Source organism: Homo sapiens, chromosome 7 (assembly GCF_000001405.40).
Source record: "Homo sapiens chromosome 7, GRCh38.p14 Primary Assembly".
NCBI lineage: Eukaryota > Metazoa > Chordata > Mammalia > Primates > Hominidae > Homo > Homo sapiens.
This window is the reverse complement of record NC_000007.14, coordinates 113,962,414-115,066,675: the sequence shown is the minus strand read 5'-3', so window position 1 is coordinate 115,066,675 and position 1,104,262 is coordinate 113,962,414. Positions and strand designations below refer to the sequence as shown.

Sequence of the window (1,104,262 nt, the reverse complement as noted above, 5' to 3'; positions counted from 1 at the left end):
CACAACACTAAAAATGCTTCAAAAAACACTGGAAAATGATTCTCGAATGATATGGTCCATTCAACGGAGTTCGTCATAATTTTTGGCTGGAAGATTCCCCTAGGATCAATAAGGTGAACCACTGGCCCTCACATCAGGTTAGACCTGCAGCCTTGCATTTTGGCCTGTCAAACATGTTTTAATTTGTTTTTAATTGAGTTAAACAATTTTAAATTGTGAGAGTTCAACTTCAACCATTCAATTTCTAGCTTCTGTTGGCAAATCAGAAGTTCTGGCAGCATGGAGCCTGTGCTCCCACTGGGGCTGGACCATGCTGCCCCTTCACACACAGCTGGGCTCTCCTGGTTGCCATGGACCCCGCTTCTCAAACCCTGTGGTGAGGCACACATCCCTCTTTGTCAGTGCTGGCTTCCTGAGCATGTGACCTATGCCCTTGAATGGGGATCTGAAAATTAGTGGTTACATGTAACCGTAACCTTCTCCTGGAAGACTGGGGTTTGTACTCCTGCATCAACCACTGTCTTTTTAAACTAACTCCCCAACCACTTTCAAAATTCATCTCAACCATTTCCCACACCCCACACCAGGGAACTTTATCAGAATCACCAACCTAACTTAAGTGCCTATTTTCTGGGCTCCCATAGCCTAGATTTATTTCTGAAACAAAATGCTCACAACATTGTATAGAAAATGTTTTGTGGGAGCGTATGTCTCCCACTAATTCAAAGGCAGGGGAGTGTTGCATGTGTGAACTGTGAGTAGGCAGAGAAAAGGCTGGGAGAAATGGTATGTAAGTCTCATAAGAATAAGAGCAAGAAGAGTGTCTTCTGTCTTTCATTCATCCAAACATGCATGCACAAAGACGTATTGAGTTTTGTATGCCATACATACGGTATTTTGATGAATATCACAATGGTGATAGAGGCAAAGTCTCTGACCTCAAGGAACTTTAGAAATGATTGAATTAGGCCAGGTGCAGTGGCTTCATGCTTATAAGCCCAGCACTTTGGGAGGTGAAGGCTGGGGGATCTCTTGAGACTAAGAGTTTGGGACCAGTCTAGGCAGCATAATGAGACCCTATCTCTAAAAAAAAATTAGCCAGGTGTGATGGCGCATGCCTGTAGTCCCAACTACTTGGGAAGCTAAGCAAAGAGGATTGATTGAGCCAGGAATTCAAAGTTGTGTGAGCTGTGATCATACTCCAGCCTGGGTAACAGAATGAAACCCTGTCTGAAAAAAAAAAATGAATTAAACTCAAGAAAAGTACCATTTTTGAGATATTCTAATATTGAACTGTTTTGCTTTGTTTTCATCCCTGTTATGAAGATAAAGCTATCAATGTGCTGCAGGCTTAGGGTAGAGAAACCCCACCAGCTAATAGTTTATCAAATAAAGATTAAAGATCAAAGCCAAATGTTTGGCAGCAGGTGGGATAGGAAATTGCCATAACCAAGGTGCCTCACTTAGGAGTGGAGATAGGGACAAAATAGGGAAGGAAAATAATTGAATGAGTATACAGCTGCAATTGATGGGGGAAAATAGGCCAGGGAAGATTTGTGTAAAGAAATGAAGTACTTGATTGCACTTTATTCAAATAAATTCCCATAATATGCCTCAACAACAGCAGCAGCAACAAAAAAATAAACAAGAAAGAAGAGCTTAACTGTTAAAGACAGGATAAATGGTGAGTTAAAGAATGACAAAAAGTCTTCCAAGGCTCTCCAAGAAATAGATGTTGAGTTCTTCTTAGTTCAGATCATTGTGAAAGTTTATAGCTTTATTCCCTCAGAAAGAGAAGCCCTGTAACATGAAGCTTTTATATGAGCTTGCAAAGAAATAGGAGAAAAAAGAGAAATGAGGCAACAACAAAAAAAAATCCACAAAAAATGGCATAAGTAGAAATTCACCTGGATCAGAGATTCTCCGAACCAATTTTCATTTCTAGAACTACCCATCCATGTGATAGCCACTCAAATAGTTTTGAGGATAAAGTAATGCTTTGGGGTTTTAACACTCCACAGTTATGTTGGTTTTAGAGGTCTCCCTCCTTCGATTCTGAGAGTTTGGGTGCAAAAACTTGGTGTACTTCACTGTTAGATGAAATATTTTTATATATCTATCAGTTCATTTTACAAAGAGATGCTTCAGTTATAATGGTTATTTTTAAACTATGGAAAATAAGAGTAAGCTAGAAGCCTGAAATTTAAATTTTAACATATATTTTCTTTCTTTAAAAACAACCTATACTCAATAGAAAGAGTATAGCAAACAGAAGAAACATGGAAAATTAAATGTTTATTAATTCTATTCTCCCTTCATAAAACCTGTTTGCATTTTGGTGTATGTTTTTCCAGACTTTAATGACATAAGTTTTAAAAATATCTTATCTTGCCAATAGATATTCTTCTATATCAACAACATAAGATATGCAAAGTTGCATTTTTTTAATGTGAAATGATTTACTTAACCAATCTTTTACCCTTGAGCATCAGCTACTATACATTCATCATTAATGTACCTAACTTTGTGACATGCATCCTTCTCTCTGTAATGTTTATGTGAACCTTTGAATATTTTCTGGGGTAATATCATAGAACTTGACATGTTTTCTGAGCTTGATCCAATTTTCTCAACTTCCCTTTTAGAAAAATTATATGGATTTGAATAAGAGGGCTTATATTCACATTCCCAGACCAGCACTAAAGAGCGTTGTTCTTTTTATTCCACACCAAATAAATAATTCTGTGTAAAAGAATAAGTTTTATAGTTTAAACTTACACAATTTTAGTTATTACTGATTTTGCTTTATTAATAATTATATTCTTTTTAACATTTTTCTAATTTATGCTTGTATTTTCTGTTGTTTGGGTTTCGTATGTTTGGCAATAACATTTTAATGTTAATATTAGCCCTTTGTTATGTGCACTTTGCTCCAAGCTTATCACATTTCTACATGGCATTTTTTCGAATTTCAGAAGTTGGTGTGTGTGTGTGTGTGTGTGTGTGTGTGTGTGTGTGTGTGTTTAACATGGCTTTATATAATAATAGCATTTATTGAATGATTTCTATATGCTGTACTCTGGACTAAGGATTTTAAGTACAGATAATGGTTAAAATTCGCACTATAATCTCAGTTGGTTACTTTTATTTTCCCCATTTACAAGCCAGGAATCAAAAAGAAGAGGCAGCAGCAGGAAATGTTTTCAGAATTCAGAAGCCAGAGCCATCAGGTGGGAGTTAGAACCAAAAAGTGAGGGTTGCTCAGTGATAGATGGGACCACAGCCAGAAGAACCACTTGGGAGGACCTGGGTCATGAAGGAGACCAAGCTGCTGACCTGCCAGAAAAGTTGTCGAAGTAGGAAAAGAGGGGGCTCCTGGCTCTTCGTTTCCTTTCCAATCTTTTTCTACTAGTTGCTCCCCACTCGGAACCCCAGCAGACGCTAACTGACACAGGAGATTGGGAAGCAACAGTGGACAGTAGAAAGGCAAAGAAAGGATATGTGAGCAGCAAGGCAAATGACCAGCACACATTCATATTGTCATATACTAAGTATTGCTGTATTATTGGATCTTTCTTTTTTTTTTACAGTGTTTTTATTGCACTGATACAATAATCTTTAGTAGTTTGAATTTTATATTTTAATATCTACATGTTATATGTTAAAATTCTCTCTTGTTTTATTCTTTTGTATGTATTCTAGGCTATTTTTGCCTGTTTATTTTTTGAAATGAAATACAGAATCACTTTTTCCAAGGCCCTAGAAATACTACAGGGAAGTTTAGAGATTAATTTCTGAAGGATAGGGAGCAATTTAAGGGGGGACATGTGGATATCTTGCTGAGCCTTATTAATAACACCTTTTATGAAAAGATTATAAAGGTATTCTAGCTAAATTTATCAATTTAATGTAATTCCCACAAAAATATCAAAAATAATTTTCTATGCTACTTAAAAGCTTATTCTGAAATTTATGGGAAAAAGGAGAGTAGAAAAATATTTTGAAAGAAAAACTAAAAACTAAACTAAAATGAATATGTCCTTAAATTTCCACATATTAAAACATATTATAAAGCTACAATAAGAAAAATGGTGTCAAAGGACTCTAATTTATTATTTTTTCTAGCATTTTTATTGCTATAGTGATTATAATCTCTTGTTTCTATTTTAAAAATTTTTTTGCTCTTTCTTGAGTTTATTTAGGCAAGCTATTTTTCTAAGAAAACAGCAATTTTTTCAAGATTTTCAAACTTGTCTTCATTTTGTTCTTTTTTTAAAATTAAAAAAAAAAAATCCTTCTAAGCCTATGGTGTTGTCACCCCATCTGATTCCTAATTTAGTTTATATACCAAGTAAGATGCTTTTGTTTCAATTGACAGAAAATCCCACTCAAATTGGCTTGAGCAAAAGTGGCAATTCATTTATTTGCATTGCTGAAAATATGACTAGATCTCACTTGAGGCATTATTGAATATAGGGGCCCAAAATATGTTATAGAAAAATCGATTTTTTCTGCTTTCATATCTACTGCCTCTCTTTGGCCTACAGTCTCAAATATGTCTTAAGACAGCAGCCAGGATCTCCCAAGATTGGATATTTCTAGTTTCAAATAAAGTATAAAAAAGCAAGAGCTTTTGTACCAACAAATGTCCTGTCATTCTCTTGGGGCCAGCATGGGCTATGTAGCTATACATTATCCAGTTACTATGGGCGGTGCTGACTGGCTTAGGTCTAAGTTGCATGTTTCTTCTCCAGGTTTGGGTAGTAGCCCTTGGTAGGGTGGGGGTAGCTTATCAAATGAAAATCATGGCTGCTGCCAGGAAGAGATATTGAGGAGGTAAGTAAGAAATAGCCATTATAATGTTGCCTCTCTGTGTTTGTTTTCATTATTTCTTGATAAAACCAGCTTGATGATTTGTCTATATTATTGTTTTCTTCCAAAGAATCAGTGCTTGGATTTACTTGAAAAATGTAGCTTTCTAAAACATGAATCTCTACCTTTACCTTAATAATCATTTTTACTTACTTTCTTTAGTTTTAATTTATTGGTGTCTTATTAACTTTTTGACTTGAATGTTGTAAGTTTCTTATCTATTTATGTATCAATTTTTTAATTAAGGTAAAACCAACTGGATAATATGTTGATGATAGCTCTACAGATGGATCCAGCCCTAGATAAATCTCTGCATCTTATTTTTTCCAACTCTGCTTTCCCTTGATGAACAATTTCCAACTATCATGTGACCCAAGAATACAATGAGGAGAAATTTCATCAAAATCAAGGACGAGGATGTCAGTTTCTGATGAAAGATGCATGGCAAAGTAGCATCCTAAAGGAGTCATTTTTATATCTCTGTAAAGGAGGTATCATTCACAATCATGAATTGAGTACCCTTTTGGCATAACATGAGGTATGTTACAAAGTGAGACTAATGGGTATAATAAACATACATAACATTTCTTCTTTGAAATGAGGAACATAATAAGGTTAATTCAAATTGTTTATGTAGATGTACATTCAGTTATTTAATGTTCAATTTATAAACTAGAATTATATACCAATATACCTGTCCTTGTATTTGTGATGACACTTCTTTAACTTAATACATGCTAAACACTGCCTAGCTACCCCTTAGAAAATAACAAATTGCTTAATATTAAGAGTAACCACCCTTGGCTAGGATGAGACACAATGGAATGAAGCAGTTCATAATTATTTTACTCAGGCATTTAATTTAACTAAAAACAATGATGCCATTTGTGTCGAGAACATGTTTTTTTCATGGAAATAACAGCATGAAAGGCCTTATAGGCATACGCTTCTGAATAACCCTGACATATTTCTCACTGAATATTTTTGAGCATTTTCTTGAAATTATGCTGCCAAACATCACCAGATCCTGTTTTATTTTTGTACTCCAAGAGCCTGTATTGCCACATTTCAATTTTCTAAATAAAATGATGTAATCATATAGCAGCGTTTGTTAAATTATAGTTAAGAAATAAGCCACTTGGACACAGCTGGCGTTGTCTGTGAGTAAATGAGGAAGACCCAAAATGAAAAGCCTTTCACTTCCCAACGCAGTTTGACTAGAGCACAACCAAGTTAATTTACAAAACAGCATGGTAGTTGACCCTGGTGAAACTTCAACATATTAATAACATATTAATATTCTGTCTAAGTGGCAGACTACAGAACATCTAACCTAATCCACCTTATGAAAACACTCTACATAAACAAGAGTGAGGTGAAATTTATACATTATTTATATACATAAATTTAAATATAACTTTCTGTGTAGTGGTTAAGAACACAGCTGGTAGAACCAGATTTCCTGGGTTTGAGTCCTGCCCCTGCCACATGTGGTTCTGCGACCTTGTTTCATTTCTCTATGCTTCAGTTTCTACATATGTAAAATGGGAATAATGATAGAACCTACCTCATAATGTTATGAAGAAAACTGAATGAGTTAATGTATTTAAAGCCCTTGTAACCACATCTGCCCTTGAGTATGAGCTACTGTTTTACTTTTTTGTGTGTGTGTGTGAAGCTGCTCACATACATTCTCTACCTTTGTCTAATGTTTCAGGCCCCTATATGGTTGTAATATGTAATAACCAAATATTTATAGCAATGAAATCTGGGACTTAAAAGGACATTCACATGCTGAACCAAAAATCAAAAGGGTATTATGGCTTCTGTGAATTGGGCAGCTCCTTAGTCTTTGGATGAAAGTGTCAGAGATAACAGCAGCAAGGATCTGGTGTCTGATTCCTTGGGGGTTCAATTACTTTCAGTCTTCTCTAACTAAAGAAGGTGACTCCAAATACGAATAGGTAGAAGCACTAAGAATCCAATAACTCCAGGGGGAGAGTAGGTGAACATGACTTCCTGGTCCAAGCCAGAATACTACAAAAGCTTGGTGGGTCTCTCAGAACAATCACCATGAAATACTTTCCTTTCCTGATTTCTAGGACCCCAGATCCTAGAATTCTACTTCCTTATCCCCTCAGCAACAATTCCTGACCCTGCTATCTGGCTTCAGAGTAGCAGAACCAATCAACCTGGCTGGCCTTGCTGTTTTCTTATGCATAATATTCAAGAACTGAGCTGAGCTTGAGTAACCCTGATGAGGTATGCAACACAATCATGAACATGAAATTCTTCAGGCAAAACCTTGTGAGCAGGGAGGCTATTACTCTTCCAAAAACAAACAGAGAGAATGCATGGGAGTTTCTGTAACCCACTCTCTCTAGATATTAGTTTTCTCTGCCAAAAGCAACTGGCTATCAAGAACATTCTTAAAATCATAGTTCAGGCTTAACCTTCAAATTAAAGAGAGGCAGAATAGAGGCCAAAAAATTAAGATATTAGCACACTGCCAGACAGGTGACAAATCTTCTATAAATGCTAGTTGCTATTTTATCATCATTATTATTATGACTGAAGGGACAAAGGAGCCTTTTACAAGGACAAAAGAAATTAATTGCAGAGAATTTTTCAAGAGCATTGGAGAAATCAAATCTCCCTAAGAATAGCATCAAAAACAGTTGGTACTTAAAGTGAATGGAAGAACTGAAGCAAAATTGGACCACTGTGGATAAAAAGTAAAAATTTTTACTGCCTAGACATTTTCTTAGACTCTCAGATTCATCTCCACTTTCACCCTCAATAATCTGCTTTTTCCTTGATTTGTGGGATTCTTCCAGTTGGCAGCCACTCACGGTTCCAGACCCACTTGGCTTGGAATTTTGGCTCACACTTCTTGTCTTATTCCATTTGGACCTGTTAACAAGGATCCAGATTGTCTACTTCATGAATAGCTTATAAAGCACAAAGCACCCGAACCCTAGGAATTGTCCCCAGTATTCCCCCTCACAGGCTTAAGGGGGTCCTTAGAATTCCCGCCATAATAAACCACACAAAGATGATTCCAGGAAAAGAGCATTGCATTTTTGCACTGCCAGTTTGGAAGAAAAACTAAGGATTACCAATAGCTGGATAATTTATAAGTTTGAGAGATTTATATTGCCTCAAAAAGTGACTGTGCTCCAGAAGCGATGGACTCAGTTTTAACAATCCCCAGTAAGGAAAAATTCGATACTTCTATTTTCTATTTTAACTTCGGATGTTTTTGTTGATATTGTTTTAGAGACAGGGTCTCACTCTGTTGCCCAGGCTGGAGTGCAGTAGTGCAATCATAGCTCACTGCAACCACGAACTCCTGGGCTCAAGCAATCCTCCCACCTCAGCCTCCTCATTAGCTGGGACTACAGGCATATCCCACCACACCCAGCTAACTTTTTAAATTTTTTGTAGTGATGGGGTCTTGCTATGTTACCCAGGCTGGTCTCAAACTCCTAGCCTCATGTGATTCTCCCACCTTCACCTCCCAAAGGGCTGGGATTACAGATGTGAGCCACCAGACCTGGCCCCAAATTGGACATTTCTATTACAGCCCCATTATAGAGGACAATTGATTATTTTAAGTTCAGTCACCCTAAACCAACTTTTTTTGGCTGCAATTAAAGTATCCAAAAGAATGGATTAAATATATTTCCTAAAAACTTGACTGTATAAAGTGAAAGGGAAAATGAAGCAGAATCCCAAACAAGAATTATTAATCTATGAGATTCTATTAGTCAAATAATAAGCCCTTCAGGAAACTATTGTTACTTTCTATTGGTGTGGTCTACCTGGTTGATTTTTATAAGATTGAGATCAGGGTCATCTGAAAAGCAAAAATCTTGGTTGCTAACTATTGTCTTTACTGGCTATCTCCACCCCATATTTTTTATTATAATAATCATCAATTATTTTCTTCATAGCTTTTTCGATAATTTGTAATTATTTTCTTTATCATTTTCTCTGTGCTTTGTAAAGTTGATTAGAGCAAAGACTAGATTTTCAGCTTCAAATACAGAGCCAAGTAATAATAAGTGCTGTGTTAATGTTAGCTAAATAAATTAACCTAGCCCAATTTCTTAATGTTACATTTACAGGTGAGGAAATGAGCTTCAGTGGTAGTATTTGATGTACTGGAGATCATGCTTTTGTCCAATGGCAAATTCCAGAAATGAACAATCTCCTGACTCCTAGAAGTTATTTTCCCTTCTACAACAATTTGCCTCTTTTAATAAGTTTAAAAGATGGTTCTCAGCCCTGAGGGCACATTAGAATCATCTGGGGAGCTTTATAAAATTCCACTGACAAGGCCACACTCTTCATCGTTCTCTGGCAGATTCAAAAGTGCACTAAAGTTGGCACTCATTGTATATGTGTGTGCATGTGTGTTCACATGAAGGTGTGCAAAAGAAGTTTTATTTAGGAGCAAATGAAGAAGCAAAACTGTGTTTTGAAAATGCTCATCAGGCAGCTGTGTAGGATGGTTTTGGACAGAGGCTGAATAACAGCAAAATGACCAGCTACTTGTACAGTTCACTAAACAAGAGATAAGAAAGAAATGAACTCAGATGATAGCAGTAGCAGTATCATGGAGGGAGGAGGAAGGACAGATGAGATGCCTATAGAAATAGCTCTACAAGATTTGGAAACTGATTGGATGTGAATGCTACAGGGGAGAAAAACTCCAGGGCCTCAACAATTGTGCCTAGCCTGATTCCAGGAGTAATTTGTTACCCACATGTGGTAAATTAACACTTTGAGTGACAGTGTACCAATTTGCAAATTACTTCTTTCAGGGCATTAATGACTGAAGAGTATAATCACCATGGCATTATTTTTATTGGCATTAGCATTAATAAATATTTCATGAGCAACCAAAAAATTACAGTGCCTATACTTAGAAGAATGTTCCAAAATATGAAATCCAGAACTTAGGTTATCACCAATGACAAAAATTCTCTAAATATTTATAAATAAAATAACAATTCATTGAGTAGAAGATTAATTGAGATGAGTTGCAATTATGGTTAATGTTAAGTAGTTTTGTTTATGTAATTATAAATTGGAGGGCTTGGAGAATTGAGCAGCATGAATTCTAGCAATAATTTAACTATAACATTGGAGGAGTTAATAAACTCTCTAGATCTCAGTTGCCTTATCTGTAAATTGGAGAAAATAATGTTTTATCCACCTGACAGCAACAGTCTGAACTAGATTTTTTCTCCTAGCTGTAGATCTTCAAGTTTGAAAAATATGGAAGCTGATAATTAGTCTGGAAAGGACACTGGACAGGGATTCTAATGCCTTGTGATCCAGACTGTGTTCCAAATGATGTGTACTAAGTTCTGAAGGTTTATGTTCTCCCAAAATCCATATGCTAAAATATTAACTCCCATGTTGATAGTATTAGGAGGTAGAACCTTTGATTAAGTGTTGAAGGCAGAGCCCTTATGTATGAGATTAGTACTCTTATAAAACAGGAGCAAGTGAGCTCATTTGCCCCTCCCACCATGTGAGGACGTCGCAAGAAAGTGCTGTCTGCTGTCTGTGAACCAGGAAATAGCCCTCACTAGACACCCAATCTACCAGCACCTTGACTTTGGACTTCTGTCTCCAGAACTGTGAGAAATAAATTTCTGTTGTTTATAAGCTAATTTGTGGTATTTTATTATAGCAGCCCAAACAAAGACAATCTGAGAATTGTACTAATAATTTCTAATTTTCTTTCTAGCTCTAAATTTTAAAATTCAATATCATGGAATATGATCCTTTTGTGAAGATACCAAAGGAAACTAGCATACTGAATTTCTAGAAAATTGAGAAGACAGTGGCCTAGATCTAAAAAGAAAAGAGGAGGAGTCACAGAATTGTTCTTGAGCCTTTCTTCATCCACTGGTTGTATAAATGCTCTTGAAGTCTTGTGGTGGCATTGCGAGACTTCTCCACAATATTTAAAAATTTATTTTGATATGAGTGATTTTATTGCATTTTCAAATGTAGGAGGCCAGGCCTTTGTTTTATAGAAAAATTTAAGAGAATTTACAAGAGAATTTTTCTGTTGTATACAAATGTCAGGTTTGCAATAAAGAAGGCACTTTATTTTGTGGCATTTTTGCAGATCCCTCTTCATCATGCCTGTAGAAGCATGTGAGTAAAACAAATTAATGATTTAGTAGGATTGAGTTGATGAAATGCAGCAATAAAGACTGCCAGGTAAAGGAATAATTCAGTCTTTTATTTTTAGCCTCTCAAAAGCTATAACACCAGGGGGAACTAGTCACATCGCCAGCAAGTTCATAGAAAATGCCCCCAGACCATTGGAAATGCTCTGCCAAATTTATCAAGGAATTATGAATGAACTAGACAAATAAATCAAGCATCAAACATCAATAAGGCAGGTGTGAGATGCTGGTGAGCACCATTTCCCAGAAACTTGTCATTTACACAAGCAAAAGAGAGGTTTATATAAAATGCAAATACAAAATGATAAAAATCTTAACATGAGGACCACTGCTCCAATAAGTTTACTTTAAGAGAAAAATAAAAAATAGAATTCTTAATGGCCTGAAACTGAACTCCAGTAAATATGGCAAAGCTATTTAACATAAACAGTAGAAAGAACTGAAGTTAATCAGTTTGTAGGAAATAAATAATTCAACAAATATTTATTTGAGCACATACTATCTGCCTTGGTGGGGCTGGAAACAGAAAACTCAATGTAGCAAATCAGTCTGTTAAAAGGGAATATGCAATGCTCTTCCCTGTTAATTTCTTCTAAAAAGAAGGAAGCGAGTGAGGGTCTTAGGTTTTGTTTCACTCAGAGGAGGAAATAGAATAGTCAGGGTGAGCTTCATTGAAAAAGTGAAACGTGAGCACAGATTCAAGAAATCTGAGGTCATTAACCAAGTCATAAGGGGGAAGGCACATAACAGGCAAAAGGCCAAGGTACTGCAATGAAAGTGTGAATGGCTTGTTGAGGAAGAGCAGAGTCTACTATAGTTAGGAAAGCAGGAATAAGTGAGGAAGTGCAGTCAACCAATAAGGTCAGAGAGCAGAGTGGATGTGAGTAGAACAGATAATTCAGTCGGGACTGGAAGCCTTCTTGGAAAGAACTTGGGCTTCTACCTGAGGTTTTAGGCATAGGAACCATATTATTGTCACAAAGGAATTAGAACTATGTTGAGAAGGGACTGAAGGTGCAGCAAACAACCTATTAGCAGGCTGTGGAAATATAGGAGAGCAGCATAACTCTCATGAAGATGTGCTCTGAGCTCACTGCTAGTAATAGGAAGGGGTTTTGTGGTGTGATATCCACACTTGCTTCCCCATGCTAACTGATATCCAAGTGCATACAACACATGGTGGATTTTGGAAGGGGTGAAGAGAATTGCCCACATCTGAAGATTCTGTTCCTTTCTTTGTAAATATCTCTTTCCAATAATTTATCCTCTTTCTTAGTTCAGCTGCCTCCTTTCTTCTCCAAATCCAAAGCCATATTGCTGGACCCTTCCTCTAGACTGAGCTCTAATTCCCCACCTCCAAATACCTCCTAGTTTCCACTTGATCATGTGTCCATTTCCCCAAGTCAATGTTTCCAAAATCTATGATCCTACTTGATCCTACCTAAGACTCTTCTAAAAACTATTTTCATTGATAAACAAAATACTTCAAAGGTCCACAGTGTATATAACCTAGCACCTAAAGAGGAAGGATCATTTAGTGTGCAAATATTATTAGAAAAATAAAAGACAAAAGTCAATAATTTTGATTGTATGAAAATTAAATTATGTTTATCAAAAATGTAATGACTTCTAAGATAGACAAACCAGAAAGAGTAAATAAAAGTCTTTAAAAATGAGATTCCGTGTTTCCATAATCATTTTTGAAAAGTTCTTTTCAGCAATGCCATCCACTGTCAGTGGGCTATTTAGGTTGGATGTCAAATGGGTACAACCTTTTTGAAGAGCAATCTGGTAATACCTGCTAAGTGCCTTTTTAAGTCCAATTGGCAGTATAACTAAAGTTTTATTCATTTTCTTAAGAAAGGACAAATTCAGAATGTGTTTATGAAAGTGTTTTCAAATAATTCGTTACAAAAACAGAGAATGAGAAATTACCTAAGTGTTCGACAATAGATCCAGTAGTTGATTTTTACACAACCATTAAACATATGATTCTGTAAAAAAAAAAAAAAAAAAATTGTGTCCCAGCTACTCGGGAGGCTGAGGCGGGAGAATCACTTGAACCCAGAAAGCGAAGTTTGCAGTGAGCCAAGATCGCGCCACTCCACTCCAGCTTCGGCGACAGAGCGAGACTCCATTTCAAAAAAAAAAAAAGAATTTTGTGGGTACATAGTTGGTGTATATATTTATGGGTTATATAAGATATTTTGATATAGACATAAACATATAATTCTTGAACAATACTGGCCATAGGAAAATACATACAATTGAATGTAAAATTTTATAAAATGTAAAATTACAAATATAGCATATACTAGTTTCCTATTGTTGCTGTGACACAAAATACCACAAACTTAGTTGCTTAAAACAGCACTACATATTATCTTACAGTTCTGGGAGTCAGAAGTCTAGAATGGGTTTCCTTGGGCTGAAAAGGTGTTAGCAAATCAGCCTTCCTTTCTAGAAGCTATAAAGAAGTTCAGAAGCTCTCATGTTTTATTGCCTTTTCCAGCTTCTAGGGCTTTGATATGGATAGGCTTTGTGTCCCCACTTAAATCTCATCTTGAATCGTAATCCCTAGGTGTTGAGGGAGATACCTGGTGGGAGGTGTTTGGATCATAGGAGTGGTTTCCCCCATGCTGTTCCTGTGATAGTAAGAGAGTTCTCACAAGATCTGATGATTTTGTAAGCGTCTGCTATCTTCCCCGCTTGCATTTCTCTTTCCTGCCACTATGTGAAGAAGGTCCTTGCTTCCTCTTCACCTTCTACCATGATTGTAAGTTTCCTGAGGCTTCCCCAGCCATGTGGAACGGTGAGTCAATTAAATCTTTTTCCTTTATAAATTACCCAGTCTTGGGAATTTCTTCATAGCAGTGTGAGAACAGACTAATACAGGCTGCCTGCATTCTTTGGGTAATGGCCCCCTTCCATCTTCAAAGGCACTAATGGATAGTCTTTACCGCATTTTATTACTCTGATATGTATGGACTCTTCTCTCACTTCCAACATAAAGGGCTTTAGGATTACACTGGGCAGACCCAGATAATCCATGATAATCACTTTATTTCAAGATCAGTGTTTAGCAAATTTAGTGCCACCCGCATCCTTAATTCCCCCTTGACATGTAATATGTAAATTGGCAATATATAGTCTAATATATTCACAGGTTTGAGGGATTAGGACATGGATATCTTTGGGGCCCTTTATTCTGTATAGCACAGTATGTTTTAAAATTTTATAAGCTATAATACTTTTATACATATGAAATGATTTGAAGGAAATGTAATAAAATATCAATAACCAATCCCAGTGGCTGGATAACAAGTAGTTTTTGGTTTTTTTCCTCTATACTCTTTTTTTATTCTTTCTTTTATTTCTGTTTTTTTTTTTTTTGTTGTTGTTGTTTTTTGATACAGAGTCTTGCTCTGTCACCCAAGCTGGAGTGCAGTAGCACAATTATGGCTCACTGCAGCTTCAATCTCCCAGGCTTAAGCCATCCTCCCACCTCAACCTCCCAAGTAGGTGAGATTACATATGCACGCCACTATGCCCAGCTAATTTTTTTATTTTTATTTTTCATAGAGATGAGAAGGTCTCACCATGTTGCCAGGGCTGGTCACTAACTCGTTGGCTCAAGCAATCCTCCCACCTCGGCTTCTCAAAATGTTGGGATTGCAGGCATTAGTCACCATGCCCAGCCTACACTTCATATCCTCCAAATTCAATGCAATGAGTATTTTAATTTATAAAAAAGTGGAAAATAAACTTTCTTAATGACTTTATCTTTGCTATTACATTAATCCAAATTCCTTTTTATAATTGTCAAGGCAAATTTTTTCACTTCATAAATCAGAATTTCACTGATTCTTTCCCACCTTTTTCATCTTCCTCTCATCTTGTTCTTCTACTATTTTACTTTTACAAATGCCAGCCGTCCTTCAAAGTCTAGAGTCTTAACCAAAAAGCTTCCTTAGATTATCACAGTTCTTACTCATCTAAAGTTCTCCAACACAGTCTGTACCATGAAATTCAACCAATTGCTCACCACTTCACTTCGGAAACTCGTATCTGGTATCACTAATGAAAGGTTGCTTCTCAGAAGCCAGCAGCACCATGCTCCGTATTGCTGTCGTATTTATTCATTGTATCTTGAGGCATGTTAACAATATTATATGTACTCCTAAACATTTGTTGAAGTATGCTTCTAAGATTTTGAAGTAATATTTCTTTGATTTCAAATCATTTTATTCATTTCTGAGATGTTTTATTCTTTTTTTTTCTTATCTTCTCAATGAAAACTGTTTTAGATATGAAAAGAAAACCCATTGTCATCACCTCCTTGGCCACTAAATACTTAAAGTCACCCAATATGTGTGCTGTTAATCCTGTAATTTCATTTTTTCCTTCTGTACTCATCCCTTTCTCTAGTCTGTAAATTAATTAAGCCACCTACAATTAAAATAAAATTCCCACATCTCTGCATTTCCTTCCCTCTATGCACTGTCTTGTCCCATTGACAGCCAAGCCTCTTAAAAGTATATTTTCTCTATTGCAGCCTCCTTCACTTTCTCCCATTTCTGCCTTTGGTCTCCACCAGCAACACTGACGCTGATCTGACAGGTTACCAACCCTGCTGATAGCCAAATCAAGTGGAATAACTTTAATCTTCACTATCCTTAACTGCTGAGCAGTACTCAACAATAGTAATTGTTATCTTCTGGACACTCTTTCTTGACTTCAAAAAATGTTTTGTCAACTAGACTATAGGCTTATTCCCACCTAGTGTACCCTCCCTGCTTGCCACTAGAATGATCTTTCTAAAACATAGTTCACCATGGTACTTTCTACAATACTGAGAAGGTCCTGTATCTTTAAGGTCCAATATAGTAGCAACTAGAAACGTGTGACCACTGAGGACATACTACGTGGCTAGTGCAACAAAGAAACTGAAATGTTAACTGTATGTCAACTGTATTTAATTTCAATTAATGCTAATTTAGATGGCCACATGTAGCTAGTGGCTACAGTATTAGACAAGCTAGTTCTAAAATATATGATACTTTTTTATGGCTGCCCATTGCCAAAAAGTTCTCAAACTTTAACATGCCTAAGGATTATGTGAATAACTGGTTTAAAATGTCTATTTCAGGGTTTTAGCCTATCTATCTATCTATGCATCTATGTATCTATCTATATAATCTATCATCTTTCTATCATCTATGATCCATCTATTTACTTTAAAAGCCAACAGCCTATTGAACTAATAGTCATTTTTTTCCCCAGATACTGACGGTGAAAGGGATAGATGAGGTGATCATTTTTCTTCTTTAGAGATGGACAGAGTCAACATAAAATTGTAATAGCCTTGACCTAGGCTCAGATGACTGGTTGATACATGATATAACCAGCTCCAATCATCCTCAAATTTAAAAGTTTATTGACATTATGTTTTAAACACTGTTCTAAGCACTATCCTCTTCCCAAGTTTCAAGGTATTAAAACCCAGATCTAGAAATGAAACAACTTCCCTACTATTAATTTCAAGGGCAGAAGTCAACATGACACAAATTAGAAACATAATCAACTTTATTGCATTAGAAAAATTAATTTAAATCAGGTGGGTAGGTCAGATCTCTGTGGTTAGGGTCCAGGAGTATAAATTCTCAATCTCAGGTGAATCTAATGGAAACTGTGGCCGAAAATTTAAAATACAAATTCCCTACCATGTTCTAGGAAAACCTTTCATGACTTTCCAGCTTCATCTTATTTATTACCACCACATTTTTCCTACCATCCTTTATCTTATTTTGCCAAGTCATAGTAAACTACTTCATATATATATATATATACACACACACACACATATATATAGATATGCATAGAGCAGCATAGGTAGATCTAACTCTGTTTTTTTTTGTTTTGTTTTGTTTTGAGACAGAGCCTTTCTCTGTCACCCAGACTGGAGTGCAGAGGTGCGATCTCAGCTCACTGCAATCTCTGCCTCCCGGGTTCAAGCAATTCTCTTGCCTCAGTCTCCACAGTAACTGGGATTAAAAGCATGCATCATCACCCCTGGCTAATTTTTGTATTTTCATTAGAGACAGGGTTTCACCATGTTGGCCAGGCTGGTCTAGAACTCCTGACCTCCAGTGATCTGCCTGCCTAGGCCTCCCAAAGTGTTGGATTACAGGTGTGAGCCACTGCACTCAGCCAATTAGATCTAAATTATTGTTCTGAGTAGAAAATATAGGTGATTCAATAAGCAATATCATTTACAAAATTTAAAACTATATGCAAAAATTCAATAAGATATTTGATAGAATGTATCCAAAGATGATTGAGTGAGAAAGAATGGGAGTATGGTGTGTGGACAAAAGAAAATAAATGAATAGATAAAACAAGAGAGGGACTTTGTTTAAACCAATTATAATATACTATACCTGGAGAGAGAAAGAAAGAGAACTCTCACTAGTATTAGAATATGTTAATAAGAGTAACTGTGAATCGCCCTCTGAGGTTTTTAAATATAAACCTACAACACTTTGTGTGCATTACTGAATGAAGGCACTAGGTGTTGAAAGCTGAGACATTAGCAACATACCCTTTTTACTCACAAATATACTTGTGTTTCACTAACGGGGCTGAGAGAGCAGTTAATTTTGTCAGTTTATGGCTTGTTCAATGCCTATTTTCCAGTTGTCTTAGTCGTCCACTACATGCTTGTTTTTAAGCATTGTTTCTCTTAGAATCAAAATATCTTTTTGAAAAGAAAAGAAAAACTTGTTAAGTACTTCATTTGCTTGGTATATCCCTAATTTATTCATTCAACAAAAGCATATATTTATCTATCTTCTAGATATACTTGCCAGGAACTATGCTAAGTTCTGTAATGAATGTAAAATATTTCTGATGATTATGAAGTATGAAGTAGATGGCCTCCGAAAGTCTGATTATTTACCCTCAAAGCTTATCATGGTTACTATTAAATTTAATCCTTATGTCTAGACCAATCAAATTTATGTTAGCACATGCAGGTTGTTTTAATTATATAATTCCAGCCCTTCATTCCAGAAAAAAAAACAACACACAATCAAAGACAGATTAAACTGTAGCCTTGAATTGCAGAAAGTGATAGTGGAAAGATCTTATATGTAAGGTATTTGATCTATATTAAATTACTCTTCAATATATTTGTCAACAGTTTACTTTCCTTGGTGTTCATCTGTATATATATTTCTCACCAGAATGACCGGCATAGGGAGAATATTTAAAAAGTGTTATCTAGTCCAAAAAACAAAAAATTTAACATTCCGTGTTGTTGTTGACCGACTAAATCTGGTTCTAATACTGAGTGGAATTTCCAAACATGACCCTGGGGCAAGCAGAAAGCAAACGTCAACATATTTCCCAAGGTATTAAAACTATCAGAAGGAAGTACTAGTATTTCCTTAAACATACACAACACACAATGAATCAAGATATGATGTCATGCTTTATCGAAATATTTATTTTCATTACAATTCACACAGTTCTTCAAGGTCAAAGTGACACTAGTCTTACTAGAAAATATGGGATTTGAGTTACATAAATCATTCTCTACTGTTTAGAAAACAAATCATGAATTTTCATGAATTTGGGACACAACTCTAGGAACTGGATGGTATCAAAATTCAAAGATAAGTGGCAATATTTCTTATTTCTTTTTTAAAGCTTTCATTGGAAAAAAAAAAAGTTAACTTTTGTGGTTATGTTGAAAAAAAAATGCAAAGACCAGTACAGCCTATCCTTTTTTCTTTTAGAAGTTGTGGAGGCCTTTTTTTCAGCAGTGTGATTCCCTGACATCCCCCTACCCTGCCATTCTACTAAATTTCCTCTCACATCTTCTATACAGCCCCCTCCCACATACACAGGACAGAAGTGGAACAAGTGGAGAAGAAAATGATGAGAGTAATGCCGAGGGAAGACAGCAGTGTGTTTAACATCACAAGATCAGAGGGAGCCCAGAAGCAGAACCTAGAAAAATCCTTTCACAGCATGCAATATAGAACAAAAATCCCCAGAAAACTCAAATACTACTATTATCATGTTTCAAAACAAGAAAGCTAAGAAAGGTGACAAAAGGACCCAAGAAAAGATAGCACATACTTTCAGCCACCTGTGTGTCGGGTGGAAAGTTTTCATCAGAACCCTTTAATTCTTTCTTTTGATGTATAAGCCCAATCAAGACAATAATATGTCCTTGAACCAAAATGAATTCTCTATGATAGACTATCACTCTGGGTGATAAACAAAGCTTTTAAAGACATAAACTAGCTCTGTAGGTGGCCTTCACTCACTCCAAGAAAGCCTTTGATTAAAATAAAAATGTATGTAGGAACAAACTTGAATGAAGGCATACAAAAGGTTTCATTCCATTTGGGAGAAATAAACATGAAAATGAGACCTTTTCAATACCCCTACAAGGAAAGACAAATTGATCAAATCAGACAGTAAGAAAAAAGGAGAAAAAACAACTGCCCTTCAACTACCTCAAGATTTTTAGGAAAATAAAGATCAAGGGTTGAACTACCCTAAATAATTTTTTTCTATAGCATTCCTTAACATGCTCAACAACAAATATGAACATCTGTTCAATTGGCTTAGCTCAGAGTGCTGAAAAGCAAACAAAAGTTAAAGGAAGCTTGTGACTTCTGACCTAACGGCAATCTGAGGCAGCCCTCTCAGATGAAGAGATGAATACTGGTGCAAACCAAGTGAAAGAAATCAAAAAGCAAGTGAGAAATGGAAGAACAATGGGAAACAAAGGGACGAAATTGGAGCTGAGCTGGATTTTCGTATTAACAACAGAACTCCTAATGGATAAAAATTTCTTCTGGTTCATAGCTATAGATGACTATAATTAATAATGGAATCCCTTTCTGCCTAGTAAAAACATGTGGAAACATAAGTTATTAGGTAATTCACAAAGAAAAGCAATTATAATTATTGTACATTTACTCACCTAGAAGAGTATCCTGTTGGATTTTGAATATAATGTAAACAAAACTTTCTAAAGACAATTCTCGTAAAGTGAGTTCATAGCACAATCACTAGAAGCACAACCGTTTTCAGAATTTCGAGCGGGTAAGAGAAATTCAGAATTGAGGGTCCTGTTAGTAAACTCACCATTTGATGTCTCGAAGAGCACCAGAGTACTTAAAAATGGCAGAGATCAGCGGCAAACCATTCACTTTAAGTTCTCTAAAAGTACATTTTTAAAAATACCTATAAGCTTTTTGGGGAAGAGAGGTTGAATTTGGCTACATTTGGTTGATATGGCTAGGTATTGTTTTTCTAGGAAAACCAAAAGAAATAAAAAATGTACATGAACAGACATTTTTAAACTATCACAAGTTCTGCTGACAGATTTGATGGTTCATAGAGCAAAGATATTGCAATCTGACTTTACTGTAGAGAAAATAGAAAGTAGAATTTTAATTTTTTATTGTTTCATTTTAGCATATTTTAAAATTTTTAAATACAAGGAAATGCTGAAATGCTATCATGTAAATAAGATAGAATTTTAAATTAATTTAAGTGTTCCCTTCTCATTTATTATCTCACACTGAAATAAAAGTGAGGAAATAAAAACACAGTAAGTTAAATACTAATTCTTCCACAATTCAAATTTTTTTGGCCAATCCCTAAAATCACATGTGATCAGATATTAACAATTCTTGATTTGTCTTAATAATAGGGTACTGGTAAGGCAAGAATAATTTAAATCAATATTTATTACCCAAACCTATTTAAACTAATATTTTTTTCTTTTATCTCATCAAATATTTCTTATTTTAAAAATCAGAATTGCAAATAATCAAAGACACTTATGAATACACTAACAACTGGGGCTCTGCGTTAAGTTATATATAATGTACTTTATTTTTGAAACAGTACAAAATGCTTGGAGGAAGCATCAAAAATATCTATTAATTATTAATATCCATAAGGAAACCATACATAAATGCATTTAAGCACTCTTAACTGTTTTATTCAAATAATTACGAAGTTTCAGAATGACTGATTTTTGGTTTTGCGTAGTAAAGAATACTAATATAGATAAATTATCAATTTAATAATAATTTTTTAAATGCCTGAAATACTTGGTCTTAGCAATTTATTTTTTTCCTGGCATGCTGTTTAGAAATTTGGGAAACACAGATCACAAAAAGAAGAACAAAAATCACTAAAAGTATTCAAATCTCACCAATTAGAGGCAACCACTATTAAGTATTAGCGTATTTTTCTAAAAGAGTGAAAGTGCTAGAGAGAAAATTTTATGAAATTAGGAATTTACTTTTTTTTTTAAAAAAAGCGCTGTATTCTTACATAAAGGATATCAATACCTTGTCTCTTAATGTTTGTAGTAACAATGTTCCCAGTTAGCCATTTTGCCTAATAATTTTGTTTCTGTGTTTTGAAGTTGGTTATTTACTTTTTGGAAATTCATGAAGTGAATCCTCTTCCTGAAGTGTAATCTTTTGGAATCAGGGACTTTGTTTCAACATTATGTCTTTTCCCCATTGCTTTCAAACCTAAAAAGTCACTAAATATTTATGTAAAAGATACTGGTGGTTTGATCAGAGCAGTTTTTTGGGGCAGCAATTTTCAAACATTTAATTTCAGATTCCCATTATGCTGGGTTATATCTGTCCATAGTTTCCATATTCGAAATTAAAACAAAGATATTTTGTGAAACTATATTTTTAAATACATTCTATACAAATATCATGTTTTTGTGAAAAATAACAATATTTTCCAAAATGAAAATATTTAGGAAGAAAAGTTTCATTGTTTTTACACACTTGCAAAACTCTCTCATGTCTGCCTTAATAGACAAGAGCTGGAGTCTAATATCTGTTTTTGTACTCAGTCTATTGCAATATGGTGCTTTGCTTAAATTAGAGGAAGAAAACTCCAGCTTTACACAGATATGTTGATAGAAAAAGAAAGAATATTATGATAGTCTTTTAAAATAGTTGTCGATATTCTTCTTTGATGGTCCTCACACACAAAATATTGCATATATAATTGCACACACGCTAGTCTTTTACAGGTTAATTGCAACTAGAAATCTGGAACCATGTCAATAAACTTTTTGTACTGTTGCATTAAAATCTATTGACCTATCTTGCACTTTGAATGGTCTTTTACCCTTACACAATCCTATAACATCATTCATTTATCTTTGGGAAATTTGGTTCCCTTAGTTATGCAGAGCTGCCAAATACTAACATCTTTCATTATGTTTCATTATAAAATGTTTTCAAATTGCACTTATTGTTATTATCATTGATTTTATTTTAAAAACGATTCTGAGTAATGGATACACATTTTCAAAAATTCAAATTTTCACTTGAAAGTTCAAATTTTATTATTCACAATAAATGCTGACCATTGTTTCCCTTGAGGTGACAGATTTACTTCATCCATTTTAGAGATAAGTCTGCCAAATACCATAACAGCCTGAAAAACTGTAGGTTGTCTATTAGTAATTATTTCAAATAAAAATGATTCACCATGAAAGTGGCTTGTTTAGCTCATGATTGAAACACACAAGTGTTTTTCCTCAATACAGTCATTTTATTACAGCATGCAGAAGTGTTCTTCCAATTTTATCAAGCTGAATATTTAGAAAATCTTGTGCCTAAGGGTCAAGATTGCATGCAACTAGTAGGTATTATTGCTTCATCAAAGATATTCTTAAGGGAAAACCGCAGTTTCTTTTAATATCAGCTTGTGCTGACACAGGAGACAATGATTAATTTTGCAGCTTGGTACCAATGTCCTGCTTTGTGTTAAAGATCAGGTTTACTCACCACTGCTTTTGCACCATAAGTATACAAATATTGACATGATGAAAAACATAAAATAGTGTCTTTCTGTTACTATGAAAATAGTTTTAATCTTGAAGACCCACTGCAAGGTTCTCATGGGCTCCCGGGAGTATGTGGACTACATTTTGAGAACCTCTACTTTAGATAATTTTTCTGACAAGATTCCTGGGGAAGGCCTGTGATTTATCCAGTCCTATTGCTCATTGTTAGAATAATAGTTTGTTTTATTTAACATATAACATTAATCCAAAGAATCTTTAAAAATCAAATTGGCAAATATCCTCCTCCCATCCCCAGCCAGCCACCACTACTGAATAACCTGTCCACTACTACCCAAGATTGCCAAGGTCATAAAAAATAAGGAAAGACTGAGAAACTGTGACAGACCAGAGAAGACAGGGGAGCCAAGCCAACTTAAAGCAATGCAACACCCTGGACTGAACTGTACAACACATCAAGGATATTAATGGAGAAACTGATTAAATCTAAATGAAGTCTGAAATGTGGTTAATAGTAATGTAGCAATGTTGGTTATTAATTTTGAAAAATATGATGTAAGGTATTACTAATGGGGGAAACTGGATGATAACAATACAAAAACTCTCATTGCTGTCTTTGCAACTGTTCAATGAATCCAAAGATTCTTCTAAAATTTAAAAACAATAAGTTTTTGAGGGATAAAAATCTTAAGGCAGATCAAGGACCCACATACAGAGCTCAAAATTACTCCTCTGCTCAAAATTCATTTGCTAACTATTTTGTACAAAGTTAGAGCCAAAGTGCTTAAAATCCCTGTATAATTTGGCCACCCACCCACTTTCTAGTATTTTTTTTAGGTGGTCTTTCCCTAGCTCACCTTGCTCCAGCCATGCAGGACACTGGGCAGTTCCTCTAACATCTCAAGCACGTGTCTGCGTCAGGGACTTTGCTCTTGCTTTTCCCACTGCCAGGGACATTCTTCTCCCAGATAATGGAGGCCTCTGTACAAATTTCACCTTATTGGAGAGCTCTCCTTCATCTATTCTATATAATATAATAACCACCTTTGTCATTCCTTATTCCATTTACTCTGCTTTATTTTTCTCAATCTGATATAACATCACCAGCTAACATATATTGTTTATTGTCTCTTCTTCCTGAAGTGCAATCTTTTGAAGGCAGGGCGTTTACTTCAACATGATGTCTTATTCCAACATTATATCTCTGACTAATTTTATGTGTGTTTAAAAAGTATTTTGATGATATGAACTAAAATTAGCAGTTTTTTTAAAACATTGTATTTTCGTAGCAAAACAAAATAATTGAAAATCCTGTTTATTCTTAAAACTGTTTCTGGAATTGTTACTGGTCTAAGACATCTGAAAGTTTGATTTTAAATTTCTGCATACTATAAGGCTCTAGGGAGATTCAGGGGGAAATATAGACTGAATATCCGAATGAGGCAACATTTTAATGGCCACCATTATTAATTTAAATATTACTAGTACAAAATAGCAACATAAATATTATATCTTCTAAAATCTTATAAATCTGGTAACTTCTCTAAAAAATTTCAGGTAGAAAAACCTCTAATAAATCTTATCTTCTGAAGGGTATTATTTTTCACTCTGTGTGTAACACAAAAATGAACTGGGAAATGATTTAGGTCTTTTTTCTAAGATAAAGATTTAGTTGAAGGATGTGTTTTTGATATTTACCTAATTTTTCCCCACTGAATATGTAGGTATGCTGTTATATATATATATATACACACACACCTTATTTTAATTCATATTACTAGATAAGTGACAATCTAAGTAAAAAGTACACAATATTAGAAAAGAAAGTCCTTCAAGGTCTGATTGCATTGTCCTTCGCTAATTGTGCCTAGCAATTTATTCAAACTTTGAAACCTTTTTAAAAATTATGTTTCACACCATTTATAAATAACAGCAGAAAATTAAACGCTACACTGTTGTATTTTGAGTTACCGTATTTCTTAAAAGACAAATGGTTTTCTTTCTACATTTATAGAATTCTAAATGATAAAAAAGTTTCATTGAATTCTGAGCTATATTCAAATGTTATTTCTTACTTTTGCATTTCTTAGATTTGAGATACAAAGATGGTTATCATTGGCCCAAAAAGTAGTGTCCAATTTTTAATATTGACAAACCTTATATATTTTAAAACTGAGCATATTAATTCCTCATTACTCCTGTGCTGATATCCTCTTCTGTCGCTGCCTCCCAGTAGATCTGTGTCTGGATTCTGGGTAATTATAACTTGGTAGACCTGACAGTAATATTTAATATATGGCAAATACATAAGTGTTTTAAAGTCATCAAATTATTAGCGCAGAAAGAAAGTTCTGAGATTGGAAATAAAATCAATAGTTTCAACAAAACTGTGAAATTACTCTCCAAATATCTGTATAGATATATAATAGCTATATCTATATATATAGATGGATAGATTCTATATATAGGAAGAGAGAGAGAGATTTTATCTCAAAACAAGCTAGATGGTGGATCTGTAGAATAGACTGAAACAGGTACATGAAGTGATAAACGAAGCTGAGTCTGTGGCCCCACTGAGGTCTGGACCCACACACAGGTCAAGATAGCAGAAAGTTCTTTTACTGTGATGTAATGAAGACCCCACACAATCTGGGGAACCTACATCAAGCTTAGTTCTTGACACAAGTATCTGGGAAGTTGTTTCCTGTTCCCTGCCTTCCGCTCCCACTGTTCTTTGAAAAGAGTATGAAAATAGGTGCTTTAAATTACTTGGGATCATAGTTCATAGGATAACGTATGTTTTGAGAGGCAGGAAGAAGGGCATTCAGACTTGAAGCAAACCCAAAATCCAACTCAGATACTGGGTGTCTCACATTTCTGCATGAATAACAAGAATGTTTGTAAAATGAACATCCTTGGGAGATAGAGATAGCATCTCTTTCTGAAGCCCTTGTCATGTTTGCTTATTCTTCAGTGTAATAAATATAACATATTCCTCCAGGACAAAAGTAGAACACATTTGCTTGCTGCAGATTAGAAAATATGTGAGTTCTCTAAGCTTGGGTAACCCAGTCTCTTGCATGTACAGGCATTGCCTATCCCTCTTTGTTTTATCCTGTGGGAATTGGAGCTCATAGACCTGGTGCAAATGATGTTATTCTGGATATTGCTACTTCTGTTAGTAATTATGTTCTTTGTCTTTAGCCCAGGAACCTTGTGTCTTCTGACCGCATCTATGAAACTGTGGCAGGCTGACTTTTAACTTGCAGATATAGTAAGCTCTCAGACTCTTCACAGTTGTAGGCATTGTTAAAAGATTGAGATAAGTCTCTATGAAACGATGTGGAAAGATCTCCAAGACATATTGCTAGGGGAAAAAAATCTCAAAACTACATATGCATATATGAATACATACACATGTTTTATATATATATATATATAATCATATGTACATATATACGCACGAGCACATATGAATATACACACACTATAAACCCATTCTTGAACTCAACGCACACAAATAAGTATGTAAATATTAAAAGAAATTTCCGGAAGAATGTGCACCGAATAATTACAGATGATTACTTATCTACCAGAAGAGAAACGTGAATGGGCATTTGGGTTGGAGATGAGTGGGGCAATGAATCGGATATTGAGGAGAACAGAGTTCAAGCAGTTGGCTCAGGATACGTTCAGTCTCTTTGCCAATGGAGAGGACCTCTGGTTTCAAGAAAGTAAGGAGAAGTAGTTTGATCTAATCTCCTTGTCAGCTGGACTTCCATGCAAATAGACTAATAATATTAGCTAGGAATAAGAGACCTTATTCACAGAACTCTCTTAGCAGGCCCTGAGGAAGGGATTATTTATAATAAATGTATCCATATATAATAAATACATCCAAATAAATCTATGGATTTATGAGGCATGACTTCTAGGAGAATGTCCCATAAATTGTAGAACTTTCTTGGGTTAAAAAAAAATGGAAATGTCATATCATTTAAATGCTTCTGACTGTATCAAGTGACCCTGCACGACCTTACTTGGAAGCCTCATATGACTCTGGGTCAAAGACAATATGCGCAATCTAAAAAGAAGGACCCAAGGAGCCACACAGGAGTCTCAGAACTTTCTGCTTTATCTGTGCTTCTAGATTGAGGATAACTTTAAAATTATTTGTCAAGCTTAATACTGGGTGTGATGTCGGATTTGTGTGAGACTGCTTTGATAATTCAATACTACATCCACCAACACACTACTTCCCTGACCACCACTACACAACCCATACATTTTGATTATTCTTGACAAAGTCATCAAAAATACAATAAGCCCTTTTCAGTACATTCTATATATTTGCCTAATTAAAACTATATTTGCAATTTTTTCTTGGATTCTATGATACTGTTTCTTTATGGGTATTATTCCACCTTCTAACAACTCTACATTTAATGAGCACGAGCATTTACTTTTTTTTTTTTTTTTTTTTTTTTTTTTTTTTTGAGACGGAGTCTCGCTCTGTCGCCCAGGCGGGAGTGCAGTGGCGCGATCTTGGCTCACTGCAAGCTCAGCCTCCCGGGTTCATGCCATTCTCCTGCCTCAGCCTCCCGAGTAGCTGGGACTACAGGCGCCCACCACCAAGCCCGGCTAATGTTTTGTATTTTTAGTAGAGACAGAGTTTCACCGTGTTAGCCAGGATGGTCTCAAACTTCTGACCTCATGATCCACCCGCCTCGGCCTCCCAAAGAGCTGGGATTACAGATGTGAGCCACCGCGCCAGGCCTAATGAGCATTTACTTTATCCTTGGTATTTAGCACGTATTTCCTATTTTATGCTCACAACACCCCCATAATATGTGTTATTATTTCCATTTTATCCCTCTTTCAGAGGAGCATAATGAGGCTCAGAGAATGCAGTCATGTGCCCAAATTCACACAGACAGTGCATTATAGAGCCCAGATCAAACCCAATCCTTTATGATTCCAAAGCCTGGGCACTTACTTCTTTCCTCATTTTGTCTCTGACTCTTAAATGTTTTCCCAAAATTTCTTTTCTTACACTTCTATGCCTGCTCCAAATTTATATTCTTAAGCCATTCTGGATCAACAGCCACTTTGAAAGCTTGAAGAAAATGATGGACTTATTTCCCAGAAAAGTGCATATAGAAATAAATACAAACCCATTTCATACTTTCTATGACTTTACAGTGAAATCTGGCCATGAAAAGAGGTGCCGGTCTATGTGTTTACTCTAGTGATCTCATCAAGTCTAGTAGCTTCAACAAGCACCTGTTTGTGGTTGCCTTTTATAGCAAATGCATCTAATGCCCTGACACACCTCTTAGCGCTCTAAGAGTGCTACCTCTGTTTCAGCTGTGGATAGCATTGATAGTCCCCTGAGGGCTTGCCGATAAAATCTAGCATCAAGTAACCCCTTACTAATGTTCTGCATCAAGAGTTCTAGCTCAGACCACCGTGGAATCCAGTTTGGCCAGAGTAAGTGCAGCTTAGCAATGTGGGATCTTACCACTGGGAGCAATGTCAGGCAATGGAGTAGGAGTTTCCGGATTAATGTCCCTACTTCCTATCCTTTAGGTGCACATTTCTGGGAAATATTGTGTGTCTTCTCAGTGGTGGAGCCCCACTACCCACAGTGACAACCTCAATGACACTCAACCTGGCTTTTCCTCCTTATCTGTCTCCCTCTTCCTGCTCCCTCATTCCTGCTCTCGAGATCACTTCCCAAATAAACTAAATGTGAATTCTTGCTTCAGACTCCTCTTTCAGGCCAACCCCATCCAAGCTAAAACAATTCTCAAATTCACTTTTCTACTACTGACCTCTCTTTTAAGGTACCATCCAGCATGTCAAACTGCATGAATAATTTAACTTTCATGTTGTATGGGGCCTTCATTCTTAGCACATTCCATTCATCTAATGTCCCTTATCTTGGTTAGTGACATCATTATAAGGAAGTTCTTCAAGATTAAAAAAAAAAAAAAAAAAAAAAAACTTTGGTGTTGTCCTTGACTCTTTCTCATTCTCTTTGACCATCAGTTATCTCCCATATGTCTCATTTCACCCACCCTCCTCCTTTCCCCACTGCCCTAGCCTTAGCCTTGAGTTCGAGACAATCACTTACCTCTCTATACTAACAGCCTCATAATCTGGTCTCACTTTCTCCCTTGCCTCTCCCTCATTTCCAGTATCTTCCACTCTATTTGCCTAATGATCTCTCTAAAACACAAATCTGAAACTGCACTTCTGGCTTTAAATTATTCCAGAGAGAACAAAATATGAGTTACTTGGCATGGTATAAAAATTTTAAAAACCTTCTCAATGTAGCCACAGTTTATTTTCAGTTTCATCTTCCACTTTGTCCTTATTGTAGAAGTTGTTTTTCAGCCACATTGAACATCCCCTGGTCTTAAAACAAGTTTGTGCTCTTCACCACTTCATGTATTTGTAGTAGATGCTATTCCTTCTGCCTGAACAATCCTCTCTCGTGTCTGCCTGAAATCATTTTTCAAGAACTAACTCAAATAACATTTCCATCATAATTCTTGCTCCTCTCAAGCTTTGGTCTTCTGCAATCCCGTATGATTTTCACATTTCTCTGTCTTCTCACAATGTATTTTAACATTTGTTCACTTTGTTATTTCCCTGAGTCTACTGTGTGCTCCATAAATGCTGCAATGTTGACTTATCTTGTCTTCCCAGTGCCTAGAAAAAAGTGGCTGCTTAAAAACTATGTGCCAAACTCAATTGAAAGGTACAGAGAATGTCAAGAGGGAAGTAGATATTGAAGAAAGGCACAGGGAAAGAATGATCAACTGGGGAGAACTTATTTATAAACAGACAATTTGGGAGAAGTAAAGAGTGGTGAATGAAAACGGAGCTCAAATATAAAAGGAAAGTCAGAAGTCGTAAGAAAAATGTCCACACCCAGAATGCAAAGAGAAGAGTAATACACATGGCACAGACAGATGCTCAGGTCCAGAGATGTAGCCGTAATTTAAAAACAAAACTTGTCCTGCTGGTGATTAATGTTAAATTTCCAAAGTATTGCTGCTATTTATACAAACTGCTATATTCTTAGGGTTAATTTAGCTTAATATTTCAAATTATTCTTTAAAAATTATTGTGCACACAAAGGCATTATGTGTGCAATAATATTAAGTTATTGGAATGTTATTTCCTATTTTGAAAGGTTTTATAAATTGCAATTTCTCTCTTAGGAAACTTGGTGCTCCAGGCTTGTGTGTCAGAAAGAATGTTGAGCATCCGTTTCTGAGTTTCTCATATTTTGCCTTATTTAAAAGCCAGAGGTGGAACCCCAGGAATAGTGGTATTAGGCTGCAAAAAGTCTCTGAAACTTTCACAAATAAAAAACTCAACATGCTTTATCATATAAGTAACTTTAGAAGAAATCGTTTTGATGTATAGTGTTAATTCCCCTCCCCAGACTGTACTACACAAATAGATAAGATTTGAAATCTTTTTTTGATTTCAATATAGAAGATATGTTGGAAAGATGCCAAATTTATTATGATGTCCCTACATTCTGAATTCATATGAAAAAGGATTTTCCAGAGTTCTAATAAAAATAATATTTTCCCAACAGTGCACTGATCCTTTTCTGTTGTTCTGCAGTGATGTGATAGTCTATTGTGTCACAATTCGATGTTCTACAAATCCTTTGGCTTAAACACTGTCAATGGTTTCTGTTAATGTTTTCTTAGTATATTATAATTGTATTTATCTGTTCTCTACCTGTCCATGTTTTCTGTTAATCTGAGCTATTTTTCCATGGGTTTCCCCTCTTGGGAGGAGACAACTATATTCCTCATGACTATATTATATTCAGATTTTGCTACAGGAGTGTCAGCGAACTTCTTCAGAATGTTCTTCCAGGATATAGGTGGTTACATCAAACAAGGAGATGAGATAGATAGATAGATGATAGATAGATAGATAGATAGATAGATAGATAGATAGATAGATGATAGACAGATAGATAGGTAGATAGATAGATAGATAGATAGATAGATCTCCTATATCCTAATTACGTGTGTGTGTATGTCTTTGTATCAGTACACCATTAACAGTTTATTATTTTGTGGAATCTCTTTATACTTAGCTCACCAGCATATAATAAAATAATATACTTAGCTCACCAGCATATAATAAAAATCTGTACTTCTAGCTGAGTTGGAAGCAACCAGAAGATACAAAATGCAAACTGGAAAACGACATCAACATAATTTTTAAACTAAGGGAATGTTGTTGACATGTTGCATATATAAACATAAAAAGTGATTGTAGGATTTTTATTATTCTCCTTTGATGAGGTTCAATGTAGGATATTAGTTTTTCTTTTGCTGGAGTTTTTTACGTACATATATACACCAGTTTCTCCCATTACCTTGTAAGATTTCCTGGACCATAAACTATCCCTGAGAATTGATTCCACACTCCCTCAGATATGACTTTTCATAAGCCAAGTCCTTTAAAAATACATTTCATATATTTCTCAGACTACATGTCAAATCAGTATCATGCAAACATAATACTTTTACTACTTTCTTAGAGCATGGTGTTGAGAGGAAAAAATTTAATATATCTGTGAGACATCTACATTAATGCAATGGTGCAATATTGAAACTGCTTTTATCTGCCACATTTCTCAAATGAAAGCGGCAGCTAAATTTTATGGTAGTTAAACTGTGAAGCTTGCTCACAATCTTGCCTATGTGGATGTAGCCCTTTGGTATTATTAAGGCAGTAGTCTTTATTCTGCATCTTAGACTTTAAAAGTTGCTATGGATATAAGAAGCCTATCATGTGGTCATGTCTACACCGTAAAATCTTTCCAAAGTGTGCAGCAAATTCTTGATAGAATTCACAGGTGTTTCAAGAAATTAGAGTAAAATTTCATCTGGCATTGCCACAGTGCACTGTAGAGGAGACAGTGATCTAGCAAGGCTCCCAGAGACACTGGAATTCAATGTGTTACTAGTTCCTGCGTGAGTTTGGAACAATCTGCCTGTTGTTTGCCTCTCCTGCTGTCTCCCTTGTAATAACCTTGTACTTCACACACAAGCAAAGTGTACCTTCCACTATTTGAACAACAACAAAAAAGGCTATAATTCAGTATTTTGAGGTAAATATAGCCTTTATTAGTTATTAGGCTAATTATTTCAGAGGAGTATACCATTAGCAGAAAAATGGGCTACAGGTAAGCAACTTCCCATGCAAATATGTTTAAGTGGCTTGGAAAGGGATTATGTTTTAAATATCCTTATACTTTTATGTAAATTGAGTATGCTAGAATCCTTGCTGTGATGCTGATAAACTCCTTTCATCAACCACAGTGAACAATATCTTTTCTTTAGCTGTCCTGATTAAATGAGTGACATTCACTATTGGTAAATCCCCCACAGAGTAACTCAAGCTCACATGTGCCTAGCCACAATACCAGTAATGACATGATTCTGAGGGGATTTGAAACCCTACCTCAACAAATTTATTTCTGTTTTTCAACATATATTCAAAGCAATACTTTGGCATTGTAATGTGATTCTTGACAGGGCTAAGGTAAATTCATCATGCTAAACTGAAATGTTTCTGGCAGATGTCTACTCCATAACAATCAAATTTTGTGTACTGTAATATATGACAACCACAGTGTTACTTCTACTTGTAAAACTTACAAGTATAATACTTTATTAATGCAAACCTGGAATGTAATTATGCAATATGTTATCGTGCCATATTTTTTTCATTTAGAAAAAACTTCTTGAGGACAGTCTGACAACTTATAAATAATGGGAATTTTTAAATGAATATAGAAAGGATATAACTTTTTTATCACAAAGATATTCTGGCATTTTGATACTTTTCAAAATTGTATATTTGTTGAAATTTAAGAGAGCATAAAAGTGAAATGTTTTCTCTTATTAAATATTAACTTTGGTCCCCATGGAAATGGTTATTTGTCAGAGATGGATGCTCTTCTTTGAAGAAGAAATAATTAAAATGCCACCACTGAGTATTGAAATATTTTAAAAATAGATAGATTTTGTGATAACCTCTGCCTAAATATCTGCATTATCTATGTATTTAGTACAATTCATCATATTTTAGGACTAAGAGCCTAAAAATATTTGCTTGAGAGAAAATGTAATCCAAATGAATGGCGACCTTTTGACTTCACTACAAATGGAAAGCCTCAGCCATTATTCCTTTTAGTCTGTGGCATTCACTCAACACAAAAACACTCATGGAATCAGAATATAAAACCTTTCAAGATTCTGGTTAAATTTAAGATTTTATATTATGGTTTGGATTCCCATTGCCTTGTCTCCCATGCTTTCAACAATTATTTCAAAATAAATATTTGCAAGAACAGATGAAATCTCTTTATTCCTATTTGATGATCTAGTTGCCAGATGCAAATTGAACATCTGCCTGGGAAGCTGCCTTGTGATTTCCTTTAAGTATCATCCTCTACCACTAGAGACAGAAATAATCCATGTGGCTTGCTTTTGCCCTGGTGGCTCCTCTTCTCTCTTATTTTTCTTAGTAAGCACCGTATTTTAAAGACCTTGAAATTTCACTTGTATTCCCAATGCAAATTTAAATATTTACATTTTAGCATAATTATTTAAAAAAAAAACAAACTTTCATCCCATGACCCTTTTGTAATTTATTGTGAAAATAAAACTGTTAAAGCATGTTTGGATCATTTTATTCGGCCTAAGAAAACAAAATGTGTGATGCACATAATTTATGACAAATTAGGCAATCTCTTGGGGCCAGTAAACACCCTCCCAGACTAACACAAAATTTGGAACATGCCCAACTGAGAATTTGAATCAGGTTGTGTAAAAAGACAAAGGCTGGCAAAAATATAATTTTGGAAAATTTACTCACTAATTGCAGAGCTGCTGGAGGCCAACCGAAGAGATTTGGATCATACAGTACCTAAGACTTACGATGGAACTGAACTTCTTCATTAAGCAAGTTAAAAATCAATTAGCAATCAGTTGATTTAGTTAAAAATGGTCAAGTCAGTGTGTGCATATAGTTTGGTGGAAATTTTTTCTCTCTTTCAATTATTATGCTTGCAATTGTCATGCAATATGCATCTTAGGACTACATATCCAATTGTTCACATTATTTAGGTTATTCATACTGTAATATGCATATATATTTACCCATTCATTCACTTAAAAACCAACAAATATATAATTGAACATCTCTTACATACCAGGCACTCTGGATATGCCTTGTCCATCTCTCCTTGGCTCCTTGTGTTTCTCTCACTTCTGCTTACTGCACCGTTTGGCTAACATGCAACACTGGCATACTAGGATACTGGAAGATTTTACTCTGGTATTTATCTTACTAGTTCATCCACCTAAGCACCACATATACTACCACAGTCATCATGTATACCCTAATAGGAATTATGATGAAAGTTCCTAATGTTAGTGAAACTGCCTGTGAATCACTTTCAAATCCATTGCATTGCTTAAGGAAAATACAACATTTGTGACCTGAAACATGAATGTACTTCATAACTTCTACGAACTTGACTTTTATTTAACATTCAGACAGTCAGTTTGTATGCAAACACTGGGCACATTTAATATGTTCATTCACCTAGGATAGTCTTTCAATATCCTTCCAGAAAGGTATTACTTCAGTTCCCTCTCACCCGTCTGTTCCTACAGCCAATGTGTTAAATCAGGTCCTCACCATCTTTTGTGTTTGTAAATGAATGGAAAACCTTTCAACTGCCTATCCAAGTTCATTCTTCATCTCCTCGAGTTCATCATCCATACTGCTGCCCCCATAAAAATGTGATCAAAATATAAATTTGATCTCACCATTTCCTTGATTCAAATCTTCAGAAGGCTTCGTATCACCTACAAGACAAAATTGGGAACCTTCAGCAAGGTGTTTAAGGTGCTGCCTCACTGGACTCAGTTCTGCTTTTTCCCATCGCTCCCTACTCTCCATCCTGCTGCAACATAACTGTAAATACACAAGGCATGTATAAATAATGCATGGATGAAAACTTCTCCAAATCCAAGTTTGAATGCTTCCTCTTCTGAGAAAATTTCCTGATTCTCCTAGGGAGACTTAGTCACTCTCACTTCTCAACTCTCATTGCAATTATACTTGTTTCTATTCCAACCATTTAATGTTATTGAATTAATGTGCATTCTGTCCCTTTAGGCCAGGCGTAGTGGCTCACACCTGTAATCCCAGCACTTCGGGAGGTCGAGGTGGGTGGATCACTTGAGTTCAGGAGTTCAAAACCAGTCTGGCCAACATACTGAAACCCTGTCTCTACTAAAAATACAAAAAATAGCTGATGTGGGGGCACACACCTGTAATTCCAGCTACCCAGGAGGCTGAGGCAGGAGAATTGCTTGAACCCTGGAGGTGGAGGCTGCAGTGAGCTGAGATTGCACCACTGCACTCCAGCCTGGGTGACAGAGCAAGACTCCGTCTCAAAAAAAAAAAAAAAAAAAAAAAAGTAGTGAGTTTTCTAACTTAGGATTGAACTATGTGTTTAAGATCTGATAACGGGGAGGGAGGAGCCAAGATGGCCGAATAGGAACAGCTCCGGTCTACAGCTCCCAGCCTGAGCCACGCAGAAGACAGGTGATTTCTGCACTTCTATCTGAGATACCGGGTTCATCTCACTAGGGAGTGCCAGACAGTGGGCGCAGGTCAGTGGGTGCAGTGCACCGTGCGCGAGCCGAAGCAGGGCGAGGCATTGCCTCACTGGGGAAGCACAAGGGGTCAGGGAGTTCCCTTTCCCAGTCAAAGAAAGGGGTGACAGACGGCACCTGGAAAATCGGGTCACTGCCACCCGAATACTGTGCTTTTCCGACGGGCTTAAAAAACAGCACACCACGAGATTATATCGCGCACCTGGCTCGGAGGGTCCTACGCCCACGGAGTCCCGCTGATTGCTAGCACAGCAGTCTGAGATCAACCTGCAAGGCGGCAGCGAGGCTGGGGTAGGGGCACCCGCCATTGCCCAGGCTTGCTTAGGTAAATAAAGCAGCCGGGAAGCTCGAACTGGGTGGAGCCCACCAGAGCTCAAGGAGGCCTGCCTGCCTCTGTAGGCTCCACCTCTGGGGGCAGGGCACAGACAAACAAAAAGACAGCAGTAACCTCTGCAGACTTAAATGTCCCTGTCTGACAGCTTTGAAGAGAGCAGTGGTTCTCCCAGCACGCAGCTGGAGATCTGAGAATGGGCAGACGGCCTCCTCAAGTGGGTCCCTGACCCCTGACCCCCGAGCAGCCTAACTGGGAGGCACCCCCCAGCAGGGGCACACTGACACCTCACACGGCAGGGTATTCCAACAGACCTGCAGCTGAGGGTCCTGTCTGTTAGAAGGAAAACTAATAAACAGAAAGGACATCCACACCAAAAACCCATCTGTACATCACCATCATCAAAGACCAAAAGTAGATAAAACCACAAAGATGGGGAAAAAACAGAACAGAAAAACTGGAAACTCTAAAAAGCAGAGTGCCTCTCCTCCTCCAAAGGAACGCAGTTCCTCACCAGCAACGGAAAAAAGCTGGATGGAGAATGACTTTGACGAGCTGAGAGAAGAAGGCTTCAGACGATCCAATTACTCTGAGCTACGGGAGGACATTCAAACCAAAGGCAAAGAAGTTGAAAACTTTGAAAAAAATTTAGAAGAATGTATAACTAGAATAACCAATACAGAGAAGTGCTTAACGGAGCTGATGGAGCTGAAAACCAAGGCTCGAGAACTACGTGAAGAATACAGAAGCCTTAGGGGCTGATGTGATCAACTGGAAGAAAGGGTATCAGCAATGGAAGATGAAATGAATGAAATGAAGTGAGAAGGGAAGTTTAGAGAAAAAAGAATAAAAAGAAATGAGCAAAGCCTCCAAGAAATATGAGACTATGTGAAAAGACCAAATCTACGTCTGATTGGTGTACCTGAAAGTGATGGGGAGAATGGAACCAAGTTGGAAAACACTCTGCAGGATATTATCCAGGAGAACTTCCCCAATCTAGCAAGGCAGGCCAACGTTCAGATTAAGGAAATACAGAGAACGCCACAAAGATACTCCTCGAGAAGAGCAACTCCAAGACACATAATTGTCAGATTCACCAAAGTTGAAATGAAGGAAAAAATGTTAAGGGCAGCCAGAGAGAAAGGTCGGGTTACCCTCAAAGGGAAGCCCATCAGACTAACAGCGGATCTCTCGGCAGAAACCCTACAAGCCAGAAGAGAGTGGGGGTCAATATTCAACATTCTTAAAGAAAAAAATTTTCAACCCAGAATTTCATATCCAGCCAAACTAAACTTCATAAGCAAAGGAGAAATAAAATACTTTACAGAAAAGCAAATGCTGAGAGATTTTGTCACCACCAGACCTGCCCTAAAAGAGCTCCTGAAGGAAGCGCTAAACATGGAAAGGAACAACCAGTACCAGCTGCTGCAAAATCATGCCAAAATGTAAAGACCATCAAGACTAGGAAGAAACTGCATCAACTAACAAGCAAAATAACCAGCTAACATCATAATGACAGGATCAAATTCACACATAACAATATTAACTTTAAATGTAAATGGACTAAATGCTCCAATTAAAAGACACGGACTGGCAAATTGGATAAAGAGTCAAGACCCATCAGTGTGCTGTATTCAGGAAACCCATCTCACGTGCAGAGACACACATAGGCTCAAAATAAAAGGATGGAGGAAGATCTACCAAGCAAATGGAAAACAAAAAAAGGCAGGGGTTGCAATCCTAGTCTCTGATAAAACAGACTTTAAACCAACAAAGATCAAAAGAGACAAAGAAGGCCATTACATAATGGTAAAGGGATCAATTCAACAAGAAGAGCTAACTATCCCAAATATATATGCACCCAATACAGGAGCACCCAGATTCATAAAGCAAGTCCTGAGTGACCTACAAAGAGATTTAGACTCCCACACATTAATAATGGGAGACTTTAACACCCCACTGTCAACATTAGGCAGATCAACGAGACAGAAAGTCAACAAGGATACCCAGGAATTGAACTCAGCTCTGCACCAAGCAGACCTAATAGACATCTACAGAACTCTCCACCCCAAATCAACAGAATATACATTTTTTTCAGCACCACACCACACCTATTCCAAAATTGACCACATACTTGGAAGTAAAGCACTCCTCAGCAAATGTAAAAAACAGAAATTATAACAAACTATCTCTCAGACCACAGCGCAATCAAACTAGAACTCAGGATTAAGAATCTCACTCAAAACTGCTCAACTACATGGAAACTGAACAACCTGCTCCTGAATGACCACTGGGTACATAACGAAATGAAGGCAGAAATAAAGATGTTCTTTGAAACCAACGAGAACAAAGACACAACATACCAGAATCTCTGGGACACATTTAAAGCAGTGTGTAGAGAGAAATCTATAGCACTAAATGCCCACAAGAGAAGCAGGAAACATCTAAAATTGACACCCTAACATCACAATTAAAAGAACTAGAGAAGCAAGAGCAAACACATTCAAAAGCTAGTAGAAGGAAAGAAATAACTAAAATCAGAGCAGAACTGAAGGAAATAGAGACACAAAAAACCCTTCAAAAAATTAATGAATCCAGGAGCTGGTTTTTTGAAAGGATCAACAAAATTGATAGACTGCTAGCAAGACTAATAAAGAAAAAAAGAGAGAAGAATCAAATAGACGCAATAAAAAATGATAAAGGGGATATCACCACCGATCCCACAGAAATACAAACTACCATCAGAGAATACTATAAACACCTCTACGCAAATAAACTAGAAAATCTAGAAGAAATGGATACATTCCTCGACACATACACTCTCCCAAGACTAAACCAGGAAGAAGTTGAATCTCTGAATAGACCAATAACAGGATCTGAAATTGTGGCAATAATCAATAGCTTACCAACCAAAAAGAGTCCAGGACCAGATGGATTCACAGCTGAATTCTACCAGAGGTACAAGGAGGAACTGGTCCCATTCCTTCTGAAACTATTCCAATCAGTAGAAAAAGAGGGAATCCTCCCTAACTCATTTTATGAGGCCAGCATCATTCTGATACCAAAGCCAGGCAGAGACACAACAAAAAAAGAGAATTTTAGACCAATAACATTGATGCAAAAATCCCCAATAAAATACTGGCAAAATGAATCCAGCAGCACATCAAAAAGCTTATCCACCATGATCAAGTGGGCTTCATCCCTGGGATGCAAGGCTGGTTCAATATACGCAAATCAATAAGTGTAATCCAGCATATAAACAGAGCCAAAGACAAAAACCACATGATTATCTCAATAGATGCAGAAAAAGACTTTGACAAAATACAACAACCCTTCATGCTAAAAACTCTCAATAGATTAGGTATTGATGGGACGTATTTCAAAATAATAAGAGCTATCTATGACAAACCCACAGCCAATATCATACTGAATGGGCAAAATCTGGAAACATTCCCTTTGAAAACTGGCACAAGACAGGGATGCCCTCTCTCACCACTCCTATTCAACATAGTGTTGGAAGTTCTGGCCAGGGCAATTAGGCAGGAGAAGGAAATAAAGGGTACTCAATTAGGAAAAGAGGAAGTCAAATTGTCCCTGTTTGCAGACGACATGATTGTGTATCTAGAAAACCCCATTGTCTCAGCCCAAAATCTCCTTAAGCTGATAAGCAACTTCAGCAAAGTCTCAGGATACAAAATCAATGTATAAAAATCACAAGCATTCTTATACACCAACAACAGACAAACAGAGAGCCAAATCATGAGTGAACTCCCATTCACAATTGCTTCAAAGAGAATAAAATACCTAGGAATCCAGCTTACAAGGGATGTGAAGGAACTCTTCAAGGAGAACTACAAACCACTGCTCAAGGAAATAAAAGAGGATACTAACAAATGGAAGAACATTCCATACTCATGGGTAGGAAGAATCAATATCGTGAAAATGGCCATACTGCCCAAGGTAATTTACAGATTCAATGCCATCCTCATCAAGCTACCAATGCCTTTCTTCACAGAATTGGAAAAAACTACTTTAAAGTTCATATGGAACCAAAAAAGAGCCCGCATCACCAAGTCAATCCTAAGCCAAAAGAACAAAGCTGGAGGCATCACACTACCTGACTTCAAACTATACTACAAGGCTACATTAACCAAAACAGCATGGTACTGGTACCAAAACAGAGATATAGATCAATGGAACAGAACAGAGCCCTCAGAAATAACGCCGCATATCTACAACTATCTGATCTTTGACAAACCTGAGAAAAACAAGCAATGGGGAAAGGATTCCCTATTTAATAAATGGTGCTGGGAAAACTGGCTAGCCATATGTAGAAAGCTGAAACTGGATCCCTTCCTTACACCTTATACAAAAATCAATTCAAGATGGATTAAAGACTTAAACGTTAGACCTAAAACCATAAAAACCCTAAAAGAAAACCTAGGCATTACCATTCAGGACATAGACATGGGCAAGGACTTCATGTCTAAAACACCAAAAGCAATGGCAACAAAAGACAAAATTGACAAATGGGATCTAATTAAACTAAAGAGCTTCTGCACAGCAAAAGAAACTACCATCAGAGTGAACAGACAACCTACAAAATGGGAGAAAATTTTTGCAACCTACTCATCTGACAAAGGGCTAATATCCAGAATCTACAATGAACTCAAACAAATTTACAAGAAAAAACAAACAACCCCATCAAAAAGTGGGCGAAGGACATGAACAGACACTTCTCAAAAGAAGACATTTATGCAGCCAAAAAACACATGAAAAAATGCTCATCATCACTGGCCATCAGAGAAATGCAAATCAAAACCACAATGAGATACCATCCACACCAGTTAGAATGGCAATCATTAAAATGTCAGGAAACAACAGATGCTGGAGAGGATGTGGAGAAATAGGAACACTTTTACACTGTTGGTGGGACTGTAAACTAGTTCAACCATTGTGGAAGTCAGTGTGGCGATTCCTCAGGGATCTAGAACTGGAAATACCATTTGACCCAGCCATCCCATTACTGGGTATATACCCAAAGGACTATAAATCATGCTGCTATAAAGACACATGCACACGTATGTTTATTGCGGCATTATTCACAATAGCAAAGACTTGGAACCAACCCAAATGTCTAACAATGATAGACTGGATTAAAAAAATGTGGCACATATACACCATGGAATACTATGCAGCCATAAAAAATGATGAGTTCATGTCCTTTGTAGGGACATGGATGAAATTGGAAATCATCATTCTCAGTAAACTATCGCAAGAACAAAAAACCAAACCGCATATTCTCACTCATAGGTGGGGATTGAACAATGAGATCACATGGACACAGGAAGGGGAATATCACACTCTGGGGACTGTTGTGGTCGTGGGGGGAGGGGGGAGGGATAGCATTGGGAGATATACCTAATGCTAGATGACAAGTTAGTGGGTGCAGCACACCAGCACGGCACATGTATACATATGTAACTTACCTGCACAATGTGCACATGTACCCTAAAACTTAAAGTATAATAATAATAATAATAATAATAATAATAATAATAAAGATCTGATAACAGACCCACCTTACTTTAGAAATGTTTGGTGCCAAAGGCATATAGATGCCATGTTAACTTTTAACAATTGGGTACATTTATATAGAATCCCCAAATATGGCATTTCTGGGTGGATCTGTAAGCTGTAAGCTAAGATTTCTCTATGGGTATATTTATGTTGATAGTGATACTGAGTCATTTTAGGTTGTGGGAAATAAAGGAAAATGTCATCACCTTTGGGGATCCTAAAGCCTTGTAACTCGACCATAAGCTTTGTATCACCCATGGTAATGATACCCTCTTTCTTTCCCTGTCCCCTACCCCCAGATTGTTACATTGTCAAATGTTAACAAGGAGGATATGTAGGCATTGAACTAAAACTATTAAGTTTCTGGAGTGTCTAGTGTAGTTCTTGTATTATTGTATTATTATATTTGAGTAACTGTCAATGTTAAACAGACACAAATATACAAGATACCCCAGGATTTATATTTTCATAAATCTTAGAAATACATGATAACAAGATTGAACTCAGACATGTGCGTCTGCACACAAACAAGATCGCTTTTTCTCACTACCTCATTATTCAAAGTACTGACAGGAAACAGATGGCTCCCTCATAGGGTTTAATTGAAGGGAGATTAATAAAAGGGACTGTTAGCAGAGAAACAATCAGTTGTAAGAAGACCAGCAAAGGAGTTTAAAGTTCCAGGAACTAACAACATTGGAAAACCTCTGCTTCTCCAAGCCTGAAGAGGTACCAGGAGAGAGCTGTAGCTGTGGGAGAGGGGCCGTTGCACAGGAAACCCTAATGTGGAGGAACAGAGCTACTATCAAACACTGTCTGGAAGGAACAGGGGCAAGGGTGGGGTGGGAATTAATACCTTGACTTCTCTCCCATCTTTTGATTTCCCACCAGTGCCTACCATCAGCCAAAGCCAACTGGAAATCAGAAAGCAAGACACCCTGGCACAAAATCAGGCAGAAAGAGAAAACTGATCTGAGGGTGGTAAATGGAAAATGAATGACACCTAATCTTATGAAGAACATCTAACTCTTGATTCTTCATCCACCCAAAAACAATGGACATCATTGATAAGTAGGCACAGAACAGTAACACATTGTGAGTTCATTGACTTTTGGGTCAATGCATGCCATGAAAGATAAGTAGTACAGTAGCTATGAATTTTATTCGCCCTTAGAGCCCAAGTCATGATACCCACTCAAGGTAGGAAAGATGGGAGACAAGAAACAAGACAGGCAAGACTTCAGATCCGCGTGTTTCCATCCCAGCTTCAAGCCAAGCTGTTTTGATTGAATCTATTTATTATATTTGGTAATATGTAAAATTACATAAGAAATATACCCGTCTAATGGAAAGATCCAGAAATAGAAATTAGGTTTCCTAGGTCTATTGGTAACTAACAATGTTACTTTAAAAAGTAAACTTAAGCAATCTGTCCCAGTTTTTTCCTCTGTAAAATGGAAGTTAAAACGTCTATCCTAGAAGAATCACAGTTTTGTGAAGATCAAATGAGAAAACGGATACGGTTTTCTTCTGAAAAGTTAAACAAGCTCTACAAATGTCAGCCCTATCACTTTTGCTATCTCCTAAAGCTGTCCCTGAGTGTAAGCTGCCAATCACCACATCCTCTTTTTTGGGCTATCTTTCCTCTACACATGGAGCACTTCCCTCAACTCCAACTTAAACATCACACACAAAGGAAAGATAAGCAGCAAGAAAATCCAAATGCATTGGCAATACCACTGCATGTTAAAAAAAAGAACTAGATTCACGTTGAACTTCGTTTTTGTGGTGCATAACTCCCCTTTCCATAGGTCCTATTAACTTCAAAGGGAGCTCCGTGCATGTAAATGATTATATTTATTGGATGCGCCAACTCTTTCTTATCCTCTGGGCACAATTAGAAATATCATAGAAAAATGAATGTCAGAGACTTGGATCCATATTTGATATTCTATGGGAAATTCCCCACAGTTACAGATGTTAAAAATCCTGCCCAATGGTCCAGTTATAAATTTATAGTATTTCCTTTTCTATATCCTTGGAATTATTTCTCTCTGATTTCCTTTTTACATTAAAGGAAACATATTCCCTTCAGGTCCAGATAAACTAGTGATAAAACCTTGGCTTGTTGTACAGCTTGATGTAGTAATAAAAATTTAGACTGTGTAACCCGTCTCTTTCAAGAAACTGTTAGTGCTTCCCTGAGATTATCCCATTAATACTTACAGCAACTCTGTTCCTACTTTATGTTCACTCTGGGAACTGCTCTTAGAGTCAGTGTCCAGGAACTCAATTCTTGGATGTTCATTTTAATATCATATCCATTAAACCACACTGTAATTTCAGTGTTCCTTGTCAATTCAGGCCATTATCAAGATTTTTGATAGGTGGCTAATAAACAGCGTTCTCTAGTTGAAGTCGCCACAATAAATTAAAATTGTATGGAGCCCTGTGCTTTTCACACCAATTTGGTGTTTTTTTGCTTTAAATTTAGTAGTCTCATGGCTAACAGTGGAAGCATCTCTAGGACTGACTCTGACAACATAACGACCCCATCCAGTGCTATCAGTGAATATAAAGACCTTGGAAATGTTATAGACATGGCTCCTCAGCAATATTACATATTATATGTTTTATATATAATCTAAGGGTAGGTTAACTCTTTAGCTGCGTATTTTTTAAAGTGACAAAAAAGGAGAAAAATAGAAGAAACCTTTCAAATTAAATATTTAGAACTATTATAAAAGAGAAAATGTTACTATTAAATGATGAAAAACATTGCTGGAAATGTACCCACATCTGATGTATGGTTGGGAAGATACAAAGGCTTTTTAAAATAATGTTTTGATAAGCAATATGACTTACAAAAGATTCATTTTAACTAGTCTTACAGACAAATAAACCATATCAGATTAATTTGGACCCATTTTTAATTATTTGTAAAAAATAAGTAAGGGCAGTCTAATTGTTGTAAATATTTATAGAGCAAAACAATGCAAACTACATATAACAATCAAATTTCTAGCAAAAATGTGTGTAAGTAGGTTTATTTTGAAAGGAAAAGTCCTACTCCCAGTGTCATAACCAATTAAATTCTCCGGGTAATGACCCCATTTGCATAGCGAGCGGAACCCACAAGTGGGAATTTTAATGGGTACACCACCTGAGTACAGTAATTGAGAGTGACACAACTTGAACTAGTTTTGTGCTTACCCCACTGAAAATTCTACTCATATTATTTTTAATGTCAAGCTACAAGTCAAATTTCAAGATGATGGATTTGTTCTTTTTTAAGCACTGAGTTTGAATAAAAGAAATGCTTTAATTCTGTTATGCATTGCATATCTTTGCTTTAACTAATCTGTACTTCTGATTCTCACCATTGCTTCATTTTCTTCAGTGATTGGAATTTAATTTTATTCATTAATTTGTGAATAATTAGATAAAAAATAATGTCCTCAGCTGCTAAATTGCTTTTGGATTGCGATTTAATGTACTTTTACCAGAATATGTATTATAGTTAGGCTGGCATAACAGTTTACTAAAATGTAATTGTGTAAATATGCCCAATTATTCTTTTTGATGATCTAACAAAATCTAATATAATATGTATTCATGAGTATTTTACTCCTCCTTCACCTCAGCACCAATAAAACACAGTTTCTGCAGAGCTGATCAGAGACACCTTGTCATCTAAAGATGTTACTTTTAAAAGATATTCTCCTTATCTCTCAGGCACTATTCATGTCCTTGAAAGAATTGTGCATTCTGATTGAGGGAGCATATGACGTCCACATGAAATTATATAATAAAGGTGATTTCAAGACTCTAAAAGTCAAACACACACGATTAACTAGGTTTTGAGGTGACATTTTAAAACTTCTTTTGTTTCACTCTAAGATTGCTTGCGATCTAACTGTTTGTAGGTGTTTGACACCACTCTGCCACATCTGTAATTGGCATAGCATCCAGCAGACAGGCTCTGTACATCTTTACACTGCAACCTACCAAGTTAAGAAATGTATTGGTTCAATATAAAACAGCAGGCTGTTTTTAGACATAGTTACTAGTGCACAAGCTTTAATATGGCTTGGCTTCATCCTATAATGAGATCTTTTGGTTCCCTGCTCAACAGGCTTTTATTCCTTTGCAAAAGGCTATGAACTATGTCAAGTGGATCAGCTGCTTTTGTACACCCTCTTTCTTGGCTTTGGAGCATAATTCCTTTGCTTCTACCCCTTTATGCATCAGACAGAACTTAAGAACCTTTTCCATTTTTCAAGCTAAACTTAGAATTTGTTTGAATTTGCTTTTCACCATTTTCCTAATAATTACATTCTCAACTAAACCTCACACAAAGACCTGCCTGGAAGTGAACACCTAATTGCAGAGCTATACTTTGTCTTTAACACATATATCTATACCCCATGTTGGTAATGTGTCAAAGGATGGTTATCTGAAATGATTTCTTCATGGTCACCTCACAACTAAATTAATGCTTCCTTTTCAGTGAGCACTAAATGGAATGTGGTAAGGAATTGAGGGCATAAGCAGACAAACAAACAAACAATGGAAGCAGAACTACTAGCCACAGTTCAGTCAGAAGGCAGGAAGCTACTTAACTTGACATCTAGCTGCTTAAGTGTTATAGCTGAGGCTCTAGTGGAAAGTGTCATGCTATTATGACAGCTTGGTGAAGAATAGGTGGTGCAGATTCTGTTTGCATAGAGACATTGCTTTCCAGGTGGGGCTCCGCTGCGGCTTTATTTCATTTCCAGATTGTCTATTGTCTTCATAAAAATTTGGTCATAAATATGATATTTTGAGTTACAGTGTTTTAAAAGGGGCAGTCATTGTCCACTGAGAATTTTGCAATGTATGTAGAAGATTTAGTCACCAATGACAGTTTTTGCAACACCCACCCTCCATGTTAGGGCTGCATTACAATAGTATCCCCTCTCCACAACTTCTTCTATTTTAAACAAACTCTAAAAGCAATCTTAAATAAGGAAGTAAATACTGGCAGGTTCACCGTTGAAACTGTTTTCTCATGGGAGGTGCCAAACTTATTCCCTGGGTTGAAACTTCTTGAGGGTTATGTGACTTTCTTGAGGTGTCTAGTATCAATCCAAGCACAAAGAAAACACTCACTGCAATTTATTGTATAAGCATACGAAGATGAAGGGTTGAAAGGATTCTCTTTTAATACCCAATGCTTGATTATAAAAACTATAAATAGTAAGTGTGGAACAAACCCTATTAATATATTAACCATTGTTTAAAACAAAAATGATATGTTCTGTTGTATTAGTGCAAAAGAAAACAAAATGGATATTATAGTATTTGATGACATTTTCTGTTGCCAGTCAGATTAGATGCAACAATCCTACAGGCCTACAAATCACAAGTAATTGGAAGGGGCATAAAGGTCTTAAATAATTTGAAAAATAATCTTATTAACAAATAACCTGATTCATTAGGCAGTTAGGTAAATCTAAGCATTTAACTAGCATTCAAGAAGGCAAGATACTTATTTATGTTAATAAGTCTCGAGTCTTATTTATGTTGGGCAGTGATGTTTGACGTTTATAACATTAGAATCTAGGGCACTGAAAGAGTTTGTATGGATAAAGAATGGAAAGTTATTACATAAGGTTGCCTTGGTTACTCCTTGAACTGCTCAGATAACATTGACTATCCAGGTGAGGAAAATGGATACAGTTGATACACTGTAAAAATGAAAAAATAATTTTCTAAATAAAAAGCCTTCTCCTAAATAAAGTCATACTGTATTGTTTTAGTTAGATGCTAACTGCGAGCATTTACAAAAATTTCGCCACTCTATGCCTTAGATGAAAATTCTTCTGATCATTTATTTTCGAGTGAAATTCATTAAATCTAAGACTCAATTTCATATATGTTTGATCATTTTTACCTTGGTTTTTAATCTCAGCATATATTGTAAAATTACCTTAGTTTTTCTAAGTGGAAATATAGCTCCAAAGTAAATAAATGAAATTAACTTACTAAAACGATGTAAAAAAAAAAAACTTGTATTTTGACATATTATAGATTTTTAAAAGAACACTGTGTTTTGAAATCACATGTCAATGATCATAAACTGATCGATATCTTTCATAGTTCATTTACGGACATGAGTCATGTGATTTACATAAGAAGACTAGGAAATCTTCAGACAGGGATGAAACATGATAAAGATAACCTTCAGATTTTAACTTATGGTTGAATTCTTTCAAACATTAGTCAATATGTCAATTAGATATAAACATACGGTAAAGCAAAATAAAGAAGTCATTTTTAAAAATTTTCAAAATAGTGTATTCAGGATAATACAGGTCCAGTTTTAAAATATTTTAAAAGCCTTTCCACATTTAAAAGGACACCGCCTGTAACTATAAATTCTAGCACTTAGTCATGATAGCCATATACTTCAACAAAACATTTTACATTAAGAAATCATAAGATATATTGAAACTATTTTCACATTTGCCTACTTTTCCTTTTTCTGTTTTCCTTTTAATTATACAAATGCTTTATGGAATAACTGTCTGGAGTAGACAAGAGGAAAAGTACTATGAACATAAATACAAAAATAAAATTCTGGTATCCATTAACATTCTCTGTTATGGAGAAACATTATTGCAAATGTGCTAATATTTTCATCACAAATTGTGCCAGTACATGTTTAAATATTAGACAAACCACTTGGTTGAAAAACTTTGCATATAAAAAGTCAAATATTCTAACAATTCCAGGTCATTAGGAGGTTTCATGTGTCCATAAACAGATGATATTCTCACATCCTAATATATGAGCATAAGTTAATTTTGGGTATATGTAAATATTTAGATTGTGGTTACTGTAAAATAGTATAAAGATTTCCTTATATTTTATGTAACAAATGAATTAAGTTCTTTAGAGGAGAAAAATGAAGACAGCTGTTTACCAGAATTATATTCAGATCCCAAAATTTAAAGGTTTTGTATGTGTGTATGTATGTGTAAATAGCAATAAAAGAAAGATTCAAAAGTTTGCTAAGTTTTTTCTTTTTAAGCCCTTTAAGTAATGATATAACTAGAAACTACGTTTCATCTCAAAGGAAAAACCACAGGTGATATATTCTCATGCTTCAGGTTAAAAACCTCTCTTAAAAGGCTAGGTTTGCGAAAGCCTTCCTAAAATTATGCTTCTGTTGTTACTATCAATTTGATATTCAGCCAGAAAAATTAAAAATAATTATTAATCCCAAAGCATACTTTCAAAATTTCTACTAAGAATTATATTAAATCAAACCAAACTACAATTTTAGAGAGATCAAACTGAGTAGGAGAGAGCATGGTATGAAAATTTACTCTCCCTTTCATCTAAGCCACACACTATAGGTCTCAATAACTATACAATTACTCTTGTAATTGACTGATTTCTTTACACTTAAGGATCATTATAACCTGCCATATTAGTTTAATTTAACATAAAATCGTAATACAGAAATTTGGTCACAGTAGGGGATATCTAGATTTCTTCTGCATTGAAAAGAATGGTTTCCATTTATCTGTGTTTACAAAAAATAGCACTGCTTAAGAAACAAACTAAACAACTAAAATGTTCTCATCCCAAAAAGACCTAAAGCTCTCAAAATAAAAGAAAGCCTTTCAATAACTCAGAACACTGGGATTTTAATATTAAAAATTTCCTAATTTAAATGAAATGTGTCAGAGTACTCAATCTTCTTTATTAAATAGAGCTATTTTACTAAGGCATTATGTTTTCATCAAAAAAGTATGATAACATTTAAATTATGTGTAAGAAAATGCATATTTTTAGTTAATTTAAACTTTATAGCTTTTTCAAAAAGCTGTATTCCTACAACTAATAAAAAAGTATGCTGAAGGCACTGTTCTTTTAACTGGTTAAAGGCACACACAGTTTAGGGTGTCCACCTAAATCTTTGTCAAAAATCTAAATAATTCATTTAAATAGCAGGTGAATCACTCATTCTAAGAGAGTCCTCAAATGCCACATTCTCCCTGAAACCTTACTGAATATTCTGGTAGCAATTCTCTGCATATTCCAACAGCATTTTGAGTTTATTTCTCTTATAATCCTCACTTCAGTATGCCTTGTGGTATGGTTCATTCTTTACAGATCTCCTTAGTCTGCTAAATCTCATGTTCCTGTGGACAGGAGTGGAATTGTATCTGTCCCCACAGTCTGAGGAAGAGAGTCCACACAGTCGGCATTCAGAGTCTGTTGAACAAGTGGAGAAGGTAAGGGAGAGAGATCAACACTGGTTCCCAACTATTATGTGGGTTTGTTTCCTAAAGTTTCTTTTAAAATAAAGACTGGTTTGTTTATTTATTTATTTATTTATTTATTTATTTATTTATTTATTTAGAGATGGAGTCTCGCTCTGTTGCCCAGGCTGGAGTGCAGGTTGGAGTTCAGTGGCACAATCTCGGCTCACTGCAACTTCCGCCTCTCGGGTTCAAGCAATTCTCCTGCCTCAGCCTCCTGAGTAGCTGGGACTACAGGCGCACACCGCCAAGCCCAGCTAACTTTTTGTATTTTAGTAGAGATGGGGTTTCACCATGTTGCCCTGGCTGGTCTCGAACTCCTGAGCTCAGGCAATCTGCCCACCTTGGCCTCCCAAAATGCCAGGGTTACAGGTGTAAGCCACCGTGCCTGGCCAAGACTGCTTCCTTTCAATCATGAATAGATACATATCAAAATAAACTGCCTCGTTTAAATACACACTGAAAAATAATATATTTGGAGCAAAGTGCTCCTGAGAACGGTTAAAAGAAACAGAAATATCGGTAAAAAGGAGAAGGCATTTAACATTTGGGAAGGGGGGTGTCAAAATGTCCCTAAGTTATTGTAACATATTAAGAAATTTATAAAACTAGTTAAAGTAGTTAAAATTTCACATATTAAACCATGTAGATTTGGTTAAAGTAAAAAGGCTTTCAGAGATTACTTACAATAATGAGTTAACAGTGCAAATTCCATGTTGTTTCATGAGAATCTTACAATGTGCTTTTCTTCCCCCCAAAAGGAAATTTTTAAACACTCTCCAGTTTTAACACAAACAAAAGATAAATATTTATGAAGGAAAACAAATTCCACAGCATTCCATACAGATTTCCAAGCAGTCTGATGATTCACAACAGGCATCCATGATGCCACAGTCCATATCACAAGGGCAGTTACAATCATCCCCCATCTCGTCACCACAGCAACAGCAGCAGGCTTCTGAGGTGCAGATGCCACATGACGCTTGTCCCAGGACAATGTTGCAAAGGGTCAGGAATTCGCAGAACAAGCAAGCCAGGATACAGTGGACACAACAATCTTCATTTTCAGTGATGAGGAGACCATATAGTGAGAAAAAGGAGGAACACAAAATACGTGTTATCAATTGACTCAATAAGAATTGAGCAAAATAGTTAAGTAATCCACAACCCAAATGAAGTTTGCTTTGTGAGCTGGAAGCTCAAAAAGGAGCTTAAGTTAAACTCTAGATGAGTGATCTTTAGAAGTAGATACTTAGTTCGAAAAAAAAAAAGTATTGTGTGTACGCACATGTGTTCACATGTATTAGATTATTACTCTCACAAACTGTGCAATGACCCTTGGTCCTAGATACCACTTCTCTATCCTTCTTACTCATCTTTCTATATCCTATTGCTCTTTATAACACTGGGCTAAAACAACTGCATTATAGTTATTAAAGTCCTTCAGAAATAGAAATTTCCTTCAATTGCTCCACCCACCTGCTCTAAAATTGGAAAAGAACAAACTTAAATAAGAAATGTTTTATATATTATTGAAAAATTAATTCAATAGTTAAACCAGAATCCATTAAGACTTCACTTTCCAATACAAATGATTCAATTTCATGGTTTTAGTCTTTTTATTTCACAAATATTAAATAAAAACAGTGAGACTCTCTGGTTGGGTCCAACTATCATTTCTAGAACGGTTCTTCTGCCTACTTCTAACAAAGGAATTTGTACCTTAGCAAATGTGAATAATGACACAGTAACATTGCTTTCCCACTTCCTTTGGTGGCAAAGAACTTTAACATCTCTGTTATCTCCTGACACATCTCTAATAATGTAATGCCTCTCTAAACAACAATGTTCATTAAACTTCAAAAACTGATTTAAAAAATTGAGAAATCAAACAAATTATAATTTAATAAATTTAGATTCTAATGTTCTAATGTCCATTCCTTTATAATTCTGGGGCAAGTGAGAGGGGTAATGGAAGGAAATTTCTATTTCTAGATAACTTTAACACATGTAATAACATCATTTAAAACCAATGTTATAAAACATTTGCCTCATATCAGAAATAGTTGTGAATTTTTACCAGAATTAATTCTGGGTTGTTTTGTGTGGGTTCCTTGTTTTTTTGTTTTTGTACTTTGTATAATGTAAGTTTTAATAAGAAGATTCCACAACCTACAATAGCGATAAGACACAACAACCCCACCCTCTTACCATTGTCACATGTCCTTTGTGTTTCTGTATTTGGCATTAAAATTAAGTGCCTTCGATGGAGTGTCAGCAAACTGAAAACCAAAGATGTAGGAAAGAAAACCAGCTTGTTGCTTGGCAGCCATGCTATAATAAAAAATCATGCGCTTCTCTATAGAATGCCATATAACTGCAAGTAGATGTGAATTGACAGAATCCCTCTACTATAACTTCCTTGGCTACAAATGCTTCAGGTAAAGAAAAACAAACACCAGGGTACCTACGGCAGTCTCTTAACTCTGCAGGCCTATCCCTAAGCATCCCATCCTAAACTCCCTAACTCCTTGAACACCCCTCTGTTTCTCTGCAGTCTCTAACTTTGTAGAGAATTCAGAGGATGAAAGGAGAAAATGTGGAAACACAAAGTCATACACTCCACTTGGCAGATGGTGAAAAGGAGGAAGGGTCAGAGAGTACTCAAAAGGGAAATTCCAGAGTTGTGTTTGTAGAAGGACACACTGTTCTTTCCTTTCTTTTTAGTGCCAAGCCCACTTTTACATATGATGGTCCATGCAGCGACTGGAAAAACAAAAACAAAAACAGAGTTGTGAGAGTTTTCAGGTCTCTCCGTCTTCCCCTAATATTGATTTCTGGTAGTAACCAATCATTTCAGGGGATCTCTAAAATCCACCTACATGAATAAAGGCCCATGACCTTACAACGTTCTGGATTTCTAGACAGTGTCCGTGGTTTCCCTCTATCAACACTGTTTCCATACTTTCATCTCAGCATCTGTCTTATATGACTCTCTTCAGTTGAGTTTTTCCAGAATTACATTATCGTCATGATTTGTAAAATATTTGTAATGTTATAAACAGCCAGCTTCATTATTACTTAGAAGATAGTGTTTAACTGGCAGCAAGCCAGTTTTATTCAATGTACCTTCAAGTGAATATCCATATTATCTAATTCCAACAATACCTCACTGAAACCTTAACTTTCTATTCCACTATGCAATGCTTAAATATCAAGATTGAGAGAGGGACTCTACAAAAACCCACCTGACATTGAAGAACCTTTAACTGAATATTTTTAAAAGCCTAAGAGTAGTTATTGATTATGTAAATTATTTATATACTAGTCGTAAAATTTATCAGACATAGAACTATATATAATGGATCTATCCATTTTAAAGGGGAAAGAATGTCTCGTTCCAGCCTTAGAAATAGACGGTTACAATATTTTTGAAGCCTCCTTTAGTCCTTTCCTGAATCCATCTTCCTCTCCATAGAAGTAACCACTGTCTTAAGTATTAAATATTAAATGATCTTTCCCTTGTTTTTTATTGTATTTTTCACAGCAGTACATGTGTACACACCCCTAAAAAATATATCAGAATGGAAACTATACTCCGCAAATTGCTGTGAGTAGCATCTTCGGCTCAACATCCTGTATTTGAGATTTATCTATGTTGATTCGTGTAGCTGTAGTTCACTCATTTTCCAGGTGCTTAGTATTCCATTGAATTAACATACAATGATTGATGTATCCATTCTACTATTTTTTATTTTTCTTTTTTGAGACAGAGTCTTACTCTGTCACCCAGGCTGGAGTGCAGTGGCGCGATCTTGGCTCATTGCAACCTCCGCCTCCTGGGTTCAAGCGATTTTCCTGCCTCAGCCTCCCCAGTAGCTGGGACTACAGGTGCCGGCCACCATGCCTGGTTAATTTTTTGTATTTTTAGTAGAGATGAGGTTTTACCTTGTTGGACAAGCTGGTCTCGGACTCCTGACCTCAGGTGACCCACCTGCCTTGGCCTCCCGAAGTGCTGGGATTACAGGTCTGAGCCATTGTGCCCAGCCTCATTCTACTATTTATGGATATTTTGGTCATCATCAGTGTTTTTGGTGCTCCTAACATCGCTGTTCTTAACATTGCAGTTTGAAACAATCTTATCCAAGTCTCCTAACATACATGCTAAGTAACCAGCAGTAGGATGGTTGGGTCACAGGCTTGCTCATCTTTAATCTTATTAGATAATGCCAAATTTGTTCCCAAGATTGTTGCTCCAAAATTTACTCCCACAAACCAAGTATGAGAGTGCTCATTACTCCACATTCTCACCAATCTTTGAAACTGTCACAATTTAACATGTGCAAGTTGTGTGTGAAATGGCGTCTCATGGTGGTTTTATTTTGCCTTTCCTTGTTTCCTAATAGGTTTGGACATTTTTTCATGTTCATTGGCCATTCATGTTTTCTCTTCTTTGAAATGAGTGTTCAGCATGTTCATGTTTTTCCCTAACTTTTATATTGGGTTGCCTCCTTTTTCTTATTAATTTGTAAAGGTTTTTCAGATATTCGAGATACTGGTCCTTTGTTAAATGATTGTCTTCTCTCAGAATGTGACTTGTCTTAATTAAAATAAACTAACAAAAGGGAGATAAGTTAACTTTTGAACTCAGAGAGTTTAAGGTGAGGAAGGGAAAGCCAAATTAAATCTTGTTTGATAACACTGGATATGGGATTACATGGCTGAGGAAGTTAAGTGACAGATAGAAAAATCTGATAATTAGCAAAAAGAAGAAGAGGTGTTAATAAGATTTGATAGCAGAATGAAATAAAAAAGTTTTAGTGTCTGATTCAAACCAAGGAACTCAGCTATGCTGATGACAGAAAGGCGGAAGAAACCAATAAGCAATTAGGAGAGAGAGATTGGATGTGACTGGTGTGAGATCAATAGCCCTGAGGATGAAGAGAGATGGGAGTGACATTCCAAACTAAACCACTAGTTGCCTCCCATAGGATATATTCATTTGAGAATTAATATTTCTTCCAGATCTTAGACTACAATGACACATGTCATTAAGATTTTAAAAGCCTTAAGCCAAGAAATGAATCTCTCATAACTCCTACTTTAGTAAATAAGATTTACAAATTAATTTGCCTGTTAAAATATCATTTTATTTTTAGTAGACAAAGAATTTTTTTTAAGTTCTTAGGTCTAAATAGATCCAACACTCCTTTGCTAACTTATCTTCCTCAACAAAACCTGTTTTCTATAACTAATTGGTGTAAGTGGTTGCTTTACTAGAATGGGAGCTCTAGCTTCAATGCAGGGAAAGTATTTATTTGCTGTTTTCAAAATTGAGAAACATATTATCTTAAAAGTAGAGACGTTTTCATCAATTTTTCATTTTTGAAAAAAATTAGAAAATTACTTTGTACTAAACTCTCTTGTAAGGTCTTTATAAATATTGATTAATTTTATTCTAATAATACTCCTAAGAAGTCATACCGGTATTATGCCTATTTTACCAATGCAGAGACTCATTCACAGAAAATTTAGGAAATTTTCCCAAGGTCATAGAGGGAGTGAGTAGCAGAAACAGGATCAGGACCCAGGCAGTTAACCTCCTGAGACCATGCTCTCAGTCAGCAAGCTATGCTGCTGCTACAGGAGTGGGTCACTTCTAACACTGGGTTGATGTTCCTTGGAGGAAGGTCAGTTACAAATCCAAAACTTTCTGCTGATTTGTTTTGTTCATCTATCTGTTTTTAGCCTTGGTTTGTGTTCCTTTTCTTTTTAAAAAATTATTCTGAATTTTCATTTTAATAAAAAGTTGAAAGTAAATGTTACCCTTCAATATGTAAGAACAAGTCATCACTAAGTTGAAGAATTAATAAACTGCCAGTTGCATTGTTAAAATAGACATAAGAGAGAAGGCAGTGTGGAAGGAGATGATGTCTCAATCAAAAGAAACAAATCTATAAATTTAAAACATAAACGTTAAGGACTGCAGTTACATGATCAAGAGCTCCATATGCAGTAGCTATTTATGTAAATATTAAAACTTACAAAATGGAGACATTGTTTTAAAACAAAGTCCTTTATAATTTACTAGAAAAGCACTTTGGGTTACTCTGAAAAACCAAATCTATTAACAGGCATCTAGAGAAGCCACAAACCAAAATGCATTTACAAGATCATAGAGATATTAAACAACATGTATCTACAGAAGTATCTACCAGAAACACATTCATATTCTGTATTTTTTTAAATAGAGAAATATCTAGAAATTACAACAAAAAATTAGCCAAAAAAGGTTCCTTAAATTCTACCAGATCTTTAAATGATCTGATTGTTATTCCTTGTCAAAAATGAATTTTTTTTTTGGTGGGTCTTTTTATAAAACCCTTCTATTTGTAACCTTCTATTTCTAAGTCATAGTTTGACTGTGACTCAGGGTAATGAAAAGGTTAAAATAAACTAAGAAGAAACAGTAGTTATAGTTCCTATTCCTACCACTGCCAACAGGAATCAAGAGTCATAAAAGGCACAATAATGGTGGTTTTATTTGAGGCAAAGAGAAGATCATAAGAATGATCAAACTTAAGAAGGCTTGAATAGAGAAACAAACTTTTTTTAAAAAAATGGGTCCTCTGCATCCATGTGGCTTGCAGTCAGGAATCATCTTTTTCCCCTGTTCTTAAGATTTCAGTTTTTATGGTTTTATTCAGTCATTATTTACAGTTTTTGCCAAAACTGTTTAACCTCTGAGAAGACCACTTGGTTCTGGGAAAGATGCCTGTCCAAAACTGGGCCAAGCAAGAATTGCACAATTCAGTGTACTTGGAGGAGAACTCAGCACAAGACTGGCAGCTACTGTAAATTTAGGAAAACAGAGTAACACTCCAGAAGCCAAGTAGCTAAAAGGAGAGCATAAAAGGAAATCTTTACTATGTTTGATTTAAAAAGCAACAAAACCTGTTATGAATTACTGAAGACACAATCCCAAACAAAATCTTTGAGTCCTACGAAAGGTCATCAGTGTTACGCTTAGGCAGCTGGCCTATTATGTGGAGAGCTTCTAGCATCTCAACAGCATTAAAGTAACAATTGGAACTGAATTAAACAGCATCTTAGAAGTCTGGTGAAAATGTCTGTGACTGATCCCAGGAACTCTGTGCTGCTTAAAATGAGAGTGAAGATTAGCTTTGTAAAAACAAGTTTATAATGAAATTATCCCAATTGATACGGATACCTGATCAGTATGTGGCCAAATTACACTAGGGAATATGAGGAATGCAGTTTATTAAAGTGAAAGGAACCCTGATTGAGCCATCAGAAAACTATTTACAAAATAAACTCAGCTCGCCTCTAAACGAGCCTCTTTTATCTCTTTCATTTCCTCCTTTTAAGATGTGGTATGGCAGGTGCTCTGAATTTCTTGGAACAGAGATACCAAACAGCTAAAGTGGAGTACAGGAAAGGACAGACAGCAGAGAATTCTGAGAATAACTCACAACCCATTTTTAAGAGAATGCATATTTGAATGGGTCTTATCTTATCTCTAATAAAGTTTCCTATGAAATAAGATGCTTGAAAGTACTTTCTTAATCAAGTCCCCATCATGTAAACTACATGCTGAGAAACAAAGGTTTATTAGCATTTAACAGGCCAATAATATGCCAAAGACCATGGATTAAAGCATGAACAATAAGAGTTATGTGTATTTAGTAATTTAGGAAATTGCTTTGAGGTCAAACCTGACTCTGTAGCTTTAACATCAACGCCACAGAGCACCCCCAGTTGTTCCCCATTCTTTAGCTGCTACGACTATCACCTGCCCAGTGGCGGTATAACAGGACTCTGTGCAGAAGTCTGACTGGGTGAAGGCTTTCCTCTTCCTAGATACTGCTTTACTGTGACTGTTCTTTCCCAATAGGAAAATCAAAGAGCAAGCTAGAAGCAGGCTGTGGTTATCCTGAATCACAGCCGAGATTGCTAAGTGAGCATCTAGCCTCTGTGAAAACCCAGCTGTGAGGGACCAGACACAGACATCTCTGGGGAGTTCTGCTCCTCAAGTGTGTGTAGGGGCGGGAAATGTTTACTAATACCACACGGTAGCTCAGCTCCAAGTAGCTCCATGTCTCCAAGACAGAGGACGCACAGCACTTCTGGCCAACAGCCCTAGCCTGACCTGCTGCCTGAATAAATTGGCCTAAAGTGAGCCTCCTACACAGAACGCTCTGGCACAAGACTCTCCCAAGAGGCCACACATCTTAGCCAGAATCCAGTCAACATTTTCCTAGTGGGGAACAAAGTGAGATGGGTCAGGAGGTAAAAAGAAAGTTAGAGAAAAGCTACATTTTCCACTGCAGGACAAAGAACACCATACTTTGGGAAATTGAACAATAATCTTTACTATTATCTTTCCTCTCAACAAAGTCAAAAGAACCTAGGAAAAAAAAAAAAACAGCACTGCCCTCCCACACCCCACAAAGTGACTCCTCAATAAGTTTCCTACTACAGGTGCAAATCCTAGACTCCATCTCCATCCTATGGGAGTTGCTTTCATATTTTAAATGACAGCGAGAGGATAGCAGAGATTTTTTCCTTCTATTTGTTTACCCCATTGCCTGATCTGTGGTTGATTCATTAAATATTCCAAATTCTCAGAGACATCGAATCCAGTAATTGTTGGTCATGCCTTAACTCTAGCACTGGTCAAGTAGTCCCTTCTAAAGAGATGCATTTTACAAAGTCTAGGAAGTTAGGCTGGGGTGCGGTAGTTCATTCCTGGAATCCCGAGGCAGGCAGAATCCCAAGGTGGGCGGATCCCTTGAGCCCAGGAGTTTGACTACCCTGGGCAACATGACAAAACTCTGTTTCTACCAAAAAAAAAAAAAAAATTAGCTGAGTATGGTGGCGAGTATCTGTAGTCCCAGCTATTTTGGGGAGGGGGTCGGGGGGTGGGGGTGCTAAGCTGGGAAGATCACCTGAGCCCCAGAAGGTCGAGGCTATAGTGAGCCATAATCATGCCACTGCACTCCAGCCTGGGTGTCAGGGTGAGACTCTATACCAAAAGCAAAACAAAACAAATTCCAGGAAATATAAATATATATATATATATATATATATATACACACACACGCACACTAGATAGATAGATAGATCTCAGAAAATATTTTGATTCTTAGAAGCTTAACACAGAAATCTGAAGAGGGGTAAAAGTTTAGTTATTTGAAGTGCTTATTTAAAATTTTTTACCCAGAAAGTCAGTTTTTGGGCAGAAAGGAGGGAAAGAAAGGCTAGAAAATATCAATGGTGCAAATAATATTTACATTCACATACTGAATCTCTACATTTTAAGATCACAAGCTTTAATAGCTGGTAATAACATTACTGTCCTCATAGGGTTATGATGAAGATTAAAAGAGATAATGCACATTAAGTACTTAATAAAGGATTTAACATGCAAGTGCTTACTAAATATTATTACTGTGACAGCAGTGAAGATGATAGCAAAATATTTATTCTAGGAAAACCACACCTCTCCACCTACCTATGTTCCATTTACTCTGATTACCACACGGACATCGGACCATTCTATTTTAACCTAAGGAGGTTTGTAAAAGGCTCTGACCACAGCTCAAACACTTGAAAGAATGAACCAAGAAGGCAACTCTAAGAAACAGAATTTGCAGAGGAGTGAAGCATAAGTCTGCCCAGAGAGAATTAGTAACCTTGTGTTTGGCTACAGCAGAAGATTTAAAAATAATAACCTATTTTTTCCATATTTCAATTATTATCTATTTATTTTCTCCAGAAGCTAGAAACTATACTTTACTTGAACCTATTCAGTGCTGGCTATTTTCAGTTGGCCAGTTGAAATATTTCTAATATAAGAAGTTTAAATAATAACAAAGGTGAATATAATTTCTGGATAATAAAATCTACTTTAGATCTTAAACACATTTTCCCAGAAAGGATCAATGTGCAACAGTTCACTCAAGTTGGTAACAATACCATTTATGGCTAGGACAAAAATACATGCAAGTAAATCGTCTAGTTTTAATGAAAATTCATATTGGGGTAAAAATAACCCAAAAAATCTCTCCCAAATGCTTAATATATTTTCTAATTTTATTTTCCCAACTGTGTTTATTTCACAATTCACATTTCAGCTTCATCTCTTTTCATTTGTCCTTGGCTTATACATTGTGCAAGTAACAAATGAAAATAAATCAGTTTTGTCTTGCTAACAAAACTTAAACCATAATGTACCCACTGGGTGATTCTGTAAAAGATGATGATGATGATGATGATGATGAGTAAAATAACACCTTGGTCACATCCAGTGTTTTCAGTCACTGATATTAGCCTACTGCAGAGATGCACAGGGTTGGCCAGGTCACCTAGGACATAAGGTCTTTATGGCAGCATGGGAGGAAACAAACACACTAAAAGAAGGCTGACTGATACTGACAATATTCACAGGACTGGGATCATACACAACAATTCTCCAGGCACTTGACCAGCCAGGGCTCAGCAAGAGTCCAAAGGGCACTTTTGCAATCCAAAGGGCTGAGAGGTCCCCAACAGTGACTGTTCCTGTAGGACTCCTGGAGGCAAGGGCAGCATCCCTAGCAGGAGGTGCAGACCTCACACAGGCAGGAGGAGCCTCGCCTGAGAAGACCCAGGATGCACTCCCCAGCCCTGACAGAAGAGACAGGCCCCAACCAAAGAAGCACAGCGGTCTAACAGGCCAGGCAAGATGAAGCGAAGCAAGCAGAGTGAAATGTTACAGCGAAATGAGACACCAAAGCACGTTTCAAAGCAGTGCACAGGAGGTAAATCCTATTATTTATGGAATTAATTTGTGAATCAATGATGACATTGTTACTCTTTCCACATTCCTCCCTCTCCACCCAGGTTATCTATTAATACCATTTGATTATTTTAAGGCACTATTGCAAGCCACAGATGAACAGGACAGCATGACATTGAAATTATAAGGTATAAATACCTCCGCCTTAATTTAGTGTACAAACAATTCCAGAGCTAAAAACGATCTATGAACATGTTGTTTGCAAGTATACTCTAAAATTGCTGAAAACAGATAAACCTAGTTTTCTTATGCAATAAAAATTTTGTAGCCTAGTGTATTATTACTTTAAATTGGGGAAAATAAGGTAAAATTAAAACCGTCTTCCTGAGGTGCTTCCCAATTCCCTGTGTTTCGTCTGAGCCACTCCCCAACTGAGTTATTACTGTCACAGCTCATTACCTCCTATTACCATTTGGGCAAGCTAATGCCAGAACTACAAAAAGAAAGGGTTGTAAGTGTCTGTGGTTGTTACAGCTGTTTGTTTGGTTTAAATAAGGCTATTAGCAACAGGGACACAACATAGTGGGGGCACAAAAACAAAGGTATTTCAATTAATGATCACCCTTCCATCTTCATAAGTGGCAAAGACAGCCAAGTATTAGTGTATGTATAAGGATTGTGATGCTGGAAACTTAAAACCAGCTTTCTGGTCTTGGCTCTGTCACTAATTGCCTGAGTGAATATCTTGAACAGGTCATTTCATTTGGTGTCGATACACATACAAGGAAAGGGAAAATGCTAAGTTTGTTTCAAGCTCCAAAGTTCTAGGAAGATATAATCTATTTTCTATAACTAATAGATAGTTAAATCTAGCACAGGGTATTTTCTTGGCCTTGAACAGGACCATTACTGGGTTTAATGCAATATTCAAAACAGAATGGAAAGTTAATTAATGCGGAATATAAGTTGACTGTAAGTTGGCTAAGCCCCAGGAGCAAATAGCCATACTGTACAGAAACCCCACAAAGACAGGGCCTTGCCTGCCTTGTCGTAGATGCTGAATGTGGGCCTGGAAAGTAGGCTTCATATAAATAATGGCCAATGGTCAAAGTGTAAACTGTGTACTCTGGTCCATTAAAGACATTAGAGGCACATGGAATTAGCCACAAAAGACTCTCTGAGAGCAGTGAGTGCATAGGAAGTGGAAAAAAAAAATGGAATAAATACAGTCTTCATTCCTAACCAGCATAGGAGCCTGGAGACAATGCCTTCATGGTTAAATGTTCATTCAACAAGTCTTCATTGAGCATTTGACTACATGTCAGATTCTGTCCAAACTTCAGAGACAAAGATCAAGGAATGTAAAATGTAGGTAAATAAAAATATAGTTACAATACAGTGCCATAACTGTTGTGATTTGGACAAACACATCGTGCTGGTAGAGTAAGTAATGAGTTCAATTGTTTCGTTTTTTGTCCTTTTTTTCTTTTCTCTTTGTGGAGAACAGCTTCTCACTATATTGCCCAGGCAGGTCTTCAACTCCTTGGGTTCAGACTATCCTTTCGCCTCTGCCAGGCTAAGTGCTGGGATTACAGGCATGAGCTACTAGGAGTATAGGCATGAGTCACCACGCCCAACTGGAGTAAATAATGAGCAAGGAGTGTTACATAGTAAGTGCCTCGCAGGCATTACCTCTGCATGACAGACAATCTCATAAGGTGAACATTTGGCTCATTTTATAGATGAGGAACCTGAGGTTCAAAATCTTTATATAGTGGCTTGAGGTGCAAAGCTACTAAGGGGAGGTCTGGGATTCAAATTTAGATCTATGTGATTCCAAAGGCTGTTCTCATCACCAGTATATATAGTGTTTCCATATTTTATTGTATTTTTTAAATTTTTATTTAGCAACCTTTTATATAGTGCTTACTAAAGTCCAGGCACTGCTGTAAGTAGTTTATAAATATTTACTCACTAAACTCTTAGAATAATTTTATGAGATAAATGCTATTATTAACCTCATTTTACAGATGAAAAACGGAGGCACAAATGGATGGAATATCCAATATCCAATTCAGATTTGTAAGATGGAGCTCTGAAAGGGAAGAGGAGAGAACATAGGGTAGAAGGAGAAAGTAAGGGTGATTCCTGAGTTATGTCTTAAAGAAGAAGCATATGTTAGATGAAATAAAAGCAAAGATTGTTCCAGCCAGTGGGGAAGTTATGCAAAGACACAGAGGCAAGCAGACAGTTTTAGAGATGCCAGTGGCTCCATATTTTTGTTGGATCTAAAGAAACCAGGTAAAACATCTTCAATTTTCCGTGTCAGAAATGAGGAAGCAGGAACGACATGCAGTGATAATATAGTGCCAGTGGGGTCAGACAGGATGACTTTGAGGAAATATCAAGAAAGTAGGATTAGCATGAGTTGATAAGACCTGGGATGAAGCAGTGATGAGAAGAATCAAGCGTGACTCCCTGGTTTCTGAAGCCATTTACTAAGGAAGAAATCCAGGAGGAAAAACAGTTTGGTTTAAAATATGTTGAGTGTGAGCCTTGCTAAGTCTGGGGATACTCAAATGAAAATGTTCAAAAGGCAGCTGCAGACCATGATCTGGAGTTTGCGTGGTAGTTAGTCTGGGGCTGGGGGGTGAAAGGTGGCTGAAACTGTCATAGTGAATGGGCTTATTCAACCACCCAGGAAGAATGTACTCAGTGACAAGGGATTCAAGGTAACAAAAGCATTTAAGGAAGGGAGGAGCTGGCAGAGGAGACAGAGGAGTAAACATGGAAGTAGAAACTCTAGGAAAGGGAGATCCCATGGAAGTGAGAGAGAACAATATTTCAAGGAGGTTGTGTCAGATACTCTGTTTGGCCAGAGAAATTTTGGCGATGTGTTAGGGCTAGAAATGAATAGCAGTGACGTGAGGAGTGACTGAAAAGTGAGGGAACAGGGACCGCACATAGCTATCTTTCCAAGACATCTATTTGTAAACAGAAGGAGAAAACTGAGGATGCAAAGTCCATGAAGAGATACACTCCCACCTACACACACTCACTACACATATATTTTTAGACAGAAAAGACTGACATATGTTCACTGTTCTCCAGAAGAAACTTCAAACCGAATGCAGAAAGGGCTACTCAATGGAGTGAGTGTATGAAAAGATGGGCAGTGATGGGGTGTGTGCTGCAACAGGAAGAGCTGTATCTCCTCCTTTGAATGGAAGGTAAAAACAGGCTCAGAATCAGGTAAGTTTGTAGGTAGGGCCCAGGGTGGAGAGACCCTGAGGAAAAGCTGGATGGCCTCTTCTTCCCCTGAGGGGGAGGGAGAGTTGCCAAGTGCTTCTTTAAAAAGAACAGCACCAAAATGAGATGGCCACTGTGGAAAATGGAAGAGGGCAGGTCTGCTTGTCTTTGTAGTTCACTGCTGTGTCCCCAAACTGTACCTAGAAGAGTGTGGCACTTATCTGCCACAGAGTAAGTGCTCAAGAATGATTTGTTGCAGGAATTTGGGACATATTGAAGTTCTGTGGAGGGATTCTGAGGCTCTGGTTGAGACCTGAGACCACACATGCATAGTGACAGTGATTTTTATGGTCATCAAGGTTTCTTCAGGAGTGTTTAGCTCCCTAGTATAGACAGGGGAGTTGAAAAGACAGAGAATCCAGATTTTTGGTTCTGAAAGGATAGTATGCCAGAATGACAGAGTCACAAGTAAGTTCAATGTTTCATCAGGAAATCCAATTCTGGATAACGGGAAGCCAGTTTCTTTTTGTTTGTTTGTTTGTTTGTTTTTTGTTTTTTGAGACAGAGGCTTGCTCTGTCATCCAGACTGGAGTGCAGTGGCACAATCTCGGCACACGGCAACCTCTGCCTCCTGGGCTCAAGCAAGTCTCCTGCCTCAGTCTCCCAAGTAGCTAGGATTACAGGCATGTACCACCACACCTGGCTAATTTTTGTATTTTTAGTACAGACAGGGTTTAGCCATGTTGGCCAGGCTCGGCTCAAACTCCCGACCTCAGGTGATCTGTCCCCATTGGCCTCCCAAAGTGCTGGGATTACAGTTGTAAGTCAGTGTGCCGGGCCAGGAGGCCAGTTTTAAACATATTTATACACATACATATATATTTTTTTCATGGTTAATTAGAGTTCAAGAGCCAGTAGGTGCATACTTATTTCTAACTAAGGGTGTAATTTTTAAAAGCAACAGGAACAAAAAATCAAAGGCACTTGATTAAAAAATAAAACAGGACTTCTCTACAAACTCCAGCACACTGGCCTGGGCATACAGCAGACCCTTAATAAACACCTGTTGACTCCATGCAATTCAGTTTTATGTCCTAAGGTAATGATGGCTTTTGGTTTTAGCTTCTCCTGTCACTCCACAGAACACATTTTCTAGGAGATATCTACCATAGATGTTAAAATGTTCCTTCTAAAATAACTACTCTTCTGTCATTCCAAAATGCAATTTCTGCATCCTTCCCTGAGCATAATTATTAGGAAAAAAATAAACTTCAACTTCTAGTGTCAACTTCAAATTATGTTATGTTATGGTGATAGTATTCCCAAGAGGTCCAGTTCCTCCAGTTTGATTTCCCAAGAGAAGTTATAGTGGAAATTTAGGCAGGTTTAATATTTCTTTGGAAAACTAGTATATTAATCCATTTTGCTCTTTTCTTTCAATTATAGTCACATTTCCCCCAAACTCCTGGATTTCTCAGTCTTCTAAGAGACAACTACTATTTATTTGTAGGAATATTTTTTCTCCTTCAAAATGGGCAGAATGATTAATATCCTTGAGCAAACTACTTAATAATTATTCAATTTTATTATTCTAATTACCTCCTACATCCACTTGAGAGGATGTCTACCATCTTCCATTTTTCCCTTCAGTCAAGTATAGAGGAGGAAGGAAAGCTTGTACAAATTACCAGAGTCCTGTGCTTGGAAGGGGGCCTGAGGCCACACTATGTTGCATATCAATTAAAATCCCATGGGAAGATTTGCCTGAAAACCCTAAAAAATATGTGTCACCAGGTTGTTGACTTCGAAGCACTTCCTCTGTTTTCTCCTGCACTTATTTATGGAAATTTAAATTAAGACTATCTAAATTGTGGCATATAAAACCCAAGAAGTTCATTTTCTCCATTCTTCTGCATCCTGGCGTTGCTGACTATGCACTGGTAAAAGCATGACATTAAAATGCAAACATGAAAACAAGTTACTTAGGAATTTAATATTTAACATAGTTTTTTAAGGTGAGAAATTGAATATGTCCTTTTTTATCATTTCAATTTAATGTAAGCAAAAAGAAGCTGTTCAAAAAAAATCTGTGTTCTCTGCATTATGAAAATTACATACAGAAATGCAAATTTATAAAACATGTATGTTACAAAATAAATTACTTTTACTATAAAGAATGCCTTGGATTCCGAGGGACAAGAGCAGGCATTTTTAGTTTTCTGTGGTGTGCCATGGAGATAAAGTATTTTTAAATCCATAACATAGAATACCCAGGATTTTGAAGGAAACCAATTATGTTTAAATACAGGGACACATTCTGAGGAAGGGGTCATTAGGTGATTTCCTCGTATGAACATCAGAGAGTGCACTTACACAAATCTGGATGGTATAGTCAATGACATACTTAGGCTATATGGTATGGCCTATCACTCTTAGGCTACAAAGTGGTTCAGCATGTTACTGTACTGAGTACTGTAGGTACCTGCAACACAATGGTAAGTATTTGTATATGTAAACATAGAAAAGGTACAGTAAAAATACAGTGTTCTTATTTTATGGGACCACCGTTCTATATGTCGTTCATAGTTGAATTAAATGTTATGTGGCCCTATGACTATAGTTGATAATATTAAAGTTGAGGTAGAATAAATATGTGCTTCTTTTTAAAGACATTAATAACAAGTTCTAGTGGTGATCTGATAAATACTATTTTAAAAGTAGTGATTAGTATATATAATACTTTATGATTTCTGCAACAACTTTAATATATGAAAATGTCATCAACAAAGACACAGGTACTACTAATGCCACTGAAGTTTATTGCCTATATGTATAATTGAGAGAAATAACAAATTTAATTTAAAGTTTAGAAATTAGTGAAATTAATTTGGTTATCTTTTCTCAGACTTACATTGGACCCTCCCCCAATGCTAAGGACCCCTGAGCTGGAGGTTCATAAGTGAATCTTCCTAATACCTTCCTGGTATATTCAACTTAAACCACCTATATTTAAAAAAATTCCCCTTACAAGAGTTTTTAAGAAATATGTCAACTTTAAACTATGAGGTTCCTTCCATACTATTTTACAAAATACTAGTTGAGAATTATATATATTAATTATAAAATATTCTCAAAACCACAATAGTTTAACACTATATGTAAGTAATTTAAAAAATAAAAGCATTTCTAAGAGAAATTAGTATTTCTATGTTGCTTCAGTTAGTTTTGGGAGTCAGGGTGGGTCATCTTGGAATGTAATTTTAAAAAAAAACAGCAAATAGCTAAACAAGTATGTATTTTGGAGGAATAATAATCAATTCAAATACCATGAGAATCTAATTCAATCTAGAAAAAAAGAATCATTGTTGAAAAGTTCCGGGTGTTTGATGGAGATTTTTGGAGCTATTTCTTTTAAGCTATGTACCCATAACTCACAAACATATAAGCTAAGAATAAAAGTATCTGAAAAAGTATTACACTATTATTGTGGAAAGTGTCATTAATCACTGCCATTGGGTTTCTATAAATGGTAGTCAATAATTAAATGAAATCATGTAAAATTTGCAAATGAAACAGGTAAGGGGAGGGGAGGGAGAGAAAGTATGAAATAGAGAAATGAGAGAAGAGAGGAAGGAGAGATGAGAAAGAGACATGGGGAACAGAGACAGTCAGACAGAGATATGGAAGGTGTACTTTGGAGTAACAACCAAAATGAGATAACCAAAACTCTGGAGGTGGCAGGCTTGATCTGCAAAGATAGATGCTCCTCCTACTAGAGCATAAAACAGTCACACCCCTCGACATAAGTGGTACCCTTTTGTTCCTATTCCTTTGAAATCTTCTTTTTTAAAAACTTAATGTCCGAAATTAATTTTCCCCCAATATTAACATACTCTGTTCTTAAACATTTTGGTGTCAATTCAGCCAGGCAAACAACAGATCTTTTAAGTATATACAGAGATGGAAGCACACAAAAAGAAATGGAAAGAATATAGCAACAAAACATTGGGGGGAAAACAGGTAATTTATAAAGCCACCAAAGGCAATAATAAAAAATATAAAATATAGTATTATAAGAAGTACTTTCAGTTAATGACAAAGAATATAAATATAATCCATCTAAGCTTAAAATTTAGAATGCTCTCCATTCTCTAGATTTCCAAAAGGTAAATCATGTGGCATTTGGACATGAATTAAGGCATGTATTACACATCAGTATGTTTCTTTAGTCCAGCTGATTTAAATATACTCACTCTTCCACCCTCAACAATGCAACTCATTTTTCAAAAAGGTAAAATATTTTAGCTAAAGTAAAGTTTAGACTAATGCAAAATATAAAGAAAATATTTTTATTTAACATGAGCATCTGAGATAAGGTTTTACTATAGGTGGTTATCTCAAATAACTGAAGTTGAAAGCTATATTCAATGAATAACACTTTGATACTATTTTTCGCTATGTATACCCTTTATAAACTACAAGACACTCATGAGTCATCAGACAGTTTTTGTCATAAAATTCAAACATCCTGCACAATCTGTATTTTTCCCCAAAACTTCCTCCTCTGAATTGTAGTATTATGCAGTGTCTAGTGCTATTATTGTAACTAAGAAATAATTTTTTGAAATGCTTCTAAAATCAATGGAAACTTTTAGTGTATTTTTCATCGTCCCAAATGATAAAATATTTTCTTAGGTAGAAAGTCTCCAAAACTTGTAAATCTACTATGCCATATCCTACCGGTTATTTGAAAGAGCTCCATTTGAACAAACTGAAAGTGCCTCATATGTGTAAGACACAGAACTAAAGAAGTCACTGTAAAAAATAGTGCTCTGCAGGCATGGGCCCTTTCTTTTCTCTTTCTCTTTTCTTTTCTTTTCTTTCTTTCTTTCTCTTTCTTTCTTTTTCTTTCTTTTCTTTTCTTTTCTTTTTTTTTTTCTGTTTAGATGCAGGGTCATGCACTCTGTTGCCCAGCCTGGAGTGCAGTGGCACAACCATAGCTCACCACAGCCTCAGGCTCCTGGATTCAAGTGATGCTCCTGTCTCAGCCTCCTAAGTAAAGTAGCTAGGACCACAGGCACGCAGCACCACGCCTGGTTAATTTTTTTTTTTTTTTTTCCTGTAGAGATGAGGTCCAGACTGGTCTCAAATTCCTAACCTCAAGCCATTCTCCCGCCTTGGCCTCCCAAAGTGCCAGGATTACAGATGTGAGCCACTGCCCCAGGTGACCCTTTCTTTAAAATCTGAGAGAGATAAAACACACGCGCGCACACACACACACACACATGCACGCATGCACATACACTCCCCTACAACACCACAGGGTACTTTGTAATGAATCTCCTCCCCTCTCACCTTCTCAAAAACATCATGCTCCTGCATCATCAGTGTCTCCTCTACTAGTTCATTACCAATAGCACTCAACCATGTACCCCATTCTAAAAACATTCGCCTTTATATCCTAACATTTTTACTTATTCTCCTTTCGGAAAACTCCTTGGTAGAGTAATCCAGATTTGCAATTTGCAATTTTTCTTTTCTCATTTTCTCTGGAATCCATCTCAATCACACTCTAGCCCGATCACAACACTAAAAGGGTGAAGGTCACCAGTGACTTCTACGTGACAATTTCAATGGTCACTTCTCATTCATCTTACTGGATTTCTCAGTTGCTTTTGACACATGATCACTCCCTCTGTTTTAAAATACTTCCTTCATTTGGTTTCCAAGCTGCCCCTCTTTATCCCTTCTCCATTACTAGCTACTCTTCCTCACTTTTTTGATAGTTTCTCTTCATTTTCTACAGTGGCATAATGGCCCAGGGCTTAGTTTTTGGAGTACTTTTGCACTTTATCTATGTTCTGGGCAAGAGTTCTTAATCCTGCATTCAAATTAGAATCATATAGGGAGCTTCTAAAGGATGCTGATACCTTGGACCCACTCCATTCCAAATGAATCATAATCGCTGATTTGTATTTTATTTCCTAATCCCTTTGCCCTAAAGATCTTTCTCCAAATATCCAGAGGCCAGGGTTGAGAACCCCAGTTGCCAGTGACCTCATCCACTATACATTCTGCACCTTGAAAACTCACAAAACATATCTCAAGCTGCAGACCTTTCCTTTGAACTCCCAACTCCCTTATCCAAACACTTCCTCCACATCACCACTTGTACAGATAATGGGTATCTCAAATTCAATATATTCCAAACCAAACATGACCTTCCTCCATGAACCAAACCCCATTCTTCCTATAGTCTTCTCATCTCAGTTAATGGCCATTCCTTACTTTCAACTGCTCAGGCCCAGAAACTTGGAGTCATCCTTAATCCCTGTCTTTCACACCAAAATCTCATTCTTCAGCAAATCTTGTTCTGCCTTAAAAATAAACCCAAATGCAACAACATCTCATCACCTCCATCACTGTCACCCCGATCCAATCCTATTACCTCCCATGTGAATCACAGCAATGGTGTCATGGCAGGTCTCGCTTTTTGGGACCTTGTGTACCTGTAGTCCACTATCAGCACAAAAGGCAAAGTGATGTTTAAAAATAGTAAGTCAGATCATGTCAGCCATCTGCCATAGCCTGATGCAGTTTTCCTACCTCAAAATCAAAAACATTACAATGGCTCAGTAGGCACCTAATTATCTGGTCAGTTCTTAGAGATGTTTGATTTTAGAACTGAAGTTATCCAATCTCTTCAGTTACCTTCAAGAATAACACAATGCTGGGTGGTTCCAAGATGGCCAAATAGGAACAGCTGCAGTCTTCAGCTCCCAGCATGAGTGACGCAGAAGACAGGTGATTTCTGCATTTCCAACTGAGCTTTGAAGTAGTGGTTCTCCCAGCACAGAGTTTGAGATCTGAGAACGGACAGACTGCCTCCTCAAGTGGGTCCCTGATCCCCAAGTAGCCTAACTGGGAGGCACCCCCCAGTAGGGGCAGACTGACACCTCACACGGCTGAGTACCCCTCTGAGATGAAGCTTCCAGAGGAACGATCAGGCAGCAACATTTGCTGTTCAGCAATATTTGCTGTTCTGCAGCCTCCACTGCTGATACCCAGGCAAACAGGGTCTGGAGTGGACCTCCAGCAAACTCCAACAGACCTGCAGCTGAGGGTCCTGACTGTTAGAAGGAAAACTACCAAAAAGAAAGGACATCCACACCAAAACCCCATCTGCACATTACCATCATCAAAGACCAAAGGTAGATAAAACCACAAAGATGGGGGGAAAACAGAGCAGAAAAACAAAATTCTAAAAATCAGAGTGCCTATCCCCCTCCAAAGGAACACAGCTCCTCGCCAGCAATGGAACAAAGCTGGATGGAGAATGACTTTGACGAGTTGAGAGAAGAAGGCTTCAGACGACCAAACTTCTCCAAGCTAAAGGGGGAAGTTCGAACCCATCACAAAGAAGATAAAAACCTTGAAAAAAGATTAGACAAATGGCTAACTAGAATAACCAGCATAGAGAAGTCCTTAAATGACCTGATGGAGCTGAATACTGTGGCACAAGAACTACATGATGAATGCACAAGCTTCAGTAGCCGATTCGATCAACTGGAAGAAAGGGTATCAGTGACTGAAGATCAAATGAATGAAATGAAGTGAGAAGAGAAGTTTAGAGAAAATAGAGTAAAAGAAACGAACAAAGTCTCCAAGAAATATGGGGCTATGTGAAAAGACCAAATCTACGTCTGATTGGTGTACCTGAAAGTGACAGGGAGAATGGAACCAAGCTGGAAAACACTCTGCAGGATATTATCCAGGAGAACATCCCCAACCTAGCAAGGCAGGCCAACGTTCAAATTCAGGAAATACAGAGAATGCCACAAAGATACTCCTCAAGAAGAGCAACTCCAAGACATAATTGTCAGATTCACCACAGTGGAAATGAAGGAAAAAATGTTAAGGGCAGCCAGAGAGAAAGGTCTGGTTACCCACAAAGGGAAGCCCATCAGACTAACAGCTGATCTCTCCGCAGAAACTTTACAAGCCAGAAGAGAGTGGGGGGCAATGTTCAACATTCTTAAAGAAAAGAATTTTCAACCCAGAATTTCATATACAGCCAAATTAAGCTTCATAAGTGAAGGAGAAATAAAATACTTTACAGATAAGCAAATGCTGAGAGATTTTGTCACCACCAGGCCTGCCCTAAAAGAGCTCCTGAAGGAAGCACTAAACATGGAAAGGAACAACTGGTACCAGCCACTGCAAAAACATGCCAAATTGTAAAGACCATTGATGGTAGGAAGAAACTGCATCAACTAAGGAGCAAAATAACCAGCTAATGTCATAATGACAGGATCAAATTCACACATAACAATATTAACCTTAAATGTAAATGGGCTAAATGCTCCAATTAAAAGACACGGACTGGCAAATTGGATAAAGAGTCAAGACCCAACAGTGTGTTGTATTCAGGAGCCCCATCTCACATGCAGAGACACACATAGGCTCAAAATAAAGGGATGGAGGAAGATCTACCAAGCAAATAGAAAACAAAAAAAGGCAGGGGTTGCACACCTAATCTCTGATAAAACAGACTTTAAACCAACAAAGACCAAAAGAGACAAAGAAGGCCATTATATAATGGTAAAGGGATCAATTCAACAAGAAGAGCTAACTATCCTAAATATATATGCACCCAATACAGGAGCACCCAGATTCATAAAGCAACTCCTTAGAGACCTACAAAGAGACTTAGACTCCCACACAATAATAATGGGAGACCTTAACACCCCACTGTCAACATTAGACAGATCAACGAGACAGAAAGTTAACAAGGATACCCAGGAACTGAACTCAGCTCTGCACCAAACAGACCTAATAGACATCTACAGAACTCTCCACCCCAAATCAACAGAATATACATTCTTCTCAGCACCATATCGCACTTATTCCAAAACTGACCACATAGTTGGAAGTAAAGCACTCCTCAGCAAATATAAAAGAACAGAAATTATAACAAACTGTCTCTCAGACCACAGCGCAATCAAACTAGAACTCAGGATTAAGAAACTCACTCAAAACCACTCAACTACATGGAAACTGAACAACCTGCTCCTGAATGACTACTGGGTACATTTTGTTAAATGAAGGCAGAAAGATGTTCTTTGAAACCAATGAGAACAAAGACACAACATACCAGAATCTCTGGGACACGTTTAAAGCAGTGTGTAAAGGGAAATTTATAACACTAAATGCCCACAAGAGAAAGCAGGAAAGATTTAAATTGACACCCTAACATCACAATTAAAAGAACTAGAGAAGCAAGAGCAAACACATTTAAAAGCCAGCAGAAGGCAAGAAATAACTAAGATCAGATCAGAACTGAAGGAGATAGAGACACAAAAAACTCTTCAAAAAATCAATGAATCCAGGAGCTGGTTTTTTGAAAAGATCAACAAAATTGATAGACCGCTACCAAGACTAATAAAGAAGAAAAGAGAGAAGAATCAAATAGACACAATAAAAAATGATAAAGGGGATATCACCACTGATCCCACAGAAATACAAACTACCATCAGAGAATACTATAAACACCTCTACACAAATAAACTAGAAAATCTAGAAGAAATGGATAAATTCCTGGATACATACACACTCCCAACACTAAACCAGGAAGAAGTTGAATCCCTGAATAGACCAATAACAGGCTCTGAAATTGAGGCAATAATTAATAGCCTACCAGCCAAAAAAAGTCCAGGACCAGACGGATTCACAGCTCTACCCTCTACTAGAGGCACAAGGAGGAGCTGCTGCCATTCCTTCTGAAACTATTCCAATCAATAGAAAAAGAGGGAATCCTCCCTAACTCATTTTATGAGGCCAGCATTATCCTGATACCAAAGCCTGGCAGAGATACAACGAAAAAAGAGAATTTTAGACCAATATCCCTGATGAACATTTATGCAAAAATCCTCAGTAAAATACTGGCAAACCGAATCCAGAAGCACATCAAAAAGCTTATCCACCATGATCAAGTGGGCTTCATCCCTGGGATGCAAGGCTGGTTCAACATACACAAATCAATAAACATAATCCAGCATATAAACAGAACCAAAGACAAAAACCACATGATTATCTCAAAAGATGCAGAAAAGGCCTTTGAAAAATTAAACAGCCCTTCATACTAAAAACTCTCAATAAATTCGGTATTGCTGGGACATATCTCAAAATAATAAGAGCTATTTATGACAAACCCACAGCCAATATCATACTGAATGGGCAAAAACTGGAAGCATTCCCTTTGAAAACTGGCACAAGACAGGGATGCCCTCTCTCACCACTCCTATTCAACATAGTGTTGGAAGTTCTGGCCAGGGCAATCAGGCAGGAGAAAGAAATAAAGGGTATTCAACTAGGAAAAGAGGAAGTCAAATTGTCCCTGTTTGCAGATGACGTAATTGTATATTTAGAAAACCCCATCGTCTCAGCCCAAAATCTCCTTAAGCTGATAAGCAACTTCAGCAAAGTCTCAGGATAAAAATCAATGTGCAAAAATCACAAGCATTCTTATACACCAATAATAGACAAACAGAGAGCCAAATCATGAGTGAACTCCCATTCACAATTGCTTCAAAGAGAAGAAAATACCTAGGAATCCAACTTACAAGGGATGTGAAGGACTTCTTCAAGGAGAACTACAAACCACTGCTCAACGAAATAAAAGAGGACACAAACAAATGGAAGAACATTTCATGCTCATGCACAGGAAGAATCAATATTGTGAAAATGGCCATACTGCCTAAGGTAACTTATAGATTCAATGCCATCCCCATCAAGCTACCAATGACTTTCTTCACAGAATTGGAAAAAACTACTTTAAAGTTCATATGGAACCAAAAAAGAGCCCACATTGCCAATACAATCCTAAGCCAAAAGAACAAAGCTGGAGGCATCACGTTACCTGAGTTCAAACTATACTACAAGGCTACAGTAACCAAAACAGCATGGTACTGGTACCAAAACAGAGATATAGACCAATGGAACAGAACAGAGCCCTCAGAAATAATACCACACATCTACAACCATGTGATCTTTGACAAACCTGACAAAAACAAGAAATGGGGAAAGGATTCCCTATTTAATACATGGTGCTGGGAAAACTGGCTAGCCACATGTAGAAAGCTGAAACTAGATTCCTTCCTTACACCTTATACAAAAATTAACTCAAGATGGATCAAAGACTCAAATGTCAGACCTAAAACCATAAAAACCCTAGAAGAAAACCTAGGAAATACCATTCAGGACATAGGCATGGGCAAGGACTTCATGTCTAAAACACCAAAAGCAATGGCAACAAAAGACAAAATTGACAAATGGGATCTAATTAAACTAAAGAGCTTCTGCACAGCAAAAGAAACTACCATCAGAGTGAACAGGCAACCTACAGAATTGGAGAAAATTTTTGCAATCTACTCATCTGACAAAGGACTAATATCCAGAATCTACAAAGAACCCAAACAAATTTACAAGAAAAAAACAAACAACCCCATCACAAAGTGGGCGAAGGAGATGAACAGACACTTCTCAAAACAAGACATTTATGCAGCCAACAGACACATGAAAAAATGCTCATCATCACTGGCCATCAGAGAAATGCAAATCAAAACCACAATGAGATACCATCTCACACCAGTTAGAATGGTGATCATTAAAAAGTCAGGAAACAACAGGTGCTAGAGAGGATGTGGAGAAATAGGAACACTTTTACACTGTTGGTGGGACTGTAAACTAGTTCAACCATTGTGGAAAACAGTGTGGCGATTCCTCAAGGATCTAGTACTAGAAATACCATTTGACCCAGCCATCCCATTACTGGGTATATACCCAAAGGATTATAAATCATGCTGCTATAAAGACACATGCACATGTATGTTTATTGGGGCACTATTCACAATAGCAAAGACTTGGAACCAACCCAAATGCCCATCAGTGACAGACTAGATTAAGAAAATGTGGCACATATACACCATGGAATACTATGCAGCCATAAAAAAGGATGAGTTCATGTCCTTTGTAGGGACATGGATGAATCTGGAAACCATCATTTTCAGCAAACTATTTCAAGGACAAAAAACCAAACACTGCATGTTCTCACTCATAGGTGGGAATTGAACAATGAGAACACTTGGACACAGGAAGGGAAACATCACACACTGGGGCCTGTCGTGGGGCAGGCAGAGGGGAGGGATAGCATTAGGAGATATACCTAATGTAAATGATGAGTTAATGGGTGCAGCACACCAACATGGCACATGTAGACATATGTAACAAACCTGCACGTTGTGCACATGTATCCTAGAACTTAAAGTATAAAGAAAAAAAAAAAAGAATAACACAGTGCTAACAGGATCTTGTTGTCTGTTTTTAAAACTTTGCGGGTGGAAATAACTCTTGTCAGATTCTCAAAGAAGCCCATGTGATCAAAAATGATCAGAATCACTGTGTAAAAGATTATCACAATTAATCAAAACTCCTTTTTATTATAGATTAAGCTTTAACCTTTTCAAGCCTTTGTGATAGTAATTCAATGATGAGTAGAGCATACTAAAGCATAAATTTACTTTAAATATATTTTAAAATTAACCTACTGTTTCCCATTTGTCTGCATTATGCAGTGGTTTCTTTACTTATATTTTCTTCTCTTTAGCTGTTTGCTTAGCTATGTTTGTTTTTACTTCTTATACTATACTATGTGTAAAAGCTATGATTAAATTCAATTAAGGGCCTTATGAACATAAAATATAAGATGCTATCGATTTTAATCAATTTGTGATCCAAAACACAAGTCAGAGACTTGGAACTCAGAATCCTAAGGCCCTATCAATCCCCTCCATTCAAACTCAATAAATGCTCATGGAATGACGTAGGAGTAGGGATTTGAGAAAGGCTTTTTAGTCACCAAAGGTTACGTGTCCTTGTACCAAATCATTCAATAGAGGTTACTGAGAAGTCTTCTAAAATTAGTCAACCACATAACCCTTACAGAGCAGAGCCATCGAGGTTAACAATTCGGTAAATACTTCTCTGGTTGCTCAATTCTCTTGCTTTGACAATGTCAATGCATTCATTTAGTTCAGTGTATTAAACTATAGATCTAAAGTCTAAATACACTATATGCTGGTTTGTCAAGAAGGTATCATTATTGCCTTCTCATATCTTCAAATGTTCCTTCTCTCCTGGATCTTTTCCAGCTGAATGTAAACATACTGAAATTGTTCCTATCTTAAAACAAAATAATACACACCAAGAAAACAACCCTTCTGGACTTGCACTTCTGCCCTGAATTTTGGCCTTTCTAGAACTGTTTACACATTCTACAACCCACATCACTGTGGCTTCTCCATGAAAACAACTCTTAATAAGGTCACTAAATGATGTCCATGTTGTCACAACCAACAGAAATATTTCAGTGCTCATTTTACTGAACCTGTCATCAATATCTGGTGCACCTTGATATAGTTCTCTTCCTCTTTTTAAAACATTCTTTCCCTGCCTCATGATATCATTATCTCCAGTCTGTCTCCCCCTCACATTTCTTGTTTCCTCTCAGCCAGATAATCGTCCTCTTTTCTTTGCACTGTGACCTCTCCTCTAGGCTATTTTATCAGTATGGCCTTACTCTGACTTACTGTCTATCTGATATTACCTCTGGAGAAAAATCTGAACTTTCCTTGGGATTGTCTCCCAAGCACACAAGCTGAACCCACACTCCCATCCCACCAAACTGGCTGGCCTCCAGTGATCGCTGAGTCACTCAGTTCTCAGCCATCTGACCTTTTCTCTGAAATCTCTACTTTAAAATCTCATCCAGATTTATAGTGAAGTGTCTCCTCTATGAGAACAAATATGAATAAGTATATTTGCCTCTAACTCCTTCTCTCCAGCTCCATTTGTATATTTCCAAATGCATTTTGGAATTCTCCTCTTGAATTACGTATAATCATACAAAACTGAACAGATCTAAAACTCAACTCATGATCATCTCCAAACTACATTCAGCTATTCCTCCTAATTTCCTAATTTCTACTCAATTTCCAAATTAATTGAACTAAAATGTTAATGACAGTCCTGCTCAGAATAATACATATCTGACTGCTCTTCCAAATCTACCCAGATTTAGCTCTGGACCTCATTTAATCCTGAAACTCTAAAGTAAATCTTCAATTCCTCTATTACCTGCACTTGACAGAGCTCTTGAGGTTGAATCCCTCACGAACAAACTTTCATCTCCAGCCTGGCTGCTGTGCCTACATATTATGTTTGACCTAAAAAAATCACCTAACATTTCATCACTGTACTAAAAAACAAAACAAAACAAAACTTTGGTGCATTAGTAGAGTCATAGGATTTATTCAATTCTTTCCATTATTCTGAAGCCTGGTTTCTAAATAGCCTCTGCATCCAACTACCCCACACCCTAAAGCTTCCTGGCCAATCTATCTGTATCTCCATTGTTTTATTTCCTCCTCACCCATCTCCTGAGTGAATGCTGAGCTAATTTAATTTGCTAAAGCAGTGACCTAAGATAGCTTGTCTACAAACACAAAAAAACAACGGTGAAGTCCATACATAGCTGATAGCTTCTATTTCTTCTTTAAGATGGCCTATAAATTATTGGTTATTACAAAAGAAGAGCTCTGAGGCTTGAGGCATATTTTGAGTTATCTCTATGTTTCAATATTAAGTTACATATTTTTCAGAACCTTGTAAAATAGTTTCTTTGCTCCTCACCAAATACATAGGTATGATAACAAACTACCTAGTTAACTTATTTTCCTAAACTTTAAGATAAGGCACTTAAATGTTTACTTTTGGCCCTACAGAAACACTTACTATTTATAAATACTTCTGATGGATAATTGCTTTATTTTTTAAAAAAAGACAGCTAATTTAAATATTTCAAGTAAACAAAAATTAATGATTTATATGTGCAGAATGATTTATACTTTGATATAGTCAACTCTGATCATGCCTACTCTCCATACACACACTCCTCATTGTATTACTATTTTTCAATTTAATGTGTTGGCTGAGCAGTGACATTTCTTGAAGTCCTATTTTCCAAAGAACTAGCAAATATTGCATTGGAAAGCAGAATTCTAAACCTTTCGCCCACACCATTATTGTAACATGGGATGGAAGGCACTGCGCCTGAGAAAACAGAACATAACAAAACAAAACATCATCCAAGCAAATTAAGTATTTTGAGGAATGCAGTGACATATCTTTCCAAAGTCACAGAAAATTTGTTTCTGGAAGCTCTGATTATAACTTTATGGTCATATCATGAGCTCCTATTATTATCTTTCCACTAAAATACTACTGTAGTACTTCTACAATTATAGGCAAAACGGAAAAGCTTTTTATGGGAAAAAATTAATGTAAGATTTTACAATACTGTTGAAACAGTATTGTAACAGCAAACAACTCAATTTCAATTTTACCTTTCTAATTTCTTTTCCCACCTTCAGGATTCAAGAATATGTAGTTGTTTGAAACCCATACGGAATAGTGAGAAAACTTGATGGGGCTGGGAAGTAGGATCTCTGAGTAACTGTCCTCCCTCTGCTGGGTCTCTTTTTGCATTTCTTTTAGCTCAAATATTTGCCCTTCCTTTTATTCCTTCACATTCTCTCCCTTAAGAATTTCAGCCATTCCTGCCCTTTCAACCACAATGTCTATGGAGTAATAAAGAACAAGTCTAGTTCTCCAGTTGACACTCCTAACTCACTTTTTTCTGAACTTGTATAAGCCAGGCACTAGGCTGTAGGCTAAACATTAAAAGATGAGTAAGACAGACTCTGCTTTCAGTGAGATTACATTTTAATACAGAAAGGTAGATTAACAGATCAATAGATTAATAGATTAATAGATCAACCAAGCCTGCTGTGGGAGACCCAAAAAAGGGGCAATTCGCCCAAAATGGGGCATCAGGAGATGATGACTAAGATGAGTTCTGAAAAAATGTGTAGAGATTAAGAATGCAAAGAGAGTTATGAGAACATACCAGGCTGAGGGGAGAGGAGAAACAAAGGCATTCAGCAGTGTTTCACCTGACCATGTGTACAGACATGTCTATGCATTACAGTGGAGGCAAAATTCCAGGTGCAAGGAGTTAGACCTGGAGTTTGCAGATGGTGAAAGGAAGGGGAAATAGTAAGGTCAAGGAAAGATATTTTTACCATTTTACCAGTGATTCACAAGGAAGGAGGGGAAATCACTTTATGGGCTTTTCTAATTGCCCTGCCCAATTCTGCTTAATCCCTTTTTAAAGCTGTGTGCCCTACCCAGATTGTCTCCTGGAGAATCTTGGCTGTACTCCTACTGGTGGGGAGTATGCATTATCCCTCTGGTATATTCTGAAAAACTCCTCAGTTATAAATGCAAGAGAAAATCACCAAAAAGACAAAGAAGCGAAGCCTAAAAAGAAAACAAAGAAAGGTCATAGACCTCAGAAACCAAAAAATAGTTTTAAAAAAAGAAAGCAGAAAAAGCCTGTACAATATAAACTGGGTTTCAGTCCTCCCATAGGTCCAAATGTCTCCTGTAGAGCTCATTAGCATCCCAAGCTCAACATGGCTAAAACCAATTCATCATTTCCTTTTCGATAACCGTTCATTATTAATGTACAAAAAAAAAAAAAAACTGCAAAGGTAATCACGGTGCAGATGGTAGGGCAGGTTAATACATAGCAGTATTGGCTACAGGTGAGAAAGCACCCTGATTCTATATAATTCCAACCATGGAATTTTTGTATTACAGAGAGAAAAGAAAACACAATTTTTCAAAAAAAGTATATATGGGATATGATGTCCTTTAGATAAATCATATAGACCTGTGTGATATTAATAGCTTCAGAAGAACGGGCCATCCCAGGCTCCGTAGACTGGTTCATTCCTACTCATCTAGTATCTTCTCTAATAATTTAGCTTTTCAACAACAGCAAACTGTTTGTAGTTCTCTGAATAAAACATATGAATTCATGAATTTACATAGAGGGGAGCAACACACACTGGGAACTTTCAGAGAGGGAGGTGGTGAGAGATGGGAGAGGATCAGAAAAAAATAACCAGTAGGCACTAGGCTTAATACCTGGGGGATGAAATAATCTGTACAACAAACCCCCATGACACATGTTTACTTATCTAACAAACCTTACTTATCAAACAAACAAAAAGAAGAGCACACACACACAGAGAGAGAGAGAGAAAAGAAAAAAGAAAAACAAAATCCTTTGGCCTTGAATGCCTCCCTCTATTCTCAACTCCCTAAACTATCTTTGTCTTGTCTTTCAGGTCCCCATCCAGGCATTGACTTTTCCAAGAAGCTAACATTCCTGACCCCTCTATGAACCTTAATACTAATGATCATAACAGCAGCTAACACATATCGAACACTTCATCTGAGCCAGTCTGTATTCTAAGCACTAAGCAGTACCAATTCAAGTCTTCTTCATAACAATCCTATGAAGTAGGTACTAATAATATCACCATTTTAGAGATGAGACGCTGATGCAAAAAGAGGCTAAGTAACCTGCCCAAAGACACATCACTGGTGAGTAGCAAAGCCAATATTTGATCCCAACCAGGCTAGTTTCAGAGTCTGTGCTCTAATTACTATACCACACTGCTTCTATGTGATTAAAAATAAAAATGAGATGATTGTAGTTACTTCCATCTACATAACGCTCTTCACTGTCTTGTTCAGCATTTATGTTCAATGATATACTAGGACTGGATATGTATTTCTCTATGCATACTAAATGCAGAATATCAAGTATGGGGTGTAAATTAATGCAAAAATTCCTAAAAAGTATAAAATTTCTTTAAAAGCATTTTGTTAGAACTTAATTTTTACAAAAATATATAGATGTAACTGGCACATGTAAAACATACTAAGATTTACCATTCCTATAAGAAAAGTGTCTTTGAGTCTAATGAAAACCCTTGGCAATTTGAACATTATATGATACTAAATTATACTATAATTATTTCAAAGGTCAAGAATCTTAAACATTTAGTCTTAAAACTCTCCACCTGGGTGATGCAATCAGAAAATTAAAGTATGTATGAAAATATTTAATTATACAAAACAAGTAGAAATCTACAAATTTAATAACCTTTAAATAAAATGTGCAATTTTTTTGCCACATGGTTTTTTTTTCCTCCATTGCAAAAATGGAACTTTTTAAAAGAACATTTTTTTTGGTGAATATGAGCACACATTTTATTTTCCAGGGCTGGTTTCAAGGAAGGGTAGGATAAAATGATTTGGAATAGAGCATTGTATCACGTGTTAACTCATGAGAAACTTTTTTATGTTGGGCACCACTGTACAATAAAAAAAAAATTGACTTAGATTCAGTCCAGCCTTTTCAGGAATTCACAGTCTAGTAGGAAAAGGAAAACAGAGAGCACAGGTGTGAGAGTTGTTTTTAAAACTGTGGTAAGAAGGGCTTTAAGAGGCAAATGTATACTAAGAAGAAGATCCCTGCTTGGCCCACAGCTGTAACACCATTAACATCCTATATCATGTTGAAATGTCTGATAAATTACCTTTTTTTCAGAAAACTTTAGTCACACAAAATAGCACAGAGGTTAGGAACATGGATTGTGGAACCAGAATGTCTGAGTTTGAGTCTCAATTTTACCATGCACCTGTTGCCTTTGGTTGCTTCCTTTAACTTCTCTGTGTCTCGGTTTCCTCATTTATAATTAGATAATTTCATATAATTCATAGAATTGCAGCGTTGTTGGGAGGACTAAATGAGTTCATGTGAGAGAAGCAAGTAGCACATAGAAGGCACTCTAATTATATGAATCAACATCGCTTAAAAAGTACCTGATGGGGATGCCGAGGTGGGCGGATCACCTGAGGTCAGGAGTTCAAGACCAGCCTGGCCAACGTGGTGAAACCCCATCTCTACTAAAAATACAAAAAAAATTAGCCAGGCGTGGTGGTGGGCGCCTGTAATTCCAGCTACTCAGGAGGCTGAGGCAGGCGAATCGCTTGAATTCGGGTGGCAGAGGTTGCATTGAGCCGAGATCGCACCATCGCACTCCAGCCTGGGCAACAGAGTGAGACACGACCTCAAAAAAAAAAAAAAAAAAAAAAGTACCTGATGAAGTGCAGGCTTCTTTGTTCTCAGTTCTTCAGACACTCACAGTTAAAGACATGTTAAAACATCTTGCCAACCCACAGACTCAATTATGGCTGGTTCAAACCCTACCTCTGTATAAGCAATGGATCATGTCTTAGCAGTGTTTTTGCTATCCTGGTTAGAAAAGACGCCCTTAGAGTTCTTAATCAAACACTAGAAAATTTGTAAATATTTTATTCCATTATCTGAACCAAAAAAAATGTTATTCCAGTTGTTGATAAAATTTATATGTGGCACAAAAATCACAACCACAAGCACCATGTACCCAGACATACAACACATTGTCAAAGTGGGCATGATTAGCTGCTTTGAGAATTTTAGTTAAGATTATTTTGCTACTTGTTTGCTCATTTGCCTTTGGAAGAACAGGCATAGAAGATGATGATTTAACAAAAATGTGAAGCAGAACAGTCATAAAACTGAGAAAAGCCTTGTACTATGGTTTGAATGTCACCTCTACAAAACTCAGATGTTGAAATGTCATGGACAATGTGATGATATTAAGAGGTAAGTCCTTCAAGAGGTGATTTGGCCATGAGGGCTTCTCCCTAATTAATGAGATTAAGGCCATTACAAAAGAGGCTTCATGCAGTTTTTGATCTCTTGCGCTTCTGCTTTCCGCCATGTGAGAACACACGCTCCTCCCTTTCCAAGGATGCAGCAACAAGGCATCATCTTAGAAGCAGAAAATGGTCATCTCCAGACAACCTAACCTGCCAGCACCTTGATCTTGCTCTTCCCAGCCTCCAGAACTGAGAGAAAATAAACTTCTGATCTTTATCAAATACCCAGTCTCAGGTGTTTTATTTATTTATTTATTTTAGAGACAGGGTCTCACTCTGTCACCCAGGCTGGAATATAGTGGCACAATCATAGCTCACTGTAACCTCAAACTCCTGGGCTCAGATGGTCCTCCCACCTCAGCCTCCTGAGTAGTTAAGACTACAGGTGCATGCCACTGTGCCCAGGTAGATTTTTTTTTTTCTTTTTTGTAGAGATGAGATCTTGCTATGTAGCCCAGGCTGGTCTTGAACTCCTGGTCTCAAGCGATCCTCCCCAGTGGCCCTCTCAAACTGCTGGGATTATAGATATGAGCCAACCTGACCAAACTTTAGTCTCAGGTATTTTGTTATAGCAGCACAAATAGACTAAGACACCTAGCCACTAAATCTCCCCATTCTTATTGCTTTATAAAAAAATCATTTCCATCCATTTTTATTTGCACAATAAATCATGCTGCCTATTCAAGGCCTACTGTTCTGACATATGGGCCTCCTGAAATTCAGGTGCTATTTCTGTTCACCACAACTGTTTCTGCCCCTGCCCCATTCTGCACATCAGGTTTTAGGTGTTTCCTCAACAAGAGATCACATATTCTATAGAGCAAGAGATCTATCCTGAGAGTCAAGCAGGTGCTGTAAAAAGAGACTCACAGAATCTTGGAACCGAACTTAATTTTTAAAATTATCTAATCCAAACCCTTCATTCCACAGAAAAAGCAGGCCCATAGAAACTCAAGTACCCCAGCAAGCTGGTGGCAGAATTGAGAATGTTTTTCCTTTTAATTTGCCATCTACCAGTTCAACGGATTTTTTGTTTTGTTTTGGTTTTGGTTTTTATTACAGTACATTGCCAGAGAATAAACATAACTTCAAAACTGAAAGTCAGAAGAAACACAAAATTTTAGGGCACAACCTTAAATACTAACAAATCATGAAGATATCGAACTTTGAGAAAAATATGGACAATCAAATTTTAATCTAGATTCAAGCAATCACAATAAAACAAACCTACAATTGTCTAAATTCTATAGTCTTACAATGAAGATATGGATAAGACTTTGCAAAATGTGTTTATACATTTAAATTTGTATTTTATGCTCCTCATGTCTCCAACCCAATCTGGAACATATTTTGTGATAAAAGCAGATTACACAGATTACAAGGGACTTCCCTTATCCAGAGCTCTGTGGTAGGCCATAAGTGTGAATGTGAGCATGAGAGAAGAGAAAGAAAAAGTAAAAGAGGGAGGGAAGGGGGAGAATAAAGGAGAAGGGAGAGAAAGAGGAAGAGTAAAACTGTATCTCATTCATATACCGGTGATTTTCTTCCTCCTTCGTATGTTACTTATGAAGCTGCATTCCTACATTACAAATAAATTCAGACATGGTATTAAAGGCAAGCAATAATAAAAAAATTTATAAACATTCCATAAGCTATTTCAAGTTAGGACTGATATGCGAATGTTACCATTCTTTAATACAAAAATAAGTAAATATCAAATGGAAAATAAGAGGTTAGGGACGTAATAAGTGAATTCAAATGTATAAAACAAGTACATTTCAATTGCATTCAATTATTTCACCCGATCACCTAGAAGCGAAGATCCTCTAAAGAAAATTGCATTGCTTTCCCAACTCCTTGGAGAGCCAGTTTAGTTAACAGCCTACCTATGCTTCAGAGATGACCATGCAGCTTACATGTCAAACTCATTTTAAAGTGTCAATCAAGTCCCTTTCAATCTAATTAGTTTGGAAAGTAGTGTCACTGACCTGGAACTATGCAGACCATTTATTATCATATCATTTGATCAACCTAACACTTTATCTCAGTTGAGTTTGAGACACCTGTAGCCAAAATGCAATATCCTTTCTCCCACTCATTACTGGTAATTCTCAATACAATTTCCTATTTACAACTCAATTTGTCTCTATGAATAAGCATGACCAACTTCACAGAGGCATTCCACAAAATTTCTCTTACTTAAGATTTCATAGCAAAATAGAAAGGAAAGGGGAATAAGGAGAAATATATGTATATCAGATACATATAACAGATTCAAGACTTTAGACATCCAATAACTGCTAAAAGGGGAAAGGAGGAAAACCAGAGAACCATGGATACATGGAAAGAAATTTGGATCCTTAAATATGGGAGATTTTTATTTTTGAAATATAATACAATGAATCATGTAAAGGGAGTCTGTTTTAATTGTCACCATGTGCAATTTGATTAATAAAGAACTTTCTCAGGTTCATAGTATTTAACCTGCTTTTAACCCAGCCAAGGGCAGGATGAGATAGAACTGAAGAGGTAATAACTAGTTCTCCAGGGGACAGAGAACACAGCCAAGTGTCTCTAAAGGAGGAGGTGAAGACCAGACCACAGTGAGGCTGAAATGGGATGGGAGTGGAGATGGTTGCAGGTGCTGGCCAACGTGGCGGCTGGAAGATGCTGGTCAGTCAAGCAACAGAAATCACCTGGCCTATTCCCTGGCAAGAGCATGAAAATTACCTAATCTTTCTCTCATTTTAGCTTTGTCTATTTAAGAACCGATTTGCAAGACAAAAATACAAGCAGGTAATCTTATCTCTGAACTATAGAATAACATATTGCATCAGGGAGGGATAAAAATACACACACACACTCATGTATGCCATCAAAATGTTGTATTTATATTTTTAAATGTGGCATTAAAAAAAGAAGTATAGCAGTTATATTTAAAGTAATGACTATTCACTCTAGAAGACGATTATCTAAAAGCAGGATGTCAGCTGCCACTGCTTCCTTTTCTATCTTGTGCTTTCCTTTGGGAAAGTTAATCTGCATTTTACCAAAATTCCTGTTTGTCTGAAGGATAAGCAAGATTCTTCAATTATATATGCTTGATCAAATAATTACCAGGAAATATTATTTTACATCTGGTCAAATAAAATCTACATATATCTCAAACTTACCTTCAGGTGAAGAGCCTGTCTTTTGGGAAAAGACAGCATTTACTTTGCTCTTCTTACTGATATCGCTGTTTACAGACAAGCTGGACTGAATTTTTCTATGCATTTTTTGAGAAACAGGTGCTGAAAGTTTGCGATTATCTGCGGATCCGTGTTTGGCCCCGTGGTGAATTCCATTTCCATTGCTCAGACCTGTGTGGCCGTTCTTTATCTTGCCTATTTCCTCACCACTTGGCACCTGGGCTGAAGTCTGAAGCTGAGGCAAGCGCTGAGGTTGGGCTAAATTAAAAACAGGAAAAAGTCAGCCAGTTAAAGAAAAAGAAATTAATATTTTAAAATAATGAAAATACATTCAGTAACAGAGATTTGGGGTTTTACCCATAATACTAACACTGAAGAGGCAACAAAGAAAAGAAAGAAAAATACTAACATAGACATAGAGAAAGTATAATTTACTAAAATGGAAAATGGGAACGGGGTCATCAAAAGTGGGTTTGTACAAGGATATAAAAAGTAGACCATAGAAATACTGTTTTGGGCGGTTTTAAAGAAAATTTAAGTTAGAAATCTGAAAAGGTAATTTAAGACTCATTCAGAGAATGTTGATTATTTTCTATATGCTGAGCCCTCTTTGTGCATAGACACAACAGTGTTATCTCAATACTACTACTAATAACAAACTACTCAATTGTCTTTTCAAATAAAAGGAAAGAAATGATAAGTTCTGGTATTCAAAGCCAGACAATACAAAGAAAAATACAGTGTTTTTAAAAAAAATCCCATTGTGAATCCTGCAGAAGAAAATCTTTTCTATATTTATTCTTTAATTTGATTTTTAAATAAACAAGTTATGAAAAATTAGGAATACAAGATAATTTCTTTAATAAAACATATCTACCAAAATTAAATGTCAGGACTTTAGAAGTATGTCAAATGCCCACCCTTACGTGACTTATGCAATATTGTGCAGGAGATCATAGTACAAGCAATAAACAAGACAAAGAAATTTAATAGGTCTGACTTCTAGACAGGAATGAACAAAATTTTTGAGATGTGCACAGATTTGGATGTTCTGGGGAACATTCAAATATATAGTATATATATAATCTAAGTTTAAGACTATAAAAACTGAAAGTCTAAAAATGTAGCAAGATTGATACACAACCATATAAAATCAACAATGCTCCTGTAAGCAAAGAGTATAACCGATTAACAAATAAACAAGAAAAATAACTCTTCACAATAGCAAAAAAAGAAAGAACAAGCCAACAAACAAACAAAAGATGCTATACGTATTTTGGAATTAAACTAGAAAAAAATGGGCAGAGGTTTTATGGCAAAAATTACAAAACACTACTGAAAGTCATAGAAAAAACCCAAATAAGTGGAGAGAGTATAAATATGTTAATTATGTTAATTCTCTCCGATTTATTATTTAATGCCATTTCCATAACATTTCCAACAGGCTTGTTTATGGAACTTGACAAGCTGATCCAAAAATGTATATGGAAGAGTAATCAAGAAAGACCAAGGAAATTTTTAGAAGAAAAAGAGGGTTGTAGGATTTGATGTATGAGATATTTCTATCACAGCACCTAAAGCAGTACAGCATTGGACCAGGCATAGACATACAAGCCAATGAAGCTTATGAAATTATTGAGCCCCAAATATGGGACTCATATATTAATATAAGGTAGACATGCACACACCTACATATTTGGGTACAATATAAATAATATGCATAATTATTTTATTATACCAATTAATATAATAATATTAATATAAATATTAATGGTTATATCAATATAATCTAATATAATTATGTTGATTATGTAATTATTATATAATACATATATAATATTTATGTGATATATAAAATATATAAATAAAATATAATTAATTATATAAATGTTAATATTTATACAATTAATATTTGGGTATAGTATACTTAATATAATTAGTACATGTAAATTCCAAATGTATTAAATGCCTATATATAAAAAACAAAACTTTTTATTTAAAGTGTAAATAGAGGAGACTGTTTTAATAGCATAAGCACAAACAAATATGATTTTTTAGACAATGAATCATAAAACAAATGTGAATATTCACCTGTTGTGTTGTGTTGTCCAGCATTCTGGTCACACTCATGGAGTTAGGTAAATTCCTCTACGACATCCCTAGGCTACTCTGGAGCTAGAGGACAAGGATGTGACCTAAGTTCTGCCAGAAGAGAAGTATGGCTTGCATTTGGAAGTGATCAATGCAAGCTGTTAGCCACACCAGGGTGGTGGAGCCTCTCAACACAGGGAGTGAAGAGGTATTTGTTGATTTTAGCAGTGAGGGACAACTTATGGTGTCCCTCACCTCCTAGCAAAACAGTGGCCCAGTGCTACAGCAGTGGGGTTTTCAACAGAACAGCCCTACTGAATGGATGGACATGATCCTTGTCTGTATAACTCTGGGAGCATCTATGTGCTGCTAATAAATTTATTTTCTATTTAAATTAGCCAAGATATTTGCAGCTAAAAGCCTTGATGCCCCCCAAAAGTTATCTGTTTACATCGATTAAGTATTAAAATCATCATTATCTTCATTATATACATTTTAAGCAAAGCTATATATCACAGCTTTTCAGCAAAATCACCAGCAACAACAAAAAACATTCATTGTGAAAATTTTACTGTGCTATACTTTCCTGGAATTTCAAAATCTAAAACTTACTGTTTTAATTAGTCTTTTTTTCTGTTCGCGATTATAAGCAATTATGAAATGTAAATTACATAAGACTATGAAGAACTCTTCCACTTGGAAAAGTATTACATTTAAGGTTGTAACAGTTATACGTGGGGTTGATAAATGTGCTAAAGAGGACTTATTATCTTTGGTGACTACGTAAGACTTGAAGCATTTTTCAGAAAAAAAAAAGACAGTTTGCATCTGAGTAAGTCTTTAGTAAGCCATTGTTTACTTCAGTTCTTGTTCATACATCCTATGTATTGTGAAGAAAAACATCTTAACATATCAAAATATTCTACTCATTTATTAGCATATTTTAAGAAAAATGATGGATTTTTTACTTAAATGTACACTTTCACACCAAGTCTATTAGCATTAATATCTGATTTATAAAAACTAATATAGAACATCCTGTTACCGTTTTTCAGTTCTTTAGTGATAAAGAGGAATAATAGTCTAAAAGTAAACATCTGTTTAGCAGTTATATATGCCCTTTTCATAACTAAAATCTACAAAGCCTCTGTAAAAGGAGATCTATTTCTACGGGTGTGCAATGGTTTGATTTAGAGATGAATTTGCTGCTTCTGTAACTTCTTGTATCAACTAGAATGACATTCTAATGACCGCTATTGAACATAAAGCTAGTTATGCATACATATTTAAAAAGATGCCAAAAAAGACAGTTAAACCTAATTTGGTTTTTCCTCTGGAAAGCCACTTTTTCCTCTGGAAAGAATAATTCAAGCAATCTGAGAGCTTGATTGAGTTGAAATGTCATTGACCAAAGCTGGGGAGACTCCTTGTCAATCAAAAATGTCTTGTCATATTTCATAATTCAAAATAAATTTAGAATTACTATGTAATAAATATTTTTAGTAAATAAAAATAAGAGTGGTAAAAGACACTTGTATCCTGGCTACCAAATTCTAAAACTGACATATTTGACCTTTTTCTGCTATCAAAATTGACTATTTGCAAATTACTAGGTATGGCTGGAGTGATATTCTCACGCATCCTTAATGGTTTATCTACATTTCAATCTTTAAAATGATATCCATTTCTGTTGGCAGATAAATAATAGTACATTATTTTTGTTTCACTGTCACCTAATTATTTTCACTATAGTTTGGATTATGATCAGATAACCAAGTATTATCCCTTTACTCTAGTTTTTTTAACATTAAAATATTTATTAGTTGAATGATTTTGCCAGATGTGTGTATTACGTAAGTCAAATCAAAACTGGATAAGCCTTAAATACATTAGCTATCTCAACAGAAATTAAATTTAACTTTATTGTTAATTATTTATGGGTATGACTTGAATCTTATGGTAAAATTAGAGTTAAAACCAAGTAGGAAACATGATTTTATTTTCAAATGAAGAACAAAAACACCTGACGGATTAAACCACAACAACTTGGCTTTAAACAGATTTCCTTCCTTATTGTGTCAAAGTTGTGTATGGCTTTAAAAAAAAAAAAAGCATGCTAATATGGAAACGACACAATGCTTCTTAAAACACAAGTGATGCCTAGGGACCCTCACTCTCCCTTTAATGATCCACTGCTCTCATTCAGCTGTCTTTCTTTTTTCAAATCTTTACATATGTGACAGCTCTCAAAAGTAGACCATAGACCATCTGGCATTTTTCAGAGGTGTAACTTGTGCAAATTCAGCTCTATTGGGAGTGCACTGCTATCTTCTGCCTGCGTTATAAAGGGACAATAGAATGTAGAACTTATGAGTTGTTTTGAATTATTCATTTTTTTGCCTGTATGTTCACGAAATTTTACAAACTCTGCATTTTGTACTACATAATCACATGCGTTAAAGGTACAAAGAAACTTTTTGACACCTCTTTTCTAAAGAAAGCTGGCATTTTGTTTGATATGTGAACATTCAGCATCTGTTATATCATTCTAAACAGGATAGGTGCTTCTACAAAAGACCCCATTTTAAATTTACTCCATAATACTAGCAAAAAAAAAGTATTCTTGATATTCAGTAATGAATGCAATACACATCAAAATTTCAAATACCACTTATAAGAACATTCAGCATCTTCAAACCTGGATAGCATTGGTCACCGGCTTAGCATATGTGTAAAGATTAAAAAAAAAAAACATTGCTGACACAATACAGCATGATTGTAATTTTAATATCCATGATGAATAGTTACAAATGACTTAAGAAATACTGCACTTTCTAGGTTCAAATGTTTTCAATCAGGAAGGAAACCAATAGAATTAGGTCTAGCGATTTTCAATAAGAATAATAAATATGGGAGTAAATGAGTCAATAGCATGAACTTCTTTTGACAATTTTTTTAAAAAACTGGTGATATTGTAGCTAGTAATAACTATACTTGAAACCACAGCTGCTGGAGTAGCAATATAAAGCAACATTTTGCTATAGTGTATAATCTATTAGCATGTGCAAATCATCTTCAGCCACTGGTCACTTTACACAAGTCAGATTTAATAAAATTACAAAAGAATTCTCATGCTATTCAGTTTAAATGGTTGTTGTACACATAAAAAAATCAAAATTAAATGCTCAGGATGTAAAATTGTCAGTAACAAAATGATCAATGTAGAATATGGAGGGGGAAAATGACTTGGTGTAAATCTAAATGACTTTTCCCAGGGATGGCAACAAAGCTTTTACTGGTGCCCAGGACTTTGCTACTCCATGGTCACAATGGGACAAATATACACACAGATAGTAGAAGATATATATATATATAATATGCATATATATGCAATTATTTGCATATATACAACAGCTTTAAAAGGAAGATGAAAAGTTATTTCAATATGAACTAACATGATAAAAACTATCTTACATTTTTATTGCTATATAATGTGAATTTAGGCTAAAATCAACTAAAATAAACATCCTAATACCCAACTCTTTTCATCAACTTGATCCAAATCTTCCTCAATATGGAGACCCTACATGGACCCTATATCCCAATACTGACATAGTCTAGAAGCTTCTGGCACTTTCTGTATCTGTTTCTTTAGTTCCCTGGCAAGGGCCTTCTAATCTTTTTTTTATTTGCCTCTTGAGCTTCTGGACTCTTTTATGACATCATATTTTCCATCTTTATTTTATTTGATGTATATATTTAACATACTGAAATACATTTTGGAATTCTGACATTTTTTGGAACATTGATCAATTTAAGGATCCCAGTCAAATTCTGTAACTACCTGGCTGGGAACTCGCAAAGGAGGCAATTGTTTTATGATTATATCACATCTTACAGAATTTTTAACATTAGTTCGGTTTTAATGATTGCAAAATAAATCTCCAGATGACAACAGGAAGTACAACTACCCCCATCCCCAAAGAAAGGATAAAACTTTAGAAGTTGTGTTTAGAGAGGCAATAATTTTTCTGCATTTCATTAAGAACATTTAGAGAGTACTTAGATTTAAATAATGCCTGGAGTAAGAGATTCTTCTCCAAATTAATTTTCCCAATTGTCCTGAGTACGTGGCTAGTCCCATTTCTCAGCTTTCCCTTGCAGTTAGGTTCAGGTATGTATCTACGTTCTCTCTAAAGGAATGAGAGCAGGAATTATTTCTGCCACTTTTAGGATTGGGCCTTAAAACCCGGGTGTGCCCTCTCTATACTTTGTTTTTTGCAGTTGGCAGCAAACCAGTTTTGACCACAGCTGAGTGAAATATCTTAAGAGATGTTCCAGAGACCAAACAAAAGGAATCTGTATGGCAGCAGGGAGGGGAGCCTCTCACTGACCTGGAATGCTCATTTCCTACTGTTCCATAGGGAATTAACTTTTATCCTATTTAAACTATAGAATTAATGCTGAGACTCTATAAAACATTAATAGCTTCTATCAAGGCCTATTAACAACTATGTACTGTGAATATACACATATATACACATATATTCATATATATATATATATATATACACACACACACGATACATAAACTGCCTTTAGCCCAAATGACTTAAAATATGCCAAATTTCACAAGAAGGAAATGTTTAAATGATGATCGGCTAAAAATATAAACAATCTATTAATAACATATAAACAATCTCTTAATAGTAGTAGAAAGAATGCTACTAAATCCACAGCTACAGTGGACCTTAGAAAGTAGACAATCTGAGCCAGGTGCAGAGCCTAGCACTTTGAGAGGCTGAGGTCGGAGGATCACTTGAGCCCAGGAGTTTGAGACCAGCCAGAGCAACATAGTGAAACTCTGTTTCTACAAAAAATAAAAAATTAACCAGGTGTGATGGCACATGCCTGTACACGGGAGGCTACAGTGGGAGGATGGCTTGAGCCCAGGAGGGCAAGGTTATAGTGAACCATGATCAGGCCACTGCACTCCAGCCTGAGTGACAGACGGAGATCCTGTCTCAAGAAAGAAAGAAAAAAAAGAGAGAAAAAGAAAGTTGACAATCTTTACAATGCAGGGTCTAATTATTAATGAGGTATAATAATGATATCATGTAGTTTTGCAGAAAAAGTATCCATCCCACCTTACTTTGCCATTTGAAGACCATTATGTAAAATTTCCTCAAATTTCCATCCTAATCATGACTAGGAGGATATCAGATGGGTGACCCAACAATCCCAGTTTACTCAGGTCTAAGGGGGTGGTAGAGTGGGGTGGGGCTTCCTGGGATGAAGAATTTTTAGTTTTAAACCAGGTCGGTCCCCGGCAATCTGGGATGAGTTGATCACCTTTGTATCAGGAGTAATGTATGTGTAACTGCTAACAGCTTTCCTCAAACAAGATATTGGCAAAAATAAATAGTGGTAAGCCTGTAGATTTTGAACAAGACAAACCGGGGTTTGAATGCTAGAGTCAGTATTTCCCATTTCTGTGGTCTTACAAAAGTTACTTCACCCCTTACCCTAAACATTCCCTCCCTCCCCCACATTAGGACTTCATATGCAAATGAGAGAAATGACAGATCCTCCTATGTACGGGGAGGCCTAGCTTCCCAGCCTCTAACCCTTGTTTTTCCATTTCCTTATCCTCCTCTACATAATTTTTCCCCATTTATTCCTGAATTACTATTTGTCTTTTGTTTTTTTATTCTGTGTTATTAACTTTTTTTTTCTGTAAATCAGCCCAAAGCCTTTTTGCAAATAAACATTTTCAAGTTAATATACAAACATTTTCTTTCACTTTTCAGAAAAACTATGATGTGATAGAAAAGTAAATCCAAATATAAGAGTTTTAAAGAAAATAATCAGCATTTTCTTTTAAGATCTGCATGTATTACTAAAACATCCCCAGATAGTAAACCAATGAAGAAAAAAAAATCCACTATATTTTATCCAAGTATAGCTTTTCTCTAATGCTTATTATCCAGAGAAATTAACAAGAAATTATGATGTACAAAAGCTAGCCTGATGTAAAGCCAAATTTGTCATTCATTTGAGGATAAAAGCACAAAAGCAAGCAATACAGGTCACAAAGTATGCAAGAAGACCTCCCATTAAGAAGCATACAGCACTCTCAGGTTTCAATTCAATGAATATATTGACAAACTTAGATAGATGCAGAACGCTTTTCTGATAGAGGTCCCAGACCCAGCCCTGCTTTTGGATCCCTTTACTCCCCTCTGTGTGATTCAGGCTCTCTGATAAAACAAGGATATATATAAAAAAGTTTGAAACCAAGAATTCCGACCTAATATAAACACCTGTATCAGAAGTAGATTGTTGAAATGTGAAGTTAGGTAAGTAAAGGCAAGAATGGGAACAATGAGATCACTCCATCCTAACCTGAAAAATCAGCAGTTAATATTAAAGAGCAGCTCATCAGTTCTTGAAATGTGTATACTAAGACTGGATCTTCATGGTACTCTGCAGAAAACTGTCCATATATTTGTATGTTAGACTTTTTATGGCCTTCAGAAGTTCCTACAACAAAACAATACACTTCATTCTAACTAGTTGAAGTAAAAGCCAACTAGAAAAAGTAGACAGCTTTATTAAAAGCTGTTTTTTTACCTACAGGTGATACAGCCATAGCCAGCAATGTGCAAATAAATTTCTTATTGTGTAAACTCAAAAAGGTCCTCTCCTCTGTAGAGACACATTTCAAAAAGTCATGCTTGCTGTGGTTCAAGCGCTGGTGAGTAGAGGAAGAACTGAAGTTCAGCCCCCACTTGCCTTTATGCAATTCACACATGTACAAACTAAGGAACAGCCTTGGTAGCCAGGGATCTGAGACCACTAAAGTCATGATAATCATATACATGTTAGCTGAATTTCAGCAGCCAAGTTACTTGTTTGAGTTTAGTATGCTGACTAAAGTGCTGGAAATATTAGGGAGGAGATTGAACTATTGAAGACTGAAACTCCAGGCTCATCCAAGTGCCTTCCCCACTCACTGCCTTTAAGTCATTCAGATCATTCATTCACAAGGAGTAAATCCTGGGGAAGGCGCAGCAACCCAGGTCAAGCCTCACCACTTGCAGAAGTACAGCTAGTGACAGGAAGCTATTAAATTGATACAAAAGGCGATATGGATAGCCCAGAGCCCAAAAACGAAAGTGGTAAAGCAAGGGACCAGAGTCAAAGATCATTATTTGACACAAATTTGGAGCCAGTGACCAGAAAATGAAATCCTCTACTGCCACCTACAAAAAAATAAGATAGATAAGCAATCAACAAAAATAATAAAGAAACTGTATTGCTAGAAACATCCCCAGCCTAGCAAATAAATGCTTATGACTGTTCCACCCTAAGGGAATCTGAATCCAAGTCCTTGTTGCCAACAAAGAAAGAACTGCTAAGGCCCCTGCAAGGGAATCCTCCCTGAACCCCTTCTCAGAGATGGCTATGAAGGTCCCCAAACAAGGGGAATCTTCTTAACAGATAATCCTTCAGTAACAAATCCACTGGGACAGAACCCAGACCAAGGTCAGGGAAGAAACTCAACAACAAGATGCTTATGATAGTCCCTGGCCATATTATCTTCTGTACCAGCCCTAACCAGGGAAAAATGGTGCATTCCCTAGACCAGCACTGTACTTCAGAGTTTACACTGTGGCTATCCTACGTTCTGCCTATCCAGAGGTGTTTTAAGCCACATGTTGCAGGATCATGAAGGGCTACTTCCAAATTTGATTTAGGACAGATTTCTGAATTACTTCAGAAGAGGAACAAACATCACCTAGAGGTCTGTGGAATAACATGACACTAGCTCTAGATGCTTCATCTGGATGTTACTTTGATTTGTTTCTCATTAGGGAGAGAAGTACATATACGTTTGTGTGAGGGATCATTGGATCTCATTAAGTAGAAACATTGTGACATCATCTGCATGTTTATACACACATAAGTGTGTGCTGATCAGCCAAAAACAAGACCATAGTAGATAACTGCTCTTGGTCTATCCAATTCACCCCTTTCTTCTGGTAGCAGTATAGATACTGCGTCTGGGACCTCAATTTACTGACATGAACCCTTCACAAAAATAAAGTATTTTTAATAGAATACATTTTATACACAGAGTTTGACAATACTGGGCATTTGCTGACTTGCCTTGATTATTATATAGAGTTCCTTCAGTACAAGATCCTATATTCTTAGAATTCCGTCAACCGTATCAGACACATATATGCTGACAAAGAGCCTTGTATGATGTTCAGCACCCAGTGGACACCAAGTGAAAATTAACTGATGATGATGAATTATACTAGCTTTTAAGCTGTCACTTGATCCCAGCATATAACAACCTTCCTGAATAAATCAAGCAACAGTTTGGTATTCAATACCATTATAAACTTCATCCTTCACCTTCACGAGTCTAGGGAATTGCTGTAAAAGCATAATATGAGGATGGCGGAAGTGTAGCAAGGATTCAAGAAATTCACTCTGTTGTAACTAGGGAATTAAAGATTCAGTTACAGATATCATACTATGTGTAGAGAAATGCATCTAAAATACTAGTTAAGTAACCTTTTTGAAAACAGCGTCAGAAAAGTCAAAGTCAAATTTCGTAACTGAAAGTTTTTTCCTCCTTGTAATAAAAGCAAACCCAACTTAATATACAAGTGAAACTGGTATCTCCTTGAGATTAGGGCAGTGGGAATGCAAATGAAGTTCCAGTTATGAGATATGGAATTACGTAGACGAGCATACAAATTGCTAACTGAACATTTACAAAATTAAATTTATTTCTGGTAGTTTACACAAGGTAAATCAGAAGAAAATCAATTCTATTATTATACATTTCCAAAACTTTAATAGTAGTGCTCATAGCCCTCAAAGTTCTTTGGTGAGTAGTTGTTACTAGGAGGACTTCCATAAATTCCCTTAAAATACATTGAGAAAAGGAAATCTTTGTGCTTTAATTCTAATAACAGTTCTCATTATAGATGAACCTCTGTCTGACATAATTTGATAATTTAGGACTGCAAGCAAAGTTCTAAGAATTAACTTAGGAAAAAACTGGGATGGTGCTAATTATCTTGTCCAACCCATATAGAAAATCCTGGTGAGTTTCTTCCATAAGGAAGTAATGAACAAGCTGCTTATCCCACATAATCGAACAACAATATTCAGATAAATCGTGCAACAAAAGTTTCCAAACTTGCAGAAGTAGATTCACATATACTAATTTTTAATTCTTCTTTATATGTGATAGACAGCTTAAACACAATGGAAATTTCTAGCACATAAATGAATAAGTAAAAATGACATTATTTTCTCATTCTCATTTGCTTTCTCCTGAGATTAAAATCTTGCCCATGTTTTAATTTTTTGGAGCATGATTTGGGGGGTATTAATTTTAGATTTTGTCTTCATCAAAGTAGCAAGATAATTTTAAACTCCTTGGGAATAAAATGTTACTTAACATATAAGCATCTGCAAATGGCACAGAGAGACAAACTCATTAACCACATTTCAAGATTAACACGATTGAGGCTGGGCACAGTGGCTCATGCCTGTAATCCCAGCACATTGGGAGGCTGAGGCAGGAGGATCCCTTGAGCCCACAAGTTTTTCACCAGCCTGGGCAACATAGTGAGACCCTGTCTTTTAAAAAAACTGGGTGTGGTGGCATGTGCCTGTGGTATCAGCTACTTGAGAGGCTAAGCTGTTAGAATCACTTGAGACTGGGAGGTCTAGGCTACAGTAAGCTGAGATTATACCACTCCAGCCTGGCCAACAAAGAGAGACTCCATCAAAATTAAAAAAAAAAAAAAAAAGAAAAGAAAGAAAAAAAGAAATAAAAGATTAACATGATTGAGACCATTTACACAGATGTTTTTCCTCTAATTGTGCCATTAAAACCCACTAAATCTCTCAAGGTAACATTGGCTGCAAACCGACTTAAATACATTATTATAAATTTTTTTTTATATACTATGGTGCCAGGCACCATTCTTGGAATAAGGGATATTACAAAGAATAAATGTATAAAGACCTGGCCCTCATATAACTTAACTTACAAATATTTATCATCTCATATAACAGAAAATCCAAAAATAGCGCAGCTCTACTATTATTGATTTCACAGCTTTATATCATGAAAGACAAAGATTCCATATGTTTACAGTCATCTTCAGCATGTCAACTTTCTCATCTGACTATTGCCCTCATAATTATGAGTCTATGATGCAGCTTCAGGCATTTCATCAAAGAATGACATCAAGCCTTGAAAAGAGGGGGCATTCTCCCTTAATGTCTTTTTCTAAAAATATTTAAAAACACTTTTCCAGAAACCCTCCAGGAGATGTCCTCTCACATCTCATTGGCCAGAACTGAGTCACAGGCTGACCTCCAAACCAATCACTTGCAAGGGGAACAGGATGACCATGACTGGCTGAAACTAATCAGAATCTTTTCACCTGACTTTTGTGCATCTGAACAAAATCTGTAATCTCTTAAGAAAGATGCAAATGTTCAGAGAGCAACAAGCAATTTCAACTGCATCAACACTTTTTTAAAAATTTAAACAAAGAAAAGTATTGGGAATAATATATAACACCCAGAAATTTACCAGAATTTTTAAAATTTGAACTTTTTACATATTTGCTCTAAGTAGATATATTTTTTTAAAAAAAAATCCAATACGCCTTTTTGAATGACTGAATATTAGCACCTTCATCCCTTAACATCACTAAGAAGCTAAACTCTGTCCATTAACAATCTCCTAGAATAGTCTGTCCTCCATATTGTCCTATTGCTACTAACCATGCTTCCCAGATACAACTTCTACATATGCTCTACGGGCCTAACCCTGCCCTGTGGCATCAAAATCTTCCAGAGAGTGGAACCCAGAAACAATATTTGAAAAAAGCTTTCAGGTAATTCTGATATACAACCAGATTTTAAACTATTGCTCTAGTATAAACTGTTATTCTGTAAATATTATTTTGTTCTTTTATTATAGTGTTTAGTGACACAAACAACCTGTTCTTTTTGATATATTGTTGGTGGGAGCTGTAGTCATGTGACTGTGGGTTGTAAAATTCCAAGATGACGCCTTCCACTAGTACTCATCAGCCCGAAGTGCAGGTTGGTGCTTCAAAAATGTTATCTTGGTGATTTTGTCTTGAAGATAGAAAAAATAACCATATAAAATGACATCTCCCAGTTTGGTGGTGTTTTTTCCTTTTTTTTTTTTTTTTGGTTTCCTGACTAGGACATCAGAGTGAGCACAATGAACACAGACTTTCCCAGTCATAAATCAGAAGTAACAACAGGCTCACAATTTCAGCACAGCCAAGCCCAGTGGCACTCACAAATCATTCTTTACCTTTGGGAATTTACTTTGATAATGTAAAACACTGACTATTATCTTTGACATTATGAAGAAATAATTTTGCTACAAAAAATAAATAATATACCCTACCAAAACTAAATTTATTTTCTAAATTTGCTCAAAAGATTGCTTTCATTAATAAAATTCTGAAATTTAATCAATGCTTATCTTCAATGACAATGATATCTGGCAAACATGTGAAACACTAAAGTAACTTTAAAAAAATCTAGAGAAGTGAGTTTTAAACATTCTCTCTAGAAGCAGCATCCTTTTGGCATACTGTACATATATGGAAAATTATAACCTGAAGCAACACTACATGGCGGTGTGTTATTCTATTTTGCAAGTGATACATTTTAACCAAAGTACTCTTCTGGGGAAAACAGAAGCAAAACTAAGAAATAGTGTCAGAATACAAGGATAAAATGTAAGAAAAAATGAAATAACAAAGTAGGGAAAGATACAACCAAATGAGAGATAAAGAAAATATTGCTTATTCTCATACAATAAACTTTTATTGAGCACCTAATAATATCCTGAAGACTCTGTGCTAGTTAATAGATGTCAGAGAGGGAATACATCTTGAAAACTCTCCCAGATTACAAAACTGGCCCGTCCCTGCTCATCCCCCACCACCTGTCACTAACTGAATCAGTAACCTTTGCTGTGTGCCTTGCACACAAGTATCTCTCAAATGTCAACTGTGTTCCATAATCCATCCTTTCCCCTCCGTCTACCTGGTCAACATCAGTTTAAGTCCTCATCATCTCTTATCTAGGTTATCTTGGTCTCCTAACCTGAACTCTGGGAGTCCAGATTTTCTCTTCCGGCCCATCTTCCATTTCACTACCAAAAATACATTTCTAAAAAATAAAACCAAAAACAAAATGTGTTTACATTAATGTCCTAGATGAAAGCTCCAGTATTTACCCATCTCCAGGATAAAATCACAACTCAGTAGCCTCTTCCAAACCCTTCACAGTATTGCTCCAAACCCCTATGCCATTGTTTTCTCTTATTTTCCCACACTCTAGCTACACTGAATTTCTCCTGATTCCCAAACTTACCACAATCTTTTCATGCCTCTAGGCCTTGTACCTACTACTCCTCTCCTTGGAATGCCCTTCACTGCCTCTTACTCTTACATCAACACCTAGGTGAAATGTCATCTACTATCTGCCTTTGCTAAATTGTTCCGCTGGGAACCTTGTGGCTCCCTCCTCTGCCTCTAGAGCAAAATTTGTTTAAAGATCCGTCCTCTCCACCAAACTGTATGCTTTTCCATAACAAGAAACATTCCACTCCTTCATTCATATAGTCACTCAACATTTATTAAATGACACATGGAAGCCCACATACATACAGTGCTATTCTTCTGATCCAGCACTGAGAACAGTGACCACATAGAAAAATGACGTCAAGGGGCCCGGCATGGTGGCTAACGCCTGTAATCCCAGCACTTTGGGAGGCCGAGGCAGGCTGATCATGAGGTCACGAGTTCGAGACCAGCCTGGCCAATACAGGAAAACCCTGTTTCTACTAAAAATACAAAAACTAGCTGGGTGTGGTGGCGGGTGCCTGTAATCCCAACTACTCAGGAGGCTGAGGCACGAGAATCGCTTGAACTCAGGAGGCGGAGGTTGCAGTGAGCCAAGATCGTGCCATGGCACTCCAGCCTGGGCAACAGAGTGATGTTCTGTCGGAAGGGGAGGGAAGCGAAGGGAAGGGAAGGGAAGGGAAGGGAAGTGAAGGGAAGGAAAGGGAAGGGAAGGGAAGGGGAGGGGAGGGGAGGGCATCAAGGAAGAATAGAAAGAAACAATAATGTTCTTCTGCAGCTCCCCATTTCAATTGTTTAAATAAAATCTTAATAAGTACATATTGCTTACCTAGAAAAGCAAATTAAGAAAAATAATGCAATTGCCTTTCCCTGTACTTCCCAGATATAATGCTTCTTATACTTAACCCTGATGATTTTTAAAACCTGTAGCAAGTGTCTGCCTCTTTCAAACCCCTATAAACCATCCCATGCACATAATTCATAAGGTCAATTATTATTTCTAATTCAAATTAGTTGGAAAAATGACAATGTCAAATGTATTCATCACCATAGACCTCACATTAATTTCATCAATAGTTAGAAAAATATAATTCTGTATTCCAACAGTAGACAAAAACCATGAATAATACATGGAGCTAATAAAAAAATAGAACAATAAAAAGATTTCAGCACTTGAAGAAAAACAGGAAGTTGAAATACCCATTATATATAAAATTATGTTTTATTTATATTATGCATTCTTTTACCGGACATTTATCTAGAAAGTACCAGACACAGTGCTAAGATGAGTTAAATAAAGGTAAACAAAAATACACTAAACATCTAAGTAAACAAAGCCCAGCACAGTGGCTCACACCTGTAATCCCAGCACTTTGGAAGGCCAAGGCGGGAGGATCAGTTGAGGCCATGAATTCAAGACCAGCTTGGGCAACATAACAAGATCCCATCTCTACAAAAACAATAAAATTATCCAGGCATGGTGGCACGTGCCTGTACTCTTAGCTACTTAGGAGTACCAGCTGAGGCTGGTAGATGGCTGGAACCCAGGAGGTTGAGGCTGCAGTGAGCTATGATTGTGCCACTGCACTCCAGCCTGGGTGACAGGCTGACACATCTTGCCTCAAAAACAAACAAATAATAGATGCACAATTTTAAATTATGGCAACTAGTATAAAAGTACTACTGGCAGAGAGAATATCAAGGGAAATTTTTTAGTTTGGATAGCAAGGAATGGCATTTCAACAAAGATCTGAAGGGGAAGGGCCCTCACAAAGACAAGGAGCAACAGAGTCTCAGACCAGACTAACAACACCTGCAAAGCCCTGAAGCCGAACAAGGCTCAGCACATTTGCTGACCTGATGGAAAGCCAGTGTGGCTAGATAATACACACACTGTCCTCTGGATGTATATTTATTACCTAATTCAAATTATAAACATTAACAAATATATTAGAAAAATCACAGAATGTACTTCCATAAACCATTCCCAGCAATAGTCTTCCAAATATTGTGCTTATTTACCATATACGCCATTACCATTATAAATTATTCATTTATAAGACCACTCTCAGTATAACTGACCAGAAATTGGCTTAAATATTTACTGCAAACTGAGGCACTCCCAATAAAAGGTTCTTTGAAGTTACATAAAGGGGCCATCAACTGTATATAAATGTAAAATACAACCACAATTTGGAATATTAGAAAACACTTTCAGAAATTTTATACTTTAATTACTTTCCAAGAAAGAAACACATACATTCATTTCTCTGAAATATACAAACTTATTTATATTGAAATTGAGTGAAAATTGTTCTTAGGCTAGAAAGAATAGTATGAATGATTTGATGCTCTTTAATAATGAAATGAACAGTTGTGAGGGAATCATGTTGCCATTCTTATGAATCTGCTCAGATTTTAGAAATGACACTATCACTCTGATTTGTATCTAACTTCATATTTTTGTCTAATTTCGTAAATCTGGTTCCTTTACTCGGTTAAAACACATAATTCTCTAGCAGTAGTTCTCAACCTTTTTCCAACTCCACAGAGTTTATCTGAGCACTGCACATCCTCTAGTAATATCCTGTGTGGTTCAAAAAAAACAGACTCCTCCTCCAGAGATTCTTATGTCTCCTGCCTTATGCACTTCACTGGAGAATCATAATTCTAATACTGGAAACATGGACGGTTAGAATGATGACCAAGGGCAGTTTTTATCATAAAGGCAAACCCTTATGGGAGAACAAAATGGGCAACTTGACAGTGAATTAAATGTCTATATATCTGGGAACTTAAAAACTCCCATTAATTTCAAGTAATTATTTTCTATTAATATAGCCTTTCAAATCCCATATCATGGTTTACAAATTGCAAGTGGTTACTACATATTCTCATTGATTATCAAAGATCATTTTCAAAAGTTGCAGCTCCGGTTCTGCCACTATCTGAGTATTCTTGGGCAAACTACTTACTTCTCTGCTTCAATTTGTCCATTGAGAAACACAGAGGTTGAACACACTGATCTCTGATCACCTTCGCTATCTTTAAATTACAAGAGTATAGATCCCTGATTTATTGTCAACATGTAGAAAAACAATGTGTATATGACATGATATCTAGAAAAAAATCTGGAAAGAATCTATGTAAGAACCCACTTCATTATGCCTTGCAATTCAGAATCTAAGTCATCTAAATAATATTTATCAACATCATTATTAAAATTTTCTTCTTTTTCTAGAGAAACAAGTAAGAGAGGGTGGAAGGTATGATATCTTCAATAGAAACATTCAGTTAGAGTGAAATTAACCTGCAGGAGTGACATGGTTTGGATTTGTGTCCCTGCCCAAATCTCATGTTAAATTGTAATCTCCAGTGTTGTAGGAGCGGGTCTAATGGGAGGTGATAGGATCATGGGGGCAAATTTCCCCCTTGCTATTCTCATGATAGTGAGTTCTCATGAGATCTTCTTGTTTAAAAGTGTGTAGCACCTCCTCCTTTGCTCTCTTCCTCATGCTCTGGCCATGTAATTATGTGCCTGTTTCCCCTTCACCTTCCACCATGATTGTGAGTTTTCTGAGGCCTCCCCAGCAGTGCTTTCTGTACAGCATGCATATGCATGAGAAAACTATACCTCTTTTCTTTATAAATTACCCAGGTTCAGGTATTTTCTTATAGCAGTGTAAGAATGGACTCATATAAGGAGTATATGAGTAAAGTATATGAGAAAAGTGATTGAGCACTTTTCTGTCTACCTACTGCCAACAATTATTAACTATACTAGTGTCATAATCCCCTCTGCTTTCAGCCTGGTGTCAGGAGCTCAGGGCTGCTACTAGTGACAATGGCAACCAGGAGGAGGTAAGATTAAATCTCTTCCTTTCTTTGCTTTGAGTTAAAGAACTAGGGAATAAAAGAGAATATGAAAACTAACATGTTCTCTAATTCGTAATCTCTGGTTCATGGCCATCATTGATCAAGAGAGAAAGAGGTTAGGAGTGTTCATGTGTTGTGGGGGGAAAGGATTGTGTCTCATCCTTTAGGCAGTCAATTTCACTGAGCACCCGGTGTTTAGTATGACACTCCCATGCTTGCTCTGCTATGCCTAGTGCCCAGAGCAGGCAGGGGTGGTGCGGAGGAAACCTGATATTCTAAATCTTGCACACTCTTCTTCTCAGGTCTAAATTTCATCCCATCTTCCAAGAGCCTTGGGTCCTCCAAATCTTGAGCCTTTTGGGGTAGTACTGTGTTTTGTGTCATACTGACATTTAGGTTCCAGATTTTCAGAACCATAAAATTAGTTATTATTTCTCCATCTACTTGCCGTCTTGAAGAAATGTCTTCACATATTTGATCCACTATTGTTTCCTTGTCTGTGCCTCTCTTTAAATGTGTACCTTTTTAAAATGTATTATTAATTTACTATCATTTAAGTGGGATTTCAAAAATCATAGAATATACATATTGAATCTGCATGTTGAACAAAATATGTTTTATTTCCTAAGAGGCAAACAAAAACTCCAGAAAATTTGGAAAAATGTTAACACTTATTAAATCTGAGTGTCTGGGACATTGGTACTTATAATATTCTTGTGCATATTTTTCTGATTGAGATCTTTCATTATATTTAAAAGTGAAAATTAATTTTGAAATAAAAGGGGTCTATTCAGTGCAGTGGCTCATTTCCTCATATGTAGAAATCCCTTTTGATATGTGTTTGCGGGGTTTTTTAAGACTATATTAAAAAAAGGCCATGGTACACCTACTGGACTCTTTCCCACTTACTCTTGGATAATCAGTGAGAGGATCCAGGGGTCAAGCTCTACTTTTCTCCCTGGTTCTCTGCTTAGCATCTCTGGATCAGCCTGAAAACGCAGTAAGGAAGAGGTTCTATGCTTTCCATGGCATAACTCACAATGGCCCTGTACTTCTTCCTTTAACCAAGTGCTGGTTATTCTCATCACTCTGTGTGACTCATATCCATCTAGAGACTTTGAGACTTAACAAAATATTTCCATTTCGATTTTCATATTTGACCCTTCACCAACCCCGTGAGGTAGTGAGAAAAGGGATTTTCTCCAAGTACATTTCAAAGATGCAAAAGTTTAAGCTAAAAGACAAAGTGACTCACCCAGTGTCCCACAGTGAATGAGTTTTAGTGAGGATTAGTATCCGAATCACAGAGCTCCACACCTCACCTTCTCTAGGTGCATATAGTCTTTCACTATACACTGGTGTTATGTGCTGCCTGCACCTTTACAATGTCTAACTAAGCACCTCACTCCTATTAAATAGGAAGTGGCTGACGAGAAAGGTACACTTTTAGCCATTCTTTTATTTTCACTTTTCCTCCAGTCCCATTATTATTATTATTATTATTATTATTATTAGTCTATTTAGAATGTGGGAGTCAAGATAATTGGCTTACCACAGGTGTATCTTCCATTATTTTTTTTAAAGCACCATTCTATGTTTGTATCTATAGTCACTGACGCCTCCACTTATTCCAAAGTCTTCCTACATAATCATTATGTGTGTGAAATTTCAGCAGTTATTTCCCAAGGCACACTAGAGTGGACTGCAATAGGCCTGACTAACTGGAAACTCTCTAAGTTGAAATTAAGTTATCTGAATAATGAAACTTCTTTATGGCATTTTCCAAAAGACTAAGTTTTAATGTTGTATGCCAAAACAATATCATGCAGATATGTCCAAACTGGAGATGCACATGATAATGAGCCTGTCTTCCAAGAGGACTTTCACAAATATTTTCATATTTGTATTAATGAACAAAGATGTGAAAATGACACTACACCTTCAATTAAGAGGAAGAATAAAACCATCCCCAAATGATTTAATGTCTTATTTGCTCTCTGAGAAATACTATTCTAGGACTATAAACCACCCATTTTTCAATTTACTGTAATTTAGTGTTTCATACACTAAAATGGACACTAAAATCTGTCATTATTACTGACCAGGCTATGATCACACCTACTCAGTCATACCAGAGCTGTAGATTCTGACTCTGAGAGCTTAGTTATCTAATTTTGTTTTTTAGGCTCAAGAAGTAATAGTTGGTCTTATGTTTGTTCATTTTTAGTAAAAAGAAAAATTCAGAAAATGAACACTCCCACACATTTGTGCTTTTGGCACATTAAGTATGTACTCTGTGAACTGTATCATTTAAATATTTTTACTTTAACACTGTAGATGTCATAACACAAACAAACAAAATTGAAGACTTCTTCCCAGTGAGTGTTACAACAAACCCCTCATTTCCTCTAGGCTTAATGAGGACAAGGAACTGATTGTGAACCCAATGTTTATCAAAATAAGCAAACCGGAGGAAGATAATAAATGAGGAGTGGCGAATCCTTAGCTAAGTAATGGGCTGCATATTTTAGGGAAAATCATTTGTTTGTTTGTTTGTTTGTTATTTTGTTGTTGTTGTTGTTTTCTTGAGATGGAGTTTCACACTTGTCACCCAGGCTAGAGTGCAATGGTGCAATCTCAGCTCACTGCAACCTCTGCCTCCTGGGTTCAAGCAATTTTCCTGCTTCAGCCTCCCAAGTAGCTGGGATTACAGGCATGCACCACCACGCCCGGCTAATTTTTGTATTATTAGTAGAGATGGGGTTTCACAACATTGGCCAGGCTGGTCTCGAACTCCTGACCTCAGGTGATCCGCCTGCCTCTGCCTCCCAAAGTGCTGGGATTACAGGCGTGAGCCACCTTGCCCAGCCGGGAAAATAGTTTCAAACATATTTAAGGTAACGGTGATAACCTTCATCAATTTCAGAGTAAAGACTTCACAAAATTATGCAAAAAATAAGAAGAGAGCGTATTTTGTTTGTGTGTCTCCAAAAAATCCAGAGTATATGGTAAACTGTGCTTACATATGGTCTTATACTACATGGACTGTGTATGTGGTATCCTAATTAGTTTCCACAGAAACACTAAAGCCATTGAAGGAACTCCCTCAATGTGAGAGTGATTAGAATTAAGCTCTGCAAGAACAGTTTAGTTTATGATATTTATTCCTGGTAGCTAAATAGTTCCTTCCACAGAGGCAGTTTCTTCACTTTTACTTAATAAAATCAACTTATTACAAGCTATGCTCCTTCTACTCTTTCTCAGCACATATTTATTTCACAATGATAAGTTTTCCTACTTTGTGAGTGCTAGTTTTTCTGGAGTAAGTCCATGACTCATTTTTTAATAAAAGAGTAACTTTTAATAATTAAATGACCAAACCCTATTAAATGCTTAAATATTGTGATACAGATTATTCTTACACAAGCAAATAATTATTATTGGCTTATTGACCATAATGGTGCCAAAAGTTGTATAGATGCAATGTTTTCCTAGCAGGCCTATAAATATTTGCTATTATCTTTGTTTTGGTAACTACTCCTAAATGAGCAAACTATGAACTTTTATACAGTAAGAATGGCTTAAAGCTGCCCCTAATAAATCTTCTTAGTCTTATGCTATATTTCCATACCATTGAAAGAAAAAGCTGATATTGCACAGTTTTGAAATACACTGTTCTCCAAAGTATATGCTTCATCAGCAATTTATTTTAACATCCACATCTCCCTCTCAAAGGGAACTGAAACTAATTATGTATTGTCCCAAATGCCTAGATACCACTGATACCATATGAATTTATATATTATTCAAAAAGCTGATCTTTTTTTTACTTATTAATATGACTCTTAGGTAAACTGTATCGCTATTATAAGAGACTTTGCTTTATGCCAAGAACAAACTCTAGCTATAATAGTTAAGGAGACATTATTTCCAATACATCTACAAACACTTGATTGGAAGACTGCTTATTCCAGAAATTTTTAACTAAAAAACACAGCTTACTCCAATTCAGGAACAGAGTGTCAAAGGAAGATGAAAGAAGCAGGTGTTTGTAATTCTTCAGAAAAAAATAGGCAAAATCGTTTTCATCCTTGAAAACTTTACTCAAATATAACATAAACCTTGATTTCGATGTAATATATCAAGAATCCTAAGATAAATAATTTCTTATGATTACACCTGAAAGATTTTGAAGTGCTTTCACTGTACCATTTAGCCAGACTACCTGTGCAAATTATAATCATTCTTTTGTAATATTATAAAGCTTAGGTAAAAGTGTTACAGAGTAAAACTACAAGTAAGAAACACATTCTGAACAATGATGACATCTCTTGAAAAACCAACTTCCAAAAAGAGCTAAGGGTTAAGCCAAGGAGCCAAAACACACCCTATCCCAAACAGAGAGCCATACCTATCAGTTCCTGTGGGCCATCAGTCATAACTGTAAGAAACCACTTTCTGAAACAAGGTCTTTAAGTATTCAGATAAGTGACTAATATTCACCTTATTTTACTAACTTTGTTTCAGGGCAATATTTTCAATCAAAAACCTTAATACTCAATCTGTGCTGCACTTCAGGATTACATGGGGGCTCACAAATGCCCAAGCCCTACCCCTAATGATTCTAAATTCATTGGTCTGGGGTGGGTTCTGCACATCAGTACATATTTTAAGCCAAGATAAAGAGATGAGAACCATTATTTCACACAAAAGGATATGACTATAGAATCATAATGCCTTCCCCACCTCATATCATTGGTTTCAGTTATCAAGATTTTGTCTTGCTGCAGAAGGAAAATGCATATTTACCGCACATTAAAAATGGCATATGCTGATTCTCTACCTATCCATTGGAATGAGACCAAGTTCTCCAGGAGGCAATAAGTAAATGGTATTAAAGAATAAAAATGCCTTTTTTCTAAGATGTCAAATATATATATATATGTGTGTATATATATGTGTGTGTGTATATATATATATGTGTGTGTGTATATATATATAATATTTATGTATTAAGCCCAAGAACTGTTTTGAATTTAGCACAACAAAGATGAAGTTCTGAAGGAGTATAGTATACTGCAATTTTTCCAACTTTTCTCTTGCCAACACAAGGGCAGAATGCAGTCTTATTAATACTAGTGGTAAAAGAGCAGTAATTTTCAACTAGGAAAGTGGACTAGAATTGGGAGCTTGGAATAAGGTTATAACTTGGAACAACTGTCTCCTCTCCTATGATTCTAACACTCTCTAGAGGACCACATACATCACAAAGTCCCTTCCCTACCCTTATCTCTACCCCACTCTCCATTTGAGAATCACTCTAGGGTTAAGGGTGTATGCTGAAAAATCAAGATATTAGCTGCATGGCCCCAGGTCAGTTGCTTGACTTTTCTGAGCTCAGTCTTATAGATAAATAATAGTGATACTCATCCCATATGCTTGAGCTGCTGATAGCCCAGGTTAGAGCAATATATGAAAAACTTCATTAACTGTAAAAAGCTATGGTAATAACATTGTTAATATTACTAATAAAAACATCTTTTAATATGCATGAACTGCGGACTGAGAAAATTAGCTCCTTAAGAGAAGCAAAGATAGTCAATCCACATTTTAAACAAATTACCACAGCTTAACTAATTGAAAGCTGTCAGTCTCCTACAGAGACGCTAAATGTAGTCAAAAGGTAAAGACTTTCATTTATTCAACAATTAACATAAATGTATTTGGGGGAAACTATGTGCATGGCCCTGGGCTGAGGGATGTGGGGTCTACAGAGCTGAATGAGACACCAATCTTACCCTTAAGGAACCTTCAGTCCAGTAATGGAGAAGAGGGTCATAAACACCTGTATTACAATTTTGAAATTAATGAGTCCTTTAGGAGAGATACAGTTAAACACTCCCAGTCCCAGATGAGGCAGAAATCACACGAGCCTTGCTTGTTGGGCGGGAGACGTGGAGAGATGGGTAACATGAGTGAAGCCTGGGAAAAGGAAAATACTAGACAAGTGGACAGAGGTGCAAATAACATATTTTGGCTATGGCGAAAGTTCATGAAAGGAAGTAGTAGAGAAAAAAATCAATTTATTTCAATTTTTAAAATCAATCATCCAAATTTGCTTAATGAAAGTTTACTGTGGTCCTGGAATTATGCTGATTGCTTGGGGTACAACTTAGAGCCAGCAGACATTAGACATGTGAATTGCACAAATAAATTACAAATTGTGGCAACAGCTAAAAAGGAAAGGGTGTTGTGAGAAATAGGAAAAGCCATTGTAGATGGGGGTCTGGGAAGGCCTTTCTGAAGGGACAAGCCTGAAGGAAGATCTGGTATGCAAAAGACCGACGAGAGGCAGAAAGGAACCCAGTGGCATCTGAGAGACTGAAAGGGAGTCAACATGAACTATAGAGGCAGAAAGTGGTGAGGGGAGTGGTAGGATAGGGAGGGAGTTTCAAGCAGAAAACATGTCCTGTCAAATCCTACAGATAGAATAAGGACTGAGAAGAGCCCACTGCACTAAATGAGAAACACAACCTATCAGTCTCAAAACACTACTGTAGTAGTATTTACTAATTCTCCCAGGACATAGACCAAGATGGCTTAAGGTATCAGGCATGTAGACCAGAACTGGATTTGACTACCAGGAGCTGTGCTTAAATATAAACTACAATGACCCAGTAATGAGAGGACTAGAATATAATCTGAATCCTTACAGAACAGTAAGTGTTATAAAATCAAAAGGCAATAATGAACCCAAAATGGAAACCAACTAAAAACTGAGAAGCAGAGACATTTCAACTGAGATGAGAGAACACATATTTATTCTATAATTAATCCTTCCATTACATAACACTCTTCCTCTATGCCCCACAGGCTGGGAACCTGAAGTGAGAAGACCGACCGATGTGTGGTCTGTTACCATAGTTTCAGCATAAGCATGGCAGAAATGCCATAAGATTATGGAATTTAGGGAGATCATGAAAGATCATTTGCAGATTCCAGTTGACCATGAAAACAGTCAGGTGAAGACAAGAAGCGGATAAGATATTACAAGGGAAAAGAACGTAATTAGCAGATTAGGCACAATTATCATTAAGGAAAAGGACAGGGAGAAATGAGAATGTGAATTTCTGGTTTCAAAACCTTAGAATGGAGCAGATCTCCATAATAAAAAAGTCCAAGGTATATCAATATGTTGTGCAGGGTGGAATGAGTGAAACAGGTACGGCTGTTAGACTTAAAGAATCAATGTGATTTCAAAGAAATGAAAAGAAGCTCTACATCAGTCTGAGACTGGGAAATCCTGACCTAGAAGGGCAAATAAGACACTAAAATCAGCTCCCTCTGTCTATGCGTTCCAAATCAGTGGATTCAGTCAATCACAAATCAAAAATATCCAGCAGGGGGAGAAAGGTGGTTGTAACTTCTGGACCATGTGCAAACTTTTTTTCTTTAATTATTCCCTAGACAATATAGTATAACAACTATTTACATAGCATTTACATTGTATTAGGTATTATAAGTAATGTAGAGACAATTTAAAGTATATTAGAAGATATGCATAGGTTATATGCAAATACCATGCCATTTTATATAAGGCATCTGAGCATCTGAATATTAGGGTATGCTCAGGGGCCCTGGAACCAAACCTTCATGGATACCGAAGGGACAACTGTAGTAGAGATCACATAGCTAGAAAGTGGAGCAGAAGGCATAAAGAGTCACAGCCATATCACACTCAACACTGTTTCACACAATGACTGATTGACTAATTTCAGGTACTGCTATTTGATTTTCTGTGACACCTGGGAATTAATATAATATCAACATCCCTTCACATCAACTATCCAGGACCAGATTGGTAACTAGCTTCAAATTTAATGTTGAAATAATCAGAAGTTCTTGTAGCCTGAAATTGTTCCATCTACTTTGAATTAGTCCAAACACATGTAGCCTTTATGGCAAAAATCAATATTATTCCAATCCTCTTTTTAAAAAAGATTTTTATGATATATACCTATTTTTTTGTTTCATTGGGGTAAAATATTTGAATTTAATAAATTTAAAAGACAACCTTTTATTTAGAAATCAAAAAACAAGTTACATGTATTTGAATTAAAAATGCTGAATGACTTGTTCTTGTTATTTAAAAGATGTAAAGCTAGACTAAAAATCAACTATCACAAATTGGCTAAAATACTGAAAACTTAAATATGTAGGAATATGGGTTTAATCTTCCATGTTCTGTAGTAAATATTTTTACACAAAACCATTTGGTAAGATTAAAAATCTACTGAATATGGGAGAAACATAATAATAAGAACCCAACTCACAAAGAATAAGAAGAAAATGGTAATTATTAATAATCACACCATTCGTTGGGTGTGGTGTTGTTGCCACTGCTGCCTACATTATCAGTCTCCTTTGTAATTATGACAGCGCCTTTGCAATGCTGAAGGAATATCGTGAAGATAACCTGCAAAGACAGGCCTACACATAAATGATATATTAATATCTTTTTCATAAAGACAGGGAATGATGGGCAGCATCCGAAGTATGATCTTATTATGATCACACTGGCATGAATCAATTATTCATGACAATTTGAGATGGTGGGAATCTTTTTTTCCTTAAATTTTCTAATCGGAGTTCTCACAAGTTCTCATGAACCATGGAAAATATACTTAATTAAAGAATGTTCCAAAGCAGAACAAATTTCTCCACCTACTCTCTTCTATGGTTCACTTTAATGTAATTTTCACCCTCTAAGACAGCATCTGTGTGTTTTAGAAGAGATTTCCTTTGATTTTTGTGTATCTTGCTGCAGAACTCAGGGACCTGGAAAAAATCCAGCTTTTGGTGGAAAACTGTGGAGCATGGATTTGTCACTAACTCCTTAAAGGCTAGTTGAAAAAAAAAAAATGGAGCAAATCAGGTACTGATTCTCAGCTTGCTAGAGAGGGATTTCCACCAGCCCCTCTCATTCTGACGGACCCCTACACGCTGTACTGAGCCTTGGATAAAACTGGAAGCAGGTCTTCCTGCTTTCTGCTGGCTGTGGCCAGCTAAGAGCTGAGAACCACTGCCTTCCGGAGCTTGCCCATGGCGATTGTTTCACATAGCTATACAAGATTCTCATGTTTGTGAGTAGAATAGCAACTGATTTGCCCAAGCCCAGAAAAACTCCTTCTTTCCTGAATTCTTGGAATTTGCTGATAAAACAATTATAAAAATAGGTATAGAATATTACTTTATGTTTACCAGAAATGGAGTCCCACTCCTTCAATGCTTGCAGCCAGGCCCAGCATCATGGGTGCGAAACTACGCGGTTGTGGCAAGCCCAGCACTTAGAAGGACCCCCGTGCCTGGCTTAATGCTTTGCTGTTGTTCTCTTGAAATTCATAATAATATTTTAACAAGAGACCCTGCATTCTCATTCTGCACTGCCCTCCATTTTCTGAATCATGTAGCTGGTTCTATCTCCTACAGAACCTGAAGGAAGCCGAATGTCCTGGTCCACCTATAACCTGAAGTATCTTCTACAGGTGACTAAGCTCTAATGCTACTTTAAAGAGGTGGTACCCCACCCTGATATTTTGCCATATCACGTGATAATTTTCTTTTTAAAATATTTTTGTTTTAATTTAATAAAATAATTCACTTCATGGGAAAAAAAAACACAGAAAAGAGAATACAGAATATTAAGTGGGAGTCCTCTTCACCCATATGCTTTCACTCAACTTCATATAACTCCCTAAAGGTAACTATTGAGAGGAAATGGATCTATATCTTGCATTAAGAAAAAAATAAACACACATGTATAATTTGATATTAATCTTTCCTTCATATACATATGTATCTATATATACACAGACACTGACATATGTCTTTTTTTAAATTATCATTTTGTATATCTACTAGACTAAATGGAGAAGACTCTTTGGAATCTTACAGTAATGAAGACTGGTTCCAAAAAATCTGTATTTTTTTTTTCCATTCATTTCAGGGACCTCACCTTAGAGAATATCAAACTACTATTCCATTCATCCCCAACAGGTGACTGACCTTAGGCCAAAGCAGCAAAGAACCAGAGATGACCAGACCAACTGGCTATTCTTCCTAAACCATTTGTCTTTCTTTTCTTTTTCTTTTTTAGACAGGGTCTCCCTCTGTCACCCATGCTGGAATGCAGTGATGCAATCACAGTTCACTGCAGTCCCAACCTCCTAGGCTCAAGCTATCTTCCCACCTCAGCCTCCCAAGTAACTGGGACTACAGGCAGGCACCACCATGCCTGGCTAATGATTTTTTTGTGTTTGTTTTGTTTTATGGAGTCAGGGTTTCACTATATTGCCCTGGCTTTTCTCAAACTCCTGAAATCAAGCAATCCTCATGCCTTGGCTTCCTGAAGTGCTGGGATTACAGGTGTGAGCCACTGCACTTGGCCCCTCCTGACCCTTTAAGTTTCAATGAGGCATCTGAAATTCCAGAAACATTGATAAAAACCCAGCTTTACCTATTGTTGGATATATTTGATTAAAACAAACCTCTAGATCTCCTCTTCCCCAGCTGTTATATATGGCAATTTTTATGCAGCCTTTTCTGATTATAGCACTTTTAGTTTAGGAGAAACTATTTCAGTCACCCATCTTCCTTATGACTATACCTTGAGCCTTTACCTCCCCTGAGACTATTCCAACTCAGAAATCTTAAATTCATATTTCTCATTCTCATACTGCATCTTCTCTTCCCATATTTTCCCTTCATTTACTATATCTATACCTGTTTTATTTCTGAAACAACAGGAAACTTATGGACTATTAACCCCTCTGATGTTTTTACTTATTTATGATGCCCTTCTTGTCTTTATTTCCTTCCCTACCCATTTTATAGCCGTAGCTCATCACTTCACACCCTCTTTGGACAATATCCACAAATCATTTGCTCCACCGTCATTTCATCACAACTATCACTTGTCCAAACTAAAACCTTGGGCTTCATTCTCAGCACCTGTCATTCCTTTAATCCTATATGTCTTACTGGCTACATCCCATAGAAAGCTGAATCCATCTCCTCCTTGTAATCCTACCTGTCATTACCCCAGTCCAAGACACCTTCCTTTCTCAGAGGCATTACATAACAGTCTTCCAGTTGATCTCTTAATGCCTTCAGTCCTTCCCATTCCTATTTATTTTCTCACTATTTCCAGAGTCATCATCCTAAAATATAGCCCAACTAAAACACAATGTTGATTAAGTCACTACTCCCTTCAATACTTTCTATCTTCCCTTAGTCTTTAACAGATTCTTTCTCATTTCTCACCACGCCTCATCTAACATTTACATCCCAGATTACACAAAACTTCCCCAGCTCCCCTCAAAATGGCCATGTCCTCTCTTACCTCTAGAACTGTAGGTGTGCTGTGCTTTGGGCTTGGAACACCCCAGCTTCAGTCCCTCCCACGAACAGCTTCAGTTGGTGGACTCCCTTTAGGTATCACAGACAACACTTCCACTGGAAAGCTCCCTCTGGCCCCCTCCCCACATTTAGGGTTTGTGTTATCCCATGAGAACCTACTACAGCCTGCACTTCCCCACTGGAGCACTCATAATACACATTATCATATCACAATAAATTGTCTCTCCCACAAGACTGTAAACTTTGAATGCAGAACCCACACCCATCACTGTTATCTCCAACATAACTCAGTTGGTAAACTGTAAGCATTCAGTCTTCATGTAATCAATTTTTAATTTTGTTTTTAAAATTACTCTTTAATTCCTAATTCACAAATTTCAATATAACAACATGATCTGCAAAAACATAATTTACGTGTAAGTTCACAGAGTGTTCAGATCCAGGAAGTTTGAGGTTTGAGAACTAAAATTATCTAGACCACAGCATTTGTGGTCTTGATCATTAAATGTTATTTATTTCTTCAGTGGTTAGCATTTTTGGGATGATCTCTAAGCCAGTTCCCAAGCCTCAGCTCCTTCCTGAGGCTCAGAAACACTCTCCAATAGGAGAGGAATAAATCTACCTCCTCACTGAGCCCTTGTCCACTACTTACACTTTAATGCCATCTCATTTCCCCCAATAATGACCCAAATAATTTAGGAATAACAGGAAGAGATTAAAAACCTTTAACAAAAGAAGTAGGATATAGATTACAAATCAAATGTCATAGAATATAATAAAAGTGAAAGGTAAAGTAATAAATTAGAATAATGATATTAATGATAATAATAAGACAATAATAACAACACACATTGTGCTTTATGGTATACAAAGCACTTTAAAAATATTCTTATCCAATCTTCACGAAAACAAATCTGATCACTTAAGCACAATGGAAAGTATCTAGAAAAACACAAAAAGAAGCTTTGTTTGGAGGAAACACAGAGAAGTATACATAGAAACATCTACTTCCATAAATTGTAAAGCAGTCTCTTTTTTCTTACACTCTGCAAATTCGTTTGTATATAACTTGTCATTTCACAACTCATTAAAATCCATGAGCAAATTCCAATTTACAATTCCAGAGAACTAGAGGTAAATATGAGAAGGAATTTATTACCAATTACAATCTTTAAATAGTAATGGATTTCATTATATATACCTTTATACTGATGAACAATATCTATATATGCAGTAGGATTACACACATCTGTTAGAAAGGCAGAGAATAATATGAGAAAGAAGAAGAAAAGAGGAAAAAAAGAAAAGAGGAAGAAAAGGAGGACAAAAGAATGGGAGGGAGAGAAGGAAGGATGGAAGAAAAGTCCATCCAAGCTGGAGGGAGGGATGCAAAAGGCAGGGAGGGAAGTAAGGTCGTCTCGAATTTTTTTTCTTATGGGTAGGCAAGAAAAATAAGGAACATCGGATGCAAAAAAGGCCATAAATAAAGTGTCATTCCTATTCACCTCCTCAGAAAATGAATGTTATACAGAGCACTACCATAAGAACTTCACTGAAAACTCTTCAAAGTAGCCTTATCAGTAAACGATAGTCAAATTTAGAACTTGATTGCTTTAATATCATAAAAGTCATCTATACATACTTCAAACTTGACATGAATAAACCACGTGCAGCCTGGGAGTAAGAAGGGAGTTAGAAGAATAAATGGAATACTGTAGTGATTTAGAACCTTCATCTCAGGACCTTAACGTCTGAAATAATAGAGGCAAGGTAGGTAAAGCATCTCTTCCCTCCCCCTTATTAATTCAATACACTTAAGTCATCATGCATTTATTAAGCATAAACCATTCAGCAATCAATGTGCTGGTTATTGTTGTAGACAATATCAAAGGTCTCAGAAAGACATGACCTTTTGGATCCAGCCTGTCTGGACATGTAACTCAATGCAGCCATGATGAACTTAAAAAACAAAACAAAACAAACCTTAGAACTAATAGCTGGGCTCAAGGATAATAACAATGAAAACCAATAAATTCAGTGTGTGCTTACTCATTTTGCTTTGTGCTAAGGAAGCATACAATATGCATTTTCTTGTATAATCATCAAAATGACAATGAGGCATAAAATGTTAGCACCTCCCTTTTAAAAATGAGAAGTTAGAGCTCAGAGAGGTAGGTAACTGGCCCAGCATTAGCAGTAATGATGCAGCACGGTCTGACTCCTGGAAGTCAGTTTCCATTGACCTCTTAGCCCCAGAACATTAAATGCTCCAAACAAAAATCGGCTCAAAATGAAATGGTTCTCCCCAGCTTCTGGGCAGAAGCCAGATGAGGATGAAATAATGGAGCCTGAGAAGAAGTGTGTCAGGTAACTTGACCTCCATGCTAGAATACAGCCTAATGGCTGCCATTGACCAATGAGATAAATACAGGAGCCCATCAAAAATGACTTAGGATTATCCACCCAATCTTGAACCCAAACGATTGGTTTGATTTTGGAATAACTGACCATAAAGATCCTCCTCTAAAACAATAATCAAAGCATGTGTACTACAGTCACATAACGTCCAACATACTGAATAAAAAGAGAATTTTTCTGAGAGCCAAATGGAGGAGGAAAAGACATTGAGCAAGGCAAAAGTCAGAATTATTTGCTTCCAATATGTGCCCCCAAAAATGAATGAGCATGAAATATTAGGGAAAAAACTCCTAGATGACCCAAGAAACATAATATGATAGCTATATCTTCCAGTCTTAACTAGGTCATAGTTATCTAGGGGCTGGTTGATGACCTTTTCCATATAAAGTGAATTCTAAAGAAATCCAAATTAACACTTACTGAAATGTGCCATCAAATGAGAGCTGTGAAATAAACTTAATACAAACCTCTTAATGCTCTTTGCTTACCAACAAAGTAAAAATGTTCTAAGTATATAAATAGCACACCTGAGTATCTGCTTTTCTTTCAGTATTTTACATAAAGGAGGCATTCCCTAAAGTGATGAAATGGTATGCATTAAGGGGTGATCCGCATTAAGTTGGCAAAGGCTAGGAAAAGAAATAATAGAGCTCCGAATAACAGAGCCTGTTGATGTTGAGAGCAATTGCAGATGATGCCAAGAGAAAGGTTTCAAGCAGCAAGATGAGTGAAAAGGCATGATACGGCAGCTCCATAAGGGTGAGCAAGTGTGAGCCGGAGAAGAGCTTGCGTTCTACTGCCAATTAAGTGCTTACTATTATGAGAGCTAAAAACTCTTCAAAATGAATAAATGGGTTAAATAGAATGGGGATTACCATTTAAGTAGAGCATTTTAACTTTGCTTCAGATCATGGGAATTCTATAAAATCACAAAGGAGAGAATTAGCTGAACAAAATAGTTTAATTTAATGGGAAATTTATTTCAGAAGAGAAGCTAAGGAAAATTTCTGGAGTTAAGTAATGACATTTAGAATTAGCAGACGTTTATGTAAAAGCAATGTCCAAGGATAAAGTTAAGTAATAAGAATTTTCAGAAAGACCTAGAAAAACCTGAGATAGAGACCTGAGGCACTTTATAAAGAGGAACAAAGAAAAATGTAAGCTCTCTATAGGAAATAATTAGAATAGTAGAATTTGACCTAAATTAAAGGAAAATATTACACATGCCTGAGTGTAAGCACAGTAACACACACACACACACACACACACACACACACTCTTCTTCCTACCTTAGAAATCCCCGCAAAGACTGAGATCAAAATGTTGCTTCTGTTGCTTCTGTTCCTTTTCTTGTCTAATTAAAACATGAAATGTTGCCTATTGCCTGTTATCAGTTTATGCATATTACGGGTTAAATAGAAAAATTAATATTAATTGATGGTGTCGCTTCACTGTAACATTTATTTTACTAAGTCAGAGGAATAGTGACAATTAAAACAGGGCATAGCTTCAATTATACCATATACGCTAATCTGAGGGGAAAAGCCAAAGGCTTAGTTGGTGCTCTTATAAATTCCAAAATTTAAGCCACCTTTCAGAAATTAAATTATACACCAAATTATGTTCTAAGAGTATAAAAGCCTTTTGAAATGTAAAAAGGATAAAAAGTCATAAAATAAAAAAAGAGAATTTCCAATTATAAACTTTTTTCATAAAACCTCCATTGTTTTTAATTCTTTACTAATTTGATTTGGAAATTTTTAAACAAATTTAAGTGGTTGGAATTGTCTTTTTAAATTTAAATTTCATAGGAAAGAGAACCAAAATGTGCGTTCTCTGACCAGATTGTGTGTGGCCTATTTATTCGAAATGTTTGATTCCATATGAGTTTCTTCTTTTTATTTATTACTTCCATAATGTATTCTCTGTAATATGTTAGCAATTCAAGGGCAACCAATTTGAAATCCGCACCCTGAAAAACCATAATACCCCAGGTCTTCCACCTGCAATGTTTTCTACGTGGACCAGGGAAAGCAGACTAAGTACAAACTTCTGTGTAGAGCATGAACCAAGTATGAGTTCAAGCAGGTAGTCCGCTAAGGTCAGGGTTAAAGTTCATAGAATAATTTGGAAATTATTCTCAGCGTGAATATCCCTTATGAGGCCTGAGAATACACCCTTTAATTAGAATACAATTTCCAAAGCAGCCACTCCCTGACTTTCCAGAGCTCAGTTATTCTCAGCAAAGAAAAGTAAAAACAGCCTCATTACACTGACAGCTAACAGTCCCCTATAAATTATGCCTTGAGTGTCCGGCAAAGAAGGCAGCAGCCATCCGGCACAACGGAGACACGAGCTGCCAAGCCCTCACTAACCACTTTCAAGAATAAAGAAAAAGAAGTCACATTCGACCGCGTCTGTCTCCTTCACTTCTTGCGTATGCAGCTGAGCTGCCCCATGGAAGTTTGGAAAAAGAGTGGGTTGTGCATTTGAAAATGTTCCCACACCCCAGCCAGCCTCATTTTTCTGATGATCCCTCTATTCAGCCAAACTCGCGCTACAGTGGGAACACTAACATCAATTCCGTGAGAGCCAGCTGTCCGCTTCTTCCACGGTGCTCAGAGAGCCACACAGGACTCCTGGAATCGGAGCCAGCTCGGGCCTGACTCAACACAGATGTTCCCCTCCTCCCATGAAGCTCTGAGCCAGAGTCTCCTTTTCCAGGGCCTATTGTTATTACAAAAGAGTTTCTGGGCCCCCAAAATGTGCGAGATGCTTAAGCAAGAGGAAAATACACATCTTCCTAACTTCAGAGTTAAGACAGACAGACTAAATTACACAGAGATGGCCAATGACTCTGTGGGGAAGGCCAAAGAAGGAAAGTCAGGCAGCTCTGAGAGTTTAATATCAAAGGAGTTGGAATAGCAGAAGCTACCACAATACAAAACTTTCAAATGCTATCCAGAATTGAGTCAGTTTTAAAGATGATATAAAATGTTCCACTTCTGCAAAATCCAGATATCAAATTTTTTCTGTTGATCCAACAAAGTAGACTTTGTCTAGAAAAGTGTGACTGGGAAAATAACAAAAATGGAGTTTTTGAAATTTATAATCAAAATTCAGAGTCAGATTTCACCCACAAATATTTGGAAATATTTGCCAGCTTATGTTTCAGGCAGGAGTGGCATTGCTATCTTTGGCCAGTATCTTTTGTAAATCCATTCAAACTGTCAGTTTCCCCAGCAGCCCTTTCAGAGGGGGTGTAAATTTCTGTATCTCTTCATTCCTTCAGTGAATATTAGTAAGAAACTAGACAGTGGTTTCCTAATGTTCCAAAGTCCCATGGCACAGGGTACGTCATTATCTCAATAAAGAAACTCATGCAATTTACAATATATTAGATTGGTACCCACTTAACCAATGAAACCGTAGAGTAAATCATTTTAATTCATTCTTTTTAATGGTATGGATTCTATGACTAATATGAGCTTCACCAAATAATATAAACAAATTTAACACATTAGCATGACTCTCCATATTCTTATTTAATAGTGTTTGTCTTTTTTGTTGCTGTTGTTCTAAGAAATCTTATTCACATTTTCCTATTGTGGGCCCTAGGAAAAGAGATTAAGGAAATAAACCAATTAAATGAAGCACACACTTAAAATTGTTACCACCGAAAAAAAAGTGAGAAAACCATTTTGCTTCCCAACAGATAGAGGTAAAATTGTCTCTAGAACTTCTTCTAGTGCTCACTAACTCTGGTTGCTAGGAAGTCAGAGATAACATAGGCCAGTTATTCCACAAAATCATGTGTTTCACAATAGCAGAGTCAATATTAGATAAATGCTAATCAATATATGTTTTTCAGATAAATATTTACTTGAAATAATGTTTATATGATTCTTTGGATAAAGCTATATAAATCTTCCTCCTCACTAATTCCTGAGTCTCATTTCCTTCCTTCCTACTCCCTTCTCCAAGACCAAAGTGTATAAAAACCAAAATGGTCCTAAAATTAACCTAAAACACTCATTTTTAGAGCTTTTGTTTGAAACCTGGAAATTTCCTTCAATAGTGTTTTTATTGTTGTTGTTTATTTTCTCCTAAGTTGGACCCTCTTCCTTTTTTTTTCTAATTTATTTTGTTTAGTTTTCAGTTAGAGACAGGTAGTGGCATTCTAGAGAGGAAAGAAATGTTCTAAGTTTCAAAGTAAGTGTAATGTGGAAGACTGTAAAGGATCTATAGTATGAAGTTACTTAAACTAAAGAAATAAGTTTTTAAACATAAAATAAACATTTGATCCCAGAAGTAAATTCTCCTCCATCCACTCTGAAAAACTGAGAAGGAAACATGGTATTTTGGTTACTCCAAAGGGGAATATCAAAAGATTTACTCCCTATGCTCTTCCAGGTGTGGCTTAGCAGCAATCTTTACACCTAGGTGTTTGCTATGTCGAATAATTCATTGTATGGCAAATTCATCTTGAACACACCTAGGGGAACTTAGTGACCAGAACGTAAACTCCAGGAGCTCGAGAGCAGAACCCCACATGGACTCAGCATTCTGATCAGCACCCAAAAGACAAGGTATTGCAGGGCATTCAAAGAATAACATGAAAATAGACCGAAGCTTTTGTATGCAATTTTAGGAAGAAGAATATCACAAAAAATTTTTTTAACAAACAGTGATAAAATATTAATCATAAAAAAAATTTGGAGTCAGTTAGCTAGAAGAACAGAGACCATAGTAGCATTAATCTTTTAGCTCCATCTTCCTCTTTTTAGTTTCTCCATCCACATATACTTAGAGTTGTTTGACTTCCACTTAGTTGTTACTCAAAAAGGAACTGAATTTTGACTGAATCTCTCTGAGAAGAGTTCAATATTTACGCGTCAATTCTTCATTTCTGAAGAAAGGCAACACTGACAGCATTATGTATATCCTAGCTTTAGCTCTGTAATTTAAAATACAAATGAAACCACTTTTAGATAAACGCTGTTGATTTACGGATTTGTAGCAGAATTATCTGGGGCAATTAACGAAGAATATATTACCATAGTCATATCCCAAAATCACTCAAAGTTTTTTCTAAAAATACTTACTTCTAATGAGTTCACCATCCGAAGGATTTCCCCAAATGGACTGGTCTTGCATCTCTCCATGTGTGAAGTGGCTATTGGTAGCTTGAGTTATATCTTTCTCAGTATTGTCTTTATCACATTTTCCTGAATTAAAAAAGATACATTTAATATAATTGATTTTATATATTTTTCTCTCCTTTTTTAGTATATACATTTTTCTAAATGCTTCCAAGTCTGCCATAATTTAAGGAAATAGAACAGGTATACCTCTATTGCCTGCTGCCTATTTTATTGGCTCAGTAACAGGTATTTACTGAGCACCTACTATCAGCCTGGCATTAAAGAACCAGAGATGTTCATGGTAAAAATAATCTGTTAAGTTTACAGTAAACAAGTAATTTTAACACAGCAAGTGATGTGCCATGATAGAGAAATGTGAAAAGGTTACAGGAAGCATGAAAGTGAGTGAGTCCATGCATGTAGGGGGTTGAGCAGCAGGGAAAGGGGTGAAAGAGAAGAAGCTCTGATGAGTGGTAGAGACGAAAGTCGGCCTGCAGCTGAATGAGGAGTGACTGAGTAGTGAGGAGGTATAGAAAACAAGTACAGCATTCTCTCTCTAGAACGTGAAGAAAAAGTCAAGGACTGTGTAATGCATCCTCTGAGAAGGGGGTATTTAGGACGAGAGATTCGCAAGTGGGTTTATGGGTTCTCAGGGAGAAAGCCAACATGTAAGGAAATGTAAAGTCTTTGGGGCACATAAGTCAAGCCAAAAGCAAACTGGCAACAAGGTATAATGCATGCTATGAGAGGTCCAGAGCACTAAAAAGGTTCAAAGGAAGAAAAAATACTCATCAGGATTCAGAGATCAAGAAAAGCACTGAAGAAAATGATACATGTTGGATGGACTTCAAAAGATTAGTTGGATTTCCAAAAGTCCAGATGGGAGAAAGGTGGAAGAACAGCACGGGCAAACTCCAAAAGCAGACGTTTGGGCAAAGGTTCCAACTCTCTGGACTGTGAAGTACTATGAGTGGCAAATTAGGACAGAAGACTGCGAAGGTTTGATTAGAGACATTGTGTGGATATTAGAATGCTAAGGTGAGAAATCTGGATGAAATTCAAAAGCAAGAAAAATAAGTCAAACTAGCCACTGAAGCTTTATGAAATGCCTTATCAGAACCACGCCTTAGGAAGATTAATAAATTTGTGCACACTTGTGATTCTCAGTTCTGGCTTCACTTTAATTCACTTGGTGAGCTTTTTTTTTCTTGTAAGTATTTTTAGAACTAAAAAACAAACAAACAAACAAAAAACATATTTCTGGATACCAGAATCAAAGATTCTATTTCAACTGAGGGAGAAGAGGCTGAACTCAGATGATTCCAATGGAGTATGGATACATCTAAGAGGGAGAATACAGTAAGGGAAACTAAAAGAGAGACCTAGCAAAGCCCATATTGAAGTTGATAAGAGTTTAATTAACTGGATAACAAGATGGAATAGGGAGTAAATGTGAGAAACTAACTAGAGGTTTGTAAAGATTATCAAGGAAGATGGGGTTGGATATGACCAAGTTCTCAGTTTGGATTTGACTGGGAAAGCCTAAAAATCATGAGACCAATTTATTCTTTCAATAATATATATTTTTGCATAGTAGATGTTTAGGCATTGTGCTAGGTGATGAGGATACAATGACTTATGAAATGCTGCCCAGGCCTTCTTGGAGTTTACAGTCTAGTGGATGAATTAAGTATTGGACATTTGAATTTGCAAGTCAGAAAAAAGGTTATAGCTAGAAATAGTCATCTTTCTAAACTTGATTTCCAAAGCCATTCAAATTAATGAGCTCACTGAAAGAGTGAATATATTAAGAAATATCAAGAAGAGTACCAAGTACCAAGAAGAGTCCGTACAATTAGGAAGGAGTTAGAGAAGTAAGAAAAACTGCATGATGTCAAGCCATGGAAGCAAAGAAAGGAAAGAGATTCAAACAGAAGTTGTTAGTCAACCGTGTTAACATTTCCAGTGGAAGGAAAAAATTTCTGCACATGCAAAAATTTTTCATGTACCATGGGGATTTCACAACAATTAAAAAGTTCTGCCATGAAACAAATTTCAACACATAAAAATAGAGAGACACCCACTTGGGACCGAGTCCAGAGGCTAAGGTCTCTGAACCAAATGGGGTCTTAACTTCCAAGGATTTTTATAAACAAAACCATATTCAAATAGCAGTAAAATATAAATTGAAAATATGCTAAACCAATATGTTCTAGATTTATGTAACATTTACTCAGCATTATCATAGAGAAATGTAATCTTCATGAGATATGTTAGTTTCAATTAAAATCTTTACTTTTTTAAACAACTCCAGAAATCTTTTTACTGCTACAGTCAACTCAAGGTCATTCTGAGATTATCAATAAAAGAGATTTTTCATGGAAACTCACTAGTAGGCAAGAACTAGCTCATCAGCAGAGTCCTACATACTTGCTGCCATTGTTATGTAGCTGACTGCCGCCAGGTGTCATGCTAGTAGGCTTGATTCAATTAGTAACTTTAATTGAAGCTGAATGAAATTAATTATATAATTTTGAGCTGTTCAAATTTAATTCCATTAAAATTAATTCGTGAAACCAAGGCATTATGAAGCATTGCTGACTAAAAGAAAATAGGTATGAATAAAGCCTCTAGACACACTTGACTCATATTTGAATCATGTCCAATATTCGAGTGCTAAACACAGACCCTCTCAACTCTCCATTGAATAAATGAAAATGCCATGTGGACCATATACACATAGATGCACAACTATATAACCCACTCTAGGCAAAAAATAAAGTTCTTCCTGCTCTAAATTGTTATTAATGGACAATTTATCACATTTTTAAGAAAGTTTCCTTATCTGCAAAATTCTAGAATTAGGTGATTCCCAGTGTCCATCTCAGGTCAAAAAAGAAAAAGACTATCATTCTCTGTATGATTATATTCAATGAATAGTAAATAATATGCAATTACTATTAATTCACTATCCTCAGTCTATTCAACTTTGCTTCTCTTGAAAACTAAATGTCTTGGCTCAAAAGCTGGTCTCAGGGTTTTGCTGTGATCCGCAGCACCCAGCCCAAAGCAAGATTCAGAAAAGGTTCCCAATAAAAAAATTTAAATTGACTTTTGCCAATTCTCCACTTGTATAAACAAAACTTCTGTGACCACTTGACTGTTCTGTGACTTTCTAATATATGCATGTTATTTTATTAATATAGTCTTACTATTTACTCATTTCAATGAGCTACCCATATGGCAGTCTCATAAATGGTGGGCAGTTACATATAACACTGAAGAAATGCTCTGAAGAGGGAGCAGGATTTATTGATAGATAATTGTAAGATGGGGATCATGATATCCAAACATGAAACCAACCTTACTAAAGCTTTCAATTGGTTGAGTCAGCCACTACTCATTACAATAACAAAATGGAAGTTTCTAGTAACCAATTTCTATTATCAGAGTAGGTTTTTCATGTTATTTCTGAAATGAGAAACAAAGAACTCAGCCCTGGTTTAATAAATTTCACTCTGGATAATGGAGGTTTGTAGTTGCAACTCAACTAGTAGGGTAGACCTGAAAGACAACCCATAGACAATCAGTTGATTTCAGTCACATATGAAATCAGTCTGTACCTTTCTATAAGATTTCTATTTACATGTCCAACAGGCATACATTCCCCCCAACCCAAAGTAGCAATTTTCTCTTAAAAGGGGGCCTTCATTATCTCAACAATGCTGTCTTTCTAAGCCAATGGTCCTCTACTTTGGCTCAGGGTTAGAACCGCTGTGCAGCTCTTGAAACATAAAGATGCACAGGCCCAACCTAAGAGATTTCAACTCAAGTGTGTATGGGGCTGGGGCAGTGATGTCATCATGATATATGGCCAGACTTGAGGGGCACTATTCTAAGTGAACTCTTATCTTGTACTACACAACTATTTATATTTAAAAAAAACTTAGGTATATCAAATATTGAGATACAGACTTTGCTACTCATCCCCTTGTCACAGTATTCCAAGTACTAGAAAATAGATTTGTATCTAATCATCTAATTAATATAGAGGTATTTATTTCTGTCTCCATGTAAGGATAACTATTAAGAATACAAAATCTGGCTGGGCATGGTGGCTCACGCCTGTAATCCCAGCACTTGGGAAGGCCGAGGTGGGTGGATCACCTGAGGTCAGGAGTTCGAGACCAGCCTGACCAACATGGTAAAACCCCATCTCTAGTAAATACAAAAAATTATCTGGGCATGGTGGCACATTCCTGCAATCTCAGCCACTTGGGAGGCTGAGGCAGGAGAATTGCTTGAATCCGGGAAGACAGAGGTTGCAGTGAGCCAAGATCACGCCACTGCACTCCAGCCTGGGCAACAAGAGCGAAATCCCATTTAAAAATACATATATATGAAATCTGAATTATATATAATGCTAATCAATTCTACTAATAATGGGATAAAAGAAATATGTTTTAGATATCAAAATAAAAATTTAAGATGCATTAAAAATAGTACTAGATTAAAGGATAGTTGAACACCACTGGCATCTACTTCCAAAGACTAGCTCCTGAGCATCCTAGTATGTTTACTCTGGACAAAGAAGTGAGGAAGAACTACTTTGCTTTGGATGAGGAAAAAGGCGAGGTCCCTGGCAACAAATCCTCTCACTGGGAAGACCAAACACACACACATAAACAATCAAGCAACTGCAAAACAGAAGGTAGTGACAACTGCTCTGTCATAATTCTGGCTCAAAGGCTGACCATCTGTGTGACTGGGACTCATTGTCTTCATCCTCTTCATCAGGAAATGAGAGGGTTGAACTGGATGAATGAAGAAGCCTTTCTGGCTCAAAAATTCTGCAAATCTGATTCTTCACAAGAGCTAAACAATAGAGCCAAACTCTCATATACACAAGGAAGAGTGTTTAGAATGGAGTAGAGGAAATCATAGAAAAGCCATTGTAGGGCATTGGATTTGAATTAATTCTCAAAGAAAGTGACAAACATGAATTGAGCAAGAGAAAATGGAAAAACTAAAGGTTCCAAATGATCAATTTAAATACAATATGTCCTACTCAGAAATGACTATCCATCTTACAGAATCAATACCCTTTATTTTCCTGTTTCTAAAGAAGGGCATGAATGGTAAGAAACAATCTTCTCCAATCTCAATTCTTCCTGGTAAAGGAGAATGAAAAATATTCAGGTAAATAGAATTTCCATTTAATTTAAAATTCTATAATATTTTACCTAGTTGGCATTATCTAAATTTAAAACTTGGTAGTTTTACTTGTCTCCAACAGTTGGGGAATAAAATATTAAGATGGTGATTAGCAAGAGAGAAAAATCTAAGAGCATTAATAATAAATTAGATAATAACATATAAAATATGATATATGCCATATAATAGCCACTCAACTAATATGTTTGTTACATAAGTTTTTAAAAAATAAAAATTTTCTTTGTTGAAAGAATAAATTAATCAATGTTCACAATTACAATATTAATGGTTTTCAAAGGACTTAAATATATAATATTTATTTGATCTTCAGAACCATCAACAATGCAATAAAGAAAAAAACTTAGCTCAGTTTTACTGATGAGAAAACAGTCTCAGAGATAGATATTCAGTTGGAAACAGGATGATAAAATCCTCTGCAGCTCAGCTAGTTTCACATCCCACCCAGTGTAGAAACGTCTATCGCAATACTCAGCCTTTCTCCAAAATTTCAAGGATTGCTACTTCACAAGGGAACAACTTTTATTCTTGGTCAGGTTGGTGCATTAACAAGTTATTCTTTTTTTTTTAAACATAAATCTGCTATCAAGTCATTTATAACTACTCTTAGTTCTGCCCTTTGTAGGTAGAAATGTACACTTTACCTTTTCTATAAGACAACTGTTCAAACTATTGAAGAGGGATATTTTTCCAATAATTTACAATCAAGCAATAATATTATCTCCATAACTGAATGCTTTTAACAAATAATATTATAGTAACAGAAGAACCTGAGAATGTTGCTTCAAATTTCTGTACATGCCACAGTTTTCCAAAAATATTGGGGGCAATATTGCCACTTAAAAGTCCAAATACTTGAAGCCTTCCTGACGAATAAAATGATTCTCATTAGTGTCTCTGGGACAGAAGTACTCTCACCAAGTTTTACTCTGCACTAGAGAAGTGTTTAAAAGCAAAGGATCAAAAATCAGGGTGCCTGGGTCCACCACTAATGATGTGGATCCTGGGCAAGTTAATCTTTGTCAGATTCTTCAACTTTAAATGGGAATAACAACAGTCTCTACCTCGTAAGGTGGATGTGGAAATAAATGAAATCAAGACAGGAAAGCACAGTGTCTGATATAGAATAAGAGCTCATTCACACTGGCAATTATTATTACATTAAGTGTTATTGCAGTAAGCACTTTTTTAAAACACGCTATAAATAAATCATAAGGAGGCTGGTGAGGGCAGTATCCTTTCAGTGATCTCTATATGAAAAACCAGACAATAAGTATGTTTCTAGACTAAATACAAGGAAAAGTATTGTTTCCTCTGAGTAGCTGTATGTTATTTTTTTTCCTTATAGACAACGAAAAGTATATCCCCCAAAAGTTTTCTTTTGAACGCACATCTACATTCAAAATTGAATAACTGTGTTTGACCCCACAGCCTATACCTATATATTCTGATTTCCCCGGACTTGGGTTTCCTAGTCTACTTATATTTACCATTATTCTGTTTTAATCCTTTTTAAAAAGTATTCTTATAAGCCACCTCAAATATTCTACTGAACCAGGCAGAGGTGTGTGTAAACTCACAAACCAAAAAAAAACAAAAAGAAAAATACATTTTCTACTTGTTACCCATACTTTATTTGCTTACTTCAAGAAAGACTAATACAAATTATGTTGATTGGCAGGAATCTTTATAAAACCTCATAAAACTTAATCAGTGTAAAATATAGTCTTATAAAAAGGAGTATAACTAGTTCTCTTTGTGTTTAAATTTTGAGACTTTTGCATGTTAGCTCTCATACACTTCAATTAAATATTTGATAATAATCTATGACAGAGCATTTATAATCTGCATATTATGTATATTGTTATTGGTGATAAGCAATTTGTATTCATACCTCCCTTATGTATAACAAACTTGCTTTAAACAATTTCATATTTACTCTTCCATTAAAAAACCAGCATTATTACAGATGATCGATATGTATTCTAGTTTATGAAATTTCAAGTAATCTGAGACTAAAATCTCTGGGAAAAGTAACAAAAAAAACTAGGTCTGTATTTTCCCAGCAGTTCAGAATAATGTGGAAATTCTGCTAATGTTTCCCAACTGTAACCTTTAAAAAACCAAAGATAAGGCAGCTTTCAGGAAGACCTGAGGCTCTGGAATTTTACTTCTTCACTGATCCAAAAACAAAAAAAACAAAAAAACCCTCAAGCCTAATGACCTTTAAGGAACATTGCAAAACCAACCTACTTTGCCTAACATTCTAAAATGGATTAAAAATGCATTGTCCAAAAATACACATTAAGATAACCAAAGCATTTAAACAGATGAGTGAACATATGCATAAAACTTCAAGATTGTGCAAACACAAGGAAGTTATATAATCATACACTATAAATGTTTGTTGAGTAAATCAAATGCTAAAATCAACGTAATTTAATTCATTGTTATCAGTATTCTGAAAAATAATAAGACTTCTGAGCAAGATCTAAAATATATTCCTTTGAAGGGCTTCTTATGTATTTAGAAGCTTATGGTATATTTAGACCCAAAAGAATGGTGGGAAAATGATACTGACTCAATCACTTTATAGGTTTGGGATAGGTGAAAGGAATGGAGTATGTACACAGCAAATTAGAAAACAAATTACAAAATTATATGAAAATCCAATTGAGTATAAATATGCGAAGGAATAGGTATAAAGTGCAGCAATCATTTAAAATATATCTCAATAAATCAGGGCTCTAAATTCATGAAGGGAGAAGGAAGAATCCTGTACTTCCACTTAAGAAAATAAGTGCTTGGATAACAGCAATCTGATATGAGGAACCAGGACACATCTTAGTCATCTTAGTCTCTTGCACCTTTTTCATCTAAACTTACTGTACCTTACCCCAACAATAAATGTTTAGGATGATTGACCTTGAGGCACAGCAAACTCCTTCCTTCTCACATACAGTTTCAGCTATGTTTATTCAGCCAAACAATATGTTCATACTAAAGCCAAACATTCATAGGCTTATGAAATCTGGAGTTAGATGTGCTCTCACAGGTCCCTCTGAGAAGCTGATAAAATAAATTCAGATGAAAACATTCGACGTCCAACATTCCCAAGAACAGGCCAAGGACTGTAGGTATGAATACTTACAGGGATAGAGAAACAGCCTCAGAAAATAGCTTATTCCACTTTCAGAGTTTTAATTATTCGGACCATCCTCACATTTGGCTAAAATCTACTTCCCTAAAATTTTCACTGATTCATCACATTTTGCTTTTTGCAAAATCAAAGTAAAAAAATCAAAGTCTAATCTTCTCTCCATGTGACAGTGCCATATTAGAAAGTATCTCATGTTCTTCTGTCTTCTCTGTGCTAAATATGCTCAGTTGATTCAGTGGCTTTTCAGAGGCATCACATTCTAATCACTCTTATAGACGCAATAGCCTTCTTAATCTTGTCGAGAAAACTATCATGAAAGAGGTTGTCTGATTGCCAAAATCCAGAGACACCATATCTATAGCAGGTCCCTTAACTGGCAGTCTATTAACTCCATTATAAAAAGGAATGGAGGCTGGGCACAGTGGCTCACACCTGTAATCCCAGCACTTTGAGAGGCCGAGGCAGGTGGATCACAAGGTTCAGAATTCAAGACCAGCCTGACCAACATGGTGAAATCCCTTCTCTACTAAAAATACAAAAATTAGCTGGGCATGGTGGCCCATGCCTGTAATCCCAGCTACTCAGGAGGCTGAAGCAGGAGAATCGCTTGAACCTGGGAGGCGGAGGCTGCAGTGAGCCGAGATCACGCCATTGCACTCCAGCCTGCATGACAGAGTGAGACTCCGTCTCAAAAGGAAAAAAAAAAAAAAAAAGAATGGAACACTCTATCATCTTCCCCTTTTTAAATGATGATTCACACCCATCTTTAGTCTTTCAGCATGATAACTTGCATATGCACCACAGTTTTAAAAACCTTTTTGTTACCTCTCAGTTATACAGAGTTATTTTATGAAGAACATTTTTAGTCTCAAGCTCTCTAGTTAAGCAAAGAACCCTTACTTGGCACTATTACAAGAATGAAGGCTAGTGGAAATCAAAATTGAATCAAAGGGGGTTGTTTAATCTGTAAGAGCATTTCAGAGTTATGCTTTGAGTCTGATATTGAATTAAATAAATAGAGGACAGAGAAGAGCTTTCCAAATAGTGGCAAAGGCACAAATAAGATAATTGTAAGTGAATTTGAAGTATACTGAAATTGAATTCTGGGACTTCAGAATGGTAGATATGAAATTGAAATCAGAAGGTGTGTCATCTGTCAATTTTTGTAAAGGCCCAAATCAGGAACTTATAAACTTCACTAACTCAGCCTCTCAATTTCTGGGTCCTCCCCACCCTTGCTGTAGAGCAATGAGTTCTTCGGATTCTCCTCTAAGACCACAACCTATATTCTTTTGGCTCTACCATCTTTGCAGTCTCATCAACTTCCACAGTTTCAGTAAATTGCAGGGAGATAACTTGTAGATCCATTTTACTAGCCCTGACACCTATCTTGAGCTACAGATTTGAAGTTTTAACTCTACATAAATATATCTTTAGCAACTCAGACTCAACATTTCCCAAAATTCATCACCACTTTTCTTCTCTTCCTGTCTGTTTCTATAACTGTTGTCTGTGTCTTAGCTAATAGTAGTTACAGAATCACCTTCAACTCTTTATTTTCTTTTTATGTCGCCTATTCCAAAATAATCAATTACCAGATCCTGCTAGTAACAACTCCCCAATTTCTCGCAAATCTATAGTTTCTTTTCCACACCCACTACCAGTGCCTCAGTCTCTTTACCCTCCAATCAAAAATACTTTCCTAACACCAAGATCAAATATGTTACTCCTTAGCTGAAGTATGAATTATATCCATTTTGCATATTGGTGAAAAACTGATAGAGTTATTTGAACATAGATATTTTAGAATATTTTATATTGTAAACTCCTATACTTTCCCACGCTTAATAATTTTATCTTGTATCCCCATGAGAAATAAATAGTACAACCCCTCAGATCTTATGTATTGCCTGAGTAATGAAAGAAATAAGAACTATGTTTATAGAAACCCAAAAGCAGCGTCTGCGTTTACAAACACCCGAAAGATCAGGGCGGATTCACCTTGAAAAAGAGTAGGAGGACTATGCCTCGGAGTGGCAAAAGTAAAGAGAGGAAGCTGGTTCCTTCATACTCTGCCACCTAGTTTCAGAGAGCCTGTCACCTGCTCGACCACAAGATACCTTAGTTTCAAGGCTCAACACGGCATAATTCTCACCAAAAAACCCTACAAACGGTATATTCTTCAACTATGGACACTAGCAGTCCAACTTAGACAAAACTGATTCCTTCTCGCCATCCTGAAATCCTCTCTCAACCTCTAAATTTTCCTGCTCCAGGATGATACCAGTTAGTTGGCATCTGGCCATAAATTAATCTGTCACATGGCTATTATTTTAATCTTGAATTGATATTTCAGTAAGAGACTGAAATTTAATTTGGTAAACATTTGTGTCTTATCCTTTCTCATCCTGTTGAGAAATTCATTGTGGGCAAAACTATACATTCTTAATTTTCGCAGGACCTTGTAGGCACACCGAAAAATATTTGTGGGCAGGGTTTTCCCCTTCAAATCTCTCCATAGTAAAATATATGTGCTAGCATAAAAATTAATTTCAGACTTTATTCCTGAAACTACCAAAAATTGGGCATAAAAGCACATGTATATGAATCATCTCACTTGAGATCATGTGGGCGTGAATCTGAAAACAGAAGTAGACTGTAAGTAAAAACCACAAACGAAATTAAATTCATGTTAAAATAACTCTTCTCATAGTTTCTACTTAGCAAACCCTAAGTGATTAGAAGAAGAATCTATAAAATATAACTAGACTTCAAAAACTTAAGGTTAAAAAGCTTTCCTCCTTCAGGACATGTAGGCTAATGTAAAAAGTAGATATTAAAAGTTTAAGTAACTTCAATAAAGTGTTACTGGAAAGACAAAGAGAGAGAGAGAGGGAGGAGGAAAAGGGGACGGAGGGAGAGAGAGAGATCAAGTATCCAAAATACTGGTGCATATACATAGCACTGATTAAGACAGAAGGGCTGCAGCAACTTTCTTTGATCTACTCCAATGAATCACTGAAGTTAAATTGTCCAAAATCTAGAATCTAGTCAGTACAGAATGTATTCTCTTAATAAAAACTGAATGCTTTTAGAAGTAGAAACATAGAAATCACGATTTATCCTCTGCCTTTGTACAGAAAAATATTTACATTGTCTCAGAAAGATAATCTGGTTGAATTTTTTTTTATCTGTTCCATGTGTTGTTGTTCTAAATAACTTTGTATTTGCATATGGCCTAACTTTAGATGGTGTCAATTGATGTTTCCTCATTACTCCCAAACCTTTTATTATTATAGAAACATAATCCAATAAAATAATTGCACACTGTTATTAGGCCTTCTTTCCATGAAATCATCTCAACAAGATCCAGGAAACGAGGTTCAAAGAAACAGGAAAAGCCTTTACACACCCAAAAATTCCACAGCTTCCCTCATAGCCATGTAAAGGTCACTCAATCATATATATTAAATCCTCATATGTGAACTGACCAAACAAAGCAACAGCCACAATTTTTTTTCTCGCCAGAGGTCTTAGCCTGTCAATTGCATTTCTGGTCTCTGGATTCTCTTCCCAGCCTGGAATACAAGACCGGTTAACATAAACACTTCCCACACATGCGTGATATGCATCCCTTGTCACTTGTCATCCTCTCATCACTTCCACCCTGCCAACCTCCAACCCTATGCTAATTGCAAAATCCATTCTGTCTGCTTCCCTTCCCAAGCTCCTGCATGCTCCCTGGCTGAGAAAGACAATCAACCATGCTGATCACTTCCACTAAGAATTCATGCCATTCAGTCCTAGTTAATTTCTTTGTGTTACCCAGCAGGCATTTTATTTGCCCCAGATTGACTATCCCTTTAATTCTTCCCTCTTCCAAATCTTTTCCAGACATCTCAAACTTCTTGATTCATCCTAACCTCCTTTGCTCTCAGAAAATGTTACCATTTACTTTGCTGAGATCTAGGCCCTCAATATTCATTTTCACATCAAATGTTCTCTAGATTATCACCTATCCTTTTCTCCCACCTCCATCTCAAAGAGGAATATTCCCAACTTTCCAAAGACTGGTCCCTTCATCCCATTCCATCCCAGAATTTTTATCTTTCCCTTACAAACACCTACTGCACCACTTCCTCCCTCCTCCATCTCCTTTCATCTTCATTTTCTCTCTAACTTCCGGCTTTCTTCTCATTAGTGCACAGTGAGTGTATTCAATCCACCCATCCAAGCAAGAGAAGTCTTCCATGCACCCTGTTTCTCTTAAACAAACCAAAACTCTTTTCATCTTTTGTATCCACCAAATATCCAATGCTCCTGTGACTAAGAAGACTCAACAGCTCCTCCTAGGTTGCCACTCAGGCTACAAAGCAAACTTATGGATTACCTTAAATTTCTACTTTTCCACCATCTCCCTTATAAAATATTTTACCCAACCACCGGCTAGGCGAGAAAACTATCATTAAAGATGTTGTCTGATTGCCAAAATCCAGAGACACCATATCTATAGCAGGTCCCTTAACTGGCAGTCTATTAACTCCATTATAAAAAGGAATGGAAGCTGGGCACAGTGGCTCAAGCCTGTAATCCCAGAACTTTGGGAGGCTAAGGCAGGGGATCACAAGGTCAAGAGTTCGAGACCAACCTGGCCAATATGGTGAAACCCGTCTCTACTAAAAAATACAAAAAATTAGCCAGGTTTGGTGGCACACGCCTGTAGTCCCAGCTACCCAGGAGGCTGAGGCAGAAGAATCGCTTGAACCCGGGAGGTGGAAGTTGCAGTGAGCCGAGATCATGCCACTACACTCCAGCCTGGGCAACAGGGTAAGAATCCATCTCAAAATATATAGATAGATAGATGATAGATAGATAGATAGATCTATATTTATCTATAGATCTATATCTATATTTATCTATAGATCTATATCTATATTTTTTACCCAACCATATCATTTCATCAAAATGTGGACACTGTGCTTGGTCTCAGGAGTTTCAAAGATGAATAAGTAAAAATCTATTCCCTCAGGGGTTCTCACAGCTGAGTAAAGCTCTATCCTATTTTTGCTATTGTTTTTAAATCAATTTCCTCAATTTTACTCCTACTGGTGCTGCCCTAAGTCCTCTAATCTTTTGTCAGCCTATTATAATCACTGCCTCCACTCTTGCTTCTTCCTCCAAAACCATTCTATGAACTGTCACCAGAACAGTTTTCCTAAAAACACAAGTGGTTCCTGTCCTTTTCTTCTTAAGAGACTTCAGTGGTCACCAACTCCTACAGAAGAGATATGCAAGCTCCTCAGCAAGAGAATCAGGGCCCTCCTGAAACTGACTTTAGGCTATCTTGTTCTCCGACCCTTCATACAGCCCCAACAATGGTCTTGGTGAAGTACCCAATATTCTGTAATCATCTCCCCCAAGCCTTGTTTTCTACCACTTATCTCCACAGAACTGAGTCCTACAACCATGCTATGCTTCCTGGTCCAACTCAAATCAAAACTTTTCTTGAGGCTTTTCCAAATCCCCTACTAGAGATATTTTCTCTCGCCCATGTTCTGCCATCACACTTTCTTTGTGCCTCTACTATGGCACTGATTTCCTTAACATGCCAGCCACAGGCTCAGCATGTACCATGCTATTCCGTAGACCTTTTTTTTTTCACAGTTCTTAAACAGTTCAACCTCTCCAAATGCTTTCTTAAATTTACAGATATATCTTCTTTAACCACTTCCTTCCTCTGTTTTTAGTTTTTTCCCAGTTACATTCTTCTCTTACTCATTTGGTTCTTTTTCTTAACAAAGGGAAAATGAATATGCCCAGCTGATAAGCCCTCCACTTGTATAACTAAAATCATAAAATGTACATTAGTTCCTTTAGGCATAAAAAGTTAGAAGTATAAGTTCTAAGATTCATTTTCTAAATTCAAAATGTTCCCAAATCCTCTTTCAAATCTACATGCCCTTCTATATTTTTCTAATTAAGCTTGTCCTTCCTCAAGCATCTGTATTCAAAAAGTGTTTTAAACCAATTTCTATTCAGTTTAATTTTATTCTTGGTTATTTGTATTTGCTGCCAGTTTTATAATAGTATGTTTTCTGTGAGTTACCATTAAAAGCACACAAAATTTAATAAAACTTAATTCTAACAATCTTTTGACTTTTATTAGGGAACTAAATATAATTTATCCCTCTGTTTCTATGAGAAAGTAGAATCCAGGCTCTAAAAGTCCAATTTACAATGGAACACAACTCATGTGAAAACTGGAGATTTCTTTCCTTGTTTTGCCATATGTTGGAGTCTCCAAAGTGTAGGGTAGCAAGAATATCTACTGAAATAGTGAAATAAAGTATTAAAATTCTATTTATTTAGTCTCTCATCCTTATTAATTTTTACTTTTGCATTTCTTTTATATTGTTAAAAATATATTTGTATTATAGTGCATATAATTATGAAAATAAATAAGCTTTTTTGAGGATGACTATGCAGCAGTATTTTGAGGATGAATTGAAGCGTATGACAAAAAATCTTAGAGAGGATTATTAGAGAGTTTACATGGAGTGATAACAATTTAAATTTTGGAACTTGAAAAGGTGAACTTTTAAAAAGCTTTCTGAAGTCTTTCCCTCCAAAAAAAAAAAAAAGGACTGTTTTTAAAAGTCTATCACTATAACATATCCTTTTAGAGATTAAAGCCCATAAAACAATGATTCTCAACTAGAGTTAAGGAGCACCTGGAGCTTGATTAAAATGCAGATTCTTGGCTCTTACATCCAGAGATCCTAATTCTATAAGTCTGGGATGAAACCAAAAACGTCAGTTGCCTCAAGGATAGCAGTTTCTCAATCTCAACATTACTGGTGATTCTTTCTTGTAAAGGTTGTCCTATCCTATGCATTACAAAATGTTCAGGAGTGTCCCTGATCTCCACTCACTAGATGCTAGTAGCACCCCCATTACGACCACCAAACATGCCTGTAGATATTGCCAAATGTGTCCTGAAGAGCAAAATTGTCCCCAGTAGAGAACCAGGATTAGAAGCTGTTCAAAGATGACACATTTTGTGAAATGCCATCCTTAATCAAAAGGATAAAATAATATGATAAAAATAGAAGAATACAGATATGTACAAGTATACATTATATACATTGAAATAAACTGGCTTCCCAAAAAGAAAATCTGATTAGCCTCTATAAACTACTGACAACTCAGCTAAGCTTCTAAATCAAAGCTCTTCTTATGTAATTTCAACTTGATTTTCTCCCCAGCTTCTATTTTAGATTATTTTTAATTAACTTCACTGGCATTTTGCATCCTGCTAAGAAAAGTCCGCCTAATAGTCTCAAGAGGACTCTCCCAAGAGAGAAGAGTGCATTAAATCACACATTATCACATTAAAATATATTCTAGCACTCAGAGTCCAACGATCTACGTCTTGACAAATGCAATGTCTTGGGGGGTTGGGGGAAAGATACAGGGATGGGAACAAGCTCAAGTGATTCACAATATCCCAAGCCTATTGTCAATGCATCCAGCCCTATAAAAAAGTTGAACTGATTCTCTACTTCAACTGCATTTATCACAATGACATACAATTTATGTTATAATTTGTGCTTCTACCCTGATTTCTTGCTACTGACTGTGTATGAGACCTTGGGCAAGTCACTTAAATTCTTTGGACATCCTTTCCCTTATTTAAAAAATGAGCGGGTTGGATTAAATTATTTCTAAAGACCCCTCTAGTTACAAATCCCATACTTATGAAAGAAGCACTTAATTCAAAGGCTCTTTGGATTATAGGAGTTCTAGTAACTATTGCACCAAAGGGCAAATACTTACATTTTCAATGTGGTTCCATAACACGAATTTTAAAATGTTTAATCAAACCAGGACAAATGGCAATTACAGGGACCACACAAACAAGATCCATTATCTCTTAAAATAAAGTATAACTGAAATGGCTTTTCACCTATCAAGACATGTATACAAGTACTTTGCATGAGAAAGTAAATCAATATTTCACAAGGTAGTAACAAATAAGAATATAGCTTTAAATTACATGTTTACTTTCTATTTTCTGTATGAGAGATCACAAATTAGCTGCTCAGAGGCCATATCCAGCCTACAGTTGTGGTTGTTTTGTTTGGCCTGCACAAAATTGGTGTTTAATTAGTTGCAAACTCTTAAAAATGGAGAGATGATACATAAAAATCTGGATTTCCAGTATCACTTGAAATATCTGAAGATACTAACCCACATGGCAACAATTAGCTAAAACTGAGGAATGTTGTTTCCTGGCCCATGAGCTCTCCAGTTCCCCAAAATCCCCATTGCTCCATACTGTCTGACATCTATCCTGGTTCCCTCTTACAGCCTGGAGCATGTAAGCTTATGTCCCTGCTCTGTAACTATTTTCAAAACACATGGGAAAGATTTGTAATGCTTTTTAATGCTTTCAAAACAATAGAAAGCCTTGCAGAACCACAACAAAAAGGTAGAAACTTTAAGGAGGAAGAGTATGCTCTTAATATGGACAACCTTTCTAATTCTTAATGCTAATACTAGAATGGGCTTCACTACAGGTTTTTAACAAAACACCTAAAAGGATGTAGAATTGAATTTTAGACTTGATGTGGAGTTCAGATTAGAGAATCCCCAAAATTACTTTCAACTGTAATGTTTCATGCCTTTGGTTAACAGTATGGATAGCTCATCACAATATAGTATAGTAATAAATGTAGAGCTTGTAATGTCATTATTTACCTATATATATATATTTAACTTTGCAGGGGTAGACTTGATCATATCCTTCATGTTCCTGAAATAATATTTTTTTCTGTTAATTTGTATTTAAAATTCCACTTTTCTTACTGACTTTAATATAAAGAATTTAAAAATTAGGTTTCTGTTAACTAAGCAGCCATATCCTACCGTAGAATTATTAAGCTATTCTTCAGAAAGGATGATAAAGAATCCAAGGACAGAAGCAAGAGGATAAAAGAACTTGAGAAAAGGCTTAAGAGTAGAGTGGCCTTCGAGCAAAGCTTCTTCACAAATGTCTTTATCAATAAAACCAACCTAACCAAGCTTCCCTTGAAGCTTTCCTCTAACCATTTGCTCCAAGAATTTCTTTCTTTAAATACACCTTATGACATCTGCCTGTTTAAGACATCATATTTTAACAAGATTCTGCAGACTCTCTTTTTAAAAATCAACTTTATATTTAAATTAAACTGATCCCTATTTAAAGAAAGTTTTGGATCAAAGTTAAACTAATAATAATAAAAATGTATAACTATGTTGCTAAAGCTAAGGCAATTTTCAGGTAAAATATAACCCAAGAGTTTCTACACTGATAACGTGTGTTGTACCCAACAAATGTACTTCAGGCCACTCTAGATTTTCGGGTTCTTAAGTTCAGATCACATGACACCATCCAGCATCCTAATGCACAGGTACATTAAGTACCACTGCACATTCTCCCAGATGATTTTAGAAATGCAAACTATTAAAGTTGGATATTGTAGATATTAGCTATTTCCAGGTCAAATTATTTTCCTTGGGTGTTTGATGTTGATTTTTGACATAAGCCTGGTTTAACAATTGTGATTAGCAGCTCAAGTGTGAGCATAAACAGCCCATCAATGAGTCGATATGACTACTAAGGGCATGCCTAATGACAGGAAAATGATTGTGCTGACAATACAAGGTGGAGAACACGGGCTGCTTCTCAGAAAACATATGTTTATCATTCTAGTTCTCTGATTTTCTGCAGTTAATCATTTTTATTTTCTGTTTAGAAAGCTGAGTCACTCATTTAGAGGCAAAAAATAATGATAAATGTAATTCAGTTTAACAGCCCTGGGTGCCAGAACATTTTAATTTAACCAAGATGTTTTCTGCTTTTACCTATTGCAGCTTGAAAGTTAACTCCTTCTCCAATTTTTGCTGCCTTAAAAAAAATCCCTAAGATTCACTACATTAGTACAAGTGGGAAATAAAGCTATCAGTTTATGCCTAAAATCAGGGGTATATGCTAGGTTTTTGAGCACTGGAAAAATTACTTAGTTCTGATATATCAGTGACAGAATTCTTTAGCTCAAAACCATCCTTAGAGTAAAATGCATTAGAAGTTTAAGAACCTTCCTCTCTGTCACCAATGGAAACCTAAAGTATATTGCCTTCAAGAGAAGAAAGGTTCAACTCGTTTAGAAGCTTGTTATGGAAGTTTCCCAGACACAAGAGTATTTTATAGGCTGTGTGTGTTTACACTTTGGAAGAACACAAAGAAGCTAATTCATTCTTGGAAAGTGTTTCTTATAAACCTTGTTTATTTATTTCAAAACAAACCAGTTATTGAAAACAAGCATAAGCCATTCCAAAGCTACTGGTCACAGAAACCTGAATTATCAACCGGGTGGTAGAGGAGCCAACAAGAAACAGAAAGATGAAATGGAGTAAGTGCACGCTTGTTCAGAGAGCTGCGGCAGTCCTGGATCTGCTGAAGAGACCTAGAGGAGAAGCGCTTCAGAACCTACACATTGAGTCTTAGGCCCAAACATGCATATGCTTAAGAAAGAAGCAATCCTGTCATCCTGTTTCTTCGCAACCAAAGGAAGGGGGAGTGGAGGGACCAACGGTTCCCGCCCTCTTACCCGGTTGTTGATCTAGGGCAAGGATCCTGAAGAACTTGCCTGAGTAACGCGAACTGTGCAAAAGTTCTCAACTACGAGTGGGAGCCCCTCCTCACAGCACTCCCCCCACCCCTATCTGTGCACTTGTGAGCAAACTGAAAAATGCAACAATGACAAAGAAGCTTGCCACTTGCAAGCGCGCACTCACCCTGGGCTGTGGAGCCCAGCTGGCCGCCGCCCGCCTCGGCCACGCGCTGCGGCCCCACGGGCCCGGGAGCGAGGGCTTCGCCCGCGCCGGACATGGGCCGCTCCGCCGAGCCCGCGCCGCGCCGCTGCCGCCTAGCTCGCCGCCCGGCAGGGCGCACGGAGGAAGGGCTGTGAGGTGCTGGGTGCAGGGAACTGACTGCTTCTGGCGGAAAAATATACAAAATTAAAAAAAAAAATGTTTTTAGAGAAGAGCACACCACCCCTGCGGGACGTTCCCTCCCCCTCCACTTCCCTCCCTCAAACTCCACCCCGGGGAAGTTTTGATTTGAAACTTGCGAAGAAAACTGTTACAGCGCAAGTTGACAGCGGCGGGGTCCCAGGGGTCCGAGGTGGACCCAGCGGGGAGGGGCTGGAAAGAGAGATCGGGTTTGGGAGAACCCCGGGGATGGGGATCAAACCCCTCCTCTTCCCCGCCCGGAGACCACTACCTACCTCCGCATCCCCCCGTAGTCGCTCCAAGCCCCTTCCTCCTCCTCCTCCTCCTCTTCCGCCCCGGAAAGTTAGCGAGCCTCCGGCAGCGGCCGCATTTTCGCCCCGGTGGCCTGACGACGGCGGCGGCCGCCCCTGCGCGTCCTCCCGCCTCCCTCCGGCTCAGCCCAGACGCCGCAGTGGCGGCAACTGCGGCAGCGGTGGCGGCTCTGACTCCGCGCACTCCGCCCCCTCTTTCCAGCCAGCTCACTCCAGCCGGCTCCCCTGCGAGGGGGCCTTCCCCCTCTCTGCCTCTCTTTCCCCTCTTCCACTCCTACAATCCTGAAACACTTCTCCCTCTGTTGCTCTTTTTCATCACATCCGGATCGGGAAGGCCTCGAACTCTTGGCTAGCGGCCCCGATGCTGGGAGCGGCGCGACCCGGGCTCGGCCGCGCGATCCCTCGCGCCCTGCGCTGTCTGGGTCAGGAGGCCAGAGCCGGCCTGGGCTGGCTCGGGCTCCCCACCCGGGCGCTGCGCCCTCCCGGGGCTGGGAAAGGGGAGTGAATGGGCAGGTCCCTGGCTGCCCAGACGTTCCCCCCACCCCGCCCAAAAAGTCACCTCATCCCTTCTCCCTACTCCTGCCCCCAGACCGACGGAGGCTTTGGGAATATCCTGACGAAAACCTTTAGGGTGGACAAGGAAAAACGAAAACACTGTTACAGTATCGAACTTTCCTGGTGGGATAGAGAACGTGTGCGTTTGAAACCTTGACCCCTCGGTTGAACGTTTACTCACTTCATCTCTGGCTCCTAAATTACTCTTTGGTCAAACAGTATTCCTGATGTAAAACCAGTTGCAGTTTGCGCGAATCTGCTGGAGGCATCCAGGCAAACAAGGTTGGCACCCTTGCGGATGCCGTGGTACTGGCCCCAGCCTGGCCTATGGCAAGCTAAATGCCTCACTGGATCAGTGGTATCTGAGGGGAGATAAACTTGTGGTCGGAAGTAAAAAGCTGATCAACTTTCCGTTTATAAATGAGACATTCTGATTGTAGCTTAATCTGATGAGCCGAGGATAGCAAGTGTAAAGTAATTTACAGATATATAGTACTTTAGTGGTATACTCAGATAACTTTTGCTCTTTTATTTCATTGTGAATGAAATGCAGAATTCATTTGTAGAAAGCTAGAACGAACTCATTCTTCGATTCTTTTGGACAAGCGAGGAATCACAGTAACGTTATCAAAACTGAAGAAAATGTGCATTGGATTCACTGTCTTTCTATGTGCATCATTAATAATATCCCAGAAATTTCATTTTTTCAAAAAGCTCATTGGAATTTATTCCAATTGATTACAAAGATTTACTTGTTACCTATGAAGAGACAGTGCATTCTAACTTGATTTCAATGATGGTAAAAAAGCCAGCCTTCGGCCGGGAGCGGTGGCTCACGCCTGTAATCCCAGCACTTTGGGAGGCCGAGGCAGGTGGATCACCTGAGGTCAAGAGTTCGAGACCAGCCTGGCCAACATGGTGAAACCCAATCTCTACTAAAAATACAAATATTAGCTGAGCATTGTGGCGGGCGCCAGTAATTCTAGCTACTGGGAGGCTGAAGCAGGAGAATCGCTTGAACACAGGAGGCAAAGGTTGCAGTGAGAAGAAATTGTGCCATTGCACTCCAGCCTGGGCGACAAGAGCAAGACTCCATTTAAAAAAAAAAAAAAAAAAAAAAAAACAGCCTTCAAAGTTGCTGATGACAGTCATTCAGACCATTCTCCCCAAAAAGACAAATGACATTTTGCCCCATTACACATAACTAACATTTTTTTTTCACTTGGAGATTTCAGAAATGGTATGAAATCAAGTGCATTACCTCTCTTGAAAACTTATCTAGGAGCCTGGACTGTTTGGAATTTGTCTGATGGAAGCAGATCAGTTCTGAAGATGACTTCATCACCACTAGAGAACAAACATTTAGGACGTCTCAGAGTTCACTGCAGCATCATCTGCACTCAAAGGAGTTGTTTACCTGCTCTGGAAAATTCTGTTTTATCCCTGTATCATTCCTTGCCCTATTTTTAAAATTCTCTCACAAAGATGTTAAAGTCCAATAATATAAAGAAGTTACAGCTTTCTTCTAGAAAGTCATAATCAATGATAAGTATTTGTTCATTTAATTTCACACAGTCCTTAATATTGCACACGTGGTGGGTGATTCCATAGATATTCCTTAAATTAAATTTTAAAATCTTTAATGGAGAAGACATAAAATTAAAATAACATTAGGAGCAAATGAGAAGCTGTAGGGTAGCATCACCAAGGTTGTCAAATACTGTACCTCATTCAGCTGTGTGACTTTGGACAGTTAGTCACCCACTCTATACCTTGGTTGCCTCATAATATGAGAATGAAATTCTTCATAGAGTTTCTTTTTGAGCACTAAGTAAGGTAGTTTTCCTATAAAATTTGGAAGACTCTCAAGGGAAAAGGTGTTCAAAAGTATCAACTATTATTACTATTATACACGGAAGCATCTTGATGGGTAAAGCTGAGCATGGCATAATGACTGTATCAAAAGGGTCATATCAAAATACCAGTTTGTCATGCCATGCACCTGACGCAAATGATCTCAATGAATTCTTCCATCGGCCCTATAAGTAAATTGCCAGGATTGTACCTTCAGGATTAGAACTCAGGTCTGTCTCTCTTCCAGGCTATCCTGCATCCCTAGGTAACTCAGGTCTTCCTTCTGGAGGACCTAGAAGTGGTCTTAATGCCATTAACCTGGTGTCTGATATGCCAGAAGTTAAGTGTGGGCTCCTGAGTGTCCCTCACGCCTCCCATTTCCCACATCCCTGGCTGCACTTGCTTGTTCTGATTGCTTCATTTGTTTACTGACAAGCACTCCAGTACGTTCATCTCTCATTCTTTCACTCAGTGTCACGAACTGAAAGTTTGTGTTTCCCCAAAATTCATATGCTAAAATCTTAGCCCCTAATGTCATGGTGTTAGTAAGTGGGGCCTTTGGGAGGTAGTTAGGTCATAAGAGTGGAGCCCTCATGAATGGAATTAATGTCCTTACAAAAAGACACAAGAGGCCAGGTGTGGTGGCTCACACTGAGGCAGGGAGATCTTTTGAGGCCAGCACTCTAGGACCAGCCTGGGCAACATAGAAAGACCCCATCTCTACAAAATTGTTTTTAAAAAATTAGCAGGGCATAGTGGCATACTCCTGTAGCCAGCCACTCTAGAGGCTGAAGCGGGAGGATCACTTAATCCCAAGAGTTGGAGGTTACTGTGAGCTATGTGGGCCACTGCACTCCAGCTTCGGCAACAGAGCAAGACCCTGTCTCTTAAAAAAAAAAAAAAAAAAAAAAAGACATACAAGTGTTTCCCAAGGCTCCACCTTTTAATACCATCACCTTGGTGATTAAGATTCAACATATGAATGTTGGGGGACTACAAACATTCAGACTATAGCAGGGGGAGACATATTTTCTAAATTACTGTTTATAAAAGCCACTCTGGTATTATGCGTAAAATTGTTTGGAGGACTGAGAGTGGATCTAGGGAGTCCAATTTGGAGGCCAGGGCTGATGGCTGGCAGAAGGAATGGAGCCAAGTAGATAGGGATAAAGGATGAGGAAGCTAGAGGAATCGAGAGCAACTACCAGCTTTCTGCATCCAGGTTGATGGTGGTGGTATGACCTACAGAGATGAAAACATTCAGGAGAGGCCAGTTTTGGGGAAAGCTGCTGAGCTAATCATGCAAATGATGCAGCATGTGTGAGACAGCTAATTGGAACTGTCCTGCATAGGCTGCTGGACATGGGACTGGATTATAAGCATATACATGGTACTTTGCTGACTAGCAGGTTATAAGAATGTCCAAGGCAAGTGTGCAGAGTAAAAGCAGAAGCCCTGAGACGCAGCTGTGCCTTGGAACTCAATCCACGTGTATCCTTACTGGCCTCTCTCCTTTTCTCCACATCCTTCCCAGTGACATAATACCATTATCAGCTTGGCTTGGAGAACCACTACTGTTTAAGTACTACTACTGTCAGTGTCCCACTTGCTACCCCAGATCCCCCTGGGTTGTCTTTATTAAGCTAGATTTTGCCATGTCTTAAGCTATCTTAATCTGCGTAGGTGGAAATTCTTTAGGGGTATCAGCCTGCCGGTGGAACTCAATGTCCTAGCCCCGGATCAAAGCCCCTTGCCTTTGAAATTCTTGTGTGCCTTACAACCATTCCTGCCTAGTGATGTGTACACTAATGATGATATAATAATATGTGAACACATTGTGAAAGAGGTCTGACATGAGCTAAGCAAATAAAATAAAGAACTAATTAAAAGAGTTTATAAAGCATCCTTATGGACTACTTAATCTTCATCATTCATTCATTAAACATTCATCAAACATTTATTGTGCATCTACTATATGCTAGGCCACATATTAGGCTCTGGAGATAAAGAAATTTGATTTGATGTCTTGAAAAGCAGCTAAATTAGTTTTCACTTGGGCAGAGGCTTATTTGCCTAGTAAAGTCAAAATTAATCCCCATACACAGATATCTAAACCAGAGGTCTACAACTGGGGTGTGTAATTGTAAGGGCATTCCAAGGGATGCATAAGACAATCTACTGAAATGTGGGCAGAAAATATCAGAGTGAGCATTTATATATGTTTTTATGTTATAATTTTTAATTTCTACTTTTGAGTATGTTTTTATACAGTGTATTGCACATTCTTACAAAAGTACTTGGGTATGATTTATAAGTAAACATACATTAAAGGTTCACATTCAAATACTTTGTTTCTTTGTTTAGAAAAAAAACTTTTTAAATGCTTTGAATCCTTTAAGGAGTCATTCCCAGATTATATCAAGGATAGTTTTTCTGGAAAATATATTTACCTAATTTATGTTAGAAGCAGCACTTTGGCAATCCCCAAACCCAATGACCTAGAAACCAGGAAATAACAGCAACATACTAAATACCTAAAATAACCTTCATGATGTTCAGAAACTGCCAACACAAAAGACATAATCCTTCTCAAATCCTACTTGTTCTTTTGTGAATACACACCTCTAATCAAACTTTATTTTCTACTGTTTCAGCTCACATTGTTTTAGAAGAAGAAAACTTAGGGCGCAGGAAGATTGAGGAGAAGGGATTAGCTAAGGGAGCTATTAGGTCAGAAAAACTGACAGCAGGAGAGATGACAGCTGACAGACAAGGAAGATACAGGAAAATAAACATGTTGTAACAACGCCTTTGTGAATTCAGCTTCGTGAAATAGTCAATGTTCCTAATGAGCCTGAGTCATTAAGGAAAGAGTCAGTTAGTTATGTGAGTGCTATATTCTGTTTTTAGGGGGTCGGGTCAATCTTTTTACATTCCAGGAAAAACTCTTTCAAACATGTTCAAAAATTCCTTTAAAAAAAGGTTGCTACTTGAAAGAGTAAATTCCACAGAATGACAATTTTACAGCTGCAAGGGAAATTAGCAATCACAATTCCAGGCCAAGCTGTATGGATCGCATTCCTCCACCTCCTAGTACTGTGTCAGGTGCAATCAGGTGCAGGGAAGGTCAGGTGCGCAGGTTTCTGGAACCCTGCTCTTAGAGTAGAGCACTTTCTTCCTTTTCTCCATAATGTATTAGTCCTTCTCTTAAATTTTAACTGAAACAACTGGTTCTTCCGCTTTTTAAAAGTTTAAAAATCACCAGTCTTACCCAACTCCTTCATTTAACATATAGAAAAATACAAAGACATAAAGTTTACTTACTAGGTTCAACAAACATATGTTGAACATTTACTACATGTCAAACCACATGCCAGACACTAGAGTTTCAAGTATAGAAGAAATACTGTTTTAGTCTTCTGGGAGTTCATAGTCTATAAGGCCAGAGGCAGAAGAAGGCAGCAATGTAGCAGCAGAACAGTCACAAACACTTACCATACTGCAGGAGCAAAAAGGAAGTAGCACTTACCTAACTCAGCTCAGGCGTAGGTGGGGAGAGTCAGGGTACATTTCAGAAAGACGATAATACCAAACTGAGTATTGTCGATGAGTAAATTTGCCTGTCAAAGAAGTTAGGGAATTCCAGATGGAAATAACACTTACAAAGACAAAGAAATGTGAAAGCCCCAGAGAAGTTAAATGACTTGGCAAAGGTCAGTTCGTGGATTAATTACAGAGCCAGTCTTAGGAGCCTAAATTTCTTGTCATCCAGGCTTCTTGCTCCAGCTATCTGGATAATGCACGTAAATGAATCCATCATTTCTAAGTGATGGCGAAGTAAGGTCATGCCTGTTGTTATATTTTGAAGTTCCAAAGATTTTCTGTTGTGAATGGGTAACCAAAGAACCAGGCATAAAATCTCTTGTTGCTGAATTAGTCCTCTCCAAGGTCTCAGTTAGTGTCCCTTTCAGTTGGCTGACTTCTCTGGCCTGGGGCACTGGCCTTCAGGGTCTCTCCTTGCTGTCACTGTACTTTCCTTCTTGTGTTTTAAAGGAAGGGAGGGAGATGTTAAGGCATACAGTGGTACTTGTCAGATAAAAGCAACATGACTGAAGACAGAAATGAAAATGGCCATAACATATGCAGTAGACAATAAGTAGACATTTGCTTCATACTTAGAAACTGAACCTAGATATACCAGGAGAATGAAAATTGTGGAAAATTTTAAATACAAGGAGCTCCTGAAAATAATGACTGATCTGCTGAAACTGCAGTTGAAAATAATGTTAGCATGATGATCATGACAAAAATGTTTAAAATGGTGTAGAAGATGAGGATTCTTTTGTTACTATAACCCCTAAACTCATTTAAATTCTCAGATAAAGAAAGAAAATATCAACTGTGACATTTGAATCAGTGCCCGTATTTCTCCAAATTTTGTATTAAGAAATACATGCTAAATCTAAAAAGCAGGATTGCAACAAAACTACAGTCATGAGCAATATAACAATGTTTCAATCAACAATGGATGGCATATATGACAGTGGTCCCATAAGATTGTAACAGAGCTGCCTTATGCAGGCATACCGTTTTTTATCTTTTACGCCATATTTTTACTCTACCTTTTTTTTTTGTTTAGATATACAGATACTTACCATTGTGTTACAATAGCCCACAGTTCTCAGTAGAGTAGCATGTTGTACAGGTTTCTTTGTTTCTCTTTTTTTTTTTTTTTTTTTTTTTTTGATGGAGTCTTGCTCAGTCCCCCAGGTTGGAGTGCAGTGGCATGATCTCGGCTCACTGCAACCTCTGCCTCCCAGATTCAAGCAACTCCCTGCCTCAGCCTCCCAAGTAGCTAAGATTACAGATGTCTGCCACCACGCCCAGCTAATTTTTGTATTTTTAGTAGAGACGGGGTTTCACCACCTTGGCCAGGCTGGTCTTGAACCCTTGACCTCGTGATCCACCTGCCTCAGCCTCCCAAAGTGCTGGGATTACAGGCGTGAGCCACCATGCCTGGCCTGTTGTACAGGTTTATAGCCCAGGAACAGTAGACTATACCATACCACCTAAGGGTGTAGTAGGCTATATCATCTAGGTTTGTTGAAGTACACTCTATGATGCTCACACAACAATGAAATCAACCAGTGACACATGTCTCAGGACATACCCCCATCAATTAAGCTATGCATGACTGTATATTGTTCACCCAAGCATGGGACCTATAATGAACTCCGGGAAAAAGTGAAGGTTTCCTGAATATCCTTCCACCTCCCATCCTTCTTCTCTCTCCTACTTCGAACAGCCCATCTGTCACCCCGGCACTTGCAGCTCTATATTCTTTTCTTGTTACCATAGGTTCTCAACTTTAGACAGTGTGCAAATCTGGGCCAAGCATTATACGGAATAAATTTGATTTTACATGTTAAATACAAGTATATGAATAACTCATGATCTTCTTAATTCTACCCCCAACAGTTACGTCTCTATCTTCACAGACCCTCAAAAATGAACTTAGGACCACAAGGAGACATAGACAGGTTATTTCTTGCCACACTATTTGTATAGCAGGGAGCTGAAGTCAACCTAGGCAGCCATCCTTTGGAAATCAGAAAGTTGATTATGTAGACGAAGAGCATGGGGTATTGTGTAGCTATTAGAAGGAACAGATGATAAACACATGTAGAAACAAAATAGATCTAAAAATGATACTTAGTGAAACATGTAAGAAGCAAAATGTAATTTTTGTTCAGAACCAATTAATAACTAAAAATACGTGCAGGGAAAACAGAGCACATTTTATAAGAACACACACAAACAAGGACGTACATAAACATCTGAGAATGCTAACCTATGAGGAGACAAAGAAGAGAATTGAGACTGGGAATTAGGGAGAACAAATAAATACATGCAGACAAACATAGGCATAAAAAGGGAGGCCTTGCACAGACCAGTGAAGGTAATGTACCATATACCAAGGTGCTGATTAACTCAACTCTGCTCTAGGGCTTCAAAATAATGACTATGACCATCATTATGACAACTTTTACTACTACTGCTACCACCATCACTGCCAAAAATAATCATCATCATAATAAAAGTGTTACATGAATTTGTATTGATAGATTATCAGGCAATGTAATAAAATTATCAGAAGAAATGAAGATGTTGTAGGGATATATACTGGGGGAGGAGTACCTTACACATATCCCTAAAATACCTAAAATTAGGTAGAAGGGACTACTTAGTTTGGCTGTGTTTAAGATCAGCAGCACTGGAAAATTTTGGTTGAAACAGCAAATCTATACAAAGGTGAGGTTTTTGTTTGTTTGTTTGTTTGTTTTACCTAAGCTCTCCCAGGTTGAGCATCCCTAATCCAAAAATTTGAAATCCAAAATGCTCCAAAATCCAAAGAACCGACATGACACCACAGTGGAAAATTTCACACCTGAGCTCATGTGACAGGTCACATATATTATTAAAATTATTATATAAAATTCTCTTCAGGCTACATGTATGAGGTCTTTATAAAACATAAATGAATTTCATATTAAGACTCAGGTCCCAGCCCCAAGATATCCATGATGTATATGCAAATATTCCAATATCTGAAAAAATCCAAAATTCAAAATCTTTTTGGTCCCAAACATTTTGAATAAGGGATACTCAATCTGTATAGACTGTTGTAGTGAGCTGAATGGTGGCTCATTAAAAGATATGTCCATGTCCTAATACTCAGAACCCGTGAATGTTACCTGTTTGGGTAAAGAGTCTTTGCAGATGTAATTAAGGTAAATATTGTGAGATGAAGAGATACTCCTGGATTATCCAGGTAGGCCCTAATTTCAATGGCAACTATCCTTATAAGCAACACACAGAGGAGAAGACAGACATAGAGGAGAAGGTGACATAAAGATGGACACAGAGGTTAGAGTTAAATGGCCACAAGCAGAAGAAGCTGTCCCACCATCAGAAATCAGAAGAGTCATGGAGTGGATTCTCCCCTAGGGCCTCCAGATGGAGGATGGCCTTTCAACACCTCAATTTCAGACTTCTGGTCTCTATGATTGGGAGAATAATATTTTGTTCTTTTAAACTACAAATTTTGGGGGTAATTTGGTACAGTGGCCACAGGAAACCAATACAACTTGTCTTTAGGAACAGTGAAATTGAGACGATTTAGGCTCAGTGTGCTAACGTTAAGTATTCAAATTTTGCTGTTCTCTCCCTATCAAGAAGAAACGCAATCTTACTCTTGAATTCCTGAAGGAACTCAGTTCTTTCATCAAAAAAACCTTTTTTTGAGGATGACATATGTCTGTCCCAATACCTCTGCAGCTCCAGTCCATCTCTTAGCATTCATTATAATCACTCCCATATACAGAGTCCCTTAAAATGTACACTTTTTTTTAACCACACATCACTCAATTTTATCATTGGGATAACTCTGTGTAACTGGTATTAAATGTATTGTCATCTCCACTCTATAAGTTAAAAAGCTTGGACTTTAACTGAAATTCGCATCTAATTATTCATCAGATATATATTGAGTGCTTGCTGTACACCAGACTTCCTGTTAGGTCCTAGCAATACATTTGTTCAACAACAGAGATTCATTGCTTTGCAAACACTGGAATAAAATGGGAAAGAAAGCTGATGTGTTCTGGCTCTATAAAGTTTAGTCATGAGGCAGATAGACATTAATCAAGTAATCACACATGCAAATATATAAGCACAAATAGCGTTTAGTGATGAAAATGATGGAATGCTATGAGAGTGTGTAGGAGGCACATAGAATTAGAGACAAAGGACCGGGCGCTGTAGCTCATGCCTGTAATCCCAGCACTTTGGGAGGCCAAGGTGGATGGATCACTTGGGGTTGGGAGTTTGAGATGAGCCTGGCCAACATGGTGAAACCCCGTCTGTACTAAAAATACAAAAATTAGCCAGGTGTGGTGGCATGTGCCTGTAATCCCAGCTACTCGAGAGGCAGAGTCAGGAGAATCGCTTGAACCTGGGAGGCAGAGGTTGCAGTGAGCCAAGATAGCACCAATGCACTCCAACCTGGGCAAGAATGAGATTCTGTCTCAAAAATAAATAAATAAATAAATAAATAAATAAATAAGAGACAAAGTCCCTGCTCTAACAGAACTTAAAAGTAGAGTAGGGGAAAGGGCCAAGTAAAGAGAAGATTAAGATATAAAGAGAAGATTAAAATAAGATTTTCATCTTAAAAAAGATCTTCATGGAAGATTCACACTATGAGGTAGGAGTTAGGTTCTGCGGAAGGAAGGAAGAGGCAGAACGAAACCCAACCTGAAGAGAAAGGAATTTGAGAAGTAAAATGGGTTTGGAGAAGACACCCTGGTTGAGTAGGAGTTAATCATGGAAAGAAGGAAAGGACGGGAAAATAATGCAGCATGTGCAAAGATACAGAAGACAGAAGCAAGACATTCAGAGAACAAATCTCATGGCTGCTCTGTTGTATTTCTTAAAACGCGTATCAAAATAGGGCATTTATACATTCCAGAAGTTTTTAGTTCATCTCAGTATTCTATTATAGGGCTTTACTCCCTAACAATGAGACCGTTCATGCAATTTCCCTTTAAGTGATCAGACAAAAACCCATTTGAAGTATGTCCAAGATACCTTTGGCTGCATGTTGCTGGCAAAAATTCACATGATAGAAAAAAAAAAAAAACAGTATTCTTAGAAGGCTCACTTGCATTAACATTATAAACTGCACCACCAATATTAGAATAGTGTTGCTTCACTTCATAGGTTCCATAGTGTTGTTAAAGTGTGACCTCGGCTAGAGGCCCTTGGTCCATCTCTTTTTATCCTATATTCTTTTTTATCTTTTAGTTTCTGAAGAGCAGACAAATCTCTTCTGGGTCTCTCAGTAACCAAGAAGCTGGTATTTTGAAAGCCCACTAATGAGTAAGAGATAATTTTTTAAACAAAAGAAAGAGAATGGTGCTTATAAAGATATAATTATTAAACTATGTCAAAAGAAATATATAAGCCATGTAAAACATAAACATAAATGCCAAAGATTATAAAAAGGTAAGGTTGAAACTAACCATTACAAAATGAAACCATTCAATTTACAATTGTTGGAATGACTCTAGAATATCTCATTTGGTATGCACTCAGACCTACAGTACTCTTCTCTTAGATACTGACTGACGGACATTGTCTGTGATTGCTCAATGTTACAGACACTAAGTCTCTTTCATACAAAGGAGCTGATGCTTTCAACACCAGACAGAAGCAGCTTCTTACGGCCACCCAGATTTTTTCCTTCTGATAAATTAGTCCTTGAAGAGGGTCTGAAATTTTCTTAGTATCACTTTTGTAAAGGCATTTAAAAAATTAAGTGTAATTTTCAAAAGTAAGGCTTCAAAACAAGGCTATGGAGATTTTTTTTTTTTTTTTTTTTTTTTTTGAGACGGAGTCTCCCTCTGTCACCCAGGCTGGAGTGCAGTGGCGCGATCTCGGCTCACTGCAAGCTCCGCCTCCTGGGTTCACGCCATTCTCCTTCCTCAGCCTCCCGAGCAGCTGGGACTACAGGCGCACACCACCACGCCCGGCTAATTTTTTGTATTTTTAGTAGAGACGGGAAGGATTTTTAACTCAAATTGTGATTCTGATTTTTAGTTTAGCATAAGGAATATAAATCACTTTCTTTCTTCAGCTTTGCTAAAGTCACGCTTTCCGAGACTCAATGATTTTTATATCAAGGAGCCACATCCCTCTCCCAGTCCCTCTCCCCACTCAGTATAGACAATGGGGCAACAGAGAAAGAGAAGACTTTTGATTAATCAGAGAATCCTAAACCTTAATCCAAGAGTAAACGGAAATATTATAGCAAAACAATCAGCAGTTTCAGATATTTCCTTAGTGGCATTTGACCCAAAGCAACAGATATATGAAAAATAGCACATATTTAAATGAGACAAAATGAACAACATTCATCTTTTTGTCTCTGGTGAACATAACGTCATTCTTTGATTTCTTAAAATTCTTCCAAAAACTGATAACCTCTACTTAAAAGAATCTTGCTTTCAGGATTATGGATAACATGAAAGCTTAACTAATATAGTTAATATATTAATAAAAACGTTTACCTATCTATGAACATGTAGTTTTCTATTCCAATAGAAGACAAATGGAAATTTCCAAATATTGTATAAAAGATATACTTTTTTAATATTAGAAAGATTTTCAAATTATTTTGTTATCCTACATATTTTAAGTGCATAATAGTATTGCAATTAATAAATTCTTTAAAAATCAATACTTTTTAAAAATCTACTTTAAGTTAAATAATTCTTTTTGGTGATTTGAGATGAGCTCTTTCATTGACTTATCAAGCTAATAAGTAATTAATTTTTCATACAATCAAGTTATATCTACACAAACTATTAAAATACACAATACACAAATTTATATTTCTGAAAATGATACAGTCAACTCAAAAAATCTAGTTAATTTGCAATAGCCAAGATTTAAAAGCAATCTAAATGTCCATCAACAGACAAATGGATAAAAAAGAATATAGTACATATACAAAATGGACTACTATTGAGCCATAAGGAACATGAGATTCAGTCACTTGCAACAACATGGATGGAACTGGGGGCATTATGTTAAGTGAAATAAGTCAGGCACAGAAACGCAAGCTTCATATGTATTCACTTATTTGTGGGAGCTAAAAATTAAAACTATTGAACTCATGAAGATAGAGAGTAGAAGGATGGTTACCAGAGGCTGGGAAGGGTAGTGATGGTGTGAAGGGATAGAGCATGGTTAATGGATATGAAAACAAAGATAAAATGAATAAGATCTAATATTTGATTGCACAGTAAGGTGACTACAGTCAACAATAATTTATTGCACATTTATAAACAAGAGTATAATTGGATTTGTTTATAACTCAAAGAAAGGACAAATGCTTGAGGTAATGAATACCCCATTTATCCTGATGTGCTTATTACACATTGTATTCCTGTTTCAGAATATTTCATGTACTCCATGAATATATACCCCCACTATGTATCCACAAAAATTAAAAATTAAATAAATAAAATGCACTGCACGCCTTCTTAAGTAAAAACAAAATCAAGTTAAATTACTTTATGTAGATCATATTCCCTTTAGTACTTAATTTTACAAATTGTAGTGGAAGTTTAATAATTTATGACTCTGAAAGATTTTGTTCCCCTATCAGTCAATGTTTATATTATACAACTATCTGATATATATATATATATATATATATATCTTAACAACTATATAATATGAAGATATTTAAATATTGCTATATTTTCTCTATAGCATCATGCAAATTTCTCAACACTAAGGTAAAAGAACTCATGCATACTGAAGTCCAGAAAATATAATTTTCCTTAAAATAGTATATTATGCTTAGTATCTCCTTACCTAGACACATTATTAAGTATCTTGGCAGGTAGCATTCTAAAACAATCTTTAATGATCCTCACCTCCTGTGTAGCTGAACCCAGTGACTTGCTTCTAATGGGTACAATAAGGCAAAATCATGAAATATTTCTTCTAGGATTAGGTTACAAAAGCCTGAAAGTTTCATCTTGTATGCTTCTGCTCTCTTGCACTCTCTTGCTCTCTCTATCTATCTATTTCTCTCCCCCTCATGTTGGCACTTATTCTCTCTGTCTTCTTTACAGCAAGGAACTGAGGGTGGCTTTCAGCCAACAGCCCTTGAAGAAGTGAATCCTGTTGAAAACCATATGAGTAAGTTTAGAAGAAAATCCTTCCCTAGTTGAGCCTTCAAATGAGACCACAGACTGCTGACCACTTGATTTTGGCATGTGAGCAACCCTGAAGTAGAGAACCTGGCTAAACCTTGCCTAGATTCCAGACCCACTGAAATTATGGAATAACAAATGGGTGTCGTTTTAAGCCACTAAATTTTGGAGTAATTTGTAATGCAACAATAGATAACCAATATAATCATTTAGCCACTTGTCTCTATCTAAATCTGCAGTGTACAATAGAACACCATTTAGAACTATAAGGAGAGAGCTTTAGCCTTGGCAACTGTCTTATTGCACAGCACTTATGCTGACATTGCCAAAGCAGAGGATTATTGTTCCTTTACTTCTCAAACCAAATAAACACAGCAGTTCTCTTTCAGTCTATTTCATGATAAATGTGTACCCACTTTACTAGAGTCTGAATATTTTCCATCATACCTATGAATAAATAAGTGAATTTTTCTACCTCCATAAAACATATTCTGATATTTTAGCTGAGATGTGAGTAATATGTAAGCAAATGAACAGGGCATAAATGTTTAGTTTGATAAGTTTTGAACAATTATGTATACCTATTTAGCCACCACCCAAAAAGCCATAGAATGTTTCCATTACCCTAGAAAATTTATTCTTGAATTTTTTTTCTGTCACTATTTCTTCCCACTCAACTCTCCAGTTCTAAATTATCTGATTTTTTCAACATATATTAGCTTTTCCTTAAGTAGATTTTATATGAATGGATTTAAACACACTGTGTAGTGTTTTGTGTCTGGATCACTTAGCTGAACATTATAATTTTTATATTTATTCATGTTGCAGAATGTATTCGTAGTTTCATTTTTCATTGCTGAGATTATTTCATTTAAGTGGATATACTACTATTTGCTTATTCATTCATTTGCTGTTGGGCATTTGGGTTATTTAAAATTTTGCCTATTATGAATAAATCTACTATAAATATTTGAGTACAAGTCTTTGTGTAAATATATGTTTTTATTTGTGCTTGGTAAGTACCTAGGGGCTGGATTTCTTTGCAAGCATATAGATAACTTTTTGAAAAACTGTCAGAGTTATTCCATTTCATAACCCTATTAGAAATTCTGGAGAGTTCCAGTTGCTTGACATCCTTGGTAACATTTCATCTTTTCAGTCATATTTATCTTAGCCATCATAGTAGGTAAAAATGATGTCTTGCTGTGGTATTAATTTGAATTTCTTTGATAGATAATGAGATTATGCATTTTTTCATGTGATTATTGATGATTCATATGTATCTTTCTGATTTTTATGTTGAATTGCTTGGAGTTTTATTGCCATATGTGTATGTGTGTACTATATATGAAATATTAGATATAGTATTATAATTATATAGTATATAAGTCTTTTATTTAGATGTATATGCTGTGAATATTTTTCCCAGATAGTAGCTTGTTTATTAATTTCTCGACAGAGACTTTTGATGAGCCAAAATGTTAAGTTTTGATAATGTCTAGTTATCTCTTTTTAAATGTTATGGTTTATGCTTATCTTAGCCTGTCCAAGAAATCTTTGTCAGCTTTGAGGTTGTGAATTTTCTTTGAGAAGCTTTATGGTTCTGATTTTTAAATTTAGGTCTATGATCTATCTCAATTGTTCTTTCTGGGCATGTTAATTGAGATAGTGGTCTCGATTAACTTTTTTTTTATGTAGACATTCAGTGGTTCCAGCAAAATGTGTTAAATACGTTTCTTTCCCTCATCCAGTGAGTTTGCCAGTTTTGTCAAACCTCAGCTATAAATCCTTGGGTCTGTTTCTGGACTCTAGCCTCTTCCATCATTTATTTTTCTGACATTACATGAATACCGCACCCTATCTCTAGTTTTACTGTAAGCATTAAAGTCATATAGTTCAAGTCTCCCAATGTTTTTTCTCCAAAATCGATTTAACTGTTTCAAATGCTCTAACTTTTCATAAGAATTTTAGAATGATCTTGTGTATTATGTATTTCTTGAAAACAGCCTGGTGGAATTTTGAAAAGGATTGCATTGAATCTATAAATATAGTAAGAATGAACATCTTAATACTGAGTCTCTTGATCAATAATAATCTTATGTCTCTCTATGTATTTATGTTTTCTTTAATGTCAGTAATGTTTACAATTTTGAATGTCGAGGCACTTTTTTTTGCATTTATTACTAAGTATGTTTGTCAGGAACTATGTAGCATCTGAGATTTTACCTACTTGCAAGCTAACAAGATAACCTGTCATAGTTGCATGGACGTTAGCAGAAGACAAGAGACTGCCGTCAGAGACAAAGAAGAGTTTATTAATCACAGTGATAGCAGTAGCCAGAGTATCAGCATTTATATATATATTATATAATAAACTCCCATATATAGATATATCTATATATCTATATATGGGAGTTTATTAAGTATTAACTTACACAATCGCAAGGTGGTGACAAAGAAATTTGGAGAAGAGGTATAAGAATGGACCTCTCTGAGTGGTCAAAAACTGTGAAGATATTTATATCCCATGTGAGTGCTCACCAACGAGTGCCTCAGCAGAGGAGAATTTTAATAATCAAGTGGATAGAATGGCCTGATCTGTGGACACCAGTCGGCCTGTTTCCCTAGCCACCCCTGTCATTGCCCAGTGGGCCCATGAACAAAGTGGCCATGATGGCAGGGATGGAGGTTGCACATGGGCTCAGCAACATGGACTTCCACTCACCAAGGCTGACCTGGCTACAGCCACTGCTGAGTGCCCAATTTGTCAGCAGCAAAGACCAACACTGAGCCCTCGATATGGCACCATTCCTCAGGGTGATCAGCCAGCTACCTGGTGGCAGGTTGATTGTACTGGACCTCTTCCAACATGGAAAGGGCAGAAGTTTGTCCTCACTTGAATAGACACTTACTACTCTGGATGTGGGTTTGCCTATCCTGAACGCAATGCTTCTGCCAAGACTACCATCCATGGACTCATAGAATGTCTTATCCACAGTCATGGTATTCCACACAGCACTGGCTCTGACCAAGGCACTCATTTTATGGCTAAAGAAGTGCAGCAGTGGGCTCATGCTTATGGAATTCACTGGTCTTACCATGTTCCCCATCACCCTGAAGCAGCTGGATTGGTAGAACAGAGGAAAGACCTTTTGAAATCACAATTATAATGCCAACTAGGTGACAATACTTTGCAGGGCTGGGGCAAAGTTCTCCAGAAGGCCGTGTATGCTCTGAATCAGCATCCAATATATGGTACTGTTTCTCTCATAGCCAGGATTAATGGATCTAGGAATTAAGGAGTGGAAGTGGAAGTGGAACCACTCACCATCATCCCTAGTGATCCACTAGCAAAATTTTTGCTTTCTATTCCCACAACATTACGTTCTGCTGGCCTAGAGGTCTAAGCTCCAGAGGGAGGAACGCTGCCACCAAGAGACACAACAACGATTTCATTAAACTGGAAGTTAAGATGGCCACCCGGACACTTTGGGCTCCTCCTACGTTTAAGTCAACAGACTAAGAAGGGAGTTACAGTGTTGGCTGGGGTGATTGACCCGGACTATCAAGATGAAATCAGTCTACTACTCCATAACGAAGATAAGGAAGAGTATACATGGAATACAGGAGATCCATTAGGGCATCTCTTAGTATTACCATGTCCTATGATTAAGGTCAATGGGAAACTACAATAGCGCAATCGAGGAAGGACTACAAATGGTCCAGACCCCTGAGGATTGAAGGTTTGGGTCACTCCACCAGGAAAAAAAAAAACGTGATCTGCTGAGGTGCTTGCTAAAGGCAAAGGGAATACAGAATGGGTAGTAAAAGAAGGTAGTCATCAATACCAACGATGACCACGTGACCAGCGGCAGAACCAAGGACTGTAACTGTCATGAGTATTTCCACCTTCTTTTGTTAAAAATATGTTTGTCCATGTATACACTTGTACTAAGAAAATATCTTCATTTTATTTTCTTTTCCTTTATCATGTGACATAAGATTTATTGACTTCATATCAGCATTTAAATATTGTTAACTTTATGTAATAGCATTTGGGTTGGGGATTGGTCCATTTCTGGTTGTACAAAGGACAGTTGTATTATGTTAGGCATAATTATGACATTATTGTCTTTATTTGAAGATTATATGTGATCTCAGGAGTTGTGTATGGGTTCAAGTTGAAAAGGGGTGGACTTGCCCAGGCACAGTGGCTCATGCTTGTAATCCCAGCATTTTGGGAAGCCGAGGCGGAAGAATCACCTGAGGTCAAGAGTTCGAGACCAGCCTTGCCAACATGGGGAAACCCTGCCTCTGCTAAAAATACAAAAATTAGCTGGGTGTGGTGGCTGGCACCTGTAATCCTAGCTACTCAGGAGGCTGAGGCAGGAGAATTACTTGAACCAGGGAGGCGGAGGTTGCAGTGAGCCAAGATCGCACCATTTGCACTCCAACCTGGGTGACAAGAGCAAGACACCATCTCAAAAAAAAAAAAAAAAAAGAAAGAGAAAGGGGTGGACTTGTGATGGTTAATACTGAATGTCAACTTGATTGGATTAAAGTATGCAAAGTATTGACCTAGGGTGTGTCTCTGAGGTCGTTGCCAAAGGAGATTAACATTTGAGTCAGTGGGCTGGGGAAGGCAGACCCACCCTTCATCCTGTGGGCACAATCTGATCAGCTGCCAGCGAATTTAAAGCTGGCAGAAATATGAAAAGATTAGACTGGCCTAGCCTCCCAGCCTACATCTTTCTCTCATGCTGGATGCTTCATGCCCTGAAACATCAGACTCTAAGTATTTCCGTTTTAAGACTCAGACTGTCTCTCCTTGCTCTTCAAGCTTGCAGATAGCCTATTGTGGAAACTTGCGATTGTGTAAGTTAATACATATATACATATATATATATATGTATGGGAGTTTATGTATATATATAGGGGATATATATATAGATAGATATAGGATATATATATAAAAGCATAGGATATATATATAGATAGATACTAATAGGATATATATATCCTATTAGTTCTGTCCCTCCAGGGAATCCTGACTAATACACTCACCTATGAGATTGTTGACATAATGCTTTCTTATGCATAGTTGGACTAAGGTGCCAGTTTTTCATAAGTTATTGACTACAGGCCTCATGCAATTTCTTGCTATATGTACCTCTCTATAAAATATCACAACGTGACACGTAGCTTCATCAGAGCAAGTGAGAAAGTGGGCAAGAGAGTGCCAGAAAGAGTGTGAGCAAGGGAGAAGACACCTGAAGACACAAGTGATATCTCATCACTTTTGTCATATTTGTTGGTTTGAAGCAGGTGACTAGGTGTAGCCTACCCTAAAGAAGAGTAGATCGCATGAGGGGGTAAATAGTAAGTGGTGGGGATCATTGGGAACCATATCAGAAGCTTCCTTCCATAGTGTGTTTAATCATCATAACCTTTCTGTGATATTCTCTAGAGTTTTCTTAATGCATGTATTTAAAGCTCTATGGTTAGAAAACAAATATAGTACCAAGAATCTACTTCCCAAGTCTGCATTTTATTCAAAAACTCTATTGAAGTGTTATTGTATATTTGTATGTCTTTTCTAAGAAAATTTTGCCTGCACTGAGATCACAGATTTTCTGTTTTATCTGGTGTCAGTTTTGGTAAACTGTATTTCAAGAAGTTAAAATTTTTGGCACAATGTTATCGTTAACATTCTCCTGTTACTCTTTTAATATGCATAGGATATGCCATGATAATCCATCACTTGTTCTTGATATTACCCACACTCTCTATCTTTCTGTATTTTCTTGTTCTGTCTAGTAGGGGCTTATCAATTTTATTGTTCCTTTTAAAGAATCCACTTTTTAATTCTAAAATTTTCTTGGTTGCTGGTCTATTTCATTGATTTCTACTCTATATTTTTCTTTTTTTTTCTATGCATAATGGGTTTAATTTGCTCTACTGTTTCTAGGTTCTTAAGGTGCATCATTGATTTGGAACTTTCTTCTTCTCACATAGAAATATTTAAAGCCATTATTTTCCCCCTAAACACTGCTTTAGCTCTGTATCACCAAGTTTGACATATTGTATTTTCAATATCACTGTTAAAAATATTATCTAATTTTCATTGCAATGTCTTCTAAGACCCATGAATTATTTATCAGTGAGTTGTTATTTTACAAATGTTCAAGGTTTTCCTGGGTATCTGTGATGGCTAATATTGAGTGTCAACTTCATTGGATTGAAGAATGCAAAATATTGTTCCTAGGCGTGTCTGTGAGGGTGTTGCCAAAGGGGATTAACATTTGAGTCACTAGACTGAGAGAGGCAGACCCACCCTCAATCTGGGTGGGCACCATCTAATCAGCTGCCAGCACAGCTAAGATAAAAGCAGACAGAGGAATGTGGAAGAACTAGACTGGCTGAGTCTTCTGGCCTCAATCTTTCTCCCTCACTGGATGATTCATGCCTTGAACATCAGTCTCCAAGTTCTTCAGCTTTTTGAATCTTGGACTTACACCAGTGGTTTTCCAGGGGCTCTGGAGCCTTTGGCCACAGACTGAAGGCTGCACTGTTGGCTTTTCTACTTTTGAGGTTTTGGGACTCAGACTGTCTTCCTTGCTCCTCAGCTTGCAGATGGCCTATTGTGGGACTTCACTTTATGTCTGTGTGAGTCAATACTCCTTAATAAACTCCCCTTCATATCTACATCTATTCTATTAGTCCTGTCCCTCTAGAGAACCCTGACTAGTAAAATACCTTATTGTTGCAAATTTCTAACTTGATTTTACTCCGCTCAGAGAATATACCTTGCATAATTTAATTTCTTTTAAATATATTGTGATTTGCTTAACTGCCCTGCAAATGCTCTTAGTAAACATACCATGAGTGCTATACTTAATATTTTGTATTGTAAATATCAGTTCGTTCAAATTTTATAATATTTTTCAGATCTTCTGTGTGTTTACTGATATTTTGTGTAGTTTTTTCTATAAATTTCTGAGAAGGTGGTGCTAAAAATATCTTTTGTGAGATACAGTTCTCCTTGGACCTCTTGCATTCCTATGTATTTTGCTGGGTGTGCCAATACTGCAAAGCTCTGATCCTTCTTTTACCTGGGCCATTTTTGGGGGTTGTTAATGTCACTGATAGCATTGAGAGAAAAAGTGCCATCCCCCAGCCTCCAGAAAAGCTGCGTACTCACCTACTGCTTGTAATAAAAGCAGTGGCTTCCCCAGTCTGAATTTCTGAGATACATTATGCACCCATCTGAGCCCATCCTGTTTCCCTCATGAGACTTGGGGGCAAAGAGAACTGATAGAAGTATGCTAATGCTTATGCTGCTTGCCATGAAAAATAATTCCTTTTTTTCTGACCCAAGAGCCTTGTATTTTCAGTCAGCATCCATGAAACAGTAGTTGGCTAATTTCTCATAAGTAGGGTAAATTCAAATACCAGATCCAATATTCTACTGTGATGATAGATTGATTTATTTCTCTTTATAATTCTATAAATTATTGATGAAGTAAAAAGCTATACTGTATAAGCCCATGTGGCAAGGAGTGGCAGGTGGCCTCCAAGAACTGTTAGAAGCCTCTAGGAATTGAGAGTGGCCTCCTGTTGATAGTTAGTAAAAAGTTGGAGCCCTCTGATACAGTTTGGATATTTGTTCCCCCAAATCTCATGTTAAAATGTAATTGCCAATGTTGGAGGTGGGACCTGGTGGGAGGTGTGTGGGTCATGGGACAGATCCCTCATAGCTTGTTGCTGTTCTTGTGATAGTGAGTTCTTGTAAGATCTGGTTATTAAAAAGTGTGTGGCACCCCCCACCACTCTCACTCTTGCTCCTGCTACCTCCATGTGATATACCTGCTCCCTCTTCACCTTCCACCATAATTGGGAGCTTCCTGAGGCCCTCACCAGAAGCAGATGACAGCACCATGCTTCTTGCACAGCCTGCAGAACTGTAAGCCAGTTAAACCTCTTTTCTTTATAAATTACCCAGTCTTAGGTATAGCAACAAAAGGACAGCTTAACAGGCCCACAGTCATACAAATAAATTCTGCAAACAATTGGAATGAGCTAGAGAAACAGGTTCTTCCCCAGTAAAGCTTCTAGATGAGAACTCGGCACAGCTGAACACCTTGATTATATCCTTGTAACTCTGAACTGAGGATTTAGTTAAGCTGTGCCTAGTTTCCTGGGCATAGGAACTAAGAAATAATGAATATATATTGTTTCATGTGGTTAAATTTGTATAATTTGTTATGCAGCAACAGGAAACTAATACAGTCTCTGTTGATTGTCTTTCTCTTGAGAAAATCACAGTTTCCTGGTTCTTTTTATGTCAAATAATTTTAGATTATATTCTGGATATTGTGAATGTTATGTTGTGGAAACTCTAGATTCTATCATATTCCTTTGAATAGTGTTGATATTTCTGTTTTGGTAGGCAATTAACATGATTTGAATTGAAACTGCAAACACTGCCTCACCTGTGGAATCCCAAATCTTAGTTCAGTTTTTTTTTTGTTTGTTTGTTTGTTTTTTGTCCTGATGCATGGTTCAGAAACGTGGGCAGAATTAATACCCCTCCAAGGTGTATCACTTCTAAGAGGAATTGGTCTTTCACTTCTCTGGCTGTTTTCTTTTCAGGATTATCCTTCGTTTTCTCATGGCAGTGACCACTTGAGCTCTGCATTTTTATTTTTTAGTCCAGAAAGACCGTGAGCTTTTTCTTGGAGTTTCAACTTTCCACCTTCAGTCCAAAGTTTGTAAATCCCAGGAACTCATACCATGCCCTTTTCTTTTTCTTTTTTTTTTTTTTTGAGACAAAGTCTCTCTTGTCCCCAGGCTGGAGTGCGATGGCGCAATCTCGGCTCACTGCAGCCTCCACCTCTCGGGTTCAAGCGATTCTCCTGCCTCAGCCTCCCGGGTAGCTGGGATTACAGGCGCCTGCCACCACACCCAGCTAATTTTTGTATTTTTAGTAGAGGTGGGGTTTCACCTTCAGTCCAAAGTTTGTAAAACCCAGGAACTCATACCATGCCCTTTTCTTAATTCAAGTTTTGACTCACTTCCAAAATCTCTTAGCTTTTGTCCACAGCTTTTATTCATATTCTTCAGGTAGTTATTCTGTATTTTCTCTAAAATTTTTAGCTATAATCTGTGGAATGATCAGTCTCTTAGAGGTTTATTCCTCTATGACAGAAACAGACTTACCAAGCCTATGCATCAATCAATAGATTACAGGTGTACATATTTTCCAAGTGTTTCATTTTATTAAAATGTGAGTTATATTATTCAATCTATATAACATCTACATTTATGGACTAGCTAATGATCTGCAATAAAATACTACTCATTGCATTACTGTGCAGTATCGATGAAGTCATAAAGGCTTGCTAAGTTTGTGTTGTATATTCAATATGTATTTAAACTTATACCATAACTTATCTCTTTTTGTTGCTTCAGTATTTTTAGTGAATGAGGATTAACAACCATGTATTCTGCCTTTGGACCATTACTATATATTGAACCCATAACATGTGTCTATTATTCTTCATACATATTCAGAGCATATCTTATAACAGTTCCTTTGGAACCATTATCCACATATGCTGTGAATGCATATTAACAGCAGAATACATTTACATATTATGAGCTCATGATATTGAATGCATAGTAAAATCTTTACAAGAATATAGTTATAATATTCCAAAGTTATTTACTTAAACATGTTACTTACTATTCTACCATTCCTTAAATGTTATTTCTAAATTTTTAGTAGATATTTTCAGAAATCCCATGTTTCCAGAGGACTACATTATGAAATAAAAGTTTCTCTCTCTTTTTTCTAACAGGAAGCTTCTTGCTCATATTCTCAACAACAGAATACAGTCTACATAGGTAAAAGAATTAGCAACTTTAGTTGTGATGAACACATTTTCATCATGAGCTCATTGCAGAGCTCTTATTTTTAATGGCCCTGTAATAGAAGCAAAAGTTTTGATAAACTTCCGAAAGTCTCCAAATTCTATAAGATATAAATGAAATGAAATTTGGAGCCATTTGACAAATTAAGTTATTATATCTAGCTAGTTGTACATCAACCAAATAACCTAAACTCTTAATATGAACCCAACATGACTTTTTGTTTTCTGAGGAATCTTTGAGATTCAGCTGGTTGCTACAAGAGCTGTGAATTTTTGCGTGATTTTTAAGTGCCTTGGATAGCATTATAGGGTCATAGGCTGAAGTCTGAGTGACTTTAAGCAGCCAAGAAATGCTCTCTAGAAAAGCAGGGTATTTATGTCTCAGTACTACAATGAAATCAAATTTTGCAATAGCAGAAAACAAAAGAGACAGACCTCTGCACTTCGGTAGCATTAATAACATGATCATTAAATCTAAGATACCTAATCAGAAGACTCCAACTGAGTACCGTGTTCTAAAGTCACGTCATAATCTAGATCATGTTGCTCCAGCCAGTAGTCATTTATTCCACTCACGTGATTAATTCAAAATGCCAAATAGCAAAAGTTTAATTTTGTAAGTAAATATAATATTGTATCAACTGCAAAATAAAATTATCACATCACTTCAAGAATAAACATTTTTTAAATGCAAAACCTTTGCATTTATAGGGAAGTAGCTCTTTTTCAACATGATGATCAAGTTAGTATCAAACTTATTAAAGTTATTAAAAATATCTGTGGGGATAAACACTGAAAATGGGAACAGATAAAGAAATAAGAAATGCGTTTACAATACATTTATATTTTAGAGAAAACAATATTTATTATAGGAGATGCATGGCGATGTATTCCCCTTTTATTCCAAATATACTTTTTCTGTTTTCTGTTAGTCAGTTCCACTGGGCTAGATTTAGAACTCTTTCTTCAAGTGAAATTCTACCTAAGACCATGTGTGAAACAGATAAATGTCAATAAATGAATCACTTTAAAATTTTTTTATGGGTCTGTGGAAACTTCTTCAGTTTTAGGCATGATCCTTGATGCACTTCCATGGAGCTGGAGGGTGTAAAAACAGTGCACAAGCTACTCAGCTCTTAGAGGTCAGGGCCATGTCTGTCTTACATTTCAGGATACTTTCTGTAACTTTCATGGTGCCTGGCCCAGAGTAGGTGTTCTGAATGTCTCTGAATGAATGAAATAAATGAATATCTTAAAATGTTGTTCCTTTTTGTAACCTCAACTAGTGCAGGTAGACAAAGCTGTATTTATCCAATTGTGTTACAATTGCTGTGACAATAAAGATATATGGCATATACAATGAAATAGTAAAATATATTACATGGCATGTTTAGAAGCAGAGCACAATACAAAGATCCCCACACTAGACGAGAGTCATGAATTTGGGGTTCTGTTCAAAGTTCTTCTTTTACCTTGCAAATGATCTTTGTTATCACTGGGGCTTGTGCCAGTGTTACCTCATCTGTAATATAGTAGTATCTGACCAGAATCTGTTAGCTTTTAACATCTTTACAACAGTAAAATTTGTATAGTAATACAACCTCAAATATCATGAGATATTTCTTAATTGTTGACAGAGTAGATATTCCAAATTGTTTCTTCAAACTGTTAATAAATTTTAGGTACAAAAATAGTGCAGACCCATACAACAAACATTCTTGGACGTTCACAGTTTAGGTAGGTTTTAGGGATTGTCATATCGTCCATCACTTCTCCTGAATTTTTATCATTCTACTTTTCATGTTAGTATTTAAAGATATAATTTAATTGCATCTTTATTTTAAATAGAGAGAGATTAAATAAAGAATGAAAGTAGAAATGACAGATGGAGGCAAATGTTTCAATTCTGAGAAAAAATTGTTCAGATTTCTACTCTTTATAGAGAATGATACTACTGTGAAAAACTAGATATAGACAAATAGTCTTTCTAAGTAGAAACTCATCAGGCAAATAAAATTGAGATAGGGTTGACATTATGTGACATGAAAATTGTTTTTTTAAACCGGTACAGCTACTGCAAAAACACACTGAATTATAAAGACCAATGAAACTATGAAGAAACTGCATCAACTAACAGGCAAAATAACCAGCTAGCATCATGATGACAGGATCAAATTCACACATAACAATATTAACCTTAAATGTAAATGGGCTAAATGCCCCAATTAAAAGACACAGACTGGCAAATTGGATAAAGTGTCAAGAGTTGTCGGTGTGCTGTATTCAGGAGACCCCTCTCACATGCAAAGACACACACAGGCTCAAAATAAAACATACAAATAGAAAGCAGAAAAAAGCAGAGATTGAAATCCTCGTCTCTGACATAACATACTTTAAACCAACAAAGAGCAAAAAAGACAAAGGGCATTACATAATGGAAAAGGGATCAATTCAACAAGAAAAGCTAACTATCCTAAATATATACACAACCAATACGGAAGCACTGAGATTCATAAAACAAGTTCTTAGAGACCTACAAAGAGACTTAGATTCCCAAACAATAATAGTGGGAGACCATAACACCCCACTGTCAATATTAGACAGATCAATGAGACAGAAAATTAACAAGGATGTTCAGGACTTGAACTCAGCTCTGGGTCAAATGGACCTAATAGATATCTACAGAACTCTCCACCCCAAATCAACAGAATATACATTCTTCTCAGTCCCACATGGCACTTAAAATATTCTTAAAATCGACCACATAATTGGAAGTAAAGCACTCCTCAGGAAATGCAAAAGAACTGAAATAATAACAGTCTCTCTGATCACAGTGAAATCAAATTAGAACCCTAGTTTAAGAAACTCACTCAAAACCATACAACCACATGGAAATTGAACAGCCTGCTCCTGAATGACTCTGGGTTAAATAATGAAATTAAGACAGAAATCAAGAAGTTATTTGAAACCAATGAGAAAAAGGAGACAACATACCAGAATCTCTGGGACACAAAGCAGTGTTAAAAGGGAAATTTAGCTGGACACGGTGGCTCACAACTGTAATCCTAGCACTTTGGGAGGCTGAGGTGGAAGGATTGCCTGAGCTCACGAGTTTGAGACCAGCATGGGCAACACAGTGAAGCCCCATCTCTACTAAAATGCAAAAACTTAGCTGGGCATGGTGGCGTGAGCCTGTAATCCCAGCTACTCAGGAGGCCAAGGTAGTAGAATTGCTTGAACCTGGGAGGCGGAAGTTGCAGTGATCCAAAGTTGTGCCACTGCACTCCAGCCTGGGTGACAGAGTGAGACTGTGTCTCAAAAAAAAAAAAAAAGGGAAATTTATAGCACTAAATACCCACATCAAAAAGCTAAAAAGATCTCAAATCGACACTCCAACATCACAATTAAAAGAAGTAGGGAAGCAAGAGCAAACAAATACAAAAACTAGCAGAAGACAAGAAATAACTAAGATCAGAGCAGCGCTAAAGGAGGTAGAGACAGGAAAAACCCTTAAAAAATCAATGAATCCAGGAGCTATTGTTTTTGAAAAAATTAATAAAATAGACCACTAGCTAGACTAATAAAGAATAAAAGAGAAAATAATTAAATAGACACAATAAAAATGATAAAGGGGATATTACCACTGACCCCACAGAAATACAAACTGTCATCAGAGAATACTATAAACACCTCTACACAAATAAATTAGAAAATCTAGAAGAAATAGATAAATTCCTGGACACATATACCCTCCCAGGACTAAACCAAGAAGAAGTTGAATCCCTGAATAGACCAATAACAATTTCTAAAATTGAGGCAGTAATAAATAGCCTACCAACCAAAAAAAAGCCTAGGACCAGACAGATTCACAGCCGAATTCTACCAGAGGTACAAAGAGGAGCTGGTACCATTCCTTCTGAAATTATTCCAAATAATTGAAGGAGGGACTCCCCCTAACTCATTTTATGAAGCCAGCATCATCCTGATACCAAAACCTGGAAGAGACACAACAAAAGAGAAAACTTCAGGCCAATATCCCTGATGAACATCAATGCAAAAATCCTTAATAAAATACTGGCAAATCGAATCCAGCAGCATATCAAAAAGCTTAGCCACCACAATCAAGTTTGGCTTCATCCCTGGGATCTGAGGCTGATTTAACATACAAAAATTAATAAATATAATCCATCACATAAACAGAACCAATGACAAAAACCACATGATTATCTCAATAGACGCAGAAAAGGCCTTTGATAAAAGTCAATATCCCTTCATGTTAAAAACTCTCAATAAACTAGATATTGATGGAACATATCTCAAAATAATAAGAGCTACTTACGACAAACCCACAGCCAACATCATACTGAAGGGAATCTTGGAAAACCGGCACAAGACAAGGATGCCCTCTCTCACCACTCCTATTCAACATAGTATTGGAAGTTCTAGCCAGGGCAATCAGATAAGAGAAAGAAATAAAGGGTATTCAAATAGGAAAAGAGGAAGTCAAATTGTCTCTGTTTGTGGCTGATATGATCCTATATTTAGAAAACTCCATCATCTCAGCCCAAAAGCTCCTTAAGCTGATAAGCGACTTCAGCGAAGTCTCAGGATACAAAATCAATGTGCAAAAATCACAAGCATTCCTTTACACCAATAATAGACAGAGAATCAAATCATGAGTGAACTCCCATTCACAATTGCTGCAAAGAGAAGAAAATACCTAGAAATACAACTTTGTAAGTTGTAAGAGGGATGTGAAAGACCTCTTCAAGGAGAACTACAAACCACTGCTAAAGGAAATAAGAGAGGACACAAACAAATGGAAAAACATTCCATGCTCACGGAGAGGAAGAATCAATATCGTGAAAATGGCCATACTGCCCAAAGTAATTTATAGATTCAATACTATCTCCATCAAGCTACATTGACTTTCTTCAACAGAATTAGAAAAAAATCTACTTTAAAATTCATATGGAACCAAAAAAGAGCCTGTATAGCCAGGACAATCCTAAGCAAAAAAAAAAAAAAAAAAAAAACACACAGCTGGATGCATCACACTACCTGACTTCAAAGTATACTACAAGGCTGCAGTAACCAAAACAGCATGGTACTGGAACCAAAACAGATATATAGACTAACAGAACAGCATAGAGACCTCAGAAATAACACCACACATCTACAACCATCTGATTTTCAACAAACCTGACAAAAACAAGCAATGGGAAAAGGATTCCCTATTTAATAAATGGTGCTGGGAAAACTGGTTAGCCATATGCAGAAAATTAAACTGGACCCCTCCCTTACACCCTATACAAAAATTAACTCAAGATGGATCAAAGGCTTAAATGTAAAACCCAAAACCATAAAAACCCTTGTAGAAAATCTAGGTGATACCTTTCAGGACATAGGTATGGGCACAGATTTTAAGATGAAATCACCAACAGCAATTGCAGCAAAAGCAAAAATTGACAAATGGGATCTAACGAAACTAAAGAGCTTCTGCAGAGCAAAAGACACTATCATCAGAGTGAACAGCCTACCTACACAATGTAAGAAAATTTTTGCAATCTACCCATCTGACAAAGGTCTAATAGCCAGAATGTACAAGGAATTTAAACAAATTTACAAGAAAAAAGAAAAAAAACATCAAAAAGTGGGCAAAGAACATGAACAGACACTTCTCAAAAGAAGACATTTATGCAACCAACAAACATATGAAAAAAAGCTCAACATCACGAAAATGCCAATGAAAACCACAATGAGATACCCATCTCATGCAAGTCAGAATGCCGATCAGTAAAAAGTCAGGAAACAACAGATGCTGGCGAGGCTGTGGAAAAATAGAAATGCTTTTACACTGTTGGTGGGAGTGTAAATTAGGTCAACCATTGTGGAAGACAGTGTGGTGATTCCTCAAGGATCTAGAACAAGAAATACCATTTGACATGGCAATCACATTACTGGGTATATACCCAAAGGATTATAAATCATTCTACTGCAAAGATGCATGCACACATATTTATTGCAGCACTATTTACAATAGCAAAGACTTGGAACCAACCCAAATGCCCATCAATGATAGACTGGATAAAATAAATGCGACACATATACACCATGGATTACTATGCAGCCATAAAAAGGCATGAGATCATGTCCTTTGCAGGGACATGAATGAAGCTGGAAGACATCATCTTCAGCAAACTAACACAGGAAGAGAAAACCAAATAGCTCATGTTCTCACTCTCAAGTGGGAGTTGAACAATGAAAATAGATGGACACAGAGAGGGGAACAACACACACCAGTGGGCAGCAGTGAGGGGAGGGAGAGCATCAGGACAAATAGCTAAGGCATGCAGGGCTTAAAACCTAGATGATAGGTTGATAGGTGCAGCAGACCACACACATACCTATGTAAAAAACCTGCACATTCTGCACATGTATCCCACAATTTAAAGTATAATTTAAAAAAGAAAAGAAAAGAAAGTTATTTCTTTGAGAGTGGGTGCCATGTTTTGGTGAGTTTTTTAATATTTTTTCAGTCAATTTTCAAAATTTCTAACACTGATCTCAGTGTTGGAGAAATGTATCCAGTACCTGTTGATCAAAAACAATGAAAAGAAGAAAAGAAACAGAAAACATGCAAACTTTTGATAGGACACATATTGAATGTATATACTTCATATAAAATTTAATTTATACAGCATGGTTCATTTAACTCTGTTTACTTAATATATAAAAATAGCTGCTACAGTCTAGAGATTGAGCTAATCACTGCTCAGAACTTCAAAACGAATAAAACATGATTCTGCCTTAAATTATTTAACAGTAAGCAAGATAATACAAAATAGAGTCCATAAAAGAGACAAACTGTGCCACATCAAATGGTATCTATATACACAGAAAATATGGAGCTGTATCATGAATATAACTGTCCTTCCATACCTGCATTCTGCATTTGAGGATTCAAACAACTGCAGATCAAAGTATTAAATATACATATATAAGTTTTAGAACTAACATTTGCACAGCATTTGCATTGTGTTAGGTATTATAAGTAATCTAGAGGCAAGTTAAAGTATATAAGAGGATGTGTGTAGGTTATTTGCAAATACGACCCCATTTTATCCCATTTTATTTAAGGGACTTGAGCATTCAAGATTTGGGTATCCACAGGGATTCTAGAATGGATTCCCCTTAGATGCCAAGGACCAACTGTACTCACAAATAAATAGAACTGGGTAGCTGTAGTGCTTTAGGAATATGCTATAGTTCACTCACCCCAACAACTCAGCTCTACCTCATTGTCATTTTCTCTTGGCTGAAGCATCAGTTCCACAGAAAATGATTTATCACTTCACTATCAGCTTCATTTCTGATAAAACAACACTATGTTGCTCAAGGAGGAAACTTCTTATGTCCAGAACTAGCAAAAGGCAACAAAAAGACTGTCATTTCTCTAACATTGTCAATACCATAGATATATGCATACACTTTAAAAATAAAACATTCATAATAGATAATTTCTCAGTCTTTTACCAGACAGGCGCCCTGTGTGTGTGCGTGTGTGTGCGTGTGTGTGCACACACATTGTAGTGTGTTAACTATGTGTAATTCATAATAATTAGTCAAGTTTTCTTTTCTCTTTGACCACATGTATATGTGTGTGTATTTATGTATATGTATATATGTATGTATATATATATACACATACCTGCATCTCCTGATGCATATCTGCATCTCCTGATGCATCTCCTGATGCAGACCTCCTGATGTCTGCATCTGCACACATCTGTGTGTGTGTGCGTGCACACACATTGTAGTGTGTTAACTATGTGTAATTCATAATAATTAGTCAAGTTTTCTCTTTGACCACATGTATAAGTGTGTGTATTTATGTATATGTATATATATATACACATACCTGCATCTCCCTACATACAAGTTATTTTTCTCTTTCTCTTCCTTCCTTTTCTCCATCTCTTTCCAAAAAATTTTGAGAAGCCGCCCTAAAAGTCTGGCTTCCAGGTGTAAATAATCTCCCCGAGGACTCAAAACTTAATGATAGTAACTGCAATTATGCATCAAACTAAGAAAAAAATGTGTAATAAAGAAATAATCAAAGGAAATAATTAAAGAGAATTAATTACGTATGACTGGGGAAGAGTGGGAGGTGGCCTAAGTCTAAGTAAAGTCCTTACTTTCCCCAGTTAGGAATTGTGAACACAGAGCGTATACCTTATGTAACTAAACATCTGAAAATATATGAAATCCCTTATTGCATGAAACCCCATAATCTCCTTCTACTATTTTCTTCCCCCTCAGTGAATAGTCAGGGAAGAGTAGTAAGGGCTGGAAAAAAACAGAATCAAGTAATCCATGATTGCCTATAAGTCAACCCTCAAAAGTATGCTTGTATACCTGGACAACAAGGATGGTGACATCACAAAAATTAATAAAGTCACCATTCTCATTATAAAAGACAATCACATTTCAGAGTAAGAAGCAAAGTTAACAGGGCATCACGGTACAAAGCTCCTCACTTGTTGGTAACCCACTAAGAGAAAAACACTTTAAAGAAGCGCATAGAGTTGATCAACCTAAGTGGATGTGAGTCACTGTTTCCCAGTCATCTTGACTTTAACCTATGACTCATCAAGCTCCATACTGTCCTGTCTTCCTTCAAGTGCTTTGTGAATCAACACAGTTGTTTTTTCTTTTTTTCATTCTCCCCACTAACACCACATTCCAAGAACTCATTACTCCATACTTGGATTGCTATGATAGATTCTCCACTAGTTTTCCTGGCTCTGCTTTTCTCTTTTAATCAATTATAGATACTACCTAAATATGGTTTAATTCTTCCTGAAACTTTGAATTATTATTTGTGACTTTTCTAATATTTTATTTTTAACAGCTTTATTCACGATAAAAGTCAAGGCCAGGCACGGTGGCTCATGCCTGTAATCCCGGCACTTTGGGAGGTTGCGGTGGGAGGATCACTTGAAGCCAGGAGTTTGAGACCAGCCTAGACAACATAGTAAGGCCTGGTGCCTACAAAAAAAAAAAAGAAAAAAAAAAAAAGCCAGAAAAAAAATAGCCAGGCATGGTGGTGGCCTCTTGCATTTCTAGCTACTCAGGAGGCTGAAGCAGCGAACCCAGGGGTTTGAGGTCACAGTGAACTCTGTTAGCATCACTGCACTCCAGCCTGAGTGACAGAGCAAAACTGTTAAGGAAGGAAGGAAGGAAGGAAGGAAGGAAGGAAGGAAGGAAGGAAGGAAGGAAGGAAGGAAGGAAGGAAGGAATCAAAATCCACAATCTGTCAAAATCTAAGAAGGAAGGAAGGAAGGAAGAAAGGAAGGAAGGAAGGAAGGAAGGAAGGAAGGAAGGAAGGAATCAAAATCCACAATCTGTCAAAATCTAAGAAGGAAGGAAGGAAGGAAGGAAGGAAGGAAGGAAGGAAGGAAGGAAGGAAGGAAGGAAGGAAAGGAAGGGAGGGAGGGAGAAAGAAAGAAAGAAAGAAAGAAAGAAAGAAAGAGAGAGAGAGAGAGAGAGAAAGAAAGAAAGAAAGAAAGAAAGAAAGAAAGAAAGAAAGAAAGAAAGAAAGAAAGAAAGGAAAAGAAAAGAAAGAAAGGGACAAAGAAAAGAAAGATCAAAACCCACAACCTGTCAAAATCTCCAATCTCGCTGGGTTTCTCCAGCCTAAGGGGGTGGTCCCCACCATTCCTCTGGCACTCCATCTTCACTCCTGGGTTGTACCCAGACTTGTGACATACGTCTGCATAATAGGTTATATTTCTTCTCGTCGCCTTTCCAAACTCTGACTATCCTACTATTTTCAAAAATCCTTGTAGCTCACGTAGAAGTTTCCATTTTCAGAATCATATATCTCCGGGCAAGGTGTTGTATTTGAACGCTGAGGTTAAGACAAGATTATTAATGACCATAATGACCATAGTGTTCAGAAAGCTCTTTCCTAAACATTTGAGACTGTAAATAGGTTTCAGATGATGGGCAGAATTTGGACAAAGAGGGAATAGGCACAACTATTTCTCCTCTTATGAAAAGAGGAAGCTTAGATGGCTGGGCACGGTGTCTCACGCTTATAATCCCAGCACTTTGGGAGGCCGAGGCGGGCAGATCACAAGGTCAGGAATTCAAGACCAGCCTGGCCAATATGGTGAAACCCCGCCTCTACAGAGGGAAGAATGGTCAATATTTTTGTAAAAATACAAAAATTAGCCGGGCATGGTGGTGGGCGCCTGTAGTCTCAGCTACTGGGGAGACTGAGGCAGGAGAATCACTTGAACCCGGGAGGCGGAGGTTGCAGTGAGCCGAGATGGCGCCATTGCACTCCAGCCTGGGTGACAGAGCAAGACTCTGTCTCAAAGAAAAGAAAGAAAAAAAAAAAAGAAGAAGAGGCAGCTTAAGAAGGTGAGAAGGACTGGAGGACCCAATTTCAGACTGTCTTGATTCAAATTCTTTCTCCGTCACTTATTCTGTGTCACCATGGGCCAGTTACTTGCTATGAATTTGGTTCAATTTCCTCCTTACAGGTTGGTGGCAAGGATTATTTGGTCAGAACTTAGTAAATGTAAGCTATGCACAATATTATTAATAATAAACCAAAGCCATATCAATGATGTCAGATACTTCAGAAGTGCTAGCCAATAGGGAGGGATTAAAATACAAAAGCGAAGAAATGGATATCCTGGGGGATGAAGAAAGAGTCAGGACAGGGTGATAAATAGCCAGTGAATGTAATGATCAGGAGATTCTCCTACAGTGGTCCTTTCTATTAAAATCTCTTTCTTGACAACTTCATTTTCTCTCATCAGAGGATCAGCCCTTTGAGCCTGACATAGAGCCAAGTGCACTGTAATGGCAATTAGGATACTGATAACAATGGCTGGCTCATTGATAAGAACTGGGCAAAGAAGTTTTCCTATGTAGATTGATAATCCTCATCAAAACATCTTAATAATTAGATACTATCTTCCCCATTATGAAGTTAGGGAAATCAAGATGTGAGAAATTATTTGCTCAGTCACACAGCTAAACATTTGTAGAATTTCATGTAATCAGATGACTTCCACCTTTCAGTCTCTAGTAGAAAACTCTGCCCTGAATCCTATATTCCAATTTTCAACTTCTAGATGGATGTTTTTAAACTTACAATTGAAAACACCCAACATTTCACATATCTTTTTCCCCAATTTGTGTTTCTGTCTACTTTGTTCCTTCAAAAAATAATCTCTCCTTTCTCTGTACTCCCATAATCCTTGCTTCCTCTCTTTGGTACTTGCTACATTATGTCCTTGCTGCCCTATAATGGGTGACACAGATACAACAATGTACAGTTGACTACTTTAAGCAACATGAAGGCATTATTCCTTCCCCAGTGGTGGCCCATTGTCCAGCAGACATGGTGTGAGCAGCACCTGTAGTAGAACACAAATAAGCTAACTTCTCACAGTTATATTTTGCTGTGATGTCTTAAAAGGGATTTTCTAGTTGCTTCTAGAGTATGTTATATATTGTGTAGGAGGGAAAGAACTGAAAATGTGACTAACATATATAGTGGGATGGACTCAAGTCTGTGCATTTAGTAGAATTCTGGACATGAGGGAACTGTATAAACTATCATAACGTATAATACATTGCAAAGATTTATCTTTCAAAGGATGTGTTTTTCCAGATGTTTCTGCATAAGTATATGCATTTGATATTCCTGATGTGTGAAAATCAGTACTTTCTATTAATTACATTTCTTAGTTTACTTTATTGGTAAGAATGTCAATTCCATATTTAAGTCTCAGGGGTGCTGGGAAAGAGCAAAAAGTGGTACTTAACAATTTTCTATTAAGATTTAAGAAATCGGTGCAAAATTACCATATTATGGCTGTTGCATGTTTGTATATCTTCCATATTGTATAATCTTGAGAATGGGTAAATTTGTAACTCATACTTTGCTCTTGTGTGACAAGTAGATATTGATGAAACTGATATCTAAAGATAGAAACAATGCTTTTGCATAGACACACTAGTTGTGACTGTGTGTTAAGAAGAGCTATTTCTGGACGAGATGTAAATTTCTAAAAGAGTATAATGTTAGAGAATGCCTAAATGAGAGGTAGGGGATAAGAAGAGGATGAGCAGCCAATGCAGTGGTTGGGAAAAATAAAGCAGAGGTGTCAAAGGACAATCAGGAGAAATAAAATGCTTCCTTAAACCCTTTCCCCTTCTTCCCTCCCCTGCATCATCTGGGGATTAACACCCCCTGCCCCCAGCTTGACAAGGTTCTGTTGGTGTTTCCAATCATTGTGCATAGCCTTGTGGTCCCAGGGATGGGTATGGCCTTGGCCTGAGTAATCATGATGGAACAAAGTTGATCCCAACTAGAGTCCTTCCCAGAGATTTACAGTTACTGGAAAAGATAAATTCTCTTTTTCCATGATTCATAAACTGTTAAGAATGACTCAAGCTGCAAATAACCATTCATTCTGTGCCAAATGAAGTGTATCTATTTGTTGTAGGAGAAAAAGGTCCTAATACACAGAAAGAAACAGAAGGAGAGATGGAGATTACAAGAGTTCCATTAGTTCATGGCTTCAGTGACCAGGAATATCCATCTTCTTCCTATTTCTGTGAGCCAATACATTCTCTTTTTACTTAAGCAAGTTGGAGTTGGGCTTTTTATAACTTGTGACCCAAAGTTCTGATTGATATAGGAAACAGATGCCAAAGATGCCATATATGTTACTGTGAAATCAAGGAGATTGAAGACAGAAAAAGGATCATTTCCTTTGACTTTTAATCTTTAATAGTAATCTCTGAAAATGTAATCTCATTATACTACTATGGATAAAAGCTAGTTTTCAAGTGATTTATTAAATAACGTTTAGGACTATGGTAACATTTTAGACACATTCTCTTGATCCTCACCACCACCTCCCCCAAACACACACACTTAACAGAATCTCTAGATTTGTTCACAAATAATAAACTAAATTCCCAGTATTATATTCTATCTAATTCAAAGTTTAGAAAGGAAATTGTGAATATGAAGTACATAATAAATTTAACTTTTGTTCAGTGTAAGTATTCAGTTCAGTGACTAGGAAAGCAGTTCTGACTTATACACCCAAGAATATATTCCTTTGGAAGTAAGGTACTTAAAATAAAACTTTCATATGGGAAACATACATTCTCAGAACCCAAAACAACACTAGAAATTATCCTTTCTAATAGACCAAATAATAGTGAATTAAATACAGAGAGGGTTGAATGGCTCAGGTTGATGTTTGTTAAGATTTTTAAAGTACCCTACATATGAAAGATAATTCATGTAGCATAAATGGCTTAATAATAGGGAGACTAGAAAACTTATATATTGTGTGAAACAAAATATATTAAAGAACACGGAAAGAAACCATTTTTCTCAGTTGGGATTGTCATGTAAAAGGCAGATCTTTGCTCTGAGTTCTTTTGCTTCAGGTGGTGGAATTAATCGCTGCATTGCTCTCTGGGGTAAAGCAGGAATCCCTTTCTCACTCTCAGGACATTTTGTGCTAAAGAAACTTATTATGACTCAAAAGTAGGCTAATGTGCAAATTTAATAATTTCTTCACATAAAATACATTGTAGCCTGGATCTAAATCTAGATCAGTGGGCATGATACGCTTGCATTTTGTAAGTGAGAGTTAATCGTGCCCTTCCTTTTTTTTTTTTTTCTATGGCTGGTGACCTCCCTGAGCCAGCCTCTTGTAATGTTACAGTTTGGTACATTCTTATTCTCTGGCCATGAGCACTCAGGTTATTCACTATTGATAAAGAAAACTCCATTTCAGAGCCAGAGAGAAATTTTTTTTTATTCTTCACTAGACTTGTTACTTGTTTTAAGAAATTACAAATTTTGATTGAGTTCTCTGATATGAACACGTATCATAGCAATGTACTTGTTAAAGGGAAGGTTACACAGCACCAGGACATATATTTTAAGACATCCACTGTCTGACTTCTAAATGCTTAATTTTCTATTAAAACGATATCCAGTTAGATTGGTCATGGTTCATCAAAATGAAGTGATAGAAAATAATTTGAGACAAACACAACGAAAAAAATTCTCATTTGTAGCAGTTATTCCTGGAAATCCTTCTAGGTTTTTATAAATATATCAGTTATTATTTAAGAACTATTTGCTTTTATAACCCCTTTCCCAGAAACATTCCATTTGCAAATAGCACAAGATAGACACTGGTGTCATTGCACTAAAGGGAGAAAGAACAATGCTTCTGCATGAGAGGTTGAATATAATTAGAAAAACAGAATCTATAAACCACTTTGTAGCTTAAAAATTGACAAAAATTAAAAAGCATTACCTACTATTTTATTAAAGGCATGTAATACAGATAAAGTACATTTTATATCAACTGGTATCTTAAATGCTAAATAGTCCAACAATGAAGTCATCTCAGCACCTTGCCAAAAGTATGGACTATGACAAAATAATAAAAAATAAATTAACCTAGAAAATAAAACATTGTTTATATATGCCTATCGACAAAATATAAAACTAGGTTAAATTTAACAAATGTTTAAGGCCAAATAATTTAGTAGTATCTAAATGGGATAAATCTAATTTTTATTAACTTTGAAAAATGTCTAAGGCACATTGCTGGGTGAAAGATGCAAGATACAGAATAATACATATATGTGGAAAAATAAATTCATTAAAAATGTAATGTTTGAAACACATCTAATCTATTAACAGTGCTTCTGATGTTATCTCAGGAGAAGTAAATTGAAGAAAAAGGAGTTAGGAACAAAAGAAGAATTTTTCGTTTTACCCTGTGTTTCTTGTTTGTTTGTTGCAATATATTAAATCTTTTACATCAAGAATGTATTCTGTTATGATTTGGGTAATTATGACATTTTTTAACCAGTAATAAAATTTGGTCACATAACTATATCCTTACACATTTATCTGCAAATATGTACTTGTATGGAGATTTATTTTTATAAAGATTCTGATAGTTTATAAAGTTTACTTCCTCCAAGGAATATGGAGATGAACAAAGGGTTCCAAATCTCATTATAGGATATATATTCTATATATTTTGTAACTTCCCAAGTTTCCAGTATAATGTTCTACACATAGTGAAGATTGTTGACTAACAAAAAATAAAAATTAAAAAAAACTAAATAAAGGAATATGTCTTAGTAAAACTTGTTTTCAAAAAATAAATAGATTGATATGTTCCAAAGCTGTATACATCTGAGGAGGCTTTTTAAATTGCACCAAAAAAAGCTGTGCCATAAATTCTAAAAGCTAATTTTTAAGGTTAAGAGAAGCTCCTGAATTCATTCATTTATTTAATAAATAATTGTTGAGCATTTACTCTGGGCCAAATGTGATGGAAAATACTAGAGAGTCAATGGTGAGTGAGACCAAGTACCTGCTCTCATGGAACATGCACCTGAGATCAAACACAAAAGTAGTGCTGAAGATCCAAGAAGCCAAAGAAAATGGTGACATGATGCCATGCTGCGTTACCACCTGTGTTAGGTTTGATTAGGCCCATTTGGGGCCCAGTGTTAGGGTTAAGTATAGTTCAGAAACATGCAGTTGTAACATAGTGACAACTCCAAGAGAGCTTTAAATACCAAGGCCTTCCAACTCCACCTCCCATACAACAAATAAGAAACCCAGGGCAGAGCACTGTTCGCCTCCTTCCCCACCACCCACAACCTACCCCCACCCCCACCACTGCAACACCAAATTTTAACTGCTGTCTATACACAGAAAAGCACCATCACCAAAAGCATAAATCATGTACTAGCTAGGCCACAGTGAGGTAGAGCTATAAGCAGGATCTTGAGGTCCCTGAATCCAAGCCTGGGATCTCAGACAGTATTTCAGGGCCTGACCTGGGCCAGGGTGGAGCCCACTGCCCTGAAGAGTGAGGCCCAGGCCTGGCAGCATTCAACCCAAGCTGATGGAAGAGCCCTTGAGCTTTAAGCAAACATTGACAGTGGCTTGGCAGAACCCCTTGTGGAGTAATGGCGGTGGTGGTGGCCACAGGGAGAGACTCTTCTGACCATGGAAAGGGGAGGAAAGAGTGGCAAGGACTTTGCATTATGGTTTGAGTGCCAGCTTAGCTGCAGTAGAATAGAACATCAGGTAAATTGCTAAAGTTTTTGACTCCAATTCCTGGCTCTCAGACAGTATCTCTGGGCAGACTCAGGACTGGGGGAACTCGCCACTATGAAGGAAAGGGCCTTGGGCAGGGCCCAGTACTGTACTGCTTCAGGTCTGACCCAGAGCAATACCAGTGGTGATGGCCACAGGGGTGCTTGCATCACCACACCCTCAGTTCCAGGTGGCTCATCACAGAGAAAGAGACTCCATGTTTGGGAAAAAGTAGGAGAAAAGAATAAGAGTCTTTGCCTAGCAATCCAGACACTTCTTCCAGACCTTATCCAAGACCACCAAAGCAGTACCTCTTCGAGTCTGCAAAAACCACAGCATTATTAGGCCTGGGTTTGTCTATGTGGAAAGCCTTCCTGAAAAGGACAGGCACAGACAAGCCCAAACTGTGAAGACTACAATAAATACCTAACTCTTAAATGCCCAGATACTGAAAAACATCTATAAGCATCAGCAACATCCAGGAAAACGTAACCTCACCAAATGAACTAAATAAGGCACCAAGGACCAATCCTGGACAAACAGATATGCGACATTTCAGACAGAGAATTCAAAACAGCTGTTTTGAGGAAACTCAAAAAAATCCAAGATAATACAGAGAAGGAATTCAGAATTCTGTCAGATAAATTTAACAAAGAGATTGAATTAACTCAAGAGAATCAAGCAGAAATTACAGAGTTGAAAAATGCAACTGCTGTACTAAACAATGAGTTGGAGTCTCTTAATAGCAGAACCACTCAGAGAAGAAAGAATTAGTGAACTTGAAGAGAGGCTATTTGAAAATACACAGTCAGAGGAGACAAAATAAAAAGGAATTAAAAAAAGAAGCACACCTCAAGATCTCAAAAATAGACTAAAAGGGTAAATAGAAAAGTTATTGGATTTAAAAGAGAAGTAGAGAAAGAGATAAGAGTGGAAAGTATATTCAAACGGCTAATAAGAAATAACTTCCCAAACCTAGAGAAAGACATCAACATTCAAGTACAAGAAGGTTATAGAACAGCAAGTAGATTTAACCCAAAGAAGACTACATCAAGGCATTTATTAATCAAACTCCCAAAGATCAAGGATGAAGAAAGGATGCTAAAAGCAGCAAGAGAAAAGAAACAAGTAACATACAATGGAGCACCAGTATGTCTGGCAGCACACTTGTCAGTGGAAACTTTACAGGCCAGGAGAGAATGATAAGACATATTTAAAGTGCCAGGATAAAAAAACAAAACAAAACAAAACAAAAACAAAAAAAACAAAAAAAAAACCTTTTACCCTAGAATAGTTTATCTAGAGAAATCCATTAAGCATGAAGAAGAAATAAAGAACTTCCCAGATAAACAAAAGCTGAGGGATTTTATCAACACCAGAGCTGTCCTGCAAGAAATGCTAAAGGGAGTTCTTCAGTCTGAAAGAAAAGGATCTTAGTGAACAAGAAGAAATAATCTAAAGCTATAAAACTCACTGGTAATAGTAAGCACACAGAAAAACACAGAATAGTATAACAATGTAATTGTGGTGTGGAAACTTCTCTTGACTTAAGTTCAAAGGCTAAATGATGAACCAATCAAAAATAACAACTACAACAACTTTTCATGACATAGTACAATAAGACATCAAGAGAGATGAAAAAAGTTAAAAAGTGGGGTGGGGGCTGAGTTAAAGTGTAGAGTTTATATTAGTTTTCTTTTTGCATCTTTGTTTATGCAATCGGTGTTACCAGTTTAAAATAATGGATTATAAGATAGTATTTGCAAGCCTCATGGTGACCTCAAATTGAAAAATAAAGCAAGAAATTAAAGCCTACTACCAGAGAAAATCACCTTCACTAAAAGGAGGACAGGAAAGAAGGAAGAGAAGACTGCAAAACCACCAGAAAACAAATAACAAAATGACAGAAGTAAGTCACTACTTATCAAAAATAACATTGAATGTAAATGGACTAAACTCTCCAATTAAAAGACATGGAGTGGTTGAACGAATACAATAAAAAACAAGACCCAGTGATCTGTTGCCTACAAGAAACACACTTCACCTATAAAGATACATATAGACTGAAAATAATGAGTTGGAAGAAAATATTCCCTGTAAATGGAAACCAAAACAGAGCAGTAGTAGCTATACTTACATGAGACAAAATAGATTTTAAGACAAAAACTAAAAAAAGAGACAAAGAATGTCATTATATAATGATAACGGGGTCAATTCAGCAAGAAGATATAGCAATTTTAAATATATATGCACTCAACACTGGCACACCCAGATATATAAAGCAAATGTTATCTCTCCTAAACAGGGAGATAGACACCAATACAATAATAGCTGGATACTTCAACACCCCACTTTCAGCATTGGACAGATCTCTCAGACAGAAAATCAACAAAGAAACATTAGACTTAATCTGTACTAAAGAACAGATGGACTTAATAGATGTTTATAGAACATCTCGTCCAATGACTGCAGAATATGCATTTTTCTCCTCAGCACATGGTTCATTCTCAAGAATAAAGCATATGTTAGGTCACCAAATGAGTCTTAAAATATTCAAAATAGTTGAAATAATACCAAACATCTTTTCTGACCACAATAGACTAAAACTGCAAGTCCATAACAAGAAGAATTTTGGAAACCATAAAAACACATGGAAATTAAACAATATGTTCCTGAGTGACTAATGGGTCAAGGAAAAAATAAAGAAGGACATTGAAAAATTTCTTGAAAAAAATGATAATGAGAACACAATATATGAAAACCTGTTGGATACAGGGAAAACAGTACTAAGAGGGAAATGTATAGCTGTAAGTGCTTACATCAAAAAAGAAGAAAAGCTTCTAATAAATAATCTAATGATGCATCTTAAAGAAATAGGAAAGCAAGAGCAAACCAAACTGAAAATTAGTAGGAGAAAATAAACAATAAAGATCAAAGCAGAAATAAATGAATTTGAAATGAAGAAAACAATACAAAAGATCAACGAAACAAAAAGTTGGTTTTTTTAAAAGATAAACAAAATTGACACACCTTTATCTAGACTAAGAAAAAAGGAGAGAAGACCCAAATAATTAAAATCAGAGATAAAAAAGGAGACATTACAACTGATACTGCAGAAATTCAAAGGATCATTAGTGGCAACTATGAGCAACTATATGCCAATAAACTGGAAAATTTTTTTAAATGGATAAATTCCTAGACATATAAAACCTACCAAGACTAAACCTTGAAGAAATACAAAACCTCAACAGACCAGTAACAATTAATGAGATTGAAGCTGTAATAAAAAGTTGACTAGTAGAGAAAAGCCTGGGACCCAATGGATTCACTGCTGAATTCTACCAAACATTTAAAGAACTATTACTAATCATACTCAACTGTTCTGAAAAATAGAGGGTGAGGGAATACTTCCAAACTCATTCTACAAGGCCAGTGTTACCCTGATATCAAAACCATACAAAGGCACATCAAAAAATAAAACTACAGGCCAATATCTCTGATGAATATTGATGCAAAAATCCTCAATAAAATACTAGCAAACGAAATTCAACAATACATTAAAAAGATCTTTCATCGTAACCAACTTAGATTTATTCCAGGGATGCAAGGACGGTTCATCATATGCAAATCAATCAATGTGATACATCATATCAACAGAATTAAGTACAAAAACTATATGATTATTTCAATTGATGCTGGAAACACATTTGATAAAGGTCACCATCCCTTCATGATAAACATCCTAAAAAAAATGGGTATAGAAGGAACATACATCAACAAAATGAAAGCCATATATGACAGACCCACCTCTAGTATCATAGTGAATGGGGAAAAACTGAAAGCCTTTCCTCTAAGATTGGGAACATAGCAAGGATACCCACTGTCACCACTGTTATTCAACATAGTACTGGAAGTCTTAGCTAGAGCAATCAGACAAGAGAAGAAATAAAGGGCATCCAAATTGAAAAGGAAGAAGTTAAATTATCCTTGTTTGCAGATGATATGATCTTATATTTGGAGAAACCTAAAGACTCCACTAAAAAGTTATTAAAACTGATAAACAACATTAGTAAAGTTGCAGAATACAAAATCACCTAATGAAAATCAGTAGCATTTCCGTATGCCAACAGTGAACGCTGAAAAACAAATCAGAAAAGTAATCCCATTTACAATAGCCACAAATTAAATTAAATACCTAGGAATTAACTGAAGAAGTGAAAGATATTCACAATGAAAACTATAAAACACTGATGAAAGAATTTGAAGAGAACACAATAAAATGGAAGATATTTCTTGTTTATAGATTGGAAGAATCAATATTGTTAAAATGTCCATACTACTCAATCTACAGATTTGATGCAATCTCTATCAAAATACCAATGACATTCTTCACAGAAAGAGAAGAAAGCAATCCTAAAATTTATATGGATCACATAAGACCTAAAAGAGCCAAAGCTATTCTAAGCAAAAAGAACAAAACTGGAGGAATCACGTTACCTGACTGCAAATTGTACTACAAAGCTATTGTAACACAAACAGCATGGTACTGGCATAAAAACAGACACATAGACCAATGGAACAGAACACAACCCAAAAACAAATCCATACACCTACAGTGAATTTATTTTTGACAAAGATGACAAGAACATACACTACAGAAAAGACAGTCTTTTCAACAAATGGGGCTGGGAAAACTTAATAGGCATGTGCAGAAGAAGGAAACTTGACCTTTATCTCTCACCTTATACAAAAATCAAATCAAAATGAGTTAGATACTTAATCTATGATCTCAAACTATGAAACTACTTCAAGAAAACATTGAAGGAACTCTCCAGGACATTGGTCTGGGCAAAAATTTCTTGAGTAATACCCCATTAGCACATGCAACCAAAGGAAAATGGACAAATGAAATGATATCAATTTGAAAAGCTTCTGCACAGTGGAGGAAACAATCAACAAAGTGAAGAGACAACCCATAGAATGGAAGAAAATATTTGCGAACTACCCATGTGACAAAAGGTTAATAACCAGAAAATAACCAGCTCAAACAACTCTATAGAAAAAAATCTAATAATCTGATTTAAATATGGGAAAAAGATTTGAATAGACATTCCTCAAAGAAAGACATACAAATGGCAAATAGGCATATGGAAAGGTACTCACCATGAATGATCATCAGAGAAATGCAAATCAAAACTGCAATGAAATGTCATCTCACCCTAATCAAAATAACTTTATCCTAAAGACAGGCAATAACAAATGGTGGTGAGGATTTAGAGAAAAATGATTTCTTGTACACTGTTGGTGTGAATGTAAATTAGTACAACCACTATGGAAAACAGTTTGTAGGTTCCTCAGAAAACTAAAAATAAAGCTACCATATGATCCAGCAATCCCAGTGTTGGGTGTATACCCCCCAAAAAATCAGTATATCGAAGAGATATCTGCTCTCCCATGTTTGTTGCAGCACTGATCACAATAGCCAAGATTTGGAAGCAACCTAAGTGTCCATCAGCAGATGAATAGATAAATAAAATGTGGTACTTATACACAATGGAGTACTATCCAGAATCTCATTCTAAAAAAGAATGGATTCTGTCATTTGCAACAACATGGATGTAACTGGAGGTCGTTATGTTAAGTGAAATAATCCAGGCACTGAAAGACAAACTTGGCATGTTTTCACTTATATATGGGATCTGAAAATCAAAACAATTGAACTCATGGAAATAGAGAATAGAAGGATGGTTACCAAAGACTGGGAAAGGTAGTGGGGGAAGCAGGGTGAGGGAGTGGGAATGGTTAGTGAGTACAAAAAAATAGGTAGAATGAATAAGACCTAGTATTTGATAGGACAACAGGGAAACTATATTCAATAATAATTTAATTGTGCATTTTAAAATAACTGAAAGAGTATAATTGGATTGTTTGTAAAACAAAGGATAAATGCTTGAGGGAATGGATACCCAATTTTCCATGATGCAATTTTCCATTTTTGCATTGCATACCTGTACCAGAATATCTCATGTACCCCATAAATATATACACCTATGAACCCACAAAAAATTAAAAAAGTAAAAAATGAAACTCATTTAAGATCACTAATGAGTCTCTCAAGTACAAGTATTGATGAAGATCCAACTCATAATGTACAAACGCTTTTCTAATAATGACATAAATAGAATACGTTTTTTAAAAGCCAATAATTCCATAGAATTCAGTCATTTTAATAAAATTGGATGTTTGAATACCTACTACACCCAAAATTTGTGTTGAAATATTTTATAGTACTGTCTCCTCATGTCCAGATGCCTCCAGTTGCACTAGTGTACAGTGCAGTGTTAGTGAAAGATAACGCTGAGATGTTAACGCATGTATTTTTCATCCAGATGTTTTAATTGCACACAGACACCATTGCTGACTATTAGCACTGATGACTGAAGAAAGGCATTGCTTTTCAGTGTGAAGGTCAATTTTAGATTTTTAAAATATCTTTTCATTTTCGTCTCATTTCATTTTATTCTGTGTTATTTTATGACAAGAAAATGAAACAAAAGGAAAGGGAAGTTTACACACATTTTATTTTAAGTTACAGTTTATATGAGCATCAAACATGAGTGTTTTATTTAATTCTTTGGGTTGATACTTTTCTGGTTTCCTGAAATATAATACCCATTAATCCCTGTTTGCAGACACCTTGAAATATTTATTGAATAATACAATACAGATTCTAAAACATAATCTTCTTTTATGAATACTGGCACATTTTCACCCAGCTCTGTGGAAGATTTAAGAAAAATGGCAGGGCAAGATCAGACATTGTTTACATCTCACCTCCAGCAAGATATAACTTTACTCTTGGCTGACCTTTAAGTAAAAGCAATGGTTATGTAACCAAGTAAGCTAAAAACTAAACAGGAAAAGACAAGCAAGGGGTCACAGAGCTGGGAATGAACTACAAACTTACTCTATTTGTTAAACTTAGATTTTTATCATGTTGCTCAAAGAAACACTAAAGTTTTCCAAATGGGAAAATATGACCAATATTTTATTTTTGCTATCTGAATGTATACATAAATATTTCAGTATTTAAGTTACTTATAAGTCCACTATAAAATGTTTTGCAGTATTTTGTAATGTCAAGCAGTATTACCCATTGTCAAAATACAATTTTTGAACAAATTGCATTCTATCTTTATATAAAATTGGTTATAATTGAAGCCCATGCTACATTGTTCCTGAAGCATACATTCTCAGGTTGTTTTGAAATTAAACAGGTTTATCATTCAGAAGTTTTAAGTCCAGCCTTATCAAGGGGCATAAGAATTACTTCTTAAACCCTTTTTCCAACTTCATTATTTCCAGCATATAAATCAAGATAATAATAGCTATATCATATGTTCAATAGGAAAAAAAATATTGCCTATGAGAAAAAGATAAAATAAAAGGAGTGATACAACCTAGAAATATGCTAAGGTTTGAAACATCTTGTTTTCAGTAACATAAAAAATATTTTAGCAAATTAAGTCTTATTTTGATGTCCCCATAGTAAGTATCTTTAAGTGTTTGACAGAATTTAGTAGTCATTTAGTATATTTTTATTTTTATATGTAATTGAATCTTTAATATGAGTATTTTCTAGCATAATTTAAACAATGAGGCTGTAACATAAGTTGCTACTAAGGGGATATGAAAAGAAAGCTGGAGAACAAGAGAAAAAATGCACTGAAAATGTATGAACTGAGTAATGTTGGGTGTTGGTGGTGTATATTAGAAGATGAACAGGACACAGATTGCTTACAATCTGGTGGGGAGATACAGACATAACGTAAACAATTAAAATACAGTGGACAAGTAGTAAAAGTGGGGAAATCATATCCAAGTATCTAGCAGCAGGGATACCTAAGTGAGTTCTGGTAGAGGAAAGGGTCACTGGGCAAGATTTCTTATCTAAAAAGGAAGGACAATGAGTCAATAGAAATACAAAATCCATTGTAAAAATAAAGACAGCTTCCTACAACTAAAGCAATGGATTATTCAGAAGGGGAATGGTGAGGCTAAAGAAGGAAGCAAACCTGGAAGAAATCTTAGCCATGTTAAATAGTTTAAATTTCTTCTAAAAGAATAAAAAATAAAGTAGACCAACAACCACCCCAAAGGGTTTTAAATGGGCATTTAAAAAGGTTTGTATTACATTTTGGGATGGTCTTTCCGGTTACATTTGGAGAATGAGTGGAAATAGCATAAGACCACAAAATCCAGGAGAAGAATTGGGTTCGGAGCCTATGATGTTAATTCAGGGGAGTGGTTACAATAACACTGGGGGAGAAGGGGAGCAGATAGACTTAGGGGCTATTTAGGAGATAGCGTATTAAAATGCTCATTGAGGAAAAACAAGATGGTCATGGCATTCACTGAAATATGAATATGGAAAGAGGACTACGTATAAGGAGGGATAATGATATAGTTTTATACATACTGACCTCTTAAAAAGCCTGGATGTGGATGACAGATAAGCAATTGGATACATAAGGAAGCATTATGGAGTCTTGATATATACATGAGATTTTTTAAAATTGCTATCTTTCACATAAATACATATGCAACTCAATAAACACCACCATCTAAATACATTACATATCATGCTTTTCCTAAAGTAATAATATTCTAATTAGGAAGGCAGATAATGATGTGACCAGAATACCCTTTTGGGAGAGGGAATTGGAAGAGTATCAATGAAATTTAAACATTTTAAAAAAGGAATATAATAACATTAGACTGAGAATGAGAAATCTAATGGGGCTACATACAGAATGTATCCTTCATTAAAGACACAAAATGTGGCTGCTGTTTTGCTGTTGCTCTGTTGTGTGTGTGTGTGTGTGTGTGTGTGTGTGTGTGTGTGTGTGTGTGTGTAGTCAGTGGTCCTAATAAGATCTCTCAGCTTTTACAGTGTTATAAGGCAATTTTTATGAAAAACCAGATATAACTATCTATTTCCCATGGAGGAAAGATCCATAAATTACAGCTGAGGTTATTTGTCAGTTATGTAGTTTAAAAATTCTTTGGCAGATAGGATTAAAGTGTGAGAATTGATCCTGAACTCCAGCTGAGGGGCCTGAGAAATTATAGAGATAATATGTTCAGTACAACATCTCCTGCTGCCCAATTTAAAGGTGCTGGGTAGGAGGTCAGTGGAAAGGGAAGGCAGTTGGATGGCACTATTTGAAATATTTTAAATAAATGTTTTGTAAGAGACTAAAGTATTATGTAAAGGAATGAAAATTTTTTTCTAAGCAGAATCTTTATCCAATCATTTGATTTATGAATGAGAGATTTCACTTAGAGTCTTGGGGCTTCCAGTCAATCCAGTCTTCAGCTGAGCATTCTCTTCCATGGTATAGTTTTTAATGCCTTGTCTATTTAAAAAAATGACTAATAAGAAAGGTTGTATTTTTTTCCTACAATTTTCTCAGCAAAATCTTCTGTGATCTAATAATTCTCACATAGAGAAAACTGTTTACAACTTTCTGCAGGGATAGCTAATCTTTTTATGTCATAGTCACTGCTCAGAAGCAGTCCTAAACCTCTTACGGATCCTAACAATGTTATACCATAAATTGGCTAGCTGAAGAAAAGCAAGATAAAATGTATGGTATCTCTAGATTTTTTTTTTTTTTGGAACAGCCAGGTATCCAGGAATCAAATGATTAACTACATACAAAAGCTGGAGTTGCATGATTGATTTGTTCCAGAAAGAATTTAGGTATTTACAAATGTGCATATGGTGTAGCAAAATAAAAATAATTTCAAACTTACAGGAAAAATGAGAGAAAAAGAACATAAAGCAGGAAAGGAAGGAGATGCCAGAAATAAGGGCAAGACACAGATTCATGACGTGGAGTCCACTTGTTAGAGGTGAACTCAAAATGTTCTCTAAGCTTGTAACATCAAGGGAAATCATATTTAATGATGTGGTTGACAGTATCCACCAGGAAAAAATGAAGCACTAGTGCAGAAGTCCGTCAAATTTTGATTTGCAATCTGAGAGGAAGAGAGGGGAATCTTTATTTTAAAATGAACAGCAAGTTCCCATCATTACAGGAGACATAGCGAGGAGCTTCCACCATTGTATCTAATGATGTCCCTCTTCAAGGCAGATGGCATAATGTAAGAGGAATCTCAAGAGTGAGAGAGAATTGGGTTTCAAATTACCAATATAACTCTTAGCCAGTAAAGATTGATAGCCCCAAGATCACTATAGTTTGTTACTTATTGAAAAACAGAAGGTAATAAAATAAACAGTATGGTATGCAAAGCTTTAATGTTGTGCTTAACAAGCAGGAGTGGCCAAAGTTACAAAAGGTCTTGGATATTAAACTGTGACGGAGTGGAAAGAGCACTGGACTGGGAGTCAAAGCCTGAGTTTGAGTTCCAGCTCAGCTAACTTTTAACAGTACAATTTTGCTGGGCAGGTTACAGATGATCCTATGGAGGCTCAGATTCACATTTGTAAAAAGGGGTCGGTAATAGCAATTTGGAAGGTTTATGTAAAGATCAGGCAAATTATTTTGCATAAAAGTTGTTTCTCTGCATTATCTGAAATAAACTTTTCTTTATATTATCTGAAAAATCCTTTAAATATGTAGTTGGAAGATGTTTTCAAGTATACTGAAAATTGTTTCAAACCTACCCCAAATGATAACTTATCTTTATGTGACTTTATAAATAGCTATATGAAGAAAGCCCTTTTGAAATATATTTTAATTATTATTAATAATACCTGCAATTATTTGAGATCCCAGAATGTGAAAATTAATCTATTAATTACTTGACATGTTTCATCTTATGTAACTAATACAATATTTATGAATCAAGTCTTATTCATCTACCCATTTTACAAGTTGTGAAATTAAAGAGGTGAAGTTACTGAGCAGGGGTTAGATGTGAAGTTTGTCCAGAAAGAGGACAAAATTAAGAGAAATTCTATGCTGAAGGAAAAGAAGATAAGTACTTAAATATAGAAATTATCTGTTGCACAATAAGATTGGGCGCTTTTAAGGTATAAAGTTACATTAAATGGTTATTGGTACTTGTTGATACCAGGTGTGAAATTCCTTTACAAGAACATATTTAAAGGCCAATTTTAGAAACCATGTTTGGTATTTGGTAAAAGTTTTCAGATAATTCACAGAACATTCCAATCCTTAGTCTTCAAAACCCAGGAGCCCAGGGCATTCATCTGTAATGTCCACCACTGATAGAGCCAGGCACCACTGGGAGCTTGTACCAGGGCCCTCCAAAGGCTACCTCACAATTCAACAGTGATGATACCCATGCTCACCTCTTACATAGTCATTTATTTTTTGCTACATATATTTTGAGAATAATCTTTTTTTTCTTTCAAACCAGAAAGACTGTTTTTAAATCATCCCAAATGAAAACTCGTTTTTATGTAAAATCACAACTGGTTGTTAGAATGAGCACCATTTGCTTTCTTCATTTTTGGGGCAAATTTTGGTCCAAGCAAAGAGACCCATGGAAATAAAGATCTACTTTGCTTTCAGTCCAGAGATTCTGAAAATCCAAAGAAACAGCAAAATCGGGTGTTGAATAATAAAAAGCACTAAAGGAATGTAAGAATTATTATTTTACCTTGAATAGCAAGATTTTCTATGAAACTATAACAGGCCAAATTAAATGCATATTATGTTTTATATAAATATAAATGAAATAAAATAAATATATAAACAAATGTATAAAATATAAATACTTTATAATAAATATTAAGAATAGCATTGAAACATATATCAACAATAATTTAATGATTTTTATTGATTCATTATCTTTAAATGTCTGAGGAATATTAATTTGTTTATAAGTTACGACTTGTATAAAAGCCATTTGCACAGGAGGTTGGTTCTGTTCTGTTCCCATCATCACCCAGCTACCTTTATTTGCTAGAAGAAATCCGTCATTTATTGCTAGGAGCTGAGAATCAAAACAGAAAGAATGTTCAGACCCTAGAGACTTAATATCTAATTGCAGCAACAGTATGGATGTTTAAAAGAGAAGGAAGAATAAATAACAATACAATTTTGCATGTCCTAAATTCCAAATGGAAGATTATCTGTCTTTCTAATTCTGAGGTCATATCAGCCAGCTCTGTGTTGATTTCTAAAGGATTCCAAGAGAAAACTAACATTATTTAAATATGCAGATAATTAGTAGAATAGAATTTCAGAGGATGGAACAATAGTGATGTACCTTTTGAAGGCCTCAGATTTCAAATTGCTTGCTCTTCCCTTGCTTCTCAATGAGGGAGAAATAGAATGGTTTCCATAATAATTTATAAGTTCCATTATTTGGGGTTCATTCAAATAAGGTTTTGCTATAATAAGAAAATGATAATTAGATTAAAGAGGTTTGATTTTGAATTCAATGACATTTTTACCACCCAAGACAAAGAAGGGTGAGTTATCTGACTACCTGAATCAACATTCATGTCTTTTTACTGGCAGGAAGATTTGGCCTAAATCAATTCCCTATTTCACTTTGAAAAATGAGAGAGGGGGGTAGAGATAACTTTAGTTATGTTCTATGTGTAAAACTATTAACAGAAGTCTCTGATTGAGTAGATTAAAAAATACAAAAATATCTTAACGTTGGTCAAAGTATTAAAGCATTTTATTTTATGGGTAGAACTTAACACTAGAGTTAAATTTCTTACTAGCATTTTACAATAGTAAATGTAGATAATATGTCACTTTTAAGCATGTAGAACATCTGTCAAAATGAAGAGTTCAGGAAAACAGGGTAGTATAATGGTTAAATGCTCAAGTCCTGGCATTAATGTGCCTAGATATGAACCCCCTAACATAAAAGTATGTCCTTCAATGACGTATTTTTTCTCTCTAATGCCCTAGTTTTATCATCTATAAATGGGAATGCTGCAGTTTAAATGCATATGTCCCTCCAATATTTATGTTGAAATTGATCACCAATGTGATAGTGTTAAGAGGTGGGGCTTTAGGGGGTGACGAAGTCATGAGGGCAGAGCCCTCAAAAATGGGATTAGTACCCTCATAAAAGAGACTGAACGCAACACTAGTGTCTCTTTTGTCCTTACATTACTGCTTCCAGGTAAGGACACAGCAACAAGGCACCATCTATGAAAGAGATGCCAAATCTACTGGCAGTTTGATCTTGGACTTTCCAGCCTCCAGAACCATTAGAAATAAATATCTATTATTACACATTACCCAGTCTTAGGTATTTGGTTATAGCAACACAAACAGACTAAGGTAGGGAATAATAACAGTACCTTCTCCATAAAATAACCATAAGGATTTAGTTAGAGAATATATGAGGAAGATGCTTAGCATGAAAATAACAATAAATGTTAGCTATTATTGATAGCCAATAATTTAGAATACATTTAACATTTTCCTTGTAGTCTTGAAACAATGACTCTCAATCTCATCTGGGTTAGCTTTTTTGGAATCATCTGGGTTAGCTTTTTTTAAAATTATAATATCTGCTCTTACCCCTAGAGGTTTTGATTAAATTAGTGTCCAGTGAGTTACAAGAGTTCCCCAGCTAATTATAGCATGCAGCCAGAGTTGGAAAGATTTGGTCCAAATATTCCCATGCAGACATGTAGCACTACACCCCTCTGTCAGCATCTGAGCCAGTCATTTCTCCAAACTACATTCTATGTAACACTATTGCAACAAGTTGTTTCCTAAAAATAAATAAATAAGAAGTAACTTAACATGGACAGATGCACAGGCAACTAAACTTGATGTTGTGTATATGTCTTAGAGATTCATTTTTCACAATAGCAAAATAGCAATTAAAAGATCTAAGTCCTACCTTAAATAAATTTATTTATTTATTTTTTATTTTTTTTTTATTTTTTTTTTAGATGGAGTCTCGCTCTGTCACTCAGGCAGGCTGGAGTACAGTGACACAATCTCAGCTCACTGCAACCTCCACCTCCCAGGTTTAATTGATTCGCCTGCCTCAGCCTTCTGAGTAGCTGATATTACAGGTGCATGCCACAATGCCCAGCCAATTTTTGTATTTTTAATAGAGACAGGGTTTTACCATGTTGGTCAGGCTAGTCTCAAACTCCTGACCTCAGGTGAGGCTAAGGTCAGGAGGCTGACCACCCACCTCAGCCTACCAAAGTGCTGGGATCCCAGGCATGAGCCACCACACCCAGCCAAATTTGTTTATTTCTGATGAATTCAGATTTCCCCAAAATCTTTTGTAATAAGGAAATGCTTCCTTAAGGAATGTTTAGCTTTCTGCTCAACCACATAGGGATTTGTACAACCCTATGTCAGTCTAGCAGCTTTGTACAACCATATGGGGTAAGCATCTCCAATTATTAGTCTGTTGGCTACAATATCAATTAATTAATATAGATAATCAATATACATATTAACAGCTGCTAGTCCTAAATACTGAGGATTTAAGGCTAAAAGTCACAGGGTGTAGCTATCTGAATTATGTATGATGTCTTTTTTTTTTTCCAAAATCACAGGTATCTTGACTTCATACAAGACCTACTACTCTATGCGAGCAGACCTGCCAATATGTATTCTTTAACATTTCACTGGAAGTCTAATAATGACTTGGGTTTGGAAATCACTGATTTATAACCTAGCCTTTCATAGTAAACCTTCGAGCTCCCATCTATTTTGCAAAAAAATCAATGAAGAAAACAAAGCTAGAGAAACCACTGACTAACCCAAGGAAAAGGAAGGAAACAAAGGATAGATGACAAAAGAGAAGAAGGAGGGCACCATGAAAATGCAGCAGAGCTGCCCAGTGCGTGTGTGTAATGCATGTGTGTGTGCATGACTGTGAGTGTGCATGCGTGTGTGTGTGTGTGTGTGTAATGAGACCGATGACATTGTATGGAGGGGGAGCAGGAAAAGAGGCATGCTTTGAATCGATCATAGGCTGAGGAGAAACAGAGCTCTCTTTTATGCGAAAGTAATGACAAATTCCTGGCCTTTAGCTAAAGATACTGAGAGAAGTGGAAGTATAGGGAAACTGCAGGAAGAATAAAATAATGATCAACTTGGGAGTTGAATAGTTTAAGACAAGAAACTTCAAACTTAAATGGCCATAGGAGTTAGTTAGTTTGGAGTCCCCAGCGTCTGTGAGTTCCATCTTTATGTTCATGTGCACCCATTGTGTAGCTCCCACCTGTAAGTGAGAATATACAGTATTTTATTTTCTGTTTCTGAGTTAGGTCACTTAAAATAATGGCCTCTAGGCCCGGCGTGGTGGCTCACGCCTGTAATCCCAGCACTTTCGGAGGCCAAGATGGGCAGATCACCTGAGATCAGGAGTTTGAGACCAGCCTGGCCAACATGAAGAAACCCCATCTCTACTAAAAGCCACAAAAATTAGCCAGGCATGGTGGCAGGCACCTGTAATCCTGGCTACTAGGATTGCTTGAACCCAGGAGGCGGAGGTTGCAGTGAGCTGAGATCACGCCAATCACTCCAGCCTGGGCAACAGAGCCAGACTACATCTCAAAAAAAGAAAAATGGCCTCCAGCTCTATCCATGTTGCTGCAAAGGACATGATTTCATTCTTTTAATGGCTGCATAGTATTCCACAGTGGATATACACCAAATTTTCTTTATCTGGTTTAACTGCTGATGGACACTTAGGTTGGTTCCATGACTTTGCTATTGTGAGTAGGGCTGCGATGAACGTATACATGCAGGTGTCTTTTTTATATAATGATACCTTTTCCTTTGTATAGATACCCAGTAGTGGGATTGCTGGTTCTATGTTAGCCGTTTGAAAACTTTCCATACTGTTTTCCATAGAGGTTGAACTAATTTACCTTCCCACCAGCAGTGTGTAAGTGTTCCCCTTTCTCCACATTCACGCCAACATCTGTTGCTTTTTAACTTTCTAATAATAGCCATTCTGACTGGTGTAAGATGATCTCATCTTTAATTTGCATTTCCCTGATTATTAGTGATGTTGAGCATTTTTTCATTTGTTAGTTGGCCACTTGAATACAACACTTTTAAAGGCGATGTCTTGTTGGGTCCCAGCTTTTACATTTTGGGGGTTCTTTATAGATTTGTAACTCTTTGGTAATATGCTTAACCACACCTCAGATTAAAGGGTAACTTTCTAGATTTGATCCAGATAAATTCTCATGTCACTATTAGGATTTTGTGGGAAATAGGTGCCTATTGTCCAAACATGAAAGTTATGGTTCTGAGAATACAACTTCAACTTAGAGAGACACATAAATCTCAACACTGATGTTGGAATTTGGGGGAAGAAAACCAGATTTATGTAATGTTATGTATAATTTTCAAAATTCAGTTGTAAAGTTGTAAAATCAAAACTAATTTTAACCTCAACCTCTATGGACATCTAGTTTGGATAGAGAGATGTCAGTGTTGGAGCTACTCAAATTGGTTTAGGGATGCTGCCCCATACAGCCACAGAAATGGAAGCCCTGGGACATGGCTGCCCTCTTGTGGCTTGCAATTAAGCAAGCTTTGGAACCACTCACAGTGGCTTCGCTCTGCCAGAAACCAAAGAATTTTAGGCAATATTGTGCCTGGAATAGGAGCAGAGACTTAAATTTCTGGGTAGTTCATGGAATCCACATGTTGAAATCATGTTAGGCCCTGAATGTTGAGAAAGCATGGGCTTAAGTGAAAGTCTATTAGAAGGATTTCCAACCTAAAGTGATTGTGACTTGATTTCCTTGGAAGACTTCATTTAGAACCAAGTGTATAGCAAAGTGGATAGAAATGGGCATTTATAGCTGCAAATCAATAAAGAGGTAAAAGTACTCCATGTCTGTGTTCACTATAAGCCTTTCATTGGCAGGCTTAGAACACAGCTTAAAGAACAAGTCTTGTTCTATATAAAAGTTGAAGAAACAAATTGTAGTCAAGATTTATTAAGCAATGCTGGACATTTTTGTAACCTAAAGAAATCTCTCCAATTCTTTCTGTGCCTACCTTAGTCATACACCAAAACCAAGTTTGAATGATGGAGCTCAGGGCCAAGACACTGGGAAGCATTGGGCAGGTTGGAGGGGTGTTCCAGTCTAGCAGTTTTGTACAAGCTGATTCTCCAATCTTCAAATAGAATTCCCCTAACCTTAGAGCCATCCCAGCTTTAGATTGAAGACTGAATGCCCTAATTTACTTTTATTTTGCGTGAATGAATTATAATGAAATTCTCTGTATGTAACTATCTAGTTGCTTCTAGCATTCTGTAGACACCAACCATAAATAAAATTAATTCATTAATGATGTAAACTGGGTTTAGAAAAAAATGAGTTGTAATTGTTATTTAAGGGATAAATAAGTGAGAGGCTTATTTATCCTCTCACTAAGCGAGAGGCATCAGAGAAGCTGTGAAGGCATAAAAATGTTGGAGGAAAAAAGAAGGAATTTAGGAAACATTGCAGTTAGTTACGAATTAGAGTGCATTTTATTTTCTTGAACAGATACAATGAAGATCTGAATTCTCTCCTAGTGCTTCGGTCAAATGTAAGACACAATTTTAGAGTGTGTATCTAGGTTGTAGAAGATTTACTGAGTTCCAACTGCTTTGGGCAAGCACTGGATTGGGAAAGTACTTCACATATATTACTCCATATCACTTTCAAAACAACTTTACTAAGATGAGAGGGGTAACATCCTCAGTCTCTCTCCTCTATTAAGTGGCATAATCAAAATTTGAAGCTGGGTGTGATGGACTCTGTGGCATATGTTATTTCTACTACATGGGCAAATCATGAGTCATTCTCTGCTACGTATGTTTTTTATTATGTTTAACTAGGAGCAGACTTTCAGAAGCAGCTGACAGTAGCTATTAATTATTGTCAGAAGTAGCAGCTTAGTAAAAATTATTTCCATCTATATTTGGTAAACATTATTATTCAGGTAAACAATACTAAAAACCTAATTCAACAGGCCAATTCATTCAGCTACTTTGGCTGCATTTTGTATCTCACTCATCTTGATCAGCTACCATGATAAAGCATTTTTCAGAAAACTAAACATTTCATAGGACATATATAAACTTATTTCTGGCCAACTCACTTCCATTACTAATATACGCCATTAACATTTTTTCAAGACTAAATGCCTTTTTCATGTTATTTAATAAAGCAATGACACATGTTGTAACAAGTATTTTTTTTCAAGGGCTGGAGTAGATTTAAAGTTCCCTTTAAGGAAAAATTTGATCCTTCCGAAAGGTACCCTCTTTGCCCTCTTCCATCTAGAAGTGGGCTGGCCTTTTAAAGGAAAGTACATTTTAAGTTCTTCACCTTTTACAACAGAGTAATAATTCTGCATCACCCTTATCTGATTGGTAAAGCTTATGGATCTCTTTTAATTTAATAAGACAAAGAAATCACCCATGAATTGATTTCAATTGCCAAAGCTTATGTGAAATTAACTATCCATTCATCTCTCTAGATTGTCTAAGATTTATCTCTCTAATGAGATGCATCACCGGAAATCAACATGGCTGCACACTATTCTTGCATTTCCCTGAGGCAGTGTTGGTTGAGCATAGGGTATGTATAGACCTGAGGTCATATTCCAGCCTCTCCAAATGTTAAATGTGTAACCTTGAAAAAATTAATCTCCTCGAGCCCAGTTTCCTCACCAGTAAGGGAATTTTAGAAATTCAGGCTGGTTCAGCAAACAAATTTAGAGTACCTGTTAGGAATCATATTTTGTGCTGCAGTTAGCTGTACAAAGTTTTATTCATTTATTGGCCAATATGAATTTTGACCATACACTAACACTTAAGGGATAAGGTCTTAAGGGATAAGGTTAAATCTTTGAACAAGGCTGCCAAATTCCATGTCCTGATAGCTTGTATGTTAGTAAAATATTCAGAAAACAAAAAGGCAATAAAGAAGTCATTCACTATAAACTCAGATAAGTAATGGAAACTACGAAGACAATAAAACAGAATGAGCAGTGATTTTGTGGGAATATGGCTACTTTAGAAATGATAGGAAAGATCACATTCCATTTGACAGATACATAGATTTTAAGAAAGGATGAATAAGACATCTCTCTATTCAAGGAGTTTACAGTCTAGCAGGGGGAAGAGGGGCATCAGCACACTTTCAGTATTGCTACAGTAGAGGTATCCATTTAGAGATTTTGGGGGGAAGATGTGCTTAAGCAATGTAAAAATGCCTCATGTAATGTTATGCACAAATAGGTATTCACCAAATGTTAGTCTTCTTTTCTCTCTTTAAGATTTAACATGATGCCCTTCTCCTTTAATCAATATAAGAAAAAAGCCAATTGAATCATCGTGATTAGTTCTTCAAATCAGAACATCTTGGTCCCGTTAGATGTCTAAAGAATGGATGTTTTATTTTTTTGAGAATAAAAATGTTATAACTCCACAGACTTCCCTCTTATTTTAGCTTTTAGTACTAAATATGGTGCTTGATTTTTGCCTGTAGCTTCTATTTCTTATTGTGTCTTTATTTCTAATCATTTCTATTGTTGTCTCAATGTCATAAGCTGTCTCATGTTTTTCTATATCTGGATAGGAAATAAATGTTTTTTTTGAAAAATGTTCACCCACTGCTGTTATTTTTGTTTCTGGTATTTAGAGGAAGGGCTTCATGTTCGAAGTGGAAAAATCGTGCTAGTATTGTGCTTTTCCACACAGGCAACCAATATCTTGGATAAGACAGAGGCAAAAGGTTGTTAGATAAAATCACTTTAAACCACTCTGTTACTTTAGCATCAGACATTTGGGTGTTTTAAAGCACATAATCTACAATAAAACCTTATTGATGCAATCTTATTGAAGCAGAAGGCAATACAAACCATTAAGAAATTTGAAATATACACTGTCTTTAAACACATATTTAATGTAGTGATTAAGAATATGATTTTAGACTTAGACACACTGAGGGTCAAAAACTGTTTCCTGCACTTACTGGCTGTCACTTGGGTGTATGTTTCAATCTCTCTGGGTCTCATCTGTACAATGTGAGAAATAACACCTACTTCATAAAATTCTTTTGAGACTGAAGACATTGTAAACATCAAGCAATGTTTATAAGCCAATGAACAAAATATCTGATACATAGCAAGTACCCAAAATAGAAATTATTATTCAGATTTACTATCTGTGTAATAGAATGGTTTATGTGCTACCATACACTATCAGAGCAAAATGAATATTCCAAGATTAATAATTTTGCCAAGAATTATAATATATCAACCACCAGATTTCTTAGAATCCCTTCCACTCATAATTCAAGCTCAGGCAGCTCAACAGAGTTCAATCACAAAAAAAATCATATTTATATGGATTCATAAACATATAGAAGCTAGAAGGCTAATCATGAAAGAAAGGCCAAGGGTGGGGGGGTTTTAGTATGAGAAAATGGGAATCTGAAATTAAAGATCTGTCTTGAATTCTAAGAGACAGAATGATGTGAGTACTGTTGGCTAAAGAGATAAAACTGTGTACAAAAAAAAAACCAGATCATCTTCACCTTCAGGGGCACCTGACCTCTCAAGGAGAATGGCAGCATTTGCCAGAGAGTGAAGCAGATGGGTGGATTGGGATTGGCTTGACCTGCGAATGAGCATAGGAAGGCTCCAACAGAAAGAACCTAGTCTGGGGAAAGCAGTCCCAGTCATTGCAGGGATTCAGGAATCAAGGCAGGGATCCAGGCATCAAGGCAGGGATCCAGGATCCAAATCAGAGAATTAGGTAAGCCTAGATTCAGAGCTCATCTTGTAACCACTTATCTTTTATTCCATAGAACATGACCTGTTCCAGAATCTAGTATGAAGTTAAATGGCCTCAGCAGTAAAATTCTCATTGAAGGGGTGGGGGCCCAGTAGTTTACTATCTCAGTCCTTTTTCTCTTGCTTATAACAGAATACTTGAAACTGGGTAGTTTATAAAGGAAAAGAATTTATTTCATAAAGTTATAGAGGCTGAGAAGTCCAAGATCAAGAGGCTTCATCTGATGAGGGCCTTCTTGCTGGCGGGGACCCTCGCAGAGTCCCTGAGTAGTGCAGAGCAGCTCATGAGGAGGGGTTGAGCTTGCTAGCTCTGATCTCTCCTCCTCTTCTTGAAAAGCCACCAGTCCCACTCCCATGATAATTCATTAATCCATTGATGTGTGAATGGTTTAATTCCTTCATGAGGGCAAAGCCGTAATTTCCCAATCACCTTTTGAAGGCCCCACCTCTCAATACTGCCACATTGGGATTAAGTTTTAACATGAATTTTGGAAGGGACAAACATTCAATCCATAGCAAGTATCATGGTACACAAGAAATAGAAACATGAGATACAAGATATTAAAGCACCTCGAGTGGCTGTTGTATAATGAAATGGGGTACAGTGACTTTCAGTCATTCAGGATTTTATAAAGATGATACACACAGCAAGATCAGGTGTGTTAATTTTCTAAGTTTTCTGATGCCTACTATTTTTTTCTTGTAATTTACGGCTCGCAGGTTCAGTTCCTAATTCTCTAATTTTAAAAATTGATGTATAAAATCTAAGGAGCTGGATTAGCATCAAAAAACGAAGGTAACACCCCTGATAGCTGGAATGGCAAGAAGCCTGAATCTTCTTTGCATTTACATATGTGCAAAATAAATAAATAAAATTCTTAACCACCTGAAAGATTATCTTCTGCCTGAGGAATTTTGTGTTTATAATCTGACATTGATAAAAATCTCCATGAGAAGCACGTTTATTGTACCTAGTCCTTTGGTGAAGATATAGCTATAGACATGATGAATGGCCAGAGCAGGGAGAAATATCTATTAAACTAGTCATAGTTGACACCATGTTCCAGCACATAATGTTTGACACGTACTCACAGGTTACTAAAATGATTATGTACTCAAGAGTGAATCCATGCTGACAAACCAACCTTTCACTGATGGAAAGGGAGCCTGTTATTCAAAAGAGTGATTCAAACTTAGATTTAGGCTTTCAAGTAAGTACAGTGTATATTGATTAAAAAATAGGGAACTTTCAGCACTGAAACTCAATAAATGAATTGATAACAATTCTTTTTTGCTCTTATGTTGGAAGCAGTGAAATCAAATTAGATTTCATAGAAGCTTTCAGTATAATATGATACAGTCTATCTAACTGAACTGTAATTCACTAATTCAAAAAAAGTCTTAATCCTATTTTAGATGTGGTAAGCAGGGAGGCCAGAAACTAATGTGTCAATCAAGTAATAAGAAATATAACGATTGGTATATTTCCTGAAGAAAATAACAGCAACTAGTTCTTCTTAAATGTTCTCTTACACTGAATTTTGACTTTGGCTGTTGTCAACTTTTACCTGTTAACAGAAACACCTGGAAAGCAGCAAATGAGGTTGTGCTTCTCTTCCTACTCAGAAGGAGTTTCCCATAGTATAGAGTTAGGGAGTAGCCCCATTAGAATCTCCTGAATTTTTCTAGACAAAGGTAAATTATCAATTCAGGAGCTAAGAGTTCAAAGAGCTCTGACAACAGGTCTGAGGCCAGAGATGTGTCATGGAAGACGGTGTGTGTCATTTGCTTGGTTTCTGAATGTGCCACTCTGCAACACTGCCCTCCTGGGCTTTTATAATATATCTCATAGAACAAATGCCTGATGCCAACACAGTGTCAAAGAATTATAACAAGTATCATTTTAGAAGTTTTAACAAATATAAAAATTACTGTTATTCAGCTAAAGAGTCATGCATTCAAACATTTCAGTATTTTTCTCCTACTACTGCATTTTAAAATTTGATGTGCTCAAAGCATGAGGAAATGAAGAAGAGTTGAGGACAGGCTAGTGTCCTATAAAAATGCATAGCTCTCCTGTTCTTAACTACATTTTTTCAATCAACACAAATCAACACACTTTTATTACGCTTACAAGAAAACTATGCACCAAGCAATCTTAAAGGACCTTAAAAGTACAAAGAAGATCAAAATGTGATTTATGCTGTAGAAAAATTTTTGGTTAGTAGAAAAGAAACAAATGCAATTGCAAACAATACAGTGATATAACACACTATGACAAAGGTCTATATGTGGGATCAACACCCTTGGGTGAACTCTATGGCTGTTCTGTGGTATTGTCATCACTGAGAAGGCTTAGAGCAATTTGGAAAATTGTAAATTGTTCTCACATCTCTTTTGGCATCTCTCTACCCTTTCTAGTGGTTCTCAACCATGAAAATCTCTATTATTCCCAACTGCATTCCCCTTTTAAAATTATCTAATAGATTTCTTTGCACTTAGAAGAATATCTAAATTCTTTTTTTGGTTGATAAAGCTTACAAGATCTGGCCCCACCTTCCTCTCCAAGCTCATCCTACTTATTCATTAGACTTCAAACATACTGGTCTTCTAACTCAGTGCCTTTCAAACTTCAATATGCATCAGATCACCTTGGGGTCATGCTAAAATGCTAAAAATGCAGATTCTTATTCCAAAGGTCTGGGGTGGGAAACAAAATTCTTGCATTTGTAATAAGCTCTAAGGTGATGCTGATGGCACTAGTCCTGGGAGCACACTTTGAGTAGCAATGTGCCAGAGGACCTGTGTTCATTCCAGACACCATCAAGCTACCCTGTAATTGGTAGCAATGCAACTCACCAAACTCATTCCCTCCTTGAAATCATGGTGTGTGTTGCTCCTTCAGCCAGGAACTGGTTTTCCTTAGATCTTTGTATGTCTAACACCTTGTCCTATGTAAGTCTCAGCTCAAATGTCAGCTCCCCAGAAAAGCTTTTCTTAATGACCATATATAAAATGGTCCATCCAATCACTTATCTGTAATGCACCAACAATTTTCTTATTTTAATTACACTTATCACCCTCTGAAGTTTCTTTACTTATCTATTCATATACTTGTAAGCTCTGTGAAGCAATGGCACAGACATTACTCTTCAACTCTGTTTCTCAACACGTAAAGCATTGCCTAACACAAAGGGCTGGCTTCATGGGTGCATAACCTATGCAATTATACTGAGGTCTCTGCTTGGCTTAATTAATTAATTAATCTGCTGTTGCCATCTGGAGATTCATAATTTTATCTTTGAACTTGTGTTTTGTATGTGAAGTCCAATGGGACACTGAAATATGCATGTGAGCAGAGGAAATACACTCAAAATATATGTCCTCTCTTCTTTGCTGCATCATTTTCATGTTGCATTCACAGTGCCCCATCAGTGCAGAATTCCAATGGGTCCACAAGTGTGGGCATGCAACAAGACTCAAAGCAAGTACAAGGTAAGTGTATTACATTCATGTCTGCATAAGTGAGGTACTGACAGACCCAAGAGTCCAGGCTTTCTATTCAAACTGGAACTTGCTTCAAAAGCACAAGGTGTTGGTGTTCTAACCAACCAATTAGAAGGCAATGGTGTGCTAAGAAACAATAATGACCGAGTCACCCTTTTATATTCTTTCTTTCTACTACTTCACTAGCTCACCACAGACATAGAAAATGATGACATACAAAGGAATGGCAGATAGGGCAACCCACAGTTCCCTTTCCTTTCAGTTCTTCCTTACTCAAGACAAACATAATGAGTATTGGTAGAATGTGCACACATTAAGAAGTGAAAATGAACCAATTGAGTTAGTTTTATGCAGTGTTTTACTATTTTATAGGAATGAAATAGATGTTTATACAAACTGTAAAATACAAATTGCATCATTTGGGCGAATCTGGATATATGTTAAATGCACTTATATTTTCATTCAAAACTGGCATGCCACAATATAAAAATAATTGGTAAAAGTGATATTAATAATTTAAAATTATATTTTTTAAAAAATGAAAATGTTTTTAAAAACCCATGATACGTCAAAGAGATTGCTGAAGAAAGAAAAAGCTTTATATTTTAATACCTTTATAACAATTTTTCCTGCCTTTTGAACAAGAAAGCCCACATTTTTATTTTCCACTGGACCCCAAAAATTATGGAGTCCACTCCACTGATTCATAGAAGTACTTACTGAATGAGTAAAAGTTTTGTGCATTTACTATGTGCTGGCATTGTATTAAACTCTTTACATAGACAATCTCTTTTTATCCTCAAAATAACCTTTCAAAATAGATGTTACTGATTAACAGATAAGAAAATTAAGGCTTAGATTAAATAATTTAGGCAATATCTTAAAGATTATTAGTAATGAAACTAGAGTTCAAACTAGTATTCAGTTGTATAGGACCCCAAAGTGCAGTTTCTTGATGGCTTTGCTGTAATTCTTCCCAGAAGCCAGTCTCATTCCAGCCTTTCCTTCGACTGCTGTGAGTATTCCATAGTGGGTCCAAGGTTCTACTGCAAAACAAAATGAACCAAGAATCTGACCCATTTCTACCTTAATACAAAGAACTCTAAAAGGACTCCAGTCCTGTGTCCCCATCCAGATTATCACATGAATGCATGTAAATAGTTCATGATTAGCTAGGTGCTGAATGCCAGCTAATTCCGGAATTTCCTGGAGTATTTCAGGAATTTGTGTCTCAGAGACTGGAGAAACTTTCAGTCTAATTTTGACATCTTATTTAGCCCTCCAAGATGAAGACCATTTCCCTGGTCTACATTAAAATCGTGCAGGTATTTCTAGCTATATTCTAGAGCACTAAGAAACAATGTCTCTCAGCAGTTTTAATCTTCTTTTCCCAAATCTCACTGGCAAATATGAGTACATCTTTTATTCATGGTGTTGAATAAAAGCCTCTGCCTGGACATGCATGGTGTTTAAGATATTTTAAATAATGTTCACTATGGTAACAATATATTTGGAGCTTCTATTATCTGGACATTAAATTGTTCAATTAGAGGGTGAAATATAGTACCATAGCCTTGAACATTTAGTATTAATGAAACAAAAAAAAAATCAGCATGTAATGGGCATCTCTCATTTCTATTTAGTGTTTATTAGAAGAAAGAATCTATTATTTAACATATTTGTGATTAAATATGTTTTACCAGTATAGTTTTTAAATCAAATATTTACTTTTAGCATGCATTTTTTTGATAAAAGTATTTATTAGTGTAAATCCATTTTGAGATCAGATGTGTCGTAATAGGTTCATTACGTATAATGGGACCTAATCACAGGCACTTACTTTCACTCTGTTGCAAGGTGCAGAGCTCTAGATAATTACATGGTAACACATTCATACATCATGCTTTGCAAGAGATTTTCAAATACTTTTAATTTTGTTGATATCAACATCCTCAAATATCTATATTCACTTTTCCTTCTTCAGTATAAAATCCATCAGATACACAAAATTTAGTAAAAGAGCTATTTGGATATCCTTTAATTTGGACTCAATTTTTAAAACTCACTTACTTGTAAACACTTTTCTAACTTTTAAACTGTACTTTTGTCTGTGAGAGAAGTCAGTTGCTTTTGCTCTTTATATAACCAAAGAAATGACAAGAGAAAAACTGGTAGTTTTCTTAGCCTAAATTTTCTTATTTATAAATTGAAGGCAAATGGACATAATGATTTCCAAAAGACTTTTCTTCTCTACAATTCTGGAAAGTTCATTTTTTTTCTTTTAATACAAACCACACACTACTGCACCCTTCCTTTTGTTTTGGCTCCTAACATTATTTATGGTCATTTAACTTGCTCAAAAAATATATTAAATTACCAAATAATTCAGGCAAAAAAGTACCCATGGTCATTATAATCAGTAGCATTACTTTGTATATACATATTTGTTTTGTTTTGATATTTACTTCAATTCCTTACTCCACTCTAGAGAGGAATATTGATATTGTGTGTGGTACTGATTTTAAAAAGTGTGAATCTCCATCTACTTTGTCATGTGATAAGAATTTGTTTTTCAATCTCTTGATGAATCATTTGATGCTTTACGTATGTTTGTTTGGTGAAGGAAGGAAGAAAAAAAGGGAGGAGTAAAAAAAAATAAAATTTTAAGTTATCCCAAAAGAAGTATGAAGCACTGTCATGGATAATATATTTCCAGTAATAACCTTTTTTTAAAAAAAAAAAAAGTTTCAAAGATGACTTCAGAATTTTTTTGTATATTTTTGTTTTTACATGTGTGTGTCTTTTAGAAAAACCGGAAATAAAACAAATGCTAAAAGATAAAGAAAAAGAATATGGAAACAAATCATTTTCTCAAAACTTTTCAGACTAAGCTTCAAGGTCCTGCGATATGACATATCAATGATAAATGTCCTTCCTCCATCTCATAAACTAAAACATGAAGCATGCTTAGAAAAGTAATCAAGATAATTTCCATCCGTATTCTAAGCATTTAGAGCAGTTGTTCTCAATCCTGGCTGCACAATATAATCATCTGGAAAACTTTTAAAAAATTTCTGAGCCGCACCTCTGATCAATTAAAATCAGATACTGGGTGAGACTGGGCATTCCTACTGTTTTTAAAGCTCCCTTAGGGATTCTAACGTTCGCTGGGGTTGAGAGCATTGATTTAGAGTAAACCCTATTATACAGTGCAGTAAGAAATATATATTTAAATTTTAAGTGAGAAGGCCATTTTTTATAAGAGTTTGAAGTCACCTTACAAACCTCATGATATATTCTGTCCATTTTTCAATGATGACCCAAACCAGAAATCAAAAGCACCTGAGATCATGCTGAGCCTGTGGGATTATGAGTCAGTGATCATACAGCAGCCTTTAAAAGAGGCAGTTCCTTGATGTGTGCTGACCCTCTTTCCACGGTGGCCATCTCTCCAGGTAAGCTCTGGAGAACCAAACCACCCTGCCCGGCACTGGCTCTTCTTTAAGCTTTTTTTTTCCCCCTCCTGTTTGAAATGGTTAAATTGAGGTAAAAATGTAATATTCATGTGATACATTGAAGCTCCCTAGAATGGAAATTTTTATTTCTTTGCCAAAGGAAGCAAGAACAGTTTGCAGGCAAAAATATTAAAATAAAAATTGCCTACATTTTTAAATTTCTCTTTTATTTGGATTCTTACCAGACCAAAGTGAAATGTGACCTGCAGCTTTGAGATGTCTCCTAGAATGAATAATCTCCAGGTATATTCAAAACCATTAATTGCCTCTGAAGGGAGCAAAATGAGGCTTCCCCAGAATCCTGTTATTTGAAGGAGAGATACTGAGCTCAGTGTTTGCTGCTTCAGTGAGTTCCTATGGCCAAGGTATTCATGTTGCGCTTGAACTATGAAGTTTGAAAGGAATAACTTGGGCAGAGAACTTTGTTGTATTAGCGTGAATGCACTGAAGGCCTTGTAAAGAAGGTTGTTTGAATTACATGTATGTTAAACAGTTTCAGAAGAAGTGTTTCCACTTTAGGTTTTTGCGCAATAAAACCCAAATTGCAGTTTTGACTACTGAGCTGAGTCTTTTAACTTGCTTTTTTCAAAAATAATAAATCCCCCTAATGATGACTATGCAGCACTGTCACACCCTGACAGTCTATCTCTTCAACCCCTATGTCATTAAAAGATCTGATTTACTTATTTATGATGATTAATAATAATGAAATATGTATGAAGAGATAAATTATACAAATGCTGCACTGTACGTCAGAGGGAGAGATACAAATTGCCAAGTCCTGATTACCTGCACCCCACTACGAACAAGGGGCAGCAGAACATTTTCTCTTCAGCTGATTTTCCTCTGGGATTATAACTTGGGAAGTAGGATATGAGAAAGTTTGAAAGGTATTTTGACAGGCTCAAATTCTTTTTTAATTGTGGATTTGTAAAACTCTACTTCTCCCCACTAACCCACCCCCAGCTTCTACTGTTGCCTTCACATCACATTATTTAAGGCAGCCTAGAATACCTTAGTCAATGCCAGCTGACGGGAAGTGTCAAATGCTTTTGTCTCAGCTGACACAGAAATATCAGACACCCTCCTAGTGCTTTTCCTGGATATCCATAACTTGACATGTGGGGCTTGTGTGCTGAGCAAGTTAAGTGAAACAGTGCATCTCACGGAAAACGCTGTGGGTGGATGTGAAATGGGTTCAGGATGGTCGTGAGGTGATTTGTTTTGAGGTAGATCATCACCACAGCATGCTTATTAATTCTTAATCGCGCATGATGTATCTACTTCCTTTGGTTAGGAGGTTTGTCATTAAGGAAAGAAAGAAGACATAAACAAGCCCAAGCCCCCCAAGTTTCACATTCGATAAACAAATGGATAATATTTTAAAAAATAGAGACAATGTTTTGCTATGTTGCCCAGACTGGTCTCGAACTCCTGGGCTCAAGTGATCCTACCACCTTGGCCTCCTAAAGTGTGAGGATTACAGGCGTGAGCCACCTCACCCAGTGAAATTTTTAAAAATACAAATCATTGAGTGGACAAAATTTAAATGAGTTAATGTGTCTGCCTAAGCTGAAATTCCATAGATTTGTCACTGAAGTTTCTAGAAGGCTGTAAGCTTTCTCTTGTCTGCTTGTCTCAGTCCCTCAGACACAAACAATGGCCTTGTTACCCATAAAAGAATTTTATCACCTTGTTTTCAGAAGACCTGGTAAAATTGACTGGGGAAATTCCCTATTTGGAAAAGTTGATAGGATCTTGTCAATACCTGGAACAGAAAAAAACTACTGATATATACTCTCCAATATGATAACATCCCCAATCCATGAGATCCTTGAGGAATACATATAACCATTTCTAACCAAATCACTAGGTCATTATGCCCTACAGGCTCATTGCTGTTTTTAGCTATTTCCAAATCTTTGTCACATTAATCTTTCCATAGACATTATACACACACACAACAGATGTTCCTACAGATAAATTATGTGACAGAGAGAGAAACATGACACTTTTAGGAGATAAATATTAAACTAAGTCAAAACAAAATATGAAGCTGACAATCCTTATAGTCATTTGCTATTGTAATGGAAGGTCTTGATTGTTTTAGATTTGTTTTTGTCAGATGGAGTTCATAAAAAATTTAGAAAATTCACTATAGATGCAGTCAATTTATAACTGTATTTTTATTTGCGATTTTATTGATTGTCTGTCTCTCCATAAGAATGTAAACTCTTTCAGAGCACTGATAAACCTGGCTTTATTCATTGTGGTTTACCTCATATAGTAATTTATATGTACCTCCATATAGTAATTTATCAGTAAACTGAAACAAAAAATAAATACGAATCTCACTAAGGAAAAAACATGAATCTTCTGTTTTACATTACTGATAGTTGATTGAGAACTAGATTTATTGGTTGGAACTTCTAACACTCTCATCTGTCATCTCGAAGTGAAACTTGAACATGCCATGAAAATATTCTACAAGAGAAGTAATAAGTATCACGCATTCATCAGAAGGCAGTGCTATATAAATAATCTCTTTACTTTTATTACTTGTGGTTTCCCTTTCTAAAACATAGCATTTTAAAGCTCTAGTGAGAAATGGAATGGCCCGCTATTTTATAATCCTTTGCAAGTTAAACTTCTGCATTTTTTGTGTTAATCTTAACCATTTTATTTCTCAAACTTTGTAATCTAGACCACATAAAATCTGGTTCATCAAAAACAAATTTAAAAATAGACTCCTTGAAAGAAGAAGAGTTGCCATTTGATAGAGGTTATTAAACTTACACTTGCATAAGATTCACTTTGGCTGACTGCCAAAAACATAGATTCCTAGTTTCCATCCCTAGAGCCATTAGGTCTTGGGTGGGGACCAGGAATCTACATTTTTAGCTAGTACTGTACCTCAGTCCCTATGCATGAGGAAAGCACTCTCAAAAATGTTGCCCTAGTAGTTTAGGCTTGAATTTGCCTTTTATTTGGGGGGAAAGGAGTAAAAGTTCTTTATTGGGATTTTTGATTATGCAAGTTTTTCCCATTCTGCCATGAAGACCATCCCTTCTGTCAGTTGATGAATTTCTCCGCATAGAGGGTGATCAGTCTTATGGGCAGACTTTCTGCAGATTATTTCCTCATTTGAAAATGGTTGGTTTATTTTCCTTTTCATAGCTCTGAGAAGAATGGGGGATTGGATTATGGACAAGATAGACTCCTTGAAGTACATCCCCACTGGAGAAAAGTAAGCTGCAGAAAACCAGGCCTGAGGAGAGAGGCAAGCAGGAGAAACCCTTTGGAAAAGACCTCACCTAAGGCTCTGAAAAGATTTTTTCATCTTCTGCTTAGTAAAATTCATCTGTTGTGATGCTACATAAAGTATATTCCTTCCTCTCGACAGATCATTACACTAGACAGTTTGATTGTTTTTCAGAGCATTAATTACCATTTGAAATGTTCACATTTATATATTTGTTTACTTAATTTTTGTTTTCTCCTCCAAATAAAATGTAAATACCCCACGTGCAGGTTTACGTGATCTTTGCAGGCACACATGAATCAAGAACAGGTGGACATAAAGCAACAACATTTACATATCCTAAAAATAAAACTATAATCACTAAATTTTTTTTAATTTTCTAATAGGATAAAATTTAGACTTGAACCTGTTAAGGAGAGAATTAATGAATTAAAAACTAGTACTGGGGCATTTTTACTTCTAAGATATGTAATTGTTCTTGCTGTTGTTGTTACTGTATTTGTTTTGTGTCCATCAGTTCTTGAATCATATGCACCTGAGCAAGACAATTAGGATTCCTGGTTTCTTGGTATTCATATATTAATTGTGGATGTAAATAATAATAAAATAAACAAACATATAAATGTGAGGATTTTGAATGTAGGTTAGTGCTCTGGAGAAAATCAAACTGACTAGTATGATAATTTGCCTGGAAAAAGAGGTGCACTTTATAAAGGGTGGCACCAGAAGAGTTTTACAAATTACAAGAAGAAGAAAAAGATCTTCTCAGAGTCCTAAGGCCAGGTCTCTCCGCAGAGCTCTCTCCTGATGCCTCTCTTTTATCTAACTCAAATATCTGAATGTATTAGTCCATTTTCACACTGCTATAAATAACTACCTGAGACTGAGTAATTTATAAAGAAAAGAGGTTTAGTTGACTCACAGTTCCACATGGCTGGGAGGCCTCAGGAATCTTACGATCATGGTGGAAGGTGAAGGGGAGGCAAGGCACCGCTTAACACTATGGTGGCAGAAGAGAGAGTGAGCGGGGAGTGCTACCTTTTTAAACCATCAGATCTCATGAGAACTTACTCACTATCACAAGAACAACAAGGGAGAAATCCATCCCCATAATCCAATCACCTCTTACCAGGCCTCTGTTCCCACACATGGGGATTACAACTCAAGACTGATTTTGATGGGGACACAGAGCCGAACCATATCACTGGATCAACTGGAGTCTGCTTTCATTGTGTGCTTTTCCTCTTGGATTTATGAATATGTATGGTAATATTTTTACTTGAATAACAAACACTTTGTATTAAAAATGGCAGAGGCCTCTGATAATTTTGTCTTCCTTAGCAAGGAAAATATTAATAGAATAGAGGCTTAATCATCTTAATCCATTTAGAAGCTGAGCTGAGTTGAAGCTGTGTTCATGTTGTGGTAATGGTTCTCTACCTTTGATTTTCTCCAGCTCTTCCGGCATAGCCCTCTAGGAATTCCAGCTGAGAGCCTGCCAGTAGCCTACCAGGGCTCCTCCCCTTCCAGATGCTGACCTCTCATCTTTGTCACTTCCACATCACAGACTGTCAATAACTCCTATATGCTTTGGAGAAGATGTCTACTAACTACTTGGCCTCCAGCCTCCACATAACTCGAGAATTTGACAAGTGTCTTGAAAGAAAAACTGATGATGGGTCAGGATCAGTCTTCCCTGCTCAGTAGATCCTTACCCCTCAAGTCTTTCCACTACTACAAGACACCAAAAGCTTTCCTGGTTTCTCTATCTCCTCTACCTAGAGAATACCAGGTTCTCAGACATTAGCTCTAGGTCCAAAATCAAGCCGGTTTTTCTTTTGCAGGGAAAAACTGGCCGAATAGTGTTAACTCACTAGTCTTCCCCTTTCTGGAATCTTGGCATTTCTAGTTTTGGTTGCCCTAGCAGCTCTCCAATGCCTTTAAACAGATGTCTTCTGCTTCTATTAGGCTTGTTCTTGGCTGAGGCCTTGGTCTGCTGGAAAATACTGCCACATACGCAGAAGTAGAAGTCTCTTGAGACATCATCTTATTAGTTATTTATTGCCATGTAACAAATTACATGGAAACTTAGTGACTTAAAGAAACAATAAAAATTTATTATCTCACATTTTCTGTGCATCAGAATTCTGTGGGATAGGAGCAGCATAGCAGATGGTTCTGGCAAAGAATCTCTCATAAGGTTGTAGCCCAATGTTGCCTCGGGCTTGAGAATGAGCTTCCAAAAGAGTTCACCCTCATGACTGCCAAGCAGGTGCTGGCTATTGTAAGAAAGTCTGTCCGTTTTCACACAGGCCTGTTACGAGTATTTTCATGACATGGCAGGTGACTTCACCACAATAAGGGAAGCAAGAACAGGAAAAATGGAAGTGTGCATGTCTTCTATGACTGAGCCTTAGAAATTACACTCTTTCCTTTCTGCAATATCCTATTAGTTACGCAGATCAGTCTTATTAAATGTAGAAGAAGATACACAGAAAACAAACACCAGGGAACAGAAATCATTATCAGTAAGGCCTATCTAAAAGAAAATTATATTTAAAATAAAATTCTTCATATAGATGGAGAAATTTAAGAAGTTGTTTTGCTGCAGTAATGATCATTACAAAATAACTACAAAGTTGTGCTTCTAGTGTTGGTTGCAATTCTGCTCCTATCTCATGCACCTTCTTCATTCAAGGATCCAGGCTTGAATAGCAACCTGCATCTGGAATATGCTATTCTGGTGACAGAGGGAAATAAGAGCAAGAACCATAGCACACAAAGGCCCTCAATTGTTTACTTAGCTATGGTATACATCACTTCTGCCTACATTTCATTGACCAAAGCAAGTCATATGGCCAAACCAGATAACAATGGAGTATGAAAGTACATTTCTCTAATAGACAGGCACTGCTAGTACCATGGTAATCATAGGGATATATATCATATTTCAGGGAAGTAAAGAATGAATAATTAGGATCAATAATAAAATCTACCATGAATATCTAGTATGCACAAAGCAGTCATATAATAATAAATTCTATTTAAAAAGGGCAGCTCAGCTGGGTGCACATAGCCACATTTATAATTCTGGCTTCAGTCTTGAAAAGAAGAAAACTGTCAAACCATTTCTACTTTTCGAGGCTTTTAATTGTTTTCTCATTTTTAGTCATGTTTCAGTGAAATACTTTGGATAATATCATGATTACCAAATCAGTAACTTCATTTTTTATTCTACTTTAAAATTACATTTATTCTACTTTATAAATGAAGTATGAATCTGATCCAATTGTATTCAAATGACATTCTAAAAAAAGTATATAGAAAAACAAACTGAGAACAATCTAAGAATGTTTTATAAACTATCTGGAAAGATTGTTAGGTATCAATTGTGGAAAAAGATTAGAATCAAATCTTAAAATTTTTTACTTAGTATTTTTCTAATAATTCAACATTACTAAAAATTAAATTGATACTATAATAATTAATGACCTTTAGTCCTGACATGTAGAATGTGTCCATTCTCTGAGATAATACAATGACAAAATTATTATGCTTAATACTACACCCAGAAATATTATTTTTAGCATCCAAACTAGATTTTTCATATTTATAATTGTGCATGGAAACAATCTGATAATCATATTTTAAGACCATATATTCTGACATGGAGTTGCAGAACTGTGATGATCATAAGCCTATATGTCTGAAAAGAATACATTGTGACTAAGACTTACACTAAACACAAAACAACACTGATTTCTAGTATCTTTTGCCAGATATACAGCTCTACTGTCCTTGTTTAGGTTTGCTGATTCAAATTTCTGTAAGAGTTGGGGTGGTCTTATGAGGGTAGGAGGAATTCTATGCTAACATTGGAATGAAGCACAAGAAAAATTAAAAGTTTTACAACCATATGGAATGCAGTGACTTATCACTTGATAAAACAGAATTTAACTGTTCAAGCCCTCAGCTATGTAGTTTGGTTCAGCTCTAATTAATAATATTAATTCCATTCATGTTCTTGGGTTCTAGTTTTCACAGCTTTCATAAAACTAATTCTAACTTTTATACAATTGAATGTCCACATAAGCCAGGCTAGCTAATATATATTAGTTTGAAAAATTGCTTTTATGTGATACTTCACCCAAATACTTTTTTTCTATCTAATATCTCTATCAACCAGGTAAGAAATTGTTTTCACCATGCAATCTGTCAAAATTACCAATTTTACAAAAACATTGGCATCAATTTTTCTTTTTCTTTTTCTTTATTTCTTTTTTTCTGAGATGGAGTCTGGCTCTGTGCCCAGGCTGGAGTGCAGTGGCGCGATCTCGGCTCACTGCAAGCTCCGCCTCACGGGTTCACGTCATTCTCCCGCCTCGGCCTCCCGAGTAGCTGGGACTACAGGCGCCCACCACCATGCCCGGCTAATTTTTTGTGTTTTTAGTAGAGACGGGGTTTCACCATTCACAGGATGGTCTCGACCTCCTGACCTCGTGATCCACCCACCTCGGCCTCCCAAAGTGCTGGGATTACAGGCGTGAGCCACTGCGCCCGGCCGGCATCAATTTTTCAACATGCAAAACACACATACATGTTCTAAGTATATAAAAATACACACCACTGGACATTGAAATTTACAGAAATTTCTTACACTGTAATACTAATTGTGGCTGAAGGCATAAATGCCAACACATAACTTTTCCTCCATTAACTCTAAATTCTTCAATCATATCCTGACATTCTTCCTGTCCCTAACATTTTATTTTAAAGGCACATGCAGTGATTTTTTTCATTTTAATTCATGTATGTAATACACAAATTATGTTTTTATAAGTCAAAATTTCCCATTCACTTACATCACAATTTTAGACTTTACTTAGCAGTGGCATCTCACACTTTTAAGTTTTGGTTTCTTTAACAACTAAATTTTGTTAAGTAGATTGGTCTGCAACTAATGCTGACATATAATTAGAGAGCCACTATTTAAAGAAACCCTTTTGAAAGTAAAAAAATCACTTGAAACACAAGAAGTCACCCCCTGTTTCATCTCTTGCAAGTTTGATTGTTTTTTTTGTTTGTTTGTTTTTTTTGAGACTGAGTCTCACTCTGTCGCCCAGGCTGGAGTGCAGTGGCTGTGATCTCGGCTCACTGCAACCTCTGCCTCCCGGATTCAAGCGATTCTTCTGCGTCAGCCTCCGGAGTAGCTGGGATTACAAGCACCTGCCACCACGCCCAGCTAATTTTTGTGTTTTTAGTAGAGACGGGGTTTCACCATGTTGGCCAGGATGGTCTCGATCTCTTGACCTCATGATCCACCTGCCTCGGCCTCCCAAAGTGCTGGGATTATAGGCATGAGCCACTGCGTCCAGTCTGAATTTTTATATATCAGGTTTTCTTACAAAGAGGAATACCTCTGATTTGTTTCATATACAACACAAGTGCTTAACTTTCTGTAATAACTGCTCTCATCAAACCAAAATAGTTTTCTACTATGCAAATGTTTAGTGTTAGTTAAAAGTAATGAAGGGCTGTCCTACAAGAAAAGCATTATAATTGATCTTTAACAAAAGTTAAATTAATAACCATAATTAATACACATCACATTTTGGCTGCCTTATTATTAAAAAATGGACACCCATATTCTCTGATTGTTTTTGATGATATGAACTAAGAAATTCCTCCAGTGGATGAGTTTTCCCAATGTGCTTTTACATGATAAAATTTTTTTTCAAACATTTGAAAAACTTTATAGTAGGAAGCACTTTTAAAATATGTATTAGCAATATTCCAAAAGTCACTATGGGAGCATTTCCTTCAAGTTTCTGTGCATAAATCACTGTGCATGCTCTCCAAATATCAGAGGAAGAAATGTCAGCAAATAACTTCCCAAATATAAGATACTTTTGTAGTTAAATATTTCATTTCTGCATGAGTGGCCATGCACATCTATGAATTTACCAGGCATTTGTAGTCTATGTGGCACAATAATAGGTATATAAAATTGAATATTATATCTCATTCAGATAAAAGATGAGAGTAATATGAGAATTATCAACAAATTTAAAACATTTTATGCTCTTTTTATTACATTCAGAACTATAGATTAAGTGTCTCTAATACATTTTTTCTCTCTTTGCAAACTTCAAGAAAGCAGGAATTATGCTGTATTACAAGCATCAATAAATGTTGATAATGTTGTGATTTTAAAAAATATATATGATTTTATAAGTACGTTTCTTTAGCACTCTGGTTCATACTTAAAACTTCTCTTTTACCCATGGGCAGTTGTCATTTTTTTCAATTATTAGTATTCAACAAATGTTTATATTGTGCTCACTATATACTAAGTATTAATACTTCATATACTGACTTACTTCTCATGGAAACTATGTAAGGTGCATGCTCTTATTCTCCGTTTATATGAGTAAAACTGGAGCACAGAGTGGTTGGGTGACTAGTGTAAGGTCACATAGCTAGCAAATGGAGTATATGGGATGTGAATCTCAACCGTGTGACCGAACCATTCGTACTATGCTGCTCCTCCAATAATGACCTCAATTAAGTTGTGTACATGATAATTGATTACTTCATTTTATGTTTGTTGGTGATCCAATAACTGTATCACAATATTCATTGAACCCTGAAGACACATCACAAACAGGTTGTCTATGAAATTATCAGAACCAGAATCCTCGATTTCAAGAGCAAGTGTTCCAACTGCTGAGTGGCCAGTGAACCCACAGTTTCTGTAAATAAATTAGAATGCATCAAGCCTGCCTAGTACACAGGTATCATCAGTTATTATAGTACAAGCTAAAAGCAAAGCCCTGTTTTCTTCACATAAGAACTACAAGCTCCTCCTAGAAGGGAACTACAGCTAAAAAATTAAACATTTCTTTTTCCCAAAGCTTCTTTACCTTGATTATCCTATAAATAGGAACAGGTAGTAGTATTTTCATTTCATAGAAGGAAAAATTGAGACAAGGTGAGATCTTATTACAGGAAAGTTACTCAGTAAATTGGTAGGAGAGATTTTCAGTGACCTATAGAGCACTCAAAAGGAGAAGCAAAATAGCCTTAGTCCCTTTAGTACTTTGGAAGCATTTAAAGCCAGACTTTTTCCTATTTATATTTGAGAATATTTGTAACGATTTAGTAGGAAACTATTTTATTTCACCAGTATAATGCTTAAGAGTTAAAAGTAGAGGTTAAATTGTGTGATTTCTGAGCACCAGAGATATTCTTCCAGCCCCTAAAAGCTCCTCCACTAGTTTTGTAATATTTATAATTTATATATGTTATAAATATTGGCATCAATTGGCATTGAAAAATAGCATCAATATCTTCAACATGCAAAAACACACATCTTCTAACCATGTAAAAGAGAGTATGTGAAAAGAGAGGTAATATGGTAATACTAAACATTCTTAATGATTTCCATTTGTGTAAATTCTCCTGAAAGTTTATTTTTGAAGGGAGAAAACAACACAATCTGGAAGTCAATAGGATACCAAAGGTAAGTTTGCTCCAAAGAGGAACAGGTAAAACTGAGACAGAACCCAGAAGGTGGTATCTAAGAACCCAAAGAGAAACTACCTCACTTTTGTTCTATATGAAAGAGAATTAAAGTGTAAGCAAGTCAAACCCAATTAATCCTTATTAATTGAGAAACAATGTTCATAGTAGTTTTAACTACATAAACCAACTTCAAAGTATTAGAGTAATAAATGCAAAAAATTCAAGATCAGTCATTCAAAACTATAAATACGCTTAAGAAGTTGAACTTGGTACAAATCAAGCCCCAGGCCAGTGGCTTCTAAAAGAGATTGGGTAAACTATGCTGAGCACTGTTAATATGCAAAGCAAAGCAGTTGCTTCTGAAACAGAAAGTGGGCCCCAAAGTGCTTCCATTGCTAAAATATAAAAGACTTACCCAGGGCAAGCCTGGAGTCCTACACAAACTCTGCTTGGAAAGAGAGTTTAAATGTAGGGTGAAATTGTTGGCAAGGATTTTTCTTTCGCCTAATTTTTCAGTGCAATAGATGAAAGAACAGGTTTAGTGCGGACCTAATAAAAGAAGCCTTAGATTTGGAATTCAGTCTGCAAGAGTAGAGAGTGATTTTTCTGGAATAGCAGTCTCCTGGCCATGCGAGCCATCCAGGAAAACACAGCAAGTATAATCATTTCAAGGCCATCATGTAGCAAATCACAGGAACCAGTGTTCAGCCTAAGACACACATGTGTCCTGATAATTGGGGTTGTATGGGAAAGGAGATGCAGTCCAGGACCACGGATAGAAAGATCTGGTTAAACTAGCATAAACAACATGCATTCCAGGGTGAATCCTGCCACATTCCTCTACAGGCCATGCTTAACCAGTTAGCATGGTTACGTTACAAAAAAAAAAAAAAAAAAACCACACCTTTTGCTTCATCTCTGGCATAACAATGTGTTCAAGAATTTAAAAGATGTGTATGAGGAACTGAGGACTAGCAGTAGAGCTTCTTTGTCTAGACTTCAGACTCTGAAAAAACTCGTTAATAAGATAGAATGATAAGCCCAGGAGTTTCACAAACTGACCTTTTGCGTTTTGGGCTCCAGTCATCAGATTCTAAATTGAGCCACCAGCAGAAAAACACATGATATATCATTTTGAAGCCTTCTGGATCCAGTATTTTAGGATGATAGTTATTTACTTAATTTGCCATTTTAAAATAATATCTATAAAGTATAAAAAATGATACCTGGCATATAGTAACGGGTCAATAATATAAGCTATTTTTGGGTCTCAGAAAACAATACTCTGAAATGAAGGCCTCAGAAGCAAAAGTTTTTCTGACCATCCCCTGCTCTCTTATTCTCAGTCCCATTATTTCTTGGGAATAGCCATAAAAACTAGAATCCCTTTTCCCCAAAGCTAGCCATAAAATCTAAAAATATTACTCTAATTTTCTCTCTACTTTTCTGTATAAAAACTAGATGTAAAGAAATTATAAGATCAGGCTGGGTGCGGTGGCTCACGCCTATAATCCCAGCACTTTGGAGGCCGAGGTGGGTGTATCACGAGGTCAGGAGATCGAGACCACCCTGGGCAAAATGGTGAAGCCCCATCTCTACTATAAAAATACAAAAAAAAAAAAAAAAAAAAAAATTAGCTGGGCGTGGTGATGTGCCCCTGTAGTTCCAGCTACTTGGGATGCTGAGGCAGGAGAATCGCTTGAACCCAGGAGGCGGAGGTTGCAATGAGCAGAGATTGCACCACTGCACTCCAGCCTGGCGACAGAATGAGACTCCGTCTCAAAAAAAAAAAAAAAAAATTATGAGATCTACTTTGTTTAACTGTAGTTCACAAGACCCTCATTCCAGAGAAGACCCTACCCTACACCCAGAAGGAAGGAATACATGCTCAGAGAGCCCAGGAAGAATCCAGACAGACAGGCTCTGCCTCGTTTCCCTACTCAGTCTATTAGCATTAGATCATAACTGTTTTGTCCAATCATACTTTTACCTGGCTGCTCATACTTTGTTGAATCTAAGCATAAAAATGAACAAGTTTCCCTTTATCTTTGGGTCTTCATTCTAATGACTCCCATGTGTACATGTTACATGAATTTGTATGCCTTTTCTTTAGTGAATCTGCTTTTTATGAGTTCCTTTTTCAGTGAACTTTCAGAGACCAAAGGGGAACTTTCCCGTTGGCCCTTACACTATTTATTATTACTGGAACAGGAATATATTGTAACAGGAGATCTTTGAGTTAATCATACTTTTTGAATAGACTTTTGCTTCATCAATACACTTTAACTCAAATGGCACTATTTTTAGCTCCACATTCATCTTGAACTTTTATTACTTTATATACTCTTTGTAGGTTCTCTTCTTACATATGTGTGAAATTTTAAAAGGTATTTTAAAGTAGCAGTTAAGTTTGCAAATGTGCTGTTAAATAAATACTCAAAATATTATGTTGTGTATGGGTAATGTGGCAAGATGAGATTTTCTTTCTTCTCCCATTTTCTTTCTTTGACCTTACTACATGTGATTAAATCAGTAAAGAGACAGACTTATGTGTGAACTCAGAGGTTGTGCTCTGAGATTTGGTCAATTTTAGCAAGAAAACTCTCTAAATGTTTCAGAATTGTTTCCTTTTAATAATTGGTAAGACTTAAACCTTCTCCTGCAAAGAATAAGTACAATCTACTGCAACACTTCCAATACGGAGCTGAGAGAATGATGCAAGACCTTGCTATATGCCTTTCTGGATACTTAGGACGTAAAGCTAAGGGCAGACAACATGAAAAGACCAAGTAAAATGTCTCCTAGAAGGCTAGGAGAAGGTATATTGGAAAGAAAATGGGCTTCAGGAGGCCTATACAGAGTTTGTAGCTTCATAGGGCAAATAGCGAGCTATTTTGTAATATTCACTGGGCTGTGCGTTCATGTCAAGATTACTTCCTTTTTTGTTGAACTGTACCTACACATCTTTCTAGGTAATATGCACATAATTAAGGCTTGACAACCATAACAAGTCATCATTTCAAAAGCTAAAATTAATTTTTTATCAGTAATTGTTCCGAATTTAGAAAGGAGAAAGCAGTCATTTCCTAACCATAAGAGTTGTGTATTTTGCCTAATGACAGGGCTACATTTTATAAGTGTTGTCTGGTAAGTATAATTTATTAAATGTATCAAATAATTGTTTGAAAAATAACAATAATTGCCTCTTCTTGCAAATGATGCTCACAGTAATGTCAAGCTCTTCCAAAATTGAATGATTTACTTCTGCTTTTCATTGAATAAAACAACTAGCAGATTATCCTTAGACTGCTATTTCATGTACTGTATTTATTTTACAAAAGCAAAATTGTGAAGGGAACAATTTACCAGAATCAAATGCTGCTCTCTTCATCTTTACTTTCCTTGTTGGCTGTGGCATGCACAATGTAATGGTTATATTGTCAAGATTCCACTAGATTGCAATTCATTTTCCCCCTGTTACCCAAGAGCCTAAAAGCAAATTCCCAACAATATATTAAGAGGCATAGAACAATTCTTGAAAAAAGAATTAGATTAGATATGAAGCAATACAGGAAAAGTTGGAAATTGGGAATTATACTTATCAAGTTGCATGTGAAGAAATGTCATTTGTGAGCTCTCCAAGGAACCTGTTGTGGCTGTTTGATACACTGTGCCTAGGATTTGTCAGGTTGCACCATAGTTCTTGGATTAAAAGAAACAAGCATTCATTTATCTTGTAAAACTGCTCCTAAGATGGACCAATTTGTCTGCCAATGTTTATCCTTCTTTCAATCTACGAAGTGGATTTTTCCTGAATAAAAGCTAATGCTGAGCTATTTTTATTCTCTTTTTGTGTGTTCAACTGAGTTTTCTTGCCTCATGAATATGCCTCAATCTTTTTCCTGAGCTTTTCCATACTTATTGTTGAATATTTAGTGAGCCATAATTAAATTTGTATTATCTGGAAAAACAGCATCCAGATAATTCAGATATGAAAATCTACTCAAACCCATTGACCTCATTCTCTACCTTTCCCTTGATCCTGTTCCTAGAATATGCTGAATAGTAGGACAGTTGGTTTCATATTCTCATTGTTTTAAGTCTATCTGCTTTGTAATAAAGCTTCTAACAAGCAGTGAAATTACCTAAGAGGCAAAAAACAGAAGAGAGAAGGAAGAAATGCCAGAAATGTCTGAAAAAATGAACCTTTAAAAAACTCGAAAGTTTCCTCTAAAGTTTTTTCAATTTGGGTTTTGTTTTTACCAGGCAGAGGGGCTCATTCTCTGCTTGTTTCTTTTAAAAAAATCATCTAAGATTTTTTTGAAGGGAAACATTCAAGTATCTTTCTACTATAAAGATTTTGTCATTCTATGTAATTTAAACACGTTTCATTTATGATCATGTAACCTAAAAAAATACTAATACTGAAAGCAAAATATTCCCTTAAAAACTTCTTTTTATGTTTGACTTTCCTCTTGTTTTAACCTTTTTTTTTTTGTCATCATGCCCTACTCTTCAAAGAAAAGAGGTAGGACAATCAATTAGTAATCTGAAAATGATAATGATACTATGCCATTTACTTGGAAACTAAAACATTTCCAAATACTTTCCACTCTAATAATGGAATAAGACAATTACAGTTTTAGGAGTTCTATAACTCTCATTGCTCTAGTGGTTTTCCAAATATTTTCATTATGTGATAGAAAATGGCTTTCTGCTCAGTACACCAGATAAATCTGGCCATGAACTTACTTGCAGGGTAAGTGAAAGGTGTTGGTCTGTGCTTTTATTGCTCTATTTATAGAATAATGGCTAAACCTAACATTACCTTATAACCCATGAATAAATTATATAGTCTTATATTTTTTAAAATCGGATTTCTTGATAGTGTGAGAAATGAAACTATGCTATAGCCCTAACCATAGACAACTATCTCCTCTCTGTAAAATCTGAGTAACAACCTTACAACAGAAAGATCTGAGCTCGGGGTTCCCAGTTCTGAACTCTTAAAACTGGGTGCAACTTTGTCCACCCTTGTTCTGCTATTGTTCAAGGAGGTAAAAGGTGGATATGAGAAATCTTCTCTACTCAAAAAATTGTCCTCCTCATAGTCTACTAATTATAAATAGGTGTAAGTTGAGCTCTTTGTTATCCTTAGAGTTAAAAAAAATGCAAAGTAATAATATTGTAAAAGTTTGGAAAAGGAAGACAAATTCAGAGAAGAATTAATTGGATTGAATTGCATTGCTTCTTTTTTTTTTTTTTTTTTTTTTTTTTTTGAGACAGAGTCTCACTCTGTCGCCCAGGCTGGAGTGCAGTGGCGCGATCTTGGCTCACTGCAAGCTCCGCCTTCCAGAGTCACGCCATTCTCCTGCCTCAGCCTCCGGAGTAGCTGGGACTAGAAGAGCCCACCGCCACACCCGGCTCATTTTTTTTGTATTTTTAGTAGAGACGGGGTTTCACCGTGTTAGCCAGGATGGTCTGGATCTGCTGACCTCATGATCCGCCCGCCTCGGCCTCCCAAAGTGCTGGGATTATAGGCGTGAGCCACCGCGCCCGGACTGAGTTGCATTGCTTCTAATTGATACAAGCCCAATAAAGAAGGGAGGAAAAGAGAAGAAACAGAATAAATTCAAAATTTTGCTCAACCGCTTATAATTTCTGTGATCCAAACAAATTACTTTTTCTGTATAGTGAGCATAATCCTACCTTGCAGAGTTGTTCCAATAATTAAACAATATCACATACGCAAAATACTTAGCAGGCTGTAGGCATACTTTTAAGTGGCCATTTTTTTTTTATGGAGTACACTGGTGGGAAGGGGCTAGAGTCTTGGCCACTCACTTACTAGAATAGTACAAGGTAGTGATCTTCCAACTGGGGTATGCAAAACCCTGGGAATACAGAAGGCTCCTCCAAAGAGTCAGAGGTATGAATCCTCCTAAGAGAATCAATGTCCAGATCCATTATTTCTCGATGTAATCTATTCTAAACTTGACCTGTTTAAGAACATTTCTGTGTGTGGTGAAGGCTGCACACTAGCAACATTTCCTTTCCTACTAACTTTTAAAAAATTAACTCCTCCAAGTTATCAAAAAAAAAAAAAAAAGAAAGGCATTCCTTTTACCTATCACAAATTTGCTATGTTGCATTTCTCTATTGCAATAATGATCTAGGCTGTCAAGCAAGGGACAAGTTGAAAAATTGTTATGCATAGAGTCCCTTTAATCAAGGTAGCATAACACTCCATCCATTCTACTAAAAAGGTACATTTCCAATACAAATCTACTTGTTAGAGTTAGTGATAATTTATCAAACTCTGTAATTTTTTTATTTTATCAATTGACTATTACTAATAATATAATAACAACTCAATCAAAAGGAATGTTTAACCCTCAGAGCTTTATAGTTGAAATAAATTATTTAAAGTTCAATTTTAATTTATATTCACATTTTTGATACAGAAAGTATGAGAGGATGATCAATAAAAGACTTTCAAGCATGAAAAATGTTATATTATGATAATATTCTAGGGTAGTAGTATAATAAATGTACAATTTTGAGCAAAAAAAAGAAGGGATTGTTCATGAGTTTTTTTAAATTAATGGTTCTGGGTAACATATCACCATGGCATTTAGATTCCCTTGGAAACATTTAAAAGCATAATCTAACAGTTACATTTTTAAATTATAATATTTATAATATGTAGAAAATTACATCCTTCTCAGCCACTTAAACTTATTATTAAAAATGTATAAGATGGTATACAGTAAAAACACAATTTTCTGGTCCATGTATGCAATACAAGTTAGTCTACAGACCCCTTAGGCAGAGGTTAAGAGCATGGAACTTTTCAAATCAGAAAGAACAGGCTTTGAAATCAGTCTCCACCTCTTGATTTTTAATGACCCACGTTCAACTTAACCTCTCTGTGCCTCAGTTTCCTTATCTTTAAAATGGAGATAAACACGAAAGAATTAAACGAGATAATGCATCTAAAGTATTTAGCCTTGTGCCTGGCTTTTGGCAGCTATCATCATCACCATCTTTACTGCATGTGGGGAAGACAAGGCAAGAGAGGCCTCAGTGTGAAAAGAGGATCCAAGAGTTACACTGCAGACTTGAAGTAACATTTCTTCAAAGAAAATATATACAAATGGCCAACAAGTACATGAAAACATGTACATTATTAGCCATTAGGGAAATGTGAACCAAAGCACAATGAGATACTCTTTCAAACCCACTAGAAAAGCTGGAATCAGGAGGGAGAGAGGGAGGGAGAGAGAAAGGAAGGAAAGAGAGAGGGAGGGAGAAAGAGAAAATAAAAAAGAAGGGAAGACAAATGTTATGTTAGCAAAAATGTGGAGAAATTGGAACCCCTCATACACTGCTTGTATGAATGTAAAATGGAGCAGTGGCTATAGAAAACAGTTTAGTGATTCCTTAAGAAGTTAATTACAGAATTTCCATTTGACCCAGCAATTCCACTGTTAAGTATATATCCAAAAGAATTAAAAACAGGTATTCAAACAAATATTTGCACACAAATGTTCACAGCAGCACTATTCACAATAGCCAAAAGTTGGAAACAACCCAAATTTCCATCAACAGATGAATGGGTATGGTTAAACAAATTGTAGCTTAACCACACAATGAAAGAGTATTCAGCCATTAGAAGGAATGAAGTTCTGAAATATACTACGATGTGTATGAAACTTGAAAACATGCTAAGTGAAGAAGCCAGACACAGAAGTTCACATATTATATGATTCCATTCATATGAAATATTCAGAATAGGCAAACCCATTAGAATTGCCAGGGACTGGGAGGACAGGGAACAACTGCTTAATAAGCAGAGAGTCTCCTGTGGAGTTGATGAAAATGTTTTAGAACTAGATAGAGGTTAAGTTTGCACAACATTGTGAATATACTAAACACTATACAGATTTGAAACCTTGCATTTCACATGTTGTATGTTTTATGGCAACAATTCTTCAATAATGATAACAAAGATGGTCACTTACCCTCAGTGTTTCCTTCTTGTCTCCAGGTTTTATTAATGCCTTGAGAAGCACTGGCTATCAATAATATCTAAGAAAGTTTAACAGTCAAAGCATAGCTGCTGTTCACAGCTGTAAAGCCGCACTGTAGGGAGGTTGCTTTCTCTGAAAGATGATGTATTTCTGAAACCATAGTTACAGGCAACCCTCCAGATTGCAAAAAGATTACCTGCAGCAACACCATTTTGAGGACTTTAAAGGGGTCATCCTACTTTTTAAGGAGTAGATGGAATCCTCTGCTTCATAACAAGCTCTTACATCACAAGAAGAGCTGAGGAAAAGAGAAGGAAGAGAGACTGATGGGGACACAGCATTCTTGTCCAGGGGGCAGGGCTTGGGGTTTTAGGAAAGTTAGACTGGGAAAGGGGACTTGCATAATCATTGAACAGTGCAAATTGCCCAAACGTGGCCAAACTACTTACCTGGTTGCAGTCTGTGGTGAGAGTTGGAGTCTCTATGAGATTCTTGCATGTAGATTCCTGCTTCAACATTTTCTCTCTGGGTAACTTGAGGCAGATTGCCTAATCTATGCAAGGTTCCGTTTTCCTCACCTGTAAAATGAGGATAATAAAATCTACTTCCAAGAGCTTTTTTGTGAGGGTAAAAAGATACAAGGTAGTTTTCCCACAAACTTGTCTGAGAATGACAATCACCTAGCATGCTTTCTAAATAATAAGTTTTTGGGCCCCATACCAGACATGGATCTGGATCATAGGGTACAGGGAGAGGGCTGGGAATCATATTTTGAATGCCTTCCTGGAATGATACTTAGCGATCTAGCTAGAATGGGAAATAATAAAGCTCTTGGTACATAAGTAGTCAAAAGTGTTATTTATTATGAATATTTTAGATTATTATTTTGGTGGTTATGGTAAACATTTAAACGAGGTGTCCAAGAAATCAAAATAATTAATAAAAAAAACTAAAAACCCATTTGAGTGTTCTTTTCCTCATATTATACAAATAACTGACTTGACCAATTTTTCTCCATTCAACATACTAAAATTGAGAAGGAAAAAATAATAACAATTTAAGCTTCTGAAAAAGATTATAACACTGTCAGCAATTAGGACAGCCATTTGAGGACAGTTTCTTTTTGGCAATAGGAGAGGAGGTAGAAATTCTAACAGATAAAAAATCTCCGCCAGTTCCCTATTGAGATTTCTCATGAGTCAATGACAATTTTAGTATTTTCAAAGAATAACAACTCTTTGATCTGAGGGTATGCTCTTTATTTTATCAGTTTGAAAGAGAGTCTGATGTCCCAACTAGATCCAGTTAATCCCCCCACTACATTGACTTTTAAAATTTGATTGTGGGCCACAGTAAGGAATATATTTTACATTGTATTTCAGCTATATATGTATCTGGAATAATACCATTATGTATCCTTATAATGTGCTATGCATTTGGATATTCTCTATTTTTTTCTTTTCTTTTTTTTATTTTTAGAAATTCTGGTTGCAATCCACTAATTTCTTTCACAACTACTAATTTGTCCCAAACCACTAATGGGTTGCAGCCTAAAATTTGAGAAGCACTGACCTAACATATGCATCTGAAGTTATTATTTTCACCTTCTCACAAATTGTGAATCATAAAATGACTGGTTTGGATTAAAAATAAGCCAGAGAGCCCAGGCAATGTGGCTCACACCTATAATCCTAACATTTTGGGAGGTTGAGGCAGGAGGATGGCTTGAGCCCAAGAGTTCAAGACCAGCCTGAGCAACATAGTGAAACCTCATCTATACTAAAAATAAAAATTAGCTGGGTATGGTGGTGCATGCCTGTGGCCCCAGCTACTCAGGATACTGAGGCAGAAGGATTACTTGAGCCAGGAAAGTCAAAGCTGCAATGAGCTGTGCTCCTGCCACTGCAGTCCAGAGTGACATCCTGTCAAAAGAAAAAGAAAGAGAGAAAGAAAGAAAGAAGGAAAGAAAGAAAGAAAGAAAGAAAGAAAGAAAGAAAGAAAGAAAGAAAGAAAGAAAAGTTTCATAATCCCAGTTTGCAAATCACCAAAGAAAAGAGATGAATCAGTAAGTTGGACTATAACAGAACTTAGTGTTCTCATCTGGGTATTTCTGACTTACATAGGCAAAACCTGAAACTCCATGTAGGAAGCTATGTTATGACTAACTTACAACTTTGGAGTTTACTGTTAATTACAAATAAAACAACTGCAAAAACTCGTCTGTGTATGTAGGCCTTCTTGAAAGTGAATTTGAATATCTGAAACAGCTTATGAAATTATGATCTGAGCAACGTGTCCTTTGAGGGGAAACGGCAAATGTGTGGAAAGGCTGTGCCTTTATTATTACATTGATAAAGAGTTGGCTCCTTTGTTTTATTATTTTCTCTCATGCACTTTTTTCCTTTCCTTTCATAAACTCTTTGTCCTAGGATTTGGCACTATAAATTTCCAACATTATGTGATAAGTAGTTATGCTATCATTTGCCCTACGTGCTTTCTGCATTGAAACAGGTTTACCACATGTGCTTCTTCAGGTCTTACACTGGGTTTAGATATAAGTCAGATTCTTAATCTGGAAATGAAAGAGGGGAAAACCTACAAGCATTAAAGAAGAGTCATGAACATGGGCTAATAACTACATCTGAAAAAGTAGAAATAATCTCTTTTCTTTATTCAAATGTGAAATATATGGCACATAAGATAATAAACTCTCTTTATTCACACCTATGTTTACCAAAACTTGACATTTAGCCATATTTGCTTCAGATATTTTTAAAAAACATTACAGCTGCACGTGAATCCTTCTATGTGCCTCAATTCAATCCTATTTCCCTTTGTTTTTGCAATTATGTGAACATTGTAATTTTATTCAAGGATGAATCCATGAAGTCTACAATATTGCATGTTTTAAAGCTTTATTAATGGTACCTTACTACATGCATCATTCTACAATATATTTTCATGTTTGCTGAACATTTTTCAATATTTTATCAACAACTTCATATATGTAGCTCTAACTTACAAATTTAACCATTATATATTATTTCACATATGAATCGCCACAATATATTGTAAACCGAAAATAAAATTCTAAGCCCTCCCCTCTCCTTCAACCATCTGAATGGACCCCTCCTCTCTTCCAAGGGCATTCCAGAGTTAACCTGATAAAATAATTCAGGCTATGATGGAAGAGGGATCAGACGAGCCTCATTATAACCTCCAGCATTAATATCAACACAGACCTTAAATTTGATAAGGAACATGTACAATGTATTTTCTCTAAAGCCTTCTACTTGTAGGCTTCATCTGCATGATAAAACCTTGGTCTCCACAACTCTTTATTATAACCCAGACATTCCTATCTTGATGATAACTCTTTCAACAAATTACCAATCAAAACCATTTTAAATCTACCTATGACCTGGAAGCCCCTCCCAATTCTAGTTGTCCCACCCTTCCAGGTTGAACCAATGTACATTGTACATGTATTGATTAATATATTATATCTCCCTAAAATGTACAAAAGCAAGCTGTACCCTAACCACCTTGGGCAGATGTCATCAGGACCTCCTGAGGCTAGGTCTCGGGTGCATCCTTAACTTTGGCGAAATAAACTTTCTAAATCGATTAAGACCTGTCTCAGATACTTTGGGGTTCACATATTAATGCTGTTAAACATACTTAGGTTATTGCCACATTTTCACTATTAAAATAAATGTAATGACAACAATCTAGCACAAGATACAGAAATGTAGGATCAGAGGATATGTGTGTCTTCACATTTACTAGCTATTGCCAAATTACTCTCCAAAATGGTTTGAGAATTTTTATTTCTCCTTATCTTTGTTGATGAAAAGAGTTGAACTATGTAAAATATTTGAAGGGATTTATTCTGAGTCAAATGTGAGGACTATGACCTGTAACACAGCACCCAGGATATCCTGGGAACATGTGCCCAAGGTGATCAGGCTACAGGCAGGTTTTATACATTTAAGAGAGTCATAAGACATCAAATAAAATATGTGGGGCATGCATTGGTTCAGAAAGGTGGAACAACTCAAAAGGATAGGGAGTTTATAGGTCATAGGTTCATACATGGATTCAAAGATTTTCTAATTGGCAGTTATTTGAAAGTTATTATCTAAAGGCCTGGAATCAATAGAAATGAGTGTCTGGGTCAAGATAAGGGATTGTGCAGACCAGGGTTCTTATTATGTACATGAAGCCTTATCAGTGGCAGCCATTAGAGACAACAGATGGCAAATATTTCCTATTCTTCCTCTAAAAGGGGCTAGACTCCCAGTTAATCTCTTCAGAATTGGGAGGGCCTAGAAGCGGGAGAGATCTAGTTATGTTAGCAGAGATTCTTTACAGAACCAATTTTTCCCAACAAGAACAGTTTTGCAGGACATTTTAAAAGAAGACAAAAAACGTATTTGGGGGTGAAATATTTTGATTACCTTCTTTATCTGTCACGTGATATTACATCAGAGTCAGGTTGGAAAGTAAGCCATGTTATATAGGGTTAAATAAAACTTATCTGATGAAATTTTATGGTTTGTACAAAGTGACTCCCCAGCCCCTTCGACAGGAATTTGGACCAGAAGAAAAAGGTCAGAGTTCAGTCCTCATCTTGAACAACATTCAATATTGTCAGATTTTCTATTGTTTTCTACCTGTTGGGTATGAAATTATATTTCACAGTTGTTTTAAATTTGTGTTTCTGTAATAACCTTTAGAATGGTTAACTTCTGTTTGTTTTTCATTCAGTTGTCTTTTGTTTTATATTATGTAAATATTTTAAATATTGTGGATATTCATTTTTTCAGATACACACAACACAAACACACACACACACACACACACACACACACACATCTCCCAGTTTTATCTTCAAATATCTTTTTTCCAGTTTTGAATTTTAACTTTGCTTTTCATGTCTTTTGTTATATAGAAATTTTACTTATCAATGAATAGATTTTATCAATAATTTTCTATATGGTTTATGATTTTGTGTCCCTGTTACAAGAAATGTGTTTCTTACTCCAATTTCAATAATATAGTTTATTTTCTCTTGAGAATTTCACAGTAAATTTTTCAATAGAGGAAACTTACTTTGTGGTACAAGGTAGGAAATCTCTTTTTTTCCAACGTGAATCTGATCATATTTTATTGAATAACTCATTTACCAACAATTATATATAATGTCACTTCCTTCATACGTGATATATATTCTAGGTCTATTTCTGATCTGTCTATAGACACTGGTCTGTTTTAATATCGATGAGCCAATACTACCCTCTTTTAATTATTGTAGAGGTATAATATCATGATACCTCAAAAGGTAATTGCCCTTTTTGTTTTCTTCAAAATTACTTTGTACTTTTTTTCTTCCATGTGAATTTTAGGATCAGATTTTCAAGTTCCATTAAAAATGCTAATTGGATTTTATTACAAATGACAGATTAATTTGAGGAATATGGCAATACAGTGATATTCTTGTGAGCATGATTTTTATAATTTTATATTTTATTTTGATGTTTTTGATGATGTTTTCTCAACTACTCAAGTTAGTTACATTATAAATTATTGGGGAGTTTTTTTAAGCTCCCCAACATATGTGAATCTTTTTAAATTTTTAATATCTTTCACTCTGATTTTCTAATTTAAGAACATAAGTCTGTCTATTATCAATCCTTTGAAATATGTTGACATCTTCTTTATGAAAAACGTATTTATTTGTTTAGTACAGATTTCTAATTATATATATTAGTTAAAGTTTGTAATTTTGTTAGCTATATCTTCTACGTTCTGCATATAGAAAGGGAGTAGAGAGTTCCTGTGTACTTACTGCCCCCACACATGCAGCCTCCCCCATTATTAACTTTCCACAGAAAAGTGGTACATTTGTTACAGTCTATTAACCTACATTGACCCATCATTATCACCTAAAATTCACAGTTTACATTAGGATTTACTCTTAGTGTTATACATTCTATGGTTTTGACATATGCTTATTTTACATTTGACATAAGCTTTTATGATTATGTGTATGTTAATTTTAACTTTGTGATTTTAATAGTTTTTATTTACAACTTTTGTAACACTATGTAGTTAAAAGCATAGAGGTTTATGAGTATTATATTTTTGATGGATGGATTCTTTATTATGATGTAGTGTCCCTACAAATGCTTTTTGTCTTAAATTCCATTTTGTCAAATATTAACATTGTTATATTTGCTTCCTTTTAGTTTGTATTTGACTAATATATCTTTTTTCTTCCCTCTCCCTTTTCTCTCACTTTGTTCTAAACAAGTCTCTATAGTCTCTATATTTAATATGATATTCTCTGTATTATATTACATAAGTTCAATACATTTATGTATAGTATGATACCATATATTTGGCACTTTTTTAACAATTTATTTTGTGTTTTCTAGCAATCATTATTTTTCTTTGCTTTTGCTTTTCTTCTTTTCTGTTGTATTGATAGAGTTTTTCACTTTTTCCCTGTACAGATTTAGAAGAAATGTATCACATTCAGGCAGATATCTATAAAATTTAAACAAAAATGTTTAAGTACTAAAACATGCTTAACTCTGAATTTTCCTAAAACTTCTTAATGTTCTTCAGAATTTCAGTCCTCTTCCTGAACATAACAAGAAATTTAGCTTGCATTAACAGTGCAATAAACACTTTCTGTTTGTTTTTGCAGTGTACATTTGTATTTATTTTTATCATTTTTAATGCAAAAATTGGTGATTATTTTAATAGCCACAAGTTAATTAAATTTTGTTACCTATTTTTGCAATGTTTATACTTTTGTAATAGACTTTATTTTTTAGAGCAATTTTATGTGCATAGTAAAGTTGAGCAGAAAGTATAGAGTTCATGTGTACGTTCTGCCCCCACACATGCAGCCTCCCCCATTATCAACTTTCCACAGCAAAATGGTATATTTGTTACAATCTATGAACCTAAATTGACACATCATTATCACCCAAAATTCACAGTTTACATTAGGATTTACCCTTGGTGTTATACATGCTATAGTTTTGACAAATGTATGACATTATCGTATCATACAGAACAGTTTCACTGCTCCAAAAATTCTCAGTGCTCTATTTATCCTTTCCTTCCTCTAAACCCTGAAAACAACTAATCCTTTTTAGTGCCTCCATAGTTTTGCCTTTAGTGGAATGTCATATAACTGGAACTATACTGTATGTAACTGTTCCGATTGGCTTCAATCCCTTCGTAATATGCATTGAAGTTTCCTTCTTTTTTTTTCCATGGTTTGGTAACTCTTTTCTTTTTAGTGCTGAATAATACCCTATTTTCTGGATGTAACACTTTATTTATTCATTCACCTTTGGGAGGACATCTTGATTGCTTGTGAGTTTTGGCAATTATGATAAGGCTTCTTGAAACATCTGTGTCCAAGTTCCCATACAGACATAAGTTTTCAATTTATTTGGGTAAATTCCAAAGAAGTATGATTGCTGGATCCTAGGGTAAGAGTATGTTTAGTTTCATAACAAACTATCAAAATGTACTACAAATTGGCTGTACCATTTTGCATTCCCACCAGCAATGAAGGGGAGCTCCTGTTGCTCCATATTCTAGCATGAGTGTTCACAGCATTTCGGATTTTGGCCATTCTAATATGTGTGCTTAATTTGCATTTCCCTAGTGACATATGACATGGAGCATCTTTTCATATACTTATTTGTCATCTATATTTCTGTTTGGTGAGGTTTCTTTTCAGACCTTTTGCTCATCTTTTATTGGTTTGTTCATTTTCTTAATGTTGAACTTTAAGAATTCTTTTCACATTTTGCATAACAGTCCTTTATTAGATATGTCTTTTACTAAGATTTTCTCTTAGTTTGTGGCTTGCCTTCTCATTCCCTTGACAGAGTCTTTTTCCAAGGAGAAGTTTCTCATTGTAATGATGTCCAACTTGTCAATTATTTCTTTTATGGACCATGCCTTTAGTGTTGTATCTAGAAAGTTATCACAAAGCTCAAGGTCACCTGGATTTTCTCCTGTGTTATTTCTAGGACTGTTACAGTTTTGCATTTTACGTCAGATCTACGATCCACTTCATTGTTGTTTTTTGTATGTAATGTTTTTCCTATGAGTATATTTTTAGCAGCTGATTTGGAGAATGTGTGTGGACGTAAAGTATTTACAGACACAAAATAATTTTATTTATCCCTCAGTTTTAAATAATAGTTGAGTTGGGTATAAAATTCTAATTAACAACTATCTTGAAAATACTATTTTGCTATTTCTGGTCCTATTTTTGCCATTGTTGCTGTCAGTTTAACTGTTATATTTTGTAAATCATCTGTTTTTTTTTATCATCTTAAAGTTTTTCTCTTTATTTTTGGCATTATGTTGTTTAACCACAACATATCTAGGTATAGATGTGTTTTGTTTTTTCCTGTTTCTTCTTCTGATTAACATGTGAAGTGAAATTTTGATCTCAGGTTTCAGTTTTTTTCATATCTGAAATTTTTTTATCTATTTAGCTTCAAATATGATGTAACTGTTGGTCTTTTCATTCTTTTCCTCTGAATTGCCTATCAAACCTTTTTTTTCTATTCTCCATGGCTCTGAAGTGAGATTTCATGTTATTTTTCTCTCTGTCTTGTTTGGTCATGAATTTATTATTAATGCATTTCAATTTATCAATTCCCCCTTGATTGTATCCAGCCTACAGTTTACCTTATTCATTTACTTTTTATTTCAATAGTTGTATTTTTTATTTCCAAGATTTATTTTTCTCATAAGTATCTGTTTCTGTTTCATTTCTATTTGTTTCCCTTTCTTAACTTCTACTACTGTTTATATAGTATTAAACCTTCTTTTGTTTCTTTGGCCACTGCCTATATAATCAACTTAAAAAGACTTTGAGATTTTTCATTATATTCTCTTTATATGAAGTGAATTTGTGCTTCAATTTTTTTTTTTTTTTTTTTTTTTGATGGAGTTTCACTCTTGTTGCCCAGGCTGGAGTGCAATGACACGATCTCGGCTCACTGCAACCTCCACCTCCCAGGTTCAAGCAATTCTCCTGTTTCAGTCTCCCCAGTAGCTGGGATTACAGGCGCCTGCCACCACCCCCAGCTAGTTTTTTGTATTTTTAGTAGAGATAGGGTTTCACCATGTTGGCCAGGCTGGTCTTGAACTCCTGACCTCAGGTGATCCGCCCACCTCGGCCTCCCAAAGTGCTGGGATTACAGGTGTGAACCACTACACCCAGCTGTGTTTGTTTTATTCTTTTTTAGTGTAGCTTTCTTTGTCTGTTTTGTAATTTTATTTTGGTTGATTTGAATGGAAAAAAATTGGTTGGATTTAGTTTGATTTTCTCTCTCTCTCTCTCTCTCTTTCTCCTTCTCTTTCTCTTTCTCTCTCCATCTTTCTTCACCCTATCCAGAGTAGGAATTTTGTAATTTCTCCTAGTCTTTCTTCACCTCATCCTCAGTTCACAATTGGGTTTACAGTGGAAATTTGTGACTATTTCCTTGTTAAGAAGCAGTAACTATAACAGATCCAGCCACCAAGCTATGAAACAACTGAGTTCATTTTCTAGACATGAGCATATAGGAATGTTTCACCCCATGGCCCCTCCTCTTTCAACCCTGTATGTGTGACATTCCGTAAGGTGAAGCCCCAGGAAGATAATGGCAACAGTTTTCTTGAGCTCCTTTCAAATGCAGAAGAGCCTCACCTCAGCCAACAGAAAGCCTGGCTTAAGACCTCATCTCATATGGACTGCCAATCCATGTACTTCCAGGCTGCCACTGCCCACTTCTAACTCAGCAGGCCTGTGGTGTCAGCTTTATTCACTGCTTGTGCTTCTAATCTCTTTCCAAACCTTGAAGAACTTTATTTCATTTTTAGTCTAGTTATATATGTTAGGCTTTTGATGTGGTTTGGCTCTGTGTCTCCACCCAAATCTCATCTTGAATTGTAATCCCCACATGTCAAGGGAAGGACGTGGTGGGAGGTGATTGGATCATGGGGGTGGTTTTCACCATGCTGTTCTTGTGATAGTGAGGGAGTTCTCACGAGATCTGATGGTTTAAAAGTGACAGTTTCCCCTGCGCTCTCTCTCTCCTGCCACCTAGTGAAGGAGGTGCTTGCTTCTCCTTTGCCTTTCACCATGATTGTAAGTTTCCTGACACCTCCCTAGTCATGCGTAACAGTGAGTCGATTAAACCTCTTTCCTTTATAAATTACCCAGTCTCAGGTAGTATTTTTATAGCAGTGTGAGAATGGACTGATATAGCTTTATTATTATTTTTTATTTATTTGTGTTACAAGTAGAGCCAATGCTTCAGAATACTACAACAAAAACTAGTGGGACAAGCATTAGAACTGCAAAATCCAAGGTGCTCCAGAGCTCACAGGGTCAGAACAACCTGTTTAGATACAAGTTCATCCCTTCATGTTCATTTTCTCTGCCTACTCTGTAAACTGATCCCAGACTTCCTCAAGGTAGACCAAATGAAGATACGTATTCCTCCAGGTCTGCTTACTATTTATTTAATTTACCTGTGACTTTTTCATTTTCATTGCATAAGTAATCAACTCATTTAACCATGGGAAGAATTAAACCAACAAGGCTCAATTATGTTTTCTGCTCCATGTTGTCAAACTTTAATAGTATTTCAGTTTACCTTGCTCTTCTGATGAGGAAAATAATGTGATCATCTCCCTTAACTTCCCTATTTCATCACAATGACTTGGTAACTTGTACATGTTGCTGTGAAATCACTGGCTTAATGCTATCTAATTCTACTAACTAACCTTGATACATTTATTTCCCTTCTCTAATGTGGTACTTTCCTCTTTTGATCAATATAATCCTATAATCTATGCAAATTCTTGTAGGAATAAAACTTGCAATAATGTATTTTATTATTTTTGTAAGCACGCCTTCCTTGGAAAAATGTGTTAATCCTTTCATACAAGCAGTTTTTGAAAAACTGATATAAAGTATAAATGGGAACAAACATGACAGTTATAACAAATATACTATTGGATATATTTCATTTTTGTTCCACACAAGATATTAATACATTAACTTTATATCCTATTAGCTCTTTCAATAAGGTCAATAATTAATCATTTAATCTTTTTTTAAAAAAAGAGGTTTTGTTTCCTACTAAAATTAATAAATATTCTTTCATCTTACTGATTTTTTCTGAACAGGTCACTGTCATCATATACCTACTAACTTACTGCATATCAGAGTCTTCCTCATAAAATGGATAGGAATATCAGGAACATCACTGTGTGACTAAAGAAACCACATTATTTTTACAGTGTAGAAGAATTGCTAAGCTTTTGCCTCTTTTTTTGATTAATTTCATGCCTGACTCAGTCAGAGATTAGGCCTTGACACAGGTTATAATTAAATATTGAAATCATGAAGTGCAAGAATGTTTAATTTTTAAAATATGAGTTTTAATTTACCTCATACGGAGAATAGCTCTGGTCACCTGCAGAGATGCATTACACACTACATTGCCTAATGTAGGATGCCTGAATAAGGCTGAGCATACAGTTAAAGTAAACTAATGCAATTTACTGAACAGCAGTCAAATATTTATCCAGTTGATGAAGCAGACTTTATGTGAAACTCAGACAATAATTAAAGAGAAGCCTTGCTTAAAACATGCTTACTTCAGTTTTCACAAATACGTTATATCCTTTCTGCATCTTCCATTTTCCTAAATATCTCTGTATACCTGAAACACACCATAGTGAGTATTCTATTTTCACAAATATGTTACATCCTTTCTGCTTCTTTAATTTTCCTAAATATCCCTGTATTCCTGGAACGCTCCATACTGAGCATTCGGTAAAATTATATTGAACATATTTCCTGCTATTTCACAGTATTTTAAGTTAGAAGGGTTGATTGATTGCCAGAGCAGCCCAATTCTTCCTGTAGCTATACCTCTTGCAATGTGACTTTGCAGTGCCTCCCATCAAAGGTGGAGTCTTGTTTCCCCACCTTTTAAATTTGGCTTGTGACTTGTTTTGGCCAACGGAATGTGGCAGCCATATTGTTATGCCTGTTCTGCTTTCAGAGACTGCATGCTTCTACTTGTTCTCTTGGAACCCTACCATGAGCATGAGAAAAGCCCAGGCTATGCAGGATGGGAGACCACATGGAGCCTATCCAAGACTGGTCAGCTTCCAGCCACCCTGCTATCTTATTACAGTTAGTCCTGCTGACATTGCCCAAGCCTAACCCAAGGTGCAGAACCATCCACATTACTTGTAGAAGTAATAAATTGAGAAATAATAAATTATTACTGCTTTAAGCCATTATGTTTATAATTGTTTGTTATACTATAACAGCTAATTGAAGCAGGATTTGGAGATCTAATCCAACCTGTTCATTTTATAACTGAGACAACAGAGGCCCAGAGCAGCTAAGTACCTTGTTCACATTTACACACTGTCAACGGCAGAACCGGGTTTGGAGTTTATATTATCCATCTCTTTAGCTAAAACTTTATATTGTGCAATACAACTTGCCTTTGTCTTCCTTTTGGTAACAGAGATAAAAGGAAGTTTGCCAAGAAAATTGGAGTTTCAGCATAATAAAATGACATGTGTCAATAATGATTGTAAGGGCTTTGTATATATTTATTTTAGTCAGAATATAAATATTATCTGATAGTATTTCTCAGATACTTTTCTCTAAGTTATGTGAAGAGAATTGTGAATGACAGAATGAAGACTATTTTCAAGTGTTAAATAATCCCGTAATTTTCAATCATTGTGATATTACTACTAATCTTCACTTTTGGAATATTTCTCAAATGCTAAAGTTAACAGGGATCTTCTTAGAGCTTTACGGGCAGAACTAAATTTTTCTCTGGATTTCATTGCATCCAAAATTATCATCTGGAAGATTACTAATATATGGCATATCAGAGTCATCTCTATATTAAATATTTCAGATGACGAGCATTAAGAAATCTGTAACTACTTAGATTATGTTGAATGCATAAACAAAGGCTAAGTCCATTATGTTATAGGATGGCATGTTATAAAATTGTGTTCTAACAGATTTGAAGAATAAAAAAATTAAGATTTTTGGGCTTCTTTTTAGAGTAGCAAATATTTCTACTTTGGGTCCATTGTACCTGCAACTCTTACACTCTATAGCATTGGTGTTCAAAGTTTAGCTCATCCAAGTCACCCGGATAGCTTGTTAAACCACAAATTGCTGGGCACCACTCTCAGAGATTCTGATTAGGTAAACCTGTGATGGGGACTGAGAATTTGCATTGCTAACAAGTTCCCAGGTGAGGCTGCAGCTGCTAGCTGAGAATCTACACTTTCAGAACCTCTGCTTTATAGTTTTCAAAAATTGTTAAAATAATGTGTGGATAGTCCATGTTAAAATATATCTTACTACAATATTTTAGTGGGAGCTAAAGGAAGCATATATGAACTATATTCACAATTTACATTACTAAGTAAATTATGCAGTACAAAATCCTGTCAATCAAAATCAATGAGACAGTCACTACATTCAGAATTTGAACAGCCTTGACTTTTTATTGAGACATGCCCAGAATCTGCCCACAGACCAAGGGAGAAACTTGTTAAAAAAAAAAAAAAATGTGTACTGTCACAAGGCCCATAATATTTGGAATGCAGGCAAATTAGCTCAAATGATCATCCTCCAAAGGGAAATAATTTGCTAGAGTTTTTAAAAGGTAAAGAAATGACTACTTCCAGCCCAGAGCCAACTTTTTTTTTAATTTAATGAGAATATTCACATAACACTTTCCATGACAGCTTCTGCTTTCCATCACTCAACTCTTTGTGAAAATAGTCCATTTTTGGCTTACTGACTGTATGTTTGGGCTTAATCCAAGAATGAACTTCTTGAAAGGTTTTAAAAAATGGTTTCAGTTGTTTTTAATTCCTGACTGCTTCAAATAAAGAAAACAAACTATAAAAAGGGTAGTAGGACTTTAATTGCATTTTTTTGCATTTAAATATCAGATAACTTCCTAATGGACCTTTACATATCTATGTCCTCTACAGAAATCCCATACCTTCCTCAATTTGAAAAGACAAGTGAGATTAGAAAAAGATTGGCGGCTGAAAGTGTCCTGTGAGAAAACACACACAAAAGCATATGTGTGTCCCGAACTCTTGAGTATGCACATTTAAGAGGCGCCAGCCAACTCGATCTTTCTTCTTCTGGTAAACATGCCTCACTGGGTATTCAAAGAGCCCATTCCGTAAGAGACCATGCAGTATTGTTTATAATTTTTATCGGTGTGGTTTTTCTCACCACCTACTTAAAAGTTCATTTTTTCTCCTTTTCTCTACTTCTTTGCTTCTCCTTTCCTTATAAGAAAAAAAGGCAAACTCAGCAAACCTAAGGCATTAGACAGAGAAGACATTCTTATGAAGACTATTTTTAACATTCTCTTAGTTTACATCTTCCTCATCTTTGAAGCTGACAGTATGTATAGGGTAAAAGTTCCTGAGTACAGAACAACACACAGAGTGTATCCTGAAGTGGCAGTTTCTAGCCAAGGAAAGGCTTCTGAGACAAAGGTAGTCCAGTTCTAAACAAACATAACTTTCCTCTTCCCAAATAAAAGGGTTCTTCAATAGCTGATGATATTCATTTTTTTAATGTTTAGTGACATCTTAATACCCTTATAAACACAGTCTCTATATTTGTGTCATTATTAGATATGTTTAGTGTCTTTTAATACTGGTGGGGTTATTCTATCCTATGTAGACCTAGAATTTCTAGCTGCAAATAATTTCAAATTTTTCATGACTACTTCCCAATTAACTCCAACTCACAGTGATCCTTTCAACTCATGTGGCATCTATTTTTGCCACCACTTTTTTTTTTTTTTTTTTTTTTGAGACGGAGTCGCACTGTTGCCCAGGCATGAGCGGAGTGGCACAATCTTCTCGGCTTTTTGCAACCTCCACCTCCTGAGTTTAAGTGATTCTCCTCCCTCGGCCCCCGCAGTAGCTGGGATTACAGGCGCCCACCACCATGCCTGGCTAATTTTTGTTTAGTAGAGACAGGGTTTCACCACGTTGGCCAGGCTGGTCTCGAACTCCTGACCTCTAGTGATCCACCCGCCTCGGCCTCCCAAAGTGCTGGGATTACAGGAGTGAGCCACCGCGGCCAGCCGCCACCACTCTTTTCATATTTATTTGAAATGATCTTGTGGTGTTGCTAGCTAACTTTTTGTGAACATGTGTGCTATCTACCTAATTAAATTGTAAGTGCCCTGAGGACAGAGAGCTGAGGGAATTTGAGGTGTCACCATAACTTACACATGAAGAACACTCCGTGAGAGTGTGCTGACATATAGGTGGGGATGGCTGAGTCAGCCCTCTAACCTGGGAGTGGGGATGGCTGGAGTGAATGAAAAGGATATCAAAACATGCAGAGAATGATTCCCTATCCTATTTAGGGTTTCCTTGGCTAAAAGCAAACCCAGGACAGGAGGCTGGAAGAGGAGGGAAGAGCAACTATGTAATGATCTACAGGAATTACTCCCGGCTGAAGAAATGGCATATGGAAAGAATGGCAGTTAAGAGGTACAAAGGGAGAAATATCTACTGTGTAACAGGTATAGTTGCAGCCAACCAACTGTTTTGGTGCCTTTTAGTGAGCTATATTAGTCTGTAAGGTAGGAAAAGGGCGGTACCCTAGAAGGAAAGGCTGACTTTAACACCAGGAATGCACAAACACATGCTGAGGTTGTGCAAGGAAAAAGCTGGAAATAGGCCAAGGAACTTCATTTATGCCAAGTCATTAGAAGACTCATCCTCTCAAGACACCCTTTATACTATATGCCAGGAATAGTATCTGTCCTTGCCTGGCCAGATGTCCAACTGGCTCCTTTAGCTTTTCTATTTCTGTTAGCTATATAGTGAAAGAGTTTTCCCTTTTAAAATCAGACTGTTGTGATTATAGACAGAGGCCGTGGGCAGATTTGCTAGTCGTTTGTCTACCAAAGGGTCTAGCCCTTCTATGCTGAAACGTTCTTCAAAGAATAAGTGAATGCATTACTGTTAGGGGAAAATATGCATTCACAGTTATAATTAAGATAATCTTTTAAATCATTTTCTGATGTGCAAGCTTGTTCTTTCCCACCTTCTCACACACACATCTATTTATATATGGCTTAGTGCTTATGCCATCATATATGTGTGCTGAAGGGTGATGCAGGTATTATATCTTGGAATTGAATAGTTCAGGTCCAAGCCTCAGTTTTATCATTTAGTATTCAGAAATAAATATATGCACATATGTGAGCATACATATGTTTACTTAGTATTTTGTAACTGTCCCCTAGTTATTAATTTGCTTTTCTACATGTAGAGTACTTTTAGAAAATATGAACTCGTGCATTTCCTACAACAGTTGAGTATATTATTATATACTGTTATATATAATATTTATATTGGTTGAGTATATAATAATGTATAAACATTATTATGGACTCAACTGTTGTAGTTTCCTACAAGAGTTGTAGCAAATAAGAGTTCATATTTTCAAAACTGTCTACATGCTAAAATAGAAATCTACACTGAAGCATGCCAACTGTTTAACTATGCAAATAAATGTCATAAAATAATTTAGAAGCCTAAATTAAGAATGTTGTATCTAAGTGAAACAACTGCGGGAACAGAGATCAACAGAAATTAATTACACCCAGGAAATTTGGACAGGACATCAACAAGAGCATGGACCATGAAATCTTCAGTGACCCAAACAGTTAAGAAATTGCAACCAAGAGCTATAACTTTCATCCAGAGAGACAGATGCTTTCACCAAGTGTGATAATTTTTTAATCCTCATATTCTGTCATGACTCAACCCATGTGGCTAGGGTGAGCAATGCTTACTGACTCACATACTAGTGTGATGGGGGTAGTTGTGGAGTAGTTACTATTCTTTCTGTGTGGATGGGTATTTCGAGATTTATGCAGCAGGTATGTAGAAAAAAAAGATAAACATGGGTATTGGTCAAGGCCATCATGCTACACAACTACGGGAAACACCATTTCTACTATCGTGTGTGTGTGTGTGTGTGTGTGTGTGTATATCTCCTTCTTCCTTAAATTTGGCCATGAAGAGCAACAAGGCTATATAAGGAGGCCTGACTTGGATTCTGGTTCTACCACTGCCACTTACCAGTTATATGAACTTGAACAAATCATCTCACCTTCCTGAACTCTAAGAACTCTAAGGTTTCTTGGTTTATTCTGTGTGCTGTGGAGTCGTTTGCCAATCTGGTGAAAGTTATAGATGCTTCCTCAGAATAAGGTTTTTAATGGCATAAAATAATACAGAATGTTGAAGAATCCAATTATTATTTTTTCTAATGTAGTAATAAATGTGTTTATTATTATATTAAATATCATTATCAAGATATGGGTCCCATAAATACCATAATTTTGAACTATAATGAAGGTAAACAATATTTTGAGATATCTGCAACTGTAATGTGATATAAAAATATATCTGTTGACAAAATTATAGATACCTATACTATTATTGCTATTTATTGCTTACGTTCATTAAGTAAGTAAATGCTAAATTTCAGTTGGGGGTTAGCAAAAATGAAGGGTAATTTTTTCCTGATGTAAGTTCAAGGACTACTTTTATTTTATCTATGAACCACAAGTTAAAAACCATTCCTCGGCCAGGTGCGGTGGCTCATTTCTGTAATCCCAGCAATTTGGGAGGCCGAAGCAGGTGGATCCCCTGAGGTCAGAAGTTCGAGACCAGCCTGACAAACATGGAGAAACCCAACCTCTACTAAAAACAAAATAGAAAATTAACCACGTGTGGTGGCACATACCTGTGATCTCAGCTACTCGGGAGGCTGGGGCAGGAGAATCACTTGAACCCGGGAGGCAGAGGTTGCAGGGAGCCGAGATCCCACCATTGCACTACAGTCTGGGCAACAAGAGTGAAACTCAGTCTCAAAAAACAAACAAACAAACAAACAAAAAATTGCTTTTTTATTATACTTTAAGTTCTGGGGTACATGTGCACAATGTGCAGGTTTGTTACATAGGTGTACATGTGCCATGTTGGTTTGCTGCAACCATCAACTCATCATTTACATTAGGTATTTCTCCCAGTGCTATCCCTCCCCGAGCCCCCAACTCCCAACAGGCCCCGGTGTGTGATGTTCCCCCTCCCTGTGCCCATGTGTTCTCATCGTTCAACTCCACTTACGAGTGAGAACATGCGGTGTTTGGTTTTCTCTTCCTGTGTTACTTTGCTGAGAATGATGGTTTCCAGTTTTATCCATGTCCCTGCAAAGGACATGAACTCACCTTTTTTATGGCTGTATAGTACTCCATGGTGCAAATGTGCCACATTTTCTTTATCCAGTCTATCGTTGATGGGCATTTGGGATGGTTCCAAGACTTTGCTATTGTGAACAGTGCCGCAATAAACATACATGTACATGTGTCTTTATAGTAGAATGATTCATAATCCTTTGGGTATATACCCAGTAATAGGATTGCTGGATCAAGTGGTATTTCTAGTTCTAGATCCTTGAGGAATTGGCACACTGTCTTCCACAATGGTTGAACTAATTTACACTCCCACCAACAGTGTAAAAGTGTTTCTATTTCTCCACATCCTCTCCAGCATCTGTTGTTTCCTGACTTTTTAATGATTACCATTCTAAATGGTGTGAGGTGGTATTTCATTGTGGTTTTGATTTGCATTTCTCTAATGACCAGTGATGGTGAGCATTTTTTCAAAAGTGTGTTGGATGCATAAATGTCTTCTTTAGAGAAATGTCTTTTCATATCCTTCGCCCACTTTTTAATGGGGTTGTTTTTTTCTTGTAAATTTCTTTAAGTTCTTTGTAGATTCTGGATATTAGCCCCTTGTCAGATTAGTTTTTACCCATTTATGTAAAAACAGGGAAATGACATCTGCCTTCCAGAACTCACTGAGCTTTGCTAGGATCAAATTAGGTAAAGTTAATTCAACAAATATTTAGTGGATCATTTCTATGTGCCAGGCACTGTTTTAGGGCCTAGGGATACAGCAGTGAACGTAAGAGACACTGTCTAATGGAATAAATGTTTTAGATGTGGATGCCAGACATTAAATGTATATGTTGTGAGAGGGGATGGTACAGTGATAAGAAAAATAAACCAGGAATATGTACAGGAGAGATGGAGGAAAAGTCTCTGTGCTAAGATGCCGCTGGAGCAGAGACCTGAAGGAAGCAAGGGACAAGGAGCCATGGGGATGCCTGGGAGAAGAGTCTGTAAATAACAAGTGTTGTAGCATTACCTTTCATCTAACAACAATCAGTGAGCAGGTGGTAAATTGAAATGTAAGCCAACATTACTAAGTAGGAAAATTAAAATATGTGGACTTTTGGGTAGAATTATGAATTTATTCCATATTAGCATATAAATTATTTTATATCCGTATTTGAAAACTTTGTTTCTAGGCCGGTCATGGTGACTCATGCCTGTAATCCCAACATTTTGAGAGGCTGAGGCAGGAAGATCGCTTGAGCCTAGGAATTCGAGATCAGCCAGGGCAACATGGTGAAATCCCATCTCTAAAAAAATTAAAAATTTTTAGCCTGGCATGGTAGCGTGTGCCTGTATTCCCAGCTACTCAGGAGGCTGAGGTGAGAGAATGGCTTGAGCCCAGGAGGTCAAGGTTTCAGTGAGCCATGATCATACCACTGCACTCCAGCCTGGGTGACAGAGCAAGAGTCTGTGTCAAAAAAGAAAAAAAGAAAACTGTTTCTACTGTTTCATTATGTATGCAGTTTTTTAGTGCAACTTATTTTGTTACAAGCACTATACTTCACCAAATTAACTAATTTAATCCCAATAAGCACCCTACAAGATAGAACCTACCATTATGCTACCTTACAAATAAGAAAATGGAGGCTCAGAGGGAGAAAAGTAATTGCTCAAGTAAATACATACAAGTATCAGAATCAAGATTTAAATGCAGTCAACTTAATAAAATCTGTCTTTTTATCTATCATGTCATACCGTTCCTTGAAAATAGATACTATTCTCTGACAGGAGAACAATCCATCTTAGATATTATATTTTTAAGTTACTGAAGTACTTCAGAATTTTTTGTTAAATGAGAAAATTTTGCACTGTATTCACTGGGGAAAATGTGCAAAGAAAAAAAGCTGAGCCACAAAGGAGTCAGAAAAGAAATTCCTAATTAGGGGAAAGACAGTCATTAGAGAACACCATTAGAAAGATTATAGTCACCCATAATCTTTCTCTTTTAATATCTATTTGCGGTTACCAAAAATAAATAAATAATTAAATTTTACAAAAACCCAAAAGCTAATCAGAGATCCAGAAAAGACAATCTAAGACCTTTTTACAATGCAAGGAACAGTCCTAGGCCCTTAGATATAGGAGAAGTCTTCAGTGTGTTGAACCACAGGTTAAACTGAAAAGGCCCAGAAGTTTCATAAAGTAGGCAAGAGTACATGAATGGAAAGAACAAAGTAAATATTTTAAATCAAAACTTGCCAGTTTTAGAGACAGTGAGATTAACAATAAAAAGTTCAGATTCAACTTATAATTTATATTCTGCTTTAAATTATTTCTCTTCTCAAATTTGTTTTCTTGATTCTAGACTACTCCTCTTTTTCAGGAGTGTATTGCAACAGTTCCAGTGAGAAATAAAAATGGCTGAAGAAAATCAATAACAGTGGAAGCGGCTGGTGAAGAAAAAAAAGAATGCATGTTTAATATTGAGAGGTAGGGGAGGGTGGAGAGTGGGTGGCAAAGGGGAAAGTCCAGGTGGCCTTAGTTTCTGCCATGAGTGATGGGGTAGGTGATGTGTTAGTTACAAGCAAGATAATGAATATGAGAGAAATAGAAGATAGGTAGTGAGTAAAAATGTGGACATCTTGATTTTTAATTATTATTGGGAGATCCAGATGGCAATAACTTACAAGCAATTGAACGCAAGTCAGGAACTCAGGAGAGATATCTGAGCTGGAAATAGAGTTCCAGGAATCATCAGCATGCGGATAAAAACAGACAATTAAATCAAAGATTTAAAGCACACCCAGAGGATGAGATAGGTAAAGGAGACTGCAGTGGAGTAATTAACTACTTGAAGAGCCGGTTCCCAGTATCAAATGCCACAGAGAAGTCAAGTAATACTTCCAAGTGAGGAGTTAGGGGCTGGAGGGGACAGTGCCTTGAAGGCCTTTGACAAAGCAGTTGTGTTGATGTGGTGGCAAAAAGTCTGAAGGGCATACAGTGAGAGGTAAATATGAAGCTACAATTAGAATATAACTCATTCTATTTATGAACTTGATGGTTAAATGATAAGAAAAGGAGAGAGAGATGGTAGCTAGATGCCAAGGCAGAGTCAAAAAATGGACAGGTTGAAATTATCTGGAAAAAAAAAAAAAAGACTGATGGGGTAAGTGCCCCAAAGAAAGAAGAGAGGCGAGGGTTTTGCCTGTCAAAATGATCAGAAGCCCAACTGGAGATGAGTAAGTGGGGCCAAGGAAGCTAAAAACATCGCATTTCATGAGACTTCATGAAGAATTATACCATGTCCTGGGCAGCTATTGAATGTCCTAACGGACACTCCTATAAGTGAATAATCTGTTTTTGATGAAAATCTGTTGTACACATAAGCACAGAGCAGCTCTGTGTGGTTTTAACACACAGAGATTTTCTAGGAATACAAGTACTCTGTAATTCAAAGAAAAATTGATTTAGGTTTGTTCCAATTTTTACCAAGAATTAGTCATAATTTCAGAAATTCAGAACATCAAGAAGAAATATAATTCATGGGTTTTAAGTCACCAATAGCATGCATCTATCATTCTGTGTTCGTAGCTATTCCATTTACACAGATTCTACAAAGGTCAGCAGCCTTTGACTGGTGAGATCATACATGATAATATACATATTGAAATACATGTTTCATTATAGATTATTTCTATTTCTTTTTTCTGTTAGAATTAGGGCATTATTTTGTTTCTATTCTCTGACCCCAATTGTTCTAGTGACAACCACATTGTTGAATAACCTTGCTCCTTTGCCTTCTCTTGGTCAGCTTCAAAATATCCTCTAATAGAAACTGTAGTGTTCATCAGTGATCACCATTTGGTTATAGGTAGGGTGACCATAAAACATATTTTTCAAAGGGGATGCTTCTGAGAATGATAGTGAGTACAATTAATAATTACTTGAGGACAATAAGAATGAACTGAGACTGTCCTGGGCACACCAGAATGTATGTTCACCCTAACTATATACTACAGGTGTGGTGAAGGATTTGTAATTATTTATTCATCATGGAAGAGACCAGACGTTCTTGCTTATACCAAAGGGTGACTAAACACAAATCCTTGTGAGGGAACTACCTTTTGAGAACAGGGGCCATCATATTTTTGCCTCTCCAGCATCTGGCCAAGTGTTCAGTTCACATTTGGAAAACAGGGCTCAAACCTCAGGGTTTGAGATCAGCTTGTGGTTAAACAACCCACTTCATATCAAAGTCATCACTCAGTGATCAGAAAACCTTACATTGCTAATAAGTGGTCACTGCCTCCTGCAGTAGAAGACAACATTTAATAAAGTCACATAGGTAGTCATGTAGGAAATACCAAAGGTACTTTTACAAAAAGCAGAGGCTGTTAAAAAAATAAACATACAAGGATTAGCCTAGGCCTTTTCTTACAACCCAGCCCAAAGCTGGCTAACACTTCTCAAACTCAATATGCACATGAATAATCTGGAAATCGTATTAAAATGCATCTTCCAAGATGTTCTTCAGTAGGTGAATGGATAAATACATTATGGCACATGTGGACAATGGAATATTCAGTACTAAGAGAAATGAGCTCTTAAGCCATAAAAGGATATGTGAGGAAACTTAAAAGCACATTATTAAGTAAAATAAGCCAATCTGAAAAGGCTGCATACAGTATGATTCCAGCTACAGTAAATGACATTCTGGAAAAGGCAGAGCTCTAGAAACAGTAAAATAAGTGGCTGCCAGGAGTTGGGGGAAGGGAGGAATAAACAGGTGGAAAATAGAAGATTTTTAGGGCAGTAAAACCATGCTGTGTGATACAATAATTTTAGAAACATGTCCTTATACATTTGTCCAAACCCATAGAAGGTACAACACTCACCCTAATGTAATCTATGGACTTCGGGTGGTTATGATGTGTCTGCTTAGGTTCATAGATTGCAACAAACGGACCAATCTGGTGGTAAGGTTGATAATGTAAGAGGCTGTGCCTGTGTAGGGATGGGAGTAGATGGGAAATCTGCACATTCTGCTCAATCTTACTGTGAAATGTTCTAAAAAATAAAGTGCATTTAAGCAGATAAATAAATAAATAAAAGCAGGTTCTGGTTTGTATATCTGAGTGCAGCCTTATGTACTGTGGAGTTTGTTATTGATGTTGTGTTTTTTTTAATTGACAAAATTTGTATATATTCATGGTATAGGACATGATGTTCTAATATCTGTATGCATTAAGGAATGGCTAAATCAGGCAAATTAGCATATCTATTACCTCACATACTTATCACTTTTTTTGTTGTGAGAACATTGAAAATCTACTATTTTCACAATTTTCAGGTACAGTTGTCCTCCGGTACCCATGGGTTATTGGTTACAGGACCTCTCTTAGATGCCAAAATCCATGGATGTTCAAGTCTTTGATATAAAATGGTGTAGTGTTTGCATGTAGCCTATGTGCATTCTCCAGTATACTTTAAAACACCTCTAGATTGCTTATAATATTTAATTACTAATAAAATATCAATGCTATGTAAATAGTTGTTCTACTGTATTGTTTAAGGAATAGTGACAAGGAAAAAGTCCGTACATGCTCAGTACAAATGCAATTTTTTTCTGAATATTTTCAATCTATGATCGGTTGAACCCATGGATACAGAGGGCAGGCTACATATGATATATTGTTATTAACTATAGTTACTAGGTTGTACAATAGATCTCCTAACTGAAATTTTGTATCCTTTGACCAACATCTCCTTAATATCCAACTCCCTTTTTTCTCTGCTCTCCCCTAACCCTGTTAATCACCATTCTACTCTCTGCTTCTATGAATTCAATGTTTTTTTTCTTTTAGATTTTACATATATGTAAGATCATGCAGTATTTATCTTTCTATGCCTGGCTTATTTCTCTTAGCATAATATCCTTCCAGGGATGCCAATGCTGCTGTTCCCCAGACCACACTCTGAGTAGCAAAGGCCTTAGAGTACTTCAAATCTAGCATTGGTATTCACTTTTGCTTTTAATTGTGTACTTTCTCACATTAGGCCAAGCACTCCTCTGAGACTGTAAAGTATTTCATTCATCTTTCTGTCCCCAGGCCTTGGCTCCACACCTGGCATGGCTGTGTGCCTAGCATATGATAGTAGCTCAATATAACTTAATTGACTGAATGACAGAAATCACTGTGGCTTCTTACAGAACCATTAGCCAGTAATTTACTCCTCCCTCTTCCTTTAAGAGGACTTAGTTGATGACACTGCCTTGTTTTTGTATGCAGCACACCCATTCCTCAACACATACTTTTTCTTTTCAAAGACGATTTCTAAATGTATTTTACTTTTAGAAAACCTCCTAAACTGATTTAGGTGGCTTCTGTCTCCAGACTCTAGCTAGTAGGCCTTGCTCAATTTTACCTGTTGACTAGGGATGCTGCCGGGACCCAAACTAATAACAGCTCAAGAAACCACTCCCTGTGCCTTATCCTCATGCAAGAAGAACTTGGAAGAAAGTGAAGTAGAGAGGCCCATGCCTCCTGTAATTCAGACTTGCCCTATAACTCCATTGAAACTCTCCTGAATAAGGTCAGCAATGGCAACTGCATCAATCAAGGTCTAACCAGAGAAACAGAGCTGGTAAGAGGTAAATATTATAGGATTTACTGCAAGGAACTCGCTTATGAGATTGTAATTAAATGGTAAATTGATTCAGGGCAAGTATGAAATCTGTGGGACGAGCTATTGGGAAGGGCAGGCTGAAACTCTTGGGCAAAAGTTGATGCCACAATCCCAGGTAGCATTTCTTCTTCAGGGAAGCCTCAGCAATGTTCTTAAAGCCTTTCAGCTGATGGAATCAGGGCCACCAGGATTATCAAGGATAATCTCCCTTACTTAAAATCAACTGATTATACTTCAATCACATCTACAAAATACCTTCACAACAATGCCTATATTAGTGTTTAATTGAAAGACTGAGGAAGGTAGCCAAGCCAAATTGACCCGGGAAACTGACCATCACAGCATCCCATTGCCATGAATAAAGACCCCTTTCCAAATGCTTTGCTCATGTAGCAATGTCTGCAGCTCTCCCATTGCTGCTCCACTCTTTCAACCCCAGAAAGATGGAATGTTAGTTCTGAATCTGAATTAATGTACTTTTTTTTCAAAATAAAAAGGATCCTTACTTGTCAAAAACAAAGCAAAACAAACAAATGAAAATAAAATGATGGGACTTAAGAGGCGCCAATAAGCATGGTAGGAAGAGGCTTCTAGGACTGTTCTCTCCCATTTTTAGTGTTAGAGCAATACTCATCTCTATGACCCTTAATTTCCTTTCTCTAAATGGGAAGGCAGCCTTAGGATACTTGCCCTCCCTCCCTCCTTTTCCTCCCTCTCTCTCTTTCTCTCCCTTTCTCGTACTCACACATACACAGCCATGAATGCTCACATACTTCATTTTCTGTCTTGTCTGATAATGCCTTTTCAGCCTCTGTAACTGACTCTACTCTTTTGTCTATTAAGTTTTCGATGTTCTTCAAGTATCCTTCTAACTCTTCATTAATCAACACACTCTGTGCATTCACTCCACAAGCCCCATAGGTTCCAAAAACAGCAACTCAGGGTGTTCAGGCTGGGATTCTGGGCTAGAAATACAGTTTGAGAGTCATCTTCCACTCCCCATGCCCTTAACCTTCACACCCAAGAAACAAATTTTGTCTCTTATTCCTTAAAAATTTCTGTCTATAGGTCTCTACTTTTCCATTTCCATTGCTCCTGCTTTAATTCTGTCTTCATAGTCTTTCTCCTGATTTATTGAAATCATTCATTAGTGTCTTTAAATTAATCTTATTCCCTCCAACCCCTTTCTCTTCCCTCATCACACAACCTCCAGAGTTACTCTCCTAGAGCAAAGATCTAATTATTCCACTCCACTTCTTAAAAACCTTAAATGACACAATTTGGTCCCAAGCTCCATGTCCAATCTCCTCTCTTGTTGCAAACCTACTACAAAACATCCCCTGGATATTCCCATACTTTTTCTTCTCAGTGGCCTTGACTGTGCTGTTCTTTCTCTCTGTTCCTGTATTCTTTTTCTCATGAATTGAAGCCTTCCCTTGGACAGAGTTAACATTCCATCCCTCATGCCCACACGATGGTTTATATATATTTATGTTTTGACATCTATCACATTGTATTATGGTTCCCCTTTTTTTTTTTTTTAACCAGTCTGGCTCCTTCCAACTTCCCAGAGTCATTCTTCTTGATGTCAAGATTTAAAGTGAATTATGCATCTATATAAACTTAGAAACAAACCAGTGGTCAGGTACAGAGTTCAAGCTGATTGCCTGTTTGTTAAATGAATAAACTAATGAGTAAGTGAATGAATTAGAAAATACTATCTTTGCAGTACTGTATTGTTAAATAAATTAAGCCTACCCACAGGGGCTGTATATTCAGCATCTTTACCAGTCTTTGATTTGGCTGGTTTCAAAGTCCGAAGATCCTAACAAGTGAGGTCTAGGAAAAGTCAAAGAACTTGCCCTAGGTAGCCAGCTATTAAGTAAGAAAAAATATATAAAAATTTAAATCATAATTTCTTGCAGTGTGGTTGCCTCTGGTAAGTGAAGAGTGAGAATAAATATCTAAGAAATACTCTTTTTATAGAAGAGAAACTTCTCTATAAAATCCTTGTGAACTTCTTTTGTTAATGCTATACTGGAACATAAAAGATTCAGCACGCACTGGGGAGATGCTGCAGGATGCAAGAAGTTTAGAAAAGGAGAGAAAAAATAACATAAAGAGATTTATGCTGTAAGCCTTCCACTTCATTTTTGGTCTGGAGAGCAAAAAAAAAAAGAATAGCTCCAAGAGCCATCTTTAATAAGCAAGTATCATGTTAATAATCCAATTTATGGATCAATAAACACTGAGGAGTTCTTGCCTGGTAGCATTAATAATATCCTTTCATCCCTGAGGGGGGCACAGTCTTCTTAGATATATTTTATTTAGCTGAATTCAATGTAAGTAGAGATGACAAGCCTTGCGGCTAAATAGGTGGTCAACCACTAGCAGCTTTGCATAATGATGATAAATAGGAGGTGGAAATGTCAAATGCAAGAGGAGTATTCTTGAAGGGAGCCTCAGCAACTTCATGTTTTCAAACTTCACTAATCACTAGTTTGATGAACCTGTTTAATATGATGCATGCCTCTGTGTTAACCAGGCATACCTTTGTAGAAGTCCATATTCAACATAACAAGTCTATTTGACCACTTAGAAACACATTTGCATTTACATGTTCTCTCTGAGTTCCTCTCCCTCCTTTCAGCATGCTACACCATGTATTGTTTATGCACCCATGGTTCTGGCTGCTGAGTATGTGTGTGTGTGTGTGTGTGTGTGTGTGTGTGTGTGTTGGGCTGATTAAGCATTTAGTATGCAAAAAGCCATTCAAGTAGATTATCTTATTTAATTTCCTCAACAACCTTATACAGAGGATGAAAGGGAAACCCTAGAAATGAAGTATCTTACCAAGCTCACACAGACAATTGGTGAGGTGGAGATCTGACCCCAGATTCAAAGTAAAACAAGGACCATGTCTATATTTTTTCACCATCCCATCCCTATCACATAGTAGGGGCTCAACAAATATTTGTTGGATGAATGTATACGTCACAGTCGCACAGTTTTCTGTCCTGTCCCCCTAGGGAGTTCCGAAATCCTGGGCAATTCCAAGGCTGAACTGTTCTTCACTGACTGAAAGCAGCAGGTAAAGAGTGTAGGGAGAGGAGAGTGGCAAATTATAAGGCCGCTTGAAGGAAAGAAACCACCTAAAAAGGAACAAGTTTTCCCTCCTAACTGCTTTGAAGACTTGAAGGCACTACATCTTCTGGGCTTCTCACTGGGAGGGTCTTCCAGCTGCTGGGAGCATCACTGAGTAAATGCAGGCCAAGAAGATTAATATCAAAGTCCCACAACATCCCATTTTCCTACCTGAAACAACAACAACAAAAACACACCCTTGATTTGTTTCTACCCTTTTAGAAACATTTTATTAACATCTTTAAAATTATTGTTATGACTGTGAAACCCTGCATAAGAACTAAGTTTAAACTGTTTTTTTTTTAATTTTCATTGGTATAATGTAATGAGCTTGGAAGCCAACTAATCTGGATTTAGACTCCTGCTTCACAGAAAACAAGTTGTGTGGCCTTGGGCACAGCACTTAGCCTCTCTGAGCTACAATCCCTTTAGCTGATGTTGCTTGCCCCACAGGGTTGTTATGGAGGTGATCACATGATATAACTGAGAGACTTAGCAGCAGTTTGCAAGTGTTTAGAACCAGGCGAATTGCCAGCTCTGTGACTTTGAGCAAGCCTCTTTACTTTTCTTATCTGTAACAACTGGAATAATGTTATCTGGCTGATAGAATTACTATGATTTAACTACATGATGTATTTTAAAAGCATAGTAGAGTGCCTAATGTTTACTATGTGCTCAACACATGCTTGTCCACTCCTTTTCCCATCCCTTCCCCTCAACTCCTGAAATCTGAGTCTTCTGTCGTCACTGTCCTTCCCTTTGTATGTAACTCCCTGAACCATAATCATGTCTCCATGGTCCATTCCATAACTTACATTTGCCCATATCCTAATAACTCATAATTTGACTAATATGTCTTACTACTTTCCAGCTGCCCTGCCTCTACATCACACCTCAGTGCTATGATGTTCACCAAAGGCATTCCATTATGAATTTAGACCAACTCTTTACCATCTCCAAAGCTCTCCACCTCATCCTGAATGTCGAATATGTCTCTACCATCTTAATGTATGTCTGCCATTTTCTCAAAGCAAGCATTATCCCACTCTCTGTTTTCTTTTTTAATTTGCCTCTGGGTCTAGGATGTACCCCAACCCTTCCTAGAGTTCGTATACCAATTATTGGGAGGCTTGGAACAAGAAGAACAAAAGAAATGTTCTGATTTTCTCTGGAAGTCCTATGCTTCTCCAAAGATGTATAGATCTTCTCCCACACACCCTGTCCCTGTCTCACTGGCTCAGATTTGCAGGGTGACTCTGCTTCTCAAGTGTCTGATGAGGACATCAGGTGTCTACATTTAATAGCATTCTATAATGCTGCAAAACAGCCAGGTTAAGTTTGTAGAGCATGCAGAGAGAAACATCATGCTGCAGGAATTCTGTTTTTCAATCTTGTTGGGAGAAATTTTGCATAAAGTAAAAGAAGCAAAGCTGATGAAAGGTTGTAGAAGGCTTATGTGTTAAATGACAGCAGTCTGAATTAGACCCTTGTGGTTTTTTTAGGGGAAAAAAGCCTGGAAATTAGAGATGCTATGTAGGAAGCGGGGAGACTTAATGAACTCATGATTGTGAAGGGACAGATTGAAAGAGCAGGTTCTAAAATGGGCTCAGACTTGGGCCTGTGTGATTGGCACTGGAGTAATATTCCCCACAGGGACTACAGAGTTGAGAAGAGAAAGTGTGTTCTAGTAAAAAATTAAAACCTTGATCTTTGCCATGTTAAACACGGGGTGGTAATGAGACAGCAGGAAGCTACTTTGGTGAACCAGCAGGAAAATGAGACTTAAGTGGCTGGAGAAGTGGGACATGCAGTGGTAAAATTGACTGGTTCATCAGATAATCATACCTTTCAATTACAGAGTATTAAGCTTTACAGTTTACCAAATATTTTCATATACTTTACCTGAATCCTCACAACAATTCTGCAAAGCAGGTATTATTATTCACTTTTTACAGATAAGGAGGACTGACATTCTGAGAGACATTTGCTTTGGTCAATAAACCCATTGGTAAGTGCTGAAATTATGGTAGGAGCTTAGGTGCCCTTTTTGCCAAGCTCAACGTGGCTTCCATAATCCCAAGCTGGCCCAGTTACGAAAATTCCCTTGCTTTTTTCCCTTTGGAGGTGGAATGGCCCAAGCTTTGTGGAACGATGTTCCCTCAAAAACAGTTTATCAAGTATAACTTTTTCCTAGATGAAGGTCATGTGGCAAGTGACCAAGAGCCTTGGCTTGCACTTACAGAATTTCCCCACCCAACAGCTTCTAGCATACTGGGCGTGGAAGGAAAATCTACTCCCTTCTTCTTTTTGCCAGCAAAACCAAGCTTGACACAAGAAACCAGACTTAACCAGGTGACCCTAATTAAATTCTGACAGTTCTAAACCAATTCAGAGGGTCCCACTCCCTTTGCTTGTGATGATTGGATTGGGGTGGAGGTGCGGGTAAGGGGTGTGGCCACCTAGGAGGCACAGGTGAAGTCTGCAGAAAGGAGTTTCTTGTTTCCAAAAAGGTGATCAGGAAGAGGTGTCTCTTTTCTTCCTGTAGGAAGTACCATGTCTGAATGTGTCACCAGAACTGTATCTGTTATTAAATATTCATAAGGGGAAACCCATTGCAATAAAGATGCCAGAACCAAGGATAAATGGGAAAAAACTTGAAGACTTCATGACATATTGAAACTTATGCCTTGATAAATCTTGAAACCTTTTCTACCTCTTGACTTACCATTAGATGAAATAATGCATTTCCTTATTGTGTAAGATAATTTGAGATAATTTTATCTTGTAGAAGATAGCTTCCTAAAAGATACCATCAGCTTGAGTTTTTTCTTTTGCAAATTAATTCCCAGACTTTTGACAGATTAAATGACGTAAATATGAAGTATTTCCCAGAAATTTTTACTAGGAGACAAATTTTTAATTGCTCCTCCAATACAATCAAATATAGATATTTTTGTCAAGAAATGACCACACAAATGTGGATGTAACTAGGTTATTGTATTAAACAAAGTACAGTTCTGAAGGCAGGTTTCCATTTCGTGTAATTTTGCATGATTTTATTACCTCCATAAACATACATACCAAGATCATGATAGATATGTGATATCCATCTAGATAGATAGCAAGATAGATATAGAGACTCCTAGTCTCTGATCCTTTCTCATGGATCTGTAGGAACTCAGCGTAATTTTATAACCATCTTTGTGAATGTGCCAGAACTCTTTTTGTTCTCAGCCTATAATTTAAAATAATGTCCCAAGAGAACCTGATTTTTCTCTTTTCTTTCTTTATTCCTTACACTGCCTCTTTCTCTGTTTTATCAATACCTTCTTCACAAACATGAGTGAATCTAGAACTGTGAGCACAGATACATGCTGTCAAGAGGGAACCAATGGACTATGGATTGCTGAGAAGTATGCCTAAGATGAATAGTTGCACCTCTCTCAGGGGACTTAGGAAAAGAATGTCACCCCAGGAAAGTGCCTGCCCGTTGTAAGTGCCCTTACAGAGCACAGAGGTTCCATACACTTCGTTCTATTCAATAAACAGCAGATTGTCTCTATTCAGACTTGCTAAGATGTTAACATGCATAAAGGGAAAAAAATAGAAAGAAAACGTATTCCCTGCACCGTCCAAATGACTTTTGGTGACGCTTAAATAACAGCCGATGGCTATTTATACTAATTCCATTGTCAATTCTAATAATGTGCCAATTTTATATTGTATAGATTCACTTGTATTAAATGTAAACAGTGTCTGTGAGTGATGTGAATGCATTAGCATGATGTAAGTGATATTCATTATATATGAATTGCCAGCTCTGCTCTAGGACCTTATGGTAATGAGATGTTGCTTTTCTTGAAGCTTTCCCAGTGAGTAACCATTTTTAATAAATAAAATAAAATATGGATTTCCTAGAAGACTTCATAGTTCTTTCATTGATAGGACTATTTTTAAAAAGCAAAGCATATATCTCAAAAGTAGAGTCCTTCACATTGTTTAATCTGGAAGCTATTTCTGTCCTGTTCTTTGAAGGATTTTTCATTACAGCTGCCCACCATGGTCCTTTTAATGGACAAGGTTGGGGGTGAATGGCTAAACTATATTGTTAAGATTTCTCAGCTTTTGGATTTCCCTTGTTGGTTTGGAAGAAAAAAATATACTCTATTTCATTTGAAACGTATAAATAATACCAAATTCCTATTTGAAGTTGTTAGACTGTGATTACCAGTAGAACTATAACCTTACTTATGCAAATCACCAGAGTTCATGGTAAGTCTGACATTTACAGAATTAATGAACTAAATAATTAAGTGACCTAGTAAGCGAATTGGTAAACCAGAACTATTAATCTTTTAATGAATTCTTTACTATCACTTAAATAATAAATTTTTTTGCATAATTTTAAAGGATTACAGTAAAGAAATATTAGAATAAGAAACCCATTATATGAAGGAACGTTACTTTTATAAATCCGTCATTATGTCTCTTTTTATTGAATTCATTTCTATTCAGGTTTAGAAAAGTGGCAATTTCTATATTGGTGACTAACAGTCCCCAACTTCGAAGTTTCTTTTTTCCCCCTCACTGAGACAGAGGGTTTAGGATCATTTACTACTTAAAAAAAACCACAGCCTAAAATGAGTAATTAGCATACAACTATAATTTCAGAAATCCCCTATTTGATGGTGCGCATCTCATGTTTCAGAATTTCCAAGCTCTTGTAGGTTAACTAGCACATAAAATAAGGCCTTTGCACTGGCTCTCTTCAAAAAGCATTTCTCTATTCTCCACAAATAACTATCTTTCTCTTCAAATATCTTACCTTTCTCTTCAAATATCCTTTTTAAAAAATCATATCACAGCGGTTAAAATAACTATACTGGACTAAACACAACCAAAATTTAGAACACTGAAGTGTCCAGGGTTATACTGGTAAATAATGAGAGGGAAGTGACAAGATTAGGTTGGGTCTTTAGTGTCCATACTAATTGCTTGCAAAGGACTGTCCTGGGTAGAATGAAAGATAATTGAATAATAAGTGTTCAATACCTTCCACTAGAAGGAAAAAATTAAAATGCTTAAATAAAAAGAGAGAATAGCAAAAGAAACATCTACAATGGTTTTCCCAACCCATATGAAAAAAGAAGCTGATTATGGCTTAAATCAAACAATAAAGGTTTATCAAACAAGTATTATGTATTGTCACTGTGCTAGGGACAACAGGACATACAGAAGAAAAAACAGATGCAGTCCACGAACTGGAAGAAATTATAATTTAAGTGGAAAGAGTTCACTGAAACACACAAAACTAATATCAAACTACCTTGTGAGAATTAACAATAGTCCAAATGATTGCACACACAATTGTTTCACACAAATTCTACATTTTTCAGTTTATTAGGCTGGGGAGATCGACTCAAGTAGCTTTAGTCAGCAGATATTCTAAGCACCTGCGAACCTCTATTTCTGGCTACATATCCTGCAAATCTTCCTGATAGAGAACATCTAGAAATACTGCATACAATATAATAATATTCTTTTAAATGCAGAGCTGAGCTTGCAATAACTTAAAGAAAATTCTCAGGATCCAGTGATGACAGAGGATTTCAAACCAAAGTAGACAATGAAGCTGACTCAATGGGTGCCCTTAAGACACATGCCAGTTCTGATCACCAATAGCCTCCTAGGGATGGGAAAATGCCAGTCTTCACAGAAAGTAGACCAGACAGCTGGCATGAGATCCTCACATAGAATTGGGACCTACAGATGACTATTCAGTCAATGAAATTGTGGACTAAGAAAAAAAATCCTCCCATTGGCAAATGGAGATGAAAAATATTTTCATCTAGGCCTGGGTTTCCGATAAAGTCATCACTGAGAATTTGTAACTTTACTCAGATTTAAGGATCAAATTTATTCTTCCTGCCAAGCTTGGTAAATCCCAAACCAAGAAGTAACATAAATCATCCCCAAGTTGATAGCATTCTAGGACACTTAGCCGAAGCAATGTAAGTCCTCTTGTGAGAGACTTACCTTTAACCCATGTCCTGAAAGATCCCCCAGAAGTAAAGGAAATAAAGTTTTAAATATAGCGAAACTTGAGCCATAAAAGATATTAATTTAACAGAAAAGGCGATGGCGAGGTCCCAGGAGGTAGAAACCATGGGTGCATCCTCAAAGTGGGAAGGTCATGTGGTTCTGGTCCTGGAATGCTGAGGAGAATAAGCTTAGCAGAGAGTAAATGGTAGAAATGGCTGCTCTTTTGTTCAGTTGGTGAAAAACCTTTCATTTTAAAAGAACTTACATCATCAAATCAGTGAAAAAAATTATCAGACCAACTGGTATGTCTAACAATGGCCTTAGTTCACTTGATCAATCTAAATGCTCATATTAGAGAAATGACTGTTGATTGGGCAGGTGGGCTTCTAAAAAATGAAATATGTTTGAAAAAATTATTTTCCTCTGGCCACATGCTAAGTATTCCACATGTATTGAATATTTTTCTTACTTCTTGAGTTTGCTACTCACTAAGTTCATGATTAGTTGGACCACAAGCCAAACAAGTAACAGGAAAATTATTTGCAAAGATAATTGAGAGGCTGGTAAATGTACCACCTGAGGACACAGCTCTCGAGCTCAAGTATCTTTAGATTTTTGACCTAAATTGCTCAATCTCTACAGACCAGGGCTTGGGACCCCTAAGTGTGTTCTTGCCCTTTTCTATGGTCTGAATGTTGGTGTCCCCCAAAATGCATATGTTGGAACCTAATATCCAATATGAAAGTATTAAGAGGTAGGAATTTAGGGAAAGCGAGTAAGTCATGAGGGCTCCACTTTCATGAATGGGATTAGTGTCCTTATAAAAGTGGTTCAAGGGAGCAACCTTGCTCCTTCTGCCATGTGAGGACAAAGCAAGAAGGTGATATCACTGAAGCAGAGAGCAAGCCCTCACTAGACGCTGAATCTGCTGGTACATTGATCTTGGACTTCCAAGCCTGTAGAAAGTTCAGCAACAAATAACTGTTGTTTATAAATTACCCAGTCTAAGGTATAGTTATAGCAGGCTGAACTGATAACATCCTCCAAATTGCTCTTATTATTTTTGTGAAAGAGTAAGGAGAGGAAAAATGACAACACCTAGCTTAATGCTTTGCACATAGAAACACTTAACACTGTTACATTAATTAACTGTTAGTGTAAACTCCTATCTCTAAAGGAAAGTGAGGCCCATTAATATAAGGACCTATAGGGGAAGGTTCACAAAGCAAGATCAGGCAAGACAGCAGAGAACCTGCCAGGAGCAATATCCCCAGTTGGATTTTGTCCTGTTGTAGCCAGAATGAACTGGACACTCCATAAAGCTTTGTTAAATTCAAAATATATTTCCTAGAGTATGGTAAACTATTTATACCACAGAATAAAATGGACTGGGCATCATACTGAAAAGTCAATGCATGCCCTATTGTTAAACTTAGATTTGGTAGAAGTACCAATTAAAAAACAGTTTCAGGTTAGAATGGACCTCAGAGTGGGTATTCTCCAGGGGATTTTCACATGCTCATTTGGCGTTGAATGAAACTTAAACTTTGAAAAACAGGCTTTGACATCACATTTTTCCATCAAGTCCTTTCTTCACACAATATTTTAATCATATCAGAAGACTTGTCAAATAGACTCAGTTTCACTTACTTTAGTCATTTACTTCAAGTTCGTTGAGGAATGAGTATTTTTAAGCTATAGATGTTATCGTATTCACAGATGTTTTTATACTTGACAAGCTTCTGTCCCCAGCCTCAAACTTCGCAGGGAGTACAATCCAATTGTTTTTAATGATTATCGTGTCAGTGGGCACAAAGGTCACATGACAGAGTGTACATTGCCATACAAGGATTCAGGCAAGAACTATCAGCATGTGGGGGAAGACATTTGATAACTTCTCATAGATGAAAATATATATATATTTTAAATTTCACTGGGAGTAGTATTGAGCAGGCATTGCAGGAAGAGCTGTAAAAAAAATACACCAGCAAAACTAACATCAGAAAGTCTACAAAGTTGAAGGGAAATAAATCTTCAGAAAATAATCAATCCCATATTTTAAGTATATGCTTTATCAAAAATATGTGGAACTTAGAAATGATCAAACAGTGTGTACAAGGGTGTATACATACCCAGCAGGTGTTTATCATCTCAATTTGTTCAATAGAACCAGAAGTGGAAAAAAAGTCTGTCAAGTCATTTAAAAGATTTAATTTCTAAGCTATAATTTTCAGATTAGAAATCTAATCTAGTCTGGGCTGTCTTTTTTTAAAAAAATGCATTTCCTATCCTAATGGTCAAATCAGTTGTGTCATCTAAGGATGATATCATAAACACAGTGTTGTTTATGATGTTTTAAAACTTGAACTGACATTCTAGCTAAACGAACAAAAGGAAGACCAAAGAGGGAAACTTCAGAAACAGTCCTGTGAAAATAATCCTTGGCATAAGCCCACCTCTATTAGTGGGTACTACATTGGACCATAGTCTAGAAAACTGTCGTTATGATTAATTCCCATCCCTGCTGCTGAATCGATCATGCAGTGATCTGCATTGATTATTAAGGTGGCTGAAATAACTGGATCAGACATGGCTTACCAGTGCAAATTGGCTAATTCATCAACACATAAAGATTTCAGAAGACCTGTTAATGATTGTCACATATCACCAGGAAAGGAATTACCCAGTACTTATCAAATCTGCTGGGCCCATTTTTACTGACATACATTGTATTTTTAAAATAAACACATTTTAATTTAGAACTATAGACTTGACATTCTTCACAATAGTAAAAACCTGTATTTAATCCCAAATCACTTAGGTGTAAATCAAAATACTGGCTTCTTGGTGGTTGAATTGTCTCCCAGAAGAACCACTGGGGTGATCTACTCTTTTAATATGGCTTGCTAGTTAGTTAGTAGAAACTTGTGACTTTTGGTTACTGTAAAACAAACCAATCTTTAATTGCAATAGGCCTTCATGATCAATTTCCTGAGACTCTGAACTTAATGTAAAGCAAAATTAACTTGGAAAGATCCACTTGTACTTCTATTTATAATAAAACCTTCTAGTGCTTCACATTATTCTTCAACCATATACATTTTATTTGAGAAGTTAAAATAAAGTTGAGTCCCAACACAATTATGGAAAGCTAAGTTCTGAGCCTAAAGAAAAATTGCAAAAAAAAAAAAAGGCATGTGAAGATTTAGGTGTTTCATGCCATCCTGTGCTGCTCTAAGTTATTTATGTGTCTATAAAAGTGTACATCTCTTTTATTTTAATATGTAATTTAAAAAGAATAAAAAAATGCTTGGGAACTATGGTAACTTACCAAACTCAACAAGAAAACCACAAGGTCTTTCTAGTTGATTACTAGCAAGTAGAATGATTTGGGTTTTGAAGACACAGGTCCACTGGAAATTGGCATGATCTGGATTCATGAGAATTTTTCTCCAAAGCATTTGTCATCTAGTCCATGTGCTTCTCACATTGTGAAGTATCTCTCAGTCCCCAGTTATGTTGCATCACAGAGGTCTCAAAATTTACTATTAGGAAATATTTAAAGATAAATGAAAAATCTTGAGATAGTGATATATTGGGAGACCCAAATGAGCGTTGTTTAGAGAAGAGCTACTGACACTTGTTTCACTTGTTTTTGAAAAGCAAATATAGTATGATTCAAAATTACTTCCGACAGCAACCAACCGCCAACTGTTTAGATTGGTTCAATTCAGCATATCTAAGACTCCCCATGCTACTTCCGTCTTCAAAAAGAAGCTCTTCAGATTGGCAGTGAGGGAATATTTCCTTTGAACATTTAAGTAATATTTAAAGATAGAAAAAAGATACAAATGCTAATAATTAAAAAGTAAATGAATAATACCCAATACAGAATACTTGAAAGGCATGGTAGATTTTTACATTCCCGGAAAGTGGCAGCCAAATGTGCCACTTTTTCAAATATTGAAAATTCTCAGTTTCTGCTAATATGCACAGTGAGAAGTACACAATTGAGGGACAATTGCAAGAAACATCAAGTAAAAATACATTTGCACAATTAACAGTAAAAAAATTTGTTTAACTGTTCTAGAACATTTGTTCATTTCTCCATGTTAGTGTAGTTCTAGACAGAGATTAAAAGAAGGGGAGACATTAGCAGGGAGTGGTCAGGAGGGAAAACGAAAGGGAGCAAACCAACACTGTGTTTCCAAAAATGTATACTACAATTCAGAAACTGTTTGGAAATTATGGTTTAACACTTGAGTGGTGAATAGGGACAGCAGTATAACAGATTATTCTGATAATAGCAAGAAAACAATGTCTTTTATCACTCTCTTAAGATCAATAATTTTGAAATTCAATAGTTTCTTAATCAGTAACAGTAATTAAAAATAAACATCTTCTCTAAGCATTTTTATATACTAAATATTTTTATTTTTATCACATTATTGAAAATGTTATACTGATTTAGTCATATTCCTAATCCTCAAACCAAAGTCTACATGTAATCTAAGTTAAAATAATAAAACCAAATTAAGAACTGACATGTCTAACCTTCAGAACTTTGATGAGCATGGTGACTATGTGAGATAAGTTTGATTTATGAGCTTGCTGCTTAGTTATGTCAGAGATACTTGCTGGGGAGATTTTGGGACAGTTTCTTCTCTAACTAGTCAGCTTCTAGAATGTTTCTGAACAGCAACCATTCCAGTCAATGAAGAACCTTCACTGTTAGCTCACTTGCACCTTTAATTACCTTTAAAAGCCAGCAAGACAACGTATGAATGTTCACTTTTTATTAAATAACTCTCCAGACAAAAGGCTCTTAATCTTTTTAGAAGGAAGCTGACTTCATTGCCATCAAGAATTCTTATTCAGGTGAAGGCATGACCTGCATAAAAATTTCCCTTTGCCCTTTTGGCTACCCAATAAATAACCTAAGGTTGGAAGTAATGATAAATTAAGGAAATCAAATCCAGAATGACTGAAAAGACTTAATACTGTAAATAATTAGAAAGAGAGATTTCCGGGGAGCCCAAGTGAAGCTATGAAGGTCAGACCCAAGAAGCTCAGTTTCATAGAAAATGATCTCAAGCAGAAGGCTGATTGCTCAGTATTTGTTCTGGTTAGTCATGAGCCATCCATTTATTTGCCCTTTTATTCTAGAAAAATGTTTCCACCATTTACCAAGTAACAAAAACTATCTATATGGGAGTAACAAGACCTTCTAGGCACACACACACTCATATAAGTAATAAGGACATATGAATAGATAAAAAGACAACTGGGTAGGTTGGTGACATGAGAAAGGCACAGAGGCTTAAGTAAGCATAGGAGGGGCATCTAACTCAGCTATAGATGAGGAGGGGGTAAGTGGATTAGAAAAACATCTGGAGGAATGACTGAAAGATGAGTAGAATTCACTGGGTAGAGGGAGAGCAGAGGATAAAAAAGTTTATGTGTATGTTTAGGGAAGGTAGAAAGAAGAGAAGGAAGGTGCACACATATGGGTGTTGCTGGGATGTGACTTGTTAGTAGTGGTCAGTGTAAACTCTTTGGGGAAAGCATTAAAAAGCCACCGACCAGCATTTTAACAGGAAAATAAGACCTTCAGGCTCTTGTTTTTGAAAAATACCCTGGCAACTGTGTGGAAGGTGAATTGGAGCAGACAAACTAGAATCATGATATAAATGGAATCAAAAGCATGCATTCCAGAGTTGATGGAGTCCAGAACCAAGTAGCCAGGGAACTGAGATATTACAGACGTGGAACTGGCAGCCATAGGGTTGTGGGCTGATTCAATGAGGACTCAGAAAGACTATGATGATTCCAGTCTCTCTGAAAGGATGGTCTTTCTTGCTAAACTCCTTAAGCAATGCACTTCATCACTTATAGATGTCATGTTGTTTGAACTACATTTATTTTCTTTTTCATATCTTCCCCACAGTCATGGAACAGGATATTTCTCCTTCTCATTGAGGAAGTCAAGGTCTTCCCTGAACACACTTCCCTCTCTTACCAGCCAAAGCTCCCCATTTCTCCCCAGCATGAATCTAAATCTCACCCTCTGGGATAATTTCCTCATATGTCCCTTCTCCTCTCCCCTGGGCTTCCTCTTTATTAAAGATTTATTGCCCTGGATAATTCTGTTGAAACTCCCTGGTGTCATTGTAATTTCCCAATTAAGGATCTCTATCCCACAAGAGTTGTAGTTGGAGTTGCCTGGGTCTGCCTGGCTTGAGGGCATAAGTTCTCTTTTCTGCACTGCTCTTTTGAGGAAGGTCTATAATCACTTCTTGAAGCCATATTTGAAAAACAGCAAGCCTTACAAACCACAAGCCTTCCCATCATCACACTCCTCACTTTGGTCTTGGTCCAGAATTTCTTCAAGAATCCCCAGAGGAATAAAAAACAGTTAAACTAGTAGTGTCTGAGGTTAAGTGACAAGTTACAGCAAGGTGTTGGGTATTGTGCTAAATGCTTTAAATGTGTTATTTTATTTAATCTCCACAGTATTTCCATGAGGTATGTACTACCTGAGGCTCAAGAACGTTAAGTTACTTGCCCAAAGTCATGCAGGATGACTTTTATACTGCTCCTCCTTCATCTCTTGCAATTGTCCCCTCTATTCCTTACTGAAAAAACATCTAATCCAACACATTTATTTATTCTTCAATCCTGTACAAATTTTGGTTGTGTTTACATAGTCATTAGTAAAGTCAAATATAATTCAAAAGTTTAGTTATCTTTTCTTTCATTCGTTCATTCAAACTTTCAATGTGCACTTGCTACTTGTGCTACGCATCAGAATTCATAGACGAGTAAGAATCCCTGCTATAGGGGAGCTCCCAGTTTTCCACTGTGGCCCCACAAGCATAACGAACTAGTTTCCAAACGTCACCAACAAATGGAAAGGTTTCCATCCACAGGGCTGAATGAAAGCTGGATAATTCACATCTCTGATTTTTCTTCCTCTGCTTTCTTACTCATCACTTTCCCATAGATCTTATTTCTCCATTCACCATCTGGCTTTGGCAAAATATCTAGTCATCTTGGCCATATTGATGGCTTAATTTCAGTTAGGGACTGACCTGCAAAGGGTTTGACTAGCTATTTGACTTAATTGAACACACCTGGTCCTTAGGAAACTATCCAAGGGCCCACAGGAAAACTAAGGAAGAGCCCTAGTTGCACACATTTCAGTCAGCACTTGGGATTTTTACAAATAAATTATTATTCCCCCTTGAAATTTTGAAGTCTCTTCTGCCCATTTATTTTAGAGTAGACACCCATCACCAGGGTTCCAGCCATGTTTGTTACAGAACTATGACATATTGAAGGACTTCAACGAATGCTATTATTGTTGCTATTAATGGTATGGGCAATAATCACAAATGGTCACAAGTTTCCATGCTGCCTGAGATGAAAAATTCTATTCTGAATATGCAAGAAAGTAATTATAAGCATAATTTACTTTAAATGGATTTATTCATGTTTTCATGTATTTGCTTTACTTGTGTTTGCACATTGCAGCAGGCTATAGTCCCAAAGTCCAATATCAATAATAGGGAAAAAATACAATTCAGCCTTTGACTGATCTGCAGATAACATAAGGGAAATGTCTGGGGGAATCAAAAATGGACAATTAGCACAGAGAAAAAAACAATTGTTCTAAGGCAGTGAAACGTGCCTGATAGACAACCACGTTTGCACAGCCTCACTCTACTTCCTTTTGCAGAAACGCTGCCATTGGGCTCCAAGGACAGTCAGATCCCTGTGTTTCAGAGTTAGCTGTTAGACCTACTCCACTGTCATGGGCACCGGAAATAATTTCCTTTCAAATAACATCCACAAATCACTCACTCCTTTCTTTCCAGTAAGTCATTGGGTAGTAGGAAATTATGAGAAGAGGAAAATGAAAAAATAAGTAATTTCCAAAATATGTTTATATGCTTTACTGAAACTCATAAGAATTGACTGTCACTGTTAGATAATGAAACTACCTATTATCAATTTCCCCTTGTTCCTTTCTTCCTCACAGAACAGGTGGGTGGTAGGGGAAAGGAGGGCAGAAGTGTGCTTAGTTAAAATATTCTATTTATCAGATTCTCTAACTCCTAGGGAGGGCTACGTGACATAGTTATGGCCAATGACATGTAAGCAAAATCTGTTGAGGATTTCTGGGAGAGTTTTTGCTTTACCAATACAAATGCTCCCCCTTTCTTCTTCTTTTTACTTTTTCTTCCTGCCCAGAATGCAGAGTTAAGGCTGAAGATGTAGCAGCCTTCTTGTGACCATAAAGCAACAAACACATGAATGAAAGCCATGTGCTAAAGATACAGGAGCAAAAGATAGAGCATTGAGTATTAATGACATCTGACTATTACATGTAGCTGAATCTTAGATGATGCTTAGGATTTATTTTATTTATTTATTTTTTAAGACAGGGTCTTGCTCTGTTGCTCAGGCTGGAGTGCGGTGGCCCATTCATAGCTCACTGCAGCTTCAAACTCCCAGGCTCAAGCAATCCTCCCATCTCAGCTCCTGAGTAGCTAGAACCACAAGCATGCACCGCCATGCTCAGCCAATTTTTTTATTATTATTATTTTTGTAGAGACAAGGGTCTCACTATATTGTCCAGGCTGGTCCCAAACTCCTGGGATCAAGGGATCCTCCCAGCTCAGCCTCCCAAAGTGCTGAGTATTACAGATATGAGCCATGACATCCAGCCCATGCGTAGGATAAAGGACAAAAAACAAAACACATCTGTGTCCACAGCAAAACTGCCTCTGACATCTCTGTCATGTGTGGTTCAAATAACTGTTAGGAATATTTGACCTGTGCTCACTGAAGATTTTTTTTTTGTTATTGTTCCAATGTCTACCTTCTACTCAGGATATAGAAGCCACATAAATAGCACAATGTGCTTTAGTTTAGAAACTGAGCATACACAGAGATCTTGACCTGCCAGACCCCTGGAGTGGTGGGTCAACTTCTGGGCAGACAGGGAAAAAAGCTTGAAGAAGTGAGTATACATAAGGAGACTAAGACCCTTTTACTCTCCCTCAGGGAGTAATTACTCACTCTATAAGGTGAACACAGTTATGTCCCTCCCTGGCAGCTGAGCAGGACAGGAGAGAGGGCAACCTCTCCTCTGAGTATCCTGGGGGGTGTGCTGCAAATGCCTTCCTGGACATGCTCTGCTGAAGAAGTTCTTAACAAAAGCAGTTCCCTGACTCATGTCACCCAAAGCAGCCTTAACAAAAAGCTAGAACTGGCATGGGAAACCTGTAAAGTGGTGGACATAAAGGCTTCAATAATGGCATCTGAAATGGATGAAGCGCCTGTTGCTATCTGCTGCCAAGAACAGCACACAGAAAACCTCTATCTGTAATCTGAAGCCAGCATCTTTTGATAGGTCAGCTGCAATAGACCAAGGGAGAATGTGATGGAGAATGTGGATCACCCAGTGCAACTGTCACTGCAATTTAAACACAACCTCGAGCACATGTTTTCCTGATAGCAGCAAGGTGCAGCCCGATAAGCATTCTAGGGGAAGGCTACCCAGGCTATTAGACACTAAAGTGGCTGCCGCAGTATTTAAGAGCATATGATGACAAAGTAGGGACACATAGGCACATTACTGACAGAGGGCTCTAATGATGCTTCAGACTTCAGCGCTATCTAACTTAGGGAGAGCACATTCAAGTGCCCACAAGGTAAGTGGCCCACCCTACAGCCTGCTGTTCAATTCCTTAAATTATGTGGTCCCTCCAATCTGTCTTTCCTCTCCCATTTTTATTAGGATGAATGACAACAGTGAAAGCAAGAGGCTAAGTGGTAGCTAATATGTAACCTCCGTGATGATGAGGAACAAAGGACTGGTGAGACTCTAGTGAACTGAAGGGTCTGTACCACATCTAAAGGTTGCAGGCATTACATAGCTCTCCTCATTGTTATCATGCAGGCCCACTGTTTCAAGCTTCTTTCTTGTTCTTTCAAGAAAATCCAGCAATTCTTAAGGAAATCTGTAAATATTTAAACATATTTCTGGTCAAACAAAACATGCCTGTGTGTTGGGTCCAACATATGGACTGTCAAATGGAAATTTCTATTGTAAAAATTCAAATGCATTAATATTTGTGTTGAATGTCTATTATAGACACAGTTTGTCTTCACATCTTAACCTCTGTTTCCTCCTTTCCTGTTTCCTTGCCCATCTCTAAGTTCCCATCGTTTCTTTTATCCTTTCCCATGCTCTCAACTGGACTACAGTCATCAGTAGGAATGAAGTATTACCTGTCTCAGAATTATTTACATCTAAAGAGATCTCTGCAATTAGAAAAATTTCTGTAAGAACCCAACAAGGGACTCTAGGAAGGACTCTACAGGCAGAACGTTAGAGGAGAGATCAGGGCAGTCCAGCACCTCTCATATCACACAATATACCTCTAGCAACTCCTGCTGGTGCTCCATCATGTGAGGGCCACACATTCCTGTTCACAACCAAACACAGAGACACATATTTATACACACCTGCAATAACTTTGATTGTCCAAATAACAACATGACAGATAAATAGACCTTCCTCAGGAGTGGCAGATAAAATTTAGTGAATCTAAACTCGTTGGCACATTTTATGCTTGTTTCCTGGGTTGGGTTTCAGTTCACTTTGTATCCACAGGAAATGTTATGATGGAAAATTCCACAACTGGCTCCCAACTTGCATTCCAACTTGGATCCAAGAACCAATTTCATCAAATCAAACTGGAACTAAAATACAGAAATTTTTGGATATATAATCACACAGTAATAATAATCATAAAACCTTCCATTACAGCATTTCTTTAGAATTTACAAAGCACTTTCATATCCATAATTTCATTTGATCCACCAGGCTAGCAGAAGCACATAGGATAGTTCATGAATGTGAAAAAGTCCCTCAACACAAATCATAAACAGAGGCACAATTTTTTAAATTACCTTGTAAAAACTTGTTAGAAGCAATGCACATTAATTATAGAAATTAGCCCAATCCATATGGGAATTTAATATATGATAAAGGAGACATCACAACTAAGTAGGGCAAGATAGTTTTAAAATATGTTCACAAATTCTTTGGTATTTCTCCTTTCAAGAGCTAGAGGTTGATTCTCCTGCCCTTGGGTGAGGACTGGACTTAGTGACTCACTTCTAGTGAGTAAGATGTTGCGGAAGCAATAGTATGTCCCTTCTGAAATTATGCCATTAAAAACACCCCAGCTTTTGTCTTTGTGGGTTCTCTTTTTGGCTTAGATCACTTGCTTTGGCAGAAGCCAGATGCTATATCATGAAGACACTTAGGCACCTACTGAGAGGCCCACAAAGTAAGCAACAGAGGCCTCCAGCCAACAGCCAATAAGAAACTAAAGCCTGGTAAGAACCATGGGGATGATCTTGGTAGCCCATCACTGAGCCTCCAGATGGCTGCGTTCCTGGCCAATAGCATAATTGGAACTTTACGAGCAAGGCTGAGCCAGAACCACCCAGAAAAGCCACTCTCAGATTCTGACCTTCAGAAACTGTGTGACATCATAAATGTGTGTGTTTTAGGCTGCTAAGATTTGGAGGAATTTTATTACACAGCAATAGATAATTAGTACATGGGGTAATAATTGATGTTAGTACAACTAGGTACTCATCTGAAAAAATATAACACTGGATACATACTTTATACTGTTGAACAGGACAAATTTTAACTAGGTCAAAAATTTCAATGTAAAATATGAAATGTTCTAAATTGTTAGAAAAAACATGGGCTGGTTCCTTTACACCTGGGTTTCTCAACCTCAGCACTGCTGACATGTTTGGCTGGATAATTCCTTGTTGTAAGATGCTTTCCTGTGCATTGTAGCATATTTAGTGGCATTTCTGGCCTCTATCCACTAGATACTAATAAGTTGTACCCAGTTGTGATCATCAAAATTATCTTTAGACAACGGAGCAGAGGAGGAAATGAACTTTCAAGTTATGATAAAAAGAAAATACACACACACAATAATATGCAAAGTCAAAGGACAAGCGACATGCTGGGGGGAAAATATTTGCAACTCATATCACAGGCAGATGACTAACAATTGAATAGAAAAATGGGCAAAGGACCAAAAGAGGAAATTCCTAGAAAAAAGAAATGCAAGTGAACCTTAAACATATAAAATGATGCTCAATCTCATTCAAAGCAAGATAAATTGAAATAAAAACTAAACAGATACCTTCTTTATTTATCAAAACTGGCAAAAATCCCTGAGTTTGGAGGTACACTCTCTGGTCACACCTGGGAAAATAAGAGAAATAAATACTCTTATACATTGTTGATGGGAGTACAAAATGGTTCAACTCTAATGGAGTAGTATTTAGTACTATCTTCCAAAAATTACAAGTGCATTTATTTTTAGACCCAGCTATTCTATTTCTAGGAATTCATCTTAGTGACACGCCCTTCTTGCTTTCTGCGATGATGATGGAACTGTGACTGGCATGTGGTTGCCCCACTGGAGACTGCATTTCCCATCCTCTGTTGCAGATAATAGAAGCTATACTCCTGAGTCTCTGCATGGAACGTAACTGGAACATGAGATGTTTGCTGATTCCAGGTCTGGACCTCAACATGTCGGATATGCACTTCTGCTCTTCCTCTTGATCTCTGTTTCCCTTCCTGTGACCTGAAATGTGGTTGTGTCCATGATCCAGTTTCAACCATGCAGATTAAGACCTTGAGAAAAGTGGGAGGAATGAGTTTAAAGTCCCTGGATGAGCATGAGAAACAAGCCACCACCAAACTACATGCCCCCTTCCCTATTTAGACTGTTGCATGAGAAAAATAAACGTGAAGCCATTGTATGTCTGGATCTCTTTCATAGAACAGCTTAGCCTTTATCCTACTATATATATGCTCACTATGAAATGACATGTAGACAAGGTTATTCATTTCAAAATTGTTTTACATAGTAAAAGATTAGAGACTGCCCAAGTTTCCATTAATAAGGGGCTAGAGGCCAGGCACAGTGGCTCATGCCTGTAATCCCAGCACTTTGGGAGGCCAACATAGGAGGATCACTTGAGCTCAGGTGTTCAAGACCAGTCTGGGCAACAAAGTGAGACCCCATCTCTACAAATATGGAAACAAAAATAGCAGGGTGTGGTGGCACAGGCCTATAGTCCCAGGTACTCGGGAAGCTAAATTGGGAGGATCACTTGAGGTACAGGAGGTCGAGGTTGCAGTGAGCCATGATCATGCCACTGTACTCCAACCTGGGTGACAGAACAAGACCCTGTCTCAAAAAAATAAAACAAAATAATAATAATTAAATAAGAGTCTGGATATAAAAGCTACAGCATATCCACACAATGAAGTCCCAAGTAAGTATTTAAAAAGTGAAGAAGCCCTCTCTATATTCAAATAAATAGACCTCCCGGACATATTGTTAAAAGAAAAACACATGACACAAAGCATTGATTTCCAATAAGACCATACATCCCTAGTGTTGGGCTTGGGCATGTGACATGCTGTGGCCAATGGAGTAGGGGAATGTCGGTTGTGTCTGAGCTTCCTGTGACACCATTAATTTCCACCAGCTACCATGAAAGAAGCATGTCCCAGAAAGCAGATAGTCCTTTGGCCTGGGTCCCAGAAAAAGAAGGTCTAGGAAGCCTATTGCTGCCAAAAGCAGAGCTGCAGCCCACATGCAAAGTGAGTGAGAAAGAAAATTGTGTTTTGTCCATCACTGACATTCAGGGGTTATTTGCATTTATGAAGAATAGTAAAAGCCAAGGGGTTTTCTATTAATAAGCTACTTATTGTTTAAGAAAGGGAATTATAAGAATTTATATCACTTGGGGAGGCCAAGAAGGGAGGATCACTTGAGGCCAGGAGTTTGAGACCAGCCTGGGCAACATGAGACCCCATCTCTACAAAAAAATTTTTTTAGTTAGTCAGCCATGGTAGCCTGTGCCTCTGTTCCCAGCTACTCTAGAGGCTGAGGCAGGAAGATCACTGGATCACTTGAGCCCAGGATTCTGAGGCTTCAGTGACTTATGATCACACCACTCCACTCCAGGCTGGGTGACAGAGGAAAAGGCTAATCAAAAAAATAAAAAATAAATACATAAATAATTTTATATTTAAATTTACTTTTATAAAGAAACAGGGAAGATATATGAAAAACTGTTGACAATTTTTAAGTCATAATAGAAAGCAGAGATAATAGGATGGACAGAGAGGAAGCAAAGTTTGTTAATGTCTAAATGTATTTTTTAATTGTTTTCACTTTTTACCAATGTGAACATATTACCCAGTCAAAGAAATAAAAGGTACTCATAAAATTTAGAACATTACAAATAAGCAAAAAATAAAACAATAAAAATGTAATGATCAGTTGAAGCTGTTATCAACATTTTGCTATATCTACTTCTTGTTTTTTATTCTGTATTTTTAAAATAAAAATGGAATTGTGCTACACATACTGTTTTGTAAACTTTCATTCCCACCTACCAGTATACGAGGGCAACTTCTTGAATGTTCAGTAAGCATTTTAACCTGCGACACCCAGCTTACTTATTTAGGCTTCCTCCAACATATTATAGAAAGTTCTAGCAGAGGACTGTGCAGAAGTGCTCATGCACATAAGTCTTGGAGCCAGTCTTCCTGTGTCTTCAGGTCACCCTGTTTGACTAAGAAGTCCCCAGCCTTGCAAGGACAGACGTGAGTGTGAGGGAGGGCGTAAGCTTTTGCCTACAGAGCCAGGTCAATCCAGAGGCTCATGTATGACTCTAGCAGTGGCAACGGCAGAAGGGATTCTGGTTGTGTTTTACACTTGGGGAGTGTCTTTCTTCAAAGATTTGATAAAGCCACGAGTGAGTGCCTTCTTCCTAAGGACAGTTTTTCTGTTTCTATATGATCAAATATTTCCATCGCAAGCCGAAGTGAAAGTAGTAAAAAAAAAGTTGTATCAAAAAACACAGAAAAAATTCTGTTGTCTCAGGAATATCTTAAGAAAATATGCTAAGAATAGGAGGAATTTGATATTGAGATTAAGTTTTTCATCATCCAGCAAGGAATGAGGTCACACACCTGGGGGCAAGGTTTTGGGTATGTACGCCAGCGTGTTGCCACTACACAACAATGTCCCTATCCCTACAGCATTGTATTGAATGGTATTTGTATTTTATCCCTATAACACAGGTCACCTTTTAACTTACCGCATGTCACCTTTGCACTGACAGTGAAAGGAAGGACATTCTGATAGCATGGATGTGTATGTTTTAAATAATATAAACTAAAATCCACATGTAGCATTCAATTGCCAGAATGTAGCACTGGTGTACCCAATGGAGGGAATTACTGTCAGGGTGTGTTTCTTATTCCTCTAAAGATCCAGGGAATCGACTCAACTGGCCTGGAGGAGAGGGGTCCCTGCAGACTTACCAGTGCTTTAGAAGCCCCAAGGCAGAATTTTCAATGCCAGAAGGTGATTTTGAGGGCTGTATTAGCCCATAAGCATGCCCATGAGGACTAATGGGAACGCTGTAAGATAAAAAAATATATATTATAAAAGACAAGGTGAAGATGAAACAGATTCAGACTTCTCTGGCAGGTCTAAATAATTCAAAAGCTCAAAGCACAGGCTTCTAGGACGGGTTAAACACATCCAGCTGTGAATCAGAAGACCTATGTTTTACGAGTTTAACATTTTGGATAGTAACCAAGAAGGAGGGGGTTGAAAGTCATTCAGGAAGAGCAAACAAGATAATTTTGGATTCTTGCTTTTTACTGACAGAGCAGGCAAAAATTATGAGGATGGCTGATAAAGGTAGAAATAGCTACTCAACTAAACATAGAAGAGATAGTATGAAAAGGACTTTTCCAAAGAACCTTCAGCATTACACCCCATTGTAAGAGAGGAGGCAGTGAAGTAGCTTAACACCCACGCCTTTAATATCCTGTATCACAGAAATACACGATGTGTCACTATGGGCACATAGGCCAACTCTGAACATGACACTAGTGACAATTTTATCATTGGCTTTTGTGGGGTCAACATTTCCATATTCAACTTTGGTCTTTATCTCTCTAGGGTATTCTAGGAGACATGAAACTTAGGTGAGAAGACTATTATGGAGGTAGGAATAACAGAAGCAGGAAATGCCAGGTGGCCACCATTGTTGCAATCACTTAGTGTGACCACTGCCGTGCTTGTGGGGGAAAGAGAGGTAGGAAGATATACAGCAGGAGCAGACACTGCCTTATATGAGGATGATGGAGAGAAGGAATGGAAGGAGAAAGAAGAAGAGGGGAAGATGCTAATGACAAACACCCAGAAATGGTAAAAATAAGGCTTTCCCATCTCCATCCAGCTATTTCAGGGCCATGTGTCTGGGTAGCTGGCATCCTGAAGCACTTGGGCAAGTTGGCACTTGTAGCAAGGAATTTTTCTGCCAAGCAGTCCTGTCCTTGACAACCTTCTAAAGCTCATTTAGAGAGACACTGTTGTCTCTGCAAGTGTTTGGTAGTTATGAAGCCAGGGCAGCCTCTGGCTAAGAGTGATATTGAATCCATGATAAAGCCACAGAGGGAAAACTTCTCACTTTCCTCGAAGACATGTCTCCTAAAGCTGTTAGGAGTTATTGGCTGGTGTGTGGGCTGTCAGAATGAAAATTCTTTTTGAGAAAAAGTATCCTATTTCTCTGCCATATGTTTTAATCATTGCAGTCAATAATTTTGCCAGGTAATCTTAGTATTTCTCCTTATTTTGTATGTTCACATTGCATTATCAATATTTTTCACTGATTGAGGCATTTTGGGTGCATACATTAATAATTATACTTTGGGGATAGAAATTTAATAATTAGACGTTTGTAGAGAAGCCACTCGCTTCTGAATTGTTGTCAAATTACACTTAACTCATTTATGCCTTAACGTGTGACAGGAGCTAGAAGTGCTAACACTACATAGAGTGTGAGATCTGGGCCAAACACCAAAGAAAACTCACAGATTCATTGTTTCCAATACCTGACCTCATGCAAGTTGTGTCACGAAACTACTTTTGTTGCAGAGACAACCAGCACTGCTGTTAGCAAAAAGTTTCCATGTATTCTTTCAACAATAAGGGTCATACACTGGAGTGTTACAGGTACCACCTCTTGCCAAAGTGCATTTATTTTTCTCAGTCAATATTTAATCAATTGTAAATTATTTCCTTAAATACTTTTGGTAAGAAGGGTTTCCTCTGGTCATTTCAGCTTGGACTCTTACAGGGTTGCAAATGGGTGGCACTTGCTCCCTGTCAGTTCCTCTATATTGACTTGTAAGCATTTGCTGCATCATATCCTCCTGTAACATTTTTGCTTTGCGATTTCCATTCCATTCAGATGATCAGCTACGAAGTTTCTGACCGCATAAGCATTTGCCGTCTAAAGTCACAACAACATTTTTAACTTTTATTTTCCTAGAACTTATAATTTTTTACCATGGTAAAATGTACATATATAACATAAAACTTACCTTTTCAAGTGTACAGTTCAGTGGCATTAAGTACATTCACAATGTTGTGAAACCACCACCACAATCCATTTCCAGAACATTTTCACGATCTCAAACTGAAACTCCATGCTTATTAAATGATAACTCCCCATTCCTCACTTCCCACTGCCCCAGGAAACCTCTATTCTACTTTCTGTTCAAATCACTTTCTGTGTATTTACTTGATGTAAAGAAAGGGGAATCTGTCAGCATTCATAGGTGAATTGACAGCCAAAACCATAGGTGAAGTGACACCCGCCTCGGAAAGAACATGACTCAAGGCTACTTGTCCTCAGTTCCTATCGTCTTCATGCTCCTCTCTCCATGTCCCTCTGCTCAGAAAGCTGCAAATAAAACAAGCAACAGAGTCAGAAAGCAACTGATAACAATAGACTTTGTGTCCTCACCCAAATATCATCTTGAATTATAATCCGCATAATCCCCACATGTTATGGAGATACCAGGTATCTCCATAACATGGATGCAGTTTCATCCATGCTGTTCGTGTGATAGTCAGTGAGTTCTCACGAGATCTGATGGTTTCATAAGGGGCTTTTCCCCCTTCACTCAGAACTTCTCCTTCCTGCCACCTTGTGAAGAAGGTGTTTGCTTCGCCTTTGCCTTCCACCATGATTGTAAGTGTCCTGAGGCCTCTCCAGCCATGCTAAACTTTGAGTCAATTAAACATCTTTCCTTTATAAATTACCCAGTCTCAGGCAGTTCTTTATAGCAGTATGAAAATGGACTAATACAGCAACTATGAAATGGGATAAAATATTTGCAAACCAGATATCCAATAGGGGGCTAATATCTGAAGTACGTAAGGAATTCATACAATTCAATAGCAAAAAAACAAATGACCTGATTTTAAAAGGGAGAAAAAACCTGAATAAATTTTTCAAAAGAAGACATACAAGTGGCCAACAAGCCATTATCTTACTTGCTTGAAGTAGGATAAGATTTTGTTGCTTTAGATATAGCAAGACAACTCACATTACTGCAAAAGTCTTGGGGTGTTTTTCGTTTTTGTTTTTGTTTTTGTTTTTGTTTTTTGAGACAGTCACTCTGGCTTTCAGGCTGGAGTGCAGTGGCATGATCTCAGCTCACTGCAACTTCCACCTTCTGGGTTCAAGTGATTCTCCTGCCTCAGTCTCCTGATTAGCTGGGATTACAGGCACCAACCACCATGCCTGGCTAATTTTTGTATTTTCAGTAGAGACAAGGTTTCACCATGTTGGCCAAGCTGGTCTCGAACTCCTGACTTCAAGTGATCCACCTGCCTCGTCCTCCCAAAGTGCTGGGATTACAGGCAGGAGCCACCACGCCCAGCCTTCTGCAAAAGTTTGACTATTAGCAAACAATAAAACTGTATAGCCAGGATTTGTGGGAAGAAAAAGAATATTCTACACTCTTTTGGCATATTAAGGATCAAGCTTTAACACTTAAGTCATAGTATTATTTTACATAAATTTAGAGAAGATATTCTTTTGCCAGGAAAAGCCTTTGGCCACATAGCATGCTGCCCTGAGAGCAGGAGGAGGATAACTGAAGGAGGATGATACGGTTTGGATCTGTGTCTCCACACAACTCTCACGTTGAATTTTATTCCCAAGTGCCGGAACTGGGGCCTAGTGGAAGATGATTGGATCATGGGGGCAGTTTCTAATGGTTTAGCACCATCCATCTAGTGCTGTTCTCGTGATAGGGTTCTCACGAGATAGGTTGATTAAAAGTGTGCAGCACCTCCTCCCCACCTCCTCCTCCTCCTGCCATGTAAGACATGCCTGCTTCCCCTTCACCTTTCCACCAAGTCTGTAAGTTTCCTGATGCCTCCCCAAAAGCCAAGCAGATGCCAGCATCATGCTTCCTGTACAACCTGCAGAACTGTAAGCCAACTAAACCTCTTTTCTTCATAAATTACCCAGTCTCAGGTATTTCTTTATAAATTACCCAGTCTCAGGTAAGCAGTGCAAGAACAGCTTAATACAGAGGGAAAGCCCAAAGGTGACCCTGACCAGTCCTGAGGCATCACTGGAGAGATTATAAAGTCAGGGGCCAGGGTGCAGTTTCCTCCTTCCCAAAGATGGGTAGAGGGAGCCTTAGAACAGTGCCAGCCAATAGAAAAATGATGCAAGTCCCAAATTCGACCTATGAGTGTAATTTTATGTTTTCTAGTAGCCATCTGCAAAAGTGAAAAGAAGCAGGTGAAATTAACATCAATTATCCATTTTATTTAATCCAGTATAACCAAAATATTATTTCAACATATTATCAACATAAAATGACTGCTAAGCTGTTTTACATTTTAAAAATAGTTTTTGCCATCTGACATGTATTTTACACTTACAACACACTGCAATTCAGACTAGCCACATTTCAAGTGCTCAGTAGATGCATGTAGCCAATGACAATCATATTGAAATAGTACAGAAAAATAGCAATTATCTGTTTAATGCCATCACCTAAATGACATAGAATTGGGAGTTTGAAGGTGGCTTAGGGAGGAAGAGAATCAAATGAGCTTGAGGCAATGCTATGGCCCCTCCTGTCATCTCCACTAGGGCCTGCTGACAGCTTGTAGGGGACCTAGAAGTTTCCCTGCCCCAGTGACCAAAGATAGACAGACTGAGATTTAAAGAGCACTGGCAGAGCTGGGGCAGGAAAAGGAGGGCACCGGAAGTTGTAGTTTCAAGATGAGGACAAATGGCTAAGGTCATAGGCTGACAAGTGTAGCACCATTTCAACAGAAAATGACCATAAGATCCAGAAAACAGAGGGTCAAAGCCCCTCTTTTGTGTAAGATGAACCTCCACCACAGCACTTCATTCATTCATGTATTCAACAAGTATGAATTGAAGGTCTGCTCTGCAAAGGGCATTGATCTTGGTATTAGGGGACACAGCAATGAAAAAAAGAATTTTAAAAAATATCTTTTCCTATCTGAATTGCATTCTAGTTGAGTAAGAAAAAAGTTGAAAAAAATAATAAACAAAATGTAGAGGTTGTTAGATACTGATAAGAACTATGAGAAAAGAAAAAATAAAGTAGGATGAGGGAGTGGGTACATAAATAACTTTAAATAAGATAATCAGAGAAGGAGCAGGGCAGGGAATGGAAAATCTGAGACTGAACATTTTCATTCTTTTTTTCTTTTCTTGCTACCCAAGGTGGGAGCAAGGCAGCAAGGATGGCTCCAAACAGGGATCAGAGCAGTTAGGAGAAATAAATTGCCTTATATTTGGTACCTCTGTGTGTAATGTGATTGAATTGGCTACTTAAATTCATATATATTTATGTGGAAAAGAGTGCCAGTATGTAGTACAAACTATTAACTGTGCTTACCTCTGGGAATTTCATTGAATTTATTTTCATTGTACTTTTCTCCATTTTCCAGGTTTTCTATAATCAGCATAACCTACATTAAGCAAGGGGAGAAAGGCCCTCCAAAACGTCATTTCTGAAGAAAAGAAATAGAAATAAAGCCAGATTCCTCTGCCATCTGATAATATCTGTATAATTGAGGTATCTAACCATAATATGAACTTCTGAATTCGGTTCACCTTTCTGTGTTTTCTCAGCAACCATCATGCTAGCTTTCCTTCCTTTATGTTTTTATTCAGTTTTATTTTTTTAATCCATGTGTCCAAATTTTGTGAACTTGAATCTTCCCATTTGCATTTTTCTCATATTCAGCACCTAGCATCTGATTGTGCTGACAGCACCTTTTAAGAAATGCTGACAGGTTTGGGTTGTGATGCACACACACTGCCCGGTGCACCCATACATCAACGACTGTGACACTTCTCCCAGTCGGCCCCACCATCTCTTGGTGTGCTTTCTTCTGGAAACTTCCTGTGTGGAAAAATCCCCAAAGACATTCCGAGGAATTGCCATCTGGAATATTGAAAGTCGTCAACATGCTGCTTCATATAGATTTATTTGCAAGTACCATTATGGGCACCAAATTCAACAGAGCTGCTGAAAGCTTTTAACTCTTTGAGATAGAAGTGATACACAAACTCAAATAATTAGAACTGCCACTACTTTGAAGTGATACCGTTTGATGCTAACAGAACATCTTGATCTCCATTAAACCTCAGAGAACAATACAAATATTTTGGCAAATGTATGAGCTTGGACTGACATTCTATTAACCTGTTGATCTTTACGTTAACTTGTGTTAGTATACAGGATTTTCAAAGGCTCTTTTTGTTAACAATGTTGAAAATATGGAAGAACTATGTGTCTACAAAAATGTAGCTTTTATTTTAATTAAAATTTTCATATACAAAGTATTGATAATCTACCCTTTCAAAACCAATTATGAATACTTTGTAAAATGTCAGTTTTTTAAAGATTATTTTAATGTGAATTTGATTAAGAAATATACCGTAGAGAGTGACATGTTTTAGACAACTGAGAAATGTTTTTTATAAGGTTTGGGGCCTTGTAGGGGGTGGGAAGGAGGTTTGAACCCTCTTCCCTTTCAGGGTTTCATACCAAGGGAGCTTGTACACAGGAAACACTAGCCAAATGGGTAACAAATTACTACTTTAATATATAAGTACCTGATGCAAGGTCCTGACAATTTATGGCTTAGAATTCAATTAGAAGACCTAGTTGAAGCTTCCTAGTTACTTTCTGTACACCTAAACTACATTTTACCAGAAAATTTTCAGCAGAGTTTGAGTACACATCCCAGTTGATCAAACAAGTAGGCAAAAAAATTCAGTAAGTGTAGGGAAGAATTAAGTACACAATTAACAAATGAATTAGCATATTGATCTAAGTAGTATTTACCAAACACCGCCCATAACAATGACAACATTGATATCCTTTTCAATTGTAAATATTCCAAGTACCGAAACTGACAGTATGTTGAGTAATTTTTAAAAGTTCAATAAATTTCAGAAGATTGAAATAATGCATAGTATGTTCTCTGATCATGTTGGAATTATGCTAAAAATATACAACTTTCGAGCCCCAAATTATAGAAAATTAAGCTTTCAACAAAAATAAACACCTGTTTGTGATTAAAAACAAAGCTAAATTTTAAGAACTTTAAAAGCTAGTAACAGAAACTTCCTTTAACTGATAAAAGACATCTAAAAAAACTTTGTTGCAAGTATCATAAGTTGTTATTTAAAGCTTTCCTTTAGAAAAATCAATTCTATTTCTATATGCCAGCAACAAACTATAAAGTTTAGAAGTAATGCCATTTAAAACAGTAACAAAAAACACCAGATTTCTAGGAATAAATCTAGCAAAAAATGTCAAGACATCTATAGACAAAACCACAGAACATTATCAAGCAAAAATAAAGGAAATATATTTATGTAATGGAATCATATGAATTTTCATATTGGAAGACTTAGAATTATAAAAACTTCCATTTTTGGCCAGGCGCGATAGCTCATGCCTGTAATCCCAGCACTTTGGGAGGCTGAGGCAGGCGAATCACTTAAGGTCAGGAGTTTGAGACCAGCTTAGCTAACATGATGAAACCCTCTCTCTACTAAAACTACAAAAAATAGCTAGACATGGTGGCAGATGCCTGTAATCTCAGCTATTTGGGAGGCTGAGGCAGGAGAATCACTTGAAACTGAGAAGCGGAGGTTTCAGTGAGCAGAGATCATCCTGCCACATTCCAGCCTAGGCAACAGAGTGAGACTCTGTCTCAAAAAATAAAAATAAAAACAAGATTCAACTTGACACAATAAAAATCCCAGCAAATTTTTTGTGTATCATTAAGACAATTTTAAAATTTTTTATGGAAACTGAGAGGGCAAAGATTAGCCAACACAATTCTGAATAACACAAATATGATAAAGTTGGAGGCCTCATAATACCAAAAATGAAAGTTTATCTAGCTGCAATAATATAAGTAGTATGCTAAAATTACATACTTAGACAAATTGGTCATTGAACAGAATATAGCCTCCACCAAAAGAAAGAATAGTGTATTTGATAATGGTACTGGGTCATTTGGATATCCACCTGGAGAAAGAAATTAACCTTGATTCTTTCCTAGCTCATATCATACCTAAAAATAAATAACAATTGATTTTTTAAACTCTAAATATGAAAAGTAGAACAATGAAATTTCTGGAAGATAACAAAGAGTTTATCCTTCTGAACTTGAGGAGCAAAACCTTCTTAAACTGCACACACATTAAAAAATACTAATCATAAAACAGAAAAATGATAAACTAGACAGTATTAAAATTAAGAATTTTGACTTATCAAAAGAAACTATCAGAAGACAAACACAAGCCACAAAGCGGGAGAAGTTACATGTGATACCAATATTTAACAAAAGACTCATATCTAGAATATAAAAGACAAATGGAGCTTTCATATATTGCTGGTGGGAAAGTACATTGGTACAGTCACCTTGGAAAATTGTTCAGCAGCCCCTACTTAAACTGGAGCATTCAATCTCACTCCAAATACTCAACAGAAATATATATTCATGTGCAAAGATGTATAAAATCATATTCCAAGAAATATGATACAAAATAGCCAAAAATTGAAAGTAAGATAATTAGACAATATCAGAATGGATAAAAAATTCCATTATATTTATACAACTAATGTACAGCAATGAAAACAAATACAATAGCTAGTTTAAAAATAAAAATTCTGCCTTTAATAGTCAATGGCTTTCTAGATTTTATTAAATACTATATGATTTATGTCAGCTACAAAATAATCTTGGTAATATCTTGTGTGTTTAATAACACTTAGCATTCATATATTTTCATATAATACATTCAAGAGTTTATTCCCTTTCAAAAAGAATTGTAGATTGCACATGTCTTACAGGTACTTGGATCATTGAAGCCAGAGTTGCTACTGAATGAGCATACAAAAAACTTTCAAGTATAGTTAGCTTTGATTCCTCTTAGTGAGACTTGATTTCAATTTTAATTTTAATTATATTTTTTCTATGTGGTATGGCTGCTTTACAAAGCATATTTCATACTTTGAGATTCAAAAAAGTGAAATAATTTAAAATATTTCATTAATCCCAACCCTTTGGGAGGCTGAGGTGGGAAGATTGCTCAAACTCAGAAGTTTGGGACCAGCCTGGGCAACATAGTAAGACCTCATCTCTACAGAAAGAAATTCTTCAAATTAGCTGGGTATAGTGTCACATACCTGTGGTTCCAACTACCTGGGAGACTGAGGTGTGAGGACTGCTTGAGCCTAGACTGCAGTGAGCCATGATCGTGCCACTGCACTCCAGCCTAGGCAACAGAGTGAGATCCTGTCTCAAAAATAAATGAATAAATCTCATATACTTTGTTTCTTATATAGTGGGTTAGTTTCTCTCTTTTACATGGTGTACAGATCAACACATGCTCCAGCATGAGATAAAGAAGAGAAAATCCATCCATAATTTCACAAAAATCTTTTCGAAAAGACCATGTTGAGATGAAATTAATCAGGATGATGCTCTTGCACAATCCCGTTAAGTTTACAATGTGTAGAGGTATTAAGACTCCTTTTTAAATAACACCTCTTATTTGTGTAGAATTATACATTACAAACTGTTATTTTGCTTAATCCTTTTAACCACCGTGTGAGGCAGACAGGCTAGAGGATATTAGCTCCATTTTACAAAAGAGTTGGAAAACTATACCCACATTTAGTTTAAGACAGAGCTGGGATAGAAGACCTGGGCCTCCATACTCGCAACTGCTTTTTACCATGACTTGGTGCTACGTCATTTTAAAGTAATCTGATTTCACAGTGTTTTATAGTGTAAGAGTAACATCTATAGCATCTATTCCTGGCAGGTTAACTCTGGAGCCAACCAACCTAATTAATTACATCATAACTTGGCGCATTTTAAGGCATGGTTATACTCCTAACTCAATTTCCCAGCTATGTTTGAGAGTCCCCTGAGCCAAAATTGCAAGAAAACCAATGGGAACGAACCAGGGAATACAAGCACGTTTTCGAATTTAACCTAAGCCTGGCACATCCTCACCAATTGCTCAAATGGCAAGCTAAGGCAGCTAAGTGAAGAGAGCAGAGAGAAGGCCCACTTAGAAGTGAACACTAATGAAAAACACAAGCAGTATCAGATCCACTTTTTTCAGGAATAAAATTCCCAGAAGCCCTTTTGCCCGTCTACTACATCATTACCAGCAGGACAGAGGGCTATACTTCTGGGGACCAGAATATGAAAGGAAAAGGTCAATTAAGCTGCCTGCCTGGGGCCAGCACTCCTTTCAGCCTGGCTTTCACTATTTTTCATCTGAAGTAAGAAGCCAGAATATTCACCTGTGCCTTAAAGCCAGTAGGAAGCCCAAGCATCCTGCCTGGCACCACCCTGCTGGGCAGAGAAATGACTGGGTGAGGAACCAGTGAATTTTCCTCATCTATCAAAATGCTTTTTTTTCTATGACTTTTTTTTTTAAGTTCTAGCCTTAGTATCTCAGCATTGCTCAATTAACAAATCAGCCACCTTTTTTTTTTTTTTTTTTTTTTTTTTTGCATGGGGCGCAGCCATCTATGCTCTTAACCATCTCTTGAAATGCTCTTGCCTCTCCACTGTTTTTGCAAATCCATCCTTCCTCTGAGGTCCAGTTTAAGCTACCTTTCTGCTTCACCATCTTTAGCCTCTTGGCCTCTTAAAATGCAAACTGCCCAAGGCAGGGATTAATATCTCCAGGTCAATGACCAGGGGCAGTAAAGGCAGTAAATGGACTTTCTCTTTCTAGTGTTTCTTTAAGATTGAGGAAATCTGCTGCCAGAAACACCAGCTCTACCCTCACTCCCACCCACCACCTTCACGTCAACCTGGCCTTGTGCTTCTTTGATCCCAATTGCTTTGTGTGCCCAGTCCTCAATGAATCAAGGAAACAGAGAAGGCTCCAGGGACCAGACAACCTTCATGCCTCCCCTGAAAAGCATGACTGCAAGGAGGAGCGTGGATGCCGGAACCAAGGAGAGCTCTTTTATTTTATTTTATTTTTTTAAATGTTAGTGGGTACCTAGTAGGTGTATATATTTATGGAATACAAGAGATACTTTTATATAGGCATGCAACGCATAATAATCAGATCATGGAAGATGGCATATTCATCCCCTCAAGCACTTATCCTTTGTGTTACAAACAATCCAATTATATTATTTTAGGACTTTTAAGTGTACAACTAAATTACTATTGACTATAGTCACCTTGTTGTGCTGTCGAATACTAGACTTTATTCATTCATTCAATTTTTTGTGCCCATTAACCATCCCCACCTCCCTTCCCCAACCCCCACTACCCCTCCTAGCCTCTGGTAATCATCTTTCTATTCTCAATGAGAGTTCTTTCAGGAAGGAGGAGGGGGATGAGCGCAGAATCAACTAGGTCTCCTGTACTTCCCAAACAAGTGGTAGGCATGTCAGTGTTATGGAGCACATCTCTCTTTGTGCTACTTTGGCACCATGCTTTCCCCTGCCTGTCTCCATCCCCCAGCAGCTAGGGCTTTGCTACATCTACTGCACACCACTGTCATCAGCATTCATACCTAGTTGCTGAAATGAATGGCAAGTGACTGTTTTTCATTATACTTCTCAGGAGTGGCAACTGAGTCTTTCCAGAGTTAATTAACCTACACAAGCCCATAAAGGGCCAGCAATAGACTTAATATCAAGAATGCACCTCCTGACCCCTCTTCTTCTGATCTATGTTTCAATTATTAACCTGGGCTCCTGAAAAGGACACAGGCAGCTCTCATCACGCCAATTCTGTGTTAGTGAACAGGCGCTTAGTTTCATTTATGTAACCAAAACACGCCATGAAATTTTTTTCATTTTTCATAACACTCAGCTCAACTCAATTAATTGTTCTAGTTACAGTACTCCTAATTTTTATCCACCTGATTAACTGGAGAAAAATCCAAATACATTTCAAATTATAAATCTTTCATGATTTGGGAGATTTTATACAAATGTACATTTGACAGTGCTAATTTAAAGCAAATATCAAAGTTGATTAAACATTCTCAAGATAAGAGGGATAAACGATTGGATTATTTTATAGATTTAACTACCAATCATAAGCTGCTATGAGCAGAAATATTGTGATGTCCATTTTTAAAAATAATTATTTGGGAAATATACAAGAAGAACTATGGAAGTGGGTCAAGAATGTATGCACAAAACATTTGTACTCTTTACTGTGTAAACACTAATTTATTTATTGAAATCATACACTATTAAATATTTATTAAATAAATTAGCATTTTGCTGAGCTTCCCTCCAAAATCATTAACATGGTTTGTGGCTATTGATGTAGCCAGGGCTATGATTGTTTCCCCTGTCTCTTTTCCAATTGTTTCCTAACTATTTATTCACCAAGCATCATCCCCCAGAGTTTAATCTAACTGTGCAGTTATTCTCTAAAAAGCTAGTGAAGTAAAAGGTTTTTGAAAATCATGGAACTCTGATTGAACCACTGGGCTTATGTTAACCAATTCTCTTATTTTACCAATGCATCTGAAAAGAGCTTTCACGATTTACCCAACACCTTGAAACTAGCATCATCTTTTAAATAAAGAAAAGGAGTTATTTTTTAATGTGATGGACAGAGTTATTCATTAGAATTTCACTTCTTTGGGAAGAAATTTGGGGTCTAAGAGTAGGTTCATAAACCTAAAAAAGAAACCTATATGAGGGGTTGGGGGAGGGATAGCATTAGGAGAAAAGCCTAATGTAAATGACGAGCTGATGGGTGCAGCAAACCAACATGGCACAAGTATACCTATGTAACTAACAAACCTGCATGTTGTACACATGTACCCCAGAACTTAAAGTATAATAAAAAAAATTTAAAAAGAAAAAATTTTTAAAAAGACAATTTCAAGTTCAAGAAAAGAATGAATCCCCCAAAAACCCCAGAATAAAAACTGAAGAAAGAGAGATTTATTCTGTAAGTATTATCCATTCACCTTACAATTCTCAGAACCACTTGCAGGGCAAGCTAAATGCAAACAATAAATAAGCACGTAGACAGACAAACAGAAACAGCAAAAGTGAAAAAGTACACATTGCCAAGAAAACATTAAACTCATCCTCTCTGCTGGAAAATGAGCAGAACACATTCAACAGCTGAGAATATGCAGCCGCACAGTGCTCTCCCAGGTAATGTATAAATGACACACAGCATCCAGGCATGACAGCCTCTGAAAATCTCAATTGGTCTCTCTATTTCTTAGATTTAAAGTATAAAGTATACATTTTCTCTCTTATTTCTCTGCTTTGGTTAATACTAGATGAAAATTCTCTACTAATCTCAAACAATACATTAATAAGAACATTTTCCATATGTAATTTAATATTATTTTCATATTTGTCATATTCATGCCAAAAGAATCATTTTTATTCATACACACACACACATACACACAGACACACACACACACACACACACACACACACACACACATACACATGGCTTTCTCTGGTCCTACTGGCTAATGTATCCCAAACTTTTGGTATTTCATTACAGCAGGTCTTTGTGAGAAATGCTTTTATTCTGTAGAATTCAATGAACAAATTAAACTACTATGAAGAGAGGTATTCCACGTAGGAAATTTTTCATAAAATTCCTAAATTCCACATTTCTAAAAATGCGACCAAATATTTACACTGAAAGCATAGGTAACAGCTAAAATTGCCAATTTAAAATTTCTGTGATATATCGAGGCCTTAATCTAATTATAGAGGAATTATCTACACTTTTCTTTCTAAGATTTGTTGGCATATTTTTTTTCGAAATAAATATAACAACCAGGAGCTATTCTGCCCATTTTTATCTTCCACATTAAATGCTGAGTTGTCACCTAAGAGCATCATTATTTTGTTATGACTAGATTTTACAGTAGTCATTGTGTAATAAATGCTTTGAAATTGATCCCAACAACAGATAGAATATCTTTTCTTTTTTTTCTTTTTTAAAAACACTATAAAATAGATTTTTAACTATTAGAAAAAAATACTTTTCTCCAAACCTTCTCTTCTCATCTTGGGCATATACATGCATAACTTTTACATAGGTTTAATCAGGACCACATATATTCTTTTTTTTCCCACTTTTTTCACTTAGCATAAGTTCATAAATTTTGCTTCATATATTTATAATTTCCAGATGAATAAATTCTAGCAAAAAATTGGTATGAGCCAGATTGTCACCATGCCCTCATCATTATTGTCTTATTAGCTGCATAATATTCTAACACATTGATATACCACAATTGAATTAGACATTTGTGGTTAGTGGACATTTGCACTGATTTCCATTTTCTACCATAAATAACCCTGCAGTAAATATATATGTATATAGTCCTTCTCATCATCTTCGGATTATTTCTTTAGGATAAATTTCCAAGAATGGGAAATTACTGATTTTATTGCCAAAATGCTTTCCTTTTTAAATTGCTGTCAGGAATTTGTGAGTTTAGTTGTTTTCCTATACTCCATTAATGTTGAATATTGTTATTTTTAATTTTTGCTAACATATTTAAAATACCTCATTGTTCTTTCATGTTTTAATATTATTTTTTTCATTTAATAACTAAGGAGAGTGAACTTTTTAATGTCTTGGATAAATTATTATTCAGGATATTTTAATGGAGGAGCACTTACTATATGCCATGTGCTGAGGTGAGCACTACAGATATAATTATAAATAAAGTGGTCAGGCAAGGTGGCTCACACCTGTAATCCCAGCATTTTGGAAGGCCAAAGTGGGTGGATCACCTGAGGTCAGGAGTTCGAGACCAGCCTTGCCAGTATGGTGAAACCCTGTCTCTACTAAAAATACAAAAATTAGCTGGGTGTGGTGGTGCATGTTTGTAATCCCAGCTACACGGGAGGCCGAGGCAGAAGAATAGCTTGAACCCGGGAGGCGAAGGTTGCAGTGAGCCGATATCGCATCACTGCATTCAAGCCTGGGTGACAGAATGAGATCCATCTCAATAAATAAATATAAATAAATAAAGCATGATTTCGACCTAGAGGAGCTCGCAAAGTAGAGTATGTCAATGTCCTTTATTAATCTATAATTGAAATTTATTTCTTGCCCTTCTTAGCAATCAATTGACATTTGTAGAGTTCCTACTTTAGTAACATTAGTTTACATATACATGTTTTGAGAAATTTTTAAAATTCGAAAACATTCACATGTAAGTACAATGAATGCAGAGATGCTCACCACCAAAGGTCACATATTAACCTTACTTGTATAGATATATCAAGCCTTTTCATTTCAATAAAGAGACTAAATTTAGAGTCCTTTTTTTCTTCCCGTTTCCAATTCTCCCTTTTCCTAAACAACCACTATCATAAATTTTGTTTGTATATTTTCAATTAATTGTAAAATTAAACTTTAAATTTTAAAAATGATTTATGATTAATATATAGTAAAGTTTTCTGAGGATTTTAATTCACATATACAATATTATACTATTATATGTACACACACAAACACATAAATATAGTTTTGCAACTTCTCTTTGACACTTAGCATTGATTTTGAGACAGATCCTTGTTGCAATATAAACAATTACCTCATTTCTCTTAATTGCTGTATATATTCCATGATATAGATATATTTATTTATCTATGTCCCTATTAATGGACATATAAATTATTTCCTTTTTCCTTCAAAAAAAGGGCTGTAATAAATATCCTTATACATAATTTTTTGTGGATATGTATGAGTTTTCTCTAGTGGAAATATACCTTGAAATTGAATTGTTGGATTGTAAACTATGAGCATTTTCAGTTTCATTGGACACCATAAAGTGATTGCGCCAGTTTATTCTCCCATCAATAGTATATGAGAATTCCTGTTTTCTGGAATTTTCTGACCTCAGAGTTTTAAATTATCACCAACTGTATGCACGAGAAATGGCAATTGCTTATGTATTTATAACTTTGAGTATTAGTAATAAAGACTAACATCTCTCCACATTTTTCCTCTTAAGTTTCCCAGTCTGTAAATTGTCTAGTCACATAATTGGATCAGTTTTTCTATTACATTCTTTACATCGTGATGATGATGATGATGATGATGATGGTGATAGTGATGATAACTGATGATGGCAAGATAATGTACTTTTACTATGTAGAGCAAGTGTTCTTAGTGCTTCACACATATTAACCTAAATGAATCCTCAGAGCAGCCATATGAGACAGTTCCTAATTTTATAGATGAGGAAACTGAAAGCCAAAGAGACTAAATAACTGATTCAAAGTTAGGGAGCCAATAAATGAAGGAACCAGACTTTAATCCTAAACAGTCTGTGTCCAGACTGTTAAACTTGCTGTTAATAGTGCCAATCACACTGGGTGAAATAATTAGTCTCATAAAACAGGAGGATAGAACTAACCCCAACCTCATGTAATTTACATACACTGGTTCATCTTTCTCAGTATATTTCGTTTTACAAAATCAAAACTTATACAGGTGGAACAGATGTCAAAATAACTACAAATATAAAATATTTTAGACAATTTTTGATATTTTTGATCAATCCAATATCTTCTTTTTGTAGAAATCAAGATACACACAAGTGTATTGAAAATGTATTTTAAAAATCACTCTATATCCAAATGCCCAGATTGTTAAACTTTAGTGTATCTTTTAAAATAAATTAATAATTATTTAATTTTTAATGGTTGAGTATTTTTCTTCCTTTTCCACTATATCTAGAATTAAAAGCATTTGGAATAACAAATCATTTTTAGTATAAATTAAGGAAGGAATAATGAATGCACTTAAAATATATACAAATATAGAATTAGCATATGTAATTAAACCAAATTGGAATTTTTTAAAAACACACAGTTCAGCTCTTGCTGACACAAATAGAATAAATCATTGCACACCATTGTAGAGGGGAGAAGTTAGTAAAAAACAAAAAAGTAATAGGTTTTACCAAAATGGATATTACTCCAAACGTCCAATGATAGGCAGACTATAGTGTGATTTTTCATGGCTGGTAAAAATAAACAAAATTATTTGCAGATGAATTCTGTCAGCCAAGCAATCTGGACTAAAAGCTTAGCAAAAAAAAAAAAGAAAAGAAAAGAAAAAAAAGATTTTTACAGACTTGCTGTGTGGAAAGCAATTTTCCCTGCTGAGTATGCCCATCAAGATATAGATCTTAAAAATGTTGGTTTTTATAGTGAAGGTAGATGAAAAGGTAAATGTTGTGTGCTGCCTCTCAAGACGACATAACAGAACTGATATTTTTAGTGAGTCAAGTTAGTGTTTATCACCATTTTTCTCACTGAGCATATTTATTTGGATTTAGAAAGGCTCCCCAAGCCAGACTACTTTTAGGCAGCTCAGGCTCTTACCTAAACTCCCCAACCCACCACATCAGATACTTCTCTTCTACCAGCACAGTGCCTAAGCTTACAACATTAGTCAGAGTTTAGTCCTGATAACTCCTGTCAAGAGGCAAATCTTCTGTCTGGAAAGGGGTACAATACATGGGTCCATTGTCATCCATTAGTATCATTTATTGCTGGTATTTCCATCATCCATTAACAAAGCATTGAGAGAATAGTTGAAAGTTAAGCTTTCAAAAGGTAACAAAGAAAGCACAAGTCTAGAAAGGAGTTTCCCAAATTTTGTTTTTTCGAGAAATTTCTAAGCACTCTTAATGGGATACCATTAGGAAGTACAGAAGAGTCTAGCTAGCTCTTCATACAGTTACCAGACACATTGCCATTTTAAAAGCTCTGAGAAGTCTTCTAGGAAGAAACTTTTTTTCTTTTAATTTGTGGAATTTACCCTGAATGAAAACTGTAATAACAGAATGTGTATTGACAGTCAGGATGAAGCTCCAATGTGTCTCTCACAATAGGGTACAAGCTCTTTGATAGGGTGATTGACAAGGTATGAGATAGAAGAGTTTGATACCCACTGACAAGGGTAGATCAGAATGCATATGTAACTAATTATTTCTAATTAGAAAAATCCTCCAAAGTATAAGACACAGCTTTAAAAATATTAAAAATTAAATACACGTTGTTATAAGTAATCATGTTGAGTGTAGCTTTTCCTGATGAGGTGTAATCAGGATGTGATAGGGAAACACACAGAAGTTAGCCTCACAAGTCCCCCATTTGAGTTCCTGTTCTCCCACTCATTACCTATGTGATGTATGGAAAATTTGTCATTGTAAAGCTCTATATAAATGCAGACAATTATTGGAACCTAAGAATTGTGGGTACATTCATAAGATAGCTGAATCTTTCTATATTCCCCCAAATAAATGAAATGCTCAGAATATTTTAAGGATTTCTGGCGTTATTTTGTCTTTTTTTTTTCCAGATTAGGGCTAAAATTGAATAAACTGCTGTAAACACTTCTGTTTGTATCTTTCTGCGGACAAGTTTTTGTTAGGTACACCACCATATCTACTGAGTTTTCCATTTCACTAGATTTTCAAGTTTTTCCATCTGTAACAGGATGCTATCTATGTTCTGGTTCAGTCATCAAGTAGGATGTTCTTTCATTTCTTCAAAAACATCTAATGCTATTCTGATTTCTTTTTGGTTTGTTGAGAATTGACAGGTTACTCCTAAATATCATAAGAGTGTATGTTGATTGTGTGTATTTTGTTTCATTTTTGCCTTTTGATGATTGGGATAAAAGAGAGCTCTTTTTACAATCATGTGCCAACAGAAAAGACCTGCCCAAGAGTGTTCATTGTAGTATTTTTTTTATTACAGCTGAAAACTGGAAGAAGAGAACAAATATTCATCAATAAGAGAATGAATACATTATGCTATTATATATTCATAACTGGAGTGCCGTAAAACAATAAAAAGAAATAAACTACTGGTACATACAATATGGATCAAACTTATTGTGTTGAAGGAAAGAAACCAGACATGAGAGAGTACATCCTGAATAATTTCTATTTCTTTGAAATTTAAGACTGGCAAAAACTAATCAATGGTTATGGAATCGGAATAGTGGTTACTTATGGTAGTGAGAAAGTAGGGAAGGGGTATGACTGGGAATGCCATAGGGGAAAGTCACTAAAAGTGTTCTATATTTCATCAGGATGGTGCTTAACCAAATGTACGCATACAGAAAGGTGCATTGATTTTGTACACTTAAAATTAGTGCACTTGTTTACTTCACTGTATGTCATCCTTCAATTAAATGTTTTTCTTTACTATCAGAAATTTTACATCCTTCATATCTACTCTTTGCCAATATTACATCTAAATCCAAATTTATTTTTTCATGTTACATTTATTTCTTCAAACATAATTGATTACTTTCATGGGCTTTCCATGGTACTAGAAGCTGAGGGCTATAGTGAGGGGGGCATCCATGATTGCTGCCCTTAGACAGTCTTTAGCTCAGATGGAATGACAGCAATGGATGAAATAATTATAAAATCTCCAGTGTACAAAAGGGAGTGTGAAACCCAGGGCACTAGCCTAATCTGAGAGGTCAGAGAAGGAATTACCTTTTAACTGGGATATCAAGAATGAGCTGAATCTATCTAAAGGAGGAATGTTTGCTAGAGGGAATAGCATGTACAAAAATTCCTGAGGCAAAAAAGGTGTTCTCACCGTTCAGCAGAGGCTTCTGGGGCAGCGAGAGCCAGCGCGTGCGGCTGGAGAGGTAGCAGGGCCCACAGAGATATTAAGTCAGTCAGTTAGAATAATGCAGCTGTTCAGATACACATGACAATTTCAAATTAGAGATTATTTCAAATTTGCTTGGAGCTGCTGCAGTCTTATATCACTGTCAACACCCAATTGATTATTTTGTAGTGGTTGTCTGGTATTGAGAAAATCCAAATTAATATGGATAAACGGTTATGAATCATTTTTAATATCCTTCCTAGCAATCCCAGGAGACTTCATGATTCAATAGAGATGGCAGGAGACTCTTTTCTTCAAGTTGGAAAAGCAACAACAGCAAAAACCAAGCCAACTGACAGCACAGACTAACACAGTTTTATACTAGGGATTGCATTTTGTCAAATTCCAATTTATGAGAAAATTACATGAGTACCATATTTTTAACCACATTTTTAAACACATGTTTAAAATAATATTCTGATACAAATTTTGTAGAAACTCTGAGGCACTCAGTGGGAAAATCACCAGTGTTGTAGACCAAGGGATTTGGGGTTGGAGCCTCATCTTGTACCTCTCTATACAAATTTGAGCAAGTCTCAAACTTCCTTTTGATCATTTATGAAATGATGTCTGTTTTGCATTCCAACTGTGTTAGTCTCAGCTGCTTATGTAGAGCGACTCAGTTGGTCACCTGCCTTGCTCAAAGAACACCAAGTGTCTTTCAGGTGGCATCATGCCCAGCTCTATGCCCTGAATTTTGATTGGTAGAAATCTATCAAGGTAATCCCATCCTCTGACCAGGTGCTCACTTCCTCAGCCTCTCTTGCAGCTCAAGGTGTCCATGTGACACAGTTCTAGAAAATAAATTGCTCCTGGCTAAAACAGTGAAACCCAGTCTCTACTAAAAATACAAAAAATTAGCTGGTCGTGGTGGCAGGTGCCTGTAGTCCCAGCTACTCGGGAGGCTGAGGCAGGAGCATGGCCTGAGGAAACCAAGGCTCGGAGAATTTGCTGAGTTCACTTCGGGATCTAAGAAGTGACAGAGGCAGTAAGAAGCCTGGCCCCCTGGCCAGATAAACAATAAAGTGCAGGCCCTCTCCAATATGGCGGTGCACTGGAGAAAGAACACCCAGGCTTGATGGCAGGTGATGAATGAAGGGAAAGAACATTTCATAGAGAAGATAACACAATGGCCCAGGCCCTATAGGTGATCTATTGGCTTAAACTACTGCCACCACTTTACAAAGGTGAAAGGGCAGGGAGAAAGACAAGGGCAGAAAGCAAGAGGGAATGGTGCTTTCATTCCCTGATTACTTTACTTTTATTTTCATTTTGAGACAGGATCTCTCTCTCTGTCACCCAGCTGGAATGCAGTGGCACAATCATGGCTCACTGCTGCCTTGAACTCCCAGGCTCAAGCAACCCTCCCACCTCCACCTCCAGAGTAGCTGGAAAGCGCCACCCCTGTCAGCTAAACTTTTAGTGTTTTGTAGAGACAGGGTCTCCCTATGTTGCCCAAGCTGGTCTCAAACTCCTGGGCTCCAGTGGTCCTCCTGCCTCAGCTGCCCAAACTGACTGGACTACAGATATGAGTCACTGTGCCCAGCTCATTTCCTGATGAGTTTAAGTGGAGTCTTTCATTTTTTTTTTTCTATTTTACTTTAAGTTTGGGATACATGTGCAGAACAGGCAGGTTTGTTACATAAGTATACATGTGCCATGGTGGTTTGCTGCACCTATCAACCCATCATCTAGGTTTTAAGCCCCACATGCATTAGGTATTTGTCCTAATGCTCTCCCTCCCTTTGCCCCCCACCCCCCGACAGGTCCCAGTGCATGATGTTCCCCTCCCTATGTCCATGTGTTCTGATTGTTCAACTGCCACTCATGAGTGAGAACATGTGGTGTTTGGATTTCTGTTCCTGTGTTAGTTTGCTGAGAATAATGGCTTCCAGTGTCATCTATGTCCCTGCAAAGGACACGAACTCATTCTTTTTTTATGGCTGCATAGTAATCCATGGTGTATATGTGCCACATTTTCTTTATCCAGTCTATCACTAATGGGCATTTGAGTTGGTTCCACAGTCTTTGCTATCGTAAATAGTGCTGCAATAAACATAGGTGATCATGTGTCTTTATAGGAGAATGACTTATAATCCTTTGGGTATATACCCAGTAATGGGATTGCTGGGCCAAATGGTATTTCTGGTTCTAGATCCTTGAGGAATTGCCACACTGTCTTCCACGATGGTTGAACTAATTTACACTCCCAACAACAGTGTAAAAGCATTTCTATTTCTCCACAGTCTCACCAGCATCTGTTGTTTCCTGACTTTTTAATAATCACCATTCTAACTGGCATGAAATGATATCTCATTGTGGTTTTAATTTGCATTTCTCTAATGACCCGTAATGATGAGCTTTTTTGACATGTTTGTTGGCCACATAAATGTCTTCTTTTGAGAAGTGTCTGTTTATATACTTTGCCCACATTTTGATGGGGTTGTTTGTTTTTTTTTCTTGTAAATTTGTTTAAGTTCCTTGTAGATTCTGGATACTAGCCCTTTGTCAGGTAGGTATATTGCAAAATTTTTCTCCCATTCTGTAGGTTGCCTGTTCACTCTGAAGATAGTTTATTTTGCTGTGCAGAAGCTCTTTTGTTTAATTAGATTCCATTTGTCAATTTTGGCTTTTATTGCAGTTGCTTTTGGTGTTTTCATCATGAAGTCTTTGCCTACGTCCTGAATGGTATTGCCTAGGTTTTCTTCTAGGGTTTTTATGGTTTTGGGTTTTACATTTAAGTCTTTAAACCATCTCGAGTTAATTTTTGTAAAAGGTGTAAGGAAGGGGTCCAGTTTCTGTTTTCTGCATATGGCTAGCCAGTTTTCACAGCACCACTTATTAAATAGGGAATCCTTTTCCCGTTACTTATTTTTGTCAGGTGTGTTGAAGATCAGGTGGTTGTAGATGTGTGGTGTTATTTCTGAGGTCTCTGTTTGGTTACATTGGTCTACATATCTGTTTTGGTACCTGGTAGCATTCTGTTTGAAAACTGGCACAAGACAAGGATGCCCTATCTCATCACTCCTATTCAACATATTACTGGAAGTTCTGGCAAGAAAAAAAAATAAAGTGTATTCAAACAGGAAGAGAGGAAGTCAAATTGTCTCCGTTTGCAGATGACGTGATTGTATATTTAGACAACCCCATCATCTCAGCCCAAAAACTCCTTAAGCTGATAAGCAACTTCAACTAAGTTTCAGGATACAAAATCAATGTGCAAAAATCACAAGCATTCCTATACACCAATAATAGACAAGCAGAGAGCCAAATCATCAGTGAAATCCAATTCACAATTGCTGCAAAGAGAATCAAATACCTAGGAATACAACTTAAAAGGAACATGAAGGGCCTTTTCAAGGAGAGCTACAAACCACTGCTCAAGGAAATAAGGGAGGACACAAACAAATGGAAAAAAAATCCATGCTCGTGGATAGGACGAATCATTATTGTGAAAATGGCCATACCGCCCAAAGCAATTTACAGATTCAATGCTATTCCCATCAAGCTACCATTGACTTTCTTCACAGAATTAGAAAAAAAGTACTTTAAATTTCGTATGGAACCACAAAAGAGCCTGCATAGCCAATCACATCAACTTTCAGGTGGCCCAAGGAGGAGGAGATGGACCCACACACCCTAGCTAGCCAATTCTCTCCTCTTCAGTCTAGCTACAGCTTTTAAAATTCAATTGATCTAACCCAAAGGTCTTCCTGGTCTTGAAATGTGCATAACATACTGACAAGTCTCATTCACTTTCGTTCTGGTGTTCTCCACCCTTTTCGTGGTACCATTTTTTTAGCTGAATTCTTCTACTCATTCTTCTGTGAACCAAACTCAGAGAGACACAGGTGGATCCTGGAAACCTGTTTATCTAAGTTTTTACATATTTATATACTGTCTGGATCTCTAAAAAATACAATATGGGATGCTGAAATATACACATTACGACCAAACTGTCTCCTCTTCTTTTCCGTCTCTCTTCCTCTCCTTTGGTGATGACATCATTAAGAAGGGAAAATAAGAGTATAGACTAGACAAGATAAAACCAGGAATTAGGTTTTCATACAAAAGGGTAAAGTGCACATGATCAGATTCTGTATACTTGTGAAGTCATTAAGAACATGGATTCTGGAGTCAGACTGCCTGGATATTAACCTCACTTCTACAATTTATCTTGGCAAAGTTATTTAATTTCTTTGTGATTTGATATCTTTGTATGGTCATAATATTACTTACCCTATGTGGTTGGCTGTGGCTTAAAATAGTCAAAACGTGTAAAAACAATTACAAAAGTGCCTGGCATACAATTTCTCTAAAAGTGTTAGCTCTTACTAGAAGAAATCATAATGATTCTTGTTACTATACTGTATAGAGACTGAAGGATATGACACTTACTTTGGGTCTGCCTGATTTTTAGTAAGCCCAGTATCAGCTTTTCAGATCCATTATAAAAACAGAGAAGTTAAAATCATTCAATATATATTATCTAATAGCTAGGACTATTCTTTTATTACAAAATGCTCTTAAAAGTTTCCAAAATCATAGAAGAAATGTATAGAAAAATTCAAATTCTAACACATTAACTCATTTCCTATGAGATTTTGCTTTTTGAAAGTATTAGCAAGATCTTCAGAGGTATTTTCACTTTTTAAAAATTTGATTGTTTTTCAAAGTACTACCAAATAAATTTTTATCACTGTATTTCTTTACGCATGATTAAGAAGTGAGAGTGACTGGCCTTATATCTAGATTCATCTTAAAATAATGTTTTATGGAGTATCAGATAGCCAAATTACTACAACTACCTGCTACAACACACCAAAAAAAAAAAAAAAAAACAGTTTATGAATAAATTCCTACAGGTCTACTTTAACTGCAGTCCTGCCACTTTAACGTTATTAACGTTACAACTTGGGTAGTTAAATGGACATGGTGGAGAGTTTCTTTTCAACCAATAGTAAAAAATAGTAATAAATCCTTAGCACTACATTTTCTGAAAAGACTTGGCTTATGTGCATGAGGTCCATTGACTAGAGTCACAGTTGCAGTTGCTGAACTGGATAATTAGCTCAAAGCTTGGACTAAGGTATTTTTAAAAATAATCTTTTGCTATGTGAAATTATCTGATAAAATAATATTCAGATCCATTTTCCTCTTATTGCACCAGTAACCAAACATAGGCAAATGTCTTCATTCATTTATTTATTCAACAAGTTTTTTAAATGTATTATGAGACAGGCATTGTACTAAGCCTAAGGGACAGAAAGGTGAATTAAAGAGACAGGGTAATTTCTCTTAAAGAACTTACCTCCATCCCATGGGGAGGCAGAAAGGAAACAGACAGTTTCCATATAACCGAGTGTGATATGGCCCAGTGGGGCAGTACAGTGTGTACTGTGGAGCTCTGGGTAGTGACACTTAACCACATGTTGAGGAGGAAGGGACAATTGAAGCTGAGGTCTGAGGAGCTTATGGAAATTAGTCAGAGGAAGATGGGGAGGGAGTAGATGGGGAGGACAGTATTCCAGCCAAATGAAGTATAATGTACTGGCAGTGCAGTAAGAACCATATACAAAAGTTTACAGGCAACTTACAGCCTAGAGTTTCTTCCTGCGTTTACAAGAATGAGAAAATACCTGCTTAGACATCAGACCCAGTTTGATGCATAAAAGAACCACTCCCTTTTAAAACAATTTCCCTCAAAGAAGTGAATTCGATAATAAGCAGCACAGAGAAAAAGAGGTGTTTGATACCGACTGAACAGAGTAACAATAAGCATTTCATTAGCAACTCTTGGGAGCTCAGTTGTGTGCTAAGTGCAATTAAATATGACTAAGTATTTAAGTTCTAATAAGGGAAAAGATTGCATACCTCTGAAAAACTGCAGTCAAAGTTTATATAAATTAAGGAATGAGGAAGTGGCATATAGATAGGGTGACCATACATCCCAGTTTTTCCAGGACACTTTCTAGTTTATGCCTGTTGGCTCTGCACAAATAATAATAGTGCCTACTTTCACTCTCAAAAGTAACCTGGGTAATACAATAAAATTATATGTAATGATTCAGAAAAAGGGATGAGGGTGTACTGGGTTATTGGGAAAGGTTTCATGGAGCTGGAGGGACTTGTAGTGGGGCTTAATGGCAAGATGGGATTCATTTAGAAGAAGCGCCATTGTTACAACTGAAGATCAAGCCCCAGCCAAGAAGCACCTGCTCACCATTTCCATGAAGTGAAGCCTGTCTATTCATTCACTTTCTCATTCATTCATTCAACAAATATTTATTGAGCACACACCCTGTACCAGGCACTGTTTAGTCACTGGGTTGCATGAGCAAATAAGCTGGCCAAGATCCAGTCCTCATAAAGTTCCAGTGGGAGATGAGGGGAGCAGAATTTATTTCTAAATAAACTGGATATTTTCAGATAGTGATAAGTGCTCTGAAGGAAATCCAAAAGGGTGATATGTTAATGAGAACCTGCAAAGTGGCTACTTTAGAGAAGGCCCTCTGAAGAGCTGGACTGTGAGTTCTGACCTGAATGAAAAGAAGCAGCTACCCATGAAATGATGTGGGGAAGCATTCAGGGTGTAGAGGAACACCCTGGCACAGGCATAAGCATGGGTTGTGGCTGGCAGTAATTGTCTACAGCAGGGATGATATTTTTTCACAGTATTAGGCAAGGCAATTAAGGAAGGGCATGGCTGCTCAGAGAGACAGTTTGCATTTGATTTTAAGTGCAGGGGGAAGACATTTAAACAATAAGCGGGCAAGTGGCATAAACTGAATCATGCCTTTAAAAGACCTCTCTGGCTGTCTTGTGGCAAACAGAACATAGGGGAGCCAAGAGGAAGCAGGGAGGCCAGTAGAGACACAAGAAGGAAAGTCGCCTTGCCTGAGTCGTTGCAGGGGAATCAGATGGATTCAATAGATGGATTCAAAATATATTTTGGAGGTAAGTTGACAGGGTTTGTTAAACGTTTTCTGAGGATGAGAAGTTGGGAAGTAAGTGGCACAAAGAATGAGAAATACTCCCTGGATTTGGCCTAAAATTTGGTGTGTGGTGGTATAAATATAATTATTGAAATGTTAGCACAGTTCCACTTTCAAGCGTCCATTCATGCTTTGACCAAACAGCAATTAACCTTGAAAAAGGGAAATGCTGATTTATATTAAGAACTCTTAGAACAAAGTCCATGTCCAATTCATCTCATTTCCTGTGATGCTGAAATGTACCATATGCAGAACAAATGCTCAAGAAAATTAAAATGAATGAATGAAAGCTTTTCCTGTGAATTCATCTAGATATTTCAGGAAAACATCTGCAGCAATATAGACTAAATCTGAGCACTAGGTGACTAGTTCATCTTTTCTCTCATTTATCATTTCTTTAGTCCTTTAACACCTATTAATTTAGTGCTCAGTTTGTGCCAGGCATTGTGTTAAGCAGATACGTAAGTTACGTAGTGCCAGTGCTAGGGAAGAAAAAAATTTGATGACAGCAAATGACAAATAACTCTGATGACAAAAAACTCAAATGACAGAGAACTGAAAGTCAAAGAGGGCTTCTTTGAGGAAGAAATTCTTGAGAGAAATGCTAAAGGCAAAAACTTGACAGGAGGAAGTTCATATAATTAGAGGACCCAAAAGAAGCCCTTGTGGCTGGAGCTGAGGGGCCAGAGAGCCCATGATGAGATGCAGCTAAGAGGTAGGCAGGAAGCAAATTTTGCAGGGCCTTGTGGGCTGATGCCAATGAAAGGTTGAAAGCAGAGAAGCTGTGATCAGATTTGCACCTTGAAAAGATCACCTTAGCTGCTGGTGGCCAATGACTAGGCTGCAGAAGGAGGCTAATCAAAGAGTGGTAGCTGGTCACATTCTCTTTGCAACCAATGCACATTCCTTGTCCAATCTGGAAATATAACATGGTCTGAATAATTGTCTTTGGTGAGAAAAAAAGATAAAAGATGCAATACATGCAAGAAGTTCAAGTAGTGGGCGTATAATTTCAGCTATCTAGGTAATAGTCAAGGCTTCCCAAAAGTCCTAACCTGAGAATAAACTTTCTGCAATTTTACTATCCAAGAAGCAGCTAGGAAAATATCATTATTTCGGGGGCTGGGTGCGGTGGCTCACGTCTGTAATCCCAGCACTTTGGGAGGCTGGGGCGGGCGGATCACAAGGTCAAGAGATTGAGACCATCCTAGCCAACATGATGAAACCACGTCTCTACTAAAAATACAAAAATTAGCTGGGCGTAGTGGTGCGTGCCTGTAGTCCCAGCTACTCGGGAGGCTGAGGCAGGAGAATCGCTTGAACCCAGGAAGCGGAGGTTGCAGTGAGCCAAGATCGTGCCACTGCACTCCAGCCTGGTGACAGAACGAGACTCCATCTCAAAAAAAAAAAAAAGAAAAGGAAAAGAAAATGTCCCCTGCGGTGGCTCATGCCTGTAATCCCAGCACTTTGGGAGGCCAAGACGGGTGGATCACGAGGTCAAGAGATTGAGACCATCCTGGCCAACATGGTGAAACCCCGTCTCTACTAAAAATACAAAAATTAGCTGGGTGTGGTGGCGCATGCCTGTAGTCCCAGCTACTCAGGAGGCTGAGGCAGGAGAATTGCTTGAACCCGGGAGGCCCAGGTTTCAGTGAGCCAAGATCGCGCCACTGCACTCCAGCCTGGTGAAAGAGCAAGTCTTGGTCTCAAAAAAAAAAAAAAAAAAAAAAAAGGAAAGAAAATGTCATTATTTTTTTGTTAACTTTGATTTTAAACTAATAGCTGTTTTTTTGTTTTTTGTTTTTTGTTTTTTTCCATTTTAAGTGTAACGAATATTTATTTTCAAAAGTTTAGTACATGGGCCTGGGGAACATAGGAAGACCCTGTTTCTACAAAAAGTTAGCCAGGCATGGGGTACGTCTGTACCCCAGCTACTTGGCAGGCTGAGGTGGGAGGATTGCTTGAGCCTGCGGGGTCAAGGCTTCAGTGAGCCATGATAGTGACACTGCACTCCAGCCTGGGTGATAGAGCAAGATACTGTCTCAAAAAAAAAAACCAAATGTAGAAAGTAAGAAGAGAAAAATACCCTTAATATCTCCCCAAAATAGCCTCTGTTAATATTTTACTATATTTCTCCATATACTTTTCATGCAACTTTCTTTTTTCTCCCACAGATTTGTTATTATGCTGTTTACACAATTTTGTTTCCTTTTACTTAACCTTATAGCACAATAATAATAAAAACTGTTTCTTTCTGACTTTGTCCAAGGTCTTAAGTAACCCTCTCCCTCCTCTCTAACCAGATATTCTGTTTATGGGTCACCTATGACAAAGTGCTTGTCTCCTATGTGTCCTGACATAGGCAAACCTTTAAAATATTTGTTTATTTTCTTCTTTGTCAGAAATGTCTGATTTCCCCCTGTGTTGATAAAAGATTACCTTCTCACTGGAAAGGGGATGTGAAAAGCTGCTAAAAATTTCAGAAGTCAATTTCTTTCAAATAGCTTAACTGACCATTTATGTCACCCAAACATCTACACTGTGACATTCCAAAGATAGCATCTAAGCTGTGTTACCATTTCCAAATATTAGAACTTCAGTAAATCCATGAAGTTAATGTATACTTCATTTTATTTACTAAAATGGTTCCAGTTTAAGAAATTGTTGTAAGCCAAATGAAAGACATCCTAGAAGTACTTTTCCTTCTTCAGGTTTGAGGAGTGGGGTGGACTGAATAACAACATCATTTCCTTTGCCTGAGAAATAAATGAAATTGCAGTATGCTAAGTTGCACATATTTTTCATTAGCACTTAGCTACCGTGTCTACACTAAGATCCATTTATCTCATACTTTTTTTTTCTTTTCAGATAAAACTTTCAAATGCTTACATTTCACTGCCTGTTGGTTGATTGGATAATTTGAACATCAAAGGAAACTTTCATTTAATTTAAGCCGTAAAGTTGTCTTTTGCTTTATTAACTCTCGATCAATAAACAAGCAATTTGGAAATGTAATCAGGAAATGCTTCCGATTGGCTGACAATGTATCAAAGCCAGGCTTCAAGGCAACAGCAGGCTGTAACAAGCAGTTTATTACCAGTAGCTGTTACTGACATTAGTCAAAACCAAGAAAGATAAAATGGAATAAGAAATGTAATGCTGGAGGAGCCTTGGGCGCTGTGTTCTCTTCTTCCTTTTGAAAACTGCAAGCCTGTCTTTGATATGATAACAAATATAAACTGTTTAAAAACACCAAATGCAGAAAAACTGAGCCTAGCCTGTCATGGAGTTAATCCATTCCAGAGTGACATACAAATAGTGTAACATCCAGCAGATATATGTTATGGAAATATTTTGAATTGGATTTACATGTAGTGAGCAAATTGGAACTTTTGATTTTTACCAGATATTGTAATATGCATGTTCTCATATTAACGGAATGTAATCCTATTTGAAGATAATGAGTTTTCAACAGGCTCTGCAATTGGAAGCTACATGAAAAAAAAATTGTTTGGTTTTTAACTAGAGAGGGGCCAAGAGAATTGGACCCTAAATTTGCAGGGTAGCCTCACTTTCTATCAGCCAGCTGCATGTTATTTTGCCCTCGGTTACTGCTTACCAAGAGATTTCTGGGATTGATGGGTTTTAGGCTTTTTTCCCCCCCTTTATCTCTGGACTGTCCATTGCCATGGGCAAATAGCAAAGTACAGAGCACTTGACAGGGATTTTTCTTTGCACACATCACTCCTTACAGTCATTCTAAACAGTCTGTGCATATCTTTCATACAATTAAAAAAGGAGAGAAGGGAAAATATCCTTTACTCTTGTTGGTTTGAAAACTCCTTTAGATATTGAATACAGATTCACAGAATTATTTTTCATTGCACTCAGAAAATTATAAGCCACACTGATAGCAAAATCAAATAGACTTAACACAAAGGGGAGATGAAAAGAACCAAGAAGGGATTCTATTTTTTATTGCTTTCAGAGGCATCTCTGCCTTGGCACGTCGGCCATGCTGAGCCCGGCTACCTTTTCATCACCATGTCAGGAGTTCCTCTCCTAGATCAGTTAGAGATATCCATATTTCAAAATAAATAAAATATATATTGTTTGATGAAGTTTTCCTTTAGGGGCCTATATATCGAAATGAGTCTATGAGACCTGGCTGGTGTATTCTGCTAGGATTACTGACCATAATCTCCATCTACTATTTTCTCCAGTGGCCAGGCATATTAGATAGTAATTTTTCTCTGAATAACTAGCTAACCACTTGCCCTATTTGTCTTCAACACATAAGTAAACATACTGAAGCATTACAAAAGCTCCTCTTAGTAAATGGTGCATAATTTGGTGCATGGGTATTTCAGTCTTAGCTTGACTACCTCACTATTAAGCTGCATGATAGGTCTCTTGAAACATTCTTTTAGTTTGTTTTCTGCTTATAGGTTCAGAAACTATGGTATACTAAAAATCTATACATATGCAGAGTTATCCATTTTTCTCTTGTAACTAACTCCTGTAATGATGAAAATAAACCCTCTGAGCTGAATCGGCTACTTGGTTTTGACTGACATCTTTTGAATAGATTTAGACAAGCTAAAAATTTTGACTCATTTGGCATACTACAAATATTAGGAGAAAATAGCTTCATTAATAATTGCAATTCAAAGTTCTCATGACACTCAACCCAACAATTTCCAGGAAATCATAAGTTACAGTAGGCCTTCACAAATATATTGTGAAAAATAAACAAGATATAAAATATTTTTTGAAACTGATGTCATAAAAAGTCACACATTTCTTAAACATCACTATAGGATATTAGTCATATTCTCCAAGTCTAATGACAGTCGAATTTTTAACAATCAGCTTCTGATTCACAGAGATCAGAAAATTTTATATCAGTATTCTGGTGACCTCACCAAATTCAAAATGTGTATTCTTTCAGAAGGAGCAATAATAAAAGTCTCTTCAGCTTTATAATGGAAGGCTGAACAAGAAGTTCAGACTCAGAGACCAAAAGACATTGAGAGAAGGAAGTATTTACCACCAATGTATGATACAACAAGCCATCGAGATAGTGCCGCCATGTATTTAGATTTATTTAGCCCTCCCTGTGTTCTATGTTTACTGTGCATGCAACTTAACACCTATTGCTATCAATGAGAATATGTAGAAGTCAAAAAAAGTGTTTTAAAATAGATTTATCGTTCATCTGTTAGCACCTGAAAACCAAAGAAAAGAAGTCAGTAGTTTAACAGTTTTGGAAGTTTCTTTTTTTTTCCTTTCCTAAAATTGATCCAAAAAATCTATGTGAGGTTATTTATAACATCTGAAGCTTTGTGCCTCTAGGACAAAGTGTGAGACTATCAATGTTGAAACAAAACTTTAGAGGGGAAACATTAAATATTGTGAAAAGAATAGTGTCAATTGTTTAAAGACCAAGGACAGTGCAGCACTGGAGAGAAAGAAAAGGCACAAATGGTGTCATTTATTAGTTCTAGAAGATTACGTGGCATTTCACTGCTTTCACTATGCTCAATAGAGAGTGAAGCAATTTGTTATAAAAGTGATTTGTCTAGGATAAGTACAAGTGTTGAGACAGTGGCTATGAAGATTACTTTGTAATGTTCTCACTTGTGTATCTGACAGATTTTTAAAAATCACCAAAAATATTAGTCTTTTGAAGTATTCTGTTTTGTTTCTTATTTATGAAAGAAATATGATTAGTTCATGTTAGAAAGCAGAACTCTGGAAGGTGGTCCCTTTGTAAACTAAGCCTTACACTCATATCACCTGTTCCATGAATTATCACCTAATGATGCCAAGGGGTAACTGGGCTGCATCTTTTAACTCACAGATAAAGTGCCCAGGGACCAGTAGATAAATATACTGGGAACACGTACAGATAATTTACACTACCGAATACGTAGAGTATAAAACTGGGCATGTTTAACCTAGATACTAATTGAATATGCAAAATTTGAATATAGTGAAGGTATGGGCCTGAGAGAAAGGGAAGAACATTGGATGACGCCCAAGTGTCTGGTTGGAGCAAATGTGTAAAAGATGGTGCCATTTGCTGGGATGAAGAATATGAAGTGGGGAGGAGTTGGAGAAAATAAATAAAATGTACATTTTGGACATGTTATTTTGAGGTTTCTAAAAATTCAGGTCGACATGGCGACATCATGGAGGCTGCTAAAAACGTAAGAGTGGTGGTCAGAGGAACACTGTGATAGATAAATGTGGGGATCAGCAGCATGGAGTTGACAAAGGTCATCTGAGGAGAGAGCCAGAGAGAGGAAAGAGGTAAGAGCCAGGTCTTGAAGAGCCCCACATTAAAAAGAGCCAGGAAAGGAAACTGGGAAGAAACCATCAGTGAATGAGGAATAAGGCCACAGGAGGGGGAGGTTTCCACATCCACACGAAGGAACACTGAGAAAATATTGTGGACTCTATTAATAGAGTGATTCTTAGAGCTCATGAAGAATGAGGACAGAAAGGTAACCATTGCCTTTGACAACGTGGAAGTCTTTGGTGTCCTTGACAAGAGTGATTTCTGTAGCTTGCCAGGGTAGATACCATATTAGAGTAAATTGAATAGACTCTAGGATGATAAATTGTAATTGCACAGGAAGTGGTGAGAAGGCAGAGTTTCCTTTGGCTTTGTTTTAAAAGATAGGATATAGAAGAGAATGTTTACCTGCTGATGAGACTTATCCAATGTATACAGATGGACAATACAAGAACAAGACGATAACAGAAAAGGGGAAGCAACCGAGAATGTGGGAAATGATGGAATTCAGGCTTGATATTGATAGGTGGGCTACTTGCAGCACTGACAAAAGGAAAGATGATTGATGCAGGGAAAGCTGATAAATGCCCACAGTTATGAGTGTGTGAGTGTGTGCACACGCATACATGCATGCTATAGTGATAATTGCACTTTCAAGAAATCTTGACATCAAAAATTAAATTATATGGAAATGGTTTCCAAGAGGAAAAAAAAGAGGCTAAGTAACTAGATACTTTCCCTTGTAAAGAAAACTTTTATATGGCTCCGTGCTAAACACTATTAAGCAAACGCAGGTTTTGATTACTTCCAGCTTTTGCATTTGAGTAATGACCTTTATTTTCAGATTAACATTTTATTAAAACAGGACTTCTTATCACCTTCTCACTTTTAGTACCTATTATTATCATAAATTAATGTTTCTCAAAGTGTAGTCCATAGATCCCTTCTTGAGACCCTTTCAGACTTTTGAGACTTCAAAACAATTTCTATAATAGTACAGACACTTTTTTTGTCTTTTTCACTGTGTTGACATTTGCACCAATGATACAAAAGTACTGATGATGAGAGATACTGCTGAAACCTTATCCTAAATCATGTAGGGGCACCAAATTATACCAACAGTTATTGTATTTTTACCATTGTGAACTCTCAGATAACCAAACAAAAAAGTCAATTTTACCTAAGAATACCCTTGATGAAGCAGGAACCATTAATATTATTGAATTAAGTTATAAATTTAATAAATAATTTTAGTAAATTAAGTTACTAATTTAATAAAATTAATGCCTTGAGTACATGGCTTTTCAATAATCTGTGTGATGAAATGAGAAATACACATAAAGTGCTTTTGCTGCATATTGAAATACGATGGTGATCTCAAGGAAAAGCATTTGTGCTATTATTGCAAGCTTCGCTAGGTGCCTTTTTATAGAATATCATTTTGACTTAAAAGCCCAATTGTCAGCTGGGAGCGGTGGCTCGTGCCTGTAATACCAACACTTTGAGAGACTGAGGTGGGTGGATCACAAGGTCAGGAGTTCGAGACCAGCCTGGCCAGCGCTGTCGAAACCCTGTCTCTACCAAAGATACAAAAAAATTAGCCAGGCATGGTTGTGCACGCCTATAATCCCAGCTACTAGGGAGGCTGAGGCAGGAGAATTGCTTGAACCCGGGAGGTGGAGGTTGCAGTGAGCCGAGATCGCGCCACGGCACTCCAGCCTCGGCAATAGAGCAAGACTCTTTATCAAAAAAAAAAATAAAAAAGCACAATTGTCAGATTAAGGATGGTTAGTGTGTATTTGACAGGTATTTTCTCAAAAATAACCCAGCCATCATTTAAACCCTGCAACTTTTTGCAAGAGAGTGAATGCAGAAGCAGATATGAGAGTGTCTTCTATGAAGCTAGACATGGAAGATATTTGCAAAAAAAAAAAAAAGTGAAATGATGTCATTCTCACTATTTTCTTGTGGTTGTTTTGAAAATATATTGCATTTTTCATAAAAAGTTTCAATAATGTGTACAAAAAGTAGAATTGTTATTTTGACATAAGCTAATAACAAACATTTAAAAGATTTCTGTTTCTAATTTCTTATATGGCAAATACCATTAAATATGACACACACAAACAAAAACTCTTTGGCATACTCAAAATTTTTAAGAGTCTACAGTAGTGGTAAGACCAAAAGTTCAAGATCCACAGTTCAAGATCCAGATTTAAACAATGTATCTAATCCATGGAATATATATTTTTTCTTTTGTGTGTGTGTGTGTGTGTATGTGTGTGTTTTAAGACAGAGTCTTGCTCTGTCACTCAGGCTAGAGTGCAGTGGCACAATCTCGACTCACTGCAACCTCTGCCTCCCCGGTTCAAGAGATTCTCCTGCCCCAGCATCCAGAGTAGCTGGGATTACAGGTGCACACCACCACACCCAGCTAATTTTTGTATTTTTAGTAGAGACGAGGTTTCACCATGTTGGGCAGGCTTGTCGTGAACTCCTGACCTCATGATCTGCCTGCCTAGTGTTTTTATGTTTGGTTTCGTAAGTAAATCAAGTTCCCCGATTAAGTAATATGTCCAATTTTCAATATGATCACATTCTACACAAATGCCTGTTGCATTTATATTAATAAAAAGAAGGATGAATGCTTTAATTTTTACTCTCATTCTTTAGCAATAATTATACATGTAGGTTGAATTGAAAATCGCAGTCCTTCAGAAGATTCAAGATGTCTAAATCTCTGTGCTTTGGCTTATGTTACCACAGGGCTGGTGGGAAGATGATAGTGGGTGAGGCAGGACGAGAGGGTTTGGTTTCTACTTCCAGCTCTGCTCCTAACTTTGATCAAATCCCTTAAACCCTTTGGCCTGAAATGTCTCATATTTCCTTTGTAATAAGGAAAATTATATAATTGTTTCTCACTTCCTTTCAGTAATTTGAATTTCATGTAATTCTGATAAAGATGTCACCAAATTGTCCAGTCTAAAAGTTATCCCCCCAAAAGAGAGAGTAGAGCAACCAAAAGCAACTTCAAGATAACTCAAGTTCTTAACCTTCATTTCTTGAATGCCTCAAAGACTGCAGTAATAATTTTGACACTCACCTTTATTCCTCTCATCTTCGTATATCTATAGGATCCCCATTGCATACACCCCATTTTCCCTCACAATTCACATCAGAGATACCAAAGAGCAGGTATAGCAAAGTAAAATCCTCCTCCAGCCCCTGTAGCCCCACTTTACAGAAATACTATTCATGGTTTTGTGCATCCTATACATTTTCCATATTCTGGAATCACCTCCCCACTGCAAGAGATAAAGAATGGGTCCAGATTTTGTATCACTATAAAAAGTATTTAAACTAACACAAGAACAGAAAACCAAACACCACATGTTCTCACTCATAAGTGGGAGTTGAACAATGAGAATGCATGGACACAGGGAGGGGAAGATCACACACCAGGGCCTGTCAGGGTTGGGGGTGCTAAGGGAGGGATAGCATTAGGAGATATACCTAATATAGGTGATGGGTTGATGGGTGCAGCAAACCACCATGACATTTGTATACCTATGTAACAAACCTACATGTTCTGTACATGTATCCTAGAACTTACAGTATAATAAAAAAGTATTTAAATAACATCTTTATACATATAACTGAATAATTTTGCAATGATATCTTCATAACTTCATAATTAAGTGGGATTTTTTTAAAGTTATCCTACCAGAAGGCTGGACAAATTTTTATTCCTACCCAAGTATAGTTTAATGCCTGCTTCTCCAAACCTTCCTCAATACCAGCTTTGATGAAACTTTAAAAATTTTTTGCTGGACTGATAGAGTTTAAACTGGCATCTCATACCGTACTAATTTGTTTCCCCTTATTAATTTATGTTAATTAAAAATCATACTTTTATATGTTTATTGCCCATTTGAATTCTTTAATTCCTTATTGAAGGCTACTTTTTTCTTTCTTTCTTTTTAGAGACCTGATCTGACTCTGTTGCCCAGGCTGGAGTGCAGTGGCATGAGCATAGCTCACTGCAGCCTCAAACTCTTGTGCTCAAGGGATCCTCCCACCTCAGCCTCCCAAGTAACTGGAATAACAAGGCGTGAATCACTGAGCCCAGTTAATGACTACTTTCTAATATGTTGCTAGACCTTTACTAAATTATTTATAGAAATTGTTTTCTTTAGCCTCAACTTGCAAATATTTTCCCAATTTTTGTTTCTTTTTTAACTTAAAAATGTTTTTACATAGGAAGATATTTCAAATTTTCCTTTTATCTACCAATATATTTCTATAGCTTTTCAGTTTTATCATGGTTAGAGAGGTCTTAAGCTTACTTTGTTTAATCACCAAGATTATTCAAAACTTTTAATATTTCATTTTTATGCTCAAATTTTGGAGCCAAATAGAATTCATTTTGAGTAAGGAGTAAGATAAAGCTTCAGTTTTATTACTTTCCAAATGGCTAGCCAGTTGTCCAATACCCTTTATTGAATAATCCTTCTTTTCTACAATGTTTTGAAAGGCCACCTTTATCATATCCCAAATTTGTACATTTTCCTGTATGTCTGACCTCTCTGAATACAGAGTTAAAGGTGAAAGACAATAAATGAAGTAAGAATAAAAAAGATAAAATAGAAAATTAGTCAAAATAGATTAAGAAAAAAGAAAATAATTTTTAGAGGAATATTAAAAATGGAGCCATCATATTTTTTTTATTTTCCTTGGTTTCAAGAGCATATGCTACATTTGTTAACTAGCCTATAGAATATTGAAAGTATTTTCACCCTATTCATGAGATTTGAATTCTCACTGTAAATAGTATAGAATGAATGCGTGAGCACTAGCTGTCATCATTTTTCTTAATCTTGGATCATCACTAATGTTAAGGCACTGGGAATATAAAGTGTCTTTAAAAGATCTTGTAAGGCATAAGCACACAACACATAAAACAGTACTCCATAGCTAATGGAGAGAACATCTCACCACCAACAGGAATACTTCCATTCTGAGTGTTTTTGTCTCTGTTTTCAGAGAAAGGGGCTATTTTTAATTGCAGGAGGAAAGAAGTGTGTGTGTTTGTGGGGTGTGTGTGTGTGTGTGTGTGTGTGTGTGTGGCTTATGTGACGTCAATGGAAAATAGAGGAAGATGCAAGGGCATCAACCATCCCCAAGCATCTTTGGACTAATTTTAATTATCCTTGAAAAAAGGTTTTGGATTCAGAAGCAGATGGGACTCCTGAAAGGGCCTTTCTGAGAGTATGGGAAAAAGAATTGCTGCTTCTGGGGCCCGGATGACCACATGTGGCTCAGAGTTGGAAGGACACCATTTTCCTTGGCTCTGCACAGAACCCAGCACCTCACCAGAGTTGCAGTGACTGGAAACCCATGCAGCATCAGTGAGCGCATCCCTGGCGAGAACATTCCATTCTCTCGGTGCTAATGAGGATGCTCTAATAGTCTGGTTTTGGCAGCATTTGTAGAAAAAGAAGAAATGGAATGGAAGAAAGAGCAGAACAAAGGAAGCTCACTAACTGCTACTGAACTTTGCCTTGGGGTCACATGGAAGGTACCTCTTTGTAGGACAGTGAGGGAAAGACTAGAATCAGGAACCATGAGCCTGTTCCTCCTTTTGTGGAAGCTGTGAGGGAATAAGCATTTGGAGTCACAGATATTTGGAGGATGAATGAATGAACTAACCAATGAAAAATCTTTACTGTAAAAACAATCTTTTTAGCACTCTAAGTGGTTGATCTTACTTGGACTGAATATTAAAAATTGGCCAAATTAGCACCAAGAACAAGAAATACAGTCTTTGAAAATTAGAAATTGGAACTTACTAGAGCATAAGTGGCTGTTTTAAAATGTTTCTGGTGGCACTTGGTTATTGTTACCATGTTTTTAACCTACATCATTGGGGTTTGATCACTTTCTAACATCATCATCTCTGAAACACACATTTTCTAGTAATTATAAAACTGCAGCCTCAGGGGTAGCAATCCTCAGCTCAGAGGTCCTAGGTAAAGTTCGGGGCAGACAGGACATGCATGTATTAGAGAACCCAAGTCAGTGTTGTTTGATATAAGCAGGAAGGAACTAAGGGGGAAAGTGGGCTCACATTTCTTTCTCATTTTTGTCTTGAATTCCCTGGTGACTTAATATCTGAGTTAGTTTTCACGAGGGAGGGATGTAAATGGATGAGGAATCGGCCCCAGTTTGGATAGCTGAGCAAGTTCTCCTGAGAAACAGCTACATGACCCTGCTAATTCTGATAACACAGTTCAGGGAAATAAAATCCAGGGTGTCTTTTCCCACAAAAAGTACGATTTATACAACTCTTGAGCATTCAGCATTATCCTCTGGAAACTAGGAGGATTCGTGCAACTTGAAGAGTTACATAGGACTTACTAACCCTAGAGAGAATATTCTTTATATAGTTTTATGAGGATATTTATAAAATAATTAGGTCTTTAATAACATGGTCCTGAACTCTTAACTGTTTAACAAACACCTCGAGTTAAATAATTCATACATTAATAGATATATAGGACAAATTTTAATGCTTAAAGTATTTGAATCAAATGACCCTAAAAGAAGACAGGTATTTGATCAAGCCAGGTAAATACTGCAATGGATGGGGAGTCTAAGCACAGCTGTCTGGGTACCAGGCAATTTCCTTGGTTCTTTATATGAATTATGTGATGTGAATTATGTCCTGCATAAATGGTGACTAGAGGAACAAAGGTGTTATAACTCAGAAATTGCATCAGTACATTTTATCCAGCACATTGGAATCGTCACCACAGAATCAGCACAAAGCAATTGTGGGCAAACTTAGATACAACCAAGTAGAAAGTCTTAGCAATTAATAATGATTTTAAGAAAATTTAATGGGAGTAGCTGTTGATTTCATGGTTTAAAAAATTGTGGGGCCAGGTGTAGTGGCTCACGCCTGTAATCCCAACACTCTGGGAGGCCGAGGCAGGCAGATTGCCTGAGGTCAGGAATTCGAGACCACCCTGGTCCACATGGTGAAACCCCGTCTCTACTAAAAATACAAAAATTAGCCAGGCATGGTGGCGGACACCTGTAATCCCAGCTACTTGGGAGGCTGAGGGAGAGAATTGCTTGAACCCAGGAGGCAGAGGTTGCAGTGAGCTATCACACCACTGCACTCCAGCATGGGAGACAGAGCGAGACTCCATCTCAAAGAAAAAAAAATTGTGAGGCTGTCCACTATTTTAAGCTACTGGTAAAGCAACAGTGTAGGTGATGAAGCTGTAGAACTTGTTCCCCACCCTAAAGCAATGAATTTATGAAGAAGCCCACACCATGAGTCAGATTTTTATGAAAATAGTCTCTCTTAAAACAAATGTCCTCCAGGACCTGTGTCCTGGAGAAGAAAGCACTAGCTTAACATTTTAAGATTGCAAAGGAGTGACTATTTTACCTGGTGTAAATGCTAAGAGAATTGTAATTATGCCAGAATTTTCATTAGGATTGTTTCATTTTGTTTTTGCTATTAATGTTCTAGTTAAAAAGATCTATGGTTTGAGTAGTCTGCTCTATTCCTAGTTTTCTCATGAGCATCTTTATTTTTAGGGCAAAAATTCTATTGCCCCCAAGGTTTTTCAGAAGAACACACATGACCTTCTATCATCAATGCCCAAATTTTCACCTGAAATCCCTCCTCATAGTCTCCTAGAGTGAGTTAATTCCAGGGCTGACAACATTTGGGCTGTAGAACTTCTCTTGCCACTAGGAAAAGATGGTTGCCAACAGTACACAGTGCCTACAGGAGGTGGGGAGCACATTTTGTTATTCTGCGTGAAGTTGCAGTATAAAGTATGAGGCAGCCTTAGTTACGATCAATGTTCAAAGGTTTTAGGCGTCTCAGAATTTAATCTTCCCAGTTCTTTTTTATTGTTTTGGCAGTGCCAATAGGTGGATGAAGTTGGACCCTAAATGGATGCTACTGCGGTGACTGGGGCTTATCTCATACATGCTGAATCTTATGCCCATGCACTGTGAACTCTGGCGCCATACAGAAAGCTGACAAAAATGCTTCATTCCCTCAGTTCATGATATTCCACTCCTTTTTCTTTCTCATTTCTGCTCCAAGAATATAATCAAGGATGATAGCCAATTTTACCTATGAAATATACTGTCAAACACAGCATATTTTGTATGATAAATACAAAACTTAGTTTATGACAAGTATATTGTCAAGATAGAAGACACTGCCCAAAGAATTTTAATTTTTGAAATACAACAACAAAAGATTTTTGACAGGGGGCAAAAACAGGAGATGCCTTTCTTTCTAATTTCCATTACATTGTTAAATTAAGCCAAGATGATTACGGGAATGCTTGAATATTAACAATACATGTATTTTGTGGGTGAGGTGGCTGTCCACTTGTAAGATAAAGTTGATGATTTGCTTCCAAATATAAATGTATGAGATGAGCACACAAGGCACAGGTTCTTTCTTCTTTGGTGCTTATTCCCCCCCAGTTAAGTTTTTGCATTTTTTATAGAGTTGCTAGAATCACCATTAACATGCCTTCTTATACCGTAGATCATTTATAGATAATCAGCATAAAATAATTTATTCTTCATAAATAATACCAAAGTTGTTTCTGGATTTTCTTCTCTTATTGCTTTTCAGAGCCATGTATAATTCTCTAATGGAAATAATTTAAAATATACCAAGGATGTCTGTAAGTTAAAAGGATAATATAGAAATGGTTATTGAATCAGCACATTAGCTGTTAGCCTTTCTATTTGCTTATCATACAATGGGAACTGCTGTTTACTTTTTATTCTACAAAGGACAGGCCCACTTTCTGTCTCCAAACAGTTAAAGGAATTAGATGAGAAATTATCCCAAATGAACTGTACACAGTTTGATTAGCCTAGCTGCAGAGTATAGTTTCTGAAAAAAGAGTCATCAACACGCCGAGGTCAAATGCATTCTTACTGAATAATAAATTGAAGCCCCAAATGCTTTATGCAGTAGCATATTAGTATATATGATTCTTGTTAGCAATGCAGTAAGTATTTTAATTCGCTGAATATTTAGGATGGGTTATTTTAAAGCTGTCCCATTTAACATCACAACATTGAAAACAGGTTCTGTGTAAATAGGTCAAAAATGATATTCATATATAAAGGAGGACAGACTTTTTAAATACTGATAACAATATTGCTTGTTAAGATCTTTATGCCTTAAAAAGCTCCTTGGCATATATGATATAATGTCACTTTATCCTCACCACAGGCCTGTCAGGTATGCGGGAAAAACATATGTTTAGATATAATTTTTGTATCATAAATTGATCTAATGGAGACATGTACTTTGTAACCAAAAATAAGGAACATAAAAAAGTATACAATAAATACATATGTATATATACGTATGTATACACACACACATACGCACACACACATATGGTGTTTGCAGTTAAATAAAGCACTTGAAAATCATAAGCATAGATCAAATATGTCTTTTGTTACTATATAATAAAGTTAAAGTAGCCCAGTATTAGAAATAAAAAAAAAAATCACACACAAGGGCAACAATCCTTGATTTCAGTGTTTCCAACCCTGGAATAATCTGGTACCAAATGTTCAGCTTCCTTCCAAATCATTGGTCAATTGTTGGAATGTGTGTGATGCATGCATGTGTATGTGTGTGTGTGCATGTAAAAAGCAATCTTATTTGCAAAATATGCCAAGGCAAATATTTTGAAATGAAGTGGAAAATCAAGGTGTTGTCCACAGAATTTTGCATTTTTATCAAAAAGACCCTTAAGCATTCCCAGAAACTGGCGCTTCCACAGTGCCATGAGAAGTGAAAACATGTTTTGACCCAAACTGTAGCCATTTTATTTCACTTCCAAAGTATTATTCTACAATCTTTTTCACAAATATGAGAGTAACTATATTGTATACAGGTGTATTATTCATGTTTTACTGAATTTTCATAAGGAATAAAAATTTTAAAACAGAAAGGTAGATCGATCATGTGAGGAGATAAAACATTCCCATTCAACCGCAAAGATATTCCTAGGCATTGATCTATGAGTACCACTCGACCGCAGGAAATATTTCCCGGCCCTGTCTTTAGATAATATGTGGACAAAGAAGGCAAGATAAGCTAGAAGCATGTAGCATTTAATAGTTTAAATGATTGACACCGTGGGTTGCTAAGTTTCATAGATGCTTGCCTGAGTTCTTTACTTATTAAAAAATAAATAAATAAATAAGTAGAAGTTAGCAAAACAATAAAACAACAGATGTGCAAGCTCAAATTTAAAACCAAAGCCTTCCTTCTTCCCTTGTCTTTCCTCTTCCCTTTTCTCTGCCTGACTCCAAGCACACCTTTCCAGCTCATTACTGCAAATCATTTGAATTCCAGCACACAATGTCACCTGCTCTGTAATCTGATTACTTTATGGAGGAATTAGTATGTATATTTAATGTAGAAGGGTTTTAATCTTGATGAAAATAATCCTAAGGAACTGTGATAGGGCTGCTCATATATCTGGCAGATATGCCAGTAACATGCTAATAAATGACAGCTGATTTATGTATCTGGATTCTTTTATTTATAAAAATAGCAAGTGGACTGATTTTTGATATTAATAATACAAGTGAATCCACTTTGATTAGACTTCTGTGGAGAGCTGTGCATATCCGGCATTACAATTAAATCTTGTGATGTGGAATGGGAATGACATGCTAATGAAGCAAGCCAGTGAGCCTGAACCAAGAGTGTCCAACATCATTATGGGATATCTTAGATGAAGAGTAATTATAAGAGGAACACTGAAATGTCATTAAAAATCTTCACTAAGAGATTTAACCTACTATTTTGTACTAATGCTGGATTTTTTTTTAAGCAACATAACTGAACACAAAGTTCCTTTTCAGAATTTACAGGAAAAGGTTTTTAAATAGGTCTGGATTTAAGAAAAGAAACAATCTAGTGTCCTAATTTAATTTGGTACATCAAAATTCAATGGTGGTATGTAATTGAAATCTCTTTTTAATAATTTCAGATGAATTAGCAATTAGGGCTTGATCCGATTTCCATGAAATTTATTAAAATTGAGGGTTGAAGCCCTTGAAAATTTTTATTCTTTTCACTCCATTAGCACAATGCATCTAGTCTAAATGACTCTGTCAGTACAGTACATTCCTTGTTTATTTATGAGAATTTGTTTCAAGGAAGTTCAAAAGAGGTAATATCATGCATATTCATAGAATATAGCTTTAATATATAAATCAAGAGAACTCTCAAAGCTTAAATTCCCTCGATTTTGGGGGAAAGAATGTACTACCTTCACCTTCATAACCAGATTTTCTTCTGAGCAATGCTCACTCGGGCTCTGCCTGCGTGCAATTCACCCTGTCCCCTACCTCCATAGGAGGAAGACTTCTTCATGACAAGTCTCAATTGGGCACCATTTGAACAGGACTCAAAAAGATGAAACAGTGCCAGCTCTCAACAACATAAAATGTGCACTCCGAGCACTGACTCCAACTTCATAAATCCAGGAATCTAAAACTACAAGAAAACGTGACCAAAAACTTAGTACCTATCTCACTGCCTTGGCACCCAGCAGGAAAAACAGAGCGCTTCTCAGTGGCAAACAAATAAATTACGCACATGCTGAAAAACCAAAAGAAATATGCCAAGCATTTGTTCCCCTTCTCCGGGCTCTTTGTGAAGAACTGCAATTATGCTTAACAAAAACAGCATAGAACTAGTTGGCATCACTCTGAGACATAAATGTGTTTCTGTTCCAAATATGCAGCATTTTCAGAATGTTTGTATGTATTATGTGCAATTTGTTCAGTGTATCGTTCTAGGAAAACCAGGTCCTGACTGGGTAATTATGAGAAAGGTAAACAGTATTTTCCGACTGTGAGCTTCCATTTCTAAAGTTGGAGCAGAAAACTCGTATTATTTACCTTTTTAAAGAAACATTACCAACACAGGGCTTGCCAGTTTGCCTTCATCAAATTAGATTTTTTGCAAATGAGGTCTTTTCCTTGTTTAATGTAATGGGCCCCCTGAAGAAAACGATGTGGAAAATGGATCTCTTTCAAGTAGATAGTGAATGTGTTAAAGATACCTCATCTCACTAGGGTTCTGTAATGGAAATAAAACTGACTCTCTAAAATCCTTATCAGAAAATCCTGGGGTTTTCTATTTAGTTAAGTTTGGTTCAACAAGTCTTTATTCCTTATCTGTACAGTTTAGTGTGAAAGATGGCCACCCTATAGCAATATTTCACTATAATATTTTAAGGGCTAAGATAGAGATATGTTCTTGGTGCTATGGGAGCATCAGGAGTGGACTATGACTATTTGAGTAATGAGGCACCCTGGAGGATGAAATACTGAGTTAGGGATGGCTGAGATGGGTGGTGACAGCACAAGTTGAAAAGGGCACTGCAGACAGGAAAAATTATGACCAAAGATTTGGTGTCGTGAATCTAAATGGCATGTGTTGTGGGGTTGGCAAATGGCCAGGATCATAGTAGATGCAAGTACTCCATGACCTTCATATCACAAAGGACATGGTAGGAATGGCAGCAGATAAGACAGGAAGCAGCTGTAAGGTCCAGGGCCTAGAGGGCCTTCATATCATGATAAGCAAATGAAACTTTATCCTGTAAGTGACCTTCAGTCACTGAAGGGTTTTAAGCTAAGGAATAGCATGGTCTAGCATACATTTTAGGTAGATCGCTCATTTTCCTACCTTCACCTATGTTGGGACAGTTGTGCCTCTTAAACGTCCTTTCTCAGATTCAGCAGAGTTGGCTTCAACGAGTTTTATAACTAATGGAAATTCAGCAATGTTTCTACCAATAATACTGAAATAGTATTTTGAGGAGCATTGAGGTATTGCAGGTTCTCATGATGGCTGTTCTTGCTCTAGCTTCTTTAATATGCTTTCCATTCACAACCATTTTAAGCATTTTATATGTTCAAAACAGCAAGACGATCCTGAGCTCGGCCAAATTCCAAACCAGTGAATTGGAGCACAGATGAAGCCTTGCCACTGAAGCCAATTCAGCAAGTGAGCCTTTGCTTCATGCCTTTCAGGTGTAAAAAATTTTTGCCCAAAAACATTCTAGGAAGAAGGAATGCAAAAGACTCTTCAAAAAAGGACTATACATTTGCAGAGCACAATTGCTATACACATCATCTGATTTAGCAAGATTGCTTCTGAACATTGACCCGTTTGAGAAAGTTGGGCAGAAGGAGAGAAGACTGGATTGAATGCAAAACTAAGAAAAGAGGAGAATAAGGAAATCAACACTGGGAAAAATAGGAACCATACAACAACCAGTTGAAAAAAAAAGAGCAAAGTCCTGAATCATTAGCTGTCTTGCTAATGATCTTCAAAAAGTCATTTCTAAGACCATTAAATTCTCAAACATTTTAGTATAAAAAGTCCTACCTGTCTTCAATTTTCATTTGTTTATTGTTTAATGAACTAAGAAGTATAAGAAAATCAATTGCACTTAATTTAGAAAGGCACTGTCACCTAGAGTAGCCTTTTGGATACGATTTGAATCCTTTTCTGTCACTGGAGGGCTTTTCTCAATTCTTTGATTTTTCTATCTGGACTACTTCTCCAGAGGTTCCAAGACCCTCACAAATGAGACAAAAGCCATAGTTAGTTGAAGCATAGAATAGGTAGAAAGAGGACCTCACCAAGTAGCTCCAAATAAAGTAGCTGTCACTCCGCATTACCTAAATTCTTCCTTCCTCACCTCCCTTCCCTCACATCAATTAACTTTTGGCTCAGGCTGGGTCAATCATATTTCTTTTCTTGAGGATATGTACTAAAATATTGTAATCAGAGGACGTTTGATCCAGGAACTGTAAAATCCAAGAAAAAATTAAATTAAAAATATATTTGGAACTCTATAAAGAATTGACATTCAGATATACAAGGGAAAAATAAAGTGTAATACATATGGATTTATAAGATAAAGGTATATTTTCAAAAGTAATTATTGCTTTTTTTCATGGTAAAATGACATTTCCTACTCATTTAGTAAGTGTAAAATATGAATTTATAATTTCAGCAATAATAATTTTTGTCAGTAATGACAGCAATTAACATTTCACACTGAACTAATAGTATTAGTAAAAATAAAGGGGATATGATCCATTTAGATTCACTTAAATTTATGCACAGGGAAAAAGGCCAAGTAGGCATAGCATATACACAAGTATCCCACCCATTTTTGTTGCCTTTGATTTTTTTTTTAAGTCCACAGCTGACTTCCTCTTAGATTGATGGAAATTACATTTATATTCTAAGGAAATGACATCAAAATGAAGCAGCATTCACTCCTCAGATATCAACTAACAGGAAAAATCAATTAACCACATTTTTCCAATACCAATAAGACACTGCCAAATGGCACCACCACAGTAACACATTTTTTAGAATATTCCTTCCCTTGACCAAGCACAGTGGCTCACACCTGTAATCCCAGCACTTTGGGAGGCTGAGCTGGGCAGATCACTTGATGTCAGGAGTTTGAGACCAGGCTGACCAATATGGTGAAAACCCGTCTCTACTAAAAATACAAAAATTAGCCGGTTGTGGTGGCATGCGCCCATAGTCCCAGCTACTTGGGAGGCTGAGGCAGGAGAATCGCTTGAACCCAGGAGGCGGAGGTTGCAGTGAGCTGAGATCGCGCCACTGCACTCCAGCCTGGGTGACAGAGTGAGTGAGACTCCGTCCAAAAGAAAAAAAAAAAAGAATATTCATTCCCTCAAGGTATGTATTGAGTACTTGTTATGTGTCAAGTATGATTTCAGGAACTGGAAAGAAGGATGAAAACATAAAAGGGCCTTCGTCACAAAAAATGTTACATATTCACCATGCCATTTCCTCTTCTTGGGTTCACAGGAAGAAAATTTTTCTCAGGCTCCATTTTGTGTGGCCACATGAATGAGTTTTGGCCAGTAGAATGCAGAAGAATAATTAAAGCAGCTTCCAGTCCTGCCCCTTAGAAATATCCCTCATGACCTTCTAGCTCTCACTTCCACCTTGGAGGTGAATATTTCAGAGAGTATAGCTACAAGAAGGGGCAGGCTCTCTATACCTGCATCAAACTATGAGGCAAAAGAAGCTTTCGCTGTTAAGCCACTGAGATTTGGGGTTTTATTTGCTACCAATGAGTTGCCTGTCCTAATCTCATAATCTGGAGAACAAAATGACAACAGTGAAAAATTATAACATAATATGGGAAATGCAGAGATAAAGTAATATAGATGAACAGAAAAATACCAAGGGCCTATTACTCAGGGGCTCAGCCGGGGATGGCAACTCATGGGAGGTGACAGTTTACAGTGCCCTAGAATTATGGTAGGATTTTTCAGAATAGAGCAAAACTAAAAGCGGGATTGAAGGAAATGATCTACCATTGCTGTAACGTCCTGTGTCAAGAAATGACTTGGTATCTTCTCAGTCAAAGGCAACCAAGATAGGAAAGGAAAACAAAACACAATTTTAATTTTATTGTGCTGAAACAATACTGAATTACTACTTAGTTAACATAACTAAAAGTATTATTTGGCCAGATACATTTACTGAGTAGTCAGATGGCACTTTCATTATAAATGAATTCATGAGAAAAAGCACCTGGCAGCTTATGCAGACATGTCAAAATTCTCTCCAAAATAGAAGGTATTGATTAATAAGTACCTGATACCCAACAGGTGCTGTCTTCAGATGCAAGCTCTTTCCTGATATCTAGGTAGGTTTCAAAGTTAATGTAGTGATAATCACAATCTATAGCAGCCAGAGGAAGCTGAAGCCATTTCCACTGAATATCCTAATGTGGATGTACAAAATTTCCTCAGAGATGAAACAAAAACTAGGAGCACAGCCAAAAAAAAATTCAAACTCATTTATTATTCAGAGAACGTGGTGCGTTCTGCACTGGTCTCTTCTGAGAAGGTGTGAGGTGAAGACTTTGCTGTGAATTGTCAAATCTGCTTTTCCATGAAGGATGTTTGAATTATAACAGAAAGAAAAACCTGTAGATTTTGGAAAAATGAAGAAAACTGTATTAGAAACAAATGAACAAGGGGTCAAGGGTCTTATCACTGGAAGACAGATGATAACCAGTCCTCAAAGTGCAAAATATGAGGGTATTGAGTTATAGGAAGACAAAGATTGGAGAGAAAAGATCTAGAGCATTGGGAGATCTTTGAGGAGTTTGATCTGTGGCTACTACATTATATCTCTATAAATTCAAGGCAGAAATGAATAATGGTTCTGCAGGTTTGAGGCATATATCATTTCTAAGGTGGTCTTATAGGAACGCGATTATTTCAGAGCAATGGTGATGAAGGCAACCGCTTTATTCTGAATGAAGTGCACCAGGCAGAAGTGTTAAACCTATCAAAAAATTTAAAAGCATTAAGTAAATCTCAAAGTTAAATCTGTGGTTATAATTTTGAATTGAGGGTTTCAACATAATGACCAACCTGTGCACTTATGTATATTCCTACTTGAATAGAAACATGTCAGATATTTCTAAGAAGAAATGATGATAAGGACTAGCCTGGCGAGAGTTTTCTCCTGATAAATAGCAATGTGGCCCCAGCCACTCAGGGCATAAGAAATAGAAAGCTAGCAATATGATTAGAACAATGTGTTTGACTGCTTGACTTTTGTGAACCTCTATTTTATAATGATCTTTATTTTTTTCTCTTCCCATCACTATGTTCTTATTAACTATAATATTTCTGCTACTATTACTGCTGCTCTCCTTTAGTTTCTTGAATAACAGGCAGTTCACCTTTGGTTTGGAAATTAGGAAAGAAGGCAACATGAAAGCTGATGATATTTCACAGCTTTATAAATGAAGTGAAATTCAAATATTAAAATACATTCTTCCATTTTCCTTTTTAGCAATCTTGATTAGGAGCACATGAACCGGCTCTGGGATAAAAGAAATAGTCCCACCAAAAAGGACTGCTTCTTTTTACAGTCTTAATATTTGTCCTTTATTGCAGACATTGTAGCAGAATGCCTTAAAACCTGTGAATGTCCTTGGAAAAAGTGTCCTTGAAAACAGTTCTTGTAACTTTTGCTAAGTGTAATTAGTAATGTGTCTATGTTTGCATTAATTGGAGAATATAATTGGGAAGCCCATTTTTTTCCTGGATCATTCTATATCTCACTAAACTTAACATAAATGTTCAAAGACCCTTGTGAAAATATTTGATGTGTGCTTGCTGAAATTATTCTGTTGTTTCAGGATAAATTTACTCTGGATTTTGTTTTATAAAGGTAGGTTTCCTCACTGACTATCCCCTCCCCAGTTTCCACAGGACATCAGCACTGTCCCCATGAGGATAAAGAACCCCACCCTCTGTGTTTTGGGTGGGGCATCTAAGTGCCCTGGGCCATTAATGACCACTCTGTTTATGCCTAAGGGGGACATGTAGACACCTGTAAAGACAGACTCAGCTGGATGAGCCAGAGACAGTGATGGCCATGGTCCATTGATGGCTTTGCTCAATAGCATTGCAAAGACCAGTTAATGTAGTTTGACTCTAACAGCAAGGAAATCTACAGATTCTTTCTCAGCTTTTCCATGATATCTGACGTATTCCTCTTTTATGGTAGAAAGCTTAAGTGCCACACCCCTTGAGGTCTTCCCTTTGGTTTTGCAAAAGTATAGTTTGGGAATCAAAAGCACGCTAAATGCTTTGTATTCCCGCTCGAACAATCCTCATTCTCTCAAATGCTATGGGATTCTTCTAACAAGGGAAGGTTGTGGCAGAGGGAGAGATACTAGCAAATTTATATTTTCAAAGTTTATCTCATTGCATTTTTATGGAATGAGGCAAAGCATGGCTGGCCATTTCCCCTGGGGTAACAGCATGTATTTGGTGCCTTTGGAATGCCAGGTGTTCTGGATAGCCATCTCCTTTGGTTCAACATCATTTATTTGAATAGAACAATTCCTTACGACTATGAAGTATCCTCATCAAGACCAGAACTATTAGATTGTAAACTCATCATCTTTACACTGCAAGTCACTGTCCCTAGAGAACAAAGTAGCTTTCCCTTCCTCCTAGGTCAGTGGTTCACAAACTTTGCTATAAATTAGAATTACCTGGATGACTTTAAAACTTTTTCCTCACATAAATTGAAACAAAATGTCTATGGGCAGACAAACCAGGTATCAGCAAGTTTAATAGAACAATGGGAGATGCCAGTATATAGTCATGGCCTAGTAACTACTGGAGGGCTTAGGAGTGATCATCAGGCCACTTTATCAGAATAGCTTTCTGATAAAGAAATTAGTGGTGAACAATCTATGGTGACTGGGACTGAAGTGGGCAGTAGGAAGAAGAAGAGACAGGTTTCAGTGAGCTTTAGAAGCAGGTGGTCCTGGAGAGATGAGGATGATGGGGTGGGGGTAGGAGAGTCCTTGTTGGTGGTGTGAATTCATGCAAGAAAATGTTTATCTTTCCCCCCAAGTATGAATATCTGATTAGAAATCAATGTTAAGATAGTTTTATTGGCTGAATTGTGTCCACTCAAAATTCATATACTAAAGCTCTAATTCCTAGTATCACAGAATGTGATGGTGTTTGGAGATAGAGCCTTTAAAGAGCTTATTAAGTTAAAATAAGGCCATGAGGGTAGGCCTAATTCAATCTGACTGGTAATCTTATAAGAGAAAATTTGGGAGAGGGGCTTTAAGATAGCTGTCTAGATTCATCTGGTACTTGCCTTTTCCATGAAGAGGAACCAGAATAGTGAGTAGACAATCAAACTTTGATTAGATCATCTAAGACAAATGCTGGAATTCAACAGAGAAGTGACAGGAAGCACCAAAAGCAAGGAAGGAGAGGGAAGTGAAGCAGCCTGCTGAGCCAGCATTAACTAGGAGCCCAGAGAGGCTCCCTAATGCAGGGAAAGAGTGAGAGACTCCCAGTGGTTCACATTCCCACCCTGGACTCCCACAGTCCTAGCCATGGGACAGCCCCATTAACCCTCAAGGGCTCTAAGACTAACAAAGAGAGCTGCCTGGAGGTCGTACAATGGCATTGCTCCAGAGAGAGACATCTCGCTGAGTCCCACAAACCCCCAAGACCTAAGCAGCTACAGTAGAGCACCATTTTGAAAACCCAATCCGGACCAGACTATGTCCTGCCCCAGGGCGCAACAGCTCCCCACTGCATCTTCACATCCCTAGAGGCTCATTGACGTTCCCCTCTCACAGTTGCAGCTGCCAGTGCCAAGGCAGAAGCCACAGTGACCCTTCTCCTCCTCCCTCCCCATTGTAGAGGAGAAGCTGCACATTTTTATGCATCCTAAGGACAAATTCCACCTCCCACAGCCTCTACAGCTGTGATTTGCTGTGAGGCCTCAGCAAAGCATATGCCCCCAGCCACCTAGCTACAGCTACTGAAAGCAACCCCCACATTTTTCAGTCGGCGGGCCACACACACCTGCTACTGCCCCCACCTGAGCATTCCACCAGCAGCCTATGATCACCCTGCCCCTGCCTACTATCACCAGTGCCTGCATGCACTAACAGGGGGGCCTGAAGACAGGTACACTAAGCCCGGCTCTGCCTTCCTCGCCCAGCCCAGTCCACCATTGTTGGCACCTGACCACACCTTCCAGGGTCTGGAGTCAGGCTCACACAACCTGCCACCAACACCAGAGCTGGCACTCACCCACACCTACTACCTGCAGGCTTGAGGACTGGCCCATCCAGCCCATTGCAGCCACTGCCTATACCAGCATGGACTATGTGGATTCTAGAGGGTTGCCCCACCACTACTACTGACATTGCTCATGCCATGCCCACTACTTAGGGTCTAAAGAATCTGCTCTTCCACATAGCCCCACTGCTACCATTCCCAACACCTGAGCAAGCCACATGGAGACCCAAGAATTGGCCTGCCTGGTCCTACTAACACCGTTGCCAATGTATGCCATCCTGGGGCCCAAGAATGGGCATGATCAGCACACTGCTGCCACCACAGGGGCCCAAATACTGGTCCACCTGATATCATAGTCCCCAGTAAAACTTCACTACAGCCTCCACTAACAACCACACCCTAAACTACCAAGGAAATCACAGACACCACTGATGCTATTTGCAACCAAAGAAATCATACAGAGACTGTGCTACTACTACTAAACCTATGCAGAATCAAAGCCAAAGTGCTCTACCCAACCAACACCATAGATACATCCACAGGAAATATCCTCCCTCTATTAGTCTGCTTTCACACTGCTGATAAAGATATACCCAAGACTGGGCAATTTACAAAAAAAAAAAAAGGAAGTTTACTTGGATTCACAGTTTCACATGGCTGGGGAAGCCTCACAATCATGGCAGAAGGCAAGGAAGAGCAAGTCACATCTTACATGGATGGCACCAGGCAAGGAGAGAGAGCTTGTGCAGGGGAACTCCTCTTTTTAAAACCATCAGATCTCGTGAGATTTTTTCACTATCACAAGAACAGCATGGGAAAGATTTGCCCCCATGATTCAATTACCTCCCACCAGGTCCCTCCCACAACACATGGAAAATTAAGATGAAATTTGGGTGGGAACAAAGCCAAACTATATCATTCCAACCCTGGCCCTCCCAAATCTCACATCCTTACATTCCAAAACCAATCATGCCTTCCCAACAGTCCCCCAAAGTCTTAACTCATTTCAGCATTAACTCAAAAGTCCAGAGTCCAAAGTCTCATCTGAGACAAGGCAAGCCCCATCCACCTATGAGCCTGTTAGTTACTTCCTAGATGCAGTGGGGGTACAGGCATTGGGTAAATACAGCCATTCCAAATGGGAGAAATTGGCCAAACAACAGGAATACAGGCCCCATGCAAGTCTGAAATCTAGAGGGGAAGTCAAATCTTAAAGCTACAAAATGATCTCCTTTGACTCCATGTCTCACATCCAGGTCATAATGATGCAAGAGGTAGGTTTCCATGGACTTGGGCAGCTCCACTCCTGTGGCTTTGCAGGATAGAGCCTCCCTCTCAGCTGCTTCACAGGCTGGCATTGAGTGCCTGTGTCTTTTCCAGGTGCACGGTGAAATCTGTCAGTGGATCTACCATTCTGGGGTCTGGAAAATGATGACCCTCCTCTCACAGTTCCACTAGGCAGTGCCCCAGTAGGGACTCTGTGTGGGAGCTCTGACCCTACATTTCCCTTCTGCACTGCCCTAGCAGAATTTCTCCATGAGAGCTCTGCCCCTGCAGCAAACTTCTGCCTGAATATCTAGGCATTTTCACGCATCTTCTGAAATCTACACTGAGGTTTGCAAACCTCAATTCTTGACTCCTGTACACTCACAGACTCAACACCATGTGGAAGCTGCCAAGGCTTGATGCTTGCACCCTCTGAATCCATGGCCCAAGCTCTACTTTGGCCCCTTTCAGCCATGGCTGGAGTGGCTGGGATGCAAGGCACCAAGTCACAGGGACCCTGGACCCAGCCCATGAAATAACTTTTTCCTCCTAGGTCTCTGGGCCTGTGATGGGAGGAGCTGCCATGAAGACCTCTGACATGCCCTGGAGACATTTTCCCCATTGTCTTTGGGATTAACATTTGGCTCCTGTTTCTTACGTAAATTTCTGTAGCCAGCTTGAACTTCTCCTCAGAAAATGGGATTTTCTTTTCTACTGCATTGTCAGGCTGCAAATTTTCTGAACTTGTGTGCTCTGCTATCCTTATAAAACTGAATGCTTTTAACAGCACCCAAGTAGCCCCTTGAATGCTTTGCTGCTTAGAAATTTCTTCTAACAGATCCCCTAAATCGTCTCTCTCAAGTTCAAAGTTCCACAAGTCTCTAGGACAGGGGCACAATGCCACCAGCCTCTTTACTAAAACATAACAAGAGTCACCTTTGCTCCAGTTCCCAACAAGTTCCTCATTTCCATCTGAGACCACCTCAGCCTGCACCTTATTGTTCATGTCACTATCAGTGTTTTTGTCAAAGCCTTTTAACAAGTCTCTAGGAAGTTCCAAACTTTCCCACATTTTCCTGACTTCTTCTGAGCCCTCCAAACTGTTCGAAAGTCTGCTTGTTACCCAGTTCCAGAGTTGCTTCCATGTTTTCAGGTGTCCTTTCAGCAGCGAACCACTCTACTTGTACCAATTTACTAGTAGAGTTTATTAGTCCATTTTCACACTGCTGATGAAGACATATCCAAGACTGGGCAATTTACAAAAAAAAGAGCTATTGGACTTACAGTTCCATATGGCTGGGGAAGCCTCACAATCATGGCAGAAGGCAAGAAAGAACAAGTCACGTCTTACATGGATGACAGTGGGCAAAGGGAGAGAGCTTGTTCAGGGGAACTCCTCTTTTTAAAACCACCAGATCTCATAAGACTTATTCACTATCACAAGAACAGCACAGGGAAGACTTGCCCCCATGATTCAATTACCTCCCACCAGGTCCCTCCCAAAACACATGGAAATTCAAGATGAGATTTGGGTGTGACACAGCCAAACCATATCACTCCCCTATGAAGCATAAATTCAAAAAAGAAAAAAAACTTTTACACTAGATATGCAGATATTATTATAAGGACAAAGGAAGAACCAAGGAGATATGACACCTCCAAAGGAACACAATAATTCCCCATTAATAGATCGCAATCCAAAAAACATTTATGAAATACCAGAAGAGGAATTCAAAATATTGATATTAAAAAAGGTCAATGAGATACAAGAGAATACTAAAAAACAACACAAGGAAGTCAGGGGAAAATTGAGGATATGAATTAGAAATTTATGAAAGAGATAGATATCATAAAAATGAGCTAAAAAGAAATTCTGGAACTGAAGAGTTCATTGAATGAAATACAAAAATACATTCAAAACTTCAACAATAGACTAGATCAAGCAGAAAAATGAATCTAAGAACTTGAAAACAGGTCTTTTGCATTAACCCAGTCAGACAAAAATAAAAAGAATGAGCAAAGTCTACATAATGTATGGGACACCATAAAAGTATAAAATTTTTCGCGTCCCAGAGGCAAAGAGACAACAATAGTGTTGGAAAACCTATTTGACAAAATAACAGATGCACACTTCCCACGTCTAAGAAGAGATTTAGACATCCAGATATAGGAGGCTCAGATATCCCTAAATACATACAGTAAAAAAAAAAAAAAAAAGATCTTCTCCAGGGCACATTATAATCAAACTGTCAAAAGTCAAAACCAGAGAGAATTCTAAAAATAGCAAGAGAAAAGTATCTGCCCCAACATATTAATAGTGAGTTTCTCAGCAGGAACCTTAGAGGCCAGGAGAGAATGGGATAATATATTCAAAGTGCTAAAAGAAAATAAAAATAAAGCCTGTCAGCCAAGAATACTATACCTAGCCACACTAACCTTGATAAATGAAAATGACATAAATGCTTTCCCAGATAAATGAAAGCTGAGAGGATTTATCACCACTAGAGCAGCCCTACAAGAAATGCTTAAGGGAGTCCTACACCTGAAAATGAAAGAACTGAAAGAACATATTTAACATCATGAAAACACATAAATATTAAAAAAAAAAACCCCCTGGTTGAGCAAACACATAAACAAGGAAGAGAAAAGATGCAAATGTTACTACTGCATAAAATCACCAAACCACGATGATAAAAAGAAAGAAAGAAAGGAAGAGACCAGGCATGGTAGCTTAAGCCTGTAATCTCAGCAGTTCAAGAGGCTAAGGTGGGTGGATCACTTGAGCTCAGGAGTTTAAGATCAGCCTTGGCAATGTGACAAACCTCCATCTTTCCAAAAAAATACAAAAATTAGTTGGGCATGGTGGTGGTACATGCCTGTGGTCCCAGTTACTTAAGAGGCTGAGTTAGAAAGATTACTTGGGCCTGGGAGGTTGAGACTACAGTGAGATGAAATCACACCACTGCACTCCAGGCTGACCCTGCCTAACAAAAAAAAAAGAGGAAGGAAGAAGGAGGGAGGGAGAGAGAGAGAAAGGAAGAAGGAGTGGGGAAAGAGAGAGAGAGAGAAAGAAAGAAAGATTAAAACAGGTAGAAATCAATTAATAAAATGACAGGAATAAGCCTTCACATCTCAATAATAACTTGAATATAAACAAATTAAACTTTCCACTTAAAAGACATAGACTGGCTGAATGGTTAAAAAAAAAAAAAAAAAAAAACCTGACCCAACTATATACAGCCTACCAGAACTAATCTTACTTATAAGGACATATATAAACTAATAGTAAAGGGATGAAAAAAAAATATTCCATGCAAATGGAAATGAAAAGAGAGCAGGAGTAACTATACTTATGTCAAATAAAACAGACTTTAAGTCAAAAAAAATAACAAGAGATAAAGAAGCTCATTATATAGTGATAAAGGGATCAATTCAGCAAGAGTATATTCTAAACATATAGGCACCCAACTGGAGCACCCAGATACATGAAGCAAATATTATGAGATCTAAAGGGAGAAATGCACTCCAATACAATAATAGCAGAGGATTTCAACATCCCACTCTGCATTACACAGAGTATCTAGACAGAAAATTAACAAAGAAACATTAGATCTAAATTACACATTAGACCAAATGACATAACAGACATTTACAGAACATTTCATCCAATAGCTACAAAATATTCATTCTTCTCATTAGCACATGGAACATTCTCCAGGACAGACCATTTGTTGATACACCAAACAAATTTCAAAAAATTATTAAAGATAAAATTATATCAAATATCTTCTCAGAGCAAAATTGAATAAAACTAAAGAGCATACCAGTCAGAATGGCTATGATAAAAAAGTCAAAAAAAAAAAAAAACCAGTTGGTGGTGAGGTTGCAGAGAAAAAGGAATGTTTACACATTGTTGGTGGGAGTGTAAATTAGTTCAATGATTGTGGAAAGCAGTGTGTCAATGCCTCAAAGAGCTAAAATCCTAACTACCATTCAATCCAGCAATCCCATTACTGGGTATACCCAAAGGAATATAAATTGTCCTATTATAGAGATACATGCATGTGTATGATCATTGCAGCACTACTCACAATAGCAAAGACATGGGATCAAACTAAATGACCATCAGAGGAAGACTTTATAAAGAAAATGGGCTGCATGCGGTGGCTCACGCCTGTAATCCCAACATTTTGGGAGGCCAAGGTAGGTGGCTTACGGGGTCAGCAGTTCGAGATAAGCCTGCCAATATAGAGAAACCCTGTCTCTACTAAAAATACAAAAATTAGCCAGGCATGGTGGCGGACACCTGCAGTCCCAGCTACTTGGGAGGCTGAGGCAGTAGAATCGCTTGAACCTGGGAGGCAGAGGTTGCAGTGAGCTGAGACTGCACCACTGCATCCAGCCTGGGTGACAGAACAAGACTCCTTCTAAGAAAAGGAAAAAAAAAAAAAAGAAAAGAAAATGGGGTACATATATACCATGGAATACTATGCAACCATTAAAAAAGAACGAAATCATGTTCTTTGCAGGAACATGGATGGGAGCTAGAGGCCATTATCCTTAGCAAACTAATGCAGGAACAGAAAACCAAACACCACATGTTCTCACTTATGATGGGAGCTAAATGATGAGAACACAGGGACACAAAGAATGAACAGACACTGGGGCCTACCAGAGGGTGGTGTCTGGGAGAAGGAAGAGGAGCAGAAAAAAATAACTATTGGGTACTAGGCTTAGTACCTGGGTGATGAAATAATCTGTACACCACACCCTTGTAACACAAGTTTACCTATATAACAAACCTGAACTTAAAATAAAAGGTGTTTTTTTTTTTTAAATAAAAATAAATGGCTGAGTGTGGTGGCTCATGCTTGTAAACCCAGCACTTTGGGAGGCAAAGGTGGGCAGATTGCTTGAGCTCAGGAGTTCAAGACCAGCCTGGACAACATGGTGAAACACTGTCTCTACCAAAAATGCAAAAAAAAAAAAAAAAAATAGCCTGTCATGGTGGTGTGTGCCTCGAGTCCCAGCTACTCAAGAGGCTGAGATGGGAGCATCATTTGAGCCCAGGAGGCAGAGGTTTCAGTGAGCCAAGATTGTGCCATTGCACTCCAGCCTGACTGAGAGAGTGAGACCCTGTCTCAAAAAATATAATAAAATAAATTTTAAAAATATATAAATAAATAAATATAGTGGCAAAACCCCTTCCCTCCACCAAAAAAAAAAAAAAAACAAAACAAAAAAAGTCACATATGAAAAATCTACACCTAACATTACACTCAGTAGGGGAAAGCTGGAAGCCTTTCCTCTAAGAACTGGAACAGACAAAGAAGCCCACTTTTACCACTCCTATTCAACATAGTACTAGAAGTCTCAGCCAGAGCGATCAAGCAAGATAAGAAATAAAAGGCATCCAAATTGGAAAAGAGGAAATCAAATTGTTCCTCTTTGCTGATGATATCATCTTATATCTAGGAAAACCTAAAGACTCCACCACAACTCTCTTTGATTTGATTTTAAAAAATTCAGTTAAGTGTCAGGAAACAAATTAAACATATAAAAATCAGTAGCATTTCTATACAGCAAGAATGAACTATCTGAGAAAGAAATCAAGAAGGCAATCCCATTTGCAATAGCTACAAAAAAATTGCTTAATAATAAATTTAACAGAGGAGGTGAAAAATCTCTACAAGGAAAACTACAAAACGCTCATGAAAGAAATTGAAGAGGACACAAATAAATGGAAAGACATTTCATACTCATAGATCAGAAAAATTAATGTCATTAAAATAACCAAACTGCCCAAAGCAATCTACAGATTCAATGCAATTCTTATCAAAATACCAACATCATTTTCACAGAATCAGAAAAGAAATCCTAAAATTCATATGGAACCAAAAAGAGCCCAAATAGACAAAACAATTCTAATCAAAAGAACAAACCTGGAGGCATCACACTATCTGACTTCATATTAGACTATAGTAGCCAAAACAGCATAGTATTTGTATAAAGATAGACATATAGACCAATGGAACAGTATAGAGAACCCAGAAATAAAGCCACGCATATACAGTCAACTGATCTTAGACAAAGCCAACAAGAACATACACTGGGGGAAAGACACTGTCTTCGCTAAATGGTGCTGGGAAGATTGGATCACCATATGCAGAATAATAAAACCAGACACCCTATCTCTCACCATATACCAAAATCAACTCAAGATGGATTAAAGAATTAAACACAAGACAGGAAACTATAAAACTACTAGAAGGGCCGGGCGTGTTGGTTCACGCCTATAATCCCAGCACTTTGGGACACCGAGGCAGGCGGATCACATGGTCAGGAGATTGAAACCATCCCAGCTAACACGGTGAAACCCCATCTCTTCTAAAAATACAAAAAATTAGCCGGGCATGGTGGCACACGCCTGTAGTCCCAGCTACTCGGGAGGCTGAGGCAGGAGAATCGCTTGAACAGGGAGGCAGTGAGCCAAGATTGCGCTACTGCACTCCAGCCTGAGTGATAGAGCGAGACTCTGTCTCAAAAAAACAAAAAAACAACAACAAAAAAAAACTAGACGGAAACATTTCAGGATGGTGGCCTAGGCAAAGATGCTGTGGCTAAGAGAATGCAAAAGCACAGGCAACAAAAGCAAAAGTAGACAAATAGGACTATATTAAACTAAAAGGCTTTTATACAGCAAAGAAAGCAACAGAGTGAAGAGAGAAGCTGTTGAATGGGAGAAAATATTTGCAAACTATGCATTTGACAAAGGACTAATATCCAAAATATATAAGGAATTCAAACAACTCAATTAAAAATAATAAGAATCCCTTTAAAAACTGTCAAAAGATGGCGCACGGTGGCTCACGCCTGTCATCCCAGTACTTTGAGAGACTGAGGCAGGAGTATTAGCTTAAGTTCAAGGGTACAGTGAGCTACGATTGTACCACTGCACTCCAGCTCCAGTGACAGAGTGAGATCTTATCTCAAAAGAAAAAAAAAGGTGGGCAAAGGACATGAATAGACGGTTCTCAAAAGAAGACATATAAATGGACAACAGGTACATGAAAAAAATGCTCAACATCACTAATCATCAGGGAAATGCAAATCAAAACCCCCAATGAGCTATCATCTTACCCTAGTTAGAATGGCTATTATTAAAAAGGCAAAAAATAACATGCTGGCAAGAATGCATAGAAAAGGGAACACTTATACATCGCTGGTGGGAATGTAAATTAGTACAGTCACTATAGAAAACAGTATGGAAATTTCTCAAAATTAAAAATACAAGTGCTATACAATCCAGCAATCCTACTACTTGATATTTATCCTAAGGAATAAGCAATCAGTACGTCAAAGGGATATCTGCATTCACATGTTTATTGCAGCCCTCTTTCACAATAGCAAAGATATGGAATCAACCTAAGTGTCTATCAACAGACAAATGGATAAAGAAAATGTGGTATATACACACTACAAAATAATAATTAGCCAAAAATAAATAAATCCTGTCATTGGCATAAACATGATGGAACTAGAAGTAATTATATTAAATGAAATAAGGCAGACACAGAAAGACAAATTTTACATGTTCTCACTCATAAAGGGGAGCTAAAAAAATGTTGATCTCATGGAGGGGGAGAGTAGAATGACTGATACAATCGGCTGGGAAGGTATCAGGGGAGTAGGGGGTGAAGAGAGTGCAGTCAATGGGCACAAACATACAGTAGATAGAAGGTATAGATTCTGATATTTGATAGCTGACTAGGGTGATTATAATTAGCAATAACATACTGTGTATTTCAAAGTAGCTAGAAGAGAGAACTTGAAATATTCCCAACACATAGAAATGACAAATATTCAAGGTGATGGATACCCCAAATATCTTGACTTGATCATCACACTTTCTATGCATGCAATGAAATATCACATGTACCCCCATAAATACATAAATATTATGTATAATTTTTTAAAATAGAAGAGGAAACTTGGACACATGGAAGATACCAGGGGCACTCATGCACAGAGGCACAACCATGTGAAGAGGTAACAAGGGGAGATTCATTTGCAAGCAATGGAGAAGGGCTTCAGAGGAAATCTACCTTGCCAGCACTTTAAACTTGGAATTCCAGCCTACAGAACTGTCAGAAAATAAATGTTTATTGTTTAAGCCATCTAATCTGTGGTAATATTTTGTTTTGGAAACCCTAGCAAACCAATAAGGATAGTATTAAAAGACTGGAATAATAAACATTTGAAATTCTGTTAAGTATAGATTGTATTGAATTACCAATGCAACTGGTCTTAATCCAAATAAGTTTCTTAAAGCTTTTCAAGTTGTCATCAGTTTTTTTGTGAAGTAAGCATAATCGTTTCTCCACTACCTTGTATTTTGCCCACTCCTTACCTTCTTAAATCCCACCCAACCTTCAAGGTCCAGTGCTAGTTCTACCCTTCCAGGAAGTCTCAGGTCACCCAAATTCTCCATGCTTCCTCCCTTCTCTGAACCCTCAGGACTAGTGATCTGTGCTTTCAAGTTGCCTCCTAGTCATAAATTGACCTTTGACATATCAAATGTTCTTGCTTCATTGGCAATTTAATTCTCCTTATGTTCTGATCTAACTATTCATTTTCTATATCTTCTATAAAGTCTGATAAGGCTCTTGTAGAAATATTGATTGATAAGTAATTAAGAAGGCTTCTACAGACACTACCACACTTTGTACCTGAACTTAATTAAATCTCAAAAGATCAAAGAGGGGATAGAAAGATTTTCTTTCTGTAAAGGCTGTGTCACAATCAGTGATCAGCCTTTTAACATTGATGAGCAGTCACAAGTGACTTTGAGACCTGTAAATGGTTATTTTCTAATTCCAAGTGAAGTTAAAAGATGATGGAGAAGGAATATAGCCTAAAGGCCATGGCTAGTCATCTTTTATACTTGGACATGGTCCAGTGGGCAGAAGAAAAGGATCTCCTACAAACAAAATGGAGACTGGTGCTAATGACTAGATTTAAAACTTCAAAATCTTCCTAATTAGACCCTAGTCTAATACCACTTGATAAAATTATGTTGGAGAAACAATGTCCTTGTACATTGTCAGATGACATAATCTGTCACAGCTCAGTGAGTCATAACATTAGTTTAAAAATACTAGAATTAAGTCACCATGTTTTATTGAACAATAAGGTAGAATTGAATTATTCTTTTCCTGGTTTTTAATCATATATCCATGAGTCTCTCTGTTTTGTGGTATGATTAAACATAGGATGGTGGCCAAGCCAAAAAATAATTAAAAAGAGGAAGTAGAATATAATAAGTCACGTTTTGAATATCTCCCTACAGAATGTTTTCATCTATTTTTTTTTTAAAGAGAGGTGCATCATCTGTGAAGCATGAATGGCATCAAGAATTGGCTCTCAATTTAAAAAGGAGCCCCTGGACGTTGCCTTCCAGGCAACATACGAGCCGTTGCTTACCCTGTACTTCACTCTTTCAGTCTGCCTTGGTAGCAAATTTTGAGGGTACTGAGTGAGAATTTTTATCTTTTTCTTCCCTGTGTCTCTTAGCTATTGCTGTGTAATAATTTTTAAACAGTAAAAACACCAATCTCCCTCAGTGTCATACAGTCACAAATATTTATTCAGTGTGCACAGGGGTCAGCTGAAAGATGACTGATCCGGGCAAGCTCACCTGGACGGCATTGCAGTCTTGACTGGACTGCCTGTGCATCCCTCCTCCTCCTCCTCTTGGATTGCTCTTGTCTGCTCTCATGGTGATGGCAAAGGTGCCAGAGCTCATGCCCAGTCACACCTGTGCTTCTCATGCCTCTGCCTGGGTCACATCTACTAACACTTCTTGACAAAGCAAGTCACATGGGGCCTTAGTTTGTTTGTGCTACTGTAACAAAATACCACAGATCAGGTAATTTATAAACAACAAAAATTTATTTTTCACAGTTCTGGAGACTGGTAAGTCCAAGATCAAGGCACCAGAAGGTTTGGTGTCTGGTGAGGGCCCTGTCTCTACTTCCAAGATAGCACCTTGTTGCTGTATCCTCCAGAGAAAAGGAGAGCTGTGCCCTCACATGACAGAAGGGACAGAAGAGTAGGGGGGAATTTCCTTCAACCTCAGGAACTTTTATAAAAGTGCTAATCCCATTTGTGAGAGAGGATCCCTCATGACTTGATCATCTCCCAGAGGACACACCTCTGAATACTGTTGCATTGGGGATTAAGTTTCATATGAAAATTTTTGTGGGTGTGAGGGGGTACTCATCGTTCAAACGATAGCACACAGCTACATCCCAAATCTATGAGATGAACATATGATCTGCCTTGTAGTGAGAGAAGCTAGGAAGTTACACGGAAAGGAAAGTGGATACCAGGTGGGATAAATAAGTAGGGGCATTACTCTCTTTACCACACTCATTGTTTTTTATTTTTCTTTATTAATCCACTTATTAAAATTTACTGTGGTGAACATCAGTTATATGCAAGGTGACCCCCCTTTTAGCACATCATTTTTAAAGTAGCTTTCCTAGATGTTAGGGTAATTTCCATGATATGAGAAACTTCTGCCCCTTTTCAGTATGAGATTAATCTTCAAAATTCCCAGCTTCATTTGCTGTGAGAACACAAACAGGTAAAGTGGGTGCTGCCGGAGACCTGGAGCTTCTATTTTGCTATTCGTGGTGGGCAAGACTTGGAGAGCAGTAGCAGCAGAGGCTGTCTAGGAGTGGCCAGGTTGAAGCAATCAACCAGAAGTTGCACTGGGGCTGAGAGAGTAGAAACTGCAATGAAGATAAGTTTCTGATATTTACCATTTGACCACAGTGGTGGCAGCTTCCTTACGAGGCCAGCTCTGCATCACCTGATGCAAGAATTTTGGCATGTTTCTCCAACCCTCCCAAAGATTCTGTGAGTTCTCCACACTCCTTTATGTTCAAACTAATCAGAGCAGATTCGTTGAATACCGACCGCCATTGAGCAACTACTCTACACAGAGCAAATTTTTTGCTAGATTTTTTTGGAGATGTCAGCTATTATTTGGGTGCAAGAATGAATTTATGTGAAGTCTCTGAGGTAGCTTACACAATAATGAAATGTCAGTTAAAAAAGGAGATTTGGAAAGGGAAGAAATTAGGAAATCTCTGAACATTCAGACAGTAAAAACTCAGGGCACCAATATTTATATGAATTGCCTCTAACCTCTTTTTCCTGTACTTAAGTCATTCTGCTGAAGGTTCAGTTTTGAGATACAGAATCTGTAGAGGAAAAGAAAAATCTTTCCTTCCTGTCTTAGGTTCATGGCTGAGACTCATGAAAAAAAAGAAGAGAAAAGCATACACATTTATTTAATATAAGTTTTATGCGACACAGGAAACTTTGGCAATTAAGTCCCAAAGAAACAGGTGTTGGGAGGCTGAGGTGAGGGATTGCTTGAGGCCTGGAGTTCAAGACCAGCCTGGGCAATATAGTGACACAAAAATTTAAAAATCAGCCAGGCATGGTGGTGCATGCCTGTAGTTCTAGCTACTCAGGAAGCTGAGGCGGAGGATCGCTTGAGCCCAGTAGTTCAAGGCTGCAGTGAGCTATGATTACACCACTGCACTCTAGCCTGGGCAACAGAGTGAGACCCTATCTCTAAAAAGAGAGAAGTAAAGAAAGAAAGAAACAAGTAAACCTGTATATTTTTAACAATAGGCTTTTTTTTTTTTTTTTGAGACAGAGTCTCAAATGAAGTGGCACGATCTTTGCTCACTGCAACCTCTGCCTCCTGGGTTCAAGCAATTCTCCTGCCTCAGCCTCCCAAGTAGCTAGGATTACAGGCGCATGCCACCATGCCCAGTTAATTTTTGTATTTTTAGTAGAGATGGGGTTTCACCATGTCGATCAGGCTAGTCTCAAGCTCCTGACCTCAAGTGATCCACCTGCCTCAGCCTCCCAAAGTGCTGGGATTACAGGCATGAGCCACCGCACCCGGCCTTTAATGATAGGTTTGATGAAGAAGTGGATAGTCATGGAGAAGTATGAATTGACAAAGCAGGTATGATCTAATGGTAATAACTGGGAAAAACTTAGCAAGGCCCGTTTGTTCAGACTCTTCGCTGTGTCCTTGTATATTCAAAGGTAAATATGTTCCTTTCCTCCAGGTACATAAAGGAAAGACACCTTTTGAATTAGGGTTTTATGACCTGCTTCAAGGGAGAAGAGCTGGACTTTCCTAGGTTTTACGACCTGCTTCAGTGAAGAAAAGGGAAGGGAATGTGAGAGAACCTTCCTGTTTCAGTTGTTTTCTCAAATCCCAAGGTACCTTATTTTGGGGTACAGTGTCCCGAATCCTTTTAAATCCAACTAGCTTCACTTAGATCTCATGCCCACTCCTTGGAGAGTAGAGATAAGAAAACTTTAGTGATGTTCCCTCCAAGACTTTACCTTTTGGGATATTGGTAATTCCTCAAAAAGAAAGAGGAATGCTTAATTGGAAAAAGAGGAAATGGGTGTTATGTAGTGAAAAACAAAACAAAATAAAAAACAGAGATCAAGAAGAATAACCAACCCAAACCAAATATCCACAACAGATCAGAGATGACTCAGGCTTCTTATCTGTTATTGGGAAGCTTACATTTTAGTAGAAAAGATAAACACTCAATCTTCATTTATTTTTCAATATTAGGACTCCAGTCATTGGATTTAGGGCTCAACCAAACTAGCATGACTTCATGGTAACTTATCTAATTATATCGGCAAAGACTGTATTTCCTGGTAAGGTCACATTCTGAGGTTGTGGGTGGACACGTATTTTGGGGTAACACTATTTGACTCACGACAACACCCACAGGCTTCAGAATGAATCTAGACTTTCACCTCAGGTGAAAATTATCCCCAGAAATCATTTGTTCATGTAGATGCAATATAAATATATTTTTTAGATGATATAAAATTTTCTTGTGATAAAAATATGCACTTGATAATTATTAAGCAAGTTTAAATATGACATTGGCACATCTTAATTTAGATACAAGAAAAATATCCACTTTAGATATTTTTCTCCCATATAAATGTCATTCTTTGCAGTGACTAAGAATTAGAGGTTATGTATCAGAAAACGTCTTTCTAGAGAAAGAAAATTTCTTTCTTGGACACTGTGTAGTTAAATAAAGAATATATTCCCTGTATTAGTCTATTGGTGACATTACTTTTCAGACCACAGAGAATTAAATAAACCTAGAGTGATTCTTATTAGGCTTAGAAATTCTGTCATCGTTAGATAAATTAAGCTGTTTTCCACTGATTTATGTAAAGTGTAATTAACAAATTAATACATATGAAGGTAAGATAATAGAAACCACCAAGCAATAATGTAGTTTTGTTGTGTTTTTGAAAATTACTGAAAGTAATGGCAAAGCTAATCTGCTATAAATTTCTTTTAATTAAACAGTGTTTAGAATAACAATTTTTTTTTCTCAACTCAGCCTATCTCATACTATTCTGCATGTTTTTCATCTTTACATACTCAGGACGTGTTCTAACATTGCCATTATTTTCTGTATAGTATCATATTGATTAATAATCATGTAATTATACTACAGGGTTAGAATAATGTTTTAGGTTTGTTGGCTTAAAACCAAAAGCTATTTCAACTATGATTTTTTCATTTAAAATAATAAATATTATCATTGTAATACCCAGCCAGATACATTTATGGTGGTTAAAAACTCATAATAATTATTAATGTAAGGCAAAGCATAAAATACTAGTAATCTGAGGCAACATAATCTAGGACACCCTTATGTGGAAAAGTGATGCTACTTATTAATTTATTGTAATTTGTATTTATACACTAAAGCCTAGGGCGTCAATACAAATCATACAACAATTGATCCATAGGTGATAAGAGACTTTCTTAACAACTGTTTATTCAAATTTTATCAAAAGACAAATGTGAAGGAGTTGTGTTAATGAACATTATATACTTTGCTTCCTGGGGGATTGTGAGAACTGGAGAACTAAAGACCTCCTGTGTGGCACAACTTCTGAAATCTAATATTTAACAAATGCCATGATATTTAACCATGGGCGCTCCCCATGGTTTACAGTGACCACACAAACAACTCTGAAGGGTCTCAGGCCAATTTACACATCTAGGCCTGTCCCAGAAATGATATGACCTCCAGCGACATTTGTCTTTTCCTGAATGAGACCAAGGAAAAGCATAGCCCACTTGGGCCTAACTCTGAAAGAGTTGACTTCCCCAGCTCTCTCTCCAGCTTGACTTCCTGAATTTTTCCATCTCACCCTGCTCCTGGCACTAACTCCATGACCCATGGTATTTTGTAAAATACTCCTTTCAGACCCTCAGAATTTTTTTTTCCCATACAGGTACCTAAATCATCCTTTCTGGATAATAGTGGTTTGAGACTGAGATGGTAAGGTGACCATGCATAGAGTTAAATGGGCACCTGGAACATTAGTGAGAACATTTCTGATTAAATATATCTACCATGAAATGCCTCAGGCTTTGACCTACACCGATAAATCCTTGTTTCTTAACAGCAAATGAAATTCCTGCACAGGTTGCTGGGTTTGTCCTCAACAGCTCTCTTCCTTCCTCCTATTACAGAGGGAATGACTTTCCGAGAAATCAGTTGAAATATTTCTTACTAATTTGAAGGTTAAGAGCAGGCACAGAATCAATGGAAAAAGTAGAATGCTGTTTTCTTTCCTGATTCCTCTTTTGACATTTTAATATAAATCAGAGAGATCCTCAGGCTTCTATCCTGGGAGATTTACAATTCAAAGCAAAGGAAAACTTTCTTTTATTCCTTGTTTAAAAAAAAACCCAAACCATCCAAACAAACAAAAACACAGTTCTAAACTATTCTTTGATCTGGTGAGTGGTTTTGTATTATATTATTTTAATATAAAAGTAATTATACACAAACATAAAATATTTTATCTATTATTTCTTGGATTGCCTTCTATGCCCTTGAATCTTCTTTTATATTTTACATCTCTTTCTCTGTCTCACTATCTTGTGCTGCTCTGTGTGACTTGCTCAACTTTTTGGTTTCACCTTTTGGCTGATTTGCTTTTGCAATTGTGTTTTAAATGCTCATCAACTCTTTCTTATTCTCTGATTGATCCTTTTTCTTACCAGTCTGTTCTTTGTATATGGATGCTATATACAAAATATAATATATATCATATTTATATATATATATATATATTTTTTTTTTTGAGATGGAGTCTCGCTTTGTCGCCCAGGCTGGAGTGCAGTGGCGTGATCTAGGCTCACTGCAAGCTCCGTCTGCAGGGTTCACACCATTCTTCTGCCTCAGCCTCCCAAGTAGCTGGGACTACAGGCACCTGCCACCACGCCCTGCTAATTTTTTGTATTTTTAGTAGAGACGGGGTTTCACTGTGTTGGCCAGGATGGTCTCTATCTCCTGACCTCATGATCCGCCCACCTCGGCCTCCCAAAGTGCTGGGATTACAGGCATGAGCCACCGCACCCGGCCGCTATATATATTTTTAATCTCTACCACAACAGTAATTATTTTTTTAAAAAAGCACTACATTTCCCTAAGTTATGTTTTTCAGTGTCTATTCATTTCTGCTTGTTCATCTCTATCTTTCTCTTTTATGCTACCAATAAATGCTAAGGCATGATTTTGCCTTTATGCACTTGAATGAGGGAGTGAGTGACCAATCTAGTACGTCACAGGGCTTCTGTATCTGACTCATGCTCTTCCACAAAAGAGAGAAGTGACTGCCAGTTCTGGGGTGAGAAATGGCAGATGCTGCCTGAGGGTGCAAGGGTCTCCTCCTTCCTGCCCGTGACTAATGTCAACCTTAAATAACAAGGTTCAGAAAAATATGAAGAAGTATAGAGTTTATTTCCCCACAAAGCTTAAGGATAGCCACGTGGGAGACACTGACACTAAACCTATGTGGTCAGCGTTCTTAAGTGGAGAAGTGAAGGTTCCACTTATATAGGCAGAGACTAAGAAATTTTAGCAGGATTGCAACATTTTCCATAGGAGACCAGTGTATATGTTACAATTATTTGACTGGTTACATATTTCTACATTCCAAGGAAGATTATTATTCCATGAGGATAGGTAAAGATCTAAGGAGATACACAGGCACACACACACACACACACACACACACACACATCATGTTGCTGGAGCTCAGAGTACAGGTTACTATGCTCAAAACAACTATTGGTTAGTGATCACATTTTTTCAAGATCAAAAAGGGATATTTTTAGCATTTTACATCTTAACATAAGAGTTTATTACTTATCTAAAGTTGGTTTACTGTGTTATAGTTACTTTTAGGAAACTGGTTAGGAATTTTGAGTTGACACGTTATAATTATTCTCAGTTAAATAAGGAGAATATGCTCATGATTAGTATTTTCATGTGGAACATGTAATTTTTCAGAAACGGATTCTAATGCTAATTGAGAGAGGCCTGTATTAGACTTTCTATTTGGAATTTTTCTCATCTTGAATTTCTATTTTATGCTTTATAATATAGATAATGCATTAGTATAGCATACAAATATTAATTTGGAAAAATAAAGATATATCTGGGAGCAAGGCTGAAGTTTTTTTAAAGTTATGAGATCAGTATAGTGGAGGGTGTCTTTCTACCTGCATCCTGGAGGCCAACAGTGCTGTGGTAGAAGGAGGCTTAGAGATGAGTGTGGGCATTGAGTGCCTTCGTAGACATTCTGTAATTCAGTCTTGAGTCCATTCTCTTGGTTTCTTCCCCTTTTCCCCATCCTGTCCTTCTTATCTGACAACTTTAGGAAACTCTGCTATAAAAAATGGCTTTTGCTTCTTCTGCCCTTGTCTCTCTATGGCTCTCTCCATTCTGGTTTATCCATCATTATGACCCTTTTCAGAAACACATTTTGGGTTAGCTGCTGTTTCCATTCCACTTCCCAGTTGGGCTCAACACTCCACTTTAGTGTGTTTATAAATTTATTATTCTCAGAACTTCTTTAGTGTAATTCAAGGTGTTTGGGGGACAGAGGAGGGTTAAACATATGGTTTAGTCCCCTCCTTTGGGCAGACCCCTTGGTTCCAGGGAATCCAATGGGACATGGACACAGCTGGCATCAGAGACTCTGAACCTGGGTGCCAAGAAGAAGCACACCCAGATGGCCAGAGAAACTCCTCCCCAGGACTCTCCTTTCCTAATTTGGGGACTCTGTTAATATCAGAGTTATGTTAGCTAAATGGTTTCTTTAAGTTGAGGCAAGATTTCTCCTCTGAGGGTAGGCTGGCAGATAACAAAGTAATTATGTATTAACAAAAAAAAAAATTAAAAATCAGTCCACTGCTGACAACAGTACATTTGTGATGATGGAGATGACTTGTAGGTCAGTTCTAAGCATTCCAAGTTTAGGAGTACTCTTCAATCTGAAGATTTCACCCCACTACCTAAAGAGTCATCACCTAAAAACACTGAAAAGATCAAGGATGCCAAAACAGGGCAGGTAGGTCTGAATCTGATGCCATGAAAAACACTCCGAAATTATGCAATTTTAATTGCTTCTCATCCTTTTGGCTGAGATCAAGTGTAGAAATTATGTGATTTTTGCCTCTCCCATTGGGATCCCTGAGGAAAGAGATGGTATCCATTTTCAAATTGAAATCCATGACTCAAAACCTGCTCCTGTGGTTTAATCCCCACCTCAGTGTTTATTTGTGTAGATGCAACCTAAATGACCTGATTTATTTCTTATTCATTTCATTTGAACAACTACATAATCATACTACAAGAATAGAGCCTTGAGGAGTTGAAAGGTGAGTGAGAATGTGGGAGAGTTGCAGCTAATTTCAATGTAAGAAGGGCAATTAAATCAAATATAACTTGGTCAGCAGAACTGCATGGAGAGACAAGTGACTTATAAATAGAATTTCAAGATGGAAGGATAAGGACAAAAGTGTCTTCCTGTGACTGCATTCTCAATGATAACTTGACAAAGATTCAAGGGCCCAAAAATTATGGAGGAGAAAATGTCTAGCCTTTAGCCCGATGTCTAATTACAATAAAAGAATGCAATAAAATATACCAGAATGCAAAACTACACATAGAGATTAAAAATTAGAGAAAATTATTCCAGTTCTGAAACAGATACTAATGAGACCACAGTAGGAATTACCACCCAGTTGTTGAAACCTTGTTAAAGCAAAGGAAGCTTAAAAAAAAAGAGAAGATTTTTGAATCACGACATGATTCAAATGAAAGGGGAATCCAGATACATACAAAAGTTAAAGATCATAATTTCTTTTAACAGAAATGATCATGTGAAGGTATGGCAGAACCTGACAAAGCAGAAAATACAGACTCAGCAGGGTTAATGGAACATGTTTTAAACCAAAGCTCTGGATTTTTCATGGCCATATAACATGATTTGAACATAGAAACAACTCTCTTTACATGAGATGCAATTACTATAGAAGTGAATTATATAGGAGCAATGGATGTTGAAAGCAAGATACGCAGATGAATGCTGGGGATTGTTTTTTTAGTTGCAGGGACAAAGCTAACAGTTATACCAAGCTGCTTCATTAAGTCTTTGATACTTAACATATAAGAATTTTTCTGGCCAACATGGTGAAACCCCATCTCTACTAAAAATACAAAAATTAGCTGGGCATGGTGGTGCGCCCCTGTAATCCCAGCTACTGGGGCAGCTAAGCTAGGAGAATGGCTTGAACCCAGGAGGCAGAGGTTGCAGTGAGCTGAGATCATGCCGTCGCACTCCAGCCTGGGTGACAGAGCAAGAATCCGTCTGAAAAAAAAAAAAAGAATTTTTAGCATCTAATCTACAGAAGGTCAGTTCAGCCTTGTTGGGCTTGGTGAGCCGCAGATGTGATTGGGCCATTTGAAGAACAGAAAATAAACCTGAAGGGACCAGAATAAGCATAGTCATGGGAGAGGGTCAGGCTGTCCTGGGCAGATGGCACTGGGGCTAGTGGGTCAGGCTGTCCTACAAAACCCATCAGTCATAGACTGTTCAGTGCATCGGGACTCTGGATGAGTTAAAATGCTTTATAGAGGTACAGTGAACTGACTACTCCATGAGGCTCAATGTTGAGGCCCAGATAGCTTTGAGAATAGCTGCTGACAGCATCATTCTTTTTCTGTCTGAAGAAAAGAATCATTCACCAAGAGGAGAACTTTCCACTAGCTGCTGGATCTTGAGCCAACTAATTCAGTTTGATCAGTCAAACTTGAACTTGCTTCTGATTTCAGCCATCGCTGATCATATCACCCGGCACTATGCTCTTAGGCCCCCCATTGTCTAATGGAGAGGCTCAATAGAGAGATGCATAGCTGTACACTCACACTAATGCTTCTATTTCTTGTGTCAAAATCCTAAGGGGCAATTTTACCAAAGCTACATTGTAGGTAGGGATCACAGGGTGTATTAATCTTCCATCCTTTAAATGCAGAAATTCTGCAAGGGATGCAACATTTGCTGGGACATTTCCAAGAGTAGTTTGACCAGGAGTGAGCTTCCTGTCAGATTGTTGCTGGGCTTAGGGACACATTAGCTACCTTTAGTCAAACATTCATTGGCTCTATAAAAAACAGCAGCGCTACTGAATGTCTTTGAAATCCACGGCCCACTTTGAATTAGCACAAATCTCTAAGAAGCTCTGTTATCTATTCATCTTAATAGAAACATCAATGCATTTATGGCTGAAATTTGATTAAAATTATTTACTTGGGCAATGCTGAGCCAAAAGTCACATCCTCTCACCTCTTCCACTGGGAAGGGAAGTGGAGTTAATGCTTTCAGGACAGGAATAGCATCAATTCGAATCGCACATCTCATACATTGATCCTTCAGAGCTTTGAACAAAGAACAGAATATTAGTCCCCTCATTGCCCAAGGAGGATGTTAACCTGTACCTCTGCAAGAGCGAGGACACCACTAAAGTCACCTTCCCCCGCTGGATGGGGCAGATGCCAACTGTGAACGGGAACTTGGTTAGAGTAAAAGATTCTTTGTCAGGAATGTGGAAATTGTGACATTAGGGACTAACCTGGGCTAGAGGATAAAGCTTCAATGAAATTTGCAAGTTCATTTTGGTTTATATACCTGTTGGAGCTGAGACATTAAATGCAGAAGGCTTTTAATCTAGGTATTTTAAACACTACTTGATACCATGGACTAGTGTCACTCAACAGAGAGTACTTCAAGGACAGAGCTATCTCTGAACCAGAATAAGACCCCAGGAAGGCTGATTCAGCCCAGAGCATTTGGGACAGGGTTATTTTCTTTTGTTTCAACATTCACTTTTGACAGAACTGGCTTTTCTCTTCGCCCCTGCTGGAGAGCTAATAACTTCCTTCATGTTCACCTTACTCCATTTCCCCCCTCCACCCACCCAGGCTAGTGCAGCTGACTCAATATGCAGGAATGCCATGCACTTTATTTACATTTATTTCTGTCGGTCATTTGCTATCAAGATAGCTAGAGAGACATAATAAGTAATTAAACACAGCAGCGGATCAGGTAGGTTAGCGTACCAAAAAAAAAAAAAAAAACAAAAAACAAAAAAAAACCCAACAACAACATAGAATAAATAGCCACAAAGTGCAGGCTCAGTATTCAGGATTAGAGCAAGAAACAGGCAATACAAAAAGAAGATTATAGCCAAACCCTCTCCTGTCTCAGGCAGAGCTATTTGTTCCTGAGATTTCTAAAGATGCACTCAATTCCTGCACACATCTGAGAGTTCCATAGCTGTGGCTGACATTGAAAATAAATAATCCAAATCAGCTTGGCCATATTAACTCTGAAATCCACTTTACTAGTGAGATAGAATTTACTTCAGGCCATCTAGGTCAATAGGCTTGGAGAGGGAATTCCAAAGATGAAGGCCCTTCATAGAAAATGCTCAGCCTTCAGACCTGTGTAGTTCTAAATCAGAGAGCTTGGCACCTCCAAGCCCTCCAGCTGCTGTGAGGGCAAACCCAGGAAAGAGGTGGTCATTGCATATAACCTAAATCCCCTTTCTGCTGCCTCTCCCTCAACCCCTGAAACAGAATGCTGTTGAGGTCTGCTACGTTGATTCCCCCTGAAAGCAAAGAGGCAACTCATGAGGTATGGAAGCCTGGAGGGAACAAAGGCAAGTGTGAACGTGTGTGAGCTCATACTTTGGTATGATGAAAAGTAGGTACTCTTCAAAAGGTCTGCTCTGTGACAGAGGGGCTCGTTACTGAGAGCAGAACCGCACTGCCCACACAAAGGCAGGTGGGGAGGGAAGGGGCTCACTGAAGTTAGAATACAGACAATATGGAACCAAAGATCGTTGAATCTTAAAATCTGCCTGTTACAAGCATTCATTTAAAGCTGTTGGTAAGGGCAAAGATCAAAGAATAGACGTGGCTGGAAGATATGTTTTCCTGTTTACTCTCCCCAGGTAGCTTTTGGAAATGATTGTTGAAAAAAAATATCAGTCAAAGTAAAAATGAGTCTGTGGTAAAATAATGCCCTTCCCCCAAAGTCATCCACATTCTAATCCCAGGAACCTGTGAATACGTTAGGTTACATGGCAAAGGAAATTAATGATGCAGATGGAATGAAGTTTGCTACTCAGCTCAACCTAAATGAAGGAAGAATATTATGGATTATTCTTGTGGGTGCAATATAATCACAAGGGTCCTTCAAAGTAGAGGAGGGAGGAGAGGTGAGAGTAGTGTGTTGTGAGAAGAACTCAGACTGCTGTTGCTGGCTATGAAGATGCAGGGAAAGGACCACAAGCCAAGAACTATAGGAAGCCTCTGGAAGCTGGAATGGGCAAAGAAACAGAATCTCCCTTAGAGCCTCCAGAAAGATATGCAGCCCTGTGACACCTTGACTTTAGTCCACTGAGACATGCGATGAACAAGTGTCAGATGATAAATTTGTGTTGTTTTAAGCCATTAGGTTGGAGGTAATTTATTAGAGCAGAAATAGGAAACTAATACAGACCCCAACAATCAGCTTGACATGGAAATGTGAAGTTTTTGCATTAAGCTTTGTCTTGAGTCATGATCACCAGGAAATCAACAATCACTTGGGAAAAAGAAAATGGAATTCCTTGCTTAAGTTGAAGACATGCTATTGTTTCTGCCTGGCTAGCTAGCTAGCACGCTGGTTCATCTCCTGCATTTTATGTGGTACCCTGTTTGGGATGAGAACAACATTTAGCAATTATTAGGAGAACTCGTTCCCAGCACATTGTCAATCCCAACACTACTGGGTTGATCTTAATGAAAGACTTGTTAAGTGATCGGCCATGTAGCTAAAGCAATTTAACCAAAAAAACGGCAAAGAGATGGGCAGTCACCTGTCATGTCGTGTTTTCTGAATACCTAAAGGCCAGCCGTTGAAAGATATTTCTCTCTGAATGCCAGGGGAAAAAAAAGAAAAAAAAAAAGAAAGGATGGTCCTGCTTTACTTTGATATGCTTCACTGCATTCAAGGTCATTCAAAAACCAGTGCTAGAATTAGAAAAGAATTCCAGGACATGGAAAGTGTTTTTCCAAATCACCAACACATTCACCCGAGAATTAAAAACTAAATTAACTTTGAGTAGAGAGGTGAAAATGGGCAAATATACCTGAGGTCTTACATACAACAGGACCCTGCTTTTCTTTTAAATTGTGTGACAGTTCATGTCGACTAAAATTAGGCTTTGATGCATCCCTCTCATATGTTTTTAAAGATAATGAGTGTGCAAAGTTTCTGGCACATGGCTATTCTTTATCAGCATCACTTTATAGGAAGAAACTACTAGACAGAAGAGGGTAGGCTAGAAAGAGAGACATTCCTGGTTGAATGTGGGATTTGTTAGAGATGTTGGCTCTTTGATTTGCACCCAAAAGATTCTTACCACCTGGTGGCCCTCTTATGTTTTCAACAAGTGGCTAATGGGAACGGGCTGCGCTAACTGAACTTCAGGACTGGAGAGGAGCTAGTAGGTGAGCCCTGGGGCGTGGTCTCCTCTGAATGAGCAAGCACATTTTCAACACAATTGGCTGCCTAATCGCGTGTTGCAAAGTTGGCTGATGTATTTGGATGTGTAAGCAATTATGTTCCCGCTAAAAGCCTTGGTTGTAATGCTTTTGCTCTCCATTTCTTACAACTGAACTAACAGAGGGAAGAAATTGGTATGGAAATGATTTTCAATATGTTTTGTGTTGCTTTTTAACTTTTCTTTTAAAACATTTTTAAATCAAGATGGCCAACTAACTGATCCAAGATTTATTAACCTGCAAGCACCACACAAAATAGAAAACAAAGAGAAAAAGAAATGTAGAGGATAATAAAAGTAGTTTTAGTAATAGAAAAATTTCTGATGAAAAGGCCTACATGTTTACATTAAACCACATCATTTAAATGTTATTAATTTTACTGAGCACCTCTCTGTATGGGGCACAGTGTAAGTTGAGTATTGAGAATGACTAAAGCATATGGCTCCTGACTTCAAGAAATTCTCTTCAGGCTGGGCACGGTGGCTCACATCTGTAATCCCAGCACTTTGGGAGGCCAAGGTGAGTGGATCACCTGAGGTCAGGAGTTTGGTACCGGCCTGGTCAACATCATGAAACCCCATCTCTACTAAATATACAAAAAATTAGCTGGGTGTGGTGGCTGGCCAGTGCCTGTAGTCCCAGCTACTCAGGAAGCTGAGGCAGGAGAATCGCTTGAACCCAGAGGACAGAGGTTGCAGTGAGCCGAAATCATGCCATTGCACTCGAGCCTGGGCAACAAGAGCGAAACTCCGTCTCAAAAAAATAAAATAAAATTTAAAAAAAAGAAATACCTGTTCAAGTAGGCATTTGGCAGATATTGGCTTAATATCTGACTCACCTGAGGTTTCATGAGATGAGACTCTTCTTCTCCAAAAGAGCAGTTACTGTAAACCAGAGACTGAATATTTTGCTTTTCAATAATCCTATCACAGCCTCCACTAAGATTTCCCCATCTATCACATTATGCTGCTAATTAATTTCAAAACTACTACAAGTTGTTTCATTAGGGGCTAAAAAACAACACTCAAACTATTGCCTCAAATAGTCTGGGAAATTAGGCAAACCAAAAAGAAATAGGCAAGTTTTAAAACAGCCATATTTGTCATAAAAATATGGAATTGTAGACCTCTAAAAACACATTTTTGCAGTTGCTTCCTGCAGATATTGCACATAATGTTTCTGTAATTCTGGTAACTTTAGCACTTCAGATTTTCAAGTTCAACTGAGAATTCATTATCATTCCTTCATTAAAATGTCTCCATGTGCAAAACCAAACTGACACTTCGTGTGCAAGCAGTAAGATCTGAATTTGAATTCTAGCTCCTTTGCTTACTAATTCTGTGATGTCACTGTAGCCCTTTCCAACTCACTTACTTCTACTGATAAATGGGAGATTTCTTACATCCCAGGACAATTACGAGCATCAAATAAAACACATATGAGGACTTGCCTAAGGTAGTGCCTCAGCGTAAAGAGAATCTCAGTAAGAATTAAGAGTTGAGGTGAGTACTGAAAGTAAGTTTTGCAAAGTATATTTGTCAACTCTGTCAAGGAGACTTTAAGTCTCTTTCCATTACAATGGAGATTTAATATTGAAGGCAGTTGTATTCTTAATTCCTTGAGTGTTCAGCGTTTAAGTGTATGTTTTACCTTATTGAGAGCTGATAAGATGATGTTGTCTTGCACAACCTGGAGAGCATTCTGGCACTTTCTACACATGCACAACTTTGAAGTTTGGAGTAATCAGTGAAAATAATAATATAATCTTTAACATGCACTGTCACAGTTTGCAAATGAATATATCCAATGAGCTTGGAGTTTTACTTTCTCTGAAACTCTTCCCAGTTGAGTCAATTATTGGTTATTAAAATGAACACTCAGTCCTTAAGCTCTATAGTGTTCTTATTCTGCTGGGGTTCGCCTATACTCTTTGGAACACAGAAATCAACAGAGCAAGTGCTCATGCAGATTTTTCTCTTATTTCCAATGCAAGACACTGTGGCTAATCCTTTAGGTTGGCCTTATCACATCCAATTCTCCCTTTTGAGTAAGGGCAATAACATGCATAACCAGGATTTGGGCAGCAGCCGTTTGAATTTTACCTGGATGACCTGGACTGAAAGCCCAGGATACAACAGAGGTTGGTTGGTGACACATTGCTGATTGATAATCCAGGTATAGACATAGACTGTGAGACCAAAGGGCAATATTAAGCCTTGGGAAATGATTCTTAGGGAAAGCAGAGTCACTATCTCAACCCCACAAACAAAGGGAGAGTGGGAAAAGCCATGGGCGAAAATGAAAACCAACAGCGCTTATTGAAGATATCAGAGCAACCAGAAGCTGGGGCAAAACTGGGGAACTTCGGAAATAAAGGCTGACTCAACCACAGAGGGGGCAGTCATCCAGTGAGATTCAGAATCTCTGAGGAATTGACTTGTGGCAAAGCCAGAAGAGTCCTGAAGACATTTTCCTTATTATTTTTTCCCACTCCAGATCATGTGTATGGGTGAGGGTGAGAGGTCTGATGGGTCACTGAGACAAAGAGCTTTGAAGTGAAAAGCTGGTATGTACTGTGACAAGGGGCTCTGGGATTCCACCAGCTGCTGGTACATAAAGCGGGGGGTAACCACTGATTGTCTGAGCTGGGTTCATGCATGGGCTCTCTTTTATTTCCTTCCACAATTGGCACCTCCCTTAGGAATCTCTGTTATAGTTAATATCTCCAGTGTGCTCCTCCTATAGAGCATCCAAATTGAAGTTCTTCATGAGATTGGTAAAGGGATGCTAAAAGGATGGGGTGGGTGCTGCCTTCTCATCTGAAGCCTCGTAGGGGAGCTTCCAGGGACAATGCCAAGAACTTTTTAATGTGTTTACTCAAGGTGGGAGACCAAAAGGTCTGGTGCCAGACTCACAACTGACTAAGGTAATGCTGCCTGTGGACTCAAGCCTGACTCCCTATTGGGAGAGCCAGCCTAACAAAGAGATCATTGCTTTGCTGGCAAAAGTGGGATGCGCCTGCTGACCAATGTCTGTGAGACATATGGATATAATAATATTTTCCATAGACCACATCTGGGCTATGCAAGTATAAGGTAAACACACCTAACAGCAATAACGTAAGCATACTCTTAGGATGAGCTTGTATGCCAGACATGCCTGAATGTGTGTTCCAACCAAAAGCGTCTGGGGTTTGCCAACCCAGAGATAGGTTGTCTATGAGGAAAATCTGAGACCCGGCTCGTCCGGTGGAAGGGTCATTATATTAGTCAGTTTTCACACTGCTATTAATATAAAGATACTACCCAAGAAGGAAAGAGGTTTAATTGACTCACAGTTCCACATGGCTGGTGGCGCAAGAAACTTTCAATCATGGCGGAATGTCAAGCAGGCATCTTCTTCACATGGCAGCAGGAGAGAAGTGAGTGAGGGTGCAGGAAAAAGTACCATTTATAAAACCATCAGATCTCCTGAGAACTCACTCATTATCACAAGAACAGCATGGGAGAAACCGCCCCTATAATCCAATCACTTCCCTCCCTCCGTATGTGGGGATTACAGGTCCCTCCTTTGACATGTAGGGTTTACAACTCAAGATGAGATCTGGGTTGGGACACAGAGTCAAACCATATCAGCCATACGGGAGATCGAAGCCCTGAGTTTTGGGTTGAATGCAGGTTGCCAGGTGCAGGTCGTTAAGGGGAGGATGTTAAGTGAAAATGCTAGATAAACGGCATGCTGTTTGCAAGTAGTTGTTGTTCTTCTGCCCAACCAGCTGCCACTGGGCCATATGCAAGGCAGATATGTTGTCCAGCCCCCTACCATTGTACCATTTCTGTATGTAAGGTGGTTTTCCTGCCCAGTCCACTGCCACTGGACTCTCTCCTCTATGTAAGTCTCTAATAAAATCCTGTGTGTCTCTTTTGCTGGTTTTGAGTCTCTTCTTCAGCCTCTTAAACCTGGCAATTTCCTTACTGAGGTCAATAGGGATTCGGCACAACAGCAAGAGAGCCAAAGTAGAATTGCTGAGGGCCTGCCTGACCATGCAGGAAGAAGCTGGAGAAATAACGCACCCAGCCTTGGTTGAAGGAGCAGCCAGTAACCACTTTGAATAGAGAGCGGTATTTTGTTTTTGTTTTGTTTCAAAAGAAACTACAGAAAGGAGGTCCAGTTGGGGATATCCCAAGACTCCCCAAAAGGGTCCTTCTATAAACTAAATGTTTGTGTTCCCCTAAATCCATATGTTGAAATCCTAACCCCCAATGTGATGGTGTTAGGAAGTGAGGCTCTTGGGAGGGAATTAGGTCATAAGGGTGGACACCTCATGAATAGGATTAGTGTCCTTATAAGAGAGAAGACCTCAGAGACCTCTGTCACCCTTTCTGCCATGTAAGAACATAGCAAAAAGACAGCTGTCTGTGAACTAAGAAGAGGCCATTCCCTAGAACCGAATCTGCTGGTACCTTGATCTTGGACTTCTGAGGCACCACAACTGTAAGAAATGAATTTCTGTTGTTTATAAGGCACCCAGCCTATGATAGTTGATTACAGTAGCCCAAACAGTAGCCCAAACAGACTTAGGCATGTCGCAAAAGAGAATTAGTCAACTTTAAATATAAGCTAGGTCCAGAATAAAACCTCAAAAGCAAATAAGAACTGGGGCCTCTTGGCTTTCTGTCCCCTCTCCCCCCCACCCATTTTGGCCTTGCTGACCAGCACAGACAGCTATGAGTGGGAGGCAAGCAGAGCACCTAGGCAGGAGAAGGTGGCCACGGTCCTCACCATAGCAGCAGGGCTCCAGGCTGGAGCCGGTGTGAGCTGGAGGAGGCCAGAGGTTATTATGCAAAGTCAAGGTAAGAGTTCTGACTGAAACCTGGGACTGTGCGCTAAATATCAAATTGTGACATTTTCTTCTCTAAAGTGATGATAGAAATGTCTATTGCCAGAAAGTGAGTCAGTAAGCCGTGGCACCGGTCCAAATTCTTATCTGGTACAGATAGTTGCCCAACTAAATAAAGCTCAGAAAGATAGTAAGAGACCAAAACGATCTGCCTCTTGATTCTTTTCTTCAGGATATCCTTGTTCAACTTAAGTCTTATACACACAGCCATCCTAGTAGGAAATCAGGGAGCCACCCAAGTTCTCCCTTTTTCTTGTCACCCTCAATCACTCTACCATCAAAACCTATACATTTTACTCTCTAAATGTATTTTAACCCATCCCCACCACTTCCTCCCAAGCTGTGTCTTAGTTAAAATCATTATCAAATTCATCTGGACTACAGCATGCCGCTTTCACCAGATCTGAGCCTCTGGTCTCAGCCTGTGTCCCCATTAAATATGTTTGATAGATATATAAGTGGTCAATATATCTAAGCCATTATTCTAATCAGTTATTTTTATTCATGCTTTAAGATTTGGCTCAATAGTCATCTTAAGAAGCCCAAACAAGGCCCACACTACTGGCTGACTCTACCTACCCACTCTGTGCATAACTCTACCTTTGTAGGAATATCAATATATCTACCTATGTCACTCACAACTCCAAACTTTTCAAGGGCAAGAAGTCTTCATTTTAGTATGACCAGCTTTTAATCAATTATTTATCACAAAATAAATTCTTAATAAAAGTTTCCTAGACTGAATTAAACCTCCTATGTTAAGAATAAAGTTAAACAATAAATAATAAAATTATATGGTAATACATTTATTTTTAAATTAATTATTCTGCATTTGCAACTCCCAGCATTTCGTTATTTGTGCAGGTAGACTGTTAAATTATAGTAAATTTAATGAGATCATCTTGGGTCATGCTTTGTTATTGCCCATTGTGAGCACCATGTTATAAATGGCCTTTTACCATTTTCAGGGTGCTTGCATAAATGCCATTCAGATGTCATTGAGGTAGGGAAACTATATGTTCCTTCCCAACAACCTCTCCGCCCTGGTAAGGTGTGTATTATAATGAAAGTAAGTTTTACACCAAAGTCTGCCACAAGTACATACCTTTATTTATTATTAGATACAATAATATTTACTAACCACTTCTTGTAAGATCAGGCATGTTCTTACTGTTACCTTTTAGGCACTCTGAAAAGAGCCAGTTATTAGGTTTACTCAGAAGACAGGATCAGTTAATCTACTAGAATCAGGCCAGAAATCGTCTTAGTCCATTTGGGCTGTTATAACAAAATGCCTTGGACTGGGTAGTTTATAAACAACAGAAATTTATTTCCCATGGTTCTGGATATGACGAAGTCCATGATCAAGGACTGCCAGCAGATTCAGTGTCTGATGAGGGATTGCTTCTTGGTTCACAGATGGTGCTTTCTTGCTGTGTCCTCACATGGTAGAAAGGGTGAGCTACCTCTCTGGGGCCTCTTTTGTAAGGGCACTAATCCCATTCATGAGGGCTCAACCATTATGACCTAATCACCTCCCCAAAGGCCCTATTTCCTAATACCATTCCCTTGGGGGTTAGAATTTCAATATATGAATTTTAGGGTGACATAAACATTTAGATCATAGCAATAATTTTCTGGTAAGTGTTACAGAGGATCAAATGGACTTGGAGTCAATCCAAAGATGCTACACTGATGGCCTGTCCTTGTTCCTACAAGGGCAGAAGAGCCTGCATATTTTTTTCTCTAATCAATTACACATTTTTTTGATCCTCCTCTAAAGCATCAATATCACATTTTAAATTCTACTCATTCAATTAATAAAAGTTCTTCCTATTCATTTTGCTAATGAGCAAACCTTCTGGAGAAGATTTAGCTAATGTTATGTCAAGTGTTTGTCAAAACCACCTCTGGAGGGTAGAGTCCTGATTAACCTCTTCCAAAGCTTCCCAGCCATCCTTGGAGTAGTGTCATTAAATAAGAAACTTAAAATAGTATCTGACACCTAGGATCTAGTAAAATTAATTTACACACACATATTATAAACCATGTTATATATACTGGAGAGCTTTAAAATAAATTACAGATATGATAACTGAAGTGTAGCAAGAAAAGTCTTAAAAGGTTAATTTTGGTCTATAGTTTGCTGTTATATTTTTCCTTTCCTCCATTAAACCAGAGGAACCCACACTGCCTGAAGTAGAGTTAGGATTGCTATGGCAGCAATTCTAAAGAGATAAAAAAGAGCCAGTGTTTTCTATTGGCTTCCCAAGTGATCTCTTGAAAAGCAAAAGGGAAAGCCCAGCTATGCATATTTGGTGTAGGCCACAGAATTAGATTGAAAGATAATCACAGGCAGAGATCAATGGGCCACCCTACCTTGTGTGGAAAAGAGGAGGCAACGGGGCTGCATTTTCTTCAACCTAATTTCCATTTGTATCCTTTTTCTTTATATTTTTAATTGATTGGTAAATATATCACCCTACTGTCAGTTGACAAACAACCCAAGAGTTGGATATATTTAATGAGACCAAACCAAAGAAAATAGGAAATAAAGAACAATGGAGAAGAAAGTGAACGACTTTTTGATATAGAAAAGTTGAATTCTTTGCAAAGAAGTTTCTGATGACTACATTTTAAAAAGGTTACATATTTCTTCCTTCACTTAAAAATAAAAACAATGATGCTAACACTTATTGAGCAATTCCTATGTGCCAGGCACTTGTCCCGGTACTTATGTACTTGTGATCCTTTTATACTAATTGGGATGCAAGCTCTTTGAGGGTAGGGCTTTCTGTTGGTCTTTGTTCACTCTTATGCTCGCCAGGGCCTATGGAAGGATCTGGTTTGTCATCAACACCAAATAAATATTTGTCGAATAAATGAGTATACTGACTTACAGAGTCTTCTGTCAGGAAGCCCTGTGAAGTAGATATTCTCATCACCCCTATCCTGCAGTTAAGTAATCTGAACTACCGAACTCGCAAGGCCTCAGGTTTTTACAGAAGGATTCAGAATCTACCCAGACCAGTGTGCCATGATTTTTCCTCCTCCTGCCTTCATTTCCTATCCCATTCCTTTACCTAGTTCTTTCTCTCTCACACAGCACTTTCAATGCAAAGAGGCACAGCCAGCTACTATGACCCATAGCTGTGCAGCCAGTTAGTGGTGAAATAGCTCAGAAACCAAGATTTGTGATTCTAAACCATCCAGCCTCCTCATTCCAACTCAGCTTCTCTCAGTCAGAACAAATAACTCATTATTTATTGAAGTTGGATATTGATTAGCTCTCAAAAGCTGCACACATTTGCTTTCTTTTTACCTTTTAAAAAATAATTTCTTAGATCATGATTACTGAATTTAGTCATCAGGTTTAGATTTTTAAGAGAGTGAATCAGATGATGTTGAAGCTGAAAGGGACCTTCAAGGACATCTGTTGAAACACTATTTTTTTCTACACAAATGAGCAAACTGTGACACGGAATAATCTGTTCAAGGCAACCCACTGAATCAGTGAAAAAATCACAGTAGAAGATAAATCTCCAGAGACCTAGTTCAATGCCTTCCACCCATGTACTAGACTTGCTTCCTTGATTCAATTATACTCCATTTTTAGAATCAGACATGTTAACTTGGATGAGACCAATTTTTTTCTACCCGGTATGCTTTTTCCAAAAAGTGGCAATAGGGGAAATCCTGTGGCAGTCTGCCACCCACCCTGAAGGCCTGAAACGTCCTTTAAGTTCCCCTGCTACATTTGCTTGTTTTGCTGTTTAGGATTTTGTGACTGTTTCTTTAGGTCGTACGCAATTCCTGATTCTTAGAGCAGGCTCTCATTCCACAGTCCTAAACCCCATATTGAACATTAGAAATGCAATCCCAGCTAGAGAGATGAAGAATTTTAAGAGGTCTTCTTTTTTCTTTTTCTTTCCTTCCTTCCTTCCTTCCTTCCTTCCTTCCTTCCTTCCTTTCTTACTTTCTCTCTCTCTCTTTCTCTTTCTTTCTTTCTTTCTTTCTTTCTTTCTTTTTTCCTTCTCTCTTTCTTTCTTTCTTTTTTTTTTTTTTTGACAGTGTCTTGCTCTGTCACCCAGGCTGGAGTACAGTGACATGATCTCGGCTCACTGCAACCTCCTCCCTCCGGGTTCAAGCAATTTTCCTGCCTCAGCCTCCCAAGTAGCTGGGATTACAGGCACCCACCACCATGCCCAGCTAATTTTTTTGTTGTTGTGTTTTTAGTAGAGTCGGAGTTTCATGATGTTGGCCAGCCTGGTCTCAAACTCCTAACCTCAGGTGATCCACCCGCCTTGGCCTCCCAGAGTGCTGGGATTATAGGCGTGAACCACTGCACCTGGCCAAGAGGTCTTCTAATATCAACTCCTGAAGTTTAATTCCTGAATATACCAACTACATGTTTGGACAACTACATGTTGGAATCAAACTCCTAATCCAATATGTTTCAAGGAAAGAAATCCTTGCCAACCCTTGACCTGAACACTGCCTAACCGGCCTGAGGAGCCCATGGCTCCATGGAGGAATGGTGAAAAGCAAGAAAAGTGGCAAGGAGGTCTGAGAGGGACGTTAGCATCCACTCTCAAGACAATTGTGATGCATGGTCAGAAATTCCTCTTACACACATTTGCCCTAGAACAGTACAGAAAGGGACTTAAAGTGAGCTGGTTCTGTTGGTTGGACTTGGATATACTTGTCACTGTTGGTTTCTTGTTGGAGAGGAATCTATTTTCCTCAGGGCCTAATAACAGGCACAGGGGAGACATTCGCTGACTTATATGACTGAGACATTTGACAAGAGGGTGGTGATGATGATGGTGAAGGGAGAAGGTGGAAGGGTAGTCACCCAACATCTGAAACATGATGCTAAATAGGAAAAGGACTTTCACCCCTTTTAAGTTGAGAAAGAGATAGAGATAGCATCTTGGTGTCATAGTAGTATTTAAAAAGTTATTACAAGCTAAGGGTTTTTCCTCTACCTAGAACAAATCAAGTTATCTTCAAATCCAGCCCAGCCTTGAAGAGAACAGAAGCCAAACTCTTAAGCATCAGAGAAGGTTTGAGGCTGTGATGACCTGAAAGAGTAAGCCCAATGAGAGAGAGTGAGCTTTATGTTTATGATAAAATGGGTAACATCAGTTTTGTCTTGCAACTGTTGTCCACAAAAATGCCTTTGTCAAAATGCAATTTAACACAAAGGCAGGAAGCAGACTCTTCTATTCCAGGAAGAAACACGGGGAGCAGAGGCAGGGCAGGATCTTGTCAGAAGGGGTGGCCCCATGGTGGCAGTCTTCCCAGAGACTCCAGTGGTGATGGAGGGGTGGCATCAGCAGGCAGTGGGGACCCCTTCTGTAGCTGCACGGGTAGCACCAGGCAGCACAGGGAGAGTAGGGGAGGCTGCACTGCTGAGGAGGGATTGGCATGGCTGGCTGAGGGATGCTGTGAGCTACGCCATGGGCCTCACGTGCACAAGAATGAGGGCCTCAGGAACCAGGATTCTGGAAGTTTGGATAGCAGGCATTGTATCCAGAGATTACTGCTTGGACAATTATTCTTGTCATCTACCTCTCCATCCAGGCAGGATCTAAGAAACATGGTTAGATAAACACAGCCAGATTCCAACTGAGACCCTTCATTGAGGGAGGGTTTCAGGGGTTCTCATCCCAGGTCTCTTCATTTAGTACTAGAGAAGGGGAAACTGTTTGAACTGGAACTATTTACACTAAAGATTTTGAGAAAGACATAGCTTTCTCCCAAAGTTCACTTCTATATGGCAAACAGAGATTGCACACTGATCCAAAGGCTTGGCTAGAAATGAGAGAATAAGGAATTTGTCTTATAACCCAAAGAGGTCAGACTTCAGTCTTCCCTGAAAGAGCCTCCTGGATGCAACTTAGCAGGTGTCTCAGCTCCCTAAGAATGGAATAATTTTGGATAGTCCCTGAGTACCTATCAAGTGTAATAACATTTGGGTCTTTATGTGTAACAGAAATTCACCAAATGGAAAATTTCCACCAATTACACTTTCCACATACTTTTGTTTAGTGCCTAATATGCCAATCTGAAATTATTCCCAGCTCATAGACCCTATCCACTGATAACCCTCTATTCTCATTGCCTTCAAAAAAACAAAAATGAATTGGAAAATCAGTGGACCTCCTGTCTTACTCCCTTTCCTGTCCTTGTGGCAGAAGTCACGAGTAGATGATAGCACATTTTTCTTGTGTAGTGAAGGTATGGCCTCGGAACCCATCATCACGTATTTACTGAGCCTCTATTATGTGCCAGGCACCCCAGGCAGATGCTATGCATCCATGTTAGTGTTGGCAAATGACATGAAACCAGTTTCGCAGTTCAGATACAGAGCCTACATTCAATTTTACTTTTCTTAGACCTTGTGTGACTAACACAATCTAGCTTGTTAGTCCCCCGTCACCGCTCTCTTTCCATTGGGCTGGAACAGGAATCTCCTCACACAAAAAAGCGCTGTGTTATAGCTCAGTCATGAGTATATTGAATTATTCAATACTGTTAGCATCTTCCTAAAAGTCAAAAGGCAAGTGAGTGGATGTTTTTTTGTGACTCAGTGAGAATGCAAAACTTACTGATTTAATTACAGTGATCTCTAAACAAAAAGTTGCTACCTATTAACCTCCTAATGGGCTTAAATGTAATTGCTTCTGACACCTGAGATAGGAAAAATGAATTCTTCTGTTCAAGCCATAACTTTGGAGTTCTTTGGCACACAGCATGAAAACTTTTTCCCTCTGATTTTGATTAGATACTTTGGAAATAAGCCTTAATAAGTCACTTAAATTCTGCCAAAGTACTTGAAGCCTCTTTGAATGCCTGATCCCAAGGTGACTGTCTCTCAAATTTTATGTATCATATGTACTTTTCAAATGACCCAGTGATTTTTTTCTAAAAGCTAGAAATAACAATTTTAGTGTCAAAATGCCCCCCCTCTAAAATTTTAGGATACTAATGCTCAAGACTATTCTTTTAGCAAAATGACAACTATTGACATGCTCATTATCTAATAATAACAGTTTTAAATTTATGCAGAGGGCAGAATTAATGAGATATTTCCATTTTGTGGTGGAGACTATTTCTAAAATGATGGGATATGTATTGGTGAAATAAGTATTGTCAAATAACACAACTATCTGATTATGCATCACAATGAGTATTAAACAAACCCTCCACAGTGGTAAATAAGGAGAATATACTTGAGAACTAGGTGTCTCAGACTGGAGACAACCAAAAATGTTGGATTATTGTAGGTGGCTCACATACCATTTTGTGGTTATGGGGAAAACAGTGGCATCTGTAAAATGATTTTAAAATTCATCTTTTATTATTTGCAATCTTTTTTTAAAAATTAACTTTGAAATTAACTGATTTCTATTATCAGAGAGTTCAAAACTATAAACAAATGCATGGCATTGCTAGCAAGCATTTGATATTATTATAAGACTTTCAACATCTAGGTTTAATACTTGCCGATGAAACATTTCTATTGAACCTCAGCCCTATTGAGGCTGGGTTGATTTGGTTTCTTGTGGATTAACTGTATAGGAGCTCCTTTCTTTGGTGAAGGGCATTAAATAAAACATTTAAATACTGGTGCACAGTTCAACTCCAAGGACTCACTCGATGCTGGCCCAGATTTTCCTTAGCTTTTGTTCTCCGAGAAGCTTATTTTTTTGGCTTATGGAAGATGTGTGAATTTATGATCTTAATAACTTTATATTAGAAGTGTCTTTTTAAAATTTTATGACTTTTCCCTGAGACTTCTTGTGATATTTTTTCCCCCAGCACATTTGAGAAAAGAGGATTGGTAGTTTTAAAATGTTGCATTTTCTATAGCATCCTATCAGTACACTTAAAGGAAAGCAGGGAGGCCAGGTCAGGTGTTTTTCCTACATCATTTCCCATGACTCCAGGGCTGTCCGCTGCCTCCACAGGGAGGAAGAGAATGGTGGCTTAGGGGCTTTGCCTCACATCAGTATCCCTGGATGTTATCACAGGAACCTGCAAGCTGTTTTCCACAATTTCCACCAGGCAATAGCAAATTGCTATTGAACACGAGGATCTACGAGTGACTGAGAAGGGAATCACACAGCTAGTCCACTTTCAAATTGATGACCTCTTCAGTGCTATCATCATGACATGAAGAGTTGAAAAAATACATATCATGTCTAGTCATAACAGGAACATTTTCTTTAATAACTCTTTTCATTTTTTCTTTCTGTTCATCGTCACCTCTGGACATGAATATTCGCTGTCAAACCTTTGATCCCAACAATCCTCAAATATGAAAGGAGGGACAATTTTTATAATGTGGATGTTTTAATTTTCTGTAAGAGTGCTGGAAACTAAAAACCCATGAAGTTAAGGGATAAGATCAGCTTCAGCTTTAGAAAAGAGATTGACTGATATTTATTCAAAGAATTTTAAGTGAAACTTCACAACAGAGTGTGAAACCGATAGTGTGTATCTGGAGCTTAAGGTTCTGATTTTGTTTTCTTCCTGGAGCATGCGTGTGTGTGAGTGCCTATGTGTATATATTGGCTTAAGCAATATGGCCATCACCTGTAAGGTGCAAATTTCCCAGAAAATTATAAACTCTTTATTTGTTTTACTATGGCTGGTCTTTCCATTTATTCAGGTGTCACACAGTTTCATTTAGCCGGTGTTGGCGACTGAACATACGGAGGGTAAAGGGAACAGTACGTTAAATTGTGGGTAAAGCCACGTCTTATTTTCTCAAGTTACACATTCTCTTATAGTTACCTTGTGCCTTGGTGTTTACAGTTTTCCATGCAGTTTAAAAACAAACAAAAAAACGCGAAAAGATAGAGCTTATGATCTTTTCCTTCACCAGCATTTGAACATTAGGATTTGTCTTAATATCCTTTTGTAAAATATTTGAAACAGTAGGGAGTTGGATGCTTAGCTTTCATTACTCTTATTCAAGAAAGAAAATACTTAAAGTGTGACTTGCCATCTGTATTTCTTCTCTGCTTAGATTTTAAGTTGACATCTTTTTTGTGTTTTTATTTTAAAAATTCAGAAGTAATTTAGTGACCAACTTTTTACAAAGCACCTGAATCCTCCATTGATTCAACAGCACAAAATATCTGGGTAACAAGTGTTTTAAACTACAGGATCACAAGAGTTTGAATTTAGGTTTACGTACAAAACATCCGCCAAATCAGTTTTACTCATTTCTTGTTATTTCTCATCTCTAAATTGTTCTCCTTATATTAAAGTATAGAAAATGCTCAGACTGGATTCACATCTTGTTATGTAGCCTTTAGTAAGTTAACAAAATACGCTGGACAGGATACATTGGTAATCATTTACTTTGAACTAGTTGATAAAGAAAAAAACGTAATGTTCAAGGACATTAATCTCATGTCCATACTTCTTTTTAAAGCCATTTTTTAATCCTGTGGAAAGTCCTTTATTCAAGGTACCCTTTCACTAGGATGACAGAAAATATTAAGTTATGCATAAAATTAAAAAATTCTCAACAGATTCATTTTCCTTTTACTTTTGATTGTGAGGAGATTTGGAAGTTAGGTTAAAGTAGGAAGTGAAATTTTCTAATGCTGAGGCCCTATCTTGCCTGTTTTTTTCCACTAATATGGGTCTGGAACAGATCCCTAATATCCTAAAAAGCATTTTCTTGGAAGCTACTTACCTATCTCTGACACATTCCCCTAAACCATGGCTGGATGCTGTGGGTGTGACTGATATTCAGAGGCAAAACAAAAAAAGACAATAAAGCAAAAAAGTCATAAAGTTAAAAAGAGTAATCATGTTTTCCCCTGGCATTTTTTAATGTTCAGAATTTATAATGTCAAATTGTATCAGAATAAAAACACGAAAACATGAGATAAGTGTGTGGGGAAGCAATTTGGAACCTGAAGACAGTTTTTAATGGAATGCATTTGACAAGCAGCCTCCATCTTTACATTTGAGTATGGTCTGGTTTATGAATCCCAAATCCCTAAGAAAATAATTTTAAACAAATTGTGGGACATGTGTATACAAATTTATGACTTGGCTCTGGCATGGAAGAATGGTCTCTCCGAAAGAATAAAATCCTATTGGTTATAAATGGGTCAAAAAGAATTAGATTTTTTTATTTATACTTCAGAAATGTAATCAAGTGAATGAAATGGTTTCATATACATTTTTACATCCAACAGCAGTGACACACTGTTCATACATTAATTCTATAGTAAAATGTACATCCTTCTTTTTTGCTAAGTAAGATATGCCAAGTGTTCATGGACAAAAAAACCTTTCGTTGCAACCTGAACTAGTGAAATAACAAGGGTAAGCCATGTTCCTTTCAATAGCTTTATAGACTTAATAAAGCTATTGTCCAAATGTGTGTTAATACTGGCATGTGTAAGATGAAGTCTCAAAATTCTCAAAAATGTAAATGTCCAACTTGAAAACTTTACAAAATATCATATTGGATTTTGCGACTGAATCTGCCCAGGGACATTAAAGTCCAGGATGGTTTATGTAAGTGTACTTCTGTAGCTCTATTCCTAGCTGACTATTCTTCGATTCCCTAATCACAAAGAAATGCATTCTTATGAAGTTAAGCAGCTGTAGACACAGAATGCTGATGACATTTTCTCCATATCTGAGTTATCTAAAGAAAACCCAGTTAGTGGTAATTCTACCAAATACTTGTAACATTCACATAAAATTTTAATTGATTTTCAAATAGTACAACTGTGCCACGAATCCAACCACATAGAATATAAGCCTTAAGCCCACTAGGTTTAAGCAATTGTGTCTTTGTAGACTAAAACTATGTAAAATAAAATCTGATAACTCCCTGGTGTTAGAGGTAGACAGTTTTCTTTCAAATCCTAGGTTTGGTCCTTTATTTTATTCAGCAGTGAAAGCCATGAATACAGAACGAATAACAGCTGTTACAATTCTCAACCATGACTTCTAACGTCAGAGAATTCAAAGTATGAACATAGTACACAGTAATGAAAAGTATCAAAAATTAGTTTACCTCAAAAAAGATAAATAAAACAGGTATATTCCACCAATACATAAACAGATGTTTGTGCTACAGTTTAAAATTTGCTGTATACAAAAGATCATAGTCCCCATAATCAGCTTATGATAGAAGCAAGAATACATGAGCCATTTAAATTGTCAGACATTATGCTTTATAAGGTATGCACAGAAGTTCAAGCAATAAATACATACATTAGTTCAAAGCCTTACAATAGCTACGCAAAGCAGATGCAGAAAAGCAGATTTGCTATTACTAGCAAGCAATGATATAAGAGTAAAAATTCATGAAATGCATTAAAGCAACATTTTTCTTAGAAAAAGTCTGGTCATTTATGGGTCCACCAACATTTTTACATAATATGCACAATTATCAAAATACAGACCAAGCATTTCAGGAAACTCCAAAAAACCTAAAATCTATTTTCAAAGCAATTGCAGTTTTGGAGGTTTTTCTGGTATAATGTGCAAGCAGCTATTTTTTAAAATTGTATTCATATAAAACCCATGCAAAACTCTACAGGTATATGCATTCTGTGGCTGAGACTTCCTTTCAAAAGTTTTCTAACTGAGGTATGCATACTTTAGCATTGTAGTCTTAGGCCACCCTTCTGATGGTACAACTCTCGCAGTTACTTCCAGTCCCTCAAAGCCTTTTGAACATGCACCTGAAAGACCCATTTTTCCTTTCAGATAATCCTTACAGTAGGATCCTAGATGACTGAAAACCATCTTTCACCATACCCATCTTTCTTTTAATACCATATTGTAAACTTCCGGTTCGTTGATCATGACCCAAAGACAAACATAATGAAAAGTAGCAGTTACTGTGACGTTCTCACGTTTCATGCAATCTGCCATAATTGTTCTAATGTTTTTCTTTTTTTTTTTTTCTTTTTTTTTTTTTGCAGAGGTAGAAGCTTTCAGAAAGCCTTTTGGGTAAGTGGGAAAACCCTTTTGAAAGCCGTTATGTCCTTTTATTTGGTGTGATAGATGACTGGGTATCTCTCTAACTCTATTTGCTGACTTCAGCAAAGAATCAATGATGAGCTTAGTTTGCAAGAACCGGTTCCATCACATGGAACGGGAACGTATGTTAAGCTCTAGCAGCCACCTTCTGTCAAAACTGTTTGTAAAGCAATAACCATAATCAGGTTATGAGGTCCCTTGGTTGGGGGAAAAAGTATTATCAAGACTTGGCACAGCACATGAAAAGCAACATGTTAAGTTTCTAGGTTTTAAGCAAACATCTGACTATGCTATTTTCAACTACATCATAACTCATTATCATAGTTTTGGGGTTTGGAATTGTCAAGAAAACCAGCATTCCAACAATTTGGCCTGTGCAAGTCTTTGAAGGGAGTGTATTGTTAGTGTTAATATCCCGTATAAGCAGAGGCAGAATTATATGTAACTTTGGTTTGACTGAAAATAAATACCATGGACTACAATTGCTATAATCTTTGCTTTCAGTGTAAAAACTCAGCTAGATCACTTTAAAATCAATATGAAATTAATTTTTGGCTTTACTAGACCTTTTATGTTTGGTTCCTACTTTTTGTTTTTTCATTATAACTTAAGACTATAAAAAAATAGTACACAACAAAGATTAAGACCATACAAGACATCTTCTAACAACATGTATTCACCACTGAAAATAACTGACTGAATGAGGGAAAACAAAAACACAAAGTACTATATATATAACAATATGCAATCTGCATTTGCATCAAGTACATAATCGTTTTGGTCAGTGATCCACATTTGTTGCTTTCTAGCATATCATAACTTCCACTGCGGATTTTGTCCTCACCTCTGTCTTTAATGAAAGCAAATCTTCATTGCATTTAGATGGACTTTTGGCCTCAGAAGATTACTCTGTGACTGAATTAACATTTTTTAGTTGTGGTTTTTGTCATATTTGTTTCTTTGTTTAGGGCTAAATGAAAAGATCCCAGAGGTCATCAGAAAACAGCAGGTAGTTCATGGAAAAGGTTCCTTTGTACTAATTGAAGTTACAGAAGGCTGACCAAAGCATGTGGCTGCTTCTGTCCTTGAGCTCTTGGCCATGGTTAGAGTTGGCTTTGGTTTGCAGCTGTAGCCTTTGACTGTGTTTGCAGGTAGACAAAGCTTTATCACAAGGAGGTAAAGAGTACAGTTGTAAGATCTATGCAGATATGCAAATGTTTCTATGGTGCTTGCACAGATAATGTTAGCTTAGGATTGCACTTTACATCTTAACACTAACAGCACAGACTGGAAGCCTAAGGTTTTAGATGGTTGCAACAGTCTAATTACTGTGTTTTGTAATAACTAACTTATGTCATTTACAGTTGGTGGCACCAACATAAAAAACTAATGTTCTGTTGTTTAAAATTCAGCTAGATACAAGCAGTGACACTAATTTCTGATACTACTCCTGTGCAAATTAAAAACAATAGCAACAAGTTGAACTTGACCAGCAATTGTTTCTAACATTACAACTACTGAATGCTGGAAAATTCACATTAATGAAACTAACACTATTTTTGGCAGTATATGAGGCGCATTTGCTTTCTACAGGACATGTATCCTCATATTCAGTCATTTCATGAACCCTTAAGAGCCACATTTTTTAAATGGGCAAAGCCATTATAGAAAGAACAGTTCATTTTTTTTTTTCAAGAAAATCAGTTTTTGTCTTTTTTTCTAAAAAAAAAAAAAAAAAGAAGAAGAAGAAGAAGAAAACAAGCAATTTGCCTGTTGGTACTGAATCCCAAAGGGCTGGCTTAGTAAGTTCCTTTAGGGCTGTCTCCTTTATCCATGCTTAATAAATAGTCACAGTAAAAATTTGTCAAATATTCATGGTTGTGGAGTGGTTATGAAGGTCAGTGATATGTCCCTTCACGCTGAGGTTTCACAAGTCAGTTCTCATTCCAGATCTTCAGATAAAGGCTCTTCTTCAATCTCTCTGTCGTCTTCTAATTCTGGACTGTGATTAGCTGTTGTCACTAAGGACATTGGGCAGTCTTCATCCTCTGCAATCACTGGCTCTTCCTTGACGTGGATTGAATGTCTGAAAAACATGTAGATACACCAAAATTTTACTAAGTAAGCAACAAACAGAGTTTGGCCAACTTTGCAGTGAAGAGGTCAACTGAAAAAAGGCAAGAAGACACAACATTGTCTTTCTTAAAAGGGCATCTGATTGATTGCGTGAGCTGGTTAGAGACATGATACTTTACAGTAGAACTGTGGAGGCAGGGATTCAGAGTAATGTGAGCATGGACTCCCACATGCTGTGCTGTTTAGGTAAAACATCCGTTTCTCAGCATTCTTTCTGAATGAAATGTTTTGTTAGTATTTGTTATAACATGATAATCAAGGAGTGGTAGTAAAGGAATAGTAAACAAATAATTAATCAACAAATGAAAACACTTTTACCATTCAGTTTTTTGCTAGCAATTAAGATAACAACTGTTATTTCTAAATATTTCAGACTTGAGTTTAACAATTTTATTTCTATTTTTTTTTAAACTCTCCAGTATAAGCTAGATTGGGTGTTTGTTGAAACAAATACTAACAAATTTCAGAAAATAAACTGGGGCTAAAGCGTCTTCATTACCAGGATGCCAGTACTATTTTCAAGCACATATTTATATGTTTGTGTGTGTACATACATTATGTAATTAAAATTTTGTCATGAATACACCAGCCACAGCAATATAATTATAGAAACTTAAACAACGTATATGCTGAAGTTTATTATCCCTCCAACCCCAAAATATATTAGAAAGGTCACTGTGATCTGAGAAAAGCTATGAAGGTTCACAGATAGCACCTGGTGGAAAAATATTATATATAAATAATCAAATTTTTTCATCCTTTTTACCCCTGAAGCAAGAGAAGACCTGCTTTTTTATCTTGTTAATAGAAACCGCAATCTCTCATTAATATGCAGGGCTGGTGAGCTGCTTCTCAAGAGGAAAACCTGCAGCAAGGCTTTGCCATTAATCAACTTCAGCCCAGCAGTTCAGTGAGACATGATGATACATGTTTTTAACTCTAAATTAATGAATATCTTTACCAACTGTCAATAAATGAAGAAAAACACTGGTGAGGAACACAAGTTGAGGTGGGAAATTTCCAAACACAACAGAGTGATGGGGAAGTGGGCAACTAACAAGAATAATAATGCTGTCACACACAAACAAGGCTTAACATGATCCAGGCCCTACTCAAGGAAAGGGTTGTGCTGCAATGATAAATCTGCCAAAACCTAATTATTTTTGACACATTAGATGCATCAGGGAATCGCTGTGAAAAAGATTCCTTATCAAGTAGTTTTTGCATTAGAAAGTGACTGAACCTGCCAGCCATCTCTTGGGCTACATTCTTCAATGAAAGAAGTAACTTTGAATTTTAAAAGGTACAGATTGCTTTAATATTCATTGCAAAATAACTTATTATTCAAACCTTATTGGGAAACTCTAGGTTTTGTTTTGCTTTAGCCTTTGTTTTTGTTGTTTGGTGTTAGTAAATTATACGTTTTTTAGCTAGTTTGAACCAGGCATGTTGAAATGCAAAACTAGGCCAAAAAAAAAAAAAGATGTGTGTGTGTGTGTGTGTGTGTGTGTGTGTGTGTGTGTATGCATGTATGCATGTGTTTGTGTGTGTTTGTAGGAGAGAAGAATAAAAGGAAAAATTAAAAGAAAGGAAAAGGACAAGCACATTAAAAAAAAAAAAACCCTGAAGTTTATGAAAAAGTTTTATCTCATTTTTTACTTCACAAATGGCTTTTGCAGTTTCATCCATACTAACGAACTACTTGTAGCCATCTCTATTGGTCTATGTATATGTATGTATATATGTGTGTGTGTCTTCTTAGTTTTAAAACGTGACAAATATTTGATATAAGAGGCTAGAAAATTCTTGAGAATTCTCTTCATGAGTTACTTCTTAATGTAAGATTCACAGAAAAATTTAAAATTTAATTAGAACTCATTACATAGTAAATAAAATATCCTTAAATAACTAATTCAATGTGAATGATTACCTAGGGATGTAAATTTATTTTGGTTGGAGAGGGTCCCTTGAGCTTTATGACAAAGAAAGGCTTCTAAAAGTACTGTCACATATATTTATCATATGGTAACAAACAATCCTAGAGATATGTACTTAAAAATATTAAAGAGAGACAAATGAGTCTAGACTACACAAGGTCGCTGCAGTCATAAAACATAGCAAAGCCTTCTCCTAATGTGAAAAACATAGCTTACAGCTTTAATTTGCATTAATTATAAATCAGTAACATGCTTGTGTGGTTTGAAAAAGCGAGAAAAATTATTAGTTCTCTCAGTCACTTTACGCTATATTAAGATGTCTGGATGAGTCATTTAGTATTTAATGAGTAGCAAGCATTATGAAGTCAGAAATAAATGTGTACTATGTATCTTTGAATTCATTGCTGCAATTGGAATGAGACACTTGCATATTATGACAGGATTATTACCAGCAATCATGCACAGATATGCTGGGGATGCAAATAACGTCATTAGCAGGGTATTGTAATGAAATAAGGTGTATTGTCATTCTTTATGGTGACACAAACCATATTAGCTATGCTCCAACTGGATTTGTAGAACATAGGGAAGTTGCTTTGCTTGGGTGTTCATCAAAACTCTCCCGTAAACTAAATGGAAATAACGCTTAATCAATATAAAAATCTATATGCCGTAGAATCAAATAATATTTAGGAAACTCTTATCACATGATAATTCAAAGCTCAGAAACAGACATTTCACGTTATTCAGCAACAAGTATACAACATTTATAAAAGTTCCTAAATAACAAAGCACTTAGGGCACTTTAAAACTCATTCAATATATTACTATAGTGCATGCAAATTCAAAAAACATTTGGATCCTAGAAAGTTCAACTGCAATGGAATCCTAATGTCCCTTTGAACGTGCTCATTGACATTATTCCAGAAGTGTTCGGCTCATTAAAAGAAAATGTCTTAAAAATTTTATAATAATCATAATTTAAAAATAATTATATTAAAAAGTATACGTGCTCAGAATATTTTAATAACTTTGATACACACAAAATTTTTAGATTTTATTTTCATAGCTATTTCCAGATGTCCTTATAGAGACATATTCTTTTAAGCAAAAGCAAACAAAGAAAAACAAACAAAATGTTTACCAATCTTGAGAAAATGAAGATATATACATTATTTTGCCAGCAATGAGACAAGACAAAATTTGAAACTGAAGTTAAAATTTGAACTGGATATTAGAATGTGCTACAAGAACATTTACTTTGATATTTCCGTAGTGGCCTCTAAAAAGCCGAACATTAAAAGCATAAAGACTTAAGTATTGGCCAGGCGCTGTGGCTCACTCCTGTTATCCCAGCACTTTGGGAGGCCAAGGTGGGTGGATCACTTGAGGTCAGGGGTTCAAGACCAGTCTGGCCAACATGGTGAAACTCTGTTTCTAATAAAAATACAAAAATTAGCTGGGCATGGTGGCATGCACCTGTAATCCCAGTTACTCGGGAGGCCGAGGTGGGAAAATCACCTGAACCTGGGAGCAGGAAGTTGCAGTAAGGCGAAACAGTGCCACTGGACTCCAGCCTGGGTGACAGAGTGAGACTCCATCTCAAAAAAAAAAAAAGAAGTATTATAATTTCAGGTATTGCATAGACTATAGTATAAAAAAAACTTATTATTTGTAAACTATTTGATTAGAAATGGCACTACATATATGAAAGTATATTTAGATGGGGCAAAAAGTTTAATACAATTCTAATTAGTTTATTTTGTCACTAGTGTTATATGGTGAAGACGGTTCACATTTTGGCTTTTTTTTTAAAAAAAAAAACACCGGTTTTCCTCTTGATATTCCTGGATCATCCTTATTAAGTTCATAGTTCATCTTATGACAACTTTTTTTGAAGGGTGGAGTTGCTTTAGCAGCTCATCTTTTCCCTAGACACTGTATTATTTCCTTTAAAAGTGAATAGTTGTAAATGAGATTCCAGAACATTGTAACTGTTATTAGAGGAGTATCACAGATATAAGAAAAGTACTTTAAAGCCCATCAGAAAAGCCAATTCTGGGGTGACAATTTCTGGAACTGTTCTAACATTTTGCATGCATGGGCAAAGAACACTGGAATTTCCCAAATGTTGCTACTGTATCAAGCTACTATCAGCTTTAATCTCTCAATTCTCAGTATAGATTACTCCCTAGGGATAGGTTAGAGACTACTCGAAGTGGCCATTATAACGCCATTATTGCACACTGTGGGGTAAATCATGAAATTATATTTTAGCCAATACAAATAAAAAGCCAAGAAGAGTTTGTCATTGATAGTTAACGAAACTGAAGTTATTATGCTTATGTTTCATGCTAAATCCAAAGCACTATATTATTTATATAAGGAAAACTATCATAGTTTTAAGTCTCCAAGGTACTATTTGTTATCCTGCATGACAAATTATAAAATAAAACCATAGGCCCCCAAATAACTAATACTATGTATTAAAGAATTACTTATAAATAAAAAAATAGGACTCTACTGTATGCATATGACTAGTTTGTAGGTACTATTTAACGTGATAAATAAACTATTTGGTCCTAATGAAATGTTCCATAGCCAATTTGCAAGTTAGAAATGTGCTATCAGGAAAACATGCACCACTGGGAGAGGGGGAAAGATCTGCACATAAGCATGTGTGCTTGTGTATGAGTGTATACCCATAGGTGATTTCAGAATAGTAAAAGCCTAAATCCATAAGAGATGTTTATCAGTGTTATTTTAAAGACTAACCCAACTATTCTGACTAAAAAAAAAAAAATCAACCAACTGAACTCAACAACTACTTTGAATAAATGGTTCATTGAACTAGCCAATAGTTTGAGTAAAATAATAGATGAACCAACTAGTATATTACAGTTTCATGTAGACATGTACAGAATTTTAAACATTTATTAAATCTAATGTTAATATTCCCAAAGTACCCTCTAAAATATACAAATGAAATCTTCTAATGAGATTACTTGTGAAAGTTCATATTCATTTAATGACTTTTATAAAAAATGACATTTTGATTTAATAATAGTTATAAGTTGAATTTATAATTTTAGATTTTCCTGGTTTAATCTGGGATTCAGAACATTTTAGAGAATGCTAAACTCTTAAGTGCTGGAAATAATTAGAATAAACTCCTAAGGTTAATATAATAGCACCTTTTTCTAATTAGGTCTCACAAATGACCTGCGAATATTCAAAACTTTCAGGCTTTAATAGCTGAGTATTTCTAAATAGATATTGAGTTACTGTCAAGCCACATACATAGATATCTAGCAGTGGTCTAGGCGACTGCCTTCAAGTCAATAAGCATTATTTTGGGCATCCCATAGTTTTAGATACAGATGTGAGCTCTTGTGCAGGAGTGTGTTTTAATATACTCAGGACACTTGAGAAGACCTCGGAGGTCCCCCTCCTCTGACAGTTTCTGAATTCCCTGCTGCATTTCAACTGTTTCCTCAGCAAAACCACTGCAATATCATATGCATCTGGTTCATTTGGGTTAACCTTTCTGGGTTGGGTTTTATTTGAATAAAGAACCTCGTGGAAAAATCTCAAGTTCTTGATAAAGAGGAATAACAAATAGGATGTATTATTTAGAAACAAGCACATAGAAGCCATGTTTGTAGTTCCAGCTACTTGGGAGGCTGAGGTGGGAGGAATGCCAGCCTGGGCAACAAAGCAAGACCCTGTCTCTAAAAAAAGCACATAAAGAAAAATTTTTTAAAAGAATGACTAAAGAGGTATGTTCTATTGTAGTCTCAGAAAATTTTAATATGCAAGAACTTTATTTATTTCATTATGCCACTGCCCTGTATAAAAATATGTCTGAACTGAGACACGGGGTTGAAAGAGGATTAAGCCAAAACCCTTCAGCCATTCTCAATAAACTATGATCTGATCTCCACCTATCTATGTACAACAATATTTCTGAATAATAACTTCCATTTCAGACTCAAAACATCATCCCAGAAACATTGTTTTCAGTTCCTACTCCAAGACATTTTTCATGGAGACTCAGGCTGTGTTTCCCCTTTCAACTCTCCGTGTATACATGGAACATCCTTCTACCCTGTTCTGCCTATTCACACACATCCTGTCTACCACTTAAGGATCAACTCACACTGTGTCTACTTCCTAAAGACTTCGACCTGTCCACATTTCATTGATCTACTCTGAACCTTCAAAGCATTTTTTGGTCATTCTGATGCTCAAAACTACAGAATCTTTGAATCCTAAAACTGGGTCTAATGTAACGTTATTGTTATTTGACTTCCCATTTTACAGATGAGTAAAGGAGTGACTGTCCAAGTGTCTGCATACAGGCACAGCAAAGACAAACACACACACTGGCCTCTAGAAAGTTTCTTGGAACCTTGTTATTTCTGCTACCCCATATTGCCTTAATCACATGCACTGTCACTTAACTCTTTCTACTGGTAGCTATACTTTATCTTGCCAAGTAGACTGTGAACTTCACAGATTAGGAGACATTACACATAGCACACTGTAAATACATGTTGAGTGAATAAATTACGTGCCATGAAAGCATTAAGAGTTTCATTGTACTAATTCTAATAGAGAAGATACCTCTCTGAAATTAAGTATGCTTGGAATATTTTCCATTCAGAACTAGTGAAAAAGATATCAGAGCTGGAAAAGCTGTACATAAAATTTTCCCCAATGGCTACAATGTTAGGCTGCTAATTTCCTAAAATAAAGCAAACTAAAGTCAATAATTATTAATGCTCAATTTTTAAAAGATCTATTTGCCATCAATATAATATCAGAGGAAGAAATAAAAAGTAGCAAGAGAAGTTTCAACATTCCAGAAAATAAAATTGCTTGAAAGTTACAGTACCTATGCCTATAAATTGGTGGAATACTTTTCAATAAAAATAAAATTTCTATTATAATTATCTCTATTTATATTAGGTTTCTCATTTTTGGATCTCAAAGTGCTCCATGTTTTCACTTGTCAAGTTATATGCCAACTCAAAAGAAATGGAACACAATGAAGTCACATGCCTTTTGTGGGTTGCAGGATGAATAGAGAATTAGTCTCTTCTTGTGACCATTGGCAATTTCTTTCTCTTTTTGCCCCATTATAGGATATGAGAGCCATTAAATTTATTTCCAAAAGAAAAAGTGGATATTTCTGTGGTGTTCATTTCTGCAAATTCCTCAAGGTGCCATGTGTTACACTACCATAGGATAATTAGGTTTTCTTCTACAAAAATGCTTCTTTCCAACATAGAAACATCCCTGACAATTCAAATAAAATAAAAGAATCCCTTTAAAGAAACTCTCTTCTGTGCTCACCAATTCTTCATTATGAATCCTCTTCCCATGTAGAATTATCTACAGGTTTTTAATTATAAGAATATAATTTACCGTGATGCATTTTATGTATTTAGTATTTTGATTAACTTCTAAGTGTGGTATAAAGTAATACTGAATAGTTTAGGCACCTCATTTATAATATTTAGTCACGCAGCAGTGATTAAGTGGTTAAGAATATAGTGGGCTTTGAGGATAAAATACTTGGGTTTGAAGCCTGGCTCCTTTACTTCCTAGCTATGCAACCTTGGAAAAGCTACTTAACCTCTCTGTATCTCCATTTCTTTACCCATAAAGCAAGGAAAACAGTGACTACCTTATACACTCGTTATAAGGGTTAAATTATTTTGCATATATGTAAAACACTTGAAATAGTGCCTGGATCATAAGTGATCAATAAACACTGAACACAGTCATAATATATAATAACCTTATAACCTTTTTTGGAAGAAAGTATGGTATAAATACAGAAATTAATTTTTTAACATTGTATGAGTTTCGTTAGCTCTAAAAGTATTTCAGTACCTCTTTCTAAAGTGAGATTTTTATTACTGTATCAAAAAAGTCATGAAACAAAGATATATGTGCCTCACATATCAGATGCCTGGCATTAGAGTTATTAATGACTAGTCACATTTCCTTAAAAGTATATTTAAGGTAATAAAAGGAAATAAAACAACACAACATATTGCTATAGTTATTTCAAAAAATTATTTACCAACAAATTCTGGGTCACTAAAATACTAAGCTAAATGGCCAGGTTATGTCTCAGATCACTTTCAGATCAATAGAAGAAAGTAAATTTCAAAGTAGAGGAGCCATCATTGAAATGCTCTGTACATAGTGCTCCTACATTTATTCTCCTCAGTCATCCATCACAGGCCTCATCATTAGCTTGTCATTAAAATCATTAACACACATGCATTGATCCAGGCCTGCATCACATTTGCTATGCACGTTGGGGCTTATGAAGTTCTGATAATATACATATAGCTAGAAAAATCTTAAATAGATTAACTTAATATGACTAAATAATGAAAATGTTAAGAGATGTAGCAATATATATAAGCCTGTTAGAAAGTAAAATTTTCCTCCAGGAATTCCTTTATGCTGTGGATTGAGTCAAGTCCCCTGTATCTATAATGATGTAAAGAGCATCTATCTCACTTTGACAGGAAAAGCCAATAACATATTAACATTATCTCCTATTGCCAATCTCTAATTTAACAAAAATTTATTGAGTATCTTCTATATATAAGGCACAGTGAGGCTTTTAATATCTATCAAAGAACTTGTAGTCTAGTATAAGAAGAATAAATGTACAAGATTGCCAGCCCTAAGTGTCCTAAGAAAAGCAGCAATTAAGTGATATAGGAGTTAACAATTGGAAAACTTACCTGCCTCTAAGAAGAATGCCAATGTTCTAACAGTATTAAAACACATGTATTCTTAATATAATTCATTAAAGACAGTAAAGTAAGAGCAAGTTCAGATGGAAATAAGAAAGAAATTCTTGACTATCCTAGTGATAAAATCCCCTTTCTGGATCTGAAGATCTCCTCTAGATGGTTCAGACATTCATTATGCCATTTTTCCCCAACTGTTTTGAAATTTATGCACTACTTTCTTTTGAAATTTATGCACTACTTTCTTCAACTTTTTTTTTTTTTTTTTAGATGGAGTCTCACTCTTGTTGCCCAGGCTGGAGTGCAGTGGCACGATCTCGGCTCACTGCAACCTCCGCCTTCCCGGGTTCAAGTGATTCTCCTGCCTCAGCCTCCCAGTAAATTTTTAACATAGCTTAAGGCAGGAGTGTAAGGGGTATAGTCTTTCCAGTGATTCATTTATTTACTGGGCACCTAAAATATGCCAAGTACTTGTATTATTACAGATTAAAGAGTACAAACCTTTGCCATAGAAGGTCACAGATAGAAGGGATTTATGTCTATTTCGGTAGCAGTTTTTCTAAGCCTGATAAAACATCACATTCCTTTAAGGGGGCACTGAAGTAACATCAACTTTGGTTTTAGTGCAAATTACCCATTTGGCAAATAATGAATATTTCTGCAAACCAGAATCCAGGAATTCATTGCAAATGCTTTAAAAATTGTTCTATCCATGAAATAGAAGACTTCAAATTTAATCGATCCTTTCAGTACACAACATTTTCCTTACTACAAAAAAACACCAATTTATGTTTCTTGCTTTAAAAAGGCATAGCCAGCTCCTAATTTAATTTAATTTACATTTGTGAGATTTAGAAACATATTTGGAACTTCTTTAGACAACTGGAGGAAAAGAAGTATTGAGTAATGGAGAGATATAAAGTTTGTTATTATTCCCTGACAGAGGTACAAAGTCAGTAACTGAAATTGAAGTACCTCTAGGAGGATAAAAGTTACTTCTTGTTAGAAGTGGAAAAAAAAATCCAGTCAATAGACATTGTGTGTAAACTTCTGGGATAGGGGCTGCATGGACAATGGTTCCTGTTATCATCAAGTTTTCAGTCTAATAGAGGAGGTAAGACATATATACAAGTAACTTTAACACAAGGCAGAATGTGATCGATGCCACAGTAGGTAAAGTATTATAAAAGGGGAGATAAATTCTGACAATTCAATCAGTGAATGCTCTATGAAGGAGAGTGGTGTAGCTTCACGTAGGCTTTGTAATAGGTGAAAATTTTTATTATGCAGAGATGAGAGAGAGGACATTCCAAGTAGAAATAGGGAAAATGGAGAATCGTAGACATGTTATGGGAACCCTGAGAGTGCATGGGGGAAGGAGGGCTGGTGATAATGTGTGTGTTTGTGTGTGTGTGTTAGAATAGCAGAATGAGGTCAGATGACGAGAAGGCCTTTGAGTTGCATTTCATGATGTTTAAATTTAATCTCTGCTCAAAGGCTATTGATGGTTTTTGAGCAGGATAATGAAAAGGTAGAAGAGTTTTATGAAGATGAATTTGCAAAATATAGGCTTAGTGTAGGACACTGCAGGTAGAGTTGCCAAATGGGAACTTACTAAAACAATGTAATAAGTTAATGATGGTCAGACCACTAAGGTGGTAGGATTAGAAATGATGGAAAGAAGTGAAGAATTTATAGATTGTGGAGTAAAAAGGTTTTGCATTTACTACTTTTAAATTTACAATGTAGGCCGGGCATGGTGGTTCACGCCTGTAATCCCAGCACTTTGGGATGCTGTGGTGGGCAGATCACATGAGGTCAGGAATTCGAGACCAGCCTGGCTAACATGGTGAAACCCCATCTCTGCTAAAAATATAAAAATTAGCCGGGCATGGTGGCGGGTGCCTATGATCCCAACTATGTGGGAGGTTGAGGCAGGCAGATTGCTTGAGCCTGGGAGGTGGAGGTTGCAGTGAGCTGAGATCGCATCACTGAACTCTATAAATTTACAATGTACATGAAATATTTATTTTTATGCTCTACCAAGGAGATAGAAGAGCCTAAATCTGTCAAAAATACTGAAAGTTAAAAATCAATAAAATAGTTAAAATACATCTTAACTTTTCATGACTCTCAAGCAACCTCTATGAATCTTTGTATTTGTTATTTTAATTGCTCAAGAACAATGAAAGCAAATCTCAGAAAGTTTGGATATTAGAAAGTGAAGATGAAAAGATTCTGAAAACAAATTCCCCCACAGTCTTCTCTGTGATTAAGGTGCTAGTAACAGCAATGGCCACAATAACATTGATGTGTGGTCTCCGGACATTTTATTTATTTTTAATTTTTCATCTGTGTTCTTATAGCATTTTAAGGAAAAATGTATTTTAAAACTGAATATTGAAGGAAGGGGCATAAAGTGTTGCTAGTTTCTCAAGCAAAAAAAAAAAAAAAAAAAAAAAAAAGAGTCACTTATTTCCGGAGAGAAGTACCAAAAAGAAAGCATGTAGGGCTTTTTAAAAGTAGGTAACATATACCCTTGAGGGTCTTGCTAAGCATCTCCAAATAATTGGTAAACTTTAAGACATGTCCCTACATATCAGCAGCTTGGAAATTAATGAGCTATAAGACACGGCTCTCAAACTCCTGGGCAATCTCATTTTACAGGTATCCCCATCCAGGCAGGCTGCCTGTCCTGAGGCAAAGGAGTCATTGTTCTCTGAATGAAACCCATGTTTTAGTCATCTTTGCTCATCTCCTCATGTCCTTTACATCTATCCTGCCTTTCCTCATCTCTGCTCAATACTAGGTTGAAATATTTAAGATGGCTATTTTTTAGGAAAAAAAAGTCAAATATGAATAATTTCATAAAGTTCAACCTAAAAATTGACTTCACGTTAAGCCTAACTCAAAATTACATCCTTCATGAAGTCTTTTCCGATTCCCCACGTGCATGTGCATGCTTCAGTCGTTAACTTCACAATTTGTTTGCAACTCTCTTCATTCCTTCACTTGGTCTCTGATACTACCTATGTACTTATCCCTCTATTAGAGTTTTACCTCTGTAGACACTGATCATCTGCCACAGTTTCTAGCAGAGTATGATGCACACAATAGGTGTTCAATAAATGTTTATCCAATTTAAATGAATGAAACTCATCTATGGGTCATTCAACCTCGCAAGCCTCTACTTGAAAACATTGCAAAGTAGCAGTTGATTAGTTTAATCTCACCGTTTTACAGGCACCCTCATTAATGGTATATTCCAAAAACACAAACAGAGGACTAACTACACTGATACACTGATAAACAAATTTGTTGCCTAAAGATATGTGTTGCTTTTGTTGTGAAATTTACCAGTACCTAAGGCACTAATGAACGGCAGAAGTAATGTTAATGCTTGCCTATACCCCAAAGCAAACAGTCAAATTATAAAGGGAAAGTTTATCCTTTTAGATTGTGGTCACACAGTGTATTCCCTAGAGTAATGTAAATTTTATTCATTTTCTCCTTACTCAAGACTAAGTCAAAGGTTCTATAAACCGTTCCTATTTTTCTTTAGAATAAAAAAGTACTATGAATAAAGTTCTCTTAAACTGAGATGTTCAAAATTTAAGTCAATAGATGTTAAACAGAATCGTATGTCTTCTCTTCTTTGCTTATTTAGATACTAGCAACTGTTAATGACTAGAATATTTATATACTGTCATCACTTATGAGAGACTCACTGGCACAATGTAAATTCAATCAGGTCTTAGAAATGTAGTGTTTATTAATTCCATGAAGTTAACAATAAAGATTTTAAGTCTTAAGTTTGTTTTTTTTGTTTTTTTTTTTTTTGTTTTTTGAGACGGATTCTTGCTCTGTCACCCAGGCTGGAGTGCAGTGGCGTGATCTTGGCTCACTGCAACCTCCGCCTCCAGGGTTCAAGCGATTCTCCTGCCTCAGCCTCCTGAGTAGCTGGGACTACAGGCGCGCGCAACCACGCCCGGCTAATTTTTTGTATTTTTAGTAGAGATGGGATTTCATCATGTTGGCCTGGATGGTCTCAATCTCCTGACCTCATTTATGACAAATGTCAACAAATGCTGTTAACAAAACCTTAAAATTTATGACTCATATCTACAATATGGGCAATTTCCAGCAATGTGATGTTAATTTTATCAAACATCTATAAAGCAAGACTAAATTTTAGACTAGATTAAAATTGTTTGTATGTGGTTTACTAATTGCAGGCAGTTCCCTTACATCTTTTCTTATTATAATTCTAGTTATTTGAGAAAATATCCAATACATTCAAATAGCATACCTTTTAAAAGTAATAACCAACTTTTTACAAAAGAAATACATCTTTTAAAAAACCCTATAGATATGATTAGCCTTGTCACCTGTCCTAGCACACCTGAAGGTTATAACATACTTCTATAGTAATCATGGATCATTACTCTAAAAAATGTTACTCCCCAGAGAACATTCAAAAAGCTATCCTCACAAACAGTGTTAGGACTCTGATGCTTCAATTTTATTATGGAAACTGATTTTATTTCATCCAATACAGCAATCTTTATCCTGTCAAATGAACTTACACATACAGTACTTTGAGAAACATATTAAATATACTGAAATACGTGTAGGCCTTGAACTATGCATCTATTACCCATTCAATATAGACTTGTTCAAATCCTTTATTTTAAAGTGTCTTGATCCTTACTTCTACTTAATTTAATTTGGATACCTTTAACTTACGTGGAATACATTAACTAGCTCCGATAGAAAACGTTTTAGGCCGGGTACAGTGGCTCACGCCTATAATCCCAGCACTTTGGGAGGCCGAGGCGGGTGGATCACCTGAGGTCAGGAGTTCGAGACCAGACTGGCCAACAAGAAGAAACCCTGTCTCTACTAAAAATACAAAAAAAAAAAAAAAAAAAAAAAAATAGCCGGGCCTGGTGGTGTATATCTGTAGTCCCAGCTACTCAGGAGGCTGAGGCAAGAGAATCGCCTGAACTGGGGAGGCGGAGCTTGCAGTGAGCTGAGACTGCACCACCGCACTCCAGCCTCGGCTACACAGCGGGACTCCGTCTCAAAAAATAATAATAATAATAATAATAAAATAAAATAAAGAAAATGTGTATAATCCTATGAATTCTTTTTTACCTCTTATATACTGTTATGTCCTAAGTGTTAATTAATGACATTTAAAAATATCAAAATAGACTATTTCTATAGTCATATGTTCCCCATTGATATGCATAGATTTTGACTACTTCTCAAAATAGCATCAAAACCTTCTAGATTAAAAAAATGCTGTAAAAAGATGAGATTTCCTTTTAACCATCTACAATCTTCAGTACTTGGCACAAGATTATTGAATTAATGATGATAACTCTTTGTATCTAAGCATTCAAAATAAATACATGATTAGCACTTTATCAATTTCATACGTGATTGAATAAATTTTCATTCAAATTAGTTCCAATTTGCCAATGGCAAAACCCTCATTCTTACTCTATCACATTGCTGTTTTCAAGATATAAAATGAATTCAAAATATAAGCACAGGATTATTTAAATGTCTTTTCCTGAGCTTAACTTTTGTTTTCGTTTGTTACTTTTGAGTAGCTAACCTGTATTGACTGACATATTGGAAAATATAATCTTGTCAAACAGAACATACAAAAAAAGTATTTTTTTTTTCAAAGACAAAGTTTCACAGGAAAACTGGTAAAATAACTGACGCTCATTTAGGAAGCTTATATAAAAATGGAAATTATGGAAATTCAATTTTACTCATTTCTTTCTAGTATATATAAAGGAAATTACATAATTATTTTTGGAATTTGATGGTAGATTCATGAAAACGACAAGTTTAGTTATCTCCATTTGTGTGAAGCCAGGTTGAAATGATACACAATTCATTTCTTAAGCCTATGTAACTTTTAGAGTAATATTTTGTTTCTCCACTTGGGCAATGTTTTAGTTTATTTAACATATCACAGAAAAAAGCTAATAATATAAGTGACATTAAAGTTTTAAGTAGAAAAGTTCACTTTTAACAGAAATCATATTAATAGTTTTAAAAATGATAGCTGATCTAAGGATAACATAATTAAATGTGAGTAATTAAAGTTAATTATACAGTCATAAATAAATTGTTTATTTCATTCTACTTAAGATTTTCTTCTTTGGAAAGAATAAACCAGGCTTTCTCCACAGAAATTTAGATTTTTACATTCTAAATTTAAATATATTTTAGAAAAGTATTTAGCTCTCTTATTTATAGGACTGAATAAGAAAGATGTCCAATTAAAACTACTAGAAATGAAAAAAGATGTTCTTAACTTTTATCAGCTAAGAAATTATACAACAGAGTTATTACTTATGTAGTTCTTTATTCCCATTTCTTATCTTTCAAGATTTTCTCTTTGGTAAATTAAAATAACGTTTGACATAAAAATTCTAGTGTTAAATGAATTGATCTTTGTTTTTATTTGAATGAGTTTGCGTGTAGTAGCTGCCAGTAGGACAGTACTCAGACTATCACTTCAGTTCTACAGAAATAATCCCCTTCCTTATCCCTTGATGAAAACGAAAATATTCCTTCTTAAAGAAATGTGCAATTATGAAAAGGGGATTCAAAAATTGGAGTGAACAAATGATTCTGCATTCCATATTAACTGTATAGTTTCCTTTATCCAGGATATAAGTAGAAAATGCCCTACTAAATTTCCCACACCTTTTCTCCCTGGCTAATGATAAATATCAAAATAAATTTTAATTTTCATCATAAGCCAGGATAAAAATGTTATCCTCCCTTAGTCTATTTTCTAAAAACTACAGCCACTTACATTGATGGCAAAGGAATATTATTTTCAGATAATTGTGATGAAATTTTCTCTTCTAAGATGTATTTCCATTCTTAATGATGACAGCTTATAATTATGTCTTACAACTCAAGAGATCTGATTCCATGGTGGAGTTATAAAGTTCCATTTAAAGTCAGTATCAGTCCAGCCAGGTGCAGTGGCTCATGCCTATAATCCCAACACTTTGGGAGGTCGAGGCGGGTGGATCACCTGAGGCCAGCAGTTTGAGACCATCCTGGCCAACATGGTGAAACCCCGTCTCTACTAAAAATATAAAAAAATTAGTCGGGTGTAGTGGCAGGCGCCTGTAATCCCAGCTACTCAGGAGGCTGAGACAGGAGAATTGCTTGAACCTGCGAGGCAGAGGTTGCATTGAGCTGACATCGTGCCAATGCACTCCAGCCTGGGCAACAAGAGCAAAACTCCATCTCAAAAAAAAAGTCAGTATCAGTCCAAAGAAACAACAAAAAGGTGGGTAAAGGTCAGTGAAACATAATTTTATAAACTGCATGCATATATATGTATATCAACATTTCTCTAGAATTTCCTGCTCTTACCTTCAACATTATATTGAAATGTATTTAAATTTATGCAATATTGTTTAAAGGAACTAGATTTTACATGATTTAGGCTCACTCCCAAATGATTTCAGATAGTTTTGCTGTAGAGTCAATTTTTAAAAAACACAATGTAATTCTTCAGGATTTATCACTCTATTTGACTTTATAAAAGTGATAGTTGTGACCAAAACAGCTGTAATAAAATGAAAATACAGATGTAATTACTTTCATCATTGATAAGTACAAATATATTGTGCCCAATCTCAGACACAAATTAGTTGGCCACTGAGATACAATTGGTACCATTCCAATTTGTGTCTCATAAATGAAAACTATCAATAAACATTCAGCTGTGGATCTAAGGACCCTTATAGTTCTAATCTGTTGGCCAGACAAATCAAGTCTAAATCACATCTTGACACTTTGCCTTTAAGTCAGTCTTGTTGCTGCTCCAATTCTCCTTTGAATCATTAATCCAAAAATTGTATTATTGCCTTGTTTGTTGGACCAAGTTTCGGTCAAAAATCAGATAGGTAATATGAGTATACGGGGTGTATGTTCCAGTTTATCTGTAATTACATTTAATAACTTGCATTCTGGCTCCTTGAAGATCTTGACCTCAAAGTCCTGTAGTTGAGCCCTACTGCTGTGGCCGCTCTTTTGGATGTGGCTTACCCATTTTTCTCAACTGTTATCTATTTCCTATTACCAAACTGCCCTATTGGAGTTGTTACCCATCCGCTGCTGGCTCCTGGTGAAGCTGTCTCTTGGAATACCTTTACAGAGGCTACTTTCCACCTGGACTACATATTGCTCATGTCACTAGGTCTGCCTAATTTCTGAGACTGACTGCTTTGCTGACACTATTCCTTTGCTCAAATTAAACCACAGAACTGACTCAAACTCTGGCTTTCTCCTGAGTTGAGTTTTGCTTAGTTATATACTCTATTAGTTCTAAACATTAGATGAATAAGGAGTAAAAGTAATAGGTATTTTTTTTTTTGAGATGGAGTCTCTCTCTGTCACATTGGCTGGAGCACAGCGGCATGATCTCAGCTCACTGCAACTTCTGCCACCTGGGTTCAAGCGATTCTCCTGCCTCAGCCTCCCAAGTAGCTGGGATTACAGGCCCCCACCACCGTGCCCAGCTAATTTTTGTATTTTTAGTAGAGACGGGGTTTTGCCACATTGGCCAGGCTGGTCTTGAACTCCTGACCTCAGGTGATCTGCCCACCTCGGCCTCCCAAAGTGCTGGGATTACAGGCATGAGCCATTGCACCCGGCCAACAATATGTACTTTTTATTCTAAATCTAGTGCACCATGTCCTTTCTTTGACTTGCTAATTAACAAAAGGAACCTCAGATTTAATGTTGCAAATATACATTTTTTTATAGTAAGATAACATTGTGTGATCAATGGTGACTTATCCTCCTACCTTTTAAGTGTCTTGCTGATTTTACTCCATTTTGTCTTCAAAACGAAGATAATGTTGAACAAACTAAACAATGTTAGTTTTCAGTAGTTATGTGAAATGATTTGATCATCTGTTGCTTATATAAATTATTTAATGCTATTCTAATGATAGAAACTGGCTATGGAATGTAGTAACCCTGTGTTTCTTGGTGTTGAAATATTCAAGTATAACATGTTACTTCTGTGAGTGGTAAATGTTAAATTCTGCCAGAGCAGTCAAAATGCACATAATTTTAACATACATTAAGACATAATTTCTTATCATGTAAATTACCTTCACATAAAGGAATATTCTGAAATAACAGTTGACTTTATGTAAGTCTCTTTATTTATTAAATGCCTCTGGTCACCAACATATATCCACTTCCCAAGTCCTATGTTGAAAGCTGAAATTAAAATACCATAGCAGTACATAAGATCTTCATTTTTTTTTCCCTGGTACTGAAAGTAGGAAAAAGTTAACACTGAAGCATTATTCCTTCTTTAACAATTCAGTAATCATTTTTTGACCGTTAGAGAAAGGAAATTTTTAAGGCTCAACTAGTGTTAGTGCAAATGAAGTTGTATGTTCTAACAAAGTACCTTCTTTAGATATAAAACAGAAGCAGTAAGCTACAATACTGTCAGCTAAAAGTTTTCTGACACACTTTGCCTAAATTGTGGGAATTCACACCACGGATGTCAGATATCATCTGTATAGTTCTATAAAAATCCTTCAAAACCCTATAGGAACCCACAAATTTCCACAATTGGCACGGTGGGGATATAACACTTTTTAGCTAAAGGCACTGTATCTCTGGGAGGATCTTTTTATTAAGAGGAACTGGAATGAGTTGTAAGTGCCACATATGGGGACTGGAATAATGTAAAAAAGAACAGCAGCTACTGATCCACACTTGTAGCACTTAAAAAAAAAGATGAGATGATAAAGAGCTGGCATAATCATAAGTTCCGTACAATCACTTTGGAAAGAGATCTCAAAGCTAACTAGCAAAGTTAATCAAAAAGTTTAGAGATTAAATAAAAATGGAATTAAATCAGAAGAAAAATTGTAAGAGGACCAGAAATGTTAGAAAAAAATAAAGTTGACTGAAAAATTGTTAATTAAAAAATCTATGAAAACATATGTGAGGCAAAAAAAAAGCTTTCATGTTTAGAGTTTTGCAATGCAACATAATGATCCAAAACATCAGCAAAAATAGTACAGGCTTAACAGGAATGAAAACAATGAGAAAGAGCATTCCATTTGCTCAAGTTGTCAGTCACTTCCAACTGCTTTCCTCTGAAATACAGAGCCACTCCAATTTCAAATGCTTTTGTCCACAGAGAGATCTAAGATCTGCAGGGATTTTATATAAAATATCAGCAACCAAAGATGTAGGGCCTGCAAATTCTACATGTGCCTACAAATAGCAATTTAAATTTTAAGGCAGCCAAAGAGAATAGAAGGAAGAAATGTAATATTATATACTTATGTTTTCATTATGTTTTATGACAATTCAAAGTTTAGATTTTCAATACTGTTTAATCCAGTGGGGGTCTAGGAGCACCTTTTAGCTATCTATGGGGCAAAATATTATCAACAGGAGAGGCCAAAGTATAATATTGAAATGATTTAACAACTGAGGTTATGAAGAAGAAGAGGATGTCGTAAAGATGACTGGGGTATGTGATGTATACAAAGTTCTGGAGCATGTTGAATAGGTATTTGACATGCAAATTTTAAAAAAATCTTATGATCTCTATTGCAATTCTGAAATAATACTACATTACTCATTTTATATGACACCTCAGCCTTTTATTTTCTTCTCCTAAGGGTTTGCCTTCTAAGGACACAATAAATTAATTTTCTTATATTATATCCAATATATTAACGTTCTATATAAAAGATTTTTAACTTTCAAGCTTCAGATAATTGCTTTACTAACAGGAGAAAATAATAATCACCTACAACGAATATAGAATATTTAGCAAGCAAAACTTTGAAATGACATAGAGGCTAAGAGGAGTCACGAATGACATATAAGAAAGGATCTGAAAACTCAACAGTAGGAGACTCTAATAATCAGAAAGGGGAATGACATGACAATGGGAGGCTTTGTGAGTAAAGCACTCCATACAAAACCAGCTAGGGAAGAATATTTATTTTGATCTCTAGACACAACATTTGAAAATATAAAAATGGGAATCTCATTTAACATTTTATACGAGGAAGAACAGCAAATCTGAACCAACTTATTGAGAATGAGGAGAAACAATTACTTAATACAAAAAGAAACAACTGAGTAGAACTAAACATGGTGGGTACATCATTAAATTCCACTTCTTGCCTTAGGTTGGGAAGTAGACAGGAAATGGATTGATTGTATCAGTATGCGTTCATCTTCCAAGTCTAGTCTACATGTTTTCTTCTCTTGTCATTCACTTAAGTCCAACACATGAGAGAAGACAGTAAGTTCAAATTATTTCTGCTTAAAGACAGCATCAATCCTAACCTTTTAAACATTTCTAGAGGTAAATGTCTATATAAAATAGGAAGCTAGTCATTTTTAATTCATATTCTATATAACTCTGAAAAAGGGAATATTGGCATTCAGGTGCATAAGGGAACAATATTATAAATTGTAATGATACTCAGCTCGGACACTTAAAGTATCGTTTTCCTTTATTCATACCATGGATGTTTCTAGGACTCTTTGAACAGCAATAGAAAATAAAAATGTTTTAAAAGTGAAGTACTTGCTTTGAATCAATAAGTAGTTGAGTCAAAACAGTCAAAGAAGTTTCAAAAAATTATTATGTAGAATCTATACAATGTCGCCTGGCTTTAACCTTTCCTACTTTTTGCTGAAATCCCCTTAAACATTCATCTGATTTATATTGCCTAAATTTTGATAATTGTTTTCAATCTTTCAACAATGTAAATAAAATTTAACAAGGTTGAGATGATAATCATGAATGAGGTGAAGGGGCCTCATTCTACTCAAAGTGGAAAGCCACTTTTTACTCACGTAAATTGGAATGGTTATAAAATACATATTAATTAAATAATTAAAACTAAAAATAAAACTTAAAAAGTATAGTCTACCAATATTTAGAAAATTTTCCTAGCTCCCACATAAAAATGAACATTATATTTACTCATCTGTTCTTCCTAAAATCTCTTTTGTTCTCCTTCTTCAAGATTCTAGGAGAACCCTGGATTTTATACTCCTGTAAGTATGACTTTGTGAAGTCAAACCATTTCTAATTAACTGTAATCTCCAATTTGATTCTTCATAATCAGTATCATACTTTTACTGAATGCTTACTTGACATAGTAGAATGTGCTAGGGGTTTCTTATACTATAATTTGTCTAAAACATAATCTGTCTTTAAGGGACTTGTCATTAAGGTAGGGATATCTGCAAAATGAACACAGATGTATGCATAAACACACGTGCATGTGTGTGTGCACACACACTCACACATGTACACAAAGTATTAGTCCAAAATAGTGGTATAAGAAGCAAGCTCTTTAGAAGTGTGGAGCAGAGTGCATGGTCCTGATAGTAAAATTCCTTGGGAAACCCTCTTGGAAAAAAATAGGACTAGTCCTGTAAGGAAAGGTAGAATTTAGGTAAGAGAGTAGAGGGGAACCAGAAAAGGGAAAGGGCAGAAATTCAAATAGTGTGAGCGAAATAAATGCATTAATTTGGAAGAGGCCTTTATTCAGGACACTGAATAAAGCGAAAACTGGAGTGGAAGAAAAGGGTTAAAATATGGAGTATGGAATATAAATGATAATTTGGCATCTCTTGTTCTCCACAATTTATAAGAAGCACCAGACCATATCTATTTCACTCTTCTAATGCTTCAAAAAACATCTTCTCTATCAACCTCAGGTATATATTCATATTCTACCACGTAGAATTTTACTATAATGGAGTTGAATTAAAAGACTAATCAAAAAAATCATCAGTGTTTTCTCCTGAATCTAATGATATTTAGGTTCTTAGATTCCCCAAGTAAAATGCTGAATTCTTCATCTTCCCTTTTGAACCTGCTTCTTGTGTCCTCTATTTCTCTTTGCAGACTTTTAAAGTGGCTATGAATTTTCCCAATTTTCATCTTTGTCCCTAGCATTCAGTTGGTTGTCTTGTTCCAGTATTTCTTTTCACAGCACTTCTTATACGGATTCTTTGCTCTCCACTCCTAGTCTTGTATTTATGTTAGATATTACATACTGCAAGAATTAATTTTCTGCTTCCAGTCTCTCCCAATTTCAGAATATTCTCCTATACATGAGTTTCATTAAGTCATGGTTCATTCAGTACACTTTTAGATTACTGTTTCTAATGCATAGCTCTGATCGTGTCAAAGTCAAGCTGATAACAGTAACAAGCTGTATACTGACTGAAACAAACACCATAGCTTGATATTTAAGTCACTCAGCAGTCTGGTCCCACTTCCTATATTCTAAATTCTGTATTCCCTTATGTATTCTAAATTCCTTTCAAAACTAATACTCAATGTTTTCAAGACATATATGATATGTCCCTGATTCTGGGTTGGTGTTGTTCTATTTGAGTTGTTCATTGCCTAAAACTTCAGATAACTAGGTAACTTCAGATACCTAAATATAGGTAATGTGCTACCTATAATAAGTCCTTGTGTCATATTGTTTCACTTTTTATTTTTAGAGACAGATAGAGTCTCACTCTGTGGTGCAGGCTGGAGTTCCATGCCATGATCATAGCTTACTGTAACCTCGAAATCCCTAGGCTCAAGCTTTCCTCCTGCCTGAGCCTCCTGAGTAGCTAGGACTGTATACAGGCACACACCACACCCAACTAATTTTTAAAATTATTTTTGTAGATACAGGGTCTCACTATGTTGTCCAGGCTGGTCTTGAACTCCTGGCCTCAAGCAATCCTCCTGCCCTCCCCTCCCAAAATGCTGGGATTACTGGCATAAGCCACCATGCCTGGCCTCATGTTGTTTCAGTTTTATGGATCTGCTTACTTTATGAATTATAAGAGAAGAAAGAAGGAGAAGAAAATGGATTGTCAATGACTAACCACAAACTTACAGAGTGCCTTAAAATGCAAAATACAAAAATATTTTCATATTGTTTATAGACTCATTTTTAGTAACAGTGAGGTATTACAGGAAGTAATATAAATCAGTACCTATTTACACAGCACTATGAGAGACACAAGGAGCAATTATTATGTTCCAGGCACTCATTTCTTTGCAAGAATCTTATGAAATAAGAAGCATTATATTATTACTTACCTCATTTTCAGCTGAGAAAGCTGAGGAAAGAAATATTAAGTAACGTGCTCAATCCCACTTGGCTATTAACTATTGAATCTGGAATTGGAACCCTGACAGTCTGGCATTACAACCTATGTTCTGATACCACTAGGCCCTATTTCCTCTTGTTTACAATTGCATCAGCACAACTACCCCCCTCTAAAACAACAAGTAACATGACTTCATTTTAGGAGATATAAGTATGCTGTGTAAATGTCTTATAAAAATTATTTCACTTCTGTTTAATTTCCAAAGTATTTTGAAATGCACTCAATTATATACAACCAAATTTTGACTGAGAGAATTATATCAATATTTCTTCCTTTGCCTAATAAAATACATAACATGGTTTAAGTACAAGCATCTTAGAACTTTATAAAGGTGAAGATAGAGAATACTGAAATATTTCATAAATATTTGACATCTATTATGCAAAAACCTAATGACAGCAGCAGAAACAGATTTAAGAATGAATATTGACTCAATATTCTGCAAGATAATTAAAATTTTGATTATAATTGATGTAACTTAGAAAAAGGGACAATTTACACCCCTTTTAATTTTTATTTTTTCTGAAATCTATTTTCAACAAGCTTTCCTTTTATCTATGGAAAATAAACATAAGTATTTTTCAAATGCACTAATTCATATAAGCATAAAATGTGTTATATATTAACTATGAACATTTTAACTTTATAAACCCATAGCAGCAATATACTGGACATTATATGTATAATTTTTAGGTGTTATCTAATACATACTAATATTTCTCTGAAATATTTCATAAACTTTAATAATAAAATGAAAAATCTGAAGTAGCAATTGCCAAACGAAAACCAATACCCATCTAACAATGCTACAATTTAGCCCAATTATTATTTCAGGTTCTGAAATATAATGTTTAATAAACTATTTAGCATACTCAGGAGAACTGCTGAAAGTAAAAGGCCGCAAGCTACCCACTGCATGGCTGATAGGATAAAGCGGGGATATAAAAACTTTTGTCTGATTGCTCACTTTCCTTGTTTTAGAATACTGCTACTCTCAAGAGCATATATTCATGTTCTTTCTACTTTGAGTTTTATTACTTCTTTTGTATTATTTAATACATCTAAAGACACTTCCAAAAGACAAATTTTTCCATTTTGAAGAAGTAATGGTTCGGAACCTGATAAAACACATTAATGTTCACAGTGTGTTTTTTTGCAAAGGTGATAGAGTAAAAGTGCTATAAAGCAATTAGACATATGCTCTTAAAGACATTAATATGTCAAACAGAATAAAATGTTTAAAAAGACAACAAAAATAATACCCTGTGAAAGGTCAAGTGAAAATGGGTACATATAAAGAGTATATTTCTCTTTCAGACCTTTTACTAGATATTGAATGGAAAAATAAAGGAAGACAATATAAAAATAAGAGAAAGGACTAATCTTACCTCAATAACTTGTAATTAGAAGTATGTGACGTTTAATTCTAGGAAGTATAGACATGAGTTACAACTCATCCTGACAGCTAAATGGTGTACACACTTCATTATTCAGATTCAAATTTTTTTCCTCTGAATTCTGAGTTCTACCACGGTCAATACATTTTAGTAAACAAGACACTAATATGCTTGACACTATTGAAAAAAGCCAGGCATTTTTTAAAGTGTCATACACATTTCTGAAATCCACAATACATCAATTTTTAATACTTCTACTCTCTCAGCTCCATTAAAAAGATGGTAGGGGAAAGATTTTAGAGTAATTAATGATATAGTTAGCTGCTAAATATTAATAGGAATCGTAGTCTTGCATAAAATATAACTTATAAACCTTGCCAATACAGACGCACCAGTAATTAAAGTTGAATATATAATTACACTGATTTATAAGACAGGCAAAAAGTTACACTTTACTAGCTTCTATGTAAACTGTGGGTAACAGTTAAACTTTGCATTTTACGGTTTATAAAAACGGGCAATATCTTGACTACAGTTCATAAATGGTTTAGAGACCTGTAACAGTAGTAAAAATTATAACAACTTATTCCATCATGAATATTCTTATTGCACCATACAAACCAACCTGTGATAATGACCCATAAGATGTAGATTCATCTTAGACACTGCTTTATGCCCAAGAGAACATTAGTAGTACTAAGAATCTGTAGAGGACTGCTGGAACAATAATGATATGGCATTTGAGATCATCTAAAAAATGTATTAAAACCGATTTTGATAAACTTTGTCATATTATGAACGTGGTATAATTTAACTCCACTTAAATTTGTATTTTCAACTTATACAACAGTAAAAACTTCGGAAAAATTCTAAATTTAAGAAGCATATTAATATAGATTCTTCCCTTTAGAGAGTCTGTTAACCACACTTACATGTGCGGCTGAGGTGAGCAGCCCGGACTACTGTTTCCATTGCTGTCAATGTGATCCAGAGAACCATTGAGGTCTTCGTGGACGGCCTGCAGTAGGCCACTGGATGCATTATTTATCAGTCCAGGATTACTTAGCAAAGGTAAACTGCTCTCTGCCAAGGCAGCCTAGTGAAATGAAGATTGTGTAAAACAACTTTCAAAATGGCATTTAAAATAATTTTTAAAACATGTATCTTCTTTTAATGGGTTCCAATAAGGAAATAGATATTTTAGAAGGATTAAAAGAAAATGTATTGAAAAAAAATTCCTAACTGGCTACTTGTGGCAGAGATGCAAGGAAATTAAGTGCGATGTGAAAATATAAACAATCGTCCTTGCAGCAAACTTTCTCACTCATGTTTCAACCTTTGGCATAATGAAATGTTGAATCCACACATGTAATGAAATACTCCAGTTTAATATAAGCAGTTGCTCTGCTTTTTAAAAATGACCAGAACTTAACTCAAAATAAAGAAGTCCTGACATTTGCCTCCTCTGCATAAAAATTATATATTATAATTAAACTTTAAAGTTTTTGCCACAAGCACCATGTTCCCCAACACTATGATGTGAAATCATTTATGACAGCCTGGATAAATATTAATGCATAGCCACATGCACTTGCAAAAGCTTCTATCAATCTAGCATTTGCAGAAAAACCGAATGTTCCAGATTTTGCCACAGGGTGTCCTTCTTGCTTCTTCACATCAAAAGTAGCTTGAATTAGAACCAGTGCTGTCTATAGTACTAGGTACTACAACTTGGATGATAAACCAACTATTAAGAACAATCACAATCTCACCTAAATACAAAGACATGCCAAAAAAAAAAAAAAAGCCCTAAACATTCAAATACAACAAAACTGGGAAAGTACATTACCTGCAAACTGGCATTAAGAGCTGCTCCATAGCCTAAACTGGTAGGTATATTTTTTACTAAGGTTGGACTTCTGAAAAAAAAAATATATAAAGATCATTTATACGTCAAAATATAAAACGTGGATATCAATAGTCTCAGCTATAAAGGTATGTTCTGGCTTGTCTCACACTAATAGTCCATACTGGATGTATATAAGGCCACAAAAATAAGGTAATAGAGTTCAAATATATAACCCTTTACATAATACATATTAACTTGATCCAGGAATATAAGAAATGAAACTTTAGACTATGGTGTGCAGGCAAAGTGAGACATGACCTTGAGGATCCTTAAACCTGTTTCTAGTTGTGTGAAGGTTTCATTTGCAAGAACAGCAACATTCATACAAAATTTTTAAAATGTAAATATACAATACAATTACCAATTTGATGCAATCAGGAAATAATTAATGGTTAATTTCTAGAACACCATGAATTAACATAACAAATTACCATAGTTAATTAAATGACAACATAATAGATTAACTATTTCTTGAATGCAGATATTAGCACATACTTGACTATAGAAATCAAAAGTCAAGGGCCAATAGTAGATAAAATACATTAAAGTCATCTCTTCATATTAGGCAGTAGAAGTTTGGGGGAATAAGTAAATTCTACATGGAGTTAATTAAGCACAAAATGTGTTTTACTATATTTTGGACTTAAGTTTGGCAGTCTTGTTCTCTATAAAACAAACAAAATTCAAACTTCCCAGCCAGTAATTTTCTCACACTAGTATACCTTGGTCATCTCAACAGCACTGTACAGAAAACCATCACAGTTGGAGTAAAAGCAAGGTAGGTCCAAATGATAAAGTTTGTCTTGGAAAATGAGAGTATTTGAGAAAGAAATAGCCTTATTTTTTTATAAAGTCTTCTCATAAATTCTTCATAAAAAGGTACTTTCAGGATTACCAGTATATGCAAAATTAGCCTCATTTTTAAAAAGCCTTTTAGCTTCTACTGGAAGCTACTGTATTGTATAAAAACAGGAAGTGTCTCTCTCTCTCTAGAAAGCATGTTCCATCTTGAAAAACAATTTTTTGATACACGTAGAAATGCTGAATTGATGAAAATAGTAACCAAAACAGTCCTGTGATGATTTTTACGGAAAAAATTGATAGGCTACTGTTGATTTATGCCACCTACACCTAGATTCAAAATGCAGTTCATTGCCACGAGAATGTTAGCATGCCATTAAGCTAACTGTCTCCCCACCCCAGCCCCAACTTAAAGTATTTACTTTTCCTGGTGGATGCAGGATACAGGATTACAAAACTATCACAAACATACCCTGTTATCTTTTGTGACCTTCGCTTCTGGTATTCTACTTCATCCACAGTCCATACTGCTCCTTTAACATTTTCTACTCGAACAAAACACTTGTGCAGGCTAAGATTATGACGTACTGCATTCTAAAGCAGACAGAAGAGAAGAAAAAATGGCAAAAATAATATTGTCTAATAAGGCAGCCCAACATACTACATTATTGATCTTACTTAATCAGAGTGAAAAATCTTAACATGTTTAAGTATTAAAATCAAAATATGGCATGATATTACAAACCTCAAACTTACAAATTACTGGAATCTGCAGTTTGAACTTTGTGATAAGAGAACCTTCCAAGCTATTTTAATAATAGCTGTGTCAAAACCTTCCTTTCATTGAACTGGTCTAAATTGCAATATCTGTACAAATTACAGTATCTTTGAAAATGCCAGAACAATTAGGTCAGCTCTGTTGTGTCCCTGATCAAGCACTCAGGGATGGTTGAAATGTCCAAAGGAACCAGTCCTGCTTGAGGTATTAAAATGCTAAAAAGGCTACAGTGACAAGTGTTAATTTTGCACAAAGCTTTATGCAAATAAGCTCAAAGGCATTCTTTTCATCCCTATAATAATGAAATGACAGAGTTTGTTTATTCTGTATTATTAGATGACATATGCAAGTTACAGTGTAACGTTCTGCCTGCACAATAAGACACACTTAGATTTTTTTTAAATTCCCAATAAAGTTTTTGTAAATGTTAAACTCAACTGAAAGTCGTTGCTGGAACCCGAGAGTACATTTTCTTCCCATAATGATTATGCAAACAGATGTTGTTGGCAGCTTTGTATTAGAGTAATTACTCAAAATTAACATTTTTAAATCAAATTAAGTCATTCCTAAAATTTTAGCTATAATAAATATACAGTAGACCACATAATTTACATCGAGTATTTTCCATAATTCAAATTATAAACCTAAGCAAATATTTCTTCCTGTCAAGGTACATTGGCATATAGCTATCAAGTACTCAGAAATGACCTAATTCTTATATTACGAATATAAAACAAAGTAATTTTGATGAAGATTTCTTTCTATTTGCACAAAGACAAGCTGCTTCTAGCTTGCTTTAAGAGAAGAATTCTTAAAAAAAAAAAAAAAGCATAAGCAGATCTAGCATCTGACCTGAAATCCAAGGATTTGATTGATCTTAATGCCCATGGCTCTGAATATGATAATTTTAATATTAATGAGCAAATGAGCAGTTTTATTATGCATGCGATATAGTTAGAACTAATAAGCTGTTCAGAATGAGTTTTGCTGGATCCCCGAGCTGTGGAGATGAGACCAAGCTAAGATATTAAATCATCTTTCATTTCTTTTAAAATTTCTTTCAGTAAATCAAATGACAGAACATTCACTACATTATCTAATGAGTAACAAAAGAAAATGTAAATCTTCAACATAAATATTACTTACTGAAAACCCTCCAAAACATATATTGCACAGATTATTGCTGACATTTTCATCATATAAAATATATACCAAGTAACTGTGCATAAATAAAACAATTACATTCATTTACAGTACCACATACTGTAGCAACTAATAACATCTAAACATTTTGTAAATTAAAAGCATTCTGAGTCTCACACCCATATATCTGTAATCGCTTGCCAGATTAATTTGCATTTTAAATCCAAATTAATTCACTTTAGCATATCTCACAGTCTAAAATTCTCAGTATGCTGATGAGTGCTTTGCTGCTTCTATTCTTCTCAGCTACAAACATTTTCCCCTTTTGTACCAAATGGCTTGTGGCTAATTGATGTTTCTGACTGCTTTTTGAAATGAAAATAAAACAGTTCACTTAGTCTGTGCTGAGTGCCCTTATCTTTCCAGACGTTGCTCTTTTCCAAAAATAGATGCATAGAACTAACATTTTTTTTAGCTCCTTGTAAGATTCAGACAATGAAGTTGTTTGGACAGGGATATAGATGAACCCTTTTGTCTAAGTAAATAAACTGCATTTATGTTCTGACAGGATAATATTCACTTTACTTTCTTTTAGTTCCAGCTGAGTAGCCATGGCCCTCACTCCCGTGGCAGCTTCAGTCTGTATGATGAGGTATGATGTGTACAAAAGGCGCAGACCAAGACAAAACCTACAGCCTCCATTTGTTGCACAAGCCAAACAGACATTTTTCAAACTAATTAGCCAATAATATGCAAGAGAAAAAGTAATATCGTGCGACTAACAAAGGTGTTGATGATTGAGTGCTCACACTGTAATTAGTGTGTCAGGCCCTCGTTTCTCTGCCAAGCCTCAGCTATTAATTGCACCAAATTAGAAAACTATATCAGAGGCAAAATTATTCTTTCACTTGTCATTTTGAGAGAGGGAATTCATTCCATTCAAGAGGCAGGTTAAAAAGAGGGGAAGCAGATACTAATCTGCTTATGTCATGTAAATAAATGTTCCTTGTGCTATCTGTAAGGAACTGTGGTAGGCATCTTAAAACTGCTGGAAAAGTAGTTACCTTCCAAGTTGCTGCATTACGCCTGAAGTAAGCAAATGTCCGTGTAAACCAGCTGTAAATTTCATTAAGTGTTAACTGCCTGTCAGATGACTCCATGATAGCCTGAAATGAGACAAGATACATAGTGACATAAAATAATGGTTTACTAACTAGACTAGATGACACTTTCTCATCCAAGCCTTACTTTAAGCATTAATGAATTTTAATTTAATCAGGCAAAGTTAATTTTCCTTCTACTTACCTGCCTTATGAGAGTTGCATAAGTAAATGGAGGTCTGACATCTGCATTTTTATAAAATTCATAGTTTGGGGCAATTTCTATAAAAATAAAAACTAGGTGTTAATTCTGCTAATAATTCACATTATATATAATTGAATTTTCATATTTCCTCTAGTATTGGTAAAGTGATTCAGTGAGGAAGCCACCGACTAGTGAAAGCACAAAGCATGACAGTGGAATTGAATTATATGGAAAAGGCCATTTCTGACGCGAAGTGCAAATGAAGCATCCCCTAGTTGTTCGTGGTACTTCAGGAACTGTGCGACCTGCTGGCCTGAGGATTTTTTTCCAATAGCCAGGTCTTCTTTAAAGTGGGTAGTTTAGGCATATTCTTACATGGACTTTTGCCCCCCTGCTATAATCTTTGCTTCTCTCATCTAATACGTCTTAAAGTACAACAGGCTCACCTCTGCATCTGTGGCCATCTAACAAAGGAAACACAAAACCCTCACCAAGCACCCATGTTGAAAATAACTTCACTTTTTGTAAAGAGGGGGCTCTGGGCTAATAATGGTTACAATGTGTGACTGTGATTATCCAGATGCCCCAGGGATGGCAGGTGGGGGAGAAGGGAGAAGGGAGAAGGGTAAGAGAGGGAAAGAAGGTAAATTTGTGTTCCATGCAAATGCAAAGTTTGCCTCTCACAATGCTTCTTAAGCAAAGTGCCATATCGGCATTAGGAGCTGTGACAGGATTTCATTTAGGTAGCACCTTGATAAAGACTGATTCATGTAAACCTCGAACTGTCTTGCATAAAGCAACGGTGTTTCGTATATGTCCTTTAAAATGGCTCTTCTCTACAGCATTACTCACAGATGTTGGATTGCTAGTCTTCCCTCAGAGATCAAAGGATCTCATTGAATTGAGGTGATAATATGGGCTATCCTGACATCTCTCAGTGTCTCTAATGGGGAGAGCTTTCTTTCCTGAACAACCATTCAGAACAATTCATCATGATGTGCTTAGGGAATCGCCCCTATTCGCATTTACCAGGAATAAAACAATTATCACTCCATAAATCATGACATGAGTTTCCATGTGCTCTGGAATGGCTCATGTACAGTTGATTCAGCTACAGTTTTCCTCTCCCAAAGTAAAAGTGCTCTACTGAGCATTCATATCCTACCTGATGACATGGGAATGTTGTATTTGTCTGAATGTCGCCTTCGTATGGCTCCCACATTGGGCACACTGGCTGGGGTGATTACTGAGGGTCCCTGGGTAATCGGGGTGACTGGGGCCGTTGGTGTGGTAGGGGTTTGAGGTAAGCTCTGTGGGGATGTCTCCAACATATTCTTCGACATGGTGACACTAGACACCAGATTTAGCTGCAAAGGCCCAAGAGAAGGGCAGGAAAAAGGTAGAGACAAGAGAAAAAGACTTAAAAAGGTTTGACAAATGAGAGTGGATTCACTTCTACAGCTGTGTTGCCACTAATAAGCTGCAAAAGGAAGCAGCCAATCTCAACTAATTACAGGATGAAATTGTATCATAAGAACTCTAATTAGAGGATTCTGTTAGAGGTTATCTAATAATCTACTGCAATGTTACTTAGGACTAACTCCTTCTTGTCCTACCAGACTTCAGCGAAAGTCTATTTCCTTAAATAAAAGCCAGTTGCTGATTATCGACTGCCCCTGTTGTTAAACAGGTCTAGCCCCCAGTGAAGCAACAACAACAGCAATAATGAAGGATGCAATGTTTTTAACCAATAGGATTTAAAGTAAGTTGCTATTCTGTTGATGCCAGAATTTTTTTTTTCGTAGTCCCAAATCTCAGCTGAGAGGCTCCAGCCAGCTGGAAAATTTTACACTGACCTTTAGTCTCCTTGCTAATTTGGTGGAATGGTAATGACATTACTACATATTCAAACAAAATTGTCTTAATTGCAAATTAGCCGGAGGAGGCTGAAAATTTTCAAATTAAATCTGATTGGAGATGGAGAGAGGGAAATGGAATTTCCTCACTAACAATCATTTGTGGCATGTGTTAACAAATATAATGAAATGTCAAGTTTGCCAATTCCTCTGGAAGTATCATTTTCAATTTATGATTACAGTGTCACTTAATGCTGATGTACCCTGGAAAGTGGGTGTCAGGGTAGAAAAAAGAAAAAAGGTGAGAATGTATGCAAGCTGTTTAACAGTGTGCCCTTCATTACTCCCCTCAGAAAGGCCCTGTTCTTCATTATCAAAAAACTCATATCACCTCTGTCATATTTACCACACATCTTTTGTCATAAATAGCATCCAATTAGCAAAATTTTTACGCAGGGCAGCACATAAAAAGATTTCTGCCATACATTTAAATGGTATTCACAAGAGGTAATCTGTGGTCCTTTTTACTTTATACAGTAGGCTATACAACCAAGCAAGAAAACTAATTCTAATTGTTCTGTTTCTCTATAAAGTAACTGCTGAGTGGCTAAATAGAGAATATTCAGCTTTTGTTTATAATTTAGTAACACCTGTCTTTTTAAATCCCAAATACACTTCTTAAGATAAACCTTTTTTTAATGGGGAGAAAATGATGTGTACAGCATTGATTGATCTTTCTTTGTGGATTTGTTTTACACATTTAGTCAGTAGAGAGATTTGTTAGGGAAACAAAAATTAACATATGCCAGCTAATTGTTCTTCTTTCTTGGGCAGCAGCCAGAAGAAGCACATTAGCAGTCTAATAATAACGACTGGCACCCTGAAGGCATCCCCAAGTGCATCTGTTCCCAATAAACCACAAACTGTTATTCTGTTCATACTCTAAGCCAGCAGACTGGGTAGGGAATTCTTTGTTACGTACATAAATGAAAGCTGAGATAATGCTCCTAAATGCTGCATTTAATACATTTACAAAGCCACTGGTGTAAGCTTCTCTGGGATGTACAAGAGCACCTCTGCATAGTTTGAGAAACGCAGAAACATCCATATGCATCTGTATGTGACTTTGCAAATATTCTAAAATATCAACATCAGAACATATACATAACAATGTTATATTTAGAAAATATCAGCATTACATACTTGTATGTTAAAAATATGAAAAGAAAAGAAAAGTATTTCCCCATACATAAAAAAAAAAAACTCAGCTGGATGGTTACATATTCACTTTTAGAATTGCAAACCAGAACAAAATGGCACATTCAGAACCCAGAAAATACCAAATTGCAAATCAATGAAATATCTATCCTGATGAATATGTGACAGGACTCTGTACATTTTACCAACACATTAAAAGTTATCAAAACAGGAGAAATACATCTTTTTCAATGCAAACCACTCATGTTTACAATGTTACGGTAACTTATTCTGCTATCCTGTAATAATAAGCATACCATGTTTGTAGGCGTACAATCACAAACTGATAAAATAGAATTTATTATTAACTAAAGGGAAGCATGTAAAAGCTAGGATGAGCACTTAGCCACCTCGACTCATCTGAATATAGTCAAGGTTGGGTGAAACTCATTATTCAGGACTCGCAGCCTTGATAACTTTGATTTTCATCCATCCATAGCATGGCCAAAAGGTACCATTTAATGAAGTACCATTCAGAGAGTAAATGGGGTCATATAATAGACAGTGCGGTTGCACCTTGTGTTCATGTACTGATAGCTGTTAAGGGTGCAGTGATGAACCAACAGAGCTCATTTCTCCTTGGTAATAAATTCATGCTATTAATATTTATCAAATGTGTGGGCCGTCTCAACTGAGCCACTGCACATGAGACCATAAATCTCTACTATCATATCAATTTTGAAGCTTCTTTTGTACAGTGTATAAATTTTAGGGTTTTTTTGAGGGTTGTGAGTATTGACCACTCTTCTTTCAAACCGATCTGAGGCCAATAGTGCAGTTCCTCACTTCAGATATCGCTAGTTCCAAAGGGAACTTTAAACTGTGGTTTCATTTTAAATCGCTCATCTAAGATTCTGTATTAATTGCCCACCATCAAACGCAATTAGCAATTCTTTCATGTGTGGTTTATGTAATGTAATACTTCAATTACATTATTCATTCAGGTTCTGTTTTGGATTATAGGCTGAAAATTCTTTATTAGTGTAGATGTAACCATGCTGCTGGAGTTTTAAAAAATTTACTGATTGAATAATTAATTGGAAAAGAACAAGCTGCAGATTCCTGATGGATTTATGAGACAATTATTCTGTCTTGTGATTATCTACATTATACTATAGAAGCAATGAGGGAAAAAATCTTATTGAAAAGATAGTCATAAATACATGATCAAAAATATCCTCAAAAGTTTATTTTTTAATTAAAAACTCAGACATTTTAGAGTTTAAAAAGTAGTATGTCAGATTCAAAAAGATACATGTCTTTTTTCTTCCTATAAAAATGTTTTTACAGTACTCTACCTTTAAATACAGTACAAAGGAAAAGCAGAAATAGCTTAGCAGAGTTTAAATATAATCTCTACCAAAAAAGTAAATTTTGAATGATATTAATTGATAAGAAATATCGAGACATTACGAGAAAATTAGACAATATAGTCGTCTTCTGTCTCCTCCCCAACTACAAAGCCAAATGTTCGTTTTTTACCTAAAGAAATAGAGGGAGAGGCAAGACTGGCAATCATTAATCATCAGGCTATACAGGGGCCTTATTAAAAAGTATCCCACAAACTTTCATTAAACTAGAGTTACCCAGTTGATTACTCTAAGTTTCTGTGCAAACATCAGCTGAATGAGATAAAGTATATTCTTTTCAACAGTCTGTGTATCTGACTACATTATTAGGTTGAGCTTAAATCTCATATATTTTTGAGGGAAACTAGTCTTAATTTTCTATAATCACCCACTTCTTTTTGTGATAAGCTCTCTAAATTAACATTATGTATAATGTACAATAAAACATATCAATATGTGAAATACATCTTAACTGAAATAACCAAAGAAATAGGACAAAATTGGCTATAAAAATACCATGACCTTTATGACAAAATATTTGATAAAAATCTATTTATATGTATCTTATGATTGATCTGCCTTCTTCAGCACACCACATACATTTCTATTTGTGATTTGTACGTTACTACTTTTCAGGTTGCTCAAAGAGGGTTTCCTTTTAATATCTGTAAACCTATCACAGAAAGAAATTCTCTCTGGCTTCAGCCCCAAGGCAGTGATTTGTGCACTGATAGGTGTACTTTGTTTAGTGTCACCCATGGTGTAGATTGGATAGATTTTGTAAAAGATAGCATTACTTTAAAAGAAACATACAATTTGACAAGCGATTACATTTTACTTTCATTTTATTGCCGTATTTTTCATCACACTCATTGTTTTCTAACTGTCACTAAATTGTTCATTTTCTTAGTCTGTTACATTGGTAGAGCTATTTACTGTTTATAAAGCAATATGCACTTACAGGTTTGGGAGATGGTTTGGGCTCTGAGGGTCGCATGTGCAAGTGGGTCATCATTGCTTGAAGACGTTCGCGTTCTTTAGAAAGCTGTTAAGAAAGAGTGAGATCAGAAGCGTTTTAGAAATGACTGATACAGCTATTTTATTGCAGTGATACATCTTATCATTGAGCTTGCCTCAGAATAATGATTCCTGCATGTAAAAGTCTGCGTCAGGAGGAACTTATCTGGGAGGAAATGCAACTTTAGCTATGGAGGGGGAAAAACTTTTATAGCTTTTCTTATGTTAAAAGGTCAGAGAAAACAAATAACACTTCATCTTTTTGTCAATAAGAGAATTGAGGTCACAGTTGCCTCGACAGTAACAAGTTACTGAAACCATAAATTAGAAGGCCCATGGTGTCTCTTTAAAGTCCTGTGGACACTGTTAGCAATGGACTAGTGCCAACAGCTGTGAAGGGGTGAAGGGTTCTCAAAGCAAAGTGCCTGCCAGGATTGTCTACACACTTCATGCATTCCCACTGAGGTCCAGTTAGTGCCCCCTGCAATCTGCCATCATCAATCTAATTCAATAGAGTGACAGAGACCAGGCAGTGTGAAACGCTGAACTCTGCCACGGAGTCGGCATCTACACTTGCACTGGGTCTCATTACAACTGACGGACCTTACTTTTCCATCAGTCAGACACAGCAGAAGGAAAAAAAAAAAATAGGCGTAATTGGTCACACCGAAGACTGTATCATCAGCTGAACTCTTATGTTTTAGTCTACCTTTTATAAATGGTAAACAGGTTTATAAAAAGCTTTTTAAACTTTAACAGTGATGGTGCTTTTTGTGTTCTTGATTATTTTACAAGTCAAAACAAAATATTTTTAGTAAGCTCTCTGAAAAAAGCAATGACACGAATTTGAAACAAGATGTAATAAAATATGAAGAAAAATCGTATCTTTAAATGAAACAAAGTATTAGTTTCATTGAGAAAAGATCATCTTTAAGATGAAATGTTAGAGAAAGCCTTAAAGGCTTAGTAAAACATAACAAGAGTCAGACTTTGGGTGACATAATTGCTTTCTGATTAGTTCTATGGATTCTATTTACTTCTGGCCAAATTCTGTTTCAACATTAATAGAATTTTTTTTAACTTAAAACAGTCGCATTTGATACAACATGTGTGTATTATCATCTGTGATATAAATTATCTGCCTTTAATCTAGCTAAAGAAAAGTATAAAGATTTTTTTGCAAGTTCTTTAATTAAAATTACACTAGAAAAAGAAAAGAAAAGGTTATCTTTCAGGGTGTTAGTTATATTACAGGCATGATATTGTAAAGACTGGTCATTTGCCACAATATAAAATCTCATGGAAAAAAATCAAGGTTAGCTCATGTAAAAACTCTCTCTGTAATAAAATCATATCTAATTGGGAGTTTGGTCTAACCTGCATTGGGAAAAACTTAGATCTGACTACTTTGGGATATTCAAATTCATATGATGTGGTCTAAAAGTTATAAAAATATAAGTGATAAGTACATTAAACTACAGCAATCCTTCCTGGGTTATCAATAATTGCCACTGTTTAAAACAATCTAAAATATCATGTATCTCCATTAGTATTGAATGGCTAAGACAGTAAAATGCAGGCTGAAAGACCCAGAATCTGCTCAGTACTCAATGTAACACACCAGAAATCTAAGAAGAGTCCATTAAGTGAGCATTTAACAAACCTGTATTTCTAACTGTTGCACCACCTGCATTTGCACTCGACACTGAGCAGTGCTTCGGTCATCCAATGCGTGTTCATTGTTAAGGTGCCTAAACAAACAGAAGACACAAAACAGAATGTAAAGTGATGTCGATCTTAGTGGCATAGGCTACACTTAAAAAGCACTACACTGAAGTCAGATGTTTCTGTGCACTGGGAAAACAGAAAGCCTTGAAACCATACAGATAAAAGTTAAAGCTGCTTACGTGTTGTGTGAAAATTATTTATGTAATGTAAAGAGACTCTTCAAATGGCAGAAAATGTCACTGTCTCTAAGCTTACCTGTTATTACAAAAAATATTTCCCCAGACCATTTACAGAGTTATAGTAGAAGTCATATTATTTATGCCATTTTTTTAAAAAGAACAGCTTACAAATCTATGAACCAAAAGCAATTCTGAAGAGAACAAAGGCAATTTTCTATTTCATTGTTAGAACAGTTTGTTGTTTCTATGATGTATTTTAGTGAGCAATGTTTTATTTCATTGGGATGTGGTATGAATTAGGTAAAGATGGCAAATTATCTCCCGTGGAAAATCAATATTTATGAAGAATGATGATTTGCTGTTAGTAATAAAGAACTTCATTGAAGATTTTGATCATTAGAATAACAAGATTGACATTTCATGTCCAGTGTTCTAACTAGGAGACATTTGTCCTAATCTTATTTTTAAAATGGTGAAAAATAAATCATTCCAAATGATCTCACTCTAACCTTGAATATGCATTAGTCTACCATTATTATTTCTATACGATGTTTAAAGAGATCTCTTTAATGAGTGGTATGTTAATACACCAAAAGTAATTTAGTAAAGCAGCATCTCCAATGAACATGAAAACATTTAATAATATATACTCTGTAATTTGTAATACATAATGTCTTTGATGCTTCCCAAAATTAAAGAAAGTAATCTTCAAGTAATTCAATATCCTTTAGTGTATCTATTTCACCAATGGGCAAAGTAAGGCAACAATTTCAGAGATGTTCTCATCATTGCATATAAGTGAAATGGCATATTGAAAAGAAATTCACAAAATTAAATAAGAATTTATATATTTACCCAAGTGGGCTCAAGTATCATTTAGAATGATATAATAGTCTAAAAAGTTTATAATAGCCCTGGGTATACTGAATTCAACAAATATATTTTTGTATCCATTCAAATTATTTACTTTTATTTCTTGAAGATCACAGTGAGGCAGAAAAAATATAAGACACATACATGTAAAACATATGAAGAGTAATTAAAGTCGTGTTGCTGATAAAAACTAATTTTATTATAAACAAAAGGTTTATTTGTTTATATACCTAGGTTCAACAATCAGAAACCTTTGTTTTGCCTATACCTTGATAAATTAAACCAGTTTGTTTTAATACTTCCTTATTGATCATAACAACAAAACCTCCATGTATCTTGTCACAATGTCAGTCTTGGTTGAAGAGAAACTGTGGACTAAAATAGCAAGGTGGATAAGGTCAAGCTGAAGGAGTGTGGCTGGAGTGCAGGGGAGGCACTTCCACTATACCTGTCTGCTCTCTAAGCTCAGCTCAGGTTTGTTCTGCTGTGAACCTGTGAGGAGGATTAACATTCACTCATGCTCTCTGGGAAGGAGGTATGGAATGTGAGAGTAAGCCAGAGGTTAGTTAACAGAAAGTGTCACCAATTCCTAAATAACAAGACTACATTTAAAAATTGTTTCCCAGGGTTTTTTCCCCCAAAATTTAAATGAACAGTAAGACAATTTTCTACCAGCATAATACAGTTGTGTGTTGTATTCTTAAGGCTTCATATTGCTGTGTTTCCGTAAGATTTTTTTTTTTTTCACCATGAACTCTTGGGGAACACAAACATATTTATTCCATATAAGAAAAAATGTTGCATATTTTCAAAAATGCTTCAGTTATACACTGAGATTAGGGTGTAAATGCAGGAAGCAAGATAAGTAGAACATACAGGTCTGCAATAAAAGGCATAGTCACTATAACATTTTCTTGTGAAATCACTTTTTAAAATGATTTTCTACACTTGTTTACTGCTTAGTGATAATCATGATCTTATATTTAAAGAACTAAAAAAAGTACAAAATGTTTGCTTTATATACTTGGGTCTTAGAGCCCTATTCAATTTATCTATGCAGCTTTTATTAGAATAGAGACTGTAGACTACAATAATAGTCAATGAGGTTTTGTCTTGATTGAATTTTTCAGTGGAACACAAAAGAACCTTGCCATTAAAATAGTCCTTTATTCTCCTGTATGAAGGCGAAAGGTTTTTAAAGTGTTGTGATGTTCAGTAATGAGCCTCTATCTAAATTATCATTGGTGACAAACTCACAAAGCACTTTTCGAGGACACATAGTTATGAAATGCCAGAGCTGCCACTTTCTTTCCTGTAATTATAGGCTAGCTTGCAGCCCTTCAATGATCATTTATAGAACAGCCTCCAGTGGATTACTGAGAACTTGAAAAACACATACATACCTCTGCCACATCTCCCTTCTCCTTTCCTCGCTATTGTTTACCAGTGATATGTAAAAGAATAGTGCCTATTCATTCCCTCTACTTAATTATGCCAATCAAAGTACAGAAATAGTGTCAGATATAAATACAATGTAATAAGACTAAATAAATAGGCTAAGTATTAACATTAAATTATGAATTTATGAATTTATGACTATTTTGTGCCGAAATTATTCTCTTTTATGTTTTTATAACTATCTCAGGTACTACATATTACTGTTCAAAAATTCTCTATGATTTATAAATCAAGAATGAGATAATACTGAAAAATGAGAGGATTGGTGGATTTTCTCAGTCAGTGCCTAATTGCTGTTTCAAAATGCATATGCAAAGGGACATTTCATTAATCATTTAATCATGTCCCTTGCAGGAAGTTGGAACTAATGTTGCAAATACCCTTTTCATATGAATGCTCCATAATACTATCTTATGCATTTGATATATTGCCTATGTCATAAATTACGGCTGCTTCAAAAGGACCAAGTGGGGTTGTTATCCCTGAAGATGCTTGTTACAAAACCTTTATTAAGTTTCTTTTTTTACTTATTGGTAGTTCTATTTCACAGCTTCATACTAGCCAACAATAATACTTTTTCTGATGGCAAAGGTCTGTAAATTACCCATGCAATCACTAACACCATTTCACAGGCCTGTTCTACTTCTACTGGTCTGCTAACAAGGCGATTACACACAAATTACTGAATGCCTATGAAATATTTAAATGCATTCTACTCTACTATGCATTAATAAGAGCAAAGCAAGCTCTGGAATTCTGGTTAGCTCCAGTCCCTAATGTCCCCTAATGAGCCTCTTACCGAGACTGCAGTTCAAACAGAGAGGTGAAGAAAAAATGCAAAGGGTGCCTTCAGAAAGGCAGCACTGAACAAACATTGTGTGAGCCAATTCTAATTTATGGGTCACTTTATAGGTATATTGATTTTTGTTTTCAAAATGGAATAAATGATGTGGTCGACTGACGTTCTTTCAAAACTGCATTGAATCTGTGTGTTAGGTAGGTAGTATCAACTAGATACATAATAAGCAGTCAAATTCTTTCTAAAAACAATTAAGCAAGCACTTCAGGAAGACAAAAAGTAGGAAAGGATCCTTCCAATTTATTTAATGCATAATTCTCTTTAATGAAGGTTTTATAGATGATTATGAATGTAAGTGGTAACTTCAATTATATACAATCCAGATTAGTGATTCAATTTTAACCTCTGGATTTTTCATATTCATTTAAAGTTGTAGCATTTTATAAGCTAAAAAGGGATCAGATTTAAATCCAAGTATGTCAAAGACTGTTTTAACAAAATGTTTCACTTGCATATCACTGGTGTTTGATTTATTTTGCATCAAGCTTTTTATGTTTAAACACTGACAGGAGTTTAAATACAAAATGTTAGCTGTCACTATTCATTTAGTTGATTATGTGAGATGCCTTAGTTTTCAGAGATGGGGGGGCACTGTCACCAAAAGAAACAACATTCTGACAAGTTCAAAGAATGCCTTCTTGAGGTCATAATTTTGTAGCCATGCTGCCTAGTCAAAGACAAAGAAATAGACAATACACATTAAGTAAGAGCATAATTTTTAGAGTAGTCAGCTGCAATGAAAAAGAAGACAAATTTCTATTAAATAAACTACTCTGTTTCCACTGTTTTCTATTGCTCTTCATATAGTATCAAGCCTTAAAAATTTAGTCTGTAATAAATTTAACTCATTTACACCCATCTACTAATTAATCTTTAATACATTAATATCTTTATAGACACTAGCCATCCTGCCTTTCTTAAAGGAGAGTATTTCCACCTTTGTATCTCAGACCATGTTTTGTGTGTTGGCATCTATGCTTGCAGGTTCAAGAACACTTGTCTGCTAAATGGAATGTTATATTGTAAACCTTTTGGCTTAAGCTCTAAAAGTCAATTCATCTATATTCAAGCTGACTTAGTTCCAATGGAATGATAATTAATTTTGCAGACAAACTACTCTAAAGTTTTGTCAGATGTTATTACTCTTTGACATTTATAAGACAGTAATGAAGAACTAGTATTAAATGCTTTTAGTGATCTAGTGAGATACTCAATTAGTGGTCAGGAAAAATGGTTAGCTTCTGTCAACACCTACTTTACACTAAAACTCAAAAATTTTCCTCAACACTTTTTTATCCTGGACTCCCTTCATCATTTTGTATTTTCTGCTTTCATCTTGCTGTTACAAATAACTACTTCTAACTTAGTCTGAATTTTTTTTATCCAATGGAAAAGAGTGCCTCAATTAAAAAGTATATAAGAATTAAAGAATATATAAGAATAAGAATATATAACACATAAATATATACGATACATAAATATATATAATATACAGGTACATATATATGTGTTATACATAAGCAACTGTCCTATAATGGCTTTTCATTTGGTGCAAGATAAAAATAGAGGGATTCCACCAGTTTGTTTGAGATGTAATGTGAAAAAAATAATTTGGGACTCAATATATTTTCTATTATTCTTTTTAATGTAACATATGTCAGCTAAACAGTAAAAATGAATGGTTTCCTTTTATTTCAAACCAAAAGATAAGTTATCTGATATCAAATTAAAGTCGAAGCTGTAAAATTTATTTCTAGCGTATACTAGAACTAAAAATGCACAATAATATTTTCCTAAAAAACTTTTATAATAAACACTGGATATACAATTTAGGGAGAATGGATACACAAAAAAATGAGAACTAAAAATCTTTCACAGCTTTTTAATTTACCTATCATTTTGCTCCCCAAATCCTCAATTTTCTCCATTATTACAAAGGAAAACAAAGTCCTCTGAGAAAATCTGTCGAAGTGATTATGCTTTCCTTCTTCATTTTCACTTCCCACACAGATGCTAAATAAACTTTTTTTGAATAACCGAAGTTAATTCATTTAATGAGATATTTTCTTTCTTTTCCAATTTCTAACACATTTTCAAGAAGACAATGCCACTACAGAAAGTATATCTAATCGATATTTCACTTCGGTCAGTATACTTACATTAGCTCTGTTAACAGAATTTATCACAGATCTTTGAGTTAGTGAATCTAAAGCATATCAAAATAAAAATGGACTAAAAAAAGGCTTTAAAACCTCCTGTCATTAGTTCTGTCATCCCTATAAAGTTAATGGGTTGGAAAAATGGTCAGTCTTTGGAACCAAAGTTGATATTTAATTGAAAGGAAATGCTTTTTTAATTGTAATTTCTTTGGTTTTTTAAAAAACACTGGCATGAATATGAAAGAAGACTATTTAAGGTAAAATGAGGGTTCATATTCATCTGGTTGTCAGTAATAAAAACATAAATATTTGAGCTAAATTAAATGCTTCTTTCAATTTGCTATAAACAAAATCATACTGAAGGAAAATATGTATTTTTCACCTAAAGATTTATTTTGAATTTTGTCAGAAAGAACAATTTGGAGCAATAAAATGCATGGTGAGTGGGTTAGTCCTATGGCATAATTTGCCATTCTTAAAAAAATGTAACAATAGCCCTTTACATAATTTCAATGACAAGGAATAATACATTGATAAGGACTAATGTATTCACATGAGGAAATGGGAAATAATTTGTTAAAATAACATCCCTATGTTCTTTCTTTGCTTTAACAATTTTTTTTTTTTTTTTTTTTTTAGAGAAGAAAACTTCAGCAAAGCTACCTAACATTTTTTAATGGTCTCTTTGCTTATAATCAGTTTCATACCCAAGGAAATGGCAGCTCACAACTGTTTTGATAAAAGAAAAGTGTAAATTTTCATTTAAGGCCATTTACAAAGAGCCATAGTGGTATATGAAGCAAATTTTCTCTTAATTAGTTAGAAATGATAAAAGGTTAAAAAAATCTTTGTGGAAGTCTTACTGTAATTCATTTATAAAGTTATTGTGATGCCAAGTACTTGTGCCTGGTTGTTAAGGTGCTTTTGCTCTATACCCTGTAGTCAGTCTTCCATTTGTAAACACATCTTTTTGATGTTTCTGCCAACATCCTGGCAACAAAGCAGTGCAATTTCAAATGAGCTAATTAACTTAATTGTTGATGAAGCATGAAACAGTTCACTCACCCTGTTAGCTGCACCATGACAACATAAGAGTCTCAGCCTGTGAAGTTACTCATCTCCATAAGCCTATCTGTAGCTCTCTGTTTAGATCTCTTGTACACCAGAATTGTGTAAGGAAAACATTTCATGAAAGATGAAGATTTTCACTTGAAAAAGAACCCCTTATGATTTTTTTAAAAATAAAATTTTCTATTAAAAATTAAGAATACACAAAGTTTTGGTTTTAAGCTAGAGAAGCCATGTAATCTGTTATACAAACATATAGCCATGTGTGTTTCTTGATGTTTCTAAGGGCAAAAAGTAACAATGTAAATGAAATGTAGTTTTTTTAATTTTAGCCAGTATAAACTTTCACTTTTAATTCTTGTAGTTACATGTATATACTAAATACTACTATTTTAAAAAATATATAAAGCCTGTAATTAAAAAACGAACTTTCAAAATATGTTTACTGAAATATATATATATATATATATATATATATATATATATATATATATATATATTAGGATGACTCACATAATATTAATTAGAAACTTAAAACTTAAGAGAATTCTATTTTATAAATAGTTCTGTTATAAATGTCTCCAGTGATTAATGACATATTATTGTAGGCTAATATTTTTCATTCATTCAAAAATCTTTACTAAATGATTTGTAAAATATCTTAATGAAAAGATGAAGCCTGATCTTACTAATCCACTTGTTGGAACCCACAAAAATCTTGAAGTATGACTTATAATGGACTTTTACATTCCTCCTTCATCTTTTGTTTATTTACAATGTGCCTAAAATGCCCATATAATCCAGCCCCCGCCCCCCACCAAAAAAAAGTAAAAAACCTACTTTAAAAACTGTCCAAAATCTTCACAAATGCTTTCACAGCCTGGCCATTTGCAAACTCCATGGCCATAGAGAGTGTGAGAGGCCCCAGTCTCCTCATGTGACGAGCTGTAGCAAAAGAACACGACGTCAGATTCATCTCAAAAAGCTATAATCGTTGCAGGCTGCTAGCGCCTGTCAGGTTACGATCAGTGACAAACAGGTCAAAACAGGTCAATTCAGCTCAGAGCAGTCAGAAAAATTTAATCGTTCTATTGAATAGTTCAACTGCCAAGGCTAGATGATGTTCCAATTAGAGGAGAAATAGAGCCAAAGATGACTGTTAATAAAGGATGAAAAACTAAGAGGACTGTATAATATCATATGCTAATCCTGCCTTATGACCTTAATGTAACATTTTATCTCTAAATAAAAAATGTATATTCATATGTGGTCAAGTGAAAAAAACCTTTATTTTCAAGAGAATAATAGGACAGCCATCATAAGATTTTGAAATGCTCTTTTTAAAGAAGATATGGACCTCTAGGATCATTTAATTTGTTTAATATTTATGTATAAACCACATATATTTCTACTAGTTACACCTGATTTAGAAAATCTACTTTGGAACAGTATTCATTAGCTTTATCTTTATATAATTATTGAAGACTTTTGATAAGTGAATATTAGAGAGATCCCAGAGAAATCAACCAAGTTTTGGAATACACAATCATCAAATTAATCTCAATTAAAACAACAGCATGAAAGCATTCAGGAGCATACCACTTTATACTAATAAAACCAAACAAGAAAAAGTTTCCATGATACTCAAATGAAGGCCAGAAACATCACTGAATTATAGAATTTTATTTTAAACTGTACTATAATTAAATATCTGTTTCTTTGGAAAACATTTGTTTATGACAAAGAATTTGTTATGGCAAGGCAGATATTCATATTGCATAACAGAACACTATCAGTCCACTACACTTACATATGAAGTTTGGAGCTATATATAAGCCTAAGCCATTATGTTAAGAATTCTACACTTACATTTCATCTTTCAAAAATAGATTTTTCACACTGAACAATATTTTAGTTTATGAACTATATGCAAATTACTTTAAAGGACTTGATTAGAGAGCAAGATGCCTAAATAAATGGAGCTAAAGGACAAATGTACATGAATGCTCCTTTCACAAATGCAATTTTTATACAACTAAAAACAGTAGTTAAAAATTATCAAAAAAATTATCTAACATAACACATTTAATATTAATAACTGAAATAAAAAATTTTTCTTTGAAAGTTTAGTTGAATTTAATCATAAAATTACCAACATATTTATCTTTATATATTTACTTATTTCATCATGCAACAATTAAAAAGGCAAACCAGATTTTCCATCATCTAGCTTATTATGCTTGTGTTTATATATTTATCTGTTCTCTGATTTCTAATTCATATGTTTGAAACATATAAGAGAGATATCCATGCATCTTTAATTATTTGAAATTAAAGAACTGATTTTTAGCTTAAAAAATGTTCTCAGCAATCAGGTTAATCATATCAGTCATAAAAATATATTGATACAATCATTCCACATGCACTCATGAAAAAATAAATTTCTTCAGGCAAACTCCCAAACTACATCCATCAAACTTTTGGTATTTGAACTGCTTTTCTGTAATATAAAGAATATAGGCCGGGCACGGTGGCTCACGCCTGTAATCCCAGCACTTTGGGAGGCCGAAGCAGGAAGATCACGAGGTCAGGAGATAGAGACCATCCTGGCTAACATGGTGAAACCCCGTCTCTACTAAAAAAAATACAAAAAATTAGCCAGGCGTGGGGGCGGGCGCCTGTAGTCCCAGCTACTCGGGAGGCTGGGGCAGGAGAATGGCAGGAACCCGGGAGGCGGAGCTTGCAGTGAGCCAAGATTGTGCCACTGCACTCCAGCATGGGTGACAGAGCAAGACTCTGCCTAAAAAAAAAAAAAAATATATATATATATATATATATATATATATATATTATATATAAAATAAGATAAATAATCTAAAGATTTCTAATCTGTTGTTCTATACATTTTGTCCTTGCTCCAAGTACAAATTGTTCTTTTTCATTGTCTCAATGGTGAAAATAAAATCTGAAAATAGATAAATATAGAATAAAGCTCATGAGATTTACCTGTCTCGTCTTGCACTTAGAACTGAAGACTGTCCATTCACTATGGAATGATGAGTTATTGGTGGTGATGCTTTGGAAGTGTTGGAGGAGGTAGTCGAGGAGGAATTGTTAGTAGTGAGGTCTAGCCCTCCATGTTTAATGCCATTGTCTTCCATACTGTGAACTCCAGTCACTTCTTTCCATAACTGCTGAATCTCAGCAGGACTTAAGCCAGCTATAAAATGAAAGAAAGCTTCACTAGCATAACAAGGTAAAGGTAAAGTTTATATAATGAGCTTTGTGTTATTAATAGATTAATACCAACAACAACAGTGATGTTACCTGCATAAATTAATATACAACAAAAAATCACTTTTACACTATCAGCACCAAAGCTTTTGTCTTGAAAAACAATCATTTATTTTCTAAAGAGTACCAATTTGGGAATAGTATGGGGAATAATGCCATATGAAATTACTGAGAATAATATCAAGCATTAAAAAAAAATCCCTGCATGTTCCATTTAAAAATTGAACTAGGGCCAGGCATGGTGGCTCACGCCTGTAATCCCAGCACTCTGGGAGGCTGAGGTGGGTGAATCACTTGAGGCCAGGAGTTCGAGACCAGCCTGGCCAACATGGTGAAACCCTGTCTCTACTAAAAATACAAAAATGAGCTGGGTGTGATGTCACATACCTGTAATCCCAGCTACTCAGGAGGTTGAGGCGGGAGAATTGCCTGAACCTGGGAGGCAGAGGTTGCAGTGAGCTGAGATTGTACCACTGCACTCTAGCCTGGGTGAGAGTGAGACCCTCTCTCAAACAAAAACAAAAAAATAAAAAATAAAAATAAATAAATAAATAAATACAAATAAAAATTGAACTATTCAACTTTTAAGAGTAGTTTTTACCTATTGCTAGTATTAAGGTTTGTTTTTAAATCAGTGAGGAACTGAAAGAGAAACAGATTTCAAAATAATATCAAAATAAATAAATAAATAAAAGGGAAAACAAAAATGCCAGGGAAAAACAGTGAACACTCAACTCAAAAAAATAGGAGATTTGACAATTATCTGTTCATTTTGATATTTCTCAGAGGGATGAACTAAATAGCTAAATTTAATTTTGGTGTCTTAAACAAACCAATATGCTTACTTAACTGGATCAGTTAAGAAGATTATATCTAAACTTCTCCTTCATTTATGACTGATAGAGTAAATCAACTACTCATTTTAAACAATTCCCTGATTCAGGTTATGCAAATTTATTTGAATTATACAACAATAAAAATAGAAAAGCTAGATATAATCATTTAGTTTTTAACTATGAATTTGAAATAAAGTATTGAGAGACTATTGCTTACAGTATTTGACTTACAAAATAGTACTGTGTCTTTGTATATTTTTTATAGACCTTGTGCTTTTTAATCCTCAGTACAAACTAATAGAGTTGGTATGATTAAGCAATTCATGGAAAAGGAAACAAACTAAGAGAGAAGTTAAAAAATATGTCCAAGATCACACAGCTTCTACGTGGTAAAGTTGTGATTTAAATCCAGGCAGTCTGGCTTGAGTATATTTGCTATTAAAATACTATATTAAGAAAATATTAAAACTACTGAATAAATAAGTACAGGAAAAAATGAAGAGAGTATTTACTATATTCTGGCATTTTTACTAAGAGCTTTACATTTATAATCTTAGTTAACCTCACCTGAGGTTAGAAATCATTATATTTTACAAGAAGGCTCAGAAACATTAAATATGTTCCCCCAAATCACCCAATTTATGATCAGTGGGCAGAATTCAAACTCAATGCTCTGTAGCTCCAAAATCTATGTTCTTAATTACTATGTGCATCTATAACATCTAATATAAAGATGAAAGTGCAACTCAAACTACCTCTCCCAACCGAACATACATCTACATTAGATACTATAGTGATGTAAGAGATGTGTGGGGTGAAGCAGGTTGGAATAGTCACGGGAGATGGGGCAAGATAACAGAATATGATGGTGAGAAGAATGAACTCTCTCACCCCAATCCCTGCAAATGGAAAAATCCCTGATCTAGATATCACTATATCTAAGTATTGGCCAGTAGCCAATAGGAACAGAAGAATTCTCACTGTTCCAAACATAACTTCTGGTTATATTATTCATCACAGCATTAACCTTAAATAGCTATGCCTATCACAATTTCGTACAGGTAGTTTTACTGAAGGCTATCATTTCAGTGATTCTGGCTCCTTGAGATTTAAGACAAGGACCTAGCCTAAAGAAAAAACAGGATAATTCGGGTTTCCAAAGTTACTACAACCCATTTTTTTTCCATAAAAAAAGAAAGTGGCTTTATAAAGAAAGGTTTCTCTGTTACATAGGAAACAACTTTTTATATAAAGATCTATAATTATTGCTTTAACCTAGAATTCTGAAACTCTTCTGACAGTAAATTTTGATTATCTGTTGGTGTATGTTAGGTGTCCCAACAGGAAAACTTCATTAGCAAATCCTTTTTCATGATAGCACCAACATGTCTTTTGCATTAGAACTTTCACCATCTTACCAGCTGCCTCTCTGCTGTATTGTCAACTCTTGCCTGGATCACAGCTATAGCCTTCCAACTGTCTTCCTGCTATTACCTTGCCTTGAATATATGAATTTACTCTTCATGGAGTATCCAAGTATTCTCTCTATAAATGTAAATTAGGTCATGTCGCTTCCCAGGCAAGGCCTCCAAAGGCTTTCGAGAATACTTAGAAGAAAACAAAATGACAAAACAACAACAACAACAGAAACAAAAACAACCTTTAATATAGCCTATGGGGCACTGCACTTATTATCTGGCTCTTGCCTGTCTCTCTGATCTCATCTACCGCTCTCTCTTCACTTTTCATTCTGTTATACCAGCCTTCTGTTGCTTCTCAAATGTATCAAACATTTGCTCCCTTTCCAACCTTTGCTCTGGTTGTTCCCACAACCTGTTCTTGGCTTCCTCCCTCCCTTTACTTAGATGGTTCAAAGTTCACCTCCTCTAAGTTTCCAACCATACTATCAACCCCTGCCCCTCCCCACCCTCCCTTCTAGCATTCCTTAACTCCTCATCCAGCTTTTTTTTTAAAATCATGTAACAGTTTCTGAAACCATTTAACCTATCTATCTATCTAGTCTACCTCTTGTTATCACCAGTCTCCTTCTAATACAACTGAAGTTTTATAAGAGTAGGAATTTCTTGTTTTACTGGTGTATCTCCACTGCCTTGAACAGTGCGTGGCATGTGCTCAATAAATATTTGTAGATTCCATTGATTATAATAGAGTCATACATTTCTTGAAGACATGTTGGTGCCCACATGGAAGTTTTGTGACTCTTAAAGGGCATACTCTATATGAATATTGCTACAATACAAGACCAGTGTCTAAAGAATTATATATGGCACTAGTTGCTTCTAACATAGATTGAGTGGCTAACAACATTTTATATCTCAGTTTAAGACTCTTAGATGGTTTTAGAGATTATACCAACTAACGATGTTACTGGTAACTCAGTTTTTGGATTTTATTAATAATTTAGTTATGTAAGTATCCACTTGCCTTCTAAAAGTAGATTTCTATGATACTATTCATTTGTACTGAAAATTAGTGATATAACCGTGCTATTGTAATGAAGTAACAAATGTCAGGCAGTTAGTAGGCCCTCAATAAATATTAGATGAATAAATGGCCTGTTCAAATAATCCAAATAATGTTTCTTAATTAAAAACAGGAAGACACAGTGTTAAATTATATAATAGATAAGAGGCAGAGAATAAAAGAAGTCAAAAAATTCCTTTTAGCGGCAGTGGATCCTCAAATGTCTGCATATTAGAATCACCTGGGCATATTTTAAAATCTCTAAAGGCCTTACCACAACCCACACCAATAAAACCACAATTTTAGAGGGGAAACACAGGCATTAGTAGTTTTTGAAGCTCCAAAGGTGATTCCAATGCACAGATAATTTTGGGGGGACATTTTTAAAAAGAAAACTATTACCTTGCTCTTGGGACAAAGCTTTCAACCTAAAAATTGCTCAGCTCTTTTATATGCTTACAAAACTACTTATGAAATGTGAAACAACTAGCCAATCGATTTTGTACAATTTTGAAAGTTTTATGAGCTTTGAAGGCTTGATGGTTTGCAATGATTAATCTAGGTTATTCTTGAGGCAGTAATATAACAAGTTCAGTATTTCCAAAACAGTGTTCTATGGAACAGTAGTCTTATAAATGCTGTTAATCTAAGAGATCTGTGGTCTCTGTCTTGGGGACTTATTATTCATGTAAAATAGTTCTGAGATGTGTAGTAACAAGGAAAACCTGAATCTCATTTTGAAGTCAGCGTTTTCCAATTCTATTTGAGCAAGAAAAACCCAAGAAACTCTTTATAATTACACTAGTTTGCGTAAGTTTTAAATACCAGGTGTAAACTTAGGAGTCACCAACTGATCCCATCCCATACCCCTCCCAGTCTTTCTATTTGAAAATCCCATGTAACCTTATCCGTTTTCTTAAACTTTCCATGTTCAAAACTAAGCTCCTGTTTATACAGCCCCCTCCCTCAACCCCAACTCAGTCCTCTTTAGAGTTTTCTTTGTCTCTGTTTTATTTAACTGATACTTACATAGTGCTTTTGATATGGCAGACATTCTTCTAAGTGCTTCACATATGATATCTAATCTAATACCCCAAACCATTATTATCATTATTATTGCTCTTATTATCCCTATATTAGAGATGGGGACACTAAGGCAAAGAAAAGGCCTTGCTCTAGAGCTACTCTGTCGCAGAGCTTCCTCTCATTTTCAGGTCATTACTCATTAACCCTTTTCTCAGGACTCCTTCTGAGGGTCACCCCATTTTCCTATTGTTACTTAGGCTTTTCCTATTCTTGCCTTTATTTCTCTCCTTAGCGCTCACCACTATATATTTTACTTAACTTATTTATCATCTGCCTTCTACACTAAAATGTATGTTTTATGATGGCAGGGATTTCTGTCTGTTTTCTTCACTGCTATATCCCCAGTGTCTATAAGAGTGCCTGCAGTCACAGAAAGCTCAAAGAATGTTACTTGAAAGAGTTTTAAAATTTGGCCAGAACACTCGTGTACTGGCAAACATACTCTGGGAATCTGTGGACTAGACTATTATGATTAATAGACAACTTTTATCTTAAGTGAAGATTATTCGGTTTCTCTTATTTCAAGGATATATATACTAGTAGTGCCAAAAAGTTTTGTAATTATGCAATTTTAAAATTCCGTGGCCACAAAAAATTGGGAATCCCTATTCTACTTTTGGTTGATAACTTGGGCTTGTGCTTATTCACTGCCAGTACCACAAATATTAAAAGGTTTTTACCACAGGAGCTGAGTAAATGAAAGGGTAATTCCTTAATCAAATTGTCTATCATACCACAGATAATACAACTTAATAATAATTCTTAAGACATGGTCTCGCTGGAGTGCAATGGCATGATCACAGATCACTATAGCCCTGACCTGGGCTGAAGTGATCTTCCCTCCTGAGCCTCCCAAGTAGCTGGGATGTGACCGACCACAGGCATACGTCATCATGCTCAGCTAATTATTTTATTTTTTGTAAAGATAGGGTCTCACTATGTTGCCCAGGCTAGTCTTGAACGCCTGGGCTGAAGTGATCCTCCAGCCTCAGCCTCCCAAATTGCTGGGATTATAGGTGTGATCCACTGTACTTGGCCTAATAATAATTCCTTAATCCCATATTCAGAGTTTGTGGAGTATCTACAAGATGACAAGCACTGTGCTAAGAATTAATTAAAATTAATTCATATCTAGATTATATGTCCTTAAGGCACACGAAGTTTAAAAATGTCTACGCTAGTTTCAACACAGCTTTGAAAATGCTGCTAAGATGATTTTTACTTATCACTAAAATAAGTAAAAAGCAATTTTTATTAGTAAAAAATCTCCTTGGCAGCTTTTTTACACTCAAAAAAAAAAAAAAAGATTTTTTCAATGTCATTTCTTTTTCTGTGTCCAGTAATTGATTTTTAAATGTTAAACAAATAATTGTATATATTATGATGCAAAGTATGTATACTGTTAATTTTTAACTAACTTATTTAGTGATACGCTACTTATTTTCTAAGGTTACTTATAATTTAAAGTAATAAAAGTGAGTTTTGGTAGAAACATTTGTATTATATATATTCTGTTAAGCCAAATTGATATTTAATATTTGAATTTGAATCACTGAGATATTACTATGTACTTTTCAGTTTTCATCTTAAATTTTGTATTTTAAGATGTGAAACTTAAAAACTGGTATACATACATGGCCAGAATAATTGAATCACAGAAAAGGGTATATATTACAAAAGTAAACTTCCCTACCAGCCTTGACCTCTGGATACCCATATCTCTTCTTCAGAAGAGAGTCCCAGTTTCTGGAGTATCCTTCAGAGATCTGGGTGTTCATTTATAATTTGACTAACTCAACATATTATTGATTTATATTTGACTAGAGGTCTACTATCACCTACAGATACAATGCCTATCTTTAAAATGCTTGTCTAATGAGAGGTGAATTAAATACATGCTTTGTCCAAATGCCAAATTTAGCAGAAGTAGGTATTCAGCTGAAACTGAGATCAAAGATAAATTATCTTCTCCAAAGAAGGAACTTCTGGGATATGTGAATACATCTGATATTAACAAAAATTAGTACTATCATTTTTTATAGGTTGCATTTCAAAAGCTTGATGGATATTCTATTACAAAACCAATGATGTTTCCTTTTTCTCATCATATTTTAATATGGCAAAGTTGACACACTGCTTTCGAGTCTTCCTCTCAAGATGTAAAGAATTGCCAAATAAAACTTTAAAAAAAGACTTAAGAGATAAATGGAATTAAATTCATTTTAATGTTATACATTCTAGTTCACAAAATAATTCTACAAGAATTATAGAGTTATGATACAGTTTAATCTCAATCTTTTTACATTTTTTCAAAAACTAACTCAACATACTCAATATTTTTCTATATATGTAAGTATTTACTAGTTTTTTAAACATAAAATTAACAGCATTCACAGGTAGCTTGGCAGAGTTTTATACCTGCAATAATAAATGTACATTAAAACTTCAATTCAGTGATGAAATTTTAGCACATAAAGCACCAAATAAGATTTTTTCCCCAAGTTACAAATGGAAAACTTTGATATTTGAAAGGGAATACTGACATGGTAATATTTTTGCATGACATGGATTGTTCATATTGGTAGTGTTGTTGCTACAATTACATACAATAGTAATCTATGCAATCACAAGATCATTGATTAAGCAGTAAATCCAGGATGCCAGAAGTAGGCATTTGGCTACTTAGACTTCCATAAGCATAGAATGAAGCCAAAGCCAAACAGCTAATTTTGGCTGAATATTGCGCCCAAAGACTATCTTCGGCACAATTCTAACTTAGCCTAAAAACATTATATTTTATTTCAAATATTTCATTTTTAATTATTATTCAACCACTCTTATTCTGAGAATCTCTAGTTCTATAATGTGTTAATTCAGAAGAATCCAGGCTAGAATCTAGCATTCTCTGTTTGGTCTCTCAAATTGGAAAGGAAAATCTTGTCTTCTAAATAACTTTTATAAATTAAAAAATATGTAAAAACTTGGAGTGACAGAAAATCATCACCACATGTATTCCTATCCATATAGTCATAGTAAATGTGTGAATATATTGTGGATTAGAGTACACAAACGTTTATCGGATGTCACAAACATATCAATGTTTAAAGTTAACTTCATCTTTCCTAACCAATAGACAATTATCCTGGTTCATTAAAATGTTTCACTAAATTTCATTACTAGATAATATATAAACTATGTTATTCATATATTACATAGATTTATAATCAGTATATTATTCAAGATGGAACTATAAATCCATCCTTTCTATTTGACATATGTATGTATATACCTATATACCTATACTTATGTATATATCTATCATCTGTCTGTATACAAACCAAACATATACTTAGGAGATGGAAGTTTACTTGCCTAACTAAAATCCAATATTATAGTAATATTAATGATGACCTTAAATGATTAATATTTAAAATAATTTACACTAAGATGATAAATATAAAACTTTAGAGAGGAATGTAGATAAATCTGCTATTCTACCAAAATTCTTATAATTTTATTATTTCTCATTGTTATATACATATATTTTAATATAATTTAAGAAGCTGTAACTCTAAAAGTAGCATGAAGAAGTTGTGTTAAATTATAGGGACAAATAAAATATGACATAGTTTTAGGTCGAGCACAGTGGCTAATGCCTGTAATCCTAGCACTTTGGGAGGCCGAGGCAGGCGGATCACTTGAGGTCAGGGGTTAGAGACCAGCCTGGTCAACATGGTGAAACCCTGTCTCTACTAATAATATGAAAATTAGCCAGGCGTGGTGGTGGGCACCTGTAATTGCAGCTACTCGGAAAGCTGAGGGAGGAGAATTGCTTGAACCCGGGAAGGCGGAGGTTGCAGTGAACTAAGTTAGCGTCACTGCACTCTAGTGTGGGTGACAGAGTGAGACTCCTCAAAAAAAAAAGAAAAGATACAGTTTTAAAGACACAATGAGAACATCATCCATCATTGCACATTAATCCTACTTGGTTTTTATATGGCTATTTTTCAAGGCTAATCAACCAATCAAAAACCTGGTAAAAAGTGAACTGGAAACTGATAATAAAAATATTCAAAATACTTTTACCTTAACCTCTAACTAAGGAAGAAATGATTCAGGGCTTACACTGTACAACAAATATTTCTTTACTTTTTCCCCACTCTAGTTTTGGGATTCCAGCATAGTACCGTAACGCTAGGTTCCTTTACTGTAGCTGGTGTATTCAACACACAATGAGCCTCCACAATGATATTTTTCACACTTAATCATCTAAATCGTAAAAAACAAGACAATGATGCCGGTTTGTGTGGCTTACATGGCAACAACACAAACTTTGATCGGTGAACCAACTACATTTGTGGCCCTACAATTATTCAGATGGATTTTTTTAACCTATATTAATGAAAACATAGTTGAGTGATTTCATCTTTTTTCCTTTTTAAAATATAAATTTTCTGCTCAAAGACAGATGTTTTCAGATTTACTTTCCTTTCCCTAAATGTTCGCCATTTTCTCATTTTATCTCTCATATATCTTATCAAGGATAAAAACAGAAGAAAAGAGAGAAACAAGGATTCTATGAAAATAAATTTTAATTTGAATTCAGGTAATTTCTATTTGAAAACTATTAGAATGATTATATCATTATAAATTTCATTGTTCAGAGAGATGTTTTTTGCTTGTTTTGAAAGAATGTGGTTTCACAATATGTTTTAAACAAGTTACACTGTGTTTCTATTAGCACATATTTTAAACTTTCTTAAAATGTTTACTTGAATTAATAAAATAAGATTGTGGTAGATCATGCTTTTCTGTTGAGGAAATTCTCATATAATTATATCCTAAATACAGATTTCATTTGAACTTGACTGAAAACAAAAACAATATTTTTTCTGTTTTAGTATAGTTTCTATTGAAGAAATCCATGTTTACACTGAAATAATTTTATAAACTCTTTTCTTTTTTACTTTTTCATGTCTTTAAATTGTATTTATTTTTCTAAAGAAGAATAATTGTGAATAGAACATTCATTGATATAATGACGCTATGATTTATTCCAATTTTCTTTAGAATATTTATTCCAATATTCTTTAGAATAACTCAGAAAAACAGGCTTATTGCCTTGTTTTTCTTTTGCTATTTAAACTTTATCTTTTTTGATTTCCTAGGAGTGCTTCAATCAGGTGAATTAGAAGATTTGAAGTCAAGTGAGAGAGGAAAACCAGGGGGAAAAAAGCCAAAGAGACATTAATTTGATAAATAAAAAGAGAGAACATTACCACGATACTCCTGATTTTCTTTAGTATGTCCTTTAGAATCAGCAAAATGTGCAGCCAATGCTACTACAATATGAACTCCTCTGTGACAAATATAATTAATTTGAATTAATGTACATTTGGATTAATGTTTGTCCCAACAAAATCCAAATGCAAGTTAGAATATCCCTTTATGAAGTGTAATGATATATAACTTACCTGAATTGAGAATTTTAGCACACAGTCATTTGTTTACCATTATTTGTCTTTTATAATTTAAAACTTTCCATTTCCCAAAAGTGAAGGGTTATGAATATGACACACAATTGTATTATCAGAGTACCTCCAAATTTTTCTTACAGAAAAATAAGAATACAGTTGACAGATTTTTTAAAACTATAGTTTACAATACATGCATAGGCAATGTTATTTGAGAGAAAAAAGAATGGATATGTCCTGTGACATAGGATGGGGTTCTACAAAGCTTAACTTGGAATGTGCTCTATAGAAATTCATGAAGCCTCTCTTTAACATGTGGTGATTTCAGTGTGAAGATTAGGAACTTTTATCTTTCTTTTATCAGTTGTCCACCAAACTCCTATCAGCTCACTTAGTTAAATGGACTGCTGTCAGCCTTCCCGGTAATCCAATTCCCTGCAGATCCTCCTGTATATTCAATAGTGCTTGAATTGTGTTGCCCTTATAAATCATTTTGTGCCCATAAGACTAATAAATACACATTTAATATCTAACAAAAACTTGAAAGTTTTACTTCACACTTGAAAGCAGTATATGGTAAAATTTCTGAGCCTCTAGAAAATAGGTCATGCCACCATGTTAACAATCACGTTTTAATAATAAATTTGAAAGTCATAAAAACAAAATTTCTCAAGGTATAAGGCAGAAAGGCCATGAAATGGTAGAAAGTACAAGATTTGAAATGAAGAGTGCACAACATTTTGTATGTACCTTGAGGCAGCGATTGGACAGGAAGTGCTGCCTGGCCAGGTGGAATGGAGATGAGTCCCTGACGCTGAAGGCTGAGCAGATGCTGCTGCTGCTGGAGTTGTTGCATCTGGAGAAGCTGCTGCTGGAAGACAAGCTGCTGGGCTGCCAATTGCTGTTGCTGCTGCTGCTGCTGCTGCTGCTGGTATCAGAAAACCCAAACCAGTAAACAGCAGAGAACATGGTCTGTACAAACAGCTCTCTTACAGGGAAATGCACACTCCTTTCATTGCCTGAGTGGGTTTTTTGGTCATCCCATAGTCAAAGTTCAGGGGCAGAATGTGAGTAAGTTCTAGATTTTCAGTTGCCTTTCTTTCAATTATTAAATCGTGTTAGAGAACCAAGGAACTTGCATCAAAAAAGTATGGAGCAAGGTCTAGAGATAGTATGTAATAAAGGTTCAGCTTTTTAAAATCTACTTATTGTAGATAATAATACATTTCTCTAGATTAAAAGAACACTACTTTACAGAAATAGTCAACTTCTACGACACACTTTTTTTTTTTTTCCAATTGAATAAGTTTGATCTGCAGAGGTCCATGAATGTGGTCTCTGGTGATCTATTAGTAAACTGGGATGTAGCCTTCATAGGATAGGCCTGTTAGCTCTCTCTCTCTTCTCCTCTCTTGTTGGAATATATTAAAGGCAGAATTACGTTCAAGGCAAAATTAAAAAAAAGTGCCCTTATTATAAGAAAAAGTATAACTTCCAATTTTGTGAGGCATTACAAGACAAACCAGAGGTCTTTGGACTCCAGAGGGTATGAGATGGCAGTCACACTTCAGAGAAAGACAAGCTGCTGTGGAAGACCTTTCCTTTTTAGTTTGGGGAAAAGAGAAACTTCTGATGCGCTCACTGGAAAACAGACTGCATAATGGAGCAAGTCATGTGGATTGCCCAAAGCCTCGGGAGAAATAAGGGAGCAATTTCTATTCTGTAGTTGATGGCTGTCTGAAATTCTATTCACAAATCCAAACAGAAACAAAGCCTCAGGAGGTCAAAACTGTTTCCTGTACGTTTGCATAATGGGCAGCTTGAAGACAACGGCTCTGATACCTGCTGATCAATTTAACTACTTCAACATGTTTTGTTTGTATTATGTTTATATTTGATGCAGTTTGCTGACAAGTGCAAGCTAGGCCTGAGAAGCCCGCTTGTCAGTTTGATTTATGAGCATATCAAACTGTAACTTTCTACTCGCCACTCTCAACCTACAGTAGCAGTTCATTAATCAGGGGCCTGTGACTTTGAAATCTGTGCTCAACCAGTTTCTCCCTTAGTCTCCCTATCCCCAACAATAGGCCAAATTTGCATGCATGTTCTCTGAGCTGCACCACTGAGAAAAATAAGGTTCCCTCACCAACTTAGATTCTCCATGAATACAAGATAATCAGTACTTTGTCCACCACACAGCTTGCTCTTTGTACTGTGATTCATTAGTGAACATTAGACGACAGCAGCATTAGATTGTAACTCTCAAGTCCCATGCTACAAAAAAGGAGAGCCTGAGAGCCTATCACTGTTACTAAGCTCAGTAAAAATATATAATACTGCAACTTTGACAGCAAGAGCCTTGTTATAGGAAGATCTAAGACTATTCTTGCCGCTCAAAGCCCCTTCTTAACTGCAAACTGTTATGTATCAATGAGATAACCGGATCCTACCTCTTTCGCTTGCTTTCCAGGATGCTGTTGCTGCTGCTGCTGCTGTTGCTGCTGCTGCTGCTGTTGTTGCTGCTGTTGTTGTTGTTGTTGCTGCTGCTGTTGTTGCTGCTGTTGTTGCTGCTGCTGCTGTTGCTGCTGCTGCTGCAAAAGCTGAAGATGTAACTGCTCTTGCTGTTTCTTGTAAAACTCTTGTAGTTGTTGCTGAATAAACCATTTTGACTTTAATAAATAAAGGCAAAAGTTTCACGTATTATAAATCTCCTAAACTCTTCTAGACTGGCATATGGCAGAGTATCCATTAAGATTCATCCCATAAAAACAACAAAAAATATACATTGGATTCAAAGAGACAGCTCTACATACATTTTTTTCCAAGGCAGCTCTGAAATTTTCCAATCCAGAATCCAAAAAATCCTAAACAAAAGGGTATAGAAAGTCTGTATTCTAAAGGGTCAGAGCCAAATTAATACTTTAAATTATTACATCTGAAGTCCTACTGACACATAAAAACTAGGCTATACTCTACCAGTTGTAAGAATAAAAATTTAGCTACATAAAATCAGGTTGCTCAATTCTTATTGGAAAAAACTTAATCCATCAGATGTTCAGAACAATGTCAGATTTACAAGTAATTGGTCTGTAGTCATCAGCACAGAAGTTAGCAAAGTAATTATATATAAAAAATTTCAGGTAAAGCACATTATTTTCTCTCTAATAAGTAAGTGTATAATATAAAGTCTATATACACTCAGGGTTCCGATATGGTATTTATTAGGAACACTATGTTTGTTATTTTAAAAAGATAAATTTCATAAATTTGTGGCTCAGCTGCCTAATTTCATTATAATAAATAGATTCTTCTCTTTCTAAACGATGAGTATACTATGAAAAGGAAAATCTGGGATGTTACTTTCTCCATTTTAACAAAGTGGTCTATTCAAATTTCATACTTTTGTGAACTAAAAGGAATGCTAAGGTGTTAGGAGTTTTAAAAGCAACTATTATCTGGTAAGTATTTTTGCATTTTTTTGGCAAGTCAACAAATTGAATGTACCTAAGCATTTGAATATTTAAATATTGGCTCATTCCATTTTCAAATTACACCTCTCTCTGCTCTTATTCTAGACTTTAATAATTTTTTTAAAAAAATAAGCAATCTAGATTTTCTTACGAGTTCTATAATTAAAATGTTACATTTATGTTCTAGCACGCTAATAGGTTGTCCTTTCAAATGGAGACTGAATTGTCAAATATGCCCACTGCACTTTCAAAATAAGTGCACACCTTCTAAGTCATGCTAGAACACCAAAGCAGGTAACCCACATTACCTGCTGCAGCATGACAGCCTGCTGTTGTTGGAGAAGGGCTTGTAGCTGCTGAGGAGACAGGACTTGTTGCTGAAGGATCTGCTGCATTTGCTGAGGGGTGATCACCTGGGGAGTCATCATGGCCACTGACACAGGCACCTTGCACAGAAAGAGAAAGAGAAAGAAAATTCGTGGTCATAACCAAATATCTGTTAATCAACTTCACAAATAGTATGTTATCTTTTATAAATTCTTTAGCATTGATGATCAATAATTTTTACGTCACATTTTACTATAACTTCTTTACAATAGTACTAAAGTATCACAAAACATAGACACTAGCTTTCCAGAGGCATCAGATTTCATCAAACTCTTTATGTTCCATAGCTCTTATTTAACATGCTTAGATATTTGAATTTCGGCTATAATATCTATAGTTAAAAATAAACAACCACATGGTGGTGTTCTCAATATTTCATAATTGATCATCTCATCAATGTCACTGTGCTATAAATACAAAGGTTTTTGAAATGTCTTAAGTGTAATTAAAATAAATATTAAAGATTAAAAAATTGGAAATATGCATATAAATGTTATCTAAACTAGTAAAAAGCATGTATACAGTATACTTACTTAAAAATATAATCATCATCTTCAAAATTTTATATACACATGATAAAGTACTAGAAAATAAATATAGTAATAAAATTTAGCATATGACAACATGTGATAATTCATATAGGAGATATATATATATATGTGTGTGTGTGTCTGTGTGTATATCCAGAAAAATAATGACATACATAGGTCTTCTGAAAGAAGAACTCATATAACTAGTATTCTAGCTTCTTCTTTAAACCTTTTCTTATTTCAAGCAACTGAGCTTATAATAGGAAGTACAAAAATTTAGCAATTACTCAAAGGTTATTCATTAAACTGAAAATAATAAAAGTAATTTACTTAAAACTTTTTTCCCACTACTTCCTTTTTCTTCAGGGTTCTGAGGATGAGAGGCAAAAAGAAGATAGGGAAGGAGAAAAAGATATAAAGGAGAAAGAAGGAAGGAAGTAAGGAAAACGTAGAAAAAGGACAAGCTAGTGGGAAAGCCCTAGAGAAAGACAGAACGGATGTGAAGAAATAGGAAGAGGATGGTAAGAGTGGTGATCAGAAAAACTGGTATAGAAACCTAAAGTATATGCTCAGATAGAAGGCAAGTAACACTGTTTGAGGCATTACTTGTACTAACCAGTATGCAATCAAACAACTTGTCAACTTTCCAAGTTTGCAACCTTTGAAATAGTAATCACTTTCCTAGAAAAAACAATTCACTTTTACTGTAAATAAAAGCAAGTATTTATATAAATACTGTTTTAGAACAAATTTATTGGGCAACATGTCTTTCAAAACCAAAAAAGATTAAAAGATACGGTTCACAACTTATTTTAATTGTTATTTTTAATGCAGTTCAAACTTTTCCAGTGTGGCACTTTATGTTATGGAGAAAGGAGAAATTAATAATGAAAAGAGGTTAGAAGAAGCAGAAGAAAAAAAAAAAAGAAATCCAGGGTGGATTAATTCTTCCTCCAAAAAGAAATAAAGAACTAAATAAATCAAAACCTTTCATATTTAATACTGAAAAATAGCAATGTCTTTTCTTTTCTCCATGTTAACATATTCAGATTAATTAGATCAAATTGAGTAACTTGAAACATTATGACAGAAATTCAGTGATTTTAAAAAATATTTCTGTATTTTTAAGGAATATACTGGCATACCTATAAATTACTGAATTTGAATTTATTATAATAAAAAGCATTCTGAAATGTATATTGTAAAATTAATTCACCAATGGGTTTTTCAAGTGTTTAGTTGTTTTATAAAATTGACTGTCAATTTACTTAACTCCTTGTTCTCTGATAAACAAATAGAATGGTTAGAACAAGTAGTGAGAAAAAAAATGTATCAATCTACAAAAATGTCTTTTCTTCGAACAATCATTTACCTCATACTATTTCCAAATAGGAATCAAACTGAAATGGACAGAGAAAGATAGACATATTAAACTAAAAAGGCTGTCAATCTAGATAGATAGATAGATGATATAGAGTTTATAGACATGTACATGGATATATATAGAGAGAGAGACAGAGAGAGAGAGAGAGAGAGATATGCCTTCTATAAAGTTAATCATAGATAAGAAGCTTGTCGCACTTTTCTTACATAACCGCTCCTTATTTTTTCAGTATATAGCGTTTTAATTATCCCTTAATTATTCCTATACCTACAAGTACAAATACTTTATGTATAATGATAAGTGAACTTTATGGGGAAAGTTCTATGAATGGAGGTATGCCGTAAACCACTACGAGTTTACAGTCAGATTTCAGCTTATACATATAATATGACTGTAGAGTTTGTTGCTATTGTGATCGATTTGATAAATGAGCAAATTTAAGCAAGTTTTCTATCTTCATATTCTTTAGGGTATACTAGTCCTTACACTACACAAGTTAGATGATTATTTTTACTCCTAAAATGGTTTGAGTGCCTTTCAATTAATAGTTATGACATAAATATAACCATGAAATCATTCTCTTCTTAAGATCATATGTTTTAAATGGTCACATGTATGTGATTTTTTAAAATTTTAATCAGATTCTGGCCTACCTTCTAGGAAACTGTCATCTAAAACTGACAATATACAGATATAAAAATAAATAGAAAGATGAGCCAATTAACACATACATGATTGAACACTCTACTTCTATGTGTACAAAAGACATAAATTAAAATTAATTATATAGGTAGAAAAACACAGGTACACTTCTGAGGGTTTTCTAACACTACAAATAAAGTAATACTATCATCTCTAAATCCACATATATAAGCTCACCCAAACTAAGGAGATTACTAAAAATCTAAGTTATTTAATAAACAAAAAACTAGTTTTTTCTACAACAAAGGTCAGTAATATTGCAGACCCGTCCACTTGCAATTTGAGAAATGCATAGCCTTCATTTTTAAGTGACTCATTTTAAGCGACACATTTCCTCTTCTCCTCCCTCATCGTTTCTTGTTACTGTCCCATTTCATTTACTTGCTACCACAAGCTACTCTAGGTATTCATTGATAAAAATGAATAAAGATTAATTGTATACATATAAAAATGTAGAGATTATACTACTTACCAATATTTAAATAGACGAAATCAGTATCAGCCTTTTAAAAATTTATGGACAATTTTTTTGAAATACATATACCTTAGCAAGTTCGGTGTTAGACTAACGGAACTATTTTTCGCTAGATATGTAATTTGATTCATGCAAATATTCTAATAAGGGATCACAATTTAGACGTGTGACATAGAAGAGGAGGGAGAACTTACTTCTGGTGAGAAGGCAAATAAAAGTCTGGTGGCTCTACCACCAAATGAAATCAGAAGAAATAGCTCGTTTTGAATGGGTATTTATCAGTTAAAATTTTCAAGTGTGAAGGAAGGAAATAGAGTCATCTTTGGTTGGGAGATTTTTTTCTCTCTTGGTATTTACTTTGCTGACAGATTTAAAATTCTCCTTAGTGATGCACCAAACAAGGGTCTCCATTTACCCTTATTTATTATCTCATTACATGAATTAAGCACAAACCCGACATGCTGCTCTGTGCACCAAGAAGTATTACTTAACTGAATATAAAGATAGGTTTATGCATTCTAAAATGAGAGAGGGAAAATTCTGAAACTGTCTTGCAAAGAGTCAGTGGTAAAAGTAAAAAAAAAAATTTAGGTATTATCCTAGAATAGGTAAGTGTATTACAATTAATATCACCTATTATTAATAAGTGATATTAAATATAATTATATTTAGTTATGACATAAATATAACCATCACATCATTGTCATCCTAAAATCATATGTAAATCATAAAAACATATATATTATAAATGTGTTTATATTAAAATTTAAAGTATATGTCATTGAGGAGGTCAAAAAAGTTATTACGAGACAATGCAAAGATCATATCTCTGTTCAAATGCATCTAAAGAGTTATTGTAAGAGTTATGAAAACAAACCAAAATTTTTGTTTTACATAAGCACAGTCTTTTCACAGTCCAGTTCAGTTGGAGCATTTCTGAATGTGCTGGGCTTGCATATTAAGTGCGTCCCTTAATTAAACATCCCAATTATGTGTGGGAGATTGGAAAGGTTCTTAGTATAGTGTCAGTCCAATTCTTTCTTCACTAAATGTGAATTGGAAATAGCAGTCACAATCTATAGATGACATTTACAGTATAAAACATTATTTTCTTGTTAACACGGTCTGCCAACTAGTGGTTCACAGATCTTTTTATTCTTTGTTTAAAATTTGAAGACAAAGGAAGTCCTGACTCTTTTGCCTTCTTGGTACTTGAAAAATGTAACTATGACAATTAACTACTTGTGTAATAAAAGCAAAATTTGTTCTTATGTTACAGTATCTGCTCTGATTTTGACTGTTAATAGAAAATATTTTATTGTACATTCTTGATACATTTCTTCTGTTTGCTTCTATCCTCTGAAATATCTTTATTTACAGTTTATTTTAACATAAGAAACTATTTATTGCATTGGAATGCCAGCTTTGGTAAAAATTCAAGCCTTGGTTACATGTGTAATGTCTATCATAATAATAGCCTTTCAAAAGCTTCCTGGTTTTATGGTATTAAAAAGAACTGACAATGAATTGAGTGGTATTTGTAAGCTTTTCATCAAGTACTGAACAGGAGTATTTAAAGAGATCTGGGATGGACAGTGCATATTGCTATTTAACGCAATCTTTTAGCAGCAGGGAAATAGTGTGACAGGAACAACAGAAATAATATAGCACAGTGCAATAACAGACACAGAGATTCCCTTTAATCATGATTCATCACTTAATTTCTACTATTACTTTAAGACACAAGTTTTAGTATTCATTTAGTTACCTTGATAAAGCAAAGTGTTTCCTGTTTTGGGAAGTAGTGTTTGTCCAACTTTGTCCTTCTCTTAGTTACAGACAAATATTTCAAGAGATTATATTCTTTTCTTTGTACTGCTGGTGAAAACCAGACTGCTCATATAGGCGTGTCATTGTAGAGATTATGGAGAAGTGATATATAATATGCTACACCATATGCTTAAAGGCCAAAAATGCAACTTCTAATCTCACTCTGTCTAATCAAGCTGCTCAGATTATTTTACATACATCTTTGGTTTAGGCCTTGACATGCCCTTGTTTTTCTTTCTTCTCAAAGCTAAAGTTCCCCTCTTTGATTAGCTGAAACATTTGCATGGTCACTACACATTTTTCATTTTATAAATCATTATGCATTAGCAGTCTTGATCGCCTAGCTTGACTAATCCTGACGAACTGAAATCACAGCTGAAGGTCAAACTCCATCCCACTGCACATTCATATTCAAACAAATCTGCACCATTGTTCATTAGGCTCCTAAAATCATTGGAAAGAAGTTACTGCATATCTTACACTTATTTTTTATTCTTTCCAAAACTTAACCTATAGAACATTAATGCTTAACAGATAAAAGCAGAATACAAACAAAATCAATAATACTTTGCAACTGAAGTGCCTGGTTTTATTTTAAGTTGTAAAATCTAGAATATAATCAATAATTACATAGAATTAGAATACTTGAGTGCTCATTTGGGAGACAGGTGCACCATAAAAAGAGGTATAGTCATTTATGAAAACACCATCATTTATTTACATTTAGTAACTAAAAATGTTTATATGGCTAGTGAGCTAGATCCATTCCCTAGAATTAAGATCTTTCTCAGAATTACTGGGAGACTACTTTTCTGTAACTGTGCTAAAAATAATCTTTTATTTGTCTACATTCATAAATATTTCCTTTTAAATTTTAAAATGAATTTTAATACACCAGATACAAAAAACAAAACAATTGTGATTTTGATGGAACTCACAAAATTAGCCCAAATAATATTAATTTCAACAAAAAGCAAGCTGTCCTGATAAAAGACAACTCTCTAAGAAAGCAAAAATAAATATGAGAAGGAAGATCCTTTCATGCTTTCATAGGCACTCTCATAGATTGATGGATGATAATCATCTTAATTTCACTGCTCTCCAAAACAAAGAGTCAGAAAAGGCAGCAAAAGACACTAGCCCATTCATTCCAGGACCTGCACAATGCTAATTCCAACATTTAGCTGCATGGTTTTCTGCTTGATGTATCAGAGCTCAAAAGATGAAAGCAGAGAAGTAATTGCTCTCCTGGTTCTTATTCTTCGCTGACAACCCATAAATTTAATTTTACACACACATTCATTTACATTTTCAAGTATATGACATGATAATTGCCAGAATATAACACCTCCATTCCTGTAGATACAGCAACTCACTGATTGACAAGTGTGGTGAATAGAGAGGAATGGTGGTTGAATTGCAGAATTTTTTTTCTCCTGAAAATTACACTTAGAAGGGCTAACGGTAATAAGCATTTATGAAACAGTCTCACCATAAACATCTGCACATAAAATGAACAGTAGAACCTCAGATATTACAGTCTCTCAGCTTTTTGCGCTTTACACTGAACTCTACTACTGAAATAGTAAAATTACTAACAGCAGATCTACTGAAACACAAATGTATGAAACAGAGTCTACCCCCAGCATTTACTATACCCTTTGGTTGTGATTCTTCAGTCAGTCATGCCATTGCAAAGCAATAAAATATTTAGCCTGTTTGAAGTATTTAATTATATTTCAAGATAATTTAAATATTTAAATATTTTTCAATGAAATGTACATTATGTTTAGGTCTTGCCAAGGGGACATATTTTGCTATAGGGAGAAGTAGTTACTGATTATTTTTAAGTGTTTATTGATAAAGACTGAAACTCTTCAAAACCCTCCTGCCGCTGGGTACACTGATTTGTCTTTCTAGCTCACCATGGAGAAGGCTATAAACTGCCTTGCTTTTCTCTGGTTCCAAAGTTCAAGAATGGAACAAAGCCCTCTAAATTGGATCCTGATGAGAAAACATCAACTTCGAAGAAGAATTTCAGATCATTAGGATGCTCTCACTGCACTTGGAGTTGCTGATGAGCCTGTCTAACTGACACAGCCTAACTTCAATGGAAGAAGGCAGGAAAAAAAGGGAAAACTGAGGTAGATTTACTGAGAGTATTGTACCAACGACTTAGCAATTACTTTTTCGTGAATGTCCTAATTTGTACAGATCCAAGATTAGTTCATGTCTGCCAGGCTGTGAGTTGCTTAAGATTCCGTTGCTACTACAATTAACAATAGTAATGTATGCATCTTGGTGAAAGAACCATAATATCCCAAACTATACCTTTTGCCTTATATTGTACATAAATCATATCTGTCTACCCTCAGAATTAGAAAAATATTCTTAAGTTACCTATCCCATAAAGATTCTTTATAGATATCAAAAAGATGCTGATAATCATATTTCTAACATAAATTAAAAACAAACTAGCTCCTCCAAAATGTGTAACCAAAGCAAATTCTATTACTGCATCATCGAGAACAGTTGTAACCCATTAGTTATAGTATAAGGGCTTCATGTGCAAAAATTAACACCCCAAATTTCAGCATAATATATAAAAGAGACAATAGTTTAGCTGTAGTTAATAAACACTTATGGGCTGTCAAAGCAAAATTTCACATTTTAAACTCATAATTTCAAATGGTAGGAGAGAGAGTTTTGCCCAGAATTTATCCTCAAAATAATGTAGCTATTTGTTTAATGTAGTATACCCCTAGGTCTGTCATACCTATAACATTTCCCATAACTTTTAATACATATGAAAGTACATAGTAGATACCAAATCTGATTATTATGAAATACAATTTTTTTATGAAAGCAAAGGAATTTCATCCATGAATAGCTTAAACCCAACATATTCTATGGCATTTAGGTTAGATTATAAAACTATGCAGAGTCCTTTTTATATCTTCTACCTCTATTTAATTTCAAATTATGAGATATCATACTGTTGTAAATTATGTTGGCTAGACTATTTTCCCACAGTTGCAATATTTTGTTTAATAACTGACTTTCCATAAGATTATAAAGCTGTATTTAAGATAATTTTGCTCATCCTGTCTGAAAAGACTTCTACGATTACTTTTTACCAACTAGTCTTGCTGAAAGGTTTCTAGCATTATAGGTAATGTAAAGTCCATTAGGTCAGGCTCTTCATAGCATGACATGCAGTAAATTACAAGTGCTTCAAGCAGCTCAGTGAATTACAGTTCATCACTTTGAAAGGTTTCCCACTACAAGACCACAGATATCAGATCTGGCAGTTAGGATCCAATTAACACTTTGGTCAGAATAATCAGATTGCATGTGTAAGACTTGTATAATTCGTTTATTGCTTCCATGCATCTTCTGTCTGTAGGTAAATTTGTTGCTGTTATTTCTAAGCTTGGAATCAGTATTTCACTTGCCGTTAGGTTATATATCAAGTTCTTTTGTAGTGTAGCGATGAACTCCCCTTGTTTCAGCAATTTAAATCACTTGTCCTCTAGATATTACAGCTTGAGAAATGGTTTGTTTCTGGTAGTTTTGTTTTGTGCTCTTACCATGTCATTATATGTCTAGAAAAAATTGCTAGCAATTTTTACTAAGCACGTTTTATTTAGTGTATCAGAGACAGTTTTCTCCAACATGATCACTGTGAATCTTGCATAACAACCCTATACACCATAAATGACATATGCAATGACATTTACATGTGTACTGTCATGCAAAACTATTTCCTGCTACACTGAATATAATACTATGACTGAATGAAAAACATTCTGATTTGGTGATATCATTTTTCTAGCCATGGTAAGTTATTTAGAAGAGGTCCTTCAGGGGAAGACTAATGAGATAATAATATAACTCATATTTGGTACTTTTGGACAATACTTTCACAGCCAGTTTATTCATACTTTCAAACATTACAGCTAACTGAACAGAAATCGGAAAAGAATAATTTGACCCAAAGGAGGATACAGTTTCTTTTAAAAAATTGGATATACAAATTCCACTACTGCAAATTTTAAACCATAATGGCCTAATACATTTCATAAATTAAAAAAACCTAGCAACATTTTATGAAATAGCACCATATCCAATTCACAATGAAACATATATGTTATAAATTACTATTTCTTTATTCTCTTTTATATTGTACCTAATGCAGATTTAAGTTTCTAGATTCAGAACACATATTTCAAATCCAATATAAACTGTCACAGTACTATGAAAACACAGTTAAACATTCTCCTCATATGATGTATTAAAAATAATTGCTCTTTATAGATGAGATCTGAGTGATAACACTGGACTTACGGATTGAAAATATGCCCGTTTTGGTTTTACAAAGACAGCTATTTTGTGATTAGTGAAGATAATATAACTAGTATTTACAGTTTCTTTTCACAAAGTGGCCATTTCTTTTTTCAAACAATTATACCACACCAGAGGATCAAACAGATAATGTTATTCTTTATGAATGATGATTTTAAAAGGTATTAATGAAGATGCAGACAGCAACAAAAAGCTTGGTTGCAGTGTTAGACTTTGAAACTAGAAAAATTCAAGTTGAATATCGAGTCTTGCTTGCTTTGTCACTTTGTTCAAGCTGTTTAATTTCTCTGAGCCTCTATTCCTTTACCAGTGAAATAAGGGTAAGTATATCCATGTCACTCAGTTATCCTCAGGATTAAATGTGAGAAAGCATGTAAATACATAACACACAGTAACCACTCAAATTATCTCTTTTCCTTTCTTGCCTCTTTACCCAGATGAACTTCCCCTTCAAGAGACTTAATTCTATGTAATAAATTGCCTCAGTTTATACAAGTAGAATACTAAGACATATTATCCTATCTGCAGTCTCTACTCAAACTTAATATCTAAAAACATTAAAAAGATTGAGGATCTTCACCTACATAGACTCCTGAGGGATTTACATCAAAAATAAGTAAATAGAACAAAGTGATACATAATACCTGTTCATAGTGTTCTATGAGCACATTTATGCATTCTACCATTTATATAAAAGGAATATTCTGGTACAAAATATAGGTCAAGCTAAATATTTTGGTTTTGTCTGTTGTATAGCAGGCAAACCTTGTCTGAGGAAGTATGTCCTTGTTAAATCCCAGCCCAGCTTCAAAGGTAGCCTAAGTTCAGTTCAATAAGGGATAAATCACCATAGTCTCTACTAGTACTAATTATTAGGTTTCAAGTGTTAGGATTCCAACTCTTGCTCATAAGATTCTTTGTGTCTTAGTCTCCATTCTCTGTTTCTGATTTAGTCTGTACTAGTAATTTTGTTTTGTTTTATTTTATTTTAATTTTATATCTAGGGTTTGTATTCCTCCAACACTGGCTCTATGTTATAACCATACTTTCAACTTGTTTTATAAATTCTTGAAGAATAAACCCTCCATAGTCATTCATCCATCCAGCAAAAGTTTGCTAACTTCTGGTGGTAGAGGGGAAGGTGAGTAAATGCATGATTAGACTGCAGTGTGGCATGGGTCATGATAGGAGAATGCACAGGAAGAATAGAGAATGCACAGGAAGAAATGGCAGAATCAGAAAAGGATTTTGAGAGGAAGTAATGCTTAAGTTGAGTTTCAATGAATGAGTAGGAATTAAGAATGTTAAACGTCTTCCCTAGGCAAAAGTGTGAAAAGCAGGCCTTTTCTAGGTGAAAGCAGGATGGTTTTGTGCAATGGCAAGTTATTCTTTATGACTAGGGGTATGGAATACATATAGCACAGGTAGGTAGGAGCCAGATCAGGAAAGGGCCATGGCTATCAGAATTAGAAGTTAAACATTTTTTCAATAAGCATTTCTTGTTTTTACTTTTCCCTTTTTGAGAAGGGTCTGGCTCTGTTGCCCAGGCTGGAGTGCAAGGGCACGATCTCAGCTCACTGCAACCTCCACCTCCCAGGTTCAAGCAATTTTCCAGCCTTAGCCTCCGGAATAGCTGGGATTACAGGCACCCGCCATCATGCCTGGCTAATTTTTGTATTTTTGTAGAGACGGGGTTTCACCACATTGGCCAGACCTGGCTAAAACTCCTGACCTCAGGTGATCCACCCGCCTCCGCCTCCCAAAGTGTTGGGATTACACGCGTGAGCCGCCTCGCCCAGCCAAGCATTTCTGGATTAGAGAGTAGGGAAACATGGAGATCCTAAGAAATTTAAGAACATTGATATGATCAGATTTGAATTTTAGAAATATTCGTGGCAACAATGCTGGTTAGGAGATTGGTGTGGACTTTTTAGATTACTTGAATGGGATAGAGAGGAAGGGAGCATTTGAGAGATGTTTAACAGTAATATATAGGATGTGCTTTATTATATGTAGAAACTGTTTAAGAAAAGGAGAAATCTAGGAGATTCAAAGGCATCTGAAAAGACGACAGTCTCATTTATGATGGTAAAGAATACAGGAAGTGGATTGGTTCTCAGCATGCTTGGTATGCTAAATTTAAATTTAAGGGTCCTGTAGAATATCCAAGTAGAATGTCCACGAGGCTGTTATATATGGGGTTCTTTTAAATTTAATTTTTATTTTTAAAGAGAGTCGCACGCTCTGTTGCTAATGCTGGAGTGCAGTGGCACAATCATAGCTCACTTGCAGCTGCACTTTTGGGCTCAGGAGATCCTCCTGCATCAGCCTCCCAAGTAGGCAGGACTACAGGTGTGCACTGCCATGCCTGGCTAATTTTTTATGTTTATTTTTATTTTTAGAGATGGGAGGGCCTCACTATGTTGCCCAGGCTAGTCTTGAACTCCTAGAATCAAGCAATCTTCCAGCCTCGAGCTGCCAAACCACTGGGATTATGGGAATGAACCACTATACCAGCCCATATGTGGTTCTTGAACCAAAGAGTAATGGCTCTAGATTTAGATTTGGGGAGTCATTAGCATATCAATGATAGTTAAAGTCATAGTGTAGGTGGAGTTACCTATTAATCTATATGAGGCCTGCAGAATAAGAGCAGAGAACTGGGAATAGAATTCTAAGGAGTTAATATCTTCAGGAAATATTTAATTGAATCCCCATAACAGTATGAATACCCCTGAAATTCACTGTGCTAAGAATTAAGGTGATAATGGTAAATCAGTAAAACCAACCTCCGTCCCTTGCCTTCTTCTGTCCCTTCCATTGAAAAATATTTATTAATCACCTATTGTAGGCCAGGCATGGTGGCTCACATCTGTAATCCCAGCACTTTGGGAGGCAGAGGCAGCCAGAACACCTGAGGTCAGGAGTTCGAGACCAGCTTGGCCAACGTGGTGAAACACATTCTCTACTAAAAATACAAAAATTAGCCAGGTGTGGTGGCACACGCCTGTAGTCCCAGCTACACCAGAGGCTGAGGCAGGAGAATCGCTTGAACCCTGGAGGTGGAGGTTGCAGTGAGCCAAGACTGCGCCACTGCACTCCAGCCTGGGCAAAAGAGCTAGGCTCCATCTCAAAAAAAAACAAAAACGACAACAAAAAACATAAAACAACTCACCTGTTGTGTTCAAGATACATATGAGATGCTAGGAATTCTACAAGAACAAGACATAAAAGGTTCCTGTCCTTGCAAAGGGTATATTCTAATGTAAGAGAAATAATTCAATAAACTGGAGAAGAAATAAAATAATTACAAACATTGATATATTCTAGGAAAGAAATAAAGAAGGTGTTAAACAAAGAGGATCATCTTAGATCATAAAGTCAGGGAAGTTCTCCTCAAGAGGTGGCATTTAAGCTAAAACCTGAGGAATAAAAAGGACCATGAACTGATAGGATCAAAGGAGATCCAAACTAAGGGAGAACAAGCTCACACAAAGTTCCCGAACTTGGCCTGGTAAAAGGGGAATTAGGTGGAGATGAAGCTGCAGACCTCAGCAAGGGACCCGTACAGTCTCTCTTTATATTCTAACAAAAGAGACCCACAGTAAACCACTCATTATGCTACTAATTAATTAATAGCAGTAGCAGAAAGTGCTCTAAAGGGGAAAGCTGACACCAGAGAAACACTGTAATTTGAAGGCACAGTGAGGAGGCTGAGTCTGGGAAGGAAGTTGAGACAGCCCAGCTAGAGAAGTCGAGTTGGAAACTGGGAGAATGGTATTATAATATCCAAGCCAAAAGAATGTTTTAAGAAGAAAACCATGAGTCTAAGCAAAGAGTTGAAGATAATCATGAGACAATGTTCTATGTCTTGGTCAATATGGAGGTTATTCAACTAAGCTAAAATCACCTTAAGGGAGGGTTGGGTCAGAAGTCATATTGTAGATTTATGAGGAGGAAGAGGGCAGTAATAGTAGTAGAGAGCAGATCATCCTTTTAGTTAACTAGATTATGATGACAGTGAGCAATATAATTGCTTAACTGGAAGGGTATGTGGATTAGAAGAAATTGTATTATTATTATTATCTTTTTCTGAGACAGAATCTTGCTCTGTTGCTTAAGTTTGAGTGCAGTGGCACGATCTCGGCTCACTGCAACCTCCGCCTCCCAGGTTGAAATGATTTTCCTGACTCAGCCTCACGAGTAGCTGGGATTACAGGCACCCACCACCACGCCTGGCTAATTTTTGCATTTTTGGTAGAGACGGGGTTTCACCATGTTGGCCAGGATGGTCTTGAACTCCTGACCTTGTGATCCGCCCGCCTCGGCCTCCTAAAGTACTGGGATTACAGGTGTGAGCCACTGCGCCCAGCCAAAGTTTTATTTTTTTAAAAGAGAAGATCTGGGGGCATATTTATCTGTTAATTATTCCCCAGTTAGAGGGGTGCTGCCGAAATCTGAGGGGAAAAACACAAAGTCCTTTACTAGGCAGAAGGAGATTACATTCAAAGCATCAGATGGACAGATTATTCCTACATATTTTACTTTGGTTTGTTGTTGTTGATGATGATGATCTTTTCTTCCGTTATGTCTTCTGATTGAATTGTTATGTGAATCTATAAAGTCTCTTGTTACTTTGCTCCGTATGTTAGCATCAATGCCATTAGATATAATAAATAAATGTAAAAAATAAAACCATAAAAATTCTAGAGAACACACGTGGAATAATTGTGAAGGAGGTGCGGTCCACCTAACAATGAGACAAAACCCAGAGTCCATAAAAGAAAATACCAATAATTTAACTATGTTAAAAAAAATCTTCATAGTACAAACCATAACAAAGTTAAAAGTAAATGGCAAAGTAGGAATGATATTTTCAACTCATAATTTCCCTAATATGTGAAACACTCCTATAGGTCAATATGAAAAAGACCAACAATTAAATAGAAAAAAGGGGCAACGTACTACAGTTGGTAGAAAATATCTCTTTTACATATGAACATTATTCAACCTAATTTATAAAGACAGCAAATTAAAGACATTTTGAAAAACCTATCAGATTGGGAAGGGTCAGACTGTGTAATAATATTGTGTTGGTGAGGCTGTAGAAAGTAGATGCTAGCTTATGGAAGTATAAAGTGGCAATGAATCTATAGACAGTATTTGGGTAGTATCTATCAAAATTAAAACGGAACGTATTCTTTGACCTAGGAATTCTACTTCTAAAAACTTATCCTCAGTTATACATATTCCATCTATGTGAAATGACATATGTTCAGACATATTAATTAAGGCATTTTTAACAACAATACATTAGAAACATCCCAGATGACAATCAATAGGAGACTGGTTAAATGACAGCCATTAGTGGAATGAATACTATTCAGTCACAGAAATAAATGAGGAATCTATGGCCATACCACTCTGAATGCACTCAATCTTATCTGATCTCGGAAGCTAAGCAGGGTCAGGCCTGGTAACTACTTGGTACGGGAGACCACCTGGTGGTAGTGGGTGCTGTAGGTCTTAAAAACATTTTAAAAAAAAAGAAAAGAAAGAAACAAGGAGACTCTTTATGTCTTGCTAAGCATTGATATATAAGAGCATATATATATATATATACATTTTTTTTTTTTTTGAGACGGAATCTTGCTCTGTCGCCCAGGCTGGAGTGCAGTGGTGCGATCTAGGCTCACTGCAACCTCTGCCTCCCGGGTTCATGCCATTCTCCTGCCTCAGCCTCCCGAGTAGCTGGGACTACAGGCACCTGCCACCACGCCTGGCTAATTTTTTGTATTTTTAGTAGAGACGGGGTTTCACTTTGTTAGCCAGGATGGTTTCAATCTCCTGACCTCATGATCCGCCTGCCTTGGCCTCCTAAAGTACTGGGATTACAGGCGAGAGCCACCAAGCCCGGCCTCCAAAATATATTTCTTGATGCAAAAAGCAAGTACCATTATGTGTAAAATATACATATCACTTGAATATGCACAAAATATCTCTAGAAGGATATACAAGAAACTGATAATATTGGTTGTCTCTAGGGAAGGGAACTGTCTATGGGACAAGGGTATAAAAACACTTTCTGCTTTTTTGTACCTTTTGAATTTTAAAACATAAATATATTGTTAATTAAAAAAATTCTAAATGCAGTTATGATGCACATTAAGATTATAAATAATTCACAGCTTTTAAAAAGAAATATTTTCCAAGAATAATGCTTCAAAGAGTCAATCACATGCAAAATATATGCTGGTAAATACTTCTCACCAGATTTAAGTTATTATAAAACATTCCCTGAGTAAAACCACTGACAAAGTAACACAAAAGTAACTTAACTTTGACCCTAGTGCCATGGTAATGTCTAACAGACACTGTCAGGTTGGTGACAGGGTCTGGTATTATATATAGGAAGAGAGAATTAGTAAGCAAGAATTCTGATTCGAAATAAACAGGTGAGAGGAAAATTAGATAAACTGTATTAGATCGCTTCAAGAACACTATGGAAATATAATAATTTATATCCATGAATGAGATATTTCCCATCTACAGATATCAAAAACTTGATCAATGCTACTATCCTATACAACTAACAAAACCTGGAAGAGGAAGCAGAAAGTAATCCTTTGGTTATAGGAACATAAAAAATGTACTGTGTATCAAGCCCTGTATTCTGTCACTTAGTGCCACTAATTTAGAGTCAGGCTTCCTGACAGTTCATCACATTTCCCTCAAAAGAGTAGGACTGTACCTTCAACATTCTTAACCTTCTCTTGAATGTCATTTCTTAATCTATTAATCAAAATTTATCTGAACTCTTACTGAGCCTCATTTATTCATTTATTCATTCCCTTAGGGAGGACTATATATATATGTGTGTGTGTGTGTATTAAAAATCCCATATATACACACATATATACATATATGTGTGTGTGTATATAGTATATATATACATATATATGTAGTTGGAATATATGAAGGGTGACATTACTAGTTATTCTTCCCACATGAGGGATGAGCAAGGATGCCCTGTGTTGCTCTTCCATCAAGGCAGCTGGGCGTAATATAGGAGCTGCTTCCCAAATCTCTTCCCCTCCAGTCTCAATATCTTCCAGATCAAATCCAGGATATCAAACACTCAGTTCCTAAGGGGCCAGTGTCTCTCTTCCATTTTCGTCATGTGAAATGAAGAGAAACAAAATGTGCGGGTATATACTATATATAGTCTCATCTCTAGACACTTTTAAACTCTCTGCTATTGGGGTTTTTCATATAATTAAATTTTATAGAGTCCTTAAAAAGTATACTTAAAAGTTTTCCATAATGAACCTAAATTATTTTTCATTTTTATTCCATTTGTCATTTCTTTTTTACTCTCCACCTCCTCACCTACCACCATACCCCACTTAATCCCTCTCCCACTCTCTTAACTTTTATCTACATGTCTTTACCCATGAAGGCAGCATTATTTGTTCACATTAAGACCATATGGTAGCCATTGTTATCATTATGTTAGACTAAAACCTCTAAGGATGCAAGTTTCATGATGTTGTTACTACCAAGGTGCTGTCAGTATATATGTTTTCTTTTGGGAAGAAGAAAAAAGGAATTGCGATTATAGCGAAATGCCAGTCAAAATTGGATGGGATGGAGATGCACAGAAAAAAAAGAAAACTTCCTGTAGTTATTTTAAGCTATGAAAATGTATTCAAAGTAGAGCTAGGTCCTATGAATTTAGCTATAACTATATTCTTCTATAGTTGTTTTTCCCTAAGCTTCATGAGGAAGCTAGATCATCATGTCACTGCTGCGTAACCTGTGCTTAGTGTGGCATTTGACACAAAATACATACTCAAAAAATTTTTTTGAAAAATAAATTAATGAAGAAATGTTATGTGGAATGTGGTGATTAGAAAATAAGAAAATACTGTTGAGATGCTTCTGAGGGCAATAAAATTATAATGCTTTCCCTACAGCTTTTTCAACATACCAGCCCTTTAAATACTAAAGTGAAAATGAATAGAGTTGAAATTAGAGTAAAATTTTTAAATGTGTTCACATAAGTGGCTCAGTAGAAATCCGTATTTACAAATCAGAAGAAAAATCAGAACAAATTTCACATATTCCCAATATGGCAAATGAGTTTACATATGCATTTCTTTTGGCACATTCATAAAGAAACATTATAGAACAAGATACCACCACTAGCTTTTTGATTACTCCTGAATAACTTACTATAGATACACAAAGATACGGATGAAATATTTCTTATGTCTTACACACAGAATTTCACACGTTTTATCTCAAATTATTTCCCTTCACAGAAACCTCAACACTGAAATAGGGATAATAGTATAAGAATGAAAAAAGAACTCTTAGGGCCAGGCTGATGGCTCATGCTTATAATCCCAGCAACTTGGACGGCTGAGGCAGGAGGATCGCTTGAGCCCAGGAGTTTGAGACCAGCCTGGGCAATATGGGGAAACCCCCATCTCTACCAAAAAAAAAAAAATAGTCAGACATGGTGGCATATGTCTGTGATCCCAGATATTTGGGAGGCTGAGGTAAGAGGGCTGTGCCACTGCACTCCAGCCTGAGTCACAGAACAAGACTCTACCTCAAAAACAAAAAAAAAACACAAATTGAAAAAACCTCTTAGCAGTTACTGGGCGTCTTTCATCTTCAATGAACCTGGTGTTCAATAAGGTTTACTGACTACATATATAACATAGTTAATTGTAGAAAAAGTTTACAAAAGTAATCTTCCTTTACAAATGGTTTCAATTAAGGATATATATACATGTATGTACAATGTTAACATTAAAATATTAAAATATATTTTAAAATTCACTTACGATTCTGTTACCTTCACTCCCATCAAGAACTGATGCATTTTCTGCATTTTAAATACCAATTTTTAACAGAATTTATTTGTTTAAAAAGTAATGTAAATTTATTAAAGTTAATATGAAAAATACCAAAACATGGAATTTTTTGAAATCAGTTTTACCATTCAAAGCTCAATCATTTTGTAGATATAGACAGTAATATACAAGAATTTCAGTTGCAATGGTGTAGCTAAATAATCTAAGTCTCCCAACAACACAGTTCAAATTTTAGTTACCATAGCATGTTAACTATGAATAATTGAATAAAGTATAAACTTCACTGCTAGATCTTTAGTCCATAAATCACTACATACACAACAGATATGCATCATGATCAATAACCAATCATGTCACTTCTTTCAAAGTTTTTGGTGACTGATCACTGAGCAACTGTTAGTTCATGCACAGACAGCAAGTAATATAGTTGTGTTGTCTCCTTGTCTCCAAGTGATAAACCTATGTGACATTTTACAAAACGGAGAATCAAAAGAGGAAATTGGCCAACCACGATGAAAATGCAGCAAAGAAACAAAAAGTGATAATGCTGAATGTGAAATTCAAATAGAAGGTAAATCAAGCTATAGAATAAAGAGCTGACAATGGGAATGTTGACACTGCCACCGTTGAAGACTACGTACACAACCAGAGGAATTTAGTGAAGGTGAACTTAATGACATAAATGAGGAAAGTGATTGTGACAAAAAGACAAAGATGCACCAGTGGAACTGACACTGGCAAAAAGGTTCACATTAAAGAAATTTTCAGAGACATTTCATAAAATTGAAGGCTCAAAAGAGAAAATGTTGGAAGCTGATCCAAAGTTAGAAAGGAGTGTGATAAGTCACCAAGGCATAGAAAAGACATTCTATATCGAAGATGACAAGCACTGTTCAAGCTATGCTCGAAAAGAATTTTACAAAGAAATAAAACTTTCACTTCTTAGAATATCGAATGCTTTACAATATAGTACACTATATTCATGTTGGTTTTACTATTTTCTCATTTCTTTATACACTTATAATTGACAGTAGGAGTTTTTTAAATGTTTTCACAAATATATTAAGCATGGAACGATCATTATTTTTCCCATTGCTCATTAAGATTCTTTGCACAATTTTAACTTGCACAGTTCTTTTTATAGTGTCATACTACTGTGAAAAACAGTGACTGCCTATATATATAAAGGTTTCTTTCTTTCTTTTTTTTTTTTTTGAGACAGAGTCCCACTCTGTCATCCAGGCTGGAGTGCAGTGGCGCAATCTCAGCTCACTGTAACCTCCGACTCCTGGGTTCAAGCGATTCTCTTGCTTCAACCTCTCAGGCAGCTGGGATTACAGATGCCCGCCACCACACCCAGCTAATTTTGTTTTGTTTTGTTTTGTTTTTTTAGTAGAGACGGGGTTTCGTCATGTTGCTCAGGCTGGTCTCGAAACCCTGACCTCAGGTGATCCGCCCGCCTCGGCCTTCCAAAGTGCTGGGATTACAGGTGTGAGCCACCGCACCCAGCTGAAGGTTTCTTTTTAAAAATATGGTTGTGATTAAATTGAACTTCTGCATCTGGTAGTGAATTTTGCCAGAATGACTCTTTTTCAAAGCTATTTTATCCAGGTACAGGGTTATTAATGTAATAAAACACCTTTTGTTGTTGTTTTTATGTTTCATACAGATGCTCTTGCAAAAGGAGACACAAATTCTTCCACATTTTTGCAAGTTTATTACTTCGGTCAGTGGTGAGTGGCTCACTCAGGTGAAGTGTCCCCTAGAATGGTGTTTCTCAATGATCCAAGTCTTTATATAATACTCTCCCTGAGAGTAAGTAGAACCTGTGACTTGTTTCTAGCTAATAGAATATAGCAAAGGTGGTGAGATGTTACTTCCTTAATTAGGTTTTGTTATATAGCTCAGGTGATGAGATGTGACTACTGTGATCACTTTTTATTATACAAGACTCCATTTCAGCAGACTTTATCCTTCTTCTGCTGGCCTTGAAGAAGTAAGCTGTCATGCTGTGAACTGCCTATGAAGACGGTAGCCTTTAGAAACCAAGACCTCAATCATATTAGCTATAAAAAAAAGTTTGCAGACAACTTGAATGAGCTTGGAAGCAGATTCTTCTGAAAAACTTCCAGGTGAGACCACAACACAGCCAACACCAATTGCAGCCTTGTGAGATCCTGAGAAAAGGACCTAGATGATCCACACCAGGTTCCTAACCCACAGAAACTGCAAAATAATAAATATGTATTGTTTTAAGTTGCTAAATTTGTGGGACCTGGCAATATAGCACTGGAAAACAAATACACCAGGCATAAAATTTTTAGTTCAGAGACTTGTTCCTTCAAAACTGTGTAGATATGGCCCAAGCCATAATGCATGAAGTATTAGGGTTAACAACTGTAATACTAAATATTTGGCATTAAAAAGGGAAACAAAATCTGAAATCAGTGAATTTTGCCCACCTGATTTATAGGAAACCTCCTTCCCCCACCTGTATAATTGATAAAAAATTGTAAAATTATAAGAAATTAGCCAGGAATTATTAAGATATAATCTCCTTCTCTTTCCCTTTCTACATATCTTTATTTTCTTTTATTCATTAGTTTTCAAAAATATTTCTTAGAGTTTATGTTAGGTTACCATTTCTACATGAAGTGTTTTGATTTCTTCCCAAACATTTGATCAAGAAATGTCTGTATTCAGGAACTCCCACTATGTTTAGGTTTGAACTCCATTCTCTCCCTATTATTATTTCATATTTTGAAGCCTCTGTGCATTTTCTTTGGATTGTGGGAGAATACAAATTTCTCCCCTCTATTAGGGAGTTGACTTAGCTTTTAACTATTATCTCTCCAAAGCAAAATTTAATTCTAACATTATATTTTAATGTCTCTGCAATCCTTATTTTATCACATTTTTATCTCACTCTTCAAACTTACACCATTTTCTTCTCATCTCAGCCTATTCTGATCTTATAGGTCTCTTTCTGTTTTACAAATCTTGTGTTTTCTTGAATCCTATTGAATATGTCAAGCAATTTTCTATTTCTTCTCTTTTGGATGATATAGTACAGTGCTCTTTGAATGTATTCTTCCCCTCAGTTGATAGAAAGGACTTTTTTCCTTTTGTTCTACATTTTTCATCTTCTTCTTAAGTAGTGATATATCTAGCCTTGCACTTCCCAACAGACAGGTTTGGTGGATTACATTTACTAAAGTCTCCTCTAGTCACATGGATAAGACTGAATTTTCTCAGTTCTGCATCTGTGGCCTTATAAAATAAACAGATACTAGCCCAGTTATAAGATGGCTTTCATCTAGTGTAGCTCTGCTGGATCAAGGAGAATCCCTATTCTCCTCCTTTCTGACATATTCACATAACAATATGGCACAGATGTTAGAAGGGTAGGCTCTAGAATCAGTGGAGCTGTATGAATATACCAAGTGTCACTAGTAATGCTAAAGTGGCCAAGTCATTCAACTCTCCACTTCAGATTTCTTGTAAATAAAATGGGGCAACAGTACAAAAAATCCCATTAATTGCGAGCATTAAATGAGATAATGCACAGGAAAGGCTTAGCACAGCAGTTAACTTTGTAAGCACTCACATATTAGCCTTCCTCTAATTTGATTGTTAATATAATACAGAAAACCAAACCCCTCTAGGTATACTGTTCCCAAAATTCTGTTCACTACCACCTCTATGGCTTTATTTGTAAGAATGTTCTTTCCAGAATACAAAACATTATGTTACCATAGGCTTCCTCTCTAAAATATCATGCTCATTTCCCCAATCAGGTTGCTGTTTCTGACATTATGCATAAAGAAAGAATGAGGAGAGGGCAAAAGGAATAGAAACTCAAGTGGCTTAAAAAACTAGTTATATAAAGTTAATAAAATAATTTTCTCATTGTGACATACCTCATGTTGCAGAAGAAGATGAGAGTGGCATCACAGTAGCTCAGGTGGTCCTCCAATTTCACTAAATGTTTAGAGTTTTTGTAGGTTTTGAGGACAGTGCAAATTTCTTAAAAATTCTAGGTCTAGTTTGACTGTGAGTTGGCTTTGGCTAACTTATCTACCGGCCCTTGAAGCACATGTACCTACCTTCTCTGAGTTTCAGATTTGAAAACAAAACTGCCAGTTATAGACATACAAATAACTACACATCCCTGAAACTCAGTGCTTGATTCTGAATCTGTGAAACGGTTTCTTTTACTGTAGATCCTGTCTCCTTGAATGCACCATTATCCTACCAGTCAGCCAAACATAATACCCCAAGGTAATTTTTATTCTTTCTTCTACCTCAATTCTATTTTCAATCAGCCAGTAACTACTGCCCAATCATTTCTATAATGCCTCTTCAGTCCAACGCCTTCTTGGTCATTTATACTCCCTCAAGTTCTAATTCCATACCTGGCCATTTTTCATTTGGACTATTGTTACAGTCTCTGAAGAGGTCTCCAGGCTTCTAATGTCTTGCATCTCCAATCAATACTACTCGTTGTTGCCAGAATTATCTTCCCAAAATACAAATCTCTTTAGGCCACTACCCTTGTCAAATACTAAAAAGCTCTCTCAATCCTAAAGAAGATAGTTTATTTTTCCTTATTTGAAATTTAAAGTCTGTCACCACCTAACACTAACTCCTTTCCAGGTCCATGTCCCCACAACATGCTTCAGTGCCAGTGCCACCCTCAGAGCACATTTAGAACACATGCTTTCCACCAGGTTAGTTTTTTAATCTCTTTCTATTGGAGCACAATATGTTGGCAAACACCTCGATCAACCCAAACCTTATCGTCCGAGGCTCAGCACAGCGCCCACCTCTATGCAGTGATCCACAGGGCACCTGGATTAGCAATAAATTATTTCTCTACTATCCCCTTACTTTAATTTTTCCCTTCTATTACATTTATCTCATTTTGTCTTTTATTATTATTGTTTACACATAAACCAGACTGGAGAAATGATGTGCTTTATTTAGTCTGATCTACAATCTGGCAAAATGCTTTTGCACATAGTAGGGGTTCAAAAAATATTCCTTGAGGTTATTAGGGTTAACAACTATAATATGTAAATACTGTTTTATGATAATCATTATTATTAAAATATGCACACAAATGCTCATATTTCATATAGAAATGAAAATGAGTAAGATTCTATTATAATTTCTACTTTTGGCATGCTCCAGTATTTTGGGGTCATTTAATCTGCTGTGAAGATGTAATGGCAAGAAAAAAACATGTAAATGTGAGTTTCCAGGGCACAGACTTCCATCCTGCATTGTAATTACACTTAATTTGACTCTGAGTTCTTGACAAGTACAACTCTGAGTTAAACCATACTGTGGGTTTGTTAATACTATTTGTATAGCATTTAGAAATTTACAAAATGTTTTCACATTTCTAATGGCATTATGTCATTTGTGAGACAGTATACTTTTTACTGCCCATTTCTTATGGGCTCAGAAAGATCAAGATATGTGAAAGAATAGTAAGAGGTAGAATTGGGACTGGAACTGAATTTAAATTATTATTATTCCAAATCCAAGGTCTGGGTCACTACGCTTACTACAGTTTCATTTTGCTGAATCCTCATTATGTCTACAAGCCCCATTCTCTGCATATCACGGTTTATGGAAGCCTTTAGTAGAGGCCTAAGCAAGCTTGGATACTTAATGGGGTGACCACAGAATTTACCCGGACTCATTTGAGAGCAAATAGAGGCATTATAAATAATTACCAGATGAGGCAGATGTAAATCAGGACTGACCTAGGCAAACCAGAATGTTTGATATCTCTACCAGCCTTAAAAATGAAGAAAACCATATTTATTCCTCTGCAAAACCAACGTATAGAAAGTTATTTATGAATTTTCTATTTTGAAATATTTATTAGTTTCTATTAGAAAAACTGTAAAAATATTTGAATGCAAGCTTTCAGTAGAAAACCTGTCCCTCCATCCAAAACAACCATAGATTGACATAACATATGAGAGACTATTCTGAGAACAACAAATATCTTTCTTAGGCATTGTTATACACTGAATGTTTACATCCACACAAAAATTTGTATTTTGAAATCTTAACCTCCAATGTGATGATATAACACGTGGGGCCTGTAGGAGGTAATTAGGTTATGAGGGTGGAGGGTTTATGAATGGGATTCGTGTCCTCATAAAAAAGGCTCCATAGAGTTCTCCAGTTCTCTTTTTGCCAGGTGCGGATTCACTAAGCTTACCATCTGCAAACCAGGAAGTAGATCCTCACCAGCCACTGGATCTGCCAGCACCTTGATCCTGGACCTCAGCCTCCAGAACTGAGAAATGTCTGTTGTTTAAGCCACTCACGTTATGGTAATTTGTTAAGGCAGCCCAGACAAGCATATTCAATCCTGTACTTAACATTGTAAATAGTCATATAGTTGAAATCAGGCAACATATTGAAAGTATCCTTGAATCTCTGGCATATCTAAAGTTTCTATCTCCATGTTTTACAGATTCATTTAATTATTTTTTCTAATTAAGAACCTTAAAATACCATGCTGTGAAGCTAAAGGCTATAGCCTGATTTACAACAAATATCAATAAATAATTTCGTTTTTTAAGGCTATTTGAAGGGAGTTTGCTTTCAAAACTTGAAGTTCAGCCTTACTTTTCCATGGTAAAATTTAATCACTCGTAATAATCAAAATTTTTGTAAGCAAAATTAGTCTTCTATTATAAAATATGCTAGCCACAGGGCAATCATTCTTATTGAAAAATCACTGAAATTCTAATTATTTAAGAAAAATTCTAACTTGTTAGTTTATGTAACACACTGACATTTATCTGTTAATTCAAAATGATAAAACATCTTCAAGGAACTTTGCAACACCTCCAGCTCAGTCAATATGTAAAACATTCTTCCAATGAGAAATCAGGTAGTTCAAAACTCTGCTACCAATTAATTGGTCATTAGGCCAACAAACATTTACTGATGGCAGAAATGCCATGCATAAAAGGTCAGGAACAGTTTCATCCTGAGGAGGCAAATCAGGTTTTCATGAATTCCCTTAATTCCAGTTTGGGAAAGTAATTTAATACCCAAATAAGCATGGCTGTAAGATTTTAATGTAAGTAAAGTACTCTGAGAACAGTTTGTAATGCTCAACATTGAAAGGGTATCTTTCTTTGGTTTTATGATAGTGGGTAAAGTTTTGATATTAATTAATACAACTCTGATGTCTTTGCACCTGAGCCTCAACTTTGATGACCTCATATTATACCAGTTGCTCTTTGGCATTGACTAGGCACCACTGGAAAAACTGGCATCATGGTGGAATATGATGTTCCATAAGAAAAAACTTCCAAATAGTCATCATTTTGCTGCACACACTGGCCCACTAATTAACGCCACAGTGACACCAGAATATGATTGTCTTGTACTCAAGTTGTCAACATAACGTTTTTGTGTTATTTTTAGGGCTATTTCAAGGCTGTAAAAGTAACCCTGAAATAATTTCATAATGTCTACAGTATTACAATTGCATAGTTTTCTATTTTTGCTAAAGAATATTAGTATTTTACTGACCCATATTTTAGACCAATTCCTAGATTCCTTGGATTTTAATACAATGGTCTTTAATACAGGATGATTAAAATAGGTAAAATAAATGCAAATAAGTATTTTTCTTTCCCATTATTGATATGCGTAGCTCATGAAGGATTCACATAAGCATGGAAAATATACTGAAATATTATTAAGATTTTGTTGTCTCCATATTGAAAATAGCAACCTGATTGACAGGATTTAAGGAGGCTTTGGGGGTGAAATGTAGGTTTTTCACTGGAATACAGATAAAATATTATATTGATATATTATTATTTGTATAATAAACCACAGAAAACTGTAGCAAATATTCCTTCCTTGTGACTAAATTCAAAGTAATCATAGGAATCTTTTAGGTGCTCTTACAAGTCATGAGTAAAAATGTTACTTAAAAGATACTTATAGCTATATATCAATACTTAAATATAACCCATTTATAAGCTGCTTCCAAGAGATACAAGTTAAATATAAAGACACAGAAAGGCTAAGAGTAAAAAGGTAGTAATAAATATAACTTGGAAGCAGTAAGCAAAAGACAGCTGGTGTAGCTATCCTAACAGCAAAACAGAAAGATATTAAGATAAAAATTATTAGAATTAAGGATATTTCAGAATGGTAAAAATTGCATATTACCAGACAAATATAACAATTCTAAATATGCTTTCTCTTAATAAAATGACTTTAAAACACATAAAGGAAAAAATTACACAACTGAAAGGAAAAACAAATATACATTCAAAGTAGGGGATTTTAAAACCTCACTCTCAGTAACTCAAGAAAAGCAGATATACATTCCATAAGATTACAGAAGTTGTGAACAACACAATTAATACATGATCTAATTGTTACACACACATATATCTCTATGCATATATAGATCTTTACATTATATATATAAAGTGCTGTATAAAATGATGGCAAATATATACTTTTTTTCTAGTATATATGGAACTGTATCAAAATAAACCATATTCTTGGCTATAAAACAAATTTCAACGAATTTCAAAGGCTTGAAATCACTGATGTTTTTTGACCCCTATGAAGTTATAACTTAAGAGATCTTAAAATATTTGAAATAAAATGATGAACTTCTAAGTAATCTATGTGTTAAAAGTCATAATTGAAATTAAAATATATTTTAAACTGAGCAATTATAAAACTACAATATATCAAGTTGTAGGATAAAGCTAATGCGTGTTAAAGGGAAATTTATAGTCTTAAATGCACACATTAGACATAAAGAAAGGCTGAAAAATTGATCATCTGAATCTACCTTAATAGGTTTAAAAAGGAACAGTAAATGAAAACCAAAGAACTAGAAGAAAAGAAATAATAACGTTAAGAATAGAAATTAATGAAATTTAAAAACTTGCAATCTGGATCACAGACATAATGTAAAGCATAAAACTATAAAACTTCTAAAATTAACATACGAGAAAATCTAGGTGACCTTGAGTTTGACAATGAATTTTTAGATACTACATCAAAAAGGCTGATCCATTTAAAAAATTAATTTTTATTCAGTAAGATGAAATTTCTATTCTGCAAAACACAGTTAAGACAATGAGAAGAGGCCAAGTGTGGTGGCTCACACCTGTAATCCCAGCACTTTGGGAGGCCGAGGTGGGAGGATCACCTGAGGCCAGGAGTTCAAGACCAGCCTAGCCAACATGGCGAAACCCTGTCTCTACTAAAAATACAAAAATTAGCTGGTTGTGCTGGTGCACATTTTTGTAATCCTAGCTACTTGGGAGACTAAGGCACTAGAATCATTTGAACCTGGGAGGCAGAGGCTGAAGTGAGCTGAGATCATGCCACTGCACTCCAGCCTGGGTGACAGAATGAGACTCTGTTTCAAAAAATTAAAAAAAAAAAAAAAGATACTGACAAGACAAGCCAAGACTGGGAGAAAACATTTTCAAAACACATATCTGATAAAGACTTATATCTACAATATACAAAGAACTCTTATAATTCAACAATAAGAAAATAACAACCCAATTAAAACTGGGCAAAAGATCTGAAGAGACACCTCACCAAAGAAGATACACAGATGAAAAATAAGCATATGAAATTATGTTCAATATCTTAAGTCAATAAGGAACTGCAAATTAGCAATGAGCTAGCACTTCACACCTATTATAATGGCTAAAATCCAGAACACTAACATCAAATGCTGACAAGGAGGTGGAACTCTCATTCATTGCTGGTGGGAATGTAACACAATACATCTACTATAGAAGATAATTTGGCAATTTCTTACAAAGCTAAACATAGTCTTACCATATGATCCAGCAATGTGCTCTCACATATTTATCCAGGTGAGTTAAAGACATATCTACACAAAACTCTGCACACAAATGTTTATAGCAGCTTTGAAACTGCCAATATTTGGAAGCAATCAAGATGTCTTTCAATAGGTGAATGGATAAGCAAACTGATACATCCACATAATGGGATTATCATTCAGTGAAAAAAAACTGATCTATCATGCCATGAAAAGACATGGAGGAACCTTAAATGCACATTGCCAAGTAAAAGAAGTAAATTTGAAAAGGCTGCATATTGTATGATTCCAACTATAAGACATTCTGGAAAAGGCAAAACTATTGCAATATTAAAAATATCAGTGGTTTCCTAAGGTTGAGCAGAAGAGATGGAACAATAAGGTGGAATACAGGGGATTTTTAGGGCAGTGAAACTAACTACCTGTAATGGTAGATATATGAATTTATGCTTTTGTCAAAAACTATAGAACTGTGAAAGACCAAGAGTGAATCCAATGTAAACCACAGTCTTTGGTTAATAATAACATATTCATATTACTTCATCCTTATAATGAATGCACCATACCAGTGCAAGATGCCAGTAACAGGGGAAACTGAGGGTGGGGAGTGGAAGAGGGAGTATAAGGGAACTCTCTGTATTTTATGCCTAATTCTTCTGTAAACCAAAAACTGGTCTAAAAACTAAAGTCTATTAATTTTTTTAAAAGTTTAGCCATATCTTTTAAAGGCAATAGGGAAAAATAAAATGAATGTTTCTTTAAGAAAAAGAATTGACATAATTTCATCAATACTTATCTTATTTTTAAAAAAAGACAGAAATAACCAGTACTGGAACTGAGAAAAGGACTGTCACTACAGATACACGCAAGATGGACTTGTTTGCCTGTTCTTGGACTGTAAAACCAATTGTATAGGCATTAAAATACAAGAACATTATAAAAAAAAGTTATACTACTTAATTTAATATTTTAGGTGAACTGAACAAGTTCCTAGAGATTCCTTACCAAAAATAGTAGAAAATCCATATAATCCCAATTCTATTAAATAAATTGATTTAGAAACGTCCCCACAAAGAAATTTACAGCCCAGTTGACTTTACCAGTGAATTCTTCCAAAGTTTAAGAAAGAAGCAATACTATTCTTCCACAAACTCTTGCAGTTAATTTAACATTTAAAATAAATCAATATAAGTCAATGTAATAATAAAGGAAAAGACAATGAGGTTATCTCAATACATGCAGAAAAAAGCAATTGAAACAATGCAATATTTGTTTAGACGAAAACCCTTGGCAAATTAGAAACAGATGGGAACTTCCTTAATCTGATAGAGTAGCTACAAAAACCTATAGCAAACATCATACTGAATAAAGAAATATAGAAAGCTCCCCCACAAGGTCGGAGATGAGACAAAGATGGCCATTGTCCCCACATCCATTCACCACTCTTACTGGAAGTCCCAGGCAGTACAATAAAGTCGAGGATAAAAAAGTATAGGGATTGGAAAAGAAATAAAAGTATCTTTATTCATGAATAAACGTGGCTGTGTATGTAGAAAATCCTAAGAATCTACAATCTATAAGAATGAATATGGGAATTTTGCAGTGTTGCTTAATCCAAAGTCAACATATAAAAAACAATTGTGCAGAGTAGTAACTGTGTGAGAGAGAGAGATGCTGGTAAATGTTCTATTTTACAATCTGAATGGTGGTTCCATGGGTGTATTCACTTTGTGAAAATCCATAGCTATGTATTTCTGGTTAATGTACTTTTTATAGAAATGTTATACTTCACAAAAACTTACTTTTTGTTGTTAATGGGTATAGCATTTCAGTTTTGCAAGATGAAAAAGTTCTGGAGACTGGTTGCACAACAATGTGAATATACTTAACACTATTGAACTGTACACTTAGAAATCTGTTATGCATTTTACCACAATTAAATTTTTTAAAAATTAAAGGTGACTTTAGAAAAGATAAATGTCATTAAGTAATGAATATTAAAGATAGGTGAATCTAAATAACATAGAAAAAAAAATCAAAGTGAGAAACCTGCAGCCCACCATTAGAGAAACTTCAACTCCCTCCACTCTACGCTGAGCAAAATTATCAGAACATTGATGACAGATGGAACACCATTCTTAGAAATCCAATTCTTCTGTTGTAAGGCAGTATCCATCAAAAGATATATCACTAATTTAATAATAGCTTTTGTGTAGGGAAAAAAGCACCACATTTATCCTCACCTATAGACATATCTAAATATGAAAGTGTATGAGAATACCAGTACAGAAAATGTGGGATGCATATGAGAATAAAGCAAGATGGATTGGTTTGCCTGTCCTTGGAATGTAAAACCAATGACTCAAAGTAGAACTAACAATCCCTTTTTCTTAGGGATCTTGGCCACAGTAGCACTCACAATTAAGCAGAATACAAAAAAAGTCAACATTATAGAAGGCAAAAATTTATTCTGGCATATATTTACTTATATATTGTTTAAATAACATGAACATAACTATTTAGTAGGCAAAGTATCAGGGATATAAGAATATGAAGTAGTGTTAGTTCCTGGAAAAGTCAAGGTTTACAAGAACATTTTTGCATTGTATCTGAGATAGAAACTTTCACTGTCCATATTGGCTTGACTAGATGAGATAATTCCTGAGTAGGTGCACAAGTGCACGTTTTCTTAAAGAAAAACTGACTATGCTCCTTCAGTGGAGTTGACTGTTGCATGCTTGCTGGTTGAAATAGCTCTACAAGTTTTGTCATACTTGATGGGAAGCAATATATCTTGCCAAAGAGCCTCCAGTAACCTACAAGGTGCTTTTGTACACTGGACAGATTTAACCCCTTAGGTACATGGTTTGGGGAATGGATGTAGGTTGGGTTATGGCCCCAATTACCCTGTAACCTGGTGCCCCTGTGTTGGACACAACTTACACAACTCTGTCTAGTCACCCAGCCTGGATGCACATTGGCTTACTGATGAAATGTAGTTGTCATTTTGCTGGCATTTATGGTGATGCCTGAATGTCATATCCTTTTGCATAAGATTATCTGTTTGTAATGATACAGCCTAATGAATTGGCAAAGAAGTAGAGGTTTCAGAATGGACTATAATGTATATAACATTGGAATATTACCTCTCCTTCATAGACCACCAATACTTTGCTTTTAAAGAGATTTTTAAATACTTTCAGTGAAATTATATTTGGCACACTTGCATAGTTTGCCTTCAAAGAACTGTATAAGTATGAAGAGACTGAGGGTTTCAGGCACAGATATATACTCCTGCCAGAAAGGCACATTAATAAATTATGGTACTTTTTCATTTCTAGAGTTAGTAACTCTAACCTTTTATATTTACATATAATAAGCTGACTGTTTTTTAAAAGGTTGCACACAGATTGTCATCTTAAGTTTGCAGCAATGATTTAAAATACATGATTTACATCATAAAAAATGAGCATTGAGAAGAGCCCCCAATTTTTTCTTACACACTACCAAAAGAAAGTTTTTTTGAATTATAATAATTCTGAATTATTTTTGATTAACAAAGAAAATGGTCTGCTACTTTAGTGTCTGTGATTACATTACAGTACAATAAAGAAAAGTCACTAATGAGTACCTCTGAGGTCAGGGCTGAGACTATAGCATTCAAATTTGTTTACTAATGAGGCCAGGACAAGACTGTGCTCCTAGGATATCAAGCTTTGTTATCACAACAAAATTTCAAGTACTGCCTTAAATACCAGACTAAGAATATCATCCTAATGTATAGTTTCTGAAATAAGTAACACTCTTCCAAATACCTGGGACACGTATGGAGGGGAGAGCTTTATCAGACAAGTCTTTTATTAATGGCAAGAAGAAAATGGGACATTCAAGATGCCGAAAAGAATTATTATAAATACATGTGCACCTTTGGTCACTGCTTTCTGATGAAGAAAATATTGTGCATAATAACTTGAGAATGTATTTAACATAAATTATATTTGCATGAATTATGATTATTCATATGGTCAGATACATAATGGCTTGCTTGTTAAATGGCTGATTAGTGTCACAATCAGCCCAAGAGGGATCTGCTTCAGAAAGCTCTCTCAGGGGCACCTGACTTTCTAGATATTTTCCATTTGCCTTTAAACAGTGAAATGGTGCTGATTTGGGCACCCCAAACAGCTTAATCCCAGCTTTCAATTTGCAATCTGGGCACTGCTACTCCAAGCTGGGATGCCTGCACAAGTTTGACAATTGCTTGCCATAAACTCCAGATTTCCAAGAAGCACAACCAAGTGGTCAATGAAAAACCACTCCAAGGAAATGGAGCTATTCATAAGGAGATAACATCAAGGGAACCATGACTTCTCTCTTTAATAAAAAGAGAAAAATGTGATATTTTAGTGAGGAAAAAGAATTGCTAACTGTACTAGCATTTTTAATCACTGTGTTTTGATAATGAGATGACTGCCTCTACCTGAGACTCAGCGTGACCTGTTCAGATGTGGGACATGCCTTCAGTATTAAGGAAAAAGAAGTTGAAATATTTCCTTATTATTAGGTAGCTGAATTACACTGAAACTACTCATATTATTATTATTTTTTTACTTCATGTCTTGCCTCAATAAGATTCCCAACTCTTATGGTAAACTCCTTCAAACTGACTTCAATTGTCACATTTTGGGGACATTTCCCCCGACTGATCCTCACCCTGAACTGGATATGTGATTCTCCTACAGCTTCTCCTATCAGCCTGTACCCTTCTGTATCATTGATTACGCTCTATCATAATGATTAGGTTGTTGATCCTTACACCTTTTTTGACTCCCCATGTTGTAATCTCTGGGGAATTAGCACTGTGGATTCTTTTCCTACAATGCTAAAGAGAATGCTTGCCCCTCATTTGACATTAAACTAATGGTGAATAAAACGATAAAATCCTTACAAACAACTTACCTCTATTATATACCAAAATTAGTATCTATACTGTTTACATTGCAGAATTGGGTATCTATTAACCTCTGCTTTTGCTTTTATCATAAACATCTTTCAGAAAAGGAAATAAATCAGACTGCAAAAAAATAGTAGTTACTTTTTATACCCAATTTCATATAATCTTCAGGAATTTTAGGAAGAAAGTTCTGAGACAGATACTATTTTATTGGAGCCTTAGATCTGCGTTAAAGTGAGTGTTTAATACCCTTCTGTTTCTGGTAATAAAAATGCTTCATCGGTTCTAGAAAATAGGAAAATTAATGTAGATATGTAGCGGTTAATTATATAACATGGGAAGTTAATACAAGAAAGCCTGTAGCAAAAGAGTATTATAATTAAGATAGGAAATTAAAACAGCATAGGATTTTCTACCTTTCTCTTCATTACTAGGCAGGAATGACCAATTAGGTCATGTACGATATAATCAATTTGATAAATCATAAGGGTGCCTTTTCCTTATTAAGAATGTTTCCTCAAAGTATAAGTTCATTATGTTATAAATATCATGCACTTGCTTCTTGCACATATAAACAGTCTTAAAGGGTGAAGTACGAGGTTTGAAATCACTGTTGTTAATTAAAGGTATATGACTTACAGTGTCTACCTCTACTTGGTTCTGACTCTTTCTTTTTCCACAAGCAGTTTACAACCCTGAGAACATACCTTCATCTAGTGAATATAAAAAAATATATATTCAGGTACCTACATTGAAGATTTAATTCTATCTCCTGGCATTTAAAAACTAAGTAAAATCTCAGTTCAATCTTTGATGTTTTAATAGCAGTTGTGCCCAAATAGGAGGTGTCAGCAATATAGTGTATTTCAACATAATCATATTCTTATGAACATAGGCTTTGCTTAAATATCTGCCACCTTTCAGAAGCTTCCAATGAAACACTGAAAACCAAGTTTTGCTCCCAAATGCTTGTGTTTTAGTCAAATGAATAGAATTGGTTCTCACATACTATTTTTTTGTTGTTTTTGCAAACTTCATTTTTATTTAGCTTATGTACATATCTTGTAACAGTGAAAAAGCTCCAAAGTGAGACAACTCCACACAGTCAGTATACTTCCCTGCTCAACAATATAATCAGTCGGCTCTCTATTTGCTAAGCATGGCTGAAACAAAGCACTGATTGGGCAGCTGTGAAAATGTATAATGCCACTAATTGTGATTGACAGCAAAATTAAGTGGAAGATGTGGGTGAGGGTGAGGTGGGTAGCCCAATGCAGATTATTCACCTAAATAGAACCTCTCATTAGCCCCACAGGACATTGAGCAAATTTAATAGGTGAACTTGGGATTTTTTTCCTTAAAAAGAGTTTAAATTCTCTATACTTCATTGTATGAAGGAATTATGTAGAAATTATTTAAGTATCATAATCAAATGGATTATTAGAGGATGAGTTAATATATATGGTTAAAACAGGCCACATTTTGATATGTAACAATAAACCAACTGTTATTTTTTGTTTTTTGAAATGTATGCATATTTATACTTTTTTGGCTTTTTGAAAGAAATCTATTTTATAAAATAGGTCCTTGTAACTTCACTCAATAGCAATGCTTCCAATATAGACACGGAAACTTCTTTAGGTAAACTTAGGTAAAGATCTTTCTAATATTTGAAGACTTGACTTGCCAATATTTAATGGTTCAATCAACTAATAAATATTTATTTAGCGTCTATACATTTTTAGCATCATATATATAAAATGAAGCATAGAACTTATTTGCAATATAAACTGCTTTATTCAACCTAGTACATTTGACAGTTAAGTTCTTATAAAATTTCTGGTAATTAAATATGGTGCTATAGTATGTAATAGTGTTTCACAGAGATGTGTTATAGAAAACCAGACACTCTGCAAAAAGGAGATCTGGGGCCAGGTAAATTTGGGAAATACATTGTATGTGAAGATTTAAAATACATATCACCATTAGCTTGCATAGAGACATACAAATAGTGTAAAAACAGGAAAAACTATTTATCTTCTTTAATAATCAAGAAAATGCAAATTAAAATAATGATTTTTATCATTGATCATATAAGCGTTGATAGAAAAAGAAGATAATCTTCAGTGTTGACAAGGTAGTAGGGAAATGAAAATGCCCACACATAGAATGGACAAGCGTGGCTGGTTGTTTTGTCAATTGGTACAACTTTCTGGCTGAAAGGATACGTCAAAAATATGTTCACATTTGAACCAGCAAGTATTTATACACACACAGACTCCCTCTCTCTCTAAGTTTGAAATTTTTTTCTGGGCTATATTAAAACTATGTGGTGGAATAGAGTGATTTTTTTTTCTTTTTGCTTATCTATACTTTCTACTTATTCAAAACTGAAGTTTTAAAAAGAGACATTAAAATTTCTTGAAAAAAAGTCTGAAGTTACTTAATCTAAAACCACAGAGTAAACTTTCAAATCCTTCTTTTTTTAAAAAACAACTGAAAGAAACCAAAACAGAAACTATTCAATCCTATGATTTTTTAGCAGTCAATACCTTGAACCTCATAAAATTTATTGATATAGAAGCCAAGGAACTGTGTGAATACGGGTACTGAAAACCAAGTGAACAAAACTAAAGACAATATAAACAAAGAATAGTTCAGACGACTCTCAAATGTTTTATCATTCGACTCACAAAGCCAAATTTGGTGCTTCAATTTGTTGCAATGAAGGAGAGTGCTAACTCATTATTTGAAGAAACCACTTGAGGTAAATGGACATTCACAGAAACATCAAGCTGATGTAAAAAGATGCCAATTTTAAACATAATTGAATGCTGAATTATTTCATCTTCTTAGATATATTACTTGAATTTTATTATTGTAATATTCATTGTTCTAAAACAATATATCCTTAAATGTAGAATCCTTATTAGTCCAAAGGTACAGTTAAAAATAGTTACACACTATTACCACTATTTGAAAGTAAATCTAGAGAAGAAAGGCTAATCAAGAAAGGGGGGCAATATTTACAGATTTGGATTAAAATAGATCTGTAAAGAAAATAGAACATGATAGGTTCAATAGAAATGGGCAGTGTTGCTATCCCATGAAAGGCAAAGAGGAGATATAAATTAAGAGTAGCCATTTGTATCTGCTTTTAAAAGTCTACCTAAATAAAAAAAATATATGCTCATTGGAACTCTTGTTATGGTAAGCATTTTCATTTAAAACCAACTTAAGGGACACAACATACTACTCTAGTGACCTAATAGCATATGGGGAGAATTCAAAATAATAAAGTAAAAATATAAGACTGATAAGAATACTACATATGAATATTATTTTTAGAATTACGTAAATAGGGAATGTCTTGAAATAATTTATCCACCAATAGTGCCACAAAAATAGAAGTGCTATTTCATGTAATGATAATTTAAATTTGAAAAGCATTTTTAATGTAGAGAAATGTTTTATTACCTAGATTATTATCTGATCCAAATCTCACAGAAACTCTCTATATGTGTATATCTGTATTTAAGAAATAGTGCGTCAGGTATTTCTATCTTCTCACTATGTGATCCAATACAGTAGCCACTAGCCACACATGGCTTTTTAAGTTTAAATAACTTCAAATGAAATGAAAGTGAACATTAAGTTCCTCAGTCACACTAGCCATATTTAAGTGCCCAATAGCCACATATGGCTAGTGGTTCCTCTGTTGGACACCACAGATATAGAATATACTCATCATTGTAGAACATTCTCTGGACAAGGCTACACAGAATCTTGGGAGAGAACACTCGACCTCCTATGCAGCTTGTAGGCTGTGGAAAAAAATCCTTATCAGCAAACAAGGTGTAACCCTGTACATAGCTTCTATGGTTATGGTCTACAGTGTGGTAAATCAGACTGGAAATGGTTACCCCCATTTTATAGACTAAGATTTATGTTCAGAGAAAGAAAATGCCTTCCCTGAGGTCATACACATAGCACATGACAGACCCATGAGCAGAATCTGAGTCTGAGATCTCTGGTAGTCAGAGATCACACTCTTGGAAAAAAATGGAAGCTATATAGCTTCCATCTGACATATAACTGAACATAATTCACTATAAGTTAGTTCAATATAAAAAGTATTATAATTTTTCTCAACCTTTCTTTCTGTAATTATGTCACTAAAAACTATAGCCTGCCACTAACTTAATCTTATTTAAACTGGATATAAACAATCTCCAAAAATATTTTGTACTGAATTTTAGACAGATGATCAAGGATAACTAGATTGATCAATACAGTTACTGTGTTACAGTAAAAGAGTAAAAATTCAGTAAACCAATCATTAAAAAGTTTACTTAATGAGTTAGATAATTTGGGTGCATGTGTTACAATGGTCAAGGTAATCGGTGTCCAATGTCCAGCATATACACAGTAAACATTTATTCAGAGTTTAATGGACTTTAACTTACTCTACTGTAATCAGGAAAATAGTAGACATAAAGCAATATTTTTAGGATATCTTTGGCACATATGGAAAGAAAATGATTATTGGACTGGTTTGAGCATAAAAAGCACTTTGAGAAATGGCACTCTGTTAATTGTAAACAATTTTGGAAGAATAAGAGTTTTGAATTTACTTTAAAGTTGCTTTTGTCAATGAGATTCCTGAGTCTGCCTTCCCCAGAAAAAGTACGTAGTATAATCACATTATCCTTTATTAAAAACAAATTAATTGTACCTGAGTTGAAACAGATTGTCTGATTTTTCCCCTCTTTGTCCAGATGATCATATCCTGCAAGCCAAGAAGAGAACACACATACCTACCCTTCATCCACTTCTCCCTAGATAATCATTCATCATCTTCCCCGCTGCCCAACTCAAATACTAGCCCTTACAATATATTATTGTCAAACAGAATTTTATTGTGAAATGTGGTATGTTCTATTGCCACAAAATTTCAGAGCAAGACGGACCTAAAAGTTCATAAATGGCTCTAACACTTCTCTGCATATATCTGCATATAAGAAACACCACAGTATGGCCTGTCTTAGTTACATCTGCCTTCCCCTAGGAGCAGACTTGGGAAGTTAATACAGGAACCCCTAGGCAGCCTGCAGGCAACAAGAGAAAAGCTTGTATCACTATAACCCTGTGAGGGGCTTTCTGGTTCTTGATCCCTAGTTTGGAGAGTCAGCCTCAAGAAATAGCAGGCTATGAAGTTGCTGCAGTGCACGTTAAAACAGCAAGACTTTTCCCTGTAATATTTGACCAAGATCATGGCTTTAAATTTTTATTACAGCCTCACTTGTAGGCAGAATTTCTTTGGGTTATATTTTTAATACTAGAGAAGGAAAAAGTAACTCAAACTGTCTTTGATAGGAATCAAAACTACCAGAACCAAGTGAATTATATTAATAAGCAAAATTTGTGCTCTAAACTTTTTTTGCAACTCTGTAAGCCACAGTACACTAGGCTCGTTAGGTAGGGGAATGTGGCATCAGTGTATGCATTTTGTAACATGTACATGGTAGATGATCATGAATATTTGTTGCTTACATTACTGTAATTTAAATAAAATATTACAGAACTATTGAGTTCTGGTTTAGTATAACAGAATAAGCACCCAAGTCCACCTCCCTTCTCTCTGTTTTTAAAACAATAAAACTATACTAATGCTGGAAAAAAACAAAAACAAAAACAGAAAAGGCACCAGCAGAGGACCAGAGAGAAAGTGAGCAGATGGAAGGGCCTAAGTTGACAAACAAAAGAGTATGGAAAAATGCAGCCTAAAATACCAGTAGTAAGCTCTTACTTCCCAGGGAACATAAAGGGCAAAGGGTGGGCCATGGTACAATCATCAGGGGAATTAATTAAAATCCACCATTGAGAATGGGCAGGCTGGTAAATCACCTACTCCTCCCACACCCTCACCACTTAATAGAGCAAGCTTTCTCACAGAAATGGCTTTTGCCCCCAGGATAAAGTCTGAGAAGTGCATTATTAGTCTAAGAAAACAAACCATCTGCCTGGAGAAAGCACCCAATATGGGTGGAGGAATGAGAAAGATAAGCAGAGCAGTTTAGCCTTAACTCTCAGCCTCAATTACAAATGTACTAATTAAGTCAGCCATGCCAGAGTAACATTGTATGGGCAATGGTGTGCTCAGTCCTGAAGTGAAGATCCTAAGGTGAAACTTGTCTACTTGTCTACCAACACATCCCCTTTTTAAGGGAGAAGCTTTTTTTTTAAAGAAATCTAAACAATCATGCAGAATATTTACTTCACATACTAATCATATTAATAAGGCTACTCCATATATTGAACCAACAACCAAAAAACATTAGGTATTTGAAAAAAAGCCAATAGCCTAAAAAATAATGAAAAGTTAAAAAATGTTAACAAGTGGCGAGAGATGAAGCAGACAATCCGGGGAACAGAAGAAAGCTTTAAGAATCTTGCAATTTGTATCTTCAGAAAGATTTTAGTGGCTTTATAAAACAAAAGCAGTCTGATGACGATTATTTTTTCTTAAAAAGCTATGATTTAGAGCAGAGAATCAATAGATAGAAAAAATATATACTCGAGTTTATTTTTTGAGTAATAAAGATAACCACCAGAAGAACTTAATAGAATTAGCAAAAATTGATGGTGACGAAAAATCACTAAATTCCTACTCTTTTTATAGCAGGGAGTTACCATATTCTATCTATAGTTGATAAATCAAGAAATAGAAGCAGTATTTTTCACATAATAAATGCTGCAGGAAATCAGTGGAAGCAATCAGTTAGTTGGCAGGAAGAAGACATTGCTCTGGTTTAGTTTATTTTTAAGGGTTTGTGTATGGAGACAGCCAAAATGTCCTGTTTAAGAAACATCTGCAGGACTCCTTTCAGTTCATGAATTGGCACATGAACCAGTATATATTCAATATGCTTGGATTTATTCAATATGCTTGGATATCTCTCTAAAGACAAATCCAACCAGTGACCATACACTTGTTTATTGTTGAATGCTCCCAGAAAAGCAATTCCCTTCCGACCACAAAAAGCAGTATCATAAAGAAGATATGTATTGTCAGTTTCTTGTGGGCAGAGAGTATTTCATTTTCCATTTTCAAGAGACCTAAAAAAATAAAAATTATAAAAGGTGTTTTCTTCTGGGGTTGAGGGAGAAGACCTACTTCTTATCATTTCGGAGCATTTTATATATACTTTTAAACATGCAGGCATTATTTGGTTCCTTTAAAGTTTTTTTGTTTGTTTGTTTTTTGTTTTTGTTTTTGTTTTTGTTTTTTGAGACAGAGTCTCATCTGTTGCCCAGGCTGGATTGCAGTGGTGCGATCTTGGCTCACGGCAACCTCCGCCTCTCAGGTTCACGCCATTCTCCTGCCTCAGCTTCCCAAGTTGGGACTACAGGCACCCACCATCATCCTTGGCTAATTTTTTTGTATTTTTAGTAGAGATGGGGTCTCACCATGTTAGCCAGGATGGTCTCGATCTCCTGACCTCGTGATCCGCTCACCTCGGCCTCCCAAAGTGCTGGGATCACAGGCCTGAGCCACCATGCCCGGCCTTAAAGTATTTTTTAAAACATCTAATTCAACAATAGGGCTGAGACTAGGTGGTTAGAAAACTGAATGAGCTTAAAATAAATATTAAAGGCACTTAAAATAAGGATGAGAATTTCAGAATCATTAATAAGGCACTAAGAAAGGTGGATTTAATTATCTCTTATTCACCCAATTAGCAGTTGTTTGAACTTTGAGAAACTATTGCAGAACTAGTGTGAGAATGGTCTCCTCTTCCTATACAGGTTTAGGAAATAATTCTGTATTTTTACCCATCAGTGCCTTTCCTTAGGGTAGTGTATTTTATTCACATATTTTTGAAAATACTGACAATATGAATTGGAATAACCTAAAATGAATTAGTCACAGTTTTCCAGTCTTAACAATTACTACATTTTTATGTGTTTGGATTTGCTTTATTCAAAGAATTAAAGCTGAAACTTAATACGAATAATGAAACATCCAGAATTTTAAAATGAGTTAAATAATGATTTAAGACTTGGAACCATCCCAAATGCCCATCAATGATAGACGGGATAAAGAAAATGTGGCACATACACACAATGGGTTACTATGCAGCCATAAAAAAGAATGAGTTCATGTCCTGTGCAGGGACATGGATTAAGCTGGACGCCATTATTCTCAGCAAACTAACATAGGAACAGAAAACCAAACATCGCATGAACACAGGATCAGAAAACCAAACACTGCATGTTCTCACTCATAAGTGGGAGTTGAAGAATGAGAACACAGGGACACAGGGAGGGAAACATCACACACCAGGGCCTGTTAGGGGGTGGGGAGCAAGAGAAGGGAGAACATCAGGACAAATACCTAATGCATGCAGGTCTTAAAACCTAGATGACAGGTTAATAGGTGCAGCAAACCCCCATGGCACATGTACACCTGTGTAACAAACCTGCACGTTCTGCACACGTATCCCAGAACTTAAAGTAAAATTAAAAAAAAAAAAGAAATAGCACATAAAAATAAATAAATAAATAATGAATACCTACTAAACTCAGCTTTAAATAGTATTGGTTAATTTGGCTTTATTAACGCTAGTGCTAGTAGTACTTTGTTAGTAAAACTACCTTTACTAGTACAAAGTACATTTTTATAAGTGCATTGCAATAGCGTGAAATTTTCTACTAGATCAAAATAGATTATTTACAGTAAGCAATGTTGTTTAAAATATATTTAAGCATTAATTAGGAAAAAAACCTACTGTTTGGAATCTTGACAACTTGATATATTTCAAATGACTGTTTTGAGGGAAACCTCCCTATAAAAATCTCAGTTAAGATGGAAATATACCCAGTGAAATACTGATATATATCACCATTTCAGAATAAAGAAACAGAAATAACTTAAATTCATATAATATCTGAAAGCACCTTATTTATTTTAAAAATAAATTTTTTAATTTGTAAAAATTAAATAAAAGCAAATAGTTCAGCAACAACACTACAAATGATTATTATATATAAGATGCAAATATTGTTAAAATCTATTTGCATATTCAATGCATAAATTAAAGCCATCAAGCATTCTATAAAGTGTCATTTAACAAATTATAATAAGGTATTTATAAATGGAACCTTAATAGAAGAGTAAAATTACTAAAACACTTCCAATAAATCACATTACAGTAAATATTTTATCCTTCCTACATCCCACAAATAATCTCTTTATTCCTGAAATAAAAAGGAGTATCAGAGACATTTGACAAGACCCATCAGAGACTAAGTATAAAACTTAATCTCCAATATGTATAAAACTCTTTTTAAACTTCACACTATTAAGTTCTTAATAGTATAGTTCTTAATTAGTTCAATCATTGTGTCTATCTGATATTCAGGAGTTAACCAGCTGAAAAATTTGGTCAAGCAAGTTAGTTGTATTTTGTAGGCAAAACTCCAAAAATCTTATATTACTGGAATTATTTTGCTTTTAAACTGAATTTACCCAAAACAATTGGTTTGTGCAGACAGTTTTGTCTACACACTACACACACACACACCCCAACCAAACACATAGCTGAAAATTATGCTAAATATATTCATAGACCATGAAAACACACAATCATAAAATCGTGTTCTCCTCAGACTTTTAATAATTACATTAAACATTACAGCAAATTATAAAGATCCTAAATATTTATTTAAATTATAAATGCATTTGCACACTATCTTGTAGCATGTTAAAAAAAATTTCAGCTCCCTGCAACCTGTGCCTCCTGAGTTAAAGAGATTCTCCCACTTCAGCCTCCCAAGTAGCTGGGACCACAGGTGCATGTCACCACACCCAGTTAATTCTTTTGTATTTTTGGTAGAGACGGGGTTTCATCATGTTGGCCAGGCTGGTCTTTAACTCCTGGCCATCAGTGATCTGCCCACTTCAGCTTCCCAAAGTGCTGGGATTCAGGCGTGAGCCACCATGCCTGGCTTTTTTTTTTTTTTTAATAGTAGCGTTTACTACAGTGCTTCTTAAATTTTAATGAGCATAAATTAACTGAAGACCGTGTTAAAATGCAGACTGTAATTCAGTAGGTGTGTGGTGGGGCCCCACTGAGATTCTACATTTCTAAGATATTCCCAGGAGATTTGGTTGGCCCATAGAACACACTTTGTTTAAAGAGGCTTTGGAATAAGTGGTTTCTAATTTTTACTAATAATCAGAATCACCAGGAGCTCTTGGTAGAAATACAGATTTTCTGACCCTTTCACCAAAAATCATAAATTTGTAAGTTGGGGTGAGACTCAGAAAAATGTCACCCTGATGGCTACGCAAGTTTGGAGCATGCTGACATAAAGACTAGTAAACTTAACAAAAACTCTATCCATTCCTTAATGTCTCACTATTTCCAAAAATCTTTACATACTTCAGAAACTTTTCTTCGTTAGTAAGGATAAACTACCATTTGATGAGACATGGAAGAAAAATAAAATTGAATATTGCTTACAGTTTCACTCAAAACTATACTTCGTTTTTGATTCTATGAAGAGGTGTTTAGATTAAGCATTATGAATAACAAAAGCAAACAAAATTCCATGGAAATAAATAAAAAAGAGATTGCTTTTTAAAGTACCCACTATGTGCCAGACATTGTGCTAGAAACACTTGTGTGTATTTTTCATTATGTAGCATGGGAAAATGAAGTAATATGCCCCCAATGTAATAATCTAGCAAAGAAAAGTAAAAAAGGAGGAACTTTCCAATCCATACGGATGTTACTGTAGCAAGATAAAAATACCTTAGCCAGGACATGATAGGGACTCCACAAACTCTACCACTTTCAGAGCAGAGAGGAAGGAGAGACTTGAGTGGGCAAAGCCATGGTGGTGGGCAAGAAGTGAACATATTCAGGGCAGAGTGAATATTTAATTATTTTTGAGAGTCTGTTAGCAAGATAGTTGACAGAAAGAGGGTAGATTTTAGAGAAGTAGCATAGACTAAAGAATGTCAAGTAAGTGTTTAGACTGACAAACAGAAGAAAAAATTTAATGAAAGTAAGGTGTTAGTTCAAGAAAGATAAGGAAATGTAAACTAATAGGAGAAATACAGGAAGTTGTGATCAGAATGTTAAAAAATTGTCAAGTTTTTGAGAGCATGTGTTGGAACTTTGCCTATTAACTGTCAAATCCTTTTTGTGTGCTTGTTTGCAGTGGATGGAGCTGAAAATCAGTGGTTTATGGGAGGTGGAGAAAAGCAAAGCCAAAGTGTTCAAGGCAGATAAGTTCATTCAAATAGGCACTGTTCTAATGTGGGGGAAAAGATTTCCTTTAAATGATGTTTGTAGTGGAGTAATAAAAAAAAATCAGAAAAATGCCATAGATGGTGTGATGTAAAAGTCAGATCTTAGAGTCAGAGAGCCCTGAGTTTGGATCTTGACTCAATCATTTACTAAAATGTGACCCCAAATGAATTATTTTATTTTTTAGTTATGCTCACTTTCCTCAATAAAAAAAATAGTGTAAATGTGTATAATAAAAATTATTGCAAAGAGTTGTAATACCTCAAAGGGTGTGTGGGCTTCTGCCAAAGTAAACATGCTGTGATTTTTGCCTCATAAAATTTGATATACTCGATACTTTGACCAAAACTTTAGTTAAGGGCAAAAGAGAAAAAAAATTAATTTAGTTTGAAGAGCTACAACAAATTTGCATGGCTGGTAACTTAAAAAATGTGGGGAAAGGATTCTGATTATCATGTTAAAATGAATAATTTTTGGTAAAAATGATGTAGGAACTATTTGCTCAGAAGTCACAGAAATATTTGGACGGAATATACTCTCAATCAAAAGTCACCAATTCCTGAAATTCTGCTGTTTAAGGTCTACTCTGTGAAGCAGAAATATCATCGGTGAACAGACAACTATTTTCCTGAAAGGAATAATTTATTCTTATCAGTCATCAACTTAGAATGAACATATTTTTCAGGTCATTCTCTAAGAAAGATAGATCAGTACAAGCTTACAGGGAAAAATGTTGATAGTAAGGCCTAGGGGTTAGCTTTTGGACAATTATCTGGACACAGTACAAAAAAAAACTTGGGTGGAGCTGGTTAGAAACAAAGTCGTGAGGCTCAGAAATGACAAATATGCAGTGAAAGTGGAGTGATAAAGAAAAGTTTCTTGTTTTTTGCTTTTTTTTTTGAGACAGGCTTACTCTGTTGCCCAGGCTGGAGTGCAGTGGAGTGATCTCTGCTCACTGCAACCCCCACCTCCGGGTTAAAGGGATTCTCCTGCCTCGGCCACCCAAGTAGCTGGGATTACAGGTGTGCACCACCATGACCAGCTAATTTTGGGTTTTAGTAGAGGCGGGTTTCACCATGTTGGCTAGGCTGGTCTTGCTCGAACTCCTGACCTCAAATGATCTGCCTGCCTTGGCCTCCCAAAGTGCTGGGATTACAGGTGTGAGCCACCACGCCTGGGCAAAGCAAAGTTTTTCAACTGTGGACTCTAAGAGCAAGGTGCCTATTTGTGTCTTTTGTGGTTATTTATTTCTTCATTATTTATTTTTGTTTTCCTTACACTTTAGTTCCAATTTCATAAACAGCAAGAAAATAGGTTTTTGTATATAAAGATGTTATCTTGGCATATCTTTATATCCACAGTACTAAAGGCAGATTTAGGTAGTTAAATATGTCTAAGGGCAGATTCAGTGGTTGGTTTATTGGGTTTCTCTTAAAGTTTAAAACTGACAATACAGTAAAAAAGAAACTATCATAATATTTCTGCATATAATTCTCTCCTGTTACATGATCTGTTTTCACTAAAAGGTTTTTCTAAAATTTGAAAAGCTTTATTTTATTAATTACCAAAAATTAACCAATTATTTAAAAAGTTCAGAATCTTAATATTATCTAAATGTTTCATAAAATAATTTATGTTCTTTAGATTTATGCTAATCCATCAACTCTGAGGAAAAGGAAAGAACACTTACATTGTGACTGTATTATTACAATCTTTTATGAGAAAATAGTTGCTAAGTTTTAACTCTAATGAGCAGTTATTCTCTTAGCTAATAATATCATCAAATATAACAAATATGGTGAGAGTAAAGCTGTCACATCTAGAAAATTTTAGCAGCAATAAGTACACCCTTTCCTTATTTTACATGATTTGTCCTAGAAGCAGGAATCCCTAAAAGGTGATAATCAAAGCTTGAATTCAGGTGTTGTGACACTGCGGGAGAAGGATATAATGGTAGTCACAAACTATAAACAGACAACACATAATATAAGAGTTAACAGTCTAACTATGAGTTTGCTCATCTTTAAATTTCTACCCAATTCAGATGAAAGTGGGTTTCTATTCTTTTTAAAGATTAACTACCTCTCTCTGTGCCCTTAATGGCATCACCCTCCTCCCATCATGTTTCAGACCTTGTTTCAATACTTTGTTTTCCCTCTTGCATTTTTAGTCTTTTCATTGCCACTGTCAACATCTCCCCTGCACCAAGATCTTTCTCAATTTGCTTTCGTCTCAAGCCACCATTCTATCATTTTCCCCTTTAGCAGCATTTTTCCTGAAAGACTAATGTATACTATTTGTAATCTCTATGTACTTCTTTCTTGGTGACCATTCAAATCACTGCTCTATGGTATATTCTATTGAAAACACTCTTGCCAAATGTAATGACTTTCTTCGTGTCTTATCCACAGTCTTAAACCCACATTTCAGTCTTTAATAATGCTAACCACCCTTAGGTTAAAACAAATCTCTTCCAGTGGTTTCCAGGGACTAGGGGGAAGAAGGAATGCATAGGGAAAACACAAAGGATTTGTAGCGCAGTGAAAACTGTGTATGATACTACAATGGTGGATACATGTCATCATGTATTTGTCCAAACCCATAGAATGTACAACACCAAGAGTGAACCCTAATGTAATCTATGGACTCAGGGAGATAATGATGTGTCAGTATAGGTTGAACAGTGGTAAAAATATACCACTCTGGTTGGGATGTTTATAATAGGAGAGGCTATGTGTGTAGGAGGTATATGAGAAACTCCTAACTTTCTCTCAGTTTTGCTGTGAACCTAAAACTAATCTGACACACAAAAAAGTGTTAATTATAAAGAAGATGGCCAGGCACAGTGGCTCACGTCTGTAAGGCCAGGAGTTCAAGACCAGCCTGGGCAATGGTGAAACCCCATCTCTACAAAAAATACAATAATTAGTCAGATATGGTGGCTTGTGCCTGTGGTGCCAACTACTGGGGAGGCTGAGGAGGGAGGATCGCTTAAGCCTAGGAGGCAGAGGTTGCAGTGAGCAGAGACTGTGCCACTGCACTCCAGCCTGGGTGACAGAGCCAGACTGCATCTCAAAATAAATAAATAAATAAATAAATAAATAAATAAATAAATAAATAAATAAACGGAAGAAGATAGAAGCAACAAATCCAATCTGTCCGTGTGCTTGTGTGTGTGTGTGTGTGTGTGTGTGTGTGTGCATGTGTTTATGTGAGTGTATCTTCTATTGGCCTTTGACTGCTGGCTCCTGGTTCTCTACTGCTATAGATTCACATTCTTTGCTGGCTCATTCTTCCTTTACCCAGTGTCTTGTGTTGCAACTTCTCTGTGCTATCTTACTCTTCAGGATCTCCTTAAAAATTATGGGACTCTAGTCTCCTGTATATTATATGACTTCCAAAAATGCATCATCTCCAACTCAGTGCTAACTGCCTACTGAACACGCAGATATCCCACTTCTCAAACAAAACCGATTGTCACTTTCAACTTCCTACTGCCTATGGTCAAACTTGCTATTTTTGTGTTTTAGGTATCACCAGGGTCACAACCTGCCAAATACAGATAACCAGGTATAAAATTACAGAAATCTCAATTTCTTGTTTTTCTAATTGTCAACATGCTTTTAAAAATCAAGTCGTTGTATTCTTTCTTTTCTTTCTTGTTTTCTGTTTTGTTTTGTTTTTGTTTTTGTTTTGAGACAGAGTCGCACTCTGTTGCCCAGGCTGGAGCACAGTGGTGGTGTGATCTCAGCTCACTGCAACCTCTGCCTCCCGGGTTCAAACAATTCTCCTGTCTCAGCCTCTCAAGTAGCTGGGACTACAGGAATATGCCATCACACCCAGCTAATTTTTGTATTTTTAGTAGAGATGGGGTTTCACCATGTTGGTCAGGCTGGTCTCGAACTCCTGACCTCAGGTGATCCACCCGCCTCAGCCTCCCAAAGTGCTGGGATTACAGGCGTGAGCCACCGTGCCCGTCCTTCTTTCTTAAATCTGTCTTATTTCCTTCTCCTATCCTTCCCCTAGTTAAGATGACGATGATTGGTTTTTCTGATAACACACTCTAATTGGACACATAGACTCCAATATTTTTTGTCATTCCAGTGACTGCTTTCTATTGCTCTAAGGATATCTTAAGTAGGATGGTCTAGTTATGTTACATCCACTTCCTTACTCAAAATCTTACAGAATATTTAAGGTCCTTTTAAAAAGGCACTTAAAACTTCAAATTCTGGCATTAGCCTATACAATAAGAGGCTACATATGCCAATAAGATTTTTTTTAAACTTTACCTCAAATAAACCTCTCCTAACTACTTGTTTTTAATTCCTCAGTACAATGATTGAATCTCTCCTTAGAGTGCATAGATTTTTGAATCCTAAATTACGTATTTCCCATTTTCATAATCTAAATTTCTCAAATATAGGTGATAACTCATCATTTTACTGAAAATGCTGCTTAGCAACATGAGTTATCCATAGTATATGCTCAGTGAATATGTGTTGAATGGAATTATCAATGGAGCTATGTAAGAATAATTCCAAAAGTGTGAGTTAGACAAGTATGATACACAATATTAAAAAAGGAATTAATCCATGTGAACTGTGTTGGTGAAAAAGCATTCATGTGCAACAGTAACTGAGTTCGGGCTTGCATAACCGGTGGAAGTTGATACACAGGGAAGAAAAGGAAACAGGCTATGGGGGGACAGAAAAAAAAATGGAATATGGTATGTCTGAGAACAGAAGCAGAAGGTAGGGAAAGAAAAGAGCCTAGTTTGGGGTGGGCGACAGTCACAGCAACAAAACTGTATGTGCTAATTAACAATAGTAGAATTGATAGGTCCCAGATACTTATCTAGGACTGATCTAGAATCACAATTTCTCGAAAGAATTCTGTAACCTCTGTACCCATTTCTATCACTAGTGCTATGAATATATTTTATGGGATAAAAATTTTATGTTATGAACTTAGTATCTTTATCTGATCAATCCAAGCATCTAACCTGGGCTTTATACATTGAGTGTCCAATATTTAAATATCAGACTTAAAAGTATTGTCTTATCTCCTTTTCTTAGAATTTCAAGATCAGGATGGCACAACAGATCCACTAACCACTTATTTTTAATTGTTAATACATATTTATCTGACACATAGTAAACAAACAACTGGAAAAGCCTGGGAAACCCTCAGATTTTGGTCCTTTCTATAAAGCAATTGATCCTTCTTGAATGTATAGTCTAAATAAAGAGAAAATGTAAAGGATTAAGGCTTGGTAACCATTAGGCTTATTCTTTTAACAATTAGAAACTAAATTTCTATTGCCTTATATATGTTTTTTAAGTGTCCTTTTTCTCCTAGCTGAAGTCCTAATAAAAGAACATAAGCAATAAATCTACAGTCTGGAATTTCACAATTCACTTTAAAACATTTCTGAGGAAATCACTGAGGAACCTTAAATTTTCCTTTTCTAAAACCTTGACCTATAAATAAAACAATGTCATAGATATGATTGAGACCTTAAAAGTGTCCTAAACAAACCACATGTAGTCAAGTAATATGAATGGTAATTTTAAAAGTAATCATGATATCCATCTGGTTTTTAAAGCTTTTTCATAGGTAAATGTGATCAGCAACATTTGGAAAAACAGAGTGATTTCCTTATTTGACAGACACATAGAATTAAAACTAAAACAAATGGCCTGGCAAAATTAATACATATGAACCATGAGTCAAGACTAAAGAACTGTCAGATCATCAGTAGCTCCCTCTTGAATTCAATTAATAATGGGGAGATATTAAGGAAGTCACTTTTATTCTTTAACACTTTTTTTCAATTGTAAAATAAAGGAGTTGAATTAGATGAACTATAAGGCCCCTTTTAGCTCTAATACACTATCAGTCCATATAGGATGAAAATAGATGTTAAGCAGACATCCCTTCCTTTGAATTTTGGCAATCTGGCAATGTAGTAACAGGGCGCAACCCTTCCAAAATAGCAGTATCTACTCAGGTAATATAAAAGGAGAAAAGAGTAGATACGCAAAAAGTATGTTTTCCAGCCTCAATATAAAAGAGTTTAAGAGATATAATCTCTTATACCTACAACTTACAGGCAACAAGGATAGGGAAGGAAATAAAGATAAAACAACAGTACATTTGTTATTCATATTAATTGAATTTTGTATTAATGATCTATGCACCAGAAAATGTTCTTCAGGTATATGTATATGATACACTAGAAATATTGAATTCCTAAACTTTTAAGCTTGTTTATTCAATTCTGAGGACATCATTTTGGTAACACTTTCTCTCTACAATTGCACAACTCTCTGTGAATTTATGAATTATGCTTAATATAATGAGAATTTATCTCTGAGATGTTTGCTTGATGCCTCCCCTTTATTATAATCTCTTATGATGACGTTTCTTACTCTCATTCTATACTGGCTGTTGTATGCCAGACTAAATATTCTACATATAAAATTCTAAATTACAGCATTACTCATAAAATATTAAATATATAACATATGTAGTCTGAAGTATAACGTTATAACTAGAATTCTGTATCTGAAGAGGAGATGGTTTCTTCCAATATTGTAAAATATCTCACAATCTCTCTCTTAAGAGAGATCAGGAGGAAGTCTGGTGGGAAAGAAATCATGACTTCATGGAAAGGAGCTAAGGAGCATGATTGTGAGAGCCTGAGCATTACAAACTGTTCTTTATGCTAAGTATTTTAAAAGTTCAATTTTGAATTCTCTAGCTTGGTATAAGACTTTATCTGATTAACAGTATGAATCTATTTGCATAAAACTTATTGTTATGATAAACAGTAGGATTATTTGAAAGTAAATAAGTGCAATTTCATCTAAATTGTCTGATGCATAAAGTTATTATAGCATAACAAAACTCCGGTGATAGTAGGCTTTCTGAACGCCATTGTTAAAGTACAGCATGTAGCTTCAGGTTTAAGTTTTGTTGTTGTTGTTGTTGTTTTTCAGGTTTAAGTTTTAATGTCAGTGGAAGTCCCGTGCTGCTTAACCTGACATCCTATGTATTGAAATTTATATTTTAAAAATCCTGTTATTTAGAAATATTTTTAAGTAAATACAGTACTGCATAAACTATGCCAGTTATAAACATTTGGTTCCATAATTTTTTAATCCTATGCATAACAAACAATTCACTCACCTAATGAAAATTACAAATCTAAAACATGTAACTTCAATAAGAAAGAAAAATGAACTGCACATAGAATTGAATAAAGACACATGCACACTCTTTTATATAATTGCTTAGATATGTGTATGTATGATGTATGTTTGTTTGTGTATGAGCACAATTCTGAAAATTTATACACTAAAATGACAAAGCATTTTCTACAACTTTCAATTATGCTAAATAAGATGATGTGGAAATAGACAGGGAACAGAAATACAAATAGTAAATACAGAATACACATTTCCTTAAGCGATGTTTAGAAATACGCAAAAACTATAGAGCAAACGGTTAGAAGTTAATGCCAATTATATGTCATATTTGTAGAGACTATCACTAATAGCTCATTACAAATAACTTTAAAATGCAAAATACAGTCTGTCCTAATAAGCACCATAAATGAATATTATTGCCACATACATATTCTAGTGTGTGTATCAATTTATTTGATGAAAAATATATTAACAACAACAAAACCACTGACTAAATAAATAATCCTTTCATCAGCCCCCAATTTCTGCCACACTAATGCTTTGGTGAATCATCAAGGGGAGTAAATTATTCATTATAAATTTCAAAGACGATCCTCCATTGAAAAATGTCTGCTACTGGTCCTTCTTGGAACCAACATCAAGAATATTCTTGGGAATCTCAAATATTACAATGAAATAGAAGGTGAGGGGCAACCACTCAGGAGAAGTTTCTAGAACAAACTGAGATCAGGGAGCTTACATTCCAGCTGAGAGGGGCGTGTAAAGATAATTACTAATATGTTGAATTACAGTAGAAAAAAAGATTAATCAAGAAATTGCATACAAATGTCAGCCAAGGCTTTAAAAACAAAAACCTGTATTCTGTTTCAGATGGATACAGCATCTGGAATGTTTTTAACAATAACCCTAAACATGGTCACTATATTATATCTTTATGGAATTAACAAAACAATCTATAACATAAGTGTTTGAAACATTTCATTATCTTAAGTTTATTTCTTACTGAAGGGCCATAGTATGAATACCATCATAATAATCAATAAAACCTACTCAAAAATAAACACAGTAAAACAATGAATTCAAGTGTACACCACACATCTTTTTACAAATGTATACAGTATTTTATAAAATACTGTAAACAGCTTTTATAAAAAGGGTACTGTGAAAAAAATTACTGCAACATTATCCTTGGTTAATTGTTTTCAGCATGTTAGTTAAAACTGTCAACACTGATAAGTAGTAATTTATCTTTAACTTCAGGTTACTCTCTGCTAATATGTTTATAATATAGGAAGGAAGAAAAAAGTAGAGGCAATTCAACATTGCTGCATGTATTTCCTAACTTTGTATCTTCATGTGCTTTAGCTGGATACAGACAATTGGGGGACAATCACTTTTCCTTACGTATTTTAGCTATGATTCTTCTTGGCTGCCAGGCATCATTTAGGTCTGGTGAGGCAGAGTTCTGTCTCTTCCACTTAGCTGTCTTCCACTTAACAAGTCAGAAAGCATTTGGAGAACACTATTTTTTGTGTGAGTGAACAAGTCAGTATTCAACTTAAATCGATTAATATAAAGACTCCTCTCAGTGGATAACACTGCCATCTGTCTTGGCCGTGACCCAAGGTACAATGTCCAATGCCCCTTTTAGTGTTAATACCAAAAATACACTTAAATTTACATCCAACAGAATTGACTCTTTCATCCAAGCAAGAGTATATTGATGCTATTACAGATACTGACTCAACATCTATTGCATGTTTACTATGTGTTAGTCATTATGGTAAGTACTTTTTAGGGTTATCATATTTAATTCCCGTTACCACCTTATGAGGTAGGTAGTATTATTGTTATAATTTTACAGACTGAGAACGTGAAGCAAAGCAAAGTTAAGAAACTGGCCCAGTTATCAAACCAGAAAGCTGATTGTAGAGCCCACAGGGTGGATTATTTGGTGTTGTGTAGGATTTATGTAAAGCCTCAAGAGAGAGATGAATTTGGAACACAAATAAAAAGATATTTTAAAAAGCATCACTATCCCTGTTTTCTTATTTCTTCCAACCCAGCATCCCCATTAAAAATGAACCATTCAGGAGATAAACATAGTAAAGACCTGTAGGGAGAAAGATCAAATGTGGCCAGTGTAATTTAATTTGAATGGAAAATAAAGCAGTTATACCAAGGCTAGGCAAGTTTCATTTTCAGATTATAGGTACAAGACATTTTGTTCATCAAAAGATTCATCTGGCTCAATGCTAAAGGTTTTAAAAATAAGAGCCAAAGACAAAGACCCTAAGCATTCCACATAATTGCCTTCGCAGTTAGAACTAACTGGCAGAATCCTATGTAAAACAGTATTCACTTAGGTGTAAAAACCTGTAGGCAACACTAACAATAAGATTACTTGCAGATAGGTGTTAATGAGGTCATTCAGGCAGATGAGGTGCCAACAGGGTATAGTTAGAGAGTAGTGAATGAACTTGGGTTACTATCTTGTAAGGAAGCCAAAGATTGTGAAATTTAGAATCTTGGCAGAGTTACTCATTTGTAAAGCTGTTTGATAAATCAGGAAAAAAAGAAAGGCATGTATCCTAGTACCGAAGTTTGAAAGAAAAGTAAAATAAGTGAAGATTTTTTTTTTCAGATTAAACTAGACACTATTTGAAAAAACTGAATGTGAAAAGCAAGCATTGAAAAGTATTCTCTAACAATGAAGCTCTCTTCCTCTTATACCCTCGTTTTTTAAAGCCAGAAATTAATGCTTTTTTATCTATTAAATTCAAAGTTATAATAAGGACATTATATTGTTACTCTTAGAATAGTGAATATACAATCGAAGGAGCCCAAATATTTCTTCAAATACAACAAGTAGATAAAATTTAGAATCACAATTTTCACATAAAGATAAGTGCATACAATTACTGCCCAGTATTGCAATGAATTGATAGAGGCACATTAAATATAATTTATTAGTGAGTACATTAAAATATCACTACTGTTCAACAATGTAATAGAGAGGTACAATACTCAGGGGATGGCCAATGTTTGATGGTTATCAATAAGCCAAGACACCAGAAAAAACCCTATGAAAAAATATTTTTATTGCACGTTTTGCTAGTAAATTGATACAATTATATCTGAAAAAGGATGGTATAATGAAGAGCTTTTGACCCCTGTTTAATATCAAATATGTAATATTATTTCCTTGAGATAATTTGGGCTTTAACCTTCATTTGGTAATGTAAGTTGTTTTCTCTCCCTGCAATTTTTGGCACTTTACTTTAGGCTTGTTAATAAAATTAAGGGATTTTTATTTTTTAAGTGAATTAGGTGTGATAGGAAGAGTAAAAATTAATTTAATCCACCAATTTGGAACATGTGCCTGAAAATTTTGGCTTGTATGTGTGTGTGTGAAGGCTGATCAACCACAGAAATAATATGTGTGACATTAAATTAACACTTTGATAGGCATTATGTAGGGTCTCTTAACATTTGAAAACTATTGTAATAATTCACAATTTATTATAAATGTTAGTTACATAGTGATGAAAACATATGGCAGGCTTTAGGTACCCCATCTATCTTTTTGACCTCTTTCTTCCTTTTAGCCCACCAGTACTCTTACGGTGTTCCAGACTACCACTCTGGCATATTGGTACTTATAAATGCAATGAATACTAAAACAGAACCATGTCCATCACATAGCAATTGTCAATTATGAATAATATAGTATTTTTTCTGGTTAGTATATTGATTTTAAATCACATTATGTAGCCATTTTAGCATGCTGAAGTTTATATATAAGGTAATCAATAAAGGAAAATAAGCAGTTAATATTACTTAAATAAGATTTCCCTTGTGTTGTGAAGTCAAGAAGCCCCATTTGTAAAGTCACTCAATGACCAAGATGAAGTATGAAATTGGCACACTACAGAGATTGCAAAGATCTGATGGCAAATGCACTGCTATGCTCCTCCTTTCCCACCAGCCATACCAGACCTCACTAACTCATACTGGTGCTCTTTCTATCTGAGAGATGAGATGCAGTCTCAGACACATGGAAGAACCTCAGACTTCTACTTAACACTGCATTCAAAGCAGCCAAGAACAATTTGGGATACCTTTGGAAAGACCAATACACTGGTCATCACAAACTTGGGCAACAAATTCAGCTTTACCATTGAGAAATTACATGGCCTCTGGTGAATCATTTCACTTCTTCATGTCTCATTTTCATTCTGAAAATATGTCAGTGAAAATATAAACTTTTGATGCTATAGATTTCTTTTCTCTCATCAGTAGAACAGAGATTTGTTTTAAATGGTAAAAGTAGTTTTAGATAAAGAGCAAACACTATTAGCAGTTAAGCCACCTCACTCTTCAGTTTAACGAAAACAATTTTTCCATTGGGATTATTTTAGGAAAAAGTGTTACTAATTAGGAAAACTGTCCCATTTTTAATGCACTATTTTTAAAAGTAATTTTAAGTTAATTTTCTTTATTAAGTTAAAGAATATAATTGCACTTGATGTTTACCTAAAATTTATCTTCCTTTAAAATATACAGAGAATACTTAGAAATTAAGATTATTTTAATCTTTCACATAAACTTAATTACATCATATCAGCAAAACTTACCAAAATTTTTAAATTTTTGCTATTTTTCTTTCAAATGTTGTTACAAAAAAGCTTAGGGGGACCAAATACTATAGGATTAAAGTGAATGAGGCCACAAACCAGGTAATTTCAGGTCTCTCTGAAGCCAGCATATATAACATTTATTACCCATCCTTGACATTCATTATTTCTTTTTTTTTTGACATTTACCATTTCTATAGAATAGGATATGTTATTGCTGCTTCCACTTTTGAGTTTATTTTGTATTGCAACTAACATTTTTAAAAGTTTCATATTTTCCATAAATATCCTTTCATTAATTTGACACTATTTTTATTGAAAACATTTTCTGTCTTTTTAACCAAAGTATGAAATTAGATATTTCTTCTTCATTCAGGAAGACATTGATTGTATATGAGTATTAATTTTGTTGTTGTTCGCCAATTATAATTAGGAAATATTATGTATAGAGTAGTAAAAAGTAAATAAATTTTGGCTGAGTCAATTTAGAAATACTCTAGCCCATTGAGCCTAAATAAATACATCAGTTCTTAAGGAAACAAGCAAAAGTTGTGTATAGTAGTCCTTCGGTATGTGTAGGGGATTGGACACACATAGATACCAAAATCCATAATTGCCCAAGTCCCTTATATAAAATGATGTACTATTTACATATAACCTATGCACATCCTCCTGTATACTTTAAATAATCTCTAGCTCACTTATAATACTTAATGTAAAATAAATGCTGTATAAACAGTTGTTACAATGTTTTCTTTGGGGAATAATGATAAGGAAGAAAAATGTATGAAAATTTTCGGTACAGATGCAACCATCCATTTTTTCCCCAACTATTTTGGATCTGTGGTTGGTTGAATCCACAGATACAGAACCCATGACTGTGAAGCGCTGACTATATGTGAAAATACATGACTTATATGTTTCAAGATTTCTTAAGAATGCAGGTAGAATCTATGCTCAATAGAAACATGAAGTTGCTTTATTTAAAAATTCTTGAATGGAGACTTGAGGATTACTATCCATTTCCAAGGATAACTGCTATGTGAATTGGGCCACATAAGCAATTTTCACCAAATATTACAGTCCAAAGTGACAAGTTACACTCTAGTGGCAGAATGTTTAAAAGGCCTTGGTATATTTATATGACAACTTGAAGAACATGGAACAGCAATTTTGTTCTAAAATATGTGTTGAATCAACTCATTATCTATGCCCATTTATTTTCTGCATATCAACACTCCCTCATCAAATTATTCCTAAAAGTTCAAGAAAAGTATAGTGGTGTTAAAGCCTTTATATATTTAAGGTAGTCAACTCACAGAAACTGTGAAATGTATATCTAGTGAAACATAACTGAATTGAGAACAAAAGAAGCAAGAGAAAATCAACTAATTACATCTGTATCTTAACATTATTTGTATCTTGATTATCTGCACCAATGGAAGGGATTGGCTATAGAAAATCACATATAATCTATTTAGTGGGACTGGGTCCATGGCCTTGTGCCTAGTAGCTGAATTTCTAATTGCCCAGTGTAACTTACTGCAAATGTGTTGTGAGGATGCCCATCACCAGAAGAGTGGCCACAGATACATAATTTTGTTTCTGGAAGCAATTCCTAGGTTAAACAAAGAGAATCAGGAGTTGGCTTTTTTTTCAATCTTAAGGCTTGTGCTAATAACGTACATTATCATTTTTAAAAATCATTTTTTGGAATTATTATCTTGGTAGGTCAAAATAGGGAAGAATATTCCATCATTGTCTCACAGTTAACCAGTATAGATTTTAAAAATAGAAATAATTTGGCAGATGGGAAGTTGAATATTTGGACCATAATAAATTAACCCATAACCAAAAAATCCACTGATTATGTACCATGATACTGCTGTAGGAACCTTACTTCCCACTTGTAAGCTAAGAATCATAAATACTCCTATATATTTAAATGACACTGCAATTTTGGTGTATGGGATGTTATTTGTTCTTAAAATGTAATCATCAATAATTTTGAAAAAGCAAACCTCTGACTTGTAATCAATTGTAACCAGTACAAATGAACATAAATCCTGTCCTACCATGTCATGTGAGAACAATCACAATAATTTATTTAAATAAACTGCTGTGGTTATGCATTATTATATAAAAATTATTGCCACTAAAATGTATCTAAGACTATGCAACCAACCTCCATAATATCTGTTAAAACCTGTTGAATTGTACCATTTGCATTGAAAACTACTCTATATACTCAAATGTATAGTTTGCATTTTTATCTGTAAAAGCAAAGTGATTATTTATTGATAAATGACATGGAATGTCATTTTTTACCTAAGTAGCATTAGACATTTCAAAGATTTTGTCTGAAGGGCAAAAGGATTACACTGCATTTGAATAGACCATGTGACAACACATCCTTAGACTTCATGTATGATATGAAAGGATGATCCCCATTCATAAGATACACAAGGGAAATTATAACTATACCAGAAAAGAAGAAAAGCAAGGAGGGATGTGTTAAGGGTGTCAGGGAGTATTTGTAGTGGTTTGATGCATGTAAATATTACATCTTATAAATAATTCTTTTCAAATACATCTATGAAGTTCAGAGGTTATGTTTAAGAAATGGATTGTATATGCTTTACATGACTACATGCCATTTTCTTGAAGATAAGAGCAACATTAATTCAAACAGGAAAAATGGCTTCCAAAATATCCTTTTCCCTCTGTTTCTTAGGAAGAAGTATGTCACCTGATGCTAGCAGATGAAGACTGGGGGGAAATTGTTCAAGTTGTATTTTGCTGCCAGAATTCAACAAATACATTTTCATCTAAATTATTTTGTCAACAGCCTTGTGCTACTCTTGCTAACCTTATTTGGCACCAGTGCATAATTAGATACACAGGGGTGTGACTCCAATTGAAGGTGTTGGCATTGTAGCACTCTGTGAAAATATTAACTATGAGGTTAACTCCAATTTTCTCTTCTTTAATTAAATGCACATGGTACTAATGAGGTAACCTACTGTTCCTTGATAGCACTAATTAGCTAAGAGGAGAGTACACTCTCACACTGCAATTTAAACCTAAAAATAAGGTTGAAATATGCTAATTGCAGGCAATTTAAAACAGTACAAGTTGAAGAACTAGTCATAATAAGAGAAACTGACTGCTTTACAGCTAGGCAGCTGTAACTTTCGTTAAAATCAAAACAAGCCACACGATTTTTGGACTGCTATTTAACAAGGTCATAAGCATCCTTAAAAAATGAAATGCTATTCCATACCATAACAATAAACCATACTAACACTAATAAAGCCCACAGATAGACGCTCATTTACATAAAAAATAAGTGATTGTCACAATAACTCCAAATCTGCCGTGACACTGTTTATATTTAATACTGAAAATTAAACTCTATAAATAAGCAACACCACCTTAAATTATTTCACAAGCACCTATGTTAAATAAAATATCATAATTTGTGTCTCCAGCATTAACAAAACATGTTGGGATCCTGGAGTTTTGTCATCCCAGTCAGGTCAGAAGGTGATACAAGAATAAGTCTCACTCCTGGAGGAGTACATAAACAGGAAATATTGAGATAATGTACAAGTACAGTAATAAAAATAAATAAAAATACTATGGAATAAAAGCATACAGTTAATGCTACTGATCCCTTAAACATAAACATCCCTTAAATGGTAATTTAAGGGATACAGGTGCCAAAATATTAGAAGGATTTCATTAAAAAAGAGGTTTTCATTAGAATTCGTCTAGTTTTGTAGCTTTGGGATGGAAGCTGCCTGAGGCTTCACCGTGAGAATGTTCCCCATTTTTAGCTCAACTGACTCAGAAACATAATTTCATAAACCTAACCATATTTCAAACATATCTTCTTTAGTTACTATCTCAAATATTTCCCAAATTTTAACGAAACGATAACCTTGACAAAAAACAAACAAACAAAAACAAAACAAAATAACCCCCCCCCAAAAAAAAACCCACAAGACCATGAAGAACCTTTTCATTCATCCACAATGATATATTTGGATTGGTACACAGTATATACTCATTATTTTTCGATTCCCTAAAATCTATGATATATCTTATTTTTATCAACCAGAAACACTGACTAACCAAAACACTCCTATCAAATTATTCCTGCTAACATAGAGAGAAATAAAGCATATTAAAATGATACTGTCATTAATCTATCCATAGGAACAAGAGACACAGAACTGCCACCGACACTGAGGGCTCATAGTGACATTTCTCTGTCCCTGTCACTCTGCATGCAAAATTATGAAACATAACAGTTAAACAATCAATAAAAATAAAGAGTTAAAAGGCAAAATTTGTGAAAAGAGAAAGTCAAATTAATCTAAACTTTACTGAAGAACAATAACTTAGAAGTAAAATAATCTATTGAAAGGCAAATGCTTTTAAGTAACTCTCAATAGTTTCTGCAACTGAAAGTATGTGAGAATAAACTTTGCACTATCATTAGCCCATCATCATATCTTGCCAACAGGTTTGGTTGAAGAAATTGTGCTTTGAAAACCCCACCCAGTTTCTTCTCATGGCTTCCCTAAAGCTTTCTATGACAGGCAGAGACAGAATGTTGGTAAGAGATGCAATAAAACTCTGATCAACCATGCTTTAACAGAACCATGAAGCCGCAGGTTTGTAAAGAAGTAGCAAGATGAATAAAATCAGACAGTCATTTAGAAATGGATCTCCGGGAGGCAACCTGACATAACTCCAGCAAATCACAAGGAAACACAATGTGAATGGATATTTTAAGTGTTTGCATCTGTTTCTAATAAGCACCAAAGAATCTTTTAAGAGTGAAAAGGCCACACAATGTACTGGAATGGACTTTCAACATTAACTTCAGAAGGAATCTATTCTTCAATTAAATGTGAATCATTGTAATTTTTCTTTTAAAACAATAAAGAGTAAGTCATTTAGTGCTGAACATAAGAATGCTGGCTCTGGAGATAGTATGCTGAGCTTCAGATCTTACACTTAATAGTGGTGTGACCTTGAGCAAAATACTTAGCTTCTCCTGTCCTCTCTCTCTAGACAGAGGATAATAAGTAACATCATCATATGGTTATTAAATATGTTCAATTGTAAAGTAATTAGAACAGTGCTGATACCCATATACTTAACATTTATTAGCTATATACTTATTTGTTAGCTGTCATTATTGCTTCAAAATAGTACTCAATTTTCAGATAAAAAGAATTATTGTTTCTACTATGTATAAAATGCTATTACATATTATAAAGGTTACAAAAATTCCCAAGACATTGTATCTGTCTTCAACTTATCAGTAGACTTCATGATACATACTAAAGACTCTCCTATATGAGTAAAGAAATATTTTTTTCCTTTTAGAAACCTGGTGCAGCAAAGCAAGACGTTAATATAGGTGTGTTCATATTTAGTGATAAGGTGAAATGACTTGTAAGAAAAATAATATTTTTTGCAAGGTTGATGAAGTGTAATTTTCATACAAAAATATATAATATATACATGGTATTAATATTATATATTGATCTTTCCTAACAAATGAAAATATTTTAAATTATTTAATATAACTTGTTTCTTGAGGTTGGTTGAAAGGATCCTCAAATTTTTCTTTAACATGTTTAAAACTTTAGTGTCTTATAATATTTAGGATAAAATAATATCTGAATGGAATAGTGGTTGTCTTAGTACATTTATGTTGCTGTAAAGGAATACATGAGGCTGAGTAATTTATAAGGAAAAGAGGTTTATTTGGCTCATAGTTTTGCACGCTGTACAAGAAGCATGGTGCTGGCATCTGCATCTGGTGAGGGCCTCAAGTGGCTTCCACTCATAGCAGAAGGGGAAGGGGAAACACGTGTGTAGAAATCACGTGGTGAGAGAGGAAACAAGAGTGAAGGAGGTGCCAGACTCTTTTTTACAACCAGCTCTGTGGGAACTAGTAGAGTGAGAGATCACTCACCATCACAAGGATGGCACCAAGACATTCATGAGGAATCCACTCTCATGACCCAAACACCTCCCGTGAGGCCCCACCTCCAACACTGGGGGTCAAATTTCAACATGAGATTTGGAGGAAAAATATCCAAGCTATAGGAGTGGTCTACATTTTAAAAGTGAAAAAATGAAAACATCAATGTTCAGCTAGTCAAGAAGTATGAACATTCTTCACGTTATAAAACAAATCAAACTTTAAAACAATAACAAAAACAAATGGTTGATTTGCCTTTCTGCCCCTCCAACTGTTTTGTTGTGTTTGCTGATTTGATGGCTTGTTTTTAGGACATCCATCATATCTGATGGAAACTGTCCCAGGGACAATGTAGCTATTGGGTTGTGCCAGGATAACACATTTTAGCTTTGCAAATTCATACAACTTCATCCTTCTCCAGTCCATTTCTGAAAAACAAATTTTAAATTGCCTAGGTCAGACAGAGAAGATGAAGAAAAGAGAAATCATACTTGAAAACTGTCTTGAGTATTCCACAAGACAAGTGGATCACAGAAGTTGTTCTCTTGTTTGGAGTCAGTCAACAAGAACCAGAGATTACGTATCTCAGAGGACCAAATCTAAGTAAGTGCATGCCTAAAAAATTTTCATTCTTTATTCTGATATAGTTAGCCTTGTCTTACTTTCTTTTGTGACACAGACTCCAAGACCTGTACAACATTGAGAAGATGGTGGTGTGGACTGAGGAAGGAAAGGAAGTCCAGGGAGATAAAATTATTTGTAAAAAGTTATGCTTTTATTTACTTATTTTGAGGCTACTGTGTATCACATATCTGACTATACAGGTTCCCAAACTTAAGCATGTAAAATAATCTTTGGAGAAGCTTGTTATGATTGTGTATTCCAGGCTACTTTCCTAGAGATTCAGATTCATAAGATCTGGTATAGCGTCCAGGGATATGCATTTTAACAAGCATCTTGATTATTGTGGTTTAGAAGGTCTATGATCATACTTTGAGAAATATTGCCCTCTGTTCAGGATATTTGCATGACAGGTATTTTTTCCTTCTTTTAGTCCATTATTCACTTAGTCAACACTTTTCAGTACCTACTATGAGCTATAAACTATATTAGCCATGTGGATATAAAAAGGTGAATGAAAATGGTCCCTCCATCCAAAGGAGATTGGAAAATAAAAAAAGTCTTGTAAATTAGGATACAACAACATAAGTGCCATTTGCATGGACTCCTGATTTTTTTTTTGTTTTTCTTTTTTGTATCTGAACCTCTTTGGCAATCTGATAAAATCTAGAATAGCCTTCTCAGAAAAAAAAAAAATTGGTTGCATACAATAAAATAAGGCATTAGAAAAAAGAGAATTATATTGAGATTCAGTTCTCAAAATATTTAAAAAGCTACATTTGTGAAATATTAATGCTATTTATTAATGAATTAAATAAGATATAATAGTATATTTAATGAATTAATAAGATATAACAACCACCACAATTTTGAGTAATGGGCACAAATAACATTTCTAGATTTTTTTTTTTTTTTTTTGACAGGGCCTTGCTCTGTTGCCAAGGCTGGAGTGCAGTGGAGCAATCTTGGCTCACTGCAGCATCCACCACTTAGGATCAAGTAATCCTCTCACCTCAGTCTCCTGAGTAGCTGGGACTACAAGTGCATACCACCATGCTCACCTAATTTTCTTTGATTTTTGTAGAGACAGGGTCTCACTATATACTCCAGGCTGGTCTTGAACTCCTGGGCTCAAGTGATCCTCCCACCTCGGCCTCCCAAAGTGCTGAGATTATAGGTATGAGCCACTACACCTGGTCATATTTCTAGATATTTTTTATCAACTGTGATGAGATAGGAATATTTTTATAATTTCTATCACTGACAATGTCACAGATACTGTTAACAATACTGTGGTGTGTTGCCTACATTCCTATGAATATGTTGAGTTTCAATTGGGAATAAAAATAAGAATACTTTTTCTTCCATTAAAGTTCATAAACCTCCTGAATTCTATCCATGGATCCTAAGTTTTAAAGCCCCCATATTAGAGAGAAATGCATTGCTGAAGACGTAAAAAGTACAGTTTGACCATATTGAAAGAAGGCATTTTCTAGCTGGCTCCCAAGAAATGAGTAGGAATTCATTGCTTGGGAAAAAGAAGTAAAAAAAAACAGAAAGGGAGAATGCAAAAGGTTTAGGATTATGCCGACAATATGTGATAGTTTTGGTAGGAGTATGCTATAAATGGGGCCAGCTGCTGAGAGACAAGGCTAGAAAGATTAGGACTACGAAGAGTTTTGCAGATCAGGAATTAGTAGTGTTTTTTGTTTGTTTGTTTGTATGTTTGTTTTTTGACAAGTAGAAAGCATGAGGGTGTGGGTTCAGACTGGAATTGGCTGGCAGCCTAAGATTCCCAAAGATTCATTAGACAGTTACTTCTGGTAAGTGCCAAAGCAGTAGCAGTTACATGAAAAAAGGATACCCAATTTGAGGACCAGCTAACTTCTAAGGATTTGACGATTACCTGAGTGAGAGAGTAAAGGATAAGGGACGTTGGAAGCAGACTGTGATGCCACTAGAAAGACAGTAGAAACAAAGACGATTTTTCAAGAATGAAAGAGAATTTGGTTCATTTGGAAATAGTAAATGAGAAGTTGACTACTGAACATCTAGGTAGGTGTTTCTGGAAGACTTCTGGCTATACAAGACTTAAGTTCAGGTGACAAGACAAGAAATATAAAGCCCTGAGAATCAGCAACTTATGTAGTGGTAATACCACAGGGAGTGGATAAGTTCTGGCAGTGAGGTCATCTAAAGGAGTAGTTCTCAGCCCACCTTGTGGGTCAGCATCACACGCAGAGCTCTGTATATATAATGATGGTGGCATTCAACTTCCTGATTTAACTGGGCTTGGTGGAGACCAGGCATTTTAACAAATAAACATCCCAAGTAATGACAATATGCAGCCAGAGTTTTTGGACCACTGATATAAAAGTTAACAAAAAAAGTTGTAGGCAGGAGATGGGGAAAAGACAACAAAACACAAAGAAGAGGAATGTTAAGAGAAGTTGTATCAAAAGTCTCAAATGTTTTGACAGGATCTACTAAGGTAAGAATTGAATTCAACTCTCTGAAGTGGTCAGTCATATTCAATAGAACTATTTCAGAAAGGTAGTGATGTGGTTTGGCTATGTCCCTACCCAAATCTCATCTTGAATTGTAGTTCCCTTAATCCCCATGTGTCATGGGAGGGACCTGGTGGGAGGTAACTGAATCATGGGGGCAGGTATTTCCCATACTGTTCTCATGACAGTGAATAAGTCTCAAGAGATCTGATGGTTTTATAAAAGGGAGTGTCCCTGCACATGCTCTCTTCCCTGCTGCTATGTAAGATGTGCCTTTACTCCTCCTCTTCCTTCCACCATGATTGTGAGGCCTCCCCAGCCATGTGGAACTGTGAGTCCATTAAATCTCTTTTGCTTTGTAAGTTACCCAGTCTCAGGTATGTCTTTACTAGCAGCGTGAGGACAGAGTAATACAGGTAGTAAGGAAAGAAAACAAGGTATAATGTGTCAAAAAAGGAATGGAAGATAAGTGTAAACAATTCTTTCTAATGGCCTAATGATGAAGAAAAAAAAAACAGGGTTAAGATAATTGTCTGATATAAAACTAATATGGACATATGAATGTGATTTTGTTTAATTGGTTTTTGTTTTTAAAGGTGGGAAGGGAAGGCACACAGAGAAATGGGAGACTGAAGACATAGGAATGAAGACGTGCAGCTGACAAGACAAGGTTCTGGAAGAGGTGGAAAGGGGTAGGTATCATGCACAGGAAGAGAAATTGGCCTTGGAGAGAAATCTCATTATGATACAAAGGGATATAATCAGAGATGCTAATATAAGTTTGTTTTGGGAGTAGAGATGAGAGAGGCAGAGGGAGTTCTTGCCTGGTGGCCTCTAAATTTTTTCTCTGAAGTAGAAGGTGAAGTCACTGACAACAGGGAAACAGGTGTGACTTAAGTGCTTTAAGGGTACAGTGAAGGCTAGAAACTGATGCAGGGAGAGAGGCAGAGTAAGGTGTCTAGAGACTTGTGAAACAATTGCTAAACATCAGTGAACACTAGCCTAAAGTCAGAGAACCAATACTGCCTGATATTGTGATTCTCTATAGGAATACTCAGTAGCTTGCTTAGGAGTAGGAATAAGAAAAGCCACAGCTTGGGAAATGGAAGAACAAATGCTGCAGCAGGGTCAGAAAGGATGATTCAGAATAGTGAAAGTGTTTAAGGTCATCCTTAATCATGGGATACAACATGATCAGGAAGAAGTCCAGGTGGGTGGAGGTGGTGGTGGGCTATATGTGGGAATAACAAGAGAGTATGGTGCAAGAGAACATAGTGCGCAGAATGGGAATTCCTTAGGTCCACCAATTCAAAGTGATTTTAAAGAACCGGTCCAAGTTAGACATGGTGGCCCATGTCTGTAATCCCAGCACTCTGGGAAGCTGAGGTAGGAGAATGACTTGAGCCCAGGAGTTAGAAGCTGTTGTAAACTATGATCATGCTACTGCACTCCAGCATGGGCTATAGAGAAAGACCATGTCTCAAAAAACAAACAAACAAAACCCAACACCAAAAACAACAAAAAAGATAGGTCCAAGGTCATGGAGAACATTTTTAAAGGAATCGATTCATGAATGTTTATAATTTTTATGTTTGTTTTCTTCATGGATTAGTGTAAAGTTTTAAAAGCAGTATATTTTCTTTTACCTGTTAAGTACACGCGTGACAGGTGCCATTCATTGCTAACAAACTCAACATGAAGATCCAAATTTACAAAATTAAATAAGAGATTACTATTTCCTTAAGAGAAGAAATTATTCAAATTAAAAGAGTAGTTTAGACAGTATTTATTTAAATAAAAGGCAAACTTCTTTAAAATACATTTGATTTTTTAATAATCTTTAGGAAGATACTGCATAGATTGAGGTATAATTGCATAAATTAGTGAGTCTTCACACACAAATACATTACTTGGTGCTATTGTCCAGTAGTTTTCTATTGTCTTGAGTTTCCTTGGTGTTGAAAGAGTAAAATTCTTCGAGAAAAAAAAATTGATATTAAAACAAGGCTGCAGTCTAGTAGCAAACCAACTCAAAGTTAACATAGACGAAATCTGTTGATATTGCCTACCCAGCATATACTTCTCTATTTGTTAATAGCACCATTTTTTTCTTTGGGGACTACCTTAATTCTGTACCCAATTACATGCAAATTGGTGGGACCGGCCCAAGGGCGGGTGATACAAGTTAGGCCAATTAAATTCCCTCTCCCAAGAACTTGATTTTTGAGGTATGTGACATGTGCATAATAAACAACAGGATTTCATCGAATCCAGTGACAGGTATGCAAGCAGCCTATTAGATTCTGCTCTGCTTTTTGCTCCTTCTGAGACCAGATTTTTGCTTAGCTTTGCCTTGTATTTTGTAAGCAACTCTATATCCTTTGAATAAAGTCTACTATTATTTTTTAAAGATCTCTGTGACTTGAAATCAAAGTTAAAATTAACAAGATAAATTTAATATACATATTTCAGTCAATAATCATACTGTCAAAATTAGGATTAAATGTTAATAGCTTTTTGGACGAATTTTGGGTTACAATCCATTTATATGGAACAGACCAAAGATAAGACTAAAAGTCATGATCTTGCCCTCATTTTTCATTGTTTGCAAACTTAAGTGAAGTAATTAAAAATTGCTATTATAATTTCAGTTCTTTTTTTTGGCGGAGGCGGGGGAACAGGGTCTTGCTCTGTCACCCAGGCTGGTGTGCAGTGGCACAATCTCAACTCACTGCAACTGCTGCCTCCTGAGCTCAAGCAATTCTTGTGCCTCTGCCTCCCAAGTAGTTGAGATTATAGGTGTGTGCCACCATGCCTGGCTAATTTTTTAGTATTTTTAGTATTTTTAACATTTTTAGGTTTCCCTATGTTGGCCAGGCTGGTCTCAAACTCCTGGCCTCAGGGGATCCACCCGCCTCTGCATCCCAAAGTGCTGGGATTACAGGTGTGAGACACTGCACCTGGCCATAATTTCACTTTTATAAATATATTCTTCCATCCCTAAAATATCAGCTTGTATAATCAGACTTTACATTGTACAAAGCACAACTTAATATGTAAAAACGGCAAAATAAAACTTGGGGTTAAATACAAGATAGCAACACAGCACAGTTTATTAATGGGTGTTTGCATATTTTATTTTTATCATAATTTAACACTATATACTCATTCCACTTTTCTTCTTTAATGGATTCTAAATTTAAAATAACACTTTTCTTTTTATTAAAAGAAAGGCTAGCTTAACAAAGAAAGTTTAGTGGCAGCCACTGTCCCAATGCAGATACCATAGGTATTTGAAGGATTTGAGATTTTAAAGTACTTCATATTAACCTATTAAATCCATTGACGTTCCTAAAGTAAGATTTTAAATTAATTTTAAAATGAGATTTTTTTTTTTTTTTAAGATGGAATCTTGCTCTGTCGCCCAGGCTGGAGTGCAGTGGCACGATATTGGCTCACTGCAAGCTCTGCCTGCCAGGTTCACGCCATTCTCCTGACTCAGCCTCCTGAGTAGCTGGGACTACAGGCGCCGGCCACCACGCCTGGCTAATTTTTTTGTGGTGTTTTTTTTAGTAGAGACGGGGTTTCACCGTGTTAGCCAGTATGGTCTCGATCTCCTGACCTCGTGATCTGCCCGCCTTGGCCTCCCAAAGTGCTGGGATTACAGGCGTGAGCCACCGCGCCCAGCCAAAATAAGATAGTTTAAGATTAAAAAGGAATTAACAAGAGTTACAGAATATAACAGTGTCAAGTTCAGATTTTTCACCCTGTTTTTAGTCAATCCCCTTCTTTTTCACTTCAAAAAGCTGCTATCATAGCTGGCACTAATTGGCACCCTTGTTAGAAATCGCAGTAGAGAAGCCAATAACAGAAAGAGGATATGGACACCTCTTATCCAGAATCCAGGCTGTCTCCACAGATAGGTAAGGCTGAAATCAAGGAAAGGGCAGATGACATGGCTGTTGTCTGTGAGCAGGCTAAGATCTACACCTGTTCACTGTGTACATATACAACTTGAATTTGCAGGAATGCTAATCAAGTATCTTTCATGTGTCTAAAATCACTGAAAAACAAAAGATGTGCATAGTGCTCCTGTAAGTGATATAGTTATTATATTTTGAGAGAGCATGAGGGCAGCAGTCAACAGGTGCTTCTGACATGAGATATCCCTGCAGAGTACTTATGGACTACTGCATTTTTGTTTACTTGTATGCATGTTTGCTTTATTCAAGAGTTTAAGCGTTTTTGAAAAAAAATAGGTAGCTGGATTTCTTATGAACATTTGGAGAGTGAAAGAAAAAAATTTAACATATATAATAATTATTTAATAGACAAAACAAACAGATTTAATGTATACATTGCCATCTCAGTTCTGTGGGACACTACAGAACACCAACCACTAGGTTAAGAATCAGCTGCAAAGTCAAGTAGGAGCCACTAACCTCAAGAATGCACAGACGAATCAGGAAGGCAAACTATTAGTGATGAGTTTCATATTAAGTATTATACTATGACAGACGTATGCACTGGTGAAAAGGAAGCATAGAGAAAGGGTTCTTACAGGGCAGATGAGATAATAAAGGACTCTAGGTAAGAATAAATGGACATTAGTATACAAATGGAGACGGGGTGGGGTAAAGATGAAGAACATTTAAGACTAAAGAAGTAGACATCATAAAGGCTTGAAGGTGTCTGACCCCCTGATGTATTCTGAGAAGCAGAGACAGTCCCATAAAGTCAAACAAATTAATTTTAGGGAAGAAGGGTGGTAGGGTAGGGTTGGGGACAGAAAGAGAAGCAAAAACCAGCTCTTCAAGAGCCCCATATAAAGCAAAGTGGCTTTTGTGAACTTCAGATTTCTCATTTTTGTGTACACCACCTGTCTTTTCTCTTGGAGGATAAATGAAAGTTCAAATACATAAAAAGATTTCTGACATATCTGGAGTCCTATTAGTGTTATCCTCAAGAAGTAACTATGAAGAATGCAGAATGAGACAAGATACTGTTTTAAATAAAGATTTAATGGTAATTTCTTGATGGCAAGCAATAACTTTTTGTTTCTATAAACTCTACCTCCTCTTTCTTCCAGTTGATACCCCATGACTTCATACGTGTTTTATTACTTAATATTCTTTCTTAGATTCCTCAAATACACTAGTAATCTCTAGTATATTAAAAGTCAGGGCTGGGTGCAGTGCCTCACGCCTGTAATCCCAGCACTTTGGGAGGCCAAGGTGGGTGGATCACGAGGTCAGGAGTTCAAGACCAGCCTGGCCAAGATGGTGAAACCCCATCTCTACTAAAAATACAAAAATTAGCCAGGTGTGGTGGTGGGCACCTGTAATCCCAGCTACTTGGGAGGCTGACACAGAGAACTGCTTGAACCCGGGAGGCAGAGGTTACAGTGAGCTGAGATCGGGCCACTGCACACCAGCCTGGGCGACAGAGCAGGACTCCATCTCTAAATAAATAAATAAATAAATAAATAAATAAATAAATAAAGTCAGTTCAGTGTCAAAATTCTTGTTGCAAAATTCTGCTTTTGAGAACAGAAGAGTACTACAATATAACTTATCTGAATTGCATTGCCATTAGAGATACAAAAATAAATTTTGTAGTACCAAGCATAAAGTAAGAAAATAATTTGACATGGTAGTACATTTTCATTTGTAGGAAAGTTTTGTGATAAACTGAATAAGAAAATTTTGAAAACAATCTTAACTCAATTTTATAATGCAGCACTAATTAGGAAGTGAAATCGACATTTTAAAATTTGGGAGTCAGAAAAAAATACTTCTTATTATATTTAACATGAATATTGCCCCTTTCTTTCCTATTTAGAGCATTCAGAGCATAATTTCACAGATGATATATATTTGTCTTAATGCGATTTTCAGACTACATCTAATGGAAAATGCCTGGTTAGGATTAAGAGACATAGTACAGATGTAAAACTACATTTGCATGCAATTATTTCTAAAACAAATGCCAGGGTACAGAATCTACTGAAATGGCTTTCAGGATGGCTGGCACAACATATTAAACCAGCTTCCAATCTCTGAGTAAGTCTATATTCTGAATATTTCAAATCAAGACACTGAGCACAGAACAACCTTAGATTTTCCACCTTGACTCATTGTCCAACAATGTATGAAAACAGGGTTTGAGCCCAAGAATTTAATGTAGAGATTTATTAATTTTCAAGCAAAAGTCTTTCTTGCTTAATGTAAAAACTGTATTTTACATATTAATTTCAAGAAATGAAAAATAAAATTACTAAAAAAAGGAAAATAATATAGTAGGCAGAATAAAACAGCATAGTAACAGAGTAGATGTATTATATAGCATTTAGCTTGTTTTACAGTTTTTTCAAAAAACAATACAAAAGATCTTTAAAGTTACTAATTTTTTCTTAATAGAAATCTCACTGTATCTGATATTCTTATAGAGATATACTTTTAAGCAATAAACTAGAAAAAACTATTCAAAATAATTCTGAAGTGCATTTGTTGTGAACTTAATCAGAAAGCTTATCAGCATCAATAAATGCTGTGCTTATATAGGGTATTATGCTTTCATAGAAGAACTGACCATGGATGTCCTCAGAGTTTGTGGATGAGGCAAACCCTTTAATTACTTTTTGGTGGTCTTTTCCATTGGAATGTATTTTTGGATTAGAACTTGATTCAATGAATGAAGCATGAAGATTCACTGCAATATCTATTATATGTAAAGAAAAACACTATCATATTATAATTTTTTTCCAAATTCACAAAGTACCAGCATCTCTTTTACTGTATGCTTTACTCCTTAGGGGGGAGCAATTCAGATTATGATCACCCCTAGGAATGTATGCAGGGACTGGAGGATGTGGTAGTTCCTTTTCTGATCCCTGCAGGGGAAGCAGCAGCAGCCCTTGGATCAGCTTCTGCTTATCTGGTGTTGGTCTCAGTGGCAGCTCCTTTTCTTGCCAATAAGGATAAATGAGGAATAGAGACTGCATGTAGCATATACAGAAGCTTATCTTGTTGGCATCTCTGATTATGATTTGGTCCCTATAAGCCTCTTACCCCTCCTCATTTTGATGTGATGTAGGGGGAAGAAACCTGGAGGAAGAGGACTAGTGATTTAAAAACTAAAACTCCAGCAAAAAACTTCTTACCATTTGACATGAAAATTCTCATGATGCCAAGAAAACTCCAGTAGTAGTAGTCCATCACTGCCATTTGCTTTTTCTTTCATATTAAAAGTTATCTCATATATTGCTGAGTAAACATCTAATTTCATTACCAAGTCCACTGCCATGTCAGCAGTGGTTCCTGACAGGTAGAGATGAGGGAGGTATAGAAGACAAGGGAATAAAGAGATTCAGAGTCATTCCTGTAGAATCTTCTATTCGTAGTGATGATGGAGATCCCCTCCATGGTGGAGCCATGTAACTTTCATCCCTTCCTTTTCTCTATCTTTTTGTTTGTTTTTTTGTTTGTTTGTTTTTGAGACAGTCTTGCTCTGTTGCCCAGGCTGGAGTGCAGTGGTGTATTCTTGGCTCACTGTAACCTCCACCTCCTGGGTTCAAGTGACTCTCCTGCCTCAGCCTCCCGTGTAGCTGGGATGACAGGCATGTAACACCACACCTGGCTAATTTTTGTATTTTTAGTAGAGACGGGGTTTCACCATGTTGGTCAGGCTGGTCTCGAACTCCTGACCTCAGGTGATCTGCCCGCCTCAGTCTCCCAAAGTGCTGAGATTACAGGCATGAGCCACTGTGCCCAGCCCCTTTGCTCTATCTTAACCACAAAACAATATACCTGGGTTTCATAAAATGAAGACATTCAAGAAAAGATAATATTCACATGTAATACCTTGTCATCCCCTTGTCATTACTTTGATCTCATTTTCTAAAAATGAAAATGAAAAACCTGAACAGCAACTAAGAGGCACTATATTATCTGTAACAAAGGAGTAAAAGGCACATGGTTTCGAATCAGACTGACTTGAATTCACTTCCAGCTCAAACTACCAGCTACTTGACTGTAGATAATGTAATTTAACCTTTCTAAGCCTCAGGTGCCTATTCTGTGAAATGAAAGAGCATAAATAAATACATTACCAGGTACACAAAGTAAGCACTAAATATATGCTACCAAAGCAAATTAAAATTATAAATGCTTCAGGATCTCTGTTTTATTAGAGAAAAAAGTATTAAAAAAGTAATGGGAACATCTGACTTGTGAAACCTCTCTGGTTGATTCCTTGGTCTTCTTTTTCGCTGGCCCTAGTCACGCATGTAGATATGATGACTCATACTACTTGTCATTAAAGAGCCTAGAAGACTAGCCAGGGACTAAGAGGAAGCCCTTTTTTAGATACACGTGTCTGAATCCTGACATTAGGCAATCACAAAATCATCATACAGATACGTGGATGAACTAGTAGTAAAACGCAAAACACCAAAATTAGAATTTAAGCATTTTTAACATTAAAATACTATTGAAAGTAACTAGATGCTATGAAAAAAAATTAGTATTAAAATAAATGTAATGCAATTTCTGGAAAGAACTTAATTTATTGACAGTTTAGATCTATAAAGATGAAAAGCTAATATGAGTTCTAAATTAGAAAATATGTTAGGAGATCAAAAGCTATCATTGTAATCACTACCTACCACAATAAAAGAAAATAGTAGTCCAGAATCAACTTAAATTTTCAAAAAATCATAATGATTATACACATACTAAAAATAATACAGAATTGTCATTTTTACATATAAATAAGTTTACTGGGAAAGAAAATGTCAAATTTTAGAACTGTGTTACTATTAGAAATTACTCATTTCTAAGGCAGAACCAAGTTTCATTAGCCAATAGCTGCTCTGAAGAATAAAGCTAATTTACATTTAAAATAGAAGTACAGTCTACTCTTTAAAAGCACAATGGTAAACACACCAATTTGACAATTACATTAATATGAGTATTTGCATAATCTGTTTTCTACACCTGTTCTTAATTTGAAGCAGCTGCAAGACAAATCATATCACACTAATCTGAAAGGGCATTTGGATGTTCCAAACAGTAATCCATACATCTAATGTTTTGAAGATATTTTATTTTTTAAATGTTTCCTGACCCTAAAAATGGTAAAAATTTTTAGAAGCCATATTTAAAATTTGGTTAATATTAAAGAGGAATAAGCATAATACCAAATAATGCTATCCCTTACATTTTTGGTATCCTCTGTTATTGACATAATAATAGAGATTTTTATTTCTAGAGGTTTTTAAGTAATATGTATTTTGTTTATATGAAAAAGATTTAAAAGCACAATAAAAATATACCTAGAAAACATCAATAAGGAATGCAATCAGATGATCAATAGCAAATCCATTAATGAAGAACAGAGCAAAATTCTATAGATTATCTGAAAGTGTGTTTGCAGCATAGATCATTGTGGTATCTTTTTGATATTTCCTTTTTCAAAACTGGATTCCATTTATGTTTAGCAAATATTTCAAAATTTAATAAACAGAACTTTACTTTCATCTTTTAAAGGATCCAGCTTGTTTTTATGTGTATTCAAACACATACTCAGAGCTATCAAAAGGAAGTCAGTTTATTATTGTTACATATTCTTCTAGTTCATATACTTAAATTATTCAGCTAGATTCTAGCTGGTGGAATATAAGATGTAATCTGTCAACAAAACTGTCTCTCTTTAATCTTCTATTGTGAAAAGAAAATGAAGTTATAGATTTCTAAAGATGTTATTTATTTCTTGAAAAATTAATGAGAGCATGTACATTAATGAACTGGAGCAACAAAGGAAGTCAATGTGTTTAAGTGATGTTGAAGTCTGAAGAGGTAAACATTAAATGGCTGAATTCTTAGTTCAGTATTTCATTCAGAATTTTATTTTTACAAGAGCTCAGATAGTATGTGAAAAATAAAATACTAAACAAAATAATTGAAGTTTACATTTCTAAGACATTTTCATGTATATTATGCAGCAATCCTCATCACGTAAGAGAAAACTGAGGCTCAGGAGAGTTAAAGAACTTGCCAAGTGCTCGCATTTTGTAACAGGTTAAGACTTGGGTATCCTAACTCCAGCTCTATATTCGTTTCCATAACTCACTGATGTTTGTTTGAATGAAGAGCAGCTATTACAATAAATAAATAGGATCAAGGGTTTTTCCTAAAATACTTTGTCAGTTTTTTTTTAATTTCACAGTATCTAAAATGCTTCCACACATGGCTTCAAACATACTAGGGAAATACTGTTTCAAAAGTGACTGGGAGAGAGAACTATTTTCTATTTAGATAAATGTATTGCAATCTCTTACCAAGAACAGACTGGTTACTCTAGGAGTATAAAAACAATTTTTATTACTATATAATTTAGGCGATAAAGCTAAGTTATAGTGATTGTGAGAAAAGCAATTTTCACAGTCCTGACCTCTATATAATTATATTTCTAAATATTCCTTATTTTATTTTTCTTCATTAAAAACCTTACATATATAATTGAACACACAGAAAAGTACTCTAAACAGATAAGCTGGCATGTCATAGGGGTATGTGGAACATAATGGAATAACGTATGTAATGAATATGGACATTGTATTATATCCAACAACAAATTTCACTTTTTCTTCGAGTATCAGAATATTTTAACCTGAATAAATGAGTAATAAACTTCCAACTTTTAAAATAATCTTGCTTCTTCTTGTTTTTGCTGATAAGGGGAAAACTAACTCATTATCAAAGTTAAAACTTTTGGCATATAACACATAAAAAAGGATAATTTTTTGTAAATATATGTTACTGAGAAGGTATACTCTTTTACTATAATAAAGCATTGAGATAACAAAATTTTAGAGCTTGAGTCACGTCTTCCCAGTTGACAGAAAAAGGCAATGAGGCGATAGAACCGAATTGCCCTCCTGAAGGTCATACAGTCAGTAAATGGTGGAGTCAAACCTTGAACCCAGTGCCTCTCCCAAATAGCACAGAGGCTTATCTCTTACCTTTATTATAAAGCATGAAGGGAATACCAGCAGGTCATTTAAAAGATGTTCTTGCTTTTCCATGGTCCTAAAGTAAGCTATACCCTAAACATCAATCTCACATTTAAAAATAGCTACAAAATATGAAACTACATACATTTCTAGCCTGGCTTGATGATCCCTCATGAATGTACGCACAAATTCTGATAACATCAATGTAAAATATGTGTTAACAGTATCAGTGGGAGGTTGAAGTTCAAGTGAATTTCAATTCTTCATAGTTTTCTGTATTGCCTGGATTATTTTTGAAAGCACATATTGTTTTGTTAATCACTAGAAATAAGGCTATTTTCAAATAGAACAAAGAACAGTAGTTATAAATATTTGTCATAAAACGTACTCTTAGATACCTTTGCTAGTATGAGGGTCCACCTTACAAGTATTCTGATTTTTCTCATGTTAAAACAGCACCTATTACTCTAGTGTTAGTCTCAGTAATGAAGAAAAATAAATACCTGCCACTCTTAGCATGATAATCTTTTTAATGTAAAAAAATTATTAAAATACTTTTCTACATTTTTCTCTCTCTTTTTTTAAAAAATATCTGGTAACCCTTTTGTGATACTCTCCCATTTTCCTTTTAATCACCTCTAATCATATTACTTACCTCAGACTTGTTTTCATACTTAAATATCCCTTTTAAATTCTGGAACTCAGACCTAAATAAGTTTTAAAGAACCACAAACAAAGCCTCTGGAGGCAGAAAAATGAAGACTAGCTTATTCTGCTCATCTGTAAGTGATGGGTAATTCACTAAACACAAAAAAGAGAAACCCAATTTATTCCATAGAACACTCTAAAAAGCCATAACTGTCAAGCAGTTTTTTTTTAACCTCAAACCACGAGTTTTGTTTAAAATGGCTTAGAAGAATGGTTATTATTCTGAATTTTTATCTAGCCAGATTGTCAACTCCCTGAGGATAGGAACATCTTTGAATCCCCTATGGTACCTGGTGTCTGCCTGGCAAAGTGTCTAACATACCGAGGGCATTTAGTCATGTTTCTTTGATGGATTGATTGAGAATATAAATTCTAATACATGGAAATACTGTAAAACAGTTTTGCAAATCATGCTGCTGTTTTGTGTGTAGTTTGTGGTTTTTCCTCTGGAGCATGATAATCATTTGTTTCACATGAAATTCTGTGGATTAGCTTTTCAATTTATTTCTACAATTCTCCTGAACTCTCTTTCTAGTACATAAATATCTACTTGTATGGAATATCAAGCAAAAAGGTAGAAAAAAAGATTTATTAGCCACTTCTGCTTTAGTCTAGCAGTATTGGAAATTATTGTATGGAAACGCCAAATAACATAACCATATCAAACACTAACATAATTATTTCTTATTTGGTTCTCAAAAAATATTGCTTACTATCAATTATTCTTAGAACAGATGTTTCTTTTAAAGTAATTTGCATTAGCATGATACTGTAAATTAAGGCTATTTTGACTATTTAGTGATGGTAACATACATCTTAGCACTGAGTAACCCATTTATCAGTGCTCCATCAAGAACTTTACCATAATGCACATTGCTTCCAACAAGTTCTGATGCCCTCAAGGAACCAGAAATCACTAGAGTGTATCAGAGTCTCATGCATATGTATATGTATTTCTGTACTTCATTGAATAACTTCAATGTTCTAGCATTTAACAAAGGGGTTGCAATATGGAGCTTGAAGACCAGATTAAACAGTGGGCTGATTTTTTGTTTGTTTTTGACTTGTGCAATGAAAGAAAGAAAGAGAGAGAGAAAAGGTGGGAGAGAGGGAGGTTGGAAGAAAGAAATACCTTCTTCAAAAGAAAGATGAGGCCGGGTGCGGTGGCTCACGCCTGTAATCCCAGCACTTTGGGAGGCCGAGGCAGGTGGATCACGAGGTCAAGGGATCGAGACCATCCTGGCTAACACGGTGAAACCCCGTCTCTACTAAAAATACAAAAATTAGCCGGGCGTGGTGGAGGGCGCCTGTAGTCCCAGCTACTCAGGAGGCTGAGGCAGGAGAATGGCGTCAACCCAGGAGGCGGAGCTTGCAGTGAGCCGAGATCGCACCACTGCACTCCAGCCTGGGCGACAGAGCGAGACTCCATCTCAAAAAAAAAAAAAAAAAAAAAAAGAAAAGAAAGGAAGATGAGCTCTCAATGTACAACATATTTCCCTCTCCTCATTACCTTGCACCCAGTCTACCATATACCTGCCTTGGTATTAAGAGTTTAACTTACTGGCCTATGAGACACAAAATGCCTTACTGCAAATAAATATTAAAATTAAAGTTAGAAGAAACCACATAAAAGAAAAACTGATAAAAACAGGTAGACAAACCTTTCATAACAGTTTTGCTACAGAGAATAAAAATGATGTCGTTATTGGCCTATTTTATTTGTTTTCCACATTTATAATGTATTTCTTTAAAGAAAGGTTTATTATACTATTTTTTTTTAATTTGAAAGACAAAATCCAATGGCACAAATTCCACAAACCACAAGTTTAAAAAAGATGGACTAAGTTCATTTTAATTTCATCCTGGATAATTACTGGAAAGCATGCAAGACCTATTATGAGAGGTCTGATTATTAAAAATCATTATGCATTTACAGCATCTCAGGGCCAAACCAATGACTAATTCTTATTCTCATGGTGCCCTGGATGAAGTGATGACAAACATGTCCAAGAATAATCCTGGTTTGGCTGGGCAGAGTCACATATAGCATAGAGACCTCACATTCTTCCTCCATCCTCCAGAATGGGGCAGCCTTGAATAAGATGTCAGCCTTTACAGAATAAAATATTTCTGCCCTTCCTGTCCTCCTTCTATTCCCCCAAACCAAGAATTCCCAAGGATATGATTCATTTATTTCAAATATACCCTGAAAAGAGTGGGGGAAAAAAGAGACCTTGTAATCGGACAGAACTGAAGTTTGACCCTAGGTACTTGGGAAATGTACTAAAACTTTCTGGCTCTCAGATTCTTCAAAAGGAATATATGGACAGTACCAATCAATTCTGGGGTTTATGTGGGAACAAAATGAATGATCACTGGGGCAAAGTATCTGGATCGTAGAACACAGCAGTATGTGTCAATGGAAGTTTGGGGTAAGAGAAAGCAAGGTTTCCTTGAACCTTCTTCTAGGTACCCCACAAGTATCAATTTTTGCAGTATAGGTGGTTATAGTAATTGCTGCAGGAAATACAGAGAATTTATGGAACATGTCTTACTTCACTAAAGCTGGGAGGAATGTTAAGACTTTCTGAAGTGTTCCAGTGATACCAGAATCTAATATGTAATAGCTAAATGAAACATTTTTCTGCTCTGAACTTGTTTAAAATTCATCTTCTATGATTTTTTCCCCACCCTTCAAAAAACATTTGCTTCTCTACTTGCAAAATATGCAAACGTTTCATTTAGTTAAACTATCCAGTGTTTGTTCCACTGCTTACATATGTTCCATCAGAATCCCTCATCAGCACTGCCAACATTCAGCAGTAACTTCCTGGAGGGAAAGAATCATCTTTGCATAGTTTACTTTGTATTGTTCTTTACCTAGTGCTGAGTATATACTGAGTCTTTAATAACATTTTAAGTATAAATAAAAATATTAAAACTTAAAACCCTATAACCCACTGAACTTTAGTCACATTAATACACAGGTTTGCATATTTCTAAATTTTCCTAGAAAACAAACAAACAAAATTTATTTCACTAAAGTATTTCAAGTCATAACATCTCTTTTCACATATCCCTAGGGTCCCATGAGTCAGTACTAATATATTTGGTAAACTATTGGTTGCAGAAGTTGCTAGATGTTGGCCCAAAATTCATCCTTCTATTTTTCTCTACCAAAAGAGCCCCAACTTTGTTCAATGTGACAAAGTGCCTGACTAAACATGATCAGCTTCATAGACTCAGCTGAAGTGATGGGTATTCATATGATATTGTTCAGGATGGTGAAAGAGAAACAGAAGTCACTGTTTGAGGCTTCTGAGAAAGCTGGTTATTAAAGGGGACAGCTGCAGCTGGTCTGCACCTATTTTTATTTTGCCCTTTCTGTTTTGTCATTCCCTTCTTTTTGCCTAAAACATGGGCATAATGCTTGGAGGAAGGAGAGTTATCTTGTGGCCATGAAGACAAAAGCTACATAGGGGCAGAGCAGGAAGCTAGCTAAAAGGAACCTTGGTCCTCTGTCTCATCCTTGAGCAGTTGTACCAGTCAGCTCTGGACTACTTGTCTGTGGAGTTCATGTTTCGTGACAAAGATAAAATCTATAATCCTAAACAGAGTAGCTAATAAACTTCATAGTAAATTTAGATAATATTTTAGTGGAAACATATATAATTCATGTGGCTGAGGCAATAGATATAATTAAATCATAAAAATTATATACCAATAAATCATGTAGGAAGTATAGTTTCTTGATATTTGAGAAACCCTCACATCATCTTACTTGTAATCACATACATTTCTTTTTTTTTGAGACGACGTCTCGCTCTGTTGCCCAGGCTGGAGTGCAGTGGCATGATCTCAACTCACTGCAACCTCCGCCTCCCGGGTTTGAGAAATTCTCCTGTCTCAGCCTCCCAAGTTGCTGGGATTACAGGCACGTGCCACCACGCCCAGATAATTTTTTGTAATTTTTTAGTAGAGACGGGGTTTCACCGTGTTATTCAGGATGGTCTTGATCTCCTGACCTCGTGACCCGCCCGCCTCGGCCTCCCAAACTGTTGTGATTACAGGCGTGAGCCACAGCGCTGGGCCAATCACATATATTTCTAATACCATTTTCTCAAGCAGGTATCTCACTTCCGGTTCCCTAGTGAAAGTATCATTGATACGTAGTGGCATTAGAAACATGATTAATATAGAGCAATGAGGAGTGTATTTTGTTCAGAAAATAGGTAGGAAGTAAGGGATTTATTGTAAGCAAACAATGTGTGTATAAAATTCATAAAACAGAAGATATAATCAAAGAAGAAAATATTTAGATAAAGATAAAAAAGAATCAATTGTTATTGCTAAAAAAAGTATGTTATATGCTATCTAGCCAAGAAAAGGAATCATTAGAAATAGTATTTCATAAAGAGCCTGCCTAACGGAAGCAGACAAAGTAGTAATATGAGAGAGAGTTGGGTAATGTGACCTGAATCATGTCTTCTAATGATATTCATATCTGCTTCTAAGTTTTTTTCTACAAAAACAGACAACCTGATAAATTATCATACTTTAATACTTGTTTCATCAGTTGAATGGAAGTGATACTGTAGTCTTATAGGACGGAGAAGGAGCAATACAGTTTACAAAATCCAATTCAATTTGGCAAGAATTTTATTTAGCATCTACCATGTGTCAAGCATTGTGGTAAGAAGTGAAGTTATAAACATGAATAAAATGCAATCTCTGACATGAAAAGATTTAGAGTCTGCGATTGAGCTAGAGAAGTAATCAGATAACTGTAATAAAATATGGTATAATCTATCTTTGTAACTAGTATATTTGGGATAATAAAATAAAAATGCAATTCTGGATATTCACTTGTGTGAGGAGGGATTTTTTTTTTCTTTTTGATGCATCAGAGAAGACTCCAGGGATTAGGGGCCTCAAAGTATGTATAGGAGTTTGCCAATCAGATAAGGGGTGTTGGAATGACCTTCTAAACAGATGAGAAGCAGGAACAAAAACAAGTTGGTATCAAAGTTTGCATAGTTAATGATGCCCTGCAAAATGCCTGGCATATGTAAAACAACCTATTCATTTGTGAATGAATGAAGGAATGAATAAATGAACAAATAAATAGTATGTTTGGAGAGCAGTAAGGATTAAGTCATGGTTGTAATGTATCAGGTGTATGATGGTGCATAGCACCAGTCTACGAAAAGCCTTTTGTGACATGCTGGGGTTGAAGAACAGGGCAATTTTTACATGATTAGGGCAGAGGAATACGACACTAACAGATCAGAAGGGCTTAATGGCTGGAGTCTACACAATGGCGTCAGGAAAAGCTGATGAAAACATTGGACTGGGTAAGGAAAAACAAATAACTTCACTTTGTAACATGTTGATCTAGGTTGAGATGCCCCAGTAAGCAAGTGAAAAAACACATCTGGAGCCTAGGAGAAAAGAGGGGCTTGATAGAGTTATATACAAACACTGGTCTATAGACTCAACAAATTTATGGAAAACCTATGATGGGCCAGATAGTGGAAATGTGAAGATGAATAAGGCACAGTCTTGGCCCTCAAGAAGCTTATAGTAATTATGATTCGGTGTGATACATATAAGAATAGATGCATTAACAAGACATATAAGTAATATATGGAAGGGAATAATTAATTCCACATAGTGTGTGTGTGCTGGTGAGGATGGGGAGGATATTAAAGGAGACTTCACCAAGTAGTTGACACACAATTGAAATTTAAAAGATGCAAAAAAGATTTCTAGATGAAAAGGTGAAGAAAGCCCTATTGAGAAAAAAGAAGGGAAGGCCAGCTGCATGGAGACATGAACCGATGTTTGAGTAACTATAAGTAGTTTGATATTGCAGCTCATATAACATGTAAAAACCAGGTAATGGACAATGAGATCAGAGTGCCAGAGCCATTGCAGCAGACAACTATCAATCTATTGATTGATACTATACAATCCATCTTTTCTTAAGGTTTCTAATACCAAAGGGAAGCCCATTGAGCGTAGCAGATATATACTGAGGAGTTTAGGATGCAGATATTATTTTAAAAAATTAAAGATAAGAAGGGAATGAGTTCATTACTGAAGATTTTACATAAGAAATCATAATAGTAAAAATAAAATTCTGACAATATTGTTGGAAATGATCCTGAAAAGGCTGATCAGAGAGAGACATCTCAAGAAACCTGCTCAGAATCCTTTTTAATTAGTTCAGATTTAGACAATAAATATATAAACAAACAAAAGTTAGTGCTGGGATGAGATTCAATAACTGTTGCATCTGGAAGTAACCTGAAGTATCACTAGTTCAGCCTTTTCATTGCAAGGGTTGGAAAACTGAATCCCAGAGAGGGAAAATCATATAGTATATTAATAGAATTTGGGGTTCACTGTTTTCTTGTTCCAAAAGAGAACAGTTCAGGGTTCTTATATACTACTCTGTAGGCCAGCTGTATTGTAAGCCAACTGTATTGTATCTCCTGGAGAGTTTTAAATATCTTTATTTCCAAAGATTCCATCCCTCGTTCCTCAATTTTAATTCAGTAGTCTGGGATAGACCCAAGATCTCCATTTTTATAAGACTTGCAAGTAATTTTTTAGACTTGAAAATGAATTGTATAAACATCCTCTAAGACTGTGTATGGCAGTGGTGATTGTTATTGATTACGGAAAATAAATTCTCCTGAAATGAAGGAAAACTTCAAATGATGGCCATGATTTTGAGAAACTATAATTTTAGTCATAGTTTAATCACCAGTTAATATGTTTTAAATGCTGGATACTATGGGAAGAAGGTAGAATGTAGAGAGAATAATTTTGTCTTTTATGTTTGTTTGCTTTTACAGAGATATTCTATCCAAGAATTTGCTACAGTCTTTCTGTGAGACAACAGATTTCTTCATGTCAGCACATCATAATGTTCAATGTGTTCCTTGGTTTGTCACTTGAGAACGTGCAGTAGCACTAGCAGTAGAAGATGTCAAGGTGGCAGCTTTTACAGCAATGCAAGTGTTAGCATTAAAAGTGTAAGGATTTATATACTATGCAAAGGAATTTTCTGTGTATTTTGTGTTATCAAAATGCTTAACTATTAGGTATTAAAGGTTCTGTGTCTATACTGATAAAATTTAAAACTGTAAAAATAGGCACAATCAAATAACAAACTTTAGCCACAGCTTGATGTGATTCAAGACCTTTAACTGGATTTAGACAGAGGCTCTCTAACTGGGTGGGGGCAGGGTGGGGGCGCATAAAATCCTTAGTTCAGAATCCCTGAACCAAACTAGGAAACAATGAATGGCCATTAAAGTCTCTACTGATTTACTCAATATTTGTGAGAGGTCTCTTCACACTCAAGACACGGCCTTTCCCTATTCCCTTAAAAAGCATGCTAGAGGCTGGGTGCTGTGGCTCATGACTATAACCCTGACACTTGGGAGGCTGAGGCAGAAGAATCACTTGAGCCCAGGATTTAGAGCCCAGCCTGGGCAACATAGTGAGACTTTGCCTCTATTAAGAAAAAGAAAATGAAGAAGAAAAAGAAAAAAACATGCTAGGCAACTTTTACTCTGAAGGAACATTTCCCGGTAATTAATTGATGCCAGTGGAGATTTACAATTAAGGAGGATAAAAATTTTAAGACAGGGAACTTCTCTCAAGTCTTCAATAAAATAACAAGGAAAGTAGGGGATACTTGTTTGTTCACTTTGGGTGAACATAGATGAGAGATGGCAAGATTTGGTAGAATAGAGCTTTAAAATTCACAGATGTTATGGATTTGTGTGGTTATTTACATGTGATCTCTAAGTCTCTAGACATTGCACCTGTGCAGTTCTTCAAGCCATGAAACAATCAAGTAGCTAAAAAGTTGATCTGGTCTTCAGATTGCTGACTTCTCACACACATAACCTAATTCCTAAACTCATATGGATTTTTCTATCACTAATGTAGCTTTGCTGTTATCTACCTCACTAATGTAGGAGAACCTATAATGTAAAAAAGTTTCTTTTTTGAAAATTTAAAATTAATCACAGGGCAAATTTTATTGAAATTTTTAAAGTTGTTAACTTGTATTAGACTTTGTATAAGGCAATGGTAGCTTGGTTCAAACCAAGGACAGTATACAAGAAAGTCTGCACAAACCTCACCAAATTTTTGAAATGGAAATTTTTTTTAATTTGAGGATTCATGAAGATCTATGGGTATACACATTGTGAATGTTGAGGGTCTACTATAATTCTACTATAATTAGTTCTTATGAGTGGTTTCTACCTCATCTAAACAGAGAATACAATTTTCATTTTGAAAAATCCACTATACTATAGTAATTTATTAGCATTTATCAAGTGCCTTTGGGAAAAGGAACTTAGTGACCAAACATAATTTAACTTAAAATCATGTTAGATTCTTGTAATGAGCTTATATGATTTTCATATTAAGATAGGGTGACTTAAATATTTTGAAAGAACAGGCCGGGTATGGTGGCTCATGCTATAATCCCAGCGCTTTTGGAGGCCAAGGTGGGTGGATCACTTAAGGTCAGGAGTTCGAGGCCAACAGGGTGAAACCCCGTCTCTACTAAATATACAAAAATTAGTTGGGCATGGTGGTGCATGCCCGTGACCCCAGCTACTCAGGAGGCTGAGGCAGGAGAATTTCTTGAACCCAGGAGGCAGATGTTGCAGTGAGAGGAAATCTTGCCACTGCACTACAACCTGGGTGACAGAGTGAGATTCTGCCTCAAAAAAAAAAAAAACAAAAAACAAAAACAAAAACAAAAAAATTTATTCCACATTTGTTTCATCTTTCCAAATGCTGTGCTTCCAAATTCAGCATTACTAAAATAATCACAATCAGCACAATCTTAGATGTTCTTAGAAGAACTGACCATTTAATACAACTATCCCAAGCAATTCTAGTTTAAATATTCATTTTGTAATAGATTTTCTGAAAAAGCAGACCAAAAGATTAAGGAACAATGAAGCCACTCTGAAGACAATTTTTTAAAAAGCCACTATAAATGTCATAACAGGAGATTTCTAGCACTAAAAAGAAAAGGAAAAAGCCTTAGGGTTCCAGGTTCTTCTAAGTAGCTGAGATACTCAAGTGGAGAAGTGCTTTCCTATTGAAACTCCAACTTAAATAGCACAAACTATTCTTGGTGTAAGACAAGAATTAAATATTAGATACTGGATTGTAAGAATGGGCACGGTTTTATTTTGTTAGTAAAATGATATGTTAGAATATCTTTTAGGTTCATGATAGAATTAGATAGTTACAGATATTTAAAGTTTCTGTGTTCTTATGGGACCAAAGAGACAGCAATAAAGTAAAATAGACAAGATTACATGATGAGAGAAGAAAATAAAATGGTAAAGGAGAAAAGAAAGCAGTAGAAAAGGTGAAGGTAGCAGAAACATTTTAAGAAAACCAATAGAAATGTGGAAGGTGGGTTGATAGAAATATATAAATAGAATCCACAGAGGAAACACAAATAATCTTAAATGTAAGTAAATTTCAAAATAATTTTACTTTTTGTCTTTAATCATGTGCTGACACTGTTCTTCACTTTGTCATTCAATTTAGCTTGTATAACACTTCCAAACATCTTAAGATAAAATTCACAGCCTAAGTCTTAAATCCTATAGAGAGCTCCCATAACAATATTAATGTTCTATTTCTTTCTTGCTCTCACTTTAGTTAAGGTAGAGAAGTCAAGGGAATATATACTTAAAATCCTAATGGATTACAGAAAGAAGCAAGTGCTTGGGTAGCTAAGAAAAGCGAAAATTTGGCCTCCTAGATAGCAAAGTTCTTCCATATTTAATTTATGGAAGTTCAGTATTATATATGCAACATACATTTTCTTTCACTGCAATCTGAGAAGCAAAAGTACATTTATTAATTCCCTATTTTCTATTTATCATCCATGTTAAAGTATGATTTTTCTCTATTCATTATTGATCACATTACTACTGCAGATCCTAAGAGTTACTGATGAATGATGAAGAATGAGGGGGATTTAAAAGTATCTGTGTTGCAATCAACTAAACAGTGTTTATGCAAAAATGTTCTCCTTCCTGTGGACATTGCTTGATGTGGCTGAAAAGCCTTAAATTTTATAAACTCCCCCTTTTGTTGACCTTCCTTAATAAATCCAATGCTAATTTGATTGCTCTAGTCCCCTCTTGTCTCTTCTGCTTTTTCTTCTTGCTCTAAAAAAATGTGAATGTTACTGAGCTCCTCTTTTCAAATTACCTTTTTCAGAAATCTCCTCTACTACCATGGATTCATCTATCACTTCTGTGTTGTTCCCCAAATGTTTCTCTTTAGTCTTGACCCCTCTGTCAAGCTTTCTTTCAAATTTGCTAAAAGCTAGCTATTTCTACTTTCTTGTCTTGCCATCTCCTCAAACTCAACATGTCTAAAGCTTAAGTCATCATCATGCCTACCTAAATAGTTTTTAAAGGATTATCCTTATTCCAGGTTTCTCAGAATTCCCTTCCCTGAAAATATCCTCCAAATGTTCCATTGCTATCTTCACAGACCACTGCTTTGATAATTTCACTTCCTCATCAAAAAACTTTAATAGCCCCTTCTACCCAATCTATAAAATACTGACTTCTTGGCTTGACATTTTAAGTTCTATACAATCAGCGATGTGTATTTCTAACCCCCAACCCATTCATTATTACATTAGTATGATATCTCTAGGCTGATCAAAACAAACTACTTACACTTGCCCAACCAGATCTCAGAATTTCCTATGTCTACATCTTTGATGACATCTTTAAAAAAATTCTCCATCAAAAATTCCTTTATCTACCAAATTCCTTTTCTTTAAGCCCAACATACATGCTACCTTCTCTACAAAGTCTTCCCTGACCACTTGTAGCCTGAATTGTTAATTTTCTTTTTTAAATGCTTATTGTTCTTTCTGTTTTTCCCATTTCTACAGCACATCCACTGTGGCCAATAATGTTTTTATTTGTGTGCAACTCTGAATATCTCCTCAACTAAGTCATAAGTCCCTGAGGACATTACACATGATAAATAATCACTCAATTTATACTGAATGAATGGATGTTTTTTTTCCTCCTCCAAATCTCCTTTGCTCCACTCAGCACAATCTCCTCCTTATTCATTGTTTCAACAAGTTTATTTATTGAGCTCTATTATTCACCAAGCACTGTGCTAGGCACTAGAGAAGAGCAGGGAATTCATGATTCCTGCTGTCATATCGCTTACAGTTTAATAGAGAAGATAAACATTAAAATATAAGTTTATGTTTGGAGAGTGTGAAGTGTATATGTGGTGGGAGCCTATAGCAGGGGAAAACACTCTAGTATTCCTTAAAACACACAATTACAACAAGGGCATACTTCAAATCATTGAAATAGCTGGTAATAGTAACAAATTACGGCCAAATGCTATGATATAGAATATATATCATAACCTTGAATTAAATACCAATTTCCTGGAGGCTAGCATAATGGTAATTATTTATTAACTCCTTATCCAAGGATTTACGGTAAGTACTTTATATAATATAATTTTTGGTCTTCACAGCAATCTTGAAAGGTTGGGTATCTTTATTCCTATTTTAGGGATGAGGAAACAGGCTCCAAAGAGATCAGGTTATTCTATCCAAAGCCCTATTAATGGCAAGGGCAGGCTTCAGATCTGAAACACATGGTTCTTTCTTCTATATGCCATGAGTAGATCATATGGTAAGTTTTCCACACAAGCATGCTTAGTAGTAATGAGCTCAATGTCCCAGACCCTCCTCCACAGGGTGTCAGCCTTGAGCAGCTGGTCATGGATAGAAACATCATCATAGTTTAACAAAAATTGTATTCTATAACATTCTTTTAAATTTGCCTATTTCATGCTGCTTTTAAGAAATGTTCTTCACTGGAATGGGAAAATAAGAGCCACACAAGACATAGTCTGTTCTTGTAAACAGTATTTGAATTAAATTCTTTTTTTTTATGATCAAGAAATAATGTATTAGACCTCCTGTTCATCTTTCAATACACAGAAAATATAAATAGTAAAGAATATCTTTAAAAACTTATTTCTAAATTTCTGGCATCATAATAGATCGCTCTATTTAAACCCGTATCTCAATTTTTCTGGCAATGCTGCTTTTATTTGGAATAAAATGTGGTTTAGCTTCTCTCCACTTCTTCTACATTATATTTAAAAGTAATATTGAAAAAGAAATATTCAGTTTCATTCTTTATCGCTACATAAATAAAATGTTATCATTTCCTAAAATACATTTTGTAATGAGTGATTCTATATCCCATATAAGTTAGTATTTTCCTCCAGAATATTTTACAAATTATAAACTTTTATAACTTATTCTTGATTTTTTACATATGATATGGAATTTCAGTATTGATAATTAGTTTACTATAGAATTTCTGGTTTTGTCAGCTTTTGTTATTTTTAACAATTTGGAATGAAATAGTAAAGTAAAAATAATGTTAAGTTGCATTATATCAAAACATTTCAATGTAGATTATTAAAGTAAATACATTGGTTAAATAATTTTTATGTAGCTTACATTTCTCATAAATTCAATTTATAATATTTCAAGGCATGAAACAAAACAAAGCTTCCTCAGATATACAGAATTATATTTGCGCAATGGTTTTCCATACATATGGGCTTTAATTCTTTGTTTCCAAGGCACGGTTTCTGGATGGGGCATGTTAATAAACAAATGTTTTGTAACAAAAACCAAGCAAACAAAAACATAATCCTTACTTCATAAGCTAATATCCAACAAGATATACCCAATCCTGAAAAATTAAGATACCTCACTTACTTCAAAATGAAAACAAAATAAATATTTAACCATGGAATTTAAGATCTTGTTCATCAGTTAGCCCAACATCTTTATTTTAAAGATGTCAAGTAACTTCCTCAGACTTATATAACTATTTGTGGCAGAGTCAGAATAAGACCCCCAAGTTTAATTCTCTTTTGCTTTTTACTATTCCATTCTTGAACTTCTTAAGACAGAATTATAAAAATTTTATAATTCAATTACCTATTAGAAAGGAGAACTTTATATTATATATTAACCTACAATGAAGGAAGTGATTACAATGCTAAAAACTAATATTCATCTAAGATAGCAAAGCAATGGCATTTACCTTAAATTTACGTCTCTGCTCTGCACAGCTGTTGAAGAACCACAAGTCTGTCTCATGGCTGTAAATGTAACAAGAACAATAATGCGACCAATTTTCATATCTAAACTAAATTAAGTAGATTTGTCATAGGCTAGAAAATTGAAAATGTATTTTACAAAAATTTTTTTAAATTTACAGATTATGGAAGTGTGCATGTGTGTATGTGCATGTTGGCATTTATGTGTGTGTGGGGTGATGTGTTAACTTACTCTTTCTAAACTGAAAATTAGTTTCATGAAATTGAAAGGATTAAGTATTATTCTTTTTGGCTAACTTTCCTCATTATGGATCACTATGAACATATCAAGTCTAGGAAGTGCTAGGAGTAGATTTAAATAAATAAAACAAATTAAAGTGAGAAGCTGTCTTTGGCTGTTATTATTAGGATATGTTTTCTGGTATACACAGTAAGAATGTAAAGCAGAAACATCTGGTAATGCTTAAGTTAATATTGGCTCCCATTTGCATCACAATCTTTATATATTATTCATCAATATGCCATTAATCAATGTACTTGCTGATTGCACCTATTCAATTGGTGTTTCATGTAATGAGATTATGTAAACATGTTTCAAATACATATATTCAGATATCTATACATGAAAGTGAAATCACTACTACAATTGGCACTCAAGCTTGTCAGATGTGATGTTTTCTTCTTTCCATTTTGCATTAGACATGCTAATATCTATGCCATCTGTAGCACAAAATCCTGAACAAATGTAAATGAAAAAATAATAGTAGATAAATACTAGTCTACTAAAAATAGACTCTGTACCATGTCACACTTCAAATCTGGCCACCACTTCTTAACAGAGAAAAGAAATTCAGGTGAATGTTAACAAGCAACTGAATATTGTTCTTGTGACTTGAGCCATCAAAACAGGTTTTGAAATCTGTATTTTCTTTCAAACTTTATAAAATAGTTCTCTATCAAAACTATACTTCAAAATAAAAAATACAAAGTATCTCTTTTGGTTCTCTAAAGATGTTATGCCTGACATATTAAGAACCATCATAATCGATTAATACCAAATATCTTGCCTTGCACCTACAGATTTTGAAACATTTTCAATTATCCTTTTGAAATGTAAAGATAATACACTAACTCTATTATGAATGTTTGGTTAAACACTTGGTTAAGTAGAAAAAGATATAAATTTTGAGAGAATTATATAAGAAAACTTTTAAAATGCTAATTTCATATCAAATTATTGAAAATTTTAATGAAAACATCGTACCCTTTTTAAAAACATAAGTGGCAAATAGTGCAACTCATGCTAAATAATATTTGAAGATACAAGGATAAGCATTACCTAATATTCCTGTTTGACAACAGATGTGTAAGCTAGTATCAAATGCTGTTAAGCTTTTATTGGAGTTTTAATACAATCCCAGCGTGTCTCCAGTTGCTAAGCTTATCAAGTCCTATGAAATACTAAAAATGAAGGCTCACATTTTATTAATTGCAGTGTATATTTTGGTGAATAAGTCTCATTCAATATCCCTAAATTCTCATTCATAAAACTCAACTTCTCGTTCCTATGACATTTTGGCATGAGATCTCATTAAAATTACAAACTAATACTGAAATGCTAGTTTTACAGTCTAAACAATGGAGATAAATTCAGATTAATATGCATCACAAAATGAAAAACAAGTGACACAATGAAAGTCTTTGTAGTCATGGTCAGCAACTGCAATTGTTAAAAGGTATTTATAATAGTTTTAATCATTCTTTTATGCTAAAACAACAAGACTGGACACTTCTGCTCAAAATTTTACTTCTGCATTGATAAACAAACAACAATTTCTTATTTTAGAGCCATTAATATTCCCACATTCTATTGTGGGTATTTTGTAAGGAAAAGTACGTATATTTTAGTCCAAGTATCAAATCTTGCCTTTCAATGCAACAACAACAACAAAAAAAAAAAAAAAAAAAAAGAAAAGAAAAACTAAAGCCCAGCCATTCTTTCCAGAGATACCCTGGTAACCAGCAATATAGAAACTTCTACTGGACTTAGCTTTGGAGAGGAAGAAGCAACTGCGAATTCCTCTATTTTGTCAAGAAATATGATAAAATAGAATTAGGAAAATATATAGTGTTTTTTAGACACTCAAAACAGTAACTTCATTCCTATCTTTTGCTTATGTTGCCAGCATCTAATTCTCCTTTTCTATTCCAACAAGAAAGCAAAATTCCCACTCTGAAGCCATAGTGAGGATAAACATTTCATTTGCTATCTTCTGTGACTTCTATGTAAATTTTTCTCTGTCATGTAAATGCATGAAGAGACTCTCATGCAATCAGATAACTCCATGGAAATACTACACCTACGCTCCCATTATAAATTGGGGAAGAATATGATGGTGAGGAAAGTGACACAGAATTATTCATTAGTTAAAACAAAGGAATGTGAAGTTGCTTTTAAAAGAGAAAAAAAAACTGAAAAGAATCTTAAACTCAGGGTGATTAAATAAAACTTTCATTTCCAGTCATGGCAGACATCTGTACTCTGTTGAAACATCCCTTATCCCCAAGTCCCTCTTCTTCTCATCCACCCTCCACAGATGACTTTGTTCCCAGGAAAATCGGTTCTTATCTCAAATTTGTTTAGGGACCATACATTTTATCCAGTTTTTAGGTAATAACTAATTTTTGGATTGTACAGATCAGTAGCTTATAATTCTCTCTTATACAAACTAAGCTCCAGAAGGCCATCATGTAAGACTTAGTTACTAACATCTGTAAGTACACCTGAAAATAAAAACAGACAGCTGGGCCATAAAAAATTGTTTTGTTTTGTTTTTTTTGTTAAAGCCACAAGAGATGTTAAAAAACTAAATTTGCCTTATTAGACATGTATATAACACATGATTCAGGAAAAAGCATTACTTATCTTTCAACAGAGCTGGTGAACACTTTGAGAGATGTTTTATGCAATTCCAGAATTTACCTTCCAAACAGTCAAAAAATATACCTTAAAAATGTTTCCCCCCCCACCAAGAAAATGTCCCACATATTTTGGTTAAGAAGACTGCATAAAACAAGGATTATATTATGTAACAAAAGTTACTTTAAAAGACATACATACTATCAGTTTCACAGGACAAACATAGTGAGTAAGGACAACAAACTCCAGAATGTGTTTTTATAACTGTAGCACCAGCAATAACTCCTTGGCAAACTCAAACAGTTTTTTTGGCAATCCTCGAAGTTTTCTGCATTTGTCACTTGGATACAACTGCGGAAGGGTTGTCTAAGACTTCTTTGTTTCCTTCCACACCATTTTACTATAACTTTGCTTTTAAGAAAAAAATTTTACATTTCAACCTATGTATGAATAAAATCCCACAAGGGGGTTTTATGCAAAATTCTTTATGCCTATGTACACCAAATATGGTTCCTATGTATTTTTTGCAAGGAGTTACCTTGTAAACTTTTAAAATGTATGCCAATAGAATATTATTTTTTTCTCCTTTAAGAAGATAAAATGAATTCTCTTTATGAATTAAAATTACCTACATATGCAAATGTAATAATTTCCTGTATATATACAAGTGGGTCTGCACATCTGTTATCATTATGAACATCTTTTAAAATAAGACCCCAAGGACAGGAGTGCTTTACTAACCTGCAGTGGTCTCTGTTTATCACTGCTCTTAGGAGATTTCAATCCACTTGTTTGCTGCTGTAAAAGAAGTTGTCTTGCTGCCTGGAGAGCCTAGAAGTAAAAATGAAACCTTATCTAAATATTTTGTTGAAAGTTAAGTTATCAATTATCTCTTGGTTAATAGTAAAAGGCTTCAATGTACAAGAACTCCCATATTCCTTTCTAGAGAGAATCATTGTTGTTTATCTTCTAATATGAAAAAAATTGCCAAACACACATATATAACTTTTTACTCCAAATCACAGAGAAACATGCAATCCTACAGGAAATAAAGTTAATTTGTTTAAAGTGCTTAAAGAGGATAAAAATCATAAACTGCATCAATAACCTCATTTCCACAAGGAACTTGTCTTTGAGTGTTAACTAAAATGCCCACTCCCTTTTAAATTATCATTCAATTTGCATTTTCATATTACAATTTTGAGGCAAAAGCAGTAGACTTCAAGTGTTACCGGAAGCTGTAATTAAATTTGACAAATCAACATCAGATTATCTTGAAAGTGAATTAATAAGGATTTTCACTAAAGATTAAAAACACTTTTTTTGTACTTACAATTCAAGGGGAAACCTCTCCTTTGACAAAATAAAGTGCAGTTTTAATGCCAAATAAAATTGAGTGGTTTTCATTTGCATTCTTAGCAAAATCAGAGAACAAAGAAATTACCACTCAACCAATCAGGTTTGTTTCTATGTGTGACAGAATACCAATCAAAATAGAAGATGTTTTCATTTATTTTTATGTTTTCTTTCCCACTTAGGAAAATAAAACTTAACATAAGAAATTAATGTAAGCATTTCATTTACTGGAGGAGGAACAGTTCAGTAAATGTACTATATAAACTTAACATATAAAAGCTAGTGCCATAGACCAAAATGCATAGTAAATTCTTCTAAAGGTAGGAGTATACACTAATTAACAAAAACTTTTAAGAGTCTCTTAAAAAATTCATTTTCTCTCTCAACAACTGAGTTCAATGAACACTAATGATGAAATTTTTCAACACATAAAACTAAACTAAATCATTGGCCTAATATGTTATTTACTGTTTTTGAATACAAGATAAATTTTTCACAATGAGAAAACATTATTGGATTAATATTCCTATATAATAATTAAGAATTTCAGCTGATAAAAAGTACAATTTTGATTGTAATCAATGATCTGGTTTTTAAGAGAGTTTCTAGTATCCATGACAACAGTTGCTTTGACAAGATGTGCATATGGCATTACACTGCCAGCTGGTGTGAACAATGTTTGAACTACTGCATTGAGATGCTGAGCAAACAGAAAAAGTTGCCACGTCTTAACCCTCAGGGAAGGCAGTCATCCCCTGATCAATTATGAAAAGACAGAGAGGGCTGCTACAGTCTGGCTCCAAGCAAGTTTTCTGAGAAGGCAGGCAGACATAGAAACCAAAGTAAACAAACTGAATGCACTAGCACCATCTCCTAACAACATTGATTTGTCTTCCGATAGCAGGATCTGGCATAGTTTGTAAAGCACACTTTTTACATTTGGAGACACACTCACTCACGATAATCATCTTTGTTGTTGTTTTTTAACTTTTCAAGTAATTACAAATTAACGTAAATATTTCTAAGGATGGCACATTCCAGTGAACTCAGGCTATTTATTATAGAGCTCAGTTTGAAAATACAAACAAAAAAATCTGTAATTACTTTATTATCACAAGGCTCACTATTTGAAACTTTTTATTCAATATTCTAAATAATATATCTTTCCTCTTTTAATTGTAACTTATAAAGTGACTACAAATGATAATTTTCCAAATGGAAATTACAATAGGTGTCCCAGGCTGTGTCTCTGAAATTCTCAAAATAAAAAATGCATTTGATTATTTTTCCAGTTAATGCCTAATTGTTTTCATGTAGTTTTTTTTTCTTTTCGAGTTGATGAGTTTATTTTGTATACCTGTTGCCTTAATTTATATTAAATTATGTAGTTATCTATTTATTATTCTTTAAAAAATTTATTGAACACTGTTTAGGATCTTAGAATCATGAATGACAAGGACTAAAAGCTATCTTGAAAATCATCTAATCTGACCTCCTTATTCTAGCACATAAGAAAAATGAAACGTAGAATAGTCAGTTGCTTTGTTCAAGATCACAAAGCAATTTATGAATGCTTTGTTCAAGGTCTGCTGGCTTCCAGGCCTGAGTGTATTCCAGTGTGCCATACTGTTTCTGTTCTGTCAAAGGAATCATTAGTAGGCAATGAGTAAGACTCTAGTAAAGGAGAATATATGACATTATAATGAGTTATTCTTCACTAGTAAAGAGAGCATATTCATTTTTCAGACTTTACATGGGAAACAACAATATAACCTTTTTGTTTTGAATCTGTAAACGAATAGAACAACTATCACACAATATATACTGTTTTAATGGCTACTGCCCTCATCATCCTTAACTCGGATTTCATTTTATATTAATACCTCCCTTATGCCTGATGGAACTCTAAACTTTTGTAACATCCTGAGTATCTGATCAATTATTACTATAGAACTGCAAAATTCTAGAGCTGGACAAGGCCTTAGAAACTGTCTAGACTACCTTTCTCAAACAAGTAACTGAAGAAACAATACTAGGATGAGTTGATTGAAGTCACAAAGCAGTAGCAGAACCTGGTCAAAAACTCTGGCTCTTCTCTCCCAAGCTCAGGACCCCATCCATTTTACCAACCTGCGTTATATTCATTCAACATAACCCATGTAATCAATGGAATATGTCAATGCTACGTAATGTCTGTAGACAAACACTAGAAAATTAAATATATTACAAGTTTTGCTCATCAAAGTATCACTAGTCAAAAGCATACACCTACACTGTTAGTAAAGGAGTAATAATAGTAATGAAATATCACAAGATAGCTGGCTAAAAAAATGCTTCTACTTTAAAGTATTTTGGTTTTCATATGCATTATCTCCAAAATAGCTGAGGATCATCTTTTAATACAAACTCTTAGAAAAAATAACTTCTTTCCTATTTCAACATTCTTTTGGTAGAGTAGAGACTGCTATAGTAAACATAAGAGGTGGGAGAACAAAAAACAATTCTAGGAGATCAGGAATGATTTAAAACTCATAAGCAGAAAGCTCTGGCAGTTTGCATTCTCACTGCATGCATCATATGACATTTTTATTTCCAGTATTCTGGATAACACTTTAGGACTGAATTTCAATAAACAATTGCTCAGGTCTCTGAGCAATTAGATGACATTTAGTTCATCTTTGCAATTTATTATTATAGCCACTCAAAAAATGAAAGATTATTAGATAAAACACTTCCATCAATATAAAATGTTAGGTGTCAAATGACACAAATATTAATTTAAAAATCACTTGCCACTTCTATCAATACAAACAAAATATTAAATCCAGGGCCATTCATAAAGTTCTCTGCGCCATCTAGTCATTTAGATGGTCACCCTCCCCCACAAAAATTAATTTTGAACAAAAGCAAAAGTTGTTTACAAAATTTCCTTTCACAATGATTGAGTCTGTTTCCAATGTATCAGAAACAAGAAAGAGATTTCGAAGGCAGCCAAACCATATCTAGTTTCCAAAAACACATTTGTTTTTAATTAGGGGTGCACATTACTTAATGAAGTTATCCTATTTTAGGAAACCTAAAGAAAATTAAGGTAAGACATCTTAAAATTTGAAATCAGGTTAAATTAAAAAATTTGAAAAAAGAAATAATCTTTATAAGAGATTAAAGGTAAACATTTTGTTAGGCTGCAGAGATGTGGGAATGCACATTTTTCATAATTGAGTGCATTTTTTCTCTAAAATACTTACTGAAAACATCATTCCTAACTCTTACTGTGCAATTTTAACTAAATTTTTGTAAGAAAAGCAAAGTTCAAGCATACTTCTTCACTAGTAGTAATTTTATGCTAGTTATGAACCTCACAGAATAATTCTAATGAGTAGGTCATTGTGTAATTAACTAAGGATGAAAATGCTTTGTAACCTGCCAGATAAATACTTTTTTCCACTGAAGAACACTGAAAACTTTCACCAAATATAAAATTACTTGAGAATAGTTTAGAAATACGCAGTAAAACAAAAAAAATGTTGAGTATGCTAAGGTTTATAAATAACTTTTTTTTCAAAGTAAATATATGTATATTAGGGGAAAAAACAGACATCAGTCATATATCTCCCCATAAAAATAGGAATGCTTAACCTATCAGCCTGTTGCATTTGAGACATTAAAATGAAAAATGACATCTACGCCCATTAATATCTTCAATGTATAAACAGCACAGCGTGACACATTCTTGAGAGCTGAAGGCTACAAAATCTCTCTGAAACATAAATAACAAAGCACTCAGAAGCATATTTGATGTTGATATTCATCTCTGAGAAAAACACTGTTGCCTAGGCTTCTTATGAAAATAGATGCAGCCCAAATGGATCTCCTGTAATTGGTTTCAGATAGTGAGGTCAGAAGAAATATGATACAAGAAACGATTATGTGGAACAGGCGAAACAAGAATGTTTACACAGTCACTCCCTAGTTATACTGACAAGGGGTGTATACTTTGCAGATAACCAGAACCAAAAAAAAATTGCCAGCAGGACACCCAGATTTTTGTTCCTCATATTCATATAGTTTAACCTTTAACACATTGTGTCTTCAACATGTTACTTTGAATACGAAACATAAAATAAGTTTTCAAACAGAGTTTAATTTTCTAATTATCTTCCCAAGTGTGGTTGATAAAAAGTATATTCAGATCCTTCCAGAAAGGATATAAATTCGTATTCTGTTTGGCCTTTCTTCATATTATGTTCCCACTAAAGAGAATATACTGATACATGTAATCCGAAGTCTCATAATGTTATTTAATAGAAGAAAATTAATCATCTAATTGGCATAACCTATTTTCAAATAGCAATCTATCAGAGTGAAATTATGCATCTGTAGCTATTGACCTTTTATTTTTTCATGCCTGATACATAATTAGACTGTTTGTTTTAAAAGCTAATTATTAAAGAATATTTTTAAAATGATATTTTTACAGTATATGTTACATAAAGTTAGAAAATTAATGTGTGGATATATTTACACTGTACATCACTATGGAGGCCAAATTGAGATACTAAGACTACTTATTGTATAATAATTATAAAATAATACTACACTATAATAAGAGTACTTTAATAAGAGTAATTACTTACAAAGCATCCTATTTACCAATCAAATATCTTATGATGTAGAGCCAAAGGAGAGACAATCAGGGTATTGAATGTGTGATGGAATGGATCCTCAAGTCATCCTCAGAAGTGAGAATAAATTCTTCAAGGTTCAAGTCCAAACCCAATATTCAGTATATTTCATTATGGCTCCAAACCCCCAGATGACCTCAGAAATTCTATGAAATAAGCCTGTGAGTTAACAGTAACTAACATCTAAGACAGATTTTGTTTTTTTCAGCTGTAGAATGAGTTTAAAAGGGAGAACACATTCTCTTCCTCAGAGTCAGCATTCTATAAGGTGCAGTACATCAAGTAGCCTGATATTCCTAGCTCTATGTTCTTCACTATTCTATTGCTAATGGTAATAAATTGCTAATGTAATATCCTAATATTACCTACAATAATTTTAAATACATATTAATGAATTCCGTCCAACTTTAAAATTCTAAGGAATGAAAGGTAAAGATAAATTAGGACTGATTTTACTAAAATTATTGCTTTTACAACTTCTGTTTATCATGGGACATGTTCCAGTAACTATAATAGTTTTTGTGCATTCTTTTGATTATTTATCTTTCTGCTATAAAACATTTTATTATTTTCCCAAATAGATTTTAGATTTACTTTTTGTTTTACACATACCTTAGCAGGGTTTTTTTTTTCATTATGAGACCAATATCATCTTTTGTTTGGATATGTATTGAAGACTCATTACTGCTGTATTGCTATGATTTCAACCAGTATATCAGATATTAACTGAAAAATACATGCTACTAAATTATACTACAATATGTAAATGTAAACTATTATTTGAATCCTCTGTTCTGCATATGCTCTTCAACTTAAAAGTAAGACTGTAGGAGAAGTAGCATTTGGGAAAATATTTGGAAGAATAAAATACATAAAAGTGTTTGTCCTTAAAAATGTTTGTGACTATATCCCATATACCTAGCAAAGAACAAAGCACTGCACACTTGTGGAGATAGAAGGGGTGATATGACATTGTTTCTATCTTCAAAAGCTTATTGTTTAATAAGAAAGATCCAGTTGAATGTCAAAAGGCCATAGACAATGTTTTAAAAATGCTTCAGGAGTTCATAAGTAAAAGAAATTATTTTTTGTTGAGAAGCTCATTGAAATTTTTATGGAGGATATAATATTTGGGCTGGAGTTACATGAGAATCATTTCGTGGAGATGACAGAAGGCCATGCCAAGTAGGAACAAAGAAAATGTGAGATTATATATAGTGAAAAGAAAATAATTGATCTTGGATAGAGCATACGCTTAGTCTAGGAACTAGTAAAACATGGTGAGAAGATTGTTTGGGGCTAATTATTGGATAAACTAAACAATAAATGACAAAGAGTCTTCATGTTATATAGCAGGTAAGAACAAATTTTGCTGAAATCTGGCAATAAAATAAGCCTGGCCCAGGACAATACTGAAGTCATGTTGTAAAGGATAGATAAGGGATGAAGAGAGTGAGACAAGACAGAGGTATAAAGACTTGTAAAAACGTACGTGCAACTGTCCAAATAAGAGATAAGAATAACATGAATCATGTTAGTTCAAAACAAGAATCATGAGAGGTACTGTCAAAGAAGAGCTGGCACAACTTAGTAAATGGGTATGAGGTAAAGGCTAGGAGGAGTCAGTGATGACTCCAAAATTGTAAGTCAAAAGAAACTGAAAGAACAGCTGCGCCACTACTAAAAGGGAGGAAATTAGATTATAAAACACAGCCTTTGGAGAGAAGATTATGCTGTTTGCCTGATGGCAGAATAATCAAGAGAAGATTTCTTTAGTAGACAGTAAATATAATGCAGAGCTCTAGGTTGAGGGTGATCAGAGTGATCCCACTGACAACAGATTTCCAAAAGTAAGACATAGGTGAATAGTTAAGGCAAAGGGAGTTTATTAGATTGTTGGTAAAGACACCACAGAGAGAGGAAGAGTCAAGACCCCAAACTGCAGAATACTTTCTTGAAAGGAGATGAGGAAATAGTGAAAAGGAAGACAATGAATTGTGAGGACGGCACAGTAATAGAAGTCCAAAAGATTTCTGGAAAAGGTTAAACAAAGAATTACCACATGATCCATTAATTCCACCCAAGGTACAATATATACCCAAGAGAAAAAAAAACTTACATTCCCACAAAAAGTTGAACATAATTGTTCATATCAACATCATGCATAATAGCAAAAGATGTAAACAACCCAAATTCCCTTCAACTCATGAATAGATAAAATACGGTATATTTATTTAATAGAATATTTGTCCATAAAAGTGAATGGAATATTGATACCTGCTACAACATGGATAAACCTTGAAAACATTATGCTAAATAAAAAAAGTCAGTAACAAAAATCATATACTGTATCATTCCATTTGTATAATATGCCTGGAATAGATATACCTAAAGAGACAAAAAAAAAAAAAAAAATAGATTAGTGGTTACAAGGGCCCAGACGTAAGATAGAATGGAAAGTGACTGCTAATGAGAATGGGGTTTCTTTTTAGGGTGATGAGAATGTTCTGGAATTAAACAGTGGTGATAGTTGAACAACCTAGTGAATATGCTAAAAACTCCCTGAATTGTATACATTAAAAGGGTAGGTTTTGTGATACATAAATTATATCTCAATAAAGTTGTTATATATTAAAAAATTGTGAGAGGACAGGATGAATGATACTATCTTCAAACATCAAAAACTCAAAAAGGTCAAGATTTGTTGAAAAGTTCATGTTGATCTGATTTGTATGTGACCTATCAGATATCAGTTCCTATAGGGTACTGAAGTAGAAGTAGTTTGCAGAGAGTTACTAGGGAATTAATGGGGAAAACCATAGCCATGAGTGCAAACAATTGTTTTGATTACTTCTGTGAAGACTAAAATAAAAGAGAGTTACAGTTTGAGGGGTTTTGTTTGTTGTGTTTTTTTTTTTGTTTTTTTTTTTTGAGACAGAGTCTCACCCTGTCGCCCAGACTGGAGTGCAATGGCGCATCTCAGCCCACTGCAACCTCTGCCTCCTGGGTTCAAGTGATTCTCCTGCCTCGGCCTCCCGAGTATCTGGGATTACAGGCGCGTGCCTCCACGCCCAGCTAATTTTTGTATTTTTAGTAGAGACATAGTTTCGCCACGTTGGCCAGGCTGATCTCGAATTCCTGACCTCGTGATCCATCCGTCTTGGCCTCCCAAAGTTCTGGGATTAGAGGCGTGAGCCACTGCGTCCGGCCCTTTTTTTTTTTTTTTTTTTTTTTAATAAAGAAACATAATAATGAGCTTAATAAATATTTTTTAAAAACTTTTTGTTTGTTTTTGAGACGAAATTTCACTCTTGTTGTCCAGGCTGGAGTGCAATGGTGTGATCTTGGCTCACTGCAACCTCTGCCTCCCAGGTTCAAGCGATTCTCCTGCCTCAGCCTCCCAAGTAGCTGTGATTAGAGGTGCCTGCTACCACGCCCAGATAATTTTTGTATTTTTAGTAGAGATGGGATTTCAACACATTGCTCAGGCTGGTCTGAAACTCCTGACCTCAAGTGATCTGCCCATCTCAGCCTCCCAAAGTGCTGGGATTACAGGCATGGGCCACCACGCCTGGCCAAAAATCGTAAGTTTTAATAAGAAAATTGAGCAAGTCCCTAGAATATGGGAAAGTACTAAATTAAGGAGCAGCAGCAGGTAGGTGATAGACTTATGGGGAGGAGACAGGCTGAAGAGATGGGAGGACAGGTGACTTTGACATGCAGAGGTAGGAAATGGAAAGAGCTCACAGTGGATGGTCTCAACTAATTCAGAAAATAAAGAGGTGTGGTTATCTTTTGAGAATGAGAGAGAGATTGGAATTTCAGGAGAAACAAAAGTGGGAAGCTTTTCTATCACTGTTCTGAGAAATATAGCTGATAGGTAAAAAGTGGTATTTAAACTGCTGTTAGAATATAAAATGTGCTTCCACATACACTGATGACATATAAATATATCGGTATTTTCTTCTGGAATATTGCCTCCAGGACTAAATGAAGAACTACTTACTTTTCTACTGCTCTAATTTAATACAGCTAGTAATACTTAACTTCACATGTAAGTGATTTGTGAAGCCAGAGAGGATAATGTACTTAAAAGTATTTTAAAAGCTAAAGTATAAAGTAGTATTATTCCAGGCGAAGACTTTTGGAATTCGGGTTCCTCCAGTGAGTATCAGTTCTTCTAGGTATATGATGCTTGGAAATATATAATACTAGTCATTTGAAACTAACTCCTGATTACTAGCTTTAGTGGGTTTGCTAAAAAGGTATGTACATTTTAACTAATGGGTCTAGCATAGTGTAAATCCTGAAAGTTTACCTCAATATGCATTTAGTTCTGCAATCTGTCCAAGTTAGATAATGTCCCATTGGATAGAAAGAGTATCTTAATAGAGTCATGTTCTATGATATTTTGAAAAGTTGTATTTTAATCTCCTCTAGGACTTTAAGGGAAGGGATATATAATTTCATGAATGTATTGTGAGATACAACCCCTACTCTCCCATCCTATATCACCACATCTGAATGAATATGCACATATACAATACACCCAATGTATAGGGTCACTTGCACAAAAGAATCTTTTAGTATGGTAGGAAAGATAAAATATATTCAATTTAATTACGTCGCAATGTAGAAATGTACTGTAAGCCATTAAAAGGTATTACAAAAAGTGACTATAAGGGTTCAGTAAAAACAAAGTAAAGTAAAAAGAAAAGAAAAATTAATGATTAAGTGCTCATGATATGCCAGTTATAATTCTAAATTTAATCCTCAAAACACCCTCTTTTTATCACAGATGTATAAACTGAGACTCAGCATAGTTAGGTTATATGTCCAAGCTTTTTCACCAGAGCCTTGGAGTGGCATAAGAGATCTGAACAACTATCTGGCTGACTCTGAAGCTCATTCTCTTTCTACAAGGGGTAGTCAGGAAAATTATATAACTGAAGGGACTTTTATGCAGTAAAAGACTCAAATAAAGAGCTGTTCAGGGTATAAAGAGAACAAAACAAATTCTGAGTTATTAACAGCATTGCTAGTTATGCCAACTAGAACAACATAAATAATTCCAAGCAAATTCTTTTTCTTTTTCTTTATTTTTTATGAAGATAAATAAGACATACAAGCTTATATTGTAAAGGAATTTTACTCCCCTTAAAAAAGTGTCTCTGAAATTATTAAGCACTAGATTTAGGATGTTCACTACAGAAAAAAAGGCCAATATTAAAGATGAAAAATTTTTAATAATAATCTTCTTCTGCCATACCAAATACAAAACGTTATCATCTATAAATAAAGCATTAAACAATATGTACTATTTTCTGATGAAGTTAAAAGTAGAGTTGCCAGATAAAATAGAAGATTCCCAGTTAAATTTGAATTTACTTCTATTTTTACTTGCTAAACCTGACAACTCTAGTTAGAAAAAGTAAGCATTTCAGAATATGTAACCAAGGTAACAAGATTGTTTACACCAAGTTGCCCACTTAAACATAAATATACTATTCATTTCATCAGTGGAAATGTTTTTTAGTCCTCATAAGAGTAATAAAGCCATCTTATCTATATTTGACAGGTTAGCTAGGAGAGTGACTTGAGGGCTTAGGCTGCGTTTCTGTGAGAAGGAACGCTCACGAGGTTATTAATGGATAGCAAAAGGATGAGATGGACCACTCCAAAGGAAGAGTGAGTGAACATGTTTTTGCAAAAAGACAGTCGAAGAAAAGCAGAGGAAGAAAAGCAGAGGAAAAGTTTCAGAGTTCACATTCTAGCTTTCTGCAATTGGAGGCACAGAAGAGAAAAAAACAAAACTTCGGTTCTCTATTCACCTTCCTTTCAGAAATGATGAGGATCAGTAGCCAGAAACCCCAAGACAAAGATTATGACCCTGCATGGTACCAAGGCAAGGAAATGCTACCGCAGATCTACAGGAAAGAGGCTTGAGGCAGATAGCCTCTGCATATGTCACCGAGGCTGGAACCAGGGGAGGAAAGGGATGGTGAGGGAAAAACCATTTGAGAAGAGAGAGGCCTTGGTTAGTGCAGGTGCATAAACAGTGAGCTCAGAACATCTAAAAGAGAGACCCTAAAGCTAATATTAGAATATTCTTAGAAACAAAATGACAGAGATGCCAAGGAGGCATCAGAAAATTCAAGTTCTAATCCCAGCACCATTCTGAGTTTCTGTATGATCTCATCCCTATCATTGATGATCTCTGAATAAATTCCTTCTTCCCAGTTTACAATTTACAAATTTTACAGGGTAATGTAAATTGTGAAACACAAAGCTCATTGAAGATAAGAAATGTTAGCCACAAAGAACCAATTACTGATGAAATATTATAATAATTTGAAAATACTATTAAAAGAATGAAATAAATGAAAGAAGAAATGCATTTATATTTAGATCATATAATTTATTTTTATTTATATAAATATAAAATTTTTGAAATTTATGTTTGTAAGGTAAAGTATGAAGCATATATATGCCTGTGTAACATTTTGAAGCCAATTCACAAAGATACATTTTACAGATCTTGGGCAAACTCACCTGAGGGAGAAATCTGTTTTCTATTCTAGCCATTAAGAAATTTAGGTTAGATTATCTTTAGCATATTATGTGGTAAATTAGAGTTATGAACATTATAATGTGATACGAGTGTTCTTTTCAATAAAATAAGATACAAACTAATGGTGAAAATAATCATTCCTTAATAATTCTGTAACTACATCCATGTAAATTTTACGGTGTCCTTTGGACTTAAGCCCTAAAAATCTTGTCAAGTGTCCTGTAACCTCAAAGAAGTTAAAACATATTTCTGATTTCAAAATTATTTCTTATATTGAATTATCTACAATATGATTGTAGAAAATATGTATATAAATAAAAATGTACAAATATCCACTTAGAAAATGGTTGCCTGTTGGTAGCTATCAGCAGTTTAAGAGCCAGTAGCTGGAAGACCAAGGAAGGATTCTTGCTTGTAGGAAATGACTTGCTAGGGAACGAAGTTCTTAAAGGTGAATATCCCACTGCTGTTTTGTTTTCACTTACTTCCATTACCACAGTGAAACTCAGGCTGGTAGAAAAAACAAGTTTCTCCCTCATCCACTGTTTTTTTAACAAGCTTTTGTCAGTGGCCCACTTGTTGAAGACACATATAAAATCCCAAACCAGGAAGCAAACCCCTTCATTTTGCATTAGCACAAGAAGCACAAGAAGCATTTCTATTGAAGAACCTACCTCACCTAACCTAAGAAAACTTACTTCTTAGGAGAATACATTCAATTTCCCTTAACATCTACTATTGTAAACTTTCTAAGGGCTGGAAATGTTTCTAAATCATCTTTTATAACCCCAAGAATGCACAGCATAGTAGCTGGCACCTAGTCATTTAAAAGACATTTAATTGAAAAGTATGTTTCTTTAGATATTTTTAAACTTGTAAAATGCATGCATATTTTAGCTGGTTCCAGATATCTGAGATGCAAATGGTACACTAAGTAAAGAAAGTAGCATTCCCTCCAGGAACCATGACACTGCCTTGCACACAGTAGCTCCTTTACAGACCTTTACACTAATGACTGTAGAGGACCAACTAGTGATCTAAAATAACACTGAAATTAGCATAATATTTCTTTTCATCAAGTTAAATTAAAATATTTTTACCCATGACTTTACCACAATATATTCTTTACCTCTTTCATTATTTTTTTAAGTGAAGATCCAAAAAATTACTATTGGTTGTCACAAAAGTGTTATCTCACTGTCTCCAGTTAGAATCCTTCAATTATTTTAGGCAGATTGTTTAAGTATAAAAAGAAATCATTCTCTAAACGGCACCCCTACCCTTTTTTTTTTTTTTTTTTTTTGAGACAGTGTCCTGCTGTTTTGCCCAGGCTGGAGTACAGTGGTAGACTCAGAGTCCACTGTAACCTAGAACTCCTGGGCTCATGCAAGCTTCCTGCTTCAGGCTCTTGAATAGCTAGGACTAGAGGCATGCTACCATACCCAGTTGTTTTGTTTGTTTGTTTTTGGTAGAGTTGGGGTCTCACTCTAATCTCCCTTTTAAGCATGGGTCTAGAAAAAGGATATACACATAATGGATATTTTGTTATTCAGTTTACGAATTTATTTACATAAAAATCCAAGTAGTGTTCATGCTTTTTCAGACTCAATTATCCATGAAATTAGAATTCTATTAAAATCTTTTAAATATTTACTAATATCCATGTACATCTATCTTTAGTACTCTATGTAAAATAATCACTTATTTAGGCAAACACCATACAGTTCTTTTGCAATAAAAATAGAAACAAATTTCAAATTCACCAAAGCACACCATTATTTCCAGTCTTTAGAAAGCTCAATTTTCTTTAATACAATCCTCTTCTGATAGATATTTAGACTTTTCCCATTTTTGTAATTTTAAATAATATTGCAATGAACTTCCTTATAAGACAGCCTTGTAATTATCTCCCAAAAGTTTAATTGTTGGGTCAAATCATAGTCAGATATTAGATTTTGATACACATTATCATAATGCCTTTTCAGAATGATTATAGTCATTTGCAATCCCAACTCACTGCATGGAATGCCCATTCCACCATACTCCATAGTATACATTATCATTCTTTTTTTAGTATTTTCTAAACTAACAGGCAAAAATATTTTACCTTGCTTTGCCTCCTTTGTTAGAAATTGATGTTTTAAAAAACATATCTAATATCTGTCTATCTATCTATCTACCTACCTACCTATGTTTGTATTTTCACTTAGAATTAGTGAATTGAATGGGCCATTGTACCAGATATTTCACTCATTCATTTAACTAATATTTATTTTCTAACTCCTTTATTAAGTCTATCAAATTAATATTTATTAATGTAACTTTTTGTTAGATACTAGAGATAAAAATGTAGACAAAGAGGCAATGTTCCCTACTCTGTCTGAGTTTGCAAAAAATTACCTGATAGTGTTGCTTTTAAGTCTTTTTGTTTTTTCATTATGTTACATACTATATGACATACATCACTAAACTACATTGGTCATGCTCTATCTTTAAAACTAGTTATTCAAAATATGGTAGATCAAAATACTGTGAGGAAGAACACTTCATTAAAAAATATGAAAATTCCAAGGGGATGGGAGGGATTCCATGTGGATAGTGATTTAAAAGGATGACTATATTTTGAAGCATGAAAAATAATGTCATTGTTTTACAGAAGCAATTTTTATGTAAGGTAAGAGACAAAACTACTAAAAATCAAATTACCCATAGGATTGATAAGGACCTAGGTAACTTATCCTGTGATAAAGAGTATGCTAAAGTTTCTTCTAAAAAGTGACTTCACTTTTTTAATACATAAAGCTACTGCCCAAAGGAATATCTATTTAATGTAAGCTGTTTTATCATACATATTTTTTAAAACTGGATTTCAGTTTAAAATTTCTCTTCTTTAAATTAATCATTTTGGTTTGTTATCAGAAAGGAAACATGTGAAAGAATGCTTATAAAAAGACGGATAAAATTGGAAATTAAAACCTTATTTCTGAGAGTGACACTGGGAAAAAGAAATACTTCGTAATCTTGGAGAAATCCCAAATGGCCACTGCTTGAAATGACCCTTTTCTCCCATTGTCTCGGAAGACATTAAACCTATTCCATAGAAGGGAGATTTTGCTGCCCCCCTCAAAGGCTTCTTATGATTGCAGAATGACCTATTTAAGAACTGCATAGTTTCTCATGGAGGACACATTTTGGCACTCTCTTGTAATTATCTTCATTTACATAACTGGCACCTAACAGACTACTCACCAGAGTGGAACAATAAGCTGTACTTACTCTGATCATCTTTATGTTGAAGTTAAGCCATTACACTGAATCCTAAGACATGCTATTGTGAAGTCCCCTGGGATTTCTACTGCTATCACTTGTCTGTTGTTATAGGAGGATGCTTACTGCCAGAATCCTCTGGCAGAAACTCAATTTCGGAGTCCAATACTAATGCATTACAAAGTCTGCAACAGCTGGGACACTGGTATACAGAAATGAGGCATTCTGAAATTTGAGGACAAATCCAAAATACACACTCAGGACCTTCCTGTGATTCCACAGCCATGGAAATAGCTATTTTTACAAAAGGGATCTTGTCAAAATCTTACCCTGCCAACACCAAATTAGACACTCATGATTTGAGCTTCTATGGTATTGCTACCTCCCTACTCTTCTTTAATTAAAAATTATTTTAAAGATCTTAGCTATGCCATGTTTAATGTGTCTTGGAAACATGAGACAAGAAATGTATGTAGGGGATAAGATAAAGAACACCTTGAGCACATCTATCTACAGGGCAGTAACATTCTGTGAAATAAATAGTTGCTGTGAAGATGAGTTAGATAACAGGCACTAGAGGAGAATGGTGGAGTAGAATAGACACATAGTACAAAGTAAGAATAATGACGGTGATGCAAACTGACAAATAACAGTATGATATTTTCAATTCCTGTCATTTCTATGTCTACTTACTTGAAGAATGATAGCAAATAACTAACAAAGTGATTAACTCAAGCAAAATTTTACATTCTTAAAATTCTAGGGCCAAGCATGGTGGCTCATGCCCATAATCCCAGCACTTTGGGAGGCCGAGGCGGGAAGATCACTTGAGATCAGGAGTTCAAGACCAGCTTGGCCAACATGGTGAAAGCCTGTCTCTACTAAAAATACAAAAAAATTTAACTGGGCATGGTGGCCCATGCCTGTAGTCCCAGCTACTCAGGAGACTGAGGCAGGAGAATCGCTTGAACCTGGGAGGTAGAGGTTAAAGTGAGCTGAGATCATGCCACTGCACTCCAGCCTGGGCAACAGAGACTCCATCTCAAAAAAAAAAAAATTCTATAGAATCTTTGGGTCAAAGGGCTGTTACTGTTACAGGCAATTCTTAGAATATTACCTTTATTACACTGTGGTATCTGTATAATAATTCACTGTCAAGCATTGTTTCTGGTAAGTTAGTCAATCAATTTCCACTTGGGGAAAAAACATAAAAGTATTTTCCTATACAAGGAAAATAAGAACACTTAAATTTCATAAATTTCATTGAATATTATTAAAACACATTTTACTTACAAATACTGTGCGGTGTTTTGATCCTTTGCTTAAAAGTATATTTTGAAATATATTACTTTAATTTGTTTTGTATTTTATATATACATTGGTATAAAAAGGGGTGGACAAAACATGTACAGACTTATAATAGAAGTCCTTTCCATGGGTTACCTGGGATGTTTACAAAATCAATTTAAAATGATATTTGTTTATAATAGTCACCAAAAAATACTTAGCAATAAATATAACCAAGGAGGTGGAAGATCTGTACATAGAAAATGATAAAATATTGATGAAAGAAATTGAAGAAGACACCAACAAATTGACAGATATCCCATGTTCATGGATTGGAGGATTAATATTGTTAAAATGTCTATACTGCTCCAAGTGATCCACAGATTCAATACAATTGCTATCAAAATTCAAATGATATTTTTCACGGAAATCGAAAAAAAAATCTTAAAATTTGTATGAAATCACAAAAGACCCCAATAGCCAAAACAATCTTGAGCAAAAAAGACAAAGCTGGAGGCATCACAACTGTCTGCTTTTCAAAATCTACTATGAAGCTATAGCAATGAAAACAGCATGATACTGGCATAAAAACAGACACAAAGATCAGTGAAACAGAAAAGAGGGCCTAGAAGTAAATCCATGCACTTACAGTCAGTTGACTTCCTACAAAGATGTTAAGAACACATAAAAGGGAAAAGGCAATGTCTTCATAAATGGTACAGGGAAACTGCATATATCCACTAGATATCTTCTGGATATGCAGAACGAAATTGAACCCTCATCTCACACCATAAACAACTGTAAATGTAGATAAAAAACTGCACTAGAAGAAAATACAAGGGGAAAGTTCCAAGACATTGATGTAGGCAAGAATTATTTGGATATGAGCCCCAAAACACAGGCAATATAAGTAGAAATAGACCGACGGGATTGCATCAAACTAAAAAGCTTCTGCCCAGTAAAGGAAACAAGCAATAAAGAGACGACCTATGGAATGGGAGAATATATTTGCAAATCACACATCTAGTAAGTTAAATATTCAACATATATGAGAACTTCAAACAACTCAATAATAAGAAAACAAGTAGTTTGATTAAAAAATGGGAAAGAAACTGAATAGACATTTTACAAAGGAAGATATACACATGACCAACAGGTATATAAAAAATGCTCAACATCACTCATCATCAGATGAATACAAAATAAAACCACAATGAGGTATCATCTCACATCTGTTAGAATGGATATTATTTAAAAAAAAAAAGAATGGTTACTATTAAAAGACAAAGGTCAGGCACAGTGGCTCACACCTGTAATCCCAGCACTTTTGGAGGCTGAGGCAGGTGGATCATGAGGTCAGGAGATCGAGACCATTCTGGGCAACATGGTGAAACCCCATCTCTACTAAAAATACAAAAATTAGCTGGCCATGGTGGCATGTGCCTGTAGTCCCAACTACTCAGGAGGCAGAGGCAAGAGAATTGCTTGAACCTGGGAGGCAGAGGTTGCAGTGAGCAGAGATTGCGCCACTGCATTCCAGCCTTGGCAACAGTGTGAGACTCTGTCTCAAAAAAAAAACAAAAAACAAAAAACAAAAAACAAAGAACAAAAAAATTACCAAGTATTGGTTAGGATGTGAAACCTTTGTACGCTCTTGGTGGGAATATAAATTGGCACAGCTATTATGGAAAACAGTATGGAAGTTTCTCAAAAAATTAAAAATAGAACTATCATATGATGCAGCAATCCCACTATTAGGTGTATATTCAAATGGAATGAAATTAGTATGTCAAAGAAATATATGAGCTCCTAGGTTTTCTTCTAGGGTTTTTATGGTTTTAGGTGTAACGTTTCAGTCTTTAATCCATCTTGAATTAATTTTTGTATAAGGTGTAAGGAAGGGATCCAGTTTCAGCTTTCTACATATGGCTAGCCAGTTTTCCCAGCACCATTTATTAAATAGGAAATCCTTTCCCCATTGCTTGTTTTTGTCAGGTTTGTCAAAGATCAGATGGTTGTAGATATGCGGCATTATTTCTGAGGGCTCTGTTCTGTTCCATTGATCTATATCTCTGTTTTGATAACAGCACCATGCTGTTTTGGTTACTGTAGACTTGTAGTATAGTTTGAAGTCAGGTAGCATGATGCCTTCAGCTTTGTTCTTTTGGCTTAGGGTTGACTTGGCGATGCGGGCTCTTTTTTGGTTTCATATGAACTTTAAAGTAGTTTTTTCCAATTCTGTGAAGAAAGTCATTGGTAGCTTGATGGGGATGGCATTGAATCTATAAATTACCTTGGGCAGTATAGCCATTTTCATGATATTGATTCTTCCTACCCATGAGCATGGAATGTTCTTCCATTTGTTTGTAACCTCTTTTATTTCATTGAGCAGTGGTTTGTAGTTCTCCTTGAAGAGGTCCTTCACATCCCTTGTAAGTTGGATTCCTCGGTATTTTATTCTCTTTGAAGCAATTCAGGACATAGGCATGAGCAAGGACTTCATGTCTAAAACACCAAAAGCAATGGCAACAAAAGCCAAAATTGACAAATGGGATCTAATTAAACTAAAGAGCTTCTGCACAGCAAAAGAAACTACCATCAGAGTGAACAGGCAACCCACAAAATGGGAGAAAATTTTCGCAACCTACTCATCTGACAAAGGGCTAATATCCAGAATCTACAATGAACTCAAACAAATTTACAAGAAAAAAACAAACAACCCCATCAAAAAGTGGGCAAAGGACATGAACAGACACTTCTCCAAAGAAGACATCTATGCAGCCAAAAAACACATGAAAAAATGCTCATCATCACTGGCCATCAGAGAAATGCAAATCAAAACCACAATAAGATACCATCTCACACCAGTTAGAATGGCAATCATTAAAAAGTCAGGAAACAACAGGTGCTGGAGAGGATGTGGAGAAATAGGAACACTGTTACACTGTTGGTGGGACTGTAAACTAGTTCAACCCTTGTGGAAGTCAGTGTGGCGATTCCTCAGGGATCTAGAACTAGAAATACCATTTGACCCAGCCATCCCATTACTGGGTATATACCCAAAGGACTATAAATCATGCTGCTATAAAGACACATGCACACGTATGTTTATTGCGGCATTATTCACAATAGCAAAGACTTGGAACCAACCCAAATGTCCAACAATGATAGACTGGATTAAGAAAATGTGGCACATATACACCATGGAATACTATGCAGCCATAAAAAATGATGAGTTCATGTCCTTTGTAGGGACATGGATGAAATTGGAAATCATCGTTCTCAGTAAACTATTGCAAGAACAAAAAACCAAACACCGCATATTCTCACTCATAGGTGGGAATTGAACAATGAGAACACATGGACACAGGAAGGGGAACATCACACTCTGAGGACTGTTGTGGGGTGGGGGGAAGGGGGAGGGATAGCTTTAGGAGATATACCTAATGCTAAATGATGAGTTAATGGGTGCAGCACACCAGCATGGCACATGTATACATATGTAAATAACACATTGTGCACATGTACCCTAAAACTTAAAGTTCAATAATAATAAAATAGAAAAAGAAAATATAAAAAATAAATAAATAAATAAATAAATTGAATGTAAAAAAGAAATATGTGAGCTCCTATTGCAGCATTATTTACAATAGCTAAGATATGGAATCAAACTATTCAGCTCTAAAAAAAAAGAAAATTGTGTCATTTGTGACAACATGGATGAAGCTAGAGGACATTATGTTAAGTAAAATAAACCAGGAATAGAAAGACAAATATTCCATGATGTTACTTGTATGTGAAACCAAAAACGTTGAACTAATATAAATAGAGTAATATGGTGGTTACCAGAGGCTAGGGGGATAAGGGATTGGGGAGATGTTGGTCAAAGGACATAAAATTTCAGTTAGACAGGAGGAATAAATTTAAGATATCTGTTGTACATCATAGTGATGATAGTTAATGACAAAGTATAGTATAATAGACAATAGCTAAGGAAGTAGATTTTTAACATATTCTCATCATAACAAAATGATAAGTATGTGAGGTAAAATACATATTAATTCAATTTAGTCATTCTGCAATGCATACCTATATGAAAACAGCATGTATATATACAATATAACTTTGTATACATACAGCATAGTATTGTATATATTTATGGCGTGTGTGTGTGTGTGTGTGTGTGTGTGTGTGTATAAGATACAATGTTAAGATCAATTTTAAAAATGTTAGTGATATATAGATATACACATATGTACAATGTTAACTTATCAATTTAAAAAATGTTAGTGATAAAATTTGTACTGGGGTATGGCCACAATGTCATAAATATTTTCACACATTTGAAATACGTCTTAGCAGTTTGGACCCTATTTTGCTTTAAAATAGGCAACAGTTTGCCATTTCCTGTATGCCTTTTGTTTGTGATATATAAAAAAGCATAATTTAACACTAAATATAGAGAACACTTAAATTAGAAAATTATATTATGCAAGATTCTAAAAATTAGGACTTTTTAGCTGAAATTTACCTTTAAGAACAAATAGTTTACTCTGCAGATTTATGTTTAAATAGGACTTCAGAAAGAACATGAAAAATACTGAAAACAAACCAATTGCTAGGGCTCTTCTACATAAAACTTTTTATGAAAATATCAAATTGTGCTAAATTTTCATTTCAGTTCACTGAGGACATCTACTACAATGGTTCTTTACCCAGAGCATCATCAGAATCCCACAGAAGGCTATGTTATAAAGACAGAATCTTAGGCTCAACTCCTTAAGATTCTGATTTAATTAGGCTTGAGGTGGGGTCTAAGAATATCTATTTTTTTAAAAAGCTTTCCAAATGATTCTAATTATAAGTCAAAACTGGTAACTACTTCTTTACTAGGTAAATTTTGATACCCTTACTAATTATAGTCATCTGTATTACTAGTTATTAATCATAATGATATCCCAATGCATTACACAAAGCATGGAAAGAAAGATGTCCCCTGACCATTTGTTGGTTCTGTTTCCACTATATTGTATTAATTACTGAAACTACAATTACAGAATATAACATTTTACAGCTAAAAAAGCACTCTGGAGAATATTTCATTAAATCTCCTCAAACTGTATTATGAAAGTAGTCCTAGAGAGGTTGAGTAATTTAACCAAGGTAATAGTGTTTTGTTGTTGTTGTTTGTTTTGTTTTGAGATGGAGTCTTGGTCTGTCACCAGGCTGGAGTACAGTGGTGAGCGATCTCAGCTCACTGCAGCCTCCGCCTCCCGGGTTCAAGTGATTCTCCTGCCTCAGCCTCCAGACTAGCTGGGACTACAGGTGCGTGCCACCACTCCCAGCTAATTTTTGTATTTTTGGTAGAAACGGGGTTTCACCATGTTTGCCAGGATGGTATCGATCTCTTGACCTCATGATCAACCTGCCTCTGCCTCCCAAAGTGCTGGGATTACAGGTGTGAGTCACCACACCCAGCCTAGTTTTTAAAATAGAATTAATTTGACCCCAAGAATCCCAATATTTTCTTTCATTTTCCTCACTATACTACTAATTTTTAAAGTGTATGCATAAAAACAAAATTATGGCTTAAAAAATTGAGATTATCCTATTCTCCATTCAGTTCCCAAAAGATGACATCCCTTCTTAAAGACAATATTCCTTATTCACTCTGTCCTCCCTACAGAACCCTATCAGAAATCACTGAGCAAACCTTTGGCCTGCTCCTCTCATTCATGCTGTGAGAAACTGCTCCATGTGCTTCCATGAGAACTGTTACATGGAGCCACTTCCATCCCACTCTGTTCTAGGCCTCTGAGATCTAGACTCAGACACAAAGGATCCAGACATTACTCTGTTAGTATTACTTAAGTCATGTTATGGTTATAAATAAGCTTTTGAGAATTCGTATGGGATCATACACAACACTGTTTCTATGATAACACAAATTTCTTATCAATGGGCATAGAAATGATTGTATGTAATAATGCCTATTAAGAAATGAGGGACTGCCTGTTAGTGAATCTTAATGAAAATATTTATAAACATGCTTCTCTCTTATCAAAAGCTCTGCCTTTCTGTTCACTTTGAGAAGGTCTTGCAATAACATAAATTGGAAAAGGCTGTTGCAAGGCGCTAGAACATGACTTTTCACAAATATAAAGCCAATAACTAACTATATTAACAAAAAAGAATATCCAAATTATACAAAAACAAAATCAAACTCTTAAGTTATAATAATATAATCATTTCCAGCTGATAAATGAATAATAATGACATATAGTATGATTATTTAAATTGCAATTTATTCTATTCATTTACTTGGTGTTTTAAAAGATTTTTTGGATAGAAACTAGTATTTTAAGCCATATTACTGAAAATTAATTACAATAATAATTATAAAACATTAAAACATGGACAAAGTAAATGATTATGCAGAATACAATTTTAGCAATTAAACATAACCTCAAATTTATAGAAAAGAATATGTTAGCTTTCAAGAGAAAAATAATGAAAGCAAAAGTTGGTTGGAAATACCACAATATCCTTCACAATATCAAGGATAATGAATATCCTTCATTAAAGTTATTAATGAATTATAAATTTAAAGTACCATTAATAAGAACAAATTTGTATTTTGTAGTATAACTGTCTAGCCATTACCTCCTCCCTAAAATTTAACTTATCCTCTACTCCAAAACATGTCCTAAGGCAAGTTGTCTGATTAATTCTCCTCTAAAAATCTGGCTAGTCTTTGGCTCTCCAGTGAAATTATTCCTTCCCCCAATGCTCACACTCACTGATGCAAAAGCTTTCCTTTGCAAGAGTCTTTTTTTGATTCCTTTCTTTTTTCATTGCAGCAGCACACAACCAGTTTGTATCAAGAGATATCGAGAAATGTCAGTAGATACTTTTTGTTTTTTAATTATTATACTTTAAGTTCTGGGATACATGTACAGAACGTGCAGGCTTGTTCCATAGGTATACATGTGCCATGGTGGTTTGCTACACCCATCAACCAGTCATCTACATTAGGTATTTCTCCTAATGCTATCCCTCCCCTAGCCCCCCACCCCCTGACAGGCCCTGGTGGGTGATGTTCCCCTCCCTGTGTCCATGTGTTCTCACTGTTCAACTCCCACTTATGAGTGAGAACATGCAGTGCTTGATTTTCTGTTCTTGTGTTAGTTTGCTGAGAATGATGGTTTCCAGCTTCATCCATGTCCCTGCAAAGAACATGAATGCATCCTTTTTCATGGCTGCATAGTATTCCATGGTGTGTATATGCCACATTTTGTTTATTCAGTCTATCATTGATGGGCATTTGGGTTGGTTCCAAGTCTTTGCTATTGTGAACAGTGCTACAATAAACATACGTGTGCATGTGTCTTTATAGTAGAATGTTTATAATCCTTTGGGTATATACCCAGTAATGGGATTGCTGGGTCAGATGGTATTTCTGTTTCTAGATCTTTGGGGAATCGCCACACTGTCTTCCACAATGGTTGAAGTAATTTATACTCCCACCAACAGTGTAAAAGCATTCCTATTTCTCCACATCCTCTCCAGCATCTGTTGTTTCCTGACTTTTTAATGATCGCCATTCTAACTGGCATGAAATGGTATCTCATTGTGGTAAAAGACATACTTTTTAAAGTGCCCTTTATTCTATCTTTATATCCATTTGGTTCAAAAGATTACCACATTTGTCTATGGTAAATCTTAAGGAAAAGTTTGAAATTATAAAATCAACCTTGTAAGTTACAAATAAGCAAAATGGGCCCTTTCACAGAAGCAACAGTTAAGTATGAATTACATCTCCACTCTTGTATTCTTCTTCTTATCCTATTTTTATTTGCCATCCTTTTCCAACCCATTTCCTCTGCTTTGTTCTACCATGCCTTAAACACCAAATAAATGCCATGGCCATAAAGAGATAATTGAATGGAATAAATACTGGCCTTCAAAAATTTAACTATGAAGAGAGAATAGCATATCAGTCATGGAAAATGAAAATCTTCTGTCTGTACCAGCAATCAGGACAGCTCAATTACACTGAGATGAAAATTTTGATTCACCTCATTCAGGAGGTCTCTTCTGTACACTTACTTTAAATGTGAAAGTTCAAAATAGGATATAGCAACATGAATCTCACTTCTAATAAGCCATGAAAGTAGTTTGGACAAAAATGCATTGTGAGCTTCTCTTTGCTCATCATTTAATGTCAGTCTTTTCCCAGTTCTCATCTACATTTCCTTTTTCTTATCACTGTGTACACTGGCTGCTATTTCTCAGCTTTCTGACCATGTTTTCTACCTCTCCCGATCTCAAAGTGTTTGTGAGCACCTTTTTTTTTCTCTCTTTTCCCCTTTTCTTCTTTTCCCTTTCCCTCTCAACTCTTCATTAATTCACCAGGTGGTCTTACTCAGACTCATGATCTTGAATAGCATCTATATGCTGACAACTCATAGATTTTTATCTACAGTTCCCATGTCTCCCATGAACTCCCTGAATTTGTCCATTTGCCTTGATCATGCCATTTGTTTCTCAAATAAAATTATGAAATTTAATAATTTATCAACTGAACTCCTTATTAACAAGCCCCCCCCCCACCAAAGAAAACAAAACAAAACAAACAAGTACCCTTCTGCTCTTTTTCAATTCACTAATTTGGACTAACCACAAATGTTGCGATCATCCTTGATTCCTCTTTATCTCCGACATACTCACATCAACCTATCAAAAATTAACAAAACCTTCAAAATGTACCCAGAATTTATAAAACTTTATACCACTTCTACTGCATCCAGCCTAGTTCAAGCTCCTATCGTTTCTTCTCTGGACTTTCATAATACCTTTCTCTTTTTTTCCATTTTCCTCTTTCCATTTCCTTCAAAATATTTTGCACAGAGCAGCCACCCAAATAAACCTTTTAAAACTTATTGCACTCCAGCCTGGGCAACAAGAGCGAAACTGTCTCAAAAAACAAAACAAAACAAAAAACAAACAAACAAAAAAACCATTAAACCACATCATGTTGATTTCCTTTTCTAAGGCCTCCAAGGACTTCCTGTCTTGTTTAGAATATAATCTGTACATAAACTGTCCAGTTGCTACCCTGAAGACTCTGACTTTCATACTATCATGCCCTTTGCTCACTCTGCTCCAGACACACTGGTATCCTTGCTAAACCTCAAATAGAGAAAGCACACTTCCATCTTAACACCATTGCACATACTGTTCCCTCTGTCTAGAATCTCTCAAATACACAAAGCTTGCTCTTTTACTTCTTTAAGATCTCTTTAATAATGTTCCTCATAATAGAAGCCTAAAAACTTTTAGAGATATGCTTGATTTGTCCTGGCCATGCCTCCATCCAAACCTTCCCCATGTCTTGTCAATACTGCTTCCTTAATATTTGCTATATTCATTACTCTACATTACTGTAACTACTGCCTCAATCCCTCAGGTCTTATCTCTTGTTGGCTTATCAGAGTAACCTACTAAGTGAATACCCAATTTTAATTCTTAAAGTTTAGCCCAGATCAATCCTTTTTACTGCTGTTATTCTAACCTTATAAAATTCAAACTTGATTATATCATTCTCTGCTAAAAATCTCTTTAATGGCTCACCTTTCTAAAACTTAATAGGTCAAAAGTGAGGATGGGGTCTTAAAGCTCCACCCTTTAGGTTTCCTGCTCCTCTTCTCCTTAATTGGTATCCCTAAGGAGATTTCTTGGGTTCTATAAGGGCTCTCCTTCTGTACAGGCATCCTGTGCTCCAGCTAGGCCAAAGCACTAAGACCACATGCTTTTGTAGGACTAGATCATAAGCTCTAAGAAGGTAAAGATCATTTCAGTTTTATTCATTCATGTGTCCCCAGTTATTGGCTCACTCTACCTCACAACTAGCTGCTAACAAACAATTGCTAAATGAATGAATCACTCTACACTTTTGGACTGGATGATCCCTCTGCCAGGGAAAGCTTTTTTCCTTCCCACTCTGCCTCTCCTTTTGTGTATTTCTCAAACCTACTCATCTTTCAGGACTAAGCTTGAGTTTCACTTTCACTGTAGTCTCCTGACTTTTTTCTAAGCAGAAAAAAGTTGTGCTTGTTATTTCATAGCCAATCCACTATCTATCACATTTAAATTAATACTTTAATTATTTAATAAAATATGTTTTTTAAAAAGTATGTATGCTTTCAGGGTGAGAAATATGTCCTATTTATTCATTTTTGCATTTCTATCACCTAGGACAGTTTCTGACATATAGCAAGCACTTAATGTCTTTTTGGATGAATGCTGAATGTTATCATTTGTTCTCAGGTGAAATGAACTTATGCCTATCTCTGTGGCAGAGTCTTCCAGGGGAATACTCAATATATACTGCCTCCTTCTTCCTTACTAACAAACATGACTATATTAGAGAAGATAATGTGTACTGGTAAAAACTAATTTCTCTCTCCCTCAAAGTTAGGGGTATCTATGGAACATAGTTTTAATAGATGACACATCAGCAAAAGTCAACAGGGGAGTTTGCTTTCCTTATGCAGGCATTCTTTAGCCCTGTGGCCTTCCCCTTATTTCTGCATGTATTGGGACATAGTCCCCACTATCTTGTGACTATAAAGGACAAGCCAATATTATTACCAAAACTTCAGCTGTGACATCCTTCAGTCATTGAGTCAATGCCAGCAAGCAATGACTTCCAGACTTTTCATTTTTTTGCGAAAAAATTAATTTCCTAATTTGTTTATTTCTCAGTTTTTAACATCTCATTATCCTTGAGATAAGGAATATATTTACAGATCCAAGATCAAGTTCAATTTCAACTTTTGGTCAAATAAAATAAGTATCATCACTCTATGTACACAATAGTGAAATTGCATCCTGGAAAACACATCATCACAATTATGAATAAATAAGTAGTTGTCATTGCAACATTATTTAGAATAGCTTCACTTCTACTTGCTAAGATGGCTTTAAGGAAATCAATGGAGAATTTTAGACTCCTGACAAGAAAGAAATCAGGTAGGATAGATAGATTTTCCATTTTGTCTAATTAGATACACGGCTTCTTAGTTATTGATACGAAAGTTTGTTTTTGGTTTATTTGGGGGGGGTAGGGGTAAGAATCTAATTTCAGAAGAATGTATTACTTCCAGGACACCAACTGATAGTGTTTCTTTGGGTTTTAAACATCAACAGTATTTATTTTTAGAGATGAGTGGTTATTAAAGATTGTTAAATATAGCATTAGGAAACATTTTATATTTTATCCTTAACAGCTCTTTTTACTTTTAAAGGCCTGATATGAAAAATAATTCAATATTCTACGAAGACATTTACTCCTACAACAAGCAGACATACATTAGCCCACAATAAATATAGCTTATAGCTTATATATCTCCTCAAAGCTTTTCTTACATTCAATGTTCCATCACTCACTGAGGAAGCCCTAGTGAGTGCCAACCACTGAGCACTTAATCAATGAAATCAGGCCAGTTCTGGAGCCTTGTGAACTTTGAATTTGTACAATATTTGAAACAATATTATATACATTTAAATTAGGTTGCAATAAATGTGAAATATTTGGTATAACCTTTGATGCTGACATTTAAACATCTTCAAGAAATCTGACTCCATGCAATTATAAAAATAAAAAATGGGAAAACATACTTTGATTAGATATATATGTATATATATATATCTCAAGGGAAAATAAATATCAAATAACTATTCAAAGAGGTGACATGAAAGTGATTAATACAATTTGATAATCCATGATTAAATTTTCCTGTATTAACATTTTGGTAGTACTAATATATGATTTCTGTCTTAGTTTCCATGAAAGTATACTTATATAATTGATACAAGAGTACCATGATTAAGACCTCAGTTTTATGAAAAAATATGAAGACATTTTGGAGTTGCAAGAATTATGCTAACATAAAGACAAAGTAGAAATAAGACAAACAAACAAAAAAGGCAGAAAACTTAGGTCAGATTCACGTAATCTTGCCAAAGTTCATATAGCAATGTATAAGTAACTGATCTTGATTAGTTGGTAAATTGCTCAGTGTCATTGTTCATGTCTCCTTAGTATGAATAAACAATAATCATTACTGTTTTCTTGTCAATATATTTGTTCATTCACTAAGCAAGTATTTATTGAGCATCTGCCAAGTGCTACATACTTTTGCAGGTACTGATCTGACTGGTATTAGCTTTTTTTTGTTGTTTTTTAATGTGGGAGTGGAAGTAGAAAAGATAAAAAGGTTGGTCATTTTAAGGTGTTTCAAAGAGCTAAAAATGGCAAACAGTATATATAAAGACATGTTCAAGAAACAGTACGCTACAAAAAAGTAAGTAGAATGAGATTGCTGGAGTTTGGAACCAGCATAGAAATATACAGCAGGTCTACTACTATGTTCCCAACTACCCCCGCCCTTATACATAAAATACATGACTTTTACATAACAGCATTTTTATCAATTAAAGAGAGGTGTAACTGTAGACTCCTTCTGAACACACAAAAACCCTATAGATCACATAATAGAATATCTACCTGCCATCTATGACGTGGTTTTAAAAATGGTAGAAATGAAGACCCCCCCAAAAGAAGTTGTAACAGGTTGGTAAGGGCTTTCTAGTTTTGTTCTGAAATCAATTAGACAGCACAAAAACTTTTGTGTTGATTTTTTTTTTTTGGAGAGTGATTATCCTAACTTCACCTATTATTTGATCTCTAAATACTACTGAAATAATTTATAAAATTGATAGATAAATATGCATATAAAATTAAACCCCTCTGCATTAAAATAATTAAAAGGAATGAGTGCAAATAATCACAGAAAATAATGAAAAGCCTGACATTTTAAAGGTAATTCAATTTCATTAATTTCAAGTACATATAGCAACTTGAACACTTAAGCTAAGTGTTGCCAAGTAGAAATCCTGCTGACCTGTCTTAATTAACAGAAAAGAATAATTTGTAATTAGCACATTATTTATATGAGAATGAGTGCTCCTACATTAGTTCAAGTGTTTGAAAACAATTTGATTCCTTAAATCCTTCCCCCTATAATCTTGATTTAATGAATAACTTGTTTAATTAATCTGAGATTTATCATATAAATTAGTGAGGTTTTATTCCAAAAAAAGAAACAGAGACAACAAAGGAAAATGGAGAAATGAGAAGTCAGAACTATGTTTGAGGATATGCATATACGAAAATCTAAATGCATGATTTGAATGGATAAGTAACCAACTAATAGTTAAAACAAATCAGTAATTTTTTAATTAAAAGCAGTCAAACTAATTGTGTCTGGAGACTTAGTAGTTCAGGTTGTTCTAGTGAAAAAGCACTAAAGTCAAGGCTGAGTGAGATCCTGAGCATTTTTAAAATCTAATACCAATGCTTTTTACTGAGTCATTTAATCTCTATGTGATAGGGAAAAGAAAGGGTCACAAAGAGGTCATGATTATGTCCACATGATTCCAAACATCTGGATGAAACCTGAAAAATCTATCCACATATTTTATACAGAAAACATCTGTCTATGTGCATAATTTGCTTAGTTTTCATCCAGATGCTTATCATGTTGACATGACATTCTCTGCATGACTCTTTTTCTTTTTTTGGGTGAATATTGATACAGCCTCTTCTCAAATATTTTAATAGGTAAACCGTAAATATAAAAGATGAAATGTATTATAAACACTTTATATAACTTTAGTAAATTTTACTTAAAAATGAGTAAAATATACTGGAACTATTTATAATGTCGACACCAAGGAACAGAAATAACATCAGCTAAATGTGGTATATCAGTAAAATTATGGAATTGTACTTACTATACAAATGTTGCTGGGAGTATAATCTACATAAGTACAGGTGAAAGGCAGATACTATCATCATGGCTCAACACTCTCTTGAGAAATTTAAGTGAAAGAAATGTATAAATGTTCATTGTAAGTAGGGCAAATGGAGAGAAAAAAGTAATAAAAGATTCTGAATAACTGCTTAAAATTATCAATATAACATTTAATGCAGAGTACAGACTGTAAGATTTTGACAAGTAAATTAGAAAAACATAGAAATGGAATTGATTTTTATAGATTACAGTAAAAATTAACTCTGTTACTTTTAAATTAACCTGTGTGAAAAATTATCAAAACATATATTTGCAAAAACTGTGCAATCGCTTTCAAAATATTTTTCCAATATTTTATTTTTATGTACTACCTAGCCATCATATTTGGCATTTGAACTTCCATAAGTTGTATTAAGTCCACATTTTTCTTAATGCTTGTTAGAAATATATGGTCTTTTCTTTAATGAACATTATTATTCATCTACAAATCAATAAAAGTAAAATTTATTTATATTAAATTTTGATATAATTTTAACTACATTAAAATTAGGCTACTAAACAGAGAAGCAGCAATATTGTATTAAGGAACCAGTGGGGACAAAAAGAGCACAGGCTATTTATTAATAAAGTCAATCAGAAGAATAAAATAATATGAAAGTTCATATTGAGGTCCAGATTGGGGGAAAAAGTAAACAACTTTTAACAGCAGGTAAAAGGTGGATTAATTTGGCTTATTTTAACTTAAAAGACAAAATTCCAACAAAGTAAATTATATTAAATAATTATATTAAATAATAATTCCAACAAAATAAATTATATTAAAACAAGAATGAAATATAAAATTAGATATAATAAATGTATCCTTGATGTTGATAGAGCATGATATCCAAAAATAGGCTACTTTTAATATTTTTATATCAAGATATATTAGAGAATAGATGCCCATTACCCTAAAATCAGGATCATTGATCTTGGCTTTGCCATTAGTGTGGTTTAGCCATTGTCATCCTTAGATAGCACTGGTCTACTCTAATGTCTGAGTTTCCACAGATGTTCAGATGGTAATACAATAAAAAAATTTTAAAATCTTTATGATAAATATATATTCCTAAGTTAACTTATTTTCAAAAATTAAAAGAAGGTACTATTTTGTCAGGTCAAATTTGCTGTCACTTGAACCAAAAAAATGATTGAAAAATGTATAAAAAATAGCAGACTGACTCAGGATATATTTTGCTTGAGGAGAAAGGGGATCCAATAAACTTCACAGAAAGAATAAACTAAAACAAAAAGAAGCACAATGGTTTTTCTGTGTGCTACTTTCGGCTGTGCCATGCCTGAGCAGAGGAAAAGAGTTTCACTCCTGTTGTTTATTGATTTTCTAGATTAAGAATCCCAGTGAGAGAATTGTAACAGACAACCATAAAATTATTTTTGGTGTGCTTATTTGCCTTTCCCTTGCATCTATTTGGCCTGTGCCTGTAGACAATTATGCGTTCTAGCCTAGACTCAGGTGCTAATAATGAAGGACAAATAGAATCATATGTGTAAACTTCCCCTTCTGATGAAAATTTATATTAACTTTCTGCCACTGTAAACAGAACTGCATAGCTCAGCGTCCCTGATGAATTGGTGATGAATTCAGTCATTTATATCCCAGGAATCTGTGCATTTATGGGAAAAGATGAAAACCGTCTGTATTGTGTAACCTTGCACTTTTTGAGTAAGAAAAAGAAAACACCAGCCTGTTTAGTTCATCACTTAAAGTGTGTAAATTTCAACTCAAATACCAGATTTCTGCATGACTCTGTCAGTCTCCACTTTGGGGATCTGTGCCAATATAAACAAGCCAAACAGTGAAGAGTGCCATGTTATCGCTACAACTGTGAACTTATACACTTTCAGCCTTCCATAAAAATTGTTATGAATATCTTTACAATACAACAGAATCTTTGTTATATACTGAAGCTGGACAGTTTGACAGTTTGGCAGCTCTGTTGGAGAACAAAGTAATTTGGGATAGATAAGAACATGGCTAGTGTTTTTTCTGAAACTAAAAACATTCCATCCTACTTTTAAAACTATACTTCCAAAACACTGTCAGTTTCTTTTTTAACTTAGCTAGGTTAATGAATGCATATATATGGAATATTCATAAAAGAACAAAATTTCCTTTTTAATATAAGGCTTAACATTAGCACAGATATGCCTTAAGTATGCTGAATGACCAAAAAAATTTACAATATTTACATGCAGAGGTTTATTTTAAGTGCTTTTGGTTTTGTCTTAATATAAACATTTAGGTAAATGCAGTTTTAAACCCCACACTTTAGAAATATGCCGATGGCCTGAAAAATGAAACAGAAAACAAAATATAAGCCTCAATTCACAGATTATTTCTAGACACAATTAGATATGTTGGAGATTTAAGTTAAAATAAGAAAAGGCTACCAAAGCTTGTTTCCAGTTTATTAATATTAAACATTTATCTACATGTAGATTTCTTTCATTTCCCTAAGACTGTTATATAAATGTGTATTATAAAATTAAAGTATTTTCTCAAATTTTTCCATATCCTTACAAGATTTTAAGTTAAAAGATCAATTTAAAAATAATTATGAATTTCACCGTTTTAATCACATGAGAAAAGCAGAGATTGTGTATTACTAAAATATTGGAAAATATAGTTAAGATAAAGTATATTTTATTTTTACTTTAACACTTAAATGTAACTGGATATATTTTCTTTCTATTTGAAAAGAAAATGTCTTTCAAGTCCATGTTTCACAGCTTCAAGGTTGCACACCTTTTCATGATACACTTTATCTCAAAGTTGTCTGTGGCTGTTCCTATCACTCTGTGTGCATGACCTTTTAGTAAGCTGAAGAAGATACAGTTATCTTCTTTTCTGACATGCAACATCTATCAATCAACATGTTTTCATGTAATTTATTCAAGGCAAATAGCAGCTCCTAAGGCTAGTGAACCGCAGCACTATCCCAGTGATTTTGATTAAGAAATGATGTGCACAGCTTAGGTGAGAAATGAAAACCGCACTGGAGTATTGATAAAGATGTATCAAAAATAATAAAATTGAACCAAAGTAACAAATGAATATTTAGAAAAATGAATATACAGGCTTGGCGTAACTAACCTTAATAACCTCGCTTAAAATCTATTCTAATAAATTGGATGATGTTTAAATTGATGAACTTCTAATGATACCAATTTAGTGTACCTTTAGTCTCTGAGGCAAGCATCTGTAGTTCTGTTGGGTTAATTCACATTTTTCTCATTGAATCAAGAATGTAAATTAAGACAAAATGATTCTTTTTCAATTTCATGCTGAAGTAGCTCAAGTTAGTGGATGTAATTTCTCCTAACAAGAAAAATTTATCACTGTAAAGCTCACTCAGTCACCTCCTATAGTGAGTTGTGATATGCATTTATAGAATAGAATGGATAAAAAAACTGATAAATGTGATAAACGAACAGGCCCTACTTCAAGAACAGATAGGCACAATTAAATTAGTTTCAACAATTCCCCATCTTTATCCTGGCTTAAAACATCTTTGCATTAATTGCACTATTACGAATCATAATTACTTTTTATGTGAAAAAATGCTTGTTTGTTTGTCTTTCTCTATGGTAGCAAAACCTCTACTACAAGGAGTAAAGAGGCTTATGTTCCAGCCCTGATTCTACCACTAAAGAGCTGTATTACTTTGGGCAAGTAGTCTTAGACGCCTCAACTTATTCATCTAATCCCTCAAATCTCTGTATCCCTAAGGTTCTTTGAATCTGAATGCTTAATGCTGTGGATAATGATATTTCTTAAAAGAAAGACCTACTTTTCCTCTGTAGATTTTAAATGTAGATAACATATAAAATATAAATGAAGAATACATAATCTAAAAGGAATGGGTTGTATATATTAATATATGTATACATAATATTTTAAAAGTAAATATACAATTTTAAATAGCAGTAAAGACTTCAAGCCCCATGAAACAATGGAATAAGTACTTAGACATCTAGGTTAGGTGACATAAATTCTCACCTTGGTTCTGCCATTAACTAGCCTCACTGACGACGAAAAAATCCTTGAGCCACTATAAGTTTCAGTTTCTCATTTTGACAAGAGTATCTTTATTGACGTTACATTCTTTTTTTTTTTTTTTTTTTTGAGATGGAGTCTTGCTCTGTCGCCCAGACTGGAGGGCAGTTGCGTGATCTCGGCTCACTGCAAGCTCCGCCTCCTGGGTTCACGCCATTCTCCTGCCTCAGCCTCCCAAGTAGCTGGGACTACAAGGCGCCCGCCACCAAGCCTGGCTAATTTTTTGTATTTTTAGTGGAGACGGGGTTTCACCGTGTTAGCCAGGATGGTCTCGATCTCCTGACCTCGTGATCCACCCACCTCGGCCTCCCAAAGTGTTGGGATTACAGGCGTGAGCCACCGTGCCCTGCTGACATTACATTTTTGATTCCATTTTATTAACCCAAAACTATATTAATCCTTTTGAATTCTATTTCCTGGCAAAATTTGGTATAGTTCAGCATCTTCTATAGGCACATAAGTTTTAATGTTATTTGTTAATTAATTAAGCAATCCTTCAACTTGTCGTTAAAAAGAAACTTAAAATGACCATTACATCGCACAAATAAGAAGGTAAGTTAAATGTGTTTTTATTTAAAAAGTAAAAAACCAAGAGAAAAAGTTTTAGAATCAGGACAGTCACATCATTAAGTGTTATATATTTGCTAGAGGTGAGCCACAAATTTAATGCTGAGCTTTCTAACAGCTCGTATGAAGAGAAAATCATAATTAAATTACAAGGTTCATTGTGTAAGATGAAAGGAAGTAAGTTGCTCACAAACAGAACTATTCCTAACAGTGAAATCTGAGTTATATTTTTACCCCAATGGGATCTTAGGTAGCAAACACTGGAAAAGATACTGAACGACATCCCTAAAACATTGTTAAATAAAGTAGCCAATTAAGTATTTTTAAAACTATAGTGCTCCTAAATTTAGGCTACTGATATTAAGCAATTTTATATAGATCCATTATAATGGTGGTAGAGTTATGAGGCTATCAGCAATAACCCTGTACTTAATTAATCAAAGTTAGATTTTAGAGGATTTAATGAAGTGTGTATCCTGCATGCAATCCTCCATAATCACTCTGGGACAAGCTTTTGATAGGTATTGAGCAAAAGTGAGCTGGATCTCATGATTCCTCATAAGTTGCAGTAGTTCATTTCTTCTAGGCCAGTGGTTCTCAAACTTGAGCATGCATCAGAATTACCTGCAGGGTAATTGCTGAGCTCCAACCCCAGGGTTTCTGATTCAGTAGGTCTAGGGAGTGGCCTGAGAATGTGCATTTCTAACAAGTTCCCGGTGATGCTGTTGCTGCTGGTCCAGGACTCACACTTTTGAGAATCGCTCTTCTAGGTCATCAGTTAAGTATAGATCCAAAGACTTTAACAAATAACCTGGGTGTAAGAGACAACATCCTCCTGAGGAAAGAAAGATGCCCAACAAGGACAGTGAAAATGAAACAAAGCCAACCACCCAACATGAAATCATCCTGACATATACCCCCAAAAAAATTATTTGCAAAGTATGCCTATAAAATTAAATAAGATGCTGCTGAATAGCTTATAATTTCTAACCAGTTAAAAATGTGGATTATTAACTAAAATCTTTCTTTTGGTATAAGAATATTTTTCTGTTATTAATTAGATAGTTACCTATTAAGATAACTTATAGTTTGTGATAATATGATGCCATCCTCATATAAACAGACTGTTAATATTCTGTTCCCAGTTACTAAATGTTGCTTCAGTGTTGTTCCTCAATCTGACCTTATATGGCTCTTTAAAGTTAATAGTTTCCTATTTTCCAGTGTTTGTATTGCACTTAACCAGGCTGTATTGTATTTACTTTTTCCATATATATTTTACTTAGATGATTACCTTTCTAAACAAGGAAGGACTGCATTTTCCTTTGCAATTCCTCTGCCTAGAATAGGTAGTCAATAAATATTTATTAAAATGATCTGAACAAGAGGTGCAAATGTTTTTAAGTATATTAAGTAAGTCCAAACCATTGTGGAGCTCATCTAAGGATAGAAACTAAACACAGTAAATGAAATGTTTACACTTCCTGATGGTTATTTTTAAATTTATAAACATAAGTTATATTTGCAGTCTTTTCCTCCCATTATTAAAAACAAAGCTAAGTGAAACCAAATTTAAGAAAGAAAACCTCTATATTAACTAAGCAACGGATTCTGAGAGGTGGTAATTAAGATTTATAATCATTTTATAAGTCAAAAACATTTCGGTATCATAGATAATAGTGGATGTTTCAGAGAATAAAATACAGGACTTGGGGACAAATAGATAAAAATTCAAGTCAACCTGTAGTCATTCAGTTTCTGTAGGCTTGTATTGTACAGTGCTGAGTTTTTTAATCTGAATCTCATCATCTATAAGTGGAGATAATATTGTCTCCATCTTATTCCAAAGGATCATTCTTAGGATAATATGAAATGATGAACATAAATGTCATTTGAACACTATAAAATTGTTCTCTTACCTTTAGAAGAAAATATACTTTAAAGCATGTGGTCTTCAGTAAAATATATGAATACCTCTTGGTCACTATTAAACTATCTAAATGCAACTTTTATTTATTTATTTATTTATTTATTTATTTATTTATTTATTTACTTATTTATTTTTTAGATGGAGGCTTGCTCTTTCACCCAGGCTAGATAGAGTGCAGTGGCACGGTCTCAGCTCACTGCAATCTCTGCCTCCTGGGTTCAAGTGATTCTCCTGCCTCAGCCTCCATAGTAGCTGGGATTACAGATGTGCACCACCACACCTGGCTAATTTTTTGTATTTTTAGTAGAAATGGGTTTTTGCCATGTTGGCCAGTATGGTCTCAAAGTCCTGACCTCAGGTGATCCTGGTGCCTCGGCCTCTCAAAGTGCTCAGATTACAAGCGTGAGCCAGCATGCCTGGCCCAAATGCAACTTTTAAAAGTGACCTTTATGTATTTTCTTAAATATATGTATTCGACCCCAAAATTTTAAAAATAACTTTCTCCAGTCTTAGAATAAAATGTAAACACAATAGGAAAGATGAAAGCTGTTATTGGGCACACAATTAATTTAGCAAAATTTAAACTCTGCTACTGTGCTACTAGCAACATTATTTTACTATGAGTGTGTCAGTAGTCTAGATTACATCACTGTCAATACATAATTATTTTGTACAGTTTGAAATTTACCTATCAACTTTGAACTCATAGACTGAGTAAGCCATTGACTTTCTTTGATCCATTGAGTTCTGCTAGATTCCAAGGTATTTAAATAAGTATTACTACCTATATACAACTTTGCACCACCTCCAATACATATGAACATGTGTAACTTGAGTGTGCTTAGTACAGCAAATTAACAAATATTTAGTAAGTCCACTGAGCTGGACTGGATATTATTGGACAGTAAATAAATATGAAACAGTACAAAACCTTCAAGAAATTAAAAATTTAGGTAAATACTACATATATACCTGAACAGTGAAATAGCAATTTGATATATAAATAACAGTACAGGAAGGAGAGAAATGGTTATAAGATCATTCAATAATATATTTCTTTTAGCATTAGTAACTTTAGGTCTTAAGATGAACCTTCTATACATTTGCTGAAGTTGTGGGTAGGAACTAGTTCAATGTATGATTGTATACTTACATCTTAAAACTCAATTCTATACTTCTGAATTAACTAGTAATTTATGATTATTATCTTTTGTTCATCAGTTTCTGAAAGTTTTCCAAACATTAATTGCTCTCTCTGCCTTTTTGCTAGTTTTATCAGTAAATATGTTACCTTCTGTTGATTAAAAAGAAATGCCAGAGTACTCAATGAACATATAATGCACTGATTGGCATATTCTAGTTTCTACTTTGAGTATTTCATCCTTACAAGTCTAATTTAATTAGATTTTAATTTTTTGTGAATAATTTCTTAAAAATTGGAAGACATCAATTGAAGCATGTACAATTAATATTTTTCCCCATAGCAGAATGAAGCATAGTATTATGTTAGTAGTAAATTCTGCCAAATTTATAGTTCTTTATGATAAACAGAAGTTAATGTTTATCCTTTCATAAGCATAAATATTATCATTTTTCTTTTTCAAAACAGTAGCTATTAATAAGGACACAGTCATACTAGGATTATTATAGATTTTTTTTCTAAAAAGTAAATAAGTAAATGTTTATTTTACAAAATGAATTCACCACTTTTGCTATTCAAATCCATTGACATATATTTAATCTAAAGGAAGTGTATCCTGCCAGAGTCACACATAATATTGGTTTATATGAGGAGAGTCTCTAAACCTGCTCTATGATAATTTAATTTGGCTAAAGAAAAAAAATGTTTTGGCAACTAAAATTCTACTTTAGCTAACAAATAAACATTTATTATCTAGTAAATACAGAATTTATCTCCAAGTCCCACATAACTGAGTATTCAGTTAGGTAAAAGCAAACACTATATAGAAAATAAAAATGTGGCCGGGCATGGTTGCTTATGCCTGTAATCCCAGCACTGTGGGAGGCTGAGGCGGGCAGATCATCTGAGGTCAGGAGTTCAAGATCAGCCTGGCCAACATGGCGAAAACCTGTCTCTACTAAAAATTTAAAAAAATAGCGGAGCATGGTGGCACATGCCTGTAATCCCAGCTGCTCAGGAGGCTGAGGCAAGAGAATTGCTTGAATATGGGAGGCAGAGGTTGCAGTGAGCTGAGATTGCAACATTGCACTCCAGCCTGGGCAACAAGGGTGAAACTCTGTCTCAACAATAACAAAAAAAAAAAAAAAAAAAAAAAAAAAAAAGAGAGAGAGAAAGAAAAAACAAAGAAAAAAAGAAAATAAAAATGTACCAAAGTTGCTGAAAGTCTGAAAAATTTTTTGGTTGAGAAAATACATTACAGCAGTTACTATAATACTTGGAATTCTATTGAAAATCTTAAATATTAATAAAACAAATATTTTAATGAAAATACTGTATTTGGTGTTTTCTGCAGAACCTTGCAATTGCAATGAAGCATATCTTGGAACAGACTGTGATTTAAGGACTGCAGGGGATATACAAGCCTCTGGACCCACATGCTGACCTGAAGACAACCAACACATTCTAGTGCACATCAAATTTAACTTTGATCAAGTATTCATAAAAGCTCCAGGCTTGTTACATTTTACAGTTTGTGTATGTGGTAAGGGGTAAAGTAAGAAATGAAAACTTTCATGCCCTCTCTGTAGTACATATAACTGATTGTGTGTGTAATGCTACCTTCTCACAAAGAACTTCATAAGAATGGTGAACATTACTGTGTTGATAAAACCATGCCACCTGTCATTATTAGAATGAAAAGGTGAATGTTTCAAAAATGTAAGCAATGAAAACTAAAGTAAAACAAAACTGATATGGCCTTTGTTAAATGGCAGAATTTTAAGAGAAGTTAAGCATCATTCCAGGCATAATCATTTTATAGAAATATAGCAACATGTCATCAAAATTTTACCGCGTTTTTTTCATATAAATTTCAGTGGCATGAGTCTTTGTTAACAGAGATATTAGATTGGTTTCAATTTTTAAAATTATTCCAGAATTTGCAATATTATTAATTTTATACAAATAACTCTGAGGGCAAATACATCTTCCATTGTTTTTAAATGTTCTGATATTCTATAAAATATGGATTTTTATTATCACCTTCTTTCTAGTAATTACTAGCGGTCTGAGAAAACTTGGTCCAGATTACTTTAGTTTTCAATGTTTATTCCACAGTTTTCTTGGGTGCTGGCCAAGGATAAAAAGAGAAATATTGTTTTAGCAGGTCATGGTGGCATGCATTTGTAATCCCAGCTACTTGGGAAGCTGAAGTAGGAAGATTGCTTGAGCCTAGGATTTGGGAGGCCAGCCTGGACAACACATCAAGGCTTTATCTCATAAACATACAAACAAGAAACAGAGAAAGAAATACTGGTTCAACAGTATCATAGTCTGAATTTGAAGCAAAAATTGTGGTGGTACTGAACTGCAACTTAGGAGTAATTTCAAGGCAGTTTCTTTTCAAATTATGTTATGAATATTCTAAGTATCAATACTTTAAGTTTTTATAAAGTTCTACTTTTTATCACTTTGGGCAAAATGTCTTAAACTTTACTTTGTTATTGCAACATCAATTTGGTAAAATATGTATATCTCTTGACATTTAAAAAAAAGTAATAATTAAAAAGTTACCTCTAATTGTCTAAAAATAATCCTCTGGTATTCAGAAATATGTTAATTCAAAAACCCTCATTCTGACAGCATAGAAAGAAGAACTGTTGACATTAGAATTATAGAACAAGTTTTCTGTGAATTAAAGACAAATAATAATATTTAATTCTATTAGATAATTTCTTCTTATGGTAACATCCTGTCAGAAAAGACTACTTTTACAATCTCCATTTCTTCACAAAAAGAAAAAAAAAAAAGGCCACATTGTCCCAAAGTGTCTCCATGATGCAGAAAGCATCCACAACGTAGAAGGGCACAAATCTATTAAAGATGCTTTGTTTGCATATAACTTTTCAGTTTTCTTTAGTAAATCCACTTGTGTGTAAGAGTGTGTGTGTATGTGAGAGAGACAGAATGAGAGAGAGAGAGAGAGAGTATGTGTGTGTGGGTGCGTGTGAGATAAAGTGCTTCTGGGTATTTTCTCCCTGTATAAATGTACTTAGTGTTTTGTACATAAATGATATTGATCTCTGTGCATTTCTAATAGACTTTTTAGAGCACATTTAGGAGCACAGCACTATTGAGTGAAAGGTACAGATTTTTCATATACCTCCTGTCTTCACAGAGTGATACGTTTGTTATAAATTCTGAACCCATATTGACATATCATTCTCACCCAAAGTCCATAGTTTATATTAGGGTTTTCTCTTGCTGTTTTACATTCTATGGGTTTGGAAAGAGTCAAGACCCATCAGTGTGCTGTATTCAGGAAACCCATCTCACGTGCAGAGACACACATAGGCTCAAAATAAAGGGATGGAGGAAGATCTACCAAGCAAATGGAAAACAAAAAAAGACAGCGGTTGTAATCATAGTCTCTGATAAAACAGACTTTAAACCAACAAAGATCAAAAGAGACAAAGAAGGCCATTACATAATGGTAAAAGGATCAATTCAACAAGAAGAGCTAACTGTCCTAAATGTATACGCACCCAATACAGGAGCACCCAGATTCGTAAAGCAAGTCCTTAGAGACCTACAAAGTGACTTAGACTCCTACACAATAATAATGGGAGACTTTAACATCCCACTGTCAACCTTAGACAGATCAAGACAGAAAGTTAACAAAGATATCCAGGAATTGAACTCAGCTCTGCACCAAGCGGACTTAATAGACATCTACAGAACTCTCCACCCCAAATCAACAGAATATACATTCTTTTCAGCACCACACCACACCTATTCCAAAACTGACCACATAGTTGGAAGTAAAGCACTCCTCAGCAAATGTAAAAGAACAGAAATTATAACAAACTGTCTCTCAGACCACAGTGCAATCAAACTAGAACTCAGTATTAAGAAACTCACTCAAAACTGCTCAACTGCATGGAAACTGAACAACCTGCTCCTGAATGACTACTGGGTACATAACGAAATGAAGGCAAAAATAAAGATGTTCTTTGACACCAACGAGAACAAAGACACAACATACCAGAATCTCTGGGACACATTCAAAGCAGTGTGTGGAGGGAAATTTATAGAACTAAATGCCCACAAGAGAAAGCAGGAAAGATATAAAATTGACACCCTAACATCACAATTAAAAGAACTAGAGAAGCAAGAGCAAACACATTCAAAAACTAGCAGAAGGCAAGAAATAACTAAGATCAGAGCAGAACTGAAGGAAATAGAGATACAAAAAATCCTTCAAAAAATCAGTGAATCCAGGAGCTGGTTTTTTGAAAAGATCAACAAAATTGATAGACCGCTAGCGAGACTAATAAAGAAGGAAAGAGAGAAGAATCAAATACACGCAATAAAAAATGATAAAGGGGATATCACCACCGATCCCACAGAAATACAAACTGCCACCAGAGAATACTATAAACACCTCTACGCAAATAAACTAGAAAATCTAGAAGGAATGGATAAATTCCTGGACACATACACCCTCCCAAGACTAAACCAGGAAGAAGTTGAATCTCTGAATAGACCAATAACAGACTCTGAAATTGAGGCAATAATTAATAGCTTACCAACCAAAAAAAGTCCAGGACCAGATGGATTCACAGCCGAATTCTACCAGAGGTATAAGGAGGAGCTGGTACCATTCCTTGTGAAACTATTCCAATCAATAGAAAAAGAGGGAATCCTCCCTAACTCATTTTATGAGGGCAGCATCATCCTGATACCAAAGCCTGGCAGAGATACAACAAAAAAAGAGACTTTTAGACCAATATCCCTGATGAACATCGATGCAAAAATCCTCAATAAAATACTGGCAAACCGAATCCAGCAGCACATCAAAAAGCTTATCCACCATGATCAAGTGGGCTTCATCCCTGGGATGCAAGGCTGGTTCAACATACGCAAATCAATAAACGTAATCCAGCATATAAACAGAACCAATGACAAAAATTAATTCAAGATGGATTAAAGACTTAAATGTTAGACTTAAAACCATAAAAACCCTAGAAGAAAACCTAGGCAATACCATTCAGGACATAGACATGGGCAAGGACTTCATGTCTAAAACACCAAAAGCAATGGCAACAAAAGCCAAAATTGACAAATGGGATCTAATTAAACTAAAGAGCTTCTGCACAGCAAAAGAAACTACCATCAGAGTGAACAGGCAACCTACAGAATGGGAGAAAATTTTTGCAATCTACTCATCTGACAAAGGGCTAATATCCAGAATCTACAATGAACTCAAACAAATTTACAAGAAAAAAACAAACAACCCCATCGAAAAGTGGGTGAAGGACATGAACAGACACTTCTCCAAAGAAGACATTTATGCAGCCAAAAGACACATGAAAAAATGCTCATCATCACTGGCCATCAGAGAAATGCAAATCAAAACCACAATGAGATACCATCTCACACCAGTTAGAATGATGATCATTAAAAAGTCAGGAAACAACAGGTGCTGGAGAGGATGTGGAGAAATAGGAACACTGTTACACTGTTGGTGGGTCTGTAAACTAGTTCAACCATTGTGGAAGTCAGTGTGGCGATTCCTCAGGGATCTAGAACTAGAAATACCATTTGGCCCAGCCATCCCATTACTGGGTATATACCCAAAGGATTATAAAACATGCTGCTATAAAGACACATGCACACGTATGTTTATTACGGCACTATTCACAATAGCAAAGACTTGGAACCAACCCAAATGTTCAACAATGATAGACTGGATTAAGAAAATGTGGCACATATACACCATGGAATACTATGCAGCCATAAAAAATGATGAGTTCATGTCCTTTGTAGGGACATGGATGAAGCTGGAAACCATCATTCTCAGCAAACTATCACAAGGACAAAAAACCAAACACCGCATATTCTCACTCATAGGTGGGAATTGAACAATGAGAACACATGGACACAAGAAGGGGAACATCACATACCAGGGCCTGTTGTGAGGTGGGGGTATGGGGGAGGGATAGCATTAGGAGATTTACCTAATGTTAAATGACGAGTTAATGGGTGCAGCACACCAACATGGCACATGTATACATATGTAACAAACCTGCACATTGTGCACATGTACCCTAAAACTTAAAGTATAAAAAAAAAAGTGTAATGACATGCATCCACCATTAGAGTATAGAATATCATAGAAAGTAGTTTTACTGCCCTAAAAGTTCTGTGTGCTCCACCTATACATCCCTACCTCCCTGAGCCCCTGACAATCACTGATCTTTTTACATCTCCATAGTTTTGCTCTTTCCAGGATGTTGTACAGTTGGAATCATATAGTATGTAGCTTTTTTAGATAAGCTTCTTTCACCTAGTAATGCGCATTTACATTTCCTCCTTATCTTTTCACAGTTTGATAGCTCATTTCATTTTAATGCTGAATAACACTCCATTGTCTATATATGCCACAATTTATCTATTTATCTATTGAAAGACATCTTGGTTGCTTCCATGCTTTGGGATTTATAATTAACCCTACTATAAACATTCATATGCAGATTGTTGTGTGGATATAAGTTTTCAATCCTTGGGGATGCAGAAGAGCACAATTGCTGATCATATAGAATATGTTTAGTTTTGTAAGAAACTGCAAAACTGACTTCGGAAGTGGCTGTACCATTTCCGCATTTCACCAATAAGGAACAGAAGTCCCTGTTGCTCCACATCCTTGCCAGCATTTTTTGTCAGTGTTCTGGATTTGGGCCATTCTGATAGTAGATACACAGCAATATCTCGTTGTTGTTTTAATTTGCATTTCCTTGATGACATACAATGTGGAGCATCTTTTCATATACTTACTTGCCACCTACATATTTTATTTGGCAAAGTGTCTGTTGGGGTATTTGGTCCATATTTTAATCAGATGGTAAATACACTTTTCAACTTTAACCTCCACCTGGTGAACTTCACAGTTGGAAATGAAGGTTTATTATCTGTATTCTTCTGGGCTTGTGGTAGGTAAAACGGGCAACAAGGTATGTGTGCCTTTCTGGTTTCTGCTACTCTCACTCCCAATACAATCTAGTGGCTTCAAGCTCTCAAGCTCTAAGAAGGGAGAAAGATTGGGAATTCATTCAAGCAGAAGAATGGGAAATACTGGAAAGGAGGAAAAGAGAAAAGGACTAGAGACAACTTATGTAATTAAAGGGTCAAATAATAAGTAAATAGAACCAATTTCAGACTACCTCTGGCTAACTCAAATATTCATGTAGTTAGATGAATTGACTATTTCCAAGCTGTAACCAAATCCTTATTGTTTTATTTCTAGTATATTTAAAACAAATATCCAAGGCTAGAGTCTAGTTTCAAAAAAACCCAACTTATATAAATTAGTGAATATTATCATTCCTCAATTACTTTTTAAAAATATTAAAATAAAAATGGAAGTGATATTTTCCATGAAAAATTAATCTTAATTACAAAAAGATATATGTCTTAAAAATGTGGTGTTATCATAGCAGTGTATAGCAGAGAGATCTTTAAATCTTGAAAGGTTTTTAACTTCTAAAATCAAGATCGATTATCACTTAGAAAGTGCCCAAAATATCACTGACAAAATGATCTGAAATAGATATAACATCTGTTTTTGCAGGTGGAGTAACCTAATAAAATCTTAGAGATCACAGTGGGTTTTATTCTTTATTTTTTCCTATCAATCCTTTAAAAGTGTTCATATTTCACAGTATTGTTTTCTTAAGCCTGTTTCCTGTTTGTGAGCTCATTAACAGGAAATATGTCGAGCCTCCCAGAAGTTATTTAGTAATATAATTTCAGAAGTTATAAGGGGGTTATTACAAAGGTTCAATGAACACACAGCATTTAAATATTAGATAATTTAAGGAATTCTTGAATTTTGCAATGTGTCCTCCTAAATTTCTTTAGTTAGGCCAAAGGTAGAGCTTAAACCTTGAACTCCAAATTTATCATTAAATTAATAGGTTGGGATAAAGTTTTTTGTTCATTTTTAACTTTTAATATAACTATGGCCATTTTTTCACTGACATATATGTTGTAAAAACAGCAAAATTGAATCTGAAGATGAAAGTTAAAATCTGTATGAGTTGTATATTGTTATAATCCTGTGGTCTCTATGGATCACATTATCTCAAAAACCTGAGTTTTAAAGAGGTAAATTTTCACACATAAAAAATCATTATATTTTATAAGTATTATATTTCACCAGTCATAGTGGACCAACAAAAAGTATAAGTAGCCAGTCTTTGTAAGTGTTAACCTCCTCATATGACACTGATATGGTTTGGCTGTGTCTCCACCCAAATCTCATTTTGAATTGTAGCTCCCATAATCCCCGTGAGTCTTGGGAGAAACCCGGTGGGAGGTAACTGAATCATGGGGGTGGGTATTTCTCGTGCTGTTCTTGTAACTGTGAATAAATCTCACTAGATCTGATGGTTTTATAGAGGGGAGTTCATTTGCACATGTGCTCTTGCCTGCCACTGTATCAGACATGTCTTGCCTCCCCTTTGCCTTCCACCGTAATTGTGAGTCCTCCCCAGCCATGTGGAACTGTGAGTCCATAAAATCTGTTTTTCTTTATAAATTACCCAGTCTCAGGTATGTCTTGATTAGCAGCATGAGAATTGACTAATACAGTAAATTAGTACCAAGAGTTGGGTGCTGTTGTAAATATACCTGAAAATGTGGAAGCAACTTTGGAATTGGGTAACAGGCATGGGTTGGAACAGTTTGGAGGGCTCAGAAGACAGGAAAATGTGGGAAAATTTGGAACCTCCTAGAGACTTGTTGAACGGCTTTGACCAATATGCTGATGGTGATATAAACAATAAAAGTCCAGGGTGATGTGGTCTCAGATGGAGATGAGGAATTTGTTGGGAACTGGAGCAAAGGTGATTCTTGCTGTGCTTTAGCAAGGAAACTGGTGGCTTTTGCCCATGCCCTAGCAATATGTGGAACTTTGAACTTGAGAGATGATTTGGGGTATCTCGTGGAAGAATTTTCTAAGCAACAAAGTATTCAAGAGGAAGCAGAGCATAAAAGTTTGGAAAATTTGCAGCCTGATGATGTGATAGAAAAGAAAAACCCATTTTCTGGGGAGAAATTCAAGCTGGCAGCAGAAGTTTGCATAAGTAATGAGGGGCCCAATGTTAATCACCAAGACAATGGAGAAAATGTCTCCAGGGCATGTTGAGGACCTTCACAGCAGCCCCTCCTTCACAGGCCCAGAGGCTTAGGAGGAAAAAATGGTTTCCTGGGTTGGGTCCAGGGCCCCCCTGCTGTGTGCAGCCTAGGGACTTGGTGCCCTGCATCCCAGCGGCTCCAGTCATGGATAAAAAGGGTCAAGGTACAGCTCATGCTGTGGCTTCAGAGGTTTCAAGCCCCAAGCCTTGGCAGCTGCCACATTGTGTTGATCCTGTTGGGGCACAGAAGTCAAGAATTTAGATTTGGGAACCTCTGCCTAGATTTCAGAGGATGTACGCAAATTTCTGGATGTCCAGGCAGAAGTTTGCTTTAGGGTTGAGGTCCTCATGGAGAACCTCTGCTAGGGCAGTGCAAAAGGCAAAGGTGGGGTGGGAGCCCTCACACAGAGTCCCCACTGGCACACTGTCTAGCAGAGCTGTGAGATGAGGGCCACCATCCTCCAGACCCCAGAGTGGTAGATTCACTGACAGTTTGCACTGTGCACCTAGAAAAGCTGCACACTCAGTGCCAGTCTGTGAAAGCAGCCAGGATGGGGGCTGTACCCTGCAAAGCCACAGGGGTGGAGCTGCCCAAGGCTATGGGAACCCACGTCTTATAGGAACATGACCTGGATGTGAGACATGGAGTCAAAGGAGATCATTTCAGAGCTTTAAGATTTGGCTATCCTAATGGATTTCAAACTTGCATGGGGCCTGCATGGCTTCATTTTGGCCAATTTCTCCCATTTGGAATGGGTATATTTACCCAATGCTTGTATCCCTATTGTATCAAGAAAGTAACTGACTTGCTTTTGATTTTACAGGCTGATAGGTAGAAGGGACTTGCCTTGTCTCAGATGAGGCTTTGGACTGTGGACGTTTAAGTTAATGCTGAAATGAGTTAAGACTTTGGGGGACAGTTGGGAAGGGATGACTGGTTTTGAAATGTGAGGACATGAGATTTGGGAGGGGCCAGGGGTGGAATGATATGGTTTGGCTGTGTCCCCACCCAAATCTCATCTTGAATTATAGCTTCCATAATCCCCAAGTGTTGTGGGAGAAACTGGTGGGGGTAAGTAAGTCATGGGGGTGGGTTTTTCCCATCCTCTTCTTGTAATAGTGAATAAGTCTCATGAGATTTGATAATTTTATAAATAGGAGTTCCCCTGCACATGTGCTCTTGCCTGCCACCATGTAAGATATGTCTTGCTTCCCCTTTGCCTTCCACCATGATTGTGAGGCCTCCCCAGCCATGTGGAACTGTGAGTCCATTAAACCTCCTTTACTTTATAAATTACCCAGTCTCGGGTATGTCTTTATTAGCAGTGTGAGAACTAATACAGACATGTTTGATAAAGGGTCCGTTTACATTTGTATGGTTCAAAATATGTTTTATTATTAATTCTACATTGCTATCTCATGAAAAGTAGTAGCAGGAGCCATGGCAGCAAGAGTTATTGTAGTAGTATTGACTCCATTTTGCAAATGAGGAGACTATGTCTTTAGGACTTCCGTGTAAAGGGTAAGATTAGGGCTCTGAAGTTATACCATACATGTTTGTATTACAGCTCCACCACTTATTAGCTTTCTCAACTTGGAAAATTTATTTATCAGTTATACACATCATTACTTATTTCCATCTTCATAGTTCATTACCTATTTCTGTAAATTTTGTAAGTGAACAGTACTCATCTCAAAGGGTTATGAGATGATTAAATAAGTGAGTACATGTAAAGTACTCAGAATAATCCCAAAAATGTAGGGTGTTCAATACATATTAGATATTATCCTCCTCCTTATTCTTCTTATTGTTATTAGCATGATTATTACTATTTTCATCAATACTACACAGCAAGTGTAATATTGTCTAGATTTCAACTTAATTTTCAAGGATACCTAAATGTACAGATTTAAACATTTACCCTGAAATACCTCACCTAAATATTCAGATTATATGTTTGCTTAAAAGTTCAGAAATAAGTATCTGTTCACACTGATTAACTTTTATAAACTATTTAAAAAAAATTTAAGACCTCTAAAACAATAAAACATAATATTAGTATTTCTAAAACTATGCTGAATGTTCTTAGTATTTCAAATTCTACCACTGAAGTTCTAAGAAAATATAGCAATATGAAGTTTTATGCTTACAATTATTCAGGTTGAGAATTAGATTGATATGGGTTACTTTAAACCATACGTAGGTGAGGTTTTTAATAAAAAAATTTTCTAAAACATTATTTTCAGAAAAACCTGAGATTAATTGAGACCAAATTGTAAAGCATTTTTAGCAAAAGCAATGCTTTCATTTCAAAGTTTATAAATTCAGCATTTGGGGCAAAGCATATATATTTTATAATGTTAACAAAATCTAGTACTAATGATATTTATTATTACAGGATTCTCAGCTATGCATAAATTCATATATTTCAAACAGATTTTTTCAAGTAAAAATTACCAACTTCTCTTCATAAAAACTACATATTTATTTAAATCCAGAGTACATAGTACCTTAACATTGATAATGTTCCAACCAATACCAATTTTAAAAAAACTGGAAAATTCTGTACAATTAAAAAATAACCCAAAAAGCTATTCTTTATAGCTAACTTCCTTCTGATGTAGAATAGATAATGATTTTGTTATTTTTCTGTTAATGCAACTTGTGATATCTAAAACGTACATTTTAAAGGCACAAAATATTCTTATCTATGATGGCTGTTGGTTAATGACAATGGTAAGGGTTAGTCAGGTGCAATTCAGGATATGATTTCTTATGCAAAAATTAACAATAAATGAAAAAGACCTTCTATATTAATTTTAGAATAAATGACCATTTTATTTGCAGAAATGTGAACAATCAATGTCATTATTATTACCGCTCTGAAAGAAATGTTTAAAAGTCATTTTATTCTCATACATACCGAATACACTACAGTTTATAGAAATCAAGAAGATTTTTATTTGTTCTTGGCAAACCCTGTTAGTGAGCCCCTTGTGTACAGGATATACTGGCCATTTGACCACTGGATTGTACACCAAAATAGTAACATCAATATTATCATGCACTAAAAGGTTAAGATAACTTTGTTTTAGCTTCCTGTTTTGTAGTAGAAACTGAGTTTGAAAGATATATTCAAAAATTCAAGAAGTCAAAATACACATACACAAATACACAAATTCTCTTGCTTTTTGAGGTCAATAGAGCACAATTAGATTATCACAGAGAATTCTAATCTACACTTAAAAAATGTCACTGCAACTAAAAAGATACAAATCGGCAACCTTTGATAAGTTTTATCAAAATTACTTTAAAAGATCGTTTTGAAAATGGGGGTGTTTCCCCCTGCAAAAGAAATTGTTACCCAAGATTTATATTATAGGGAATTCTGACTTCATATAACATTAAGAAGGATATTTTATTCCAATGTGATTTATATCTGTCAATTGTAAAGTACATTTAAAGCTTAATTGAGTAGGAATTTAAAATGCTCTCATGTCTTATAGTACTAGAAGAAGTAGACCAGTAAATTCAAATTTAATTATAATAAGGAGAGGATGTTCCAGGACTGCTTTATTATTCTTTAAAATGCACATCTAATTTAATTACACTAAAATGTCCCATTTATTATAATCATAATTATTAATTGTCCATTAATCTTCAAAGTATTTGTTGAACAACTATTATGTGTACAACACATGTTAAGCACCCTTTGGACACAGTCTTTGATGTCAAAGACTTTATAGAGTTTGTTAAAGAGGAAAGATACCAATATTAACCTTTTTAAAAAACGTCAGTATCATTAAATGCCAAAAAATGATAGCAACATCAAATATCAGATAAGCTTGAGAAAGGAAAGATGTCATCCAGTTGAAAGAGTCAGGATTCAGAGTAATTATGCATCTTGAGTTGGGATATATGAATGAAGAGAGAGAATACCTGACATTGGGTACTAGCATATTCAAACTTCCTGAGGCAAATTTTATTTCAGAGATACCAAGTAGAACTGAGCACAATATTTAGAAGCTTAAAATCTTGAGATTGGTTGTGAGATTTTGAGCAAGGTATTTAATGTTATGATAGTATAAGTTGATACAGGAGGATATGCAAGATTGAAGAGTAGGAAGGAAAAACCTTGGAAGCATGGAGACCAACCATGCAATAATCCAGATCTAAGGAAATAAAGGGTGTGGCAGTGCAAGTGAAAAGAAAGGGTGAAAGTAGATATTCTGACAGAAATTTTAGTCTGGTGATGTTTTTTCAATGAGGTGGAGTAAGTGAGAAAGAAATACAGGATGACTTCAACGAACCTCACTGACTGGAAAAAAAAAGAAAAGAAACAGGAATAAATGAAAACTAACTTGCGGAAGGAGATGTACTATTTACATAGCTTCCATTTACTCCATGAAGTGCAATTTCCATCCTGAAGAATTCTGTGGCTTCAGAAGCCTATCAGCTAAACCTTGTATAACACAGTATATTTTATAAAATCATAGGGTGAAAGGGCAAACTTGGGAGAAAGATTTGACAAGTAATTTCAGTCTAGAAATTTTAGGATTCTCTTCTATCATAAAGTTTACAATTATTAAATGTGAGTGGCAACATTAAAACCATGTCTCCATTGTTTTGTCTATTAGTACATATTGATTAGACAACAGTCAAGTTAATTCAATTGTTTTACCTTTCTTTTTTAACTCTTATTTCATAAATTGACATTTAAGCTTATGTTCCAAATTGAGCATGTGTGCTGTGCAGTAAAAACACATAAAAATATTTATATCTACATGTGTTCATTGCATAGAGCAAGGTAAGAGTAGGTGTGATGGAGAACCAAAAAAGCAGTAAAATTTTCCAAAAGATGGAAATGAAAGGGAAAGAAACAAACTACTGAGAATGTTGGTGTATTCTTTTTTTCTTCGTGATAAAGACATACCTTGTTGTCATTCTTGTATTATATAAAACATATAAAATAATATGCAGTTTTAATGCCAAAGCAGGAAGGGTCAAATTGATTTAAAAAATCTCAAATTACCTTCAGTTGAAAATCCAATTTGGCATAACAATTGAGCAAACTGCTATCTTTAAATTTAAAAAGAAAACAAAGAATATATCATTTAATTATGAAAAATAAATCCTAACGTCAGTCTTTACAAGCCTCCATAACACTGAGAGGATGTTAATATTGCTCAAGGCATTGAGTAGGACTTCTGGGCTAACTGCCAATTCCTATTAGAACTATTTTCTCCTCAATCACTAGTTCAAGCATGCATGATATCACAATGCATAAATAGTAGCACAACAAGTAGGAAATACAAGACAATCCCTCTCTCTCGATCCTCCTGTTATATTGAGTACTAATAGGATTTAATTTCTAGAGTACTGCATGTAGTTCTGGGACCCTGCCAACTAGGAGGAATAGTAACTAAGAAAGAAGAGTAATCAATGGTGATTAAGTTAAAATCAGAACACAAGCCATAGTGCCCCCCTCTTTTTAAAGCAGGTCTGGAACATTTTCCTGATTATACATCAATGTCAACAGAAAATGTCTCAGATAAGGGGGCTGATAGTGCTATAAATCAGGCCTTTCTATTTACCGGGTTACAACTTCTAACCATTATAGATTAGATAGATAGATATATAGATAGATAGATAGATAGATAGATAGATAGATAGATAGATAGATAGAGTTTCCATATGAGATCATCTGCAACGAACAGTAATAGTAACATTTACTTGAGCCAGGGAATTAAATACTCTGGGGGAATTTCCTAGAGGTGACTTGATCCTACCTTCAATAAAGGTAGAGAAGCAGGACTCTAAGTGCAGAGAGTCAGTAGAGAAGAGTGATTAAGTCCACATTAATGTCAATTAATGAGAAAAGAACTATTTAGGAACACATTGGTTGTTCTGAGTGGAGAGTCTTTACTTGTCCCACTCCTCTAGCAGAAGCTATTTTAACCTATTACGCTTTGGGGAAAATTTATTAGTTTGTCACTGTAATTCGGAACTGATCCTTATTATTTCTTAAACTCTTATTTATTGTGACTCAAAGTTGTTTCTCAGGACTGGCTAGGTTTAAGTATAGATTTAAATGTACTTTGAGCTTTTGAAAAAATAAATTAAAATATAACCAAATTACTTCTCTATATAATTATTTATAATAACTTTTAAAAATGTATACAGATAATTTAAAATATGTACATGAGGGGGCAGGAGGGCAAGTAAGAAGCTTATCTATAAAACTCCAAAAGGAAATGGGATGATTGCAATTTTATATACACATAATGACTCAGGTTAGTGTACTACCTCAAACTTGTTGAGTTAAAATAATCTATATCAACATATCCTCAGAGTTGGAAAGAAAATTAGATTTGGAATAAAAGGTTGTTTCTAGCAACACATAAGAGATTTATCCACAAGACATGAAATACTTTAGAGGGTTTTAGTTTTTGTTATTAGATCTGGTTAAATTAATTTTAAACCACATTCATTATCCAGAGCTCGAGAATACTGGGAGTTAAGTGTTTCATCAGCATTTTACTGTTTATTGGGAGACTGACTAATGTCTACAATGATTCTTTAATGATCACTGTCAACTCTTTAGAGCAATTTCCCACTGTTGGGTCTAAGATCCTTGATATCAAAAGGTAATATACGGTTGTGCATGTGTATGTATGTATACGTATATATATACGTATACATACATACACATATATACGTGTATATGTATATACATGCACATATGTATATATGCACACACATATGTATATATGTACACACATGTATATACGTATACACACATATGCATATACATATGTATACATGTATATATGTTTATATATGTATATATGAATGTATATGTATATATACATATATTTACATGTATATGTGTATATACATGTGTCTATGTGTGTGTGCATATATATATAAAATCAAATTCTGTTTTCTGCGTCATGGTGACAATTTAAAATGTATCATAAGTAATAAGGCATCTTTTTTTTCTGAATAAAAGAGACTAGGAAAGTGGACACCAACTTAAAATTTTTCTTTTGTGAATATGGACTTGTTGCTTTTCTAGACAACTTTCCAGTAGTGATTTTGTTTTTGTTTTTTACATGGTAGACTTTAACTCTTTAAAAATGTAATTGGATTGCAAGCTTCCAGTTACAACAGAGGAGGAAGAGGGGGACAGGGGAAAGAAGAAAAATTAATTACCCTTGGCAAGTGTCTAAGTGGCCCTTTATTAGTTTGAGGCAGGCAATGATAAAAGTTAAAATAACAAAATCTTCTTTTGGTTACCAACCTTTTCTAGCTGTCTTGAATTCAAGTTTAACAAAGATGAAAAGCTAGATTGTAAGTGACCAAGTGTCTCTCAAATGTGTCTCTATTAGTCACTGCCCCCTAAAGTCCAAGGTTTAAGAGCAAGAAATTACTCTGTGGCAAATATTATAGAAAGAAGCAGACGGTTGGTTCCAATCTGAATATAAAGATTACTAGGAGTACACAACAGAATTTAGCAATAGTCAGAATGATCAGGATGTAATGGCTGAAAAATAAGCACTATGTCTAGTGTGAACAACTAACAAGCTTTTATGCAACTCATTAGTTAACAATTGGTAAATTGCTGCGGTAACCTATATTAAGACAGTTGTGTTAAGTTTTTCTTCTGATATTCCAATAAAAATTTACTATATATTTATTTCTGAAAAAACAGGAATAATAACATGTGTACAGATTTGTGTTTAAATGTATACTTACAAAAATTTCAATTCACAAATTAAATTTTTAAAACACACACACTTTCAAAGAGTTTCTCTTTAGAATGATACTTAAAAATAATAACAGTCAATCTCCCTCATATATTTACAAAATACTCCTGGCTCCAGAGCTGAGTTTTTTTTTTTTTTCCTCAAATATCTCTTCTAAAATTATCAACACCTTCTCATTTAGTTCTCCATTTGTTCAACTTTGTGCCTTGAACATATGGCAGGTTCAGAATAGTGTGTAGTTGCCAGGTAAATACCATGTTAAAAGTAACTGATCCAAAGTAACTTGACCAAGCGTAACACACAGCATTTCTAATCAAATAAGCAAACTAGTGATGAACTAGATTCCCTCTATTATATTTCCAGAAATAATATGTTACCACATTGTGTCTGTGATGTTCAGGACTCACAGAACTTTATAAATAACCTACTTTTACAAAAAGCCTGCACTCCAATTAAATTTTTAAAGAGTTAAAGTCTGCCATTTAAACAACAAAAACAAAACCACTACTGGAAAGTTGTCTAGAAAAGGAACAAGTCACTATTCACAAAAGAAAAATTTTGAGTTGGTGTCCATTTTCCTGGTATGTTTTACGCAGAAAAAAAATGATGCCTTATTACTTGCGATACATTTTAAATTGGTCACCATAGCACAGAAAACAGCAGAATATGTTTAAAAAGGATTTTAAGGCCTTTATTTCTTGTTTCTAATGAGAGAAAAACTTTCCCTATAACATAATTTTGAAATAGTGATGTAAGGATCTAGATGTAACAAGCCTTTACCATATAATACGCTACTGAAGCACCACTTTCACAAAATATAACTTAATTTTGTAAATGGAGAGAAGGGCAAAATTTAACCAAGTCACCAATATATCATGCTAAACGTGGTGTTGTGTTAGTTCATTTACAAGGAAAGGGAATTTAGGGAGATCAATTTAAAAAGCACACAAACCAAGATGTATCCAGATTTGTCACTGCTATTCACATTTTACTCCCTTTGACCATATTAAGCAGAACTCTCTACTCCATCAGGTCTGAATACAAGGGGTAATGTTCTAGAAATAACTAGCAGCATAGAGCACATGAATCAGGATGATGCTAACTTAAAACCACAAATGTGGTGTGGACTACTGATCTATCAGTAACCTGAGTTTCAGTCTCATCTTTCTCAGGAAAAGTATAAGAAAAGAAGATAAACCAGACCAAGTCCTTTGGTTCTCAATAAGGTCAACTTTTTCTTTGTAACCATAATAAATAATTACTCATTCCTTATTCATAACTTTGTTTAAATTCCTTTGTTTCTTATACTCATAAGTTAGGCCATAATCCTGAATAAGTTTCAAATTGTACTACGTAAAAACAAGCAATAAATACTTTGATTTGCTTGGCCCTAAAAGAGATCCAAGAGGCCCCAAAACATTGGTATTGTAGAGTTTGGTGAAATTCCCATTCAACATACTCATGTGGTTCATTATGATGGATTATTTTGACATATACTTACTCAGTCTCTTTTACTATAAAAATATCTCCAACTTCTTAATAACTTTATCTATTTTTCCTTAGATGCTCTTTGTTTTTAAAAACACTCTACTACATTTTCTTCCTGAGGTCAGCCAACTATAGTACCTCATAAGTGTCTAGCTATAAATACCCTGAGGTTTTAGAAGTCAGAATACTTGATTCCCTCTAGAACCCTTCATCATGAGGCCCAGAAGTTTTTGTAGAACTTTGGGGCAGTGTCTTTAAGAAAGTAACTGGTAGGCTGTTATCTTCTATCTTAACTAAGTTAAATATATACAGTATCAATTCTCCCTTCCTACCTGCCCATTCCTATTTAAGCATATTTATAATTTTTATCTCATAAACATTTATCTGAAATTATCTTTGTATAATTCAATTTTCCCCAAATCCTGTGACAAATCTACTTATGAGCTACAATCTATTACCAAGTTTCTAAGAATTTGCGTGATACATTCTTTTTCATATATATATGTATCAGTTTATATTTATATATAGAGAGATTACTTTCAATGTTTACATTAGATACAGGGGGTACATGTGGCAGGTTTGTTACATGGGAATATTACATGATGTTGAGCTTTGGGGAATGGATCCCACCACCCAGGTAGAGAGCATAGTATCCAATAGGTAATTTTTCAACCCACACCCACTTCCCTCCCTTCTCGCTCTAGTAGTCCCCAGTGTCTGTATGTCCATGTGTGTGCAATGCTTAGCTCCTATTTATAAGTGAGGACATGTGGGATTTAGTTTTCTGTTGCTGTGTTAATTTGCTTAGGACTATGGCCTCTAGCTACATCCATGTTGCAAAAGACATGATTTCATTCATTTTTATGGCTGTGTCGTATTTCATGATGTACATGGTACTATATTTTCTTTGTCCAAACTACCACTGATGGGCATCTGGGTTGATTTCATGTCTCTGCTTTTGTGAATAGCGTAACAATGAACATATGGGTGCTTATTTTTTCTTTAGTGAGTGATTTATTTTACTTTGGGTATACATCCAGTAATTAATTGTATTGCTGGGTTGAATGGTAGCTCTGTTTTAAGAGCTTTGAGAAGTCTCCAGGCTTATTTCCATAGTGGATGGACTGATTTACATTCCCACCAACAATGTATAAGCATTCTCTTTCTCCACAACCTTGCCAGCATCTGTTGTTCTTTTGACTTTTTGATAATTGCCATTCTGCCTGGTGTAAGAAGGCATCTCACTATGGTTTTGATTTTCAGTTATTTGATGATTAGTGATGCTGAGCACTTTTGCATATTATTTGGCCATTTACAGTAGCTACAAAGAAAATGAAATACCTATGAATACAGAAGGTGAAAGATCTGTACAAGGAGAACTACAAAACACCGCTGAAAGAAATCGGGAGATGACACAAACAAATGGGAAAATATTCCATGCTCACAGTTTGGGAGAATTGATATCCTAAACATAGCTAAACTGCCCAAACCAATCTATAGATTCAACACTATTCCTATCAATTACCAACATCATTCTTGACAGAATTAGAAAAAAAATTCTAAAATTCATATGGAACCAAAAAAAGAGCCTGAATAGCCAAAGTAATCCTAAGGAAAAGGAACAAAGCTAGAGGCATCACACTACCAAACTTCAAACTACACTACAGGGCTACAGTAACCAAAACAGCATGGTACTGATATAAAAACAGACACGTAGAACAATAGAACAGAATAGAAAACTCAGAAATAATGCTGCACGCCTACAACCATGTGATCTTCAACAAAGTCAACAAAAATAAGCATGGGAAAAGAACTCCCTATTCAATAAATAGCTCTGGGATATCTGGCTAGCCATATTCAGAAGAATAAAACTGGACACCTACTTTTCACTATTTACAAAAATTAACTCAAAATCAATCAAAGATTTAAATGTAACACCTGAAACTACAAAAATCCTATAAGACAACATAGAAAATACTCTTCTCAACATCAGTCTTGACAAAGAATTTTTGGCTAAGTCCCCAAAAGCAACTGCAACAAAAATAAAAATAAACAAATGGGACCTAATTAAACTTAAGAGCTTCTGCAGAAAAAAAAAAAAAACCCAAGTATCCACAGAGCAAACAGACACCTATAGAATGACAGAAGATATTTGTAAACTATATTGATATTGAATTGATATAGATATAGATATTAGTTTGAATGTTTACATTAGATATAGGGGGTACATGTATATGTTTGTTACATGGTTGTGTGATGCTGAAAATTCTTCAAAATCGTAAGAGATGTTTTTGACTATTAATTAAGGAAAAGTATGCTTACTATTTGACATAGTCATAGTCAATATCTATATCTATTTAGATAGATATAGATATTAGTTTCAATGCTTAAATTAGAAACGGGGTACCTGTGCACATTTATTAGGTGGTTGCATGATGCTGAAAATTCTTCAAAACCATAAGAGATGTTTTTGATTATTAATTAAGGAAAAGTATGCTTACTATTTGGCATAGTCATATTTTTCTCTAAATGACTTTTGAATATTTTAAAAATGTTTTACTTTTAAGGCACCAAGGACATCTCTCTTCAAATTTCCTGGAGTAATTCAAAATGACCACTACTTCGTTTAGTTTCTCCTATGGTCATGTTCAGAGGGCTCCTATCATAAAATCCACTAGGCCTATCTGCTGGCTGTCATGGAATCACGCAAAGGGGCCCCATATAACATATATGCACAGAATTTCTACTCTTTTACTTTCATGCAGGCTTGACTGTTTTCAAATGAACACTGACTTAATATATGATTCACAAATTTGCAATTTTGATAAGTCAAAAACTGTTCAAAGAACATGAAGGACTTCATTAAAATTCAAATAAGGTAAAATTTTTGTAACCTCTGAACTGCAAGATTTATATAGAGAGACAAGTAACGGACTCACATTTGCACATATTAAAATATTTTTAAAAATTTGAGAGTGAAACTAGGGGTCACCTTAAAATATATTTTAACTATATATCAATTTGTTTTGAAAATAAATGTCATGTAGCATACCTAACTTGAACATTGATTTCTAGTACTCTGTAAGTATTTGATAAATTGACAAGTGAATGGATAGACGGATGCATGCTTTATTATGGTCTGTATGAGATTTCAGACTCATACAGACTATGTTGGGCTAGTACCAAGCAGGGCTCATTTACTACATCTTTTACTTTCAAGTTTGTCATCATTCTCTTGAATAAGAACTCAAATCACCTCACCAATGACTTATCTCTATGCCCATAAAACAATTCAAAAACAGTAGTGTAGGAACAGAGAACTGGAACAAGTCAAGAGATGCCAGTTTGAAAAAAAATATGAATATGTGAGATTGACAGACAAAGAAGCTCAGGCAATGACATGTGGAAAAAGTAGATATAAATAGCAGAGGGAATGCTGGTATTGAATTACTGCATGGATTGGAAAACTACCTGAAAATTTAATTGTAAATGTTTGTCAGCAGTCAGGTCTATAATGGTTTATAGCAAGTCCTTTGGTAAAAATTCCCTAACCAATCACCACTAAATCTTATGTTTTGTTACTGATCATCTGCTATTTTCTAGGATATTCAATTGGGTTAAAAGTGTAAGCTTCAGTTTATTTAAAATCAATAAAAATAAATCAGAGCCTGAGTTTAGCTATAACTGGTTTACAACGAGAATAATAGCTCTATGAGAGTCAGGATGTTTGTTATGCTACACATACAGAGAATTTATATGGATCTAATACTAGGCTGTAGGAAAGTTTTCTTTTTCTCATTCATTTTGTTGATGTGTATAGCCTTTCAGTGAACATTTGTATAAGTTACATATGCCAATGTGATTAGCTGGAGTAAGACATAGACAAAATAGTGCCGATTTGAGTATTTCATAAGTAATGCTAAAACTCCTGTTATACTCTTTAGATTTCATTTTAATTAATTTAATAACGAAGACATTGGACTTTGCTATTCTGTTGTTCTGATATCATGGAATTCACCACATGCACAGTATGCAATGAACAATGCTACAATTACATGTCACATATGCCAGTATGCAATCTCTAAAATAGAAAGATGAGGTTTATATCTACCTTATGTTTTTAAGACATGAATTAGAGAGAAAGTTTACTTTAAAGAAGGGTGGTGAAAATGTAAAACATCTATGGTTGCTCTTGCAGGTCTGGTGATGCTTGCAAACAGGGTTGTGAATGTGACGTAAAGAAAAAGATGGCAATGGCCATATTTTTGTTGTTGTTACAGACATTCAGTGAAAAGCTTTTTTTTTTAAACTTGATGTTAGGGAAAATACTATTAGGTATGAATTGATCATGGATAATTACTCGGATTCAAAGCTTAAGTAAATTAGTAGGCTCTGTGGGACATTTTTGACATAGACCTACAGTTCTGGCTGAGATGGTATCAGAACTGTGGGGAGAAAACTTGGCAGCATCTATCACATTAATCCCAGATGCTACCATGGTATGGTTCTTGTGGTTTGGAGTCATTTCAATATATATAAGGGAGGGCTCCCTTTTTGCCAAACGATTTAGAAGGTGTGGTATATAAACCAATTCATTTTGGGCACAGATAAGAGGCATTTCTTCATAAGAAGCTTTTTAAGGTTATGGGCCTGTGTTCTAGAAGAAGTAAAGTTTAATTAAACTCAAAACTAGATCTTTGAATCTACCATACTTACACTCGTTTTGTAGAATATATTATAACGAAATAACTTTTAATAAGCAGACCCCTGATTCCTGCCTACTATGGCCTCTACAGTTTGCTCTGGGGCCACTTCCTCAGAGAAGACTCTTGCGTCTGTATCCTTACTTTCATTCTGGCACCAAGGTTTGGGGATGAGTCTTTCCTCTGTGCTTGTATCTTGTAATGGGGGCTATATTTAGACTACTGAACCTAACACAGGAATTGGGTATTTACTTTTAGAAATCAGTGTCCATCTAGTCAGAGCCCAAGTGGAAATCTCTTCAGATTACCTATCGAATAGATATGAAGAGATATCGAATAGGTATGAATACATGTCAAATCCTGTCTTGACATGTATTATTGCAAATAAAACTTAGAGAGCTAGTGCCTTACTCATTCCAAGCTTAGATATCCTGATCTACAAAGTGTGGTTAATACGAAGGTTAAATGTGATAATGCATGTGAAGTACTTATCATGATGTCTGCTGAAGACAGTAGTGGGAGTTTTATTTGTTTACCACTGTATTTTCTTCTTCTGTTCTACTACCAAGTGTTGAGAGAATCCCTGTGGAAACTTACATAATATTTTTTCCTCTAGACAGACAGACATGCACACCTACCCACACACACACTCACACATACATTTTTATTGGTAACTCAGAACCATTTTTAATTTAAGAGTGAACATTTGAGCTTAGCAAACTATAAAAAGGAAAACCTTATCTGAACTAAATCTTAAAAGCAGTAAATTTGTAAAGACCAAGTACAAATCTATGAATGGAGTAGTAATACCATTTCAAACTCCCATTTTAAAGAATTTCTAGGCTGGGCACGATGGCTCACGTTTGTAAACCCAGCACTCTGGGAGGCCGAGGTTGGTGGATCACCTGAGGTCAGGAGTTCAAGACCAGCCTGGCTAACATGATGAAACCCTGTCTCTACTAAAAGTACAAAAAAATTAGCCAAGTGTGGTGGTACAGGCCTGTAGTCCCAGCTACTCAGGAGGCTGAGACAGGAGAATCACTTAAACCTGGAAGGCAGAGGCTGCAGTGAGCCAAGATCGTGCCACTGCACTCCAGCCTGGGCAAGACAGAGGCAGACTCTGTCTCAAAAAAAAAAAAAAAAGAATTTATAAAACAGGAGGCCAATAAAGATTCACCTTTTAATAAATTTAGCTGATATAAAATACCCCATATGAAGTTATTTACTATGTTACTGAATATGCTAAGAATTCTCTTGTCAAGTTCTTTTTTTTTAACTTTAAAAGTTCAAGGGGCTTCATCTATCTTTAAACTCCATGCATGTAGCATAAAGAAACCATGATTACAGGTAAGCCCAGCTACTCATTAACCCTTTCAGCTAGTCATATCCCAAACCCTTGAGTGGTCACTGGGTAGTGCACAAATTAGCAAACCTGTTTGCACACTAGTGCAGCACATGAGCTTTGGAGTACAACAACCTAGGCTACAAGTTGGAAAAAAATAAGTCTTTCTTTTTTTTTTTTTTTTCCTGAGATGGAGTTTCACTCAGTTGCCCGGGCTGGAGTGCAGCAGTGCAATCTCAGCTCACTGCAATCTCTGTCTCCTGGGTTCAAGCAATTCTCCTGCCTCAGCCTCCGGAGTAGCTGGGATTACAGGTGCCCGCCACCATGCCCAGCTAATTTTTTTTTTTTTTTGTATTTTTAGTGGAGATGGGGTTTCACCATGTTGGCCAGGCTGGTCTCAAATTCCTGACCTTAGGTGATCCGCCCGCCTCGGCCTCCCAAAGTGCTGGGATTACAAGCGTGAACCACCGCACCTGGCTGGAATAAAATAAGTCTTAAGGAAAGGAACAAGCAGTTTTTAAGAACCACAATATAAGTGGTAATAAATTCTAATGGGAAATGAAAAGGAGCAATCAAGAAACTTTTCATGAGGAAGACAATATTGACCAAAATCTTCACCTATATATGAGTGAGAATTCTGATAAATAAAATAGTGTAAGTTAAGAAAGTGTATTCTAGACTTAAAAAATAGATGGACAAAGACACAGAGATATTAAGGTATGTGTCAGGTTGATTAGCTGATGCAAAGTGTCATGTTATGGTGGGAAATGATACCTGAATGGTAGTTGTGTGACAGATCAATTGGGACTGATTGGAGAAAAAATATAGAAATGCAATATTCTCTGAATACAAAATTTATCATCACCTAAAGATAGTCCACAACTAAGTCAATCTTTTTCATAATTTATGACAATAATAAATTTCAATTATTTTTAAATTTTATTAGCTGTTATTATTCTATACACTATAATTGAAATTGTGGGAAATACACAGTTGAATGAGAAATTAGCCCTCCCTTTAACATACTTAAAAAATACTGAAGAATACAGACAAGGCAAAAGAGAAAATGCTACAACAAGTAAAAACGTAGGAATGCAGAAGAATGGGTAGTTAATACAGACAGGGTATGTACAGAGAACAAGGGAAAGCTTCAGAAATAAATGATACTTAAGCTCATCCCTGAAAATGATGAAGGAAACAGAAAGACACCCCAGGGTTATAGAACAGCATGGAAAAGGCACAGGAATGGGAACTTCAGGTCCAGTTTAAGGAAAACAAGAACACAAAGGGAAATGCTCTCCCCCTTCCCCTTCCCCGAGGGAGAGATAAAAACATGGAGAAGGAGGATGGTAGGTATCTAGGATGAATTGGAAGTCTAACTGGATTTGTATGTTAGGGAAAGACGACAAAATGTGTTGGGTATAATAAAAAGTATTCTGTATAGTATTTAAAGCCATAGGAAAGCAAAGGAAGAAAAGTGTCATAACTGAACTGATCTTAATAAGAAGCCTCTGGCAGTAGTCTGAAAAATTCATTCACTCATCCATCCAGTATATAGAGACCCAACATCTACTACGTGCCAAAAACTGGGCCAGATGTTGGGAATACAATGAACCACCAAAAATAATCTCTGGTCTCATAAATCTTATAGGCTACCAAAAAGACAAATGTTAATAAAATAACCACACAAATAACATATAATCATAAATAGTAATAAGTATCATAAAATAACTTTATAAAATGACTTTATTTGGTTTAGAATGATAAAGCTCTGAAAAGAAGGGATGTTTTAGTTAAAATGGAAGATAGATAGGAACTAGCATGGTATGTGTTTGTGAGCATTTGGGAGGGTCGGGGGAAAACATTCCAAGTAGAAGGAAGATTTTGAACAAAGATCCTGTGGTATAACAAAGAGACTGTAAGGCAAGTTGCAGCTAAGAGAGCAATGGGAGAATATTGTGAAATGAGTAGAGTCAGGGGCCATGCAGGGAGCCAGGAGACAATTTTGCTTTTGTAGGTTGTTTCTAACATTTTTAAAAGTCACTGAAAATTTATTTCATTTGTAGGGCAGTTCATGGCATGGCCACTGTATACAAAATTATATTGAAATTCTTTCCATTTTACCTATAAACTCCTAGAAGTTAAGGACTATCTACAGTAAATTGATACTCCCTAATTAAGAACAATATGGACTATCGTAAGTATGATGTGATAATAACAAAACTCTAAATATCTGCTTTCAAAACCAAAATAATTTAAATAGCTTCATGGTTTAGTACTATAAAGAATTAAATATAACAAATGATCATAATACTTTTCACATCACAATTACTTTCATTTTATTATTTTAATATCTTTTATATTGCAAAAAATTATTACAGATCTAAAATATTTTCCTTTGACATACTATGGCAAATCAGAAGAATAAATAAATAAAAGAAGGTTATAGCTATTCCAGTTACACACTTTCTATAATCTTCATTGCTTCCTAATGCACAAAACATCTGCTTCCTTTTTAATCACCATTTTATCAACACATCAACTTATAAAATTGAGAATTATGTCTGATAAAGACAGAAGTTAAACATAGTCACGGATATTTTCTATAATTCTAGGCATACCAACTAAAATATAAACTTTTTATTGTGGTTTTTAGATATCTTTGTAAAAACTTACCACTGTGAAAATGTCACTAGCAATCAGCTTTGAGGTGACCACAAAGTCAAGAATAAGGATGAGCTGCTCAGAAGGTCCAGAAAGCATTGACCCAAAAAAGAAGTTTTGCACTTTCTTGTTTTCAGCTGGTAACCCTTACTCTTTTAATCTCATATATCATGGTGTAATATTGTATATGACATAGGATATTGTGTGACTGAGACCTTTTTTCCTGTTGAAAACTTGACAGATACTATATATATATACTATATATGTACACATACACTCACATATATTTAGATCTTCCATTTATAAAACTGGCAATGGAAGAAGAAAGACAAGGGGACAGCTCTGATTCTCTCAGGGCATTTGAGTCTGTGGTCAAGAAGGCCAAGAGGAAGAGTTGAACAGGAGCCGATCACAGGCCACGAGAGTGCCAAAGGGAGGAGCTGTAAAGAAAATGAGTCATTTCAGTTGCCAAAAAGAGAGGCCAAGTGAAGACTGAGAATAGATAAGTGCTTTACTAAGAGTTCTTATGTGCAAAATCCAAAAGCAGAAAGAACAATTTTCAAGGTATTCAGTCTTCATTAATGACTTTTTTTCATTAAGTAAATGAAATATTTATTGAGCACTTATTACATGTCAGATTCTGTGTTAACTGATGAGAATTGGAAGTTGAATAATCCTGAGTCTTAAAAAGCTCACAGTAGTTTGCAGGGGATAGATATATAAAAAGATAATTTTGATGTATTGTATCATGCATTCATCGTATTTTTGTGGAAGCAAGGAGGAATGACGCCTAACTTACTTGAGAAGAATTGTTTGAAATTCTTTCTGAAAGAGGGAATGATTGAGATTTAAAAAGAATGAGAAAGAGTTGTTCCAGGTAGGGGATAACATGAGCAAAGACAGGCATTATAGCGAGGACCCGTATGTAGCGTAGGGAACTACAAGCAGGATTGCTAGAGATTAAGTTATGAGCCAGGGAGTGTGAAAACAGTAAGATGGGTAAGTAAGTTGGCACTAAATCATTAAAAGATGTCAATGTCACCTTAAGTAGTTTGGATTTTATCCTGAAGGTAATAATAAACAATTGAAGAATTTTCTTAAGCAAGTGAGCGACATGACAATAACTGCATTACACACACATACACATACACACATGCACACACACACACAATGCAGAGCCAGAATTTGGTCCTGGATTGAATAGATACGGGCAAACTTTAAAGTAACTGAGAAATCAAAAATGACTCCTAGGATTCTAGAACTTAAGAGGATTTCAGAGGAGAAACACTACTTTAGGGGAAGAATAAAATGATCAGTTCTAGAAGTGATCCATTTAAAGTGCCTACTGTCACTAAGGGAAAATTCTCATAAACAGTTATAATGAAATGTACATGAAGCTTTGGGTAGAGATCACAGCTAGGAAATAGAAAAGTTCAGGTCATTAACATATGTATACATTGTAGCTGAAGCATTGCAGAAGAACAGCAGTAGACTGAGGACAATGCCTTTGGGGACGAGTAGCATTTAATGAATGGGCAAAAAAAGAGAGTCTAAAAACCAACAGACAAAGGGATGTGAAGAATACCAGGTGATGGAAAGGTTCTGAAAACCCAGAGTAGAGAGATCCCAGAAGGGCCTTCCAAATCAGATCCACTCCAAATGTCAATGCTTTCTACTACCTTACTGTTAATGCTTTTCAAAAATGACAATATTAATAATAAGAAAGTATCTTCTATTCATAAATTCCTTTTGATTTTTCTAATTTTCTATTTCTTTGTTTTCTTGTTCCCATCCTCCTCAGACCCCAAAGTGTACTAACTATAATAGGGTATGCGATGTGACTGCCAGTTTGTAACAGACAGAGCAAGTAAACAACAACCGGGAAGGCAGTAAGAAGTAAGGAGGTATAAGTGAGAGATTAACTCTTCACAGTTGCAATAGTTGCAACTTATGATGCAGAAAGTAAATCACAGTTGGACTTTGTTTGGCTCATTCAGGTTTGATTAAGCAGTTAGTGGCTTACTCTCACTCTTCACTTTTCTTTCCTTCCGATGCTCTCTCTTAAATCATTTTGGAGTTTACAGGCACTTCTTTCAGGAGCAAGTGGGGAATGGAAAATAAATTCAATTCAAGCAATATACTTATGTAAATGGTGCTTATATTTTTATATGAAAATTCAAAGCCAGATATTTAAAATGAGTATCACATTTGTTTTGACTGCCAACCCAAAGCAGACCACCACCACTCCTCCTTCTAGTAGTAGCCAAGCATAACAAGAAACACAAGCAACCAAAAAAACCACACATTAAACAAATTCTAAGGAATGTATGCAGAAGCTAAATAAACAGTGGAGGTCACCAAACACATGTACTGTCAGGAAAAGGGGAATGAAATCTATGGAAAAAGAGAAACCACCTGCCAATTTCAAATAATTCAACTCCAGGAACTGACTGTGGTGAGCATACTTGCTGATCCTAGACAGTCACTACTCAGACTTTCTATGCTTTGAACATTAGCAACAACAATCTCAAATTTCACACATTGCAGAGCTTAGCACACAGGTGTTATATTTACAATTTCAATTTTGAAAAGTGTCCTTGCTCTATTTAGAAAATAGTGAGCTGTTTGTGGTGTTTTGAATTTGGGAAAAGCAAAAAGAAAACCTTAAGCTTGATTCTTTGTGTCATTCATATAAAACATGTCTCTTCCTTTTGTTACATTAGTTACAAAATTGACATTATCTGGCAACGATTCCTAAAATATGGAAAGCAATAAAAGCTGACTGGAGTTTCAAAAAAGTTTCAACACAAGTGTTCCATGTTTAAGATTTTTCAGTGATACCTGACAGCTTACAAATCCAAGATTGGGCCCAAGACTGGAGAAATCAGTAAATTCATCTACTACATCAAGACTGGCATCAGGAAAGTTTTAGCTGGGAATGCAAAAGACCAAAGTTTGAAGATTTACAAGAATCTCCAATGACAGTACAAGCAAAATCTGAAGAACCAAGCTGAGGTGGCACAAGGTCTTGAAAAGTAAGTAACCATAGTGACAACACATCTGGGAGGCCATTGATACTTAGACATCTGAACAAAGAAGAAATGGATTCTTGGAATGCTGTTGTGCCATAGTTCCCTTGGAGCTACTCACCTGACTGAAATCCTGGGGACTGAAGTCTCTGGGGTAGAAATTTCAGTAATGAGAATAAGAGGCAAGAGCATGGAATAGTTGAGGCATTTTCTGAATAGACAAACTTCCAGCATTACTCCAGTGATGGGTCTCTAGCAAAATTCCAGTAATATAAAGTGGCCATAGGTGAGGAACTGAGGTTTGGAAATCAGTAAGGGCCATTTTGTCAGAATGGAACTCAAAAAGAAAGTAAGCTGAGATCTAGGAACAAGAAGAGAAGCTCCAATGGTTTACTCTAGAAATTTAAATCCTAGTCCATGTTGCAATAAATATGATTTGGGTATAATGAGGGAGTCTAAAGCTAATGCTTCGTGGGTAAGACTCTCAGGAAGGGTTCTCAAATATTCAGGCTTAGCAGTGAGCCTCAACAGATGGGAGGGAAGGGAGTGATTTCTGGAGAAGTCTGACTACTTTCTTCTTCCAACATTGCCATCAGGTAAGGTGTCATTAAAGCACTTAGCCATGAAGAACAAGGGAAGAGAAGAGGGTAAAAATGAAGTTAGAACATGGCCTGGCTACTCAATTGGTAACACTCGCTTCCCAAAGTGTGCTAATCATCTTCAAGGCTTTGCTACAGAAAATAGGAATCTAAGATTGGATAGGCTGTTATCTTTGGGCTATCTGAAATTGCTCAACAAACCTCCCTGCTAATTGGATATTCAAAGTCTGCTAGAATCCTAAAAGTGACAGAGAACTCACTCTTTTAATAGGTGGTTTACTAACCCTTTAGAATACTCTGTTGAAACATTTTTCTTTAAACTCAGCCCAACTCCATCTCTTTAAGGCTTAGACTTTATTGGTTCTCATTTTATCCCCTAGAATCAAATAAAATGGGCTCTAATCACTCTAATAAGTTTCTATGCATCCTATTCACTATCTTATGAATGCCTTCCAAATTGTCTGATACCTCTTAAAATTTATTAACTAGGTGAGAAATTCCAATCTAGTGAGTAAAAAGTAGAATGGGAGTAGTGTCTCTATTCTCTTTCATAAAATAGTTGTGAAAATAAAGCTTTAAAAAAGAACAAAGGCTAGACGTTGTGGCTCATGCCTGTAATCCCAGCACTTAGGGAGGCTGAGGAGGGAGGATTGCTTGACCCCAGGAGTTTGAGAACAGTCTTGGCAACACGGCGACACCTCATCTCTATTTAAAAATAATTAAGTAATTAATTTTTAAAAAGGAATCAGATTGTCCTCTTAGCAATCTAATATTGATAGCTTACCTAAATCAACTATAATGTCCACATCTTCTAAGACAGTATCCATATAATGTGAAATAGATGGAAAAGGGAGTGATTCTTTAAATAACACATGATAATTATAGAAATTTGGAACATTTGGAAAAGAACTAAAATTTAAATCATGTATTACTCTATCAAGGTGTGGGCATGGAAGATGATTACTAAAACAACATGGCACAGATGGGCTAACACTCATGATGAGTAGAGTAGTATGTCACAAACAGGTTTTTTGTTTGTTTGGTTGGTTCTTTTGATTATAAGTGATAAAACCATATAGCCATGAATACTACCATCATGGACTACCATATAGCCATGAATATTTTTGTTTTTCTTGAATTGCTTTTTATGCAAAGGTGCTTGCTCATCGCAAATGTAAGCCACTGAAACAAATGGTGAAAAAACAAAAACAGAAACAGGACTAAAGACTGAGCTCTTTATCACACACACAGAGTTCACCCTTCAGCTAATCAGTACTCTTTGGGCTTGGATGTTCAACTAATTATGATCTACCCAACTACATTATCATCTCCTCCTTATTTCTTTATCTTATTTGGGCTATCATGGGAAACCTTTTCAATTACTTTCATACAGACAACCTACAACACGTTTTTTTCTTTTTTCCTTAGTCAAAACAGACAGTGTGGTTAGTTGGACAAAAGTTTTTCTCTGTGAACTCATGGTTGCTTCTAGTGAACACTGCTTTCCTTTTTTAAAGGTCATAAGTCATCCCTTTAGTTATCTGTTCTGGTCACAATTTTGTAAGTTTGAGCACCCACCTACCTTTCTCTGTCTCTTTTTCTCTCTCTCCTCCCTCTCTCCTTTCTGTTTAAATGGAGGTCTTAGTATCTACCCTTTGCACAGTTCTTTGGGCAACATTTCTGCTCTCCACATTTACTAAAAATTTCCAGACTGCAGTTTCACAAACCTCATTTACAAATGTTATCAACTTACAGGGGAATAAAATTTGTTCATTCTAGGTTTGGAAACAAGGAGCTGCTTTTTTACAATCCTTTCTCTATGGATTCTGTTTCCTTTTTAATGGTATTTGCTTAGCATGTTTTCAATCCAAAGATTGTTCTTTCTGATTTAAAAAAAAATATATAGTCAAAATAGAGCTAGAAACACTGTCTCTCTCTTTGTTAGTTATTGATTACATCTCAAGCATCAGATCTATCATTTCCTTGTTCTTTCTTCTTACTCTGAATATGAGGACACTTGTATTGAAATAATATTTACGGCATGCATACTGTACTGTTTTTTACCTGGACTTACCATTCAGGTGGCTAGTGGGAGAGCCATAACAGAGATTATGGAATGGGGCTAATCCCTCCTACCACCAAACTAATCTAGTCACCACCACTCACTGTATTAAATATGTTGATTTGCATTTTAATTGTATTTTTTTACTTAGAAAAATGTAAATTAAGTAAAATTTCCCATAAAATGATTACACATAAAATGAGTAAGGTCACATATTTTGATATTCAGTGGTCTATCACTTATAATCAAATACATTTTAAATGGTCTTGATCTTCACTGTTCAACATGTTTGCCATTAGCCACATGTACCCATTTATATTTAAATTCCTTAAAATTAAACACATTAAAACATTCATTTCCTCAGTGACATTGGCCACTTTCATGGGCTCAGTAGCCACATGTGGATAGTGGCCATTGTGTTGAACAGCAAAGAGTATGGAACATTTATATCATCACAGAATGTTCTATTGGAAAGCACTGTTCTAAACATTCAAAATGAGATGCCTATTTGATTTTCTTCAAATATAGTTTTCTCCTCCGAAATTTCTACATATACTAATCATTGATTTAACAGGTGGATATATAAATAAACATGCAAGAGCTGGACATGGTGGCACACACCTGTAGTCCTAGCTACTTCAGAGGCTGAGGTCGGAGGACTGCTTGAGCCCAGGAGTTCCAGGTTGCAGTGAGTTATGATTGCACCACTGCACTCCAGCCTGGGAAACAGAACAAGACCCTGTCTCTAAAAAACATAATAAATGAAATTTAAAAAATACAACAATGCATATACTGCATCTTGGATGAACTATTTGCAAGTTATAATTAATGTATTGATTGATTCTTGTATCATTTGCTATAAAAAGACAACTAATACATGTAAACAGATTGTAGTGCTTCAGATCATAGGACTTAATGATTATAGTTAATCTTAATTCCCAAGACATTTACTGCAAAGCCCTTTCTATTAGCACATCAGGTAGCACATTTAGTAGTATTTGGCAACCAGTTACTCTTACAGAGAAAGCTATGATAATCAACTCAGAATGCATATGTCTGATTTCAACTCAAAAGGAAAATATCAGCTCAAAGACTATGATGTGAAAAGATACTATGCTGAGAAGCCGGGCGCGGTGGCTCACGCCTGTAATCCTAGCACTTTGGGAGGCTGAGGCGGGCGGATCACCAGGTTAAGAGATCTGAGACCATCCTGGCCAACATGGCCAAACCCCGTCTCTACTCAAAATACAAAAATTAGCAGGGCGTGGTGGCACGTGCCTGTAGTCCCAGCTACTCAGGAGGCTGAGGCAGGAGAATCGCTTGAACTCGGGAGGCGGAGGTTGCAGTGAGCCGAGATAGCGCCAATGCACTTCAGCCTGGGCGACTGAGCAAGACTCTGTCTTAAAAAAAAAAAAAAAAAAAAAAAGATATTATGCTGAAAATGAGTGCCCAGAGCTGAGTTTTATTTCTGTCCTTTAGTGTTTGTTACCTTTTTTTTTTTTTTTTTTTTTTTTTCACGGAGTCTCGTTCTGTCGCCAGGCTGGAGTGCAGCGGCGAAATCTCGGCTCACTGCAACCTCCGCCTCCCGGGTTCAAGCGATTCTCCTGCCTCAGCCTCCCGAGTAGCTGGGACTACAGGCACGTGCCACCGCGCCCGGCTAATTTTTGTATTTTTAGTAGAGACGGGGGCTTCGCCATGTTGGTCAGGATGGTCTCGGATCTCTTGACCTCGTGATCAGCCTGCCTCGGCCTCGCAAAATGCTGTGATTACAGGCGTCAGCCACTGCGCCCGGCGGTGTTTGTTCTTTTAAGACAATTCTGACATGCACAAATAGAAACCAGAGCTAACATCTGAGTAGCTCATACATTTTTTTTTTGAGCTAGAAACTGTTTTTAATAGATCTGTGAAGAATTTAAAAGAAATTGGCAAAAATAAGATTAATAAAAGAGAGTGGGGAAAGTTAAAATAGTCTAAGAAGCAGGTTGAGGGAAAACATGGTAGCATCCAGCCTAGTGCCTTGCAGATAAGGAAAGTACTGAATAATCAAGGGAAGGGAAGGGAGGGAGTGAAGAAGAAAGAATGAAAGGAAGACAGAAAGGGAGGAGAGAGAAGAAATGGAAGATGGCAAAGTCACAAGATAATGCCACAGGAGAACTTTAAATTTCAGAAAGAAACCTAGTTAGATGTACAAAACAAAAAGCAACTCATGAGAAATAATACAAACCAGAATAAAGCAAGTTGCCTAAAGTTTGAATTTTATTCATGATATAAATACATACAGGTGAACAGTAGTCTTGATATTCAGCCAAAAAAAAAAATTCCACCTCAGAAAAATAACACATATAGCAGGACACAATCATGGTCAAATAGAATAATAAATATCCTAGAAATAAGGGCTAACAATGGTTAAGTAATGACCCATACATTAAAAGGAAAAGTATAATAGTTCACAAAATCAGACAGAACAAACTCTTATGTGATCAGACAACCAAAATGAAATTATTATCAGAAGCTAAATATAAATGTACAATGAAACAGAGAAGCCAAACTTTAAAGATATTCAAAGCAGATAAAACTGTTTTCTTTGTGCTTAAGGTGAGTTTAAGCTAATGAAATCATCATAAATGTCATTTTTAAACTCAAAGATAGGTATGATTATACTTCAGCATTTGCAGAGAACTGATGCAACAGCAGGAGGGCTATTGGACCTTTAACTTAAAAAAAATGCACTAGAGGAGAACTTTTCATTTTCTAGCCCGTTTTTCCTCTGCACACTCAACATAACTTGAGTCAGCAGACACCTTCCCGTCAATAACTGCAGCTTATTAAGACAGTCTCAAGGAAGGAGGGATGGTAAAGATTCGGATAGAGGAAGAAATATGAAAATCTCCAAGGTAAAAAGTAATCCCCAAGTTCTCCCCTTTCAACCTCCCTCCACTTTCCTCCCATGAAGATTCTAGAGCTATAACAAAGCAATTTTCTTATCTCCCTGATATAGTTTTTGATTGCCACTGAAACTATTTCATGTGTACAAATCATTTGCTTTCTTTTCATTTGTGAGAGAACTAAGGAAGGAGAACAAGGAAATAATGCTAAACAATTAATGTAGGTAACTGATGTTATTCATAGGATATGAAAATTATCTAGTCAGACTTACACAAATACGAGGACACTGAGAACAAGAAAGATTATGTAACTTTCTCAAGATTATATAATTAGTATATGAAAAGTTAAGACCTGTGACATGAATCCCTGTCAACATTCTTACCTCTGCACTACAGTATCCCAACTGGTATCTCAGTTTCACTAAAGCAACTGATAACATATTTACATTGCACTAGACAACTAGAAAAAGAAAATGTGCATTTACTTTAAAACACAGAAGTTTGGGAATTTCAACCCAGTTACACTCACTACTGGGTGATTAATATTTTATATTGCTTTATAAGCTCTAGAAAACAGCAAGTTTTTAACTGAAGGCTTGTGAAGATATACAACAGATAAATCTGACTAAACAAACCTAACTTACTTACTGAAGATAAGTAACCTTGTGGGTTCTTTGAGCCATGACTCCCCCTCATTCCTGTATGGATGCCCAGGGCCTGACATAATACATGACACCTCGCAGGAGCTCAATAAATTATTTGTTGAGTGAATAAATAAATAAATAAATAAATGTGATTTTCATTGCTAAGCTGTTAAAATTAGGTAAAAACCAAACCAAAACAAAACATAAAACACTAGCTACACAATCGTTCTGAAGACATGAATTAGATATACTAGGGCATTATACTAAAAAAAACTTGGGCATGAATGGCTACTGAAAATTTTAGAATTGAAGGCTTCTAAGCAATGGTTTTTAAAAATAACTAATGTAGGCTGGCTGTGGTGGCTCAGGCCTGTAATCCCAGAACTTTGGGAGGCTGAGGCGGGAGGATCACTTGAGGTCAGCGGTTCGAGATCAACCGGACCAACATGGTGAATCCCTGTCTCTCCTAATAATACAAAAAGTAGCCGGGCGTGGTGGCACGTGTTTGTAATCCCAGCTACCCGGAAGGCTGAGGCAGGAGAATTGCTTAAATCCGGGAGATGGAGGTTGCTGTGAGCCGAGATCACACCACTACATTCCAGCCTGGGCGGCTGAGTGAGACTCCGTCTCAACAAACAAACAAACAAACAAAAACAAACAAAAAACCAAAGAAACAATAACAACAACAACAAAACTACTGTGGACAACTGAGTGAAGATTTGATAACCTTATTCGGAAATCTAGAATAAAATATTTGGACGAATGTTAGTCAAGTAAAACTGAAAGGAAAACCTTACTGGACCATAAGTCTGAAAATACAACTTTTGCTTTTGACTCCACAATGATTTGCCCATTTAACCTTTCTGTTTTCTTATTTGTAATATGAAAAAGCATACCATCGTCAGGGGTTTTTATTTTAATACATAAAGGATACCATGGCAGCTCATCACTAAATATGGCTCCCAGTAGTTCCTACGGCTCTTCCCACACTGCTCCTCCAACAAGAGATGGAGTCTATTTCCCCTCCTTTCCAGCTGTGCTACCCTCCTGACTTGCCAGGAACAATAGAAAGTCGCAGAAGTGCTGCTTTGCCAGTTCTGGGCCTAGCTCTTAAGAGGACTGGCTGCTTTTTCCTTCCCGCTAGGTAGCCAGGTGCCATGCTGAACTAAAACTGGCTCTATGCTGAATAATGAGAGACAACATTGGGAAAGAGAGGCCACAGAAGAGCACTGAGAAGTCAGCTAGGAGGTTGAAGCCTTCTTGGAAGGTCAAGCCCAGCCCCACCTCCGGATGAAGCCAGCCACCACGTGAGTGACCTCAGCCTATTACTAGGTGGAACAGAAGCCACCTAGCCAGCACCTCCCTCGGTCCACAGAATCATGAGAAATAAATTGTTGTTGTTTCAGGCCACTAAGTTTAGTATGGTTTTTTAGGAAGCATTAAATAGATGGTGTATTTGAACCTTTGGAAGAGTCAAGCAATTTGGAAGCATCAAGCAATTTGGAAGAGTCAAGCAATGTGGAAAAATAACAGAATTTTCCTGAAAATGCAAAAGTCAAGAACCAGCTGCGTGTGGTGGATCATGCTACTTGGAAGGCTGAGGCGGGAGGATCACCTGACCTCAGGAGGTCAAGTTTGCAGTGAGCCATCATTGCACCACTGCACTCCAGCCTGGGCCACAGAGGGAGATCCTGTCTCAAAAAAAAAAAAAAAAAAAGAAAAGAAAATATCATAGTTAAGCAACTGTAAACAATTGGAAATACTGAAATATGATTAAAATACTACTACAATAATTGGCTCTTAAAATAGTTTATATTCCTGTTGAAAGTTAGACAAGGATGGTTCTTAGATTTTTTTTTTCCTTCCTGCCTGGAAATTGGTATCAGTGATGTTTATAAGAATAACATTACTCCCATGGGAATACACAAGATTATGCAAATTCTTACAATCATAAAAAAGTATATTGAAATACAAGTAATAAGGTTATCGATATCAATTCTAATTTTTATACATATAACTATACCTATTTAATAACTGCACCATTAACAACACATTCCCTTTCTTAGTATCAAATTACTTAAGTCACATGTCACAGATAAGCAATACCCATATGTTCAGATATTTTAGTTTAAGTTGTTTTGCCACTTAAATAAAGCTTGGAAAGATGATCTTGAGTTTTGTTCTGGATTTATTTTCCTTTGATTTATATGGGTATGATTGTCATTATTGTCATTACAAATATATTACTTATTTTTAAAATCTTAATTTCTGTTCCTCAATATATTTGGAAGTGAAGAACAGAATTCACTTGCCTTGTAAAGTTGTCATCTTTCTAATACAAAAATGAGAAGACTTTTTTTTTTTTTTTTGAGACGGAGTCTCGCTGTCGCCCAGCTGGAGTACAGTGGCACGATCTCGGCTCACTGCGAGCTCTGCCTCCTGGGTTCACGCCAGTCTCCTGCCTCAGCCTCCCCAATAGCTGGGACTACAGGCACCTGCCACCACGCCTGGCTAGTTTTTTGTATTTTTAGTAGAGACGGGGTTTCACCATGTTAGGCAGGATGGTCTCGATCTCCTGACCTCGTGATCTGCCCGCCTTGGCCTCCGAAAGTGCTGGGATTACAGGCGTGAGCCACTGCGCCCAGCCATGAGAATATATTTTTAATATGATAATTTGATCTAATGCTATACAAAACAAGGCTATGAGCTAAGCTTTTCAAAAATCTATAAATTATTTAAAAATATGAGCAGCAATTTTTTTCACAATATGACTTTTCTATGTAAATGAAACTTCCTTTTACAGGAGACAGCTGAAAGAGACTGAGAAGAAACATGATATTCATAAAAGGAAATTATGATTTTTTTTTAATCAAGGGGATAAAAAGTAGAGAACTTAACCTTTAAAGGAGTATTATGGTTAAATTTTAAAGAAATAAATATTCATTTTTAATGGTGTTAATTCACATATATGCTTTTTCTGGTATATACTTAAGATGAACAATATGGTTTTGATATACTTATATACAGTGAAACAGTTTCTACTGTCAAACAAATAAACATATCCATTCTCTTCTGTAGTTACCCTTTTTTGATGTGTGTGGTAAGAGCACCAACAATCTAGTCTTAACAAATTTCCAGTATATGGTGGGTATTATAACTAGAGTTTTCATATTGTATCTTAGATCTCCAGAATTATTCATCCTATATATCTGCAACTTTGTACCCTTTGTCTTACATCTCCCACTCCTTGCCCTTGATAATCACCATTTTATTCTCTCTCTCTCTTTTTCTTTTTTGATCTCATATATAAGTGAGATCAAGCAGTATTTTTTTTTTCTCTGTTTGGCTTATTTCCCCTATAGCATAGTATCCTCCAGGATCATCTATGCTGTTCCAAAATGGCAGGATTTCCTTCTTTTTAAGGCTGAATAATATTCCACTGCATAGATACATACCACAATTTCTTTATCCATTCATTGCTGGTGGACACTGAAGTTGTTTCCATATCATGGCTCTTGTGAATAATGCCACCATGACCATGAGAGTGCAAATATAATTTATGCTTTTTAAAATAATTAATTCCACATGCTAATTTCCTTAAAAATCAATCACAATGATATGGAAGATCATACCCTATTGAAATTCTTAGAGGTAGTCTATTTAAATAGAAATGTTTTTAAATGTGTATTGAAAATCTGCAATGTGTTAAATCCAAGACACCCACTTTCTATACTTTATCTTGTTTAATCTCATAATTCTTGGGGACAAATACTATTTACCACCATTTGAAAACTAAGAAAACTACAGTTGAAAAAGTTTTGTTGCAAAAGACCCAAGGTAAAACTACTAAGGGTCAGAGTAGAGTTTTAAACAAGAGTCAGCCTAGTTATAGTAACCATGGTTTTCTCAGTGTTTTACTGTACCTGGGTTACTGTTTTAAAAACTGCAGATTTGATTACACCGCAGGGCTCTAGAGCATGGCATTCAAACTTCTCTGTGATCTAGCATTATCTTCCCTTTTCCAGTTTTATCATGTTTGACCTAACCCCTTCTCCCATTCCTTCCTCAAACCTCCCACATTCTAGTGAGTTAAAGATGGATGAAGAGATAATTTCAGTAAAAGTGGTAGGTGCAATGACAAAGATACATTTAGTATATCCTTGGAATAAATGACATAACTAGTGGGAATGAGGATGAGAGTGAGGGGAGGGGCTTTCAGGGAAAGCTGATTTGGATCTTGGTGCATTGAAGGATGACTAAGTTAGTGAGATGGGCATTTTAGGCATAAAGCAGAACATGGGCAGAACACAAAATGGTGTGCTATATGCAAAAAAATACATTGCCTGTATCAATAAAACACACAATTCAAGGTAGCATGGTGAGGCAGGACAGACAGGCAGATATTAAGATCACAGGGGGTCTTCTGTACTGTGGGAAGGATTCTGGATGTATACTAAACAATGAGAAACTGTTAGGGAGCTTTTAAGAGAAAAAGCGGTAGGGTCAGATTCATTTTACGTGAATCACTCTGAAGCAATGTGGGAAATTAATTGTGTGTAAGGAAGTAGGCTGGTATTAAAAGTAAGGACAAGGAGACAGTTAACTATAAGACTAATAGTTTGATTAAGAGATGTACCTTAACTACTTCTATAGCAAGTTGTAGGGGATATAGAGAGGAGGGTAACAGAGCTGAAGATTATCCATATGCTGTTACTTTCCCCAAAGTCCAACAGGTGCTTCCATGAGATGATTTACTTTCTTCTGCTGGAAAACTCTATTTTTTACTGGTTTTATATGTACAACACACTTCACCAACAGTGCCTGAAAATCATTAGTAAACCACATCTATACTTCCAGAGGCAATAAGGTTGTCTTTGTGCATTACACAATATACACAATGGCAAATGGTTCTAGATATGGTTAGGAAAAAGACTTAGCATTTATGACTGGTAAATACAGAGGGTGGAGTGGAAGGATGACCAACAGTTGGCTTCATTAGTTAAATGGATGTTTTTGCTATAAATTGAGCTAAAGAATTTGGGTTAGGAAAAGTTTTAAATGCAGTTTGGGGTTCAGATAGCTTAAAATTCTTAAGGAATATCTTAGTGAAATATTTATTGGACATTGAATATGCATACATTTGAAACTCAGGGGAAAGGTCAGAGATACACTATGGAATGAGAAGAATAGCTGGCAAAAAAGTAGGATTAGGGAAACATCAAGATTTTTTTTTCTTTTTTTTTTATTATACTTTAAGTTTTAGGGTACATGTGCACATTGTGCAGGTTAGTTACATATGTATACATGTGCCATGCTGGTGCGCTGCACCCACTAACTCGTCATCTAGCATTAGGTATATCTCCCAATGCTATCCCTCCCCCCTCCCCCCACCCCACCACAGTCCCCAGAGTGTGATATTCCCCTTCCTGTGTCCATGTGATCTCATTGTTCAATTCCCACCTATGAGTGAGAATATGTGGTGTTTGGTTTTTTGTTCTTGTGATAGTTTACTGAGAATGATGATTTCCAATTTTATCCATGTCCCTACAAAGGACATGAACTCATCATTTTTTATGGCTGCATAGTATTCCATGGTGTATATGTGCCACATTTTCTTAATCCAGTCTATCATTGTTGGACATTTGGGTTGGTTCCAAGTCTTTGCTATTGTGAATAATGCCGCAATAAACATACGTGTGCATGTGTCTTTATAACAGCATGATTTATAGTCCTTTGGGTATATACCCAGTAATGGGATGGCTGGGTCAAATGGTATTTCTAGTTCTAGATCCCTGAGGAATCGCCACACTGACTTCCACAATGGTTGAACTAGTTTACAGACCCATCAACAGTGTAAAAGTGTTCCTATTTCTCCACATCCTCTCCAGCACCTGTTGTTTCCTGACTTTTTAATGATCGCCATTCTAACTGGTGTGAGATGGTATCTCACAGTGGTTTTGATTTGCATTTCTCTGATGGCCAGTGATGATGAGCATTTTTTCATGTGTTTTTTGGCTGCATAGATGTCTTCTTTTGAGAAGTGTCTGTTCATGTCCTTCACCCACTTTTTGATGGGGTTGTTTGTTTTTTTCTTGTAAATTTGTTTGAGTTCATTGTAGATTCTGGATATTAGCCCTTTGTCAGATGAGTAGGTTGCGAAAATTTTCTCCCATTTTGTAGGTTGCCTGTTCACTCTGATGGTAGTTTCTTTTGCTGTGCAGAAGCTCTTTAGTTTAATTAGATCCCATTTGTCAATTTTGTCTTGTGTTGCCATTGCTTTTGGTGTTTTGGACATGAAGTCCTTGCCCATGCCTATGTCCTGAATGGTAATGCCTAGGTTTTCTTCTAGGGTTTTTATGGTTTTAGGTCTAATGTTTAAATCTTTAATCCATCTTGAATTGATTTTTGTATAAGGTGTAAGGAAGGGATCCAGTTTCAGTTTCCTACATATGGCTAGCCAGTTTTCCCAGCACCATTTATTAAATAGGGAATCCTTTCCCCATTGCTTGTTTTTCTCAGGTTTATTTAAGGGAGATATAGAAACAGATTCCCACAAAAAGACCAAGAATAGAGAGGCAGAATGAGAATCGGGGACAAATGCTGCCAAAGAAAGCAAGGACAAGAGACTTACTAGTTGTCAATGTATCTCTTGGTCCAGGAAGTAAGACCAACTGAGAGAATCTTTCTTACTTAAATTTTAATCCCTGGCACATGTCTTGCCACCAAGAAGGTCCTCAGTCAATGTTTGCTGAAGGAATATACAAATAAACTGTTTTATATCATTTTGCTTTTGGAGAGAAGGTGGCAATGTGATGGAATAGAAAACAGTTATGGAAACACCTACAATGTACCAGATTATGTGTCAGAGAAGAGATAGTATCCACATTGTACTGATAGTAAACAAAAAAAAATCAAAGGACTTAAATGCAGCTTAACCCCTCAGTCAACAACTAAACCTAATTCCTGTTTCTAACGTAAGGGACCCTGGTTCTCCCATCTCTTCAGTTACTGACTAGTTTTTGACAAATAGGAAATCTCTTAATTTATATGCAATTTACAGGAAATTGGAATAGATGTTCTCCAATATCATTTCACATTCAAAACTGTTGTTTCCTTCATATTAGTCACAGTTCACATCCCTGATGTGTTTTCTACCTTACCAGACTTCAAATTTCCCAAACAAATATGGACTCAGTTTTTCGTTTCTGGAACTATATCAGAGAGTTTTGAAGATAACAGAAGCTCAATATTTATTTTTAACAAATAGACAAGTATTTTTAAAGTGATTTGTTATTAAACAGTTTAATTAGCTCAAACACTAAGAGAAGGCAGTTAACATAAGTCTCTTAGACTTGCAAAGAAGACAAAGGCTCTTACTTAAGTCATTACAAAAAGATCATCTGAAAACTAACATGACAGCTATCAATGATGAAAAAGCAGAAAACCAAACAAGAATGCCAAATGAACTGATTAAGGATTACTCTTAAAAGCTCCCCATATTCAGTATATTCATATCAGCAAGATGACACACATTGTTGAGTACTTAAATAACATCTTGATGCTGCACACCACTGCTATCAACTATACTTTTCAAAAATTTGAGAGAGGCGAAATGCCTTCACTGTGAAAGACCAGAAAGCAGACTTTATCTAAGATTTAACTGATCATCTTAAAGAGACACCACTGCAAATGTGAAAGTCAGCTTAGCTTTTATATGGAAGTCTGGAATACATCACACTAATCAATCAATTTTCAAACCTCTAAAAAGGTATCATGAGCTGTACTCATGCATTTTTTGAAGCACACCTATATAACATTTGTCTATGACAGAAATAGCATTTACAAATGTCCTGGAGTCAGAACACACAATATATTCAGAAGTGCTTAAGTCCTTCTATTCAACTTTATCTGATTGTATTACCAATAAGATTTTTTTTTAAGTTGCACATGGCTAATCCAGTGTGTCACTTACTTGAACCAGTGGCTCACTGTCAATCTGAAGAGATTTATAGGGTGGTGTCTGAAGGAATAAGTTCAATTGAGATATTGTTAATATCGCATTTAAGGAAAAATGGAAAAGTAAGAACATATCACAAAGGCTCACTGCCAGGAAGAAAGAAAAATGATTTGACCTATATGTAAATATGAGAATATGGTACTACAAATTTACCTATGATTTTTGAATATATAGAGAGAATACCAAATATCAAGACAAATATGTGTCTGATCTATGGGGTTAGAAAAGAAAAATAAGAAAGTTTAAGGAATTCCAATTTCAGCTTATAGAAGAGAAATATGGAGAACAGAATACTAACAATTACATTTCAATGTATTATTCGGCATAAAAAATTAGTTGTCATCTAACAGCTGTCATCACTCAAATACAACCCTTCTACAATTTTGCTCCTGGCTAGCTCTTAATCATCCTTCTATCTTAGCTTAATTGTCACTTTCTCAATCTGGTGCTCTCTGCAGTCCTTTCTCATAACATCTTATTATTTTTCTGTAGAGCACTTATTACAACTTGTAATTACTTACTATTTACTTTTATGTATTAAGCAGCTACCATAAGCCAAATACTGTGCTAGGTAAATGATGTACTTTCTCCATCACTGAGTTGTAAGCTCAAAGCGGGCAAGCACTATATTTTCATATAGTCCAATATACTAAGGCCAAGTAAAATGAATGAATAAGTGAAGGAAGGATGAGACGGAGGGACTTACTTTCTTTCTGATAAGGACAAGAACAAACTATAATCATTTAATGAGTGTGTGTGCCCCAGGAAGTATCAGACATTTATAGTTGTTTAATTCCCCCATCCACATGGAGTAGACAGTATGATCCTCATTTCATCAAACAATAATTTGAGGATTAGAGAAGATAAGTTACTAGCCCAAGGTCAACAGCTGATGATTGGTTAAAGCAAAATTCACACCGAAATATGTGCACTTTAACACCAATATATTTGCTCTCTATCCTACCGCCTTTCTAGATCTAGAATTTCATGAAAATATACATGTGTCAAGAGGCCATTTCAAGAGTCTGTTATTTCCCTGACAGCACATTATCACTTGAAAGAACAAGCATTAAAATGCTTCCCAGGTTCTGCTGGGAAAATAGGTAATTTTTGATTATTAATGTTTTCCAATTTTATTTACTCTCAATATGTACACTATAAAAAACATTAGTTGATGATTATAAAACAAATCCTGAAACCTTTTATCAGATATTATTTCAAAGCATTTTAAGAAATAACATTGTTTTAAGAGTAAGCTTTTCTCATTTAAAAATATCTTTGTATCAAAATTATACGTGTATCTTTAAAAAATTAAACCAACTTGTGTTTTACATGAACAGAGACATTAAGTTCAAAAAGTCATAAATATACATTTTAATTATTTAATATGATTCCTGAATATTTTGTTCTTTTAAAAATATGCATCCCTCTATGTACTTCCAGGGGTTTCATTGTATTTAAAAGGAGCAGTGGTTGTTTTTTTAATCATAAAGAAATCTCATAGCCTTTTATTCCATGTAAAGCTGTTCCCAAACACATTATTTAACTGATGTGCATTACAGAAAATATTTTGCTTTGGAAACACTTCAAACAAGGCAAATTCCACAGGAGACAGGGCTACTGACTAACACATCACAGCGGTATGACCTCTTGACCGAAACTTTTCTGAATGTGCATCACAAAAGACCCCTGACACCTGTCATTTTTAGAGATTAATAAAAAATTTCTAAAGAATACCACAATGCTGCTTGAGTAGAAATAGAAGAAATTATATACTCATATTTCAACAAATTTTACACCTTTCCCTCAAGCTATATATTTGAATTCTGATCTGTTCTTATTCATTTTAAAATCCAAAAAACTTGTCATACTAATGTGGCAGGCCTGATTAAGTTCATCACTTTCCTAGCCTGTCTCCAACACAAATGCAATTTTCATATGCCTAAAGAACAAATCCTCCACATCAGGCATCTTATACCTTCCCTGAGTAAGCCAAGCCCATTTTAATGTTTTGAATAAAAGTATGCATAGAGGAAGGACATATGTTTTTGGTTAAGTGTATCAGAAAACCTGCAGAAATCATATCAACATAATGGCATTGAGTTTCAAAGCTAGTGTTTGCTTACAAAACTTACTGATATTTGCAAATGAATAATTTAATGGAAAATCTGAACATCTGCAATTAGCTAAAAATCTAGAATCTGGAATCAGGCAGAATACTTTTTCATATATTTAATTTTATATTAATTTGCAATTTAGTACATAAATGCATACCTGGATGTCATGTATATGTATGATTATAAAGTGAACTGTATTTTTAATAATAGGAAGGCCTTCTTAATAGAATAATAATGACATTTATATGGATTCATTTGTAAAGTAAATTTTTGCAACATAAATCATTTCTGTTAATCTAGGTTTACTTATTTCAGACTTAATGGAATACAGGTAGATATGCATATAGCAATTTCAAAGGTATATAACACTTTTGAATACAGGTAAAATTATACGGATTGAGGTTATAACCAATTAAACCTAGGTAGCTGAAGTGAATTACTTATATCATTGGCAAAGTAGGGACTAAAACTATGCATTCTATGCTGGAATACTGGTGAGTATTCAAGATTCTATTCAAAGAGAGGTTAGTGATGATAAATGAAGGCTGAACAGTGGCTCAGGTTCACAGAATGACCCATCCATCTGTCAGATACATACAGTTTCTAGTACTTTTAGGACCAAAACTCATCTACTTTGCAGAAAAAAACGGTCTTAATGGGAACCGTGTTTTGGGGGCAGGGAGAGTGGGATATGTACAAGTGTGCATTACACTGATTATTTACATTTAAATATAATTGTGAAGTAAAAGTTGGCATTTATGGAAATAAAGCATTATTTGTATTTTCAATTTAAAAATATATGAATACAACATTTTATACATTTTAGTTTTTTTATAAAACAATACTTGCACAAATATAAGCCATACTTAACCTTGATATTTTTAGATCCTCTATCTACTTAAAGAAACTTTACTTACATATATTTAAATTCCTAAAATATATTTTTTAAATAATGTGAACAAAATAATAATGATAGCAAACACATATATATAGTTCTAAATGTGTCATTGTTCTACATTATAACTCATTTAGTTCTCACAACAATGCTGTGGGGACAATACTATTATTATTTACATTTTGGAGATGAGGAAACTGGGGCATCAAAGTTGAAAAGAAAGCATACTACTACTATTAAAATGCTTGCAGATAATGGCTAAAATATGCAATTTGTAATATTTTCCCTGTAGTTTTCTAATATTTCAGTAAATATTCACCAAAAATGTTCCATTCCAGTTTTTTCACAGCATACACAATTTTATCCTGCTCTGTTTCTGAAAGAAGTTTAACAATCTAATCACTGTACTATAAAATAAAACTTTTAACTTTCTAAATTCACCTCAAAAAATAAAATTGCAATTATAAGAAAATGGCAGGAAGGTTTGTGGTACTAATTAAATACCGAGTTTACCCTCACAAACTATGAATATGGCACTGTGTGTAAAGCTGCTTGTCAAATGGCCATTTCTTATCTAGAAAGTGGAATGGCTAAGTAATTGTATATTTCTCTATAGCTGTACTACCAAATATTAACATGAAAAGGCTAGCGGCACCACTATGGGTGTAGCAGGAAAGGACAACATCAGGAATAGAAAAAGGCATTAACTTAACTTTAAATTTCATTTTTCCCTGTTTAAATTAGATTTCTTACATTATTTAAATGTAACTTTATTACATTTACTATATTATGGTGACACTTGAAGTACAGCTATTGTATGAGTCTGCCTGCGCCCCAGGTACAATATAAACTAAAGCTTATAACTCAGCTTTGAAAATTAGCTCATGAATCAAAGGAGATATAAAGTCTAAGCTTCAAAACCCATCTTTATTTACCAGATTTGCAAGAAATCCATTTGGATTTTATTAATATCAGTAGTTATTATAAAAAATCAAATTTTGATTTTCTTTACACTCTTAACTATTCCATTTGCTAGAGACTGCGTTTCTCAGCTATTTATACCATGCCACAACAATTACAACTAAAATACAAATCATAAAATTACCAATAATGGGTTTTAAAGGCATTTCCCCCTCCAAGTTCAAAACATACTATATGGACGTTGCAATGAACTTGGCCACTTAAAATTTATTTTATACTCAATCTATAAGTGACAGTGAACAGATTAAATACATTTTTAAGGAACAATTTATGAAGGTTAACCTATCTTAAACTTTTTTTTCATCTGCTAGAAATCACTCTGAAATGTTTCATTCCAGCTCTCAGATGCATTCATTCATTTGCATTCAACAAAATTTATTCTGCATCTACCATATTCAAAACTCTGAAATAGAACTTGGAAAAATGGTCCTTCCCAGAGTAAATGAATGTGAAACAAATAATTGCATGTTCTGAATGTTATAAAAGGAATCTACCCAAGATGGGTATGCATTTGTGTATGGGTCGGGGGTAGGTAGATAGAGACTCCCCGAAATGACTTTAAATCTCAGATTCAAAATATGAATAGGAATTCCACGTATGAAGAGTGAGGGTTAGGGAGCTGGGAGATAGGAGTAAAATGTTAGCGTGGGGTACTTGTGATCCAGGAAGAAAACAGCTTGTTAGGAGATCTAAGGGAGATAAGAGAGAAAGAGAGAATTTGGCTAACTGGAATTGCAGAAAAAGGTTCAATTTGGCTGCAGCAGCAAGAGAATGGGACAAGATAAGGGAGAAATGAGGCAGGAGAGGTAGCTTAGGAGTGGCCCAGTCATGGGAAACTCTATAAGCCTTGCTAGGCACAGTGGCCTTTATAAGTATCGAAGGGTGCGAAGTATCTTCTGGGTGCTTACCCAGAAAAATAGGGACATGACATGCCCAAATTTGGATTTCATAAAGATCATCTGGCTATAGAGGGGAAACCAGACAGGAGAGGCTATTGATGTTATTAGATAAGAGAGAGATGTCAAACTGGTGACGGCAATTCGGACAGTGGGAAGCAGCAAAATCAAAAGATATTTAGGAGGTAGAATTGAAAATGATTGGTAATAGATTGAATATGGGGATTGAGGGAGTGAAAGGAGACAAGAATCCTAGCTTGCTTTCTTCATTTGTGGAGTAGACTAAAGTGCCACTTAAAAAGATAGGAGGCCAGGTGCCATGGCTCATGCTTGTAGTCCCAGCACTTTGGGAGGCCGAAGTGAGTGGATTGCTTGAGGCCAGGAGTTCGAGATCAGCCTGGCCAACATGGTGAAACCCTGTCTCTACTAAAAAAAACAAAAATTAGCCAGGTGTGTTGGCATGTGCCTGTAATCCCAGCTACTTGGGAGGCTGAGACAAGAGAATCACTTGAACCCAGGAGGTGGAGGCTGCAGTGAGCTGAGATCACCCCACTGCATGCACTCCAGCCTGAGCTACAGAATGAGACTCTGTCTCAAAAAAAAAAAAAAAGAAAGAAAGAAATAGAGATAAACCAAAAACATTGCGGGGGATATGAAATTATTAAATTAGAACACTGTTGTTAATGCAATTTTTATTTTGCATTGATGGGTTTACTGGCATATCTTTTAATGGGAGGTGGGTTTTAAAATTCTCTTAGAGCTATAATATTGGTATATTTAAAGAGTATATAAAGAATGATTATATATAAATCAGCTTTTTAAAAAAGTATGATCTCAGTTTTACTGTTTACATTACCCATTGTGTTAACAAGACTCATTTTCACATATTTTATATTAATAGATTATTAGCTCCAAGAGTGGAGGTATTAATTTTGGCTGTTTTATTTACTCTCTATACATAAGTTTCTGAATAGTGTCAGAAACTTACTAGATCCTCAATAAATGTTTGATGAATGAATGAATGATAAAATATATAGTATAATTAATTATGGTAGTATAATTATAAGAAGTAACTCAGAGGCAAATATGAATGTTACTAAATAACTTGATGATATAACGACATTCCTAAACTTGCTTTGCAGGGACTTTAGAATTGTAATTAAATTATCAAAGCCTATAAAACTTCTTTGACATCATCTGAAGAAATGGGAATAAAAATGCTTATGACAAAAATCTACACATTTTAAAATGATGTTAAAAGTGCTCTAAAAATATCAGACTTATGATATCTTTTTAATATTAAAAAGCAAAAAAACTAGTTAATCATATTACAGACTAATTAATTCAGTATATTATATGAGTCAGAATGAAGGTGAATTTCTAATTACAGTACCAGATTGGCTATTACATTGTCACACACATAGTTCTCTACAACTGAATGGGACCACTGCTCATTAAAGTAGAATGAGAAGCCTTCTTTAACATCTTGATAGAGTATCATGCACTTAATTAAATCAGATGTGTTATCTGAAGGTAATTTCTTAAACTATTTGAGAATTACTATATACATCAATACATATGTAGAAGAATAGGATTATACTATTAAATATTATAATTTTGTATGATCTTGTATAAAATAAAGCTTAAATTAGAAACTGTGTATATTGTTTTCACATTATTAAAATGGGGCTAATTTTGATACTTAATCCCAGTCTGCATAATCTGCAATTTTTCTTTCATTTTAGAAGACCATGTACATAGTTGAAAACTAGTTGGTATCCCACAAAGTAGGATATGAAGCACAGTTTCAGCTTTGCAGCTGCTCAGCTTTTTATTCTACAATCTTTGATTTTAAATAAAATCCAAATTTGGACTCACTTAGAAACACAACACACTAAAAACAGACATAAAAGGAAATGAATTGTAAAGTTGGAGTTGATCCTAAGTTACATACTGTTGAGGGCCAATTTATGTCTTGTTTAGCAAAGGGTCACCATAACACTTTTAAGGCTTGACACCTACAGCAAATCTCTTGTTATTTACAGGGAATAAAAAGGCACAAACTCATTTTCTTAATAAGCTTCTTCAGTTCTTCAAATAGTTCTAAGAAATGACAAGGGCTTGCCTTAGTTAACAAGTACACAGATAATCCAAAGTACAGCAGTGTCAGATAAATAGTATCTGATCCCCAAAGATGCCATTGGTGGGATTTTAGCAGCTATAGAAATGTACGAGGTATGAAGTTTAGCAATTCTTACAGTTTTGAGCAAGGTAAAAGAGTCAAAATAGTTGAATAGAAAAAAAAAAGCCACTGGCTCTAAAAAAATGGAAACTTTATTTTCCATGTGCTAATTGGGCTTCCAGAGGAACACACTATTTTCTTCTTTAAATTATGTGTAATTTTCTCCAAAATAAAGAATGCATGATAACTGTAGAAACTAAAAAATGTAGAACAAGAAAAAGTTACCCCTAGCTTGGTTACCCAGACATAACCACTATTAAGAGTTTTCCCATTCTTTGTTCTTTGAACTTTTAAAATGTTAACTGTAATCATGCAGTACATATTAACTATATAGAACAAATTAATTAAATATCTATTTTCCTGATTTTAAAACTGTTATACAGAATTTGAAATATACAGTCATCAATCTTAAAATAAACATTATATAAATATTTTTGAGTCCTTGTTCTCAGTCTAGGACTTATACATGCTGTTAGTATAATTTAATGCATCATAGAGAAGTCAGTACTTGCACAATGGCATAAAAACAGTAATTCTTTTGGAAAACAATTCATATACCAATTAATAAAGCTGTACTAGTGAGAAAGAAAGGATAAGTCCAATCTTGAGGACGAAGTATTACTAACATGGCTTAGCAGAAAACTAAGAGTGAGGCTTTACAACCAAGTGCTATAAAAATCACCACCACACTTGTGGTTGTGGAAATCACTTGTGGTGATTTCAAGAACTTGAGAAGCTCAACTTGACACAGTACTTCTGAATGTCATTCCATGTTCAGCCAGCCCTTAAAATCCACATGCAGATTAAGTGTCCTATGTTTTTCAGCCTTTGTCTGTGTCTTGGTGAGATTTCAAAAAGGACTGTGGAAACCGAGAGTCAAGAGTAAGGCACAGATAACTTCTCATGTTTATTTGACATAATTCGGCATCTATTATACATACAGTGATCACTAATCACTTGCATTTATAGTGACACTAGGTTCTTTTGAGGATACAAAGGCAGATGACATATGTTTTAGCATTGGCCTCAAACATCTTACATTCTAGCTTAGGATTTAAAACGTGAGTAAAAAATGTATGGTGGCAATGTAAATTAGTTCAGCCATTGTGGAAAGCAGTTTGGCAATTTCTCAAAGAACTTAAAATAGAATTGCCATTTGATCCAGCAATACCATTATTGGGTATATACCCAGAGGAATATAAATCATTCTGCCATAAAGAAACATGCATGCATATATTCATCTCAGCACCATTCAGAATAGCAAAGACATGGAATCAACCTAAATGCCCATCAACAGTAAAATGGAAAAAGAAAATGTGGTACATACACACAATGGCATACTATGCAGCCTTAAAAAGAGTGAGATCATGTCCTCTGCAGCAACATGGGTGGAACTGGAGGCCATTATCGTATGTAAACTAACAGAGAAACAGGAAACCAAATACTGCATGTTCTCACTTATAAGTGGGAGCTAAACACTGAGTACATATGGACAAAGTTGGGAACAACAGACACCAGGCCTACTTGAGATAGAGGGTGGGAGAAGGCTGAGAACTAAAAAACTATCTATAGGGTACTATGCTTATTAGCCAGGTGATGAAATAATCGGTACACTAAAACGCCGTGACACACAATTTACCCATATAACAAACCTGCACATGTACCCCTGAACCTAAAATAAAACTTTAAAAAAAAACTGTTCAGAAAAGGAAGTGATTGTCAGTACAAGTGAGAAGAGATGCATATTTGTATCAAAGTCAAGATATGTCAGGACTAATAGAATAAATCGCATGTGCCTTTTTTGTATTCTTTTTTAAAATTAAAGAATGCATAACGTGAGACAAAATTAATTTTATTCTTTACTATTTTATTAGTACAGATCTGTAAGAGTTATCTTTAAATATTGTAGAGACAGTACATATGTTATATACTGAGTGTTTGCACATAAAATGCCTGATTTATTTGAAAACATTTTGAAAAGTTTCAGGGCACAGGAGAGCATATGTCCTTTAATGATCACACAATGTGCATTTCATCATCTGACCTACCATAAGGATGTGGGTATGAACTGTGGGTTGAAGCCAAAGGACTACCATAAAGGCAGTTCTTTGCTCTTCTGATATTCTTACTTGGAATAATCCTTTACACTTGGAATTGGAGTTTCCTCTTACTCTGTTTTAACTCACTCACATAGATTGCCACTTGCTGCATGCAAAGAAGTGTCAATTCTATCTTTGATCTGGATGACATTAAAAAATACAATGGAATTATGTCACCATTTTTTTGGCCTCTCTCTCTTTATATAAACAGCTGTATTGAGGTACAACTTACATACCATAAAATTCACCCGCTTTGGCTGGACATGGCTGCTGACGTCTGTAATCACAACAACTCGGGAGGTCCAGAGGTCCAGACAGGTGGATCACTTGAGCCCAGGAGTTTGAGGCCAACCTCAGCAACACGGTGAAACCCCATCTCTACTAAAAATATGATAGCCAGGCATGATGGCATGTGCCTGTAGTCCCAGCTACTCAGGAGGCTGAGGTGGGAGAATCACCTGAGCCCAGGAAATTGAGGCTGCAGTGAGCTATGATTGCACCTCTGATCTCCAGCCTGGGCAACAGGAGTGAGACTCTCCCTGTCTTAAAAACAGAATTCACCCATTTTCAATGTACAATTCAGTGTTTTAAGTAAATTTACAGAGTTGTGCAATCATTACTGCAGTCCAATTTTAGAACATTTTCCATCACTCAAAAAAAAAAAAAAATCCCTCTTGCCCGTTTGCAGATACTGCTCCTTCTTACCTCCGGCCCCAGGTAACCACTAATCTTTCTGTTTACATCAGTTTGCCTTTTCTGAAAGCTTCATACAAATAGAATTATAAAATATCTGGCTGGGCTCACTTAGCAAAATGTTTTTAAAGTTCATGTATATTGTGGCATATATCAGTGCTTCATTCCTTTTTATTCCTGAATAATATTTGTTTTGTAATACCTGTTCACCAATTAATGTACATTTGTGGTATTTCCAGTTTTTTGCTATTATAAGTAATGCTGCTATATATCCTTTATAAATATATGTAAATAAGTGTTTCCATTCCTCTTGCATAGATACATAGGATTATAATTACTGAGTAACATAGTGGAGGCTTAATTGTTAAGATACAGCCAAACTATTTTCTAAAGTGGTTGCACCATTTTACATCCCACTAAAACTAATGAGAGTTCCTGTTTCTCCATGTTCTTGTCAACACTTGTTATTGCCTGTCTTTTTTTACTGTAGCTATTCTTGTAAGTATAAAGTAGTATCTCAGTGTGGTATTAATTTACATGTCCCTAATGACTAATGAAGTGGAACAGTTTTTCATTTACATGCCTCTTGCCCATTCATATATCTTCTTTGGTAAAATATCCATTCAAATACTTGGCTTATTTTAAATTGGGTTGTCTCAATAGTGAGTTGTAAGTGCTCTTTATATAATTCTGTATTATCACAAATTTTAGAGAAATTGCTTATTTGAATAGAATATATTCCAAGGAGCTGAATATAAAATGAATAAACTGAAGGCTGCTATTGTATTTAAAGCTGTGATTATTTATTTAAAATCATTGACGATTTGTGAACTAAGAAATGAGTGGACATTCCACTCCAATTTTTTTTTTTGAGATGGAGTCTCCCTCTGTCACCCAGGCTGCAGTGCAGTGATGTGATCTTGGCTTATTGCAACCTCCGCCTCTTGTGTTCAAGCGATTCTGCTGCCTCAGCCTCCCCAAGTAGCTGGGACTACAGGCATGCACCACCAGGCCCAGCTAATTTTTTTTTGTATTTTTAGTAGAGACGAGGTTTCACCATGTTGGCCAGGCTGGTCTTGAACTCTTGATCTCAGGTGATCCACCCGCCTCAGCCTCCCAAAGTGCTGGGATTACAGCTGTGAGCCACCACACCCAGCCGAACATTCCGATTTTTTATTTGATCATCATTGTAACCATTACAGTGACTAGTTTTATTACTTATGTACACATGGATAAAAAACAGGACATTTATTGGAGTTAGAGTCAATAAAATTATATATGATATTTTTAGGCAGTAATCTGCCCAAGCCTGTGCATCTTGCTGTGCCATATTTCAATAGCAAAGGTTACATTTTCTAAGAATTTCTAAGATTATTATGGATCAAAATAGAAATTTCTTCATCCATTCCATGTTTCTTTTCTTTTCCTTCTCTTCTTTTTTTGGTTCTATTCCTGCTCACTTCTGACAACAGGTAATTTTGATAAATTATCATTGTGATTGTTATTGTTATTTGTTATCACAAGTAGTACTGATGTACAGTAGGATCAAGCTTAGTCTCTGTAGAATAGCCATGGATGATATATGGCAAAGTTACTAAATTTTATAAGCAGAGTTTTCTGAACTAAATACTACCAAATTTCAGCCAATGGATTACTTAAGTCACATGAAGAAAAATCAAATTTAAATAAATATAACAATTTAGATTGTTCTATGGATATTTCTGAATTAGTTTTATTGAAGAGGGTCATTTTCTGATCTCAGAACACACTCCATCATACAAAATATCTAACACTATATGCCAATAACTTTAAGGCTTTCAAATAAATTAGTGATAATATAACGACTTCAGGAACAAGTCATTTCCATAATATGAGGTGAAAAATAGAAATAAGTGAAATGACTGGCTACATGAATGAGATCTGAAGTTTTCACTCATACATTATAGTAGCCCAAAAAGGGGGATATATTTGAATTATAGCAGTGGAATTTTATTGACTATATTCATCAGAAATAATTACATGTTTTAATTATTTAAGTAACTATGAACTTTGCCTATGAAACAATATGATGGAAATGTACTGTCTTTAAAAGGGTATAGGATTTAGTGTCAGAAGCTTGAGTCTGTCTTACTAGCTATGTGACTTTGAACAGATGGTTTAATCTTTGAGTCTCAATACTATAATCTATAAAATGGGGATCATAATAAGAGCTGCCTACCTCACAGTGCTGTCCTAACCATTATATTAATGTATTAAAATTATTCCATAACTGTTAAAAGTCATATGAATGAGTTTTTGTTATTAGAATTACTCGAAGATAGGTTTCTACAAATGCTGGTGATTTGGGAGGTGAGAGGATCTATTATGTAAGCAACCATCTTTACTGGGCATTTCCTGTCAAAGATAAACTATAAAGCTCCTATTACAAAATAATATTTTAAGATAATGTAGGCCAGGTGTGGTGGTTTATGTCTGTAACAGCAGCACTTGTGGAGGTCAAGGCGGGCAGATCTCTTGAGCTCAGGAGTTCAAGACCAGTCTGGGCAACATGCCAAAACCCTGTCTCCACATACACACACACACACACATCTATATACACACAAAAAAAATTAGGAGCTAGGCGTGGTGGTGCACACCTGTAGTCCTAGCTACTCAGGAGGCTAATCTGCGATGATGGCTTTAGCCCGGAGGTGGAGGTAGCAGTGAGCTAAGATCACGCCACTGCACTCCATCCAGCCTGGGTCAAAAAAATAAAATAAATAAATAAATAAATAAATAAGATAATTTACACTTAACACAATGCTGTTTATTGTTGCTATAATACCACGTTTATATTTGATTACATCATTAGAGTATTTTTCCTCAAAAAAATCTGAAGTAATGATTAATCAACTAGAGATGTCTGAATTTGAAGATTATTCTTATGCACCCCCAATTACAAAAATATATAAAGCTTTAGCTGCTCTACAGATACAAACCGGAGAGGCTCAGGAAGGTTATGTTAACATGCCAAAGTTCATAAAATAAGACTGAAATACTACTACAAATCCATATCCGACATAATAGAATAATAAAATTTTAGAATTTTGAAGTTGGGAAGGATTTTCAAATCCAGCCAACTCATTTGAAAACAGAGGTCCAGAGAAACAAATTTCCTTATCCAAGGTCATCTTGGAATGAGAAAAATTTAATATATGACAAGAGAATGGATCTCCAATTTATATGACCTCACACATAAGTAATAAACTAAATTAATTTATACCAAGGTACTTTGTCTTTTTAAAATTATTAATTTACTGAAATCATTACACATTCACATACATTAGACTTCTTCAACTATTTTAACTTTAAAAACAAAAATCTAACAATGTCTTCTCAGATCACATTAACATCTACTTCTGTGTTTTAAAATCAAGCTATATTTGTCACTCTAATACTCTGGCAGTCATTGGGTAGCAACTGACTAGGCTACAATGGGTTTGTTTGAGGTTAAGTATTATATTTTATATTGGGCATCTGAAATCAAAATAGAAGGGCATTAGGAATATGGATTAACTATGGAAACCAACACGTAAATTCATTTTTTATTCTAGCTGTGACTTTAAGACATTTATTTTTTTCTGTGCACAGTTTTTAATTTCCAAATTATTCTTCAGCAAATTTCTCTTTGAAATGAATTAAATTATGAATGGGAAAAATTCTACATAATGATGTTATCTTGACTAACGAAACACATATATTCACTTCTTATTTCTCTGTTTCAAAACTAGTTGTTATAATGAATATATTTTTATTGTTATTTTATTTATATTTTAAATATATAAATATTTCCATAGGATAATATGACTTTAAGGATAGGCATATGGGTTTTCTTCTGTGAATTAAGCAGACATATGAATAGCACACTTTAAAATTTATGACACCTGCTAACATGCACCTGATGGGTGATGTGTATCAGTGCTTTCCAAGAGGCCCTTCTCTTTTATAGGGGACCTGCAGAACAGAAGAATTAACAAAACACTTGAATTGGGGTCTATTTCTGAGACTTGGTTGGATTGTTTATAAAATTTAAGGCAGAACCAAACATAACTAGAAAAAGATAGCTAATCTAGGTCCAAATGAAGCTACAATGCCTCAAACCTAACTCCACGGACTTCTAGATTGTAGACTAATCATTTCCAGCAGAAATAAAATGTGATCCATGTAGTTAATTTCTAATGTTGTAATAGACAAATTAAAAAAAATAAAAACAGGTGAAATGGTTTCAAATAATATATTTCATTTAACCCAATATATTCCAGAATATCACTTTAATGTAATCAGTTATAAACATTATTTATTGAAATATTTTACATTCTCCCTTTTGTACTAAGTCTTCATAATCCAGTGTGTATTTTACACTTAAAGCACGTCTCAATTCAGAATAGTCACGTTCATGTGTTTAATAACCATGAACTGAACTGAACTGAACTGAGCAGAACTGAGCAGACCTACAGACTGAGTCTGTAGTGAAGATTCAACCAGAGCAGGCCTGTGCAGGTGCTCTACAGGTCGGTCTACAAGGACATGAAATGAGATGGTAAGGGTACTCTCTCTTCCTTCAGCCAGTTTGGTTGGGATACTTACATATTTGACTATTAAAAACCATATGAGGAAAAAGCCTTTTATTATTAGTAAAAATAGTAATAATTCTTACAGTTAATTTTATTGAACACTTACATGTGTAACACTCTACTAATCTATTAATGTTCACTTACTCCTCACAATAGTCTTGTGAAACAGGGTTTATTCTTATCTCCATATTACATAAGATGCCTGGTAGAAAGACTTCACGGAAGTACTGCAATCGGTTATTGCAAATGTGGTTTCTTAATAAAGGAAAAAAGTAATATTTCCATGATAATAGCAAACTACTAAAAAGAGGTAACGATCATCTAAGGCGCTGCTCCATGTACACTTGGAAGACTTTGGGAAACACCTGCTGCCTAAATAAAACAAAGATTCTTACAAACTACAAAGGTATATTTTAGTGCCATATTTAGCATTTCATAAGAACACAAGATTTGGAAAAGGTGCATGAAAATAAAGAAACACTTAAATCACACGTAAATCACTTCCACTGACAATGTGGCATATGTCAATAAATACTAAAAATCAACCACAATAAAATACCTCAGTCCACAAACAGTAAAAATCACATGAGAGACAAATGCTAAATTAAAAAGGTCAATAAATTGAAGGCTGATCATACAACACTGCAATGTAAATAAAGAATGAATAAGTTTTCATAAAACTATTTCTTCTAATTATCAGTCTAAATATGAGGATCATTTGTAGAAACTACCATAAAAAGATATAGAAAATAAAATTACAAACTAAGCTAATCGAAATAATTAATGTGTATTTTCTCATTATCTGGTACCATTTAGGTATATGTTTATTATAAGCCAGAGTAAGGAAATGCCCTCTCTACTTTTACTTTGATCTAGCTAACTTCTACTCATTCTTCAAATCCTCCAGCCTTTTTTGACCACCCCCTCTACTACCATCACTCTTCCTCTGTTGTATCTCTCAAAGTAACGTTTATATATCCTTTGAAGCATCTGTCACAGTTACAATTTCATATTTATGTATGTGATTATTTGCTGTCTATTCCCTGCTAGATTGGTGTCCATTTCCTGCTAGACAGTTAAGTTTTATGAAGGCAAGGGCCATGTCAGTTTTTGCTCGGTATTTTATTTGCTGTCTAGCAAAGTGCCTAATACACAGTAGGTATTAAATAAATACTTATTTAGTAAATTAATAAATTTGCTAAGAATTTTATATCAATAATTTTACTCCTAAAATAATTACATTAATTATTTTTATTTAGGCACTTTGCTAGACAGCAAATAAAATACTGAGCAAAAACTGATATGGCCCTTGCCCTCATAAAACTTACTGTCTAGCGGGGAATAGACACCAATCTAGCAGGGAATACACATGAAATAATCACATACATAAATATGAAATTGTAACTGTGACAGATGCTTCAAAGGAGATATAAATGTTACTCTCAGGGATACAAAAGACGAAGAGTGATAGCAGTAGAGGGGGTGGTCAAGAAAGAAAATAAATTAATAATTATATTAATTATTTTTACCTCCAATTCATAAAGAAAATGAATCCTGGGTTCAGTGATTTGCCCAAGACTACATAGCCAATAATTAGTATTGAACTCAAGAAGTTTGATTCTTTTAATCACCTTTCAAAACCCAAGCCTTGCTTTTTTAAATTTTTCCCAATGCTTCACAGTACATGAAATACACGTATTATTGAGTTTGCACCTTGAATTAATTTCTCCTTTTCTTTTTCTTCACAGCCTCTACCTAGGCCAAACTATGGTAAATTTGTATTTCAAAAATATAAATCTGCCATCATTTTCCACTAAAAAAAATCTTTAACGGCTATCTAACACCTGCAGAATGAAAGTCAAAACTTCTGACAGCCGGGCACAATGGCTCACGCCTGTAATCCCGGAACTTTGGGAGGCCAAGGTGGGCGAATCACCTGAGGTCAGGAGCTCGAGACAAGCCTGGCCAACATGGTGAAACCCCGTCTCTACTAAAGATACAAAAAATTAGCCGGGTATGGTGGTACGTGCCTGTAATCCCAGCCATTCGGGAGGCTGAGGCAGGAGGATCTCTTGAACCTGGGAGGCAGAGGTTGCAGTGAGCCAAGATCACGCCATTGCACTCCAACTTGGGCAACAAGAGCAATACTCCATCTCAAAACAAACAAACAACAAACTAACTTCTGAGCACAACAAACAAGATCCTCCAGGATCTATATCTAGCCTACCTATTCCAACCTCATCTCCCAGTTACTCTCCCAATAGTCTTTGTATGAAGTGCATCCAAACACTGAATGGTCCTCAATATTCTGCACTTTTTACACCTTCCTGTCTTTGTGTACCCTTTTCCTTCTACCTAGAATTCTTTCTACCCTTTTTCTGCCGATTGATCCTCTCTCTTCATGAACAATTAAAATGCCCTTCCTAAAACCTTTCTTGACAATTTAGACTGAGTCTGTCCCTCCTCTTCAAGGCCTCAAAGCACATCTACCTCTATCATGGCATGACTATCTTCTGTACTGAAGGCTGGGGAAATGCTTTCAACAACCATTTATTTTCAATCATAGTGAAAAGTGATTGGTTTATAGTTGTTGAACCTAATGAATAAGCAGATATGAATTTCCAAATTCCACATTCACAATTGAAGTTAAGGCAACTTCCGTTATGGAAGCATTATGAGAGAGCTGATTCAGTTATTGAGCAGAGTTTTGCAATAAGGTGGGACATTTTGGGATATGCTATAACAAGGAGGATGGTTGGGTTCTCCATGAGCCATGTGAAATTTTAAGAGACAGACGAAAGATTTTTCTTAAAATGTATATGTTAATTGGAAAGAATGGCCTTTGTATTTTATCATCAATAAAATTACAATTAATTTCCAAGGATTATGCACATACATCAGAAAAACATTCCAGGAAATTTTAATAAAACATGTAATACAGAAAATATATATTTATGGAAAGTATTAATTTGACAGTACCAGTTGAATACAGCTTTTTACTGAAAAGCTGTTTTATACCTCCTAATTTTTTTCTTAACGAAACAGGCTGCTCGACTATAAGAAAAGGAGAATTAGAAAAACAACAGTATTTGGTCAGATTTTTAGCGTAAATTTTCTTTACTACTCCTACCCTCAAAGTTCTTTCAATAATTGTATTTATATATCTATTCCTTGTTTCTCCATGTGTTTTTCTTTAAAAATATTAAATTTACTATTAATTATTTATACATATAATACATCAACCAAATTGCTGTACCTTATCCCCCCCCCCCATATATATTAAACCGTGAGGTCAGAAATATACTAAAATTATGAATGGACTATTGAAAATGAGAGCCCAAAAAACAATCTAAATTTAGGAGTTAGGCATTATGTTAACTAGAACCAAAATAAGGATTTCTCACTAATCTCAATTATTCACCTCTTTATTTATTTTTCTTTATAAAGCAACACATTTTCTTTTAGTATTTTGAACTCAAAATGACAATCAGCTAAATTTTGATTTCCTGGAAAGCTATTCAAAAACAATTATTTAGCAAGTACATCTACTAGATAACATTGAAGTGTTGAGAGTGAATAAAGAGAAACTAGAGAAAGAATACAACTGCCTGAATATGATAATGGTTCATTCCCTGAATCAAAGTTGAGTAATAACATGAGTATATTTGTGGTCTCTTATGAGCCATTTCAACACAAAGATCCAAGGACTTTTTTTTCAATATATTGCAGCCATATCATGCCTATTACTTTATATTTTTTTACATTAACTCCTCTTTTGCCAGATGAATTTAGAAAATTAGTAGCATATGCTTTAGCTCCAGATCACTATTTTCTGAATCATTTTCTAATTAATGACTAATATTCATGTAAGCCAGTCTTTTAACTAGGAATCATCACTTAAATTTTAATCAAATAGTTTTAATACTATGAAATCTATTTGCTTTTAGTTGTCAAATAACTGACTTGGATCTCATATATACATATATCCATAGTCAAAGCACATATGTATTTTTGACAGTAGTTTTAATGTTAGCTACTTTAGTTGAAATTTTGCAATGAGAATATTTTAAGGCACACTTATACCTAGAGAATAAGTACACTTGCATCTTCATAACATTTTCCAAGACTACGATAAATAAAAACTAATACAAAATTTGGCCATCTGTAGAAGTGAATCAATATTTTAAATGATGGTATATTTGAGAAATGGAAATATTCAGAATATTAACAATATTTCTGAGATACAACTTTGGAGAAACAGCCTAAATATTTTTTTTCAACTAATTTTGAGAAAAAATATTCCTTTGGAAAAGACTATGGCAAGTGTTAGATTTTTGGCAGGTAAGTATTTGTAAAAGAATTTAATTTAGATTTTATTTATTTGATATGAAATTAAAAGACACATTTTAATTTCTGAACTAATAGAACACCAGAACAATGTAAACATTTCAGTCTCTAACATGAACCAGATATACTTTTATTAACTGAATGGATTTAAATGGACTAGGACACAAATGCTCAATAAGAGCAGTTACAATTTTTCATATGCATTAAACAATCTTTTCTTTTACCTGTTGTATTATAAACGTCACCCTAGCTTCTAAACAACACCACAAAGCAGATCAGGCATGAAATGGTCATAAGTATTAGTTTCCAGTAGATTTCACTTTTCTTTTTCAAGCTACAGCTTGACATTTTGCAAACTCTCTAGAGACCAAACAGTGAAATCGAGTTACTGCAGGAGTGAACTGTAAATTCCATGAAACCATGTAATATATCTTAACACAGATGGACACAGTACATTAAAATAACTGTGGATGATAATAGAACAATACCATCTGTTTTGTCTAGGGAAGACAACGCACATCAACTACACTGTCAGTCATATCATATATCTTTAGTGTCATCATGTGGTAGACGACAACTCTATATGTCAGGCCAAGTGTACACTTCTTTAGGGATTACTGAAAACAGTAAAAAGTTAACTCTGAAACAGAATTCATGAAAAGATCCTTCAAGTAAATAGAAGGCCCCAAGACCTAATAGTTAAACTTGATAAATGTAAATAGATGCCACATTTTCCCATTTCTAAATCAATACATAAACTTTAGGATATTTAAAGATCTCCAAAGAAATGTCTTTAACCAAATATTAAAAAATGTAATTTAAAGATAAATTCTAGAAAATTATTACTTTTTAAACCCTTAACAGTACTTTACCTATACAGTCAGCTGCAAAACCTTAGTTTGTACCATAAAAGTAATGAGGTCATTTGAATAAGAGAGTGTAAATTAATCCAATCTCCTTTTCCTATCTGTGCTGTGTAAAACCTCAATGATTATGGTTTCTAAATTATGCTCAAGGGCAAATTAAAATTTGCATGAGAGTTTTGCTTGATGAGCTGAATGTTGTAAAGACAACAGCATGCAGTGTAACTTTTAATTTTGCATATTTCCCTAAAGACAGTAGACTATATGGATTATAGGAAAATGAAGAACTTGGCAAGCTGCTTCCAACTGAACAATGTATCTTCCTAACTGACATTAATTAAAACTCCCAATGGCCTCTTAAACACCTGACAAATACAATAAATGTTGCATACTGTGTGGGTACTATCTACTAGCAGGAGGTAGTTGTATAGAGTGTGCTTTTGAAGGCAAAGATTGTAATTCAAACTACATAACCAACAGGCTTTGGAAAGTAAAAATAACTATTGCTAAAAGCATAGCTAGCCAGTTAATGCAAGACAGAATTATGACTGTACAGTCAGACTTCTTTCCTTCAGTTCAACAGAAATAAATGACAAGATAAGTATACTGATATTGAACTGTATTATTTAAAAAAAATACTCACCTGCCATGAGTATTATTGCTCAAAGTTTTCCACCATTTCACATTATATCTCTGAGAATTAGGGGTAGGCTGTTATCATATTAAAATCTAAGTTCACATAATCCATTCTCAAAAATAAAATTGTTTTCATCTAAATATATGCATTCTTACATGTTAAGAATGTGCTTTAATAAAAATTACAATTACAGCCATCTTCTGATCAACCAAAAAATACAAATTACAATAAATGAGATCATGCACAGTCACAAAGGAAATGCTCAAAAGGAAGCTTGCTATGAATATAAAATAATGTGAACTTAACATAAAAATTCCAGCCGTTACTATCTAAATTCTCAATAGACAGTGTCAGCCACTTAATTTGCAGGTACCTACTCCCTAATGCCTCTCTTTGCAATGTTACTTAGACTTTCTTCTGTGCTAAACCCAGAAAAATGCCTGTCATTTGCTGTCAGATTTCTCATCTCAAATTCTCCTCAAGCAACAAAGTCAGGTTAATTGCAGTCACTTTTACATTCACCAGCAACTTACAGAGTCAGCGCACAGTAACAATTGGCTGTGAAATGAGAAAAGGCGCCCCATCCCTGGAATTGGGCGAGAGATAACAAATGTGAAAGGATTGAATGCAAATACAGATAAATAAAACCTAATAGAAAACACCGCCTAAATTTAATGTAACAACCATTCGACCTCATTAGCTGAACATGTTCTTGTCATATTTCTTCAGTAAATGCTTTCATGCAAGACAGGCACAATGAATATGCTACCACTTGTACCTATAGTGAATGGAACTTAAGAATGCACTGTAGATACACAACACTGCATAGTAAATAGATTTAAATCCTTTTTTATAAATTAAAAAATCCATTTCTATGAAAAAAGTGTTAATAGAAACGAGAGTATACCCAATTCATGAGACAAATTACATAAATGCTTATTACCATTTTGTTGTGGATCTTTTACATGAGTATTGAAGTAAATATCTTATGTGTGCTTAACCTAGAAACACCTAGTATTTTGGTAGATGCTTGTCAATTGAGATTAAGCGAGTATAAGTTTATGTGAGAAAATTAAATATTGGCATCAGAGAAACATTCTTTCTAGGTTATCAAAAAGACTGAGCACATGTTCACAGCTGGTTCAAAATAGTACAGATCAGCTTCACAGGAATTGTAATTTTCTGAACAACAGTACAATGAACAATAAATCCAATATGCCAAAGACAGGAATTTGGTTGTAAAAAAGGAAAATATCATCAATTAATATTGTAGTGTGATAAAAGGTCATGTGTGAAGATGTGAGTGTTAAGTTTTCCTATATCGTTGTAAACTTGCCACTATTTACCAGTGCCTTCTGAAATATGTATGTAATAACTGACATATCATCTAGTCAAACAATGTCTAAAATCTTGCCTATGTGACAGTTTAATAATTTATAATCAATCAATGAGAATAAATTGTTCAAGATATATTCTCTTTTTGGTGCACTTGGTAAGACTTTAAATATTAATTTCTAAAAGAAAATATTTTGATACATATTTTCATTCTTGGTATTTCATTTGAAAAGTGCGTTTGTAATTTCATTATACTTTGTAAATTCATTTAAAACTTTTGCTTAAACAATTTAATCTAAAGTCGGTACTTTTCGTATCAAATAGGAAGTTAAAATAAGTTAAGGGGGAAGCAAATAAATTATGCATTTTAAAAATGTGTATAGGAGAGGTTATCGTGGCTGTTATAAACTATTATTTACTCATATGTCAACATAAAACTTCAATAAGGACAGAGAAACAGAAGATGAAAATATAGAATGAGACCAGCTGGACTTAAATGCTGGAGTTAGCATGGCTATTTATTTCCTTACACATAAACAGTCTTTCAAAAGATTTTGCACTTCCTTGATCAAATTATCAGGGTTAAAGATTTCAAAATAAAATTATAAAAAGTACAGATAATGGTGTTATTTATTAAATGTCATATGCTTTTAAGACACAAATGTCGCTATTCTCAATTTCAATTTGAAAATAAAATGTGTGGATTCTAGCTTTTAAATGGTTATTCAAATACTCTGTTTTACATGAATAAGGATAAATGAACTGACAGTAAGAAACTACTAACCAGATGTTTTTAAACACCATCACCTGAAACACCTTCAAAGCAGTACAGTCTCATAAAACATTCAGAAAGATTATCTGACTTAATGAATGCTCAAAATGCAAGCTCAAATCCACCCTGTAAAGCAATCAAGTTTTAGCAACTATTTTGACCTTAGTGACACAAACAATTAATTCTGCAAACCTAATATCAAAATAAAATTCTACATCTAATGCAGAATAATTTCTCAATGTAGTTAATCTAAAACAACATCTGAAATATGCTACGTCCATATATTATACATTCTACTACTTAGTACTAATTTTTGAAGATTAGAAAGGAATGAAGGAGAGAGAAATTCATCCAGAAAAGGCTTTTTTTTAAACTAATTGTTCAGTAAATATAAGATAGCAGAGCATACTAACAGAGATGTGGCTACCATTATATCACAAACTTTAAAATTTAAAGATATCCTAGCTTTCAGAAATATTCCAATATTCATTAATTAAATGGTAGAAATAAATGCTAGTTACAGTTTATCAATCCTTTTTCACTTCACCTATCCACGTATCATTAAGTATTTGATGCGATTCATTCCAAACACCAACTCTTCATGCTAAATACATGGCTAATTTAAGTCAAACTACTCACCTCTATAAAGTACAAAAGCCATAAAAATTAAGACAAATATTATGTTCCCAAAACAGACCATTTTTGCCAGAAGTTCACGGCAAACAAAATTTTACTTTGTTTACATCACTGCCTCTTAAATCATATTTCTAAACAAAAGATCTTGGTCAACAATGATTAGCTCATTATAATTATAAGAAGTAATTTAACTCTTTGTGTAAAACTTTACATCTAAATAACAACACGTAGAGATAAATTTATACAATTATTTCACTTTTTCACTTCTTGTGAAATTTGTTTTAATAAATATGCTTTATGGTTTTTAGTTTTGAAATATAGCGAATGTTAGAATTAAAGGCAATAACTGCATCAATTTTATAGAAAAGATATGTTAATCCTTAATGAACTTAAAGCCCCATTCTAAAATACATTCATGAAAGAACAAAAAATTCAGTAACCTTAGGTACCTAACTATATTAATATAGTTAAAACATAACCAAGGGAAGGGATATTTACAAAGGTTTTTGCATGTTTATTTATTAAATTATTACATATATTTCTGTAGACACTTCCTAAAGTAGCTATGTAGGCACCCACCATACCCATTGTGTTAAATCACTTTTAGAAGGCACTCTACAGACATACAATACATGACTGAAGTTTCTCAGTCATCTGAAGGGCATAACTTTTGTGTTTACTCTTGTTTATGGTTTACATAATGAACTGCATAGAACAAAGTAAACTTCAAACTCAGGTTATAAACACACCTTATAGACCTAATCAAAATGCCTCCAGAGTACTAAAATCTATAGCTATGATTTTACTCATTTTCTGTTTATTTAACATCCAATTGGAGCTATGAAAATAAAGAAAGATTTCTTGGCATTTTTTCATAACCTATCATCTACTGATACTCAACTGCGATGTTCATTTACAATTACTATTTTTACTTGGCTTTATAAACGCAATCCACTGGATTTGCAGGCAAAATTGAATCTGGCTAAAAATACTTAGGACTCTCACTTAGGGAAATTAGGAGGAATATTGTAGCATTCCACTGGTGTGATATTTCCTGCGAATACACCAAAGGCAGAAAAGGGCTATCCTGAAAAACTGTATTTATTAAAGTAACCAGTAAAATAAGCTAATCCTGGGACTGTGGTAGGCATATAATTCCTATGATTGTTAAAACAAAATATAAATTGTTTTTCTAATACTTATTGTCTGTGAAAAAAATGAAAATTGTAAAATAATAGATAAACCATTCAAAAGTACTATGTAGCTCTTATAAAAGATTATTCTTGAAAACAATGCCTAAAGGTTAAGACATTATTCAACCCATGTAACTTTTTTAATGCTGTTATTGTTTAAAATAATGTATCTATTAAATTTTACTCTAGTGTGGGCATTTGCTTTAACTTTTGAGATGTATTTTTCTCATTATATACTACCTTAAAATGTGAATTATTTCACATAATTTGCAATCTTTTCAATAATCATTATTTTAATGGATGTAATTTTAATGATTTTTAGGCATTTAGTTTAAGTGCAATTCAGAGTTACAAAGAAATAATATTTATTTTAAAACAAATATAAACTTTTCAAACAAGTGTACTCATTCTGGCCTAATATAAGTATATGCTTTCAAAGCTTTCTTTTCTCTGTCACTGTTTCTACAGACTTGAGTCAGTGAAGAATGAAGTGGCTATTTTTTGGTTGAAAAGAATTTTTTTTTTTTTTTACAAAATCAGGAAAAAGTAATCTCTTATAAAATGAATAACAGACTACTTAAAAGTGTACCTTTATTTTGTAGTTGTTAACATTTCCAGATTTAAAGAGAATATTGCATTTTATGAGACACTTAGGAGAACACAAAAAGTGCTCTTTAATGTTATTGAAAGATGTATATTCAAAATATCTTGGAATGAATTTCAAGAAAAGCAACAGATCGTAGTGTTTACATGATTTACAATCTCTCAGCAGATTTCAACTAATTAATAGCTAATATTTGCAGCTAACGCAGGCAAGCATCTGTCTTTTGAAAAGTCCTTGTGGTCCTTTTCACCTTAGCTCAGACTTGAAGAAATTCATTGTATAAGCAAGTATCAAGTAATGTGGCCCTCTGGTGGAAAACTAAGTATCACGTTCTGCAGCACAATGTAAGATAGTAAACTAGAAGCTATAAAATATTTGTTACAAAGCTTTACAGACCTTCCAAAAATCATCCTGTGAGCTTAATTAATATCCTGACACCTGAAGGGTACTCTGGTACTGGTATGACGTAACTAATATGAAAATCTTATCTCTTTACTCATCCTTCAATCATGTTCCAAATAATAATAAATTCTCAGCATCTTTTAGCTTAACACAACATGCTCAGTTTGCTATGAATACATTTTTCATATTCAATAAAACAAGCTTATTTGTTTTAAGGAAGCACTGAGGAAAACAAAACTTACCTGCTGTTGTTGCAGATGCAGCAGTTCTACTGTGCTTACTTCAGAGCTGGTGTCACCACTTGATCTTCCATCTCTGCTGCCAGCATCTAATTGGCTGCTTAGAGTGCTCATTCCATTTTGATTCATTGAACTGTTGCTTATTGTCTCTGTCGCAGATTCCTGCATCATGACTTAATACCTAAAAGTGATTAAGAAGTATCAATTAACACACGTTACACCTTCACACTTCCATTATCAAGATGTCCCTCTCTGCCAATTACAGAGACAGCATCTTTAGAAGAGGGGGAAGAAAAAAGCCTTGAATAGTCATTTACCAAGGAAAGCAATACAAATTCAGCTTTCATCCAGATGCTAATCATTGAAATTATGGTTTCTATAAGCAATTTTTGTGCGGTTACATTTAACAGCCAAAGTAACATACCATGCATATAGCATGGTCAATAGCATTTATGAATGACCACATTTTAAAATCTACCTATAAAACCAGTTTAAATGAAGGCATGATTGCACACTCTGTTCTGTTTCCTATTATCTACCTTTGACAACCATGGATGACTATACAGCCTTATTTTAAATATTCACTATCTTGATTCTGTCAGAATTTTACAGCACATCTTATGCAAGGCTGTTGTTTAATGATGCACAGCTAATCATACAAAATTAAAATTTTGTAAGGGTGTTACAAATCATATGGTACCAACCAATGATAAATAGTATAATGGGTTTCTTTTTTTGTGACTAAATAAAATTTTGCCTTGGAGGCATTTTAAGAAAAAGCTCCTGCTGCAAACACGTCAGATATTGCCTATTTTTTTAATCAAACAGCTCATATTCATTTATTTTTCTGACATTTAAAACATTTAATACTGTCCTTCCTGGGAAGTAATTAAGCTTATGCATGAGCAGCAATCAAACTGTTCACTTGAAGATGACTTAAAACTCAATTTTAACATAGGCAAATAAATGAAAGATATAAAATTAATTTTCCAGGCATGTATAAGATATGAAAGCTGGAAATAAAATCTATCAAGAATATCACTAATGATTGTGCTAAAAACAGCATAAATTATGCATATTACCTTCTCTACAGTAATAAATGTTTTATCATTTTCACTGCATAAATATACTGTACTTTCAGGATAGCAATGAGATGTCCTGCCAAGATCAGTGGAAATCCTTGCAGTAAATAAAGAACCAATGTGCTCTTACAAACCAGAATTTCACAGTACATCCTGAATCTGTGGTTTAGAAAGATCATTTTTGGCTCTCAAAGACCTCTGAATCCTGTGCCATAACCTAATGGATGCACTTCTCTGTTTTACTTCTATGGACAGAATTGCAGAAACAACCTGGCTGTGCTGTGACTTTAACAGTAATACCAGACAGTGGACTTACCCTAAAGGACAGTAAACTTATCACTCAATCTAATTTGTTTTTTACATGATTTCAATATTTTAAACTTGATCATATTTTAATGCTTTGTCCATTTAAAATTTTGAAAGGCATTTATTATAAAGCAAATGCAAGCTTCCTATCTCTTCCTGTCATGGAGAAAATGTTTTCCCCAGTTATCTTTTAAAATGCGATGCACACAAACACTAAATACAAAAAGAATCACAGACATACCCAAAAGACATTTTTGAATGCCAATATTAAAATTGTTAAAATTAATGTTTATAGTATCATAGTTTTAACAGATATTTTCATCAAAGCCTAAATTATTAAATTACTTTTCCTACTCTTATCAAGTCCATTAAAAAAAAAGACATACTGATTTAGTAAAAAACGTCAATAGCTGGACTAGCAAAGCAAGTTAGTGTAACAAAAATTACATATACAACTTAAAGCTGTTTGGATAATAAAAAAACAACAGAAAACATGAGCAGAAAGGAAATAATTGCTGTAACTATAGTAAACAATTTTTGAGCGAAATGTGTTTATAAACAAATAGGTTTTGCTAAACATCTTATTGAACATTAACAAAGAAAAAATCATATAAATTAAAACTGATACATAGTGATGGATTTTATAAGAAAAAAACAAAGCTAATACTCTTTTCTGAGATTAGGCAGCTAATAAGTATTCAAATTAGGCATAAATTTTACATGCACAATGTTTAAAATATTCAGAGAAAAGGTCTGATTGCCTTTACTAGTTATATGAAAATTATAATTTCAATCCTCTCCAACTGTAGAAACAGATAGGCATAACTTTTACATATTGCATTTAAATTTTACTTTTGAGAACATGTCTGGAATATGTGTATATATGTGTATGTTTTTATTTCATCACCTAAGTTATTTGAAATATTTATTGTTTCTGGATGGAGTTAGCAACACAAGGAATAAAAATAAAACACTATATTTTCCAGTGTAGCAGACAGGTGCAGCATTTACTACTAACCTTTGTGTAGTAAATCTCAGGACCAATTGGATGAATTAAAGAATTCTACATGTATTACTGTGTCATAATCAAGGCCATCAAATAATTAAGAATAATCAACAAGCAAAGAGGCATGTGTCTAAATCTTTATTACAATTACGAAGAAAGACCTAAATAACTTATAATTCCTTTTAACTAAAGGATTTTATTCTTAGCCCTTGTGGAGTTTTTAACTTTATAAAACCCTACAGTATAAACTGTTATTTACATTTTAAGTTCAATCATCTAAGAGTTAGTAAAATAATGCTTAAGAAAACTATAACAGTGATAGTACTTTTTGCTCTACAAAAGAGGAGTATCTGATACAACACTTATATGAAAAAAGAAGGGTGATTGTGTAATTAGATGATTATACTGTACATTTCACTTAAAAAAGCTTGGAGTATGTTCACTATAAAGGAGGAATTTTTCAAGGACAATGCAGATTATTTCTAGCATTTACTAAGTTTCTCTTGGTAACACTTCCACTTATTTCCCAATATAGGAAATATTTCCAGCACAATGTGAAGTGCTGTTTACCTTTTAAGTATATTTTAAATAATAATAAATTCAGCATATTCTTTCAGAGTGGATGTGCTTATGATCCGAAACATACCAAGCTAAATTATTCATTCTTATCAATCCCACCACAAACATTTTACAAAAATCAGTGAAAATAAATTCCAGATCATTAAAGGGAAAGATGAATCTGGGAGTCCCTGTTTTAATGTTTGTCTGAACTGTAAGTTAAACCCTTAAGTCTTTCATCGTACACAACTTTTCAGCCACATCAGAAAATAACTCTTCAGATCTTACACTCAAACGATACAGTTAGACTTTTCTCCCCTGCATTAAGTTTTCCTTCCTTTCCTTTTTCTTTCTTCTTTTTTAAGCAAGTCACTGTACAGATACTTATTCTCTACACCACTTCCCTTTTGAAACATTAAACTGACACTGGAACTGACTGCACAAGATTGCATTTTCTCTTCCTAAACAACTTGAATTGAAAGGTTACTTAGTGTAACAATATTTACTTGCAGAATTGTGTTGTTACCAAGGGTATAATGGATGGTGGCTATGCAGGTTTACGCAAGAATGAGTGAAGCATGAGGCATTAGCCATGTGTTTGACATGTTTCAAATTGCTATAATCCAGCATTAAACACACCCAGCAATTCATGCCATTTCTTGCAGCCATAATCTTGAATAAAGCGTGCACAACCACTTATTATATAAATTAGTATATGACTCCCTGTTATAGTCACAACAGTGCTTTTGTGTTTATTTTGCATCAAGATGTAGTCTTTTATTTGTACAAATAGCAGGATATAAAGACATAGCTCAATTAGGCCTCCTTACTTTATGATAGGGTAGTACTGAATGCTAGACTTGTTGGTTTTATTTCTTCCTCGTAGAGTTATATGTTCTATTGGTATAAAACTGTATCATGTGAGATAGTTACATGCCAGAGTGATAACAGAAACCTGCATGTATCCTATTCCGTATTCGCAGCAATGTTTAAAAGTTTGAAACTTGACCTGGACAAGCATAGTTAATTGTGTTATCTCAGCCACCACCAGGGACACTACTGGTCCTTGTTGCTTACTCAACTTTCTCTATGGTCTTCTTTCTCATCTCTTCTCCTTCCCTGTTTCTTATGCTCCCTATCTCTTTTCCACTCCACATTCCCATGTGTATATGTGTGCACATGAATATGTGTATCTATATATGTTTATAAAGATAGATCAATCAATCTGTCTATGTATGTCAGGGATTATAAAGAAGATAAAAATAGCCTCTACTTTGAACCACACTCTGCATTCTACATAAACAGTCTGTCTTATAATCTTAGTGCCTTAATATTAACTCTCATTTTGGTGGAGGAGTCTTACTATTTAATCAAAACAAATGGATGAAAAAAAAATGACTTCCCAGAAAACTAAGAACAAATAACAGTACATATAAAACATTTCTAACAATTCATTTCGTCAACTTTTCTTAAACAAAATGATTACAGTGACCTTGAAAGACACTTTATGTCTAATATCTGATTCATTCCAGTGTCCAATTTATTTAATCAAACATATGCATTAAATCCAAATAGTTTTGAATATGACATTTTAAGAAAAGTAAGGCATCAAATTTAAAACATATATTCTTAAATACCTCCTTAATCTTTGATCAATTATCAATATCAAATATTAAATATTTCTATGCAGATTCACACAAGAAAGAGTTAAATATTAAGAAAACTTAACATATGTAACAAGAAACCTCATACGTTTACCTCAAAATATTAGTTAAGTTCTAATTTTGAAAACTTGACTGTGATTTAAAACTTCTGAAAGAAACTAGCGTTTAAATAATGATAACTCTTGTGCTCTAGTGGAATTAATTCATCATAGGCACCATGCATAGTGCATTTGAGATCCAGCACTGCTTTGCTAAAAGTCTTTAATGCTAAGATTGCCTAATAAATCAAAATGCCAAATATGAAGGATATAGTTGAATGTGTAAGAACAAAAATTGAAACAGCACATGAATATTTTCAATTTTTAAAAACTGAAGCAGGATGTCTTTTAAAACATGATTTGGGGAAGGTTATCTGTTATAGCAAGTGATATTTTTACTATACCAAGTGACATAATTTTAAGTAAATTAAAATTAACTTGTTTATTAAGTATTTGTTACTACTTTTTACTTATTTAAACAAAATGCCTAAAATGCTATACACAAATTAGAAAAAAAAACACTTTAGTAAAAATTCAGACTTTCATTCAAAAAGGTTAATATTTCAAACATGCAAAGTAGAAGGACATTTTAACAAAATATTTTTTAAATGATAATGACTACATTTTAGCAAAGATAATACTGTTAGATCTTCAACAATAACAAAATCTAGGAAACATAAGTAAAGCCAATGAAAAACTTATCTTCCATTTCAATCAGCTATTAATTAACTTAGCAACTAAGTATATTATATTTTGCTCCTGGATAAAAAATAAAATAAGTTTAAAATGGAAACAAAACATAAATATTTAATTATGAAAATATTATAAAATACTAAAATTAAGTATTTAATCCCTATGCTATTTCACTTAAAGTGCAATGAAGAATTTGAAAGAATGGTGGCCATGTAGATGTATTTTACTGCAACATTATGATTCTGTATCTATAGTTCAGAAGCCCCCTTCAGAAGTATAATTGAAAGAGATTTTATAATACTATATTGATAATTCTGGTTAACTAATTACTCAAAAATATATTTCAAAATTATATTTTCACATTAATCTTCATATTCTAACATCTTGTCTTCACATTCATATAATTTCTGTATATATTTATTTCTCAAACATGTAAAAATGTACACCAATTTTTACTTTTCAAGGTACATGCTAAATTGTCAGTCTTCCTTTTAAATATATAAATTTTAATGTTAGTTTAATTCATTAAATCATTTAAATGTTTTAAAATCAATCCTTTATAGCATTAATATTTATTTTTTCAAAACAAGGGGGATAGGAAGCTTAGGGAAAGTTTATTTCACCCTGCTACTTTATAACCTCTGACAAATTGAGTTTTCATTAATTTATAATGCCAAAATGTAATATTTTTTGCAATGTGTTATCCTATCTAACTGTATGTCTTAGATATGTAAGAGGAGGACTTAAAAACTAAAGAATGTTACCTAGTTGCCAATACAAAAATAAATACTGGCTACAGTTTACAAGACACCAGGTAAGCAAGTATATTCTGTCACAGATTTTCTTGTCTTTGCCTGAAGAAGAAAAATTGTCAAATCCTGCAACCAGGAATATTTTCGTTTAGGAAACAGAATTTAACAGTAAAAATGTAAGGCAATAAGAAATAATTAGCTCTCCAAGAACATAGAAAGACCTGCCTAGCAGGCAAAACCTCCCTCTTTTTTATTTAAAAAGCTTAGTGATTGAGTTGTGCAAGCTTGCAAGCTTCCATGCAGTGGGTCCACTTACAGTCAAATTCCCAAAGGCTGGACTACTTGCAATAGCCTTCACTGATCCCCTGGCTAATGAGAGCTCTGAGTATGTACTTCTCTTGTGATGGCATTTTCACCTTTCCTGCCACATATCTTTCCTTAACCCTCAGGCTTACTTTACTTCAATCTTCAGTCTCCCGCCCACAGCAACTCCCTGGGATCCCTTGCTGTTTTTCCTGAGCATAATACAGCTCTTCCACGGATCCTCATTCTCTTGCCCTTTCAGCACTTTTTACTTCCAGGCTATCTTTTGGGTGCCAAATGTCCCTTTAATACTGCTCCTCAGCAGACCCACCTCTTGCCTTCCCATTGGAAGACCCACAGCATAGGCGGTACGCTTAGAGAAATTTCTTCCACCGGTCTCAACTTAGTGCAAAAGTCCAACATGAGCCTAGCAGGTGGATGCAATGGTAAGGCCAGAATTTTAATGTAACCACATGATTGTGTTGAATGGAGTTTTAGAATCTGGTCAGGAAACTGCTTTTGTCCTTTCTGGGGTGTGTGTGTGTGTGTGTGTGTGTGTGTGTGTGTCTATGTGTATGTAAGCGACCTGTCACAGAGGTTTTTTGACGGCATAGTTTCAAAATAGTTTATACGTTATTCTTGAGATTGAACTTTATTTTAGGCATTAGAATAAACATTTTTATACTTAGCTTCCACTAATGTTAGCATGAGTCACACTCATACCATGGTCTGATCTAAATAGCAAGTATGCTATAAGGATAAATAACTGTGAGGGATGTAGGGTAATTTATACTCTGGCATCAAGTGTGTATAAAACAAGTGACTATGAAGCAGACCTACTCCAAAAACACCTGTATTAACACACAACATGTAACTATTTTAAACTGTTTTAAATGTTAGCACACATCAGAATATCAAAACATGGCATAAACCTTTCCGTCAAATTTCAAACCTAAACTTGCTGTTTGCAAGTATTTCTTGTCCTATGTAAAATGAAATCCACCTATTTTGGATGAATTCACTATTGCTGCCAAACAATAGAAAATGCCAATAACAGTATGTCATAAAGTATATATTTAATACACATAGATTATCAAAATTTGACATACTACATATGTATATACATGCATATACTTGACATACATATACCTATAACAATTGCCTTTATATGCACAGTCAGTTAGCATAGATGTATTCTGTAACTTAGCATTTAATAATACAGGCAAAATGCAGGAAAAATATAGCCAGTTGATAAAAGCAACTGAGAAGAGTGTGTGTTTAGCATTACAATTTAATGCATTTAGACAGAAAAATTTTACATTATCATTTGTCAGTTTTATTTTAATTACTAGTCTTTCAGTTAGAGCTCTAGGAAACACACTGTTATTCCAATTTAGAAGAAAGTCATTATGAGTTCTTACAGAAGAATCAGAAGGCAGATTGGAGGCACCTGGGTTTATTGAAATAGCCACATCATTCTTATAAGTATACTTAAAACATTTGCCTCAGTTTAACTAAACATGAAAGATATACGCCTGAATCCTTTGCGATCGACAGGTTCTCATAAAAAAAAGCCATTGACCTTCTGTATAGCTTTTTTTTTTGAACCCACAGCTTCAATCATCACCAGAAAGTTCTTTAAAACACTACAATAGCTTTGTTTCTTTTCTGCTTTAATTAGCCTTCATGACGTCTGTTCTGTGAGTTTCCTTTTCTCTTTCTTTTTTTCTTCTATGGTTCCTAAAGATTCAAATGTCTGAGAAAAAGAACTTTGTAATACTAACAAGAGTCACTACAACTTCTTTAGAAGAAGGTGAGTGGATGTAAAGTTAATGATCGAAGCAGACACAAACCTCGCTAGCCACAGAATCTTGCCGAAGTAATACAGAGACATAGCTCATCATGACGTTTCCAGTTATTTCTAGCTGATTAGGGTCATTATGTTGGAGGGCTGATTTATGTTGTCATTCCCTCTCACCAGTCCTGCATCAATAGATCTTAATGAATTGGTAAATAAGGGTGAAGATTACACTTGACAACACAGAAACATTTCTCATTCATACCAGACAAGATTTATGTAACCAATTAGGACATAACAGGAGAAATTGGTCAGAAGAAAAATAATCTTTCCAGAAGAAAATTACCCAAGTCCAAACCTCTACAAAAACAGATAACCACTGGAGTTTAATATCAGCTCAATCATGAGTATAACGCCTTGTTGTTCCTTTTAAAGGAATATACCCTCACAAAAATCTGAATGCACAGAAAGTTTTTGAAAAATGTATTGCAATGTCTACTTTCTACAACATTTTAAGATGCAATAAAGTACTTTTCACAAAGTAGAAACATCTTGGGGCATAGCACTTTACTGTATATCAGTTCGTGTATTTCTTTCATAGTATCATTTCCAAGTGTAAGAATGCTATAAGAAAATACCAAAAATGCATGCATTTGTCAGTTTCTAAAGAATGATCATTACCAAAAAAGGTTTCATAGTTCGTATATTTAATAGAAGTAATTATTTGCTTTTCATTTTTACAGTTCCAGTGTCAGTTGTTGCCCCTTTGTCATTAAAATAAAGATGAAAGCACTGATCATCAATAGGAAACCACAGCTTTAAAAACCCAAAGGGCTGGTGTGAACAGAGGTGGAAAATTAAAGCAAAGTGATATTGAAACAGCCCAATTCAACTTGCTTTAAGCATATGCAAATGAGATTCCACTGCTTAACTGCATCATTTATGTCGATAATATCAGCATCATCATTACAGGACTTGCAATTAAATTACATCATAATTAGCATTTCAAAGTGATTGGTTAAACTTTAAAACAAATACCCAATTCTGCTAATGAACAGTGCTAATTGACTTGTACATACTAAATAAAAGAGCTAGGTAAATATATGTTCTAGAAACAATTTTTAAAATTCATTGTTTTAGAGGAAACAAAAGGCAAAAATTAAAAACAGAAAATTGCCAGGGGGATTTGTATGCTGAAATTTAAAACATGTAGCATTTAATTTTATTGCACTAAAGAACCTATTAGATTCTAGACTCTAGAGAACAATGTAAATTATCTGCTTTCAGAATGGAGTTGGGCCAATTCTCTCTATCAACTAATCACAAACCTCATTATGCATAGGAGTATTAAATTATGAAGAAGCAGCATTCCACATTCCAGCACAAATCCCTATGAAATGTTAATAATATGCCCACAATAGCAGAATACCATGCCTTACTTGCCTTCATGAATAATAAAGTAAACAAATTATCTATCCACCTTTTACAAAGATTATTAGTATTTCAATGCATATAATTTTAGTGATCTTTAAAATAAAACGTGAGCATATTCTGTGAAATTTTACATGGGTTTAAAAAAAAAAGTCAAACAAGTTGTTTTCTAATAGAGCACCATATTTCTAAACAGATACCTGTAACCCTTCAATACCGTAATCTCTGTTAGGTATAGGACTCTGCTTTCCGTGAAAACCAACAGGCTAATCATTAAACCTCTCCACATATTCTCAAGTATACTTTGTTTCCAAACTTGTACAGCAGAAGGGCTGACTGTAAAGACAAATAAATATGCCTTTAAAAGGGCATTATGAATCAACTATAGATAATCAGATTTAAAGTCAGAACAGTTCAAAGATAAGGAACAATCGAAAATAAGAATGAAAGTTTTGTATTACACACACTATTGACGGTGAAAGTGATTCAAGATCTATTCTAAGCACACATTAAATAGAGTGCTTTTTTTTTTTTTTTTTTTGGTCGCGGAGGCTAGTAAACAAAAACCTGTCACTTAGGCTACAGTAAAGTGAAAATACATGGATGAAATTTAGGCGTTATTACCTGAAGGTGAAGAATGTCAAACTGGTCAGAGGAAAAAGCTGTTGGTGTTGCAGTAAGAACTTGCTCATGTCACTGGGAAAAGTGCAGCTATCTGTGTCATCCTCCGACTGTGTTTATACTGGCTTGCATCATAAACAAGCTCATCTTCCCTCATAGCTTGTTCATGCATACTTAAATCACCTTGCCCATTAAAAATGTCTCTCTTGACAATTATTCTATCATTTTCAGTTGTCATCAGGCAATTACTGTAGCCCTATGATGGGCCCAATAGGATCCCAGGTTCTGAGACGCTTTTTTGAAGCAGACAGAATGAAAAGTGCAGAAATGGTAATTTATAGCCCAGCCAAGCTACCTTTTTAACTGACACGAGTATTAAACTATCACACCTATTTGAAGAAATATAATGCAGTTTCTAAAAATTACTCATCAATTCACAATGTGTATTCCTGGAAATATATATATTTCTTCACAATCAGTGATTTGAAAAAGACCCACCAACCAATTTTTAATAAAATCATGAACATGCATATAAAACTACAAAGATCATCTGAGCCCTGACTCCTTTCATGTTTGTACAAGCTTAGCAAAAAGAGTTTCCCCTTTAGCACAAAATAAACATCTGCTCTACACAGCACGGCACAGAGAGGCACCCAAACGTGTGGTCAAACTCCCTTTTCAAAAACTTGCGCCCTGACACATACTGGGGCATTTACTAAAAGCAAGATGACATGGTTATTATCAAACCATGAAAGCAGGAACCCTGTCTTTATTCTTCTCAAGATCTTGCAGATTTTTTTTTAATACAAAAGAGGCCTTCTTTATTTGCTGTCTTTACTAGTGATAGCTTAAATCTACATTACGCTACTGACAGATCAAAAACAGTTCCTGTGTCTGGTCTCCCGGCTTTTCCCTCGCAAACAGATACAATGCTCTAGTTCATTTCAATGAGCTACAGTCTCAGAAAAAAAAAAAAGTAAAGCAATTGCCAAATCTACCAGTAAAGCAATCGTAAAATCCCACCCCTCTCTAAACTCTTACAGATATTCTCTTAGCAAAAAGTAACGTACCTTCTCTGGAAATGTTAGAGCAAACTTCCCGGTTTCAACTTCATAGGAGTTTGTTAAAGAGATGAAAAATTAGGAAGATTCAAAAAAGCCAGCACAGAAAACAGTATAAAAAGAAGGGAAAACTCAGAAGCTAGCTCACTGTCAAAGCCACCATCAGACAACTATTTACAGCAGTATTTACACTACTGTGAGTACACCTCTGCCCGATCACGTCCCAGACTGATGGCATTTTGTGCTGGTAATTAAAACAAATCAAGCAGCTCTGTGATTGTTTTGGCGTCCGTGGACAATCGTACACAAAATCAGCATTTAATCACTAGGGTATGTCTTTGGTGTGCAACGTGAGGGGTGACAAAGGTTCAAGACTGAGCCAGCATGCTTACCATAATCTTTCTAAAGTAAGTGCTTCATTTTTGTGTGTGTGTATGTGTGTGTGTGCATGTGTGTGAGTGTGTGAGTGTGTGTGTGAGAGAGAGAAAGACAGAGAGAGAGAGACAAAAGCACCAGTTTGAGTCTCTCAAGTCCTCGGTTAGCTTTCATGTCTGTGATAAATACACTTCTTGCTTCCCTTATTAGGACAAGCTTACCATTATACACTGCACTTTTGGTAAAGCTCCAGTGCTCTGCAATTTACAGCCAAAGGAAGTAGTTTACAAAAATAAGCAAACCCAAGACAAGCATTTCACAGCCACAACATCAGATAAGCCAGAAAGAAATAATCTTCAATGCACATCAAAACCACTTCACAATGACAATTTGTCCAAGCAGATGTTAATCAAGCTTCAGCCTTTGAACACTAGATACCATCAATTACTAACCTTAATTGAAATCACAGTTCTCCAGCTTCTCTGCCAGCATATTCAGAGGATGATGTATTAAGATATTTACAGTAAAGTAAACAATGCATAGTTGCAATGAAATGGAAAATTTTCAGCTAATGGTGTTTGTCAATCCTTTGTCAATTTTTCTGCCTGCCACAGATGTTTTCTTAGCTGTTTCACAAAAACAGGAATCAACTAGCAGAGAAGAAAGACTTTCTCTCCCCCAGGAAAAGAGTACAAAGCCAAGTCTGTACACAGCAGATGCAAAAGAAAGTCCATCTGCTACCAGCTCACAACACCACATGGAGTTTTAAGATTTTATACTGTAGGTAGCCTAGCAGGGTTTGTGTGGACCCCATAAGCATGAAAGGAAGAGAAATGGTAGCCTCAAACTGTTAAGGTAAAAACTACAGCTACAGAGACAGAATGAACAACTTACTGAAGCTGGTAAATCAAAGGTTTATTTGCAATAATTTTCCTCCTATTGCAAGAACTGACTAGTTTTTTAGGAGTTACACCCAAGACAGGAACGACACTGTCTTAGTTTTATGGCCTTTAACTCTGGGCAAGACAACTTGAACTCACAGGTCTCAGCTGAACACCATCGTGAGTGGACAAGCTTTAACAGCACCCCACCTACAACTTAATGTGAGACAAAACAACAGTTACTGAACAAAGCACTTCGAAGAGATCTTTAACCGGCCACCACTCCTGCCACTGACTTATCTTGTTTTAGTTTCTTCAGATGAGTAACATCTGCCACTACTTTTGTTGCACATTTAAATACTAAACAGAAGAGGGAAAGATGTATAAAGAAGTACTTAAAATAACTGCTTCTAATAGCCTTTAATACAGACATTTTGGGTAAGTAATTACAGCAAATTTCACATTTCACCTTCAACCCCTGAGGCTGCACTATTTCTCCACCTCCCCTGAAAGGAACTGAAAGCACTTATTCTTTAGCTCTGTGATACAAAACCGTTTAATATTCTGTTAGCAATTTTTTTCATTTTATAGTTAAATAATTCACTCATTAAAAGTATGTTTATATTGGTTTTTTTTTAAACCAAAATTTAAACACAGGAAACTCATGCAATAGGCAAGTACCTGTAAACATTTATTTTTAACATTTTTTTATCAGATTGTGAACAAAGCAAATGAAATTATATGAGCAATAGTAACTTATATTTTAAGGGAATTAAACAACTGCGAATATTCAAGTATCAGGAATATATTTTTTAAGTCTGCTTTGTTCATTTAAAAATTTTTTCTCCCAACTCTTCACAGTTTACAGGGCTTCCACATTTCAAAGAAACTGTGAATAATGTATACAATGACACAAATGACTTTATGTACTCCAGAGGAAATAAAGGATAGTTTCCATTATCACATCAGTCAAATAACATTTTCACACAAATCTGTTTACATTCACTAAAATGATAACATAATGCTCTTCAGCAATAGTGCCTTATCAACCTAGAAAGCAGTGTAGTAGCAATTAACATAAAATTTAAAAGCTTACACTCATTTTTACCAACAAAAGTTAAAAAAATTGATACCTCTGACATTCAAAAATATTGTTATAAATATGTAAATTCATTTTTTTAAGTAAAATATTTGCATCTCCTTTCCTCCTCCAGGCTTTTGAACTTCTGAGGTCAACAAGGACAAACAATACCACTAGTGTCTCTTTGCAAAAAGCTGGGTTTGCTGTCTGCAAGCAATGGTATCATTTCCATAGCAACCCCCTAACTATTAATTTTCAATTAAAGCAGACACAAAGCGGACAGCCTCAGGCTGGCAGACAGTGTCAAGAGCCCATCTCTGTAGGCAACAGTTTCACACAGCTATCAAGCCATAGGTGCCTCCCGCACAAAGCTGCATCGGGGTACGTCAAGTTTGGCTGGTTACAATGACATTAACCTTCAGTTCAGGCCTAAATAATTTATAGCAAGCTTCACTAAGCACATATAAAGGTGACAAAAACTAGGAAAAGAAATAATTAACTAATGCAAATACCTCCCAATAAACACAAACAATCTCACACACACACAAATGTATTAGGAAGAAGTGTATAACCATTTTGTCAAGTCATTTGTTCCTGAAGAGTCCCACATTCTTTACTATCAGCACACTACTCTTCGATATCACCTGGAAATAACTCCAGGTTATTAAAGAAAATGTTACACTCTGCATATTAGTTTTCACAATCAAATTTTGCTTAACATAAAAGACTATGACTACATTACATTACATAGTAAAACTCCTTTCATTTTATAACCCTATGGCAGGTACGTGATCAGGAAGATGCCACTAAGTAAAAAAATTTTAACTTATATCTTCCAAAATAATCATAGTAATTTTAAAAATAGATTGCTAACCAGACTGTGGTGTTTTCTTTCTATGCCCTTATTATGATTTCTTCCAATAGCAAATCTTTAAAAATATTTTTTAATTTCTTAAACATGAGATGACCTATTAGCAATTCCACTGAACTATAACACTGGTAATTTTGTACTATGACACCTGAGTTTGTTCAAAACAAGCACATTTCAAGGCATAACATAGCAAACATTTTGCTGTATTAAAATCTATTTCAAAAACACATTGAATACCTACTATGTGCCATGCACTGGCTCCATGAAAACTAATCTTGTTTTCCCCCAAAATAGTTATGGAAAAGAATGTATGAAAGGTCAAATTTCCCCCACACTGGATATGATCAGTTGTAAATCCCCTGGACAACTGTCAGCTTTGAGAAGACTTGGTTCTTCTCTCTAGTGCAGAGGGATCTATAAGCAAGACACATCGAATGAGCTAGGACACTGATTAAATACCAATCTTGAAAGCAGCAGAACAAACTAACAGGAAAAAATGCCCAGTGCTATCAAAACTGTAACATTGTAACAATAAAATCTAAACTAAATCGGTGGCATTTACTAAATTGCAGCCACCATTTCAAACAGATAAAAGATGAAATACATATTTTAACAAAACAGAAACATGGAAGAACTGCCTGCTTTGTTTTACAGCAGTACTGTGAAATTCCTTTATTCAAAAATGGTCAAGTCTCCATATTTTGAGCGTTATGCTTACCTTCTATTTAATCTCACATAAAAATGAATATAAACTACAGGGGAATTCTGTGCTTTTTCAAATGTGTGTCTGATTTGAGTTACAGGTGTATTTGTTGTCAGAAACTTGAGTGGGAAAAATTTCATTTCTATTTATTTTAATCAGCATTTTAATACATAACACAGGCTTGGGGCTAATCCCAATTTCCTTTCTATTAGTCTAAGCACATTCACATACCATTACAGTAATCCAAAATCGAAAGCCAGATAAAGAATATGGTATACCTTTGGCGATGTGAGGTTTCAAAACACAGTGTTCTTCTGTGGCCACCACATAAGTTTGGCTCCAGAGTTGCACTGAATCCCAATCTTAATACCTTACTCATGTGTCTTTTTTCCCATTGCCATTTATGTATGCATTTTATCTTCCTGTCCCAAACACTAAGTTCGCTGAGAGTGCAATGTTTTATGTTAGATACTCTATCTACTAGCATAACCTACATATAAAGTCTTGAAATATTTGTTGCCTAAATGAATAAATAAATCTAATACTTAATAGATGAAAGTGACAAGTCTTTTCTTTTTTTTTTTGGCTACTGCCACCTTCATCTACTATTTTCTACTGCCTACACTCCAACAGTATTATTGAGAGGGGTATTTCAGAGAAAGAATAGTTGAGAGATGCAAGTTCGGAAACTACCTGTGTATAGCTATAACATATCCAAGACATCTTTTCCAAAGGCGGTGGTAATTTTTTCTCAAGGAAACACATACTGTTTATTGAAAGTCAACTCTCCTCATCTATACACAGTGATCAATCTCACATGCACTGCCATACTTTTTATGGTAGACAATAGAAGAAATAAGTTTTGTTACATAAAACAAAAAGGAAAATATTTATTGAGCATCTACTACATCCAGGCATATTATGAATGTTTACATGCATCATATCTAATCCTTCCCTCCAGCCTGAAAAGCAGATAATATTACCTTTTTTACAGATGAAGACAGTGGGACTCCCATATTTTAAGTTCCTCAGGGTCAAACAATATCTATGTCTTTTTTGACTCAAATGCCTGTGTTCTTTCTGTTCTGCCACAATGTTTCCCTAATAAACTTTATTTACAGAATATCTTCTACGTACAGAGTACTCTGTTGGGTGTCATGGGAAAGTAGGAGAAGAATTCATAGTAAAATCCGATCTAGTCTCTGCCCTGAAAACTCTCAATCAAGTACTACAGATATGTATCTAACCCTGCCTAGAATATAGAGTATGAGGAATATGTGAAGAGAGTACAACGCCATTTAGTGGTGTGTGTTCTGAACTAGGAAAGATAATAGCTGAGAGAACAAAGAAGTCTATATGGCGAAGATCCCAGTATTGGAACTGCCCCCCAAATAACAGGCAGGATTTTTTTAAGAGGAAATATATTTGACAGTGCTCCAGAAAAAGTGAAGCAAAACTAAAGACATAATGATGAGTTCTATCCCAAGGCAGGCATGTGGTTCAGATAGATTGGAGCTTAGTCAGTCAGTGAGTAATGGAATACACTAGGGTGAGTTAGGTCTGAAACTGGAGGTGTCAGAAGGAGAAGCCCAAATTGTATTCCATGGGCAACAGGGAGTATCAAGATGGTTATCAAATCTGGAGAATTATAAGATTACAGATGTTTTAGGAAAGTTAATTTAGACCAGTTTATATAATAAAATGTATGAAGAGATAGGAATGAGAAAAGCCAAAATCAATTGGAAAACAATCAAACAATAATTCTATGATGCAAGTACTTTCTTTCCCATTTTATAGAAGGAGAAACTGAGGCAGAGAAAAATTGCCAGAATGACACAGCCAATTAATAATTAGGTATGGGAAAATAAGGAAGAGTTAAATAATCAGTTAATATTCATATGAAGAAAATGGAAAAAGATTCAATAAGATGTCCATGAAAATGTATTGAATTTATTCTTCATTAAAAATAACTTGCTTTTTTAAAAGTTTCTTAAAGATGAAATAAAACTATTTTGTTTTATGAAGAAGTGCATGAAGACACTCATACAACTGATATTTTGACATATCTGTAGTTAAGTTCTTGTTATATGCTCTTAGCATTGTATACACTCCATCCTTGGATCTGGGTTAAATAAGAACTAACATCACTGAATGTGCAAAAGTAGGTATTCAATTTATACTAACGATTTCTCATAAGAAGAAAACAAAGATAGACTACAGATTTCAAATGAGAAATTTTAATATATTAAACAAGTTTAATCATTTAATTGCTATTAGATCCATTTAAGGCAATATTATTTGCCAAAAAGACTAAAAAGTGTTGATCTAAACCAAATTTAACGGTCAAAAATTTCTATTGTAAGAGAAATACTAGCACCAGAAGTTCTAAATAGATGGTAAATAAGCAAATAACAAAAACTTTTATCTAACAAAATAAAATGCTTAACCTTTACATTTAGTATATTATTTTGTTTATGATAAATGATAGAACTCTATAGAATTACAGCAAAAGAGATAGGAAGGGTTACTGATAAGACAATGAAGAAAAAAGTAACAAGTACTCTGGTCAATTATTCAAAAATAAAGGTTTGCTTTCTCCTTGCCACTCTGAATTTGAAATTAACAAGTACCAAGTACTTTCTTTAAAATATGATGTCACTGCTGATATGAAAAGATAAGGCACACATTCATTGTATTTATTTATTTATTTATTTATTTTTATTTATGTTTTTGAGAGGGAGTCTAGCTCTGTCTCCCCGATTGGAGTGCAATGGCTCAATCTCATTTCACTCCAACCTCTGCCTCCCAGGTTCAAGCGATTCTCCTGCCTCAGCCTCCTGAGTAGCTGGGATTACAGACATGCACCACCATGCCCTGCTAATTTTTGTATTTTTCGTAGAGACAGGGTTTCACCATATTGGCCAGGCTGGTCTGGAACTCCTGACCTCAAATGATCCACCCACCTCGGCCTCCCAAAGTATTGGAATTACAGGTGTGAGCCACTGCGCCTGGCCCATTCATTATGTTATAAATACTTAGCATTTAATCACCAACATGAACAGTTATCTATTATGTGGAATATATGAATTTGGATATTGTCATGTTTTATACTTCAAGGGTTTAGAAAATTATAGTGAGAAACTATGTGTTACATAAATTTAAACTTAAAAATAATCAAGATCTAAAAAATAAGGCCTAAAGTTTTAATTTTAAACTGTGGTAGCCCAATCTGCTAATTAAACTATGTTACATTTAGTTTTCTTCTGATGTCTTTTTATGACAAAAACTGAGAAAAATAAAAATAACTTGATGCCAAAATGTGAGGATATAAGCTCATAAATGAAACAAGTATTCAAAATAAAGCATTTAAATCATTACATTGTTCAATTTTACAAATAAAATGTTAATCAAAAATTCAGCTTTACATTTTATAGAGTGAAACAAAGAAAATATCATTACACTTGATAATTAAAATATTTTGTATATCCTTTTAAGCAGATTTTTAATTAAGCTGAAATAACATTTGAGAAAGCTGTCCTTGATGAAACATGGACTAATATATAAGAGAATAAAAAACATGTTTTTACTGAATGATGCTAGAATGCTGGTTCTTGGGGCTTTTACAGCTTTACCAGACCTTAACAATCATGTCCTGAAGTTATTAATTCCTAAGCATGCACCCATACTTTTTGCAAAACGCTATAAATAAATACAAAGGTCAAGGAAAACCTAAACTGTTCAAATATTTGCATAGAAATAAAATAGATAAGAATATATGCTTTAGAAAAGCACTGTTTGCTCATAAATGTAATCCTTTTTTTTCTTGTTCTCTGCTGAAGGAAAAGTATTAACATGGTTATTCATATTGTTCAAAAGGCTGATTTAATATTTGTAATCTAGTGCCTCTCACTACATAAAGCATTTTTCTTGTCCCTTTTCTGACAACCATTTCCAGCAGTGTTTCAGGTAAACAACTTAAAAAGTCCACAGTGCAGACTACTGTTAGCACCAGGTTTGTTGTTTATGCTATGAAATTAGTAGAATCTTTCAGACACACAAAAACCACTTGCTACATTTCAGTATAGGAAATGCGTTGCTATTTTCTATGCTATTAAAACACCTTCTTGGTGGTCTGATGTTTGATTGTTATATTAGTGAAGCAATCTAAATTGTAATTCCAACTATTTATCTTTTAGACATCACTAAACCTTCCAGGAATATTTTATTTACTATTTATTTATGAATTTCTTTTGCAGACTGTTAAAATGATTTCGAGAATACAAATGTCAACTTTTCACACGTTTAGACAGTTTTCACACTTTATCTTCCTTTGGTACTCAAAATTTGCATATAATGTAATCTGATTTATTTCCTCTTCCCAAGCCTTCAGCTCTGTCTTTTCCTCTCTTATTCCCTTTTCTTACTATTTCTCTCATTTTCCTCCTGTCTGGTTCTCTCCTTCCCTTCTTCTCTCTGTTCAAGTTACTAAAACAAGCAGACATAAACTTCTCAAAAATAATTCTTAAACGCTTCCAACTTTACTTCTAATTTTGTATTTTAATGGCAATGTTAGTCTAAATTACCATAGGAAAATATACTGTACTGTAGCGATAAAGACAGAGACTTAGGCTAGGGAGAGAGGGAGGAGGTAAAGCGGGAACTGAGGGAGAAAGAAAGGGATAAAGAATAAATATATAAAGAGTGCTTTTATGCCTCGAAGGAGACATTATGGCTTTTACTCTTCCTCTCTCTAGAAAGCAAGTTTTGGATATTCAAAAACACTTTCTTTTTTAACTTTTTCCTCAATTTAGTTGTGACTCAATTCTTTTTCAGAATGGAAACTGCATTATGTAAGTGAGAAAGTTATACATAATGAAATAGCAGTTTCCTCACTTTGTAACAACTATTTTTACAGTGCATGGTGTTTTAATAAGTCATGTATAATGGATATCTGAAAATAAAGCTAAAATGCATATGATAAGGATTCAAATCAGAATAATAAAATCATCACATTTAAATAATTCCATCATGCCACACCTGTACAAACATCACACAACAAATACGAAACTTGTAAAAACCTGTACTTTGAGTTGAGCTAATGTTAAAATAACTGTAACTTATTCTCAAGACTATAAACAAAATTAGTATACTGGAAAATTAACTGATATACATTCAAAACAGCTGGAGCAAAATATGTTTTTTTCTAGCACAGAAAACTAAACTTATTTTTAGTGGAACATGGGGAAAGTAATCCCTACATATGTGAACACTTGATTTTTAATTTGCTAAAACTTTGACACTAGTGCTTTAGAAGCAATCCAATTTCATTTTTCCAATTAGACTTAAAATCTTAAAATTTGTTGCATATACAAATCATACTTCTTTCTATGAATAAATGGTGTAAGTGGACTAGCTAAATATCCACCTGTGTATTACTAAAATTGACAGTTATTTCTCATAACTGGCAATGTCTTATTTTTCAACTACAAATTCTATGGAAATGCTGACCATAAAAAAAGTCAGCATTATCAAAGAAGGGCCATACATATGACAGACTATACAGGTATCACATGATTAAAAAGAGGGAGCAAGAGAGCCAATATGCTATTTATATAAATTTTCCAAAAATAAAAATTTCAAAATCCAGAAATATCATACCAGAAATTTAAATCTCAAAGACTTCATAGTGAATTTTCTATTAAATACTAACGAAAAAATAGTTTGCATCATAGATAACAGTAGCAACCTTAAATAACCATGTATATCACTTAACACTACACCCATTTTCATTTACCCTTTAAACACTACTATTTCTTACCAGTAGGCAGCACTATTACATCTTTTACCTGTTACCAATGTTAACGTTACACAATTCCCTCTGTAACTTATTACACATTATCTGACCTTTTACTTGCCTACTAGCCTCATTATTTTGGCTGCAGGCTATTTATCTCACAGAGATATTCTTTTCTTCCTAAAAGCAAAATTAGCACTAATAATAAAATATTAGCAATTGTCAGGTCCAATATACATGAACGTCAAATGGGAAGTGTGTAATTAATAGATATTACTATTTGTTTTACTCATAGTTTATTCCTTATTTTAATTTAAAAGAAACTGCAATTAAGGGCAGTGTGAAATCGTTTAAGTGAATTTTCACTTCTGAATGAATTACTGCTTTTATAATAAGGAGTATATGGACGTTGATACCAAATTATCTGTTCAAATTACATATCTGTTTTTCAGAAAAAGTAAATTATTTAGAAACCTACACACATAAATGTATAAGGGAAACTATCATATAGTAACACCAGTAAACAATTTATATTCTACCACTTAATAGGGGGCCACATATTCACTTGATCGAATCCATCCTACTTTAACAAAAATTGTTTTCTACTTCATCAAAAAGCACTTAAATGTAAAATGGGCCAACATCAAAATATATTAAGAGAAATTATTTGGTTCTTTCGCTAACTAATCAGAGATACACAGAAAAGGACCTTTTAAGTTTTATGATACCTGCTCATTAAATGATGCTAAACACTAAAATACCACGAACAGCAGGGAATTTCAGTTTACATTAGAGAAAAAAAATAAAAGGGTAAAAATGACTGAAGTTGGTCAGTTCAAGCTGATAGGGCACTTCAAATGAATAACAGAAGAATAAAAGAGACACTCTAGGTTAAATTAGGTTCTCCTATGCCTTTTCTTGAAAGTGGTTAACTTCACAAATTTTATTTGAATTAACTAAACTGACAAAAATCAAAGCAGATATAAAGTTAAACAGGCAACTACACTTCACAGTAGTTTACCTATTATACAAAAGAAAAAACCTTAATTTTAAAAAGGCGATTTTGATTTTTAAATGTGTACATTCCTTTTCTTCACTGAGGCAATTTATATGCTTCATTTCTGAGAAAACATCTACTCCACAGATTAAACATATACAAAGCTGAAGGAGAATAGGTTTATGTAGACTTTAGATCTTCATATATAAGGGAAAATTTTCTCCTAAAAACCAGTATCTGATCATGCTCAATAAAGTGTTATGTAACCAATTAGAACTTATTACATAATACTTATTTTACGTACTTTTTAAAAGGATATTTTCCGTTACAAACGTTTATAAGTTTTTACGTAGAATTTTCACTAATTAAAGCATATAATTTTCCTTGTTTCAATCATATGTCCAAATTCTTATTTACATTTGCCAAACCGACATTTCTCTAAGTCAACTAGACTAAACCTTGACAAAATTGTAAAGTCATAATTATTTGATATTGACACCCCTTCTCTCCACTCATTATTCCTCTCCCCCAACCCACTCATCCCAATTGCACCTCTACCTGTGCTGTTTACCCATTTAATGAATGGTAAGCCATTCATAAAGCTAACCATATATAAAGCTAACTATAGTATTAGTGAATTTACACTGCCCTCCAAGGCAAATGAATGTCCACCTTCTTTAGGAGGGCAGAAGAAAAGAGGGTCAGTCCTTCTTAACCCAAGACATAAGTTGCTGAATAATAAACTATACTGGCAAGTAAGAGGTATGAGGTATTTTGGTCCCCGGGGAATTGCCCTGCAAACTTCAAATGATACCATGTATGCTTTTAGTTAATCTTTTCTTGTATATCTATTAAAATAAGGGGCTTTAGAGAGGGTTCCCCAATAAGGTTCTTTCATAATTTCTTAAAACAATTTCTCCATCACTTTGGAATATTTACCAGCATTTTCTAGGGATTTATATCTGTGCTACCTTTAGGCCATGTAATCAATTATGAATTTCAAAATGCTAGAGACAAGGATAAGGGTAAGCTATAGTATCCTTGTATCACTAGCATAGTATTTCTTATAGACTATTCCACAGAACACAAGTCTCCTGAGATAGTCTGCAATAAATGGGTTCTATGGTAAATAATACTTGAGTCTCCTGTAGATGCAAAAAGACTGTTAACTTATAAAGGCAATGAGAAGTATAAAGAACAGTGATTCACTCTTTTCATTAGTTAACTATTAAACCTCGTGTACATTAGTGTTCTGGGAACATAATTTTTAAATCTGAGTAAGTCTCAGGAATTCCTTGCAAATGTACTATACAATCTCATATCAATTCTGACATACAAAAAATTCTGAGAATCAAGATGGTTTTTGTTTGCTGTGATGCAGTTGATGATAAAACTTGACCTAACTTGAACTCATCTGGCAATAAAACACAACTAAACTTACTTGAGGCCATTAGTGTTTTTATGCATGTATTTCAATGAAGTTGTATTACTGTGTTCAATTGCAAGGTGCTGTTACATAATATACAGACTATGAAGGGGCTGTTACATAATATACAGACTACATAACTTATTACTTAGCTATAATCTAAGGAATTCTGAATTTTGAAATGCATCCCCCAAGGACTTGAGATAAGGGATTGTGGAATCTAGACAGTCTATGAACATAGATGTAGCTGGTAAGGTGTAGAGGCAGTAGAGAAGCAAACAAAATCACTTGCATGTGGTCGGGCATGGTAGCTCCTGCCTGCAATGCAGCATTTTGGGAGGCCTAGGTGGGAAGATCACTTAAGGACTTGAGGCCAGGAGTTTGAGACCAGCCTTGGAAACATAACAAGATACTCATCATTACCAAACAAACAAACAAACAAAAATCAATATCCGGGTGTGGTGGTGTGAGCCTGTGGTTCCAGCTACTCAGGGGGCTGAGGCGGGAGGATTGCTTGAGCCCAGGTATTCGAGGTGGCAGTGAGCTATGATGGTGTCACTGCACTCCAGCCTCCAGCTTGGGTGACAGAGCAAGACCCTGTCTCAAAAAAAAAAAAAAAAATTGCTTGCATGGTTTTTGCAGGGGTGCCATTTAACAAACCATGTGGTCTGAGTCAGCTTGTTTACACCAGCACAGACAACATCGTCTAGCACCCAGTAGGTCCTCAACAAATATTTGTTTACCAGATTAGTTAACTGATGAAGTCTACTGCAAACTTCAGTAGGCAATTGTGTAAACTGTTTGAGATAGGTGGATATATGTTCTTTACACAAATACCTCTAGAGGTGGAGACCCTAGAGCCTCTCTTGAAAGCATCTTGACAGTGAAAATATCATTCTTGATATTTAAATCCTTCTACTTTCATTTTAATTTATATCTTCCTCTTAATTTATGGTCATTGGAATACATGTATTAATGTCCTCTTCTCTAACCTAAAAAGGTCAATTAGGTCTTTCCTCAAGAAATGATGATAGAGAGGGCCTTCATCTCTATTTCATTTGTTTTTCTCTCTTAATTTTATCTATATCTTTTTATTTTTAACTTTTTGTTGTTGTTTTTGGAGACAGAGTCTTGCTCTGTTGCATAGGCTGGAGTGCAGTGGCACGATCTCAGCTCACTGCAACCTCTGCCTCACGGGTTCAAGGGAATCTTGTGCCTCAGTCTCCCAAGTAGCTGGGATTGCAGGCATGTGCCACCATGCCTAGCTAATTTTTGTATTTTTAGAAGAGATGGGATTTCACCATGTTTGCCAGGCTGGTCTCCCAACTTCTGGCCTCAAGTGATCCGCCTGCCTTGGCCTCTCAAAGTGCTGAGATTACAGGCATGAGCCACCATGCCTGGCCTCTATATCCTTTTTAGTATGCTTTTACTTTAGGGTAACAAACTAAGCTGTATATAATATTCTTTAAAAATACTATACATAGCATTTGATTCACTTTGCTTTCATTCTAAATGTTAAACAGAAGTTCACAATGTTGTGTCTTTAGCCATGGGTGAGAGATCAGCACAGTATAGAGAGAATGGCAATGGAATCTAACAGACCTGGCTTTGACCTTCAGGTCCAACCTAAAAATAAATCGCCAAACTGAAAGACAATATTCTTCCTGGGAATATTTTCTCAACTGTTGACACGTGATTGATAATGCCGACCCAGCAGCATTATTGGGGCACTTAAATAAAGCAATATATGAAAAGTACCTGGCAGAAAATAAGTTATTAAGTGGTAGTGATGAGGGGAGTGAAGGAAGGGGAAAAAGACAAGTAGGAGATAACTTTTATGCCTCCATCTCTTCAAGTCAATAGAAGAAACTGTTTCTTTAAAAAAGCAAAAGTTTCAGTGCAAACTTTCTGGAAGGATATGCATCTAAATATTAATGGTGTTCTTGGGTAATTATATAATTCATAGTTTGTATTTTTCTCTTAATATTTATCCATATTATTGGATTCTATGACAACATTTATTTTGCTAGGCCAAACATTAGTCAGGCTATGAAGCTTCTTCTAGGCCCATCTGTGCAAGCCCTTGTAAAACCGTTTTATCAAAAGAACCCTACTAAGTCAGTTTAGCTAGCATCCCCCATCTGATATCTAATCACGTTCCTCACCCTCTACATTCCCTAGGTGATGTCTGATCACCCTGGCCTATGTACAGCAAGAATCCTGTTAGGTAAGTTTACCCAGAATCTCCCTTACTCCTGCTATTTCCTCTTAATAATTTTTCACCCACTGACCCCCACCCTGAGCCTTGATTATAAATTCCCATTTGCCCATGCTGTAATCAGACTTGAGCCCAATCTTGCTCCCCTACTGCAAGACCCCATTGCAGTGGTCCCTGTACCCAGGGGTCCCCAACCCCTGGGCCACGGACCAGTACCAGTCCATGGCCTGTTAGGAACTGGGCCACATAGCAGGAGGTGAGTAATCAGTGGTAGCATTAAGTCCTCATAGGAACGTGAACCCTATTGTGAACTGTGCATGCTAGGAATCTAGGTTGTGTGCTCCTTCTGAGAATTTAATGCCTGATGATCTGAAGCGGAACAGTTTCATCCAGAAGCCATTCCCCCCGACCCCACCCGACTCCTGTCTGTGGAAACACTGTCTTCCATGAAACTATTATCTGGTGCCAAAAAGATTGGGGACCGCTGCCTATACCCATCACAGTGATCCTGAATGAAGTCTTCCTTACCAAGTATCATTGAATATGTTTTTCTTTAACATCTATTCTGATAGGTGTGTATTGCTTTTACAATTAGGAAAATTTGAATCTATATTTTATTTTTAGGAAAAACTGTGTTTCAATATTTAAAGTCAAAAGATTAAATTACATGGGAAATTAATTTATGAGGGACTTCTCAGTCCTTAAAAATTCTGAAGAAATTAGCTTTTACTATAAATGAACAATTATAAGAAATGGAGTTTTACAAATCTATTTAAATTTTATTTTCTTGCATAACATCCCCCACCAAAAACAACAACAACAACAACAACAAAAAACATAAATTTTACAAAGAAAATGATGACTCTGGCCAGGCGCAGTGGCTCACACCTGTAATCCTAGCACTTTGGGAGGCCAAGGCGGGTGGATCACGAGGTCAGGAGTTCAAGACAAGCCTGGCCAAGATGGTGAAACCCCCCCGTCTCTACTAAAAATACAGAGATTAGCCAGGTGCGGTACCAGGCGCCTGTAATCCCAGCTACTCAGAAGGCTGAGGCAGGAGAATCGCTTGAACTCGGGGGGCGGAGGTTGCAGTGAGCCAAGATCGCGCCACTGCACTCCAGCCTGGGTGACAGAGTGAGACTCTGTCTCAAAAAAGGAAAAAAAAAAAAAAAAAGAAAATGATGATTTTGACACTTCGAAATTAAGGTTTGGATGTATTCTCTGTCTCCCTTTATACTGGTCTGTTTTTTGTCCCAATACCCCTTACTAGCTTTAACACACAGTATTATTTATTTATTTAATTGAATTTTTAAAAATTGTTTTCCTCTGCCTCCACCTCCACTGAAGTATAAACCCCAAGAGTCAGGAACGTCTGTCTTCTTGTCTTCTTTTGGTTCATGAATGTGTCCCAAGGTCTTAAAACAGTGTCAAGCACATAATTAACATTCAATAATCATTTTTAAAAGTATACCACAGAAAAAGTAACAGGTGGGTAAAAAAATGGGAAAAGTTTTGCAAAATCTAAAACCATCAAATATTTAATACCCAGAATATATCAGGAATTCTTGTAAGCCAGTCAGAAAAATAAGAAAAACTGAAAAGAAAAAATAAGTGAAGGCTGGGTGCATTGGCTCACACCTGTAATCCTAGCACTTTGAGAGGCCGAGGTGGGTGGATCACCTGAGGTCAGGAGTTCCAGACCAGCCTGGCCAACATGGTGAAACCCTGTCTCTACAGAAAATACAAAAGTTAGCCAGGCATGGTGGCAGGTGCCTGTAATCACAGCTACTCGGGAGGCTGAGTCAGGAGAATCACTTGAATTGGGGAGGCAGAGGTTGCAGTGAGTCAAGATGGCACCACCGCCCTTCAGCCTGGGCAACAGGACTCTCTGTCTCAAAAAAAAAAAAAAGAAAAAGAAAAAGAAAGTCAGAAGATATGAATATTCAATTTACAGAAAGTCAAGCTGAGCAACTGATCTTCTGTAAGCAGATCATGAATCTTATTGATAATCAAAATAATGCAAAGTGAGAACAACAGTGAAGATATGACTTTGAAACTACTGCCAAAAATTAAAATATTAGATAACCAGCAACTACAAACATATGGTGCTCACTACCTGCCAAGTGTTGGTCTGAGTGCTTTCAATTAATTCACAACAGCTTAGAGATAGCTACTACTTTCATCTTAATTTTAAAAATGAATAGAAAGCCTTAGTGAGGAAAACTTGTTGCTGAGAGAGCTTAATGTGACTTCGTCCAGAGTCCTACACTATTACTCCTGGATATATGAACCCAAGACACATTTCTGTGTTTCTGGGTTTTGTTCCAGAAAAGCTGTAGTAATTTATACTGTGCACACAAGTGCTCATCTCACTTTACCCATACCAACATCTTTTAAAAATATTCCTAATAAAGCAATCGTATGGCATTATTGTTTGTAATTTATTTGAAAAACTTGTTACCGAATTTAAATGTTTTCTTCATGTTCATTGGCATTTACAATTTGCAAATTTCCTGTTCACAGCTTCTTGTCCATTTTTATATTTTTGTATGTTTTCATTGATTTTAAAGTAGACTTCATAAAATATTAAGTATATATAAGTTTTGATGCATTTTTTGCAAATATCTTCCCAGTTTATTTCATTTTTATATAATCTGATCCCATGTCTCTTTGTGATTCCTTTCATTTATTGTCTATTTAAGAAGTATTTTTTCCAATATAAGATTAAATTAATACTTGCATAATTTTGGTTATATTTTAGATGGCTATAATTGCATCTTTAAATATATTAAGAATTTTACATATGGTATTTTTGAAAAACGTAATTTTTTACTGCAAATATCCAATTTACTCAAGACTTATTGAAAATCTAACCCTCTGCTCTTAGTTTAGACTACTTTCTTTTATTATATGTTAACTTTAAAATTAAAGGTCTATATCCATTATAACTCCTTCTCTTTGTCTTCTCTTTTGTCTTCTCTCTTGGTTAATGCAGCCACTCTCCATCGAATTTCTCAAGAGAGAAAAAAAGAAAAAAAAAACTTAATCTTCGATTTCTCTCTTCTCAGTTCTTTCATATAAACTGCTGGAATATCATTTCAATTCAAACTCCAAATCTTCCAATGGATCACTTGGATCTCCACTCCTGCCACCCTTGTTTGTTTAAAGCACCATCTCTGGTCTGACCTAATAAATTACCTCCTAATTGTTAGCCCTGCTATGCTCTTGCTCTTTAAAAATGTAAATAAAATTGAGTCAGTCTCCTGCTGAAAACCCTCCATGGCAGTCCACTGTACCAAGAACCCATGGGATCTGGTCCAAAGATGACTCTTCAGCCTCATCTCATTATCATTCTTCCCTTTCTTTATCTTGTGTCCTGCTTTGGCCATATTAATTTTCTTATTGTTTCTCACTGCCATCTTAGGGTATTTTAACATCTCTTCAATCTCTTTGCAACGCTCCTTCATTGTAATGTAGTCTTTCTTACAATTCAAATTCAGCTTAAATTTCACTTCCTCAGTGAAGCCTTCCTGTAAAACCCAGTATGAAGGAGCTCCTCCATCACCCCCTTATATTATCCCGTTTTCTCTACATCATATGGAAATATTAATGTTGATTTTTCTATGTTTATTGTCTGTTGCTTTCTCTCAGGTTCCACGAAAACAGGAAACATATCTGTCTTGTTCAATGCTCTATTCTGCATTCCTAGTATAGTGATCGGTATGGGATATATGGTTAATAATTGTTGACTGAATATATAAATAAATGGATGTTTTCCCATTTACTGTTATTTTTTCATATATAAAAATCTCAGATAAACTTTTAAATTTTTAAATTTTAAAGTATTTTACATAAATCTCCACCCGAAATCTCTTCACTATTCCGAATTATTTTGTGCTTTTCATTGCTTCTATTCATTTATTTTATCTTCTTTCCAATATATGGAAGAACTATAAGATATGTTAGTATATATTTTTAATTTAGTAATTATGAAGGAGGTAATAGTTATTTTCAGGCTAATTATATAATGATATGTTTTTAAGAAAATTGTTTTACATAGATGTAATTTCATATATTTACCATGTATGACATGATGTTTTGAAGTGTATATACCTTGTGGAATGACTAAAGCTAGTTAATTAACATATGCATTACCTCACATCGTTATCATTTTGTGGTAAAATCACTTCACATTCACTCTCTGAGCATTTTTCAAGAATACATTATATTCTTGAAATATAATGTATAGTCCCTATGTTGTGCAGTAGAGCTCTCAAACTTATGCCTGCTGTCTAACTGAAATTTTGTATTCTTTGATCAACATCTCTCCAACCCCACCACCACCACCACCACCCTCTCAACCCCCTAGTAACCATCATTCTACTCTATACTTCCATGAGATCAACTTTTTTAAGATTCCACATATGAATGTAATTAGTATAGCCATTATGGAAAACATTATGGAAGTTACTAAAAAAAAATTAAAAATAGGACTACTGAATCCCATTACTTGGATATATAGCCCAAAGAAAATGAAATCAGTATGTTGAAGAGAGATGTGCACTCCTATGTTTATTGCAGCACTGTTCACAATAGCCAAGACATAGAATCAACCAAAGTGCCCATCAATGGATGAATGGATAAAGGTAGTTAGTATTCAACCATAAAAAGAATAAGATCCCATCATTTGCAACAACATGGATGGAACTGGAAGTCATTGTGTTAAGTGAAATAAACCAGGCACAGACAGACAAACGTTGCATGTTCTCACTTATTTGTGGGAGTAAAAAATTAAAACAATTGAATTCATGGAGATAGAGAGTAGAGGGATGGTTACCAGAGGCTGCAAAGGGTAGTGGAGGGGTTGTGGGGGAAGATGAGATAGTTAATGGGTACAAAAAAAAATAGAAATAATAAATAAGGCCTACTATTTGATAGCACAATAGGGTGACTAAAGCCAATAATAATTTAATTGTACACTTTAAAATAACTAAAAGAATATAATTGGATTGTTTATAACACAAAGGATAAATGTTTGAGTTGATGGATATACCATTTATCCTAATGTGATTACCTACTGTATGCCTGTATCAAAATATCTCATATACCACATAAATGCCTACTATGTAGTTAGAAAAAATTTTTTTAAAAAAAGAAAGAAAACGTGACCCCCCCTGCCCCCACACACTAGATTACCATTCAGTCATAAAAATGAATGAGAAATCCTGTCATTTGCAACAACATGAGTGAACCTGGAGGACATTATGTTAATTGAAATAAGCCAGACACAGAAAGACAAATACTATATGATTTTCACAGAAATTTTTAATCCTGCTCTCTCAAATCTACATCTCATGTTTTGGTCATATCAAGTTAAACTAGTAATAATATCTTTTAATAAAATCTCATTGACTTCTTAAATGTATATAAAAGTATTCTGGGTATGAGGCTCTCTTACACATAAAAATTCCTTGCTTTCTCTTTATCTAAAAAGTGAAATTCAGATCTCAGAATCTGGCATTCTAGGCTCCATGTATTTCCTTTCAAAATTTACTTTCCTATTCTTCCTAGTAAACCCCATGCTTGAGCCAACCTATACACTTCAATACTTCCCAAACCTCTGAGCTTATGCTCCTGTCTTTTTCCTCTGCTGCAATGCCATAACACTTAATATAATTTTTCTCAATGTGCCTCCATGGCATCTTTTAAAGCATAGTCATCAGAAATTAACTCCTCTTCCTTTTGGGTTGACCCACTCAAGCATTAGTATATTTTATTTGTGGATATCTGGCTATTTCTAATAAATTATAAACACTCAACAAATGTATTGAATTAATGGCTCTTTTTCCTGCCATCATTGTCAGTTCTTACAGAGAAGTTGGGAAAATACTGTCATAGTCACAAACTTACAGAAAAGTTGTAAGTATAGTACAGATAATTTTTTTCCTTAACTGTTAAAGACCAACCTAACTCCCACTTGCCTCCCAATATTTCAGTGTACATTTCTTAGAAACAAGAATTTTTTCCTGCATCACCATGGTACTATCAAAATCTGGAAACTGAAAATGATACATTATTCACACGATCTAATGCTCAGCCTCCTTTCAAGTTTAGTCACTTGTCCTAATAATGTCCTCTCTAGCGAAGGGATCCAGTTCAGAATCACACATTGTATTTAGTTTTCATGTCTCTTTAGTCAGCTCCAGTCTCGAACAGTTCCTTCAGTCTTTCTTTGATTTTCATGACCTTGACACATTAGAAGATCACAGGCCAGTTATTTTGTAGATGTCCCTTAATTTTGGTTGTCTGTGTTTCCTCATGATTAGTTTCAGGTTATGCATCTTTGCCAGGCATAATACAAAGGTGATGCTCGTTTTTCTCATTATATTCTATCAAGTGGGACATGATTTCAGGGTATCTCTTATAATGTTCACTTTGATCACTTGATTAAAGTGATATCTGCCAGGCTTCTCCACTGCAGTTACTTTTTTTCTCTTTTGTAATTAGTAAACATTTTGTTGGGAGTTATTTTGAAACTATATAAGTATCCGATTCCTCACTGAACTTTTCAATTTCTATATCTGTGTGTAGGGGTGTTTGCTTGTGTGTGTGTGTGTGTGTGTGTGTGTATAGATTCATATTTCTCCCTTTATTCAACGGTTTATAATTATTTACTTTATAATGAATTTACCTTGTAATTATTTGTTATTTACTTTCAAGCTCCAAATGTCTCCAATTTAATCAGTGGGAGCCTCTTCAAGTTGGTTTCTATGTTCTTTTAGCATATTCCCATCATTCCTTAAGTGTTTCCTTAATTTCTGGCACAAGATGCTCCAGGCTTATTTTATACTTTCCCTGTCCCAGTTATGCAATCAAGCCCAGTTTCCTTTTAGAGGAAAATGGTATTTAGAAAGGAAGATCTGGGTCCTAGGTGTGCTAATTGCTTTTGGAGTACTGCAGTTTCCGGGACCTTTCAGCGGACAGAGCAAAGGGATCTCTCTCTCTCTCTCTCTCTCTCACACACACACACACACACACACACTCTCACACACACACACATGCACACTGACACATATATTTACATCCACAATAATTTCTATATCTATAGAAAATCATGAGTTCACACCAATATGCCTTCCGATTCAACACACTAAGGTTCATTCAAGTTTTCTGCCTTTCCAGATTTGTACCTTGAACAATGAGAAATTTGACTCCCATTATCCTTAATATGTGTACTTATGTGATCAATTCCCTGTGTACAACTCATTTCTCACCTTCCCCTCCATTATTCTCTTATGTGGATGCCCTCTTCTCTCAACCTGGGTTCCAACAACCCATGCCAGGCTGTTCTTCCACATAGATGCCTTCTTCATGCTGCTGAGGCTCTGACACTCTGTATCCCTTCTGGAGATATGTCCTTACCTTTCATCTGTGGTTTTGACTCCCCACACCAGGCTGCCTACCCCATAAGGACGCCCCCTTCAGCCTACTCCGGCTCTAATTTTCCATGCCAGGCTGCTCTTCTATGTGGATGCCCTCCTCTCTCTGGTCAGACTCTGACATTATGTGTAAGACATCTCTCATTTGTATACACCTTCCTTACTCTGCTTGGGCTCTGACACATTGTTCTGGGTCACTGTAGCTCCATCACACTGCTGGAACAGACACCTACCATTTTTTTGCCACAAGCAATGGCTGTAAGACTAAACTGCTCAAAAAGAGAAGGGAAAAAAAGAAGAAGGAAATGTAAGGTAGAAGGGGAGATGAGGAGTCGTTGTTATTTTAAGAAGAAAGTTTCTTAAACATACTTAAGTAAAAATATTATAACTACTTTGGCTTAGGGAGCATGGGAAATTACATAAGTAATAACTTATCCAGAACAATTGAATTGCACATCACCCTGATATTCTATGTACTTTTTGTGTATGTCTCAACTACCATAATTACAATGACTATGCTAAGTTCATTATATACTGAACACATACTGCTTTCCTCACCAGAATCTGGATTTCTTTTTTCCTGAGTACGGAAACTTCCCAGCCATGTGGTTTAAATGGCCTTGAATCCACCCCAAGCTCTGTACGTCAGCACTGATTCTCTTAAACCCATCCACTTACCTCATCCTCCAGGCTACTGTAATTAGTTCAGAAATGGGCATGGAATGAGGCCTTAACCAACTGGCACATTCCATTCATCTGACACTGGTTCAAAAGTAGGCACTTACTAAGTTGGTTCTGAATGACATGACCTGGGAATACTAGGATACAAATTCAGTCTTCTGTGAGTTTTTGATGTGAGGTTGTAGGTCTTGGGATTACTGTAAGAAGAGAGCCTAAAGCTGAGTGGGGTCACTGTGTGGAGCCTGACAATGAAAGAAGACCAGAGACATCAGAGCCATGGGAAGGAAGCTCATTATTTATTTCTATCAGAAAAGCTTCACTACCAAGAGGCAATTCATACTATTTTATTTACTATCCCAGTTGATCAGAGAAGCACTCAAGGATTCTGCTTCATAGGGGAACTCACTGTTGATTCCAAAAGATCATTCCACTGCTGGACATTTAAACCTAGCTAACCCATCTCTGCACCATGACCCATTTACTCCCTAAAAGCAGGTCAGGAATGAACGACTGTTCTTGGCAACACTTTAAAACCTTCCTCATTTACTCTCAGTTATATTTGCATCACCCTAGTTCCTAGGTTTCTGGTCCCCCAAGTCAATTGTGGCTTCTAGCACCTTATGTTGGACACTCCAACCACGCATACTGGCCTACTGAACTTTGGCTTCCCAAGAGGATCTCAACACTGGTTTTGATTTTCTGTTTTGGCCAAAATCCTCTTCTCCATTATATCTACTGGAAAACTGTCTGCTTCAGCTTCCACTTGACAGAATCTCACTATGTGAGCATCCTTTACTTCTTCTTGGGCATTGTGAGATTCAGGCACATTGAACAAATTATGACATTCTCATTCTGTGTCAGGCACGGTATTAAAGATCTTGACAACATAGTTTCCCCTTGACATAAATAAGATATAAATAATATATTATTAATTAATGCAATGAAATTATTTTACTTAAAATCACCACATATGTGAGTTCTGTCATCATGCCTTCATTCTAAAGACCTAGTATGCTTTTCAGAGTACAGAGTTTGACACAAACTAGAATTAATAATGATTTTATTTAAATCCCATTCATACATTCTGAAACTACCATGTTCATGTGGACATTTGAGTGTCACGTATTTTCTCAGCTTACAACAAGATCAGTTGATAATTCTTAGACATCTGGTTAGCCATGGACAGAAAGGCTTACGTTTTATGGTTTGTGTCTTCTGAAAAAAGTATATTTTAAATAGGAATATGTTAAGTTAGTATTTGTGGAGAGTTCCATTACTACCTTCAGTCACAGAAACATTTATCAAGACCTTGGAACAAGCCAGGCACTATGGCAGTTTCTGCAGACACCATAGTGAGCAATAAGATGTGTTCCATACCCTAGTGAAGCTTCTTTCAATTGTGAAAGGCAAATATTTATAAAAGTACCACACCAAAAAACATGCAATCACAAAGCTCCTTAAGTTTCATTTGGATTTTTCCCTTGTATTTGTATAGGCACATCTTGAGTAAAATACTTAGAAAAAATTTTAAACCAGGAATCTTAACTCACCCAGTCTAAGCAGATGTTTAACCCAGTGAAGAAGCAAGGTAGGACATGTGACACATTAGCAGATGCATGCCCAGTCTAAAGGGGCATGTCGCCAAATGGAAATGTGGGCTTAGTGTTGCCAGAGCTGCATGTTTTCCAGAGAAGTCAGATTTTTTTTTTTTTTCCTGAGATGGAGTCTTGCTCTTGTCGCCAAGGCTGGAGTACAGTGGCACAAGCTTGGCTCACTGCAACCTCCGCCTCCCGGGTTCAAGCGATTCTCCTGCCTCAGCCTCCCAAGTACCTGGGAATACAGGCACCTGCCACCACGCCCAGCTAATTTTTGTATTTTTAGTAGAGATGGGGTTTTGCCATGTTGGCCAGGCTGATCTCCAACTCCTGACCTCGTGATCTGCCCACCTCAGCCTCCCAAAGTGCTGGGATTACAGACATGAGCCACTGTGTCTGGCCAAGAAGTCAGATTTTTTAATGTTGAAAACCAATTTAAAAATTATGAGGCAGGCTGGGTAAGGTGGCCCACATCTGTAATTCCAGCACTTAGCAGGGCCAAGGCAGGCAATCACTTGAGCCCAGGAGTTGAAGACCAGCCTGGGGAACATGGAGAAATCCTGCCTCTAAAGAAAGAAAAAAAAAAATCAGCTAGGTGTAGCCATAGGCAGCTGTAGTCCCAGCTACTCAGGAGGCTGAGGTGGGAGGGTTACCTGAGCCCAGGGAGGTTCAGGCTCCAGTGAGCAGTGATCATGCCACTGCATTCCAGCATGGGCGACAGAGTAAGACCCTGTCTCAAATAACCAACTAACTAACTCACTAAATAAATAAATAAATAAATAAATACATAAATAAAACAAAAGTATGGTGCCAAACAAAACATGTACGTGGATTTGGCCTGTAAGTCAACAGTTTAGAATATATAATATAACAAATGGTGAAGTCCAACTTTTTGATAATCTGAATTAATACTCTCAACTCAAGTCTTCAGTAATTTCTCATAAACAAATTCAGGCTCTGCTCCTGAGCACCAGTTTACTCTGTAGAATGAGTAAACTACCCAGTAGGTGGTGTTTTATAGTGACATTTAACAAGTGATAACTTTGATACATTTTGTTATATTTCATTTTAAAATAATAATGACTCATTATTCACTTCCTTTATCCCCAGTAGTTATATACTGTACTGTTTAAGCTAACTATAATACATGCTTTTTAAAAAATTTTTGAATTTTTCATATGTATCTTGAAATTACGTTGTTTTACAATATTTACACCACAGAAAACCTTTCACTGTCACTAATCTTTTTTTTTAACTTGTTATGCTTTTTTTTTTTTTTTTTTTTGACACTGAATGTCACTCTGTTGCCCAGGCTGGAGAGCAGTGGTCCGATCTCAGCTATCAGCAACCTCCGCCTCCCAGGTTCAAGTGATTCTCATGCCTCCACCTCCTGAGTAGCTAGGATTACAGGAGCATGCCACCATGCCCAACTAATTTTTGTATTTTTAGTAGAGACAGGGTTTCACCATGTTGGCCAGGCTAGTCTCCAACTCCTGACCTTAGCTGATCCACCCACCTCGGCCTCCCAAAGTGCTGGGATTACAGGCATGAGCCACTGCGCCCGGCCAAACTTGATATGCATTTTTAAATAAGTTAATACATTATTCATGGTTTAGTCTCATTATATATTCTATGGTCCACTTTGAAATTTCATCTAACCAAAATCATCTTCATCCTGCAATTTGAGGTTTGGACACAATGGGGATTGATCAGTAATTTCTTCATATGCCCTTTCTCAAGGAAATAGTTTCCTATGAAAAAAAAGTCCTATGTTTTCATGTAAGTTCTCTTTTTGGAGAAGAAAAGGAGACATTCTTACTTAGCACTCTCAGTTTTACAAAACGCTGCCAACCTTAAAATTTGTCTATTGATTCCCAAGGCACACAACCAATAGTCTGTCAATAACCCGGAATAACATTTCTTTAAGGCCCCAGTAACTTTCACATGTTTGGGTTCCAATCCTCACCTAGAATCTTGTTAAGAAAAGTAAACCATTCACTCCTCTAGAAACTCTAAGGTTGCTTCTTAGGGGTCATTAGAAAACTGCACAATGTGTCATATTGTCTTGGTATGCTATAAAATTAGTTTTACTGAGTTCATTTTGGAACAGTATCTTTATTTCATCAGGATACACTAAAATAAACAGCTTCAGGTTAAGTGTTACAACATTCACTATACCTATGATATGAAGGAATATGTCTACCATGTCATTCAGGAAAAGCTAGTATAGCTAAAGAGAGTACAATACGTTTGGCTTAAGCCAAATTTGCAGTCCACATTTCATAATTACTGTAGCATTCTATTCTTATTTTGTGTTGATTTTCACACTCTAATATCATCAGTAATATTCAACGTCCTAACTTATTTCTAAGACTTCTATTTTACTGATGCATTCTAAAAAGTTCTATAGTGGCCTAAATGATTAAAAGCAGATAAGCTTAGTATAATTACTGACAATTCCCATCTAGTTTTCTTTGACAAATCCAGTGCTTTATAACATTTCTAATATATGCATTTTAACTATTTTTCCTCTATGCTGTTAAGTTGTCTAAATTTAAATATTTGTTAAGAAGCTTGGAAAGGTGAAAAATAACAAGTAATTGTCCATGGCTGAAATTTAAGAAATTTTGTTATAATCTCCTTTCTTTTTCTCTAACAGTATATTTTTTACCAGTTAGTAAAGTGTATGATCTTATAAATTCTAAAATGTGGCTATCAGAACTCCTGCTGGTAATAACGACAAAACTTTTTAAACAGCAAGAAAGATGTAATGGGAAAACTCCAAAGTAGTGGTAAGGAGACAACAGGATCATTCAGTTTTAACCTCCCAGGAGCTTCACAATTCAACAATCTACTTTCTGAGAAGGTCTATGATTTTAAAATGCAAAACTCTCAGAGACTAAAAAAAAAAAAAGAGATAAGTTCCTTGTCAACTTACTTAGTGAATTTTCAGATGGCACAAACTGCCATTTTAGACCATTTTTTTTTTACCAGAAATATAACAGGATTGAAATATGTGGTTACAACTAGCCTAAAGGTGGGGCTCATTTTACAATTCAGCTTTGAGAGGCAAAGGCCCACAAGCCAAATCTGATAAGAGTGTGAGAAGGACACCTGCCTTAATAATTGTGGGAAACTCTCCAAAGAAGTTAAAGTGAAATAAATATGACTAAAGAGATTTTACTAACCAGTTGGCCAAACCTAAACCTTTGCAAGTGTTGGTGTAACTCACTTGGTATATCAATGACATTAATCTTGCACCTTTCTCTGTCAAGTTATATATTAAAATATGAGGATATAATATTGGGAACTCTATGACTGAAACCTTAAGATAAACTTGAAAAATACAGTTGAAAATGAATGGTGCGAGGAAGCAATCCTATTGCAATAGGTCTTTCTAAATTTCAAAATCTTTTATTGTTCTGATAGGGCTCTAATTCCTCCATAACCCCTCCCTTTCTACTATTGTTTTCAACAGCAATATGCTAACTAATGGATTTTAAATTAATTAATTTACCTTGTCTATTGCATAAGAAACCATGCCAGGATTTCATTAAGAAATAGTAAATCTTGTAATAATTTATAAGAATTTTTTTACTGTGAATATTTTCATAAATTCTACAATGTTTATACCCTTTTTCTGTTCTTCCCATCAAAAGTTGTTTTGTGTGTCTATTGAGCTTGCTAACTTTTCTTGCATATTCACATCTTAGCCAAAATTTTGGCTGTTAGACACGTTGTAAAAAGCATACACTTATTTGGCCAAATCTCCTCAGTCCTCCAAAAAACCTAAATAAAAGGTTAAATCTGATTTCCAGCCATTCCCCAAGAGCAATCATGTGTTTTCCTTTGGGAGAAGAAGGAAATTCTTAACAAGTCAGAATTGACTCATGTATTCTAGTCCTGAACTACAGTAAAGTGGCATCAGCATTGTACTGTGTGGCATGTCAGGATGGAAACTGAATATAACTTCCTCAAGAGAAGAGAATATTTTTTAACCAAATATTTAATACTCCAATGAGAATTTTGAAGAGTAACATATGTTTTTCATAGAATGACTCTACTCCCCAAAATACAGGTGTTATCAAAATCCAAGTGAACAATAATTTTCATAAAATAAATAAGCAAGAGATTGAATGAATGAATAGAACTTGGAAGAAACCTGCAGTATTAGAGAGTAACTGAGGCTTTAACATATATGTATTTATATTTTCTTATCTATGTTTATATAGCACTTAACTTTTGAAGTTAAATTTAGTAATGTGTCACAGAAGACTGGGTAAGTTGCTTTTCTAAATAATTTTTCTGATGAGGTAAGTTGTTCACAATCATCTCCAATCATGTTTAAATGTAAAATCAAAAAGCTCATTTGAAAGAACAGATGGGGGATATTAAGTGAAATAATTATTTTCATTATTATACTTTTCTGTGTTTCTGAAAGTTTTCAACAGTAAGTAGATATTTCATTTATATGAAAAAAGAAAACTAAATGTCATTGAATAATTACAATAGCAAGATATGCAGATGCCTACTCAGAAATAGCCTGAAATCCCTGATCCCCAAATAGTTTAAGAAATTATCCTCCTCTCCTTTTCCCTCTTGTCTCTATGTATGTTGGCTGCTTCTTGGGATTAACCTTCACTTCCAATATTTTCCCTGTGCATTGACTGTAAATCTGGTTCAGTGTGACACCTTCAAAGGTGAAACCAAAAATAGTGAAAGACAAGAAGGATGAATATGACTCCCACGGTCTGCTCCCTGGCTCCTTCCACTACAATCTTGTGCCCAGGAGAAACCCTCATCTCTGAAGTAGTTTATAGGACTTCTATGATCCAGGGTAGCCTGAATCTGTTTTGCCATTTCCTAAAATGTTCTGCCTTTGGTAAACAAATTACACTATTAGTACATTTTTGTGCTTTTGTTTTTCTAGATCAAGTAATGTTTTAAAAAGCTTAAAATTTTTTTAAAAAGCTTAAAAAGCTTTAAAAAACCCATAACAGCAACCCCCTTTGGGTTCCCTCCCTTTGTATGGGAGCTCTGTTTTCACTCTATTTCACTCTATTAAATCTTGCAACTGCACTCTTCTGGTCCACATTTGTTATGGCTCGAGCTGAGCTTTCGCTCACCATCCACCACTGCTGTTTGCCACTGTCGCAGACCCACCGCCGACTCCCATCCCTCTGGATCCGGCAGGGTGTCCGCTGAGCTCCTGATACGGCGAGACTCCCATTGCCACTCCCGATCATGCTAAAGGCTTGCCATTGTTCCTGCAACGTTAAGTGCCTGGGTTCGTCCTAATCGAGCTGAACACTAGTCACTGGGTTCCATGGTTCTCTTCCGTGACCCACGGCTTCTAATAGAGCTATAACACTCACTGCATGGCCCAAGATTCCATTCCTTGGAATCCGTGAGGCCAAGAACCCCAGGTCAGAGAAGACGAGGCTTGCCACCATCTTGGAAGCGGCCCGCCACCATCTTGGAAGTGGCTCGCCACCATCTTGGGAGCTCTGTGAGCAAGGACCTCCGGTAACATTTTGGCGACCACGAAGGGACATCCAAAGCTGTGAGTAATATTGGACCACTTTAGCTTGCTATTCTGTTCTATTCTTCCTTAGAACTGGAGGAAAATACTGGGCATCTGTTGGCCAGTTAAAAATGATTAGCATGGTCGCCGAACTTAAGACTCAGGTGTGAGGCTATCTGGGGAAGGGCTTTCTAACAACCCCCAACCCTTCTACTGCGGACGTTTGTCTGCCTGGAGCCAGCTTCCACTTTCAATTTTCTTGGGGAAGCCGAGGGCCGACTAGAGGCAGAAAGCTGTTGTCCCGAACTCCTGGCAGTAGCCGGCTGAGATCATGGCACAGCCAGAATTCTCTACTCAGCAGTTGCCCATGTGTGCGCCCCTACCTTTCCTTCTGAAGTATACCTCTGGGGTCCTGACTGTGACTTTCTTGAAAGCGTAGCCGCAAAATTCTCCTGACCTCTGAATCTACTTCCTCTGATCCCTGCCTCCTAGGTACTAATGGTTCAGACTTTCATTTCCTCTAGCAAGTTGTATCTCCGAAGGGATCTAAGGAGGCTCTATGCTATGTCCTTAGGCACCTAGGCTATAACCCAGGGAGTCTTATCCCTGGTATCCCTCCCGATTTAGGTATACAGCTCTCGACATGGGCAGTTATGTGGGACCCGTTCCCCACCACCCTTGCCAGGGCCCCGAGTTTGTAATGGCTAAGAGGGAGAGAGGGAATTAGAGAGAGAGGGGGGGAGAGAGAGACAAAGAGGGAGTCATAGAGAAAAAGAAAGAAAAAGATAGAAATAGTTAAAAAAAAAAGTGTGCCCTATTCCTTTAAAAGTCAGGGTAAATTTAAAACCTATAATTGATAATTGTCACTTTGTTGTCAGTGTAAATAAGGGCGTAGCAAATCCTTAACCCAGTAACCAAGGATGGGCCAAATGCATTCAGTCGGTAGCGACAACTGCTTTGCTAAAAGTAGAAAAGTAACTTTTAGAGGAAACCTCGTTGTGAGCGCACCTCACCAGTTCAGAGTTATTCTAAGTCAAAAAAAAGCAAAAAGGTAGCTTACTAACTCAATAATCTTAAAGTATGGGGCTACTATGTTAGAAAAGGGTAATGTAACTCCAACCACTGATAATTCCCTTAACCCATCAGATTTCCTAACAAGGGATTTAAATCTTAATTACCACACAAAGGTCCGACCAGACCTAGGAGGAACTCCCTTCATGACAGGATGGTAGATGGTTCCTCCCAGGTGACAGATGGGTACTGAATACAATGGGTATTCAGTCATTGATACGGAGACTCTTGTGGAAGCAGAGTTAAAAAATTGCCTAAGAATTGGTCTCCTCAAATGTGCGAGCTGTTTGCACTCAGCCAAGCCTTAAAGTACTTACAGAATCAAAAGACTATCTCAATCCTGACTCAAAAGGTTAGCTATACCCTCTCTGAAATGAATTTGCATAAGAACTGTTGTTTATGGGAATGCATCTTGATGGGTCAGCTGGGTTGTTATGAAATACTCAGGAACCCAGCCCAGCTCTAGGACTCACCCCTGAGCACAAAGGCAATGCTGGGCATGCTGGTAAAGGACCACTAGAATCCAGCAGCCCGGACCGCTTTCTTTGTGGTCAAGAAAGGCAGGAAAACAGGTGCAGGACTGCTACATCGGCGAGCGTAACTAATCCGATAAGCAGAGGTCCATGGGTGGTGACACACCCTGGAAAGGAACTCACCTCTGAGCACAAAGGAAATGTTGGGCACACTGGTAAAGGACCACTAGAATCCAGCAGCCCGGACCCCTTTCTTTGTGGTCAAGAAAGGTGGGAAAGGGAGTGCAGGACTGCTACATTGGTGAGCATCACTAATCTGATAAGCAGAGGTCCATGGGTGGTTACGCACCCTGGAAAAGAATAAGCATTAGGCCCTTAGAGGACGCTCTAGGACTAATGCTCATCGGAAAATAACTAGGGGTGCTGGCATCCTTATGTTCTTTTTTCAGATGGGAAATGTTCCCCCCAAGGCAAAAATGCCCGTAAGATGTATTCTGGAGAATTAGGACCAATTTGACCCTCAGACGCTAAGAAAGAAACGACTTATATTCTTCTGCAGTACCGCCTGGCCACGATATCCTCTTCAAGGGGGAGAAACCTGGCCTCCTGAGGGAAGTACAAATTATAACACCATCTTACAGCTAGACCTCTTTTGTAGAAAAGAAGGCAAATGGAGTGAAGTGCCATATGTGCAAACTTTCTTTTCATTAAGAGACAACTCGCAATTATGTAAAAAGTGTAGTTTATGCCCTACAGGAAGCCCTCAGAGTCTACCTCCCTATCCCAGCATCCCCCTGACTCCTTCCCCAACTAATAAGGACCCCCCTTCAACCCAAACGGTCCAAAAGGAGATAAACAAATGGGTAAACAATAAATCAAAGAGTGCCAATGTTCCCTGATTATGCCCCTTCCAAGCAGTGGGAGGAGGAGAATTCGGCCCAGCCAGAGTGCATGTACCTTTTTCTCTTTCAGACTTAAAGCAAATTAAAATAGACCTAGGTAAATTCTCAGATAACCCTGATGGCTATATTGATGTTTTACAAGGGTTAGGACAATCCTTTAATCTGACATGGAGAGATATAATATCACTGCTAAATCAGACACTAACCCCAAATGAGAGAAGTGCCGCCATAACTGCAACCCAAGAGTTTGGCGATCTCTGGTATCTCAGTCAGGTCAATGACAGGATGACAACAGAGGAAAGAGAATGATTCCCCACAGGCCAGCAGGCAGTTCCCAGTGTAGACCCTCATTAGGACACAGAATCAGAACATGGAGATTGGTGCCGCAGACATTTGCTAACTTGCGTGCTAGAAGGACTGAGGAAAACTAGGAAGAAGGCTATGAATTATTCAATGATGTCCACATAACACAGGGAAAGGAAGAAAATTCTACTGCCTTTCTGGAGAGACTAAGGGAGGCATTAAGGAAGCACACCTCCCTGTCACCTGACTCTACTGAAGGCCAACTAACTTAAAGGATAAGTTTATCACTCAGTTAGCTGCAGACATTAGAAAAAAACTTCAAAAGTCTGCCTTAGGCCCAGAGCAAAACTTAGAAACCCTATTGAACTTGGCAACTTCGGTTTTTTATAATAGAGATCAGGAGGAGCAGGCAAAATGGGACAAACGGGATAAAAAAAAAAGGCCACTGCTTTAGTCATGGCCCTCAGGCAAGCAGACTTTGGAGGTTCTGGAACAGGGAAAAGCTGGGCAAATCGAATGCCTAATAGGGCTTGCTTCCAGTGTGGTCTACAAGGACACTTTAAAAAAGATTGTCCAATAGAAATAAGCCACCACCTCGTCCATGCCCCTTATGTCAAGGGAATCACTGGAAGGCCCACTGCCCCAGGGGATGAAGGTCCTCTGAGTCAGAAGCCACTAACCAGATGATCCAGCAGCAGGACTGAGGGTGCCCGGGGCAAGCGCCAGCCCATGCCATCACCCTCACAGAGCCCCAGGTATGCTTGACCATTGAGGGTCAGAAGGGTAACTGTCTCCTGGACACTGGCGCGGCCTTCTCAGTCTTACTTTCCTGTCCTGGACAACTGTCCTCCAGATCTGTCACTGTCCGAAGGGTCCTAGGACAGCCAGTCACTAGATACTTCTCCCAGCCACTAAGTTGTGACTGGGGAACTTTACTCTTCCACATGCTTTTCTAATTATGCCTGAAAGCCCCACTCTCTTGTTAGGGAGAGACATTCTAGCAAAAGCAGGGGCCATTATACATGTGAATATAGGAGAAGGAACAACTGTTTGTTGTCCCCTGCTTGAGGAAGGAATTAATCCTGAAGTCTGGGCAACAGAAGGACAATATGGACAAGCAAAGAATGCCCGTCCTGTTCAAGTTAAACTAAAGGATTCCGCCTCCTTTCCCTACCAAAGGCAGTACCCCCTCAGACCCGAGACCCAACAAGAACTCCAAAAGATTGTAAAGGACCTAAAAGCCCAAGGCCTAGTAAAACCATGCAATAGCCCTTGCAAGACTCCAATTTTAGGAGTACAGAAACCCAACGGGCAGTGGAGGTTAGTGCAAGATCTCAGGATTATCAGTGAGGCTGTTGTTCCTCTATACCCAGCTGTACCTAACCTTTATACTCTGCTTTCCCAAATACCAGAGGAAGCAGAGTGGTTTACAGTCCTGGACCTTAAGGATGCATTTTTCTGCATCCCTGTACATCCTGACTCTCAATTCTTGTTTGCCTTTAAAGATCCTTCGAACCCAACGTCTCAACTCACCTGGACTGTTTTACCCCAAGGGTTCAAGGATAGCCCCCATCTATTTGGCCAGGCATTAGCCCAAGACTTGAGTCAATTCTCATACCTGGACACTCTTGTCCTTCGGTACAGGGATGATTTAATTTTAGCCACCTATTCAGAAATCTTGTGCCATCAAGCCACCCAAGTGCTCTTAAGTTTCTTCACTACCTGTGGCTACAGGTTTCCAAACCAAAGGCTCAGCTCTGCTCATACCAGGTTAAATACTTAGCGCTAAAATTATTCAAAGGCACCAGGGCCCTCAGTGAGGAATGTATCTAACCTATACTGGCTTATCCTCATCCCAAAACCCTAAAGCAACTAAGAAGGTTCCTTGGCATAACAGGTTTCTGCCGAATATGGATTCACAGGTATGACAAAATAGCCAGACCATTATATACACTAATTAAAGAAACTCAGAAAGCCAATACCCATTTAGTAAGATGGACACCTGAAGCAGAAGTGGCTTTCCAGGCCCTAAAGAAGGCCCTAACCCAAGTCCCAGTGTTAAGCTTGCCAATGGGGCAAGACTTTTCTTTATATGTCACAGAAAAAACAGGAATAGCTCTAGGAGTCCTTACACAGGTCCAAAGGACAAGCTTGCAACCCATGGCATACCTGAGTAAGAAAATAGATGTAGTGGCAAAGGGTTGGCCTCATTGTTTACAGGTACTGGTGGCAGTAGCAGTCTTAGTATCTGAAGCAGTTAAAATAATACAGGGAAGAGATCTTACTGTGTGGACATCTCATGATGTGAATGACATACTCACTGCTAAAGGAGACTTGTGGCTGTCAGACAACTGTTTACTTAAATATCAGGCTTTATTACTTGAAGGGCCAGTGCTGCGACTGCACACTTGTGCAACTCTTAAACCAGCCACATTTCTTCCAGACAATGAAGAAAAGATAGAACGGAACTGTCAACAAGTAATTGCTCAAAACTACGCCACTTGAAGGGACCTTTTAGAGGTTCCCTTGACTGATCCCGACCTCAACTTGTATACTAATGGAAGTTCCTTTGTAGAAAAAGGACTTCGAAAAGTGGGGTATGCAGTGGTCAGTGATAATGGAATACTTGAAAGTAATCCCCTCACTCCAGGAACTAGTGCTCAGCTGGCAAAACTAATAGCCCTCACTCGGGCACTAGAATTAGGAGAAGGAAAATGGGTAAATATATATACAGACTCTAAGTATGCTTACCTAGTCCTCCATGCCCACGCAGCAATGTGGAGAGAAAGGGAATTCCTAACTTCTGAGGGAACACCTATCAAACATTAGGAAGCCATTAGGAAATTATTATTCACTGTACAGAAACCTAAAGAGGTGGCAGTCTTACACTGCCGGGGTCATCAGAAAGGAAAGGAAAGGGAAATAGAAGGGAACCGCCAAGCGGGTATTGAAGCCAAATGACCCGCAAGGCAGGACCCTCCATTAGAAATGCTTATAGAAGGACCCCTAATATGGGGTAACCCCCTCTGGGAAACCAAGCCCTAGTACTCAGCAGGAAAAATAGAATAGGGAACCTCATGAGGACATACTTCCCTCCCCTTCAGATGGCTAGCCACCGAAGAAGGAAAAATATTTTTGCCTGCAGCTAACCAATAAAAATTACTTAAAACCCTTCATCAAACCTTCCACTTAGGCATTGATAGCACCCATCAGATGGCCAAATTATTATTTACTGGACCAGGCCTTTTCAAAACTATCAAGCAGATAGTCAGGGCCTGTGAGGTGTGCCAAAGAAATAATCCCCTACACTGCAGGCCATACATTTCAATCCCTGTATCTTTAACCTCCTTGTTAAGTTTGTCTCTTCCAGAATTGAAACTGTAAAACTACAAATGGTTTTTCAAATGGAGCCCCAGATGCAGTCCATGACTAAGATCCACCGTGGACCCCTGAAATGGCCTGCTAGCCCATTCTCTGATGTTAATGATGTCGAAGGCACCCCTCCCGAGAAAATCTCAACTGCACAACCCCTACTATGCCCCAATTCAGCAGGAAGCAGTTAGAGTGGTCATCGGCCAACCTCCCCAACAACACTTGGGTTTTCCTGTTGAGAGGGGGTACTGAGAGACAGGACTAGCTGGATTTCCTAGGCTGACTAAGAATCCCTAAGCCTAGCTGGGAAGGTGACCGCATCCACCTTTAAACATGGTGCTCGCAACTTAGCTCCCACCCAACCAATCAGAGAGCTCACTAAAATGCTAATTATGCAAAAACAGGAGGTAAAGAAATAGCCAATCATCTATTGCCTGAGAGCACAGTGGGAGGGACAAGGATCGGGACATAAACCCAGGCATTCGAGCCAGCAACAGCAACCCCCTTTGGGTCCCCTCCATTTGTATGGGAGCTCTGTTTTCACTCTATTTCACTCTATTAAATCTTGCAACTGCAAAAAATAAAAATAAAAATAAATAAATAAGAAGCCTATAACAGGGAGACATAGAAGAGAGTCATTTTACCTCCTATATTTGATCCTTTTGTTGTTTTCAATGAAACCTTTAAGAAACCTTAAAGGGCTGTATATTATACTGTGTGCTGTTTTCAGGGAAAGTAGCATAAAGGAGAAAAAGTAAGATGTAATTATTTTACAATTGATCATGGATGTTAGAAACGCTTATCTAAAGAAGACATCAATTTGGAAAAAAAAAAAAAGCAAAAAGCAACAAGCAGTGCCTTAATAAGCACCTACTCTAAATGTAGAATTCTTGTAGGTACCAGACAGCAGAAGGCTGTGATTGTCCCTATTTTCTTTTTCACTTTCTTTCTTTTTCTTTTCCTTTTTTTTTTTTTTTTTGGAGACAGGGTCTTACATTGTCTCACAGGCTGGAGTGCAGTGGTTCGAGTATGGCTCACTGCAGCCTTAAACTCTTGGACTCAAGAGATCCTCCTGCCTCAGCCTCCCTAGTAGCTGGGATCACAGGAATGTACTACCATGCCTAGTTAATTTTTAGATTTTTTGTAGAGAGAAGGTCTCCTTATGTTGCCCAGACTGGTTTCAAACTCCCAGGCTCAAGAAATCCTTCTTTCTCAGCCTCCCAAAATGCTGAGATTACAGGCATGAGTCACAGCACCTGGTAGCTCCTTGTTTCTTCTAATATTTCAGCAAGTAAGTCCAATTCCGAAAGAATTAGCAGGAAGCCTAATTCAGGGCAGAGATGAGGCTGAATTAGTCAAGATTTAGCAATGTATAGCTATTATGTTGATACTCCATCTAACTCCTATGTCTGCTTCTCAATTCTGTTCAGTGTTGGAGGTGGAGACAGAAGTGATATAATCCCCATTAGTAGAAAAGTCAGACCTCTCTGCCACAGAGGAGCTTAAAGTTTAGTTTAGTGAAGAGTTATCAAACAATTATTTGCACAATCAAAATTATATTCACAATTAGGATGAATGCTACAAAGATTCCATAGGAGCATCTATGGAAGGTCAGGGAGGGCTTCCTTGAGGAAGGAGGCTTTAGGATAAACTGAGAAAGATGAGTTGTAGAGACTACTTAAGGAGAGGGAGAGAGGGGAGCGAGCATGCCAGGCAAAGCAAGAACTTGGACAAAAGGAGCATTGCACAGTCTTTGATTTAGAGATGTCCTCTTGTGGTTGATGTGTGGAATAAAGTGAGTAAATGACAGTGAGGCAGACACGAGCTTTCCTCTTCCAAAACAATGTGAATCCACTAAACAATTTTAATCCAGAAACTAATTTTTGTTTCTTAAAATAATCAGTAAGACTTCAGTGAAGAGAATGTTTCAAAAGGGTACAAGAAAATATGTGAAGAAAGCTTCCAGGAGACCATTATCATACCTAAGATCCTATGACTGTCCCATCCTTCGCCAGAAACCTGGAGCTCTAGGAGTCTCCAGTCCACTGTCCAGTAAGAGGGAAAAGACATGCTCTGGTTGTATAATGGAGATATGTTCTTGGCATATCCAACAGGGAATATGACTGCACATTTCTAATAGCACTAATGCTAAATAGTTCTTCTCATGTTATGAACATGGTCCTATGCCCCCAATGGGTAGATGGAGATAGCAATTGCCTTTTTCACATTTTTCTTGTACTTCTTTTCTATTACCTCCCCAGAATGACTTCACTTTCTCTTCTAAGTGGGAGTTGGCAATGTCTGCTAATTGTTTACTTCCAACTCTTAACTTTTCCTTTTTACCCAATAAAAATATTTTTAACTGACTTCTTAATACCTAGTGTTCAATGAGTATTTGGAAAGTATCTCAAACTTTGGATTTCTCATTCTATATTTGTTTTCCAATCCACCTTGAATTCTACATCTCATCAACGGCTAGAAATCGCACAGTAATGTCACCATCCATCACTCTTTTAAACATTAACCAAATTCATCATAGAAATATCTCTGATTTGGTTTTCCTTCCTCCATTAATAATAATATTATTTAATAATATTACCAATAGGTGATGATTATTGGGAGCTTAATATATGTCTGACATCTGTCCTGCACTTTATCAGTTAATCCTCACAATGATCCTATGCAACAATACTCCCAATATTCAGAGGAAACTGAGACTTTGGAGAGGTTCTCTTGTGTTATATCTAAACTCACGTCTATAAAAAAGAGGCCTTTCATAATTTGACTCCACCTCACCTCTTCCAGCTCCTTTCTCACAATCTATCCAGCTTCTATGATTCAGTCATAATCAGCCTTTTGACAGTTTTCTAAATATGCCACACTCTTTCTTGCAAAGGCAATAGGTTATCTCTAACTCCATTTTCATGGTCAGCCCTGAGTGTTAGTTCCGAATGGAATCTCTGATTTTCCTGCACGCATCCTGTCCATCTCCTCAGTTACCCTCCCTAGTAGCTGGGACCATAGGCACATAACTTATGCTGCTATATATTTAGAAGTCTACCTCTCTCAGGAAAGGTTTAGCTCTCCAGGTGTGAAAAAAATCTAACACAGCTTTATACATTTAGAGTCCAGAACAGTGCCTGAAACGTGGCAGAAATTCTGTGACTTTTTACGGAAAGAATGGTGAAGCCAACAATTATTCCCCAGACACTGTGCTGAATTCTCTCACATATTGTTCATTTAATCCCCACAACAGCTCTGTGGAGTAGGTGAAATCATCATTTCTATTTAACACATAAGGAAACTGAGAATAAAAGAAGTTAAATAATTGTCGCTGAGATTATAAACTGCCTTCCAAAATCCATTCTCTAATTTGTTCTCATGGAAATAGAACCCTTAATTTTCAGATGGCCTTATTGCTATCCAGAATTAAGAGTTTATTTTCTTTTGGACTTCTAACCAGATAAGCCTTGTGACTAAGATCTGAATCCTGGTTGTGCTATTAAAAGAAAGTACCTACCTCTTCCATTTTTCTCCTTTCTCTTGTCTGAAACATGATGGTGAGTCATCTTGGATTATACAGAGAAGGGCAACACCCTAGAGATGGCAGAGCAACATGAAAAAGCAATCTAGGCCAACTGAAGACCTCTTAGAACAGATCCACTTTGACAGATTATGTCCAAAGATGGCCCCAAAAATTCTTCCCATCTTGCAAGTCCTTTTGCAATGTAACTTTGTTATTCCTATCATCAAGAGATCTCTCCCTTCCATTTAAATCTGGGCAGACCCCATATCTTGTTTTAGTCAATACAATGCAGCAGAAATGACACTTGAGTCTTTTAAGCCCAGATTTTCCAGTCTGTTTTCACTCTCCTGGAAGCCAGCAGCCCGGTCAACAAGCTCATGCTAGACTATCTAAAGATGAGAGATCACATTGGGAGAGAGAGAGAGGCGATGCTTGGGAGAACCAAGTGGCTGCAGCTGTAGTCAGCATCTAGACATAAGACTTAGGATCTCTTATCTAAGTTAATATGATGTAAAGTGAAGATGAGCCTTCCTTACTGAGGTCTGCCCAAATACTGGACCCTCAGAAACAATGGCTCTTTTTAAGCCTCAAAGTTTTGAGGCAATTTGTCACATAGCAATATAACTAAAACAACCACCATACCAGCTGGACTTTTATAAAAAGAAACTTCTATATTGTGATAAGCCACTGTTATTTTGTGTCTCTGGGACACAAGCAGAGCCTATATTCTAGCTACTGCATTAACTTAACCATGTTTCCACAGTAAGTGGCTAAACAAGGACTTTAAATCTAGCTCCAGAGCCCAGTCTCTAAACCACACCATTATACTCTCGAGGAGGAAGGAGGGAAAGAAGAGGAAGAGATACATTTTATTTGTAGGAAAACATACATTTTGTTCCAAATGACTAATGGAGTATCTGTTTTATAGTAAGGATTGTTTTGATGTTTATTAATGATGCTGTATAAACTGACATTATAGGCTTCCTATTTGGCTATTTAAAACCTATACTCTAGTTTCAACCCTTATCAATTTTTTTTTTTACAAAAATCGTACCATTCCAAGAAATCTGCAGTGTCCACTAAAGCATAAAATATAACTTTTCTGTGTTTCCACCTTATAAACACCCTGCATACTCTTCCACTTGCCTGGACCGCCCCCACCCTTGTTTCTCCAGTTCATTTTTCACGTTTTCAATTGAAGACACTCCTTCCTCTATGGAAACTCTCCTGAGCAACCCAATCCCAATGAACTTCTACAGCACTTGCTGCCAGTTCTATGCATTTGGCAGATCAGATATAGAGTCTTGTATTGTTAGTGTTTTATATATTATTCATTCAAAAGCTATTTACAGGCCACTCACTGTGCGCTACATTGCCTCAGGTGCTAGAGGGAATTACAAATAAGGATAAGTCAAGATCCCTTCAACCAAGAAGTTACAGTACAGTAGGGGGGGATAAACAATAGTGCACAAATGATTATAAGTCAAAGTAGGAAATAATGAGTCCCAAAAGAGATGGCCACGGGAATTCCTTAATTCCTTAATTCCGCTGGATACAAGCTCCATGTATGCCTTTTTCCTTCCCATTTAATTATAAGCTTCCTCAAAGCACAAACCTTATCACACACTTTGGGTCCTTCCAGTCTCTAGTTGACCATTTTGCACATTGTTAACATACAATAAATATTAAGGTATTTTTTTGATTTGTTTAAGGAATATAAAAAATGAATACCTAGAAAGTGGTAATTTACTGAAATCTCACATTATTTTGAATAAACTGAGGAAATATTCATAAAGTTTTACCTTATCAAACCTTAAAATATGTCAACAAATTAAAAATCACAACAAATTCCAGGAGACTGTCTCACTACTTTTATTTTATTAGAACTTTCTGTGACATATGAAGCTTGAATAAACCATCACCTAAGATACAGAAATTGTTTGTTCTACAAATATTACTTAACAGTGTTTGTTGTAATCAAAATTTGCCTGGCATATGAAAGGATTATATAATATGTATAATTATATTTTCTAGACTAATGATTCTGTTGAAGGCTATGAAACGTCAAATTAAAAGACAGTTATATCACTAATATAATCGTTGCCTAAATCTAAAATGTGTACAAGGAGATGTAAGTGAAATGGAGAAACTGGAATATTGGAAGATCAGAGGAGATAACAGCTTCTATGAGGCAAAAGGAAAAAAAAGCATACTTTTGAAATTCAGAGTTTGAACCTCAGGCTCTGCTACTTATAACCCATTCTCTCTTGGGCAAGCTACTTAAACTTCTCTAAACTTCAGTTTTCTCAAATGCTGTGGATAGAACACTGCTTATCTTACACAGATACTATAAAGCATAAATGAGAAATGTATGGAAAGTACCTAGCCCAGAGCCTCACATATAGTAGACATGAAAACGATATCTACAGTTTCTTCTTCTTTTTGGTATTCTGACAAATTGGGTATCTGGATGGTCCACTTTTTTATTCTACAAGGAAAGGTTGATATTGATTGGAGCATACCAGACTTCTGAATTCAACAACTTGTAAATTTCCTTAAATTGAAAAGTAGAATAAGAAAGAACTGGGAACAAGGCTGGGCTGCCAACGTTATATTTTTCAAAGGAAGGGAGGCAATGACAGAAAGAGCATTCCCTTTGGAGTTGTTTTTTGTTTTGTTTTTCTCATAGGCCACTTTGTCACAGTCAGCATTTGTGGACAGGCTGTGTTGGATTACGTACTGGTAATCCAACACAGTACGTAAATCCACAGCTGCTCTGTAGCTCAGATTTTTTTGCAACTTAAAAATAGTTTGATTCGGCTGGGCGCGACTGCTCACGCCTGTAATCCCAGCACTTTGGGAGGCCGAGGCAGGCGGATCACGAGGTCAGGAGATCGAGACCATCCTGGCTAACACGGTGAAATCCCATCTCTACTAAAAATACAAAACAAAACAAAACAAACAAACAAACAAAAAAATTAGCCTGGCGTGGTGGCTGGCGCCTGTAGTCCCAGCTACTCAGGAGGCTGAGGCAGGAGAATGGCGTGAACATGGGAGGTGGAGCTTGCAGTGAGCCAAGATCGCCGCACTGCACTTCAGCCTGGGAAACACAGCAAGACTCCAACTCAAAAAAAAAAAGAAGTTTTATTCTATGATTTCGTGCCAGTATGATTACACAAATGAACAGATAAATCCTTAAATGACAATTAAAAATGTAAAATTCATTTATAATAGGAGCTTAAAGGAAAGAGTACGAAAACAAGGTTCAAAATCTTCATGGTTAACTTAAACATGTTACGCAATCTACATTTCCAGTCAGTTCCTTTACAATGTATGGCAATTATTTACTTGTCGAGAACAGATTAACCTTGTTTTATTTACACGTGGGGAAACAAAACAAAACAAAACAAAAAAACCAAAAAAAAACCCTAACAGTGAAATGAATAGGAGCTTTGGAATTGGACAGAATTGGCTGTAAATCCCTGGCTCATCAGTTACTAATTTTGTGAGAAGTTGCTTGAGCACTTATCTTCTCAGAGAATCTGTATTCTTTTGGGGAAATTGATGTACAAATACCTGCAGTTGTGAGCAGTAAAATGAGAAAACTCACATAGAGTACTCAGTCAGTGCTTTTAAAATAGTTTTTATTTTAAAATGCACATCCTCTTCCCCGTTCTTTCCCCAGTTTTCCCAGGAAATGCTGTGTTTACTCATGTTGTCCTAGCCTAATTATTAATAGCACCCCTTTTCACATTCCCAAGCATACAAGATTGGATGAAAATTTATATAGTTACCCTATCTATGAAAAAACTGTTCCCATTATATGATCTTTGGGGGAATTGCCTTCATTCTTAGGTTAATGCTTTCAAACAGTTTTTTTTAAATAGAATATAAGGATTTAGGAAGTACCTGGTGTTCATAAGATTGGAGAACAGGACAGATATTTTTGTTATAGTTAAGTTTTCCTGGGAATAATATCCTTTATCTACTGTTTACTAGCTATAATACCATGGCCAAGCTATCCAAGTCTTTTTTGAGTATTTGTTTCTCATAGTTCATCTAAATTGGTGATGTGAAGATGAAAGGAGATAATAAAGCACTCGGTAGAATATATGATACATAGTAAATACTCAATATGTGAATACTGTTATATTCTTTTAAAAACATATATTCATATGGATATATAGAACATATCTGTAGATAAGCCAATATGTTAACAGTAAATATTACTATTGATTTCTATTTTCTTCATTTCTTTTGACAGTATTGCCTAACGGTCCACAATAAAACATTCTCACTTTGGTAACTGTATAAAAATAGAAGTACATTACATAAAAAAGGTAAATGTAATTTTCATTCATTCATTTACTGTTTAAACATTTATTTAGTAGTTACTATATACCAGACACTGGGGGCAGTTAGAAAATTAAAAGATACTCTCAGGGGTGGGGAGGGCAGAAAGGGGCACTAAACATATTATAATTTTAAAATTATTTTCATTTCATTAATCGAACATCTTTGACTATTAAATTAAGTGGCAGATTGTGGGTAATAACAAATATAATCCAAATGCAGGGTTTATTTTTCCACTCTGAAAAGCATATATCTTTTACATCAAATACAATGTCCCTACATATATTTATCTTTTTAAAAGATTTTTTATTTATTTTTATTCTATATTTATTGTAGCAAATGTTACAATAGCATCTCCAAGATGTATCATCTACCTTAAAACAGAAGTATTAAGTTGTTGGCCAGGTGCGGTGGCTCATGCCTGTAATACCAGTACTTTGGGAGGCTGAGGCAGGAGGATCACTTGAGCCCAGGAGTTTGAGTCCAGCCTGTGCAACATGGCAAAACCTTATTGCTACTACAAAAAAAAAAAAAAAATTAGCTGGACATGGTGGCATGTGCCTCTAGTTCCAGCTACTTAGGAGGCTGAGGCAGGAGGACTGGCTGAGCCCAGGAGGACCAGGCTGTAGTTAGCCCTGACAGTACCACTGCCAAAAGAGGCCTTATCTCAAAAAAATAAATAAATAAATAAAAAGGAGTATTCCTATTTGAGATAAGGAATATGCTTATTTAACATTCTTTCATTTTACATCATAAATAACCAGTAATCTAATGAACATTTTATGAGAACAACTCCAGATAAGCAAAACAATGCACTTTGGTTTGGCTCCAAAATAAAACAGGGTTTCTCTGTTATTTTGAGAATAGTCAGTTTTACACTAAATTCTTTCATTCATTAAAATCAAAACTATCTCCAATTATATTATTTCTTTGACTGAGAAACCTGTTCTATTTAAAACTTAATTACTACTACTGGTCACAAGTACAAACAAAATAATGAATGTAAAAAAACAAAAATATTTAAAAGAACCACAAATTTAGCATTGTTATTGACAAAGATATCTTCTGTAATTATCAAAAAATAATCTAACACAAATCCAAACTCAATCATTTCAAACACACAGGAACTCTAAGAGTTTCTGAATTTGAGCTTCCTGTGTTACCATTTGATTTTGCCAGAGACCTAGTAAGAATGTCCATGTTCTCTTGCTTTACATGTTCTGGTAAATTGGTAATGCCTAACAACAAGCAGCACTTTGCCAGGCTCAGACATCATGTTGATAAGCTAATGATCCATAATGAGGCCACCAGACATCAATTACATAAACGAGGCTAGGAACAGAGCCAACACAGGTACACTATACTAATTTGTTCATGTCTGTTGGCCAAAAGCCAACTGCATGACAAGTGGATGCCCCTAAAGCCATTGGGGCACGACTCTTTTGCTTCAGAGAGGGATTGGACATTGCATACCTTGGTATTCTGTGTGATGTCTATTTGTCTAAGGACACTTTAATGAACCATGCAAGTACATCTAATGAGAAGACATCTGAAGGGTCAGTAAATTCACATATTAGAAAGAGTACAAGGTAATAAAGAAAAGTTGAAAGTAAGGGGGAAAAAACCATCTGAGACTGACATAGAACTTAATCAAATTTCTAAAGCATAAAGCAGGGGCCATACAAAGGGCAACATATTTTTTTCCCAATACTTTAAATTTTGAACAAGCATTACTCAATATCATTAATAGATTTTATGTATTTGGGTTAAATCAGAACATTGAACACTTTTTCTTTACTCTCATAATGTATTTCTATGAGTGATAATACTTACAACATCTAATCAAAATGTTTTCCATTAAGATACACCTTTGAGTTTATAATAGAAATGAGCAGGGAAATATAATCCGTTGAATATGATTTTTTGATAAGCATAAAGATTAATGACAAATTATATATAGAAGGAACTCGATTAAGCATATAATAAAATGAATATATAATCAGTATAATAAAATTTAATATGTTATACAATGCCTTAAAAATCTGTTGATAGGGGCTTAAACAAAGGGATTCAAAATTTCTACATATCAGAATCATATGGACAAAATCTATATTCTGATGTTTTTGATATAATGTAGCTATCAGAATTGTTTACTGGTTAACTTTTGTATATCATGACTGTTTTAAAGGAGAGAGACACGATATGAAGCATCAAGGCCTTTATTATGGGACTTCATATCCTTTTTTTTTTAGCAGTGTTTAAGCAAGATCAGCTTACTCTGAGCAGAACCAGAGAAACAAGAAGGTGCAGGTGATGGTAAACATGGATTCAGCATTTACGATCAGGAGGTATACTCCAAGTAGATTGAACAGAACTCTTGGCATATGAATGACTACTCCACCTGGACAAGGAACATCAGTACCAAAATTCACCCCCTCTGCTGTTGTAAAGATACCTACAAATTCTTGACTACTTGTCCTGTTGTAAGATGGAGGCTAGTTCCCCTCCTCTTAAAATTGGGCTGACTTTACTTACTTGCTAGACAAATAGAATGTGACGGAAGTGATGTTCTTGGACTTCCTACACTAGAAAAGAGCTTTGCAGTTTCCTGCTTAGAATCCTCTTATAACACTTATTGCTATATTGTGAAGAATCCAAACAGTCCAACTTGAGAGAAATCAAGGCACTCAGTAGACAACCCTGGCTGAGTTTCCAGCTAGCAGCCAGAAACAACATGCCAGCCTTGGAAGTGCACTGTCTTAAGTGGCTCGATCCTCCAACTTCGGTCTAGCAGCCCCAGCTGAAGCCATGCAAAGCAGAGACAAGTTTTCCAGCTAAGCCGTGTGAAAATGACAAATTTGTAAGCAAAATAAATGATTGTTGTTTTAAGCTACTATGTTTTTGGATGGTTTGTAACACAGCTATAGGTAATATTGTTGTCAATTATACCTTCTTGTCAAAGCTATAGGTAAAAATGTTGGTCAAAGTGGTCTAGTCAGCAACTATGTCACAAGAGTTCTGTTTACAAGCACATAATTTAAGCACTTGGAACAGTGCTACCCAGACAACAGCAGTTAGCAGCATGCAACACTGTTGAAACTGTGTATGTGTCTGGAATGTTCTCTAGCCATGAGGTTAGACCTTCTTGCCAATCTGCTCAGTCGTCTTTATGGGTCCCCTAGAGAGTAATAATTTTCAAAAATGGCAGAGGTATTTTACAACCACTTGTTCTGCCACCCTTCTTCAGGATAACACCCATGGTTAAGGCTCTGACTATGATCAACGCAGCCTCCAAAACTGGAGGGTTTGACATATTAAATGTTAAATGGTTATAGGGCCATTTGGCACAGTGATTATAAACTACCTAAAATGATCTATAGTTTCAAAATGGCACTCTATTTCAGATAATGAATTTTAAGTATGGTGACATTTGTTCTGTTTGGTTTTTTTAAAAAAGCCATATATATCAATCAGGGGATTTTAAAATAGTGATACCAGTTAGTGTTCTCAATGTTCTGTATGAAATACCCAATTTTGTTTTCAAATTCTATATACCATGGAGTACTAACCAATGTGTATAATTTAGTTCAATTAGAAATTTATTCTGTAAATAAAACAGGTTTCAAAAGTCACTTCAGACTAGTGAGGGTACCATTGCAACTAAAAATAATAATTAAAAATTAAAGAAAATAATTAGCATGCCTTTCAGCTTTTAAAATCAGACAGCTGTTTTACTAACAGTTAGGAAAACTGGAGTAGTATTTGCCTTGGGCCCAAACAAATGTGTCTATTTCACTAATTTCTGTGTAGTACTTAATTTTTATGAGAACCAGATATTTTTCAGTGTACAAAGCCAATACCAAAAAACCTTAATTTTAACTGGTTACATATAGAATTATGTATATACACGTGTATTTATAAAAATGGAAAATGAATTATAGTGCTTATTTAGTCATCTCTCTTACAGATATACTCTTATCTTCACTAGAAGGAGGTGATGTTCCACGACTTTAGACTGGAAATGCTAGCTTTAGAGAAACGAAATATCAATTAGAAAGTAGTGTTAGTACATCAATGAGGATCAGGGAACAGTAGATGAGAACAGATTGAAACTTTTAGACTTAGGGTTCAGGGGAAATGGCTTCCAAAAATCAAGTACCTATGATAGTTCAGAGTTGTACTGAATGTATTCCAAAGCACTAATTTTAAGGTTCTAGTTGTTTGTTTTGTAGTTCATAGTTCTATTAGTCAGATGATGATATTTAGTAACTTATTATTACTTATACTGGCAAATTATGATATACTCTTGAGAATAAGGGGGTCTGATTGGAGGGGCCACAACAATGATTCCTCCATGGTAGACAATCCCTGGGTGAGGATATACTGAAAAGCTGGGCTTTTTGGAAGTCTCAAACTGGTATTTTCAAAGACCACATTTAGTCAGCAGAAGTGTTTTCCTTGATAGTGACAGTAGACAAAATGTTTTAAAGCAACTGAATTTGAATACCTTCAAAAGGGGACTGCCATCTCCAGTTTTGTCACAGTCTCCATCACTTCCTTATTTATTGCTAAGAGACCACTTTATTCATTCATGGGCTTTGTTTGACTCTGAAAAGCTCCTATGAGCTTTTTAACTCATATGAGTTTAAAACTTCTGAACTGTACTATTTAATACTATTAAAGTATTTGTTAGATATTATATAAAACACACAGAAACATACATATTGTAAGTTAGCCTCTGCACAATGCACATGCTCTACATATTGAAGGAGAAGGCAAAAAAATCTAAATAGTTAAGTGGAATTTGTTTCCTTATTCTAATAACAGACCTGGTCATTTGAATTCCTTAATATCCAATCTTAACAAAATGCTAATAATGCTTTAAAGGCTGTAGTATAATTCCCCTGAATCAACTGAAATATAATTTTAGAAAAAAAAAGTCTAATAGTGATGAGAGGTAATAATACGTATAACATATCTTATAAATGGCATCTAAGACAAAACAAAATTATAATTATCTTCATTTCATGATGCAATAATTGTTGCCAGGAAAAGAAAATAAGGATGTGACAGCTTAAAAGTCTATCAACTGAAAATGTATAACTATTGCTGCTGAGAAATTTCATAAAACATATTCCACTCACCTCCCCAAACAGCAGGCTGTTCTTCAAACATGTTGGAAGACTAGTAGCAAATTATTCTTTTTGTTTTGATTTATTTAAAGCCAGATGAGTTTATTGACAAACATCCAACTCCTCTTTCTATATATATGAGTACTGGCTTTTTAGTTAAAACAAACACAAAACAAAACAAAAAAGGAAAAGAAAATATTCATATTTGTTAGGTTTACGTGAACTGTGTATTGTAACATAAAAACAAAGGCAAAATGTGCCTTTTTAGTGCATTAATTATGATCCATCGTTTACTCTATGATTAGAACACACAAGGGGAAAATAACATTTGTACCCATAGGTATTCTAATGAGATTAGATATGAAGCTTTTGAAATAACCTCAAACAGCTATTACCAAGCCTTATTACTGTTTAGTAGTTTCGATCACACAGCCATTTAGTCACAAATCTGTGGCTATAGACCAAATCCACACAGACTTCTCAAAGGACATAAACACCTCAAGGGACAAAAAAGATGCCTGGAAAGCCTTCCTTGAGCATGAGTTCTACTGCTTCCTGTGGTAGTCTGCACACGTTTTTCTGCATGGAGTTCACTTATTTAAACAGGTGAAAGTAATTAGATTTTTAAATGATTGTATTGTCAATGGGTCTGTACTCTGACAGAAAAATTCATACTGACGGTAAAAACCCCAAAACTCATAAAAATAGGAATTTTGGGGGAAATGATTAGTAGCACATTCCTAAGTTTCCACAAAAAAATCTGAAGAATTAAATATATTTCTTTTTTGTATGGCATGTCAAATAGCCATAGATGGTAGAGATGTAATTGTTTTTTTGGCAATCAAGTATGAGAAGTACTAAGCACTTTCTATAGGGAAATTCTGAAACTACATTTTTTCATAAAAAGAAATCTACATTACGGTTGCTATCAATCGTACTGCGCCACAGTTTATTGTAAAAATTAGATTGAAACAACTTAAAAAATCTTAGTAAAGGGCTATTGTTAGACTCTAGTGGTTTGAAATGGTCTTTTAGAGATCTAAAGAGATTAATCTTCTCTAAACACAGAAGTCATTTCAGTGTAAAAAAATCATACAATGAAAACTGCAGAGCTTTAATTTCTGAAAAGCCCAGATAATTATATATTCCATGGCTCTCAGATTTCCTTACCAATAGTGGTGCTCAGTTTTAACATTTATATTTTACATTTAGTATTAGAATCAAAATCATGAATAGGTTCAAAAGAGCCATTTTGAGTCTAACAGGAATTCTCTGTGTACATTCTATAATCTACTTATTCTAAAACTAAGGTTTTGATATATGCTGATTAATTAGGCTGAAAGAATAAAATAGGGTTCTGCTGTATTAAATCAAACTCAGCATTTAAAAAAATAGAATGTATACAATTATGCTAAGGTCACCTCTTACAAAATGTCTGAGATGACAAACTGAAATATATACTGCCTTTAAAGGAAAAGTTAGACTTGGTTTGTTAAATTGTAATTTTTAAATATAAGTCATGCTATTTTGTCTAAGAGTCTGCAAAAAGAAAAAAAATTAAAAGTGAATCCTAGCTATGTTCATATTAATTACATGATACAGCATGATTAGATGAGAGTAATTAGCATATGCTGAAGTAAACTGAGTTTGAAAGCTTACTCAACATTATTAAGCACCCTTTTTGAAAGTACTGAATAGCTTAATTTAATTTGTGCTGGTTAAAGCACACAGACTTCCAAATATCAAGACAATACTAAATTTACTCTTTTACCCAAATCATACTAATAAATGCAGAGTAAGAGATGTCTGAATGCCACTAGCCAAAGATTATGTGCTTGATTTAACATTTTTTCATGATTAATATTCAGTACAGACTGATTTACTCTCATCAAAATCATGTGATTTTTGCCCATCACCTTCCTCAAAAACTAAATGAGCCTACTGCAAATCCATACCGTTTATGGAAATCTAAATGTAAACTAATTAGATTATATGAGAACAAAGTGCACATTATTTGTCAAATATAGTTATAAAATTTTAAACCAATAAATTTTAAAGGAAGAAAGTATTTTATCTATTAAATAAAAGTGGGATTTTCTGAAAGTAAGATTAACAAACAGCAAACTATATATCTGTAATTCAATTGAATATAAACAACCATGTGTTGTCCATTAGGAAGGCATTTGCTCAGGGTTATTTTCCTAGCTATGGTGACGAATTTGCACCAATCCATCTACATAGTCTCACCCAGTTCTCCTTGTCACCAACTGCACACATTTGCCAGCCAGCTGGCTGGGGTGAGGGGTGTATCCTGTGCCACATAACAAAGAGAAGCTTGCTGGCCTGCACTGGGATGAAATCCATGACCTCCACGACCTCCACTTCATTAACAATATGGGTAGCTAAGTGAGCTAACTGGCCATTGATTAAAATAAATGTATGCCTCACCAAGCCGAAACACTGTCACCAACCTTCAATATATGTGTTAAATTTTATGAGGAACAAATTTCATGAAATTCAACACTACCATCATTACAATGAAACTAGTATAGAATTGAAGGGGAAAATGAGCTCCAAAAAGAAATTAAGTACTTAAGGCTAATTCATAAATTTAGGATAGTGTTTAATTCAGTTGATTTAAGTCAACTTTAAAATGAAATTCCTCTTAAAAAGAAGGACTTGAATTAAATAAAAGTCTAACAAAATATTTTTAATGAAAATTATTGAAGACCTACAAGCAAATATCTCTTATAGACAGGAACAGCAAGTCTAGCGCTTAACAATGATAAGTTTGCTCCCTTGTCATGGATGTACTTTTTTTTTAAATACACATATATACACAAATATCAGCAGCAAAGGAAGGGATATGAAAGAAGGCAACGTCTGAATCCAGGGATTTCTTAGGATAACATTACAAGCATCTTTATCTAGCATGTTTTAAAAGATCACGTAAGAGTTTAAAAATATGCAACATGAAAAAAATTATGTAGCTATAATTTACTCAATTGTTGTGTTTTTTCTTCATTAACTCTAAAGAGAATTTATTTAGCTGCCACCCCCTCTTGGTTCTATATCTCTGTGCATATTTGTCTGTCATTTCTAATCAGATCCTTTTGAAAGGTGTGCTCAGAACCAAATAAAACAATACATATTTACTTTGTTTAAACATTACAATGTTCATGCTTTTATATTTTAAGACACTCGCCTTATGCCACTGACATACTTTTTCCCACATAACATTAAACTAAGGATGCCTATTATTTTACAAGTCATCCAAAATCCTATGTCAGATATTTTGCACTCAATGCATTATTTATTCACAACCCTGAGCTTCCATAAGAATTGTTATGGGCATATAGTATAGTAGGGTTTATCTTTCATTGTAATTAATGTTAAAATGTCTTCTCTTCCACACTTCTAAAGCAGGATCATGTCTTATCTTTGCCTCTTTAGGAACAAACCAAGTGCTTTGCATATAAAAGGTGCTTAATAAATGAATACAGAATAGAAGAATGGGTGAATCTCTATTACATTTTACTTTCTTTGTTTTGATCTATTATCCCATTGAGATCTATTTGAATAAGAATTATATTAACTATTCCTCCCACCTTTGTATTATACTTAAATTAGATAGTCACATCTCCTGTTTTTTTCTCACCCAAAGTCATTGAGAAATGTTGAAAATGATAGGGCCTCTGCTATGTCAATTATAGACTTCTCTTCCAGTTGTCATCCACCCTTTAACAAGTAATCTTTGAGTATTCTCATCCAAACAGCTATGCTCCTCTTAATTCCCTCGTCTTTTGTCCCCTTACTTGTTCACCTACATATTTTCAAAGATTTTGTCAAAATGCTTGCTATAATCAGAAGTAATTATATCTTTAGCATTTGCTGAATGCATATTTTTTTAAAAGTTCGATTTTTTATAGCATATGCTTACTGAAAAACATTTTGGTTTCTATTAATGCCACCACTTCTGAAGGCTCACAAACCTTCTATTTAATTATCAAAACCACTAGACCAATATGGAAGTTCTGCTTAAGTATCCAGCTTCCCTACTTTAAAAAATATGCCCCTTGAGCTCATCTCCAGTGTTTAAATTCTTTCCATTTTTCATATTTCAGGCATCACCCACTTTTGTTCTTGGATAACCATAAGTTGTTTAGCATGGCATTCTGTCTCACTGTTGCTTATTTAGCATAGTATTCATCTGAAACATGTTTTTGTTTTTTGCTTTTTGTTTTTTTTCTACCAACTGTAGCTCACTATCCTTGACAGAGAAGAAAGGACTTAGAACCGGAATTCAACTTTGTGACCATAATCTGTGAGTATCACAACATTTGTCCTAAGCATTAAGGTTATTCATTGTTCTTTTGATTTGAACATAGCTCAAAAATATCTGCTTATATTTTCATTGCCATTTTTGTAAGCTTACATCAGTCTTACGTTTGCTGTCCTTGATACTTTTCTCATGATTATGAATCTCAATTTTTTATTAACCTTTAACTGTAAGTTCATTGTATTTTTTACATTTGTCTCTTTCTTTAAACACTACTGTTCCACTCCTTACCCCCTCCCTGGCCACCATAGTTTCATCATATCAACATTGTTTGAATTTTATTTTTGAACCTTTTTTCCACCTTTATCCAAGTTCCCTTTCAGCATTTTTGACTCTGGGCTCATTCAGATCTTTAGGCATTGTTCCTATAGCGAATCTTTGTAACTAAAAGAAATAATTAATGACCCAGAAGTATTATTCACATTACACAGCCCATTCTAGGTTACTTTTCAATCTTTATCAAGAACTAGCAATCAAGTCTAGGGGAAAAAATGCATTCCATAAGCCACTTAGCTGCTTTTTTGGAGTGGGCTTTTACTTTGCTTTCATAACACTTTGCAAACAAGTTTTTAATAATGTTTAAAACATTCTGAATTAATGACAATGCAAAAAGTGAAGAGAAGGACTTGAGATGTTATCAAAGGTAAAATTTACTGAGTTTTGTGAATACACACTAATTGCTATATAAAAGTATTTCTAAAATTTCCATAAACAAAAACTAGTTGACTATCTTGCTCATAAAACTTTTTGCCCCATTGAAATAACTTTTATAATTTAAGCTTTCTTAGGCACAGAGCTAAGACATTATGGCTGAACAAATTATACTTGAAATCTCCTTTCCTAAAGAATATAGTCTCTTTCTGACTATAGCTAGGATTGTCTTTCTTGGCCTATTTAAACTCTAATTTAATATGGCAACTACCTCCCAACATCCTCTTTCCTTTTATACTGTCAGCCATTCTTTTATATTGGTTAGAAGAATTTAAGTCCACTGAGGCATTCCCCTGCATGTTTTTCTCTACTTTCTTACATGAGACTGAAATCAATTCTTAATTATCCTAGGCAAATTGTGCTTTCAAGTTCTTATTGACATTTAAGACCAAATATAATTTATTATATAATTTGATCATGATTTGAGTACTGTCCCTAATGTTTATTCATATTTCCCTAATATTTCTCTGATGAGAGACCTCTGAAATCAAACCATTGCTTTAACTAGAGGAATAGAAAATAATCTGAAGAGAAAGAAAGGTAGGGCAGTTCTATCTTAGTTGGCAATGATGGTGTCCTATTCCAACACTGTGTTAATGAGACTAAACAAACCAAAAAATTATCAGCACTTGCTAGTAAAGTTTATCTTCACTGAGTGGTTTTAAGAACATAAAGTATTTAAGTTGTCCATGAAATGCTAAATAATACCCAAAGCAAATAAAACAATTTTTGAATGGTTTGAAAAGTTAGCTGACATGCTATTCGGCTCATCTTTATTAGTTTGGATAATTGAAAGCTGACTATATTTTCTGTATCTTAAACTTAGGCTTTACAACTTATCTTATAGACTGTATATCTTAGAATATATCTTAGACTGTAAATGTTGTAGTAGCTTTCCACCACCAATTCTCCATTTTCCTGATAATGAATATTTGGCCCTAATATTACAATGCTTAGGAATTTTTTTGTTCATAAGTATCAGAAAACCAAACTTCCTGGGTTAAGAAGAGGGAACCTTAGTTTCACACAACAGGAAATTCAGAAGTAATAGGGAAGGTTTGGGAGTAGATTGACTTAGTGATATAATAATATCAACAAGGCTCCACAAAATTGAGTTTATTCCAAATCAGGTTTTCCTCACAGTCAAAAGATGGTTATCAGGAGAAATCAAGGCAAAACACTTCTTAGTTGTTTTTTATCTAAAAGGGTGAAAGGAAGGTGAAGTTGGGAAAAAAAAGAAAAGGAAGGATGTAGTAGTCCATTTTCTTACTGCTATGAAGAAACACCTGAGACTGGGTAATCTATAAAGAAAAAGAGGTTTAATGGACTCATAGCTTCACATGGCTGGGGAGGCCTCACAATCATGGTGGAAGGCAAAGGAGGAGCAAAGGTAGGTCTTACATGGCAGCAGACAAGAGAGCAGGTGCAGAGGAACTGCCCTTTATAAAACTATCAGATATTGTGAGATTTATACATTACCATGAGAACAGCATGGGAAAAACCCATCCCTGTAATTCAATTACCTCCCACCGCATCCCTCCCATGACACATGGGGATTATGGGAGCTATAATTCAAGATGAGATTTGGGTGGGGACACAGCCAAACCATATCATCCCACTCCAGCCCCTCCCAAATCTCATGTCCTCACATTTCAAAACCAATCATGCTGTCCCAACAGTCCCCTAAAGCCTTAACTCATTTTAGCATTAACTCAAAAGTCCACAGTCCAATGTCTCATCTGAGACAAGGCAAGTCCCTTCCACCTATGAGCCTGTAAAATCAAAAGCAGGTTAATTACTTCCTAGATACAATGGGGATTCAGGCATTGGGTAAATACACACATTCCATATGGGAGAAATTGGTCAAAACAAAAGGGCTGCAGGCCGCATGCAAGTCTGAAATCCAGTGCTGCAGTCAAATCTTAAAGTGCCAAAATGATCTCCTTTGACTCCATGTCTCACATCCAGGTCATGCTGATCCAAGAGGTGGGTTCCCATGGTCTTGGACAGCTCTGCCCCTCTGGCTTTGCTGGATACAGCCCCACTTCTGGCTGCTTTCACAGGCTGGTGTTGAGTATCTGCAGCTTTTCCAGGCCCATGGTACAAGCTGTCAGTGGATCTACAATTCTGGATTCTGGAGGATGGTGGCCCTCTTCCCACAGCTCTTCTAGGCAGTACCCGAGTGAGGACCATTTGTGGGGGCTCCCACCCCACATTTCCCTTTTGTGCTCCCCTAGCAGAGGTTCTCCATGAGCCCTCTGCCTGTGCAGCACACCTCTGCCTGGACATGCAGGCATTCCCATACATCCACTGAAATCTAGACGGAGGTTCCAAACCTTACTTCTTAACTTCTGTGCACTTGCAGGCTCAGCATCACATGTAAGCTACCAAGGCTTGGGGCTTGCACCCTCTGAAGCAATGACCTGAGCTGTTAATTGGTCCCTTTTACCCATGGCTGGGACACAAGTCACCAAGTCCCCAGACTCCAAAAAGCAGCAAGGCCTGGCCCACAAAACCATTTTTTCCTCCTAGGCGTCCTGGCTTGTGATGGGAGGGGCTGCTGTGAAGACCTTTGATAAGCCCTGAAGACATTTTCTTCATTGTCTTGGTGATTAACATTTGGTTCCTTGTTACTTACAGAAATTTTTGCAGCCTGCTTGAATTCCTCCTCAGAAAATGGGTTTTCCTTTTCTATTGCATCACTAGGCTGCACATGTTCCAAACATTTATCCTCTGCTCCCTTTTTAAATATAAGTTCCAATTTCAAACCACCTCCTTGTGAATGAATAAAACTGAATGCTGTTAAGAACCTCCAGTCACCTCTTGAACACTTTGCTGCTTAGAAATTTCTTCTGCCAGATACCCTAAATCATCTCTCTCAAGTTCAAAGTTCCATAGATCTCTAGGGCAGGGGCAAAATGCCTCCAGTCTCTTTGCTAAAGCATATCAAGAATCACCTTTGTTCCAGGTCCCAATAAGTTCCTCATCTCCATCTGAGATCACCTCAGCCTGGAAATTTTGGTCAAAATCATTCAACAAGTCTCTAGGAAGCTCCAAACTTTCCCTGTCTTCTGAGCCCTCCAAGTCTCTAGGAAATCCAAACTTTCCCACATTTTCCTGTCTTCTTCTGAGCCCTCCAAACTGTTCCAATCTCTGCTGGTTACCCAATTCGAAAGTCACTTCCACATTTTTGAGTATCCTTATAGCAGCGCCCCACTCTACTGGTGCCAATTTACTGTATTAGTTCATTTTCATAATGCTATGAAGAAATATTGGAGACTGGGTAATCTATAAAGACAAACAGGTTTAATGAACTCACAGTTCCACATGGCTGGGGAGGCCTCACAATCATGGTGGAAGGCAAAAGAGGAGCAAAGACACTGTCTTACATGGCAGCAGGCAAGAAAGTGCGTTCAGGGAAGCTGCTCTTAATAAAGTCATCATGTCTTGTGAGATTTATTCCACTATCATGAGAACAGCATGGGAAAAACCTGCCCTCATGATTCAATTACCTCCCACCAGGTCCATCCCATGATATGTGGGGATTATGGGAGCTACAATTCAAGATGAGATTTGGGTGGTGACACAGCCAAAACATATCAAAGGAGGATCACATCTCTTGATACTCTTTATCAAAAACAACAAAAAAAGAACTTTCCTAGAGGCCTCCAGCCTATCTGACCTCATTTCTTATTGACCAAAATTGGGTCACATGACAATCTCTAAATTGGTTGAAGGCAAGAAGGATAGTATTACTCTTAGACTAATGAAGTTAAGGTTAATTCTACAAACCACACTGCTGCTATTCAGTAGAATATTCAGTGGAATAAATGTTGAAAAAAAAATCAAAGTAGGCATCCAAGTATCCACTGATCCTCTATGGAGTTAAAGTATTTGACAACTAATTCCTTAGGATACCATACATCCTAGTTCTGCTCACTGAGAGTGATGAAGGCATTTACTGAAGGCTTCCCAAAAATAAGCTCTCCAGTTTCTGGGAAAGCTTTCTCTCCTAAGAGGTGGCCAAAGAACCGTGTGGTCCTTTGAGTAGTAGGCAGTCATTTCACAACCACCAAAGGGAGACAGCCTTAGGATTAGCCTTAGGACAAGGCTGATATTATGAAGGGAATGGATACGGTAAACAAAGTGGACAGATCCTCAATGACATCATTGAACCAATAAAGCAAATGAACCTTGAAGCCCAGCATAATTCTTGATTTCTAGTTATGGCTGAATCAATACGTCTCCATTAATATTTTTCATCGTTTGAACTGCATTGCCTATAACTTTCCAGTTTATCCTAGGTGACAGCAGTCTGTAATTACTTAACTTACTAACAGTATTTTTTCAAGACATGGTGTTACTTTGTGCTGGTTAAGCACCCAAAATATATGTAACGATAAGTACTACTATGAAAAATTCCCAGCAAATGAGAGTCTATCCTTAGAATCCTTTATCAGGGTTTTCAAATGGCCAGGAAAAATTCTGATGGCATTTACTTACAGAGTTAATCAAGTTAGAGAAAAAAGAGCAATACTCTGGAGAGTATAACCATATCTCTTCCAAGCAATTCTAAAAGCTGTGATCAAGGCTTCTCATTTAGATTCATTCTCCTATTGGCAAATGGTTGAAATACGCTCTTTGTCACCAAAATTGCCCCCTCTTCACATAATACAGATAAATATCAAAGACCATAAGGGTATAAAAATGTTTGAATAACTACTGTGGAATAGCCCTATTTCTCTATGTTTCTAAATAGGTATTCATTCATTCAATCCGGAAATATAATTTAATAAATATCTACATCTACAAAAGCCAGGGAATGTCCTGTCTTTGTTTTGAATAATAATTATCATTCCTTAGCCTTGACTAATATTAGAAGGATGCCTCTGTTGTAGTAGTTTAATTGATAAAAATGTTCCTCTACTACTCTCTCTAATACCATTTAAGAAATCTTCAAGAACATGTGGTATTCACAAATCTTTCCTTGATTTTGAACCCAAGCTTTTGACCTTGCCCATTCTTACACAGATGATGTTTACATTAATAGCAACCCATAATCATTCCTTACCCTCTAAGTGAGTAGGTGTTACTTCCTGGAAATATTTCTGTGAGGTGCTATTTCCTGGAATCCTCATTTAATTTCTCAATTTTACCTTTTTAGTTTTAGCCACGGAGAGACCGCTTTCCTGCCTTACCATCTGGCTTGACCCTGAATTAACAGAATGGTCTTTATATTATGTAGTTTATAACAAGATGATTAGTCATTTCATGAAATCATTTCCCAGATTAGTCACTAGACTAACCTGTGTAGCACACAAAATTAACAATATGCGAAGTATATGGTAAGACTAAAATCAGTTTGCTTAACAAAAACTGGAAACTACTCCAAGTAATAGAAGATACATTTTATTTATTTACTTACTTACCAACTTATTTATTTATTACTATGACAGAACAACAAGGCTAGTTTTTATAATTTGGGCCTTTCTACGGGGGAAAGCCATTTAGTCCTGTGGAATTCAAAGGAGGCACTTGGGTAATAATAGCGATGAAGATAATGATAACTACAATAACAGCAACTAATTAAAATGATTTTTTAAAAGTTAGAAATTCATAAAATGAAGGTAGAAGTAGTTGAACAGAGGTAAGTATCACTTTTAAATCCAGGCATCTGAATTCCAAAAATGTAAACAAAATAATTATCCATGCTGAAAAGCTAATGGCCAAAATAACAAAGTAGGGAGCCTAGGACGCTAGGAGAACCACGTATGAAAGCGTTTTTCTAATGGGTAAAGATGTACCTTTTCCATGGGCACAGGAAGCAATGCCAGTCACCCCCATTCATCAACTAGCCCCGGCCATCATATTAGCCATTATTTGCTCCATACAGACACACAAAATCAGGTTTGTACTCCCAGATGGTATATAAATTCAAAGGTTAGTTGTTTTTTTAAACTACATAAATGACTTGCTACAGATAAGAAGCAGCTCTGTAACATGTTTCAGTTTACTAAAATACAGATCCAAAATGCAGCCTTCCGGACAGTCTGAAAAAAAATTTCATCTGAGCCATAGAAAACAGGAAAAGTCTTCAGAGAAACTATTACACTTGATTTCTGACCTAAGTGCATTATTTTTAAGTGAATTCTTTATTTCTATTTCTCTAGAACAAAAGTAAACACCACAGATATGGTTACTGCATATTCTGGTACCTTTATAGAACACACTCTAAGCCAAAAAGCCCAAAGTAGCTCCAGTCTCCCCATGGGACAGGGAAATCAAAGTGAGAGCCAAGTTTGATCTCATTCCAGATTTGAATCACCTGTGGAGGCCAAATTCACCTGGTACTTTCTGACACCGCAGAGAGGCCCACAGAGGTCAAGCTAGATGCTCGGTTCCTAGTGGCTTGACATGTTCCCAAAAGAGTGCCCATTATTTTTATTTCCCTAAATACTAGAAGGTGAGAAGGGCTGCATCTGATGACCATGACAAAAGATATGTTTGTTTTTGTTTTACCTATTGTAATACTCTATCACCACAGAACAAAAGTTAGAATATTAGTTATAGATATGTCATATATTGTAAAATAATTATAAATGGATGACATGTCTTCAAAGAGAATTCAGTATTGAAAACAGTGACAGAAAAAGCAATAGCAATGCTCGTTTATTTACAAATATGAAAATAATTGTCAATAAATGTGTACATCAAAGTGGTTATTATACATACTCTGTCCAAAATATATACCTTTTCAAAATATCTCATATTTTAAAAACTATCAGAAATGTCACTTGAACCTTTTTTCACATATATGTGATTTCAAAACTTTTAACAGATTAAAAACAACTGAGCAGGTGTGTTCATAGAGACCATTAATTCCTTTAACAAGCTTATATAATATAGGGGGAGGGAGAAGAAACATGTTATCTAGAGACTTGGACTTGAAGGGAATAAGGTAGAATTGAGATGACATTTTCAGGATCCAGAGAGACCTTCATTTTTAAGATGGAAGGGATTTAAGCTTATCTGTTCCCCTTGACAGTCTGGGTGAAGGGAGGAGAGAAAGTACCTCTTCATTCATCACTGTTGGCATTTTGCCAACCAGGTACAGCAGAAAAATGAATGAGAAAGGGAGTTGTATTATTCAGGGCTCTCCAGAGAAACCAAACCAATAGGACAGATATAGATATAGATATGAAGGTTTTATATATACATATATATGAGTATGTGTGACAGGCTTATTATAGGAATTGGATCACACAATTATGGAGGCCGAGAAGTCCCACAATCTGCCATCTGCAAGCTGAAGAACCAGGAAAGTTAGTGGCATAATTCAGTCTGAGTCCAAATGCCTGCTAACCCAGAAGGGATCTGATGGTGTAATTCTCAGTATGAGTACAAAGGCCCAAGAACCAGAAGTATCAATATCCCGGGGAAGGAGAAGATAGATGTCTCAAACAGGAATCATATTCCCCTATTCTCTGCCTTTTATTTTATTCCGGCAATCAAAGAACTGGCTGATGCCCAACATGATTGGTGAGTATAGATCTTCTTTACTGAGTTTACTAATTCAAAAGCTAACCTTCTCCAGAAACACCCTTGCAGACACACCTCAAAATAATGTTTTACTAGGTCTTTGGTCATCCCTCGGCCCAGTCAAGATGACACATAAGATTAACCATCATAGGAGTCAAAGTTGATATAGAATGCAGAGATGATCTCCTTATTGTATGAGATGGGTTATACACAGGAACTCAAAAACCACCAGGTGTGATGGTGAGATGTAGATTGGGGCAGAAGACTATGAGCTATGCACCAGTATCGTAATTGAACATACAAAGTGGCCTACAGATCAGTAGATGACAGTAGAGAGGAGGAGTAGAAAGACATCCAGTTAAATGCTCTAAGAAGGAGTGATTTACCTCTTTAGAAGGAAGTGTCAGAAGTATTATGATACTTATGAGGCCCATAGGAAGTAAAGTGCTATTAGAGAAAGTGTCAAAGTTTATGGATGATTTTTAAAAGAAATGAAGTGGATTGAATGTTGTTTCATTTCACAATGATACAATTCTCATGTAAATCCCAATCTGCTTTCATAATGGAAAAGGGGTTGGCACTGTCACTACTGGGTTCAGAATTGTGCTTGGAAGTGCATGAATATTATCCTTCATTCGATGCTGGCCTAGGGACCTAGGATGACACTCAGCTTGCCTCCAATCTCTGTGATAGATAGAGCTGTGAAAAAAAAAAAAAAAAAAAAAAAAAGAGGCTCCTATACAGATTAACAAATGACAACAGAAGAGGGGGCTATCGGAGGAAAAGTTTGTGGAAAAAAAGGGAGCCCTGGAGAAGATCATCTACACATGAATAAAACAATAAAACTTCAGATAGCAATCTTGACAAAATGGACTTGTATGGGCAATGAAAACACTGATATAAGATATCTGTCATGCCATGATAGGAAAAAGTTTGCAGTTTTTTTGTGGGGCTAAAGGATTGTCTTATGGACAGTGGTGAGAGGTTGATGTGGAGTCTATGAAGAAAACCTATCCCATTTGATAGGAATTAGTTACTTCTCCAAAGCCCAATCTCATTACAGACAGGGTAAGAAATCCTCTTCTTGCCCATTATCTAGTGGGTTGAAGAATTCAGGAGTATTATTTCCTGGTCCGTCAAATTAGACTTTGTGACTTCCAGTTAGAAAACTGTATATTGTGAAGAACACTGTAAATATAAATTTTAAACTATTAGAATTATTCTAAGAGCCATTATTATATGCTAAATTGCACCCACCCCTCAAGAAAAATTATAGTTGAAGTCCTAACCCTCAGTACCTCAGAATGTGACTGTATTTAGGGACAGGATGTTTATAGGGTCAATTAAGTTAAAATGAGGTCATTAGTGTGGGCCCTTTAGATACAGACAGGTATATAGGAAAGATTATGTGAAAACACACTACAAGCTAAGGAGAAAAGTCTGAGGGAGCCAACCCTGCCAACACTTTAATCAAGGGCTTCTAGCCTCCAGAACTGTGAAAAAAATTAAAATTGTGTTGTTAAGCTACTTAGTCTGTTAGTTTTCTAGGAGTTCTGTAAGAGCCTGTTCAGAATTGTCAGACTGTTACAGCAGTCCTAGTATATTTATACAGGAATTTATACTGTTGGTCTATGTTATTGATGCTGCCTCTGGATTAATCACTGGGTAGATTTCCACAACAAAGCTTAAGTGAACACAATGTGAAGATCGTTTTGAGGCCCAAAGTACAGCACATATAACCTTTCTGACTCAACTTTCTTTCATTCTTTTTCTTTTTCTTTCTTTCTTTTTTTTCTTCAGAGAGGGTCTCACTCTGTTGCCCAGGCTGGACTGCAGTGGTGTGACCATGGCTCATTGTAGTCTTGACCTCCCAGGCTCAGGTGATCCACCCACCTTAGCCTCCCAGGTAGCTGGGACTACAGGTGTGCCCCACCACACTCAGCTATTTTTTTTTTTTTGTTAGAGATGGCATTTTGCCATGTTGCCCCAGCTGGTCTTGAACTCCTGGACTCAAGCAATCCATCTGACTCGGCCTCCCAAAGTGCTGGGATTATAGATGTGAGCCACTGCACCTGGTTCTAACTCAGTTTTCTGAAAATTTCATCCGATTCAGACATGGAACTAACATCTGACATATAATTAGTGCATACTATACCACATCTTTCTACATCTGATATTAGAATAATATAGTACTATACTGAAATAACTTAATCATTTTTTCAAAGACATGGGCTTTTTTTATCATGTTGCTATTTGACATATCCGATTATGACATTAATTTCAAGCATCTCCATAATAATGAAGGAAAAGATATTTAAAACACTCCTACAAATTTCTTCCATTGTGCCATTAACATTTACTACATATTGTAAGATAATATACCATAGAATATAATTTCTGTTTTAATGAGCACAGATTTAACATTTTATATTGTGACACTATAGAAAACTATTACTTTATCATACTTTTTATGAGGACAGAGAAGAAAATATATTTGATAAAACTTAAAGTATACTTATTGTAAAGATATATTTGATACAATTCAAGAAAATAAAGCAAAAGCAACTAAATTTGGATTGAGTTGTAGTTTTCTTTGGATTATAAAGCACCAATGTGCTTTATAGCACATTCAAAGAATATTATATAATAGAGATACAGAATGCTTCCTCCTTTTTTAATACATTACTGTCAGGTATTTACATTTAATATGCAACATAGTTACTAAGTCTTCAGTTGGTATAACAATGACAAAATTACCAGTAGCATTCTATATGTATCTTGAAAATAATAACAGTATAAATTGTTCTTTATTCTAATAGTTCTCTGTTTTATTAAAAAATACACAAGTTTATTGTATTGGTCAAATCCCATTGCAACAGACATGGGCCATTTGCTATTAAACACCATACAGTTGGCCTTCTATGTCCATGGGTTCTGCACTTATGGATTCAACAAACCGTGGACAGAAAATATTTGAGAAAAAATAGATGGTTGTGTCTGTGCTTACCATGTATAGACATTTTTGTTGTCAGTATTTCCTAAACAATACAGTGTAACAACTTTTACATTGCATTTACATTGTATTAGGCACTCTAAGTAGTCTAGAGATGATGAAATATATACAAAAGTATGTGTGTAGGTTATACGCAAATACTACACCACTTTATATAAGGGACTTAAGCATCCCTGGATTTTGGTATTTGCAGGGATGTGAGGGAGTCTTTGAACTAAGCCCCCATGGATACTGAAGGTCAATTGTAAAAAGAAATATAATAAAAATATGAATATTTTGAATACAAATAAATTGTAGCAGAATAACCAATATCAACTATTTAGATGAGATGTATCTATCAATACAAGAAGGGTCCAAGTTGATTTCTGTGGATCCCTTCAAAAACCTTTGCCTTCTTAGTTGCTACTGGTCTCTGAAATTAGAGGCAACTATATATTTATTGAAGGACTCCTGAAACAGCAGCTGAGGCTCTTATGTGAGGGGGATTAATCAATCAAGGGATCATGCTAGTTTCATTGTAAGTGATGTTAGCAGTACCCTGCAAGTTACATTAAAGACAAGACAGACTCATACCAAGAAAAAAGTTCAATAAAAGTATTAAAAATAGCATCAGCAACAAGTTACTTAAGGAAAACATAAATATAATACATCCGCACACTGCGTGTTCTCACTCGTAAGTGAGAGATGAACAATGAGAACACATGGACACAGGGAGGGGAACATCACACACCGGAGCCTGTTGGGGGACCGGGGGAGGGGAGGAAAAGCATTAGGACAAATACCTAATGCATGAGGGACTTAAAACCTAGATGATGGGTTGATGGGTGCAGCAAACCACCATGGCACATGTATACCTGTGTAACAAACCTGCTCGTTCTGCACAAATATCGCAGAACTTAAAGTAAAATAAAAATAAAAATAAAAACATCCATTTTTGATGTCTGTTTATTCTTTTACTCATTCAAGATATATTTATGTGTGGCTAGTTTCTGACAGACTCTTTGCTTCTTGTTATATAGTGCTACATAGATCTTTAGTGACTTTTAAAGCTATTTTATCTTTGTATTAGTTCAGAATTCTGTAACATAGCATTTCCTCAAGAGACACCCCAAAGTCCAACTATGGTCATTCTTTGAAATCACCCTAATCAATGTGTAATTCATAATTATACAATTATTTTATGATTTAGAAACATTCTAAGTGTAACAAATTGGATTAACCTAGGACTTTAGACACTAATTGACTTAATTAATAAACCCTATCCACACCAGTATGCATCTCCATAAATTATTATTTCTTCTATTTTCACATTTAATTGACTATAAAACATGCTAATACATAAGTGAAGATCTAAGGCAGAACACACACACACACACACAGACACACACACACCTGTGTTTTTTGTGAAGTAAATGAAGCAATCAAAATACACCTTGAGGGAAATCCTATTGTCCTTTAAATAACACAACCTTAGAAACAGTTTTAGGATATTTTAAATATCATACAATCAAATATCTACTGCCAAATAGAAATATCGAATAAATGATAAAAGCTACTCTTTCATCTAATGGGAAGATAGCATAGGAATTAAAATACTGGCTCTGGATATTTTCCTCCTTCACCAATTCCTTGGTTTATGAACTTGGGCTCATTATTCAACCTCTGAGCCTCATCTTCCTCATCTCTAAAATGGAATGATAATCATTCCTATCTCATAGTATCGGTAATGGTTTATCCTTTGAGTTTTACGACTTAAACCTTTACATTCCCACTATCAAACACTAGGCTTTTATTTATTAGAAAGACTTTTAGTGAAATGCCATGATTATTAAAATACAGTCACCATTTGCTTCAAATGGTTCTTAGTTGCATTTCATGTCTACAGTTAATTTTAGGTGATTTGCGGAATACAGAAAAAAAAACATAGTAAAGTCACAAGCATTGATGGGACAGGAACAATGTCTGAAACTGCCTCTACAATAGTATCTTATTCTACATGACATATAACAATAATTCTCTAGATATTGTTTGAAAATAGAATCTTAAAAGTCTAGCTTTGAACTATATTTATGTCCTTATATTACCACAAGATTCTGGAATCCATCATGAGCCCATTTGGCCCATTTTGCTTTGAGAAAAAAACGAGGCAAGGTGTTGAATACTCATAAGCTGATACCCACGCACTGATGGCTGATCTGACTTGGGGCTGGAAGCTGCTGCAGGGTAGGGTATTGTTACTTAGTTTGACCCTTGCAAAAGCATCTCTCTCTTCCAAAGCTAACAATTTCATCCAAAGTTCCAAACACCTAAGCATACTTTATAGAATTTTAAAGCTGTGAGGAAATTCAGTCTGGCCTCTTTTAATCTTACAGTTTTACAGATAAGAAAGCTGGGCCAGAACTACACTCAACCTTATGTCTTTTGGATCCTGGACAGTGTTCTTTCTATAAGACGAGTGTTCTTTCCAGAAGAACCAGAAACAGCTGGTACAGAGCTACAGAATGGAAAGTTTAAAAAAAATAGAAAAATTGGGAAAAACGAAGATATAAATGCATAAGAATACCATCATTCTTGATGAGATGAGGAAATATGACTAAAAATCTATGGGAGACGAATTTGAACAAAGTAGACAACAAGAGGGGAAAAAGGAAACAAACCTTGAAGAAGAGAAGCATAGGAAAGAAAGATGAATCAATTAATGAAGGTAGAGGAAAGACAGTAAAGGATAAAAAAGAAAAGGTCAAAGAATGGTGAGCTTGGTGAGCTTAGATGTCATCCATATTAAGAAAAAAAGTTACATTTCTGTAATTGGGATCTAATTATTAAGATCTAATCTATTATTAATCATTTTTAAATGTATTTGACTTACCAATGTTGCTAAAGATAATTAAATATCCATAACAATTCTTGCTATAAAACTCTTGTATTTCAACTGTGATTTACCACGTAATTCTCTAATAGAATGATATTAAGAATCTTGTCTGTATTATCAAACAAATAAGATTAAAAAATAGTAAAGGCATATTATATGTCAGATTATCTAGAAATGTTTGAGTTCTGTAGTTGACTTATATTTCTATTAACAAGTTTTTAAAATTGTTTTACCATTTAGAGTTTCATTAAAATTAGAATGTTTCACCCAAAATTATTTTTCTTAATTGGCAAGATTTTTAAATAATATGCATAGCAACATTTATATTAACCAAATAGGAATTTCGTATCAAGAAAATCTTGTTTTTATTTTAATAGGCATTTATAGATAATCTCTAACAAATTACTTACCCTGTGCCATTTAATCAACCCTAGCATTACTCACATACCTCTGCCACTAACTTCACCACAGGTGGTTGTTGAAGTCAACACTATGGCAATTGACAAAGTATATTTTAGTGAACTACCTTGCTTGAGGTATAAAATACTCATCTATAAGTTTGTCAGATATTTTCCAATGATAGATATCTATTATTTGGAGAAATTTTCTAAGACTTCCTTTTTATACAATCTTATATATGTCTGAATGCCAACTTTCAAGGTTGAAACTGTTGCCATAGTGTGAAAGTGGCTGGGGTGAAAGCATTAACTACTGATCAATCAATGGAATAAACTGGTAGTGCTAATGTATGAAGGACAGTATAAAATGCAAAAATGAGTGAGAATGTGTCTTACTCTTTTCCTCTCATACAAAACATATACGTATATGCGTGTGTATATGTATGTATATGTATCTATATGTGTGCGTATTGTATAGACATATGGATACACATACATACATACATACATGTACCTTATCCTTCAAAGGAAGCCCCTGAAACACACCAGAAAACAAAAGTATAATTTCAATTATATATAAACTGTTTATAGGTCACAGAGTGACCTTAATGTTAATTATGTTTTTCATAAACAATATTTACAAAATATTACTTGGTTTAAATGGCTGTTAGTAAAGCAAGATTACAGTTACATCAGGACCTAAGGCATATATAAACCATTGCATTTATTTTTTATTTTATAGCTTATTTATTTAATTTTTAATTGATACCTTGTAATTCTACGTTTATGGGCTAAAATCTGATATTTCAATACATATCTGTGTTGTATACTGATACAATCAAGGTAGAGTGAACCCATAACCTGGTGAGAACCTTCAAAAGCCTCTCTTCCACTCACCCTACAGTACAATAGAACACCAGAATGTATTCCTCCTCATTGTAGCTTTGTCCCTTTTGACCAACCACTCTCTATCCTTCCCTCCCTTCCCCTCTCTCCATCCAGTCTCTGATAACCTTTGTTCTAGTCTCTGCTTCTATGATACCAGGTTTTTTTTCTCTTTTTAGATTCCACTTATGAATGAGGTCATGTGGTATTTGTTTTTCTGTGTCTGGCTTATTTCACACCTAACATGATGTTATCCTGGTTCATCTATGAAATTGCAAATGACAGGATTTCACTATTTTACGGCTGAATAGTATTCCATTGTGTATATATACCACGTTTTCTTTATCCACTCATCTATTATTGGACACTTAGTTTGATTCCGTATTCTATCATAAATAACACTGCAATAAACAGCAGACTGCAGAGATATCTTTGACATAATGATTCTATTTCCATTGACTATACACTCAGTAATAGGATTATTCTAAATGTATAAAAATGTGTCTATATACCACATTTATTTTATCCATTCATCCAATGTTGGATACTTAGGTTGATTCTATATCATGGCTATTGCAAATAGCACTGCAATAAACATCAGAGTGCAGATATCTCCTTGATATGATGATTCCATTTCCTTTGACTATATACAAAATAACAGGATTATTCTAAAATTGTATTTATTTTCTATTAAAATACATGTGAATTAGTTGATTTAAAATTACTCCTGATAAATTATTTTAAACTAAAAATTTTACATGTATATGACTGTCTACATCATAATTGCTTAAAATTGCATAATAGGAGTACAATACAGTATGTTTAAAAATCATTAAAAAATTATTATAAATCTATGAGTAATCAATTATCTTTGTGAATAAAATGTAAATTGCTGTTTGTGAAAACTATAAAAACTATAACTATGCAGCCAAATATTAAAAAGGTATAATGTGATTCTAGGTCAAATATAACACAAAATAACTCTTAATAAGTATATTACTCATCTTTATTTGAAATAAGGCTACTGATGAGAATTTAATATTTTTGACATTTGTCATAAGTCTACAGTAGTCCCACTTCCATATGGTATAATACAGATATAAGCTGTACTTTAAGAATTGAACTATTCACACCCTCAAAAGCCACAAAATCAGATGGTTTGTGGTTTTTGCAGCTGGTGTACTGTACTCATTTTGCGTAGTGTCATATGAAAAATATTTCACTCCCTAAGCCCTAAACAGAATCGGCCATTAATGAAATGCAGGCAGTACAATGAGATCATATAAAGTATAGATTTCAACAGCCATACTAGGAACACTAAAGAAATTCAGAACATGAACACAAATCAAGTTCTTACTGCCAGAAAAGAAAGAAAGAAAAAGCATTAAGGAATGCCTTTGCAGACTTAGCATTTGCTTTGAAAACAACTGTTAACCACTACCTTGAAAGAAGTTTTAGTTTAAGCTTATGGAGACTAAATAATTGTAAGTTGGGTATAGAATAACAGTAAATAACTTCAGACCTAATGATACATTACAAGATTATTCACCAAAATATACAACTATCAAAATCATAAAATGATTTCCCTCATGCCACATAAGGAATTTGCTTACTTTAATAGGCTGTCACCAGTCTACACAATTTTAAAATAATGTCTTATTTTGGACACATCCAATTTCACTATTGCTTATTTTTACTCAAATATTTTAAGAAAACTATACAATTCAACTAAAGTATTGCAACATATTATTTTAATGGAAACTGTTGCAAAAATTGTATTTTCAGTATCCCTATTTGTTAAAAAAGAAATAAAAAAATTGTTTTATATTTCTTGTCACAACAAATCGTCCTCACTCTAAAGTAAAGTAACTTCAAATATTTTCACTTCCAATCCATTTTTCCATTTATACAATTCTTTTTAAATGCACTTTTTTATAAATAAATTTTTATAAAATGAAAAGGGAAATGGTGGTTTAAAAAAAGAATGCACAGCATGTGAGCTTTAATTTGTGTATGTCCACTAGATCGTGTAAAATTTGGATGCTTTAATATCATTTTGTTATGTCTGCTCATACTAGGCAATATAAAAGAAACTGAACAGATGATTATTTTACCGTTATTTTAAGCCCTAATGTAAACAGTTTGCATTTAGTTCACAAGAATTCAATCAAAATTTGGAAGGCCTATATTTATGTAACAATTTTATGATCTTAAACATTGGTTAACAGAATAACTACTCTATGTATGTATCTCTTAAGAAAATATGTCTACGGTCAATCTGAGAAAGCTCTACATTTCTCTACATCTGTTATCCATAAAATCTTTATGTCTCAGGCATGCCACCTGGCACTAAACCCCAGATTACATTTGAAACACTGATTAACCGAAATAGTCCACAGTGCCCTAATACAATGTGGAAACGTCTCAGATGAAGAGTAAACGTGTATCACACCATGCTTTCCAACCAATGTTGGCATACAATGGGGAATCGTCTTCTTGCTAAGGAGCGCTGTGCTGTATTATATGTCTTTGTATCTTTGTAACATGTCATTTTGTACAACAAAGAACAGAGCTACAGTTTAAAGTTTTTAAAGTGGGTATAGGGTTTTTCTACTACCCCACTTCCCCCGTCATTGTCATGAGCTTAGATATTGATGAGTATCATAGAACCGAAGCCAAAAATCACAGGTGTAGCATGCTGTTAGTACAATGCACGTATCTTGTGTAATCAACATGTTGTATAGTTCTTTTATATAGGTACTATAACAACAGATGTCCAATTTGATAAACAAATATTGACCAAGAATTATATACAAGGTAATGTTCTAGGCATGTATCAATGAAGGAAACAGACAAAAATCACTGCTGTTTGCTGATATTCTAGAGGAGGGAGATAGTCAGAAAAAAATTAATGTGCAAAAATCCCTGCTCTCATGAGGCTTACATTCTAGTGTGAGGTGGAGGTGGGGGTGAGGAAGACAATAAACATCATAAATGAGTAAATTATATAGAATATTTGCGGATAAATAGAATGGTTAGAAAATAGCAAGTTGAACTGGGAAAACCAGGGAAGGAATGGCTACTGTATTTTTAAGTAAAATGGCCAGGCAGTTGTATTAAGAAGGTGACATTGAGCAAATTTCTGAAGAAAGTAAAGGAATTAGCCATGCAGCTATCTCAAAGAAATACATTCAAGGTGGAAGCAATAGACAGCACAAAGGCCCTAAGCTAAGAGAAGTGCATATGCAAATTAAATATCACCATTCAGTCAAGAACAATCTTCTTAAGGGTGAGTTAACTGATAGTTTTAAAAAACTGTGGCATAATATAAATCATTATTGGTTTCATTTTCTATGTAACTAACACTTATTAAACAATGTAAGGAAGTAGAGAATTTAATAGTACAATGAGCCTAACTCTATCTCTCTTTTCCTCCCTTTCTTCACCAATTCACTTTATTCCCTGCCCTTCTGCATTATCCCTCCCTTTTTGTAGTGTTTTCATCCCACATAAATGAGCAGCAATGTAGCCAGTAAAAACACAGTGAGCTTTGAGTAAGTATGAAATAATTTTATTTTTAATTGTTTTCCTTACCTGCTGGGTTACTTGGTTTACTTGCCTTTCTAAGCAAAATTTACATCAACAACACAGGAGTGGTGGCAAGGAATAAGATGTAGAAGATGTAGGGAGGGTAATCCCTTTAAAATTGCTGAGAAAAAAAATGTGCTGTAATTATGGGGAAGTGTTTGTAAACCATGAAGTATTATACAAATGGCATTCATACAGACAATACTTAGTTCTAGAGATGACATTAAAAACAAACAATACTTGCTAATCCCCAAATTATGGTGTAGGGATAAGGAGAAAAGTACAGTAAAGTTACTGCTTTATAAATTATCTTTAAAATTAGCTTATATCATCAAAATTCAGTTGTCAGTATTTTAAGCATTTTTAGATTTCTGAACATTTCTTCTCTAAAGAGTGTGAGAACATAGTAAACTTTTCTTTAAGTAAATTGGTTTGATATGACAAGTTAAAATCAATAAAATATTATGACTGCATAGTTCATTATCATATAACCATTAATCATTTCTCTAGAAACCCTTTTTTAACCTCCCTAAAATTTATTTTCAATATTGGCATAGAGGAGATGAACTGAGAATATAGTTAAAGACAGAAGACTGTTGAAAGGACAAGCTTTTGACAGGAATAACCACAGTGGACAGAAAATAACTTTGATGTGAAACAAATACACTTTTGAGATTCACCTATCAATCAAGCTCTTTCGAATCTGAAACCAGTTTGACAACAGCTATTCAAAGCCTTCAAAATGGGTGTCATTTAACCTCATAATTAACTCTTAGTTATTTAGCTAACTTCTAGGTATTTATCTAAAGTATTTTCTCATTTTTATAAGTAAATATGTTTATAAATGTAATAAGATAAAATATGAAAAGGTCCAATGATTAGGAAAGTCTGTATTCAGGAATTAAGATATGATAGGCTATTCTTGGAACTATAACTATATTGAATAAACTTTTATGTTTAAGTATTTAAGAGGTATTATATAAATACTATCATGTGTAATACTATATTATTATAGACAAATTTGGAGATTTAGATGATTTTGTATTACTTATATAATAATTTACATTTAAAACCACTGAAAGTTTATTGATTTGAACTTCATAAAATAAAAGGAATAGTCAAAATGGAAGTTATTGGTTGGTCTTTCCAAGTTCAAGAAGGTTCTTTCCTGTTACTCAAGTAACAGCAATAACACCTTAAAAAACTTTGTGAATCAATGAGCAGTAACACCTTACACTTATTTAAAGCCTTTGGCAGGGAATATTACAGCCTCAAAGGACTTAGTTACCCATTTTATCGAGGTGCAAAATGAGGCATAAAGAAGGTTGGGTCCCCGGACAGGAATAGAACCCTAAATTCCTGATAATCAGCTTCCAATCTAGCCATAAGAATCAAGTAGACTTTGGCAGTGGTTCCTTTGAGCAGTCAAAACTACTGTCAGGTGGATAAGTTTATGAGCAGACTATAAAATGTCATTTTGGCCTGGAAGTTGATTCAGTCAAAGTGTAAACCATAAAGGTGAAGAAGGGGAAAAGATTCCTTAAAATGGTGTAGTTAGCTAATGAGGGAATGAACGTATCTTTCTTTAGGTTAGGAAGAAAAAAATGAGACCTAGAAAATAAAATATAAAGAAGTTCTCCAGTGAAAGAAATAGAGAAATGAAAATTACCTGATGGATCATTATTTCTGATTACTACAGTTAGTAGTTATAGGCCATCAACACCTACTGGCATTTGTTTAAATAATGAATTATTTTTAAACACATTTGATGTTCATATTAGGGAAATCATCCTCCTGGGCATGCTGTTAGATTTTTTGTTTGTTTTTAAACAACCCTGGAGATATCAATTTATCTGTCTTGTCTTCTTTTTGTATGTCTATTTATCTATCTCCATTTATTTAATCAATCATAAGATTGTTCCCAAACATACTATATATGTTTTTGCTACATGTCAGACACTACATGATAATACTCACTCTTTGGGGGCAACTGAAAAATAAAGACGATGTCTTACTGAGTTAGAAAACATTGCATTTAGGCATATTTTATACCATTCTAACGGTCAGCCTCATCCTTGCTTATTAATATCTTGGCTGCTGCTAAATATATGATAGTTCTGAGGATCCTGACATTACTTGATTTTAAGAAGAAGAAAATAAAGGATACATCAATTTTAAAATGATATAGTTCAGAGTATGTGGTATGCGATTATTCAGTGCTAAGTAATAATTTATGCTTTCCAGATAAATAAGTTAAAACGAAGTGCAGATTTCATTTATTTTCTCAGTCATCAGAATATTTTTTTAAAATAAAAAGCTTAACTACAGTACATTAAGCACTTAGCTTACCTCTAAGGATATTTTAGATTTTAAGTAGGGGGGCTTAATTAAAATGAAAATATGTATTCAAATATCATCCATTAAGATAATCCATCCAAACACAGAATGTTTAAGGGATCCTTGAAGCTCATAAGGTTACACTGATTTTTACAAGAATAAGTTAACACTCTAGAAGTTTAATTCTTAGGGTGGTGTTGCAACACAGTGGGGGTGCAATCACAGGGAGTAATATTTTAATTGCAAAATAAATGTGACAAATATCCAACTTTTATAACTGTAAACTTCAAAAAGTATTATCGACAAATGCTACTGACTACAAAATCACACCACAGTGGTTAGAGGACCTCCAAGTCTTATATTGTACAAAGTTAGGTGAGGCACTTTGCAAAATTATTTTGCAAAAAAGGTTGAAAATGTCAACCTTTAATAGCAAGTTTGAATTAAAATAGTTATGTACCTGAATTTTAAGACCAAAATTAACAAAATATATGGCAAATATTTAATTGAATGATATGGAAAGTAATCAAAGAAAATATATTTACCATCTATTTTGGCACATTTTTTCTGTGACCACAACACAAGGGCTAATATATTCTTTATGTCCCTTAGTGTGTCTATACATGCATTTAATTATAAGTCATACTTTTTCCAGGTGATATGGCAACACATAGATGCCCTCATAATAAAAGCTACTCAGTCTCTAATTTACTGACATCATCATCTTCACAATTTCAAGTGAAACCAAGCAATTATATAAAACAGCATTGTGGGATCAGAAGAAATCACTATCACATGGTTTCTTATTAAGCTCTAACCCAAATAAAATACAGGTTTTCCTAGCATTTCCTTAATTAAATTATTGGGTTTAAATGGTTTTGGAGGTTTTTTTTGACTGAATTGATTATAGAGATTGGACACTACCAGTTGCTATTTAAAGTCAAATGGCCAACTGAAAATGACTCCTTTTTTAAATATTTTTATTGTGCCAAACAACTTGCTGAGCAAAAGCAAGGCAAAGCAAACTACTGCAGAAACATAAACTCAATTATATTCACCTACTACATAAAATATTAAAAAGTATAAGAATCCCTATCTTGTAAAAGACCTTTGTATAAATGAGCTTTAATTCTAGGTAATCATAAAAAAACTGTATCTTACTCTGACTTTAAAAGAGCAACAGATTCCAAAAAAAGGGGAAATTGGATGCTTTTAACACAGGGATTTGTAAATACAGTCACAAAAATAGTTATGAACTCACAAAAAGGAATATAAGAATTAAAAAGTTATAACATGTCCTATACCAACGCAAGGATTTGATACTGGAGAATCAAGACACCTCTCTCAGGTTGATTATCTCATAAGGGTGTTACTAACACCACACCCAGCTGCTCCTGAAATAAAGTAAAGCTTCAGGAAATGTTCTGTTGGACCCATGATGTAGCAAAAAATCCAAACAGTAAAACTAAACATACGAAAGAAAAAGGGTAATTTCTACCAATCATTTACTTCCTTATGTTATCATCTGTCGAACTTCTAAAAAAAAGTTCACAAAAAGCAAAAGCAAAACAACACTAATTATATTCATTACTATATTGCTGATGATCATTTAAATCACATTTAATAACATTTAAATCATTCTTACTACATCAAAGTCTAAAGAGGGAATCACTAAGTTTATCACATTATCATATACCATGTTGCACTCAGTTTTATTAAGACAAAATCATGCTCTTAGTTTATAAACTTCAAACAACTGAAATACCACAACATTCATAAAACAGAACTGAGCCACTGGGAGTAAGAAAAAATACAGAAAAGGTTGCAGACCTCAACAGTAGATAGTAAAATTAACATTTCAACAGCTCTTGCCTTTCATCTCAGTCTCAATAGTACACTTTTTTCTGGAAAAGCTACAATTTAGTTTAGAAAGATGCAGAACTACATAAAACATCTGGAATATGGGACAAGAAATATTGGCTTATCATCCCTTGTGGACCCTCCCCATGAAAAATTTCATAGATCTGTTTTGGTAGTTTTAATCTCCAGAGCATGGAAAGCTATATTATAGAAACATCATCTTTGTCATTTATATTAGAAATAACACCTGGTGATTATGGCAAATATACCCTTTTAAATTGTGACTTTTTCTTTAATTATCAAACTTTTCATCAAATATGTATGTAGATGTGTGTGTGTGTGTGTGTGTGTGTGTGTGTGTGAACATCTTGACAAGAACTCAGTTTTTGTATTTTTGTGATTTGATCAGACTACACTCTTAGTGAATTTACCAAAAAATGCAATCCTTTCTTATGCTCTGCAAATAAATAATTTTGTCTTAATCTGACATTTACTTATTATGTATGACAGAGTAAAAGAAATTTTCAGGATATGAACCATAAAATATCATTTACATTGGTACTGGAAACATGACATTGATGATTTTTAAGTCAAAAATATTTTTTGATTTAGCACATTTTCTTATTTCATAGTTTTTAAATGATAATTTTAATATTTACTATTAGTAATAAAATGCTTTTAGTTAATACTAAAATAATATAGTTGAAAATAGTTAATAACTTTCAACATTAAATTTTGTTATTGAAAAGCTTATTATTGCTCATAAAAATTTTATACTGAGAGTGTGTGCATCCAGGGAGGATTGAATGATGAAGTCATTTGCCTTAAGAATTTATAAAAACTAAGTAATCTACAAAATTTCAATGTTACATTCTTTTATTGTAAGCTCATATTTTATTGTAAAAATTTAAAATTAAGTTTCAGTGTAAGTACTTGCATATTAAAATTAAAGAAAATTCCACATAATTGAAAATATAATAAAACTATATTTTAAGTGATCTACCTTTTAAAATTGGCACATTGTACCAAAGCTATGCTATCATTAATAACACTCAAAATATATAATAGGCCTCTACATATTCCAATTAAAAATAGAAGTCCTTAAAATATTTGAGTATTTATAGTCTATAAAGATTTTCAGGGACATTTTTATTAATTTGACACAGATATGCCTTCATTTCTAATGTTACAAACCTGTATCATTTTAAATGCAATTAAAAGTGGTTATGAAAGAGTGTGGACTTCCTTGTGAAGTAGGAAATCACTCTTGTGATTAACATGCAAACGAGCTCATGCTGGCAGAATAGATTGGGGTTTTAAAACCCCAATTACTTTTGTATGATTATCTATTTACCAGTACACAGTCTATTTTCATTTTTCATCTAATACAAAATCGGCTTGCTTACATTTTTAGCACAGCAATTAATATTTACAATAATTATGACATCAGGAACTGCTGAGAACTCCAAGTAAACCATTTACCCCAGTCTTTATTCTTTATATATGATTAATATCCTTTTATAACTTAATACTGTATGTGAGGTTATATTTATGCAAAAATAAAAATAAGAACCACTCTCCTCTTTGTTTTAAATTTAGTTATAATACATATTATTTTTAGAATATTAGTAAGATGACTATTACAGCATAAAAATCCAAAATTTTAAGTCTTATTAGAATATGTAAAAATAGTTGAATCGCTCATAGTAAGAAAAATAAATATATATTGAGAACAATAAAACGTGTCCCATGAATCTTTTCTTTTAAAAAGTAATAACAGACAATTCTAAACTTTCACTGACACACTTTGATTCATACCTGCTACGTACTGCACACATACACATTTTTCCAGACTTCTAAAGAAAATTATAATGCATTAATGACAGGAACCATGGTAATGGAAAAAAGGTCACCCTCTCTTGAACACCTTCTGTTTTAAACCATTATATATAAAGACATTCGAGAAAGCAAAGAATTAAAAGCCAGCCTTTGTGCAACCCATTACTGAAATATTATAGAATAATCTATATCAAATGTAGAGGAGCAGCAGATTCTTTTGGATCTAAATTAACTGCAGCCATAGAAACGCTTTTATGCTTATTATGTATCTGCATGTTGATTCAATTATTAAAAGAACACCTGACAGCATCAGACTTATTTAATTGAATTATTAAACTGGATGAATAATCACTGAATTCCTTTTGTGTGAAATTTGTCCTGAAAAGTAACACTGGCATTTGGAAATTGCAAGTGATTTGCATGGTGAAATACAGTGAACATGGAAATTTCCTATTTCAGTATTCTGGGTTTTTTTCTCCCCTCTTCTAAGACAAATGAACAGATTATTGTAGTGTATATTTTCTCTTCTACAGTACAGATTTATGAATACTTTTTGTTACTATACCATTAGGCAATGTTTCAACAATTTCCTCAATATCATTATTTAAATTTTTCTCTTATGTGAAAAGTATTATGCAAACTGTCACTTTCCCAAAGGAGGTGATAGGACACCAGTGTATTCTTGAAACTAGGGTGCAAGAAATCCTTATTTCAAGATGGATTTCTAGGAAAATGTATTTATTTATTGTCTTTATAATAAGATGTAACTATTTGTTTAAAGACAGACTTGAGAAATGATTACATAGAATAATATATCAGAATAGTTAGTTCTACTTTACACATTTCTTTTTGTAGGAGGAATTTATCTCCACTGTGATTAAAGGTTTAAGGTTTATGCCTAGTATATACCTTTAAGATTTTGGGGATGTCGTTAAGATAAATATTTGGAATTGGTTTACCTGCATGATTATTTTTCATATTTATTTTTAAAAGAATACAGTAAGAACACTTCACATGTATGTTTTCCCCCCGAGACAAGTTCACAGATGAATTAAAAGGAAAATTGTGCAAAGTATTTTTTCTGTCATATTAAAACAAATATAAACTGATCACATTTAAAAATATTCTTACAGCACTCACTTGCTGCACTTCCAAATTCTGGCCATTAGGTTCTTTAACATCACTAGAGGGGCATCATTTCAAGTCCATAGAGCTTTGTATCTTTTTTACCACACTCATGCCACTGGGAAGATGTATCTATATCCACTATTATTAATTCATTATTATAGATAAAATTTGGTGAAATCCTGATGCTTGGTTCATCTTTAAACATCCACATCTACATAGTACTTCACTATATATCACATCACATTTTGATCATTTTTTTTTCTTTTTTGTTAGGAATAGAAAATTATTGTACTCTCATTCCTGAGATGATAATCACTCCACACCATTTTTTCATGCCTATTATATAGGAAAGACTGTTTACCATAATAAATAATGGTAGTTGAAATCACACACCATTTAACATTTACATTTCTCAGATTAATGAACCCTTTAAATATTCAGGTTGGCCACATTTAAATTTTGTTCACTTTAAAATTGTGCTTGATCCCTTCAACCACTGATCCATGTACTTTTCAATATTATTTATACACTTTCTTTGCATTCTTCGGAAATAATTCCATGCAAATGGTCATATTTGCCACAGATAAATCTCATGTATGATACAGCGTTATTTCTTCCCAATTAAAACTGAAATATAACATAAAATATACTATTTTAAAAAATAGTTTGTAAAGCAACTCAAGTAATTAATGAAGCTGTTTTCCGTGTTACTAAAATTGTTAATATCTAGATAAATTGTTTCTTTGTGATCTAAATTATAGACATTATAGAAATGCAAGCTTTTACAAAACATTTTGTGAAAAATCTATGAATTCACTTTAGTACCCATATTAATAACCATAGTGGTTAGATTTTTATTTTACATAAATTATACAAAATACACTGGCATTATACCCCATTCTTAATACCAGTTTATTATAGCTTTATTTCATAATATTGGATGTGGAAATGGAAACAGTGCCATCATGTGATACTTTTCAGGGTACTTCACTTCTTATATTTTCAACGTCTGAGCATATAGCTACTATACAAATAAAGGAGTTCACAGGAAAGCAGAGAATGGCAGTATAACTCATCACCCAGTATTTTGCAACCATATCTAGTGCTCATGCTTTTGTGTAAAATATTAGGAACACCTTTAAAATCTTGAAAGATAAACAAGTATGAAGTCATACTTGGATTTCTATATATATATATATATATATATATATAGATTTCTATATATATAAAATATATATATACACACACACACACAGAGATATCCTTTATTTAAAAATCTACAAGTTGTACATTCTAGCTCACAAAACCTGATTCTCATTTATGATCATTTTCGATCTTTAAAAATTAAAGGTATCACTTCATAAATGAAGTAAATACATTATCTTAATTGACAAAAATCAGTTTGTTTGGAAGAAAAACTCATTTGGAATGTAAATATCAACTCCAACCCGATAAAACATTTATCTAAAATTTGAACCCAGTTTCTCTATGGGTTTTTTTTCCTTCTTCTTTTTTTTTAATCTCCAGTAAAGGGACATGGATTTTTTTCCACTAACTTGAGAACTATGTACCACAAACTAAATACTAGATTTGTCAGGAGTTACTTTATTTCTTTAAATTTCAACATCATCTTTGGAAACTATGTTAAATTTAAAAATCCATAATAATAATGCTTAAATATGAAAACTTACACTATAAATGATCCCTGCTCTATTTATCATTCTCTCTAGGGTCATTAAATTAACAGATTTTTTTTTTTTTTAGCTCAGAAGTTTGAATTTGGGAGCTACTTCCTTACCTCCTAGACTTATTCCAAACAAATATGAAATTACACTTTAAGGACAGGTGTGTATCTTTCAGACTCAAGCACTAATGGACACAGTTTTAACCCAGGAATACAGCATGCAATGAATGGATGATCATTTATTACTTTCAATGATACACAGTTGATCTACCGCACATTTCTTTTCTATTGAATGTATAATCCAAGGTATTTCAATTTAAAATTTTACCAGAAAGTGAGAAAACTAAAGAAGCATCTTAAACTACAATGCAAGACTTAAAAATATTGACTCTTAAAAAAGTATTTCTTAAAAAACTATCCTAAATCAAATAAGTTTGCATTTCCTTTGTGATATCCTGTAGTACAACACTCCAAATTTCATGCAAAATTGATTTAATGAAAGTAAGGAGAAGAAGCTACAGAGAACTTTTTTCCGCACCAAGTATAAATGTAGCTTTTTTTTTTTTTTAATTGAGATGGAGTCTCACTCGGTCACCCAAGCTGGAGGGCAGTGGTGTGATCTTGGCTCAATGCACCCTATGCCTACTGGGTTCAAGCAATTCTCCTGCCTCAGCCTCCTGAATGGCTGGGACTACAGGCATGTGCCACCACACCCAGCTAATTTTTGTATGTTTACTAGAGACGGGGGTTTCACCATGTTGGCCAAGCTGGTCTCAAACTCCTGGCCTCAAATGATCTGCCCACCTTAGCCTTCCAACGTGCTGCACTCTAGGCATGTGCCACCATGACTGACTAATTTTTGTATTTTTAGTAGAGATGGGGTTTCACCATTTTAGCCAGGCTGATCTCGAACTCCTGGTCTCAAATGATCGGCCCGCCTCGGCCTTCCGATGTGCTGGGATTACAGGCGTGAGCCACCCACACTTGGCCTCATAAATGTGGCTGCTTATTTTTTGAATGGTGAAAATAACCTCTAATCACAGAAGCCTGAGGAGAACTTAATTACAGTCACTGAAAAAAATTAAGTGAGGGAAACCTAGCAGTAGCAAAGAAGTAAAAGTAGATGTGGTTTATTAAGCTTTTTCGTTCTAAAAATTCCTCCTTCTCCAAACTAAACGAAATGGAAGTTACCAGCTGGTTAACAATTCTTCAAATGAATAATCTTTTCTCTTCCAGGGAAAGGGAGGGCTTTGGAATTACCCTAAAATATTTGTCATTATTACTATTATTCTTTCCCCAAATAATATGAGGCATGGAGTCACTGGCAGTTTATTTTTTGTAATTTAGAAATATTATTATTCCTCCGAGAATTATCTATTTTCTCCCCACCAAATACTGGCTTGCAGACTGTTTCGTTTTGTGGTAGAAAGGAACCTGCAGTATCCTAACATTTTTTTCTTCATGAAATATATCTTCCATACGTTCTTCAGTTCTTCCAACCTGCACTGATCCTGATCTTTTAATAGTTCTTTCAGAGAAGTAAGGGACAGAAAACTTTTGAAGTTTTCAATAATGTAGCATGTTTTTCCTCCTAGGATAAGATTTATCATTGACATTTCTACATTTTCCGTGGTAGAAGCAGAGCCAGCATCACCAACTCTTTTAAACTTATTCCTGATTGATGTTTAACAAATCCCAGAACTCTAGAAGACAGCATCGACAGAACAATGAATGGGGGCAACAAATTTCTCACCCCAAACCACCCTTATTTTTAACACTATATTTCAGTCTTAACTTTTCCTTCTTCTACAGTAGCAGTATTTGCAGTCAGGAGAGGGAAAATAAAAAAGAGATGCTCAGAAAAAGACAAATAAAATACAGTATGTGAAAAATGCTTATTTGTGAAGCAGTAAATTCTAGTCACCCTTCAATATGCTCAGACATTCCGATAGCTGAAAAATTAAAAATCAAGATATAATGTATATATTATATAGTTTTGTCTTTAAACAGTAAGAGCAATCCCTCCACCTAAAAATAAGAGAGAGAACCCTCCTCATGCAGCAACAATGCATTACTGATTGTCCAAATCACCACGGTTTGTTACACAATTATAAACCCATTTCATGAAGGAAGAAAACAACTGAATTATGCTTAGCTCAGGGGAGACATTTTACTCTTCCAGAAAGTAAAAATAAATAACTTTGTCAACCAAATTATTTAAATAACAATAAAAGCTGCACGTGTCCATATTTAGTTCATTAAACAACTTTTACTGCCATCATTGGCAATAGTCTAGAAACATTACCCCCTACTCATGCACACACACACGCACACACACACACACACGTTCATATGCCCACACACAGAGGTACAGACAGCAAACAAATTGATGGGGTTCACTTGGACTAATCATAGTATGTTAGTAATTTAGTAAGTGGGTATGCTTTTTCGTTAATCAATACAGAGTTGTCATTTGTTGCACATCTGATATGCAACTACTGAAAATGTCAGAAGCCCAGGTGCAGTGGCTCACACCTGTAATCCTAGCATTTTGGGAGGCTGAAGTGGGTGGATCACTTGAGATCAGGAGTTTGAAACCATCCTGGCAAACATGGCGAAAACCCCATCTATAGTAAAAATACAAAAATTAGCCAGGTATGATGGCGCATGCCTGTAATGCAAGAAAATCACTTGAACCCGGGAGGCAGAAGCTGCAGTAAGCCAAGATCGGGCCACTGCACACCAGCCTGGGCGACAGAGTGAGACTCTGTCTCTAAAAACAAAAGAAAAAAAAAAAAAGAAAATGTCAGAAAAGGACTTCATGCACTTATTCTAGTTAAGATATGAAAGTAATGTTATTCCTCGGAGAAAATTAACAAAGACTTCCTAGCCTGAGAAGAAGCTGACACGTTTTCCTCCACAGCCAATCCAATGACCAGTTCACATATTTCTTGGCACACTAGCCAAGAATATTAAATTTTATACATTAAGCTTCATCTTAGTGCTTAATCTTAGCTATTATTGCTAACATAATCTTAATGTCTTCTAAGGTTATATATTGATATTAAAAAGAATTCCTTTACATTTGATCACTATGATATCTTTTCCTATTTTAACCATTATTGCTATCACATTAACCTGAGACTTTTGTCCAATAAAGGAATTTTAAAATTCTTTATAACAGGACTTTATTACAGGCTCAGGTAGTATATTTTGTATTAATTATAAAACTAAATTGTAATTCAAATGAACATGTTTACAGTTTACAAATAGTTTTATTCTTTAGATTTATTTGTCTTATTTATCAAAAAGTATTTTATAAGGTTGTTTTGCTCAGATTTGTACTCCAATTATTTAAATAACAATGGATGAGAATTTAATAAAGATATAATAAAGAAACTTCATCATGGACTTCACTTAGTGCCAAACACAAAGACTTCATAAGAATAAAGGATGCAAAGACAGGTCTCCTTCAACTACAAATTAGAATAGATATTTGTAAATTTTTTGTTAGATTTAGGTAATTCATATTTCATAGCTACAGGAGGAGTCTGGGTTTGAAGGAAGGGATTCCCAGTTGTTGTTATAAACAGTGCTGCACCTTTGCCTCTTCAGCTATCTCAGCTTATTATTTTTGTGGGGTGTGGCATCGAAACTATAAACAGATATTATTGTCGGATTTACTGTTTTTTCCTTATATAAAAACATATATCTTTATTGAGACTAAATAATATAAATGACTTTCTTCAAAGGTAATTAGGGGACTTCTGATAGTTTGTCCTCTTCTTACAAGTTACTTTATGTTTATGATTCATATAAGTTTCTCCAGAGTTGCAAAACATTTCCTTCTACTATTCTGGCAAGACATCATGCAACAATACTCATACAAATAGATGCATATTCACATTATATATATTATGTATATATAAAAATTGTGTGTGTGTACATATATATATATACACATATATATATATATAAACTTTTTTTTTTTTAGAGACAAGATCTCCCTATGTTGCCCAGGCTGTTCTCGAACTCCTGAGCTCAAGGGATCCTCCTGCTTCAGCCACCCAGAGTGCTAGGATTATAGGCGTGAGCCACCGTACCCAGCCTCACGTAATATTTCTCCTTCAGTTATGAACTTTATCTTTGCCATATTTCATATATGCCTCATAAGTCAGAAATTAAACTTTTTAATGATAGAATGCAAGTTGCTAGGCAAAGAAGTAGATGCATAAATAGCCATTCTATATTAAACCTTAACTCTAATAATATTTTAAAATAAGTAAATGAAAGCATAAACAGCATGACATAGGGATAATGTCGATTAAAACCTCATTAGAGGAAAAAAAATCCACAGACTTGAATCAAGGGCAACAAGAATTACTCATTGTGATGAAAAATTATATAAATCTAAATTAGGTAAACTGAAAATGATAAACAGTTATCATATGTAACTATAACAACTAAAAGAAAAACTGAAGTAATTGGCTGTGGCAGTGGCTTACACCTGTAATCCCAGCACTTTGGGAGGCTGAGGTGGGTGGATCTCGAGGTCAGGAGTTTGAGACCAGCCTGGCCAATATGGTGAAACCCCTTCTCTACTAAAAATACAAAAATTAGCCAGGTATGGTGGCACGTGCCTGTAATCCCAGCGACTTGGGAGGCTGAGGCAGGAGAACTGCTTGAGCACTGGAGGCGGAGGTTGCAGTGAGCTGGTTTCGCGCCACTGCCCTCCAGCCTGGGCAACAGAGCAAGACTGCATCTCATAAAATAAATAAATAAATAAATAAATAAATAAATAAATAAATAAATAAAACTTACATAGTGAAAAATGGCACGGTATCACTATTATATGTTCATATTAAGGTAAAAGCCTATGCTCATCAAATATGTTTTTTCAGATAACACAATTTCCTTTTTTTTTTCTTTTTTTTTTTTCCGAGATGGAGTTTCACTCTTGTCGCCCAGGCTGGAGTTCAATGGCACGATCTCGGCTCACTGCAACCTCCGCCTCCTGGGTTCAAGAGATTCTCTTGTCTCAGCCTCCTGGGTAGTTGGGATTACAGGCACCCGCCACTATGCCCAGCTAATTTTTTCTATTTTTAGTAGAGACCAGGTTTCACCATGTTGACAAGGCTGGTCTTGAACTCCTGACCTCAGGTGATCCGCCTGCTTCAGCCTCCCAAAGTGCTGGGATTACAGGCGTGAACCACCATGCCTGGCCAGATAACACAATTTTTTGGCCTAATCATAATAATGCTTTTATTTATTCATCATCATGGGGAATTAAGTGCTACAAATTATTTATTTTTCAAAATAACTAAAGGCAAACAGCATTCAATCAATACTCGATCCATTTTTTAAGCAGACCAAAAATAAACGTCTTTGTTCAGTAGGATTTTTAAATCAAATTGAAGTCTGTGATTTCAAAATAGTTTATTGCTGTATAGTTCCTTCCCCATCTCAAGGTGTACACAAAAAAAGATAACTTCGTCTCTTCCTTCTATTTCATGGTCATCAGCATAATGTACTAAGAGTGATTTCACATTCACTGAATGAATCCAGAGAGTATATCATGGTTAGTATGTGCATTATTTCAAGGGATTCTAAAAATGCTATTTTCTTCTATATGAGGCTATTCCTTTTGATACCCCATCAAAAATATGGACTTTAATGGGCAGTGGCCTAGGAAGTCATGTAAACAAGGAGCAATAACAAGTATAGGGCATGTATTTCAGTATAAAGGTAATAGAATATAAGACATGATTAGAGACCCTTATATATTTTTATTTGCTTGCTTACTTCTGAGTCCATAGCTTTATTCTAATTAGTTGAAGTGTCTTAAATTTTAATATCCATTATAAGGATTATTATTGTTACTGCATGTCCATCTAAGTCAGAATATTACGAAAAGAAAGGGCTGAGGCTGGGCGCGGTGGCTCACGCCTGTAATCCCAGCACTCTGGGAGGCCGAGGCAGGCGGATCACGAGGTCAGGAGAAAAAGACCATCCTGGCTAACACGGTGAAACCCTGTCTCTACCAAAAATACAAAAAATTTGCCGGGCGTGGTGGCGGGCACCTGTAGTCCCAGCTACTTGGGAGGCTGAGGCAGGAGAATGGCGTGAATCCAGGAGGCGGAGCTTGCAGTGAGCCGAGATCGCGCCACTGGACTCCAGCCTGGGCGACAGAGCAAGACTCTGTCTCAAAAAAAAAAAAAAAAAAAAAGAAAAGAAAAGAAAGGGCTGAGAGCACTGGCTCACACCTGTAATCTCAGCACTTTGGGAGGCCGGGATAGGAGGCTCATTTGAGCCCAAGAGTTGAGTCTAGCCTGGGAAACATGGCAAAACCCCATCTCTACAAGAAAAAAAAAATTAGCCAAATATGGTGGTATGCACCTTTAGGCTCAGCTACTAGGGAGGCTGAGGTGGGGGGATTGATGGATCCCAGAAAGTTGAGGCTGCAGTGAGCCATGATAGTGCCACTGGACTCCAAGCTGGGTGACAGAGTGAGGCTCTATCAAAAATTAAAATAGAAAAGAAAAGAAAAGAAAAAATAAGTAAATAAAAATAAATAAATAAAACTTACATAGTGAAAAATGGTATGGTATCATGAAAAGAAAAGAAAAAAAAAGACAAGACAAAACAAAACAAAACAAAAGAGGCCAGGCGCAGTGGCTCACACCTGTAATCCCAGCACTTTGGGAGGCTGAGGGTGGCAGATCACGAGGTCAGGAGTTTGAGACCAGCCTGGCCAAAATAGTCAAACCCTGTCTCTACTAAAAATACAAAAATTAGCTGGGCATGGTGGTGCATGCCTCTAGTCCCAGCTATTCAGGAGGCTGAGGCAGGAGAATCGCTTGAACCTGGGAGGCAGAGGTTGTGGTGAGCCAAGATCACAACACTGCACTCCAGCCTGGGCAACAGAGCAAGACTCCATCTTGAAAAAAAAAAAAGAAAACACAAAGTAAAATAACTGTTAAAAAATGCAGTATGACCTACATAGTATCAGGAAATATTTAATAGTGCTTTTTTGGTGTAATAACTTCAAGAGGCAAAACATTTATTAAATGGTGACTAAATTTAATAAATTAAATTTCAGTTTGATAGACCAGATAAGAATTTTAATGCTACTTCATTTGTTCATTCACTCATTCATTCATTCATTCATTCAAGTATTCATTCAACAAAGATCTGAATAAATGTGTTCCACCTACTGCTAAGTACCTGGCTAACAGAAGGAGAAGAAAGTACACAGTCAGTTCCTCAGGGTATGAAGACAAAAATTAGTAATCATACAAATATATAATAGCAAACTGTGATCACTGATAGGAAGGGAAAGTACAAGATGCAATGAGATCAAATATCAGGTGGACTTAATCAGGTCTGCAATTCAGAAGGCTTCCTAGAGGAAGTGAATTTCTATGCTCTGAGCCAAAGGATGAAAGGTTATTAACAAAGCAGGTGTGAGGTGCAGGAGACAGTAATCTATCCTATGTAAAGCCCTTGAGAAAGAAAATAAATGTAGGTCATTTGAAGGATGTCCAATACAGGTTAATAAAAACTACTGACTATATTATCCCTAAAATATTTTTATTCATTAAAGATATGTATCCTATTCAGTAGGAAGCTAAATTTCTTAAAAGTAAACTTTATTTGAATATTTCCTCAAGTTTTACCTGTGACTACAGTAGGTAATTAAAAACAACTACTTTGAATATTTTCTTGAGTGAAATTATTATCATGGCCATGCTCAGAGAAAAATGCATAGTCTATCAATATCTGGTAAATACTGTACAGAAGAATGCATTCCAATATGCTAATCTTTACTTTGGATTTATTATTTACCAAAAGATATTAGAGAATAAATGTTTGGTTTACCCCTTGCAATGAAAGCAGAGTCCCTGTGCCCTCAAACAAGTACTAGGAATCCCATTAGGAGCCACAGATCATATCCTATAGATGAAGCTTAGGGCTTTACATTCCTAATCATGTACTTTGGAATGAATTCTGAAATGTTTTTGCAAACGATTTTCACTCTTCCCATTCACTTTTTCTAAACCCATTCCCATGAGTAGGTGAAATTGGGGCCCATTTATTCAGACAAGGTTCTGGTTTAGGCTCCTTAATTTATAGACTCTTCAACTTTATATTCTCCTTAGATAATCCAGCTAAGCCAGGTAAGATTTCTGAACCTTATGTTCTTGCTGAAGAGTACAAACTTTGTACTCTTTGCTATCTAATCCTTATCAAAATTCTAGTTGAAAGAAATAATATTTATGGAGGATTGCCTAAATGACATACAGAGCATCTGTTACTCAGGCCAGATAGTCTGCATTTTACATCTCAATCTGATCAGACCATGAATGAACTAATTCTAACGACAAATGCAATGTGTTAGCACCTCTTACGATTGATTTTACTGAACTTCACGTTGGAGTTACCTACTTGGCACACACTGATTATTATCATAAGAAATAGCTTTGTTGTATCTATTATGGGGTTACTGCTTATACACTATATTACACAGTGTGTCTTCATGAGAACTAGACAAAATTATTGTAGGTCTAAGCATCTGGAAAAACTATGATTCCATCTAGCAGCTGCTTAAATTTTTTTTATACATAGCATTCATAAGATAACTGAATATGTTGCCTCCTTTAATTTAGCTGCTAAGTACATCAAAGATAGATGGAAGCCCATCTCAGCAACCGAACGGGTCTATACAGAAAATATTTCTGTGATCCATTCCTATTCTAGCTTTATTATTTTCCTCCATATATTTCCTCTAACTTTGATTAGATCCATTGTTTATTATAATGGTAGCAAATTGACTAAAATCTTTCTGAAATGATGGAATATACAAAATCCTATAACTCTTTAAGATAGAACAGATAAATTTAATGTTTACAGATATATACTGAGAAAATTAGATTTTCCAATATCCAAGGATTAAAAAAAATTATCAGTCATGATTATTTGTATTTTAACTTCATATATCCCACCATGTTCTGAAATTTACCATGTGATCCAGGATAAAATATGCCATTTTTGCTTATATTTTGTACATTTTTTAGAGAAAAAATGTTTAATCTTATCTGAAAGAAAGGATACCAGAGAATAACATGGGGAAAAAATGGAAGACTATATGGAATTTCAAATACTATTAATCGTATAAACTTACATTCTGGATAGTCTGGGTATATGGTTCAGAAGCAAAAACAATCAGAGACAACTAACTTCCCCATTGTCCAGTGTTTTGATCCTCCTACATTATGTAAAATAACATCATATTAAGTTGGAAATCTTTATAGACTACTATTTGCACCAATAATACATTTTTTAAAGAATTAAATTTACCTGTACAATAGTATTGAATACCTAAAAGTTTAATGTAAGAACATAAATCTACTTGTAACATAAAGGATAAATGCTTGAGGAGATGAATATCTCATTCTCCATGATATGATTATTTCTCTTTGCATGCCTGTATCAAAACATCTCATGTACTCCATAAATATTAATACATACACCTACTATGTGCCCACAAAAATTAAAAAGAACATTTATCTCCCAAAGGAACTGGATTTTTTAAAAAGAAAATAAAACATATAAATCCCTTTTTGCTCATGAATTTTATAACTTATGACAAAATAAGTACTAGCACTGATAAACAGCAAAGGGGCAATTTTTAAAAATGTAATACGTATTAAAAGGTTCCTAAGCAAATATTCTGATAGAGTATAAAGGTAAAATGATGATATAATAATACCATTTCTGTAGTGAGATTGGTTATTAAATTCCATTCATAGATAGATAACAGTCGCCAATTATTAGGAATAATTATTGGGAATAGGTAATATGTTGAAGACAGGCACATGTCATATGCAACTAGAGAAAAGGGAAAGAATGGAAAACTGTATCTGAGGTTAAAGAGAAAAAAACCTCAATATCAGCAAGCAATAATCTAGCAAGAAGTATAGAAGAGAGAGGCCTGACAAAATATAAACACAAATTTCCTTGAAGAAGTAAAAGTGAGAAAGTTTCAAATGTGCAACAAGACCAGATAAATAAACAGGCTAGCTCAAAGGGAACTGTCAGTATATAGCAGAGGAAAATTAAATGTAAGTTTTTAAAATGAGATTTTCTACAAAGTAGTTATCTGAAATTCTTATGGCATTTATTTTTTAGCTAATAATATGGTATCTGTACATAAAAAGAGACTGGGATATGGTCAAAGAAGTGAAAAAAATAAACACATTTGAAAGAAATATTTTTTTAAAATAAAAGCAAGACATTGTACTGGGAGAATAGGAGGATTTACAATGCTGAATTTAAAGAAAAAAAGGTCCTAGTGACAGAAAATTCCAACAACAGATTCTATGTGTAAAGACTGTGATGAGGCCAGAATCACAATCTCTTGCTTTAAAAGTCAAACATATGGTGACACAGAAAGAATCTTAGTTCCAAAATATTGATAGGCATATGGATTGACAGAATCTTTAAAATAAAAAGAATAAGAGTTCTTCATCTTGAAGAATAACTCCAGCTCTAACACAGAACTTCTAGTTTGAATCTAGAAAGTGATAAAACTTTGGTCTCTACATTTTAGTTATAATAGCTGTGAAGCCACTTGAGACAATAAAATGCTAAAGACAAAATCTAAAAATAACAACAGTATAAGTGTTTTTAGACTGTACTTGTTCCTGGGAGGAAAATTATAAGTACTCTGATGGTATTTCATATTGTTTAAATAAAACCAACTTCCAAGAATACTTAAATGCAATTATTTTCAAATGGCTAATCTATAGGAAAACAATTATTTCTTTTAAAAATGAGTAACTGAATCAAATGACAAATTGGAAAGTATCTCCTTTTCCAATATCGTATTTTTTGGGGGATAAATCATTGTAACTCTGACTTAGAATGATTACCTTTTCCTAGTGAGAAGTCTTTTCAGCAACTCACTCTTTTTGGATATATATGTGTCATACATAAATCTATTAATGCATCCTCCCTCTCTCTTATATTTAAAATAATAGATATTAAATTCATTTTTCTGTACTTGTACAACGAATGGATTTCTCTTTGCATAAAACCAATGAGAAAGACAATTTCACAATGTTTAATAGTATGACAAAGGCAATGTACTGCTGTGCTGATTTTAGTCTGGGGCAGATAAACTCAAATTACAGTTTAACCTCCGGTAATAGGAACTATCCCATTCTGAAAATATTTGTTGTAAAATTAAAATAGATAATGGATTGTCATTGTATAAAGAGAGGCTCTGATGTGTTTAAATTCATTCACTGGGGTGTATACCCATAGATGGTAGAAAACATGTCAAAAAATCACATACATAGACATGCCTTGATATATACAAATACCCTATGTAAACTAATGTATGCAGAAGTAAATTTGAATATAAAATATGGAACTAAGAATATTAATGAGTTAGGTATAAATCTGCCAAAGAACTCATGCCTTTCAATACACACAAGTTCTCTGTGACATTGATGACAATAAAATTAATTTTGCTTAAATATAAAATCAAATGAGGAGCAGCCATACAAAACCTAAATCTCCCTCACACGCAAACACACATAAATATCAACCAACAAAATACGTGTATATAAACACAAAATCAATTTGGTATACAAAATATCACAACACAACTTAATTTACAGTAAACACATTTGACACTAACAAATGTGACTACTAGGTTTGTATGAGATAAAGTACCACATTTTTTTAGAATGTGGACTCTAGCCTTAGAAAAATCTGGTTTCAAATACATGCTTCACCAGTTAAAATGTGTACATTTTACTTAACCTCTCTGTCTCAGTTTCCTTGTCTGCAAAATTGAAAAAAATGTCTACTATAGTAATTGTGAAGATTTAATGGAACTATATGTGCTTTAATGCTGTGCATCTGTATATGGCAGGGGAAAATTAAATGTAAGTATTTGTTTTATTTATATTAATGTTTTGTAGAGATAAAGTCTCACTATGTTGCCCAGGCTGGCCTCAAGCAGTCCTCCTGCCTTGGCCTCCCAAAGTGCAGGGACTGCAAGCATGAGCCACCACACCCAGCTTAAATGTAAAATTTTTAAAATGAGCTTTCATATAAAGCAATTATCTGTCAGGGTATGGTGGCTCATGCCTGTAATCCCAGCACTTGGGGAGGCCAAGGCAGGAGGACTGCTTGAGTCTAGGAGTGTGACAGCAGCCTGAGCAATAATATAGTGAGACTCTATCACTACAAAAGAAAATATTAGCTGGGCATGGTGGCATGTACCTGTAATTCCAGTTACTCAGAAGGCTAAGGCAGGGGGATTGCTTGAGCCCAGGAGGTCTAGGCTATAGTGAGCTATGATGGCACCCACTGCACTCCAGCCTGGGTGACAGAGCCAGACCCTATCTCAAAAAAAAAAAAAAAAAGGAATCCTCTGAAATTCTCACGGCATTTATTTTTGGCTAATAATAAAATCATCAACAGAGCATAGAAAAATTGCATGAGCTTTGGAGATAAGAAGGTCTACAAATTAAGCTTGGCTTTCTCTATTTAATAGCTATGGACAAATTCTTAGTCTAAGCTTTCTCATATACAAACTGTAAATAAAAGTATTTACTTTGAAAATGTTTTTGGAAATTTAAAATGAAATAATGCAAACCAAAAATGTACCTGGACTGGATGCTCAATAAATTTGATTCTGTTTCAAGTACATGTCATGGAGACTCTACCAGCTTGCAAAAACATCCTGAATTAAAATTATAAAATGCATAAAATTATATATTCCTGTATTATCCACTGTGCCTTATACACACGTTTGCTACAAAAGGAAGTAGAGAATAATGCCTTGGGATTATGAGATGCTGCTCTAAACAATTGTTTGTAGCAGATTTCCTGGTAAAGTAGAATGGGAACTATTTTTAATGAGACAACTTTATTTAAAAGTTACTAGAGGCCAGGCCAGGTGGCTCACACCTGTAATCCCAGCACTTTGGGAGGCTGAGGCAGGCAGACCACGAGGTCAGGAGAAAAAGACCATCCTGGCTAACACAGTGAAACCCCGTCTCTACTAAAAATACAAAAAATTAGCCGGGCGTGGTGGCGGGCACTTGTAGTCCCAGCTACTCGAGAGGCTGAGGCAGGAGAATGGCGTGAACCCAGGAGGCAGAGGTTGCAGTGAGCCAAGATAGCACCACTGCACTCCAGCCTGGGCAACAGAGCAAGACTCTGTCTCATAAATAAATAAATAAATAAATAAATAAATAAATAAATAAAGTTACTAGATATTCATGGTTGCAGAATAGCGAGGCTCCTTGTTACCTAACTCTCCTTCTAAAACTTTTTCTGAGGGAAGGGGAAGGAGGCTGTCAGAATATCCCTTTTGCCACACAAATATGGAAAAAATCATCTTTCCTTGTCTGGAAAAGTTCAAACAACGGTGAAATAATCCAAAGCAAATTATTTCCCGTAGAATTTTTAATTTTATATTTAATAAAGTAAACGTTGCCTTAGGAGCACAGGAACCTCTAGGAGGTGGAAATCTTTAGCTTATTGATGAAGGTAGGGCTTGCCCTTCCTCCTTTCTTCCACAGGTCTTCTGTCTTTGGTAGTCTTCAAGTTTGCCAGGAGCTAAAAATGTTCTGTTTTCTTAGGGTGAAGTTGAGAAGGTTGTCCCTCTGCAGGGAGGGGCCGTATATTTTGTGTAAGTCTCACAAGATTGGTCAAGGTAACTTAAGAACAGAGACTGGAAGATGCAACATGCAGCTATGAAGACAGACTTGTGGAACAGTTAAGTTGAGCACTCATGAGAGACTCTGAGAATGACTCCTCAAATATTCTGAAGATACATAAGTCCTATCTGCCACACAGGACAGAGTGACTGAATAACTAGAATGTTTTAGATCCCTGTGAATCAGTATTGAATGTGGTGCCAGAATATAAAAATAAACAAAGAAGTTACAATATAGTGACATGGGAGCAGGGAAATATAACAAACAAACAAACACGTAATTAAGTAACTTGAACAATGAGTAGTTGTATGGTAGAGGTATAATACATAAAATACCTTAAGAACACAGAGGTGGTAGGGCTGAATTATACCTGGAAGACTTCAAAACAGAGTTGGCTTTTTAAAGCAGGGTTTTGAAAGTTGAAGTGATAAAGAGAAAACTGAGGCAAGAGGCCAGTTCTTCTGGGTATCAAAAATAAATACATATTCTTGGACTGGCATGATGTATTCAGGAAGTGATGGGTAGTCCAGTGCAAGCAGTATACAGCCAACAAATCAGAGGTGACCTAACTGAAAATAAAGGGAGCAGAGTGCTGGGAAATGGTGGCTTTAAAAAGCATATATTATGAGTATATATGGGAATGATCCCACCTCATTCTTCTACTGAACAGGAAGAAACAGGATGCTTTATCTAGAATTCCAGTATGACTCCAAATCTGAAATCCGCATCAGTGATGGAAACAATGAGTAGATTTCCCAGGGACCTGAATATTAAAGATTTCACTTTTAGACTCTGCAATGTAGTAAGTTAGCAAATAATTATAAAAACAGAATTCAAAATGTACAAATTGGACTCATCTACATGACAATACCCAATTATAAATCCAAATAAACTAGCAGCCAGCAATCAAAATAACAAATGTCCAGATTTTTCTTTATTGATTTTTCTAGTAAAATGACCATATATTTTGGTAGTTCATATGGTTTGGCTGTGTGTCCCCATCCAAATCTCATCGTGTAGTTCCCATAATTCCCATGTGTTGTGGGAGGGACCCAGTGGGAGGTGACTGATTCATGGGGGTGGGTCTTTCCCATGTTGTTCTTGTGATAGTGAATGGGTCTCAATAGAGCTGATGGTTTTAAAAACAGGAGGTTCTCTGCACACGCTCTCTCTTTGCCTGCTGCCATCCTCATACAATGTGACTTGCTCCTCCTTGCCTTCCGCCATGATTGTGAGGCCACCCCAGCCATGTGGAACTGTAAGTCCAATAAACCTCTTTCTTCTGTAAATTGCCCAGGCTCAAATATGCTTTCTGTGAAAATGGAAAAATACTGTAATACAAAGAGAGTCTTGTTTTTCTATTGTGGTGGTGTTTTTAATTTGTGCCTTCTATCTGAAGAACTGTGGGCTTCCCCAGGAAGCTGAGGAGAACACAAAGGCAGGCTCCCAGAGCCAGAGTGATGGTCAGGCAGGTATAAACAGCACATGAGTCCAGGTAAGAGTCACAAGGACACCTTCCAGTATAAACAAGTTTCCCACGTGAGGGACCCGCCCCCCCAACCCCCCATCACAGGTCCAACAAATAGGCATTAGCCCATTCACCAGGTTAAAAATGTAGCCCAAGCAAGGTCCACTAAACACTAATGTTCTGCTCCCATATTTTCATTAGGGCAGGGTTGCTAGCTAATCTGGTATTGGAACCCCAATTTAACTGGGGGTTCCCAAAATTACTATTTTATTCTATCCACATTTTAAAGATGTAGGTTAGATGTTGTTTTCCTATTACTGGAATATAGAATATAACTACACTAAACTAGAATATTTAATTATTTACAGATATTTTCAGAAGTCAATTTGGCTTACATACATACAACTGGTTTCATTCTGCCTTCTGTCAAACATACAAATAAAGGTAGTATTTATTTGTATGTATGAGTAGCTCTGATCTGCCAGAAAATATGCAAAACATTCCATATGTCTGTGCGTGTGTGTGTATATATATATATATATGAATTATCTAAATCCTCAAAATAGTTGTCTGATATTGGAAAAAATATGGTGATGACAGTGTATTGTTAATACTATTCCTTTAATGTATTTGAGTAACTGCACTGTTTATTGTGAATCATTGTGTTTAAATTCATTTATTAGAAATGTACCTGAAACAGTAATTTTTAAAAAGGATTATTTTAAATATATGTACATTAGTGTGAGGATTTTGTTTTGTTCACTACTACGTCTGTATTCTAGAATAAAGAAGGTCAGATAATAGAAAATGAATATTCTTAAATAATCTGAATTTAAAATAAAAATCATACTCTCCAAAAAAAAAAAAAAAAAACAAAGAGAGACATCATGCTAAGTAGAAAACATACTGTAGCGAAGAAGTACAAAGAATTCTTCTGAATATCTAAATTGGAACTTGAAGAATGGGTAGGATTTAAATGGGTCTAGATCCAGGAGAAGCATTTCCAGAGGAGAAAATAAAACAAAAACAAAACCCTAACTAAAGCCTCTGCATCACTCCGCAAACAGTCCACATTTCAGTGAGCAAAGAAAATTATTAAAATTAGAACAGTAAATTGGAAAATGAGAAAAATTAGAATTTTTTCTAATGAGAAATGAGAAAAATGTGAAAAAATAGGTTAGGATGAGAGTGATTAGTTGATGTGGTACAGAATTGCAAATTTAATTAGGATTGTCAGGGCTGCCCTTATGGTGAAAGTGACAAGCAAAAACTTCAAGGAGCTGATGGGAGTTAGCCATGCAGATAAATGGAGGAAGAGCAACCCAGTCAGAGGGAACAGCTGCTGCAAAGGCCCCGAGGTGGGAGCATACTTAGTGTGTTTAGTGTGTTTAACAAACAGCAAGAAGGCTACTGTGGCAAGACCAGAATGAAGGAGAGGGAGGGTAATAAGATCTGAAATTAGATTGTATACTGTTTTGTAGATCATCTTAAGGATTTTTTATTTTATTTTTAGGAAATGGCAGTAGATCCTGAAGCAAAGGGAGGGAGGGGATGGAGGGTTTTAAATGATGACGTGACATGATTTGAATTTTAAAAGAATCTCTTTAACTGCTGTGCTGAACAAAAACAGACTGCAGGGGATCAATTGTAGACTTAGACTAACTAGAAGCTATGGCAAAATTCTAGGCAGGAGGTGATGGTGGCTTGCATTAAGGTGGCAGATGTGGAGATAGTATGAAGCAACTAAATTGTGTTTATATTTTAGTGCAGCTTCCATTCATTAGTTGATCATAAGACATTAACTAAACATTTATTATGTGCAAAGCACTGCAAGGTTTAAATATTATCCTGTAATTTTAGACTTCCACTGTGTCACTTACCATCCCTACTCTCTCAAATCCACTCATCAAAATAAAGCATCTCTAAGTTATTGGTTTCGATCTATTGCTTATATTCAAACATATCCACTGTTATACCAAGATAAGGTGTGTTATAGCTCCAGTGACTGTCTCTCAACAGGTGATACATTGGGACAACTGCAAGAATTGGGAAAATCACAGAAATCTCACTAGGTACCCAGAATTCCTGGGAAAGATGGAGGACCAGGGGACATGGGTGGAGGGAGTAACAAAACAACTAAAATTTTATTTAGAAGTAATCAGAAACAAATAGCTGAAAATCCTACTTTCACTTCCCCAGGAAAAGTTAAACCAAAGTTTCAGCAGACACTGCAAGTCCTTGTCCTAATATTGAAACTTAAACTGGAGCAGGTGATTCTGGGTAAGTTTTTGTATGGACCCAGAAGTTGCCCTGAAGTAGGGATTAAGTACCTCAATCACTTGTTAATAACAAAATCGTGTTTATATCATTCACAAGGCAATTCATGTCTTTAGAGGAGAAAGAATTTAAAAAAAAAATTAGAAAGTTTTTTATAAAAGAGATTTTGGGTATCATGGGCTTATGTCCTAAAGACTCTATAATACTTTCTAACTTTCTGACCTCATCTCCTAAAATCCTAGCCCTCTCTGAGCAACGCTTTAAACATGAAACTCTCCTAGGCTTTTGCATTTGCAGTTTCCTCTCTTGGGAATGCTCTTCTCTCATATCTACAGGGCTCACTCCTTTGTCTCCTTCAGGTCCCTACTATAAAGCCACCATACGAGTTAGGTCTTCCTCACCCACTTTATGTAAAAAAGTTCCATCAATGTCAGTCTGTATTTTTCTCTTGCTTTTTCTTTATGGTGCATATCATCACTTAGCATATTATTCACTTTTACAAAAATATACTGTATCATCAATGAAAGTAGGGACTATACCTGTTTTGTTGATGACTAAATCTGTAGTGCTGACAACAGTGCCTTTCACACTGTATATGCTCAGTATATATGCTGAATGAATGAACTGGTCGAGAACATTATGTTGGAGAATTAGAGTAATGTATATTTTGATAAAACATTTTCGATAATTATACATGTATGCACAGTTGATCCCTGTTTTCTTGCTGATTCCATATTTGTGAATTCACCTATGTGTTTGTGATTGAAAAAGCAATACAGCACTTTTGTGGCCATTCACAGACATGTACCCAGCAAAAAATTTGAGTTGCCTGACATGCACACACCCAGCTGAAGTTAGACAAGGTGACACTGTCCCTTCCTGTTCCAGTTCTTACTGTAAACAAATGTCTTTTTCACAGTCTATTTAGTGCTGTATCTGTGCTTTTTGTTGGTGATTTCACTGTTTAAAATAGGTCCCAAAAGTAGTACTGAAGTGTTGACTAGTGTTCCTAAGTGTAAAAAGGTTGTGATATGCCCTATGGGGAAAATATGTATGTTAGTTAAATAAGCTTTTCTCAGGCATGAGCTATAGTGACATTGGCTATAGTGAGGCAACAATATATACTAAATACAGTGTTTTTAAAACAGAAATACACGTAACACAAGGTTATATATTGATCAACTGATGGAAATGTTCTGACCAGGGTCTTACAGGAACCTAGCCCTCCCTGTATTCCTCTGAGGAGCAATGGTTCAGTGTTCACTAACTCAGTGTTTGTGGTGACTTCACAGAACATAATTACGGCAAGTAACAAGAATTTACTGTATTTATGTTTGTTTGTGTGTGTGTGTGTGTGTGTGTGTGCATGTATAGTGATTTTCTTTTTTATAATACAAGGGACAGAAAATAAAACTAAAAAAACTTAATAGCTAGTATGGGTGACTAGAACACTCTATCTAGCCCAAAATATAATACTTCATGCAACAGTATGGTCAACATTTACATTCATAACATGGTTTTATCAATTAGAAATGATTGAATAACAGAGGTCTACTGGAATAGAAACCGAGGAGCCTGATAAGTCTAAATTTAAATATTAACTGAACCACTTACTACCTGTATGGGCTTTGGCAGTATTTAAACTTTATGCTCCTCAGACTCCTCTTCTATAATATGGGTACTTGTGAATAATAGATAAATGAGAAAATGTGCCTAATACAATGCCTAAATCATTTTCTTGTTTAATGAACATTAGTTTCCTTCCATTGCCTATTAAATTCCCAGGAAACTTCCTATAAAATTCCCAGAGAGGAAATGTAAACAATTAACCCTCACAGAGTTTGGGAAAAAGCCAACACAAAGACAGTGATGGAACCTGGATTGACATTGTTTAGTGTTACAGAGGCAAAGTATATGCACCTGGCTGACAAAAATACTACCAGATTTTTGTGGCAAATGTTAGAATGCTTAAAGGTGGTGCTTATCGTTTTAGAACCACTTTTTTTTCTTTCAGAAGTAAACAGCAATGCATGAGAAATGTTAAATAGCCATCTATATAATCATTGCACACAGGACACAAAAAGCAGCATTACTTTATCCATTTTATTAATAGTTTTAGTGGAATATGGAGACCATGCCTCACAAAACACACAGCTGTTGATAATAAGGCAGACAACACATTACAAAGAAAATCATTCTCCTGATTTGAGAGACATACCTTATCAATTGCCAATATAGCTTCTTTCCAAATTTATAATGTGGTCACATGTTTACTCATTAATTCAGCAAGTGCTTATTAGGTACCTACTACATACCAACCTGAGGTTAGGTACTAGGAACACAAAGATGAACAAGATAGCCTTAAACTTTCTCAGCCTCAAACTTTCCTTTAGTCAAAAGGTCACAGTTATTTCATATAAGACTATATCTTCATATTAATACAATATCATAGGCTTTTTCATCCAATTGAACTATGTGAAAATTGCTCAGTGGAGATTGTTCAGGTGATTCAGAGCACTGTAGGTCTATGATCCATACACTACCCATGCTGTCTGAAGGAAGCAAAGAGCAAGGGTGCATCTATGACAGCTTACTAAGCAAAAGACAGCTGGGGCAGAGCAAAATGACCAGAAATTTTACCAAACACAGCTTTTTACAGTTATATCTGTCAACAGAAAGGAAACAGTTTCATATATTATATATATTATATATAAAACATAACAATAAAATAATATAAATTATCATATTATATAAAATATAATGCTGTTTCATTACTTATGATAATCTTTCAAACTACCGTGACCATATTCCATAGCAAGAAAAAAATGTAATTAGCACTGAGAACTCAAATACACGTACATAAAAGTTTCACAGGATATTAATCCATAATAGCATGTATTTTCCATTTTATTCTGTTCTTTTCTATTCTTTTTGGTTCTGCTTTCTGTTCTGTTCTATTTATTCTATTACATTACATTTTTAAATATGCTGGTTGCAATCCACTAAATTAATGTATAAACCACTAATGGAGCCAGACTTTCAGTTTGAAAAAATATTGATCAGTTACAACTAGACTCAAGATAAAATGTTGGATTATAATTATCCTAAACATAATACGTACAGGTGATATGTGTTAGAATTATATATCCTTTCTTGTAGTTATTTTTAACATTATACAAAATTATACAATTTCAAATAATGACAATATTTTTGTTTTTTTTTTTTTTTTTTGAGACGGAGTCTCGCTCTGTCGCCCAGGCTGGAGTGCAGTGGCGCAATCTCGGCTCACTGCAAGCTCCGCCTCCCGGGTTCACGCCATTCTCCTGCCTCAGCCTCCCAAGTAGCTGGGACTACAGGCGCCCGCCACTACGCCCGGCTAATTTTTTGTATTTTTAGTAGAGACGGGGTTTCACCGTTTTAGCCGGGATGGTCTCGATCTCCTGACCTCGTGATCCGCCCGCCTCGGCCTCCCAAAGTGCTGGGATTACAGGCGTGAGCCACCGCGCCCGGCCGACAATATTTTTGTTTTACCTTTAATAGATTAACAATTTAGTAAAATGGAAATGTAAGATTATATTCTGTGGCATCTTTACCAAAAATTCTCCATTTTAGAGACTGTCTTCTCCAGAAAGATGTTCCAAATAATCAGTGGAAGTATCTTTTAGATTAATGTCCTAAAAGTCATGTGTAAATTGTTACCACTGAGCCAAATAATTCATCACAGAAGAGCCAAAGCTATGTTATTCTATAAACTTATGTTCATAGTGGTGTCTTTTAGCTTGGAAACTTTCAGACACAGAATGTAACCCCATATTTTTATTTCCCTGAATGATGCATGTAGTGAGTCTAGAAACTTTCCTTATTTTCAGAGAATTTCTGGACTCTATGTGATTGCACCATGAAGATGTTCAGTCACTGTATTTCCCCCTCTTCACAAAAATGGTAGGTTATAAAATACTCTGAGAGACAAGATGCAGAGGCAGGAAGTGCAACTCTATAAAGACCTTTTGATGGGTTCTCCATGGGTCTCTCAAGTTTCTCCACATTCTGCTAGGTGTGCCAAGAAGCCCTTGATTGCTCTTGCCCCAGGCCATTTATCAGGGTTGTGTTTACAGTGTGCAACTTTGAGGAATTAGGTAATGTTTCCCGCCAAGACAAAGAGCAGGCTAGCTTACTGCTTGCTACAAAGTGGTGGATTTCCCAGACTCACTGCAGCTCCACTGCATACACAGCATCCATCTGGGCTGTAGACATTGCTGTAAGACTTGAGGCAAGGGGAACCAACACAAAAATTCTGTTGCTTATGCTGCCTGCTGTGCTGTAATTCAGTTATTTGACTCTGACCCTGACATCTCATGTGTCCTGCCAGTATCCATGAAATAATAATAGACTAATTGCTAGACTATTAGGTAAACTCATACCCTAAACCCAACAGGTTTGAGAAAGGATAAGATGTTAACAGAGACACGGTTTGCTGGAACAGGAAGGAAAAGGGTTCTCTGGGTCAGGTTTGAAGAAATGGCTCTCAGGGTTCCATAAGTGAATGTTCTCACCTATGTATTAGATGAGGGGTGAATAAGGACTAATGAATGGGAGTTAAGATAATGTTTAGAGGCTAAACAGAGAGAGGCAGAAATAAAACAAGCTGCCCAAATGATATCCTGATTTCTCCTCACTCTTCTAAAAGCAAAAAGAATATGTTGTTTTCTTGAGAATAGGACAGCAAGTCCAGCAACCATAGGCAAAAGGCAATGTGACTATGGCTACTGAATCATGGAATCCCCAAATCCAAAATAAATAATGTTGGCAATCAGGACCTCCCTATTCAATATGGAGATTTGGGTGAACTGAATACATAAAAGTTCATTTGGTTGAGTGCCCAGCAGGTGGCCACTCAAAAGAGAGTAAATGCAAATAATAATAATAAAGACTGGGCCAAGTTCACGTATCTGGCTTCTGCTGCAACCTCCTCCTGCCCCACCCAGCTTGGCTGGTAAGGAGAATAAGACACTGGGTGCACAAGTGTCAGGAGGCACTAAGAACTATGATGTGAAATACAGCAGCATGTAGAGGGGCAAAAACAAAAGAGGTTCCAGGGCCCAGGAGGTATACAAGAGAGAAAGGGGTCCCAGAACTAAAGCACCAAGTCCATTGCAAAAGGTTAACAATTAAAAGTGAAATGTAGAGTAATAAAGAATTTTTTTTAAGAAAAGGCTACAATTCAGTTTCCTTCCCACTGCTCCTACTGTCCCTGTAAACTTGACTCCCTACTATCATGTACCCCTCCCCTCTGTTCTCCTAGCTGGGGAATAACATAGTTTTCTACCAGTTGTCACTCTGGCCCCCAACTCAAGCACACATAAGAAACCTTGGTTTGAGTTCCTGCAGAAGGAAAACGCACCAGAATATAACTAAATGGCGTTCAGCTGGGGTTTGCACTGGGGGACTCTTGGGACAATTTAATAATGTAATCTTGTGGCTTCTACTGCTGAAGTATATTTGGCATTGGCAAAACCCTGCCCCTGTCTCTCTTGGACCTGGCTGGATACCACTTTCACCAATCCACAAAGCCACCCTCCTGCTGTGACAGCTAGCAAGAGGCCAAGACCCACAGAACCATCACCACTGCCCCTTTGTCAGCAGGAAACAGTTATGGAAGACTGACCTTTATCCATTTCCCCAAAGAATCTGGGTCTTGGACTCTTGAGGGGGAAAATGTTACAACAGGTCAGTCAGTCATGAGCAGGGAAAGAGAGGCTCCTGCCCAACCTGACAGACACATATCAGGAATGTCAGGTGACCATCAAGTGATGGTCAGGTGGTTGTTAACCATCTCTCTAAAATAATTGGTCACAGCCAGCGCCAGGGAAAGGCAGTCTCCTAATATATAGAAAACACCTGAAACTGGTGATCCGCAACTTCCCTATAAGATCTCCGAAATTGGTCGAGTGGACTCAAGCATGCGCAGGCAGACAGCCCACCCCAAGGGAAGAATCGGGGAGAAGTAACACAAGACCCTGGAAGTATGTCAACATATAAAGGCTCAAGTCAAAAGGTTGAGCTGCACACTTGATCTCTCAAGTCACCCACTTGTCCCTCTTCCAAGTGTACTTTACTTCATTTCTGCTAGAGAGCTTTTTAATAAACTTTCACTCCTGCTCTTAAAAAAGTGTCCCTTAAATGTCAGAAGAAATTCTCCTATTCAGCAATGGCCATATGAAGACAGGCGATAAAGAGATGTGTAATTTCACCCCTTTGTCCCCCACTCCACCTCCCTAACTTCTCCCAGGTTGTCCAACAACAACAACAACAACAACAAACACAGAATCTAAAGAGGAGAAAGGAAAACCACAGCTTCAACTAGAAACTCTGATGCCTGCCAGAGTACTCAGAAAGACCATTTCCAGTAAAATAGTGCCACCTGCCTGATACAGCCACTGTACACCCACTTAAAAAAAAAAAAAAGACAGCTAATCTGCTACTATGCTCTCCTAACACTTGACATATGGAGGACTCTTGTGACCCTCAGTCCTGACATTCCCATTTGAGGGTAGGGTCAACTTGGACATGATGACTATTAAGCTAGGAAGGGCCTTGATAGGCTTCTGTAGTCAAATGGAAATGGTACATTCAAGAGCCAGCTAGCCTAGACCTAGTGGCATCTCAATTTTATATGAACAAGTGGCAGCTACCCCTCTGGGGGAGACATTCACCCTAACCACACCACTCAAGGTAAAGCTGCTAACTCAATTGGTCCCTCAGTTTATAGACTTTCCCTAAATGCCTGGACCTGCTTCCCTGATACTCTGGCTAAGCTGAAACTTCATGATGTTTCCTATACTGCTGCTGCTTACTTACTCAGCTCGATGGGCATAACTCAAGGTAGCAGTAACCAAAACTCCACTTTATGAGCTTTGTCACATTTTTACTATATCTTGGACTGTTGACAATATCCCAGATGTTTGGTCTACCACTCAGAAAAGCAGAGACTGGCAGATTAAAGACACCTCCCACCAGGTGCAGTGGCTCATGCCTTTAATCCCAGCACTGTGGGAGGCCAAGGTGGGAAGATCATTTGAGGCCAGGAGTTCAAGACAAGCCTGGGCAATATAGCAAGCCCCCATATCTAAAAAAAAAAAAAAAAAGAGTTGAGTGTGGTGGCATGTGGCTGTAGTCTCAGTCTTTAGGAGGCTGAAGCTGGAGGATCACGTGAGCCCAAGAGTCAGAAGCTGCAGTGAGCTATGATCACACCACTGCACTCTAGCCTGGGCAACAAAGTAAGACTCTGTCTCAAAGAAAAAAAATATGTATCTCCCTTTAGAGCTGAGAACTATGGGGAAAAAAATGTAGCTGCTGATCAGACAATCTTGAGTCATTCCTAAAGGTGCCTAAAGCCTGTTCTCTGACGAGATCAATTAGAATTAAGATGCTGATCAAGCCTGTCCCAGCCAGACTACCACTATTGCTACCTCTATCCATCATCATACCAGTCATGGCTGTGGACCCACCATCATAAACTGGACACACAATTCAGAGTTCTATGTTTCCGATGCAGAAGCTACCACTGCATGCCAGACTTACAGCACCTGCTATGAACTGGTGCACTGGTATAGCGGTACAGGAAGCCACACTTCGTACGGTGATTGTCAAAAACTGAGAAAGGGTCTAACATTATAGATAACAAGAAACCAGTTTCCTGAGCTTCAGTTTCCACAGAGTGACGAGAAGAGAGCCAAGTGACAACTGCACACAAAGAGGATCACTTATCTTAGGAAACCAGTGTATTTTATAATGGGAGATACACTTGTCTAATCTTTATCTCAGAAGGATACATTGTCTTTATTATAACAAAAAGTGAACAAACCTGCTCTCTGCTGCAAATAAAAGCTGTATCTCTATCTTCCAAAACTGTTTGCTATACACTCTTAAAAATACATTCTGAAAAGATTAGATAGTACCTCTGCTTACAAGATATGTAGAAATTTGAGAAAATCATGGAGAATTACCTCTCAACAGCATTGACTCCACCTGCCCCTGGCAAATTGACTATATCGGTCTTTTGTCTCCCTCCCAGGGCTACTACTGTTGATGCTTCACTGCTGTTGAGACTTTTTGGATTACAATGGCACCGTTTCAGTCTAATCAGCCAACTCTGGCCATGATATTGTGGCCCTGAAACTTAACTATGTCATATTTTCAGCTTTACGGACCACCTACAGATGGACAATTCTACATCTTTTATTGCAAAGATCACCCTACAATAGACTGCAAGCCAAGGTAATTGATGAACAGTCCATGCTTCTACCTTCCACAGGCATCTGGATTGTAGAAGACTGGTAACAGTATCCTCAAAAAGCAATTCAGAAATATTTCTGGTCCTTTATCTCTCTTTTTGGTCTACACACTTTAGCAGGACAATTTGGTCACTAAATGCAGCTGTCCCTTAAAAGGGTTTATCGCCTTTGACCATCTCCTGAATAATGACTAGGATGAAAAGGGTGATGGTTATACAGACCTGTTTTGAAAATTTAGGATTCTACTCTGACCGTTTCTAGATATGATGCACTTTACTTTATCCAAAGTAATCCTCACTTACGAGGAGACCTAGGGAGTTCAAACTAATTGTAGTTCAGTCCCTTGTATACTTTAGTTGGATTGATATAATCCTAGATCATTAGTATAATGACTAATTGGTTGAGTATATTGTTCACTGAGTCCCCCCCAGTGGCCTATGAGGACCAAGGTGGGTTTATCATAGGTTTCTATTTTGTACAAAAGTTCTTCTTCTATTCCCATCTTGCCCTTTAAGATAAAAGATGGAGATGAAACTAGAGGATGTCTGGAAAAAAGATGAAATTATAGCTACTGGAATGTGGTATGCCAAATTTGTGGCTATGGAGTGAAAGCAACAATCCCGGCACTAAGTGAAAACACCTTAGACCCTGGAAGGTGAGAGGTGAGGAACAATTAATTAACGCTCCTTCCCTCCTAGATCTAGTGCCACAGCCCAGCAAAATAATCATATGGTCCATTTAAGTAAAGCAGCTCCTGCAGCTGGTAATGTGACCTGTTGCTCAGTTTATCATCCCCATCCACAGGCTACAAAAACAGACAAGTTCATGTGAACATCATGAGACCTAAACTACTTTGTTGTGCCTGATGCCATCTTTGGCAACTCCTAAACATCCTCTCCCCACCCCCAATGCCAATATGTATTCAAACACATAAACTAATGCAACCTTATTTAAATATGCCTAAAATGAATTCACATTTCTCCTGATGCCCAATTGGCTTTGAGTTATGAAATGTATGGCAATCATAGCTGCAGCTATTCAGTGAATCTGCCTGTCACTTAACCAAACTAAAGTATAAAGATGATCCAAATAAAGTTTGGTAATGCATCTTGAAGAGAACTTATGTACCCCTTTGAGTTACATGTTTGTATATAAAGGAGAAAGGGCCACAGAATGCATATATGTGGGGGTTCTTTTTTGGTCCACCTGTTTCCCCCTGCAATTATTGGTAATGACACTAAATATCAGTGTATCTGTTTAAAGTCCATTGTGCATGTCATTAACTGGCCTTAGACTACATCTTGTCTGGCTAAAATAAGACCTACTAGTCTGTCCTGGCTAGTTATTCAAAATTGGCTGAGTCCAGGACTCGGGGGGCATAAATGTGGTCAATATTTACAGGTGGCCTTAATCCTGCTGCTTGAAATCCTATTAATAGTAGCCTTAGTTAAATGCTTTATGAGACAAATTGAATGATTTAATCCTAACCCCTGTCAGTCAAATTAATCAGAGTGGCCAACAACGTCACCAACTCATGAAAATTCACCAGAAACCAATACAGCATATTTGGTAGGCAGAATAATGGCTTCCCAAAGATGTTCACATCTGAATCCCCAGAACCTTTGAAAATGTTATGTTACATAGCAAAAAGGAATTAAGATTGCAGATGGAATTAAGATTATTAATCAGCTGATCCTAAAATAGGGAGATCGTCTGGAATTAGCCAGTGGACCCACTGTAATCACAAGAGACCTAAATGTGGAAGAGGTAGGCAGAGGAGGCCAATGTCAGAGTTATGTGATGTTAGAAAGGCTCAACCAGTCATTGCTGGCTTTGAAGATGGAAGGAGCCTCCAAGCCAAGAAATGTAGGCAGCCTCTAGAAGCTGGAAAAGGCTAGAAATCGGATTCTTCCCTTGCACCTCCAGAAAAAAAAACATGGTCTTCCTGACACCTTTACTTTAGACCAGTGAAATCTATGTCATACTTCTGACTTCCAGAACTATGAGATAATAAGTTTATGTTGTCTTAAATCACTGAGTTTGCAGTAATTTATTAGAGCAGCCATAAGAAACTAATGTAGTGCAGGGTTCAGACTTGAAAAAGACATTCTCCATGAGCTTCTGGCCCTCCTATACCTTTTGCCAGATGCACCAAGAATACAGATTCTATGCAGTTTTCACCTGATGTATTTCTTAGGGTTGTGTTTGCAGTGAATAACCTTAAGGGATAAGGTATTATATCTGGGACAAAGAGCAGGCTTGCTTATTGTTTTCTATAAACGTAGCAGATATCCCTAGCTGAGTGTTCCTCAGCTGTAATGAATATCCTGTGTGTGCACAGGATCCATTTGGGCCATATTGTATCACCCCTGCAGCACTTGGGAGCAAAGGAAACTAATGTTCATGTGGCTTGCTGTGCTGTAATTAATAGTCCTTTCGCTCTAAGAGTTTCATGTCTTCTGCTAGAATCCACAAAACAGTAACAAGTTGACTTATTACACGTAAGTAGGGTAAAATCAAATACCAGACCTGGTACTCTCTGGCTAATCTAATAACACATTGAGAATCCTATTATTTTAATATACATAATTTCCATTCTCCAAACCACCACAGATTAGGAGTAGCACAGAAAGTGATGGCTTAGATTATTTTTCATGAAGATTAACATTAGTTTGGCTAAAGTATAAAAAAGAAAAAGCCCAGTTGCTTTTTTTATGACTCTCCCCTTGTGCCCAAGGGACAGTATTTATAAGTGGTTAAGACCCACTTATAAGGGCCCAAGTCTGGTTCTTCTATTTATTAGCTATGTGACCTTGGCAAGTTACATAACTTCAAAAATGGGAATAGCAGTACCTATATTATAAGGCCGGTGAAATATTAAATGAGTTAATATGTGTAAAGTGATTAGAAAACCTGGCACAGAGCAAACACAGTAAACTTTAAGTGTTTTCATTAACTGCATTTCAATGATATTACATCAGAACTAGGGAGCATCCAAGGAGCTAGTGGGAAAGAAGGAACAATTCCTCTTCCAGTTCTAAACTTCTTACCGTACAATTTCCTCATAAATGTATAAGGACTGGATGGAATATAAAATAATGGTTTTATAAGAATAATTTTACAGGCGTTGTACTGAATATTGAGAATCATATTTTAAACAGTCATTTAAGATAGCTCTCAAAAGCAGAATTTATTCAAGAACTCTACCTCTGTATTTCTCTGTTACAGAATTTTCAGTGCATTTGAGTAAAACAAATCTGATTAACACTATAATTTAATTTACTTAAAGGAGATGTAATACTCGAAAACTACTGTTATAAGGAGACTTATTCATAGAAGTAAATAAAATAATTATGAAGCTGATGAAATGAATATGTGAGCCATTTTACAAGAGGGATATATTTTTCCTTCTTTTCAATGAACGTTTAAAGCTCTCCTTCAAGCTCTTGGTAAATCTATTGATCTGTGAAACGCAGTGCACTCCAGGGAGGCAATTCAGTTGACGTTAAATATCAAATGATGAGATGAATAATGATCATACCTTTTGGTAATTAAACATCTTACAAACCTTTTAAATGATTCAACATCAGAAAGTCAAATGAGGTCAAGCATATTGTATTTTTTCATTCTTATATTAATCATAAAAATGACAATCTTTTTAAAAGATCTAGAATAATACAGCATAGTAAAAATTTTATAAAATATTTAATGACAAAATATATGATATATCTAGCTTACTATTTGTATAGTTAATGTCTTTTCAGCACACAGAATTGCTTTCTGTTCTTAAATGTTCTATTCTATTCTTAAATGCCTTTAACGTTGTTTCAGAAACATTTCAAACCATTTTTGTGGATGTGCAAAGGAGAACATGTGGGAAATAGTTAACTATTAACAGTAAAGACAAAGTATCATTAAGAGAACATGGATTATAGAGAAAGAAATCATCTGAACTTCAATTTATGAAATTTCCACATGCACACTCTTTTTTTTTTTTTTTTTTTTTTTTTTTGAGACAGAGTCTCACTCTGTCACCTAGGCTGGAGTGCAGTTGCGCGATCTTGGCTCACTGCAACCTCCATATCCTAGGTTCAAGCAATTCTCATGTTTCAGCCTCCTGAGTAGCTGGGACTACAGGCACGCACCACCACTTCTGGCTAATTTTTGTATTTTTAGCAGAGATAATTTTGTCACGTTGGCCAGGCTGGTGTTGAACTCCTGCCCTCAAGTGATCTGCCCACCTTGGCCTCCCAAAGTGTTGGAATTACAGGCATGAGTCACCATGCCCAGCATCTATTTTAACAATATAAAAATGAAGGATAAAAATGAATGATATAATTTTTTATTAACACATTTTATTTATTCTGCATTGCTCAATGCTAGGAGTCTAGCATTGAGCCTCCTCACACTTATTTACCATTCTTCATGTGATTAGCCACTGGAGTTTAAGATGTAAAACTTGGAAACCCATATTAATTAAAGACCTTTAGAAGCTAGAGTGTTTATTTTGTTTGCTAAAGGCTACTTTCTGTGGCCACAAATACTAGGTCACTTGTAATATCACAAGCAAATAATCCTATAGTAAGAACTTTAAAATATTTCAAATAAATCCACGTACCTATTTGTTATTACAGACTACAATGTACTATGTTATCTAATTATAATTGCATTTGAATTCCTTCTGTTAAGTATTTGCCATACTTATTCTCATCAATATACTTAAAAATTATGAAATATTTCATAAAGGTATAAAGCCTGCAGCCATAAAATGTGAAATAATAAATAAGAGAATAAAACATCTCATGTTTCATTCTTAGAGCATCAGTTTATATAGTCAATGTTCTACTTTTATATACTTTGTTTAAAATTAACTTATTTTACAAATTATTCATCACAATGAGTCACAAAGTTCACAACTAACCAATAACTAAACTGTAAAGAAATGAGTTAACTTGCCCCAAAAGTTGAGATTAAAAGTATATTATCAATAAGATTTTTTAAAACCTCTAGTTTCATATTTCTAAGGCAGACAACAAATAGAAAATGGTGAGCAGATTAAGAACACAGAAGGAGTAAAACTCTGGTTCTAAAAGAGATTAACTAGGAAACAAAGGTTTAAAAATGATCTACAAAGAAAAGAGGTAAGGAAAATGGTTACTAGAGGGCATGAAAGATGAATGCTTGATGTGAAGTCATTCTCTGCTCCAGTGCTTTGGTCAAACAAGCCTTCTACTAACATCACTCAATGACTTTCAAATTCACTTTATAAGTGAAGATTTCCTTTAAAACATCATAAGTTCTTTAATAAATATCTCCTATTTCCCAAACATGTCTTAAAATTTTCCCAAATGTAAATATCATTGCCTTCAATCATACCTTTTTTTGTATGTGTAGGATTTTTCACAATCACATTGTCAAAATTCCAAACAGCTCAATTTTATCCTTCAAAAATCATTTCAAGTTCCACGTTATCTGTGACAATTACTCATTTAACAATAAGTGATATGGGGTTTTATTTCAATGATTCAAAATTGTATTAGCTACCTATTGCTGTGTAACAAATTATGACTAACTTGATGCATAATGGAACATGCATTTATTACCCTGCAATTTCTGTGACTCAGGTGTCTGGGCATAGCTTAGCTGAGTCATCTGCTCGGGCTCTCACAAGATTGCAGTTAAGGTATAAACCAGGCTGTGTTCTTTTTCTTGAGCTCAGGACCCCCTTCTAAGCTCACTTGATTGTCGGCAGAATTCATTCCTGGATTTGTAGGACCGAAATCTCCATTTTCTTTCTGGCTCTAGGCTGGGGCTCCTTTCAACTCCTGAGAGGCTGTTGACAGTTCCTTACCATGTGGCCATTTCCCAGCCTTCTCAAAAACATGGCAGCTTGCTTATTCAAGTCCAGCAGAATAATCACTTGCTCCAGTCTGCTAAGATGGAGTCTCATATATTTATGGAATGATTATTCTATCATCTGTGCCATATTCGTTAGCTAGAAACAAGTCATAGGTTCTGCCCTCACTCATTGGAAGGGAATTATACAAAGCTTTGGCTCATTATAGAGTTATCTTTCTGTGTGTCCACCACAATAATTCATAGGTTAAAATTACAGATTCTGAAACCAAACTGCTTAAGTTTAAATACTGTCTCTATTCTTACTAACTTCAAATTATGTTTCTTTATTTTAAAATGGAATAAATGATAGTATTACCTCCTCTTAAAGTTGTTGAGTATTAAATGATTTAATATTTTTTAAAGTGCTTTCAAACTGAGAAGTATGAAGCAACTAGGAACTTCCATATAGGTTTTCATTAATACATGAATATTTGTACATATATATAAATTTATAAAACCCAGTGGTTTTACCATCAAAAGTTCATATGCTGTGACTATAAAGGTGTATATGGTAATTTCTCTGAATGAATCATATTTGCACATGTGTGAGTGCATGCTCTACCAACCACTGTTATAACCTGGAGATTCCTAAAAAACATTTGAATTAGTTAACAAAGATCAAAATATGGAATTACATGTAAGACAGAAGTCAATAAATATTGTTAAGTAATCATGATAATTACAATCTAGAAGTTAAAATTCAATAAGAGTAAATTATGGGTTGACTTCTACTAATCAACAGCCTCAGGGATTTACTTCCACTTTTTATCTTTAATCATTTCTGCTTTTTATACAAATCACTAATGCTGAGCTTGTCAAATGTTGTCATATAGTGATGGGTGATACTTCTACCATTTTAATTACCTTCAATGAGCTGCCTAAAAAGTATGGCAGAAAGCCACAGAAAATTTATACAAATGCCAAGTTCTGGAAGTCAGGGGAAATACTCATGTTTAAGATGTTGACCAGCTCTTGAGATGCAAGGGAATCATTTTAGAAAGTTAATCTTTCTAAACAAACATTCTTAGAGGATTCCTCCAAGTTATGCTGCTAAGATAGGAGACTTTATTTTACAGAATTACAAAATATTATACTTAAAAGAGATCACAGACACCCAGTGCAAAATGCCCTTTTCATTTATATCATTTTCCATCAATAAATCACAGATCTGAACTTCAGAGAGATAAACACACTTGTCCAACTTTACAGATGGTAGCAGAGATGAAGAACTTAGATCTCCCGGTACCAAAACCAAAGCTCCTCAGTGAGGGGCATACCACTATTTAAGAGGAGTTTTGAAAATTATGGGGAGAATTTTTGAGTGTAACAACAATTTGAGACACTGTTAACGTGTGGACAGGAGTTATGTTTGGTAGTCATCCACAATAATGAGGAATGCCATTGCATCTTTCAAGACTTTCTCCAAATATTTGTGAAACTAAAAAACTTGTGACTAGACCTAACCTTATTTTATGTATGAAATAAAGGTATTTTTATATTCTTAATATAGAATGAACTTTCCAGGAGTTCAATGATTCTTATATCAAAGTAATATTTGTTTTGTTTCTCACTTGTCTGGTTTTCAGCGTTTTGAAAAACAGCACTAATGATGGTCTATGTATCACTCTTTTTGGCTGTTAAAATTAAGGCTATTCTGCAAGTAGGGCATTTATATGACTATTTCGTTAAGATAGGGAATATAAATTCTAATTTCAGCATATCAATCATTTACATTATATTGATTTTTGAAATAATATATCTCAAATATATATCTAAAAGTTTACCTTTCATATTAGTAAAGGGAGAATTAAAACATGGTTGTGCAAAAGGGGATTTGTATCTCATTGTCTCATGGGGCTAAGAATCACTTGGCCTAGTCAGCTCTGTCTTAGGATTAATTCTAAATTATCTCTCACAATGAAAAGGAGTGCTTTTCAGATTTTATGAAAGACAGTTTTTAAAGATAAGCCATTTAGTAGCTAACATTTACATGTTTTGAAAAGTGTACAGATACCAATGAAAAAAAACTTTCCAGGTGAAAATTCCAGTTTCTAATGATGTTGTGATTCACAACAACATTGTCTTTACAGGTATTAAAATTCTGAGCAGAAACACAAGAAAAGATATATTAAATCGTTATTACTAAGAATGCTTGAGGAATGAGGCATCTGGTTAATTATACCTATAGTAGTGTACTACTCAGAGAATTGCAACCAGTTGAGAATAAGAACTTTTTCTATTTTATTTTAATATTTTTTCTTGTTTCAGGAAAAAAATGGGTTTGATGAACAAAGTTGAAATAATATAGAAAATCATTAAATGTATAAATAGGAAAATGAAAATCTTTTATATACCTCTATCTCCCAGAAATAATCACTGATATTTTTGCAAATAATAATTTTCCAATAAATAAATACATATTTTAAGGACAAAATATGTTATTTAAATAGTGCTTCGCACCTGCATTATTCATTTATCTAAATATTATTTGTTATTCTATTGTTTTATATACTCTAACTTAACCAGTTCCCTTTCCTATGGTTATATAGATTGAATCGTCATCTGTGATGTAAGGAAATATGGAATCTATATATCTAATTGCCTAAAGTATAACAATAAGAACCAGAGAAGCAGCTATCTTCAGATAAGAAAAAGCTAGTAGCTTAAATCTCTTTTCCATTTCCTATCAAAAATCCCACCAAAAGTAAAGTTGTGTGTGTGTGTGAGTGTGTGTACGTGTGTGTGTGTGAGTGTGTGTAAGGGTAGCTGCTGGAAGAATTGGAATAAGCCTTCCTGTAAGAAAATGTCACAGAAATTGCAAGGAATATCTATGTCAACCTGAAAGTGTAAATGAGTACTGTGTAATCCTTTGATTTCCTTAAATCATTTTCAGAAGACAAAAGACAAAGAAACCACTTTTTGATTCATTTTAATAACCTTTCTGAACTCTTGGGAGATAAACTTCCATCCCTGTTTTCCCTATTAAAGCTCCTCAATCCTCTTCCCTAAACCCACCCTGCATTATGCAAATAGAAATCCCTGTAATGTGAAAGTCTGGTGAGGGTCCAACTCCTCAAATAATGATTAAAATGAGTATATTAGTTAGAATATTTATAGCTTTAAGTGACAAAAATTCTAAATCAAAATATATTAAATAGAAAGTTACCATCCCAGTTGATCAAGAGGTAGAAAGGGCTTCATGTTTAATAAATTAAACACTAAATTTATTTATTTATATAACCTTAGAGAAGTTACTTAACATTATTTAATATAAATTAAATTAATAAAAAAATATAAATAAGCCATACTGGCAAAAGAATAGGATTATCATAATTGGTTTTACCTAGTCAGGATCCACCTCTTGGAACTAGATATGGGATCAGTTTCCCATGAAGTATATGTTATGTATAGTAATAAAGTATGTCTTAATAACATCAGGGTTCTGTTAGCAAAGAAAAAAGAGAAGAAAGGATGTTGGAATGACAACTAACAGCTTCTGCTTCAAGTAGGGTGTCCATACATCTTCACCCAAGATAGTCCCAATATATACCTATTGCTTGGGGTAAATACTAACAGAATCCTTTTTACTCACAAAAGCATCTTGAATGATATATTGTATAGTTATTTACCTTGAGCAGTATATTTTTAAGATTGCAAATTAAGTTTTAGTATATTTTTGTTATAATTATGTAAGATAATTAAACCTATAGTGAAAATAAAAATAAAGTTTCAGAATGCATGTTAGCCTACTAAAATTTTAAAGTATATGAAACAATCCCTTTCAGTTGACTGAAACACTAAATACAAGTCATTATTTCTAATTTTGTACGTATGGTTCATGAGTTCTTACTAATATTTTCATACCTTACTCCACGTGCCTCTATTTGAAAGTAAAGTGACTTATTTAAAATACATTCCATAATTCAGAAGTTAACTGATTTCGACTATGTTGGCTTCCAAAAATTTAATATACAGGTGTGGAACTGCATCATAAACCTTTTTATGCTTAAATACATACTGTGTTTCAGGCCACCAGGGAAACCACATGAGAAGAGAAGTTGTTCAATTGTCCTGGGCAATAGACTACTGGAGAGATTTGAAGCTAAACTGCCTTAGTTCAAGTCTTAGTTCTGTCACACAGTAACCAGGTAACACTGGGCAAATTATTTAACTTTTCTGAGCACCACACCTTCATCTGTTAAATGAAGATTATATTGCCTTCTACCTCACAAGTATGTAACTATTAGATTGGGAATATTAAGTCAGCTAATGCTGGTGGATAACTGAGAAGAATACCTGATATTACAACATGTTGGATAGTATTATTATTGTTATTACTATTATCGTTTTTATTATTTGAAGCTCAGCGTGCTGACTGAGAGACCAGACAGTAATATCAAAGAACATACACTACTTAATACTAATAATATAAAGGAGACAATGAAGTATTTTGAAAAGGAGAATGAAGCATAAAGACAAAGCAGAAACAAGTGGCGAACAGAGAGACAGGAGAAGTCAAGGGTGAGCACAGGAAATGACTTAACAAACGCAGCTCTTCTGCTACAAGTTCTCTGATCTGCAGTTTGGCATGTTGCTACAAGTCTAGAATATATTGTTAAAGGAACTAAGCTTTGTCAGATTTCCATGTAATGCTCTCCTCATTTTGAGAAAACTTTTCCTGACACACGATTTCCTGAGGGCAAGTTCACACTCAAAACCAAAATCTCAAAAGAAATAAACGGTTGGAGTCCATAGCAAATAAGATGTACTTCTAGATAAAGGAATAGACTTTAACACTTACTGATCAATCAGAAGGAAATAAGTATAGAATATAATAATGAAGATAAGTATACAATATAACGGCACTGGAACACTAAAAATACAGCATTATTTTAAAAATATTGGGTAACTAATTATACTTTCAGCCCCACTATATGAGGAAAAACTACAATGTGACAACCTCTCTGTCAGTTCACTCACAAGGGAACATGGAGCATGTTTATTTTTATTCAGCCTCACATACTTTTGGAGACAACCCGAACCCTGAAATTGACTGAACCTCGAAACTGACTGAATCCCATGGAGGAAAAATAGTCAAAGTTATGGTCAAGAACTAAAGCAGCTCTTAACTGACAACGTTACTTTAAAAGGCAAAAAAGTGTCAAGGACTTCTTTCAGATGGCTTATTGTTCTTATGAGAATGTAATGTATCCTTTATGCCTAACTGTGACAGGGTTAGTGGAAATCATTATAAAAAATAGTTAATAGTTGTGCGAATTGATGGACTATTGGGCACTTAGAGGCAAAAAATGCATATAGTGCTTCCACTACGGCAGCCATTGAAGAGCAGCAGCCATGGCTCTGGGCTACCCCTATGACAGTGGGCCTCAACAAGGGCCACAAGGTGACCAAGAACGTGAGCAAGCCCAGGCACAGCCGCCACCACGGGCGCCTGACCAAGCACACCAAGTTTGCGTGGGACATGATTCAGAGGTGTGTGGGTTCGCCCCATAGGAGCTGCGCGCCATGGAGTCACTGAAGGTCTCCAAGGACAAACGGGCCCTCAAGTTTCATCGAGAAAAGGGTGGGGACACATCCACGCCAAGAGGAAGCAGGAGGAGCTGAGAAACGTTCTGGGCGCCATGAGGAAAGTCGCTGCCAAGAAAGACTGAGCCCCCTGCCCTGCCCTCTCCCTGAAATAAAGGGCAGCTTGACAGGAAAAAAAAAAATGCATATAGTGGATATAACTAAAAAGTAAGCATAAATCATCACCTGTGAAACAAATGAAATGTTTTAGCAAAATTTTTAAAAAATTAACTATACACATTTAAGAGGGGCACAGATAGAAATTATCTTAAATTTGGAGAAACTACAAGATAAATTATAAGAGAAAGATTAATGTGACAGAATCTTTATAAGGTTGAAGAGAGATACTGCCTTTAATCAGCAAGTTCAGAAATTTTCTTATAAAATTCTTTTATTGATCTGTCCTCTATAAATGTTTACTTTTCATCTGACCTAGCAATCATATAAGAGATCTTCATTTCTCTGCATCAGATGTTCAAAATATCTTCATGCAAGGGCTCAGATCTTTGTATTTCACAAATCATATGTGTCAATATATGTTATTGCGGCATTATATGCTATTGTAAGTTCACAGGATTCAAGATGCTAAGGTCACTCTAACATTTTTCTTCCTTCCCCTAATTATTTCACATGATATGTAAAACACATATATTGTAATTATTCTTTGACTAAACCTAACAGTCTTATTCAAAAAGAAAAAAAAAACTCCACAGGATACTTTTCAGAAAAGGTTGTTCTTATGTGAACACATAATCTTGATTAGTGAATAAAATGCTCAAAATTAATACTATCTTTGGGTAAGCTAAGGTTTACTGCTATTTTCCAAACTTAGGATTCTAAAGTGTACTCTGGCAAATCCATTCATTTGTGTTGTTTATTAAATTATCTGAGACTACTGATTCATACACTTAAGTGTCACAAAAAGAGAAAGAAAAAAAAATCATCACAATATTGTAGTCCCAAAAGTTTTTATTCATATTACTCTCTTGGAGAGAACCCATTGTTTAACACCAAAAATAACATGGCAGTTGAGAATTATATTTAACATTTAATTGTACTGAAAAACCTAAATATTTTAGGTCTAACATATCAAGAATATTTACCCCTTAATATACTGAAGATAAAAAGTATTCTGTTTCACTGCTTTGCTTTCTTTATGGGCTTAAACCTGGCAAATTATTCCATTTGATTTCAGAGAATTCTCCTATGGCAATCTATTTTATTTACTTTATCTTCAATAAAATGGTTCAGTGAGCATTAGCAACTCCGAGACACAAGTTTCAATCAGTCTTCAGGCAAAGGAGTCAATCTAAATTAGACCTACTGTGCTGTGAGCTGCAGCTAAAAAGTTGGAATAAGGCAAAGCAACAGTGAAAATGTGAGCCAAGCCTAATAAAGGCCACAGAAAAGAGAAAGAAAGCTCTCCCCAGGCTCTCACATGCATTGCTTATACAATACCAGGTGCCAGGTTCAACACATGAAGAGCTCCTTAATAAGGCTGACAGCTAAAAGGAGGCTTCAGACTATAACTTCATTTTACATGACACCTACAGTAATAGTCCTCTGTTCTCTGGCAGACAATAGTAAAAACTCAAATTGCCAACAGTTTAAAATGAGGTTTCATAGTCATCCCTTGGATATCATATAGGGGAAAAAAACGAAAACATTCAAGCTGCATGGTATCTCTTCTACAGCATTTTCATACAATTACTAATGTAACAGTAGTTTCAGTGAACCTTTCCTTACAAATTTGTATGACATTTTAAATATAGCTGCTGGATTAGATTTTAACCACAAAACAATCAGTAAGTTTGAGCAACAACTCATTTTGGAAAATGATATCATTAAAGACTAATTCCAAGAAATGTGGGGTAGTACTGTTAGATGCCATGAAAATGTCTCCCAAAGCACAAACTTTGTAATAAGTGATGCTGGTTCATACTTGATATGGGCTGTAAAAAGCAGATTATTGTAATGGTGCACTTCCCAGCAAATAAGACCATTAAAAGGGTACTTAATGTTCAGTTGAATTGAAAAGCAGGCCAGTTAAAATCCATATTTTCTATTTTGTATAATGATATCAAAAATTTTACTAGCGGATAGTTCCAAGCCACAAGTTTAAAACTATAAACATAAACTCTCATTTAAAAATATGAACAAGTTATCGTTTTCTTTTTTTAATATAGTGCATTATGTTTGTCCAAATTCTATCATCACATCAATAGGAATGAAATTTGGAATTATGGTTTAATGAGAATTTATGTATGTATGTATGTATGTATGTATATATGCATGCATGCATGTATGTATGTATGTATGTATGTATGTATGTATTTATTTATTTATTTATTTATTTTGAGGCAGTGTCTCCTTCTGTTGCCCAGGCTGGAATGCGGTGGCACAATCCCAGCTCACTGCAACCTCCGCCTCCCGGGTTCAAGTGATTCTCCTGCCTCAGCCTCCTGAGTAGCTGGGATTACAGGCGTCCACCATCATGCCCAGCTGATTTTTGTATTTTCAGTAAAGACGGAGTTTCACCATGTTGGTCAGGCTGGTCTCTAACTCCTGATCTCAGGTGATCCCCCTGCCTCAGCCTCTGAAAGTGATGGGATTACAGGTGTAAGCCACCACACCCAGCTGAGAATTTATTTTTTTTAAATGTTGTTCTATTACTTGCTGATACATACTTTTCAATTCACTTTTCTGGAAACCAAACGTATTATTTTTCTAGTGAGCTCAATGCTTCAAAGTACAGCACTCCAAATATGTGTACACATATCTAGATACTTCCGTGTGACTCTAGTATTTACACCTCCATAAAGGGCATTAAAAGATAGCAGAAAACTATCAGGATAGATTAGTAGAAGAGATACTGCAAGCCCAGATCCTGTTAGCATATGGGTATTTATTCCAAGCAGCTCTTCTACAAAGAATGAGTATCAGACCAGCATGCAGACGTACGCAGTCATGAGTAAGCACAACTCTCCAACATTGATATGATCAATGGGCAAGATATTAAAAGCAGCTTCTGCATGTTGCAAAATCAGTATTCCAGGTGAATCTAAACATTTCACATTTTCTTTCCATTTGGCTATCTTGTAAATATACATACCTATCTCTTCTATTACATATGCCTGAGAGACATCATATTTCATAGACTGTTAATCTTTATATTCCCCTCAAAGTCAAGGGCAGTGCTGAAATTTGTGCATATAATTTTAGGGCTGAAATATTATATAATGTATTAATTATCTATGAGTGCATAAAAATTACCACCCAAACTTAGCAGTTTAGAACAAAACCATTTATTATCTTGTATGAGTCTGTTCTCACGCTCCTATGAAGAAATACCTCAAACTGGGTAATTTATAAAGTAAACAGGTTTAATTGACTCACAGTTCCACATGGCTGGGGAGGCCTCAGGAAACTTACAATAGTGGCAGAAGGCACTTCTTCTGAAGACAGGGTGGTAGGAGAGAGAATGAGTGCCTAGTGAAGGGGGAAGCCCCCCATACAGCCACCAGATCTCCTGAGAACTCACTATCACAAGAACAGGATGGGGGAACTGCCCCATGATTCACTTATCTCCACCTGGTCCCTCCCACAACAAGTGGGGATTATGAAAACTGCAATTCAAGATGAGATCTGGGTGCTGACACAGCCAAATTATATCATATCTCAAATAGTTACTGAGGCTCAGGAATCAAGGGGTGGTTTAGCTGGGTGGCTTAGACTCAGAGTCTTTCAGGAAGTTGCACATTGTTTGTGGGCTCCTTCCTGGCTGTTTGCTAAAGGGCTTAGTTCCTCACTATGAATACCTCTCCATGGCAGCCAGCCTCCCCCAGAGCAAGTCATTTGAAAGAATGGGAGAGACAGAAACAGAGACAAAGATAAGAGACAGAAACAGAGAGAGATAGAGGCAAGAGAGAGGGAGAAAGAAAGGAAACTCAAAACATATGTCTTAATATCATGCATAACCTAATCAGAAAAGCAACATACCAGCAAACAGAACTTGTGCCGTATTCTATTGATGACATAGGCCAACCCTGGTAAATATGGGGGAAAAAATATAATGGAGTGAAAACCAGAAAATGGGGACCATCTTAGAGGCTGCCTACCACAGCTATCCCTCTGGACTCCAGTGATTCGTGTTTTTCCCATATGTAATTGGTTTCAAAGGTGTAAGTTGTAATGGATTCTCACAAGTAACTTAAGGGTTATTCGAGGTATATATTTCAAATTACTGAGCCAATATACGAATGAATAACTTATAAAGAACATCTTCTGAAATATGACTGTCAAAATGAATACTGGCTGTTAGACCACTGTTCTAAATCAAGAAGGTGTTTTACATATTCAGTGAATATTTCTAAAGATACTATTATATGCAACATTGTAAGAAACACACAAATGAGCAACATTCTGTGATCTCTATGGATAGCAGGGGAATGAGATTAATGATCACATGTTTGCAACATCCGATTGACTATGATAGGGTAAGATACTATGCAGAAAAAGTCCTAGGCTAGCTAAAAAGGAGGTAAGAAATAAGAAAAATATAGTGGAAAAGGTAGAAATTTAAATGTGCTTTAAAAAGATAAAGAATGGGACAGAAACAATGAGAAAGATGTACATTGACAAAGATGTAGGCAAGAAAGCGTAAAACATGTAGTTAAAGGTATACATATCAGAGTAAAGAGAAAAGGTAAGATATTTGGGTTTTGCCACATTCTGGAGTGTACTAAATACCACACTAGGCTGTAATTAGTCTGGTGGTTTTAGCCAGCTTGAAGCAATGGATGAATTTTAGGCAAAGAGGAATAGTCTGCTGGGAACTGTACTGTAAGAAAACTCTATGAAAATAAAATTTTACATGTTTCAACAATATTCTTATTATTAACTATAACATAATTATAAAACGTTAAAGTAACATATTTCATGAATTTTAAGTTTAACATGCTTTGGCAGACAGTCTCTAGAGTGGCCCCCAAGTTCATGCCCTGTAAAATTCCTTCCCCTTGAGTGTGGGCAGGACCTGTGACTTGATTCCAGCCAACAGAACATGGCAAAGGTTGTGTATTGTCACTCTGATGATTATTTTAAAATACATACATACATTATACACATACATATATGCACACACATCCATATATACACACATATATGTGTATGTGTTTTAATGTTATATCTATATATTATCTATAATATATATTCTATATATTATCTATAATATATATTCTATATATTATCTATAATATATATTCTATATATTATCTATAATATATATTCTATATATTATCTATAATATATATTCTATATATTATCTATATATTATATATAAAATGTTATATATATATAAAACATTATATATGTATTATATATAGATTCCATTTTGCTAGCTCTCCTGCTGGCTTTAAAGTAGCAAGACTGCTATTTGTAAACTGTGTATGGAGAGTGCCACATGGGAGGAACTGTAGGTGGAATTTAGAGGCTAAGGATCTCAGTCCTAAAACTGCAGTGGACTGAATTCAGCCAAAAACCCGTGAGTTTGGAAGAGGACCCTGAGCTCTAAATGAAAATGCAACCTGGCTGACATTTTGATTGCAGCCTTTTAAGACCCTAAGCTAAACTGTGCCTGGACTCCTTACCCACAGAAATTGTGAGATGATACATGTATGTTGTTTTAAGCTTCTACATATATGAAAATTCATCATATGGTAATAGAAAACTAATACACATTCTAACCAAACACAGAGAGCACAGGTACATAATGCAATACACTGAATATTTGTGTTGTCCCCAAATTCCTATGTTAAAATCCTACCCCGCAATGTGATGGTACTAGGAGGTAGAACCTTTGGTAGGTAGTTAGGCCATGAAGATGGAGCCCTCATGAATGTGATTAGTGCCCTTTTTATAAAAGGAACCCCAGAGAGTTCTCTCATCCCCTTTCTGCCATGTGAGGACACGAGAAAGAAGATGGCAGTCTATAACCTGAAAGAAGGCCCTCACCAGAGGTTGACACCCTGAACTTAATCTTCCAGCACCCATTACTGTGAGAAATTAAATTTCTGTTTATAATCCATTCAGTCTATGGTACTTTGTTATAACAGCATAAAATAACTAAGATACAGAATTAACTCATATTTAGCATTTCTTGTAAGACCCATGATTAGACATAAATTAGATTATCCTATACAGGGTATTTTCCATGTGGCCTGAATAATACAGTCAACGATTGAAATGAATATAATGGAAAATAAAATAATACTGACTTTTTAAATGTTCATTATGCCCTTTTTATGTGTTCACACAATTAATCCTCAATTCAACTGTATTAAATACGAACTGTTATCTCTATTCTCTAGATTGACAAATTAAGCGTAAAAGAGCCTTGGTGATTTGTTCAAGGTTTCATATAAGGTAGGTTTGTATTGGAACTATCATTCAAACCCAGGCAATCTGATTTCCAACCTTGCATTCTCAATAGCTCCACTCTAAACCCTCTATTTGCAGTCTTGCTCACTCTGTTTCCTTTTGACAATGAATGTCAGTACACTATCTGTCTGAACTGCTGACCCAACACCCTGTCTGCCAAACCAGCTTCCTACATAGTCCATTTACTTTTTAATAATTTCAAAAATAGAGCAAATATTTTTCATATGATACCTAATCTTTAATAAGTATTTATGAAATTTATAGCAATTTTCTATAAATATATGAATGAAAATTATTTCTACTGAATTAACTAAAACTGATATTTCATTTGAGCTTAATAGTCTTGCAGTGGAAACTCTGAAAATAACTGAATATCTTGAAGTAAAACACATCCACCCACATGCCTAACTATGCATTTACCCACATATACAAATAATCTCAGTTATAAGTTGTATGAAACATTTTAGTTCCCATGTTATAAGTATTATGTAGGGCAGGTTATTTAACTTCTTTGAGAGGTGAAATGGAGATAAAACTAAAAAAAAAATTGTTTGAAAATAGGAGGTTTGAACCAAGTTCCATTTAGTGGATTTTCTAGGGGGAAGGGAGCAGAGAAGAAAAAATCCAGTATTTTTTGAAAATAGCTATGTACCAAGTGCTAAATTTTCACAAGAATACAATAAACAGATCTATCAGTCCCCTATTTTACTCTTTGAGAGCTGAGAAGCAAAAATTAACAGAGGTTAATTTAAAAAGCCAAAAAATAGCAACAAGGATGCAAACTCCTATCAACCTGACCCCAAAATCTTTGCTTCTCCAACATTTTCTTCCTCCCTTATAATCATACTTCCAGCTCAAGGGTTCAAAATTCTATACATTTACAAGAAAAAATAATGCTTTTTCAGAATTCACTTTCCCATTAGGATGAACCTTTGGCATTATGCATATTCATTATTTACACCAATATGTGGTTAGTGTTTGTTTAAAAATATTTAAAAACTGCCACTATAAGCACATAACTACCAAAAGTCTAAGTAGCACATTCCAAAATCAGTTTGAGGACTAACTTCAAGTGCAATTATATTCTCTTCTAGGAATTCTCTACTTTTAAAAAATAGTTTCTTTCATGATTCCATGATTCATTCTTTCCTGGTTCATTGTTAGATCATTCCTGCTTATTATAAATCTAAACTCCATCTGCTATGATACAAATAAACATCCTGTTACTCAAAAGTAATAACTTATATATCAAAAGGCTATATAAAGATAGAGTATATTGGTATAACCATTATCTATGGCAAACATACAAATAATGTCCCCACTCACCACAAAAAAGACTGAGTGTTAGCAGACATGTGTTCTATCTCTAATTGTTTATTACTAGCTATAAAATCACAACAAGCTACATAACTTTTTCCAGATCATTTTAATTACTTGTCTTTGTTTCTCCACTTATCAAAGAATAATAATGTCAACCTTACTTACATCATAAATTAAGAGTAAAATGAAGTAAAAGGTTGCCAAAGGGCTTTGAAAATCTTAAATGTTAGATAAATGTGGGATCATTTTAATGTCTATCTGGTAAAATACTAAAACTGGTAAGAAATGAACCAAAAAACAATCCATAGGCCAAACAGAAGGTAAAATACCTGGGAAATATTTAACTGTATAATTAAAGAACATTGACAAAAATCTCTCAGAGAAATTACGAAGTGTATCTTGAGAGAGTTGTAGAAATTGCTAGAGAAATTTAGGTAGAAAGTGAAGATCCTGAGGCCTATACTATGCTCATGGTGAAACTCTTAATGAAGAATTCTGAAGAAGCCCGGGCATTTTGGTTTCCCTCTCTCTTGAGGTAAAGATTGGGGAAAGAAATGATATAAACTACTAGGAAGCTTTGAAATACAAACTCTGCCTAAAATTGCTTTTAGGTTTCCTTTAAAATTATATTATTCTAAATTTGGATACTCATGACAAACCGTTTGATTGATATTACAGTTCAACAGTGAAACTGAAAATCCAATTTTACATAAATATTATATATTGAGAAAGTTTATATGTTAACATTGTACATATCAAAGAAAACTATCATGAGATTTAAAGATACTCAACATTAAAAAAGAAAACAAATCTTTCAAAATAGCTGACTGGATCTCAAAAATTGTATTAGAAAAATCAAATTTTCTAGAAAAAAATTCATTACTGGTATATTATTCTCATTATTTCCTCAATATTTCAGATCCCCCCAAAACTTCAATACCAAATGAACTTTTAAAAAATAATACTGAAAAGACCAGCATAATAAAAGGCAAGTACAATGGTAACAAGATTCTCCAAGTGCTTTCCTTGCCTAATAATTTACTTTTAATATTTCAAACCAAATTCATATTCCCCATAAGTGTATACTGGTTTTAAAAAGTGATACCAAGTTTAATAGAAAGAGAGCAGCAAGCAGTGAAATGGGAATCCCAATAGCAGTGATTAATATTTCTACTGCCACACTTAACATGTCTCAATTGTCCGCTGAAAACAACTTCTTAACATTTGGGCAAACATATTTAACCAAAAAAACTAAAGAGTAAAATCAGCATTAGAAAAATAAAAATAAGCACAATGACCAAAGGAGAATTTTTACCAAAAGGACACTTACCTGTTTCTTCCAGATCTTCCACAAGACTTTCGAATTAACCTTGAAACGGAGTCCTAGGAAAATTCAATCCCAGCATCACATTAGAGTAGACCTGTTAATAGAGACAAATAATTGTCACTGCTTAGAAAATTAAATTTAAATTTACATCACAATTAGTGCAGTGACTTCACAGAACATAAAACATATTCATCCTTTAAAATAAAAATTGTTAATGTTAACATGCATTACTTTGTGAATATTCAAATACACATAAAAATGCTTTTTCTACATTTTAATTTAGAGAACTTTCAAGACATTGTTTGGTATAAAGCAAAGGCCACGGAGACAGCATAAGATGCACTTCCAAGAGATGGAGATTTTGTTTCCCACTCTCATTGATTTGGCAAGTTTAAACTTTTCAGTGATTAACTTTTATAATTTACAGAAAAAATTATTTGCGTCTCCAATTTCTTAACTGAAAACATAACTGATTTCAATTGCCTCTTCAACACATACTTAATGAGCTTTGTAGGATTTTCCACAATTAACAAATTGGTAGTAAGCATTTACTCCTCATAATCACAATGTAAGGATCATTATTTAAATGCTTATTTAAGTTTGTATTTCCCAGATCCATTTCCGATTCAACTACTCTCGTTTTCTAGTTTCTTCCTTCTTTAATCTGAGAGATTTAGCTCACACCTTTCTTAGACTAAAATATGTTAAATGTATTGAAGGTCCACTAAAATTATAGAACTTAGTACTATATAGCTCAGTCTTGTCCAACTCGTGGCCAGGACGGCTTTGAATGCAGCCCAACACAAATTTGTAAAGTTTCTTAAAACATTATGAGACTTTTTGCAGTTTTTTTTTTCTTTTTTAGTTCATCAGCTATCGTTAGTGTTAGTGTATTTTATGTGTGGCCCAAGACAATTCTTCTTCTTCCAATGTGGCCCAGGGAAGCCAAAAGATTGGATACCCCTGTTATAGATAGTAAATGGGTTTTGACTCACATAACACTCTGATTGATCGGTAGTGACTAAATGGAGAGCTGTATGGAGAGTAAATCTGAATCTGCCACAGGAAGTTCTGTGTTCAATTAGCAATGTCTGCCATAGGCATTGAAAAGGATGACTGGCATCACTTGCCATCTTTGTTGAACATTTAGACATTTCACTAATTGTATTGAAATCATTTCTAAACACTTTTAAGCTAAAGAACCCTTTCTTGCAATAAAACCTTAGTCCAGGGCCAATTAACAATCACGTATTCTGGTTGAATCCCACCTCCAAATACTCAGTGCCACCATTACTCCTTTCCTTGGGTACTTTTGGTGTTCACAAAGCATTAGGTATTCTACAGAGCATAATCCGAAACCACTGTTTAGTGAATTGTAAGTATTAAGGTAACTCAAAGTCATAAACATTAAGGTAATTGGAATTCCTGTTCTTCATATTCCTTTTATTCTTTCTCTATTGGTTCTGTTGTCCACATTTCTCTTAACAATAAAATTTTCTACATTAGCAGGCCCCACTCTTGGCTTTCCTTATGTTAATTTTTCTTCCACAATTATACTCTGCCTAATATATGCCACCAAAAGAAGTGGATTTCTTTAGTATAAGTCTAAATTATTTCATAATTTTATATTGACTTATTTTCCCTTGCCAATATTCATAGGGAAACTTCTCCAACTTTTTCTAAATCAGTCTATAAATTCTAGATTTTTAAAAGAAAATCCACAAACTCATTTTTAAACCCATTTAAAAGCATATGCTATAAAAGGTCTATTAATATCAAAGTAAAGTTCAAAAATGAAGGGCAAAGAGAGAAAACCTACTCTATAAAATATTAACATGTACTAAAAAGCCCAGTACAGCTGCAGGCACATAGAGTTCATATATACATATATATAACAGCTCATACATACATGAGAGTGTTATATATAATAACATCACAAAGTAAAAGAAAATACTGGTGTTGGCTTACTGTATAGAGCAAAAACTGATCTAAGAATCGGGCAGAAAGTAAAGTGGGCACCTTATCACACCATATAGAAATTTGAATTTCTGAGAGATTAAAGAAGTTATTAAGAAAAAAAATTAGGCAAATATTTTTGAGACACACATGTAACAACTTTCTGAAACATGGCCTAAAAAGCATAAATGATAAGACATAAAATTAATTGATTTTGCTAAAAAAATGAAAATTTTCAGTTAAGGATACCATAGATAATTTCATAGGTAAACTGAGAGAACACCTAAAACCAATGAGGAATTAATACTGGTTAACATATACTTATATATTCAGAGGAAACCAATAGAAAAATGAGCAAAGAACCTTGAAAAGGAAATGTTCAGAAGCAGAAGCCCATACTGTTTAAAACTCATAAAATCACTAGCAATCAGGAAGATGCAAATTAAAAAACCAATGAGATACCACTTTATGTCATCAGAAGAGCATGAATTTGAATGAATTCTGCGCAGTGTTGATAAGAATATAGAAAGATGAGAACTCTTGTTTACTGCTAACAAAAGCATAAATTATAAAGTTATTCTTCAAAACAATTTGGAAGACCTAACATGTCTATGTTCTTTATGCTCTCAAAGCACCCTATGGGCACCTCTACTGTAAAATATATTAGCTTAAATCTCATGTCATGTTCTTATTTACATACCTTTCTCTCCCACAAACTTCTCCATTTTCTTTACTCAAAACTCCTGTTGAAACTGATAAATGAAGAAATAGCAATAAGCATATTATTTAGGTAATAGAAGTAAATACCAGAAGCACATTGCCACTGTGTAGCTGAAGTAGGTAGTGAGAAAATACAAGCCACAGGGCTGCTATTTTTCATTTTAATAATCCCTATATTCCATTTGATTTTTTAACTCTGTGCCTGTATTTCTTGAAGAAAGTCACATACCAAAAAAACCCAAAAAACTAATTTTATTATTTATTTTTTAAACTTTAAGTTCAGGGGTACAGTGCAGGTAATTTCATGCCACAGGGACTTCTTATACAGACTATTTTGTCATGCAGGTATTGAGCCTAGTACACTTTAGTTATTTTTTCTAATCCTCCCCCTCCTCCCACCCTCAACCCTTTGGTAGGCCGCAGTATCTGTTGTTCCCCTTTATGCGTCTATGTGTTCTCATCATTTAGCTCCCATTCGTAAGTGTAAGTATGCAGTATTTGCTTTTCTGTTCCTGCATTAGTTTGCTAAGGATAATGGCCTCCAGTTCCATCCCTGTTCCTGCAAAGTATATCACCTCATTTCTTTTTATGACTGCATAGTATTCCATGGTCTACTGTTGATGAGCGTTTAGGTTGACTCCATGTTTTGCTATTGTGAATAGTGCTACAAGGAACATATGTGAGCATGTGTCTTTACGACAGAACAATTTATATTCCTTTGGGTATACACCCAGTAACAGGATTGCTGTGTTGAATGGTAGTTCTGTTTTTAGGTCTTTACAGAATAGCCACAGTTTTCTATAATGGTTGAACTAATTTACACTTCCACCAACAACGTATAAGCATTCCTTTTTTTCCATAGCATAGATTATGGTGCACAGTGATCATAATAATCAGAACCAAATGTTCACTTAATGATATATAGAAAACTCTTATTTTAGAAACCTAAAGCCATAAAAAGAAAATAAGATAATTTGAAGGAGACAGAAACTGAACTAGAGAGGCTAACTAGAGTTCTCTTATATACACACATTCACACACATTATTTGTTGCAACTATATGTCACACACTGTCCTGGTTCTGGGTTAAAATCACAACTCTGCTCTTATGGAATATGCAATATGGTTAGGAATATGTAAGGGATGGGCTTTTTTTTTTTTAACAATGTGCTGAGAGACAGGGTATATACAGGAGCAGCACCCAGTTGAAGCTTAGGCAGTCAGATAACTCTGCCTGAGTGAAAGGATCCGTGTGCCATTCATGTATAGAAACATTCCCTTTTCTAATTTCTTCTAGCCTTTTAAATTGGATTACAAATTTGTTGAGGTATGCTGTGGCAGGCAAAAGAACATCACTCAGACATTCCCAGACCATTTGACCTATCTTCTGTAAGGAATTATATTAGATAAAGTGAATAATTAGTAGAAGATTTATTAGTTTTTTTATGTGTTTTGTTTTGTTTTGCTCTTCTTTTTAGATAGGGTCTTGCTCAGTCACCAAGGTTAGAGTGCAGTGGTGCGATTGTAGCTCATTACAGTCTCCAATTCCCAGGCTCAAGCTATTCTCCCACCTCAGCCCCCACAAGTAGCTGGGACTCCGGGTGTGAGCCACACACCTGAGTAATTTTTTCACTTTTTGTAGAGTCAGAGTCTCCCTATGTTGCCCAAGCTGGTTTCGACCTCCTGGGCTCAAGCAATCCTCTCATATTAGCCTCCCAAAGTGCTGGGATTGCAGGCATGAGCCAACTATGCCCAGCCTAGGTGATTTATTTTTGTTTAATTTTAATTTTTTTCTAGTAATTTATTTATAGAAAAGAGATTTAGTCTTCTAATCAGCTACTTGGAACTCTTTGTTAATATTTTCTACTCTATTGTCTTCTAATTAATAAAAATGAAGATGAATCCTAAAAGAAATACTGTCATTTAATTGTTTTCTAAATGAAAAGGAAAACATTACATCATATAAAGCTTAAGGATAAAACAAGTGTCTTTTGAATTCTACTGCTGAATATCATAATACAAAATCCTTAGCCTGGTGAATTTCATGATTTGGAAGAATATATTATAAATTAGGAGTAAAGAAATAAAATACATGTGTTATATAGTTCTTGATGTGTAACTGATGTTCAACAGAAAAATTATACTAACATTTTAAATACTGTTTTAATATTGTATAGCACATGGTTTCCTGAATAATGGTGAGAACTAAGGATTATTTAATTTTCTCAAAACAGGGTAGTTAACTATAGCCAAACAAGAGAAAGTAGATAATTGTTGATTGGCTATGAAGGCTGATATTATAACCAACATTTCAGTGAAGAGAAAATCAACAACCAAATTCTGTCAAGGCAACAAACTCACAAGTTTAATTCACAAATTAATAACAAATTTAACTGTTTGGTAATGGTGATGTATGCTAACGGAATTTTAAAAAAGTAATCATAGGCTTCTGAGGAATATGGTAAGATTTCTCAGGAGGCAGCAGTGCCTACATTATTCCTACTAAAATTTACAAAGAGCTCAGAAGGCACTATGTAGCAGACATTTTCTTTTTTGTATTAGCATGAAAGAAACATCATATTACTATCATTTGTACAGATGTTGCAAACAGAAAAAATAAATAGCTAAAATGTTTAAAAGCTACTTCTGCAAAGGCTAAATGCTGTAAAACTGCCACCAGAGATACACAGTGCCCATTATAATTACCATCCCACTTTGATTAAAGCAGTTTAAACTCCACAAGGACATGGATGTTTGTCTGTTTAATTTATTTATTAATCCTATGAACCTAGAATACTCCCTGGCACATAGTAGTCACACAATAAATATTTCTTGAATGAATGTATTAATCTGTAGACTAAAAAACATAAAACTAGACAGGCATGGGAATTTAAAAATGAAATTTTAGGTAGAATAGATAGTAAGATATAAACCAGGACAGAGATATCCTTAAGTAATCCTAGTTCAAAATTTAATTCAATGATTGTTCAAAGGAGGGAATAAAGGAATGCTCTGTCCCACTGCCTTAATTTAATGTGGAGCAAAATCAATTATATTTTGGAACTTCAAAAAAACATTATTGAGGTCATAAATTTTGGAGTTAAGTATGTAATATTGTTTAAAGTTCAAAAACTAGTGATTTAAACTATACCTTAATAAAACATAATTTGTAGTTTTGATAGTTAATACTAGAACTCCACTGTAGTGAAGACTGCATATGATGCAAAGCTATGACGCAGATCTAAACATATATACATAAATACTAATTATAGCTAATCTACAACAGATTTATTCCATGAGTTTCTCAAATTATCCTTCTAATATCTTTGTAGAGTACTGAGGTAAAAGGAGATTCTTGAAAATTGCTAAGCATAGGTACTTTAATTACCACTGAGAACTTAAATTTGCTCTCTTTGAGCCACATTGAGTGAAACATGTAAGCATTATCTGTACAGAGTGGGGCCTATGTAAGCTTTATTCTTGCCTGACTGACCTACCCCTCAGTTAACAGTACCTGGATCTAAGAAAGTGGAGCCAATGATCCTTCAAGACTCTACCACATCCTAATAAATCCATTAAGAAGATACATTCACAGAAATAGAGATGAAATAAAACTGTACCTTGAAAAAAATTGGAGCCACAATGAAAATTAACCCTGCTGACATTATGGGTACAGTTTGAAACATATTTATTCAAGAATAGGACAATTGTGTTTTCAGTCAGTTTTATATTTATAAATTTCTTTCTAGCTTCAAGTTGGAAATACTTAAATATATATATTTTATTGGCAGATAATGTTCTGTCAGATAATGTAAAAATCAAAAATTAATCAATAAGCAGGCTAGTAAGAGTAATAGTAAAATGGAAGTTAGCAAGCAATCATCAAAGAAAAGTCTAATGCTGGGACAGTTAGTTGTAGGTTTCTGCCTTCTTGGATTTTACTCAGAGCAAAAGTAAGAGCTCCCTGATGGAACTGTTTAAAAATGCAATATCATATTTACACAAAACAGGTAAAAATACTTTAAAATCAAATTTCAGGCCAGGCACGGTGGCTCATGCCTGTAATCCCAGACTTTGGGAGGCCAAGGAGGGTGGATCACTTGAGGTCAGGAGTTTGAAATCAGCCTGGCCAACATGGTGAAACTCCGTCTCTAATAAAAATACAAAAATTAGCCGGGCATGGTAGCAGGCACCTGTAATGCCAGCTACTTGGGAGGCTGAGGCATGAGCATTGCTTAAACCCGGGAGGGGGAGGTTGCAGTGAGCCGAAATTACGCCATGGCACTGCAGTCTCAGCGACAGAGTGAGACTCTGTCTCAAAAAAAAAAAAAAAAAAAAAAAATTCAAATTGCATAAAAAGCCTTTCTCACCTTCAGTCATTGCAATTACTAAACATCTGTTATATACCAAGTTTATGATCTGCTAGAGAGACAGAGATAAAAGACACCCTAAGTGTTGACTATGCTTAAGGACAGGTTAAGCATGTAGTAAGTATGCTTTTAAGTGAATGATATTTTCCAAGGACAAGGATAGATCATAAGTTAAAATGTGATATCATGTAAGCAAAAGTAAGCACAGGGTAATACCAACTATAACAGCAATTTGTCCTGGGAAAATAATAATTATTTTTGAGGCAGGTAGAGAAAGTGACACACTTGTCTGAATCACAACCTAATACCCTTCTGAATTTCTCATGAGGTAATCAAAAGAATAATTATTATATTCTAATAGCCAAAGACTTTTAAGTATATTTAAATTTTTATCTGTTTTTTATAAAATATTACTGGCAATAAAATAATTTTGACGACATTTAAACTTAGACAAAGGCTTCTGTAGTTACTGTATCTCACTTTTCATAGAACAGAGTATAGCTTTTATAAAAAATGTTCATGCTAACTAGAACTGTCTGTTAAAATAATTATGAGAGCTATTAAAGTCACATAAACCATAAACATGTAAATGTACGCTACTATGATGAGCGAAGAATAATACATGTCTAAAATAACATAAATACTGTTTGGTATTTCCAATATCCTGTGGGAGAGAAAAAAATCACAGTGCTCTTGACACTGTCACTAAAAGTAATATATGAAAAATTGGAAAGAGGAAAAGAATTTCAGACAATAAAATTAAAGGATGAATTCTGATTCAAAGGTAAAAAAATTTTATAATCATAAGCAGTAAGTTAAACACAATTTCCTAGGTTAGAACAGACTGGACTTAATTCATTCTACGGGGGCATGTGCTCAGTTGAGGGCTCAAAAAATACACCAGCAAGTCAAGAAAAAAGAATTTCTTCAAAAACCACCTGTTTTTATTTATTTATTTATTTATTTATTTATTTATTTATTTATTTATTTGCCTGAGAGTCTGGTAGGACTAAATTAGAAAAAACCAGCAAAGAAAAATTCAGAAATGCTATTAGTAGAATTGCTAAAGCAGGTTTAAATAGACTCAGATTATACAGAATGGTCTCATTTTAGTTTCAAGTTCTTTATTGCAGTAAGATGCCTAAGCCTTAAAAAAATGCATCATATTTAAAGGTGCTTCATGTATTTATTTTATTCTCTCACCCCCTCCTGCCTCTGATCTTCCTTCCTTTCTTTCTTACATAAGAAAACAGGTAAGCTCATCACCTCTTCTATGCTAAGCAACAATGCTTTTTTTTTTTAAACTAATATAACAAGTTTAAGACATAAGCATTTATGATCATCAAAACAATTCACTGGATTACATTTTTTCATTTCCCTCTCTTATTTTCATTGACAAGAAGCTCTCATTTTCAGCAAAATAACAAAGTGATCAAGTGTGTAAACATGGCTTACAGAAGCAAGTATGCATTAATATGGATGAAAATGACTATGCAGCCACTTTCCTGCTGCTAGAGATGCTCTATCCATCTCTTGTCAAACTAGGGGAAATGTGACACAGGCAGTCTAGATAAGTAAAACTCCAACCTCACAGAAAGTATTTTCAAGTATGTGAAAAATAGGATATTGGGAGTTGCTGGATTTCCTAATCATCTGAGGAATAAATAACCACCACTATATAAGGACTCTGACAATTCTGAACAACTTCAGATTTTCATGTTCTATCAGTTGTTGAACAATCCCAATTCCAGATCCTTTCTTTGTGAAGTCTGTAGTCCTACTCTACTATCAGCTCTCTCAGCCTCTATCACAATATAATACATTTACCAGTAAGGAGCATCCTCTACACGTTAATGTTTTGTTATAAAAACGTTTCAAGGGTAACACCAGTATATTATCATCCAGGATATGGTATTTGTTTCAAAAATTCTGAATTAATATTAAAGCAATTTAAATTTATGAAACTCTGATTTCCTGCCTATCCACAGCTTCCTCAACACTTCCATTTTCTTGAATTAAAAGTTCTACCAACACCGAGGTACCTCCACCTTCTATTCTAATCTACCCATATAACCCAGAATTTATTTTTCATAAAATAAAAGCTCCTGAATGCAACTTGAATTGGGCAGTGTGCTGGGCAGTGTGCTGAGCAGTGCTTTAAAAAAAAAATCACTGGCATTGGCATGCACTGGGTCAGGCACTGGATTTTCTTCTGAGAGTCAGTTTAACTTCAGCAAAGTAAATGAAGACAGAACACAGGTTCAAAGGAGCTGAGGTTGGGTGAGAAAATATACTCACTTTACAGTACTTGGTTTAGAAAATATGCTCATTTTACAATACTGAGTCTTCTGTTCCAATTTTGCTTACTTCACAGATTTATATTCATCTACTGTATACATTTGTTAAAGTAAAATAGGTCAGTGCGGTGGCTCACGCCGGTAATCCTAGCACTTTGGGAAGCCGAGGTGGGTGGATCACCTGAGGTCAGGAGTTCAAGACCAGCCTGGCCAACATGGTGAAACCCCACCTCTACTAAAATACAAAAATTAGCCAGGCATGGTGGTGGGTGCCTGTAATCCCAGCTACTCGGGAGACTGAGAGGGGAGAAAGGCTTGAACCCAGAGACGGTGGTTGCAGTGAGCCTAAATCACACCACTGCACTCCAGCCTGGGTGACAGAGTGAGACTCCATCTCAAAAAAAAAAAAGTAAAACAACACAGGTATATGGCTTATGAAATGAAATGTTTTAACAGCTTGTTTGAATTTTCTTACATAATCTCATCTCTAACTCAATAGAAGGATGTATTATAATATAGATAATCCAAATTTCAGGCTGGCATTTTTAATGAATACATTTTTGCCTCTTTTCTCTTTTTTGTTCTTTCATTAACAGAAGTGAGCATCCTTTTTTAAACAGCTATTGCTTATATTGCTTATTTATTTAATTGTTGTTGAGAATAATTCTTACATCATCATTTGATTCTAGTATCTTACTTTATTCTATATCCCGGATGAATTCTTTTTTTTTTTTTTTTTTTTTTTAGACAAGGTCTCACTCTTTCGCCCAGGCTAGAGGGCAGTGACACGATCTCAGCTCACTGCTACCTCCACCCACCTGTTCAAGTGATTCTCCTGCCTTAGCCTCCCCAGTAGCTGGGATTTTAGACACATGCCACCATGCTCAGCTAATTTTTTATTTATTTATTTTTATTTTTAGTAGAGACGGGGTTTCACCATGTTGACTAGGCTGGTCTCCAACTCCTGACCTCAAGTGATCCATCCACCTCCGCCTCTTTCTGCTTTTTTAATCAAATAATAGTTACTTCTTCAGCAACATACAGTATAAAATAAAGCAAATTATCAAGGTCAATAAGTGATAAGATTTAAAAACAAAAAACTTACAACAGCATCATTAGTGTTAGAACTGAAAAAGATTGAAATTATGACTATATTGTTGAAAATTTTATAAAATATATATTTTTACTCAGATGAGAATCTGTAGGAAACTGGCTTGCAAGTGAAGTCAGGGGTTTGGTTTTTTTTAATGGTCTTTAGCCACTAGACTGTATCCAATATTTATAAAAAATCACGTAGGTATAAGCACTATGCTAGGAGCTGTCCAGATATCAAGCCAAAGAATGACAAGATGCTCTCTAGGTACTCAAAATAGTTAAAGGCATATCCCTGAAACGACGGTGGGCAATTCCAAACCCCACTCTCACAGTTTTCTGAATTGCCTTAAAGCATTCCTCACTGTGTTTCAAGTCAAACATGTTAGAAAATTGTTTTGGGGATACCCTTTTTAAAACCTACAGAAACATTATCAAAAACAAAAATAATAAAATTTGCAAACATATTCATTTAGCTACTGAAAATGTTTCTCAATGATTCAACCTTGCTAAACTCATCACCCAATATCAGTCCTTCTTACAAGAACTTTCCTGATGAGGTTAATTATTTGCCAGTGGGTTCCGACTTCTAAACCCCTCCATATCTGGTTTAGGAGCTCCTATGATAGAGGAGAAAACTAGTTGATCTCTTTAGGCAATCTTAATGCTGTATATACCATTTCAGACATTAATTTATCACCTCCACTATATATTTTTACTTCCAAAACTTCCATAGTATTATTAGATTAATAAAGTTTTATTGAGATGTCGAGATACAGTGTGTTTTTAAAAACATAAGCTGACTTCTGGTTTCTAATTCCACATGTAAGGAGCTTGGGAGTCACCACTCCACCCTAACAAGAAGTAAAAAGCTGAACAGGCTGAAAAATCAATTCTTCCAAGATCTGTAAGAGAGGTCAGGATGCAGTGCAAACCACTGGCCCCAGGACTGAAGAGGTAGACAATAAAACCAAGGAGTCCTATCATGACCACTATGGGAACCAGTACCAGAACAGGAAAACCTGAGCTGTAATTGATGCCTTGATGGAATTTCAGTGAGGACAATCCTAAAAGGATAACTCCAGGGGGACCCAGGTATACTCCCCCACCAGCTTGTCCATTATGAATGGATTTTCACAGTAGATATCAAAGAAACATCACTTCAAGTTTCCAGCAGGGGGAGGGGAAAAAGAACCATTTAAAAATATGCCAGTGGCCGGGTGTGGTGGCTCATACCTGTAATTCTAGCACATTGGGAGGTTGAGATGGGTGGATCACCTGAGGTCAGGAGTTCGAGACCAGCCTGGCCAACATGATGAAACCCTGTGTCTACTAAAAATACAAAATATAAAAATTAGCCAGGCATGTTGGTAGATGCCTTTAATCCCAGCTACTCGGGAGGCTGAGGCAGTAGAATCCCTTGAACCAGGGGTCAGAGCTCACAGCGAGCCGAGATCACACCAATTCACTCCAGCCTGGGTGAAAGAGTGAGACTCTGTCTCAAAAAGTAATACATAAATAACAATAAAAATATGCCAGAGCACTCTGTTCTTCTCAACAAGCCTTGATCTCAGGAGAGACTAGTTAACCAGAGCCTACCCCGCTGGGATAGTATCACATTATCAAAAACTAATTGATCTGAAGGAAAGGAAATATTCAACTCTAGTCAGCTCTTGCCTTCCATTTAAGAGAAGAAATGCCCAGCTCCAACCCAAGCTAGCCATCCTCTCCCACCTAAGGGGTGAGGGGGAGAAAAAACTGAAAAACACTTGTGAAGTTCACAATCAAAAGTCATAAGCTCACTAAAAGACTGAGGCCTAATCCTAGAACTATAGAATGCTTTCTGTCTTCCCAAACCTCACCATCACATTACTAAAGGCCCATTTACAGCAGTTTCTTTTGCCAAGTACATCATGTCCAGCTATCAAGAAAACATTACAAGGCATATCAAAAGGCAAAAATCATAATTTGAAAGGACACCTGAATCAGACATGGCAGGTATATTGGAATTATCAGACCAGGAATGTAAAACAACTATTATGAAAACTATGGTTAATGTGCTAAGCGCTCTAATGGATAAAGAAGACAGTACCCAATAACAGATGGGCAATAGAAGCAAAGAGATGGAACTCCTAGGAAAGAACAACAACAAAAAACAAACAAAAAGAAAACTAGAGATTTAAAAAACTGCTGTAACAGAAATGAAGGCTTACTAGTAGACAGGACACAACTTATTGGTAAACTGGATGCAGCTGAGGACAGAATCTCTGCACTTGAGGATATCTCAGTAAACACCTCTAAAACTAAAAAGCAAAGAGAATAAAGATTAAAGAAAACAAAACAGAGTATTTAAGAACTGCGGGAAAACTACACAATGTCTAATATACACATAATGGGAATACAAGAGGAGAATAGAGAGGGAAAGAAACAGAATAAATATTCTACACAATAATGACAGAATTCCGCCAAAATATTGTCAAACACTAACCCACAGATCCAGAAAACTCAGAGAACACCAATTAGAATAAATGTCAAAAAACTACACCTAAGTTTATAATTCTCAAACTACAGATACTCAAAGAAAAAGAAAAAAAAAGTCCTGAAAAAATAAAGAGGAAAAGAACACCTTACTTATACAGAAAAAAAGATAAGAATTACATCTAATTTCTCCCTCATAAGCCATGCAAGCAAGGAGAGAGAATAGAATGAAATATTTAAAGTGTTGAGAGGGGCCAAGCATGGTAGCCTGCAATCCCATCACTTTGTGAGGCTGAGGTGAGCGGATTGCTTGAGACTAGGAGTTCCAGACCAGCCTAGGTAACATGGTGAAACCCCATCTCTACAAAATACAAAAACAAAAAAACAAAAAAACAAACAAACAAAAAACATAAAAAAACTAGTCGGGCATGGTGGTGCATGCCTGCAGTCCCAGCTACCTGGGTGGTTGAAATGGAAGGATCACTTGAGCCCAGGGAGGTCAAGGCTGCCTTGAGCCGAGATCGTGCCACTGCACTCCAGCCCAGACAACAGAGTAAGATCCTGCCTCAAAAAAAAAAAAAAAAAAAAAAAAAAAAAGCTTTGAGAGGGAAAAAACCAATCCAGAATTCCATACCCTGTGAAACTATCCTTCAAAAGTGAAGGAAAAATATTTTATAAGACAAATAAAAACGGAAGGAAATTGTTTCCAGTAGACCTGCCTTCCAAGAAATGTTAAATTCTTTAGCTAGAAGGACAATAATACAGGTCAGACACTCAGATTTACATAAAGAAAGGAAGAGGATAATAGAAGGAATAAGAGAAGGTAAAATTAAAACTTTTATTTTTCTTATGCTTAATTGATCTAACATATAACAGTTCATTCAAAATAATCTCAATGTACATATCTCATGTATATGTGTATATATGCTTATGCATGCTTATATATAAGCAAATTGAATGACAGTAGTAATACAAAGAATGGGAGAGGTGAATTACAATTGTTTTCATAAGGTACTCACACTACCCATGAAGTGGTGTAGTGTTACTTGAAAGTGGACTTGGATTAGTTGTAAGTCTATATTGCAAACTATGGGACAATAATAAAAAGAAAAAAAAAGAACTGACATGCTGAGAAAGAAGAAAAAATAAAATTATATAAAATCTTTAAAATCACAAAAGGCAGGAAAAAATGGAAGAAAAATAGGAACAAAGAACAAGGACAACAAATAGAAAACTGTAATAAATATGGTAGATATTACTCCAACAGAATATCAATGGTCTAAATGCACCAACTAAGACAGAGATTGTTAAACTGGACCAAAAAATAAGATCAAATTATTTGTTGTCTACAAGGAATGCACTTTAAATAAATATAAAGACACATATAGATTAAAAGTAAATGGATAAAGAAATATAGCATGCTAACACTCATCAAAAGTAAATGGGAGTATCTATATTAATTTCAGACATAGCAGACTTCAAAGCAAGGAAAGTTTTCAGAGATAAAAATAGTGTTAAAGGGGTCAATTCTCTAAGAAGACAACAATCCTTAATATGTATGTACCTAACAACAGAGCAAGAAACTATGTGGGGGTGGAAATTGATAAATTGGCAAGAAAAAACTGATGAATCTACTATTATAGTTAAAAACTTCAACACTCCTCTATCAAAAATGGGCAGATCTATCAGGCAGAAAATCAGTAAAGACATAGTTGAATACAACACCATCAATCAACTGGATATAAGTAACATCTGTAGACTACATGAGACGGCCAATAATACCAGCAGAATACTCATTCTTCTCAAGCTCACATGGGAACACTCACCAAGATAGACTACATTCACAGTCATAAAACACATCTTAACAGATTTTGAAAGAATTGAATCCAAACAACATCTGCTCTCAGATCACAAAAGCATTAACCTAGAAATAAACAACAGGAAGATAACTAAAATTCCCAAAATATGTAGAGATTAAACCACACACTTCTAAGTAACACACAGGTCAATGAAGAAACCTCAAGAGAAATTTAATAACATTCTGAACATAGAGAAAATGAAAATATAACTTATCAAAATGTGTGGGATAAAGTAATATCAGTGCTCAGAGGAAAATTTATCATATTAAATGCAATATTAGAAAAGAAAAAAAGATATGAAATCCATGACCTATGTTTGCTCTTTGGGAAACTAGAAAAAGAATGTCAAATTACATCCAAAGTAAGCAAAAGAAAAGAAATAATAAGGATTAAGAAATAACTTAATGAAATTGAAAACAGGAAATAAATAGAAAAAATCAACAAAAGTAAAAATTAATTCTTTGAAAAGATCAGTAAAATTGAGGCGCCTTTATCCAGACTCCATAGAAAAAAGTAAGGACACAAATTACTAATATCAGAAATCACTACAGAGGAGAGAAATCACTACAGATACCATGGATGTGAGAATAATAATAAAGAAATATTATCAACAATTCTATGCCCAGAAACTTAATACCCTAATGGATGAAAGTCTGAAAGACACAAACTGCCAAACAACTCTATGCCCAGAAATTTAATACCCTAATGGATGAAAGTTTGAAAGACACAAGCTGCCAAAACTCATATAAGAAGAAATAAATAACCAGAATAGGCCTATGTCTATTAAAGAAATTGAGTCAATAATTAATTACCTCCCAAAATAGAAAGCACCAGGCCCCTGTTGGTTTGCTGGTGAATTCTACCAAACTTTTAAGGAAGAAATTATACCAATACTCTACAATTTCTTTCAGAGGATAGAAGTGGGAGAAATACTTCCTTCCTCATTTGATGAAGCCAGCATTACCCTAATACCAAAACCAAAGATATTACAAGAAAAGAAATCTACAGACTAATCTCTCTCAGGAACACAAATTGCAAAAATCTTCAACAAAATATTAATAAACCAAATCCAATATTGTGTAAAAATTATATACCATTACCAAGTGGGATTATCTCAGGAATGTAAGGTTGGTTCAACATTCAAAAATCAATTAATATAACCCATCACAACAACATACTAAAGAATCACACGATCATATCAATAGATGCAGAAAAGCATTTGACAAAATCCAACATCCATTCATGATTTAAATATATATATTATATATGTATTTATATATTTTATATATTTATACATATTTATATTATATTATTATTTATTAATATTATAATTATAATATTACATATTATATATTATATATAATTATATTATATATAATTAATATAATAATAAATACAATATATTAATATTATAATAATTATATTATAATTATATTAATAATTATATTAATGTTTATAATTAATAATCATATTATAATGTTTTAATAATTATTTAATAATATTTATATATTTCATATATTTATATTATATATAAATATAAATAATATGACATACATTTATATATAAATAATATATTAAATAATATATATTTAATGCATATGTATTTAATATATATTTAATACATATGTATTAAATAATATATTAAATATATTATTAAATATAATTTTAAATAATATATTTAATAATATTTATAATAATTAATAATTATATTAATAATATAATTATTTATTATATATTAATATTATATTATAATAATATTAATATATAAATTATATTATATATTATATATTATAATATAATTATAATAATATAATAATTATATTAATATTATATTATTAATATATTTATATAAATATATATATATAAATCCTCTCAGTAAACCAGGAATAGATGGGAACTTCCTTAACTTGATAAAGAACATCTATGAAATCCCGACAGCTAACATACTTAATTGTGAGAAATTCAAATCCTTCCTACTAATATCCATTGCAAGGCAAGCATGTCCCCACTCACCACTCCTTCTCAACAGTTTATTGGAAGTTCTAGCAAACATGGTAAGACAAATAAAAGAAAGAAAAAGTATACATATTGGGAAAAAATAAAATAAAACTCTCTTTGTTTGCAGAAGACATGATTGGCTGTGTAGAAAATCTGAAAGAATCAGCAAAAATACTCCTGGAACTAATAAGTAATTACAGCAAGGTGAAAGAACTGACAAATAAATAAATGGAACAAAATAGATAGCCTAGAAATAGACCTACATAATTATGTCAATTTAACTTTGATAAAGGAACAGAAGCAATACAATGAGCAGAGATGGTCTTTTCAACATGTGGTGCTAGAACAACTAGACATCCACATACAAAAAAAAAATGAATTGAGACACAGACCTTTAACTCAAAATGGATCATAGCCCTAAATGTGAAAATAATATAGAAATCCTAGATGACCTTAGGTATAGTGATGATTTTTTAGATACCAAAGCATGATCCATGAAATAAATAACTGATAAAGTGGACTTCATTAAAACTGAAAACTTCTGCTCCATAAAAACACTGTCAAGACAAAAGAATGGGAAGATAAGCCACAGAATGGAGAAAATATGTGCAACAGACACATTTAATAAAGGACTGTTAAGCAAAAATACACAAAGAATTCTTAAAACTCAACAATAAGAAAAAAACTCAATTAAAAACTGGGCCAAAGATCTTAACAGACACTTCAACAAAGAAGATACACAGATGGCAAATGAGTAAATGAAAACATGCTTAACAACCTATGTCATCAGGGAAATGCCAAATAATCAGATACCACTACATATCTATTAGAATACCCAAAATCCAATACACTGGCAACATCAAATGCTGACAAGGATGTGGAGCAACAGAAACCTTCATTCATTGTTGGTGGGAATGCAAAATTGCATGGCCACTTTGAAAGACTGTGGCAGTTTCTTACAAAACTAAGGACACTCTAATCAAAGGATCTGAATATTGTGCTGTTTGGTATTTAGCCAAATGAACTGAAAATTTCAGTCCAAACAGAAGCATGAAGACAGATGCTTATAGTAGCTTTATTCATAATTACCAAAACTTGGGGGCTAGCAAGATGTCCTTCAGTAGGTAATTGGATAAATAAACTGCAAAATATACACACAATTGAGTATTATTTAGCACTAAAAGAAATGAGTTATCAAGCCATGGAAAGACATGGAAAAACCTTAAACGTATATTATTAAGTGAAAGAATGCTCATTTCTTTGCATTCTGACTGATCAACATTTTTCTTTTTGATTTCTTATTTGTTTTCTAAAAGTTGAGCACAGAGTATTCATTATCCTGAGGCCGAGAATTTCTGGATGAATGTGGTTAAATCACTGGAACAATAAAGCAAGACAGTTAAGAAAAGCACCTGGCACAAAGTAAGCACTTTAAATATTTGTTTGAAGAATCAATGATGGAGAGGTCATTACTTTGCAAACATAGAGCTCTAGTGATAAAAATGAAGTAATCTTTGATACAAAATTGTAAATTTATCCTTTTTACTGAGGGTGGGGTGTGGAGGAACATAATTCTGAAGTGCATGTCCCATTGATAATGATTAACAATAAACAACAGAATCACCAGGTAAATGAATTGTGTTGAGTCTTTTAAGAGACTCACAATAGTAGAATCATAATTTAATAATATAAAAGTAAATTTTTAAACAAGCAAAACAGAATCATGTTATTTATACATTAAATAAAAACTGCTGGCCAGGCACAGTGGCTCACGCTTCTAATCAGAGCACTTTGGGAGGCTGAGACTGGAGGATTGCTTTAGCCCAGTAATCCAAAGCTGCAGTGAGCCAGGATCATGCCACTGTACTACAGCCTGGGTGACAGAGCAAGACTGTGTCTCAAAAACAAACAAAAAAAGATTTAATTCAAGAATAGCATGTACTAATAAACAAGGAAAAGAGCTCCTTAAACTACCACTTTCACTTTTTCATTTAGAATTTTTAGTTTTCTTTACAAACGCAAAATACTTCCATGTTTAAGGCATTTTAATTACAAATAATTCTTTTTCTGTCTATCTCTATTCAAAATATCAACAATATGACTACCCTCTAAACAATTTACATTTATATTCAACCATATATTGGCCTCCTGCTATATACCTTCATGAGGACCCTAAACTCTAAGCCGTATCAAATTGTTTGTCCAACACCTCTCTGTATCTTGTGCATAAAGTATAGGCCCTATTTGTTTACTTAGCTAGAATACTCAGTTATAAATGACATGATTTCTTCAGGTGAAACAAAGAAAATGTCTTTATAATATATTCAGCTAGCCTCAGGAAAATCAAACTTTTATAACTGATAATTAATATACAGTAAACATACTGGACTAGTGTTGTCTTTATATGATGCCTTTATTTAATATGTAATTGATCTGATTTGTTCAAAATAAGGACAATATTTTCCTGATTGACTATATTTCCTTTAAAATATAGATTCAACAAAATACATTCTCAGAAAAAGCAAAACTTTCTTTTTCATGCCTCTAATAATTTAGTGTTACTAATCTATGGCAGAGGAAACCCAGAAACGATTAACGGAAAATACACACATACACACACACACACACACACACACACACACAGTGGGGAGTATAGACTTCACCAATCGTCAGAGTGAGTAGTAGCACTAACAGAACACGCTAAAGAAACAACACTTTGAGAACATCAGGAGCAACAGCTTTAGAATTACAGCCCTAGTAAGAAGGATCTCACTATCCTAACTTGCCACACTATTGCTTAAGACACTATATTACAACATACTCTATCTTTCCTAAAGAAGAAAATCTAACACAAAATTTGTATGGATATTTGAGTGGTAGTTTTTAAAATGTGAGCATTTTTGTACTTAATCTGAGTTTGTAGTCCAAATTTATGTTTCACTAAATTCTAATATGCCCTAATATTATCCTATGTATGAGCAAATTCCCTCTTGCACAAATACTCATAATCACATTATGACTTTAATTCCATGTCCTACCAAGTAACCCCTAAGTACATGTTGCTGAGTTGATTATAAGTTCCACACATGAAAAAATATACTCAAAATTTACATGTTCATGTCCACAGAGGATAAATGGATAAATAAAATGTGGTATGTACATACAATGGAATATTATTTAGCCTTAAAAAAGAAATTCTGACATATACTATGTCCTGATGCTTGTTTACATGGATGAACCTTGAAGACATTATGCTGAGTAAAATTAGCCAGTTCACAAGAGGACAAATATTGTGATTCCACTTATATGAAATACATAGAGTAGTCAAATACATGGACACAGAATGGAGAATGGTGGTTTTTAGGGACTTGAGAGAGAAGGAAATGAGAAGTATATTATTGCTTAATGGGTACAGTATTTCAATTTTGGAAGATAAAAAAATTTCTGGAGATACATGGTTGTGACAGTTGCATGACAGTCTGAATGTGCTTAATGACATTGAACCATACACTTAAAAATTGTTAAAATGATAAATGTTTTATATATACATATATATTTATTTTATTTATTTATTTATTTATTTATTTATTTATTTATTTATTTATTTATTTATTTTTGAGATGGAGTCTCGCTCTGTCTCCCAGGCTGGAGTGCAGTGGCACAATCTTGGCTCACCGCAACCTCTGCCTCCTGGGTTCAAGTGACTCTCCTGCCTCAGCCTCCCGAGTAGTTGGGACTACAGGCACCCACCACCACACCTGGCTAATTTTTGTACTTTTAGTAGAGGCAGGTTTTCACCGTGTTAGCCAGGATGGTCTCGATCTCCTGAACTCGTGATCTGCTTGCCTTGGCCTCCCAAAGTGCTGGGATTACAGGCATGAGCCACTGTGCCCAGCCTATATTTTACTACAATTGAAAAAGAAGTACATTAACATATTCATGTAAGAGCGAATATCTAAAAATAAGATATTTTTAGGCTAATACGGAATAGTAAATGAATAGTAAATGAAAGTAATGGAAGATGTTCTTTGAATTTGGCGATACTTGCAAAAAGTTGTTCATAAGCTTTTTCTAGGAAAGGTAATAAAGAAAAGACTTAGTAAAGGCTGCTTTCTTTAGGATCTAGAAAGCTGGCATTTTGAAGGGTTGAGAGGATAATTTTTTCAATCTTCAGTAAGTCTACAGGGTACATGCTCTATAGAAAGCTCTTGGCAAGAAGAATAGGATTTGGCGCATGCAGAATTTTCATTTTAAGAATAACTTCTTCTCTAAAGCATTTTCTGATATCCCATTTCTTTAGAAGATTTGCTCATTTGTTTTTTTCCCTCCTTCCAATGAACTCTATTCAAACGTTTTATAACATGTTGTAAGATGATTACAACACTAATTTGTTTACATTTTTATCACCTACTATAAGACATTAAGCTCCTCGAGGGTCTTTCAAACATTTAGCTCACAGTTGGCACTACATAAATTTTTGTTCAATGAACTAATAGCTGAACAAGTGAACAATTTTATATATCAAACAAATAAGTACTGAGTGTCTATCCTAAAATATATGAAGTTCAGTGGAAATAACAAAGCTCAAAAATTATATGGTCCCTGATTCAAGGTATTAAGCAAATCCAGTAATCCTCCTGTTATAGTTTGGATGCCCCGCCAAAATTTCATGTTGAATTGTAACCCCCAGTGTTGGAGGTGGGGCCTATTGGGAGGTGTCTGGGGGCATAAGGATGGATTCCTCATATCCCGATGCTGTTCTTAGACACTGAGTGAGTTCTCATGACATCTGGTGGCTTATAAGTGTGTGGTACTTCTCCCCAACTCTCTCTCTTGCTTCTGCTTTTGCCATGTGAAATGCCTGCTCCTGCTTCACTTTCCACCATGAGTAAAAGCTCCCTGAGGCCTCCCAGAAGCTGAGGAGATGCTGGCACCATGCTTCCTGTACAGTCTGCAGAACAATAAGCCAATTAAACCTCTTTATAAATTATCCAGTCTAAGGTATTTCCTCTATAGCAAAGCAAGACCTGCCCTAACAGAGAACATTGGCACCAGGAGTTTTGCTATAAAAATACCTGAAAATGTGGAGGTGACTTTGGAACTGGGTAATAGGAAGAGGTTGGAAGAGTTTGGAGGGCTCAGAAGAAAACAGGAAGATGAGGGGAAATTTGGAACTTCTTAGAGACTGGTTAAATGGTTGTGACCAAAATGCTAATAGTGATATGGACAGTAAAATCTGGGCTGATAGGTCCAGTTTTTTGTTTTTTTTTTCATTGAAGTGCTAATATTCAAGACAATGGACAAAAAGCTACTAGGGCATTTCAGAGACCTTCACAGCAGCCTTTCCCATCACTAGCTCTGAGGCCTAGGAGGAAAAAATGAATTTGGGGGTTAGGGCCTCTATTGCCCTGCACAACCTCAGGACACTGCTTCTCGAAACCAGGCCACTCAAGCTCCAGCCTCGGCTCAGGGGACCTGAAGTACAGCTTGGGCTGCTGCCATTAAGGTGGAAGCCATAATCCTTGGCAGGTTCCCTGGGGTGTTAAGCCTGTGGGTGCACAGAGTGCAAGAGTTAAGGAGGTTTGGCAGCCTCCACCTACATTTCACAGGATGTCTGAGAAAGCCTGGGTGCACACACAGAAGCCCACTGCAGAGGCAGAGTCCCCACCGAGAACCTCTACTAGGGTTGTTTCAAGGGGAAATGTGTGGTTGGAGGCCCCACACAGAGTACTCACTAGGGTACTGCCTAGTGGAGCTGTGGGAAGGGGACCACCATGCTCCAGACCCCAGACTGGTAGAGCCAGCAGCAGCTTACGCCCTTTGCCTGGAAAAGCCACACGCACTCAAAAACCTGTGAGAGCAAGCGCAAGGGCTGACCCCTACAATGTCACAGGGGAAGAGCTGCCCAAGGCCTTGGGAGCCCACCACTTGTATCAGTGTGCCCTGGATGTGGGACATGGAGTCAAAGGAGATTATTTTGGAGCTTTCAGGTTTAATGACTGCCCTGCTGGGTTTCAAACTCACCTGAGACCTGTAGCCCCTTTCTTTTGGCTGATTTCTCCCTTTTGGAATAGAAATGTTTCCCCAATGCCTATACCCCCATTGTATCTTGGAAGTAAATCACTTGTTTTGTATTTTATAGGCTCATAGGTGGAAGGAACTTGCCTTGTCTCAGAAGAGACTTTGGACTTTTGAGTTAATGCTGAAATGAGTTAAGACTTTGGGGAACTGTTGGGAAAGGCATGATTGCATTTTACAATGTAAGAAGGACATGAGATTTGGGAGGGGCCGGGGCAAAATCATACAGGTTGGATGCCCTGCCCAAATCTCATGTTCAATTATAATCCCCAATGTTGGAAGTAGGGCCTGGTGGGAAGTGCTTGGGTCATGTGGGAGGATCCCTCATGGCTTGATGCTGTCCTGGCATAGTGAGTGACTTCTCATGAGATCTGGTCATTTAAAAGTATGTGGCACATCCCCTCCCCACCCCGCACACTCTCTCTCTTGCTCTTGCTTTCACTATGTGACGGGCCTGCTCTTGCTTCGCCTTCCCCCATGAGTAAAAGCTCCCTGAGGCCTCCCCAGAAGCTGAGCAATGTTGGTTGCATGGTTATACAGCCTGTAGAATGGTGAGCCAATTAAACCTCTTTTCTTTATAAATTGCTCAGTCTCAGGTATTTCTTTATAGTAACTCAAAAACAGCCTAACACACCCCCAAATAGGTTAATACTACAAATATCATTTTTAAAAGATACAAATAAAGTACTACAGGTAATATGTGTAAACAAGAATAATCACACACTATTGTGGGTGAAGGAGAAGATCAGGAAAGGCTTGATGAGGAGTTAACATTTGGCCCAGACATTAAAGTGCAGACGTTGTTTAAATAGGGGTGGGAGGGAAAACATGAGCATATTTGTGTAAAAACAACAATGGCATAGTAACAGTAAGTTACAACAGAAGTTCTCAAACCTTTGGTCTCAGGTCACCTTTACACTTTTAAAATAAGAATCCTGCCCCCCATGAAAAAACTTCTATTTTTGTGAATGACCTGTATCTGTACTTACTGTATTCAACTGAGAAATTTAAAAATCACACATACATTCCATTAGTCATCAGAGTAATGACATCATCAAACATCTTTAGCCTCTGGACAGCTCTCTGGTATAATCATACTAGAATAAGGGTGAAGAGAAGTAAGGCAAATAACATATTAATATAAGTATTAAAGAGTTTTGACCTCACAGCCACCTTGACAGGGTCTTAGAGAAACCCTAGACACACTTTCAGAACTCCTGGGCGGCAGCGTAAAAAGGTGAGAGTAAGGAAGCTAAACAGGCAAAGCTAGAATACATCCAGTGTTCCTGAAGGCCAAGCTAAAGATTTTAAAACACACAAATATTAAAGGCTTTTTTCTAAAAATAAGTCATATAATTGTGAGCTGACTTTAGAAGGATTCATTTAGGACACAAATAGGTGAGGAAGCATGGGAATGCAAACTAGAAGCCAGCTCGAGGCCGACAGAGTGTATACCAGTATAACTGTTATGGTTCCTTTAAAATGCCTGTATTTTCTTTCTTGCAGGGGAGAATGCTGCAAGAAAGAAAACACAAGCATTTTAAAGGAACCATAACAGTTACAAAGAATCAGGAGACAATGCAGGATGGTATAGGAGGCCAAAGGAAGAATACATTTCAAGGTGGGACTGATTAAGAAAAGAACATCAGCCAGGCACAGTGGCTCACGCCTGTAATCCCAGCACATTGGGAGGCTGAGGTGGAAGGAGCATTTGAGCCCAGGAGTTCAAGGTTACAGTGAGCTATGATCACAGCACTAAACACCAGTCTGGGAAACGCAGCAACACCCGGTCTCAATAAACAAAAACACCAAAAAAGGAAAGGAAAGGAAAGGAAAGGAAAGGGAAAGGGAAAAGGAAAAAGGAAAAGGAAAAGGAAGAAAGAGGGGAAGAAGGAAAGAAAATTGAAAAAAAAAAAGAAAAAGAAGTCATAAAGGAATTGGTAATCTATAATAGAGGAGTGTTTATGATTGACCAGATTTCAAGAAATTAAGGGGAAAATGGAAGATGAGGCAGTTCTGGCATAAGCAAAGATAACTCATTTGCAACTCTGATAATAAAATAAAGGATAGTGAGCAATTCCTTTGATTTGAAACTGAATAAAAGAATTGGTGATGAGGAAAATATTAAGGACAAAAGGATTGACAATGGAGCAAGGTTTCAGGGAAGCTGGGAGAAAATTAGGTCAAAGAAATATAAAGAGTTGTTTGTCAAAAGAAAAGACCCTTCTTTACTGTGCAACAGAGCTAAAAGGAAAAAGGTTAGCTAAGAGTGTAGGGAATTAGTGGATAAGAGAAAAATGAGCAGAGGAATGCACTGAATGGGCATTATGGAATTTGGCAGAGAGGGGATACTATGTAGACATAAAACTAAGGTAAAAAGAAAAGTAGAAATTAAAGAAAAACCTAAAAATAAATTTTATTTACCATGAGTGTGCATGATCAACAAGGATGAAAGAAGACCACAAGTTAAAATTCCAATATTCCAACTGGAATGCAAATAAATTCCTCAGGTGGGTGGAAAGAAAGAAGAAATGTTGCCTTACACTAGACCTGCATTGTCTAATATTGGTAGGTTCTAGCCAAATGTGATTCTTTAAATCTAAATTTGTTAAAATTAAATCAAACTTAAACATCAGTTATTTGACAGATTTCAAGTACTCAGCAACCCTGTGTGGCTAATGGCTACCATACTGAACTATGTAGATTGTGAACATTTCTTTTTTTAAAAAAAATCTCTTATTTTAGATTCAGGAAGTATATGTGCAGGTTTGTTACCTGGGTATACTGAGTGATGCTGAGGTTTAGGGTATGAATGATCCCATCACCCAAGTACTAAGCATAGTACCTTTTATTTAGTACTGTCACCTAGGCTGGAGTGCAATGATGTGATCATAGCTCACTCCAAGCCTCAAACTCCTTGGTTCAAGTGATCCTCCCACCTCAGCCATCCAAGCAGCTGAGATTACAGGTACATACCACCATACCTGGGTAATTTTTAATTTTTTGTAGAGATGGGGCCTCACTATGTTGCCCAGGCTGGTCTTGAACTCCTGACCTCCAGCAATCCTGCCTCCTAGACCTCCCAAAGTGCTTGGATTACAGGCATGAGCCACTGTACCCAGATGATAGTAAATATTTCTATCACAGCAGTAAGTTCTATCAGATACACCTGCCCTAGATGCATTTTTTTTGTTTTGTTTTGTTTTTGAGACAGAGTCTCGCTCTTATCACCCAGGCTGGAGTACAATGGCGTGATCCGGGCTCACTGCAACCTCCAGCTCCCAGGTTCAAGCAATTCTCCTGCCTCAGCCTCCCAAGTTGCTGGGATTACAGGTGGCCGCCACCACGCCCAGCTAATTTTTGTATTTTTATAGAGGCAGGCTTGCACCATGTTGTCCAGGCTAGTCTCGAGCTCCTGACCTCAAATTATTCAAACACCTCGACCTCCCAAAGTGCTGAAATTACAGGTGTGAGAATAAGGCCAATGTACTTATTCTAAGGATAGAAGATAATGTATTCTATACTATCTAGATTTAAGTACTTATTATGCATCAGACACCATGCTAATCACCTCACATATATAATTGCATGCAGTCCACAGAATGGTGTTTTGAGATAGGTTCTATAACCGTTTTATTTTACAGATGACAAACAGATGAGAGAAATAATTTGTTTTACATCACACTGTAGCAGAGGCAAGATTTAACTCCAGAGCTTTCTGACTCTAAAGACAGTTGAATTAGGAAGAAGCCTAATCTTTTAAACATTTTAAAAATGTTTAAAATCCTCGTACTTTTAACCTGAATAGTCTTTTCCTTAGATAATCAAAATACAATGAAACACGCAAGGAATAGGAGTGCAGAGGTAACATAAATAAATTAGTCAATAAAAATAAAATATTTATACAATATTGAAGTACAAACCTGAAACATTTTAGATTTGAAAGTGCAAAAAGTAAAGTTAGCATAGCGACTTTGCTACAACTTTATTAGTGAGTTCATGTCAGGTGGGAAAGTTATTGTTGCCATGGGAACTACAAGAATACTACCATTTTACACTTATATAACACCTTTCATTTGATGAGCTCAAAGAGACTTATAAACATTAATTCATTAATAGTCCTTTTTATTGAAAGTACATCAAAATTTACCTAATAGCATACAACAACAATTGTAAACCAAACAAAAGGGAACTTCATTGCTCTCTAACAGATACACATAGCTTATCCACCATCTACTACTATTTAAGAAGAAAGAAGTAGAGACAGTAATCTTATACAGACATTCACCTTTTTGTTTCATGTACCAAACCGAAACCATCTCCTATTGTTTTATTGTCAAAAATATGCAGCTCTTCTTCCACCCACTCGTTAATTTCTTTTTTCATGTGTTCGGTTAATTGCCTGGGAATATTTTTTTTTTAATGCCATTACATACACTTACCTGTGCAGCTCTAACCACTAAGATATTCACTAGCTTGGATCTGATAATTTATTTAAAAGATGTCTGAACTCATTTTAAATTGGAAAGAATAAACTGGAATATGAAAGGTGTGTGTGTGTTTGTGTCTAATTAAAAGTTTGAAAACTGAAAAGTAAAAAATCCTTAGTTGTTCATGCGTTTTTTTCTTAAATTATTAAAAGAAAATGTTTGTTTCAATATTCTAAAAACCTAACAAAATAGTAGGCTAGAAAATTTAGGTCAGGCCAACAGTCTATTCAGTCCAATTTTTTTTAAATAGAGTCATCTAAGGCTAATTTATGGGATTACAAATTCTTAGATAATTTTATGAAGCTGTCTTAAAAAAAAAAGTAACTTGCCACCAATAACTTACTAGGACCCATTAATCAATAATGGCGGCAGACGGTTTTCAAATTTGTATTTTTCAGTTGGCATACTTTACTATTTGCTGAGCTAATGTCATTTCTGATATATTCCATCAGTCAATTAATTCACAAGGCCATCCCTGATTCAAGGGAATGTAGAAATAGCCTGGGAGGAGCTGCAAAGTCACATTGGTTTTTTGGCGGTGTTGTTGTTGTTGTTATTGTTGTTTATGTAAAAAAAAAAAAAAAAGGCTGGGCGCAGTGGCTCACATCTGTTATCCCAGCACTTTGGGAGGCCGACACAGGTGGATCACCTGAGGTCAGAAGTTTGAACCAGCCTGGCCAACATGATGAAACTCTGTCTTTACTAAAACTACAAAAATTAGCCGAGCATGGAGGCACACACCCCGCTAATCCCAGCTACTCTGAAGGCTGAGGCAAGAGAACCGCTTGAACCTGGGAGATGGAGGTTGCAGTGAGCTGAGATGGCACCACTGCACTCCAGCCTGGGTGACAGAGCAAGACTCTGTCTCAAACAACAACAACAACAAAAATATACATTCAAGGATGGGAAGAATTTGTAGACATTTTTGCAACCTACCACAGAGAGAAATCTTTCTAAAATGTATTATGCCTAAACTTCTTATGAGTGATAATTTAGAATTTATTGCCTCAAGATTATTATCAGGAAAACCCATCATTAACAAGTGCATCATTTTACAGTTTTGTATATTAAGATTTATCTTTTTTCGCAATGTCATATTTCCAGCTATTATCACTGCTTCTGCTCGAATGTTCCCATCCAATCCTCTCCCAACACAAACACATATTTAACTTGCTTCTCCTGCTGAAAGCTTGTTTTATGACTGAGAAATCATATAACACAAAAACTGTCGTATACTCTGTAAACAACGGCTAATAAGAAGGTAGCAGATACTTCTGAGACTCAAACATCTTTCTCTGATTACTATTATGTTCTGGTTACATCTGTCATTCTAGTCAAAGAATCACTCTATATGAAAGATGGTATTATTAAAGAAATTTTCACCCTAGTAACTAATCTATTTTATAATGTTAGGTCACTGAACATAATTGGCCCATAATTTTTTAACAGCCTATTTCAGTGTAAACAACGTTAACATACTTAGAATAATTATCCTTTTTATAACCCAGTTTGCCTACAATATTTATTTATTAAGCATTTTGAGTTTTGAATTCTGTTGCTTTTCATCAATAACTTTTGCACCTCATTTGTATTCTTCCAGCTATTCTACTTCTACTGTTCATCGGTTGAAATGGTCATCAAAATGTAATAAGTTGATCGAAGACTCTCAGATATTACTTTAGAATATATTCCTTTTATGAAAGCTGCATCTGTATTTGACTTGGTAAGATAATAAATTCAAGAAAAGCCCAACTGGGACCTCTAACATACTCTTCTACAATATATGAATTTTATACTAAATAAGACTATAATATTCTCCTCTACAAGTGGAAACCACATCCCCATAGGAAATCGAGATGCTAAACTATTAATAGTTTACCCAGGTTTTCTCTGCCTACCATGGAACCTTAAACTTCATCACAGCCTAAGCACTGTAAAACATTATAATTTATGTTCATATAAATGAAACTCTCTAGACATTCTTCATCTTGTCTACTACTTAATGTTTCTGATGTTTTTAAGACAGAGAAGTTCTCTGCATTCAACCTGAGAAAAGACAATGTCAAAATAAATTTATATATCAAATAAATACTGTCAGAAGCATTGCTATAAGTCTGGTAATGTTTTAAAATGTTGTGCCAGTAAAATGAATAGTTATGATATGTAAAATTACTGATAGTGTTTTTTGTTTGTTTGTTTAATTTCAGGATGTGAATATCTACAATGTCCTTATTGCTCTTTTGAGATCCTTTGTTTCATTCTGTCATAAAGTTCTGGTGTTCCTGGGCCATTCCAGAACTCTGACATTAGCCTAGACCACAGCTCTAATCCTATGCTTTTCAAAAGGTGATCCTATAATACTATTTTTCTTTTTCACCAGATAATTGACATAATTGGTCAACTCCTAACCATCTCTTCCTTTGCATAGGAACATTAACCAATCATAGGATATCCACCAAACACAGTATAATGTAGGGATTAAGACACATAACCCACATGTACATCCTGTTTTTATAACTTGAAAATATATCCAGAATTCAGCTTCTTGAATTACCATCTGCCATTACCTGCACCACTACCAACTAGATCCAAGCCACCATCATTGCTAATGTGTATTATTGCCACAGCTTCCTAGTATTTCTGGTTTTGCCTTTGATCCCACTGTCTATTCTCAATACAGCAGCAAACATGATTATGTTAAAACAGAAACAAGATCATGTTTCAAAACTCTTCCCAAATTCCTATAATAGCTTTTACTTTATTTGGGGTTAAAAACCAAAGTGCTTATAATTGTCTAGAAATTCTAATAAGAGTTTGGGCCCTTCTCTATCTGGCTTCATTTCCTACTATTCCTCTTTCTCTTACTCCCTGGCCTCCTTGTTGTTCTTTAAGCATACAAAGCATGCTCCCATGTAAGGGAATCTGCATTTGCTCAAGGATTTCCCTGGAACATTTTTCCCCCAAAGCAACAGTTTATCTGGTTTGCTCACTTCCTTCATGCCTCTGCTTAAAAATGACTTTATGGCCGGGCACGGTGGCTCATGCCAGTAATCCAAGCACTTTGGGAGGCCGAAGCTGGTGGATCACAAGGTCAGGAAATCAAGAGCATCCTGGCTAACACAGTGAAACCCTGTCTCTACTAAAAATACAAAAAACTAGCCGGGCATGGTGGCAGGCTCGTGTAATGCCAGCTACTCGGGAGGCTGAGGCAGGAGAATCGCCTGAACCAGGGAGGCAAAGGTTGCAGTGAGCTGAGATCGTGCCACTGCACTCCAGCCTGGGCAACAGAGCAAGACTCCATCTCAAAAAAAAAAAAAAAAAAAAGAAAGAAAAGAAAAAAATGACTTTCATACAAAAGCCTTCTTTTGATGCTTTCATCATGAAATCTTTGCCTGTGCCTATGTCCTAAATGGTATTGCCTAGATTTTCTTCTAGGGTTTTTATAGTTTGGGGTTTTACATTTAAGTCTTTAATCATCTTGAGTTAATTTTTGTATAAGGTATAAGGAAGGGATCCAGTTTCAATGTTCTGCATATGGATAGCCAGTTCTCCCAGCACCATTTATTAAATAGGGAATCCTTTCCCCATTGCTTGTTTTTGTCAGGTTTGTCAAAGAGCAAATGGTTGTAGATGTGCTGTCTTATTTCTGAGTTCTCTATTCTCTTCCATTGGTTTATGTGTCTGTTTTGGTACCAGTACCATGCTGTTTTGTTTACTGTAGCCTTGTAGTAAACTTTGAAGTCAGGCAGCATGATGCCTTCAGCTTTGATCTTTTTGCTTAGAATTATCTTGGCTATGTGGGCTCCTTTTGGTTCCATATGAATTTTAACATAGATGTTTCTAATTCTGTGAAGAATGTCAATGGTAGTTTAATGGGAATAGCACTGAATCTATAAATTACTTTGGGCAGTATGGCCATTTTCACTATATTGATTCTTTCTATCCATGAGCATGGAATGTTTTTCCATTTGTTTGTACCCTCTCTGATTTCCTTGAGCAGAGTTTATAGTTCCCCTTGAAGAGGTCAAAAACAATTGCAACAAAAGCAAAAATTGACAAATCGGATCTAATTAAAGTAAAGAATTTCTGCACAGCAAAAGAAACTATCATCAGAGTGAACAGCTAACCCACAGAATGGGTAAAATATGTTTGCAAACTATCCATCTGAAAATGGCCTAATATCCAGAGTCTACAAGAAACTTAAGCAAATTTACAAGACAAACACAAACAACCCGATTAAAAAGTGGGCAAGGACATGAACAGACACTTCTCAAAAGAAGACATTTTTGCAGCCAACAAACAGGAAAAAAAGCTCAACATCAATGGTCATTAGAGAAATGCAAATAAAAACCACAAAATATACCATCTTGGCTGGGCATGGTGGCTCACACCTATAATCCCAGCACTTTGGGAGGCCAAGGTGGGCGGATCACCTGAGGTTGGGAGTTTGAGACCAGCCTGATCAACATGGAGAAACCCTGTCTCTACTAAAAAAATACAAAAAAATTAGCCAGGCATGGTGGCACATGCCTGTAATCCCAGCTACTCGGGAGGCTGAGGCAGGAGAATCACTTGAACCTGGGAGGCAGAGCTTGCAGTGAGCCAAGATTGTGCCACTGCACTCCAGCCTGGGTAACAAGAGCAAAACTCTGTCTCAAACAAAAAAAAAGACACTATCTCATGCCAATCAGAATGGCAATGATTAAAAAGTGAAGAAACAAGAGCCTGCTGTTGAGGTTGTAGAGAAATAGGAATACTTTTACACTGTGAGTGGGAATGTAAATTAGTTCAACCATTGTGGAAGACAGTGTGGTGATTCCTCAAAGACCTAGAACCGGGGCGGTTCCACGATGGCCGAATAGGAAGAGCTCCAGTCTACAGCTCCTAGCGTGAGCAATGCAGAAGATGGGTGATTTCTGCATTTCCAACTGAGGTACTGGGTTCATCTCACTGGGGCTTGGCAGACAGTGGTTGCAGGACAGTGGGTGGAGCACACCGAGTGTGAGCCAAAGCAGGGTGAGGCATTGCCTCACCCAGGAAGCACAAGGGTCAGGAATTTCCCTTTCCTAGCCAAGCGAAGCTGTGACAGATGGCACCTGGAAAATTGGGTCACTCCCACCTTAATACTGCGCTTTTCCAATGGTCTTAACAAACGCCACACCAGGAGATTATATTGCCCGCCTGGCTCGGAGGGTCCCACGCCCACGGATCCTCGTTCATTGCTAGCACAGCAGTCTGAGATCAAACTGCAAGGCCGCAGCTAGGCTGAGGGACGGGCGCCCCCGCAGTTGCTGAGTCTTCAGTAGGTAAACGAAGCAGCCCAGAAGCTCCAACTGGGTGGAGCCCACTGCAGCTGAAGGAGGCCTGCCTGCATCTGTAGACTCCACCTCTGATGGCAGGGCATAGCTCAAAAACAGGCAGCAGAAACCACTGCAGACTTAAATGTCCCTGTCTGACAGCTTTGAAAAGAGTAGTGGTTCTCCCAGCACAGAGTTTAAGATCTGAGAATGGACAGACTGCCTCCTCAAGTGGGTCCCTGACCCCCGACTAGCCTAACTGGGAGGCATCGCCAGTAGGGGCAGACTGACATCTCACACGGCCAGGTACCCCTCTGAGACCAGGCTTCTAGAGGAAAAACCAGGCAGCAACATTTGCTGTTCATCAATATTCGCTGTTCTGCAGCCTCCACTGCTGATACCCAGGCAAACAGGGTCTGGAGTGGACCTCCAGCAAACTCCGACAGACCTGCAGCTGAGGGTCCTGATTGTTAGAAGGAAAACTAACAAATAGAAAGGACATCCACACCAAAACCTCATCTGTACGTCACCATCATCAAAGAACAAAGGTAGATAAAACCACAAAGACGGGGAAAAACAGAGCAGAAAAGCTGAAAATTCTAAAAATGAGAGCGCGTCTCCCCCTCCAAAGGAACGCAGCTCCTCGCCAGCAATGGAACAAAGCTGGACGGAGAATGACTTTGACGAGTTGAGAGAAGAAGGCTTCAGACGATCAAACTTCTCTGAGCTAAAGGAGGAAATTCGAATGCATCACAAAGAAGCTAAAAACCTTGAAAAAAGATTAGACGAATGGCTAACTAGAATAACCAGTGTAGGGAAGTCCTTAAATGAACTGATGGAGCTGAAAACCATGGCACTAGAACTACGTGACGAATGCCCAAGCTTCAGTAGCTGATTTGATCAACTGGAAGAAAGGGTATCAGTGATTGAAGATCAAATGAATGAAATGAAGCGAGAAGAGAAGTTTAGAGAAAAAAGAGTAAAAAGAAATGAACAAAGTTTGCAAGAAATATGGGACTATGTGAAAAGACCAAATCTATGTCTGATTGGTGTACCTGAAAGTGACGGGGAGAATGGAACCAAGTTGGAAAACACTCTGCAGGATATTATCCAGGAGAACTTCCCCAACCTAGCATGGCAGGCCAACATTCAAATTCAGGAAATACAGAGAACGCCACAAAGATACTCCTAAAGAAGAGCAACTCCAAGACACTAATTGTCAGATTCACCAAAGTTGAAATGAAGGAAAAAATGTTAAGGGCAGCCAGAGAGAAAGGTCGGGTTACCCACAAAGGGAAGCCCATCAGACTAACAGCAGATCTCTCTGCAGAAACTCTACAAGCCAGAAGAGAGTGGGGGGCCAATATTCAACATTCTTAAAGAAAAGAATTTTCAACCCAGAATTTCATATACAGCCAAACTAAGCTTCATAAGTGAAGGAGAAATAAAATCCTTCACAGACAAGCAAATGCTGAGAGATTTTGTCACCATCAGGCCTGCCCTACAAGGGCTCCTGAAGGAAGCACTAAACATGGAAAAGAAAAACTGGTACCAGCCACTGCAAAAACATGCCAAATTGTAAAGACCATCGAGGCTAGGAAGAAACTGCATCAAGTAACGAGCAAAATAACCAGCTAACATCATAATGACAGGATCAAATTCACACATAACAATATTAATCTTAAATGTAAATGCACTACATGCTCCAATTAAAATACACAGACTGACAAATTGGATAAAGAGTCAAGACCCATCAGTGTGCTGTATTCAGGAGACCCATCTCACATGCAGAGACACACATAGGCTCAAAATAAAGGGATGGAGGAAGATCTACCAAGCAAATGGAAAACAAGAAAAGGCAGGGGTTGCAATCCTAGTCTCTGATAAAACAGACTTTAAACCAACAAAGATCAAAAGAGACAAATGAGGCCATTACATAATGGTAAAGGGATCAATTCAACAAGAAGAGCTAACTATCCTAAATATATATGCACCCAATACAGGAGCACCAAGATTCATAAAGCAAGTCCTTAGAGACCTACAAAGAGACTTAGACTCCCACATAATAATAATGGGAGACTTTAACGCCCCACTGTCAACATTAGACAGATCAACGAGACAGAAAGTTAACAAGGATATCCAGGAATTGAACTCAGCTCTGCACCAAGTGGACCTAATAGACATCTACAGAACTCTCCACCCCAAATCAACAGAATATACATTCTTCTCAGCACCACACCACACTCATTCCAAAATTGACCACATACTTGAAAGTAAAGCACTCCTCAGCAAATATAAAAGAACAGAAATTATAACAAACTGTCTCTCAGACCACAATGCAATCAAACTAGAACTCAGGATTAAGAAACTCACCCAAAACCGCTCAATTACATGGAAATTGAACAACCTGCTCCTGAATGACTACTGGGTACATAACGAAATGAAGGCAGAAATAATGATGTTCTTGGAAACCAAACAGACAACGGCACAACATACTAGAATCTCTGGGACACATTTAAAGCAGTGTGTAGAGGGAAATTTATAGCACTAAATGCCCACAAGAGAAAGCAGGAAAGATCTAAAATTGACACCCTAACATCACAATTAAAAGAACTAGAGAAGCAAGAGCAAACACATTCAAAAGCTAGCAGAAGGCTAGAAATAACTAAGATCAGAGCAGAACTGAAGGAGATAGAGACACAAAAAACCCTTCAAAAAATCAATGAAAGCAGGAGCTGGTTTTTTGAAACAATTGACAAAATTGATAGAACGCTAGCGAGACTAATAAAGAAGAAAAGAGAGAAGAATCAAATAGACGTAATAAAAAATGATAAAGGGGATATCACCACTGATACCACAGAAATACAAACTAACATCAGAGAATGCTATAAACACCTCTACGCAAATAAACTAGAAAATCTAGAAGAAATGGATAAATTCCTGGACACATACACCCTCCCAAGACTAAACCAGGAAGAAGTTGAATCTCTGAATAGACCAATAACAGGCACTGAAATTGAGGCAATAATTAATAGCTTACCAACCAAAAAAAGTCCAGGACCAGATGGATTCACAGCCGAATTCCACCAGAGGTACAAGGAGGAGCTGGTACCATTCCTTCTGAAACTATTCCAATCAATAGAAAAAGAGGGAATCCTCCCTAAGTCATTTTATGAGGCAAGCATCATCCTGATACCAAAGCCTGGCAGACACACAACGAAAAAAGAGAATTTTAGACCAATATCCCTGATAAATATCGACGCAAAAATCCTCAAAAAAAATACTGGCAAACTAAATCCAGCAGCTCATCAAAAAGCTTATCCACCATGATCAAGAGAGCTTCATCCCTGGGATGCAAGGCTGGTTCAACATATGCAAATCAATAAACGTAATCCAGTATATAAACAGAACCAAAGGCAAAAACCACATGATTATCTCAATAGATGCAGAAAAGGCCTTTGACAAAATTCAACAACCCTTCATGCTAAAAACGCTCAATAAATTAGGTATTGATGGGATGTATCTCAAAATAATGAAAGCTATTTATGACAAACCCACAGCCAATATCATACTGAATGGGCAAAAACTGGAAGCATTCCCTTTGAAAACTGGCACAAGACAGGGAAGCCCTCTCTCACCACTCCTATTCAACACAGTGTTGGAAGTTGTGGCCAGGGCAATCAGGCAGGAGAAAGAAAGAAAGGATATTCAATTAGGAAAAGAGAGAAGTCAAATTGTCCCTGTTTGCAGATGACATGATTGTATATTTAGAAAACCCCATTGTTACAGCTCAAAATCTCCTTAAGCTGATAAGCAACTTCAGCAAAGTCTCAGGATACAAATTCAAAGTGCAAAAATCACAAGCATTCTTATACACCAATAACAGAGAGCCAAATCATGAGTGAAGTCCCACTCACAATTGCTTCAAAGAGAATAAAATACCCAGGAATCCAACTTACAAGGGATGTGAAGTATTTCTTCGAGGAGAACTACAAACCACTGCTCAACGAAATAAAAGAGGACACAAACAAATGGAAGAACATTCCATGTTCATGGATAGGAAGAATCAATATAATGAAAATGGCCATACTGCCCAAGGTAATTTATAGATTCAATGTCATCCCCATCAAGCTACCAATGACTTTCTTCACAGAATTAGAAAAAACTATTTCAAAGTTCATATGGAACCAAAAAAGAGCCCACATTGCCAAGTCAATCCTAAGCCAAAAGAACAAAGCTGCAGGCATCACGCTACCTGACTTCAAACTATACTACAAGGCTACAGTAACCAAAACAGCATGGTACTGGTACCAAAACAGAGAGATAGACCAATGGAACAGAACAGAGCCCTCAGAAATAATACCACACATCTACAACCAACTGATCTTTGACAAATCTGACAAAAGCAAGAAATGGGGAAACGATTCCCTATTTAATAAATGGTGCTGGGAAAACTGGCTAGCCATATGTAGAAAGCTGAAACTGGATCCCTTCTTTTTCCTTATACAAAAATTCATTCAAGATGGATTAAAGACTTAAATGTTAGACTTAAAACCATAAAAACCCTAGAAGAAAACCTAGGCAATACCATTGAGGATATAGGCATGGGCAAGGACTTCATGTCTAAAACACCAAAAGCAATGGCAACAAAAGCCAAAATTGACAAATAGGATCTAATTAAACTAAAGAGCTTCTGCACAGCAAAAGAAACTACTATCAGAGTGAACAGGCAACCTACAGAATGGGAGAAAATTTTTGCAATCTACTCATCTGGCAAAGGGCTAATATCTAGAATCTACAAAAAACTCAAACAAATTTACAAAAACAAAAACAATCCCATCGAAAAGTGGGCAAATGTTATTTATGAACAGACACTTCTCAAAATAAGACATTTATGCAGGCAACAGACACATGAAAAAATGCTCATCATCACTGGCCATCAGGGAAATGCAGATCAAAACCACAATGAGATACCATCTCACACGAGTTAGAATGGCAATCATTAAAAAGTCAGGAAACAACAGGTGCTGGAGAAGATGTGGAGAAACAGGAATACTTTTATACTGCTGGTGGGACTGTAAACTAGTTCAACCATTGTGGAAGTCAGTGTGGCGATTCCTCAAGGATCTAGAACTAGAAATGCCATTTGACCCAGCCATCCCATTACTGGGTATATACCCAAAAGATTATAAATCATGCTGCTATAAAGACACATGCCCACGTATGTTTACTGTGGCACTATTCACAATAGCAAAGACTTGGAACCAACCCAAATGTCCATCAGTGATAGACTGGATTAAGAAAATGTGGCACATATACACCATGGAATACTATGCAGCCATAAAAAATGAGTTCATGTCCTTTGTAGGGACATGGATGAAACTGGAAACCATCATTCTCAGTAAACTATTGCAAGGACAAAAAACCAAACACTGCATGTTCTCACTCTTAGGTGGTAATTGAACAATGAGAACACTTGGACACAGGAAGGGGAACATCACACACCGGGGCCTGTTGTGGGGTCGGGGGAGGGGGGAGGGATAGCATTAGGAGATATACCTAATGTAAATGACTAGTTAATGAATGCAGCACACCAACATGGCACATGTAAACATATGTAACAAACCTGCACGTTGTGCACATGTACCCTAGAACTTAAAGTATAATGAAACAAAAACAAAAAAACAAAAAAAAACAAAGACCTAGAACCAGAACCAGAAATACCATTTGACCCAGCAATCTCATTACTGGGTATATACACAAAGGAATATAAATCATTCTATTATAAAGATACATGCACACATATGTTAACTGCAGCACTATTCACAATAGTAAAGACATGGAATCAACCCAAATGTCCATCAATGATAGACTGCATAAAGAAAATGTGATACATACACACAATGGAATACTATGCAGCCATACAAAGGAAAGAGATCATGTCCTTTGCAGTGGCATGGATGGAGCTGGAAGCCATTATCCTCACCAAACTAACACAGGAACAGAAAACCAAACACCACATGTTCTCACTTACAAGTGGGAGCTGAACAGTGAGAACACCTGGACACAGGGAGGGGAACAACACACATTGGGGCCTACTGGGGGGAACGGGGGGGAAGGAGAGCATCAGGAAAAACAGCTAATGCATGTTGGGCATAATATCTGGGTGATGGGTTGACAGGTGCAGCAAACCACCATGGCACACGTTTACCTATGTAACAAACCTGTACATCCTGCACATGTACCTCAGAACTTAAAATAAAATAAAATAAAATAGAAAGGCCTTCTTTGGTTACTTTATATAAAATGGTAAATACTCTTCCCCAAACTAGGCATTACTTTTCCCCCTTACTCTGATTTTCAGATCATCATTGAACATAATGCTGTCTGACATTCTATACATATAATGAAACACGAGTTCCATAGAGCAGGTACTTTTTCTTGTTCATTACTATATCTGCTATGCCAAAAAGAATATCTGGAACACAAGATAAGAACAGTAAATATTTCTGAATGACAAGTCAGGGTTAACTTTGAATCCAAGTTCCATCATGTACCAGCTGTCTGGAAAAGAACACTTAGCCCTTCTGTGGTTCAGTTTACTCATTGTAAATTTGAAATAATAATAATTAATGACAATATTGACCTCATTTGGCTGTTGTGAGGATAAAAACAGTAAAAACATATAATGTTCTTAGAACAATGCCTGGCACAAAATAAGTGTTACATTAACTTTCAGCTACTATTAATTTCAATAAGTCTACTAAACGGTCAACCCCACACAGTGGTAACCTTTCCTGAGGACAAGGATAAAACTAAAAAATAAGCTTACTCCACATTTTTCTTTTCTCTCTCTTCAGTCTTATATTGTTATGAATATTTATTTTTAAAACTCAGTTATATAACCAACAGTAAACAAAAATTCACACATTCTAAACTAAATGGCACAAGTCAAATTTTCCAGTCACAAGGAAACTAGAGTCTAAATTATCACGTATTGAGTTTTTTTCCATTTTAAATTGTTTTTCTCTCATTGTGATGGTAAATTTTTCTAAGTGTCAACTTGACTGGGCCATGAGGTGCCCAGATACTTGGTTAAACATTATTTCTGGGTGTGTCTCTGAGGGGTTTCTGGATGATTAACATCTGAATTGAGAGACTGGGTAAACCAGATGGTCTCCTCAATGTGGATGTGCCTTATCTAATCCATTAAAGGCTGAATAGAATAAATAGCTGAACAAGAAAAAATTCTCTCTGTCTCTCTGTCTCTCTCTCTCTCTCTCTCTCTCTCTCTCTCTGTTTTTAAGCTGGGACACTGGTCTTCTCCTGCCTTCAGACACAGACTGAACTTATACCATTGGAGACTATAACTTACACCACTGGCTCTCCTCGTTCTCAGGTCCTCATATTAGACCTGGCATGACACCATCAACAGATCTTGGATGTTTTAGCGTCCATATTATGTGAGACAATTTTTTATAGTAAATCAATCTCTCATTTCTCTCTCTGTGTGTGTGTACGTGTGTGTGTTCGTGTGTATCTGTGCCTGTGTGTGTCTGCACATCCGCATGCACGTTTACCTATATGTGTTTCCCCTATTGGTTCTGTTTCTCTGGAGAACCCCGACTAATATACCCAGGTACTTCTAAAAATATTTTAAGAAAAACTCTTTATTCATTCACCCCTTCGTACTATTATTGCATTTCTTAATGTGCTGGGTACTATGCGATGTTGGCAAAGCTAATATATCCTTTTATCCTCAAAGAACTTCCAGCCCAGAAGTGGACTATAAACATGCAAAACAAATAAAATTCATTTCATTTGATGAATACTACGTTAAAAACATGCTCAGTGGACATAAGACTGCCATTCATTCTATGACTTCAGAAAGGTTTCAAGGACGCAGCCATGTGCCAGTTAGACAAATACTACTAAATAGAAATTGTGATTCACTAAAGGAGTAACACAAGGGACATAAAAGAGAAGGGAGGGATATAAAAATTCTAAAGGAAGTAAATAGGATTTTGTCACTAACTGAGTGTGTGAAAAAAAGAAACAGAGGTTAGCACCCATCTGTCTGAATTAGTACAAAAGATGATGATTAACTTTTACTAGATTCAATTTTAAATGTCTGTGAAATATCAAGGTGTTAGAGATATGTATTAATAGGCAGATAATGAGATACTCAGGTAAAGAGCTTTAAAAAAGTTCTGGGTTATAGATTTGCAAATTTCTGGAATATATTCATAGATAAAGAACGTATAATAAGAACAAACCTGTATTACACACTACATAAGGAAGATATAGGAGAATACTATGTCTAAAATCCTGTTTGAGAAAAGCTGTAGCTATACAGTTGGAGGAGAATTTATCATGAGATTATTTTGTAAAACACAGTGATAAAGAATAAAAAATGATACATAGAAACAACTTTAAACAAAATGCAAAGATTCCCAACTTTCCTTTTCAACATAAAGGCATTTGGAGAAAGAAAGCCAAATGTGAAATATTAAAATATAGTCCTGAAAAGACAATTCTATGTGATACAATATAGTCCACCACAATTTTTTTAAAAAATAAGACTTGGCGAATCTTAATGAAAGTGTAGTTAACAGTCCACTGCACATTTTCTTCTCAACTATCTGGTGACTCTGCATACCTTTACAAAAGGGGCTAATTATAAAGACAATTGACTCAACAAGGATTCTAAAAGGCATCTTGCAAAAAGCATAGCTTTAGGAGTAAGACGAGGATTTGAAAACCAGGCATCGATGCTTATTAGTTGTGTGACCTGAATCCCTCATGATTAGAACCATGATTAGAACTACACTGTAAATGCTCAAAAAAATTTATTGAAAAAAATGAATGAATTAGTTACCTAGGACTTATTTGAATATCAGTTTACTAATCTATAATATGTACTCAATACCATAAGTTCCAAAACTCTCTAAGTTTGTAGTGAGAAACAACATATAAAAGGCCCTGTAAAGTGTCTGGACAATAAATTAATAAATATTACTTCTTTTATCTTATGTTTCCTTGGCTTAATGATTTAAAAGTTGCAACTAAAAAAGACTCTAGATCTGCTTTAAATTTTGGGGGTCTCATTAGAAAAGTACATTATTAAATGAAATAAGTCCAAGATTTTAAGTTTGATGATTTTGTTTGGTTCACTACTTTACTGCTAGCCCAGATTTAGCTAGATAAGTATTTGTTAAATAAACTGATTAAAGGGCTCTTTGAAAACTGCTCTTATTCAAAGTGGTATTTTAGCTTTAGAAAAAAAAAGTGCTTAACTTTAAGAATATTCTTTATAGTCTCTCCAATTAGCTTGTTTCTGAATATCATACATACAAAGATACTGTATATCATTTTATATGACTGGAAGAAACTTTGGCTTCCACTTCCAGTATTTCAAATCCATCATGTCACTGTAACTGTGTAGAAATGTTCAATAAGTTTTCAAATCATCTTTATATCACCTTCTAATGTCAGAGAACAATCACCTTTATATCCTATTTCTATATAGCTCATATTTGTTCTTGACTAATTTTGACAATTTCTTCTACAATAACTCTTTAGTACAGTTTCGTACAAATGTATTTCAGAAAATGAAATACGCAAGGAAAAAAAACTTTGGAACTTAAAAATTTTTTTCTGTTCTTTTTAATTGAATAAATTTTATACACTTAGAAGATTTAAAAGTGCACAAACATTCACAAACACATGTACAAGTCTTATAAACATGAAAACAAAAAAAGTCTTTCAGTTACAAAACTCTTGATACACGGCATCTTCAGCTCTATGAATAATCTGAGATAAATTGAAAAAGCAATGAGGGAACTAAAATGCCAAGCAAATGAACCACTAACAATATTCATATCCTAAGTGTCAGGCAAAAGGCTATGATATAACATAACTATCCCTCTATTTCTTTCACATAATGTTGGATATTGCACATGTTAAGTTGGATATATAGATACAGCTTCCTCAACTTCAAAAGTGAGTATGTTTTGTGAAAGTATGTGAGGCTTTAGAGGATAGGAGGAAAACTTACACATATTTCATATATGCTAAAATAGCTGGCAGTACCACAAAAAAACTGCTGAAGTGTTTCCTGCATTCATCTTCTATTTTTCTCATTCTTCTCATGAATAGGTATAAATATGCATGTATTCACTTATTCACTCTCTAAATATTTGAGCATCAATTATGTTCAAGGCACTGTGTAATTCACTTTGCAGAGGAAAAAGAGAGCAAGGATGGCAATATTAATATTAGGTAGATCGAAATAAAGGCAAGAAATCTTAAACTGGACCAAGAGGGTAGAAAAAAGGTATAATCCATAATGAAAAAGTAATGATTATGAAACTTATAAAATGAATAAAATAGAATGTATATATAAAGAAAACACTACGGCCGGGCGCGGTGGCTCGCGCTTGTGGTCCCAGCACTTTGGGAGGCCGAGGCGGGCGGATCACGAGGTCAGGAGATCGAGACCATCCTGGCTAACACGGTGAAACCCCGTCTCTACTAAAAATACAAAAAAATTAGCCGGGCGTGATGGTGGGCGCCTGTAGTCCTAGCTACTCGGGAGGCTGAGGCAGGAGAATGGCGTGAACCCGGGAGGCGGAGCTTGCAGTGAGCCGAGATTGCGCCACTGCACTCCCGCCTGGGCCACACAGCGAGACTCCGTCTCAAAAAAAAAAGAAAACACTATTAGAAATGCAAGGAAAAACTAACAGAAACACAAATGTTTGGGAAGTATTTAACATGCCAGTATTAGTATATCAGTACTTATATATCAACTTTATAAGAATAAATAAAACCAATTGATAAATAGAAATAGGTATAAAGATATAATTAAGTTAAATAATCTGTATGAAAAGCCCTATCTTTTATAAACTATACAACACTCACTAACATTCAAAATAGTTTACAATATTGACCATATCACACACACACACAAACATCCCATAGGAAGAATGAAAACCAAAAATGTGCTTAGTTGAAAATTACAGATATTCTCAAAACAATTTTGGGGGTAAGAGGGTAATCATAACTGTCCATCCAAGAGGAGCTTAAGGAGACAGGACCACTACATTTAATGTGGTATCCTGGATGATGTGGTATCCAGAAAAAGGACATTAGGCAAAAGGTAACAAACTGTGAATAAAGTATGGACTTGAGTTTATAGCAATGTATCAAGATTAGCTCATTTATTGTGACAAATATACCATACTAATGTCATATATTAATAATAGGGTAAACTGAGTGGGTAGGTATACAGAAACTATTTGTATTATCTTCACAATTTTTTGTAAACCGGAAACAAACATTTTACTATAAAAAATTAACCAGGTGAGTTAGAATACAGTGAAAATGCTATGCATTAAACTTCTTAGAAATAGAAAACATCATGGCTATACAGAAAACATTCTAGAGCCAAAGAAAACAGGTACTATGAAAACTCATTATATGAAAAAGAATAACCTATAAAACTTTTCAGTGATTCTAATCTCGCCATCTCCTAAAACACAAAAACAAAACAAAAAAAAAAAACAAGCTAAAAACCATGCTTGTTACCTTAGCCTGGAAGGTCATACTTCATCTGGCTCAGTGACTTCTTTTGGCTCATTAACCTCAAAATATCCTGGCACTCTTATGGTTGTCCAAACATACCAGAAGAGCTTAATCTTTCCTGAGAATTTCTCCCTCTCTCTCTCACATACCCAGAGAAATTTCCAAGAAAATCAGAAATAATGGAACATAGCATTATTTTCTGTAGGTCGTTAGCAACCCAATTCGGAAAGGGAGTGAAAATATTATTTTACACAACATAATCTTAAAAAATCTCAAGGATAAACAATTTAAAAATCAAAAAGTAGTAAGACACAAATATAAAGTCTTAGAGCTTTCCTGAAAGCCAAGAAAAATTGGTTCAAAAATGTAGTGCCAAAAATGATCCCATTCTCAATAGCAACCTCCTCCTCCCACTAAAAATATCACTCACACTGGATGCACTAGCTAGAGCACAGAAGCAAACTAAAGACATACAAAGATGTTCAGGGCAATCAACCTGGGCTCTTATTTCAAACTCACATGTGCTTTGATCTGGTTTCTGTCTAGTCCCTGATTGGGTGCTCTGTTCCTCTTTATTATACCTCTCTTTCCCCTTAAACTTCAACCTTTGTTCTTGTTTTTTTTTTTTTTTTTCTGGCTCATGGCTAAGAACATTTATTTTCAGTGTGTTGTGCTATCTCCCTCTAGTTTTGATTGCTTCGATGAGTCATGACCAAAGCCTTCAGACCCAATAATTAGCCCAGCTCTAGTCTTAGTCACACCTAGCACATACTTGACCCACCTCAATCCCCTAAGAAATTCAGAAAATCAATACAATGTAGTATGGATACATATAAAAATGACTGGCACAACGTCTGGCCAATAGAAGGTGCTTGATAAAAGTTAATAGAATCTGAATCTGAATAACACAGGACAGGATTCTCTTCTGAGTCCAAGGGCCATAATTTTATGTAAGTGCTAGGTATTCCCATCTAGGAATCCTACTGCAACTTCAAATTTGACAAATCCAAGCTCAACTGCATTAGGCAGGACATTTCTACTTATAAGTAGAGGAAACCAGCTTGAGCTAGCTTAAGTAAAATGGAGGATTTAGATGAATACAGAGACAGGAATGGTGCTATACCTCAAGTGTGAGAGAGGAGAGTCTGTTCTTTCTTTGATGTTTGTTTCTCTCTGAATATCTTTTACATATTTCTTTCTAGAGAGAAACGTTCTAGTGAGAAACTTTCTAGTAACTTTTAGTCCACAAAGTAAGTGAATTAAAAGAGCCATTGGCTCCCAATTTCCCACGATAAGGATTCCAGTCAGAAAGATATTGACATTCTGGGTCTCAGTTGTCAATCCTGGAGGATGATCTCTAGTCCAATTAATAATGGTTATGAGTACTCCTTCCTTATAGGGTCCTTGGAAAAAAGAATGGTTATGGGGATATGGTCAAATTGTAAATTTGATGCAACATTCCATCTCTATAAACTTTTATGATTTGGAGATGGGGATGACAGAGACAAAATGTAGAAGAAATTATGAACTACCCAATTGGTGTAATTTGCCCATTACCAACTAAATGTTTGTACCACACTTTCCTAAGTTTATGAATTAGACCATCATTTTTTCTTCTACAAAATCATCATGTGTCTAGATTTAAACATCTTTCATATAAGTCACATTTCATATATTTTTCTTCTGTCCTTCAAACCAATGACCTATAGGCTGTATTTTTCAAATTATCTCCTTTTATTCTAGCCCCACTGCCATGATTCTCTTTTAGCCTCATGAGAACTTTCATCTAAATTAATAGTCATTCAACAGCTCTTCTTGCCTTCAGATTTTCCCCACTCCATAGCTGGAGATTAGTGGGTCAGGGAGAGGCTACTAGATAATGCTGGAGAGGCAAACAGAAGTCCAAAGGACTCTGTGTAAATTGGAAGACAAAATTTTTATCTTGTATTAAACATGATGGGAGGCCACTAGAAGATTTCAAGGATGGGCATGGTTTTAGTTGGGGGAAAGAAAGGAAGCAGGGAGAGCAGTAATGAAAATAATATTGATGATTTGGTTTGGGCAGATGGTAACAGAGATAATTTAATTATGTCATTCCCTACTTAAAGTCCACAAATTGCTTTCCATTACCGATAGAATAAAAAAAAAATACGTGGCTTCAAATCTTTTTTTTACGTTTTATTTCCCATCATCTCCCTATGTGCCCAACATTATAACCACATAAAAAATTCTCATAATCCTTGAGTTCACCACATATTTTCACACATTTTTAGATGTGTGTTCATAATGCTAACATAGCCTAAAATGCCTTTCTCAACCATCTATACTAGTAAAAATACTACCCATATGAAGGCCAATCTGTATGCAATATCATCTGTAGAGCTTTCTATTATTCTGTCCAATAGAATTAATTCCTTAGCCCTACATAATTTCATAGATTTGTGCATGACTTAAATTCAGTATTTTTAACATAATAGTAATTAGCATAGCCAATCCTTTCCTTACCTGGATTTTGGCTCCTTGAAGGCAGAAATTATTATTCATAACTTATAGCCTCATCTCTGCCTAGCATACTTACAGTAGATATTTAAAGAACTCTTACTGAATGAGCATACAAAAAGAGACAGGAATAAAAACATCCTTTTCTATCAAATTAGAATGAAAGCTCCCAGAAGACAGAGAATATTTTTTATATGTTTTATCTTTGCATTTATAATGCTAGTAAAAGTAAACACTCAATAAGTGCTTGGTGTGGTAATGGATTCTACAAAATAGTCTAAGAATTAGAATTCCAGAATAATTAAATATTCCAGATTCATGAATCACATTTTATCTAATTTCCATTACTCCTTTAACAAAATAATAAAATCTTATGGAGGGAGTCAAACAGGTCCAATCATGAAATACTTGACATCTTTATATGATTAATACAAAAAAATAAAAGTGTTATCAACAACTCACTGAAAAATAACCTATAAGCATCTTAAATATTAAATGTAGAAAGAAAACAAATATTAAAATGGTGTTAACAGTGATATAACTATTCATTTAATAGGTTTGGTTAACTGAATCATCATCAGTTATCCAAATAAAATTTAAAGAAAAAAATCCAACTTTACAGGAAGTGGAAATGAATAAGATAAAAGTGATTATTGCCAGAGAAGAACAGTTTAAACTTTGAAATAGGGTTTTTTTTTGAAAATATTTTCAAGAATCTGTATAGCAAAACTAGATATGTTAGATGTTAGAGCTACCATTAAGTAATTTTCTTCTCTAATTTAAATAGAATAACAAATGATTGAAACAATCCCCATAGCAATCCCTCACATCATGATGCACACAATACTCATGAAATAAAGAATATCTTCTTTAAGAAACAAACAAAAAACATATAACAAAACGATGCATTTTTTAATATTTTAAAGGTAATAAATTATCATGGAAAAGGCATTCAATAGTTTCTACCCACATTTTGTGAATTTATTGTTCTATATTGATCTAAAATCTGTACATATAAAATATGTCAGGCCATTATATTAAACAAACGAAATAAATACAGCAAAATATGAATAATATAAGGAAAATTCATGTACTCTTGAATTTGGAGAGAAAGTTATTTTTAACAACCAGAGGATAAACATACATGAAAAAGTACAGGTTTTCCTCCCCCCAACCAACAAAAAGGTGAAACATAAAATTCTTTCAAGTGCCATTGTTTCTTTCCTTTGCTTCTACAAAGCAAGGAAGACAATAACATCTTTCTGCATTTATTAAGATCATAAATAGGACAATTTCAGTCTTGATCACGTGAATATTTTATGAGGAAGGCTGGAGTGTGGGGAAAAAACTAAATGCTGCAAATTTCCTCATACTAGGTCTTCCTTTGAAGGTGCACAGGTGCTTTAAGTAAACCCTTGCCCATATTTGATAAAACAGGCATAAAGTATATATCGTTTTCCAAATCAGGCGTGCCATATACAGTATTTTCAGACATAAAAAGTTTGACATAAACATCACAGAATACATTTGTGTGTGTGTGTGCATGTTTGTGTGTTTAATAAAATTTAAACTTAGTCCAGACCTTAGAATGCCAGGCAGAAGGACTGTTCCTTGTAGAAGACTATTATAGAGATTTTTTTTCTCATTTCTTTTAAATGTTTTAACTTCTGAAACCAAAATGCTCAGGTAACTATGGTAACATGTTATCTTTTAACTATTTGTTTATGCCTTTTTTTGTCTAAGTAGGCAATTCTCATATTCCTGAAATTCTATCTAGCATTCACATTCACTGGGCTAGGACTGACGGGTGAAGGCAGAGCTAAAACCAACTGTCTTCCAACTTAATCCCAACAAAGCCAAATGCTCAATTTCTGCAGATGCTGTTTCCTAAAGCAATGGATCTCGAAACCAAATGCCAACCCATTTAATTCATCAACATTTCCTACCAAAATAAAAATACCCATATATGAATAAAAGATATTAAAAGGTACGGGAAACTCACAAAAGTTTTTGACATTAAGTAAAGACTTTAACACTTATTTGTAGAGATTATACAAAGATTAAAAATGAAAGACTTTATTTTCACATTTACTCCTTAAATTATTACATTTACTACTTGAATAACTACATGTTACATTTACTACTGAATGACAAAAAAAGAGAGAAGGAATTCCAAAAAAATATAGAACTTGATCATCCTCATTTTTCACAAGAAAAAAGAAAAAACTGCTATGATAGTTTTTGTCTCATTTGTGATTGTAAGTTAATCCATCAATCCATCTAAGCAATAGAAAATAGTTATTAAATACTAAATTTTTGTTCAGCATTTTTACAGAATGCAAAAGTTTGTAAAGCTATAACTGAAACGTGAATGCTGTTTCTAAAGAATGCTTTTAATAAATTATAAAATTTATATGAAGTTGAAATTTGCCATTATTTTTATATTTATAAATGTTTGTATTATATATAATATATAATAATATACACATATATATTTAGACATCTAAGGCCAAATATAACATAAATTTTCCAGTCATTTATAGCACTTGCTTTTACTAAGAATATATTATTACAGAGGTTACTGAAAGAGCTGTAGTTTGTTTTTTGTTTTTTTGGTTTTTTTCCCAGATAGAGTCTAGCTCTGTCGCCCAGGCTGGAGTGCAGTGGCATGATCTTGGCTCACTGCAGCCTCTGCCTCCCAGACCCAACCCATCATCCTCCCTCAGCCTCCTTAGTAGCTGGGACTACAGGCACGAACCACCATGCCCAGCTAACTTTTGTATTTTTAGTAGAGATGGGTTTCGCCATGTTGACGAGGCTGGTCTCGAATTCCCAATCTCAGATGATCTGCCCATCTCAGCCTCCCAAATCTTTGGGACTGCAGGCGTGAGCCACTTCGCCAAGGCATTTAACTCTTAAAATATAGAAGTACTCATCTTATTTCTATTTTTCATCCTAATTACAGCCAAAGATATTTTCTTTCTTCTAATACAACCAAGCTGTATCTATGATGAATTTCTCAAAACTTTATATGCAGTGAAATAACAATTCATGTTTGTGTAGAGTTTTAAAACTAATCACAATTTCCTAAGGAAAAAATATTTCAGATTAGGAAGAAAAAAAAAAAGTGTTAAAATCTTAGCAGATGGTAGATATAGGTCAAGTTCTGTCTTGGGAATAGAATACACCAGTGAGTTGAGATTGTTTCTGTCTCTATTCACAAACAGCACATCTGCATTTCATAGTTTAACTACCACTTCTCTCTTTACCACATCTACAAATATAATGCACAAAACAGTGATAATTGGTTAACAAAAAATACATATGTCAAAAGTTTGTGGATTGTTAGCAACTTTGTTTCCAGAGATAAAAATTGATTTTTTGTTTGTGTGTGTGTTTGTTAGTTTGTTTGTTTGTTTGAGATGCAGTCTCGCTCTGCCGCTGCCCAGGCTGAAGTGCAGTGACAGCATCTTTGTTCACTATAACCTCTGCCTCCTGGGTTCAAGCAATTCTTGTGCCTCAGTCTCTGGGGCAGCTTGCACCACAGGCACCCACCACCACACCTGGGTAATTTTTTGTATTTTTAGTAGACAGGGTGTTTCACCATGTTGCCCAGGCTGGTCTCAAACTCTTGGCCTCAAGTAATCCGCTTGCCTCAGTCTCCCAAAGTGCTGAGATTAGAGGTGTGAGGCTCTGAGCCCTGCCTAAAATAGAATACAATAATTTTTTTAAAAAACAAACAAAAAAAAAAGCAAGGAAAGAATGAAGCAACAAAAGCAGAGATTTACTGAAAATGGAAGTACACTCCACAGTGTGGGAGCAGGCCTGAGCACGTGGTTCAAGAGCCCTAAAACAGATTTCTAATCTATGTTTCCCATAATTAAAATATAAGGCTTAATAAAGAAAATTTAGCCATTGTATATTACAATGCATGGCAATTACTTGCATGGCAATTCAGTATTCAATTTCGATTGTCCCAAATGTGCTATTCCCATTTTATGCCTGAAGAAACTGAGAATTAGAGAGGTTAGGTAAGTTATCTGTGTAACTCAATACTTTTTTGAAATGAGTAATATTAAACAAGCCTCTGACTTCAAATATTTTGAATATTTTACTTCATTATTCATATTGTACCTTCAACACTTTATCTGAACTTGGTAGAAGATAATAGTCAGTTTCTGGAAACATCACTCATACTCGTACAAATGTTTCAGGGCATAAATATTCATTTATTTATGTATAAATATATATTTGTATCCTTATTGTCTATTAAACAAACTTTCTTGTAGAAACACAGCCTATCACACAAATAAGCAGTACATGTCAGCCCCCCACACAGACATACACATATACACACAAATACAAGAGAAAAATGTTGGACACTTACTTTGACTTTAGTATTTTTATTTATCATTTTCTTTTTGAGACAGGGTCTTTCTATCACCTAGGATGGAGTCAGTTGCATGATCTCGGCTCACTGCAGCCTTCACCTCCTGGGTTCAAGCAATTCTCCTGCCTCACCCTCCCGAGTAGCTGGGATTACAGGTGTCCACCACCACGCCCAGCTAGTTTCTGTATTTTTAGTAGAGAAGGGGTTTTGCTATGTTGGCAAAGCTGGTCTTGAACTCCTGGCCTCAAGTGATCCACCCACCTCAGCCCCTCGAAGTGCTGGGATCACAGGAGTGACCACTGTGCATGTAAATGTGTATGTAAAGCACATGTAAATGTGTATGTAAAGTACATGTACATGTGTATGTAAAGTTCTATTTTCTATAATAAGGATATATAATTGTGAATAACTATTCTTTTCTGCAGTTTATTCTTCAGCTACAGAATAATAAATACCTGTGGAAGGACTTGGCAGTTTATGTGTCCAAATCTATAGCTATACATTTACAATTCGAAGTAGAAGAAAAGCATCACATGATATTAGGCAGACACTAAATAGATACCAGCATAGATTAGACTACATGTGTTTCTGAAATATAACCTTTCTGCTTTATATGTTTAGAATTAAGATAATCCTCCATCCACTATTATAAATGAATATAAAAATTTCCAAATATAATACAAACAGCCTGAAAATAATAAATTACTACAGATTTTTTCCATCCTACAGAAACTTCATTATATATTCTTAAATTGACAAACATTGTGCAAGTCTAATCTATCATTTATTTAACATCAAAGACATATCAATTGCCAATCCATTGAAAGCTTTTCCATATTCATATTTCTTATCCTCTCACTGGCATTTAGCATTTTTTAAATAAAAGGAATTCCATTCACTCATTCAACAAATATTTATTCAGCAGTTTCTATGTGCAGGGAACCATAAATAACTCAAAGCAATCAGGGATAGATGTTTCTCCCAAGGAGCTTCGAATCTAATAGGGAAGTAACTGTCAAAAATAAGAAGCCCCATTAAGAAAGGTAAGATAAACTCCTATACAAGCACTTAGAGAGAAATTATTTCCAGTTGGAAATCAAAGAATGCTTTACAGAGAGAATGAGTTGTATAAGTTTAATTTCTCCGTATAGTGATAAGACTGGAGAATGAACAACTAATAGGTGGGCTGTTTGGCCCCTTTATTCTGACCACTGATCATCCTGATAATGAGGTAAGAGTCCCACCAGCCAAAATGATGTAAAAGGCCCTATGATCAGTGCAAAATTGGAGGCTTAACCAAACTTGCCAACGCTATTCTCAACTATTGGTGTTCATGATTGAGAACAGTAAGGAGCAGAGATGACAATTCTATGACCTAAGGAAGGAAATTATCTTCAAAGCAAATAAAGATGTTGTATAAAATAGAAATTCAGTGTACTAAGACAATATACTACATTTTGTGACATCAGAAAACCTCTGAAGTCACATAACACCAATTCTAGTAAAATTTTTTTAGTATTCTAACAGCCACTCTAAAATACTTTGTCCAGTTGAATTTCAAAGTTGCTCAAGGGGTATTTCACAAGTGTTTTTCCTTTTTTTTAAGTGATAAAAAACATAGGTGCTGCAAGAAAAAAAAAAGTTAAAATACAAATTACCTCCTGTTGCCAGAGGAAGATTATATAATCTGTAACAATAAATTTTACTGAGCACAACTATATGCACAGATATAAAATAATTGTTTTAACAATGAACATAGACATAAGAATAATGTGTAAACTAAGAACAGTATAAAAACATTGATAAGGTAGTTATAAAAAGAAAGGGAGCATTTATTCATCAACAAGTATTCACTCATTAAAAAAAAACATTGGAGTGATGACTATTGAAAACTATATGAGACCATGAGACATAGCAATGAATACAATTGGATACTTTCTCACCCGTCATTGAAGGTTATATACAGTATTCTGAGGTAGTCAACTATTGAACAAGTAATTATAACTGTGATCAGTCTAAAATAAAAGGGACTAGTGGGGCTAAACCTAACCTCAAGATTATGGATAGCTTCCCAGAGAAAGTGGCCTTTAACTGGAGATGACTAGGAGTGAGCTAACAAAGAGGGTAGCAAGAAGAAAAGTATGGAAGAGACTGCTCTAGGTAGAGACATATGATCTACGACAAGAGAAAAGAGGTCAAGGAGCTGAAAAAAGATCAATATGACCATGGAAAATGCAGGGCAAGAATGCCAAAAGACGAGCCAGTGAGCCAGATTAGAGTAGAACGAATAAAGGGCAGAGTTGAAATCCTGGCTCTGCTACTAACTAGCTATGGGACTGTAGAAAGCTCATTAACAACTCAGAGCCTTGGCTGTTTCATCTTTCATGTAAGAAATTAAAACAAAATCATTTCCGAAGGTTTTTTGTTTGTTTGTTTGTTTTAAATTCCAAGTAATTCATGTCGTAACCTAGGGTTAAAATCTGCTATTGATTTGCAGTTTACAGAAGCTATATTGCTAACGTTAAACAACCTGTACCTCATTCAGAATATTTTTACGACTGCATTGGATGTTTAGTAATGCTATTTAAATTATTTTTTCCTAGTTAAAAATACCACAATAATGCTTAATGTCCAAGAAAGTCACATTCTTGATCACTCATTTTAACCTGCATTGAGATAAACCTAACACTGTCTCCTAAAGAAAATCTTAACCCTGCTGGTAGATGCTTCTCTCTGGGACTACCTCTCTACAGAGGAGGAGCCTTTTACCCAGATAAGCATTTGGTCAGGTTCCTCAATTATTTCATTATAAAAATGTATCAACCTCACTTAAAAATAATTTTCCCATCATATAAATGAGGTATTTCCAGGGTATAATACAGATAGAAAAGAGAGTGAGACAGTGGGCAAGAGAGGGAAGAAAAACACACGTAATCTCAATACCCAGTGATAATAATTGGCAATATTCTTCTGTAGTTTTTTTGTTTTTGTTGTTTTGAGACAGTCCCTCTCTGTTGCCCAGGCTGAAGTGCAGTGGCGCAATGTGGACTCACTGCAACTCTGCCTTCCAGGTTCAAGCTATTCCTGAGCCTCAGTCTTCCAAGTAGCTAGGATTACAGGTGTGCACCACCATTCACGGTTAATTTTTGTACTTTTAGTAGAGATGGTGTTTTGCCATGTTGATCAGGCTGGTCTCAAACTCCTGGCATCAAGTGATCTGCCTGCCTCAGCCACCCAAAGTGTTGGGATTACAGGCGTGAGCCACCATGCCCAGCCACTGCTGTATTTTATTCATCATATTACTACAGTTTGCCTGATCTCCCAAAAGCATCAATTTTAATTTTGTGTCAATTGTGGAAGCAATTGTTTAATTGTTTATTTTAGAAGCACTGTATGTATAACATTAAAGTGAAACTTCTCAGGATGGAGTGAGCCTTAGGAAGCCCAGAGCCCCAGCTAATCCACTCCATTCCCATAGCCCTTGAAGGGCCTCATGGAAGCACAAGTTGAATGCCACTGTTCTTGATCAATGATGTCAAACTTTTGTTTTAATCACATCCACTAATCAATAACTACTTTTGAGCATGCATTCCTAAAAAGATTCATTCATATTTTATATACAAGTGCTACTATACTTAAATATTTTATATACTCTGTTTTGTATAAGACATACACAAGAGTAAAAATGCAGAGGATAAAGATGAAATGATGAAATACTATTTTTATTTAATTTCACTATAGGAATCCTAAACACTCCTTTTGTACATGTAAAAATATTGTTGTTAATACTATCTATATGGAGAAATTACCAGGCATTTCTCTCTTATTTTATTGTGGTAAAAAACACATAACATGAGATCTACCCTTTTAACAAATTTTTAAGTGAAGAGTATTGTTAACAACAAACACAATTTTTCACAGCAGATCTCTAGTATGTATTCATACTGCATGACTGAAAGGCTATCCATTGAACGGAAGCTCCCCATTTCTCCTCCTCATAGCTCCTGCACCCACCATGCTATTTTCTGCTTTATGAGTTTGACTACTTTAGATACCTCATATAAGAGGAATCAAGCAGTATTTGTCCTTCTCCGATTTATTTATTTCATTTAGCATAATGATCTCAAATTTCATTCACGTTATAGCATATAATAGGATGTCCTTTTATGGCTGAACAATTTTTTTTTTTTTTTGAGACGGAGTTTCGCTCTTCTTGCCCAGGCTAGAGCGCAATGGCATGATCTCGGCTCACCACAACTTCCGCCTCCCGGGTTCAAGTGATTCTCCTGCCTCAGCCTCTGGAGTAGCTGGAATTACAGGCATATGCCACCATGCCTGGATAATTTTGTATTTTTAGTAGAGATGGGGTTTCTCCATGTTGGTCAGGCTGGTCTCGAACTCCTGACCTCAGGTGATCCGCCCGCCTAAGCCTCCCAAAGTGCTGGGATTACAGGCATGAGCCACCCTGCCGGGCCTGCTAAACAATATTTTATTGTATGTAAATACCATAATTTCGTTATCCATTCATCCATTAATGGGCATTTAGGGTGTTTCCATCTCCTGATTATTGTGAATAATGTTACAATGAACATGTGAGTGCTAATATCTCTTCCAGACCTTGATTTAAATACTTTGTATAAATAACTAGAAGTAGGATTGATGGATCACAAGGTAGTTCTATTTTTAATTTTTGGAAGAATCTCCTTACTGTTTACCGTAGTGGCTGTATCATTTTACATTCCCACCAACAGTGCCTAAGTGTTCCAATTTCTCCATTTCCTTACCAACACTTATCTTCTGTTTTGTTTTGTTTTTTATAATGGCCATCCTAACAGGTGTGAGGTGGTATTTCTTTGTGAGTTTTACTTGCATTTCCCTGATGATTAGTGATATTGAGAATCTTTTCATATTCCTTTTGGCCATTTGTGTGTCCTCTTTGGAGAAATGTAGATTCAAGTCCTTTGCCCATTTTTCAATCAGTTATTTGTTTTTTTGCCACTGAGATGTAGGAGTTCCTTTTTTTAAGATATTAATTCCTTATCATATAAATGGTTTACAGATACTTTCTACCACTCTGTAGGCTGCCTTTGCACTCTTGTTTCTTTTGCTGCACTGAAACTTTTTAGTTTAATGCAGTCTCACTTGTCTATGTGTGCTTTTGTTGCCAGTGTTTTTGGTGTCATATCCAAAAAATAATTGCCAAGAACAAGGTCATGAAGCTATTCCTCTATGTTTTCTTATAGGAGTTTTACACTTTCAGGCCTTACCATTAAGTCTTTAACCTATTGTGAATTGATGTTTATGTATGGTATAAGAATCCAATTTCATTATTCGGCATGTGGATATCCAATTTTCCAAGCACCATTCATCACACAAACTGTCCTTGCACCATTGCATAGTTTTGGCATCACTGTGGAAGATCATTTGACAAATAGATCATACATTATTTTATTTCTGGGGTTTCTATTTTGTTCTATTGGTATGTCTTCACGCCAGTACCATACTGTTTTGATTACTGTAGCTTTGTATTCACAACACGTTTTGAAATCGATGTGTGAGGTCTCCAGCCATATTCTTCTGTTTCTAAATTGTTTTGGTTATTTAAAGTCCTTTGTCATTCAATATGAATTTCAGAATTGCTTGTTCTATATCTGTAACAAATGCATTGGGATTTTAATAGGAATTGCAATAAATCTGTAGATTGCTTTGGGTGGTGTTGATATTTTAACATTTATTCTTCTAATCCATAAAAATGAGACATTTTATTTATTTGTCTCTTCAATTCTTTCAGTAATATTTTGTAGTTTTTAGTGTGCAAGTCTTTTGGTTAAGTTTATTGATGAGTATTTTATACTTTTAGACTCTATTTTAAATGATATTGTTTTCATAATTTCATTTTCAGATTGCTCACTGTTAATGTATAGAAATAAATGAATTTTTGTATGTTGATATCGTATCCTGCAAATTTGCTGAATTCATTTATTGCTTCTAATGGGGATTTGTGTGTGTGTGTGTGTGTGTGTGTGTGTGTAATCTTTAGGGTTTTCTATATATGAGATCATGTTACCTGCTAGCAGAGATAATTTTACTTCTTTCTTTCCATTATGTATGCCTTTTATTTCTTTTTTTACATCATTGCTCTGGCTAGGACTATGAGTACTGTGTTGAATAAAAGTGGTAAGAATGTTCTTGTCTTGTTCCTGATGTTGAGGAAAAGCTTTTAGCTTTTCAATATGGAGTATGATATTAGCCATAGGTTAGTCATGTAAATCCTTTCTTATGTTGAGGTAATTTCCCTCTATTCCTTGCACACTGAATGTTCTTATTGTAAAAGGGTGTTAAATTTTGTGAAATGGTTTTTCTGCATCTATTCTAATGATCATGTGATTTTTATCTTTCAATCTGTTAATGTGTTATATCACATTTATTGATTTGCATATGTTAAACCTTACTTGTATTCCAGGGATAAGATCACTTAGTCATGGTACATGATTCTTTTAATGTGCTGTTGAATTCAGTTTGCTAGTATTTTGTTGAGCATTTTTGAATCCATATTCATCAGGGATACTGGCCCACAGTTTTCATTTGTGTAGTGTCTTTATCTGGCTTTGGTATCTGGGTAATGCTGACCTCATAAAATAAGTTTGGAAGTGTTCCTTCCTTTTCAGTTTTTAGAAGTGTATGAAAAAAATCAGTGTTAATCTTAAAAAATATATATTTGGTAGAATTCACCAGTGAAACCGTCTGGACTTTTCTTTGTTAAGAAGTTTTTGATTACTGATTCAATCTCCTTACTAGTTATAACTCTGTTTTGATTTTTTAATTTGTTCATGATTTGGTCCTGGTACACTGTATGGTTCCAGAAATTTATTTATTTCTTCTAGGTCATCCAGTATGATGGTGTATAATTGTTCACAGTAGTCTCTTATGATCATTCTTATTTCTGTGCCATCAGTTGTAATCTCTCCTTTTTCATTTCTGATTTGAATCTTCTCTCATTTTCTCAGTCTGTCTAAAAGTCTGTCTATTTGGTTAATCTTTTTAAAAATCAACTATTAGTTTTGTTGATTTTTTTAAATTGCTTTTCTAGGGTCTCTATTTATTTCTGCTGTAACCTTCATGATTTCCTTCCTTCTTCTAGCATTGGCTTATTTTTTCTTCTTCTTCTGGTTTCTTACGGTGTAGAGTCAAGTTCATTATTTGGGATTTTTCTTTTTTCTTCAATGTAGGTGTTAATTGCTATAAACTTCTCTCTTGGTATTGCTTTTGTGACATTCCATAAGTCTTGGCATGTTGTGTTTTTGTTTTTTTTAATCTCAAGAGATTTTTCTCATTTCTTTCCATTTTCTGTGATGCAATGGTTGTTCAAGAATATGTTGCTTAATTTCCATATATTAGTGAATTTTCCAATTTTCCTTTTTTTATTGATTTCTAGTTTCATAATGAAATGGTCAGAAAAGATATTTGGTATTATTTCAATCTTCTTACATTTGCAAACTTGTTTTATGACCTAACACATGATCTATCTGAAGAATGTTCCATGTGTGCTTGAGAAGAATGTATACTATTCTGCTCTTGGATGGAATGTTTGTCTTTAGGCCCATACAGTGCGGTTCAAGTCCTCTTTTTCCTTATTGATCTTATGTTGAATGTTCTATCCACTATTGAAAGTGAGTACTGAAATTTCCTACTACTGTATTACTGTCTATTTCTCTTTTCAGTTCTGGCAATGTTTGCATCATATATTTAGGTGCTCTAACATTGGATATTAAATATATATATTTATACAAATATATATTTATAATAGTTATATCTTCATGATGAATTTACTCTTTTATCATTATATAAAGTTTCTCTTTTTTTCTATGACAGCTTGACTTAAAGTCTATCTGGTTGATATAAGTATATCTACCTTTGCTGTCTCTTTTTGTCATGATTTATGTGAAATATCATTTCCTACCCTTTCACTTAAAGTCTGTGTGTGTCCTTACGTCTAAAGTGAGTCTCTTGTAGATAATTTATAGTTGGCTATTGTTTTTATCCATCTGGCTATTCTATGTATTTTTCTTGAACAGTTTAATTAATTTAAATTTAAAATAAGTATTGAAAGGGAGAACTTACTATTATCATTTTGTTAGTTGTTTCTTTCTGTTTTGTAGCTCTTTTGTCCCTTTTTCCCTGTCTTGCTCTCTTTGTGTTTCATTGATTTTTTTGTAGTTCTATACTTTGTTTCCTTTCTCATTTTATTTTGTATACCTTCTATAGGTATTTTCATCATGGTTACCATGGAGTTTACATGCAACATCTTATAACAATCTCTTAAGCTGATAACAACTTAAGTTCAATTGTATAGCAAAACTATACTTTTGCTTTACTTGTTTGAATAAAGTAGAAGTGGTAGTAGCTCTTTTCTTCTTGTTCATCTGTACTACTATAATCTTCATGCTGCAATTTCTTTAAGCCACTTATTTTGTGAGGACTGGTTTCAGTAAAATGAAATCAAACATTCCTAAAAATCCACTTCACCAGCTATTTTCTAAGTGTAATGAACTAAAAAGTAAAGGCACCACTATTAAACCCTGTGCCTTATGGGATTCCCTGTCTTCTTTCAGCTCTTGAAACTAAAAGATACATGAAAAGCTAATAAAGGCACCAATTGAGGGCACCAGTCTCAATCCACGGAGTAATACTGTTAAAGCTTTTTCTGTTCTTTACTACTAGAGTTGAAACAAAGTAAAAACACAAAAAATTCCTAGTAGGTCTTTCCAGCAACACTCATATCTTTTCAAGAACACTCTTGTCTAGTCCATTTTGGAAAGTACGCACTTGAATAATCTGAAGTTTACCCTCTAATTTGATCAGATGACCACATAGTATTGTACCACATGGTTTGATCTTTCAAATAACTGAATTTGTTCATACAAGCCTTTTTTTGATATGCCATCATAATAAACTAAGAAGCATTATAAGAAAAAGCCCAATGAAACATACTTTTGCTTTCAAAGTAGTGGTATTATCTAAAGTGTTTAATTCATCACATCTTCAGTATCCACAGGACCATTGGTTTGCTGTGATATTACATATAGCGTGAGGATCATGTAAATTACCATATCCCTTTTTGGCATCTGTGGTTAGGAAGAGCCATTTTGTGGACCATCTCTAGAAAGTATACTAGACTTCCTGCTGCCCATGTACGTATTAACGCTGCTTCATGTCTAGTTTAAAATTTTCCACTGGTATTTGCCCTCTGTTTCATTTCTTCACTTAGCAATTTCTGTTGAGCAGAAATAAGGTGTATACTACCTCAAATCTTTTTTGAAATAGGGTAGAAAATAAGTTATTATAAAGAGAAAAAATAAATACAATACAAATAAACAAATATTCCTCTAACTTTAAAAAAAGTAAGTTTGACAATACAAGTAAAATGCAGAAGTCTAGAAAGACAGGTATTCTAGAAAGACAGGTATTCAAGAAAGACTTAGAACTCCCAGGTCCTTGTGCTGAATTACAACTGCAAGCAATATATTTTTAAGTGTTTATTAAAGAAAAAGAAAGCACAAAGTTTCAGGAAAGTAAATGCATTAGGGACTAGAAGAGAGACAAATCAGAATGCTGCTTGGGTGTTTGGAGTCTTTGCTCCAAGCATAAAACTTTCTTTTTCCATAGAAACACTAAATAAATAAAGACTGATTTGATATATAAAATCTCAGCTAGAAGGAAACTGAACTACAACCCTAAAGTCAGGCCACAAACTCTTTGAATTCCTTCCATGCTCACAATGATTCCACCATAACCAAATAATAGGGACACTGTAGCCTGGCTATCAAATCCATAAATACAGTAACATTCCAGGAAATATTCCCCATTTTCATGAAAGATTACAATTAACAAGTAATTATTCCAACCTGATTTATTAAAATTTGTTTGACTGTCATGAAACCTGAACACTAGTTTAGTAAATTAAAGTTTCAAGGGGAGAAAAAGATTGACTTTTCCCTCCAGCAATGATATCAGTGGTTCAACATACTAGAGTATGTAATTTCAAAATAATCAAGCAGCTGTAAGTAAAATGGATTTCAATGAAGTCTGTATTACTGCAGCTTAATACAAAAATAAGTAAGAATTTCTATCTTGGTTGAGTCAAGCAAAAATCAATATTGAAAAAGACGATAAGAGAAATATATACCAGTGATGCTGTTCTCAGCATAAAAGCAAGAAATTATCAAAATAACAAAGAGAATGATTAAGATAAATAAGAAAGACATAATAATGATATTTGCACTACCTTATCAGACCAAAAAAAATGGAAAAGAGATAATAAAATGGGAAACTTTCAAAACCTGAGAGCTTAAATGGCAACCATGAATACTTCCAAATTAAATATCCTGGTAAGCTGGAAATGCTAGTTTTCTAGTCTGCTAAACAAAGAAAATTCTAAGAGCAAACTCTTCTTGCTATAGCATGTTAAAATGAAGAGGAGACCAAATAAATATTTAGAGAAAGGTAAAACAGCCTAGCCATTGTATAGAAGGGTGCCAAATGTTAGTGGACATATAAAAAGTGGTGAAGAGTTTCAAGTTTCACATGAATTGTTCCATCTTCAAGGGAGTGGCTGAGAACAACCGATGACAATACTTGAGGGAGGAAACACATCAAGTCACTGCACAAAAGCATCCAGAATTACCACAGTATGTTCCTGTGAGTCAAACAAATGATCTGAGGTTTTATTTGGGGTACCAAAGGAAAAGCTACACAAGAATGTTTCATAACATTTTCTTGAAATTCAAAATAGAATTTATTAAGATTGGTTCAATAACATAAAATGGTAAATTGGGGGGCTTTAAGGTGTGCTTCAGTGTCACAAATGGAAGGTAAAACATTTTATGAGTTGAGCTTTTTAACCTCTTTTAGACAAATAATATCATAGCTCACTTCCTTCAACTCAGGGATTAGGAAATGGATATTGTGTTCTATGACAACCACCTGTGTGATTCCTAAAGTTAACAAGTGCAGTTCAGCTCTACCACCAACTGTGTGACTTTGGGCCAATTATCCTTTCAGAGTCTCTTTCTACAAGTGGGGTGGGAAAAATAATGGAATATGTTTTGTAAAGTTTTTTGGTAGACAACCTGTTACATATGAAAGGTTTACTACAAGGTAGGGTGGAAGAACAACTTAGTGGGAAAAAAGAATAATATAAGTATTGTGATAAAGTATTTTAAAACTTAGAAGAAAGTTAAAAATTGCTAGAAAAGACTGGGTACAGTGTCTCACACCTGAAATCCCAGCACTTTGGGCGGCCAAGACAGGAAGACCCCTGGAGGCCAGGAGTTTGAGACCAGCCTGAGCAATACAGCAAAATCCCATCTACACAACAACAAAAAAAAATTAAAAATTAGCCTGGCATGGTGGCATGCACCCGTAGTCCCAGTTGCTTGGGAGACTGAGGCAGGAGAATTACTTGAGAGCAGGAGTCTGTGGTTGCAGTGATCCATGATCATGCTACTGCACTCCACCCTGGGCAATGGAGAAAGACCCTGCCTCTAAAAAGAAAAAAAATTGAAAAGCAAAAAATAAACAACAGTGAAATTACTAGAAAAATATGTGCTTACTCAAGAAAAAGTTGAGAGCCAAAGTAAGATGAACCAATAGTTAATAATATTCCCTAACTCAAAAAAGGAAAGAAAGGGGGAGGGGGGGAAGGCCATACAAGACCCAGATAAATTTACAGCAAGAAGTAAATGCTAGCAAACTTTGAAGGAACTCACCTTTCCAATCACACACACTATGCTATAAAATTGTTAAAGTAAGAAGCAACATACCCCACCCCTTAATACTCAAAGCAGACAAGTGCAGTATAAAAAAAGGAAAATTATAGACCAAAATCCTAAAAAAATTAACAAACTGAAGCCAGCAAAATATAAAAATAATAGATTATATATTATAATCAAGTAGGCTTTAATCACAAAATGCAGGAGAGTTTTAACAACAGCAAGCTGTAATTTAGATTTAATAGCAAAGTAAGGGGGATGGGCAGGACTCTTGTCAACTGCAAAAAGTATTTGATAGGGGTCAACATCTATTCACTTCTTTAAATCTCTTTAAAAACTAGTAATAGAGCTTCTCTTATCTTATAGCTCATTCATCTTCCAAAAACATTGGTAATACTCCCTTTAAAATCAGGAATAGCCAGGCATGCTATGTGCACACTTATAATCCCACCTACTACGGAGGTTGAGGCCAGAGGTTCTCTTGAGTCCTGCAGTTCCAGGCCAACTCAGGCAACATATGAAGAGCCTCTTAAAAAAAAAGGCAGGAATGAAACAAGAGTATCCACTATCCACTATGATTGCTTTGCTTTCTTTCTTTCAACAGTGAAGAAATCTGTCAGCTGAGAAACAAGGAATAAAAATGGGTAGAAGACTTGGAATAAAAAGCAATATAACTGTGATGATTTGCACATAATATAAATGTTGATGGAGGTAATTTATTTTTGCATAATAGCTAAGAAACCCAAGGCATATGAGAATAAATCTCTAGAAATTTGTACACAGTCATTATATAGAAAATGATAAATATTATTGAAAGTATTAATAACGGAGAGGAATAAAGTGTTCATTAATAGGAAGACTCAATATCACTCAGGATTCTCCCCATACTGATTTATGGAGTCAATGCTATTTCTATGAAAATCCCAAAAGCTTTCATCCAAACTGACAAGCTAATTGTAAAATTCATATAAAAAAGCAACAGCCTTGGAATAGCCAAGACAATTCTAAAAAGAAAATAAAGTCTTATGAAATCTTCAGTAATTAAGATAGCGAGGTTCAAAGGTGGACTAATTTACCAATAGAAGAAAATTAAGTCCAGAAACAAGGCCAGATATAAATGGAAATAATGTATAACAGGGAAGGAACAGACTATTCAAAACGGTGCCCAAATCATTGGTTAGATATATAAAATAAAATAAAATTGGTTCTGATTACACTATCCACAAAAATATATTCTCAATGTAATGAAGACTTAGATGAAGAAGTCAGAAGTTGAAGCCTTTATAAGAACATAAAGGAAAATAACTTTGTGATTGTGGGATAAAAAATATTTTCCTAAGTAGAAAACAAAAAAATTCTAACCATAAAAAAATTTTTTTGATAAATTAAATTAAAATTGATAAACTAAATTAAAATTAAATTTTCACTTCATCAAAATTCACCTAAAGAAAGTAAAAAAGAGCTAGGTTCAGTGGCTTACACCTGTAATCTCAACATATACGGTGGCAGAGGCATGATGATAACTTGAGCCCAGAAGTTTTGAGACTAGCCTAGGCAAAATAGCAAGATCTTACTCTCAACAAAAAGAAAAGAAAAAAAAGAAGGTAGAAAAAATACACCATAAACCGTGAGAATGTATTCACTATATACACCCATAAACTGGTATAATATGTTGGCTATCTACCTATCCAACAAAGCACATATATATATACATATTATATATATATTATATATAATATATATATAATGTATATAATATATAAAGAATTCCTTCAAATCAATATGCAACAGATTTATAACACCAAAGTAAAATGGGAAAGCGACAAAAAAAACATGAATATCCAACAAGTAAATAAACAAACAAATAAAAAGCTGATCAACCTGATTAGTAATCTGGGAAATGCAACTTAAGACCATTGTGAGATATCTTTTTACCCATTAGACTGAGGGAAACAAAAGGAGCAGTATGACAAATGTTTATGAGCATGTGCAGCAACTGGAACACTTACATGTGTTGGTAGAAGTGTAAACTGATGCATCCATTTTTGAAAATAATTTGGCATTGTTTTCTAAATCTAAACATGTGTACCCTGTGACTGCTGTTTCATTCCTAAGGAAAGGCCCCAGGGAAAATCTTGTATATGTGTACCAACAAATATATATGAAACATATAAAATGTTCTGCTATTGTTGGCAACTGCAACAACAAACAAACAAAAGTCTATCAACAATAAAATAGATAAGTAAATTGTGGGATAATTATACAATGTAATAATAAATAGTAAACCTGAATGAATGCATTGTATTGGCAAAGTTAAATTTCTTTAGTTGAGTATGGATTCTGTCCATTTACTTAGCCCTCTTTATTTATGAGTGGCCAAAAAGATTACATTATCTCATGCTTGCATTCTCACCTGAGATGTTTTTCCTTTGCATCTTGTAATTAATTCCTCCTTGTCCTTCAAAATTCAACACAACTGTCCCTTCTTTAAAAGCTACCCCATCCTTGAGATTACCTTAAAATACGCTCATGAAGCAACACATGGAAACTCCTTTATCATGAAATAGATCTTACTATTAACAAATGTTTTTGCTTATATTTCTTCTACTACAACCTTATAATGTAGCGACTTCATTAGACTATCAGCAAACCACAGAAAGTGAAGAGATTTTTATATCCCTAGTGTAACACATAAGGCCAGGCACGTAGTAAATGCCCAATAAATACATATACAAATACATGTTAATAAACTAGTGAAAGAATGAATGGATAAGAAAATGAACATAGGCAGGGCACAGTGGCTGATGCCTGTAATCCCAGCATTTTGGGAGGCTGAGGTGGGCGGATCACTTGAGCCCAGGAGTTCAAGAACAGCCCGGGCTACATGGTGAAACTCTACAAAAAATTAAAAAATTAGCCAGCCATGCAGGCACATGCCTGTAGTCCCAGCTACTCAAGAGACTGAGATGGGAGGATTGCATGAGCCCAGGAGACAGAGGCTGCAGTGAGCCAAGATTGCACCACTGCACTCCAGCCTTGGTGACACAGGAAATCCTGTCTGAACAAAGAAATAAAAAGGAACATAAAGTATCAGAAACAACATTCAGGATTACTATCAAACAACTATACTGTGCTTGAAGATCATTTCTCTTGGGAGGCTCACCTGACATGGCCCATTCCTGTCCTGGAGTAGGGAGTAGTCTGGTACACATGGGTAAGCAGGTGTATCTCCTTCTTCCATAAACCTTCCTACCTGGCTCAGAAGTCAATATTACATCCTTGAGATAAACAAGCAGTCAGTGGCTTGATGGAATAGAATTGGGGGAGGGCTTAGGAGAAGAGCATGAAGAATGAACTCAACAAGCCTTGAAAACAGCTATTTATCTAAGTTTGTGGCTAGAGTTCTATCAATAGAGCTTAAGGCTAGAAGTCTTAGAGCCTCATTAACTTATCAGATATTTCAAGTCATTCAGTTTAAAAGTCTTCATTATCATGCACACAAATTATGCTTTAATTAGATAAAAGGAAGAAGTGATATAGCAAAAAGCACAGAAAATTCCACTTCTGAAATAGGATGCTTTAGTACAGTATACAGCCCTAGGGAGACATGGGGGACCCTAAGTGCAGTATGGAGGACATCAAAGAGAATGTCACCCAATGGCTGGGGGAGGGGGGTAATGGATAAACAGAAAATAGGAAGATACACATGGAAAAAGTGCTACTTACCAGTTGTGCCTAGAACGAATCCTTATATCCTTCTTTCCCTTGGCTCTTTTGGATCTAAGTATAGCAAACCCAGAGATTTCTTAAAAAAATATTGGAGTTACTTATTTGTTTCTAGGCCATGAATTTTTAGGACATTTTTAAGTACAAAATATGTCTTGGCAGTACCCAGCCCTCTGCCCATTGACTTCCTAGAAATTGTGTCATAAATAAAATTGTGTCATAAAATAAAAAAACCACAAAGTAAACTGTTTTTACCCATATGAAGAATATTATAATTCAGAATTAAATTCTGACTCAAAGGCTTAGTGTCAAAATTATGAAAATAGTGACTGAAGAACAAGTCAGTAAAATTAAAATCATAGAAACCTGAAATTTAGTAATTTAAAAATCACAAACTTTAACTTCAATAACCAAAGATTGGTGACAGATATTTAAAATACTGTTTGTAAAATATATTATAAGGTGTATAAAAATCACCAGACACTGCAAATTTACTTACCATAAATTTATCATAAATCTGTCATACTATTATGCTACTACTTCTCCCACAACTATAAGAACAAAGATAATCAAACAATACCTCTTAAATGACACCAATTTTATTTAGAATTTAGAAAGACTTCGAGAGAGTTTTCTTTTAGTCTAAAAGAGTTTGAAGTGATGCCTTCTTCAAATAATACTTCAAGAAAAAAATAGGCATGTAAAGAACATTAATACACTAACCTTAGGACTGTCTCAATTAAAGTGAGTATTTAACATATTTCTATTATTATATGGTAATAGTGATGAAAGTGGTGGTGTTTCTTTGACTAAAAAATTCTTGAATAGGAAAGTCTGACATGCCGTTTTTTCCCTTCCACTCTTCTCCTAAGCAGAGATAACATGCATTAGATTAACTAAGGGCAGTCACCAAAGGGAAGTAGGGAAGTCACTTAAAATCCTGTCTAAAGCCACTTGAAATCCTGAAATGATATTACCTGAAATGATGTTTATTTGAAGTCAATTCTCATTATGAGTAAAACAGAATAGTACATTTTCAATGAAAGTAATCATTATGAAAACAGTATTTCTAATGTAAAGAGAAAAAATGGAATATAAAATGTAATTGCATGATTCCAGTCATGAATCCATGTAAATATAGTAACAGAAACTGTTATGTAATTGTATATGTAATGTTGTAGGCTTAACATATTTTTCCCTATATCTTATATTGTATAATTCGGTAGGTTTATGAATTTTGTTCCCATTATTTTTTTTATATTGCAATATTTTTAGGAGAAAAAAAGAAACAACTACAACTAAGCCTAGCCATCAAGCTTTATAAAAAGCCTTTTAAAAACCCTCACAGGGCCAGGAACGGTGGCTCTAATCCCAGCACTTTGGGAGGCTGAGGCAGGCGGATCACAAGGTCAGGACATCAAGTCCATCCTGGCCAACATGGTGAAACCCCGTCTCTACTGAAAAAAAAAAAAAAAATTAGCTGAGCATGGTGGTGCGCGCCTGTAGTCCCAGCTACTCAGGAGGCTGAGGCAGGAGAATCTCTTGAACCCGGGAGGCGGAGGTTGTAGTGAGCCGAGATCGCGCCACTGCACTCCAGCCTGGCCAGTCTGGGCAACAACAGCGAAACTCCATTAGAAAAAACAAAACAAACAAACAAAAAAAAAACCCTCACAGAATTATGAAAACAGAAACCTCGTGCTAGCTATGGTTACAATGTAATGATCCTGTGGCTGGACAATGGAACTAAATAAATGTATGGATTAAAGGCGAAAATTATTCATCAAATAACAATGAATGGAGGGGTAACAAATTAGAGAAGTAAAAAAGGGATCATATTCACTAAAATATAAGTGTAGATATGTTATACATGCAATCAGTCTTGTTAATAAAAACAAATAAATAAAACAGATTTTTAAAACTATATTCACAAAATAAAGTGACTCAAAACTCAAAGTAAAAATGGAAAATGTTTTGCCTAATAAAGTAGGTCGTTTAAAGTGCTAACAATGTTTAAAACAAATATAGCTGTTACTATTGATAAGAAAAACTTCAAAAGCAGAAAAAATATTTTGACATGACCACTCTAAGTATATTAAAATGTTAATACTGTTCTAAAAGGTAAAGATCATATATTAACATACTCTTTTAAAGTTGTAGTTTCTAGCCAACTCTGCTAAGCAACAAAGAACTGTTTCCACTTTCTTTACTGTTGTTGAAATCGACCTTATGATCTCCTTACAATTGGATAATAAATTTTTATCACTGAAATGGTTTAAATCAACATATAATTAAAATTTTATATAATCTTTTGTATTTGAAAAATTTTATAAAATTATAATTTTGATTAGTATACAATCTACTTATGAAAGTTAGTATAATTAATCTTTTTCGAAAACTAGTAGCTTTTAAACTAAAATGAATTGAGACTTCAGTTGTTTGGGTTCAGTTGCAATGCTGAATATTAAGTTAGTCTTTCACTTCATATGTTTCTTGCCTGAACTCAGGCTAAAATAGTAGCTGGTTTGGGGAGGAGACTGCAGGGTCCTCCATTAGGCAGTAAATATATATAAAACTTGTAAAGGAGTTCAGGACGGCAGCTGGTACCAAAATATATCAAGCATGATTTGATATAATAATACGTAATTGCATAAACATGTATACTGTTGCTATAGAAATGTGGCTGTTTGGGATAAATAATACTAACTATCCTTAATGATTGACAGTGTCCAATATATGCAATTTAAACAGCACATAATAGAACCACACTGCAATTCTGCCAGACAAGTGAAGACTATTCTTTCATAGTTAATCTATTCAGTGCTTGACACTCATTGGACTTTCCTTAACTTAGATTATTTTTTACTTGTTTTTATTCTATCTTCTTTCTCATATCAATTTCATTTCTGCTTATTATGTCTAGAAATAAAGAATGTGGCTTTCTTGATGAGCTTTCTGTCTTTAAGTACTACATAGCTCTGAAGAGTCTCTCCCACTGTGTAAAACTATTATTTTCATATGGCCCAGGGGCATTTTTTGCACATGCTACTGCCATAAGCCAGACCTATATTTAAGAACTGCCTTGTAATTACTGCTGCTTGGTGAACAGGGATGTAGTGCAAAGAATAATTTTTCTGGGGGTAAAGCTGAGGGCCACATCTACTACTCTAACAATATATGTATCTAACCCATGAATTTGAGAACGTGTGGGCAGAGAGATGTCATTTTGTATTTGGAGAGTAGAGGGTACTGTAACACAATTACAGCAAGGTTTTTAAAACAAAGGTCTAAAATTAACACTTCATATTGTAGACTAATAGTACATCGGCAAGTTAATTCATTTTCAGGATTAAGATCATTTCAGCCAATGTTTATGAGTGTTAGCACTTTCTGAGGTATGGGGGACAGAGTCCTCACAGTCTAATAGAGAAAACAGATACAATAACTATTCACTGTAATGTAGTAAAGGTATCACATGTGTACAAAGTATGATCTTAAAATCATAAAAGCTGTAATAAAACCTACTATCATGGCCATCCATGCCTAAGCTGAGAAGGGGTCTTACTCAGAGAGGGACCAAGAATCAATCATTCAGTAGACAACACTATTGGGATACTTGCTAAAATTAAAGTAGTTTTTATTTGTGTTTACTCCATCACCTTTCCCATATAGATTTCATTTCTATGCATGAAAAGCACAGAATAAAACAAGTCATGGAAATAACTGAGAATACTCACTTAAGCACTATCTGTGGATAGAGCATGTTATATAGCAGATTTGGAGTTATCTGCCTCTAATTAGCAGGAATTGTGGTACCCATTAGACTTCATTACTCTGATTCCAGTGGCAAGACCACACCTATGGTACAGTTACACCAGATTGTTTGGCCCAATGCCATAAAATATCTGACATATCAACCTCCTTTTAATTTGGATTACACAACTACCAGACAACCTTGTGATTATAATTATTGTTATCTAGCTTCCAGTGTTTCTCTGCCTATAGGAAAAAAAAAAGTGTCTCATGACCAAATTCCTCATTTTAAGTTAATAAACTGATTCTACACACACAAATAGAACTCATGGATCTTAGGTTTTCTAACCATTTTGTTCCTAGTAAAATAATTGCTCACAGTAAATCAATAAATTAATCTTTTTAGTCTTAAACACTAATTTAAACCGAGAAGTTAACACAAATCTATTCTCAAAGAAGCAGGTCCATTTTACAGGCTTAGGGCCAGAGCCCAGACCATGACAGGAAATAAATGCTATTCTTCAAGGCCCCCTACAGAGGGCCTGCCAATCCCATTTTTTAATGACAATAAACTGATAATATCAATTTCTACAAACCATGCGTTTTACTTCCTTTTTTGTTAATTCCAAGGTATAGACTGGAAGATATTATCTCCTATAATGACCTAGCTTACAATTCTATCCTTCAAATAGTTATTTTAAAACATTATCTGTTCTATTTGGTGATAAATAACACTCAAACCATAATCATGAATGTAGTTGCCAATTGATTAGAAGGACTTTAATGTCAATAAGGGGATTATTTTTAAAATTATCAAATCAGAATATTGTTATTATATTTTAAACTGCTAATGCCTAGATTTCATTCTGGCCAGAATAATTTACTTAAGAAATTTGGATAAAACCAGACATTAGTAATCCATTTGCTTCATGTAGTTTTCTTTTGTTTCATCTTGTTTGAGATGGAAAGTGGAAACAGAGAATGTGGAAGACTCAGTATTTTATCTCGTAATAATGATCCACAAAATTGAACAGCATAGCAATTCAGACACCAGAAATCCACACAATAGAATAGCATAGAAACTCAGACACCAGAAATCAGAGACGTACACTTAAGAGATTAAACTAAGAGATTTATAAAATAATATCACCTATAAAACATAAAGCAAATGTGTTCAAAATTCTCTACTAGAAACCAAAATTGCAGTGAAGGCATATATTACATATACAATATATAAAAATATATAAAATGTAAACATAATACAAAATCTAAAAATGCTTTTCTTATTATTTTTAACTCTTAAACTTACGCTGCACAAGCTTCCACTGTATTAGATCAGTTCAGTGTCAACTACCATGAAAAATATTGACTGCAGTGACTTACAAATATTGGTATATATAATAGCAATTTGAATTGGATCTCATAAATGCCGAACAGAAAAACTTCAGGAAAAATTCATAGTATAATTGATTGGAGGAATTTATGTTTAATGAGAGTGTCTTGTGTGGAAGCTCTATTCCTTTCGCCGCACATGTTCATGAGGCGACTTTTGATCAAGAAATGCCATTAGCTTCATTCTGTCCCTTCACTTCTTACTATAAGAGGGGCAGAGAATCGTCTGACTGGGAAGTTTAAGAAAATATACTGAACATGGACAGCTCAATTCCTTTTTCTCAGTTCAATTCTTTCTGTAAAGAAGATGAATTCAGGCCTGTTTTTGTCCCTGCCTCTGTGATAGAGGATTGTGAATGCCCAGCTCTGCCAGTGGCTAGGTAGGTATAATGTCTAATTTAGAGGTGAAGCCTGTTTTATCTGCATATATAATGCATGTCCTCCAATTCAGACTCTACTGAGGTAATAAAACAGTTATTTTGAACTCTATCTGCCTGGCACCTGTGTCTGTCTCTCAGAAATTTCCAAATTTTGGATGGGAAATTGCTTGATTTTATCAGAGTGGTCTGATAAAGTGGGGGTAGAAATCTATATAGATTTTGTACTGTAAGACCGTCTATTCGTATTCATTCATTGATTCAGTATTTACTGAACTTCTATGTGCCAGGTACCATTCAGGCCCAGGGATATGACAGAGAAGAAAAAAAAAAAAGCAGTATCTTAACCAATGCTAAGTACACACTGTACTAATGGTACATCAGTAAGGAGCTAGAAAGAGGAATACACCTGCATTTTCTTTATCATGGATTTCAGACTATAAACCGTAGTATTTCAATATATGGATTACAACAAAAAAATTATAGGCTTACATAATCTTCAGATATGTAACCATTTTGAACTTAAAAAACAGAAATTTTCTTATGGTTGAACCTAGTAATCTGGCATACAGAAATATGCAAATTTTATTATCTTGAAACCATAAAAAATCATGTAAATACTGAAAAATCTGTAATAAATTTAACTTAATTAATGATTGCAAACAAATTTCAATGTAAAATGGGGATTGATGTGACAAAACCACTTCTGCAGATTAATTGGATCTTATCAGTTCTGGGTAATAACCATTTCCTTCCCCACGATAAAACAACAAAAGAAGTATTTGTGTTCTTTTAATACAATTGAGTATTAAAGATTAAATATCAAAAGTATCACTGATTTTCTTGTAATATAATTAATTATTAAGGATTCACATTAATAATAATACTTAGTCCTTATAAGGTGCCTCCTACATTTAAAATGCTTTACAAATATCAATTCTAAAAAATATTAATAGTGCAACTCAAGATGGATTATTTTAATATGTTTCAAATATAAACTATATCCAAAATGCTTTAAAAAGCTGAAAACCAGTAATTTTAAACAAATTCTCATAAATTGTCATCTAGCTTAGACCAAAAGAAATAGCACTTTTTATATTTCTGAAAGATTATCACTACTAGGATATCATCATAGAATAGATGGCATTTTCCCCACTGATGTGAGAGTTGTTTTGCTCCCTAGGAAACTAACAAAATGCTTAAAAATTGCATACTGAGCCCAGAGTTATGCAAAGTTTGGGAGTAAAGTAAGCAGAAGGAAAAGAATGGGTTTTGTCAGCAGGAGTAAGGGGGGAAGGCAGTGACTGAGCAACGACCCCAGCAGAGGTAGGGCCAACCTGCAGAGCTCTGTGGCCCTCCACACCAGCCTGAGGTACATCAGCCTATACCGTGTCTTGATTGTTACTGCATCTCAGTATATACAACATACTAGTTTATTACAGGCCTCTGAACTTCAGTAGCCATGGTAAAAAGGATATAAGATGATTTTCTTAAAGCAGTAAGAATCTGTATAAAATATTACACAGTTACTTCTTTGGTTTTAATCTCTAAAATCTCAGTTGCAGATAGGCTTTGGTTTGCCAAATTCATGACCCTAAGAAGTCTAAATGAAAAAAGTCTTGTAAATTCTACTTTTGCTGTTTAAGTCATAATTTTAGGGATAAAAATGTGTCCACTTGTGTGCTGTATAGTAGGACTGTGAGCTCTTGATCAAATTGCTTGGTTTTATACTCTGCCCCTGAGAGTGACCTTAAGGTAGTCATCTAATCTCTCTGTGCCTAAGTAAAATGGGAATAAGAATAGTGATATCATGAAGAGTAAGTGAACAACAAACTAAATACAAAGACTGAAATCTCACATGGAGCAAACATTCAAAATGTATAAAATGTGGTCACTACAGAAAAATCTTGAAGATGAGACTGATAACATTTCAGAAGAAAAATTACAGTTTAATAAATAAGTGTATCCTACAGAAATTTGTGGTAGTATCCTATGCTCTCACTTTCCTTTCCACAAAATTAACTCAGAAGATTTAAAAGCATATTTTCTCCTATAGTCTTCTTTACTTAGGTGAGCATATCTTTACTAAATCTGTTGCAAGTTCAGAGCTCTGGTGTGGTTCAAATCCCTGCTTCTTTGCGTATCAACATTTGCTAAGTTAACAGATTTTCCCTAAAGCCAATTCTTATTAATTGTTATAACAATGATTAACTTAAAATATTTTTATACTATTATATGTAGTTTTCATCATAGCATTCAAATCAAGCTTGAGTCTAAATAAATAAAATGGCTTAGGTAACTAAGAGTTGGGTCATATTGAAGAGTCAACTGAGGATAAACTCAGAAGTAATACTTAGTTTTTAAAATGACAAATTCAAATTGCTATAAACATTAATATAGTTTTTAAAGATATATAAGATATGAAGCTGTGAGATAAAATTTAGCCCATGGGAATACATTAATTATATATGTTTACAAATTATGTAGGTCAAATAAGAATCAAGATTATGTCAACTGACATTACTAAGTTATTGTGAATATTATTTAAGTAAACAAACTTTATATCTGTTGATACTCTTCAGATGCTTACAAACTGAAATGTTTTCTATTTATGAATTTTAAATTCTCCAAAATGTACAGTTATTGTTTTAAAACCAGTAAAGACAATATTTGAAATGGAGAGCAAATGATCCTGGTGCAGCCTCCAGATGCACAAAGCTTACAGACCTACTCAACCAGAAAAACATATTTCTTCCTGTAACACTCCTAGTATGAGGCAATTTCTAGAAATACCTATGTAAATAAGATGAGTTAATAAGCAGTTCTGAAATAAGATTTTATAGTATAGATCCAGAAAACAATGGGATAGTGTATGTAACAAATACCACTAACAGAGAAATCTAAAATTCCTGACTGCCTTTAAAAAAAATTCTATCCAGTTTAGTAACACTGGAATACTGACCATAAAGGTCTTCTGTAAGTCAAATTCAGCAACCATTTATCAAGGGCTTACCATGTACATGACACTGCTTCAGCACTTAAAGGAAGCAAAAGCAAACAAGACTTCACTTTCTCACATATATTGTGACTGGAGCAGATGCCAAAGCTGGCACCAAGAAAGCCCATTTACTTCCACAGCCTTTTCCAGCTCAAATGTTTTCCAGTCTCCCGGCAATATTCATTTACAGGATGTTGTTGTTGTTTTTCTCAGAAAAAGACTTTCCCCACCCTTGTTTTTCTGTCTTATTCTATTCTTAATTTATGCCATCTTGTGTTTTATGTATTCTAAGTTGCCTTAAGACTATTCTAGAAAGAGGCAGGGTAAAAAACAACTACAGAAAAAACAAAAATACTTGGAAGAGGAAAGACAAAATATATCGGAACACACTTGAAAGTTGAATTTTAAATGTCAAACTCCTTGTTTTTTTTTTTCTTTTTCAGCATGTCTATTGGCCTTCAGGTCAAAATATCTAGATTTTCATGCTACCTCAATGGAAAAATGAAATTTTAGGTATGATTCTGATTCTCACAAAGCCAGTTTTTTCATCTGTGAGGGTAAAAAACCACCAATTCACAAGATTTTGTTTGCAAATTAAAGAATAGTTGGCATATAAGAGGTGTTCAACAAAAGTGAATTTTATTTCTTTCCTTTACAAACTCATTAGCTATCTTGTTACTAATATTGAAATAAAATGTCAGTTCAATAATATGGCATGCCTTCTTAGCAGAAACACAGCAGACGTGAAAGCAGAACACACACAAAACACTTAAGATAGGAAAACAATATAAAAATAAAGTTGATTTTAAGATCCTGTCTGCACTAATCTCCAATACTTTGCAGAAGGAAACAAAGAATATATATATATATTTTATTTTATTTTATTTTATTTTATTTTATTTTATTTTATTTTATTTATTTTTGAAACTGAGTTTCGCTCCAGTCGCCCAGGCTGGAGATGACACGATCTCAGCTCACTGCAACCCCCGCCTCCTGGGTTCAAGTGATTCTCCTGCCTCAGCCTCCCGAGTAGCTGGGATTACAGACACCCACCACTACGTCCAGCTAATTTTTGTATTTTTAGTAGAGAAGAGGTTTTGCCATGTTGGCAAGGCTGGTCTCGAACTCCTGACCTCAGGTGATCTGCCCTCCCTGGCCTCCCAAAGTGCTGGGATTACAGGCGTGAGCCATCGTGCCCGGCAGAAACAAATTATATTTTTAAAGAAGAAATGGGTCCAGTTCTTCCTCTCTTAGGTACACATGACTCCCGGACAGTGCATATGAAATCACAGTATAAACATTTTCCCTAAAGCCACTTTTGATTAATTTTTCTAACACTGATTAACTTTTAAAAATTTAGAAGAAATAGAAGACAACCAGAAGCAGCTGCAGTCCACAGCACTCACAAAGAGGAATGTGAACGGGGCAAGTGAATTCAGCACCTTCGACTGAAATATCCAAGTTCTCCCATTGGGACTGACTAGGCAAACAGCTCAACCCAGGGGTGACAGCCCATCCAGGAGCGGAACAGAGCCAAAGGAACCCCCACCCTCAGCCAAGGAAAGTGGTGACTGTGTGATCCTACCCGGGAAACCAGCTTTTCCCGTGGATCTTTGCAACCCGCACATCAGGAGATCCCCTTGTGAGCCCACACCACCAGGGACTTGGGTCTGATACACAGAGCTGTGTGGATTCTCAGCAGGGTAGCTGCTCAGGTACACAGAGACCCAGGAGTTTTACATACTCTGGCCCCGGGATCCCTGGTAAGGCAGGAAACCTGCCCATACATATCTTTAGGAAGGGGGCTGAATACAGGGAGCCAAGCAGCGTTGTTCTGTGGACCCCAATTCCACGGCACCTCGTAAGTTAAGACCCACTGGCCTGAAATTCCAACCAGCCAACAGCAGCAAGCTGGAATCTGCCTGAGGCGGGTCCGAGTTCCCAGAGGGAGGAGTGGCCATCATCTCTGCGTTTAGGTAGACTCAGCCGCTCCAGCCTGCTGGCTTTGGAAAATTCAAAGGGTCTGGAGAAGGAAGGGACCCCACAATGCAGCACAACTGTTTTGCCAGAACGTGGCCAGACTGCTTCTTTAAGTGGGACCCCGATCGATTTCCTCCTCACTGGATGGGATCTCGCTGCTGCAGCCACTCCAGAAGGGTCCTACAGATAGAGCTTATCCCTCCCTGGGATGAAGCTCCCATGGAGAGTGGCAGCCGCCATTTCTGCAGTTTGGTTAACTCAGACATTCTAGCCTGCTGGCTTTGGAGAATACAAACAGACCAGATGAGGAAGGGTTTCCCCCAACGCAGCACACCTCCTCTACCAAAAAGCAGCCAGACTGCTTCTTTAAACAGGTCCCTGATCCCATTCCTCCTGACTGGGTGAGACCTCCGAACAGGGGTCTCCAGCCACCTCCTACAGTTGTATTCAGGCAGGTAACAAGTCAGTACTTCCCTGGGACATACAGCTTCCAGGGCAAAAATTTGGCTGCCATCTTTCCTGTTTCGCAGCCATCACTGGTAATACCTCCAGGTAAAGGAAAAACTGAGGCAACTGGGGTCTGGAGCAAACCCCCAGCAAACTGCAGCAGCCCTATGGTAGAGTGACCTGACTGTTAAAAGAAAATCAGGCATAAAACAAGAAGACCAACAACAAAAAAGACTTCAAGACCCCATTCAAAAACCCCATCTTTGAAGTCAGCAACCTCAAACATCAAAGGTAGATAAGCCCACAAAGATGAGAAAGAATCGATGCAAAAACACTTAAAACTCAAAAGCCAGAGTGCCTGTTCTCCTCCAAATGACCATAACACCTCTCCAGCAGGGGGCACAGAAGTGGGCTAAGGCTAAGATGGATGAATTGACAGAAGTAGGCTTGCTAAGGTGGCTAATAACAAACTTTACTGAGCAAAAGAAGCATGTTGTAACACAATGCAAAGAAGCTAAGAATCATGATAAAACAATACAGCAGCCAACAGCCAAAATAGCCAGTATGGAGAAGAACATAACTGACCTGATGGAGCTGAAAAACACAAGATGAGAACTTCATAATGCAATCACAAGTATCAACAGCAGAACAGACAGCAGAGGAAAGAATCTCAGAGCTTGTAAACTCTTTCTGAAATAAGACAGGCACACACTAGAGAAAAAAGAATGAAAAGGAGTGAACAAAACCTCTGAGAACTATGGGATTATGTAAAGAGAGTGATTGCGGTACCTGAAAGAGACAGGGAGAATGAAACAAAGTTGAAAAACATACTTCAGGATGCCATCAAGGAGAACTTCCCCAACCTAACAAGACAGGCCAACATTGAATTCAGGAAATGCAGAGAACCCCAGTAAGACACTCCATGAGAAAATCAACCCCAAGACACATAAGCATCAGATTCTCCAAGATCAAAAGGAAAGAAAAAATGTTACGGGCAGCCAGAAAGAAAGACCAGGTGACCTACAAAGGTAAGCCCATCAGACTAAAAGTGGACCTTTCAATAGAAACCCTACAAGCTAGCAGACATTAGGGGCCAATATTCAACATTCTTAAAGAAAAGGATTTCCAATCCAGAATTTCATATCCAGCCAAACTAAGCTTCCTAGCAAAAGAGAAATAAGCTCCTGTATTAGTTCATTCTCATGCTGCTAATAACGACATACCCAAGACTGAGTAATTTATAAAGAAGAGGTTTAATTGACTCACAGTTCAGCATGGCTGGAGAGGCCGCAGGAAACTTACAATCATGGTGGAAGGGGAAGCAAACATGTCCTTCTTCACATGGGAGCAGCAAGGAGAAGAATGAATGTCCAGCAAAGGAGGGACCCCCTTATAAGCCATTAGATCTCATGAGAACTCACTGACTATCATGAAAACAGGATGGGAGAAACCATGCCATGATTCAATTATCTCCATCTGATCGCTCCAACACCTGGGGATTATGGGAACTACAATTCAAGATGATATTTGAGTGAGAACACAGCCAAACCATATCATTCCACTTCAGCCCCTCCCAAATTTCCTCTACTCACAAATCAAAACACAATCATGCCCTTTGTATTAGTCTGTTTTCACACTACTGATGAAGACATACCTGAGATGGGGAATATACAAAAGAAAGAGGTTTAATGGACTCAGTTCCACGTGGCTGGGGAGGCCTCACAATCATGGCAGGAGGCAAAGAGGAGCAAGTCATGTCTTACATGGATGGCATCAGGCAAAGAGAGAGAGAGCTTGTGGAGGAAAACTCCTCCTTATAAAGCCACCAGATCTCATGAGACTTATTCACTATCATGAGACCAGCATGGGGAAGACTGACCCCATGATTCAATTACCTCCCACCAGGTCCCTCCCACAACACATTGGAATTGTGGGAGCTAAAATTCAAGATGAGATTTGAGTGGGGACACAGCCAAACCATGTTATTCCACTCCTGGCCCCTCCCAAATCTCATATCCTCACATTTCAAAACCAAGTATGCCTTCCCACCAGTCCCCCAAAGTCTTAACTCATTTCAGCATTAACTCAGAAGTCCACAGTCCAACATCTCATGTGAGACAAGGCAAGTCCCTTCCCCCTATAAGCCTGTAAAATAAAAAGCAAGTTAGTTACTTCCCAGATACAATGGGGGTACACGCATTGGGTAAATACAGCTGTTCCAAATGGAAGAAATTGGCCAAAACAAAGGGGATACAGGCCCCATGCAAGTCCAAAATCCAGTAGGGCAGTCAAATCTGAAAGCTCCAAAATGATCTCCTTTGACTCCAGGTCGCACATCCAGGTCATACTGATGAAAGCGGTGGGTTCCCATGGTCTTGGACAGCTCTTCCCCTGTTGCTTTGCAGGGTACAGCCTCTCTCCCAGTTGCTTTCATGGGCTGGTGTTGAGTGTCTGTGGTAGCTTTTCCAGGTACACAGTGAAAGGTGTCAGTGGATCTACCATTCTAGGGTCTGGAGGACAGTGGCCCTCTTCTCCCAGGTCCACTAGGTGGTGACCAAGTAGGAACTCTGTGTGGGGACTCTCACACATGTTGTCCAGGCTGGTCTTGAACTCCTAAGATCAAGCAGCCCGCCTGCCTTGGTTTCCCAAAATGCTGGGATTATAGGCGTGAGCCACCATATCTGGCCTTTTCAGTTATTTTTAATCATGGCATTCAAATAAAGCTTGAGTCAAAATAAGTAATATGCCTCAAGCCACTAAGAGTTAGGTCCTATTGTAGAGTAATCTGAAGACAAATTCAAAAAACTGTTTAGTTTCTAAAATGGCAAATTCAAATTGCTATAAACCTTAACATACTTTTTAAAGCTTTCTAAAAAAGATTTGAGGCTAGGAAATAAAATTCAATTTGTGGGAAGAAATTAATTAATTAGTTAATTAATATGTGTTTACAAATTAAGTAGGTCCAATAGGAACGTAGATGATGTCAACAGGCATTACTAAATTATTGTGAATATTATTCAAGTAAGAATTTGCCTTATATCTTTTTATGTTCTTCAGATGCTTACAAGCTAAATGTTTTATACTGTATTTATGAAATGAAAATAAAAAGCATAATGAAATATCACTTCATACCCACTTAGGATAGCTAAAATCTCCTTACAGTGATGGTGGGATTTTAAAATGGTACAGAGACTTTGAAAACAGTTTGGCCATTTCTCAAAATGTTACACATAAAATTATATGACTCCTAAGTTTTTATCTAACAGAACTGAAAACATGTCCACATGAAAACATGAATGCTCAGAGCAGCATTATTCATAAGCCAAAAAGTGGAAACAACCTAAATGTCCATCAACTACCGAATGGATAAATAAAAACTAGCATACCCAAACAACAGAATATTATTTGGCCAGAAAAAGGAATGAAGTACTGATACATGCTGCAATATGGGTAAACCTTGAAAACATTATGCTAAGTGAAATAAGCCTTATATAAAAGGCACAACACTGTATTACTCAATTTATATGAAATGTCCAGAATAAGAACATCTATAGAAACAGAAAGAATAAGGTTACCAGGGACTACAGAGTAGGGGGAGGTAGTGAGAGACTGCTAATGAGAATGAGGTTTCTTTCTGAGGTGATGAGAATGTCCTACGATTTGATAATGCTGACAGTTGCATAAATCTCTGAATATAGTAAAATAACACTGAGTCATACACTTTAAAATGGTGAATTTTATGCTAAGTGAATTATGTTTTAATAAAGCTGTAATATTAAAAATAAGTCAAACAGGTAGGTCATGTAAGATAGCTCAAAACCTTCATTTAGTAACAAATAATGAAACTTATCAAAGATCTATTCTAGAAAGAGGTATAAAGTGGGAAAATGACTCATGGAGCTTTCATTCCAACAGAGGAAGAGAGGAAATATAGAAACAATTAAATAAGCAAGATAATTACAGTTTGTAATAAGATCATGAAGGAAAATACAGTGACATGACAGATGAAGACTACTGGAGGTCTGCATAAAATGGAATTGTCGTGGAAGGCCTCTATGGGGATTTGATCTAAATAATAAGAAGAAAGCAGTCACAGAGAAAGTGAGGAGGTGTGCTTGCCTGGCTGAGGACTCAGGATGTGCAAATGCCCTCAACCAGGAGATAACCTGGCATGTTTGAGAAACTGACAGGAGGTCAACAGGTCAGAAACATAATATGTGAGGTGAAAAGTAGCAAAAATAATGTTGCAGACATAGATAAGAGTTAGGTCAAGCAGAGACTAGTGACCACAGTAATGAATTTGGATTTTCTTTCTTTCAGTTGAAAGCCACTGGAAGTTTTTAGGCAGGGTATTGAGACTATCTGGTTTACATTTCACAGCTTGCTTTGTCTGTCCTGGGGAGACTTGACTAGATGAGGGCAAGGATGGAAATAGAAAGAGCAAAGATGTGTCTCTAATTGTAGTCCTGGAAAGACGGGTGGTTTGGACCAGGACTGGGATAGCCTTTTTATGGTACTTTAGGTTCTAATCTATTCTCAAACTCTTGGAGTCAAGCGATCCACCCACCTTGGCCTCCCAAACTGCCAGGATGACATATGCATGCCACCAAGCTTGGCCATGGGTTCTAACTATTCTAAGTGTAGTGGATGCTGTGATATGTTGCCCAAACACACTTCTGGGATGAAGGACTTATCTTTCCAGCTACTAAGTTGAAGAGAGACTTTCTAGAATAGCCTTCATCCAATGATCAATGCAGAAGTATAAAGGTCTGAACTCTTGCATGAATAAGGGAGAACTTGAAGAGCCACTTTGCTTCAGAGCTCCCATGAGGTCTGTGAGGCCTCCATTGAAACTACATCCCTCTCCCCAATTCTGCTTTCTTTCTTTCCCTTCCAAAGGTTTGATCTCAAAAATGGTCCCCTAATAATTATATACTGAATGCTAATCTCCATCTCATAATATGCTTCCCAGAGAATTCAATATATGACCTGACTTACTAAAACTGAGTACACAGTCCTTGGGGTTACTTTCTAAAGATGATCAAACCAAAAATATTAAAAACTTGAAATAATAATATGCCTATTTCAAAAATCCTTACCAATGTAGTGATACTCATGAAGCTGTTGTAAAGATTGGAAAATGAATCATTTACTCCACACGGTCATCTGATTCTTACCAACTTGCTTTATACTTGCTTTTCAAATATACTCTTTTAGTCCAGAAAATTTGTGTATTTGGAAACACTGGGCTAAAGGATCTTCCTTTTTTGTTTCTTTTGTTGAGCGCAATGTGTGAGGCTGCATGTGATACAATCGAAATATAAAATCCAGTCACATTTCCCACCCTCAAGAAATTCACGGTCATATATTACTTAATGCTTGGCCATTTCAAAAAACAGAGTAATTCTTTTTTATAAAATAAAGTTAAAATATGGAGACATATTTCCAAATTTCAGTAAAAATTATCACTTTTAAATCTCTGAAATCTTCTCTTTGCTGTATTTTGATCTTCATAACTCACATTAAGGAACACTATACCTTCTCTTTGCTCTGGAAATCTTGCAGCAGTCTACGGCAAAAGGCAATAAAATTCTGATCTGGGCGAAAACTCCAAAGAAAAGATCTTTTCAATGATTTTTTTTTTTTTTTTGGCACACACAACCAACAGCCAACTCTTAGTTATTCAAGACATATAATACTTCGAGGATTATTTAGGTACTCTACTATTTCTGACTTAACTCCCCCATGTTTGCTGCCCTTTGGCCATTTCACTGATGCTTAAAAACCTTTATCAAATAAGAAAAGGGCAAAACTCACATTAGATTATTTAGCTACTAGCAAATACTCTCAAAAAACTGTGACAAACAATTTTGTCACAAAAAGCAAACAATTTTGATAGGCAAGAATATTGTGCGTGATGCCTTAAATGGAATCTTACACTATTTCTATTTTTTTGTTTTGTTTTGTTTTACAACAGTTGTATGAGATATTATCATCGCATGTGAAAAACGGGGAAGGGGAGATGAGGATGAGGTTCAGAGACCATAAATAACTTACCAAAAATCATTTAGCGAATAAGATGCAGAGCTGTGAGTTAAACCCCTTCCTTACTGACTCAGTTCTCAGACTTTTTCTACAGTTGTCTGAGCTGTCTGTCCAATATAGTAGCCACTAGTTACATGTTGCTTTTAAGCACTGGAAATGTGGCTAGCCTAAACTGAGTTGAGCTACAAATGTCAACTATACACTGGATTTCCAGGAAACATTCAAAAAAAGGTAAAATAAATCACTAGTAATTTTATATCAATTACCTGTTGATAATATTTTGGATATGTTGCTTAAATAAAAAGTACCATTGAAATGAGTTTCACCGCTTTTTATTTTGTTAATGTGGTTATTACAATTTTAAAATTACACCTGTGGCTTGTATATACTTTTATCGGACATATTGATCTACAGGAAAAGGTAAACAAATAAAGAAGATGCCTCAGAAGAAGAAGCAGAAAAAAAATTTGTTTAAAATAAGAGATACTTCTGCTAGGAAATGAAATTTGAGGGAAGGGAGGAAGTGGATTTTTTTAAAAACATGTACATATAAAGAACTATTTACAATGAAACATAGACTCAGTAAGAAGTATATTAAATATTACCATGGCAGTGATTAATTCCACCCATACCCTCAATGTAGTTTTTCTATTTATGGTGTTAAGCTGTGTCTTAAGAAATGAAGCAAAATAAAGAAGAAATAAGGAAAATATGAAAAGAATCCAGATCAAGGGAAAGTGTACTCAACTGCAACGTGGCAAAAAACAGGCAGTCGAGTTAGTTGGAGAGAACAGTAGAAAGGAGAAAAGAACTAGCTATATCAGTTTGTAAGCCAAACAGAGCATTTGGCCTTTATTCAAAAGGTGTTGCCAGGTGCTGCCAGGCATGGTGGCTCACACCTGTAATCCCAGCACTTTGGGAGGCCGAGATGGGAGGATCACTTGAGCCCAGGAGTTTGAGCCAAGCCTGGGCAACATGGCAAAGCCCTGTGTCTACAAAAATAGAAAAAAAGAAAAAAAAATTAGCTGGGCCTGGTGGCGCACACTTGTAGTCCTAGCTACTAAGCAGATTGAGGTGGGAGGATCACTTGAGTCCTGGAGACAGAAGTTGCAGTGAGCTGAGATAGCACCACTGCACTACAGCCTGGGCTACAGAGTGAGATTCTGTCTCCAAAAAAAATAAAAAAAGATGGAGATGTAAACTGATCTGTAATTTAAGCAAACACCTCTCACTGGATTGTACAGAATATAGGTAGAAAGACTGGGAAATGCAGGGAAAGAAACTAACATTTATTAAATGTCTCACCTGCATTATGTGATTTGGTTGTCATTGTTTATAGATGAAAAACTCAAAACAAAAATAATTAAGAAAACTTCCATGACCACACAATTGGCAATGAATCCTCAGAAACCATCCAGAGGAAAGAGGATCTGGATGAGTACTGATGCAGACAATTTAGCAAGAAGTGTTTGGAAGGTTTGGAGGCATCATGTCTTTATTTTTATTTGTAAATTAAGCAATGATATTTGGTTGAGGCTGAAAATGAATAGGGGATATGAAAATAGTAGAAAACATTTTTTAGTAGCCAGGAAAATGGAAGGAGATAATCAAGAGAAAGCAGTAAAAGGATTGGTAAGAGGTGTTACACATCTATTAAATAGTAATAAAAGCAGATAAAATTTATTGAGTTCCTATTATATACCAGACACTGGCTAAGCATTTTATATGCACTGTCTCATTTAATCCTCAAAACGTCTAATTAGGGGAGTATAACTATATATCCCTATATTACATATGCAAATTAGAGATTAAGTAACTTGACCTCTTAGCACAAAGGCATGATTTAAACCCACTTCTGTCTGCAGCTACTTAACCAGGTTTCCAATACCACTGTGATGTTAACAATCTAAAATCTCATTCTGTTACAAGGAAAGAAGGTGCCTCATTTTAAAAATAAAAACATGCTAAGGCCTAAAGAGCTTGAAGTGACATATGTAGGATCTCAAAACCAATTCCTGCCAATGCCAGGTCTGGAATTTGGGTTTCAAAATTTCAGATGCAGTGTTCAGGTGTGAATGACTAATAAACTGACTCTTGAAAAACTACCTGAATGGTTGTAACAGACCTGAAATCATTCATGGCATTTTTTAAATCCATGCCTTATAAGCCTATAGCCAGCACATATTAGCACACTGACTTGCACATAGAAGGAACTAAATAAATATTTCTTACAGGAACATACAGAGAGGATGTAAGGGAGAAATGAGGAGAAGGCAAGAGAGAAGGATATTTTCATATCCCCTATTCATTTGCAGCCTCAACCAAATATCATCGCTTAATTTCCAAATAAAAATAAAGACATGATGCCTCCAAACCTTCCAAACACTTCTTGCTAAATTGTCTGCATCAGTACTCATCCAGATCCTCTTCCCTCTGGATGGTTTCTGAGGATTCATTGCCAATTGTGTGGTCATGGAAGTTTTCTTAATTATTTTTGTTTTGAGTTTTTCATCTATAAACAGAGAAAAGGCAGACAGAGTATAGTTTCCAGGGAAGATATCTTGTTTCTTACAGTTTGATTGTGACCAAGTTCCCTGACATAAAACTGACAAGGCATTTGTACTCAAATATTTGACTGCTTAAGGGTAGTATCAAGTAGAGTTTCAGATTTATCACAAGGCAACTGCGCCATTTCATACTCCTGCTTCCTATAGAATTTTCAGTCATTGCTTAAATACAGAAAAATTTTAGTGCTGGATACAGTAGACAGTTCATGTTTTATTAAACTGGAATTTAACATGATTTCAACATTTAGGGTGACTCTAGCACTATATTATCAAGCGTATGATTTGGTTCTAGACATGCTTTAAATCAAAGTTAATCTTTTGATTGTATGTATTCAGTAAAAACAACTATAATCCTTTAATAGAGAAGGTACGATAAAATTAAATAAGAAAACAAAAATATATCAGTAAAATGATCAATTCAAAGTTTCTGTGATTTTGTAAATCAAATTCCTTAAATTTGATTATTTTACAAAAAAATTTAACATTTTTTTAGAGACAGGGTCTCACTCTGTTGCCCAGACAGGGATGTTGTGGAATGAACATAGCTCACTGAAGCCTCCAACTTCTGGGCTCAGTGATCCTCCAGCCTCAGCCTCCTGAGTATCTGGGACAACAGGAACACCACCCAGCTAATTTTTCGTTTTTTGTAGAAATGGGGTCTCACCATGTTGTCCAGGCTGTTCTTGTACTCCTGGGCTCAAGAGATCCTCTTATGTTGGCTTTCCAAAGTGTTGGGATTACAGGTGTGAGCCAGCATGCCCAGCCAAATTAGGTTGGTTATTTATTTATTTATTTTTGAGATGGAGTTTCTCTCTTGTTGCCCAAGCGGGAGTACAATGGCACGATCTTGGCTCACTGCAACCTCTGCCTCCCGGATTCAAGAGATTCTCCTGCCTCAGCCTCCTGAATAGCTGGGATTACAGGTGTGTGCCACCATGCCCAGCTAATTTTTTGTATTTTTAGTAGAAACAGGGTTTCACCATGTTAGCCAGGCTGGTCCCGAACACCTGACCTCAGGTGATCCACCCGCCTCAGCCTCCCAAAGTGCTGGGATTACGGGCGTGAGCCAATGGGCCAGACCAGGTTATTTTTTAATTATGAAAGATGCTTCTTTGAAATGGTCAATGTTTAGAAAAAAGATTTTGAGTGATAGACGTCGTAATAGTAGCATAGGGGAAAAAAGTAATTTACATGAACAAATTGAAGGAAATCCTAAGAGGCATAATCTTACAAAATTTAAGTGAAGTTAGAGGAATGGGAAGGCTAAAATATACCATTGCTTCCCAGTTCTTGGTCAAATGGCATCAACTTGAAATTCTGACTTTTGTACTACCCAACAGAAATGTATGCCTATCAATATCGGTATTAGCTAAACTGTCCCACAACTAGGTTTTATAGAAATCATAGGCACTGCAAGATCAATAAATGTCACTTTTGCCAGAGAATAGTTCAAGGATTAGTAAATAATGCCTTCTTCTTTCAGTGTTTCCTGTCTCCCTAGTCTCCTCAGACATCTCAGTACAATGTGCTTTCCAATTATATCCAGTAAAGTGAATATGATGCAGGGTTCAGAATAACTTTGGATAAATTGCTTAAGAAGTCACATATTATATCTATGTCAGGATCATGACTCAAAAAAAAGATTGGAAAGAATTACTTACAGCTTGATCTGGATTCTTCTGGTTATATCCTGCCAGCAACCTCTCCTGTAAGGCCTTATTTGATTGATTGAATTGTTGCTTTCTTATCAATTAGCTTGTCATTAAAGAAAATAACTTGAAGGTATTGTTCCAAAGTTATTTGGTGATGGCTACTTTTAAGTAAACTGAACTAGAATTAATTGAGGGCTGATTTTGTGTGTACAGGACTGAATGGAGGATAAAATTCATAATCTAATGTGAAGGAAAAGTAGATTACAATTTTTAAGCTATTAAATAATTATAATACAAGGCAGGATATGATGAAAGTAAAATACCTTCTATAGTGTTTTACTTATAAAAATCTTTATTTGATATAAAAAGTTTTACCAAGAGAAGATGATAGCATATCAAATTTACCTTTTACCCCATATTAGGCAACAGCTGTGTTGTATATCAGTCTGTTTCACCAATTCCTGCAATCTCCTGTGGTATTTTCAGTATTTACTCGGTGGTATGTTTCTAAGTGTCTTTTTCATCTACACATGTAAAACTTTTATTAAACTTAAGAACAAGATTTTATAGTCATCCCATTAATTTTCACGTTGCTATTTTGTCAGACCATTCTGCCAAAATCCTTGTGGGGTCTCAATGTAAACATTCAACATAATAGCTACTCTTCTTTAATTTGTGCATTTTGCAGATGTGATAACCATATGAGTAGGGCCAAATACAGAGCTCTGTGACTTGCTGCTACTGTGTCTATGAACCAGTGTGCTCTACATGCACTTCTCTTAGCTCTGCTCCCTTTCTAATGCTTCCACATTGTTGACAGGTAGTTGAATTTTTAAAAATAAGAAGTAAAGATAATATATCTGGTATTGACCATCATGTATTTATTTATCAATTTATTCATTTATATATGTATTTATTTTATATTATTTTCATAACATTTTAAAATTAGAAAGGTTACAAAATACATTAAAAGTAGAATTGACCCTAAATATTAAGGAAAGCTGTGATAGTTAATTTTATGTGTCAAATTCTCTAAGCCATTTTACTCAGACATTCAACCAAAACATATCTAGTTGTCACTACATGTGAAGAAAATTTTCAGGTGAAATTAATATTTGAGGGCCAGGCACAGCGGGTGACACCTGTAATCTCAGCACTTTGGAAGGCCAAGGCAGAAGAATCTCCTTAGCCCAGGAATTTGAGGCTGAGTGAGCTAGGATCACCCCACTGCACTCACTCCAGGCTGGGCAATAGTGTAAGACCTTATCTAAAAAACAAAGTATTTTTCAATAAAGTATATTACCCTCCATAATGCAGTGAGACTAATCTGATTAGTTGAAGGCCTTAAAAGTAAAAAGAGGACCCGAAAAAGAGGAAATTCTGCCTCCAGACTGTCTTTGGATGAGCTGCAATGTCAACTCTTCCATGTATCTCCAGCTGGCTGGCTCCAGTTTCAAATTTGCCAGATCCCAATTTCATAAAATCAGTCTTCTCCCTCTCTCCTTCTCCCCACTCTTCTCTGTTGGTTGTGTTTCTCTGAAGAATCCTTACTAATTCAGGGACTGATGGCAATCAAGCAAACATTAAGATATTCTAGAGCAGCCCCAGGCCACAGACCGGTACTGGTTCGTGACCTGTTAGGAACTGGGCCACATAGCAAGAGGTGAGCCCCGCCAAGTGACCATTTACCACTGAGGTTCACCTCCCGTCAGATCAGCAGCAGCATTCGATTCCCACGGAAGTGCGAGCCCTATTGTGAACTGCTTATGAGAGGAATCTAGGTTGCATGTTTCTTATGAGAATCTAATTAATGCCTGATGATCTCAGATGGAACCAAGTTTCATCATGAAACCATCAGCCCTATCCCCTACCCCCCTATAGCATTCTTGGAAAAACTGTTTTCCAGGAAAATGGAATCTGGTGCCAAAAATGTTGGGGACCACTAGAGAGGACTTCTGCATCAGGTAGAAAATGGTCTCAATGATTTCTATGACCACTTCCAATACTCCTTTATGACCTCCAATGACCTATTGTTTCCAATCAGTAGAGTGTTTGAATGCCACATGGCTCACTGCTTAGATGTACTTATAGTTACTGACTGAAACACAGGCAGCTGACATGAATAACAACATAATACTGGCTGGGGGCGGTAGCTCATGCCTGTAATCCCAGAACTTTGGGAGGCTGACATGGGCGGATCACTGGAGCCAAGGAGTTTGAGACCAGGCTAGGTAACATGGAGAACCCCGTCTCTACCAAAAATACAAAAATTAACTGGGCATGGTGGTGCATGCCTGTAATCCCAGCTACCTGGGGTGCTGAGGTGGGAGGATCGCTTGAAACCAAGAGGCAGAGGTTGCAGTGAGCTGAGATCATGCCACTGCACTCCAGCCTGGGTGACAGAGTGAGACCCTGTCTAAAAAAAAAAAAAAATCAAAAATTAAAATGGCCTTTATTACAGCTATAAAATGCTGTAACTATACCATTCTTTCACATATCCATCACATTTGAATTTCCCAAACATTCATGACACACATGGCTTACATTTTTATTGCATTTTCAAACAAAGAAACTAATATTTAAAAGGTACACCATTAGAAAAAAGGTTAGGACTACTTCACAAAAGTCTTTTTATTTTAGCATCACATCTTGTTTTATATAGAAAAAAATCAATCAATGAAAACTGGACTTCTGTGAACTGAATTATGTCCCCCTCAAAAGTCGCAAGTTGAAACCTTAACTCCCAATATGATGGTATTTGAAGGTGGAGACTGTGGGAGGTGATTAGGTTTAGATGAGGTCATGAGGGTGAAGCCCATATGATGGGATGAATGCCCTCATAAAGAGACACAGAGCCCTCAAACTCAGAGTTGCACTTTGTGCTCTTTATTTCTCTCTCTCCCTCAGAAAGAGAGACTTCACCAGAACCTGACCATTCTGGCACCCTGAGCTTAGCCTTCCAGCCCGTAGAACTGTGAGAAAATAAATTTTTGTTGTTTACACTACTCAGTCTACGGTATTTTGTTATAGCAGCCTAGGCTGACTAATACATGAACTTAGAGATTTGAGGTGGGTCTTTTTTGTTTTTTGTTTTGCTTTGTTTTGAGACAGGGTCTCACTGTGTAGTCGAGGCTGGAGTGCAGTGGCACAATCACAGTTCACTGCAGCCTCAACCTCCCAGGCTCAAGCAATCCTCCCACTTCAGCCTCTCAAGTAGCTGAGATCACAGGTGCATGCCACCTCACTTGGCTAATGGCTAATATTTTTATTATTTTTGAGATGGGGTCTAACTATGTTGCCAAGGCTGGACTCGAACTCCTGGGCTCAAGTAATCCTTCCACCTCGGCCTCTCAAAATGCTGGGATTATAGGCATGAGCAACCATGTCCAGCCCAAATTTGGGGTGTTACTGAATTATAAACCCACTCAAGATGATGCATATGTTAAGAAAATTTATTTTAAAAACAAGTAAGATTGTACAATCAAATGGGAAGGTCTTTAAATGTAAATAAGGGGAACTTGAACATGAGGCAGCATCAGAATCACAAGTAGAGCTTGTTAAAGCTCAGATTGCAGATCGCATACCCACAGTGTCTGATTCAATGTGTTGGGGTGACTCCCCAAAATTTGCATTTCTGACAGTAGTTCCCAGATGATAGTGATGCTAAACCATACTCTTAAATGACTGACACAACTTGATAAAAAGTGTAAATTACAGTCTATTAAGAACACTAAGAGTGCATTTTACACAAACACACACATACACAGAATACCAAACTAAATTTATAAGATGTGAACCCATCTGACAAAAGGAAGTTTTAAATTTTTCTCCAATATAGTTTAATAATTTTTCTCCAATATAGTTTAATAATCACCAGGTTTGGGAATTAAGTGTCTAAAGTTAGTAAATTAGCAAAGAAATTGTATTTAATTAACATAGAAAAACAAGGCTAAGAAGATATTATTTAATAAAAGGTCCTTTTAAAATTTTTAGGCTGGGCGTGGTGGCTCATGCCTATAATCACAGCACTTTGGAAGGCCGAGGTGGGCAAATCACGAGGTCAAGAGATGGAGACTATCCTGGACAACATGCTGAAACCCAGTCTCTACTAAAAATACAAAAATTAGCTGGGCGTGGTGACGCGCGCCCTAGTCCCAGCTACTCGGGAGGCTGAGGCAGGAGAATCACTTGAACCCTGGAGGCAGAGGGTACAGTGAGCCGAGATCACGCCATCACATTTCAGCCTGGTGACAGAGCGAGACTCTGCCGCAATAAATAAATAAATTAATTAATTAATTTTTTAAAATACAAAATATACAATTAAAATACCAAGTTTTTATTTCTTTTTTAGGAGATGAGGTCTCACTGTGTTGTCCAGGCTGGACTCAAAATCCTGGGCTCAAGCGATTCTCCCTCCTTAGCCTCCCAAGTAGCAGAGACTATAGAGTTTTTATTTCTAAGGTGCATTAGTTGTCACAAAATAGTTTATTTTGAATATATTTGATATGCACACTAAAATCCAGTCAACATTACCAATCAACTTAGTAAGCCCTTTCTTCCTGGACGGAATAAATGTAAACCAATATAACCCTAGGAAGAATCATAACCATAAGAAGGGAAATAAACAATTCCAGCAACATTATCAGAAAAAAATATATGAATTTAATGATTTTAAATAAGAGGGAAAAACAACTGTTACAGTTAGCTTTAAGAATAAAGCTTCAGTAACTGTTCAATAAAATTAGTGGATGAATGAACTATTATTTAAAATATCAGTAATGAGTTATATAATAACAACATCTAATACATTACTTATGTAATTATATATAAACATCATACACATATATAAAGCTGTCATAAGCAGCAATGAGAAGATGCTGAGAATGCTATATTTGTCTATCAATGAGCTGTAAGTAAAACTAATCTTGAGTATGGATAGGAACAATAATGAACAGAATATATACATATATAAGATAAACATGAGGCAAGATAATCACTAATGTCAAACCTGAATTTCTAACTTTCTGTGTGGCAAGTCACTAGTTCTTGGTCTCTTTCTTCAATGTCCCTCAAGAATTATCTTGCTTGAAACAGAAATGAAGCACCCAATATTTCATGCACTTCTGCTTTTCCTTATAATATTCATCGGCTCCTCTCCCTCTGTAAAAAGTGACTGTCAAGACATCCACCTCACAGTTATTTCTTAGAATGCCCAAGGACAGACTCAAAAACCAACAATCAGCCCAGTTTAACTGAGTTTGGTTTAAATGCATTTGCCTCAATCTCTCTTAAATTCCAAAGAAAATGGGTTATAAAATTAATATTAAAAATGATATACATTAAGGCAAATATATGAACTATTCTGACACATAAAGCAATTTTGCAAAAGAATAACAATTTCATTATAATCTCTTATTTATTATGTCCTATATCTGTGTTCTTAATAGTATTATAAATGTATTCCAGCTAATCCTAAAGATTTAATAAGAGGCAAAATTAGTTGTTGTCTAGCTATAAACAAATATTTATTTCTCAAAGTTATATTTTGTATACAGTTAGAATTAACATATTAGCAAAATGAAAGACAACTAAATTTGCTATGTATCTGCAAATCAATTATTCAGGCTTTAATTAAAAACAAAAAGCTAGTGGCAAAAAGAAAGAAAAAAAGAGGAGAAAACGTGTCATATAAAGCTTTAAGTATCCATGCAATAAGTTTGAATAAATGTTGTTGTTTTCATGTAGTATGAGGATTCAGCGCTATCTTCTCTCTTTAATTCAGTTTGGGTAAGCATGGTAGGTCTTATATACAAAAGCAAAACAAAATTTAAAAAGATAAAACAAAAAAAAATCAATGAAATAACACAATGTTAAGAAGAAGTAATGTTTAAGAGGAAATCAAAGGAAGGGAGAGCAGCTAAAAAGACAGAGAGAAAGATAAAGGGTAAAGGATTTAAAAATTAAACAGAAGAGAAAAGATAAAAGAAGAAAAGGCAAAAAGCAATGCAGCAGGATTTAAGAAGCCAGTAAAAAGAAAAGACATGCAGTGATCACAAAGGAATAACAAGTGCCAAAGAAAAGATACTTGATGTAATGAAGAGAGAAAAAAGAAAGTAAAATAAAAGCAGTTGTAAATTAATTTTAAAGCACATTAATGGGAAAATACAATGTTAATGGGCTCCCAATTTTTTTTCCATCCTCTTTGCTCTGTTATTGATAAGAAGAAAAATCAGTCTTTATGCACAGGAGATTTAGAACAAATTTCCAAAGCACAGGGTTACAGCAAGGCTTAGTAAAAAGTGCACTGCCACTGGCAGGTTTTATGATGTTGTACAAGTAATTTACCTTTTCTATCCCACATTGCATCTCTCAATTTTCTAAGTTTTATGTATTGAAGCAAACTTGCCTTACTTTTGATGTCCTTAGCTAACTAAATGTTGTGACTTTATTTGCAATCCGTCACTAACTCTGATTTCTGAAGCCATTAACTTATTTTGTGGTGAAATAAAAGATGTACCATACCGACAAACTGAATTACAAGTAGAGTCATTTTTAAATAATCAAACACAATGGTTCTCAACAATGGTAGTGCCATTGAGAGAGTCAAAAATTTGATGGGACATTTATAGTTGTCATAATAATTGATGGGAATTGCTCATACTTACTAGGTAAGGACATGGAATGTAAGATGTCCTAAAATTTCCCACCGGACATTCTTTTAGGTATGAATAGGTTTATAGTTATTTAACTCTAGACCCTATCTTCACTTTCCATTCAAATATAAATATAATGTATTATATTATGTAATTATATCACACACAGATAAAATATTATATAACATGTATAATTATATATTATTACAGTTTAATATACATTGAATTATCTAGGAATACAACTAACATAAACCAAGAATGTATTTTAGTTTGTCAGAACTAAACCAAGAGTTGTTCACTACTTCAGAAAATGACATAATCAACATTAATGCTGCTCTTGGAATTTGAAACTCGAATACAAAGCATTAATATTAGTTTGCATTTGTAGTCATTCCTCACATGGATGATTCAATAATACATGCAAACCTTTACTATATAAATGTCTGTGAATTTAAAACCTATAACTATTTACCACAAATTACGTTACAGTATTAAATACCTTTTCTTCAACAAAGTATAGGAAAGTCTTTTATCTCTGTATTTCATTTCAAGATATAAAGATGATATTATAAAATATCTACTATAAATAATGTTAATATAACCTAGAGTATGGAGGACCACTGGTCTAAGGCATAGAGACTGAAATATAAGAACTCATTAAGATCAAGGACCATAGGTGTTTATTTGATGTTTACTGAATGAGTAAATGAAATATAAAGCAAATAAAACATCATCACTTGAACACAGTCCATAGCTCTTCATTTATGTATTTTTATTTCTACTAAGGTGTTGAGAATTCCTTCACTATATGGAAAGTAAACTGTGCTGATGTGATTACTTTAAATGTATACAGTACTTTCTTTTAATTAGAATCTGTCTTCTATAAATGTTAGGGCCAATGCAACATTAAGTAGTAATGTAGCAGTAAATACTGAACTCATAAAACCTTTACAGTGAAACTGTATGTGTTTAAACAGTGATAAGTGAAATACAAGTTACAACTGATTGCAATATACACTGCTGTATGAAACAACCTAGATTTTTTTAAATATACAAAGTTAATGTACATACAGCCACTTTGGAAGACAATTTGATAGTTTCTTACAAAGATACACATGGCCTTACTACACAACCTGAAAATTGCTCTCTAGGTATTTATCCAAATGAACTGACATAAACACAAACACCTACACAAGAATGTGAGACATTTATAGCAGCTTTACATATAACTGCCAAAAACTTGGGCACAAGCAAAATGTCCTTCAACAGCTGAATGGATAAACAAACCGTGAAGCATCCATATAATGAAATGTTATTCAACAATAAAAAGAAGTGATCTATCAAACCATAAAAAGACAAGGAGAGGCCGGGCGCAGTGGCTCATGTCTGTAATCCCAGCACTTTGGGAGGCAAAGGCGGGCAGATCACGAGGTCAAGAGATAGAGACCATCCTGGCCAACATGGTGAAACCCCGTCTCTACTACAAATACAAAAATTAGCTGGGTGTGGTGGTGCATGCCTGTAGTCCACTACAAATACAAAAATTAGCTGGGTGTGGTGGTGCATGCCTGTAGTCCCAGCTACTCAGGAGGCTGAGGCAGGAGAATTGCTGGAACCAAGGAGGTGGAGGTTACAGTATATAGTATTCCAACTATATGACACTCAAGAAAAGGCAAAACTACAGAGACAGTAATAAATTCAGTGGTTCAATAAGTCAGGGGCTCAAGGAGGAGAGAGTTATGAATTGGTACAGCAGAGGGGAACTTCTCTGTATGATACTGTAATGGTGGATATATGACATCGTACATTTGTCAAAACCCGCGGAAAAAAACAACACAAAAAATGAACACTAATGTGATCTCTGGATTTTGGCTAATAATACTGTATCACAATTGGTTCATCAATTGTAGCAAATGTACCTAATGCAAGGTGTTAATAATAGGGGAAACTGTGTTGGGAGAGGAAAAGGAATAATGGAAACTCTGTACTTACAAATCACTTTTTCTGTAAACCTAAAACTTCTATTTTGAAAAGCCCACTAGTCAAAAAAGAAAGAAGTTAACAAATCAGGTTATATGTTCATAATTCTTCAGTACAAATATTTTGTGGAAAGACTGATACCATATGCCCGCTACACATTTGTGCTTGAGGGTCCAGCAATATATGCGTCTCTCGAGAAAAACTCAAAGTTTTTATTCCTGCCCTTAGCTCAAATCACACTCCAGGGAGGTGTAGAACAAATAGGTATATGTAAAGTTAAATACTTTCATTGGGCCACAGGGCATGTCCTCTCTCTTGGGATTTTTTGTAATTAGAGATTGCTTCTTTCTCTCCTTCTATATCTAACTAGATACATCACACATTTCTGTAAAGAGTGGAATGAGAACTTCCAGTTAAAATCAGAAAGGAAAGGTATACATTTAGCCCTTCTCCCTCCATAAACTATAAAAAATGACAGCTAAAGACTATTCAAAAAAGGAATAAACCTACAGGGATAGAAAGTTCAAGAGGAAGACAATAGCAACAAAATGTCGGAAGTTAGAATGCTAATACGTGAGTTATACCTGATCAACCAGACCTCAAAAAGCTGAATCACTGGCTAACACTGGGGACAAACCAAGAAACTATCTGATCCATACCACAGATATCCCCAGATCTTCTGGGGACTAGGTACCTCTGGAAGAGGACTGATTTAAGCTGTTTAAGAAGGAATTATACCTTCCTGCTCCCTCTACCTACTTCACACAACCAGATACCTCCTCCTCCCTAATCCAAGCAGAAAATCATTTTACAATTTGATAGCAATTTTTCTTTTTATATTTATTGGTTTATTTACATTTTCTGATAAGTGAATCCATTTCTTTTTTTCTTCTCTGGAAGAAGGATATAAGTTGATTAAAGAAGAAAGAGAGAGTGGTAAAAGAAGAGAGGAAAAAAGAAAAGAGGGAGGGAGAAAATCAGACACAGTAAGACAAAAATATTAAGAACTGGAATCAGGCATGTTTTAAGGTTTCTCTAGAGAAACAGAATATGTCTCCACAACAATTATGAGGAATTGGATCACGTGATTATAAAAGCTAAGAAGTCCCATGGTTTTCCATCTGCAAGATGAAGGCCCAGAAAAGCCACAAGTGTAGTTCCCAGTCCACACCAAAAGGCCTAAGACGGGGAGCCCCTGGCATAAGTCCCAGGCTGTGTCTGAAGGCTAGAGAACCAGAAGCACTGATGTCCAAGAGCAGGAGAAATGGAAGTTCCAGCTGGAGCAGAGAGAAAATTTATCCTTCCTTGGCCTTTCTGTTCTATTCAGGCCCTCAGTTAATCGGATGGTGCCCACCCTCCACGGTGAAGGTCATCTTCCTTACTCAGACTACTACCTCTACATATTAAAATGCTACTCTCTTCCAGAAACACCCTCACAGACACACCCAGACATAATGTGCTACCAGATATATAGGCATCCCTTGGCCCAGTCAAGTTGATTTATAAAATTAACCATTACAAGGTATAACTTAGTTTCATTCAGTGAGAAAGATAGAAAGAGTAGCATGATGTTACTTATCACTTAAGTAATATCTTTTCCTTGTGATGTCTGGGTCCTAAGATAAGTAAATAATGCTAGAATGCATCAAGTGAGTACATAGGCCTTCTTTTTTCCCCTTGTTACATCCTAAGTGACCTAAAGTAAAATTTCTTCAATAAATAGGCTTTCATAAACATGCACTCATTTGCATGAAATACTCTACACAAAATTGCTACAGCCAAAAAAAGAACAAGACTACAAGCAATCAATTATCATGTTGAGCCAAAAGTGAAATGAGGAAAAAAGAATATCATGAATTCTTACTGGAACCACCGGGCACCTAGTGATCTCTAAAGAATAAAAGGAATATGGTAATCAAGTCAATAACAGTCACGTTCTCTTAAAAAATTGCCTAAATTTTGACCCAGTGACGTCTCCCAAATAATGATCAAGGTATAAACTATATATTAACTATATATTACTGTTTCTCATTTTTATAAGTCATAAGGTTATTCAGGATAAGATGATCACTTGTCATTTAAGATACTAATGAAAATAATCTCAGTTTATCATTGACTTAGAGAAAGAAAATATTCTATCCAAGTCTTTCTCCAACTCTACTAAACACTCCTTTTCCCCAAAAAGAGAGATGGGAAAAGTAGGAGAGTATATCTTTATGGGATTTATTTCCACATATAATTTTAAAGGTTTACCATCTAAATCTATACATTACTGGAATGAAGCCTCTATGTTAATAAAAATCAGCTCAATAAACATGTTTTAAGTATAAAAGGCTGTTGACTTACTCTAACAGGATCAGAAATATTTAAGTTTTGAGAGATAACTTTCTATACACATCATAAATTTTTAAAATAAATGTTACATATGACAGAAAAGTAGTTAAATCTATGTACATGAATTGGATATATGGTAATGAAATGAGTCAATCCTAAAACAATGTTATTATGAAATAAAGTTAATTGGGTATAGGCTTAGGATATGGCAGAGGGAAGGTGTAGCAGATGAAAGGAAGTTAAGCACATTTTTTAAAATTCTGATTTTCTGGGTGGTTCCCCTTGTCATATAATGAACTATTACTTTTCATTTCTGAATAACTGAGGAGATTAAAGCATTCAACTGTAGCTCATGAATTACTCTGAAAGCTGTTCAGAATTTAAATGTTATGGTTGTTCTCTCATTTTTCATTGTCTAATAAGTGAGTTTATTAATAAACAAATGAGTTTATATATTCCAAATAGCAGACTATTCATGTTCCCCCCAATTCATTCATTCATTCAATAAATATTTACTGATCTACAAAGGTCAAGCCCCATATTATGACAGTTTGAACAAGACTCACACTTCCTATATCCTCATGGAGTTTGCAAATTGGTACAGAACAGACATTAAACAAACATATTTGAGGTGGGAAGATCACCTGAGCCCAGGAGGTCGAGGCTGCCATAAGCCAGGATGGTGCCACTGCACTCCTGCCTCAGCAACAGAGCGAGACTCTGTCTCAAAACAAGCGAATTGATTTGTTACAAATAAGTACATGAAATTAGCTATAAAAAAAAGGATTGAGGAGTTACCTTTATTACCTATATTGAGGAGCTACCTTTAAGTAGGGTGGTCAGCAAAAGCTCATAGATAAGACATTATTTAAATGAGACCCAAAGTATAAGGAGCAAACCACACATATGGCATGGAGGGAAAAATTCCCAACAGTGACAAGAGCACATGCCCTGAAGCAAAGAGGATTGCAAAACCAGAGAGAAAGCCAGTGATGCCAGGCAGAATGAACTAGGAAGAAAGTACCAATAGATGAAGAAGAAAAACTAGGCAGGAGCCAGATTATAGAGGGCCTTTCAAAGTTAAGGTAAGATGTTCGTATTTTATTCCAAATACAAGTAAAGACTTTCACATTGAGGAGTGACATGATCCAATTTACACTTTTAGTAGAGCACCATGACTGTGCTCTGTGGAAAATAAATTAAATTTTCTGGTGGGGATTCTTAGATGTTTTGGGTGCCATGAGATTCTGTCAGTCTAGTGAAACTATTGCTATCGTTTGCATGTTGTCCATTCCAAAACTCATGTTGAAATGTAATTGCCATTGTAATAGTATTAAGAGGAGAGACCTTTAAGAGGTGATTAGGCCATGAGGGCTCTGCTTTCATGGGTGGGACTGATACTATTAAAAAAGGGTGAGTTTAGCCCCCTCTTTCGCTCTCTCTAAACCATTCTGCCATGTGATGATGCTGCAAGAAAGCCCTTGTGAGAGGTTGGCACCCTGATATTAATATTTTGAGCCTCAAGAACTGTGAGTCAATAAATTTCTATTCATTATAAATTACTCAGTCTGTGATATTCTGTTACAGCAGCACAAGACAGACTAAGACAAAAACTGGTATCACGAATGGGGTTGTTACTATAACAAATACCTAAAAATGTACACGTGACTTTGGAACCAGGTACTAGTTACAGGCTGGAACAGTTTTGAAATGAATGCTATAGGAAAGTCTGTATTTACATGAATAAAGCATTAAGGGCAATTCTTTTGTCAGCTCAGAAGAAGAGTTGTAGGGAAAAATCTGAATCTGCCTAGAGATAAGTGGTTGTGACCAGAATGCTGGTAGAAATACGGACAGTAAAGACTCAGATGGAAATGAGGAGCAAGGTACTGAAATCTGAGACAGATCTATCCTTGTTATAAAGTAGCAACAAATTTGGCTGAATGTCTGTGTACTAGGACTTTATGGAGGGCAGAACTTAAAAGCAATGAACTAGGATATCTGGCTGAAGAATTATCTAAGCAGCTCAGTATTTCATGGTACTGCATAGCTTCTTTTAATTCCATATATTAAAATATGAGATGAGAGAAATAATTTAAAGATGGAGTTTATAATTAAATAAGAAAGAACACAAAGATGTGGAAAATTCCTAGCCTGATCATGTAAAGAATGGAAAAGCATGTTTGGTAAGGAAAATCAAGGTGCAGCCCAGTGACCATTTGATAAGGAGATGAGTATGGATGGAGAAAAGCCAGAAATTATTGTACAAAATAATTGGAGAATGACCCTGAAAGCATCTTGGAGATTTTCCAGGTTGTTCCTCCCATCACATGCTTGACGGCAGAAAAGCTTTGAAAGAGAAACCCAGGGAGCCTGCAGGACCTCAGCATTCCTTACCCTGAGCCACCTCAAGTGTCTGCTCCCCAAATTCTGGCACATCTCTCGGCTCCCCGAGTCATGGCTCAACCCAGCCCAGTCACAGCTTGGGTCACCACTCCAGAGGATGCAAACGATAAACCTTGGCAGTGTCCACATGGCGCTAACTCTGCAGATGTATACAGTGCATGACCTGTGGGGCTATGATGTCCTCCACCTAGATATTAAAAGATGCCTCAGAGAGCCTGGGGACCCAGGCTAAGAACTGCCCCAGGGACGGAGCCACCACAGCGATGAGGCCATCTGCAGAACTCTAGAGCTGCCAGAGTGTAACACCAACCTGGCAAAGTTGCAGGTACAAGACTCCAACCTCTGAGGGCTGTTATGCGGGCTGATTCCAGCAAAGCCACAGGGGTAGGGATGCCTAAGGCCTTGGGGGCCCGATTCCCACCCCAGTGTATTTGGGAGGTGGGACAAAGAGACAAAGAAGATTATTCTGGAGCTTTAACATTTAATGCTGTTTGCTCTGTTGGGTTTTACACTTATTTGAGATCAGTTACCCATTTTTTTCTTACCTATTTCTCCCTTTTGAAATAGGGAGAAATATTATACTATTCCAAGAGGGAAATTTGCCTCAAGATGAATGGTGCCTTGAGTCTCACCCATATGTGAAACTCTACACTTTGGACTTTTGAGTTGATGCTGGAACAAATTAAGACTTTTGAGGCTACTGGGATGGAAGGAATTTATTTTGTATGTTAGAAGGACGTTAGTTTGGAGGGCTCAGGGATGAGATTCTATGGTTTGAACATACGTCCCGTCCAAAAATCATGCTAAAATTCAGTTGCCATTGTAACAGTATTAAGAGGTGTGGCCTTTAAGAGGTGACTAGGCCATGAGGGTTACACCCTCATGGTGGAATTGGTGCCATTATAAAAGGGTAAGTCCAGCCCTCCTTTTTCTCTTTCTCTTTGCTCTTCTTCCACGTGATGCCATAGCAAAAAATGCCCTTACCAGATGCCCGTATATTGATAGTGTATTTCCCAGGCTCCAGAATTGTGAATCAATAAATTTCTGTTGATTATAAATTACCCAGTTAGTGGTAAATACTAAAACACCTATTTCCTCCTTAGAAAAATATTTTTAAACGCATAAAGTAAATATATAGAATAAAAAATGAAACTAATTCTTGAGATTCATTTTTATCAGGAACCTTTGGAGGCAAAGAACCTAGGGTTTAGAATTCTTGCTAGTGAGCATGAATCAAAGTAACAAATTAGACAGCTGTTTCCCTGAAGGAGAGGTGTGGATGACTTTTAAAAAGTGGGAATTTGGGATTCTTTGCTTCTGAGGTAAGTCTGAATTTCTGAACATGGACATTTCACTCTGTGATACCACTCTGGGATAAACAATAATAACAAAAGTTAGCATTTACTAAGCAATTACTATGTTCCAGGCACTAGGCTAAGTGCTTTATATTGCAAAGTTTGATTTAATTTCCATAACAACCCTTTGAGATAGGCTTTATTTTTATCCCATTTTTACAAATTAAAATTTAGAGCCCAGAGATATTAAGCAACTTGCCCACTACCACACACCTGGTCATTGTCAGAACGGGGAATAAAGCCCAGAGTCAGGTATTACTGAGTATCCACTAAGTGCTCAATACTAGATTGGCAATAATTGAAACCCAAAGTATAATCCAGGGCCCAGATCTGAAGGAGCCAAAAAACTGTTTAAAAGAATAATAAACATAAATACAACATTAGTGGAATATGGGAGACCATAAAAATATGTGCTTACTATATATACTGTAAGCATTAAGTATTCAGAGACATAAGAGCACTATACGTTGTAGGGAATGTTTTAGGGGAAATTATAGGACTTGAAATGTTTCTTTAAATCTAGGTAAGTTTAAGATAGGCTTAAAGGTAGAAGTAGTACATTTTGGTAATGAAGGCAGTGAATCATATGACGTAACATAGGACAGTCAACAGACTTCATGGCAGAAAATGTAGTACCAAAATCTAGAATTTTAACCTCCTAGCTATGAGATTTTAGAAAGTTATTGAATTTCCTTGTTATTCATTGCTCTCATTAGTAAAATGTGTTTAAGGTCATCTACTTATGAAATTATATGAATGTATGTTGCAAACGGAAAAACAGTTTCCCTTGGCAGTTTTGCATATATATTACAGCATGGGAACTGATTTTTGCTTTACCAAAAGTCAGGGACCTCATATAATCTTGTTTTATCTATTTATTTTGTCCCATATAGCCCCAGTGAAGAATTCTGGGTGCTGCATGTCTCATTTGAAACTTCTCATTTCTACGTATCAATGAAATGCTGAAGGCGAACCTCACCCTGAGCTACCTTCCTTCCAGTAACCCTGTTCTTGGAATCCAGTTCTATAGCAACAGCTTCCGAGTGACAATCATAATGACTAAAAATTGCTTAATGTGTTATTCTCTCCATAAATCATTTATGCTTAATAATTGCCCCCAATGTCCTATAGCTAAAAATTGGAAAAGTAAATAATTTCATATCTTATGGAAATAACGAGTAAGAAAGCTGAAATTCCGGAATAGAAAGGCTTCTGGGTCTTCTCTGAGCCATACCGCCAAGGAGTGGCAGCCATTTTGAGTAAACTACGTTAACGAGTCTAGTATTATAATAGGAAAGAAATATCAGTTAAATGCCTTAGGAGGTTGCTGTCAAATAACCAACTCAGAAATGGGCATTTCAAGACTGAAACAGAAGGCCTTTCTCTTTTAAGATTTCTTAATAAAGAGTCCTAAAATAAAAGATGGCAAAATAGTAACATTCACCAAATCTGAATGGTGGGTACAGGGATTCTTCTAAATTAGCCTCTGTCCCCTTTTTGCATTTTAAGCATCTGTAAACTTGAAAGTAACAAATCTTAAAAAGTAAAAATAAAGAAATTCTTACTATAGTGGATACAGAAGTTTGTTCAACAGTTAATTCCAATATTCATGTTTCTCGTCTTGTGTACCACATTAACTAATCTTCTGGCAACTGATTATGACAGGCTAGATAAAACACATCTGGACCCAACAAAACACTTTATCCCAAATTCTTGTGAATTCAAGACTAGATCCAGATAAGGCTTTGGGGGGTTTTCGTAAACCTAAAAATTATAACAGCGCATCACTAATTAGCTATTTTTAAAGCTAAGAATATAGCCAAAAACTATGTTGACATACTTTGCCAAAACTTGATATAAATTATAAAAAGTGCATATATGATATCATGTACAATACACATTTCAAGAAACTTAATAATGTGAATTTATAACTGTTCTACAATTTATAGTTTTCAGAGAACTTTCAGTTACATTATTTAAGTTAACAGTAGAAAGTATAACTTGTATATTCTGTAGGGAAATCATACAAGTGTTAATTCAGCACAAGTCTTGACATGCCAGATGAAAAAGCTACCCTTTGGCATATTTTCAGCTAAAGAAGGCTCTCTTAACAGTCTTGAATTAACTTGTTGAAATTGCTTAATATGCTAGTTGTATAAATGATAATTAAATATATAAGAGTGAAATATAATTTATTTATATTTCTCTGTTTAACTGACAGTTTAATAGTCAGCAGTTCTATGCTTCCACAGTTAAACATGTAAACCTTAATCTAACACCAAATTATTAAAGAACAAGAGGCAGCAAAAGAGAAATAAGAATGTCATCTGATTATTGCATAGATTAAAAATTGATGCAAAAGTGCCATCTTTAAAATACACTTAAATTATATGAAGCTAATTTCTAAACAACTTCTCAAAAAAGTGCAAACATTTTTGTTTTTTTCTTGGCAAACACACAGCCCAACAGACTGGACTTTTGTGATACAGACCTCTACCACCACCCCCTCAATTCTGATGATCCCTGCAGGCAACCAACAACTGCTGTATCTGTGGAATGTGCTCTTTGAACTGTACAAAAGCCTTCAGCCTTTCCTGCATTCTGCAAAGGAAAACTGCCAAGTGTGATTATTTTTCTGATTTAACATAATACAAGTGTTATTTCTACCCCCAACCCCACTCCTTTAACTTCTTTAGTGCCAACGATGGCCTATAATATGTACATTATGTATAAATATACAAAAAATAATCATTTTTCCTAATCAAAATTAGACTTGTTTTAGTAGTATAATAATTCGATTGAACATATTATTAAATTCAACAGGCATCATATTATCTTTTGTGTATATGTTTTAAGAATTCTATTTCTATAGACGTATTCAAGGATTGAATGGGATTAGGCCTTTTAATTATATGACTGGGATCTTCAGCTTGAAATATTTTTTACAAAAAAAAAAAGACAAACACAATAGTTGTTTATATTCAATTCATTTACCAAAAAATCTCATTAGTGTTAATAAGAATATGTCCTTCCAAATGTGAATATCTCTTGATATTTGAAAGAAAATGAAAAGTAAAAGGCAAAACAAGTCCTAAAATAGAGGTGCACAGATATTTAAACTCACCTACTAGTTAAATGTTAGAATATTACATTCTTCTAAGCTAAATCCAAAATAAACTGCTTTTTCTCCACTGATTGTCCTTGACATCGTGCATACCTGAGTACTTTTCTTTTTTAAAAAGACAGTATTGAACCTAGTACTAAACAGTTGGTTCCATTTTTCGTGTATATTAATGCTTCAAATTAATGGTTTCCATTAAAAAAATCAGTTACATTACTGTTTGAAAATATATGAAGTTTTATTACTAAAATTAAGTTTTGAAGAGATAAGACACCATCATTTATTTTACACAGAAGAAACAGTTATCAAGTAGAACTAGATATTACAAGAGACACTAAGAAAATATATGAAATATTTTTGTTCAAAAGAAGTTAACAATCAGGTTGAGGGGAATAAGGCACAAATGCATAAAGCAATTAAAGTATATGAAAAATGTATATGATATATATTTGCCCTTTTTAATTAAAAGAAATTTGTTCATTCCATGCCTTATTTCACTAAAGTTCAGCTTCATACCTTTTTTGAGAACCAGAGGCATCTTAAGATATTACAAAGCAAGGTTAACTTTAACTGGCATAGAAGTTGAACCATTCTACAGATATAGATTTCTTTATCAAATATTTATTTTCTATATTGGTTAAGTCACTTCTTATCATTTATCCCATTAAAACCTTTTTACTAATTAGGTCATTTAGTGTTTTATCTTTTTATTGACCCACTGATTTAATAAGTGTTTATTAAACAATGACTGTATCAAACAAAAGATAAAGGCTCATGCTTTAAAATTGGACATGTGAAAGTTCAAATTTTGGCTGTATCACTTAGTAACTGGACCAGCTACTTAACTTTTCTGTTTCAGGTGCATCTTCTGCAAAATGTACCTGGGTAACATAAAGGAAACTATCATCAACAACTCTGAAGGCTCCCGCCTCCCAGAGGAAGCTGTATTTCCACTGGATCTTGAATGACAGCAGAGGTTCATTTACCATATAAGGAAGGGGTACTTTCCAAACAAAGAAAACACAGTATGCAAAGAGACATGGAGGGCATGAGATCTTTGGAGGATCACTATACAAAGAAAAGTTCTGAAATATTTTAGGTTATAGAAGGTTAGGTTAGAGACAGCTTATATGCATGTTATACTTTAATCCTTCATTTTATATATATATATATATTAATTTATTAGGATAAAATCCATTAAAAGAAACACAATTACCAAGCTTGAAATTTTAGAATCATCCTGATCTTTCACCTCTGCATCCATTACCCAGTCCTACAGAAAAGCAATGCTATGCACAAAGGTCACAAGGCACACAAGAACATAAAGCCATCAATTAATTAAATTAAACCAGCATAGGTGGAGTAAGAAAGAAAAGTCAGAAATATGCTGAGTAGAGAAAAATGATGATAGAGAGACAGGCACAATCCAAACTTTGCAGGGCCAAGCTGAAGAGTTATTTTGATTTTACCCTATGTTTAAAGGGAAACAACAGCAAAATTTTAAGCAGAAAATAAAAATTACTCATTTTTTTTTAAAAAGGTAATTTTTGTTACCTAGTGAATTGGAGGAGATAAAGGGTATAAAGAATTGAGTAAACCAATTAAGAGATCATTGCAGTGATCCAAGTGAAAGTTTTAGACTAGGATAGCATCAGTGGGCTGTAGTGAGATAAACACATCTGGAATCTATTTTGGAGATTGAATCAATGGGGCCAGTAAACATTTTACAGTGAAGATGAGAAGGGAGATGTGAAGGATGACCCAATATTTCTGACACAGGCAACTGAGTGTATAATCATGCCTGTTATTCACTAAGACAGAACATATCATAAGAGAAGCATAGTTTGATATGTGGGGCAGGAGCTGACAATATACTTAATTATACATGTATTTAGATGAATTCTTATGGGACATTTAAGCAGGGATATCAAGGAGGCAACTGTAAATTCAGATCTCAAATTCAGAGAAGAAATATGAGCTAGAGACACAAAAGTAGGAATTCCAACACCAAAGATGGTAGTTAAGGCTTTGGGAGTAAGTGAGCTCATCTAGAATAATGTACAGAGTGAGAAGATAAGGACAGAACACAGGAAAATAAATGTATGAGATGGGCAGAAAAAGGGCTCACAAGAAAGTCTTAGGAAGAATAAGTGAGAGAACATGCCATGAGAACATGGAATGATAGAAAGAGGAAGCAGTCACCACTGTTAAATACTTCAGAGAAGACAAGCGATTAAAAACTGTCCTTTAGATGTAGCAACAGTAACATCATTTCAGAACTTCTGGTTAAGCATAGCAGTCTAAACACATGCAATTATATCCACTCCTTCCCAAAATACTAACGCAGTGACAGTACAGAAGAGGTGACATCCACTAAGGTAGACCAACATACCTGTTATGTACTACATGGTCTAGCATGGATCCTCAAAGTTTTTCAGGTAATCAGCCAGTACTTTATTCAATCATTCAATCCCCCACCTTGTAGAAAAGGAGACTGGTCCAAGAGTCAAGAATGTACAGAAGAAAATACACAGGAGTTACAGTCCAGAAAAAAAATTCTCAAATCTGATGATAGTCTCCTTGTTAGCCTCAGAAAGAACTTCTAGTAATAGTTATATTCTACATGGATTTTGTAAAGATAAATAAGAACTCACTATAATAATCTGGCCACAGTTTTTTGGTTTGCTCTTTATGTTTAACACAATGGAACTATTTTTGACTTTTAAAAGATTATTATTTCCTTCAAGTATAGCCTTAAAAGATGTGAATTGTTCAACCATTTTAAAGTCTTCGTATTCCTTTCAACATAGTCTTCCAAAAGATTGCATTTAAAGGCAAAAGACTAACATTAACCTTGTGGTAAATAGACAACTTTCTTTTCTGAAAAACAATATTGAAATCAATTCATTCACCGAATATTTTTATTAAGGGCAGACCGCATGCCAGCACTACTCTATGCATTGAAAACACAGGCTTGAACAAGGCATGTAGGAGTAAACAAAATACTGAGTGGAAATGACAAGAGTGGGAAATAGTATGGTACCTTATGACACTGATTCTTAAAATCTACTAGAAAACAAAAATGTTTCAGGTAAGGATCTGCATATAAACAATACACACATTAGTATTCATCTCAATAATGAAACTGTTGAGAAATTATATTTCTTAAATTGCCTCAATTCATGATCTATATAGATTTAAATTCAAATATTGCTAGATTTAAAAATAATAAAAGCCAACAAAGTCAATCTCAGGTCACTTTAATCATAGGAAAAATATTAATAAAAGACAGAAATGCAATAGCAACATGATTTTACAACTGACCAACTAAACCAAAATTGTCCTTTGTACGAGCCTTCTTATAAATAGTTAAATATAAAAGGTTTGGAAAAGTTAAGATGCTGGCAATAATTGGGTACTCAGTTAAAATTTACCAATACAATTTTACTCTGAAAAATCTACATAGAATTTTGAGTTGATATTTGACTGTGTTTTGTTCATTCAAAATACATTTGTTTATGGAGAGGAGATTGTGTTGACGTTCATAAAGAAAAAGAGGGAGGGACAGTGACTGAAAGATATTCTGTGTAGGAATATGCATTCTCATCTGAACAGAGAAACTGGGGGTTGACTAGATCATCAAAACTAATTAAAGATCCTGGGTGGTGGAAAAATGGCATTGAGAGAAAATGAAAATTATAAAAAAAGAAATAGTAACACGTAAACTAATTAGATTTCTTTCTTTGAGACAAATGCTGACCTACCTTACTAATAGTGTCAAATTTGAGAACCTAGATTAAAGGTTTTGCTTTGGTCATTCTACCAACATTAACTCTGTCTGTTCTTACAGCTAATACAAGGAAAATATCTTGGCATTATCAAGTTAAAATTATAAAATACAAGCACATGAAATTTTCATAAAATTCAATGGGAGCAACTAGAACAAGTTGTATCTCATGTCACCATTTTGCTTAGAATCAAATCCTTTGAATGTCACAAAATGTGTATATCCATTAATTTAATTACATAAACTTTCCAAAGTACCTTGGTATGTAATGTCACTGGATGGTAAAATGTCAAGATGAAAATATATGCAATCACTATGTAATATAGGAAAAAAATAACTATCATAAAGAAGAAATGCTCAAAAATTTAAAGATCTTACCTAAAGATCTTGGGAGAATTTACATGAATTGTAATGGATTCCAGAGTGTGCATTTCATGGCAACATCATAATGAATAATGCAACAGAGAAAATAATAATGGAAGCTTTAATTTTATGCCAGGAGCTGCAAAGAATGTTTCATCTCTCCCTACTACATTTCCTACAAATTGTTATTAAGCTTTGCATAATACTGTTTTTAGAGAGGCATCATTACACTTTACACTTCATATGTATGATTCATAATAAAACCAAAATACCACTTAATGGTATAGCCCCACTAGAGAAAAATTTAGCAATATATTATATAAATAAAGATGCTAGGGGGAAAGAGGAATTGGGGAGATGTTGGTTAAAAGACATATAATTTCAGTTAGACAGAAGGAGTAAGTTCTAGAGATCTATTGTACATTATGTCTGACTATAAATAACAATATATTGTATACATGAAAATTGCTAAGAGAACAGGTTTTAAGTGTTCTCACCATGATAAAATATGTATGTGTGGTAATGCATAGGTTAAATAACTTCATTTAGCCAGTACACAAAATATACATATATGAAAATATTATGTCATACACCATAAATATATACAATCTGTACTTGCCAATAAAAAATAAAAACAAAACAAAAATATGTTATTGTCTAAAACTCATACATCCCACTTCAAGTTATAATCTTAAAGAAACTCTCAAATAGATGCACAAAACCATATATAAATAGATATATTCATTCAAGTATTATTTGATTGTAAAAAATGGAAAGCAATCAAATTGTCCATCTACTAAGGAAGGGATTTATAAATAAGCATGCTTTATTCAAACTATAGAATGTTATAGAGCAGTTAAAAACAAATGAATTATTACCCACCCAGAAGACAAAAATAAAAAAGACAACCTAAGTGTTGACAAAATGTGGAACAACTTAAACTTTCACACATTGATGGTAGAAGGGTAAACTGGAACAACTGCTCTAGAAGACTGGTTGGTAATGTCTACTAATGATAAAAGCATTGGACAGATAACCTATAATACAGGCACTAAGTTGACACTATGCTATAGATACCTGATAATACAAAAATTCTACTCCTAGGTACACAGGTAAATGTAACATGTAAAAGATGTGTACAATAATCTTCAGAGCAGTATTATTCCTAATAGCCAAACACAGGAAAACAAACAACCAAAATGCCCCCAAATAGAATGAATGTAAGTAAATGGTGGCATATTCATGTGATTATGGATAGCACTCAGGAGAGACACTTAACTATACACAATAACAGGGAGGAAGTTCATACAGCTAATATTGAGAAAAAAAGCCCAGACACAGAAGACTATACCAAATGATACCATTTGTATAAAGTTCAAAATTAGACAATACTAATCCATGTTGTTAAGGGTAAGAATATGGTTACCCTGGGGTAAGGACTGGAAGATAGTAACTAAAAGGCAGATAAAGCATGGTGGGACTTTTAGAGTACAAACAAATGTGTTACTGGAGCTAGGCACCGGTTACACAAGTGTGTTCATTCTGTGAAATTCTTCAAGATGTGCATTTATGATTTGTGCAGCTTTCCATATGTAAGTTAAAATTCAATAAAAGCTTACAAAAAAAAAAAAAAAACAACCTAAGAAATCAGACATGGGCCAGTACAGTGGCTCATGCCTGTAATCCCAACACCCAACACTCTGGGAGGCCAAGGAGGGCAAATCACTTGAGACCAGGAGTTCAAGACTAGCCTGGGCAATATGGTGAAATCCCGACTCTACAAAAAAATACAAAAATTAGCCGGGCGTGGTGGTGCGCGCCTGTAGTCCCAGCTACTCAGGGGAGCTGAGGCGAGAGGATTGCCTGAACCTGGGAGGTTGAGGCTGCAGTGAGCTGAGACTGCACCACTGCACTCCAGCCTGTGTGACAGACTGAGACCCTGTCAAGAAAGAGAGAGAGAGAGAGAAAGAAAGAAAAAGAAAGAGAGAGAGAGAGAGAGAGAGAAAGAAAGAAAGAAAGAAAGAAAGAAAGAAAGAAAGGGAAAGAGAGAGAGAGAAAGAAAGAAAGAAAAGACAAGACAAGACAAGACAAGACAAGACAAGACAAGACAAGACAAGACAAGAAAAGAGAAATCAAACCTGTGTGGATCAATGTTTATAAATCCCCTAAACATAACTTTGAAAGAAAAAATTTTCAGAGGTAGATTTGATATGATGCTGCTAATATAAATTTTAAAATCCCCAAAAACAAAAATGTGAGAATACAGATAAACACTAATTCAATATAGTAAAATAAATCTAGGGGGAGAAAAAGGTACAAGATCAGAAGACACAACATTTACTATTTTGTGGCATTATAGTTCTTAAAAAGAGTGAGATCTGAAGAAATAAAACAAAATATTAATATGTCAAGTTTGAATATGAGTACCTATTATTTCATTTTCTGTATGTTTAGAATATCTCAAAATACAAATCTTACAGAAAGCTACCACTTTGGATTCTACAGGGAAGAGAATCGTTAACATAATTTTCAATGAAATACATTCTTACCCAATTTGTCCAGATCAGCAGATCAGCAAATGCTTTTTTTATAGCTACCATTATCTGAGATGGTTGATGTGTATTTATTTTAGGTAAAGATGTTAGGTCTTAATACACTTAATGCATTTTGGACAAACCTAAAATATACACCATATGTAGAAAAATGTTACTTTCTTATTTACAAAACAAAAATGTGAGAGCTTTTAGGTTATACAATAATAAAATCACTAAACATTTAAGAGAGTTAAATGAAAATGGTCATTAGGTCATGTATGTGAAGAATATATACTTTCAAACTATTCTATAGTGTCTGACCCAAAACCGCTTTGCTACTCCTTAACATTGTTACCCATGGCTATAACAAAAATGAGTAATAATCATGGTATGAGTCGAGTTGTCAACTCCACAAAACCAGATCATAGATGCATCCACTAAAAAAGAATTACTCATTCTAGAAATACTTAGTCCCTGGTCCCAGATAACACAGCATCCTTAACACATAAGTGGACTTAACGAGTAAGTAGATTTGGAGGCTACCACCCATTTTGTGTTTAGCAAGTTTTGTCTTTACCATCTTGTCTTTATAACCAGAAGAAATATAGAGAAAACACAGGTTTTAAGTAGTTTGCGTTTGAAAAAAAAAATCACTTAAAATCAGGCTTTTGTAATAAATACTTAGCTTGATGGATTTTATCCCTCATTTAAGCATTCTGCTTCTTTGTTACAACCCTCTCTTTAGTGTCTGAGAGCAGCCAATTAGTTAAGATTTGAGGTAGTTATTCAGCAGTCACAAGATTCAAATTCAGATAAGATATTTAGGCAAGATATACAGGCTACTTTCTTAGGATAGTAACAGCTGCTTTTGCTAGAAAGCCTACATCATTATAAGAGAACATGTAGTATTATGCTTCATTTTGTTGAATTACTATTCTACAAAGATAAAGATCCAAATCAGTTATGAACACATTCAGCTGTACAAACCTTCTCAGGAAACTGGTGCCTTGCTATTTAGTAAAACCTGAATGAAACAAACATCAATTTTTAAGAAAGATTCAACTCCCATCTTGCATTTTTCCATCTTGTCAAAACTGACACTTCTCTTTTTGGACATTTAATAAATAAATTACCTTGTTTCTTATATTCCCATACATCTCAAGTTGACTAATGCACATTTTTCTGAACACTAATCAAGATGGAGCAGTATATTATTCTGTGAATTACATGTTGAAGAAGAAGAAAAAAGCTATTTCTCCAATGCCTGCTGGGAATTTGTAGAAGAAACATAAATATCTATCAGATCCCCTTTTAAGGATTTATAAATATTCCAGTTTTAAAAATTCAGGTTAACATAAAGTTACAGAAATACTAGGACACAAAAACATAATAACTTTTAAAATAACTTTACGTGGTGAATAAAATCCCTATTTCCTGAATTCAACAACTATATCATTCCTATAAGAATTCTTTCCCTCTGAATTTAATAGAATAAGTGGCTACATAAAATATTACACAATACAGGTTAGAGAGAGAGAGAAGACAACAGACACATAAGTACATACATAAGTATGTGTGGGAGTACAAACACATATATACACATAAGCATACACACACATTTATTTATTTGCACACTTATCCCTACATATAGAAAGAATAAAGGGCAAAAGAGAGACTACTACCATCAAGTAAGTGCCAGCTATGTGTCAGGTATTTTAAATATTTGATCATTTAAATTTTATATAACCAAATAAAGAAATTATTATTAGTATTTTTTTTTCACATGCAAAACTTACCAAAAATCAATATAAATTCTAACTGGCAGAGCAAACATTTGAACCCAGGTCTGCAAATGCAAAAATGGGGCTCTTTTCTCCACAGTATGCTTAAAATAAGTTTTAGATAGACTATAAGCATTGCTTTATTCTGCTTTAACACAGAAAAAATCATTCTGGCACTAGAAAGAAACATAGCTGGTTTTTAAAACAAAATCTGATTTTATTCCCAAAATTTCAATATGGCAAAGGAAAAGTTGCTACAAAGATAATTCTTAGTTGAATATGTTCAAAATGTAATTCCTTGGTAATCTGGGCTTTGGCCAAGACAAATCAAAATCATAGATATCTTACAAATGCCAAGTTTTCAGAGAAACAAAAAAAAAAATAAATGCAATAGCAACAGATGCATTTTCCCTAGACATTTGTGTTGAGCCTAGCTATATCCAGAGCCTGAAGAAAAGGGAGATTTTTTATATTTCATTTTTATGAATAATAAATTCCTGGTTTTTCTTAATGTCAACCAACTAAATAAGATGACGTTCACTCCTGGGAAAATTAACCACCTGAAAATATGGAAAAAGAAAGAAGAAAGTAAAGAAGAAAAAGAGAAAGGGAAGGAAGAAGAAGAAAAAAAAAGAAAATGAAAAAAGAGACAAGAAAACACCCCATATCTGGTACTTTTTAAAACTGAAAGTGTATTTTAAAATTTCACGTCAAAGAAAGAATACGAAGATAGTCTTTTTCATTTTCTTAACAACATACTAACATAAAATTAACAAAATAAAGTCCCACTTAGATTAAATATTAAGTATTTCTCAGAATGATAGACAACTGCATAAATTATATTAAAATTTAAGGAAAGAAACCATGAACAATTCAATAAAGATGAGTGGCTCATTACTATAGCATGGATATTCTTATATTTAATGTAATATATATCTATATTTTCATTTGAAACTGAAACATCTATATTAAAGACAAGTTTATGATAGATAAATAAACTGTGATTAAAAGTTATTAAATATATGGAAATAGACAGGTCCTCATCTATGGACATTAGCACTTTCCTGAAATAAAATACACTGCTTTGTAACATCACGAAATATTGTTTTTTAAATTCTATGTTTTTACCTTTGAATATTCAATGTTGACAGATCAAATTTGAAATTATCTCACTTTTTCTCAGAATTCTACTTAGAATCATTGAGATTGCCTTTTTAATTCTTTTTTACTTTGAATTACATTACACATGCAAAGAAGTATCTGAAATAAAGATGACAACTCAATGTTTTCTTTTCTTTTTTTAATTAATAGACTTTAAAGTACTCCTATAGATTTACAGGAAAATTGAGAAGAAAGTACAGAGAGTTCCCATGTATATCTTCTCCCACAACCCCAACACAAACCCAGTTTCCTCTATTACATTAGTGCGGTACATGTGCCACAACTGATGAACCCCTAACTGATACATTACCATTAACTAAAGTCCAGAGTTTATACCAGGATTCACTCTTTGTTTTGTACAGGCCTATGGATTTTGACAAACACATAATGCCATGTGTCCAACATTAAAATATCATAGAGAATGGCTGCACTACCATAAAAATCTTCTGTGTTCTGCCTATTTATTTCTCTCTCGCCCATAACTCCTGGCAACCACTGATAAGTTTTACTTTTGCCTTTTACAGAATGTCATATACAGGCATACCTTGGAGGTATCGCAGGTTCAGTTATCAGACTACCGTAATAAAGTATCACAATAAAGCAAGTCACATAAATTCTTTGGTATTTTCAGTGCATATAAAAGTTATAGGTACATTATACTGTAGTAGATTAAGTATGCAATAGCATTATGTCTTTAAAAAATGTACACGCCTTAACTTAAAAAATGCTTTATTGCCCAAAATTGCTAAGGGCTTATCCTTAGGAAGCAATTCCTCACTTATTAAAGTTTTATCATGAGATTGCAGCAATTCCATCACATCTTCAGGCTCCAATTCTAATTCTAGTTCTCTTTCTATTTCTACCACATCTGAGGTTATTTCCTCCACTTATGTCTTGAACCCCCCAAAGTCATCCAAAAGAGTTGGAATGAATTTCTTCCAACTCCTGTTAATGTTGATATTTTGACCACATTTCATGAACTATGAATGTTTTTAATGCCATCAGAAATCTGAATCCTTTCTAGAAGGTTTTCAATTGACTTTGCCCAGTTCCATCAGAGGAATCTACTACCTATAGCAGGTACAGCCTTATGAAATATATCTCTTAAGTAACAAGACTTCAAAGTGGAAATTACCCCTTGATCTGTGCGCTATGGAATGGATGTGTTAACAGGCATAAAGACAACATTCATCTCCTTGAACATCTCCATTGGAGCTCTTGGGTGACCAAATACATCATTTTTTATTCTTATTTTTAGAGACAGTCTCACTCTGTCACCAAGGCTGCTGTAGTAGTACAATAATAGCTCAACTGCAGCCTCCACCTCCCAGGCTCAAGTGATCCTCCTGCCTCAGCCTCCCAAGTAGCTGGGACTACAGGCACATGACACCATGCCCAGCTAATTTTTTAATTTTTTGCAGAGATGAGGTCTCGTTATGTTGCCCAGGCTGGTTTTGAACTCCTGGCCTCAAGTGTTCCTCCTGTCTTGGCCTCTCAAAATGCTGGGATACAGGTGTAAGCCACCATACCTGGCCCAGGTACATTATTAATGAGCAGTAATATTTTGAAAGAAACTTTTTTCCTGAGCAGGAGGCCTCAACAATGGGCTTAAAATATTCAGTGAACCATGCTGAAACATATGTGCTGTCATCCAGGCTTTGTTGCTTCATTTCTAGAGCAAAGACAGAGTAGATTTAGCATTTAATTATTAAGGCCCTAGGATTTTCAAAATGGTAAATGAGCACTGGCTTCAACTTAAAGTCATTAACTGCATTAGCCTCTAACAAAAGAGTCAGCCTGTCCTTTGAAGCTTTGACGCCAGGCACTGACCTCACTTCTCTAGCTAGAAAATTCCTAGATGGCATCTTCTTACAATAAAAGGTTGTTCTATCCACATTGAAAATCTGTTATTTAATGTAGCCAACTTTATCAATGATTTTAGCTAGATCTTCTGGATAACTTGCTGCAGCTTCTATATCAGCATGTGCTGTTTCACCTCAAACTTTATGAAGTTGGCTTATTTCCTTTAACCTCATGAACCAACCTCTCTTAGCTTCAAACATTTTTCTTGCATCTTCCTCACCTCTCTCAGCCTTTACCAAATTGAAGAGAGTTAGGGCCATGCTCTTTATTAGGCTTTGGCTTAGGGGAATGTTGTGGCTGGCTTGATCTTTTCTCCAGACCACTAAAACTTTCTTCATATCAACAGTAAGCCTGTTTCATTTTCTTATCACTCATATGTTCACTAAAGTAGCACTTTTAATTTCCTTCAAGAACTTTTCCTTTGCATTCAGAACTTTGGGCTGTTTGTCATAAGAGGCCTAACTTTCGGCCTATGTTGGCTTTCCACATGCCTTCCTCACAAAACTGAATCATTTCTAACTTTTGATTTAAAGTGAGTGATATGTGACCCTTCCTTTCACTTGAACACTTAGAGGCCATTGCAGGTTTATTACTTGGCCAATTTCAACATCGTTGTTTTTTAGGGAAGAGGGAAGGAAGCCTGAAGAGAAGGAGAGAGACAGGGGAAGGACCAGTTGGTGGAGCAATCAGAACACACATAACATTTACCAATTAAGTTTGCTGTTTTACATGGATCCAGTTTCTGGGCCCCAAACAATTATAATAGTAACATCAATGATTACCGATCACAGCTCACCATAATAGATATAATAACATGAAAAGTTTCATATATTGCAAGAATTACCAAAATGTGATACAGACACAAAGTGATCACATTCTGTTGGAAAAGCAGCTATATTAGTCCGTTTTCATGCTGCTGATAAAGACATACTGGAGACAGGGCGATTTACAAAAGAAAGAAGTTAAATGGACTTATAGTTTCACATGGCTGGGGAGACCTCAAAATCATGGCAGAAGGCAAGGAAGCAAGTCACATCTTACATGGATGGCAGCAGGCAAAGAGAGAGCTTGTGCATGGAAATTCTCATTCTTAAAACCATCAGATCTCCTGAGGCTTATTCACTATCATGAGAACAACATAGGAAAGACCTGTCCCATGATTCAATTATCTCCCACCGGGTCCCTCCCACAACACGTGGGAATTATGGGAGCTACAAGGTAAGATTGGGTGAGGACACACAGCCAAACCATATCATTCCAGCCCTGACCCCTCCCAAATCTCATGTCCTCACATTTTAAAACCAATCATGCCTTCCCAACAGTCCTCCAAAGCCTTATTTCAGCATTAACTCAAAAGTCCACAGTCCAGTGTTTCATCTGAGACAAGCCAAGTCCCTTCCCCCCATGAACCTGCAAAATCAAAAGCAAGCTAGTTACTTCCTAGATACAATGAAGATACAGGCATTGGGAAAACACAGCCATTCCAAATGGAAGAAATTGACCAAAACAAAGTGGATACAGGGCCCATGCAATTCTGAAACCCAGCAGGGCAGTCAAATCTTAAAGCTCCAAAATGATCTCCTTTAACTCCAGGTCTCACATCCAGGTCATGCTGATGCAAGAGGTGGGTTCCCATGGTCTTGGGCAGCTCTGCCCCTGTGGCTTTGCAGGGTACAGCCTCCCTCCCGGCTGCTTTCACCAGCTGGCATTGAGTGACTGTGGCTTTTCCAGGCACATGGTGCAAGCTGTCCGTGGATCTACTGTTCTGGGGGCTGGAGGACGGTGGCCCTCTTCTCACAGTGCACCAGTGCACCAGTAGGGACTCTGTGTGGGGGCTCTGACCCCACATTTCCCTTCTGCACTGCCCTAGCAGAGATTCTCCATTAGGACCTGTCCCTGCAGCAAACTCTGCCTTTGCAGGTATTTCCACACGTCCTCTGACATCTAGGCGGAGGTTCCCAAACCCCAATTCTTGACTTCTGTGTACCAGCAGGCTCAATACCACATGGAAGCTGCCAAAGCTTGAGGCTTGAACCCTCGGAAGCCACAGCCCTAGCTCTACATTTGTCCCTTTCAGCTATGGCTGGAGTGGCTGGGATGCAGGGCATCAAGTCCCTAGGCTACACCCAGCATGGGGACCCTGAGGACAGCCCATAAAACTACTTTCTCCTCCTAGGCTTCCTGGCCTAGGGGGAGGGGATGCCATGAAGACCTCTGACATGCCACAGAGACGTTTTCCCCATTGTCTTGAGGATTCACATTCAGCTCATTATGTATGCAAATTTGTGCAGTAGGCTTGAATTTCTCCTCAGAAAATGGGATTTTCTTTTCTATCGCATTGTCAGGCTGCAAATTTTCCAAACTTTTATGCTCTGCTTCCCTCATGAAATTGAATGCCTTTAACAGCACCCAAGTTACCTCTTGAATGCTTTGCTGCTTAGAAATTTCTTCTGCTAGATATCTTAAATCATCTCTCTCAAGTTCAAAGTTCCAAAAATCTCTAGGGCAGGGACAAAATGTCACCCGTCTCTGCTAAAACATAACAAAAGTCACCTTTGCTCCAGTTCCCAACAAGTTCCTCATTTCCTTCTGAGACCACCTCAGCCTAGACTTTATCGTCCATATTGCTATCAGAATTTTGGGCAAAGCCATTCAAAAAGTCTTTAGGAAGTTCAGAACTTTCCCACATTTTCCTGTCTTCTTCTGAGCCCTCCAAACTGTTCCAACCTCTGCCTGTTACCCAGTTCCAAAATAACTTCCACATTTTTGGGTAACTTTTCAGCAGAGCCCCATTTACTGATACCAATTTACTGTATTAGTCCATTTTCACACTGCTCATAAAGACATACCCAAGACTGGGTAATTTATACAGGAAAACAGTTTAATAAACTCACAGTTCCACATGGCTGGGGAGGCCTCACAATCACAGTGGAAGGTGAGGAGGAGCAAGTCATGTCTTACATGGATGGCAGCATGCAAAGAGAGAGCTTGTGCAGGCAAACTCTCGTGTTTTTTTTTTTTTTTTTTTGAGATGGAGTCTTGGTCTGTCACCCAAGCTGGAATGCAGTGGTGTAATCTCGGCTCACTGCAACCTCTGCCTCCCAGGTTCACACCATTCTCCTGCCTCAGCCTCCCGAGTAGCTGGGACTACAGGCACCCGCCACCAGGCCCAGCTAATTTTTTGTATTTTTAGTAGAGACAGGGTTTCACCATGTTAGCAAGGATGGTCTCGATCTCCTGACCTCCTGATCCGCCTGCCTCAGCCTCTCAAAGTGCTAGGATTACAGGCCTGAGCCACCATGCCCAGCCCCAACTCTCATTTTTAAAACCATCAGATCTCCTGAGACGTATCCACCATCACGAGAACAGCACGGGAAAGACCTGCCCCCATGATTCAATTATCTCTCACTGGGTCCCTCCCATAACACATGAAAATTACGGGAGCTATGAAATGAGATTTGGATGGTGACACAGAGCCAAACCATATCAGTGGCACCAATAGACTTGCTCAACTCAGGGTTGCCACAAACCTTCAATTTGTAAAAAAACATAGTATCTGCAAAGCACAACAAAGTGAACCACCACAAAATAGCATATGCCTGTGGTTGGAATCATACAGTATGCAGCCACTTCATATAGCTTCAATCACTTAGCAGTACATATTTAAGGTTTTTCCATGTCTCTTTGTGGTTTGGTAGCTCATTTCTTTTTATTATTGAATAATATTCCCTTGTCTGGATGTATCACAGTTTGTTTATCCATTAACCTACTGAAAGACATCTGGGATGTTTAACCAAGTTACCCTAGTTAAAGTTGCTTGTTATAAATGTTCTAGTGCAAGTTTTTGTGTGGACTTACGTTTTCAGCTAATTTGGAGTTCAACTCATTTCATACTTTGGAGTGTCACTGCTGGATCACATAGTAAGACTATGTTTAGCTTTGTAAGAAACTACCAAACTGTCTTTCAAAGTGGTTATATGACTTTGCATTCCATCAGCAATGAGTGAGAATTCCCATTGCTCCACATCCTCACCATCATTTGGTGTTATCAGTGTTTTGGATTTTTGCCATTCTAATAAGTCTGTAGTGGTACCTCAATGTTTTAATTTGCAATTAGCTAATGACATACAATATTGAGCATCTTTTCATATGCTTACTTGCCATATGTAAATCTTCTTTAGTTAGGTATATGTTTAGAGCTCTTGTCCATTTTTTAATTGAGTTACATGTTTTCTTATTTTATTTATTTATTTATTTTTGAGACAAAGTCTCACTCTGTCACCCAGGCGGGAGTGCAGTGGCGCAATCTTGGTTCATTGCAACCTCTGCCTCCCAGGTTCAAGCAATTCTCCTGCCTCAGCCTCCCGAGGAGCTGGGGCTACAGGCACATGCCACCATGCCTGGCTAATTTTTTTGTATTTTCAGTAGCGACAAGGATTCACAATGTTAGCCAGGATGGTCTTGATCTCCTGACCTCGTGATCTGCCCACGTCGGAACTCCCAAAGTGTTGGGATTACAGGCGTGAGCCACCACACCTGGCCATATGTTTTCTTATTATTTTTAAGAGTTCTTTGTAGTATATTTTAGATACAAATCTTTTATCAGATACCTATTTTACAAATATTTTCTCCCAGTTTGTGGCTTATCTTTTCATTCTCTTAACAGAAGCTTTCCTCAAAATAGAAATTTTTAATTTTAATGAAATCCAACTTATTAATTTTTTTCATGGATCATATTTTTGATGTTGTATCTAAAAAGTCATCAGCAAACCCAAGGGTACTTAGATTTTCTTCTATGTTATCTTCTAGAAGTTTTATAGTTTTTTGTTTTATATTTAGCTTTGTGATCCATTTTGAGTTCACTTTTATGAAAGGTATAAGGTCGTCTAGATTAACTTTTTTAACACATAAATGTCCAGTTGTTTAAGCACTATTTGTTGAAAAGACTGTCCTTTCTTCCTTGAATTGTCTTTGCTCCTTTGTTAAAGATGAATTGACTATATTTGTGTGGGTCCATTTCTGAGTTTTCTACTCTGTTTCAATGATCTATGTTCTTTCAACAATACCATATTATCTTGATTACTTAGCTTTATACTAAGTCTTAAAGTTGGAGACTGTCAGTCCTCCGATTTTCTTTTTCTTCCTCAATATTATGTTGGCTAATGTGGGCCTCTTCCTTTCCAAATAAACTCATGAATTAGTTTGTCAATACCCACAAAATAACTTGCTGGGATTTTGACTGGGATTGTGTTGAATATACATATCAACTTAGGAAGAAGTGACATCTAAATATTGAACCCATCTATCCATGAAAAGGGACTATCTCTCCATTTATTCAGATCTTTGATTTTCTTTCATCAGAGTTTTATTGTCTTCCTAATATTGATCTTATACATATTTTATTAGATTTATACCTAAGTATTTATCTTTTTGGTGTTAATATAAACAGTACTGTATTATTAATTTAAAACCCCAATTGTTCACTGCTGGCATCTGAGAAAGCAATTGACTTTTGTATATTAACCTTGTGTTAACACTAATCACTCATTAGTTTCAGGAGTTTATGTTGTTATTGATTATATGGGATTTTCTATACAGACAATCATGGCATTTGCAAGTGAAGAGTTTTATTTCTTCCTTCCCAATCACAATGTCTTTTGTTTCCTTTTTTTGTTTTCTTGCCTTAGCTAGGACTTCCAGTATAATGTGGAATAGGAGAGGTGAGAAGGAACCTCGTTGCCTTGTCCCTGACCTTAGCAGAAAAGCATCCAGTTTCTCATCAATAGATTTTTCATGAAACAAACCTCCATGTAACTATCAGACAGGTGAACAAACAGAATGTTTCCAACATACCAGAAAATTCTGGAACCTCCACCTCAATTTATTACCTACCTACAATTTAACCATTATTCCAATTTTGTTATCATCACTTCTTGCATTTCCAAACACTAAAGTCTAGTTTGGAACTTTATATATATATATAAACATACTGTATAATTTTGGGGGGTAGAGGTTTTCCACTCAACTTTTTATTTCTGCAGTTCAACCACTATAATCTGTGCTGTAATTTGTTCATTCTTATTTCTGTAGAGCAGAGGGTCACCAAGATTTTTCTGTGAACGGCATTATTTTCCAATTCTTCATCAACCTCAAACCATAAATGGGAGCACGGTACTGACCCACCAAATTTAAATAGGCTTTTAAAGTTTCATCACATTTTTCAATAAGAAGAAAAGCTGTTTCACGTTAGTGAAAAGAATGGTAAGGTTTGTAGTATTTCTTCAAGGTTTTTCTATCTAGTTCAATGATTTAAAAAATGTTTTGGGCCGGGCACGGTGGCTTATGCCTGTAATCCCAGCAGTTTGGGAGGCTGAGGCGGGCGGATCACAAGGTCAAGAAATCGAGACCAGGCCAACATGGTGAAACCCCATCTCTACTAAAAATACAAAAGTTAGCTGGGTGTGGTGGCATGCATCTGTAGTCCCAGCTACTCAGGGATTCTGAGGCAGGAGAATCACTTGAATCCAGGAGGGGGAGGTTGCAGTGAGCCGAGATCGCACCACTGTACTCCAGCCTGGTGACAGAGTGAGACTCCATCTCAAAAAGAAAAAAAAAAAAGAAAAGTTTTGAACTGAACATCTAAGTCCAAAACGAAAAAAACAAACAAAAAAAAAGTTTTGAACTGAACATCTAAGTCCAAAACGAAAAAGTCTTCCTTTTCTATGCATAGTTACTGCTAAATTCAGTTTGTGCTAATTTATAATTATAGATTTTCAGGAATGACCAGTGTTTAGGTGGCTCTATCAGAATGCACCACGTAACAAGATTAAACATGAACCTGGAAATTATGTAGATTTTTCACCGTGGGCCACTTGGACCACTCCATCAGATGCTATGTCAATAAGAATATTGCATTGAAAACCTTGTCAATTTTGGAGATAACTGTATGCAATGTATGACTTAGCCGTAGTCAACTTTATTAAGTTTTCATTTTCTACTGTAGAATTTGAACTTTTAAAGACCAAACAATATGTATCATTGAGATCTTTTACTGAGGAATAATAAAATGATCAATTATTAAGTAAAAGTCAAATTTCTGGCAGTTAAACCAGTATATCACAACCATTATATCACATTATCATAAGGATGATGCCCTAGGTAACATTCCAGATAAAAGTCGTCACAAAGAACAAGAGATTTCTTCCTAAGTAATTGTCCTAAGACAAGTATTAGCTTCAATCCTCCTTCTATCAACTTCTGAACAGCAACAAAATTCTATGTTTCTATATAATCATTAATACATATCTTTTAAGTTTTTCCTAACAGATAGGGAATCAGTCTTTCCAGTACACTGAGCCGACAAAATTGATATATTTGTGTAGCAGATTATGGATAAAAATTCAGTTCAATTCAGTTTCACCACACGGAGTGAATAAAGAAATTAATGTATCTTTTACCAGGTGGTAGATTCAAGCAGACATATTAAGATAGTCTTATTCTCAGATATGAAGAAATATAAAAGAAAAAAAAACAAAGTTTAGAGCAAAAAGAGATTATAATGGCAAAACTGCAGATACTATATCAAAGGAAATTTCCTTCTTTTCATCAGAATACTCAAAATTCTTAACGGCTCTCTATCAGAAAATACAATTAATATTAATCTATTTTACATTAAATATTATTATTGTAAGGTATCATTTTATATTATGTTAGTAAGTATTGTCACAAATCAAAACTTAGAAGTTACAACCAAAACACCTGCATATTTTGTAGAGGAAAAAATCCAAACAATATTGTCAGCACATTATTTCTACTAAAACCTGAATAGCAATAAAAACTGAGAGATGAAAAATATGTACAGTACAGATGACTTACATTTGGAGAGTTAGACTTTAATTCTCTCTCTCAGGATTGAGGAATCTTATTCTTTGTGCTTACAATGCTCCTTTCTCCAGAGTATTCTTCTACTTCCAGGATAGGTCAGGACAAAGCTTCAACAGACTTCTATTATTTGTTTGATCTAGAGGGAAATTATACTTTTAATCAATTATTACAAAACGCATCAGTTTTTTTTTTCTTACTGTACTGGGGGGTTGAAGCTTCCTATTATTTTCTGTTGGATATGAGGTGAACAGAAATATAAGAATTGCCTTGTTAAACATTATAATAAATAAATCTAGTATTTAAATTAACACCACTAAAAGAAACCCACATCTATCTTCTTTTTCCTTTTTATGGCTAAGCAGCATAGCAAGAGAAAATTAATAATCAAAATCTAAATGACTACAAAGCCTACTCAAATGTATTTTTTAAAAGACTTTAACATAATTTTGCAAATCCGTGAGTTTGAATGGACTGGCAAAGACGATTAGGTATGAGATATTTTTACTCATTTTTTTTAATGTCTTAGGGCTGAAGAATTACAGGATGATTAGAAAAGTGTAAAGGAAAAAATGTTTTTAAAAATTTTAATGGAATAATAAAAAAAGATGATTTTAAGAACATGAAACAGACCAGAAACAGTACAGGGCCTGTAAGACAGCAAGAAATCTGGAATGAGATTTTTTTTAATGGTACAAAGGTTGGGAAACTGCTACTGAAGCAAGGTATATTGGACATCCTAGCATATTTAACATGGGTATGTTCTAAATCTGGTTTCATCTTAATTCTCAAACAAATTTACAAGATGTAAAAATGCAACACATCCCACCTTTCTTTACAAGAACACAGAAATGTGATAGATGAATATCTGACCTTTGGTGAGATGAACATTCATAAGTTTAAGAGAATTTGTTCTATATTCAAATTTTATCAAAACCTAAGTTTCCAATAATGGGTATTTTCTGCATCATTAAAATTAAGAATTAAGACAAATATCTTCGGCCTGGCATGGTGACTCACGCCTGTAATCCCAGCACTTTGGGAGGCCAAAGCAGGCAGATCACTTGAGCTCAGGGGTTCACGACCATCCTGGCCAACATGGTGAAACCCTGTCTCTACTAAAAATACAAAAATTAGCCAGGCATGGTGAAATGCGCCTGTAATGTCAGCTACTCAGGAGGCTGAGGCACAAGAATTGCATGAACCCAGGAGGCAAAGGCTGTAGTGAGCCAAGATTGAGATCATGCTACTGCACTCCAGCCTGGGCAACAGAGTGAGACCCTGTCTCAAAAAAAAGATAAATGTCTTCAACATGTGCCATTACCTGGATCACATCCCCTTGCCTTATCTTGAAGTCACTCATACTCCCTTCCACTAAATAATAAACTGGAATTCAGGGGGAACATTTAAAGCAAAATTATATATATACACGCACACACACACACATACACGTGTTTAGGGCAAATGTGCATGATAGCACTTTAAAGTTAGTTTTTGCTCATAAACTTAACACAATATACTGGTGGTATTTATTAAAAAAAAAAACTATTGTGAGAAAATAGTTAAAACAAAGCCAAAAAACATCTATATCAGAATAGCTAAAATACAAAAAGTAAAATATATGTGGGCAAAAGGGCACCTCTTTAAACCATCATCTATCTGATCACAAATTGATACTTGTGCAATTTTCTTCTGTTTTTAACCAATGTAAATGATATTCGCAATTATTTACCTAGAATATCTCAAAATTATTTCAAGGTGAAATAAAAACATAAACTTCATTACTGAAGATTAAAGCTATATCCACTGAAGACTAGATTTTAGGATTAGAGTAGGTGTTTTGTTTTCTTTTCTAAAGATTCAACTAATCTTGGCCAAATTTGAAAGTCTTAGTACTGAAACTTATCAACAGGCACTTTCTAGATGAATATATCCACATGGCAGTTCAAGCACAAGTAGTTCTGCTTTAGTTTCCAGAACACGGAAGTGGTTTTGCAGTATTTTGGGTCAGTGAAGACCAATGCACATTCCTTTAGGGAAGCTTTTTGAATTGACAAAGGATAAATGATTGACATCAATAACAAATACTTTTTGTTGTCCTGGACTGACATGTCATTTAGAACAATACGTATGCTAATTAATGCCATCCATATCTACCAGATGTGTCAGAGGAGTATGCCAGACTCTTCTTCACAGGATATAGCTTTAGTGTGGCTAAAATTACATTATCAATATGGAAATGCATCCCTTTGTGATAAAGAACTGAACTACTCACACACACACACACACACACACACACAGAAAATATACTTTTCATGATAGAGAAAATCCCATTTATATGTACAACTAGCTGTACTTTTTCTTAACCTTAACCCTAATAATTATAGTATATAATGTGCTAAAATACTAGTTGAGGTCTTCATAAACCACACTATCAACATGACACTTTACTATAATACATTAAAATTTCATTTGCAGATTCTCTCAAGTATGCTGGTAGTCATTAACAACTAGAACTATGTATTAATCATCTTCATTTCCCATCCCTTAGGACAGAGCTTGGTATATAGTGGGCACCTTTTTTTTAAATAAACATTTAAGTCACCAAAATTATGTAGAGTATATATGTCAATGAATTCACCATATACAAAGAAAGAATTACAAATGTTGTCAACTAAAACTAGTCATGAGATAAACCTATAAAGAACTCTTCTTATTGTCTGGTAGTTTTGGGGCTCAGAAAACAATATCCCAAAATGAAGGCCTCAGAAGTAGCCTCAGAAAGCAATGTTTGTCTCTGATCTTCTGCACTCCTGTCTCTCAGTCCCATTTTCCCCCAAGGCTAGCCATAGAAACTAGAATCCCTCCTCCTCAAGGGAAGTCCTAGAAATCAAAGCCCCCTTTCCTCAAAGCTAGTCAAAACCTAAAAATATTACTCTAATTTTTCCCTCACCTTTCTGTGCCATAACTTGCTGTAAAGAAATTATCTAACCTATACTATTTGACTGTAGGTCTTCAGATCCCCGGAAAGTCCTGCCCCGTACCAGGAAGGAATGCATGCTCAGAGACCAGGGAGAATCTAGACAGACAGGCCTTGCTGGAGTTCTCCACTCAGTCTATTAGCATTAAATCATACACTTTTCCTCCAATATTTCTACACAGCTGTCTATAGTTTGTTGAGCCTTTGCATAAAAATAGAGAACTTCCCCTGTATCTTTGGATCTTCATGCTGAGGGCTCCTATGTATACATGTTAAATAAGTTTATATGCCTTTTTCCAATTAATCTGTCTTTTGCAAGTTGATTTTTTTGGTGAACCTTCAGAAGGCCAAGGGTAACTTGCCCCTTTGGCTCCTACAATAGCTAGCACTGAATAAATGTGAACTATAATCCAGTGATCGTTAGTCCTGGATTAGCTGGGATAGATGTGGTTCATACCTATTGCAATTATTAATAGCTATCCCTTTCCCTCTCAGAAGTGTCCCAGTTTGGATGGTAATTTTACACATTCATCCAAAGTATCATTAGTGTATTATTCATTTATCATTTATTTCTTTTCATAAATAAATTACTGTTTTTTTCTTTTTCATTACTTTCCATGATGCTGTTACATGAAAAAAAAATCATTTGTTGGAATTAGAATGAAAGAGATTCCATTCTTTCAACATTAATAAATTTATATAGACGTTCTCAGAGTTTAGTAAATCTTTACATCCTTGAAACTAAACATTTTATTATCAGGACAGGAATAACCTAGCTGAAAAATCCAATATGACTTCTTAATTCTTAGTTTGCTTAACTTCTCTGCTTCATTTAGCTCATTGTTTACTCTTTCCTTCTCAAAACTCTTCCTTTGGTTTGCATGATACCACTCTTTCTTAATTCCTCTCCTAACTCTCAACCCTGTTTTTCAGTCTTGTGGGTTACTATTCTTACATGTGCCTCTACCATGTCAGTTTCCTCAAGATACCATTCTAGTCCCAATTTGTATTCTTTTTCTTGAATCAACAACTACTTGTTGCAAATGATTCTCGAACATATACATCCAGTCCACAACCCTCCCCTAACCTTCACATTCAAAGTACCTACTGGTTATACAATCTCCTTTCTGGTCCCTTATCCTTCATTCTTAACTCTCTTGAATCCATACTACACACCCAACCCAAGTCTTTTTGTTATTTGTTTTTCTGAATGTAAATCTGATAGGATTGCTCTCAGACCAAGGAAACAACCAACAGTTATGGAAGGAGTGAACATCTGCGGAAAACTCCAAGGCAACATAAAACAGACTGAATCTAAACCCACTAGAATAAGTGATCAGTTACTGGTCTCTCATTTGTAATCCCAACTTATTTTGACTACAAAAATTTTTGCATGTAGTCGTTAGGTTTCAAGGCAACAATCACCAGAAAGAATAATATGATAAATATCACATACAACATAAGGGTCACAAAATAAAATACCTAAAGACAAAAATATTAATTAGGCAAGGCGCAGGACAAAGGAAAGTTTCATGGTACTATGGCAAAGTCTCTAAAGAGGTGTTTTTTTAAGACCCATAAAATTACTGCCATTACTGCTTTGTAGGAATGTAGGTTTAGTCTTGCCAAATCGGAATTTCCCAGACAGACTGGTAAATCATTATGTGTGTGCATGAGAGAGAGAGTGAGACAGAGTCCAATTTTTAAGATTTAACAACTAAGTTCATATTAAAAAAAAAATAAATACCAACAAATAATACTTGCAAGCTCTGTAAAGGACATGGACCACTCCCTTCTTTTTTAACACGAGGGTTAAATGGATGGGCTAGCCTGCGACCTGACAACCAAGTACAACATGTTTTCCAAATAAAAGTCTGGTTTGAGTTTTGAACAATCAGTAAATATATTTTGCTATACAACACACTTATATTTTGACAAAATATTTGCTATTGACTTTTAGCACTTTAAAACATCTAGTAAATGCAATTTTTCATCCTCTTTTGCTCAGCTGTCTTCCACTGACTCTTAAGTATCTTCACTTGAATATTCTGATTCTGACTCTTACTCAAATAATGGCTGATATATTTTCAGTTCTATCCCAAGTCTTTTTGTTTGTTTTCTTAAATATTGTTTCTTAAATATATACCAAAGAATACTAAGTGTCTCTAGAAAGCATCTTAAAAGCAGTCTCTCTTCCACCTACTACTATAATGATAGTTTTTCCCTCTTTACTCCAATAACAATTTCAAATTCATATTTCTCACATCTACCAAATGTCTTCAAACATCCCTCTCATCATTATCTTTACAGAATATGCCAGACATACCTTTTGCAAATATATAATATGTTTTTATAGTACATTAGACTGGCACAGGGGGAAGTGGGGGAACACATTAATGCCTAAATTTAATATATGTGACTTCAAGTCATCCAACTATTTCCCTGGTGCCTCTTCTTACAAGTGCATCAACTAGGATAGGGAGGGGCTCCTGAATACCTACCAAATAAAACAAAACTTATTAGCCTAAAACCTAAGGCCTTTCATTCTTAGGATTGAATTTGCCTCTCCTTTACTTTGTTTCACTTATCTCTACATTCTAGAATCAAACTGAGCTATTAGATATTTGCTTTGATTTTTTTAGAGTCTTAATTTGCTCCACTTAGCATGTCTCTATTCAAATTCTATTTGTCCAAATGTTACCATACCTTTCAAGCCTCAATTTAATTACCATTAACTCCATGAAATACTCCCCTATTCTCTTAGCCAGGAATAAGCTACTCAAATAGCATTTTCTCTACAGCTCCCCTCTAAAAACTGTCCATGCAATCTACTATGTAATACATTTGTCCACATACCTGATTTCTAACATTTAATTTAAAATTATTTGAAAATAGAGAATGTATTATTCATCTGTGTTTTTCTTAACAATGTAACTTTATTATGAAGAAATTACTGAGTCATTTGACAAGGAATGGTATGGAAGATAGAGGCAGAGCTATAGTATAACTCAAAGACAGTTATGTTAAGTCCTTCTTAATCTTTTGTTTTCATCAACTGCAAGAAATAATTATCACTGCCATTATTTCCAAATAAATAAATCTGTCAAAAATATGTCTCATGCCAACCAAGTCATTGGCTTTTATAAAAAACTTACTAGACAATCTATACTGAGATAGTCAAATAAAACACGTGGTTTTAAATAACTTATTTAAAGTTCTAAGTCAACATTAAAATTTAAGATTGTTTTTCATGAAAATCATGTTACATGACAATTTCTTTTAAATGATAAGATAAATGTCTTTCCTAAGGCCCACTACATACAATATGAAAAGTAAGATTAAAACTAGCATACTGTCAACTAAAAGTCAAGTTTGAAAAATATTTGAAGAGATTTTTTCTCAGCCAAATATGAGTACCATGACCTGTGACACAACACCAGGAGATCTTGAGGACATGTTGTTGACCTTAGCTTGGTTTTATACATTTGAGGGAGACATAAGACATCAATCAATACATGTAAGATATACAATGGTCTGGTCTTGAAAGGTGGAACAACACAAAGTGGGAATGGGTCTCCCGGTCATAGGTGGATTCAAAGATTTTCTCATTGGCAATTGGTTGAAAGAGTTATTATCTGAAGAACTGGAATCAATAGAAAGGAATATCTGGGTTAAGATAAGGGGCTGTGAAACCCAATCTTTTATCATGCAGATGAAGCCTCCAGGTAGCTGGCTTCAGAACTCCTACTGTTACAGTGGGTAGCTAGTCAGACATGAGCAGAGCAGGAGAGAGCTCTTCTCCCACATGCACACACACACCAAAAATGTCAGGCAACCAATAACATTTCAAGTTATTGTTAACTGTCTCTGTAAAAAAATAACTGGTGGCAGACAGCACCAGGAAAAGGCAGTCTCCTGATAGAAAAAAACTAAAACTGGTGATCAGCAGCTTCTGGATAAGATCTCAGGAGTTGGGTGAGTGGGAGGAAGCATGTGCATTAAGAGGCAAAATGGCACAGGTTAACTGGTGTATGACTTTCTAGTAATACTCAGACTGGTAAGGGAAGAACGCCTCAAGTGAACATGGGTACAACCTCAGTAAACACACTGCACATGCTCCCCTCCCAAGTGTTAGCAAGCCACTGTGCATACAGACAGTGCACCCCAAGGGAAGAGTCAGCGGAGAAGGGATGCAACCCCCCAGAAACATGCTGACATACAAAACTCCAAGTCAAAAGGTCAAACCGCACATTTGATCTCTTAAGTCACCCACTTGGCCCTCTTCTATGCATACTTCCTTTCATTCCTGATCGAAAACGTTTTAATAAACTTTCACTCCTGCTTTAAAACTTGCCTCGGTGTCTCCTGCCTTATGCCCCTCAATCAAATTCTTTCTTCTGAGGAGGTAAGAACTGAGGTTGTTGCAGACCCATACAGATTTGCTGCTAAAATACTTTCGTGCCACATGACACAGACACTTTCCACTGCTAACATTATCAGACCTAAAATGGTGCCAGATTCCTTGCTAATTCTCTCCTGCATCAGGGAAAAGACCTGAAAAGGGATTCCCTGTAGAATGTAGCTTTTCCTCACAAGAGACAGCTTTCCAGGGCCATTTCAAAATATGTCAAAGAAATATATTTTGGGGTAAAACACTTTAATTATTTTAAGGGTCTGCTATCTGTCATGTGATGCTATACTAGAGTCACGTTGGAATTTGGTGTCTTATTGCTACAGGGTCTGTTTTGTCAGTCTTAAGATCTCTGTTTTAATGTTAATGCTGAACAGCTGCGCCTGAATTCCAAAGGAAGAGGATATAATGAGGCATGTCTGATCCCCCTTCCCATCATGGCTTGAACTAGATGTTCAGGTTTACTTTGGAATGTCCTTCCTGGATGAGAGGTGGGTCCATCAGTCAGTTGGGGGTCTTATAATTTTATTTTTGGTTTACAATACCCAACATATATAGGGTCATCCAAGTAGTTGTTAAGAGTCAGAAACAGGAGTACTAAGTCATTTTCTAAATTCTATTAATAACTGTATTAGCAGCCAATTTTAGAAAATGGAATACTTACATGAGTTATTTTAGGGAAAAGAACTTATCTACATAATCTTTGGGTCAAGATTGGTACCTGACATAACGTAGATTGTCAGTGAATGATAAGGATCTTCTAACTGGGAAGACTTAGTGAGACTCTGGTTCAACCCCCACAATTTACAGAAGAAATTCACAGAAGTATTTTCCCCAGAATCTCAGAGGGTATAAATGGCAGAGACAGGATTTGACCTCAGGATAACTGTCCTAAATCCAGCAGTCTTTTCTTTTGGAAATCCAAATTTACTCACTATTCAGTTTATATATAAATATACACATATAGTATTTAATCTCTTTGAACACATTTTGAAATACTAATTTCCATTAAATAATATATTTAATCAAAAGTAGAACATACCAATATTCTTTGTATAAGTTGTCCACAGACAATGCTTTTTATAACACTTTGAAGTTCACATTAACCATTTCACTTATATATTTACACATTTTTAACTGTAGAGTCAAATAAGGGTATCAAAACTATAAAACTAATAATCTTCCATTCTCAAAAAGGCACAACAAGTATCAGCATCAATGGATTCATACTTAAAGGAGATGTACTTACACTTATTTTTTGAATAATTTCTGAGTAGTTGATGATTGTTTATTAGCTTGTTTATGATGTGGAAAAAAATCTCAGAGCAAATAGGCAGGAGAGGTGGAAAAAAAAAACCCACCTTATCTATATTGCCCTGACAATTGAGTTTGGACAACAGTATTTTCTAAATGTACCCTATTCAAGGCTGGATATGTAATTACCTTCAGTTCATAGTCTAGACATTAATGCTTTCATAGTATTTAAGACTCCTTGTAACATGCTTGCAGCTTTAAGTAAGCAAGGCTAAATCTTGACCAGATAAATTAGCAAAGAATGCAATAAAAGCTGCAATAAAAGAACTTTATCCTACAAACCTTCAAGTTGCTGCTAAATGAGATTTCTTTGAAATGCAGATCAGTTGAACTAGATTAGTGAATTTTAGCTCCTGTCAACATCATAACAAAATACAAATACAATTGTTCACTGGTCTTATCTCCATGCTTCCATCTGCTGCCTTGTTATTTACTTTCCTTGATTTACTATGCAGATCTAAATAAGGCACATCAAGGAGGGCTTACAACACAATGGCTTCTTAAGCTTTACATCAAGGTATTTGAAACTGAAGCCAGGAAAGGGCTGCCATCAAAGACATATCTCTAATGAACTTCCATATCAGAGAAGGTTTGGTATTTAATACTGCTGTGAAAAGAAAGAGCTACAAATCAGAATGGCCTATGAAAGAAAATGCCTACAAATCTTGATGAGATTAGCACCTCTGAGAATTAATATCCCAATAAAAATGATGTCTGGTACATTCAAGAGTTAACTTCCAACCTTTGCAAATATAATGCACTATGTCAAGAGCAGGGAAATCATTTGACAAGGTTAAAAGGTCAGGAAAGAATTTTTAATTCCCCCCAATGCTAGAAAATAATATTTTTTATTTCTGCTCATAGTAACTCCATGTCAGAAGAAACACATTTAAACATAATTAACACAACTAACAGATTTGTAACATTACTTTCTACGTCATAAGCATTTTTCACTATTGTTCAAAAAGGAAAACTAGGAACAACTACACAATAAAATAATGTAATCTAAAATGACAGCATGCAACATTTGTTCATCAATTCTAGTATTTTCCTTTTCTTCCCCCACAGCAATCTATGGCAACAGAGAGTAAAATCTTCTGTCATTTTGCAAATCCTGAGGTGCCATTTTTATTTTATGGCACTACTCTTTTTAAGAGATACAGATAAGGAAAAAATTTATTCTACCCTTTCTTTAACCTAATTGTGTTTTCCCAGTTTTATTTCTAATATGCCAAAGTCAAACAAGACAATAATTCACAAATCTAATGTGAAAGTTTCCAGCAAACTCTACTTACATTACTATTTGACAATTTCTTTCCCATAAGCAATAAGATCTATAAACAAATAATACTTTTTTCCTAAAGAAAACATTTCAATCATTTATGTCATTCTATAGCAAGGTTAAGATCCCACAGGCATGTTCTGTTCCGTGGATCAATCAGTTCCAAACCAAAGTAGACATGTTGTCGACTCCAGTGCCTGGAAATCCTGCTGCAGGCTCACCAGATGATGAAAACTGAGGTACGCAGTGTATGGGGGCCCCACATGGCATTCAGTAGCTTCTGGGCATGTCAAACTTCAGAACTACCCTACGGTCAATGACAGCAAACACCTTCCCTGTTCTTGCCTCCAAACATACACTTGCTTCTCTACCCTCCCTCCAAATCACGGGCAGTCTTCCAAAAACAAAGCCCCAAACAGAAGCAACCTCCCTTGACTACACAACAGAAATCACAGTTGTCTTTTTGCTGGATTTCATTTCATGTAGGCGATGTTCCAGACTTATTTACAACCACAAGAGACTGTTACCTCTTCTTGTTTAATGAAATGACAAAACAACAGATTTGCATATGCAAAAGCAGGTGCTGTAACAGGTTTGACTACTCTTGACCTAAAGCATGTAAAAGAGATTTATTTGCAACAGCTGTCTCAAAGGTATTGGTGCTCTGATGGGCAAACACTCTACCATCTGTAGAAGTATGTGCTCAAAATGACAATCTGAATTCAAAACTGATCAATAGATCTTCCCTCATCTTTATCCATATGTTGAAATATTAAGATGTGTACATAATAGACTATTTTACCTATCAGTCACAGATAAGAAAACTAAAATTAGAATGTTGACATGTAAAAATTATGTATTCAATAGATAATGTCGGAACAATTTGTTTCATCATTGTGCCACACATACTGTAAGATACCAGATACTGTATTTTAATTATACTATTATTTTATATAGTAAGTCTTCATAGTATTAATAATCCTACTTGCTGGGATAATGGCCAAAATAACTACTTTCTTAGATTTCTGCTACTTTATATTCCTTAACTATTTTTACATTCGAGCTGTAGTTTTAGATCTTGAAGATAATGAAATCGCGTGCACTAGTTTCTTAGTCTCTCTTACTTTTAGTTTCAATTTAGACAGGTACATTTTTCCACTGAGATTACTATTTTCTTTTAGATAAGAGGCTACTTTTTCCCTTCCACACTAAAGTCTGAACATAACCTCTCACTGAATGGAATGACTTGTTTTTGTGTTATATTTGCAGAAGGTAGCACCATATGCCCCAAGCTCCAAGTTGGATGCTCTTTCTATGGTCTAACTTGCTTGTCAAAAGATGTTACAATCACAAACCTACAATGTTTAGATAAACTTAGTATTGCATGAAATAAAACACAATTTTTCTCACTTTCTTAAAATGTAACAAATTGATCTCTAATAAATGCAAAAGGTTTGTAAAGTTCAAATAATGTCTGAATTATAAATAAAAGAACATGGCACCATATGATTGAACAAAGAAAATAACACACACACACAAATTCTCTCTCTCTTACATAAGTTTAAATAAATTCTCTATGATTAAGAACAAAAACCTTGTCTCCTTTTTGAAAAAACAGAAACAGTATGTAGTGTCCAATTTTCAAGCTGACCTAAAAATAATCAATGACTTCTTAAATAGAAGTTTCACAAAAATAGTCATTTTTATTTTTACGAAAATCATAATTCATTATGAAAATTTGAGTGAAATATAACTACTTATGCTAAATATTTCTGCAATTCAGCTGTATATCCTTGAAATTTTGTTTTAACCTCCAGGAAGATTAAAATTTTGCTAGCATAGTATTCCTTTGTTTGTTTAATTATGATTTTGCCTATTTGCTCATTCATGATGAGGAGATGGTATCTGACCATGGGAAGGGGGAAGGAAAGTCTATACCTGCAGACAACTGGTTTACATTTTTCCCGTTTCCCTTTTTGTTTAGTTACTTTAGCAAATAAGAATTAAAATACCATTTAGAGAAAAAAAATGGTATTCGGTGGCCATTTCTAACAACTGAGATGAGACATTATGACCCCTTCAAAGCTTTTCCAAATTTTTAAAAACTAAAATTATTTACTTAATAGGTTGTAACTGCCTTTTCTCAGCCACAGTAATCCATCATGTGAATAAATATTTAGACAGTATTTTAAATGTGTACAATGTACTTGAGGGAATGCCACAGTTCCAGGCTGTCATGTAAATACAATCTGATCAAAAACATTCTGCTTGTATAATAAAAGCCCTGCTAGAAACACATAGTTCAGCCAAAGAGAGAAAATTGATATCTAGGAAAACCACAACAGTGGAAAGTGACCACCAGTGACATAATTGCAATTTTAAGAAGTTTTGAAAGTTTTCTTTGGTAAAGTAGACATCATATAAAGAATATATATCTATTTTAAACAGCTATTAACATTTCTTAAAAATTTGTCATTTGTGAATAAAGATGATATATCCATTTAATAAACAACACAATGCAGCAAAAACAATAATAATAAAGTAGCACTGTATGTACTATCAGGGAACAATTTCCAGGGCTATTAAGTGAAAAGGCAGAATACATCAAAGAGTATATATTGTTACTATTTGTGGAAAAAATGTATATAAAGATACATTTATGTTTATATAAACATTGACTATTTCTAGAAACATACCAAGACACTGGTTTTAGTAATTTCTCCTTGAAAAGTGGAAATGGATAATGAAGGCAATGCTTCACAAACTTTTTAATGACAACACAACATAGAAACTGATATCAATTATAAAACTGCACATTAGGACAAATGGAGGGCTACCTTTCCCAGGCCCCACCCTGCTTTTGTTGCATGCTAAAAAGATAACTATCTCTTCATCCGGACCCTAAAATAATTGAGGCTCAGCAGGCTACAAGATACTATGTATTATCTACCTTTAAGAATTGAAGTAAAATCAAATAAGCCAAATTGACTAAATAAAGCTTATCGATAAAGATTAGAAACGTATTAATATATCTAGTCAATCTTCTTGCAGTTTAACATATTTAAAAATTAGCACTTGCTAGAAAATCTAAATGAACACTAAACGGTATTCATATAATCCCTCAATCTTTTTAATTTAAAGATGCTGCTGATAATAATGTAATTTTTACCATATACGTCAAGAGTCCTCAAACCAAATTTCCTGGCTCTATTTCACTACATGATGATGTGTTTTACCATGTCCTTAGTATTTCAAGAAATTAAAAGGAAAAAAATTCAACTCAACATGAGCGTACTAAAATTGAGTCTAATTTTATCCATGACACTGCTATATTTTACTTTTTACTTATTTTAACACATACTTACATAAAGCAATTAAGTCGAAGGTTTCACTTGTTAATTCAAGAAGCTCCAGCTGATGTTCATTTCTTTTTTATTTTGAAAGAAACTATTTTATTACTTTAATGAACACAGTTTGCTAGATAAAAAAAAAATGTTAAATGGGGGAATTAATAATAAAGTAACTCTTTGATGGTAATTAAAGGGCTAGTGCTGCTGATGTTAATCTGACCTCAGCAAATAGTGCAGGTGAGCTAGAAGGCACTTTTTGTAAAGAAAATAAGATTTATTTCTACCTCTCACAAGGTCATTCTGGTTTGTTTTCATAGTGAAACCATGTAACAGCTTTTTTATTAGTTTATATGGAAAACTTATGCTAATAATCACATATTACATATTGGGCAATTATTTATAATAATTATGTCAAATGATGGAGGTATTCCAAGGAGAAAAGAAGTCAAGACCACTGTTCACAAGTAACTGGTAAAAGAGTAGGACTCAAACAAACCAACCAACCCAGGAGAAAAAGTTCTACATGGCTAGAAAAAAAAATTGAACACTTTTTCCAATAAGAAAAATGTCTGATGTTCCATGAAAAAAGGCACAGAATTCAGTGACATTAGGATATTTAAAGAGTTCTTAATACTGACTCCTGCTCTGTCTCCAGTGCTTAATCATTCAAAAATATTTGCATGTGCACCATATTCCAGAGGCTATGTTCCGCACTAACAATTCAATGATTTAGCCAGCCATAAGCTGTATAAAAGCAGAAGTAAGGGTAGGGACGGAGAACACTTGATGTCAAATATTAACTACATGGAAAGAGGAACTGGAGAAACTACAGGCATATGGATGAATAAAAAGTAGTAATCCAAACAAGGATGAAAACCTGAACTAGAACAGTAGAAACGGAGATGAAGCAAAGAAGACAGATGTGGCATATTTATAAATTAGTGTCCATTTCACTTTGTGATTGATGAAGAAAAAGGAACATAAGAGGGAAAATTGAAAATGACTTCCAGGTTTTCTGGCTTCATTATATGTGATTGATAGCCATGTCTTTCAACAACATAGTGAATATACAGGAAAGCAGTTTGCTTGACTTCATTCTTATCTTACTTCTCTTTTATTTCAAACTATACTTCCTGGGCAAGCTTCTCAAGAGAGCAAGTATCTAATGGAAAAAGTCTTCCTCTGCACCAACTAATGCAAAATTAACCTTGCCTTAGTTGCAAAATTATTAATACGAGCATTTGGGCATCTAAATATGTGAGTGGGAAAAGACTGAAAGGTACAGATTTCAGGTGGAGAGGATAAGTGAACGTTGCCTACAAAGAACAAAAGAGAACAGCCAAACGTTGGAAAAATACCAGTAAGAGTATTACAGAAATTAAGGAAAAAGAAAGTTTTTAGAAAGAAAAAATAAATCATGTTACATGTTGCAGAGTAAAGCAAATTTACCAATATTTTAACCTCAAAAAAAGGACCTGGATGAGAAGACTCAATAGAGTTTAGTTCTTTCTAAATTAAATCATAAACTCAATGTAACTCCCTTCAAACTTCTGATGAGATTCTTCCCCCAATCCCCGCAATTCACACAATTACTTAAAAGATCTACATCGGTGGGGCTTTGCCCTAAGAGATAAAGTGTATTATCAAGCTGTGAGTATTTATGTGTGGTTAATGCCCAGGCTCAATGATGCTAATAGTCTTGGCCTCTCTGTGCAGTTGAATGGCTTGTAGAATAACACAGTGTGGCCACTTGAACCCCTTATTTCCATCCTAGGAGAAAAAAGAAGAGCTTCCAGAAGTGATACTGATTAACTACATGTTATGGTACCTACTGTGTGGCAAGGCTCAACCATATAAACAGCTTTGAGAATTCTATCCTCCTTTCTCTCCTCCCCTTCCCAATCTGGGTTTCCACTGCTCCCAAATACTCAAGGTGGGAGTTATTCCCATTGACTTATTTACTCTTAAGATGCAGGCAGAAAAGCCAGGGATGAGGAGAGGCTAACTACTAATGAGATAAACTAGCTCATTTTTCTTTGGAAGATATGTTTTAAATTAAATTATTTTTCTTTTTTGGCTTTATAGACTAGTATCAAATGATCATTTCATTGGCAATACCCTTTGAGCAAAAAAAATATACTATTTATCATACAAATATAAACATGGACTTGTGGCAGACACAACAGGGTTTGGAGGAGCCTTTTGGTGCATGCAGTCTGGGTATACCCAGCCTAAGCTTGCTTCTCTGGGGGTGATGGTTGCTCAGAGGATCAAGGGTACTTTGTCTGCACCATGTCTGCTTTAAAATAAAAGCCTTGTTTTCTATTTCACTACATCATGGCACTAATGTGTCTCCTGCCCTCTGCACGAAACCATATCACACTACAAAATATAACTGTGTTTACACCTGCAGAAGAGAAATTCTGGGGACAGCCAAATAAAAAAAGTAACTGTTATCAACATACAAAAGGCTGTCAAAAAGGGAACTTCATAGCATTTTACAGTTTGCAAAATCCTATCATATAAATAATCTATTTGATCCCTATAACAACCCCATCTTATATATATGTAAAATGAATTAAATAACTTAACCAAGAATAAATTAACAAGTAGCTGATTTGTGATTGAAATCCAAATCTTCACATACCAAGTCTTATTCCATTTTCTCTATACTATTCTACCTAAGGAATATTTCATGTAATTTCTGAGTATTCAAGTAGGGACACTGACTTTTAAAGAACCACATTTTTGCTGGATTTGAGGGGTGTTGTAACTGCTAAGATTATTCATCTATACAACTGGTTACCACAACAAGTAACAATGAGTAGAAATGGTTAGGATGAAGCTAGGTAGGTGGCCATCTGTCAAGCTGGATGTTGGACTGGATGACCTTTAAGATCCTTTCCAATTCAGAGGTTTCATAACTGTAGGGTGATAATGATGCTGTTTCAGCCTGCTGCCAAGTAACATGTCTATTGTTTTTCCTGCCTGTCACACACAGCAATGGCAACAACAATTGTTTTCCTCCTATGCCATGACAAATTTATATCATAGTATCATATTAGCAATTAGCATTCCTGAAGTTTTTTACGTTTATAATGTTCAAATACATTCTAAAGATGCTGTCAAAATTTCATCTTAAAAGGTGTGAAAATAAAATTCTTCTGATGAATGACATGCCCTAAAGCAATATCCCTGATCTCTCTCCTTTCTTTTCTTTTCCAACTTCATCAATCGCATCCTCCTCAATCTACCATTGCCTGTACTGATTAACAGAGTGACTCATTCATTTATCCACTCACTAATTCTATAAACATTCATTGAATCTATGTGCAGAGCATTCTTCCAAGCTAAGAAAATAAAAGGTGAGGTTTAGAACCTTACTAGCGAACGGGGTCATATGTCAGGGAAATCAATTCAGGTCAATTCAACATGTATTATGCCTAGTGTTCCATTATTGGAACGCTAAGCATGTACGAGTTATTTATACGCTACTGCTCAAAGTCATTACCAAGGTCTAACTTTTCACACATGTAAAAATTCAAAAAATTGCAACCTCTGAAATTACAGCTAACAGTAAGTTTACATGGTATCTAGTTTAGATCCACCACCAAAGAGGGCTGAGTTGGTTTCTGAATCCAGCTAAACTGGCTAAGTCTTGAAGGTACAAGTTTCACTTTACCTTAATCTTTGGTTATAAAGCAAATGAAACCCACCACTCTACAGAAAGTACCCAGTGTCAGACATAAACACATATAGAATACAGATAGAAACATATACATATGTAAAGAATAATGTTTTGCTACTTTAAAATACTTTAATCAAGTCCTATGTCAAAAGATTTTGAATAAAAATGTAAATAATGTTTACACACAACTTCTAGAATTTCATTTTTCTATACAATAGGATAATTTAAAATAGAAATTTTTAAACAGTAAAATTTGCGAAAATCTCATCACTTTAACAACTTTATTGTCTCTCTATAGAATTGCATATATGTTCTCTGCAGTTATTACCCATTCTGTATTACTTAAATATGTGTTTTTTAGAAATTAAGCATTTTAGCCTTCTTCAGTAAAACTGTAGAAATGGCAAAGCTATAGTTGTGCACGCGCCTGTAATCCCAGCTACTCGGGAGGCTGAGGCAGGAGAATCAGTTGAACCCGGGAGGTGGAGGTTGCAGTGAGCCGAGATCACACCCTGCACTCCAGCTTGGGCAACAAAAGCAAAACTCCATCTCAAAAGGAAAGAAAAGAAAAGAAAAGAAAAGAAAAGAAAAGAAAAGAAAAGAAAAGAAAAGAAAAGAAAAGAAAAAATGGCAAAGCTACTATTTTAAAATAACTGCCCAATATTTAATTATTCAAAGTTATCTATTTCAGAATGTTTACTATTTGTTAAAATAAGATGTAAGGTCTAAAATGGAAGATTTATTGATCATTTACATAAAAAATTAAAAGCAGTGGACTACTGATCAATGTCTTAATTGTATCCTTTATTATTAGTCAGAAAGATAAACTTCAGTTTATAAAACAGTATTTTATTTGAGCTCTATGGGGGTAAGAGCACATATTATTATTATTCGTACTGTACAGAAGAAAAAATAAATTTAGAGGGCTTAATATGTCATGGAGAATAGGTGGTAGAATTGGTACTCAGTATCGAAACTCCATGTGACATTTTTAGTGCTCAATTCCCTGCTTTAATCTAATGCTGCCATCCCAGTAGTTCAAAGAATTTTAAGGAGACCAACTCATGTTTAAGAGTCCTTTTAGCAGCTCAGATTGCTCCAACAAGGCAACTAACAGAAGAGTCAATTTGAACATTAATAGCGTTCAGTGGATAATAAAAAGTGTTCTTTTCTTAATACTATCATCCTTTTGATAACACTCATTTTAAGAGCTCTGTTGTATCATGTTACTGTTGTACTCAAAATAAACAATAAATAACCTAATATTTTGCTGCCTGTTCATTGATCACTCTTTCCATGTAAAATATTTGGCTACATATAAGTATAAACATGTTCAGAACTCTGAACACTTCTGAACCAGCATGGCTCCCTCAGGTGAAAAATAATAATTTTAAGGGTCTTAGTTTAATAATTTACATAATATATCATAATTTAAACTCTATAGTTAATATTTTAATATGTCAGAAAATATTTTGGTATTTAAGAAAATAATACTCAACATGGTTAGAAGATCTACTATCAGAAAATTTGTGACAAACTGCTTGAGGTTTAAATACTTAGGAATTAAGAACTGAAGATGATGCTCATATTTACATATGTAAAATGAAAAAGTCATCCAATGTAATACTAACGACTATTAAAATTTAAATGTCACACAATCAGATAAGTAAAAGGTTTATCTGATTGCTCAAACTGCTTTACATTAGAGACAGTAAAAAGATGAGCAAAATAAACTATATAGTTTAATTTGTAAATATACTGTTTCAAACTGGTGAACTATATACCATAAACCACAAAGAAAATTAAATAAAAATACAGATACTCCTTGACCTACAATGGGTTTACATCCTGCTAAAGCCATCGTAATTTGAAGGTATCGTTGCTGAATACACCTAATCTACCGAAAATCATAGCTTAGCCTAGCCTACTTTTAACATGCTCAGACACTTAACATTAGCCTGCAGATGGGCAAAATCATCTAACCCTGAGTCTGTTTTATAATAAAGTGTTGAATATCTCAACTACTGCATTTGATCTTTGCACTGTGGGCAAAGATCAAAACTCAAAATCTGAAATTGGGCAGGTCTGCACCATCCTAAAATCAGAAAATTATAAGTCAAACCATCATAAGTCAGGGATGGTTTCATACCATCATGAAGTTGAAAATTATTAAGTAGAACCAGCATAAGTCAGGGACCAACTCTAAGATAGTTTGGTTTTCAAAGCAAAAAAAAAAAAGTAAACATTCAAATAATCATTTGTGGTACACGATGAATGCTGTTTTCAAATATTTCTGGTCCCTGCTTTTGGACACATGGTAGGATTATACTTTCCTTCTTTGAAATCATGTGAGGCTGAGTGAATTACTTTACCAATGGAATGTGAACAGAAGCTTTAGAAGCTAGCACTGTACATGATTCATTGTATTCTATTCCTGCTGTTAAAGTCATAATGGAAGTATATGTTAAAATGAAGCTTCTGACAACCTAGTTTTCTTAGTAATTACAATTAGCAGAGAAACCTAACAATCTGTATTGAAATTGTAACCTCAGGGAAAAATAAACTATTGTCATACCAATCCAAATAGACTGGGGGTGGGGGGGCATTGTTTGTTACTACAGAATAACCTATCCCATCCTAACTAATATGCTAATTTATATTCCATTTTTTAGGAGCAAGGGCAAATTATGAAAGAAAAACTCAATCTCAAGAGAATCTAATCATAGGCTTTATAACATGACTGTGATAAATTAGGCCTTTTAAAGTACAGTAGTACTAAAATGTATATTTCAAAATGGTAAAAAGCTTCTAAATGATTTCGGAGATACTGTGGGACACAGCTGATTTCTCCATACAAGTTGGAAGTAGGCTATTATTATTATTATTATTATTATTATTATTATTATTATTGAGACAGGGTCTTGCTCTGTCCCCCAGGCTGGAATGAAATGGCACAACCACAGCTCATGGCAGCCTTCACCTCCTGGGCTCAGGTGATTCTCCCACCGAAGCCACCTGAGTTGCTGGAACTACAGGTGCATGCCACCATGCCTGACTAATTTTTTATATCTTCTGTAGAGACAGGTTTCGTCATGTTGCCAAAAGTGGTCTTGAAACCCTGGACTCAATCGATCTTCTCACCTCAGCCTCCCAACATGTGGGAATTACAGGCATGAGCCACCATCCGTGGTCAGAAGTGGGCGTTAAATTTTTTTTTTCAAAATGCTGTGTTCTCAAAAATATCTCAGATTTATATTTAATCTTCTTTTTCCTTAATAGCATTATCTGCCTAATACTTCAGCCTATATATTAATAAATAGTTAATCCACATGGAGAAAGGAAGAGGAACATCATTTGCTGAGCACTGACCATATGCCAGAAAATAGGCAGAGTGCCTTGAGTTTAAGGTGAATATGATATGGCAAATGCCAACCAATTCCTTTTGAAGAGTTTAAGTCAATATAAATGGTATAATATAATATAAAATGTAAGCTCTTACTTTCCACACTTTTCTACTTAAAATGGACCTTCTGGAAATTATTCTAAATGTTCCTGAATACTTAGCATTTCATCTAGCCCCTCATTTCAAATTCATAGTTTATATATTTTTGAAGATCTAATTTTTTTTGGAATTTATAATATTAAGAAAATTGATATTTATCTACAAATAATAGTGCTTCTAAAATATTTGTGCTTCCTAAGCTTAAAACTGTAAACTCAAAATAGAAAAAAATCTAGCCAGGTGCAGTGGCTCACGCCTGTAATCCCAGCACTTTGGGAGGCCAAGGCGGGTGGATCACGAGGTCAGGAGTTCGAGATTAGCCTGGCCAATGTGATGAAACCCCTGTCTCTACTAAAAACACAAAAACTGGCTGGACGTGGTGGTGGGCACCTGTAATCCCAGCTACTCAGGAGGCTGAGGCAGGAGAATCGCTTGAAACCTGAAGACGGAGGTTGCAGTGAGCCGAGATCCTGCAATTGCACTCCAGCCTGGCGACAGAGCGAGACTCAGTCTAAAAAAAAAACAATCTAATTCTTTAAAACATTTCTAAAAATTGTTTAAAGATTACTGAGGCATAGCAGTGAGCAGCGGGGAAAGAACAGAACAAAAAGTCCAACCTGTACCTGACTATGAACCATCAATTGAGATTACTAAGAAATAACCCAAGTGTTTCCTTCTTTGCAAATTTTATTAAAATTCTGTAATTTAATCCACAGTAGAGTAGTCCGTTATTTTATACCTGTAGCCCATGGCATCCTAAGTAGGGATGTGCCATGCACTGGCAGGTAACTAGGCTGTTACAGTTAACATTCTAAATGCAGCCACTACTGCTGTGGTGGTGCCTCCAAACTTTATTCATGCCGCCACACACAAAGGAAGTGATGGTATTTGGAGAGCAACTTGGGTTACCTTGCAGCAGTGACAATTGACTAAAGGCTCTGGCTGCCCCAGGATTCTTTAGCACCCTGAGGGTGGAAGGGATCAGCATCCTGGCACATCTGTTAACTTACTGTGACTCATCAGCTTCACCATTCCGTTCATCCCCTTCAGACCAGCTAAGAATCTAATTTTTCACAAATACTTTATTAACATATATAAATTTCCTAAGTCACCAAATAGAGGAACTTTAGTTTGAGGTCCGTTTTGGGAAATCACACCTTTTCTTGAGAGGCTCTAGCAAGAGTTTCTTGTAATACTCTGTTTCTCTGTTGTTATATAAAGCATTTTACTTTTCACAGATTTCCACAATTAATGTGGCAAATCCTTTAATGATATTGGGGGAAATGCTTCTTTTCCATTTATGCTGCTTCCTGGGACTCGTGGGGAGCTCAATCATGTAATCCCTGGCATTCTCTCATTGCCTTATTGTCTCTTATCAGGGTAAGAAGAGTGACTTAGCTTACTGGTAAATATGGGCCTTTCTTTTCTTTCTCATTTTATTCAGAACTTAAGTGAGGAAGAAAGATGATTTATTGGGCCCCTGTAGAGACACTCTCCCACCATCATAATTAAATTATCCAATGGGAGTTGCCAACAGCAAGCTAAATTATTGGTTTAAGAAATCATAAAATTATCTGTTGTCTATATAATCCCAGCTTCAGCACAAATACTTTGCAAAGTCTTACACAAGTTGATGTAGGAACAAGGTACATCTGGTTGAAACATCCTTGTGTATCACAGAACAAAATGCTGAGGCTGACAAGTCACAGTAAGTAATAGGTGTGCCAGGATGCTGATCCCTTCCACCCTCAGGGTGGCTAAAGGAGCCTGGGGCAGCCAGCACCTTTAGTTGATTGCCACTGCTGCAAGTTAACCCAAGCTGTTCTCCAAATACCATCATTTCCTTTGTGTGTGGCGGCATGAGTAAAGTTTGGAGGCACCACCACAGAAGTAGTGGCTGCATTTAGAATGTTAACTGTAACAGCCTAGTTACCTGCCAGTGCATGGCACATCCCTACTTAGGATGCCATGGGCTACAGGTATAAAATAACAGACTACTCTACTGTGGATTAAATTACAGAATTTCAATAAAATTTGCAAAGAAACACTTGGGTTATTTTTCTGTGTCCCAAAGTAAACAACACCCTCACTAGGGGCCATCACTACTCACCATGTGGAAATTAAGAAACCGTGCACGTCAGGCTCCCTAAAGGTTCAAGCCAAGGGCAAATAATTCACCTCAATGGACAGAACACATTTTTTTCTAGGCAGATTATTTGTCTCTGCCTATTAGCATCACCTCTACTTGGATTGCAATTATGTAAATATAAAATAATTTTCACGAAAATAATAAAACTGAGCTCATTGTCAGTTGGGCTCTGGAAAATGAAGAAGTTGAGAACTAACTTTATACTATTTCTAGGTGGAAGAAAAGCACAACAAAAGTCTGCAGGATTGCACATTTTGATCTCTTTCTGCATACGTTGTCATACAATTTTTTTTTGAAACACAGTCGCACTTTGTCACCCAGGCTTGAGTGCAGTGGCGCGATCTCAGCTCACTGCAACCTCCACCTCTTGGGTTCAAGTGATTCTCCCACCTTAGCCTCCTGAGTAGCTGGGATTACAGGCGCCTGCCACCACGCTTGGCTAATTTTTTGTATTTTGGTAAAGATGGGGTTTCATCATGTTGCCCAGGCTGGTCTCAAACTCCTGAGCTCAGGCAATCCGCCCACCTCAACCTCCCAAAGTGCTAGGATTACAGGCATGAGCCACTGCACCCACCCAAGTTGTCATACAATCTTGATTTAATGTTTTTAGGCCTGTTACTGTGTCTGTTATTTGAGGATTAGAAAGCCAACAAAATTAAAATGCTGAAATAAAGGCAGGCTAACAACAACAACAAAAAGAGGAATACTTTTAAAAGCTACAATACAGTAGTAGCCTTTAAGATGTTAAATAATGATGTTAAAGATGTTAAATAATGATTATTCTGACTAAAGTATATTGGTGGAGAATATTTGACCAGTCACCAAAAATCTAGTGAGGTAGAGATTCCAGCATTCTGCAGAAAATTTGTAGAATATCTTAACTATTAAAGACTAAAAAAGTTAGGAAAATCAGCATAAAATCATTTACATATTACAATCTAAGGAAATAAACTTTCCAACCTCATGTAATGTAATATATATATAAAAGAAACCTTTTTTATTATGTTTTATACCCTATAGATCTGGGCAGAAGTTGAACCTGGTAAGAGGGGAACTGTTCCCTGCAACCTCCCCGAAAACAACTATTCTCTGAGTCCAAGAATAACTCGGTAAAGCCTAGCAGTTAAAACTACAGGCCCAGAGGATGGGTATTGCTACTTAAAGTTACTTAAACATTCATTTTTTTCCGCTCTAACATGAAAATAGTAATACCTACCAAAAAGTTGATTTTAAAAATAAGTAATTTAAGGCATATATTTTTTAAAGTACCTGGTCTATAGTATGCTCTGCATAGTGTTAGCTATTTTTGTTATTCAACATTATCATAAGTCCCTGCCCCCTGTAACCCCTGTTGTATATATATACAACATATACCCAATGTTAAATGTAAAACTACAACATATACCCAATGTTAGCCATGCTAAGCCTACTGATACAAGAAAAATGCTAAAATTAACTTTAAAAAAATTAACTGAAGTTCACACTTTGTTCGTATTTCCTTAGTTTTTACCTAATGTCCCTTTTTCTGTTCCAAGATACCATCCAGGATACCATGTTACATTTTGTCATTTTGTGTCCTTAGACTCCCCCTGGCTGTGACAGTTTCTCAAACTTTTTGATGACCTTGACAGTTTTGAGGAGTACTGGTCAGGTATTTTGTAAAATGTCCCTCAACTGAGATCTGTCTGATGTTTTTCTCATGATTAAAATAGGCTTGGCCGGGCATGGTGGCTCACGCCTGTAATCCCAGCACTTCGGAAGGATGAGGCAGGTGGATCATGAGGTCAGGAGTTCGAGACCAGTCTGGCCAACATAGTGAAACCCCATCTCTACAAAAAATACAAAAAATTAGCCGGGTGTGGTCTTATGCACCTGTAATCCCAGCTACTCGGGAGGCTGAGGCAGGAGAATCATGTGAACCCGGGAGGCAGAGGTTGCAGTGAGCCGAGATTGCGTCATTGCCCTCCAGCCCAGGCGACAGTGTGAGACTCTGTTTCAAAAAAAAAAAAAAAAGAATAGGCTTATAGAGTTGTTGTGGGGAGGAGGACCTCAGAGGATATATACTATGAACAGGATATATAACTGTTGCTGTTGACCTGGATTTGGCTGAAGAAGGTTTGTCAGGTTTCTCTGTTATAAAGTTACTCTTTTTCCCTCTTGACATACTGTATTCTCTGTACAGAAATTGCCATGCACAGCACACACTGAAGGAGTAGGGAGTTATGCTGTACCTCCTTGGGGGTTAAGTATCTACATAAATTATTTAGAATTCTTCTGTATAGGAAATTTGTCTATTCTATCTTATTTATTTATGTATTTAATATGGGCTCATGGGTATTTATTTTCCAAATTTTAAAAAAGCATTTCCTTATTTTCTGGCATTACAACTGCTTCACATCACACATTTCCTGCCCCAATCCTATAACCAGCCCTATTTCTCTAAGGATCCCTGTTTTTTTTCAAATTAGAGAATGGTGTTAGAAACCAAGATATGGCCACTACTAATGTCTGTTGCTTCTAGGCCCTCTCAGTTGGCAGGACAAGGAAATACATGTATGTATACTAACCCCTATATATACACCTATCTATAAACATTGCTGTATGTAATCATTTGTATTTATATTAAGCTAAAGTCTCCAAGTCTAATATATTATTGCATGGGCTTTTCTAGACTCTTCCTCTTACTTATCAGTAAACTCTAAGATAAACTTTTGATTAACATCTTGTCCCATTAAAACGTCATAAATAAATCATTTTTTTTAATGAAAACTTCTTGAACTGTTCCGTGTGAAACTGAACTTTTATAAACTGAACTTCAGCCAGAATATAACTTAAATAGAATTAAATTGAACTCAAAAAGCTTACAATGCTATGTGTCCTACAGTGATACCAAAAGCACTCATCAATTATTGGTTCTCCTGAGCACTCCATGAACACAAGTTTATTGAAAGTATGTCTCTCTACTCATCTAAAATTATGTAAACAAAAGATGTGTTTACTTCCTTATAGTACTGGTCACAAATATTTAAAAATGTATCCTCTGAGACATTAAACATGTAACCTCCAGAAACTAACTTCCTCTAAATTTGAATGTTACTTTAAAAGTCATTGACTTATAGACACACTTTACAATAATGAACCCAATACTTGTTAAATATTCCTTCAACTATATTATTCTCTCTTTCCTTATCTTTAAAACCTATCCATAATACCCTCTTTAGACAGACATATACTCACAACAAATGGGAAAATGTGTATCACATAATACACGGTTCAGTAGAAGAGTTCAAAATAATTCAAGCTGCTGTCATTTCATTAATTTTTAGAATAAACCATGATATATTTTGATGAAAGGCAAACTCATACAGCACATTAAGTTTTTCAAGAAATATTTTATTTCAAAACCAAGAATTTAAATTATATAAATGGAGTCTACATTCCTCAGCACTTTTAGCAAATATCAGTCAGCTGTTAGGATTGTTTAAGCCTGGGGCCATAAACAATCTTTAAGGAATCATAGTATCTGGGATTCACTGTGGAATAATATTGGCTTATTAGTATTGATGTTGTCATGTTAGAAAATAATGTCCAAAGATAAAATCTCTAGCTTCTCCTGTAGTAATAAAGTTATAGACAAGTTAGTCATGAATAATTCATTGTAACAGATTTGATTTTGCTATTTCTAGTATTACTTTCTTTCTTTTAAATGATCTTTTTTTTTTCTGAATGCTAGCTTAGACTCATTTATCTAAATGGCCTTACAATTCTTCAAAGACAAGCAGAAGCCCATTTTCTTCCAAAAGAAAAACTATATCCTCAAAAGACCATAGTCCATTTTTAGAAAGCAATAAGGATTTAATCTTGAAAACTTTTTATTAAATAAAACTTTTATTACAAACTATAATCTTTCACTATATAAATAAACTTTTACTATGCAAAGATAATCAAATTCTAGTTTACACCACACTACCACCTATTTCATACCCTGCCAAAGCAAAATTCTGAAAATCAAATTAATCAAAAGCCAAAAATTGAGACCATTTAAAGTTAATTGAAGCTGGCATATCCTAGGAGACAAAGTACAGCTCTCCAATGGGGTAAACCAAGGTTGATATAATCAGTATTGAGTAGAAGTTCTTCAGGAATAAAAAACACAGAAGAAGAAATAAATGTTATTGTTGTAGGATATTTTAGAGTAGAGGATAGAAGGAAGTATCAAGAATGCTATGTGTGTAATAGTTTGGTTGAGGTATAATGTCAAAGAAACATTAACCTATAGTAGCAAGAAGAGAATGTCAACAGACACATTCCAGCAAATCTTTCATATCCCAATTTCTTAAGCCTCCCCAGAATTGTGTTTTATCACTGATAGGTGTATCTTGTTTGGGCTTTATACTGAAGAAGAAAAAGCGGGGAAGGAACATTAGGTGTATACAAGACATTCAAACAAAACATGAAAAAAACATAATTACGTATAACATTTATTAAATACATACGGTAGTATACCTCTTCTCTAATTATCAGAATTATCTCCTTCAGGGTGAGAACTAGGAAGGAAATTCACATTTGCTTTACAAATATTACATGGGGAATGGCACAGCAAATCCATGAACACAGCCTTTATTTTATGGGTTAAGTAAATTAGATTTTGTAACTACAAATTTTTCAAAATCAGAAACAGATTTAATACATCATAGATTTCTCTTTGAGCTAATGCATAACACTACTTGGGTCACTGAACTTACTGCTTTATATATTTTAAACTTCAAAGCTAGTCTCAATTTATATTTACCAAAAAGCTACATGTTATTAGATCATCTATAAATTTTTCTTAACATATTTTTCATCTAAGCAAGTAAAATTTATTTTTATCTCTTAAGTCTACTTTTAGAAAATGAAAGTGTGAAAGAAGCTGAGCAGAAAGTGAATATATTCTAAAACCTACTGTTCATAACAAAGGAAAGAAATCCATACCACACCTTACACAGCCAACAGCAATGAAAATAGCACCTTTAGTTTGTTATTCTGGTTCCACTCAGATTTTCTTTGCCTTTTTAAAAAAATAAATTTTGCTTTTACCTACAAAATAGGTTTTAGTCTTAACTTGAAAAAAATGGCACTAAAAATCAGCAGCACTGCATTACAGTGCTTCTGTCATAAGTAAATTTTTCAGTTGCTCATTAAATTAGCAGTAAGATTATAAATAAAAAAATTTGATTCCAATGAAAACCAGTAAAATATGTTTCCATATTGCTAAAGGGATTAGAAATTGGTATAGCTTTTCCAGAAAGAAATTTGGCATGTGCCCTATGTCTTACTCCATAATTCTTCCTATATGAATATATCCTAATGAAATAGTCAAAAACTGGACAACGATATATGCACAAAATCTACTAATAATAGCTTTATTTATAACAGTGAAGAAAGGAAAGCAATCTGACATTATGGAGAGAAATAATTAACTGTGATACATATTTATACATGGTATGTGTTCATTTGATGGCCATTAAATGACACCATTTTATTTGTGATCAGAAAATGTTTACGGTAAGTTAAGCTAAAGCAACATTAAAAGGTATGGTATTGGATATAAGACTTTCAGAAGAGTAGTGTAGGAAGCTAGGTGGCACCTCTCACCCGAGGAGATGTCTATTATGCTGGTCACAAATAGCATTTCTTTTTTTTTTTTTTTTTGAGACGGAGTCTCGCTCTGTCGCCCAGGCTGGAGTGCAGTGGCGGGATCTCGGCTCACTGCAAGCTCCGCCTCCCGGGTTCACGCCATTCTCCTGCCTCAGCCTCCCAAGTAGCTGGGACTACAGGCGCCCGCCACTACGCCCGGCTAATTTTTTGTATTTTTAGTAGAGACGGGGTTTCACCGTTTTAGCCGGGATGGTCTTGATCTCCTGACCTCGTGATCCGCCCGCCTCGGCCTCCCAAAGTGCTGGGATTACAGGCGTACAAATAGCATTTCTTAAGATAGTTATTAAAAATCTGTGAAGATTCATTGAAAGCCATACAACAGAGAAAATTTTATTCAAAAAATCCATGAAAATTCAGTAAGAACAGTGGGATACTGTGGCATTATAGCAAGGGACTACACTCATGCCCCACAGCTCTGTCTCTAAATATCCTCCTTCCTTTCTCTCTTGAACCCCCTCTGAGATATTCACCAATTCACCAACAGTTGTACCAAAAGAGCTAAGGTGAAGATCACTAATGATCTTAATGTTACTAAATTTAAAAGTAAAATTTCGGTCCCCATTTTACTTTACCTATTAGCATTATTTTGTGGGAACTGATCATGTTTTCCTCCTTATACTGCTTTCTTCATATGACTTCCAGGATACCACACTTCTCAAGTTCTCCTCATACCTCACTTGCCATATTTCTCAATCTCCTCTACTGGCTGTCTTAGTCTGTTTTGTGTTGCTATTAAAGAATACCTGGGACTGGGTCATTTAAAGATTTATTTAGCTCATGGTTCTGCAGGCTAAGTTCAAGGACATGGCCCTAGCTCCTGGCAAGGTCTTTCATGCTGTGTCACAACATACTGGAGAAGTCAAAGCAGATGTAGCCATCTACAAAGAGAGGAAGACCTGAAGGATGTCCTGGCTTTATAACTAACTCTTGAAAGAAATAATCCATTTCCTCAAGAAATAATACAGTATCATGAGAGAGAGAACTAACTCACTCCAGAAAACACAGCACCAAGCCATTTATGAATGGTCCAACCCAATAACACAAACACTTCCCACTAGATCCCACCTCCCAACACCCAACACCTCTACATAGGGGATCAACTTTCAATTATGAGTTTTCGTGGGGACAAACAGTATCCAAACCATAGGACTGGTTCTTCCTTATTTACTCAAAATATCAACAGTGGAACGCCCCAGGGCTCAGTCCTTGGACTGTTTCTTTCTAGGAACCCACCTTTGGTGATCTCATCTAGCCTCGTAATTTCTAGTAACGCCTATATGCTAACTTACAAATTTTTATCTTCAACTCACATCTCTGCTCAAAATTCTAGATTCTTATATCCAATTGTCTACTTAGTATCTATAATTAGATCCCTAACTGATCTCTCCAACATGTACAAAATTGAATTTCTGAATGTTTCTCACAATAAACCTGTTCTCTCTATGGTCTTACCCATCTCAGAAAAAGGAAGTATTATCCTGCCAGTTTTCAGTTCAAAACCCCTAAGTCCTCCTTACCTCCTCGTTTTGTCTCACATACTACACTTAATCTGTTAAGGAATCATATTGGCTGAAGCTTCAAAATGTACACACAATTTGATCACCTCTCATAACCTTCATTACTATTACTACTCTTGTTTAAGTTATCTTCATCTGCTATTTGGATTCTTGCAATAAATCCTAACCGGTTTCGTCCCTGTTTCCTTCCCTGCCTTCATCCCTACCTCTGGTGCAGACTATTTTCAATACAACAGCCAGAGTGATTATATGAAAAGATAAATCATAATGTGATACTCATCTACTCAAAACCCTCCAGTGGCCTAGAATAATCCAAAAGGCCCTATGCTCTCTATCCCTGAATCCTCAATTCTATCTCCTACTACTCTTTACCCTTGCTTATTCTATACCAGCTGTACTGGCCTGCTTGCAGTTGCTCAAAACTTGCTAAGGACACTTCTACTTCAATACTTGCCATTCCTTCTGCCTTAGCTTACTTTCCTTTCCTTCACTGATTTTAGATCTTTGCACAAGTATCACCTTTTCAGTGAGGGCTTCCTGGCCATTCCATCTAAAATTGCAAACCCCACCCCATCTCTCTCTCTCTCTCTCTCTCTCTCTCTCTCTCACACACACACACACACACACACACACACACACACACACACAATTTATCTTTTCTATTTTATTTTTCTCTATAGTACTTACTATGATCTTATATTCTTTATCTTTAACAGATTTATTTGTCAGTTTCCCCTCATGAGAACACAGACTGCAGAAGATAAGTGATTTTTTTATGTTTTGTTCTCTGCTGTATCTTCAATGCCTAGAATCATGAGAAGAAACACATGAATGAAAGACTAAGTTAATGGTGAAAGGTTCAAGGACATTTGCAAGTTTCTGGCTTGGGCAACTGAGTGGATGATGATGTGAAGACAAAGAATGAAGGGGAAAAAAGTAGAAAAAGAATTATGTTGTTTAAAAATCAGAATTATGTTGTTTAAACTAAAATAAGATAAAGTATCAGTTTAATACGATATTAGTTTATTAAAATGTAAACTTTATTGATTTTAATATGTTTTAGTAGGTAATTTTAAGGAAAGCAAGGATGAGTTTTGCCCATGGTAAATTATAATTTAATATTAGTTTAACAAAGCGTTTTTTTGCTTTTCCAAGAAGACATAACAATAAAGACTAACAACTACATAGTGACACTAACCAAGAAAACTGGCAAGTTTTATTTTAGAAAGTAATGAGCTTGCTTTCCATACATAAACAATGTGAAATATTTAATATGTCTTTTCACCTAGTCCTCATCCTTCAGGTATTAGATAATGCTAACATATGACCATGGAGATAGTTACAAAAAAAGACTAATATAACTACCCTATGTGAATGATTTCTTCACTGTGCAACTCATACAGCTTTGTACAAAGAATTTTCACAATTTCAGTCCTTTTTATGAGAATGTGTATGTGGATATTTAGTTTGAGGATCTCAAAACAGACAAATTTTTTATGTGCTACTATTTACAAGTAAACAGGGAAAAGTCCTCACTTCCATAATCAGCAATGGAATCTTGGCAATTCTTGTTTGAAACTACAGTTATCCTTTTTTTACACATTTCTCTTTTCATATGTTTTTCTTTTTTTTTTGCACATTCCTTGCAGCAGGCTCGACTAATGTAGTTATAATATTCTAGTGAAGTGAATGAGGTAAAAAAAATCACTAACATTGTCCCGGTAACCTTTTACAAAGAGGTCACTTAGATATTGTTTTTGAAGTATGTATGTGCATGTGTGCATGGGCATAAGGGGGCATGAGGAAGTTACAAAGAATTTCCATTTTTAGATGGTCAACAAAAATCAAGGTCCCCCCAATTTTACTCAGCATAATACTTGGTCTTAACAAAGTGTAATTTGTAGGGTACTGAAGCAAATGGACTCTTCCATACTGATGGAGATAATTAGAGTATAAGAGCTTCACAGATGAAAAATTCTAATACAGCCTTTTATCAAAAGCAGTCACTCTACCTCAGCCTGACAGTTAACAGCATATGATCTGGTAAACAAATACTTTCACACGGAACAAAAGTGCCATTAAAGGCCAAAACTGTCAACACAAATTCCATTCTTACAAGAGAAAAAATACGTAAACTGTTGATCACCTCTGGTTGTCTTAACTAGCATGGAGGTTGTCATGGAAACATTTCTGCGAAGTTCACAGTGATGAAACACAAACACTTCCAGTTTAATTGCTATTAGGTTTAGCATACCAGAGTTTATTTATACTCAGTGAGCATTATGATAAAATGTAGTAGAAATAAAGCTTATAATGATCTGGCATAACAATGCCAACATTTCCTTTTCAAAAATTAAATGAAAATGAAATTCAATAGCAGTTTACGATTTTTCCCAGAAAAATAAATTCCCAATTTTCTCAAATACCTATTCTGATGCCTTTGCATATATTTTCTGTAGTACCTGATTTATGAAAATATTTTAATATTTTTACTTCTACAGTATGTGATTTACAAAAATGCCTACTTCACACACTAAAAGTTAAACCCATAAATATATTAAAAGTCCCAGATGACTAGAATTTAAATGTTCTAAGTTACATTTTCATATCAATATTATGCAATAATTAACACTTAACTAGGAATTTTGTTTCATTTTATAGTGAAGAAATACTAGCAATAGTTTGCCTAGAAACTTTCTTTTTCCTAATTCTGTTTCCTCAATCATAAACGAAAAGAAAACCTACACAAATAATGAGGAAAATGAACACTTTAGGCACATGTACAAAATAGCACACTCATGGAATCTAATTACATAATTGTGTCAATTTTTTAATAGAAAATCTTTCTGGTATGTTCTAGAGTGAGATTTTTATTTTCCTTTTTGGTCGCTGAGGCTGCAGTGCAGTGGCGGGATCTCTGCTTGCTACAACCTCTGCCTCCCAGGCTCAAGTCATCCTCCCAACTTAGTCTCCTGCGTAGCTGGGGCTACAGGTACATGCCACCACGCCTAGCTAATTTTATTTTATTTTTATTTTTTGGTAGAGATGGGGTTTCACCACATTACCTAGGCTAGTCTTGAACTCCTGGGCTCAAGCAATCCTCCCACCTTTGTCTCCCAATGTGCTGGGATTACAGGCATGAGCCACCACACCCAGGCAGACTTTTTAAAAGTTTAAACAATGTGCCTGTTTTTCCCATCAAGAAAAGTTTTCAGGTTTTATTTTGTGATGTTTTAGTGACATCTAAAAAATATACTTCAAACTAAAAAATAATTTTTCAAAGTTTTTATTAAATCTCTACCTTTGCATATCTTTTCTGTAGTACCTGATTTATGAAAATATTTTAATATTTTTATTTCTACAGTATGTGAATCAGGTAGTTTCTGCCTTGGCAGGCTTAAATTTTACTTAATGACAGAACAGTGAAGGTATATAAAGCAATCACACAACAACAAAAAGCAAAACAGGGTTAATTTATAAAGTTCGGCCAACACCATAGTGCTAAACAATAGTAAAAAGGAGTACACGAATATAAGCTTCCAAGCTTTCCAGAAAAAGTAAGATGACATCCCTTGGAGCAACACATCTTCAAATTAAAGGATAGTTACTTGAACTCCAAAAACACACATTTAAGTAGTAAAAGTGCATTTTTATTTTATTTTATAAAAACACATTTTTTTTTTAGTCTCAAGTTACTAAGCAGTCCAAATAAGACCTGCTATATGGCATTGACCCATGGTTGCACAGTGGCTAACAGACTATTTGCACTATCACTGTAATATCCAGTAACCAATGTGTGTGATTATGGAAAGGATGCACAAACAAGTTGATACAAATTGTGTTTCCAGGTCTCAACAAATGGCAAGACAAACATGCAAGATAGTAATATTAAGGTTGAGTTCACTAAAACACAGAACTTGCAGTTAAAATCCTTGAATTTCATTCTGGGGTCTGCCAAATATATATGTGAACTTTGGCAAGTCACTTATTTGTGTAAGGCTCAATTAAAAATGCTGGGATGTGTTATTCCTAAGGTATCGTCTTGCTCTATAATCTAACATACTGTATGTCCTACTTTCTCTTCACTTTCCTGAATGGAAAGGACAAATGCAATAAATGAGAGAGGAGGATGTAGTATCACCAACATAACCAAGTCAAGAAGAAAAGGTTCTGGCAGCCAGATATCCAAGGTATTGCAGCCAAAGGAAGCACAGAGAGTGTTTTTTATGTCCTAATAAGAAATAGAGAGGATGAAAAGGGAAATAAGGCTAAAGTTGCTATGAAGAAGAAAGTCATTTCAGAATACTAGAGAGTCTTTAAAATATTATGATGCTGTATTTGGTTGTTTAAAAATTCTGGTTTCCCCAGAAGACTTTTAACTGGGTTTTCATAATCAATTAGCATTTATTAAATGCTTAATTTTATGAAGTGCTATACAAAAAGATTTACATAGTCGTTGTCCTTGAGTCCCTGGGGCATTTTTAATCTAGGCCAAACACTAAAATGGACATGTTCAGGACCATAAAGATAAGAGACTAAATATATTTAATCATAAAATTACTTTAAAATGCAATTTTTGGAGCGTTTTGATCCCAGACTAGTGAGTTATTTGAGGGAAAAAATAAACTTTCAGAACTAAATAGAAGAATAAAGTTTTTAAATAAATTTAGTAATACAATACTTACACTGAAAAATGTAAGAAAGGCCAACTCCAAGAATCTGTTTCATAAACAATAGATGGGTCATTTTTGGCAAAAAAAAAAAAAAGAAATTTAAAAAGGGACTATTCAGTAGCTCTGTATATTAGGGTAAGAGTTGGTGACCTGAAGTCAATTTCACTGCTGTATTTCATTCATTCTTCAGGGTAACAACGGGCCATGATCAAGCACAGATGATTATGGTAACTAAGTGAGAGAAATGTATCCATTAAGAGTTGCAGAAAATTCCTTCGGTTTGTTTGCACATTAAAACCAAGGTCTTTTACAGCTTATGATTGTGAAACAGAAACAACTGTAGAAATATCCTTAAATTTTAACAGGTATTAAGGAGTAAAATAAAGTAAAAGAGTTTACCACATGCAGATCTCTGATCATTATTCAAACCAGTTCAATCATTAGCCTGTGGCCTATCCCTAACATTCCAATATATGCAGATAACTATGTCATGAACTATTGGTTTTCATTTCTGAAACCAGCTAGAAAATTTATATCATTACTATTTTGAAAATCACATTTAACAAGACATATGTTCATTTTACTTACACATTTCTTTATTTCTATTCTTTTTAATCTCCTAGTACTGTCTACAAACGTATAGCTAGTGTAATACATTAAATAAGGAATATTCTGGGAGAAGAAAAGAGGAAAGGAAAAGTGGAAGAAGCTGTGACTTTACATTCTTTTTAAATCATAGTAAAGTTACAATAATTACACAGTCACAGAACACATCAAGCACAACATCTACTGATCTCTATGCAGTTTATGAAAGCAAAGAACATTTTAGATAAAATTCATGAATTCAAAAAGTCTGTTCTTCTTTTCATGTTTCTACCTTGTTGGCAAACTCTTCTACTTCATCAATCTAATACCTTCTTCGTCTCTTTACATTCTGTATAGATTATAAAAGAAAAAGATGTGATATCATTTTACTTGTTCACTGACAAGTAAAATTAACATTGATGAGTTACACCTTTCTGAATTCTAAGTCTTTTATCTATCGTAATAGAATAGGCCTATGCACCCAAAAGAAATTTTAGGCATTGTGGTAGACAGACCATAAGGTAGCCTCCAGTGATCTCCACTTCCTGGGTATCTGTGCCCTTATATAATCTTTTCCCCTTGACCATGGCAAGGACCTGTGACTTGCTTCTAATAAACAAGATCCATTGAGGGTGATGAGATGTTACTACCATGATTGTTACATAAGAGTGTAGCTCCCATCTTGCTAGCAGATTCTATTGACTCTCTTGTTGACTTTGATAGAGTAGGCTTTCATATTCAGTCCCATGTGGCAATAAACGGGGACTTATCCAACAACCAGCAAGGAACAAAGGCCCTCAGTCCAATAACCCACAAGGAAATGGATCCAGCCAACAACGACGTGAGATTGGAATGAAACAGGTCTTTTCCCAGTTGAGCATTCAGATGAGACTTCAGCACTCACTGACACCTTGATTGCAGCTTGTAACTGACACTGAGGCTGAGGTCCTAGCCATGCCATATCCAGATTCCTGAACCCCAAAAACTATGAGATAATAAAGTTTGCAGTAGTTTGTTATGCCACAATAGATAACTAATAAGTGCATCAGCCAAAAGAAAAGAAAAAGTGAAGGGAATCAGAGAGAGAGAATTGGGAGAATCTAAAAGACATAGGTCTAAACCCGAGGGTTATTTTGGTTTAATCATTTCAAGATGACACAGGTAGGAATATATGATCTATGCCTTCCTTCACATAGGTTCCTACTCATTCATACAAATCTAAGCCAAGCCAGTTACTGACTGAATAATATACAGCTTGCAAAGTCCTGAATTTAAGGGTTTTCACTGCAAGATTATGTATGTCCTTTTATGACCAGGTTCTGCTGAAATTTATGATTATTTCACTTTGCATATACCCACATGTCACTATAAGAACTTGTCAGGTTACTATACTATTTAATAATGACTGCAAATAGCTTTAGTTGATAAACCCAACATCTAAGTCAAAATAAGATTCTAATAGCATAAATTAAAGGAGGAGCTATTTTGCAAGCCCTTCTATTTTTTCATATTTCATGAAAATGAAAGTATTTAGAAGGGTACATGCTAATCCCACTGTAACTATACATTGACACATACACACACATACATACTGACACATACATATGCATACATAAGTTCATACTGAGATTATGTATGCTACTATAGTTTTGAATGTTTATATAAATAAACCTAGTAGGCATCTATACATTATTCAAAGCTCAAGTCAAGTGCCATCTACACCATAATTTTTTTCCTGAAGCCCAAATTAGAATAGAATATCCCTACAGGCTGCTGGTTATCTATTTAGCACTTAATTCACTTGGTCTTGCATTTTAATTATCTATTTACACATCTGTTTATCCCACTATATTTTAAGCTTCTTGACAATATTACTATGTCCTCATCTTCAAGTTACCCTAAGACCTAGCATACTACCTTCCTCACTTGCAGTAGGTTCTTAAATGAATCCATATGAAATGCAACTGAACTGTTATTTCATCTTACATTAATTTCACTAAACTAAGGTAACATTCTTATTAGAACTGAATGTCTTTTGATATGACATCCATAGTACATCTAAATGGGTGCTCTATGCAGTAAGAACAACAATGTGATCACTGTAGGCATGTGCACAAATTGGTACATTATCAATCTGAAACTGAGAGAGGGAATCCCTCTACTGATGCCCTTCTCTAAAATTAAAAAGTGGTTCAACTTGGTGTGGGAGAGCAGGCTAGCGGGAAGGAAGGGCAGAAGTCATGATTCACTGAACATCAGGGATCCAAGCTATGGTGAAGCTTTGTACTCTACAGCAACATCAGATATCACAGAGAGAACTTCTGAAAGATTAGTCTTCTGAGGGGATTTTTAAGATCTCTGAGTTCCCTTTCCAAAATCATTATTTATTCCCTCCTGAAAACTTCTATGCTGGGAAACACAGATTCAGTTGTTACCACTGTAGATTAGCATTTAGGAACCATATTAACGTGAGGCTTAATACAAGTCCAAAAGAGAAGATTCACACTCCACTTAAGTATATAGCTATTTAAAGGGATGGAATAATATTTGTCTAGTCATTAACTTGCTATTCATTCTGAATAATAACTAGGAAAAACTACGTCCTTTTTCTCTTTAAAATACTGAATGGATTAAACAATCTTTAACTATTGACTATATAATAGGATGCTGATAGGACAGTCATTCATTCATTCATCCACTCATTTTAAACTTTTAGTCAAACTTTCATCTAGTGCTAGACATAAGATGATCATAAGATGATGTGACAGGTGGTTAAAAAATAAAATAAAATCCTGGGGCATACAAGTTTAGTGACACAAATTCACAAACTAGCCAAAGGCTGAGTCTGTAATTCCATGATGGAAGTCGGTAGTGGTTATTTGCACAGAATTAGGGATTAGACCTGGGTTTGAGTTCTGCTTTTGCTGCTTTCTAGCTGTGCATTGCTGGAAGAGTTAATTTAATGCTTATATTCTTGTTTCCTTGTCCTTAAAAATCAGTAAAACGTATGCCTCACAGAGTTGCAGTGAGGATTAGAGTAATCATGAATTGTAGCAATTATCACAGGTGTCTTACACACATTCAGCACACAACATTTAGATGACATAATGATGTAGATAAAGGAGGAGGGATAAGGAATGGAGGGAATGGAGAAAGGGGTAAGGTGGAGAAAACAGAGGTGGTGGCAGAGGTGAGAGGGGGTTGGGAAGAGGAAAGAGGATGAGGATGAGAAGAAAATGTATACTATTTAGATGTTGCATTTAATAAGCCAACCATATTCTTAGCTCACTGCCTCTTAAATGTACCACACTTGATCTTGGACAAAAATAGATAAAACATAATGCCTGAGCACAAATACGTAAAAGTTTATTGGAAAGCAGATCTATAACAACAGATTATGTCATGTGTTAATCAGTCTTTTGTGAGCACCATTGGATCCAAAGAGCCAATACATTTCCAGATAGTACAAGAAATACCAGGAACTGTGGGCATCAACCTCCCAAAAAAGAATTTGAATTTTAAAACTAAATTATAGAATGATTGTAACCAATATTTGAACCTCATAATTAAAATAAACATCCATTGTTTTTTACATGCTGGTTATTATAACTTTTCAAATCTGGAGATTGGTATGAATAGCATTTAATATGAAAATGCCCCTAAATTTATTGAACATCCTAGTTATGCTTGTAAGTAGGAGTGAAAGAAGACAAACTGTGTTATGTGGTTTCCAGTATTCTTTGCCTCATAAAACTACCTACTTCCTAGGGCCAAACAATATATCTCCAAATAACCATTTTGACTGTAGTTAGAGGATATATTTACATTATGCAAATTTTACAGGCAACAGAGAGAGAGAGAGGATAAAAATGGAAGAAAGAAACCCATAAAAGGAAAATCAAGTCAAAAATATTTTGATATATCAGATGCTAAGCCTGCAGGCTCTTTTGTAAATTCTTCCATAATTCCATAGAGAAGACGAGCATCAAGTTGTCAAAAGTTTTTTAATATATGTAAACTTCCGAGAAGCATGGATTCTGTCATAGCTTAACAAAATGTCAAAATTCTACTTAATAAGAAAATGCTGTGTATGGTAGAAAACCCAAATGCTTACTTTATAATGCTTTTAAAAATGTTTTACAAATATTTTGTACGTAAGAATAAACATAAGACCTTCACCAAATTTTTATATTACATACTGAATATTTTGTTTGTACACAAATCTGAAAGAAGTGACAAAGTTGTCCAACTACCATTTATAATGCATAAATATGTAATACATAACTAGTCAGAGAGAACCAGATTATGTTCAAACAAGTTACTGACACATTAGTAAACTACACTGTTAATCATCCCAGGATGATAAAAGATTTCTAATTAAAATATGCTATGTTAAATAAGTGCTAAATTTATTATAGTTGCCTTTTCCATATTGGTACTTTCATTACAATTTTGCTTTAAAAATCAATATTTTCATTACAATGTAATATATATAGTTGACCACACAAAAAGTGGCAAAACCTCAGAAATATGGTGGTTCTTGTTGCTTTTCTTTCTTTCTTTCTTTTTTTTTTTTTTTTGACAGGGCTTTGCTCTGTCACCCAGACTGGAGTGTGTTGACAAGATTATAGCTCACTGTAGCCTGGAACTCCTGGGTTCTAGGTGATCCTTCTGCCTCAGGCTCCCAAGAAGCTAGGACTAGGTAGGCAACACCATGCCTGACTAATGATTTTAAATTAATTTTGTAGAGACAGGGTCTCACTATGTTGCCCAGGCTGGTCTCAAACTCTTGGTCTCAAGCTATCCCCCTTTCTCAGCCTCCCCAAGTGCTGGGAATATAGGCATTAGCCACTATGAACAGTCCAAAAATATATTTTTATTATAAAATTTCCAGTGATCTGTTAATTTCTTAATTTGATTGCAAGCTATACTTCACCATGATTCAATACCAATCGTCAGCTGCAAAACAAGGCAGAATAAGAACAGGTAAATAAATCTGTGAAAAAAATGTATAAAGTTAAACACAATGTTGTTAATTATGCTTACCGGAAAAATCATATACAAGAAAAGTAATTTCTGTATCAAATTCATAAGTAATAAATCCCCTACCACTCCTTAAAAATTATGTGTATTCAAATGTTATGTATACTATAGCATACAAAAGGTCTTAGATCTACTAAGTTTTCATGTTGATCCATCAGCTTAGGAAATGTTTATAAAATTTTTTAAAATGCAGTGTAAACATTTCAGCCCTGAACCTTATTTCTATGCCTTTGAACCTTCTCTTTCATGTGCAATACCTGACAGCCCACAGAGAATAGCTGCTGAAAACCCCAAAGATGGGTAAAACAGAATTTCTGACTCAGGAAATAAAGATCAGCTGAACAGGATTCCCAAATGGCAATCCAGATCAATGGAAAAGCAAGACCAGAAATTTACAGTATCTATCCTACGCAGTACAACATGAAGGTTGTATTTCATTGCTGGCAACAAAACTCCCAGTGGCCAAAAAAAAAAGGAAAAAAAAAAAAAGAAAACAGGGAGCGATACAAAGATTGTAAATCCAGTAATGAGAAACTACATTTTATATTCAAATTTTTCTTTTAAGGGGACTTAAAAACTCTACTATATTTGGAATCAATAATATAGTAAATAATTTCTGCAAGTAAACAACTGCATTCTGTTCAAACAACTGAAGCATTCATGGGAGGTAGTTTCATATTTAAAGAAACTCCTTACATATTTCCAGCAATTGTCATCTTAGCAATGGCTTAAGTGTTTTATGCCAAGAAAAATAGTTATTTACTTCAAGTTTATGAAGAAAATCTCAAAATACACCTACTAGTAACAAAAACCCTTATAAAAAATTATAAAACAATGTAATGTGTGTAATTATAATGCTATCAAGTTCTGATGGACTCATTTAATCCATGCAGAACAGGAATTACCTCTACAGTACCCCTACCGAGGGGCAGTTATCAATATTTCAATGTTTCTTCAAATAGGTACTTACTACCTGATGGGACAATCTTTTCCCACAAGGAATATTTTTGATTATCAGCATCCATGTCTGAATAACATGTACCTATTTGGTCCTATTCTGACTACTGAGGCAGTGTAAAATAAATTCCCTGCTCTATTTAACTACTCTTTAAAACACTAAGCACAATTTAACCTCCCCATATCTCCTTAACTAAACAACTCAGGTCCTTAATCCCATTTTTCTTATGACATTGTTTCTCAATCTTTCAACACTATGGTCACCTCCAGATAAATTCTAGTTTCAGTTATGTGACATTCAGATCTGAATGCAGTCGTACAGACATGGTTTATTCACTTGATAACACCCTCCCCATGCTAATCTAATCACCATGTTTTTGTGAGTTTACATTAGAATTTTACAGTTCAAGATCCATATATCCACTGCCAACTAGGTATCTTCAATTAGATTTCCTATAGACTTCTCAGGCTTAAAATGTAAAAAACTGAATTTATCTTTTCCCTTTCTTTCTGTCTTTGTCAGTTTGGGCTGCGATAACAAAGTACCATAGACTGGTGGCTGAAAAACAACATACATTTACCCTGTTCTGGGGCTGGAAGTCTGAGATCAGGGGAACAGCCTGGCCCAGTTCTGATGAGGGCCTTCTTCAGTGCTACAGACGGCCATCTTCTCTTTGTATCCTCACATGGTGGAAAGAGAGTAAGACGGCTCTCTGTGGTACTTTTTCTAAGGGCACTCATCTCATTCACGAGGGCTCCATCCTCATGACTTAATTGCCTCCCAAAGACCCTATCTCCTCATTCTGTCACACTGGGGGTTAATATTTCAACATATAATTTTTGGAGGAACGTAAACATTCAGTCCATAATATTCTTATTTTTCCACTTCATCATACCCCAAATATGCTTCACCTCCTACTTTTCCTATATTGTACACAAGCTAGCAATGTTGAGAAATCTGCTGGTGTCCTGTATTCTTCCCCCTCCCTGTCATCCGACCATCAAATTGCATCAAATTTACTGCACAGTGTGAGTCCAGGCTCTAAGACAAACCACTGGACTTTAAATTCTTGCTATGCCCTTACCAGCTGTGTGGCCTTAAACAAGTAGCTGAACGTCTGTGACTCAGTTTCCTTTGTAAAATGTAAATTAAAATAACACTTTTCTCATATAACTGCGGTCAGGACTAAATTGGTTCATGTGTACATATATATACACACACACACACACACATACATATACACACACACACACACACACATACATATATGAAGTGCTTAGAAGAGTGATCAGCCCATAGTGAGTACAGAATGTTAACTATTATCATTGTCACCTCTTTTATATCTCTCAGAACTGCATTTTTATCACTCTCACCACCGCTTTCTAGTTCAAGTCCTTCATTTTGCTCACATGGATTACTGTGGCAGCTTCAAAACTGATCTCCCTGCCCCCTTTCTTACCATACTCTCGTTTTCAAAACTTTGATTTGATTATGCTAGCCACCAGTTTCAAATGCTTTCAAAGTTTACTACTATCCTTAAGATAAATGCCAGTGCTCTAAATAATCCAGAAATTTACTGGATTTGCCATAACGCCATACAAAACTCTTAAGTAATCCAGTAAATTTCTTTAGCCACACTTATCTCTCTTCTCCTAGCATGTGGTATGTGAGCCACACTGATTTATCCTGTCTGTTCTCCTAGCATGTGACTGATCTAGCCACATTGATCAACTTGAGTTTGCTCAAAACCAGACTCTGTGAATCTTTTTTTAAGTGAATTACTGTAATTAGCCACTCTGAGACTCTGCTGCTCATCCACCTACTTATCTCATCCTATCTATTACTATCCTCAAGTAGAAAAGAGCTAAATGATGAGATGTCAGAATATATAAATGTTTTCATGGGATTTTCTATACCTCTGCTTTAGCAATAAGAATATAGGTATGTACTATTCAAAGTAGGATTGGAAGATCAGCAGCATTAGTATTACCCAAGAGCTTGTAAGAAGTCTTATCAGGCTGCACACAGACCTACTGAATGAGAATTTCTGGGGGCAATACACAGGAATCTGTTTGTAACAAGTTCTGCAGGTGATTTTTAAGCATATCAATGTTTTAAAAGCTCCGATAAAGATGATTGGGTCTATAATTTACCAACTGTATTTTAAGATATTTAAGAATCAAAAATACTATTGATGAAAATATGAATTACTTTTGTTTTGAGACAAGGTCTTGCTGTGTGGTCCAGGCCAAAGTGCAGTGGTGCAATCATGGCTCATTACAGCTTCAACCTCTTGGGCTCAAGCAATCATCCTGCCTCAGCCTCCCGAGTAGTTGGAACCACAGGTACATACTACCTTGCCCAAATTTTTAATTTTTTTTAGGCTGGTCTCAAACTCCTGGGCTCAAGCAATCCTCCCACTTCGGCCTCCCAAAGTGCTAGGATTACAGCCTTGAGCCACCACACCTGGCCACAAATATGAATTGTAACTACAATAAGACTACAATCCTGGAAATAACTGATAGATAAATCTAAATCATTTATAATTAATAATCAAAATAATTGCATTTATACACCATGATCAGACAACCTAGCTGATACAATAACAAAACATTCTGCCAGAAAATATTGGTAATTCCAGCTGCCCGTTTTGTGAGCATGAGCAGTAGAAGCTCTTCAATACAGCAAGTATTTTGTCACTCTCCGGCTTCTGATAGAATATTAGAATACTCAGCAGACTCTGGTAATGAGCTGAATTTTGTTAATGGATGCTGTATTTTAATAATCCTTAATAACTAACTTAGGCTATTAGTAAGTAGTCATTAATTGTTCATGAAGGTTAAAACCTATGCATATTTTTTCACTCATGGGAATGAAAGAATGAACTTGTATTTGGGAATTAATTTAATTCCAAAATGGACTTTCTTTGTCCATCATAAGGTGGCCAACCACTTTGAGAATTGTGGCTCTAAAGAGCCAGAACAACCTTCATTTCCAACCTTTGTATATGAGTCAAACTGCCTGTTGAACAATTCAGGGTTCTCCTCTGGAAAGCCTCTCCTCTCTCCATCATCCACTCTTAAGTACTATTTCTTTCTCTGCCTTCCCCTAGCATTGTGTGCAAACCTCTGTAACTGTACTTATGAGAGAGTGAAATAATCTGTTCATAGATGTGTCTTCCACACTCTAAGGATCAGGTGACACATGGATCTTGGGGTCGCTGGCATCCAGCAAAATTACGTGGCACATAATCAGAAGTATTAAAATTTGAATCAATGAGTGTCATTCTGTTAGTTTAAATGAAGCCTGTAGCCAATTAAAAACTATAGGCTACATGAACTTCTACTAAACTTATACATGTATAAGAATTTTACATTCATCTCTATTAAATTTATTCCTATGAGTTTTTATCTATTCTAGCCTGTCAAGATCTTTTCAAAGCTTGACTCTGATTAGGTAAAAAAAAAAAAAGGGGGGTATCCAAAAAAAACCTCTAGGTTGATATATAACCCGTCATTTACTATACCTGTCTATTCTTAGCTTTATCACATACTTTTTCTATCTTCAGTAATTTTGAAAACGATTAATATTTCCCATTTTGAAAATCATGCTCTAATGAAGACAAATTTCACACAGAATAAGAAATTATGCATAAGGACAGTATGAGTGGCATAAATTCTCTATTAATTCATTCCTAATCTGGAATGAGAGCAGCTTCTATTAGAACTTCCCATTCTTTTTTTGCCATTATTGTTCATAAATGTTACAAAATATTCAACCACTGTGAACCCAATAAATAGTAACTGGAAATATGTACAGCTATGGTGGAAAGAAGACTCTACTGGGTGTAACAGACTTAATGTGACCCCTCAACATTCATATGTTAGAAGTCTAACCTCCAATGAGAAGGTATTAGATGGTAAGGCCTTTGAGTGGTAATTAGAATAAGATACGATCATAAGAGTGAAGCACTCATGAATGGGAATAGTGACCCTTATAAGAGTCACAAGAGAGCTTGCTTTCTGTGCTCTACTCTTCGCCATGTGAGGATACAATGAGAAGCCTTCAGTCTGCAAACCAGAAGAGGGGCCTCACCTGAACTCAATCATGCTGGCACTCTGATCTCTGACTTCCAGCAGAACTAAGAGAAATACATTTTTGTTGTTTATAAGCTATCTAGTTGATGGTAATTGGTTATGCCAGCCCAAGCTAAGACACTGGGGAATAAGAGATCCAGGTTTTAATCTCATCTGGACTAATAAACATTGCTTAAAATACCTTAATTTATCAAGGCTTTAATTTCCCAACTCTAAAACAGAAGTTTAAAGTAATTTAATGTTTAAGATCCCTCTCAATGGTAATAAATAAAGTACCTGTCCCACAAGGTGGCTATAAAGATCAAACAAAGTTTGATGGCATGGTGGCTCATGCCTGTAATCCCAGCACTTTGAGAGGCAAAGGCAAGTGAATCACTTGAGGTCAGGAGTTCAAAACCAGCCTGGCCAACGTGGCGAAACCCTGTCTCTACTGAAAATACAAAAACTAGCTGGGCGTGGTGGTGCACATCTGTAATCCCAGCTACTCGGGAGGCTAGGGCATGAGAATCACTTGAACCCAGGAAGCAGAGATTGCAGTGAGCTGAGATCACACCACTGCACTCCACCCTGGACAACAGAGTGAGACTCTGTTTCAAAAAAAAAAAAAAAGTAATGTAATGTATATAATATATATTCTAAATATTCCTAAAGCATTCATCATTACAATTCTATAATAAATAAAAGAATGTGGCATAATCTGCCTCCAGGTAGAGTCTACATTTACTAAATCAAAGTAAAATTTTTTCCCCTGAGGCTAAAAAATTATTTTCACCTGCCAAGCTTAAGGAAAGAGTTACTTGGATGCAGAATCTTTTGCTATAAGCTGCTAACATCTACTCTGGATATATGTATTAACTTTAAATTTTCTTTTTAAAAAAGAGCCTTTCCCAGAGTATGCAGATATTCCCCCAAAGGATTACCTTGGACTGGGTGGGACTTGAGATTCAGAGCAGGTAGTGTGGAAAGGCATAAGTACCCTTTGAAGAGCGGGAGACTGAAGGCCCAGGGCTTCAGGAGGGGATGGTTCTCTTATGAAGAGACCCTTCCTCACATCTCCTCTATTCACTTTTCTTCCACATTAATGTTTAATCATAATTACCAACCCATTTTACGTTTTTAATCCCATATAGTTTACTATTAACTTATTTCAATACTCTATTTCCTTATCTAACCTCCAGCTTTTATCTTTAAATGTCATATTGTTATTCTTTTAATTTTTGACTCTTATCCCTATTTTCTTGAATTGGAGTCAATCTTTATTTTCCTATTCTCATTTACAGCTGTCATTTTAAATGTCTTTATACCTATCACTTCAAATATCTTAAATGTTATCAAAATTTAAATTCAATTTCTAAATGTAATACAATTCTAATCTTCTTGAACTTCTTTCCCTTTTCACTTATTGATTCCATTTATTATTATTTTGTGCTTGTCTTTTTAATACCTAGCAAAAAACAAGTCTAGAAATGGGTTAAAAGTAAAGTAAGTCCTTATGAACCAGAAATTATGGCAGTTTTCTTACTTGCAACTGCCCCTTCTTCTGCCACTCTGGTTCCCAGATTCCCTAGCCCAATCCTGGAAGGCTCTCCAAAGAACCTTACTAGGGGATAGAGCTGACCCATAGGTTAATTCCCTCCTGTAGGACCATGAGGTTTATCCTGCAGTTGGCATCTGGAGTTGTTCCAACGGTGTCACTTGTTAACTGCTCACACTATCCAGGTTTTACATGAGCTACTCTGTCTATTTTAAAATTTGTAACTTCAAAATATATAACCAGTAGTCTTTGGGTAAAACCAAACAAAAAGCAAAAAAAATTCTATTTATGCCACAATTAGGGAAACATGCTACTAGAGGGGTTACAATCATGGAAGGCACTTTAAATTCATTCAGGAAAAAAGCAGAGATAAGTGAATAAATAAATTCATTCATTTATTCACTCATTTATTCAATAAATGCTTAATTCCTACCATACACCAGGTGCCATGCAAGTGCTGGGTTCAAACTGAGGCAAAACAAAAGTCCCTGCCTTTGAGGAGCTTATGGTTGAGTGGAGGCACAGAGACAGGTAAACGTTAATCAGCTCCTGCCATGATGAATGTGTCATTATGAACTTTACTGAAAGAACAGGGTGTTATGAGAACCCATAGCATAGATCTAGTTAGGTTAAAAAAGAGTTCCACGAGGAAGCTGCATCTGAATTGAGATGAGAGGGTTGAGTAGAGAAGAAAAGTGGGAAGATCAACAGCCAATATTCCTGGCAAAGAAAAAGCTCCAATAAGGGCTCTGAGACAAGAAAGAGGATGGCACAGTTGAAGGAAATGAACAGATGCCAGTGTGTTGAAGAGCAGAGAGCCAGGGGAAAGGAGACAGGGGAGAAGCCATGTACTGTACAACTCTGATCACTATGTTAAGGATTCTGGTCATTTCTCTAAAAGAAATGAAGAGTCATTATAACCACAGGGATAACATAAAAAGAACTGCTTTATAAACATCATTCTGCCTGCTGTGTTAGAGAACCTTCTGGAGAGGCAGGTTCCATGAAAAAGCCATTAATTCATTCAACAAATATGCATTAAGCACCTAAAATGTGCCTGCATTCTGGTAGGCACAGATACAGAAGAAAAAAAGAGATGAAATAGCAAAAGCCACATACCAGAAACATGCACTAAGACACAGTTTAGAAGACTACATCAGCAGGCAAAACCAGAGCTGAGAGGGCCTTAATCTGTGATGGCAAAGTTGGAAATGGAAAAAAGTAGACGGACTGAAGTTATAATTAGTAAGTTAAATTGACACTTAGTAGCCAATGATTCAAAACAAAAAAAAAATGCAACACACAAAATAAAACAACTGTTTAAGTAATGTTCTATTTTACACAAACGTTTTCAAATTTTCAATTGCTTAGAGAACACTGTTAACTTTCCTTGTTTCAGTTCTTCTTCCATGATTTCAGTCTCTCTATGTAGTTGCTGTTTTCAGTCTTGGATTATTTAATACAAGTCAAAATTTTAGGATGATATAACTTCAATATTTTCAGAAAGCCAGGCTCTGAAGTCCAACAACTATCACTATGAGGTTCATTCTGAGAGGTGAATATCAATAACTATAAGGCAAGGTGGAGCTATCATAGAGAAATACAATTCAACCTTCTTGAAAGAAAGCAATATTTTACATTCCAACCAAGAAAAATAAGAAAGAGTATCCAGGAAGAGTTGCTCAGTACACTGTTCAAAACATTCATCTATGGCACAATGGAGAAAAAAAACAAACAGAAATCTGCACTTGTTGTTTCAAAAGATTTAACTGAGACTCATATATCTTAGTCCGTCTCATAATCAAACTCACGGAGTTGTGCTTTGATGGTATATCTTTTAATTTCACAGGAAGAGACATAAGTGATGCTTCAGAAAATCTGTTGCTGGAACGTGGTCAAGGATCTAGCCCCTGTATCACTCATTATTCCCAAGTAAGATCCAACACAAGAAATCTTTTGTAGAATTTAGTCCAAAGAATATTTCCTTTCCTAAAGAATATTATATATATATTTATATATATGTGTGTGTGTGTATATACACATATATGTATATATGCGTATATATATATATATTCTTCTTTTTCAAAATGGACATTCTATAACTAATTACATTTTGTTTTAAATGCCAGTAATCACAAAGGCAAATTAGGAGCACTCTCTCTCTTTCATTCTGGTAGACATCTTTCCTCATTTTGACTTTCTATACTGAATCATGTTTTCCTTCATTTTTGTTTTATTTTATTTTCTACTTCATATTTCACTGGAGAGTTTTCCTATTATAATTCTCTTAAATTCTTTGTGGAATGAAACAAGGCATACATAAAATTCACATTGATGTAGTAGCATAGCTTCATTCTCCTCTCCTGTTGCTTTCTCTTAAATACAATTTTTCAACCCTTTCTCAAGTTATTTTAAAATTGGTAAAATTATTTACCCCAAAAATAATCATGTTGGGCTTTTAACTGTCACTGCTTTAAATATATAAAAATCTTTGCCAAGGCCAGGAGTGGTGGCCCACACCTTAACCCAGCACTTTGGGAGGTCAAGGCAGGAGGATCACTTGGGTCCAGGAGTGTGAGACCAGCCTAGACAACATAGCAAGACCCCATCTATAAAAAAATAATAATAAATATCCAGATATGGTAGTACACACCTGTTGTCCTGGGTACTCAGGAGGCTGAGGCAGGAGGATCACTTGTGCCAGGAGTTTGAGACCATCCTGGGCAACAAAGTGAGGCCGTCCCTACAAAAAATTTAAAAAATGGTAGCACACACCTGTAGTCCCATCTACTCAGGAGGCTGAGAATGGAGGACTGCCTGAGCACAGGAGTTCAAGGCTGCAGTGAGCTATAATGGCACAACTGCCCTCCAGCCTGAGTGACAGAGTGAGAACTCATCTCTAAAAATAGAAATAATGAATTAAAAAATTCCAAGTATAATTCATTTCTAATAAAATGTAGTGATTTTTGTTTAGGATTTGAGAAAGTCTTTGCTTCTTTTCTTCATGAGTTTATTTAATTGTGCTTTTCTCATAGTTCTCCTAGAGGTCTTTATACTCTATTTCACATTTGGTCTTTTTTTATTTCTTCTTTTTCTCCACAGTACCAATTTGATCATGTTCGTGAACACCAATTACCTACCTACATACATACTACTTTAGATAACTAAAGAGACTACAAATCATTTTGTCTTCTAAAGTGTTAATTCTTGTTCTTACAGCAATCTCTTTCACAGCTTTGTAATTCTTCCACCATCATGGTTCAATCTCTGATGAAGGATCAGTCAACATCCTAAAATTGCGCAATACACTCAAGACTCTGAAATTAATCTGAATTTTTTGTACTGTTTCCTTCTGTTTTTGTCACTCTTTATGAAGACAACCGGATGAAATGAACTCAATATAGACATGAGTAACTCATGTTCTCCCAGGCCACTTAAGGGTGAGGAAGAAAGAGCCAAATTAGTAACAATGAAAATGGCTAAATCTGCATACCCACAAGTTCTCTTAACTCCTTTCAAATGCCTCCCAGCTAAGTGAGGAAGTTCCAGAGGTTTCCCACCGGTGTTCCTTTAGGTATATTTCCAAGTTCCACTGGAGCCTCCCTATTCTCCTGCTCCTGACAATGAGCATTTGTATCCTCAAGCCATGTAGAAAACATTCTAGCAACAACCAGTACAAGCATTAGAAGTGCAGAAACCAGGCCAGGAACAGTGACTCACGCCTGTAATCCCAGCACTTTGGGAGGCCGAGGTGGGTGGATAGCTTTGAGCTCAGGGGCTTGAGACCAGCCTGGGCAACATGGTGAAACCCCATCTCTACAAAAAACACAAAAATTAGCCAGGCATTGGTGGCACATGTCTGTAGTCCCAGCTACTCAGGAGGCTGAGGCTGGAGAATTGCTTGAACCTAGGAGGCAGAAGGTTGCAGTGAGCTGAGATCACATCACTGCACTCTAGCCTGGGCCACAGAGTTTGACCCTTTCTCAAAAAAAAGAAAAAAAAAGTGCAGAAACCACATTCCCCTTTTTGGTACTGGTATTGTAACTTCCTACATCACTGATTCTCTGTTTCAGTGCCTGATATTTCCAGTATGTGAGCACTCCTCAGGTTTGTGTTTCAAGGTGATTTAAAAGGCACCTTATTGGAGTGGGCAAAAATCCCCTCTACTAGCATTTGTGGCACACTCTTGTACACTAGTGACAAAGTATAATTGCATTACGCCCATAAAGTCTTACAGGCAGTGGTTTTAGTACTGCTGCTATATTTGGTCCCTGTTCTTCCTAGGACTCTGCCACAAATTCTGCAGTGGAATAGTTAATAGTAGTCCATCAGAGCAGTTCACAACTTCTTCTGCTTGAATAAACACCCATTTTTCTCATGACAATCTTTGGCCCTGGGAACAGTCTTCAAACCCCAAATCTCTCCTCTCTTAAGGTGAGTTGCTCCCATGAGATCCAATTTCTCATCCACATGGATAAGTGAAGTTTTTCGAAGCAGCTCACCAGAACATGTCAAATAGGTATGAACTTGAAGTATTATTAATACTCCCCTCATTTACAGATCTCTTCCTCCAACCAGGATATATTTTTTTAAATCCTGTTTTACACAATGACAATTGTGAAAAATTACTATTAAATTATCTGTAACCAGAAACAGTGTTTCATAGATAGTAGGTATAGCAAAAATGTGACCAAAGCAACTGCTATAAAAGGGACACAGAAAAAATAAACTTAAAAGTTCCTGTAGCTGGATAAGTTCCCTTATGTTTTATCTATTGCTATATAACAAACCACCTCAAAATTTAGTGCTAAAGGTAACAATTTACTATTCCTCACAATTCTGTGTTAGCTGCATGGTTCTTCTGCTGATCTGGCATGGGCTTACTCATGCAGCTGAATTCAGCTGGTGGGGCAGGTAGGGGTAGAGCTCACCTGGGCCCTTGTGGTAAGTCTCTCCACGTGATCTTTAATCTTTAAGGAAGGAGGCTATACAAGGCTTCCTGAAATGGTGACAGCAGCATTTCAAAAATATAAGCTCCAATGTACAAGCACTTATAAAGTCTCCACTTGCACCACATTCACTGATGTCGCACCGGCCAAAGCAAGTCACATAACCAAGCCAGAATAACTATGGGAGGGGACTTCATGAGAACCTGGATACTGGGAGGTGTGATTGATTGCAGGCATTAATGCAGCACTCTAATACAGCAGATCCTTAACAGGGCTGTTACTTCTTCTTCTAATCCTCTGATACTTAAATCATGTTATTATTTAACAAAGTTTCTTTCCTATCTGTTCCACACCTTATTTTTTTAAGAGCTAAAGTATTCTTTATGGGTGTTCTAAGATCATACTAGTCCAACATATCAGTGAATGAATGCTTATGGAGGATTCAAAAGTATTTTAAAATTTAAAATGCACCATATGCCACAGCAAATGCTCACTACTAAATTCTTAAAGCTCTTATGGAAGAAATAAAAATTCCTTTGAATGTTAAATGCAAAAGCTTTTAAATACATCAGGGCCAAGTAGTTCCCCCTACCAGGAAGAAAGCCATCATTCTGCCATTGATATCCCATACTCAACCTCTTGAAGTACTTTGCACCTCTAATCAATACTGAATGTATAATCATAAGAAATGTCCAAAAGTGTCCAAAATCTTAAAGTTAGAAAAAGAACCATTATCTTCTGGTTTCCACACCACAAGTACCCCAATGAGCATGACAACAAGATGCCAAAAAGTATGAAAACATTAACAATCTGAAAAATAGTAAAGAGTATAAATAAAATGGCAAAAAAACATAGAAAAGGTAAAAATGAAAAACAATCCATTAACCTTTTTTCATGTTACAAGTTGTTGGTATTTTTAAATGGCCTATGATAATTTAAAGATGAGTTGAATAGGGAAAAATAAACTTTTTGAAACATGGCTATACATCTTGTGGTTAATTTTGACATATACTTTTAATTCTATTGTTTTTTGTAAATACCAATTCAAGTTCAATTCAAGATCCTAAGTTTCTCTGTGAAAATGAATGCATTTTGGAAAAAGGTGTGTGCATAAGTGCCAAATGGTAATCATCAGATAAGGTGGGTCCCTCTGGACTACGGAGGTTAGAACTACGACTAGGGCTAGCACACATAATGATAAAAAGAAGTCAAAACAGCCCTTCTGGCTGTAATTATGATGCCAAACAAGATGTTGCTCTGTGAATAGGTGGCAAAATGCTTCAGAGATTTTCCACTAGGGGAGACAAAATGTGGAACTTTACTTATGCACAGAAGACTTTTTTTGTTGTTGTTAAATTAGGCCAACAGCAAGTTATTTTTAGATTACTTACTTCACTTTCTCTCCTTAATGGGCTGGTATACAAAATAGGACAGAAAATGCACCATATGCCACAGCAAATGCTCAAATCCTAAATTCTTAAAGCTCTCATGGAAATTAAAGAAATCTCTATCTTAAAATATGAGTTTTCCATTCAAATGAAATTAAGACTGTAAATGTTCTGACAGATATTTATCATTTAACAACAAATAAAAATATAAACATTGTTAAAAATACAATCTTTTAGGAAATTTTTTCCTTTAACTATTTTTAGTAAAAATAAGTTCTAAGAAAAAGCTAAAGTTGGAATGAAACATTGACTTACATTTATGATTAAAAGTTAATATATAAAGCATACAGCATTTTCAAATTCTACAGTGACTAACACTTCTTGATTTCCTAAAATTACAAAATTTAGATGACTCATCTACTTGCTCTTTCATAAAATCAATATAAATTCTCTTCAAGCAGTTCAATTTTGTAGAAACACAAACTTTCAAAACTTACTGTTTGTATTTCGACATACTGCATTCTCATTTTATTATTGCAACCACACTTCACAAACTATGTTGTTATTTTGATTTATACTATTAGGATGAATTATGAAGATGAGACAGAATGCATGACATTAAAGATGAAGATGAACATAATACATGACCTTGGAATTAAAATGTATATGCCGATTAAAAAGAAATGCTCCCAACTTCATCAATGACATTGAATCCAAACTATGTTATCAAATACATAATCTATTTTAAAATACATCAATAAATTCAACACATATTATACAACAAAACATTGACCATGTTCTTTGTAATATCCTGCTTTTACTGGAGCAAACAAAATTACAAGACAACAATAAAATCTGACACTTTGGTGTATAACCCACTGAACACAGTTTGCAATTAGGATGAGTAACACAGAGTGCTTATTTCTTCAAAAAAATCACCAAAATATTAAAAGTTTTAGTATTCTCTTACTTATTGTTTTATGAAATTACCTTGTGAGTGTTTCATATGTTAAATGTGAAGGCCTATTTTTTTCCGCTAAAAACAGGGCAGACAAATATTGCTAGATATAGTTCATCATTCTATGTAACCTAGATTTAGCAGATTAAATGTAGCAATTAAATGAAACATTTTTAAATTAATATAGGCTTTCAGGCATATCAAAAATAATTTCTGAATAAAGCTGATCTGTGAGAAACTGTCATTTACCAACAAAACAATGTTAACATGATCTCAATAGATAAATGTATGATGCAAAACTAGGAAACTATTATGATTGCTTAATGTTGCTAAACTAATAGTGCTAATGAAAGTGTATGTAAAAAGGTTATCTTAAACTTATGTTCTAAGTTCTACATTTAAAAATACATGTAAATAATCCCCATTTTAATACATTCCCAAACACCTTAATTCTAAGAAAAATCCTCCAAGAATAATTAGGTCTAATGGCAGTTTTAAAAATCAGTCTATTAGATTTGAATACAAAAATTGTTTTAAAACTTTGAAGAAATCATTATATCTTACCAAAAAATGTATTAACAAAAGCAGAAAATCCTAAATTACTAAAAACATAATGGCTGCTTTTAGGAAACCAGCCTCTGAATATGGAAAGAAGATTTATATGCATTCAGAACTTCACTACAGTTTGTGCCAGATACCAAGCTTGGTCTTGAAATAAAAGTTTATGTCTAGATTATAATTAAAGTAATACTTTATATGGTCAGGTCAATTAATTCTAAAAAGACCAACACTGAAGGTAACAAACAAAAATGGATGTGTCCTCAAAATACACATTACAGTGCTAAACTTATATTGAACAGTCAACCTGGTTCATACTTAGACTCTTTTTAGTCAACTAAATAATAAATAAGATAAAGATGCAGGGAAAAACTTTTAATTAGGAACAAAACTAACTTTTGTTACATCACAAAATAATGTGACTTTGTCAAAATAGTTTGGCTTTATTTTTACTTTCAATGGTAGCTAAATTCACATTTACATTACTTAACACTCATTTTTTACCATATATTGACTTTAAAATTTTACTAAAGTTGACCTCTAAGTAAGTACAATGGAATCCCAAGATTCCACATTGTATGAGTAGATATTTCTAGGGCAGGACCAGACCGTGAAAAAACAATGATTACAAAACTTGTATATTGGTTTAAATTCATCCATTATTCCCAATCAAAATGAAGCCCTTCCCATGACACAATACTGCATAAAATAGTTACTACCCACACACAGTAACCACTTTTTAAGCATGTGCTTTTTATTATAGGATCACTAACATATGCTCCCAACACCAACGAGCTAAAGAATATGTATCACTTGCCAAACCTTTCTTCCACTGAGCACATATCTCCTCAGTAAATAATTATTTCCAGACAAATAGGAAAGGGAACTGTGCTTCTTTGACTAAATTATCCAACCTAGTACTGAAGGGGAGGGGAGAGACATGAGTGTGAAATTATCTTTAAAATGCTCTTCCTTAGTGCCTAACACCTATAATTAAAAGCTTGGTATTTTCAACCTGATTTCTTCAATGTGCACATGTAAAATGGTAGTCAATAGTATATATAAGATAGTGTATTATTATAGCACCACAGCAGTACTCTGTGAAAAGTTCACTTCATAGGATAAAATGGTCTCGACCATTAGACAGAAAGGAGAGGATTTCAGTTCCAATACAAACTGGTAATTAATTAGCCTTGTTTATAAAAACAGAAAGCTACTCCATTTCAGAACCAGGAAAACTGGCTTCCTAAATTCCTAAACATTGCCAACTTAAGAGTAAAATTCCCAGATTAGTTATAGGCCCAGGAACAGGTCCTCAGAACAGGAGAGCAGCTGTTGCTACAAAAGAAACTGCCTAAGATACCAAATCAAATGACATAGAAATCATTTATCTAACCCTATTACTGGAATACAAGACGAATACTAATAAGAGAGTCAAAATGACACACAGAAAGTAGGGATCTCTTAAATTTTGTATATTAAACTGCTTATAAAACATATTTCTCCAGAAAATGAGATTTGATTATAACTATGAGTTTATTAACTTAAAAACATACGTAAAGCAAATAAATAAGGTCTAAGGCTTTTGATTAAAAAAAGAATATTCTATAAAACTGAGACAATCTTAAAATGGGGTAGCATTTAGTTTTGCCACATCTAATAGCCTCAGAGAACTTCATGAATAAACAATTGTAACACTACTTGCAAATACCACAAACAAAAATTCAAAATTAATTTTTAAGTTTCAGGTTTCAGGTTTCCAAGGTTATACAGGTTCAGATAAAGACAGTATCCGACATCTAAACACATTCACAAAGTCAGATTTTCCTCTAAAGAATGTTTCTGGATCAGCTGTTTGTAACATAACTGCCTGACCAAAGGGGGCAAGAAATGAGGAACATGATATATCTACTTCTGGTAAATTGCTATTTCCCTTTCTTCCAGCTCCTCAAAATTAATAGGGTCAGATACGAGGATGCTCTTTTAGCAAAACAAGTTGCCCATCCTAAACCCTGGCACTTTAGTTTTTAAGATGAAAAACATATAAAACAATGCCACCAAACAAATAAAAACAGAAAAAAAAAAAAAGGAGGGGACAGCAGCTAGGAAAAACGAGAATCAAAAGATCCCTAGTTATCACTAAAGGGAGGGCATCTACCTGGCAGTTACTATGTTGGATGTTTACAAATATGGTTTTAAATTCATATAAAAATACTACAATATAGTTATTTTGTCTATATTTTACAGGTGAGATAAAAATTAGGTTCACAGATGAAAGAACTTGCCCAAGGTCACGCAGCAAGGATGTAGCTGCGCCTAGAATTTGCTCTCCATCTGTCTGATGCCAAAGCCTCCTTCCATGAAGTTAAGTCCACATCTCCATTAACAAATATTCCTGCTGAGCCTCCACTGTGTGGACACAAATGCTGCAAAAAACTACAGAAGCAACAGAAGACATCGTTTCTGCTTTCCAGGCAGTTAACATCTAAGAAACATTCTGAAGACTCAGATTCTCAATTCATGAGAAGTAGTGTGAAATATACAGAGGAAAGAGCACTAGACCAGGAAGAGGCAGACGACTCACTTACTCTGGGCTTTGCTATTTACCAGCCACATAACCTTAGGTATAATAATTTCTGTTATTTTCTTATCTGCAGAGAAGATATATCTGCCTTAATCGTCTCGTCAGCCATCTTATAAAATTAGAACTCATGCTCAAAGGTCTGGGCCACCTCCAAACCCAAAGCTTTACCTCAGATTCTAAATTCACCTCAGAGAATAATGTGAGATGACCCATTTCTCAAGGGAAACTGAAGGAAGAATGTTCAGAAGCCAGGTGATTAAGAAATTCTCTGTGGAAAATGAGAGTTTACAAAAGAAGAAACTGCATCTGGCTAGTTGGGAGGTCCATGAACTAGTTAGCATCAACCACCACAAGCATTTAAAATAAATAAACTAAATTACTTTTTCTGTCTTAAGTACTAGTATCACAACACAATTTTTATCACAAACTAATTTTAGAACATTCTTTTTCTATGGAAAACGTGTATTCCCAATTCCAAACAGCCAACTGACAAACTTTGGAAAGCTGTCTAGACTTCAATATGTTTGACTGAAAAAGACTTAATGAAATTCTTCAGATGATTCCCCAAACTGACTTTATTTTGTGTAATTTTAAACTAACCACTAAAATAATGTATATATTGAGACAAAAGGCTAAAAAAATTAACTGAAATGTCACAGAAAAAATTACACAAAAACTGGTACAAACTAAAATGTGCCAGTCTTTAGACAAACCCACGACTATCTCATCATTTCTCTCTCCATTTTTCTCAATCCCTGTCTTCCCTTCTCAGTCTCAGAGTATTCCCTCCTTTATATAATTTGTTTTCTATATGTGAAATTACTGATTTCTTTTAGATTAGTAATAGAAACTCAAAACCAGAATATACAGATCAGACGTCCATGGGAGTTGGCATTTTAACAGTTTTCCCTAAATTATTACTATGAATCGCAAAATTACCACAGTTAATTTTTCACATTTTTAAATTATATTCAAGATATTTCCTCAGCATCATGATAACATTTTACAATCTTATTATGTTAAAACATATAAGATATCTTTATTTGAATAAATGTATTTATTTTCTAACAATAAAAAGTGACTCCAACTAATGCTATATTTAGCTTGGTTTGTCATAATTTACTTAGGCATTTTGCAAGGGAGAATACAACTGCCACATCAAGAAACATTCTAAGTTTACTTTAACTTTTACTACCACATAGTGAAATGTAAATTAATAACTAGTTAAAATGATTAAGTGTTCTTGTTGGAAAACATGACTGAAAAAGAGAAATAACAATAGAGCTCTTTAAGGAAATAAAGACTACAAAATGTACATATCAATAGTTTTTCAATTACATTTTTCTTAAATTTTCATCACCTATGCTATCAACAGTATTTTACCTCTAGTTGTATTTCCTCATCCTCCATTAACATTTTCTAAAAATAAAAAGAGAACTTCACTCTGAGGAAGACCATAATAGATAATTAGCCATGCATATCTCAACAGCCCCCATACCTGACTGCATTAGGTCTTTTTGCACTTTTCATTTTTTAGGTCACACAGTAACTGTAAGTAATGTAACAAAACCACAGCCTTGCCTGTATTTTCTCATACAGCCAAGCCCTGACTCATAAATATTTCACTTCTTGTTGTCTTAATTCTAAAAGAGATTAGGCTGTATTTTTAAATAAGTGCTTTATTTAAAAATACTTCTCTTCTGAAAGCCATGCTGCCCATAATTTTGGTAAAGCAACAAGTACACCATCATAAAAAGGACTTTCATTCAGCACAATGGCAACCACCTAGACCTACGAACCAAAAATCTTAAACACTCAGAAATACAGAAATCATATAATTCTGAACTAAATTACTTCACAAAGAAATTCAGTATTATAGTATAGAAGAATGTCTTCTGAGCCTTAAAATGATAAGAATAGAGTTCACATAAGAGAATTTAGTCAAAGAAAATTCAAAATGAATTCAAAGGGGGAGATTGAAGGAATGGCTATTATGGGTTAGTTGGAAGTCAAAAATCACAAAATCCTTATTTAAGATGTTGAAAAATGGTGATAAAAATAGATAACAATTCCCAAGGGAAAAAATGAAATTATTTTGTTCAATTTACAAGTCTTTCATATATAAAAGGAAACAAATGTTACCTCTAAATCAAATCTCCTGTCAAAAAGAGATACATATTCTGAAGAAAGAAGTAGTTAAACAATCCATTAGCTAGCTGAGTATTGTGGATTTGCCCATAGCAAGGAAGAAAGAACATAACACATAAAGGAAAAGAACTTTCCAATCCTCATTTTCAGTCTTTTCGTTCATCTCCCCCATTTCCCCCAGCTGAAATTGTGTAATCTACAAGGTTTACATCAAAAATAAGAACAGAAACATTCCTCTACACAGACTAGGCAAGGTTAGTTTTAGTTATCTTAAAAAAAATAAATAAATACCAGAATACATTTTTTAAAACCTAAAGAGCCACTGTAAATAAATATAGCTGGAGATCCTTTTTACCCAAAGACACAGAAGAAAACCTCATTATCTGGCTGCTTGAGAGCCCTGGTGTAATCAGCTTCCCAATGTCCCATTCCAGTCAGATACTTCACTAATCTAATTGCACCCTGGGCCAATGGGCTACCCATGTCCTGACTTAACAAATAACACAGAAATACCTCTGGATTGTGACAAAGCTTTATCTCATACTTAATGCTGCCAATGCTGTTTCTGAAGCTTCATGACTCTGTTACCTGTCTGGAGACATTTCTCACATTTTTGTTCGGCCCTGAACTCTGGTAAAATTATGTAATTGTTATTCATGGTTCACTATCTAGATCTCCGAAGATTCAGCTGGTCATTGTACTTTATTATCCAAATTTATATTGTAATACTAATGATACCAAAAGTCAAGCACTGAACAACTTATTTACTTACTGATAATTTCTTATCTCTGAGAACTACTACTTTAGACTTAATTGCAATGAAAAGGGAAGAACTATTTCAAGGAAGAGCTTGTGAGAGAATTTTTGGAAGTCCATGTTAATGTTAAGCTCATAATTCCAAGCAAGTGAATGAAATGTGGCATGGATTTTAGAGACAGAGATTTAAAAGATATGTCTATATTTATATGAATAACCATTGGGGTGTGTGTGTGTGTGTGTGTGTGTGTGTGTGTGTGTGGTGTGTGGTGTTTGTATGTGTGTAGCAAAATATGGTCCATGGGTTAAAACTAGCCCACTGCCTGATTTTGAATGGTGAGGTAAGAATGGGTTTTTTTTTTTTACATGTTTAAATGGTTGAATAAAAATCAAGAGAATATTCCATTAAATATGAAAATTATAGGAAATTTAAGTTTAAGTGTCCATAAATAAACCTTTCTGGAACACAGGCACAGTCATTCATTTAGGTATTGTCCATAACTGCTTTTATAGTATAATGGCGGTGAGAAAGTGCAATAGAGATCAATGGTCCACAAAGCCTATATCATTTACTATAGAGACCTTTACAGAAAAATTTCATCAACTCCTGTCATATATGATGGCTCAGCATAAAATTCTAAAATCAATAATGGTTTGGGACACCTCATCTATTGAAATTATGAATTACTAAAGTAAAATAATGATCCTCCAAACTCAGAAAACACTACCAAAGAAAAAATTAGAAAATATCCAAAGAAACACAAGAGTTATACAAGCATTCTTCAACCTTAGAAGTGACATACATGGCAAGAAACAGTATAGAAACATGGCTCAAATATTTAATAAATGCTCAAAATGAGATAAAATAGACCAAAAAACAAAAAATTTAAGGACACTTCAAGATCTAATTTAGGTATGGAAAAAATATTAACTAAGGGATGATCTTCTGTTTGGTGATCATGATTATCATCAGATAACTGAGATGAAACAGAACTTGAATCCTGCTTTTGCCTTCTAGACACACACACACACACACACACACACACACACACACACACAAAATGTTGAAGCGAAATGGAAAATCAAATATGATTAATAAGAAAAATCAAAGCTCAGAAATTAATGAGGACAATGAGTCACTTTAAATAAGTCCAGGTATACATGACCAATAGATTACAGCTTCAAGGCTTGTAAATATTATCACAGAACCACAGCTGATAACCTTGGAAGAGTTACAAAATAGAGGAAAACAGACATAATACATAAGAAGGGCAAATGTTCTCTTATTTTTTTAGGTAAAAGGATTCTAGAAAATGAAGATCAGTGAGCATGACACTATTCCCCAACAAAATTCTAGAGCAGGTTATTAAACAGATGGTTTGTGAGCACTTAAAAATTTTCTAAAAACCTGCCATAGACATGTTAAAAATAATCCATGCCAAACCTTGTTTCCTTTTCTGACACTGTTACTAGATAAGTAGATCAGAGAAATGTCTTAGCTGCACAATATCTGGACCAAGAAAAGTATGGAGAAAGTCTGTCATGGCCAACTTGGAGTAAATCAACTTACTATTTGTGTAATTTTGGACAAATTTCTTAACAACTGGGGTGAGAGGCAAATTTTCATGGGTCTCTCCTGTTTCTGCATGTCTTGTTAGCAGAGGCACTGGCAGCTTTTGTTCTGGACTATCTTTTGTCTAAAAAACAGCCTTGGAATACCCTCTGAAAGAAAGAGTAAATTTGCTTACAGTTCATCATAAAAGACTGGGCTTCCTAAACATGGGGTTCCTCATTTGTGACACAACTTGTTGAAGGTGAAACATCAACCCAAACCACCCTACAGAGTTCCTGTGGGACTTGGGGGACAAGAGCACAAAAACAAACATGAAACTCATGCTGCTTGCTATAATATTAGTAACAGTCTTGTCTCTGACTCAGGAGTCCTGTGTTTCCTGAGCATCAACAAAACATGGGCTGGTTAATTTGCTGGTTTGCAAATAGAGTAAATCTCAGACCCTTCACAGTTGACAATCTGTGACTCAGACTTGCCATTCATAAAATGGGGATAATAACATTCTTATAAAGAGATTATGAGGATTAAATGAATTTGTACACACAAAGTGCTTAGAAAAGTGCCTGCTTAAGCTAACTGCTCAATAAATGTTAGCCATTAAAATTTCAAATACATATCAGTAGCTAAACAATCACACCCAAAGGACTAATGACAAGTGAAGGAGTACACCCTTACTAGAAATGAAAAAGGCTCTATTCTTAACCACGTTTTGCTCAATATTTTTAAAATAATTGAGCAAAACTATGAAATGTATTAATCACAATTATGGATGACACAATTGCTAACATAAATAAAAGAATTAGAATTTCTTCAAAATCTTTACATGCTGGATAACTGAACTTAAAAAACAAAAATTTAATGGAGATACAAATCTTACTTTAAGAATAAATTATTCAGATGGTATATAAATTGCAATTTATCAAAAAATGAGTTTCAGTTTCATTAACAATGTGACACATCTGTTAGAGAAAAATTGAGATAAAGTTTTAATATTTCTATATTAGGCAACACTTATAGTACGGTATTTAGTTCTGGACACAACATTTTAAAGGAAAACTTCAGCAAATATGGATTTTTAGCAAACATGAATATTAATACATAAAGAATAAGTGAAGAAAAGACTTCTTCAGCATAGAAAAAATTCTGAGGAAATGAAAATTTTTCAGATGTCTAAAAAGTTATCTATGTAAAACATCCTGTGTAAATACAAAGCACAGAGCTAAAAATAATGGTTGATTCCAATTCACTGTAAGGAAGAACTTTGTATCAATTAATTTTTTTCAAATATTAGACATTACAAAAACAAGTTCTTCACTCATGGCAGGTTTTTAAAAAATAATTTTTATTGTGCGTTTTTAAAGTATACAACATGATATTATGGAATATACATAGACAGTAGAAAGATTACTATAGTGAAGCAAATTAACATATTGATTACCTCAAGTAGTCATCAATTTTGATTTGCTGGCAGGACCAGCTAAAATCTTCAGTTAAATGAATCCCAATTTTATTACCCAAAACCCTCATGTTGTATATTAGATCTTTAGACTTATTCATCCTACGTATCTGTGACTTTGTATCCTTTGGCCTACATGTCCCCATTTCCTCCCCAAGCCCCATTCCCACAAACACTATACCATTTTATATCAGAGACTTGAGCATCCTTGGATTCTGGTGTCCAAGGGAGGTCCTGGAACCAATGCTCCGCAGAAACCAAAGGAAAACTGAATATACCACAGTTTCTTTATCCATTCATCTGTTGATGAACACTTATTTCCATATCTTGGCTACTGTGAATAATACTGTAATGAGCATGTGAGTACAGATATCTTTATGGGGTGATCTCATTTCCTTTGGGTATATGCCTAGAAGAGGGATTTGTGGGTCATATGATAGTTCTATCTTTAATTTTCTTTGAAACCTCCATACTGTTTTCCATAATGGGCATACCAATCTACATTCACACCAAAGCGGACAAGAGGTGCCTTTTCTGCACAGAAGCACGACATTTGTTATCTTTTGACTTTTTGATAGTAGCCATACTAACAGGTGTGAGATGATACCTCACAGTGGTTCTGATTTGCATTTCCCTGATAATTTATCATGTTGGGCACCTTTTCATATACCTGTTGGCCATTTCTTTGTCTTCTTTGGAGAAATGTCTATTCGGGTCTTGTTATTTTTTAATCTGATTGTTTCTCTACTGTTGAGTTGTATGAGTGCTTTTTTTCTGTTTGTTTGTTTGTTTGTTGAGACAGGGTCATGCTCTGTCGCCCATGGTGGAGTGCAGTGGGCTAATCACAGTTCACTGCAGCCTCAACCTCCTGGGCTTAAGCGATCCTCCCACCCCAGCCTCCTGAGTAGCTGGGATCACAGGCACAAGCCACCATGCCCGGCTAATTTTTGCAGTTTTTCTAGAGACATGGTTTCACCATGTTGCCCATGTGATCCCACTCCTGGGATCAAGCATTCCACCTGCCTTGGCCTCCCAAAGTGCAGGGATTACAGGCATGAGCCACTGTGCCTGGCCTAGTTATATGAGTTCTTTTAAAATTTTGGATATTAACCTTTTACCAGAGATAAAATTTGCAAATATTTTTCCCAGTCTGTAGACTGCCATTTCACTTTAACTGATGCCTTTGCTGTGGAAAAGCTTTTTAGTTGTCCCATTTATTTATTTTCGTTTTTGTAGCCTGAGCTTTTGGTGTGACTTCCAAAAAAAATCATTGCCAAGGCCAATAGTCTTTCTCCTATGTTCTCTTCTAGGAGTTTTATAATTTCTAGTCCTACATGTAGGTCTTTTATCCATTTTGAATTGACTTTTGTATCTGGTGTAAGATAAGGGTCCAATTTCATTCTTTTGCATGCAGAAATCCAGTTTTCCCAGCACCGTTTATTGAAGAGATTATACTTTCCCCATTGTGTCCTCTTGGTGTCCTTTCCAAAAATTAGTTGACCATTTGGATTTATTTCCAGGCTCTCTATTCTGTTCCACTGGTCTATGTGTCTGATTTTAGGCCAGTACTATACTGTTTTGATTACCACAGCTTTGTAATATAATTTTAAATCAGGAAATGTGATGCCTCCATCTATGGTTTTTGAAAGTCATCAGCCAGAGCTAAGGTAATGAGGATTCCCTCCTTCATGTTCATATGTCTTTACACTGTGCACAACTGTCCCTAAAAAAACAAACCCCTGGCCAATTTCTCCAGGCTTATCGTCTCCCCGGTTTCTGTTACATTTCAGCTTAGCATTTTCAAACTAACAATTTGTTCTTGGCAGCCTGTCTATATATTTTATTTACCTCTCTTGTTATCCCCACTTTTCATGCTCTATGTCCCATAGGCAATTTGACAAAGACTGCTTGACAAAGATTCCTAGACTTCTATCTCTACCTCTCATCTGACTTGGGCGGAAGATTAGAAAATTATTTCATGATCTCAAAGTTTCCTTTCAACTCTAGGATTCTTCAATTATTTGTTTTGCCATTAACAGAAATTGATCAACACACAATGATTCAGGAATGAATAAATAAGTGAAAGAACATTATTAAACAATTGATAATGAGCTTCTTCTGTAAGAACTAGCAATCTGACTGGGTCTTATATCAATCAGTCAAATAGATGACAAGGAGTGCAAATGACTTGAAAAACAAACACCTGTGGGAATAAGGAAAGGCAGTATGAGAGCAAAAGAGAGGCTGGGGTGGAAGTGGGAATGGAAGGTGGAGAACTATGGTGAAGACCTCAAGATTAAATTCTTAGAAAGTATTAACCAGTAAAATCTCTCATTTTGTTTATAAGCCAAGCACCTGCTAATAAGCCTAAATGTAACTTAAGGCTATATAAAAACTTACTTGAATGAAAAATAAGAGGAAGATTCTAAGCTCCAAGGAAAAAGCAACTATATACTTGCAAGGGCAAAAATGATATACACAACAATATAAATTAATCTCAAATGCATTACGCTAAGTGACACAGGCATGACTCCAAAAGCTACCTACCTTATGACTCTATTTACATAACAGACTTGAAAAGACGAAACTATAGAGACATAAAACAGATTAGTGGTTACCAGGAACTAGATGGTGGGAGGAAGGGTTGAATAAAATCCCTATGAAGAAATCTGAAGGATTATACAACTATTCTGTATATTAAGTGTGGTAGTGATTACACAGCTATATGTTTGTCAAAAAATAAAGAACTGTACACTAAAACGTGGTGAATTTTACCATATGGAAATAATCTTTAATTAAAAAATGATGAAAGTGCTTAAAACAATTATAAAGATGAGTAATTAAAATATGGCTTGTGTCATTAATAAACCATAATAAAAGTAAATATTTTGAGAGAAAATTATCAGCATAATTTCTACAATAAAGTAATCAAAGTATTATTTTAAAATTAAATGTCAAATGTATAAACAACTTGCTTTTTATAATTAGCATTTCCACTGTTTCATGAATAGTTAACATGTAAACATAAAACTACTCATTCACATTCTATTTTTAAAATATCCTCCCATAAGAAATGTAATTCTAGGAATAAGAAGATAAACATTAAAATTTTGTATTACTTACATATTCTGTATTTTATTACCATATTCTAGAGTACTGTGCAACTGCACTTAAACTTTGCTCTTACATCGCCAGAAAAATGAGTTGTTTTTAAAATAACAAACCTTATAATAATGATGTTCCTTTAATATAATATGAATAAGCATGTGCATATACTTATTCGTATTTTAGAATTCTGCATCATTTCAGCCCAATGGGAATGAGATGTTTTCAGGACACAATTAGGAAGATATCAAAGAGAAAAGATGTAAAAATCTAATACCAATTAGAAATAAATTGCACTGTCGTTTTACTGTGTGTAGAATATTTTGAACATCGGACACGTACGATTAGGGATGGCTTGACGTTATTGAAAATTACAAAGAAGCAAAGTTAGAAGGGATAAAAGGGCAACTTAAAGGCATACTTTTCTGGAAGTAAAGGAATATTATAAACTGATCAAGACAATAACGTTTTAAAACCATTTTATTTGGGATAACAAAGTCAGACTGTTGAGTTAATTTCATTTTTAGTCATAGGAATAAACATTCTTTGTAACATTTAACAATGTAAAATGTATTGAAATGTATGAGTATTTGAAAGCTTACATCACTGCTAAAAACTACCATAATTATTATCCCCGGCTTTCCTTGGTTGTGCTGAATCTGCATAGTGAGCTGATGGTGACAAAGAAAGTCGCCTTCGCACACTTCATGAAGTATGTATATGTTGCATGATGTATATGTCACGTGATGGGGACTGGGAAAGCAAAGTAGGGAAAAAACAACCTAGATGAAGCTCTAAATATACTTTTTGGCAGACCCAAAGGGAAGAAGAAAGATGTCTCAAGAGATTTAGGTCAAAACTTCTTATGTGGTGCACTGTATAAAACCCCTGTGCCCTTCCCATTAAGCCAAACTACAGCAAAGATATGTAGTATTCCCACAGTTGGAGTTGTGTTTCCTTCTAATGTAGCACAATGCATAGACTGGATAATGTATGTCTGTGCATGTAAAGTCCATTAAAAAGGAGAGCTCTAATTTTAAAAAGACGAAGTTTATCAAACAGCTTATCCACTCCCCACTTGATTTCTCGACTGGTGCCACCAACAGCTAAATATATAAATGAGCACAGGACCAACACAACATTGTGAATAAATTAGTATTTATGGATGGTAATGATAGAAGCGTCAGGGAAAAGAATGCCAGGTGGATATTTATGTTTCTTAATCCTAATGTGATCAACTCCACATGCACTCTACCTTCTCTCATTGTCTTACCATTATGTCTAAATAAGGGGAGGGTCCATTTCTGACTGGGAAGGAGGGGAATGATCTTAAGATACCTATTAGGATAAGACAGCTGAAAAAAAAAAACCCTTTAAAAATTTAACTCAGCCCTTTGAGCTTCACTAGCAAAGTGACTGTGGTCATTTTTCTTTGTTTAAATAGTTTTTATTTTAGGAAATATCTTCTCTCATTCTTCAGTGTATGTTCATGGGGTATCAGGAAGAAAACATGTTATACAAATAGCTTTAGATTTGATTCCATGCATTTCTTAAAATGTTTTAATTGGAAGTAATTTAAAAGCTACTGTAGTATCTTTTGGAGGAAATGACTCACCCAATATCATGCAATAGTTATAGACAGGTATAGTACCAGAATGCAAGTCTCCCAGCACTCAACATGGATTACTCTTTATAGTAAACCATGCTGGCTATTTAACGATGTGGGATAATAACTAGATACTTTTCACAACTATTCATCTTCATTCTCAGTCTTATATGCATTATTATCATCATACATGTCCTTTAATGTAAAATTTCCTACTCGCAACAAGGAAAGGAGAGTTCACTGAGATTTGGAATAGCCAGGTCACAACATGGAGGACACTGGGCATTTAAGGGGCAAGGGAATGGGAGTAGGTGTGAGTTAATAGTTTTGTGGGTTTTTTTTCCCAACCTGGACAACATAGCGAGACCTCATCTTTATAAAATTTTAAAAATTTAGTGAGGCTTGATGGTGTGCCTGTGGTCCCAGCTACTGCAGAGGCTGAGGGGAGAGGATCACTTGAGCCCAGGAGGGCGAGGTTACCATGAGCTGTGATCACAGCACTGCACTCCAGCCTGGTCAATAGAGCGAGACTCTGTCTCAAAAGAAAAAAGTAAAAATAATTTTTTAAAAGAGGAAAAGAGGGGTAATTATGTATAAAACCCACTTTGCCTGGCTTCAGTTTCCCAAGGGCCACATATCACTAATGGTATGTCAGAATTATTTTCAGTCTGTGGAGGGGAAAAAGGAAAGAGAAAAATGAAAGGAAGAAAGGAAGTAGGCTAAGAAGGGAGACATTCTCCTTCATTATCAACAGAAAATATTATAGCCTCCTTTTCATATTCTCAAGACGTTTAGAATAAAATTTCTGAGCAAGTTAGTGCAATTTTAAATATGAACAAAGTATGTGAGAGGGAGATCTGTAGGGCATTATGCTTATATGAAAATATTTGTGTATTAGTGTGGTGTTATATGGAGGGCTGTATCACTTATTCATGACTTCGTATTCAAAAGCAATTTGAGCAAGCTAAACAGTGGGATTTTAACTTTAAAGACTTGGAGTTTTCATCAAATCACAAATCTTTAATCTGGTCTGTTTAAGTATATATACTGAAAAAAGGAAAGAAAACAGAATTTGTAAACTTACAGTATGTTTTCCAATGCAAAGAAGTAAAGTCATCTAAATGTGGTTATAAATCCCAGAAGAGATCCTGATTTGACCCATTTCCCTCCATCTTTCCCCATAAAAAATAACAGAAATACTTGGCTTGTCCTTGCTGTATTCATAGTTTACCCATTAGAAATATTTACATACACTTAATTCTATTCATGTTAAGGTATAATGATGAATGTTATGATCAAATCCATCAGTTTAACTTTCGGTAAATATTATTATATTAGAGCACTGAACTACTAAAAGTTTGTTGTCCAAAACCACAAATATTCACTCACAACTTTCAAAATTTAAGTGTTATGTTGTTTCTCAGATCAATAATTTAAAATATAGATTTTAAAATCTATATTTAAATGGGATATAGAAAATGGAACTTGAAGTATACTCACCTGAGACGAGGGCCATGACTTTGCCAGTAACGAACAGTGTTTCCCAATGTGATATGATATAAAATGGGTGTAGGATAAAAAAAAAAAAGTAAAAAGTAATTTCAAAGCAAGTTATGCAATGATATAGATGGAAGTAACTTCTTTGGCCTCCTATGAAACATTCATTCCTTCATTCGACATTTACTTATGGGGCTCTTCCCAAGTGCCAGGCACTGTTCTAAGTATTGAGTTAAACCAAAGCAAAACAAAATCCCTGGCTCCATGGAACCTACATGCCACTGGGGGAAAAGATGTTAAATAAACATGTTTTCTAAATGTCAGTTAATGATAGTACCATAAAGAAAAATAAAATATGGTAAAGGTAGAGTGATCCATGAGGATTTGTTACTTTATATTGGACAGTTAGAGAAGGCTTCTCTAACAAGGATATGTTTGAGCAGAGACCTCCTGAAGTTAGTGAAGATACAGGAGGATAGATCATTCCAGAGAAAAGCTCTGGAGTAGGAGTCAGCTTATCTTGCTTTTAGGAATATCAAGGAGGTTTATATGTCCACAGTAGGCCAAATGAGAGAAAAAACAACAAGACCTTATGTAACATCTATTTTATTCTGAGAGACATAAGAAGCTTTTGGAAGGCTTATACAAGAGGAACACAGACATATTTTCAAAAGATCACTCTGCTGTGTGGAGAATAAACTGCGGTGCCTGGAGGGAGAAGAAGCAGGATCAACTAAGTAGTTATTGCCACAGTTCAAGTAGGAGATGATGGTGTATCTGGCCAGATTGGTAGCAGTGGCTGTACAAACTATATGTATAGAACAAGATCATTTTTTGTTGCCATTTAGCTAAACTAAAGGTAGACTCCATAAGGAAAAAAATTGAAAACAAAAAGGAAGTGAAGAGTTAGCTACAGGCATACAGACATAGATCAACCAAATCCTGGAACATAAATTTGGGTGAGGTAATAGTGAGGAATGGTTCTTAAAGATGTTGGGGATCTTTTTTTAAAAAAAAATGAGATGATTTTATGACAGTCTACATATGTTAAGATGGTAAGATATTTGGATTAGTGTACTGTAAGTTTTTCCTCACTATCTGCCAGTGAGAAATTTTATAAGTGCTTTCTCCAAAATATGTCTACCACTGATTTTTTCCTACCCCTAAAATACATTTTAAGAAAGTTTTTTTTTTTAAGGTTGAGAAAAAGTTGCAAAATGATGGCTATCGTTGGGTGTGTATACTAAAATGATACAAAGCTAAAATAATAAAGAAAACTTTCACAGAGAATGCCATCAAATAAACATAAAATTAAATACCAGAAAATCTTTAAGATATTTCTAGTAGCATTCTTTCTTTGGGGAATTCAAAGTTAATTTCCTTAATCTGCTAAAAAAGAAAAAAAAATCTTTAAGACATTCTAATGGTATAATCTTATAGACTTCCATTAGAAAAATCTTCAAGAGGAAACACTAAAAACTTAAATAAATTTTAAATCAACATTAACAACACAACGTACATTTTAAGTCTTTCATGACAGAAATTAAAGCAAATTGAAGAACATTAATAAACTAAAAAAATGCTGAGATCTCTTAAACCACTGGGAATTCATTTTCTTCACAGCAATGTGCTTTTCAACATTTAAACTGTATTCACTCTTGTTAACGAAAATAATTTGCCACAGCAGAAAAAAAATGAAGAATCAGTTCTGTATAACATATTATACTTATCAATATAATGGGAAGGTATGTTCTAGATATACTTGGCAGATAGTAGGAAGAGAGAAGGGTACAACCAACCTCAAAGCTGAATTCAAGCAGTAGTTGAGTACAGGTCCAAGAATGTGTATTTCAATAATCAAAAAATGCAAAAGGTTGAACCTAAACCCCATAGATGATTTACGGAGAAAATGTATTTTTTAAAAAAGTTTAGATAGATTTAGTTAAATTGAGTAAATTTAACCATTCAAATTGTACTTGGCAAACTGGAAGAATGAACAAAAATACAAGTCAATTTAGAGAGAGTAAACAAAGTTCACAATTACAACATGAAACAGTAAAAGTGAATCCAGCTGTAAATCATTAAAATATAATGTATTAAAGATGAAATTGAGGTGATGTCAGTGTACTTTTAGAGCACAGATATACTCTGTTAAGTTGGCTGGTAGGCAAATATCTGTATAGATAAATACAAATTCCTAATCACTCCAATTATAAAATTGAGATTATACTCCTAAAAATAATTAGGCCAATACTTAATATCACATTTGAGGAAACAGCAAATCGCCAAGGCAACTATTTAAAGAAAAACTAGCTTTCATGAATATTACTACTGAAAATATATCACTGTATACCCTTAAATTTACTTTATAATTTTAATACTAAAAGTGTTGCAACGTAAGAAATCTAAATCTTCTCTAAAAACTCTCTCCAGCTTCTCAATATTCTACCACTAACCTCTTCATTAGGTCATACTATTTCTTTATGCTTCACCACAGCTAGGCACTTTTTTGTTTGTTTGTTTTGTCTGGGAAATTTAGGGCAGGAATGGATAAATACACAGAGCAGAGCAAAATAGTATATAAAAAATACTTAGAGGGAAGTAAGCAAGTGGAAGTACCCATTTATTTTACAGGAAAGAATATCTGCAAGAAAACAATATTCTATAGGGAAGAGTATCCTACAATATTAGTATTTCTGTTATTCAATAATAATAAATTTTCACATAACCAAAGCTGGGCTAAAAAAAAGTGATGGCATTTTTAGACAACCCTTCTAACTATGCTTAGCTGTTAAATATGTTACAGGGCCCACTTTGAAGTTCTGAAAATCAAATGAGGAAGCTAAAAGTCTAGAATACCTCCATAAGAAAGCAATGAAAATGACCTAAGCCTCATGAAAAAAAAAAAGTTCCAAGAATGTAAATAATTGTACTTAATAAAGACTATAGAATTGATAGGACTTTAGTCCAAGTACACTAAGAGATACATAGTTGAACCTAAGAAAATGTTTATTTCACCTAAGGAAGGAATAAAACTAAACTACAACATTTAAAATTTGAATTAGGCATTAGAATATTTGCAGACCATGAGCACTGGAATATGTTTTTTTTAAAGTTTCAAGCACAGGGATTACCTTTACAGAAGCTTTAAGAATATAAAGAGGAATCTTTCTGGGTTGGATTTATTTGAACTCTATGAATTAAGGGCTACATAAATAAAGTTGTTTTTGAAATCAGTGCTAATATTAAACTCTCATTAGGCCAATTTTAAGATACAGGCTTTCTTTTATCAAAGAGTAGTATGAATTTGGGCACTGGTTAGAACATTTTGGGTCCATTCATTTATGAATAAGACAACTACTATTTATCACAAAATTCAAGAAAAAAATAGCTTGAATGTGCCAAAAATTAATATTCAGCAATTGTAATAAAATTGACACTATTTCTGAATTCAACTGACTTACAATTTTGTCTATTAACAATCATGTTGAGAAAACTTCTTAGAGACCTGTGTGCTCAATCTCATTCTCTTCTTACAAGTTAATGGCCTCTTTCCAATTTAATTCAGAGAGGCAGAAAATACATGACGTTCATCATTTTGTTTTCTATCAGTATTATAACTAATAGCTGATTTAACATGACACAAAAACAAACAAGGGTGATGAGGCTGACCCAGATAGAAATCCAAAAACGTCACAAATAAAATCCCTTTTATGTAAATAAGTTTTATATCCTTCACATCTTCTGTTGAAATAAAAATGGTAAATAATTTCTCTGGCTACATTCACTATACTGTTACATGCTCTATGAATCTTAATCAAACCATGCAGTTATTTTCACATACTTCAATATACTTTTCATGAAGTATAATTCTAATATCTATGCAAAGAGACTTGTTTTGTGTGTTTGAAATTTTGTTTGTACAAAGGAAATATAACTTCTCATTACAGATTACCTGTACATATAATGTTCACCTTTTTCTACTTTTATGGTGTGCCACATACAACTATTTCCTCCCTATTTTAGGTTTCTAGAAAATTACAAAGGTTTATCTTATTTTTTTTTTAAGCAAAGCCACTGCAATATAAGAAGTGCAAAGAAATGAAACTCCAAGTACAGCTTATTCAGGTACAACCATTTCATAAATCTCTTCATATCATAATGTAATTAAGGGCCTATTTCCACCCGAGTATAAATTATATAAAAACAATATCCCAAAATATGAGTCAGGCAATTCCTAACATTATAAATAGTTCATAATTAATATATGTCTATGTTTCCTTTTATTGCTGTATTTATTCTAATATACACGGTAGTGGTAACATTTTAACAACCTAACTATAAAGTATTCATTGTACTTATATTTAAGTTGAATTAAAAATTATTCCCTTAAAAATCCTAACATTCTTTTTTGTACTTAAAAGTGAACTTTTAGATGATCTTTTTAAATTGAGTGTCATTTCTCACCTACAGGGATGTTTCATCAGGTTTCTAGTCTCCTCTTTCAAAGTTAGTATATTTAATCATAATTAAACATTTATTTCACTTAATTTTAGATAACAATGAAATAGTGTGTGTCGTAAGGAAGCATTTAACTAGACTGACGACTGAATATGAGTCTAGTTAGGCAATAAAAATAAAAGGAAAGAAGTTAAGCAGGCAAGAGAAAAGGGGCCTTTAAAAAGCTCTAAAGCTGATATGAAATTGTTTGGCCCTAATGATCACAGTGTACAGAATTTTATACCCACTCTTTTAATATAGATACAAATAAATCAAAATTGTAAGTTAAAAAAGCTCTAAAACTGATATGAAATTGTATGACCCTAACGATCACAGTTTATATAATTTTATACCCACTCTTTTAATATAGATACAAATAAATCAAAATTGTAAATTAATTGTGTTTAACAACATTAAACAAACACTACATTTAAAAATTCCAGTACACTGGGAATATACTGATCCATAACTCATAGTGACAGAAAAGATAAACAGTCCCCTTGACAACATAAAACATTTCCCAAGGTATGCCACAATGCAAACTTGAAGATGAAAATAACTGAAAGCTCATCTTTACTTCAGTTTTGACCTCTAACACAGACTTGCTATTAAACACATCTCTCTTGCCTCTGCTGCTGACTAAACAAACTATTTGAGTTAGGAGAGCCTGCAAAGATATGCCTTACAGGCAAACTTTTGTTTTCTAAAAGTAAATCTCTCCCAGTACTTCCAGTTGGAAAACGTCCACTTCAGCTGCTTGACAACAGGGCGTCACTTTCTCCCTTGGGCTTACCTGCTACTACTTAAGTATTCTTCCAAGTAGACTCTGGACATGTTGGGAGGTAGCTCTTTAAGCACTCCTGATCCACGATGACTACATATGCACACACCTTACACACTCCCACAGGTCCTTCGTACCCTTTCCCCCTCCATCCTCCTCTGAGAACTCACCCAGGCCACCTAGCGCACCTTGCATGGCCAAAGCCTGCCCACCAGGGAGCGAAGAGTACTCCAGGAATAATCCTCAAGATCAAGAAACTTACTGGATTTTAATATGTGGTGGGGAAAAAAAAAAGTGTGTATGTGTGTGGAGGGGGGGTTAGATGGGGGGAACAGGAGCCTTACAGATAGCAGCTATTAAGTGGTTTAAATCTGTTGGTTAAAAAGCTGAATAAACAAATACACACATGGGTCTAGGTCTTTGGGGATTCCGGATTCTGCGGAGCGTCCCAAGCGGTGGCCAGGTCGACCTCTCTTGACTCATCCCTGTGCAAAACGCGCACTGGCTCCGCTTTCCAATCCCCAGACTTGCACCCGTTCTTCCCCTCACGTTCCTTCTAATCAAAGCGTCACCCCATGCGCCAGGTGCCCTAAGAGACTTACCTAAGAGATTCCAGAGTCTGAGAATAGTGAGGGTAACTTTTCCTCCCTGCTCTAGAGAGGCCCCAACACCCACAGCAAGTGAGGGTCCACACTGAGGTCGGGTGTCAGGGCGCGTTGCGGCCTCGCGGGTGGGCAGAGGCGCGCAGAAAACGCGCGGGTGGCGCGCGCGGCCACCCAGTGGGTCCCGCCCGCGCCGCCGGCGCCGCCGCCGCCGCCGCACGTGCGCCGCCGCGAGCGCGAAGGGCGTTCGGACCCGCGCTCTGCCCGCCCGCCTGCCCGCCGGGGCCACTGTGGACTTCCAGGTAACAGCCAAGTGAGAAGCCCTCCCTATCACCGAAAGGTGTCTGCGCTCCTCCCACGTCCCCTCACCAAGTGCCGCGAGGTGCGATTTCACCCCAAACCCACCCACAAACAGCCAGGCGACCTCTCTAAAGCGGAATAAAAGTAAAACCAGGCCAGACACCGGGGGAAGCCGGTCGTGCTAACGCGTGGACAGGGAAAGGAACGCGATCAAGGCAGCAGTCATCCCTGTGCACGGTTATCCCGAAGCGTCAGTAGGGCCCAGGAGTTTCTTGACTCCAGAAACAGGAGTGTCCCCTTTCCATCTCTCTCCTTCCTGGAGAAGTACTTCTGAGATGAACGCTGAAGTGCCCAACTTAGACGCGAGAAGCGTGCACTTGCCCAACTGAGTAAATAAAGGTCAGCAGTTGGATCAATAAAGTGTGTGCTTCTAACCGCCAGATGTTTTTACTGTTGTTTCTCCTCCCGAGGTTGGGGGTGGGGGTGCGGGGAGGAAGGGGAAAAGACAACAAACAATTAAAAAGAAGAGAGTAAACAAACACACATCTGGTGTTTCGACACACATTCTCCTCCAGCCGAGGTCTCTCCGGACGAAGCAACATTTTGCATTATCCAAACTAAAAATCATCCGTGAGCCAACAGCAAATCTCCCCTCTCCACCCCTTTTTCCCCCATCACAAAGCAAAATGAAAGAGAACAACAAGTGGTGATGCTGGGTCCGGAATGCGACCCCAACGCCGAGCCCAAATTTGACACATGTCACACTCGCCCCGGCAAGCAGGGCGCTGCCTTTGGGGCGAAACTTTGTCGCCACCGCGGGAGGAGCGCGGAGCAGAGTAAAGTCGCAGCTCGGCCCAGCGTGGAGGTGGCTGGGACAGGGTGGGGTGCGGAGGTGTAGCGCGCCAGAGTGAGGGCCAAGAAACTTACCGCGACCGGGGACGCCGTGGGCAGCGTCCCGGGAGGTGGCACCCGCGGCGGCGAGGCAGAAGCCCCCAAACAACACACCCACGCGCGAGTCCGGGCAGCTGCTGCCGCGAGTGGGGGGCGCGCCCGGGGAGGGGGGGGGCCGAGGAAGCCGCAGCCAGCGGACGCGGCCGCCGCATAAATAACCGGGGCGGGCGTTCGCGGGCGGGCTGCGGGTGGCGCGGGGCTAGAGCTAGGGCGAAGCGGCGGCCGCGGAGCTGCACGCGCCGGCGTGTCTCGCGCTTTCTCGGAGGCTCGCGCTGTCTCGCGCAGCCGCTCCCCCCACCCGGATCTGTGTGTGTGTGTGTGTGTGTGTGTGTGTCTGTGTGTCTGTGTGTGTGAATGTGCGCTGGCAGGCGCGCGCACCCGGCCGCGCGCGCGTGTTGTTGGCAATGCGAACTGTACACACACTGCTCGCGGGGCTGCCTCTCCTCGGAGGGGCGGGGTGGGGGACAGGACGCCGCAGAGGATTCTGAAGTACCGCCGGACCACTTGTTTGTTTTGTTTTACTTTGCGTTGTTATTGTCGTTGTTGTTGTTGATAGGTTTGGAACCAGCTGGTTAGGATGCCTTTCTCCCCCGTCCACCTATCTCCCCCCGTTCCCTAACTTCTTTAAGGAGGGGGAAACGCGGGGAAGAATATTGTTCGGATTTGCAGCGGAGCCTCCTGGCTGACGTCAGGTCCACCTGCTATGTAAACAACCCGCTGGAGAACTTGTTTGTGCTACGCCAGACCTTCCCCCACCCCCACCCTTCTCCCCACCTCCTGCTCCGCCTTCTCCAGCTCGCCCCAGACGGCGAGTCAGGGAAGGGGGTGGGGAGGGAGGCGAGAACAAAACCGTATGCTGTATTGGCAAAGCCGAGTTGTGTCTGCTGCTTCTTGGCAGTCCCCAAAGTACGTCCTCTCAGCAGACGGAGCTGCTGGCAAATGAAACAGGGGATTCCACTTGAAGTGCAGAAAGCCTCGAAGGGATCCAAAGCCCTCGGTGGCAGGGAGTTAAAAGTACATGGTAGTCGGAAAGGGAGACCCGAGCGTGCGTTAAAGCGCTGATTGGCCTTTCTTTTCACGGTGTGCGCCTCTGCGGCCTGGGGTGGAGAGAGGCCGAGTGTCTTTCTCTTCATTGTTGCCCTGGTTCCTGTCTCACTTGGGCCAAGGAGTTCTCGGGCTTCCTCGTGGTCGCGCAGCCCAGGTCACCGGGGCGCGGCTTGGAAGGAAGGGGCCGCCAAGCTGGGACTTAGAGAGTCTGAGGTTTTCGGGAAGGGTCCTATCAGTGACTGAGGGGAGCAAAAGTAACCGGAAAGAAAGGAAAGAAGAAACGGTCAGAGCCTGCTCCGCGCGCACTTCAAAGCCGAGGCGCCCGCGTGGGGGATGCACGGGCCCAGCCGCCAGCCCTGGGTCCCGGCTTCTATCCACCGGGTGTGACCCGGCTGGGCGGCCTGCTTGGGACCCAGGGCGGTGACAGGGGAAAGGCCGAGGGAGGAGAGAGCGGGCCCCGGAGGGGACGCACGACCGGAATCTTGGCGAGGGGCTTCCTCCGGAGCCCCAGCCCAGAGGGGGGCCAGCGCTCCCTCCCCGCCGTCTCCCTCCGGTCCCTCCCCTGCCCGCGGGCCGGGCGACTCTTCGCCGGCCGCCTTTTCCGCGCGCCGCAGACTGAGCCCGCTGCTTTGCTCGCAAGTCAGTCGCAAAGCGTGGCGTTCCGAGAGGCGCTGAAACTTTCCTCCAAATAGCTGCGGCCAATAGGCCGTGGTGAACAGAGCCTGGCCCCCGGCTGCTTCCCGGCCCTCCTCCCTGGGGAAAGAACGGCCAACTTGAACCCCTCCGGTGGCAGAAGAGGGAGGGGTGGTGGTGGTTGGGGAGACGGGCGAACCGCACTAACTTGTGCCTTTGAATCTTTCCTTTCCTGAAAGAGCAGCGCGCCCTTTCTCTAAAGGGCAGTCGCGAGCTCACACACACACTTGGCACCAACCCTTTCCTTCAGAACCCGCGGCTCTCCCAGGGAGGAAGCAGCCCTGGCACCCACGTCGGTAAACACACCGTCAGGGTTTTTTTAGTGAAACCAATTAAGTCAAAAAGCCATGGGGCTGGCCCTGGGAAGATGGCCCCTGCCAGGAGGAAGAGGAACGAGGTAGAGTTGGACTTTGAATTGCGGTTCTTTCCCTGAGCTTTTCAACTCCGGCAGTCCTCAAGTGCTGTGCCTACAGACTGTGTTCTCACTCTTTTTTAAATCGTCTATTTTGAAATGCAGGCTGAACAGTGGACAAATAATCCGAATCTTTTAAAAGTGGGAGCAGAGACAGAAGGAGGAACAGTCATTATCATTAGAAAACGCCAGCCCCAAATGGCCCTACCTCGCCCTTTTGAAAGGTGGGGATAATTTTATGTTAAGTAATCTGCGTTTATGCTTCACTAGGAAACCTCAATAAAAACGGATTCTGAATAAACTTGAAACTATTTTGGAAAAAAGAAGAGTAAACGACGTGGAAATCCTTGGAAAACTGGGGATGTACCTTTCCAGGGGGGTTATAAATGAAGGGAATAGAACAATCAAAAGGTGGACAGCTTCTCACTTCTTTTTCTTCTTCTTCCCCCGCGTACATCGACCCCACTGACTTCCCTTTTCTCTCCAGGTGTACCGAGTAAGTGAGCGGGAAAGGTTTATTGTAAAAGAGCTAGGGCCACTTGGAAGATCAAGTTCCCAACGAGGAGAAGGAGGGTTAGGGTCTCAAGACTTGGAGAGGAACGAGTTTAGTTAGCCTTTCACTTTTCTGTACACAAAGAAACGTTTTGGTGAAATTCGCAGCCTCTAACGTTCCTTTCTGGAGAGTACAGATAGCCAAGAGGTGCGAAAGGACATCTCAGTCGGAGGAGTATATATTTATAGAGTGGACGCGTACCCTTCCGGGGCCTTTTTCTCAGTGAAACTGAGCCCGCAGCTCCCAAGTGCCCCCGCTCAACTTCGCCCCCATTATCTCCTCCTCGCCTGCTGCCATGCCCCGGGCCACCAACCCATCCCGCAGGGAAGCTGTCCAGGGAGTTGGGAAAACAGGTCCTGTCAGGAGCCGCTGCCCTCGGTGGACCCCTCGGCTGCAGCCAATGGGCTGGGCCCGGGTTCGAGAGGTGAAAGTTCAGGCCCGGGGCTCGCAGCTCGCTTCGCCTCTCCGGCCGCCTCCTTTTCAGCCCCCGCCCCTGGCCACACTGCAGACACGGCCCGGCTACCAGGGGCCGCCACGGTGGCACGTAGTTTGTTGATGGGTGGTCATAAAATATATTTATTTGCAATTCCTTGAACTCGTCCACCACTCCCGCCCCAGCATGGCCCCGAACACTGCAGGCTTTGTTCGCCTCGGCTGCTGCTGGAACTGGCCGGGGTTTAGCGCTCTGTGCTAGCTGACTCCAAAAAAAGTTGAAGTATAATAATAGGAAAACCGGGTTTCCGCAGCCGAGGAAAACGCTGAAAGGGCAAACAGCGATCGAATAGTTTTCTTTTGCACAAGTCACTGGTCAGCCCACTGGATCGAGGCAGCCTTTAAACGAAACGCTGCATATTGGAAAGAGAAGGAAAGCCAAATTCTGTCCCTGTAGTCGCCGCGCAGGGTCATAGGCACGGTTCAGGTCTTCTTTGCAGCACGTGGATCGGCAAAAGTCATTTAAAGAGGTTCCAGAAGAAAGTTCAACGGCTCAACTGGGTGAATGAGGAGTTTCACCAAGTGGACATCAAAGCTTCCTCACGAAAGTTTATTTGATTTCAAGTTTATTTTACGACGAAACCACAAATCAACAAAATTCGAGACACTGCTCTAGTACGGTCCTAGTGAAAGATAAATTCGTTTGAAATGGCCTCTGTCAGCGCATCTTGCGCGAAATAAAACACCGCAGATGAGAGGAAGTATAGCCAAGATGAAGGAAAGCGACGCACGCGAATGACAAATTAGAAATGTTAGTTTACTGCTTCTCCCAGTGAACCTCTTTGATTTTCAGTTATTTTTTATAAAAATATAATTTTTCACACACTTAAGTCTGTTTTTTCCAACACTTTCAAACAACAACTACATTTTTCTCTTTCAGAGCCGTTTTATCTCTGTAATTGTGACTTGTACTTAAATTTCAACTGACTTGGAGAAATCGCTGGGAGAAAGGAAAGGGGGTGTTTTTAAATTACTATTTTTTCCTGTTATAAATAACATCTTCAAAATTGTGCTACTCACTTCAAATAGCCTGTAACTAAAGTCTTAAATGCAAGGTATTTTTCCTTTCACACAGAAAAAACAGTCACATATCAGTTTCCTGTGTTTTCACATCCACTACAGTTTTCTGAAGATGAGCAAATAAGCAGACTCCTTTTAGACGACTTTTCCCCATTCTCCTCCCTGACACATTTAGGGAAAAGAGAAAATTCTAATTTCACCGAAGTCAAATCAAGGGTAATCTATGTTACATCAGACTGAATGGAGATATTGTGAAATTGGTGGAGTTACACCACCATCTGTCGTTAAGCTTAGGGACTACAAAATTTGGGACCTATAATAAATCCTAATGAGCTCTCCCAACTTTTTTTAAAAAAGTCACAGACTATATTTTTCATTTGTGTTTTTATAGCATATACCCTGAATTTACCTGGACCCTGAAGCAATAAATATTTGTTCATAAACCCACACTTCTACCCGGGTTCTCTCATCTTCAGAAGATTAAAAAAATTCTCCACATCTGCCAGCCTTCACATAAAGCCCTTTGGAATCAGCTATGGGCCTGCAGATTTCCGCTGCCCTGCCCCTAGCTTCTCCTAGGCTGCTGGCAGGAACCATGGAGACTCAACAACAGGGGCTACCCATATCCTCCAGTGAACAATACACTTAATTCTCTCTCTAATGTAGCCTAGTTCATTGTTAGTAGGTATATATCTAATCTTGAAAAAACGTAACCACAGCATATCACTGCTAAGAGGTTGGCTCTGAGTGTCCTAAAACTTTGATTGAAAGGCAGTTAATACTAGGTTCCAGTTTTAGTTGATCTTGGTGGAGAGACAAAGATCAATTGCTCTGGGATGGAATCTTGCAGGCTAAGTGGGTTCTATACCCAGGAAAGCTTTATCCAAATGAATATAGAAAGGGGATAACTACTGGATAAAGAATTCCAATACTGAATCAAAAGCCTCCATCAAGCAGTGAAGACTCCGTTTTTTGTTTGCTTGTTTGTTTTTCACAACCCTCCAATCCTCCAATGGCATAGTATTGATATTATATTTCTAAGGATCTTAAAATATTTCACTAGAATGTTGTACCCCTTTCTGTGTTAAGGACTTGATTACCAAATTTCTATTTTCCAGAAAATAAAAATCAATGAAAATAAAGTCTAATCGCTTGTGTATGTTAGTAACACATCAACTAAAAATAATGATGTTAACTTGAATCATATAAATTTGTCTCTATTTGACCAACTTTGAACAACACAAATGACAATTTAATATGGTTCAATTTAATAGATCTTACATTTTTCTGAGACATAGTCTATATAAGAGAAAGCAAAGTTAAATTTCTTCTTACACATTGATTCAAATATGTGGAATTTCCTGATGCAAGAGCTCTTTGTCTGTTAATGTTTCTAACATGAAATTAATCTTAGACATGGTATGTTTCTGAATTACTATGAAATTTTATAACTGAAGGAAACGTCAAGATATTCTAGTCCAATCTCCTCATTTTAAATATCATTAAGCAAAGCCCAGGCATGGAGGAAGCCCACACAGCTAGTTAGTTGGTAAAACTCCACTAGCTTTTGAACTATTTTGTGTTTCTAAACATATAATCAGGTTCCTGTTACTCCAGAAAATGTTTTTTTTTTCTTTCTTTCTTTTTTTTTTTTTTTGCCATACATCTCTATGTCTTTACAGTTTCTTCACATCCATCAAAACTGATGTGGCTCAGTGATGGCAATAGCCTTGGATTTTATTACAGTATTGAAGATGTTAACTGTCATGTCATGTCCACTGTAATACACAGGAGAAAAAAATTCTGATGACTCGTTTCTCTTGAAAGTCAATTAGACTTTACAAGGTTTCTTCGATAGTGTAAAGAGGTTCATTGCAAGTGTTCATCATAGAAAAGCTGATGGCAAGAGGTGTTAAAACAAACCACAGTTTATGATGTTTTTCAGGGTTAATTTTCTTCAGGGACTCATAGGAGAAACCCATAATCTCATCAGCAGCTTACCTTCACTACAGTTTTAAGAAATAAAGGCTAACATGAGGCTATGAGGCAAAATATAACTTTGATTTTTTAAAAGCTATGAGCAAAAAAAGGACTATATCAAGATTTGCATCAGTGCAGATTTTTATTTTGTTTTAATAACCATATGGCTCCTATAATCATAGTAGTTTACCCATAGAACACACAGAAGTTATAATTGTAACAAATCATAAAAAGATTCAGTCATTTATCCTGTTTTCCTTCCCCTTCTTCTCCTTCTCATTCTCCTTCTGTATTTCCCTCTATTTTCCTCCTCCTCCTTTTTCTTCTCTCTGCCATGATCTTTGTCACCACCCTCACAATAACAACTCAAATTTTTCCACAGATATTTCTCTCATGCGCTCCAGATCAATGTATTCAATTGCTTATTGATAGTTCCATCTGGATTGTGCAATGGTACCAATTTGCTCTCTTTTCTCCTTGGCCAGCTGCTTTTTATGCCACCTGGTTAATAGTTAATGGTACCTTAATTCACCCAGTCCCTAAAGCTGAAGCAATGCAAGTCATATGTGCCAACTCCTCCATCTTCTCAAATCCAAGCAGCATTAGTCCTTGTTCATTGTTACCTATTATTTTTTCCATCGTCCTCTTCCATCTGTCCTTATGGTTATTACCTTACCTCAAGTCTTTATAATTTTTTATGTGGTCACTCTTGATTGCTGTCTAATCACCTTTCCTACTTCCAGTCTCTCTTTGTTCCAGTTCATCCTCCTCATTGCTTTCTAAGACGCATCTAAAACACATGTCCCTTAGAATCAGGCAAAGGTTCCCTACGGTCAATGGAGTCAAATCTTAAATTTTCAGTCTGGTGCAACAAAGATGTCTAGCAAATATGAGATATTTAATAGTCTTTTTTGGCATGAATGAATGAATGAATGAAAATCATGCCCCAGACAAATATATTTTATATGTAAAATACTGTAAACATTGTCAGATATATTTTTTTACTGTGTATCATTTTTAGCAAATCCATATATCTGCTTTGCTATCCAAACATCTGGCTAAAATAGTTATAACTGATGATTTTCATATTAAATAACTTAGCAGATAGCTATAAAGGTATATTAAATCTGGCATTCAAATTCCCAACTGCATTACTTAATGGCTCAACAAATATTTATATATTAAGCACTGTGGTAGGTATTCAGGGAATTAAAGATATGTAGGATTAGGTCCATACCCAAACCTCACATTCTAATGAAGGAAATAAGATATTATAAGTAGATTAATTCAATAAACTATAACATAGAGGTTTACGCAGGACACTGTAAGACCAGAGAAAACATTTCTTAAGGCTACAGTAAGAAAATAACACAGTCCTATTTTTTTGTTTCTGATAATCACTTAAAAAATTAAATCTAACAATGTATCTTTTGACTAAAAATATACACTTCGCCAAATACTTGCCTCAGAAAATTTATACTCTTTTGACAAAAGCATGAAGTTGGGGTAAAAATATGATAATATCAAATACAATGGTGGGTTTAACAACTATGAAGAGGGACTCCGTTAATCCCTTAATTTATGTTACTCTTACACAGATGCACTTTTATAAAAAGATTATTTTTAATTTGTCATTATTTTACCACAGGAAAATAGTTTTATAATAGGAACTGAAAGAAAGTGAAAGAAAATTTAAAAACTGAATGAAAGTAAAAGAACATAAATGTTCTCAGTTAATTCACACGTTTTCCTCTCAGTATTTCTCTAACTCTCAAGTAAAGTAAGCAAGTTATCCTGGGCCATCATATTCCCGGGAGACAATCACAGGAAATTGGACTCCCCAGTCTCTTTCTTCCTCCAACCACCTTTTTCTTTCTTTTCTTTCTTTTTTTTTTTTTTTCAAGATAGGGGCTCACTCTAGTCCAGGCTGGAGTGCAATGGTGTGACCTCTGCTCACTGTAACCTCTGCCTCCCGGGTTCAAGCGATTCTCCTGCCTCAGCCTCCTGAGTAGCTGGGATTACAGGCGTACCACCACGCCCAGCTAATTTTGTATTTTTGGAAGAGATGGAGTTTCACCATGTTGGCCAGGCTGGTCTCAAACTCCTGACCTAAGGTGATCAGCCTGCCTCAGCCTCCCAAAGTGCTGGGATTACAGGCATGAGCCACCGCGCCTGGCCCTAACCACCTTTTTCTGTTTCATCAAGGTGCATACCAGTTTCCTTCTACGCCTCTTCTTTTTCATCACTCCCACCTCAGTATATAAACATAGACTTAGCAATACTTTCTCAGTTATAAATTATTTTCCCTCAAAATTCCTTCTCTTTTTCTCATTCTTTTTCATTTAACTCAGCATTTCTCAATAATCATCTTTTCTCTTCCATGCTCTTCCAAGTACACACACACATACACACACTCACACATCATAGTTGCTATGTTTAAGAGCAGAGCTACTCATGTAAGAAATTAAGAAATGAAAACAACATGAACATTTAAAAAAGCAAAAAGCAAACAAACAAAAAAACTAGTGTTATTAACTTTTAAGTCTTTGAAAGTCCCTGGATAAGGAAGCAGTGAAACACTCTTACGCTCCTCTGGAAGTTAAATTGATACAATTAGAAGGCAGTTTCTCAACTTGTGTTAAGGCTGTTAAAATTAGTCCCAAAGCTAGATTGCAATCCAAAAGAAGTAATCTGAAATAGAAACAGAAAAGCTTCATGCAAATGCTGTTTATCATAGAATTATTTATAATAGTACATATTTGGGAGAAATATAAAAGGTCAACACTATATAAGCTTGGTACTAAAATAATATTTACGGGATGTTTTAATGACAAAACGCTTTTGTTACATTATTTGGTGGAACAATAGCATATAAAAATGTACCAAAAGAAGACCAGAAAGAAATATGCCATTGTGATATCACCCTTCAAGATAGTCTGCATTTATCCCCATATTCACACCCTTGTGTAGTCCTCTCCCACACAGTGAGAGGTGACAGCGTGCTGGCAGTCCTCACAGCCCTCCGTCGCTCTCGGCGCCTCCTCTGCCTGGGCTCCCACTTTGGGGGCACTTGAGGAGCCCTTCAGCCCACGGCTGCCCTGTGGGAGCCCCTTTCTGGGCTGGCCAAGGCCGGAGCCGGCTCCCTCAGCTTGCAGGGAGGTGTGGAGGGAGAGGCGCGAGCGGGAACCGGGGCTGCGCGCGGCGCTTGCGGGCCAGCTGGAGTTCCGGTGGGCCTGGGCTTGGCGGGCCCCGCACTCGGAGCAGCCAGCCGGCCCTGCCGGCCCGGGGCAATGAGGGGCTTAGCACTCAGGTCAGCGGCTGCGGAGGGTGTACTGGGTCCCCCAGCAGTGCCAGCCCACCGGCGCTGCGCTTGATTTCTCGCCGGGCCTTAGCTGCCTTCCCGGCGGGCAGGGCTCGGGACCGCCATGCCTGAGCCTCCCACCCCCTCCGTGGGCTCCTGTGCGGCCAGAGCCTCCCCGACGAGCGCCGCTTCCTGCTCCACGGCGCCCAGTCCTATCGACCACCCAAGGGCTGAGGAGTGCGGGCACACGGCGCGGGACTGGCAGGCAGCTCCACCTACAGCCCCGGTGCCGTATCCACTGGGAGAAGCCAGCTGGGCTCCTGAGTCTGGTGGGACCTTGGAGAACCTTTATATCTAGCTCAGGGATTGTAAATACACCAATCGGCACTCTGTATCTAGCTCAAGGTTTGTAAACACACCAATCAGTACCCTGTGTCTAGCTCAGGGTTTGTGAATGCACCAATCGACACTCTGTATCTAGCTACTCTGGTGGGGCCTTGGAGAACCTTTATGTCCACACTCTGTATCTAGCTAATCTGGTGGGGACGTGGAGAACCTTTGTGTCTAGCTCAGGGATTGTAAACACACCGATCAGTGCCCTGTCAAAACAGACCACTCGGCTCTACCAATCCGCAGGATGTGGGTGGGGCCAGATAAGAGAATAAAAGCAGGCTGCCCCAACCAGCAGTGGCAACTTGCTGGGGTCCCCTTCCACGGTGTGGAAGCTTTGTTCTCTCGCTCTTTACAATAAATCTTGCTACTGCTCACTCTTTGGGTCCACACTGCCTTTATGAGCTGTAACACTCACCCTGAAGGTCTGCAGCTTCACTCCTGAAGCCAGCAAGACCATGAGCCCACCGAGAAGAACGAACAACTCCAGACGCGCCGCCTAAAGAGCTGTAACGCTCACTGCGAAGGTCTGCAGCTTCACTCCTGAGCCAGGGAGACCACGAACCCACCAGAAGGAAGAAACTCCGAACACATCTGAACATCAGAAGGAACAAACTCCGGACACGCAGCCTTTAAGAACTGTAACACTCACCGCGAGGGTCCGCGGCTTCATTCTTGACGTCAGTGAGACCAAGAACCCACCAATTCCAGGCACAATAGTTCCAGGCTCTGTTATTGTGGCTAATAATATAAGGCCTAGGTGACAGTATGGCACTTCTGAGTTTAAGTTATGAAAGATGGTGGCTTTCATTTAGGTCTCTGGATCTCTCTCTCTATCACTTTATCTGCCAAGCTGCTGTGTTTTAAGCAGCCCTCTAGAGAGACTTTTATGGTAAGGAAGTATAGTATTATACTATCTGGCCAATAGCCAGAGAAGAATTGAGATCTCCCAACAACCATGTGACTGAACTTGGAAGCAGACCCTTCTTTCCCAGCTGAATCTTCTTGAGATGTCTGGAGCCCTGGCTAACAGCTTAATAACCTCAAGAGAGAATCTGGGCAAGAACGACTCAGGTAAGCCATTCCTGGATACCTGACCCTTGAAACTATGAACTAATAAATATTTGTTGATTTAAAGCTGATAAATTTGAGGTTAGTTGTTACACAGCAATAGATAGCGAAAGCAACCATGATAAGAAAAGTTATATTTAAGTTGTAGAATTTCAGGTTTCTTTTAGAATTACCTCCAATCAATATCCTCTAGTAAAACTGGATTTATCTTAAGCGTAGTACAAACATTAAAGATAAAATTACATTTCAGTCTTTACTTTTTATTTTATTTACTGAAAAGAGTGGTATTGCACATTCTGTAATATAAGCAAATAGCGTTTCTACATATGATAAGTACATTTCATTAACTAGCAGGGTATTTGAATACCATTTACAACATTGTTTCTGAAAAAATGCATTCCAAGTTTTGGGCTTGCTATATAATCCATTTTTACTTGTCAACTTCCTATATATGTCTATCAAAAAAATAATATAGAAAAAAACATTTTAGGCTTTGATTACCTTGACAGGATAACTGTCAGTCTTGTCTTAGGTAAATGAGTAAAAACAATCTATAAACTGAGAAAGACTACTTTCCTAGTTCATATTTAAACATAAGAAACAATCATTGTCTCCTGAGATTTTTCTAATTAGGTTATAGCACAGTTACAGTAGTTCAATGGAGAATGTCAAGGCAAGTTCTAAATTAGTTTAGCAAAAATTAACAAATCAATAAATTTTTAAACTCAAATTACAATAAACATACTAAGACAATGGGTTGCCTAATCTGTTAATAAATATGCTTCTGTCTTCATAATATATTATAAAAACAAAAAATAATTTTATGCCTAGATAATTTTTTGAAAAGTTTAAGTCGTGGAAAGCCATAGAAAGCCATTTATGGATCCTGATCATATTGATTATGTAATCAATTTTAATAATAGCAAGATTGTCTTGTGATTTAAACAAACTAGTAAAGTTAAATAGGCATATAAAATAATTTCCATAACAGGAATATACAATGTGAGCACATTATTTAGTTATTTTGATAATATTCATAGGGTAACTATGAATGGCAAGTACATTGTTGAGTTTACTTCAAGACTATTATACAGAATATTATTAGTGCTTTTATGATCATAAATATAGTTCCTGTCATAAGAATATATGATGTGCATTAGATAAATTTCTGCTAAAGCGCGATTTCATTTCCGTAGCCAAAGAGTCTTACATTTTCTGACTTTTTTTTTGAAGTTAAAAAAATTCTTTTTATTACTTCTATGATCCTTTGTCCATCATGTTGTTGATTCATCTTCTGTAACAATTCTCTTTTCCACCTCCTCACTAAATTCTGTGAATCAGGATCAAAGACAAAGATGTCTGAACTAGTGAAAGAAATGTATGATATTTTAACCAATTGAAGAAAACTCATTGATACCCTCTATGGTTTTTTCAAATAACTAGGTCATTAAGGATCATAAATCATAAAGTACCCTTGCTAGAAAAAATCGGGTATCTGTTAAGCAAAAATCCATGTTCATTAGTCCATGATCCTATATGCAATCAAGTTCAGGTAATTTATTTTTAGATAAAGGATATGAAAACTCTATGTTGGGACATAATGCTATTGGGAAAAGGACACGCAAAAATGAAACATTGAAGGCAATTTGACCTCTAAAATGTGATTAGTAAGATGAGCTCTACCTTGCAGATTTTAGCAGGGAAATGTGGTGAGCATATGTAAGACTTTCAAAGGAAAGGAAGTTCGAACAGCTGTTTGACTGTGAGAATTAGATAAACTATAGTCATAAAACATAAACCCTTTTACTTCCTGAATTCAATTCAGTTTGATTCATTTCAGCAAATATTTATTGAGTCCACATTATTTGTCTGTCAATATTTAATAGCTTAGAATCATAATCTTTGGGTTAGATAAGAGCTTAAAGGTCCCCTAATCCAAGATTCTTCCCAAAGGAAGAATTTGGGTATGGATTTTTGTTATGAAGTGATATTTCTTGGAGTCTTTTCATTAAAAGTAGTTGGGAAACAGAGTCCAGAGATGGCTGCCTACCTAAACTCTTTCCCAAATTTCTTGCATTTCAAAGTAAGTGTCCTCAGAACTTTTCTTGATTACATATTGAGCAGATTATTTCTGGAAATGTATTGCCTAAACTGGAGCTGGAACACTTATTTCATGGAAGATTGCTGTTCCTGCCTCCACTCCCCCAGGCAAACCTGGACTTCTTGTCAACCCTTTGTTATTTCTTTCTAAAGGTTTATAAACTAGTGCTAACTCTTGATCCCTCTACAAGAGGGTCTGGGGCCAGCCTTTTCCTAGGTGATTTTGCTTTTTCATTGCCTCCTCAGTATTGGCTTTGGGTAGAGCATGAGATTCTTACCTTGCTTAGTAGCCACCTTGAACTTTATACTGACTACCTGAGGGAAGTCCTTAATTCTACAGTCATCAAGTTCATCAGTGATTTGGTGCTAAGGAGGGATTCTTTTACCATTAGCAGCTGACACAGCTGGAAGAGAAAACATCTAATGAGCACCTGTTCATTAGGACCAGAACAGGACCAGAAGTCCTGTTCTCTTCTATGGCAGAATGTTGGGGAGTGCTTCCTTGAGAACATCGTAGAGAGATGTGGATGTTTAGGTTTCCTTTGCAGTGGATGCTTAAGTTTCCTTATCTTGCCACTTCTACAGTGCCTTTTGGAGAACTCCCTGGCAGGAGGGGATAATCTTGAAGTAAAAATGTAGGATAATCAGTTACATTTATTGTTAGACATATACCTTTGTTATCAACCATAAGATTAAGTCTAAGATGTTTGTATAAGAAACATAATCTGGGCAGGGTGTAGTGGCTCATGACTGTAATCCCAGTACTTTGGGAAGCCCAAGCGAGAGGATTGCTTATCTGCAGGAGTTCAAGACCAGCCTGGGGAACATAGAGAGACCTGTGTCTCTACAAAAAATTTAAAAATTAGCCGGGCAATGGTGGCGCCTGCCTGTGGTCTCAGCTACTCGGCATTCTGAGGTGGGAGGATCACTTGAGCCCAGGAGGTCGAGGCTGCAGTGAGCCCTGATTGCACCACTGGACGCCAGCCTAGGCAACACTATGTGCTCTTTTCTCAAAAAAGAAAAGAAAAAAGAAAAAAAGAAACATTATCTGTATGGAGATTTGGTGGAGCAGGTTCAGTTAAAAGTATATCAGAGATACGCTGTCTTTGCCATTTACAGTCATTAAACAGAATAGGTGTCACTGTTATTTTGCCAACTATACACTATCTAAGTCTAATATATAATTTGAAAATTATGTAACAAGAGAGATGATTGGACATAGTAATTATTATTTTTTATTTTTAGAATAAAGATAGAAACAAAAGCAAGTTCACCATGAAAAATGATTCTTCTCATTTAGAGACATTTGGGATTCGCATACAATTGGTACAAGAAAGATTTACTGAGAGAAATTTTAACCAATTGATTTTATGTTGCAATTTAAAATATCATATAAGGAACTTGTATTACTAATAAGTTTTCAATTTTTTTAGCTGTGTATTCTGACATTTTCTATTCTAAAATAAATCTCTCACTCTATTTTCAGTTTTTGATTGCTGGTTCTGATTTTTGTAGATTTCCGACTTTCATGGAGGCAGTACACTTATGAGTGTTTAATTTACTGATGTGTAAATGTTAACACAGGTAATTTTGAAAATCCTTAAAGTTAACCAGTTACTAATTAGATTAGTCCTTTTGAAAGTGAGTTTAAATTTTGCCATATATTTTACAAAGTAGACATTCAGAAAAGGGAAGAGACCTACTATTTGGACAGAAGCACACATATAAATGAAAATGACAACTCGTTATACTAAAAATAAATTTATAAATTGAACTTTATCAAAATTAAACCTTTTAATCTGTGAAAGACCCCGTTAAAAGGATGAAAAGACAAACTACTGGGATAAAATATTGGCAAACCACATATCTGAAAAGAAATTTTGTCTAGAACATATAAAGTTTCTCAAAACAGAACAGTAGAAAAATGATAGTCAATTAGAAAATTGTCAAAAGACATGAGAAGACGTTTCACCAAAGAGGATATACAGATAGCAAATATGCACGTGAAGCGATATTTATCATCAGTAGCTATTACATATCCATTAGAACTGCTAATATAAAAAATAGCAGCAATATCAAAGGCTGGCAAGGATGTGGAACAACTGGATGTCTAATGTGTTGCTGGTGAGAATATAAAATGGTACAGCCACTCAGAAAAATAGTGTGGCAGTTTACTTTAAAACTAAACAGATTCTATACAACTGAGCAGTTGCACTCCTGGGCATTTATCCCAGAAAAATGAAAATTTAGGCCTACACAAAAACCTGTAAAGGAATTTTTATAGCAGCTTTATTTGTAGTCTCCTCAAACTGTAAAAACCCAAAATATTCATCAATATGTGAATGGTTAAACAAACTGTGGTACATGTATACATTGGAATACTACTCACCAATAAAAATGCAATGGACTATTGATACATATAATACCTTGCATGGATTAAGGACATTATGCTGAGTGAAAAAAGCCAATCTCAAAGGTCACATAGTATATGATTCCATTTATGTAACAATCTCCACATAAATTATGGAGGTGGGAACAGATTGGTGGTTTCCAGAGATTAGTGGTCATGGAGTAAGGGAAACAGCCCTGACTATAAAGGAGTAGCATAGGAGATCTTTCTTGGGATGGAATAGTTCTGTTTTTGTTTTTTTTCTATTTCTCTGGTGGCTATACAGAAATACATATGTGATAAAATGTTACAGAACTGTACATCATACCAATGTCAGTTTCCTGGTTTTAATGTTGTACTATAGTTATGTAGGGTGTAATCATTGGGGGAAACAATGAAAATTACAAAGAACCATTCTGTATATTTGAACCTTCCTGTGACTATCTATTTCAAAATAAATAGTAAAAAAAAATTAAAATACATATGTAAAACCAATGGAGAAGCCAAAAAGGGATTGTAATAAAACCAGAGGAGATAACTACTGCCACAGGCCTAAACAGACAGTTTATGTCCCTGGGTAATATTTAAGAAAAATATCCTCTCATTGTTTTGTTGAACAGTAATGCTTATTTCCACATGTCTAACCATAAGAGGACTCCTGTGAGATAAAGGCATTCTGGAGATGAATGGTGGTAATGATTGCACAATCATGTGCATGTGCTTCATGGCACAGAGCTGTACACTTGGCAGTGTTTGAAATGATATTTTGTCTTGAATATATTTTACTACAAACACAAAATAGTGCTCCTTTGGGTTCCACCTCTGGCAGCTGGGAATTGATTCTTCCTTTTTGTGTATTCATGATCCTTGTAGAAGGAGAGACTAATATGCAAAAGCGGGAGTTCAATCTAACAAAAAAGAAATTGAGCAAAGAAAGAATAAAATTAATTGTTTCCTTTGGATTTTTAAATGCATATTATATAAAGAAATTCTGTACCTTGAAGGAACATATAGGCTTGATTTTGTTTTCCAAAATGCCAGTGCTGTTATTGTTTATTTTTCCTTAATATAAAAATTAATATATGTTCATGGGAAAAATTATATAATACAGAGAGAAATAAAGAAGGAAGTATACATTAACCAAAATCCCACTATCAAGAAATTACTCTTTTTCTTTCTCTTTTCTTCTCTTTCTCCTCTTCTCTTCTCTTCTTTTCTTTTCTTTCTGATAGGGCCTTGCTCTGTCCTCCAGGCTGGAGTGCAGTTGTGCCATCACAGCTCACTGAGGCCTCGATCTCCCAGGCTCAGAGGATCCTTCCACCTCACCTCCCAGGTAGCTGGGACTAAAGACATATACCACCATCCCTGGCAAATTTTTTGTTTTTTGTAGAGACTGGGTCTTACTTATAATTGTTGCCCTGATTGGCCTTGAACTCCTGGGTTCAAGTGGTCTGATCCTCCTGCCTTGGCCTCCTAAATTGCTGGGATTACAGGTGTGAGCCACTGTGCCCAGGCAAGAAATTACCATTTCTAACATCTTAGCATATATGCTTCCCCAGTGATTTTTGTTTATACACCACACACACACACGCACACACACACACACACACTTACACTGAAATATGCCTTTTCACTTAACTATGTTGTATACATTGTTGTATATAAATTAACCTAGAGCTACATAAAAATTTGTAAGAAAGCAGATGTATGATTGAACTATGGTTTAATCAATCAATTATTATATATCAGTTTCTGATAGAGGTGTGCTGAATTTCCTGAAATAATTATAAATTTGTCCACTTCATTTGTAACTCTGTTATTATTGCTTCATATCCTTTAAAAGTATGCAATTAAGTGAAAACCATTCATGATTTGTTTTATCTTCTTGATATATTAATCCTTTCATAACTACAATGTGTTTCTCCTCATTCTTATTATTGTTATGATTTACCTCTGAGGATAGTTTAGTGGTTCCTACAAATATTTGGAAAGGTAACATTTTTAGTTTAGTTTAATGCTAAGAACATTTTAATTTTGCTTTTTTAAAAAAAGCAGTTTAGGATATGTTATTTTGTTTCCAGATAGGTAGAATTTCAAAAACTTTTGTTACTGATAATTGTATTACTGTGGAACATAATTTACCTGATATTTATTAATGCTTCTCTTACGAACTAGCAAAAGGATAATTTTTCCAACATTTCATGTGTGATTGAAAATAGTTTTGGTTATGGAGTCATATGTCTTCTAGTTTTAACTTGTTAACTGTATTCTTCATATCTTCTGTATCTTTGCTTATTTTTTGTTTGTTTGATTTAGCTGATTTGAGAAGGCTATAAAAAAACTTCTACTATAATAGTTATTGATTGTTTATCCCCTCCCCATTCAGGTCTGTTATTTGTTATGCATACTTTTGAAGCTATATGTTAGATGCATATGTGTTATTGAAACATTCTTGTTATTTTATTATTTTTATAATGATGCACTATTCTAGTATCTATTTTTAGTGATGAAAAAATGTTGCTGTCAGTCTATTGTTCCTTAGGAGTTAATATCATTTTTATTTTTGTACCCTTTAGAATTTTATATTTATTTTAGATAGGCGAACTTGTGTTTTTATTTCTAGGAAGTTCTGTTATTATATCTTCAAATAACACTTCCTTGTCGTGTCCTTCACTGCTCTACTTCCAAAATTCTCATGCGATGTGTGATGGAGATCGTTGGTCTATCGCCCGTCTTTCTTAATTGTTCCTTCATATTTTCTCTCTTTCTATATCTCTAGGCTATATTTTACATTAGTTTCTCAGCAGTATCTTCAATTCATTAATTTATGTTATTACTATGATCTGTTTTGGTCTAGAGTTTGTCTCAAAAATTAGATCTCTATATTTCAATGACTGTATTTTTTATTTCAAGCTTTTCTCATAGTTCTTTTTTACACCTACCTCTTATTTTTAAAAATTTGTGCCTGATTCTATTTTATACTTGTTGTTCTTTTAATGTATAGTTTGCCTTGATTTGTGTCTATGAGCAATCCAAAACATACCTATTTTAGAGTCTTTATCCAATTTTTCCAAGATATTAATTTTATCTGAGGTGCATTCATTTTCAAATTTTGTTTTGCTGTTGTTGACTTCCAGTAGTGTGTTTATGATTCTGATGTCCAATTCTGGCCTCATCCCTTTATCAGTTCGAATCCTGTGTCCTGTGAAGGGGACTATATTGCAATCAGGTTCAACACATGATGATAATGTACTTTGCATGTATGTAAAACTATAGCCAGACAGGTGGAGGAATCAGAGCCATATGTGCACGAATCATATCTAAAACTGACATATTAGGGCTACTTAATTTATCTATGTATAAAATTTACAACCAGCTGTTGGGGAAGTAACAAAACCAGTGAAATCATAGGACAATTATAGAATAATCAGCAGAAGCTAGAATAATCATATCTAGGACCCACATATAAGGGTTCCCAAATAATAACTCTAGGCTTCCACATTTCAATGACATTTGCTTCCACTGCAGGGATGCATACTGTCTCTCTGCTCTCCTAACACTGGAAGGTAAAGTGTTTAGCAGGAGATTCAGGACCTTCAGCTGATAAGAGCTGTTGATTTAAACCTATTCCTTAGTGATGGTGTAGGCCAGGAATCAGCAAGCTTTTTCTGTAAATAGCCAGATCATAAATATTTTAGCTTTGCAGGTCATATGGTCTATGTCACAACTATTCAACTCTTCATAAAAAGAGCCATAGTAAAATATTTAGACTATTGAGAGCGCTATGTTCTAATACAACTTTATTTATGAGCACCATAATTTGAATTCTTATACTTTTTATATGTCATGAAATGTTATTTTCTTTAGATTTTTGTCACTAACATTTAAAAATGTAAAACTATCTGTGGACTGTACAAAAACAAGCGCTAGATCAGATTTGCTAATTCGTGGTCTAGGCAGCCACTGGGAATAAAGCAAGCATCCTAGCTAGAAGGCTACTAATAGGCCATTGCCAACACCTACCTGGACGTTAAGATGTTAAGGTTAAGGCCCTTTATCCCCATCACAAAGAATTGTGTGTGTGGTGTGGATTAACAAGAAAATTTGAGTTACACAGATTATATAATTGCATATTTGATAATATTTTGTTGTGTTCAATAATTCTATCATCACTTTAAATATTTTGAAAAGTTTTTACATTATTACCTGAAAGTTATTGGGGTAATTGTAGCAAAGTTCATTGTAGATCTTAGATACCTGTAGTTTTGAGAGTATTTTAACATTAGATTTCTACCAGTGATTTGGAATTTTGGCTTGCAGGATATCTTGAGGAAGAGAGATTTACTATGTTGCCGGTTTGTTGTTGTTTTTCCCTCAGTCTCCTTTAACTGTCTTTATTCTCACACCGATGTATTTAACAACTTTGTGTTGACTGTACCTGCATCCTGATCCCACCACCTCCCTACGTCTGCCATGAGCTAGTCTCAGGCAGTATGTGAAACCAGTAATATTTTTTCTGTCTCCTTCAGTGAGGTTGACTTTGGTCCTCCTTCCTTTTGGAACATATTCTGTCCCGTTTTTTCTACAGGAGCTATACTCCTGGTAACCACTGCTTGTAACAGCAGGTATGTTTCAGCCTTACAAGCTGCTTTGTATTTCTGTTCCAGGGAGATTTTTATCTTGTTATTGAGTCCAGAGTTTCTGATTTTCCATTTTATTTCTCACTGCTATAATTTTGAGCCAAGGGAGCGCTCTTTATTCAAAGTCTCACCTATCATTTACTGATAGAAAATCTTTATATATATATGTATACACACACACACACACAGACACACTTGTATTTTTTTCTTTTAGTACAAATTCACTAAAGTGGACATCCTATGTAAAGGATATGTGTAACATAAATTCTTAGTCCTGTTGACATACAGCAGATTGTGCTCTTTCCTCCACATCGTATCCTACACAACACTTTTTTTAACCAGCTCTTATCTCTACCAGATTAAACAAAAAATAGTTCTTCTTGTTATTGTATGCTTTTTCCTTCACCACTTTTATTGAAATACAATTTACATAAATGGGTTGCAGAATATTAAGTACAAAGTTCAGTGAGTTCTGACAAATGCATATATTCATGAAACCCCTACTTCCATCAAGAGATTTAACTTTTATATCACCCTAGAAAGAGCACTTTGTTTTCCAGTCCATCACACAACCATACAAAGGAAACCATTCTTTTGATTTATTCTACCACAGGTTAGTTTTACCTGTTTTAGAGCTTCATACAAATTGGCTCCTATCATCTTTTGTGTCTGGCATCTTTCACTAACGTAACAATTTTGAGACTTATTTGTGTTGTTCATATCATTAGTTCATTCCTTTTTATTCCCAAGTAGTATTCCATTGTACAGATATACTATAATGTCTTTATTCACTTATTGATGACTATTTGGGCTGCTTACAATTTGGGGATGTTAGAACTATCTGAATTTTTCATTTTTCAGTCAGCGGTTCTCATATTATTTGTTAAATGCAAAACAAAAAGCAGCAGCAACAACAGCTATAATAACAAACCCCAAAACAAAACCAGAAAACCCTTGTGTTCTTTAATAATTATTTTGTGTTAAGCAATAGAATAGTTGACTAACAGTGATTTAAGCCATAAAAATAATTATTGTGCCTTAAAAAGAAACCTGATGATACGGTTTCAGGGTTGGCCCAGTGGCTTAAATATGTTGTTAATGCACTGGATATTTTTTATTTTTTAATTCCACTATCCTTGGTGTATTGATTCTTATATTTGGGACCTTATGCTTGCAAGATGGTTCCAAAAGCTCCAGGCATTATGTACCTGCTCACTGCAAGTAACAGGGGGATGGGGCAGTTTTAGCACGTTCACTTCCGTGCCATTTTATAAGAAAGAAAATCTCTGCCAAAGCTCCCCAACAGACTTTCTTTCATGTCTCATTGCCCTGAATTATGCCTCAGGAGTAGCTGGGAATGGGGGCAAAATTCTAAGATTGGCTTCCTTGAAATGATCATGTTTCATCACTTGGAGCCAAGTCCATTGTCAAGACAGACAAAGTAGGGTTCTCTTAGCAGAGATATTAGAGGGAAATGATGATAGATTTGGAACTAGTAGTGTTTGCCACAATACTTTTCCTTCATCTCTTTTTATTAATCCATATTTCTTTCTTATTTGAAGTTTCTTCTTCTGCCATTTCAAACATTCTTCCAGTGGCACTCATAGAGGTATATGTGATATAATTTTTATTTTATTGTGTGTGTGCATTTTGAGATGTCCCCCTTGTGTGTGTGTTCTAAAAGAGACTATAGATAAATAAAAGGCAATACTTAGAGCAAAATATAATCCCCTAAATATTTTTCTTGGATTTTGATATCTTGTCCATATTGAAGAGATGCCCTAGAAACATATAGCTTCTCTCCTAACTTTACCATGTCCCAGGAGGAAATATTCCTAATGTTCTGTTCAAATTTTCCGTCCTTTTTAAGTCAGCCATTTTTGTTATAACTCAAAATGTTATATTTAATATATACCAGCTGTATAAGAGTAACCTTGAATTTAGGATATGATAGACTAAAACGAAAAGCTTTTATCACAGCTTCCTATATACATTTTCATCAACTCATATGGTACACATCTGGGCCTTTGATAGCTATGTGTGTAAAAAAATCCCTGTTATCTTCAAAATTAATTTTAAATCTTGTGTTTTTCTCTTTTTCAGTCACTTAAAAGGATAAATATTAATGGACATAATCATGAAACTATCTGTGAAAGTCATTTGAAGATAGTGATAAAGGCGTATTGACAGAATCTACATTTGATACATTGAAAAAAATCATTGAAAAAGAAGGCAGAAATAAATGAACAATGATTGAATACCAGTAAACTTGGTGCTTTGCACACTGCCTTTGATTTCATTCTCCCAAAATATCTGTGAAATAGATATTATTTGTCATTTGCAGATGAGAAAACTAAGGCTCAGGGAACTTATTTGTCCTAGGTCACACACATACAAAAACCCAAGAAACAATAAAAAGAAAGAAAGAAAAACACAATAAAAATTATCCCTACCTTGAGGGTAAATACCAGTTCTGTGCATTTATTTATTTATTTATTTATTTAAGATGGAGTCTTGCTCTGTCGCCCAGGCTGGAGTGCAGTGGTGCGATCTCGGCTCACCGCAACCTCGGCCCCGTGGGTTCACGCCATTCTCCTGTCTCAGCCTCCCGAGTAGCTGGGACTGCAAGCGCATGCCACCATTCATATAAAAATATTAACAAATAATGAGCAACCAACCAAACACCCTAAAGAAGCCAAGTCAATGCAAACATAGGTGATATCAGAGAACTCTTTTTTTATGTTGGAGACATGAAAAATGTAATTTAGAAAACCCGAGAAAACATAACATTTAAATGTAGAATGGATCTCCCACTTTATCATTATTTCCATCACAAGCAAACGGTTTCTTGTGTTCTAATATCTAGCACTGTTAACTTTTATTCCATCAAAGGCACATGCCAGATGGATTTAGAAAGGTTTAATTAAATAAAATTTGTTCACTAATCAGATAATTCAAATGGGTTGAAAAACAGAATACCAGAAAAACAATGTGAAAAATTTACTAGACTTTGAATCCAGTGCAAATGTGAAACAAACCTAAAACAAAACCGTCACACAGTTTGGGCAGTGAAAGCACTAGAAGGAAGTATCATCAAAGGATTTAAACCCAATGAATTTTATGGGACACTGTCACGCAAAACGGAACTGTGATAACAGAATAGACAATAAGAGTGAGAAAAAGGGTGAGAGGGAGTGAGGGTGTATGGTGAAGAAAAACAGAATAAAGGATCTGGGCTGTGTGTTAAGGGAAAAATGGGGGCTCCTTCCATACAGATGGGAATCAGTGTCCAGAGCCTTGCAGGCAAAGAAAAGAAGTGTGATGATATAATTACAAAAGCAAGTTAATGGATAGATGAGAAAAGCCTTACCATAGTTAGAGTAACAGGAGGGCAAAGCCACTTTGGCAGAGGCATTTAGGCCAAGCGCACTATCAAGGAGCAAGTCTGAACAGATTGAAAAACAAGTAACCTTAGAGTCAGAAGTCACTGTGGGCGTGTCTGTGGGTGTGTCTGTGTGTGTGCATGCACTATGTGTTTGGGCATGGGAGTGGGGGGGTGTCTGAAAGTGTAGGAGTAAAAGAACACCTTTTCCAGAAATCTCGATTTTATTGTCTCATAGTTGAAATATTACAACTAATTATTCTATGATATAGAATGTCAAATTCTAATGAATTGTTAAGATAAATATTATTTATTTTTAATTAACAAATACAAATTGTGTATATTTATCATGTAAAATATGTTGTTTTGAACATTGTGAAATGGAGCTAATTAGCATACACATTACCTTACCTGCTTTTTTTTTTTCGTGGTGAGAAAACTTTCTTCCAGAAGTTAAATTCTTCTTAACAATTTTCAAGAATACAATACATTAGCTGTAGTCACTATTCTTTAAGACAGAGCTCTTGAACTTATCCTCCTATCTTAAGATAAATTATTAATCACCAAATATACATATGTCTTACCAAGGTTTCAGGGATCCACTCATTCTGCTCTGCCACTGAAGCACCTCTGCAGGAAGGTTTGAAAACTGGCTTAGAAGAAATATAAAAAAGCAAAAGCAACTCTCCAGAGAAATTATGTATAAATTAACATATAATAACCCAGTGAATTTTAGCTTCTGCTGATTGTTTACTTTTTATTAAATTATTAATGAATTCCAAGAACATATTCTCACTTTTTTTTGCTAGGGTAGAATTTACAGAAACAATTAAAGAGCCAAAGGAGACTTAAAGACAATCTAATACATTTCCCTCATTTTATGGACTGATACCTCAAAAAACTGTGATTCAAATATGCTTTTTTTATATGTATTTTTTCTTTTACGTCTGGTTTCATTAGCATTGATTTTTAAAGTTTCTCTTTAATTGTTGAAATTGGGACTCTGATATATTATCCTGAGTCCATTAGAATGAAAAAAAAATCTTTTATTTTCTTTTTCATCTTAGAGAAGGAATGATGAAGTGATTATCATTAAGGAAATCAAATACCTTTGTAGTCAAATAATTAGCCTTTCATCTTCTGGTAATGAAGCAAGCCTTGAGTTTTGGGAAACAACATTCATTCATTTAACCCATATTTTTTGGTTGAAAAGAAATGTGGTCTTCTAGATAAGACACTGATTTGTAGAATGCATCTTAAAAGCTAAAGATATTGGGTTAAAAAACACTATCATATTCAAAATTCTTCAATTGCTTGTCAAAACTGCAGAATGAAACCTAAAATCTTCTGCTTAGCACAAAAGCCCATTATGTCTACTGCATACTCCTTCAGTCTAGTTTTCCCCTTGTCTGCTCCCTCCTTTCATTGATCCCCCTAGACTTTTATTTTCCTTACTGCCTTGCACTTCCTAGAATTTGTTATTTTCCAATTAACCAAGTCAAAGAAAACTTAAGAGAATTGCCCGAGTCTTGCCAAGAATTGCCATCACTGCAGTAATGTGTTGTAGCTACTCATTAGAAATAGATCTTAGGACTCCACATTCAGCATATCTGGTGTAGAGATGCCCTTATAAAAGGGACCCAGATTTGAATACACACACACACAGACACACACACACACAGATAAATGTCATAACCCTGGAAAATATACAGTGAAGTATCCTTAGGCATAGCTGCACATCCTGTGAACTCTCTGGTTTTTATTATTCACTATACTGGTGTGGAGTATGCTCAGACAAAATTTTGCTTTAAGAGAGACTGCCTTGTCCACTCTAAGGCAACAAAATATTTATGCCCCTTTTTAAGTAAGGTCCATGTAGTCCAGATACCACTCTATAATGTCTATGTGGGATCTTTCACTTTGGGTTTTATAAATATAATGAAAATACTTTTTCATTATATCCACGATGTGGCGATATGAGAATTGCATACATTAAAAAAATTGTAAACATTTATACATTCATAAATAACAAGAAAAACCTATAAATATTCTTTTTTTTATTATACTTTAAGTTTTAGGGTACATGTGCAGAATGTGCAGGTTTGTTACATATGTATACATGTGCCATGTTGGTGTGCTGCACCCATTAACTCGTCATTTACATTAGGTATATCTCCTAATGCTATCGTTCCCCCCTCCCCCACCCCTCAACAGGCCCCGGGATGTCATGTTCCCCTTCCTGCGTCCAAGTGTTCTCATAGTTCAATTCTCACCTATGAGTGAGAACATGCGGTGTTTGGTTTTTTGTCCTTGCAATAGTTTGATGAGATGATAGTTTCCAGCTTCGATGTCCCTACAAAGCACATGAACTCATCATTTTTTATGGCTGCATAGTCTTCCACAGTGTATATGTGCCACATTTTCTTAATCCAGTCTATCATTGTTGGACATTTGGGTTGGTTCCAAGTCTTTGCTATTGTGAATAGTGCCACAATAAACATACATGTGCATGTGTCTTTATGGCGGCATGATTTATAGTCCTTTGGGTATATACCCAGTAATGGGATGGCTGGGTCAAATGATATTTCTACTTCTAGATCCCTGAGGAATCGCCACACGGACTTCCACAATGGTTGAACTAGTTTACAGTCCCACCAACAGTGTAAAAGTGTTCCTTTTTCTCCACATCCTCTCCAGCACCTGTTGTTTCCTGACTTTTTAATGATTGCCATTCTGGCTGGTGTGAGATGATATCTCATTGTGGTTTTGATTTGCATTTATCTGATGGCCAGTGATGATGAGCATTTTTTCATGTGTCTGTTGGCTGCATAAATGTCTGAGAAGTGTCTATTCACATCCTTTGCCCACTTTTCGATGGGGTTGTTTGTTTTTTTCTTGTAAATTTGTTTGAGTTTTTTGTAGATTCTGGATATTAACCCTTTGTCAGATGAGTAGATTGCAAAAATTTTCTCCCGTTCTGTAGGTTGCCTGTTCACTCTGATGGTAGTTTCTTTTGCTGTGCAGTAGCTCTTTAGTTTAATTAGATCCCATTTGTCAATTTTGGCTTTTGTTGCCATTGTGTTTGGTGTTTTAGACATGAAGTCCTTGCCCATGCCTATGTCCTGAATGGGATTGCCTAGGATTTCTTCTAGGATTTTTATGGTTTTAGGTCTAACATTTAAGTCTTTAATCCATCTTGAATTAATTTTTGTATAAGGTGTAAGGAAGGGGTCCAGTTTCAGCTTTCTACATATGAGTAACCAGTTTTCCCAGCACCATTTATTAAATAGGGAATCCTTTCCCCATTTTTTGTTTTTGTCAGGTTTGTCAAAGATCAGATAGTTGTAGATGTGTGGTATTATTTCTGAGGGCTCTGTTCTGTTCCATTAGTCTATATCTGTTTTGCTACCAGTGCCATGCTATTTTGGTTACTGTAGCCTTGTGGTATACTTTGAAGACAGGTAGCATGATGCCTCCAGCTTTGTTCTTTTGGCTTAGGATTGACTTGGCAATGTGGGCTCTTTTTTGGTACCATATGAACTTTAAAGTAGTGTTTTCCAGTTCTGTGAAGAAAGTCATTGGTAGCTTGATAGGGATGGCATTGAATCTATAAATTACCTTGGGCAGTATGGCCATTTTCATGGTATTGATTCTTCCTACCCATGAGCATGGAATGTTCTTCCATTTGTTTGTATCCTCTTTTATTTCATTGAGCAGTGGTTTGTAGTTCTCCTTGAAGAAGTCCTTCACATCCCTTGTAAGTCAGATTCCTAGGTATTTTATTCTCTTTGAAGCAATTGTGAATGAGAGTTCACTCATGATTTGGCTCTCTGTTTATCTGTTATTGGTGTATAAGAATGCTTGTGATTTCTGCACATTGATTCTGTATCCTGAGACTTTCCTGAAGTTGCTTATCAGCTTAAGGAGATTTTGGGCTGAGACGATGGGGTTTTCTACATATACAATCATGTCATCTGCAAACAGGGACAATTTGACTTCCTCTTTTCCTAATTGAATACCCTTTATTTCCTTCTCCTGCCTGATTGCCCTGGCCAGAACTTCCAACACTGTGTTGAATAGGAGTGGTGAGAGAAGGCATCCCTGTCTTGTGCCAGTTTTCAAAGGGAATGCTTCCAGTTTTTTCCCAGGCAGTATGATATTGGCTGTGGGTTTGTCATAGATAGCTCTTATTATTTTGAGATACGTCCCATCAATACCTAATTTATTGAGAGTTTTTAGCATGAAGCGCTGTTGAATTTTGTCAAAGGCCTTTTCTGCATCTATTGAGATAATCATGTGGTTTTTGTCATTGGTTCTGTTTATATGCTAGATTGCGTTTATTGATTTGCATATGTTGAACCAGCCTTGCATCCCAGGGATAAAGCCCACTTGATCATGGTGGATAAGCTTTTTGATGTGCTACTGGATTCGGTTTGCCAGTATTTTATTGAGGATTTTTGCATCGATGTTCATCAGGGATATTGGTCTAAAATTCTCTTTTTTTGTTGTGTCTCTGCCAGGCTTTGGTATCAGGATGATGCTGGCCTCACAAAATGAGTTAGGGAAGATTCCCTCTTTTTCTATTGATTGGAATAGTTTCAGAAGGAATGGTACCAGCTCCTCCTTGTACCTCTGGTAGAATTCGGCTGTGACTCCATCTGGTCCTGGACGTTTCTTGGTTGGTAAGCTATTAATTATTACTTCAATTTCAGAGCCTGTTATTGGTCTATTCAGAGATTCAACTTCTTCCTGGTTTAGTCTTGGGAGGGTGTATGTGTCGAGGAATTTATCCATTTCTTCTAGGTTTTCCAGTTTATTTGTGTAGAGGTGTTTATAGTATTCTCTGATGTTAGTTTGTATTTCTGTGGTATCAGTGGTGATATCCTCTTTATCATTTTTTATTGCATCTATTTGATTCTTCTCTCTTTTCTACCTTTTTAGTCTTGCTAGCGGTATATCAATTTTGTTGATCTTTTCAAAAAACCAACTCCTGGATTCACTGATTTTTTGAAGGGTTTTTTCTGTCTCTATCTCCTTCAGTTCTCCTCTGATCTTAGTTATTTCTTGCCTTCTGCTAGCTTTTGAATGTGTTTGCTCTTGCTTCTCTAGTTCTTTTAATTGTGGTGTTAGGGTGTCAATTTTAGATCTTTCCTGCTTTCTCTTTTGGGCATTTAGTGCTATAAATTTCCCTCCATACACTGCTTTAAATGTGTCCCAGAGATTCTGGTATGTTGTGTCTTTGTTTTCATTGGTTTCAAAGAACATCTTTATTTCTGCCTTCATTTCATTATGTACCCAGTAGTCATTCAGGAGCAGGTTGGTTAGTTTCCATGTAGTTGAGCAGTTTTGAGTGAGTTTCTTAATCCTGAGTTCTAGTTTGGTTGCACTGTGGTCTGAGAGACAGTTTGTTATAGTTTCTGTTCTTTTACATTTGCTAAGGAGTGCTTTACTTCCAACTATGTGGTCAGTTTTGGAATAAGTGTGGTGTGGTCCTGAGAAGAATGTATATTCTGTTGATTTGGGGTGGAGAGTTCTGTAGATGTCTATTAGGTCTGCTTGGTGCAGAGCTCAGTTCAATTCCTAGATATCCTTGTTAACTTTTGTCTCGTTGATCTGTCTAATGTTGACAGTGGGGTGCTAAAGTCTCCCATTATTATTGTGTGGGATTCTAAGTCTTTTTATAGGTCTCTAAGGACTTGCCTTATGAATCTGGGTGCTCCTGTATTGGGTGCATATATATTTAGGACAGTTAGCTCTTCTTGTTGAATTGATCCCTTTACCATTATGAAATGGCCTTCTTTGTCCCTTTTGATCTTTGTTGGTTTAAACTCTGTTTTATCAGAGACTAGGATTGCAACCCCTGCCTTTTTTTGTTTTCCATTTGCTTAGTAGATCTTCCTCTATCCCTTTATTTTGAGCCTATGTGTGTCTCTGCATGTGAGATGGGTCTCTTGAATACAGCACACTGATGGGTCTTGACTCTTTATCCAATTTGCCAGTCTGTGTCTTTTAATTGGAGCATTTAGCCCATTTACATTTAAGGTTAATATTGTTATGTGTGAATTTGATGCTGTCATTATGATGTTAGCTGGTTATTTTGCTCGTTACTTAATGCAGTTTCTTCCTAGCCTCGATGGTCTTTACAATTTGGCATGTTTTTACAGTGGCTGGTACCAGTTGTTCCTTTTCATGTTTAGTGCTTCATTCAGGAGCTCTTGTAAGGCAGGCCTGGTGGTGACAAAATCTCTCAGCATTTGCATGTCTGTAAAGGATTTTATTTCTCCTTCACTTATGAAGCTTAGTTTGGCTGTATATGAAATTCTGGGTTGAAAATTCTTTTGTTTAAGAATGTTGAATATTGGCCCCCACTCTCTTCTGGCTTGTAGAGTTTCTGCCGAGAGGTCAGCTGTTAATCTGATGGGCTTCCCTTTGTGGGTAACCCGACCTTTCTGTCTGGCTGCCCTTAACATTTTTTCCTTCGTTTCAACTTTGGTGAATCTGACAGTTATGTGTCTTGGAGTTGCTCTTCTTGAGGAGTATCTTTGTGGCGTTCTCTGTATTTCCTGAATCTGAAGGTTGGCCTGCCTTGCTAGATTGGGGAAGTTCTCCTGGATAATATCCTTCAGAGTGTTTTCCAACTTGTTTCCATTCTCCCTGTCACTTTCAGGTACACCAATCAGATGTAGATTTGGTATTTTCACATAGTCCCGTATTTCTTGGAGGCTTTGTTTGTTTCTTTTTATTCTTTTTTCTCTAAACTTCTCTTCTCTTTTCATTTAATTGATTTGATCTTCCATCACTGATACCCTTTCTTCCAGTTGATCGAATCGGCTACTGAGGCTTGTGCTTTCATCATGTAGTTCTTGTGCTGTGGTTTTCAGCTCCATCAGGTCCTTTAAGGACTTCTTTGCATTGGTTATTCTAGTTAGCCATTCATCTAATCTTTTTTCAAGGTTTTTAACTTCTTTGCCATGGATTCGAACTTCCTCCTGTAGCTCAGAGAAGTTTGATCATCTGAAGCCTTCTTCTCTCAACTCATCAAAGTCATTCTCCATCCAGCTTTGTTCCATTGCTGGTGAGGAGCTGCATTCCTTTGGAGGAGGAGAGGTGCTCTGATTTTTAGAATTTTCAGTTTTTCTGCTCTGTTTTTTCCCCATCTTTGTGGTTTTATCTACCTTTGGTCTTTGATGATGGTGACGGACAGATGGGGTTTTGGTGTGGATGTCCTTTCTGTTTGTTAGTTTTCTTTCTAACAGTCAGGACCCTCAGCTGCAGGTCTGTTGGAGTTTGGCGGAGGTCCACTCTAGACCCTGTTTGCCTGGGTATCAGCAGCAGAGGCTGCAGAACTGCGAATATTGGTGAACAGCAAATGTTGCTGCCTTATCGTTCCTCTGGAAGTTTTGTCTCAGAGTGGTACCGGGCGGTGTAAGGTGTCAGTCTGCCCCTACTGGGGGGTGCCTCCCAGTTAGGCTACTTGGGGGTCAGGGACCCACTTGAGGAGGTAGTCTGTCCGTTCTCACATCTCAAGCTGCATGCTGGGAGAACCACTACTGTCTTCCAATCTGTCAGACAGGGACATTTAAGTCTGCAGAGGTTTCTGCTGCCTTTTGTTCAGCTATGCCCTGCCCCCAGAGGTGGAGTCTACAGAGGCAGGTAGGCCTCCTTGAGCTGCAGTGGGCTCCACCCAGTTCGAGCTTCCAGTCTGCTTTCTTTACCTACTCAAGCCTCAGCAATGGCGGATACCCCTCCCCCAGCCTCACTGCCTCCTTGCAGTTTGATCTCAGACTGCTGTGCTAGCAATGAGCTAGGCTCCGTGGGCATAGGACCCTCCGACAGGTGCGGGACATAATCTCCTGATGTGCCATTTGCTAAGACCGTCGGAAAAGCGCAGTATTAGGGTGGGAATGACCCGATTTTCCAGGTGCCATCTGTCACCCCTTTCCTTGGCTAGAAAAGGGAATTCCCTGACCCCTTGTGCTTCCCGGGTGAGGCGATGCCTCACCCTGCTTTGGCTCAAGCTTGGTGCACTGCATCACTGTCCTGCACCCACTGTCTGACACTCCCCAGTGAGATGAACCCGGTACCTCAGTTGGAAATGCAGAAATCATCTGTCTTCTGCGTTGCTCACGCTGGGAGGTGTAGACTGGAGCTGTTCCTATTCGGCCATATTGGAACCACCCCCTCCAAGAAAAACCTATAAAGATTCTAAAGAGTTAAGGCCAACTATATACTTAGAAGGCACAGTCCCCAAGATTACCTTCATTTCTGACAGCAATTGCAAGCTGAGGGTATTCCCAAAACCACCCTCAGGTTTGATATTCCACTAGAAGGATTCACAGAACTGACTGAAAATTATTTTTTTATAATGATGGGGTATTATTCTTTCACCCAGGCTGGGGTTCAGTGGTGTCATCATAGTTCACTGCAGCATTAAGCTCCTGGGCTCAAGCAATCTTCAGCCTTCCAAAGCATTGGGATTAGAGGTGTGAGCCACCATGCCCAACCAATGAAAACTGTTATACTCACAGAGTTTATTACACGAAAGGAAAACAGATTAAAATTAACCAAAAGAAGAGGTGCAAAGGGCAGCATCCAGTGGAGCTGCAAACATGAAGCTTCCATTGCCTTTTCTCTGTGAAATCAGGATGTGTTACTATCCCAGCCTTGATGTGTGATAATATGCATGGAGTATTGCCAACCAAAGAAGCTCACTCAAGGTTTGGCATTCACTGCAACTTCACTAGGTAGGCAGGATTGATTAATTGATTTCCCACATGATTGATCTCAGCCTCCACGTTGACTGATAACTATATGATCCAAGGGCCCCACCCTAAGTTATATTGCTGGTCTTTCTGGCATAGCTAGCTCTCACCCTAGGACCACTGGGTGTGGCTGGTCCTGCTCTAAGATCCAGTAAGGCCAGTCCCCACTCAGACAAGGATAGTCCTATTGGGATTGATACAGTTTACTTCCCAGAAACCAGAAGCAAAGGCCAGACTTCTCTTTGGGCAAATCTAAATTCTTTACAACATAAGTAATCCCATGGCCTTTGGCCAAGATATTTTATAACAAAATAATCATGTTTGAGAATTTATATTTAATATAGCATTTATTACAGATAAAGCAATAGTATCAGTATAAATATGACTCACAATCGAGGATCCATTATCGAGGTAGGGATAGACTTAAAGAAAAAACTAACCCATTTTACAAAGCCTACAAAAAACTGCATAATTTTCCATAGTTTTTTCCCTTGCTTTACTGTTATTTGTATCTTATGATAAACATGTACAGAAATATTTAGGCATAGAAATTAGCTGATGGTTAGTGTCTTTGTTTGTTTGAGCTGCTTTGATGAAATACCATAGATTGGTGGCTTAAACAAAGAACATTTATAACTGACAGTTCTGAAGGCTAGGAAATTCAAGATCAAGACACTGATAGATTCAGTGTTTGGTGAACCCACTTCCTTTGTTCATTGACAGCTGTCTATTCACTGTGTCCACACTTGATGGAAAGAGGGGGAGAGAGCTATCTGGGTCCCTTTTATAAGGGCACTAACCCCATTCATGAGGGCTCCACCCTCATGATCTCGTCACCTCCAAAAGGCCCCAACTCCTAATACCACTTCACTGGGGTTAGGTTTTCAATAAATAAATTTTGGGAGAACACAAACATTCAGTCCATTGCATTCTACTCCTGACTTCCCCAAATTCATGTTCTTCTCACATGAAATATACATCCATTCTATCCCAACTAGCCTCAAAGTCAACTCATTACAGCATCACTTCTAAAGTCTCAAGTCCAAAGAGTCATCTGAAAATCATCTAAATCAGATACGAGTTATACTCAAGGTATGGTTCATCCTGAAGTAAAATTCTACTCTAGGTGTGAATCTGTAAAACCAAACAAGATACTTTCTTCCAAAATACAATGATGGGGCAAGCATAGGATAGACATTCCCATTCCAAAAGGGAGAAATGGGAAAGAAGGAAGAGACGATAAGTCCCAAGCAAATCCAAAACCTAGCAAGATAAACTGCATGCGATCTTAAGTCTCAAGGAGAATCCTCTTTGACCTCACGCTTTGTGCTCCAGGACCACAGCAGCAGAGGTCCTGCCTTGTAGACACTCAGGGCTAGCAGCATCACTCCCACAGTTCACTGGGGTCACTGCCCACATCGTGGCTTTCTGCAGTGGCCCTGCTCCTGCCACAGTTCTCTGTTGGGATGAGTGGGGATGTCAAACCACCAGGCTCCAGTGAGCATTGATTCTGTCTTTGAAATTGAGGTGGAGGCAGCCTTGCTTCCTGGGCCTGTGCACTCTGAGCCTGTGGTGGGAGTGGCAGCCCTGATAATTTCCAAATCATCTCGGAGGTCTTTCCTCTCTTGGCTTGAGAATAGTGCATCTCTGTGGCAGTCTTGGTGTGTGCTGCTTTAACAAAATACCAGAAACTGGGTAATTTATAAAGGCCGAAAAATTATTTCTCCCAGTTCTGGTGGATGGAAAGTCCAAGATCAAGGCACTGGCAGGTTTGGTGTCTGGTGAGGGTCCCAGTCTCTCCTTCCAAGATGGCATCTTGATGCTGCATCCTCTGGAGGGGAGGAACACTGTGTCCTCACATGGTGGAAAAGACAAAAGGGGAAAAGAAGGCTGAACACATTGTTAAGCTTCTATTATAAAGGCTTTAATTCCATCAATGAAAGAAGAGCCCTTATGATCTAATCACCTCTTAAAGGCACCGCCTGTTAATATTGTCACATTGGCCATTAAGTTTCAGTAGATGAATTTCGTAAGGGACACATTCAAACCATAGCAGCAGCTGCCTAGTTCAATGACCTCGTCCTGTAGGGTCTGAGAAGTCTGACAGTATTCTTAAGTTTGTCCCACTTCCCTATTTTCTCTAGACCCAGCTTGGCAGTGTTTCCTCTGGTATAGTCTCATATCACTGTTGCTGGCTTTTGTTGAGATGGTTGATTCAGTCCATAGTTTGCATCTATACTTATCATATTATCAAACAGTCAGTTGAGCACACCCTTAATGTTCTCTTCAAAACATTCTTTCTCATGTTTTTTCAATGTGAATAGGCTGAGAATTTTCCACAATTATAAGTTCTGCTTCCTCTTTGCTTAACAGTTATATCCTTAAGTCATTTTCACTTCTCAAATTTTACTATAAGCAGTCTGAAGAAGCCAAGCCATACCTTCAACAGTTTGCTTAGAATCTCTTCAGCTAGATATCCAATTTTGTTGCTTGCAAGTTCTGCCTACACTGCACAAACACTAGAATGCAAACACAATTCTTTGACACAGTCTATAAAACAGTAGAACATGAACACAATTCAGGCAAGTTGTTTATTACTTCAGAACAGGGATTGCCTTTGCTCCAGTTTCCAATAATGTGTTCTTCATTGCCATCTGAGGTCTCATCAAATTGGCTTTCAAAATTTCATTCATGGCAGTTAGGTTTTTTTCTTGCATGCACCTCAAAACTCTTTTAGCCTCTATGCATTACCTAACTTCAAATCTGCTTTTACATTTTTAGGTATTTGTCATAGTACCCTGCACCACCCCCCCCCCCCCGCCCCCACCCACCTTCTTGGAACCAATTTCTGTCTTAGTCCATTTGGGTTACCATAACAGAAATACCATGGGCTGAGCAGCTTAAATAAAAAAATTCATTTCTCAAAATATCATCTCTTGCTCTGGGCCTCTTTCAAGATATTAATGCAATACTGGATTTTTGTCATTGTATGACCCATTTATTAATTTCCTTGCCCTTAGCTACAATTCTTCCTTCTCTACATATATAGCTAAACTTTTCTACTTTTGGAAGGGATATTAGGCTCTGCCAAGGTGCTGGTCCAGATTGCCGTCAGCAATACTAGTCTAGCAAATTCCTCCCACTCAGTTTGTTTCTAGTAATTTAGAGTAGGGTTACATAGGTACAGAACTGATGAGTTACCTCAACCACTAGGTAATATAAGCACATTTATTATCAACCACAGTTTTGCCAATTGAGATGAATACACAGTTCACCCCATTAAGCCCTAGTAATTCTGACATAAGTGTTAACAAGTACCGTTCCAGTTTCCTTACTTAAGGATCATCTCTGCTTCCTGTACCCACAGTTGCAGCCCTAGTCCTGGGACTACTGCATCAGGTAAGAAGGAAATTTCAAGTGATACGGTGTTATTGTGAAGCCTGGCAAGTATGAAATCCACAGAAAAGGCCAGCAGAATGGAAACTCAGGCAAGAGTTTATGTTGTAGTCTTAACACAGAATTTCTTCTTATCCAGAAAACCTCAGGTTTTTGTCATGAAGACCTTCAGCTGATTGGACAAGGCCCACCCATGTTGTGGTGGGTAAACCACTTAAGGTCAATTGATCATGGGTATTAATCACATCTATAAAATACCCTCACAGCAACGTGTAGGCTAGTGTTCTGCCAAACAACTAGGCACCACAGCCTACCATGTTGACGATAAAATTACCCATCACACCTTCTTTGATCAGATTGGTAGCCTTACAAACAAAATGCTATACATTCACCTTGGAACTGCCTCTTATAAAACAAACAGTTCTTTGCCAATTTATTATGGCATTTTTCTGGACAATGCCCTTCCCATTAGAGCGTTTATTTAAGATTACTTAAGACATTATGGGTGGTTCAGATTTCAGGATTATTTTATGTCCTTCAGTCATAGGGGCATTTTCAATTAATATCCAATAGCATGCTAGTAATTGTCTCTCAAATGGGTATTTTGTGGTTCCAAATCCCAGTGGTTGTCTCTGGATAGTGCTTACAGGCTTTTGCCAAGTCCCAGGCCATGCTCCACACATAGCTATTGTAACAGACCATTTGTCCATAATCTTTTTTTTTTTTTTTTGGTAATCTAGATACTCTAAACTGTTTTAAATTAACAAATGTGTGGGTTTAGGTAACTTCATTGATTCTTATTTAGCATGTCCAATCAATATTGGCAGAAAGGTGGGTTTACATGCCTTCTGTTTTATAATACTAGATATTAGAAACATTCTTCATTAAAATACATTATCCATTACCATAATAGATTCAGGTAAAGGAGATACAAAAACTTCACATAAAGCCTGTTTAGATATTCCAATTTCCACGTAACCTTTCACCTTAATTCCATCAACATTTGAATGTTTATATCCTAGAGGGGATATATTTAGGTTAGGCAGACTTGCCTCTGAGGTACACTGTCCAGCAGGTGCGCAAGACAATTTCAGAACACACACAGAGAAAACAGGAGAGCTGGTGACTTAGGTTTTTGGAAAAGAGCCTATTTTAGTTGAAAAAAGCATAGGAAGCCCCAGACATTGCATGGTTTTAGGCCTTAGCCTCACCACTCTTGTGAGCTTCCTGTCCAGGAGGGCCATCAGTGCCTCAGATCTACTCAGTGTGGACCCTAATGTCCTTCCCACTCCTGTGAGCCATCCATCAGTGTGAGCTGAGAAATCAGTGATGGAGGCTTGGCAGGGAGAGGATAGCAGAGTCACTTATGGCCAAAAAGAATTGTTCTGGAGGTTGGTTGGTAAGCAGGAGAGACAGAAAGGGGAGATGAAAACTGCATATGGGAGTTGGACACCTCCAGCCAAAGAAGGTGAGGCATAGAGACCTCTTAACACCAGGGAACAATCTGAGTCATGGCACCAAATATGTTAGGAGCAGGGAATACCCAAGTTACCAGTGGTGAATCTGTATGGATCTGCAGCAAACTCAACTCTTGCTTCCTCAGAAGAAAGAATTTGGCTGAATGGCATAAGGCAGAAAAAGAGACTGAGGCAAGTTTCAGAGCAGGAGTGGAAATTTATTTAAAAACTTTAGAGCAGGAAAGAAAGGAAGGTATACTTGGAAGAGATCCAAGCGGGCACTTTGGAGGTCAAGTGCCCTGTTTAACCTTGGTCCTAGGACTTTATATGCGGTCTACTTCTGGCATCTTGCGCCCCTTTCCCTTCATTCTTTCCTTTGGGTGAACTGCGTGCATTCGTGGCGCCCTCCTTGTGCAAGGGAAGTGAGCATGCTCAGTGTGTTTAGGAAGCTGTTGGCATGCTCACCTGAGGCTTTCTTCCCTTTTCTGGCGGACTGCCCACAGAAGGTCACACTCCACCACTTTGTCTCTTAATACACATGCTCCAGCTCACTCGCACAATTCCTGATATTTTATTGGAAACTGCTGACTGCCAATTTTAAGTGTTTTTATGTATTGGGAAATTGCCTCTTCCTGGTCCCTGTGACCAATTATCATTTTAGTGTGACAACTGTGGGCCATGAGGAAATTATCACTCCCTGGGCCCCAACTACTAGTTATCATTTTTAGAGAGGCAATGTGACAACTGCTGAACCATCACCTGATGGTCGCCTGACATTTGTGGTGGGTGGGTGGGGGAGGGCCCTCTTCTGCCCTGCTCATGCCTGACTGTTACTGTAACATTTAGAGATTTCCACAATGCTGGGATGAGTTCCTGGACTCTCCACTTTGTCATTCTCTATTCTTGTGAGTCAGCCTAACCTTCACTATCTGCTGTTTCTGCACATTTTTCCCCCCTTGAAAGCAGCTCTAAGTCTCGTGGCTGTTGCTGGGAATGGCTTGATTCCACGCTGGTCCCAGCATCAGGGTCCACCGCCAGAGTTCCTTTTACTTTCACTTTCATTTTACCTATAGGTTGGGTCCCTGAGGCCAGTGGCTATAGCTTGAGCTAACTGGAATCCACACTTGTTCCAGCATTAAGATCTGCTCCATTTTTCCTTATTTTCATTTTAGCTATTACAGACAACAATGACCAAGGCATTGTATATTTCACTAATTTCTTGTTAATTTGCATTTCCTTATGCATCTAGTGAACCAACTTCCTGGGAGTTCTAAATTCTATTTGTAACCTTTAAAATACCTCCAGATCATTGCACAGCTGTAGTTTTATACCGTATGACTCTGGGCCATTGCAAAATCAAAGATTCATTCTCTGCACCCTCTCATCCTTCTTACCAAACCACATGATTCAATGAGTCAGGGTTGTTCCAGTAAATCCCACTTCACAGAAACCAACTGCAAGAAGCTAGGGCACACTGTAGAGTTAGAAGTCGCTGTCTCCAATATTGCCCTCAATTCTGATACCAATTGCAGTTTTGCAGAGGTTCCCCAAACTACCTAGAGTGTTGACAATTTGCTAGTATAACACACAAAACTCACTGAAATTGAATATACTCTTGTTTGTGGTCTATTACAGAATAAGGATATAGATTAAAGTGAGCAAAATGAAGAGAAACACAGGGCAAAGTCCATGAAGGTTCCAAATATGAAGTGTCATAGTTCTCTCCCCATGGAGTTTCCTGGCATTGATGTGTGACAGTATGAATGGAGTATTTCTAAACAGGGACGTGCACATGAACTTTAGTATTTAGAGTTTGTATTGGGCTTCATTACATAGGCATGATTGATCAACACATATAGTTGACCTCAGCCTCCAGGTTGACTGACATTGTGTGACCTAGAGACCCCATTGCTAGTCCCTACCCTAAGACTATTTGGTATGGCTGGTCTCACCCTAAGATCCACTGGGGCCAATTCCTCTTTTAAACAAAGACATTCTATCAAATATGATATAGATTATCTTCCAGAAGCCAAGGACAAATACCAGACCACTCACTGAACAAGGCCAATTTTTTGACTACACAAGAATAAGCTGGATAGTGGTGTTGGTCTCCAGTTCCTTCTTGAAAAGGTGGAACATTTAGCCAGGATTACAGGGTCATCTTCTGTGTGCCTCACCTTGTTGTGTGATATACTCTGCAAAGCGATTGCCTGCATGTGCTGCCTCCCTCCATTGTCACATCTCTATTTACTGATCATTCAGGGTTCTTAGTTACCATACATGGTTACTTCTTCTGTGTCCTGGGAAGATGAAAGTTGTTTTGTTTTGTTTTGTTTTTTGAGATGGAGTTTTGCTCTTGTTACCCAGGCTGGAATGCAAAGGCGGCATCTCAGCTCACCACAACCTCCGCCTCCCGGGTTCAAGAGATTCTCCTAAGGCCTCCTGAGTAGCTGTGATTACAGGCATGTGCCATCACACCCAGCTAAATTTGTATTTTTAGTAGAGACGGGGTTTCTCCATGTTTGTCAGGCTAGTCTCGAACTCCCAACCTCAGGTGATCTGCCTACCTCGGCCTCCCTAAGTGCTGGGATTACAGGCGTGAGCCATCGCGCCCGTCCAAAAGATCTTTTAACACTTCATTGTCAGGCAGTCTCATCCTGCCAGAAAAGGAACTAAAAAAGGAACATCATTTGCTGAGATACTTGACACTTCCTTTGTAACACCATTAAAGATTCCCTAAGCAACAGTATCTCTAGTCATAGATTTTATTCACTATGGATACCTCAATTTGTAGTATAGTGGTTCTAAAACTTTATCCAAATCACCTGGAGATATTCTGATTCAGTGGGTCTGTGAAACAAATGGAATCTGCATGTCTAAGTTCCCAAGAGATGCTGATGCCACTGGTCTGCAGACCACATTTTGGGAGCCTCTGTTATAGCACACGGTTTTAGAAATCATCTGTTCATGTCTGCATCTCTGTTGGAAGGCAAGCTTTTCAGTTACAGGAACTGTTTTTTTTCATTAATATGTGCTCTCATGACCTAGGAGAGTACTTAGTAAACAATCAATATATATTTATTGATTGAATGGATGGTAATGTTGTTTCTAGCTTTATGCTACTTATATTGATGCTGCATCTACCTATGTGTTTGAGGATAGTAACATGCCTGTATTTTTCATATATGTTCTGTTTGCATTTTAATATAATTGTTAATAATGAAAGCACTATTTTGCCACACTTTAACGATTTTAGACTGATCTATTGCTAACAGTATTTACAAACTTTTTTGCTAAATCATGAGGGATGTGTGTCTGTGTGGTGGATTTAAAACATTATTTTCCTTTTATTATATGTGAATTGATAATATAAAATTGTTACATGAAATATTTGGCCACTGTATACCTTGCAGGCAAAATTAATGAAAAAGAAAAATTTATAGAATCTAGGCTAATTTAAAAGTGTGATGAAAAGCGTCCTCACAAATTAAAGTTTGGAGAATGGTAGAAAGTACCAGAATGCATTGATAGTCTTTCTGAAGATTTTTTCCCCTATTCTGTCCTCTGCTCATTAACTGTTAAATTAATATGCATTTGGATTCTATTTGGCCTTTTTAATACCATATTCCCAAACCTAAGTGGAACTAAAGGCAAACTACCTTTATTTTCTCTCTTTTACATCACTCAACTTTTTCTAACTAGCACTATTAATTTTATGAAATTAGCAAACCATGTTATTTCGGGGCATGATTTAGACCAGTCTTCTTAGCTAAGTGAAGTTCAACCTCAGTTTTGTCCATTTTACTTAAAACATCTAATTAAGAAGGCCAATGAAGGGAAAAGTATGGTTAAAGGTGCGTAGGACTTACTTGTGTTATGATGAGAAACTGTAGCAAGTAGGATTATTTAACTTTGCATAGGAAAAGCTAAGTATAAAATTAAGATTATAAAATACGTGATTAATTTGATTACTTTCTTCTTTGCATCAGTCCAATAATATGTTGAAAATAGTCACTGGATAATATTAATGGCATATAATTTTAAAACCATAAAAAAGACGTACTGTTCTAAACAGCACAAAATCATACTATAAAATTCTTAACCACTGAAAATTTAGTATTAGATTTGACAGCTAGGTTTTTAAAATGACTGAAAAATTAATTTTAGCTTAAAGACTCACAACAGACTTGAAACTAACATTTAAAGGGAATATGTTAAGATGTGTCCACTGAAAAGAACCACTTACTGAGGATACATCGTTTTTCAGTCATCCCTGATAGACAAAAGCAATGTGAAATATGAAATATCCTGTTTGTGTCCAATTTGAGAAGATTATTATAAAATGAGTCATTTATTTTGGTTATTTAATGAGTCTGTTATTACAAAATATATTTTTCATTCATGCTGGGCATCAAATATTTAGACTTGATTTCACTAGATAATTACAACTTTGAACAATAAAAACCACATTGAAACGGGGAAAATGTTTTGTAATTTGGTCCCAGTCAAAACTATGAACTAGGTACCTTTTTTTTTTTTTTTTTTTTGAGGCTAGCCTACCTCCCTTTGGTGTCTCATACAGTAATTTCATTCTATTTCAGGGTTTTCCACTTATGGGACAGGCTTCCAAATCCCATAGGGCCAAGATCTCTAATACGTGATGATTTGCTAATCCTGTGAAGTCAACTGCACTGATGCAGCGAGTTCCTACCAGTTGGATAGGGTGCTGTAGACCGTGGCTTTTTAACTTACTTAGTGGAAAATGGAGTCTTTTAGAGTTGTTGGGGGCCTTAGAAGTTACTTTCTGAACAAGGCACCTCTTCACTAACAGTTCCTGTGATGGTAAGACCACAACTTTACAAAGTGAGGCACATCTAGAAGTTGGAAAACTATATCTTACATGAAGCCAAAATCAAGAAGTAGAAACATGCAGAAGAAAGAACATTATTTCTGGAGAAGTTTCAGGGCCAAAACCCAGCATCAGTATTCACTGTCTGTGTGAATCTAGGCATGGTTCTTAACTTTGTTGACCTCTATTCCCTAGTAAATGAAGAGGAATAAAAGAAATTATCCATCAGTGAATGAATGGATAATGAAAATATGAAATGGAATACTATTTTATTTTTAAAAAGAAGAAAATTCTGTCATTTATTAATGAACCTGGAAGACATTATGCTGTGTAAAATAAGCCACAACAGGAGAAATATTTATGATCTCACTTACATGTGGAATCTAAAACAAACACATTGAAACAGAGAGCAGAATGATAGTTACCAGAGGCTAGCGGTGAGGGAAGTGGGGAGATGTTGGCCAAAGTGTACAAAGTTTCAGTTACACAGGAGGAATAAATTTTTTGAGATTAATTGCACAACATGGTGACTATAGTTAATAACGTATAGGTGGCACATTTCAAGATTGCTAAGAGAGTAAATTTTCAAATGTTCTCACTGCAAAAAATTATAATTATTTCAAATATATATTTGAATATATAATTATATATATTTATATATAAATATATATAATTATATATATAATAAAATATATAAATTTTTTATTTTATATACATTTTATATAATATATAAATATATATAAAATTATATATTTATAAATATATATAAAATTATATATTTATATATAATTATATATTTATAAATATATATAAAATTATATATTTATATATAATTATATATTTATAAATATATATAAAATTATATATTTATATATAATTATATATTTATAAATATATATAAAATTATATATTTATATATATATAAAATTATATATTTATGTATATATAAAATGATATATTTATATATATATAAAATTATATATTTATATATATATAAAAAATTATACATTTATATATAAATATATAAAAAATTATACATTTATATATAAATATATATAAAGTTATACACTTATATATAAATATATAAATATATATAAAGTTATACACTTATATATAAATATATAAATATATATAAAGTTATACATTTATATATAAATATATAAATATATATAAAGTTATACATTTATATATAAATATATATAAAATTATACATTTATATATAAATATATATAAAATTATACATTTATATATAAATATATATAAAATTATACATTTATATATAAATATATATAAAATTATACATTTATATATAAATAAATATATATAAAATTATACATTTATGTATAAATATATATAAAATTATACATTTATATATAAATATATATAAGATTATACATTTATATATAAATATATATAAGATTATACATTTATATATAAATATATATAAGATTATACATTTATATATAAATATATAATTATATATATAAATATATAAAATTATATATTTATATATATAATTATATATTTATATATATAATTATATATTTATATATAAATATATAAAATTATATATTTATATATAAATATGAAAATATAAAAAATTATAATTATTTCAAATGATATGTTAATTAGCTCAATTTAGTTTTTATATATTTATTTTTATTGCATATTGACAAATTATAAGGTACAAAGTAGTAATATGATTTTTAGATAAAATGTGGAATTATTAAATTAAACTTATTAACATATCTGTCACCTCAAATATTTAACATATTTTGTGATAAGAAATTACTTTAGAAATTTACTCCTTTAGCAATATTGAAATGTATAGTCCTCAGTTATGAGCTATATTATTAGTACTCAATTATTAGCATGCTCTGCTGTTGATCTTCAAAAATTAAACCTATTCCTCTTATCTTGTATACATATATCACAATATTACTTTATATCCTAACAATATATACGATTATAATTTGTCAACTTACAATATAAAAAGAAAATTATCAAAAGAATAATGAAGACATAAAATTAAATATTTACAACACAGCATACAGTGCTTGGCACTTAGTGAAGATCCAATAAATCTAATTTTCTCTTTTTTTCCTATTCTTCCTAGTTTGGTTCTTTCTGTGTGAAACATACAATTGTTCTGTTCCTTCCATTTCATGACAACTTTCCAAATATCTAAATCTAATTTTCATGCTTCTCTTTTTACTATTTCCTTTTGCAGTCTAAATATCACCATTTCTTTCACTCATTCCTTGTACTATGTCCTTCCAATCCCTTACTGTCCCATTTCTTTGATATGAGTTGTTTTACTTTATAAATGTCTTCATAGAATTTTGGTGCCTATAATTGGGGGCAGTGAGCAGTTCTCTAGAAGTGATAATATAAAATAATTTTTGAGATGTTGAATTGTATTGTTTTCCATTTTTTATACCACCTCATCTTTCTTGGTCACTGTGCAATGCTTTATAGCACCTTATCATTATCTGAAATATTTTTGTTATTAATTAGTGAATTAATTAATTCACCAAGAATGTGTTTGTTTATTATTTTCACTTGTTATTTGAACGCAAACCACATTATGAAAGAACCCTAGTCTGTTTGGTTCATCATTTTATAACTAGCGCTTGGTATAGTCTCTGGCAGAAGGAACATATTCAATAAGTAATTGATAAATATTGTATTTAAAAGCACCTTGAGAAATGATTTGAGGCGGAGATGATGATGACCATTTTTATGCAATTCCCTACTTACAAATCTTGAAAAAAAGTAATTATTTATAATTTGAAATTTGTTTTCTTATGGTAAAAATGTATCTATGTTAAAAAAATTAATAAAAAGATATGAATAAATCTACCTTTGATTCCATTCATCAGGCCTTTCTTTTGGTTAGAGTACATGAGGCTGCTCTTCAGGTAAAGAGACCATTCTCCATCCAGATACAGAGGAATTCCCTCTGCAACCAGAACAGTAGCCCTTGCCCACCGCTGAAGAAATTCTCCTCCTACTGACAACTGTGGTTGACAGATACAATGGACATTCCCATGCCCCTGGTATACTACAAGTAAGCACAGTTCTGGCTATGTGTCATTTATAAAATGGACATTACAATTTAAACAGTTGTATAGTAGTAGTTAATAATTTAATGAGATAATTGTTAGGAAAATTATTTCACCACTCCTATTCAACATAGTACTGGAAGTCTTAGCCAGAGCAATCAGGCAAGAGAAAGAAATAAAAGGCATCCAAAAAGGAAGAGAGGAAGTTATACTATCTCTGTTCACAGATGTGATTCCATACCTAGAAAACCCCATAATCTCTGCCCAAAAACTCCTAGATCTGATCAACAACTTCAGCAAAATTTCAGGATATAAAATCAATGTACAAAAATCAGTAGCATTTCTATACACCAACAATGTCAAAGCGGAGAGCCAAATCAAGAATGCAATCCCATTTACAATGTCCACAAAAAGAATAAAAAACCTAGGAATGCAAGTAACCAGAGAGGTGAAAGCTGTCTACAACAAGAATTACAAAACATTGCTCAAAGAAATCAGTGATGACACAAACAAATGTAAAAACATTTCATGCTCATGGATAGGAAGAATCAATATTGTTAAAATGGCCATACTGCCCAAAGCAATTTACAGATTCAATTGCATTCCTATCAAACCACCAATGATATTCTTCACAGAATTAGAAAAAGCTATTTTAAAATTCATATGGAACCAAAAAAAGAGCTCAAATAGCTAAGACAATCCTAAGCAAAAAGAACAAAGATGGAGGCATCATGTTACCTGACTTCAAACAATACCAAAAAGCTACACTTACCAAAACAACATGGTACTAGTACAAAAACAGACACATAGAGCAATGGAACAGAATAAAGAGCCCCAAAATAAGACCACAAACCTACAACCATCTGATCTTTGATAAAGGAGACAGAAACAAGCAATGGGGCAAGGACTCCCTATACAATAAATGGTGCAGAGATAACTCACTATCCATATGCAGAAGATTGAGACTGGACCCCCTTCGTACACCATATACAAAAATTAACACAAGATGGATTAAATACTTAAATGTAAAACTGAAAACTATAAAAACCCTGGAAGATAACCTAAACAATACCATTCTGCACATAGGCCCTGACAAATATTTGATGACAAAGATGCCAAAGCAGCCAGGCCTGGTGGCTCACGCCTGTAATCCTGGCACTTTGGGAGGCCGAGGTGGGTGGATCACGAGGTCAGGAGATCGAGACCATCCTGGCTAATACGGTGAAACCCCGTACTAAAAGATACAAAAAATTAGCCGGGCATGGTGGCGGGCACCTGTAATCCCAGCTACTCGGGAGGCTGAGGCAGGAGAATGGTGTGAACCCAGGAGGCGGCACTTGCAGTGAGTGGAGATCGCGCCACTGCACTCCAGCCTGGGTGACAGAGCAAGAGTAGGTCTCAAAAAAAAAAAAAAAAAAAAAAAGATGCCAAAGCAAGTATAACAAAAACACATACGACAAATGGGACCTGATTAAACTAAAGAGTTGCTACACAGCAAAAGAAACTATCAACAGAGTAAACAAACAACCTACAGAATGGGAGAAGATATTTGCAAATTGTGCATCTGACAAAGGACTAATATCTAGCATCTATAAGGAACTTAAGCAAATCAACAAGCAAAAAACAACCCCATTAAAAAGTGGGCAAAGGACACAAACGGACACTTTTCAAAAGAAGACATACACATGGCGAACAAGCATATGAGAAATGCTCAATATCACTAATCATTAGAGAAATTTAGAGAAATGCAAATCAAAGCCACAATGAGATACCATCTCATGGCAGTCAGAGTGGCTATTAATAAAGTCAAAAAATAACAGTTGCTGGCAAGGTTCAGAGTCAAAGGAATGCTTGTACACTGCTGGTGGGAACATAAATTAGTTCAGCCATTATGAAAAGCAGTGTGGCAACTTCTCAAAGAACTGAAAACAGAAGTACCATTTGACCCAGCAACCTCATTAGTTGGTATATACCCAAAGGAATATAAATCGTTCTACCATAAAGGCACATACATACATACATTCATTGCAGCACTATTCACAGTAGCAAAGATAGGGAATCAACTTAAATGTCCATCAATGACAGATTGGATAAAGGAAATGTGGTACATATACACCATGGAATACTAGGCAGCCATCATAAAGAATGAGATCATGTCCTTTGCAGCAACATGGAGTGAGCTGGAGACCATTACCCTAAGTTAACTAACACAGGAACAAAAAACCAAATTCTGCGTGTTCTCACTTACAAGTGGGAGCTAAACGTTGCGTACACATGGACACAAAGTAGGGAACAACAGACACGGGGGCCTACTTAAGGGTGGAGGATAGGAGGATGGAGAGGACTGAAAAACTACCTATTAGGTACTATGTTTATTACCTGGGTGATGGAATAATCCGTACACCAAACCTCTGTGACATGCAATTTACCTGTATAACAAACCTGCATATGTGCCCCTGAACCTAAAATAAAAATTTACAAAAATTTGTAAGGGGACTATTTAGTATATAATAGTCTATGAGTATTCAAACTATCACGTAAAATTTTTTTTAGTATTTGTTATTTTAAAATGGGTGTCAGGGTTAAAATAGCACATTGACTCAGTGAAAACATCTAATTTAAATGTCCTCAGTTGCATTTTTCTCTCTCTCTTTAGGGATGGAGTCTCACTCCATTGCTCAGGCTAGAGTGCAGTGGCATGATCATAGCTCACTGCAGCCTTGAACCCCTGGGCCCAAGCAGTCCTCCTGCCTCAGTCTCTTGAGTAGCTAAGAGTATAGGTGTGTGGTGGCACATGCCTGTAGTCCCAGCTACTCGGGAGTCTGAGGCAGGAGAAACGCTTGAACCCGGGAGGCGGAGGTTGCAGTGAGCCAAGATCACACCATTGCACTCCCAATTGGGCAACTAGAGTGAAACTCCATCTAAAAATATTTTAAAATAAAAAATTTTTATAGAGATGGGATCTTGCTATGTTGCCTAGTCTGGTCTCAAACTCTTGGCCTTAAGTGACCCTCTCTTCCCGGCCTCCCAAAGTACTGGGATTATAGCCATGAGCCACTGCACTGGCCTAGTCTATTCTTTTGTTACACATAGAAATAAAAGCTCCTATTAAATATTGTTTAGTCATACAGTAAAACAATTTGTAGCATCAAAATATCCCAAAGGAATGGCTGTAAATTATTGAAAGAAGAAGAGTTTTTGGAAAGAATCATTTGACAATAGCATATTTTCCACTAACATTTTGCAAATGAAGTAGATTTGGTGATTTATTGTTTGGGTTAGTAAAGTAAATAAAGGATAAACTTTTAATTTTAAAAATTTATCTCAGAATTTTATATGCTTAAGGAAAAACCTCCTATTTAATTTTTTTTCTGACTTAAATTGAAGGTCAACTACTATTTCTTGCTAATATCATAAACTGATTTGGCAAAACAGACATAAGTAAATAAAAAGCTATTTAAGATAATAAAAAAACTGCACAAAACATTAAATTAACTCCAAAGCTAAACATTTAAAGTAGATTGTAGTCAAACCATCTTGAAAAAGAAAAATAAATTTAGAGGTTTCAGGCCTTCTGATTCCAAAACTTATTACAAATTACAGTAGCCAAGACAGTGTGGAACTGGCATAAGTAGAGACATATAGATGAATGGACTAAGTTGAGAGTCCAGAAATCAACCTTGACCAGGTACGGTGGCTCACACCTGTAATCCTGGCACTTTGGGAGGCCAAGGTGGGTGGATCACAGGAGTTTGAGATCAGCCTGGCCAACATGGTGAAACCCTATCTCTACTAAAAATACAAAAAGTTAGCCGGGTGTAGTGGCGCGTGCTTGTAGTGCCAGCTACTCAGGAGGCTGAGGCATGAGAATTGTTTGAACACTAGAGATGGAGATTGCAGTGAGCTAATATCGTGTCACCGCCCTCCAGCTCCAGCCTGGGTAACAGAGACAATCTGTCTTAAAATAAAAAAAAATCCAGTCTATCATTGTTGGACATTTGGGTTGGTTCCAAGTATTTGCTATTGTGAATAGTGCCGCAATAAACATACATGTGCATGTGTCTTTATAGCAGCATGATTTATAGTCCTTTGGGTATATACCCAGTAATGGGATGGCTGGGTCAAATGGTATTTCTAGTTCTAGATCCCTGAGGAATCGTATACATATGTAACTAACCTGCACACTGTGCACATGTACCCTAAAACTTAAAGTATAATAAAATAAAATAAAATAAAAAAATTAAAATCTTTACTGAGCATTCTACCAATAAACAACACTGTTCTACAAAAAAAAAAAAAAAGAAATCAACCCTTTAATTTATGATCAGTTGATTTTCAACAAGGGTGTCAAGACAAGTCAATGAAGGAAAGAATAGTCTTTTCAACAAATGACGCTGGAACAACTGAAGTCTACATGGAAAATAATGAAGTCGCACTCCCCACCACCTCATGCCATAAACAAAAAATAACCAAAAATGGATCAAAGACTGTGGAAATATGAGTTAAAACTACAAAACTCTTAAAGGAAAACAGGTGTAAATCACTGGCAAATCTTGGATTTGGCAAGTTTCTTAGATATGACATCAAAAGCATACACCCACACAAAGACAATCTGGACATCATCAAAACTAAACAAAAAAATAATGTGCATTAAAGAATACAATCAAGAAAGTGAAAAGACAATCTATGGAATGTAAAAATATTTGCAAATCATCTATCCTACCAAAGACTAGTACCTAGAACGTATATATAAAAAGTCTTACAACTCAATAATAAAAAGAAAATTCAAGTCAAAATCAGGCAAAAGCTATGAATAGAAATTTCGCCAAAATGACCAATAAGCACATGAAAAGATATTCAACATTATTTGCCTTTAAGGAAAGGCAAAATTAGCTGGGTGCTGTGGTGTGTGCCTATAGTCCCACCTACTCTGAAAGCTGAGGTTGGAGGATGGAGGATCACTAGAGCTTAGGAGTTCAAGACCAGTCTGGTTAAAAAGTGGGACCCTCATCTCAAGAAACAAAGAAAAAAAAATCTAAACCACAATGAGATACCACTTCACACCACAGGGAGGATGGCTGTAATCAAAAAGTAAAAAATAGCAAGTGTTGGTGAGGATATGGAGAAACTGGAACCCGACAACATTAATGGGAATCCAAAATGGTCCAGACACTTTGAAAAACAGTTGTCAGTTCCTCAAATGATTAAACACAGAATTACCATATGGTTTAGCAAATCTATTCCTAGTTATATGCTCAGGAGAAATAAAAAGAAATAAAAATAACAGGTTTTTGTCCCCACACAAAATGTTCATAGGAGTGTTTCAATAGCCAAAATGTGTGAACAACCCAAATGTCCATAAACTGACAAATAGATAAATACAATTGTTATATACATGCAATGGAATTGTACTCAGCAATACAAAGAAATGAAGTTGTGATGCATACTACAATATGAATGAACCTTGAAAACATGCTAAATGAAAAGAAGCCACTCACAAAAACACATATTGTATAATTCCATTTATACAAAATATTCAGAATAGGTGAAACTATAGAGGCAAAAAGTAGATTAGTGGTTTCCTAGGGAAGGAGGTATGAAGGATTATGCAGTGATTGCTAAGCGGTCTGAGCTTTCTTTCTAGGATAATAAGAATGTTTTAAAATTGATTGTGGTGATAGTTGCATAACTATGAATATATTAAGAGTCATTAAATCATACAATTTGAAGGGGCAAATTGTACAGTATATGAAATACATCACAATAAAGTTATTAAAACACTGTAAATTTTACTTAAAATTTGGAGTTGACATATCCTATGTTGATTAGTTAACTTTCTTAGCATTCTAAATGGTATTATAGTGAGTAAAAAAATTATCATTCAAAAATGTGATGCCTTTTATCATAAACATTTATTGAGTTATGTGCCAAATATTGTACTAAAAAATCTGAGATTCAAGAAGTATGTAAAAAGGTTTGAATTAATTTTCTTTAATTCTACAGAAGTTACAAATCAAATTTGTTAAAAACAAATAACAGAATTGAAGGTAAATGTCTTACCCTTACATTTATCTGTGCTTTGCCAGAATTCTGAACTATTCTAAGGATGTTTTCTCCATAAGCATTATATATGTGTGTTTGTGTGTGTATACACTCATTGCATATGCATATCTCATGTATACTCATTACATATCCCATTATAGCATATTCCATTGGAATATGCTATAATGGGATATGTAACTATATGTATATATAAAATACACACACACACATGCACACACACAGAGAGAGTTTTGAAATATAGCAAGAGTTCTAATGAAATTAGTCTGTGTGGAAATAGGTGCTACAGTCCTAGTATAAATCATTGTTCCACTATCCGTAAGCCCAGCTCCAGCATTTGTGAGGGCTGGATAAGAGTAAAAATTGACAGTTACAGATCAAGTGAACAAACTTTTAAATAAAATAAGTTCTTGGTTTCCTCCATGGCAAGTATATTATAATAATGACTACGAATCTGTTTGAGTTTAATAATTTATGGACTCCTTATAGTTTAGCATTGGGATATTGCAGTGAGGGCAAGGCCAACCCTTGATACCTGGGCTTCACCCCTTCTCTTACTATCTCAGCTCCATCCTGAACCCTGAGGGGCCTAGCCTGCATTGTGCAGTCACCCAAGCTGAAATATACAACCTTTATCCATTCCCATTTCCCATCTCATGTGCAAGCAAGGCAGACATGGGGACAACGTTTTCTGGTGAGATTCTTCAGGTACAGCTCCTCAAGTAGGTTTTCTCTCAATCTGAAAACCTGCAAACTAAAGACACAAGTTATATGACCCTCTCCACCAGCATATATAACATACAATGGTGAGACAGGAAGTTGCAATAGACATCTCTGTTCAAAGAAGAGGAAAATAAAAGGCACATAGCAGTCAGTCACTGATCCACAGTGATTCTGAAATCCAGCCTAACATATATTGTCAATCCCTTGGTTTGGGCCTATAGTTGCTTTTTGGGAATGATTCTCCGAAACATTTAAATTTGTTCTCTGGTCTTCTGGTTTTGTTCTCTAAGTTGCCTTTTAAAATGAATGAATGAATGTATGAATGAATAAATAAATAAATAAATGGCCTATGTTTGACACAGAGCAATGGTCTCTGTTCTCATCCTACCTCCTGCCCATGGAAATTAGGAAGTCTAAAGACCTTTTTTGATTTTGTACTCTCTCTTCCTGTCAGTTCACACTGATGTAACTTCTTTAAGGAACTATGTAGAGTTCCTGTATATCAGATAATAATTTTCTTTAGTAGACTAGTGGCACACCCACATTTCAAATAAAAGTGCCTTAAGCATTTCCTCTACATATGTTGAAGACCGTACCAATTGGTGTTACAATTTTCATTTCAACCATAAAAATTGATTCAAGAAACTCACATGAAGTAGGATGCATATTAAATTTATCCCACATTTTACACATTCTGACATTTATCTTTCTCCTCTTAAATTCTAAGTCTCTTGCTATTATTTCCTCTCTGTATAGAGAACTACCTCTAAACATTTAAGGGTAGGTTAGCTAGCAAAAATTCTCATAATTTCCCTTTGGTTGAGGATGCCTTTATTTTCCTTTTATTCCTGAAGAATATTTTTGCTGGAGAAAGTAATCATGGTTAAGGGTTTTTTTTTCTTTTAGCACTTGAAAAATGTGTAACTTTCTTATGACCGCCGTAATTTCAGATGATAAATCCATTGTCTGATAAGTTGGCCTTCCCTTATAGGTAATGAATTGCTTCTCTTTGTATGCTTTAAATATTTTTTCTTTGTCTTTTGTTGTCAGAAATTTAACTATGATGTATCCTCACCTGGATTTCTTTTTTTTTTTTATGATTCATTCATTTTCTTTAACCTGTAGATCCATGTCTTTTACCAAATTTGGGGATTTTTCAGTCACTATATCTTCAGATAGTTCTTTAGTTCCATTGTGTCTCCCTTTTCTGCTTCTTGGACACCAGTGATACAAATGTTAGCTTTTTTTGCATTGTCCTTCAGGTATCTGAGACTGTGTTTATATTTTCAGTCTATTTTGCTTAATTGTTTATATTGAGTAAATTCTACTCATTGCTTCTCAAGTTCATTGATTTTACCTTCTGTCATCTCCATCTTACTATTGAACCCATCCAGTGTTTTTTTTTTTTTTTTTTTTTTTTCTGAGACAGAGTCTTGCTCTGTTGCCCAGGCTGGAGTGCAGTGGCACAATCTTGGTTCACCGCAACCTCCATAATTCAGTTTTTATATTTTTCAAGTCTATAAATTGTTTTCTTTATTTAAATAGCTTCCATTTCTTTGCTGAGATTTTCTATTGTTTCATTTGTTTTGATAATTCACAATTACTTGTTGAAGTATATTTGTGATGTTCTTCTTTAAAATATTTGTTAGATAATTCCAACAATATATGATTCATCTTGGTATTGCTATCTGTTGATAGTCTTTTCTCATTCGTTTTGTGATTTTCCTGGTTCTTGGTATAATGAATAACTTTCAATTGCATTTTGGACATTTTAGATATTCTATCATGAGATTCTGGGTCCCATTTCATTTTTTTTAAGCAGGCAGTCCCTCTGTGTCTACTCCCTGTTTACCTGGAAGTACTCCCTGTTTACCTGGAAGTACTCCCTGTTTACCTGGAAGTACCTGGAAGTACATTAATGTACTTGAGTACATCAATGCCAGTCTAGATCAAAATTTTAAAAAATTAATTGTATAGTCCAAGGTAATAGATGTGTTTAAAATTTCACTTTTATAATGTTTCTGATGAGAAATGCTTCTGTCAATAAAATAATAAACTTATTTCATTATGAAACTTTGGATTTTGATAATCAATATTCTCCTTTATAAAACTGGGGCCAATATCTATTTTGCTGGATGGTTATAATAAAGTAATGTGTGTTAATCTGTGGCAGAGGGCCTAGAAGATAGTATATACTAAAGAAGATATCTACTATTATTTGTGCTCTTTTAATTATACTAATATCCTCTTATAGAACTTTAAAAAATCTCTGCCTAGAGGTGAATTTAAATTGGCCCAAATGATATTTGAATAAAGGAAGTCTTCTTTATCAGTAAAGAGGTGTTGAAGGATTTAGTGAATGATTTGCCAATCATAAAGCACCTTGTAGGAACTATAGTGCACAGCAGGAGAACAATCGGTGTGTAAAAATGTCTGTTAGCACATATGCATCATATATTCAACAAGGACCACAAAAATAACTGAAAATTGCCGGATTTTTATAATTGTTTAACTGGCTAATATTTACATGGGGGCTTCATTATAATATTCTCCCTGCTTCTATGAAAATTTCTATAACAAATTTTAAAATACTCCACTCTTATGCAAACCAGGTAAAATAAAACATCTTATGAGCATTTTTGTTTTGTTGAGTTTTCCTTTTCTAGAGCCACCTGTCTCACTTGGTGGCTGGGTTAGTTCAGGGGAAGCTAACTCCAGTTGTCTAATGGCTTTGTAGGAAATAAAAGTGAGGAACTTAGGCCAGCCAAGGGGAATGGAAGAAAGCATGCTCTATCTAGACCATATAGCTACTGCTTGGTGTTTGTGACTGTGTCACTGAAGAATACAGACTTAATGTTGCTAGATCTTTTGATCTTTTGAAAGAAGCTGTAAATCTGTATTTTTACCTAAACCTTTTTAATAGTTAAACATTGGCAAAATGTATAAACTGTAAAAGAAATTACTGTGGTATGCAAACAAATTATGTCTGGGTCATACCCAGTTATAACAAAGTTAGAAAATGGTAAAATTTCTATTTTACCAATTGTTTTAATTTAGGCTGCTATAACAATGTGCCATAGACTGTGCAGCTTATAACAACAGAAACTTACTTCTCACTGTTTTGGAGGCTGGAAGTCTGAGATGAGGGTGCCAGAATGACTGGGTTCTGGTGAGGGCCCTCTTCTGAGTTGCAGACTGCCGACTTCTCGCTGTGTCTTTACATGGCACAAAGAGGTCAGGAGAGCTCTCTGGGATCTTCTTTATAAGGACACTCATTCAATTCACGAGGACTCCGTCCTCATGACTTAATCATCTTCCAAAGGCTCTACCTCCCAGAACCACCACATTGAGGATTAGGATCTCAATATGTGAATTTTGGATGAGACACAAACATTTAGTTTAAATCTGTATTGAATACTCTCTTCGGTATTCAGAAATGTGGAAATTTAAGCAACAATCCAATATTATTTTCCATCACATTGTCAAACCATACAAAACAAACTCTAAAATTAATATATTTTAGTGTTTGTAAGAGTACAGACAACTGCATTGTCAATACAGTGTTAGAGTATAAAGGGTAAAAGTACTTTGAAAGATCGGTTGGATGGTAGCTATCAAAAATATATCTACCTGGCCAACTTGGCAAAACCCCATCTCTACTAAAAATACAAAAATTAGCTGGCCATGGGGGCAGGCACCTGTAATCCCAACTACTCAGGATACTAGGGAGACTGAGGCACAAGTTGGTTGCAGTGAGCTGAGATTGCGCTGCTGCACTCCAGCCTGGCCGACAGAATGAGACTGTCAAAAAAAAAAAAAAAAGATAGATAGATAGATATAATCTTGGACTACACAAGTCCATTTCTAGGAATCTATTTAAAGAAAGACATATGTGCAGCAGTAATATGTATATGGATGTAACTTTTAGAGTTGTTTATTAGAGAAAAAGGTAAATGAAGATATACTACATATTTGTTAAGTAGGCGATAGTCAATGAATATGCTGCTTCCAAATTATATAATACTGGACAACAAATGAAAAAATTGTGCAGGATTCATAACTACTTACAAGGAAAGTGCAAGATATGTAGATATTAAAATATATTACTGGAAGAATGGGTATAGTATAATTATGTTTTCACAAAATATTTCTTTTTGTTTTTGGAGATGGAGTCTCACTCTGTGGGAGTGCAGTGGCAGAACCATAGTCATTGCAGCCTCAAACTCTGGGGCTTGAGCTATGCTGCTACTTCACTCTCCCAAGTAGCTGAGACTAGAGGTATGCGCCACTATGCCTGGCTGATTTTTAATTTTTTTTTTTTGTAGAGATGAGGTCTTGTTTTGTTACATAGGCTTCAAGTGATCACCCGCTTTGGCCTCCTAAAGTTCTGGGATTCCAGGTGTGAGCCACCATGCCTGGCCTCTATACTTTTATGTATATGTGTGTTAGTTCTTAGCAAGAGAACTTAAATTACAGACAACAGAATTTTAATATATGTTGCCTTTCAGTTGGGAACTTGGAATGCAGAAGTGAGAGAGCACTTTAACATTTTATAGCTATTGCTTAAATCCTTTCCAATAAATAGGTATTCATTAATTGCTGTATAAATAGAAAGAATAAGCCAGGCACATTGCCCTGGGCATGTAGTCCCAGTTAGTCAGGAGGCCAGGGCAGGAAGATTATTTGAACCCAGAAGTTGTTTGAGGCCAGCCTGGGCAACATAGTGAGAATCTGTCTCTTAAAAAAAAAGACAAAACTAAGAGAAACTAAAAAAAAGGGGTTATCATAGCAATGAAAGATATCTTAAAAATCATTACTTGTTTATTAAAAAGATTAATTAAACTAATGTAGAAACCATGGTATTAAATTCAGAGCTCTATAGTGAAATGATTTAAAATATAGGCTGTCTTGTCTAACTGTATGGGTTCAAATCTAAGACAGTCAGATGTGTGATCTTGTCCAAGATTTGTGTATATAATCTCTACTGATAGCATCTTACAAAAAAAAGTAGACAACAAATGTAAAGTGCTTAGTATAGCTCCTGATACTTTGAGTACATTCTCTACAAATATTAGCCACTAGTATTAATCAATAGGGATTAAAGGTAGAGAACTCAATCAAGTGGATTTGCTCAACCATCTCTGGATATATTTTTAAGGGTATATTTTAAGTCAGAAATCTTCGTTTTTTAATGGGTCAATAATGACACACCGATATTGGCTATTTGAAATTTATATATTCAAGATGATGGGTTTATGGAACTCCCCCATACACGTACACTTTTTGTCTGCTGTTTTGGCATTAGATGGTTCTATAGCCTATATGCAAAATATGGTAGTAAAATATAATCTAATTTTGAGACAAGTGACTTTGTGACAGAACAAATTTCATCAGTTACTTCCCTGCATTTTTATAAGCATGCAAGATCATAATATTACCTCCAATAATGAAGGTTTAGAGAGAAGTCAAAGTTTGGGCGTTGAAACCAATATTTCTTATTAGTCAGTTTTTCTGTGTCAGCCTTATGTGGAAAACAGATGACATGCAAACTGAAATGTAAGTATGTCACCTGGTTATCCTAATAAACATTAGGCAAAAGTTTTCAAAAATGTACTTTGTCAATACATTTCCATCACTCCTGGAAAACCATCTGCTGAAAGACCATTCTTGCTGAAGATAGTCAGAAAACCAAATATAATTCTATTTTTTATTCAGAAAAGGTAAAACCATAAGTAATGGCAGATACTGAAAGGAAAGATGATAGAAGTGACAAACACAGGATGGGTACAGTGGTTCACAGCTGTAATCCCAGCACTTTGGAAGGCTGAGGCAGGAGGATCACTTAAGTCCAAGAGTTCAAGACCAGCCTGGGCAACATAGTGAGACCCTGTCTCTGCCAAAAAAAAAAAAAAAAAAAAGAAGAAATTAGCTGGGCACAGTGATGCACTCTTGTAGTCCCAGCTACTAGGAAGGCTGAGATGGAAGGATGGCTTAAGCCCAGAAAGTCAAGGCTGCAATGAGCTATGTCAGTGACACTGCACTCTAACCTGGGTGACAATGTGAGACCCTGTCTTTAAAAGAAAAAGAAGTGACAAAAACAAAAGGGAACTCAGAGAGGATCTAGAACTCTTTTTGTCGCACAACTTAAATACTTTTAATCATTGAAATTTCTTTAAATATACATTGTTTTTATTCATCCAGAAGTTATTTTACCATTTTAAATGTATAACCCTTGCCAAAGTCATCTCACTGGCAGTTAAAAAGTGTGTTTACTGTCATGATTCTGATTAAAGAAAAAAATTTTATTATAATTAAAATCAAGAAATGTGTGCATTTTAGCATTTCATTCACCCCCTGCATTCTTTTCATTTTTAACTCTATTTTTATTGATAAACTTAGAGCCTTTTCACTAACTAATGTTTGGAAGTGTGCAATCACAGGAATCCCTCCCAAACATGCTAGATTATGGTCAAGGGAAATCGTCATTAATTTATTTGATTTTCTTTTTTTTCAGGACATAGAAGGTATCTAAAATGCCTGCTTCAGGAAAAGACACAGATTTGAAATAAAATATTCGCTAAGCCCTTGTTTTCTTCTAATGAGTAGTTTCTGATTGAGAAAATTACAGATACACAGAGTATGTATTTGTTATATGTTAAGGTTATTCAAACTAATTTCTTTTTATTTATTCATGTTGAATTTGGTTCCTAGCTTTTCTAGTTCCTTGAAATTCAGGCCAATTTGTAATGTTGAGATATTTGTCTTTCTTTATTTCATATTCTACCAAAGCAACAAGTTAGTTGGAAGGATATTGAATAATTCCAACGAAAAATTAGTAACTCAATATTTTTATTTTACATTTGTTACAATTTTTCATTTAATAACATTATAGTTTTGTATAGTTTGCTGCAGTGTATTACAGTTTCTAATATAGTATCTTACTCAACATTCAATACATGCTTACTGAATGATAATCATAATGAACTACATTACACTTAAGCTAGTTTTTGCTATTCTGTTAATTTCACTTAATTTTTCTTATAATTTTTATAATAGATGCCTATTGCTAAAATATCATTTCTATCAGTTGAAACACTGACATGACATTTTGTTTTGCTAGACCCTATCTACACAAATAAATACTATTCATAGAATTTAATTTAAGGACCCATATTTTCAAGAAAAGCTTGTATAGAGCAAAACAAGCTCTTTTCAAGCCAGAAAATGAGATTGAGTGGTAGAGTCAAGGACCTCTAACTTTTGAGTTCACCATTGTATCTAGGAACTATCTGGTAACATGCCTTAACTGCCAGGATAGGAAATGAATATGTCGTATAACTTACTTAGAAGTCCTAGGCCGTGGAGAGCTGTATAAATTAAACTGAACACCTAGAATGACTGTTGGAAGCCAGAGCTATGCACAGAGCATCTGTATAATGTGCTCTGTGTGGTTGGCATTGCTAAACAGACAAGCTGTCACATTCATTCTAGCTGAATATTCTAGGGCTCTTCCTCTGTCAACCAAGGTAGAGGACATGGCAGTAGTCAAACCTCAAGGTGACAAAAACCTAAAGTAGTGTGGTAAGCCCTGTATTAGAGGGGAATTTACAAGTGTAGGTAGGGAGAGGCATCTTTTTCCACAGCATCTATATCATAATCCAAATGCATCCTTGGACTGAGAACATCCCTATTAAAATAAAGGCATATTCTGTAATGACAGGGACCATACTCAGTAAATCTAGATCTTAACAAAATCAAAATCTCTAGATAGGGTCCTATTAAATATTTCTAAGCAAAACAAAAACAAATATTTCGAATACTGCAAGCATTTAATGGGGGAAATGAATAACATTGTGAAATTCAACAAAGAATGTTACCATCAATTTATTAACACAAAGGTTAAATGAATATATTTCAATTTATTAAAAAAGAAAAATAGTCTATTTAGGAAAAAATATTATATGTATTTCTTATTCCAAAGAAGGAAGAAATTAGTTGTTTTTAATTTTTATAAATATTTTCTTTTTAAGCAAAGAAAGAATGATAATCCTTAAATGGCAGGTGTATGGCTTTAGGAGACATTCTATGAATTATGGCTATTTGGTGCCACCTAGTGGTAAAGGGCTTTTAAAAATCAATTTGTGTTACTTCTGCTTTTAGAAAATTGGTAGTGAGAAACAACTTATAGATGGCTGAATGGCCACCTAAAAGAGATACAAATTAAGACAGAATTCATTTGATACTCCTAGACATTAACTAAAATTGGCTGTTACACTCAACACTGGAGTGACATCTGGTTTGACTGAGATAGAATGTTTTATGCCTAAAAGAGCTGATTTGAGGTTGACAGCTTTTTATTCGATTCTATTTTTATTTTTCGATTGGTTGGTTTCTAAAGTCAAGGCTATAGATATGATTGATGTAAAGTTGGAAATGATGTACTATCGCATAATTATTATAATATTATCAATATTATAAATGACATACTTGTGTCATTCTGTGGCCAGAGTGAAACTAACATATGCCTTATAGCATATGGAAGACTTAAAAGTGCCAGATATTATTTTCAGAATTCAGGATGGGCATGCCAAATTTAGTGACCATACCATTATAGCCTCCAGACCAAGCACTTATTTGTTTTTGTTTTTTTTTTTAAGAGAACCTGTTCCAGTCACAGCTGCCAGAAGGAGCAGATGCACAAACCATTGGTCTTCCCTGGGGTACAGTTCATTGAACTGTTTATCATGAATATTCATTATAAGCCAAGAATGAAGCAATACAATGGAATGTCAAAGCCATTTTCAAGTTATGGAATCCACAAAGAAAGAGAATAAGGCAATTCTTTAGAGAAGTCAGAATAGTGGGGCCATGTGTAGAGAATAACAAAGACGAGGGACCTATAATTTATGAGAGAAACGGGTAATCTTATTTTTTGACTTTCAATGCCAGTCTTCCTGTGCCCCAGCTTTTGGCTTTGTTTCTTATTCTTGGTTGTCCCTGATAATGCCTTCCAATGACTGCCTTCTTCCATGACCTGGAGGTTTTTGATTCTTTCAACCAAATGATCCCACAGTATAAAGGTATGTTTCAAATATGGTGAAATGGATTTCATCAAATGGGAATGATAGCTTTCATAAAATATTTATGAATATTGGCTTGTTACCAGGTATAGAATATTTGACTGAAATTTTAATGTTACACTGAATTTTAAATCCTGAATTTTGCTTTTGATAATATTTCTTAGATGTGTATTTTTCTCCTGTATTTCCTATTCAGCAAGTACCTATTGTTGCCTCATTAAGTATTTGTGTGGAGTGTGTAATGCACACTGCTGTTCCTGGCATGGGTTTCCAGAAGTCCTAGATTGGTTGGGTTTATGTGACTGATGGATGTAGAATTATATGCACAAGCTCATGTCTTAGAGAAACACAAAGTGAGAAAGACTTAGTCTAGTCTAGAGACATATAAGTATCACGAAGTGAAGAAGAGAGAGACTTGTAAGACTAGAGAGCAGAGAGGGAGTTAAGTCCTGCTTCTTGATAGTATGCTGGGGATGAAGAGGGGCTAGGGTGGCTAGATCTAAGGGTGGAAATGGCTGTCTTCTCTGTCCAGGCATCAGGGATCATACGAAGCCACAAAGAGTTCTCTTATCTCAATAATACCTCAAAAGGAGTAGCAAAAGGATCTGGAATGTTCTGAACCATGAGGCCGAAACAGGCAGAAAGACCTGTACTGATGGCCAAAGCCAGATGGACCCCTTTCCCTCATCCTTGATCCTGTGTAAGATCCTAGAACTATGCCATCACTCTGGAAAAATTCCAGGAAGAGCTGAGTTAAGTTTTCAAGATCTAAGCAGAATGGGGGCCAGAAACTAGAAATGAAGTTATTATACAGAACAGTAGTTATTGGGCTGTTAGGTGCATGAGCTGCAATTCTGATACATAATTCTAAAATAGGAAGTGTTTCAGTGTTATTTCATATTGACCAATATTTACATTAATTTTACAAACACACTGAGAAAGCTTTTATTCCCTATTTTAGGGGTTTCTCCAAAAAACTACTTCAGCATCACCCAAGTACTTAGTAAAACAAACATAGATTTTTCAGACGGTACCCCAGATGCACTGCTTCTCCATGGTCAGGAATTAGGGGAAACTATTTTAAAAAAGTGCCCAAGTTCTTCAGATTTGTATCCAGATGAGTGTAGCCATCAAAATGACTTCATGTTTCAATCAATACTTATTATTAAAGCCTCATTAGGTTAAACATGGTTCATTTGGAGACCCTTTTATATAGGAGAAAAAATGATCATTTTTACTCAATTTGCCTTAAAATCACTGTGTAGGAGGATGCATACATAATCCCAATTGTTAAGGATAATAGTTATATGGTGTTCAGTCCACATAACAGTTACGGGCTTCCCTGACATAAAATTATTTCTGCACTAAGAAAACTTCTTTGAAGTATCTAAACAAGGTAGATGGAGACTTCTCCTCAGTTGGGAGTTTTTCCTTTTAACCTATCATTGACCTTTTCCAAATTTTAGGATTTGAGCGACTGGGAAGATGAGGTGTTATCAGTGGCTCTAGCCCTTCCCCGCACTTATTTTTCAGAGTTGTGGGTAGGAATTGGACCACACAAAAGATTTGAGGGGTACTACTGGATCAAGAATATCTTTGGTGCCAGAATGTGAACATGCATATCTTAGTTTTTAACCATAACTTACTAATTTAAGATACTTTTTTTTTTCAAGAAGGGCATAAGTTAGGTAGAGAAAAAAGGTAGAGCCAGTAGCAACATTCCTCGTACTCCTCACAATTAGCAGGGTGGTAGAGATGAATTTACTTGAACATCGCTTTTAGTTCATGTAATGTAAAATAAAAATAGAGCATACAAATATTTGGGGGGATCATAGAGCAGGGGTGGGTGAGGCCTAACTTGAGTCACTGCCCTGGGCAGCGCAGAAAGTTAATAACGGGCAGTAATCTCAGAGTGGACCCCTGGACAGTCCAGGCACAACATGAAGCTGATTTAGTAGAGCATGTGGATGACAAATGGTAACAAAACTAAATTTAGTCTTTCAAATATTTTCTCCTGATGATAGGTACTGGTCCTTCTCTGAGTTTCCTTATGCTCCTATTTAGAATATAGAAAAGGAGCTTGGTAGGCTCTAAATGTCGGTACCCCACAAAATCAATATCTTAATACCTATCCGGCAATGGAATAGTATTAAGAGATGGGGCCTTTGGGAAGTGATTAATTCATGAGAGCTCACTCTCATAAATGGGATTAATGCCCTTATAAAAGGGATTGAATAAAGCTACCTTGCCCTTCTGCCATTTGAGGACACAGCACCTTCTATGTGACGCAGAGAGCAAGTCTTCATCGGACACTGAATCTGCCTGAGCCTTGATCTTGGACTTCCTTGCCTCCAAAACTGTGAGAGATAAATTGCTACTATTTATAGATCACCCAGTCTAAGGTTTGTTTTTGTAATAGCCCGGATGGACGAAGACAGTGCCCAATGAAAATCTGCTGAATTAAGTAGGGTATAAGAAATTCCAGAAGAGGCTGGGTGTGGTGGCTCACATCTGTAATTCCAGCATTATGAGAGGTCAAGGCAGGCAGATCACTTCAGGCCAGGAGTTCGAGACCAGCCTAGCCAACATGGTGAAACCCTGTCTCTACTAAAACTACAAAAATTAGCTTGGTGTGGTGGCACACGCCTGTAATCCCAGCTAGTCGGGGGGCTGAGGGAGAGGAATAATTTGAACCCAGGAGGTGGAGGTTGCAGTGAGCCGAGATCATACCACTGCACTCCAGCCTGGGCAATAGAATGAGGGAGACTCCATCTCAAAAACAGAAACAAAACAAAAAGAAAAAAACAAAAAGAAATCCCAGAAGAGCTCACCTGCATGAGCCTAAGGTAAATAGAAAAGCAGAAAGTCGCAGGAGCTCTGGGACTCTTCCCCTGGCTTCCAGTACTCATCCAGCAGCCTTTGTGTGTTTTTATGTGGCAGTTCACATCATTTTATTGACAAGTGAGGCATTATGTAGGCATATGAGATACAAAGATGCAAAACCTAGTTTCTGTCCTCAAAAAAAGTATGACCCAGAACTTTGAATATGACTTCATATATACCATGCCAGAGTGATGCACAAAGATAGCAAAGACCAACTTGAGATTTTTAAGGAAGTTCTTTGGGAGAGAGGGTGAACAGAGCTGAATTTTGGAATTGATCTGGCAAAAAATGAGAAAACCACATTTTCGGAGATGAAACCATACAAAGCAAGGGAAGGGAATATGATACCACATGGTATAAGTGAGGAACACACTCAAGCAAGTGCAGATGATGAATGATGAGGGCTCAAGGCACTGGCAACAAGAATAGAGAAAGTGGCTCAGAAAAATTTAGAAGGTGAAGTTGGTAGTTTCTAAAAATTTAGAAGGTGAAGCATTAGTGGTTGGATATGAGGAGAAAAGAGAACTCTTAAGATATCTCAAGATTCTTGCTTTATAGATTGGGTAAAAGATGGCCTCATATAGTCAGAAAATACATGAAGACAAGAAGATTTAAGACAAAGATAAAACATGTTAAATGAATTACATTTGAGTGCTTATGGGACATTTATTTGGCTACAGAAAGCAAAACATTGGATATGTATCTCTAAAGTTTTAAATAAATATCAGTGCTTCAGATAAACTTTTGGAGATTTCAGTCATACTGATGGGAGTTAAAAACATGGGGGAGAGTGATTTCATTCAAAGAGATTTAGAATGAGAAGAGCAGTGGGCAAAGTGAGAACATCTCCATTTACGGGAGAGTGGCTGTAGTGTGAGAGGTCACACACTGGCTGCGAGTATAACTCATACAATTCATCTGACCATTGTTGCCTTGGATGACCTTGACTTGGCCTGTCCTTGCTAGTTGACTGTCTACTTCTCTTAAACTCACTGGCTTCATAGGCCTTGGGCTTAAGAACCTCAGGGTACTTTCATGTTGCTCCTATTTATTACAGCTCTGTTAGCTTGACTCTTTACTATTTTATTTGGCTCTATCTTGCTTTTAATTCATTACATATAGAACCATTTGCCTCAATCTGTTGACTTCCTAGACTTGTGTGTAGTCTTCCAGGCTCCTTAGCTTCATGGCTCCTTTCCCTGAAGAAACACAGGGAAAGACACATGGTGGAATGCTGTGTGTGTAAACTTTTTTTTTTTATCAGTAGGATCAATATTTCATAAGCGCTCTAGTAAATGAAAGTTAAATCAAGGCTGTTCTAATTAAAGCTGAGTGTATGTCCCAGAACAACTCTTGCTCAAATCTGCCCTTACCTCTCTAGCAGCCCCTTGGACAATTCCTCAGAACCCTGGAGCTTTATGGAGCACAGTTAGATACTGTTATAGGGTGAATAATGTGTACTTTGTGAAAGCAGGGTTTAAACTCTAATTTTATGACTCACTGGCAATATATTTGTCTTCGGACAGATTGTTTACTTTTTACGAGCCTTATATTCTTCAGTTATAAAAGATAATTACTTCAATTACTTCATGGGCTTGTTAGCATCAGATAATGTGTCAATGCAAAGCGCAAAGGGCATGGGACTCTCAAAACCTGATGATTTTCTTGCTTTTTGCCACAGGTAGGCCTTGATAGACAATTTATGAAACCAAAATAAAATCACAGAATTCATACAATAGGGAAGGGTTGAGAGCTATCTAGTCCAGCCTCCCTAGGGAGTTCCTTTCAAAATGTCCACATTAGATAGTAACTGCTTTAAGATTGCTTAGAGACTGGGGGCTCTTTTTTTCCTCCCTTTTTTTTTTTTTTTTTGGTGATAGATTGTTTCACTTATCTATACCTCAGACTGAGTAAAAAATCTGAAGATTTTTTTGAAGATTTATTCTTTGGAACAACATATATTATGTAGTCATTCAAGGTTTAATGGTAATCATTCAAGTTTTAAAGTCCGGTTACCAAGGGTTAGATAAATTATGATCACATTTTGTTTAAAAGGTAAATAAACATACTCATATATGTGTGTATGTGTATGTGTAGAGAGACAACGCCTGTCAAGATGTATGTAAAAATTATTGGGGTTCACTGTGTATTGGTATTATAAAAACATTTCTTCTTTATAAAAAATCTCTATCAAATGACTTTTTCATTTAATAAATATACTTTCGCAGACACTTTTTTTTGGTCTTGATCCTCTTAACAATTGTTAAAAATAGGGAGGGAAGATGTTATCTTCATTCTCCACTCTTACACATGCACAGACACTCACACACCCACTCCACACCCATGTCCCTCCCAAGCTGGAACTCAAGAGGGATGAAATTATTTTGTGAGAGTGATTCTGAGGTTTATTGGGAATGGTGGAAGAAGAATTAAACTCAGATCTTCTTACTCTTCTTCCCACCACACCTTTTGTTTTGGTTTTGGTTTTTTAGTCTAAATGTCCCCATTCCCTCAGCTCTGTCGCTTTTGACATAACTTACAGGATTCCTATCATTGGGTCATTATTCCCTGAGTGCATTCTTGTCTGTTAACTTTCTAATTAAAATGAGGTATCTAGATCTATGCATAATAGTAAGGTATAATCTGAAAAGCGCATAATACAGTTTATTACCTTCCTTGATTAGGACATTACACATTTATTAAATCAAGACATAACACTTTTATTAAATATGCATACATTTCAGCTAATTTAAAAACAATATTTTATATTTTCATTATGAAAATGATAAATGTTCACTGTGGGACATTTGAGAAGTATAGGCAAGGAAGCAAAAAATTACTCATGTATCACCCATAGTTCCTTTACCCAAAGATAACTTCTCTAAATAGTGCATTTTGTGTCTTCCCCAACTAGAAAAGAAGCTCTATGGGGACAGTATTTTGATTTATTTTGTTCAATGTTCACTGCATGTCAAGATCATTACTTGGTCTATTAGTAGGCACTTAATCAAATTTGTTGAGTGATTGAATAAAATATTCATATATATACTTAGCATGTTTAGTACACAAGGGGACTTGTAAAATTTTGTATTTTGACGTTTTCCAGCTTATATTAAGCTATTTATAGTATTTGATTTTTATGTTATCATAAATTCTATCATCATAATGATTGCATAATGATCTATTGAGTGAATATACTGTCCTTTTATTGGACACCAGATTTTTGTTATATTTTGCTTCAATAACAAATAGTGCTATCGCAGATATCTCTGCATATTTTTATAATTTTTGATAAAGATATTTTTCAGGTATTTCTAAAGTGAAATTATTGGTTCAAAGATATGAACAGTTCAAAAGAAATATTCCTATTACTTCTCCACAGTTATACAGAGTTTGAGTATATATTGAATTTGTGGTCATCCACTGTCATTAAATATCCAGCTATTTTTTACTTCAAAGTTTACATATATGTGCTTTAGGTATGTTATGCATGCAGTATGAATTCATGTTACTGTACCATTTTTGTTTATATTTTCTCTCACTTTGCAATAGCAACCACTTCTTTCTTGCTGGTCAGAACTAAGTAAGGGTTCCACTTTTTGCTTCTACTACCTTTTGAGAGATGAGATTGTCAGCAAGACAAGTTAAGAATTTATCTGATGCTCAGCTTTTTAGTATAATTAGATTTCTAGCAGATGTCTTTATAGTGTAACTGCCCCATTAATGCTATATTTTTTTCTCTATGACAGATTTTTAATCTATATTAAGAAAGCAATGTCCATATCTTTTGTCAGGCTGGGCAGTCTCTTACAGGCTCTTACACTGTATTCCTATAGTTTCTGTCTCTTCAAATGGCTTTCATCTTTACCCATCCACGGATTTCCAAATGGAAACTATCCTGGTTAAAAACAAAGCATAAATATTTTTCATAAAAAGAAAAACATAATGCATATTTAGGTCTAATTTTAGAGGTCATATACCTCAGTTATAGAAATCCTAAGAATGCTAAACAGGATAAAGAAGAAACCACCAAGTAACCCCCAAATCCTACAGTTTTAGAGATTGTATCTGTTAACATTTTGCTCTATTTCATCTAGATTTCTTTCTCTCTCTCTCTCTCTCTCTCTCTGTGTGTGTGTGTGTGTGTGTGTGTGGGTGTGTGTATGCTGGGTATAGCTAACTATATGTGCAACTTTTACCTTGAGATTATTATTTAATATTTATTATAAGCATTTCCCTAAAACTGTAACAACTTTTGAAAAAAAGGCTAATTTAATTAATGTATAAATTTCACCATAGAGGCAGGCTATGGCTAATTTAATCATATTCTTGCATTTTTATTTGTTTCAGTTTGTCCCTAATAAAGATAATTTTTCCACAAATTTATTATGTAAATCTGTATATACACCTGTGATAAGTTCCCCAGATAGATTCCTAGACATAGAATTACCTGGAGAATATGCTGCACAATTTTAAGCTGTGCCTCTATGTTCCTATATTCCTGAACTGTGGCCATCACTGAGTTTTTGTAATCTTTGCTAATTTTATAGGTGAAATTGATGTTTTACAGTTTTAATGCTCATTTGATTACTAGTAAGGATAATTATTTTCTATCTTTTAGGCCACTTTTATATTTTCTTAATTTGAGATCTGTTATCTTTACTTGCTCCTCCCATGTGGGAACCAGCTATATAGTTATATTTATTTATATATTTTTCTTTCAATGAGGTAGTTTTAAACTTAGTTTTTATTTTATAAAATTAATTCATGTATATATTTTTGAAATGAAATATTACAATGAGGCTTACAACCAAGAACAGCAGCCCTAGGCTCACTCCTACCCTCTACCAATTCTATTTTTTCAGAGGCATCCACTTTCAACCATCTTAACTATTCATCAGCTATTTCTTCCATATTTCTGAAGAACATGCTAAGACAGTTAATGAAAATATTTTACATTTAGATATTATTGACTTGCTATTATGATATTATCTATCTTATACATTTACCACACCCACCAATACATATTTCCTCTCCACCCTACCTCTCAAATATTATTACAACACAATTTCTTGGTTAGAATTAGTAGTTGATGTTTTCATTATCATAGCTATATAAATCTTGCTCATAGTTGATGAAATTCTTGTGTGACTTATAGTTCTCCTATTTTGTTGTTCATTTAGTTTTGCATACATTTGTTACTAATATGTTTTCAAATCACCTGGAGCTATAAACCTCTTGTTAATACTACTACAGCCACCAGATAATTTTTTCCTTCACCTGGTGGCATCCCTTGTGGGACCCTCTGGGCTGCTGGTCTAATCTGTACTACTCACCAGTCCTGCTGCATGTTTGCCCCCCAGAGTCCCCTTTACCTCTCTTTTGCATTGAATTCCATGTCTCTTTCTTGACTTTCTGCCTTCTGCAGTTTCCTATAAAAGAGCATACAAGACATAAAAGTTTTGAGACCTTGCGTACTTTTAAGTTAGCCATTACACTTGAGCAATAGTTTGGCTTTATATGTATTGCTATATTGAAGCAATATTCCTTCAGAATTTAAAAAAACAACAATGGCTTCTTTGGGTTCTTGTTTCCGGTATTATTATTGAGAAGTCTGACATATATCTTTTTTTGTTCCTTTTTTTTTTTTTTTTTTTTTTTTTAACATGGAGTCTTGCTCTGTCGCCCAGGCTGGAGTGCAGTGGCACAATCTTGGCTCATTGCAACCTCCGCCTCTCGGGTTCAAGCAACTCTCCTGTCTCAACCTCCTGAGTAGCTGGAATTACAGGCACGCACCATCACAACCGGCTAGTATTTGTATTTTTAGGAGAGACGGGGTTTCACCATGTTGGCCAGGTGGGTCTTGAACTCTTGAATTCAAGTGATCGCCCCACCTCGGCCTCCCAAAATGCCAAGATTACAGACATGAGGCACCATGCCTGGCTGAGATGTCTGACATATTTATATTCCTACCCTTCATATTTGACTTCTTATTTTCTCTCTGAAAGCAAAGTCTAACATTTTCATTTACCTCTAGTGTTCTGGCATTTCATCCCGTTTTTGGTATGGCAAATCAGCCCCACGCTCAGCCTCACCCTCAAAAGACCCAGTTTTGGGTCTTTAACATCTCCAGAAAGTAAACCTTTTGTATTCTGTATTGGGAAGTAGTCACCTTGATAGAGAAACAAGTTGCGGGGATGATTCTTTTGAATTTTATTTATTTGTTCATCCAGACATTCTTTTTTGCATTCAACAAATGCTTATTAAATATTAATAATGTGGCAAGCATGGTGCCTGACAATTAAGATACAGGGAGTCATATCTTCTCTCAAGGATTTAATAGTCTTGTTTCTTTATATTTTATTAGCATTATGATTATATTTCTCTGTTCTTTAGGATTGTATCCTAATATTCACCTATATCTTTACTTAAGTTTAGACTTTTCTCCAACCACTTGGTTTACTTTGTTTCTTCATACTGTAATTGGAGAAGCATTTGTTGGAAGTACACTCTGTGCCACATTCAGTGCTTGAGGTCAGGGAAACATAGATAAGTGAGCATGGAGTCTCTGCCTATACCTTATTCTTTAGATCTCTTTATTTACCTTCTCCTGTGCCCTGGAGACTAAGAGAACTAATAGAGATTTACTTTACTCCAGGGCTTCTGAAAATGAGCAGGGAACAAATCTTTTTCTCTTACATACTTAATCTTAGATTTTTTTTTTCTTTTAAAGTCACCTCATCTCCAAGTCTAGTACTCTACTTGAGAGGGCAGAGGACATGGATAAATGAACATTGTTTTTCTTTCCTTCTCTGATTAGAAGTATATAAGCATTGTGGTGGTAGTCAGAGGGTGGAGGATACGATAGATGCTACTGAAAAAGTTCTTTTTAGACAGCTTATTTAACTAAAAACGACAAAAATGTGATAACTTAGCTCTTTGTTCTCCCTTGAAGTAATGGAGGTCAAGTTCAACAGTGAGAATAAGCAATGTTCCAGGGCAAAAATGAAGTCTGGGAAAGCACACCTTTTAATGACATTCCATTTCTTTCTCTCACAATCCACTCTCTCCATTTCTGTGGCAGTAGGATTGAAAAATGGCTTGTCAATTACTTTACCAGCTCCGACCTTTGCAATTAAAACAGCACTACAAGATTTTCCTTGACTCTGCCATTTTCATTCTCTGTTACATGCACATAAGTTTTTGGGATTCTTGAATTCTTCCACTTTCCAACTAAAATTTAGAAGCATTTCTCAAAAAATTGTTTTGTATGCATGTTTAAAAGGGACATTTGAAATAGGAGGAGCTCAAACTACAGTTTTTAATCATCTTCAAACCTAAATTCAGGAGAGAATATGTTTATTCTCATCACAATTCTTACAGTCCAAATTCTAAATAATTTATTTATATTTGTCAACCACCTTTATTTCTTGTAGCTTGTTTCTTTTCTACAGCACTAACAGATCAGGAAATTTATAATTTCATCTTCCTATGTAAATGAACTATATGATTGATTATATCACATTCAACACCAACATACAATTTCAATACATTTACAACTTTATTCTTTTAAGATCTTTTTTTCATGGTGGATCCATGATGGCTCATTAGGAAATAACTACAAAAATGCAAAAGAGAGTACAGGTAGATTTCAGTTAATAATTGTGAACTTATACATACCTTACAGGTTAAGCAATTGCCAACTTTTGATGATGAAAGCTCTATAGATTTTGTAGGTTTTTAAATTAAAAAATGTTTTTTGAAAATTTGAACTCAGTTTTAATTTTTATTAATTTTATTTTTGAAAGATGAACTTTATGTAACAGTTAAATTATATAAGGTGAAATGGAATTAGGCAAGAAGGATGAAACAATTTTAATGATTCTTTGCAGATGCAAATATGACTGCTGATTTTTACTTAATATTTTTAAAGTGCTTAATTATGAAATACAATTGTAGTGAATCTATATGTCATAAAGTATTGAATATCTAAAATATTAGCAGATATATCATAATAAACACACTTTCAATAGAGCAAATATAAAGACATAAATTTTATTTTTTTGCATTATGGTAAACTTCAGCCACTTAATCTATCACCTGCATCAGGCAGTCCTGTTTCCCAGAGATTCTCAAGCATCAATGCTGCTCCTATAACTTGACATGGTCATGTGACTAAGTTTAGAATCTATTTTTAAACGTAACTTCTGCTGTAGTTCTTTGTAACTCAATACATTGTCCCTACATTTTTACTTTGTTTAAAAATTCTTAGATATTTAATCATTTTTTCTTTGTTGCATTTGCTATTTACTCATTTACTCTGCTCATTTCAAAGAGGTCCAGTGAAAGAGACATAAAGGTATATTGATGCACTATTTTGTTTCACCAGTGCAATTATTATTTCACATTTTCTTATTTCTGTGATTAATTAAAAACATAATTTTAGTAGTGGAAAACACTGATGCATATGATCTTATACATGGCAGTCTTTTGTGTCTATAATATTTTTTCTCATATTTTTGTATTCAATGATGCTAATTATTATAATCTATTACAAAAATCAAGTTCATAGATATCTACTCTGCCATATTTCCAAGTCCCTACTTTCAATATTTTATCAGTTTCCATATGCCTTTCCAATACTCAAAACCCTCCATAGTTTGATGATAATAAGAAATAATCATATTCTACTGGTCATCCTCTGCCTTTGTCAACTTTTCTTGAACTGTTTCCTCAGAATGATGGTGACTTTTAAAATTCTGTTTAGGCCAGGTGTGGTGGCTCATGCCTGTAATACCAACACTTTGGGTGGCTGAGGTGAGCAGATTTCTTGAGCCCAGATGTTTGAGACCAGCCTGGGCAGCATAGCAAAACCCCGTCTCTACAAAAAAATACAGAAAATTAGCCAGGTGTGGTGGTGCGCACCTGTAGTCCCAGATACTTGGCAGGTTAAGGTGGGAGGATCACTTGATTGTGGGAGGTCAAGGCTGCAGTGAGCCAAGATTACACCACTGTACTCCAGCCTGAGTGACAGAGAGAAAACCTGTCTCAAAAAAAAAAAAAAGAAAGAAAGAGAAAAGAAAATTCTATTTGACACATGATGCATGTGTATGTACTCCAACTGATGTTTAATCAACACATTATAATTTTGAGAGGGTTCTCTGGTTGAATATCTTTGGAAAAAGCTATTCTCCCTTCCCCTTCCTTTTCCTTTTCCCTCCACCTCTTTCTCTTTCTCTGTTGGCTTTCTCCACTTTTTTTTTTATTAACAGGGCAGATTATTACTAACCCACAGCCTCCTGAATTTGTATGTTTCAGTTCCAGTTATACACAGGACTGCTCCCTGGTTCTCAATTCTAGCCCAAAACTATCTAACTTGTCCAACATGCATTTGGTGACATCTCTGATCCAATTGCCTGTAGCTAGAACATTGAGGTACTGTACAAGTATGAATCACTCTTGTGAAATGGTAACCAATTCCAAGAAAAAGAATGTGACGTTGGGGGTCAGGTAGAAACCTGAGGAGATTATGGCAATATATAGAAATACGGCAATTTATAAGCACTCAATTTTAATCTTTTTCAGGATATTACAAATGTTGCCATTATTTCTTTGAGTCTCCAGAAAATATCTAGGCTATGGTGAAAGGCCAAAATAAAATTAACCCCTAATTTTCATTATTAATTTGTAGAAAAGTTACTTTTTAATTTTAAGGTAAATAATTAACATGAGTTAATTTATGTTACATATTTAGAAGAACACCTGACACACAGTAACCACCATGTGAATATTTGTTGCTCTTATTCTCCTATTTGTTTATTCATTCCATGTCTCTTATATGCCAGAATTATACCAAATGCTGGGGAAACATAGTTGTTGGAGACTTTACCTCTTCCTCTTTTTACCTTCAAGGAGCTCAGTTTAAAATATATGTAGAAATATGGAAACTAAGATTGTGCAAGGAGATATTTAAGTCAAATGCATTAGGATTTTTTATTTATATTTTTTAAAAATTTATTTTTATTTATTTATTTGAGACAGGGTCTTGCTCTGTCACCTAGGCTGGTGTCATCTGGACTCACTGAAGTCTTGATCTCTCGGCTCAAGCAATCCTTCCAAGTCAGCCTTCCAAGTAGCTGGAACCACAGACATGTGTCAACATGCCTGGCTAATTAATTTTGTTTTTGTGTTATTTTGTAGAGACAAGTTCTCTCTGTGTTGCCCAGGGTGATCTCAAACTCCTAGGCTCAAGTTGTTATCCTTCCTCGGCTTCCCAAAGTGCTGGAATTACAGACAGGAGTGAGCCACTACACTATGCTTTATAACTGATGATGGATACCTTATTTACAATATAAGATGTGACCAAGCATGGTCAATTAAGCAAAATTTATCTTTGATGTTTCTCTCATCATCTTTTTGCATGCAGCTTTCTTTTCATGTCCTTCTTCCCTACTCTTAGTGTTGTTTGTGAACCCAAATGTGCCTGGGACCTGTCTTCTTTCTAGCACTTAAAGATTTGAATATTTTCAGATCTGGTTTTCCTGTGGATCTTGTGTCTCACTGTGACTTCTAAAATATCAAGGCCCTTTCCCACTCTGACTTCTCATAATGGATCTGATGGGATATGGGGAGGGGAGAGAAGCTGAAAGAGTGACCATGTTAGAATAGACGAACTCAGAGAGTTGAAACCAGAAACCTAAGTGGTAAACTTGTGAGAAGAAAAACATATATATTACATTTATGTGCTGGAGCAATGCAACAAAGAGAAAATCGGCTAGCATAATTGATCAGATCACTGTTAGAGGGCTCACCAGCAGAAGTTGGATATCCTAAACAATTCAAGCTAAGATGAATACAGTATGGAGTAGGAGAGATGAAAAGCAGAACAAGGACTGAAACTATATGTCTGCACAGCCTGAATTAAAATGCTCTTAATGATCTAAATCCTCTTAATGATCTTCTTGTTTCCTTTTAGAATCTGGAAAGTATTAGGTTGGTGCTGAAGTATTTTTTTTTCTTTCAATGGCAAAAACCACAATTACTTTTGCACCAACCTAATACTTTGCTGATAAAGTGGCTTACTTGAGTATGAATACTTTCAAAATGGCAAAAAGACTATTTTCAATCCTTTGGTTAAGAGTGGGTATGATAGTTTACAAGTAAACCTCTGTTCTGGGAAGAGCAAACGTTTGCTGATTGGACACATAGTGCTTCCAAACGCATTTTAGGTTATCCACTTGAACCGTCCATTCTATGATTATTCCCACTGTGATCGTGCCTCATGATCTGACCAATTCTTCTCAGTACTTGTCTATGTGTTTTCTGTAAATTATAATGATTTAAATACCTCCATATACAGATGGTGTTTGTATACGTATGCTTATCACTGGACCATTGGCTGAGTTTTAGGGTCCTGTCTCAGCTTGACTGCCAGGCATATCTACTTAAATATTCCACAGGCACCTTAAATGTAATAGGCATAAAAGGGAATATGTATATTCCCTTCCAACACCTCTCACCTTGAGCCAAATCTTGGTCAACTAACCGGCCTAATATTAAAAATTCTTCATGTTCTATCTTAATAGTAACACTAGCTATCCAGACCCAACATTCATAATACCATATTTCACCTTCTCCTTCACTAATCATAGATGATAAATAGCTAAGTCTAGAAATTTCACCCTTAGATATTTTCTTAAGTCTTTATCTTACTTCCATCCCTGATTCCCTGCTATAATTTCCTTAGAAAAGACTCTAATAATTTATTTTAAAACTATGTAATATTTAAGATATAAGAATATGTAACGCATATGTCAGTTATGAAGCATAATAATCAACACATACAAACGTATGCCCAACAAAAATTAGACCACTTAAAACCTTTGATCTCGTTTGTGCTTTCTTCCCTGATCTCATCTACATGCCTTTCTATCTCCATGGAGAGTAACAACTTCCCTGAATTTTGTGTTCTTAATTTCCAGTTTTTAAGTTTAAAATCACATCTATCTATCCATAAACAATATGTTGTTTAGTTCTGCTTATTTTGACCTTAATCACACACACACACAAACACACACACATATATTCTTCTAATACTTGGTTTTTCATTCAGAATTATCCATTTATGATTTATGCAGAAGTAGTTTCTCCTCTTTCACTGCTATATAATATTTTATTGCAGAATATATGACAATGCATGTATCACACTCTTGTCTAAGAACATTGCAGTTGTTTCCAGGATTCTGCTATTATAAACAATGTTGCTATGAACATTTTTATAAATTTCACCAGGGGTTCATAAGCAAAAGATTCTCCAGATCATACAGCTCAGAGTCAAGTGCCTTGGGCATAAGGTATGTGAATGTTCAAATGATGAGGTCCATCATTTTACAAAATATTCGTACCAGTTTATCACCTATCCTTGACAAGCCTAATATGATTCAACATTAACTTTTGTCAATCTAGTAATTTAAATATTACATCATTGAGGTAAATTTGTGCCCTATAATTTTTAATTATGCTGAGTACCTTTTCAAATGATGGACGTCCACTTTTCTTTATGGTGAAATATCTTTTTCTCTGCTGTTTTTTTCCCAGTGGGTTATTTGTCTTTTTCTTATTGATTGTGAGTTATTTTCCTATTTTGTCGTTTAATCATTAAGTCTTTTTAAGTACCATATTCTATTTAACACACCTCCTTTCTTCATTTAAAAATATAAAATAGTTTAGGCATATAGAAAAGTAAAAAATATAACATAAAAATTCATGTGTACCCCTAATTAAGCTAAGAAAGAAGAGATTGCAAATACAGTTTTAGGTTCTTTCTATAGCCTTCTCTGACCATATCCCCTCCTTCCCTGTGCCTTCCATTTCCCTGTCTCTCCTGTCAGCAAGGTACTGAATTTGATGTTTATTTCTATGCCTTCTTTTATATCATAATTAGATTAATATATGATTCCCTGAAACAGAATATATTCTTTTGCTTTGTTGGTAACTCTTATGATATGATGTATATTTTTCTGAAATGTACCCTTTTCTCCCTCTGCATTTTATTTGTTAGATGCATTCTTGCTGATATAGCTTTAGTTTATTTCATTTTTGTATAACATTTAAATACACTATAACTTATTAATCTGTTCTCTTCTTGATAGACTTTGAAGGTATCTCTAATTTTTAACTTTTACAAATGATGCTATTAAAGACATTTTTGTACATTTTTTTTGTATTCATCTGTAAGAATTTCTCTAGAGTACATGCCTAGGAATGAGATTTCTGGATTGTGTCTTCAACTCCACCAGCTATCACCATATTTCTTTCCAAAGTTTTTGTACTTGTTCACATTCTCACTGCCAGCATAGAAGAGTTCTTATTGATCCACATGGTTTCTAGTTTTTGTTATTGTCAGATTGCCAATCTTATGGGTATGAAATTGTGTCCCGTTTGGATCCAGCTTTAAGAACAATAATAAACATGAAATATCCTATTCTCCAATATCTAGGTCATGCTGTAATTTCCTCGTTGACTTTACCCGCTCCCAACCCAGCAGGTGGAGTAAAAAACGTATGTTAGATGAAGAGTAAAGTGACAGTTACATTATGTTCTGGTTATATATTGTTGTTTAATAAATTACTTCAAAATTGAATGACTTAAAACAGCACTTATGAAATCAGAGGCAGTAACTCTGAGTTTCAGAGTTATATCTTGGGATTTGTTTTTACCTGCAGACTCCAAACAGATGTTTTACTTATTGATTAATTTGAATGATTATCTCTCACAATTCTCTGGGTGAGAGAGCTTAGCTGGATGGTTTTCATTTAATATCTCCTGGGTTTCAGTTAGCTGGAACTGGAGCTGAAGTCTCTAAAGGTTTGACTGGGCTGGGTTTTCAGGTGGCTCACTCTCATTCCGGCATATGCTGACAGCTGTCAGCTAGAGTTCAACTGGGGATTTTGAGACATGCCAACACCTGCCCTCTTCACGTGACTTGGTCATCTCATAGCACGGTGGCTGAATCCTGAGGCAGAGGGTCCTAGGGCTAGTCTTGCAAGCGACAGGAAATGGAAACTGCCAGGTATGTTTTAGACCTGGGCTTGGAGTTCCCAGAATGTCACTTCTGCCTCGTTTCATTGGTCAAAGCAGACACAGTGCTCATCCAGTTTCAAAGGTGGAGAAAATCGTTTTTCTTTCTTAATGGGAAGATGGCAAGATCACACTGCAAGCAAGCAGGACAGGAGGTATTGTGATCATTTTGGGAAACATTACCACATGACAGTTCTGTTTTTAAATTTTTATTTCAGTCCATAATTTGACCAGAAAAATGTCACACAGTTACTGAAGAAGTCAATGTAAATGGTGAAATTCAATAAGATATTAAAACAGCATGTAAATTGTGACACTATGAGTTGCCTTCATTTTTTTATTTTTTTGGGATGGGAGTCTCACTCTGTCACCCAGGCTGGTGTGCAGTGGCGTGATCTCGGCTTACTGCAAACTCTACCTCCTGGATTCCAGCGATTCTCCTGCCTCAGCCTCCTGTGTAGCTGGGATTAGAGGCATGTGCCACCAACCCTGGCTAATTTTTGTATTTTTAGTAGAGACAACATTTCGCCGTGTTGGCCAGGCTGGTCTCGAACCCTTAACCTCAGGTGATACACGCACCCCGGCCTCCCAAAGTGCTGGGATTACAGGTATGAGTCACCTTGCCCAGCCGAGTTGCCTTCATTTTGTTATGAAATCAGAAACAGTAACTCTGAATTTCAGGGTTGTATCCTGGGATGAGTTTTTTACCTGTGGACTCAAACAGATGTTTTATTTATTGATTTATATGAATGACTTAGAAATTAATTTACCTTTTTAATAACATTATTAGAAATCTTTATTATTAGCCTTTAAATATTCAGTATAATATTTAGTACATTATGATGACATTTATACAGGAAGTGAGACATTTGAAATGTTTAGTTGAAAATTCAGTTTACTATATTTTATTTTTAAAGAAGAACTATTAAGTGTAAATTAATTTATTCTCATATCCTTAGAATCTTACAAAATGAGGCAGTGAAATGGCCTCAGATATCTCTGGGTGAAATATATATACTTACATATATTGTTGGAGGTATGTCTTCTTGGTATGTAAGAGCAAATTTTGTTGGATTTATTAGGTCAATAATTGCTCCATGTAGTCAACTGACTAGTCTGGTATTTTATAATTGATGGGAAGCCAGGAAGTTCCCACATAACTTTATGTTGTGATAAGGCTGTAGAATAAATTATGTCCTTGTTCAACGGACATTCATACTTGCCACATTTTTCTGCCAAGAGAAAAAAAATAACATAACTGAAGTCTATGCTCTCTTTTTCCCACAAAAATTCACAAAATACCGTCTCCATTTTGTTAATTTCTCTGACCAGCTGAAGTCATTTTTTAAATCATATGATGGAATAGTAATACAGTGTTGGCTATGATTGTGTCAAAATGATTGTCATTTTAAAATGGCAGTTTATGGGACAAAGGGTTATTATTGGAAGTAGTATTTGGAATAATTTGGGATTTGGGAGTATATGGGTCAAGAAGACTTTGACGTATGGCAAAGAGAGTCATTCTGGAAAATATTTGATTTGCAAGTTGAGATGGGCACCGGAAAAACTGAGAAGCCTAATCATTGTTTTGAAACAATGAGATGAGAAATACCTTCGCTTTTACACTGTCTTTTACTCAACAGATTTATTGTCTCTTCTCTCTCAAGCTTAAGCAGCCTACAAATTTTAGTAAAACATGCTAGTTGCCATACCATGCATTGGATTTCCTGACATGAGGCACTCTTGGAGACACTTAAAAGCAGTATCCCATATAGATGCACAAATTCAAAGGTGTCATCACTCCATCCTGTTTTCAGAGAGACAAGAGAGAAAAAACATATTAGCAATATGCAACATTCAACTAGCTAATAAAAACAACCAAATGAAAAGCTTTGAAAATAACCATTCTGAATTGAGATGATTTGGTTAGAAAAATATTTATTTTTATTCCTACCCTTTTAAGTAGAATTTTGTACCTTGGTGTATTCAAGAGTATGTTAATTCTTTACAATTTTTAGATTATTAAAAATTACTGGCCGGGCGCGGTGGCTCATGCCTGTAATCCCAGCACTTTGGGAGGCCGAGGCGGGTGGATCACGAGGTCAGGAGATCGAGGCCATCCTGGCTAACACGGTGAAACCCCGTCTCTAATAAAAATACAAAAAATTAGCCGGACGTCGTGGCGGGTGCCTGTAGTCCCAGCTACTCGGGAGGCTGAGGCAGGAGAATGGCGTGAACCCGGGAGGCGGAGCTTGCAGTGAGCCGAGATCGCGCCACTGCACTCCAGCCTGGGCAACAGAGCGAGACTCCGTCTCAAAAAAAAAAAATTATTAAAACTTTTACTGCTAAAAAACTAAACATAGAGCTACCATATGATGCAGCAATCCTACTACTGGGTATATACCCAGAAGAAAGGAAACCAGTATATCAAAGAGATATCTGCACTCCCATGTTTGTTGTAGCACTATTTACAATAGCTAAGATTTGGAAGTAACTGGTGTCCATCAACAGATGAACACAGGTTGGTTTGGTATATTCACACAGTCGTGCAACCATTACTACCATCAATTTTGAAACAAGTTTGTCAGCTTCCCCCCGACCCCCACAAAGCTCATGCCAGTTAGTCACTCCTCTCACCTGAATCCTTACTGCCTGCCAGAGGCAGCTACTAATCTAATTTCTGTCTCTATAGATTTACTTATGGAAATTCCATATAAATAGAATCATACAATATGGTCTTTTGTGACTGGCATCTTTCATGTAGAATAAATGTTATCAAGGTTTGTCCATAATGAGGGATGTTTCAGATCTTCATTCTTCATATTGCCAAATATTCCATTGTTTATACCACATTTTATTTATCTATTCATGCTTGATGGATATTTTGGTCCTTTCCATTTGTCAGCTATTATGAATAATGTCACTATAAACATTCATGTACAAACTTTTGTGTGGACATATATTTTTTTTTCCTAAACTTTTATTTTAGGTTCAGGGGTACATGTGGAGATTTATTACATAGGTTAACTTGTGTCACCAGGGTTTGTTGTTACAGATTATTTCATCACCCAGGTATTAAACCCAGTACTCAATAGTTATCTTTTCTGCTCATTACCTGCTCCTACTCTCCATCCTCATATAGACCCCAGTGTCTGTTGTCCCCTTCTTTGTGTTCATGATTTCTCATCCTTTAGCTCCCACTGATAAGTAAGAACATGTGGCATTTGGTTTTCTATTCCTGTGTTAGTTTGCTAAGGATAATAGCCTCCAGCTCCAACCATGTTCCCACAAAAGACATGATCTCACTCTTTTTTATGGCTTCATAGTATTCCATGGTGTTTTTTATCACATTTTCTTTATCCAATCTGTCATTGATGGGCATTTAGGTTGATTCCATGTATTTACTATTGTAAATAGTGCTGCAATGAGCATATGCATGCATGTGTCTTTATAATAGAATGATTTGTATTCCCCTGGGTATATACTCAGTAAGGGGATTTCTGGGTCATATGGTAGTTCTGCTTATAGCTCTTTGAGGGATCACCATACCGCTTTCCACAATGGAAGAACAGTTTACACTGTATAAACAGTGTATAAATGATTTCTTTTCTCTGCCACTTTGCCACCATCTATTACGTTTTGACTTTTTAATAATAGCAATTCTGACTGGTGTGAGATGTTTTCTCATTGTGGTTTTGATTTGCATTTCTCTAATGATCAGTGATATTTAGCTTTTTTTCATATGCTTGTTCCCTGCATGTATGTCTTCTTTTGAACATTGTTCATGTCCTTTGCCCACTTTTTTTAATGGGTTGTTTGTTTTTCTCTTGTAAATTCGTTTAAGTTCTTCATAGATGCTTGATAGTAGACCTTTGTCAGGTGCATAATTTGCAAAAATTTTCTTCCATTTTGTAGATTGTCCGTTTACTCTGTTGATAATTTATTTTGTTGTGCAGAAGCTCTTAAGTTTAATTAGGTTCCATTTGCCAAGTTTTGCTTTTGTTGCAATTTCTTTTGGTGTCATTGTCATGAAATCTTTGCCTGTTCCTATGATGAGGTTGGTATTCCCTAGGTTGTCTTCTGGGATTTTTATAGTTTGGTGTTTTTTGTTTTTTGTTTTTGAGATGGAGTCTCACTCTGTCGCCCAGGACAGAGTGCAGTGGCATGATCTCAGCTCACTGCAACCTCCGCTTCCTGGGTTCAAGCAATTCTCCTGCCTCACCCTTCTGAGTAGCTGGGACTACAGGCACAGGCCACCAGGCCCAGCTAATTTTTGTGTTTTTTAGTAGAGATGGAGTCCCACCATTTTGGCCAGTATGGTCTCAAACTCCTGGCCTCAAGTCATCCGCCCACCTTGGCCTCCCGAAGTGTTGGGATGACAGGCATGAGCCACCATGCCTGGCAGTTTTGGGTTTTATATTTAAGTCTATAATTCATCTTGGGTTGATTTTTACATATAAACCCAAGGGATCCAGTTTCAACCTTCTGCATAAGGCTAGCCAGTTATCCCAGCACCATTTATTGAATAGCTTTTTCCCATTGTTTGTTTTTGTCAGCTTTGTCAAAGATCAAATGATTGTAGGTGTGTGGCCTTATTTCTGTTTCATTGGTCTGTGTGCCTCTCTATTCTGTTTCATTGGTCTGTGTGCCTTTTTTGGTACCAATATTATGTTTTTTTAGGTTACTATGCCCCTTTAGCATAGTTTGAAGTCAGGAAATGTTTCTTTTCCTTAGGATTGCCCTAGTCATTTGGGCTCTGTTTTGGTTCCATATGAATTTTAAAATAGTTTTTCCTAGTTCTTTGAAGACTGTCATTGTTAGTTTGATAATAATAGCATTGACTCTGTAAATTGCTTTGGGGAGTATGGCTATTTTAATGATATTGATTCTTCCTGTACATGAGCGTGGGACGTTTTTCCATTTTTTGTGTGTGTGTGTCTTTGATTTCTTTCAGTACTTTTTTGTAATCTTCATTGTATAGATCTTTCACCTTCCTGGTTAGTTGTATTCCTAGGTATTTGATTCGTTTTATGGCAATTGTGAATGGGCTTGCCTTCCTGATATGGGTCTCAGCTTGACTGTTGTTGATGTATAGGAACGCTAGTGATTTTGGTACATTAATTTTGTATCCTGAAACTTTGCTGAAGTTGTTTATCAGCTGAACGAGTTTTTGGGCCAAAACTATGGGGATTCTAGATATGGAATCATGTTGTCTGCAAACAGGGATAGTTTGACTTCCTGTTTTCCTATTTTGATGCCCTTCATTTCTTTCTCTTTCCTGACTGCTCTGGCTAGGACTTCCAACACTATGTTCAATAGGGGTGGTGAGAGAGGTCATCCTTTCCTTGTGTCTGTTTTCAAGGGTAATGCTTCCAGCTTTTGCCCGTTCAGTGTGATGTTGGCTATGAGTTTGTCATAGATGGTTCTCATTATTTTGAGGCATGTTCCTTCAATACCTAGTTTATTGGCAGTTTTTAACCTGAAGGGGTGTTGAATTTTATCAACAGCATTTTCTGCACCTATCGAGATAACCATGTGACTTTTGTCTTTAGTTCTATTTATGTGATGAATCACATTTATTAATTTGCAGATGTTCAGCCAAGCTTGTATCCTGGGGATGACATCTACTTAACTGTGGTGGATTAGCATTTTGATGTGCTGCTGAATTTGGTTTGCAAGTATTTTGTTGATGATTTTTTCATCAAAGTTCATCAAGTATATTGGCCTGAAGTTTTCTTTTTTTGTTATCGGACTGCCAGGTTTGGTGTCAAGATGATTCTGGCCTCATAGAATGAGTTGGGGAAGAGTCCATTCTCAATATTTTGGCATAGTTTCAGTAGGAATGGTACCAACTCTTCTTTGTACATCTGGTAGAATTGAGCTGTGACTCCATCTGATCCTGAGCTTTTTTTTTGATTGGTAGGCTACTTATTACTGATTCAGTTTTGGAGCTCATTATTGGTGTTTTTGGGGAATCAATTTCTTCCTGGCTCAGTCTTGGGAGGGTATATGTGTCCAGGAATGTTTCCATCTCTTCTAGGTTTTCTAGTTTGTGTGCATAGAGATGTTCATGGTAGTTTCTGATAGTTATTTTTAGTTCTGTGGAGTCAGTGGTAACATTCCCTTTGTCATTTCTAATTGTGTTTATTTGAATCTTCTCTCTTTTGTTCTTTATTAGCCTAGCTAGTGGCCTATCTTATTAATGTTTTCAAAAAACCAATTCCTGGATTCATTGATCTTTTGAATTTTTTGTGTGTTTTGATTTCCTTCATCTCTGATTTTGGTTATTTCTTGTCTTATGTTAGCTATTGGATTTGTTTGCTTTTGGTTCTCTAGTTCTTTCAGTTGTGATGTTAAGTTCTTAATTTGAGTTCTTTCCACTCTTTTAATGAGGGCATTTAATGCTATGAATTTCCCTCTTAACACTGCCTTGGCTGTATCCAGAGATTCTGGCATGTTGTCTCTTTGTTTTCATTAGTTTCAAATAACTCCTTGATTCCTGCCTTAATTTCACTATTTATCCCAAAGGCATGTGGGAGCATGTTGTTTTATTTTCAGTAATTGCCTGGTTTTGAGTGATTTTCTTAGTCTTGGCTTCTATTTTTATTGTGTTGTGGTCCAAGAGTGTCTAGTATGATTTCAATTATTTTGTATTTGCTGAGGATTGTTTTATGTTAATTAGGTGGTCAATTTTTGAGTGTGTGTCATTTGGTGATGAGAATGTATATTCTGTTGTTGTTGGGTGGAGAGTTCTGTAGAGATCTATCAGATCCATTTGATCCAATGTTGAGTTCAGGTCCTGAAGATCTTTGTTAATTTTCTGCCTTGATAATCTGTTAATTTTCTGCCTTGATAATTGATAGTATTAGATATACTGTCAATGGAAGGTTGAAGTCTCCCATTATTATTATGTGGGAGTCTATGTCTCTTTGTAGGTATCTTTGAACCTGCTTTATGAATCTGGGTGCTCCTGTGTTGGGTGCATTTATATTTAGGATAGTTAGGTGTTCTTGTTGAATTGAACCTTTTACCATTATGTAATCCCCTTGTCTTTTTTGAACTTTGTTCTTTTAAAGTCTGTTTTATTTGAATTTATAATTGCAACTCCTGTTTTTTTTTTCTGTTTTCCATTTGCTTGGTAGATTTTCCTCTATCCCTTTATTTTGAGCCTATGTGTGTCATTACATGTGAGATGGGTCCCTTGAAGACAGCATACCATTGGATCTTGCTTTTTTACCCAGCTTACCACTCTGTGCCTTTTAAGTGGAGTCATTTAGCACATTTACACTCAAGATTAGTTTTGATACGTGTGGATTTGATTCTGTCATTGTGTTGTTAGCTGGTTATTATGGTGGCTTGTTTGTGTGGTTACTTTACAGTGTCACTGGTCTGAGTATTTAAGTGTGTTTTTTGTATTAGCTGGTAGTGGTATTTCCTTTCTATACTTAGCACTCCTTTCAAGATCTCTTTTAAGGCAAGTCTGGTGGTAACAAACTTCCTCAACATTTGCTTATCTGAAAAGGATGTTATTTCTCCTTCACTTAAGAAGCTTAGTTTGGCTGGATATGAAATTCTTGGTTAAAGATTCTTTTTCTTTACAGAATGTTAAATATAGGCCCACAACCTCTTCTGGCTCATAGGGTTTCAGCTGAGAGGTCCACTGTTAGCCTCATGGGGTTCCTTTTGTAGGTGACCTGACCTTTCTCTCTAGCTGCATTTAACATTCTTTCTTTCATTTCAACTTTGGAAAATCTTATGATTATGTTTTATATATATTTTCGTTACTCTTCAGTATATACCTGGGAGTGGAATTGCTGGTTCATACGTGAATTACATTAAAAATTTTGTAATTTCTATGTTGCTGTTGTAATTGAAGTAGAGGAGGGTAGAGAGAGAGAAAGAGAGATAGTTCAGGGTTGAGAACCTGAGTCAGGCGCATATAAAGTAGTTTCTAGGTCTCTGTGATACCTAGAGGAGCACGAATAGTTACACACACACTGACTAAATAAGAGAAATACCTCGTGATGTGTGAATGGAAATTCTGGAACAGAGATTATTTCTGCTGGTTAAATCTTAACCTCATATATCAAATATAATTTTTTTTTCCTTTGGGAGCAAGAGAAAAGTATAAGGCCTATATGGCTATATGTCTATGCAAGTACAGGGTAAATATCAAGGCTCATTTTAAAAAACCATAAAGTTCCTTCATTAATTCACTCATCTATATATTTTTGAGGGTTTATAATACATGTGGCATTTATTTTCTAGGTGATTGAGGTACATCATTGAACAAAACAGACAATTATTTGTGTCTTCCTGAAGCTTACATCTTAGCAGACACTGGAGATATGTGTTATAAATAAATTACTCAAAAATGATGGTTGGACAAAACAACGTGGTTTGTGCACATTGAGGTATAGTTTTCTGTGGTAAAAGCAAAACAACAACAACAAAACAGACCCCAAAGTCTCTAATCAAGCAAAAATGAATCTAATCATTATCAATCTAATTAGTCATTACCTATTTAGTCCAATTATTAAATCAATCATTGTCTAATCATTACACAATTGATCACTTTCATCTATTCTAATGTAATTTGCTTTTAAAATATGAATTTTCCTAATTTTCATATATGAAGGTTTATATTTATACAAAATGCAGCTAGAATCATGCCACACATTCTGCATATTTATGCATTTTGTGTAACTGAATATTATGGACAATTACCCAATTCATTTTATTTGGTTATATAGTATTCCATTGTATTAATATGGAAACATTAGTTTGTAAACATTTTGGTGGTTTCCATTTTGTTATTATTATAATATTGCTATAATTAACATCTTTTACATACATATTTTAAAGATGTGTATGTGTATATGTATGTATAAATGTTTATGTGTGTGTGCATGTGTATGTATTTAAACACTAATATGAGTACATCTATTTGTTAAATAAATAACTAGAGGTAGACCTATTGGGTCAATGGCTATAAATATTTGAAATTTCAGTATTTTTGGCTAAACTGTCTCCCATTCAGCCCTGATAGCAGTTCCAGAGTTCTAGGATAAAAGCCATGGATGATGCTGCCTTTTGTTTTGCAATAGCCATCATGAACACTGCATGAGATGAAGAATACATTTAAATCTATTTTTGGAATAATAACATATTGATTAAAATTCATGGTAAATGGAATAATTTTGGTTTAGTGATTTGGGAAGTCCAAAAAATGCACCCTTTTGGGATAGTATCCTGTGTGTCTGTCTTCTAAGAATAAGAGATGTCACTGTCATTGGAAAGTATTTGATAGATGATGATAAAACCTAAATGGTTATTTGGGGCATGCAAATAGCAATTGTGACTCAAGGTTTAGAGGCCATATTTTAGCCCCATTCCCACTTATTAATTTGCTGTGATTGTATATATTTACATTATTTGCTGTGATTGTATTTGCTGTGATTGTATGTACTTATACAAAACTCATTATTCATTTTTTTTCTATTTTCAAGTAACCCTCTAAACATGCAAATAATGGCAGAAAATCAGCTTGACACAGATATCTGTGGCTTTTGCACTGAAGCATACTCATCAAGCTGACTGCTGAATTATTTCATGATAGGATAATTTTACTTCAAGTCTTAATACCATAGAGGTCACATGGTTTAGTTATATTCATGAGGGAGCTGTCACTTTCAGGCTCCTAATATCAGTCACTCTTCTATCTATATTTGGTTTATGGATTCAGGAAAGTGTGATAGCAGTTATTAGCTGCTCTCAGAAAATCCTCTTGCAAGATAGATTTATTTCCTGATTAATGATGGAAATGATCCAGTATTAATTTCAGTTTTTGATATCAACAATTTTATGTTAACATCATTCTTGCTATGTTCACCTTTCAAATTACTATGATCATTATAATGATTAAAAAGCTATTATTTGATTTAGATTCACTCTGTAATTACCAGCCATAGCATTTCTGACATTTCTAACTAAATTTGGGTATATGAGCTGCACCGTGACTAACAAAAGATTTTCTAAGGAAGATTTTCCTGTGAATTTGGGTAAATTTAAGGTATTGAAAACCAGGCAAGTAGTGTTTGTCATAAATTCTGTCCTATCTGAACATGATTCTTGATAGGCATTGTGCTTTGTTTTATGGCTTTTTAACCTAAATTAGGATAACTTATGTGATATTTTTGCCATATATTTCTCAACATTACTTCTATAAAAACACCTAATTGTCTATTACTTTACTTTTTAAGTTATATTCTCAGAATATTTGACCTTACTATTCCATGTTTTTCACTGTCATTAATGGGAATAAGGGATTTAATTGCAGCATAAGAAAAGTGCTCTCAGTTACTGACCACAGGATTAATAATTACCTTAATAATTCTCACCTTTTGAGGTATTTCAATAAAATAAATCAATGAAGGCAGCAAAGAATTTGTCATTAGGTGCCAAAAAGATTGCTGAATTTATTTATTTAGTATTTGTCTGTCTTTTTCAGGTTTATTGAGCTTTAATTGACAAAATTATATACATTTAATGGGTACAATGTGATAATTTGATATATGTATACCTATATTGTATACATATTGTAAAATGATTACCACGATAGTCGTCACTTCACATAGTTACCATTTTTGTGATGAAAACACTTTTGATCTACTCTCTTAGCAAATTTCGAGTATACAATACAGTACTATTAACTATAGTCACCACAGTACGTTAGATCCCTAGAACTTATTCATCTTATAACAGAAAGTTTGTACTCCTTAACCAACATACCACTCCATCTCTTTAGCTGCTGGCAACCGCTATTCTACTCTTTATGATTTCAACTATTTTAGACTTCACATATGAGATCATACAGTATTTGTCTTTCTGTGTTTGCCTTATTTTGTTTAGCATAATGTCCTTCAGCTTCATCCATGTCACAAATAGCAGGGTTTCTTTTTTCATGGCCAGATAATATTCTATTTCTCTCTGTTTCTCTCCTCTCTCTCCACACACACACACACACACACACAAACGCACACATGCATCCCACATTTTCCTTATTCATTCATCTGTTGATGGACACTTAGAGTGTTTTCATATCTTGGCTGTTGTAGATAATGCTACAATGAACATGGGGGTGCAGATATCACTTTGATTTACCGGCTTTGTTTCCTTTTGATATCCAGAAGTATATAGCGGAATCCTATTTTAATTTTTTGAAGAAACTCCATACTGTTTTCCATAATGGCTGTTTCAATTTACCTTCCCACAGGCAAGGTAAAAGGGTTCCCTTTCTCCATATCCTTGTAAACATTAGTTAACTCTTTTTTTTTATAGCCATTCTAACAGATGGGAGGTGACATTCCATTGTGATTTTGATTTGCATTACTTGATGATTAATGATAGTTGCACCTTTTCATATACCTGTTAGCCATTTGTATGTCTTCTTTGGGAAAAATGTTTATTTAAGTCTTCTGTTCATTTTTAAACTGAATAATTTATGGGGTGTGTGTGTGTGTGTGTGTGTGTGTGTGTGTGTGTGTGTGTGAGACTGAGTTGTAAGAGTCCTTTGTATATTTTGGATATTAACCCCTAATCAGTTATAAAGTTTACAATTATTTTCATCCATTCTATAGGTTGCCTTTTCATTCCATCCACTGTGTACTTTGCTGTGCAGAGCTTTTTAATTTGATGTGGTACTACTTGTTTATTTTGGCTTTTTTGCCATGCTTTTGGGTTCATATCCAAAAGATCATTGCCAAGATCAATGTCAAATAGCATTTTCCCTATTATTTCTTCTAGGAGTTTTCTGATTTCAGGACTTACATGAAGTTTTTTTTTTTTTTATCCACTTAGTTAATCTTTGCATATGATATAAGAAAAGGGTCCAATTTTGTTCTTTTGCATGTGAATATCCAGTTTACCCAAACCATTGATTGAAGAGACTATTCTTTTCCCATATGGATTCTTGGCACTCTTGTTGGAACTTATTTGACCATATATGCCTGCGTTTATTTCTGGACCCTCTATTCTGTTCTGTTGGTTTATATGTCCGTTTTTTGTTGTTGTTTGTTTGTTTTAATTTCCCATACTGTACCGACGTATATGTGTCTATTTTTATGCCACTGCCATTCTCTGTTTATTACTATAGCTCTGTAATGTAGTTGAAATCAAGAAGGGTGAGGTCAGATGTGGTGACTCATGCCTGTAATCTCAGTACTTTGGAGGACTGAGGTGGAAGGATTGCTTGAGGCCAGGAATTTGAGACCAGCCTAGGCAACACAGCAAGACCCTGTCTCTATTTTATATATATATATATATATATATTTATATATATATAAATATATATATTTATATATATATATATTTATATATATATTTATATATATTTTTTATATATATATAAATATATATATAAAATATATATAAATATATATATATTTTTATATATATATATATTTTAAATTAGCTTGGTGTAGTGGCACATGCCTGTAGTCCCAACTACCCAGGAGGCTGAGGCAAGAGAATTGCTTGAGCCCACAAGGTTGAGGCTGAGGTGAGCTGTGATCATGCCCCACTGCATTCCAGCCTGGGCAGTAGGGCAAGACACCATCTCCAAAAGGAAGGGTAATGCCTCCAGCTTCATTCTTTCTCAAGATTGCTTTGTCTTTTCAGTCTTTTGTGGCTTCATACAAATTTTAGGAGATTTTTTCTATTTTTGTGAAAAATGTCATTGGAATTTTGATAGAGATTACATTGAATATGTAGATTACTTTGAATAGTGTGAATATTTTAATAATATTAATTTTTCCAATCCATGAACATGAGATATCTTTCCATTTATTTGTGTCTTCTTCAATTTCTTTCACCAATGTTCTATAATTTTCAGTGTAAAATTCTTTCAGCTTCTTGGTTAAATTTATTCATAAGTATTTTGTTCTTTTTGATACTATTGTAAATGATACTGTTTTCTTAATTCTTTTGGATACTTCATTGTTATTGTATACAAATGAAACTGATTTGTGTATGTTGATTTTGTATACTCCAACATTACTAAATTTGTTCATTATTTCTAACAGTTTATTTCAGTGTAATCTTTAGGGTTTTCTGTATATAAGATTATGTCATCTGCAGAGACAATTTAATTTATTTCTTTCCAATTTGAATGCCCTTTATTTATTTCACCTGACTAATTGCTCTGGCTAGAACTTCCAGTACTATGTTAATAGCAATTGTAAGAGTGAGCGGTCTTGTTTTGTTCCTGGTCTTTAGAAAACACTTTTATTTTTTACTACTGTGAATGTTTTAGCTGTGAGCTTGTTTTATATGGTCTTTATTATGTTGATGTACATTTCTTTCATACTTAATTTGTTGAATTTTTATTATAAAAGTATGTTGTTTTGTAAGATGATTTTTTAATCTATTGAGATGATCATATAATTTTTGTGCTTAATTCTGTTAATGTGATGCATCATATTTATGCGCATATATTCAATCATTCTTGAATCCGTGAAAAAATCCCATATGAATATAGTATATCATCCTTTTAATGTACTGCTAAATTTGGCTTGCTAATATTTTGTTTATGACTTTTACATCAATATTTTTCAAGGATATTGGCCTGTAATTCTCTTTTCTTGTAGTGTTTTTATTTGGCTTTGGTATTAGGGTAGTGCTGGCCTTGTGAAATGAGTTTGGAAGTCTTTCCTCCTCTTTAATTTTTTGGAAAAGTTTGAGCAGGATTGGCTTGAATTATTTAAATATTTGGCAGAATTAACCAGTGAAGCCATCTGGTCCTGGACTTTTCTTTGTTGAGAGGGTTTTGATTAGATTCAATCTTTTTACTCATTATTGGTCTGTCTAGGTTTTCTATTTCTTCATGATTCAGTCTTGGTAAGTTGTATATTTCTAGGAATTTACCCATTTCTTCCAGGCCAACCAATTTGTTGGAATATAATTGTGTATAGTAATCTATCAAAATCTCTTCATATTTTGTGGTATCATTGGTAATGTTTCCTCCATATATAATTTTATTTTCTGATCTCCTTTTTTAAGTCCATCTAGCTAAATCATTTGCCTTTCTTATTGATCATCTACTCTCTATTTCACTTATTTCTTCTCTGTTCTTTATTATTTCCTTCTTTCTGCTAACATTGACTTAATTTGTTCTTCTTTTTCTAGTTCTTTAAAGTATAAAGAAGTTATTTGAAATTTATCTTTTTTCTTAATGTAGGTCTTCATTGCTACAAGTTTTCTTAGAACTGATTTAAATTTCTTTTTAAAATATTATTATTTATTACTTATTATTTTTAACTTTTGTGTGTACATATTAGGTGTACATATTTATGGGATACCTGAGATATTTTGATGTAGGCATACAATGCATAATAATGACAACACAATAACATGGGGTATCAATCATCTTAAGGATTTATTCTTCCTTTGTGGTAAAAATAATACAGTTATACTTTTTAAGTTATTTTAAAATGTACGATAAATTGTTCTTGACTACCCTGTTGGGCTATGAAATACTAGATCTTATCCATATTACATAGCTATATTTTTGTATTCACTAACCATCCCACTCCTTTTATCCCCACCCTTCCTAGCCTCTAGTAACCACCATTCTACTCCTCATCTTCTTGTGTTTAATTGTTCTAGTTTTTAGATCCCACAAATAAATGAAAATATGTGAAGCTTGTCTTTTGGTACATGGGTTATTTCACTTAACATACTGATCTCTAGTTCCATCCACGTTGTTGCAAATGACAAGATCTCATTTACTCTTATTGCTGAATAGTACTTTATTGTGTGTATGTACCACATTTTCTTTATCCATTCATCTGTTAATGGACAGACGGTTGCTCCCAGATGTTGGCTATTGTGAATAGTGCTGCAACAAACACGGGAGTGTAAGTATCTCTTCAATATATTGATTTCCTTTCTTTTGGGTGTATACTTAGCAGTAGGGTTGCTGGATCATATGGTAGTTCTATTTTCGGTTTTTGAGAAACCTTCACACTGTTTTCTATAGTGGTTGTGCTGATTTACATTCCCACCTACAGTGTACTAGGGTTCCCTTTTCTGCACATCCTCACCAGCATTTGTTATTGCCTGTCTTTTGGATAAAAGCCATTTTGCTGTTTTTCAAAATGGATTTTATCCAAAAGGGGTGAGATGATACCTCATTGTAGTTTTGTTTTGCATTTCCCTGATAATCAAATGATGTTAAGCAGCTTGGCATTTGTACATCTTCTTTTGAGAAATGATATTTCTCATTTGTATCTATCTGTTTGCCATTTATATATTTTCTTTTGATACATGTCTATGCAGACCTTCTGCCCATTTAAAAAATAAGATTATTAGGCTTTTTCCTGTGTAACTGTTTGAGCTCTTATATATTCTGCTTATTAACCCTTTGTCAGACAGGTAGTTTGCAAATATTTTCTTCCATTCTGTGGGTTGTCTGTTCACTTTGTTGATTGTTTCCTTTGTTGTGCAGAAGCTTTTTAACTTGACATGATCCCATTTGTCCATTTTGCTTTGGTTCTCTGTGCTTGGGGGTATTAATCAATAAATATTTGCCCAGTCCAATGTCCTGGAGAGTTTCCCCAGTGTTTTCTTGTAGTAGTTTCAAGAAACTATAATTTGAGATCATAAATTTAAGTCTTCAATCCATTTTTATTTGTTATTTGTATATGGTGAGAGATAGGGTTCTAGTTTCATTCTTCTGCATTTGGATGTCCAATTTTCTCAGCATCATTTATTGAAGAGACTCTCCTTTCCCCATGTATGATTTTGGCACTTTTGTCAAAAATAAGTTTCCTGTAGAGATATTAATTTATTTATTGGTTCTCTATTATGTTCAATTGGTCTATGTGTCTGTTTTTATGCTAGTATAATGCTGTTTTGGTTACTATAGCTGTGTAGTATAATTTGAAGTCAGGTGATATAATTTCTCCAGTTTTGTGATTTTTGCTCAGAATAGTTTTGGCTATTCTGGGTCTTTTTTGGTTCCATATAAATTTTAGGATTGTTTTTTCTTATTTCTGTGAAGATGTCATTGGTATTTTGGGAGGGATTGCACTGAATCTGCAGGTTGCTTTGGGTAGTATGGACATTTTGACAATATTTATTCTTCCAATCCAACATGGAACATATTTCCATTTTTGCATCCTCTTTAATTTCTCACATCCATTTTTTCAATAAATAAAGTTTTCATTGTAGACTCTTTAACTTCTTTGGTTAAGTTTATTCCTGTGTATTTAATTTTATTCATAGTTATTGTAAATGGGATAACTTTCTTGATTTCTCTTTCAGATTGTTCACTGTCGGCATATAAAAATGCTACTCATTTTTGCATGTTAATTTTTGTATCCTGCAACTTTACTGAATTTGTTTGTCAGTTTTAATAGTTTTCTGGTGGTGTCTTTAGGTTTTTCCAATTATAAGATCATACCATCTGCAAACAAGGATAATTTGTCTTCTCCTTTCCAATTTGGATGTCTTCATTTCTTTATCTTATATGATTGCTCTTGCTAGGACTTTCGGTACTATGTTGAATAATAGTGGTGAAAGTTGGCATCCTTGTCTTGTTCCAGATTTAGATAAAAGGCTTTTAATTTTTCCCCATTCAGTATGATACTAGCCATGGGTCTGCTGTATATGGCTTTCATTGTGTTGAATATGTGCCCTTTATACCCAGTTTTTTGAGGGTTGGTACCATGAAGGGATGTTATATTTTATCACATTCTTTTTCAGCATCAGTTGAGATGAGAATATGGTTTTGTCCCTTATTCTGTCCTTATTTAGGCTGATAATTATTCTGTTGATACGATGTATTTCATTGATTGATTTGCATATATTGAACCATCTTTGCATCCCTGAGACAAATGCCACTTGGCCATGATGAATGATCTTTTTAATGTGCTGTTGAATTCAGTTTGCTAGTATTTTGTTGAGGATTTTTTCATTCATATGCATTAGGGATATTGGCCTTTAGTTCTATTTTTTGAGGCATCTTTGTCTTAGAGTCAATTTTAGACTGATAATAACTTTAATTGCCTACTAAAACCCTACACTTCTTCTTCCTCTCCTCCTTATTTTATGCTATTGACATCACAGTTTTCATCTGTTTATCTTGTGTATCTATTAAAAATTATTTTATATGTACTTATTTTAATACCTTTGTTTTTAACTTCAAAACTATAGTTAAAACTGTTTTATGTACCACAATTACAGTATTAATATAGTCTGAATTTGACTATATATTTTTCTTTTTCAGTGAGTTTTTAATTTTCATATGTTTTCATGCTGTTTCCTAGCACTTTTTTGTTTCAACGGAAAGAAGTCTCTTTAACTTTTCTTGTAAGGCAGGTTAAGTGATGATGAACTCCGTCAACATTTTTTGGGGACTGTCTATCTAACTGTTCTTCATTTCTGAAGGACAGTGTTGCTGGCCATACTATCTTACCTCGCAATTTTTTTCTTTCAGTACTTTGAATATGTCATTTCATTCTGCTCTTGTCTGCAAGGTTTCTGTTGAGAAATCTACTTTCAGTCATATGAAAGTTCCTTTGTATGTGAGAATTCTCCTTTTTTCATGCTGCTTTCAAGATTTTCTCTTTGTCTTTGACTTTTAGCAACTTGATTAAAATGTGTTTTGAAATAATGTTTCTGTGGGTTGATCTTTCTTGGGGATGTATGAACTTTATAAATCTGGATATCCACATTTCTCCTTAGATTGGTAAGTTTTCAGCCATTATTTATTTAAATAAGCTTTCTTCTTCTGAGACTCCCATAATTTTTACATTTATTTGCTTGATGGTGTCCCATAGGTCCTGTATACGTTTCTCACTCTTTTTAATTCTTTTTTCTTTTGGTTCCTCTACATGGCTAATTTCAAATGACTTGTCTTTGAGCTCACTGATTCTTTCTTCCACATGATTGAATTTGCTATTGAAGATCTATTGAATTTTTTCAGTTCTCTCACTGTTTTCTCTGGCTTCAGGATTTCTGGTTTTTTGTTGTTGTTGTTGTTGTTGGTTTGTGTGTGTGTGTGTGTGTGTGTGCGTGCGTTCTATTGCTTTATTAAACTTCTAATTTTGTTTATGCATTGTTTATTGATTTTGTTTAGTTGTCTATCTGTGTTCTCTTGCATCTCATGGAGCTTTAATATAATTAGTTACTAATTCCATTCATGAGGGCTCTGTACTCATAATCTAATCACTTCTCAAAGATACAACATCTTAATACCAACACCTTGGGAGCTGGGTTTCAACATATGAATTTTAGGGGAATAAAAACAATCAGACTATAGCAGTTTCTGTGTATTTCAAGGAACAAACACCTCTTCCAGTCTTTACAGACTGTTTTTTACAGGTAAATGCCTTCTCCTCTTGGGTACCCAAGCTGATGTGGTTTTATCTTGGATCTGAGTCATGTGGAGTTAGAGCCTGGTCATGTGGGTCCACAGTGGGGTCTGTGGTTGGTGGGCCTGTTACCAGGGGCTCCAATGGGTATTGATTCTGTCTGGTACCTGGGTGGACTAGACTGGTTCCAGGACATTGATTATAGGGATGGCTCTGAGACACAAGGGTCTGCTTTAGGGTCCACAGCTAGGTCTGCAGATTATAGGCCTATTACCATTTGCATGAACAGGTGTGGCTCCTACAGGTCTTTTAGAGGGCTTCTCCTGGGTCACTGGGTCATTCCCTGGGCAGGCAGGACTGGCTGTAAACCACCACTATGAAGGGCTGGAACCAAGTCACAGGGCTGCTTCAGGGGCCACAGATGACACAGGTCTTCAGGTCTGCCTCTGATGCCTCTGGGATCATGTAAGGCAGTTGTCCCCAACCTTTTTGGCACCAGAGACAAGTTTCATGGAAGACAATTTTTTCACAAACCTGGGCTGGGAGGGATGGTTTCAGGATGAAACTGTTCTACCTCAGATTATCAGGCATTAGATTTTCATAAGGAGCCTGCAACCTCGATCCCTCACATGTGCAGTTCACAATAGGGTTCACACTTCTATGACAATCTAATGCTGCCACTTATTTGACAGAAGGCAGAACTCAGGTGGTAATGATCTCTCGTCTGCTACTCACTTCCTGCTGTGCGGCCTGGTTTCTAATAGGCCATGGATCAGTATGTGTCCATGACCTGGGAGTGGGGAACCCCTGATTTAGGGCATAACTCTGGTTCCTGGGTTGGCAGGACCACTCCTGGACTGCTACTGAAGGTGGGGGTGGGGGCTGGAGCTGGGTAACAGGGCCACTTCAAACTCCTTAGTAGAACTGAGGTTGATATGGATGGGCATGTCTCCAGGCAAGTCTCTGAGCAGGCAGGACTGCTCCAAGGCCACAGCTGAGAGGGGCTGGAGGCAAGTCACAGGGCCAGTTCAGGATATGCTGTGGGATGGGGGTTGGCACTGGCAGGTCTGGCTCTAGAAGCATGAACAGATGTCTCTCGGTGGTTCACTGGGCAGGCAGGACTGCTCCCAGACCATGGTTGAGGACTGGAGCCAGATGATGAACTGCTTTAGGGTCTACAACCAGGATTGAGGTCAGTGGGCATCCAAGCCACTGTAGCCAACTATTGCCACGTGTGGCACAAGTGGATGTTACTCCTCCCAGATCCCTTAGCAGGTGGTGCTGGTGGTGCAGGATCAAAGCCAACCAGGTCTGTATGTGAGTCTAACAGGGGATGGGGCTGTTTTCAGGACCAGAGTTGGTGAGCCTGACACGTTGGGCATGAGCCTGTAGTTTCAAGATGGCTCTTCTTGGTTTTGGACTCCATCAGCGTTTTGCAACCTCCTACCTGGATCCCAAAGCTCCCACAAGGCACTTTTGTTTGTGGATGAATGCCAAATTATTGTTGCTATGGGGAATACAAGCAGGAGACCACCTATTCTGCCATCTTGCTGATTCACTCTGAATATTTTATAATTTTTTTGTATTATTTACTATCATATAGGGTTAAACCTGAAAGAACCATACAAGATTTTACATTCCCCTTTACTTAGTGAAATTCTGTAACCGTGAATGGCTAATGTTTATGAAAAATCTTCAAGTACATCTGTAATTAACAGATAATTATGTGGTTTATATTATACTGCCAGTTGTTTTTTTGTAATGTCATGAAATCTATAATAAACTATCTTTTCTTTATTGATCATTTTGCTAGGACTAATTCAAATTAAAAACACATATTTTCTTGTTTCAAATGTCTGAAGACTGCAAATAATAAGACTTCTTATTAATACCCTTGTGTCATTTGTACTTTACCAATGTTTTAATATTGGGTTATTTCTTTAGAATTTTTAGATTCTGCATTTAATTCTTCAAATATATCACCTACAGTGAATCTTTATTGTGGAAACATCAAGGATAACTTTGATAGTTACTTTACATATTAGATTATCATTGAATTGAGACGTGAAGGTTGATTAATCAAATTCCTTTGAGGCCAGTCTGAGTCTCATGATTAGATGTACTTAAAGAAGCAAGGAACTAGATAAGGAATTGCAAAAACATTGAAGTTTAGGAGTAGAATTTATTTGGGGAAGTTTGTTCTTTAATGGTATTTCTGCATAGCACAAATGAGTGTGCCATTAATATTTATCACTGGTTTTACTCAATGGGATTAGTGCCACTGGTTGATAATCCCAAAGTTTTATCTGAATATTATGAAGAAAAATAATTTCTTATGATGGAAAGTAGCTTCTATTATAGTCAAAAACCATTTATTTACTTATTTTAAAAACTTGTTATATTAAAGACAATTTTCCATTCAAGAGCAGCAAAGAAAAGGTCAAATTTATTCTCTGGCTTATTTGAATATACTTTTAATCCCCATGTAGATTTTTTTAAAAAGTAAAAATAGCAATTTGGATAACATCAGAGATGATATTTCAGAAAAAAATGCTTATTTAGTGAGACATCACTTAATATTCAGAATTGTATTATAGTTGATTGATTAATAAAGTTCAAATCCAGAAGACAATATCCATCCTCTTACATTATACTCAGTTTATTGACTCAAAAGAATGGAATTGAAACTGATTGAAAAAAGGTTAATACACCTTAATAGATGACGATCTGGGTTAGCTACTTAGTGTTAGAGGCAAGTCTGAGAATCAGTTTCTATGTTTTTATAAAACTGCTGCTTTGACTCCAAAACTATCATTCACATAAATCCTTCCTAACTTGTTTAAAACAGTTTCCTGAATATTGCTTTGATTTTTTTAGCCATTATCATTTATCATCAGAAAATATGCTTAACTTTAAATTTCTCATGATGCAAAGTAAACTCATTTTTTCTTATTTAAAAACTTTCTGAATATTGACAACTGGTATAAACTCAAATACTATTTTTCTTACTTTAATCTAAGTAATATCTGAATATTTTGTGATACTAATCTTGTTTCACATTGCTTTCGCATTGTAGGATCTTGAAATCAATACAGGAAAATTCATAAATAATTTGAAGTGTAAGATATTTCACTCTTCTCTTTTTCTGTCTTTGTAAAATATGTATAAAATGGGTAGTAAATAGCCCTGTATGTAATTTTTATGATAAAATAATGTTACATATAATGCATTTTTGTATAATAACCAGAATATATCCTGATTGACCAGTTTTCTTTTTAATTTTGCTATTTTCTGTTGACAACAGTAAGTCACAGATTTTTATTCATTTCAAAAATATTTCTTTCCTTCCACCAAAATTTTCACTTGGTCCATACTTACTGTTTTTTCACTTTAGCATACACTCTACCTAGAAAGTGTTGCTTTTACTTCATAGAAATTCAGTTTTCTGGTTAATTGCCACAGTAATCTTTACAGAAAACATACCACGACTGGCTCCTCTGATGATTCTTTCATCTCTTCGGCCTCCTCTCACAATCCATGTGTTCAATTTATACTGTGTTAATTTGTACAGTGAATAATGTTGCTTTGTACATGTTTTTTCCTTTAGGTCTTTAAAAGTATATGTATTCCATCTCCCTGACTACATGGCAAACTTTAAATGGGGAAGTCACATATTTATATTAGCTTCTCTATTTCCTTTCTCCCTCCTACTACTTGTTTTGGTACTCTAAGATAGTGGACTTTTTGATGTACTGAAATGTAACTAGGAATTTCTCATTGTAGATCACTGTAGTTCATTATTTTGACAGATTATGAATGTCATTTCCATGTTTGGGATGATAAATGGATTAGATTAAAAACTAAACATAAAAATGAACTAAAACAACTTATAATAAATATAGAAATGCTGTAATATTATTTTCTTGATATTCAATTCTATAAAATACTGCCGATGATGATGATGGTGATGATGATGATGATGATGATGATGATGCTGTTGCCGCTACTGCTGATTTTTAGAGATGAGCTCTCACTCTGACACCCCTCTATTATTTTTGAAAGGAATATATGTTGCAAATACTGTACAGTTTTTCTTGAATTTAAGTATATTGTGTGATTTTCATTTTGTATGTTTAGCATCATTAGTTTTATGACTGAAGAAATAAAAAATGCAGTTTGCAGTGTTGGTTCATTAGAACACACAAGACCCCAACCATAGCTCTTTGCCTTAGTCACAGGCATTTCATCTGGGCAAGGCTGTGAGATGTCTGGCCCAATTTGCAGGTTTGGCAAAACCAAGTGTCCCTTTCCTTGAATCTGCTCAGTTTCATCAGCCTCTTACCAACCTCAGAAAAATTGCCCACTCATTTAAAAAAAGAATTTATGATTGCCACCAGGCAAGTTTTAAATATTTATTTTATTAGCTTTTATAACACTGATTTCCTCTTAAAGGTATTAGTGAATATCCTTACAAACTGTTAAGTCGATTGTAGTCTATCAAACAGTTTGTGGGTACAGTTGGCTCAGGTTTCAGATAAATATTTACTGACATCACCAAACTTAATGTAAGAAAATAATGAATAGTGATTTTATAATTTGACCTAACCAATCTAATAGCAGAGCTACATTGTTTATTACATATGTTATTAAATCACTTTCAATTCATTTAAACAATTTACCAGCACATGTTCTATATAGAAGGATCTATTTGCTTGAAAATATTAATATTTATGATTTAGTATTGATATTTTTAACACCTACATTAAATTGAATCCTGTCAATTCCCTAAATAATAGTATAGAAAATATTGAAAATAATTAAAAACTAAATTTGGAATCAATAAAATTACTTTTATGTATTCATTTTGTTTTATCTGAAATATTAAACATACTTAAAAGAAATATTATTATTTTTATATAATTAAAAGAAAATCATTTTCATTATGATTAAACATATTATACTCTACAGTAAAATTTTTATTTACTTAGCTCATTTGTAGCAAATAGTCAAAAGAGGTATATACTATATGTATCTTAATATATCTATTTTCCTATAAGAAGTATAAGAATAAACAGAAACAGGATAATATATAAAAATTATATTTGTCTTAATTTTAAAATGTCTAATATAGTTCATAGAGTACATTAAATAATTTTAAATTGTTAACAGGTTTTCAAAAGTGAGCACAAGAATGATTTATGTCTCCTATCAATATATGAAATGTATTTGCTTTAAAGGACAATTTATTAAAAATTAAACATAATATATTTCAGATTTACCTTGTATCACAGGATATCAAAAGAAGATAATTTTCAAATAGTTATTTGTATTGAAGAATATTAACAACATTAAAATTACAAATGGCATTTTTGTTGACACATGTCTAAATGGGTCAAGAAATGATTAGATTTCCTACTAATTATGAAAAAAAGAGGTAGATATTAGGTTGTATAGGTAGACTAACTTTCACAGGAACCACTTAAATAGTTTTTCTTAGACTTCAGTGCCCAGTGCTAATGATGGTAAGTTTGTTGCAGATAAAAGGTATTTGTTATTACATTTGAAATAAAGTATTTAAAAATATTATATTCCATGCTCTATTAAAATAAATTATTTTCCATGCAGTGTTCAGGAAATAGAAGTACCTTTGGTCAAATAAATCTTAGAATATAGACAGAGTAAAATTTCCCCATGTAACCAAATACATTTTTTGAAGAGGTAAGTCAAAAGCTTTTCTCTGTTGTCTAAAATCGCCCGAAAGAAAAATTCATTAATGTTGACCGGGTGCATATTCCATTAATTTCCCTTTCTGTCTTCACCTCTTTCCTTGTTGATGAAGCGTTCATTTAGGGAGATGTTGTGTCTTGCACTGTTTATTCATCCTTGATTCTGGATCTAGTAGGGATGAAAGTTGTCCTTAATGTATTCAAATAGAAGCTAAATTCATCTTATTTGCAGGTAAGATGAGAATGGTCTTTGAAATTATAAATATAATTTCAATATAAGATAAAGATGGCTTTCCTGAAGTGACTTCATTTGTACTGTTCAAAATATATTGCTTTACAAAAAATTCAGAAGTGACACAAATGATGAGACTCCAGGAACCATTTGAAACTCTTCTTTCTGATGAATGCTGACTGCCTTTTAATTAGTTAGAAGTGTATCTTCATTCATTATAATAGACATCAATTATTGGTTCATAATGGGTTTTCAGAAAGTATAAAATGTGCCTCAGTAAGTTGACCAATTGAATCAGAAATGTTGTGGAACTCAAGTTAGTATACCATTCTCTTTTTATACCATATTAAGTCAATGTAGTAAACAATTAAAGTAGAACTGCTGATATTAAAAATATAAATTGGAACTAAAAAATTACAATGCAGTAAATATGAAGATAAACAGTTCATGATGTTAGTCCTCCATGTTTTTATAATCTTGGAAAAAACACTTCAGCACACTCCATTAAAATCTTATGATTAATGAAAAAAGGATTACAGCTAGATAACATTGTGAAAGGATTAACTTCTTCACTGATATGCAGAACAAATGAAAACCATTGTTTCTGGTTATGTATTCTACACCAAGACAAACAATAAATGTTTGTTTTATGTATTTATGAAAAATCTCAGAAATGAAGTATTCTATTAAATCCAATAATAACTGCTGGTTAAATATAAAGGAGTCATTAGTCAGTTATTCCCATTGCTTGTTGGTAGTACTATCTTAGTTCTTAAAGCATGAATACGAATTTACTTGCAGCGTTGCACTACATATTAAGAGTTTCTTGGAGAAATCAAGAAACAACTAATATAAACATTTAGCTCTAATTGGTTTTGCAGTTTGTAACAGTTCGGGACAAGGAATGTGAGGGCCAGAAGAGAAAATACAATAACAAATACTATGAATAGAAAGGGAATATTATACACTGTGTGTGTGTGTGTGTGTGTGTGTGTGTGTGTGTGTGAGAGAGAGAGAGAGAGAGCAGGGGAAGGAGAGAGAGAGGGAGGGAGGAAGGGAAAAGGGAGGGAGCAGGAGACAGAAAAAGAGGGAGAGAGAGAGATGCTAGTTTCATTTTATAACCTTGAGGAAATAATTTCATCATTTCACTTAACATTGTCTATTTTGAACACTGCCCAACATGTCTCAGATACTCTACCCTTATACTCCCATCCCCACACTACTTTATGCTTTCTTTATTTTGTATTCTCACATTTTCCTGGTTTTCTAGTACTATTCTTCTGCCCTAAAACTGCCTGATTGTTTATAGGTCTTACAATCTGCCTTCTTAGCCCTTACATTTAGGAAAATGATTTTCTGCTAAGAAAGATTACAGGACTCTTCTAGATTGAGTCGGCAAATTTATCATCTCCAACCTATACTGGAACCTCAATATTGTGAAAATATTTCTGGCTCAACTTCTACTCCTGCTCCTCCCAGAGTATTTAGAAACTTTCATTAAGCTGTTAAAGACTCTTTTTTTAATATGGTACAAAATGGCCATCACAAATTTCACATAAAAGTCAGTAGGAGAGTTGCCACCTTCCTCCACCTTTCTCCTTCCGGTTCATTGTTCATATTACTTTCATAATGATATTTCTGAGATGCAAGTCACTTTACTCACTTGCTTAAAATTTTCATTGTCTCCTTGTGTTCATTATGATAAAAACTACTCCTAAGCATGATCTTTGAAACCTTTGAATGACTTTGGAATCTTTCAGCAACTACTATTGATCACCTCCTCTAGTGTCTAGGCACACTTCTCTGTGCTTGGGACATATCAGTGAACAGTATACGCAAAGATCCCTGCCTTCACGGAGATTATATTCCAGTGGTGGAAGAGATAATAACTGCTAAATATAGTATGTAAGTAAATTATCCAGTATGTTAGAAGATGACACATGCTATAGAATTAAAAAGTTGATCAGCAGTTCAGGGATTGAAGAGGCAGGTTTGGTCTAATAGACTGGTCAAGGTCAGTCTTATTGAGATTTGAGTGCATGTTTACCTCCACATGCACCCCAATTTCCCATCATACCTTACTATTTTCCTTTTCCCAAACATATTTTCTTCTGTCACTTGTTAGCACTGTGGTTTTACATAGAATGTACAGTTTCCATGAAAGCCTTCTCTGCCCAGCCCATTTCTACCTTTTAGTCCACCCTTTGCTGTGACATAATTCCCCCCAAAAAGTTTTCCCTTACTACCCATTTACTCCTGGACAGGTTGGTTGTTCCTCTTCTGTATTACCACAAACTCCTGGTGTTTTTGTAATGATTTATGTATTTTATATTACGTTTTCCTTGGTTATGCTACAGCAACAAAAGAACCCTAAATCTCAGTGGTTTATTTCTCATTCATTATATTTGGGCTGTAGCAACTGCAGGATGATTGTGGCTCTGCTCTGTGTGTGTGTGGTTTTTTTCATTCCAAGAATAACCCATATTGAAACATATCTTTTTCCTGGCAGAAGGAAAAAAGAATAGCAAAACATGTAATGGCTCTTAAAATTTCTGCCCAGGTGTAGCATACATCACTTATGCTCACATTCTATTGGACAAAACAAGTGACATGGTGAAGTCCAAAGTCAATGGAGTGGGAAGGATTCCCACAGGGAATCCTTTCAAGTCATTTGACATGGGATGGGATGGGAGATAGAATGCTCTTATAGGAGGAAACAGAGTAATTAGGAACAACCTAGTCTACCACACTTGTATGTCTTTCACAGTAGACTCTGGGCAACTTGAGTTAAAGTTTTGGGGATTTCATCATCAAGTATATTTCCTGGTACCTAACAGCAGCTTAATAAAAAGCTTTAAAAGTGAAATGAGAAAAAGAAGAAGGGAACTAAGATGTATTTATTTATTTAATTAGAAATGGAGTCTCACTGTGTTGCCACTGGAGTGCAGTGGCAAGGTCTCAGCTCACTGCAACCTCTGCCTCCTGGGTTCAAGTGATTCTCCTGCTTTAGCCTCCCAAATAGCTGGGATTACAGGCGCCTGCTATGACTCCCGGCTAATTTTTTGTATTCTTAGTAGAGATTGGGTTTCACCATGTTGGCAAGGCTGGTCTCAATCTCCTGACCTCGTGAGCCGCCCGCCTTGGCCTCCCAAAGCACTGGGATTACAGGCGTGAACCACCGTGCCCTGCCGGGAACTAAGATTTATTTCATGTCTTGTACCAGACACCACTATGTTTTTTAATCTCCATATTACAAATGAGGCAAATGTGATTCCTAGGTAAAATAACATGAATGACACACAGTTAAGAAGCAGTATGTGCAAAATTTTAACTACAGTCTGTCTTACTTTAAAGCTGTTTTCTACTTCACCATCCTGTCTTTGTAGAAGTATACTATCTACAAATCTTATGTAGTGATTTCTTAATATTAAGGAAAAGAAATAGATATCATAGTACTATCAATGGTGATTATATTTCTGCAACAACTCTTGCATTTGACCTATTCTGATCATACCTCCTACCATTTTTCTATTTCACGCATTTGTTACATCCCATTTAGATTTCCATAATAACCCCTTAATTATTCTCTTTTCTCTCTAGGTTCCATTCTATAAGTAATGTTTCTAAAGTAATGTTACTAAAGCATATCTTTTATCATGCCATTCTTCTATTCAAACGTGTTTTAAGGTTTCTAATTATCTACACTACAAATTTTAGTCTATGTTTTTAACCTACACAGTCTCACCGATCTTTCTCAAATACCTATGCTAAACTATTTAAATCTTTATAATCAGAAAACTAGATTAACTTTGCCAAATACACACTTTGCTTTCTCTGCTTGCTCCATCTGGAATAACCCTTCTTTTGCCTTCAATTAAAGAGATGCACTTCAACTTGTAGACAAATGCTGCTTATTCCATAAACATAGTTCAATCCCCAAGTGATTTCTTCCTCCTCTTTCCATGCACATTGTAACTATAAAATGACAAAAGTTATGGAAGATTATTTAGAGTGGTTGTCAATATGATAATCATCTTCAGATATTTGAAAGGCTGTTAGCTGGAAGAACAATGGATTTTTTTTGTAGTTCTAAAGGGAACAAGAACAAGTATGGATATGTTATGGAAGAATGGATTTCAGCAACTTCAGTATCTGTTTCAAGAAAGTAAATTCTTTCTTCAAAGGAAGTGTTTAAGCAATATCTAGATGCTTCCTGATTGCAGATATTATGGTTTGAACCTTGTTATTCATCTCATAGTAGTTTGTATCTGTGGTGTTTTCCCTACTAGACTTGAGCTCTTTATGAATAAGGACTTCTGTCATGTTTATATTTGTGTCTCAGAGTTCATTAGATTGGATTTGTTATGCAAAAAGTATATGGACACCACACATGACCCCAACCCCATGCGGTGTAAATATAAAATAGATTTTATTGAGAGAAAAACTTGCAGGCAAACAAATAGCAGAGCATGCGTCATTCACCAACCTCTTACAATCCTAATGCAAGTGGGTTTATACTGTTCAAAGTTTGGCTGCATGCACTATACAAAGTGACCCAGCTGAAGGGGCATCAGTGGCAGGATACATCTAGTGAAGCATAAATTCTCTGCTAGAGAAATGGACATTCTAAAAAAGGAGGAGCCTCTGAATCTCAGCCTCTGATATCAATTTATTCTTCCTTTGAACTAAGATCTGCTGAAGCGACTTTTTGCTAAGTTATCAAAAGTGTTAAAAAAGTAGGTCACCATGATATTAAAATCTGTTTATCTTTATACTTGAAATTCCTTTGAATGAAAACAAGTACCACCTAGCAGTGGTACTGAAAGAAAAAGACAGTAAATAGATGCTTATCATTCTTATATTTTTATTTGACAACAGAAAAGAGGGTAGAAAATGAAAAAAAAAAGGACTATTGAGTCCAGTTAGAAATTAATAGTTAATGTCATCAGTAGGAAGTGTTTCAAATCTTTATCAGCTGTAAGAAATAGAAGCCAGTGACTCTGGCTAACTACAAGGAAGGGGAAGTAGTCCAAGAAGAAGGACCATAACAGAATGGGTGAGATGACTTGTAGACTGGGCTTGTGAGGTGCAAAAACTGAGGTAGTAGCAGAGGAATTAAAGGAAGGAAGCTGGGAAAAAACTCTAGGGAGCAGAGCAGACTGGTCAACACAAGCACATGCTACAACAGGAATGAACCTTGAAAGCATTATGCTAAGTGAAAGAAGCCAAACACAAAAGGCTACATATTGTACGATTCCATTTATGTGAAATATTCATCATATGTAAATACATAGTAATAGAAAGTAGACTAGTGGTGCTAGAGGCTGGAGAGAGGGGAAAACAGAGAGTAACTGTTTAATGCGTATCAAGTTTCCTTTTATTATTATTATTATTATTATCATTATTTGTGAGACAAATCTTACTCTGTTGCCAAGGCTGGTTTGCAATGGCACAATTTCAGCAAACTGCAACCTCTGCCTCCCAGGTTCAAGTGATTCTCCTGCCTCAGCCTCTGGAATAGCTGGGATTACATGTATGTACCACCAGGCCTGGCTAACTTTTGTATTTTTAGTAGAAATGGGGTTTCACCATGTTGGCCAGGCTGGTCTTGAACTCCTGACCTCAAGTGATCCACCTGCCTCTCCCAGAGTGCTGGGATTACAGGTGTGAGCCACCACGCCCGGCCCAAGTTTCCTTTTGACATGATGAAATGTCTTAGAGCTAGATAGAGGTGATGGTGGCACAACACTGTGAGTGTACTAAATGTCAATGAGTTGTTCACTTTGAAATGGTTAACGGTTAGTTTTATGTTGACATTATAAAATTTTAGTTCAATTAAAAAAAACAGATTGACTCTGGGAGAAATGAAATTCTAACAATTTATTCGTTTTTCTCTGTACTTGCCTAAGATTAAAACTTTTCAGTTTTCAGGCCAAATTTAGGTCATGTGTCCTCCTTTTTGTGGTATGGGGACATTGAAAGGAAATATCCTCCCCCTTAGACTTCTTAGTGAGAGGTAGGCTTCAGGATTTCATGGGCCTCCAAGAATAGAGAGAAAATGGGAAGGATGTAATTTCCCCAAATAATAATAATTCTATTAGTAATGCATAGTGAATACTGGGCATACAGAAACACCCCTAAAATATCCCTATATAAGGCAAAAAAAAAAATCTGGTGTTTGTAAACAAAGTTGATAAGATGTCTTAAGAATCTTCAAACATATTTACTACGATTTTTAGAGTCTAGCTTTTTCTTAACAATATATGTGGGCCAGGCACGGTGGCTCACGCCTGTAATCCTAGCACTTTGGGAGGCTGAGACAGGTGGATAACTTGAGGTCAGGAGTTCAAGACCAGCCTGGCCAATATGGTGAAACCCTGTCTCTACTAAAAATACAAAAATTAGACAGACACGGTTGTGTGTGCCTTTAGTCTCAGCTACTCGGGAGGCTGAGGCTGGAGAATCGCTTGAACCTGGGAGGTGGAAGTTGTTGTGAGCCGAGATCTGAGATCACACCACTGCAACTGCACTCCAGCCTGGGCGACAGAGTGAGACTCCATCTCTCTCTCTCTCTCTCTCTCTCTCTGTATATGTGTGTGTATATATATATCTGCCTCACCCAGAGTGCTGGGATTACATAGTGCTGTGTATAGATCTCTCTCTCTCTACATATATATATATATATATATATATATATAGTTGTTCTGTATGTAAAACAAGTGCTTTGGAATATTCAAATAGTGAAAATTAAATTCGAATTAAATTTGATTCCCTTTGAATAGCTACTAGAACATATATTGTGCAGAATTCAGATAATAAGTGGAGCTGGCATACAGCCTCTTGTGAAAACAGTATAGGAAAAGGGGCATAACAATTAGTTCATATTTCACAAATCACATTTCTTAGAATTCTTTGAGGAACTGTTTTGATTAAAACGTGGGGATTTAGATTGGTTTTCTTAAGGTGTTTGAGAAGTCTTAAGGGGGATTATTGAGAAAAACTAATGATAAACTGACACTTGATTTTTAGGACACAGAGAGTATAAAGAATTCAGCTTCAGGTTATGTCTGCTTCTATTTCTGTGTCTAATATGAACAGCATGCAGTGATGCTTGTTCTCTGTGACAACTATGAAAGTTGCACCAGAAAAAGTATTTAAATTTTGTACAAAATTGAATATAATCTCATCAATGTGCCTGTTTTATGTGTAAAGGAAATAGCTTGGTTAGTCTGTATTTATTCCAAGGAATTTACCTGAAATGCAGATGACCTGCACTGTACTCATATACTATAGTAATGCATCAGGCAAGTGTTTATCCAAAAGGGAGGAAATTAATATCAACTTTCTAATACACAATATGATTTTTTTTTCTTGGAACACAAGTCAGAAAACATACAGATTTAGACATCAATATAACAGAGTAAAAGAATCACTGGGTATGAATTCCAAATACCACAGTTTGAGTACTGAAGGCTATTGACTACCTTTGCAAACTCAAGCAGGGCATCAGACTTCTCTGTAACTTAGTCATTTGCCTTAAAGTAATGTTGTGGAAAGTAACAGACAAGTGTCATTTGTTATAATAAATTTTCTGGGTTTTTTTAAATTTTATGGAATCTTTCTCAAAAAACATCGATCATGGTTTTAATGCTGTTTGAGATAAAATGAGGGAATAATCGGAGTAGGTTAATGTCATGAATTACCCATTCTACTAAAACGCTTATTCTGCAAATTAATGTTTTTCCATTGGCAAAATTATACATTAGCTACTAGTGTGGGTGAATGTAATCTACCACTAGTAAATTTTGACCGTGAGTTACCCTTGTTATCAAGCTTCACCTCTTACTATCTTTTCACCATACACTTTATACACAGTGAGTTCATTTAACACTGGTTCCTGGTTCTGGTCTATTTATCTTCCATAATGCAATTCACAGTGTTAAAATAAAATGAAAACCAAAAAAACCAACCCAGTGTGAAATCTGTAGGTGACAAGGTACAACAATAGGACAATGGGAATGAAACCAGTAATGTTAAATAAGCACAGATGGAGAGTGGCGAGCAGTGACTTATTCTTTGGGATGGTGAGGAATGAGATGCGAATTGACAGATGTGTGGTAGAAGGGAGGGGAAGATAAAAGGAAGACTAGAGAGACTGTGCTGAAGGTGAGGGATGGGAGGACAACCAGGATCAGTATCCAAGCACAATTGGTTGTACTTAGATTCTATTTTAGATTATGTCAAATAACACTTTTAGCCATGTAGCTATTTGAAACTGGCATTTAATTAGTGAATGACAAGCAAGAAATAACAAGGTGACATGGAAGCACTTAAGAATAAAGCTATCATTAGTTCTTTAGCAGTTTATACTTGTAAAAGTTTTGTATTGTCCTTTATTAAACCTTCACACGATTACTGTGAGAAAGATGGATAACAAGAACTAGCTACTCTCTCTTCCATGTGGACTAAACAAACGGAAATTGAGTAAAAATAGTTGAGTAAAAATGTCTTGGCTAAAAAGCCCATAGCTGTGCTGTAAAGTATTTCCTAAATGAATTGCCCATTTTAGTAAATGGCTATTGAATGTACTGATCTTCATTTTTACAATACATCAGCTTTATGCCAAGGTGATACATTCTAAGACCTAGGGTTTAACCTAGACATAGAAGGCAAAGTCAGCTTTCTACAGTGTATGTTTGGCACTCTCTGGCCCTAAAATTTTCCTTCACATGACTGTCACATTTCTTGAAATTTTCACATTTTTTATTATTTGGGATGAGTCACTGAGGGCCCCCACAATGGAAAATAGTGTCTGCTTTATGCTATACATTAATTTTAGCCATCTATATTTACACAGATAATTTTCAGAATAATTCCTAATCATCTAGAAAAATTTCGAGAGAAAGGAACACAGGGCAGGTCATTTTCAGTGTAGCAGGGAAGTATATCAGGAATCATTTAAGACAAGAGTCACTGGATGGAATTCCCCAGTGGTGGCTTGGGAGCATGAAAATCTCTGGTAAAGGAGTCCAGCCTTTTGAAATGATAAACAGCATATCTAGTAATTGAATTAGCCATTCAACAAATATTTATAGAACCCATATAATGCATCAGGCACTGATCCTTGGTGCTGAGGATAGAGTAGTTAGTAAGACAGACAAAAATCCCAGTCCTCATAGAGCTTAAATTCTATGGGAAAGATAGACAATAAACAATGATAAATGATAAAATGCATATAGTATATTAAATATTGGCATGTGTTAAGGAGAAAAATAATGCGAAGTAGGGGATAAAAAGTGTGTGTGTGTGTGTGTGTGTGTGTGTGTGTGTGTGTGTTTCCCGGAAAGGAGGGTTATCTCATGGGAAAGGCTGAAGGAAACCAGAAAATGAAACATCTGAGGGAAGATCTTTCAAGCAGAGGAAACAGTCAAAGGCATTTGATAATCTCATGATGGTGTAAGGAAATAGAAATTTCAAAATGAATGTTGAAACACTGAAATAACTTCTTTAATAATTTTGCTAATGCCAGTCTTTCCTTGCATCACATCTTCAAATAAGCATACAGACAGCAGTGCTTGCATTATCTCACCACTCACTTTGCTACCCAGGTATCTGGTGCTTTACTAAAAGCACTATTATCTACAGGCACTCTCCTAAAAATCTCATCTCTCTCTTTGGCCCATACCTCTATATCCCTCTATTTATCATTTGACTCTTGGTTTCTCCATGTCTGGAAATGGATTTCTTCGTCAACTTTTGTTACCCTTCCACTCTTTCACCATCAATATCTTTGATTTTCAGGTCCTTTACTTTTTGTGAAAAATCAGTCTATAACTGCCAAGCTGTAATGATTCCCATCACCCTTGCCTTGGATTAGGTCTTCCTCTATCACCTGGATTCAGGCACTATCTTTTCCTTCCCTCACAGCCCATCACTCCTCCCCATTGACTACCACTGTGCTTCATATGCACAGGAGGTGGGGATGTGTGTGGGGTGGAGGTGCCTGATGAGGACACTGTCATTGCCTCTTACTGTATGCTGATACTGCTCTGATGCTTGGCCATCTTCAAACTGAGCAATGGACAGCTCTACTGCAGCACCACTATCAGCTGCTCCAGTTGTCTGCTGAGCTTCTTAAAGTCAAGACAATTCCATTTCCTTCCAGGAGATCTGGAGCCCTTTATCTCAGCTTTGTCAGTATTTCCAGCATGCTACTTGATCCGAGGAATGTTGGGTTAAGGATGGTTCTAGACTGATACCTATCTGGGTACAAACCTCTTGGAGGAAGGTAACTTTTCCTTTTAAAAGTTTCAAATAAATCCCAGCACTTTGGGAGGCCAAGGTGGGCAGATCACGAGATCAGGAGATCGAGACTATCCTGGCTGACACAGTGAGACTCTGTCTCTACTAAAAATACAAAAAATTAGCCAGGTGTGGTGGCACACACCTGTAGTCCCAGCTACTCGGGAGGCTGAGGCAGGAGAATCGCTTGAATCCAGGAGGCGGAGGTTGCAGTGAGCCGAGATTGTGCCACTGCACTCCAGCCTGGGCGACAGAGTGAGACTCCGTCTCAAAAAAAAAAGAAAGTCTCAAATAATTTTTCTGTAGATAATTGGCTGCTTGCCTGCTTTTCTGAGGGAGGCTGCCCTTAAGGACTCCATGATAATTTATCTCTTAAGGGAGGTTCTAGGTAGGAAGACTTGGTCATGAATACAAAAGTATTTTTCTGGCAACACTCTTGTTGAGAAAATGAGAGAACCATCTTTCCTTCCCCAACCCCAACATATAAATTTCATATATGATGAGATACCCAGCCTTACAATAGTAAAAAAAAAAAGTGTTCTAAATTCTTAAGGAGTTTATAACATAGTTGAGAAGAATAGAGTTATACTTACCTTAAAGGGAGGAAAACTGTCTTGCATCCGTTTGGAGTCTCTTCATTCAAGGCTCACCACTATTTGTTGATGATATTGCTGCATAAAGTAACTAAGAGAAGATGATGTATTAAGTCATAGGTTTGCAAAATGTAAAAAAGGCCATTTAAGTGGAGATGTCCAAATAGGAAACAAAAGTAAGTAAGGCAAAGGTGAGCTCTTTGGACCTAAACTGCAGATTAGATTGTCATCTATATAGTGATGACAGAAAAAAAAATATAGATTGGTATTTTAGAAGAAATCAGTTCCAGTTAAACGTTATGTTACATTGTGTTTCAACAAGTAATAATGGTAATAATAAAATATTTTCTTTATTGAGTGATAATTATGTGCTAAAATTTTGTTCCAAAAGCTCCTGGAGTTATCTCACTGAAGCCTTTCAACAATCCTATGGTATAGATGGTGCTATTATTTTTGTTTTACAGATGAGACTCAGAGTAGCTTACTTGTCCAAGATTATACATTATATGGTGGAGCTTAAATTAGAACTTAAGAAGTTGGATTTCAGAATTTGTGCACTGAAGAAGACAAATAGCTGATGGCTATTGCTATTTTTTATATTGCTATATATGGCTGATTTGTTTGCTTATTTTTGAATGTATGTATGTATGTATATGTATAGATGTTTGTTTAGTACTGCCTCTGATCCTTTAACTAATCTTGTCCTTAGTGAGAGGACAGTTATAAGATCCTAGGCTTATAGCACAGAGGCTTAACATTGTTGTCTTCTATTCATGACTCATTCAGGTCTTATACCTAATTTGAGGGACATAGCATTTGCCTGATGAACCACTTCCAGGATCTTATTGCTCCTCAATATTATTTCCATTTTGGTTATTTGGGCGGCATCCCCATTCTGCCTTTGCATGCTGCAAACTATCCCTATTACCAACACTCTATTTTCCTATTTAATTAATTTCCCAACTCTTCAGGTTTACACAAAGCGCAGTTTGAACTTACTCCTTCACCACCTGAGAGAATACAACCAAGATACTTTTCAGGTGGTAACATCTACAGGCCTCGGTGATTGATTGGCTCAGAGGTGAGGAAGAACTGTCTCCAGCGCTACTAACACTTCCTTACTAGCTAAATAGATGGGATATTGGACATTAGCCCACCCCACACTTCTGGTCTGAATGGCTGAATGGATGCCATTCAGAGGTATTAATAATTGAAGGTGGGGACAAAGAAAGCGTTAATAATGAACATAGTCTGTTGACTGGCTAGCTGGTAGTACCATCAACTGAAACAGAAAATGTTGAAGAGAAAAACCTTTGGGGACAGTGTGGTAAATTACAGATATAATTTTGGACATAGTAGTTTTAATTTGCCTTTGAGAATGAAGGTAAATATATAACTCAAGTTTAGGGAAGGGTTAGAGTAAGAAAGAGAGACATGAGAGCTATCTACATGTGATTTTATGTGTCTACAGAGGCATTACCACAGAATGGCTTGGAAGAGACAGAATTTATGTTAATTACCAGCAATATTTATAACTATATCCTAATAAAAATAATATTTTTTCATGTGAAGGACTTATGCTTTGCCATACTTATATAAAGGCTAAATAAAATCCTACAAAATATTGCCATTTTATTGAATATAATATACAATCTAAATAAGAACAGTACACTTGCTCTGCAAATGTAGCTTCCTGACAAGTTTCCTGGCTTAGCCAGATTGCTGCCCTTAACATCTATTTATGTATAATTTTGAAGCCACCTTTCTATGTTCAAAGTATACATGTACTGAACTCTACTTTCGTCAAGACATTGCTGTATACACATTCAAGATGTGTTTAAAGAAAGTCCTACTTTTATTGGCATTAGTGGACAGTATGATAAGTCATGAAGACTATAAGTACAGCCATTGTGATAGTTAATATTGAGTGTCAACTTGATTGGATTGAAGGATGTAAAGTATTGTCCTGGGTGCATCTGTGAGGGTATTGCCAAAGGAGATTAACACTTGAGTCAGTGGACTGAGAGAGGCAGACCCATCCTCAATTTGGGTGGACACCATCTATTCAGTTGCCAGCATGTCTAGAATAAAGCTGGCAGAAGTTGGAAGGATTTGACTGGCTGAGTCTTCCGGCCTTCATCTTTCTCTCGTGCTGGATGCTCCCTGCCCTCGAACATCAGACTCCAAGTTCTTCAGTTTTTGGACTCTTGGACTTACACCAGTTGTTTGCCAGGGGCTACCGGGCCTTCAGCCACAGACTGAAGGCTGCACTGTTGGCTTCCCTGCTTTTGAGATTTTGAGACTCGAACTGGCTTCCTTGCTCCTCAGTTTACAGAAGGCCTATTGTGGGACTTCATCTTGTGATCATGTGAGTCAACACTCCTTAATAAACTTCCCTTCATATGTACATCTATCCTACTAGTCCTGTCCCTCTAGGGAACCCTGAATGATACAGTTGTGATCCCTCTGTGATATGGTTTGGCTCTGTGTCCCCACCCAAATCTCATTGTAATTTCCACATATTGAGTATTGAGGGAGGACCCTGGTGGGAGGTGACTGGATCACAAGGGTGGTTTCACCCATGCTGTTCTCATGATAGTGAGGAAGTTCTCACGAGATCTGATGGTTTTAAAAGTGGCAGTTTCCCCTGTGCTCTCTCTTTCCTGCCACCATGTAAGACATGCCTTGCATCCCCTTCACCTGATGATCTGAGGTGGAACAATTTCATCCCGAAACTATTACCATCTTGTCCCTTGTCCATATATGGAAAAATTGTCTTCCACGGAACTGGTCTCTGGTGCCAAAAAAGTTGCGGACCTCTGGGTTAAAGAAATAAAAAAGATTCCTTACTCTATAAATCATGATTCTATGCTTATATATTTTCAGAATTACATTTTGTGAACTTTTCTTAAAGTGCTATAAAATTTAAGAATAATGAGGAGGTAAATTCTTTCTTATAAACTTAAACATACCTATTGGACAGGCAATTAAGTCTCATTGATCTTCCTAAATATATTTACAATAATCATCTTTGTACCAACATATATCCTATTCTTTATATAATGTTTCAATGAACTTTCCTATAGATATATTTGGTCACCCTTTCTGGCATCTTTCTTCTTCTTCTTCTTTTTTTTTTTTTTTTTTGTCGAGCAATCTCCGCCCACTGCAACTTCCAGCTCCCGGGTTCGCGCCATTCTCCTGCCTCAGCCTCCCGAGTAGCTGGGACTACAGGCACCCGCCACCAAGCCCGACTAATTTTTTTGTATGTTTTAGTAGAGACGGGGTTTCACCGAGTTAGCCAGGATGGTCTCAATCTACTGATCTCGTGATCCAACCGCCTCGGCGTCCCAAAGCGCTGGGATTAGAGGCGTGAGCCACTGCGCCCGGCCTGTCTTTCTTCTTACGAAATGCAAGCAAGTTGCTGTCTGTGCTGCTTCTGCGACCCTGTACAGCTGGATAGATGGGACACTAATACAAGGATTAGTCCTGATTTTGCTAAGAAATGTTTAACTTTCATCATTTGGAAAATTATTTTTAACACTACTTGGTGATGACAACTCCACATTTCTTCTGAAATATGTTTGTCCCACTGAAAGCTAAACATCTTCAATAATAGGCTTGTGTATTGCTTGACAGCAGAGAGTGTAACTTTTCTTTTTGATAACACTTGGCATAATTCCTAGGATGCAATAGGTTCTTTATAGTATTTGTGAACTAATGAAACAGTTTTAACTATTTTGTATTTATTGGGTGTGATCCGTAAGTCTCAGGTTTTCCTGTTGGTGTGGCTGTTTATTATCCAATGATATAAAATATGTCCAGTTTGGAAAGGAACCACTGGTGGTGCATTTTGCAAATGAGCCACTCCTAAAATATTTTAACAAATATTTATTTCTTCCTTCTAGGTTAAACTCAAATGTTATTTCTTCCAGAAAGCATTTTAAAGACAGAATCAATCATTTATGTCTATCTTTCTAGCAAACTGAAAGTGTGATAGAATCTGTACGTTGAACATAATTTACGTGGCTTTCTCTTTTGCCTTTCTGGACTACATTCCATTGAAGAGATCCTTCTAGTTTGATGTAGATTAAGACTTCTTCCTGAAGAAGACTGAAGTAATATTAAGTATTCAAGAACAGAATTTTCAGTAAGTTAATTGGTTTTTCAGTGATTGGGAATTCAGTGTTCAAATTCCATTATATCTATTGTTAGCATAGACTTGGGAGCCTCATCCATAGACTTTTCCATAAGGGTTCTAGATAGAAAGAGGATAGAGAAAAAGCCTGTCCCTTTCCGGTCCTGTAGAAATGTTGCAGGAAAAACAGAGACGGGAGAATGTGATGAACAGATTCATTCTTTCTGTGAGTAAAGATATCACTGAGAGCAGAATGAGATTTTGCCCCTGTCCCCCAACCCTATCCTCATTTGAGACCCTGGGTATGCAGGCCCTCTCATACTTTTCCTTGTATCATCCTGGCTTGGACTCAGCCGTAGCAGCTGAGTGTTAAAATTTTAAAAGCACAGCCTGAAATTTTATATTTCCAATTCACTCTTACCCTTTCCTGTGTATTATAGGCCCCAGGGTAGCTAAGAGTCTGACTGGCAGCTTGCCAAAACTTGGCAGTGTAGTAGAGTGTTTCTGTGCTGGACCACCTAGGCTGGTACTCAGCTTAGTATTTATAGCAATGATATGAGCGAATGTGAAGCTGAACCTGCTAGGGGAATAATACTGGCACATTGTAGAGGCTGAAAGAATGGTTCACAATTTCCTTGCTCAGATTCCAGTGTTGAAGGACCACAGAGCACCCAGAAAACAGGCAATTGGAAACATTAATGGGAGACTGGAGGATCCAGACTTCTTCACTAAAGGAACCTCCCCTATCCCTGTCACCCTTATCCCACACCCACTTGCTGTATTGGAGAAGAACCTGGGAGGTGGTACAAAAGGGTGAGAAATCTGAGAGATTGAAAACAGCTTCCTGGAGTTACTGAATATTACCAAAATATATTTTTTCACTTGTTATTTTGGACTAAGTTTTAAATTGGATTGGACCATGAGTTAATGCTTCTCCCAAGAAACCACAGATGGGGCCTCTTGAAGGAGAGCAGATCAGCTATAGACAAAAATAAAGAAACTGTATATTCTCTAAGAATTACATTTTATAACTCAGCTTTACACTTTAATTGAAGTAAGTTGAAATTTATTCTCCTCAAATGTTTAATTTATGCATCTATTCGTTCTTTTCATATTCTTATGCACCTATCTCTGTATTAGTCTGCTAGGGCTGCCATAATGAAATTATAAGTCTGAGTGGCTTAAACTACAGAAATTTATTATTGTACAGTTATGGAGGCTGAAAGTCCAAGATCAAGGTTCTGGCAGGGTTGGTATCTGGTGAGGCCTCTCTCCTTGGCTTGTAGATGACTATTGCTCATTGTGTCCTCACATGGGCTGTTGTCTGTGTGCACACACTTCTGGTATCTTTTCTGCTTTTTATAAGGACACCAGCCTTATGGGATTAGGGTCCTACTCTTATGAACTCATTTAACCTTAATTATCTCCTTGAAAACCCTATCTCCAAATACACAGTTCATTAAAGGATGGGGCTTCAACATACAAATTTGGATGGGGTGTGGGGGACAATTCAGTCAATAACTCTGTTCATCCCTCATTTTATATTCATACTCTCTAGCATGGTGACTGACACATAGTAGGTGCTTAATCAATGAGGAATATACACAGAGGAAAGTAACATATGTACAAAAGTAGTATGATGTGGCAATTCAAGGCACAGAATTTTGAGACTATGGTTCAAGTTCCAGCTCTACCTGTGATCCAGACCCAGTTTCTATATCTGTAAAGCAGCATAATAATAACTTCTCTCCTATAGAATTGTAAATAGATTAAATGAGCATCTGGTAAATTGTAGATGCTCAATAAATGTTACTTGTGATTATTATTTAGCTGTGCTTCATTTTATCAGCCTATTCTCACTTGCACATCAGTTAAAGCTAACACCTGTATTTTCTGGTAAGCAGGATGCAAGCATCCTAGGTTGTAATCAAGAGCTGCAGACATGGGAATAGAGTGAACATGTCATGGAAATGTCGTCCTGGGCAATTGTTCTCCAGGGATGGTTTCAGTCTGCTTGGAGGCGATATTTTGGCCCTCAGGATGGTAATATTCTTAGTGTTTTCAGGCAAAGTTAGGCTGAATTAATTTTAGAGCTGACCCACTTACATATTTTTTACTTTAGACTACAGCAGCTGAACAGCTAAATTGGACAATTTACAAACTATATTATGGCTTATGTGGGCCAGGCCACTCTTGAAATAGGACCAAGAGGCCTGAGAGTCCAAGTGAGTGGTTGCATGACAGATTCAAAATATCAATTAAATCCTTAACTCTTGGTCTTCTGCTGCAAATTTAGCAATTTGTAGGGGAAGGAAAGAGAACATGCTACATTCTTACTGGGGAATCACAAACAGAAACAGAAAAATCAAATCTAGAATGTCAGAGAATAGTTATTGAATAAAGAGAAATTAAGGCAAATTTCAATTACACTGAACTATATGTACTTGCTAAACTTAGATGTTAAAAAATGTGAACTTATTTGGTAAACTTACAGGCTCTTCAGTTCAGAGTTTAGGCAGGTATAGGACTCTTTCTTTCTGTCTGTCTTTCTTTCTTTCTTTCTTTTTTTTTGGTGTGTTGGGGCTGGGGGGTGGAGTCCCACTCTGTCGCCCAGGCTGGAGTGTGGAGTGCAGTGGCTCAAGCTCAGCTCACTGTAACCTCTGCTTCCCAGGTTCAAGTGATTCTCCTGCCTCAGCCTCCCCAGTACTTGAGATTATAGGCATGTGCTACCATGCCCAGTTAATTTCTCATAGTTTTAGTAGAGACAGGGTTTCACCATGTTGGCCAGGCTGGGCTTGAACTCGTGACCTAAAATGATCCACCCACCTCAGCCTCCCACAGTGCTGGGATTACAGGTGTGAGCCACCATATCCAGCTGATATAGGACTCATTCTTAACCTCCAAACAGTATTTGTAAAATCTTTTACCATTTCCACGATGAATCTTTATGAAAAACTTCTTTGAACTAAAATAATCTCTTTTCTCCAAACTCCCAATTAACACTTTATCTGTACCCTTCATATGTCACTTTTATCATTCAGTGCAATATGGTTTGTTTTGCCTCTTTCATCCTCCTCACTCTGCTGCCTTCCTTGAAGTCAAGAGTTGCAACCAACTTATCTTTGTATCTGTTGCAGTCATGTGCGTGAAGTCTTCCACATACTAGGTGCTGAATAAAAATAAATTAAATCCAATGTCACCAGCATCTATGTAGACTGCATTCCCGGTTTCCTACTATTATGTAAGATTCCATTAAAATATTTTTCCTACTGAGTTGGATTTGTGCTTACATTTTTTCTCAACGGTACTCAAAGTAGCAACTATCTGTCAGTTTTACTTTGTATGAAAATAAAACGTCTTTGCCATTCCGGCTCTTACATTTGAGATTTAATCTTACATTTTAATTATTCACCTAAGCTCTTGTTTTGAAGGATAAATGAAATGAGGTGTTTTCAAATCAGGCCAAAGCTATCATTGGTACCTATGAAACAACACATATAATCTATTATATTGATAACAGGTCAGGGCACTATTTTAATATAGGAAAGGTAGCCAGCACCTATCAATTACTGTGACTAAGTATAACTGAAAGTGTGAAATAAATACTGCTTATGAGTTAAATTATGTTAATTGTTTTGATACTTAGACATAGGCGTAGCCTTGTTTTTGATGATTTTTGTTCATTTAATGTGAAATAATTCCAAGATGTTGGCCCACCATTCTCACTGGAGAAGTTAGTTTCTTGACCACTGTATTAAAGATTATGGATTTCTCCTTTACTCTTCCTTTAGTTTAAACATTTATAAAAGTATTTGATACTATTATAATGTTTCTAAGAGAAGTTACAGACCTTTGCTTCAAAGTGAATAATTTTAGTCTTTTTAAAGTTGGACAATATTAATCATGTTATTTACTTTTATGTGTACAATATCTAATATCTTTACATTTCCTTCTAAGTATAGTAGTTCTTGGGATATTGGACATTTAGGAATTATATGGTTCTATAATGTAAAGATATTAGAATTTTGTCTTATCAGCCAAACTAAAGAATAATATTACTTCATAGTCTAGGGTTTATTTATTGGCAAATACTTTCTTCCTGTCAAAATTCTATAAGAATCTGATTTGATTTTCTAAGCCTATTAAAAATAATAGGCAAGTCAATAATAATTTAGTGAACAGCTTCTTTCCACTACAGCCTCTTTCACATAAAATGAGAACTTTCATTTGGCCACTTATTGGAAGATTAATAAAGTCCTAATCTATTGACATAGAATCAACATATACTGCTGTACCTTGGCCTTGTTATTTTATCTAGAGCAAGGATATGTTATCATGTGAAAAGATTTTTAAGTATATTTATTTTTAAATTAATGGATAAGCCTTTCTATTCAACCAATGGTTAGCTATAGATGTGACAATCTAAGGTTGCCAAGATTTGGGTAAATAGTGAATACTGGGGCCAAAAACCCTGAAGATATAAAAATATTCCTTGGTGTTTATCAATAATATTGAACTAATGTCTGAATATGGAGCACATTTCAATAGCATGCTGCTAGTAATAGTTCTGCATAGTTCTTCTAATACAGGAAAAGAAAAATTTTCTTCAAGGACATGTTCATGATTATTGAAATATATTGGCTACTTATTATCTATATTGTCTGAGAAACATTTTCAAAATACTTTTTATATAGACAAATCCTTAATCACTAATGATTTATAGAGCAAATTGGATAAAAGTACTTTTAATGATAAAACAAAAATTCTATAATTCAAAATGGAAGCATAGATACCATTCAAAATTAAAATTACTGAAAAACTAATACAAAAGTTTTTGCAAGTACAGGCTGTTTTTATCCTTAATGGAGAAATCATGAGATAATTCACATCTTTATTTTAATATCAGTATCTCACATCCTTTATTTAACTTTGAAAAATATCTTTGAAAACTAAAATCATATCAGTTCTCAACTTTGTGTTTTTATAACTGTTAAAAATATTATGTTACTTGTAAGCTTGATGAAACATTTTGTGAGTTTTAATTTATACTAGTTGTAAGGTTCTATTTGCCTATTGTGCATGACTCTTTAGTTGTTTTTTTTTAAGGTAGGTGAATTAAATGTGTAAAAGGCAGAATTAATACCAAATGACTCTAGAACACCAACGTTCAACTTTGCACTTTCTTGAGTCCTACCTTGCTTTTAGTCCCTATTCTATTTTCAGTTCTGTCTTTGTTCTTATGACATATTTCGAACTCTATAAAGAACTTCTACATAAACACCTTATAGGGAGTCCATGCATGGAGCATGCCTGCTACATCCTGGGCAAATAGAGCCCACTGTAATTACCTCTGTTTTATAATGGATGAAACTGAGATGCAGAAAGGTTAAGCCATTTGTGAGAAACCACATAGAAGTAAGCATTCTTTGAGATGGAGATAGAAACCTTTAATCAAGAGGAGGTTAAAATGTCGCGATTCCACATCTGAAATAGATGGTCTGAAATGGCAGATTCTTAAGAGAGAATAATTAAAGGAGTTGATGCCTCATTGTCTTTAACGATATTCCTTGCTGTTCCATCAAACCATTGAATAGATAAGAGGTGAGCAATAAGTTTCAAGCTGATCTTTTGTGTAGCCAGATAATTTAGACAAAAGCTCATAGGGATGATGTGGTAAATTCACCTACCCGGTGGTAAATTCACCTACACATCATAGGGATGATGTGTAGTAAATTCATCTACCTGGCTTCCAAATGCCTCAAGTTTCAGGAAAGGGTGAATGAGTAACATCTAGACACATGGAGCAGAACAAAATGATTCTGTATATTCTGGTTTCATTTCTGAAACTTGCATTGTCAAACCACAGACCATGTATGCTGTGATGATTGTAGTGGTTTGAACGTTGGAGACAAAGATTGATATGCCACTTCTGAATCTTAGAATGGGCAAATGAACTTTATTCATATTTTATTTTCATTTCACCTATGCTGAGAATACTTAACCTATAATTATATAATATGAGATGGTTAATCCTCATTCTTTACTGCAATGATTATAATTTCCACTGTTTGAAGAGTAGAAGAAAATTTCACATTCCAAGTAGGCTAGAACATAATTTTCAGACCCTTTACCCCATGTCTGGGGAAGTTCTGGATCAAAAAATTTGTGACAAACCTTCCCTACCCTGATTTAAATTCTGATTAGTCTCCTGGGGAAAGGAAATAGGCCATTCCTAAATTTAAAATATTTACAATCAGGTGGAAGTAGTGACAGTGTGTATTTATCACATCTCCTCTAATGGTTCTAATTCTCTCATATCAAGTTTTAACAGATTATTTCCCTCATATCTTCATATTTTATATAAAACTATACTTGAAAAAATGATCTAATGTTATTTTATTTGTTCATGGGATTTTAACTGTTTTCCTTTGTACCTGTTTGTTCTTTAAAATTCATCTTTCTCTTTTTTACTTTTTGAGAAGTCTATATAAAACGTGATGCAAAGTTATTCTTTAAGGCTTCTCATATAAATGAGTATATAAGCCTCATATATATGAGACCTTTTTATGGTGGCTATTTAGCTATTCTTTTAAAGGAGTTCTTTGAAAAGAAGTAAAGCACTCTCCTTTAGACTCTAGTGTAGACAGTGGAAAAATCACTTCCAAGAGGGGATGAGCAGAGAAATTATGACATAACTGTGTGGTAGGAATCCCTTACCAACTGAGGGATCATCTTTGGATATTCTCATTATCTTGGAATGTGGTAATGATCCTTGTTTGCTTTGCTTGAATTAAAAGAACAGATTCTACTTCCCTTCAGGAGACTTGCCTGATTTTCAGAGTTGGATTTTGTGAGTCCATCCAATCTTAAGTGTGGGTACCATAAACATATCTGGAAATGGCCGGGCACAGTGGCTCACACCTCTAATCCCAGCATTTTGGGAGGCCAAGGCAGGAGGATTGCTAGAAGCCAGAAGTTTAAGACC

The 1,104,262-nt window shown here is 35.8% G+C and overlaps 2 protein-coding genes, 1 non-coding gene and 2 pseudogenes across 12 annotated transcripts, besides 26 other annotated features; 2 read left to right on the top strand and 3 right to left on the bottom strand.

Annotated features, from left to right (window-relative positions):
- Positions 35,850-36,465: an enhancer, noted in NCBI's record as "NANOG-H3K27ac-H3K4me1 hESC enhancer chr7:114670265-114670880 (GRCh37/hg19 assembly coordinates)". NCBI's record gives its function as "activates a minimal SCP1, AML or CMV promoter by ChIP-STARR-seq in primed H9 embryonic stem cells {active_cell/tissue: H9 hESC(primed)}" and the evidence as "EXISTENCE:reporter gene assay evidence [ECO:0000049][PMID:30033119]".
- On the bottom strand, positions 46,759-144,582 carry MDFIC (MyoD family inhibitor domain containing). Of its 3 annotated transcripts, none has more exons than NM_001166345.3 (5): positions 144,040-144,582; positions 143,549-143,749; positions 124,279-124,401; positions 86,895-87,170; positions 46,759-50,988 (listed from the first exon to the last, which is right to left on the bottom strand). In NM_001166345.3, exons 2-5 carry the CDS (start codon positions 143,640-143,642, stop codon positions 50,741-50,743), a joined length of 741 nt encoding a protein of 246 aa, NP_001159817.1. In that variant the 5' UTR covers positions 143,643-143,749; positions 144,040-144,582; the 3' UTR covers positions 46,759-50,740. The 3 variants fall into 2 exon arrangements, with proteins under 3 accessions (NP_001159817.1, NP_951038.1, NP_001159818.3); NM_001166346.1 differs by lacking the exons at positions 46,759-50,988; positions 86,895-87,170; positions 124,279-124,401 and adding an exon at positions 143,011-143,217 and having other exon boundaries at positions 144,040-144,522.
- Positions 134,593-134,672: an enhancer, noted in NCBI's record as "active region_26524". NCBI's record gives its function as "activates an Ori minimal core promoter by ATAC-STARR-seq in GM12878 lymphoblastoid cells {active_cell/tissue: GM12878}" and the evidence as "EXISTENCE:reporter gene assay evidence [ECO:0000049][PMID:35858748]".
- Positions 134,753-134,812: a silencer, noted in NCBI's record as "silent region_18552". NCBI's record gives its function as "represses an Ori minimal core promoter by ATAC-STARR-seq in GM12878 lymphoblastoid cells {active_cell/tissue: GM12878}" and the evidence as "EXISTENCE:reporter gene assay evidence [ECO:0000049][PMID:35858748]".
- Positions 136,065-136,614: an enhancer, noted in NCBI's record as "OCT4-NANOG hESC enhancer chr7:114570117-114570666 (GRCh37/hg19 assembly coordinates)". NCBI's record gives its function as "activates a minimal SCP1, AML or CMV promoter by ChIP-STARR-seq in naive H9 embryonic stem cells {active_cell/tissue: H9 hESC(naive)}" and the evidence as "EXISTENCE:reporter gene assay evidence [ECO:0000049][PMID:30033119]".
- Positions 143,563-143,702: a silencer, noted in NCBI's record as "silent region_18551". NCBI's record gives its function as "represses an Ori minimal core promoter by ATAC-STARR-seq in GM12878 lymphoblastoid cells {active_cell/tissue: GM12878}" and the evidence as "EXISTENCE:reporter gene assay evidence [ECO:0000049][PMID:35858748]".
- Positions 143,933-144,112: a silencer, noted in NCBI's record as "silent region_18550". NCBI's record gives its function as "represses an Ori minimal core promoter by ATAC-STARR-seq in GM12878 lymphoblastoid cells {active_cell/tissue: GM12878}" and the evidence as "EXISTENCE:reporter gene assay evidence [ECO:0000049][PMID:35858748]".
- Positions 144,123-144,172: a silencer, noted in NCBI's record as "silent region_18549". NCBI's record gives its function as "represses an Ori minimal core promoter by ATAC-STARR-seq in GM12878 lymphoblastoid cells {active_cell/tissue: GM12878}" and the evidence as "EXISTENCE:reporter gene assay evidence [ECO:0000049][PMID:35858748]".
- Positions 144,503-144,642: a silencer, noted in NCBI's record as "silent region_18548". NCBI's record gives its function as "represses an Ori minimal core promoter by ATAC-STARR-seq in GM12878 lymphoblastoid cells {active_cell/tissue: GM12878}" and the evidence as "EXISTENCE:reporter gene assay evidence [ECO:0000049][PMID:35858748]".
- Positions 150,284-150,373: an enhancer, noted in NCBI's record as "active region_26523". NCBI's record gives its function as "activates an Ori minimal core promoter by ATAC-STARR-seq in GM12878 lymphoblastoid cells {active_cell/tissue: GM12878}" and the evidence as "EXISTENCE:reporter gene assay evidence [ECO:0000049][PMID:35858748]".
- Positions 200,862-201,001: a silencer, noted in NCBI's record as "silent region_18547". NCBI's record gives its function as "represses an Ori minimal core promoter by ATAC-STARR-seq in GM12878 lymphoblastoid cells {active_cell/tissue: GM12878}" and the evidence as "EXISTENCE:reporter gene assay evidence [ECO:0000049][PMID:35858748]".
- Positions 240,551-241,390: an enhancer, noted in NCBI's record as "OCT4-NANOG hESC enhancer chr7:114465341-114466180 (GRCh37/hg19 assembly coordinates)". NCBI's record gives its function as "activates a minimal SCP1, AML or CMV promoter by ChIP-STARR-seq in primed H9 embryonic stem cells {active_cell/tissue: H9 hESC(primed)}" and the evidence as "EXISTENCE:reporter gene assay evidence [ECO:0000049][PMID:30033119]".
- Positions 242,269-242,934: an enhancer, noted in NCBI's record as "VISTA enhancer hs1192". NCBI's record gives its function as "enhancer in: hindbrain (rhombencephalon)[5/5] | midbrain (mesencephalon)[3/5]" and the evidence as "EXISTENCE:transgenic organism evidence [ECO:0001131][PMID:17130149]".
- Positions 242,269-243,418: a biological region, named in NCBI's record as "VISTA enhancer hs1192".
- Positions 242,886-243,418: an enhancer, noted in NCBI's record as "NANOG hESC enhancer chr7:114463313-114463845 (GRCh37/hg19 assembly coordinates)". NCBI's record gives its function as "activates a minimal SCP1, AML or CMV promoter by ChIP-STARR-seq in primed H9 embryonic stem cells {active_cell/tissue: H9 hESC(primed)}" and the evidence as "EXISTENCE:reporter gene assay evidence [ECO:0000049][PMID:30033119]".
- Positions 333,022-333,522: an enhancer, noted in NCBI's record as "H3K27ac hESC enhancer chr7:114373209-114373709 (GRCh37/hg19 assembly coordinates)". NCBI's record gives its function as "activates a minimal SCP1, AML or CMV promoter by ChIP-STARR-seq in primed H9 embryonic stem cells {active_cell/tissue: H9 hESC(primed)}" and the evidence as "EXISTENCE:reporter gene assay evidence [ECO:0000049][PMID:30033119]".
- On the bottom strand, positions 372,911-980,349 carry FOXP2 (forkhead box P2). Of its 8 annotated transcripts, NR_033766.2 has the most exons (20): positions 980,065-980,349; positions 778,567-778,657; positions 639,997-640,174; positions 531,970-532,059; positions 528,293-528,350; positions 495,795-495,869; positions 437,999-438,136; positions 437,034-437,084; positions 436,671-436,871; positions 434,971-435,148; positions 424,053-424,266; positions 421,887-421,991; positions 414,386-414,473; positions 412,667-412,750; positions 407,244-407,320; positions 407,003-407,104; positions 404,490-404,611; positions 403,157-403,226; positions 402,240-402,403; positions 372,911-376,894 (listed from the first exon to the last, which is right to left on the bottom strand). NR_033766.2 is itself a non-coding variant. In NM_148898.4 (18 exons), the coding sequence occupies exons 2-18, from the start codon at positions 640,162-640,164 to the stop codon at positions 376,750-376,752; spliced, it is 2,223 nt and encodes a 740-aa protein (NP_683696.2). In that variant the 5' UTR covers positions 640,165-640,174; positions 651,316-651,861; the 3' UTR covers positions 372,911-376,749. The 8 variants fall into 8 exon arrangements, 6 of the variants coding, with proteins under 6 accessions (NP_683696.2, NP_683698.2, NP_055306.1 ...); NR_033767.2 differs by lacking the exons at positions 437,034-437,084; positions 495,795-495,869; positions 778,567-778,657; positions 980,065-980,349 and adding exons at positions 408,409-408,610; positions 651,316-651,861; NM_148898.4 differs by lacking the exons at positions 437,034-437,084; positions 528,293-528,350; positions 778,567-778,657; positions 980,065-980,349 and adding exons at positions 408,409-408,610; positions 651,316-651,861.
- Positions 376,959-379,819: an enhancer, noted in NCBI's record as "VISTA enhancer hs966". NCBI's record gives its function as "enhancer in: hindbrain (rhombencephalon)[6/11]" and the evidence as "EXISTENCE:transgenic organism evidence [ECO:0001131][PMID:17130149]".
- Positions 404,653-407,020: an enhancer, noted in NCBI's record as "VISTA enhancer hs956". NCBI's record gives its function as "enhancer in: midbrain (mesencephalon)[3/7] | forebrain[6/7]" and the evidence as "EXISTENCE:transgenic organism evidence [ECO:0001131][PMID:17130149]".
- Positions 410,358-411,622: an enhancer, noted in NCBI's record as "VISTA enhancer hs222". NCBI's record gives its function as "enhancer in: heart[3/6]" and the evidence as "EXISTENCE:transgenic organism evidence [ECO:0001131][PMID:17130149]".
- On the bottom strand, positions 413,221-413,331 carry MIR3666 (microRNA 3666). Its single transcript, NR_037439.1, has one exon. It is a non-coding gene; the product is annotated as a microRNA 3666 (primary transcript).
- Positions 443,642-445,658: an enhancer, noted in NCBI's record as "VISTA enhancer hs1080". NCBI's record gives its function as "enhancer in: ear[3/5]" and the evidence as "EXISTENCE:transgenic organism evidence [ECO:0001131][PMID:17130149]".
- Positions 452,770-452,889, top strand: RNA5SP238 (RNA, 5S ribosomal pseudogene 238; annotated as a pseudogene).
- Positions 526,828-527,122: a silencer, noted in NCBI's record as "tiled region #15446; HepG2 Repressive non-DNase unmatched - State 13:Ctcf". NCBI's record gives its function as "represses a minimal TATA promoter and a strong SV40 promoter by Sharpr-MPRA in HepG2 cells {active_cell/tissue: HepG2}" and the evidence as "EXISTENCE:reporter gene assay evidence [ECO:0000049][PMID:27701403]".
- Positions 563,204-564,599: an enhancer, noted in NCBI's record as "VISTA enhancer hs999". NCBI's record gives its function as "enhancer in: midbrain (mesencephalon)[4/6] | facial mesenchyme[4/6]" and the evidence as "EXISTENCE:transgenic organism evidence [ECO:0001131][PMID:17130149]".
- Positions 648,084-649,884: an enhancer, noted in NCBI's record as "VISTA enhancer hs218". NCBI's record gives its function as "enhancer in: forebrain[5/7]" and the evidence as "EXISTENCE:transgenic organism evidence [ECO:0001131][PMID:17130149]".
- Positions 769,214-769,609, top strand: RPL36P13 (ribosomal protein L36 pseudogene 13; annotated as a pseudogene).
- Positions 858,367-858,468: a silencer, noted in NCBI's record as "fragment chr7:113848263-113848364 (GRCh37/hg19 assembly coordinates)". NCBI's record gives its function as "represses an EF-1alpha promoter that drives an FKBP-Casp9 reporter gene in an ReSE screen in phorbol 12-myristate 13-acetate-treated (for megakaryocytic differentiation) K562 erythroleukemia cells {active_cell/tissue: K562(+PMA)}" and the evidence as "EXISTENCE:reporter gene assay evidence [ECO:0000049][PMID:32094911]".
- Positions 912,169-913,186: an enhancer, noted in NCBI's record as "VISTA enhancer hs720". NCBI's record gives its function as "enhancer in: midbrain (mesencephalon)[5/7]" and the evidence as "EXISTENCE:transgenic organism evidence [ECO:0001131][PMID:17130149]".
- Positions 1,014,542-1,014,691: an enhancer, noted in NCBI's record as "active region_26522". NCBI's record gives its function as "activates an Ori minimal core promoter by ATAC-STARR-seq in GM12878 lymphoblastoid cells {active_cell/tissue: GM12878}" and the evidence as "EXISTENCE:reporter gene assay evidence [ECO:0000049][PMID:35858748]".
- Positions 1,097,876-1,098,102: a silencer, noted in NCBI's record as "fragment chr7:113608629-113608855 (GRCh37/hg19 assembly coordinates)". NCBI's record gives its function as "represses an EF-1alpha promoter that drives an FKBP-Casp9 reporter gene in an ReSE screen in phorbol 12-myristate 13-acetate-treated (for megakaryocytic differentiation) K562 erythroleukemia cells {active_cell/tissue: K562(+PMA)}" and the evidence as "EXISTENCE:reporter gene assay evidence [ECO:0000049][PMID:32094911]".

Bases quoted from the DNA above. Each gene is read 5' to 3' on its own strand.
- MDFIC (NM_001166345.3), bottom strand. From the start codon at position 143,642: ATGTCCGGCGCGGGCGAAGCCCTCGCTCCCGGGCCCGTGGGGCCGCAG. The intron at 87,171-124,278 runs GTAAGTATTTTT...TTTTTAATTTAG, and splicing joins GGATGGTGAACTCATTAGAA to CCCAACCTCAGCGCTTGCCT. The intron at 50,989-86,894 runs GTAAGTTTGAGA...CTGAAAATGAAG, and splicing joins GACAGGCTCTTCACCTGAAG to ATTGTTGTGTCCACTGTATC.
- FOXP2 (NM_148898.4), bottom strand. From the start codon at position 640,164: ATGATGCAGGAATCTGCGACAGAGACAATAAGCAACAGTTCAATGAAT. The intron at 495,870-531,969 runs GTTAGTAAAGCA...TGTTTAACCTAG, and splicing joins ATAAACAGAGACCACTGCAG to GAATTGCTTCCAGAAACAAA. The intron at 402,404-403,156 runs GTAATGTACTTT...TCATTTCACTAG, and splicing joins CTCTTAATGCCAGTTTGCAG to GCTGCCTTGGCAGAGAGCAG.